The sequence below is a fragment of the Dermochelys coriacea genome, chromosome 3 (genome assembly GCF_009764565.3).
Source record: "Dermochelys coriacea isolate rDerCor1 chromosome 3, rDerCor1.pri.v4, whole genome shotgun sequence".
NCBI lineage: Eukaryota > Metazoa > Chordata > Testudines > Dermochelyidae > Dermochelys > Dermochelys coriacea.
The window spans coordinates 110,407,190-111,388,044 of record NC_050070.1 but is presented as its reverse complement, the minus strand read 5'-3'; the positions used below and the strand labels follow the sequence as shown (position 1 = coordinate 111,388,044).

The 980,855-nt window shown below is 41.2% G+C and overlaps 6 protein-coding genes, 2 long non-coding RNA genes and 1 other non-coding gene across 23 annotated transcripts; 3 read left to right on the top strand and 6 right to left on the bottom strand.

Annotated features, from left to right (window-relative positions):
• Positions 1–100,298: 100,298 nt before the first annotated feature.
• On the bottom strand, positions 100,299–707,741 carry UTRN (utrophin). 7 transcript variants are annotated; one of them, XM_038397679.2, is made up of 78 exons: positions 707,154–707,741; positions 705,483–705,639; positions 607,698–607,759; positions 589,123–589,215; positions 588,016–588,093; positions 581,974–582,066; positions 580,868–581,040; positions 577,348–577,463; positions 575,881–576,044; positions 574,983–575,183; positions 573,777–573,958; positions 572,887–573,037; positions 570,841–570,960; positions 569,656–569,757; positions 564,773–564,880; positions 564,007–564,186; positions 562,529–562,698; positions 559,491–559,614; positions 556,312–556,399; positions 546,532–546,770; positions 546,090–546,270; positions 535,493–535,638; positions 533,002–533,214; positions 523,237–523,350; positions 522,187–522,342; positions 518,455–518,625; positions 516,112–516,291; positions 515,238–515,372; positions 514,581–514,730; positions 511,087–511,248; positions 510,663–510,791; positions 506,089–506,262; positions 505,278–505,433; positions 501,524–501,694; positions 497,904–498,083; positions 494,359–494,487; positions 494,055–494,225; positions 492,867–493,028; positions 492,085–492,222; positions 491,534–491,686; positions 479,079–479,255; positions 475,185–475,373; positions 472,955–473,127; positions 465,661–465,811; positions 464,104–464,279; positions 462,568–462,703; positions 460,129–460,278; positions 458,881–458,965; positions 452,635–452,849; positions 451,284–451,401; positions 448,780–448,985; positions 446,200–446,354; positions 438,795–438,984; positions 326,613–326,708; positions 315,716–315,888; positions 304,441–304,597; positions 264,753–264,882; positions 248,408–248,676; positions 246,249–246,395; positions 244,725–244,803; positions 240,743–240,803; positions 220,948–221,009; positions 219,502–219,576; positions 209,422–209,623; positions 198,354–198,439; positions 189,896–190,053; positions 186,180–186,346; positions 180,324–180,435; positions 157,628–157,764; positions 155,106–155,144; positions 154,808–154,873; positions 144,345–144,410; positions 129,377–129,535; positions 128,705–128,948; positions 115,359–115,467; positions 113,486–113,572; positions 104,820–104,842; positions 100,299–102,512 (listed from the first exon to the last, which is right to left on the bottom strand). In XM_038397679.2, exons 2-78 carry the CDS (start codon positions 705,559–705,561, stop codon positions 102,504–102,506), a joined length of 10,728 nt encoding a protein of 3,575 aa, XP_038253607.1. In that variant the 5' UTR covers positions 705,562–705,639; positions 707,154–707,741; the 3' UTR covers positions 100,299–102,503. The 7 variants fall into 7 exon arrangements, with proteins under 7 accessions (XP_038253607.1, XP_043367077.1, XP_043367079.1 ...); XM_043511142.1 differs by lacking the exon at positions 707,154–707,741 and adding an exon at positions 706,288–706,396; XM_043511144.1 differs by lacking the exon at positions 326,613–326,708.
• LOC122459373 lies at positions 151,087–153,656 on the top strand. The gene is made up of 2 exons (XR_006280021.1): positions 151,087–151,482; positions 152,986–153,656. It is a non-coding gene; the product is annotated as an uncharacterized LOC122459373 (long non-coding RNA).
• A 37,901-nt stretch (positions 707,742–745,642) lies between the features above and the next one.
• TRNAL-UAA lies at positions 745,643–745,725 on the bottom strand. The gene has a single exon. It is a non-coding gene; the product is annotated as a tRNA-Leu (tRNA).
• Positions 745,726–757,735: 12,010 nt separating this feature from the next.
• On the bottom strand, positions 757,736–781,236 carry STX11 (syntaxin 11). 4 transcript variants are annotated; one of them, XM_038394905.2, is made up of 2 exons: positions 780,676–781,236; positions 757,736–758,783 (listed from the first exon to the last, which is right to left on the bottom strand). In XM_038394905.2, the coding sequence occupies exons 1-2, from the start codon at positions 780,842–780,844 to the stop codon at positions 757,915–757,917; spliced, it is 1,038 nt and encodes a 345-aa protein (XP_038250833.1). In that variant the 5' UTR covers positions 780,845–781,236; the 3' UTR covers positions 757,736–757,914. The 4 variants fall into 4 exon arrangements, with proteins under 4 accessions (XP_038250833.1, XP_038250834.2, XP_038250835.1 ...); XM_038394906.2 differs by lacking the exon at positions 780,676–781,236 and adding an exon at positions 780,171–780,212; XM_038394907.2 differs by lacking the exon at positions 780,676–781,236 and adding an exon at positions 779,314–779,446.
• A 7,541-nt stretch (positions 781,237–788,777) lies between these two features.
• On the bottom strand, positions 788,778–808,365 carry LOC119853397. 3 transcript variants are annotated; one of them, XR_006280019.1, is made up of 4 exons: positions 808,305–808,365; positions 806,947–807,057; positions 790,339–790,490; positions 788,778–789,776 (listed from the first exon to the last, which is right to left on the bottom strand). It is a non-coding gene; the product is annotated as an uncharacterized LOC119853397 (long non-coding RNA). The 3 variants fall into 3 exon arrangements; XR_006280020.1 differs by lacking the exon at positions 808,305–808,365 and adding an exon at positions 807,845–807,863; XR_005292060.2 differs by lacking the exon at positions 808,305–808,365 and having other exon boundaries at positions 788,972–789,776; positions 806,947–807,733.
• A 1,771-nt stretch (positions 808,366–810,136) lies between these two features.
• On the top strand, positions 810,137–811,505 carry SF3B5 (splicing factor 3b subunit 5). The gene has a single exon (XM_038396428.1). It carries the CDS (start codon positions 810,704–810,706, stop codon positions 810,962–810,964), a length of 261 nt encoding a protein of 86 aa, XP_038252356.1. The 5' UTR covers positions 810,137–810,703; the 3' UTR covers positions 810,965–811,505.
• Positions 811,506–831,803: 20,298 nt separating this feature from the next.
• PLAGL1 (PLAG1 like zinc finger 1) lies at positions 831,804–912,825 on the top strand. 4 transcript variants are annotated; one of them, XM_043511136.1, is made up of 9 exons: positions 831,804–831,952; positions 853,002–853,044; positions 898,353–898,508; positions 899,828–899,940; positions 902,333–902,482; positions 905,789–905,830; positions 907,667–907,792; positions 908,713–909,209; positions 909,875–912,825. In XM_043511136.1, exons 2-9 carry the CDS (start codon positions 853,026–853,028, stop codon positions 911,130–911,132), a joined length of 2,361 nt encoding a protein of 786 aa, XP_043367071.1. In that variant the 5' UTR covers positions 831,804–831,952; positions 853,002–853,025; the 3' UTR covers positions 911,133–912,825. The 4 variants fall into 4 exon arrangements, with proteins under 4 accessions (XP_043367071.1, XP_043367073.1, XP_038251316.1 ...); XM_043511138.1 differs by lacking the exon at positions 853,002–853,044; XM_038395388.2 differs by lacking the exon at positions 905,789–905,830.
• Positions 912,686–950,898, bottom strand: ZC2HC1B (zinc finger C2HC-type containing 1B). The gene is made up of 10 exons (XM_043511483.1): positions 950,877–950,898; positions 942,257–942,321; positions 941,804–941,923; positions 940,661–940,799; positions 936,347–936,477; positions 935,227–935,320; positions 930,050–930,140; positions 920,834–921,351; positions 915,318–916,262; positions 912,686–912,922 (listed from the first exon to the last, which is right to left on the bottom strand). The coding sequence occupies exons 1-8, from the start codon at positions 950,896–950,898 to the stop codon at positions 921,243–921,245; spliced, it is 771 nt and encodes a 256-aa protein (XP_043367418.1). The 3' UTR covers positions 912,686–912,922; positions 915,318–916,262; positions 920,834–921,242.
• Positions 950,899–951,559: 661 nt separating this feature from the next.
• LTV1 (LTV1 ribosome biogenesis factor) lies at positions 951,560–965,740 on the bottom strand. Its single transcript, XM_038396810.2, has 11 exons — positions 965,217–965,740; positions 962,534–962,665; positions 961,513–961,704; positions 960,175–960,262; positions 958,868–959,012; positions 957,899–958,145; positions 957,480–957,607; positions 956,204–956,340; positions 955,848–955,900; positions 954,760–954,960; positions 951,560–953,121 (listed from the first exon to the last, which is right to left on the bottom strand). The coding sequence occupies exons 1-11, from the start codon at positions 965,217–965,219 to the stop codon at positions 953,008–953,010; spliced, it is 1,440 nt and encodes a 479-aa protein (XP_038252738.1). The 5' UTR covers positions 965,220–965,740; the 3' UTR covers positions 951,560–953,007.
• Positions 965,741–980,855: the final 15,115 nt, after the last annotated feature.

Below are 980,855 nucleotides of genomic sequence, written 5' to 3'. Positions count from 1 at the left end.
CGGGATATTGTCGAACATCACTCCCTGGTGGATGTCTGGCGCGACCACCACCCGGACGATGTCTCGATGTTTAACTATGTCCGGGTGGAGGCCCATCGGTCGTGCCATTCCCGGTTGGACTGCATCTATTTGTCAAGCTTCCACCTTTCACGGGCCCACTCCTCCAGCATCTGGCTGGTCCCTTTCTCAGATCACCATCTGGCCACCATGACAGCCTCGCTTGGAATCTATGAATCTACAGAAATGACAAAACCCAAATTATTAACCACCAACCAAATCACAATCAGCAAAAATGATGTGCAAATGACTGAGGCTGTAGTGTATATTAAAATTAACCTTGTGTTATAATGGATCTAGTTCTCTACTGTTGTGCACTTTGTGTAGTTATTTACATCTGCAGAAAGTGAGTGTGAAACACTACCATTGGTGTAAAGTATGGGAGAATTGTGATTTAGAGAGATCTGTGTCTATGTAACTAGATGTGAACTAGGAGCCATAGGCTTCCTATTTTGGGGAAAATGCATGTAGGAGGCAGGAAAGATCATTAATTTCCTCACCACCATCACATCAGGATAGAGTTTTCCCCATAAGAAAGGGGTTTCAAGCCCCTAAACTGAAGATTTGGGACATCTAGTGAGACCCAGGGCATCCACACAGTCCTTCCCCCATTGGGCCTTTCCCTCTCCCACCATAAACTAGCAGCAGGATTTAAGGTAACATGCCTCAGAGCACCTAGCTCTCACCACATTCTGGCCTTAGCTGTCAGGCTAGGCCCTGCTACATTATAGAAAAAGCAGAGAATCTGGTATTTACTTTGTTTGAACCCTGTGGTGCCAGTACGAAAAAATCAATTACATTTTCTTTGTCATTTTCAATCTGACTTTATTTCACTGCATGGGACTCCTTTTTCAAAATCAATGATGTTGCGACAATGTAAGTGACAGATATGCTTTCAAAATCTGTGTGTTTTCATTCAGACTGTGATTAATAGTTTGAGAGGGGGTTCAGTATGATATGGATGAATTAATTATTTCCTCTTAATTATTCCAGCTTTCTACAATGAATAAAAAAGTGACATCCTATCAAAGATATTTAACTCTCACAAAAGAACCCAAGTTAAAAGAATAATTTAAATTGAGAGCTGTTTTCGTAACTAAGCAATTAATGTCACAAAATTGGAAATCCTCCTTATTCTAAAAAGAGACCCAATTTATGAGAAGATCTCAGTGAATTAGCTAGGGAGGAGGGATTTCAGCCAAAAGACAGAAATTAAGTAATGTCATCTAGGATTCATAGTTCCTACTTATACTATTATTCTGAGCGATTCTGGTGATTGCTTAGGCCACAGACTGTGGTTGGTGCAAGTTCCATCAGGATACCGCTGCCGCAGTTATGTCACTTGGGCAGGCGCAGACTTCTCTGATTGCATCAGCGCTGCGTGTACTCACCAGGAGTCCTTGTGTCAATGTAAAGTGAGGTGCACAATGAGTCGAGATCCCAATGTGCCATGTGCTCTTGTCTAGCACAGTGTCTTTGGGGAAATTTTTGTAATGTGCTGTGGAATCAAAATGACTGGAAGCTAGAGGTCAACTTTCTCCATCCCATAATGCCATTCATATCCTATAATTTTCATGCCTTTTTAAAAAATCCTATAAACCTGTGTGGTGCTTTTCACATCTGCCATCTCAAAGCATGGAGCCTGCAGAGCTATGCACTATTCTCCAGAACATTGAAAATACAGGACACATGATTCTCGTGTATTTGCAAACCCCAAGGAAGTAGCGCAACAACAGGGGACATGACAGTTTCTTAAAGGAAAGTTTGCTGTGGGACAAAGGAAAAAAAATTCAAGGTTGCTGGTGGCATTCACAGAGCAGCTGTAAAAGATGGAGCACCACTTCTGGGCCGAAGTAACAAGCACTGACTGGTGGGATCACAGCATAATGCAGGTCTGGGACAACGAGCAGCAGCTGCGGAACTTTCACATGCAAAAGGCCACATTGCTGAATCTGTGTGCAGAGCTCACACCAGCCCTCAAGCAAGGAAACCAGAATGAGAACTGCATTGACAGTGAAGAAATAAATGGCAATCGCACTGTGGAAACTTGCAGTGCTGGCTGGCTACTGGTGAGTGGGAAATCATTTTGGAGTTGGAAAATCCACAGTGGGAGCTGTTGTCTTTACGTGTATAGGGCCATTAATCATCTTTTGCTATGCAGGACTGAGAGTCTCAGCAATGTGCAGTGGATGCATTTGGAGCAATGGGTTTCCCAAACTGGAGAGCGGGGAGACACACAATATGCATATCCCTATTTTGGCACCAGATCACCTTGCCACAGATAACATCAACAGAAAGGGCTACTTTTCTATGGTTACTTTTCTACATTGCCAGCCTATTTATTGCAATGGTGCCAGTTGAACTCATTGCAGAGTGGCATGGGAAAGTGTCCTACCATGGAGGAAGAAATAAGGCAGCCATCCCTATAAACGTTCAGGAGAGGATTGCGGAGTACCTCCACAAAAGTTTCATATCTCAGTAGGATAAAAGGGACATCCCTACACACACAACCAAATTGCTCTGCATGCTGCCCGTCCCCTATCCTAACCCAACAGGGGAATGAAAAGCAGGTGCCAGCTCCACCTCTGTTTGTTGTATCTCTACTTCTGCTCATATGAGTAAAACAATGAACAGTGGAAACCTTTTCTTGTTAACTTAGAGATGGTCCAGGCACCATCTTTAAACTTAAACTTTGTACGGAAAAATGCATGCACACACTTACCCAAGTTTCCTTCCCCTTCATCAGGCTCATCTGGGATTGGCTGGACTGTGGCTCTCTCACCTGGGCCCTGACTTTCTGCATGGCTGCAGTCCATTGCCATGTCTTTCTTCTGCTTCTGTTCATGGGGTGGGGTGGGGTGCAGGGAGTCTGTCTTACACTCCTCTGAGGTATCCAAAGTGGCCTAAAGGGTGCTGGTGGGTCTTCACCAAGTATGACACAGAGCTCCTCATAGAAGCGGCAGGTCTATGGCGAAGCACTGGATCTATTGTTGCACTCCCTGGCCTTGTAGTATTCCTAGAAAAATTCCTTCACATGGCACAGCTTCTGATCCCTGTCACACCCTGTGGCCTGCATCCCCCATGCAATCTGCTCATGGATATCCATGTTTGTACAGCTGGTCTGTAGCTGCGATTGCTCAGCCTCTTCTCCCCATGGGTCCAGGACAACCAATAATTCCTGTCTACTCCAGGCAGGAGCAAATCTAGGGTGTGGAGCCAACGTGATCAACTAGGCAGTTGCACACAATGAGGGTGAGCTGCTAAGTGGGCTCACCAAGGTGGGAAATCAGGAAAAGCCATTTCAAAAACATGCAAGGGATTTAAAAGAGCAGGTGGCTTCCAGTCTCTGTGATCCCTGGGCAGTGAAGTTGATGATGAAGTGAAGTTGATCAAAATGATGGCCAGCGTGTTGTCACAGCAAACAGGGCATTATGGGACAGCTGGTGTAGGAACGTTAGGTTCTGTGCCATTCAGGGAGATGGTTTTACTGTGTCATTGTAATGGGGCACTGTAGGCTGCGTGGCCGTCCCTCCCAGTCACTCTCTGAGAGGGGCCATGCCTCCTCACTGCCATGTACTGTACAGGTGAGCTCAAAGGGGGGAATTAGCTGCACCTAGTGCTCCGGCCCTACACCCGGGCAGAACAATAAAACAGTCTACGAGCCCTGAGGCAGCAAACAGTGAGTAGGCTCTGGCCTGCAATCAGGGCAGAGTGGTTAAGCAGTCTAAGAGCCCCAGGTAAGGGTGAGCACCCACAGAGTCTAGGGGATCAGGCAGAGGTGAGCACCAGCAAAGTCTAGGGGCTCAGGTAAGGGTGAATTGTAGGGTATCACCGGCCTCCTGGCCTAGGTTGGGGTGGCAGGAGATAGGGGAACACGGACCCATCCAACTCCACCACATCCCAGCTCAGAGCCCTAACAGAAGTGGAGTGGTCCACCACTGGCTCAGTGGGGATCTGCAACTGGGTCAGCGGGGATCCACCCGCAACACACTGACCTTTTATCAGGCCAATATTCAACCAGACAGTCGTCTAGTTCCCCTGGGCTACTTCCTACCTCCTGGGGTTTGCTACCTCTATACCATGAGGGTCGTCCATTATCTCGGGGATCTCTGGCCAGTCCTCAGAAGGCAGCCCCGGCAGCTCCTCTGCAGGTTCCAACAGCAGACAGAATGCATTTGTCTCCCGTGGCAGCTCCATCCCAAGTGAGCTGCAGGATCTGCCTTTTTTACTTCTGCTTCCTGTCTCGTCCTTCTGCTTCTGGCAGGGCGGGCATGGCTATCCTGGTTTCACCCACCAAGAGGTGTGTTGTGGTCCCTCCCAGTCACTCTCTGAATTGTGGGGCACATCTCATTACAGGCGCTTATGTCTGTGACAGACAAATTTTCGTGTAGACACATGCACACATAAGTCAATTTAAGGTTTCTTTTAGATCAAAAACGTCTTTGAGATGGCAGGGTATGTTCACACTCAATTAGCATTACTGTCAGGATAAGGTAATCAGAAACCCACTCACTTAAGACAAAAGGGAGCTGTCTATCTGCCCAGGAGTTTGGACGGAGTGGCAGAGGGCTTTTGCAGAGTATTGTTAATGTTTTGGAAAGGGGAAGGCAGAACACCCAGAAGCTGAGAACAGAGAGAGAGAGTCAGAGGCAAAAAAACAAGAAAGCCAAGAAATAGCCTGTGAGCACAGCATGACCCTGGAAAAAGCTAGAGAGAGCACTTTTGGGTCTAGTGTTGCGTAAAGAGGGCTTGGGCAGTAAACTAAGAAGTGCTCCTTTTGTTCTTGGTTCCTCCTGAATTTGGCGAAGCAGGATTTTGTACCTTTCTTGTAAATAAACAAGACTGCATCAATTTCTACTTCCAACTGGAACATCCTCAGGGCCCCAAACTTTGACTAGCCACTTGGGTCAAAAAGGGGCAGCAGAACAGTATTCATTGTGTTTTCCCTCGTATAGCCACACAAAAGCAACTATGAGACAATATAGCCCATAGTGATGAGCTATAGCCCTTGTCCCAAGCAGCTTTTATAAAGAAACACAACAAACAGGAAAAGCAGTACTTGTGGCACCTTAGAGACTAACACATTTATTAGAGCATAAGCTTTCGTGAGCTACAGCTCACTTCATCGGATGTAGCTCACGAAAGCTTATGCTCTAATAAATTTGTTAGTCTCTAAGGTGCCACAAGTACTGCTTTTCTTTTTGCGAATACAGACTAACACGGCTGCTACTCTGAAACAACAAACAGGGTAACATTTCAGTAGAGGGAGGATGTGGGGAGTATTGATGAGGAGAAGAAATGTGGAAGGATTGCTTGGGTTTGAAAAAGAGCAGAGTGCTTGGTTGATGAGGATAGGATGATAATTCCAGGAAGAAGATGCAGTGTTTTAGACAGCACAAATCTAGAATGGGGAGAAGTGAAGTAAGGCAAGCTGATTGAGACCAGCACCTGAGGTGGGAGAGGGTGTATTGGGAAATTAGAACAGAGCGGTAGGAGGAACACGATTACAAAACAAGGAGCTTGAGTTTGAAATTTTGTTAGGGACAGGAAGCCAATGGAGGTATTCAAAGTGGGGTTAATTTTATATATATACATACACATTCATATGCAATGTATAAAACACCACACAACTTGTTTATCTCATATCTGAATACTGCACCAGAAGAAACATTTTTGTATGTGTGTTCTGTTTTTAGATGTATACACACAGCCCATCTTATGAAAAGGAACCTGCAGTCTGCACTGCAACAACAATATAATGTTTAGTAGAAAATTCTCTTTTATCTGATACTTATTATTATTATTATTAGCCACAGTATTTTTTAACGACTGGTTTGCCATTTTTTCGCTGTATTCCTATGACAGCCATTATCTCATAGTTGCAGGTATTGTGACTGGGCGTGGTGTTTTTGTATAGTGTAATTTCCTCGGATTACTATATTGTGTAACATGAATGCTGCACTTCATCATGCTATACAATATTATTGCAAGTGCACGTGGCTGCTGCCTTGCCTGTGGCTTCTGTGAATAAGGAAATGAAATATTAAATTGAAGGAAGACTTCTGGTTAAACACAATTATTCGCTTACTGGACTGCACTTTCAGTATGCATAAAAGGTAGAAGAAAACTGGAAAGAATAAGAAATTATACAACTTCTCTTCATAAAGTTATTTTAAAAATCATCAAAAAGCAAAAATTAATTCATACAGAGTTCCTGTTACTAATGCTGACTAGGCTTTGGAAGCAACCAGAGTAATATCTAGTTATTTATATAATGTAATTAATGCAATATTGAATGACTAGGGGTTATTTGGGGATTATTACAAGTTTATTTGAAGCTTCAGGTTATTTAATTAGCATTTCTTATTCCACCCTGCATCCCAAATAGCATCATAAGACCACTCAGCCATAACATATCGTACCCTAGCCTGACAAGAATCTAGAACAATTTATACACTACATTACACCAATGCTGTAGGTACAGTAAAGGTAAGCCAGTGTTTTATCAGGTAATTATTGTGCAAGTCCCACCCAAACAGCAGTCTCTTCACTTGATATTGCCTTATTGGACTTAACTCCAGATTTGTGCCAGGGTAATATAGCAGAATTTGTCCCTGTGTATTTAATCTTGTAGAGGGGGCGAGATGGGGAGGAAGACATTAAATCCATTCATTGCTTTTTCCTAGCTAGCACCTGGAACAGTTAAATGCACAGTAATTTTCCTGAGGCCTTGATGTGCTACTGCATGAAGATTGTGCCCTTTAAACTTCAGAATAATTACCTGAGTAATGATTCACTTACTGCAGTGACAGTGCTGCATAATAACAATGTCCTGTGTTCCTCTTGGCCTAGTATGCTGTGATGCTAGCCTTACGACTTCAGCAGAACTATTCCAGAGTTACACCAAGACAACAGAGTCTGGACCATTCTGCTGTCAAAAAAGAAAGGCACCTTTTTGTTTGACTCTTTAACCTTTGAGGACAGTAAAGCTGATAATGAGTTGCTACGTGTGTGAGCTGCCATGAATATGTAGGGCTGATTCTTGGAGATTAAAATCATTGAAGGTCACAAAGCTGCTAAAACTTTCAGAGATAATCAGGCAGGTAATGCACTAAAGATTAAAAACGATCTATAGTTTCTGAGACTTGCTGTCACTCTTTCTGACTCACAGCTGTTTGAAATGCAGTTGTGTCAGCATCTGATAGCCTGGTGATCTGCCCCAAAAAACTTCCACATGGGAAACTGCTGACCTACAAGTAGTGTTATTACTGGGAGAACCTTCACTAGGATCTAGTGCTTCCAGGAGCGACAGAAAGAAGTAGGAGAACATACTCTGAGGACATAGAACTGTACAAGTGTCAAAACCACCTGACCTTTTCATTGATCAAATTATAAGTGTGAAAAGATTACATAGTTGTGTACAAAAGGGCTGACTGTAACTCTTTGCTATTTTAAGTTCAAGGGGAGAGGGAAATATTAGTTTCTGGCATAAGCACTTTCGTACAGTTCTCTCAGAGAGGCAGGCAGGTTGTTTTGTTTTGTTTTTACAAAGGAAAATCTGCTCTTGGCTTCCTGAAAAAAAAGTGAAACATACAGTGATGGGTTGGATCACAGAAATCCCTTTGGGGTTGCCAACTGATGTGCCAAGACTACTTCTGCCCCTGCTTTCCCTGCTAGCCTGGGACTCCAGCACCCTGTCTTGTTGAGCCAGACACAGCAGTCAACCCAGGGTCTGAATCATGTGCCCCAAAGCTGCAGACTTAACTGAAAGCAACTTAAGAAGTGTTCCTGTCTTTAACACTCAGATGCCCAACTCCCAATGGAATCCAAACCCCAAATATATCCTTTTTACCCTATATAAAGCTTATACAGAGTAAACTCATAAATTGTTTGCCCTCTATATCACTGACAGAGATATGCACAGCTATTTGCCTCCACCCCCCAATCCCCAGGTATTAATACATACTCTGGGTTAATTAATAAGTAAAAAGTGATTTTATTAAATACAGAAAGTAGGATTTACGTGGTTCCAAGTAGTAACAGACAGAACAAAGTGAATTACCAAGCAAAATAAAATAGAACATGCAAGTTTATGTCTAAGAAAACTGAATACAGATTAAAAACCTCACTGTTAGAGGAATTCCAGTAAGCTTCCTTTTACAGAATAGTCTCCTTCTAGTCTAGGTCCAGCAATCACTCACTCACACCCCCTGTAGTTACTGTCCTTTGTTCCAGTTTCTTTCAGGTATTCTTGGGGAAGGAGAGGCTCTCTCTTTAGCCAGCTGAAGACAAAATGGAGGGGTGTCGAAGGGGTTTAAATAGACTCTCTCTTGTGGGTGGACAACCCTCCCTCCCTTTGTGTAGAATCCAGCTACAAAATGGAGTGCTGGAGTCACCTGGGCCAGTCATAAGTCCATGCATGACTGAGTTTCTTACCAGCCAAGCCACATTCCTGAGAAAACTCAGATGTGGACTGGCATCTTCAAGTTCATTGTTGGCTTTAGTGGTTCTTGACTGGGCACTTAATTTGCACATTCCTTTCTCCAGAAGCTGACCAAATGCTTTACAAAGGCTACTCAAAAATCAAGCAAGTACATAGCCAATATTCAGAACTTTGAATACAAAAATGATACATGCATACAAGTAGGATGAATAGATTCAGTAGATTATAACTTTACAGAGATAGGTTACATGGCATATGTAGCATAAAACATATTTGGTTAGGTCATATACACATTCATAAGCATATTTCTATAAAGCCTTATGGGGTGCACTATCACACATACATCATGAAAAAACAGAAGCAAGGGTCAAAAGTGAAATTCAGCTTGCCACAGGCGCCAACTTTTATTTTTCCCCAGCTCTGCTCTGAGACCCCGCCCCCACTCTTCCCCCAAGGCCGTGTCCTGGTGCTGTCTCTTTCCACCCCCACTCTGCCCCTTCCACCAGGGCCCTGCGCTCACTCTGCCCTCTCTCCCCCAAGGTCCTGCCCTCACTCCGCCACTTCCCACCCCACTCTGCCCCTCCCTCCTGCTTGCTGCTCTGCCGTGAAACAGCCGTCAAACAGCTGTGGCTGGTGGGTACTGGGTGTTTTTTTTTCTGTGGGTGCTTTAGTTGGTCTGGACCACAATGATATGTGTGCTATCACCAGAGACTATGATGACAATGGATAAGGTAGGCATGGAAAGAAGATCTGTCAGAAGTCTCATCAGCTTCTTAACATTTTTCCACTTTGTATTATATTCTAATTACTGAGTGCAGCCAATTAGCTTCACCCAGGCAATGGAGAAGTAATACATCACAAGAAAAAGGGGATCTGAAAAATCAGAAAGGTAAAAGAAAACAAATCAAAATGGAAAAACTAATTAATCAGTTATGTCAGGGAGGAGGGAGATTAAAAAATGTAAGGTTTCAGAGTAGCAGCCTTGTTAGTCTGTATTCGCAAAAAGAAAAGGAGTACTTGTGGCACCTTAGAGACTAACAAATTTATTAGAGCATAAGCTTTCGTGAGCTACAGCTCACTTCATCGGATGCATTTGGTGGAAAAAACAGAGGAGAGATTTATATACACACACACAGAGAACATGAAACAATGGGTTTATCATACACACTGTAAGGAGAGTGATCACTTAAGATAAGCCATCACCAGCAGCGGGGGGGGAAAGGAGGAAAACCTTTCATGGTGACAAGCAAGGTAGGCTAATTCCAGCAGTTAACAAGAATATCAGAGGAACAGTGGGGGGTGGGGTGGGAGGGAGAAATACCATGGGGAAATAGTTTTACTTTGTGTAATGACTCATCCATTCCCAGTCTCTATTCAAGCCTAAATTAATTGTATCCAGTTTGCAAATTAATTCCAATTCAGCAGTCTCTCGTTGGAGTCTGTTTTTGAAGCTTTTTTGTTGAAGTATAGCCACTCTTAGGTCTGTGATCGAGTGACCAGAGAGATTGAAGTGTTCTCCAACTGGTTTTTGAATGTTATAATTCTTGACGTCTGATTTGTGTCCATTCATTCTTTTACGTAGAGACTGTCCAGTTTGGCCAATGTACATGGCAGAGGGTCATTGCTGGCACATGATGGCATATATCACATTGGTAGATGCGCAGGTGAACGAGCCTCTGATAGTGTGGCTGATGTGATTAGGCCCTATGATGGTATCCCCTGAATAGATATGTGGACAGAGTTGGCAACGGGCTTTGTTGCAAGGATAGGTTCCTGGGTTAGTGGTTCTGTTGTGTGGTGTGTGGTTGCTGGTGAGTATTTGCTTCAGATTGGGGGGCTGTCTGTAAGCAAGGATTGGTCTGTCTCCCAAGATCTGTGAGAGTGATGGCTCGTCCTTCAGGATAGGTTGTAGATCCTTGATGATGCGTTGGAGAGGTTTTAGTTGGGGGCTGAAGGTGATGGCTAGTGGCGTTCTGTTGTTTTCTTTGTTGGGCCTGTCCTGTAGTAGGTGACTTCTGGGTACTCTTCTGGCTCTGTCAATCTGTTTCTTCACTTCAGCAGGTGGGTATTGTAGTTGTAGGAATGCATGATAGAGATCTTGTAGGTGTTTGTCTCTGTCTGAGGGGTTGGAGCAAATGCGGTTATATCGTAGCGCTTGGCTGTAGACAATAGATCGAGTGGTATGATCTGGATGAAAGCTAATCACATCAGCCACACTATCAGAGACTCGTTCACCTGCGCATCTACCAATGTGATATATGCCATCATGTGCCAGCAATGACCCTCTGCCATGTACATTGGTCAAACTGGACAGTCTCTACGTAAAAGAATGAATGGACACAAATCAGACGTCAAGAATTATAACATTCAAAAACCAGTTGGAGAACACTTCAATCTCTCTGGTCACTCGATCACAGACCTAAGAGTGGCTATACTTCAACAAAAAAGCTTCAAAAACAGACTCCAACGAGAGACTGCTGAATTGGAATTAATTTGCAAACTGGATACAATTAACTTAGGCTTGAATAGAGACTGGGAATGGATGAGTCATTACACAAAGTAAAACTATTTCCCCATGGTATTTCTCCCTCCCACCCCACCCCCCACTGTTCTTCTGATATTCTTGTTAACTGCTGGAATTAGCCTACCTTGCTTGTCACCATGAAAGGTTTTCCTCCTTTCCCCCCCCCTGCTGCTGGTGATGGCTTATCTTAAGTGATCACTCTCCTTACAGTGTGTATGATAAACCCATTGTTTCATGTTCTCTGTGTGTGTGTGTGTATATAAATCTCTCCTCTGTTTTTTCCACCAAATGCATCCGATGAAGTAAGCTGTAGCTCACGAAAGCTTATGCTCTAATAAATTTGTTAGTCTCTAAGGTGCCACAAGTACTCCTTTTCTTTTTTTAAAAAATGTAAGAAATTCCCATTATCTCTGTAAGAAGGAATAAGGTAAAGAAGCTATTGCCAAACCTCTTTCCCCATGGTACTTGTGATGGAAATTAAATTGAGTCCAGTTAAAATCTGACAATTACAGTCATAGATGTGGCTGTTGTGAGACTAGCTCCTAAAGAGGTGGTTAATTGTCAATCTAAGGGAATAATGAGCACCTGAGACATCCACCATTGGATTTTATTTATATGGGCATTATATTTCTTAGATCTTGGGCACAGGCTAAGTCTTGAACTTGATGCCAGGCTAAGTCTACACCCTTTGGATAAACTTCTTATGTGCACATCATTTCTCTTGGAGAAGCAAATATACCAGAGTAGATTCTTCTGCTTTCATAGCTCCATCTGAGTTTTGGCAATGAAGATCTGGTAATCCACAATGGGACAACTTGTAACTGCAAATGGACAATCCTTCAGCTAAATGAAACCTAATGCCACAGTTCAGGATTCTGGTGCACGGTGCCATAAGTGCAACCTCTCTTCCCTCTTGCCATGGCTGCTTCCTCCTCCAGGGGCTGAGAGTGGGAGATTTGCTCAGTGGCATCTTTAGGCAAGATGTACTATTTTTCAACTGCCCATAAGACTAGCACAGAGGTGTGAGGGATCTGCCACATCTTCTTCACCTTCTGATCCAAAATAGGGGTTCCAGGACATGGCAACCCTATTGGCCAGGTACCTTTTGATTATGACCCCATAAGATTCCTGGGTTGGTTTTTAATGGAGGGACACCTTATGTAAAAACAGGGAAAGGTAGGAGTCACTGCCCTGGTCTCCTCTGTAGTGGAAAGACATTTGTCCTCAAAATAGCCATCTGTGTCAACAACAGCCTTCATCAATCCCTGATTCTTAGCCTCAGTCATTCAAGCAGCTGGAATTGTCTAAGTGATGAGGGCCAGGAACTTTGTAAGTGCCCTGGACAGCACTGATATAGGCTGTGCTAGAGCCCATGGCTTCAATGGTAACCTAGCAAGGATCAGAGTGATGAGCACCTACTGACACTCAGAATCACCATCTCCCTGTCCTCTTCAAGCACACAAATACAGGGATGAGGAAATCTACTGGCCTCATTTCTAAGCTACTTAACTCTGTCGTTCAGCATCTACTGCCTCAGCCTCTTGTGTGATGGCTCTGCATCATCTGGTAACTCAGAGTTCAATACCATTGACTTTCAAGTACCAAAGCTCCCAGTGCATCAAGGAGCCATTGCTTGGTGGCACCCCCTAGTTAACGAATCATGCTGCTGTGATTGAGTGTGGGGCCAGGTCTTTATTAACATGAATGATGCTGCCACTGCATCCCAGTGATCAGAGTCTCAAGTTCCATCTTTCATGGTTTACTGGTCCATCCTAATGTTGGGCTTATAGGAGTCTCCTTGGAGTATGTCTAGGAAGACTTGGAGGTGGACATACGTTGCCTGTTCCAAAAAGGATTGTACATGCCATCAGTTCTGGAGGAAGGGGCTGATTGCTGGGCTTTCATTAGGATGTAAGATTTTAAAAAGGAAGATTTTGGAGCATGAGAAACACCAGTGAGCTTTCAGGAAGTAACACACTGGGCTCCAGGCTTAGAGAACTCATTCCTGAAGGGCTTAGTGCCATGCAGCACTGAATGGAACTTAGGCTGTCTTGAGACACACAGGATTGTTGTTGTAATGTTCCCTGGAGAGCCAGAGACATTTGGATGTGAGTCAACCTTGCCAGTGGAACTGAAATAAAACTCTATTAAAGACCTACAATAGTGGTCTACATCACTGTTCGAACTAAGTCACCTGAACCCCAGCGACCCAGCCAGGGCTGCCACAGTGGGCAAATAATAAATAAGGTGAGAAAGAGAAGCCCCAAATAGGGAGCAAAGAAATCAATTTGTTTTTCAAATTAGGAAGAAATGCTGGGGGAAAAGATTTAAAGAACGAATGTAATTACTACATGAAAAGATAGTAAAATAACATGAAAAAATCAGGATTCATAGGCCAATAAATTTAAAAGGCCTTTAAGGACTGAATTTTTCCTTTAAAACACACAAACTTTTCAATAAAACTGTTATCCCTGGCTGAGTCTTTTTCCAATGGGGACTGACTTAGCAAACTGATTGGAGAGCAACCACATGCTTTTGACTTTTCTACCTGGAGTTTGTGCCTTCCTTCTTACATGATTGTTGCTTAAAGCCCTGACCTTTGTTGAAGAATGGTTTTCCCCCTGCAGTTTTTACAAGCAAAAATTATATTCTAGACAATCCAGTTTAATTTCTACCTTAAGATGGCTTTGAATTGATAAGTGAGTTCTGTTTGACACCGTTCCAGTTTTAATGGGCTTTGACACACATTCTGCACAGCTCAGAGGAAATGCTCTTCTTTATGAAGTGTAGGTGGAAAGTGGGCGAGCAACAGTATTATTTTATTTATTATTGATTGATTATTCAATAAGAATCAGGGCCACATTGTGCAAGGCACTGTATACACATGTAATAAAAAACTCAAAGAGTTTATAATCCAAGTGTATGATGAGAGACAACAAGTAAATAAACAAATGAGGGAGAGAGGGAGGATAAGGTAACTGTTATTGTGTTCAGTGATGACTCATTGCTTAAGGTGTTTATTCTGTGCCTGATTCCAACTGGCTTTTTTATAACAAGAGCTTCACTGTCTGCAAAGTTCAGCCCTTAAAGTCATGAACAACCATGAAACAATCATGTCATATTAGAATACAAGTAGCAGTCACAGCACACCAACTTTCTAAATAGGCTGCATATCTAGTCTCTCTTCATCCACAGTTGAAATAGTTATCCCTAGCTTGGTTTCAGGTGCTTTCTGGGCAGGGCCTATATTATTTATTTGTTTATTTACTTCCCTCTGGCAGAAATTACTTTTATGTCAGCTTCATTCAAAGGATCTTTTCTTCTTCCCCTTATCAGGCAATTCAGACAGGGAAAACCCCTTATAATCCTCACTGAATGGGCTTTTTTCAGTCTGTCTAAAACCAAGCCAAAACAGTGGAAAAGAAAATCACTCACAAGACCTTTGGAAACTAAGCAATACAATTAAAATTAATATTATCTACTTGGACATATTCTTGGCAGGCATGTAATTTTGCCTAATAAAACTAATTTATTCTACACACACACACACACACACACACACACACAGAGAGAGAGAAAGAGTGAAAAGTTCCAAGGAACTTAATGGTGTGTACTGGTTTCAGAGTAGTAGCCGTGTTAGTCTGTATTCGCAAAAAGAAAAGGAGTACTTGTGGCACCTTAGAGACTAACAAATTTATTAGAGCATAAGCTTTCGTGAGCTACAGCTCACTTCATCGGATGCATTGGATGAAGTGAGCTGTAGCTCACGAAAGCTTATGCTCTAATAAATTTGTTAGTCCCTAAGGTGCCACAAGTATTCCTTTTCTTTTTGCGAATACAGACTAACATGGCTGCTACTCTGAAAAGAATATCTGAGGAACAGTGGGGGGTGGTGTGGGGGGGAGAAATAACATGGGGAAATAGTTTTACTTTGTGTAATGACTCATCCATTCCCAGTCTCTATTCAAGCCGAAGTTAATTGTATCCAGTTTGCAAATTAATTCCAATTCAGCAATCTCTCGTTGGAGTCTGTTTTTGAAGCTTTTTTGTTGAAGGATAGCCACTCTTAGTTCTGTAATCGAGTGACCAGAGAGATTGAAGTGTTCTCCGACTGGCTTTTGAATGTTATAATTCTTGACGTCTGATTTGTGTCCATCCATTCTTTTACGTAGAGACTGTCCAGTTTGACCAATGTACATGGCAGAGGGGCATTGCTGGCACATGATGGCATAGATCACATTGGTAGATGTGCAGGTGAACAAGCCTCTGATAGTGTGGCTGATGCGATTAGGCCCTATGATGGTGTCCCCTGAATAGATATGTGGACAGAGTTGGCAACTGGCTTTGTTGCAAGGATAGGTTCCTGGGTTAGTGGTTCTGTTGTGTGGTGTGTGGTTGCTGGTGAGTATTTGCTTCAGATTGGGGGGCTGTCTGTAAGCAAGAACTGGCCTGTCTCCCAAGATCTGTGAGAGTGATGGGTCGTCCTTCAGGATAGGTTGTAGATCCTTGATGATGCGTTGGAGAGGTTTTAGTTGGGGGCTGAAGGTGATGGCTAGTGGCATTCTGTTCTTTTCTTTGTTGGGCCTGTCCTGTAGTAGGTGACTTCTGGGTACTCTTCTGGCTCTGTCAATCTGTTTCTTCACTTCAGCAGGTGGGTATTGTAGTTGTAGGAATGCATGATAGAGATCTTGTAGGTGTTTGTCTCTGTCTGAGGGGTTGGAGCAAATGTGGTTATATCAGAGCTTGGCTGTAGACAATGGATCGTGTGGTATGATCTGGATGAAAGCTAGAGGCATGTCCACCTCAGTCCCTGGAAAAATCATGGAGCAGGTCCTCAAAGAATCAATCCTGAAGCACTTAGAGGAGAGGAAAGTGATCAGGAACAGTCAGCATGGATTCACCAAGGGAAGGTCATGCCTGACTAATCTAATCGCCTTTTATGATGAGATTACTGGTTCTGTGGATGAAGGGAAAGCAGTGGATGTATTGTTTCTTGACTTTAGCAAAGCTTTTGACACGGTCTCCCACAGCATTCTTGTCAGCAAGTTAAGGAAGTATGGGCCGGATGAATGCACTATAAGGTGGGTAGAAAGCTGGCTAGATTGTCGGGCTCAACGGGTAGTGATCAATGGCTCCATGTCTAGTTGGCAGCCGGTGTCAAGTGGAGTGCCCCAGGGGTCGGTCCTGGGGCCCGTTTTGTTCAATATCTTCATAAATGATCTGGAGGATGGTGTGGATTGCACTCTCAGCAAATTTGCGGATGATACTAAACTGGGAGGAGTGGTAGATACGCTGGAGGGGAGGGATAGGATACAGAAGGACCTAGACAAATTGGAGGATTGGGCCAAAAGAAATCTAATGAGGTTCAATAAGGATAAGTGCAGGGTCCTGCACTTAGGATGGAAGAATCCAATGCACCGCTACAGACTAGGGACCGAATGGCTCGGCAGCAGTTCTGCGGAAAAGGACCTAGGGGTGACAGTGGACGAGAAGCTGGATATGAGTCAGCAGTGTGCCCTTGTTGCCAAGAAGGCCAATGGCATTTTGGGATGTATAAGTAGGGGCATAGCGAGCAGATCGAGGGACGTGATCGTTCCCCTCTATTCGACACTGGTGAGGCCTCATCTGGAGTACTGTGTCCAGTTTTGGGCCCCACACTACAAGAAGGATGTGGATAAATTGGAAAGAGTACAGCGAAGGGCAACAAAAATGATTAGGGGTCTAGAGCACATGACTTATGAGGAGAGGCTGAGGGAGCTGGGATTGTTTAGTCTGCAGAAGAGAAGAATGAGGGGGGATTTGATAGCTGCTTTCAACTACCTGAAAGGGGGTTTCAAAGAGGATGGCTCTAGACTGTTCTCAATGGTAGCAGATGACAGAACGAGGAGTAATGGTCTCAAGTTGCAATGGGGGAGGTTTAGATTGGATATTAGGAAAAACTTTTTCACTAAGAGGGTGGTGAAACACTGGAATGCGTTACCTAGGGAGGTGGTAGAATCTCCTTCCTTAGAGGTTTTTAAGGTCAGGCTTGACAAAGCCCTGGCTAGGATGATTTAACTGGGACTTGGTCCTGCTTTGAGCAGGGGGTTGGACTAGATGACCTTCTGGGGTCCCTTCCAACCCTGATATTCTATGATTCTATGTAGGTAGGAATAGCGGTCAGTAGGTTTCCGATATAGGGTGGTGTTTATGTGACCATCGCTTATTAGCCCCGTAGTATCCAGGAAGTGGATCTCTTGTGTGGACTGGTCCAGGCTGAGGTTGATGGTGGGATGGAAATTGTTGAAATCATGGTGGAATTCCTCAAGGGCTTCTTTTCCATGGGTCCAGATGATGAAGATGTCATCAATGGAGCGCAAGTAGAGTAGGGGCATTAGGAGACGAGAGCTGAGGAAGCGTTGTTCTAAGTCAGCCATAAAAATGTTGCCATACTGTGGGGCCATGCGGGTACCCATCGCAGTGCCGCTGATTTGAAGGTATACATTGTCCCCAAATGTGAAATAGTTATGGGTGAGGACAAAGTCACAAAGTTCAGCCACCAGGTTAGCCGTGACATTATTGGGGACGCTGTTCCTGACGGCTTATAGTCCATCTTTGTGTGGAACGTTGGTGTAGAGGGCTTCTACATCCATAGTGGCTAGGATGGTGTTTTTAGGAAGATCACCAATGGACTGTAGTTTCCTCAGGAAGTCAGTGGTGTCTCGAAGATAGCTGGGAGTGCTGGTAACGTAGGGCCTGAGGAGGGAGTCTACATAGCCAGACAATCCTGCTGTCAGGGTGCCAATGCCTGAGATGATGGGGCGTCCAGGATTTCCAGGTTTATGGATCTTGGGTAGCAGATAGAATACCCCAGGTCGGGGTTCTAGGGGTGTGTCTGTGCGGATTTGTTCTTGTGCTTTTTCAGGGAGTTTCTTGAGCAATGCTGTAGTTTCTTTTGGTAACTCTCAGTGGGATCAGAGGGTAATGGCTTGTAGAAAGTGGTGTTGGAGAGCTGCCTAGTAGCCTCTTGTTCATAGTCTGACCTATTCATGACGACAACAGCACCTCCTTTGTCAGCCTTTTTGATTATGATGTCAGAGTTGTTTCTGAGGCTGTGGATGGCATTGTGTTCTGCATGGCTGAGGTTATGGGCAAGTGATGCTGCTTTTCCACAATTTCAGCTCGTGCATGTCGGAGGAAGCACTCTATGTAGAAGTCCAGGCTGCTGTTTCAACCTTCAGGAGGAGTCCACCCAGAACCCTTCTTTTTGTAGTGTTGGTAGGAAGGTCTCTGTGGGTTAATATGTTGGTCAGAGGTGTGTTGGAAATATTCCTTGAGTCGGAGACGTCGAAAATAGGATTCTAGGTCACCACAGAACTGTATCATGTTCATGGGGGTGGAGGGGCAAAAGGGTGTGTACTGTAATTGTGTTCCATTAGTCTTTTTTCCTGGGGTGATGCTAAGTGGCCTTAGTAATAAAAGATTACAGTGACTAAGATTTTTACATTTCAATTAAGGGCTGTGATTAATGAATATGTTATCTTAGTATTAATGGACTGGCAGTTTGTGACAAGCTGAAGACATAATGGCTTCTACCATTACTTTTATGATAATAGATGTTAGTACTTTAATATTAATATTTCTCACCTTGAACCTCTGAACCTTGTCTGCTGAAATTCCTGCTTGCAGCCACTGATTCTCCATAAACTTGCCTAACTTGTGGAAGGAAAGGGATACAGGTTACTGTGACATTCTGGGGTTCACCCAGGCTAGTAATGGCTTCAGTCACAGTCTGACCTATAGCCCTGGGATTCTTGTGGCTGTGAAACTTTGGTCCAAAGCTCTGACCCAACAGCCTACCAGCAGCCCACATGCCTTACCCTGGCTTTGCCAACCTGTGTATTGCTTGCAGGCTGACATTAGTGCCCTTCCAGCCCTGAATTCACCCCCAAATCATCGTACTGCAGGGAGCAATCCCTCTCCCTGGATCTTCAGAGAGAAAGAGTTAGGTTGGCTGCCTTTACAGAGACAGAAAAATACTCTAAGCCTTCTAGAATCAGACACTTTACTGAATTTACCTAGCACTGATGATCAATAATGAAAGCAAAACAAGTTTATTAACACAAGAACATGGATTAAGTGATACCAAGAAAAAAGATAAAGGTAGAAATGGTTATAAGCAAATACAAGTGAAAATATGCATCTGAAAGTCTAAAATTGAATCTAGCAAGTTACAGTCTTTGTTCAAGATGGTTTCTCTCACTCTCAGTCTCCTTTCCAGCTTTTTACTGGCAGGCTTGGCCAGGACCCATTACAGAGATCAAATAACTTGATTTCTTTATCTCCCAAGGTGAAGGATAAAGATGAAGTCTCTCTCTGTTCCTTATATCCCCAAAGGGATGTCTTTGTCAGGAAGGCCCCTGAGGTCTCTCTCTCTCTCTCTCTGAGATGCAGGAGCCATGTTATTTCCCTGTCTCCTAGTTCAGAATAACCACTCCTTCCCCCTGTGCCCCGCCCTGCACGTTTAGCTCAATGGCTTTGTTTACTGATAATAAATAAATTAGGGTAAACCCAGATTCCTTTGTCTAGGACAGAACAGTTTCTCTCTTTCACCTAGGCTAGACTGACTGGTCTCAAACATATTCTAGTAACATCATACATAACTAATAACTTCACACACAACGTTAATGTGCATTTTACAATGATATTAATAACCAGCATGTTATTAGCTTTTATGTGATACCTCACAAGGCATATTTTGTACAAATATTATTGTGGTAGTGAATAGGATGTGAATATAGGGATGCCTGGTCACAATCACTTAGTAACAAACCACTTTGCATTTAATGTCCTTGAGACTCTTGATGCATCAAAAACACTTCCATTTATATTTTAATAACATTGAGGAACGTACTAATGAGATAGCCTTGTTTTAATTCAGAGTCTACATATTTGTATAAGTATCTTATTATTTATTAATAAATGAAACACTTAGTCATGTCCTTTTACACACACCTGCTTGCTCTTTGTGGCTCCCTTTTGATTTATGGACTAACTCAACAGAACAAAAAAAACCCCACATAGTATCACAGGGAGGAGCAAATCAGCTAAATAGTGACCCTGTTTCTAGGCAACTTCTGTTCATTACATAGGTTTGGTCACATTCAGCAAAACCACTCAAGAAACTCACGCACAGCCAAGTGAGTCATGAAAAATCCTCTGAAGAAATTAGACTGGGCTTCTGTTTGTTTCTGGATTTTAGTGATGTTCAGGTTCAGAACACTTCTTTTTGTCCAACATGACATTTTTCTTTGGTTGTTTTTTGTCTTAGTGCTTGTCTGCCTTGTCTATTTAGGCCCTGATCCTGCAATGAGCTCTGTACTGGCAGACGCCCACTGAAGTCACTGAAGGATCGAGGTATTAGACTGTAAGCTTTTGGGGGCAGGCACCATCTCTTTCTCCATGTCTGTAAAACTTACCACAATGGAGCCCTGATCCTAACAGACCCCTTTGGTGTAATTCAAATTTTAAAATAAAAATTAATCTATTCTTCCCATGGTTCCCCTCTTTTCTTCTCACTGTGTGTTGAAGGTCAATCAATCTCTTATTAATGCACTTTTTTTCTTAAATTGAATTTCATCCAAATGCACACAAGCATTTAACATAATACGCAAGTCAAAGTAAGCATAGTACTTTAGTGGAAATAAAATTGTCAGTCCTAGAAGTTTCCCAGATTTTGGCAGGAACAAATGGTCAGTGGCAAATTCATGCTTGAAGTGCGTTATTTCATAGTCGTCTTCTTTCATCTTGACTTATTTTCCAATTTATAAGGTATTGTGACCAGGCATCCCTATATTCACAACCTATTCACTACCACAATAATATTTGTACAAAATATGCCTTGTGAGGTATCACATAAAAGCTGATAACATACTGGTTACTAATATCATCCAGAAAATGATGGAACTGGGAAAATGACCATACGACATAGAGGATGAACCATGAACCACATTTAATGGCTAATAAATAGTTAAAATGACCAATCCATGAACTAGTCCATCCAGGCTAGTCAGTCATTGTGCATACTTAAAATTAACAAAAGCATTTGCAGAAATCAGGATTGCCTCATGAACCATTGGTAAATAAAAACAAAGGAATTCAGCCAGCTCAAATTGTAAGCAGGTATTTGACAGTGACATGGCATATAACATTTAAGATTTCTCTATTAATAGAAGCCCAAAATGAAGTGTCATGTTTCTAGAATTTCTTGTGAAAATTCCTGCCTCTCTCATTTTGAATTATTTTAGTACAGAAAGTTATAATTTTAGCCAAAGCTTTTATGGCTAGTCTTGCAAGCTTCCTGAAGATTCCCTCTGCCCCCATAGGTTTCTACATAAAGTCCTGTAGGTATGGGTACTTTTTCAATAGAGATTTATTTCTAGTTTACAAAATCTGTCCACAATTACCTTGCCTGGGCTACTGGACTAACTAAAGGATTTACGAAAGGCTTTTGTTTATTATGTTTAGGTAGTTAGTCAGAGAGTGTCTCTTTTCCAACAAATGTATGCACTCTCTCAACAGCAATACATTTACCAAAAAAAAGAAAAAAAAGTCTGTATTAAATTTCCAAATGCCCACTCTCTTGTATGGTGTATCCGGCTCATTAAATAAGGCTCTACAAGAAATTTTTTTTAAAAAACTGTGCTTTTTGTCCCACACAAATATAGCTCAAACTATAAGGGTCCCACTCTGGAACGTTTACAGAAAAACCTCAACACTGTTGCAAAATCTTATTGTTTTCCATTCCAGCATCTCAATGGTGAATCTGCATCAATATTTTAGCTAATGTTACAAATTCTTCCTTCCTTCCTCCTTTGAATGTTCCTGGAATTTTCCTGAAATTCCTCTCTCCACACCCTGTGAAAAACTCAACTTTAAATGGTTATTTAAAAATGAAAAATTGTTAGACGTAAAGGATGTTTTTCAGTTTCTGATATTATATTGAATACAGATTGAAACAAAGTTCTTGCATATAGATGCTTAGTAGCATAGCAGGGAAGAAAGAAAAATCAGCTTTGATGAAGGTGAGCTAATGCAAATGGGTGTGAATAAGGGTGTTTCTATAAATGAATGAAGGTGCTGAATGCCAAGTAATGTTATCTCTAAGTAACTAAACATCATGACTGGAGAAACAAATGCCTTCGCTGGCCAAATTAATAATTCTTTCCTGTGATTTATATTCTGACATGTGATCCAAATTGTCACCAAAGGGTGCTTCTCACCTCAAGGGAGTCTAAGATTCAAAAAACCTCCAGCCAGTAATTTAGGTGTAGGATTCAGATACTCTTACTCATGTTGGGAAGTAACTTTACACCACAAGTAGCCACATAGAAGCCAATGGGCTACAAAGAGAATAATAAATAAGAACAAGCAATGACAAACAGTATGGTAATTCAGCCCAATTACAATCACTCTCTCTCTCTCTTTGAGAACTTCCATCTGAAGTTGCACTTTCTAGCAGAGAGAGAGCCTCTTCCTGTTGGGACTCGTTCACTAGAAGAGAAGCTGAAATAGATGCTGATTATCCAGAATCAACACGTTGATCCCATCTGTTTATGACAAACTATTTAGGCAATTTACTAATAGGCCCAGGATGTTGTGTTCCCCAAAGTCAGATCTTAACTTAAGTCCCATGCCCATATGATTACTACCTATCACGCTACCCATGCTATTATCAAGAATTTTACAAGTGGAAGAATACTTTAATTCTATTTCTTGAAGAAAATGTTTAAAAGAGTATTCACTTAAGATCTAAGCAGGTATTTTTTAACCCATAGAGTTGCTTAAAGACGGGTTTTCAAAAGGCTGGTGAACAGAAATCAGGAGTCAAATTCAAGTTAAATCCCACAAAATCTGTTTTAACTAAACTAGAAGTTCTCAGGTTAGGCATATTGACACCTAGAAGGATACAAGCAGATGTTAAGGGGTCATTTCTAGCCATCACTTCTCATATTCCAAAATGAAAGGAGAGTCACACCAGGATTTGGGTATGGAAAAGGGAGTCTCATTATGGAAAAAGTTGAGAATCACTCTGACCTAACTGGTCTCCTTGTTTGCTCGCCAGGAACATGATGTGCTAATAATGTTCAAGAATTAACATGAGAAACTGCTAATACAATTTAAAATTATATGTCATTACCCCCAGCTAAAATCAACTTCAGTACTACTGACCTTTGCCTGGGGAACAACTTATGTTTTAACTTTAAATGATAAATCCTGGATGCTAGCAATGACACCTTTTTCTGGGGTAACACCACCTGAAGAATTCTTCAAAAGGGAGCTCTCTGCACTTCCTTTAAGAGGGCCTGAATCTTCACTGCCTTGAACTTTAGGAAGTCACTTGCACTTCTGCAAAATGGCAGTAAAACATAACTATTCAGATTTGGTAGCATTTTTACACCTCCTTTTCACAGGTGTAAATTATCACAAAATTGTAAGGAAGAGGAGAATCAGATCCTGTACATGTCAGGCAAGTCTATGCTACAAAATTAAGTCTACTTAAGTTACTTTCACATACAGCCACTGCAGTTATTAAATCGATTTTTCATGTCCACACTACTCTCCTTCTGTTGACAGAGCGTGTCCTCACCAGGAATTCTTCCACTGATTTAACTGTCAGCGTGGAGCATTCTGGGGCACTGTCCGCAGAGCCCTGCTGCGTGGGGCTGGCAGCCCGGGCACCTTCTGCTCTAAAAGAAAGGACTCTAAAGTGCCTTTAAAGTTTTATTTTTAAACCTCCTCATAGTCAGTTCAGTGTCTGAGATATCATTCCAGTTCCACAACTGTTTAAAACATAGTTGGTCAAATCAGTTTAAAAATTGGAGTTTAAAATGCAAAAATTTGGGCATTAAGAGCACTAAAAATAAAGATGGTGTATCATTAATTTGGCATAAACCGAAGCTACATTTTTCTTTTAACTTACTATTTTTTGATGGATGAGTGTCGTAAAGATAAGCAGCAGGGGGAAAATTCTCCATTACAGTTAATGGATGGTATATGCAGACCCTAGGGAGAGAGCAGGAATGGGTAGACAGCTAAAGAACTAATGAGTCAAAATAAATAATGAATAATCAAACGATTTTCTCAGTTCTGAGACTAGCCAAGATTAAATGCAAATAGTATTAAAAGCTGGTAACAATCAATTATGCTGTTTAAATGCCCCTCCCATTCACCCCATAAGCCTATGTTGTACTTTGCAGGTCCTGGAATGATAAATGGAAATTCAGCTGAATGCTTTAATGGACACCATCATTCTCTGAATGGCAGCCTCCGAACTCCATATTATGCAGCCCACAAAGGTTTAGTGGAAATCAACCATTAATATAAATGCAGTCGGGTTGGATGGCTCCTGGCACATATCAACACACTGCAGCCCAGGTGTATGATGAGGTGACCTGCTTTTCAAAATGAGAAGTGGGCAGAACTGTTTCAGAGAAGTCTGGATACCTCCAAACACTGAAGTGTAACTCTTCTGCCTGGTGTCAGTCACTGCCCAGTTCAACAATAGGCCTCAGGGACCTCTCTTCAAATAAATCTAATGGATGGCTCAAGTACCCACCTAAAATGTTATCCACTCCCAACATTTAGGAATTTAAAAATCTGGCATCCTTTCCAGGTATTCTTCGCCGTTCACAAGCGCACAGGAGTCCTTGGGAATATGAAAGCACAAACACCTTTTATCTGGGAAACACAAAATAACCATATACTTACATAAAAATAAAACAAAGTAAATCCCAATATACCACAAGAATAGCTGACAATACAGTCCCAGTTAATAGTTGTCCCGTTTATTGAGACCCAGAACTCTTATTCACACGACAATTCCCACCCACTTACAGACTCATTTACAAAATCAAATAGACTAAGTGGTAGTCAAGTGTGTGTCAAGGGTGGCTTCTCTGCACCAGTCCAGCAGCAAAGCCCACACTATAGTTTTGTTCCAACATGCATCTACTTAGTCTAGCTCCACCAGCTCAGTTGCTGCCTACTCCAGATGAGGAACTCAACTCCTCCACCACTGGTCCAATCCACAAAGTAAGCTGTACATAGGGTTCAGAATCTATGGGAAGGAAACCCAGAACAAAGAAAAACCCATAAGGATCTTAGACAGAGTGCTCTGGTCTCCTCCATTTCTGGCACAAAGGGCAGAGCTGGCTTGGCTCCGCCCACTAGGGGGTCTGCGGTAGCTTCTCCCCATCAGGCTTAGAGGGAGGCCACTCTGCCTCACTACACTAACATTCAGATCATACAATGGTTCATAAAATGTCACATCTGCGGCTAATTTCCATTTTCAGGTTCCTGCTTATGTTCAGAAAAGAAAATGAAGTTTGGCACAAAAGAATGTAAAATCAAAAGCAAGCTGGTATCAAAAGCTCTGTGGACCAGTTGTCAACGACTTTTAGTGTGTCAGTCACTGATGGAAATCTCTTGGAATAATTAACAGTAATAGCATAGAATGTGTTTTGCCTCACAAACCTCTAAAAGCCCCAGATTCATTTAGATCGACAAACCACTATATTCTCTCGGTGTTAGATATCTGATTTAGATCTATAACCACCATATTGTTTGGGTGCTGGATATCTTTTCCCCCATTAAGGATGTCTTCACTTACTTTCATGCATCACTTTGGTAGTTCATCAGAGCTGCATGAGCTAAAAGGTCCTCACGAGGTGCTTGAGCCAAATGGAGTGCCCACAACTCTGGAATTTACTTTCCTGACTGGTATGACAGCTCCAAATGGCTCACTTTTAGCTTGGTACAAGGCCTTTCCTCAAGCTTTGGCCTAAATGAAGGGGGTAGGATATATGGTTATTTACTTTGCTTTTATGAAAAATCTTTTTCTTTCTGCTTTTGGCTTAAAATGTAAAGACCCAAGACTGTGTACATCTGTAGACTTAGGGATAATGCTAATTCTTTTAATTATACATAGCCAAATAATAGATATCTTCATTCAAAGGAGCATCTCAATTTGCATGTGAAGTGGCATAACCACAAAACCCCAAATACAACCAAGGAATGGAAATGGATTCAAGACCCTGGTCTGGTGGCATAAAAGAGCTGTAACTGGCTGGATCAGGTCCCCCAGGAACATAAGTTCTCCACTTGGTGTAGAGTGTCAGGAATGACTCCGTACCCTCCCTCTCATAGACTCCAGTTCAGGGTGTGTGTGACAATAGTATGGCTGGAGGGAGTGGAATGTGGCTGTGTAACAGCTATTCTCAGCTGCCAGATGACTCCTTAGTGGCATTTCAGCAGTGGCTGAAGCAAGAATCCAGGGCTGCGAGGATGGCTTAAAGCAATCTTTGCCCTGCCCACCTTGGATGGTGCAGTAAGTGGACCCAGCTCTACTCATAATATCAAGTGATAAGAGGTCTACCTGATTTGCATAAGAAAATGTTGTTTGCATGCATGTATTCCAGTTTGTCTAAACATGCAAATGACTGCACACACAAAATTAGGGATCAAAGGTAGGGAACATACTGAACTCTCCTTGAAGACTTGATCCTCATTGTTAAGGAAGTGAATGGTTTTTACTGCACTGATCTAAAGCAATACTGGAGGATGCCAGAAAATGGCTCAAGGTCTCTTTAGATCTAAAATAGAGTGAAAGCAGAAAGCAGAACCATAAAAGGAACAACTGCTCGAGCCAGTGGTAGTTAGTTGTAGCCTATAGCATAAAAGTGCTGCATCTGCTACTAAAGCTGAAACTTTCCAGCTGCAGCAAGGGTCAGATACCGGTTTCCTGAATTAAGCTGCACACAGAGGGATGTCCAAGAAAGGATGGAAGAAAACAAAAAGTCCACAGCTCAGCTAAGAAATACTTACCCTTCTGCTCTCTTTTCATTGTTTTCTTTCCATGTTTATCCTTCATGTTATGGCAATGATGTTGTGTGCTAATAGCAACACCAGATGTATTCCTAGACAGATGTTTCTGGATGATTTCTCCAGCTCATGAATAACTAAGGTCTGATTCTCCATTGCCCTGCATGTTGTGTAGCCATTTACTTATGTGCAGAGTGAGTATAAAATGCTACCACCATCATGAGCAAGTGAAGAATTCTGATTTGGTAGTATTTTCCACCCACTTTGCACAGTTGTAAATACATGACTGCCCAAAAGGCATGGCAGTGGAAAATTGGGTCCACTAAATTTGGTTGTTGGTTTTGTTTGTTGGTTTTTGGAGATACAATTTTTGGACAGAGTACAAGGAGGGTTGGGTTACCCCAATATACTGGTACCTTGGCTATCAGTGTAAGTATTTTGAGCCCAGACCAAATCTAATCATAAGCCAATGAGATGTACTGACAGCTTTAATATAACAGGAATTAGATACCCCATTGGGGCATACTGAGATGATGAGCTACTGAGATTGCAATGTAATATTGTTTTGTCTGAAATATCCATTAGTTGAAGTTCAGACTTATAGCTTTTGACAATAGGATCAATATAAAGCATGAAAATTTTCAAAGCTCCTGTATCTATTGCCTGTCTTCCTTTATTTTTTTAATAAGCAGCTCGATTTCCCTTAAAGCTGTTAACAATCAAGAGAAACAAATTATGTTGCCTTTGAAGTGCCTGAAAAGGATCACTGGTATTAACATCTCCAAGATATGTACACTTTTAATACCATTTCCCAATTTGTGCCTGAAAGCTTAGTGAACAATGAGAGCCCACATTAATGAACACAGCCTTTCAATTAAAAAAATAAATAAAGAGATTCCAAGTCTTTGTTTAGCTCTTCATAAATGACTCTAGTTTCTTTGCCATTGCTTTCACGCTCAGAGAGAATGTGAATATCTTGTGGGACTAGAGTATAGTAAAGAAGGGGCAACATTAGACTTAATCAGTATAAAGGTCATTGTTTAATAAGGAACCTGGATATAAACAGGGCTTTGTATATTTGTTTTTTCTAGTTCCCAGACAAATTAACAAGAACCTGTGTTGCCAAGCATCACCACACAGGGTCTGCCTAAAAGAGAGAGAACTCCTGATTACATGCTAGTGATTGCCCATTCATTTCATATTAGAAGTGGGCCCAAACTGACAAATCAGTAAGTCAACTAGAAAATCCAACTGATGCTATGATGATGGAGAAGCAGAGCCACAAGGAAGTTCTTCATTTGAAACAGGGAATCTTCACAGCTAAGTTTAAGACAAGCATTGGGTGTTGGAATGTTAGATTACTTTGGAGCACAGGTAGGCTGATACAAGTTTTCAGAGAAATAAAAATCTTTGGCCTAAGTATACTTGGACTGAAGGGGATAAGATGGACTGGATGTTGCAAATTATCATTGCAGGGCATGATTATTTTATGTTCCGATAGAGAGGATGACAATACTGGTAAGGGGTAGGCTTGTTATTGAGCAAAGAAGCTACTAAAGCACTGAAAGAATGGGAACCTGTAACTTCAAGAATATTGACTGCATGCTTTGTGACAAACCATTCAAAAGTCACAGTTGTTCAGTGTTATGTACCATCAGATGATAGGGATGAGCAGGTCAGACTGTTTCTGTGAAAGATTGCAGAACATCCTTGCAATATGATGATGTTATCTGTAAGAGAAATCTAAATGCACAGGTTGATGATGATCATAGTGGAAAGAACTCATTACCAACAGACATGGCATTCCAGGACAGAGTGACAACGGAGAACATTTTGTTGAACTATGCAGTCTTCGCTTTGGAGTTTTTTTGTATCATTACCTCTACCTGGAAAAGTGCTTTGCATTCTCATTTTGAATACAATGAAAACTGCTATTTATAAAGTACTCAGGGAAGGACAGGCTGGATTTCAATCTGGTAGGTCATATTATGACTAGATTTTCACCTTGAGAAGACTTTTTGAGAAAGGCTTAAAATACCAGCAGAAGATGGTTTTTAACTTCCTTGATTTTACAAAAGCATATGATAGTGTCCACAGAGAAGCCCTTTGGACAATCTTGAGGCACTATATAATTCCAGCAAAGACTGTCAATTTGATAAAAGCTTTATACCACAAGTCTGTGTGCTGCATTAGGATAGCAAGTGGAGAAACGAAGGAATTTAAGATTGATATTGGTGTACGGCAAGGTTGATTATTATTTCCCCCTGCCCCTTCTCTTCTGCATTGCTATAGACAGTGTGATGAGAAGGGTGACAGCTGCTGCAGAGAACACTGGTATTATTTGGGCAAGAGCTAAGGTCTGAGATTTAGATTTTGCAAATGATATAGTCATACTGAGCAAAAAAGCAGACGTGGCCAAAGTGGAACTTCATATCAGTACACAGAAGACTAAGATCACAGAGACAGGAGAGAATTCTCTCAATACTGGTGGATATCTTGATTGATGAAGAAGAGTATGAAAGAGCTAAGGACTTCATCTATCTTAGAAGTACAATAAATGCTAACGGCTGGCACACTAAAAAAAAAAGTGAAGGCAAGCATCAGCAGAGTAAGTGGATCATTTTCCCATTCGTCTAACATTTGGAAGAGTAAAAAAAATACATCTACGCACTCAAATGAGATTGCCCAACCCTATTGTCCTCCCAGCACTATTTGACAGCTCAGAAATATGGCAGATGGGGGAAGCACACAACAGAAAGCTGAGCACACTCCAGCAGCATTGTTTAAGAATAATCGTGGGCATTCGTTGGAGACCGTGTAAGCAGTGTGAAAGTGTTGCGCTGCAAAGGTCAGCAGACTCAATAATCAGACAGAGACAGCTACTATGGTTTGGCCATCTCATCAGGCTACCACATAGAAGCAGCCCAAGGTAGGTCTGAGACTGGATCCCACCTGGAGGGAACAGAAGACGTGGAGGACAAAGAATGACCTATTGCAAGACCATAATGGAAACATCCTTTTTGATTAAGATAACTTATGATGAAGTCCAACATCTTGCTCTGGACATGCAGCAATGGGAAAAATGGGTTGTCTCATTGCCACTAGGCCCTGGAGATTCTAAAGCTAAAAAGCTTTATTAGGACTGAACAAATTAGTCTCCATGAGCAATCAGGTTCTATTCAATAGCCTTGGCCAGGGGTACAAAAACTGAAGAACCTAAAGTTTCTTCACTTCAGGCATATTTCCATTCACTGCCAAGACTAACAGAAAGCACAAAATGATACATCTCTTCACTCCATGGAAGCTTATACTATTGATGGACACAGCACGCTCAAAGATAAAAGTCAATGAAAGGTCTTTAGGAAATAGATTGATCTCACACCCTCACTCATTCCCACAAAAAGGAACACACATCTATTCTGTGTCTTTTCGACCAGTAAGATCTGTGTCTCCCCAAATTTTTGACCACTGTTCAAAATGAGTGCTTTAGGATCCTGCTTCAGCAAAGCAGTTCAAGACATTCCTAAGTTTAAGCATAATGACAGGTTTCAGAGTAGCAGCTGTTAGTCTGTATTCGCAAAAAGAAAAGGAGTACTTGTGGCACCTTAGAGACTAACAAATTTATTTGAGCATAAGCTTTCGTGAGCACGAAAGCTTATGCTCAAATAAATGTGTTAATCTCTAAGGTGCCACAAGTACTCCTTTTCTTTTTGCTAAGTTTAAGCATATCCTTAAGTCCAACTGATTAACAATAGCCACTGTTTCATTAGCAAAGAGTGAAGCTGAATGCAGAACTAAATGTAGAACTTTATTAAATCCTGTGTACTGTTCTGTCCATGGGGCTGCATTGCTTCTAGCCTAAATCCATCCGTTCCCTAGTTCCCCTTCTACAACAGTCCCTCCAGGATCATAGGGTCTCTGACTCCAGTTCCACTGATCATGATTAAGGCTATGTTTATGTTATGGAGGTCATGAAAGTCACAGAATCTGTGACTTCCAGAGACCTCCATCACATTCTCTGCTTCAGCCCTAGGGTCTGTGGGACTCTGGAGCTGGCAGCCAGAGGAGCCCTGGCAGGGTTCCAGCAACAGGTGACAGCAGCAACAGGGGCCCCCTGCAAAGTTCCAGCAAGAGGTGATAGACTCCTGAAGGGGCCCTCCTCAGGGTTCCAGTGACAGGAGACAGCCTCGCGTGGGGGAAGAGGTAGGGAGCAAGCAGCTGGGATGTCCCATTTTCATTTTGGGAAATATGGTCATCCTGCAGCTCCCAGCTGCTTTGGGAGGAGGGGATCCCCCATTCAGATTCCAGTTAGATTCCTGGTGGCAGGGAAAAGCATGGAGCTGCAGCAGCAAAAGTCACAGACAGGTCACAGCATCCGTGAATTCTCGTTTATTGCCCGTGACCTGTCCATGACTTTTACTAAAAATAACCATGACAAAAATCTTAGCCTTAATCATGATATAACCGCCACAAGGTAATAGCTTCAAGAAAACATAATCCATCATAATTTTCTCCATAGGGAAGTTCTTGCACCTTTCCTTGGGTTGCTATTTTGAAATCCTGATGGCTTCTGCTTCCTCCTTTTGGAAAACTCCAAATCGATGACATTATTTTAGCTAGGATTCTGTCCAAGGAATTGGCTGCATCCTGGAGACCCCACCTGCTGTATGGCTGCATCAAAATACCCTAATGTGTTAAAAAGGTATTTCTCAAATTTTGATTCGGTATGGAAATTAAACTACTCTGTCACTACCTAGAAGTGCTATCTTCATGTAAGGTTTAAGGCATACTGGTGGGTAGATGAAAGAAGGTTGCATTCCTGCTGCCTACACTGTACTGGTTCCGTGGATGTTGACATTTTCACAAGCATTAAAATCTGTGCAAAAAATAGTGTCTAATAGAACACTGTACCACAGCACAGAAAATAATAGAAGTGGCATACATTAAATATGCTACCCAGCCCACACTGGTGACATATCTGCCGATTAGCTTGTTTACTATGGGTTAAAATTAATTCTCAGTAAAAGACTTTCCTTTGAACATAGTATTTTTCTTGAACTGTTTTTCATCATTTTAAGCGATGTAGATCTCACCATGAATTTGCTTTATCTCCTAACAGTTTACTGAATTGTGCCCTGTCGTTGTTCTGTCATTTTGCCTTTGTGTGGGGAGGGAAGTTCAGTAAGCCCTGCAGAGCATCATCATGGTTCTCAGTAGAAACCTGCAATCTAATCTTACCTAGCTATGAACATCACATTGAATTCCTGGCACTGTAATACCTACAGTGTTCATTTGCCTCATTTTTATGTTGATCTCAAGCTCATCCTCTTATAAAAAAATGAAGAGATCAGCAAATATTCAAGATATTTTTATCAGCATTAAACAGTCATTGTATTCAATTTTCTCTTTCATTATGCATACCACATTACCCATTTAATCCCAAACAAATATACTCATATACACATAAGATTTGCCAAGAAGTTATTGTGGAGTGAGTTTATGGAGATCCTGAATTTCCTCCATCAACCTACCTATGGAATGCATAATACATCAGGGAGGACTTACCAATGAGTGCTTTGTTCTATGGATAAATTACAAGTAGGGATGATTCTATGCCTGAGCCCCAGACCTGAACATTTCAAAACACTGGGAAATTCTCACTGGAAGAGGATTCAAATTTTGCATCTGGCTTCTCTGAACAATAGGTGAAATCATATCAGAACACCTGAAACTTTGGGAAAGTTAGAATCTAGATCCAGTTCTGAACTTTGCAGAAAGTGCCACTTTCTACTTGGATCCAATAGGCTCCAATTAAATTATCTTATCTTAGTGAGATAATTTGTCTTAAATTAGGCATAAATGTTTTATTATGCGGGGCTTTAAAACTCTCACTTGTTTTGCTTTTATTTTTTTAAATCACATTGATTCAAAGGCTGAAATGTTAGAGAACTGTGAATCGATGAATAAGTTATGAAACACACTGAGGAGAAGAAAGTGCAGAAATACAAATCAGAATTCCAGCTCTAACTATGAAGGACATTTCATGTTGCACTCACCCTGTCTCTGCGGATGTATTTTAAATAGGCCATCAACACAAATTTTTCTTAAAAGACTGTTCCCTCCCCCTTTTATCATAACTAAGCATTGAGTTAATATTTTGAGTCCTGTGTTCAAATCCAATTTAAAAGGGTGGCTGCCCTGTCAGTTCCTTGATCCTCATTTGTTTAAAAATTGGCCCTCCCTTGAAGAAAGACAGGCAGGCAGGAGGGCCAAGGACCAGCAATTAGGGATTTGCATCTCCAGGTGGATGCAATCGGGACAATCACCCTCCCAAATGCCAGAGTTGCGGAGAAGGACCAGGGAGAGGCAAAGTTGGTTTCATTGCCTCTGCAAAATTACTATTTGGGTCTGATCTCCTCCACACCCTTCTTCATTATAAGCAGGACTGCCACCATTACTCTTCTCAATGCTCAGGAAGACTTTTGAACTACCAAGAGCAGGAGAGGAAACTGGAGCTATTTCAGGTCAATCCCTCTCTACCCCTTCTGGATCTGGGTGAGCTGCAGTATTGCCATCCATGAAGAATTCAAAAATCATGAGCCTGGTCCCAAAATTAATAGTTGGCTGGGATTTTAAATAAATAAATAAAATTGGGACCCTTTGTCTTTGCCTTTTAGCATTGGAGCATTTGAAGTTCACATATGCAAGTTTTTCCTTACAACAGTGATGCTAAAAACTTACATTTATATAGAAAGCTGTGCTTCTCAGCTAATCACAGGTACGCAAGAGCTGAGGATTAAAAAAAAATACATCAAATATCATGAGTCACAATAAACGCATCAGAATTAGCAACACTGGAGCTTAATCCTTCGATCTGGGATGGGCCAAGGAGTGAGGGTCTAGCCAGACATAGCTTCTTTTCTGCTACCCTCCAGGAAATTATGTAAAAGATTGTCATGTCAGGGAGCAAGTAGCCTGGCAGCAGCTCTATTACAAAATAGGATTTGTAGAGCAGATCAGAACACAAGGAGCTTGCCAATACCCTGGCATCTGTGGAATTTTGGGATGGTGCTACTCCCCCGCAGCTCTCTCTGCCCCGGCCAGAAAGATCTCTCTGGGGAAGAGCCATTATCTGCTTTCCTACCTGCCTACCTCTTTAGTGAGCCTGTCCTGTCTCCCAATTACTAATGTGACTTGGAATGAAGCATAGCTTGGATCCTATTCCTGATCTCCAGCTGCCTGTAGGAATTCCTGGTGCTATTTCTCTGCCTGATAGTTGCTGAAGAATGTCACTCTTCATCAGCCATGCTACATTCTCCAGCCTTCCTCCTTGCTGTAGCCAGAGGGCTTAGGATACAGCAACTCTTTAAAGTCATAAGTGAAAATAAGTTTGATTGGTGTTATCTGGACTGGTGGTATGCTGGTGGTTATCTGGACTCCAATCCTTGGCTCTGGGAGCCAGCCTTACCCTGCTCTGCTGTGAGAACCCCCACTCCTGGGCTGTTCACGGACAGCCTCCGCCATGTAAGTTGCTCCCAACTATTTGCAACTGAATGACACTAGCTAATACCTCCGGTCCCAGACACAACCCTAGGAACCTCCATCTTACAGTGTCCAGTTATGCCCGCTGGATGCTGCAAGCTTATCTGATTTTGTCAATTTAACAGAGAAATTGATATGCACCAGGCTTGTTATCCCAAGGGGAGTCTCTGACAGGCTTTAAACCAAATGCACTGCTTCAGGTAGAACAAACAAACAGATGTGTTAACTACAGAGATAGATTTTAAGTGATTATAAGTCTAAGCATAAGGAGTCGTATTTGGTCAAATGAAATAAAAGCAAAACGCATTCTAAGCTGATCTTAACACTTTCAATGCCCTTACAAACTTAGATGCTTCTCTCTACAGGCTGGCTGGTTGCTCTTCAGCCAGGCTCTCCCCTTTGATCAGCACTTCAGTTGCTTGGTGGTGATGTCTGTAGTTGTAGGTGGGAGAGAGAGAGCATGGCAAATGTCTCTCCCTTTTATCATAACCTTTCTTCCCTCTTGGCTTTACCCCCATCTTCAGAGTCAGGTGAGCATTACCTCATCGCAGTCCCAAACTGACCAAAGGAAGGGGGGTGACTCCCTCAAGAGTCCTTTGTTTGTCAAAGGAACAGATCCTTTCTTGTTGCCTAGGCCAGTGTCCTTTGTTCCTGTGAGGCTGGGCTGGTTTTGTCCCATACATGCCCTGATGAAGCGTGAACTGCCCCTCTGCTTCTGGGGAGTTTTTGCCCGGGCTTGCTTTAAGCCATGAGGACACATTTACAGTCTCATAACTATATAAATGAAATTACAACCTACAACATTACTACAACAACAATGCTGAATGCATCATGAGCCTTCTGATAAGCCATATTATAAGGATGAACATGGGGGTGCTGGGTGTTCCCCTGAAGTACAGAATGTCACACCCACCTTAATTTAAATATATAATAAACACAGACACACACACAATCACAACACACTCTGCTCCAGAGAGGCAAAGGACTGTAGTAATGGAGAGTGAGAGTTGTATGGGGCAAAACTTGGTGAAGTACTTGCTCAAACATTATGCATGGTTCCAATAGTGCTCTCACACTCACGCTCTTTCCTGAGCAAGAAATTCACTGACACATTTTCATAAAGAAAAAAACAGGTTCAGCTGTAAGAAGTAATTTGTCATGGAATCATCACAGCTCCCCAGCTGCAGTTTAAACGTCTCACTTGGAGAGAAGAAAAAGTAGCAGCAGCAGTCAGTCTATGAACCCAACATTACTTAAAAGATCATCCCTTTTTAATCTTAATTACAGCATGTTGATATTTCTATGCATCAGCAAGAAAGTACACAAAAAGATTCATGGCCATTAGCATGTTCCTACTTCACCATAGTAACTTATGTTTCAAAACCAAAGCTCATCTTCATTCACAAGTGATACCACAGCAAACAAACATTAAATAAATGTATTGATTGGAAACATTTTACATCAGTTAGTTTCTCTAATAGAGGAATCATTTAAGAACACTTTACCAGATGCCCAAAAAGCCACAGTTGAGAAACCAACCTACTTTAGAGGGGAAGTGAAGACAGTTATTAAAAAATAATATATAACACATGGAAGAAAGTGGAAGTTGATAGTAATGAATATAAATCAAAAGATAGGGATTGTAGAAATTTGCAAGGGGACACAAGGAGAACTCTATAACCAGTGGTGTTAAGGACAATAAGGAGTTTTTAAAAATATATTAGGAACAAAAAGAATCTTGACAATGGTATTGGTCCAGTGCTAGACGGAAATGGTAGAATTATCAAGAATAATGCAGAAGTATTCAATAAATATTTCTGATCTGTATTTAGGGAAAAACATGAGAGAGTCTTATCATACAGTGATTACAACACACTTTCTATTCTGCTTATATCTCTGGGGGATGTTAAACAGAAGCTACTAAAATTACACATTTTTAAATCAGGAGGTCCAGTTAACTTGCATCCAAGAACTTTAAAAGAGCTGGTTGAGGAGCTTGCTGGACCATTATTTCTGGTTTTCAATAAGTCTTGGAGCACTGTGAAAAGTCCAGAAGACTGGAAGAAAACTAATGTGCCAATTTTTAAAAGAGTAAATGGGATTACCTAGGTAATTATAGGATGGTAAACTTGACATTGATCTCAGCAAGATTAATGGACTAGCTGATATGGAACTCAATTAATAAAGAATTAAAAAAGGATAACTTGATTACAGCCTATAACTATCTATGTGGGGAACAAATATTTAATAATGGGCTCTTCAGTCTAGCAGAGAAAGTTATTACATGACAATGTCTGGAAATTGAAGCTGCACAAATTCTTACTGGCAATAAGGTGTACATTTTTTACGGTCAAAATAATTAATCATTAGAACAATTTACCAAGGGTCATGGTGGATTCTCCACTGACACTTTTTAAATCACAATTGGCTACTTTTCTAAAAGATATGCACTAGGGATTATTATGGGGAAGTTCTATGTGTTATACAAGAGGTCAGACTAGGTGATCAGAATGGTATCTTCTGGCCTAGGACTCTATGAACCCATGAAAATTAGTATTTTATAAAATGTGTATAGTTTTCCAATTAGGAGGTAAACTTTTCCAACACTGTATGTCAGCTAGCAAAAGGCAAGCCTTAAAAAGTTGAGTTCTGTTCTGATAAGCACCCAAAAGTTTGGATCCTTACCTTTCTCTAGGTGTTTTTAACCATCCTATAGAATTTCATAGTGTGGATATAATTCTTTATTAAAGTCAATAGGCTGGCTCAAAAAGTCTATAGAATAGTTATTTTGTATTATATTCTAGAGGACTTTTCCATAATGGTTGTAGTTTGACCAGTTAATTCTCCCATCCCTCAAGTTAAAATTTCAAGTTTTGTGAAGAAATATAAATGACATACAAAGGAAATTGCTAAAAATTTCCTTTCTCCCTAATGGCATCACATGCAACCTGTGCTGGCAAAGCTAGTCACTCAGTGCTCAATGGAGGTGTATGCAGCCATCTGGCTACTGTGTTTTTTTAAACTATTTGTACATGATTAGTTCAAATAATGACTTATATCTCCTAAGAGTGAACATCAGTTAGAAAAAGAAAAAACTTCCCAGAAGATTTGGCAGCATATCACAGATTACTAATGAGGAACCAAAAGTTGCCAAGGAAAATGGTCCCATCTCAGATGTCACTTTTGAATAATAGCTTTAAGTAAAGATGCCTCCAATAGGAACCTCCTTTCTCAGTGAAAACTTAGTTTCTGTGATAACTCAAGCCCTTGATGTGATGAACTTGTAATGAACTAAGGTCCTTGTAATGAACTAAGAAGCCAATTTCAAATTCTTCACAAAAGAGTGTGTCACTAATTAGAATAATAGAATATCAGGGTTGGAAGGGACCTCAGGAGGTCATCTAGTCCAAGCCCCTGCTCAAAGAAGGACCAATCCCCAACTAAATCATCCACCAATCCCCAACTAAATCATCCATTATTTCATACCCAAATTTTTCCCATCACTTTATTGTTAAACATGGATATTTTGCATCAGATTCTCAGCTGGTGTCAATCAATGTAGCTTCACGACAGTCAATGGAGCTATGCCAATTCATACCAACTGAAAATGTGACCCTTTATTTGTAGATTGTAGGCTGTTTGGAGCAGGGATTACTTCATCTTCTGTGTTTGAAAAACGTGTTTTGGGTACTACCACACTAGCATGTTTTGGGTACTACCACAATATACATTAATCATCATCATGGGTATAAATTTTAGAGAGTAGCTTTTCCCCTTTTATGCCTAAAGATCTTGTACACTGTGAAGGCTATTTGTTTTTTAAAATCCCCATGATGTAATACTAATGGATAATAATAATAAATGCCATTACAACAACAAAACCAATAGTAATTTACTAAAAGTTGCATCCATTCCCCTAAGTGTTTTTAAAACACCATTTGTGGGAGCTAAAGAAAATCTATTGTTTCCCCTGTGGAATACAGAGAACAATAAAACATGTTTATTTCAAGTTAATAAAACCAGAATTGTGACGCCTCTCAGCTTGTGTGCTTGAGAATGGTCATCTGGGGTCTTCAGTCTCAAGTCAGGATACCTCACCAAGAGTCTGTGGTAACACTTACAAGAGTTTTACATCAGTGTAACTCTATTGACTATAACAGTTACTCCTGATTAATACTAGTGCAAGAGAGATAAGAAACCTGAACTATTATACCATAGGGAGTCAACAGTGGCAGCCAGATGGTTGGTGTTTGTGCGTTACTAAGTGGTAATCAGAAAGAGTGCCTTTATTTAGACTAGTTTCCATATCTATGCAGAAGTTAATCAGAACAGGTTTGCAGTGATTGCCTAGTTTAGTCATCAAAAGAGATTGTTTCTTGCATATCAGCATATAACAAGTCAATTTACCATGAGCCATGCCCCCATAATAATTCTGTTTAAATTGTAAAGATAAATCAAGCATTAGTAGACTGATATGGTCACCATCCAGAGGTTATGGATCAGATAAATACACATTAAAAGGGATTGCATGTTGACCCATAAGATGTTTGGTGGCCTCTGAGAAATTAACTATTTGTCACAAACCTTTTCACAGTGGATAGGTGCCCGCAGCATAAAAAAACGCCACCAACCTAAATAGTGCCCTTATAGTCACTCTCAGGAGAAAGGCCAAGGACTGGACTGGCATGAAGATTAAACTATCACATCGAGAAGGCCAGACTGGAGGCAGAAAGCTAGTGCAGTTAGAAGAGCTTGCTCTGCCAGTTCTCTAAATGTACCTATTTTGTTGATAAACAGGCAATTTCTGTCTCCAGAATTGTCAATCTCACATTTTCACCAGGTACTAAATTTACACCATAAGCATTAAAGAAAACATTTAAAAGTTTAAGAAATCATTACATTACAGTCTGAAGGTCTTTACCAAAGAAATGAGGTACAACAATCCACTCTTCTACCTGCTTCTATGATAGTACTGAGGTAAAATTACCTTCTGATGGAAGAGGGGCTTTGTATTAAATTGTAAATACACGACGCAACACACACATGACAATGAATTAAGAGAGAAAACAGATGAGGAGAAGAGGAAAGATTCTTCATGAATTGTGGAATTCTCATTTCCGGTTAGTCTGTAGAAAGATAAAGCTCAGTAAATGTAAAACTAATCCTAAGAATGACAAAGAGAAAAGTAAATTCAGCTGGATCATTAAGAGTGTTAGGAAGGTCTGTATAGATGCATAGATTATACAAACTAAACATACAAAAAATGCTTATACTCTACAATCAGTTCAATTCAGTCTCTAACTTCCCCGGCTTTCCCTCCCCCTCCCCCATTTCTGAACAAAGAAGAGCAAAAATTTCAAAAGACCTAAAGATGAGGTAGATGAAGGAGAAAGACTCCACGAGACAATCAACAAAAGAGAATTTAATAGCAGTATAGACACACCCTTCATGATTAATCACGATTGGGAGGGTTGGGAGGCTCCAGCCTGAGCCCAAATATCTACACCACAATTTTACAGCCCTGCAGCCCCAGCCCCAAAAGCTTGAATCACCTGCCACAGGCCATCTGCAGGTGTTTTTAATTGCAGTGTAGGCATAGCTTAATTGCTTTAACTGTATTTTGAGAAACAAAAGGCAGGGATTATTCCAAAAATGGTGAATCCTTTTGTATCAGCAATTCCATTTAATTAATTTAAAACTGAAATTGAACTTTTTCCAATGTATTTAGGAAAATCAGACTAAAGAGTTTTTTACACTATTAAACCATGTAGTCAGGACAAAGTAGTTGATAGCTCCCTCAGAGAGAGTAAAAGATTACAGAGTCTGCAGAGTAAAGTTTCCCCTGCAATGAACTCAAACCCTTCAACCCTACAACGTATTAACCTAAAGTTCTCAAAAATATGGTAATAAAGGAAATTGGACTAATTTAAAAAGATATTCCCTTAGTGTGAGAAGGCATTTCAAATGACCTAAGCAAGGCTGAAGATGTCAGTTTTACCAAAAGACGGAGGAGGAGATTGTTAGTCTTTTTAGAAATTAAATAGAGAGTCACATAACATGAAGATATGTGACAACTTGACAGTAATTTCAATAGACTGAAGTGTGAACCCAATTATCCCAAACAAATGAAAAATGCTCCTATTATTATATGTATAACTGTATTATTTAAACAATACTAGAGGCTTTATAGACAAACAAAAGGACCAGATCCATAATTTTGACTAAAGAGAGCAATAAATAACGATGAACAAGTATGTGGATGGGGAAAGAATCAGGAGGACAAGGGATATTATACAGAGTGATCATGAGATATGTTTCTGTTGCATACACTTCATCTCTTAAACTGCTTGATTCAGCAGCAATGGAAGGCTTGTCAAAAGTCTTGCTGTGACTGGGGTCCTAGTGGGGGGTCAGCTATGATCACTCAATTAGGGTGAACTGCAAAGAAGGGGGCAGACAATGCCCATAAAGCTGGTGGATATTCCACAACGTAGATTCACCAACCCAGCATAAAACAGCTTCTTTATTACCTTACCAGTTACTCAGAAGTCCAAACACAGTTCCCTAAAAGTGATCCAACCTTAGGCCTCCATCCAGGTACCCACGTAAAATATGATGAAAATTTCTGTAAATCTTATTTCATCATATAAAAGAAAAGGTTCTACCAATCCCAAAGGATCAGACACATTACCTCCCAGGTTAATCAATGTTTTAGATCTTACCTAAATACATGCTACAGCCAGTTCTTATTAAATTAAAATTTATTACAAAACAAGAGAGAGAGTATGGTTAAAAGATCAATATACATACAGACACGAGTTCAACCCATTGAGGTTCAGATTCATAGCACAGATGGTGAGCTTTGTAGTTGCAAAGAGTTCCTTTAGAATTCAGTTCATAGGTTATAGTCCAATGTCCAAATATCATATTCCCCGTGTACCAGCATAACGGGAACCTCAGTCTCTGCGACTCAAACTTCCCCTGATGAAGCCTAAGCAGATCTGAGATGACAGACTCAGGACCCAAGGATCTTTTATACAATTTCATGTCTTTTGACAAGTTGGAGTTCAAAAGACAATTAGCATGACTTTGAAGGAGATCCATCACCGGTACTTAGCTATAGATTTAACATAAGGCAATTTGCTTGTTCCTCCACTATTTGCAGATTATTTGCTATACATTTCAAAGAGATGAATACAGAGATATCCTGTGTTTACAATTCATTTTAATGAATGGATGTTCTTTTGACCTCTGAATTATTAGAATACAGCATAGACAGGGACCATTGATTACATTGTCGACCCTACTCATACATATGTAAATACACAAAAACACAAACAGTATCTCCCCACGTCTTTTGAGAGTTATTTATTTTGCAGGATGTATAACCCTTTCTGGCCATGCATCACACGTTCAAAGGGTTTTGAAGGAGGTAGGAGAATTGCATGACATACAGGTCCAGTGAGGATGTTCCAGCATAGAAGGCAGCATGAAAAATAGCATCTAGTGCTGATTCAAAACTGCAAACTGTACCAAGTTAATAAAGCATCGTTGGGCCCATTTACTTATGAGGGTCCCAACACACTACCTGTGCCTTCATAGCTGTGGGAATTAGGGGTGTTGGGGTGCTGCCACACCCCGTCTTGAAGTGGTTTCCATTATATACAGAGTTTACAGTTCGGTTCAATGCCTCTCTCAGCACCCCCACTATACAGATTGTTCCAGCTCCCATGCCTTCTACTGCAATGAAAGGCAATTCACCCACACTGAAGGTCTGATAACCTTTAGCAGTCATACTGTAGCCTAGCAATTCTTGTAGGATGATATACTCATATTATGCAGGAAAGACACAAGGGCCTCACAGAACACCAGGATTGAGGCCAAAAGTCAGTTTGGTGGCCCAAATTAGGGCAGAACCTAAACCACAATGTGAAATCATACTAGTCTTTCAGAATAAGCGGAAAGACACAACTCAGAGAACTTTGACACCTATAGCCATTGTGCTGAACTGGGGGAAAACACTGCCATGTGCTTACACTGTCTGCTGCAAGCCCACTGGCATGGCCACATTAGCAGCTCTTGCAACGCCACGAAGAGCAGTGCATTGTGGTAGTTATCCCAGTGTACAAGTGGCTGCAGCATGAAGTGGTTTCCGTCATATACACTGTTTAGTTTGGTTCAATGACTTTCAGCACCCCCAATATACAGATTGTTCCAGCACCACTGCTTATAGCATTAGGCTATGACAAAGAATACCCATAGGCTGGTGAGAGAAAGACAGATGTTCCCATCTGATAACCAATAATCATGTTTATAGATTTTTAGAAATTCTGCTATTTCTGTAGCCACCACGGTACAATGGACATAGGTCAACTGAAAGGCTTTTTTTCTTACTGCAACATTGTGGAAGAAAGTCACAATTTCACCTCTCTACGTCCCACAATTTTGGGATACAATAGGGGGGACATTATTTCCATCCTTTACTATATAGAGAGGAATGGACTGGTGGCAAACTTTGCAACAAAGAGATCCTGCATTAGTTCTGCTGGTGTATAGAGCAACCTCCATATCAGTCATCAGAGCAAACCCAGTTCAGCTGCTTACGAGTTGACTGACCAGAAGTATTGAACACAAGCTGCTCGCATTAGATGTAGTTACTCAGAGATCCATCCTACATGGTTGTGTGTGACCAAGGCACAAAGGAAACAGTCAACATCTTCATCTGGCTTTAAACCCAAATTAATTGCTGTGTGACCCTACACTTGCAGATGTAGAGTGCTGGGAGTTAAATCAGCCTTCAGAGACCACAGCAGGGAAAATACTGCCGTGTGCTTACACTGTCTGCTGCAAGCCCACTGGCGTGGCCACATTAGCAGCTCTTGCAGTGCCACAAGGAGCAGTGCATTGTGATAGTTATCCCAATGTACAAGTGGCTGCAGCATGCTTTTCAAATGGGGTATATGTGGAGTGTGACAGGGAGTGTGTTGTGTTTATGTGGGGGGAGAGACAGTGTGTTTTGGGGGGCAGAGAGCATGTCAGCATGCTGTCTTCTAAGTTCAGACAGCAGCGGACCCACCACCTCCGGTCTCTCTCTCTCTCTCTCTCTCATACACACACTCAGAGCATTCCACAGTAATGGTTGCTTTGTCCCGGAGCAGATAAGCAGCTGGCTGTCAGAAATGGAGCTTTGAAAGGGAATATCTATATGCCTGCAGCCGAGTTCAAAACAATGACCAGAGGCGCCACTTGACTTCAGGGGATTATGGGACGTTTCCAGAGGCCAATCATAGTGCAATAATGTAACACGTTGTCCACACTGACACCAAGGCGTTTCAGCCGGGGTGCAGCAAGCTTTATGCTTCTCGTGAAGGTGGATTACCAGGAGCGCTCCAGCTGCAGAGTCCAGGCGCTCTAAGTGCCTTGCCAGTGTGGACACCTCAGGAATTAGGGCACCCGGGGCTGATTTAATGCATTCTAACTCGCAAGTGTAGCCAAGTCCTTAGTGAAAATAGATCTTAGAAAAGACTCCTATTTACTGAGTTTATATACTTTTGGGATTTTGCTAATCAACTAGGCAAAACCATGCTCAAATGCCAGAAGATGACTAGCTCTGGAGAGGGTGAAGCTCATCTAGATCTATTCATTCTTATTAAAGAATATACAGAAAAAGGAGTGGAGTGGCGGGGCCGGGAAAGGGAGTGAGTGAGTTTAACTCTATAGAGCATGAAGCCAGATAGAAGGGTGCTGGGGACAGTTCTATGCAGAAGATCTAAACAATCAGAGAGAGGCAAAAGGAGGCAGCATAGCTTCACAAATAATAATGTTTCCTAGAGCTGGTCAAAAATGGGAAAGGAATGTTGCAAAAATAATTTAAATTTCTGAAGTTATTTCAATTTTGCAAGGTTCAAAACACAATGATTTTCAGTTTTATGCAAAAAAATTTTGATATTTCACAATTTTGAATTTTAAAATTTTTCAGATGTCATTGTTTTTCTTTTTTCTTCTTTTTCCCACTGAATTCAATAGAAAGAATGATGTCCAGAGGTTTGTTTTTCACTTTTTTCCCCCCTACTCTAACTTTTCAAACATTAAAGAAATTTTGGAAAGTTAGAGTGGCAAAAGGAAAAATTAAAATTGGGAAATGAGAAATGACCTGGGGATCATTCATTTTGTTACATTTGTGGGTTGAAGTCCTAAAACAAGACACAAATTTTGAAATTTTCTGTTTCAACCCAAGAAAACCCAGAAAACTTCTGGAAAAAAAAACCAAAGCTTTTTGCAAAATATTTTGGTTTTGAAAAAGGTAATTTTCCTTTATAAATAATAAACTGAATGAAAGATTTCAGCCAGCTCTACTGTTCTCCTTATTCTAATAAAGTTCTTTTTCAGTGTTAAAAGAAAAACTGGTTTCAGAGTGGTAGCCGTGTTAGTCTGTATCAGCGAAAACAACGAGGTGTCCTTGTGGCATCTTAGAGACTAACAAATTCATTTGGGCATTAGCTTTTGTTGGCTAGAACCCACTTCATCAGAAGCATCAAATCGGAAATACAGTAGCAGGTATAAATACACAGCACATGAAAAGATAGGAGTTGCCTCTAACAGACCTAAAAGAGGCAATTCTTGAACAAAAAACTTCAAAAACAGACTCCAACATGAAACTGCAGAACTGGAATTAATTTGCAAACTGGACACAATCAAATTAGGCCTGAATAAAGACTGGGTGTGGTTGGGTCATTATAGAACCTAATTTCCCCCATACTAATTTCCCCCTACTGTTATTCACACCTTCTTATCAACTGTTTAAAATAGGCCACTCTCATTACCACTACAAAAGTGATTTTTCCTCGCGTGGTATCCTACTGTTAAATGAATTGCCTCGTTAGACTGACCCTCCACTCGGTAAGGCAACTCCCATCTTTTCATGTGCTGTGTATTTATTTATACCTGCTACTGTATTTTCCACTCCATGCATCTGATAAAGTGGGTTTAGCCCATGAAAGCTTATGCCCAAATAAATTTGTTAGCCCTGGTCTACACTAGACGTTGAGGTCAAATTTAGCAGCGTTAAATCGATGTAATCCTGCACCCGTCCACATGATGAAGCTCTTTTTTTCGACTTAAAGAGCTCTTAAAATCGATTTCCTTACTCCACCCCCGACAAGGGGATTAGTGCTGAAATCGGTTTTGCTGGGTCAAATTTGGGGTACTGTGGACGCAATTAGATAGTATTGGCCTCCGGGAGCTATCCCAGAGTGCTCCATTGTGACCGCTCTGGATAGCACTCTCAACTCAGATACACTGACCAGGTAGACAGGAAAAGGCCACAAGCAGGTGACCAGGCAGAGCTCATCAGCAGAGGTGACCATGATGGAGTCCCAGAATCGCAAAAGAGCTCCAGCATGGACCGAACGGGAGGTACGGGATCTGATCACTGTATGGGGAGAGGACTCCATGCTATCAGAACTTCGTTCCAATTTTCGAAATGCCAAAACATTTGTGAAAATCTCCCAGGGCATGAAGGACAGAGGCCATAACAGGGACCCGAAGTAGTGCCGCGTGAAACTTAAGGAGCTGAGGCAAGCCTACCAGAAAACCGGAGAGGCGAACGGCCGCTCCGGGACAGAGCCCCAAACATGCCGCTTCTATGATGAGCTGCATGCCATTTTAGGGGGTTCAGCCACCACTATCCCAGCCATGTTATTTGACTCCTTCAATGGAGATGGAGGCAACACAGAAGCAGGTTTTGGGGATGAGGAAGACGATGAGGAGGAGGTTGTAGATAGCTCACAGCAAACAAGCGGAGAAACTGGTTTTCCCGACAGCCAGGAACTGTTTCTCACCCTGGACCTGGAGCCAGTACCCCCCGAACCCACCCAAAGCTGCCTCCTGAACCCACCAGGCGGAGAAGGGTCCTCTGGTGAGTGTACCTTTTAAAATACTATACAAGGTTTAAAAGCCAGCATGTTTAAAGATTAATTTGCCCTGGCATTCGTGGCTCTCCTGGATATACTCCCAAAGCCTTTGCAAAAGGTTCCTGGGGAGGGCAGCCTTATTCCATCCACCAAGTACACTTTACCACTCCAGGCCAGTAGCACGTACTCGGGAATCATTGTAGAACAAAGCATTGCAATGCATGTTTGCTGGCGTTCAAACAACATCCGTTCTTTATCTCTCTGTATTATCCTCAGGAGAGTGATATCATTCACGGTCACCTGGTTGAAACAGGGTGCTTTTCTTAAGGGGACATTCAGAAGTGCTCGTTCCTGCTGGGCTGTTTGCCTATGGCTGAACAGAAATGTTCCCGCTGTTAGCCACGTGGTGGGGGGAGGCAAAATGCGACCTTGTAATGAAAGCACATGTGCTATGTATGTAATGTTAACAGCAAGATTTACCGTGAAAGAGTATACCCATTGTTCTATAAAATGTGTCTTTTCATATACCACTATCCCTTTTTTTTCTCCACCAGCTGCATGTGTTTCAAGGATCACAGGATCTTCTCCTTCCCAGAGGCTAGCGAAGATTAGAAGGCGAAAAAACCGCACTCGCGATGAAATGTTCTCTGAGCTCATGCTGTCCTCCCGCACTGACAGAGCAAGGACGAATGCATGGAGGCAGACAATGTCAGAGTGCAGGAAAGCACAAAATGACCGGGAGGAGAGGTGGCAGGCTGAAGAGAGTAAGTGGTGGGCTGAAGAGATGGCTGAAGCTGAAAGGTGGTAGCAGCGAGATGAGAGGAGGCAGGATTCAATGCTGAGGCTGCTGGAGGATCAAACTAATATGCTCCAGTGTATGGTTGAGCTGCAGGAAAGGCAGCAGGAGCACAGACCACCACTACAGCCCCTGTGTAACCAACCGCCCTCCTCCCCAAGTTCCATAGCCTCCTCACCCAGATGCTGAAGAACGCGGTGGGGGGGCATCCGACCACCCAGCCACTCCACCCCAGAGGACTGCCCAAGTAACAGAAGGCTGGCATTCAATAAGTTTTAAACTTTTAAAGTTCTGTGTGGCCTTGTCCTTTCCTCCTCTACCACCCCTCCTGGGCTATCTTGGTAATTATCCCCCTATTTGTGTGATGAATTAATAAAGAATGCATGAATGTGAAGCAACAATGACTTTATTGCCTCTGCAAGCGGTGATCGAAGGGAGGTGGGGAGAGTATTTAGCTTGCAGGGAAGTAGAGTGAACCAAGGGGCGGGGGATTTCATCAAGGAGAAACAAACAGAACTTTCACACCGTAGCCTGGCCAGCCATGAAACTGGTTTTCAAAGCTTCTCTGATGCGCCCCACACCCTCCAGTGCTCTTCTAACCACCCTGGTGTCTGGCTGTGCATAACCAGCAGCCAGGCGATTTGTCTCAACCTCCCACCCCACCATAAACATCTCCCCCTTACTCTCACAGCAAGCAGTAATAACAGTGGGTATATTGGTTTTGCTGAGGTCTAACCGAGTCAGTAAACTGCACCAGCGCACTTTTAAACATCCAAATGCACATTCTACCACCATTCTGCACTTGCTCAGCCTGTAGTTGAACAGCTCCTGACTACTCTCCAGGCTGCCTATGTATGGCTTCATGAGCCATGGCATTAAGGGGTAGGCTGGGTCCCCAAGGATAACTATAGACATTTCAACATCCCCAACAGTTATTTTCTGGTCTGGGAAGAAAGTCCCTTCCTGCAGCTTTTGAAACAGACCAGAGTTCCTGAAGATGAGAGCATCATGTACCTTTTCCGGCCATCCCATGTTGATGTTGGTGAAACGTCCCTTGTGATCCACCAGTGCTTGCAGCACTATTGAAAAGTACCCTTTGCGGTTTATGTACTCGCTGGCTTGGTGCTCCGGTGCCAAGATAGGGATATGGGTTCCGTCTATGGCCCCACCACAGTTAGGGAATCCCATTGCAGCAAAGCCATCCACTATGACCCTGCACATTTCCCAGGGTCACTACCCTTGATATCAGCAGATCTTTGATTGCGTTGGCTACTTGCATCACAGCAGCCCCTACAGTAGATTTGCCCACTCCAAATTGATTCCCGACTGACCTGTAGTTGTCTGGCGTTGCAAGCTTCCACAAGGCTATTGCCATTCACTTCTCAACTGTGAGGAGTGCTCTCATCTTGGTATTTTTGCGCCTCAGGGCAGGAGAAAGCAAGTCACAAAGTTCCATGAAAGTGCCCTTACGAATGCGAAAGTTTCGCAGCCACTGGGAATCATCCCAGACCTGCAACACTATGCGGTCCCACCAGTCTGTGCTTGTTTCTCGAGCCCAGAATTGGCATTCCACCACATGAACCTGCCTCATTAGCACCATGATGCCCACATTGGCAGGGCCCGTGCTTTGAGAGAAGTCTGTGTCCATGTCCTCATCACTTTTGTCACCGCGCTGACATCACCTACTCGCCCAGTTTCACTTTGCCAGGTTCTGATGCTGCATATACTGCTGGATAATGCGTGTGGTGTTTAATGTGCTCCTAATTGCCAAAGTGATCTGAGTGGGCTCCATGCTTGCCATGGTATTGCGTATGCACAGATAACTCAAGAAAAAAGGCACAAAACAATTGTCTGCCCTTGCTTTTACGGAGGGAGGGAGGGAACGGGGGCCTGATGATATGTACCCAGAACCACCCGCAACAATGTTTTAGCCCCATCAGGCACTGGAATTTCTACCCAGAATTCAAATGGGTGGTGGAGACTGCAGGAAGTGTGGGATAGCTACCCACAGTGCAAAGCTCCAGAAGTCGACGGTTGCCTCGGTACTGTGGACACAGTCCGCCAACTACATGCACTTAGAGCATTTGTGTGGGGACACACACACTCGACTGTATTAAAACGCTTTCTACAAAACTGACTTCTATAAATTCGACCTAATTTCATAGTGTAGACATACCCTTAGTCTCTAAGGTGCCACAAGGACTCCTCGTTTTTTTTAAAAGAAAAACTATTTGTAGTTCTCTATCACTGTCATATAACCAGCTATTCCCTTGAATTAAAAATAATTATCTGTCTAACAACAATGGTTATGTGTGTGTTTTCTTTAAAAAATAAATACACAGAATAAATTATTTGCATACAATTTTCCAGATAAATTTCCAATGAACTAAGTATAGGTTTAAAAAAAATAAAATAAAACCAAAAACCTCCTCTAAATCCCTTATATTTTTAAGTGTCTTGTAATTCTCAATATCTTACTAATGCATTCAGTAATGGGAACCCTCCATTGGGTAATTTAACACCAGTATGTTTGCATGGCTTCTTACCAGAGACTATTTCATTTATTGAATAAAGTGCCTGATATTTCAAAGTCACTGAGTTCAAATCCTATAAGGGTTGTAATTTTTATGAAATATTAATCAGACATTTTCTCTCAGAATTAAATTATGAAAAATTATACCATTAATAAGTTTTATCTTTCAAGTAATATTTGCCATCTAAATTTGGTTTATTGTTATTAGCTTTTCCCTAAGGCAGCTTTTAGAATTAACTAAGAAATGTGCTTTTAGGGCTCTTTTAGAATTTTTTTTTAAAACTGTATCATTAAAATATTGATATGGTCAGAAAGATCAAATGTAAAAATGGCATCCTCTTACTCAGCAGATTGGCTCCAAAGATGTATCTTATTACCATACAAAAAATACATAAAGTGTACTGCTTTTCATTTATGTTAGCACTGCAGAGCTAATTTAACTCTGGGAGAATAAGCTAAATTCTCTTTTCAGAGTAGCAGCCATGTTAGTCTGTATTCGCAAAAAGAAAAGGATTACTTGTGGCACCTTAGAGACTAACAAAATTATTTGAGCATAAGCTTTTGTGAGCTACAGCTCACTTCATTGGATGCATTTGGTGGAAAATACAGAGGGGAGATTGATATACACATACAGAGAACATGAAACAATGGGTTTTATCATACATGCTGTAAGGAGAGTGATCACTTAAGATGAGCCATCACCAGCGGGGGGGGGGGAGGGAGGAAAACCTTTCATGGTGACAAGCAAGGTAGGCTATTTCCAGCAGTTAACAAGAACATCTGAGGAACAATGGGGGGTGGAGTGAGGGGGAGAAATAACATGGGGAAATAGTTTTACCTTGTGCAATGACTCATCTATTCCAAGTCTCTATTCAAGCCTAAGTTAATTGTATCCAGTTTGCAAATTAATTCCAATTCCGCAGTCTCTCGTTGGAGTCTGTTTTTGAAGTTTTTTTTTGTTGAAGAATAGCCACCCTCAGGTCTCTAATCAAGTGACCAGAGAGATTGAAGTGTTCTCCAATTGGTTTTTGAATGTTATAATTCTTGATGTCTGATTTGTGTCCATTTATTCTTTTACGTAGAGACTGTCCAGTTTGACCAATGTACATGGCAGAGGGGCATTGCTGGCACATGATGGCATATATCACATTGGTAGATGCGCAGGTGAACGAGCCTCTAATAGTGTGGCTGATGTGATTAGGCCCTATGATGGTGTCCCCTGAATAGATATGTGGGCAGAGTTGGCAACGGGCTTTGTTAAATTCTCTTTTGGCTTATGCATCATCAGCAGAATTGTTATGCAACTTCCAACTGCAGGAGGAAGGATAGCTTAGTGGTTTGAGCATTGGCCTGCTAAACCCAAGATTGTGAGTTCAATCCTTGAGGGGGCCATTTAGGGATCTGGGGCAAAAATTGGGAATTGGCCCTGCTTTGAGCAGGGCATTGGACTAGATGACCTTCTGAGGTCCCTTTCAACTCTGATATTCTATGATTTCCCACTGGTGATGAAGTGTGAGATAGAAAGAACACAGACTGACTTACAGTTTCTGGGTACAGTTTACAGGACCAGCAATTAGAAAAACAGCAGCATCTTTTGACTGGTAAATTGAGCAAATCTTATATGGAGACTCAGAGAAAAACACAGAGCATCACAAGGTCATTGTTATAGAGTCACATTTCTACTGTGGAAAAATATGGAAAAACTCTCTACTGGTTAAAATAATAAATACGTTCAGATGAATATTAGTGTTCGCTGCAAAGATATGGGGTGAAATATTGGCCCTAAATAAGTCAATGGGAATTTTGTCATTGACTTCTGTGGGACCTGGATTATTTATAGAAGAAAATAAAAAGAAGTATATATGCACAGTTCAGGCTATTTCCTATGGTTGAGAGGGTACTGGTTCAGCCATTTGCATATAGGCAGAACCCCAATAGCTCTGCTTTGGCTCACTTTCCCTGAGATCACAGTTAGGTTATGACCCTTCCACTCACAATAGCAGAAGACTTAATGAAAAAAAAAGGAATTCACACAAATGGAGGGGGCATGTTTTGATTATTAAGCCCATTACACAAATTGCTTCAAATCGTAAACATTAGTTTGGGAATCAAGTCTTTATTTTTATTTCCATTTATCTGGAAGGACCATTGAACCAAAGGTAAACACATGGAACACTGGCAGAGTTGGTGCTTTGCTACGTTTGGGATGGAAACTGAAATCCATCCTCACCCACATGGTGCCCACAGAAAAATCCCCAGACATTTCAACCTGAAGAAGCAACCATGATTAAAAATGAACAACGTGCTTCTGCCCACTCAAGGTAATGTAACATGTCGTCCACACTGAACCGGGGCATTTCAGCCAGGGTGCAGCAAGCTAAATGCTTCTCGTGAAGGTGGATTACCAGGAGCACTCCAGCTGCAGAGTCCAGGCACTCTAAGTGCCTTGCCAGTGTGGACACCTCAGGGCGCCCGGGGCAGGATGACCCTAAGCCCATAAACCTGGACAGCTGGTAATGTATTCTGAGCACTCGTACAGATTTCCTGGGACAGGTACCGCAAAAAAAGGATGATCACAAGAAAACCTGGACAGATGGCACACTACTGTCCCTCTTCTTGTGTAATTCAAGTTCCTGTCACCCTCCACCTCTACTCTTCCCCATCCTCTGGCTCCTGGAACCCCTCTCCCCTCCCCTTCTATTTCTCACCACTTTGCATTCCAATCAGGCTGCTGCATCTTCCTCCTCAAGTCCTTGCTACCTGGGTATCAGCAGCCTGAGGTCACTGAGAGAAAAGGAGAGACATTTCCCTGCCTGGAGCCATTGTGGCCCCTGGCAACCAGAGGAGCAATTATAGGAAATGTCATGCTCAGCCCTTGTAGCCCTTGTCTGAAGTGTGCTCAGAAACTCTGTGTGCACGGTGTGTGTGCACTCTAGTTGCACATAGGAGCAGTGAGGGAATGGAGCATGCTCAGTGCAGATGGAATCTTTGGAGAATTAAACTGCCAAACTCTAACAAGTCTCTACTGAACATGTACAAACTGCAAATTCAGTGACTTACAACTTGGTCAAATATAGGTATATTTTCATGAGGCCAGCAAAAAGCACATCCCTGACACCAGGGCATTCCTCCCCCATTCCAGACATTTCAAGTCTCTGCTCCAAAGTATGAAGGAGTAAGAGCTTCTCAAAGTGGTTGTAAAAATTTAATATGGGAGAAACAACCTATTTTCCCTAATCTCGTTACCAGAAATGGCTGAACCATTTTTGCTGAATCTTTCCAAAAAAGCCTTCAGCACAAGGCAGACTCTCAACCTTAACTACAGTCAGTAGTTCTAGTTCCAGCTATAGTAGTTGTATTAAAAATATCTACTAACCCTAATATGAAAAATAAATTCTGTATATCTTGAGGATTCAAAACTAATTAGGTTTTAAGCTAGGGAATGTCTTTTTTATTAATGTTATGTGTGTGTACAATACTTACCAGAGTCAGACTGGAGGGCAGCAATAGAAGTAAATATGAATTAATAAACTAATAATCATGATGATAATGTATTACTATGAACCCATAGACTTTGTATCTATGATACACATTTGATGAGGGATAAGGTTCAGGAATTTTTTTCCTCCAAAGAAATTGATTCATCCCTAATAAAACGCCAAAGCTCTCTGTAGCTATAACATTGTTTACTGAACCATCACCATGGATGCTGTTTAAATGAAGATTTTCTTAACAGCACCTGTGGCTGAGATGAGGAAATTAGCTATTGAAAAAGAAATGTGTGTCATAAATGGTATATTGTGTATTCAGGGATGATGGGAGCTATTGCAAACAGAGCTCAGTAGGACAGAAATATCCATTTTTTTCAAAAGCCTGTTTTAAATTAAACTTATAAAGCCCAAACTGGGTTGACAGTAAAACCAAATCCTACCGAGCTATTTGCAACCTTGGCTCACATGCTGAGCCTCCTAAAGACGACCAGAGATTCAGTCCATATACTATACACTTCCTCACTTAGTTTGTCTCATTTTCCACTTGTTTGACTTCCATTCCTCTGCTGTCTGTTTTCTCTATTGCCCTACTCTGTCTCTACTTAAATATCAGGACAAGTGATTTGCTTGCTGTATGGTTCAGTATAATTGAAAGTGTTTCCAGCCTCAAATAGTCAAAAATCATGACTCAGTCCCAACAAATCATAAAATTGGCTTAAAGAATCAAAGTTTTTTCAAAGGATACATTCTAGGTTTTTATTTGCTTTTGGGAGGGTTTAGTAGTTAGGGTACACACAGGTCACTTTTCAGGCCTCTCTCTTGAAGGCCTAGAAACTTACTTAAAAAAAAGAAAGAAAGCTGAGATTACCACATAAGCAGAGGATTCAGGAGCTGGGGCTTTATGAATACACCAAATATCCCAAGATTTATGAAAAAAATTTCAAGACTTGGTGACACTGCGACATTTCTTTTGTGTTCTATTTAATGATGTCCTCTTTTAGCATCTTCTTTTGTCTAGCTTTAAAATCAATTGTCTCAGGTTTAGGGCCAGATTATGATCCCTTATTCACACTGAATAGTACTTTACACCACAAACAGTTCCACTGAATTCAGCGCAGTTAGGTACTACTCCATGTGAGTAAGAAAATACTTCGTAAAGGAGCAGAATGAAATGATGTTATGGAATGATTATGTTATATAAAGATTTATTAATACTAATAACACAAGAGAGAAAACATTCATGTGAAAAGACAAACATTCAACATGGCAGGCCTCTTTGCTAAACTAGGATATGCCACTGGGATTTGTTTTAAGCAGCTGTAAACTTTTCTGACATCTGTTCATTGCTGCCTCATCGGCATGGCTGCTACTGAATAACAGCACAGGCTACCAACACAGGATGAGAGCAGAGTTAAATCTCATCTTGGGAATTTCTGCTCCATTCTGGAGTTAGGGAAAGTGAGCCTGTGATTTGCTAATGGTCAGGCAGGAAGTACATAAAAAAAGCAGGATCAGAGTCCAGATCTTGTGATTCGTATTATTTCTTAATATTTTTAATTAATAATCTTAATATTTCTTCAGGAGCCCACAGCAGAGCTCCTGCATATTGCACAACAACAACATCAGCCTTTAAGAGGACTCAGCTAAAGGGAGAGTGTTCTGACACCAGGATCCTGAAATAGTATAGGGAGAGGATTAAAGAAATCTGGGGGGAAAGGGCCTAGAATCAATGACATTGATAGTCATCTATCCTGGATGTGCTGTTCTTGCAGTAAACAAAGCAAAAGAAAAGAGTCTGTTAACTCCAAAGTATATTTAAAGAAAATGATTTTGGCCAAACTAGATTAACAGCAAATCATTTGAGGTAATTTAAATTGGTTGCTTACACCTTGAGTTTGTTCGATTTCTTTAACTCACCTGAACTTTCACCACTTCCTCTCCTAGCTTCAATTAATTTTGTGTTCTCCAAGCATTGCTGGAAATATAATATGCAGTTCAATATTATGAAGCTTTCACAGCGTTCATGCTCTACACGTTTTCCTGGACAGGTTTCACAGAAAACAAGTCATGCTTTTCTGTCTGGTTAATCCTCTTAATAGAAGTGATGGGGAGCCAGGAGAACCAGCACCTTCAGTTTCCTCTTTGTTGTAACAAGTGGGTATACAGAGAAACAGCAATGACCCAGTCCCTTCCCCGAACTCTATACACATTGGGGGACAGAATTTAACTATTTATAGATATATTTTAACATTAGACACAAGATGTGTAACACATCACATTCTGGGTTTTCCTTGGTCTTGGTTTTTTCATCCCCAGGCTGGCAGTGTCCATGTTGGCTATGCAGGCGTGTTACTCCATGCCTGGGAAAACAGAGAAAGAAGCTTCTTTCAACAGTAATAACTCCCGCCCTGTGTCCAGTATAAGGAGAGCTCTCTATCACCCGGGTCACTGCCATGCCAGGTTTGTGGGAGTATGCAAATAGATAGACTAGATCCACAACATAGCATGCATGGTTAGTAGGTAGCTCATCTTCAGACATACCAAATATTCCCTTCAGGCATCCTTAGCTTTTCTCCCGTCTTTCTTCAGATCCAGCAGCAGGCTTTCCCCCCCATTTCAAAGTGTTCTCTGCTTTGAGAAAATGGTTTATTCCTTCGCACCATCAAAGTGGGTTAATTCTGTTCGGAGAGGATTCTATGTTAGTAGTGTTCAGAGTAGCAGCCGTGTTAGTCTGTATTCGCAAAAAGAAAAGGAGTACTTGTGGCACCTTAGAGACTAAAATTTATTAGAGCATAAGCTTTCGTGAGCTACAGCTCACTTCATGGATGCATTTGGTGGAAAAAACAGAGGGGAGATTGATATACACACAGAGAGAACATGAAACAATGGGTTTATCATACACACTGTAAGGAGTTAGTAGTGACATATGTTGACATATGAGACTTGATAGCATCATTTAATGTGATGTTTCAAACGTGCCACTGAATATGCATTGAGACTGTACCGCAGGAAACAACCAGGCTGCTTTGGAATTAGGAGTGAAATATGGGAATCCATAGAGAATGTAGATTCATTATTGGGGGCTTGCAGATTCCCTGTTTGCACTAGAAGATTTCTTGTCAGCTGTCTAGATGTCTGGCTATTTTAACATCCAGAGTGTACTCTCTAATACAAACAGCGCCTTAGAAATGTTTACAAAAAATTAAGTGGTTTTTACTTTTAAATTAAATTATATTTAACATTTAAAAGGCCATATTCATTTACCATTTAAATTATATTTAACATTTAAAAGGCCAAATCTAAATGGTCCAGGAACACATGCACATTTATGATGCAAATGAAGAACACACCTGTATTCTGAGTGATAGCAATACCCTTCTCCTGAGCCTTCCCCCCACCCACTATATACAATATACTCCAGAGCAGTGTGTGTTTGTATAGTAAAAAGAAAAGGAGTACCCGTGGCACCTTAGAGACTAACAAATTTATTAGAGCATAAGCTTTCGTGAGCTACAGCTCGGTGGAACTCTAATGGTTAGGTCAGAAGGCATACATGTGTAAATATGCAGATCTCATTCCCTGATAATAGACCCTCATTCCCTGATAATATTGCCCCAATATACTCCTGCATGGCTTCAGTGTTGGAAGGCCAACGGAAACTCTGAAGATTGGCAACCAATTTTCACAATGCCAGAATTTGGACTTAAATGTTTTCCCTCATCTCCTTCCCTTCCCATAGGCAACAAATCTGCTGCGTAGTATTCTTGAGGCTGTACTTATTCCATTGCATGAAGTAAAAACTATAAATGCACACTAAGTCATTTGTTCTTTACCCTAATCCAAAACTGACCTTCTGAAACAGGGTATTGACATATACACCGAAGTACAGATACTAGTATATAGCAGACTGGGACTGGGTCATTCAGAGCCATTTCCAACCTAAAGCACATAGCAATGGCAAATACACCAATTTGTTCATTATTTTCTTCCTAGATAAATGGGAGAGAAAGTTAAAGCTAAAAATAAACCCCAACACCTGTACTTTTTTCTTGTAGGGAAAACTGGCATCCAACAGAACAAGATGACTAACCAGCTCCTGGTGATGAATATTCCTCCCACAGACAGAAATCTTACCTCACCTGACTCTCTCTACTGAACTCTGATTGTGCTTGTTCATGTCAGGCAAGCATTTGCAGGGCAAGACTGCAGGCTCTGGGAACATGCTGAGACACCTTATGCATTTTCCTCCAGCTCTTTGCACAGCCATGTAGGTGCAGCCTGAGTTTAAAAATGACACACAACTTTGATGCGTAACTGTAACTAGATTCTAAAGTGCATAACTTGCTACATTAATTTTTATGTGTTTAATCATTATCATCAGTTGTTCAGTGCATCTGCAAAAGTTTCAGACATCCGAACATAAGTTAATGCTTGATTGCTTTTATAGGAAAGAACCTTCCTCCCTCACAACTTCCTCTGTTTCACTGATATTTCAGATGCAACACTATTTAAATTGCATTGCCAGTTGCATTTCATTTACAAAGGTAACAGAGTGATGGGAGGAGAGTATGAAATTGGGATTGAGTTGGTTGAACTTTATGGCTAGAACCTAGCCACATATTTCTTCTGTTGTCCCTACTTCTTCTAACAAATAAATACTCCCATGTAATGCAGAAGGAATTAATGTCTTTGTGCCCACTCATAGGTGGAGCCAAATGAATTGAAACCAGAAGCAAGCACGGAATGTTTTATTGTGAGACAGTAATTATTTTTATTGTGAGACAGTAATTATCTCGGAATTACCACAGGAAGATCACATTACAGTATCATATTACAGTAGGGAGTGCAATTTTCTGATAGCTAGTGGAATTATGAATGTTGTATTGTGGTCATGTGAGACATGAAAGTGTCACTTAATATGAAATTTGAGCTGTACCACCACATATGCACTGAGATCAGAAATTAAAGGGAAAAAAGAACTCTACCTTGCTTTCCTTTTGAGTGTCTCAGTGAAACTGGAGTGGAGGACAGAATGTCGGAGGCTGTAGAAATTGGAAGTAAGATGAAGAGCAGCACAAGGAATCTTTCAGTTTAACCAGTTCTATGATTAATTTAGTTTCGCTCATTCTTACATCACCTCCCCCCACCATCAGGAATAAGCTAATCTCCCCATCCTTTGAATTACACAGGTGTGCCAACCAGCGCACTGCATGTTCCAGAGGTTGTCTGCCTTTAATGATCATGTGCAAGTGTAGTGCTGCAGCCGCACACTGTACATTTCAAGAGCCCAGAGAGAAGATAACGGCCTATCATAAAACTTCCTTCTTACCCAAGGGAGACTCTTCTCTCCAAGATCAGAGGAACATTCACAGGCACATAAAAACTTTCACACTGTGACTTCTTTTGCAACACAGACAAAAAAAAATTTCCTCTCCAAATGTCATTCTATGATCAGAAAAAAACAAAAAGGATATTCGGTGATCAGGCTGAACTCTATGTCTGGAAGTTAAGTTACTCACACTCCACTGAGCCCATGCCTTATTAGTTCGAGAGATCCTGACACTCTTCTTGGGATAAAAGAAAAAATGACCACATACCTCCCAGCTTAAAACATCTATGCTACCAAATCTGGTGAAATAGAGAGTGCCAGCCCATAAGACCAGCTTAAAAAAACAGCATGCAGAAGAAGAGAGCTGGACGCCTTACTATAATGGAGGAGGAACTATCCTTGAAGAGCCTACGGGCCATACCTCGTGTCCTGCATTATACTACATTGCATATTACTATGATACTACCATACTCCCAATGTCTCCCACATTTGCCTCTTTCCCTATTGTGAGATTGCACTCCATATGTTTTATGGAAATATGGTTATGAGTGTGAATATGATTTAACTGGAATATGCTTTATGCAAGAGGTCTCTTGTAAGGTATCATTACAAAGGTGATAATCAACTGTGTATGTTAATCTTATTTGTATGCATGTATCATTCTTGTATCTGAAGCTAGAAATATGAAGTATAACTCTGAGGTCCTATTGTAATTATACAAAGTATGTTCTGTTAATGGTGGTTTAGAATCTTGATGGCTCCCATTGACTAGAACAATTGGTTGTAAATGGTTTATTTACCTGCAAGCCTTCCTGTGTGAGCCAGCCCAGGAAGAATGGAGGTTGGCGTCTCACAGGAGATGTGAGCATGTCACCTCATACTGGAATCCATCTTAAACCTGGTGCTTTTCCATTTAGGAGGAAGGTTGGGGACCCAGAGAGACAAAAGATTTTTGCCTTGTGCAAAAGCTATAAAATGGGGTGGAACAGAACAAAGGTGGCTGCCAGTCATGAGAACACTCCTGTTTTCCACCTAAGAAGTCTGCTGGAACTAACAAGGACTGTATCGGGGAAAGGATTGGGTCAGTTTAGGAAGGAGCCTAGTCTGTGAAAGAAGCTTATTGGAACATCTCTGAGGGTGAGATTTTACCTGTAAACAGCTTCTTGATGTATTAGTCTTAGACTTGAGTGTGTTTGCTTTATTTTGCTTCGTGACTTACTTTGTTCTATCTGTGGCACCTTAGAGACTAACAAATTTATTAGAGCATAAGCTTTCGTGAGCTACAGCTCACTTCATCGGATGCATTTGGTGGAAAAAACAGAGGAGAGATTTATATACACACACACAGAGAACATGAAACAATGGGTTTATCATACACACTGTAAGGAGAGTGATCACTTAAGATAAGCCATCACCCACAGCAGGGGGGGGAAGGAGGAAAACCTTTCATGGTGACAAGCAGGTAGGCTAATTCCAGCAGTTAACAAGAATATCAGAGGAACAGTGGGGGGTGGGGTGGGAGGGAGAAATACCATGGGGAAATAGTTTTACTTTGTGTAATGACTCATCCATTCCCAGTCTCTATTCAAGCCTAAATTAATTGTATCCAGTTTGCAAATTAATTCCAATTCAGCAGTCTCTCGTTGGAGTCTGTTTTTGAAGCTTTTTTGTTGAAGGATAGCCACTCTTAGGTCTGTGATCGAGTGACCAGAGAGATTGAAGTGTTCTCCAACTGGTTTTTGAATGTTATAATTCTTGACGTCTGATTTGTGTCCATTCATTCTTTTACGTAGAGACTGTCCAGTTTGGCCAATGTACATGGCAGAGGGGCATTGCTGGCACATGATGGCATATATCACATTGGTAGATGCGCAGGTGAACGAGCCTCTGATAGTGTGGCTGATGTGATTAGGCCCTATGATGGTATCCCCTGAATAGATATGTGGACAGAGTTGGCAACGGGCTTTGTTGCAAGGATAGGTTCCTGGGTTAGTGGTTCTGTTGTGTGGTGTGTGGTTGCTGGTGAGTATTTGCTTCAGATTGGGGGGCTGTCTGTAAGCAAGGACTGGTCTGTCTCCCAAGATCTGAGAGAGCGATGGCTCGTCCTTCAGGATAGGTTGTAGATCCTTGATGATGCGTTGGAGGGGTTTTAGTTGGGGGCTGAAGGTGATGGCTAGTGGCGTTCTGTTGTTTTCTTTGTTGGGCCTGTCCTGTAGTAGGTGACTTCTGGGTACTCTTCTGGCTCTGTCAATCTGTTTCTTCACTTCAGCAGGTGGGTACTGTAGTTGTAGGAATGCATGATAGAGATCTTGTAGGTGTTTGTCTCTGTCTGAGGGGTTGGAGCAAATGCGGTTATATCGTAGCGCTTGGCTGTAGACAATGGATCGAGTGGTATGATCTGGATGAAAGCTAGAGGCATGTAGGTAGGAATAGCGGTCAGTAGGTTTCCGATATAGGGTGGTGTTTATGTGACCATCGCTTATTAGCACCGTAGTGTCCAGGAAGTGGATCTCTTGTGTGGACTGGTCCAGGCTGAGGTTGATGGTGGGATGGAAATTGTTGAAATCAAGGTGGAATTCCTCAAGAGCTTCTTTTCCATGGGTCCAGATGAGAAGGATTCTAGGTGGACTCCTCCTGAAGGTCGAAACAGCAGCCTGGATTTCTACATAGACTGCTTCCGCCGACGTGCACGAGCTGAAATTGTGGAAAAGCAGCATCGCTTACCCCATAACCTCAGCCATGCAGAACACAGTGCCATCCACAGCCTCAGAAACAACTCTGACATCATAATCAAAAAGGCTGACAAAGGAGGTGCTGTCGTCATCATGAATAGGTCAGAGTATGAACAAGAGGCTACTAGGCAGCTCTCCAACACCACTTTCTACAAGCTATTACCCTCTGATCCCACTGAGAGTTACCAAAAGAAACTACAGCATTTGCTCAAGAAACTCCCTGAAAAAGCACAAGAACAAATCCGCACAGACACACCCCTAGAACCAGGACCTGGGGTATTCTATCTGCTACCCAAGATCCATAAACCTGGAAATCCTGGACGCCCCATCATCTCAGGCATTGGCACCCTGACAGCAGGATTGTCTGGCTATGTAGACTCCCTCCTCAGGCCCTACGTTACCAGCACTCCCAGCTATCTTCGAGACACCACTGACTTCCTGAGGAAACTACAGTCCCTTGGTGATCTTCCTAAAAACACCATCCTAGCCACTATGGATGTAGAAGCCCTCTACACCAACATTCCACACAAAGATGGACTACAAGCCGTCAGGAACAGTATCCCCGATACTGTCACGGCTAACCTGGTGGCAGAACTTTGTGACTTTGTCCTGACCCATAACTATTTCACATTTGGTGACAATGTATACCTTCAAATCAGCGGCACTGCGATGGGTACCCGCATGGCCCCAGAGTATGGCAACATTTTTATGGCTGACTTAGAACAACGCTTCCTCAGCTCTCGTCTCCTAATGCCCCTACTCTACTTGTGCTACATTGATGACATCTTCATCATCTGGACCCATGGAAAAGAAGCTCTTGAGGAATTCCACCATGATTTCAACAATTTCCATCCCACCATCAACCTCAGCCTGGACCAGTCCACACAAGAGATCCACTTCCTGGACACTACGGTGCTAATAAGCGATGGTCACATAAACACCACCCTATATCGGAAACCTACTGACCGCTATTCCTACCTACATGCCTCTAGCTTTCATCCAGATCATACCACTCGATCCATTGTCTACAGCCAAGCGCTACGATATAACCGCATTTGCTCCAACCCCTCAGACAGAGACAAACACCTACAAGATCTCTATCATGCATTCCTACAACTACAGTACCCACCTGCTGAAGTGAAGAAACAGATTGACAGAGCCAGAAGAGTACCCAGAAGTCACCTACTACAGGACAGGCCCAACAAAGAAAACAACAGAACGCCACTAGCCATCACCTTCAGCCCCCAACTAAAACCCCTCCAACGCATCATCAAGGATCTACAACCTATCCTGAAGGACGAGCCATCGCTCTCTCAGATCTTGGGAGACAGACCAGTCCTTGCTTACAGACAGCCCCCCAATCTGAAGCAAATACTCACCAGCAACCACACACCACACAACAGAACCACTAACCCAGGAACCTATCCTTGCAACAAAGCCCGTTGCCAACTCTGTCCACATATCTATTCAGGGGATACCATCATAGGGCCTAATCACATCAGCCACACTATCAGAGGCTCGTTCACCTGCGTATCTACCAATGTGATATATGCCATCATGTGCCAGCAATGCCCCTCTGCCATGTACATTGGCCAAACTGGACAGTCTCTACGTAAAAGAATGAATGGACACAAATCAGACGTCAAGAATTATAACATTCAAAAACCAGTTGGAGAACACTTCAATCTCTCTGGTCACTCGATCACAGACCTAAGAGTGGCTATCCTTCAACAAAAAAGCTTCAAAACAGACTCCAACGAGAGACTGCTGAATTGGAATTAATTTGCAAACTGGATACAATTAACTTAGGCTTGAATAGAGACTGGGAATGGATGAGTCATTACACAAAGTAAAACTATTTCCCCATGGTATTTCTCCCTCCCACCCCACCCCCCACTGTTCCTCTGATATTCTTGTTAACTGCTGGAATTAGCCTACCTGCTTGTCACCATGAAAGGTTTTCCTCCTTCCCCCCCCTGCTGTTGGTGATGGCTTATCTTAAGTGATCACTCTCCTTACAGTGTGTATGATAAACCCATTGTTTCATGTTCTCTGTGTGTGTGTATATAAATCTCTCCTCTGTTTTTTCCACCAAATGCATCCGATGAAGTGAGCTGTAGCTCACGAAAGCTTATGCTCTAATAAATTTGTTAGTCTCTAAGGTGCCACAAGTACTCCTTTTCTTTTTGCGAATACAGACTAACACGGCTGCTACTCTGAAACCTTTGTTCTATCTGTTACTACTTGAAACAACTTAAATCCTACTTTTTATTCTTAATAAAATCACTTTTGTTTATTATTGAATCCAGAGTAAGTGATTAACCTGGGAGGAGCAAACAGCTGTGCATACCTCTCTATCAGTGATATAGAGGGTGAAAAATTTATGAGTTTGCCCTGTATAAGCTTTATACAGAGTAAAATGGATTTATTTAGAGTTTGGATCCCATTAGGGTCTGGGTGCTGGAGATAGGAAACCTGCTGAGCAGTTTTTGGTTTAAGCCTGCAGCTTTGGGGGTGTGGCCAGACCTGGGTCTGTGTTGCAGGAGGCTAGTGTGTCTGGTTCAACAAGGCAGGGTTCTGGAGTCCCAAGCTGGCAGGGAAAATGGGCTCAGAGGTAATCTCCTCACGTCAGGTGACAATCCCAAGGGCGTCTCTCTGACCAAACCGGTCACACCTATGACTTCAGAGTTTAGGCCACTGTGTGATGTCCCTATTGATGCCCTACATTTCAGGATCAGCATCCCTCATTGTCACTAATCTTGCGATTTAGTATGTCCCACACTGTGGCATTATAATTTCACTGCACCTTAGGCAACTGCCTATGTCACCTGTCCCTAAAATTGGCCCTGGGCAGAGCATGGATAGTAGATCAAAATATGAGATTACATACCTTGAACACTGCAACTATATAGGCACAAGTTCAGGATGCAGCAAACCTCCAATGTAAACTCTAAACTCTGAATTCTCCTACTTCCCTCACTATGTGTCAAAATCTCATTTGTGGCTTGGATTTGTTCATTTTAACAATAAAACATGTCAAAATAATCTGTCAAGGAAAGTGCCTGAGAGTTGACCCAAAAGACTAAAGCAGCTGTAGTGATGGGAGTTGTTTTGCTGTCTCTGGTAAAAGCATACCAGTACTTAGACCCAGAGCATTTCGCATGACTATTATAAGCATTTTGTTCACCAGTTAGACTCTGACCTAAGCACAACCACATTATTTTGTATGCAGAGTAATTACCCATCCATTAATAGTCCTCCAGCTATCCCACTCAATCCAATAAATCCATATGATAGCACTATCTAAAGCAGCAAATCCATTTTAAAGCTCTACTGAAGAAAAGCTAAACAAAAAATGTGTATGCCACGTGATCATTCAATACTACTCACTAGTACTGTTGGCCTGCCATGGGAGCAATAGTAGATTTAAAAATTGAAAGAAACTAACGACAAAACCCAAGAACTACACAGTTCTTCTCTCCCTTCACCCCATCCCACCTCAACCTTCCGGCCCACAATGTCCCACTCACTGTACATTTAACCTATCCACCAATGGCTGCTACACTAGACCTATGAGTTACTTGTGTGAAACAGAAAATTATGTCATCAATTTTAAGTACAACCTCCAACTATCTCTGACTTTAATACTCGTATTATCTTTGATAAATCACCAACCAGCAGCTCATCTCCACTTGAATTAAAAGGAAGTGTTGGACATATCTGGAATATTTACTCCAGATACCAACACTGACTCCCATATGAAGTTGTTACATGGAAATCAACTGGTGTGACGAAATGTGGGTGTCTAAGAGAAACCTTAAGAAGATCCCATAGCAGCGATGGCAGAACAGTCAATCTCCACAGTGTAGAGTAATGGAAGCAATAGCAAATGACAGAGGGATGGAAGAGACTCATTTCCACCTGTGCACCACAGTTGGCTTGAGAAGGATGTAATAGTAGTAATAATAATGCGTAATCCCTTCATGGCTTTCCATTGGCTGGCAGGTTGACTCCCTAGGCCAGCCAGAGAGAAATGCTGTTTATGTCATGTATTACTTTCTACCTACTCATCAGTACTAGGGAACATAGAGGGTGACAAGTGGTTGGCATCTGCAGCAGCTCACTTTGGCTGGCCTCAAGAACAGACCTGCTGGCCATTATGTCTGCTATCCGGGGGTGGCAAAAGGGGAGAACTTATTTCCACTAGGTTTTCCCAGAAGAAAGCTAGGCATTCCCAAAATTACCCACCTACACTATCCACAGCTCAGAAAACAGACTTTGATCTACAGCTACACTGCATTCCAGAAAAAAATATTGGCCTCAAATGCTACTGCAGCATAATGCACCAAGTTACTCTCTCTGATGAAGAAAGAGCAGTCTGTGTTGTATTTATGACAGCTTACTGATCAAAGCAAGACAGGCTCTTGGATGAGTCTCTGTGTCTCTTATACCTTACCAGTGGTATGTGAACAAGCAGCCAAATGAAGACATTCTTTTTCTAACAGGATATTGGGATAGCTTTGAGGCTCAGAGAGCAGGTGGGATTCCTATTTTCTGCATTGCCACAGGGCATTGCACTTCTGCTCTTACCAATACATAGAGGCAGCAGCAAGCAAACACACAAGAAAACAACTGTGCTCCAAATTGCTCATTTCCCTCACACATGCACAGACCATACAAAAACAGCTGGATTGTCCAGTCACAAAGTATCCCACCTGTCTTCTTCACTGGAGGCAATGTTAGCCAATGTAAAAAATATTTGGGGATTCTGGTTCACACATCTGCTGCTTCACCTGCTTTCATTTGATCATGGAGGATTTTCTTGACAGTGAACAGCAGACAACCATCACATTGGAGCTGGTGTGCAAGATTTGGAACCATTTAAGCCACTCTATGAATAGTCGTGAGACTTTTGCCCAAATCGATTATCCTTAAAAAAAAACACAGCCTTGCAGTGCTTTAGGTAATCAAGCCTGATGCCATGCTACTGTAACGCTGACAGACCCCGGTAGTCAGCAGGCAGGATCAAACCTGGGGCCTCTGGAGCTTAGTGCATGAGCCTCTACTGCATGAACTAAAAGCCATCTGGCTGCTAGCTAAGGCTGTAGAGCAGACTCATTTTCTCTCTCTCTCTCTCTCTAAGGGGTCTCGGTGCCACTAGATGGGACAGAACACCACACCCAGAAGGTGTGTGGGTTACATACTTCCCCTAGGTGAGGAAGCGTGTCCTGAACTTGAGACTTCCCAGTTGAAATCCTGGACGAGCTCCCACTTGTAACACTGACAGACCCTGGTCGTTGGTGGGAGGGATCGAACCTGGGACCTTAGTGCATGAGCCTCTACCTCATGAGCTAAAAGCCAGTGGGCTGTTAGCTAAGGCTGTAGAGCAGACTCATTTTCTCTCTCTAAATGGTTTTAGTGCTACCAGATGGGACAGAACACCACATCCAGAAGGTGTGTGGGTTACACTACTTCCTACATGATTAAACTATCACTACTATGCTCTTACACCTCCTGCAATTGGGGGTTTGGGGGCCAGGGGAATAAGGCAGGTCACTGGCAGCTGAGTGTACGGAATGAATTCAACCTTTGATTGAAATTCAATTCCACCATCACCTTCTTCTAACATCACTCACACAGGGCTAGTGGAGAGCTAGTACCCTATCTGATCACAAATCAGGACAGCTGATAGTATAAGAATAAGTGGTAGTGACGCTGATCTTTAGGGTCATTGAACTAAAACTTAAACAGCTAAAGTGAGCTCTGTTATTTAATACTGGAATAAAGGACGATCATTCAATGTTCAAAAAAAAGCATCTGGCCAGAACTTGCACCAACCCCCCTCACTCTTCTTCAGTTGCTTCAATCTCCTTTGGCTAACCCTGGAACCCCCTTCCCCAGGACCCCTCGCTATCCCCTCTTCACTTGGGAGAGTTATGCAGTCACTGTGGAGTGAGTGCAGGATGGGCTCATTTTCCAAATCCCCCAGTCCTTCCCTCTAGAACAGGCTGAGATAGAAACAGCAACCCTCGCACATATGATGTGGTTTTACTCAGCCCCTTCCAAGAATATTTTCACCATCCACCTATGGACAGAGGTGATGCTGGTGGTCAGAGGAAAGCAATCTGAAGAGTTTGCAGTCACAGGGCAGTCTCATGGGGTTGAAAACACACACTCACAATTGGTCGGTTTGGTCTGTGGTACAAGTGTTCCTAGATACCTCATGAACACTAAGCTGTCACATAGCAGCAACTGCAAGTAGTACAAGGAGACACTGTCCCATCCCAGTGGACAATGACCCAGCCTCAGCTCTACCAGCTTTCTTCATCTCTCATCTGGTTTATGGCAATGTGATATACCTGGGCATGAAGATACCATCCCTTAAGAAACTCCAACTAGTATAGAATGCTGCGGTGCAGTGGTTCTCAACCAGGGTATGTGTACCCCTGGGAGTATGCAGAGGTCTTCCAGGGGGTACATCAACTCATCTAGATATTTGCCTAGTTTTACAACAGGTACATAAAAAGCACTAGCAAAGTCAGTACAAACTAAAATTTCGTACAGACAATGACTTGTTTATACTGCTCTATATACTATACTAGTGGTTCTCAAACTGTAGGAGAGTTTGTTTTAATGCAGTCACCAGAGCCAGCATTATATTCACTAGGGCCCAGGGCAGAAAGCTGAACCCCGAGCCCTGCTGTGCAGTACTGAAGCCAAAGCCTGAGTTTTTAAGTGAGGTGAAACTTGGGGCACGCCACACAAATCAGACTCCTGAAAGGGGCATAGTGGTCTGGAAAGGTTGAGAACCACTGCTGCAGTGCATCTCCTCAGCAACACAGGCTACCACAAGGCCAAAATAACCTGTCCTCTGATCTCTATACTGAATCAATACTGCATATAATACTAAATCAACTCAAAATCTTGGTCCTTATCTTTAGAGCCCTCCGCAGATACAAAAAATTGGATCCGCATCTGATTCACATCCACGATAATTAACTTGTATCCAACCCATGAGCCGTGCTCCACCTTTTATATGTATCCACATCTGCGTATACAAAAATTTGGATCTGCATCTAATCTGCAAGCCGCAAAGATGGTAAACATACAACGGCATCCGTGGATGCAGATATCTGTGGATATAAAGCAGATTTATACGGGTTTGCATGGCTCTATTTATCTTCACAGAGTTCAATAGCCTGGGACCAGAATACTTAAAAGATCATCTAGAGCTCAGGATGAAGACCATGGTTGATAACTCCTCTCCTCTGGCACAATGGAATTCTCTACATTGAGGACAAAGCTCATCTATGCAGGAGATAGAGCTTTCTTGGGGGCTGGTCCAAGAATGCAGAATGAATGCCCAGGAGCTATGGACCATCACAATCCTCACCACCTTCCATTTCAAGTGCAAGATGGACTTTTTTTTAACCTTGCCTTCTCTACAATAAACATATAGCAGCATGTATTTAAAAAAAAATAATCAAAAACCCTACTAGAACAAAACACTCAATTGCACACACAGTTCTCCCTCGGGGGAGAAGCAAAGAGAGAGAATGAAGCACAAATTAATAATGGTAATCACATCACTTAATGTGCTACTGGAAGGTGCTCAGATACTACAGTGATGAGGGCGGTGTAAGAACCTATATAGAATAGAAATGCTGAGAGAGAGAGAAAGAGAGATCTGTAATTGCAAGTAAAATTATTAGTTAATTGCAAAGATTTTCTACTGCAAATATTTTTCAGAACTGTGTGCTAAATCAGAGACCTGATAAATCTGTACATCCATGGATTTCAAATATGTAAAACTGTTGAAAATCTGTTGTTGCTTCACTTTACTTGCCAAGGCCTGAGTGCTGTGTTTGTCCTCCAACAGCGGATGATATCACAATTGCAAGGCTTTGTAATGTTCAGTTTGCTTGGAGGGTTATAAACTAATCTGTAGGCAGCAGCAGCTGCACCTAATGACTTTTAGTCAGAGGGAGAGAGAAAAAGATTCAGGGAAAGACAGACGTTACTCATGCTCAGTCTCTGAAAGGAAGGGCATCAAAGCCAATGGTAAGTAATTCTGTCAGGCTGAGCTCCTATACATTCAGAGAAACACAAATTAAACCACTATTTGTCATAGCATCTTTTAGTTCACACCCTGGTTTCAGAAACCAGCCTGTGAGGTGCATTAATGTTGATGGCTGCTTTGGGTGCTCAGCATCTTTTAGCAGTCACACAGCATTTTGCAGGATAAGTCCATACAAGTGCAAGAAGTTTGCAATGTTATGTCTTGAAGAGATTGGCTGCTGTTGCAGTTTCTGAACTCAGGTCTAGGCAGATCATAGAACCAGACTGAAGAGGCGGTCATTTGATTAAAATGATATTAGATTTAGGTGTGATGACAAAGCAGGGGGTGAGGACATGGAAATTTGTTTTTGGCAAATTTTGGTTCAAAATGACAATCTCCTCCTGAGACCAGCTATTCTCCCAAGAGTCCCATGTTCTTGGGCTGAAGACTAGTGAGAATAGCTGTTCCTGCAAATTTTTGGCTGCATACTAACCAGAACCATACAATACGTTCCTTCCGGTTCTGAAACTAACAGCACTGAAGAAGCAAATTCAGATCCAAGGACTTGAACCTAGGTCTTCCCTGAAATAGGAAGGGGGGTGGATTAGGAGCTGCGATTTTGGCCCATCTCTATTTTCAGTTTTTAAGTTTACATATGCTGTATATGCCATCAGATGCATGCCCACTGCTCCCGTTAAAGTCAATGGGAGCTGCATTTTTTCACATATCCTTTTACTTATTTGGGATCTTTACCTATTAAGTGAACATTGCAGTTTATATTTAAGAAATTGGCATGCTGTAAGGGTACGTTAACATTCTAATTTCCCCAAGAGCAATACATAGATACAATCTAATAAACCAAATGTTAACAATCCTTTGTGGCTGGAAAATGAAATGATGCAGCTGAAAGGACCCGTCCCAGGGACTACTGTGGAGGCGGGTGAGGGGAGGTGTGAAGATGGTCAGTCCTTATAGTAGATTAATTGCATCCCAGCTGTTCACCTGTACCATCCTGTGATAAGTGCCTGTTGTTATAATCCTTCTGAAAAATAGCAACTCGACATGCACAGTACTTCCCATGCTGTTTTAATGGGAGTTATGTTCCAAACTGCACCATTATTGATAGGACATTAAATTCCAGCAGAGCCAGAGCAAGTTTTCACAGGAAGGTTTACTTCATAACTGTCCTACTGACTGCATGAAGCCAGGATGGAGGGAAGGGGAGCGTCAAGCTGATGTACTGTTCTAGGCAGCTTGATATTATGCAAACCACAATTTATTTCACTGGGTGTTTGCATTAAAAAAGAGTTCCACGAATATAACAGTGGATCTGGAGGAGCAGCACAGAGGACAGTGTCAATTGTTTTTCTCAGTGCTGGTATCCAAAGCAGTAATATTGACTGTGGGAAGTGGTTATTTTGCACTATCTGTGTACGTCTCATTATGAAACCATGGAGTGATTTTCCTCCCCTTTGTTTTTTACACTATAATTAAAAATAAGACAATTCCCAAATACCAAATGCTATGTTAAGGGCATTACTTAAACCAAATAAAGACAAGAAAATCTCTCCTTAACTTGTCCCTCGTTGCCCATGTTATACCACTTGTGAGGTCTCCCATGCTTCTGAGACTCTAACAGAGCTACTCTGAGATCACAAAGAACTCCCTGCATCAAAAGATGAGCCTTTTCTCCCTCCATAGAATATTACGACCACTTTAATCCCTGCTTCTTTTGAAGTCTAAAAGCCTAGGGCAGATAGTCGACTGCAAAATCAAACTTTCCTTGGCTCCACATAGTAAGTGACGCACAAAATGACAATTAAATGAATTTCCTGAAGCCTGACACTTACTCATTATTTATACAGCACCTAATAATCTACATGCTTACATTTGACCCTTCTTTTTCGATAATAATTTATAGGTAATATTTCCATTTTATTATCAGGGTTGTTTTGAAGAGTCTCTGAAAGCATAATGATCCTTCCGTTTTGTTTTTACTAGGGCTGTTGATTAATCGCAGTTAATTCACACGATTAACTAAAAAAATTAATCATGATTAATCGCACTGTTATACAATAGAATAACAGTAGAAATTTATTAAATACTGTTGGTGTTTTTCTACATTTTCAAATATATCAATTTCAATTACAGAGAATACAAAGTGCTCACTTTATATGATTTTTATTACAAATATTTGCACTGTAAAATGATAAACAAAAGAAATAGTATTTTTCAATTCACCTCATACAAGTACTCTAGTGCAATCCCTTTATCATGAAAGTGTAACTTACAAATGTAGTTTTTCTTGTTACATAACTGCACTCAAAAACAAAACAATGCAAAACTTTAGAACCTACAAGTCCACTCAGTGCTACTTCTTGTTTAGCCAATCACTAAGAGAAACAAGTTTATTTACAGTTACGGGAGATAATGCTGCCAACTTCAGCAAAGAAAGTGAGAACAGGCGTTCACATGGCATTGTTGTAGCTGACATCCCAAGATATTTACATGCACTAAAGATTCATATGCCTCTTCATGCTTCGGCCTTCGTTCCAGAGGACATGCTTCCATGCTGATGGCACTTGTTAAAAAAATAATGCATTAATTAAATTTGTGACTGAACTCCTTGGGGAAGAATTGTATGTCTCCTGCTATGTTTTACCTACATTCTGCCATATATTTCATGTTATAGCAGTCTCAGATGATGACCCAGCATATGTTGTTCGTTTTAAGAACACTTTCACTGAAAATTTGACAAAATGCAAAGAATACACCAATGTGAAATTTCTAAAGATAGCTATAACATTTGACCCAAGACTTAAGAATCTGAAGTGCCTTCCAAAATCTGAGAGGGACGAGGTATGGTGCATGCTTTCAGATGTCTTAAAAGAGCAACACTCCAATGCAGAAACTACAGAACTCAAATCACCAAAAAAAAAAAAATCGCTGGTGGCATCTAACTCAGACGATGAAAATGAACATGCATTGGTCCACACTGCTTTGGATCGTTATTGAGCAGAATCCGTCATCAGCATGAATGCATGTCCTCTGGAATGCTCGTTGAAGCATCAAGGGACATATGAATCTTTAGTGCATCTGGCATTTAATTATCTTGCGTTGCCGGCTACAACAGTGCCATAAAAATGCCTGTACTCACTTTCAGGTGACCTTGTAAACAAGAAATAGGCAGCATTATCTTCTGCAAATGTAAACAAACTTCTTTGTCTGAGTGACTGGCTGAACAAGAAGTAGGACTGATTGGACTTCTAGGCTCTAAAGTTTTACATTGTTTTATTTTTGAAGTCAGGTTTGTTTGGTACATAATTCTACATTTGTATGGTTCAACTTTCATGATAAATAGATTGCACTTACATATTTATATTCGGTGAATTGAAAAATACTACTGCTTTTGTTTTTTACAGTGCAAATATTTGGAATAAAAATAAATATAAAGTGAGAACTGTACACTTTGTATTCTGTGTTGTAATTGAAATCAATTTATTTGAAAATGTAGAAAACACTGAAAAATATTTAAATAAATTTAAATGGTATTCTATTATTGTTTAACAGTGCGATTAATCATGATTAATTTTTTTAAATTGCTTGACAGCCCTAGTTTTTACTCCTACTTATCTTCAGTCTCCCTACATCACAGTAACTATCTCTGTAGAGGAGGAGAGCTAGGTGCAGTCACTTCAGTGTAATTACTGAATCAAAAATGGCTAGATGAGAAACTATGGAGAGACTCAAGGTACCTTCTGCACTTCAGGGACAGAACATGCTGCCTCCCCAGCACTATTACTGGACAAAGAGTGAAGGACTGATGATGACACACAGCCATTTATCTAGGCAGTCTTCAAAGAGGGAGTAGAATCAAGTGACCCAGAAGTCTTTGCTTGCCTGTGTGTATTCTTCATATGGCTTAATGGTTATATAGAATGCTTGCAATATTATTACAATTCAGCATAGTATTTGTGAACCCATGGGTTATGTTCATCCTGTCTGTACTGACGTTTGGGATTTGTATAACAGGTACAAGAGGAGAAGACCTAAATGGAAATAAAGAAACAGGAAGGTGAGGCCCTGCTGAGAGGAGACAGCCAGGAGACTGAGAACTAGGAATTTGCTCTGTTTGTGTATGTTGCTGTGCTGTGCTGTGCTTGATGAATCAAACTGGGAGAGGACAATTAATCCTGTTGTGTAAAACTATCTGATGAGCAGGCTGTCAACACAACTGGTACCATGACTCAGAACATGAGAGGTAAGCTTGTTCCGGTTTCCGATAATGGGGGACATTACATTAAAGCACTCATTTGTGGAACAAGACCTTCATTTGTCTGAACAAGACATTTTTACCTCAGGTTAACTGATCTGTCAATTCACTCAATGTACTTACCACACGTGTAAAACACAAGTGTGTTTCAACATGTTTGATACAGGCTATAGATGTAAAACACAAAATTGATAAGCAATTAATGTAAGGCAAAAAAATTCTACTGAGGACAAGTGCAGAACTATATAATTTACCTTACAAAAAAAACAAGTAATTATATTGTGAACACTACAAAGTCTCCGAGTTGAAATAGCATCTATTACTCCAACAATCCCACACAGACATCATCAAAAACTCCTAGCCATGTCCCCTTTTTGACTCTCTGATTCTATGAATATTCCTTTGCCTTGGTTCTTTAGTGAAGTGTTCTTAATGAACTGGTGCTGCTCTATTCCCTTCATAGGCAAATATTTCTGCTGAAGCAGATCTCCGATAGCTGCTGACATGTATACACATAATGCAGATTGGTGAAGTTTCCTATTATCTGTTAGTTACATGACAGGAAATCAATTTAACCTCTATTACAATATTAAACCAGTAGAAATTACATTTAAATTATCTTACAAAGTCTGACTTAAAGAAATTAAAGCTGAACCTTCGAGTTTGAGTTCAACCTCAACAAAGTTGTTTAAGTCACTATAGAGCAGGGGTGGGCAAACTTTTTAGCTCGAGGGCCACATCTGGGCATGGAAATTGTTTGGCGGGCCATGCATGATCATAAAATTGGAGACTGGGTGCGGGAGGCGGTGAGGGCTCTGGCTGGGGTGAGGGCTCTGGGGTGGGGCTGGGGATGAGTGGTTGGGGGTGCAAGAGTGTTCTTTGGGCTGGGACTGAGGGGTTCAGAGGGTGGGAGGGGGATTAGGGATAGGGCAGGAGGTTGGAGCACAGGAGGGGGTCAGGGGTGTAGGCTCCAGGTGGCACTTGCTTCAAGCAGGTCCCAGAAGCAGTGGCATGTCCCTGCTCTAGCTCCTACACAGAGGTGCGGCCAGACAGCTCTCCGCACTGCCCCCGTCCTCAGGCTCCACCCACGCAGCTCCCATTGGCCATGGTTCCTGGCCAATGGGAGCTGCGGGGGCGGCGCTGGGGGGGCAGCATGTGGAGCCCCCTTGCTGCCCCTACGCATAGGATCCAGAAGGGGGGACATGCTGCTGCTTCCAGCAGCTGCACGGAGCAGGGTGGGGCAAGCCCCTGACTCCACTCCCCAGCTGGAGCACCAGAGCAGGGCAAGCTCCGGACCCCACTCCCCGGCGGGAACTCAAGGGCCGGATTAAAACTTCTGGAGGGCCAGATACAGCCCCTGGGTCATAGTTTGCCCACCCCTGCTATAGAGCCATAATAGTGACTCACTCCATACAAATGTTTTCGTCCTGCAAACACTTAGGCATGTTGTGTTGCCTACCCCAAATGTTCAAAAATCATCAGTCAGATCTCAAAATGTAATGAGAGTGGCTCAAAAATAAGATATTTTAAAATAATAAATTGTGGGGAGGTTACTTGCCTTTTGTTTTTTCAGCCTTTAGAGTTTACATTTTCCAGCTTTTTCTCTGCAACCATGAAGCCTAGAAATTTACTTTTTTTTTAAATGAAAACTGAGATTGATTCTCATGACTCCAGGTGCTGGAGCTTTAAGACCACCACCCAATATCACAGAAGTTGGCAACACTGCCAAGGTGAATAGTCCCATTGAACTCAATGGAACTAGGCACACATGCAACTGTTTGTAGGACCAATGCTTAAGGCTGCTACTAGCTTTCCATTATACGTACAATATTTATGCATATACCAACTTCCTTTAAGAAATCTGTTCCACTTTATTTTTATCATGTGTGGTCTCCTGCCAGATATCATGCATGTAAAAAAACTGAGATTAATTGAACAAGGAAGGCATAGCAGAGATCGGAGAATTTTACTTAGATTTGTCTTTTCAGTTTCACTTCTTTCATATATATATTTAAAAATAGATTGGTGTAGAAACTCCAGATTTGTTTTATTCCTTTGTCTGCAATAAACACGGTGCCTTTGAGAATTTTAGGGAAGGGTTAGGGGTTAATTTCCCAAATACTTCTCTCTAATTCTGCATTATGAATTCCATTGCCCCTAGGTTGATATACTATAGGTAAGGCTCTGTGTTTGTCATGGAGGTCATGGATTCTGTGATTTTCTGGGATTTCTGCAGCGGCTTGTGTGCCTGGCGTGGGGGCTGCCTGAGCAGTTCAGGCAGCCCCCAGGCCAGGCACACCAGCTGCTGCTGGGGCAATCTCTGCCCCCCCCCTCCTCGGCCCCCCAGCAACAGGAGTTTGGGTGGGAGGGGTGCTCAGGGCTGGGGATTGGGACAGTGCTTACCTGGAGCGGGGGGCTCCCCTCCCTCAGATCCTAGCTCCATGTGCTGCCTTTGCCGGCAGGCACTGCCCCCACAGCTCCCATTGGCCACAGCTCCCAGCCAATAGGAGCTGCAAAACTGGGGCTGGGGTGGAGCAGAGGCAGCATGTGGAGCTCAAGAGCCAGATAGGGATCCCACCCCAGCCCCACCAACCCTCCTACACCAGCACCCGCAGGGCCTCCCCAAGGCTGCATCCCTCCCTCTCCCCACGGCCATCCCAAGTCCTCCCACAAGTTTTAGTCAGGGATATACAGTGAATTTTTGTTTACTGCCCATAACCTGTCCAGGACTTTTACTAAAAATACCCATGACTAAAATATAGCCTTAACTATAGGACATTTGCAGCCACAGATTGCAGGTTCTTAAAATCTATAGCTGGACTAGTAGGATTAAAATACAAATAAACTGTGGTTCTACTCTTTAAAGAGACTAAGTGTAGATTATGAAGATTTACACTTGTTGAGTCTCAATGATGCTTGATCAAATGTGTTTACTTTACAATTACAAGAAACTTCTTATTGGCTTTAAAATCAACCTGAGTTCTTTCCTTCTTGTATATTGCCAACAACAATAAATAAATAAATAAATAAATAAACAGATAAATGCCCGAAGTTAACCCATGTATATCTTCACTGCATTTCTTCAAATTCTGCCTTCACTGTAAAAATCCATTCGTGTCATTAGGTTTACACAGCTGTAAAGCACATAGGAGTCTAGCAGAGGTTACAGAATCTATGGCTTGATTCAAAATACAAAAAAAAATGGTTAACTGCTAAAATATGTAATTTATCTATTGTGAGATTTCCTAGTGGGAACATTCACTGATTTGCTGGACCATCTGCCACGCTGCCTCTCATGCTCAGAAAAAAAATTATACACCCAAAGATGCATATAACGTTCCTACAGGCTCTTTGTAGGGTAAAGTGCAGACAGAATAGATTTTCCAAGGAAGTATGAAAAAAAGCGATGAAGTACTATTGCACATAGGAAAAACATGAAAGCTGACTTCTGACATTACCATGCAGCGATCAAAGGATATAATCTGAGCAGGCCTGTCTGAACCTATGCTGAACAACCATTCATGCATCTGGTTTACCAAAATCCCAGTCTTCCAATTAGGTCCATATTATGCCCAGGCAAAACCCCATTGAAAGGTCTGCCAATGCAGACCTGATTGCAGGGCTGGGACCTAGCAGAGCTGGTAGAAGAATACTCTCAGTATATTTAATAATGTTTTCCCATCAGTTGCCAAATAGGTAATTCAATAAGGTATTATTCCCACTAGTCAACCAGCTCGCTAGATAAATACATCAGCAAATACAACTATTCTCTTCTCTGGCCTATTAGCAAATAATGTATTCATAAATTATCTCTTTCAGTATCCTACCTGCTCTACTGAGTAGCGTTCACAGTGCAATGCACATAGACAGCATGATTACCACTTAGTGGCCATCAACAGAACTGCAGACTTAGAAAAAAACATTATTTTTTTCCATTCTCTAACTATGATAACCTTTCTGAACATGTAGGCCCTGATCCTGCAGTTGGCTCCTCATGTGCAGACCTCACTGCCTACATGAAACCTGATCAGTGGGGCAGATTCTCAGCTGGTAAAAACTGTCATAGCTCCATTGAAGAGCTGCCCCAATGGATCTCCACACAGGCTCAGTGTTCATGGGGTCAATTTCAGGATCAAAGCCTTAGAAAGCAATTAAATTAATAATTTGGCATCTACTAGCTTAACAACATGCAACACATTAACAACAAATTCCATATATACAAAAACTTTTTTAGGTTATGTGCATGAAGGCATGAATTCAAAAGGACATTATTAATATTAAGAAATAGTTTGCTATGCTGGGCTAAAAAGTGATCCATAAATGAACACAGAGGCACTCTTGAAATTAACCTGAAGGACAGTAATAAATCTTCATCATCCCCAACCTCCTGAAATTTCAATAGGGATGCAACAAAATATAACTGACCAAATCCTCAGAGGGCTTAAACTCTGGCTTAAATCTCTCTCACACAAACACACGCGCACAGACCCACACACACACTGAGCTATCCTGCAGTGAAATCCATGGAGTTATATCAGAAGACAACTACCCCAATTTTTTCCTAGGGTTTCTCTCCCAGTGCAGGGTAGGGTTGTGAGCTGCAGTTTCCTGGTCCATTTCCAACTAAGGCAATTATTCTTGGAAAAGTGTTGCTGGGGCTGTTAACTGGCTGATGCATTCTGTCTGAGAGGTGACCGCCTTTCAACGGTGGGTGAAGCAGTGTCTATATATCATCCATATAGCACTTCACAGTCTTTCTGGATGAAACGTCTTTTACTGGTTGTTTAACCTGTGGGACTGAGTGAAGCCATTTTGTAAGCATGAGATTTTATTAATACTCCCCCTTCCTGCGAGCTTAGGGAAATATCTCACTTTGGTTTATCACAGATTTTAAAAATTTTCTTCATATTATGGCTTTGTATAGAAGTTCAAAGTTTGACTCATAGTAAAAAAATAAGTTTGATTTTTAAAAGCAGCTTTTGTAGCCTTTGTCTTGGTGACTTAGCTTTAAAATGTTTAATTACTAATTTAAAAAGGCAAAAGAAATGGCTATTCCTAAAGTTCACCTCTTTGCTCAACGCTTTCTTCTATCCAGCACTCCACAATACTTAAATGTCTAAAATATATTTTGGAAGAAAAATGTTATCACTTTGAGTGTTCAGATATTGAAATTTGATCAGAAAATTTACTGGCAATTGTGTCATTGGTGATGTAATCTATGGAGGTATGCTTCTAATTGACAGGACAAAACCCTCTCACTTAATTCTACAGTGGGATAGGGGAAAATATCTATTTTCTTTGTAAATTCATATTTCCATGCTTTCATAGAGATGAATACAATCTCCTCCAATTGGAGAAAAGGTAATGGGAGAAATTACAAGAAGCTGTTATTCATGAGCGTCCTTGTATATAAACTGCTCTTGAAAAGTGAATTAAAAGAATCAGACTATACTTCTTTTTATGTAGTCTGGTTGTGTTACTTATACTACATTATTAGCATAAATCCATATGCAATATGACTTGAAGCAACCTAACTTGCTGTTCATATTCACTTTACAACTGTTTTAGTAATTGTAATGAAAAGAAATGCAACAATGGCAAACCAACCAGCAAAAGTTAGATTCCCAGACAGCTAATCCTACTTTTATGTTTGGTTTACTTTGAACCAAATATAAAGCTATCATCATCAGTGTCATCAAGAGGCAACATTCAAGGAAACATTTTTAATCGATGCAAAAAAAAGGTTGATATTTCATCATCTGGCAAGGCTATTCTTTAAAACAATCTTTTTCCAGCAACTTCACACTCAAACATTACTTTATAAGGCAAAGGAATACTAGAAGTGAATCAATTTTGATACTGTGGTAGTCATATGCAAGCCAATGGGAATGTCCGGAAGGAAACAATGTCACTAATTGGCAAGGCAGCAGCTGCACTGACCATCTTAAACAAGATTTAGTCTTTGAAAATCTACAGCTTAAAGACCAAATTATGAAACTTCAATTTAACTGTTATTTCCATTTTAACATATGGATGGAAAAGCTGGAAATCCACCAAATGTTTATACAGGCATTTAAATGCCTTCAAAAGCAAATCCCTTAGGAAAGTACTGGTATTAATTAATTTATAACCAATACTGAGCTTCATCAGAGAATTCAATAATCCTGAAGCTCTAATGTTATCCAGTAAAGAAGAGAAAAATATCTTGGATAAGTGTTAAGTATGAAGCCAGAGAACGCTGTTGCCTGCTGACTGTGAGGGTGTTGGTTCATGCTTTTGCTATGACAATGCACAAGTTGATTACACCCCACATCCTGCAACGAAGATTCACTAACTGGGCAAATCAACTTCGGTGGCTATCTGGCTACCACCTGGCAGACAAAACAGTAAAGCCATTGTGACTCTCAACTCTTCATTAAGGCATTTCAAATACTGCACCGTGTTGAGTCTCTTCCCTTATAAACTTTAAAAAGCCGCCTCTGGAAGGTGAACATCTATGTCACAGCAGTGTGCCTAGAACAGTTTACATTTCAGATTGTTTTCATTAGTCGGAGCTCTGATATGTCTGAGTCTATGCTGAGGAATAATTTTTGAACAAGACTCTCACACAGCTGCAAACATCTCCCAGTCTTCTCAAATCACTAGCTGCAGCCTGTGTGCAGTGGGGACATCTATGTGAGCCTCATTACTTTCTTCCAGTATTTTTCCACTCTAAAAAGCAATTCACACATGTGATGTTTACCCCTCTGAGGAATGCATCTGCTGTATTTCATTGTACACTTTTTAGAAGTGCAGCCATGTAATTATAAAACTTGGTGAAATAGCTACTGAAAATAGGTGATGTATTTTCAAATCAATATCTGCCCTGATTATTCCAGTAGCTTGTGAGTACTGAACTTTGCGGGGGGGGGGGTGCTGAGTCTTACAAGTCTCAATCATCTATTGTCTTTTATGTTACTGCTGTGAAAAGATGGGAAAGAGATGCTGAATCTCTACTGAAATATCTAATAAGGCATTGTAATGGGATCAGTAGTTTAACATTTTTACCAAATTTACTTGATTCATTAAGGCTTTTTTGGTGTATTTGGGGAGGGATGATCCCTTGATTCCTCCAGGACTTTGAAGAGATGCCCCTTCATCTACCCTCTTGATGCTCACAAGCATCACAATACCACACATTGAATGCAAACACATTGCAAGTGACCACAGGGCAGAGCATAATTTAGCACAATTGTTAGAAAGTGCTTAGTATGAATGTGTGACAGGTTTGTATTCTAGTTACATTGCAACATGGTGACACTGAATTCAGCCGGGGTAGTTGTTCAACCATGAGTAGAGACTGTTCACTTCTAAGGGGTTGCAGGGCGGGGTTCTCAGACGGTAGCTTTTTGACAGGCTGGCTATGGTCAGGGGTTCCTGTTTGATTAAGAAATGGCAATGTGGTGAGGAGCCTTCTGAGGATATGGAACGGATTCCCCTCTGGTGTGACTCCATTGCCTTCAATGAAGTTAATCCTGATTTACTCTAGCATAAGTGAAAGCACTTATATAAATTCCCCACTTTGGCCTCTTCGAGCTCAGTACTAGAGCTGTCCCTGTGCAAGAGGGAATAAAACTGTTCTCTCTCTGATTTTAAATGCTGTTTCTGACCAGCTTTGTTTCAGGACCCTGCCACAGATCCTCAATTCACGGATTACAGCCCCAAGCCAGGACAGTATGCAGTCTTGTGATTGCAATTCATGAAACAAAATGAACATACAAAATCAAAAGCATCCTTCATTCCAGTAAGGCTCATGTTAATTTCAGTTCTTAATCAAGCAAGCTTACTGATCTGTGGAGAGAGAGACTGTCAAACAGATGGATCCCATGATACCTCTTGTTTGTCTACAAAGCCTGATTCATAATTTTCATAACAAAATGAAACACAGGTTGATGTTTCATTTCAACAAGTCTTAGTGTTCAACCTCTGACTGAGTGAATTAATTACAGGAACAGGGCCTAGGATTTGGGGGAGGAAGTGACATTCTTATTCAAGTCCATGTTTTATCCAGTCAAGTTTTCATTTGTTCACATCTGTCTTTATGGAAAATTGAAAGGGGCTGTAATTACAGCCTGTTGGAATCAAGTAGGTGAGAACCATACTTTCCATTACTGAGGGGGCACTGGGATTAGAGAGAGGGATAGACATCAGTGCAGAGATTCTTTTTGCCTCTCTCTCTGCCGTCTATTAAAACCTCATCACCATTACCCACCAATACACACTAAAAAGCATCTAGCAAAATCAACTGAAGCCTCTCATGTGCCTCAAGGCTTCTGTCAAGAGAAGGTCTACAGATGAGTCGGAGGGGACTATCTTCTCTTTCAAAGAGCTGCCTTGACTGAGTGTAACCCTAATATTTTAACTGGGCTGTGCTGGGAAGGAAAGTTTCCCCAGTGGCTACAGAGAAGCACTTGAGTCTCTTTAGGTTCTAGGAAAGTGAGGGGGGTGGGGGAGGGGAAGTTGTTTGATTTGGTTGTAACATAAAACAACATGCCAGCTGTGCACACTGTGCACTCCAGCATACGGACAGGTTACTGAGAAAGGCTGGGCTTTGCTTCTTGTATTTTGGGCTCTGATGTCATCATGGTTAGTGCTCTAGTTGGGTGTTGTTACAGTGGGGACCACAGCAGGATTCACTACTGACTTAAAGTGGATGCTCAGCCTGCTGCCGGTCTGGGGTCCCGGCCCTGCCCACATAGTGGGTACCTACCTTCTCCCTGGTTCTAGCCCATTCTCTTCCTCTCTCTCTGCACTGAGCTGAGGGTGGGAGTGCACTGAGCACAGGGCTGGGAGCGAAGGAGCAGGCTGGGGATTGGGCTGCAGGGCCTGGCCAGTAGCTAGAATGAGGGAGGGGGGTCAGAGTTGGGACAAGAGGTTTGGGTGTGGAGTGCTTACCTGGGCAGCTCCCATTTGGTGCAAGGGGTGCAGGTGGGAATGTGGGAGGGTGCAGGAGCTCCTGGTTTGGTGCTCAGGGTGGGGGTGGGAATGTGGGGTGATGCAAGAGTCAGGACATGGGGTGTGGGGGGGCTGGGTATGAGTGGGGGGTACTGGAGTCAGGGCTGGGTATGTGGGGGAGGTTCAGGGGTCAGGGCGGGAGGCTGGGGTGTGGGGGGTGCAAGGGTCAGGGCATGGTGTGTGGGGGGGCTGGGTATGTGTAGGGGTGCTGCAGTCAGGAAGTGGAGTCGTGGGGGGGGTGCAGGGATCAGTGAGGAGGCTGAGGTGTGGGGGGGTGCAGGGGTCTAGGCAGAGAGCTGGGAGTGTGTGTGGGGGGGTGCAGGGGTCAGGGCGGAGGGCTGGGGGTGTGGACTAGGCTTGTAGGGGTGTTCCCAGCCCCCTGCCCAGAGCGGCTCACAGCAGGGGGCTGGAGGGGGTATGCTGATTCCACCCCCTTCCCCAAGGCCCCGTCTCTGCCTCCTTCCCAGAGCAGCGAGCTCGCTGCGGCTTCGCTTCTCCCCCCCCCTCACAAGGGCCATCAGCTGATCGGCAGCAGGGAGGAGGAGGCGGGACAGGAACCCAGGATGGCGGGGAAGGGGGGAGCTTGCCTGCCCTGCAGCAGTAGCCAGCAGGACCAAGCTTCTTCACCCCGCCCACGTGGGGTGGGAGGAGGCGGAGAAGAGTGGGTCAGGGCGGGCAGGATTTTTAATGGCATGCTGCTGCCTGCTGGAGTCCCGGCCCCACTCAGCTCGCTGCCAGCCTGGGTTCGGCAGCAGCTGAGTGGGGCCAGCGGCTGGGACCCGGCAGGCAGCAGTGTGCCATTAAAAATCGGCACACGTGCCATAGGTTGCCAACCCCTGGTGTAGACCATAAACCTTGTGTCTGTAGGGAACCCAGGTGAGCCCCCCAACCTAGGGCACAAGTGTCTGTAAGCAGAGTTAAAGCTGGCTGAGGAGGGGCAAACAGAAACACACACACACACACACACACACACTCAGGAAGGATTTGTCCACCTGTTTAGAGAGGCCAAGATCTGAGTGGGCACTAGCACCTCCATGTCTAGAGGATAATGAACTGGAGAGTACACCAAAGCTAGCAACTTTTACAGTTTCCTGAGATGGTGCCTGGCATATCAGACAACACAAGTACATGAAGCCATATGCTCCAGAAGCCTGAGTCAATGTTGTACTATCATGGTAGGATAAGCCTTCAGCAATGGCCAGTTTCATCTGAAATCCTGACCGAGGAATAAAAATCTTGGGTTCTGTAGAGTCTAGGACCACTCCTATAAACGCTTTGTTTTGTACAGAAGACTTCTCTGTGTTGATAAGTTCTAGTGCATTGAAGATGGATTGGAGGAGAGACCGGCTGGACAGCACTTGATCTTGGATTGGCTTTTCATCAGTCAGTCATCGAAGTACATAAACACGTGTATTCCTGACCTCCTCAACAACATCACTACCACTACCATCTACTTTGTGAACACTCAGGAAGCTATGGACAGGCCAAATGGTAGCATTATAAACTGGTAATGGAATTGATGGACCATGAATATGAGGAATTCCCTATGGCTTTGATGAATTGCCGCTTGGAAACGTGTCTCTTTCAAGTCAAGAGCAGCATACCAATGTCCAGGATCCAGGAAGGGAATAATGGAAGCCAACATGACCATGAGAAACTGTATTTTCTTCAGATGTTTGTTGAGCTGTCACAGGTCTAGTATAAGGACTGCGAGCTTCTTTTGCTTTCAGGATTAGGAATTAGTGGGAGTAAAACTCCTTCCCCTGAATAACTGAGGTACTTTCTCCTCGGCTCCCTGCCGGAGGAGAAATTGCACTTCCCAAAGAAGAACTTCACTATAAGAATTGTCCCTGAAAGGGATGAGGAAAGAGGGACGTGAAGGAGGGATAAAAATAAATTGAAGAGTGTATCCCAATTCCACTGTGCTTCAGGACCAGCTGGTCTGAAGTGAAGCAGGACCAAGCATTTAGGCAGTGGAATAGCCAGCTAGCGAACAGAGGAATAGGAGAGGCTGGCACCATGGAAGCTGATATGCTATCCTTGATAAACACATCAGAATATTTGCTTTGCTCCCAGATTGGCTACATGAACGAGGAGTTGCAAATGAAGGAGGGGTGGTCTTCTTCTATAACCTCTGCTCTTTTTCTTGCTAGGTCCTGGTGGCAAGGCATGAAAGTAGGAAAGTGGTGTGGCTGCTGAGGACAGAACTGCTTTTTCTTTGTGGCAGGTGTATAAATGCCCAGTAATTTTAGCATTATCCTGAACCCCTTCAGCCTATGCAGTTTGTCAGAGCAGACCCCTCAACGGGCAGATCCTATATGATCTGTTGGACCTCAAAGGAGACCTGATGACTGGAGCCGATTGTAATGGCCGATACCATCCTGCAGAGTCAGCAGCATCCAGACCAGTCTGAAGATTCTAGCCACTAATTTATCCTCATCCACCACTGTAAGAAATTTTTGTCTCATGCCCTCTGGAAGTCGGTCCTGAAATTTTAATACACTGTACTAGAGGTTAAAGTCATAGTGTCCCAGCATTGCCTACTGGTTAGCAATCCTGAGCTGCAGGCCAGCCATTGAATAAAGCTTTCTGCCAGACTGAGTATTTTAGTATCCTTTGATTTTGGGCAGATGCCTGCTGCCCTGCCCCCTGCCCCCATGCTCTCACTGCTTAGCAGCTGAGACCAACCACCACCCCAGTAGGATGGGTGTAAAAATGCTCGTACCACCCCAGAGGGTACAAAATACCTGCATTCAGCCCACTTTAATGTTGGTGGAAGGGAAGCCAGAGTCTGCTATAGTACTATGGTGGGCTCCAGAATAGCTTCATTAATTGGAAGTGCCATCCAAGAAGGTCCTACAGCAGTCAACATGTCAATCAGACTCGCAAAATCTCTTCCACCTGGATATCCAAGGTAGAAGTCACCCTCACTGATGGGGGGAATAACCTTCTGACACCTCTGCCTTGTCAGGTGAAGAGGAGGATTGGGGATGGTGGAGCCTCCTCTGGCACAACCAAGGAGGGGATTTACCAGAGCAACGTCCTCCTGTTCAGTACTAAGTGCAGTACTGTGCAAGGGCTTCCCACTGTACTTGGCAGGATGGGTCTTGACTCCTACTTGAGGAAGCAGAGCTGGTAGGACAACATGCAGAAGATGACCTGTTGGAAGGCAGAAACCCCCAAAAGGTTCAAAATAAGCATTGGTAAGGACCCAGAGCCCAATTCCTTTGAGACCATAGATCCATAATGGCACGCCAAGATGGGCCCATTAGTAGGTTCCATTGGGGTAAGCCCTTGGAGGGGAATGGTGAGGTACAAGACATGACTACAATATGTATGACCCAACCTCTGAGTCCAAAGATGAATCAGCTTCCTCTGACCAATGGAGGGGCTGTTCCTATCAGTGCCAGTGAACAGTGCTGAGAGCCCAGAAAAGATGGCATGGGAGAGATTGCTGCTGGTTTCCCTCTGGATGGCACAAATGATGAAGCAATTAAAGATCTGGAGGTGACCACGGTACCAAACGTTGGGTGGTAGTGATGAGTGATGGCACCAGGATAGCTGCTTGCTGGTGTGACAACATAGATGGCACCACTAACTCAGTGGTACAACTTCGGGGGCCCGTCGCAATGCGGCCTGTGCTGGCACCAGCATCAACAGTCTCCCATGAGCAGATGACTGCTACAGGAAGTGCCTCAACTTTGAGTGCACTCTACTTTCTTTGCCCACATGCTTGCTGGACTTTAGTAACAGCGATCTCCCTCTCCCAGAAGCTGAGTCCTTCCAGGGCATCTTGCAGTACTTTTCCTCAGCACTGGGGAAGGAGACTGGTGCTAGGATTCAGCCAACACAGGAGGGCTGCTCTTGATGGAAGCAGGAGTGCTCGGCAGCCATTCTGAGTGGGAAGACTCTGAAGGTGGGCACAGAGCTGCCTCCATCTATAGAAATTTAAAGTCTGGCTGCCATGTCTCTTTTGATCCTTGGTGTAAAGTCCCTACAAATGGACACCAATCCCTGATCAGAGACTCTGAGAAACATTTTAGGCAACTGCATTGAGGGTCACTTACTGATATTGGCTTTCTGCAGGAATGACCAAGTTTGAAGCCCAGTGACATGGGCATGCTTCAGCCTGGTACCGAAACCCAACAAAGGGAACCAAAATGAATAACAACACTGAAAAAGAGACAATACTAAAAATCACCCAACGCTAAAACTATGGCTAAAGCAGTACCAACTATGTACAGAATAGGCAAACTGGGAAAACTTGCGAAGGTAGGACAAGATGCTACAACAAATGTCACGGGCGCTAAGAAAGAACCGAGTGGGGATACTCTGCCATTTATACCATTGTGCAGTGGCACGAAGTGGGCAGATGCACCAACCCAGCTGGTATCACTGAAGGAAAAAACCTTCACCAACTGTGCACTGAGTGCATACACAACTGAATGGCATGGACATTCATGGACATGTGCAATCACTTGAAGAAGAATTGTTTGCATGTCCATCGGCTGTTCAAATATTTTTAAACAAGTGTGTTGTGATAGTTTGTATAGGTATAACAAGGGCAACTGAGGGGAAGAAAAGAAGGATAGAAAAGCTGCCTGCCCTAGTGCATGCATAGTTTATAGTCCTCGATGGAACTGACACTGTCACAAGCACTTGGCATTCATTCCTGTGTGAATATGGCATGATGAATTCTTGGCTTTCCATTTATCAAGGGTCAGTGGATTCAAGATGAAGTTAAAATGGATCTTTAAAGATCCATGGGTTAGAAAACATGCAAGTTAAAGTCCAAAGGAATTTCTAAACCTCATGGCTTTGGAAGATGTAGAAGGGCCAGAATCTGGCATAAAACTTAAGTGACAATTCATGCTTTTATTACTTACTGTAACACGTAATTGCCCTAGTGGATGGTGTCACACGCTCCCAGACAGAATTCTGTTCAGATTAAAAACTGCAGATTGTTACAGCAGAAATCTTGCCCACCCTAAGCATTTTCAACATGTCCACCTGTCAGTCTTTGAACTGACTACTCAGATCTCATACAGATAGGATAGATATTCTCTTTTACAGAAAATATCTGGTGTGGCTTATTTTAGCAACTTCCTTGTGATTTATTCATTGAGTGAAGCATTGAGGTCCAGCCAAGAAGCTGCCCAATGATTCACACCTACAGGTGTAAAACCACCAGGCTTAGAGATCTATGTGTAGCCAGATCCTTCAAATTGGGAATTGCCCCGTCTTTCTCCTCCTGACACTATCTCAGTTTCAGCTTTCAAGTTTCATCTCAGACTGCACCTGTTCGACTTGCCATATTCCAAAGCACAATGAAGTGCTAATTTACTTTTCACTGAAGTACCTTGGCATTCAGCATCTGGAAGCATGATGGCTTGATGTGATCCATCTATCTTTGATAGACTGATTCTGTATTAGTAACTTCAAACCTGATGACTTTTGTAAAGGTAAACAACAGGAGGAGAAGGTGGAGATATTAATAATACATGGCACTTCTACAGAGTCTTTTATCTAAGAATCTCAAAGTTCTTAAATAATTGATGGAGCCTCACAACGCCCTGGTGAAGCAAGCATTATTGCAATTTTGCAGATATGTAAAGTGAAGCAAAAGAAATGACATAAATCACTCAAGGTTACACAGGGAATCACTTTCAGACTAAAAAAAAAGAAAAGGAGTACTTGTGGCACCTTAGAGACTAACAAAGGTATTTGAGCATAAGCTTTCGTGAGCTACAGCTGTAGCTCACGAAAGCTTATGCTCAAAAAAAACTTGTTAGTCTCTAAGGTGCTACAAGTACTCCTTTTCTTTTTTGCGAATACAGACTAACATGGCTGCTACTCTGAAACCTGTTAAAGAGAATAGTTACTTTCAGACTAGGATTAGAAACCATGGATGAAATCCTGGATCCACTGAAGTCAGGGGGAGTTTTGCCATTGACTTCAATGAGGCCTGGATTTCATCCCAAATCTCCTGACTCATAGACCCATAAGCTATCCACTGGGCCATGCTTTCTTCCTCTTCATATAGGGATAACTGGGGAACATTACCTCATCAAGAGCATTTTAAGATGCCCATCGGTTCCATTTTTAAAGGGTCATCCTAATTTTATTGTGACCTCTTTCAAGTCCAACAAGCCTAGCTTGCAGGATATCAGAGTATCTCAAAATAAATGTTGGTAAAAGTATGGAAAGAGAGTCATAGGTGAGAGGTGCTGGCCACTTTGTTTCATTCAGTGTTGGAAGATGCTCAGATGTTACACTGATGGGTGTAGTATAAGTAGGTGAACAGAATAAAATCCTAAACTAAGGCTGATAAAACCTTTATATTTCATCATGACTTATTCTTTCTATAGCCATAATGTAATGATTCTAGTTGACCCTGAACTCTGAAAACCTCCCTCCATTTTTTGCCATCTTGCATTGCTTTAGACATTAGGCAATGTGTTTTCAAATCAAATTGCAGGAGTTAGCATCTAAGAATCCCATGCCACTTCTTCTCGCAAGGCCTTGTTCATCATTTAAAAAAAAATTGCCCTAAGCTAGTATGGTTTTTAAAATGAAATATCAAAGTGTTGTAGTTTTGTTTTTTGTTTTAGCTGTTTGATAAAAGATTAGAGTCTATTCCCTAGAACAGTGTTCAACACACCACAGAGTGCTCCCCAGTGAAAACAACCAAGAGATGGCAACTTCTGTCTTGTTTCATTCCCAGCATTCAGTAGAATAACTAATCATGTCTCAGTGCTCTGAAAGCTGGTCAAGACTCATTCCTGTATGGTAAGTACTGTCAAATGCAAAGAACTGCAGGGAGAATGGGAGTCTCCCTTCAAACTGTGGACACATCGATGCAGCTGTGCCACTGTAAGCTCTGTAGCATAGCCATAACCCAAGACTGAATCTCCTTTGTGAATCTGCCCCTCCTGGTGCATGGGTTGTAACTGGAAGCTAGCCAAGTCTCTAAGCTCTGCCCCAACACCATGGAATTACATGTAGCACCAAATATGAGAGACAAGCTTATCCCTGCCACCCAGAATGCAGAAGGCAAGACAGTTTTAAGCTCTGGTAGACTCTGCCACTGTGCTTCATGTGCATGATTTTCCCTGCCAAGGAACATTTCATATAGCTGATGATTCCCGGGAGCTCTTTGCCTGTGAAACAGACCTGACCTTTTCAAGCTCATCACTCCAGGGTGCTTTACAAAAACTAAAACCATACATTGAAACATCACCACATACACCAAGGTTACAAATCCAGCCAAGCTTGTAAACTGATACCATTAACATTGTTTTTGTTATTAGGAATGAACATATGCAAATTCCCTGCTTTGTGATTTCACCCTTTCATCTCTTCATGGGGATAGAGTCAGGATATATTCATTGGCTTTAGCTACATATCTCCTATGTAGTCGTCCTCTCTGTTCTAGGGCAGCTCAGTGTTAAGGTATAAAACAAATATCACCTGCAAAATCTCACCTGCTACCAACTGGGTGCTTGTGCAAAGAATACCTTCAGGCATCATATACCTCCAGCTCTGAACTGTCATTCATCACAACTCATCAAGGATATGTAACTACAGCTCCTCCTGGCTCCTGTCCTGGCACAGCCCCAGTCAGCCACTCTGTCCCTCCCAGGCTTGGGGCAGGTTCTCAGCTGCTTCATTATGTGAGGGTCTGCTCCCTGTAGCCCTCTTGTCCAGAGCTCAGACACACACCCCGTCACACTCCTTCTCTCCACATCCCTCGAACAACCAACATTTCCTCTTCCCGGAGTAATTAGCACTTCCTTCCCCTTAGGACAAACTTTTAAAGGGGCAATGCTGTACTCTATAAACTACAAGGGGGTTACAAATATAACTATTTCTCTTATTGACACAAACAAAACAGTGGAGAGGCTTCCAATTACTGATTCAAGAAGAATGTAGTGCCCCATCAGGTCATAGAGGATGGGGATTTCTCAGGTGTGCGTATATAGCATTAATTCATAGTTGCCATGTCTCCAATGATATCATATTAATACCTGTAGCGCTAACATCCCAGTAAGTTGAAAGTTAGGAATCAGAAAAAACTTTGTCCAAAGAAAGGCCCCAACACACCACCACCAACTTCATCACCTGTAGCTTTAGGAAAGCCAAACTTCAGCTAGACGTCTCCTTTTTAATCTGAAGCAGAAACACTTCTGTGCTCCAGCACCGGTCATATAAATCAATATTATACCCTGTTTAATACGCGCACTGATTTGCTGGTAATGTTTCAGCTCACAGAGCTTTTGTCAAAATGATTTAAGCAGACAAGTCATCAGCCGCCCAATCCATAATAGGGTTTTCATGCTTAGGTTGTCCTAAATGCACATGTATAGGATCAAGGATTTTGCTGCTGGAAAAATTGAATTGTTCAGTTGAAAAACAACACAGTCTTTCAATAGCCCATATCCTAGCTCGCTCGCTCTCTCGCTGCAATGGGTATATCAAGTAGGTAAGAGAACAAAACATTTATTTTATATCTTAATTTATAAAATGTGTCCTAATACAAGAAGCCTTAGTGTAAACAAACACAATTGAAAACAACAATTACTGTTTAAAATCACAAGATTCAACCTCTCTCAATTTACAAACACAGTTGTACATCCTGCTAAACCTGCCTGCACCCTTCCTCAGGCACAACCTGGGGGCAAGAAGAGATCCACCATCCACCACTACAAGGTCAGGAAATTAAATTTCAGAGTTGAGCAGCCTCCACTAATAGCATCCAATCACCTACCTCCTTATACTTAGTTCTGGGAATGGAATTGCTTGAGGGCATCATCGCTAGAGTCCTGCACTGATAAAAATTTATATCTGCAGATGCGGATACCCACGGATATAAATCGGTATCCGCAGAACAGCAGGGCTCTCCCAGGAACCGCAGCAATGAAAGGAGCAGAACAAGGGGCCACCACTCCCAGGAGCCAGCGCTCCATGTCAGCAGCTCCTCTGGTGGCACGCTCGTGTTCAAGTGGCACACACGCCCCCAGACAGGAAATGCAGACAGCTGTGTGGAAGGGACGGGGGGGGAGACTGGGGGTGGGCAGAGCCGGATTAACCTTTTGTGGGCCCGGTGCCCAACATATCTGCGTGCCTCCCTGGGGGCAGTGGAGCATGGTGCAGGCGGGTCGGTCCCTGGAGCGAGTGGCTGGCCAGGGGCATGGCATGGCAGGGGCAGCCCTGCTCCGCCCAGCCCAGGGCGAGGGCATTATTTACAAACTGGCAGTTGCCAGACGCACAGTGGCCACCCAGCCCTGTGCTGCCAGCATGCCCCTTCCCCTCAGGGTTGGGCCCATGCCATGCCACAGAGCCCCCCACCCAACACTGGAACAGCCCTCAAATTCCCTATGGCCAGCGCCCACCCACCCCCACCAGACAAATGCACAGCACCCTGCACACCACCACCCCTGCCAGGATATAGATATTCAAGCCTATCTGTAGAGACCTATACTTTAAGAATTTAGGTATATGTTTATCATTTAGCTAGTTATAGAGGTATAAAAGAAAGAATCTGTGTTAGGGCCTTCTCTCACCATGACAGTCAATCTGGGGCTGTTGGAAAGGTGAACTGATCTATCACCTCCAGAGAAAGGAAAGAGCCTAGAAGATGTAAAAGGAAGTTTAGTTTGATAGTTTTCTTTCTGTTAAGAACTCAACTTATCAATAGACACAGCGGGGAAACCCTTATGTCTTTATAGATGTAGTTGTGAAAACCTCACTTCTGTATTGTTTGTCATTATAGTTCCCCCTTTACTATTGTTTATTTGCATGGTCTTTCTTTGGTTCTGTGATTGTTTCTGTCTGCTGTATAATTAATTTTGCTGGGTGTAAACTAATTAAGGTGGTGGGATATAATTGGTTAGCTAATCATGATACAATATGTTAGAATTGGTTAGGTAAATTTCAGTATACCTTGGTTAAGGTATAGCTAAGAATATTACTATATAAATTAGGGGCAAACAGGAAGTAAGTTGGGATTCAAAAATAAGAAAAAAGGAACTTGGATTTAAGCCTGCTGGAAGGTCAACCCCAACAAACATCAAATTGTTTGCAACTTCGGACTTTGGGTATTGTTGTTCTTTGTTTATGTGAGAAGGACCAGGGAAGTGAGAGGGTAAAGGAATAAGCCCCCTAACAAGCCCCACCACAACAACCCAGCACCTCGCACAGAACCCCCACTCCCTAGTGCCCAACACACACAGATCTTCCCCACCCCCTCACAGCCCAGCACCTCGTCCCTCCAGATGCCCTGCCTCCCAGCTGCATTCACCAACCCTGCTGGGAGGCGACTATCTGCCAGACTGAACTGCCAGAGCAGGTCCCATGGTGGGGAATCACTCCAACCCCTCGGGAGTGGTACAATCAGCCAGGCCAGGGCCTGCCCCAGCCAGCCTCCCTTAGGACCCACTTGCCTGGAGGGGCCCAGCCAAACCCTCCATACTGTTCCACCCAACTGGCCGAGACTGGCCAGGCTTCTGCACCAGTCCCAGACAGCTCAGCTCTGGGGAGACAGGTGAGGCCCCACAGGTGGTGGGAAGTGCAGACTTCCCGGAGCCGGAGGTGCACTATGGTCTGTCCAGGGGGCAGAGGGAAGCCAGCGGGGAAGCCCAGGGGTGAAGAGGAGCCCTCGGTGGGTAGGCTGGCCGAGAGGAGCACGTGGTGGGCAGGGTGGGGAGAGTCAGCGGGCTGGTGGGGTCTCGGGGCACAGTGCAAGCTGGGCAGGGTAGGGTGACTTCTGAGTATGGGCCTGGCTCCATGGCATCACTGACACCGTTGTTAACCTGGCACTGGAGGTGGGGCTGCGGGCAGTTCAGCTGCGCTGGAGAAGCTGCCGGCGTGGGGTACTGGCTCCTAGGAGCGGCAGCCCCACGTTCTGCTCCTTTCGCCACTGCGGTTCTCGTGAAAGCCCTGAGGTTCTGCGGATACTCATTTATATCCACAGATATGAATTTGTATCCACACAGGACTCTAACCATCTGAACTCAAATGTCCTGGCAGTACATGAGGAAAGATGTGGTCTCTTAAATAGCCAAGATCCATTAAAATCAAAATCTTGAACTGAAAATGTAACTGAATAGTAATCCAGAGTTTTTCTGGTGTAACATACTGTTGGCAGCCAGTACCACCAGAGGCTCCAGGGAGGCCCCCTACAGAACACATTCCAGTAAGCCAATATGGAGGTCTCAAATGCAAGTCACCATGTTTGCAGAAAATGGTGCGTTCTAGCCTGAGAAAAGGGGAGACAACTATCCTGGAAAGGGATTGGACAATTTCAAGCAGATACGCCCAAAAGATAAGAAAGGACTCATAAATCCAAAACTGCTTCTCGTTTGTAAACCACCAGCTTGAACTAAAGCAGTGTCCCCTAGCTGGAGGCCGCAACAGGTTTAAAGGTTCACAAATTGTGTGTGTAGGAGACAGTTTGAGTGACTTTGTCCATTGTGTACTTGCTTGAAGATTACAGTGTGGTCTGTTTTGGGGGCTATGTGCTGAGCTAGTGGCCTAGCAGGCTACGCTGAGAGCTTGCTATCAAGGCTCTCGCTTGCTATTCCTTGATCCCTAACCCCTTTAGGATCTCCTGACAAGAGGGCAGAGCTAACTCAGGGAGAAGAGGGGGGTTAAAAAGTCAGCTCCTAAACAACCAGTGGATCAACAGAGACATTTTGCAACAGAGTTTAGAGAGGGAGTGTGAGAAGCAGCTACATCCAACAAACATTCTCTAAATTTAGGCCAATGAACATCCTTCACCCCCTCAAAAAAAAACAACAACAATACACTGCAAGAGTAAAAAATAATATAGGCAGAAGTCCAGCAGCAGAGTAGGGGCAATCCAGTTTATTGCACTGAATGCAGCAGATATGATTATGATGTATATATGCATTCAGTGCTGGTAGCTTATAGCCCTCAGAGACAGGGTATGGATTCTTGAAGCCAGAGTGGCTGAATTGGAGGAGTTAATGGAGACAGAAAGGTACATGGGGCACAAAGAGCAGTCCCACCCCCAGTCTGGCAGCCTCTGTGCTGTTAAGAAGGATGAAAATCTCAAAGAAGGAGATCATCAAGCTAGACTTTTGTGACACAGTCCCATAGTTGAGACCCTCCTTCCAGATGATATCATGGTATCCTCTCACACTAAGGATACCCCTCTTGAAGAGGGAACACCAGTTACTAGGATGAGCAAGGTAACAGTGGTGGGAGATTCAATTATAAAAATTACAAATGCTTGAAGTCTTAATACTAACATAAGTGAACTAGAATGCCTGGCATAAAAGGAGAAAATTGATATAATATGCATTATAGAAACTTGTTGGAATGCAGATAATCAATGGGACACGGTAATACCAGAGTACAAATATACAGAAATAACAGAGTAGATTGTGCTGGTGTGGGAGTGACACTATATGTGAAAGAATGCATAGTGGCAAATACAGTAAAAATCTTAAATGAACCAAACTGTAACATGGAATCTCTGTAGATAGAAATTCTCTGCTTGAACAAGGAGTATAACAGTAGGAATATACTACCAACCACCTGACTTGGATGATGATAATAATTGTGAAATGCTCAGGAAGATTAGAGAGGGTACAAAGGCAGAAAACACTATAATAATGGGAGATTTCAACTATCCTCAAATTGACTGGATATATATCACCTCACGAAGGAATTCAGAAAGAAAATCCTTAGACACTGACTGCTTCTTGGAGCAGGTTGTCCCGGAATCCACAAGGGGAGAGGCAATCCTTGATTTAGTCATAAATGGAGCATGGGATCTTGTCCAAGAGGTGAATATAGCTGAACCACTTGGTAGTAGAAACCATAATGTAATTCAATGTATCCTCTCTGTAGGGGAGGAAATGCCCCTCTGAAATGCCAAAGAAATCCACCATTGTAGCATTTAACTTTAAAAATGGGAACTACATAAAAATGAGGAAGCCAGTTAAATGGAAATTAAAAAGATGTCACAAAGGTGAAATGCCTGCAAACTGCATGGAGACCATGTTAAAACGCCATAATAGAAGCTCAAACTATATGTATACCCACATGAAAAATAAAAAGTAGCAAGACGACAAAAAAAAGCCACTAGGGCTAACCATCAGATTAAAAGAGGTAGTTAGAGACAAAAAGACATCCTTTAAAAATTGGAAGTCAAATACTCCTGAGGAAAATAAAAAGGAGAATAAATTCTGGCAAGTCAAGTATAAAAGTATCAGACAGATCAAGAAAGAATTTGAAGAGCAACTAGCAAAAGACACAAGAATTAATAGCAAAAAAAAAAGTTTACGTAATCTGAAGAAGAAAGGCTGACAACCAGTCAGTGGGGGCCCTGTATTATGCTAAAGGAGCACTCAGGGATGATAAAAGCCATTACGGAGAAGCTAAATGAATACTTTGCACTAGTCTTCACTGCAGAGGATATGAGGGAGAGCCATACACCCGAGCCATTCTTTTTAGGTGACTATCTGAGAAATTGTCCCAGATTGAGGTGTCAGTAGAGGAGGTTTTCGAACAAATTAAACAATAAATCACCAGGACCAGACAGTATTTACCCAAGAGTTCTGAAGGAACTCAAATATGAAATTGCAAAACTATTAACTTGCTATGTAATCTATTGCTTAAATAAGTCTCTATACAAGATGACTAGAGGATAGCTAATGTAACGCCAATTTTTAAAAAAAGGCTCCAGAGGTAATCCTGGCAATTACAAGCCAGGAAGCCTCACTTCAGACCAGGCAAATGAGGTGAAACCACAGTAAAGAATGGAATGATCAGAGACACAGATAAAAACAATATTTTGGGGAAGAAACAACCCAGCTTTTATAAAAGGAAATCTCACCAAGTACAATTCTTTGAGGGGGTCATCAAGCATCTGGACAAGGGTGATCTAGTAGATATAGTGTACTTGGTACCCTCAAAGGCTCTTAAGTAAAGTAAGCAGTCATGGGACAAGAGAGAAGGCCCTCTCATAGTCAGTAACTGGTTACAAGATAGGAAAAAGGATCAGAACAAAGGGTCAGTTTTCACATTGGAAAGGGGGAAAATAGCTGGGGTTCCCCAGAGTTCTGTATGGGGACTTGTGCTGCTCAACAAATTGATAAATGATCTGGAAAAATGAACAAACAGTTAGGTGGGAAAGTTTGCAGATGATACAAATTTAATCAAGATGGTTAAGTTCAAAGCTGACTGCAAGAGTTACAAAGGGATTTCACAAAACAGGGCAACAAAATATCAACAATGAATTTCATCTGCCAAGTGCAAAGTAATGCACATTGGGAAACATAATTCCAACTATACACACAAAATGATGGGAGTCTAAATTAGCTGTTACCCCTCAAGGAAATTATCTCAGAGCCATCATGGATAACCCTTGAAAATATCCGCTCAATGTGCAATTAGGAACCATTAAGAAAGGGATAGATAATAATAATGCCAATATAAAAATCAATGTTATGCCTATACCTTGAATAATGTGTGCAGTTCGGGTCTCCCCATGTAAAAAAAATATTAGAATTGGAAAAGATGCAGAGAAGGGCAACAGAAATTATTAGGGGGTATGGAACAGCTTCCATACGTGGCACAATTAAAAAGCCAGGGACTGTTCTGCTTAGAAAAGGGGGAATGTGATACAGGTCTATAAAATTATGAATGGTGTGAAGAAAGTAATTGTTATTTACCCCTCCACGTAACACACTAGGGGGTCACCCAATGACATTAAAACAAAAAAGCAGATTTAAAACAAATGTAAGGACTTCTTCACACATCTCACACTCAACCTGTGGAACTGGGATGTTGTGAAGACCAAAAGTATAGCCAGTTTTAAAAAAAGAATTAGATAAGTTCATGGAAGATAGACCTTATCAATGGTTATTAACTATAATGGTCAGGGATGCAACTCCATGCTCTGGTTGTCCCTAAACCTCTAACTATGAGAAACTGGGTCACTCAGAATTGCTCTGTTCAGTTCATCTGTCACTGACCACTGTCAGACGACCGGATACTGGGCTAGATGGACCACTGGTCTCACCCTTTAGGGTCTGGTCTTCTGTTTGCCAGCATTTTGCCCATGGGGATGAAAAAAATACAAAAAGCTGATCCCATCTGCCTCCTGAGAAACCCCCCAAAGAAAGTTTGGGTTTAATGTTAGATGTCTAACATCTGAGAAAGGGTGGGTGGGGTGTCCTTGTGTGTGTTTTCCTACTGAAAGGGAGTGAGTTTTCATTAAAGAAGAGAGATTAGGCTGCCTTTCTGGGAGGCTGGTCTAGCGTATGGTTTTCTTACCTGGTAAATCAGGTAAGGAGGAATTTCAGATTGCCCTGTAATCCTATCCCTTTCATTCAACCCTATCCTTCATTCTAAACTGGGAGAAGAGATCCCACCTCCTTCACCATGTTTTAACCTCTAAGCCAGCCACACCTGTGGTCAGCTACATAGTCAGGGCCAGCTCTAGGTTTTTTGCCACACCCCAAGCAAAAAAATTTTTTGGCCTCCTCCTCCTTTTTTGTGTGTGTGGCTTTTAGACATGTCCCTGCCTGTTCCTGAATGGGGGTCCTGCCAAAGGAATTAACAGTATTGGGGTTCACCCCAGCTTCCAGCAGCAGCCGCACCCTCTTCACATCCCCCTGAGCCAGAGTATTAGCCAGCAGGTCCCTCTCGCCGCCTGCATGCCTGAGGGCGCCAAACAGCCAGCTTGCCCCGAGCTCCCCCACTCCACCGCGTTAACTAGCGGCACTGCTGGTACTGACCAGCATGATAGATTTGCACCACCTTCTTTTTCCTTACAGTCCCGCCCCACCCCGATCCTTCAGGGGCACATGCATGCAGAACTCCCCCCCACCAGCCATGGGTGACACTGCAGCCCCCAGCCATGGGAACGATCCCAGGAGTAACTTGGCTGTCGTCTTCCTTCTCTCTCCCACTCTGCTCACCTGCTGCATGCGCGCTCCCCATGCAGAGAGAGACCGCAGGGAGGTGGCGGGGCGGCTGCAGTGGCTGGGTTTGGAAAGCAATCCCTGCCTCTTACAGGCGCCCTGCCGAGAGCTGTCCCCTCCCCCGATAGTGCTGTGTGCCTTCGTAGCTTTCCTCCGCCCTGATGCTTCACCCCTTGCACAGCCGGTCTCCTCTCCTCCCAGCTGCAGTGTGTCCCCCCGCCTCGCTCAGTCACCCCTGCACATGGGCATCCCCCCATGCAACCCCCTCCACACTGAGCCCTGAGTGCTCACTCTCTTCCTGCAAAGAGGGGCGCCCTGTGGCTCACCACCAGCTAAGCACCGTCTCCTCTACCTTGACCATGACTTTGCCGCTTGACAATGAATCTGGACCCAAGGCCGTCTCAGCCGGTCAAAATCGCTCTCCTGATCTCAACAGAGCGACCCACGCGGTGGATTTTTTCGGAAAAAAAAATGGCTGGAATGCCGCCCCTGGAAATGTGCCGTCTCAAGCACGTGATTGTTTTGCTGGTGCCTAGAGCCGGTCCTGTACATAGTCAGCTTCCCCCAGCTGTTCTCACTCCCCGTATTTCCAGCCACAGCCCTCTCTCGGGCTGCATTTACTATTGGCTCCCCAGGCAGAGCTCTTGCTGAAGGGGCTATGGAGAGAGAGGCACTAACGGGGTAGGCAGGAGATGCATAAAAATGAATTTGTCTTTAATGATTTAAGGGTTACGTGTGATCTCCAAAGTGTGATGTGAGTACACTAAGCATCTAATTTTCTAAGTGCATCTGTAAATCATGTCCTGGACCACTGTTCCACATCTCTCCTATTCCCCTTAAGAACATCGGAATGGCCATGCTGGGTCAGAGCAAAGGTCCATCCAGCCCACTATCCTGTCTACCAACAGTGGCCAATGCCAGGTGCCTCAAAGGGAGTGAATCTAACAGGTAATGAACAAGTGATCTCCCTTCCACTCTACAAACACACAAGCATACGTTTAAAAGGCTATGCCTGATTGTGTTCCTTCCTTTAAAATTCTCTAGTATATGTAGCAATTTTAAAGAAGATCAATTCCTATTTCAAATCATTTTTATTGACTATTGGATCATTTGCAAATAAGTTGATTTTCCCCAAAGCTTTTTTTTAAAAATACAAAATGTATGTAAGTAGCATCAACCAACCTTGTTTGGAAACTAAAGCAAATTGTTTAAAATATGTTTTTAAAAGAGTCATAGTGCCTAGGAACTCGTTAACAAGCCTGTATAACAGCACATTTAAAACCGGAAAGTGATGAAATACCACCAGTTACAAAATATATGTTTTTTGATCGAATACACAAGGATGTATTTGAACTGAAGGACTGAATTCTAATGAAACTGGGAGATGAATTTGTGACTCCAGTGTTCAACAGGGTATTCACATATTATTTGTAATACATACAGTACATTTTTTAAAGCAGTTAATTGCTTGGTTGTTTAAATTTAAATCTGTCACACAGCAGAGAAGGATTGCAGAGTGTCTCTTGTCACCAAAGAAGGAAAATTGCAGAAGAATATGCACAGATTTATTTTTTAATTTCCCCCATATGTTGTTTTCATAAAAGCCTGAAATGCTATCCCATGGGAATAGCTTTTAAAATGTGGTTCACTTCCGAGCTGAGGAATATCAAAGCAATCTTCTGTTAAAAATTAATTTTATTCCAAATGAAATTTATAATATATATCCAAATTAGAAGGGAGAAGTCTGATCATTCTCTACCACAAAACTCAAAAGAATGCCATACCTTTTCTCAATGTTACTGCAATATACTCCTTTTATTTATTATTGTCTATGAGGAAGAATGTTACAATGTAGTGTTTTAAGTAGCTTTTACTTGGCAGCAGAGTAGAGGACATAGCTTGCATACAAACACAGGCGGAAAAACAATTTTATATATAACCTTTCACAGACAGAACAAAAAAGACACCAAATTGACCAGTGAGACCTTTTGAATTCAGGGAATTTTTTAAAAGGATTTCTTGCTTTGATATGATGTGGCCTGGTAAAAACAAAATATGTTGCAGAGAACAGAGCATAAAGCTATTTTCCATACTACTCATGAAGATGGGTCTGAGGTAGAAAGACAGTTATGGCTTTTCCTCTTCTGTAAAACTATTTTCCTTCTCAAAATAACTCTACTACAAATATATTTTTTCCTAGATGAAGGAATCCTATAATAGCCAGTCTCTCCCCATCCCACCTTGACAATTCCTCCATTTCCCCCATCCAAAAATAATAATACTTATAATTTATACAGCACTTTTAATCTTCAAAGCACTTTACAGACACTAGCTAATTAAGCCTCAACACCTCTGAGAGGTAGGTAAGTATTCTCATCCCATTTTACAGATGGGGACAACTGAGGCAGAATGGTTAAATTCCTTGCCCACAGCTTCAGATGGAATCCGCATCAGAGTCGGGATTAGAACCTGTGCTCAGACCATGCCTTAAGCATATACTGATGAGTGAAAATTATGAACGTAGGACATTCTGGTAGGCCCCACCTCCGTGAAGATAATCAGGTATTAAAAAATCCTGATGTTTTAACTGCATAACTTCTAGAATGAATACCAATAGAATTACCCAATTTGTAGCTTTTCAAGACTATTCCGAGATTTTCCTTCAACAACATTATTTTAGGATATGATTTTGTTTCCTCTCATTATATCTGAAAATTGATTATTGCATGCCGTTTACCAATCGAATATGTGTTCTGAAATTAAAACAAATGTCCATGCAACACTGTAAACTCAACAGTGAAGGCAGAAGAACCCATCACCTGATTGCTAATTTGAATATTTGTATTCTAAATCAGTGACACAATCTTCCCAAAATTATCCCTACCTTAAGCACATAAATAAATGAACAACAAATGAGCCTTTCAAAAATAAAGAGCAAGACTGAATGAAAATGTCCAGAGGTCCTGAACTGGTTTAAAGAAAATGTTCCAGCCCTGATATTATTAGAGAGGGCTTCTTAATTGATCAGACATTTCCAAAAGGAATACAAAAAAATTGTGTACGTTCAGATCTTATGTATAAGATCCCTGGTAACTGGTTGTTACTTTACAAGTTGGAGAATCAAGGCTTTAAAAAAAATGTTTGGCACAACTTGGAACAACAAAGCTCTGTCTCTGGGGGAAAATAAAATTGCATTTAGTTAGAGAGATCCTATTAAAACAACTTAAAATATTGTTAAGTCTTTATGTAGCTATCTCCTGATTTTTGAGTTGAAATAAATCTTAAAAACAAAAAAACAAAACTTATCAAACATAAAATCTTGAAATGCCCTTTTGATGCATAGCATTTATTACTTTAGTTTTAAAAGAGGGTCTACAATTGTTAAATGGAGCTTAGCCTTCACACATTGCCACTGATTTTTTTGTTAAATAGTAATTGTGCAAGTTATGTGAACTTGTTATTTTGCCAATCTTGGAGACAACGGAAGGGTCTTCAGAAATCTATCTGGTTAGATGGTTGACACAAGTATAAATAACCTGTACAGAACAGCAAGTGTGTCAGAAAATAAATGTTTTTGCAATGGAAATGCAAAGAACTGAAAGGAATGTATAAATGTCACATTTTGCTCCAAACTCTAAGCAGTTCTCTTTACTGTTATTAAAAAGAATGTATATAAAGCCCCCGCCCCCTTTCCCAATGCTATATATTTATACAAATCAATGACAAATGTATAATCATTTCCAAATACTCCACTATTCATTAATTTACAGTTGCATAGAAAAGGAAGAAGGAGGAAAAAAAGAACATATTATAAAAACACAACTTCCTCATCTTTGGGTATTCAGTGTTTTACTATTTCAAGTAGAACACACAATCAGAGCTGAACAGCATGTTCCAAGGTCCCATGCAATCTTCTGACTAAGCAGAACTTGTGATTGGCATTTGTAGAAAAGGGCCATGCTGCAGGTCAGGAAGCGTTGGTTGCCTTCGAAATGAATACTTCACATTGCCTATAGTGATGAGAAATAATGTCACAACAATATTTACATACATAGTCCTCTCATGCAGTGTCCTGAACACCCATAACAGAGTGCAAATACGAAATTTTGAGGTAATTTAAAATAAATGGGGTATTCCAAGTGTGACAGTGTCCCCCATAAGGCTTTTTGGAAATATGCTTATGAATGTATATATGACATAACTGGAATATGTTTTATGCTACATGTGCCATGTAACATATCTATGTAAAGATTATGATCTATTGAATATATTCATCCTATTTGTATGCATGTGCCATTGTTGCATTTGAAGTTATGAATATTGGCTGTATACTTGTTTGATTTTAAACAACCTTAGTAAGGCATTTGGTCAGCTTCTTTAGAAAGGAATTGGCAAGTTAAGTACCCAATCAAGAAGCATTTAATGAACAATGGATGTTGGAAAGCATCAATCCACATAAGAAGTCTTTCTGGAGACATTCAAGATACCATGTGGGCAATGGCTGCTGCCTATAAAAACGGAGTCATGCATGGACATGTGACTTGCCCAGGTGACTCCAAAACTCCATCTTGGAGCTGGACTTTGAATAGTAGAGAGGAGAGTTTCTCCTCCCACAAGAGAAAGTCTATTTAAGCCCGTGGGAGACCCCTCCATTTTGTCTTCACCTGGCTAAAGAGATAGCTTCTCCACTCCCAAGGATACCCGAGAGAAACTGGAATAAAGGACAGTAACTACAGGGGGTATGAGTGATTCCTGGATCCAGACTAGAAGGAGACTAGCCTGTAAAAGGAAGCTTACTGGAATTCCTCTGAGGGTGAGGTTTTATCTGTGTTCAGTTTCTTAGACATAGACTTGCGTGTTCTATTTTATTTTGCTTGGTAATTCACTTTGTTCTGTCTGTTACTACTTGGAACCACTTAAATCCTACTTTCTGTATTTAATAAAATCACTTATTAATTAACTCAGAATATATATTAATATCTGGGGAGGCAAACAGCTGTGCATATCTATCAGTGTTATAGAGGGCGAACAATTTATGACTTTACCCTGTATAAACTTTATACAGGGTAAAACAGATTTATTTGGGGTTAGGACCCCATTGGGAATTGGGCATCTGAGTGTTAAAGACAGGAACACTTTCAGTTTAAGCCTACAGCTGTTAGGGGACGTGGTTCACACCTGGGTCTGGGTTTGCAGCAGGCTAGCGGGTCTGGCTCAAACCAGGCAGGGCACTGAAGTCCCAAGCTGGCAGGGCAGGAAAGCAGGGGCAGAAGTAGTCTTGGCACATCAGTTGGCAGCCCCTAGGGGGTTTGTGTGATCCAACCCATCACACCAAGTTTTAGACTTATAGGCGCTGGATTCAGCAAAACACTTTAGTCCTTGCTTAACTATAAGCACATGCTAAAAATAAGTGTTTTAAAGTGTTTTGTGCTAAGCGAGTTAATTTTAGAAGGGCCACAGAAAACTTGTATTACAACCCTAGATAATGCTTAGCATTTATACAGGGAAGTGCCTTGCCCAAGCCTCATAGTGAGTCAGTGGCAGAGCTGGAATTAATACACAGCTTCTAGCTTCATGCTCAATCCACTAGGCCGAGATACTTGCTTCCAAGCTCTGGAGCCAGGCTGCTTCCTGTACTCTGAATAGCACCCCTTCTCCAATAGGTACGGAAATTGCGGAGTGACAGATTTGGCAGTCTGGCCATCTTCTTACCATACTGTATCTCTACAAAAACTGGGGGTGTGGAGCTTTCATCAGAGAACTCACGGGGCATGTTTGAAGTCCTCTGAAAGCCTGTTAAAAAGTAAGGTTCTTCTCTGGAAAACAATGCAAGTTAAACTAAGGGTTGGGGGTGGGAGGGATAAATTAAAGGGACTGCAGCCCCAAGTTATTTAGTCATTGACTGTAAGTCACAATTTAATTTATCCCCTTTAGAAATTATCATAATTTGGGAGAAGCCATGAAAATTAGACTATTTCTGTTATTTATAGACATATGGCATTATTTTCTCATATAATTAGTATATATATTTACAGCTATTTTTGTTATTTATGTTTCTGCTATTTATAACAGAAGTTACTGAAGTTTTATTAGCAGACATTCCATCCAAGAAAAAAAGGGCCATCTGTTTTTGAATGACCTTTTTGACTTAGTGATACAAAAAATCAGTAGCACTTAAATCAAACTAGTTTGCTTTGTTTTTGTCAGCCGAATGCGTATACCATAAAGCCAATAATTTGTTACAAAACCAAAGGAGCTCTTCTGCCTGTATTATATTAACACTATCGAAAGAGTGCACCATGCAACATGTACCATACCTGCTGTCTGCCAGCGAGACTTGCTGTAAATATACCAAAAAAAGAAAAAAAAAAGTTAAAAACGCAAAAGTACAGAATAGTACGACAGTTAAATATTGTTGTATTCAGAGAATATTTGCAACACAAGAAGAGGAAAATTTCATATGTGAACTTCATAAAATGTAAAAGGTGCTTTGAGGGCTAAGGCATAATTTTCTTAGCATCATAATTACTCTAATTTATCACATCATTGTAAACACTGAGCATGTGATTTGCTGACAGTTAACACTTTGTGTCTTATATATCTATACAATATTTAAGATTGCTGCATTACAATACTGTGAACGATTAATGTGGGTCATTCTAGAGAAATCTGGATTCAGTTAAGAGTAATAATATAAATATTATAAATATTGTGTTAACTATGTGGATAGCTCATTATAAGTGCAACCATAACAACAACAACTGATGATCATCCCTTCGGAATCAAAGACTATATGGACTTGTACACTAACTTCCTTAGGGTTACGCTAAAGGACCAGGCCCCAGTAATGCTCTCCCTGTTAAGTTTCACTATAATTTTTTCCAATTGATTTTCTTTGGATACATTTTAACAGAAGAGGCCAGTGCTGTATTTAGCAAGATTTACAAAGCATGTTAACGAAGGTGAGTGGGAGACCCAACAACTTAGGAGCAAGAGTAAAGGTCAGGATGTGTGAGGGAAAGAAGCACACAAACACACAGGAATCTGTGAAATATCCTTGGCAAATATGTAGTGAGCTATATTCCACAGCTAACTCCAGGTATTTACTTCATTAAACTGAATGCATTTCAGGAAGTCTTTTAGAAATTGCTAGAAAAAAACATCCAAAATCAAAAGGGGGGGGGGGATGACAAAAATCTCAGGCAGTGATGTTTTCACAAAAGAACTCTTTAGCAGCACGTTATTAAGGTTACAGGTCAGAGATTAATAAGTCAGTGTCATTAAAACCTCTAGCTACCCCTTTGTCTGTAACAAATTGGAACAGATTGTGTTTACCAAATTCCCCTCTTTGGTACATGCTAGTAAACACAAGACAGAGGTTGTGACTAAACTGCACCCTTTTTGGTCTCTATGTATTTATCTATTTTAAAGATACCTGTCTATCACAGATGTATGTACAAGCCTGTGCTCCTGTGTAACACATCAGTGTACTAGTACACAGCACATTTCATACCAAAGTGGGCATTTCACAAAACTAGATAGCCAATAAAAACAGAATGCTTTGCCAAGAGTGAGGATAGTCCAGTGGTTATGGCCCTAGCCTAGGACTTGGGAGACTTCAGTTCAATTCCCTGATCTGCCACAGACTTCCTGGTGATCTTGTGCTAGTCACTTAGGCTCTCTGTGCCTCAGCTCCATATTTGTAAAATTGGGATAATAGCACTTTTCACAAGACCTCTGTGAGATAGGAAACAAATGCTATATCTATACTAGAGAGCTTATAGTGGCACAACTGTACTTGTGCCAATAGGTGAGGCAGCAGTAGAAATGCAGGCACCTAGGGGACTTTAATAGTGTAAATTTAGGCACCATGGGATTTTAGGAACATCTAGGTTTAGACAGTAGCTTAACAGGGGTTTTGAGCATGTCCAAGTGTCTAGACTTTGCATCTAGGCACCTAAAGTGAGAGAGTTAGGCCCCTAAATCCTGTGGTTCTGGGCCTAAGTGCCCCCAGTTCTCAGGAAAGTGGTGTCACTGAGCAACTTCTGGGAGATGCTCAGTACCTCATAGAAGCAGACTTGCTGGCAGTTAGTGCAGAAGATATTTAATACCCCACATTACTGAAAAGATGGGATTGCTGAAGCATTGTGTACATTCAGTCTACATAAGCAATGTAGATTCAACTTTGTAAAGCACAAAGGACTTCCAGCTGAGCTAGTGACACACTATTACAAGGCTCCCATTAATTACAGCAGCTTGGGGACTCTGTTTTAGTCTGGAGGAACTCAATTCTTGTTTGCTGTAATAAACAGTAGTGGACACGGTCTATATACCTTTATGAAATGGTTATTAAAGAAGTATGTTACCTGACATTCTATTTGTCATAAAAAGTCCTCTAACTTGAGCTCTAATTTTATGAAACCTGATCCAGGAGACCAAAGAAAAAAAATGGTGGTAGAATACACAACAGAACCTCTTCCCACCCTCTAAAAAACAAAAAACCTGGATATTTTTATCTGCTTTCAGGAGCAGAGAGCCTCCCTTTCCCAGAGGGAAAAATCGGTTACCTATCTCTCGTAATTGTTGTTCTTCGAGATGTGTTGCTCAAGTCGATTCCATTCTAGGTGTGTGCGTGCCCATGTGCACAGTCACAGAATTTTTTGTGGTAAAAATAAGATTGTGTTCACCACTTAGCGGTATCCATAGGGTTGGCTGTATGGAGTGCCCTCTGGAGTGCCACACTCATGTGTCAGTATATCAGGTGCTGCTGGCCCTATGCCCTCTCAGTTCCTTCTTGCCAGCAATTCTGACAGAGGGGCCGCAGGGTCAGTAATGGCATACCAATCTCCCGGATCCAGGGAGGAGATGAAGGAGGCCAGGGAAACTATTTGGAATATCAACTTCTTGAGATGTTTGTTGAGTCTCCACTGGCCCAGAATGGGTCTTAGGAAATAGTGGAAGTAGAATCTGTTGGAGCCATTGCCCCCAGCTGGAGAAGGCTGTTAACCTCCTGAACAAGGAGTTGCTTGTGAGAAGGGTCCCTGAAGAGGGATAGGGAAGGAGGGCTGGAGGGGGGGATGGCCAAGAATTGCAGGGTGTATCCTAGACATACAATTTCTAGCACCCAACGGTCCAAGGCGACCCACGACCAGGCCAAACGGTAGGGACAAAGATGGTTGAGGAAAGGATGAGGTGGATCCAGGGATTTGACTACTTCCTTGCCAGCTGAGGTGTATAGAGATCCAGCGAGTCAAGGGTGGCCTGAGTGTCCTTTAGTCCGTGCAGCCTTGCATCTGTCTGCTCTGCAAAGAGTCCAATCCCATCAAACGGGAGATCCTGGATCGAGGAGACTGGAACTGTGCCTCATGACCACCGCTGAGGTAACCGCCGGAACAAGGTCCTTTACCCTTGGTCCTTCTTGCTCGATGCCTGGTCATGCTTTTTTGACTTCTTCTTGGGCACTGGCTAAGGGGAACAGTGCCAGGTACAGCCCGCTGCCAAAGGTGCACTATGAACCAAGGCGGAGGCACTGGGAGTGAGGCCAGGCAGAGAGCAGCCACCATGAGGAGGGCTCTCAAACGGATGTTGCGCTCTGTGTGTGTCTTGGAACAAAAGTTCATACAGATACGACACTTTTCTGTTATATGCAATTCTCCCAAGCACTTCAGAGAGCTGTCTTGGGGGAGTCACTAACAGGCACAGGCCTGTTACAGTCAGTGCAGGGCTTAAAACCCGGAGACCAGGGCATTCCCTGCCCGGACCCTTACTAATTACCGTGCTTAACTGGTACGTCACTAACTAACTACAGTAAACAAAACTATTTACAATTCTAATACACAAAGTGAAAAAGAAACTGCTGACCACTTGGCAAGGCAAGAGAGAGAGGTGCTCTGACCAACCACCCCGGGTGGTAAGAAAGAACTGAAAGGGCATAGGACCGCTGGCACCTGATATACCAAAGCATGAGTGCAGCACTCCAGAGGGCGCCACAGCCGACCCTTACAGATACCACTAAGGCATAAATCTCCGACAAATGTGCCTGTGGCCTCGCACACATCTAGAATGGAATCGACATAAGCAAACACTTGAAGAGGAATTCTTATTTTTCATAGTTAATTTCCCCCCTTTTTTTCCCTGGGGAAAAAAAACAAACAAAATGTTTTCCTAACTACAGAAACAGGTCAAAAGCATCTTATCTGTTGAGGAAAATGGACCCTTATCATTGTCCCATGGACCAGTTAATGTCATTGCAACATATAAAGCTTTCCCAACACATTCTATTTTGGATTGTAAGATTTCACTAGAGAAGGACTTCCCTGAGGGACTGTATTTCCATTAGATTTTTTTGAAATTGCAGCTATTATGAGTTTGCTCCCAGGCTCCTCATTGAGTCTAACTCAGGGAAATTACATATTAAAAACTGGTTGTACTCTAACATTACACTCTTATAAAATGACAGAAGACACCTTTTCCTTATCTCACTCTACAATAGTGCCTCATCTCACATCACACATGCTGAAATGCTCAGCCAGCACAAGTTGAGTTAAGGAATAATAACAATACCTGTACTACTACTAAATATCTTATTTAGGGCTGTCGATTAATTATAGTTAACTCACACGATTAATTAAAAAAACTGTGATTAAAAAAATTAATCACAATTAATCACAGTTTTAATCACACTGTTAAACAGAATACCAACTGACATTTATTAAATATTTGTGATTTTCTACATTTTCAAATATATTGATTTCAATTACAATACAGAATACAAAGTGTACAGTGATCACTTTATATTTTTTATTACAAATATTTGCACTGTAAAAATGATAAACAAAAGAAATAGTATTTTTCAATTTAGCTCATCAAGTACGGAAGTGCAATCTCTATCATGAAAGTGCAATTTACAATTGTAGATTTTTTTTTTGGTTACATAACTTTATAAACAAAACAATGTAAAACTTTAGAGCCTACAAGTCCACTCAGTCCTACTTCTTGTTCAGCCAAATCGCTAAGACAAATAAGTTTGTTTACATTTACAAGAGATAATGTTGCCCGCTTCTTATTTACGTCACCTGAAAGTGAGAACAGGCTTTCGCATGGCACTTTTGTAGCTGGCATTGCAAGATATTTACATCTAGATATGCTACACATTCATATGCCCTTCATGCTTCAGCCACCATTCCAGAGGACATGCTTTTATGGTGATGATGCTCGTTAAAAAATAATGCATCAATTAAATTTGTAACTGAACTCCTTTGGGGAAAACTGTATGTTCCCACATTCTGCCATATATTTCATGTTTTAGCAGTCGCAGATGATGACCCAGTACATGTTGTTCATTTTAAGAACACTTTCACTGCAGATTTGACAAAAAGCAAAGAAGGTCCCAATGTGAGATTTCTAAAGATAGCTACAGCACTCAACCCAAGATTTAAAAATCTGAAGTGCCTTCCAAAATCTGAGAGGGACGAGGTGTGGAGCATGCTTTCAGAAGTCCTAAAAGAGAAACACTCCGATGCGGAAATTACAGAATCTGAATCACCAAAAAAGAAAATCAACCTTCTGTTAGTGGCATCTGACTCAGATGATGAAAATGAACATGTGTCAGTCTGCACTGCTTTGGATCATTATCAAGCAGATTCCATCATTAGCATGGACGCATGTCCTCTGCAATAGTGGTCGAAGCATGTAGGGACATATGAATCTTTACTGCATCTGGTATGTAAAAATCTTGTAACACTAGCTAATACAGTGCAATGGGAATGCCTGTTTTCACTTTCCGGTCACACTGTAAATAAGAGGTGGGCAACATTATCTCCTGCAAACGTAAACAAACTTGTTTGTCTGAGTGATTGGCTGAACAAGAAGTAGGACTGAGTGGACTTACAGGCTCTAAATTTTTACACAGTTTTATTTTTGAATACTGTTTTTTCTGTACATAATTCTACATTTGTAATTTCAATGCTCATGATAAAGAGATTGCACTACAGTACTTGTATTAGCTGAATTGAAAAATACTTTCTTTTGGTTTTTACAGTGCAAATATTTGTAATAAAAATAAATATAAATCTAGTTCTGTACACTTTGTATTCTGTGTTGTAATTGAAATAAATATATTTGAAAATGTAGGAAACATTGAAAAACCTTTACATAAATGGTTTGAATCAATCAATAAATCAATTGAACAGGTTATGATTAATAGACAGTTTCTCAACAGAACAGCAAATAAGCCATTACACTTCACCCATTGCTGTCATTAATGGCTGTAAGAGAACACAATTCATCAAATGTGCACACAGCACCCATACACTTTTCTGATAAGAAGAACTCATCATCCAACATTTATAGCAGAAGTTACTCTGGAAAATGCACTGAATAATACACATTAGATGTGTTTCAACATTAAATTATCTGCCCTCTTGATCTGATCCCTTCCTCCGCAACTAATAAAAGAAACCAAACTCCTTAATGAAGATGAATATTTTACTATGTTTCAATTTTTAAAACTGAACACTACTTTACAGTTAGAATGGTCTTAAACCTCCCTCTCCCACTACTTATTTGAATCTGCTCCAAACGTTTTGATTACTCAGTATGCAAGAACCACAACATATACATTTTGCACCACTGCTGAGCAAAAGAATTAGCCTTTGGACCTACCTCTCAAAAACCAAATCTTAGCCAGATGTAATTTTAAATGAGTGAGACAGAGACCTAAAATAAGGTTCATAAATAAAACAGCAGGCATAAAGTTTAATCTAAGTGGGGCTACTCCAGCTTCATGAAAAGGAAACATAAAAAAGCACATAAAGTGGCTGACCTTACTACTAGTAAACCCCAGAAGTTACACTGGGGAGGGAGATGGGCAGGGGGGAAGAGGGGGGGACGACACCAACAGGAAAGGATCACATCAGCTGGAAGGATTGCGGCTAACTCTGTCAGAAATGCTCTGGGGTGCTAGGGAAACTCATATCAGAGTGGGAGCTGAGGGCACCCTTTAATAGGATGCAGAACCACTATTACAAGCTCAGCTCCACTCCCCATTGTAGAAATGGCATGGAGTTTAGAGTTGCTATGGGCAGTAGATTCTTCCACTCCTGTTCAGGGAAAGCACAGACTGGGATTATGGCTGTCTCTTGAACAGGAATGCAAGGGAGCTAAAGAACCCTCCATTCCCTGTGGGCCTGAGCATGTCCAACCATGATCTAACCCCATATTGCTTTCACCATTGCATTACAGGCCTTCACAAAAGCAAAATAAAAAACATGGGAGGAGGGGATACTTTTCCTTTGCATTTTCCATTCACTACAGTGACAAAGAAACAGTCTTATGGCCAAATGTGAGTGGTGCTGAGCACCAGCTCTATTGACTGACTTCAGTGAGAGTTCCTGAAGCATGGCACCTCTCAGAATTAGGCCCTTAACATGCACTATAGTGGTCAGTAATCTAGCACTAACTCAGGACCTCAGAGGACTGTTGAAACAAGCCATGTTTTGCAAGATATTCATTTGCTTTCTCAAAATGTGTAAAATGCATTTTCTCTGATGCAATTCTTCAAAGACACGCAAAGTGTGTAGGAGAGATAAAGGAAGTATTTTAATAGGGTTCAGCAGAGTTTGAGAAACAGAATACAACAGTGAGCGAATAGCTGATGACTTTGGCAGGGATGAGAGAGAAAAAACCCTCAACATTTTTTTCCCCTAGTGGTCATCTTCATTAATTTGTGGACATTTAAAACAAAGCTTTACAAAGATGCTATTGAACACCAGAGCTTTTATGGATGTTTTTGCTCTTGCTTAGCTAATACTGAAAACAAATGTGTTACATATTATAAACACAAACTCCCTGCAACATCCCACAGCTAGGAACAATAGCATATACAAAATGCTGGCAGAACTAAAGGGATTCTATCTTGTGTGACCAGAGAATGCATTGACACTAGGAAGAGAGGTCAGCAGATACATGTATTAACTGCTGTAAAGCGCTCACAGATGTCTGAGGTGCCTCCAGCTGTATAATCTTTTCCAGGGAGCTTTCACAGCACTGGAAGAGAGACCATGATTCTCTCTCCTCCCCGACCCCCAGCCTGCCCACTTCTCCCCATGGCTGGCCCAGTCTCCATGCCTTTCTTGCATGTCAACAGAGTGTCCCTTCCATGGGGCATGGAGGAGGGCATTCCAAGGAAGGCAACGCAGCCTCACCCCTTGAGGCTGGAAAGCCATACACAGAAGGTGTTCTCACTGGGTGAATTTAAGTGGGTCAATCTGGTCAGGCTCAGGAGGCAGTGTGTGCTCAGCCCTTAGGGGAGGAGGCTATGCCTGATGTCTCTCTCTCTCAGTATTTTATATGATTATACTCAATCTATTTGAAGATATTTTAATTGATGCTGCCCAGAAAATTGCACAGATTCCTGATCTGGGAGGTCAGTGGTGTGGTGAAGGACCCAATCCTGCAGCTCCTATTTTTCCCCAACTCTCACTAAATTCAAGAGAGATCACTGGCACCCAAAATTTCAGGGCTAGATTTACTACTGGTATAAATGAGCATAACTCTATTTACATCAGCAGAGAATCTGGCCCTGCATCTCCATTTCTTCTTCTAGACACAAAAGAAGATTCTGTTTGAAGCAAACTGCTTTTCTTAAAGTAGGCCACGTTAGAGTGAATATTTTTTCTTTTTTAAACACAGGATGACTATGATTTAATTCGGCTTCATTTTATCACTCGCTATGTACGTTAAACAGTTTCAAAGAACAGGATTACACAGCCATCACATCTTGGCAAATGTTCTTATCAGAGTTAAGCTTCATTTTTCTTGGTCAATATTCTGTGTATGACTTATTTGCAAATAAGGTTCAGTCACATATCTACACTGCTCTGTGTTAAGTTTCCAAAGAATGACAAGGGGAAAGAAGCAATGGCGGGGTGGAGGGGGGGAGAGGGAAGAAAGGGAGACAGATTTCACTATACTTAACACTTACAGCAGCAAGTAGGAAATGTACTGTTGATTTGTTCCATGACATCTGTTAGATCTGTGCTGGTATCATGAGGCGGGCCTAAGAAGTCATCTGCAGATATGACAACAAGATGAACAATAAATTTAATAAGGAAAAAAAAAAGAGACAACAAATTCTGAAAGTCATTCCCATCTAACCTACCAGCTAAATGCTCTTTTATATTTAAACTGAAACCCCCTACTTGAAGCATTTGTAATGTAATGTGCAGGAATTGCTCATTGAGAATTGACAATCTTGGGAAGGGAGGTGGAAGCTCAGTTATCAATTTACAACTGATCTCATTTTTCTATTATTAAGGCTTAACCATTGTGCCTGAGATTTAACCAAAGGAAATTGCCCACATGAAGCAGAATGAAGAACCTACTGTTAAAATAAATAAATTATTCTCTCATCTTGTTAAGCATATTTGGCAGTTGCACATTTGATATTCTGCTTTATTTTCAAACAATTTGCTGCGCAATTTCCAAAGCAAACAAATCTGAGATTTTTCAAAAAACATTCATCTTCCAGATAGTCTTTGTTCAATATGCATCAGCAATCCCATCAGTGCAAATGTTTTTCAGGCCATTTCCTTGTTTGTTTGTTTCTTAAAGGGCTTGTTAAATTTAGCCAATTAATGATTAGGGAAATCCGTTGGCTTCACTTTTGGCAGTGTTATTACAAAGCATCATATATAAATCTATCAGTTCATGAAAACAGCATGACAAAAGTTTCATGTCACATATACATTTTTTATGCCAATACTGAAAGAAAATGCTTTAGTATGAAAAACAAAAATCAGTATTTTTTAAAAAATTGTTTCCACTGCATTGGAATCAGATTATCAGTAGTTCAATGATTTGCATACAACGAGTGATGGTTTCTCCCCTCTTAGCAAAGATTTAATCTCAGCCTTGAGTCAGGCCTTGAGTCAGGAGTTTAACTCTATTAAGGGCTTTAAGCATGTGCTTAAGTTCAACTGAAGTCAATGAGAATTTGAATTAAGTGATGTCCTGGTAGGGATAGATTTAAGTATGTGCTTCAGTGCTGTCCTGAATCAGACCCAGAGTCCTGTAATAGTATAGCTCCATTACTTTTACAAAACACTACGTAGTACTACATCTATACAATATTATTGTAATTAAAATGTACATCAACTGTTAAAATAAATGAATAAAGTATGTTAATTGAACAAAGTATGATGCATTAGTCTCGTTTTTTAGTGTTTATCTGCAAAGGTTTTCCCAGCCATTTGTGAAAATTATTAAGGTACCAATAGAGTGAGGTTTAAAATACCCATTTAGGTAAGATTCACCCATGTGCAGAGGGTCTGCACAACTTAAATCCCATTGAAATCCTAACAAATAAAAAGTTTTTTCATCAGAATGTCACTATAAGATGAAGAGGTTCATTATATCCAGAATTGCATTTAGGACCAGAAAATGATACTATTTGCGATCTTTAAAGAGTGCTTTGCAGCCTGTCCATATAATGTGAGATGCATACCACGGCTGTAGGTTCCTTCAGTCTGATGGGATTTAATTCTTCCCTCAGTGCATTAAGGGATTGTGTCAGTAATTCCCCTTCTCAGAAGGGACAGGAGATCAAGTAGTATAGACTGTCATCCATTACTCCTAAAAAACCAAGTCCTCTTTCCCCAAATCACAACACTATATTATTCTTCTCATGATGCCCAGTTCTGAAAACTCCTACTACCAATTGCAGTGAGCTTCACACCCAGCAGTGTTAGCTACATATGTATAATGGGACTAATATTGCTACTTCAGGCATACATTAGTAAAACTGGTTGCAACCACTTGTAGACAAACACAGCACAATATTTGACCAAAGTACTAACCTGTCTGATGAAACTGTGAGCTGGCGTCCTGATCAAATGAGTAGCTGTGAGCAGAATATTGGGGTGAAGCACAAGAAGAGACTCCATTAACTCTGGAATCCGATTCAGGCTGAAAGAGGATTAAGAAACAAAAATTCTGTCATTATAGTAACGCAGAAGTTTACATGTACCAAGTTGCGTGTGTGTGTGTGCGCACATGTGTGTTGTTCCCTTTTTAATCAATGTCATTTTCTCTTCTCATGTTATTTCTTGTTTCCTTTTAATTCTCCCCCACTCATCTCTGTTCCAACGTGGGTTGATTTTAGGAAGATATAGTTTCTAGGAAAATAATCTATAAAGAAGATTTGACCTTTTGATGTTGTCATAGTCAGCCTCCAATTAGCTCCCTCATGTTAAGGCAGTGTTTGGCTGTGCATGTGTTCCACAGAGTAACAATCTCCATTACACAAAACAGTCCACTCTTCTTGCCCAAACCCCTTGGTCAGGCCAGGAAGGGATAATATGAAAGAATCTTACAAAGGGGTTTGGGTCTTCCATTAGACTATCTTGGAAACCTTAGGAGAGGTTAACTCCAAACTGTTCAGTCTTGTATAACTTTATAAAATTCTCCCCACAAACCAAGTCAAGCAAACACTAGTTTTCAATAAGAATTATGTCCAAATGAAGTTTTAAAACTTCAGCTACTTTTGTTATAGCCTGTTCTAAAATGCATGGAGTATGCATTTAAAAAAAAGTGTGTGTGTAGATATGAATATAGCTGAACTGCTTGGTAATAGTGACCATAATGTAGTTAAATGTAACCTGTAGGGGGAGAAATACCAAAGAAACTCAAAACAGTAGCATTTAACGCGAAAAATGAGATGCAAGCTATATGGAAATTAAAAGGAACAGTCACAAGAGTGAAATGCTTGAAAGTTGCATGGAAAAATTTTTAAAATCATCATCATACTAAGGGTCAAACTAAAGGTATACTCCAAATTAAAAATAAAACATTAGGAGGATAAAAAAATGCCACCATGGCTAAACAGAAGAGTAAAAGAAGCAGTTAGAGACAAAGAAGACATCCTTTAAAACTGGAAGTCATATCCTCGTGAGGAAAATAGTAAGCAGCATAAATCTCTGGCAAGTGTAAAAGTATAATTAGACAGGCCAAAAATGAAATTGAAGAGACACTAGCAAGAGACAAAAACTAACAGCAAAATTGTTTTGAAGTACTTCAGAAGCAGGGAGCCTGCCAAGCAATCAATGGGGGCACTGGACAACCGAGGTGCTAAAGAGCACTAAAGGAAGACAAGGCCATTTGGAGAAGTTAAACGAATTCTTTGCGTCGGTCTTCACTGTAGAGGCAGTGGGGAAGACTTCCCATACCTGAGCCATTCTTTTTAGGGGACAAATCTGAAGAAATGTTCCTGACTGAGGTGTCAGTATAGGTGGTCTTGGAACAAATTGATACATTAAACAGTAATAAATCACCAGCACCAGCTGGTATTCACCCAAGAGTTCTGAAGGAATTCAAATATGAACCTGCATAACTACTAACTGTGGTATGTATCACTTAAAATAGGCCTCTGTACCAGATGACTGGAGAATAGCTAACACCACCAATTTTTTAAAAAAGGTTCCAGAGGCAATTCTGCTAATTACAGGCCAGAAATCCTAACTTCAGTACCAGGGAGATTGGCTGAAACTATAGTAAAGAACAGAATTATCAGACACACAGACAAACACAATATATTGGAGAAGAGTCAACACAGCTTTTGTAAAGGAAATCATGCCTCACCAATCTATTAGAATTCTTTGAGGGTGTTAAAAAGTATGTGGACAAGGGTGATCCAATTGATATAGTGTACTTGAACTTTCAAAAAGCCTTTGACGAGGTTCATCACCAAAGGCTCTTAAGCAAAGTAAGCAGTCATGGGATAAGGAGGAAGGTACTCTCTTGGATCAGTAACTGGTTAAAAGATAGGAAACAAAGGGTAAGAATAAAAGGTAAGATTTCACAGTGGAGAGAGGTAAATAGAGCTCACCAAGGATCTGTACTGGGACAAATGCTGTTCAACATATTCAAAAATGTTATGAGAAAAGGGGTAAACAGTGAGGAGGCAAAGTCTGCAGACGCTATAAAGTCACTCAAGATAGTTAAGTCCAAAGCTCACTGTGAAGAGTTACAAAGGGATCTCACAAAACTCGGTGATTGGGCAACAAAATGGCAGGTGAAATTCAATGTTGACAAATGCAAAGTAATGCACATTGGAAAACATAATCCCAACTATACATACAAAATGATGGAGTCTAAATTAGCTGTTACCACTCAAGAAAGAAAACTTGGCGTCATTGTGGATAGTTCTCTGAAAACATCTGCTCAATGTGCAGTGGCATTCAAAAAAGCTAATAGAATGTTAGGAACCATTAGGAAAGGGATAGATAATAAAATAGTAAATGTCATAATGTCACTAAATAAATATATGCTATGCCCACACATTGAATACAGAATGAAGTTCTGATCACCCCATCTCAAAGAAAGATACATTAGAATTGGAAGTACTATAGAGAATGGCAACAAAAATTATTAGGGGTATGGAACAGCTTCCATATGAAGACAGATTAAAAGATTAGGACTGTTCATCTTAGAAAGGACACGACTAAGGGGGGGATATGACAGAGGTCTATAAAATCGTGATGGCATGGAGAAATTTTCAGAGTTCCTAAGCACCAAAAACTAATTAAAATCAATGGGGGCTCAGCAGTGATGAAAACCAAGTCCTAGATGACTCATGTTGGTGACCTAAAAATTGAGGCACCCAGTCAGAAGTTCCTTCTAAAATGTTGGTTGTATTTAGTTTGAGTATATGTGTATATGTGTACGTACACACACACACTATATCTATATATGCACAATTCTGTATACATACACACACACACAAATACATATAAAATGTAAAAAGATCAAACTGTTGGTTCAATGTAACATAAATCCCTTCTGATATTTTTGAGTTTGTTCAAACATTTCTAAAAAAATTCATCTTGAGGAAGAAACTAGTCATGGAAAATTCCAGCTCGAGAGTTAAATATTTTGGGAAGCTATGAGTATGTGACAACAGGTGTTTGCGTAGGTTTGCAACCTTAACCACTGTATGCTGCTGAATGTATGCTGCTGAATGCAAATTACTCATCTTCCATGTTATTTAATTAAACCTGGAAAAAGCAGCCACAGAAATTATTTTAAAGAATAATGTTTTAGAACTAAAGTGGAAACAATTACTGTTTAACATTCTGACTTTTAAAACTTAGACTGAAAAAGTATTTAGAATGACAAAGAATGATGTTAAATCAATGCAAGGAGTAGGAAAAAATGGAAAAACATAACTCCTTCACTGAAAAACCCTGCTCTCGTTTCCAGCTCAAACAGCCTTAAGTGAAACATTGAATTTCCTCAGACAATTTCTAGCTAAAAGATACCAAGAAATTGTTCAACAATGTGAGTTTGCCTTCCCCTCCATATACAACAGAAAGAAATATTCCATTGGGCACTTTAACAAAGCTGTTTTTCCCCTCTCCAAATCTCACTTTTGCTTTCATTATGACAATGTCAACTCCAGCTTTGAGTACACAGCATAAATCAAGCAACACAAGTCTATATTCAGCGGAGAAATAGAAATGCTTTCAGGATCTCCCAGTGTTTTATTATCGAGAAGTTCACAGGCATGATGGTTGACTGTTGTGTAGTTAAGCCACTTGCCATTCAACTTCAAGCTCAAATCTAACTAGAGAATCCAGATAAAATGAGTTTTTATTGTTCTTAAATTAGTCCCCACCCAGTGAAGACCAAGGTAGTGAGAAAGTTGTTACAGACAATTTCATACAGCTGCTAGTCTCAACTTGGGAAAAGCCTAGAACTGCAGTGGCACAGAGATTAAAGGTCAAGAGAAATTGCTTCTTCTAGAACAACTCTGGGGTCAGTGGCATGGCAGAGCCGCCTACCTACCTAACAGGTAGACCGAGATTAGTAAGAAAGAGAACATTTGAATTCTTAAAGTTGCGCTTGAACCCTGGCTAGTTTTGGTCACCTCAGCTTACAGCTGTAACTGTGAACAAAAAGGTGCAGAGAAGGGTAAGGAAAAGGATCAGTGTTATGTCTGGACCATACAAAGCAATACTATAGCAATCAACACTTTCAAATTTCACATATAGATAAATTGAATTAAACCTGGTGAGAGATTACAAACCAAGATTAATTAGGATAGAAAGGAGATCTTGAAGGATTTAGATAATGAGGTAGTGGTGAAAACAGATTATTTCCTCTTAATTATGCCATTTCACAGTATGAGAACAAGGAGCTTGCTTGGTGAATTCAACGGCAATTAAATTTAAAACAAACAAAAGGAGATGCTACTGTACTCCACATAGTCTGTAGTCAGCCTATGGAATCCATTGCCACAGGAGGTGAGAATCAAATATTGCAGCTGGATTTTAAAACAAGCCTGTATAATTTTATAACCAGTAACATTTGATGCATGCACACTTTAATAAGGCTGGCTATGCCAAAAAGGATCATCAAATCTCACACTTCAAGTGATTGTTGCAGAGGGCAAGAAAGAATCTGGGACTGCACAACTGGCCAGAAAATTATTTTGCCTTCTCTGAAGAATCAGATACTAGAAACAGCATACCAGGCTTGATCCAGTATATATGTAAATAAATCAATCCATCCATATAGCTCTTTAAACCTGAGGATCTCAGGTTTTTTTTAAAATATCATATCATCCCCATTTTGCTGATACTGAAACTGAAAGTGTCTTGCCCAAGACTACACAATGGGTCAGTGGCAGAACTGAGAACCCAGGAGTCCTGACTCCCAGTAAATGCTCTACCTTCTAGAGCTCACTAGCATAATACTAAGCAGTCTAATTTCTCCCATGTGAACCACACACATACGTATCACAGAAAAGTTCAGGCACACATTCAAAACGGGGCAGGGAGCAACATTATACCACATGAGATAAGAAAATAGGCCAAGACTTTCCCCTGCACTGGAGCTGCTTTGTGCCATGCTGCTGGACAAATAAAATCCAGCAAAAACAAAAGTAGTATGGGCATGTGCGCATTTTGCTCCCCAATCCGAAATCATTTTAATCTACAAACAAATAAAGAGAGGAGGTGCAGGCAGGCTCTCCTCCAGAGAACTCTGAAATTCTGATGCAATTTTCTACATTTTGGTAGACACTTCAAAATAGATTTTGAACAACCTCTCTACGTCCCATGCAACTGTCTTCCCTCAAGAGGGAGCTGGCAGTGTTTAGAGGCTAGGACGTGGATAAGAAACTCTCTCTTCTTCCCTTGTCGGCTGCTGTTGCTTTTCCACCCACTGATGGGAAAGACAAGGAGCCACAGGAAAAGTCAGCGAGGCATCAGCTTCCTTCTCCTGCACCCACCTCAGATTTCTTTGCTAGGTACATCCTTACTCCACTAGTCAGAGAATGAGGGAAGTTAGCTCTGTGCTTTTTGGCAAAAAGAGGGGGAGCTGTACTCTACCCCTGCTCCTCCTTATGGTCTGATCCTGTGCCTACTGAAGTAACTGGCAAGCTCCCATTGACTTCAACAGTGCAGAATCAGGCCCCATATGAAACCTCTGTTCAGTAGATTAGTCAAGTAGGAAAGAATCACCACAGATCTGTAAAGTACAGATTTGTAATGGTCCTAGTAACAGGGTCTTGTTTTTGAGTGCAGGACTGGCTCGAGGCACCAGCAAAGCAAGCATGTGCTTGGGATGGCACATTTCCAGGGGCAGCATTCTGGCCACCCTTTTTTGGGGGGGCAGTTGCACTCTCAGAGCTGCACCACTTAGACGGGGCGAGGGCGCTGCGCCCCTGGCTGTAGTGGGAAGGGGAGCCCCGGCCCTGGGATGCTGAGCTGCCAGGGCCCAGCCGCTACCTGGGGAGGAGAGGGTGAGTCCTGCCAGAGAGCCGAGGCTGCGCCGCCTAATCTGCGCACTGGCTGCTGCGCTGCCTTGTGCCACCCCCTATATCAGGGCTTGTCTGCGTGCCGGGTGGGGGGAGGGGGTAAAACCCCTGCAGGCGCCGGGAGAAGGTGACATCACTCCCTCCGCTTCCAGCGCCGCCTGTGAGCTCCTGCCCCACCTGAACTTGGGGCGGCAAAAAACCTAGAGCCTGTTTGTGTGGCACGGAACATGTAGTTTCTAAAGGAGATGAAGATGGAAAAGAAAATAGCTTTTTTATGTCTCGTCTTTACAATTAACATGTCTGTGTCAAAACTGTCACATGCCAGTTCTGTTTCACTGTTTCATGTTTGGCACTATAATCAAACAGACAGACAAACATGACAATGTTGTGTGACAGCTACCAATCCTCTGGGCTTGCTAGAATAAAAATACCACGCTCACCTCTGATTTGTGACCTGTAATAGGTGAATATACATACGAGAGAGTATATACTCTCATATATATGGTCAGTATGGAAGAAAGTTAATAGTGGTGTGTCCCAAGGATCCACACTAGGACCAGTGGTGATAATAATTGCATTAATGATCTTTCATATAAAATAAAGCAAAGAAATACACCCTTGAAAGTACAACTGGAATTATTCATAAACACTGATGTGTTCTAAGTGAATCACTGAGGAAAAAGACCAAGGTGTCATTGTAGACAGCTCACTAAAAACATCTGTTTAGTGTATAGTAGTAGGTAAAAAAGCAAACAAGATATTAGGCATGTACTTAGACAGGCATACCAAAAACTATGGAAAATGTTATGTAAACCAGTGGTACACCCGCACCTTGAATATGGCACTCAGTTCTGACCAGCCCACCTCAAGAAGGGTAGAGTAGAAAGAGAAATGGCCTGGAAAAGAGCAGCCACAATGATTAGAAGCATCAAATAACTCCCATATGAAGACAAAGGGAAATTAGAGCTATTTAGGTCAGAGAAGAGGTGACATGATAGATGAATTTAAAATAATGAATTGTAGAGTGAAGGTGAACTGTGCTCTTCCATTTACCCAATCAGAAAGAACCAGGGGACACTCAATAAAATGAAAAGGCAAAGCTGCTACAATTTTTTTTTTTGCACAGAATTCACCTTAACTGCCAAATGATATTATTGAGAAAAAGAGCTTATGAGGATTCCAAAAGGATTACACAATTATATATACAAGAAGAATATCCACAGTTATATTGGACGGAATAAAGAGTTTTAAGGAATGTAAACCCTCATACTTTAGGATGCAGGCTAATTATTAACTATCTGCAGTTCAATAGAAACTTCCCTGATGAGCATGTTACTGCACAATCACCTTTCAAGGAGGTTTTAAAAACCTTCCCCTGAAGCAACAGGCAATAGCTATTGTCATCTCAAGATACTGGACTAGATGGATCACTGATAGGAAGAAACGGTTACTCACCTTCTTGTAACTGTTGTTCTTAGAGATATGTTGCTCATTTCCATTCCAAATAGGTGCGGGTGTGCCACGTGCACAGTCGTCGGAAAGTTTTTCCCCTAGCAGCACCCACCGGGTCAGCTGTGGAACCCCCTGGAGTGGAGCCTCTACGGCGCTCAATAAATGAGCCTGCCGACCTGGCGCTTTCTCAGTTCTTTCTTGCTGGCTACTCCGACAGAGGAGAAGGCGGGTGGGTCTAGAATGAATATGAGCAACACATCTCGAAGAATAACAGACAGTGAGAAGGTGACTAACTGTTGTTTCTTCTTTGAGTGCTTGCTCATACCAATTCCAGATAGGTGACTCCCAAGCCCTACCTTGGAGGTGGGGTCATAGTTATGGAACAAGAGACTGGAGCACTGCTCTGCCGAAGGCTACATCATCTCTAGCATGCTGAGTTACGGCATAGTGAGTGGCAAATGTGTGCACAGAGGACCAAGTTTCCACCCTGCAGATTTCTTGAATTGGCATGTGGGCCAGGAACATTGTCAATGAGGCCTGCACCCTCGTGTAATGGGCCATGGAGAGCCGGGGCTCGAACGTTGGATAATTCATAGCAGGTGCGGATGCAGGAGGTAATCCACAATGAGATCCTCTAGGACAAGATTGGGAGACCTTTCATACGTCTGCTACTGCCACAAATAGCTAGTTCGACTTTTGGAACATCTTTGTGCATTAGATATAAAAAGCAAGCACCCATCGAACATTCTGAGAGTGGAGCCATTGCTCTTGGCTGGTCACATGGGGTTTAGGGTAAAACACTGGCAGGAAAATGTCCTGGTTGGAGTGAAATTGGGACACAACATTTGGAAGGAAAGCCAGGAAAGGCCTGAGCTGCACCTTGTCCTTGAAGAAGACTGCGTATAGAGGGTCAGAGGTGAGGGCCTTGAGCTCCGAGACCCTCCTTGCCAAAGGAAGGAGGAGGAAAGCGTCCGCAATGGAGCCCTGGCTCTGGAAGGAGCAGAACCTCGGGCACTTTCTGTTGCTCCGAGTAGTGAAGAGGTCCATATAGGGAGTTTCCCACCTCTGGAAGATGGTGAAGATGACATCCAGCCAGATGGACCACTCGTGGTTGTGGAAATATCAGCTGAGGTAGTACGATAACTCGTTCTGTGATTCTGGGTCTTCTCCAAATGAGAAGTATTCTGTGTATTCTGGGTATTCTGTGATACGTCTTCTCCAAATGAACAGAGTGGGCTATGCAGAACTCCCACAGCAGGAGGGCTTCCCAACAGAGGGGAGAGGAATGGGTGCCACCCTGCTTTTTTATGCAAAACATTGCAGTTGTGGTGTCCATCCTGACTTCCGCACATTGACCACTCAAGTGGACTTGGAAGGTCTGGCATGCTAATTGAACCACTCTTAGCTCCTTGATGTTGATGTGGAGTGAGAGCTCACCTTGAGACCAGAGGCCTGGCATCTAAAGGTCCCCCAGGTGTGCGCCCCACTCCCGCGCCAACACATCTGTTACCAGGGACGTGTCTTGTTGGTTGAACTACCAGCCCATGGACTGGAGAACATGACCCGGAAGAGTGACCAGAGTCCAGACTATTGTATCCCAGGCAGTGCGCTGACGCAAGCCAAATTTGGAGAGGTATGAGATGCATCCTGGCATGCTATACCACATATGTACAAGATGCCATGTGATCGAGTAGTCTCAGGCAGGCCCTTGCTGTGGTGGTAGGGTACCATCGGAGACCTTGAGTGGAGTCCGAGATAGTTAGAAAATGGGTCTCCAGCAGGAATGCTCTGGCACAACCTGAGTCCTGCGCTGCCCTGATAAACTCTACCCTTTGAGTTGGTATCAGGGTTGATTTGCTCTCGTTAAGAAGAAGGCCCAACCTAATAAGTGTGGATCTCACGATACATATCTGTACTTCTACCTGGTCCCTGCAGAACCCCTGGAGCAGCCAGTCGTTGAGTTACGGATACACCTGGACCTGCCTCCAGCGAAGGGGGAAGTCGGCAACGACTGATATGCACTTGGTCGCTACCTGAGGGGCTGTGGATAGGCTGAAGAGGAGAACTGTAAACTGGAAGTGGTTATTATTGACCACAAACCTGAAGTATCGTCTGTGAACAGGATGAATGGATATATGAAAGTGTGAGATCGAAGGCGGCAAAACTGTCTCCTGGATCCAGAGAGGGGATGATCGAGTTCAGGGAGACCGTGCGGATCTTCAGCTTCACCATGCATCTGTTGAGACCCCACAGATCTAGAATGGGTCTGAGACTCCCTTTGGCTTTGGGGGTTAGGAAATAACAATCTTTCCCCTTAGCTCCTGAGGAACCTCCTCCACTGCCCCTGCAACGAGGAGCGCCCGTGCCTCCTGGATAAGGAGTTGCTTGCTTGTGAGAAGAGTCTCTAAAAGTGGATGGGGAAGGGGGAGTGGGAGGGAGGGGAGAAGCAAAATTGGAGAGAATAGTCCACTTCTACCATGCGAAAACCCAGCTGTCCGACGTTATTTGGACCAAGCATGGTAGAAGTGAGATAGATGGTTCAGAAAACAGGGTTGAGGACCCAGTCCATAGTCTGACACACTGTTCCTGGGTGCACCTTCAAAAGGCCTGCTTAGAACCCAAAGAGGTGCATGCCTGGCCCTGAGTGGACGAGGACTGGGACAGCTTCCGCCTGCCATTCCTACAGAACTTCTGAGAAAAATCCTGTCTAGGACGAGGTTGGTAGGGATATTGAGGAGGCTGTGGTTTAAAAATGTTGAGAAGCCGGGGTGTACACTCCTAGCGACTTCAGCGTACCCCTTGAGTCTTTTAGGCTATGAAGCCTGGAGTCAGTTTGTGCAGCAAATAATCCCGCCCCATCAAAGGGCAGGTCCTGGAGGGTCTGCTGAACCTCGGGTGGCAGATCTGTGGCCTGCAGTCATGAGCTTCTCCTCATGGCTATGCTGGAGGACAAGGTACACTCCACTGAGTCTGCAGCATCCAGTGAGGCCTGTAAAGATCCATGCCACTGCCTTGCCCTCCTCAACAATAGTCCCAAACTTCTTCCTGGACTCTGAGGGTAACAGCTCCCTAAATTTTAGCATGGAGTTCCAGGAGTTGAAGCTGTACCTGCTCAGATGCCTGCTGATTAGCAATCCTAGAGCTGTAAGTCCCTGGTGGAATAGATCTTCCTGCCGAAAAGGTTGAGACCTTGACCGGTGCCAAGAACGGGGCTTCTGCCAAGACAGGGATCGGTGCCAGGATGACTAGCAGTGCCGTGAATCTGACCGGTGCTGCGAGTCCGAGCGGCATGGTGAGATGGATCAGTGCCGCGACTCAGAGTGGCGCCTTCTTGTCAACACCGGCAAGTGGTGCCTTGGAAATGCAAGTGGATGCAACATTGCTGGCTTGCCTTGGGATGGTGCTGCCTTTGGTGGCGCTGGAGGCTTGTCGCGGAGAGCCGGGGACCGCGGTGCCATCATGGCAATGAGATCCCTTGAGGCCTCAAAGGTGCCTGGGGTGGATGGTAGCCCCATCTCTTCCACCACACGGCTTGGGAGTCCAATGGCACCGAATTCAACTGTCCCCTTTGTGGGGCTGAAGTCGATGGTGCTGGCTTCAAAGCTCTCGGCGCTGGCAGCTACTCCCTGGGACGCGCTCCATTGGCCAGCTCCGAAGGAGTGGGTCTCGAAGGTGGAGATCAGCTCCTAACCTGCTTCAATGTCGCCAGGGTATGGGACAGTTCCCACCGATTTTGGTGCTGGGGAGTGGTGGTGCCGCGGGTTTCTAAGCCCAGAATCTTTCTGCAGTGCTGCTTCTGCCACGGATGCTGGAGCACTCTGCACTGATGAACTCTGTGCCGGGTCTCGCCGTGTCGAGGCGGATTGCGGTCTCAGTGCCACCGCCATCAGGAGCTGCTTTAAATGGAAGTCCCGCTCCTTTTTTGTTCTAAGGCGAAACCCTTTACAAATCCTGCATCTATTGGTTTGGTGCACCTCTCCCAGTCACTTTAGACAAGCATCGTGGAGGTGGCCCATTGGCATGGGCTTATTTCAGGACTTGCAGGGTTTGAACCCTTGGGACCAAGGCCTGCCCCGAGTCCGCAAGGGGAAATAAACAGTCAGGGTGGAGGGGAAACCCCCACTTCCAATAGCTAAACTCTACTAACACCAATAATGAACTATAACTACAACTAAAACTAAAACTATAGTGAACTGAAAGGATAGGAGAACAAGAGGAGAGCTTGCTAAGCAAGCCACCGCAGTTCCAACGACCTCACTGGCAGCAAGAAGTAACTGAGGCGGCGCCGACCTGACGGGTGCTGCTAGGAGAAAAACTTTCCGATGACTGAGTGCAGCGTGCACACACCTAACTAGACTCGATATGAGCAATCACTCGAAGAACCACCACTATGTCAATTCCCATTTTCCTATCTAAATATTTAAGCCACTTGAGTCTTGGTGAAAAATGCCCCAATAACAGCAATAGCAAATGAAGAAGTAAGAGTAAATGGAGTTTTCCCACTTCTCATTTGGGGAGTATGTTCACTTTGGGGTCACTGTTCAGCCTGGAATACCAAAAAGGTTAGTTTACCCACTTTTTTACCACTACTCTGTTGAACTGAAGTCCCCTCCTAGCAGAATAGATACAACACTGTGGCAGGTGCATCCTAATATTGTTCTGCCAGGACCACCTGCAGAGATGAGAGAGTAGTTCAGTCTTTGGAACCGTTTATTTCTTGACCTTTCTTCCAGGACTGCCAACAAGGGTATGAATTAGTTCTTAGGTGCTAAGAATAGAATAGAATAGAATAGAATAGAATAGAATAGAATGCCAAGTGTGATGTCCGTTTGATCTGATGTGGCCAACAGGTTCATTCGGAACTGGACTAAGACCACTCACTTGGCCCACCTATGTCAGGGAATATTTGTCACATTGAAGTAGGATTGATCTGAACTGGTGATCTAGAAGGCAAAAGTGATGTATCATCTCTGCAAATTTCTCAAGTTCCCAGATCCAAAACAGTGCAATCAAAACAATGCTTAAAAGCCAGCTTTTTCTGTACCTAGACAAGACTATCAAAAAATCCACCCCATAGTTATTGGCACTTTCAAGAAAGAGGTAGGTTTCTCTACTGCAACATTCAGTTGTAGCTAACCATCATTTTACTACACATACCAGATGTATATGTGTGTTACTCAAAAGAGTTAGTAAAGGAATTGTCTAGTTTTCCCCACTTTCCTTAGGAATTAATTTCTTCACTGCCTGTGAGACAAACCTCTTGGTCCTCTCTATCATCGTAATTCTGAGCAACAGTGCAGTGCCCAACTTTAAAAGCCAGACCAAGCTTTTGGGGAAGGAGTGATAAGGAGCAGAGAGATATGGGCGAGGCAGGTATATTGTGTGGCTGGGCCCACTGGCTGAAGGGAGAGAGGGATTTTTTTCCTCACTTTTTTATTTGTTTTGAGAAAATTGATGCACTTATTTTTGTTATTTAAGTAGTTCTGAAACTTTCATAGATGTCAAAAGTGCCTTGAGCTCTTGGAAGGAAGGAAGGAAGGAAAGAAAGAACACCAGCCATATTATTAGCATGTTGAACATGCCGGATGATTATTTGCTTATTGGCAGGAGGGTGCCAAAACTGGCAGTTTTAGGGATAGAAAATGTTTTAATTGCCCCATGTGACAGGTTTTATCAATGGGGGATTTTTGAAGCATCATTTTGCTTCAAATTTTGTTTTTTGCTATTGCAAATACATTTATAACTGAAGGTAGAAAAATACACACACCTTTCCAGACCATCAATAAAACTGAAGGCAACAGAGTAAGCTAATAAAGAGAGAAATGTCCACAAAACATTTAATGCATTTGCATTGAATGTAAAAAAATTCAACGTTGACATGAATGCCGTCTCACAAGCATGAGAGTTGACGGAGAGCGCCACTACTTATTGTACCTGCTCAAGCAGCTGTCGTAGCCGGTGAAGCTGAGATTCCAGCTGTTTATTGTGATCTTCCAATATTTGCATTCTGGCCTCCAAACGACCTTTGTGCTGCCTTAGGAGTTTGGCCTCAGCAATGAGCTCAGCATCTTCAGAAGTGTGCTGGGGCGATACAATGGAGTCTGGGGGGGAGGCAAGAGGGTTTATTCCTCTCTGAAGATGTTGTTCCTTTAGCTGCTCATATTCTACCTGGAGGCTCCTAATACAATTATAAAGAAAAAAAAGGAGATTACATTTCATAGCAGCATACATGAAAACATAATTTAATATATTTCCCCTAATTCAGTGAATCTTTTCATTATCTATATCTGTGGAGCCTAAGTACCTTATACCAAGATAAAGTCTAGGCTCCCAGTGTGTGATAAATTAGACAGCTGCAGCACAAACTAGTAGAAGTGAAATTGCTACTTCGTTAGACTGTCTGATCACAGGCCCAGCAACTTAACTTACAAAGGGCCACTGTGAAGAGCTAAAACTCTGATCAGGTTTTCACCAGAAACTAAGACTTCAGTGGCCATTTCAGGTCCTTTTCTCATTTTGTTCAAACAATGATTATGCAGCGTGTGCACGATTAAAACAGAGTTAATGAAATGCCAGTTCAGTTGCTGCACTGGAAGATTACAAAACCTTTGCTCTTCCTCGAGGTTGGCAATGATGCGCTCCAACTCTCCCCGTTCTTCCTTTTCCACTGACTTCAGGATCTGTGCAGGACTCTGCGGTTGACTCACAGGCGACTCTCCTCCCAGAGTTTGACAGTACTGCTGGATGAGGGCATGTTCATCCTCTCTAGAGTAACGAAGCAACACAGATGGAAATAGCTCATGTAAATGTACTTGATACCACTGGAAGTATAAATTAGCCAATGATCTAACAGCTTTGCTAAGTTTGTCTTTTTTAAAAAGGATTGCACAGAGGTAAGTTAGTCTCCAAGAGTTTGGGACACAGCTGTCAGTTATGTGTGGGTGAACTATACATATCAATATTTTTTTGACTTGCTCCCAGCATAAATATCCTGCAGGATTAAAAAATCCACATGAAAAAGAAAGATGTTCTGTATTAGTGTAAAGCCAGTTTAATTTAAATGCACATACACTGCACAATGTCTGGTGATACTTCTAAAAGAAACAAACAACAAAAAAAGTATCAACTACTACTTGATGTCTTTTGCAGCAGTTGTGTATTTTAACAACAAACACCTGACATCTAATGTACTTTGAGAGATGGGAGAGAAAATGCTAGACATATGTTTTACATGCTTAATACCCTAGTAAAATTATAGATGGGAATATTCACAGATATCTTAGCATGGTCATAGATCAGAGATACAGAAAGAACTGTGTGCTTAGAAAAGTGGAATGGTTGTGGCATTGAAGAGGAAACATATTATGCTTATACAATATTCTGTGAAGTTTTTATAAGCATAACAAACACATGTTACGAATTAGTCTTTTCGCCCATTTCTTAAGATTGTGGTTCTCACGTAGGCAACATGCTTAGGGTCTTTGAGGGAAGGTGGCTAGATCCTTCTGGCTAGAGCAGAAATTATCTTGTGGTAGGCGTTATGGAGGACCTGAGGGATCCAGTAACGGCTATTACTATTCGGCTGAACCTGATTTTCTAGATGCATCATCCTTTCCAAGTCTATTAAATAATCCTGCTTTTTCTCCCTAACAATCTTCAGATGGATAGGAGATAGAAGATACAGACTCTACATTCGTTCTCTTCTTTAAAGAGAAACTGCTGAATCACAAAAAACTGGAATGCTAGAGAACATTCTGGATAAATTCCAATCTTTACACATCTGTTTACAAACAAAAGCTGTAATACTTTCTTCTGTACAGCATCTATCAGACCAACTGTACCCCCAAAATGCTCTAGAATTAAAGAACGAATAATCACACAGGGAGAAACACATTAACAGCTACAGATATGTTTTGAGATAACATTTGGTAAAGTGAAAGAGAGAGAGATGGAAAGAAAATTCTAGATGGGAACTAATCACAGAGGAGAGAGTCCCTGTACAAGATGTTCTGAGAATGTGGAAGGGTACAGTGCTAGATGCTGAATAGGGAGAAGGGAAGGGAAGGGACAGGGAACAGGAGAGGACAAGACCTGTGAGGTAGGCTGAATCTAATCTGACAGTGAATGGAAAGAGGGCTGTTTTGACACTAAGGGTGAAAGCCTAGTCCATTGAAGTCAATGAGTATTTTGCCACTTCAGTGGAGTCTAGGATTTCACACTAGGACGACAGTTTGGAATCAGTAGAGGGTGTTCTTTGTTTGTTTTGGTATTCTTCCATGAGGATGGGAGTGGTACAGCTAACTCATTTTTACATGGGAGAAAATGGACAGCAGCAAAAAGATATGATGAAAGTTCTGTGTGTGAAAATAAAAACCAATTCCTCTAAAAATAATCCATAACTCAGAAAGATAAAAAGACTAAGCCATAAACTATTTACTATTGAATTTATAGCCACCTCTTTCCTTAATTCATGTCTCCAACATTCTTTCATTTAAAGGTTACATTTTAGACATTTATTAGGAATAATAAATTCTTTGCCATTTTTGATTGAAGCAATTACAATTCACCCAGCATAACTACAGCTGAGAGAACTCTAATGCTAACATCTGTCTTAGGCTATTACACAAAAACCTCTGCAAAATGCTCCTAGTATTGACCTCTGTCTTCCCAAAGAGGGAAGTTCTTGTCCCACTCAGACACCTATTTTGGAATAAACTTACTGGAAGTCTTTTCATGAAACAATAAAAATACTAATTGGAGTTAAAACAGGTATTTGCTGTTCTGAGGAACTTGGAAGTGATTTATTTTCTTAAAAATGAACATACAACGTTGTTGGGTCTAATTTAGACAAACATAGTATTCTGCTACACAAACTATTTCTCATCAACAACATTTATCTCTTGTTATGAGTTTTTCGTCAACGAACTAACCAATAACTCCTTGATCCAACCAATTGTGCAATGGACATAACCAAAAGTAACCAGTGCCCTATAATGGACAAACTTAAAATGACAACTGGTTATTTGGAAAATATTTATTTTTGAAATCAAATATAATGGAACATTTAAAGAGCTTTTTTTATAGAATATGGCCAATAAGCAACACACACTTATGTAATACCATTCATCCCAAAACATTCAAATGTACAGTCACATTTTAATTATTTGAAAAAATAGCTCCTTAAAAGCAGACTCCTTTGATGAGAGACACACCACAGTTGTGGTGGTTGGTAACCAAGAGGAATTAAACACTCATATATGTGAATTACAAGCCATCTTTATGGATGGCAATGACTTCTCAAAGATACATTAAGCCATCATCATGAAGGGCACCCTCTATTCTCACCAATGCATTTCGGTAATGTATATAAGTGCTAATGAGAATTATGAACATAAACTGAGTGTGTATGTATGTTAAATCCTCTTTAACTGGGTACACTGCTGAGGCAAGGATGTTTCTTGATAGCTCACTGCATACACAGCAAAATCTGTGCAAAAGACCACTGCTATTAGGTAACCTACTAGAGACAATGCCAAAATAGCCACAAATGTATACAGTAGTTTTCTGCTCTTTATTAGAGGATCACTTCTACTAAGTGACTGGTGTAAGCTCATTGAGTATTTGCTTCCGGCACGTCTTCCTGTACACTAGTTCCTATGTTAGAGTAAAATGGAAATATCTCCGATATTTCTCTGCTTGAGTATAAGTAAACTACTCACTACAAGTTGTTACATGGGCTTCCACTTCTTGACTCTAGCTGGATTTACTTCTTGTCATTTAGGTATGAAAGTTCGGGGTTTTTAATCAAATTCTTGTATGTTAAGTAACCCAAAGTGAAAAACCACCAGTTCCACCTATATCATGTGACAGTCCTGTCCATTGTTTCAATTCATGCTGTTTCAGTTCACATGCATTCATTTATGTAACAAGAATTAAAAACAGAATAGAGATGAGAAGCTCTTTCTTCTATGCTCCTGTTTTGTGTAATAATCTCTCAACTGGTGCAGGGATGCCCAGGGGCTCCTGAACACTGGGCAGTGGGGCCCCCAGGAGCTCCTTGCCATCGCGGATGGACCCCACAGCTCTCAGCTGTTGTGGGCGGCGGGGCAGCAGGGATGTCCCGGAACTTGGAGCTGCCATGGGCAGTGGTGGTGCCCCGAGCTTGGACCCATGGGCAGAGGGGGGACGCCGCAAGCTCAGAGCTGGGCCCTTTGGGGTGGTGTGAGAACTCCACAGTTCTCCATTTTATTATGCATATTTTTAGTAAAAGTCACAGGTAGGTCATGGGGTCCAATGAATTTTTCTTTATTGCCTGTGACCTGTCTGACTTTTATTAAAAATATGCCTGACAAAATCTTAGCCTTATTGATGAACACTGCTGGTAGGGGTAGAAAGAGATCAATGTGCAGGTTGTTTCTTCATTTTTCTTAAACCTACAAAAACAAGCCCCTTGTTCCTTTCTTCTCCCAGCTACTCTCATAACTCAGTGAAACTCATAATTGCTTCTTTTCCAATAGCCTAGTTACAAACTAAAGGCCTGATTCAAAGACCAGTGGGAATCTTTTTATTGACCTCAATGGACTTTGGAGCAGATCCTAAAACATTAGTGAAAAACTGCAGTAGCTTGCCCATGTTCTTCCTTTATCCACCTTAAAAATATTCTCCAGTTATAACTAAGATTATTGCTTACGTGTATTTCAAGGGAAATTATGATATTGCATAAAGCCCTAGAATATTTGTATGGCTTCATAGAATAGAATCATAGAATATTAGGGTTCGAAGAGACCTCAGGTAGTCATCTAGTCCAATTCCCTGCCCAAAGCAGGACCAACACCAACTAAATCATCCCAGCCAAGGCTTTGTCAAGTCGGGCCTTAAAAACCTCTAAGGATGGAGATTCCACCACCTCCCTAGGTAACCCATTCCAGTGCTTCACCAACCTCCTAGTGAAATAGTGTTTCCTAATATCCAACCTAGACCTCCCACACTGCAACTTGAGATCATTGCTTCTTGTTTGGTCATCTGCGACCACTGAGAACAGCCTAGCTCCATCCTCTTGGAAGCCCCCTTCAGGTAATTGAAGGCTTATCCCCCTTCACTCTTCTCTTCTGCAGACTAAATAACCCCGTTCCCTCAGCCTCCTCTTGTAAGTCATGTGCCCCAGTCTCTCTAATCATTTTCATTGTCCTCTGCTGGACTCTCTCCAATTTGTCCACATCCCTTCTGTAGTTGGAGGACCAAAACTCGATGCAATACTCCACATGCAGCCTCACCAGTGCCGAACAGCAGGGAATAATCACTTCCTTTAATCTGCTGGCAATGCTCCTACTAATAGAGCCCAATATGCCATTGGCTTTCTTGGCAACAAGGGCACACTGCTAACTCATATCCAGCTTCTCATCCACTGTAATCCCCAAATCCTTTTCTTCAGAACTGCCGCTTAGCCAGTCGGTCCCCAGCCTGTAGCGGTTCATGGGATTCTTCCTTCCTAAGTGCAGGACTCTGCACTTGTCCCTGTTGAACCTCATCAGATTTCTCTTGGCCCAATCCTCCAATTTGTCTAGGTCACTCTGGACCCTATCCCTACACTCCATCGTATCTACCTCTCCCCCCATCTTAGTGTAATCTGTGAACTTGCTGAGGGTGCAATCCATCCCATCATCCAGATCATTAATAAAGATGTTGAACAAAACCGGCCCCAGGACTGATACCGGCTGCCAACTACACATCAAGCTGTTGATTGCTACCCGTTGAGTGTGACAATCTAGCCAGCTTTCTATCCACCTTATAGTCCATTCATCCAATCAATACTTTTTAAACTTGCTGGCAAGAATACTGTGAGAGACTGTATCAAAAGCCTTGCTAAAGTCAAGATATATCACATCCACCGCTTTCCCCATATCCAGAGAGCCAGTTATCTCATCACAGAAGGCAATCAGGTTGGTCAGACATGACTTGCCCTTGGTGAATCTATGTTGATTGTTCCTGATCACCTTCCTCTCCTCCAAGTGCTTCAAAATGGAGTCCTTGAGGACCTGCTCCATGATTTTGCAAGGGACTGAAGTGAGGCTGACTGGTCTGTAGTTCCCCAGGTTCTTTTTTCCCCTTTTTTAAATATGGGGGCACTATATTTGCCTTTTTCCAATCATCCGGGACCTCCCCCCAATCACCATGACTTTTCAAAGATAATGGCCAATGGCTCTGCAATCTCACTAGCTAACTCCCTCAGCATCCTTGGATGCATTAGATCTGGACTCATGAACTTGTGCTTCTTAAAATCCTGGAAGCCATACAGATTCACCCCACTCAAACCGGAAAGTTCTTGGGACATACTGAGAAATGCTGGCAATTCTAGCCTCACACTTCAGGTAAGCAGTGAGTGCCAAAACACAGCACTGAACCAGACCGAAGAGACAGAACATTGTGAAATCAAGTTGGTTTTTTTTTGTAAAAAAAAGATTGTCTAAAATATTCATTTAACTAAGGAGTGCAACTATTTCTTTAGGGCTGTTGTGAACAAATGGCATCATTTTAAAGTGCAGAGACATCCTTATGGTGAGAGAGACACATTTTTGTGAAAAGTTCAGGTGATACACTAAGTAAAATATTTCTATTTTGGCTACTTGAATTAGTTTTTAAATAGATACCAAGAAGGCACTGTCTAAATTACAAGTTTATTTATTAAGCACTGACGTCTAAAATAGAACTTTTTAAAAAAGTGCTCCCAAAGCTGAATTCTTATACGTTAAAGTCCTGTTCTGTCATTTCTGGCATGACGTGATAATCTGTGAATTTTTACATAACATTTATAAGACACTGAAAAATGAAATTTACAAATGATAATGTCTGACAGAACCCTCATGGTACTGCTACTAGCTGCTGTGACTGCAAAAGATAAAGACAAACTGGTCAAAAAAAATTTAGTAGTTTTTTTTTTTATTTCAAACTCTACAATCATATTCATTCAGGACAGATTTGCTCCCCTTCTCTCTCACTGTGGTTACCTCGCATGGAATACAGAGGACAAAGATTGGAAGTATTGATTTGTCCATTATAAGCAGCACATTCTTATGAATAACATTCCTGTTCAATGAACACCAGAAAAAGAAAGAAATCCACTTAAGGAAAAGATGAATCTTTGCTATGCCTTCTGTCTGCCTTGCTAAATTATTGGTCTGAAAGGCAGGACCTCGTGTCTGCACTAACAAATCTCATGACAGTAATTAAGATAGATTTATTAGTGGCACTGGAGTTTTAATTCAGAGTTTCATGATGACAGAATGGCCTACAAGACAAGGAAGCAGCAAATGCACTCTGGCAAACAAACATTTTGATATTGAGAATCCATTACACTTTCTTTTCCAGAACTGATAGGGGACGGTAGGCAACAACCACTAAAAGCAGATAATCAAAATCAACTCCTCAGCCTTTTTCAGTAGTTATTCCACTGAAGATTTTCAGCTTACTTTGATTCAAAATCAGGATCATGAAGATGGAGAAGTTATAAGATTGCACTGTAGTGTTTAGTGCCTGTGCTATTTAGCAGAATGACAGCATTAAGATGTAAAAATGAGCTGCAGGAAGGTCAAATTTAAGAGAGGTGCATCTCACATAACAAGCCATGGAAACCTGCACTTGAACCATGCTATTGTGTGTGTGTGTGTGTGTGTGTGTGTGTGTGTGTGTGTGTGTGTGTGTGTGTGTGTGTATCTTTAAATAGGTGTATATAGATTGTATGCATAAGTATATGGAGAATAAGGGGCAAATGGGTGTAGTTTCCCACATCTTTCAGAGCATTCAGTCTGAGCTCTAAAAAAACATCAAGTCTTTCTGACAGAATCATTCTGAGCTCTGGTGTATTCTTGGTTCTATTTGATCGAGAAAACCAGATAGTAAATTAAATCTTATGCACTAACCTGAACGTGCTGGTGATAATTGTATTTCCCCCTTTGACCTAGCATTGCTGTGAGAAATAGCAAAATCCTGAAGGTTCAACATTGTTGTCAAAATTTCTCTCTCCCGCTTTCACTTTTGCTTATCTGTTCTTTTCCCAATTTATTGCCAACCGAAATTAATTTCTCTGACTGGACGGTCTTTAACTTCTTGATTGTCACTCGCTGATTTAGGCACTTTGAGGAAGAACACGGCTGCTGAATGTTCCAGGTAAGTTCTAACACTGCACAGTTTTTGGTGGCATGTTCACGGGCATTGGCAGCACAGAAGGTGTTGAGCGAGACTAACAGCAAAGGGATTAATGAGAAATGTATGGTCTGTCATAGCAGACATATCTGCATATTCTAAATAGCTCTCAATCTCTTAGGTATGGTAATGTACAGATTTGATAGGATAGTTATACAGGATAATATAAAAAGCTACTTCTAATTATAAATTGTGGCATTTCACAAACATTTAAAAAGTAGAAGAGAAGAAAAAGTTAGTTATGTTAACAAAAATAATCAGTATTTACTGATACTGTACTGAGTTTTGGCCTATTACTTTATGCAGATCATTACAACTTATTTCATTAATGCTGTAGATTAACGAGTATAAATTCAAAATAATTATTTTCTCAATAATGTTAATTTTCCATTTATTACACTAAACCAGTGTTTCTCAAACAACATGACCAGGATCTCTGTGAGACACCAGAACATTTGGGGAAAGAATATCTTAATCTTTTTCCTCATGATCATTTTGAGTTTAGAGTCAACAAAGGGGAATAATCTATTTTATAAATGAATAGCCATTAGATTTAGCTGTATTTGCTAAAACTAGGGGTGTCAAACAATTAAAAAAATTAATCACTTTTAATTGTGCTGTTAAACAATAGAATATCATTTACTTAAATATTTTGGATGTCTTTTACATTTTCATATATATTGATTTCAATTACAACACAGAATACAAAGTGTACAGTGCTCATTTTGTATTTTTATTACAAATATTTGCACTATAAAAAACAAAAGAAATAGTATTTTTCAATTCACCTAATAGAAATAATGTAGTGCAATCGCTTTATCATGAAAGTTGAACTTACAAATGTAGAATTATGTACCAAAAAAATCTGCATTCAAAAATAAAACAATGTAAAACTTTAGAGCCTACAAGTCCAATTAGTCCTACTTCTTGTTCAGCCAATCGCTCAAACAAACAAATTGGTTTACATTATCAGAAGATAATGCTGCCTGCTTCTTGTTTACAATGGCACCTGAAAGTGAGAACAGGGGTTCACGTGGCACTGTTGTAGCTGGTGTCACAAGATATTTACATGCTAGATGTGCTAAAGATTCATACGTCCCTTGATGTTTCAACCACCATTCCAGAGGACATGCGTCCATGCTGATGACGAGTTCTGCTTGATAACAATCCAAAGCAGTGTGGACTGACGCATGTTCGTTTTCATTATCTGAGTCAGATGCCACCAGCAGAAGGTTGATGTTCTTTTTTTTGGCAGTTTGGGTTCTGTAGTTTCTGCATCAGAGTCTTGCTCTTTTAAGACTTCTGAAAGCATGCTCCACACCTCATCCCTCTCAGATTTTGGAAGGCACTTCAGATTCTTAAATCTTGGGTCAAGTGCTGTAGCTATCTTCAGAAATTTCACATTGGTATCTTCTTCGCATTTTGTCAAATTTTTAGTGAAAGTGTTCTTAAAACGAACAACATGTACTGGGTCATCATCCGAGACTACTATAACATGAAATATATGGCAGAATGCAGGTAAAACAGAGCAGGAGACGTACAGTTCTCGCCTGAGGAGTTCAGTCACAAATTTAATGAACACTTTTTTTTTTTTAAATGAGCTTCATCAGCATGGAAGCATGTCCTCTGGAATGATGGCTGAAGCATGAAGAGGCATATGAATCTTTAGCATATCTGTCATGTAAATATCTTGCAATGGCAGCTACAATAGTGCCACATGAACGCCTGTACTCACTTTCAGGTGACATTGTAATTAAGAAATAGGCAGCATTATGTCCTGTAAATGTAAACAAATTTGTTTCGCTTAGCTATGGGCTGAACAAGAAGTAGGACTGAGGCCTGGTCTACACTGAGGTGGGAGGGGGAGGAATCCATCTAAGTTACGCAACTTCAGCTACATGAACAACATAGCTGAAGTTGACGTAGTTAGATCGACTTACTGTGGTGTCTTCACTGTGGTGAGTTGACTGCTGTCGCTCCCCCATCAACTCCACCTGCGCCTCTCGTGGAGCTGGAGTACTGGAGTAAACGGGAGAGCACTCGGGGGTCGATTTATCATGTCTAGAGTAGATGCGATAAATCGAACCCCACTGGATCGATTGCTGCCCACCGATCCAGGGCGAAGTGTAGACATACCCTATGTGGACTTGTAGGCTCTAAAGTTTTACATTGTTTTGTTTCTGAGTGTAGTTATGTAAAAAACAAAAACAAAACACCCTACATTTGTAAGTTGCACTTTCATGATAAAGAGATTGCACTACAGTACTCATAGGAGGTGAATTGAAAAATACTATTTCTTTTGTTTATCATTTTTACAGTGCAAATATTTTTAATTAAAAATTATATTAAGTGAGTACTTTGTATTCTGTGTTGTAATTGAAATGGATATATTTGAAAATGTAGAAAAACATCCAAAAATATTTAATAAATTTCAATTGCTATTCTATTGTTTAATAGTGCGATTAATCACGATTAATTTTTTCAGAAAGATTAATTTTTTTTAGCTTTCAGAGTAGCAGCCGTGTTAGTCTGTATTCGCAAAAAGAAAAGGAGTACTTGTGGCACCTTAGAGACTAACAAATTTATTTGAGCATAAGCTTTCGTGAGCTACTGCTCACTTCATCAGATGCATCCCATGGAAAATACAGTGGGGAGATTTATATATATATAGAGAGAACATGAAACAATGGGTGTTACCATACACACTGTAAGGAGAGTGATCACTTAAGATGAGCTATGGCCCACCTTGATCACCAGTACAAAAGATTTCCCCCCCCCCGCCCCCCTGATGGTAATAGCTCATCTTAAGTGATCACTCTCCTTACAGTGTGTATGGTAACACCCATTGTTTCATGTTCTCTATGTATATAAATCTCCCCACTGTATTTTCCATTGAATGCATCCGATGAAGTGAGCTGTAACTCACAAAAGCTTATGCTCAAATGAAATTTGTTAGTCTCTAAGGTGCCACAAGTACTCTAATTTTTTTTTAGTTATTCACATGAGTTAACTGCAATTAATTGATAGCCCTAGCTAAAACTAAATTAACCTACAAGAAAAATTAACAGGACCCCCTTGTCCAAATGTTTAGAACATTCTTCCAGAATGTAATGAGGCAAAGGCTATGAAGGAAAAAAAATTCTTTTTTTTTTTTAAACATATTTACATCAGGAAGGTTCTAATATTTTGCTTGTTTTAGAGACATTTTGGACACTCTGCACTGGACACTTTCCATGCTTTCTAAAACTTGCTAATATGTCTTTAAATGAGGAAAATGTTTATATTTTAGTGAACGTCATGTTATATTGTCAGGTTATGAGAAGAGAGTTTCAGGCAAAAGAGAATTTATAGTGAAGTCCAGGATAAGACAGAGAAGAAAAAAAAATTCTCTGAAAAATGACCTCTGAACCATACAACATGTTCCAGAATTTTCCTGTCAATGAGCTTATGATGCTTAACTAATGGCAGAAATTTGCCCAGTCATTCAAATCCAGAAGACTTCTTACACAAACCCTTTAGAGCAGTGGTTCTCAAAGCCGGTCCGCCGCTTGTTCACGGAAAGCCTCTGGCGGGCCAGACCAGTTTGTTTACCTGCCGCGTCCGCAGTTTTGGCCGATTGCGGCTCCCACTGGCCGCGGTTCGCCGCTCCAGGCCAATGGAGGCTGCAGGAAGCGACGTGGGCCAATGGACGTGCTGGCTGCCCTTCCCGCAGCCCCCATTGGCCTGGAGCAGCGAACCGCGGCCAGTGGGAGCCGCGATTGGCCGAACTTGCGGACGCGGCAGGTAAACAAACCGGTCCGGCTCGCCAGGGGCTTTCCCTGAACAAGCGGCAGACCAGCTTTGAGAACCACTGCTTTAGAGCATGAAGTGTGTTAACAAGTTCATTAACAGGGTTCAGCTGACAAGACAGAAGTAGCAACTTTCCAATGTTAAAAGTGACTTTGCCCCTATTACAAGTTTGCAATACACTGAAGGACTCTCAGGGACCAATAAAATAATAATACCAAAGAACAGAGTTCTGATTACGAGCAGTACAGAATTTGATTTACAGATCAATAATTATCTCCTGAGGCCCAGCAGAATACACCAAGATACAGGATTTTGTCCAGATAGGTTTACATTTGATGAGCCTGAAATTAAAAATTTTGACCTAAATTTCAGCCACCCCATAAAGTTCAGGTTCTTCCCACATCCAGAAATTTCGTTTGTATGATAGATGTGTTGTCTCTAAAAAACCTACAGATGGGCCTGAACCAAAATCCCAGGTATTACAGAAGTTCAGGACCTGAACTGGGATCTGGATCTGAATTTCATAGCTGTCTTCTATATCTACAGTGGGCCTGTGACAGGGGCCCATTGATGGTTCACCACTCTGTGTCATCAAGTCTTGTCAAGCCTTACATACTCATTATACCCAACACACTGTTGTCATAATCTGAATCTAAAAGATTTCATGTAAGGTATCATATACAAATTGGTAAGATCCTGATACTAATAATCATTGAGTGGTATATGTATGAGGTATGTACTAAGAGTAATAAATACATACTAGAATTATGTTCTTAAAATGTGTTTGGAAAGCAATGCACAAGCCAAAGACAAAGCATGTGCATTTGCTCGTCAGGTGGAGACAATGAAGGTACATTTACATAGAAGGTAAATAAAGCTAGTAAGCAGGGGAGAAGACAGCAGTCTGCCCATGCCCCAGCAGAAGAGAGAAACTTTATCTGGGGAAATGCTACAGAAGAATACATTTCAAAGGTTTATAGGACTATACAAAGGGGGTCTGAACTTCAAATGATAAGCAATTGAATCAACTAATTGTACACAATATTACTATATTATAAAAGTGTATTCAGTAAACCTGTGACACACTGTTGATTAAAACCATTATGAAATGTATGCATTAACACTATATAAGGAATTATGGATACTCACTGATATTATGCTTTAAAGTGTGACCAAACACATGGAGAAACAGGTTTTCTCTCAAACAGGAGGGAGGGCAGCTGTCTCCAATGTAAAATTAAGCATTATGGAATCAAAACGATGGGAGCCCTGTTTACATATGAATCAGTGGGGGAGGATGGGAAATCAACAGGAAGAGAAGAACAGCAGGAAGACTTCCTGCTTCTTGTAACAGAGTCAATACACTTTAGGAGAAGTAAGCTGAAACAAAGTTATTTTGGTATTCTTCACCTGAAGAGGTAAAGGAACTGAGCAAGGTCCTGGCCAGAGAGTCCAGTCAGCTATGTTGGAAAAGAGACTTGGTGAGAAACACTTCTTTGAACAAGAGACTCTAATTTATTAAATCAGGTTTTGGTCTTAGAAGTGTATTTTTACTTTTGTTTGCTTACGTCCCTTTCTATCTTTATTCCTTATACTTGGTATCACTTAATCCTATGTCCTTTCATTAGATAAACTTGTTTTACTAATAATATAAACCAACACAGTGCTGTGATTGAAATAAGAGAATTTGTCAAATCCCAGCTAAATTAATGAGCTGTTGCTTACTGACTCTTTAAAGAGCAGCGAACTTAACTTCTGTGAGCATTCTGTAAGGGGGTTAGACACGGCAGGGAGACATCTCTGGGGAACTCAGGAGTCGGGGTTCACTGTTTGTTACCTACAAGGCAAGGTCTGGACTGGCAGAAGAGTTTGCTGGCAGGGCAGACAAGCTAGTATGTCCGGGAGATCTCACACAGCTTAGCAGTAGCAAAACTTTCACTTGCTGAGGCTCAGAGGAGTAGCAGTAACTCACAATTCTGGGAGCCCCAGCAGACTGTCACAGGGCCAAATCAAAATTTTAAATCAAAACACTTTTCAATTTTGTGGGGGTTATTTATTTATTTATTGGATCCAATTATTCCAGTTCAAGCACATCTCAAGTAAAGCCTGAAAAATACCTGTCATCAGAACCAGGGGCGCAAGTGGAAAGAAAGAGTTAGTGTTGCTGCCCTCCTTGACCCCTATGACTCTGCTCTTACAAATACTTTAGCAGCTGTGTAACTTTTCCCTGCAGGATCAGGACCTAAATTTGGAAGTCATCCCAACATCATAATAGACAGAATCTACTGAATTAACTTTAGTTATGAGGCTTGAGACCAATTTCAGACTCAGGAGTTTTAAACATTCAAAATCTTAGGGCAAAAGAGGGGATGAATTACTAATAAAATATTAAATGTGCAAATTATGTTTTAAAGGTTAGAATACATGGTGTACCTGTCTCACCACCTGATTAGACTCATTAATTGGGAAATAAACTAAACTACTCAACCAAACGTATAGGCATTTAGCAGCTTTCAATTTTTCCTTTTATGAATACAAGCCAAAAGGCAGTGAGTTTGCAAGTTTTTCAAGTGAAGCAAGAAAGGATAGCTCTCTGCATTCAAATCACTGATGAACTCACTAGTAAGGAAATATGTGAAAACAGATTTAGTAGCTTAAAAATGAGAGCGAGAGAGCACCAAGCGTGCAGGAGTATGGAGAAGACTTCACTGTAAACTTAAATGTTTCTTTGAAACAAACTTTTTGAAATCTCAAATCACTAATGAAAGTCGTACTTAAACTTAATACATGATTAGGTTTTAAAATAATAAATACATTAATTTTAAAAATGAAAGGGCTTTATACCTAATGAAAGTTTAACAACAAAGATCTGTGTTTCCCCTGCAAGAGCTGATAATATCACAAATAGCTAAAACAAGCTAGGTTTTAAGATAGCTTATCTTCCTATGCTTGGATCATTCACAAAGCTCCCAATTTCGATCTTGGCAAAGACATAAGAAGTTTTTCAAATATTTTTGCTTAACAATGACAAATTATTCATATTTAATCTATCTGGAATTTGGTATCTCTTTTTTATTCAGCACATCAGTTCATCTCAATTAAAGCTTTTTATAAGCAAAATATCCCATAATGCTAACAATAACGTGGTCTTTTTAGTAAGCATGTCTACGTGTAGATAAGCCAATAGCTGGCAAAATCAACATAATTGTTCTGCGTAAGTAACAACATAGTTCTAGCACTGTATATTCCTCTACTGAATAACTTTTTTTTCTTTTAAATTAATGGGCCAAGCTAGGAAAAAGACAAACTAAAATGAATTTATATGTGCCTTTCAGCTGAAATGACCCAATTTTTTGAGGCAGAACCACTTCACTAAATGACACATCAAGCTAAACAAACCCTGCCAATTTATACTATTACTGCTTGGAAGCATAAAATTTATACAGGCTTTTTTGAGTCCCATTTATTACCTACTTTGATTGGGTCTAAAATTCAGCACTGCAACCAATGAAGATTATATTAATTAGACATTTATAATCAAATGAGTTGGCCTTTCCCAGTAGCTCTAATTGCTTGATTTACTTACACACTTCCTGTGGTGGAGCTGCTGTCGGTCAACAAGGAACCATTGGTCCTTTCCATTTGTGCCAGCCTGAAAGAAAAGAGAAATGTGACTTTGGGAGACCATGCAGAGAAATCAGACTGGAATCATTCTATTTGGGAGTATTTCAGATATGCCAATTCTTGAAGCTGATGAGGGTTGAACCCCTAAACTGCTGGTAGTTCACAGAAAAGGCAATGTGGATGGATGAATGGATAACAAAAACATACTCTAATAATTAAGGTGTTCCAAGTATTTTAACGTAACTAGAAAATATGGTGACATTACAGGTTTTATCCACAGAAAATAGAGTGCAGTGGTATGAACCACTAATATGGATGGACTTTTATGAGAAAACTTTGAGTTAACAAAGTCTGCCCACTCATCTGCAGCAAGTACATTTTTTAGCAATCCAATAGAAGACCATTAGATTTTCATTAGCATTATCACAATCATCATGCAACCTTTGAAGCTATGCTCAAATAAATACTATTGCACAATGGACAAATTGACCTATAAAGTATTAACAGACATATTCCTGAAAATATCATAAATTAATATAGAATAACCGTGGGGAGCTATTGCCGTATTTCCCATTTTAATGGAATTAATCTAAAAGGTTTGGGCATTACATTTTTATAAATTAAAAATATAAACTGTTTTTGTCATGCTATCTGGCAGATATGTTATCTTGTTATTGTATAGTTTGCGCAGCATTACGGAAAGAATAAGATAAGGAACACAGTATGACAATCATTTAAATTGAACGCTCATGGAGCAAACATCATCTTGGTGATTTGTTTCTTTAAAGATGTGCTAGAAATTGTTTCAGATCTATTCAGTAGTTTTCACTGCATAAAAGGAATACAAGCCATTCCTGAAACATTTAATGGTGTGTGTAGATCAATGGATGGCACAGACAACTCCCCTTATTACTCTACTGAATATTTCTATAGAACCACCCTCTTGGAGTCTACAAAACTATAAGGATGTCTCAACATTTTCAAATCCAATAACTGACTAAAAATAATTAAAGAAAATCACTGAAGATTAAAATAGAAGACAAAAAGAATTTCCAGCACTGGATTTATCTTGTTGATAAATGCCTGAAGTTGAAGGAGTTCAACCTGGTTACAAGAGATTTACTGAGTTAATGTTCGAAATAATGATGACTCTAATGTGTAATAAATAAAATAAACAACAACAGAAACAATCAAATATCTTTCATGAAATTTATACTGATCTCAGGAAAGTGAAATTCCCTCCTCATGCCAGGAGTACTTCCTGTTCTGAGACCTGAAACCCGCACTACCTCTGTCCTCTGGAAGTTGGACCAAATAACCTAGTAGATCTTTCTTTTCCTGTTCTAATTTCTAGGATCCTAGGGAAGCTACTATGGCATTCACTATAAAGAAGAATTACCACTTACATTATATAGACATATTTGATCTGAAGAAAAATATAGTGTGCACCACCCCATGGGCTCATTTTTGTTAGTTTTCTTTTTTGTCTAAGAGCAAGTTATTTAATCTGTAAATGAATTAGCCTTCTTTGTAAAGATTAGAGGCAATGAAAGAAAACCTATTATGAGATAAAGGACTCTTGATATTCTTGGTCACCTTATTCCACTGAAGTGAAGGCATGGTATAGCATGTGATGGAATAGCACTATCTAGACTGGATTGTGTATTTGGAAGGCACATTTTTAACTCATGAGATTGCATTCAGACGATCCTCTATTTCTGGAAGTTGATCTCCTGTAGATCTTCAGCATTAGCTAACACTGAATAAGCCTGCAGTAATAACAATGCTTGTCTCCTTCTGTAATGTTGCCCACATAAGCATCTCTATGGCCTTGAAAAAGAATTCTAAATTTAACTGTAAAACAGAAAAGTGGCATAACTATCACTATTTCACAGAAGGGCAAGCTGAGGCACAGAGTGCTTTAGTGACTTGCCCAAGGTGTCTCAGCAACTCAGTAGCAAAACTAGGAATAGACCCAGATCCTCTGACTCCCAGGCCTGTGCTCTAGCCCAGGGGTGGGCAAACTTTTGGCCTGAGGGTTACATCGGGGAATAGAAATTGTATGGTGGGCCATGAATTCTCACAAAGTTGGGGTGCAGGAGAGGTGAGGGCTCTGGTTGGGGCTGTGGACTCTGGGGTGGGACTGGGAATGAGGAGTTTGGGGTGTAGGATGGTGCTATGAGCTGGGACCGAGAGGTTTGGAGGGCAGGAGGAGGATCAGGGCTGGAGTGGAGCTGGGGATGAGAGGTTTGGGGTTGCAAGAGGGTGCTCCATGCTGGGATTGAGGTGTTTGGAGAGCGGGAGGGGGACCAGGGCTGGGGCAGAGGGTTGGGGCATGGAGAGAAGGCTCTGAGTGGCACTTACCTCAAGCAGCTCCTGGAAGCAGCTGCACATCCCTACGGCTCCTATATGTGGGGCAGCCCCCGACTCTCAGAGAGGGGCCATGCAGCTGCTTCCAGGAGCTACATGGTGCGGCCCCTGACCCAGCGTCCCAGCTGGAGCGTGGCTGAGCCATGTGGTCTGGCCCCCGACCCAGTGCCCTGGCTGGAGTTCACAGGCCAGCTTAAACTGGCTCGCGGGCCAGATTCGGCCTGTGGGGTGTAGTTTGCCCACCCCTGCTCTAGCAACTACATCATACTTCCTCCCCTGTTATTTTAGTCCTGTGAAGACATGTTTGGAACAGTTCTCAACAGCACATAGAGTCTGTCATTACAGTTTACAAAACTCCTCAAATAGACATAATGGTGGAGAATGAGGATGGCTGTGGAAAAAGTGGACTAATGAGGTAAGCATTGGTGACATGGCAGAGGGGGTGACATAATGAGAGAGAAAAGCAGCTAGATAAATAAGGGCAGCATTGCAAAGAGCCTTGAAAGTGAGGACAAGACATTTGAACCTGATGTGATGGAAAAATGGGGGAATCGGAGGAGGGATTCAAAAGCAAGAGGGAGGGGACAGAGTTATAGGCAGGGGAGATTATATTTGTGGCTGTGTGTTGAAGGAGGATATTGGGAAATGATGGGAACAAGAGTTTTAGCTTTGTTGACCGTAAGAAATTATTCTTATAGAGCTTCGGATATGGCCTCCATGTTTGGGAGAAGGGACAGGGAACAGTTGAAGAGTCTCCCAGGTTCTGGACTGGAGAGACAGGGAGGACATTGGTACTTACTAAAACATCCTTGGTAAAACAAATGTCTACATGATTTTAAGAAAGTATCCCTAAGTTTTCAAAATATATGAATGGGCATTTTAGTTCAATGCAACTCCCATAAGTATCTATACTGTCCGGTTATATGGGCCCATGGGTCCCATGCCCCATCCATATTCTAGGGCTGCATTGGAGCTGGCACCCCCTTAGAGGAGAAAGCCCCCATACCAGCATTCAAGCTGTGCCAGAACAGAGTTCTGGAACCTCCTTTTGGAGCCAGAAAAGCATTCCAGAAATTCTGATCCAGCTCCCCATTCCAGAATGAGTGATGATGGCTTGGTAACCTGGGAAGACCCATGGGGAACTCAGGTTACCATCTCTCCTCCTGGAGTAGGCCTAGAACAAGAAGAGGTGGAGGCAGCAAGGGTGCCACCTCCTCATGCTGCCTCCTCTACATCATCTGCTTCTGGGCCTGCTCCAGAATGAGTGATGACAGCCTGGTAACCAGGCTGCCCATTACTGAACCACCATTTCTTCTTCTGGAGTGGGGGCTTCCTGGGCTCGCCCCAGTTATTGAGCTGCCATCTTTCCATCTGGACTGGGGAGTTAGGTCCAGAGATTATTTTAATTTTTTTCTCTTACCACCCAGATCACCACCCCCCAGACACTCAAGTATAGGGTGCTCCATCCCCTACATCACTGCTGAAGATTCACCCCTTAATCCCCACCAAAAATTTTACAAATCTGGCTTTTATGTAAAGGTCAATGGTCAACAAATGACTAAAACTTGAGTAGCTCTGAAAATGTGAGGTCTGATCCAAAGACCATTGAAATTAATTGATGTCAATGGACTTTGGAACAGACCTTTTACTGCTTTAGATTACACCCCAGTTCTGATACACAGCCACCATTGATACATGTTGAGTATTAAAGGGCAAGATAATACCCAGACTTTTGTTTAAGATCATTAAAATTCTAACAATTAATTTGGTGAAAAGCAGGAGACACTAGAAGATATAAAGAAGACAAATATCTCCTTTTATAACATCTTGGTGCCGATATTTTTAGGGTTGTGACATGTACAGAATTATTTATGCCAGTCAGCAGAAGAAGAGAGTCTAGAATTATGCTCCCCTTTTTGCTATTTATTATTTGTATGCTTCTCTGCTCCAGAAATTCTGAGCCCTTATCCTTGGGATATTATGTTGGTCCTTAATTGCTGAATGTATGTTATGTTTATTTCAGAGTAGCAGCCGTGTTAGTCTGTATTCGCAAAAAGAAAAGGAGTACTTGTGGCACCTTAGAGACTAACAAATTTATTAGAGCATAAGCTTTCGTGAGCTACAGCTCACTTCATCGATGAAGTGAGCTGTAGCTCACGAAAGCTTATGCTCTAATAAATTTGTTAGTCTCTAAGGTGCCACAAGTATTCCTTTTCTTGTTATGTTTATTAACTCTTTTCTGTTCTGAAACCAGAATCATGATCAGGTTGCCCCATTTCTCATTTTATTGTATCTTTGAGGTGGGTGTAGTCTTTCTTAGGGGTTAAATTGATTCAGCTGCTTGGGCTGGGATAGTAGGCAAGGAGGGGTGTATATCCCTCAGAACTGAGAGACTCAATATGTAGCTGGGATAGAGAGACCAACCAGCAGAGGTCACCTGAAGCATGCCTCCGAGGCAGTTCTAACCGTTGGGCTGCAGGAATGGAGCTTGGTTTGTGGTCCAGACAATATATCTGACTAAGTAGCCATTTTAATTTTGGGGCCTGCCAATCAGAATAAAAGGCTCGAGATTGACAGGTTCAACCAATTTTGCAGACCAACTTCATTTGTTTACATTCTTATTGATTTAATAAAGCTATAGTCATTGTGCCCTGAACTGTGCCTTTTCTTGTGAGGTATCTTTCTGGCAATCTCCTAGAATGGAAGATTAGACAACCTACACAGAATAGTCACTGTCAGCTACTCAAACAAATTATGTTACTATTTACAGTATGAACAATATTTGTTGGATAATATTTTAAAACATTCGACTCCTTCCCTAAGTAACTGAAAGTGGGAATTCAGCACAAGAGCTCAGGTCAGTGATAAATGTTCTGCATTTTGAAAGAGAAATACCAGTTGGACCAATAACAAAAACAAACCAGTTTTAATATGCAGGCATATAAAACTGACATGCAGAATATAAGGTGTCACTAAAATAATTTCACTTCTCTTAAGCATATATTAATACATGAAAAACATTAATTAATTAATTTTAAGAAGGTCCAGTTATACAAGTAATTAGCATTTTCTTTTAGCTTCTGAACATGGTAGGTACAGTTATAGTTCTGTAATCATCAAGGACCCATCCATCAGTAACATGTGGTTCAGAACACTTCCAACTCCCCTTTCTACAGCAGTATGACCATAATCAGGATTGGTCAGGCCAGCATGGAGTCATCACAAACGGGACTAATGGAATTATCTATTATGGTACCACTTACTGCTCTGCAGTAAGCTTGAAGTGTGGTTTTCACCTGCGCTCTATGAATCATAAAATCAAAGTGCAACAGGATGAATAAAGGACAGACAGACTAAAAATATTGACATCACTCCCATGGAGGCCAACTTATTTCTTAAATCCAAGTTTCTTTGCTTTTGTCTGGTTTCAAGCTGGGCTCAATGGAGTTGTGCATGTTTTTGTGTGTAATTATATCACTGTAATTATATCACTATTTTTTATTGTCACGTGGATATTGGTGCTACATTTTCCCACATGAATGGCACATATCTGAGCAACTAAAGTGCTTATGATTTTAGCCTTTAATAATCATAGAAATGCAAAGCTGGAAGAGACCTCAAGTGGTCATCTAGTCCAGCTCCCAGTGCTGAGGCAGGACCAAGCACATCAAGATCAACCCTGTTGCATGTTTGTCTGACCTGTTTTTAAAAACCTCAAGTGATGGGGATTCCACGATCTCCCTTGCAATCCTATTCCAGAACTTAACTATATCCTTAGAGTTAGAAAGTTTTTCCTAATATCTAACCTTAAGCCCATTACTTCTTCTCCTACCTTCAATGGACATGGAGAACAGTTGATCACAATCTTGTTTATAACTGCCCTTAATGTATTTGAAGACTTATCAGGTTCTCACTCAATCTTCTTTTTTCAACACTAACCATGCCCGTTTTTTTTTTTTTTTAAACCTTTCCTCCTAGGTCAGGTTTTCTAGACTTTTTATCATTTTTGTAGCTCTCCTCTGCACTCTCTCCAAAACTGTATATTGTATTCCAGTTGATGTCTCCCCAGTGCTGAGCATACCAAGACAATTACCCCCCCATGTCTCCTGGAAATACATGCCAAAATGATATTAGCCTTTTATGCAACTGCATCACACTGTTGGCTCATATTTAATTTGTGATCCACTATGACTGCCAAATCCTTATCAACAGTACTTATTTTCTAGTCAGTTATTCCCCATTTAGTATTTGTGCATTTGATTTTTCTTTCCTAAGTGTAACATGTGGCACATATCTTTATCCTTCATTTCAGATCAATTTATTAAGGTCATTTTGAATTCTAATCCATTCCTTGAAAGTGTTCGCAACCCCTCCCAGCTTGGTGTCAACCATAAATTTTATAAGCTACTCTTCACTCCATTATGCAAGTCAATAATGAAAATGCTGAAAAGTACTGGAGCCAGGACAGACCCCTATGGCACCCCACCAGATAAGTCATTTTGAATGTGGCCCATTGATTACTACTTTTGAGCATAGGCTTTCAACCAGTTATGCATCCACTTATATTATATTAATGGCAAGAGGAGAAGGACAAAAACCTTATTTGTCAAATCAAAATGAGGAAGATGTGGCTGGTAATAGGTAGCACTTAAGTGTTACTTTTCCCCCTTGTATGTATAATTGGTCCTTTTCTGATTGCATTTTCCTTTACAGCTACGAAGTTTTTTAAGGTTTCAGAGTAGCAGCCGTGTTAGTCTGTATTCGCAAAAAGAAAAGGAGTACTTGTGGCACCTTAGAGACTAACAAATTTATTAGAGCATAAGCTTTCGTGAGCTACAGCTCACTTCATCGGATGCATTTGGTGGAAAAAACAGAGGAGAGATTTATATACACACACACAGAGAACATGAAACAATGGGTTTATCATACACACTGTAAGGAGAGTGATCACTTAAGATAAGCCATCACCAACAGCAGGGGGGGGAAGGAGGAAAACCTTTCATGGTGACAAGCAGGTAGGCTAATTCCAGCAGTTAACAAGAATATCAGAGGAACAGTGGGGGGTGGGGTGGGAGGGAGAAATACCATGGGGAAATAGTTTTACTTTGTGTAATGACTCATCCATTCCCAGTCTCTATTCAAGCCTAAGTTAATTGTATCCAGTTTGCAAATTAATTCCAATTCAGCAGTCTCTCCTTGGAGTCTGTTTTTGAAGCTTTTTTGTTGAAGTATAGCCACTCTTAGGTCTGTGATCGAGTGACCAGAGAGATTGAAGTGTTCTCCAACTGGTTTTTGAATGTTATAATTCTTGACGTCTGATTTGTGTCCATTCATTCTTTTACGTAGAGACTGTCCAGTTTGGCCAATGTACATGGCAGAGGGGCATTGCTGGCACATGATGGCATATATCACATTGGTAGATGCGCAGGTGAACGAGCCTCTGATAGTGTGGCTGATGTGATTAGGCCCTATGATGGTATCCCCTGAATAGATATGTGGACAGAGTTGGCAACGGGCTTTGTTGCAAGGATAGGTTCCTGGGTTAGTGGTTCTGTTGTGTGGTGTGTGGTTGCTGGTGAGTATTTGCTTCAGATTGGGGGGCTGTCTGTAAGCAAGGACTGGTCTGTCTCCCAAGATCTGAGAGAGCGATGGCTCGTCCTTCAGGATAGGTTGTAGATCCTTGATGATGCGTTGGAGGGGTTTTAGTTGGGGGCTGAAGGTGATGGCTAGTGGCGTTCTGTTGTTTTCTTTGTTGGGCCTGTCCTGTAGTAGGTGACTTCTGGGTACTCTTCTGGCTCTGTCAAACCAGAAGTCACCTACTACAGGACAGGCCCAACAAAGAAAACAACAGAACGCCACTAGCCATCACCTTCAGCCCCCAACTAAAACCTCTCCAACGCATCATCAAGGATCTACAACCTATCCTGAAGGACGACCCATCACTCTCACATTCCAGCAGTTAACAAGAATATCAGAGGAACTGCTGGAATTAGCCTACCTGCTTGTCACCATGAAAGGTTTTCCTCCTTCCCCCCCTGCTGTTGGTGATGGCTTATCTTAAGTGATCACTCTCCTTACAGTGTGTATGATAAACCCATTGTTTCATGTTCTCTGTGTGTGTGTGTATATAAATCTCTCCTCTGTTTTTTCCACCAAATGCATCCGATGAAGTGAGCTGTAGCTCACGAAAGCTTATGCTCTAATAAATTTGTTAGTCTCTGAAGTTTTTTAAGATGGTTTTGAAGCTGTTTCTTTGTGGTGTGTTTAGATAAATTCAATGGCAAGTTATACCAAATTATTTGATTTTGACTAGCAGATATAAGATCTGCATTGCCTTTAAAAACAAAAGAAATGAAATGTGAGGAGACTAGATACTTTTGTTGCAGTGCATAAAGCAAAACTGGTAAGCTCCTGTTCTAGATACAAACCAGCTTCTTTGTTGTCTGAATGTGAATTGTAAGCACATACCTCTAGGGTTGAACAGTGCTGAACTTCCCACTCTCCTGGGCGCAAAGAGGTGAAATGCCCATATAGTCACTGCAGCACTCAGCAGATCTTGGCAGCATAGCAACTCTGCCCTAGCAAAACACACTGGGGTACTGGTTCCGAGTATGGCTTCAGAGAATCTGTCACGTAGTCCAGTGATTCTTAACCAGAGGTCCAGGGCCCGCTAGGGGCCACAAGCAGGTTTCAGCGTGTCCACCAAGTAGGGCCAGTGTTAGACTCGCTGGGGCCCCAGGCAGAAAGCTGAGGCCCCACTACATGAATTTGAAGCCTGGACCCCCACCACCTAGGGCTGAAGCCGAACCCTGAGCAATGTAGCTTTGTGGGGGGCCCTGTGCCATGGGGCCCCAGGCAATTATCCTGCTTGCTACCCTAATGCCAGTCCTGGCTTTTATATGCAGAAAACCAGTTTTTGTGGCTCAGGCGGGTCGTGTAGTTTTTAATAGCATGTTGGGGGGGGGTAGGACCTCTGAAAGAAAAAGGTTAGATCCTCTGACAGTCTATTTGTAACAATTTGTTCTTCTGATGTAGAACAGAAATTCACTATTTACAACTGAAGCTGCAAATACACATTTATAAATACAGCTGTAGCCTCAAGTGAAAGGAGGGGAGGTTTACAAAATGGCTCTGAGGTTACTTTGCAGAAAATCATTTATGCTCCAAGAATTATGACTTATTCAATGAAAACTTCCTTTCAGAAAAGAATATATTCTATAGTCACTAAACAAGAAAATTTTATATTAGGTCAGCAACTCTTCCGTAAAACAGTTAGTATGCACGATGCAGAAATCTCTTAGACTCTCAAGACCCCAGAGATGAAAAAGACCTAACCAGTCCCTAGTCCTTCTTCCCACATGATACAAGATTGTTTCCTAAGGAACTGTCAAGAGTTTTCTCCCATCTACTTTTTTACTGTTATGACTCAAAGCACAGAGCTTCCACCGTGTTGCTTGGGAGACTATTCTACAATCAAATATACTATTCTATCCCACTCTAAAAGTGGATGCAAGTAAATGCAATACTTCCTCAGTTTGTTTCAGAAGCAAATTAAATGGCAGTTTATTCCTTACTTATTTTACCCTCCACTGAATTTCAGTGGTTAAAATTGATATTTTCAATTAGCAGTGATGACAAAAAGAGTAATACCAGTATCTCAAAAACCTGAAGGAGAAATTATGTACCTTTCCATGCTGGGTCTTTATTTATGAAGACTAGACATATTAGAAGGTAAGAGGTGGAGAGCAGAGGGGAAAGAAACTAACATTTGCAGAAACATCCCACAGTAATGCTGCAACACTATCCATTCTATACTGATCAACGACAATTTTGATGTATGTATTTCATTCAATATCATTAAATTTTAGTTAGGATAACTCCCCAACTCTTGGGGTGGAAAGATTTAACTTTCCTCTGGGTATTAAAAAGTCATGAGACTTAGTCATGCCTTTTTAATAAATACTGTCCATTCAACATAACATATATTTCACCCTGCAGGAATCAATCCCAAAATGCAGAGGTGCAATTAAAATAAGAAGTCTGTGTGTTTCTTACCTGGTGGCATACTGCTCTATCCTGGAGTGTGTGTCATCATGAAATAGCTGTGGAGACTGGGAGGGACTATTAAAAGAAAATAAGCACCAAAATGTTAATAGTATCTAATGTAATCTAATTACAGAGACAAGGGTTTAAAAAAAAATTAAGACTGATGAAATTGTCAAAAAATAGGCTGTTATGTGGGCTTTTGGCCAGGTGTGTATAACTGGTCATACAAAAAGGTAAGCAATTAGTCAACATTAAGAAAACAATCAGCATATTCAGCTTTCTAGACACAAGAGTTGTGCATACTCACTCATATTGCTCTGGCCACATACTGATGAGTGTGATAGGACTGCAAAGAAGAAGAAAAAAAAATAGAAGGAAACCACAGAACAAAAACTTTACTGCAATTAAGCAAGAATAAGGTGTAAAAGCACAAACTATCTACCAATCAGCGTGCCCAGATGATTTACATTAGCATCATCTATGACACAGAAAAGCAGTAGCAACAGAGACTGCTGTAGGTGCCATGTGGAAGCTAGGACAGCAATTCAAGCATTTTTTTAAAAAAGGGAGTTTTAAAAAATACACCATCACCACCACACATTGAATTAATCATATAAAGATGTGCCTGGCTTGTTTAAATTTGGAATTTCTTACATTTAATTGCTGGGACTTTTCTTTAAAGTTACCTGTGAAACTGAACAACTTATTTGTAGAAAAATTAAAAGGCTAAAATCAAGGTTATTACTACAATATTTTTATATTACATAGCAAAAAACAAACAAATATCCTATAAGGGAGAGGTTTTTCTTAAAGAGAAAATACTTATGGTTGTTTTATTGCTTATGAAGGGAAACACTGATAACATCCGTCGAAGAGGGTATTCACCCATGAAAGCTTATGCTCCAACACGTCTGTTAGTCTATAAGGTGCCACAGGACTCTTTGCCGCTTTTACTGATAGCATAGGCTACAGCCACCCTTTGCAGAGAGACTATATGTATGCTTCCCTCATAGCTTGACAATACACCTTTATCCTGACCTGCTGAAATATCCCTGCTATTCTAATCCTTAGTCACTCCTAAGATGGACTAGCAATTGTGCCAGGGAGGTTGAAGCGTTCTCCGACTGGTTTTTGAATGTACAATGTACATTGGCCAAACCGGACAATCTCTATGCAAAAGAATAAATGGACACAAATCAGACATCAAGAATTATAACATTCAAAAACCAGTAGGAGAACACTTCAATCTCTCTCCAACAAAAAAATTTCAAAAACAGACTCCAACGAGAAACTGAGGAATTGGAATTAATTTGCAAACTGGACACCATTAAATTAGGCTTGAATAAAGACTGGGAGCGGATGGGTCATTACACAAAGTACAAACTATTTCCCCATGCTAATTTTTCCCCTACTGTTACTCACACCTTCTTGTCAACTGTTTGAAATGGGCCATCCTGATTATCACTACAAAAGTTTTTTTCCCTCCTGCTGATAATAGCCCACCTTAATTGATTAGTCTCGTTACAATTGGTATGGCAACACCCGTTTTTTCATGTTCTCTGTGTATATACATCTTCCTACTGTATTTTCCACTGCATGCATCAGATGAAGTGGGTTTTAGCCCACGAATGCTTTGACCAAATAAATTTGTTAGTCTCTAAGGTGCCACAAATACTCCTAATTTTTTTTTGTTGATATAGACTAACACGGCTACCACTCTGAAACCATGCATATATGTTTTAGAATGGTTTCATTCACTTTAAGATTTTAAGTATTGTGTTTATAGCACTTGAAATTCCAGGAAATAAAGGTTTCAGAGTAGCAGCCGTGTTAGTCTGTATTCGCAAAAAGAAAAGGAGTACCCGTGGCACCTTAGAAACTAACAAATTTATTAGAGCATAAGCTTTCGTGAGCTTCAGCTCACTTCATCGGATGCATTTGGTGGAAAAAACAGAGGAGAGATTTATATATACACACACACACACACACACACAGAGAACATGAAACAATGGGTTTATACAATTAACTTAGGCTTGAATAGAGACTGGGAATGGATGAGTCATTACACAAAGTAAAACTATTTCCCCATGGTATTTCTCCCTCCCACCCCCCCACCCCCCACTGTTCCTCTGATATTCTTGTTAACTGCTGGAATTAGCCTACCTTGCTTGTCACCATGAAAGGTTTTCCTCCTTTCCCCCCCCTGCTGCTGGTGATGGCTTATCTTAAGTGATCACTCTCCTTACAGTGTGTATGATAAACCCATTGTTTCATGTTCTCTGTGTGTGTGTGTATATAAATCTCTCCTCTGTTTTTTCCACCAAATGCATCCGATGAAGTGAGCTGAAGCTCACGAAAGCTTATGCTCTAATAAATTTGTTAGTCTCTAAGGTGCCACGGGTACTCCTTTTCTTTTCAGGAAATAAAGGAAAGTCAATTAATGGAACTACTCTCATTGCCTCTTCAATGCATCTTAATTTTGTTCTACTAAAAGTGGCCTCTCCTGACAAGTAGTAATAAATAAATAAATAAATAAAAATAAACTGTTCTCCATGAAAAAAGTTTACAAAAAAAAAATAGAATTCCAACATCACTTTTTGCTGAATTCCATGACTTTATGGCAACATATTTATACAACCAAAAGTATAAAATTATTTCTAGAAAACAAGCAAAGAAATTAAAATAAAATAAAAAAGGGTTCACAAAAAATATTCCCTCACTGAGGTTCTGGTACTATTGCTTCACATTAATTTTGTTTTTGATGGTTTTTTTAAGGGTGGAAGAGGCTTGTGAACCACATGGCAGAGATCATGCTTCATTCAAACTTACGCCTCCAAGTTATCGCCTTCGAGAACTGTTTGCACAGGAAGGTAGCCAAGTCGTGGGTGCTTAGCAAAATACTTCTTTGACCGGAACTTGTTCTTCAGAACCTTAGTGAAGTCGCGTACATCTTCTCCAGATGTTGTCTAGAACAGTAGAGAAATAAAATTAAACATTTCTAATTGGCACTGGGTTATATATTAAAGAACGCTGGAAGAGGACATATGGGGGAACTTCTAAAAGCTGGTGATTTTATACTCTATGAATGGCCTGAAATTTACATCATCAATAGTGGAAAAATGCATCGCCAAGATTTGTTATGCTGGCTTGAAAACCCACAGCGCTTAAACCTGTTAACAATGAATACACAAGGTTTCTTTATATTTTATGAAATTATGGATACTAAAAACTAGAAGTTACAAGCCTAAAAAGGCAGCAAATTATAATCAAAACCATGAAAAGTAACAAGCTATTTTGTTTAGAAACAATTACAGTCAATTCTACTCACAAAAAAGTATTGTGTTCTTTTAACTATATAAAGCAGTTATGATGATGTATTCTATAGCACTTGCTTCTCTAACCCCTCTCCCCATTTACATGTCTGAGTACTGGTAGGGTAAGATAGTCTCTTATGTGACCATGTTGATAAAGTATATGCTAACGCATTCTACTTTTGCAAAAGTGCCATCGAGTATTGAATGACCTCTCCATTGTATGATTGAACTGAAGAGAGTATCACAAGCAGGAGATTGCCTACTCAGACTCCATGCTCGGTCACTGATTTAATGCTGCTTTTAAAAAAAATAGGTATTATCTGCTCAATCATAAGAACTCCCCTGCCTGAAACACCTGAGTTTTCCTTGGATGCTTCCTAGTCAAGTTACCAGAACTAATCCTACTTCTCCTTATTTGTATAACAGTAGCTCCTAGAGGCCCAAACTAAACCTAAGGCTCCATTGTACAAGGCTGTATAAAGACCTAGTAAGAGGCAATCCCTGACCTGAAGAGCTTACATTCTAAGTGTATGTTCACACTGCAGTATAACAGCTGCGGCTGGCCGACATCAGCTGACTCAGGCTAACGGAGCTTGGGCTGAGGGGCTAAAAAACTGCAGTGTAGATGCTGAAGCTCAGGCTGGATGGAGCCTAAACTCTGAGACCTCATGAGCTGGGAGGGTCCAAGGGCCCAGCCTGAGCCCAGAAATCTACACTGCAACTTTATGCAATTTACAGAAGCTCCACAAGCCCAAGTCAGTTGACATGGGACAGCCATAGCTGTGTTACTGCAGTGTAGACATAACCGAAAATAGAAAGACAGGCAAAGGAAGGATGGAGAGGAAAAAGACAGAACGGTGAAGTGATTTGCCCAAGGTCACACAATAGGTCTGAACTTGGAATATAACCCTGGTGTCTCATGACTTCCAGTCTAGTATCCTATTCACCAGAGCCCAAGAGCCTAAACATACAAAATTATAGCCATCAATACTCTCAGAAGCTTTTTATTTTTCCCTGTTGATGCTGTCCTTTTCAAACTGGCACACATTCATTTTTCATCTGTTTGGAATGACTGCTTTTAACATTATCTATATAGATTTTAATTTGAATGGTGATGGCAACATCTCTTTCATCTTAGAGTTTAGTAACTTCTGCTAAAGAAACAGCAGAAAGAGCATAAAATATGTCGATGGGTCTTACATGAAAGTGACCTAAAAAACCTCAGGAAGGGAGTTGTAATTTTTTTTAATTTATACTTAAAATGCATAGAACTGTTCCCATCTGTTCTAGCTATACCATCTTCAGCATGCTTCTAACTGCAGTACCAAAAACCAAAACCAACCTAACAAAAAAAAGACTATTTCCTTCCAAAAGCAGCTATTCGTTGAAGATCACAATGGAATCCATTGGTTTACATACAAAATGACTCTTTCCAAATGGTTCTAGGTGTTTTCTCCTCACTACAAGTTATAAAATTACATGAAACAGTATATGATATGGTGTCACTGAACTACAGAAAATTCTATTTTGGAAGCAGCTCGTCAACATAAAGTGCAGCTAAAGCTAGGTGGAAATCCACAGTGAAAGCAGAGCTATTAACATTTTTCAGAGTTGTAAATTTTTTCCCCATTAACCACTATACCAACCTCAGATTGAATAAGTCAAGCCTTTCCTGCCTTTTATTTCTTACTGTGAAAAGAGGTAGCTCTCATCCCACATGTTTAAGTATTTAATGTAAATACACCCGAATATTTTATTATATATTTTTATGCAAACTGAACTGCCTTCAGTAACAGTAAATGATTAAATTTATGACAGGTTTCAGAGTAGCAGCCGTGTTAGACTGTATTCGCAAAAAGAAAAGGAGGACTTGTGGCACCTTAGAGACTTACAAATTTATTTGAGCATAAGGTTTCGTGAGCTTCATCCAATGAAGTGAGCTGTAGCTCACGAAAGCTTATGCTCAAATAAATTGATTAAATTTATGTGACCACTATCTGTTGGAAACAGTTTCTTAAATCTGATTGAGAAGCGTTTGAAGAGCAGCATAGTATACAATGAGCAACAAGGTAGAAAAGCTAGAATGGAATTCACGGGTCCTTTAGGCTCCAGAAGATATAACCAGGTGGGCTCCCAGGGAACAGCCTCACAAGATCAGTCCCAGAAAACATCTATTAGACTCTCAGATGATCCAAAAAATGAACATGAAGCCCAATGGGGTTTGCCTACTTTCATGCAAAATAACCTGAACAAATGGAACTCTGCCACAAGGCCAATAAACTAAACTTCTAATTCTTGCGAACTATAAAAACAAATGCCTTTTAATCTGCCAAAATGTTTCTCTGCGGTACAGTTTACGTGGTATGAAACCTGACTTAACTGCTTAAAAGGACCAATTTGATTAAAAACAAGAAATAGAACACACTGATCTATTAATATTGGAGGAATATTTTATCTATGCTAAATGTTTATAAGTCAGAGCTTGGAAAAATCATACAAACAAACCACCATGTAATTACAAGTCAAGTGTTAGTCATGGGTGTGTATGTAACTGGTGTTGCACAGTATTCTAGGGTTACCAACTTTCTATTTGCAGAATACTGAACACCCTTGCCTTGTCCCTTCCCCAAGGCCATGCCCCTGCACCTGCCCTGCCTTTTCTCTTAATCCCTGGCCCCTCCCCACTCCCTCAGTCTCCTCCACCCTCGCTCACTCGCTTATTTTCACTGAGCTGGGGCAGGGGGTTGGGGTGCGAGAGGGGGTGAGGACTCTGATTGGGGATGCAGGCTCTTGCATGGGGCTGGAGATGAAGAGTTCAGGGTGTGGGAAGGGGCTCCGGGTTGGGGGAAGCGGGGGGACTCTGGGAGGGAGTTTGAATGTGGGATGGGGCTCAGGGATGGGGGTTGGAGCATAGGAGGGGATGAGGTGTGCGGGCTCCAGGTGGCTCCCGGAAGCGGGACATTTCCCTCTGGTTCCTAGACAGAGGTGTGGCAAGGCAGCTCTGCGCACTGTCCCTGCCTGCAGGTGCCGCGCCCTGCAGCTCCCACTAGCTGCAGTTCCCAGCCAACGGGAACTACGGATCTGACGGTCCGGGCAGAGGCAGTGCGCAGAGTCCCCCTGGCCAATCCTATACCTAGGAGCCAGAGGGACATGCTGGCCGCTTCCCAGGAGCCATGCAGAGCCAGCCAGGCACCCTGCCTGCCCTGCTGCAGGCGGCCAATCGGACTTTTAACAGCCTGGTCAGCGATGATGACTGGAGCTGCCCAAGACCCTTTTCGACTGGGCATTCCGGTTTGACGTCTGACAACTCTTTAGATATGTACTAGATATGCTAAACATTCGTATGCTTCTTCATGCTTTGGCCACCGTTACAGAGGACATGCTTCCATGCTGATGACGCTTGTTAAAAAAATAATGCGTTAATTAAATTTGTGACTGAACTCCTCGGAGGAGAATTGTATGTCTCCTGCTCAGTGGTTTTACCGGCATTCTGCCACACATTTCATGTTGTGGCAGTCTCAGATGACGATCCAGCACATGTTGTTTGCTTTAAGAACACTTTCTTTGCAGATCTGACAAAACACAAAGAAGGTACCAATGTGAGATTTCTAAAGATAGCCATAGCACTCAACCCAAGGTGAAGTGGGACGAGGTGTGGAACATGTCGTCAGGAGTCTTGCTGAGCAACACTCCAAAGTAGAAACTACAGCACCTGAACCACCAAAAAAGAAAATCAACTTCTGCTGATGGCATCTGACTCAGATAATAAAAATGAATGTCGTCAGTCTACACTGCTTTGGATCATTATCAAGCAGAACCAGTCATCAGCATGGAAGCATGTCCTCTGGAATGATGGTCAAAGCATTAAGTGTCAGACGAACATTTAACATATCTGGCACGTAAATGCCTTGCAACACCAGATATAACAGTGCCATGCGAACACTTTCAGGTGACGTCGTAAATCAGAAGCAGATAGCATTATCTCCTGTAAATGTGAAAAACCTGTTTGTCTGAGCGATGAGCTAAGGAGGACAGTGCGGACTTGTAGGCTCTAAAGTTTTACGCTGTTTTGTTTTTGAGTGCAGTTATGTAAAAATAAATAAATAATTCTACATTTATAAATTGCACTTTCACAATTAAGAGATTGCACTACGGTATTTGTAAGAGGTGAAATGAAAAATACTCATCTGTTTTACAATGCAAATATTTGCAATCAAAAATAATAATCTAAAGTGAGCACTGTACACTTTGTATTGTGTTGTCACTGAAAGCAATATATTTGAAAATGTAAAATACAACCATAAATACTTAAATAAATTGTATTCTATTATTCTTGAACAGTGTGATTAAAATTGTGATTAATCATGATTTTTTAAAATCTCGTGATTAATTTTTTTTTATTGTTTTGACAGCCCTACTACATACTATACTAATGATAACTATTAAGCTAAGACTTAAAACTACTTACAAAGGTTTTATTTTACAAGTTATGATTTAGGTCATGTGGAGCTAGAAGAAACTGGAGAGGCGTCGACCCAAGCTGCCTCGGTTGGGAGGCTGAGGGAAGCTACTGCACATGTGCGGGTTAACGAACACTGCTTTGAAGAATTTCTGTACTTGGGCGCATGGCATGCATATATGCATGCATACTCACGTGTGGAATACATCTAGGAGCCAGCATTAGAAGAAGAACCAAAAGTCACCATAAGCAACACAACTGAATGCTGTTACAATTTTTATAGTGTATTGCTGAATTCTGTTACTCTACACAACGAGCTGAGAAGTCATATCAACAAAGTCAGTTCATCATTTGGCAGACTGTTAGGCAGAGTCTGGAAGCAACATGGTAGTAAGCGTCAAACCAAGCTACTAATAAAGTAATCATGCTTGTCGCACGTGTGTGAGACCTAACCCTACTTTAGGTATCGCATTAGGCTTCTAGAGAAATTCCATATATGAGGTGTGTATGCCATACTTTACATCAAATGGAAGGATAAAGTTACCGATAAAATTCTCGAACACAGTCACTTCACAGGAACTGAAGCCATGCTTATTGCATCAGTTATGCTGGGCTGGTCGTATGTTGAGGATGGACAACATCAGAATGCCGAAGCAGTACTGTACGGTGAACTGAAAGTGGGCAACCACAAATGAGGCAGCCAGAAGAAATGCTTCAAGGACACACTAAAGCATAACTTGAAACACTGCAACACTGACAACTGTGAGTCATCAGCAACAGACAGATCATGTTGATGAGCAGTAGTCAACGATAGGGTTACCCAGTTTGAGATTAACCACTGTATGGATCTCGTGACAGAGGCTGAATCATAAGCAGCAGCAGACTGAGGCCTTGTCTACAGTACCGGGGAAAGTCGACCTAAATTACACTACTCCAGCTATGTGAATAACATAGCTGGAGTCAAAAAGAAAAGGAGTACTTGTGGCACCTTAGAGACTAACAAATTTATTAGAGCATAAGCTTTCGTGAGCTACAGCTCACTTCATTGGATGCATTTGGTGGAAAAAACAGAGGAGAGATTTATATACACACACAGAGAACATGAAACAATAGGTTTATCATACATACTGTAAGGAGAGTGATCACTTAAGATAAGCCATCACCAGCACCGGGGGGGGAGGGGGGGAAGGAGGAAAACCTTTCATGGTGACAAGCAAGGTAGGCTAATTCCAGCAGTTAACAAGAATATCAGAGGAACAGTGGGGGGTGGGGTGGGGGGGAGAAATACCATGGGGAAATAGTTTTACTTTGTGTAATGACTCATCCATTCCCAGTCTCTATTCAAGCCTAAGTTAATTGTATCCAGTTTGCAAATTAATTCCAATTCAGCAGTCTCTCATTGGAGTCTGTTTTTGAAGCTTTTTTGTTGAAGGATAGCCACTCTTAGGTCTGTAATCGAGTGACCAGAGAGATTGAAGTGTTCTCCAACTGGTTTTTGAATGTTATAATTCTTCACGTCTGATCTGTGTCCATTCATTCTTTTACGTAGAGACTGTCCAGTTTGGCCAATGTACATGGCAGAGGGGCATTGCTGGCACATGATGGCATATATCACATTGGTAGATGCGCAGGTGAACGAGCCTCTGATAGTGTGGCTGATGTGATTAGGCCCTATGATGGTGTCCCCTGAATAGATATGTGGACAGAGTTGGCAACGGGCTTTGTTGCAAGGATAGGTTCCTGGGTTAGTGGTTCTGTTGTGTGGTGTGTGGTTGCTGGTGAGTATCAGATTGGGGGGCTGTCTGTAAGCAAGGACTGGTCTGTCTCCCAAGATCTGTGAGAGTGATGGGTCGTCCTTCAGGATACGTTGTAGATCCTTGATGATGCGTTGGAGAGGTTTTAGTTGGGGGCTGAAGGTGATGGCTAGTGGCGTTCTGTTATTTTCTTTGTTGGGCCTGTCCTGGAGTAGGTGACTTCTGGGTACTCTTCTGGCTCTGTCAATCTGTTTCTTCACTTCAGCAGGTGGGTATTGTAGTTGTAGGAATGCATGATAGAGATCTTGTAGGTGTTTGTCTCTGTCTGAGGGGTTGGAGCAAATGCGGTTATATCGTAGAGCTTGGACGTAGACAATGGATCGAGTGGTATGATCTGGATGAAAGCTAGAGGCATGTAGGTAGGAATAGCGGTCAGTAGGTTTCCGATATAGGGTGGTGTTTATGTGACCATCGCTTATTAGCACCAGAGTGTCCAGGAAGTGGATCTCTTGTGTGGACTGGTCCAGGCTGAGGTTGATGGTGGGATGGAAATTGTTGAAATCATGGTGGAATTCCTCAAGAGATTCTTTTCCATGGGTCCAGATGATGAAGATGTCATCAATGTAGTGCAAGAAGAGTAGGGGCATTAGGGGACGAGAGCTGAGGAAGCGTTGTTCTAAGTCAGCCATAAAAATGTTGGCATACTGTGGGGCCATGCGGGTACCCATCGCAGTGCCGCTGATTTGAAGGTATACATTGTCACCAAATGTGAAATAGTTATGGGTCAGGACAAAGTCACAAAGTTCAGCCACCAGGTTAGCCGTGACAGTATCGGGGATACTGTTCCTGACGGCTTGTAGTCCATCTTTGTGTGGAATGTTGGTGTAGAGGGCTTCTACATCCATAGTGGCTAGGATGGTGTTTTTAGGAAGATCACCAATGGAGTGTAGTTTCCTCAGGAAGTCAATGGTGTCTCGAAGATAGCTGGGAGTGCTGGTAACGAAGGGCCTGAGGAGGGAAGTCTACATAGCCAGACAATCCTGCTGTCAGGGTGCCAATGCCTGAGATGATGGGGCGTCCAGGATTTCCAGGTTTATGGATCTTGGGGAGCAGATAGAATACCCCAGGTCGGGGTTCTAGGGGTGTGTCTGTGCAGATTTGTTCTTGTGCTTTTTCAGGGAGTTTCTTGAGCAAATGCTGTAGTTTCTTTTGGTAACTCTCAGTGGGATCAGAGGGTAATGGCTTGTAGAAAGTGGTGTTGGAGAGCTGCCTAGTAGCCTCTTGTTCATACTCCGACCTATTCATGATGACGACAGCACCTCCTTTGTCAGCCTTTTTGATTATGATGTCAGAGTTGTTTCTGAGGCTGTGGATGGCACTGTGTTCTGCATGGCTGAGGTTATGGGGTAAGCGATGCTGCTTTTCCACAATTTCAGCTCGTGCACGTCGGCGGAAGCACTCTATGTAGAAATCCAGGCTGCTGTTTCGACCTTCAGGAGGAGTCCATCCAGAATCCTTCTTTTTGTAGCATTGGCAGGAAGGTCTCTGTGGGTTAATATGTTGGTCAGAGGTGTGTTGGAAATATTCCTTGAGTCTGAGACGTCGAAAATAGGATTCTAGGTCACCACAGAACTGTATCATGTTCGTGGGGGTGGAGGGGCAAAAGGAGAGGCCCCGAGATAGGACAGATTCTTCTGCTGGGCTAAGAGTATAGTTGGATAGATTAACAATATTGCTGGGTGGGTTACGGTAACCATTGTTGTGGCCCCTTGTGGCATATAGCTGGAGTCGACGTAGTGTAGGTCGACTTACCACAGGGTCTACATCATGCTGTGTCGATGGGAGACGCTCTCCCATCTACTTACCTTACTTTTCTCATTCCGATGGAGTACAAGAGTCGACCGAAGAGTGCTCTGCGGTCGATTTAGCAGGTCTTCACTAGACCACTACATTGTTCATCATTGCATCAATTGCAGCAGCATCAATCCCTGATAAGTATAGACCTGGCCTCAGCAGTCACAGTTTTTAAATTCCTTCCTTGACATCCAACTATCTATGAACTTCATGCGGAAAAGACTGCCACGCATGCATTGGTCTTTTTAGTCACAAGTGTACTCACAAAATATAAAACCATCTTTGATTATCTGTGCCATCTTTGATTATGAAGGATGACGACAAAAACATGGGGAACATATATTTGATAGTGAGCTCTTCAGTCTAGCAGAGGAAGGTACAACACGATCTAATATATGGAATATGAAGCTATACAAGTTCAGATTGGAAATAAGGTGTACATTTTTTAACGGTGAGAGTGATTAACCATTGGAGGAATCTACCAAGGGTCATGGTGGATTCTCCATTACAGGCAATTTTAAAATCAAGACTGGATGTTCTTCTAAAAGATCTGATCTAGGAATTATTCTGGGGAAGTTCTATGGCCTGTGCTATACAGGAGATCAGACTAGATAAGCAGAACAGTCCCTTCTGGCCTTGGAATATACAAATAATCCCCAAAACAAATAGCCCCTCACCATAGTACATACCTCATTCACCGCCTGCACTAATTCACACAACTCTCCCAGCACAACAATACAACAAGCACACACAACAACCCTAAACATACCCAGCTCCTCCTGGTGGCACACACTAACACACTCAAATCAATACAACTACCCACACAACAACACAACCAGCACACAAAATAACCCCAAACATCACTCTGAAGATTATAATGTTGAAGCGACGGAAACAGCTACAAGTATGGTTGAAAGCTCTTTTTGTTTAGACCATCACCAAGTTCAATCACCACTGGCATTTGTAGTCTGTTACTATCCAATTCTGAAGCCATTTTTGCCCCTCTCTCTCTCTCTCTCCTTTTTTTTTTTTTAAAGGCACAACTTTATGAATTATACCCATGTGACAGTAAAAGGCTTTCAGCTACAAGTTATTTACAATAAAGTAGTACTCCAAACACCTGACTGTGCTAAGCATCATACAGAATAAAAGATTGTAATCGGAGATTGTATTGTAATGCATGTGCACATGAAACAAAGTTTTAGTGAGGATGGCCTTGTTATTACTCACAAATGATGAAGCTATTATTGAATTATGCAGGCAACCCTAAAGAAGTGCCAGGAAAGCCTTTGCAACCCAGTACAATTATTCTCCAACAATCCATACATTCTACAGAAAATGTTTTAGGAATGTTTTAGTGAGTTTTGTATCCCTCTGCCTATAAAGTCAGAATGACTCTGTATCATGAGTCCAACTGTACTATATGAAGAAAATTTATAAATACTGGAAGACTTATCTAAATTTACATATACATGGGTGTTGTAGTTTTAAGGTGAGACAATTCTGGATCTTAAACGGCTGTAAGCTTTCGGAAAGCTGGGAAACTCTCCAACTGAATGGTACAAAATGTATCAGTTTCTTGCCTTGAAACTTCATAATACATTGGAGATTAAGACCCTGATTGTGCAAAGCACTAAAGCATGTGCTTAACTTTAAGAATCTGTTTAAATCCATCCCTATCCAGCAAAACACTTAGGCACACATTTACATTAAGTGATTTTTTGTTTGTTTGTGAGTAGTAAGATGGGTTAGTAGGCAGAGTATAAATGACGTTTTCAAAGGTGCATCACAAATGACCTTATTGTATGGCGATCACTAACAAGTAAGTGGAGTTTGCATGCCTCTACAGAAGCACTGTGAAGATTCCTCTCCTCGAGGTGATGATTTTGGAATTCTTAGCTACAGGAATTCTTCGCCTGTCTCTCAGTAAGAGTACAAACCCAAGATGTCATTACATCTTGTACCTTTGGAAAAATAATATTTTTAAAAAAATATATCACACAGAAATTGATCTTTCTGCAATTTCAAGAGTAATCATCTGATTTTAGAATTTAGCAAACTGGAGGGAAAATGGGTACTAGGCTGCCAAATGTCAGAACAGCTATTATACAAGCAGCACTAGAGACAGGAAGCAATATTCACTTTGACACAACTATTTGGATTCAGACTATTCTGATCAGCTGTTCAATCTTCTAAGGGCATGGATTAATCTCTGAACTCTACAGCTGAAAATAATGTTCTGCATTTGAAATAGCTAGATTCATCTTCTTTCAGCACACTTGTTATTTTCCTTCTTCATAGAACAAAGTAATTCTGATAAAAACAAAGCGTTAAGCTTGAAGGAGTGAAAGCATCGTAAAGTGGCGCTTCCCTGTGCCAATTTATTGCTTACAAAATACTCAAACACATTGTTTAAATGCTCAGGAAAGTAACCGCCTTCTCAATATGTCAGCAACAATTACGTTTTTGGGGTGTTGTCCTAGAGGAAGATTCTTAAGAGGAATAGTTGCAAGTAAGCTTTATTGTGTCTGAAGCATATTTTTCCCTGAAGTCAAACCATTGGTTGGACTAATAATTTTTGACATCTTGCCTATCATGTTATGAGCTTCTTCAGAGAAATACAATATTGGTCAGATTCCTTCCAAGGTAAGATGTCAAGAATAATTATAACAACAAAGGAGCAATCCTCAGAGAAATTTGCATTTCAGATTTGAAACATTACCAGAAGAAACTCTAGAAAGGAGACAACCCTATTTCTTGCACAACTTTTGACAGCTCAGTTTACCACGAAGAAGCAAACCAATGACAGAAGTTGCAAATCATATACTGTCGACAGAGTAATGAAAGAGTAAAGAAATTAGTAGTGCCCTAACAGGAGCAAGATGGCAGGAGGTATCATAAGCTGAAGGAAAGGACAAAAGGATCTCAATAATAGTAATCCCAAGCATTACCCATTAATCTGCCTCAACAGTAATGTCCATCTTGCTTTAGAGAGACACAGTGAGTGAGATAATATATTTTATTGCACCAGCTTTTGTTGCCGAGAGAGACAAGCTTTCAAGCTTACACAGAGTTCTTCTTTAGGTCTGTGAAATGTACGCAGAGTATCACAGCTAAATACAAGGTGGAACAGATTCTATAGAATAAGGAGTTAACACGTATTTCAAGGGAACATTCGAGGTGAAGAGGCCCATTAACACCTCTCCAGTCATAAGGTGAGGGAGGAAAAAGGTAAAATAAAAGGTTGGGGGGGGGTTAAGTGGGTTATAGATTATTGTAATAAGCTATAAATCCAGTGTCTCTATTCAGTCCATGATTTTTAATATCTAACACAGTTATGAATATAAGCTCCCAGGATCATCTTTTGAAACACAGCAAGAAATCTGTTATCTACAGCCAGTCACTCGAGTACCACAGAATATACTCCATGGAGAAATTCCGGGATATACATCATAACACGCTTAAAACTGCCTTCATCAAACAAGGACATGCCATCAAAGTAGAAGATCGCATCATGGAACAGGCCACCCAAGTATCCCAGTTTCAATACAGAAATAAAAACCACTCCGACCACACACCCCTAGTTGTCACTTACCACCCCACGCTGGCACCTATACAGAAGGAAGCTCCCCTCAGACCAGAACCCACCAATTCAAAGTGGCACCAGACACTGCCAGAACAACAGATGCAAAACTTGTAGACATATCTTCACAGCTACAATGTTCAACACACCTTTCAAGATTCATGGGTCTTACACATGCCTATCCCAACTTGTGGTGTACCTCATCCAATGCACTAAATGCTCCCAACAACAATAATGTGGGTGAAACAAGACAATCGTTACACTCACAAATGAACTCACACAGAAAAATGATAAAAGACAAACACCACACCATGCGTGGGTGAACACTTTTCTGATCTTTCAATACTCGTCCTCAAAGGAAACCTGCATAACACCTTCAAAAGACAAGCCTGGAAGCTTAAAATCATAACTTTACTAGACACTAAAAATCATGGAGTGAATAGACATACTAGATTTATGGCTTATTACAACAATCTATAACCCACTTAACTCTCCTCCCCTGCCCCCAGCCTTTTCCCTTATGACTAGAGAGGTGTAATGCATCACTTCATCTTGAATGGTCCCTTGAAATCTGTGTTAACTACTTATGCTAAACAATCTGTTCTACCTTGTATTTAGCTGTGATATTGAGTACATTTCCCAAACCCGAAGAAGAGCTCTGTATAAGCTCAAAAACTTTTCTGTCTCACCACCAAAAGTTGGTCCAATAAAAGATATTACCTCAGCCATTTTGTCTTGCTAAGGGGAGTATTTTTCAAACATTGCTGTGGTTCAGTTTCATATAGAGACTATGTAGCACTTTTATCACACTGCACAGCGGATAAAGCTGCTTGAGAGCATCCTAGATGGATATGATGGTTGCTCACTTTAAAGAATGCAACAGCTTTACAGATTTATTTTTGGATACTTAACACTTAATACAGTATATCCTACCTCTTAGAGCCAAGGTACACAAAGACACACACACAAGCAAAAGCAACCTCTGTAGAGCTGTAAAAACACATATGATTGTTGAGAAGGGTCTATGGCCCTAACTCCACAAACCCTTAGGCATGTATTTAAGTGCTTTCCTGAATTGGGTTTATGTTCTGAACTGTGGAAACGGCCTTGAAAACGGTTACCTGTCTCTGCAAAATTATCTATGTATGAATTATTATATTAAAATTATGATTCCCTCCCCTGCCCCTCTTTGTTAAAAACTTTTTTGCCAGATAAGGGCATTGAATGGCTGGACAGGTTGAATGTAGTTATTGGGATCAAGCATTTGTGCTGGATGTTTATATAGAAAAGGCCTAATGTAAATCTAGGCATTATTATTGTTTTGGATTTCAGGCCAATTTCTTAGCTGATGCAAATTAACACTCAATGGAACCACGGTGATTTATACCTACTGAGAATCTTGCCCTCTGGTTTCACTGCCAACTTAAAAACAAAACTTTGAAGCTGCTCTCCAAATTATCCTGATTATTATTTAAATTTATGGACAAACCAGCTGTTGAAACAAATCCCCCACACTGAGTTGCTTACCCAACCATGACTCAAAGGTTTTCCCCTGCTATATTTAGCCCAAGTTGCAGATTTCAGTTTTACTTATCAACTATGAGGCATTTATATTTTTCTAAAATATTTATTGTAATGTTGAAATTAACATATTAACAACTTTGAGACATTAAGAGACATTTGTGGCTAGTTCAAATTTGATTTATCGACGTTTATACAGTGCTTTGCCAATATGGGGCCAAGAAAGACTTACACTGGCTTCCGTGGTCACTTTGGATTAGGTCTATAAGGCTCTCTAAGAGTGTCAACTATCATTATTGTTGGTAAAATGTACACATTTCCTGTGCTAGAAATGTATATTGGAATAACAATGCAGCCTACATGGATTGTGAGACACAAGTCATTGTCTACAATGCCGAAGAAATTGGGTTATACCATGGCCAACACAAACCGTTTAATATACTATTGCTTTTTGACAGATTTCCATTTAAAGGATTTAAAAAAAAATCTATTCTCTCTTTCAAAGTTTTTTGACATTACCTTGATTTAAGTGAGTTCAAGATACAGAGGGGGCTAGCTGCAAGGCAATGCATCAACAGAAAAAATGTTAACTAATAATTTAAAATAACATTGACTTAGTTTTTAAATCAATGATTTCTGAGCTACCTAGAAACAACTGGTCCAACAGATGGGTTTCAGTACACCAGAGGCCTCCAGCTTTCTACATGGCTAGAACTAGTAGGGGAGCTTTCAGCATGGCCTATGAAAGGCCCCAGCCCCCCCAGATCTAGCCTCAAAAATACCCGAGTAGTATCTCTGCTTGGACAGTTTGAGACTATGACAATTGCATGTCCATCCCACCTCCTGGGCCTGTCCAACTTCCTCCTCCTCTCTGTTCTCCCATTTCTCTCTCTCTCCTCACTTCACCTTCCCTATTCCAGCAACCTCATCTCCTCCTTTTTCCTCATTCTCTCTTTTCACCCCATCATCCCCACCAAAATTACACCAGATTAATTTGCATGCCAACTTTCACCCTGGCCTCTTGTTTACATGCTGTACTTCTTTTCCCTAATACATTTTTAATGTTTGGGTTTTTTAGGAGGTAAGCTCTTTGGGATGGGAATGGAAACTGTCTTTCTACATGTTTGCATAGCACATAATCTTGATCCCAACTGGGACCATGGGGCATCAGTGTAAACAGGGTGACTATTACTTCTAATGTGAATACCACAAATATTTGTCTCTGTCACATATCAAATTCCTTGCTTCAGGCTTAAACTTGAAGATGTCAGGAAGGAATTTTTCACAGCCTGCATTTAGAGTATTGCATATATCTAGCTAAGTGTACTGTGTTTTTTTCCTTGCCTCCCCAACATATATTTGACTAGCACAGCAGGAAAGGATATCTTATTACATGGATCAGTGGTCTCAGCTGGTATGACAAACAATGTGTTTTGTTCTTACATTTGAATTTTCCACATATTTCAAATATTAACATATACAAAGGTTACCATGATATAAGCTGAAGAAGAGGAATTGGAGAACCTGACCTGGAAAACAGCTACAGTTGTATGCATGTGTGGCAAATATATTCTAACTTTGTTAGGACTTTCTGGTTAAGTCTTCTCAGGAGGAAAATGACCTGACAGTGGCTATGGCTTTTGAAAAGAAAAGAAAAATGTACGAAAGTAAAAATCAAATGGAAAAAGATGACTTGTTTCATCCACACAATCAATATCAATAAACGTGTTGTGACAAAGTTCCTCCTCTGCCTTGGTGAGTCCTGTGCTTATTGGTGGATTTGCTCACCTCGGAGCCCGCAGTTTGGCCACTTTCGTGGCTCAAATCTGCCATTCATTCAGTTCGCCTCATCACTGGCCAGCATGGGGAAAAGGAAAGAACAATCCCTGCAGTCTCTGCTGATCCACCTAGTGGATCAGGGAACAGGCCAGAGACCTTCCCCTCTAGTGGAAACCACAGTCCAGGTCAACTCCTCCAGTATCAAGTAGGGAGTTGGGGGGATGGAGGGAACCCGGGCCTGCCCTCTAGTCCGGGTTCCAGCCCAGGGCCCTGTGGATTGCAGCTGTCTACAGTGGCTCCTGTAACAGCTGAGTGACAGCTACAACTCCCTGGGCTACTTCCCCATGGCCTCCTCCTAACACCTTCTTTATTCTCACCACAGGACCTTCCTTCTCATGTCTGATAATGCTTGTACTTCTCGGTCTTCCAGTAGTAAGGCCTTCTCACTCTCAGCTTCTTGCACCTCTTACTCCCAGCTCCTCACATGCCCACCACAATCTGAAGTGAGCTCATTTTTAAACCCAGGTGCCCTGATTAGCTTGCCTCTCAAGTGATTCTAGCAGCTTCTTGATTGGCTGCAAGTGTTCTAATCAGCCTGTCTACCTTAATTGTTTCCAGAAAGTTCCTGATTGTTGTGGAACCTTCCCTGTTACCTTACCCAGGGAAAAGGGACCTACTTAATCTGGGGCTAATATATCTGCCTTCTATCACTCTCCTGTACCTATCTGGCCTGACCCTGTCACAGTGTACAATGTTAACTACTCCCTTCCACACAGACGCTTATCATTTGATGAAAAAGAGAAGGCAATGCAGAGCTCCTTGTCCTCATTACAATGTAAGGTAAAAAAATCTTTCCTTGAAACTAGGGAAACTTGACATAAGTTGGCTTATGTCAGACCTGGAACACAGTACAGACAAAACCAAGAACTGAGGTATGTGAAAATATGATAGAAGAAAATGAGACTGTAACCAAACACTGACTTGAAAACAAGATTGTTTTTTAGAGCAAAAACTAGAAATTCAGGAGAAGAAACTGCATATCCAAAATGTTCCAATTTTAGCGAGCCCTGTTGAAGAGGAAGGAACTTTTCTTACATTATGCATTTGCAAATTAATCCTGCAACTGCTAAGATTTAACATTATAGATGGCTAAAGGAAGGCATCTTAAAACAGATCCTCCAGGGCACTAACATGCTAAGTACCATTGATTTCAATGAACGTTAGATGCCTAAAATACGCCTTTGAAGATCTGGACTCCTGTTACTAGTATGGGGTGACCGCAAATAAAACAATGCAATGTTAGGATGAGCTTGACTATGCCAAGACTTATGATTAAGAATCTGAGTATGCCCAGTAAGAAGTAGAGCTGATGTCTTCTGATCTAAGTACTGGTGTGACGGCTGTTACCTTCGCTGACATACTGAGCACACAACAGGGGACTTCCAAGTTCCAGAGCTAAAAGCATGCTACAGCTTGAGATAATAAGCCAAGACATTCTAGCAGGGGTTGTAACAGACTCAAGCCCTCCGAGAACTGGGCACAGAGCGGGGACATGTAGCACACACAGCAGCACTTAATAAAAGTATCAGGCCAGGTCTTGGTAAAATGTGACTCTTGCGGTTTCATTAAATGTTTTATTGTGTTAAAAGTTGTATCACACCAAAGGAGGAACAATTACTTCCTTCAGTTCCTCTCAATTTGCAAATGAATCTTATAGGAAAATTCTGCCAATTTAAGCAAAAACTGAATTTTTTCTAATTGTCATGCGGGCTGCAGAGGAAGCACTTAAATCAGGTGATGGTGCTTCCCCACGATGGGCCCAGCAGCACTGCAAATTGCTTTTATATGGGAGGAGGAGGGAGAAAAAAAGGTTTTGGCACAGATTATAGATAAATGTGAAAGATACGCTAATATAAGGCTATTAATTATGAGCTGGGATATTTTACTCTTATGAAACTGACAAAGATCAGACACAAATTTGGGGAGTATACAATTCCTTAATGACTTCTATGTGAAACATAAAATGACCATAGAGGCAGACTCTGTTGCAGAAAGTTGATTTAGAGATGACCCAAGCCAGATCGATATAAGAAGAGCCAATCAAAGAATTGAAATGTAGACTCCGATTTCAAGTGACTTGACAGAGAAAGAAAAGCTAGTCTATATGGCATCATTTCAAAAAGATTGAAACTAGATGTAAAAGAAAACAACAAGCAATTACAATAAAAAGGTTAAAAGACGTTATTAATTAGATGAGGTCACATAAGCCAAGAAGTTATCCAAGAGTTGGCTGAATATGCCAAAATGCAACTCCCCCCCCCAACTATGTCATACAGCAAAAGCCAAAAGCATCTTCATGACTGGAGAACTGCACAGAAATATCACATCTTTCTCTGTAGGTTCAGTGTCTGCAGCACAAACTGCTTCACTTTGGCAAATATAGCTATTCGTTAGCGTAGAGTTTTGGACTGTAAATTGGATAGTGAAGTACAATCCAATGTTATCCCAAGGAAAATATAAAAATGATAGTTAAGGAAAGGGTACTGAGATATAAAGTAAACCTTGTTTCATATTTGGGATATAAAATACTAGCAGAAGGACAAGTTATTATTATTACTTGTTTAAAGGTTGGTAAACAGACCTCATTTGTTGAGCACTGGAAAGGAAACCCACCTCCATATGGCATACCCCAGAGAATATTAATGGCAACAGTCACAGAATTAACAGATACACGCATTCATCAGCAGAAAGGAAAAAAACGGGAGGTAAAATAAAGATTAATTAGTTTAAAAATTTTGAAATATTTACATTTTAATATTTAATAAAATGTTAAAATGCAGGGAATTAAGCCATTTGAAAGTCATTACTGCAGTGCTGCCTTCAGTTTTTTGAGTTTAAAGGTTGATTTTCTTTTAAAATGTTTTGAGGTTTTGTGCATAAAACATGCAGCTGTGAACACAAAATGCAATTTCTGCTGGTTTACTTTGCAGTTCTGTGCACAGTTACTTATTTTGTATATGCAACATGTTTTTTTTTCTGAATCACAGATATAATTTTCAAAATATAGGTCTCTGTCAGCCAATTAACTGCTAGGGAAGATAAGAGAGGAAAAATGAGGATGTAAAGAGAAAACTAATTACAGAATATGGAAAAAACTAGAACTGACTTAACAAAATGTGATATAACATGAATATCAGCTTTCCTCAGAGTTGTTTCATTTATATAGCTACAGTATCTGGCATGGTAATTTACCAGCCCAATCCTACCGTTAAAGTTTACAAAATTAATGAACTGAAATGTAATGTAACTCATGGCTATACTGCATGATAATGAACCACTAATGCTACTCAATATCATCTGAATTGTGCTAATAGAGTTGTGCAATATGCAAGGGAATGTTATACTAATATGCCCACCTACTGCAGTAATGGAAAACAACCAAACAATGTATCTAATGCTTTCTCACTCTGAGGATCCCTATAAGGTTCATGCATCAATATAAGAAATGAATGAAAGAAGGTCAGATTCAAACCTGAATTTTGTTCTTTGGGTTGTATATTCAAGGTATAGATGTTTGAACAGTTGTACTTAAGATGCAAATCAGAACACTATATCCTTTATTTTTGGTGAGTTGAGAGTTCACACAGGTTACGTATCATCAAATAAAAAAGCAAACTTTAGAAAACAAAAACACCAAAAATTATACTACCATCCTCGTACCAGGAAAATAAGAGGTTACTCACCTTATGCAAAAACTGTGATTCTTTCAGATTTTTTTCTCCATGGGTATTCCGCTTCAGGTGCACATATGCCTCTTAAGCACGTGATTGGAGACTTTCCATTAGCAGTGTCCATTTGGCCCACATATGCACCCTATAACTCCTCATGCTGGACACCGAAATTACATAAGGATGCACAGGCGAACTGCTCTCAGTTCCTTCTCCACCTGAACATCCCATAAAGAATTGTTCAAAGCACAGGGGAAGAAGGGCGGGTAATTGAGTACCCATCCAGGCACACATCTCAAAAATCTGCAGTTACTGCATGAGATGAGTAATCTCTTCTTCGAGTACTGTCCCTATGGGTGCTCCACTTCAGGTGGCTTCCGAGCAGTATCCGAGGAGGAGGGAGCTTCATAATTGAGTCTAGAACTGAAGATAAGTGCTTGGTACTGCAGTACTATCAGGTCTGGCAGCATAGATCAATGCACAGCATAGAAAATGCATGTATTTATGTCCATATAGCAGCCCTACATAACTCAGACACTGCCATGTTCTTGAATAATGCTGCAAATGTTGCTTGTGAACAAGTACAATGTGCTATTGCCCTTCGGTGGATGAACACTGGCTGCATCATAACAAGTGGTAATACACCCAGATATCCATCTCAACAGTCTCTGAACAGAGATTATGGCCCCTTTGAATCTATCTGCGGAGGAGATAAAAAGTTTAGGTGAACTTTCAAAATTGTTTCATACTATCTAAGTACAAAGATATGAAAACAGGTCTCTTGCAGACAGTTATGTGGTTTTGAAAAAAACACTGGTAGATTAATAGATTGGTTAAGAGGAAATTCTGACAGTCTTTTAGGAAAGAATTTAGGGTGCAGGCATAAACAGAGTTTGTCGTTGAAGAACAGTGTAAAGGAGGTGGTGGATGGGATCTGCCATCAAGGCTCCAAACTCCCCGGCCCTACAGGCCAATGTGATGGCTACTAAAAAAGCCATCTTAATAGATAAATGGAGCAGAGAGCAGATTACCTTTGGTTCGAATGGAGATCTCATAAGGTATTTTAGTACTAGGCTGTGGTCTCTAATCTGGGGGCAGAGAGTCCCCAAACATTTAATAAACCAAGATGACATAGGGTGAGCAAATATGGAGAACCCTTTACTAGGGAATGAAAGGTTGATATTGTGGCCAAATGGACCTTAATTGAACTGACAACCTTATTTCTTTAGATCCAACAGGTAATCCAGGATGACTGAGAATGGCACAGATTCAGGCAGACACCACCAGTGGAAGAATCTTTTCATTTCTGCAAGTAAGTAATACGGGTTGACTCCTTTCCACTGTTTAGAGCAGTAGGATCCTAATCCTGTGAACCATGGAGGAACCACAACCTGAAGTGGAGAATCTATAAATGGGGGTGAAGCACATGACCCGCATCCTAGGAGAGGAGATAAGGACTGGTCAGAAGCTTGAACAGCTGTTGAACACATAGACGAAACAGGTAAGGGTACCAAGCATGTACCAAGGATACCAGCCAGGTTGGTACTATAAGGGTAACTTGGCCTTGTCCTGCCTGAATTTATCACCCTTAGTATTAGCAGTATTGGGTGAAATGTTTAAAACAGACCCTTCTTCCAAGACAGAAGACAGGTATCTCCCAAAGAGTGGTGTCCCAGATTCCTCTTGAGAAGAAAAGAGGGCACTTCTTGTTCCTGGAGGTAGCGAAGAGATCCACTTCTGGAAGTATCCCTCTCTGAAATATATTGTGGAGAATTTGAGAGTCTAGCTTCCATTCATAGTCCTGTAAGAAGTCACTGCTGAGAATATTGGCTGTGGTGTTCCAATTTCCTGAAATTTGGATCTGATGAGCTAATGCACCAGCTCCATAGTTTCATGGTTTGTTGATACAGAACATGCAGGATATATTGTCTTTCATGACCCAGACTGATTTCCACTGATGAAAGGTAGGAAATGAAAGCAGGTGTTACTGACTTCCCTGAGTTCTAACAGATTGATGTGGAAATTGTTTTCCTGAGGTATCCATCTGCCTGAGTCATGAGGTCATTGACATGAGCTCCCCATCCCAACAGTGATGTGTGTGTTGTCATAGTTACTCATGGAGCAGAGTGACAGAAATAAATGCCTTCACAGACACTGAGTTGATCTTTCCACCACTCACTCGGAGAGGAACTGTCATAGGCCTGTCCATAGAGCTTCTGTCTGTAGAATAGGTTGTTCTTAGCCAATCCAAGAAACAGCAGTTGAAGGTGTATATCTATCTATATATATCTATATCTATATCTATATATATATATCTCTTTCCCCCACCAGGGATTGTAAAGTAGCCTTAGAGTCCTTTAGTGTGTACAAGGACTCATCCGTGGTCTCCAAGAAAAGCTTATGACCACTGAAGGGGAACAGTGTTCTAGTCTTCTTTCAGAAACCTTGAGAGTTGGAGTCAGACACCCTGCATGTAACTACAGATGGACCTTGCAGCAGCAGCAGCATCCAAGGATGCTTGAAGAGTGGCTCTAGCCAATAACTGATCCCCTGAAATGATGGACTGGATAACCCTGAACAAACTATTTTAGAAACTGTAAACAAGATAGCTAAGGCATGCTCAAGGTGAACATGTTAAGGCTCTGTCTCAGGGCAAGATGGTTGAGAAGGGCAGTTCACCTATGCATCCCTATATAGCATTGGCATTCAGCACAAAGACACAGAGCACATGCATGGGCTGAACAGACACTGCTAACAAAATCTCTGATCAAGGGCTCAAGAGGCACACGCACACTGAAGTGGAGTATCTATAAGGACACTATGCGAAGAATTACCAATTATTTTAGTTAAATTTCACAGAAAACACCTCGTAGAAACAGCATTAATTGAGAATCCCATGACTACTTACATCAGCTAGAAGATACACAGTTGTGGAAATTAATGATGGTTAGTTACTGCAAGGGGACTTTTCACATAGCTTTTTGGGGTGTCCTTATAAAAAATAAGCTTTTTTTTTTCATTTCTCAGCAACGATCTAATTAAAAAATCCAAATAAATACAATGAATTCAGGGGAAAGGCTGGCATATTTCCAAACCAGATTTTGATAAAGTAGGCCAACTACTGGGCCTGGACAAATTTATCATGTACTTTGAAAAATATTGAAGTTTATTATGAGTACATAAATGTTTATAATGCAGTAGTAGCAAAGTGTATCCATCTAATCTAATGCTTCTTCCATGCAAATGCTGTATGTATATTGTAGGTTTCTTCAATACTGTACATTTGTTTTACAGAAGAGAAATCTATCTATATTAGGACTATATATTGCCACCCCTTATCTGAGTGCCTTCCATGTGAAATCAATAGCAAGAGCAAAATCCCTAGTGGATTTCATGGAGAAATGCAGCAACACAAGCCATGGTAGAGTCTATACCAAAAAGAGGCAGCCTATTTAGGTGTCAAAGACTGTGCAAGAAAAACTAGACTAATGCAAAAATAATCTACTGGAAACAGTTAGTAAATCAGCACTCACAGGTATACAATACTCCACCATTGGGTAATTTAATTTATGGCCCTTAGCTGTACGGCCAGAAAAGAAACAGCTCTGGCAGACATCATAGTTGAAATGTTTCAGGCTCCGGTACCTGTGGAGATATTAAGCAGAGTGATTAAGTCATTTACCAGAGCTTCCTAAATTTAAGTTCTATTATTTGCTTGCTATTAAATCTCATAAGGTAAATTAGCTTACTTTCTCTCTCTTTTGTGTTCTTAAAAAAGTGGAGAGAAAGTTGCTCTTTGAAATGGTGACAGCTCATTTGACTTGGATGCTCTGTAGCAACAGCAGTGCAAGGGGGACACTGAGTTTGTGAAGCTAAACTTAGAAACCACCATGTTTGTCTTTATATATTAAATTGTGGGAGCATGGCTCATCTGCCTGATGTGGTTAAGTCACATGAGTTTCATAGTGAACAGCAGACCAGAGAGTGATGCTGCCAGCATCACGTCCAACTGCCTTTGATTGTCCTTACCCGATAGATCAGGTACCCATTTTGCAGCTGGATTAACTGGAGGTGGCCTTTCCGTGTGAGATCAAGCAAGGCTTGAATCCACGATCTACCACTGAGCCACTGCATCTCTATAATACTGCCTGATATAAGAAACATGTTTCAGCACACTGCTGCAGGATGTAGCTCCATGTTAGTCTATCTATGACATGACACTTCGGAACAGAAAACCTTGCAGAACATGAATTCATATGCAGGGAGTAGAGGTTGGCTTTGAGAGGTATGATGTGAAAAAACAGAGTTTATAATTCTACAATTTAAATCCACTTTTAAAACTCGTGGTTGCTTTGTTTCTTTTAGTAACACCACATTTTTACAAAAATGTGCCTCAGCAATCCTGTGAACATCCTCAATTTACCACCTTCCTTTGCATAGTAGAAATCTTTACCTATGTAGCAGCATAGCATAGAAACAACAGTTAGTAGAGACAGAAAAAGCAGTATCGCAGTGTTGATTTAGGATCTGTGTAAAGCCCCGTGCAAGGGCTGATGCATAAACTGCACCACTCTAGAATTCAGGAAGACCCACAATTTCTCCCCCACTGTCTCCTTGCTTAAGGGGATCATATTTGCTATTTACCTATACTAGCAGCAAATTACAATGCCCCCCTCCACCTGATACCAACTCAGCTGCACTGCCGAGCAAATGTGGTGGTGAAGCTAAGGGTACACAGCACGCACTCACTCCTGTATGCCTAGATCTAAGATCCAAGTAGCCCATATAGAAGTGTAAGGGGGTTCTTACCCTTTCACCTCTGGGCAGGTGTGCAGCCTGGCTCAGATCTAGCCCCAGTTAGAGAGAGCAAATAAAAACAACCCCCTAAAATACATTGCATGTATTTAAACTGCACTTGCATGTATGCCCTGGTATGTCTTGATTTCAGCTATCAGAACCCAGCAGGGGCTGCTTATGAGTGAGCCAATTCAAGCTTGCTTTGTGTGGCTTTGGTCTACAGAAGCCATGATGTTTTGTTGGAGGAATTTAACATTGGTTTTCTTTTTTACTTCTATCTCAATTCTCAGAAGACTTCCAGCCCCACAATTTGCCAGAAGTTAAGGCTGTAGCAGGAAAGGTTGCCTGATCTTTTGGCCCAGGTCCCAAGAAATTAAAGGGAGTTGTGGAGCTGGAATCTGTGCTGTTATGATTTTAGGGTAGTGACTTCCAGTAGCTAAAGCAGATTTAACTAAAAATGCTGAGTTACTGTGTACCAACATGTGAGAGAAAAACAGAATTATCCTATAAGGAACTTTATGCAGTAGAAACTAGAATGACTGACTGTGTGTGGAGTGACACCTGAGTGCTGATGCCGATCAATGATAAAAAGGTGTTATAAACAAGCTGCCTCTTGAGTGGCTTCTGCAATAGCTCAGAGACCTAATGGAATGGAGAATGAAAAATCTCTAGTTTAAAAAAAATTAGCTTAGCTAACTTTTCCCTGGAGTTTATTTATTTGCGTTTTCTGAGTTTATGATGGGGTTGCTTGTGGGACTCAATAGCACAAGGGCACACCTTCTGGTTTACATCTCATGTTCCTGAAAGGTCATGCTTCAGGGCTTTAACCAAACACCTACATGGGTCGGGAAGGGATTCTCCCCTTACATTGCATGTATTCTGGTGGGGAAAGGGTTTGCTCTCCTTCCTCTGAAGCATGGCTGGAGATGGGACATGGGCTCTGAGGCATCACTGAGCATCCCCTCTCTCAGATGCTTGACTGGCTGTTTCTTGCTCACATGCTCAAGGTCTCTGTGATTGCCACATGTGGGGTTGGGAAGGAATTCTTCCCCAGGTCAGATTGGCAGGGACCTTGGGGATTTTTTTTGTCTTCCTCTGCAGTGTGAAAGTGCAGGTCGCTTGCCAAGATTATCTGTGTACATTGCACTTAATCATTCCCCTGCCATTGCAAGGGGCTCAGGAATTGGTGCGCCTCAGTCCCTCCTATTCTCTCCCTGTGGCACATAACAGCCTAGTCTTCTTTGGCCTATAATACGTCTAATTTCAGTTGTTGGGTTCAGTGCTCAGGTGGTGTTGATGGCCTGTGATATACAGAAGTCAGACTAGGTGATCTGGTGGTTCTTTCTGGCCTTAAATTCTATGACTCTGACTCCACTCCCATGCAGGTGCCCAGGTCTTTGGGAGTGAGGGGCTCTTGCTCCTCTGGGGGAGTCTGAGCTACATCCCTCATCTGAGGTGCGATATGGGGCTCTTGCCTTTCCCCGCTGGGGGGAATCTGGTACTGCGCCTGGTATGTATGCAAATAATTGCCACTGGCTACTACCAGATTCAGATGAACAGAGGGAAGGTGGGGTAGGCAACCTTTGTTTTTTTATTATTAGCGTTAGAATGGACTCCTATGGGGAGTGTGAAGGGGTTGTAAAAGAAGGTGAATGGCTCGTACATTTCAGCAACTGTCAGGTTGGCAGAATAAAGGTATGTGTGGTAATGGGGCATACTGGGTCACTGCAGAAAGGGGGAGTGGCATTTCCTGGTTTTCAGACCAGTTTGAATTTTGCTCAACTCAACATTCACCAAGTGACCTTAATGCTGCATTAATGCAGTTTTTTTGTCTTTGAACAGTATATACCTTTGTTACAACTAACAGCTCAGAAAGACTAAAAGGCATTTTCTCTCAGGAAGACCAATGAAACTCAACAAATTTTGGGTTAATAGGCCAAGCCATTTTGGAGATATGATGTCCAAAAAAAATTAGGGATTTTTTCAGAAAGTCAACAACAGGGAATTTTAAAAGAACACTGCCTTATGCATCCTGGCCACAAAATTTAAAAGCCTCTACTCAGATTTTTTCCAAAGTTCCCAAGTGAAAAAATAAAGGTATACTGGGATGAGATGTGATGTGAAATGAGGAACTGGCTTCTATTTTGGGAAAGTTGTGGGGTGGTGCTGAAAACTGAGCTCATAAAGGGAATTTCAAACTTCAACTATTGAGCCACTACCTCATTTCAAACATTTTGATCTCAGAGTAGTATAGTATAGTATAGTATAGTATAACCTTTCCTAAAGCTGGACAGTTCTAAAACATATCAGATAGATTTGAATCTGCAATCGAGTAATTGCTTTAGTCACCTTACAGAGATTTTAATCCTACTCGTTTTGACAATATTTAATGGAGAGAAAACCTAAATGTTTTTTGTTTTGTGATTCATAAGAATGTGTGTGTGTGTATATGATTTATAGATTTACTTTTAAGGTACACTGATGCAGCTGTTTATATGATTTATGCAGGGCCCCACATAAAATATGGCTAGTTAAATCACTCTTTGCCATGATGTTATATAAAACTCTGTCTGTGTTGCATAAATTGCATAAAAATAGCTATTTCCCTGCCATCTTCCTGCTCTCAGCTTGTCTGTCTGCCCTTTTGGCTTTCTTTTCCATCTCTGTTTTTTTTTTTGTCTGTGTTTTTGCCATAGAGGAAGTTAAGCAAGATTCCTGTATTTGGGTCCTTTATTGTTGCTCTTAAAAGGATAGAGGGAGAGGCAAAAAGAGGAGATTCTTTATCGTTCAAATGAGTACAAGAGTCACCTGTCCTAGACCTACTCTCAGAATGGGCTGAATTGTCTTGAAGGGGACATGAGGGAGAGTTGTAAGAGGCAGAAACTGCCTTCTGTAGCTCTTAAATGTCACAGGTTACTTGCGCACAATAAGGTGAAGGGGAAGTGATATGAACATCCTAAACCTTGCTCTGCTCTTGTATGCTTTTATATAGGATCAGCATATGTATATTCAATAATTAGTTGTAACAGAGTGTGGTCACCAGCCAATCCAAATCATAATATTTTTGGGACTAAGTTGGAGAATGTGCACTGTCTTTTTCTTTAAAAACTTACCAGGCTTCTTTTGGACAGACATGGGAAGAGAGACCTAAGTTAGATTGTTTAGTGCTTTTGGAGAGAGATTGTACAGAAGACTCATCATAGCAATGTATTAATGCTAGAGCCAAAATGAAGAAAGATTGCAGCTTTAGGGTATTTTAATATTGGCTAGTGTCCATTACGTTAGCATGATTTGCTGGAGAGCATAATGCCAGACTCAGTGTAAAGTATAAACATGAACAAATATATATAAAACTTTCCTGCTGCTCAGTTCTATTTTTGATATCTACAGAGTACATAAGCTTATTTATACTTCATTCACTGCCTATTTGCCTCCTCTGATGCAAAGACACCTCTGTGACAGCATTTCTGGGACACTGGTCAATCTCAGAGCCCTTTAGAGTCTATCAGCACAATCTGCAGGAGGTAGAAAAATAAACTAGCTCTGGGGACACAGCAATGAAATCCAGATACTGAGCAGCCTGAGGAGAGCAAGAGGAACTCATTAGTCAGATGACAGGTTTCAGAGTAGCAGCCGTGTTAGTCTGTATTCGCAAAAAGAAAAGGAGTACTTGTGGCACCTTAGAGACTAACAAATTTATTAGAGCATAAGCTTTCGTGAGCTACAGCTCACTTCGAAGTGAGCTGTAGCTCACGAAAGCTTATGCTCTAATAATTTGTTAGTCTCTGGTGCCACAAGTACTCCTTTTCTTTTTATTAGTCAGATGGGAGGGCTGTGGCAAAACAAAGAAGGGCAAGTAATTTGGCAGGAAGATATGATCTGTTATATTATTAAGAAAAACCCCTAAGTAGGGCCCTACCAAATTCACGGTCTATTATGGTCAATTTCATGGCCATAGGATTTGAAAATTGGTAAATTTCATGTTTTCAGATATTTAAATCTGAAATTTCACGGTGTTGTAACCGTGGGGAGTCCCAACCCAAAAGGAGATGAGTGTGTGTGTCACAAACCTGTTGTAGGGGGGTCATGGGGTTGCCACCCTCACTTCTGTGCTGCCTTCAGAGCTGGACAGAGTGCGCATGAGGGGGGTGCAGAACTATTGGCAGCCAGGAGAGATACCCAAGAGCAGCCCTGCAGGGAAAGAGCAAGTCCTGTCCTGCCCCAGCCCGGACTAGCAGCTAGGAGCCCCTTTGCTGGGGTGCTCCCAGCAGCACAGGGAAGATTGGATCCAACTCTACAAGCCTCCTCCAGCTGCAGGAAACTCTGGGGCTCCTGCCCTGTCCCAGAGCATCCTGCAGCAGGTGGAGGCACCTGGAGGTGGGTCTAGTCTGCCCCCGAGCAACAGTGCAGGGGTATGGACAAGTCCTGTCGACTCCTGTCCCTCCCCAGCCCAGCCAGAGCTAGGAGGACCTTTGCTGGGGTGCTCCTAGGAACAAGGGGACATCAGATTTCACGGGGAAAGGCTTATTTCACAACCCTAAAATTGGTAGGGCTCTACCGATAAAACTCCGTACTAATTCCACTCTTCTTACCTGAAGCCAACAATTGGACATTCCTTGCAGATGTTGCACTTGGCCTGGTGTTTTGCCGTTTCTGCAGCTGCCACTCGGTGTAGAACTGGTAGCCATACCATAGACTGTGGCTCCAAACGCATCCAGTCTATAAACTGCTTTACACTAATTTCCGGCTTATTGTGATTCTGGTGAAGGAAAACCAAAACACAACAACAATAAAAGCGTAAAACACAAGATTTTTTTTTCATTACTCTATTTTAAAACCAAAAATCAACCCAGCTGTAGGCAATGCACAAAAAAACCCAACAATATAATTATAAATATGAGCTATAAGACACAGCCTTCATTAAATGTCAAGCAAAGAAATGAATAAGGTGAGCCTGTAAAAAAAGAAGGAAAAAAGACAAAAAGGGTAAAAAATATGGGGCTACCACTGACCCATACTAAAAATTATCTTTGAAATAGAAGTTGTTAGAAGGAATTGGAAAGCCAAAGGAAAGCAAGCCCTGCACTGAAAGGCTACCTTTAGAAGAGGCACCCTTGCCTGCTGACGTAAGATGTGGCAACAGGCCACCTAAAGAGCATAACGTATTTGAGTGTAATTGCTCATTGTGGTGAGGCTAAAGGAAGAGATAACAATGTTGGCTATTTTTTTTAAAAAGTCCTAAACATCACTGAATTTAAATTAACATGTACACAAATCTAATATAAATAATAATTTAAAGTAAATCTATAGGCAACCAAATTATTATCACACTTGTTCCATGGCAAGTAAACATGTTTGTGCAGTCTGAATATGTTGAAACCAGTGGAGAAAACTGGATAAAATGGAAATATATTAATATTTTATAACCATAAGGACATGTGCTGTTGTTCTGAGTTCATGGCAAGATAAATAAGACGCAGCCTAAAAAACATCAATGGTAAGCAATAATGCATGACCAAAAGTGACTCCAAGATTCTTAACCTACTCATTGCCCAAATGAATCCCTCCCAATAAGTGATAACACCAAGGAAGACAGTAATAATGAGCTCTACCCATCAGCAAGACATTTGTTTTCACAGAACTAAGGACAAGATAGCTCTGACACATCCAGCTTAAAATATCATCCAAGCACTCCTCTAGAGCAGAGGCTTAACTGGCAGGGTCCACCTGACAAGAGAGATGTAACTCTATCGTCAACAACATAATGATACCCTAGTGTGTGTTTAAAGATTATCTTGCCAGGAGGCATTATGCATACACTGAATATTGCGGGATATGAGATTGATCCTTGAGGGACAGCACATCAAATCCCTTAGTGGTGACACACAAGAAGTCCGTCACCACCAATTGAATCCTCTCTTCTAGATAGGACTTGAACCACTTGAGGCCAGTAACAGAAACACTAGCAATATCTCATATTTATTGAAGCAGTAGTAGGAGAGGTCCAGAGGGGCCAACCTGCAAACTGACCTTGATCTTAATCCAGCAGATTACTCATGAACCTAATTCATAGATTCCAAAACCAGAAGGGACCATTGCTATCGTCTAGTCTGACCTGTATAACACGGGTGATAGAACCTCCGCAAAATAATGCCTAATAAACATGGCCTTACTTCCAAAGGAAGACCAGAACCCAGATTAGAAACTACCACTTATCTCTTATAAAAACACTCAATCTTTCTGAGCTCTGAACTAACAACAAAGGTCAATCAACCCAGCTTTAGGCACTGCACAAAAAAACCAACACAAAGATCACTGAAAACAATCCCAGAAGCTGCAATAAGGAAAGTTAAAAGAAGAGATGTTGCCCCTCTTCCACAGAAGTCTTCTAACATTCTCTTTTGTAGGATTTAATGAAGTCACAATACTATTAAATGTCTGACATTTCACTTATAAAGATTAATTTATATACAGCATAGGGACTTTTTAATCCCTGATTCTTAGCATTGCTCAAAGGCAGCCACATTCACAAAAATAATAAATGCAACCAACATAATTATCACTACAAAACAGCTAGAGCCTTGGGCATCCTTTACAAATTCAAAATTTGGTTGTGTTCCATTAGAACGTCTTCTCTTTCCTCCTATCTTCCCTAAAAAGACAGACATCCCCTGCAGTCTAATCAACAGTCTGCATATAGCTGAACTGCAGTCCTGTACTATGATCTGTCTGTTGCATAAAGACTCCAGACATATAAATGACTATGTTGCAAACACTGTGAAATTGCCAGCTCCCTTGTAAAAAAAAACACTAAGTCATCTCCTGATGTGTAGGATCAAAATTACTAAACCACCACTCCCCTGCACTGCTGAGATGAAGCCTTGTTCCAACAGAAGAAAGTGTGTTGTTCCCACAATATAAGGCTGCCCAGAAAATGTAACGCAGGGTAAGTAACTGCTACTATAAGTTTTAACAGGGCTGAAAGCTACCAAGACTGCCATAAGCCTAAGGGTTTTAAGATACTTTCAGATGCACTCAGAATAATTTCTTTTCCTGCACTAAGTCATTCACTGGAATTACCTTTTGACAAAATCCTCAGCTTCTTGTTTTCCAGAGCATGCAAGTCTCTGAATAAAACTTAACTGATGCATTATGTTTTTAAACACCCATCTGTTTATTTTGTATATGCCTTTTAAAAGTGGAGATCAGGAGCATACTGTACTTGTGAGAGGAAGGATTGTCCATTGGTCAGGGCACTAACTTGGGACTTGGAAAACAGAGTTCAATTCCCTTCTCTGCCACAGACTGTGTGATTCTGGGTGAGTGACTAAGCTTCTCTATACCTCAATTCCCCATCTGTAAAACAGGAATAATAGTACTTCCCTACCTCTTCAGGGTGGTGTGAGAATAAATACATTAAAGACTGAAGTGTTTTGAGATCTTCTGATGAAAATTGCTATATAAGAGGTATTATTTATTATTTTCAGTATGGCCATTATCCAAATACAACACCAGTCAATAATTTGACTCATTTTACATACAACCCACAAAGAGAAAACAAAAATCTTTTAAAGAAATTTCAAATGTCTTGGATGGTTTTGACAACAAATCCTGCATTTTGGCAGGGGGTTCGATTAGTTGACCCTTGCGATCTCTTCTAACTCTGTTGTTCTATGATTTATGTGAAAGACAGACAGAGAAGAGTCACAGTTACCACCTTAAAACAGGTTTTAAATGTTTTATCACTATGGACTGGGCATACTCTGTCTTTTTTCTTTACTACAAGAACAATAAAAACAATCCTTATATAATAGTTTTGCCATTAATGGAAGCTATAGATGTCACTGAAAATCACACCAGTTATTAAAGTATGTAAATATGGATTCAGCTGTCTGCCTTTACAAATCCAAGTTTAAAAATTTTGACCTATAGCTGAATTACTTTAGAGTCAATAAAAATGTGTAAAATGATTTTTTCACATCTGTAATATGTATTTCTTAATATAGCTCTAATACATAATTGTTTTTTAGGGTGGTCCAGTCTATACCTTGAAACCATTTACATATTTTAACTCTTGATCTGCCTTCTGTTAGTCTTCCATGAAAGAGCTGCATTTAATACTCATTCTAATTATATATTTGGATATACTGTGTGCCTTTTATTATTTTTACACTTTACTATGAAGAGACTGTCTGCTAATGCCACAGTTGATTTTGACCTAAATAAAGTTTCTGAATATATAAGGAGGTACAAACCAAAAAGATACAGCTGACACATTTCATACATAAAGAAAGATTGTTGATCTTACCTGCTGGAAGCAACTACGAACACTGGGCTCAATATTACTGCCACCAAAAGCTGCTACTTCTCCAAGCTGCCGGGGGATCTGGATGGCATCATGAAGCAGAAGGCCAAGCTGCCTCTGGTCACACATTTCTGTAGGCCCTGCCACTTCCTTAAAGAGATCTGCAATACAGACAATAGTCGATGGCTCATATGGGAAAGTCATTTTAGTCTCAGTCTGGTCTTTTTCTTTTTCTAATTTATTTGTCAGCACTTCAGTTCTATTAGTTTTATAATATTTCCTATTCCAAATGTATCTATAATGGGTCTGATTCTCCCATGGCTTACAACCGTCATATCCCAGTGTAAATCAATTAACTTCAATAGTGTTTTTCCTGATTTACACTGGTGTAAATGAGGATAGAATCAGATCCAGTAAGTATAGTTTATGCTGCTTATTTTAATATTCTTTACAACAAGAAGTGGAATAAGCACTACCGTATCGTAGCTCCCGATTTACAATCAATTAACTATCTGATAAAAATATGGGAAATACTACAAAACAAAATATAGGATTAAAATAAGACGTTATATTATATTTATTTTTGCAACACTTATAAAGTTTTCTGCGTTATCACAGGAATGATAACTGACAACAACATTTTATGCTAAAACTTGAGCTATCAGTAGATAGGAATGGGATAGAAGAAAATTTGCATCTGAACTGAGAGATATCAGACATGGTACATACAAAAGTTGAAAGATTAGAGTCAGCCAACTGGTCACTGATCTATCTACAGCTACATATGCTACACCCCTGGATAATCACATCCTTCCACACACTTTCCCTTCGCTGGTCCTTCCTTTCCTGCAGCACGTCAACCGCTGGGGCATAACTAGAAGTATTGGGATGATATTAAGAAAAGAAAAATTGAGGCTGAAAAAGATCAGGAATTCAGTTCCTGATAATGAGACCTATTAGACATTGGAATAATTTTTCAAGGGAAATGTTGGAAGCCACTTGAATCATTTAAAATCAGGTAAGACAAGCTTTGTAGAATAGTTTGTAGGCATCAATTTTGCACTGACTACTAAATATGGATTAGATGCAAATCAAACAGGTCTCTTGGGGGGCGGGGGGCGGGATAACTTGAGTTTTGGCCTGCTAAACCCAGGATTGTGAGTTCAATCCTTGAGGGGGCCATTTAGGGATTTGGGGCAAAAAAATTGGGGATTGGTCCTGCTTTGAGCAGGGGGTTGGACTAGATGACCTCCTGAGGTCCCTTCCAACCCTGATATTCTATGATTCTATGAATCTTCCGTTTCTCACTTATATAAAATCCAACCACTCAGGAGATAATTGCATTAGTTGGAGGTTTCTGCCTAAATCATCAGCAACTAAGTAGTTAAAAAGCTGGCCATTTAAACTATTATTAAAAACTTTAGCTGTTGAGATTAATGGAGCAGTGAAAAAAATCTAAGAGCTGTTTTTCCAGGGTGCTGATCAGAGTTTCAGGAAGACAGTAGTGCAGCAATTCAAATTCACTCGACAGGTTTTTTTCACAGCTAAGGAGTCAAAGGGTTAAATCCTGGACCTCGTGAAGTTGATGGAGATTTTGCCTCCTCTGTTCCAAAATGAGATCTTTCATACTTTTTAATTAAAGAATCTGTTTGTACAGTTTTCCATATATTGCACCTCTTTTCATAACACACGTGTTGTTTAAGAACGAGTATAGTTAAAAAAACCCGTCTGGCTATATTTCTGATGGAGAAGCAGGCAGAATCTGTTAGCCGGTGTAAGCACTTTTCATAAAAATTGGGCACAGATGTTTTTTGGTATGGTGGTTGGGGGTCGTAAGAGGAATTTCACAAAAGGGACATCTGGGTTATCAACTGCATTTGAGGAATTTTGATTTATTTCTTGCTGGTTTTGGCACCCTCGTCCTAGGCTTTCAGAGTCCTGGCCAGTTTTCTAGGAACAGCAGTTGGAGTTATTTTTGTAGCAACTACGGGTCAGCTTTGCAGAGCTGATGGGAGGACAGAGCGACCCCTCTGAAGTGTTTCTGCTGGTCTCTGTGCATACTAAAAGCTGATGCAAAGGCAGGCACAAGGGTTCGGCAGTTAATGTGACTGGGAGAAAGGTGGAATAGCACATCTTCCCAAGTTCTAACCCTTCCATTGACGATGGGGGGTAAAAAGATGAATTAAGAGGGGGTAGGGGGAGTGAAAAGTGATCAGTTGATGGTGATCTAGGTAGGAGATTTTTTTTTTTGCAAAAGGGATTTGTTTAAATCATTCACAATCCCTCCCTGTGAATGACTAACCCAGGAAGACTGACTGTGCTGGGGCCAAGTGTAGAGAGAAGTTGGCACCAGCAGCTTGACTGTGTTCTGTAGGGGAAAGGAACCTCCTGAATCAAGAATACAATAAGTGAAAGCTCTAGCACTTTCTGACCAACTAACTTCATCTAGCCTAGAAACGGGAACCCTGGCAGGTGAAGATGCTGGTGGTGGCTCTGATACTGAGGGGGAGCGGCAAGGGACAAAATGTTGATAGTAGCTCTGATGGGGAACACACTGTGTCTGTTACTTTAGTAGCTAAACCCATCAATCACTCACTGAGGATTCCACAACCCATAGACTCCAAGAGATTGTGTATAAGTTGAAACCAGTAAGTAGTTTAAATTGAGAAAAAAAAAGAAAAAAAAAAGGTTCCCTTTCATCAAGATAGGCAGGAAAGGTGAGATGGGGGAGCTGAGAGCTTAGACATATTAGAGGTATGGGGGACCCTAATCTAATACTCCCAAATTCCTGAGAATGCACACACAATGTTCTGATGAATACAATTCTGTGTCATTCAGATCTTGCTTATTGGAAGAAGAGTCTTTGAAGAAAAATGACCACAGGTTGTTAACTACAATGCACACTAGGCAGTACAGGAAAGTTTGTTCAACGCTTTCCTGCACTGTTTGTTCCGAGTAAAAATTTCACCACAAGCGTGTTGACTGTGTCTTTTGCTAGCAAAGACTGCTGAGCCACCAAATTACATATTTAGCACTGTCAAACCAGAGCCATTCAAGCATCTACAAAGAGCCCAGTGACAGAGACTCCATAATTACAATGAAATATGACCTTAATTAGAAGCATAAAGAGAGAAAATATGTATTTAAGACTAATTTCATTTGTTCATGCCGATTGTCTCAGAAATGGGGTCTATTTCCCCCCATCTAAAAATAAAATGCAGCGTTAGCAGTTCCAATCCTTACAAAGAATGAGAGGCCATGGGTTGAGTCTCCACAGTTGAACTGGAAAGTCAATTTTCCAGGGTCTTGTACATTTCCTGAAAACTGAGTTACTCAACCAAAAGTAGAGATCTTTCAATGAACAGTCTTCCTCGTGGCATTCCAAATCCTACAGTTCCTGAGTCCTGGATGGCATCGTCCCAAAAGCCAAAGAAACAGTAAATTTGAGATGTTTTCTGTCAGTCTCAAAGCTTGTTTTAATTGCCATTCACACTCATATCCTGGGGATGAGTTCCAGATTCAGTGCCAGAGTTCAATAAATAATTAAAAACATATAATTTATTTGAGTAAATTTACCTTTGTTTTCTGCTCATGAATTATAAGCAAGCAGAACGGGCTTTTCTTGAATGTATTTGTTATTTGAATTTTGCCAGTTGTTTTCAGTTGTGGATTGATTGCAAACAATTTTCTGTGACTACCTGATAATCATTCTTCAAGTTATGTTTCTTAGTTGTGACAGGTCAGATAAGTCACGTAGTGTTGCTTCCGTTTCCTGTCTACATGACTGTGAAAGAACTCAGTCATGAATTATCACGTGTGAATTTAAACTTTGGTTTCTGTGAATACTTACATATGACTTTGAAGTTTGCTTTTCAAGAGTACTTATGCCAGTAGAACTAAATAACTCACAAAAGGCCTTTTTTTCTGCAGTATAAATGATGTTATGTAACTAATTGATAGTAATAATAGTAATGACAATATATAAAATAACTGACAGTAATAACAGAAAGAATTGTAGAAAGAACAGTAAATATGGCAGGTGACCAGCTTGGCTTAACAGTGAAATCCTTGCTGATCTTCAACACAAAAAAGAAGCTTACTAGAAGTGGAAGATTGGACAAATGAACAGGGAAGAGTATAAAAATATTGTTCAGGCATGCAGGAATGAAATCAGGAAGGCCAAATCACACTTGGAGTTGCAGCTAGCAAGAGATGTTAAGAGCAACAAGAAAGGTTTCTTCAGGTATGTTAGCAACAAGAAGAAAGTGAAGGAAAGTGTGGGCCCCTTACTGAATGAGGGTGGCAACCTAGTGACAGAGGATGTGGAAAAAGCTAATGTACTCAGTGCTTTTTTTTGCCTCTGTCTTCACGAACACGGTCAGCTCCTGGATTACTGCACTGGGCAGCACAGTAAGGGGAGGAGGTGACCAGTCCTCTGTGGAGAAAGAAGTGGTTTGGGACTATTTAGAAAAGCTGGACGAGCACAAGTCCATGGGGCTGGATGCGCTGCATCCGAGGGTGCTAAAGGAGTTGGTGGATGTGATTGCAGAGCCATTGGCCATTATCTTTGAAAACTCATGGCGATCGGGGGAAGTCCCGGATGACTGGAAAAAGTCTAATGTAGTGCCCATCTTTAAAAAGTGGAAGGAGGAGGATCTGGGGAACTACAGGCCAGTCAGCCTCACTTCAGTCCCTGGAAAAATCATGGAGCAGGTCCTCAAGCAATCAATTCTGAAGCACTAAGAGGAGAGGAAAGTGATCAGGAACAGTCAGCATGGATTCACGAAGGGCAAGTCATGCCTGACTAATCTAATTGCCTTCTATGACGAAATAACTGGCTCTGTGAATGAGGGGAAAAGCAGTGGACGTGTTTATTCCTTGACTTTAGCAAAGCTTTTGATACAGTCTCCCACAGTATTCTTGCCAGCAAGTTAAAGTAGTATGGGCTAGATGAATGGACTATAAGGTGGATAGAAAGCTGGCTAGATTGTTGAGCTCAATGGGTAGTGATCAATGGCTCCATGTCTAGTTGGCAGTTGGTATCAAGCAGAGTGCCCAAAGGTCAGTCCAGGGGCCGTTTTTTTCCCCAATATCTTCATTAATGATCTGGAGGATGGCGTGGACTGTACCCTCAGCAAGTCTGCAGATGATACTAAACTGGGAGGAGTGGTAGATACGCTGGAGGGTAGGGATAGGATACAGAGGGACCTAGACAAATTAGAGGATTGGGCCAAAAGAAATCTGATGAGGTTAACAAAGTCAAGTGCAGAGTCCTGCACTTAGGACAGAAGAATCACATGCACTGCTACAGATTAAGGACCGAATGGCTAGGCAGCAGTTCTCCAGAAACATTCCTAGGGGTTACAGTGGATGAGAAGCTGGATATGAGTCAACAGCGTGCCCTTGTTGCCAAGAAGGCTAGCGGCATTTTGGGCTGTATAAGTAGGGGCATTGCCAGCAGATTGAGGGATGTGATCGTTCCCCTCTATTCGGCATTGGTGAGGCCTCATCTGGAGTACTGTGTCCAGTTTTGGGCCCCACACTATGAGAAGGACGTGGAAAAATTGGAAAGTGTCCAGTGAAGGGCAACAAAAATGATTAGGGGACTGGAACACATGACTTATGAGGAGAGGCTGAAGGAACTGGGATTGTTTAGTCTGCGGAAGAGAAAAATGAGGGAGGATTTGAGAGCTGCTTTCAACTACCTGAAAGAGGGTTCCAAAGAGGATGGATCTAGGCTGTTCTCAATGGTAGCAGATGACAGAACAAGGAGTAATGATCTCAAACTGCAGCGAGGGAGGTTTAGGTTGGGTATTAGGAAAAACTTTTTCACTAGGAGGGTGGTGAAGCACTGGAATGCGTTACCGAGGGAGGTGGTGGAATCTCCTTCCTTTGAGGTTTTTAAGGTCAGGCTTGACAAAGCCCTGGCTGGGATGATTTAGTTAGGGATTGGTCCGGCTTTGAGCAGGGTGTTGAACTAGATGACCTCCTGAGGTCCCTTCCAACCCTGATATTCTAGGATTCTATGATTTTAATAGTAATGAATAACAGGCATTTTGTTTATTCTGTTCTTAGTATTTCAGAATTAGACTAGGTTATATAGTTATTAAAGCAACTAATAAACATTTTAACACATTCATTAACTCTTTGTTTGCTGTATACCTCTAGTCTACAGCTCAGGAAAGCACTTAAGCATGTTCTTAACTCTACCTCTATTCAAGAAACCACATAGGCAAGTGCTTAAAGTTAAGCATAAGGATTTTCCTGAATGGGGATGCTTTCTTGAACTGGGGCTTTAATTGTGTACTCTTTTCTTAATACAACTAGGAATTTTATTTGATAAAGCTTCTTCCTTATATCACCTACACAAATCTGCAGTCTTACAAAGAAGACTTGGAAGTAGTTTAATTATATCAGGAATTGCTTCACCAAAACATGTTTTCAGAATGCATCTGAGTCAAAGTATTCCTAACTGTATGGGACATGAACTTGGCTTTGTGTGGTAGAGAAACAGACAAACTAATAAGGTAAATTGAAGAGTAGCCCAGGGGGAAATTATTCTTCATTTCCCATAAAACCAACTTCCCAAAAGCAGAGCAACAGAGGAAGATGCTACCAACAATCTGTGTTGCTTTGAGACAATCTGACCACATCAGATAACACTCCCACCCCTCTAAAGAAAAGTCTTGTATTGTCACATGCTCTGGAGGTTCATCAGGAGGTGGACCCTAAAGCTGACAATTATGAATGTCAAAACCTGACATACTGAAAAAGAACTGAATATGGAAATTAAAATATAAAAAGATATTTTATGTTAAGTGACAGAGTAACTGTTGAAGTCCTAAAGAAACAGTTCAGGAAGCTACTTAGATATTTAACGTCTCTTTGATACAGTGAGTTTTAGAATTTAACTTGTGATTGCCTTAGTACACAAATCTTCTGAGACAAGTAAGTTAACCTTTTGTGCCCCCCAAAACCAGAACTCTTCACTTTAATTTGTTTCTGAAGAGTGCTATAAACTTGTAAGTCAATTATGCAAATTTGTACTGGTGGTCAATTGCCACTTTTGTTTTATATTAGAAATAATTGCTGAAATTTACCTTCACCTAGCCAATTTACTATTCAACTTAAATGTTTGTATTTAGTCTCTAGGGAATATTTGATCAACAAGGTCTATTTTATATTGTTGAGGGAAATTTTGAGTTTGAAAAAAACAAACAAACAACCTCTATGAAGTTTTCCTAATATTTTGGTTGGTTCTTACCATTTTATCAAGGGAACCAAACCCTTTGATCCTACGATCAGCTTTTCATTTTTCACAAATCCCATTCTGCCGTCTTATTATGAATTTTGATTAGTTGTATAGATACTCAGCCCTCCCCCTTGTTCATGAAAACAAAGACCAATTCATATGAACTAAATCATGCTACGGAATAAAAAAAATGCACAACATACTGGGAAAGACTATGACTGTACAAAACCACAGATGTTGAAATTGGCCCCAATTCACAAGATTTTTGCTAATTTAGTCATGGTAATCAACAGTTTATGTAAAAGTGCTCTTTTTAAAAGCCAGGAATATATTCCCAAAGAGTGCCACAGTTTTCTGTGAAAGATATAACAAATATTCTCTCTATATACTGTTACTTACTTTTGTTCTGTGAAATGTGTCAGACTGCTACTCCCATAAAAACTAATTTTAAGTTCCATAAATCCATACTGTATTATTAGCCCTCCCCTAGGATTGCACTAGTTCTTTGTTCTGAATTACTCATAAGGTACTGTACAGTAGAATGTCACTCTATGTTTCTGCAAATATTTTTGCTAAATGTTGCTATTTTACTAAAGCTTTTCAAAATGTCCAACATCCTCAACATTTTCAAAATATCTAAATCAATCAATACAACTTCATGCCTTTGTTCTATTACACTGGGCAAGGTTTTAGCAGGAAGTTCAGATGATGGAGCAGAATCTGCAAAGTGACAGTCATCCTTCCTCAAACAGACACATTTAATGCAGCTGCTGTATTTTGGTATATTTCCTCGCAGTAGTTTATCAAACCTATGCACCTGTTCCTATCAACTCTGACTTGTTTGATTTTTCCATAAACTGAACATATGAATGTTGCACCATTTTGTTAAACGGGCAAAGGATCATTTCAAATATATGTAAAACAAGACATTTTTCTGGCTTTTCTATAGAAACCATGTACAACCACTTAATCCCGCTTTACCATATGTTGTAACTGCATAATTTACAAATCACGGCATAAAATCTACTTGCCCACACTTTACCCCAATGACCGATGACAGTGAAAAAGCTCATGTTGTTCTACTATCTCATCAAAAAATATTTCAAGAGGGCAAGAGAATGATTTTGCTTTTTGTTTAAATCATGACTCTTTATCTTTTAATATAAGTAGTACAGAGTCACACATTTTATGGAATAAGTTCTTACTTACATCTATACTTTTCTTCTAGAAGACCCTTGGAAAGAGACATCAACCCGATCTTCAGGGACTGCACCCTGATTTTTCCTGTCCGACCCCTGAAATTGCACAAAACTATTAGAGAGCTTAAATACAGTTAATATTATAGTATAGGTTCATTCCAAATTCAAAACACCTGAGAAGTTATACAAACTATACCTAAATTCTTTAAACAAGATACTTCAGGTCTTTAGAACTGATAATCACATTAAGGGAATTCTCCTTCACAAAAACTCCTCAACTTGGGTACCTGTCATCTTAACATTTCACATTATCCCCAAAATGATGAAATTTAGCACTATAAAAATCATAGTATTATTTGATAAATGTGATTTACACAACAAAAAGTACACACCAGCAGACAGCTGGGAAGCACACTGCACAGTGAGAGATGGGGACTGTAAAATGAAGCTGAGCTCTTGTACTGTACAGATTCATTAATGCTTTTTACCCACTGTGCTCCATCTCTCTTTTTAAAAGATTTTGATGTATCGGTGCACCAGTACATAAACAGCTGAATGTACTTGCTAATTAGAGAATGTGGAGCTGTTCGCAATATGACTTCAGACTCATGCTGTCTGACATTTTAAAGGTTTCAGAGTAGCAGCCGTGTTAGTCTGTATTTGCAAAAAGAAAAGGAGTACTTGTGGCACCTTAGAGACTAACAAATTTATTAGAGCATAAGCTTTCGTGAGCATCCGATGAAGTGAGCTGTAGCTCACGAAAGCTTATGCTCTAATAAATTTGTTAGTCTCTAAGGTGCCACAAGTACACCTTTTCTTTTTGACATTTTAAAAAATATCAGGATACACACTGGGCTCCAAACGATACAATTTTAAACCCATAAGCAAAATGTAGTTCATAATTGGTACTAATGTGATAAAGTCAGGAAATGGAGAGAAAGGACCATCATTTAAGAAAATTCAAAAGTTCATTGCAAAAACTGCACTAATTAAGGACCTGCTGATTTTTGCCTTTACTAATGACCCTTCCAACACTGAAAAATATGCACATACTTAATTTCTGACATGGTATGCATGAGAGGAGTTGTTAAAGCAACACACACATGTTTTGTTTTTTTTTCCAAATAAACAAACAAAACATGTTTTGAACCAAAATGTTAAACAAATGGGAAATTTGTCAAAACCAATCCTTTCCTGTGAACAGTTCTGATTTTGATAAATTGTTACTTTCTATTTCAAAAAATGTTGTCAAAAAATTCTGGACCAATTCCAGTCTCAATCTCTGCTCCCAGACTCCTAGTCCAATTTCAGAATCCCCATCCACCCCTAATTCCTTGTCCTCACCCGTTACTAACCAATGCCAGTTCTTCCCCCTGTATCACAGCTCCTTGTCAGATCTACCTTCCCTTCTCCATCAATTCCTTCCCTACTGGTTCTCTGTCCCAGCCTCTTTGCCCAGCCAGACCAAGTGTTTCTCTTGGCTCCTCATCCAGTCTCAGTCTCCTCGCCATCTACTGGCTCACATTCCCATACAACACATTTTCCTCCCCAGCTCCCAGTCCCCTTGACCAACCAGTCCTAATCTTCCTTCTTGCTGTTAGCCTTAATCTCTGCCCACCCAAATCCCCAAGACAATTTCTCTCCCCCTTTTTCTTGCCAGCCTCCAATCCTAGTTCCCCTGTCTGGGCTCTTTGTCTCAATCTACTCCTCCCAAACCCCAAACGTGCTCATTGCTTTAATCTACTCATACAGCCCCTCAAAGACAGGGTGGAAGAGGAAGCTGCCTGATTTGAATGCAGAGGGAGAAAGAACCTCTCTTCCGTCTCTGCATTTGAATCTCTATGCTGCCAGGACCTGGACCTGACACAGCACATATTAGCCCAGAGCTGCAACTACAGGTTAAGTCCCGCTCAGCCTAGGATGAAGAATGCCCAGTACACATAGCATCTTTGGGGAATTTAGCTGTTACAATATAAAAAAGTTTGCACTGAGCATGTGCAAAATGCAATTTTGCAAAGGCCTATAAATTGGCCATATTTGGGTGTATTTTTACAGGGATAGGAAAACAAACATCCCTAACACCAAAGCCACACCTCTCCACACTTTCAAGTCCCTGTTCCAAAGCATGGAGATGCTAGAGCTTTCCAAAGAAAAGATCACCAGAATTTTTTTAGCTTGGGCAAAACAATGTATTTTTCATAGCCTCATTTTCTGAGGAACAGCTGAACCATTTTCACTGTTATTTTCAAAAAAATTCACACCTAGCATGGAAAATTTTAGCCCAAATAGTTGAAGTTTTGCCGAAGTAAGAAACAGCTTAAAACAGGTTCCTATAATGAGAAGTGGATAATCTTAATAGGGCGCAGTGCTACCAGCCTGACCTATCATTTGAACCCAACAGTCCAGAGTCTAACGTCACTATATTGATCTAACAACACTTGGTATGACACAACTCAGATGCATCATCATAAAGATTACATGAACAAGACAATGTAATTTACTGTGCACCTATCACTGTAGCAACTCAAAGTCATGATTTGTTTGTTACTTCACTGTGGGATCCAAATGGAGAAGAGTCCATAAAACCATTATAAGATATGTTGGAGCAAAGTTGCCAGTTCTTGATTAAAAGAGCACAATATGTGAGCCAGCAGAAAGACTGGAATTCACTGCTATTTGACCTAATTTCAAGTAAAAAAACGGGACAAGATAAAAATTATAGTAAATACAACATCTATGAATGGATCACTGGCAATTTTACAACAACAAAGCCATGATTCTTTGTAGGAGGAGCAAACCAAAAATGAAAGATAATGAGGTGGCTCTAGGAGAACAGCTTTGAGTCTTACAGAAAAGCTTGGGTCTATAACATTGCCTAGCATATGTATCACAGACAATTGGACTTACAGAACGCAAGAAAAAAAGCACACCCAGCCTTTCAAACAGGCATTTATACAGAAGAGATCCCTCACTTCAGGAGACCTTGACATTTGAAAAGATTACATTTCCCTCCAAAATACAACCACCTGATAAAAGTAGTTACAAAACCAGCAGAAAACCCACAAAAGTTTCCCTATGGACACTATGTGGTTCATTTAGAGTTCTTTGAATTACTTTCAGATAAGAAGAATGGGTCATTGACCACCCTAGGGAAACATACTATACACCAGATATTGTGTTCACCTTAACACAGGTGAAGCAACTGCTTCGGGGGGTACTATATTTTACTGTAATCTATAAGCTTGTTAGCCCATTTCATGTAAGTGACACATATATTTCCTAAGACTGGACAATGTATGATATCCATAGAGATAATAATGTACTTATTTATTTATATGTGCTTTCAGATTAATTAAATGTATGCAAGTGTCCTAGTGCAATAACCTACCTGTGAGATTTATTTAAAAACCCATATGAAGTACTTGATTCCTCACACACACACTTCTCTTCCCTCAATAAGACATTTAGAACTATTTCACATTGTACCTACAAGTTATATTTTCAATACTGTATTTTTAAAGGTGTTCTAGACAAGCCAAAATTCTCTCAAGGAATCAAGTTTAAGGCTGAAACATATTTCAGATGCTAATCAACAAAATAACCTTTTGGGTCCTTGAGAATATAAAGGTTGCAGGGAGTCCGTTCCTTTTTTCTATCGAGCTTGAAGAATTAATAATTCTCCATGTGTCAGAAAATACCAAACACAACAGATTTCATTGTTGTCAACTGTCTCTAAAAAAAAAATTGCTTCTTTTTAATGGTCACATAATCAGTAGGTGAGTTTTACTACAAACTGGGAAGCTGTTCAATCTGCAAACCACTAATTAAATCTCAGGTTGACAAACAGATGCTTTTGTAGGAAGTTTAATGATTTGAAACACTATATATGTATAACATGGATGCAATAAACAAAGGAAACGTCAGGAGACAAATTATTTCCTTTCTAAAGGACATTTCAAAAATGGCAATTTAAAATGATTTCCCAATCTTTAATATTTTTGGGGATGGAGAGTGAGGGGGTGAAGATGGAAAGAGAAAGAATATTTACTCTCTAATTTTGAGAGTAAGAAATCAAATATTTTTCACATTTTGTACCCTAAGACTTCTTTAATCAAAGAGTTTTGTTTCAGACATCAGATCAACACTTTCAACACAATAACCAAATAATGTTCCAATGATAAATACAGAGGAATCAGAAGCTTATATTCTCCTTTGACACTATCCATTTTCTGATACTAAGCATGCAACAGCTTCCAAGTCAAGGAATGTATCTGAACCTGCCCCTCTCTCTGTTTTCCACTGATACATTTGTGATGAACTGGAAAAAAATGTCTGCACTATTTCTTATGAATATTGTGTGTGTCTCAGTTTCCCTATTCAACTGTGTATTGCTACTGCCAGAATGCATAGAGTTAAATTGAAGGAAGCTGTTAAGGCGCTGATGAGGGACCCAGAAAGAAAGTTAAAAGAGTGACATGATAAGACAGCCAGGTACCCAGCTTCAAGGGAGTTAAAACAACAATGGCTGGGCCATCAGTTGAGGCGAGAAGTCACCTAGCTGGTTGCATCCCGGCTAGGATATCCTATGGATGGCTCTGGAGCTGTGGGACTATCCCACTTCGCAGAGTCCTAGAGTCTAGGCTCAAGCCTCAGCCCAAATGTCTGTACTGCAATTAGACAGCCCCCTTAGCCTAAGCCTTGTGAGGCCAAGTCAGCGGTCACAGGCCAGCCACAGGTGTCTAATTGCAGTGCAGACATACACTCAGAGACAAGAGAAGGCTGCAAGGAGCCTGGGCTTTTTCTCCCAGCTCAGAGATGGAAACTAAGCCAGACCTGCACCAGTGATGAATAGAGAGGTTAAACTTAGGTAAGAGAACATGCACATAGGTCTCTTATTTTAAATCCACTTTTCTAAGCACTGTGTATCTTTTGGGCAAAATAAATCATGCTTTGTTTTGAAGAAGCTGTTTCTTACTGCAAATGTATGCTGTCACAGACTCCCAAAAAGAAACCTCATGGTGTGGGTGGTGTCTTAAAGACCTTGGAAGGCAGGACTGAAATTCTCTTGTTTCTCCACAAGCAAGGCAGCGTTGTCAGCATAATCTTGGTCTGTGGTACCCATCGGACTGCAAACGAAGCCCTGATCTGAGGCTGGACAAACTGTGGATGCCACTCCAGGAGAGGAAAAGGCCGGAGGCCTGAAGTTTGAGGAGGTGCACTCAGAAAGACCCTTAGTGAACCTAGGCTGGTAACAGTCACATTAGTTATCTAAGGGCACAGTTTTCAGACCCTTCTGTGGCTCCCCTTCCCCTAAGAACTTCACAAGATAAATACATGGTAGGTAAAGTGCCTCGCTAGTTTATAACTGCTGGTTGGTCAATCAAAATGTAAATGAACCTAACAGGGTGAGGGAGGAAATTCTCCTCAGTAGGTTGGGAAAAGGGAACTTGGCACTGGCGAAGATGGGAATCCCTCATCTATTAGAGGCCCACTCTGCTGGGGGGGCCTTCTGGGCCCACCCCAACTAATCATAAGTATTTGGGTGACAAGAGCATATGGAGAGAGTTCATGTGCCCCACATATGTACCTCCTTCATGGGGGATCATGAGGGAGGAGATCTGTAATGACGTACATAGAAACTGATTAGTAATGTTTTAATGAAAACTGTATATTCGTGTGATTTTGGGACTGTTTTACTGTCTGAAGTTTTAGATCAATAAGATGCAATAGCAGAGGGTTGAGAACCTCCCTGGAGTACTTGAGAGATGCCTCTGCTCTGTTTGTCTTGAAGTGGGAAGAGATATGTGACGACTTGGGGAATCTATGTACAACATATGAATTCTGACTGATTTTATGAAATCTACAAATAAGTAACCTATAGTGTGTATTAAAATCAGCCATGCGCATATCAGAGATCACATACTCTATCTGGAAACAGCTACAGGACAATCAAAGCAGTCATTTACATGGAATGAAAATGCCTGGCAATACAGTGAAATTTGGCCAAGCTGCAGGACACTGGTTTTCTGTCCCGTTCACCTGCAGGGAGAAGGGTTGGAGAAGTGGAAATGCTGCAGCAGCAAAAAAGCAACAAGAAATAAGGTGTTGGAACTGACTTTGAAAAATTCAAACTCTATGAGGTCCAGGAAACACAGAGATGTACTTTCCAAGCTAGAAGGAACTTTTTGATCATCAGATCTGAACAAGCTTGAGGAAGCTCGTTACAGGGGCCAAGAGAATGAACCTGAAAGCTGATCAGGAGCAGAGGAGGGTCTGGGGACTCTGAAACAACTGAACTAACACCCAGTGAACACTCAGTGTAGTGGGGACACTGGAAGGAGGGATTTTGTGGGCAGATTTTGTTATTTTTGCACGGATCTTTGCTTTCTATATGAATGAAGTAAGTGAATGAGAGAGCAAGAGGGTGTATGTGTGTGTGTGTGAGTGAGTGTGTGTGAGAGTGAGAGAGAGTGCGCGTATTTAAGAACATACTTTGCAAAGACTCTGGGCTCCTTGCTAAAACGGGCATATGTCCCTGGAGGATTAAACGTGTACCTACGAGGGTGCAGCTCTGGGAAAGGGTGTGCTTAACCTACTGGGGAGACTTGGGGTTCAGCACTGGTCTTGGGGCCTAGGGCAGCTAAATCATAGGGTTCCACTTCTGAGAAGGGTACTAAGACAGGGAGTCTGAATCCTGGGAGCGAGCCTGAGAGGCTAGATACAGAGACGTGGCCTGGATGCTGCTCAGACTCAGTGCGCTGAATGAGAAACACATGGGATCAGTGTTAGGATCCAAACAGGTGAGTGTCCAGTAGGGGGGCTCAACCAAGGCTGTGACAGAAATATAAGCTTGGAAGAATTCGATTTAAGGGAGAGGAAACATTTCACTGTATATACACAAACTGTAGAAAAATATTTCCATTGATAAGAAGCAAAATTTACAGATAAACTGAGAAACTTCTGCTTAAGAACTTAGAGCCCCACCTTAATGTGTATAAAACGTGTTGTAATGAAGGCTGCATAAAGCACATATTTACAACTCTACTAAAAATAATTATGGTCTGACCCATCTCCACTGAATTTTCTGCAACTGTGAACATTTAAAATGACAATAATTGAAAAAGTGGTTAAAAATAATATGTCAAAATTATAAAAAAAATGAGAATCAAATTCTGACAAGCTTACAGATACATAACTAATTATACAATAAATAACTGAGATGTTCCCTGTTGTAGCCCTAGAATTGTGGAGTTATTTAGGTATAGTAACTGATTAAAATAATTCTGAGACACAAGGTGAGTGAGATAATATCTTTTATCGGACCAATTTCTGTTGGTGGAAGGTACAAGCTTTTGAGCTCCACAGAATTCTTCTTCAGGTTGGGGAAGGATGCTTAGAGTATCTGAGCTAAATACAAGTTGAGACAAGACTGTTAATGAGAAGGGGTAACATGTGGTAGGCAGTCACCTGAAATGAAGTGGGCTAGACTGCTACCCATAAAGGGTTTGAAGTGGGCAACTAAAGGTAGAAGGCAGTGTGGCATGTTACAAATTGCTGTAATGAGCCATAAAACCCCAGTGAAGGCCACAGCTTTTGATGTCTAGCAGAGTTATGAATTTAAGTTCCCAGGCTTGCCTTTTGAAGGTGTTTTGCAAGTTTCCCTCGAGGACATGTATTGAAAGATCAGAAAGAATGATCACTTTGTGAAAAGTGTTCACCTGCGGGTGATATGGTGTTTTTGTCTTTTATTATTTTCCTGATGATGAGCTTGGAGAGGTATGTGTGGGGGGCAGGGAAATTGGGTAGTCTAAAGGCCAGCAGAGGGGCTTTCTGAAAGATTTCTTTCAGGATATTGTCCCCATGAAAAATGTGTTGTAATTGATTGATGATACCTGTAAGGGTTTCAGTGTGGAGTGGGAGGTGACAATTATGGGGAGTGCAGTCAGTGAGTTTCTTTTTCCTGCAGTGAAGCAGGTTCGCCTGGGGTATTTCGGTGGCCCTTTCGATGATGCAATCTACTCTTCTGGTGCAGCATCCTTGTTTAGTGAACGAGTTTTAAGCATGTTAGGTGTGTATCTTGGACATTCTCCTTGGAGCAAATTCTGTGGCATCTGAGTACCTGGCTGCAGATAACCGATTTCTTGGTGTGTCTGGGATGGTTGTTGGATCTGAGGAGGTAACTGTGATGATAGGTGGGTTCGTTGTATATTATTGTTTGCAGCATTTTTTAAGCTGATCATGGTGTCCACTTGATGCTAGTATGAGAGTGGTCTAGAGAGATGTTGATGGATGGGTAGTGGTTGTTTAAGTTGTGGTGCAAGTCCATGAGGGAGTTTACTTCATCTGTCCAGAGGATGAAAATATCATCTATGTATCATTTGTATCATGATGCAATCTACTCTTCTGGTGCAGCATCCTTGTTTGGTGAACGAGTTTTAAGCATGTTAGGTGTGTATCTTGGACATTCTCCTTGGAGCAAATTCTGTGGCATCTGAGCACCTGGCTGCAGATAACCGATTTCTTGGTGTGTCTGGGATGGTTGCTGGATCTGAGGAGGTAACTGTGATGATAGGTGGGTTCGTTGTATATTATTGTTTGCAGCATTTTTTAAGCTAATCATGATGTCCACTTGATGCTGGTATGGGAGTGGTCTAGAGAGATGTTGATGGATGGGTAGTGGTTGTTTAAGTTGTGGTGCAAGTCCATGAGGGAGTTTACTTCATCTGTCCAGAGGATGAAAATATCATCTATGTATCATTTGTTTTGTGGTGCATTTTTCTAGAGATTCTTCCTCAAGGTGGCCCATGATGAGGTTGAAATTGGGGAGCCATCCTAGTACACATGGCTGCAAACTGTTTGTCGTTAAATGTGAAGTGGTTGCGGATAAGGATGAAATGGATGAGTTTGGTGATGCGTTTTGGGTGAATTTCTGAGCATTGTGTATTATCTTGTGTGTCTCTGAGGCAGGCAGTGATGCAGTCATGGTGAGGGATATTGGTGTATAGGGAAGAGATAGTCATGGCCAGAATGGTGTTCTGAGAGAGGTTGTTAATATCATGGAGTTTCTGGAGTAAATTGATAGCTGCTCCTTTGTCCAGAGAGTAGTTTAAGGGTGGTTTCTATGAGTCTTGATACTTCTTTGGTAAGAGTGTCATGGCCAGATATGATGGGTCTGCCTGGGTTCCCTGGTTTGTGTGTTCTGGGAAGCATGCAGAAGAAACCTGGGGTGGGTTTGTGGGGGGATGTGCTTGCAGAGTTTTTCTTAGAGTTGTCTGGGGAAGGATTTGATGGTATCTTTAAATTCCTTTGCATTCTTCACAGTAGGAGGTGTGAGAGTTGTCTTTGGCCTCCTTGACATAGTCATCGCAATTAAGGACTACACTAGTGTCCCCTTTGTCTACAGGTTTGAACACAATCTGGTGGTTGGATTTCAGGGACTGTGTAGTTATCCCCTCAGTGGTAGAGAGATTGTGATGGATGTAGTGTCTTGAGATTTCACAGTCAATTTTTTTTCCTGAGGCATTCGATGTTATGATCCAGTGTGTGGTTTTGGTCTCTGGGAATCAGATGATTCTTATTTCTGTCAGTGGGGATGTGGTAGTTGTAGATAGTGTCATCTTTGTTCTGAAATAATTCCTTAAGGAGGAAACGGTAGAAGAATTCTTTTTGTTCTCTTCATTAGTATATTATCAGGTTCTGCAGAATCAGTCCACTGGAGAGTTCAGGTACTTCAGTTCTGGTTAGGCTGGGGTGGGCAAACTTTTTGGCCCGAGGGCTGCATCTGGTATGGAATTTTTATGGTGGGCCATGCATGCCTGGTGAGGGAGGGGTACTCATGGGGTGTAGCATGGGAGGGCTCTATAAGAGGGGTGGGAAGGGAAGATTCATGGGATGTGGCGGCTCTACAGGGGCAGTATTGGGGACTCCTACTGGCAGTGACACCAAGGCAGCCATACCAGGTGCGGCCCCTGGGCAGTTTCGAGGCTCTCGAGGTCAGGGCCGTAGGAGACCATGGGGGGATTGGGCATGTTGCTGCATGGTGGGGGGGGGGAGCTGCCGCATAGGAGCAGGGTTCTGATCCTGGAAACAGTGTGGAGAGGTCATGCCTGCGCAGTGTGGCTCTGTGTGCTGGAAGATGGTGCTCATCAAGGGGATTATGAGTTAGGGCTGGGGAGAGCCAGGCAGGCGGAGAAGGGCAAACTCCTGATACCACTCTCTGGCGGGAGCACTGGGCAGGCAGAGCGGGTCAAGTCCCTGACCCTGCTCCCCAGTGGGAGCTTGAGCGCCGGATAAAAACGTCTGACGGGCCGGAAGTGGCCTACAGACCGTAGTTTCCCCATCCCTGTGGTTGGGGTAGTCTTGATAGGCTGATGTTGTTAAGGTGTTCTTCAGTGTCCATCTTGCCCAATGTTCAGTATCTTGATTTCTGCGGGAGGCGGTTGTTAGTTGGTTGTGGAGTTGTAGTTGGTTTCACTTTTTGTTTTTGTGTTGGATGGCTGTTATCAAGTTTTTTTTAATAGTTATTTTGTAATTCTGGCCATTTGTTACCTTTAAATTTGGAATGGATGCTATGCAGGTTGCAATGTTCTTGGTGCTTCTCTGGTTCTGCACCCAGCACAGTAACACTAATTGCCAAATGAAGGACACACCTCCTTAAAATTTTTTATGCTTCTAGGATAGCATTTTCCACATATACATATGCTTGTATTCCAGGGCTTTTGAGTAGGTGGGATAAGAAACAGGCCATTTTAAAGTATCCATAGTATCACCAGTGAATCAAACTCAGTGTCACCAGTGAATCAGACAGAAACTTTATCAATAGGAACAAAAGCATGTATTTCCCTGAAGTATTAATTGAAGTTTTGCTATCACAGCTTTTCTCTCACCACACCACCCTTCCCAAAAAGAAAATCATAAAAAAAGACAGACAAATCTTAGAGTGCTACACTCTAGAATCTTTTCTACACATATCATGTCAAGTACAACCCCACTGAACTCACTGTACACATGGTATACATTTTGCGTATACTACATTGAAACAATGAGCTACATGCTGTAAATAAGAACACATTACTTACGTATCATACACGTTGAGCAGCCAGTTGAGACACGTATCTACACAGAGAGGAACATTCACCAGGTCCTTGTGCTTCTCTTCAAGTCCAGTGTAAGTAGTAGTGAGACAACTGATCACATCCTGGACACCAAGGAGCTGGTCATTTTGGCTCAACTTGTGCTCTTTGAAAACTTCATTTGTTCTGTTCAAATCCAACAGGTCCACTAATAACATAATAAAAAACAAAACAAATAATAATGATGCCTCATCACTGGATTCAGTGTTTGCCTCCTGAATCCTCATGTCATTATAGCATTAATTACAGACAAGTTAGCTGAAGCAGTGGCTTAGCTGTACTAAAACTGGTGAAGCACTCCTGTTAAGCAGGGAGCTACAGCTTTGGCTGTTTTTGTTTCTTATTTGTTTGTTTTCTGGGTTAGTTTGGGTTTCTTAATCTTACAAGCAAACAACAAAAACACAATGCTACTCAGCATAATGTTTAAAAACAGCTGATGAGAACTGTATGATTAGAGAATTCTGCCCTCAGCTGCAGAATTCAGAGGAAAGAAAAGAAGTATTGGTGGCACTTTAAAGACTAACCAATTTATTTGAGCATAAGCTTTCGTGAGCTACAGCTCACTTCATCGGATGCATTCAGTGGAAAATACAGTGGAGAGATTTATATATACACACAGAGAACATGAAACAATGGGTTTTATGATACACACTGTAAGGAGAGTGATCACTTAAGATGAGCTATTACCAGCAAGGGGGGGCAGAGGGGAGGAGGAAGAAAACCTTTTGTGGTGATAATCAGGGTGGGCCATTTCCAGCAGTTAACAAGAATGTCTGAGGAATAGTGGGGTGTGGGGGGGGAATAACATGGGGAAATAGTTTTACTTTGTGTAATGACCCATCTACTCCCAGTCTCTATTCAAGCCTAAGTTAATTGTATCCCGTTTGCAAATTAATTCCAATTCAGCAGTCTCTCGTTGGAGTATGTTTTTGAAGTCTTTTGTTGAAGAATAGCCACTCTTAGGTCTGTAATTGAGTGACCAGAGAGATTGAAGTGTTCTCCAACGGGTTTTTGAATGTTATGATTCTTGACGTCTGATTTGTGTCCATTTATTCCTTTACGTAGAGACTGTCCAGTTTGATCAATGTACATGGCAGAGGGGCATTGCTGGCACATGATGGCATATATCACATTGGTAGATGCGCAGGTGAAAGAGCCTCTGATAGTGTGGCTGATGTGATTAGGCCCTATGATGGTGTCCCCTGAATACATACGTGGACAGAGTTGGCAACGGGCTTTGTTGCAAGGATAGATTCCTGAGTTAGTGGTTCTGTTGTGTGGTGTGGTTGCTGGTGAGTATTTGCTTCAGGTTGGGGGGCTGTCTGTAAGCAAGGACTGGCCTGTCTCCCACGATCTGTGAGAGTGATGGGTCGTCCTTCAGGATAGGTTGTAGATCCTTGATGATGCGTTGGAGAGGTTTTAGTTGGGGGCTGAAGGTGATGGCTAGTGGCATTCTGTTATTTTCTTTGTTGGGCCTGTCCTGTAGTAGGTGACTTCTGGGTACTCTAATAGCTCTGTCAAAGAAAAGTGGGTGGGTATTGTAGTTGTAAGAATGCTTGATAGAGATCTTGTAGGTGTTTGTCTCTGTCTGAGGGGTTGGAGCAAATGCGGTTGTATCATAGAGCTTGGCTGTAGACAATGGATCGTGTGGTGTGATCTGGGTGAAAACTGGAGGCATAGGTAGGTAGTCAGTAGGTTTCCGGAATAGGGTGGTGTTTATGTGACCATCGCTTATTAGCACCGTAGTGTCCAAGGAAGTGGATCTCTTGTGTGGACTGGTCCAGGCTGAGGTTGATGGTGGGATGGAAATTGTTGAAATCATGGTGGAATTCCTCAAGGGCTTCTTTTCCATGGGTCCAGATGATGAAGATGTCATCAATGGAGCGCAAGTAGAGTTGGGGCATTAGGGAACGAGAGCTGAGGAAGCGTTGTTCTAAGTCAGCCATAAAAATGTTGCCATACTGTGGGGCCATGCGGGTACCCATCGCAGTGCCGCTGATTTGAAGGTATACATTGTCCCCGAATGTGAAATAGTTACGGGTGAGGACAAAGTCACAAAGTTCAGCCACCAGGTTAGCCGTGACATTATCGGGGATACTGTTCCTGACGACTTGTAGTCCATCTTTGTGTGGAATGTTGGTGTAGAGGGCTTCTACATCCATAGTGGCCAGGATGGTGTTTTTAGGAAGATCACCGATGGATTAAAGTTTCCTCAGGAAGTCAGTGGTGACAGATGGGATTCCATTCACTTTACTGAGAGTCTTCTGCATAGCTCAGAAGGCAGAATCTGGCCTTGACTGCTAAGGTGTCAAACTAGCATTGAAGGGCTCTAATAGTGTAAAGTTGTGAAAATTCTTTGATAGTAATATTTGACAGTATTGTGCATTAGGGATGCAATGAGGACTGATTAACTGAATAGTAGATGCCGAATTATGAAGATTTAAAAGAAACTAAGGGGAAGCAGCTTGATGTAATTTTCATCTTATATTTTTATCCTATTAGTCAAGGTGATAAAGTGCATAGTCATGCAAAATCTTCAGGCTCCCTCCATAAAAAGAACACACTTCTGCTATGAATTTCTGATGGATAACAAGGAGTGGTGATACCAAAAAGCACACTCAAATGTAATAGTGATAATGAAAATCTAATTATCACCTGGATGATGAGAAAGAAAAGGCGGCTATTACTGAATTCTTTCAAGTCACTTTATGTAATGAAAAGAGGCACATCTTTGTCTAAAAGAAGGAAGGACAGTAAAAGCCAAATGGTGGCATAATTCTCAGTGACATCTTTAACTACACAAGTTGGAATTTTAGCAAGAAGTAGTGGCAGTTTCCTGGCATCTTTTCCCATAGTAACTACAGTATCTATAGCATGAATCTGAAACTCCATCATTCAAAACTGTTTCTTTGTGGGCAGAGTTATTAGTGCATTAACAGTATAAATGTCACTTCTCAATGGAAATAAGTCTTGACAGTTCTAGGATGAATTATAAATTGCTGTGTATCAGTATAAAATAAGGATCCGAGAATAGGGTGACCAGATGTCCCAATTTTATAGGGGCAGTCCCAATTTTGGGGTCTTTTTCTTATATAGGCTCCTATTACCTCCCACCCCTGTCCCGATTTTTCACATTTGCTGTCTGGTTACCCTACCCCAGAAGGCCATCAGTCTTTGTGCAGCGTCAGATTGGTTCAGAATGGCCTGAAAAATGAGATACGCAGAAAACAGACATTATAATGGCAAAAACTAGAATGTTACTGGATGTCTAGCTATCTTTCTTCTGCCTATGAGCAATTCAGTTGAACCTCAATGTTTTCTTCTACTACATAGAAGGAGATACATGGTTTAAAGAAGCCTATGTTCCCTATCCCTGTTTTGTCCAATCCATTTTCCTACACACCTTTGTAAAAATGAGACTAAGGCAATAAAAGATTTCCTGTACATTTCTTGCTTTTCCCTTTCCTGATATATGCATATTGTACTCCGACTTTACAGCACTCATCCATACAAGATATTAGATTCTTGTAGGTTGTTTTTGAAGGAGAAGTTATTGTCAAATATCTCAGGCTTGGGAAAAAACACTACACATGCACAGGTTAGATAGGGGAGGACTAACTATAGCAAACCATTTGTTGGAATGGTAGCTACTATGCCTTGCAGTATCAGGGTAACATTATACAGTAGTTGGAATGAGTGAAATATACCCAAAATGGCACACAGGAAAATTAGAATTCAAAGATTGAAACATACACAGTACAATAATCTTTTATTTCATATTCTGGGGAGTCAGAAGCAAGACTATAAAGTACTATCAATCTTCAAATATATCGAGTCCAAGTGGGTTGAAGAATATGTCATTTTTTTCACACCCACCTTGCGTGAAATTCAGGAGAGAACTCAGAATTGTAAGGTTGTCATAACTGGTGTCCTTATAAATTGTTTTATTATTCTTTCTGTGTTGGTAACTGCAGCTTCCCCAGTATTAAAACAGAATGTCTTCACCCTTGTTAGTTTATTTTGTTAGGGCAATGGGAACTTTCCACCCCTTTTGAATGTTAAAAAGGAAGTAATGGTGTCTGGAACTGGATGTTCCTAACACAGTGGCCTTTGCAATGAATACCTCTGTGCAAGCAAATAATAGAGCTACTCTGTTGACTCTAGGATTTGACATGTTATGCTGATGAAGATCTACTAACAGCAGCGCTTAAGATGCTGGAGGAATTCAGCTTTTAAGCTTTATACCTCACAATACATGAAGGAACTGAACACACTTTAAGGGCAGTATAGTTAGGGCACTTAAAGGAAATATTTTATAGTTATGTAAATTAAGCTAATAAATCAATGCAAGTGTAATCATGTCTTGGGTAAGATTAATTGCTTGTGGAGTATGGCAAGAAGGAATTTACCCTATCCCAATGTATAGCACTGCTCATCTGGCTGGTTTAATCTGGACATAGGAGGAAATCATACAAAGCCATTGGGTACTGACCTCTGTCAGAGACAGTATACTGAATTCTACAGACCTGTGGACCAGGTCGCAATACCATGCACTCATGTGAGTGAAGTTCTTTCAGTTCATGTGCAAATCTACACCAGTGGATGAGTGGACACAAAAAAAAAAAATCTTTCTTCTCAAAAGGTCAACTTTTTTAACACAACAGCAGCAAATAAATTAAAGGGACAATTTTGTATACTCTATCAGATCCATGTAAATGAACTAGGTCAGTCTCTGGCTGCTATACATGGCTACTGATAATTATATTTTGCACTGAAATAGCGCCTTACATGAAAAAAGCACTTTACTAGTATATTATACTAGTTTCAGAGATGGATGTATATCACAGAGAAGTTTTGTTTCTTGCTCAAAGTTGCACAATGAGCCAGTGGCAGAATGGGAGAATAGAACCCAGGAAGCCCTATCTCCACTAACTTGCTCTTACTATTAAAATTCTATCTTTCTGTTGAGTGGACACAGACTGTAAACGACAGCCCAAAACCTGGATTCCAGCAAGGTCCTTAAATTATGTATTAATTAATTGGGTTATGCAGCTCTACTACTGCATTACCAATTTACACTTCAAAGTCAAAGTCCGTCAAGTGTCAGTTGGATTAACACTCCTTCAGCTTTGTCCTTGCATTCTTCTCAAAAAGGCCTTTTGACAGTCATACAGTCTGCAGCTGTGACAGCAAATTGGCACATTTTACAATCTACAATGACCGTATTTGTAGTGATTTGATTTGACACTTTCTTTGCCTTAGTGCATAAGCCAGACATAAGCCTTTCTGAAGTGTTCTACATTCAGACACCTTTAGAGACATTCCACATTTAAATTATGAGAAATGATTTTCTTTTTTCAATGGAAGGCAAATGACAACTTGGTCCAAGGGGTGAATGAGAGAGGCACAGCAGACATGTCCACACCCTTTCTAAAAACAAACCCCAAAATCAAAAGCAGAATTATAGATTTATCATTTTGACTCTCTTTATATATAGGCTACCCTGAAGTACCTGCTGATGGTGCGCTCTGAATATCTTAGTAGTAATCCTAAGAACAGAAATGTTCTAATTACTATGGTCACAAGGAATCAAACTGCAGCCTGTACCTTTGACTGGATGTCAGGTATTCATTCGTAAGCAAACAGTGACAGAAAGAACAACATAGATTTTTGAAAGTGTTTATAAAATCAGGCTAGCAAATATAGAGTTTGGGTAAAGGAGGCAAGAAAGTGTGTTCGGAAGCTGAAAATTCCTCAGATTAGTTTGCTTTGAGGTGCAAACAGCAATGTGTTTCTCAGCGATCCGTATGCCTCCCGAGTCCTCCTTCTGTATTAAATAAATCCATTTTCCAAAACACATGTTCAATTAAGTTAGCAGATTTCTTTGGCTGTCTCTCCTTTCTTCAGCTTGACAGCTACATTCTCACAGAAGAGACAATGAGACTCAGGAGATAAGAGTTAAGAACATAAGAACGGCTATACTGGGTTAGAGCAAAGGTCCATCAAGCCCACTGTCCTGTCCCCCGACAGTGGCCAATGGCAGGTGCCCCAAAGGGAATGAACAGACAGGTTATCAAGTGATCCATGTCCTGTCACCCAATCCCAGCTTCTGGCAAACAGAGGCTAGGGACACCATTCCTGCCCATTCTGGCTAATAACCATTGATGGACCTATCTTCCATGAATCTATCTAGCTCCCTTTTGAACCCCGTTATAGTATTGACCTTCACAACATCCTCTGGCAAGGAGTTCCACAGGTTGACAGTGCATTGTGTGAAAACAATACTTTGTGTTTGTTTTAAACCTGCTACCTATTAATTTAATTTGGTGGCCCCTTGTTCTTGTATTATGAGGAGTAAATAACACTTCCTTATTTACTTTCTCTATACCACTCATGATTTTATAGACCTCTATCATAACTGCCCTTAGTCGCCTCTTTTCCAAGCTGAAAAGTCCCAATCTTATTAATCTCTCCTCATATGGAAGCCATTCTATGCCCCTAATCATTTTTGTTGCCCTTTTCTGAACCTCTTCCAATTCCAATATATCTTTTTTGAGATAGGGAGACCACATCTGCATGCAGTATTCAAGATGTGGGCATACCATGGATTTATATAGCAGCAATATGATATTTTCTGTCTTATTATCTATCCCTTTCTTGAGGATTCCCAACATTCTGTTCGCTTTTTTGACTGCTACTGCCCATTGAGTGGATGATTTCAGAGAACTATCCACAATGACTTCAAGATCTCTTTCTTGAGTAGTAACAGCTTATTTAGACCCCATCATTGTATATGTATAGTTAGGATTATGTTTTCCAATGTGCATTACTTTGCATTTATCAACATGAAATTTCATCTGCCATTTTGTAGCCCAGTCCCCAGTTTTGTGAGATTCTTTTGTAGCTCTTCGCAGTCTGCCTAGGACTTTACTATCTTGAGTAGTTTTGTACATCTGCAAATTTTGCTACCTCACTGTTTACCCCTTTTTCCAGATCATTTATGAATATGTTAAATAGGACTGGGCCAGTACAGATCCCTAGGGGACACCACTATTTACCTCTCTCCATTCTGAAAACTGACCATTTTTTCCTATCCTTTGTTTCCTATCTTTTAACCAGTTACCAATCCATGAGAGAAACCTTCCCTTTTATCCAATGACTGCTTATTTTGCTTAAGAGCTTTTGGTGAGGGACCTTGTCAAAAGCTTTCTGAAAATCTAAATACACTATATCCACTGGATCTCTTTTGTCCACATGCTTGTTGACCCCCTCAAAGAATTCTAGTAGATAGTGAGGCATGATTTCTCTTTACAAAAACCATGTTGACTATTTCCCAACAAATTATGTTCATCTATGTGTCTGACAATTTTGTTCTTTACTATAGTTTCAACCAATTTGCCCGGTACTGAAGTGAGGCTTACTGGCCTGTAGTTGCCAGGGTCACCTCTGGAGCCCTTTTTAAAAATTGTCATCACATTAGCTATCATCCAGTCATTTGGTACAGAAGCTGGTTTAAATGATAGGTTACAGATGACAGTTAGTAGTCCTGCAATTTCACATTTGAGTTCCTTCAGAGCTATTGGGTGAGTACCATCAGTTCTTGGAGACTTAATACTGTTTAGTTTATCAATTTGTTCCAAGTTCTGTTCATGGCTCTGTTGCTGGTCAGCTGGGTGACCTTGGGAAAATAACTTCATCTCTCATTGCCTCAGTTTCCCTGTCTGTAAAATGGTAATAATACTTACACCTCCTTTGGAAAGCACTTTGAAGTCTATGGATAAAAAGAACTATATAAGAGCTAAGAGCTGTTATTCCTGCATCTTCCCACTTTGCAACGGGGGAGGAGGGAAAGAGAAGGCGGTTCTTCCCCAAAACTTGTTAAAAGCACCATGAATTTAGATGGATGGTTAGTATCTCCACTTCAATTTTGCAGAGGTCAGGCTGAAAGTCAGCACTGTGTTTGGATTTTGAAAGAGAAACTCTGTAAAGTGACATTTTTCAGCTGAGTCATTTGTAGTCATTTTCATTATGTCTGTGGAGACTTGTACTAACCAGTCAGCTGGATCCTGGACATGCAACTAAGGTTAGAGAGCTGGAACAAAAATAAAAGTGCTACCACTAACCCACTGAGCAGAGTCTGAATATTCCTTTTGCACCTGTCACATTTTAAATTTCTCCTTCCTTCCGGCAACTGCCTTTCAAATGGCTGCAGTAACCCCTCTTTCCAAAAGCTCCAGAAATGAAGGCTTTGTGGCATGAGCCACACCGCAAACCTTGCAGTCCTGTTGTCAGAGGTGGGAGACCAGTCCAGTCCACAAGCGGTGAATCTGCAAGCAGGAGTCCTAACCAATCGCTTGCTCCATTGGTACTTCAGGCTGGCTTTCCTTTCCTCACTTCTTCCCACATACTCTACAGACTACTGTACTGTAGACACTTGACAGTTGATTATTCCATTTATAATACAAGAGTCTGATTCCTGAGTTCGAATCAGAGGATCTACAAAAGCCATACAATATTTTAAGCCAGTTGTTGCCAAGTTTATGACAGATCCAAGTCTTGGCCCCTTCATGCACTACTATAACCCCCTCAAAACCACACACTGGCAAGGTTCCCATATCACACCTGTTTTTACCCAGTCTCTCCCCCTTACTGCTGTTCTCTCTTTTAATTCCTGTCTTTCTTCCTTTTCTATGTATTTAGTGGCTTTTACTTTCCATTTTTATTCTTTATTTTACCTTTAGCTGTGTCTCCCCCAATCCCCTCCTCATTTCTTCATCAATCATTTCCCTCCAGTTTCCTATTCCCTCCCAGTTTCTTCTCCATCTGCATCTCTCCTCCCCTCCCCTTCCCTTCAGCCTTCTCCCTCACAAATTAAAAAAAACCAAACAAACCAACCATCAAAACACTACTCATCATTTTCCACTGAAACCGACCTCCCTAAGAGCAACAGACAGCAGTCCAAGGCCAAGTTAACTCTACCAAAACAGGATTTTTCTGTTTTCCTTACCCTGACTATTTGTAAGAATTCAGGGGAAATGCTGAGTGAAAGGATAAATCTCAAAGGACGTTAAAGCCCTAAGCAGGCCACTCAGATGAGAATTTGGGATCTCCTGTTTTGAGGATGAGGAAGCAATTGACAGTTTTGAATCAGAAGGACAGTTCTCAAATCAATCAAACAAAATCCCCAGATATGCTACTTCTAAGGCTACCAAAACTGTACGTGTCAACCTTAAAAACAAGCCTTTAAACCACACTATAATAATGAAATAACACAAAAGGACTTCTCAAAAGAGTGTGCAATACGGAGCATGTGCAAAGCACTCCTGCTTTCTGGATACCTCAGAGAAAAAACACTATATAAAGTGAAAACTACTGCTATTAGTAGTGTATTTGTTTTCCACAACTTTCCTCTATTTGTAAGGAAAGTTTACAGCAAACCCATCTAATAAAGTTAGAAAATGGACTAAAGTAAATTTACAGACACTAAGACCTTTACCTTCACCTCAACTCTGAGCAGTTTACACCCATCTCTATTTGAAGTTCACACAATAAGAGTCATTTTCCATAAGGGCAAATATTTTTGTATTAAGTATAACAGTTATAAAAGATGATGAAATAGCCCAGTATTGGATTTGATAATCAGAGGTCAGCTTCTTAACAAGAATAATTTCCTATTGCATAGTATCACTTCACACTATGGATTGTATATATATGATGCACATTTTCAATTTTTTTTCCATTTGCTTTTCAAAAAATAACCAGAGGAGAAAGCATGTTAGCTTAGCTCATTCCGCTGATCTGCCCTCTTTTGTATTTATTAACTTTGTTAATTCATAACAGTGACAGGGGCCACGGGCAATTAATGTCATTTTTTGGTGTGAATGACAAACTATCAAGGAGACATCTGACCCCCCCACCTTTTTCTCTCTTTCTTTTCATTGATGTTAGTGTCTTTAGGATCAGGCCCACCCTCCTTCCCCCAAGTACTGCACAGAGTGATTAATTCATTTTGAAGGATAAACTTACAGCATAATGCTTTTTGCAATCTTCGGATTTTGATGGCTGTACGGTATGCAGAGAAACGTACGTTGTTCAAGTCAGCTGAAATATTACAGAGCAGAAATATTAGTTGTTTCTAAATAAGCACTAATACCAAGAAATCCACAAGTCTTCCTTGACACAATTTCCTAAATCATCATATATCAATAAAGTTTGAGGTTAATTTCATTTTACAAAGCTGGACAGGAGGAAGGAATACTATATTTCAAATATTTCAAATCAAAATACAAAGACAGCCATGGAGTTAGGACCTTAAAGTACTCAGAAAGACTTCCCCTGCACTTCAGTGGGTCAGGCCCTTAGATATTATTACATTTTCAACCGTTTACTCAGTATTTTCCAGACAAGATGAGGAAAAAGTCCATCTCTCAAAGAGCTCACAATCTAAAAACAGACAATGTACAGATGAAGGATAGGGGATATAATGCAACAAACCTCAAAGTGATTGAGTGGTGAAATTTAGCAAGAATCTTACTAGCTATGATTTCCGTAATGTCATGATTTTGTTAACAACTCTGAGATGGGAACATGGATGGATGGATAAATGAGCAGTCAGAAAGATATATATTATTAATTTTACAAACTATAGTCATACCTTTTCCAATTTAATAACATTTTATCCTTGCATTCCTTAGACAGAGGGCATTTCAGAGTAAATGCAGATGTTTACATAGGCATGCTGCTGAACCAGCCTTACCCTACCATCATAAACTAGGCTTTATTTCTCTGAGTCATTGCAAACCATAGCATTCTACAGGCTATGCATCCTTGCTTAAATGCACAGGGAGCCTGAGTCCTATGATTAACCAAGGCTAGAGATTAATTGCTATTTTAAATTAAATAAATAAAACAAAACACTACATTACAAGGTAACATCACGGAAAACATTTTATTGAATTAAAGGTGTTTACTGAATAACAATACAAATTGTGTGATTAAAATATCAAGTTTCCTAGCTCTAAGTCTTCAGTCACGTAGCCTGGTATGCTTAGTTAAATTCATAACAGCTCAGTCGTGGTCAGCAGACAATGAGATTTTCAGTCAACCTGTTCGAAGTGGTCCCCACATTTTTCTGGCTCATGCCCTCCCTTACCCCTTCTGCACACTGTCCACCAACCAGGGCCAGGAGCAGGGCTGTGCCTCAGAGGGAAGAGAGGGGATGTGGACAGAGGTAAGGGGGCCAAGGGCTGGGACCAGGAGTGGAGCCCGAGTCCTGGGCCAGCAGCTGGGGCCAGCAGCCAGGAGCAGAGCTGGGTGGTGCTCGCTCCCCGCCCCCCGGGGGGGTTGTTTGGGCCCCAGCTGCACCCTCCTGAACAGTCCTCTGTGCCCCCATGGGGGGAATCCCCCACAATTTGGGGACCTCTGTGTTAGATGAACTCCATAAAATTGTTTATGTAAAGGAAGTGTACTCACCTAGGGACTGGAAGAGTTCAGACATTTTAGGATGATCCCAACAGGTTGTTTGTGTCTGGTGACTATAAGAGAATGAGAGAAGCAAAGTTTGAGGAAAAACCCCGAAAAGAAAACACATTTTGCGGCACATACAGATTAAACTCTTTGGTTATAAGCAAAACAGAAAAATTCCTCAGCTCTTATATTAAATTACAAGATTTGTATCATCCAGTTGCTCGAAGCATTTGATCCAATAATAACTGGTAAGATATTCATCCCATATTTAGCATCCAATAGAATGATTTATTTCTGATCCTTTTTCAGTCCTACTTTTGTCTGTTCTCTCTCACTGTATCAGTTGGACTCTGCTTCTGAAACCAAGACGACAACTAATAAGGTAAAGATGCAAATTCCCTGCTATCTCAGCATACCAAATTCACTTTTACATTTTTGAAGTGTTTTTACAAAAGGGAAGCTTTTATTTCATAGTCTTCATTATGTATTTGCAATTAGTCAATATCAGAATACAAACAGTGATCTTATGACTTATCCATAACGCTTTTAACGAAGCGCATAATAAACTTTCCCACATGCATATCTGTAGCTACCTAATGTCACAGGATGACTTTCTGCATTTATGCTCTCAGAACATGAAGATACAATAAACACCACCTTTTAACAGCATGGGTTAATCTATCAAAGTATCATATATCCAGCCATGTGGATAAAATGCAGCTTATCTCATGCTCAATGAAATCTCAATTTTTTCATCAGTGATGTTTTGGTTCTATTTCTGTATATTAATTGCTGGAAAGATGATACATTCGTACCACACACAGGTGTTTAAATTGAAATCAGATTAATTAGACAATTAATATACTGGATGTTTTACTAAAAAGACCACAACATTCCTGCTAAGAATTAACTAGGTAGTACTGTAAATGAAATGATCCCAGGTTAGAGAATTAAGCAATATTTAATGAAGCAGAAAAACCTACTGTCTTTAATCTTCGTTTTCACTGGAATTTGTCAGCAAGCAAACACAGAGATAAGCATAAACAAATGTTTCCATAAAATTACTTAATTTCTGAATGAATAGAAATGTTACCGTGTTTGAGAAAATGTGCTAATTATAGCTTTTTTATCAGAGGACAGTAATTTGAGGACTCTATATATTTGTCATACTGTTAAAAAAGGAGGAGTATTTATTTATTTGAACTTGTCAGTAAGCAGACACAGATAAGCATAAGCAAATGTACAGTAAAAAATAAATATTAAGAACTGGCTACATTTTAACTCTTGATAGTTTTGATTTTTTAAAGGTTCTCTGCTTGTTGTACTTTTTTCGGTAGAAGTTATTTAACATATTATAACAAAACAAGGTGGCATGGTACTGTGACCAGGATTTATCAAAGAAGTGAGGGGGGAAATAAGAAAGATGTCAAGGTTTGATAAGCATCCAGGGGTTCAAACACTCTTTAAAAAAAATTCTGGACTGAAAGTCTCATGAAAATAAACTTTCTTAGGACATTTCTGACATTCAGAAGAACTGGGTTTCTTATAAAAGAGTATCCAAATATTTCAGAACCTTAAAGCAGAGAAAGTTTGTTTCAAATTTGGCTGTCAAAGCTTCCTGGGCAGAGGGAGGCACTTAGTTTTCCCATACACAGACGCTTCGTTCTTAACTGAATTACAAGATGGTATTTTGCCATTGAACTCAGTGGGCCATATCTTCAGCAGGTGTGAATGGGTGTACCTCCCGATTGATAGCAGCTGAGGATCTGGCCCAGTCATACCTTCAACCACTGCTGTAGAGAGAGGAAACGTTTTTTCTTTTTTACTAAATATTTCTTGAGAGACACTTGAAGGCAAAAAATAGCAGCATATCCAAGTGACAGGACTCTAACCAACTTACGGATTCATCTCTTAGACCTGAATTCAGGAAAGAATTAAGCATCTGCTTAAATCCTATCCATCTCTATTCAGGAAAGCAATTAAACATGTTCTTAACTTTAAACACATGCTTAAAGTTACAGATATGCTAAAATGCTTTCCTGAACAGGGACAACTTCCTAAACTGCAAGCTTAGACAGGTTTCAGTTTCATAATAAAATTGTGTGAACTGAACACAAAAAAGTCAAAGCCTTGATATCCTGGACTAGAAAATAGTGCCAATGTCAAAAGAAACACATCCAATCATCGCAGTTTTACAACTTCTAAAAGGAAGCCTTAAAAATACCACTAATGTATGCCCTTGTCTGCAACAAAGTCACCTGAAAGAAAACAGTAACATTTCTAGATTTGACAGTTATTCCTGTCAGACAAACTAATAAATCAGCAGTGAAACCAACTCAGAAAGAAAGAAAACCTGTATTTCTTGGTCCACAGTTGGCACAGGGCTATGGCAATTTACTGTGCTGCATTTTGAATGATTCTAGTGTAGCAACAAATTAAGATTCCTAAACCAGGGTAAGGGGCCTGTATAGCTTCAGTAAATGGGAATGGCAAATGCAATATAATGGTCTGCATTGATCAGTCAATTAAGTAATCTGAGAACTAGTGCCTCAGCTACTCTCTCACTGAAGATGCAGCAGGCTGATATTGCCAAGTGCCTCCAATACACTGTTAAGTGAAATGCTGTCATGATCACCTCAACTGTTTCTCACTGGCCTACATTACTAGCATCAACTGTATGGTCACATCTAAAATAAGAGCCATTAGTACAGCTCGTTTAGGAACGCTCATTTGAAGCAGTAATGAGTCTCGCAAAAAAAAAAGTGGCGGGTAAGTGGAACATGGTAGTTTGAGAAACACTTTTAAACATTGTTTATATCCGATTTTTAAAAGTAAACATTTCAAAGGATTTAAAAGCTAAAATATTTGTTATAATCCAATCCCCAGATGGAGTGTATATAATAGATCACTCTCTGGTTCACCCCAAACCCTGTTTATCTGACTGTGCCTTCAGTATCTTCACACACTTAAGTACTTTGCTGAATCAGGGCCTCTGTACTTCAGCACACACATCTGTAAAACAGGTATTATGAAACTTGACTACTTGGAAGGTGCTGTAGAGGTGCAAAATTTTAGTACTAGCTCCTATTACCTATCAAAAATAATGATGAAATTATATTACCAGTGATGGCTCAAAATTTCTCCTCCCCAATTATTATTTTTATACTATTATAAATATATATTATTATATTCTATTAGGCCCAAAGAAGTGGCATTTTTCTCCTTATTTAAGAACTACTATATAGACAATTCAGTATATTTATGACAAAGGGGGAGAAACCTAAAACAACTTTTACATAGAAAACTTAATCACTTCAGAACATCTTTTTAACGTCTACTGTAGAATGCCAGGACTTGTGATATCTTTGCTGGCATAATCACGGGCAATCTGGACTCCTGGTCCTGTAGGATTAACATCCTCAAAATTGGATAACTAAGTATTAAAAACAGTCTGGGATCCCTGGATAATTTTTCTTTTAATCATATCATTATTAAAATTACATATATACATTTCTGTGGCACTCTAAGTGAAAATCTCAAAGGGCTTCACAAGTGTTATTTTAGCCTAACCATATCCCACATGAAATGTTATTTTTCTATTTCACATATGGTTAAAAATGAGGTAGAGAGAGATTAAGTGAATCTGCCCATGTGACATAGCCCTAAGGTAAAGTAAGGATTATACTCCAGGAACCCTCTCCCCCAATGCTCTGCACTTTGCACTATGCCTCGCTGCCTCCCTGTCATGTAATAACCACCTGGACAACTGAATTTTCCCTTTGACATGAATAGACAAAGAATGTCAACATGAGATCTGTGCTATTTATGCAAAAATCTTCCCAGAACACCACCATTTTCAACAATTACTCCTATAACTCTACTAAGATCCCCTATGTTTCACCAGTTGGAGTTGCGCATTCTTAACATGTCTGTTCATGGACTAATGGATTTTTAAAGATCTCTCTCACTCCTTTTATACTGGTATGCTTTTGGTCAAATGCAATTCCATCCGTTAGTAAACTGTATGAGAAAGGCGACCCGATGATCCATAGAATTGAAAATGGGATATAGAACTTTTTTCCTCTACGTTACTGATTCAATATAGCCCTGATTTTTAGTGACCAAAAAGTTATTACTATTGGATAGCTGCTAGGTGTTTACATGAAATGAATTTGGTTGTTTAAGTCTTATCCCCAGAGGACAAAGCTTTACATCATAAAACCACCACTCACAGTTTCATAGATTCATAGATACTAAGGTCAGAAGGGACCATTCTGATCATCTAGTCCGACCTCCTGCACAGCACAGGCCACAGAATCTCACCCACCCACTCCTATGAAAAACCTCACCCATGTCTGAGCTGTTGAAGTCCTTAAATCATGGTTTAAAGACTTCAAGGAGCAGAGAAGCCTCCCTCAAGTCAACCATGCCCCATGCTACAGAGGAAGGCGAAAAACCTCCAGGACCTCTCCAATCTGCCCTGGAGGAAAATTTCCAAGTTTCCAATCTTGTTGGCAGGTTTAGCAAAGAGGTTTGCTCCCAGCCACAGTGCAAACATTCCCTGAATGACCCAAGCGTTGGAGGTGACCCATTCAGGTGAAAGCAGCAGTGCATTGTCACTGCTGCTGCTGGTGGTGTCACTGTTCATGTTATATCTATTCTGTGGATTAGAGACTGCAGTTTCCAGGGCAGAAAAGCTGGCACCTTTCATACACATCATGTCCAAACACACAAGCACAAAAAAGCTATATGAAAACTGCAAATGAGAACATATTGGATAGGGCTGTAAAAATGCTACGATAGCTTCATATTAATAAGGAGTTAAAAAGGAACCAATCTCAATGTTTTTCAGAGTAGCAGCCGTGTTAGTCTGTATTCGCAAAAAAGAAAAGGAGTACTTGTGGCACCTTAGAGACTAACAAATTTATTTGAGCATAAGCTTTCGTGAGCTACAGCTCGCTTCATCGGATGCTATTTCTTACAACAAAATTGTGTTTGATGACTATTTCATAACACACAGGGACTTTTTATGTGCACACAAATCGAATTTCACAGGAAGAATGAATGCATGTGCAGGTAACCTTAACATGCAACAAATAAGAATGTCAGTTAAAGAGTCATTTTAAGGGTTTCAAAATAGGAGGCAAGCAAGATACACCAATTTGTGTGGATATGGTTTATAAAGCAGCCCTCTGAAACGAGACTCATCTTTCTGTGCTGTAGACGCATTAGCTTGTGTGCTACTGATGCATGACTAATGCAAATAGACCAACCTATAAAAACTGTGCTTAGAAAGTAAAGAGGCTCATAATGCTGGATAGACTCCTGCTAAGATGACATGGACTTGCAGAGACTGGGGGTAGAACTCCCTTGCTGTATCCTGAGGCCTCTTTTATGCATACACATATTGCCATAGTGACCAATATTGGTTACAATTGCTCAGCAGGGATATCTTCCAGGCACAGAAAGGAGCCATTGGATGCTTCTTTGCTTTTCTGATATCCTGGTTAATAGGAGAGTAAACATGCAGAAAAGAAACTATTTTGACAACAAAGAAAACCAAGAAAAACTAGTAAAATTAAGACTATATTTTCCCTTAAACCTTAAAAAAAACCCAAACAAACAAAAAAAAAACTTGTATAAGGTGTTGTACTAACAGCCTCAGAGACCAAAAATAGCTACAGCAGCGTAATGACAGTGCAACCTTCTCACTATCCTACCAATGGGCTTCAATCTTTTTCTGAAAGTTCTCCCTGGTCAGAGAGGTAGTGACAACTAGGGGGAAGAGATTTCAGCCTCCATTCCCATTTTGGCCCGAACCCCCACTGAGACCATGCAAGGGTAACATTTAGTGCAAAGGTTTCAGAGTAACAGCCGAGTTGGTCTGTATTTGCAAAAAGAAAAGGAGTACTTGTGGCACCTTAGAGACTAACACATTTATTTGAGCATAAACTTTCGTGAGCTACAGCTCACTTCATCGGATGCAACAATTACTCCTTTTCATTTAGTGCAAAGTGTCATGATGGTTTTCGCCACACAGCTACCACAGTCAAACCTTACAAAATTCAGTTACTAGCAGGACATTTATATTATAGGAAAGGGGAGATTTCTAGGTTTCCACATTAGGAGGCACAGCACTTGATCTTAGCTCTAGAAATCCCAAGAAATCTCACTTTAAATCTGTGACATTTTCAAACATAGAAAAGTTATTTTAGGTATTTTTAGAGGTGTTTTAGACTTATTCATTTTAAATTTGGTCCCTTTTTGAGCCCTGTACAATTGGACTTGTGACAATTACAGTGTCTGAATTTGTAGAACTGTCTTAATACTTTTTAAAAAACTCTGACACATTTCTAAAAGTGTGCGCCTTTTGTATAAATAGAATACATGTATTACAGGAGCGTTGTAATCAAGACACGAGAAAATTCTTCTGCTCAACTCCATGCTGATTAGGTCCCAACTGGAATATTGGGTTCACTTCTGGGCACCACACTTCAAAAAGGTGTGGACAAATTGGAGCAAGTCCAAAGAAGAGCAATAAAAATTATTAAAGATCTAGAAAACATGACCTATATGGGAAGGTTGAAAAACTTGGGTTTGTTTAGTCTGGAGAAGAGAAGACCGAGAGGGGACATAACAACTTTCAAGTACATAAAAGATTGTTACAAGGAGGAGGGAGAAAAATTATTCTCCTTAATCTCTGAGGATAGGACAAGAAGTAATGGACTTAATTTTGCAGCAAGGGCAGGTTAGGTGGAACATTAGGAAAAACTTCCTAACTGCCAGGGTGGTTAAGCACTGGAGTAAATTGCCTAGGGAGCAAGTTAGACAAACACCTGTCAGGGATGGTCTAGATAATACTTAGTCCTGCTATTAGTGCAGATCCCTTCTAGTCCTACGATTCGATGATGGAGACATGATGGAGATAAGGTTTAATTGATATTGTTTGGGATAATTGTTCACTTTAAACTGTAAACAATCTGGAACAGGGTTTGTCTGTTTTCTCTATTTTGTATAACACCTAACACAATGGAGACCCAATCCCAACCAGGCCTTCTGAGTGCTAGCATAACAAATATTTACTGCCACCTCTTTCAATAACTTAACTTGATGCTTTGGCACTCATGAATAGCTCAGTCATTCCAAAGCCTGTACATCACACCATCTTGTACTGTATTAATTAAAATATTGCATTACACACAAATCCTTGGGTGAAAAACCAAAAATGAGTAGATGGGGGTTTGACATACTGGATCCAACAACACTGTTACTATGCCAAAGTGATGGCAGTATATGTAAGGAGAACCTACTCACATTTGGCAACAGATAGGAGGAGGAAAACTATTTTTTCCCCACTGTTTTCTTTCTGAAGTTACCACTAGCTGACTCATTAGACAGAGATACCAGTGTTAGTGGGAAGTGGGGGGATAAAAAACAAAAAGGTCTTATTTTCAAAATATAGTGGAAGCGACTGTAGTATATATAATGTAATGAATCCTACTTGCTGCAATTAGATTATTGTAAAAAAATCAACACAACATAAAGCAACCGAGTATACAATCTAAATGAGTTAAGAAGAAGGTATGAGGACCAGATTTATGTTTAGTCTGCAGTTTGGGTTCAGATTCAACTGCTGAAATCTCAGCCTAAAATGTCAACATGGCACTTATAGTAGGATATGGTATTTATTATGTAATTATAATTTTATTATATGTGGATTGTTTTTCTTTTGTGCAATTATAAAAAAGACTAACTGTCTTTTCACTTGCAGTTGGGGCTGTGTTGATCCCAGGGTATTAAAGACACAAGGTGGGTGAGGTAATATCTTTTATTAGACCAACTTCAAAAATTACCTCAGTCATCTTATCTTTTCATTGGTTCATAGAAATAGCTAAATACATTTATGAGTCAGATCTTATTAGGCAGTCAATAAAGACTCAAGAGTAAAATATCTCAATTACCACCTGGAGATGAAAGACAACCATTCTGTAATGGATGCATTGTACCAAAATAGCATAAATATGATGAAACTGTGATATGGACGAGTTTCACAAGAGCAGCTGGTCTACCAGTTTAGATTGAAACCTCACAACCTCACAACAATCTTCCAGGAGATTTTAAGAAGCTTCCCAGCCAGAACCAGAAAATAGGATCTGATCCAGAACTGAAGCCAAAGTAGTAGATTTGGATCTAGACATTTGACTCTGAACTCTCCTACTTCAAAAAATTCAAAGATTCCACCAGCAAGTATTTTCCTTCCTTCACACACACAGTCAGTTCAACAGTGCTATCAATCTCAACACACACCAAAGAACTGAAAAATGATTGCAACATACAATCCTAACATAATCTGTGTTTTATTTATTATGCAAACTACTGGACCCAATTCTATTGCTTTACCCGTGTTGAATAGCACCTTATTCCACAAGCAGATGAGTGATTTCAATGAGACTACTTGTGGAATAAGACATTACTCAATTTGACTGAGAGGAGCAAATCAGGCCTATTATGAATATGCCTCTGAAACAGGTCTGTTTGAGGGGCAGTGGGCAAATAGGCCTTACAAGGTCTGCAGGAGGGTCCAGAGAGAAGTTCCCAACCTGCGGACCATAAGAGGCAAAAAGGAGTGGAGTTCTTCTCTTGTGGAACTTAAGAAGTCTGCAGGAGAGCAATTCCACTACTATAGACATGCCAAGCTCCAGGAGGTCCCAGAGATAATCTGTGTGGGAGTGGGTCCTTTCTTACAATTTAGCCAGAAAAACAGTGAACTGTTTCACTGACTGTGCCACAAGGCAGTATTTTTGATACTGAATTCCTTTTCTGTTGGTTTCACATATGTGACTCATTCGGCAAAAGTATGTTGTACATCTCATTCTCTAACAAAAATTATTGACAATATAAAATCATATTCTACAATATTCCCAGTAAGATACATTTCATAAGAAATCTGAAGCCTCCTCCAAAATAAGACTAACATCACAGCATGAATGGATTTATGTATAAATAAAAATAAATAGAACTGGTTACAAATAATAGTGTTATAACTTAAAAATCTGAAAATTAATAAACTGAAAAAATAGCCCAGGCCTTCAATTTTAGAATAAACTGGAGGCAACATCAAAGTTTTTGTCCTCAACTCTCTTAGACACTAAAATTTCAGATACCAAATGTATCATCATACAACCCATGTGTTATCAAATCCATTTGATGATAAACTTTCTAATAATTCCCTTTGCCAATTAATACATTTTTAACATTTGCTGGACTTGTCTGTTAAAATGATAAGTAGTGAAATAGTTAACAGTGTTGCCATTTAAATTGTTATTGGTAGGTAAAAAAGTGTTAGCCACTCAATTGAGTTGAATGGGACAGTTCGCACATCTCAGAGGTATTGTTTTAGGCTGCCTGCAGACTCAGGAATATAACACTCTCTAGTCACGTTATCACATTTTCTCCATAACAATGAAGGTTAGAGGTGGGAATTATTTTTGTAAAATTCTGTAGCGTAGACAAGGCTAGAGCTAGTTCTAATACTGATTTGGCTCATAGTAAATATACCCTGGCATGGTGTATTTCTGAAGATGAAGTTTTTTGGATGGGATGTAAAACTGAAGTTGTGATCTCTAATAGTCTCCAATAGTCATTAGCAGTCTCTAATAGTCATTAACAATTCCATGGCACTTTACAAGCTGGCACTGTTGTCCTGGCTAAATTCCAATTGGAGGAATTACTTCCTGCCTATCTAAGCTCCTCATACAGTTTCATCTGGATACAGCATATTTAACTTCCTTTCTTAAACTACTGCAAAAGTGTGCTGTAAAACAGCTGGCATACTGTTGTAAGGGCAGCTGCATTTCAGTAGTGGGTAGAGTAATTTCTGTATGTATACTGTGAATTCCATCAGGACAAAAAGCACTACCTGTACTTCTTAATTAGAAAATGAAGGCTAGTGGTAACTAAAGAAATAATCTCAAAATTAAAACCTATATCACATTTGGAGGCAATTTAATTATTATTTTCCCCTTCAGCTCATACAGAAGATGGTATTATGAATGTGGCCAGGAGGAAGAAAAAGATTTACTTCCAGAGTCAGTGGATTTTTTTTCTCTCCTCCAAACTAATGGTACAACTGAGATCAGAAGAGAAAGAATTGTTCTGAAGGAAGACTTGAAAAGTACAGCATCAAGATTCCTTACCATAGAGAGTTAAATGTGATATAGAAGGGGATAAAATAGCTTTTAAAATGTTTTTGATAATGCTAGGTCCTTTTCAAGAGCATTCAGAAGTATGTGATTATGGATTTTGAATTTAGTAGCTTGATGATGATGATTGCTGGGACATCACTGCCCTTAAGTAAAATGCCTTCTACAATATTAAATTTGCTTTGATCCCTCTCATTTCCTTTTGAGTTCTGGACAGTACAAATTTATAATACATTATAAATGTGGAAAGACTCATAACTGTAATATGATTAGTTGTGCTTAACTGAACAACTGAAGTGCCAGGGTAATTATTTCTTTCCTCCATTCCTTTCACCTGATGACATATTCCTCAAAGTTATTTACAGACTGTGAATTTTAATGGATGGATATTTCAATGTCATTTTTTAAAAAATGAGTAGATGTAAATTTCCATTTTTTTTAAGTTTGTATGAATATACATTTCCTTAAGTTTCCTTAAGTTTTATTTTTGCATCATCTATATGGAGCCCAATGAAAAATGCATTCAATTTAATGCTTGCTCAAAGAAATCAATTTTTGCCTCTTGTAACCATTTCTCAAAACTTACCACATTTATTACAAACAATAGTGGATTAGTAAATACTGTGAGACTTATATTCTATCCTTCTCCATACGGCTCATTAGTCCCAATCTTTTGGACACATTGTCAAAAAGTTCAAAAATCAACTTTCCTTAAGAGCATTTAGATTCTACAGATGTAGACCTCAGTCACATCCTCAGTTTCAAACACTGTCCACTGAATTCTACTACAATAATTAACCCAAAATGACAGAACTATGGAACAATTTGGTAATATTTTGCATTAAGAAAAGATAAAACAGAAGTTAAATAGGACCAAGAAAAATCTCAAAACCTCTTGGCAACTTGTTTTATGTAATAAAAGATTTGAACAGGAGGAAACAAAGTAACAGACTAAATTGTATATATTAACAAACATGTATGTTCAATTCAACCAAATATTTCCACTGTGCAGTGCATAGAAGCATAAACAACTTCATAAATATGGGCTCTAGAGAACAAATCTCACTTCAAAGGAAACAGAACTTTCTCTCCCCTTCAAAGTACTCCACTGGTTACCTCTTGCTCAAGTAATAGGGGGCCAAAAGGGTTTTGTGCAAACCTCTCTTAGGCACATTACATGTAATTGAATAACTACACAACACCAGAACCAGTATGCACATCAAAATTAGTAAACAAGTAGGAGGGAAAAAAGCCAGCCATAGAACCCTCTTTTTCTTTGAGACATCCCTCTCTGGGCACATAATAGCCTGTTACCATGGGCATCAGACAGGAGACAGAACGCTTCTTATCTCAAAATACAGACGTTTTAAATCATTTTGACACTCTCCTTACTTACAGATCCATTGCAGGCTAAAACACACCCTCCCACCTTCTCAGAGAGAGTTTCCTAATTTGTGAAAAACACTTCCCTTATTTGTGTCATAAAACTTGTGAGGATGTAGTATATTTTCAAAAAAATCATCATCCTAACAGGTGTACTTCTGCAGTATCCCAATTCAAAGGTAAGATTATCTGCAACTCATCTATCACATTCTCACTCTCTGAATATCTCTGACAGATGTCAAACATTGTATCGTACTCTTTGTAAGAGGGTGGCTTGGTCTTAAGGGCTGAATGCTTTGGGCCAGACAACCCTGATTACTGAAAAGGCACACCTGAAAGAGATCTGGTGATTCCTCTATAAAGGAGCAGTAGGTAGATGCAGTGAAGGGGATCTGTTTAGGGAGACCAGAGCAGGAAAAACTGGACACAGGCTGCTGGGAGTGAGTAGGCTCCAGCAGAAGACCTTGGGAATGGAAAATGAGACTATAGACAGGAAAGGCCTGGGAGTGACCCAATGAGAGGGTAAAGAGATGGACTCTGTTTTGGAACACTGAATTTTATTTTCTATGAATAAACCCAGACCTCAAGAAGGGGTGTTGTGAATGGCCCCCCAAAAGGGTGTGTAGTGTATATTTAAGAAGCCCTTTGAGGGGGAAACTGAAGCAAGGAGACACTGACAGGCTATCCTAAGGCTACCAGGGGGCATCAGCAGGTGGCAATTCATTGATGCTCTTATTCTCCCCCTTTTCCAGTTCATTTTTAGCCCTCAACTCAGTCAAAAGAATATCCAGTTTATTAAGCCCCATCTTTTTACATTCAACTCCGACAGTAAAAATGGCACAAGCAGCATGCCTTAGGATATCTCCTTGAGACCATTAATCTTAAATATAACTATTCTTGGAAGACATGGGATGCTGAAAGACATCACTGCCTAGACTCCAGGGCAGCCCTGCTTCTCTTTCTGCTTAAGTTATGTGTTGTATCAGCTCCAGGTTTACACTTCATTTAAAAACCAGACCGTGGCCTAAGCAACCAGAGGAGCCAGCGAACAGAAGCAGCTAACAGGGGAGTTTTGCGAGGGAGTTTGGAGGGAGAGTGTGAGGGGGGGTTAGATAAACTTAATATTTTTTAAACTTCCTTAAACTTAATGCCAAAACCACCCCCTGATAAAAAGAAATCAACAAAAAAGGAATGAGCTGCAGGATTAAAAAAAAGAGAATGTAGGCAGTAGTCCAGCAACAGATTGGGGCTATCCAGTTTAATGCACTCAATGCAGCATGTATGATTACCTGCCCTATGGGCAGGTGGTGTATGTTTGCATTCGGTGCAAGGAGCTCCTGGCTCTCAGAGACCGTGTATGGGCTTTGGAGATCAGAGTGGCTCACCTGGAGGAGAGAGGTATATAGATGAGACTTTCTGGGACACAGCAGAACAGTCCCAACCCCTCGTCTGACAGCCTCTGTGCTGTTGAGGAGGATGAAAGTCTCAGGGAAGGAGAGCATCCAACTGGAGCAGAAGAAAACAATCCCACAGATGAGACCCTCCTTCCAGATGATTCTCATGGTATCCTCTCACACTGAGGATCTCTCTCCAGGGCAGGGAACTCCAGTTATTATAAATAATAAGATGGGTGAACTAGAATGCCTCATATTAAATGAGGAATATGATCGAGGTCTATAAAATCATGACTGGGGTGGAGAAAGTAAAGAAGGAACCGTTATTTACTACTTCTCATAACATAAGAACTAGGGGACGCCAAATGAAATTAACAGGCAGCAGGTTTAAAACAAACAAAAGGAAGTATTTCTTCATACAATGCACAGTCAATCTGTGGAACTCTTTGCCAAAGGATGTTGTGAAGGCCAAGACCATAACAGGATTCAAAAAAGAACTAGATAAATTCATGAAAGATAGGTCCATCAATGGCTATTAGCCAGGATGGGCAGGAATGGTGTCCCTAGCCTCTGTTTGCCAGAAGCTGGAAAAGAGCAACAGGGAATAGAGCTCTTGATGATTATCTGTTCTGTTCATTCCCTCTGGGGCACCTGGCATTGGAAGACAGGATACTGGGATAGATGGACCTTTGGTCTGACCCAGTATAGCCATTCTTATGTTGAATCCAGAAATATCATTAGGAAAATTAAGTGACAAGCTAATCTGTACATCTGTCCAAGAACTGGTTCCTTGTATAAATGGTAATTATTGCAGATGTGAGATTTCTCTCTTGAATTGTACTGTCAAAGCACACGAATTGTTCAATTAAATACGTTTTTAATTATAGTATTATTTTCCCTCTCTTCTCCTAACTAGGTCTGAAAGTAGGGAATGGACATAGTTAAGGGTTAGGGTTATACCAAAAATATATAAATTTAAATCTGGATAAAATGCATCAGCCTGATAATGCCCCAAAAGACAAAATTAAGAATCAGCTTTTTTCTGACACTTTTTTTGTTCTGTTTTCCATAATTCAATACTTCCCTTTCCTGCTGCTGGCAAGTGTAAAGTTTGGAGACTGTTTGCAGTGAGTAAATAAGGTAATTGCCAAGGAAATATGGCCTGGCAGATTGTGAAGCTATAAATGTTTAGCATTCTTCAGCATGGTTTTAAAAAATAAATAAAATCTGTCAATTAAATATCAGATCGTTCTACTTTTTTTTTCAAGGCATAAATATCAAGGCAGTCTGCATAAAGCTGATAGTAAAGAAAAAGCTCTGCAAAAGCCTTCTTGTAGGGGCAGTGGGTGAATTTTCTATTTCAATTGCTTTGGCCTTGTTTATTAAAACCAACCTTTATAAAAATAGACAAATGATGAATAAAATCTAGTGGGGCCATTAAAAAACTCTTCAGTTCACTGCCTACACTTGACCATTCCCCTTTTATAATGCTGTCTTAATGATTATTGAATGATGCTAGTGCTTTGTCTAAAAATCCTGACTGCCCACATTCACAACTCCAACTATGTCCACAGATCTGTGGGGCTGCCAGATTAAAGTAACTGTTTTGCCTGCTTTGCGATCATCCTTGTTGAATCTTTTTAAAAAAATCCTCTGCTTTATTACATAAAACATGTGATTTTATTTATATCAGCTAAATCTTTGTTAGCAAACTCTTCTCTTTGGCCAGCTCTGATAATTTTATTCTCTTTTTATGTTGTATTCCACCAAAGTAATTAACAAGATATGACCGGAAAGACTCAATACTCTGAATTTCTTAAGCAAGGATCTACATAGTTGGTCCAGACTCAAATAACGTGTAGCCTACTTTTGAAATATATATGCTATATATGTTTAAATTGTTTCTCTTTGCCAATCAAAAAAGTGCATTAAATTGCAAAGTGATGCACTCAAAAAAGGCAGGAAATGCAAGGATCATGTTGCCAATGCAACTGTATCTCGCTGCTTTCATCCCCCTCCCCCCCGATATGTATGCATTATTATACATTAACTCTAATATAAGCTTTCATATGAGATGCCTGCCTCATTCAGCGAGCAGGCGGGGGAACCCCCCAAATGCATAGAGTACGCTAAATAACAAAAAAGAAAAGAAAAGAAAAAAGATTAAGGGAGAGAGGTAGCAAGCTGTGCAGTTAGCTAACAGACACCACTATGCTCTGTCATAAGCTGCAGACAGGTTGAGAAGGAACTGGAGAGGCAGCAGGTACACCTTTGCCCCAGAGCACAATGGAGAGGAGGGTGCAGGCATGGACCTGCAGAACTGGTGATGAAAATCTCCAGTTAAGGGTGCATGGGTTCGCAGATATCCTCTTGAGGAGCAGCCATAGGGACATTACTCAAAGAAGAACACCAAATATTAATTTTGGTGAGGGAGAGACCCATGATGCTACTATAATGATTGGTTTCAGAGTAGCAGCCGTGTTAGTCTGTATTCGCAAAAAGAAAAGGAGTACTTGTGGCACCTTAGAGACTAACAAATTTATTTGAGCATAAGCTTTCGTGAGCTACAGCTCACTTCATCGGATGCATTTGGTGGACAAAACAGAGGGGAGATTGATATACACACAGAGAACATGAAACAATGGGTTTATCATACACACTGTAAGGAGAGTGATCACTTAAGATAAGCCATCACCAGCAGCGGGGGGGGGGGGGGGGGAGGAAAATCTTTCATGGTGACAAGCAAGGTAGGCTATTTCCAGCAGTTAACAAGAATATCTGAGGAACAGTGGGGGGTGGGATGAGGTGGGGGGGAGAAATAACATGGGGAAAGTTTTACTTTGTGTAATGACTCATCCATTCCCAGTCTCTATTCAAGCCTAAGTTAATTGTATCCAGTTTGCAAATTAATTCCAATTCAGCAGTCTCTCGTTGGAGTCTGTTTTTGAAGCTTTTTTGTTGAAGTATAGCCACTCTTAGGTCTGTAATCGAGTGACCAGAGAGATTGAAGTGTTCTCCAGCTGGTTTTTGAATGTTATAATTCTTGATGTCTGATTTGTGTCCATTCATTCTTTTACGTAGAGACTGTCCAGTTTGACCAATGTACATGGTAGAGGGGCATTGCTGGCACATGATGGCATATATCACATTGGTACACGCGCAGGTGAATGAGCCTCTGATAGTGTGGCTGATGCGATTAGGCCCTACGATGGTGTCCCCTGAATAGATATGTGGACAGAGTTGGCAATGGGCTTTGTTGCAAGGATAGGTTCCTGGGTTGGTGATTCTGTTGTGTGGTGTGTGGTTGCTGGTGAGTATTTGCTTCAGATTGGGGGGCTGTCTGTAAGCAAGGACTGGCCTGTCTCCCAAGAGCTGTGAGAGTGATGGGTCGTCCTTCAGGATACGTTGTAGATCCTTGATGATGCGTTGGAGAGGTTTTAGTTGGGGGCTGAAGGTGATGGCTAGTGGCGTTCTGTTATTTTCTTTGTTGGGCCTGTCCTGGAGTAGGTGACTTCTGGGTACTCTTCTGGCTCTGTCAATCTGTTTCTTCACTTCAGCAGGTGGGTACTGTAGTTGTAGGAATGCATGATAGAGATCTTGTAGGTGTTTGTCTCTGTCTGAGGGGTTGGAGCAAATGCGGTTATATCATAGAGCTTGGCTGTAGACAATGGATCGTGTGGTATGATCTAGATGAAAGCTAGAGGCATGTAGGTAGGAATAGCGGTCAGTAGGTTTCCGATATAGGGTGGTGTTTATGTGACCATTGCTTATTAGCACCAGAGTGTCCAGGAAGTGGATCTCTTGTGTGGACTGGTCCAGGCTGAGGTTGATGGTGGGATGGAAATTGTTGAAATCATGGTGGAATTCCTCAAGGGCTTCTTTTCCATGGGTCCAGATGATGAAGATGTCATCAATGTAGCACAAGTAGAGTAGGGGCATTAGGGGACGAGAGCTGAGGAAGCGTTGTTCTAAGGCAGCCATAAAAATGTTGGCATACTGTGGGGCCATGCGGGTACCCATCGCAATGCCGCTGATTTGAAGGTATACATTGTCCCCAAATGTGAAATAGTTATGGGTGAGGACAAAGTCACAAAGTTCAGCCACCAGGTTAGCAGTGACATTATCGGCGATACTGTTCCTGATGGCTTGTAGTCCATCTTTGTGTGGAATGTTGGTGTAGAGGGCTTCTACATCCATAGTGGCTAGGATGGTGTTTTTAGGAAGATCACCAATGGACTGTAGTTTCCTCAGGAAGTCAGTGGTGTCTCAAAGATAGCTGGGAGTGCTGGTAACGTAGGGCCTGAGGAGGGAGTCTACATAGCCAGACAATCCTGCTGTCAGGGTGCCAATGCCTGAGATGATGGGGCGTCCAGGATTTCCAGGTTTATGGATCTTGGGTAGCAGATAGAATACCCCAGGTCGGGGTTCTAGGGGTGTGTCTGAGCGGATTTGTTCTTGTGCTTTTTCAGGGAGTTTCTTGAGCAAATGCTGTAGTTTCTTTTGGTAACTCTCAGTGGGATCAGAGGGTAAAGGCTTGTAGAAAGTGGTGTTGGAGAGCTGCCTAGTAGCCTCTTGTTCATACTCCGACCTATTCATGATGACGACAGCACCTCCTTTGTCAGCCTTTTTGATTATGATGTCAGAGTTGTTTCTGAGGCTGTGGATGGCATTGTGTTCTGCATGGCTGAGGTTATGGGGCAAGCGATGCTGCTTTTCCACAATTTCAGCTAGTGCACGTCGGCGGAAGCACTCTATGTAGAAGTCCAGGCTGCTGTTTCGACCTTCAGGAGGAGTCCACCCAGAATCCTTCTTTTTGTAGTGTTGGTAGGAAGGTCTCTGTGGGTTAATATGTTGGTCAGAGGTGTGTTGGAAATATTCCTTGAGTCGGAGACGTCGAAAATAGGATTCTAGGTCACCACAGAACTGTATCATGTTCGTGGGGGTGGAGGGGCAAAAGGAGAGGCCCCGAGATAGGACAGATTCTTCTGCTGGGCTAAGATATAAGCTATAATGATTGAGAGTGAGCCCCACAGTGCTCCTTCCTGTCAAGAGAAGGTGATGAGGCTCACAAAGCAGCCCAGATGACGTAGCTGTGAGGTATGAGGAGCCTCTACGGGAATCTCATAGCTGCTGGTGTCACAGAGGACCAAGCACCACAAAATCCAGCATTAAATTGTAGGTTGGAAGAAGATGCACCAGTGACTTCTCCCCCTCCTAGCTAGAGATACAAAGCAGAGAAGAAGGGACAAGCAAACCCAGAATGAGAGAGGCAATTTGAGAGATGCGGGGGGAGGAAGGGATCCCTTCCACCCCCTCAAAATATGCATAGCTTGGCAGAACCTCTATCAGTACTAAACCTCTTTACCCCCAAATGCTCCAGCCATTGGAGGATGAGTGAGTGTGAGCAAGGATGAGTCAGTGTGAGCAAGGACAGTGGCAGCCAAACTCACTTCTTCAAGCATTTAACTTCCCTGCACACCCACCACTGCAGAGATGGTTGCACCAGTTTTGCAGCTGCCTGAAGCAGGGTAGCCTTTTGAAGCACTGCAGAAAGGGAGAGGAGCTATAGACTATGCTTTTTCAGTCTCTTCCTTCTCTCCTCAGCTCCTCTCCCCCATCCTGGGCACGAAGGAAGGAATCTCCTACTCTAAGGAAGAGTAGGAAAGGCTGGGCAAACACAGAGAGACAAAGAAATAGTACAATTAACTTCATATTTAGAACCCCCAAATATTTCTAAAATAGTTTTTAGTGAGACACTGAATGTGAGCTCTACAGATAAACGACAATGTCATGTACTGCAGCATAAAGGTTTTGATGGCACTGGTTTGGGATGACCTACGATGCTCACTCATAGATATGCTACAATGAGGAGTAATATGGCCTTCCAAACAGACGCTGACAACATTTTGCATGGACTTTCCCCCACTCAGAACTAAAACAAACTACTACTGGTTTGGTTTAAAATGGCTGGGCATTGGATATTCCAAAATAGCATTTATCCCTTTTGCAAACAGCTGCTGGTTTCCTGATAGAGCCATGATCTTTGTCCTTCTAGCATAAGGGAGAAAGTACAGGTATATAAACATCATTATATAAGAAAACTGATACAGTTAACGATTGCGAATGATTTTTTCCATTAGAACACACTGAATGTCTCCACAAAGAACTATTTCCATTATTTACAATTTATTCAGCAAATAGGTTAATTTTATGCCAGGTTGCTATTTCAAAAGCAAAGAAAAAAACTAGGAGAACAGGAAAAGAGGAAGGATCAGCCAGATGGCTATGCATATAGGAGCTCTGAACAAAAAGAAAAACAACACATTTTCAACTGTAAACCATTTACTTTTTCTTTGTAAAAATTAGTCACTACAAAAATGCTTCTCAACTATGGACTTTGTCATTAAATGATTGAGAGTAGATATACCATGTATTCAGACTTTTACAGAAAAACAATCTCCCTCCCCCCTTTTCTCTATGCATTAGGCTTTGAATGAACAAGGTTCTTAAACATGTGCCGAACTTTAAGGACATGAGTAGCCCTATTGGCTTCAAGGGCACTATTCATGTGCTTAAAGACAAGAATAAATGCTTAAATAACCTTGCTGAATCAGAGCTTCTATGCTGGATGATTTGTATACATTTGTATATGAGTGCTCATATTGTAGAAAAAATATATAACACATACAGCATGATACATTAAGCAGTGAGTATGCTGGTAACATTTCTACTAATATTGTAACATTAGGTTCATATCAGGCTTAGCTCACAAAACTCTTTGCTTTCTTTAGTGCAGCGAAATGAGAATCAACGCCAACTTACTTGATGTAATAGGGCACTTTGTTATGTGAAACAGATCTCTGCCATGGAAGTTGAACTGAAGCTGGGGAGAAAAACACAGGAGGTGGTGATTAGTCAGCACTTGTCTTAAAAACATGATTTCTTTTTACATTTAAGCCCTCTTATAATAAATTAAGTGGAAAAGGCTCTAATTTTCCAGTCAGGCTTTCAGTAATTCAGCTGGAGAAAACCATGGTAATATATCAGGGTGGTGTTATCCATCTATTTGATGCCAAGCAAGAAATAAAATAAACAAATATGGTGATTCCATTTCAAAGAAGGATAATAAATTGTAGCCTAGTAAGCCATCCACTCAGAAGCAGGCTAAGGAGGTATTTTAAAACTTTTTCCTATTTGCAACAATGAGTTTCAGAAATTACAAGCAATTTCAGTTTTGGAAATATGGGCCTCCACTACCATAATTAATACACTACAATATAATAAAAAAGAAAAATAATAACTACACTATTAGTTATTTTCCTCAGCTCCTGTTTGCAATCCAAATTAACATTGATTAATGTTCTGTGAAATACACAAAATATTAGACTGATTCCCATGCTCCTGGAGACAGTAATCTGTGCAAAATTTATATAAATCTGACAGCAAAAAAGGTAATCTGTAAAGTCAGGTTGCCTATAACACATCCACAGATAAGAGATACAAAACTTACAATACAGTACAACCCTGTTTTTCTAAAAGTCTCAGGAGACACCAGAAATCTTTAGATGAAGAGTGAGGATAGGTGGCAGATTATCTTCAAAGTGGCCACATGCTGGGCATCCCTGTATACATATTCTATACCTCCCCATGCCACATGCTTTATATCTCCCTAGAGGACATAACCAAACTGGTGTTTGGGTAAACAGTTTCTACTGTATAGGAAATTCACTTCATCATATTCACTGTGGAAGCAAATGACATTTGTTCTTGAAAGAATAATAAGGAATAATTAACCAATTAACCAGCACAATGAGACGAATTTATATTCAACACACAAGTCACACTTAGACCCCGAAAGTTAGGCATCAAGCCCCATATTTAAACATCTAGGCAAGTGGGATGAAAATTCTGTCTACATTGTACAGAGTTAATAAATTAATTTACTAAACAGATTAACTGGGGCAAAAATATGAATTTATGAAAAAAGTCTACATTTTTATATGGTATTGAAAGAATTAAGCAAAAATTCTCTGCCACCTGTCAAGGGGAAAAAATGTATCCATATTTTAATAAGTGTTGCTAATTTGTAAGAAAAAAAGTTACATGACCAAGCAATTTTTATTTTCTCATAATTTGAAACAAAGAAAATAGTAGGGCTTGTATTTTAAGGATTTGTAGTGTGAAGGAGAGAAAGAGTGAAATCTCATGGATAGGCCAAGATCGCAGACAACTTTAGAAATATGTTGCTTTCAGACCTTCATTTCCTAATATTGTTAGTGATTGCCATTGGTTTCTGCGGTACTATTATTTCAATGATGTTAGGTAACTGAGAAGATTAGCCCCCTCTGAATTTTGCTCAGATTTGACTTATTAGTTATGAGTGACTGCAGATATTCTGCACTGGCAGGCAGAGAGTCTTGATAATATAACAGATTTATCTCTAATTCCTGTGGATCAAGTGATACCACACTTATTTAGAACCATACTCAATAAAAACATTGTCCATTTTCTGTGCTGCATGAACCTGTGTAAAGATGATTTTTTTAAATCATTATTTATGGGTGGAAGATGAACAGAATAATTATTCGCAAAAAGAAAAGGAGTACTTGTGGCACCTTAGAGACTAACTCTCTAAGGTGCCACAAATACTCCTTTTCTTTTTGTGAATAATTATTCTGTTAGTCTCTAAGGTGCCACAAGTACTCCTTTTCTTTTTGCGAATACAGATTAACATGGCTGCTACTCTGAAATCTGTTATTATGCAAGAATAATTATTGATTCTGTGCCCCAGTACGAATACTGAAGATATTAGTAAAAGGTTGGATGCAGTTGAGGGAAGCATTGAAGAGGGCGGCTGAAGGCTTTGGTTGAAAAGTACAGCAGGCTGAGTCAGAAAGCATATGCAGATAACAACTGACTGACATTAATCTATTCTTTTAAGAATACAAAAGATGAACTACAGAGTTGTGGAACTGTGGACCTGTAAAATAAATTAAAATGAATAAAAAAATCAAGCTAGTATTTCTGAAAGCTTTGAGACAGTAGCATGGGTTTCTTTTAGGGAATTATGGATTATAAAATATTCTGAGGTTGGGTTATTTTATACTCATCTACATTAAGGATGGCTAAAGTTGGCCAACATGAGCATAAACTGTAAGGAGCCCAAGGATTCCAAGTTGAGAAAGGATGCAATTAGATTGCAGGTGTCTGCCCTCTAATAAAATGTTGGTGGGATGACAGAAATAGATCAGGGAAGAGCTGGAGCATGGGTTGGGGCAACCTATTGAAATTGCTTCAAGCTGTCCTCTGTGTCAGGTTGTCCTTTGTAGAACAGGAGTGACTAGTGTTTCAGGATTGACTGCCAATCCCCGAAAGGGACATTCCTCAAGAACAAAGCTGAGGCATGCCGGTAAGGCAGCTTGAGGATGCTTCTTTAGTTGTACTAATTCTAAGACTAAACAGAGTCCTTGAGTTTCCCAGGCATTTCCCGGTACTATTGAGGTATTTTATTTACTAATTTGTGCAAAAAAGGTGTTAAGTGGCTCTGTTCTCAGGGTCACCGTTGAAGTAACTGGCAGGACTTAGAGGTGCCAGCTGGTCTGCAAATAGATCCCATTTTGGAGGAATTGCTCTAAAAATCTTTGTGCTATGTGTGACCTGTATTTTTGAATTAAATGTATGACACTCCACCTCTTTCACCAGGCTCTTTATTTCGAATGCACTTGTGGGTTTGAAATGAGAATATGGCTGTTACATTTCCTGAAAAACAGACAATAGATATCGTGGGCTTTTGAAATTATTTTAGGGTATTTGGCTTGTCAGCTGACAAGATGCTCCTAGTATTATATCATGTATCAGCACACAATACATTGAGATCTATGGAATCAAAAGTGGAATATAAGAGTTAAGTCATTTATATGACACTATCCGCCCATCTCAAAGCACCTGAGGAGAATACATGACAAAGAGCTATGATTATTATTGCAGTGTTCATCTAAAAACTAGAGACAGGCCTGAATTAACACCTTATATCTAAACATACTTGAACTTCGGGGGTGCTTGTGGGTGAGAGAAAGATTCAGAAACTGAACATGGATCTTTATTCCATAGTTCCATTATGTTTCCATACTGGATCAAATGTTGGCCATGAATCTGAAAATTCCATAAATACTTGGGGGTTCCAGATCTAAATTTCTAAAAACTCAGTACATGGCAATAAATAAATAAAATTGTCTCTCCAAAGAAGGAGGAAATTTTTTTGGACTTTTCCCCCTTATTTGAAATTCTGAAAACACAGAGCATGTTATACAATGAAACTTTTGATTAGTATGGGTTTTTTTTGTTTTTTATTTTTTAAACAAAGTTTGACCAGCAATTGTCTTGTATCAGTTTGGTAACTAAGACTAGAGGTAAAGATAACTGAATGAAAAGAATATAGATATCAGAGGGCAAAAGGACAAGAACTGACATGTATGACACTCTCTCTATATAAAAAATAGATGCTTGGTGGAGAAAAGCAGCAAAACCTGCAAACAAAGAATGAGTGGTTAGAAAGGTAGGAGTAGAACCATTGTGCATGGAGACACTTAGGTGATCCATGAGGATGGAATAGTATAGAGGGCTGAAGTGAAATGAAGAAGAATGAGGAGGAAGAGGGAATCGACCCAGCTGAAACAACGAAGTAGTTAACTACAAGGAAGATAAACTTCCTGATGTTACGGGTCAGTTAAGGGTATCATTATCAGAGAGGTGACTGGAGAGAAAACTACCGTCTCAAATTTATCAATTAATTATTAGCACTTACTGGAGAGAAAATGTTGAGATGTAGGGCCAAAATCCTGGTGTGCTTCCTGTAGCAGTTTAAGGCGATCCTCTACAGATACCTATACACAAACAAACAAACAAAAAAATTAACAAGGTTTCTTATTTATTTCATAAAGCAGGAGTCACAATAAAAATATTGGTTTGCATTCAATTCCAAATAAATTTCATGCGTCTTCTAGATTTATTTATTCTCAGTTCATTTACATCCACTGTTTTTCTTTTTAAAAGCAAGGTAATGTTGCACTTGTGTAAGCAATGCAGATCAATAATGAACAACAGAAGTTTCATGGTGACTAAAGTTGTCCATTAAAATTTCTGTTTTATTTCTCCCCATTTCTCTTGTCCAACTATCTGTAGTCAGCAGGCCTGACTTTGATCGTATCAATCTTACAGCTGCCTTTACAAGATGGGACCATTCTGGAGCATGCTGCTTCACTGGCTGACAGGATTGGCCAGACTTCCTTCTGGTTTACTAATTAAACTTCATTAAGCACATGCAGCAGGGGCTTGGCTGCTTAACTAATTCTCTTTAAGGCAGAAAATCATTCCAACACCAAATTACATTTTGAGAGACAAGGAGGGATGCTTCAGAAATGTTAATAACTTTGCTTCCCAGGACAGCTTGTTTTGAGCCTAGTAGCCCAGCAGCTTACATCCAAACTCTGCAGGTTCCCAGCAACAAAGATAAAGGAGATATATTTTTTTCCCCTCTTTCAAAACATTTTGATTTCCCCAATTCCTTCTTTATGTGGCAAGAGATAGAGTCTGAGATTTGGGACAATCAAAATTAACAGAAGTGGATTGACAAAAAAAATACCATAAAAGATAGTGGTTCAAGGGGGGGGCAGATTAAAAGATTGGTAAACTGATAAATAAATTAAGAATCCTCATTATTTCATTTAGCATAAAACTGTAAATGAACTAAATAGATACACAGGTTCTGCCTTACCAGTCCCAGACCACTGAAGCACCAGTGAAATATAAACCATATGAATCCACTCTAGACCCTTCAAGCATGTTTTGTTATCCTAAACCTTCACTTTCTTTCCCCCACCCCATGGTCACAGACCTATCAGTATTCACATTATTCATGAAAAATTCTCTATGGAAATTGGACATTTAAAAAAAAATAAACTTTTACACGGATGGCAACACAGCAGAAATATATGTGCCAACTTTCAAAAGTTTCAATAACTATGATTTATGGAGTTATTTCAGTGCTTACAAATTGGTACAAATATTGCTATCACACAGATGAAAAAAATAAGATGTAGTCTCTAAAGAATAATGCAGTCCCTTCAGTGAGTGAACTGCTGAGAGAGCAGAAAAGGGAGACTATCAGTCAAGACAGTGAAGGAAAGACAGCTCCTTTCATTGCTTTTTGCCACTATGGTAACAGAGTCAATAGAGCAATAAGCGAAAAATAGTAATAATTTGTTTTGTAAGAGAAAAAGAAGAGTACTGCTGAAGCACTTCCCCCTTCAGGGAAAGGAGGAGGGCATACCTGTAAAAGTTTCCAGCGCATATTAAGGTCATCCAGCTGGCGAGACATCTTTAAAGATGGATGAAGGTCAAGTGGAGATAGCTGACTAGATAAATCATTCACTGTTTTAACTTTCAAGTTGATTGGTGCAATCTCTTCTCTGAAAGCCTGATAGGAAAAACACACACACACACACACTTGGCTTGACCACCATCTTACAGAACAGAATAAAAGCTTGCATGTCAAAGAAAAAATAGTTACATTTGGTTGACACTGACACGGCAGTATAAAGTGGCTATGCTAAACAAGAGTATACAGAGGAGATAATCAGCACTATCTCTGGAGGAAAGTCTATTTACTTAAATAGTCTGACTGTAAAGGATTCTACCCAGTTGTATTATTTGACTTTAAATCCACTCCTGTACACAGGGCCCATATAAAGCCTACTTACATCCCACTTAAGCCATCAAAATAGGCCTTAAATAAGTTTTTAGGAGTGCATAGGGCTTGTATGGTCATTCTGCAGAAAGGTAGATTTCATCCAATACTGCAATATTCTACAGTGAGTTTTAGTAATACTAGTTCACATAAAAGATTCTTAAACCAAATTTATTGAATAAACCTGACTATTGTTCCCTAATCAAAAGCTGCTGGCAAAATCTTTATTCAAATACCTCATTACTGAATTAGCAAACAAGAGGCAATGCATCTTCCAAGGAAAAGGAATAGAATACTTTACGGGATTCAGATTGTACAGTTAAAACAATTATGATTTAAAAAAAAGAAAAGAGGTTTTCTGAATCAAACTAAACTAAATATAACATTAAAAAGTAAAAGTTTTAGTTATGGTTGAAAATATGCATTAAATGCCTTTCTTGCTGTGAGCAGGTAAAGGTAATTGTTTGATGCTGTGAAGAGCTTGACTAAATGTCACTGAACAAGCCAATAACAACTAGAAAAAGAGAAAGGTTTTTTGGACAATCCAATTATTCCCTACCTTCCCTGAAACTATCCCTAATCAGTCCCATTCACAGGGGACATTTACTCGCAAGAGGGGAAATTTTAGTTTGTGGGCTGCCAACAGTCCCCCACAACTCTACCAGATCTTTCTGCTTTCCACAACAATGAAAATTTAATAGACTTTGCTTTACCCTCCTTTGCAAAAATGACATCAAGATATGACAAACCGTTTCTTAACACAAGAACAAAGCTATTCCCTGCAGCATGCGAGAGCTTGGTTTACTATCTATATGAAAATGGGAAAGGGGGAGGAATGTATGCATTACTCTTCTTAAATCAACTGCCATCTGGATATAAATCAGCTTTGACTGTGTTTGACTCAAAGTTTCTAGGTTCCATTGAACCTGAAAATCTGAGCAAAACTTCAGAGGATGGAGGTGTAAAGCCCTACTCATGTATGTATAAACACCAGTGAAGTGAAGCAGTCAGATATACTACTTACATAGTACCATACATGCACATAATTATTTGCAATTCATATAAAGATGGAATCTTTTTTGCAAATGTTTACATGCTAAGATGATTGATCCTTTCATGAGTAACTTTACATGCTAAAGTCAGAAGTAAACCTGTGCATTTGACATGGCTTTGATCAGTGTGTATTGTGCGTGCTTGTATGTTGGAACTGAAAGATTTTTTTGTGAAGCTGAGGAGTCTGAGTGTTTCCGAGTATGACATTTCGGTACTAAGGAATATGAAATGAAGTTAAGTGACAATTATAGCTGTTGCCTTAATTAGCAATTTCCTTGAAGTTTAATAATTGTGTTATAGGACATGTCCTGGAGCAAACTTAATTATAAGGCCTTGTCCATACTGTAGGCGGCATGTTGGGTATGCTTATCTAGTGAAAAGCAGTCTATGTCCACACTGCTGCTCGTAGCTACATGCGGCAGTGAAAGGCTCTGGCGGGGGAGGCAGCTCCCCGATACTAGAGCCTTTCACTGCGGTGAGGAAAGGCTGTGGCAGAGGGGAGGCAGCAAGGAAGGGCTTTAGCAGTGAGGAACTGCTAGAGTGTTTCCCTGCTGCGGACCCACTGCCAGAGCCTTTCCTTACTGCTGGAGCCTTTCCCTATAGTAGGGAAAGGTTCTGGCTCTGGGGAGGCAGTAGATCACTACACTGCTAAAAACAGTTGTTATATTCACATAGAATTTCATGCTTACTGTAGTTTTCTCAATGTGTTCCTGCAATGAGTCAATCAGTAAATCTCCTACTGGTTTCCAGCCATTTCGCACATTCTCAGCCTCTTTCAAGTCAGCATCAAGGTCGTCCATGGCACACTGCAAGTCTTTTAGTTTCTCTAACGCTTTGTCCACTAGCTTCTGCCAGTTGTTGGCACTGGCATTCAGGCTCTCCCATTTCTCTTTCACCTCTGAAGACTGCTTGCGCATAGCTTTGGCAATTCTCTGTGCTTTCTCCTCAGGGGTCAACTCTGCAGTGAAAAGGTGGTTTCAGGATTTAGAATTTTTTTAAAAAAAAAAAAAATTGCTGTTCATTTTTGGTTGAACAGATTTAATTCTGTATGAGGACCCCATTCAATAAGACGTCCAGCCAATTCAGAGCTCATCATAACCCAGCAGATTTTTCTTTAAGTAAATCAACAATTTTTCTTTAAGTAAATCACCAATAAAATAAAATGGGAAACAAACTTTATTCTTAAAGAACAACATGGCTAGGATAATTGCTAAGAAATTCATCCTCATTTCCATTAATTACAAAAAGCAAGAGCCTAGGACTGACTGTTGTCGTTTAGGGTACCTCTGGAATCTGCAAGAGTCATCTGCAAGGTGTGCCACCTCCTTTTCCCAGTTCATGAACCTCTGCCCCAACCGAAATCTTTCTTCTCTCTTAACTCTCTATTAAAGTGAATCACATTTTCTCAGTTTCACACCTTAAATATTTCTGCAGCTCCGCAACAGTGATTTAAATGTTAATGCCCCACTTAAACAGTCATATAAATGGAGTACTGCAAAGTTAGAGCTGCACAACAAAACCAAAAACAAAACCAGGATTCCTAACCAAAATGACGGAGTTGAGATTTCGATGCACATTCCTCATTGATTTCAATGCTTTATGTCTAAATCCTCTAAGCAGCTTTGAAAATTGCATCCAGGATCCCCAGAAAAATCCCATTTATGTCAATGGAGACCTGTTACAACTCAGCAAACAAAGCTGAAGGTAGGATAAATATGGCAAGGATGGGTGCCTTAGTCTTAAGGAGATAAAATGGATGATGACACTGATTATGTCTGGAAGCTTTTGTTTAAATCCCACTCAGAGTCAAGACCTGAGCATGCATAGCATTATCTGACATTACTGTAACTTACAAACACAGTGTCTGAAGTTTCACGCTCTGACAGTATGTGTTAAGTACACATATGATGGATCTCTTCCTTGTTATAAACAATTGGTGGGAGCCTGATAGGTGGTCTACTAGCAGCACAATGTACTGACATACAGGAGTTCCAAACTTGGGACTGAGCAATGGCTCTCATTTTCTAGAACAGGGACCGAAAGTGCACTCAGCTTGTAAAGAGAAGGCAAATCTCCATTTCACACTCAAACAAGACCTTTTGGCTGGCACTCAGAGTGGCCTCCATGACCTCTGGTAATAGCTTCATCCAGCCTCTTTCATCTGAGGGAACGCTGCTGTCACAGTGACTGAAACAAATAAAGTAACTCCCAGAGGACCCCTCTTTCCTGCAAGAGACCCCCCCCTCCACACACACACACAATTTCTGCAGGCACATAAATACTTGGAACAGCAGAAGAAAATTATGGTGCATAAACCAAAACACACACACATACACACACAATGTTACATGCACATAAAAATAAGCTAAATGCTATTACACTCATGCCTTTATACAAATAAGCAGCAGCATTTTAGGAACATTTCATCTATGCAGTTTTAACCATTAAAGGTGAATGTTGTCTATAAATATAAGAGTGCCATTTATGAAAAAAATAACAGCTGCATTTTTATTGAAAGAGATCAAATGAGTCAAATAACCTTCCATCTAGTGGTGGGTAGCCATTAAAAATATCTTTATAACTGACTTGGCTTATCAATCAGCCAAGAAATTGTTTTTCTTTGTAAAAAAGAAACAAAGGGAACAAGTTTTTCCTTCTTTGAAGGACCAAATGTTATAATCAAAAGTATATTATCATGATGGAAAAAATATATGCTATTAATATGCCTCTAATGAAGGTGAATACTAATCAGTTTGTTACCCCCGGTCTCTAACACTTGCAACCTTGCTGGGGATAATTAACACAAAAGAAACTTGTAAAAAATTCAAGTCCGTACTATTCATATTTTAGCTGAGAAACGCAGACATCCTTAACTAGGGGTAAGAGTGGATGGAAGGACTTGGTTTAGATTTAAAAAAGAATTGCTATTAGCCCATTTTGTGAAGTTTGAAAAACTTGTTTATTTATTGCCCCTTCTTTGTTTTGGTACACACAAGAGTGGAAATACCAACAGCGTCTATTTGACAACAGCTGAAGGCAGAAGTACTTGAAGTTTTGTGAAAACCCCTGTTTTCCTATGATTTTTTTTTTAACAAAATGCCATGACAAAGCCTTGTTGGAAACTGCAAAACAGCTTGCAAGAAATTTTATTGCTGACTACGGAAACAAAATAAGGAAGGGAGCTAAAAAAAATTCAACAGAACATGCACAACAGTGGAGCCAGAGGCTAATAGGTAGACTGGAAATAAGGCGTAAAGTTTTAACAGTAAAGGTGTGACAGACTGTACCCCTGTATTCATCCCTTGAACACTATTGTGATAATTTTTGTACAAAGTATGCCTTGAGTGGTATCATTTGAAAACTATAATTGCTGACCATTATTATCTTGGTAAATTATGTGTGGTAACATTAGATGTAAAGTTATAAGATTTCACTGTGTAGTGTTACTTAAACATTTTCCAAGTCTGGGGAATGGCCAAACCAGTTCCTCTGAGACAAAGGGCAAGCTGATGCCTCAGCCAGGTCTAAACAAGGTCAATGGGCCATTAGCTGCTAAACGGTCATTCTTTGGCACGAAAGGGGGCATGCGGGAGAATTTGCATTTTAGCAAAGAAACAGCATGGGGTTCCTGTCCATGCAGACTTTTTGTCTCCTGAATCTCATCCGGAAATAACTCTCAAAGGAGAGAGAGGACTATAAAAAAGCCACCACAAGAGCCCCTCCTCCTCCTCTCTGTCCATCTATTCACTGCAGCAGAGGGAAGGCGCTGCCTTTACTCAGGTACTGGATGTATCACTTGATGATTGCCCATTTTGTTCATTCCCTCTTAAGCACCTGGCACTGGCCACTGTCGGCAAACAGGATACTGGGCTAAATAGACCATTGGTCTGACCCAGTATGGCCAATCCTATGGGTCCTGACCTAAGAAGTTTGGCCAGTAATAATGTTGAGAACTTGTGGTGAGAAAAACTTTGCATAGAATTTAACGTAGTTTGTTAAGTTAGATACTAGTTGTGTTTTAAATTTATTTTTCTTGTAACTATTTCTGACTTTTATGCCTCATTACTGTATTTGCTTAAAATCTATTACTTTGTAGTTAATAAACTTGTTTTATTGTTTTTATCTAAACCAGTGTGTTTGAGAAACTCGATTTAGGATAACAGGATTTGTGCATATCATTTCAATTAATAAAATGATGGACTTTATATGAGCTGGGAAGTACAAGACATACATTTCTGGGGGGAAATCTGGGACTGGGAGTGTGCTGGAGTCACCCTGCAGTATAATTCAGGTTGGTAAAAGCCTGAGTGTGACTGGCAGGTTGCAAATGCACACCGACATAACTGGGAGTGATTTATATGCTGGACGCTGTTTGTGAGCAGTCCAGGAGTGGAGACAACAGCAGCAAAGCACTGCAGGATGAAGGGAAGGGATGAAACAGCTACTCATTAGCCTAGATTGTACCCTGGGTATGTCACAGAGACCAATTAACCATTAAAACAATTTATCAAGTGTGGTGGTGGATTCTCCATGACTGACCATTTTTAAAACAAGATTAGCTTTATGCTAGGAATTTGGGGTAAATTCTATGGAGTGTACTATACAGGAGGTCAAACTAGATGATCACAGTAGTCCTTTCTGGCCTTGGTTTCTATGACTGTCAGTTTCAGAGCATTATTTGAGCTCTAGATCTGGAGGAAAAAACTCTTAAAAATGTAAAACTATTTTGGAGAAAGTCTGAGAAAAAGCAGAGAGAAGTTTTGAACACCCAATCTTACTAGATGTTTCAGGGAAATATTCCAAGCAATTCCCAGACTGCCACAAACTATTAAGAAAAACTTCCGTCGGTGTACATTTTAGCCTGTAGAGCCATAACTGAGCCAGACGCTGATCAGGCTTGGAGATATTAATGATTTTATGGAGCGGACTTCCAGGGACACTTGTGACAGAAAGCTGGGGTTGCACAGGTAGATATGACTAGTCAACAGGCTATGAGGTATAAATTGTATGTAGAGTCCTGGGCACCGGGAACTGGTAACCTAGGCATGATGAAGACCCACTATTTGTGGCATTGAGAGGAGAAGAATGGAGGAAAGCTGGAGATCATCCGACAGATGCTTTGAGAAGAATTATGAATAGAGATGTTAAGAACCACTGGGGTACATATGAGAGGCAGAGAGTCAATGTTGTTCTAGATTTGTTTGTTTTTATAATTTTATTTCCTATAGTTAACATGCAAATCTCAGACTCTACCCTGCCACCTGAACAACTCCACCACAGAATTCTGCAACACAGTTTACCTTATACATTAAACTCAGTTTTCAGATGAACTTTTACCCCAGCCTTTGCAATAGATTTCTGCAAAGGGGAGAGAGAGAACTGTTATCTAAAACCTTTTAGACAGAATCAACTATTAATGTAATAAATTATATAAAAAGGGCAATAACAGAGGGTTTGATTACTTGGGGATAGATAACAAGGGAGTTTTCATTTTAATTCATTTGAGAATTATTCATGTTAAGAGTTTAAAACTGCCATGACCTTTTCTAAAATAATCTGAATTGACTAAAATCCAGTGACAATGAGTCAATTTGCTGATTGTAAAGTCCCGGGACTATTTCAAAATAATTTTTTGTGTACCAAATATACTGATGCTGTGATTAAAAAACAAAAGGTAATAAATACTTTCCATTTGTTTTTTTGGAATAATGCACTTGCAATTAGTTACTTTTCTGTACAGTATAACAACTTGCAGATTTTATTCAGAAAATTGAACACTGTTAAAAACTAAGAATTGTTTATGATAAAAGATAATGATCCTCTTTGGAGGATTTAACAACTAAATAAGAGATAATCTGACATCGCTGCATAAAATGGTGGTGAGATACAGGGACTTAATTATCTTGGTCAGGTGGCTAGTGACAATTTAAACTACACAAGCCACCAGCTAACTGGCTTCAACTCTGGAAGAATGGGAAATCTCTCAGAGCTGTTGGCTGATTGGTATTGACAGTAGGCTCAAGAAAGGCCTCATTCTCCAACCTGACTGGAAAGCAAGTACAACAGCACTTGATGACAGTATTGGGTACAGAAATCAGAAAAGTATTCTGCACTGAAGGGGTGGGGGAAAACACTCAAATAAGGTGATCCTGAGAAGATGGTGGTGATGGCAAGTGTTGGGGAAGAGAAAAAGGAAGATTCTTTTACTTGGTTTGTCCTGCTAGCTAAAAGCAAACAGAAGCACACGTGACAGATGTTAGTCACATCCCTTATTGTGTGGAAGGCACCTATAGTCCATGGTGACAGGTGTAAGAAATAAAAATAGAAACATTATCCTGACGCTGTTGAAAGGCATATGAAAGTTATTTTTTAATTCACTGTCACTGTGCAAACATGACTATTGCATTTTATTTGAAAAAATACCTGTTGTATTAATGTGTTGAGACTGTTTTATTTAACTTTAGAAAACCCTTGGGGGTGCTTATCAACTTGCTTTAAAAAGACATTTACTATGGAAATAAAGCCAGATAATTAGTTTTATGAGGTATAAAATCTAACTTCTATTCACTTAAGAGACAAATTCAACTTGCATAACTATATTTGCCATTGTCATAGCCCAAGGTGTTAAGAAACCTCTTATTTTTTTAAAGCAGAGAACACATTTACAGTGACTTTGGTTCCACAGTATAGAACTGTAGACCTGATTTCATAAAAGATGATTTAACAGTGACAATTTTCCTTGGGTTACGAAATCTTTTCATCAGTACATCATTAAACAAGTTGGCACGGGGATACAAAACTCCTTCAATATTGTGACAAAAAACACCATACACTCATTGTTACTTTTTTTGTCTTCTGATTGATCAGTCTCTTTTTTATGGTACTTATTACATTATCTCCACTTCAGCAGCTGCTCAGAAAGTAAAAAAAGCTCTATAATCATCAGACCATCTGGTTACCAGAGAGGAAAAATATTAACTGACCTTGGAATCAGGGAAGAGAAAAAAAAAATCCACTGCTCTGGTTGCAACTGCTTCATTTCAATATGCGTCTTTTGTCACAAAGTGATGAAAATAGCAAACATTTTTTCTCAATGTCTAGTGGAGGTAAACTGCAATGGGATGTGAACTTCTAAAACTGAGCCTTAGAACACTTATTTTAAGAACTAAGACAAGCAAACAGGTTTCAAGGAGTGGACAATATGTAAAAAGGAAAATATTATATATGAACTGTATGTTGCTTGTTTACAAATTTATTTTAGAGAAGTTAAGCTGCTCCTAGTTCCACCAGTTCTTGGTTTTTTGAGCACTTATTCTTGTTCATTTCTCAATCAATAGAAAAAGTGCTCATTTTAGGGCCTGACAGGAGCTAGTGGTTTCCCTCTCTGCTTAGCAATAATTAAATTTATTTTCCCTTACCTTTACTATGTTCTTTAAACAGCATAGAAGAACTGGAGCCGATTTAATGTCCATTCCCCCAATTATACAGAACATGTTCTCTCTTCCACGGTTCAGTGGGTCTTTGCAGCAGAAAGTGATGGGTGCAAATGACACCGTCATCATTATAGCACTTTCAGAGCATTTAAACAGGCATAATGGGATACTGTCAAGTTCATAATCGGAAGAATCCAACAGTATTGTCATCACATAATTATGTCTAGCATCACTCCAATGAAAAATATTCTTCAAGCTTCTAATAACCCTGGCAGAAAACTTGCTTACAACAAAAAATACTACAGGAACAAGAAGTTCAGATAATAAGAAGCAACTGGGTACTACAAAATATAGCAATTAGGCAAATTCAAAGCAGCCATCCATGCAGGCATAACACAGCATGCCACTAGTTTCTCATAATTCATATATCTACTGTACATATAGTTGGGGGGAAAAATGATAGTTGATCATTTTCATCTTAACCCTTTGGTTTTTCTCTGATTAGCACTGAAAGTTCTTGAAATCAAAGAAAATTAAAAAACGATAAAGAATGAGGAAAACGGCTGCAAGATAAAAGACAAATTACTTTTAATCTGGAGATGAATGAATTACTAGGAGCAAAGAACACTGAATATTTGAAGAGTGAGTTTGTATATTGTGGGTATTTCTGGGAAGAACAGTATAAAGTCATCAATAAAGGAAAATAAGAGGGATGCTAGTACTACATGCGTCCCCTGAATATTAAATGCAGTGTAGTTGAAGCCATGTCGGTCGCAGGGCCTGTGAAAGAGAAAGTGGGTGAGGTGATATCTTTTATTGGACCAATTTCTGTTGGTGTGGGAGACAAGCTTTCAAGCCACACAGAGCTTTTCTTCTTCAGCAGCCATTGCATTAACATAGCAACAGGTAAATCTGAAAGATAACTGTACTATGACAGGAAAAAGCAGACTTCTCTGCTAGAGATTAAGTTGAAAACTCACACACAGCAGAACTATTTTTTGAGCTTGTCAGAAAGGTATATTAACGCTTATTCCTAACCTTTTCTATTTTTAAAAGGGAAAGTCAGAAAAAATATAGCTATTTATCCTTTTTATTATTTGCACTATAAAATTATTTAAATTTAAAAGCATATGGGCCAACCTAGTAAGTGATTAATTTCATGGGCCAGTCTCTTGGCTCCCCAGCACAATGGAAGTACCGTAGAGGCAGAGTGCTTCGCCCCTACAGAGAAACAGCACTTCAGGTGCTTTGCAGAATTCCCTTGGTCACAGACTTTGACAGGTGTTCCACCTCTCCCCAGTAGGCCAAGAGGGATCCTGTGATACAGAGGAGAGAGCATGTGAGAGCACATACACATAAGTGACCAGTACAAGGTACTCAACCTTTTTTTTTTTTAAACCAAAAATTGCTTCAATTTTGCAAAAGCATTGTGACCTCAAATCAGGCCACAATATTTTTGTAAAATGGAAGCAACTTAATGGAAGTGTAAGGCCCAACTCTCTCTCATCAGTGCAGAGTAGCTGAAAAGCCAGCTTTAACTGCTCCCCCGTCCCGATGATTCCCCACTGTGTAAGAGGAAAGCTTGGATGGCACAGAGCTGGGGTAGCATCTCTAAACCACCCCTTGCTTCCTGCAGTCCCTGGTGAACAAGACATTCCTCTGGAGAAAAGAGGCAAGATAGAGGCACCCCTCTGCTGTGGTGGTGATTCTAGGCAGCCCAGGATGTGGTTCTGCTTCCTGATGCACTGGAGGTGAATGGTGTGAGGGCCTAATGTTCCTCCACCAAAGACCATCTATAAGTTTAGTGGCACAGAGGCCATGCCTGGCAGTTCCCTCAGGATGGTGGAAGAGACAGCTGTCCATCCACTAAAGACACCTCACTGGTATGTTAAAAGGTGACTAAAATAAAAAACATATGATCACAAGCCTTCTCATCAATCAGCCTGTTAATTGGCTGCACTATTAGCAGTAGCGGTGGGAGACCTAGTACTGACACAGCTCTGGTGGCTTCTGGAGTCTTTACAAGCATGTGTCAATTAACCCTGATCACTAAAAGTATATCCACACTGCAGTTAAATGTCTGCAACTGGCCTGGGCCAGGTGACTTGGGCTTAGGGACTGTTTAATTGTGGCGTAGATATTCAGACTCGGGCTGGAGCCTGGGTTTTAGGGCCCTGTGAGATAGGAGAGTCTCAGAGCTTGGTCTGCAGCCTAAGCCCAAGTGTCTACACCGCAATTAAAGAGCCACTTAGCCCGAGCCTCATGAGGCCAAGTCAGCTGGCACAGGTGAGCCGTGGGTTTCTAACTGCAGTACAGACATATCTTAAAATTCCCGTTGGTGCTGTTGATGGCACTGGTAGGATTTTTGGGTAACATCTCTAGGGCTGGGGGGGAGATACCAGCAAAAGGAGGACACTCAGGCCTAAGAATAGTAAACTATGCTTTATTGAGGCAAGGAAGGAAGAACTTACTCTCCAATCTGCACAGGGAGCCCCTAGAACATGTGGAGGGGCTGCAGGGGACTCTGGCCGTTCAGGACAGCTGATCAGGGAGAACTCCGCTGGGGGAGAGCCCTCTGCGGCGCTATATTCTCCGCGCTTATCTCGGGGTTACATGGGGTCAACAGCTGGTTACATTCTTATATGTATGATTTATGCTTATCACATAAACTAACTTGTTTTACAGGCAAAAATCTGCTGAGCTATGCTACAATATCTTTTGGCAGGGTCTGTCCGACAAAGTTTATTGAAACTGCCTGCATCCTCTGCTTACGTCCAGTCACATACTCAGTCCACCACTTAGCTCCTCGCCAATTTTTGCAACCTTGCCCCTACAATCTCCTAGTGTATCCATGGCACAGTGTACACATTATTAGAATCAATACTGCTCTGGGAACATTCTGGGGTTCGCCTGGTAAACAAATTGGTCTCTTTGTTGCCATATTACAACACTAAAAATAACCATTATATCCTTAGGTTCAAATCTCACTTCCCCTACTCCAGCTGCCCAAAATTCGGTTTTAAAAATCTCCTCTTTGGCCATGTGCAGGATTCCAATGCCACCTCTGGATAGGGAAAGAGGGTGTTTACATCCCTGGCCACTTCTTGTGCTTGTTGATCTGTCACACACCTGTCCACTAGTGAGTTTGAGACAACTTCACCTAGAACACCAAAGAGCCAACATATAGTAAAAAAATTTGGGCTTTACCACCATGGACTGAACTTGAACTGGTGGCTTATACGTCTGGCTAAATATCCCTTCTCCACTCAGTCAGTCAGGCATTACATCTTTGGTAGTTATAAATTGTAATCTTAGTACGTCTCCACTCTTCCACAGAAACTTTCAGAAAAGACAGATGGGTGAGACCAGAAATTGTAATATAGGGAGACATTTTCAAAAGAGCCTAAGGGACTTGGAAGCATATGCTCCATTGACTTTCAATGATATGTGTGTGCCTTATTCTTAAGCACTTCAGCACATCCTCACACAGTAAACCACATGGGCTTGAAGGGAGTGGCTTTTCAGGCCTTCTAACAACCAGCTGGTTCAGTATCTTGGTAGGTGTATGGTTACTAGCTGCACTGGTACTTTGGCAGAAATAGGTGTTTCAGGCAGCAGTTCAATTCCCACCCATCACACAAAATGACAAGTTTTAAAACTTTGCTTAAGTCCTTTCTTGTATTTTTCCTTGCTATGGATAAAAATATTACATCAGGAAATTTATCTCACTGCATTGGGCAGCAGGAAAAGAAAAAAAGCGGTTCCCCTTCATTTATATATGAAACATGAACATGCCAGATGCTGCTAGAATAACTAAAGTATATGCATATAAATTACTGATATATGATATTGTTCTGATACAACCGTGGTATATTTTTGCATTTCTAATTTAAAGGTAGAACAGATGGTGAACATTAAATTAATTTAAAGTGATGTGTCCATCAAAATAACCTTTGCTACCGAATAATTGTGGGGATATAAGTGGGGATTTGATCACTTTCACCAGCTTTCTACACTAGCAAAGCACATTGATATGACTGAAGGCTTCTGGAAATGTTCGCAATTTTACTGTATCATCCTGATCTGCCAGCACTTTATTTTATAGTACACTTCATAAACTGAATTTTAAGGACAGGAATGCTTACCACATCAAGGTGGTCATATGGTTGATATGCAGTTAAGAAGCCCAGGGAAAGAAAATAACATTCTGTTTTTCTGTTTTTTTCATGGGCTGTAACTTCACTAATAATTCTTGGATCTGAGAAACTAATTGGAGTTATGTTCTTGATCTAAATGTCTGCAAACAGTTAATTATATTCCTCTAAATTTTCTTACTATATATCATGGACAAGTGACAACAAAGCTAAAAATATACACATTTTCATAGTGCCCTTATCTTGTTGATTTATAAAATCTAGCAGCTGGTATGGTGGTTTATCAGTCTACTGTATTTAGAAACTAGAAGTTCAAAAGCAAGAAACAGGCTTGTTCTTTTGTGATGATGTGATCCCTGGGGAAATGAAGATGAAATCAAAAGAAAAAACAGATGGGATAAGAAAGAACTCAAAAAAGAAAACTTTCTGGATTATGGAGGTTCAGTGTTCAGAAGGGCCAGTTACTGCACGGTTGCAACATAAGGCCAACACGCTAAAAGGGAACAGCATCAGAGCTAATGTTGTAACCTAAGTTAATGTACTTGTTATCGTAGGACAAGATCTTATTACATGTAATACAGCAATGGAGTTAATATAAGGTATCTTATAATGCATGAGCAGGTATTATACTCCTCTTACAATGTATCACCCGACAACAAAGAATTTATGTATTTATTTAGGGACTTTTTAAAGTGTCTTTTCTTTGAGCAAACCCCACACTGATTCGTGTGGACTCACTTCCAAATTTTGCCCATCACCTTCAAACAACGTATTCCTTCCCTTCCACAAAAAGTGTAGAGAGGCAAACAGGCCTTGCTAGGTGGCTGTAAGGTTAACAGAATCAGACTCTCGTGAACTGAAAAGGGAAGTGAATTTTTCAATTGAGGACCCAGAACAGAGAATGCCCCATTTCTGTTTTACTTGCATTTAAGCCACAGGGTATTAGACCACGAACCTTGGACAATTTCAACTATCGTAGTATCACAAAAGAATAGAGGCAGTCACTGAAGTAACTAGAACCCAATCTACTGAAGGTTGTAAATGAAAAATCTTAAATTGGATTTGGAAATAAACAGGAAACAGGAAAGAAGTTGGAGCACTGGTGTTGAGGTGGTTCCTATAAAGGATCTCTCTTAAACAGGCACCCTGCATACTATCAGGCAGCAAGTTTCAGAGTGGTTTTAAAGTACAGTCCCAAATAAAGTGTCCTGTTGTAATCAAATCTTGTGCTGAAAAAGGTGTGGATCCTGTGGCGAGGTCCACATGTAAATGAGTGGACACAAACCTTTTGTTGAGTGTCTGAAATAAGAAATAGTATCAGGCTGTGCATCTGAGTAACAATGAAAAAGAAACTTTTCCAACTAGGGAGCCAGTATCTTCTCCACCAATTTCTCCAGTCCACTAGCATAACCTCAGTCTTGTGCAGGTTCAGTCCTCATCTAAGCCACAAGCCTAGCAAGTTACTCATCTTATTATTCCACATGCATTTCCTCATCATCTTTCCATAGGTTCCGTACACCCTTATTATATTACAATCTGAGGTCCTATCTACACAGGAACAGAGGAAAGTCAATTTGGATCTATAAGGTTAAAATTTATATTGCATTAGTTAAACCACATTAAACCCTTTTGTAGAGATATACATACAGAATGAAATTGCCCTTAATTCAGTTTATCTTAATTTACTTCAAAAGTGTCCACATGGGTTTAATGCGATTTAACTAACATGCTTTAAATTCTCATCTTTAGTTGATTCAGATTAACTTGCCTGAATGTTCCATTGCAGACAAGCCCTAAGATACTGTTGAATACTTTATACCTAGACAGAAATTACATTTTACATAAATCTGAGCATAAATTAGCTAATACGAAAACTAAATTATAGTATAATTCAATTTATCTTTGTAAAGTGCCTTTCATAAAAGAGTAACGGAGAACACTTCAAAGACAATGTCTGAAAGGAAAATAATCTAACAGGATCTATTTAAAAATACCATCAACATCTATGACATATTCTTGAAATATAGTAATTTTGTTAATTGAGTAGTTATTGTGTATTTTCAGGTATAGAGAGAGATCAGTGAGATTACCAAGTACTTTACTGTTTACTGAAGACACTGAATTGGTCTCATATTGGAATTAGTTGGTCATCATTTTGCATTACTCTGGAACTCTCATTTCACTACATGCACATATTGCCCAGACCATGAGGATATTTATCCCAGGTATATCCTTGCACAATTGGCTATGATGAATTAGAATTGTGTGTTTTGGGGAGAGGATTTTTTTTCTCCTTGCTCTGAAACACCTGGTGTTGCCCCCAGTGCATGAAGTGGGTTACCAGACATGTTCTCATTAAGAAAGATGAAAACTAACTCTTATTTTGTTATTATCTGTACAAGAGTAGTGCCTAGAGGCTTCAATCTACTTCTCGATATCATTGCGCTTGATAGAAAGAAAGTCACTGCACCCTGAAAACTATGATCTGAAGACCAGATTCTGTCACACCTACTCCTGTAGAATAGTACTTTACTCAATGGGATTATTTGCATCTTTAATAAAGTGGAGAAAGGCATAACAAAAACCTGTGTCTGGAAACTGAAGCCAGACAAATTCAAATGAGAAATAAGGCAGAAATTTAAGTGAGGCTGATTAACACGGGAACAAATGCCGAAGGGAAGTGGTAGATTCCCCATCTCTTGATGTCTTCTTATCAAGACTGGGGTGCCTTTCTGGAAGATACACTGCAGCCAAACACAAGTTATTGGTCTCCATACAGGGGTACCTGGGAGAACTGAATTGTCTACGACATACAGGAGGTCAAACTAGATGATGCAATGGTCCCTTTATGGGCTCAAACTCTATGAATCTACGTACAGCAAGGTACTGTTTTTGCAATATGGACAGGAGATATTCATAAACACTCTCAGACCACCAGCCTGCCAATTATCATTTGGCAGTTTACCATGATCAGCCACCCTCCTAGTCTGTCCCCACCACCTTTTGAGTATTACAAGATACTATTTTTTCATAATATTGTACTGGGAGAATTTAACATGTGTATCATCATCTAAAGATGACTCTCGTGTTTTCATACAACACTGACTAGCTTACAAAAATCAAGTCCTGACAAATACTGCTGAATAAAAAACATTTGGCACTAATGGTATGTTATGATTTGGCAGAGATTGATTTGGGTACTTTTACACATTTTGAGATCTAAGTTATAAAATTTGTTGAGCTCATTACTGGCTGAATGAGCAAAGCTAAAATCAGAATATATTATTTTCATCTTCATGATACTTCATGCAATGTTGGCCAAACAGCACATTATATATGCAACATATCAAATAAGATGCAAAACTACCAAATTTTGCATAACATATTCTTGATTTTTCAAAATAGTAAGAGATAAGGTCTAATATAACAACCAAGAAGTATTAGTCAACGAAAAAAATGTTCATTTGTTTTAACCAGGAGGTATTCAAATTATGCAATGCAAAGCCAAAGAAGGGAATCAGAAATGAGGAAAAGAAAAAACTCTTGTGGTAGAAAATTACACAAAAGTAATGTCAGACTGATATAACATTAGTTATTTTCAATTAACATTACATTGAAAAGTCATTTAGGAAGGCTCTACAGGATGTATGAAATTAGGAGAATGAATATTAACACAGGCCAGAAATAATCGTATAATGACTTTGCAAATTATATAGAGTACTAAATGATATGCATCTGCATGGTAATTCAGATTTCTGCAGATTACTTCTTAATAATTTAAATTACTAGTTTATATCTAGTACAGTTACTATGCAATTTTCAGCAGTAAGATTTCATGATAACAGAAGAGATACAATTATGTATTTACTCTACAGATATATGATACACTTCAAACCCGATATAACGCGGTCCTCGGGAGACAACAAATCTCACCATGTTATTGGTGAGTCAGCATTATATCGAACTTGCTTTGGCGCTCCTGTTCTTTGTTCCCTGACCGCCCCCTCCAGAGACCCCCCTAACGCTAATCACCCCCTGGACCCTACCCCCTACTCAACCCCCCTGCTCCCTGTCCCCTGACTGCTTCGACCCCTATCCACACCCCTCACCCCCTGACAGCACTCACCGGCAGCTGCAGGAAGCGGAGCAATGTGGCCCCAGCCCGCTCCACTCCGCCAGCTCCCAGACGTGGCTCTCCACTTCCCGCCACCGTTGAGGAAAGGACATCCTCTGCACTCACCGGTGACGGGAAGCAGAGTGACGCGACCGCAACCTGCTCTGCTTTCCTTGTCCCAGCCCCAGCCATGTCACTCGGGGGCGATTGGGGAAAGGTCCCGCACTCACCTGCAACGGGAAGCGGAGCACCACGGCTGGGAGCTGGCGGAGTGGAGCGGTCTGGAGCTGGGCTGCTCCACTTCTGCCACTGCTGGTGAGTGTGGGGGGATCCCTTCCCCCAAGCCCCCCTCCCCCGAGTGACATGGCTGGGGCTGGGGCCGGGGCGAGGGAAGCAGAGCGGGCTGCTCCTGGCCCCCTGCTAATCCCCTGGGCCACTCTGGGACTGCGGGTCCCCCAAAAGTACCCCCCCCCACAGCTCCTGCCTCCCAGACCCGGGGGGGGGGGGAGGAGCCCCTGACCTCCCCCGAGACCCTCTGCCCCTTATCTAACCCCTCGGCCCCGGCCTAGCACCCTTAACATGCTGTTCAGAGCAGCGTGTTGGAGCTTTATCGTGTTGTATGAGAACCCGTGTTATATCGGGTCACGTTATATCGGGGTAGAGGTATACTTACTGTATGTACTTATACAATTATTACATTTTTTTTCTTTTGAACAATTATGAATAGACTTACTGCTTTTTCTCTGGTTCCTGAAAATAGCTAAATATGAGTCAACTCTTGCACTCCCTAAAGAGTTAAACATTCAAATAGCTTAATTACCACCTAGAGATGAAAGACAACTGATCTAGAACAGACGTGTTTCATTTTTCATCAGGTAATTCCAGAATCTATTTTGGTTAATATTTTACAAAGAGTAATATATGCAGATTTTAATGGCTTATGTTCCAATATTATTCACAATCATTTCAGGTGCATAGCTTTGTTATTGAAGCAAGAATATACAAAATTGCACTGATGTTAACCATATTTTGAGTTTATAATGAAAGGCAAAAAATTCCAGATGTGCCTCCTCAAAATGTTTTTAATATAAAATATAGCCTTCTGTGATTTATTTGTACATTTCCTCCTTCCATCAATGAACACTGGATATTTACAAAGCAATGATGGTTATACTTGATCAATTTGTAGGGTGTGAAATGCCCAATTGCTTTAGAAATTCTAGAAGGCTACATAAATAATGAGCTATAAAATGTATACTGGGGACTTAAAAAGTGGTTTGATGTTGCAACATTCATTTTACATGTTCCAAATATGAAGAAAACAGTAACTAACCCGTTTTTGAGTGCAGGTTTTTTCTTGGTTCTTCAGGGCCCTCAATTGGTTGGTCAGCAAGAAAAAGTCGTGCCTGGTCTATGGCATTCAGAATGGTTTGCTCTTTATCCTTCAGTTCACGCCTCAGTGCCTTATGGAAGGGAAAATGAGAGTTGCATTTGTAACTTAATGTTTTGTACAACAGGCAATGTAGCAACTGCTCCATTTTCATCCCTCTGACCTGTGTAGTGAGTGACTAATAGTCAACATTTAATTCATGTTGCAAGACAAAAAATGTAAATTTTGCAAAAGAGAGATGGAAAGAAAATGAATTTAGACTGCAGAGGTGATTTTTGCAGAACTAAAGTTAAATATGTGAATACAAGAAAAATGATGTGTTTAAAATATTCACCAAAAGGAAATTATTATACTTGAACTTATACAAAACCACACTTTGAAGCTTTCATTACTATCTGAAGGATTCAGAGGATACAAAACTGCTCTGACTTTTTGTTGTTGTTGTCGTTAGCCAGAGCAGAAAAAAAAATACATTCAATGGAACACAAGAAGATAATTTCACAACTGGTAATGAGAACTGCAGAAGTATTTTAAATACTTCACAATATGTTAAGTTAAAAAATATGAAAATTAAGAGGCAGAAACAAATTAAACTACACAGAATCAAAACTCAACCAAAGAGAACATATTATGAAAAGACAGTCTCCAATTAGCGTAAAATATTTTCAGCCTGTTATGCCAAGGCAATTGCAATTTTTCTTTGAGAGGTTTTTCATGCAAATGTAAATGAATCTCAACAAAACTTTTTTCTATAGTGCTTTTGTTCTTTTATTTGTAAAGGGGTGTGTGTGTGAATTTAACCTTCCTCCTTTGAAGTCTTGTGTTTATGAGCAGTCTGTTCCAATATTCTCTTCTAAAAAACATTTAGTTCCATACAATCTTTTAAATTGATCCTTCTAAGAAATAAATAATTTTTCATGAAACATTTGCATGTTACTACAACAGTAAATACACAATAGCATACCTTTAATGCTATGTATTATGGTTTTCTGCTTTTAAACTATAATTTTTTACATCTCTAATTAAAAATAAATGTTAATTTTACTGAAAAAGGCCAGTCACTCCCCACTGCCCACAAGAAACAGCATAGTACTCCAGGGACTGTATAACGGAACACACATCTTTTCCCTATAGAAAAGAGTTCCTCGTGGAAGGATAAGAGCAGAAAGCAGGTAAGTGTCTTACTATCTTTTTTCCATATATTTACATACCAGGTGACACACACTAAGGCTTCAATTATGCAACTGGATCTACATATAGGAAGACCCAGTGGGACTCCATATGGACACAATGGTCTGCTGCATGGATCTGATTGTAGAATCAGGGCTTAAAAGGCTCGATTTTAACCTCCATTCTGTTTTGCAGCTAAATTCTAATCCTAATCCTCCTCCCTATTCTCTCCCCAAATTTTCTTCACAGCAATGAACACGTGAAAATAACAGTTTTTCCTTTGAGAACACACATGGCCATTCCTCAGAACCAACACAGGGTATAGCGCATCATACTGAAATTCTCCTGCACATTTGACATTAGGGAGGAGGTGTCAAAAGCACAGCATTCTCCATACCAAGGGCTTGATCCCAATAGGTCTACTCATATGAGCGAAGACAAGAATGCATATATTTGTGTATCAGATCCGTAATTTTAAATAAGCCTTACTGACCAGCTTGTCCTGATTTAAAACTCTCCCCCTCTGTTCAGAGGGCATTTTCATTAGAGATAGTACAGTATGTTGGAGACGTTATTTTAAAAGTCTGAAAGACAATTAAAGCCAGATAATCTTTCACTGATTTTCCACCCAGTTTACTTTCTAATTCCTTACTTGCACACAAAGACTACATGTACCTTTTAGCAGTAGTGAGGCAGATGGGAATGGTACTGTACTCATTTCACAGCCCTTCCATTGTTATTAGATATTCGTAGTACATCAAAACACAGTTCCACTAAGTAATTAACTTCAGCATGAAACAGAAAGAAACACACACACAGAGAATATATTAAAAGAGTCTTTTATAATACCAAAACAAAAGGAGTACTTGTGGCACCTTAGAGATTAACAAATTTATTTGTTAGTCTCTAAGGTGCCACAAGTACTCCTTTTCTTTTTACGGATACAGACTAACACGGCTGCTACTCTGAAACCTTTTATAAATACAGTATTTCTTTTATCACCACCTAGTCAATTAGACTCCACATAACTAAAATAAAAAAATCAATATGGCTAAAGAAGATCACATGACAACTAGTACAAAGTCAGATAAATTCTCAGTATTTTTTAAACTAACTGGCCAGTAACATTTCAATATAGAGCACAAAGCTAAAATATAAAACTTGAATATCACCAACTGCTGTCTGGAATTTCTTTCCTCCAGTTCTATCCCATTCCCACTCCCACTCCCTGCCCTGGATTCGGTCTTCCACACGCCACTGAAATTGTTCTTGTCAAAGTCACTAATGACCTCTTCACGGTCAACTCACAGAGCCTGTAATCCATCTTCCTCTTCCTTGACACTGTCAACCATGCTCTTCTTCTGTCCTCCAGTAGCCTTTGTTAATCAGCCTTTCTGGTTTCTCCTCCTCCTCCTGCCTAATTGTGTCTTCAGCAATACAGTTAGTGGTCATCCTTTTCTTCTTTCCAACTTTTGGTGCGGGTCACAGGGCTCTGTCCTTTCTTTTCTCCCTATATATTACACATCACTAGATAATCTTATTTATTTACACAACTTTACTGGTTGTCTTTTTGCTGATGACTCAAATCTTTCTCTCCATTCCAGACCTGCTTGCTTCCATGCAAACCCACATCTCTACCCATCTTTCTGAAATCTCTTCATGGATAGATGTCCAGCCATCAACTTAAACTCAACATGGCCAAACATGACCTCTTGGTCGCTCCTCTTTCCTTTGCTTCATCACATAGATAACAATATTTTCTTTTCAGTCACTCAGGGTTATAATCTGGATGCCAACATTGAGTCAGCCCTAGCTCTAGAGACATACATCCAGACAGAAATCTCATAGCTGCTTCTTACATGACCTGTCCAGGATTCAGTCCTCCTTCTGGCCTTTCCATCAAAACTCTCATGTATTGATTCCTAAAAACTTACTCTTCCCAAATCCATTCAAAATTCTGCTGCTATAATCATCTTGGCTTGTTGCTCGGACCATGTCAACCTGCTCTTTGAATCTCTCTGCTCACCCCCCCTCCAGCTCTGCATCAAAGCTTTGTATATTTACCCTTATGGACATTCACAGCTTTGCCCAGCCCCAGTTAACTGATTGTGTAACTTAACCTCTTGTTTACCACTGACAATGTTCCATTAGCTTTCCCAGACTTCACTCCCCAACATGCTGCTTCTGCCTCAAACACCTCTGGCGTACACTCACACCAACCCTTATGCATCAAAAATACTCCCCATAAAATTCCATACTGACTCTCCTTATCCTTCTTCAGATGCATCCTTTAGTCTCATTATAATGCATACACAACCCAGCCTCCTGACTTAGGCAGGTGATGAACTGCAACTATTTAAGCCCTACATATCAAGTCAGTCCACATCGATATTTAAATTAAACACAGAACAGATTAAAATAAACCTCTTAGGAATCATCTACACATTACCAAGTAAGAGACCAGTCCTGAAAGCACTCTATATGCAGGAACTGATTCTAGATAAGGAAGTAAGGCAGGAGGTCAGTATCACTGGCATATTCAGAAGTTTCCTTGGGTGAGCCTTGTATGCAAGTCTCTACTTCTGAAAGTTTGTTGTTTGCATATCATTAAAATAGAACTTTAGCTTTAAAAGTTCCAGGATATTTTTGTGCAAAAAATACATTTATTTTAAAATGTTTGTGGGTTGGTTTGTTTTCTTACCCTCTGAAGTGATAGATTCCTTCAATGTTAACTCCAAATTAATGAAGATTTTCACGTAACGGTTTCCATAGGATTTTTTAACCCCTGAATTTTTCAGAAGTGTTCAGAGAAAGGAGTCCATGTGGAATCTGTGCAGAAATTCCAGCTGAGCTTTGAAACTCTATAGGAATGGATCTCCCCATCTTCTTGTCTCATCCTTGCCTGCCTCTAGTTTACAATCTCAGACACTAATGAGACTCTTCCCTCATCTCCCTCATTTAAATTCTCTCCATGACTCCTCCTTTGGTTCTCTGCCTACCATGCCTTCCGTTATAGTTGTCTGACTTGAGACTCCATTTAATGGAGAACTTTATCTAGAGGATGAGGAACATATGGGCATTAACTATGCATGGGGCATGTATACTTGATTACTTCCACATCATCAGTGGAATTCCTCATCATTAATTCCTTCCTACTGTGAGATCCTTCAGCATGAAAGGGACTTTACAGATGAAAAATTAATATTCAAATAGCAATGATTTGAGAGTAAAAATTAATGTTTTATTTGTGCAACATGCCCTGTAGTTTACATATACCTAAAGCTACTTCAAAAATATGCTCCAACCCAGTCTCCTTATTCCTTATTTCTTTAGCAGTACTTAATTTCCTAGTCTGTTTTTGTGCCAGTAAAAAGGAATAGCAAAGAGAATATGTGATGCAATAATAACAAAATCTGTCAGTAATATCCTACATTTCCTTCCAGACAAACTTTTCTGCAGTGTACAGATAATGAAAAACAAAAATCCACTTGTAAGGACAGGATTTGACTGGAAATTCAGATCAATAAGAACACTATGGAGAATAAAAATAAGACATAAAAAAACCTATTGAGAATCATAAAGAAGGCTTAATAGTACATTTTACTACTATATTAAAGATGTTGGTATAATACTTGTGAAATGCATGAACACATTTCTAAGTTTTATTTAGTTTTGCAATAGCTTCATGGACTAAATTAGTGAAGGCATGCACAGTGCTGGCCCATAACTAGCAGCTGTGAATGCAGTCGTGGTTGCAGTTTACTGTGGCTGACTAGGTGATACTGCAGAGATATTGGGAAATTTTGGCTCACCCTGTGCATATCTATGGTCACTATACAGCAATTACATTGTTAGGCTAAAGTTACATTCCTTAAGCAGTGGTCACATTTATTTATATTGTTGCAACTTTATAGCAGTTGTCTTTGTTCTGTTCTGGGATCAGACTGGTATAACTGAGACAAGCTGCTAACTTCACTGGATGGGAGGACTTTCAGCACGGAACTGTACCCAGCAGTATAAGACTAGCACAGAAAATGTGGGACCATTCGTCAAACGAATCTCAATATGGGAGCTTGGGTACTTCCCTCCCCCATCTCCTCTGCAGCATAGGGTGAAGATTGCCTGCTAGAATCATCTGGGCACATCTCACCTAAACTATTGCCTGCCATTACAGGGACCTTGAGCATCGGCGGTACCTCAGTCTCTCCTATTCTATGCCTGTGACACACCACAATTTATTGTCCTGAGGACTGAAACACTTTGGTTTAACTGGTTGGGCTCAATACAGGGAATTTGGGAGGAATATGCAAGACATCAGACTAAATGTCTGATCCTACCTCATTTTCTCTGGCATTCACTATGTTAGACATCCAACATAGTGAATACCAGTGATAATGAGGTAGGATCAGAGGCTATAATAGGGAAAGAACAAGTTAAAAATTACTTAGACAAGTTAGATGTCTTCAAGTCACCAGGGCCTGATGAAATACCTCCTAGAATACTCAAGGAACTGACTGAGGAGATATCTGAGCCGTTGGCGATTATCTTCAAAAAGTCATGGAAGACGGAAAAGAACTCAACCGACAGGACTATCTATAAAAAGGGAAATAAGAACAATCTGGGGAATTACAGACCAGTCAGCCTAACTTCAGTACTTGGAAAGATAATGGAACAAATAATTAAGCAATCAATTTGCAAACACCTAGATAATAAGGTAATAAGTAACAGTCAGGATGGATTTGTCAAGAGCAAATCGTGATACTGTCTCACATGACCTTCTCATAAACAAACTAGGGAAATGCAACCTAGATGGACCTACTATAATGTGAGTGCATAACTGGTTGGAAAGCCATTCCCAGAGAGAAAGAGAGTACTTGCGGCACCTTAGAGACTAACAAATTTATTTGAGCATAAGCTTTTGTGAGCTCAGCTCACTTCATCGGATGCACTCAGTGGAAAAAAAAATAGATGTTAGTCTCTAAGGTGCCAAAAGTACTCCTTTTCTTTTTGCAGATACAGACTAACACGGCTGCTACTCTGATTCTCAGAGAGTCGTTATCAGTGATTCACAGTCAAGCTGGAAGTGGATATCGAGTGGGATCCTGCAGGGATCAGTTCTTGGTCTGGTTCTGTTCATTATCTTCATCAGTGATTTACGTAATGGCACAGAGAGTACATTTATAAAGTTTACAGATGATACCAAGCTGGGAGGGGTTGTGAGTACTTTGAAGGATAGGATTAAAATTCAAAATGAGCTGGACAAACTGGAGAAATGGGCTGAAGTAAACAGGATGAAATTCAATAAGGACAAATGCAAAGCACTCCACTTAGGAAGGAACAATCAGATATGCATATACAAAATGGGAAATGACTACCAAGAAAGGAGTACCGCAGAAAGGTATCTGGGGGTCACAATGGATCATAAGCTAAATATGAGTCAATGGTGTAACACTGTTGCAAAAAAAAAACCAAACATCATTCTGGGATGTATAAGCAGTAAGCAATACTCTGTGCTGATCAGGCCTCAACTGGAGTATTGTATCCAGTTCTGGGCACCACATTTCAGGAAAGATGTGAACAAACTGGAGAAAGTCCAAAGAACAACAACAAAAATGATTAATCATTAAAGGTCTAGAAAACATGGCCTATGAGGGAAGACTGAAAAAAATGGGTTTGTTTAGTCTGGAGAAGAGAAGACAGAGAGAGGACATTGTAACAGTTTTCAAGTATGTAAAAGGTTGTTACAAGGAGGAGGGAGAAAAATTGTACTCCTTTACCTCTGAAGATATGACAAGAAGCAAAGGGGTTAAATTGCAGCAAGGGTGGTTTAAGTTGAACATTAGAAAAAACTTCTTAACTGTCAGACTGGTTAAGCACTGGCATAAATTGCCTATGGAAGTTGCGGAATCTCCATCATTGGAGATTTTTAAGAGCAGGTTAGACAAACACCCGTCATGGATGGTTCACCAAATTCTTAGTCTATGGGGTATGATAAACCAAGTTTCATATTTTAAAGGCTCTTGTAGTAAAAGTCATCAGGTTAAAGATTCCACTGAAACTTACAAGGGAAACGAGAAACAAGAGAACAAGATCCGACTGTCACAGTCTAGTAAAAAAAAAAACCCCACACTCTTTAATCCTGAGTTTAAACAGCATTGATCAATAACACAACCGTCCTCCACTTAGTCTTTAAAGACCTACCACAATGCAACATTGCCGTCTACTGTTACATTTTATGCAAACTCTCAGAACGTAACAATAGAGCAATGGCAGCATTCATTTCACAGGGATGAGGGACATCCTTCTGACGGCTTGAAAATGACATGGTAATCCCTAACCTACTATACACAAGTCTTCTGTCATCTAACGTTGGTTTTCTGAGGTCATGGAATAAACCAAAACATTAGACACCTGATTTAGTAAAATCATTATCCTATGATATGCTGTCTATTTTGATTCTTTCTTCCTTCAATAACTCTGAAGGGTATGGTTGACCAATTCTAATTTGGGATTTCGTGTCTATTCCATTACACCAAGGCAATCTAAGAGTATATGTGGCATCTCTTCAAGGGAGATTGTGATGGGGCTTCTGCTCCACAAAGCCCCATAAGGGGTTAATAGAGCCCTAGGGAGGCTGCGCAGGAGGCAGCCAATCAAAGCCGGGGGGACCCATATAAGAAGGGCTGCAAAGCAGATGGCATGCTGAGGCCCTGAGACAAGGGCAGAGAAAGTGCTAGAGCTGTGGGGAAGTGGCCCAGGGAAGTAGACTGAGGGGTTGGAGGGGACGCAGCACATGCCATCTACAGGGTTCTTGGGCCAGGATGGGGCTGGGTGGGCAGGGCCAGGTCCTCCACTGAGGAAGTAGCTGGACTAAGGGACTGCAACATTCCCCTGGAAGGGGGGGGGGGGCACAAAATGCAGCACAGCCAGAGGGGTCTGTCATGAAAAGGATGCCAGGATCCTGGGAGTGAGGCGGGTCCCTGGATCAGAAGAGGGTTCCCTGGCTAGCAGAGCTTATCCCTGAGACATCCAGCAGGGAGCACCACAGTGGTGAGTCACACCCCGTCACAGATATTTATGAGTATATGTGACTTCTCATATTAAATACCGCTATTTGAAAGCTAACAGTTTCTAAACCCTTCTTCAAATAAAGGAATGTATTGAACTGAGGACTTCCAAAATTTCTGATGGGAATGCTTTATACCAGAAGTGTTTCCTCTCGAGGAATTACATTACCGTGAAAACTTTCACTATTCATGATTTTTATGTTATATGGTATATCACATAGCACAAACTTCTTTAAGAGTTAACTTAAAATTTCTAACATAATGAGTGGGCTTCCAAAATTAGGTGCTACTGATTTATAGTCCTTCATTCTTTTTTTCTTGCACAGGCTTGCATAAAATAACTCAAAGAGCAGGTCTACTAAGAAGCTCTAAAGACAAAATATTTCTTAACAGAAACATTTAAATCATGTTTCATTATGCACCCCTTTCAGTGAAATAAAGACACACATTACTGGAACTCAAATCTGTTTGCCACATTGTAGCTTTATGTAACAATCAGCTCTGCTTGTGTTTAATTACCTAGTCATTCTTCACCAGGTGTTGGAGAAACTACGCTTTCTTTTATGTTTTGAATGTAAATAAAAAATAATTAAGCACCGAGAAGTGTTGGAGATAAGCTGTTTCTATAGATCACAGAGAAATCAAATTTGTCACTGGCAACTGTTGCAGAACACTAAATATGTCTGCATCATGAAAGCATGAACTTGATCCAATAAAAAGAATAGAAAGGTAAATGTAATAATGTGTAGTGACTGTTCTCCATGTCAGTCAATGCATTTTCTTGCTGTTTCATATGAAGTCCAGAGAAGAAACATTCTAGTCTGTGTGTGTGAAAAAACAGATTAATTATCCCCAAGTGATAAAACTATGCTCGCAAGCCAAAAATAGTATTTTTGTCATAAGAGGCAGGTTTCATATTATGTTCTCTCTCCTTAAACTTCAGCACTCAGAAACAAAACAATAAACAACTCTGACATATTCTAAATGATGCATTTTATTCTGTGTTTGACTACTACATTCAGTTGTTACTTCAGACTTCATCTACACAGGACCACTGATATTTATTCTCATTTATACATCCCTGAAAGCATGCATGGTGCCTCACAAAAAAATGTAAGACAGTATCCCTATTAACAACCTAAACTAAGGCCTTGTCTACACTACTGTGGTAAGTCAACCTAAGTTATACTATGTAAATAACTGGAGTCGACCGACCTAGCTTAGGTCAACTTACCGCAGTGTCTACACTGTATTGTGTTGACGGGAGATTCTCTTCCATCATCTTACCTTACTCTTCTCATTCTGGTGGAGTACTGGAGTTGACTGGAGATCACTCTGCCATCGATTTAGCGGGTCTTCACTAGACCCGCTAAATCAACACCTGCTGCATCGACTGCAGCAGTGGCAGTCTACCAGTAGTGTACACATGGCCTCAGATAAGACATAAGAGATGGTGATAAACCACTGGAGTGGGGAATGTGGTAAAGGGGGGCAAAAGTAACACACTTATCCAAAATACACACACACACACACACACACAAAAAAGTTAAGATTCAGAAAAACTGCAACCTATTCTCTTTTAGTTTACCAAATGCTGCCTGGGAAAACTATTGCTATATACAAAATTAGAGTGATAACCCTTAGCTCACGTAACATGAAAGGGGAGGATTGGAGTTGCTCATGAGCCACAATAAGTGCTATGCAGTACAACAGCCCTGCAGAACTTTGTGACTTCTAGGGAAGGTCAGTCAGAATTTAAGGTCTTAATTCTGAGTAAGGGAGAGAATTAGACTATGTATGCTTCTCTTACTAGAAGGCCATAAATGTTAGCTTAACTAGGCCTTTCCCCTTAATTTATTGAAGATGATATTCACACAAAGTACAAAAGGTAAGGAATTAACAAAAAGCATGCTAAACATCATCATTCTGTGTGATTGCTTTGCATGCCTTTCTTGTTCCCCATCCATCCTGAAAATACTATCAAGTATGGTACTTCTCAACATGACAAATCCTATTCAGTTTAACGTGACTACTAATAATATTAAGCACAATATCTGAAACTAAGTGTATATAGAAGAAGGCCATTAGAACATAAGCTCGTTGAAGCAGAGGCATTGTCTTCAGATTTGTTTTTTGAAGCCCTAGAAAAGTGATGACACTACAGACATTAAAAAAAAGAAAAGGCAATAATATTCTATTTTTGACTCTATGAATTTGTTTCCTATAAGTGCCATTACTTTCTCTGGTACACACGTGAGATTTAGTATATGAAATCTGAAGCTAAGGGTATTCTTCCTGGAAAACAATCAGTCCCTTAATGACATTTTTTGCCATTGGAATATCTATGGTTACACCCCACACAAGTATGGGCTTTCACCTTAGTATTCATACTTTTTGCATGCTGTGTACACAACCCATCTGTAGCTTCTAATAGTCTTTGCAGTCTTGTAGTTTAGAATTACACATGGCTGGTCCTTATAATTACTCCTTAACAGCTATAGAACAGTCAAGTTTGTAAAGAGCTATGAAATTATAAAGAACTATACAGTAGAATATATATTAATATTTCTATAAATACAGTAAATTGAAATTCTCCACCTATACCTATTGGGGTACTTTTGTAGTGCCTCACAAATAATTAAAAAAAAGTAAAGAGGCTCTCATTCCTCACCCCTTCCTTCTTCACTTGTACGGGATAGTTTCAAAGGTGGAAAGTTATTTTCTTCTTCTTCTTCTTCTTCTTTTTAACATAAGAATTTTGGAGCCGCAATTAACAATGTTCACCTACAGAGATTTTGAAAGACTCCAGCAAATATGTATTATTTCTTTCAGGGACTAAAAGACACCTGATATTTATTACATCATAAGTTATAGATAAAGTCCCACTTTTAATATGATGTCATTGACACGACTGTATTGCATTCTTACATCTATACTGGAAAAATTAATATAGGGTTAATATTTTTGAGAAAAAGATGTAAACCTGTAGTTAACCACTCAGCAAAAGGGAACCGTCTGTCCCTTACTGAAGAAGAGCTGCAGTAAGCCTTTCCACCCCCATGAACATGACAGAGTCTGAGTATGTCTAGGAATGAGACACGGCACTGCTTAATTGAGTAAAGGCTATTAAGTAGGAGGCATAATAATGTTCATTAATAAGTCTTCCGCTGACAGTAATTTTACATAATTGGACCTCATAATTCTGAGTCCTCTGAAATGAGACTTTTATTGTTTGCACTTCTAGGTCAATGATTGTTTCAGCTGAGGAAAGGGCCCGGGTTATGTTGCTAACAAAGATTGAAGGGCCCTGCAGAACAGACACAGTCTTCTCCTCAGCCACTGGAAAGTTGGAATGATTACGAAATTAGGTTTTGAGAGGAAAAACCCTGCTAAAATGTTACACAGCATGCCCCTAAAAGGCTAGCTGGTGCCAGAGTGCCCACTGTCTTGCTTTGTTACAACTTTGAGATCTTTGTTGTCACATAAAAGTAACCTGAAAGATTAAGACTGCCTTGCAGCAGGGCAAATTCCCAGCTGTAGCCCTGTCTCCAGCCCTCAGAGATCCATCCACTCTGAATTTCTCAGATACCATGTATACAGTTTTGGGCAGGTCCACTGTGCATCTTGTGTATTCACTGTATTTGGGGAGTTTGTATTTTTGTCTTCAAGAAAATCATCTAATATTCAATATCTGCTTTATATTTGGCAGCATGTTTGAGTCAAGCCAGGGCTCCTCCTTCCTGATTCTCCCTTACTTAAGCCTCGCTCTCTTATCAATGACAATTTTGGCATAGAACAGTAAATGGGCAGCAAGCTTGTTTTCCTTCAATGAAATATGTGCCTATTCTTTAATGGAGAGAACAAGCAGAAAGAAATTAAAAAAAGATAATGTAAAAAGATCTGCTAGAATACAATTCTTTTTTGCTCATCCCATGGTTTCAAAGCTAAATCAGCTAATACTAGTTTAAGGCCGTTACAATAGGACAGCTAAAAAAGGGCAGTAGAATCATTACATTTGATAGCACTAATAAAACTACACAAAAGAAGTGGATGAACGCAGACTTACTTTAGGATTGGTATGCGTAGTCTATAACAAAATTCTTACAGTGCTTTAAAAAGATCATCTGGTTAAGATCCCTAAATGAACATTTAATATGAAAATTCATATTGGTTCCACCCCAGTACCAGCAAAACTGATGTCTGAGTCAGAGTGTGGCATGTGCATTCTAACGACTTGGAAAGAGCCCCCTACAGTCTCTCAGCATATAGTAAATCATGACCTCAGTGGGATTTTCAAAAACACACACAGAGATAGGAAGGAAGAACCATGACGACTTCTGCTTCTTCCATCTCTTAGTACTGTTCTACCTTCATTAGACTGTAAAAAGGCCAGTACCTGATGCTTCTCTCTTTGATGGAGGAAGGAGACCCGGTATTTTTCTCAACTTTCAAGGTGGCACTTTACAGTGGTGCTACCTTTAGTACTTATTTTAAAATAGCTATATAAACTCCTTCCAATTATACAGATGCTTTTATGCCAAAGGATTATGTGTTTTATCGGAAGGAAAATTAACCCTATTATCCTGGAATGCAGCCACCCTCTGGAGTAGAAACACAGCAACCATCCTCTACTAGCAATACTACAAAGGCAAGACTTATTTTATTTTTTGTGGAAGGATCTGATAGGGGTTAGGACACAGAGTAACTTCCCCATGGAAAATTTGGAACGCAAGATTAAATAGTTTACATTTGAAAGTACAACCAGTACTTGGGAGCTAACCAAGGATTATTGCAGAAGAAAACTTCAATAACCAGAGCTGATCACACCCGCTGTTTTACATCACACTAAAAGGAGAGCACTTCCAAAGCGTAATGCCTGCTAGCGCCATGCAAAAAGATTAATTAAACACAGACTCAAGAGAAGAGTGCCATCTATGGAGCCATCACCACTATGGCCTGTAGAAACTAGGTTTCCCCTGGGCTTTCCAATAAGTAAGTACACAGTTATGTAAGACAGAGCTGGGCTGTCTCTCAATCCCCATGAGTTATATGTTATAATACAATTGATAAAGAAAGAACACTATGTATCCCTTATGATTCCCCCTTTCCAAACTCATCACACAGTTACAAGGTGGGTGAGGTAATATTTTTTTATTAGACTAACTTATGTTGGTCCAACAGCTTCTGTTTCACCAACAGAAGTTGGTCCAATAAAAGATATTACCTCGCCCATCTTCTCTCTCTAATATACTGGTGATAAGTTTTAAGCACACTTGTGCATTTCAGGAAGTTAATAGTCCGCATCACTGGTGAAAAAACGTTTAATGTATTGATGTACTCTATGGTTCATCCAAGATTAAGGTAGCAGCAAGTAAGTGCTATTGACCAACCTGTAGGTAAGGCACATACAAAAGAAGAGCTGGTCAGCGGCTGAAAGTCTGAATAAGACTGGAAGTTTCGATATTGGTTTTGAGAAGCTGCTTACTAGAAACATTCCCATATGAACAAAATGCATTGTTCACAGTAAATTAATGTTAATTTAACAAAAAATTAATAAAAGGTAACAAAACAAACCCATAATAATTAAGTTTCCAACTTCTTACATAGTTCATGCCTTTTTCATAAACTATGGGTATGACTATACTTTGAGCTAGGGTTATAATTTCCAGCTTGGAGACATACCTGCGCTAGTTCTAGTCCACTAAAAACAGAGTGTAACCACAGCAGCGCAGCCCCACACACACGTACCCATCCAAAGTGCTACGTATGTTCTTGGGGCAGTTAGCCCCTCCTGCTGCTCACTCTGCTGTGGCTGTACTCTTATTTTTAGCTTGTTTTCTCAATCAGAACTAGCGCATATATCTTTCCTTGAGCTGGAAATTTCACCTGCAGCTCAAAGTGAAGAAATACCCTATATATCAGGAGACTGGGAAGAAGGAAAGTTCTTTAGTCATTTTTATTATATTTTAAAGTTATTTTAGTAATTTACATACTTTTACTGCTAGATTAATTGATTGGACCAGATCATGAACTAAGCCCAACTCAGTAACTTGAGCAGGATCTGTGAGCACTTGCAAAGGGGGTTTCTTTCTCATTGACAAGTCTCTGGATGATGCAGGGACCATTTTAAAAAAATTTCAGCAAGAATGGATACCAGTGTCTCTATCCTAGATAGGACTGTGGACAGCCGAGGAACTCGACTGTCAAATGCACTTAGGCCTGGTCTACACTGATCAATCTAAGATACGCAACTTCAGCTATGAGAATAGCATAGCTGAAGTCGACGCATCTTAGATTGACTTAGAATCACTTACTTCATGTCCTCGCAGTGTGGGATCGATGGGCGCCTCTCCCCCGTCGACTCCACTTCCGCCTCTCGCCCTGGTGGAGTTCCGGAGTCAATGATAGAGCGATCGGCGATCGATTTATCTTGTCTACACGAGACGCGATAAATCGATCCCCGATAGATCGAGCACTACCCGCTGATCCGGGGGCAGTGCAGATGTGGCCTTAGAAAATAATATAAGAATGGCCATACTGTGTCAGATCAATAGTCTATCTAGTCCAATATACCGTCTTCCAACAGTGGCCAATGCCAGGTACTTCAGAGGGAATGAACAGAACGGGCAGTCATCAAGCGATCCATCCCGTTGTGCAGTCCCACCTTCTGGCAATCAGAGCCTAGGGACACCCAGAGCATGGGGTTGCATCCCTGTACTTCTTGGCTAATAGCCATTCATGGATCTATCCTACAAGAACTTATCTAATTATTTTTTGAACCCCATTATAGTTTTGGTCTTCACAACATTCCCTGGCAACAAGTTCCATAGGTTGATTGTGCATTGTATGAAGAAATGCTTCCTTTTTGTTTGTTTTAAATCTGCTGCCTATTGATTTCATCAGGTGACCCCAGGTTCTTGTGTTATGTGAACGAGTAAATAACACTTCCTTATTCACTTTCTACACACCATTCACAATTCTACAGACTTCAATCATATTCCCTTTTAGTTGTCTCTTTTCCAAGATGAAAGGTCCCAGTCTTTTTAATCTCTCCTCATACAAAAGCTGTTCTATATCCTTAATTATTTTTGTTCTCTGTACCTTTTCCAATTCTAATAGATCTTTTTTGAGATGAAGTGACCAGAACTGCATGCAGTGTTCAAGGTGTGGGTGTACAGTCCTACTAGTAGTAGAGGGAGAAGGGGATTTAGTATAAAGAGATCTAAAATGAAAACTCAGAAATTACCGAATAATCTAATCCAAGCTTCAGACAATAGAATCCTGTTGGGAAAAATCCTTAAAATTGCCTACATGACTTAGGAGCCTAAGCCCCATTAAAAGCACTTTGGAAAATTTTACCTATTGAGTAATGGCATGTCCTACAAATCCCAGCTAGCACCACATTCCTCCATATTTCAAACAGGAGTGTCTGTCTCTAGAAAAAGTTGCTCCTTTCCTATGTTCCCCAAAGGGCTCCAACAGGAAATTATAACGGACCCTAAAAACAACAGTTTGTCTAAAAAAGGCGAAGTATTCCACAGCTTGCCCTTTTTATTTATTTTTTTAAAAAATTATGTTCTAGAAGCATAAGAGATTGTCATTGCCCTTCTATGACCCAACTGTATGTGAAAGGTTTTAAAACAGGTTTGATTAAATGTAACTTAATGGAAAAAATTGATCAGCCAAATGGAGCACATCTGATATATATGTCAAAAAGAAATAATGAAGGACAATCTATGGTTCTTAAACATTGCTTCAGAAGAATGAAAAACTTCTCTATTTCTGTTATTGTAAAATATCTTGTTTGTGTTGAGCACTGCCAGACTATATAAACCAAAGACATCTTCCAAAATAGGAGAAAGCAAAGGTGATTTGATAATACCTATGTAATTGCTATGAAAATTAATTATACTGCCAATTATTGCACAGTCTCTAGATATGTGGTATTTGAATAACTCCACTAAGTATGGCACCGCAGATCAAATAGATCATTATTTTAATTAAGTAAGTATCCTTCTTCAAACTAGCCCTGGAAGATTCACACTCTGCAAAGAATGCTTCAAATATAGCACTGTAATAATTTTCATCTGTATTTAAATGGAAACAGCTGTCTGGACATAACAGACTGAGGGCTAATCTACACTAGAAAATTGTATTAACCCAGCTACGTTGCTCAAAGGTATGAAAAATCCACCCTCCTGAGCAATGTAGTCCAAGTCCCCTTCAAGACAGCACTAGATCAATGGAAGAATTCTTCTGTAGACCTAGCTACCATCTCTCAGGGAGATGGATTACCTATGGAGATGGATGGAGAACTCCTCCCATCAGCATAGGTAGTGTCTATGCTGAAGCGCTACAGTGATGCACCTGAAGTGCTGCAACTGTACTGCTGTACTGTTCCGAGTGTAGATAAATCCTGATATAATGAAGTCAGAGAGTTTAAGGGCAGAACAGAACACAAAACCATTTAGTCTGACCACCTGTATATCAGAGGCCAGTACCACTTCAGCACCCACATGTTAAATCCAACAACTGAAATTAGACCAAAGTTTTACAATCCACAGGAGACTACACTATTATGTGCCACAGGCAGAGGAGGGACTAAGGAGTACCAATGCCCGACGCCCCGACAATGTCAGGAAAATGATTGTGAGATATATTCATATAATCCTGGCAAGATATATCCATATGATCCTCACCCACACACTTCAGAGGAAGGTGAAAAACCCTTTAGGTCACTGCCATTCTGACCTGGGAAATTCATTCCTGACTTCACACAGGTGATCAGTTAGATCCTAAGCATGTGAGTAAGAGAGAATGCTACTTCAGAGGCCTGGACTACCCCACCCAGGTTTCAGAGTAGCAGCCGTGTTAGTCTGTATTCGCAAAAAGAAAAGGAGTACCGGTGGCACCTTAGAGACTAACAAATTTATTAGAGCATAAGCTTTCGTGAGCTACAGCTCACTTCATCGGATGCATCCGATGAAGTGAGCTGTAGCTCACGAAAGCTTATGCTCTAATAAATTTGTTAGTCTCTAAGGTGCCACCGGTACTCCTTTTCTTTTTACCCCACCCAGTATCCCATCTCCAGCCATGGCCATCCCTGATGCTTCAGAGACAGGGGATTAAAAAAAAAAAACACACTCGCAGAATATATTGGGGGGGAGGGGAGAAAGCCCCTCCTGCCCCCTGCCGATGACCAGCTGCAACCAAGAAGCATGAGTTTTTAAGAACATAAACCAGAAGCGAGCCCCCAGACTGCTGAGCTCTTCCTCTTACCTTCACAAGCAACCCCATCATACACGTGCACTCAAATTTGCCTAGCTCTCTCTTATAACTCCTTAAGTTGTTTGCCCCCACAACTTCTATTGGAAGGCTGTTCCAGAACCTCAGTCCTCTGATGGTTAGGAACTTGCTTCTAAATTACAACCTCAATTTGTTCACGTCCCATTTATACCATACATTCTTAGACCAACACTGTCCTTTAGCTTAAAGAGTTCTTCACTCTCTCTGGTATTTACTCCCCTGATGTATTTATAGAAAGCAATCATGTCTTTTCTCAGCTTTCTCTCTGCTAGACTAAACAAGCCAACCTCTTCCAGTCTCCTTTCAAAAGGTAGGCCCTCCATACTCCTAGACATCCTAGTACTTTTTTGTACCTGTTCCAGCTTAAATTCAAATGATGAAGAAAACAGCAATATAGGACTTAAAATTCTGTCCTCTGGGGAAAAGGCAACACATTATGATGAACAGCACTGAAACATCAAAATGCTGTCTCTCAAAAGTATTTCAAGAGATGATATCCTCAAGGATCAACCTTCAAAACAAGGAAGTGACCCATTAAAACCGGGACCCTTCCTCTTGAGATGAATCGCCGCAGCTGACATATCTGCAAGGTCATCCGAGTAGATAATACAACTTCCTCATCATAAGGCAGAGTCCCTGGATTTATGAGGCTACCTTCTTTGCAGCAGGAAAAAGAAAGAAAATGTATTAGCTGATTAGCTTCCGACTGTAAAACTGCACAATATACAGCATACACTAACACAGCTTGGTACAAATTTTGTCTGAGCGATATAAACCCTTAACAAACAGGTTTTATAATGACAATCTCAAATGCAGCAGCCATGGTTTGCAAGCAGTGATTGCTACAAGTTCTGGCTTTCATTATTCTATTTTTTAAATTAGTAAATTTTATATATTGTAAACAAACATTTGATTTCTTCTTCAGTCTGATATATTTATGTTCTTGTTCAAGATGACACCGAATACCATTTGGAGTGTGCCACTTAATTATCAATATCACTCAAACATTCTCTGTCAGAACCAACACCACTATATTTACCTAGATTTATTGACACCCATCACCACACAGTAGCATCTGAGTTCCTTTCCAGCATAATACAAACAATTCTCTCTCTCTCTTCCTTGTTTGCTAGCTTAGTTTTTTGTTGTTTTGTTTTTTTTAATGATTATGGAGTATAAAAAAGTGAGAGTGTTGGTATGAGAGAGTAGTGGGCTAGAAGAATGTGGTTTCAAATCCCAAAATTTAGCCTCATATCTAGTACTGACAATGCAGTGCAGTAATGCAAGGATGTTGCATTGTCATTCTGATGATATATTAAACTCCTGCTTCTTTCTACTCTTTCTTTGAGGTTGTATTGATGAAGGAAGTTAAAAGTACCATTGCATGAAAAACAAACAAAAAAAACCCACCACACTCAAATGACACTCATTAAATGAAGTCCTAAAACAGGTTTTAAATAAATGTGCGAGCTCCTGTTGAAGGCACAAGTTTGCCTTCACAGTCACTGCATTACCTATGTGATATATATAAATTATATTACTATAAAAATTTGGAATATTCTTTAGAGAGCATGATGCATATTGGAAATATTTAAGAGTATTTGAAAGATATACAAGATTATTATGCATACTTTGGTTTTAAGATGGAAAGAGCTATGGATGATATCCATGTGTAGGAGATATCCACACAGGGAAAAAAAAATATATTATCCACCCTCAAGGCCTCATATCACCTCTTCACCAGGACTTACTCTAATATCTCAAACTCCTGAGACGCTTCAAACAATTGCCATTTTGAAAATATCAACTTGCCATATAAATGTTTCATTTTCCTCCTCTCAAAAGTGGAATTTCCCTTCTAAAATTACACCAGCCTTAGACTGAGGATAGAAAAGATTCAGCACTGAAATAATGACACTCACAATACATAAAAATATAATCACAGTTTAAGATTGAGTATCCTACAGCTCCATGAGGCAAAAAACAGGAACTTTGCACGACTGCTAAAGGAGATCCCCTGCTCCCCCAGTACTTGTTTCTAGCCCTGAAAGGGCTTAAGGTAATATACTTCAAAATAGTTCTATTTTTGTTCTAAAAAGCTGTTTCAGATAATTGTAGAAGTTTTTATAGCTCCTTCTGAGCTCTGTAGTTAGCTTCATGATAACTATAAAAACACGAACATTTCTAAAATAGTTTCTCTGTAACATGACAGGCAGAATCTATGATGTGTGACCTAACAAAGGTTTTATTAGCACTCCCTTGGATCACCTTCATAATGCACCCATCCCATACTCGTGCTGATAATACCTTCATACGCCTTACCGTATTTTCACCCAGAGTTTACCTAACTCCACTTGTATGGAGTAAGTGTAATTGTATGTGTAAAATTGCATGCACACATACAATTGATCACACTTTGAAGTTGCAAATACCTGTCCATATAAATAATAAAGTGGCTCCTTCACTTGTCCAAATGTTAGAATTTGCACCCATAAAAATCAACTAGAACACATGGGTCTGGCCAACACATAGCCTAAAAAAAATTTGCATGCAGGGTATTTACACCAGAAAAACGTTGGCTTGTGTAAATCCCTGTGCAATTTTGTGCATGCACCAGTGGAGCAAAGGGAGTGAGAATCAGGCCATTACATTTCTTACATAATAAGTGTTACATTTACATACACATTCATTTCAAGTAGTTAAGATTTCATATCAGTGGAGAAAGCATATATAATATATTGATTTGCACCATGGTTCATCCCAAACTGAGGTAGCATCAGACAAGTGCTATGAACCAACTGCAAGTAGAACATACTTTGACACAATCTCTGTCTGGCTTCAGTATATTTCAGACCGAGTGACTGCTACTGAAAACTTCTGCATAAGTAGAGGCCATATTAAACCCAATTAATCCTCCCTTTGAGATTTTAAAGGGAAAACAAAGTGATTATCTCTAATGTCTTAGACAGCTTAAATGAAGTCACTAAAAATTGCACACGCAGTCCTAGCTCCCAAGTAGCGAAATCTTCTTTTTCTCTGCAGCGACAACCAGGACAATACAAACAACAATTGACTGCAAAGGCAACAGCAGTAAAATACTACCCTAAGAGAAAACCCCAAGATTGTAGCATTTCATCCAAAGCCTTTGGTACAACATACACAATCCAGGGAACTATTTTTACCTGTGAAGGGGCAATTTAATTGCATTTACCCCAGCAGCCATTCAGCGTTTGTTTTTCTACACGCCTGATTTTTCTCTCTTTGGCCTGGTCTACTCCGGGGGAGGGGGGAGGAAATGAGCTAAGTCAGTCTAAGTTACACAACTTCCGCTACAAAAATAGCGTAGTTGAAGTCGACGTACTTAGAGCTACTTACCGTGGCATCATCACTGCAGTAGGTCGACTGCTGATGCTCCCCCATTGACTCTGCCTATGCTTCTCGCTCCAGTGGAGTACCAGAGTCGACGGGAGAGTGCTTGATGGTCGATTTATCGCATCTTCACTAGATGTGATAAATCGACCCCCGCTGGATTGATCGCTCCGGATGTAAGTGTAGACATGCCCTCTGACCACTACTACAATCATCTCTCCCATCATTCCTAGCTCCCCAAGATCAGTCTCTCTCTTTCTCCCCCTTCTTTACCCCAATCTATCAGCAGCCTCTTGTTTTTTCAGAGACAAGGTGGGTGAGGTAATCTCTTTTATGGGACCAACTTCTGCTGGTGAGAGGGACAAGCTTTCCAACTTATACACAGCTCTTCTTCAGGTCTAAGAAACAGAGTGTCACAGCTAAATACAAGGTGGAACAGATCGTTTAGCATAAGTAGATAATACATATTCCAAGGGACCATTCAGTGTGAAGTGACAAATTAACACTCCTCCAGTCTTAGAAGGGACAGGAAGTCAGGAGGGGGGAAGGCAGTTGGGGGAGGGAGTTGTTATTGGGTTATAGATTATTGTAGTAAACCATAAATCTGCTGTCTCTATTCAGTCTGATTTTTAGCGTCTAGCAAAGTTTTTCAAACATTCTTATAGCTGACAAAATCTAAGGAGTCTAATAAATACATTTAGACCACATGTAGTGGTGATGTCAATGTGATTAATTATATTTGTTTTACACCTCTGACTGCCTCACCTATTAATCTCTCTCTGCCAGAACTACTGCTAATATTTCAAACATCTGATCTGTTTTAAAACTTAGGGACCAATCACATAAAAAAATAAGTTGGGAAAAATTGAGTGCAAACTCACATATTCTACATCAATGCTGCAGGAGACATCAATGGGATAGTCAAAAAACATCTGGGGAGTAAACAAGTGGGTCTTGTCCCCCTCTTTTCTTATCGGTAACTGCACCTATGACAATTCTAGTGGTAGAACCGGAGTTCACGCATCCCTGCATTTTTCTGTCCCTTCCTAGCATATGTCTGTGTGTATAATATAGAACAACTGCCTGTGTGAAATCTTCTGCCTTGCTTTATTACTTCCAGTTCTCTCCAGAAACCAAGCTTGGCAAAGACAGTGGCCTTGGTACCATGTACATAAAATTGTCAATGTCTGAAAAAATTATATTTCACAAAAAAAACAAAATGGGAAAGGTCTGAAAACAACACAAAATGGATGAGCAAAAACAAAAGGTGTGAAATTACACCTGTAATTTACTGCTAGTTTCACTCAGCCCTAGCAACAGGAATAAAACACTAACGGCCACAAAACATATTTATTTTATAAATATTGGTTAAACCAGGCTGAAGACACAAAATTAAATTGTAAATTGCCTGTGTTAAACCATCAGATTTCATACATACGCACTCTTTCCATCCAAATGAGTTTGTCACTTGATTATTTTACTTTACCTGGGATTTTCTAAGGAAAAAAAATCAAAATGAATTATCCCTGGGAGAGGCATTTAAAAAACATTTTAATGCTAAGTGAAATCATCTTTCCATTTTGCCCCATGTCATTGTTTCCCATAACAGCTGTTCACACAAACCATGCACCTAGATCAAAAACATGCAATCATATAATATGGTTCACTGTAAACTTGAAGGAAAAAAACAACTTGTACCATCCTGCAATAATTAGCATTAACTGCTGTTTGGAGTACAACACGATGATTGTCTATTGATGTATAACAGGAAATCATTGAACATGAACTGATAGTAAATTGGTTCAGTTGTACTGATGAAGTGAGCTGTAGCTCACGAAAGCTTATGCTCTAATAAATTTGTTAGTCTCTAAGGTGCCACAAGTACTCCTTTTCTTTTTGCGAATACAGACTAACACGGCTGCTACTCTGAAACCTGAAATAGTGTGAAATGGGTTGGTGCTTGGAAAACACATTTCCATTAAGTAAGCTGATACTAAGTGGGCTTGACTGTACAGGTATATTTGCACAAGAGGTCGCTCCATCAGACAGCTTTGCAATGCATTTATTATGCAAGTTTACATACTTCACTTCCTTTCCCTGCTTTGTTTGTAAAGTGTGCAAAGGTTATTTATTTTTGTTATTACTCAGGCAGAAAGCCGCGTCTTTTCCACAGTGCATCTATAATGTAATTTAAATGAGGCTGCTCTTTTTAAGGCAATATATAAAAAGAATTTGGAGCTGTAATAAGCAAACATATACCTTAGCTCTGCCTGTTTCGCAACACTGCCTTGCATTACATGGTCATATTTTACTTTTTCCAGAGGGCCTCTCACCAAAATTGGTCAATGAACAAGGCCACTGTTCAGTATTTCTTCCTAGCCTAATTGAGCCATGGACCCACACTCTGAACAAACACTGAGTGCCATTTAAGTTTTTTCTTCCCTATAGACTTTTCCACAAGGCTCATCAATTTAGTATCTGAGTGCCTCAAACACATTAATGAATTTACCCTTAAAACACTCCTGTGAAGTTGAGAAATAATGCTATTCCATATGTTACAAATGGGAAACTGAGTGATTAAGTGATATTTTTCCCCAAGATGACAGAGTGGGCTAGGTTGGTATAATTATGTCATTCAGGAGTGTGGTATGTAGTGTAGAACTGGCATTAGAGTCCTGTGACAGAATCTAGACCAGTGGCCACCGACTTGTCGATCCTAGAGGATCTCCCAGTCTATCGCAATCTCCAGTGCTGCAGCATGGCTGCTGCTAAGGCAGGTACCTGCCCCAGCCCCAAGCCACTCCCGGAAGCGGCCAGTGCGGCCCCCAGTCCTGGGGGTGGGGAGCCTCCCTCCGCACGCTGCTCCTGCCTGCAAGCACTGCCCTCTGCAGCTCCCATTGGCTGGGAACAGGGAGCTGTGGCCAATTGGAGCTTCAGAGGCGGTGCTTGTAGAGAGAGGCAGCATGCAGAGCAATGTGCCCCACCCACCCCCAGGGGCCGAAGGGACGTGTTGGCCCCTTCCGGGAGCGGCAAGGGGCCGAGGCAGGCAGGGAGCCTGCCTTCGCCTTGCTACTCTGCCGACTGGGAGCCGCCCCAGGTAAGTGCTGCCTGGTGGGAGGCCCCACCCCAACCCTCTCCCAGAGCCAGCACCCCATAACTCCTCCTGCACCCCAACACTCTGCCCCAGCCCAGAGCCCCCTCCTGCACCAAAACTCCCTCTCAGAGCTTGCACCCCTCACCCCCTCCTGCACCCCAATCGCCTGTCCCAGGCTCATCCCAAAGCCCCCTCCCACACTGTGAACCCCTAGGCCCCAGCCTAGAGCCTGCACCCCCTCCCAAACCCCAACCCCAGCCCAGTGAAAGTGAGTGTGAGGGTAGGGGAGAGCGAGCAATGGAGTGGGGCAGGGATGGAGTGAGCAGGGCTGGACTTTGGGGAAGGGGCAGGGCAGATCCTGGGTTGCCCTTAAATTCAAAAAGTGATTTAGGGCATAAAAAGGTTGGAGACCACTGACCTAGAGCCTTAACCACAGAGCATTCTTCTTTAAGTAGACTCTTGCCTCATTCACAACACACCATACAATTTCAGTGGTCAAAGAGATATGGCTGCTCTAAATCTCAGACCAACTCAGCACACAGCCTACCTTTTTTCTCTGCCCAGTGCGCTAACTGCATAGGTCAGAAAAAATAGCATGACCTTGTGTATGTGTGGAAGGAAGGCAAAAGCAGCTGAGAAAATTAGCAGGCTCTACTGACCTTGCAATTGAATTGATTCTCAGCCTTTGTGTTTTTTACCTGTTAGTCCTGCTCCCCTCTCATGGGAGGAACACACAGAGTCTGTTGTGTGTGTAAAAGCATAGCAACATGGGTATCTGCCTGGCTCTGAAAGCTTCCAAGCAGCATAGGAGACTGAGACCTTTCAGATTGGTGGTGCTTCAGATGCTGCTGCTACTACTAGATCACAGCTAAAAATCCTAACAGGACTCTAATGCCAGTTCTACACTACATACCACACTCCTGAATGACATAATTATACCAATCTAGCCCCCGGTGTAGGAGTGCTACATTGGCAAGAGAGCTTCTCCTGCTGACAAAGCTACTGCCTCTCGGAGAGGTGGATTAAGTATGCTGACGAGAAAAGCTCTCCCATCGGCATAGGAACGCCTTCCTTAAAGCACTACACCAGCGCAGCTGTAGTGCTGTATGTGAAGACAAACCCTAAGGTCTACTCAGTTTTCTCCTTTGTTCGGGCCTTTCTATTAAGGGCTTGTCTTCACTGACACAATAAGATGGGAGCTAAATAAACTTGAGTTACAGTGCTGGAGCTAGCCTAGCTGGAGTAAGAGTGACTACATTCCAAAACAACACTCCAGTTACACAGAATGGTTTGATTAGCAGCAGCAGCAGCTATTGGATTAGGAGAGTGATTGGATTATCTGCTGATGAGATGTTATAACTCAAACTATTGCAGCCTCCCTGCAGTACTAGATTGAGCTTCAACAGCACTCAAACTTCAACCTACACCCTCTGAGCCCTGGTCTACATTACAGAGTTAGGTTGATGTAAGGCAGTTTACATAGACCTAACTCTGAAAACATCCACATTAAAATGTACCTCCCACTAAAGTAATTTGCATACTACACCGACTTAACTCCACCTCTATGAGAGGCACAGAATCAATGTAGCTGTATGTAGATGTATTTAGGATGACAATGTCAGTGTGAACACTGCATTGCTTATGTTGACAGCTGCTGCCTTTCAGAAGCCATACTGCAAAGCCCCACAGTGACCGTTAAACCAGTGCAAGCTCTCCTGGTGAGGACATGCACCACCGAAACAAGGAGTGAAGTGTGAACATGCAAAAGTGATTTAATTACCGCAACGGCTGTACGTCAACATAACTTAGGTTGACTTAATTTTGTAGGGTGCATCCACATTGCAAATAAATAAAAAACAGCAGCGAGTCTGACTCTACAGACTTGGACTTGCTGGGGTCATGCTATGGCACTAAAAATAGCCATGTGGACATTCCTGCTACCCACCGTCCTCTCCAGGTTTCAGAGCCTGAGTGGGAATGGCTACACTGCAATTAAAATCCTGTAGCTGGCCAATGCCAGCTGACTAGGCCTGCTGGACTCAGGGTAAGGGGCTGCTTAACTGCTGTGTAGACATTCAGACTCAGGTTGAAGACTGGGCTCTAGGGCCCTGTAAGGCAAGGTTTTAACATCCTCTTGGGCTAAAACACTCAGGCCAGGTCTACACTACAAATTTTACATCAGTAGAGCTATGTCGCTCAGGGGTGTGAAAAATCCACACCCCTGAGTGATGTAGTTATACCGACCAAACCCCTGGTGTAGACAGCACTATATCGACTGAGAGCTTCTGTTGACATAGCTACTACCTCTCATGGAGATGGATTACGTGCACTGACGGGAGAAGCTCTCCCATTAGCGTAGCAGAGTCTTCACTAAAGTGCTACAATGGCACAGCTGCGCCACTGTAATGCTGTATGTGTGGACAAACCCTCAGGCTCCAACCTCAGATTAGTTGGCCCAGGTTACAAAGGTACACTGGGCAAACTCAAGTGTTCTAACTTTTATAGTATTGGCAAGTTGCTGTGCAGTGTTATTGCCTACTAAGTTTCTCAGCACAATCCTAAAATCATTAGTGGTTTTCAGCTAAACATTTTCATGAAAGCATGATAGATTTAGTAGTTTAAACATTAAAATAGTTGAGTGAACTACGATGAATTTACTAGTTTCCCATTTCTGTGTTTATAATTACAAAAAGCTTTCTAAGTCTATCTAAAGAAATGGATTGTCAAATGAGCAGACAGATCAATACTACTTTTTTCCAAACTCCCTGGCATTGCCTGTTCTAATTTCTAAAGCCTAACAGACCTCTAGAGCCAATATTAAAATATATATATTGTCCCAAGTTTCCATTTATCTTTATTCATACAGCAAAACAGCCAGGACTATCGAACACCAAACCTAGAAAAATCTAATAAAATAGATATTGTATTAAATTATAGCTTTTCAGTAATAATGGATTTCTATTCCCGATTTAAAGTGCACTCTTTCTTTACTGAAGAAGAAAAAAAATTTAGCTCAAATTCAATTTCTTAGCTGGTTGTTAAGAGCAGAGAGTATGCAGGATCAAGCCCTAGAACATGTATTATTTGATCCCTAAAATGATCACTTTTGAGGATCAGTTTTCCTCATCTTTCCTCTCCTTCAGAACATGAGATTACCACCATTATTATACCTGTCAAGTGATATTATTGTTTAATAGCTGGAATCTGGATCTTCTATGCTTTTGGGGGCTTAGCTGTAATCTTCCAGTCTGTCTTCGAGAACAGTTCATTGCTCAAAAAATAAGGGATACCAAGAAAAAGGAGAAAACATACTAATTAAAAAACTGCCCGATTAATACCAAGGTGAATGAATATAAAGTGTATGAATAGAGCCTTGCAAATTTGTGGATATCTGCTTTATATCTGCGAATATTGGCAGAACATGTCTGCGGATCGCAGATGCATGCAGATTGAAATTTTATATCTAGAGGCCTGCAAATCTGAGGACCATGTTTGTGGATCACGACTATATGTATAAAACAGGGGTGAACAAACTTTTTGGCCTGAGGGCAGCATCGGGTTTTGGAAATTGTATGGAGGACTGATTAGGAGAGGTTGTGCCTCCCCAAACAGCCAAGCATGGCCCAGCCCCCACCCCCTATCTGCCCTCCCCCTCCCCGAGACCCCTGCCCCATCCAACCTCCCCCGTTTCCTGACGGCACCCCCCTGGGACTCCTGTCCCATCCACCCCTGTCCCCTGACTGCTCCCTGCCGCCCCATCCAACCCCCACTCCTTCCTGACTGTCCACCCGGGACCACTGCTCCCATTCAACCCCCCCCGTTCCCTGCCCTCTGACGCCCTGCCCCCTATCCACACCCCTGCTCCCTGACCCCCCCAACCCCCCCTGCTCCCTATCCAACCCCCCTGCCCCTTACTGAGCTGCCTGGAGCACTGGTGGCTGGCAGCACTTCAGCCACGCCACCCAGAGCACCAGGACAGGAAGCTGCACCGCCTGGCTGGAGGTAGCCATGCCACCGCGCAGCACAAAGCACCGGGTCAGGCCGGGCTCTGCAGCTGCACTGCCCCAGGAGCTCACAGCCTCGTCTCCCAGAGCATTGTGCCGGCGGCACAGTGAGCTGAGGCTGCGGGGGAGGGGGACAGCAGGGAAGGGGCCGGAGGTGAGCCTCCTGGGCCAGGAGCTCAGGGGCCAGGCAGGAGGGTCCCGTGGACAAGATGTGGCCCACAGGCCGAAGTTTGCCCACCTCTGGTATAAAATATGAACTAGACAGTTTGAAGGAAAAGAACAAAAATGAGAAAAGATAACTGATGGAACTGAAAAATAATTTATTCTTTCTAATAACTTCCTTTAAACCATGTCATTTGGTATTCTTGCTCTCTACTGCTAATTTGACAGTCCCACTGATCCACTCTATTGACTTAAAGAGAATTTACTGTTAATGATGAGGATTTAATTCAATGTCCAAAGCTCTTGGTTGCATAGGAAATCCAATTTACAGCTAAATGTGTGACACATCAGTATGCGAGTATAGTTACTTTTTCACTACTATTTGTGAAGTAGTAACATAGCGCTTTAATAAATCAAAATGTCTATAACTTTGTTCTTTTGGAAACCTACTTCAAATATAAAATAATGAGTCAGCTCTTTTTTCCTGGATTTTTTAAGAATATATGAGAACTTCTTGTTCATATTAGTATCTATAGCTTTCTAAGAGATCATAATTTCAGCAATATAGAATCCTATTTGAGGTCAGAATTAATTTTATAAAACGATCTTGTTATTTGAATCCCTACTGAATGGTTTGCTTTCCTTTTTAAATCGTATATGTTTATTTAGAAAAGTAAACTTGCTAACCACAATGCTATGAACCTTATGGAATCAATATGTTGATACAGTCTTACATTGCATAGGTTTAGAATAAATAATTCTTTCCTTACTTCCACATAAATTCCACCAAAAATATCTCAAGAATTAAACTCAAGTATTCAGATAGTAATGTATGGTTTCCATGCCTTACATCCATTGAAACTGCTCTTGCCAAAGGCTCTACTGCCTCTCCCTAGCCAAAAGTTCAGAATCACGATTCCATCCTCAGCCGTCTTTGACACATTCAACATGCTTTCCTTGAAATGTTGTCCTCCCTTGGCTTCCATGATTCCGTTTTCTTCTGGGTCTCCTAGCCCTCTAATATCTAATCCTTTGGAGAGTCTGCCTCATTCCATCGCCAGTTTTCTCCGAATTCCTCAGAGCTCTGTCCTTGCTCCCCTTCTCTTCTCTCTCGACACCTTTTCTCTGGCTAACGTCATCTGAAAGACCTTTGTTCAGCTACACAGATAGGTGTCATCAAAAATGTATAGAATACAGTAACTCACTTAAAGTTGTCCCGGTTAACGTTGTTTCATTGCTGATCAATTAGGGAACATGCTCACCTAAAGTTGTGCAATGCTCCCTTAGAACGTTGTTTGGCAGCCCCCTGCTTTGTCCTCTGCTTGCAGGAAGAACAGCCTGTTGCAGCTAGCTGGTGGGGGCTTGAAACCAGGGTGGACTGGCAGCCCCCCATCAGCTCCCTGCGCCGCAGCCACCCAGCAGGCTATCAATTGCCGGCATCCCCCCACTGTCATGTGCTGCTCCAGCCCTCTGCCTTGGAGCTGCTCCCTGGAGCCTCCTGCTTGGTGAGTGGGGGGTTAATGTCAGGGTGTCCCCCTCCCCCCTGCTTACCCCATTTCTACAGGAGAGGGGGACATGACAGGGCTCAGGACGGAGTGAGCTTCCCAGCAGCAGCTTCTGTCTCAACTTGCTGACCTACTTAAAAAGGCAGTGCACTTAAGAGTGGGGTCAGAGTACTTAAGGGGGCCTCGTGCATCTTTCTCTCTCTCTCTCACACATACAAAGTGTGTCTGTCTGTCTGCTGTGCTGTCTCCCCCCCCCCATTCATGCTGCTTTGTAGAGTGTGAGGCTACATTAACAACAATGGGTTAATCAGCCGATTGCTAGTTCATCATTTTGCAGTAAGGTATTCCCTAGGAAATACCCCACCCTCTGACTTCACCACCTCAACCAAGCTTCACAATCATCATCACTGTGTACCAGTATTCAACTGTTTGTTTAAAACTTATACTCTGTCTCTCTCTCTGTGTGTGTGTGTGTGTGTGTGTGTGTGTGTGTGTGTGTGTGTGTGTGTGTGTGTGTGTGTGTGTGTGTGTGTGTGTGTGTGTGTGTGTGTGTGTAGAAAAATATAGTCTTGTCTGGTGAAAAAAATTTCCCTGGGACCTAATCCCCCTATTTACATTAATTCTTATGGGGAAATTGGATTCGCTTAACATCATTTCACTGAAAGTTGCATTTTTCAGAAACATAACTACAATGTTAAGCGAGGAGTTACTGTACTCTTCATCTTCAAAGCTCTTTGCACAAATTAAGTAGCTATTCCACAAGACAGCCTTATGAGACTGGTAAGTATTAACCTCCTTTTATAAATTGCGAAACTGATGCAGAAAAGTAGACTGATTTGTCCCAGGCCATAGATGGAGCCTACATCAGGAACTAGGAGCATCTTCTGATGTGATCACTGTAATTTATTAGAATTTTTATACAAAAGTGCTATTACCATATAACTCTTTGAAAACCTAAAATGAATTGTTACAAGGAAGACTGGGAAAGAGCCAAGAGAGTGAAAGAGAAATCAGACTTGAAACAGATTGGCATTAATGAGAAATATGGAGTAGTAAAATAGGAATTAAAAAGGGAGTTGCCTTCATTCCGACATTTCTTTCTGGCACAGCAAATAACCCCCCAAGAGAAGAGTTAAATTACATCCGAGTTTTCAATAGTATGTGAGGCAGAATGTAATCTTTGCCTTAGGTATATTTTATACTGCTCATTTTATTTACTTTTAATTCCTCTCAAATTACTAATATATTTTTCTTTACTTAAAGTATTTTTGGGAATATTCACACCTAGGGCTGTTCTGAAAGAAGCAAAATGAACTTCTGGACACTGGTGCAACACATTACTACACTTGTAAAATGCTCCTGTTCATTTGAGTAATGTGGTCTTGATTTTGCAGCCCTTACTCCTGGGAGTAATACCAGTATGTATTCTCTTTGAATGTAAATCTTCTTCAGAAAAATTAACATGATCACGATTATCAAAATCAAAAGCCAAATTTATAATTAATTTGCAATCCATTTCTTTTCTCCCACCCTAACACTTCTCAGTAGCACACAAATAAATCAAGCAAACATACATTTAAAATTGCATTATATTGTACTTATATATAGTGCCTTTGAATCTGAGCACTGGGGAATGCTAACAGAAGGAGAGAGCAATAAAGCAAATTGCATTAAACAGGAACAAACAAATCAACAACAGACATTTTGGAGTGAGAACAAAATATTAGGTTTACAAGGAGGAAGAGGGGTATCAAATCATTAGAATTAGCAACACTAAAATGAGGAAAAGATTCAGGACTTATTAAAACGAACTGAGAGAAGATGATGTTTACAAAGAGCTAAATGTGGATAAAGTCTGGGGTGAAATCCTGTCCCCAATAAATTCATTGGCAAAATTCCCTCTGATTTCCTGGTATTTTTAAATGTCAGTGGCAGAATGAAGCTAATGAAGTGAAAAGAGAGGTGGCACATGAAAGTAAGACAAAGTAAAAAGTAGACTGCTGTATGATTTTGGGCTGATCTGTAGTTGCTTAAGATAGACTTTTGGAAGACCAGCAAGGAGAGCATGATAGCAGGGCATGGAACAACAAACATGAGGTTGAGCATTTTAGTAGCATTAAAAGTAATTTAGATATGTGAAATGTTTAGAAGATTTAACAATCTAAGAGGTAGGGTGGGCAGAGAAATTTCCTGGTCGAAAATAACACGAGGGTTCCCAGTGCTGACAAGTGGAAGGAATATCATTAAAAAGTAATTTTCTCTTGATCAGATTTAGCAAAATTTAATTGGCTTGTTTTACCAAAGAGAAAAGAAAATCAAAAGAGAAGCTGAAGGAAATCAATTGTTTTGTAGCATACATGCACACACACCAATAAATATGGGGAATCTAGTTGAATGGTTTAATTTAAAGATTGCTAATAAACAAAGAATATTTACTCTAATTTGTATGTTTACAATATTTATGGTGACAACTAAAGCATCATTCTAAACTAAATGCCCATGAACCTCACTATAATCACAACAAACAGAACCAATCACTGAGCATATGTCAGAAAATATAAATATTTAAAATATTTGGCATTTGGAAGAACAAGGTTCAAATCCTGAATGTTTTGCTCTGTAAATCAGAAGAGGGCTGCAAGTAGTACTGTGGAAAGATACTTAGGCCCAGAGAATGGGGAAAGCATGCCACTAACTCTGCACTGAGAACCCTCTAGCCAATTAAGGAGTGGCACCGATGGAATCTAAAAGGAGACCCATCATGTCTTTCTTAACTGGAAGGCAAGTGATCCCAACATTAGGACTTGAGGATGAGTGATGAAATGGAATCCCTTGGTGTTCATTTACAAAGGCAGACAAGAGGTGGAAACATCAGTTACTGTCCGGGTGATTAACTTTCTCCTCTTCATTCAGGAGTGTCCCTATGGGTGCTCCACTTCAGGTGATTGTAGAGCAAAACCCTGAGTTGATAGGCTGGGGCTTCAGAGTTGGATTTGTTAAAGAGCACAGGGTATCCAACGCCAAGTTCTGGGAGATTGCATAATGTTGTACAAACGTGTCCATTGACATCCAGGTGACGGCTCAATAAATATCCCTAATTGGCACATTGTTCAGGAAGGCTACTGAAGTGGAAAGCAATTGGGTAGAATGTGTTTGAGTTCCTGGTGGGAGTTGTAGATTATGTTGCCATTAGCAGAGATGAATGCACTCAGAAATCCATTTTGAGAGCGTGCTTGGATATGGCAGATCCTCTTGATCTTTCTGCAACGCACAGAAATAGTCATGCCGCCTTTCTAAAGGATTTAGTTCTTTCGAGATAGATGTTAGAAAAGCACTGGCCTTTCAAGGTGTGCAATGTGGCTTCTTGCTTATTTTCATGTGGCATGGGGAAGGACAGACGGAAGGCGAATAGGTTGGAACTTTGGTTAGGAACTTTGGGCATGGTCTTTAAGTGATGTTACCTTGGAAGAAAAGTGTGTACGAGGGTACACCATGATGCCCCTATTTTCCCTACCCATTGAGCAGATGTGATGGCTACGAGAAAGGCTGTCTTCATGGATAGGTGTATATAGCAACAAGTTGCCATGGGTTCAGACAGGGAGCTGGTGAGGTAGCATAAGACTAGGCTGAGATCCCAAGATATGTGAAATCTCAGACTTCTGGGTAAAAGTTTTGAAGGTCCCTGAGAAACTGTTAGGTTATTGGGTGAGTAAATACCAAATGACTCACAATGGAATGTTGTAATGGTGGCAATATGTACTTTAATGGAGCTTGTGGATAGTCCTGACCTTTTGAGCTCTAGGATGTAATCCAATATGAATGGTAAAGGAGCAGTCAGCGCTGAGACATGTTTGTTGTCGCACCAAGTCTGGATCCTTTTCTATTTGTGAAGGTACATATAGTGTGTGATTAAGTGTCTGCTATTTAAAAGGATCTCCTTTAGCCCTTCAGAACAGGTCATCGTAGGGGCTTGGAACCATGGAGGAGCCATGTCTTCAAATGCAGAAGTTCCAGTTTCAGATGGTGAATTTGGCCTGTGTCCTGAGGAGAGGAAGTGTGGAGCTGGTGGTAGGGTTATCAGTGGACAAACCACCATGTGCAAGAGGTAAGGAAATGATATTTTTCGGGGCCATGTTGGGGCTATTAAAGTGGCTCTGGCCCATTCCACTTTCATCTTGTGTAGCACTTTGAATAGTAACTCTTAGAGATTGATGTGCAACGTTGACTCTGATGGGGGGCCACTTGTACTGTATGGTTCTGTAGGTATGCCCCTCAGACGAATAGGGAGATGTCGGTTGTCAGTATCAGGGAAGGTGATGGCTGGAGGAAGGTGACTCCAGTGCAGACATTTTTGTGGGGTTTCATCCACCAGTCTAATGAGTCCTAGACTTTGAGTGGTATCGAGAAAGATTTGTTCAGACTGTGTCTGTGTGATAAGTAAACTGTACGGAGCCAGACCTGGAGGCAGTACATCTGTAACCTGGCATGTTTTACCACAAATGTGGTTGCTGACGTACAACTGAGCAATCTTAAACAAGTTCTGGCTGACAGCTGCAGACTGGATCATATGGTGGCAATTAGACTAACTATCATGGCAAATCTGTGGGTTGGTAAGAAGGATTTGGCCACCACTACCAGTGCGAGCGGGCCCCAATAAATATCAGTTGTTGTACTGGTGTCAATGTTGATTTTAATGTGTTTATTTCGAGGCCTAGTCTTGAGAAAAGGTCCATTGTTCTTCATATGTCTTCAAGCGCGTCAGCTCGAGAGGGAGCTTTGATTAGACAATTGTCTAGGTATGGGGATTTTATAATTCCTTGTTTAAAGAGGTGTGCTGCTACCACTGTTAAAACCTTGGAGAACACTCTGGGTGCTGTGGAAAGGCCAAAGGGCACTTTGTACTGATAATGTTCCGACCTCAGGACAAATCTTAGGAATTTCCTGTGAGAAGGGTGTATGGTGATGTGGAAATATGTGCCTTGGAGGTCGAGGGCCAAGAACCAGTCCCCCTGTTGCACTGCTGGGATTATTGTTGATAACATGACCATCATGAACAGTGGTTGTTTCATGAACTTGTTGAGGTTTCTCAAATCTAGGATCAATCTCCACCTGCCCTTTTTCTTTTGCATTATGATGGGTTTGGAATAAAATCCTTTCCCTCTGTGTCAAAATGGGACTGGTTCTACGGCACCCAACCATAGCAGGTGAATTATTTAGTCTCGTGATGGTGCTTGTGGGAAGAGTTCAAGAAGAGGGAGCAGGAAGGGAGCTGGGTAGGCAGGAGGGAGAGTACCTATTGCTGATGATTTCCAACACCCACTTTTCAGAGGTGATCTTCTGCCACATTGGGTAGAAGTGAGTCATATGGTTACCAAATTAATGGAGTATCTTCAATGGTTGCAGCACATGGTCCAGGGGGAGGCATTTCGGGGCCTCAACCAAATTTTCAAAACTGTTGATTTGAGGTGGATGGGTGAGGTGTGGATGACTATGTTGAGGTTTGTCTACTCTTGGGACATAATACTTCTTGTCCGCTTGCTTACAAATAGGAGGTATCGATGCTGGGGTCTGCCAGATCACCTTGGCTGAGTCCAATAAGGCCTCATTGACCGGGAGTGCGATTTTAGTCTATGTGGAAGTCTGCAGCAGCTTGTGCTGTAATTCTTGCACTTCCTGCAAGAGGATTTGGAGAGAGTCTGCTATTCTATGAAACAGTTCTTGAAATAGTTTAAAATCATCACCAGATGTTGGAGGTAGTGGCATAATTGCCTTATCTGGCAAGGACAAGGAGATGTTGGTTGGTGATGTAATTTCTTCCTACAGTTCTTACTCGTGCACCTCTAAAGGTTCTACCTCAGGTTTGGGAGGCCTGCATACAGACGAATATGGAGAGTGCCGGTGTCGATCCCTCTGATTAATGGGTGGTTTGTGAAAGTGTTGCCTCTACATAGCACAAGTGTCCCAATAGGGTTAGTGTGGAGAGATAGGCATGTTGGGTGGCATCCACGGAGTGCGTGTACCAAGATCCTGGTTGGTTCTGGACTCCTGATACTAAGGGCGTGTATAAGGTTCGCTTTGTGCAGTCCCCTGGCAGATGGGGGGGATGCATGGTGTAAACCACTTCATCCTCTTCTTCCTCCTCACTGGAGAAGGGGGAGGAGGGTCTACATGGTGAAGGAGATGGGTGCGGTATGGAGGAGTGGCAATTCCGGGGTGTCAGAGACAACGAGGTCACTCAGGAATGGAATTCTTGTTGTACCAACAGCAGCAGCATCAGGGCTAAGGGTCCCAGCAGATGCACCTTGCAGGGCTGAAGCCCCGAGCCCCGGCAGGCGTGCCCAGCTCTCGAACTTCTGAAGACTGTTGTATGTGGCTCGGAGGGTCAGGAAGTTTGGCTGCCCCGATCTAGGCACTGGTGAGTACAATGTTGATGGTGCCAAACTTAGTTTGCATTCTCCCAATTGACCAGCAGGTGGCACCAAAGGCTTCATCGTGCCAAAGCACTTGGTGCCACATGTTTAGTCGGAGCAGCCAGTGCCAACTGTGCAGCTTTGGGCCTGTCTTTGCTAGTACTATCTTCCGTGATCCTGCCCTCTTAGGGTTCTTGGACTTATCAGTAGTGACTGTACCGGAAGTCCCCAGGTAGTCACTAGAGCCGAGTCTGATTGTGGAAGATGTTGAGGCTACTGACCTTGTGGTGGGATCCTTTTTCCTGGGATGGCTCCTTGAGAGGTGAGCTCAAGGTCCATTTCTTGCCATCTTTATGAGAGTCTGTGGCTTTTCTTTTTACCGTGCATATCGAGCGGGGGGCAGCAGATGATAGTGTCAGCAGTGACCGCTGTGAAGCAGAGAGATATTGGGGCCACAGTCTGAGTCTGACCGCAGTGCACTCGCCATCACTAACATCAGCTCCTGTTTTTTTCAGGTCCAAGTCTTTAAGTTGAGGTAGTCAGTGCACTTCTGTGGTATATGCCCCTCTCCCAAGCAACGAATGCACCGTGAGTGCCTGCTGCTTATGGGGATGGCCTCATGGCAAGATTAGCATTTCTTAAACCCAGGGGATCCAGTCATAACCCCATGTAAGGAAGAAAATAGGGAAAAAAACTACTATCTTAGCCTAAGGAATAACAGAGAGGAAATTTTTTTTTTTAAAAGGCAGGGCAGGAAAATGTAAGAAATGGAAATAACTATCAACTATAAACCTTTAACAGAAACACTTACATTGCTAAAGGCAGTAAAGATTCTCCCATCAAGGTCTCTGCTAGAGATTCCATCCCACATCAAGGGCAATAGACAGAACTGAGGACGGTTGGACTGCACAGTGCTATACAGTTGCCGCTCACATGTGCGGCCCATGTTGCATCCGTGTATAGGATTAAAGTGCACCTAAAGTGGAGCACACATAGGGACACTACTTGAGGAAGAAAAGAGAAATACCACATGCATAAGCCTTTTAGAGTTGATCAAAAGGGATCCTCTTCATTCCACGTCCTAAGTAGGGACGATTCAAATACATTGGAGTAAGAGAATCAGCAAAAAGATCTTTCAGCTTTCATAGAAGAGACAGCAATTGCTCTGTTTGATGTAATACTGAAGTAATATACAATGCCTATTAAATATAGGAACGCAAGTGTTGCCTTAGAGGATCAAATCACTGGGTGCATCTCGTCTAGATTTCTCCCTCTGGCAGTAACCAATCAACAATGCTACAGAGGAAGGTGAAACACCACATCCAAATAGTTCACACCTGGGTAGGTGCAATGACATACATGTGGGATGAGAAGAGAGGATGTTAACTAAAGGATCTCTTCATCCCAGCAAAGCTAAATGTTAGAAAATAGTGGTTCAACCTACAACTCCAATTTATTTTTTTATACATATACACATCATACATACACACAAGAAATCTGTTCATTTCATTTTGTTAGGTGGTGTGATAAAATGCTCAGAATCAAATCTAAAACCACACATTGTTCTTGGACATCATATTTCAGCTGACAGCGTCAAATTCTGTGGTGCCTGGGACTCCTATTTAACCCAAACAGCAGTATGCTAGGGAACTTTTACTGCACAGCAGCTGTGTCCACCCACAGAGAGCATGGCAACAGGGTCCACACGGACAGCTAGTGCACAGCTTGCTGGAGTGCTGCAGGTTTACACCGAACCTTGCCACATACTAACTGTTCATCTAAACATGCCCTCAGAAGCTGCACATCTGCATTTAACAACAGTATTTGGCCCACAATGGGGCTTTGTCATTTTAAATAGATTATTTAAATTCTGGAAAATGAACAATCGTGTAATAATTGGGAAGGATGCTCCAAAACCCCATCTCTATACAGATGTACTTGGTGTGTTCCATAATCTAAACCTAGCTTCACCATCTCCCATAATGTAAAAGAGTTACTCCTTAAGCAGAGGATAGGGAATATGGAGTCTTGATGTTTTCTCCTTCATTTTGCCACTATCTCACTAGTACCTAGGATGAGTCACTTAACTTCTTTGTTCCTCAGTTTTCCTATCTTTGGGTAGAACACCATTTTTGTAAAGCATTTAAGATCTTTTAATGTCATATTAAAGGTTTGCTTTCTATGTAGTTTCTGGTTTCAGAGTAGCAGCCGTGTTAGACTGTATTCGCAAAAAGAAAAGGAGTACTTGTGGCACCTTAGAGACTAACAAATTTATTAGAGCATAAGCTTTCGTGAGCTACAGCTCACTTCATCGGATGCATTTTCCACCAAATGCATCCGATGAAGTGAGCTGTAGCTCACGAAAGCTTATGCTCTAATAAATTTGTTAGTCTCTAAGGTGCCACAAGTACTCCTTTTCTTTTTATGTAGTTTCTAGCATACAGTATGTGCTGAAGTTCATTTGAAGACCGTTAACACCTGTTTGACAGACTTTAAAATATATATTTATCTGCTCCAGTCTTTTATTGTCTATCTGATCTTAAAAAACCCTCTGTTTGATCACCATAAAGTATTCACATAAGTTGATCCTGCAACAGAGCATGATTATTTTATTTCTATTTCTTTTTTTGGCCAGGTGGTGCACTGAGAGAAGATGAACTTTTATGAAACAAAGGTCTTGTATTTAAGGAAATATCTTTATTAAAAATGAATGCATGAAGAGAAATATATGGTACCAAACAAGTTTTTTTTTAATTTTCTTATTAGGAGTTAGCAGCTCTAAGCCCCTCAAAAAACTTTACTAAGGCAGATCATCTTTCTATTGGTCAAAAAATTGAATGTGAAAAATATTTACATCCCCACTAAACATAGTCATAGAAAAGAAACCAGTGTGTTATTGTGCAGAACTACTCAATTTGACAAGTTATACACATTATGATTAAAGTTATAATGCTCACTACCAGGATACATTTGGTTTAATAAGTATATTTACTGTACTTGGAGGCTTTTGTTTGTCTATGTTTTAATGTACACCAAGATATTTTAGGATTCACTAAACACAGAAAAGCTAGATGACAAAATGTAAGGCCTAACTAGTTTTCTTTTTGTGCTTGTAACAATTCTGAGTCTTTGTAAACAAAACTATTCACTAAACAGAAAAAAACAATACTGGCCATTTAACAGTATGTGGAGAACCCTTAAGATAATTCTACTAAATTTAGAGTCAACATTGTTTTATAGTTCTTGCTTAGTTCTTATTTTTATAGTGTCTTGATCAGTTCTGCTCACAGAATGATAGACTTACCTGTTAAAAGATGAAGAACACCAGGAAATGGACCAAGTTTTTCTTCAGTAAAAATATATAGATCAGAAACCATTCTGATGTAATTTTAAAGAGAGTTTCTAAATTACTCTGATATGGTAACAAAATGTGGCCATGGTTTAAAAAGGTACACTTCAAGATTTATCATTAGGGGAAATTCAAATCTATTTCCGCTTATTCCTTTATTTTAATATATTTATTTTCTAAATGCAGCCAACTCACTTTACAGTGGTCATACTGTTGCTGTAAAGTTGAAACATCCCCTCCAATGGGCATCTGCTTTTTAAGCTCTTCATCTTTCACATTCAGCCATTTGATTAGCTCTTCCAGTGATGTCAGCAGCCTATTCCATTTTTCTGCACTTGCCTCCAAGTGGGCCCTGCAAAAAGATAAAACAGTGTCCTGCTCAGAGGCTTGCCCTACATCCAAAATCTACAACATTTTATTTGAAGAAACTTGTCCCTGTTAGAACAGGAACACGTCCCTAACACCTAAATGCAAAATAACTGCTTGAATGTGTATTAAAAGTCACCACTTTAAATCATTTTGCACTGCAAAAGCAAATTAGTCTGAGAGACAATAGAATGTGGACGAATGTCTGTCTAATGTGAGAACCTGCCTCAAACAATGCAGAGTGCATATCTGAGAGGGATGAAAGAAAATCCCCACTCTCTGTTATGAATCTGAACTTGTAGTGTACAAATTACATACATCTAATCTTTGCACCAAAATACACTATTTCTGAACTTTTGAGGCAAACTTAAATCTTTGATGCCAGGAGCCCAAATCTCCAAGGCTGAAAGAAATGATGCACACCAGCAATCATCAAAACTAAGGAATTAATTCTGAATGGCTGAAAACTAGAGCCGTTAAGCAATTTAAAAAATTAACCATGATTAATCGTGCTGTTAAACAATAATAGAATACCATTTATATAAATATTTTGGATGTTTTCCACAGTTTCAGATATATTGATTTCAATTACAGAATTACACAGTGTACAGTGTTCACTTTATATTTATTTTTAATTATAAATATTTGCACTGTAAAAATAAAAAATAGTATTTTTCAATTCACTTAAGTACTATAGTGCAATCTCTTTATAATGGAAGTTGAACTGACAAATGTAGAATTATGTACAAAAAATTACTCCATTTAAAAATAAAACAATGTACAACTTTACAGCCTACAAGTCCACGCACACTTACTTCTTGTTCAGCCGGTTACTCACACAAACAAGTTTGTTTACATTTGCAGGAGATAATGCTGCCTGCTTCTTGTTTACAATGTCACCTGAAATTGAGAACAGGCGTTCACATGGCACCATTGTACCCAGCGTTGCAAGATATTTACATGCCAGATGCACTAAAGATTCATATGTCCCTTCATGCTTTAATCATCATTCGTGAGGACATGCGTCCATGCTGATGATGGGTTCTGCTCAATAACAATCCAAAGCAGTGCAGACCGACGCATGTTATCCTTCATCATCTCAGTTAGATGCCACCAGCAGAAGGTTGATTTTCTTTTTTGGTGGTTTGGATTCAATAGTTTCTGCATCGTAGCATTGCTCTTTTAAAATTTTTGGAAAGCATGTTCCAAGATTTTGGAAGGCATTTCAGATTCTTAAACCTTCGGGCGAGTGCTGTAGCGATTTTAATAAATCTCACATTGGTACCTTCAAATCTGCAGGGAAAGTGTTCTTAAAATAAACATCATGTTGGGTCATCATCCGAGACTGCTATAATATGAAATATAAGGCAGAATGCGGATAAAACACTCCCCCAAGGAGTTCAGTCGCAAGTTTAATTAACGCATTTTTTTAACGAGAGTCATCAGCATAGAAGCATGTCCTCTGGAATGGTAGCCAAAGCATGAAGGAGCATACGAATGTTTAGCATATCTGGCACATAAATACCTTGCAATGCTGGCTACAAAAGTGCTATGTGAATGTCTGTTCTTACTTTCAGGTGATATTGTAAATAAGAAGCAGCATTATCTCCCACAAATATAAACAAACATATTTCTCTTAGCGATTAGCTGAACAAGAAGTAGGACTGAGTGGACATGTAGGTTCTAAAGTTTTACATTGTTTTTTTCTTTTAGAGTGCAGTTAGGTACCCAAAAAAAAGCTACATTTGTAAGTTTGTATGCAAGGTCCTGGAAAAATTTTGAAGGAGAAATTGGTTAAGGACATTGAAGTCAATGGTAAATGGGACAAAATACAACATGGTTTTACAAAAGGTAGATCGTGTCAAACCAACCTGATCTCCTTTTTTGAAAAAGTAACAGATTTTTTAGATAAAGGAAACGCAATGGATCTAATTTACCTAGATTTCAGTAAGGCGTTTCATACCGTGCCACATGGGGAATTATTAGTTAAATCGGAGAAGATAGGGATCAATATGAACATCAAAAGGTGGATAAGGAATTGGTTAAAGGGGAGACTGCAACGGATCCTACTGAAAGGCGAACTGTCAGGCTGGAGGGAGATTACCAGTGGAGTTCCTCAGGGATCGGTTTTGGGACCAATCTTATTTAATCTTTTTATTACTGACCTTGGCACAAAAAGTGGGAGTGTGCTCATAAAGTTTGCAGGTGATACAAAGCTGGGAGGTATTGCCAATTCGGAGAAGGATCGGGATATTATACAGGAAGATCTGGATGACCTTGTACACTGGAGTAATAGTAATAGGATGAAATTTAATAGTGAGAAGTGTAAGGTTATGCATTTAGGGATTAACAACAAGAATTTTAGTTATAAGTTGGGGACGCATCAATTAGAAGTAACGGAAGAGGAGAAGGACCTTGGAGTATTGGTTGATCATAGGATGACTATGAGCTGCCAATGTGATATGGCTGTGAAAAAAGCTAATGCGGTTTTGGGATGCATCAGGAGAGGCATTTCCAGTAGGGATAAGGAGGTTTTAGTACCATTATACAAGGCACTGGTGAGACCTCACCTAGAATACTGTGTGCAGTTCTGGTCTCCCATGTTTTTAAAAAGGATGAATTCAAGCTGGAGCAGGTACAGAGAAGGGCTACTAGGATGATCCGAGGAATGGAAAACTTGTCTTATGAAAGGAGACTTAAGGAGCTTGGCTTGTTTAGCCTAACTAAAAGAAGGTTGAGGGGAGATATGATTGCTCTCTATAAATATATCAGAGGGATAAATACAGGAGAGGGAGAGGAATTATTTCAGCTCAGCACCAACGTGGACACAAGAACAAATGGGTATAAACTGGCCACAAGGAAATTTAGACTTGAAATTAGATGAAGGTTTCTAACCATTAGAGGAGTGAAGTTTTGGAATAGCCTTCCAAGGGAAGCAGTGGGGGCAAAAGATCTATCTGGTTTTAAGATTCTACTCGATAAGTTTATGGAGGAGATGGTATGATGGAATAATGTGATTTTGGTAATTAATTGATCTTTAAATATTCAGGGTAAATAGGCCTAATCCCCTGAGATGGGATATTAGATGGATGGGATCTGAGTTACCCAGGAAAGAATTTTCTGTAGTATCTGGCTGGTGAATCTTGCCCATATGCTCAGGGTTTAGCTGATCGCCATATTTGGGGTCGGGAAGGAATTTTCCTTCAGGGCAGATTGGAGACGCCCTGGAGCTTTTTCGCCTTCCTCTGTAGCATGGGGCATGGGTCACTTGAGGGAGGATTCTCTGATCCTTGAAGTCTTTAAACCACGATTTGAGGACTTCAATAGCTCAGACATAGGTGAGGTTTTTCGTAGGAGTGGGTGAGTGAGATTCTGTGGCCTGCGTTGTGCAGGAGGTCGGACTAGACTATCAGAATGGTCCCTTCTGACCTTAGTATCTATGAATCTAAGTTGCAGTTTCGTGATAAAGAGATTGCACTACGTTACTTGTATGAAGCGAATTGAAAAATACTATTTCTTTTGTTTATCATTTTTACCGTGCAAATATTTATAATAAAAATAACATGAAGTGAGCACCGAACACTTTGTATTCTCTGTTGTAATTGAAAATTTATATTTAAAAATGTAGAAAAACATTCTAAATATTTAATAGATATAAATTGGTATTCTATTGTTTAACAGTGCAATTAAAACCGCAATTTATCACAATTAATTTTTTTTTAGTTAATCGCATGAGTTAATTACAATTAATCAACAGCCCTACTGAAAACACAGTGGTGGCACAGGCTATTTACTACATTAAGCCTGAATCAGTGATTTGTTTCTGCAATATTGTGCAGTAATGGAATTAAAACATGCCCTCACTGTAATTTCTCTTGATAGTGGTAGACATTCCTGTTTCCCCCTCTGCTCCATTCCAAGCTATCCTGACATGGGACCTTCAACCAAAACTAAACACTTAACAGGCAGTTGTGTAATCTCATGCCACTGCCTTTCTACTGTACCATCAATATACCTAGTGTTTTCTATTCTCTAGCTGGCCTCCCTACAATGTAGTGACAATTGTAGTGACGTCCCTCTGTTCTACTTTAATTCCGGCCATTCTGTGCTTTTGTCAATTAATTTTGAAGCCAACATATAAATTACTTATACCTGTTAACAATAATTTCACTTGCCACATGTCAGCCAGGTCACAGAGCAGAACTAAATCCTTTTCAATGTAACTTGCTGCTAGCTCCACGGTCTCTGCTTTTCTGTTATCAACAAGCAGTATTATATATACTTGGTTTCTGTCTTTTTTTTTTTAAATACGTGCTATTTCAATTTTTTTAATCCATTTTAGCTGTTACTCAGACCTTAACTCTTTCAATGCAACACTACTTCACCTGTCTTCCTCTGTGCTGTCATTTTAAATAGCAGTTCCAATGAATGCCCAATACTAACAGTTCTTCATCTGGCACTTCTTGGAGGTGCATATGAAATATGCTGGAAGGTCTACTTCAAGAGGATCATTTTGGTGGGGTTGTAATACTTAGGAGGGGTGTGGTTCTGATGCGAGGGAGGGATACAAGGTGGATGAATTGGGAAGCACTTGTCATTGGGATTAGATGGAAGCAAGATTAATTTGTAGGGGCAAGGTGTCTCCAGGAAGGTTGAGCTAGAAGGATTTAGGGAGAGGAATCTGTTCTCCCTTCACCCTAATCCATGAAAACCACTTAAGCACCTATTTTGTTTTTAGCAAGTACTTAAATGTTTTCTTAACAGAGATGCACTTAAGCAGGTGATTTCCTAAATTGGTGCTCCTAAACTTCCAGCCTCCCCACCATTTCTCTCTTAATGCTGAATTCAAGACAGCTGTCTATATGCTGAGATTGAACATACAGCCAGCTTGCTGCTCCACAGGGACTTGTGAATGAGGTACTGCAATGGAGTACAGAGCATGACATCGGAATCCACACACTGCCTTGCTCCACAGAATCTTCTAATTCAAAAGGGAGAAAGCCAACAGAAAAGTAAGTGGCACACTTGAACCTATTAAGCTTAACCCAGCTTTAAGGTAGAGAGGGAACTAAGGGACTTCAGTGGGAGGAGTCACACAGAGGGCAGAGACAGAGTGCCTCTAGCAAATTCTGTTGAATGGCAAAACCCTTTCAGCGGAAAGGTCTGAGACCCCAGGACTGTTAACTCAAGAGAATCTCGTAAATAAGTATCCACTGTCATCCAATAAGCCACATGCAAAATCAGTGCCAAACAATACATTTTCAGAATCCGCTTTTTTAAATCTAATAAAGATTATGTCCCCTTATATCAAGATACTGCACTGTGCCTACAAACTTCAACAATATATATTCAAAACATTTCACTCCAAAGGTGACCGTGTTTCAAAGCAGTAAGAAAAGATTCATGTGCAGAGTTTGTATTTACATATTTTAAATTTAAACTGACTTTTTGACCATAAGCCCCTCTTAAACATAATAAACTCAGGGAACTCCCAGGATTCTCAACACTCCACCTTCCCCTTAATCATGGCATTGCACCAGTCCTCCTTACAGTAGATGGAAATTGTATTATGCTTTCTACCGCATGTGTTATTGCTCTCTTGTGCACCTTTTAGAAAAGAGGACCACACTTTGAGTTCACTGCTTTGCTGTTGAATCAACAGACTGGCCTTTTTTTAAATAAAAGAAATCTCTCTAACCGCAGTTCATAGATTCATAGATACTAAGGTCAGAAGGGACCATTCTGATCATCTAGTCCGGCCTCCTGCACAACGCAGGCCACAGAATCTCGCCCACCCACTCCTACGAAAAACCTGACCTATGTCTGAGCTATTGAAGTCCTCAAATCGTGGTTTAAAGACTTCAAGGATCAGAGAATCCTCCCTCAAGTGACCCATGCCCCATGCTACAGAGGAAGGCGAAAAACCTCCAGGGCCTCTCCAATCTGCCCTGAAGGAAAACTCCTTCAAATATGGCGATCAGCTAAACCCTGAGCATATGGGCAAGATTCACCAGCCAGATACTACAGAAAATTCTTTCCTGGGTAACTCAGATCCCATCCATCTAATATCCCATCTAAGGGGATTAGGCCTATTTACCCTGAATATTTAAAGATCAATTAATTACCAAAATCACATTATCCTATCATACCATCTCCTCCATAAACTTATCGAGTAGAATCTTAAAACCAGATAGATCTTTTGCCCCCACTGCTTCCCTTGGAAGGCTATTCCAAAACTTCACTCCTCTAATGGTTAGAAACCTTCGTCTAATTTCAAGTCTAAACTTCCTGGTGGCCAGTTTATACCCATTTCTTCTTGTGTCCACGTTGGTGCTGAGCTGAAATAATTCCTCTCCCTCTCCTGTATTTATCCCTCTGATATATTTATAGAGACCAATCATATCTCCCCTCAACCTTCTAAACAAGCCAAGCTCCTTAAGTCTCAATTCATAAGACAAGTTTTCCATTCCTCGGATCATCCTAGTAGCCCTTCTCTGTACCTGCTCCAGTTTGAATTCATCCTTTTTAAACACGGGAGACCAGAACTGCACACAGTATTCTAGGTGAGGTCTCACCAGTGCCTTGTATAATGGTACTAAAACCTCCTTATCCCTACTGGAAATGCCTCTCCTGATGCATCCCAAAACCGCATTAGCTTTTTTCACAGCCATATCACATTGGCAGCTCATAGACATCCTATGATCAACCAATACTCCAAGGTCCTTCTCCTCTTTCGTTACTTCTAATTGATGCGTCCCCAACTTATAACTAAAATTCTTGTTATTAATCCCTAAATGCATAACCTTACACTTCTCACTATTAAATTTCATCCTATTACTATTACTCCAGTGTACAAGGTCATCCAGATCCTCCTGTATAATATCCCGATCCTTCTCTGAATTGGCAATACCTCCCAGCTTTGTATCATCTGCAAACTTTATGAGCACACTCCCACTTTTTGTGCCAAGGTCAGTAATAAAAAGATTAAATAAGATTGGTCCCAAAACTGATCCCTGAGGAACTCCACTGGTAACCTCCCTCTAGCCTGATAGTTCGCCTTTCAGTAGGACCTGTTGCAGTCTCCCCTTTAACCAATTCCTTGATTTACTTGTACTGAAATGAGACATTTGTGGAGATTTTTAGGACAAAAACAATTAGATTTAAAAAGAATCAACCTATCCATCTAAGTTGCTCTCACCTCTAAAAGCTGGTATTGCCTAAGGTTTTACAATTCTGTTCCAGTTATTTAGCAGACTTCCCATATGCAAAATTAATTGAAACTTTGGGAGGAAAAAAATATGTCACTAGTCAGATATTTAAAGACACTAACAGTGTTTCACTGTTAATTTAACATTCCCTGCAATAACATTAATCATAAATGAACTCATTTGGCATTTATGTGAATTTTGTGGTATACAATAGGAGATTAAATTCACTATTATTTACCATTAATGAGTGACCATTTGTGTGCCAGATTAATGACAGTAGCAGAATATTACCAGCATACAGTTTCAAAGTTTGGTGGAACCCAGATGTTCAGAAAAAGCCAGTAAAGTAGTATAAAAGTACTGTTTAGGAATGAAAATGAGTAAGTATCTCACCAGAAACACTGTAAAGAGATATAAAAGTAATGCACACTTAATGTGAGTATCATGGTTTATTTTAACCCAACATTCCTGCTTTTATTTTCTATATTATTCCTTATACAAGTGTGATATATAGTTGCCATAGATGAACGGACACATGCTCAAATCTACAAAGGAACAATTAGGTTTTTGATGGAATTATGCTCAGGGTATGTGCTAAGCAGCAGTGGAAAAAAACAGTCAGGTTTGGGTTTCAGCCACAAGGTTCAGTGAATTCATTTTGTAATCTCATCTGTATTTGTGACACAGGCATCAGTAGGGGAAGAGCTAGAACTAGGGGGAAACTATGTGGGTCTGAAAGGCATCTTGAGTTTTGGGGACTTTTTGCTTTTCTTTTGTGCCTCATGGAGAAGATTTTTGTCCCTGTTTGGAGACTGGTCCCACTCTAGATAGTGCTTTCCTCTGCAAGAAAAGCTTTGACTCTCTGTGCCCCTGGTCATTGGATTCATACAAGAGAACTTCCCTCAGAAGGCCATTTGAAGTGGACTGGGTCAAGGGATTTGGAGGTAGGGGCAACCGTCAGTGGGGGATTTATTCCAAAAGCATCGCAGGTTGGTGAAGAAGGATGTGCCTGCTGGATCCCAAGTATTGAACTAGGCCGATATCCCTATCAGATTCTTGGCTGGAAAGGAGGAAGGCAGAGGCCACAAAAAGCAAGCCAGATTCAGAGTCTCTTCACCTGGCAGAGCAAGACTCTGCAGGCTGAGAGCAACTGTGCTAGAACTCCCTTTCTATTGACCCTGAGAGGTTCTTCTCACAGCTGGAGCACCTTTTGGCTTGCTCTGTTTGGATAATTCCATCACACTGGGGGACAATGGAACAAATGGAGGAAAGTAGTTCAGTGGGTGGTCTCATTCAGGGAATCAGTCTTCCTCTCCCACACTTCCTCCTCTCACCCCACAAAAAAACCTTTTGTCCCCTACATGAAAAGGGCAGAAGGGGGAAAAACACCAATCATTGATGCCCCAAAATTCTGCTTTAAAAGACAGGCCTCTAATGTACAAGACAGGAAAATGCTGAGCTGCTGCTCTGTTTGTGTTGTAGACGGCAGAGAATCAGCAGTGAAAGTGGAATAGGTGTGGTCAACTCTAAAATTCCTCTGGTATTAGCAAGAAGAGAGATGCAATCCAGACATCTGAGATTGTGGGCGAGGTCACAATTGCCAGAAATGTAAATTCTGAAGTAACTTCTGGATTGTATCTGAAAGTACACCTCTAAATGCTGGCAGCCTTTCCAAACTATAGCACTCTTTACACATGGTAACAAGCGAGGAAACTAATCATTCTGGATAAAATCCACTCCTGTAAACAGGGCTAGCACTAGGCTCAATGTACCATTTGAGTCTCACTTCAGTTTGATGGTAAGGGTTTAAATTGGATTTAAGTGGTGCATGGGGACTTGTGCTAGCCATTTGCAGTGTGAATTATACTCAAGAGTGCCTATTTCAACAAGGACTAAAGCCCAGATACGAAAGTGCGCATGATTGGAAATTTTATTCTGTAAAAGAAATGGAATAATCCTAATCTGGGCACAGTACAAAAACAGAACACAAGATCACAGCAAAATCAGACTTTTCAAACATCAATATTAGCCTATAAATTCGATTTGTGGTTCTTCCCGGACCTATTCTACATTTCACTTATAGTTCACCTCTCAGTCCAGGCACAGCAAGAAAATAGAAGCATTAAATGCAAACAGTTAGAGAAACGCAGTCTTCACACAAACAATATTTATCATGTCTGTCCCTCTCAGATTTTTTCATTATTTTTTTATTCCTGGATTTAGACAATAAAACTATAAGTGAAGCATGGGCAGAACCACAAACATTTCCGTTTCAATGGATATTAGAAAAGATTAATCTGTTTTGTATATGTTACTCCAATTTGTCGGCAAACTCTTTCCAGACTGTTTTTTAGTTGTAGTTCATATTCAGAGTGACATGCTGTTCAGCAGCAAAGTGGATGTCAACAATAATCACATCCACAGTGCTAACATTAATGATGTCCTGTAGACAACATGTTCCATGTATACACAGAAATTAAAAATAGTTTTATATCAAAAAAGAAAGCATTTCCACAAACCTTCCTTTTAAAATAGCAATCACAGTTTCGTACACAGCCTCTTGCCTGGGAATGACTGACTGGGGTAAATGGCTCGAAGGCAATTTGGACCATTAATTTCTCCCAAATGATCATTAATCCCCAGAAAAGGTCAAATAACTCAGCTGTAATTGCTGGAACTCTTCAGCTGTTGATTAAACTGTAACATATGAACGGCTTTTAATCTCCCTCTTTTGGTGATTTATTTGGTGAGTGAAGCTCATGGAAGTCCAAGTTTAGAGAGACTTGCTTGAACTAATCATAGAGCATGTCAGTCTCTGCAAGCTCCCTTCCAAACTCTACTGGAGCCCTTAAATTCCAAAATATGCTATTCTGGCTGTGGGCTGAGCAGAGGCTGCCCCTTGGGCTTGTCTGTGTGACAGTTCAGCAATATGGCTAAGTGGAGTCTAAAATTAAATGACACAATCATTTGTACCCTTAGTTTATAATTTAAACTGTTGTGCCAAAATTCAAGTCGATTGAATTTTCTGGCCTTTAGAGAATTAATACAGATACTTAAGATTACTGGAATAGAACACAGTATAGTTTGCTTTAATCAATAGCAAAGTAATAGCTATTAAAACCTCTGTAAAGGCATTTACAAATGATTAACTTTAATTTGGGATTCAGTTTACTCCCTACAACAACTATAAGATAATAGTCTTCTTACAAAACAAGATTTTAATGGAGACTCTTGTATAACACTGGATTGGATATTCTAAAAGATATACTTTGGGAATTATTTGGAAGAAGTTCTATGGCCTATATTATATAGGAAGTCAGACTAGATGATCACAATGGTCCCTTCTGGCCTTGGAATCTATGAATCTGTGAACATTTAAAAAGGCAGTGTTTTTCTTTTCACTATTAAGTTCAAAATAAAATAAATGAACACTCCTTTTGCCTATCTACTTACTTTTAAACAATTTTTCATAAATCATCATCTGCAAAGATCTTCCACAACACACACACACAGAAATACAAAAATCCACATACCCAAGATATCAACAGTATAAAAGTACTAACTTCAGTTAAAAATATAGATTCTGTTCACACCAGATTTAACTCTACAGAGACCTTCTGATTGCAACACTGAGATAGGAGAATCAAGCCCACTTTCAGAAGACCTTAATAGCGTGTGCAGCTGTAACCTGCCAGAGAAGAGAGTTACCTGACGAGAGTTTCCTAAGTAGTTAAACCTCCATGGTTAGAAAAAGAGCCCAGAGTTCTTATATCTGAGCCCAAAAGTCTTTTAAACAAGGAGAATTGAATTCTCTCTTTTATAGTCCAGCAATATTTTAGAACAACAATGAAAGCCAGCCATTGTCCCATTCTTATTATGATGCTTCCGTTACTAACCTGATGCCTGCTGACTTTGCTTTCAGGTCATTCCAGCGGTGGTTCATGTCATCAAGACGGTGCTGGAGCAGTGCCGCTTCCTCGGAGTTTCCCAAGGCTTTTACCATTTTCTGTCTGTTTCCATCAATGCTTTTGAAGATGTCATTGTGGGCATCAATCTCAGCCTGGATGTCCTGGAAAAACAAAGAGAAAAACTCAGGTATGTTAGTTCTGTAACTAGAGCAGAAGGGATATATTTGTTATGAGCTTCCCTCCCACCATACCTCTGATGAAATTTGCCAGTTATCAAGACTGCAACTTTGGAGCTATTTTGCAACATTTTCTTCTAAATAGAAAATTTCCCACTATCTGGATGTTTACAGAAAAAAAGAGCCACATTTCCATGAAAATTTGTACTTGTGAAATTTCAAAGAGATGAAGTGAGCTGTAGCTCACGAAAGCTTATGCTCTAATAAATTTGTTAGTCTCTAAGGTGCCACAAGTACTGCTTTTCTTTTTGCAAAGGAGGAAGTAACTCAAGCCCAGGCTGTCTAGAGGACTGAGCACAGTGCTAGGAGCCAGGAGACATGGAGCTCTATTTCCACCCCCAATTGGCCTTAATAGTACTTTGCAATTGTATAGCACCATTGATCCTCAAAACATATACGTAACTATCATTATCCCTATTGTACAACTGGGGAAATGTGAGTTATAGATATTAAGTGGGTTGTTCAAGACCACACAGCAAGCCAATGTGGGAACTAAATCTCCTGAAACCTAATCCTTCAGGCCAGCAGCCCCCAAAGCAGGTGACTTGACCTTTCTGGCTGGCACTTTCAAAAGAGCCGAAGGAGCAAAGAACTCAAATCTCATTGACATTGCTATTATTAATATTAATAAATAATAAAAGTAGCAGTTAGGTTCCTCACTGTCCTTTATGCCTTTGAAAATCTTCCCCACCTGACACCCGTCTATATGTGGCTCCAGAAATGAAGTCCCCTACATCTTCAGATGTCATTTAAGGTGTCTACCACTACCCTCTTTTTCCTCCACTATACAACATTTACAAATGCACTTTCAAATCTTCACAGGCAAAAAGTATGTGATCTCAAGGTTTATCATACTCACTTGCCCCTTAGCTCTTTAAAATAAAATATAGCAGGAATTTCATGTACAAATCCAATGAGATCCACTCACCCTGCAGTGCTTTAGGCTATATATTCTAGTTAGAAACATTCACAGTGTATTTCTGCAAGTTAGACCTAATTTTACTGACTCTGCTACAGCAATCACTAAAATCTTTTTCCACTTCAACTACTGTACACTAGCTTTTGCTATATATGGTATATATATAGTATACAGATATATACAGTATATATGAGAGGGCAGGATACATGTTATACTCTGCAGTAGATACTACCACTGGGGGAAAAAAACAATTAAAGTAAAAGTAGACGGCAAGTTCCTCATTTCCCAACCCTCCAAATGAAATGGAGTATATTCACTGATCTCACATCTTCACCAAAAGACATTACTGTAGTCCATCAAACCAAGCACATCTCAGTCTTCATTAAAATAAAATGCAACAGCACTGACTGACATCGAAAGAAGCTCCAGTATGATCAGCCACTGTTTTCTAACATCTGTGTATGAATGTATAAATAGACAAATGTAAATGAATGAAAGAGCCCTGGAAATCTCAATGAGATCAATCAACAAAGATCATTACAGAAACCTGCTACAGATACAAACAAAAACTTCCTTTTTCAGGGGAAACAAGAATGAAATCCCTTAAAGGTTTAATTCTTCCAAAGTTTCTTCAATATAGGCCATCCCTTCCCAGTGGGCTTTTAACCAACCCCCCCCAAGTGGGTGATGCTGAATCTAAAAATGGCTGCTACGCATACAACAGACATTTGGGAACGCACTGAGTGTTGATGTTCACTTGGGATGCTGTGAAACTTATAATTATACTCCTTCAAAAAATCAGATGAATAGCTGAAAAAATGAAATCTTTGGGGAAGAGTCTATACTTGACAGAAATCATGGAGTGCAAAAACATGTATATCTCTGTTCCTTCATAGGGCAGGGCAACTAAATTACTCCCAGTGCTAGTGAACATGGCACAGTAACTCTGCCTGGCACTGCCACTGAACTGCTGTGTGGCTTTGGGCAAGTCACTTTGCTATTCTGTGCCTTAGTTTCATTCATGTAAAAGAGAGACAATGATATTTGTTCTGCTATGAAGAGCTAGATATTATATTTCTCATCATGCTGAGAACAGACCCTATGAAAAGGGTATTACGGGAATGAACTTGCACTGCAGTACTGGAACCTGAATTAGGCAGCAGCGCCATCAAACTCCAACAACCTTCATATATTCATAAAAGTATCTGTGGTTCTGATCCTTCAAGTTCATATATGCAGGCAGATCCCCGCAAATGTGTAGACACCTTAAAATCAGCTAGACTCTGCACAGTTGCAAAGGGCTGATCTTGTAAGAATGGGAGATTGGGTTGACATTGAACTATGTATTTCACAGACCTAGCCATATCTCCATTTCCAATCTTACCTCTCCCACACTTAAGTAGCAAATCCAAACTGATTTCTAATTTTATGACAAAAATATTTATTTTGGGCTATTTAGAACCTCCAATCAAAATTTCAGCTCTGATTTCATTTAAAAAGGGACACTGGTTAGTATGTTCGCTTAAAAGGTCAAAAAATAATGTTTCTTTCAAAATGGTTGTGATTCTTGTATTTGAAAAATGCCATGTTATGTTGAACAAGCCACTATGAATTTATTGTCTTTGCATTCCTGTTGACATGATTCATCTACGATGCCCATGCTACTGACAGTACAGTTCAGTGAATAAGCTTTGTAATTAACTTGTCTTCCTATTGTTGACCTTCTCTGGTTAGACAGAAACAAATACTACCAGTTGCTACATAAACAAACACAAAGTGGTGTATCAGTTTCTACAAGAGCAGAGACCTGCCTCAACAGAGCTTATGAAGACAATCAGAACAGGGGCTCCCCTACCCCACACATCAGCAATCCCTTGGCACAGATGGTGGGTGTGGGCAGGGTGGATGGTGGAAGGTAATTGATGGACAAAAGAAGAGCCATTTATCTGCACTGGAAATATAAGAAAAAATAAATTTGTTAGTCTCTAAGGTGCCATAAGGACTCCTCGTTTTTATTTTTAAAAGAAAAGACAGTTAGCTTTTCTGTAATTGGTGTTCTTTGAGACGTGTTGCTCGTGTCCATTCCATATTAGGTGTGCGCGCTTGCCACATGCACCATCGCCGGAAGTTTTTCCCGTAGCAATATCCATAGGAGACCAGCTCTGGCACCCTCTGGAGTGGCACCCGCATGGCACAATCCAAGGGGCGCCGCTGCCAGCTCCCCCCACCCTCAGTTTCTTCTTGCCAGAATTTCTGACAGTGGGGAAGGAGAGTGGATCATGGAATAGACATGAGCAACACATCTCGAAGAACACTAGTTATGGGAAAGGTAACTGTCTTTTCTTCTTCAAGTGCTTGCTCATGTCCATTCCATATTAGGTGATTCCAAAATAGTACCCCTGGAGGCGGGTAGGAGTTCAAGGATATGTAGATTGCAACACAGCTCTGCTGAGCCCAGCATCATCTCTGGCCTGCTGAATGATGGTATAACGAGCCATGAACGTGTAGACAGAGGACCATGTTGCCATTCTACAGATGTCCTCAACAGGGATGTGTGCCAGAAAGGCCGACGAGGATGCCTGAGCTCTAGTCGAATGGGCTCTGACAATTGGCGGCGGGATTGCAAGAGGTGATCCAGTTGGAAATCCTCTGTGAGGACACCAGAAGGCCCTTCGTCCTGTCTGCTGTAGCGATGAAGAGCTGAGTCAACTTACAGAAAGGCGCAAGGAAAAACCCTCTAGGTATGCTCTAGGTAAAAAGCCAAGGCCCTTCAGATGTCCAAGGCATGCTGCCGCCTCACCGCACTGGTCTTGTGCAGCTTAGGACAGAACACCAGGAGGAAGATGTCCTAGTTCATATGGAAGGTAGACACCGCCTTCGGCAGGAAGGCCAAGTGAGGCCTCAGCTGGACCTTGTCTTTGTAGAATACCATTTACAGCAGTTCTGAGGTCAGGGATTTAATCTCAGAGACTCTCCTCGCCAATGTCACCGCCACCAAGACCATGAAAGGTGGGAAAGGGAGCAGGAGTCCAGTGGCTCAAAGGGCAGGCCCAGGAGCCTGGAGAGAACCAAGTTAAGATCCCACTGTGGGACCGAAGTCTGTACCTGCAGGAAGAGTCTCTTGAGGCCTCTCAAGAATCTGACTGTCAGGTCATGAGAAAACACCGTCTGGCCCTGGATAGGTGGATGAAAAGTGGAGATGGCTGTGAGATGCACTCTAATGGAAGAGTGTGCCAGATAGACTGTACGAAAGAGCACAAGGGACAGATGCTACGCTCGGATGCCCTCTGTGAAAACCTCATCCACTTGGCCAGGTAAGTCAGTCTGGTTGAGGGCTTCCTGCTTCTCAGGAGGAACTGCTGGACCTCAACTGAGCAGGTCTGCTCCTCTGGGTTCAGCCATGCAGCATCCACACCGAGAGGTGGAGGGACATGAGGTTGGGGTGCAGGAGCTGACCATGGTCCTGTGACAGCAGGTTCAGTTGGTTGGGAAGGGGCCAGGGAGGGGCCGCTACCAGGTTCACGAGCATGCCAAACCAGTGCTGGCAAGGCCATGCTGGGGTGATCATGATAACCTGTGCCTTGTCTCTCTTGATCTTTGCTAGGACCTTGCTGTTGAGAGGAATCAGAGGGAACGCATACATCAGGTTCCCCGACCGTGACTGGAGGAAGGCATCAGAGAGGGAGTCCTTGCCCAGGCCTTGCAATGAACAAAACCAGTGGTATTTCCTGTTAAGCCTGGTGGTGAACAGGTCTACAAGGGGAGTTCCGCACCTCTGGAAGATCATGCAGGCTACCTCTGGGTGTAGCGACCACTTGTGATGAGAGGAGAAGTCCCTGCTGAGGTGATCCACTAGCCTGTTATTGATGCCAGCGAGGTGACAAGCTTCCAGATGGTTTTGTGGCTGGTGCAGAAGTCCCAGAAATGAGTGCTGCTTGGCAGAGAGTCAATGAACATGCTCCCCCTTGCTGCTGATATAGAACATCGAGGCTGTGTTGTCAATCAGGACTCTCACCACCTTGCCTGACAGGTGAGGTAGGAAGACTCTGCATGCAAAGGGGACCGCTCTGAATTCTTTGACATTTATGTGCATCATCATCTCCTCCAGGGACCCTGGGTCTGGAGGTTGCTGAGATGCATGCCCCAACCAAAATCTGAGGCATCCAATACCAACTTGATGGAATGATGGGGGATGTCGAATGGAACCCACTCTAGGACAGTCGTGCGATTGGTCCACCATCGCAGTGAGGTGAGTACTGTCAGGGGAATGATAATGAACTTGTCCAGGTGATCTCTGGACTGGGAATAGACCGTCACCAGCCATTACTGCAGGAACCTCATCCGGAGTCTGGCATAGCAGACATATGTGCGTGCTGCCATGTGACCCAGCAGACGCAGGCAAACCCTGGCCATAGTCAAGAGGAAGATAGAGACTTCCGCGATGAGGTCCATCAATGTATGGAACCTTTCTAGAGGCAGGAATGCTCTGGTGCAGGTCAAGTCGAGCACCACTCCGATGAACTCGATCCTTCGCACCAGAACTAACGCAGACTTTTCATCTTCCACCAATAGGCCCAGGGAGCGGCATGTGGCTTTCAGCACCGCAGCATCCTCTTGGACCTGGGAACTGGAGCTTCCCTTGACGAGCCAGTCATCAAGGTATGGGTAGATCTGGATACCCTGATGCCTGAGGTAAGCAGCCACCACCAACATGGTAAATACTCTGGATGCTGTCGCCAGGCCAAATGGGAGGACCGCAAACTGGCAGCGGCAGGGGCCCACCATAAACTGGAGGAAGCTCCTGTGACCTTGAAAAATCACTATGGGGAAGTATGCATCCTTCAAGTCAAGGGCAGCATACCAGTCTCCCGGATCCAGGGAGGGGATGACAGATGCCAAGGAGATAATGCATAAAACTTTAGCTTCTTTAGATACATATTGATGTCCCTCAAGTCCAGGATGGGCTGCACACTGCCCTTAGCCTTTGGAATTAAGTAGTACCGGGAATAGAACCCCTTGTTCCTGTACTTGAGAGGAACTTCTTCCACTGCATCCAGTTGCAGCAACCCCTTTACCTTCTGTGCGAGGAGACTCTCGTGAGAAGGGTCCCTGAAGAGGGACAGGGATGGGATGGGGTAGAAATAAACTGAAACCCTCCACCACAGTATTGAGGACCCAGTGGTTTGAAGTTATATTGTTCCATGCAGGAAAGAAAAACAAGGTGGTTGGAGGCCATGATGCGAGCCAAGGAGTCTGCTGCATCCGAGGCTGCTTGGAGGGCTGATCTTGCTGCAGCTGTACCCTCTTCAAGGATCGCTCAGAATTCCTTCCTGGACCCTTCGAGCAGCAAGGCCTCAAATTTGGCCATAGACTGCCACAGACTGTACTCATAGTAGCTCAAAAGGGCTTGGTGGTTGGCCACTCTCAACTGAAGGCTGGAAGACTAATACATTTTTCACCCAAACAGATCCAGTCTCTGAGTTTTTATTCTTGGGTGTAGCCCCGGGTGGACCCTGCCTCTCCCTCTGGTTAACAGACTCAACTATGAGGGAGTTTGGGGCCAGGTGAGCATAGAGATACTCACGGCCTTTAGCTGGCACAAAATATTTGCCCTTTTTGAGATGGGTGTCAGGGAGAGGGGGTTTGCTATAGGTCATTAATTATTTTCGATACTCCCTTGTGTAGGGGTAAAGCCACTCTAGCAGGTGCCATGGAGCAAAGGATTTTGAACAGTGAGCCAGCAGCTCCTCAAGTTCCTCTGCCTGGAACCCCAGGTGAGAGGCGATCCTCTTCAAAAGCTCCTGATAAGTCTTGGTGTCATCTTGCGAAACTGGGTGAGGGGGATCTGTAATCGCTTCATATGGCGACGATGAGGACGAAGCCAGCACCGAGGGATCCACCACATCCCCTGGTAGTCCAACTGGCTGCTCCCCTAGGTCCTCATGGGCCTGGGGGGGTCTTTCCATGGGGCCTTTACCTCCGGAGGAGGGCGAGCTGCTGCGGCCTATCTGAGGCCCCCGCCACTGATTGGGCGGCCAGAAAGGCGGCGTGAACCTCCATGGATTCCAGGGGCACCACGCTGCCAGCCATTGGCCTGGAGGCCACGGGGTCGGTTGTGGTGCCGATGAGGTCGAGGATACCTCTGGTGCCAGGGTATGTCCTGCTACTAGGGACTCGTGATCAGCACTGGAGTCGTAAGCAGAGCGGGAGCTGCAGAGTGACCATGACCAGCTGGCCCAGTAGCTGCTGTGCCTCAGTGCCGACCTGTCCGATTAGGATGAGTTCCTCTAACATGACCCCAGGGATCTTTGGCGTTTGGCAGATCTGCGTCAATAGACCAGCGATCTATGCCTCATGCTGCTTGACCTGTACCGGGATCTAGAGCAGGACCCGGAGTCTGAGCGGGCCGGTCATTGGTAAAAATCTCCCTGATTGAGGGGATTCGCATCTTGGCAACAGGTGGCGGCGAGCGGTTGACTGGTGACCCTTTCTGCAGATCAGTCGCAGGACCGGTGCAAAGGCATTGGAGATGGGTCAGTCTCGACACTCATGCCTGGGGGTGAGGGAATGTGCCTTTGCAGGTCTGTGCCAGGTTACTGGTGAGCCGTGTGTCAAATCCTGCTGTCGGTGCACAGAGTCCAGAGACTGATGAGGGCCTCTCTGAGCCAAAGTCTGAGGCACGATGGCTCCGTGCGGCCAAACACTGGCAGGATGTCCCCTAGGACTGGGAGTGGCACTGCTGAGGCAGGGACACTCGGAACAGTTCCAAGGAGGGTTTACCAGCGTCAGGATCTCCTGTGCTGCCTGCAGGGCCTCAGGCGTCAAAAGGACTTCAAGTTGATGGAGGCCCTCATCACTGTCCTGTGTGGAAGGCATAGTAGGGGGAGCTCAACATAAGCTGGTGCCCGACTCCCTGACAGAGGTTTTGAGCCACCCAGCATGGATCATGGCTCTCCTTTGGCCCTCTCCTTTCCCTTTTGAGAAGTAGAAGATCTTCACCTCTTGGGCTTCTTGGTAGGGGGATCGGTGCTGGCTTGTAGACAGCACTAGCGGGGTGCTCCATACTGATGCTGCAGTGCTCGGGGCAGAGTCAGACCTCTGCTCTGGTGCCAGCACCGACTCCGTCAGGAGTACCCTGAGACAGATGTGTCTTTCCTTTTTTGTCCTGGGTTGGAATGACTTACGTGTGACACTTGTCGTGTATATGTCCTTCTCCTAGACGCCGTAAACAGCTAACGTGCAGGTCGCTGATGGGCATGGGCCACTTACAACAATGGCATGGTTTAAAGCCTGGGGACCAGGCATGCCCTGTACCTAGGCTGAGTCCCATACCGGACCAACTAACTAGAACTAACTAAAATGCTAAACTATACACAACTATTTTAAAAAGAAACGTTTGTGAGATGCACTGAAGTAAGCTAGCCGAAGCAGCAGAAGTTCCAGTACCGTCACTGGCACCAAGAAGGAACTGAGGTTGGGAGAACCGGTAGCGCCCCTTATACCGTGCCATGTGGGCTGGTCCCCTATGGATACTGCTAAGGGAATAACTTCCGACACTGGTGCATGTGGGTGAACACGCCTCTAATATAGAATGGACATAAGAAAGAACTTGAAGTTTTCCAATCTAGATATTTTTCATGGCTTAAAGATTGACAAGGATGAAATCCTCCGCCTTTCCCTGTAAGACCCACAAACCTCTACCCTAACAGTTCCCTCTACTTCTCATTCAATGACCCTAGTTTACTGCATTACCCCATCTTTCCCCTCCACAACTGCCACTCATGTTCCCACATCATGCACATACTCTCTTGCCTCCCTGAGTGCTCTTCATTTCAAAACTGGGCAGCCCAACTTCAGGACATGCCCCCTATCCCCAATTTATGCTAGTCCTGGATCCATTGCCCCTTTTTTCCAGGCCTTCTCCCCAGACTCATGCCACTTCACATTCTTCACTCCCCTTTTCCATGTCCTGCAATTCCTAGCCCTCTTCATCCATGACCACTATCTCCGGCTCAGCCTAGCAATTGCAGCACCATGGTCTATGTATCAGGTCAATTTCTATCTTTCAACATTTTAAAATAATATTAAGCGTCTCCCAAGTGAGCACATGAAAACAGCTCCACATTGTCTGGGCCACAGTAACAGATAACAGAAGCCAGGGGTAAAACAAGGAGAAAAACCAAAATACCGCATTGTGTCACAGGAAGAGACATGCACCACCATTCAAGAACATCTCCTCATTCAGGTCTGAAGAGCTCTGTGTAGCTCAAAAGTTGGTCTCTTTGACACCCAGCAGAAGCTGGTCCAGTAGAACAGACTACCTCATCCACCTTCTCTGACTAGAATATTGAAAAAAGCCCCAAGGCCCAACTGACGTCAGTGGGAGTTGCTATTGACATAGCCCTAAAAATGAGGTTTCATAAAATTAATGGCCACTTTGAAAAGTTTGGCCCTCAACTGACTTGTCCAAGGTCACACAAAGTCTGTGGCAGAGCTAGGAACAAAACCTAAATCTCATGAGTCCTCCCATTCCTGAACTTCAAGCTACAAGACCAAACAGGTAGTTAGGAACTGTTTGATTTGTTAGTGACAGCACAATGGATATTTTAAACAGTTATTTCGATAGCAGAGACATTAACCACCAGATTATAGCAATTTATTACAGAGTAGGGTTGCCAACTTTCTAATTGCACAAAACCAAACATCCTTGCCCCGCCCCATCCTGCCCCTTCTCCGAGGCCCCACCTCCTGCTCATTCCATCCCCTCTCCCTCTACCCCTCCCTCACTCACTCATTTTCACCGGGCTGGGGCAGAGGATTGGGGTGTGGGAGCGGGTGAGGACTCTGGTTGCGGCTGGAGATGAAGGGTTTGGGGTGTAGGAGGGGGCTCTGGGCTCAGGGTGGGGCTAGATATAATAAGTTCTGGGTGTGTGGGGGGTTTCAGGCTGGGATAGGGGGTTGGAAGGCAGGGAGGGTGAGGGATACGGCTGGGAGTGCGAGCTCTGGGGATGAGGGATTTGGGATGGAGAAAGGAGGTAGCGGGCTAGGGCAGGGGGTTGGGGCATGGGAGGTGGTTGGGGTTAGGGTTGTGGGCTCCTGGAGGGAGTTTGGGTGTGGGAGGGGGCTGAGGCGGGGGTTGGGGTGTGGGAGGGGATTCAGGGTGTGGGCTCTGGGCGGCACTTATCTCAGGTGGCTCCAGAAGCAGACGGCATGTCCGACTTCTAAGTGGAGGGACCAGGGGGCTCTGTGCCTGCAGGCACTGCCCCTGCAGCTCCCATTAGCCACGGTTCCTGGTCATTGGGAGTTGCAGAGCTGGCATTTGGGGGTGGGGACAGTGCATGGAGCCCTCCTGGCCACCCCGTGCCTAGGAGCCAGAGGGACATGCTGGGAGCTGCATGGAGCTGGGTAGGGAGCCTGTCAGCCCTGTGCCACAGGACTTTTAACAACCCGGTCCTGCTAACCAGAGCTGCCAGGATCCCTTTTTGATCAGATGTTCCGGTCAAAAACCAGATACCTGGCAACCCTATTACAGTGTGAAATTCTGGTCCTAAATTACACAACAGTATTCTATTATCAGCCACGTTTGAAATGGCTTTTTCAGAATGGAAACACCATAAGACCCTCAATTCAGACTGCAGTAGCACAAACTCTACCACTATAATTACTGCCACTCATGTTTTTGTTTAGGTTTTGCTTGTTTATTCACATGTGTTTCCATGATGTTACATACAGAGCCATAATATTTTCTTCTGAAAAAGGTCTTCAGAGCCTGCCCTCCACTAACGGTAAAAATACGACGTGTTGGAGAAAACTCCTTATTCCCAACCTGTGATTTAAGCAAAACAAAACAGAATGAACTTTTAAGTAAAAGGTAAAATCTCACTCTTTTCTGTTCTTAAGAAACTGGAACCCCAGAATATTGCAGTTACTTGGTTGTAAGTACTAACGCACAGAAGTTATTTTATTAGCCATTGTGGATAAAAAGATGTATGTCAGGCTTCCCTAAATAGTGTGTTAAAGATACACAAAACCATATTAAATAATAATATAGTTTAATAGTTAAAACTCATTATGGAAAAGTCCTATACAATACAAAATTATAATATTTTTATAGGTTTCTTTGTAACAACTGCTTAGAATTTAATAAATATTTTTCTTCTCCTGTAAAAATTCTATAGCGTTTTTAGAGAATTTCTATAGAACTCCATTAAATTTCTATAAAAAGCTACTGGTTTCATTCCCAGCAAACTCAGTAAGAATTTCCCATAAAGCAGGTTTCAGAGTAGCAACCATGTTAGTCTGTATTTGCAAAAAGAAAAGGAGTACTTGTGGCACCTTAGAGACTAACAAATTTATTTGAGCATAAGCTTTCGTGAGCTACAGCTCACTTCATCGGATGCATTCAGTGGAAAATACAGTGGGGAGATTTATATACACATACAGAGAACATGAAACAATGGTTTTATCATACACACTGTAAGGAGAGTGAGCATTAAGATGAGCTATTACCAGCAGGAAGGGGGATGGGGAGAAGGAGGAAAACCTTTTGTGGTGATAATCAAGGTCCATTTCCAGCAGTTAACAAGAACGCCTGAGGAACAGTGGGGGGTGGGGTGGGGTGGAGAAATAACATGGGGAAATAGTTTTACTTTGTGTAATGACCCATCCACTCCCAGTCTCCTTCCTCAGACGTTCTTGTTAACTGCTGGAAATGGCCTACCTTGATTATCACCACAAAAGGTTTTCCTCCTCCCACCACCACCCCCACGCTGCCTTCCTGCTGGTAATAGCTCATCTTAAGTGCTCACTCTCCTTACAGTGTGTATGATAAAACCCATTGTTTCATGTTCTCTGTATGTGTATATAAATCTCCCCACTGTATTTTCCACTGAATATGCATCCGATGAAGCGAGCTGTAGCTCACGAAAGCTTATGCTCAAATAAATTTGTCAGTCTCTAAGGTGCCACAAGTACTCCTTTTATTTTTCCCATAAAGCAGAGACTATAATAAGGTTTTAAGAATGATAATCCCCAGAGGACAATATCCCAGGCTATTTCACCATTGTGGCTTTAATTTTGTCACTCTCTCCATCTGCCACCTTCCAACTCCTGACCTCTGAGGGTTATGACTGCTCCACAAGGGAGCTCAAATGCCTTGGAAAGCTCTTTCATTTGGAATAACCCATGAGTGTCAATTGCAACCGAATGGAACAGCAACATGCCAGACAGACATCAGCCAGGACATCTCTATTTGGTCACTTCTAATGAGGGTCCACAGTGGTTAGCAAAGCAGTGGAGGCTCCTCAGGGCAGACTACTTGCTCTGTTTTGAATCAGATACATTATTATATTTACCTACTACTGCTGTAAATTGCCTGTGAGTGCATTTGTAGGTCAGATTCAATGCTCACTAGCCCCCATTGCAGGAAGGCTTTGCATTTCTTATGGGGAAGAATGCACATTAATTATGTGCTTTTCTCCCCCAAAGAAAAAAAAAAGCTGCCGCCAAAAGGAGACAATTAAGAAATAGGAGGACGACAGCATCAAGAGAAACAAGGGACAGATTTCCTGAAGGGGGACTTTCTTCTAGCCCCAGAAGAGAATTCTGACTTTTGAAGGATTCCTCCCATCTCCCATGCCACGGAAGCCTGAAGTTGTCTGCTTTTAGGCAATCAATTCAGAAGGAATTCACACAGAGTAGAGAAGCACACATGTACATGCAAACCCTTGGGCAGAACTGCCACTATTATAAATCCAGTACTGGCAGAACTACATATAAAGAAAGACATTAAACCTTCTAAAATGTCACACAGACAGCACCACCTATCATATCTACTGTGATTACTATGTAAGTAGGTCAAAGCAGTATACAAAAGCAATTGGCTCGAGTATAACAGTACCTTAATTAGTGTTTAAGCTCTCAGATACTTTCTAAACAAGAGTTTAAAAGGAAAAAACCCTCTAGATAATATTTTTCATCTCCTTATTTTCCATGCTCATATTATCAGAAGTCTTGCACTGTAGCAAGGGTTTGCAAGAAGCTGACTCAATTCTCAATCAAACCTGTAGAAAAGCTTAACAGGGGACATGCAAAATGGTTAAGGATTCTTTTAACACACATGAACTATTTGTTTTCAAAGCTTGAGATTTCAAAGTGTGTTGACACGGGACAAATTTTGCAGCCCAGTCACGTGGCAGCGACTGAATGTCTGAAGAGCAGCATAAATCTAGTTCTACTAATTCCAGCAGTTAGATCTTTGGGACTGAATAAAGCCAAAGCAGCACAACCCTCTTCAGTGTAATGTGACTCTGCTTTTGCATATGGGTTGCTCAAGCTTTGGGAATTCCATCTGGCTTCTGCATTACCACCACAGTAATTCTCTCTTTACAACATGTATTCATGCTTCCAGAAAGTTAGGAGTAGCTACAAAGCAGGATCTCTCATGATGCTAGTATTCCTGGTAGCAAACCATTCTGCCAAAGGATGAACATGACGTGTGCATGTGTTTACTGATGTCATGGGGGAAAAGGCACATGAGGAAGAGTTGTTCTGAAAATACATATTCAAATTTCTGATCACAGTTCATATAGTGAATGTTGCACAAATATTAACATTCTTCTACAGTACTTAGTTATTCTCCTATACCATATTAGGAAACCCAACACAAAAGATAAAAGGATACAGCAAGCTTTAGACAAAAAAGCAGAGAAAAGCGGAGATTTGTAAATTCTGCCTTTTGTCTAAAACTGCTACAATCAATTCTTTTAACAGGAATAAGATACTGGATGTCTTTCACTGGCACATTCAAAAACACAAGGGAGAACGTGAAATGTGCAGACACCAGGGCTCTATGTGGTACAAAAGAAATACACTAGTGGTAGTACCACAGCTACTTTCTAAACTGTCATTAAATGACCCAAAGGCATCTAGAAGAATGAAGCTTACTAACATCTGTTGTCTGACCTAAGCTTTTAAGACAAACAGCAGCAATTACAGCACTAATGTCCAGATATTGCCTACAATTACTGACTCTCAGAGAGGTTAAGTGTAGCAAATGATTCGTGTTACATGTACTATATACTTATTAAGAAAAAGCACGTCACACAAACAGAGCCTTTTGTTGTCAAACTTTGTCACCTGCTGTTACCAGCTGTCACTAGAAGACACTTTTTCGTTTATAATGGTGGACCTGCAGTACAGTACCCATCTCACTGTGTCTGCAAACTAGCTGAGAAGTCGCAGATGAAACTGCAGTTGAAGATACTGCAGAAAGCTCACATCTATCAATCTTTTCAGAACAATGGTACTACTGATTTTGAAATGAAATGAAATCATTAAACAAGCCATCCCTCCCATAAGAATAAAAAACCTTCACTGTATTCAACAAATAACCTGAGTTCAGTTTCCATCAAGGACTACATTGGTAATGTCTCTTTTAGAGTTGCAAAAATTGCATACAGGGTGTAAACAGGATTTTTTTTTTTAGGATTTTAGGGCATGGGTGTGTGGCTCTCTCTCTTTCCTATCAAATCTTGCAATAACCTACAATTATTTTTAAAGCTGAACGCTTAGGAAAAATAACATTTATTTGCCCTCCCAGCTATGGCTCTGTATAACACCAGCAGATTTACTGTGTATTTTCCATGGAAAAAAAGACTGCATGAAAACACAGTAAGTGGAGCCAAGCTAAAGATTCTGTTACATGAACACACACTACTGGTTTCAGAAGTGCTAACACTTAGGTGAAAGTGGTACGTTTTAGATGAGTTCAAGTACCATAAACTCTGATCAGTGTAATTGCTACACAACCAAGCATCCTGCCTCACAGGATTACGGTTATCAGGGGTTTAGATAAGGGAAAGACTAAAACTAGATTGGGATGAGGAAGAGGTGATGAAGATGTGGGGAGAGTACTATTTTTATTTGATGAAGTCATTTTACTGTTAAATTCACTCAGATCTTTTAGTTTCACAAAAACAATTTTCAGTTAAATTAACAGCATGTTATGAAGCACTCTCTCCTGATGCCAAATTACATGAAATCACAAGCACTATGAAAAGTACCTTTGTACTCAAGGCTGAGCAACGCTGAATACTTCTGTGACTTATTTTAAAAAAAAGAGAAAGAAGGTGATTGGCAGAGTAAATGCTACAACAATACCTCTACCGCCTGTGAAAGAAGAAAGAGAGAAAAATATTACTTTTAAATATTTGGGAGTTGACATCTAAGGACCTAGACAAACAGAAAATGAAGTTGGTAAAATTAGAATGACCTGCCCTTTTGTTTCTTTATTTGTTTGAAAAAAAAAATACCTTGAAACTTGTCTCCTCGTACCTTTTCAAATTTTGTCAGCAACTCCTGTAAGCTGAAGGTCAGGCCAATCATGGTTAGGTATTCCTTCGAGCCTACATCTTTCTGATAAAGATCCTCCAGTCAAGTCTATAGCCGCCAAAAAGTTGTGTGTTCTGTTTTTTTCCAACTATGCCTCCTTTAAACCCGTAGGAAAATCCTGAGCACGTACCTCCCTTGCACTGTACTCCTTTGGTGTAAGCTTACATTGTATCAACATTTTAGTGTTCCCACTGTACCCACTTGTTCTTATGGGCTGGACAGTTCAGAGTGAATGGACTCGATGCTATTTGTTCTGTTAACCAGGTTCCATGATGCTGGCATGTTCTCCTTGTCTCTCTAGACGACCCAGGATTCCCTTTTGTTCACCCCTCTAATGACCTGCAGGTCCCAACAGTTTTCTGCTGGGCCCCAAGCTCAACGTTTGGTCTCAATTACACACAGCATAAGAAGCTATATCCTTGTGGCGTGCAGAAAGAAAAAAGCAAACTATTCCAATCTTGTTCCACTCAGGAGATTTTTCCCCAAAAGACATTTTTGGGTAGAGAAACCAAACGCCATCTTCTTTAGAGGGATTAAAATAGGGCGAAGTAAACTTCGGTCTGAAGAAAAAGAAGAGATATCACCAAAACGCTGGACAGGAGGCCACCCCTTCTCTCACTCACTCTCTTTCAGCCACCCGCAGATGTGTTGCTATGGTAATGACCAAGCTAGTTTCAGCCCATTTCCTTCTGTCGGCCTAGTGTAGGGGATGCTGTAGTGCAACAGCATTAAGGCCCAGTTTAAAAAAAGAAGTTCCTTCCCCTATTTAAGCAAAACCTCCAACAAAGGATCACGTTGTAACTTCTGAAAGCTTCGCTGGGGATCTCATCCATAGATTCCCTTGCTGCTCTGCCAGCAGTGTGCTAATCTATTCCCCAGAATTTGTTTGTTGTTTTACTCAGCATCCTCCCTTCCACCACCCCTCACTCTGCTCAGCAGCTAAGCTCACTCCCACTTCCTGGAGGCCTCCCTTGCTGCAAAACATTAATAACACTAAGAAGTGCAAAACTCCTGGACCACTAGCCCCCCCACTTCTCTACTTACTCATCACATTTCCCTCTCCTCAAGAGGAAACTGGGATATTTAATCGTTAAATAGGACTTTTAAAAAAACTGTTAAATTAACTGTAATATTGCAACAAAAGCCCACACACACACACACGCACGTACGTTTTATTACTTCATATGCAGATTGTTTTCATTTGAGGCCTTTGCTCTCATTTCAGCAAGAAACCTGACACCTGAAGTTTACATACTAGGAAATCTCAATTTAAAATAATTTCCACTTGAAACAGTAAACATGTGCGTGGCGGCCTGTTGTTGCTATCAGTGTTTTCTGTACATCACTTATTATTCAATTGGCAAGTGCTTCAATATGCTTTCCAGCAAGTGAAAAATATAGTAATAGTTTAAAAAACAAACCTAACACTCACAAAGTATATCTGTTATGGCTATCACTCATGTCACCCTTCTGTGAGCCATACGATGGTTTCACTTTTTTCTTCTTCATTATGTCACTATTTAGAGTGCCAATAAAATTATATGACAAAACTGTTCAAGTGACAGATTGTTCACTGTCAGTGGTATGTTCTCTGGAGACTGGGGGATGTTTTTAAGATGTACGTGTTTTGTAAAATACATTAACATGAGCAGGATTTTACTGCAATAATTGGTCTTTACTTTGTTTATATGTGTATGTATAAGTATGTTACACACATGAACACACCCAAACTAGACAAATGTTGTACAGAAAAAATTATATTCAAAATATTATGTGATAAAATTAGAATAATTTAGCTATGGGTTGCCAACTTCCTAATTGCAGAAAACCAAACTCTCTTGCCCTGACTCACTGCCCACTCCCTCCATCCTCCTCCCTCCATCACTTGCTCTTCCCCACCCTCACTCATTTTCATTGGGCTGGGGAATGGGGTTGGGGTGTGGGAGAGGGCAAGGGCTCTGGCTGGGGGTATGGGCTCTACGGTGGGGCTGGGGATGAGGGGTTTGCGATGCAGCAGGGGGCTCTGGGCTGGGAGGTGGGGCTGAGAGGTTCAGAGCGTGGGAGGGGGCTCCGGGCTGGGAAATGGGGTTGCAGTGTGGGAGAGGGCTCCAGGCTGGGGCAGGTGTGTGGGAGGGGGTATGGGCTCTGGGGTTCGGAGCGCGGAAGGGGTCTCCAGGTTGGGGCAAATGGTTGAAGTGAGGGAGTGGGTGCGGGATCCGGGAAGGCATTTGGGTGTGAGCTCCAGGAGGCGCTAACTACAGGCGGCTCCCAGGAAGCAGCGACACGTCTTTCCAGCTTCATGGCAGAAGAGCAGCCAGGGAATGCTGTATGCGCAGTGAATTATTCCCTAGGAGCCGGAGGGACATGTGTCCGCTTCCCAGAATCCATGCGGAGCCAGGCAGGAAACTGGGCAGGAAGCCTACCTGCCCCGCTGAACTGCCAACCAGACTTTTAATGGCCCGGTCAGCAGCGCTGGGTGTTGTGGTAAAAAAACAGACACCTGGCAACCCTATTTAGTTTACCAAACAGTGAATCAGGAATTGTTTATATTCATTCAATTTTTATTTATTTATTTATTTTTATAGACAGCAATAGCTGTCAACACATTACTAGTGAAAAGTGAGTTCAACTACATCTGACTATATCTGTATTTTGCAAGGACTCTACTCCCCTTTTATAGTCTGTATTTCCCTTAAATTAAATTTCTTTTCATAAACTCTATAAAACTTCTAAATAGTTAAAGAAACATGACCCAAACTGAATCCTGATCCCTGAAAACCTTCTGCATTTTACCTTCATAACAAAGGCTGCCAGATGGCTTGTGGGATTGGTAGTTCACATAGAGCTTTCATCTGAGGTGGCTGGTTTCAAATTTGCACAAGGAGAGTTACTAAATAGTTGTTATTCTCCAACAGACTTGCTGGTGGTCTCTGTGCAGTTCTAATGAGCAGGTATCCACACCACAAGACAAACACATTGGTATTTATTAGCCCAATTGTCATATAAGCAGACACATTAAGGAACAAATGGACATGGAGACTGAACTACTTGCTCAAGGTTCACTCACACTGGCACAACATTTTGGGGTTATATGAAAGGCTGCTGCATTGTTGTTGTGCTCCAGTGACAGAGAAATGCAATCACCAAAGCTGCCTGTCACCTTTCACCAGCACTGAAAATGCACTTTGAGAAAATAAATTTTTAAACAAAAGGAATTTATTCAAGGGTGACATCAGGCACTGGATTTAAACATACAAGGATCTTTGGAAAAATCCTCAGTTGGCAAAACTGTCATAGCTCCATTGAAGTCAAGGGAGACATAAAATTTACCACAGCTGAAGACCTGCCCCCTCTGAGCAGTTCAGAGAGGATTCTTTACTTGCTCAGAAGACCAGAACAGATAGGTAAAGTAAAGGGGGGTCGTGCACCCTCCCCAACCAACTCAACATATAATGTATTGTTAAAGGCCCATTAGTTTTGATGGTGCCCCATCAAAGTCAGTGAAGAAAGCATGCGTTAAAATATTAAGCTACCAAGTCATTTTATTATACTAGGAGTTTTCCCCTTTTTATATAAAGGCTCATTTTAAACTCCCTAATCTTCTATAATGGATCCTATTAAGATCTAAAATATAGACTAGTCTGATTGGTTTTAGACATATTAACTGTGCTCAATTTTCTTCTTCTCTAAATTAACCATTTACTGAAAAATCTGAAAATAAATATAGTGTGTCAGAGCCTTAAGACTGTACCTGCCTTTCAGGGAGATTCCATTGAATTCCTGTTTATACAAAACCCTACTTCTTTTCTGCAGGACACAGAAATTTTAGGTCCGATTCTTATTGACACTAAGGTCCCTTTCCATTGCACTGGCAGCGTATAGGGGTTGACTTTAAAGTTAGCATAAATTACATTTACATCCACTTTAGAGGTGTCTTTACACTAGGCCCATGACCCCAGGCCTGTACACAAAGTGCATACATCAATTTCTGTTTGACGGGAATACTCTTTATGTTGCATAGTTGGAGACAATAATGGGCAGCTCCCAGTTACCTATTCAATCATTCAAAAAAATCATATTCCAAAACAAGATCTATTTTATATCTTACATGAGATGTAGAAAGGTAAGTAGAGTGAGGTGGAAATGTATTGAATTGTTCTGTAGAATCCTGTGAAAAATGTTCCAATACACAATTTACTATTAGACTAACGTTTTCTGTAAATTGACTCTTCAATCTGAACTGTAAAAGTAGCAATAAAAGTGTTCTTGATGCTCCTTCACATGAAATTAAAATAGACTAATATTCACAAAAGTCTCCACTGGTAAAAGAAAATCCTCACTCATTTAGCTAGATTCTATTTTGCCAAATACTTACTATAGCCTTTGCGGCAAAATAATTCTGTAGACATTGAATGGTGGTGTTGGGTATGAGAGGTGTCAACCATGGTTGCTAGATATACCATAAAAAGTTACACTATTACATATTACTGTTTAAATTTTCATGATCAGCATTATCATAATTTTATATAAAAGAAACATCTGTTGTTGATAACAAAAATGGAATATAATAATGAAAGGTACAGCTCACACAAAAGTCTTAATTCAATACCAGAGTTCTAAGAAGCTGACGTTCTGCCAGTTTAAACCTTCATGCAAATACCTCTGTGCTAATCTTCTAGGGATAAACAAGCTTTCCACTAACAGTACAGTAACTTACTCCTGGGGGAATTCTGCATCACTGCACGTGCACAGAATTCATGTCCCCCTCAGATTTCTTTGCTTCCGTGTAGAAAAATTACTTCTGAAAGGGAAGCAAAGGGAAGCTGCAAGAACGGTCACACGCCCCTCCCCGGCAGCAAAGGCAGGTTGGTTTGGGTGCCCGGAGCAGCCATTAGTGATGTAAATCACCGGGGCGGGAAAGCTGGGCACTCATGAGAGAGACAGAACTTGCTATATTTTGGCTTATATTTTCAGTCAATTAAATGGCCATATCATCTCAGGAAGAACACTTTTCAGTGAAGATCGCATTGGCTCTAGTCACTTTTCAAATCTGGATTATTCTCTCAATTTACTGTGAACTCAAATCACATAGGAAGCAAAAGAGTTGATTCTGCTCAGAACTGAAACTCTGGCTAATCTGTTAATGTCAAAAGATTGTAGTTTCAAATCAGCCATAACCATTCATAAAATGATCTTTCCTATTTAAAAAGGGACTCAATAAGTATTGATTTATTATAAACCATGTCTTTTTCTTTTGAAGTTAGTCTTAAATTTGGGGGTATTTTTTAAAAACCTTAATGCAGAATATATCCTTACTGGAATAGTCAGAGAAATATTCCACCAAGAGCATAATTAATCTCTTATATAATCAGCGGATATCTACTGAACAGTTCTATGAAGACAAAAAAGGCCATCCATTCATCAGCTGAGAGATATCAGAGTTCACCTCAGGAGAGGCATAACTGAGCCCAGCATGTTTATACCTGTTATATTTTTCATACATCTTTTCCTCAGAGTAAGCTTCCAGCTACTAGTCAGGCAATTGGCACTCATTATCTCTATGTTGTCCTAGAAAGAATTTGGATGCATTAATAAATGAATAAACTGTGAACTTTCTAATTTGCATAGTTTTCAAGGATTATAGAGAAATACAATTACAAAACTGGAAAAGATAAATTACTCAAACCTTTTCCACCAGCTAACGAACTTATTCCACAGTGTTTCCTACCTGGTAGATATCTGTCTCAGTTTATGTTTACACCTATGCTTTATCCATTAAACATGTGTGGGAGTTAGATGAATACTCTTAATCATCATAACTCCTATAACCGCATTGGTCATTGAGGCACCATTATGGATAAGCAATCAACCAATTGTCTCCACCCCTGACGATTGGTGTCAGTGCTTGAGTCTCGGCAAAGTCCATTCCTGTCCACTCTTATGTTGTCAATCCATCTCTTCTTCTGTCTACCTCTTCTCTTCCCCTGTACTGTCCCTTGGAGGATGATCTTGAATAGGACAGATGATCTTGTTACATGGCCATACCACTTCAGCTTGCGCTTCTTCATGGTCGTCAGGAGGTCTTCATATGACCCAGCGCATTGTGTGATGATGTTGCAGACCTCTTCATTAGTGATGTGGTCGAAGTAAGAGATGCCCAGGATTTTATGGAAGCATCTCATCTCTACTACCTGTATTTTCTGTTCAAGTTCTGCAGTAAGGGTCCATGTCTCACATGCATACAGAAAAATGGAGATGACCAATACGTGCAACAGTTCCAGTTTGGATTCCAGGGAGACGTTCTTATTTGTCCAAATTGGCTTTAGCTTTGTCACTGATGCCTCTGCTTGCACAGTTCTTGCCCGAATTTCTTCCCTGGATCCTTCATCAGTGATGATTGCCCCCAAATACTTGAACGGTTTCACTGTCTCCAGCTCTTGTCCACTGACAGTGATATCTGAGCTGATCCCATCACATTTGTTTGTCATCAGCATGGTTTTCTCTGCACTGATTTCCATACCATAGTTTATGGAGGTTTCATCCAATCGTTTCACAAGGTTGGCAAGTTCATCTTCACTGCCTTCTGGCCATCAACGTCATCAGTGAACTGAAGATTTGAGATTGTTCACGCCACAGTGCTGACTGTGCATTTATGATCTTCAAGGGCAGGGGTGGGCAAACTACAGCCTGTGGGCTGGATGCGGCTCACAGGATTGCCCCCTCCCTTGTAGTGACGCAGGCCCCGAGCTGCTCTCAGAAGCAGTTGGCACCATGTCCCTGAGGCCCTGGGGCAGAGGTCTCCATGCATTGCCCTTGCCTCCAGATACCACCCCCCGCAGCTCCCATTGGCCGGGAACAAGGAATCGTGACCAATAGGAGCTTCGGGGGAGATACCTGGAGGCATGGCAAGGGAAGCGCATGGAGCCCTGTGCCAGGGGCCGTGCAGGGACATGGTTCCAGCCACCTCCCAGAGCAGAGCAGCACGGCATGGGGCTGGGCCACGGCAGACATGCAGGGAGCCTGCCCTGGCGCTGGGTGCATCTGCTGCCACCCTGAAGCTGCTTTAGGTAAGCGGCACCGGGCCAGAGCCCGAACCCCTCCTGCACCCTGCTCTCCAATTCCCTGCCTGCACCTTGCACCCCTCCTGCCCTCAACCCCTGCCCTGAGCCCCCTGCTGCACCCCGCACCCTGTGCACCCCAACCCCCTGCCCTGAGCCCCCACCACACCCGCACTCCTGTGCATCCCAACCCCCTGCTGCACCCAACTCCCTGCCCTGAGCCCCCTGCTGCACCCCGCACTCCAACCCCGTCCTGAACCCCCACCACACCCCACACTCCTCTGCACCCCAACCCCCTGCTGCACCCAACTCTCTGCCCTGAGCTTCCTCCCACAGTCCGCACCCCTCCTCCACCCTTGCCCTGAGCCCCTCCTGCACTCCACACCCCTCCTCCACCCCAACCCTGAGCCCCCTCATATACCCCGCAACCCTCCTCTGCCCCAATCCCTTGCCCTGAGCCCATTCATGCATACCACATGTCCTCCCACACCCAGCACTCCCTCCCACACCCCAACCCCCTGCATACAATTTCCCCAGCCAGATATGGCCCTCAGCCCAAAAAGTTTGCCCACCCCGTTCTAGGGCATCAGTCATTATGTGCTCTAAGTAGATTCATAGATACTAAGATCAGAAGGGACCATTCTGATCATCTAGTCTGACCTCCTGCACAGCGCAGGCCACAGAATCTCACCCACCCACTCCTATGAAAAACCTCACCCATGTCTGAGCTATTGAAGTCCTTAAATCGTGGTTTAAAGACTTCAAGAAGCAGAGACGCCTCCCTCAAGTCAACCATGCCCCATGCTACAGAAGAAGGCGAAAAACCTCCAGGGCCTCTCCAATCTGCCCTGGAGGAAAATTCCTTCCCGACCCCAAATATGGCAATCAGCTAAACCCTGAGCAGATGGGCAAGATTCACCAGCCAGAAACTACAGAAAGTTCTTTCCTGGGTAACTCAGATCCCATTCATCTAATATACCATCTCAGGGGATTTGGCCTATTTACCCTGAATATTTAAAGATCAATTAATTACCAAAATCACATTATCCCATACCACCATCTCCTCCATAAACTTATCAAGTAGAATCTTAAAACCAGATAGATCTTTTGCCCCCACTGCTTCCCTTGGAAGGCTATTCCAAAACTTCACTCCTCTGATGGTTAAAAAACTTCATCTGATTTCAAGTATAAACTTCCTGGTGGCCAGTTTATACCCACTTGTTCTTGTGTCCACATTGGTGCTGAGCTGAAATAATTCCTCTCCCTCTCCTGTATTTATCTCTCTGATATATTTATACAGAGCAATCACATCTCCCCTCAACCTTCTTTTAGTTAGGCTAAACAAGCCAAGCTCCTTAAGTCTCCTTTCATAAGACAAGTTTTCCATTCCTCGGATCATCCTAGTAGCCCTTCTCTGTACCTGCTCCAGCTTGAATTCATCCTTTTTAAAAACATGGGAGACCAGAACTGCACACAGTATTCTAGGTGAGGTCTCACCAGTGCCTTGTATAACGGTACTAAAACCTCCTTATCCCTACTGGAAATGCCTCTCCTGATGCATCCCAAAACCGCATTAGCTTTTTTCACAGCCATATCACATTGGCAGCTCATAGTCATCCTATGATCAACCAATACTCCAAGGTCCTTCTCCTCTTCCGTTACTTCTAATTGATGCGTCCCCAATTTATAACTAAAATTCTTGTTATTAATCCCTAAATGCATAACCTTACACTTCTCACTATTAAATTTCATCCTATTACTATTACTCCAGTTTACAAGGTCATCCAGAGCCTCCTGTATAATATCCCGATCCTTCTCCGAATTGGCAATACCTCCCAGCTTTGTATCATCTGCAAACTTTATGAGCACACTCCCACTTTTTGTGCCAAGGTCAGTAATAAAAAGATTAAATAAGATTGGTCCCAAAACCGATCCCTGAGGAACTCCACTGGTAACCTCCCTCCAACCTGACAGTTCGCCTTTCAGTAGGACCCGTTGCAGTCTCCCCTTTAACCAATTCCTTATCCACCTTTTGATGTTCATATTGATCCCCATCTTCTCCAATTTAACTAATAATTCCCCATGTGACACGGTATCAAATGCCTTACTGAAATCTAGGTAAATTAGATCCACTGCATTTCCTTTATCCAAAAAATCCGTTACCTTTTCAAAAAAGGTGATTAGGTTGGTTTGGCACGAACAACCTTTTGTAAAACCATGTTGTATTTTGTCCCATTTACCATTGACTTCAATGTCCTTAACTAAGTTCTCCTTCAAAATTTTTTCCAGGACCTTGCATACTACAGATGTCAAACTAACTGGCCTGTAGTTACCTGGATCACTTTTTTTTCCTTTCTTAAAAATAGGAACTATATTAGCAATTCTCCAATCATTCGGTACTACTCCTGAGTTTACAGATTCATTAAAAATTCTTGCTATTGGGCTTGCAATTTCAGGTGCCAATTCCTTTAATATTCTTGGATGAAGATTATCTGGGCCCCCTGATTTAGTCCCATTAAGCTGTTTCAGTTTCGCTTCTACCTCAGATATGGTAATATCTACCTCCATATCCTCATTCCCATTTGTCATGCTACCATTATCCCCAAGATCCTCTTTAGTCTTATTAAAGACTGAGGCAAAGTATTTGTTTAGATATTGGGCCATGCCTAGATTATCTTTAACCTCCACTCCATCCTCTGTGTTTAACGGCCCCACTTCTTCTTTCTTAGTTTTCTTCTTATTTATATGGCTATAGAACCTTTTACTATTGGTTTTAATTCCCTTTGCAAGGCCCAACTCTACTCGACTTTTAACCCGTCTCACTTTATACCTACATGTTCTGACCTCAATAAGGCAGCTTTCCTTGCTGATCCCTCCCATCTTCCACTCCTTGTAGCCTTTCTGCTTTTTTTTAAATCACCTCTCTAAGATGCTTGCTCATCCAGCTTGGTCTACAACTCCTTCCTATGAATTTTTTCCCCTTTCTTGGGATACAGGCTTCCGATAGCTTCTGCAGCTTTGATTTAAAGTAATCCCAGGCCTCCTCTACCTTTAGATCCATAAATTCTTCAGTCCAATCCACTTCCCAAACTAATTTCCTTAATTTTTGAAAGTCAGCCCTTTTGAAATCAAAAACCTTAGTAGCAGATTTATTTTTGTTAATCCTTCCATTTAGTTTGAACTGAATTAGCTCATGATCACTTGAGCCAAGATTGTCCCCTACAACCATTTCTTCTATGAGGTCCTCGCTACTCACCAAAATTAAATCTAAAATGGCATCCCCTCTAGTCGGTTCAGCAACTACTTGATGAAGGAATCCATCAGCTATCACATCTAGAAAAATCTGAGCCCTATTATTATTACTAGCACTGGTCCTCCAGTCTATATCTGGGAAGTTAAAGTCTCTCATGATCACACAGTTTCCATTAGTATTTACTTGATTAAACACATTAAAAAGGGCTCTATCCATATCCAAATTACATCCCGGAGGTCTATAGCACACCCCAAGCACTATCGTAGGAGAAACTTTACTAGTTTTCTTCCCCAATGTAATTTTTGCCCAGACGGACTCTGTCTTATCCATTGCATCGCTTCTTATTTCTTTACATTCTACCTCATCATTGATATACAATGCTACTCCACCACCTTTACCTTTGTTTCTGTCTTTCCTAAAGAGCACATACCCTTCAATACCTGTAGTCCAGTCATGACTACTATTCCACCATGTTTCTGTTATCCCTATAATATCTGGTTTCACTTCCTGCACCAGTAGCTCTAGTTCCTCCATTTTGTTACCTAGACTCCTCGCATTGGTGTACAAACATCTTAATTTTTGCTGTTTGGCCTCGCTCACATTTTGTACCCTATTAGGCACAGTCATTCTACAGCCAGTATAACCTATTAGACTAGTATCCACACCGCCCTCGCTCCTTATATACATTCTCCTACCCAAGGCTGTATCCTTTCTTACTTCGTCTTCTTCCCTCTCAATGCTAAAATCTGGCGTGGAGATTTCCTGGACATCTCCCATCCATCTCCCCCTAATTCCTAGTTTAAAGCTCTCTTTATCAGTTGTGCCAGCCTCGATCCTAGAAGTCTATTTCCTTGCCTACTCAGATGAAGTCCATCCCGAGAGAACTGTCCTCTGTCTGTGAATGCCTCCCAGTGGCCATACATCCCAAAGCCCTCCTTATAGCACCACTGCCTAAGCCATCTGTTGACAGTCATAATCTTGTCACACCTTTGTTGCCCTTCTCTAGGAACAGGAAGGATCCCGCTAAAGATCACCTGAGCCTCAATTTCCTTAAGCGTCTTCCCCAGCCTAGCATCATAGTCTCCCTTAATACTTTCCAGCGAGAATCTAGCCGTATCATTTGTTCCCACACGAAGGATAATTAGGGGAATCTTTCCTGCTCCCTTTAGAATCCTTTTCAACCTCAGGTCTACATCCCGTATCTTAGCACCTGGAAGACAGCACACCCTTCTATTCTCTGGATCAGCTCTAGTTACAGGCCTGTCTATTCTTCTCAATAAAGAGTCCCCGATCACATAGACCTGCCTTTTCCTGGTGACAGTGCTATTCTCCAGTCTCTCCCCTGTTCCCTCTGGCTGCAAGTTCTTTCCATTCCTATTTTCCCTTATAATCTTCTTCAACCCATCCTGTATCCTCCTGGGGCTCATATTTGGTGTCGTCTCCCTTGACTCTTCCGCTTTTCCTATAGGACTAGCCTCTCTTCTCTTCTTGGTTACCCTTCCACCTTCAACAAGTACCTGCTGAGCCCCTTCTTCATTTTCCAACTCTGCAAACCTGTTCCTAAGCTCTATTTCTCCTTCACTAACCCGTCTTTTCCTCTGCCTGGTTCTTTGAGTCACATGTTTCCACTGACCACTTTCCTCACCCAGTCTCCCCTCAAAATTCCCCAGCCCTGCTTCCATCCGTGAGTCTGAGCTTTTCCCTTCAGATACCTCATATCTTTGCTCCATCATCTGCTCAAACCCCTTCCTAAACTCAACCAGACTTTCCACCTGCATCTCCAAACCTCGGATCTTTTCCTCCATCAGCTCTATCAGACGGCATTTCATGCAGACAAAACTCTTACCGGTTCCCCCCTCCAGGATCATGTACATACCACAGCTTCCACATCCAGTCATCCTCAATGTGTCTTCCACTACAGGAGTCACTCCCACAGCTGCCTCCATATCTGTCATCACCTTCCCACCTAAATCCTGTTTATCTGGGAAACACAAGGCACACCAAAAAGACCACCCCCCCCAGCAAAAGCAAACCCCAAACAAGCACCACAACACAAACTCCCCTTACAGACTCCCACTCAAACTCCCCTGTTTAGAGCTCTGTTTGCTAGCTCCTGTGCCACTGCAGCTGTCTGTGCCGCTGCCTGACTGGCTGGCTACCTTTATAGGACCCCTAGTCAGAAGCCCCACCCCCTAAGCAGGGCTCAGCTGCTCTCCCAGCACAAAGCCCCACCCCCTAATCAGGGCTCAGCTGCTCTCCCAGCACAAAGCCCCTACACACACACAAATACTAAAAATAGAAAACCAAGTACAACTACCTTCTCCTCCAACAGAATTTGCTAGCTCCTGTGCCGCTGCAGCTGTCTGATGTTGAACAATGTGGGCAAAAGAAGACAGCCTTGCTGGACTCCAACTTTCCTATTGTGCCACTGACGAGAACTGCACTGCTGGCCTTGGCATACAGTTGTTTAATGGTAAGAATAAGCTTACGACCAACATTGTACTTCCTCATGGTTGCCCACAGAGCTTTGTGCCATACTCTGTCAAATGCCTTCTTGAAGTCAACCAAGACTTGGTAGATGTCCTGCTGGTGTTGTAAGTTCTTCTCACATAAAAGACTAAGGTTGAAAATCTGTTCTGTGGTACTTCTTCCAGCACAAAAGCCAGCCTGTTCTTCAGCAATGACATTGTCTACTTGTGGCTTCAATCTATTCAATATAACTTTCACCATCACTTCGCTGGGATGGGTAATTAAGCTTATGGTCCGGTAATTTTGACACAATTGCATGTTGTCTTTCTTTGACAGAATGATGACTAGTGACTGTGTCCATGTGGAGGGCCACTCACCAGTTTGCCAGATCTTGTTGCAGATCTTGGTGAGTACATCTATTACTATTTCTCCTCCGAATTTCATCAATTTGGCTGAGTTGTTGTCAATACCTGTAGTCTTTCCATTCTTGAGTGATTTCACAGCTGTCTCCACTTCTTCATGTAGTATTGGAAAGTCATCCTCCTCTGTTGAATCTGGGCTGTCTAAGACACTAGGATCTCCATTAGTCTTGTGGTTGAATAGATCAGAGCAGCAGTCTGTCCACCTATTCATGATGTTCCTTTCTTCTGTAAGACTTTTTCCCTTCTTTGTCTTGAATTGCGTTAGTTTTGGTCCATCTTTCCTTCATCAGATCCTTTACAACCTGGAAGGCTCGTTTTCTATTTTTATTATTGATACACTTCAATTTTACAGCATTGTTTTTCAATCCATATCTCCTTGGCCACCTTCATTCCTTTCTTGATCTTTCTGCCAATCACTCTGTATTTATCAGCTCCCTCAGTGCTGTCCTGGTCTCTCAAACTCTATTCTAATGTCACACATTTGTAGTAATTTCATTTGCGACCCAAGGTTCTGTCTTCTTACGATGTTTCCCAAGGATTTCCATTGTTGCCTCATTCATTACAGCATTGAAATTGTTGGTCATTGTCTCTATGTCTTCCTCTAGAGCAAGCAGCGGGGCAAATTTTCCACCGATTATTGCTTGGAATGACTCTACAATGTTTCGGTCTCTAAGTCAAACTCGGTTCTGGTGAACTTTGACCTGACGATTTTCCTTAGCTTCAACCAAAAATTTAGCATCACAAAGTTGTGATCACTTCCAATATCAGCACTGGGGAAGCTCCTTCTTTTAGCTCTGTTAATCCCAGAAGAAAATCAGTTTTGCACCACGATGTAGTCGATCTGGCTGTGATGTAGACCATTAGCTGCATGCCATGGTGATCGTCTGGATGCTTTATATGCTCCTAATGTGTCTGCAAGAACCAGATTGTTATTGCTGGCAACCTCCAAAAGTCTAAATCCTCTCTCATTGGTTACCGCATTACAGAAAGGGCCACAATAATCTCATCAATCTGCCTGTGCATAAGTACCCATTTTAGTATTCCAATCTCCTTGTACAACCTGGATATCTTTCCTGTGTACCTTATTGATATCTTGCAGCTGATTGTAAATATCTTCAATTTGCTCATTGTCAGAGTCTGTTTTGGGGGGCAGAGACTTGTATCACAGTGATATTAAATGGTACTGCCTTTAGACGGACGGAAATAAGCCTGCTGGACATTGGGTGGCATCCTAATGCTGAAATCTTGATTTCTTTATGCACAAGAAATCCTATGCATTTGACATGTTTGTCCTCTCCACTATAATAGAGTATATGGCCTTCTTCTGTTAGTACCTCTCCAAAGTTCTTCCATCTGACCTCACAGATTCCTAGGAGGTAACCCAGGTGTATTTTTCCATTTCGTACTTGAGTTCTTTTAACCTCCCTATTTGTCTTAATGTCCTTACATTCCACATGGCTATGGTGATGCTATCTCTTCCACGGATCCTCTTTGTTGGTGTTACACCAGTAGTATACTTATAGTGTCTGCCCTGGTGGGAGACAGATGGTGGTCATTATTAACCTGGGCAAATTTCTAACCTGGCGGAGCCCATCCCTCTCGAGGTAGCCCCCTTTTAGTTGCCTCTTACGACATGCAGGAGGAGCAGTGGGCTTATTCTGTCCCTGGATCCACAGGACATGCTTATCTCAAAAAAAGAAAACCTCTCACTTTCATATCACACGTCCAATGCAGAAGGTCACAAACATGATCACCACTGAGAGCAATAATATCTCCATGACAAGGACAAAGAGTTAAATTAATATTTGGCCTTCATTAATGAAGTTGCCATCTAGTAACTAGAGCAGGGGTGGCCAACCTGAGACCGAGAAGGAGCCAGAATTTACCAATGTACATTGCCAAAGAGCCACAGTTATAAATCAGCAGCCCCTCATCTGCGCCCCCGTCTCCACTGCTTCCAGAGCCTCCCACTCACCGGCAGCCCCAACGATCAGTGCCCCCCTGCCACACTTCCCAATCAGCTGTTTCATGGCATGCAGGAGGCTCGGAGAGGGATCGAGGGCACAGCAGGCTCAAGAGAGGGGGCGGAAAGGGGTGGAGTGGGGGCAGAGCCTGTGGCAGAGCCAGGGGTTGAGCAGTGAGCACCCTCTGGCACATTTGAAAGTTGGCGCCTGTAGCTCCAGCCCCGGAGTCGGTGCCTATACAAGGAGCTGCATATTAACTTCTGAAGAGCCACATGTGGCTCTGGAGCCACAGGCTGGCCACTCCTGAACTAGAGCATCAACCTTTCCTTTCTTTAGTGACCCGAAACTGAAGTTACTATGATAGGACTTCAGGTTTTTTTTTTGTGTATATATTTTTTTTTAAAACAGCACTTCTCAGATGATTTGTAAATATCCAGACAGCAACCACACTCTTCTTTTGCTGAAATTTCCAACCTGAGTGAAGTTATTACACACTGAGCTAAAGATCATCACAGAAGCATGTTTCTTATTAGCTTTCAGTATGTGGAGCTATTGTGTCAGCTAAATGGTTCACATGCAGATTTTAGCATTGGTCTGTTGAAAACAAAACGACTACATTTGAGATTATGAATATATCATCTTTACTCTTGGAATAAAATCTAAGCTGCAATATCTATAGCTGTGAATTTAGCACTGACTAGAACAAGGAGCTCATTTAAAGAGAGGGAGCCTAGGGCTCCCTCCTCCCACAGTGGTACTTATCTTTCTGGAAACAAATAGATTAACATGAAAAACTTTGTCTAACATTAGGTAGGAGATGCATTCCCACTGTAACATCTTTTCGGAACCTCAGTTGAAGTCAGTTGAATTGTATAAGGTTTTCTTATGAAGTCCTTGCATCTTTTAAAATGTAACAATGTTCCTAGAACATCTCTTTATTCTTAATCTCTTGTATTTCTCTATATTGAAATTGGCAGGTTTCCATGCATTAGTCAGGTAACATAATGAACTTTACGTTATAATATTCTGACATCTCCTTTTCAGTTCAACCATCAGCATAGCCTCAAATATATCTAGGTATTTTGAAGTTCAATCAGTGAAAAAAAACTACAATTAAATGATAAGGAAAAATAAATAACACGTGCCCTGACTTAAAACATTTTAAATTAAATAATGTTTTAATCTTATTGGATTTAGTCAACTAACCTTAAAATTCAGAGGATGGTTTTAGTTTCTGTTTTGGGGTGGGGAGGAGCACAAGGGGGTTGAGCGATGTATTCTGAACAAGTAAATGAATGAGAGAAAGTGACAGAAAAGACTACGCATAGCCTCCCTTATAAACCCTGGAAAAGTTAGGTTAAAATAGGTGACTATTTCTTACAAATGACAACAATCTGAGATTTCCAACGTGTAAATGTATTTATGATAGTGAAAGTGCTTCTGCTGCATTATACATGCTTCAAGCATTTTGGGTCAAATTCTGTGGACTCCTTCATGCATGTGCAAAACCCAAAGCAGAAAAAATTCAGTGTTCCACTGAGCAGGAAGCAGAATGACTTTTCACCTTCTGTGTACAAGAAGGAGTAAGCACTATGATGACTTATCTAAGCAAGAACACTGAAGGTGGCCAGAGGTGAGCAAGCCACGAAGATGTGGCTAATGAGATCATGTGTAATACGGATCCCCTGACCCAAACAGCAACTAAGGAAGAGAGTTTCAGCTTCTCCTATGTATAGTCTGAAGTAGGAGTCATGGAGTTGCTCCACATTGGCTATAACAGATGCAGACTCAGAATTTAATTTTTTATCCCCTGATACATTTCCCTGACATGGCAGCCAGTTTGTTTTCTTGGGCTGTGTGTTCTATTTAAGGATTTTGTTTCTGATCTGTGCCTCAGTAAGATCCCTAATTAAGATAAACATGACAAAATATAACTTTCAATTGTAACGTATGCAAAGAAAGAAATGGCAAAGGGAGGAGACAGGGCATATTAAATGCACATTCAGCCAAACAAAAGTAAAGTGCTCTTTTCAGTTCCTGTGCAAAAAAGGAACTGAAAAGCTATCGGGGAAAAAATAGGATTTGGGATAAACCTGAAATAATTATTATACACATGCCTAAAGCACTCAGCATATCTGGGTGCTTTTACATAAATATTTCTTATACAAGGGATGACCCCCCACACACACACACGTTTAATGGATGCACAATGCCTGGGTGCTCTTTGATCTGAGGTGATAGGCTAATCGTTGGTTAATCAGAGGCTGTATTTTATTCGTCACTAATGCAAATATCATTTTTGGTTCCAAATTCAAAAATTTAGTTTGCCCGCACCCAACCAATCTTTACTTGCACAGAGAAATAATGAAATGATGAATAGATTTTATGTACAGCGGCTTTGAACATGCTCTTATGATCATTGGTTTGGCCAGCAAGTTTATTGTTAGCACTGACCTATTCCAGCACTTCTCTCCAACATCTCCACTATACTGAGCAGTGAAAGATGGCCACATTTTCATATTTGTGTTTTTTCTTTCCTACAACCTTTCCTCTCAATATAAAGAAGATTATATAGAAAACAAAGTAAAAGGAACGTTAAAATAATATTGGACCTATTTTCAGAGCTCCTGAGTAGTTGCAGCTCCCGCTGAGGACAGTGGAAGCTGCAGATACTCAGAACCTCTGAAAAAAATCAAGCTTTATATGTTGTAATCATTAGAATCATAGAATCTCAGGGTTGGAAGGGACCTCAGGAGGTCATTTAGTCCAACCCCCTGCTCAAAGCAGGGCCCCAAAAATTGGCCCCCTCAAAGATTGAATTCACAACCCTGGGCTTAGCAGGCCAATGCTCAAACCACTGAGCTATTTCCCCCCCACACCCCGAAAAACAACTGAAATACAGTAAAAGCCAGCTTGTGAGGAAATAAACCTAATCAAAAGATGGAAGGGAACCAAAAGGCATTATAAATAGATTAAATGACTCTTCACTGTGTCAAATGTACTTCAGAGACAAGAGAGTCATTATTATTATTTTTATAACAAAGCACCTGTTTAAAGAACATTTTTTCCATAATGGTATTAGGTTGTACATTTAACAAGTTTCTGTAGCAACTGGCAAAATCATGTTGTATCTTCATTTCCCTCAGTGAAGAAGCAGTGTTTGATTTATGTTACATTTTAAGGAACATATGCAAATACCATATATTTATTTAAAAAGTCAAGGTTACCATTACTATTCTTTGAAAACAACAACAGCAACATGGTACGACTCACACTTAGCTTCACAGGAAAATGAACCAGCACAATAGTTTGACTGCTATTTTTTTTAAATATTATGCTGTTAAATAAAAGGTAGACCATATGGCTAGACATTCTCATTAACACTTCTTCATTCAGTCCTCAGCCTCTGAGATCTGCATTAAAATATAAATAAGAAGAAAACTAAGAAAGAAGAAGTGGGGCCGCTAAACACTGAGGATGGAGTGGAGGTTAAAGATAATCTAGGCATGGCCCAATATCTAAACAAATACTTTGCCTCAGTCTTTAATAAGGCTAAAGAGGATCTTGGGGATAATGGTAGCATGACAAATGGGAATGAGGATATGGAGGTAGATATTACCATATCTGAGGTAGAAGCGAAACTGAAACAGCTTAATGGGACTAAATCGGGGGGCCCAGATAATCTTCATCCAAGAATATTAAAGGAATTGGCACCTGAAATTGCAAGCCCATTAGCAAGAATTTTTAATGAATCTGTAAACTCAGGAGTAGTACCGAATGATTGGAGAATTGCTAATATAGTTCCTATTTTTAAGAAAGGAAAAAAAAAGTGATCCGGGTAACTACAGGCCAGTTAGTTTGACATCTGTAGTATGCAAGGTCCTGGAAAAAATTTTGAAGGAGAACTTAGTTAAGGACATTGAAGTCAATGGTAAATGGGACAAAATACAACATGGTTTTATAAAAGGTAGATCGTGCCAAACCAACCTAATCTCCTTTTTTGAAAAAGTAACAGATTTTTTAGATAAAGGAAATGCAGTGGATCTCATTTACCTAGATTTCAGTAAGGCATCTGATACCGTGCCACATGGGGAATTATTAGTTAAATTGGAGAAGATGGGGATCAATATGAACATCAAAAGGTGGATAAGGAATTGGTTAAAGGGGAGACTGCAACGGGTCCTACTGAAAGGCGAACTGTCAGGTTGGAGGGAGGTTACCAGTGGAGTTCCTCAGGGATCGGTTTTGGGACCAATCTTATTTAATCTTTTTATTACTGACCTTGGCACAAAAAGTGGGAGTGTGCTCATAAAGTTTGCAGATGATACAAAGCTGGAAGGTATTGCCAATTCAGAGAAGGATCGGGATATTATACAGGAGGATCTGGATGACCTTGTAAACTGGAATAATAGTAATAGGATGAAATTTAATAGTGAGAAGTGTAAGGTTATGCATTTAGGGATTAACAACAAGAATATTAGTTACAAGTTGGAGACGCATCAATTAGAAGTAACGGAAGAGGAGAAGGACCTTGGAGTATTGGTTGATCAGAGGATGACTATGAGCTGCCAATGTGATATGGCTGTGAAAAAAGCTAATGCAGCTTTGGGATGCATCAGAAGAGGCATTTCCAGTAGAGATAAGGAGGTTTTAGTACCATTATACAAGGCACTGGTGAGACCTCACCTAGAATACTGTGCGCAGTTCTGGTTTCCCGTGTTTAAAAAGGATGAATTCAAACTGGAACAGGTACAGAGAAGGGCTACTAGGATGATCCGAGGAATGGAAAACTTGTCTTATGAAAGGAGACTTAAGGAGCTTGGCTTGTTTAGCCTAACTAAAAGAAGGTTGAGGGGAGATATGATTGCTCTCTATAAATATATCAGAGGGATAAATACAGGAGAGGGAGAGGAATTATTTCAGCTCAGCACCAATGTGGACACAAGAACAAATGGGTATAAACGGGCCACCAGGAAGTTTAGACGTGAAATTAGATGAAGGTTTCTAACCATCAGAGGAGTGAAGTTTTGGAATAGCCTTCCAAGGCAGTCCCAGTGGGGACAAAAGATCTATCTGGTTTTAAGATTCTAATTGATAAGTTTATGGAGGAGATGGTATGATGGGATAATGGGATTTTGGTAAGTAATTGATCTTTAAATATTCAGGGTAAATAGGCCTAATCCCCTGAGATGGGATATTAGATGGATGGGATCTGAGTTACCCAGGAAAGAATTTTCTGTAGTATCTGGCTGGTGAATCTTGCCCATATGCTCAGGGTTTAGCTGATCGCCATATTTGGGGTCGGGAAGGAATTTTCCTCCAGGGCAGATTGGAGAGGCCCTGGAGGTTTTTCACCTTCCTTTGTAGCATGGGGCATGGGTGACTTGAGGGAGGCTTCTCTGCTCCTTGAAGTCTTTAAACCATAGTTTGAGGACTTCAATAGCTCAGACATAGGTGAGGTTTTTCGTAGGAGTGGGTGGGTGAGATTCTGTGGCCTGCGCTGTGCAGGAGGTCGGACTAGATGATCAGAATGGTCCCTTCTGACCTTAGTATCTATGAATCTAAAATACTGTCAAAATTGGCATACTACAGTATCTTCACATGGCATTCACTGAATACACAAAGTATAAAATAACTTCAGTACATTTTGCAAGATACTCTCAAGACAGATCTTTTTGACTGTTCAGCAGAGTTATAGACTGTGGCAGACAGAAAGAAGCTAAGTGATATTCAAACCAAGAAAAACAAACGTTTTTTCATACTGAGGAATGGAAGCCACTAATCTAAAATGTTTCCCAGAAAGGGTATGAGTTTTAAGCAATCCCACACACAGAACTAGAGGGCAGAATAAGAGGCATCACTCATGGCTAGTATATTTTTAAGTTCATTTCCTTTGTGAAACTTTGTGTCTGGTTACAGAGGAGAGCAGCATTAGCCATTCTAGACTCAGGTCTTTGTGGAACGTGCCTGTGCACTATTTTGACAATAGCAGCCGCTGAGGCAAATGAGGTCTCTGACTGGAATAAAATAAAGTTCCACTCTTAGAACAAAATAACTCCCATTGATTTTTTCCCCTTTCAGCTGATGTAAATAATCAAGTAACCATAAATTTGACAAGGAACAATTGTTGCATTGTCCCTTATATGTGCATCCCGAAAGGCATTTAAAATCACCTTGAGCAGATGGGAAATGGAGCAATGTCAGTTCTTTTGAGCTATTATACAAATAGCAACTCACTCTGTGCTAAAATGCAACCTGTAGCCACAATAATCTACCAATGAAAAAAATGATGGCTTAGTGGTCTAAGCATCAGTTTAAAATTCCTCACAGGTCTGAATTACTACAAGGGTGACTAAGCCCTTCATCCTTCCAAATAAGTTCCATTCAATTTATAGATATGACCATTTTTAAAATACCAAACCACAGAACTACTATGTGTTGCATGGACATTAATATTCCAATGGCATTTATCATGAAAACAGGGGTTTGACACAGTAACCTTGACCAAAATCTTCTATCCCTTTGATCTGCCACATTTCCATGCTAGCGTGATGGCTGCGGTCTTGGCTGACAGGCTGGGGATTGAACTGGGAACCTCCACAGATAAAAGCATGAGCTGCTATATATAGCTCAAGCTAAAAGGTCAAACCTCTGTAACTGGGAGCTATAACTCCTGCTATCCTCGGAGTTGGGCAGAGAGAGGGACCTATAAAACCTACTCACCAGTGAGTTATGCAAGCACCTGTTGTTTCTGCATGCTTGGACACTATATTAAAAGGAGGGTGGACAGGATGCATTCTGTTTTATCCAAATTAAGTTCCTCCCTCAGGCTTCTGGAAAGTTCTTAATGTGGCCCTTAGTTTGACAAAATAAGAATGCCATGGTTCCCAATGCACACTGACAGCACTATGCAAGGAAAAAATAGCTCGCTAGAGAAACACATCATAAGCACTATTTCTTATCTTAGCCCTCTTACAGCTTGCAAGTCATTTTTCCCACAGCCAGATCTGACATCTTAACTTGGCTTAACTCTCACTCAATGACAAATTAATTTTTTCTAAACAGACATGCAACAGAATAAAAAATTGTTGCTAAATTTTCCCTCTCTGCAGGGTAACACCTGAATTTCTACTATCACAATCCCTGAGCAACCAGATTCTCAATGATCCTACATCACATCAGCCACTACTCACGAAGGACCATAATCATAAAAAATATGTTTGTTTGTTTGTTTGTTTTTAAAGTAGCTGGGTTCCGCTTAGCTGAACTCAATGAAAGTCCACAAAATTGCTTCCAACTGATTAAATACATCATTGCCTGTGAGGAAAATGGTAGCTTTGGCATTAATACACCTAAAAGTTAGTTTTGAATTGTTTTACTTAATATAGTAGCACTGGTTCCTGTCAAAGATAAACTACGTGTAGTGACAACCAGCACCATTTTAAGAAAAGCTTTCAGAGTTTTTATTGTAGTGCAGTTAGAGATCAGTTAAGCTTTCTGTACGACATCGTCTTTTTTCACAAGGTTAGAGCTTGGTTGGTGTCAAATGGCATCAGTTATATTCAGATTTTAATTTCTCTCTTCCCTTAATATTTTACAAAAGGTCAATAAAGAAAAGGGGGCATGTCTATACTGATTTCAGACTTCTCTGACCAATTCAAGAAATAAAATAATCACAATAGTAAGAAATACAAATTAGTCTTTACCATGGCACTGCTTTAAAAGCAATGATGTCCATAACGTTTTGATTTATAATCACAAATAATTTTAATAAAAGCATTAGGCTCAGAGGGTTTGCAAGTACAAGAGATCATAGAGGCTTTGCACATCAGATGGCAATTAATATCATCCCCACCCCAGAACAATGTGGCTAATCAAGTAAGTTACGCACAAACTTCTCCCTAGCCCCTAGCTGAAGAGTAGTAGAGGGGAAACTGAGGCTTGTATACAAGAAAAAAGATGTTGCAAGCCTGAATAGACGTAGAGCTCCATTCAGTTTCCAATTCTGCCAATGTATTACTGTGTGACCTCAGGCACCCTCTAGTCCAAATGACAAATAACATTTGGCTGCAAGATTTTAATTAATTAATGTTTACAAAACACTTTAAGATCCAGGGAGGAAAGGTGTTAGCAAATAAGATATTGCTACTGTTATTTCAGAGGGAGGAAAAAAAAGGAAGAGCGAGATGTTCACGAAGGCTGAAGCTCAATCTGGTGCCATGCTCAGGAGTTTCACCAAACTGGATCCTCCTTGCATATGAAAAGGTTCCCCTATATTCTGGGGCTCTATAATTTGGGCAGCAGTATGGGGCTCAGAGAAATCTGAGGCAAAGGGATTAAAAAAAAGAAAAAAGAAAAAGGAGGCTATACATTGACATAACACAGCAATGGACAAATCCCTAAAAATGCTAATGCTGATCATAGTATAAATTATAGCATAGAAGAGAAATATTAGAATTCTATTATGTGCATCCCTCTCACACACACTGATACTGGAGTATCTGTAAATAATGACAGGTTTCAGAGTAGCAGCCGTGTTAGTCTGTATTCGCAAGAAGAAAAGGAGTACTTGTGGCACCTTAGAGACTAAAATTTATTTGAGCATAAGATTTTGTGAGCAGCTCACGAAAGCTTATGCTCAAATAAATTTGTTAGACTCTAAGATGCCACAAGTACTCCTTTTCTTTTTGTAAAAAAATGAGAGAGCCATGAGTGACTTAAGAAAGGAGTAGAAGGCTTAATTCTATTTTCTTGCTTTTTGGAGTATAAATCATAGAAATATAGGGATGGAAGGGACCTTAAGAGTTCCTCAAGTCCAGCTCCTTGGGCTGAGGCAGGATCAATTAAACCTAAACCATCCCTGACAGGCGTTTGTCCAACCTGTTCTTAAAAACCTTCAATGAGGGGAATTCCACAATGTCCCTTGGAAGCCTAACCCAGAACATAATTTATAGTTAGAAAGCTTTTCCCAATATCTAACCTAAATCTCCCTTGCTGCAGATTAACCCATTTACTTCTTGACCTACTTCCAATGGACATGAAGAACAAGTGATCACAGTCCTCTTCATAACACTCCTTAAGTTATTTAGAGGCCATTATCACTCACCCTTACCCCCACTTCCCCCATCATCTTTTCTAAAGACTAAACAGGCCCAGTTTTAACCTTTCCTCTTACGTCAGGTTTTCTAAATTTTATAATTTTTGTTGGTCTCCTTTGGACTCTCTCCAATTTGTCCACGTTTCCTAAAGCTCAGAATTGGACACAGTATTCCAGGTGGGGCCTCTCCCGTGCCAAGTAGTGTGGGACATTTACCTCCCACATCTTATGTACAACACTCTGTTAATACACCCCAGAAGATTATTAGCCATTTTCACAAGTGTATTCCATAGATGACTCGTATTCAATTTGAGATTGACTATTCTTCCCCCCTCCCCCCACCCCGGCAGATCCTGGGTAACAATGCTACCACATAGCCAGTTATTCCTCATTTTCTAGTTGTGCATTTGATTTTTTTCTTCCCAAGTACTAGTCTTTATTGAATGTCATCTTGTTAATTTCAGACCAATTCTCCATTTGTCAAGGTTACTCTGATTCTAATCCAGTCTTACAAAGAGCTTGCAACCCTGTAAATTTTGTAAGCATATTCTCTACTTCATTATTCAAGCCATGAATGAAAATATTGGATAGTACCAGACCCAGGTCAGACCCCTGTAGCACCTACTCGATACATCTTCCTAACTACTCTGTGCATGGTCTTGCAACCAGTTGCGCACCTTATTTAGACCACATTTCTCTAGTTTGCTTATAAAAATGTCTTGTGGGTCTGTGTCAAAGCCTGTTGTGGTAACTGGACATTCAAATTTACCCTAATTGAAGCTAAACTATAAAAAGTATGTGAAAGTTCATAAAACATCACAATAACCTCTAACAACAAATGTTGACGGGAAAAGATACGATAGGAAGATAGTCTGAATCAGTCCAAACAAAAAAGCCTACTGATATAACTCAAAACCTGTATTAAGATCATGCTTGGTAAACAAGACGTATGGAACCAGAAATCAGTGACCCCAAATTGATATGTCAAAAACTAGGCCAAAATAATGAGGAAATGGTAGGTGGAATAGGCTTTATGGCTGCCATTCCCACTGACTCTACGAACCACAACCCTTTGTCATCCTGATCCTGAGAAATGTTCTGACAAGAGAGACAAATCCAGCTATCACCACCTCTACCAGCTCCAGCTGAAGCCCAACCATCACTTAAAGTCTGATCCCGTTTCATCCTAACAGCAACAGCAGATTCAGTCCATTTTAACTAACATCTTTTTCCCAAAAGGACAGTTATTACCATCTTTCATATTATAAAAGACTCTCAAACAAAGGGGGTTTTCCTTCTAAAAACTCTACCTAAAGGGGAAAGGAACAGTCTTTTTTAATACTTCACATTTCAAAAGCTTTAACTGTTTTTCCTTCTTTTTCTTTATCTTTAATAAAAGGTTAAAAGGATTTGTAATGTCGTCTTTGCCATGGTACTAAGCAGGCTGAGGTCCCTGTATAGTAAACCCTGAACCTTGTTTAACATTGTATGATGTTGGATGATGACTAACTTACGTTAACACCTTTTGCTCATATATCCCATCTAAATTAATACAAGCCTTACTAAAATCAAGACACTGTCTAGAGCTTCCCCCTGTCCACTTGGTTAGGAATTCTGTCACAAAGGATGAAATTCGGTTTGGACTGGCATGCCTTTTTCTTGACAAATCCGTGTTGGCTATTACTTATCATTCTAGTATCCTCCAGATGATTACAAACTGATTGTTTAATCATTTGTTCCAGTATCTTTCCAAAAAGAAAAGGAGTACTTGTGGCACCTTAGAGACTAACAAATTTATTAGAGCATAAGCTTTCGTGAGCTACTAACACGGCTGCTACTCTGAAAAGTATCTTTCCAGATATCAAAGTTAGGCTGACTAGTCTATAATTCCTAGGTCCAATAATTCCTTTGTTCCCCGTTTTAAAGATAGGTACATTTGCCCTTCTCCAGTCTCTAGGACTTCACCCTTCCTCCATGAGTTCTCAAAGATAATCACTAATAGTTCCAAAATTGCTTCAGTTAATTCCTAAAATCAAACCCTTATTCTGATCTAAGATTTTTTTATTTGCATTTAACTTAAAGGAAAAAACAACTTAAACCTATTTAGATATATTGAAGCTAGGAGAACTATTGCAAAATAGCGAACTATTGCAAATAGAAAATTATCAAATATTCAAACAGAAGCCTATGGTTATCAACTAAGTTAACAATAGCACATGGTTCATTCTAAAGTATCAATGTCACTAGTCCCCCCCCCCCCCTTAAAAGCATACATATTTCCATCAGAAAGTGGATTCAGCTCCATATAGAGATACTCCCATGTTGCAATTGTTAATCATAGCTCATACTAACATGATGTCTTACACAGACTACCACGTTAGCTACTGTTATAAATAGATACGCCAAGCATAATAGACAGCTCAACAAACTGGTCTGCCTAGATGAAGCACAGAACTTGTCCCTAGCACAAATATTGTCAAGGAAAGAATAAGTAAAGTGTTAATATCCATCTGATAATGTTAATTCCCTAGTAAGTTATACTTGTTCACTCTCCACAAACCATTTCACTCTAAAGATAGGATCGTCCTTAATACAGCAATACTGCAAATGCCTGAAGTCCCCCTGTGCTCTCCCCTCCTGACAGATGCACACAACCCCCCCACCCCCAAAATGCAGCCAGGGAGAGAGATCATAAAGAGCTGCAACCAGAAAATCCCATACTCCATAACTGCTGATCTTCAAGAATGCCAATTCTACCAGAAAGACTGCAGATTGGATTTGGAGAATGAGTGAATGAAGACAACATCAAGAATAAAAAATACTGCACTGCGCCAAGCTTGACATGGATGTTTATAAGCATACTGGAGCAGACTTCTCAAATAACCTGCAATTCACCTCACAGCTCACTTGCAGCATGCTACCTCCAAATAAAATAAATAAATAAATAAATAAATAAATTAGAAGATGGGAAGCAAGGGGACCAAAAGGCAACCATAACCCAAGAACATTAAGTGTATCTGGGTACAGTGGGTAGCTTTCTTAGTGGGTACAGTGGCTTTTTAGGAGCGTTGTGTGGTTTTTTTGTTTTTTGAAGGAAATGAGGCGGGGTTCCATGTAAATGAGAATTTAATTCTGGTCTTTCTAACTAACTATTTTATCTATATAAGGGAAGGGATTTTCCAAAGCACTAATTTTGTCCTAATTCTGCTCTAATTAAATCCATCTAAAAACTCCCAATACTATGTGCTTTAGAAAATCCTAGCCAAGAAGTGTAGATGTACAGTACTGAACATAGGAAGCTTGGATTGATGCAATTCTTATATATTGAAAACTTAATTTATTGTCAGATATTCCTGTTTTGAGGGAGGGAGATACCAACAATTCCAAACATTTAGTACTTCAGTGTTTTAATTGTTTCCAGTATTCATCACATGCCTAACCAGCCTTAGCTGTGGGAAGCTCTTTGATTTAATTGGAAGTTCTGCTATTTTTATAGGTTATAAAGAATTGCTTTAGCTAACCCAAGCATCATAAAAATAGTTATTGACTGAACTGTTAGACAGGGATAGTTATGTTTAAGCACAGATAGACTCTTAGCTGGGTTTCAGAGTAGCAGCCATGTTAGTCTGTATTTGCAAAAAGAAAAGGAGTACTTGTGGCACCTCAAAAACTAACAAATTTATTTGAGCAAAAGCTACAACTCACTTCATCAGATGCATTCAGTGGAAAATACAGTGGGGAGATTTATATACACACAGAGAACATGAAACGATGGGTTTTTATCATACACACTATAAGGAGAGTGATCACTTAGATGAGCTATTACCAGCAGGAAGGAGGGGGGGAAGAGGAGGAAAACGTTTTATGGCGATAATCAAGGTGGGCCATTTCCAGCAGTTAACAACAACATCTGAGGAACAGTGGGGGGTGAAGTGGGGGGGGGGAGAAATAACATGGGGAAATAGTTTTACTTTGTGTAATGACCCATCCACTCCCAGTCTCTATTCAAGCCTAAGTTAATTGTATCCAGTTTGCAAATTAATTCCAATTCAGCAGCCTCTTGTTAGAGTCTGTTTTTGAAGTGTTTTTGTTGAAGGATAGCCACTCTCAGGTCTGTAATCGAGTGACCAGAGAGACTGAATTCTTGACGTCTGATTTGTGTCCATTTATTCTTTTACGTAGAGACTGTCCAGTTTGACCAATGTACATGTCAGAGGGGCATTGCTGGCACAGATCACATTGGTAGATGCGCAGGTGAATGAGCCTCTGATAGCGTGGCTGATGTGATTAGGCCCTATGATGGTGTGTGGCCCTAAATAGATATGTGGACAGAGTTGGCAACGGACTTTGTTGCAAGGATAGGTTCCTGGGTTAGTGGTTCTGTTGTGTGGTTGCTAGTGAGTATTTGCTTCAAGTTGGGGGCTGTCTGTAAGAAAGGACTGGCCTGTCTCCCAAGATCTGTGAGAGTGATGGGTCATCCTTCAGGATAGGTTGTAGATCCTTGTTGATGCGTTGGAGAGGTTTTAGTTGGGGGCTGAAGATGATGGCTAGTGGCGTTCTGTTATTTTCTTTGTTGGGCCTGTCCTGTAGTAGGTGACTTCTGGGTACTCTTCTGGCTCCGTCAATCTGTTTCAGCACTTCAACTATTGTAGTTGTAAGAATGCATGATAGAGATCTTGTAGGTGTTTGTCTCTGTCTGAGGGGTTGGAGCAAATGCGGTTATATTGTAGAGCTTGGCTGTAGACAATGGATCGTGTAGTGTGATCTGGATGAAAGCTAGAGGCATGTAGGTAGGAACAGCGGTCAGTAGGTTTCCGGTATAGGGTGGTGTTTATGTGACCATCGCTTATTAACACCGTAGTGCCGTAGTTGAAGTGTGGACATCTCTTGTGTGGACTGGTCCAGGCTGAGGTTGATGGTGGGATGGAAATTGTTGAAATCCTGGTGGAATTCCTCAAGGGCTTCTTTTCCATGGGTCCAGATGATGAAGATGTCAACAATGTAGCGCAAGTAGAGTAGGGGCATTAGGGGACGAGAGCTGAGGAAGCGTTGTTCTAAGGCAGCCATAAAAATGTTGACATACTATGGGGCCATGCAGGTACCCATCGCAATGCCGCTGATTTGAAGGTATACATTGTCCCCAAATGTGAAATAGTTATGGGTGAGGACAAAGTCACAAAGTTCAGCCACCAGGTTAGCTGTGACATTATCGGGGATATTGTTCCTGATGGCTTGTAGTCCATCTTTGTGTGGAATGTTGGTGTAGAGGGCTTCTACATCCATAGTGGCTAGGATGGTGTTTTTAGGAAGATCACCAATGGACTGTAGTTTCCTCAGGAAGTCAGTGGTGTCTCGAAGATAGCTGGGAGTGCTGGTAGCGTAGGGCCTGAGGAGGGAGTCTACATAGCCAGACAATCCTGCTGTCAGGGTGCCAATGCCTGAGACGATAGGGCATCCAGGATTTCCAGGTTTATGGATCTTGGGTAGCAGATAGAATACCCCAGGTCGGGGTTCCAGGGGTGTGTCTGTGCGGATTTGTGCTTGTGCTTTTTCAGGGAGTTTCTTGAGCAAATGCTGTAGTTTCTTTTGGTAACCCTCGGTGGGATCAGAGGATAATGGCTTGTAGAAAGTGATGTTGGAGAGCTGCCAAGTAGCCTTTTGTTCATATTCCGACCTATTCATGATGACGACAGCACCTCCTTTGTCAGCCTTTTTGATTATGATGTCAGAGTTGTTTCTGAGGCTGTGGATGGCATTGTGTTCTGCACGGCTGAGGTTATGGGGCAAGCGATGCTGCTTTTCCACAATTTCAGCACGTGCATGTCGGCGGAAGCACTCTATGTAGAAGTCCAGGCTGCTGTTTCGACCTTCAGGAGGAGTCCACCCAGAATCCTTCTTTTTGTAGTGTTGGTAGGAAGCTCTCTGTGGGTTAATATGTTTTTCAGAGGTATGTTGGAAATATTCCTTGAGTCGGAGACGTCGAAAATAGGATTCTAGGTCACCACAGAACTGTATCATGTTCGTGGGGGTGGAAGGGCAAAAGGAGAGGCCCCGAGATAGGACAGATTCTTCTGCTGGGCTAAGAGTATAGTTGGATAGATTAACAATATTGCTGGGTGGGTTAAGGGAACCACTGTTGTATGTGGCATGTAATAGTTTAGATAGTTTAGTGTCCTTTTTCTTTTGTAGAGAAGCAAAGTGTGTGTTGTAAATGGCTTGTCTAGTTTTTGTAAAGTTTAGCCGTTTAAAGTCCAGCTATTAGCCGTCACTGATCAATAATAATCCACAGAAACCTGAACAGTTTATTTTTCAGAATGGAAAGGCAGATTTACACAATACGCAGCTGTCATGCTAGTGTGAAAATGGTGAAAAACACTAAACAAGCACCACACCCATGCTGCATAAACTTCATTCAGTAAACATCATATTCCATATGTCACCACCTGTTGAACTAATGGATGGAGGAAAGCATTCAGTGGCTGTAGATAAGCATTTGGCATTTTCAAAAATAATATTTTTTTAAAAATTATCAACTAGAAAAAGGTCTTTGGGAACAACAGCAACAAAGCAAGTCTGCAATCAATACATAACATACAAAAATATGAAAATGGAAACAGTACCAACCACAGCCTGTCATGGATATGTTCTTAATGTTAGCAATGTTAAACTAACCCAGTTCAAAATTATCCAGACCTAATTTTCACTGGATTCATCTGAAGGAAAAAAGAGCACGCATGGTATGATGATACCTTGATGAAAGGTGAACCTGTTATGTGGAAAACCTGTAAAAAACTCATCCATCTTGGGGTTTCAGCAACTGGAATTATATAGGTATGAGGCCAAAATTGCAAGTATCTCAAATCCTCAGGAAAATGCATCTTCCAGTCTTTTTTCAAACACCAGACTGGGTAATTGAATACTAAAATAAGAAAAGTATTCAGCCAACACAAGTTTGATATTTTGGTAATAAATTAGCTATAAGACCTTGCACCTCTAAGGAGCTCTGTTATAAGGAGTTATTGCACTGATGGCATCCACAAAATTCTTCATAACAAACAAGACTGAACAACCTCTGAGGGGCATCGTTTGCAATCCAACTTGATTGGCTTGGTTTTGAGTATTTCAAACTGAAAAACTACTCTTGTTGAAATGATTAATAGCCTCTCAAAGCTCTGCAAAAAGATTCCAGAACCAGACACAATATTACTGGCACATCACTTTAAAGGATGTTATGAGATTAAATTATTTTTTATGTAGTGCTTTGAACATATAAAACCATGTAAATGTTTATCATTACTATTTAATAAGAAATTATATGGCTGTTCAAGTCTGTATTCTACAGGTCACAGGAAGGGGCCTCTACAGTTAAAGTTGCAGAAGAAAGCATCCAGTGTTTTCACTTGGTCGTAAATTTCCAAACCAACCTAATTAGAGCTAAAAAAATTTATGTTTGATCCCTACCCAAATGAGATCTGGTTGATTGTTTTTAGTTTTGTTTTGTTTTTTAGTTTGTGCAAAATCCATTCAACCATTTCTGAGGCCTGGTGTATACACAAATGTGCACTGGTTTAATTAAACCAGTACAAATTCTTAGGCAGACTTTCCTACCGCTGCATGCTGTGGCTTATTTTGGCTTAACTTAAACCTGTTCCCAATCAATTTAGGCTAAACCAAATAAGCCTAGTTTAAACCAAAATAAGTGTGGCAACATAGCTCTTTTGCACTGGTTTGATTAAATCAGTTTAAAATTGCAAGTTATATGAATGCAATTCTGTACCCAGAGAAGACCCGAGTTATGAGAGAATGAACAACAATCTGCTTGCTCTTGTAAAACAGTTCTAAGCTTAATACTTGTGACAGTGCTACAGCTAAAACAGTTAACTTTCGAACATGATAGTATTTTGTCTCTATACTGAGGACTAATGGTTTTGCTTATTTTGAAAATTATATACATTTTCCTTTACTTGGCATAAATATTTGAAATTTGAGTTCTGAGCATCTGCAGCAGAAGGTGTCCTCACATATATCACTTATATGCGGTGCTTCTGTGCACCTGCAGTTTTTTTTTCCTATTATTTCAAAGTTCCAAAAACAGTGACAGCAAAAGGAGGCCATACCACAACCTTTAGTATAGGTTCTGCCATCAGTATTAATTAGGTTTTGTTATACATGTGTATTTCCAATATCTGTCTTTCTGTTTAAATAGGTAACTTTACTTAGTACTTTTATGTTGTAAAATGTATATAAAATTCCAGATTTTTGACAGATTTTAGCCGTTCAGTTTCAAGAGTTGCATTTCATGTCAGCATGTCAAGAAAAATACATATTTTAACAATTACTTAGTACATCCTTCCATTTTGATTTTTCATGCTAAATTCAGGCCTTCTTCAGCACTCCCTACTCATTCAGAACTCTTATGGACTTCACTGAGGGTCTTTTCTGAGTCACAAACATAGAATGAGTGAAGAACAGCTCCTTAAATCACATCTCAATCTAAAGAAAAACTAAGGACAGGAAGGAGAGAGAAAAACAAGTTAGACTCAAAGAAAATTAAGGCCAACCCTCATTAAGTGACTATTCTCTCTTTTGTTGAGCAAATTGCTTATTTCCATGTTTATGCTAACAAACCTTTCTCTCTTCAATGACTATGTGATGGGGTGGACTAGTCCTGCCACACCAGAGACCGGAGGAATGCAAAGAAGCTCTGGGCTGGCTGCTGGAACTCAACCAAGACAGAATCCTGAGGTAAGGGTGAAGAATGAGATGGGGCAGCGGGGAAGTGGCACAAGGAATCAAAGCAGAAATGCACCTTAGTTAAAGAGACAGGTTGACTGCTGCTATCTGCAGGGTCCCTGGGCTGGGACCCAGAGTAGAGGGCAGGCCTGGGTCGCCCTAGGATTGCCAACTCTGACTGAAGCTATTCCGGGAGATTTTTCCCCCAAACATGACAATGTCATTTTCTTAAAATATCCTATTAAAATCTTCTGGATGGCTTTCAATAGGCACCGGGAGATCAATGCCAATTCTGGGAGACTCCAGGCCAATCCTGGAGGGTTGGCAACCTTAGTAAGCTCCTCCCCCCCGGCCCCCCGGAAAGAGACCTGGACTTTGATATACCCCAGAAGGGGAACTGAACTCTTAGTGGCCCGCTGAAGAGTTGGGGCCAGAAAACCCCAGAGAGGCAAAGAGTCTCCAGGGAGGGAGACCTGGGGGACATGGCCCCTCACCAGGCCCAGAACTGCTTGAAGAGCAGGGACCATTCAAGGGAGCCCAGAAGGGACTGAGAGAGAGTTTAGACCAGGGTACTGTGGTAGGCCCTGCTAGACTGATTGAGGAGCAAGCCCAGGGAATAGGGCTGCAGATAAATGGACCTTACAGAGGGCACTCTGATAGGCCCCCTATTGGATTTATATCCTGGAAGGGATTTGATTCATCTCACATACAGACTGTGTGCAACTCAGCCATAGGGCTGGGTCTCTGAAGACTCATCACAAAGCAGAGAGAAAGTGCAGGCATATGCACTCGGCCAAGGGGGCACTTGCAAGAGGTGAGTGCACCCCATCACAGACCACCACATATCCTTTCCAAATCCTTATAAAAACGAGTGAATGAAAAATCTTCTTTATTCTCAGCAACCAACAAAACCCCTTGGTAACAGTTAACCACATATACACAGACCTGTCAACATACTGTCAACAAAACAATACAAGTGAAGCCCTGATTTAATAGAAAGTTGCAAATATTGAATAATTATTATTACCTGGCTGATCCCACCCTCATTCCTGCATTCATTTACTCTCGGGACTTAACATCCATCATTGAGAGAAGCTACTTCTTTTGGACCTTGCCTGTATTTTATCTATATACATCCAGGCAAAATCTTTATTAAAATGGAGTCAAGATTGGGGTGTTGTAAACATTCCAAACCAAATGTTATTTAAAACAAAAAATTCCAAGTTAAGGTTAAACTTCGGGTTTGTCTACCTGGTGGGGTAAAGGGGTGTAATTTCTAATGGTCATTAACATGCCGACATTAATTGTCCCATGAAGGCCCTTCTGGTGCACCTTAAAGAATCCCTAGGGAGCTTTTACCGTAGTATTGTTTGGGTCCTTTATGTGTGTATTTTTATTCCTTAACACATTTTGATTTCTTTTAAGTTTTTAACCTTAACTCTGAAATTCCAGGGTTTATAACTCTGTTTTGGAATAATTATTATATCCTTGTAATTTACTTTACCCTGGTAATGCTGTATGGAATATGTGGAACACTTTATTATATTGTTGATACCAATATTATAAAACTGCAAGGAATCTGACCAGATATGCTGTGTGAGGTATCTGTGAAAATGTTATACATTTCCAAATATGATCATCTTTTTAATATGTTTGTATCATCTTTGTATTGTAAGTTATAGATATGTATGGCATATCTGTATTTTAGAACTTGTGTTGTGTTTCTGGGTGACGCCATCAGCATTGCCTAGTCTGTTGGATGGCCCATCAAGGATCATCAGCTATACAATGAATCCATTGAAAGGAGCCAAGGGATAACACCTTATGACTTAGCAAAGCATATAGGGACATGCCTATGGACAAAACTCAGACTTTTCCATGTCCATGTGCTGTGAAGCTTGTGTTTGGGACACAGGAAGTACAAGCTATGTGGCAAAAGGAATATAAAGGGCAGCTGCATCTTCTCCATTTTGCCTTCAATCCTGCTTCTTACCTCTGGAGTAACTTTTCTACAAACAAAGCTCTGAACAAAGGACTGAATGACTCATCCAACCTGTGGATGTGTTCCAGAAGGACTTTACAAGCCAGCAAACTCACCAATACTGCTAAGAACCTGATATATGGACTTTGAAGTCTCTGTATGCATCTGACTGCTTTACCATTTAACAACTCTCGTTCTTTTTTCCTTATAATAAACCTTTAGTTTTAGGCACTAAAGGATTGGCTGGCAGCATGGTATTTTGAGTAAGATCCAACCTAATATTGACCTGGCAATGTGGCTGGCCCTTTGCATAGTGATCAGAGTTTTTTAAAAAACTTCTCACTGTACTGGACTTGGGTGCTGATTGGGAGCCAGAGAATTGGCATACAATATGGGGTCTGTGTGGGTTTTTTTTTTAAACTTCTTGATAACCAGTATGAGAGATCAGAAGTACAGTTTGTGACCGGTTGGTGAGTTTAACTTCAGAATTAACCACCACTTTTGGGAGTATCTGCTCTCCCTTTTGCAGCCTGCCCTGACCTTGGCATTTTCAGTAAGGGCTACCATAGGCAACCCAGGTCACAACCCTAAATTACTGACATGTGCTCTTCAGCTTTAACTCTATTTTAACGTAGCATGCCAGAGAATATATACAAAATACAGGTTTGAATATCTGAAAAATCTGTCTTGTCAGCAGGAGGCTGGTGCCTAAAACCTTCTCTTTCAGAAAAACTCATGAAGAACAGTTCTCTGTGTAAATGGCCACCACCTCCCATTGTTCCCAAAGAGAATGAAACCAAAGAATGTGGTGGAGCATATGTTGTCAGAAAGAAGAGATGAAAATACAGTCCAACTGAAAGCAATGAGAGATGCATGTGTTTCTCAAAGTGGGCACCCCTGGCTTCAGTTCCATTAAGGAGGATTGGAGATGCCTGCCATTTTGAAAGAAATCTCTGTTGAAGAACATTACTCTTTGGCTTCTACTAAACAAGAAACTTTCAGATGTGAATAACTGAAAAAACTCATTGATCTTAAAACTTCAAACAATCTATGTAGAAAGTTTAAATGAGTTTGAAGCTGCAGCATTATTCTGCTATTAAAATCATTCAGAACAAAATTAAAGTGTGAAACCAGGTTCTAAATTTCCTAAATACTTACTTTTAAAACTAATTTGAACTCCTAAGCTACACAATATATTTACTTGTAAATACTAAAAAAACTCATTCATACTCAGAGTGAGACTAAACCTCAGTTCAAGTGCAAAACCAAAGCCAACTATGCAGCCGCATAATTGTTAACTATGCAGCCACAATTGACATCTCCATACTTTAGTCCATAAAAGCCATATTAGTCCTATAAAGGCACTTTAAAGAGCTTAAAAATGCACAAACATTTGCTGCTATTCTTTTCTAGGTTACTCTTAGCCTGGTAAGGAACAAATGTGAGACACCGGTCCTTTAAAATGTATTGTTATAACTGAAAAAGTTGTTTGAAGCAAAGGAGAAAAAAATGTTTTTAACCTGGATGAAATCTATGTTGTTTCCACATTCATATTCCAACTAATGGTCAAATTCACAGTATTTTTAGGGTATCTGTGTGGAATAGCAAAAGGCAGAATTGGAATAAATTTGAGACTAAAACAACTGAGCAAAGGTTGAGGAGATACAGATTCAGAGATTCTAAGGCCAGAAGCAAATCTAGTCTGACTTTCTGTATAGCACAGGCCATAGAACTTCCCCAAAATAATTCCTGCCGGGTATCTTTTAGAAAAACATCCAATCTTGACTTTAAAATAGTCAGTGATGGAGAATACACAAAACTCCTTGGTAAATTGTTCCAACGATTAATTACTCTGACCATTATTTCTGAATTTGCCTATCTAACTTCCACCATTGAATTGTGTTATACCTTTCCCTGACAGACTGAAGACCTATTACTAAATATCTGTTCTCCATTAGGTACTTATACACTGTAAACAAATCACCACTTAACCTTTTTGTTGAGCTCTTTCAGTCTAGTACTATAAGGCATATTTTTTAATCCTTTAATCATTCTCTGAGCTCTCTTCAATTTATTAACATCCTTCTTGAATTGTGGGCAGCAGGACTGGACTTAGTATTCCAGCAGCAGTCAGAAATACAGAAGTAAAATAACCTCTTTGTTCCTATTTGAGATTCTATAGAGGGCTATAGCAGACACCAACTAGTACTCATATTGTGCTTCATCTGTTATGATACTGATCTATAAGCATTCGAGATCATTTTCTTCTGAGTTATCACTGACTCAGAAACAGGTAATGCCATTTTTGACAGAGTCTCACTCAACTTACTCAATTTTGCCCATTCAGTCCTTTCTAAATTGGTTATAACCATTGACTTTAACACTCCAATTGTGAGAATCATCTCATCAGATTTCAGTAATATCAACTAGGTTGAGTTTATACTCACAAATAAGCAATTCCAATTCCTCTTATTCGTTACCCAGGTGCCTAGCATTAGTGTTATAGGAAATTAAGAATTTTTCCTCTTCATGTCCTTTGGTTTCTTGATTAATTTTGTTCTCAACATCTCGATTTTGTGCTGAGTGCTCTTATCTTTTTTCCCTTTTTTTTTTTTTTTTACTCTTCTCCTGCTATTAGTTTAAACCCCTCCTGGATGCCTCACAATGCAATGGGGAATGATTTCTTGTAATGACTGAAGGATATAGAGCTGATTAAATGGTACATATGAATCAGTTCACTTAAGCTCAGAACTATTAATGAAATGAGAAACACTTGCCTCTTTCACCAGCTTCTAATTAAGACTTTGAGCCTGAAAAACAAGGCTTTAATCACCCAGGTACACTTGATTTTTTCTCTGTTTTGTCATTCAGTAATTGGTGAGCTGGGGAACAGAGAGCAAGCAGAATTTGAGGAACAACAGTGTGGCCAACTCTCATGATTTTGTCATGAGTCTCAGGATAATTATTGTTTACTTTAAAGCCCCTGCTCCTGGAGTCAAGTGGATGTGTGATTATTTCAGCCTTCATTCTTAAAGAAAAAGTAAGTTTCTAGCCTTTGTGGCTATGGAGAAAGCTTCAAAATTTAACCCCAGTGCACTGTAAAGGCTCAAAAACCAGAAGGCACACATTATTTTTACATAATCTCATGATTTTAAAGCCAATCTTATGATTTTTGGTGAACTCATGATTTTTGAACATTTAGGGTTGGCAATACTGGAATGTTATCATTGGTCTCATGCTGGACCAAAAATATCTCTTTAGCAGTAACAACATGGGTCATATTTAAACCGAGTCAGAATGACAATTGAGCCGATCTACAGTAGTTCATTGCAGTGTCATCTTGCAGCATGGATTCAAAAAGTGACCTGAACTCCCACAGTTTGGGGCTGATGAAGACAAAGAGCAATAAAGATGGCATGAAATCAATATTACACTGCAGGAAGCAACAGCCTAATCTAAGTGAAGGGCGTAGTGTCATTAACAGCAATACGATTTTCTGAAGAATAATGATCCACTCTTCCAACTAGAGGGAAGGGTCATCTGAAATTGTTTAGAGAAGGGTTATGATAGGGAAAAAAAATCAGATTCCAAACTGAAGAGATGGCTTTGCCAGCGCTGCAGTGACTATGGTGAACAAAAACAAAACAAAACCAAAACCAAAATTAGTATATACAAGTAACTAAAACTTTTTCAAAGGAGGCTACAAAGAGTGCAGCACCCAACTCCCATTACATTTCAATAGGATTTAAGTCTGTAATGTTATAAAAACAAGAAAGCCCCACACAATAAATATTACTCTCTGGAATCAATACCACCCTTTGGGGGCAAGTGAAGTAGGTTTGGGGGAGGAGGGGAAGAAGCAATTCATGCTAATTCGCAGAAAGGGAAAAATTTCCATCTGACAGCTCCCAGCCACACAACAGTCTCAGTATGACAAATATAAACACTGACTTACTAAATAACTGATTGTTTAATATAAACTCCAGATCTATATTTTCCACCCACAAAGAACAGTCTACGTCTCAACTATATAAATTATTAACATTACTTACTCAAATATGTATAGGACAGTGAACACCACTGGGATTTTTGCTATTATTGCTGCAGTATCTGCAAGGCATTGTGATGAAAACTCTACTGCACAAGCAACTTCCCCATGAAATTCACTGGTAAACAATAGAAGCAGGAGCAACTTTTAAATTTTGCAATGACAAATGAGGGGTTACAGGAAGTCTATATTGTTTGCTTTTGCAGATAAGCCTCTTAGTCTGACTAACTGATGTGCACAATGATGGCAGAAGTAAACAACAAGGCAGTTGAAAAGCTGTGATGCTTGTTAAAGAAAAATTTTAAAACAAGTTATGTAAACCCTATCTGCAATTTTAGAATAAATACATTTAAGATTTCTGTGGAGGCAACTCCATTTTAGCAACAGATTCTTCGGTATTACATATCTAGTTACTATCTAGTCTGACTTTTTTTTTATTGTTGTTAACATTAGGGTCGTATGAAATAGAAATCATCTATTAAAATCTCCCCCTTTTTTTAATGAACTTCAAATTTAATCCGGTTATGTTTTCTAGTCAAAGCCATAAGACATGAGATACTGAGACCTCACAAGGACTACTGATGACTTATAATCCTTCGCTCTGTGGCATGTGGACAAACAACTACAGCATCTTCTCTCACAGAACTGGATAAAGGGCCAATGACAGAAGAAGGAGAGAATCCAAAAAATATAGGAGAGGTAAAAAAAGTGAGAGAATTCTGTTTATTTTTTTAGATAGTTAAGAAAAAATACACATGCCATCATTAAATGTTATATTACAAATGACTCTGAGCCCAAGTTATGGTGTTAGGGAGGTTATAAAAATGTATCATCAAAATGGCTAGAAATATGAAGAAAAATATATTCCCACTGTAGCATGATTTTTTTCTTTTATTTCCCTCATCATTACTGGAAAATTTTGTTAGAGCCTGGTTAGAGGCAGTGAATCTGAGCAAAGAGCAACTCTGTAGCACACATCAGCATTTGAAATTATACAACTATACAAATTAAAAGCAAAAATACAGAAGTGCAAGGTAATCACCAAGGTAAGACAAAAATCAGATCAAATGATTACTGTAGCCCCAAAGGGGGCTGCCTATCTTAACGGGCAAGTCTGCCCATGTCCATTTCTTATGGAAATTTAAAGTATCATCCACATACAGTAGGTTGAAAGGAATACAAACAACTTAAACACATTTAACTTTTTTAAACTGTTATTGTTACAGTACATACGAACACTAACTAAAAAGAAGAGAAATCTATTTCCAGTTTACTTTGTGCATTTGGTAACCTTGTTGTGTAGTCAATTTCACTGTTAGTCTTGTCGAGCCCTCACTTACTCTAACTCTATGTGTGGGCCTTTCACACAGCAAAAGGGGAGAGAGAAAAATGTAAATATAGGAGAAACTGGCTGTAATATTCCAAAGAGTGGCTGGGGGACCAAGAGGCAGGTGTGGTACCTGAAAGTATTTAACTCCCCCACCCCAAAAAAGAAAAACTGACCAGATTTAAAGAGTAAGTACCAAAGAAAATCAGTTGTTACAGACAGTCAACAATTTAGACTGAATATTTGACATTTCTTCAAACTGTTGTTACATAAAGGTTTCAGAGTAACAGCCATGTTTGGCTGTATCCGCAAAAAGAAAAGGAGTACTTGTGGCACCTTAGAGGTTAACGATTTTATTAGAGCATAAGCTTTCATGAGCTACAGTTCACTGCATCCGATGAAGTGCCACAAGTACTACTTTTCTGGTTACATAAAGGTAGTGTCATGACCCACAGACCTCGAACCTGGGTTCACAGGAGTAGCCACACTTCAACTCTCCACTTGGTAGTCTGCTGACAACTTCTGACCAGGACCAAGGCCGGCCTTAGGGGTGGGCCATCCAGGTCACAGCCCAGGGACGCTATAGTCAAGAGGGTGCCGTGTGGAAGTGCAGAGGTGTGCTCTGCATGGGTAGAGTCAGAAACTGCTCCCGGCTGGCGGGGGGGGTCCAGATTTCTCCCCGCTCCCTCCCAGCAGAGGAACATGGGGGAGGCAAGTGGTGACGCACAAATACTGCTCTCCTGTCAACGTTCCTCTGCGCCCCCCCTAGGTGAGGAGCAACACCAAGTACTCCATGCATCCAGGTCACTTTCCCCACCTGGGCTGTGCTATGAGGGGAGTATCAGAGCTGCTACTCTCCTGCCCTCCCATTACGCAACCCAGGCGGGGAAAATGACCTCGATCCAGGGAGCCCTGACATTGCTCTTTGCTCCCCCACTGCAGCCCCCTAGGGGTAACAGAGGGGCAGCATTCCAGAGGTTGCAGGGGGCGGGGGGGAAGAAGAGGTAAATGAGCAGCAATACCAGCTGCTCCGTGCATCCAGGTCAGTTTTCCCATATGGGCATAGAAAGGGGGTGCAAGAATTAGGGGAGAAGTGGGCACGGTCCAGGGGTTGGGGCAATGGGGGGGTGGGGAGCCCACAGGAGTGCCAAAACACAAGTTTGCCCAGGGTGCCATTTTCCCTAAGGATGGCCCTCTCCATGACCCATGAAGCCCTGCCCCAGTTTAAGGCTCCACCCCGATATCTCAGCGGTGAGTCCCAGAGCAGCTGATTGGCCTGCTGGCTCTACTTAAGCCCAGAACAGCAAGCTGTCTGAACAACTGGGATCCAGCCCCTCTAGACTGCGTACCTTGTGCCTCTTGCTCTTCCAGCTTGACTTCCTGGCATCCCTACCTGGCTTGGCACCTGATCTCTGACGTTCAGTTCTAATTTCTGGTTTGTCTCCTGCCTCTGACCCCCTCACATCCTGATCCGGCCTAACTCTTATTACCCACTCATGGTTCCAATCCCATGTTTGTCTACTGCTTCTGATCTCCCAGTTGACTCTCGACTCCTGACTGTGGATTCCAGCTCTGACCATTAGACTATGGCTGCCCATGAGCCAGTCTTGATGGGCAGTGAAAAAGGCCTTTCAAATTTGAAAATTAACCACTCTGTCACTGCAGTATTATGAAAATGGAAACAAATGTTACTGTTTAAGTAAGCCTACAAAGGAGAGCGCCCTGCTGCTGCAGAAGCAGCCATCCAGCCCAAAGGAGTACCATCTCATTTTTGACTCATGCTTCTGAAGTTGTACTGACATTGCTGATAATATTAAGGGAACCAATTAGAATGTAACCAATAAAGATTGTATTGGCTCTTCCCTAAAAAGCAACAAGTAGAGGAGCAGGGCAGGAATGCAATTTTTGCCAACCAGAAATAGTCTAAATTAATAAGGGGAAAACATTTATTACTTTTCCAGAGACAGCAGTACAGAGAAGTTAAAAAAAAAACATTTTGAAAGTTTCTGATGTATCTAATCAGTAAAAACTGAATGAAGCCAATTCATTCACAAGCCTATAAATATTAAAAAGAGAATTTCTTGAGTATGTAAAATACATACCACTGAATAATATAAAGATGCATTCCCTGCTGTAGAATATTACCTCAGACAGTACCTGAAACATTATTTCTTTTGAGATATACCTTCTGAAATTTGTAAGCTATTATTTGACACACAACCCTACAATCTCTTTAGAAATTGGCTAGTTTGATAAATTGATATAGCAGATATGCATGTACTGATTTAATGTGAAAAGAAATCAAAGTATTACATATGAATAGAATACTAATATCTAGCTTTTATATAGCACTTTTCATCTTTGTAGAATGCTTTACAAAGGAAATCTGTATCATTACCCGCAATTTACAAATTGGGAAACTATAAAGATTATGAATATTTTGATAGTCTCTTTCTCCACTACTGTTCATATGCTGTTTGTCCCATTTGTTCAGGAGTATCAAACTCATTCTATGGACAGGGAAGTCAATATTTATTTATGATCAGTGGTCTCAGACAAATATTTTGGAATATGTAATACCCTTAATCCAGAGCAGAACTTCTAATGATATCAACAAGTGGTTTCCAGGGAAAGACTATTGCCTGTAAGTAGTAATTACAATTATTATTTAATCATTGTTTTCTGCTTTTTTTACTGAATTTATTCAGTAATTTCTCATGTTCAGCATCATTCAATGGGAAAATGTTGTCCCCTTTAAGAGTATTGCTATTTTACCCCTTTGTTTCTCTTCTATCCTAATCTTGCTTTCTATGTTTCTTTCACTCTTCCCTGTCTTTGTCTCTCTCATCTGCATGTTCATTCCACTGCATTTCCTTCCCTTCAGTACTTTCCACTGTACTTTTTACTCCCATCTCTTATTCCGTCTCATATGCTAAACTGATCAGCAACTAATTGTGAATGCTGACATTTAAAAAGTGTCATCATTAGATTTGAGAGTTAACATCCACTACAAATTACTGGGAAAGGAAGCATTCACATCTCTCAGGATGACTGATTCATGCTGTTTGCAGGCTCAGGTAGTGTACACTGCATAGGTTACACTATGTTAAAATTTGGAAGGTTTTCTTCAGAACCATGAGGGCTAGAAATTAAAATTTTTGAAATGAACAAAGACTTGTATTCTGCATAATCTGATAGGTAGGCCCTCCCTCTAAAAACATCAAGGCAGACAGATAGAGCCAGAAGGCCAGGGTTGAGATTCTGTACTGCACCACAGAACTCATAGCCTGGGGGGGAGTTGTGCCCTCCCAGTCCTGAGATGTTCTAAGGCAGTGATACTCAGACTGAGGCTCACGAGCTGCACGTGGCTCTTTAATGCGTCTCCTGTGACTCTTGGCAACACAATATTAAAACACTGTGATTTAATTATTAACCAATCAAGATGCTTTTACTATGTTATTAACCAATTGTAGTTGATAAAATAGTACTTGGTCAGTCATTTTGCCGAGAGAATAATTTTTTTATATATATATATATTATATATATACACACACACACACACACACACACACATACACACACACACCCACACACACACCCCAGAGAGAAAATATGAAATAATGAATTCACACTACTGTGACTTTTTTGGGTAATGGTGATTGCTAATTTGGCTCCAGACATCTGAGGTCTCAGTATCACTGCTCTAAAGTCTATGGCTCCCATCATAATTTAGAAAGCCCCACCAGGCTGCACAGGCATGAAAGAATTTCAAATTTTGTGAATTTGCCAGTTAGCTTTTAAAGCTGAAATCTAACAAACTAGGTTTGTCAATTGGATAGATGTTATAATCATAGATTGGAAGCAAATAGAATAACCCCTTTTTACTGAGTCCAAGAAGCATTCGTTTACTAATTTTAATGCTGGGTATCTTGTTAAGTCTACAACTCTCTAGTGAGATCCCAAGTAACCATATTATGGATTTTAAATCCTTTATCATTCCAAGCAAATTGGCCTAAAAGAAATTTGAACCATAACTTCAAGCAATTGCTTTTGATAGACTTGTCCCTTTTGAACCCATCCATTCAAATAGCAGGGACCAAACACTCAGAGGTGCCTTAAAGACAAGTACATCCCCCTGCTTTGGAGAAATGTTGGAAGCGAGATAAATGTGTTACATATTAAAGAAACGATGATCAGAAGTAAACTCGATAAGAAATCTTGGTGATTTGCATTGTTCTTTCATGTAACTGCTGAGCCTCAATCTTAGTCACTGACAGTAGCATGGAAGACTGTACTGGTTTGTTCAGTACATGCCTTGAACACTAGCTGTGTCTACACTTGATTGAGCCACAGCTGATTCCATATTAATATGGTTCTGGCTAAATTAATAAATTGTTGATTAAGAATAATCAAGTGGCCAGAATTGAGAAATACTGTTCAAGTTAAAAGTTGACCTGAAAAGAATTAAGTGTTAAAATTACTAAGCCAATGCTCCTGCTTCCCAGGACTCAAGAGAAAGGGGTTATAGCCTATCAGATTCCATTCTCTACTGATTTTGACACTTATTCAATTGACACACCTAGTTCATTAGATTTCAGCATTCAAGCTTTTGATATCTAATTAGCACTTGAGCAAATTAATAAAAATTGACAACTTTTCATGCCAGGGGCACCGGAACCGAAGGGGCTAGAGGGGCCATGGCCCACCCAGTTTTTAACATGGGCATAGTTTTGGGGACGGAGTCTCGTTGCAGGCATGCAGTGACGCTGGCAGGGGTTGCACTTCATGATGAGGGAGCTGATAAGGTGATCAGCTTCCCCCATTGCAAAGTGCAATCCTTATCCATGGTGCCGGCCTCTTCCTGGTGGAGAGGCTCAGGTGGGCCTTCCCCCTGACCATGAGGCCCAGCCCCACTCAGTGGCCCCTCCCCTGGCTCCTCCTCTCCCCCACCATGACCTCACCCCCTGGCTCAGGCCAGAAGCCGGAACCAGGCCATGGTAAGAACCAACCAGTGAGCCCGGACCGCTGGGGGGAAGCCCTGGCCCCTCCACCTGCCCTGGGTAGCGCATGCCAGGGGACGGGAACATGGGCTGTAAGCTGCTCTCAGCCACCCTTGCACCCATCCAGGCAGATGGAGCGTCTGGGGCTGCCCACAATGGCTAAGGCTCTCTGGGCGGCTCTTACCATGGCCTGTCTCTGGATTCCACCCTGGTCAGGGATGGGGCCTCAGGGAAAGAGGAATAGGGGCAGGGCTAACAGGAGCATCTCAGCTCTTAATTTCCTTTCAGTCTTCCATATAGATTTTATATAGAACATTTAGGATGCAAAACAAATTAGATAAAGTTAAAAAGATGTAAAACAATTAATAAGCTGTCCCATCCCCTATGCAGGTCATGATAAAGTAGCAGAGAGGAGATGTATTTGGTAATAAATAGATTAAATTATCAGTTTCTTCCTTTACATTATTAAACTCAATATAAGCCAAACAAAACTTAGTCAGAATTAAAATAGAAAAGCTGAACTAATGTGCCTTATGCAGAAGCAAACAAGCATCACATGACAAGTGTATCTTCCAAATAGGCCTGACTGGGAGGTATGTTGCTTTTCATTTCTAAATTCCCTTCCGTACAGTACATCATTGATTATTCCTCAGAATTACTTATCAGTAATACTGAGTCATGGAAATTAAGTTACAGACAACTTCATATTAATTTAAAAATTAAATCATTCTAGTTCAAGCTTCCTCCATGACTGCTTGGTGTCTTTTAATTTAGAGGTTGCTATCACACAATTAAAAGGCTGCTTTCACACATCTGGGACATGCTACACTGTGAACTATCTATGCTTCCAGTATAGAAGTAGATTTGTTTCATTTTTCTAAAGTCATGCTGGTTCCTGCTAGATACTGCACTTAATCTTAGCACACCGGTGCTAACAGATGAGTTTCTGAAGGGTGAGTTATTCTGGGACCTATACAAGCAACAAATCATTTTTGAAAGTAGCAAGTTCCAGTAGCAGTATCCATGTCTCCTTCAGGTCACCAGAATAAAAGGACATGAAAATCATACATTTGGTTACTCCCACTGTGGTAGTATTGATCATCATGTAAAGTACTGCAAGTCTATGCTCTGTTAGGCAGACAAAATTCTATAGAAACACTTTTTTCCACTGAATGCATCCGATGAAGTGAGCTGTAGCTCACGAAAGCTTATGCTCAAATAAATTTGCTAGTCTCTAAGGTGCCACAAATATTCCTTTTCTTTTTATAGAAACACTGCATTTACAAATGTTTTTATTAACAAGTTTGACATTCTATTGTCCGTATCAGCTATCATCCAATCATCTCTTCAGACAGTACCTTTCTAAAGGATCTTTCATTAAAAGGGGAGGGAAAGGAGAGACATAGGAAGCAAGTCTGAGCAGTCTAGTATGACACTTTACTGTACTGCTAAAAACTCATTTGCAGATTAGCAGCAGTTGGTGCTTTTGTAACTCACTCTTCTCCCAGACCAAGATCCTGTGAATTTAAAATCTTAATAAGTTGGTTTGCACCATGCATGGATTAGAGTGACCACACTATGTATATGAGTACATATACAAGAAAAAATGGTAACACTTCCAAACCCCATTTCACTATTGACAATGAATAATGTTTATGTCTTATCTGTTTGCAATTCCCTGGAGAGGCAATAACAAAGCTCATCACACCAACACCACAAGATCCTGGCTTCTGTCAAGCAAGACACCAGCCTCTTGCTGGACATCAGTACTTGTTCTGATGGTAGGTATGCCCCAATTTCAAAGGCCAGAGATGCCTGAGTATGATGTGCATTATGGGCCCAGTCCAACTCAGATGGCAATCAATGAAAAGGCTACTAAACCGCAATGGGAGTTGGACTGGACGAATCACATAGGAATCTAAATCTGAAGAAAAAATTTTTCCCTTCTAGTAAATTGTAAAAATGAATTACCTCCAATTTAAAATGGGAACAGATCCTCAGCTAGTGCAAATTGCCATTTCCCATTGAAGTCAATGCGGTTATATGATGATCTTGAAAGATGGACATTACCACCATTGACTCAGATAGGTAGAATTCACACACTTAAAACAAATGTGTCCCGTCCCCACCACCAAGACACCACTCCCCTGGGGTCTTCTATCCTTTTTCCATAGTTCACTTTACATCTCCCAAAAATGTATTGAAGGAATTTACAAAAGCTATTCAAAGATTCCTATGGTCAAATCAGAAACCAAGAATAAAACAGAAAAGCTGGATCACCCAGTTGAGGTGGGAGGCCTGGCACCACTAGACTTCAAGAGATAACAAACAGTGGTACCAATTAGACTGGTAATGGAATGGATCACTAAGAGAGAGAATCCATTATGGCTACAGAGAGAACAGAAACTGGCAAACCCCATCTCATTACATAGTTATGTGCTAGATTCATATCCCAAAATTCGAGCACTCATGAAAATCACCCACCGCTTAAAAGTGTACTTCATAATTGGGCATACATGAGGCACTTGTCCAAACAAGAAGAGCAGATCTTAGTAATATCAAAAATATAAAATAATAGTGCTTTAAGACCCAATCTGAATAGTTTTCAGATGTTGGGGAAACGTCACTATGATACCTTAGGGATGGGTATCCCTAAAAACAAAGAGATGTAGCTGATATATCAAAAAAATAATATGTAATATGAGTTTATACAAATTGCTTACTTTATTAAAAACACAGAGAAGAAAACAACAAACAAAGCTATCTGTATTACAAACCTTTATACATAGGCTTGAAGTTTCAGCAATCAAGATTATGTCTAGAACATATAATCTCATGACTGTTTTTCCACAACCTGCGTAAAGCTATTAAGTTATGGAATGCAGACTCTAAATATGAAATAACAGCAAAAGAATTAAATGTGATAATGCAGATGATAAATATTAGCTCTAATTCTAACCAAATAATGCAAGCTCAATATTAATTCACATTCAAATTAATTTCTTCATCTCTGTATGACAAAAAAAATAATATTGTCCCAGATACCTGTAGGAAATGCAAAACATCCAAGGCCTCTTTCATATACATGATATGGGACCACTGAATGGTAAAAAATATTTGGAAAACCATCTTGAAAGAAATTTTAAAAAATAGAGATAGAACTTGAACAGGACTCAAAGACTTCGGTTGGGAGTTAACCTCTTAAAAAGATTCAAACCTGAGTAAGGAATCTACTCCTATTTTTGCTCTTTACAGCACCCAAAAAAAAAAGCAGTCTGAAATTTGTGGACCTAAGCAATGATTTCTACTGTACATATAAAAATATTAATAATCTTATAATGAAAGACTTAAATTTAATGAGAACAGTACCAGGCAGATTCTCAGAAAATTGGATTAAAATGATAGTATACCTTGCACAGCAAAACAGTACAATAGAAATACTAACATGATTGAGATGTTTTGATATAGATACAGTAATCCTATACTAATAGGACAGTCAAGAAGAATATACACAGAGGATAATAATTGGCTTGCATCCCCCTTAGCTTTTCTTTCTTTCTGTTCTCCTGAGATGCTTCCCCTTCCACCCAGAAAACATTCAGTTTCCCAAAGAAACTGAAACAAAAAAAGTTGACATGAATATTTTTATATAACACCCCTCTCCACCTACCCACACACATTATTATGTTTATGTTTAAATAATTTTGAAAAAAGGGAAATGTTAATACAGAATTAACAGTATTAAGCAACATATTTTATATTGATCATATATTTTGATATAAAGGTATGTATCTTATGTGTATCCAGAAAATATAATTGCAATACCTTATTGTAAATTATCCAAAATATCAATAATGAAAGTCAGCCCTACATTCTCAGAAAGGACAATGGCAATTTACACCAGCTACGGATAAGCCTCCCTTTCTTCTTTTATTCTGTATATGTATGGACCTAGAAGCCTGTCTTACTGATTTCAATTTTTTAAAAAAATCCAAATTATACTGTATAGATGAGGTTATGGTATCTTACAATTAAGTCAAACGGCAGAGTCAAGAATATGATACAACTCCTGCTTCCTGTCCAGTCAGGCATGAGTGAGAAGGCAGAGCTGTATACAGCTCCTGTGTAAACCTAGTTGCAAAACATCATTGTTAATCAGAGCCTTTGTGCTGTATAGAGTAGGTTATTTGTTATTCCCTCAGCCATCTATACTTCCACTCCTCCTTTCTCCTGCCCCCCACATCGCACAGTATAAGTGCAGCATAATAAAACCACAAGTATTTCACCAAATATTGTAAGTTTGGATTCTAGTTTCAAAGCACAGTAAGGAACTGAGACCGTATTAATATCAATGGTGGATGAGCTCTTCTGCGCAGTGGAAGAGGCATTTATATTGTGGATTTTTTTTTTTAATCTCTCTTTAATACGATACCATAGATCCGGAGGTCATAGCTTACTTATAGGAGTGGCCGATTGGCCATCCATTGGTTCATTCCTTCCATTCAGAGAGCACAGAAGCTAGAGATTACGTGTGGTTCAACAGGGCGTATCCTATTTATTACCCCTCCTGTCCAGTGTGTGGGGCCAGCAGACCAAGATGTCTAGCAATCACTGTGCAGGTGACGTTCATCTCCATCTCTTTTTCATCAAACCCAGTTTCTATAGGTTTGTCTACATTAGAGATCTAGATGAGGAGAGCCCAGTTACAACTTTGTCCACACAAACTGAACTGCTGCTTGTGAGCAGAAGGAAGTACTTAAAGCATGGGCTGTGGACAAATGTTTGCAAAATGGTTCACAGCCTCAGAGCCCTCCCAGACTCCTTGTGGCTCTTGGATACCCAGGTGGTGGCAGCAGCAATGACTTGTACTGGATTTTGTCTCCTTGTAGTTGGCCAGGAGACTGCTAGTTCTCCTCTTCTCTCATTTGGACCATGTGACCATGCCCCATGATTCGCTCATTTCACACTATGTTAATTTAACAGACTTTATTTGGAGCTATAAACAGAGCGCCATCTGGTGCAGTATACGCCTTCCCATTTCCTGAGTGGAACAGTCTATTATAAGAACATTCCACCTCTCTTGTTGCTGCTGCTGTTTATTTTAGAGCAAGCAAGTGTTGAAATCTCTAATCTAGCTTCCTGTTTACCTATGGATACAATTTAAATTGTCATCAATTATCTTCTTTAAAGCCCTGCAGGGTGTGGTATATGGTTCCAGGAGTGACTACTACTAGTCTTATACACCACTGGGACAGTGAGGTGCTTTTAGTTGGTTCCTAGAGTAAGAGGTTTTAAAAACCAAGGCAGGGCTCTCTCAGTCATGGACCTCTGTCTTTGAGATGCATTTCCCTTAGGAGTCCGCAAGAGCCCAGATTTGACAAGCTTCAGGTCACAGAGTGTAAGGTCCATTTACTTGTAAGATGCATTTGCATAGTAGTTTTTGTTTGGATTATTAATTACTTTGAGTGACTTAAGATCAAATGTCAATCCAACAACATATAGGCAATATTCAGGATAACAATCAATTTTAAAAGGCTTTATCCAGATGCTCATGAAATGTTTTTGTATTTACCGTGCCCTATGTTGCCATAGCAATAAGCACTACGTTAACTATACAAAATAAGTTTCATTGGGCTGCTGACTATGAGATCTAATTCTCAGACTTTGGGGATAGCATCCCAAAGTCAATGAACTACTCCACAATTTCACCTTTTACTTTGTGGCTTATCATCAATTAAACTTTATTGGTCCCGAAACCATAAGGAATCACAAGAATGTTGGGCACACCATAGAAATCCAAACAAGGCTGCTTTTATTTTACTTATGGCTACAAAATAATACATGGAATTAGAGTCCAGATACCACTATGGTGGGCACTAGATGCATAGGTGAGGGGAGAATTAATTTGCCCATGATCAATGGACACATTTTCCATCACTGTAGCTGGCGGAATGCTGCACAAAAGCTTAATGGTGTGAACTGTACTATTAACAGGAAGGGAGAGAAACAATTACTCACAGAACAATTCAATGACTTCTTCTACTAGAAATAAAAGCTACCTTGTTCATGGATTAAAAAGTCAGTCAGTAAGACATTTTAAAATAATTCCAGCACCCAAAATTCTCTGCATTTCGGAGTTCACAAAAGCCATCCAGTTGGGATTTATCCCTATGGTAATGTACTTTGTAAACACTGCTACGGAAACATTCTTCACACCAATAAAATGCAAGGAATCTGCATGGCATCCCACACCACTTTGCCATCTCTCAATTTTAAGAGATGTATTTAAGGCTGTCCTCTGAGGATCCCAGATAAATATTCAAAAGCAATTCTCACCTACTACTCAGGAATATACTAATGTTGAAAATCACACACAGCCTAACTTCCCTCTAATGTGTGCAGCTGCACAGCTGCCTATTAAGCCCCACGCAGGGGCTCAGGGCTGAGGCCGGGGAAGTGGCACCCCTCCCTCGACCCGGCCCCACTGCGAACCTGCCACAGTCAGGGGAGGAGCTCCTCCCTCAGCTCAGCCCAGCTCCGCCGGAGCTGCTGCAGCTGAAAAGAGGCACCTCTCCCACAGCCCCGAGTTGCTGCGGCGAGAAAGGGCCAGGGGGAGTCATCTCTCCACACTGCAGCCCCAGGACAACCTGCACCCCAAACCCCTCATCCCTAGCTGCACCCCAACCCTCTGCCACAGCCTCAAGCCCTCTCCCACACTCCGAACCCCTCGGGCCCCACCCCACCACATGAATTTTTGTTATGTGCACCATTATTGGTGCACATAAAATTAATTCCGCACATGAACGTAAAAAATTAGAGGGAACACTGCACACAGCCCCACATATTAGAACCCATATAATGCGAGAAAACTTCCAGTGAAACTTCTACAAGCCTGCAGAGAACCTGCTGCTTTTTAGGATTCTGTGTGTTCTATTTTCTTCTATTCCCTCAGTCCTCCTGCCTATAGGCATTCCTATCCAGGTTCTATCAGTGACAGTCAGCCAGGATGTGTAATGGAGAGAAGTGACACTGATGCTGTTGGTGGCACTGGGCATAACGCTAGGTAACTCGGGAGGATGGAAGACCACAAGTGTCGATGAAGCCCTCCTGCTCTAGACCTAGGCAAGCCAAAGCTCCTCCATAGTAAACCTTCTGCAACCCTGAGATTATGCAATGGCAAACAAACTAACATAATTACACAAAAAAGTGCTAGCCTAAACTGGTATCAGCCGGCTGTAAGAGCATGTATGTGTCTGTAACCAGATACGGAAGGGGATGTTTAGCAATAGCCTCCGTGAGATAGTAACTCGGGTATGACTAAGTAAGATAAGGCTTGAACGATGCTGATGGAGAAGAGAAAAAAATGTAATTGGCTGCTTTAGATGATTGGCTGCGCTATTGTACGGGGCAACAGGTGATTGGGTGCATATGCTTATGTAGCTGAGTGGAAAATAGGTATAAATTGTATGATGTAATCTGCATTTTGTGCGCAGGATTTGAGACAGTTCAGTCTCCCTGTGCCATATTTGAAGCTTCAAATAAACTCTCTGCTTCTCCACCCTGTTGTGGTAATTGGCACGACGCACACCAGGCAACGAACCCCACTGTTGCTTGCTTTGGGCACTCTGTGCCGGCAACAATGCTAACCATCAACTCTACTGCCAACTCTACTTTGTCTAATAGTTAGTATATCACTTAAAAATTTCAAAAAATGCCTTCCTATCCAAATGCATGAGCAGTTACAGTCCTTCATTTCTTTTTAAGGATAGAACCAACTAAAAGTGGTGGCTTTGGCACAGTCTCTTTGGAAGAATGCAACTAACCAGCGCTGTAGATTTCTAGCAACGTGCCCCTCAAATACATTAATTTAATATCACATTTTAAGTTGCTGTGTTGGGTGGTCTCATCCAAGCAGTTTCAGTATGCATAATATTTGCAATGTCTATAGAAGTTAGATCTGAATTGATATTATACACACACACTCTCTCTCTCTCAAGCAGCACTGGCCATTAGCTGCTAGCTGTAGTTTATAAATATATAGTCTCTAAGGTGGGTTTTATATATAATTTCTGTGTTTTGGTTTCTATGTAGACTGTGTGGACTCAGGTGTCTCGACACCGGTGCTCATTAGGTAAACAAACTCAAAATAATTCAATCAAAAATTAAACAGAAAATGTCTCTGAAAACAGTACCGCATCTTCTCCTCTTGCAAATATTTCTATCAAGCTACTGCAGCAGTGTTTATTACAGTAAGTACTGTACCATTAACAAGTGTCAACAAGTGAAAACCATGCAACATACCATATAAAAGATATGCTATCTTCTACAAAAAAAATGCTCTGTGCAAGTCAGCTAAAAAGAAAATTAACTGTAGCTTGCAACTCTGCACTAATACAGTACCCTCACTCTTTGTAATTGCTGATGTGGGGGGAAATTGCTCACTTCGTGAATCCAGCATGTCTTGACTTGTCTTCTTGAAATTTCAGAGCTGTACAAACCATATCTTTGCAAGTGCATAGTAACAATTTATTAAACTGCAAATTAGGTGGCTTTACTCTACATCTTGGGAGAGGGATTTAAATGTAAACAATTTAAATGTATAATATGGTATTTGCAGCAAATTAAAAACCAGTTAATCACATTTAAGAATAATTTTGGTTTAGTATCTGAGAAAATAATTTTCATTAACTCTTAATTAAATGGAATTTGTTTTTCTACAGAATAAAATATTTATATACAGGTTTTCGCAATTAAAAAGATATTCCCACACACTCCTTAATTGTATCTGCAATACTCACTACATGACTTTTTCCTCTTACAATTAGCTGGCAAAAGCCACCAATGGACATGAATCAGAACAAGCATCAACTAAGACAGACAGAAGTCTGCATTATATGAAAAACACTATATAAGCAAGTCTTGGTCCATTCTCTAGGCAACAATAAAATCAAATGGAAACCAATCAATTCTCAGTTGTACAAAGGTCATTATATATTTTTAAACAGTTAGTTTGAAAAGAAATTCAGACTTTTAAATTATGAGTAAATAACTCTGAAGAAATTACCTCTTCCCCTCAACCTCTCTCCTGTGGAATTATAAAGCAGAGTGGAATCATGATCCTGTTCTATATTACATTAGAAATTAGAAACCCAAGATCTTTCAGCTTCTTACTGAGTCTTTTTGGGTTTAAGTATAATAAATGGTCCACATGCATTCATTCTTCCTATTTTTATGTGGTGCAGAGTTTATCTAATTAAGCAACATACAAACAAAAGAGTGAAAGAAGAAATCAATAAAAAGAAGCATGGCACATCTCGTTGGTTCCACGGCATTTTTTAATGCAAGGTTTGTGAACACGGCCCGGAGGAGAAGATTACTATTTGAAGATTTGGCAAAAGAAATTTGTTTAAAGGAGAAATTTGAAGGAGGAGAAAGTGATGGCAATGGCAGGGAAGGAAAACTCCACAGCAAGGAAAACTTGTAGCTCCTAAGTGCAAGAAGTCTGAGTACACTAGACCAACCACCACTTTGAACTACTGGTTAAATCTTCACAAAAACGAAGGTGAAGGAATACAGATGCAGAGCTGGAATGTAAAAATGTCTATAGTGCATCAACCCACATTTTGAATGCATCATGAATCACCTCAAGTCTCATCTGTCACAGGTTGTCCATGTACTATAATTGCCTGGACACATTCATCATTAACTTAATGAGACATTAAGGGCAGGATTTCTGAAAGCAGTCAGTGTTGGCTCAACAAAGCAGAGTATTATATACACAGTATATAAAAAGAAAATTTGGCTTATATGGATTTGGGCCACTTATTTCCTTTATATCTCTGAAGAAAAACCTACTCACACATTCTCCCAGATATCAATAGTTTTTGGTATCAAAAGCTATTGGATGCCTACTCGCTGGATGTGACTGTGTTCTATTACTCTTACAGCTAAACTAAAATTATTTTCAGGGCAAAAAACAAGCACATGCAAAAGAACAGAGACCAGAGAGCTATTTTAATTTTCTAATTTCTTCTTGATAAAGTATCCATTCCTCCTCACGGGACAATAAATGGTCCACATGCATTCATTCATTCTTTTTATGTGGTGCAGAGCTGATCTAAATAAGCAACATACAAACAAAAGAATCAAGCTTCAGAGGGGTAGCCGTGTTAGTCTGGATCTGTAAAAGCGGCAAAGAGTCCTGTGGCACCTTATAGACTAACAGACATATTGGAGCATGAGCTTTCATGGGTGAATACCCACTTCGTCGGATGCATGTAGTGGAAATTTCCAGAGGCTGGTATAAATATGCAAGCAAGAATCAGTATAGGGATAACGAGGTTAGTTCAATCAGGGAGGATGAGGACCTCTTCTAGCAGTTGAGGTGTGAACACCAAGAGAGGAGAAACTGCTTTTATAGTTGGCTAGCCATTCACAGTCTTTGTTTAATCCTGAGCTGACTGTGTCAAATTTGCAAATGAACTGAAGCTCCGCAGTGTCTCTTTGAAGTCTGGTCCTGAATGGCTGCAGGATGACTACCTTTAAATCTGCTACTGTGTATCCAAAGGAGTGAAAGAAGACATCAATAAAAAGAAGCATGGCACATCTCATTAGTTCCACACCCTCCTTCTGGCTCTGTGAATGAGGGGAAAAGCAGTGGACATGTTATTCCTTGACTTTAGCACAGCTTTTGATATGGTCTCCCACAGTATTCTTGCTAGCAAGTTAAAGAAGTATGGGCTGGATGAATGGACTAAGGTGGATAGAAAGCTGGCTAGATCATCGGGCTCAATGGGTAGTGATCAATGGCTCCATATCTAGTTGGCAGCCGGTATCAAGCGGAGTGCCCCAAGGCTCGGTCCTGGGGCCGGTTTTGTTCAATATTTTTATTAACGATCTGGAGGATGGTGTGGATTGCACCCTCAGCAAGTTTGCAGATGACACTAAACTGGGAGGAGTGGTAGATACGCTGGAGGGGAGGGATAGGATACAAAGGGACCTAGACAAATTAGAGGATTGGGCCAAAAGAAATCTGATGAGGTTCAACAAGGACAAATGCCGAGTCCTGCGCTTAGGAAGGAAGAATCCTATGCACCGCTACAGACTAGGGACCGAACGGCTAGGCAGCAGCTCTACAGAAAAGGACCTAGGGGTTAGGGTGGATGAGAAGCTGGGTATGAGTCAACAGTGTGACTTTGTTGCCAAGAAGGCTAATAGCATTTTGGGCTGCATAAGTAGGAGCATTTCCAGCAGATCGAGGGATGTGATCATTCCCCTCTGTTTGGCATTGGTGAGGCCTCATCTGGAGTACTGTGTCCAGTTTTGGGCCCCACGCTACAAGAAGGACGTGGAAAAATTGGAAAGAGTTCAGCGGGGGGTACCAAAAATGATTAGGGGTCTGGAGCTCATGATTTATGAGGAGAGGCTGATGGAACTGGGATTATTTAATCTGCAAAAGAGAAGAATGAGGGGGGATTTGATAGCTGCTTTCAACTACCTGAAAGGGGGTTCCAAAGAGGATGTATCTAGGCTGTTCTCATTGGTAGCAGATGACAGAATGAGGGGTAATGGTCTCAAGTTGCAGTGGGGGAGATTTAGGTTGGAAATTAGGAAAAACTTTTACACTAGGAGGGTGGTGAAGCACTGGAATGGGTTACCTAGGGAGGTGGTAGAATCTTCTTCCTTAGAGGTTTTTAAGGTCAGACTTGACAAAGCCCTCGCTGGGATGATTTAGCTGGGGATTAGGTTCTGCTTTGAGCAGGGAGTTGGACTAGATGACCTCCTGAGGTCCCTTCCAATCCTGATATTCTATGATTCTAAAACAAACTTGATCAATAGCTCTTGCCACTTCATCCGATTATGCTCTGGAGGGATATCACAACCAGATATTCACAGAAGAGAAAATCACTAAAGAAAGTAGCCTCCACCTATCCAGTCTCTACCCACCTCAGCATAGCTCCACACTTTAAAGGGCTACTCAGCTACAGTCTCTCACCACTCCAAAAGAAACTCCAAATTAGAGGACAAAACACCACATCATCTGTGGGGGAAACACTTTTCACATAGCGATCAACCTGTATCTGACCTATCGGTCCTCATCTTCAGAGGAAACCTGGCACAACACTGTCAAAAGTCGAGCCTAGGTGCTTTAATTCATAACATTGCTAGATACTAAAAATCATGGACTGAAGAGAGACACTGGATTTATGCTTATTACAACAGTCTATAATTCACTAAGAAACCTCTGCCCCACCTGTCTCCTCACCACACTCCCTTTTCCTTCCTCCCACCCTATGACTGCAGGGGTGTTAATGGACCACTTCACCTTGAATGGTCCCTTGAGATTTGTTAACTACTTATGCTAAACAATCTGTTCCACGTATATTTAGATGTGACATTCTGAATAAGTTTCCCAGACCTGAAGAAGAGCTGTGTAAGTTGGAAAGCTCGTCTCTCTCACCAACAGAAGTTGGTCCCATAAAAGATATTACCTGATCCACCTTGTCTCATTAACATGTCATTCTCATATTGGTTATTCCCTTCTTTCCTTCAACTATATTATAAAATCTTTTTCTAAATCAGTCCCTGATGACTTGATTTACTTGGATACAGAATTAAAATGAATGGTATCCACTCAGGGTTGTTTTCTTCTCCCTTCCTTAATAAAACTCTCTGAGGCTTTGTCTACACTCTCCTGCCAACAAAACCGCTGCCACGTGTGGAAAAGGGGAGGAGGGGGGAGGTTTTTTCTCAGCAGAAGAGAGCTCCCCTGCCGACAAACAGCAGCTACACTGTGTGCCTTTTAGCGGCACATCTGTGTCTTAGCATAGGCATAGCCTGAGTCACAATGAAATGAGTCCTAATTATCTTTGGAAGAAGAGAAATGTTTTTGATCAGTGGTAAAAACTTGTCCTTTCACAGTACATTAAAGGAATGCGTGAAAAGTCTTTATATTGTTTAATTGGACCACAGCTGAAACATTCATATTGCATCAGTTTCCTACTAAAAATAAATGCAAATGTGACTATGTTCCAAACTAGCCCTTAGAGTTGTAATTAATACTCCATCCATTGGGCATCTGTTCCCCTACATGATACCGACCTCCTGATTATAGCAGCATCAATAATTTTCTGCAGATAGAAATTTACATGGATTTCTATAATGAAACCACTATGCACAGTGCTACCCTCACTGATTTATTTGGCCTTCACTTTCCTAAAAAAGGTAAATTAAATTTCACAAAATATTTAAATTTGAACAAACATTCTAATTCATCATTAATGACTTAAAACCCTGAACACTTTCCATTCTGTATCATTTAGATTTGGAAGCAACGAAAGAAATTCTGGGACGGACAGTCCTTTAAAATATTTCTTTCACTGGTTCCTATTCATAGTCAACAGGAGCTCAGACAATACTCTCCCGTTTCTTTTTCCTTCTCTTTTGAGGAATGAATAGAATATATTAAATCTTGTCTTGATAAGTAGGTTTAGCAGAATTTGATTTTAACAGATAATATAAATGTTTATTAAGTGTTTTTTCCTATTTCCGTCTGTTTACATTTTCACAGTTGCAGGAAATTATGGGGGGAGGGAAAGGGAGCATCAAGTAATTAATGAACGACAGACATTGAAACTCAAAAAGGAGAGGTTGCCACGTAGTGCAGTAACTGGCATTCTTCGAGATGTGTCCCCCTGAGTGCTCCACTTCAAGTGTATATGTGCCCCTGCATTTTTGATCGGAAATTTTTGGTAGCAGAGCACATTCGACCTGTACGTGTGCCTTACCCAACCTTGTGCCCTGTATTGAGGCTATATAGTGCTGCACAGGCAGACCACCCTCAGTTTCTTCTCTACCACGAAGTCCTGCAGAGGAAACACTGAAGCAGGGGAGAATGAAGTCAGTAGAAAACCCACAGGGACACACATTTCTGCACAAGATGAGTAACCTCTCCTTTGAGCATCCCGATGGCTGCTGGACTTCAGGTGATAGCCAAGTAATATCCTCACAGAGTGGAGGGAGCTTCAGAAAGAGTAATACTGAAGACAGAATTTCATTGCCAAATGCAGCATCTGATCTAGAGGCATGAACCAAAGCATATTGGTTGGAGAAAATATATACTGAAGAGCAGGTTGCAGCTCTTCAAATTTCAGCAACTGGAATATTCTTAAGTAATGCCATTGAAGTAGAATGCAACCTTGTACAATGGACTAGCACCCTAGGAAGAAGCTGAACGTTGGGCAGACTCTTAACATGAGATAACACACCCAGAGAGCCACCTCGAGAGTCCTCGAGAGTGAAGATTGTGGATCCTTTTGATCTAACCCCAATTGAAACAAAACAGTCTGGGAGACTTTTGTGAATTGTTTGGTTTGGTCCAGATAGATGACTAACACCAGGAAGAACAATCTGGAAGGTGAATGGTGTGATAATATGAAACTCAGAAGGCACTTAAGGTAGAAACTTAGGTTGTGGTTGTAATGAGACCTTTTCCTTGAAACACATTGTAAATGGGGGGACTGGCATTAAAGCCCTCTAATACTCTGACCTCCAGGCAGAAGTGATGGCCACCAAATGTTTTTCATTGATAGATAAAGCAACAAACACATAGCTAATGGCTCAAAACGGTAATTCATGAGGCAATTAAAAACAAGGTTCAAATCCCATATTGGAGCAGGTTCTCTAATTTGACAAAAAAGATTCCTCAGGCTTCAGACAAATCTTGATGTACAGTAACTCCTCGCTTAACATTGTAGTTACTTTCCTGAAAAATGCGACTTTAAGCAAAACGATGTTAAGCAAATCCAATTAACCCGTAAAAATTAATGTAAATAGAGGAGTTAGGTTCCAGGGAAATTTCCCCCCCCCCCACATACACACACAGTTTTAAACAAACAATTTAATACTGTGTACGCCAATGATGATTGTGAAGCTTGGTTGAGGTGGTGAAGTTAGAGGGTGGAAGAGGGTGGGATATTTCCCAAGGAATGCCTTACTGCTAAATGATGAACTGGCATTTAGCTGAGCCCTCCAGGGTTAACACCTTTTTCTTAATGTAGTCTCATACTCTACAAGGCAGCATGAATAGAGGGACGGGAGACTGCATGGCAGACAGAGACAGAGACACACACCCTGTGTTTGGGAGAGAGAGAGAGAGAGAGAGAGAGAGAAGCGCACTGCCCTTTTAAGTACGCCGACCCCACTCTAACTACACTGCCTTTTTAAGTAGACCAGCAAGTTGAGACAGAAGCTAGGGCCAACAAGCTCTCTCCATCCTGAGGCCTGTTGTGTCCCCACCCTGCTCTATGTGGAGAAGGGGTAAGTGGGGCGCCGGAGCAGGGGGACACCCTGACATTAGCCCCCTCCCCCCCACACAGCAAGCAGGAGGCTCCCAGCTCCAAGGCAGGTAGGAGCGGCACATGGCAGTGGGGGGAGGGACAGCTGAACGGCCAGCAATTGATAGCCTGCTGGGTGGCTGCCACACAGGGAACTTAGGGGAGCAGGGAGCTGCCGGTCCACCCTGGTTCGAAGCCCCCACCAGCTAGCTGCATAGGCTGCTCTTCCTGCAAGCAGTGGACAAAGCAGGCAACTGACAAACAACGTTATAAGGGAGCATTTCACAACTTTAAATGAGCATGTTCCCAAATTGATCAGCAACGTAACAATGAAACAACGTTAACCGGGACGACTAAGTGAGGAGTTACTGTACGTTGATGAGCAATAACAAAAAAACCATCTACTGGTGAATGAAAGGCTCTTATAGCCACCCAGCAAACCTTGGCATAACTCATAGCAAGACCTAAAATTTTGTTTTCAACAGGCAATCTAGAACAATAGACAACAGAGGGCAAGAAAAATCTGTCAACGGATACACCAGAGATGGTAACTCTTCCATTTCTGAAAGAAAAATACATCCTGTGGACTCCTTTGTACTATTTAACATGACCTGTTGCACATCTGTTGAACAGGAAGTATCTAACCCAGAAAACTATCAAGGAGCCATGCCTGGAGCTGCAGAACTTCCAGACTGGGGTAAAATGCCCATCTAGCATCCTGAGACAAAGATGAGAACTGATTGGATATGTAGTGGTGGACAAGAAGGAAGCCAAATGAGATAAAGGTACCAACATTTTCTTGGCCAAGTTAGTGCAATCAAAATGACTTAGGCCTTGCCTTGCTTGATCTTGTTGAGAACGTTCAAGAGCAACAACATTGGTGGACACACATAAAAGAAGCCCTTCATCCATGGAGATAAGAAAGGCATCTTCCAGTGACTGAGAATCAAGTCCTCCTCTTGAACAACACTTCTTGCATTTTGCACTGGCTATGGTGGCAGAAAAGCCCCCTTCTGGAAATCTCCAGGTTAGAAATATGCTGTCGAGGATTTCTGAATCTAACTCCCACTCGTAACTCTGGAAGAAGGATCTCTGAAGTTCTTGGCTGAAGGTAAGAAGCTTAGACAACTACCTGGTTGGCTACTGCACCAATTACAGAGCTTTATCGCTTTGGCACAGAGTGAGGGAGAGTACGCCCCACCCTGACGATTGATGTAGACCATGCAGGGCAGGATGTCTATTGTGATCTTGATGGATTTGGCTCTGATCAGCAGAAGGAAGTGGAAGCAAGCCTGTGGACAGCTCTGAGCTCCAGAATGTCAATATGCAGAAGGTTCTCTTGGAGATACCATTTGCCCTGGATGGTGAGGGATCCGAGATGAGCTTCCCATCCCAGAGGGATGTGTCTGATGTTGTTACAAGAGCCAGAGGAGCCTGAAAGAAAAGAACTTCTGTACAGACCTTGAAGAGTTCACCCACCATTTGGGCAAATCCAAAACCAATGGGGAACAGAGACCTCTCTGTCAAGATTGTGCTTGTCTAGCAAATCCAAGGAGGAAGAGAGAAAGCACAATTCCCAACTGCCATGTACCACAATTTCCTATTCTGTGCCTGTTCATCTCTTCATTTGGCTGTTCCCTTAGAGTTTTTGGAGCAGTCATCCAGGGAGGCAAAGATTCAGAATACTTTCCTATCTGACTCATCAAACCTCTCTCCATTAGGATTTTGGGTATACTCACTGCATCCCCCAACAAGTCTCCCAGTATTATTCCTAGACTCTGCCCCTTCCACCCTCCCCAAGTATGATCATGTGACCATGCAGGACATAAGTCAGATTAAAACCTATAACACAAACCCCTGCCACATCTTCATCATGGCTCAGTTAGAATGCAGCAATGCAATATATCTAGGCATGAAGCTTTCACCGCTTAGGGAACTTCAGCTGGTACAGAATCCTGCACCATGTCTCCTCAGCATTTTCTCAGCAACATAGGTTACCACAAATACATCAAACCTGTCTTCTGCTCGCTATACTGGCTTCCCATAGACTATTGAACCAAGTTTATAAGGAAGAACCTATATAGAACAGAACTTCCCTAGACTTTGAATGTTAGTGCACAGAAGTAAACAGACACAGTGTCTCTGCTACTTTTTGCCTCACTCCAAGCAAGTAGGCAGCACACAAGAGGGGCAGAACGTGGGTGGGACCTGTTTTCCCACCATTCTAGCCAGAGCAACTGAGTCAGTGCAGATGATGGAAGGGATAATAATCACAACTGCCCAGGGCCAGTAGCAGATTAATTTCCCTGTGGTCCAAAAGAAAAACAGAGAATGAATCTCAGCTGCAGGCTGTCCTTTACATAGACTGATATTGCATATGCACAGTCTAGTCTTTAGGCATTATATGGCCACTCTTAAGAATAAAACAGAATCAGCCTCCATGGTAACATAGCCAAGGAACTGTCATGGCTTAAACAGATACTGAAGCTGGTTTACTTTGGAAAGCGCTCTGAGTAGGCAACCATCACTTGAAATGTGCTTAGATAGTAGCTTTCAGACTTCCATATTTGTATTAATGCAGACACTATAGATAAGCTTTTGAGCCATAAAGGTTCCTTTATTCAGGACCTGGAAGTTTAATCATTAAACTGTAGAGTAACAACAATCTTTGTAAGTGGCTTATGTGTCTCAGGAAACTTTTAAAGATGGGAAAAACGTATGTCTGTTAGAAGGATAATTGCATATTTATTGCTGTCTGTTTGACTGCTGCTTCAGTGACTCTTTTCACAGAGGCATCCATCTCTTCCCTCCCCTTTAGTCAATAACAGATTTTCTACAGCTTACAGTCTCAGATCTAAGTTTGAAAGAGTATCAATTATGTCAGGATTTTCAAAATCATTAGCAATAACTGAATATTCTCTCACTATTAATTGTTTTTCAGATACTTCAGAAACATCTTAGTGTAAAGGAGAAATGAAATCCATTGATTCTAGAAAACAAACAACAACAACAACAACAGAGGCCAATAGTACAGCATTTACAAAATACTAACTTCATGGCAATGGTATTGCTGCTGATAGTCTGCTGTTTCCATTGGGGGAAAGACAAAATAGAGGAAACATGCTAACAAAGACTAATAATCAAGAGATGGGAGAAGCTTTTTAGAACACAATACATTCTATAGTATCATAGTTTTGCCACTTCTTATTGAAAGAATCATATTAGGGCAAGTTATATATATGAAGCACTTGTCAGACAATTCCTGAGTTATTGCCAGCAGAGGTATCACCTCACTGGAGTCTTGCAAAAGTGTTATCAATCTAAAGATAAATGTTCTTGTGATTCAGTTTATGCTGAAAGTTCAATCTTCCAATGGCGAACTGGCAATGGTGAACAAGAAAGCCAACAGAGTCAGGAACAGGATATGAAAAGCACGGCATTTTAAGAGGCTCAAATAACAATAGCCAAATAAGATAACAATTAGTTCTTAACTACTAGGTATTTTTAAAAGCTTTGTGTTTCACCCAGATGTATACAAGATTCCAAATATTCCAGGTTTAATCATATTCCTTGAAGCCTTTCCACACTGGTCCCTGTATAGTCACTAATGAAATTAGATGGAGAAAGCCCCTGGAGGGGATATCTCTCTATTTATAATCATTGTCACAGTCTAGTAGGGATGATTAATGTCAGCTGAAGTCATTTAATAATTTGGGAGTCTACAGTCCAAGACATGCAATTTCTTACTGCAGTAATTAAACATTCAACCCCTTTTTTTCTGTTGACCTCTGAACAGCTCAAAGGACAAAACACAATTGCACTGTCAACCAAAACTACTATACCTACTATACAACTCTAATATTCTAGCTGCTACACTATGAAATAACTGTTCGGCAGTTCTAGGTTTTTAATGACTCCAGTGACATCTTTCCTAGCCTGTACTATATGAGGACACCGGTAATTCAAGAGGGATTGTGCTCTTCTACTTGCTGTAGCAAATATCTATTGTATTACAGAAGTTTCTGTAAAGCTCACCCTTGATTCTGAATTTTAGCTATAGGTATCCATATGAGTATTTCAGACGTAAGATACTGACTCGAGGTACTCATACTCATTAACCTGTAAATATCCTTCTGTCATATTAATCAGTTTCACATTAAAACAAAATTTAGAATTACTACATTAGCATCTCAAATCACAGGCTGCATATATAAGCAGATTTACGTTCCATAGCATTTGTAAGGCAAGCTAACAACATTCTAGTCCTATATTTAATTGAATTCCCACTTTTTTTAAATTGTATATATATACACACTTTACACAAGTATGTATTTTCTATATATAGAGTATTATAATTACTATCCTGTAAATTAGCATACTTCATATTTTCACATAGCACTTAATATTGTTCCCAGTCATTTTGTAACTAGCAAAATATGATGTCTACATGATTTCCTACTATTGCATAAAATATATCAGCAGAATGTGTGTTTTCTTAACTGGATTTACAAGGTCACGCCATCTCTTTTTTAAAAATTCAACAAATAATTAACTGCTTTCTTGCAAGAAAACATGTCTACGAAGTGACACAAATCATTTTTACCCTTTAGGAAAAGCTTCTTTAGAATCATTTATAAAAATTAATTGCAGGCTACTGTCAAATGTAATACGAAATATATTTATAAGCAATCTTTAGTCCATTTACAGGTTAATAGGTTGACATACTCATTATCCCTTTTTATTATATTTGATCTACAGTTCTGAGGGGGATAAAATAAATGAAGCACAGTATTTGATTTTAAAGGAGCTAATTCATCAATTTTTCTTTTTTTCTTTTAAAATATTCCAGGTTTTTATTCCAAAAGCCTCAGTGCCTTGATGATGATTTTTTTTAAAAAAAAAAAGCAATAGCAGCAATAATAGTGGTCTTTTAAGCTTTTTAGAATGTTATTGTAAGTTTTCCCTCTCTACACTACAGATCGAGTCTGCTCCCATAAAAGGCAATGGCAAGACCCTGCACTGAATGAAGGCAATGGAAGTTTTGTCTTATTTGCTTAGGTCACCAGTGCCCAAACCTTTTGAGCAACTGTATCAGTTTCATACACTAAGGGCCAAATCCTGCTCATCCTACTCAGGTAAGCAAATATATTGTCACATTAAGTGGGACTGCTTGTGTGAATAAGATATGCAGATTTGGCCATAAACCCTTGACTCTAACAGCTAATCTTTCTGCCAGTATGCTACTCTGTATTTCTCATTCATTTATGATTCTTCCAACCCATAATAAAGCTTGGGCTCTCCAACACCTTAGAACATAAGAATGGCCATATCTGGTCAGGCCAAAAGTCCATCTAGCCCGGGATCCTGTCTTCCGTCTGTGGCTAATGCCCCACAGGGAATGAACAAAACAGGTAATCATCAAGCGATACATCCTGTCGCCCGTTCCCAGAACCTGGCAAGCACAGGCTAGGGACACCATCCTTAACCATCCTGGCTAGTAGCCATTGATGGACCTATCCTCCATGAACTAGTTCTTGAAAGAGCACATACAATTGATTGGGCAACCAGATATCTAAGCTATGTTAATGAAATACAATTTTACACTATTTCATCTAACAGATAAACCACTAATCATAAGGAGCTCTTTCCTGAATAGGACACCCCTAAACTTTCACTCCAATTGCAAAAAAGAAGCAAAAAAAGGAGAATGAAAATTCCTACAACTATAATGGAGATAAAGTGGAGGAAAAACAGAATTAAAAAGGAGTAGCCAAAATTTCTCTGTATTTGTCATTTACGCATTATAAGCTTTAGCTGTACAAGATGACCAACATTGAATGATTCTACCCATCTCCTCTAGGCCCAGTCCCTCTGCTGCCTCTTCTTACGACCACCCCCCAAGCACAGGGACAGTTTGAAACTTGCCATTCATTTAAAAGCTAAGTAGCGTTTAACTTCTGGTTCCAAAGATAAGTTTAGTTAAGAACGTAACAAAGATACGTTGTATGAACCACTTACTTGTTCTTGTAACTGATTTATTAAAAAGATAATTTTTAAAATGTTGAGCCAGATTCTAAAGTCCATAAGCTGTACCATTACACTGGGTCATTTATTGTGCTTCTCAGGTAGCTGACAACACTTGGTCTAGGTTTTTAAAAAGTGACTAATAATTTTGCATGATTCAATTTGTGGGTGCCCAACTTCAGACTCTTAAAAAAAAACGCCTAATTTTCAAAAAGTACTGGGACACCTGCACTCTGAAAACCAGGCCCTTTTAGGGTGTCTCAAGTTGGACTTCCAAAATTTGAGACTCAAAATGTCACTTCTGAAAATCTTCAATTGTTTTTCAGCCTTATGTTCACAATGTAATATATGTATATATCAGCAGCCTGCTAAAAGACACCATGCTGTAGCTTGTGACGATATTAAAATACAAAATTTCCCCCACAAAAAAAAAAGTGAAATTTTCCTCTTACAGCACAAATAAGAAACTTTTAATCAAGCTGCAGTACTACGACCTTTGGAGTACCTTTTACATATGTAGACCCAGCAATTACAGTCACAAAGCACTGTGGTTACTGATATAATGGGCTATTTTCTAAATGTCGACAAAACCAAACAGCTTTATTTGAAGTGACAGACAGGTTTAATTAAAGCTGTGAGCTTGTGAGATTTCCCCCTGTTCCAAGATAAAATTTTTTGTCTCTCAGAAAAGCAAGTTGTTTTGTTAACAAACAATATGAAATCTGTAAAATGTTGAATATAGAAATCTTATTACTATAAAATAACTGGTCATTGCTCTTGGACTCCAGAGTGCTAAGAAAAAGCTTTTTTAAAATGACTGAAATACCTAGAGTGTTACAGCTCTAAAAACAGTTCATATTGGTGATAACTTGACATGCAGTAAATATCTTCTGCGTCTCCCGATGATAAAGATAAAGGAACCATTTTTCCAAAAGGGACTTTACTTGGTTAGTTGCATGGAGCCTTTGAATGCTGCTAACGTCGTTACACTACCAAGCAGTCCCTGCTCCAGATTGCTGAACTGCTTCCAAATATGTTTTACTTATTTTAAAAATTCAATACGTGTCCAGTTCAAATGATTCCTGGAAGCACCTGACACTTCCCAACCAAAACAAAAAATTCCACTGTAATAAGCATTCCAAAGTATCATCTTTCAGAAACTGCATGAGTTACAAATAGCTTCCATGACCCACATTTTTAATGGCCCAACACAGCCCTCCCTGAACTTTCTTCAGTGCTCCGGCTTTTTATATGGTAATATGTACATACACATTCAAAAAAATCAAGTTTGTGTCTGTTAGTTGCTAATTAATATAAAATTAATTATTTGGCTGATGAAGTGCAGCACTGAAACACCTCTAAACTTAAGTGAAACTCCAGTCCTGAATAATATTAAGTTAAAACTCTGCATGATTATTCAAATTCCTTTTGTACAATTTTAGAAACTTACAAAAGCAAAATGCACACAAAAAAATGAGTTAAGAATGCCTGAGAGAATATTTACTAATATCACACTATTTGTTACAGTTACCTCTGTTTGCTATAATTATAGGTGTTTCCTATCATCTAAAATTCCAAAGCTTCCAGTCCATTCTCTGCATCCAGAGAATGTTCCAGGTCATGTATACACTGACTGCTATACATTTTCTTCCTATTCATACGGTAATTGTTATTGATCATACAACCTCCTTTAAGCCATTAGTGTGCATACTAGCCAATAACTTTTCTTCACTGGTTGGTTTTTAAGTGACAGCAATAAGCGACTAATAATTTCTTAGATGTTACCACAAAGGCTTCTTGGTATTCAATTATTCTGATATACCATGCAAGAAAATTCTCTGTCTAGTAAGGTAAATATTCAGTATGAGACTTAGCAAGACAAACAGCAGGACAATGGCTCACAACCTCCAGCTAACGATTGACTGATGGGCGATCACTCGTTGCCGAGTATGATCATCTTCCATGGGAGTTATGGATCCTCAGGTGGCTAATAAGGCCAATCCTTGAACCACAAGTTCTATTGCAATGAGGTCAAATGTTTTCAGACTCAGCAGTAGGCTGTTGACTATGACTGGAAGCCAGTCTCTCCTTCCTTCTGCACCTCTTGTCCTCTTCAGCTTGTCAGCAAGCAAGTTCAAAATGCAGGGGATCATGACATTGGAGGACTTTACTCCATTTTAAGTGATCTGGGCAAGTGTCTCCCAAGTGTCAATGTCAATATTATTGAAGGACAGCCTAAAAAAGTGTAAGTCCTTATAACTCTTCCTTTGTCTACCCAAGTTACGGTACCCTTCTTTCAGCTGAGAGAAGAGGACCTGTTTTGGGAGGCGATGGTCTGGCATCAGGGCAACGTCATCAGTCCAGCGGAATTGCTGACAGATGATCATTGCCTCGATACTGGTGGTCTTTGCTCTTCCAGGACACTAATATTGGTTCGCTTGTCTTCCCATTTGATCTTCAGAATCTTACAAGGGCAGTGTTGATGGTGCCTCTCAAAGACTTTCAAGTGGTGTCTATAGGTTGTCCAAGTTTTGGTCCCGTACACCAGTGTTGGGAGAATAATGGCTTGATAAACAAGAAGCTTGGTGTCTGTTCAAAGATCTATCTTCAAAAACCCTGTGCCGGAAACAAGAAAAAGCTGGCACAGCTTAAGCGATGTTGAATTTCTGCATCAATATCTGCCTTAGATGAAAGATGATTCCAAGGTAGAGGAAATGATCGACATTCTCCAGGGCCACTCCATTGATTTTGACAGATGGGGCATATAATACCTCATTTGGAGAGGGCTGATAGAGCACTTTAGTCTTCTTGATATTAAGAGGGAGACCAAGACATGTGTAAGCATCGGAATTCAAGATAGTTTGAAGATCTTTCTCAGAGTGGGCAAAGATTGCATTGTCATCAGCATACTGAAATTCGACAATAGATGTTGTGGAGATCTTACTCTTGGCTTTCAGCCTGCTAAGCCTCAACAGCTTTCTGTCCATTCTGTAAATGATTTCAATGCCAGCTGTAAACTTCCCAGCAACTAGGTAAAAAATGACGGCGATAAAAACCGTAAACATGGTTGGAGCAATGATACAGCCCTGTTTCACTCCTGTTTGTACTTTGAAAGGTTCACTCTGGGAGACAGTGCTGTTCAGAACAGTTGCTTTCATGTCATCATGAAGCAATTTTAGGACACTGATATACTTATCAGGACATCCAATCTTAGAGAGTACAGTCCAAAGGGCATGGAGATTCACTGAATCAAAGGCTTTAGTTAAATCAATAAAAGCCCTGTATAGTGGTTGGTTTTGCTCCCAACACTTTTCTTGCAGTTGTGCTGTGAAGATCATATCCACAGTTCCATGACATGGTCGGAAACCATTCTGTGATTCCAGTAAAATTTCTTCTGATAGGGGCAGAAGGCAAGTTGCAAGAATCCATGCCAGAACTTTGCCTGCAATGGCTAGGAGGAAGATACCACGATAATTTCCACAATCCGCTTTATCCCCTTTCTTGAAGAGGGTTGACAATCAGGGCATCCATCATTTCACTACGTATCTCCTCCTTTATCCAGATTTTAAGGATAAGCAGGTAAAGCGGCCGAATTAGCTCTGGTCCACTGTCTTTAAAGATTTCAGTGGGGATCCCATCTAGACCTACTGCCCTGTTGTTCTTCATCTGCTTGGTAGTAGCATTGTGTACCTCATACAAATTAGGAGGGTCTCTGAGCTCATCCCTAAGTGGTTGATGAGGAATTTGCTCAAGGACTTCATCTGCAACCATAGAATTATGGTTAAGGAGATCTTCAATATTCTTTCCAGCGAGAACTGATGGTTTTGTTGTCCTTCAGAAGTGTGGTTCCTTCCTTAGAGCGGAGAGGATTCATACAATGACAAATTGGCCCATAAATGGCCTTGGTGGCACTAAAGAAACCGCATGTATTGTGGATGTCCGCGAGATGTTGGAGTTCTTGCGCTTTCTCAGTCCACCATTTGTTCTTGAGTTCTCTGGTTTTACGTTGGACTTTTGCCCTCGCCTTGGCATGGGCTTCTCTCTTGATATTACAATGTATGTCATTCTGCCAATGCCATTCTCTTCTCATTAATGAGTTGCTCAATTTCAGCATCATTCTCATCAAACTAGTCCTGATGTTTTCTGATTTTTTAGCCTATGGTTTCCTCACAGGCATTCATTATTACTGCTTTCAACTGGCTCCACTGTTGCTCAATTTCTTCTGAAAACTCTGATGGAAGCTTTTCTTCTAAGACTGCTTGGAAGTGTTCACACTTAATAGGGTCAACTCAAATCTTGAATCTTCAACTTGAGCCTGATCCGCTTCTTTCGCGGCCTCCATTTGGGAGCGATCTTAATTTTCATTGTGGATCGAATAAGGCGATGATTAGTCCAACAGTCATCAGCGCTTGTCAGCTAACACTAGTTTCTCTATTGCCACACGTGAGAAAACTAAGTATGTAATGAGAAATTAAAAGAATGAAGAGAGTGCGAGTGAAAGCCTCGCCCTATTTAAGTCAATGGGTGTTCTGCCATTGAGTTCAAAGGGGCCAGGATTTTACCCTTGGAATAAAGTTGGTTCCTTTGAAAGAACTGGTATATGCCATCTCACCTGATTAGGTGGCTGAGACAGCGGTAGGTATGAAAGCCCGACTCACAGCAGCTCCAATCAGGCAATGCGGAGTGGAGCTGACTAAGCAGAGCTGTGTCTAATTGGTGGGTGAGGCAGGGCAGAAAGGCTAATTAAGCCATTAGCGGGAGCCCACAAATAGGCACAGGAAGGAAGTAAAAAGGGGGGAAAACAGGCAGTAAGAGGGAGAGAGAGAGAGATTAATAGAATCAAAGATCAGGGTTGGAAGAGACCCAGGGCCGTCCCTACCCATACGCAAAGTACGCAGCTGCATAGGGTGCCAGGAAATTTGAGGCACCAAATTTCCTGGTGCCCTGCACAGCCGCATGCTGCTTTAGCCCCTGTCCCGCCTCTTCCCCATGGCTCGCGCCCGAGCCAGCCTCTTCCCACACCCACTCCCCTGAGGACTGAAGCAGGGCCAGGCCTGCACTCACTGGCAGCGGGAAGTGCAGCAACCTGGCCCCAGCCACGTTGCCAGTGAGTGCTGGAGGGCGGCTCCCCCGGCCACAAGCCAGCCCCACCCTGGGGGGGAGGGCTGCATAGGACCCCAGAATAGCTAGGGACTACCCTGAAGAGACTTCAGGAGGTCATCTAGTCCAACCCCCTGCTCAAAGCAGGACCAACTCCAACTAAATCATCCCAGCCAGGGCTTTGTCAAGCCGGGCCTTAAAAACCTCAAAGAATGGAGATTCCACCACCTCCCTAGATAACCCATTCCAGTACTTCACCACCCTCCTAGTGAAATAGTTTTTCCTACTATCCAACCTAGACCTCTGACACTGCAACTTGAGACCACTGCTCCTTATTCTGTCATCTGCCACCACTGAGAACAGCTGAGCTCCATCCTCTTTGGAACCCCTCTTCAGGTAGTTGAAGGCTGTTATCAAATCCACCCTCACTCTTCTCTTCTGCAAACTAAGCCAGCCCCAATCCCTCAGCCTCTCCTCACAAGTCATTGCCCCAGCCCCCTAATTATTTCCGTTGCCCTCTGCTGGACTCTCTCCAATTTGTCCACCTCCTTTCTGTAGTGGGGGGCCCAAAACTGGACATAATACTCCAGGTGTGGCCTCACCAGTGCCAAATAGAGGGGAATAATCACTTCTCTCGATCTGCTGACAATGCTCCTACTAATGAAGCCCAATATGCCGTTCGCCTTCTTGTCAACAAGGTCACACTGTTGACTCATATCCAGCTTCTCATCCACTGTAATCCCCAGGTCCATTTCTGCAGAACTGCCACTTAGCCAGTCGGTCCCCAGCCTCTAGCGGTGCATGGGATTCTTTCATCCTAAGTGCAGGACTCTGCACTTGTCCTTGTTGAACTTCATCAGATTTCTTTTGGCCCAATCCTCCAATTTGTCTAGGTCACTCTCGACATATCCCTACCCTCCAGCATATCTACCTTTCCCCCATCTTAGTGTCATCTGCAAACTTGCTGAGGGTGCAATCCATCCCATCATCCAGATCATTAATGAAGATGTTGAACAAAGCCAGCCCCAGGACCGACCCCTGGGGCACTCCGTTTGATACCGGCTGCCAACTAGACATCAAGACAATGATCACTACCCATTGAGGCTGATGATCTAGCCAGATTTCTATCCACCTTATAGTCCAGGGATTGGCAACCTTTGTCACATGGCCCGTCAGGGAAATCCGCTGGCGGAACAAGACAGTTTGTTTACCTGCAGCATCCACAGGGTTGGCCAATCGCAGTTCCCACTGGCGATGGTTCGCCATTCCAGGCCAATGGGGGCTGTGGCAAGTGGCAGCCAGCAAATCCCTCAGCCCATGCTGCTTCCTGCAGCTCCCATTGGCCTGGAACAGTGAACCATGGCCAGTAGGAGCTGCGATCGGCCAACCCTGCGAACGCTGTAGGTAAACAAATCATCCCGCCTCGCCAGCAAATTTCCCTGACGGGCCGCATGCCAAAGGTTGCTGATCCTTGTTATAGTCCATTCATCCAATCCAGAGTACTTTAATTTGCTAGCAAGAATACTGTGGGAGACCATATCAAAAGCTTTGGTAAAGTCAAGGTATATCATGTCCACCGCTTTCCGCATATCCACAAAGCCAGTTACCTCATCATAGAAGGCAATCAGGTTGGTCAAGCATGACTTGGCCTTGGTGAATCCATGTTGACTATTCCTAATCAACTTACTCTCCTCCAAGTGCTTCAAAATGGTTTCCTTGAGGACCTGCTCCATGATTTCCCCAGGGACTGAGGTGAGGCTGTAGTTCCCCAGATTCTCCTCCTTCCCTTGTTTAAAGATGGGCACTATATTAGCCTTTTTGTAATCATCCGGGACCTCCCCCGATCACCATGAGTTTTCAAAGATAATAACCAATGGCTCTGCAATCACATCAGCCAATTCCCTCAGCACCTTCGGGTGTATTGCATCTGGCCCCACGGACTTGTGCAGGTCCAGCTTTTCTAAATAGTCTTTAACCTGTTCTTTCACCACTGAGGGCCGCTCATCTCCTCCCCATATGTGCTGCCCAGTGCAACAGTCTGGGAACTGACTTTGTCTGTGAAGACCGAGGCAAAAAAAGCATTGATACTTCAGCTTTTTCCACATCATCTGTCACTAGATTGTCGTCTCCCCCATTCAGTAAGGGTCCCACATTTTCCCTGACCACCTTCTTGTTACTGACCTTCTTGTTACCTGTAGAAACCCTTCTTGTTACTCTTCAAATCCCTCCACTTGTACTTTGGCCTTCCTGGTTACACCCCTGCATGCTCAAGCAGTATTTTTATACTCCCTAGTCATCTGTCCAAGTTTCCACTTCTTATAAGCTCTCTTTTTGTGTTTAAGCTCAAGCCTTATCTTTAAGCTTAAGCCTTTTTGTTTTTGCTCTCCCCTGCTTGTTAAAGGCATGATGTATGCTGTGAAGGTGGTGGGACTCATTTATAAATAAGCTGCACAAGGTGTTGGACCAGCACAAGGGTCTCCGTGTAGTCTGTCAATCGAGACAGAAGCAGGACCAAGCAGGTCCTGTTACAGTAGCATATTTAAAATAGGGAGGTAAGCACTGTCAAGGCCTATCACAGGAACACCTGAAGCTATAAGATCTCAGATTATGTAGTCCATATTGTAATAATTTGTAACACTCATCCCTGAAGACCAAACTACAATGGCCTCCATCCTCACTTTCTGCAGCACCACTGACCAAACCATTATCCTCACAGTCACGCATAGCTGTACCTTTGGAGACAACTTCAACTTCTTTTCTTTCTTTCCCCCACCCAGGCTCTCTCCAAATTTTGTCGTCAATTCTCTCTAGGACATTTCTAAATTCTATGTGTTTCTCTCCATTTCCACTGCTAAAACCCTGGCTCACACCGTGCATCTTTCTCATTTTAACTCCTCATCTCTGGCCTTCCTGACTCAGACTTTTTCAATCTATTCAACAGGCGATAGCTAAAATAGCCTTCTTCTCCAATTGTTTCAACCATATAACCCAACTCCTCAATCTCACATTCAAGGCACTTCACAACTTTTTTTCCACCAACATCTCAGATTTCTGTTCAATCTCCCATCTAAAGTATTATATCCTGCTCATTCTTCTCGAGGCCCCATTTATTTGGAAGAAGCCAAATGCATAGTCTTCCAGTGCATTAAGCTTTCTTGTTCTTTTTCTATAATTTCTCCTCAAAAACTTTATACTTTTCTATTAGTGCCATCTACTTCTGTCCTCTTGTTCACAGCGGAAAAATTCCACTAACAAGCTGCATTTAGCAAAAAAGAATTACACTCTCCAACACTCATCCCTTCCATCTTTTCTCTATTTTTATAATTATTTGCTCCTTTTGTCTAATTTTGGTTGTGAGCTCCACTGGGTTTTTATTTTTATTTGTGTAAAATATGCCATGCTTACTTATAGTACTGTATAAATTCTATGCAATAATAATTAAAATAATCTGCTACCAACAGAAAGTTGCAGCTGGATTAAATTAAACAATGTTTCTAAATATCCTCATCTGTTGATTTTGCTGGAAGATGGTAATATTTAAGATGCCTGTGGCATTCATGGATTTGGTTTGCTTATCCCCACAGATTGAAAGTTTGCAGCGCTTTGTTCCTCATCATGATCAAATGGAAATATCTTTGAGGGAGAACTTTGTGACAGAGAAATACAAACCAGTGAATTAAGCAAAATATCTTCAAATAAAAGTGTTCTCATACAATTTTCTATAGAAACAGATTTGTATAAGCAAAAAAAAATCATCTGGTGCTGCCTCATAAAAAACATGTTTGTATATACGCCTTAATGTGTTTGATACCTGAGTGTTTAGAGATCTAATGGCAACACCAGTACTTTGGGGCAAAAGCAATTTCTCTACAGATGAGTAATTCTATTAGCAAAGGTTTCAAAAGCCTGATTTTAACAGTCTCTATTCAGCTTCAAAAGTGAGTGCCCGCCAGATCCCGAGGCTCAATAGCAGCACACCATGTTGGCTACCCAAGCACAGGTGCAGCCCAAGGGACTGCACTCATTGCTTTGGTTGCCCTCACTACTTGGAGAATCAGCAGCAAAAGTCACAACCACAAACAAAAACCCAACAAGCCCTAAGGATGACAATAATATTTTGTTGCTGCTGCCAGTCATTAAACCAGTTATAGCAAACTTCATGGCAGACTCTTATCAAGTCATTTTTCATTCAAACCTGTCAAATTCTGTACAGAAAACTTTTAATCCTTTAGTGACAAGCTACCAAAGAGCCAGAAGGAAGAAGACAGAGAGACCAATTGCACCTTTTGACTGTTGAACTCGCCAGTTCCCAGGTGCTCTTGCTTAAATTTGGGCATTTATCTTCACCCCAACATATGTACAAACTTCACTATCTTTATTTACCTCTAACTGAAAAGACAGAATTTTACACTAATTGTACATTTAACTCACCCTGGCATGAAAACTTAACAACCCAGTCACAAAAACTAAACAATAATGAAGAGCAAATAAATTTTACTTGACCATTAAAAAAAATACTTGCCATGGACAAGCAGATTTATCTAGTGGCATAAAATCCTAAAAATATATTATTAGGTCCCTGGGAGATAAGGGAGAGAGGTCTAGAATGAGGAAGTAACATTAAATATTTCATACATTAAACAGAATTTGTCTTTGTCTTAACTCCATGATAAATCCCATGTTTAATCTCAGGTGGTTATACAGTAACAGCCAACAATTCAAGGAGAGAAAAGATGGATGAGGTAATATCTTTTATTGGACCAACTTTTGTCGGGGAGAGAGACATGCCTTCGAGCTCACACTGAGCTCTTCCTCGGGTCTGGAAACAATCACAGTGTTACAGCTAAATACAAGGTCAAACAGATTGCTCAGTTTAAGTATTCACCACACATTTCAAGGAACAATTTAAGGTGAGGTAGCCCATTGACACCCCTCCAGCCAGCAGAATGGAAGATGGAGATGAGGTTGTTAGTGGGTTACAAATCATTGTAATAAGCTATAATTCCAGTATCTCTATTCAGTGCATAATTTTTAGTGTCTAGCAAAGTTATGAATTTAAGCTCCCAGGCTTGTTTTTTGAGAGTGCTGTGCAGGTTTCCTTTGAGAATGAGGACAGAGGTCAGATAAAGAGTGATCGCTTTGTGAAAAGGTCATGTGGTGATTTTGTCTTATTTCCCTATGCAAGTTCATTTAAGAGTGTAGTGACTGTTTGATTTCACCGACATAGTTGCTACTGGCGGATTTAGCGTACTGGTTGAAATACACCACACATTGTGATAGGCATGTGTAGGACCCATGTGTGACACACTGTCCTTCAAAGTAGCACCCTGGAACCTCCATATTCATCAGTGTCATAAACTATGATGTGTTGTACAAAGTATGCCTCGTGAGGTATCACTTTAATATCCTGTTGGATTATATGTGCTATGTTGGAGTTATGAAGTATTGCTGTATGTGTTTCTGAAATATGTTGAGAGATTGGGAACACCCACAACCAGCCTTTCAGTTACAACAAAGGAGTAACCACTGATAGCCAGATGGTCATTAATGGCACATTAACACACAATCCACTATTCGTCTTAAAAGAAGGCACATACACAAAGGAAACTGCTTGACCAACGGGGACTGTCTGACCCCCAGGTCACAGCAAAGATCTTTCTAGCAGATGGAAGAAGGTATAAAAAGAGAGATAGTGACATCATCGCTTAGCCTCTCTCTGCCCCCAACTAGAAGAACATCTGGGGGACAAAGATTTTGAGCTAGGGAACTTTGGTCCCAGGCTGAAAGTTAGCCCCAGTGTACTGAGGAACTGTAACCTGCTTGTACCATCTGTCAGGGTGAGAAAAGCTGTTTGATTCAACACCTGCTTAGACTAAAAGTTTAGGATTTAGAATGCGTGTTTCTATTTTTATTTCTTAAGGTAACTATCTATGACCTTTATGAATACCACTTATAATCACTTAAAATCTATCTTTCTGTAGTTTATAAACTTACCGTAACGTTTTATCCCTACCGAGTTTGTCTAAGGGTATGTCTATACTACCCGCCGGATCGGTGGGCAGTGATCGATCCAGCGGGGTTGATTTATTGCATCTAGTCTACATTATTCATGTAGCTGAAGTTGTGTAATTTGGATCGATCCCCCCCCCCCCCCCCGAGCATAGACCAGGCCTAAAATACTTGGGAAATCTGCTCAGGTTACAAAGATTGGTGCGTGTCCCCTTTCCTATGAAAAAGTGATGATCTAAGTAATGAACTTACACTAGTCAGGCTTCTGACCAGTGCAAGATGGTACAGTTCTGGGGTGCAAGACTGGGAAGCTGGGGGGGAATTGGATGGAGCCTCTTAATTGGCTGAGAGATCATTCATGTCCCTGCCTATGGATTTCTGTTCAAGTGCACTGACTATCAGAGGTTTGTAGCTTGACATCAGCATCACAGTGTGAGAGGCAGCCCAGCTTGGTGGGTTTGAAGGTCTCAGTGGTCCCACAGTCCAGGTTGCGCCCCAGGGACCCCATCGCACCATGGATCTTGAAAGGTGTGTTGTAGGGGGCATTGATCATTGCACCAGTGAAGATATGTCTGCAGATTTTGTATCTATTGTTCTGGCAGGGTCTAGTGCCGCTTGTTGGATTGTTCTGGTGTGTGGGCAGCTTCCTTCTGATGATGAGCTTGGAGAGGTTGGGGCACTGTTTGAAGGCAAGAACAGTAGGTTCAGGAAAGATTACTTTCAAGATGGGGTCCCCACTGACTATGGGATGTACTTGTTTGACATCCCTTATGGGTTCCAATGTAGTAGGTGACAATTCGGGGTGGACAGTCAAAGGAGGTTTTATTTCTGTATTAAAACAAGTTTTCTCTGGGTCAGTGGGCTAATTTCTGCTTCAATTCTCACAAACAAATGCCACTGAAATCAATGGGAGTTGTCAGAATGCACCCAGGAAGAGAAATTGGCTTGAAAAGTATATTGTTTTGCTGGGGCAGTACAGTACATTGGTCATGCAAACCAAAACATTATCTAAGCCAATGGTCCTCAAGCATTTCCCATATCAGAAGCCCCTTTTCCATTCATGACCACTCCACCCGCTTGGTTGGGACCCATTTCCCATTTGGCAACGTGGGAAGGCAAGATGGTCATGACTTCCTAACATTTGTTCATGAACATCCTCTTTTCTGCCACAGCCTCCCGGTGAATTAAACCATGTGTCATAATAGCTTGTACAACACACTGAATTCTAGGCAGAAGGCTGCTGTGTTTTTTGGTCATGGTTCAGGCATTATCAGTCCAAATATCAATACAGCAATGTCAATCCAACCCAGCTGCAAGCTTATTGTTAGGAAGCTTTGAAGATTCCCGCCTCCTACCCCCACCCCCAATGCATGTCCTATCAGTGGAGAGCAAAACATGGTTCCCTCCCCTTCATATTGATCCAATAATAAAAGTTTGACATCTGTAGTTTCACTCAGTTGTGTTAAGTACTACCTCCCTTTACTTCTTCTGAATGGCTGATACCAAACATCTGCAGCCATGTTGTGAACTTGTTAGCTGACTGCAGGAATTGCTGAGCCATTGACAGCAGCAGATCCCACCTTAACTTTAACAACATCCACAGCATATGGGTGGAGGGGCGCACACATGCAGTCAATGTTTCCCTCGTAATGAGATGCTTTTCAGTAAACAGTGAAACCAAGTGTGATTTCATGTTTACAGCATTGCCATTTAATGAAACAGCCTTCTGATTTTGAAAACCCATAGGCATATGCTTGAGAAATTCCATCGGTTTCTTCAAGATGGATGTTGGGTCTCCAAATAGGTCAGCGCTCCCTCCTTTAAAAGGCCATATGCATGCCCTAGTATCCTTTGCCAGCTACCAGTGACAACTCCTTTGAAGGGAGGTTGCAGCCACTTTGCTGCTTGGCTCCATGGGACAGTGCAGGGAGATGCATTGTACTCCAATTCAGAAGAAAGCTAGATAGCAAGAGGCAGCTGTAGGCTAGTCCCAGCACGGGAGGGGGACAAGACAAAATGTAGAGTGCCTGGCTGCAGCAAAATGGTGGATTCCATGGCAAAAAATGCTGAATTATCTGAGGTTCTCCTTACAGCCAGAGGTACTGAAACTGGGGTGCAGCAACACCCCCTGGCTTGAAGTGGTTTCCATCATGTACAGGGTTTACAGTTTTGTTCAAAGGCTTTTAGCACCCACACTATAACAATTGTTCCAACACCACTGCCTACAACCATTAGGATTAGAAACATTTATTTTAAATAAAAAGGAAACCGACTGAGAATCCTTGATCTAAGACACGTACTACTTCAGGAATTAATTAATGTTTTTCCCAGAACATTTATAGGAGATGCAGAAAATCCACCTGCATTGGCACCCACATGACTTAGGAGAAACAACAGCTTGGGACAGTTACAATGGTCAAGCCCAGGATCAAAATTAATAAACGCAATGTAACAACTGACCAAAACAAAATAGGAGAAAAAAGATTTACCAACAGCATTTTTCATTTAAAAATGTAACTTTACTGAACTGAGAGCAAACAAGCTCTTGTCTGAAGACACACTGGTGCTACTGCAAGCCTTTCAAGAATGTGATGGTAAATGAATAACTCATTATGCATATCCAGCTCACTGAGCTGTAGAACCGGATCATTACTGTGAGCTACAGGAAGTGTAATAGATGGAGAGAGTTAGCATAAGAGATACCAGTTTAGTCTACTATTTCCAGGATCAGATATGGAAATATAAAAAGTGCATTAATTGCTGAGTGTCCTGTATTTGGAAAATGCCTAAGCACATTTTGTATGCAAAGTGGTTATAGCTGAGTCGGTCCCAGGGTACTAGAAAGTCAAGGTGGGTGAGGCAATATCTTTTATTGGACCAACTTCTGTTGATGAGAGAAAAGTTTTGAGTGATAGGGAGCTCTTCCTCAGGTCTGGAAAAGGTATTCAGGGCTGGTCTCCAATACGGGGAGATCAATGCTGCTGCAATTGATGTAGCAGGGATTGATTTAGCGGGTCTAGTGAAGACCCACTAAATCAATGGCAGAGCACTCTCCGGTCAACCCAGGTACTCCAGCTCTCGGAAAACAGTAAAGGAAGTCGACTGGAGAGCATCTCCTGTTGACTCAGCACCGTGAAGACACCGGGGTAAGTCAACCTAAGCTACATCAACTCCAGCTACGTTATTCACATTGCTGGAGTAGCGCAACTTAGGTCGACTTACTCCCATAATGAAGACAAGCCCTCAGAGTGTCTCACCCAAATACAAAGTCAAACAGATAAATTACCATAAGCAGTTAGCACATATTTTAAGGGATCATTCAAGGTGAAGTGGCCTGTTAACAGAGTCTTCTGGACAGAGAACTTAAACTCCCTCATATATTTCCACCACAACTTCAACCCGTCTATTAAACCCTCTGTGTAACATTCCCACTCCAACATCAATTTCCAACATCAATATCAGCTTCAACAATAGAACCCTACAGACAACTATCTACAAGAAACCCAAAGATCACCACACCTATCTTCGTAGATCCAGTAACCTCCCCAAACACACCAAGAAATCAATTGTCTGAAGCCAGACACTCAGATACCACAGAATATGCTCCAAGGAGAAAGTCTGGGATATATGCCTCAACACACTCAAAACTGCCTTCACCAAACACTCCACCAGAGAAGACGACTGCACCATAGAATGGGCCACCCAAATGCACCAAGAGAACCTGCTTCAATACAGAACCTCCCACCACACATCCTGAGTTGTCACCTACCACCCCACATTGAAATCCATACAGAGTATCATCAAACAACGACAACCCATACTCCATAGGGACCACATCCTGACAGAAATCTTTCCTGAACCCCCTCTTCTGGCTTCAAACACCATCCCAGCCTCTCCAAGCTCATCATCAGAAGCAAGCTACCCACAGATCAGGACAAACCAACTCAAAGCAGCACCGGACTCTGCCACAGAAACAAATGGAAAACCTGCAGACATATTTCTATTGCTACGATTGACACCCCCGACAACCCACCTTTCAAGATCCATGGGTCCTACACATGCCTAGCATAACACGTGGTATACCTCATCCAATGCACTAAATACCTCAATACCAACTATCTCAGGGACACCAGACAATCCCTATGTTCTCAAATGAACTCACACAGGAAAATGATAGAAGACAAAAATACAATATCGCATGTTGAACACTTTTCACAGGTGATCACTTTATATCTGACCTTTCAGTCCTCATCCTCAAAGGAAACCTGGCACAGCACTTTCAGAAGTTAAGCCTGATAGGTTAAATTCATAATATTGCTAGACACTAAAAAATCCTGGTCCTAATAAAGACACTGGATTTATAAACTTATTACAACAATCTATAACGCATTAACCCCCATTTTTGTCCTATGACAGTGGTGTTAACAGGAGACTTCATCTTGAATGGTCCATTAGAATGTGTTAACTATTTATGCTTTTAAACCATCTGTTTGACCTTGTATTTGGCTATGACACTCTGAATACCTTTCCCAGACCTGAGGAAGAGCTGTGTGTAACTAGACAGCCTGTTTCTCTCACCAGCAGAAGTTGGTCCAATAAAAGATATTACCTTACCCACCTTCTCTCTATCACATTTTTGGCACTTCCATAATAAAAAATAATTCTAACACCACCACCTACACTAAGGTCAATCTATGCCATAGGTTCTGACAATATAGAAAACAATTATTCAATAATAACTCTTACCAAAACCTTTATTCACCATCCCTGTACTTATTGGTAAGGCACACATAATATGTGTTAAACATTGTTCCATGTTTCAAGCCAACCTGGCAAAAGAGTCAAGGATCATGCTGGCAGCATGACTGAGTTGGGCAAAAAAATTGCTAGTTAAGCTTAGCCCCTTCCAACAGAAAGATTTTTTGGCAGGACCCCAATCCATATTGCAGTCATCCCACAGACCACCATTTTTACTGGTCATTCTACAGGTATTTAAGTACTGCACTTTTTTTTTCAGATGGTTTTTAAAGTAAAGTGAAGGGGGAAAAGGAATGAGTGGACAAAGATGGAAATTGGAGTTCATCACAAGAACAAATGCTGAGCCTTTGAAGTGGTATAAGAAGAATGACATAGTTCAAAAGTCCTATCCACTCTGAAAAACTAGGGAGACAGTAAATTTAGGCTTGGAATTTATTTCTTTGAGTTATTTTATGTTATAAATAGAAAAGGAGTACTTGTGGCACCTTAGAGACTAACAAATTTATTAGAGCATAAGCTTTCGTGAGCTACAGCTCACTTCATCGGCTGCTACTCTGAAACCTATGTTATAAATGTAATATTTCAACTTATTCTGTGGCAATATTTTTTTTAAGAAGGCAACACACACCAAGAGTGTCATTCTTCCATTCCACCCCAGGAAAAGGTCAATGTGTGCTAAGTGTGCTATGCCTAAGTGCCGCCCCACTGCATCCACACAGCATAGCTTGAAATCAAACACGTCAGTGGAAAGCACTGCACATCATCATCATAGCAGCACTGTCAGAGCTGACCCATCATTGTGAAAATAGTCCCTGTGCATGAAAAATAAATTATTTTCAAACCATTTAAAAGCCGAAAGTCATGAACAAGGAACTTTAAAAAGCACCAGGCATCCTCTTTTCCCCAGAAATGTGGGAGGAGAGAAGACAAATCAGATAAACTACTTTCCTCTGCAGCAAGAGGGATGCCTGAATACAAAGACTATTATTAACACGAATAATGTTGGGGTTTTTTTAAATGTAGTTTCAGTGATTTTTTAAAAAACTTTTAATTAACACATTTTAAACTGGTTGCATACTGCTCAACCGAACAAGGGCATGCTGGTGGGAGACCAAACATGTTTCTTAATATAAAGTCACATTGATTTAAAACAATGATAAAAACAGAAGGACAAGGAAACTGCAATCTGAAGCTGGAGGATTCCTGCAGCAATATTGTAGAAATCTTAAGATTGCAACCTTTTAAACGAGCACTGATACAATGACCTGACTCCAACGATTAGTTTCCAAGAAACTCCTGTGAGCCAAATAATTGATAGGTTTCAGAGTAGCACCCGTGTTAGTCTGTATTCGCAAAAAGAAAAGGAGTACTTGTGGCACCTTAGAGACTAACAAATGTATTTGAGCATAAGGTTTCGTGAGCTAAAGCTTATGCTCAAATAAATTTGTTAGTCTCTAAGGTGCCACAAGTACTCCTTTTCTTTTTCCAAATAATTGTGAGGCTCACACTCTTACCATTTTGATTTAAAAAAAGGAGTAAAGTCTATATAGGAAATAAAAACAACTGTTGAGTTATTGATGAATTTATTACGGAATTATTTTACTTGTAAAGTCCCCTAAGCAGGGACATTCTCTTCTTACTTGCCTAAAATAACTAGTACACTTTTGGTGCAATTCAAGTATTTCAAATTACAAAGAGGTTGACTAAGATTGTATCAGCATCTTCATTATAAACTTCTATTTCCTCTAGAGAGTCTGTGATTCAATAAGTGATTCTCTGAATTAGAACTGAAACATCAGCATGGTATTAAAAGATATTGTGCTATCAAAAGACCCAACTTTCAGATGACAGGTAAAAAAAAACACCCTAATGCAAGCAGTCAAAGATTCCATGTTATTTTCTCAGTAATAGGAACTACCTCAGTGCTTTGATCTAATTCTAACCTGAGCTAGGGCATTTCACTTACCCAATTTCACCTATTGCTTTAACGGGTCAAGGTGACCAACACTTCTTCTCCCTAAATAGCTTTGCTATGTTGCCGAGACAGAGCAGCTGCCACATTTCACCTTTCCTACCATTTGGAATGTATGGTCTGTTATTCTGGAAAGGTTTGCAAATGATGCCATATAAATAAGCAATATTAATTAAGGCATAATAAATACTACTTTGGTCATCTGTTTGGAAACCAACAGTATTAACTATTTAAATGCTGGATAGGATTAAAATGGTTTACAATGTAGCCAGACTTGGTGTTAACAGCAAATTTTTATATTATGCATCTACAACGAAATAACAAAAAGGATACAGGATTCAGAGGGAGACAAAGAACTCAGAGGGAGACAAAGCATCAACCACATTTGATTAAACCAGAATCTGAACCACTCTGGTGACTTGCAACAACACTGTATTTTATTTAAGTTTGCTTATTACATGACACTAACATTTTCCTCCCATCCCAGCCCTCTTTAAAATTTATCACAAATAAAGAATTCAGCCCCTGTAACAATACATACGACAGGACCATGAAGAAACAGATGTCATTTAAAGGGCAGCCTTAATTTTTCCCCATTTGCTTCTCTGGACAATTTTTCATGCTGCCCACTATGAACCAGTCTCTCTGATTCAGCATGCCTAGCCATTTTATGTTCCTCATTCAACTCCCTCCTAACAGCCTCTCTCTTTTTCAAGGCTCTCATGAACTGGGTGGGATTATATATTTAAGAGGGATGGCATTTAATAATTGTGAGAAGTTGATGGTGAGTAGAGTTCCTCATTTTTTTTTATTTTTAGTATTTGGGGAGGAAGAACACTTTAAGGAAAGAAAACAAAAACAGCAGAACAAAACCGTTTAAGAAAATTGGGATTGTAAAGCTTACAGAATCTGTTTTATCACTGTCTGAAGTTATGCCTTAAATGATCTGCACCGCATAGGCCTAATGGGTTCAAATAGACATTGAATTGCCTTGCTTTTGACACAGTCTCATATCGTATTTTTAACTCAGCCTAGTGTACCAACAAAAATACTGTGTGCCTACATATTTATCTTTCTAAAACATATTATTCCTTTTACTCTGGAAAGAATGTTACTTTTATGTTGATTAAAATATATTTCTTTTAACAATGGAACTATTTCAGTAGTAGAAACTGAGAACATTACAGGTCAAAAGAGAAATTAAATGATTCACACTGCATTAAAAATTCCAAGTCCCAATAACACTAACAGATTTTAAACAAACAAACCTATTACGTACACAGATGCTCTGCAAACAAAATGAAAAAATCCAAAACAGCTATTCTGTTTTCTATTCAAAGTTCATAGGATTCCCCACCACCAATGTCCAAATATCATAAACTAAACATCAGAAACGGGAGTGTAAACATTCAATATATATATGTTAACCCTATAAAAATCACAGAATCCCTTTTATTTTGAAGATGTGCCAGACACTAGTTCTATGGCTCTCTACTTCTAACTGAATACTTTCAATTTACTGTCGACGTTGATCCAATATGATTACCACTGTTGTCACTGCAACTTTTGGAGGGAATTCCCTTTATGCAGATTCCATGAATGGCCAAGAAGAAAATGTATAAGCTACTCTTCAATCTTTGAAAACTATCCTAATTCGTGAGACCTAAGTAGTAAGAACAAGAGTTGAACAGTCTTTAAAGTGTAAAGTGGCTACATAAATGTATTCAGTAACACAGAAAAGGTTGCCTATAACAAAATAGCTAAAAGTGGGAAAAGGTAGGAGATGCATAAGAATTTTATTCTGCCAGTTTTAATTTTCATACTTCTTATGCCAGTTGATTTCTGTATGTGCATGTGCGAATAGCTTTTGCCGAATCTCAGGTCTTTAACTCCATCTATGATTCTAAAACCTGCAAGAGAAAATGGCTAAACAATACTAATTTTCAGGCTGATGTGTCAACTATTATTTTTTAATCTGGTCAACTATCTTTATTTTTCTTGACTGATAATTTTAGAATTATTATTGTTTCATAGGAATCCTATTGACTTTACAGAACTATTTAAATGATGGTGTCCCCTTCTGAACAGGATATAGTCTTCTGAGAAAATATATCAAATATTAAAACACTTTCTCTGAGCCAAAAGGCCTGATGTATTATGGCTGGAGTCAATGGGGGAAAAAATAATTCCAATTAATATTTTTAAACTGAACTTTTTACTTACTATGGACCACATTTGTCATTTATGGAACAATTGAACCCTAACTTCTGAAAGGTTTAGGCTATATTTTTATTAGTTATTAAACAAAAGAATATAGATCCCTACCTTATGGAAGATCGATTAGTCAAATTTACCTTGTATAAAATTGTTCAGAAACTAAAATGTTGACCTCTGCTGTAATTCAGGAACATCTCAAATAGAAATACACCAAGCACTTGCCTAGGAAGTTCTCTCTCCAAATATTTACCATATAACAGATTTTCAAGGTATATGGCATGCCAAAGGATATTCTGTTTTTGATAAGCTGTGTTACTACACACAAAAAAATGTTACTTAAACAATAAAAGAAGTGATTGTAATTTCTCTCAACCATTTTAATTTGTGTGTGTGTTATGGGAATGACTTCTGTTGGGAAAATAAGAGTTGATCATCTCTGTAACTTTCCATACTGGGGTCATTATTATTGCATGTTGGTTTATTTAAGTTAATCAGAAGAGTTAAGAGTGCTGAATTTCAAGTCAACTGGAAGTGCCAAAACCACCATAGAAGATTTGGTGGAGGGAACAGCTGATTTTCAGCAGGAGTTGGGAAGAAATTGTATTGATCCCAGTGTGGGTTTGCAGAAACCCACAACCCTTTTCAACCATCCAGAAGAGTGTGCCAGTACATGCACACATAGATGTGCATACATAGCTTTAAGAGGAGGGTAATCCCATGAAGACCAGGATGGGACCCTGACAAGAAAGGCAACTTTCTGAGGAGTCAAGGAGAGGGGACATTTATAGCTTTGTCTGGTATCACTCATTTCTTGGAATCCAAAGACTTTTACCACCGTATGCTTTCTGAGCCAGCAGCTTCATTAAACAAACTTCCTTCAAATGTTAAATTGCTCTATAAACAGAAGATTTGTATGTGTATTGAAGTAAAGGACAAGAAAGTACCAGTCTACCATTTTGTCAAGAATAATTTGCAACTTATTGCCTGGCATAAAGAAAAAAACACAATAGAAAAATTAAAAAGTGGCACAGCAGTCTTTTGTAGCAAATGCAAGTAAGCTATAAGCACATATGGTTCAGTAATTTCTTACATGTAAAATCTACTTTGTTTCTGGTAAATAAGGACTTCCCTCCAGCAATATGAATATTGCCATAGTAAAATTGAACCTGATAAATTGTAGTAGAATGTATGGGTTGAAATGAGCAAAGACAGATTTTGTCCATAAAGGAACTGGCAATACTGAAGGTCTTAACCTGCAGCTTATTTTAAAGATAAAACAACAACTCTAAGTCTTTAAGCTAAAAGAATTAAACATTCAACCCTTGTGAATATTTTATCACTGCTTAAAGCAACAAGTTTTTAACTCCGTCAGTCTTTAGACAAAAAAAAATGTAAGCAAGGCACACATAAATGATACCATTTATTAACACTTTGTAATTCCCACCAGTTTAATTTGCTGTGCTTTAAGCGATCAGTCTTGAGTTATTATTTTGCCTACTACTATATTTTCCATAAAGTGTTCACTGCTTAGACCTGTGGCTCTAAGCTTTCCAGACTTCTGTACCCCTTTCAGGAGTCTGATTTGTTGCATATCCTAAGTTTCACCTCACTTAAACTACCTGCTTACAAAATCAGACATAAAAATACAAAAGTGTCATAGCACACTATTACTGAAAAAATGCTTACTTTCTCATTTTTACCATATAAAATAAATCAACTGGAATATAAATATTGTACTTACATTTCAGTGTATAGTACACAAAGCAATATAAACAAATCATTGTCTGTATGAAATTTTAGTTTGCACTGACTTCGCCAGAGCTTTTTATGTAGCCTATTGTAAAACTAGGCACTATCTAAATGAGTTGATGTACCACCTAGAAGACCTCTGTGTACCCCAGGGGTACGCATACCTCTGATTGAGAACCACTGGCTTTGATGTACTATCTGTAGTTTGCTCCATTTCTGATAAGCCAGAAGAAAACAATGAGCTCCTATAAGGTTCTAAAATCATCCTTCTGAAATTGTAGATTAAATAAATACATATAATGTCTATTTACTTTCCAGTGCCTATGGGAAATTGCATAATAATTTCTGTGTAATGAGGGCTATGGAACAGTCCTAGTACCCTTCAACCTTTCTTCAAAGGGCAACAGATAAAGCCTCATTTCCATTAATGATAATTAATCTCTAGTTTACTTAGAAGTAAAATGACATTGCCAATGTTTTAATGAAGGCATTTGGGTATAAAACAGGTGTTTTTTGTTTCAGTAGGTTTCTGCTTTCTGACTCCTATCAAGTAATTATTTTTAAAGCAGATACTTCAAAGAGTGATACATTTCAAAGGAGTGTTTCACATACTCTCCAGTCCTACCATCAGTGAAACTTTTTATATGCTACAGTATGACAGCAGGACATGTGCGCTGCTTAGCAACTAAAACAAGTTAAATTGCATAAAACCACCAAACAATTTAATAAAATAATTTTTATTTCTTGTGGTGTCTTTTATGGCAAGAAGGAATTTAAATTAAAAAAAACAAGAACATTCTTGATCATCAGAATGTTAGACTAAGTCACACCATGGAAGTAGTAAACTAAGATATTCTGCTCCCATTCCTTATCTCCTCTTCCAACCCACTTTCTGCCCCTGTACCTTGCTTAGAGGAATTCAAAGGTATATGGAGAATTTTTGCAAGCATATTCCAAAATAAATATTTATATCTGCACATGCACGCATGCACGCACACCCCAGGGGTGGCCCAACTGTGGCTCACGAGCCAGCTGCGGGTCTTTTACCAAGTGCTGCTTGCGGAGCCTCCACACCAGTGTTCCCTCTAATTTTTCCCCCACATGTGGGGAATGAATTTTGTTATGTGCACCAATATGGAGGTGATGTAGGACATAATGCACATAACAAAATTTATGTGGCGGGAGTTGGGCCAAGGGGTTCAGAGTGTGGGAGGGTGCTCAGGGCTTGGTGCGGGGGGTGGGGGGGGGACGAGGGCTCTGACTGGGGATGAAGGGTTCAGGACTGGGGCAGAGGGTTGAGGTGGGGAGGGCTCTAGGGTGGGGTAGGAAATGAGGGGTTTGGGGTGCAGTAGAGGGCTCAGGGCTATGGCAGGGAGAGAGAGAAGCACCTCTCCCCACCACGGCAGCTCCATGGCTGGGGCTGCAGAATAGGCACCTCTCCCATGGCCGTGGCAGGTCTGGCCAGGCTGGGTTGGAGCAAGGGGAGGGGCACCTCGCCCACGGCTGTGACAGGTCTGGGCCAGGCTGGGGCTGCGGGAGAGGAATCTCTCCCCACTGCAGCCCTGAGCGCCTGCACAGCGCTTAATAGGCTGCTGCATGGCCACACAGCTTAGAGGGAACTTAGCCCCATTCTCCGCCTACTATACTGGGGGCAGGGCGGTAGAGATCAGGACCTCTGCCTTGCAGCGGGGTGGTAGGGTAGGAGCTTCTGCCAAGTGGAGAGGGAGTCTCAGGGTTTCTGCCCCGAGGGGGCAGGAAGAGAGGCCCTCAGGCTGAAGCTCCTCTCACAGCACTGAAGCCCTGGCCCCAGCAGGTGTTCCCCAGCTCTTGAACTTCTGAAGATTTGCCCTATGCAGTTCAGAGGGCCAGTAAGTTTGGCCACCCCTCATACAAAGTTCATTCCTGCATATAAAACTCACTGCAAGAGGAAATCTTCTAACCTTAAACAAATAACACTACTGACTTCTCATGCCTATAACAAATATTGCACACTTCATTATTAAATACTCTGATCAAGCTGCAACCTGATCATGCACTTGGATCCCCTGGTAGACCACTACAACTATGCAGAGCTCTACTGGCTGGAGGATTACCCATACAGATCTAATTGTCTGATTGAGTCCTACATATGAATCTTGTGGTTGTGAACCATACGAGAACTTTTTAATGCAGGAGCACACACGCTATATTTTTAGGGTGAACAAAATTCTCCAAAATTTCAGTGAAAAGGGGAAGGAACATCTGAGTGTAGAACAATATAAAATCCACATGCTATAGACTAAGTCACGAGAAGAGTTGCATGCAAGTTCTACTAGAAGGTATTTGATGAGAAGAACATAAAAAGTATCAAGGCATTCTATGAATGCCTATTCTATGCATGCCCAGCTGGTTCAGCTCTCCATATACTAGTTAAAAATGAGAACCAAACATTACAAATTAGGATTATACTTAACGTATTTAAATTATAATGAAAGAAATGCAGTAGAAATCTCATCAAGCCATCTTTTTAACCTCTTCCAAACCCAGATGGCGAATCTTAGAACACATTTTCCTATCTTCAGTAACATCTGCCTTCTTAGCAAACTCATCATTGAGTTCTGTTTGCAACTTTGAAATTCCTTCCGCATCTGCAGGACAAAGGATTTATCTCAAGAGAACTACAGTGTCTCTCTCTTATTTTAAACTAAGTCTATTTCCATCACTCGAGCTGAAATATGTAGCTGACCTTTTCCACATGCACACAAAAGTGGGCATTATAAGATACATAGCACAGGTAACAGACTATGCACAGCTCCATTGTGATCACATTGGAAATACTGCAGTTCAGTTCTCTGTGTGCCCAAGTTGACATGAAAAGTATTGACAAATTGAGTTTTTAGAAGAACAAGAAAATGATCAGGGAGACTGGAGGAAAACATTTTGTAATATTCAACCAGCTTAGCAGAAACTCAAAAACACTACTAGCAAGACCAGACAACATTTGTTAACTTTAGCAATAGCACATAGTAGACTTGATATCAACTCCTTCCAGACCAAGCATTCTCTCAATTAGAATATCCATTTGAGTTGCTGAAGATTTTTCTTCCAGAGAGGAAACGATCTGGCAAAAACAAATCTTCCATTCTAAGCAATAACAACCCATCTTCAGGAAATAGCAAGTAGTGAGAAAAAGGAGACAAGACTGGATAGAGGACTGTAAAATGCATATTTCATATTGGACTATCTTGGAATCACTACATGGAGAATGACAGAGGAGCCATGCGCAGAGGCCAAGAGATCCAGTTCACAGTACTTAAATAAATGTAATTGATCGTGAGGCAGCTACTATATAGATCTCTGTTGCAGAGGCCATTTTGGCCCAATGGAGTGAGTAGAATAAGCTTTAATAGTAGTAGTTACTAGCTGTTTGGATATTATGTACAGCAATCTTTTCTACAACAGCATTTTATCAAGCTGACTATGGATAATTTGAAGGATTTGGCTCCGAGAGAGAGAGCATGGATGATCTTCTAAATGATTCATTAAATTCAGATATATTTCCACCACTCTGCTGACATCCACATTTCCTCATGGTGCTTCTGGCTGGGACTGAAGGATAGTAAGAGTGTTCAGGGAAGTGCTCAAGGTGGTTTTATTCCAGCAGCAGTTCCCAAACTTTATAAGTTTATGCACTACCTGCTGAAAAATTGCTATGAAGTGAATTGATGGGACATCAAATACAAGTGCAGATTTGGGATCCTCTGCTATAAGGTACATAAACCAAATTTTGTCATTTTAGAAGACACAATATGGTTTTTGAATACAGAAGCAGAATTTTCCACTAACCCATAACCCTGGCTAGGGACAGCGTTAGAAAGCAGATCTCATTCAATACACAGATATAGAAAGCAGGCTTGAATAGAAGTAAACATACAGACAGTTGAACTCTCACATAAAAGAAAATTTGACAGACTGTTGGCATGGCTAACCAAGATGATCTCAGAAGTATGGTGCCTTTTGGGGGCTCAAAAAGAAAGGAGTAGCACAATGAATGATTGGCAGTATAGACTGTGCTTACTTAAACTTCCTCTTGAACAGAGAGAGAACTTTTCTCACATAGTCAAATACACCATAAGAAATAAAAACCTCCCAAATAAACTAGACTAATTAGAAGACTCATGTTCTGATATGCTGCGGATACATGGATTTCAGTCCCGTAAGAGCAGTTTGCTGGTCCATATATGTTTCCCAGCTAAGTGGGCCGTTATCCATTGTAAAAAGCTTGTAAATCCAGAATTTGCAGCAAAGTTCATTCCATCACAAAACTCCTATTTTTCCACTATCTGCATGACTGGATAATCCGATGGAGAACAATGACTCAGTCTTTGTCTGCTATGTGAGGAGTGATTCCTGAATTAGAGATATCTTGTGGCAGTCTTTCTGCTGGCTTGGGGATTGCTTGCCCTTGAATGCAGGTTTCAAATCATACTTGTGGGATTTTCAGGAGCTGGCTGAATATTTAATTTGAGAGCTAACTCCTGACTTACAATGGCAGAGTCTTTAGGTGGGGAGATACTAGGAGATCATATTACAGTCTGGGCTTTTGCTGGATAGGGTCTGTTGTTAGGAGTTCTTGTGCTTTCCTAAGGAGTCTCTACTTCATCTTCATCCTCCTAAGATTCAGAGCATCGTGTTTGAATGATGGTTGAACGATGCCAGCAGGCAGGGCAAAATTCCCATCCTGTGACAGATAACAATGGTGCCTCCAAAACTGGGTACTTCCTGGACTTGGTGTGGTAATGCTCAATTGCCCCACCATGTAAGGGGCCCTTGGGCAAAGATCATGGTAAACTCCTTCATGGACCACCCAGGAGAATGACATGCACAAACTGCCACAGAGGTGTATGCTTACACTGCAGCTAGAATCATGCCTCCCATTTTGGGTAAACAGCTCTAACCAGCACACTAAAAACAGCAGTGTGGACTTTGTGGCACAGACAGCAACTTGAGCTAGCCATCTAAGCTTGGATCCAGGGGGCTGGGTGGGCTTGGACTCAAGCAGCTAGAATGAACCACAGCCTATACCACAACATCCACCCTGATATTTTTAGTGCACAAGCTCACGCAAAGCTAGCACAAGTCTGTCTACCCAGCTGAGTAGACATAGAGATTAGAGAGTTGCTTTTCACTTCCCTAACTCACTCCACCCCAGAATTAAGTGTGTAAAAATAATAAATGTAAGTGTCAAGAAATTAAATACCAAACCAGGAGGTGGAAGAGAGGTTATGGAAAATCAAAAACTGGGGTGTGTAAATATAAATAAAATCAACAAAGAATCATCTTCTGCACCGATGCTGGGACAGTACCAAACAGAAATGGACGTCTAAACATATTAAAATCAGGTTAAACAGTGCTAAACAAGACAAATCATCATACATAGCTTCATGCCGTAGCCTTTTTAAAGGACTCAATCACAGTCATCTTCCATATTCTGTGGGTAATTGGATTTAGGCCTGGATAGATTAAAGGTCTAGAAAACATAACCTATGTGGGAAGGTTGAAAAAAATTGGGTTTCTTTAGTCTGTAAAAGAGAAGGCTGAGAGGGGACATGATAACAGTTTTCAAGTACACGAAAGGCTGTTACAAGGAGGAGGGAGAAAAATTGTTCTCCTTAACTTCTGAAGATAGGACACGAAGCAATGGGCTTAAATTGCAGCAAGGGAGGTTTAGGTTGGACAGTAGGAAAAGCTTCCTAAGTGTCAGGGGAGTTATGCACTGGAATAAATACCAAGGGAGGGTGTGGAACCTCCATCACATCCCTGGGCCCGCACCGCTTCCCACAGTCCCTTTTGGCCTGGTGCGGTGAACCGCGGCCAGTGGGAGCCGCGATCAGCCGAACCTGCGGACGCAGCCTGTAAACAAGCGGTCCGGCCTGCCAGGGGCTTTCCCTGAACAAGCGGTGGACTGGCTTTGAGAACCACTGGTCTAGATAATAGAGTCCTGCCATGAGTGCAGGGGATTGGATTAGAGGACCTCTCAAGGTCCCTTCCAGTCCTATGATTCATTTATATTTTTGCCTACATTTTTAATCTTTACTTGTCTGAGTTACTTCCCTGTTCTCAATTATGTTCAAAACTCCTAATTTAGAATTAATGTGCTGTTTACCTCACCTCTAGATCACCAACTTAAAATAACATTAACACCAACCAGACCTAATACAGACACTGATGAAACCACAGTACCACAATGTCCTAACTAAATACATTGCAATTCATCATAAGCCTGTGTGTAATACACTTTAACCAGTTTTCAATCCACGCAAGACAGGGCTCATTCCAAAGCAATATCAGTTATTTTTTCAGAATCAGACTGAGATATACAATATCAAATGTTTTGCTGAAATCCAAATAGATTGATTCCCTTGTTTTCCCTTCATCCACAAATTTAGTAATTCTAACAAATTCCAACAAAAAGCAATCAATTACTCTTTGGCAGTATCTATTTATAAACTCTTCTCGTATTTCTCGTCTGTTTTTCTATAGATTTTTAATTATTTTCTCTCTCAATAATCCTTCCATTATTTTAGTAGGGAGAGGAGAGAGACATCAAGGACAGTAGTCTCCAAGATGACTTACTTTCTTTGAAGATGAGTACTAATATGCTTTTTTCCAAGTCTTTCCCAGTACCTCATTAAGTTTTCCAGGGACTTTTAAACATAAATTATCAGTTCCTATATTGCATGTAAACTGAGCCAGTTGAGTTGCAGATGTTCATATTTCCAAGTATTACATTGCCTGTTTTTTTATAGGATCTTTCAGACTTCACAGTTTTTTACATTTCTTTATTTTGCTTGTTGGAGACAGATTCCAGATAGGACTTCAGTGTTCATTTTTCAATAATCATTCATTTAATCCCACTCAATCTATTAATTAATTTCTCTCTAGCAATCCTTTCCTCTCAATTCTTATAAATCCTTTAGTCTCACTAGCATTCCACCAACCTACTTTTGCAGCTCTTAATTGTCCCATGTAAATCATTCCTCTTCGGGTTGCCTTCAATTTACAGTGCAGATTTTTTTTTAAAAAACAATCTTCAGATCTCTGAGTGGTACTTTATAAAAGCATATTGCCCACTAATTGTTCTTTGCCTTCATTTTTTTTTAAAAAGACATTAATAGCGTGTTACTTTCAATTATCATACTTCCATCAGGCTTCTTCCAGAAAGGCGTATCTTAATACTGCCTCTCATCAGCTATTACTCACTTGATTCCTCAATTCCTTGAAATTCACTCTCATGAAATCTAATATCCTTAGCTAGAGCATTCTTTAAACTCATTCCTTATTCAAATAGCTCATGTTTCCAAGGTTTGCTTTTGTTCTTATATTTGTCAATGTACATTTCTGTGGTGGCAGATCTTCGTAGATGGAGAATTTGAGTCTCATGGCTTGTTTGCATGGCAAGTTACTGAGTAGCAAGCCAGGGTGTGAATCTACAGCACACTAGCTTGCTGTTTGTCCCATGTGACCACTGTTACAGCACAATAAAATTTCCAAATGCAGCAGCCACACTCTGGGATTTTCACTGTGCTGTTAATGCAACCAACCAGCTCTGGGATTGTGATTACATTTACTCTCCCTTTAAGGTCTCTTCACACTGACAGAGCGATATAAAGCAGCCGTAGTATAAATGAGAATTAGCTCTAGAGTTTCTACTATTCAGATAATAAATTTGCCTTATACATAGTTCAGGAATGCCTTTGATGATGTGCGTATGGCTGTACTTGTCACTCATCAAATATTAGGCAGTTAAACAATGCCACAAATATAGTTTTGACCACCCCAAGAGTTGCTTCAGGAAATTCTGGCTCTCTCTCTCCTAGTGTCCTTTTACTCTGCTATTGTTTCTCCTTTTTGCCCCCAATTGATTGCCACTACTTCATCAGCTAGAAAAGATGTCAATAGTTTACCGAGTTCAGACCATTTAAATATTAAGGGTGAAATCCTGGTTCCACTGAAGTCAATAGAAAAACCTGCATTGACTTCAGTGGGCCACAATTTTACTCTAGCCTTTTGCCACAACAATCCCTGTATTGGGTTGGTTTTTTTTTTTTGGCCTTATCCCCAGTCATGTTTTTCAAACTTCCATAAGACTGTAGCACTCTGTACCTCAAAGCAACACCCATATTCACCCATCATATAATTATGATATATTTTATACAAAGCATGCCATGTCAGATATCATATGAAAGGTCATAATCTGATGAAACAGATTGTTCTGTCAAAATATGTTTTGCATTAGCATATATGTAGTTATGAGATTTTGCTGTGTGGTTGTTACTGAAATATGTTGTACATTTAAGAGTCTCTACTGCTAGTTCCCCAGTGACAACAAAGAAGATGATCCACTCCTAGGAAAGTGTTAAGCCACCATCAATCAGCAGGGGAGTTATTAACAAGGGATTTACAATGCTGTAAGAGGGCTGCACCAGCACCACACAATGGGGGATTGCTCAAAGCCCGGCACATATCTGGACTAGTGTTTTCCAGGCACATGGACTGAGGATATACAATAGGGGGACAGTGGCATCATACCTTTACCTTTCTCCTTCTCCACCAACGATGGAAGCAACAAGAACACTGGGAAGACAAAGATGAACTGAGGGAACAGACTATTAAAACTGTAACCTAGCTGCAACATCCATTGAGGTAAGAATAACTGCTTGATCCAAATACTGCCTAGTCTAATAAAGTTTAAGATTTAGATTGTGTGCTTACCTTTTATTTTCTTTGGTAACTATCTCTGACCTTTTGTGCCAACCACTTATAATCACTTAAAATCTAACATTCTGTGGTTAATAAATCTGTTTTATATTTTAGCTAAAACCCTAGAGTGTTGCAAATTCAAAATGATCTTGACAAACTGGAGAAATGGTCTGAATTAAATAGGATGAAATTCAATAAGGACAAATGTGAACTACTACAATTAGGAAGGATTAATCAGTTATACAAATACAAAATGGGAAATTACTGCCCAAGGAGTGCTGCAGAAAAAGATCTGGGTTTTACAGTAGATCACAAACTAAGTATGAGCCAACAATGTAACACTGTCACAAAAAAAGTGACAGGTTTCAGAGTAGCAGCCGTGTTAGTCTGTATTCGCAAAAAAGAAAAGGAGTACTTGTGGCACCTTAGAGACTAACAAATTTATTAGAGCATAAGCTTTCGTGAGCTACAGCTCACTTCATCGGATGCATTTGATCATCATTCTAATAGGAAATCTCAGCTCAGTTTATAAAAGTTAGTGCGTGTCCTTTACAATCAAGGGAGGGGTGGACTGGGTAATTAACTTACACTGGTCAGGCTTCTGACCAGGGCAAGACCACACAGTTCTGAGGTTCAAGGCTGGGAGCATTTGGCTGGTGCCTTTTTCAGTGTGATTTGTGAGTGGTTCAGGGAGCATTCATGCAATCTAGCTGGACATGGGACCCCACATGCTGTTGTACTCAGTGATAACAGGGACTGGAAGGGTTTGGTGCTTGTCAGTAGCAAAGCATTGTGAGAGACAGCTTAGGCTGGAGAGTTAAGGGAGAACAGCGGTACCCCAGTTCCAGGTTTTACCCTGAGATCCCATCACAAAGTTGTTGCTACTTTCAACATTTGAGATCACCACCAATGTCACAGTGAAAGGTGACTTTGAGCTACCTTAGTGTTCATTGTACTCAATGTATTCAATATCTTCATATATGTTTTGCATAATGGCATAGAAAGTAGACTTATAAAGTCTGCAGATGATACCAAACTGGGAGGGTTGCAAATTCAAAATGATCTTGACAAACTGGAGAAATGGTCTGAATTAAATAGAATGAAATTCAATAAGGACAAATGTGAACTACTACAATTAGGAAGGATCAATCAGTTACACAAATACAAAATGGGAAATTACTGCCCAGGAAGGAGTACTGCAGAAAAAGATCTGGGGTTTTCAGTAAATCACAAAGTAAATATGAGCCAACAATGTAACACTGTCACAAAAAAAGTGATCATCATTCTAGGATGTATTAGCAGGAGTATTATAAGCAAAACACAAATAGTAATTCTTCCACTCTACTCAACACTGATAAGGCCTTAACTGGAGTATTGTATCCGGTTTTGGGGACCACACTTCAGAAAAGATGTGGTCAAATTGGAGAAGTCTAGAGGAGAGAAACAAAACTGATTAAAGGTCTAGAATATATGACCAAGGAGGAAAGATTGAAAAAAAAGTGGGTTTGTTTAGTCTGGAGAAGAAAACTGAGGGGTAACATGATAACACTCTTCAAGTATGTAAAAGGCTATTATAAAAAGAGAAGGGTGACAAACTGTCCTCTTTAACCACTGAGCACAGGACAAGTAGTAATGAGCTTATATTGCAGTAAGGGAGATTTAGGTTAGACATTAGGGAAAAACTTCCTAACTATTAGGGTAGTTAAGCAAGAGAGGTTGTGGAATCTCCATTGTTGGAAGTTTTCAAGAACAGGTTAGACAAACACCTGTCAGGGACTTAGCCCTGCCTCGGTGCAGGGGACTGGACTAGATGAACTATCAAGGACCTTTCAGTCCTACATTTCCATGATTCAAAACTTTTAACATTACTATGTCTTAGTATATTCACTAACAGCAGTGAAAATAAATAGCAGAAAAGGAGGAACAGCATTTTTAAAATATGAATTTATACACGTTTTAATTCTTTTTTGATGAGCACATTTTTTCAGAAGAATATTCTCTCTCAAATACCAGCTCTTTCCAATTCTATCTTTCAAATGGTCTGCATACCTGCTAATAGTGTGTAGTAATTCTCCAACAACATAATACATATTTCAAAATGATCATTACATTTACCTGACTGAGCTATAAAACATTTTATCATTTTTGTTTCAAGCATTCATAAAAGCTTTCTAATTTCATATAGTTTTTTCATAAGTAATGTTGCAGTTTTAGCTTTAGGGGAAAGATCTACACGTTTTATATCTTCTCCTGAAGCAATTTTTCTAGTCTTCAGTGATAACCTCATCCACTCCCAAAATATCTGAAACCAGTTTGGACGTAACAATAGAAAATGTGCTCTTTGAACAATCTTGCACTAGATAATTGGTCTTTTAGGTTATTCCATCTCTTACTTCTGAATTCTATGACGCAATAAATTATTTAAAAAAATGTATGTCTGACAAATAAGGCAAAGTTAACCATTGAATGATGACATTCTAGTATGCTCTGGTACAACGTAGCTGTTGTCCTGCTACACATACTAGTTATGTCCTCAAGTGATTTTAATGTACAAAAGTTATGTAGCAAGTTCAGTGGAGGATCATCAGAAAAAGAGTTAAGCATTTTTCATTGTCTTCGTGTGGAGAAGTCCAAGGGGGAAAAAGGAACAACTCCCATCGGAAATATTAACCTGAGCTTAGAATTTCCTATCATCTTCCAAAATTCTAAATGTAGTTCAAGGAAGGGCTGAGTTTTGTTTCTGCCTTTAACAAATTTACAGCCTGAAGACCGAGTTTTAAGTTATTACTTTACCATGCTGCTAAATTAGAAGAAAAACCATTCTGATTACAAATTGAGGATAATGCCTCTTTTTGTTTATGATGCTCTAATTAAATAAGCATCCTATTTGTCTGAGCATTCATATTGCTGATGCTAATTTCTTTGACATTGCTGACTTTCTTATTAACCTCAGAAGGGGCTTCTTCTACATGGAAAGTAATTAGTATTTGCTAGGTTATGCAACAAGGAAAAAAAACCAGTGAGGCACCAATTTGTTCATTCAATAAAACATTCAGAACCCTAATAATGATTATGTAACTTCTCCTACAGAATTTAACTGTTAACTCTATATTTCCACAAATATACAAGAGAAGTACATACTGCATTTTTTCTCCAAAGGTTTGAGGAGGTGGAGATGACCACTTGAGTGTAAATAATGATTTTCTTAAAAGCTGTTTTCAATTTGTAATTTAATTCTCAGAAGCAAAAATGGAATGAAATGTTCCATCATCAGTCTCACATATCACTGCCTTACACTGACACCTGCTGGAAGTGGCTGGGTTTGTAAATATTTCCTTTTCTATCAGTAGCTGATTTAGCAGGGCAGGACAATTCAAGCTCCAATTTAAATCACCAGGCTATCTATAAGAGCACTAAAGCATAGTTTTTAAAGAAAAACATACAATATATAATCACAAATTTCCCAGAGCCTACATTCAGTCAGAAAATGTTTTAAGTAACAGCTTCTTTAAGATTTTTAGTATCTCTTGGGTAGATTGAAACTCAGAAAACTATATACGTGGTTAGTTTCTAGACTTCCACTTAGTAGACAATTACTGCTGCTATTACCTCCCATCTATAGGATTCATTGAGTACTACCATTTTGACAAACATTCTGTTACAAGGTAGTTTATCTACAAACATAAAAATGACTAAAAAAATGCTTTTATGTATTCATATTTACTAGTAATTTTTCAAAAGAGAGAATGAATGTTTTCTTCTCCATTCATAAAAAATTGCTTTATTTGCATTACAAATGTTCTTTACCAAAGCAAATTATTCATTGTTAAAATGACAACCACAAGTACTGAAGCAGATATGCTTAAATAACTTGTATTTACACAACAAACTAGCTATTCTCAATTGTTCATTTCTGTGAACTGAAACACCACTTAACTACATTATGTAAATAGGGGACAATTTCAAATGTATATACAAAGGGAATACGATCATCTCGACAAGTCAAAACTCTACCCATGCAAACTTACATTCTATTCAAGTGGTCAAGTTTGGAAGTAATGAAAGAACATAAAGCATTTGGGCAATGCCTTTGTAGCTTATTTCACCTCCAAATTTCCCTCAACAGAAACTCTCTCACATTGATGCAAAACTTCATGATTAGCTAGCAGCATGCCATTTTCCAGTCTAACAAAAAATGAACACTGAGAACTTTTCAGTTTACCTTCAGACGTACGTTGGTTTACATACCTCATATGCAATTTGTGTGTATTTTAGTATGAAACAAAAAGGTTTGAAAACATCATAAGCACCAATAACCAACAAATGGATTTCATGGTAACGTCAAAATACCCTGTTTTCTCATGGGCATGCACCTCCCCAATATCTGTACTGTCAAAACTCAAGAAAGAGAATTCACCTGTTAGGCTCCAATAATCCATGACAGCGTGACTGGCACACACATCAGGCTATGTTAACTACCTAAGAAATGGCTTCCGAAATACAGCACAAACTTGCATTCAAAAGTCTCACATCCATGAAGTGACAATCCTTTTAAAAAAAAGCTGACTTCAAGTGGGCTGCTTAGGATACTTCCACAGCAACAAAGTTGTCCATCTGTACCTGTGCAATGTATGGAACAATACTACAGTCCTGCTGGAATCTGAACATTCAAGTCTCCTGGAATGAGAACAGTTCTATTCAAACAAAAAGTTGTCAAATCTGTCAACATGATTTTCACCCAACTTTTTTTTTAATTTTGTAGAACACTAAAAAAATTAGAATCAGAAAGAAGAAGAAGTGCTAACACTGTTTACTAACCTGCTGAAATCATACGCTTCTTTAAAGTTTGTTTCAACTCAAAACCACACAAAAAATAGGAATTTAAGAAAGCTTAAGTTTCCTGGATAATGACTAAATAGGAGATGAAGAACTATAAGACATTTGCCAGAACCTAACCATCGTCCCTAAATAAATAAATAGACTTTTAGAGAAGATAATTGAATATTAACAGTTCCTTCACAGAAATCCTTAAAATGTTAGCCAAAAACATTTTAATCAAGAAAAAAAACTTCAGCAAATGCATTTAACTCACATATATGTATGTACAACAGAATATAACAGGCTTTCAAAATTTACTTTCTAGGGTAGGATGCCTTCTATAGGATGCCCATTCTATTTGTTGGCTTTTTGAGATAAAAGTAAGGTCTACAGACTCTGTTTTTTCCCATTTTTTACTCACCTTACAAAGCTTTTGGTAACGTGGGGAAGAAACTGCCATCCTCTGCAAGCAATGCAACAAGACCACAACTTTCTGCAGAGATGTTCTCACAACAGCCATCATTTTAAGTTTGCCACACTTCTGAAGACACCTCAGAATTTGCATTATAAATGAAGAGCAACTATGATTTCCTCCTGGTCACTGGACAACAATTTGCCAGCTCTCTGAGCATGCTCGTTTCCAGGATTGCTTTTGAGAGCTACAAAGCTTTAAATGTCTCAAAGGCAAAGGAGGTTGACACAGCATAAGTTTCTCTCAATTGAAAACAAAAACCAAGAAAATAAAACCCTTTACAGATTCTCCTAGCCAGTATTTGCTCAGCTCAGCATGCACAGAGAAAGAACGAAGTTGTTGAGCAGCCAAATGTCTGCTACCATACTGGAATGCACTAAATAGCAGAGAAGATTGTTAACTGAAACATTAAAGCTGCAGAAACAAAACAGAATTCCCTTAGGAAGATAGCTCCAACATATCCCAATAGTTCTTCCCTTATAGCTATTTTATACTGAGAAAGAGAGAGCGAGAGACAGAGAGAAAACGAACACGACATTCACTCCCTCACTCGGGAGAACGGTGTTCTCGCGCTCAGACTAAATGCAGCTCTGGCAAAGCTATGGAGTGAGTGAATAACAGACCGTGTTATCAATCTTGAGAGAAGAGCAGAGGGACACCTGCCCTAATTATATCAGCCATATGTTAAGGGCTAATAAATCATATACAGGCACATCTCCAAGCTAGATTATTAATACAAAAGGAAAAACAGCTGGGGACAAATCTCTTTCCTGTGAAAACTCTCCTAAAGCTAATTCATCCGAAGGGCTCCCAAACGAATAATTTCCACACCAGTGAGCATGAATATTTTTAAGATGCCATTTCCAATTAGAACCCTTTTCTGAATGACTCATTAAGAAATGGAAAGAACAAGAGTGAGAATATGATTTTGGCAAACTGAACATTTCAAGTCACGATCACGATCCCTAGACAAGGTCTCCGCTGCCTTGAATCCTCAGAGGCAACACTGACATATATTCACCATAAAGCAATATTATTTAAGCAAGCTATCTAACAGCAGAAATAAGACACTACAATGTGGGAATTTTTTTATACCTATAACATACTGCAGGTGTAATCCAACCAACATACGTAGCCATATTACAGCACCACCACACCCAGCCATGTCTTATTGCTTAGAGAGGTGAGTCTTTATAATTATTTTCTTTCCTCTTCCTGTCTGCTCTTCATTTTCCCATTACTAGGTTCTATCCCTAGATCACCTCCCCCTCTTCCCAGCCTCCTATACATACATTCCCTGCTTATACCTGTGCTAATGCCGGCCTGCTCTGCTGCACCCTGTGTTCTGGATGGGATAATCCCTTCTGCATGAAGTCTGTCTAGAGCCAGCCTTCTTCATTTTAAGCAGATTCTTCTGCCCAACACCAGCCTCTTCTACCACAGCCTATGCATTGGATTGGGTGGTCCCCCAACCATAGGTTCTTCCTCCTTGAACAATTTTCAAATAGATTTCCCAGCTGGCCTTTTGGCTTCCCACCTCATTCTCACCTCCTCATTTGACCGTCACTATTGAATCAAGTCTTCTACTCACCAAAATGGCTGCTTCTCAAACTCATCTTCACTAAACACTGACAATGCAAATATCATACGAGAGCTATTTCCTTCTCAGCTATCACCACCTCACTTCCAGGGCATAGCTGACCTACCCTTCCATCCAGTCTTTTTGTAATCTCCCAGCCATCAGTACCCTTGATTTCCATACCACTCTCCATCCCCTTCTCTCTCTTCTCTCAGCTCCTCTGCCTCAATTCAGTCCTTCCCCCAAAGCAGGATTATAGCAGCGCATTCTACTCACTCCATTTTGACTCTTTTTTCCCCTCTTATCCACCACAAAGTCTGTTCCTTCAACCCCCTACCCTGACTTACATTCAATATCTGATGCTGCCACTTCCCTTCCCATGCCACTGAACACTTCTGGACTTCTCATGGCAAAATAGATTTCTTCCACTGCAAATCTGCCCTCTCCTCTTTCAACTGTACCATTTTCTTTGTCACCCATTTCATCCAATACACACAAGGAATTAGACCACCAATAGTAACAAGGCTGTTGACTAGTTAAGTTCATTTTATCTATTTTAAAAAACAAACAAAAAAAACTTACAAATGATTTGGAACCATCAAATTATGCAATAGCTAACCTGGTGGAGTCTAGTCATGTTACTCTAGTCCTCTCTTCTATTATTTGTTAAACCCTCACTTGTGTCTTGTTTCAAATTAGATGTGTCACAATCTGAACCCCTTGTAAAGTGCTATTCATTCAGTGTGTAGTTCTCCTATAGTTTCTCATAAAAGCAAGGATAGTATGAGCACAGCACATGTTTTGTAACCAATTTGATATAGGAAACACAATACCTTGTACTTTTACACACATGAAATTGTGAGATAGACAGTTTCATGTTACTGTATATACCACAGCACCAGGGTTAAAAATAAAATATTTTAATGTGAACAGATTGTGGTCTAAATATGGAGTAATTTTATTTCCCTTTCCTGTAGGTATAACAAGAAAGATTAACTGTACAGTGCTGAAATAAACACAAGATAAATAACAAATGTCTGAAAACACAGGAATACACTTGGAATTATTACATCAATACAATAATATGAAAATCTATACTTTTAGAAGACTAATGATCATCAGAAAGTGAAAGTGACCTTGGAAGTTGGGGAGAGGGAATTTATTTCAAAGTCACTGAATTATGAAAGCCTTTGATATGTACTATAGTTAAACCTTTCATATTTGAAAGGAAACTTAAAATTATGTGTTGACTCATGGGTAGGTTAGGAGACTATGCTCCCTCTGCTGTGCAGTGCAGAACAGAGCATAGCCATGGTAAAGATAGAAAACAACACTAAAGGGTGCTGAACTAAGGGAGGTGGACAAGTGGCTGTGCTTTAGCTTTCTTAGTCCCAGACAGTCACCTCTAGTTTCTCTGTGGCCACAGAACAAGAACTCTGCTCTTTGTGGATGATTTGTAGCCACAGGCAGCAGGAAAAGCTAGCGTAAAGCTTCTCCACTAGCATGGAAAAGTTATATCAGTGCTCCCCCACAAAAGAAGATCTCTGTTATTTTAAAAATGGAAACTTTGTACAACTACAGAGAGCTGATCACGCCTCGTGACACAGAGGCCAAAATAAGGGTTTCCTTCTCCACTCTTACCCCTTGTGTACTCATTTTCACCTGTGCAGAGGGGGGTATAAAACATTAACATTCTGATTTAGCCTTTGAGCAGGTGTAAATGAGTACAAGGCAATGTAGAATCAAGCCGTCCACACACCACACTCTCTCTATTGTCCCATTTCAGATCCTTTACATCCCCTGTTTGTATACAAAGTATTATTATAGTATTTCCCATCTGTGCTGGATTTATCTCCTGCTTTTGTGATTATTAACCATGGGAGGCTTTTTTTTTTCCTTTTAAAAAGGAGAAAATGCTAATTCATGGAAGATAATTACAGACTACTATACCACCATGGTACAATAGTTCCGTGAACAGCCACATATCTACAGAGGAGTATTCTGATTGGCTACATTAAAGCATTGGCCATACTATGTCTGCTATACAATAAACTACTCTTTCCCTAAACTTTTGTTATCACAGATTTTAGATTAGTTAGTTTCATTTAAATTCAATGTAGATATGCTTAGCTCAATTGCACAATGGATTCTAATAAGCTCTTGCTCATTAAAAACCTACTCGAGCACCATCAATTTAGACCATGAAAAGATATTACTCCAAACTTGGGGCTGGACTGTGTGGCTGACTTATCTATTGTGCTTTCTTTCCCCACAGAAAGAAAATACATTACATTAGATGATAAAGTAAACTAACTGAAGGAGAAACAACATATTAAAAACATTAGGAAGAAAAGGGGATAGCTGTGAAGGAAATTCACATGATATCAACAGGGCAACCAAAGAATCCATATTATTTCAGAAATCATTTTAACCATGTATCTCCTAGCACAAATGCAAAACATGGAAAATTATTTTAATCTAGTGGAATCCAACCTTTTCATTCTGAGGCCCAAACATAGCATTACAAAGAGATCAAGTGTCTCCAATCAACCCTTTGGTACATATTCTCTGCCCTACTCCTTCAATTGTGCCCCTAAGGCAGAGCCTGTGTCGCCCTCCCCACATATTCCAATAGAGGCATGTTGGGTATGGAGAAGGGAAGTAGCTGGAGTGTGCTGACCCTAGGGGGAGTCTCCCGTCTTCCCCTCCCGCCGCCATCCTCCTTTTGGCCTTTCCTGAATGGCTGTGTGAGGAAGGAGGAGCCATCCTTTGCTAGGAATTCCCCTAGGCCCAGGGAGGAATACCTAGCTTTCCCAGTCTGGCAAGGAAGTAGGCAATGGAGCAAGCAGAACCACTTTCTCTTCTCACTCCCATGTAATGCAGCTGGTTACCAGCAGGGGAACTGCTGAGCAACAGTGAAGGGACAGCAACAACTCAAAGCATTCCTGGCTAACAACAGCTCTGCTGCTGGGGCTGCAGGGAATGTGCCGAGGAGGAGGGGGGAAGCGAGGGAGGCATACCTGTGCTACCTAGTGGCAGGGCAGAGTCAAGCACTTAAGTTAAACAACAACAACTGGGTGTAGCTCACAGGGCACATTTTCAATTCATAATATACATTTTCTTCTTAACACAGCTACCCACCAGGGTCACAGTTTAGAACCTGAGGGATGCAGATTGCCCAAGACAAAGGCTGGACACCCTTGTTTTAATCCCTAGTAAGGATTCTTATATTTCATTAAATCAATAACTTCCTCTATACCCATTGCCATTTTGAAATACTGTTTTCATGAATAAGATGCAGGATTTCCAATTTATTAGGTGCCTTTTCCCTGTCAGATTCACAATAGTGGAGACACACAAACACACACACACAAATACACTCTCGTGCTCTTACCTGCATCTGTTTTTTCAGTTCCCCAATACAGGCACTGTCCTCCAGAGCAGTCTCCCGCTGGGATGCATCTGCAAGGACATTAACTGTAGTTTCTGCCTCTTGTATCCACTTGAGAAAGCCCTCTAGATCCTTGACTAAGGTTTGCACTATCTTCAGTTCAACATCCAAGGCATTCTGCCTATCACCAGCTCTGAAAGCACAAATAAGACAGCCATCTCAATTTTTTTTTCTATCATGACATACCATATCACGTGAATCGTAAATGAACATACTGTAAGATAAAACACTAAGAAAACTGTACAGACTGTTCCCACTTGTTTCCTTGTATATTAAGTCATTGGTTCCTGGAATGTTGCATCTGTATCTATCATTCTGTACTGAATATATGTACTACACCCAAACTCCTGGATTTGTGTGAGGAGGATACAAATTATTCAATAAAACCTAACATTTCCCTCTGTGTGTTACCATAATGGCTTTGTGACACTGCAAGTGTGAGAAGCTGTTATTGCCACACTTTGAATGTTTTTCTCACTGTTGTTAGCAATAGCCCATTGCTGTGAATGAAAACCATTTCCCTAAAATTGAATATAATTTACACATTACAGCATTGTGGAAAATTGAATAGATGTACTTCATTTGCACTTGTTTAGAAGAGCCAAATGACTTCCATACACTAAAAATACAGGGCTTCCACAAACATAAATGGTATTTGCCTTTATGTGACAATGTTGACTTAACACTAGCTGACAACAGCCCCCATTAGGGTGGAAACATCTAACTGTATTGACACCTCTTGCCTTTGATCATTTTCTTGGTGAAAATCATCGAAATGTTGCAAAACCACTTACCTCGAATGATCTTAATTTCTTCAAATTGGTGGCCTTATGCCCAGCATGACCACCTCACACTGGAAGCTAAAATAATGTTTGCAATTCCCTATACTGATGACCTTTTGGTACCCTAGGAAAGAAGCGTTATATTTAACATCTATGAGTTTTCTTTTCTCCTTGTGATCAGGAGTCCATACCTGAAGAATGTGCCATATTTCAAAACTATAAGTCCCAAAAGACACTGATTACAACATCCCTCAGCCCACACCGCTTCCCGCAGCCCCCATTGGCCTGGAACAGTGAACCGCGGCCAGTGTGAGCTGCAATCAGCCGAACCTGCGGATGCTGCAGGTAAACAAACCGGCCCAGCCTGTCAGCGGATTTCCCCGACGGACCGCATGCCAAAGGTTGCCAATCCCTGTTCAAACTCAAAAGGCCATGTGAACAGTAAATCAACTGATAACTTTTTGGTGATATTTGACAGAAAAGTCAACGGTTAAATCTGAGATTTTCCCATACATAGCAGCTCATAAGTAATAAGCCAAATTTAAATATTATGATTCAAAAAGACACTTAAATGACTGAAATTGTATTAAAACAGACTTGAAGTTTTGCTAACATTCAGCGGACAGATCAAAAAGTCAAATTTGGGGGAACCGGCTCAGGCCATATCTAATAAAGAGCAAGATTTTGCCAGCCTCACTCATGCTGAATAGTAGCTTTGTACCAAAGAACAAACTCAAGTACTAGGATACCTGAATATCTGGCAGAATCTAGTCCAAAACAGACATACAGAAAGGAGAATTCCAGTGTGTGGTTTCCAATTGTATAAACACACACACTTGTGAGCTTATACTGATGTGCTCTGGAATCATCATAATAAATCACAAGGGATAGTGTCAAACGGCTACAGAGCGGAGCTTCTCAAACTGTGGAACACTGAGCTCCATTCAGGTGGTCCGTGAATACTTTGCTCTAAGGTGTGCACCTGGGCGGCCACATGAGTGAATAAAGGCCCACCCACCTAATTAGTGGAGCCACATAGGCATGGCTCCACTAATTAGGTGCCTAGATCCTGGAGCAGACGCACAAGTAAGGTGAGGTGGTGGCCTTGTGGGGAATAGATGGGAGATGGCAGGGGCAATGCGGTGAGAAGAGAGGGTAGGGGAAATTTGGGATGTGCAGGGCTGCGGAAGCCAGAGAAAGAGGAGACTTTCCCCAGCTCCAGGGCTGTAGCTGCCAAGGGGAGACAGCCCTCCTTCCCAGCCTCAGCTCTGTGGCTGCCGTGGTGGGGGAGACAGGGAGAGATCCCCATCCTTCTCAGCCCCAGCTTGGGGGTTGCTGTGTCAGGGGAGAGAGAGAACAGCTTTATTACAGAAATGTAACAATTCAAAATTGTTAGTTAACATTTTTTAAAAATCTCATTTACCCATTAGCAGTTATGCATAGCACAGTATGAAACTGAATTTGACGATGTTTTTTCAAAATATGGACAAAATAAAAGTGAGTACTTTCAATAGGACTCTCATTGTATAGGCACATCTACCAATAGCTGCTATCCGAAATGCTGCTACTAATTCAGTAAACTGTCTCTTCCCTCCAAGTCAGAACTAAACTAACACTCTGATATGGTGTCAGTGGCAAAGCGTTTATGAAGACACTGCTGTTTAGAGGAGACGAAAGCAAAATCCTCACCACTTGTCATTTTTGTATGTGTAGGAGTTTCCCTGTTATTTTGGCCAAAATTCTAACCTTCTACATTTACAGTCAACCTTCTTACATCCTCCTCAAATTTTAAATGAAGAAATGAATTTTCTCCCCCCCCCTTCCTGCTGTAATGTGCTGTGCAGTGTTTGCTCAATAGTATTAAACAGTTCCTGTGTTTGAAACTACAGGTGGCTGAATTTCAATGGTGGCTGAAATGATCCATAGATGCAAGACCTGATTTTAAGAAACAAAAGAAGTTTCAGGTGACCAGTTCCCTTCAGGATCAAGCCCATGGTTTGTACATTAGTTTATTGGCACTCTGGAAAAGCATTGTATAAATGCAAAATAACTATAATTCAAACGCAACAAGTCTAATGTCATATTTTTATAATTATTCTGTTCAATGAAACATCACTTGAATAATCCCCATCTTTTAGAAACTAAGTGGTTCCTACACACTCCAAATTCCGGCTACTGCCATATAAACTATTGACAGAGCAGAACCCTTTAATTTATCCCTGCCTCCATGGCTTGATGCTTCTGGCTCTAGATCTGGTGGGAATATGCCTGAACATTTATCTTCTTATTGAAGAAATAATAATGGAATGTTAATTCGAAGGATAGGGTGCTTGATAAATATGTTGCCTAATAATAACACAACACCCTCTAAAATTAAAGCAATGCAACTCAAAATAAGAAATAAAGACATCAAAGCAGCTAGGAAGTCTTGACTTCAAAATCATTTCCCTCTGTAAGGATTTCCTTCACAAGCAAGGGAGTAAGTTTAAAGGCTGGAAATAAAGGTGGCTTTCAAAGAAACAGACAAGCTTCGAAGTATACCTTGACTTTAGCAAAGCTTTTGATATGGTCTTCCATAGCATTCTTGCCAGCAAGTTAAAGTAGTATGGATTGGATGAATGGACTATAACGTGGATAGAAAGCTGGCTAGATCGTCAGGCTCAACAGGTAATGATCAATGGCTCAATGTCTAGCTGACAGCCAGTATCAAGCAGAGTGCCCCAGGGGTCGGTCCTGAGGCCAGTTTTGTTCAACATCTTCATTAATGATCTGGATGATGAGATGGACTGTACCCTCAGCAAGTTCCCAGATGACACTAAGCTGGGGGGAGAGGCAGATACTCTGGACCCTATCCCCACTTCCAGCATGACCTAAACAAATTGGAGGAGTAGACCAAAAGAAATCTGATGAAGTTCAACAAGGACAAGTGCAGAGTCCTGCACTTAGGATGGAAGAATCCCATGCACTGCTAAAGGCTGGGGATCGCCTGGCTAAGTGGTAGTTCTGCAGAAAAGGACCTGGGGATTACAGAGGATGAGAAGCCGGATATGAGTCAACAGTGTGACCTTGTTGACAAGAAGGCTAACGGCATATTGGGCTTCCTTAGTAGGAGCATTGCCAGCAGATCGAAGGAATGATTATTCCCCTCTATTCGGCACTGGTGAGGCCACACCCGGAGTATTGTGTCCAGTTTTGGGCCCCCCACTACAGAAAGGAGGTGAACAAATTGGAGAGAGAGTCCAGCAGAGGGCAACAGAAATAATTAGGGGGCTGGGGCACATGACTTATGAGGAGAGGCTGAGGGAACGGGGCTGGCTTAGTTTGCAGAAGAGTGAGGAGGGATTTGATAGCAGCCTTCAACTACCTGAAGAGGGGTTCCAAAGAGGATGGAGCTCAGCTGTTCTCAGTGGTGGCAGAAGACAAAATAAGGAGCAATCGTCTCAAGTTGCAGTGTGGGAGGTCTAGCTTGGATAGTAGGAAAAACTATTTCACTAGGAGGGTGGTGAAGTACTGGAATGGGTTACCTAGGGAGGTGGTGGAATCTCAATTCTTTGAGGTTTTTAAGGCCCGGCTTGACAAAGCCCTGGCTGGGATGATTTAGTTGGGGTTGATCCTGCTTTGAGCAGGGGGTTGGACTAGATGACCACCTGAGCTCTCTTTCAACCCTAATCTTCTATGAATCAAGACATTTGACCCAGATCTGTAAGCCTAAGAACTGGTGCACTGGACAGGAGGATGAGCTGAACTTTACACCTAATTTCATCACTTCAGGAATGATGGCCGCTGCACTAAATTTTAATCTCTCAAAACTTTCTGCTTGATTGAAATTCAGAGAAAGGATTATAACAGGCTTACATTCTATCACTTTCATGCTATTTGAACTAAAGCTGAAAACATGTCATTAAGTATGCTCTTCATATTCCAGCAGCATGATTAGTATATCAAATGGTTTGAAAGTGATAATGTGGGTAACCTGGGAATTTTCCATTTTTCAGTTAGAAGAAAAACTAGGGCTTATGTGATGGCCTAGTGGTGATCCACATTGTCATAAAAAAGACTTAGATACTTTCATTTCATTCTCAGAGACTGCAAATCCAAAACTAAAGGAAAAGAGAGAACTCTACCCTGCACCGTAACCACCTTTCATGACAATAAAGCAAGTGCAGTCAGACTCCAAGAGGAGTCCAAATCCAGTCACGAAAGGATGAGTCTCTGACAAGGGTCTTCCAAGGTTGTGGAATCCATACTGGATGAGCTTCAGACTTCCATAAAACTGCAGAAGTGACACTGGACTAAGGAGTGCATAGGGGAAAAAAATATTTGAATTCTGTTAGTAAAGGCATGACCAAAAACAAGAAAATCATTCCCCTTTTAATTTTAGGCTCTTTCCAGCCCAGCCTGAACATTAAATTCCATCAACTTGTTTTTCAGATGCAAACTAAAAATCAATACTCTGCACGGGGGAGAGAATGTGTCAGGAAGAAACAACTGGGATGCTGAAGATATGGAATGTAATCCATTATTGAGGCTGTGAAGATATTGATGGATTACCATAGTTTTAGTCCTCGAGTATAAAAATGTTATTAGCCACTGTACAGCATATCACCACATACAATTTACACCACATCAAACTGGAGGGCTCAATCTCTTTAATGCCAATAGCTTTAAAATTAGCTGCTGAAAATTTAAAGTTCTGCTGGAATTATGTTTTATAGCTGTATTGTGATGCTATTCAGAACAGTGAGTCTTCCAGCTCAAGTAACTAAAGAGAGTCTTCCTGGTTTCTCCATGCATCGATACTGCAAGAACAGACAATGTAGCACTTCTAAAATGATATTATAAGCATAAATCTTTATTTAACGCATAAGCCATAGAACTGAACTTTGTGCACAAAACAATCTCTCCCACACCAACGCCCCGTGTGAAGTAAGCCTCAGATTGTATGGTATATATGGCCTAGGTTGCCAATCACATACACAAACTGAGATTTTTACTTCCATTCTTTTTTCATTTGGGCAATTACAATAATGGCCATAGGGATGACCCAAAATCCCAAATCTGAATGTAAATGGGTGATCAAGAAAGGACCATATCCATGAGATATCCTCAACACTATGAAGTGGCCCAGGCTATGGAAAAAAAGAGGGAATCTCTGTCATAAGCCAATGCCTTTTCCCACAGTGTGCCTGGAGCCACAGGAAGTTAGGTGCCCAAATCCCAGTGAACTTCAATGGGTTTTCAAACTCCTTTGAAAATCCCAGCATATATCTCAAGATTCATCTAAAGAGGGATATATTTTTGTTCTCTCTCTCTCTCAAATCATCATGTAAGATGAGCTACAAAGTTTTATGCCATTTCAGTTATCTCTGGAAATAACCAGGAAAGCGTTTGTATATATTCCATGCCACATCAAAAGTGCAAACTACTAAGGTAGAGTTTTCCCTCCCAGGAAGAGTAACAAGATTCTATACACTGCTTCCTTAATTACCTCTGATACTTACTGCATGCCACTGCAGTCACCTCCTCCTCTCCCTGCCCAGGTCATAATGCCATTTATACAAAACTTTCATTATCCATCTCTCTCTTCTCATTCACTTTCAGCTACAAAAGCAGTTTCGTTGGTTGTTGTTATTTAAAAAGGCTTTTTAAATACAATGAATTTTTCCCCTAATAATAATGATTCTCCCTGCTGAATCATCATTAAATTATTGGGTCAGACAGCTATTGTCTTTTAAAGCTTTTGATATTCAAAAAATATCAGTCATGTACTATTCTTGTATCATTTGTCTGTCAGCTACTAAAAAAATATAAAACAGGATTTGAATGGAGATTTGATTACCTTTCAGGCACATATACATGAGTCGGACCATATATTTAGTGAAAGGAAGACTTTCAGCACCCAAGTAACTACATATTTATCAATGAGTGTAAATAAGTAAATTTCAAGCGGAGAATAATTTACTTTTCTTACAGCTCCTCAAGTTAGATACTCAGGTTGAAAAATAAAAAGTACCACATACAAGACCCACAAGAAATGACAAACTGGAGGCACTTCAGGAAAAAGATCACCAAGCTATGAAGAGGCTCATAGGAATTAACGTATATCAGAAGACTTAACTGAATACATACAGACTCACAAAAAGGAAGCTCGGAAACCATGTACAAATATCTGAAGGTGCTGATTTCAAAGAAGGGAAAGAATTGTTCCAAACGTTGCAAACACAAATGGCTAGGGGCAAAGAAATAAGACTGAACGAAGGAAAAATTGTGACTCTACATCAGAATTATTTATTTATTTAACAAGAAGATCAATACGTGTATGGAAAAGTCTTTCAGGGTTAGTTATGGGAGTTCCCATAATGAGAAATACTCAAAAATAGACTCCCTTGATATATGTGACTGTTGAATCGTGATAACCCTACATGCTACAGAAAATGAATGGGATTACATGACCTATGAGGGCCTCTCATATCCATGAGTTTAATGTCCAATATTTGGCTATTTAAAACTGCAAGATCTAGATTTACCATGTACAATATTTACATTCAACAGAGCCTTGAAGTTACCTTTGATTCAGGTTTATCCAAGATGTGTTTAAGTTATCAGTGATTTCTTTCACCTTCCTTGTGTCATCATCACTGTAGTCCAGAAGAAGTTTATTAGAGAGGTCATTGAATGCAGCGACAGTTAAGTCCCCTTTATGCAGTTCTTGTATTAGCAGCTAAGGAGAAATTTCAGAATAAGTCAGTAAAAATAAACAAGGCATCAGAGCAACCTTAAAATCAAAGTCTAATTTCTTATATTTTGAATTTTGTTAAATTATTGCACACAGACTATAAAACATGTTTATGTGTATATTTTCTTGTCTGACATAAATCCCCTATTATTAAGGCACTATAAATTTCAGTAGATGCTAATGAACTATTCAAATAGAAATATGAGAGAAAAAACTTGTCAAAGAGAACAAGGGACTACACAAATTCTTTTCTGCATTTCATTGCCCATCTTTGCCAGCTGTTAAGCAAAATACAGAGTAAAAATAAAGATGAACTTCAAAATAGAAATATTTTTCAAAAAGTCTGTTTTGTATAATTTTTCTCACACTGTGTTCCATGTAAAACCTAAAATATTATGAGACATGCACCTCCTGCCATTAAAAATGGGAGGAGCTGGAATTTTTCTTCAGGAGCTGTAGGCCTGCTCTCTTTATATGAAATGATATGCCATACTTGGTAACCAAAGATCAGAAGAGCATAATGCACGCTTGCTTACAAAACAAACAAATAATATGCTGCTGTACATTACATATTAACAGCAGAGAACATAAGAGGAAATTAAATAAAAAAAGGTTTAACGTTAAGAAGACAAAGCTCAAACTGCAGAGCATATGAGAGAAGTCCATTATGCATGGTTATCCATAATGAGTGAATAAATTAAATATATTTTTCATAATCAAACATATTTAGTCTAAACCCTTCATTTTGCATGCTTCACTCATGCTACTTTATCCATCATAGTATATTTATTAACTAACATTTAAATTATGTCCTCTAATAAATAGTGAAATATTTCACTCCCACTGCAGATGGGTTTAACTCTGGTCCACTGCTCTAGCGTATCTGGTGGGCACTAACTCTAATATCCAGAGAGGGGGTTTAGGTGGCATTACAAAAGTGAAAGGGGAATACTGATGGAGCTCTCATGCCTCCCTAGTTCTGGGTGCAGGGGATCGGCAACGTATGTGCTTCACACAGCACAGGCACTGTTGATGCTCATCACTGACTGAGAAGGAGCAAGGGCAGGAGACACAATTCTTGAATCCTGGAACTCTGGGCATAGTCCCAGGACTGGGGGATTCTCCCCAAACAGGGCAGGGGAGTGAACTTATCCTATCCCAATTACAAGCTTACTAACTATAGACTTATTCTAATTAAAACTAGATATATTCAAAATATTTATGAGTTTACTTTACAGATTATGCACTAAAGGAGGGCATGATCCCAACTCAGGCCATGCAGCAGTAAGAAGGAACTGGAGAGGCGTCAACCCACACTGCCCTTTATGCCCTCAGCTAGGAGCGCAAGGGAAGCTATTGCACATATGTAGGTCAACTGACACTGCTCTGAAGTATTTCTGGACTCCAGCACATGGCGTGCATGAGTACCCACAAGTGGAATATACCCTCAAGGAGGACCAGCACTCAAGGAAGAATATTTGAATGCTTTTTGGAACATTTGATGAATTCTCACTACATTTTCTCCCCCCTCCAACCCAAATTTTATCCTAATCTCCTCCCCTTAGATTATTTTTTCTAAAATTACATACTGTCTCTATCCCTTCACTCCTCCACCCAGCCCAAGAACAATCCACATTGATTGAGTTTCCTCCTCACTTTTGACTGTGTACCTTTAGTTCATCTTGTCCTACTCCTCCCCTAGTCCTCTCTATCCTTCCTTGCATCAGAGAGGCATGGCCCACCTCTGAGACTCTCTCATGTCCTATGAAAGCAGCAACCAGCCCTGAGGCAGTTGGACTTGCTGATGTACTACAATGGATTTACTGGAATATCAAAAGCAGGGAACCTGATGAGGGATAGAGAATACATTTATTCAAAGAGGTTCATAATAAGAGGTCCTTAAAGGGCCTTGCACTCTGCATTTGGGGTGACAATTCAGGTCAATTTTGGAATCAGTTGGCCCATCGCTAATAATTACTTCCACTGTCTCCAGTATGGCTAATAAGTTGCTGTGAAGCAACATGCACTATGTTCAGTGATTGTATGATAAGCTTGTGTCAGCACATTGCATTAATGCTGTGCTTAAGTAAGGGAATTTGTTAGATGGAGATATTAAGTGAATGTGATACAAATATATCGGTTATATAAACATATACAGACACACACGCACCATAAACTCACTACTTTTCACCAAACACGACTCTCGGGAATTCTGAACAAAAATAAACATGGCTATTTAGAATATATAATTATATACAAACAGAGGTATATACTCAAACAAGTACAGAGAACCTGTCAAAGGATGTTGTCAATACTGAATCATACACTTCTAAGTCAGAGAAGACCTTAGGCTGACCCAATGAAGTCATACAGCCTGAGGAAGGAATTGGAAAGCATGAACAAATCTTACTTTGTTTTCAGAAATCTGTTTGATAAGTGTCTCTTTAGGAGCCTGCAGAAGCATGTGTAGACGGATATCATACTGTCCTATGAGCTGTTCCATTTCTTGCCTCTGCTCATCCCACTGCATGCTGTCAGAAAGCATGTATTTTAGCTGCTGCTGCCGTACCTCCACACCATGCTGAGTATTGTCCCACTGGTTCTTGACCTTCTCTACTGCAGAGGAGAATGCAGAAAGTTATAACCTGAAGTTCACATCCACTAGCCAGGACTTCATTATCTATTGTTTCCTGTGACCACCTGAAATGGAGCAAACCATCTATACACAGACCTGCTGCAAGATCCAAAAAAATACTTCTGCTGCATATCAGGAGTATTCATACTCACAGAGATAAGAGAAAAGGGCAAGTGGTTATACAGATTAGCCAATGGGTAAACAATAGTGAACAGGGTTAGGAAGACTGTTTTTATTAATGCATATATAGTCTGTCCACTACAGTGATGCACAAAATAATAAAAGTGTGGGTATAAGGCCACATCTACACTAGAAAAGGTTTGTCAGGGTAACCATTGATAGCTGGCTAACCCTCCTAGGAAAGAGACAGCTTACAACTGCAAAAAAGTGCTTATGCCAGTATAGCTTATACTGCCCTCTTGATTGCAATAAGCTATACCAGTCAATACATTTTTATGCTGGTATAACTGCCTCCACACTAGAGTTTTTGCCAATATAGAAATGTCACCCAAAAGAAAAAATAACCACATCCCTAATCTACTTTACTATACCAAAAAAAGTTTCTAGTGTAGACTTGGCCTAAGTAGCTTTACAATAATCATTCATTACAATGTATTTCCTTCAAATATTACCAGTTCAAGAGCTGTCAAGGAGATTTAGCTATGTTGAAAGTTAAAAGGGGTAGTAACAAACCATTCTGTTACTAGAACTAGAGGTAAAGAAAGTAAGAAGAGTCAGATTTTCCGACTGTGAAATTATAAAATGCCTATTACTCTAGAATTTTGACCAGTTTTCATCATACTTTGAAGAAATATTTTCCTTTGCATTTAGAGTAAAGCTAGGCAATGTTCAGCACTAACTAACTATACCAGCCTAAGTTACAGGAGTGGCTCATAATAAGGTTCATACAGAACTTGGTTTCAGCCTTAAAAATGAGGAGACTCATCTCTCCTGAACACATTTAAATCCTGCCCACCTTGCTCACACAAATAACTCTCTTAAAATCAATTTAAGTAATAATTACCAACGAGTTATGTAAATAAAGCCTATAGTCAGGAACATATTGTTCCACTGAATTTTTAAGAAATCTATGGAGAGTTTTACTTGTATATTGATGGTAAGATATGGGTCTCTATTATTTATCTACATGAGGCATATTTTATTATTATTTTAAAAAAAAATTTTTTTCAAATGGATTAGGACTTCTATGGACAGATTTAGAAGCTTTGTGTGCATAGATAAGAAAACCACTGTCACAGCCAACCGAATAGATAACTTAAAGTTTGACAGTATCTGCACCAATTCTAAATGACATGGTAATTCTATTACAGTCCTTGCCATTTTCCTTCAGTACTGCTACTTCTATCACCTATGGATAGTATTGATTACATTGTTCTATTATGTATCACACTCCTGAGCACATCGTGAGCATGGCTTTTATAGAAAAGATTCTCACTTATAATAATAGTGCCTCATGTACATAGGACAGATTTTTTTTCTAAAGAAAAATCTTGTGTACTTATTTCCTTTCTATTTCTAATGCTGTCTATTTTAGGTACTTACATGACCCCAGATACCATAATATCTGATATAACTCACAAGCTTTACTGTATTTAACTTGTAATACCTCAATCACCTTAGTTCTGATCTGTGGAAAATCAAATGGCCTGTGTGTATGATAAAAGCCATTGTTTCATGTTCTCTGTGTGTGTGTATATAAATCTCTCCACTGTATTTTACACTGAATGCATCCGATGAAGTGAGCTGTAGCTCACGAAAGCTTATGCTCAAATAAATTTGTTAGTCTCTAAGGTGCCACAAGTACTCCTTTTCTTTTTTGCGAATACAGACTAACACAGCTGCTACTCTGAAACTTGTTTTTATATCACTGAATATGATCAACAGAATAAGCAGGAAGAATTTTGCAAGCCGTTCTCAAGCTTTTCATGAGCTACTCTGTACTGAGCTATCCAAGATATCTCCCCTCCTCCCCCCATACTTAAGAAATGGACAGTAAAGGAGCAGGAACATTTTAATTAGTGATTAGTGATGCATGTTTTTAAAATAACACTGGGAAACTGAAAGTCACTTGACTGTTTTGACTGCTAAGTCCTACATGCGTCCAAGCTAGTCTGCTATAATTAGGGAAAATGTTCATACTTTACTAAGAAAGAAAATAATAGTTTATTTTAGTACAATGAAAAACTGATTATGCTTGCAAAAAAAATTTTATATATATATATATATATATATATATATATATATGAGGGAGAACTTACATTTTTCTGTGATCACTGTCCTAACATCTGAACTGGAAGTTTTATTTTTCAAATTTTGAGCCAAAGTAAAAACAGAATCCAGCTGAGGATGGCGCTGTTCTAAATCCTCCTTTGTTATCTGTAAGAATCAATATTAGCATTTTTTTTAATTACAAAAAGCAAATTTTAACATTATAAAAACATTTTCTGGACTACATGCAGTTATGAACTTAAAACAGATTGTGCTTGTAGACAGCTGTTCCCATCTCTATTTTACAAGTATAACTTACTTTCAGTGTCACAGTATCATAAAGCTACTTTATTTTGATTGGCTATTATTGAAGATTCTGAAGTGCAGATTAATCTATGTGAGCTACATATTAATTGGAAGTGCAACACAATATTTTTGGCTACCTCTTTTTTCTCTTTTGTAAATTACTTTCTCACTATAAAACCTAACAAAGCTATTACTAAACAGTAATTATTATTAAAGGGGAAAAAGAAAATCAGCCTGTTTGAGGTATTCAAAAATGTCTTGTATCCAAAAATGTGAGTATCACATGATTTTGGCAAAGTGCTGACTAATTACTATACCAAGATGTAATGAATGCTATGAAGTTAAAAGAAAATCTTAACTTCTCTAAAGCTACCATACACTGAATTCTTCAAAAAATTCTGACATTAGAAGTCACAATACAAAGAGTTGCTCAGGGTTTGCCTAGTTTTTGGTCATGTTTTAACTCACATTGATTAATGTACAATTAACATAAGTAAAATGATCACAAATGCTAATGTAGACACTCACAGACATCTATGCCCAGTCCTGGCTCAGCCCTAGGTGGACTATGATCAGGAACAAACATTTGCGAGTGTCTAACATTAGCATTTACAATTGTTTTTCTAATTTAAAATTAAATGGAAATAAATTAATTTGTATTATAATACAGTGTAAACTACCTTTATATTGCACAGATAATGAGCATATCTTTCTAAACTGACCAAAAGCTGATGTACTGACTTTCAACAAAAGGCATATACCAGCAAAAGATTTTGGTAATGCCCCTACACATATTCACTCTACATACAGCACTTTTTCCCAAAATCAGAAAGTCTAGGTGTAAAAACAGTATGGCCCTGGAGATGCAAGACCAAGGGCTTAACAGGGAAAGAAGAAGAACAATTTTAGAACACAGTATATATAATAGATTTTTATTTCTCAGTCATTTTCAAATAATTTTGCACTAGCTGCAGTAAGGTGCAATGATTTTCTCTGTTTCTTCCCTCACAGAATATATGGAAATTTCCAAAAAAAAAAAAAAAACACTAAAGTTGTTGTGTCATCAAGTTTACTAGTTTCTCCAGTGACACGTACTTTCATTCGTGCAATTGTCCGATTGATCTCTTCTGCATTTCCCACAGTGACTATGTTCGACTTGAGCATCTGGTCAATCAAAGCCAGCCAATCAGCCAGTTCAGTTGTAGTTTTATCCAGATCAGCAGGTGCAGAAAGTTCCAAAGCCTGCTGAGTCTGTACAGGAGCTTCAAAAGGAGAGGATAGTAACACCACGTTTTGAACAGCAGGATAGACTGAAACAATAAATATAGTCAGCATTTTAAAAAATATTCTTTCCTTAATATTTAAAAAAATCAAGTCCAAAGTGACACTGGTAAGAACTACAAAAACCACAGCATTTTCTGCAAGATCTACAAATACATGCCAATGTCTACAGAGAAAGAATAGCAACAATGACATTTGAAGCACCTCGACAACAGCACACAAAAAAAATCCTTCAGAGAACACAAAATGCATGTCACTTAATTTTATGCCAATAAAGAGTGACCCAATGATTCACATTAATTAGAAAACAACAATGGTTTCCAAAGAAGGAAATGTTGCAAAAATCAAACGTGAGTCATGATTACTTGAGATACAACAACTTGCTGATCTAAAAGTATCAGGGCCAAAGAAGAGTGCATATGCCCTGGACATATAGATCTTGTTTCCACTTGGGTAGGAAAGGGAACTACTGACCTACTCTCTGAAAGAGAAAAGTTACTTACCGTATAGTAACTGGAGGTTCTTCGAGATGTATAGGCCCTATCTCTATTTCACTGTAGGTGGGCATGCACTCCATGCACCTGGAGCTGAAAACACTGAAAGCAGTGGCCATTGGTCCACACATACACCCTGACTCAAGCAGACCAACTGCCTCAAGTTCCTTCTCCACTGTGAATCAGAGATGATCTGCGGCACAGGGGAAGGAGGGTGGGTAGTGGAATAGATATATGAACCACACATCTTGAAGAACCTCCAGTTACTATAAGGAAAGTAACTTTCTCTTCTACTTCGAGTGCTGGTCCCTGTGTGTATTCCACTGTAGATGACTGACAAGCAGTACTCATATAGAAGGAGAGTACGAGGTTGCAGATGGCAGAGCCGAATGAAGGATTGCTGTTCCAAAAGATGCATCTATAGAGGAGCCTTGTACTAAGGCATAGCATCTAACAAAAGTATGGACTGAGCTCCACAAAGCCGTCTTACAAATATTAAGTAGAGGCATTTCTTGACTCCATGCCATAAATGTTGCTTATGTTCTTGTGGAATGGACTCTTATCCCACGAGGAGGGGGAAGATTAGACAACTGATAACAGAGCAAAATATGGCCAGAGATCCATTCTGAGATTGCTTGAGAGGATACAGCCTGACCCTTTCCATTATGGTGACAAGAAGTTTAGGGGATTTCCTGATTCTTTTCATTCTCTGCAGATAAAAGGTTAACGCTTGCTAAACGTTGAGGGAATGGAGCCTCCTTTCTTCTAAGGATGCATGAGGTTTCGGGAAGAACACATATAAGTGAATAAACTGGTTCAAGTGAAATTCAGAGTACTCTGGGGTTGAATTTAGGGCGCAAACTTAATGAAACCTCATCCTTATGGCAGGATTGGCCATCAACGGCCCCTGATCACTAACCCTCCTGGTGGAAGTGATTACTACCAGGAATGAGACCTTCACAGACAGGAGAGACATGGAGCAAGAAAGCTAATTGTTCAAAAGGAGGCTTAGGGCGTACCGAGAGAACAAGGTTCAAGTTCCATAGAGGAATAGACTTTTTTAATAAGTGGAGGGGTTCTGATTTGGTCTTTCCAGAATCTGCTAGTCAGAGGGCATGCGAAGATCAAGTAGCCCTGTGAAGGCAGATGGTATGCACAGATTGCTGCCAAGCACACCCGTAAGGAACTGATGGACAAACCTGCTGTCTTCAAGGAAAGAATATAGTTCAGAATTAAAATAATATCTGTGCTTCTGGAAAAATGTGTCTGATGCACCCAGATAGAGAAGAGATTCCACTTGGCTAGGTAACAATTCCTAGTGGAATCCTTCCTACTATTAGAAAGGATGTTCTGTACAGCTTCAATGCACAATTACTCTAAGGACGATGCTCATTTAGGCTCCGAGATGTAGCAGACAAGGATTGGGTTGCCTGCTCTTGCCATTCCACTGAGGAGGGAGATTGGGAAGCATAGGAATAATGGTCAGTGCCTCAGATGACATGTGTAGGAGGTCTGGGAAGCAAAACTAGCTTGGCCAGTTGATGGCAATAAGAATAACTCATCCCCTGTCCTGTCGAATCTTACGCAAAACTTGAGGCCATAGTGGAGGGAAGGCATAGTTCATATGATCTGACCATTGAAGATGTAGAGCATTGTCCTGTGAGCAGCAACCCAGGGTTCCTCTAGAATGGTGCATGCTGCATTTTCTATTTATTTGGCAGGCAGATAGGTCCCTGGAGGGGGACCCCGCCCCGAAGCAAAAATATTGTTTACCACAGAGTTGTGAAGCACCCATTCATGATTGGCCACAAAGTGTCAGCTGAGAGTCCATTAGCACATTCTGGTTTCCTCGGAGGACAACTGCCAAAAGGGTAATCTGATTATCAATACACCAGTTCCACAGACTAACTACTTCTCTGCACAGAGGGGTGGATCTTGCGCCTACCTTTTTGTTGATATAAAAGATGGTTGTGATGTTGTCTGACATTATGAGGGGATGGTGACCCTGCACAAATGGGGGAATGCTTTTGCAAGCCCTTTGAACTGCTTGTAGCTCATGGGCTCTCGAAACATCCAGGGGACTTGCACTGCACTGTTGTTCACATGAGCTCCCAACAGGGATGTGTTGGTAACGATTGTCCTGTCCCGTGTGGAGGCAAGGAAGGGAACGCAAATGCACAGCTGGAGGGGATTCTTCCACTACGATAAGGATGACATCATTTTGCTGGGAACAATTACTCTGGTGCTCACGGACTGTTGGTTTGGCAAGTACATAGTTTGAAGCCAAGCTTGTAGACAAAACAAAGGTGGAGTCTAGCAAAAGCTGTCACATACGTGCATGAGACCATAAGTCGGGGGGGGAGGGGAGACAGGTCTTGACAGGCACTCTGTTGCTGGCTATGAATCTGTCACGGAAGTCACAGGTTTTGGAATTTTATGAGATCTCCATGACTTCTTGAAAATTCCAATAATTCAATCCACAGTGGCAGGGCTTGGGCTCCGCCTTCAACAAATCCGTGATTTATTGTTTATTGCCTGTGTCCTGTCTTTGACTTTTAATAAAAATACTCATGACAAAATTGTAGCCTTAGTTATGATCTAGTCTATGATAAAGTTCATAGCTTGAAACAGCTCTGTCCTACTGTGGGAGACTGTCAATAAAATCCACAAATTTCGAACAATTCAGGAAGTCATACTTTCCCTGTAGCGCTTGGTAACTGGCTGTCCTGAACAAATTTGTTAGTCTCTAAGGTGCCACAAGTACTCCTTTTCTTTTTGCGAATACAGACTAACACGGCTGCTACTCTGAAACCTGAACCACAGGCTAGAAGAAGAAAAGACCTTCCTTCCCAATAAGTTGAGACATTTGCCCTCCTTATCAGTCAGGGTAAATCAGGGTTGTTGCCTAGATCGCTCTGCAGTGGCTAAAGAACTAGAAGTATGGTGAAAGAACAGGAATTCTGCCTCTTTGACAAGGGCATAGTACCGTTTTTCTGCCCTTTTAGGTATGGGGTTTCAGATAGCTGGGATATTCCAGAGCACCCTAGCTGGTTCCAGGATAGCTGGTTCCAGGATCCTAAACCTCCTCAAGAGGAATCTGCAGCTCCCCTGCAATTCTGCGGAGTTCCTGGAATTGATTATAGTCATCATGGGGAGATGGAAACATCAGTCTCACCACCATGTCTGGCACTTAAGATGGCAAGCTCATTGGATCTGATGGAAACACTGAATCCGGCGCATACTCCTCCTCAGTAGGGTTCAGGGGCAGCCCCAGTTGTCCCCTCAAAAGGGGAGAGGAGGAGAGGGGAGTGATGACTCCCTAGCAGATGAGACCAACAGGATGGCACTGGTCCAATCACCGCCAGTATGGCCAAAAGGATGGGTCAAATGGGGGTCACGGTGGTCAACAGTTCTGAGGTGGACGGTAATGTGAAGGTTGGTCACAAGTTGGCCCAGGAGCTTCTGACTGGGAAGGTTTGTCTTGGAGGAACAGGGCATAAAGGTTCATTGGGCAATTCAGAATCTCCCGAAGAAGAAAAAAATTGATTCCAGTTCCAAAGGGAGTACCCATGGTGCTGCTGGAGGAAAATCATAGCCCAGAGATGGAATGGGAGACAAACTCCTTCCAAAGGCCAGATTCTGTGGTGGAGTTGTAACCTCTCTCAAAAGGAAGGGATCCAAAGAACTGGAAGACTCCGGGTCTGAGAGAGCGAAGATGTCCTCAGGAGGAGAGTAGGCCTCAGCTCTTCCCAAAGTGAGAGGATTCCTGTCTGTCTGAACCACTGGAGCCACAGTAAAGACAGTTTGTGCCACAACCGTTGCAGATGGTACCGTGGGTGGCCAATGCTCTCAGCGATCGATCTTCATCAGTGCTGGAGGATCCTGGGTTTGTACTTGGGAGGTACCGGAGACACCAGTACCACCAGACCACGATCCACTGCCAGTGAAGCCCTAGACTTGTGAGCTTTCTTATCAAGCCTCTGAGACTTAGTACATTCCAAGTTCTCTTGGGCTGAGCTAATACTCAGTTTAGGCAAGACTGGATCCGACTTCTTCTAAGTGGATTTGAAGGAAGACTTAGCCGCTGGTTTATGAGAATGCTTCCTGCTCTCCCACAAGACCCAACCAATGCTCTGTTGGAGCACACTCCTTCACTCCCGATTTGGCAAACTCCTTGCTTAGCTTGGCTGATGCATAGGGGAGTGTGGTTGGGGGTTCCCTAGCCGTGGTCCTGTTGGGCCTCATGGTGCATCAGGAGGCCAAGTTTCCATCCTTCCCAGGAACAAATGGCAGATACTGCACCTTGCTGCAATGTGGGTTTCCTCAAGGTGTACAAGGAGCATTAGTGGTCATCGCTGACTGAGAAGGATCGTGGGCAGGAATCACAAGTTTTGAAGCCTGGAATCCTGGGCATAGCCTAGTATCCAACCCAGACCACGCAGCAGTTAGAAAGAACTAGAGAGGCAGTCAGTCTACCCTGCGCTTTGGCTCTTCAGACAGAGGCAACAGGTGAGTCAGGTGAGACACTGCTTTCAAAATTCTCTGGCTCCAGGCCTATGTGTACCCACAGTGGAATACACATACATACCAGCACTCGAAGAACTGAAGTATTTATTCCATTATGACATGGTCCAAAATTAGTACTTTTGGTGGAAAACCACAAGATCTTTAAAATTCTCAATACAGAGCTCACCTCAGACACAAACAACTTAGCTACTGCTTAAGGTTGCACTGCTTGCACACATTTAGCAATTCACAGCTTAGCCTGATGTCTGGTTGGATGGAGCAGGAACACCACTACTTCTAGTCTGGTCCCTATAACTTCCTTCAACACTCAAACCTGGTTACATTGAGGGCCCCCAATCTTACAAGTCAGGTGGCTTAGGGATGTGCACATATTTTAAAACAAACACTTCAACGCATCACCAGATCACCTTCCAAAAAGTCACAAATTATAACTGCTCTTCGTTTACTTAGTTCTAAACAGATAACACGTTCATCAAGCAGAAGTTCAAACCATGGACATTTGCCTTCCAGTAATAAAAATTATGAACCATTGTTCACCTTACAGTCTTGATTTCAACTCAAGTCAACACAGACCCTTGACAGGCTGAGATTATAACAGAGTGTTTTGCTCCATTTAAGCTTTCCTTGGTGAGGAATTTTGAAAAACATTATGAATCCATTTACTTTATTTCAGATTGTAATCTCTTTCAGGCAGGGACTGCATTTGTTCTGTGTTTGTACAGCACCTAGAACAATGGGTTTCTGGTCCATGGTTGGGGTGGCTAGGTACTATGGTAATACAAGTAACAAACAAGCAGTTTTATTAATCAATATTCAACTCTCAAGCAACAACAACAAACTGTAACCTGTCCTTTTCCCCAATTAAGTGCTCCAGTGTTACCAATAATACAAAAGCAGTCCTAAATACAAGGATGCAAAACCTTCATATTATAATCTCCACTTCACCCAAGTTACTACAATTACTATTTTTTACTGCATACAGGATTAAACTCAACCGAATTAGACATGACCGTAAAATATGTTTCTGCTCATCACTCACCAGAAGGTTTTGCCTGGGTCACAAGATGGAGCTGCTGAACATACGCCTCAAGTTCTCTCACTCTGTCAGGTACCTCTCTGAACAACTATAGCACAGAATGCAAGGGCAAAAAATACCCATAAGAATGTTTGTTTCTTTGTAGCTGTTAAAAAGCACTTATTAACATAGCTAAACTACTGATCACAAAATATACAAAAAATACTAACGCTATGTTTACAAAGATTTCTTTAGACAGCAAACAAAGCATCATAGAAACCTATCATTTAATAGCCATAAGCAATGTCACCCTGGGCTCAGATTGCGTTTTTATATCTATCTATCTATCTATCTACAGTGTAGTGTTTTATATATGTGTATGTCTGAGTTAAGAGTCAAACAGAACAGAATTTAGAGACAGGTCAAAGAATCTTTTCCATTCTTTTCTGTCCAAGTACCCAAGCTGTGACTCATTCACTGCTAGTTCAGATATTAGCAGAGGCACACAAGATGTACCATAATATGAGGTGAGGTTTTTTAAAAAAAAAATTTAAAATTATCCGACTATTAGAGCCAACCAAATTTAGTTACACTATTATTTTGGGGAAAGGAAAAGGAAAAGGAAGAGGGTTATTTGGCTTGAGGAGGCGGCAAGAGAGATACAGGCATCTTTTTTTTCCTCCCCACAGCTACCAAATCCCTCTTCCCCCTGGTAAATACTCAGATTCCTGACCCACAACCAAACTGTCCCATCAATCTTCTCACACAACCTCAATCACACTACTCCGTCTCTGATATTCTCCTGTCTTAATCAGGTCATCAAGCCAAAGAGGTCACATTTCATTAGAATTGCTAATTCCTACTACCTAAAAGGAAAGAGTTTGGTTTTATTTAATATTTGCTATGATAATTGCAAACCTTTGATTTCTTAAGAAGATATTTTGAAATGTCAATTTCTAATTTGATACTTTACAGCTTGTTTAAAAAAAAACTGTCTAAATCTACCTCTTTGAAAGAAAACCAGTTCAACCAGAAAGATCCAAACCAAAGGAGAATTCATATTGATTGAACAATTTTTACATGAGTTTAGCACTTAGACATGGAACAGTACTTATGCTCTACACTATGGAGTCCAGCCTTCCCTCGACGTGCATGGACAGCTTCCAAAAGCATTAGTGGGAGTCACATGTGTATGGAAAGGAGGACAGACCTCTATCTAATAAACTACTAGACATGCTGACTACACATAATCAATACAGAGAAAATACACACCTTGTTCCATTTCATACTGATAGTCCTTAAGGTGTCAGAAATTCTCTCTTTTTCCTGAAAGCCAACGCTTTTATTTGAAAGTATCTCAGGTTCAGTTCTGTTCAACCATTTCAGTTTTTCTCCTTGTACTTCCATTTCCTCAGTTAAGTCCTACAGGGGGCAAGAGAGAGCTTTAATCTGAAGATGACTGTGCATGCACACGTATACACACACACACACACACTCTAATAAATGTTTTAGTTAACTAAAGAATTTGACATTTGGAGAGTTCATTAGGAAAAATTAACCAAATCAAACAGCATATAAACTAGAGATCTAATAACTAAAGCCCTGCGCGGATACAAAAATTTGTATCTGTATCCAATCTACAATCCGCAAACATCTGCAGATATCCGCAGATTTGCAGGGCTCTACTAATAACATCCCAAACAACAGAAAACATTCAGAGTATTTAAAAACTTTACATGATTATCAGAATTTATTTTCTTCCTACATGAAACACAAAAATCTGAGGAACTGAAACTAAAAGAGAATAGCAAATGGATCTGCTTTTATACATTACTCATGAAAGCTACTCAACTGTTATATGCATACTTTGGTTTGGTTACCTTTTGGTGTAGCCAATATATTCAGAATTATAAAAGCACTAATTACCTGTGTCTCCAGCTCAGTTAAAACTGCAGTCTGTACCAGTTTTCAAATCTTTAAACACTAAGGCCCCAATCCTGCAACAAGCTCCACACAGGCAGACTCTTGAGGCTTGTGTAAAGAGTTAGAGCACAGCAAGCTGAGGATGTAAATCTACACTGCACGAGCCTGCTAAACTGAAAAGTTTCCTAGTGCACGATAGCAGGGTCCACTCAGCTACTCAGTATGCAGCAAGTTAGTGAGCTGCAGATTTACTCCCCAGTTTTCCACAAACTAAGTCAATGTCTAGAAAAGCACATGTGCAGTTTGTTACACAATTAAGGACCAAGATTGCTCTGAGTTTTTTTAGGAGCTGGGGTTTTTTTTGGGGGGGGGGGGAGGGAGGAAAGAGGTTAAGAGGAAATTTTAAACAGTTACCCTTTTAAAAACCTCATTATCTTATTTTGATCCCTGAATCTTCCCCCCTTATTCACTGTTGCCTGTGTTAATGTTACATTGCAGGGCAGATCCAGCAAAAAGTTTCTCCTGTGTATAGTCCCCAACTGACTTCAATGGGATTATACATGGGAAAAACAGGGGGCCTGGGTTCAAGGCCTTAAACTGTAAGCACTACACAACAGGGACCAGGTCTTCTATTTGTCTGTAAAGCACTTAGCACTAATAAATAATTACACTGTTAACAAGGACAACATGTAATGCAACCATTTATCCATCCAGATTTTTATATAATTGATGCTCATCAGACTATCCAAGTGCCTATAATAATCTTTAGTAATACTTTCCTAGCAGGGTTCGCGCCCCCCAAGTGTGGGCAGGGAGAATATAATGATCAGGAAATAAGATGAGCTTTGATAACTACTGGTTGGGCACTATACAATAAACTGTACTCGAATGAACAATTGATGTAATTGTAACTAATTTACCTCATTTAAACAGATTTGGAGGAAGTTTGATTTTTGTATTCTATTTGGGGCTATTAGTTGAAATTTCAACGAAGCAGCATTGCCAAACAGACTGATCTGTTCCATTCTATTCAAGTCCTGACAGCATTCTCTCATTATCTCACAGATACAACAGTATTATGTTATCAATGTTCAACACTGATAAAATTTAAAAACCAAAAGTATTCCATGCTGACTGAAAGGACAATTAAAGAAATATTCAGCTTCCCAGTAACAGAACACAGGTGTCATTATGTACATACATTTTAGTTGGCTATTTACTTGCTTATTGTCCTTAAACTACAATAAAATATTGACACACATTGGATAACTTTATAGTAATCAAATGCATTGTGATATTAATTATAACTTCCTACACTTCAACCTCGAAAATGTTAATACAACTCGCTTTGATAAGTAAAAACACACTTCAAACAAATTATAATTACATGCCCTTGTTATAATTTTTGATGGTATTCAGTCTGTTTAGTCACATGAAGATATATGATGTTCTGCAATTGCCCTTACTATTTCACATACCACAAATTCTTTTTCTGAAGTGCCAGCTGTTGTTTTTGAACTGAGAATATAACAAAAACACTCTAAGGTTCCACAGCATAAGTGTGTACTGACTTACTGCATCCAATGACATCTTCTCCCATCTCATACACAACTCAGTTGGCCCTCAGTAAAAGCTGTCCCTTATTTTGGTAATTAATCCCATGTCACTTTATGCCAGACTATTTTTCTTGTGCCTCTCCTCATTTTGGATATTTGTCCCACATTAGGACCATGGCAGATTCAGAATTAAGGAAAGACACAAATGCACTCATACACATTTTAATCTTGCCTTTAATTCTCGCAGGTTTTCTTCATGGTTGAATGTAGGTCTCATTTCCAGGGAATTTTCTACATTTTCCAACCAGCAACTAAACTCATCCAACTTCTTCCTGTAGTCCATTAGCTGCTGATCCTCTCCTTTCAGTCTAAAAAACACAAATCCCACAGCGGATAACAGACCAAAATGAAGCAAATCAATGTCCATGATTAAATGGAGACAACTTGATTAAAAGTGGAAGAAAATACATGTTTACTGAGAAAGACGCTTGCAGCAAACCTAATGTTTGCAAAATGTCACATTCAAATACTAAAGCCTGTTGAGGTGTGAGACATACTGCCATAGCAGCAAACACATTCCCACACTACCTCCAATGTGACATGCAGCTCTCTGTTTTACACTAATGAGAGTTACCAAAAGAGTTGGTTTTGCTGATCAAAGGATTCTTTCCTCAACCATAAAAAAGCAAATCGCATTCAAACAACTATGGCTTAAACTTTACTTTAAAAATCTCCGAATAGGTTTTTTCAAATAAAATATTAAATTAAAAAGTGCACATGAACCAAGACATCACAAAGCCAAGTTTCAACAATTACTAGGGCCTAATTTCTATAAGACACTAAAAGACCATTGTCTGTGAAAATATTCAGGAGAGCCTCTAAACATGCAAACATTGGGAAAGAACATTTTCTTGTAGTACATTAAAACTTACTCAGGTTTTGCCTAATATAATCATCAAGATTTTATTTATTTTCTATATTCAGCAGAGAAGACTAAAAATTAGATTTGTTTCACAAAACTCAAAAATAATATTAATTATGGGGATTTAGAGACTAAGGTGCCACAAGTACTCCTTTTCTTTTTGCGAATACAGACTAACACGGCTGCTACTCTGAAACCTGTCATTATTAAAATTAAATGACAGATAGGGATTTCATATCCCACATAGATATACTGAAAATGTGTATGTTTTGCTCAGACTGCCCTTGAATTTTGATCTTTTACACAACATTTACAGTAGTACTTCAAAATGGATTCTGATCTTATTCATAAACTGTCCATTCAGATAAATAAACAATTGTGTATGAGGCTTTCAACTCTTACAAAAAAATATACTCTCTCTTTGTGTCCTCTATTACTTTGTTTTTAGATTTCAGACAATACGTTCAGGTTATTGCAAATTAAAGATCAGCAGAAATGTACTTACAGCTAATTCCTCTGGGTAAGGTTGAACTGTATGTAGCAGTGGTCCCTCCAAATAATCTGATTTTGCAGTGAAGCCATTTTAAGTGGAGAAAACTGGGGGGGAGAGGGGGGAATAGATGTGGGCTTGTGTTTGTTCGTGTTAACAGCAATCTGAGTAGTCAATTGCTGATGTTTTTATGAGAAAGTGGTTCTATGAGGCAGTTTGAAAATGGAGTCTAAATGTCAGGAAAATTCAGACTAATGATAGTGTGCAATAGAATCCTATACCTCCTCTGGACTCTTCTAATGAGATTTTCCCCATCATATCTGCTCAAACACCCAAATTTCTGATTAACTTATTACCTCTGTTGTCTATCCATGATCTCAGCAGTAATTGCTTTCCAGCGTTTATTTAACCCCGCTAGTTTTTCCTGCAGGAAGCTCCCATCTGTAGTGGAGAGTTTCTGTATGATTCCTTCCCCAGTTCTGTTCAGTGCTGAAAAGCTGGTCTGATGACTGCTGACTCCTTCTTCAAGTTCCTGTCACAAGTATGAAAACCACGCAGAATTTTATTACTGACCTAAACTGATTTTGATTTATTGCTTATAACATTGAGAATGCATCCTGGCTGCATATTGTATTACCAAAAAGAGCATTTTAAAACAACTTTACATCAACAATATGCAGCTTTAAATGATTGATTAAATGCTCGTTATTAGTAAGTTGGCCTAGACTTAATAAATATCATTTAAAAAAGACTGATGCACAACAGGTTATTGAATACAACTGAATACAGTATAAAGGAACTGACTTTTAAATGGTTAGTATTAGCATCTACATTCATGCCTGATGTTTTTAAGTGCTACATTTTTTTCTTTTTTTAAAATTGCCCACAGATTAAAATGACCTTTCACCAGTTATTCTCTGAACTTGCGTGCACCGTATATTTGTAACCTTACAACACCTTTAGCTAGGATAATTTTGGCAATGCTGCCATAATCTGCAGATATCACAAAAAATCCAGGCAACTGAGGAAAGTCAGGTTCAAACCTTAACATATCCCTATCAGCTAGAAAAAGCTTACATTATTAGTACAGATCTTTTTGCGACTAGAACAGAACTGATGATGAATCAAGGAAGAGAAAGGAAACGCCCTAGAAGAAAATGCCCAACAGCACTAAGAACAAGAATAAAATTCAAGCAATACTCAGTGGATCGTAAATTTCTCCTGTAAAACACAGGTATTTAACATTTGGATTTCTAAAATATAGATACCTGCACATTGCTTAGGGTATTTTTTTATTTTGGGTTTATTTTAAAGTTATGCTTTAGCCTCTTGCTTTTAGCTAAAATCTTAATTTAATTTTGTAAACAGAAAAATTGCTTCCCCTTTCTCGGTGATACATGAGAAGAACCAGGAAAACAAAATTTGAAAAGGCAAAACTAAAGCAAATTAAATTACATTTTTCTGGAGTCTTTTACACAAGACAGTTTTATAAAAACAAAACAGTTGTGCTTGCTTTCTACTCAGAAAGAAAACTAAACCCTGCAATACCCAATTATAGATATACTGATTATTTTTAAAAGTATAACCAATTAAGGAATACAGTACACATTAATTCTAATATATTTTAAAATGTACCAAACTGAACCTTCATATAGAAAAAAAAATCAACAGAAGACCGGGACAAAAGCCCTATTTTCTAACCTCTGATTAAAAAACTTTAAAAAAAAAATCAACTGAAATTACAATCAAAAAAGCAATTTCAAGTTACACACAGACCTATTTTCCTGCACAACTTTAGAGGACCACCACAATTTCAAGTATATATTTTTATTCATGGGCAGATTTGAATTTTTGGCTCAAATCCATGCTCAACTTTTGTCAGCTTTCCTGTCCTCTGACTGAACACCACGTACCTGCTGATGCATCCCAGCTATCTCCAAATCCAGGCTACCATCTGCAGCGTGGGCATCAGCCAGTAACCCTTCAGCTTCTGTTATCCACTGTGTGAGGTCATTGAGATCGCAATGGAACTGCCTCCAGTCTTCAATTGCTCTGTCAAAACAACTTTTGGGGAATAAGAAAGGGTTTCAAAATTACCTAGACTGTTTCAGGGAAAAGACATGGGCTGACCTATTTATATTTAATATTAAGAGTAGTTAATTCATAACAACTTGTCCTGCAAAATAAAAAGGCCTGATATATTACATTTAAGTAAGTCTTGTACACTGAACAGTTCCTGTCATTGCACTGACTGCGAAAACCAACCACGCAAACCATCACTGCCTCCTAAACTGAAGGAGCTGAGGGCAGGGCTGAGGAATATTTGGTTTCCATTACAGGGGAAATAAAGATTAGCTGCAGCAAAACTGGTCTGCAGAACAATTTTTTAAAATAGTTCATACATCAGAGGGCATGAAAAATTAAATATGATTAATTGCTCAGCTTGGGTTTTTTGCTCACAAAACCATGATTTCCTGCTGCCAGAAGCCTTAAAGAGTGAAGCTGATCTTCATCACACTGCACTGATTGTGAGTGTTACCACTCCACTTCAATTGGATCAGAAATAGGCCTGCACAAAGTAGGTCCCACAGATTTTAGTACGCAATAAGTTTCAATACATTTTACTTTTGCAGCATCATTAGTGTTGAGTTTAACTTAAAAGGCAAACATTTTCTCTGGCATGCAAAAGGTCAAGTACAGTAGTAGTATAAATGACATTTTCATAGTAGCGGAAAGGACAGCGACAGTAGGCTGACAAAGGAATTTTTTTTTTTTTAACAAAACTAAGAATATACTCTTCAGAAAACCATCTTAGCCAGGCACATGACTTTTATAATTTGTTGAGTGCTGACAGTATTTCTGCACTGTATAGTAGATAAGATCTCTGTCCCCAAAGGATTTACAGTCCATGTAAGACACAGAATACAGAAGAGACACAACACACTGATGGACTAGATCATGTCTCACTTCAAAATACTGCATTTTGTTTGCCTTTACAAAATATAAAACAGAGGGCAGATATCCTCAGCTGGCATAAATCTGCATAGCTCCATTAATGGATCTGGAGTTGAGATCTGGTATGAATTTAAGGTGGCAGTTCATTTTTAAAGACCGAAATTAAGACATGGTACTAGTTTGCACAGTAGGAGTATGAACCATTTTTTCCATAAACTTCAATACAAGTTGGATCTAGAGTTCCACTAGAGAGGAAAACCTCAATGCTTATGTATACAATATTTAATAAAAAATAAGTTTCACTTGTCTTTCAATAATGAGATACCAAACCTTACAGATGTGAACCGATTTTAAACTGTGAACACAGCATCTTTTTGCCAATCTCAAATTTTTCTTTGGTTTCACACAACACTAATACATGTTTAATTCATCTATATATTTTTGAATTAATCTGGCCATCTTTGTAGACAGATTTGGAGTACCTGTATAAGTTCAGATATAAGCTTGATTTAATTGTATCCCATCAGGAAATACCAAATTAACTTTTCAGTTATTTACTTGCTGTGATTTAAAAAGTTTCAATTTTGATGGTTGCTGATTGAGTTAGATCTAATCTTTGCCAAGACACATGCATATTTCCTGGCCTAGATTTTTTTTTTAAATGTTTGTTGGTTTACTTTGTTTGTATGGCTTAGTTTTAACTATCAAGTTCAGTTAAATTGGGTTGGCTTACATCTTACAAGGATTGAAGGGGAGTAACATTTTAAGAACCATGGGCCTGGTTACTGTCTCCAAATGGCTCCTTCACATTAACATATACAGTGACTTTTACATTTAATTTATTTATCACAAAAAAAAACCCAACACACTCGCTCGCTCACACACACACACACACACACACACGGAAGATTTCTTTTTTCACTAATTCCCATTACCTGCTTTGACTTCCCCAACACACATTACTTTAAGAAATTAACCTAGTAAAACAATCTCTACAACTAAATGGGAAAACTAGTTCTCTTTTATTGCCAATGTGCTTTTTGGAGGCTTTGAAAATGAACATATTGGTCAGATGATAATATTACCTCATGTAATACTTGGTTATCAAACAATACAGTATTATTTTAAAATACCTTTTTGCTTCATAAATGACATTCACTATTTGTTTGTATGACTTTTTTTAAATATCAACCTTTAAAATTTCCATTAATGAATATAATCTGTCTCATGAGTAACCAGTTTTGCTTTTATTCTCCTTCCATTGCAAAAATTATGCCTATATATAACTCCTGGGCAGACCAGAGATTTACATAAACTGTTTTTATATAGAAGCATTAAGTGTCTTCTTTTACAGAATTTAATTAGCTCCCGCATTTACCACTCATTTTGTATTAACTCTTCAGTTACACCAACATTTGGACTGTCCAGAAAAAGGTTTACAGAGCTTTGTGAGCACACCAAAGTTTTCACCCTGCTCTGAACAGAATACATATAGCTAGTATATAGTCCAAACCTAGTCTAATGGAGTTTGCTTTTGCAGGTAGTTGAAACAACTTAAGTCCAAGTCCAGGCTCTCTCACTAATCTTGGCTATTGCTAAGTTTCCCTGCAGAAAAAACCCAGTTACCTATACAATAGCTGTTCTTCAAGATGCGTTGTGTACATATGCATTCCGCTGCAGGTATATGTGTGCTTAATGCAATCAAGTTGGAGACTTTTGACAGCAGGACCACTAAGCAGTGCATGATGCGTGATGTGCCCCTGCTCTCCTCATGCTCCAAGTTTAAGGCATATCTGCCTCCTCCCTTTCTGTTCCTTCAGCCCACTGTAATGTGCATAGTAGAAGGGAAAGTGGGAGGGTTGTGGAACGTATATGTGTACATATCTCAAAGAACTGCAGTTACTATACAGATAACCACTTTTTCTGAGAATTCAACCCCATTACATGAGGTAGAGAGACTGGAAGTTGGGATGCAAAGATTTGTCCTGATTCTGAGACAGGAGATCCTTGACCAGAGTTATCAGTGACCAAACAGAGAGCTGACGTAGGTCCATGAACCAAGACTGTCTTCGCCACGCCCGGACCATGAGGATCAATGTTGCTGTGTCTCTTTTCAGGTTCCTAAATACCCTTGAAATGAGAGGAACTAGAGGAAAGCACAAAAAGATGACAAATGACTGGACTTTGGCCCTGGCATGACCAATAAGCTTGTGCCTGAAGCTAACTGAGATGTATTTACCAAAGACGGGGGGGGGGGGGAATCTGTTACCAGAGTCATAGCTGATTCTGGATAGAGAAATGCAACTCCTTTGCACTCATTCTGTAGATCTAACCACCAATCCAAAGACTGAAGCACCCACACTGGCACATAAATCTGCATGTCCAGAGATGCCTGGAAAGACAATATACTGAATGGATGCAGGCCTGCGAACACAGATGACAAAATCTGGCATACAAAGTTAAGGATGAGGCAATGTAGCCCAGGAGCTGTAGGCAGGTATGCACTGATGTCATTGGGTTGCACTAGAGGCTTTCTGAAATAAGCCTATATACTGAAACCTTTCCCTTGGAAGGTAAACCACAGCAGTCAAGGCATGTAGGTTTGGTTATAACTGGTTGTAACTGTGATTTGTCCAAATTTAGTTTTAGGTTCATACGGAATGAGCTGTCTCATGACAAGGATGCTGTTTTGGACTCTGTTGCTTTATGCTCTGTGAGATAGCCAATCATCTAGGAAACATCTGAACACATAAGCAGGTCTCAATGCACTTGGTGAACACCCTGGGAACTGATGACAGCTCGTAGGGAAGTATTGTGAGATGGGTCCCTGAAAAGAGAAGGAGGTAAATTGGATAACGTATCCCTCATTTACTGTGCTGAGTACCCACTTGTCTCACATGACGTTTTCTCAAACAGTAGAAAAGGGACAGGCATGTTCCAAAGGCAGTTGATATAGTTAGTGTGCAGTCCTCAATGGAGCCATCAAAATGACTGCATGAAGTTTGTGTTGTCTGGTAAGAAGGGCCTGCTGTAGACGAAGATGACTAATATCATCAAGGAAGTCTTGACATTCGAGGAACCCTATGACCTCTGCTAAAAAAGAGGATCTACAATAAGGGTGTGACCTAAACTATTTTATCTTAGTCACTGGAGTGTAAACTAATGTACAAAATATTGAACAGGAGTCTTTCAGTGTGCACCCAGTATTTTCTGTTTCAGGGTGGTAACTGTGTTAGTCTGTTTCGAAAACAACGAGGAGTCCTTATGGCACCTTTGAGACTAACTCATTTATTTGGGCATAAGCTTTCGTGGGCTAAAACCCATTTCATCAGATGCATGGAGTGGAAAATACAGTAGAGATACATAAATACACAGCATTTGAAAAGATGGGAGTTGCCTTACCAAGTTGGGGGGGTCAGTGCTAATGAGCCAATTCAATTAAGGTAGAAGTGGGCTATTCTCAACAGTTGAGAAGGAAGGAAGGAAGGAAAAATCACTTTTGCAGTGCTAATGACTTCAATGTAATCAAGGTGGCCCATTTCAAACAAGTTGACAAGAAGGTATGAATATCAGCAGGGGGGAAAATTAGGTTTTTGCAGTGACCTATGCAATCCCAGTCTTTATTCAGGCCTAATTTGATGGTGTCCAGTTTGCAAATTAATTCCAGTTCTGCAATTTCTCGTTGGAGTCTGTTTTTGAAGTTTTTTTTGTGGAAGAATTTTCACTGTTAACTCTGTTATTGAGCATCCAGGAGTGTTCTCCTATGGGTTTTTTAATGTTATAATTCTTGATGTCAGATTTGTGTCCATTTATTCTTTTGCGTAGAGACTGTCCGGTTTGGCCAATGTACATGGCAGAGGGACATTGCTGGCACATGATGGTATATATCACATTGGTAGATGTGCTGGCTGATGTGGTTAGGTCCTATGATGGTGTCCCTTGAATAGATATGCAGACAGAGTTGGCACCGGGGGTTGTTGCAGGGTTTGGTTCCTGGGTTAGTGTTTTTATTGTAAGAAAAGGAGTACTTGTGGCACCTTAGAGACTTAAATTTATTTGAGCATAAGCTTTCGTGAGCTACAGCTCACTTCATCGGATGCATTTGGTGGAAAATACAGAGGGGAGATTTATATACACACACAGAGAACATGAAACAATGGGTTTTATCATACATGCTGTAAGGAGAGTGATCACTTAAGATGAGCCATCACCAGTAGCAGGGGGGGAGGGAGGAAAACCTTTCATGGTGACAAGCAAGGTAGGCTATTTCCAGCAGTTAACAAGAACATCTGAGGAACAGTGGGGGGTGGGGGGGAGAAATAACATGGGGAAATAGTTTTACTTTGTGTAATGACTCATCCATTTATCATGAGTACAGTGGGTGAAGGGATGGTAGTAGGATCATGGGTAGAGGTTTCCTACACTGAGGGAGGAGTAGACACTCTTTTAGAGTGAGATCTAGAATCCCTCAGAGCACCCCAAGACCAGTAAGACACTGCACTGTCTGAGTCATCCATGGTGGGGGACACCAGGCTGGTGCCTCTTCATAAAAAAAACTAGCCCTGTTCCTTAGATCCTCTCCAATAAGAGGTCTATAGGGAAAACTGAAGACTTCTAAAGCAATAGAGTTTCTTCCCTTTCAGAGACCAGAGAAGAAACGTAGATTTCTTCAGAATAGGGAAAAAAAGTCCCACTGGTGCTCAACGTGGACTGGGAGACACCCACGAACACAACAAAAATGAGGATTCAGGTGGTTGGAATGCTGATAAAGCGGTCAGTTCAGATGATGTCAAAGGAGCTGGTGCAAGTGCTGCAGAAGTCACAGAGGTCCCTGAAAGTCACAGAATCTGTGACTTTGAAACCTTCATGACAGATTGGCAGCCTTACTGATATTCTATGAAATTAAATAGGATTTTACTGGGTTTTTTTTAAAAAAAAGAAACAATGATACTTGCTTTTAATTATGTCACCAAAAAAAAATAAATCCAGAAAAAATATATTATGTACCAACAAAGCAAGGATGAAAGAAAATATATATTTATTTTCAGTCATGTGCATAGTATATCAGTCAAAATACTACCATGACTGGCATCCTATACACACACACACACACACACACACACACCCCATAGAGAGAACAAGCAGCATGCATAAAGAAATAGTTATACATTCTTGTTACCTCCATTCTCTCCCCTTTTAAATGCTTCAGCTACAAATGAGCTCTTTCAATACTTTAAATTTACTAGTACAGCCCAGTTCAACTTGGGAACTACTGATTAGAGAAATCGCAATCCTTAGTAGTAAATGTTAGCAAGATCAGACCCCTCCAGTTTACTTAATGGAATTCAGGAAGTTACCATTAGCACATTTTCACCATTTTACAACCACAATGGAAACTTCTTATAAAAATGGTCTGTGCATTTCAAACAATATAGCAATTTTAAAAAAGTGATCAACTGTAACAAAAAGCTATTAAATTATCTTTTAAGTGTAAAACATCCTATAATTGTGTCCAACAGTTAGCTTTCAGTTTAAGATTTTTTTTATAGAATTGAAAACATTCATATTTGCTCAGTGAAAATACATGAAACTTAACTTGTACTCAAAAATTGTAGTTCTAACATGCTTAGCCAATCAGAAAAGTTTAAAATACCTGAAAATTTATTATTGTTCATGTTAAAGTAAACATAGGAGATCGCATCTGTTTTCTTATACATTTACTTAATTGTTCTTTAAGGATCACTCAACTGGAAGCAATTTCTTCTTATTCAGCCACATTTCAATGTAAAAACATTTACAATGTCACAGATTATTGCTGGTTATCATGCACACAGTGCCACAGGTGGATAGCCTTTTACCAAACATTTAATATATATAAAAGACAATTCATAGAAACTTTTTGAAAACATCCTATTCAACACATTCTCTACTAGACCAGAGCTTTGTAGTATCCTTACAAAATAAAAGTTGCAAACATTTTTCTATAATGTAAGAATATTCTACACTATCAAGTAAACCAACCATTTAAGATATTCTAGCTAAGGCGGATATTTTTTTTTAAATAAAAACCACAATACAGTTTGTATGATAGCCAGTGTTAAATGTTCAAAATTATTTTGCAGCATTGAAATAGAAAACCTGCTGATTAAACTCTTTGGTTAAGTTCTTTGTAAATAATTAAAATTCTACAAACATAAAACAGTTACAACTATTCACATTAAAATATATTCCTACAAAATCAAACAGACTTACCACTTCTGATCATTGTACATCCTGTTAATCCTGTCCCACTCTGCATTCAGCTGTGTTAGTGCATCTCCTATTTGAATTGCTTCAGGTCCAGATGCTTCCAGTATAACATCAGGTTGTTTCTCATGAATGACTGCAATCTGGTCCCCAAGTTTGTCCAAAACATCTTTTATGTTCTACAAGCACAGTGATGGGACCAACCCGTTAGTAAAGTCAACACCAGCAGGAAACAAGAATAGTCAATAGCCCCTTCAAAAAACATTGTGAATACTACCAGTTGAACAACCAGAAATGGAAGATGCTGGCTATCATGGGAAGAGCACCAGCAGTTGATAAATCAACAGAGAAAAACTGTTTTCAGTTGCACCTTTTTAATCTATCCTTTTCACAAGCTTATAAGGCGACAACAGATATTTAAAGCCAATCAGTTTTTAAGTTAAGCGAATAAGTAGTATTAGGATGAACTTCACTTTTGCTCTTATTCTTTTGAGCAAAGACTGCACTTGCAATACACTGAAGGTTAATTTTTCTCTTTCTTCCTCGTCTCATAAGAAAAGGGGTAGTTTAAATTACTCCCCACACTATCTGACATACCCAGAACTGCATTAAAGTAATGTGAACATTTTAACTTTAAAGGACAAAAAGATTTCAGAGTTAATACTGACAATTCCAAAGATATTGCAGTGTTGTGTCTAGGTGTTACAGAACATTACACAGTTCTGGCACTATTCTGAGACTTCTCCATGGCATATGGATGAATAGCAGAATTGCCTTGCATTTATCAATGGTAGTTTCATCATTTCCATAAATTCCATACAAGTCTGCATGCTATTTTTCTTCCAAATGTATTTTAAATAATGTGAGATTGTCAAAAAGAAAAATGTATGGGACACTATTACTTAAAAGTATGATGAGTCTTTTTAAACCCATACAGTATTACTATCATCACTGGAATTCCTCCTCGGTGGATGTACATATACAGCAAGGAGGGAATAGGGACTGAAAACAGCATCATCACCACAATGGATTAAAACACACCACCCTGACAAGGCATGATGTTATTGTTATGTATGCTTTTGAAAACCTTTGGGTGAGCACCAGTAATTGCTTTTCTCAGTGAAAGTTCAGCAATTTTAATTCTCCCTTGCTCCAAAAAACTAATAAATGGGACTAGTCCAGAAGTCCTCAGACTGTGGTCTGTAGAGAGCTGGTGAGTCACATGTTACTAGATCTTTCTCCTTGTTTCCAGCTGCTTTTATAGAACTTTGCAAAGAAATTACAAAGAAGCACCAGGACATGTATACAAGCAGCAGGCAACAAGCAGAAGCAGCAGTCAGCTTAGCTACCTCTGTTAGGAGACATTGCTACAAAGGGAAGCTTGTGCAGTGAATGGGAAACATTAGAAGAAAAAAAAAAACATGCATGGAACAGAGACGTATATGTGGGATGAGGAATGAAATGAAAAATAAAAGGAAACCAGCTATAAGTTTAAAAAAACTTATAAAGTAAATGGGACTTAGACCCCCTAAGTATCTAATTCACTTCTGAAAATGGACTCAGGTGCTTTGGAAAATTTTACCCAGCAAGTTACTTTTTCAAAAACAACAATTAACGAAGTATGTAAGTAGTCCAATTGACTTCAATTAGGATGAGTTATGGGCTTAGGTGCTTTACTGAATTGGGACAGGAGTATTTTCATGCTTGAAGTTAAACATGTGGCTTGCTTACTTAAACCTTATTTGCAGTAAATTCAGCTATGAACAAATACTTTCCTAATACTTTTCCAAATAAGTAACAGCTACGGTTACTACAGGGATATGTGTATGAAATTACGATAGAGACAGTGGAAGGGAAGTTTACCCATTAGGCTCTCTCTCTTTAAATAAGATGTTGATCACACTATGAAGAAAATTGGAATCCCTGTAGCAGTCAACATTTTAAACAGACAACTGTAAAATTTCACTGAAAGAAAACAACCACTTCTCACATTTCTACTTGCCATTTCAAACTTGACTGTTCCAAATTGAGAGAGAGAAAATATGCACAGACACGTGACAGTTACCAACAGCAGCTACAGTGGGAAGGACACAAGTAGGATTTATTTATTATTTTCTACACAATATATATTGAACCAGTACACTACACAAGTTGAATATGTAACCACTGAATCATTTCTTGGTTTTCATCCTTTTTTGTTGCTCTTTTTGCAATACAACACTTAGATTTGCAATACCTTCAATGAGTCTTCCTGAGTAGAGAAGTCCTCATAGACACCAGTGTTTAGCTCTGGAGCATTCAGCAACAGTTCAACATCAGCCATAGCCAGCAAAACTCTGTTAATTTCAACGAGGTATTCATTAGGGAAAGGAGAAGCCGTAATTCCTGATGGATAGTTGCCTTTTAACCTCAGGACAGGGATCGCCTAAAGAAACATGAAAGGTCATTTAATTATTTATTCTTCTCAATTTAATGCATTTTGGAAAAAAAAAATCCAAAACAAAAAAGCTACTGTTACAAATGAAAAATTACTATTATATTCAGAGTAGGCATTTTCTAAATTAAAAACAAAAAGAAATCAGAGTTCTTTCTATCATTCTCAAAATTACCCAATACCAAAGGGCTATCAGGATTATACCAGCAATTAATTTATTTTTTAAATCCTTTTTTTAAAAAAAATCTTTTAGTTCTCCCACCTTCATTTTTATACCTCATGCTAAAAGGTATAACACTTTTTCTCCCTGGACTCATATTTATAGGAAACAAATGGAAACAAAAGATAGTCTCTGCTTTCCTGGTTGTCAAGACAGACAGTGATTGTCCACTGAAGACAAAACACAGTTGTAAATTTACTCCAGCCATTTACATCCCACCATTTTTCCTCCCTGTCGTCTTAGCACTTTTTGCTCCCTAAAGTATTTTTAAATATCCTCTCATAAGTTTTAAGCTTTGAATGGGATGACTACAGCCCTAAAAAGATGTAAAAGCATGTAAGCACTTTTCCAGCAAGTACTAAATATTCTTGCTGAAAGATGCTTACATGGTTTCCAGCATCAACATAGTTGGTGCCTCACTTTCCCTCATAATGACAAAACACTGTGCAACCGAGTGCCATGTTTATATGCATACAGCACCCACTGTATCCATTTTCCAGCCACAAAAGATTAGCAACTTCTGGGGCCTCTGGAATCATCTGATGTGGCTCCTATAGACCAGAATCTGTTTTGGTGAGTTTCTACTTAGCAGAGAGGGAAGCACTGGAGGTGGTAAAATACAGCTTTCTTCTATGGCTATGATATAGATGACATAAGTGCACTGGAGAGTTCCTGGAAATTAGCTCCAGGTGGCCTAGGTTACATCGTTGCCATGTCTGGAAAAACCAGTAGTCACAGGTATATGAAGCAGATTTTCCATGGGCTGAAACATCCTGGAAATGGTTTCCTGTTTCAAAAGCTTGTTAATGGACAAAGGACACTGTGTTGCCATCACTGAAAACACCAGAACTTTAACATTAACCATAAAAATTAAAATCTTGCAATGAACATTCTCTGCTTCACCTGCTGTATGTAGAACACACTACCATGGTTACATGAAGCAAATGAGCTGACAAAACTGCCTGATGGTGCAACGAGTATCAGAGTTCTATATTATTTGCAAGTTCCTTTGTGTTTTGATCAAATGGCTTAGTAAGGAAATTGGAGAGGAAATGGAAGAGTTCTCTCTTATAAATAAGACATTGTGCCAGTTTATTCCAGTGCCTGCAGAACCAGTGTCGTATTTGAACTCCAGTTTGATGCCAAATCTACTTGTACCTTTTAAAATATATAACAGTCCCACACGGTACTTTGGGGGGAGGTAGGGGAGAGGGTGAAGTGATGCTGAGTGTAATATTCTAAAGTGTTCTTTTTAATGACAGCAGCGAGAACATTAGTAACTTCAATGCCTTTAATATTGCCTCCGCTGAATTGTACAGACATATTGAACAGATCACTGTTAGTACCAACATTAAGGTTTGCTGTCAATTAGCACGATGGTAGAGAAACATATCAGAAGAATTCATCTAAATTTTCATCCTGCGTCTACCACTCTATATATAAACCATAAAAAAATCCTCAAAGTTACTCTAAAATTCATGATTGGGGTTTTTGGTAAGCTCACTTCAGGTGTTCAGCTACCAAAGCAGGGTAATTAACTGCATCAGTAACAGCATGAAGTGGCATTTTTTCTTTCCTTAAGCTATTAAAAGTGATCTTCAAAAAATACCTCTACTTACAAAAGGTCTCTTCCGCAGTTGGGTCTGCAATCCTTAGAACAGTATTGAGGAAGATCAGCTTTTTGTGCTCCACTCCAAAATGGACAGACCAGTTATTCAATCTCAGGAAGATTGAAGGAAAACTGGCAACTTTTGCAATTGATTTCTGCATAGCTGCTGTTCATCTGTGATATTTTGCATTTTCTTCCTCCCATTGTGCTGCTAAATCTCTTACAGTTGCTCAAATCACTCAAATGACATCTGGCCTACTCATCACCCACTACCCAAATGTACTTCAATTGTCAGTGAGACAAACAGCGCTCCTTCTCCCTTGATATAATAATTCTGTGTTTGATCAATAGCAGGGGCTGAGAAAACACACTTGGGTCTTTCACTCTTTGAACTTATCAAGCTTAAAGTTGTATTCAATGTCTGGATATTTCTGGGCACCTTAAACATGTTGTTCAAATTTACTAGAATTCAGTGGGCATAATTTGTGTGGTCAAGAGTAAAAGAACCACAGAAGAAGCTCAAGCTAGGGCATCTAGCTATTGAATGTAGTTTATCTCAGGTACTGAACACTTTTAAGGAAGAATGCCAAACTGCAGTGCTAGCATTGTACTGAAACTGGAACATCTGGGCACTGCCACAAGACTATTAACTCATTAGTACATTATGTCTCAGCCATATATCATGCATACACAAAAATCATGATGTACAAGCACAAAACTGGGTGCAATCTAATGCAATTGAGAGCATAATTAGAACATAGGGGCTTAAAATAATCATAAGAATGGCCATACTGGGTCAGACCAAAGGTCCATCTAGCCCAGTATCCTGTCTTCCGACAGTGGCCAAAGCCAGGTGCTCCAGAGGAAATGAACAAAACAGGTAATCATCAAGTGATCCATCCCTTATCACCCATTCCCAGCTTCTGGAAAACAGAGACTAGGGACACCATCCCTGCCCATCCTGGCTAATAGCCATTGATGGACCTAGCCTCCATGAGTTTATCTAGTTCTTCTTTGAACCCTGTTACAGTCTTGGCCTTCACAACATCCTGGCAAAGAGTTCCATGGGTTAACTGTGTGTTGTGTGAAGAGATACTTCCTTTTGTTTGTTTTAAACCTGCTGCCTATTAATTTCATTTGGTGACCCCCAGTTCTTGTGTTCTGAGAAGGAGTAAACAACAGTTCCTTTTTTACACTCTCCACACTGGTCATGATTTTATAGACCTCTATCAGATATCAATACTGACCTTTGATGCAATATCACAATAGTGGATAGGCACTGTTAGAAAAAACTCGCAACAATTACACATATGCTGATTGCACAATTCTGTCGTGACAGACAGATCTAGAAAATTTGTAATCAGTACATGTGCATGCTACTATTTTCAGGGTGTTCCTATATGTTCATTTTGTTCACATGCTTTATTACTTCACCAACTTCAGTGATTTAATTCTGTAGTCATAAATCCAGCTCTCTCTTCTGCAGCCATGCAGGTCTCCCAGGCCTTGGAACCAGTGTGCTTCTGCTGCAGAAAGAGAGGGCAGTATCTTTGCATCATCATCCTTGCTCTCCTCAAAATCTTTCCTCAGCAGTGCACAAGGTGTGGGAGAAGATTGAGAATGGACAAATGCCTAAAAGTCATGTAGGACCACTAAGGTGCAGTAACCCACATGCTGTGGTTCTGCAGCTACCTCCATGGCAGAGGATGAAGGATGCTACAAATTACTGCAGCATGCATGCCAGTATGCACTGGCAAAATGCAAGGCTCTGGATTTCATTCAAATGGATAGTTCAATTTGACTTATCTTTCTGTCCTGCTGCATTATAACATACAATTGTTTATCTTCCATTAGAAAAAAAGCTTACCTGAGGTTTGAACTGCATCTGTTGACATACAGCAAACTGGGTTTCAACTTGTTGCCAGCGCTGACACACATTGATGTGCTCTGCTTCGCCAACTGGGCCATATTGGGACAGGTTGCTGCTCTTCGTTTGCAAAGCAGTGAATTCCTCACGGTGCTGTTCGAGCTCCTGAAGCAGTTCCTGCAGAGTACACCTAATTACAGCTGGCTGCCATCACTGAAAAGTTATTTCCCCCTTTTCACACATCATTCAATGGGTAAACACACCAGAGTGGTGTATGTATATTACTACACTACTGCTTTATATATTCAGCTTTTCTCCTCCTTAAATGTGGAGATGCAGAACCAACAAGGCCTGGGGAGGAACGGTAATTTCTGCCTCATGTAATTATGTCCCTTGCAAGTTGGCTCACTCCAACTAAATCTCATGTAAGCCTGGTGTTTTTCTTTTTAAAAAAATCGTAAGCATGGAAGTTTGGTGCCCATCTTTATCTTAAGCACCAAAAGATAAAAAGCAAATCAAAGATCAAGTGGTAGAGCTATTGCCTTGGAAGACATGACTGGATGACCTAATTGCCTTTTCCATCTCTAATTTCACTGCTGAAAGGACAGGTTTATTAAACATTTTGACCCATATCCTCAAAGATATCTAAGGAGTCTAACCCTTATTGCTATCAAGGGAGATAAGCACCTAAATACCTTTGAGGATCTGGGCATCTCTTTACAAAATACACATCTTCAGTATGAATGGAGAATACTCACTCAGAGCATATATTTTATACAATAAGGTACCTCAGTTAATCAAGCTTCCACTGTATTCCCATCTTTGCAAACAAACATCCTGCTGGTCAGGGAAATCTAGCATTTCAAACAACTCTTGCCATACACACTGACTTCTGGAAACAGGCTTTTTCATTTGAGTATTGAGATTGCTGTGTCAGTTTTACCTGCTCATCCGAGTTAAATCGATGCAATCAGTGAGTGCACAAATTTTCTATTTAACTACTGCGAAAGAAATTGCTCACATTTACGAAATCCTGAGGTCTTTTTAAGTAAGATGAAAAACAAATACAGAATAAGAGGAAAAATTGAGAGCTTTACTTAACTATGAGAGAATATTACTTATGAGCCTCTGGTGGTTGTGTTCTGACCCAATTAAATGTCAACACCAGTGTATCAGGAAGAGAACAGCATGGATACCAGCAGCAAATTCCCTTTCAATCTGTAAAATGATCATTTGTTCATGTCAAATAATTTTTTAAATCTTGGAGGTGGGGGAGGGGAGTAATCTCAAGAACTTTAGTCCACTAATTTCTTCCTGTAATTTAAGAATTCATTTGCCTTTATCTCAGCTAAATCGTGGGGTATAGCAAGGTAGGAAGAAAATCTAAATGAGAACCATCCTCTTGAAATTGAAAGTGATTTAACAAAAATCCCTTCACATTGAAGATCTAGATAGAAAAAAGCTCAGGGAAATTTTTATGAAAGCTATAAACTCCTGATTTATGCTTCTCCAGACAATATATATTTCAAGTAAACTTTGTTTCAGTATGGGTGGGCAAGGGACACATAGGATATCAATATTTCAGGAAAGACTATCAGCCATTCTATAGAGTAAGTGTACTATCCTAAGTGGGTAGAGTCCATCCCATGCCCAACAAAAGTATACATTTATTGAGTGTTAAAGTCTCCCCCTTCCTTGGCCCTGGTTTAGTATCAGAAAGGTAATTCCTAAGTAATGCTATATGAAACCCAAGTCTAAGCTTTCTTCCCAGGCTTATCTAATCCTAGAGTTGTTTCCCTCAAACCTGTCCATTCCAAATGCTAGCTCCATCTTCTTGAGTGCTTATCTCATGGTTGCATATTGAGCTAGCTGCATCAGTGAGTTAACAAAACTCACCTAACACTTTCCAATCAGGATCAAACCAGAAGCTGGAAATGCATCAGGCAAACATTGGCAGCTTAGCAGAGAGTTGTGTCAGGTTTCTAAACTGGGATACTTCCAGGGATTTTTCCTCTTACGCATAAAACATCCTTACTGAGATCACAGGCACATAAGGAATCAAAATGTTTGCCCTTGCTGGGGGGAGGGAGGAGAAATTAAATGCTTTATCAGGTGATTCAGCATTTTTCTAGTTTCAGGATCAGACTATCCATTGGCTCCACAGGAACTCTATGGCAACTGGGTTCATCTTGACTGATCTTTCTTGGGAGCACAATTTCTCACTTCAGAAATGTTGACAGTCCCCATTTAAAAAAAAAGCCTCAGGGGACATATTTGCTAGCAAGAGTTCAAGATCACTCAACTAAACAGATAATACACAAGCCGCAAAAACAAACCTCTGGAAGTGGAAGTTTCAGTCTACTCAAAGTGCACCTCAGTATCAAAAGTCTGGGGGCAAAAGGGTCTGAAGCAATATCGGCACTATACTATCTGAGTTTTAGACCATTACATTCAAACAACTCATCCTCTCTGTAAATCCAACTGATTTAACAATACTATTTACATCTGGAAGCTAGATGATGTTTTCAAATAGAATAACTGATTGTGAGCAACCAACCTCCACATGAAAATTCTGGTCTATAAACATTCTATGCTATATACATACATTCCTACGTGATTTTTTACATACAGGGGCCACCTTAAAAATTTACTAATTGCTTTATTATCTAAATGCCTTTGATTCAGGAAAGCACCCTGTTCAGCAAAGCACTTTAGCATGGGTCACCTGAGTACTCAAATTATGAGTAGCTGTTTTGCCTGTACTAAAGCTACAAGTATCCTTATACCATATTGTACCCCCATTTGCCCTTCTCCCATTGAGCATTCATAGATGCATGGACCTCCCTCTCCCTCCTCTCTCCCTGTCTACTCCAGAACTCACTGCACGAGGCAAGTCATGAAAGCTCTGAAGGCTGCAGAGGTGTCTTTTTCCTTTCTTCTCAGTGAAGATTCCACCTTCCTATCAATAGGTCCTTGCATAGAAAAATTACTCTTTGAAGGATCCTTTGTTAGGGAAGAGAGAGAACTGCATCAAGAAAGCTGAGGTGCTTGATGCCAGTTTTGCTTCAGTCTTCACTAAAATGGTTAATGATGACCCAATACTCAACCCAATTAATATTAACAGGGGGAAGGAATGCAAGCCAAAATAGGGAAAGAACAGATTAAAGAACATTTAGGTAAGTCAGATGTATTCAAATCAGCAGGGCCTAAAGAAATTCACCCTAGGGTACTTAAGGAACTAGCTGAAGCAAGCTCGGAGCTATTAGCAATTATCTTTGAGAACTTCTGGAGGATGGGAGAGGTCCCAGAAGACTCAAGAAGGGCAAACATAGCATCTATCTTTAAAAAGGGGGAACAAGGAGGACCCGAGAAATTATAGACCAGTCAGCCTAACTTCAATATCTGGAAAGATACTGGAACAAATTATCTAACAATCAATTTGTAAGCACCTCAAGGACAACAGGTTTATAAGGAATAGTCAGCATGCATTTGTCAAGAACCTATCATGCCAAACAAACAATTTCCTTCTTTGATAGGATTACTGACTGAGTGGATAAGGGGGAAGCAGAACACACGATATACCTTTATTTTAGAAAGGTGTTGGACATATTTGCTTATGAGAATGTCATGTGGAAGTGAGGGAAAGGTGGTCTAGATGAAACTACTATAAGGTGGTTGAAAAAGACTACACTCAAAGAGTAGTTATCAATGGTTTGCTGTCAGACACACGGGAGGGTGTACCTAGTGGGGTCAAGAGGTCAGTCCTGAGTGTGGTGCTAGTCAACATTTTCATTAATGACTTGGATAATGGAATAGAGAGTACATTTACAAACTTTGCAGATGACACCAAGCTGGGAAGGATTGCAAGCACTTTGGAGGACAGGTTTAAAATTCAAAATTACCTTGACAACGTGGAGAACTGGTCTTAATTCAACAAGATGAAATTCAATAAAGACAAGTGCGAAGTACTTCACTTAGGAAGGAAAAATTAAATGCACAACTACAAAAGCGGGAAGAACAGTTTTGGTGGCAGTACTGGTGAAAAGGATCTGGGAGTTATAGCAGATCACAAACTGAACGCAAGTCATTAATCTGATGCAGCTGCAAAAAAAGGCTTTTATGATTCTGAGATATATTGAAAGGATCCAGAGTAGCAGCCGTGTTAGTCTGTATTCGCAAAAAGAAAAGGAGTACTTGTGGCACCTTAGAGACTAACAAATTTATTAGAGCATAAGCTTTCGTGAGCTACAGCTCACTTCATCGGATGCATTTGGTGGAAAAAACAGAGGAGAGATTTATATACACACACACACAGAGAACATGAAACAATGGGTTTATCATACACACTGTAAGGAGAGTGATCACTTAAGGTAAGCCATCACCAACAGCAGGGGGGGGAAGGAGGAAAACCTTTCATGGTGACAAGCAGGTAGGCTAATTCCAGCAGTTAACAAGAATATCAGAGGAACAGTGGGGGGTGGGGTGGGAGGGAGAAATACCATGGGGAAATAGTTTTACTTTGTGTAATGACTCATCCATTCCCAGTCTCTATTCAAGCCTAAGTTAATTGTATCCAGTTTGCAAATTAATTCCAATTCAGCAGTCTCTCGTTGGAGTCTGTTTTTGAAGCTTTTTTGTTGAAGGATAGCCACTCTTAGGTCTGTGATCGAGTGACCAGAGAGATTGAAGTGTTCTCCAACTGGTTTTTGAATGTTATAATTCTTGACGTCTGATTTGTGTCCATTCATTCTTTTACGTAGAGACTGTCCAGTTTGGCCAATGTACATGGCAGAGGGGCATTGCTGGCACATGATGGCATATATCACATTGGTAGATGCGCAGGTGAACGAGCCTCTGATAGTGTGGCTGATGTGATTAGGCCCTATGATGGTATCCCCTGAATAGATATGTGGACAGAGTTGGCAACGGGCTTTGTTGCAAGGATAGGTTCCTGGGTTAGTTGCATATAAGACATAGGAAGTAATTATCCCACTCTACTCAGCTCCGGTGACGTTCCAACTGGAGTACAGTGTCCTATTCTGGGCAACACATTTTAGAAAAAGATGTGGACATATTGAAAAGAGTGTAGAGGAGAGTAACAAAAAATGATAAAAGAAGATTCAGAAAACCTGACCTATGAGGAAAGGTTAAAAAAGCTGGGCATGTTTAGTCTTGAGAAAAGACGACTGAGGGGGGACTGGACACCAGTCTTCCAATGTGTTATCAAAAGGATTATGTTCAATTGTTCTCCATGTCCACTGAAAGTAGGACAAGAAGTATATGGACTTAATCTGCAGCAAAGTAAATTTAGGTAAGATATTAGGAAAAACTTTTAACTAGGATAGTAGTTAAGGTCTGGAACCTGCCTACAAGGGAGGTCATGGAGTGCCTATCATTGGAAGCTTTTAAAAACGAGTTGGACAAACACCTGTCAGGGATGGTCTAGATCAGCGTTTCTCAAACTTTTGTACTGGTGATCCCTTTCACACAGGAAGCCTCTGAGTGTGACCGCCCCTTATAAATTAAAAACACCTTTTAAAAATATTTAACACCATTATAAATGCTGGAGGCAAAGCAGAGTGTGGGGTGGAGGCTGACAGCTCGCGACCCACCATGTAATAACCTTGCGACCCCCATAGCACAGGTGCTGGACTTGATGATGTCTCAAAGTCCCTTGCAGCCCTATATTTCTATGATCTCTGGAAGCATCGGCAGACTGAATTTGTTTTGAAGTACATTAAAATGCAGCCTTGTTCACCTGTATAAGGTCTTAAGAGTGGAAGCAGTTCTTCATCCCACAAGGAGACCTAAGACTCCGTTGGTTTACTCTTTTGTGGCTTGCTTCCTCTCAAAGATTCTGTGTCCGGAATGCACAGTATAGAAAAATCTAGAGAACTGGAAGGGACCCTTGGGTGAATGGTGAAGATCCGAAATCTGTGCTGAGAGGCCCCCACTGTCTCCTGTCCAAACCCATTTGGACTCAGTGTCCGAAAGGGATATGGGCAAGGTGAAAGATTACAATGGCTCACCTCAAGATTAGACAACCTCAGGAGTTCTTTAGCTATGAGATTTGTCCTGTGTTTAATGGGAAGCCTTAAGAGGCTCTTTGTAGAGTATGAGGGGAGGAGATTGATCCTCTTGGGAATAAGCTGTTGTCTGACATGCAGGGAGATCTTAAGCATTCTTTGAAGTAAATATAGTCCCATTTTAATATGGCTTGTCTCAGAGTACCTGCCCCCTGGTGCAGCAGTAAACCCAGACGGGTCATGCACATAGGCAGGAGTGATTAATGAAATACCTGATAGAGCAACAAGATACAGGTTCAGCTAACAGATGTTGGGACTTATAGTCCATCATTAACAGCCCACTGATCCTGCAGGTACACAATAGAAGCTTAATGATTTAAAATGTCCATCTAAAGGGGATTACCATTAATGTGAACCTGAAACTTTAATGTAGCTATCAGGATATACAAAGTCACAAAGGACAGCAGACCAGCTCTTATAACCTTATGGCGGCTGTCATAGGTAGCTGATGCAATGGGGCACTGAATGACATGCATCACATTAATATTTCATGCTGTATAGGTCTTATTCGGCGCATGAACGTTCCCCATCCCCCTCTTTAATTGGTCCTGGGTTTAAAAAGTTACTGAACAATCAAAGAGATTGATTGGTTTTAATTATGAAGCTTCATAACCAGAAATTCAGAACTGACTTCACAGATTGCCTAATCCCAAGCTTGTCCAAAAAAGTACTTACTCCTTCACAGGGCTTTTCATTGTTACTGCATAAAATATTAAACTAATTGTCATATCAGCCAAACTATCTTGGTAGGATGTAAAGGAGAAATAGAAAAAAGAATTCGTAACCTCAGCACCTAAAAAAACAGGTTTCTGGATAGGAATTAAATCAATAAATAGTGTCTTAGCAGAAAGTCCTCTCAGATTAGTTGGGAACTTCTAGCTGTTTGGGAATCTAACTATGACATACAATAGAACTCTCATAAGTAATATTTCACCCTTTGTAGTTAAATATTAATTCTCAGACAAAAATTATCTTTAAAGAATTATGAGGTTACACAGTGAAGTACTCAGAAGTTTGGACATGAAAGTGAAAGTTGCTTATGCAACCTAAACTGCACCCTCTTTTGCATGTGCCTTGATAGTCCATGTTTTTTACATGATCACATACTAGTACTCAAATAATGCAAGACATCAGAATCATATTTTATACTACCTTGAGTACGTGTGCAGAACTTTATGCATAATGTAAAAAAATTAGTATTCTCAAAGTTTGAGAAATTATTTCCTATGTTTAATATCTAGATTTCATTTTTATATTCCACTGAATTACAGAATATATCATTTTTCTTTCGAAAATTAGCACACAATCCAGCAAAGATTTACACACATGCTTAACTTTACACACACTGAATATCCCCATAAACTTCAATGAGACTTTTTATATTGTGTAAAGTAAAGCACACAAGTCTTTATACGATCAGGGCTTGACATATTAATATTTGTTTAAAAAAAGAGGAGAAACCTAAGAAAAATCTTATTCACATTTCCAAGTTAAAATTAACAGAAAATGAATGTATGAGGATTTAGTATGTAATTACTTCTTTAGACAGATATTCTTAAATTGCGTATAAAAGTGGGGGGGGGTTCCCCAAAATTGATGGTATCATTTTCCCCTGTACTTTTATCCTTATAAAAATGGTTTGTTTCCTTCTTCCAGTATTTGGTGTGAATGTACCCTTCATATTCTATTTATGTTATATGCATACATTTTAACACCATTTATACATGGCTGCATAGAATCCTGATGCCGCAAAGAGTTCTCTATGACACAGTGTTTCCCATGCCAGCAGCTCCATTAACTTCAGTGAACTATTCATATGCAGCTCATTGGAGAACTGAGACTACATTTACATTTTATTTATACAGTAAAGCTATTACATTGTAATAGGATTTAAACAGGATGACCCAAACCCAATCAATTCAGTATCTCTTTACAGAGTAAAATTCAAATCTATGAAGATGACCATAATAAAATACAATAAAAAAATAGATAAGGTAATACAAAAATCTCTTTAGATACATATGTACGTTTATATTAAAACTGAATGCAATTAGAACTAATGGGCGCCACTGGAGGATGGTGCGTACATAGCTTTACAGCGCTCTTTCCCACCTCCTACAATCCACAGTCATCAGCAGCTGGATTGTGCCCCCCCACATCTAACATTCGACAGATATTATTCTACAACTCTTTTCTTTTAATACGTTTATGGATGCTGCACCATCTCCAGATATTCTAAGAAATCCTAAAAGATAAAAGCTGTCAAATTGCCCTCTTGCAGCCAAGATGGCCAACCAGGAAGAGGCTTCCCTTCTGAGACAAGATGAAATTATGGACTGGCTAAAAGTAAATCTCAAGTGAACAAACTATCTTGAGAAACATATCTGAAGGTGTAACAGATCAAAAATATTACTAGTATACATCAAGCTAATTTGCAAAGTTTGGCATCAAGATTAGAGGAAGCTGAGAACCTTAACTAGGGGCAGCACTAAACACTTGCCTGTAATAAGTATTTATATACAAAAAAACCCGTTAATTACCTTCTCGTAACTGTTGTTCTTCGAGATGTGTTGTTCACATCCATTCCACATTAGGTGTGCTCGCATCGCGTGCATGAGCATCGGAAACTTTTTCCCTTAGCGGCTCCCGTCGGGGCCCCCTGAGTGGCACCACTGCACTGTGCATATATACCCCTGCCGACCGACCCCCTTGAGTTTCTTCTTGCCGGCGACTCCGACAGAGGGGTAGGAGGGTGGAATGGAATGGACGTGAACAACACATCTTGAAGAACAGTTACGAGAAGGTAAGTAACCGTTTTTTCTTCGAGTGCTTGTTCACATCCATTCCACATTAGGTGAATCACAAGCTTACCTCTGGAGGAGGGTAGGAATCACAGAACAACCGATTGGAGGACCGCTCTGCCAACTGCCGCGTCCTCTCTGGCCTGCTGGTTGACCGCATAGTGGGTCATGAAGATGTGCACCAAGGACCAGGTGGTTGCTCTGCAGATCTCCTGAATCGGGACCTGTGCCAGGAAAGCTGTGGAAGTTGCTTGCACCCTGGTCGAGTGGGCTGTGACCACCGGGGCCAGAACACTTGCGAGCTCATAGCACGCCCAGATGCAGCTTGTAATCCAAGACGAGATCCGCTGCGCCAACACAGGGAGGCCTTTCATCCTCTCGGCTATGGCCACGAACAGCTGCACGGATTTACAAAAGAGCTTGGTGCACTCCAAATAGAACGCCAGTGTCCAACGGACATTCAGGCGTGTAGGTGACTCAGGTCTGTATGGGGTTTTGGAAAAAACACTGGCAGACAAATGTCCTGGCCCAAATGGAATTGGGAGACCACCTTAGGGAGGAACTTGGGGTGCGGTCGGAGCTGCGCCTTAGCCTTGTGAAAAACTGTATACAGTGGCTCAGAGGTGAGAGCCCTCAGCTCAGACACCCTTCTGGACAAGGTAATGGCTACCAGAAATGCCACCTTCCAGGAAAGGTGGAAGAGGGAGCAGGTAGCGAGGGGCTCAAACTGGGGTCCCATGAGCTTAGAGAGGACCAAGTTAAGTTTCCAAGGGGGGGGGGGGGGCGTGAGGTTGGAAACATCCTCTCTAATCCTTTAAGGAACCGTCCAACCACTGGGTGGGAAAACACCAAGCCAGCCAAAAACCCTGGATGGAAGGCAGAGATGGCCACCAGGTGCACTCTGCGTGAGGACGGGGCCAGCCCATGCTGCTCGAGGGGCAAGAGAATGGCTAGCACCAGGGCCTGGCACGGCTGCACCTGTCAGGGCTCACACCAACAGGAGAACCTTTTCCACTTGGCCATATAGGTAGCCCAGGTAGAAGGTTTCCTACTGCCAAGCAGAATCCGCTGCACAGGAAGGGAGCACTGGCTCTCCAAGGCATTTAGCCACAAAGCTTCCATTCCATCAGGAGTAGTGATTGCAGGTTTGGGGTGGAGAAGCCGCCCACCGTCCTGTGTGAGGAGGTCCCGGGGTAGGGGCAGGACTACCGGGGCCTCCACCGACAGTTCTAGGAGCGTTGTGTACCAGTGCTGGCGGGGCCACGCCGGGGCGATGAGGACCACCGCTGCCTTGTCCCTGCATACCTTGAGCAGGACCTTGTGTACCAAGGAGAGCAGGGGAATCGCATACATCAAGCCCCCACCCCACGGGATCACAAACGTGTCTGCAACCGAGCCCAGGCTGTGGTCCTTGAACGAGCAGAACAGCGGGCACTGGGCTGTGTCCCTGGTGGCAAACAGGTCGATCTGGGGAAACCCCCACCTGTGGAAGAGCAAAAGCACGACATCCGCTCTGAGCATCCACTCGTCCATGCGATATGACCTGCTGAGGAAGTCCACCCGCTCGTTTTGCACCCCCAGAAGATAGGATGCCTCGAGGAAAATGGTGTGGGCTATACAAAAGTCCCAGAGGAGGAGAGCCTCGCGACAGAGCAGCGAGGAATGGGCCCTGCCCTGCTTGTTTATATAAAACATGGCAGTAGTGTTGTGTCTCAGAACTGTCAAGCTGTGACCACTCAGAGTGGCGTGAAAGGTCTGGCAGGCTAGACAAACCGCCCTGAGCTCCTTCACATTAATATGGAGTGACCACTCCGCTCCAGACCACAAGCCCTGAGGTCCCCCAGGTGAGCCCCCCATCCGTGGTCTGACGCATCAGTCACCAGCATCAGGTCCAGTTGTGGGGCGGCAAAGGGGATGCCACAGGCTGGGAAACCACAGGCTGGGACTGCCACCACAGCAGGGAGTCCAGCACATCCCTTGGGGCTGTCACTACCAAATCCAGGGGGTCCCTGCCTGGGCGGTACACCCGAGCGAGCCACGCCTGCAGAGTCCCGAGTCTCAGTCTGGCATGCCTGACCACGTGTGTCCATGCTGCCATGTGGTCCAGCAGCCGCAGGCAGCACCTAGCCATTGTTGTTGAAAATTGGCACAGGGAGTCCACCGCTTGCTGGATAGCTTGGAATCAGGATACTGGAAGGCTTGCCTTGGCCTGCACCGCATCCAGGACCGCCCCTATAAATTCCACTCTCTGCGTGGGCACGACAGTGGACTTGAGGACGTTGACCAGGAGCCCCAGCTCACATCCACAGATGCAGAGCTCGACCGAGACCAACTCCAGGAGCGATGCCGGGACGGTGTCCTTGAACGGCACACCATTGCCGGCTTACCCCTCAACAGCACCCATGGCATGGGTGCCGGAGGATTCTCCCTGTACGGGAGGGAGCTTGTTGCCAACAGCTCAACGAGGTCCTTTTCCACCTTAAAGGTGCCAGGCATGGAGGGCTGATCCATTAAGTCCTCGAGCCCATCGTCCACACTGAGCTCACTTAAGCCTGGGCTCGGCGGGACTTGTGGTGCTGAAGCCGCACATGCTAGCGCCGGTAAGCAGCCTTCCTGCTCTTATTGGTGCTCAGGGCCTTCGAAGGCACCGGCCTCCTATGCAGGGAATGTCCGCACCTTCCTTTTGGCTGCGCCATGGGCCGCACCAGGGAGGACGAGCAGTGCCGGGGCCTAGTCTGGCGGTGTGTAGTCTGGCACTACACACTGAGGAAGCTGGAGCTGACGTCGGGCGCTCCAGGCCCGGTGGCTGCAATGCGGTTTCCATCAACAACTGCTTTAAACAAAAGTCTTCCTTTCTTGCTTTGTTCTTGGCTTGAACTCCTTGCAAATCTTACGCCACTCAGTTTGATGTTCTTCCCCCCAGGTAACGTAGACATGAGCCGTGGGGGTCACTAACTGGCATAGGCTTGCGGCACGTGGCACTACCCTTAAACCCGTGGGCCTGCGGCATGCCCCGCAGCCCAGGGTGGATGCCTCCAAGCACCTAATCACTTAAGCGTCCACAACAAAGGTACGCTAACTAACTGATAACAGATATATATAAGAAAGGCTAAGGGACTGCTCTCATACAAGAGAGAGAGGTTGTTCCAACACCATCACAGACAGTAAGAAGGAACTGGAGGGGGTCGGGCAGCAGGGGTATATACGCATGGCGCAGTGGCGCCACTCAGGGGCCCCGCCGGTGCGACGGGAGCCACTAAGAGGAAAAGTTTCCAATGCTCGTGCATGCGACACACGCACACCTAATGTGGAATGGACGTGAACAAGCACTCAAAGAATAACAAATTTAAAAGAAAGTTAAACAGGGGTTGCTACTGCTCCCCCAATAATGATAAGGCAATGCTCCAGGCTAATCCAAGACTGACACAATGGAAAAATTAATACAACCCTTCTGGAGACACTCCTTACCATGGTGGCATCAAAAGAATATCCCTGACCACCAGCACACAACTCTAATATGAAGTCATTTATTACCTTCACTCTTAATTTTTTAAACCTCTGTATTTACCTGTAGTTTTTGTTCATCTTCCTCTCCATGCAGTCCTGACAGATGGTGCTCTGTCTCGTTCAGCCAGTTCAATAGACTGTCCTGTTCTCTCTTATATTGTGAAAACGCAGGGGAGAGCTCCACCACCTGCCTCCTTTGAAAAGACTTCAGTTCCTATAACAAAATAGGCATGGGGGATACGCAGTGTGAGAAAAATTAATGGAGGGGGGGGGGAATTTTACTTATTTATTTTAATCAAGCTCAGATTCTGTTTAGTATGATGTGGGGGTTAATTAATTACAACAAGTTCTGATTGGCTCGGGGGACAGATTTAAAAATTCAGAGAATCAAACTGCAGAAAAACAAAACTATAACTTTGGATGATATTTTTGAATTAAGGATCTCTGAGGTTCAGTCAGTCATTTTTTCTGTATGTACAATAAATATGTTGAAGGCTTTCATCCCCTAAACCATGCTACTACATGGTCACAATCAGATGTCAAATCGGCTTCCAGAAGTCCACCAGATAAACTACTCCAGAAGTCAGTCATGTTAAAACTCTGAAGTCACACCTTTACATTGTTGTGCCTTGTCTGCAGAAGCAACAGCTGCAAGCGGATCTTCTCCCTCTTGTTGTCCTCCATGGGCCGCTGTAACACTTGCTCCCCACTCCGTAAAACCTCCTCAATCTGGGCTCTCTCTTCATCCATCTAAAATTATAGAAGCCTATGGTCATTTACAGAAAGCCCAAGTCAGAGTATACAAAATGGATTTGCTGACTGCCTGAATGCTAACAAAATTAACACTTCAGAACTGTTAAGCATCCCACTGTCACCCAAAACAAATTGGGAGCTGAGAAATTCCAATTCTCCACAAGCATCAAAGACTAAAGGACATATAAAGCCATCATTAAAATAGATTGAGACAGGATGGGGAGTTCTCACTGCACCAGCCAAAGGGCAGGGGTGAGCAAGGCAGAGAGCACAGCTTATCCATGCTAGGGAGAGGAGGAGAAGCTACTCTACTCATACCCTCATTCTGCCCCAGCCACTCTACTTTACTGCTGATTTAAAGTGGTTTTCAGTAAAATATCCTTAGAGGTTTTTAAGGCCCGGCTTGACAAAGCCCTGGCTGGGATGATTTAGTTGTTGGTTGGTCCTGTTTTGAGCAGGGGATTGGACTAGATGACCTCCTGAGGTCTCTTCCAACCCTAATATTTATGAAAATTGTGGTTTTACATATTCATTGAGATATCAAAATTTCCTTTTCAGAGAGATCAGTTAATTCAGCAGTGTATTTTAAAGAAACAAAGAAGAGGTGATCGAGCTGTTTAATTTATCCATTCCTCACAAACCTTTTCATCTTCATCACTTGATTCCATGTGTTTTTCCACAACTTTTAACATGTTTTGTAAATCACTCTCAAATTTGTCAAGGTCTGCAGAAGCCACTCCAGGTTCCTGGGGTTCTGGCTCAACAGGAAATTTATAAGACAAGGGTTCCTGACCAACAAGTATCTGTAGCACAAAGCAAAACAAAAACCACACAAATTAAGGACTATATACACTGAAGTAACTCATGTAAATGTGACTCTCTGTGTAAGTATACGATAGTTATCAATATGCATGCCTGTCTGCAGGATCAGGCCATAAAACTGTATACTGAACTATTTTCACAAAATAAAGCTAACCCCCCTCCCTGCCCAAACAAACAGTATTACTCACCCCAGGATTCAAAAATCATGAATGAGGTTTCCCCAAAATCATGAGATTTTAAAAATAATGAGTTTGGAGTGTTTTCATTTGGTTTCTGGTATTTGAGCCTTCAAGGTTCATAATTTCAAGCTATTTTCCAACACCAAAAGGGCAAGAAGCTTAGCTTTCATTAAAAAGAAAAGTGAGATTCTCATCATACACCTGACCATGACAGAAAAACACCAAAATATCATGGGACTTATAATGAAATGGCAGGAGTTGCCTCACTACAATAACCAGAGATAACTAGGTAGAATGTTGGTACATGCCAGAGACTTTCTGCCAATGAATTTCAGCCTGCAGGCCTCTGGCTAGCCTAGTCTGTGGCCTCTCTCTAACAGAGACTGACAAATCATGCCAAGAAATGGATTTACTTTATCGTCTAAATAAATGACTACTGGATAATAGGTTAGTGCCACTTAGGGTGACCAGATAGAAAGTGTGAAAAATCAGGACCGAGGTAGAAGGTAATAGGCACCTAAATAAGAAAAAGCCCCAAATATCATGACTGTCCCTATAAAATTGTGACATCTAGTCACTCTAGTGCAACTACACCCTTTCACGTATGATCCAGTTCAGGATTCAAACCTGCTGATGGCTCGGTGTGACTGGCTACTTACTGAATCCATTAATTTTCGCATAGAGAGATTTACATAGATAAAAAGTATCTTTGTATATTAAAATGAAGTTATCCCTATGAAGCTGTTAGTGGTAGTATACCCACACAGACATTCAAATGTTTTTAGAATATAAATTAACTTCCTGGTTTTGTGACTCTTTCTTGCTCACCTTAGCACTTTTGATGTGCTGTGATACCTTCTCAAAGTTCCGGTTCAGTTCAGACAGCTTCGGTTCTACGAGTTCACGGCATGACACGCCACGACTGTTCATTAAGATAACAGCTTGGTCTCGCACGTTATCCACTCGAAGACTCACATCATCCAATTCTGATATTAAACGCTGAGAAGAAAAAGCAGCAGAAAGTTACTGTAGTGCAAAGAAAAAATCAACAGAAAAGCTAGCTCAATCTCACATGAAATCAAAAAGTGCTATTATTTTACAAGTGCCTGCTTTAAAAGATTAAGTTTGCAACCTTCACTGTTTCTTCCTTTTTGCTCACTGGCTTTTTCTCAGTCTCATCCAGCAGGGCTTCAGCTTGATAAAGCCAAGTACTTATGTGGGCAACATTCTCATCAAAGATTTCCAGCTGGCTCTGATGATTCTGGAAAGGGAAGCAAAAAATATATCCAAGTAATAAAAACAAAAATATTTTTAAATGTCCCAGGTAGGGAAATCCTAAATGAAATATAAAAATGCTACACATACTTGAGGAAGAAAAATACTGAACATTTTATAGCACTTTTCACCTTCAATCAACTTTATAAACATTAACCAATGAATCTACACTCTGATGATGTAGGTAAGAGTTAGCGTCCCAGTTTTACAAACAAGGAAGTGGACAAAGGTAAATTAGGTGTTTTGCACAAGGCCACACAATTCTGTAGCAGAAACAGGATTAGAATTTAAGAATTCCTGTTTTACAATATCATAATTTCACTACTAGCCCACCGTGACTATTGGAAAGTCATGCATTTTCCTTTTTTAAAAAGGGTATTTTTCTCCCCGTGTAGCTGTGTAAGAGACCTATACAAACGAAAAAGGAAAGTGACTGACTCTACAGGACAAATACTGAAATGGACTGTCAGATTCACAAAGAAAAAGCATGACAAAAACAGAATATTTCCTCTAATCTCTATCAATTATAGTAATCTTAGATGTTTCATATAACAATAGTAGGTAAAAACAATTCAGACTAAAATGTGATTTTGTTTTTAAATTGAATACCTTTTTGTATAGCTTTCAGTGTTTAGTGTGGTTTTGATGTTTTGTTGCCATTTATGCAATTCCTGTCCTCTGATTCATCACATCTGATATGCATTTCTCACTTTACAGATAAATAGTCATGCGATGATTATACTAATCCTTCTGCTCTGATTGGCTCACGTATTCAGAATTTTTAAGCTGTGCGCTAGCAACAGAAAACACATGCATCTCCGCACTCCCTCTGTCTGATGCTCCAAAATTCCCATTGGGGAGAAACACGATAGTTATTTTCAGGGAAGAGGGAAAGAAGGAAAGAAAGGAGGGGTGAGGAAAGGAGAGAAATGGGACAGATAAGCAGAACAGGGGGCCAAATGGGATTTCTTTTTTAATTTAAGACAGATATAGGGCTCATTTCAGGAAAGCATCTCTATTCAGGACAGCACATACATTTAGGCACGTGTTTAAGAGCTTCCCTGAGTAGAGATGGACTCAAAGCAGGTCCCTACATGCTTTCTTGAACTGGAAAAACCACCCTCAAAAGTATAAATATATTACACAATCACCAGCTGAGCCACCAGGAGCTGGGGAAGCCACCCACAGAACATTCAGCCTCCCGTAGGGTGGGGGAGAAAGCAGTATTTTGTATTACTCAACAAGGATTCTTCCAAGCAGATGAAGCAGCAGCACTGGCAGACTCCAGAGGGCGAGCAATCCATCAATCTTTGCTTGTTTTTTTTCTTTACTATGCAATGATGCTAACCACAAGCAATATAGCAACTTACTTAGAAAAGGTTACATGGAACTATATACCACCCCCGGAAGTCATCAAATGAATGATTCATTAACTATGTTGCTATTTATTTGTATTGTGATAGCACTGAGAGGGTTTCAATCAGGATTGGGAGCACATTGTGCCAAGAGCTGTAGAAAAGCATAATAAGACAAAGCCTCTGCCCCAAAAGGCTTGCAGACTAATTTGAAAAGGTCACAGATGAGTATGATCGTAGTAAGGACAAAAAAAAGGGAGGGAAGAAGATATGTGAAAGTACCAAAACTAGTTTGGGTGGGGGGGATGTTCAGGAGAAGGGTGAGGTGGGGGTTGCTTTGTTATTTTGGTTTATTTTATTCTATTCCATAAAATCAGATATCCCCAACTAATGACTAAACCATTACAGAAAGAAAAGGAGTACTTGTGGCACCGTAGAGACTAACAAATTTATTTGAGCATAAGCTTTCGTGAGCTACAGCTCACTTCATCCGATGAAGTGAGCTGTAGCTCACGAAAGCTTATGCTCAAATAAATTTGTTAGTCTCTACGGTGCCACAAGTACTCCTTTTCTTTTTTGCGAATACAGACTAACACAGCTGCTACTCTTAAACCATTACAGGATACATAATTTCTTAAAGGTGTCACAATAAGATGGGTCTTGAGGTGACATTTTGATAAGAAGAGGGTAGTGACCTTCCATCCAAATTAATTCAGGGGAGAGCACTACATGTATAAAGAGGGGTGTAGAGGACAGTATAGAGACAGTTATTGGATAAGCTGACAAATGGGTGGACAAGACTGGCAACACTGGTGGACCAGAAGAGGCAAGAAGGTGTCACAATAAAGGACACAAGAGGACAAGTCAGGCAGAGAAGAGCTACAGTAGACAATGAAAGTAAAGACAAGAAGCTAGAACTTAAGTGGTGAAATAGAGGATGCCAGTGTAGGGTTTTAAAACGGAAGTAATGAGATCCATGCAAGAAGTAAACATGTTGATGCTGGCAAGGTGCATTTTGAATGGATTGGAGTAGAATGGCATGGCATGTGTGATATGGTGATTAGCAAGAAAGAAATTGCAGTAAGTCAGACTGGAGAAGATGAGGACCTGGACAAGAATTTTACCAATGCAACCAGAAAGAAAAGCCTGAATGTTGAAATAAAAATATATCACTGTTTTTATTCACTATGACTAAGCAACACTTCCAATGTAGCGAGTTAAAAATGACAACTTGTCTGTCTGCCTGCCTCAGGAATTTATGTAGCTCCATCACTGTAGCAAGTAGGCACTAGCAACGTGCACTCCATTCCCAAAGACCATGTGGGGGCCAACATCTGTAAGTTAGTCTGAAACACATACCACCTCAAAAGAATTTCCCAGCTTCCTCATTTCACGTCTTCATAACTTCGCTTGCCCTGGCTGCACAGCAAGTGGGCTACCAAAAAAATCTATCCCCCGTTTCCTTTAAGACATTGGTTCCCAAACGGGCGGGGTGCAGGGGGAAGAAATTCCAAGGTGGGGCGCAAGGCTGCCCAACCCTTGAGCTCCCGGCCAGGGAAGCTAGCCCCTCCAGCCCCTCCCCTCGTGTCCACCCTCCCCCGCAGCTACGTTGCCACATGGGCAGTGCAGCTTGTGCTCGCCCACCTCCCAGGCTTTCCAATAAGCCAGTCCTGCCATTCTGAGCAGCCTGGTAAGGGGGCGGGGAGGTTGGATAAGGTGCAGGAGCTCCTGGGGGTGGGGGAGGTGGTCAGGGGACGGAGGGGTTGGATGGGGGGGCGCAGGGGTCCCAGGAGGAGGGAGTCAGGGGACAAGGACCAGGGGGGTTAGATAGGGAGTGGGGTCCTGTGGGGAAGTTAGGGGCTGGGACGGTTGGATGATGGCAAAGGAGGGGGGGGGGGCATGATGCCGAAAAGTTTGGGAACCACTGCTTTAAGACAATGGGCACAGTGGAAGCTTTACTGTCAAAGCAGAAAGGACTCTAAACTGGTTCCGCCGGGGGAGGGGGGGAAGAACCACAAACAAAATATTTTATTCACAAACAATTTACCAACAAGGTGTTGCACCAGTCTTCAGTCCAGGTCCGAACTCGACTCCAGCCAGCATTAAGAACACAGAGCTTCTCCTCCAGGGAAGTCTCGCTGCCTTCCACCAAGGCCTGGAGGGCTGCACTGCTCTCTGTGATGGTGTTCAGGTCAGCTTTCCTTCTTTCCAGCTCTCTCAGTACATTCTGAATCAAGAGAAACACTTAATAGCATACCACCACATCCAGTGGATCACAAAAGCAAGGAGGCAGTTAGTATTTTATTTTTTAATGGTTTATTGCTTTTCACCAAAGAAAGGGTGTGCATTCTGTCTGTACATCACGTAGTGGAAAAAAATTACGTTCATTCAGACAAAAAAATCTTGAATATTATTTAACTGTTTTTGAAGCAAGTATTACCTAAACAGATAGTTCATTTACAGCACACACTGCCAACCAATACAATACAAAAACAGGTGTGATTTTAAGAAGTGTCCTTTTCACACTATAAAGCATCATAAAGAGTGAGATTTTCAAACACACTCAGTATTGGCCTAACTCTGCTCCTACTGAAATGTTTTACTATTGATTTTTGTGGGAGGAGATTAGAGCAATGCAAAATGATTCTGAAAAAACCTCAACCTCCTTTTGCAAAATCCCATGATCATTTTTCATATTTTGTTATATTACCACAATGCTTCTATTGCCATATATGCACATATAAACAGACAGAACTATTTCTATTAGGTGTTTATGTCTTCCTGAAATTTAAAAGCCTGTGTGTCACCTTGTTTTTCATCATGGCATGTGTTTAAATATATTATAGAGTGCTCAAGAGTTTTATTAGCCAGGGGTAAAGGGAGTTACCATACAATCATCTTTGAGCTCTCTCATACTTATAAGGAGGATTTCGATAATACAGTTTATTATCTGAAAATAAATAAATTGATACCGTGCGGGAAAACAAATATATAGTTCCAACTCTCATCACGTAGGGTCACTGATCACTAATGTACTCAAATTTCATTATTTACAAAGCTCCCTGATTTATATAATTATAGAATAATAGAAATGTAGGGCACCTCGAGAAGTGACCAAGTCCAGCTCCCTCCACTGAGGTAGGACCAACTAAAATTAGACCATCCCTGACAAGTGTTGTTAAGCCTATTCTTAAGAACCTCTAATGATTCCACAACCTCCCTTGCAAGCCTAACACACAACTTAACAACTACCCTTAGAGTTAGAAAGTTTTTCCTAATATTGAACCTAAATCTTCCTTGCTGCAGATTAAGCCCATTGCTTCTTGTCCTGCCTTCCGTGGACATGAGCAACAACTGACCGCTGTTCTCTTCGTAACAGCCCTTACAATATTTGGAAACTGATATCAGGTTCCACCTCCACCCCATCTTCTTTTCTCAAGACTAAACGCGCCCAGTTTTTCAACCTTTCCTCATAGGTCAGGTTTTCTAAATCTTGCCTCATTTTTGTTCTTCTCCTCTGGATTCTCTTCAACTTGTCCACATCTTTCCTAAAGTGAGGGGCCCAGAACTTGACTCAGTACTCCAGTGCCAAGTAGAGTAGGAATTACATACAACATCTTACATACAACACTCCTGTTAATACACCCCAGAATGATATTAGCCTTTTTTGCAAATGCATCACATTTTTGGCTCATATTATATATGTGATCCACTATAACACACAGATCCTTTCCAGCAGTACTACTCCCTAGCAAGCTATTACACATACTATATTTGTGCATTTGATTTTTCCTTCCAAAGTACTTGGCACTCATCCTTATGAAATTTCATCTTGTTGATCATTCAGACCAATTCTCCAATTTGTCAAGGACATTTTGAATGCTAATCCTGTCCTCCAAAGTGCTTGAAACCCATCCCAGTTGATGTCATCTGCAAATTTTATAAGATACTCTCCATTCCATTACCAAGACACTAATGAAAATATTAAACAGTAATGAACCTCAGACTGACCTTGTGCGATCCCACTAGATACACTCTCCCAGTTTGACAGTGAACCATTGATAACTACTCTTTGACTATAGTCTTTTAGCCAGTTGTGCACCCACCTTAGAGTAATTTCATCTAGAACATATTTCCCTAGTCTGTTTATGAAAACGTCATGTGGGACAGTGTCAAAAGCCTTACTAACATCAGGATATCTCACATCTACTGCTTCCCCCATCCACTAGACCAGTAAATCTGTCAAAGAAGGAAATTAGGTTGGTTTGGCATGATTTGTCTTGACAAATACATGCTGGCTATTTCTTATAACCCTATTATCCTCAAGGGGCTTACAAATTGAGTGTACCAAGATCTTTCCATATATATATATAAAACTTTATATAAAATATATAAATAAAATATTATTGTACTTCTCTTTCTCTCACACAGAGAGAGAGAGAGAGGTATTTTGAGCCATTCAGCCGTCCTTCGGTCCATTAGGTGAATAATTATTTATCGATTAACCTCAATGTTCTCTAACTACAGCAACAAATAATGAAAGACAAATAAGCAATTAAGTTAGAAAAATGTGTTAATGGAAAATATGACTGCTGAGTAACTATCGCATCAGATATAACATGACTGTATTCTTGCTAATGCAAGAACAAATCAGGGAACTTTAAATAAATTTCCATGCATCAGTGTGATCTATAGTATAAATCCTTTAATATAGAATAAATTGAGCTAGTCAGAAATGTTTTTCCCCTTTGTGGAAAATTTCAATTGATCGTTGAAAAAACCAAACCCAAAAGGTTTCTGCAAAATTCTTCAGTTTTTCCAACAAAAAGTCAAAATTTTCCACAGAAAGCAGACAAAAAACCCCTTTCCATTGAAAACCCAATTTTCCACCTAAAACAGTTTTGATGGAATCTTTCTGAACAGACCTGTTGCTATGATAGTAATATTAATGTGTTCATTGATTAACACCATATATATTAAGGATTAAGAACTATGTAGGAGACATTATAAGATAGTTAAACAGCTAATTCTTAACATCTTTAATATTGTACTGGCATTTATACAGAATAAGCAAGCTCACAGTTTAAGACATTTGTGATACCACAGATCTGATTCTGCAATGATCAACTCCAGAAAGAAATAAGCATCTAAAAGGCTTGGGAACAAATGGGGAAGACTCCAAATTCCAGATAGAGTCACTGCAATGTTAATGCAATAAAAATAGTAATTGATCTAGGAATTATAATTATGGCTGTCAATTAATCGCAGTTAACACAAGCAATTCACTTAAATTAACTTGATTAAAAAATTAATCACAATTAATCAGAGTTTAAACTGTACTGTTAAACACTTTTGGTGTTTTTGTACATTTTCAAATATACTGATTTCAATAACAGAATACGAAGTGTACAGTGCTCACTTTATATTATTTGTATTACAAATATTTGCACTATAAAAAAGAAAGAAAAGAAATAGCATTTTTCAATTCAGCTCATACAAGTGAATCAATATATTTGAAAATGTAGAAAAACATCCAAAAATGTTTAAATAAATGGTATTCTATTAACAGTGTGATTAAAACTGAAACTGTGATTTTTTTAATCTCCCAATTAATTGTGATTAATTTTTTAATCATTTGACAGCCCTATAATAATATAGCTTGCTTACTTTAGCCCAGCCAATTTCTGTATCCAAATCAGCAAGCGAACTCTCTGAAGTGGACTTCTGTACTAATTCAGTCTCTGTAAGGGCTAGCCATTCTGACAAAGAAACAGTTTCTTTCTTCATTTTGCACGCCAGCTGCAACGCACGTTCCAGGTCTTGTTTCCCCTCAGTCACCTGCAGAAAGAAGCCAGCAATTAAAACTCACTTGAACACATAACATAATGGCATTGTAAAGTTGTCTTGTATTGCAAAGTGCCCTGAAAAGAATATTAAATTATTTACAATTTTTACATCTTACTATAAAGAACAAAATCACCAATTTCCTCCCGCTAAATGATCAACAGTTGAAACTCATACTACACTTAAACAAAGAAATGAGCAGTCACTTCTTTATAGCTATTAACTGACAAATTTAACCACTGACTAGATGATCACTAACAGACAGAAGCTTAAAGCTAAATGAACTCAAATGTAATAGTTATTATGAAAATGAACACTCTTCCGTTTATAATCCTGAATGGAAATGTTACCTCAAAGTTTTTTATATTCACTGAAGTCTAGTTCCACCCACCCTGAAAAGGAACTCTGTAAAAGTGGCATTGGGGGATTCCATTTCTATTGTGTCCCAATGGCTTCCATTTCAAATGTACTGAGCATACTAGTAGGTTTTTTTTCCAACTCAACTATGAGTGTCAGAATCAAAATGGATTATTTCATTCTTGTTCATCACCAGTAATAAAGATCTGCAGGAAAACCTTTGCAACTTCACATGTCAAAAGTGCCATTATTGCCTTCAAAGGTATTGCACCGCAAGGGTTGACCAGTACTTTCTAAACAATTCTGCCGATGATGCATAAGAAATATAATGCAACTCCCTTTGAGTTAGTGGTTCTACAGGTCTAACAAAAGCATTTGGTATTTAAATTAGCAGACGTCCCTTCGAATACACTGAGAGAGCAGATTTGTTGAGTAAGGTAGTGCCATTTTTCATAGTTACTTTTCAGAGTAGAACCACACTTTTTTATTTTTATATATATGAGAGAGAGAATCTTCTCGAAATATCAGCCAAATACCATGAGTTTACCAACCAGTAAGATTTTGAACAAAAATCAACTAGTAATTGTTTATGTATTTATTTTAAACAAGCCTAAGACAATTCTAAGGCCAAGACAGTGATTTCACCAGAATAACCATTAGCCATCACCTTCAGCCCCCAACTAAAACCTCTCCAACACATCATCAAGGATCTACAATCTATCCTGAAGGACGACCCATCACTCTCACAGATCTTGGGAGACAGGCCAGTCCTTGCTTACAGACAGCCCCCAACCTGAAGCAAAACTCACCAGCAACCACACAACAGAACCACTAACCCAGGAACCTATCCTTGCAACAAAGCCCGTTGCCAACTCTGTCCACATATCTATTCAGGGAACTCCATCATAGGGCCTAACCACATCAGCCACACTATCAGAGGCTCGTTCACCTGCGCATTTACCAATATGGTATATGCCATCATGTGCCAGCAATGCCCCTCTACCATGTACATTGGTCAAACTGGACATTCTCTACATAAAAGAACAAATGGACACAAATCAGACATCAAGAATTATAACATTCAAAAACCAGTCGGACAAGACTTCAATCTCTCTGGTCACAGACCTGAGAGCGGCTATCCTTCAACAAAAAAAACTTCAAAAACAGACTCCAACGACAGACTGCTGAATTGGAATTAATTTGCAAACAGGATACAATTAACTTAGGCTTGAATAGAGACTGGGAGTGGATGAGTCATTATACAAAGTAAAAGTATTTCCCTATGTTATTTCTCACCCCCTCCCCACCACCCACTGTTCCTCAGATGTTCTTGATAACTGCTGGGAATAGCCTACCTTGCTTGTCACCATGAAAGGTTTTCCTCCTTTCCCCCCCCCCCGCACCTCCTGCTGGTGATGGCTCATCTTAAGTGATCACTCTCCTTACAGTGTGTATGATAAAACCCATTGTTTCATGTTCTCTGTGTGTGTATATAAATCTCCCCACTGTATGTATTTTCCACCAAATGCATCCGATGAAGTGAGCTGTAGCTCACGAAAGCTTATGCTCAAATAAATTTGTTAGTCTCCAAGGTGCCACAAGTACTCCTTTTCTTGTTGTCTCTTCATTAATGCTACTTGTATTACCTAAAATTTTCATTTCACTCCCTTCATGAAGGCAAAACTTGTCAAATGGATCTAGCTATCCACTAAATCATTTCTAGTGACCAAAGCACCCCCGGAAGACCAAATAATCATAAAAGTGTCTTGAACGGGGTTCAAAAAATTACTGATGAACACACCTTGTTTTAGGATTTCATACTACAGGTTGCTAAAAGGGGATATGCTATAAGCCTGCCCAAAGACAACCCAGAAGCACAGCAAAGACTGGAAATGACCTCGCCTCCGTGAGGAACAAAAACCACCATCTACCATCAAATTGGTATAGGAAGGAAGGGCAGGATCTGCTCCACCATTCTGTTCAAAAAGTGATTTTTTTTTAAAAAAAAAAAGACTAGAACAAGCTAAAACCAAAACTACTGTATCTGTGATCATACTGCAATTACATGAACAAACTGTTACACTTAAGTTCTGATCATGCAACTGATTATGAATGGATGCAGCAGTTTGGAATGGAACACAGTCAGTTCATAAACTTTAAAGCCAGAAGAGATCATCATGATCATCTAATCTGATCTCCAGCACATTGCAGGCCACAAAACCTTGCCCACCCACTCCTATCAGATCTATAACATCTGGCTGAGTTACTAAATTCCTCAAATCATGTTTTAAAGACTTCAAGTTACACAGAATCCACCATTTACACTAGTTTAAACTGGCAAGTGACCTGTGCCCCATGCTGCAGAGGAAGGGAAAAAATAAAATAAACAAACGGGTCTCTGGCAATCTGATTGGGGAAAAATTACTTCCCCACCCCAAATATGATGGTCAGTTGGACCCTGAGCATTTTGGCAAGATCCAATGGCCACCTGGAAAGAATTCTCTCTTGTAACTGAGAATCTAGTGTCCAGTCTCTGACCATTGGGGATATTTGCTACTAGAAGTTTTATCATATCATCTCATTCATAATCTTATCAAGCTTAGTCTTCAAACCAATTCATTTTTTTGCCCCCACTGCTCCCATTGGAAGGCTGTTCCAGAACTTCGCTCCTCTGATAGTTAGAATCCTTCATCTAGTTTCAAGCCTACACTTGTTGAAGTCCAGTTTACATCAGTTTGTTCTTGAGTCCACAATAGCGCTCAACTTCAATAACTCCTCTCCCTCCTTGGTATTTATCCCTCTGATATATTTAGAGAGAGCAGTCATATCTCCCCTCAACCTTCTTTTGGTTAGGCTAAACAGGCCAAGATCTTTGAGTCTCCTCTGAGAAGGCAGGTCTCCATTTCTCTGATCATCCTTCTCGCCCTTCTCTGCACTTGTGCAGTTTAAATTCATCTTCCTTAAACATGGGAAACCAGAACTGGATACAGTATTCTAGATGAGATCTCACCAGCGCCTTGTATAATGGTACTAAGACTTCCCCGTCTACTGAAAATACCTTGCCTGATGCAGCCTACGACTGCATTAGCCGGTTGCAGGATCACAACCTTAATTTGAAACTCTGAAATCAAACCTACCACTGCTCATACATGAGTATTTAAGAAAAGGAAAAAAGATAAATGCTCTATACTATATAGTATATATTTCTCACTCTTCTTACCTGTGCACCCAGATCATTATAAAGAACTTTTAGTGCTGTGAGTTGTTCATCCATTCCTTTTGGATTGTCTGTTTGCTGTTTCTGTACAATCTGCCTTCCTGTCTTGATTACAGTCTCCACCTCAAGCTTCACTTCACTTAGAGTTTTATACAGTTTCTGAAACCAGAGAAAAATACATTTTAGCGACATTTTGGATTTTGTAGGTAATTGTTCCCTGGGACTGTTAAGAATTTGGTCATACACAGCATTTATATGCATTGTGATCATCTTCTTCAGGTCAAGTAGTAGAAGCAAAATGTTTCATCACATATCATTTCTCAAATTTCAGATGATCCATTTTCTGCTTTATTATTAAACCTAATATTCATAAAATTTACTCAATTTCATAATTTACTTTGTATCACCACCAAAGGAGCTGGCAGAGATTTCCCATGATCCCTTCTCTTTTTTTACAAAAGGTATTAGAATTAAGCTAAAACACTTGTCTCTAAAGTGTATGTTGCCTCCAGAACATGAGCAATAGCCAGGGTGGGGAATTTTGATAAGTGTTGTACCACTTATATCCTGTAATTAACAATGCATTACCTTTATGACTATGTATTTTCCACTCAAAAGTATTACAACTTTTATCCAAACCTTTACCCAATAACAATTCTGTTCATATACTGTGGCAAGTTATACGAGGATTTACTTTAATCAAGATACAGAACTAAGCAAAAAATCCTAAGCGCATCATTTTAGAAAAAGAGATTGTTATATATGGGTTAACACCACAAGATTTGGAAAAAATCCACCAATGAAAGTACTTTACCAAACACTTGTCCAAGTGACACTGGATTACATCGGGGTCAGTATCCTTCACATCCAAAACATGGAGTTCTGCCTTTACACTATCCAGTGCCTGCTTACAGTCCAACATGCGCTGTTCAAAATTGGCTGGTTTCTGGAAAAGTTGATACTTTGTGGATACCTCTCGGAGTTTCCTCTGTTTATAAGACACCAAAAAGGATCATTTTAAATGAATATCTGAGCTTTGAAACTATATTGAAAACTTCGCCCTTCAGATTCCATTTTTTCTTCTTTTATCTTAATTAAACAATTCAATGGATGAGTATGCCAATTTCTTAGTACAATTTAACATTACATTATCCATCCTTAATTATCTTTCTTCTGCAGAGCAACAGGCCTCAGACTCTACAACACATACTTCCGAAGAACCCATTCCATTAAAAGAAAAAAACCCCTTTGGTTCTGTGCATTCCGGTCTATGAAACTTAAGGAATTAACTTATTTGTTAACTCCTTCCCCTGGTACTTTTAGCTCCCAATTTAGACCATTTTTCAGAGTAGCAGCCATGTTAGTCTGTATTGGCAAAAATAAAAGGAGTATTTGTGGCTCCTTAGAAACTAACATTTATTTGAGCATAAGGTTTCGTGAGCTACAGCTCACTTCATCGGATGCATTCGGTGGAAAATACAGTGGGGAGATTTATATACACACACAGAGAACATGAAACCATGGGTTTTATCATACACACTGTAAGGAGAGTGATCACTTAAAATGAGCTATTACCAGCAGGAAGGGGGGGGAGGGAAAGGAGGAAAACCTTGTGGTGATAATCAAGGTGGGCAATTTTCAGCAGTTAACAAGAAGGTCTGAGGAACAGTGGGGGATGGGGTGAGGGGAGAAATAACATGGGGAAATAGTTTTAATTTATGTAATGACTCATCCACTTCCAGTTTCTATTCAAGCCTAAGTTAATTGTATCCCGTTTGCAAATTAATTCCAATTCAGCAGTCTGTCATTGGAGTCTGTTTTTGAAGTTTTTTTGTTGAAGGATAGCCATTCTCAGGTCTGTAATGGAGTGACCAGAGAGATTGAAGTCTTCTTCGACTGGTTTTTGAATATTATAATTCTTGATGTCTGATTTGTGACCATTTATTCTTTTACGTAGAGAATGTCCAGTTTGACCAATGTACATGGCAGAAGGGCATTGTTGGCACATGATGGCATAGATCGCATTGGTAGATGCGCAGGTGAACGAGCCTCTGATAGTGTGGCTGATGCGATAAGGCCCTATGATGGTGTCCCCTGAATAGATATGTGGACAGAGTTGGCAATGGGCTTTGTTGCAAGGATAGGTTCCTGGGTTAGTGGGTCTGTTGTGTGGTTGCTGGTGAGTATTTGCTTCAGATTGGGGGGCTGTCTGTAAGCAAGGACTGGCCTGTCTCCCAAGATCTGTGAGAGTGATGGGTCATCCTTCAGGATAGGTTGTGGATCCTTGATGATGCGTTGGAGAGGTTTTAGTTGGGGGCTGAAGGTGATAGCTAGTGGCGTTCTGTTATTTTCTTTGTTGGGCCTGTCCTGTAGTAGGTGACTTCTGGGCACTCTTCTGGCTCTGTCAATCTGTTTCTTCACTTCAGCAGGTGGGTATTGTAGTAGTAGGAATGCATGATAGAGATCTTGTAGGCGTTTGTCTCTGTCTGAGGGGTTGAAGCAAATGCGGTTGTATCATAGAGCTTGGCTGTAGACAACGGATCGTGTGGTGTGATCTGGATGAAAGCTAGAGGCATGTAGGTAGGAAGAGAGCTCAGTACGTTTCCGATATAGGGTGGTGTTTATGTGACCATCGCTTATTAGCACCATAGTGTCCAGGAAGTGGATCTCTTGTGTGGACTGATGCAGGCTGAGGTTGATGGTGGGATGGAAATTGTTGAAATTCCTCAAGGGCTTCTTTTCCATGGGTCCAGATGATGAAGATGTCATCAATGTAGCGCAAGTAGAGTAGGGGCATTAGGGGACGAGAGCTGAGGAAGCGTTGTTCTAAGTCAGCCATAAAAATGTTGGCATACTGTGGGGCCATGCGGGTACCCATCGCAGTGCCGCTGATTTGAAGATATACATTGTCCCCAAATGTGAAATAGTTATGGGTGAGGACAAAGTCACAAAGTTCAGCCACCAGGTTAGCAGTGACATTATCGGCAATACTGTTCCTGATGGCTTGTAGTCCATCTTTGTGTGGAATGTTGGTGTAGAGGGCTTCTACATCCATAGTGGCTAGGATGGTGTTTTTAGGAAGATCACCGACGGATTGTAATTTCCTCAGAAAGTCAGTGGTGTCTCGAAGATAGCTGGGAGTGCTGGTAGCGTAGAGCCTGAGGAGGGAGTCTACATAGCCAGACAATCCTGCTATCAGGGTGCCAATGCCTGAGATGATGGGGCGTCCAGGATTTCCAGGTTTATGGATCTTGGGGAGCAGATAGAATACCCCAGGTCCGGGTTCCAGGGGTGTGTCTGTGCGGATTTGTTCTTGTGCTTTTTCAGGGAGTTTCTTGAGCAAATGCTGTAGTTTCTTTTGGTAACCATCAGTGGGATCAGAGGGTAATGGCCTGTAGAAAGTGGTGTTGGAGAGCTGCCTAGTAGCCTCTTGTTCATATTCCGACCTATTCATGATGACAACAGCACCTCCTTTGTCAGCCTTTTTGATTATGATGTCAGAGTTGTTTCTGAGGCTGCGGAAGGCAGTCTCTACGTAAAAAAATAAATGGACACAAATCAGACGTCAAGAATTATAACATTCAAAAACCAGTCGGAGAACACTTCAATCTCTCCGGTCACACAATTACAGACCTGAGAGTGGCTATCCTTCAACAAAAAAACTTCAAAAACAGACTCCAACGAGAGACTGCTGAATTGAAATTAAATTTGCAAACTGGATACAATTAACTTAGGCTTGAATAGAGACTGGGAGTGGATGAGTCATTACATAAAGTAAAACTATTTCCCCATGTTATTTCTCCCCTCACCCCACCCCCCACTGTTCCTCAGACCTTCTTGTTAACTGCTAGAAATGGCCCAGCTTAATCATCACCACAAAAGGTTTTCCTCCTTCCCCCACTCCTTCCTGCTGGTAATAGCTCATCTTAAGTGATCACTCTCCTTACAGTGTGTATGATAAAACCCATGGTTTCATGTTCTCTGTGTGTGTATATAAATCTCCCCACTGTATTTTCCACCAAATGCATCCGACGAACTGAGCTGTAACTCACGAAATCTTATGCTCAAATAAATTTGTTAGTCTCTAAGGTGCCACAAGTACTCCTTTTCTTTTTTGATGGATTGTAGTTTCCTCAGGACGTCAGTGGTGTCTCGAAGATAGCTGGGAGTGCTGGTAACGTAGGGCCTGAGGAGGGAGTCTACATAGCCAGACAATCCTGCTGTCAGGGTGCTAATGCTTGAGATGATGGGGCATCCAGGATTTCCAGGTTTATGAATCTTGGGTAGTAGATAGAATACCCCTGGTCGGGGTTCCAGGGGTGTGTCTGTGCAGATTTGTTCTTGTGCTTTTTCATCATCAAGGCTCTACAACCTATCCTGAAGGACGACCCATCACTCTCACAGATCTTGGGAGCCAGGCCAGTCCTTGCTTACAGACAGCCCTCCAACCTGAAGCAAATACTCACCAGCAACCACACAACAGAACCACTAACCCAGGAACCTATCCTTGCAACTAAGCCCGTTGCCAACTCTGTCCACATATCTATTCAGGGGACACCATCATAGGGCTGAATCACATCAGCCACACTATCAGAGGCTCGTTCACCTGCGCATCTACCAATGTGATATATGCCATCATGTGCCAGCAACGCCCCTCTGCCATGTACATTGGCCAAATTGGACAGTGTCTACGTAAAAGAATAAATGGACACAAATCAGACATCAAGAATTATAACATTCAAAAACCAGTCAGAGAACACTTCAGTCTCTTTTGTCACTCGATTACAGACCTAAAAGTGGCAATTCTTCAACAAAAAGACTTCAAAAAACCGACTCCAACGAGAGACTGCTGAACTGGAATTAATTTGCAAACTGGATACAATTAATTTAGGCTTGAAAGAAGACTGGGAGTGGATGTGTCATTACACAAAGTAAAACGATTTCCCCATATTTATTCCTCCCCCTCCTCCCCTACTGTTCCTCACATGTTCTTGTTAACTGCTAGAAATGGCCCACCTTAATCATCACTATAAAAGGTTCCCCCCGCCTCCCGCACTGTTAACAGCTCACCTTACCTGATCACTCTCGTTCAGTGTGAATGGTAACACCCATTTCATGTTCTCTGTGTGTATATAAACCTCCCCACTGTATTTTCCACTGAAGCCATCCAATGTAATGAGCTGTAGCTCACGAAAGCTTATGCTCAAATAAATTTGTTAGTCTCTAAGGTGCCACAAGTACTCCTTTTCTTTTTTCATTTAGACCATGTAAATGCATCCACCATTTATTTTTAAAACCTGGTTGATTGCACAAAGTGATTTGCAGGTGGACAAAAGCGGTTTACAACTGGAAGCTGACAGTCTAAATTCATAGTTGGGATTTCTTTACCTGCAGGGCATCCAGCTGAGTTCCACCACGAGGGGACCTGCATTCAGTAGAAGCTGAGGGCAGTGACCGTGCATTTTTCTTGAGCTCCTCTAAGGTGGATTCATGAACTGTGATTTCTGCTTGAATTTTCTGCCAATATGTAAAAATGAGGAGGAGGTAGGGAGGGGAGATAAAGGATACAAAACCCTTAGGGTATGTCAGATATCAAACAATAAATCCACCCTGAAGAAGTGTACCATAAATACTATGAAGTCTATGCTGACTTTGACGACTGCTTACTAGGTTGAATGCCATTATGTACATTACAGCAGCTAGTTTAATGCATCCTTCCCCCACACAAACAGAATATGCTACTCTAAGGAAGTAATCTATCATCATCATCCACCAGAAAATCTTATGCAGTGAAAAAGCTCTGCTGGAATACCTGGGCCTCCCATGGCAGCTGGAAGGCATCTATTCTATCAGTCAAGTAGGAGGCCAACTGTTTATCCAGCTCTGCTAAGTTTTCCTGCAAGACCTGCAGCATCTGGTCATTTTCCCGCATGGTCTGAAGCTGCTGTTCCAAGGCAATCTGCCTGCTCACTGCCTAAAGGGGAAAGAAGTATAAGGAGGAGTTGTTCAGCACCAATATTTTTAAACTTTGTCTCAGAATACAAAAAATAAATTCACACACACAATAGTCATTAAAAGGAACTCCACACAGCACTGCCTTCTGACACCTGGTGTGCATTTTATACCAGTAATTGATAATAAACAAAAAGAGTAACTCAGAAGGCAAACTCTGATGCTATGTCTGAGTTATTGAGAAAGTCTCTTTTTAATCACCTCAGTAAACAGAGGCAAAATAGTTTGTTAAAACAGCTGTGTTTCATAAATTGGATCATACAGGATTTGGGGAGTTAGTAACATGCATCAAAAAACATTTCTTCTTGACTAGTATACAAACATGCATTTCCTTTATGAATAATAAACTCTCTTCCCAATTCTTTTTCCATTTGTTCAAAAAGCAAAAAGGGAATGTTACCCGCAGAATCACTTCTCACAAACGAATGCCAGTTCCCCTACCACCAGCATACATGCACACAAGAAACAAACACCTACCTAACTTCCAGATGACCACACTAAAAAGTATCATCAATGCAGCTACCAGGAAAAAGGGTTATTTGGAAACCAATAACCAAAAAGAGTAAAAAAATCTAAGAATAATATTGACATATACATTTTTAAAAAGGACACCCCCACACACCATTCCGAGATAAGACAACCAATTATCCAAATACACTGGACTCAGACTATGCTTCTCTGTCCTTACCCTTCAGACAGGAGCCTGGGTTACTGGGTTATGTGATTATGATGCGTAAATTTAATAACCTGAGATGCAGCTACCATTTCATTGCCCATTATATCTATATCACATATTTCAAGACTAGAAGGGTCCACTGTGATCATCTAGTCTGACTACCTCTATACCACAGGTCTTTATAACATAGGGCTTCACCAATCATAGAATCATAGAATATCAGGGTTGGAAGGGACCCCAGAAGGTCATCTAGTCCAACCCCCTGCTCAAAGCAGGACCAAGTCCCAGTTAAATCATCCTAGCCAGGGCTTTGTCAAGCCTGACCTTAAAAACCTCTAAGGAAGGAGATTCTACCACCTCCCTAGGTAACGCATTCCAGTGTTTCACCACCCTCTTAGTGAAAAAGTTTTTCCTAATATCCAATCTAAACCTCCCCCATTGCAACTTGAGACCATTACTCCTCGTTCTGTCATCTGCTACCATTGAGAACAGTCTAGAGCCATCCTCTTTGAAACCCCCTTTCAGGTAGTTGAAAGCAGCTATCAAATCCCCCCTCATTCTTCTCTTCTGCAGACTAAACAATCCCAGCTCCCTCAGCCTCTCCTCGTAAGTCATGTGCTCTAGACCCCTAATCATTTTTGTTGCCCTTCGCTGTACTCTTTCCAATTTATCCACATCCTTCTTGTAGTGTGGGGCCCAAAACTGGACACAGTACTCCAGATGAGGCCTCACCAGTGTCGAATAGAGGGGAACGATCACGTCCCTCGATCTGCTCGCTATGCCCCTACTTATACATCCCAAAATGCCATTGGCCTTCTTGGCAACAAGGGCACACTGCTGACTCATATCCAGCTTCTCGTCAACTGTCACCCCTAGGTCCTTTTCCGCAGAACTGCTGCCGAGCCATTCGGTCCCTAGTCTGTAGCGGTGCATTGGATTCTTCCATCCTAAGTGCAGGACCCTGCACTTATCCTTATTGAACCTCATTAGATTTCTTTTGGCCCAATCTTCCAATTTGTCTAGGTCCTTCTGTATCCTATCCCTCCCCTCCAGCGTATCTACCACTCCTCCCAGTTTAGTATCATCCGCAAATTTGCTGAGAGTGCAATCCACACCATCCTCCAGATCATTTATGAAGATATTGAACAAAACGGGCCCCAGGACCGACCCCTGGGGCACTCCACTTGACACCGGCTGCCAACTAGACATGGAGCCATTGATCACTACCCGTTGAGCCCGACAATCTAGCCAGCTTTCTACCCACCTTATAGTGCATTCATCCAGCCCATACTTCCTTAACTTGCTGACAAGAATGCTGTGGGAGACCGTGTCAAAAGCTTTGCTAAAGTCAAGAAACAATACATCCACTGCTTTCCCTTCATCCACAGAACCAGTAATCTCATCATAAAAGGCGATTAGATTAGTCAGGCATGACCTTCCCTTGGTGAATCCATGCTGACCAACCTAATTCCTACAAGCATATATTTTAGAAAAGCATCCAGAGTCTTCATTTAAAAATTGCCAGTGAAGGAGAATCTACCACAACACTTGGCAAATGGTTCCAATAGTTAATTACCTTCATTGTTAAAAATTTACACCGTATCCAGTCTGAATGTGTCTAACTTTCAGCCATTGGATTGTGTTATACCTCTCTCTGCAAGACCAAAGAGCCAATTATCCAATATTTGTTCCCCATGTAGAAACTTTGGGGTAACCAAGTCACCCCTTAACCCTCTCTTTGATAAACAGATTCAGCTCCTTAAGTCTACTACTATGAGGCATGTTTTCTAACCCTTTAGTTATCCTCATGGCTCTTCTCTAAACCTTCTCCAACTTATCAACATCCTTTCTGAACTGTGGACACCAGAACTGGACACAGTATTCCAGCAGTGGTCACACTAGTGCCAAATACAGAGTATTTGGCACTAAGAATAATAACAACCTCTCTACTCCTATTCAATAGTCACCTGTTTATGCATCCCAAGACTGCATTAGCCCTTTTGGCCACATGTCACAGAAGATGAGGAGAGGGAAAAGAAATACTCAAGAGTTTAAGATCAAAAGGGACCATGACCACCATCTAGTCTGACCTCACGCAATGGCTTCCTCACATACTTTATTTCAGTTTGACTTTGTTCTAATCATATTCAAGAATAAAAATGGCAACCGTACATGTTCTTTCAGTGTTAGGGAAAATGTGCAGAGATCTGCTTCGGGCACTACAATTTTGCTAAAATATAGGGTAGTGGAAGAGGAAAATTAATCTGCAGTACTGGGATGAACTCCATTTCAAAGTGCATTTTAAGTTTTGAGAATGAAATCTCTTCCTTTTTGTTGCAACTATTTGGAAAATGAGGTAAAAAGATACTGTAGCTTTTCCAAATAATAATGAATTAATAGAAAAATAAATGATTGTGGATTTGAGTCTGATGGCGATTTTCTAAATCAAGTATGCCTGACACCCTTATGAACACTTTCTGTATTACTGCCTTTCAGTCGTGTCCATGATTTGAATGGCCTAACCATAATCATTTCAGCTTTTGTTCAAACCCATCTGAGTGCACTAAGCTGACTGTGGCACTTAAAGGCTTCCTCCCACCCCGCCCCCAAATTCTTACCAAGTGACTTAATTCTTCATAGCGGGCATTGAAAGCCTCCAGTTTTTCACTGATGATGTCATCAAGAATCCCTCCATCAATCAACGTCTGACCAAGCTCCCGAATCTGGGTTCGATTATCAGCTGGATGACGCAGAACAGATTCCAGGGACTAAACAAAGGAGAATGACAACAACTGTTAGGATGCTGAATTTTGCTTTGTTTTTAGAATTCAAATTTTGGCTGCATGCACAGAACCTTTTATACTCCAAATGTTCTCCAACAGAATACGTTAGGTACAGCTAGTGCAGAGGGCAGACTCTAGAGGGCAAGTTCAACAATCATTATGTTTTCAACAGGTAAATCACAGCACTTATTTGCTATTCACAACTACCCCAAAATGAAGGCTACTGAGACGACTTAGCAATTTATATGGGGCAGAAAACAACATGCAAATGTATCTCTAAATGATACAAAGTACAATAATCTTTAGGCTCCCTCATAACCGTATCTCTTCACTGGTTATCTTTACAATTATCTGTCCTGTAGATTTAAATAAATTATATATTCATTTGACATAGGAAATGAAGAAAGTTCAACATACATTTTTGTATGTATATATACATATTTCTTAACAGAGCTATCTGAAAAGTCACCAATCCAATGGGATGACTAATACCTCAAGAGCTTCATTGACAGCATTCAATTTATCAGGTAGGTTTTCTGTGCTTTGCACCCTTTCCTCTAAAGAGTTTAGCCAAGCAGTTTCTAGGTCCAGATATTGAAGCAGCTCAACCCAACAGGACCATACCTCCTAAAGGTAATAGAAAAACTGAAATTAGCCTAAAGAGCATTTATTCAGATACGTTCCAAGCGTTCCAAGTATGATTTGCCTAAGATAGTAGAACAACGAGCACTATTATTCATAAATTCAACAAAATTCGAACACACATTACAGTAGGTTCTGGAGTTGGATAGTAAATGCTTTTTTTTTTTTTGAAGTTGGCTCCTGGACACAAAAAGAAGAAAAACTGTTTCATAATGCAAAGAATCTAGATATCTGCAAATCACATAATACAGCATAGGAAATTTACATGCGGAATTACTATGTACACTCATCTGTCCTTCGTAAAAAGGACCACATTTACTCCTATCCCACACACACCTATACTTATTTCAGTTTTTTTTTTTATTAGAGTTAACATTTAAAATGATAAATAATAATGTTGCTCTATGGAGATTCTTTTTCCCATTTTGGAAGCAGTGGCAATACATAACAGAGCTGTGTGACAGCACTCCTTGGCTGGAGAAATGTTTATTGCAGTACAATATGTGGACCTAGTTATTGGACACAGAATCAAATCAAAATTAGATGGTTCCTTATGGATTCCAGTAACCTACACCCAAAGAAAAATAAAAAGTAATAGCAAACTCTGTGTACACAAAAAAGACATTGGATTTAACGATGAAACCTCACAATTTAAGTATCCATCGCCATCTTTTTCTTGTGCCTCTTTCCTGAGTTTTATTACTTTGAGAGCTATGGATAGTACCTCTAAAGTGTGGCATTTCCCCCGGATCCGATTACACAGTAGTTGGTAGTTCTCCAACACAATGTTAAGTTCGGAAGTCAAATGCTGACCACCAGATGGCACTTTAGCAGCTAACACCTTGATATTGTCTTTCAAAATCTTCACGCGCACTTCTTTCTGCAACACATCCTCTTTCGCTCTCTAGTCAAAAAGATGTATTACTTGATCAGCTTCTGCTTAATTCAGTGCCCCCCACTAGTAGTTAACATAAAACAAACCAAAACAATTTACTAATGTGATAACTAACCATTAAATGTTATTTTAATTATAGGCTTAAAAGGCTCATCCTTATATTGCTGTGCTTACGTATCAACTGGCCAAATGCTGACTTGCACACATTTTGACTGAACCCCATGTGTCTGTGCGCGTCGATGCATATTTTACATGCACACACAGATGGTAAACAAATACACACAGAATGGTCTATTGAGAGAATAGGGAGCTTCCCAAGACTTCTGAGCAGCAGAAAATTAAGCACACATGCTTTTGATATGTGGATCTGAATCTTGGCTGGCAGAACTTAATTCCAACAGAACTTGGACCCCAAAAGACCCATGGACAATAAGGGATAGGAGAGAGGAGCACAAAGTGAAGTCAGCAGAGATTCAGGTGGGAAAGGGATTGTTGGCCCAAGCTATCTTATATGGTCTCTTGTGCTGAAATTTACCATACTGCATTATGGCGGCTCAGAAGACACCTCATAACGCAAGCAGAGTAGCATGTTAAATACATGTTAAATGGCAGCAAATGGCAGGAGGGTAGCACACATGTCAAGCCAAGGACTGAGGCAGTTTGGTCCAAAAGAGAATGACAACATGAAATGACAGCCTCCTTACCAGAAAAGATATTATCCCCTCTGTGTTAGAGAAGGTAGAGGTAGGTTAGACACCACAAAAAAAATGCTGCCCTGGGGTTTTTTTCCCTCATATCTCTCTGTAGGCCCTCGCCTCCACAGTTTGAACCATATGCACATGGTTCTGTTCACATATTCTTTTAGGATGGGATTTTCAAAAGCGCTTATCGTTGGCTTAATTCTGCTCCCACTGAAGGCAATGGGAGTTTTACTATCAATTTCAATGCCAATGAAATTAGGCTTCTGAAAATCCTTGAAAAGACAGATTTATTTTCCTTTCAAATATTAAGTGAAATCCCAAAATAATACCCTTTATCAACAACAGAAGAGTTTGGTTAGATATTAAGTATATGCTAAAACTATGGTTAACCATCTAGATTATTACAATGTCCTTATCACATTAAGTAGTATAGAGTATGAATCTGGACTAAACAGACAGACTGCACTCAGGATTTCTCAGACATTTATTCTACTGAAAAGATGCAAGGAGGTTCTCTGGCCTGTGTTATTCAGGATGTCAGATTAGACGATCATAATAGTCTCTTGTGGCCTTGACATCTATGAAAAACCCTTGCTGAAAACTGCTTTACAAAGACTCCTTGAGAAACGCAATTTTATAACTTTGAATGTAGATGTGTCAGTATAGTAGAAAGTAAAAATAGACCCTATATTTGATATTCTACTGGATAACCTGGGTCTATAATTGTTTTAATGCCCAGACAAAAATGCTCGTCAGTTCTGTACCTCCACCCAAAAAGATTAGATCATACAGCCATCTGTTGGATCAATGATCTATATTCAACTAGAATATATATTTTAAATTTGGGACTACTGGCCTGAAAGTTGAGAGGAGCAGGGACAGGGCTGCTTTTAGGACTATTAAAATCACAAATTTGTCTTGGTTCCAAAATACAAAGCAAATTTGTTTCAATTTTTTTTTTTTTTTTTTTTTTTTTTTTAAATCGAGACACCATATTTATTCAAGGACATATGACCCAATTGCTGTAAATGGCTGGATCAGTTTATAGAATTGCTAATTTACATAAGTATACCACCACATTTTCTCTTGTTTTCTCAATTTTCGGCTCCTGCAATAAATTTCTGTTGTTCTCACTTTTCACATCTTTCCTTCTCCCCACCCCTACCCCGACCCAATTTCCTACAGACACCAACCCTGCTTGTCGGTCAGGGTGGGTTGCCTTTCATTATGGAACTCTTGTTGCTCTTTGCCCAATGAGAAAATCTCCTTATTCAGCCTGTGCTTTAAAAATTACAATTCCATAAAGGGTAGCTGAAGAATAGCATTAATCTTATCATGAGCAGGACACCCCCTTCCATGTAAGTAATCAGCATATAAAACTCAAGGTCAGGGCCCAGACAAAAAGTGTTAAGTGTTGTGTTTTACTTGTTTATGCGTAACCAGGTCTTTGTAATGATGTCGTATTTCTGACCTTCATTTCCTCTACAGCATTCTCTAGTTCTTCTGGAGATTTGTACTCAAAGTCTCTCTCCAAGTACTCCTCTTCAGCCTGCGTCATCCATTCTTGCATCTCTGCCAAATCCTTCTTCAAGTTTACAGTTTTTTCCTGACTTTCAGACAACCGATTTTTTTGACTAACAATCTAGAAATGCCAACAAGAAAAGTTAAGGTGGTTTCACTATTTGAAATTGTTCACATCACTTGAAAAGCATTTTAACAGACTCAAAGTAAAGTAATTAAATACCCTCAACCAACCAAACCATTTTTACAGTTCTCTTTTTAGATAAAAAAAAAGAAGTTTCAGAAATTCAAAACCAATAATTTGAGCTATTTTAAGCAGACCAAGCCACCTGCTTCCATGGAGGAAGACTAAGATCTGGAGGGGACAAAAGATACGTCTTTCCTCTCTGAGTACAGGCTGGTGACACTCCCTGAGATACTAGAGAGAGTATCAAGTGCCCTTCAGTATCCTTTCTTTTTAGTTTGTAAGTATTAATAAATAAGTAGTCACTCAGGAACTTTTCAGGTGTCCCTATGTTGCTCACCATGGCCACTCAAGACACATTCTCCTGCTCCAAAAGTACATGCCCCTGCCACTTTAGCTAAAGAAAAGTCACTAGCAACAAGCAGTATATGGCCTATGGCACATGGATGTGTAATTCTTTTTCTATCCAGAAGAGGTACAAACACATATTCTGATTAATGTGGAGACCAAAGACTGGAGAGGGAGGGTCAGCACTGGAAAACTAACAGGTAAAAAAATTGTTTTCAGAAAGTGTTTGAAAGATGGGTCAAAATTGGGTGGCACACAGTGTCAGGAATAACATTCCAGACCTCACAGGCAATTTGAGAAAAGGCCTACAACTGCCTGTTAGGGAAAGAGATAAGATGAACAACAGGCAAGTTGACTTGGTAAATCCTATAATCTTTAACTACAAACAACCAAAAAGTGAACAGGAAAAAGATCTAAAGCAATGATACCCATTAGATATGTGAATAATACATTTGAACTTTTAGTGCATTTGTCAAAGGATTTACTGGGCCTTGGTTGAGCTTTCAGCCATGTAACAGTTGAATATATAAGGTGTACTGTTATTTAGAACACAGAAGTTTTGTTTTAGGAAACAACAAAAAAAAATTATTTTTTTTTAAATTACCAGCAGCGAGTCACTGTAGAGAACACATTTTTTTAAACTCCATCGGGGGACATTATAACACAGAAGGTGGCTACTATTTTCCTTTTAGGGTAAAATTTTAAATTTCAAACCTGTTCCCTTTTGTAAGCCACTTTCCAGACATGCCTGAGATAACACTTCCTAATATGGAGCTCAACCGTATTGAGTGGAAAACCGATGGACCAGTTTGAACAATGCACTAAACTAAAATTAACCAAAATGTAAATTAACTGGATCTTTGATCATTTATTGTAAAATGATATACTGATTTGACAAGGTACAATATTAAAACTATATTGCCTTGTGACAGAGTGCTGGGAATCAGCAACTTAACCAGCACTCTGGTCACTGTTTAGCCAGTTAATCCCTGGGCGGGGCCTGATTAAGAAGAGGATCATACAATCATAGAATCATAGAATATCAGGGTTGGAAGGGACCCCAGAAGGTCATCTAGTCCAACCCCCTGCTCAAAGCAGGACCAAGTCCCAGTTAAATCATCCTAGCCAGGGCTTTGTCAAGCCTGACCTTAAAAACCTCTAAGGAAGGAGATTCTACCACCTCCCTAGGTAACGCATTCCAGTGTTTCACCACCCTCTTAGTGAAAAAGTTTTTCCTAATATCCAATCTAAACCTCCCCCATTGCAACTTGAGACCATTACTCCTCGTTCTGTCATCTGCTACCATTGAGAACAGTCTAGAGCCATCCTCTTTGAAACCCCCTTTCAGGTAGTTGAAAGCAGCTATCAAATCCCCCCTCATTCTTCTCTTCTGCAGACTAAACAATCCCAGCTCCCTCAGCCTCTCCTCATAAGTCATGTGCTCTAGACCCCTAATCATTTTTGTTGCCCTTCGTTGTACTCTTTCCAATTTATCCACATCCTTCCTGTAGTGTGGGGCCCAAAACTGGACACAGTACTCCAGATGAGGCCTCACCAGTGTCGAATAGAGGGGAACGATCACGTCCCTCGATCTGCTCGCTATGCCCCTACTTATACAACCCAAAATGCCATTGGCCTTCTTGGCAACAAGGGCACACTGCTGACTCATATCCAGCTTCTCGTCCACTGTCACCCCTAGGTCCTTTTCCGCAAAACTGCTGCCGAGCCATTCGGTCCCTAGTCTGTAGCGGTGCATTGGATTCTTCCATCCTAAGTGCAGGACCCTGCATTTATCCTTATTGAACCTCATTAGATTTCTTTTGGCCCAATCCTCCAATTTGTCTAGGTCCTTCTGTATCCTATCCCTCCCCTCCAGCGTATCTACCACTCCTCCCAGTTTAGTATCATCCGCAAATTTGCTGAGAGTGCAATCCACACCATCCTCCAGATCATTTATGAAGATATTGAACAAAACGGGCCCCAGGACCGACCCCTGGGGCACTCCACTTGACACCGGCTGCCAACTAGACATGGAGCCATTGATCACTAACATGGAGCCATTGATCACTAGTTTCTGATTATTAGTTCAGATTGGGGTTGTAAAGCTAATGAGCCCATTAATAAGGAGACTGGATAAAAGAACACAGGAATAAAATGTAGGAGACAGACAGATAAGACTAGCAGGACCTGACAAAAGGCAGTTCTCTGGGAGGAGAAACTTCCCCCACACACATTTTGGAAAAGGACTAGTAGTAAAGCTACCTAATATTGTAAATACTGTGACTGCACTAACATGTAAAAGCTAGGGTGACTAGACAGCAAATGTGAAAAATCGGGACGGGGTGGGGAATAATAGGATCTTATATAAGAAAACAATCCAAAATCAGGACTGTCCCTATAAAATCATGACATCTGGTCACCCTAGTAAAAGCTGGAGGAGTGACACACTGTAAATAAACCGCATGGTGGTATCTACAGAAGGGAAGGTCTCTGTGCAAAACAAAAAGAGGACAAGAGCAATGGGACCCTGCCACATACCCGTTTTATAAGTCTTCCATTATTCTCATTAAAAAATGATCTCAATACATTACTTTTAAAACTTAAACTAAGGGCCATCTGTCTCCCGGAGCCACAAACGCAACTCCAAATGAAGTCAATGGGAGGGTGTTCTAAGACTTCTGGCAAAAGAGCATGAGTGCTGCAGGCTGTTCTGTTCAACAGAACCAAAAAGGGCACATCACAGGATGTAAAAATGTGACTTAAACATACTTAATAAAATGAAACACATGCGCTGTTCTTCATCTTCTTCTATTCTTCATCAGTCATCTTTTCTTTTGATTTATCATTGTATGAACAACTTTTTGAATTATAAACATTTACAAATTAGAAACAGACATTTATCTCAAAAAGTATAGTGTCAAAGTAAAGCACTGATTCCTTGAACTAGCCCATCATACCATTTTTTTCTAGCAGGCTACAATATCAAACTACAAATTTCCTTTTTAAACAGATTTTATAAATGGGACGTTACATCTAAAGGCTTGACTATTCTATTATTACCCATTAACATCCATAGAGTTAAAAAGCAATGAACAATTACAGTACCAGGTAAGATAAAACAAATAAGTAGTAATGCTATCAGTTACTGACCTGTTTGCTCATTTTCTCCCATTGTGCCTCACAGTCGAATAGCCTAGACTTTATCCAGGTATCAACTCCTACAACAGGCTGGCTTCTTAAAGTGGATTCTACTTCTTTCATCTCTTTCAAAGTCAGCTCAGTCTTTTCCATTTCATTAACAAACATCTAAACATGTATCAGAGAAAGAACATGTTAACAATCCCTATTATGGGAGTACACTAATTATGCATTTATTTTTGTAAGACATCTGTATGATATGCATTCTTGTCACTTTAATTTTCTCAAATACATATGTACTAAATGCAATGAGACACCAAGATAAATATCAATCCTATTCATATACCAGTCAGCAGAGTGTGTACCATAGGCATAATAGACAACATAACTATAGCCCACCTGACTCAGTCATTACATCATTCAAATTAATATTCCAAAAATGCCAAATGCCTATATTATCCCCTTGGAATGCCATCGGTTTGAAGAGGATGCACAAGTGTTTTGGACATTTCCAAATTTCCAGAAACAAGGGAAAGCCACACAACAAACTGACTATGTTTCAGGGTTTATTCACATGCTCTCAGCCAAGATTCATAACCATTGGGGGATAATACTACAGGTCACTGGTTGGGAAGAAAGGTTGAGGCCCAGAACTCGGGAGTTGGGAGATTTGAATGTGGTTCTTGACTCTGCGCAGGACTTCCTTTATTATCAAGGAAAGTCACTTTTTCCTCTGTCCCAGTTCCCTCATCCATAAAATGTGGGAAACACTTACCTATCTATCATGGGAGTTGTGAAGCTACATTATACTAGATATTTGTAAGCATGATAGGAGGCCTGGAAGAAGCTCTCTGAAGTGCAATGTATTATTAGGATCAAATGGATTGAAGGGCTAATTGAAAAATACTACCTGGACCAAAAAAAAAAAAGATGACAAAAATGGAAAAGAATTTTTGGCATGCTTTACTGAATGTGTCACATACTTTGTTTAATAATAGCAGCAAAATAATAAAGATGAGGAACACACTATTGCAGAAGGTTCCCTAGATAATCAGAACTCACTGTGCATTGGTCAAGCTGTCTTTGAAGCCCTTCAGAATCTCCTTGGATAGCCTGTTCTTTAATTAAGAAGTCCTTCACACCATCCATCCACTTCTGAATGATTTTTGAATCAGCCTGAATTGAACACAGTAACTCCATGATGAACAGTCTATAACTACAGCATTTCAACAGCTATCAGTAATAAGGGAGGACAATTTTAAAAGCCGCTAGCATAGCTTCAATTTCTGCTCTGTTTGAGAGATTTGTTTCCCACCCTCAGACTTGTATGAATGTTTGTAAAGTAATACATGCAAGTAACAAAACTTCTAAATACAGGCTGCACTGTTCATGGCCACTAAACAGGTGCCCAGAGGAGGGGGGGGGGGGGGAGTATAGGGTTAAGGAGTTTCTGCCCACACCCTACTGTAAGGCCTCTGTGAAGACCAGGCACAACTATAGGCCACTTTGTAGACAAGAGTGCAGGGACTGCCCCCACCATATTCCCCAGGAATGCACTGTGCCCAAGGAGGTGGGGCCATGAATCCTTTCCTTCCCCATTGCACTGCACTGACACAGGTAGGAACGGTGCACACTGTATCTCTTTAAAAGGTGCAGTAGCAAGGATGCTCCTCCTCCGTGCCTGCTGGGGACCACTGGGAGGCATTTTGCCTTTCTGAGGAACGCAGATGTGTAGAAAATGCCACACCTGATCACAATGATCCACTAAATCCAATTGCCTAGCTCAGAGTGGCCATTACCAGATACAGGGAAGTCTCTTAACTCTTATCAGTTAGCTTATGCCCTGAAGAATGAAGATTTGTATCCCTTCTAACAAAAAGTTTTATCCTGTCTAAAGTAATTGTGGATGTATAATATTGTTATTTAAACCTAATATTTTAAAACCCCTGCTTCAATTATATTTGGGATAAAGAGGTCCTTGGGTTAGCTACACTTTGCAGAAAAAAGTATTCATTTTCTCATTTTTCAATTTGTTGTACCTCAGTTTCACTTTATGCTGACGCAACCATCCCAATACAGAGCTGTGCCTTAAAAGCTACAATTGAGTCTTATAAAGTATATATTCCACACTGCATTCCAAAGCTGAAGAAAGGTATGTCTTATTTCATTGGAACCTTGTAACAATAATACTTTCAGGATCCAAATATTACACTGCCAATTTCTAAAAAAATATCTGCATTGGAAGCCCATTAAAGCACTGCAGTATTTATTTTTGTCCCAAATCCACTACTGGAAAGATTTATGGTTAGATTCTTTACATTGTTTTGTTCCTCCTCCAGCTTTTGGAATTTTCTGCAGCTGATTAGACTGGTTTGTGAAATCAATTTTCAAAACAAACTGTAGGAAGCTCCAACAGTGAAACAAACAGATCCATATGAAATATGTATTCATTTAAGACTAAGATCTGACAGTTTACTTAAGCATGTGCTTAACTTTAAGCACATAACTAGTAAAACCAAATGCAATAGGATAATTCACATGCTTTTGAGTTAGGTATGTGCTTACGTACCTTGCTTTCGAATGTTCTTATTTGAAAAAAAAACAGAACATTAAGATTGTTTTAAGTGTTGTTGTAGCCATGTCGGTCCTGGAATATTAGAGACACAGTGGGTAAGGTACTGTCTTTGACTGGACCAACTGCTGTTAATGAGAGAGCCAGTCTTTTGCACTTACGCAGAGCTCTTCTTCAGGTCTGGGAGATGTAGCAGTGACGCTGAGTACCTCTCTGAGACCTGACAGGGAGCTCTGCATGCACTTAAAGGCTTGTGTTTCACCAACAGGAGATGGTCCAATAGGAGTTATTACTTCACCTACCCTTGAGTCTCAGACACTTGAGATGTGATTTCATCTTAATTAAATTTCATGCTCTGGGTGCCCTAAACCTCTGACTGCCAGATGCTGGGACTGAACGACGGGGATGGATGACTTGATAATTGCCCTGTTCTATTCACTCCCTCTGAAGCATCTGGCACTGGCCACTGTTGGAAGACAGGATACTGGGCTAGATAGACCATTGGTCTGACCCAGTATGGGTCTTGCGTTCTAGGTTTAATGAAGTAAATACTTACACATCATGCAGACAGAGAGAATGAGTCAGGCAAATGCATAAGGCAAGGGGTGTTTTTTTTCTAAATTATACCCTACATTTGGATGAGCTCAATAATAGGACAATTTCATCCCAACTGGAAACAAAGATTACATGTACTGAATATCAACATGAGTCCCTATAAGAAGCATGCGCAATATTTCTTTGCAGTAGGTTAAAGAAAAATGAAAGCAAGAGTATAAGTATGCAAACAAGAGAACCAAATATTACAAAATGGTGGAGGTATGATAATCTAGGAAAGAATTTGAGGAGGGAAGAGACACAAAAAAGATACTTAGCATTCCTTTTAAAACAACTACAATGCACAGACAATCCAGGAAGTTTTTGGAGCATGTTGGGGACAACTTCCTGGTACGAATGCTGGAGGAACCAACTAGGGGCGGTGCTCTTCTTGACCTGCTGCTTACAAACAGAGAAGAATTGGTAGGGGAAGTAAAAGTGGGTGGCAACCTGGGCAGCAGTGACCATGAGATGGTTGAGTTCAGGATCCTGACAAAAGGAAGAAAGGAGAGTAGCAAAATACAGATCCTGGACTTCAGAAAAGCAGACTTTGACGCCCTTAGGGAACTGATGGGTAGGATCCCCTGGGAGGCTAATGTGGGGGGACAAGGAGAGCTGGCTGTATTTTAAAGAAGCCTTATTGAGGGTGCAGGAACAAACCATACTGACGTGCAGAAAGAATAGCAAATAGGGCAAGAGACCCAGCTTGTCTTAACAGTGAAATCTTTGGTGAGCTTAAACTCAAAAAGGAAGCTTACAAGAAGTGGACATTTGGACAGATGACTAGGGAGGAGTATAAAAATATTGCTAGAGCATGCAGGGGGTGTAATCAGGAAGGCCAAGACAAAATTGGAGTTGCAGCTAGCAAGGGATGTGAAGGGTAACAAGAAGGGTTTCTACAAGTATGTTAGCAACAAGAAGTTGATCAGGGAAATTGTGGGACCCTGACTGAATGGGGAAGGCAACATACTGACAGATGATGTGGAAAAAGCTGAAGTACTCAATGCTTTTTTCCCCCCTCGGTTTTAACAGACAAAGTCAGCTCGCACTGGAGCTGCACAGTATGGGGAGAAGGTGAGAAGCCCTCAGTGGTAAAAGAACAGGTTAAGGACTATTTAGAAAATCTGGAAATGCACAAGTCCATGGGTCCAGAGTGGTAGGGGACCCAATGCATTCAAGGATGCTGAGGGAGTTGGCTGAGGTGATTGCAGAGCCATTGGCCATTATATTTGAAAATTCATGGCGATTGGGAGAGGTCCCGGAGATTGGAAAAAGGCAAATATAGTGCCCATATTTTAAAAAGGGAAGAAAGAGAACATACCAATCAGCCTCACTTCAGTCCCCGGCAAAATCATGGAGCAGGTCTTCAATTAATCCATTTTGAAACACTTTGAGGAGAAGAAGGTGATCAAGAACAGTCAACATGGATTCACCAAGGGCAAGTCATGCCTGACCAACCTGATTGCCTCTATGATGAGGTAACTGGCCCTCTGGATATGGGGAAAGTGGTAGATGTGATATATCTTGACTTTAGCAAAAGCTTTTGATACGGTCTCCCACAGTATTCTTGCCAGTAAGTTAAAGTAGTATGGATTGGATGAATGGACTATAAAGTGGATAGAAAGCTGGCTAGACTCTTGGGCTCAACCGGTAGTGATCAACGGCTTGATGTCTAGTTGGCAGCCGGTATCGAGCGGAGTGCCCCAGGGGTCGGTCCTGGGGCCAGTTTTGTTTAACATCTTTATCAATGATCTGGATGATGGGATGGATTGCACCCTCAGCAAGTTCACAGATTACAAATAAGATGGGGGAGAGGTAGATACGCTGGAGGGTAGGAATAGGGTCCAGAGTGACCTAGACAAATTGGAGGATTCAGCCAAAAGAAATCTGATAAGGTTCAACAAGGACAAGTGCAGAGTCCTGCACTTAGGATGGAAGAATCCCATGCACTGCTATAGGCTGGGGACAACTGGCTAAGCGGCAGTTCTGCAGAAAAAGGACCTGGGGATTACAGTGTACGAGAAACTGAATATGAGCCAGCAGCATGCCCTGGTTGCCAAGGCCAACAGCATATTGGGCTATATTAGTAGGAGCATTGCCAGCAGATTGAGGGAATTGATAATTCCCCTCTTTTTGGCATTGGTGAGGCCACACCTGGAGTACTGCATCCAGTTTTAGTCCCCCAACTACAGAAGGGATATGGACAAATTGGAGAGAGTCCAGCGAAGGGCAACTAAAATGATTAGGGGGGTGGAGCAAATGACTTATGAAGAGAGGCTGAGGGAACTGGGGTTATTTAGTCTGCAGAAGAGTGAGGGGGGATTTGATAGCAGCCTTCGACTACCTGAAGGGAGGCTTCAAAGAGGATGGTGCTACGCTGTTCTCAGTGGTGGCAGATGACAGAACAAGCAGCAATGGTCTCAAGTTGCAGTGCAGGAGGTCTAGGTTGGATATTAGGAAACATTATTTCACTAGTAGGGTGGTGAAGCACTGGAATGGGTTACCTAGGCAGGTGGTGGTATCTCCATCCTTAGAGATTTTTAAGGCCCTACTTGAGAAAGCCTTGACTGGGATGATTTAGTTGGGGTTGGTCCTGCTTTGAGCAGGGGATTGGATTAGATGACCTCCTGAGGTCTCTTCCAACCCTAATCTTCTATGATTCTATGACAAAGACATATTATACAACGTATATTAAAACTCAGGGCCAGATCATGCCACTTATGTTCTCACGTGGGGGTGGTCTTCTTAATGCACAGATATGAACCATTCTGCACAAAATGGGAGCGCTCACACTTATTTGGCACTGCCCCCACCCCTGCCGAGGGGCCTCTCTGCTATCCACTTTCCATGTGGAGAAAAGGAGGGGAGATGGTGAAGGCCAGGGGGCATATATCATAAGACCCTTAGGAGCCCTTCAGAACTCTACCTAAACAATAGGACAAACTTGTCTGTATTATCTCTCCCAGGTCAGTCCCTGCAAGGAGGAACCCAGGGACAGCTGCAACCACAGAGCAGGAGAGATCCCTGGCAATTCTGTTCCATTACTAGCTGTGCTGCCTGGGAGATATAAGAGGCCAGAGCCAGTGCAGGAAGCTGAGGAGATGTGTCAGCTTTAGGGGCAGGCTTTGCCACCTTCATGACAGGGAGGCAAACCCTGCCATCCATGGACAAGATGCTGAGGAGGAATCCTTATGGATATTTCTACACAACACTCCCTCCCACAGCTATTAATCCAGAGGATGTACAAGTGTGATGGTCTCTTTAGAGTGGGATCATTTGCCCAATAGTATTTTCCACAATATTTTCCAGTAAAATTTGTAAAGCTATGCACCATTTAACAAAGCTGAATAAAATGAATGTTTCCACTCATTTCCCCAAGTGAAATCTAAACACACATTTTAGTCCATGTGCCATTGATGACACACAGAATTCGCTTCTCACTATTAAGGGGAAATTCCATGTTTTTGTTTCAATCTTCATGTTCAAACTATGATGGTTTTTAAACTACAGCATCCCGGGATATCACTGCCAATGTATGTACTAACAAAGCTCTTCAAAAGAACTCAGAAGCTACAGATATGCAGCTTTATGTAGGTTTGTTCATTTATTAATAGCTTTACAAAGCATTCAGGAAATGCTGGCAAAAACTATCAGAAAAAAGTTTCAATGTATTAAAAAAACACCCACATTTAAGCCCTTTGAAGTATGTCTCCTCGGGCACCACCACTGCACATTTCAGAATATGGTCTCCTTCTGCAGTTTTCTTAAGCTTTTCCCCTCCGTTAAAACTATGTACTGGTACCTTGTTCCCCGCCGGGGAAAAAATTCTGTTCTTAGATCTGCACGGCAGAACTCAACTTCAGCATTCTGTTCTCCCTATGTCTCAGAACTCCTATTGACATCAGTAGCCTTGACATCAGTGGGTGACCCAAACACACAAGGAGGGCAGTACACTAACATTGAGTACCACTGTGAAGATCAGAAAGGAGAATTTTTCCCTCAGCTTGTAGCTGCATCACATCACTGAGATAATTCTGATACAATAACGGAGTACACTACCTTGTTCTCTCGTGCTCATGTGTATGCAAAAGGGAGCATTTTCAGGGCCCACTACTGCACAGGATAAGCATGTTTAAGTGGGTGAACATGGGGATTATTCAAATGACTGCAGTAAATGCTGAATTTGATGTGCAACTAATTACAAGAAAGATATTGCAACTACAAGAAATTAGAGGGAGTTCTGAAAAGAACTGCAAAACTGAATGAGGAGCTGAGGCAATACTTAAAAAGTTAAGTATCTATAGTTAAGTGAGAACTAAGAGGAAACCATTGCAAGTTTAATAGGTTTCAGAGTAGCAGCTGTGTTAGTCTGTATTCACAAAAAAGAAAAGGATTACTTGTGGCACCTTAGAGACTAACGAATTTATTTGAGCATAAGCTTTCGTGAGCTACAGCTCACTTCATCGAATGCATCCGATAAAGTGAACTGTAGCTCACGAAAGCTTATGCTCAAATAAATTTGTTAGTCTCTAAGTCTACTAGTAATTTGAACGATGTGAACACATGGAAAAAGAGGAATTATTTAGCATGAAGGGCAATACTAGGAAGAATGGGGTGAGATTAAGAAAGGGAAATTGTAGGCTTAACATCAAGATAAACCTCTTAAAGTGAGATGCATGCAGAATAATCACCAAAGGTTTTGGGTGAAAATCCATCGCTTGGCAGGTTTAAAACTAGACTGGGGAAAATCCTGGTAAATTTACAACAGGGAATAACCCTGGCCAGCCAGAGAGAATAAGTAGATGACTTAAATGGTCATTTCCAGCTCTAGATTCTAACACAGACTTGCTCACCTTAGGCCTTATCCGACTCACTGAAATCAATGGAAAAGATTGCCATTGACTTCAACAGAAGTAAAATCAGGCTGCCCCCTGAGCTCAGACCTTCCCTACATTTTAAGATCCCTCAGATCAGTGCCATGAAAGTAGCAAAAAAGTGAGAGTTTTGATGAAACAGAGTGAACATATCTTGGCAGAAATGGCTCTCCACCTGATCGTGGGCTGCATAAATAATTAAGCAGCAACTATTTTTTAAACAAACCAGGTATTTCTGATAAAGTAGATAGACAGCTTGTACTCATCTCAGTATTACAGGTAACAGGACTTCCCAGTAATAAATAGAAAGCAGCAGATATCTTCCTTCTGAGAACTGCCTTCACCTCCCTCTAATTTCAGACTGCTTTGTGGATTCTATTTACAAGTTTATTAATTAGGGCCATATTTCAGTGATTGTTATACCAATACTCCGAGAGCTTGCCCAGCCAGTTACTCAGGGGTAAACTAGAAGCCAGTTCCAGATCTAGGACGAATAATTAGTAAATAACCTAGCAAAATATTCACATGAGCATGGGGGTGTATACTCTGTCCCTGCGAAGGAGTGAGGCTAGGATTTAGCACCAAGTATGTTTTTCCAAGCTTATGGTAGCAAATCCCAACCATTTTTTCATTTATCAACCTTAATCAGCTTGTCCAGCTTTGACTAAACCTCTGCAAGCCAGGCCTATGTTACTTAGCCATACCATTAACAGTCTCAACTTAGACAAATGTAGGTCTCTACTGACAAGGTCTTAGTATCAGGGTTGGCCACGACCCAAGCACCCCCTCGTGCCCAGAAGTGCCTCTGTAGTAATCTGCTCCTGTAGTCTCCTTCGCATGAGTCCTCAAAATCAAGACAGTCCAAAAGAAATTAAAACATTCCTAGCCTGGGGTCCATTTTATTCAGTCCTTGGGTATACACAGGCCCTCGAGGCCCCAACCCTCATTCAGCATCTCTCCCCACTTCATTAGAGGCTTAACAACCCCTTTTTCCCAGAGCTGGGCACAGTTCAATGTCTCTGCAAGAGTCAAATCTTTCTTGTTGCTGCAACCTAACTCCTCTGACTTGTGTTTTCTGAGCATTCCCCAGCTAGCTGCAGCCACCTGCTGCCTTTTATAGGGAATTTCCTGATCCCACTAAGGCAAAGCTCATCCTGTAATCAGCACTGATTTAGCCTGAGGCTCAGCAGCCCATGGGCCAAACCACCGTTACATCCTTGTCTGAATTAAAATTTCTTTTGAAGCGCGTATGTGTTCTCCAAGTAAAGTGTACATTCTACCCCCCGCTCTCACCCCAAAAGTAGTGGGATCAGAAGAGGAAAAGAGAAAAAGCACTCTCCCCTTCCTCTGAATCTTATGCCCCCAAAAGAAGAGGTTCAATCAGAAAATTAGCATGTACGTGGACTGTATAAAACATATATTCTTCAAATGGAAGAGAATATAGAGATTATTCAAAGATATTTAATGCATATTAAAAAAAACTCAAAATAAGGCAAATTCTTGAAGTGGAAATATAATTCAGACAGCAGTTCAATTTGAGAGCTCAGCATCTCCTTTGTCAGCAATTTCTAGCTGCAAAACAGTTGTAGAGGAAATTTTATATTCAGAATCTGGAACTACCATAAATAGACTAATGAGGGATAGATGAGTAGATCTCCCAGACACTTTTTTTTTTTTTACTTTCTAGATTCTGAAATAAAAAAAGAAGAAGAGGAACCCAGATCTGAAATGTATTCAAAATGTCTGCTTACACACTACACTAATCACATTGGACACACCAATGACTCCTTATTAACAGAAAGACTGGTTTTTAATCTGCTCTGACTGGCACACTCTCTCCACTTCATAATTACAAATGATGGTTAGTACTATATTTTTTGAGCTACATTTTGAAAGCAAGTTATGATGCACTCAATTTTCATGTTTTTGCCTCCTCATAGAGATAACACAGATTAACAAACTGAGAATGGGAAGGCGACTCAGAAGTTAATTTAAATCCATTTTACATAATGAATCTGTGACACAGAGCAAGTAATCCCTCCCATTCTAAAGTGAGGATATTTCCTTTCCTTCCTCAGAGGACTGTTGGTGAGGATTGATTGAAAAGCGTTTTAAAAAAGGATGAAGTACCATACACTGTAAATGCTAATTATTCTTAATAACCATTACACCCACCTTCCTGACATTTCAAAGACTAATTTTTAGAACTGGAAAACCATTCCTGTATATCACCCTCTTTTTTCCCTTACTCTTTGAAGGCACTGTGCCAATCCAGTACTACACTTAATACAAATTCAACTTAAAGGTTCAGCAGCAGAAATGGGACTCTTACTTTTCAGACACAGAAAAGCAAAGCATTTAGAGCTGTATCCTGTAAGGTGCTGAACATCCTTAAGAGACGCTGAACGCTCTCAGCTTCCAATGACATCAATGAGAGCTGAGGGCACTCAGCACCTAGCAGGAGTAAACTCTTAATGATAAACTTGACCCCCCTTGCCATTCCAGAAAGAGTAAAAAGGAGGATTTTTTTTTTTAAGTAAAAATTCTCCGATGATCAAAAAGTAAATCATCAGAGGTTTTAAAATTGAGACACTCATGAAAACACTACACTATACTTCAGCATTTCCTGTGGATTTTTATAAGATTTTATAAGATTTTTATATTCTACTTAAATCTGTGGCCAATACATATTTAATGTTGAAGTCAAACATCAGCTGCACAGTGAGAAGGAAATGGACTTTTAATGGGTATGTAAACAGATATAAACCCAAATATTTTTCACTTTACCTGAAATATTCTCAGTTTAGAGACAATTTCCTCCAGTAAGTGAACATCATTAGAAAACTTGACCTTTAACTTGTCCCATTGCTCCTGTACACGCTTGAACTCTTGCTTGTAGATCTTTGCTATATCAAAGGAAGCATGTTTTTCCAAAGCTTTTGTTTCTGCAGCAAGTTTATCTACGGTGGGTTTCTGGCCTTCTATTGTTTCACAAACAGTCTGCAGGGAGAAAACAGAAAGAATGTACATACGAGTAGTACTTTTAGGGTTACCATATATCAAGTTCCCAAATAGAGGACGCTGCCAGAAGGGGAGAGTTGGGGTGGAAGAGGGATACAGCAGCCACCACTCTCTGGCCACCCAGCTCTGAAGGCAGCGCCATTGCCAGCAGCAGACGTAACAATGGCAGTACCAAATCATGGACATTTGTTCATATTTCAAAATCGGCCCAGACGGAGACTGGAAAACCAAAAAAGATATCCTGTCCAGGAAAACCGAGACATATGGTAACCCTAAATACTGTGATATACCCAGTATGTGCACACATGCAAATAGTCTACATTAAGGAATTTGAGTAAAAAGAGGCAGAAAATGGAGCTAAGACACTCCCTTCATCCTCAGTATTCTATTGATAGTGCATGTTATCACATAAATCCAAGTATGTTACAGGAAGCACTATGGAAGCAATGGCTACCTTGGCTTTTAGTGCTGCACTACTAGCTGTAATATAAGATTATAGTAACAACAATAGGCATCATGCATTTTTAAAGTTCTAAAGAGTCACAGGATAATATTAATTACAAAGAAAATCCTCATAACCTTTGAGACAGAAATTTAAAATAAGAACCAAAATCACCACAGTTTTACTTAAATCAGGCATTTCTGTTAGTGTTCTGAAGTTTGGTTTTTTAAAAGAACCCCAGAAAAATACTAATATTTGCACCCATTGCTGACTTGTGATTATCTCTGTCTAATTACACGTACTGTAATGGAGAAGTTTTCTCCTCTATGAACATTTTAACGTTTTAAAATTCACCATGTAATGAGAGAGAAAAGAGACACAGGAAATTTATTTTGTGCTTCCTCTTATGACTGGGACTTGCTTATCAGTCTCTACAAACTGCAAAGTGTCCATCCGATAAGTCTGTTTTCAAGCTAATGTTTCTGGAAAGAAGATGCACTTTCTGTAAAGGGGTATAATGATATACCTTGAGTCGTGTAATGATGACTAACGCAATCCCAACGTAAGCTCTATGCCGCAGGCACTTATGGCTCTTTGTTAGTGGTGAGTAAAGAGAGCAGACAGATTCAGGTTCCTCCTACTCATCATCTGAGATCTTTGTTGCCCTCCACTATAACTCTCATGTCTCTCTTTCTTATACTATCATACATCTGCACAGTATCTCTCTTCAGGTCAATTAGTCACAGAGGTGGAGAAGGATTCTTAAACAGAAGTCCAGTCAGACAGATCCCCACAGACTAAAAATCAGAGACATTCATGATTTCCAACAGCTCATGTACTAAAGGCTTCTGCCAACTTTAAATTACACAGCAGCAGTATCAAAAGAGCAAGCTATAGAATTCCTGCCATATTGTAATCAGCTGTCTATAAAGTAAAGCACTGATAGACTCACTTACTGGGATTTTAACACACACCCCCCCCAAAAAATAAACCCAAAAAAGGAAAAAAATTAACCAGTGATTAGTCTTCAGCAGAGTTTCTCCAGCTTCATCCCCACACTCCTACACTAATGCATAGAAAAAGGTTTCTCCATGCACAGCGTGGTTACAAAAAGAGGGGAGGAGGAGAGAACAGTTAATTTATGGGGATTTTTTTTAAACAATTTAACTATTTGGAGAGAGAGAGAGAGAGAGAGAGACAGACAGAAATGAAGTGGGAGGTTCGTACATTTATATAGCAGCTTTTGACAAAATATCTACTTACTTTATAAAAAGAACAGGAGTACTTGTGGCACCTTGGAGACTAAAATTTATAACAAATAAAATAATTTGTTAGTCTCTAAGGTGCCACAAGTACTCCTGTTCTTTTTGCGGATAAAGACTAACATGGCTGCTACTCTGAAACCTTTACTTACTTTATATACATGCAATAATAGTAAGTGAAGTCTCACTTCTCTCTAGCTACAGATGTTTTAAAGCAATGGTCTCCATGGTACCAAAGGGCCAGTACTCTTTGCTTCTGAAAGGCAAGCCTGAAAGGCAGGTCTTTCAATAGCTCACAGCTATACTTCTTCACAGTTTAGGATAAAAAAAGATACATCCCTTACCCAACTGAAATTCCAAGGTGATGCAGGGAAAAAGTTTAAATTGTCCCACTTCATTTGGTTAGGGTACACCAAACACCTCTAGTCACAGTTAAACTGGCTAAAGCATTGGGATGTAGGATTGGAAAAAGTAGCTGCATTAATGCTTCTTTGGGGTAAGTCAATTATCAAGACAGCCAAATTTCTAGATGCAAAAGTGAAAATAAACTTACCTTTGTCTGCTGCAAGGCTCTCTCAACCCTACTTGGGTCACTTGCGGCACTCATGATGGACTGTACTTTACTCTCCAATTCATTCAATATATCCTTCAGTCTCTTCAAAGTGTCCAAGTAATCCTGGCTAGGCTGGCATTCTAGCTCTGTTTTTGAAAAAAAGGTTGCTATTTTTAAAAGAGGGAGGAAATGGGCACAGAATGTTTTTATTTCTAAAAGGAATTAAGCTATATTTCATATATTTGAATGAATGCTAGAACACAAACTCCTGCAGCCAAAATACTGATCATCGTACTAGCAATTCAGGCCAAAATATGCAAAGTGCTAGGACTTCATGGCAAATTTTTTGGTGGGGGTGGTGGTAGTTTATCTGTAGGTGTAGTTGTTGGTGTTTTTACATAATAAAGTATCAAAGGGATAGCCGTGTTAACCTGTATCCACAAAAACTATGAGGAGTCTGGTGGCACCTTAAAGACTAACAGATTTATTTGGGCATAAGCTTGTGTAGGTAAAAAACCCACTTCTTCAGATTCGTGGAGACATAATGAAAAAAATTTACATAATGAAGTATCAATAAGAAGGAGGACTCTTTCTTGTTGCTATTTTTAATTCTAGCAAGTCTTTAATCCCAGTTTTAAAAGTGACTTAGGAGACTGAGTCTCATTGAAAGCCAAAAGGACTTAGACATTTAAGACCCTTTTTGAACATGGAACTTAGCTCTGAAAAATTTAGCCTACGTTTAATATTCTTGAAGTAACAACAGGGAGTGAATCCATTCTGGCAATACATCAAATGCTATTTGGAAACACTGAGGAGCAGCCTAAAACTAGGGATCTATGAATCAGCAAGTTAGTATGTGTTGTGAACTGTTTGCACATCTTCATTTGTTTTAGGGCTTGGCAGAATTCTTTTTTTATACAATTTTGATGGATAATATCAGTTATTTTAAGTACTTTTTTCAATTTTTATTTATTTGAATTTTCATTTGTAAGAAATCAGGGGGCAGAGGATAGGGGCACCAGACAATTATTTAAAGTACAGTAGATGTTGAGATTCAAAAAGTTAAAGTTTTATAATGGTTAAAACATTATGTGGACAATTTGTATATAAAACAAACAAAGTATATAGTCTTAAATCAAACTCTGATACGCTCTCTAAGTAACGTTTTTGTTACTTTGCCTATCTCCAAATGTCAATCATCAAAGGAAATATTTTTCCATCAGATTATGTGTGTGAGGTGAAATCAATGTTTATTAACCTTTATTGATAAAAATCTAATCCTTGCAAGCCTATTTATTTTTAATTAGGTTTCCTGCTTCTGACTTCTTTGGAATCTCAAAGGATTTGTTTGGCATATTAGTTTGTGTGTTTCAGAAACTACCAACACAATATTTAATTTAAAATCAGCACTGAACACGATTGTGACTATCAAAATAGTCCCGCAGTACGTGTACTCTCTGGCCTCGGATACATATGCAAATTGTTCACTGCCACCACCAAAAATTAATCAAAAAGACTCACTTTCAACAATGGGTTGTTAAAACTATCAGTGCTACTTCATACCATTTCTAATTGAATAGTAAGTGAACACTTCTGGAGACAATTAAGCCTATCCAGCAGCACCATTTCTCAAAGGAAGCCATATCAGTTTTAAGAGGAATGCTTTCATGATATAAGCAAGTAGGAGCACAGTGTTTAATCAGTGAAACCTGCTAAGGAACTTACAGTGAAATTCCAACCCTATTTGAAATAAAATTCAAGTTGCAATTCTCAACACAACATTCCGATGGAGCTGTACAAGCTTATAAACTCTGCAGACTCCAAGCACAAGTACTTCTCACCATTATAGAGCTTATAAATGCTGAAGGTTCCTTCTATTTGCAATCAATTCAACTTATGTTAAACCACAAAAAACACGGTATACTGCACTATATGCAGTTTCCACTACATAAGAAATTTCTTAAACAAACAATAGGTTCTTTTATAAAAGTTTGGAGAGTACCTTGGGAGAAAATACCATGTGCCCCAATCTGCAGACAAACTACACTTTCAAAAACTACATTGAATATATTATCTGACCCCTTTAATTAGGATGCATTTCCTAGGTAATAAATGGTTAAAATATATGGTCATTCATAAACGAACAAGCTTACTTCAAATGATTTTCTAGATATTAAAAAACTTCAAGCATATTCCAGTCACCTCTTGCAATGATCTACTGCAATGTACATTACCAATATATCTGTTCATATGCATGTGAACTAAATCATAACAATTACAAAATAATTCTTCATCACAATGAGCATGATAAAACCCCATAATTTAAGCATAATACATGGAAAAGTTTTCTGACAATGTGAGTTGAAGAGCTCATTCCTTACGAGATGCATTAAATAGTTGCCCTAATAGCATAGCATTTTAATCTACTTTTATTGCACTGGAAAGACAGCTTTTCTCCTCCCCCAACTGGAGCCAGCATAAAACACTTCATCCAACCTCTTTGAAGCATAAAACAAAAGACTATGGGGTGAGGAATCTACTTCTAGATCAGTGCACTTGATATTGGGCTGTAAAATATTAAAAGCCACATATTTGTGCACTACATTTAAAATCCCTCAGAAGCCAGTATGCCTGACTTGAATGTTAATAGTGAAGCTTTAATGATACAGATAGGCAAGGAGAATGTTCCTAAGAAGCAGGTCAAACTCCTAAAAGCTTCAAAGATGGAATTCATCTTCAGACAAGCATTTCCAAAAAGAATTATGTATGACTAATATGCTCGACAAAGCTGAAAGGGAAAATAAATTTCTTACGCACATTTCAATTTCACAGAGCTCTCTATCTTCCAATCTTCAGTGGCATGTGGTTGGCTAATTTACCCTGCACTAAAGTATTTTTTATTTATTTCTGTTAGTGCCACAGGCGTACCTACTTCTTTATCCTGCATCATATACTTCAAATATGTTTTGCTAATTAATTAAATTTAATTTCAGGAATGCAGCATCCTTGCATAATCATTTTTCCCATTAGGGAAGAACGTATTTAGCAAGGAGCATGGAGGAGGTAATCTGGCACTCCAATTTTCTGTTACATTCTATGGGCCTGATCCAAAATCCACTGGTGTCAATGAAAAGACTCCTGGGGAATTCAGTAGGCTCTGAATCAGGCCCCATACAAATAATTATTTAAATTTAATCATCAGTACATAGGAAAGCAATTATTTAATCTAATCATGAACTATCCTGCTTGCGCCTTTCTACCAAGTAACAGTAAGTAACTGTTTCAAGGGGTTCTGAGCTCCCATTTTAGACATGGTAATAATAGTGGAAGCCCACCATTTTAATTTGCTAAAGTAATTACACACCTTTTGGGATTTTTAAAAGTTGTTCTTTTATGTACGAGTTTTAGTTAGCTACACTGAGGAAAAAACAATTTGAATTAATGCTTGAAGCCTCATCTAAAACCCACTGAAGGCAATGCAAGCGTTTCCACTAACATGAGTGGACTTTGAATCAGGCCCCTGCCCAGAAATGCCAAAGCTAAGGCTTTGCGGTTACACCTTACACTTTAGTCTATGCAGTTACATATTATACTCCTGGGGGAATTCTGCACCAAAAATTCTGCACCAAAAGTTTAAAAATTCTGCAAATTTTATTTATCAAAAACAACACTGTATAATCACACCAGTGTCAAATATTTTGGTAATTTATTTCAAAATACCTATGAGCAAATATGTAACAATACAGACACACAGAAAATATCCCCCAGGAGGAGAGAGTTAAAGAAATCTCTAGGACAACTCAGTTCCTGTTTCTTTGCCCCCTTCCCTACAGAGCCCAGCTGGGGGACGAGACATCCCATCCCCTCCCGACAGAACGCAGTCATGGGGCCCCACCAGCCCAGAAACTCACACCCCTTATCCCCTCTGAGGCCAGCTGTGGTTCCCCCCCCCAAAGCCCAGTTATGGCCCCCCCAGCCCAGACACTCTCAGCCCCTACCGCCCCAGAGGCCAGTTGCGGAGCCCCACAGCCCACTTGCAGAGCCCCCCTGGCTCAGACACTCTCACCCCCTACTCTCCAAGAACCCAGGGATCCAAACTGGGTCCCAAGCTTGCACCGAGTTTCCTACATACTTCCTCCTTCCCTCAGGGCATTCTGGGATCTGCCCTGCATCTTGTCTTCTATTTGTGAGCGAGGCTCTGCTGGGTCCAGCAGCCCCTAGTGGCAGCCAACATCTCTGCAGCCCATTTCTGAGGGGGAGCAAAGGAAATTCTGCACACACAACATTAATTTCTGAAAAATTCTGCATTGCGCAGTGGCACAGAATCCCCCCCAGGAGTAATATTATTTATTCTGAGGCCCCTGCCTTATTTCATGTCGGAGTGATTGATGAATGAGACTAGAGGCCCCTTACCTCATTCAGTGAGTATGATGTGCACTGCATGAGGTTTAAAACTTTGTAAAGTATTTAGCAGTCAAAAAATTCTGAAGTTAAGGATGTCTGTGGAATCTTAACTCTTTGCTACCATTTTTGCTGTATTATGTTATAGTCTTGAATGATATGGTTACATCCCATTTTTCTCCACAGGATCACTGCCTTGTTCAACTCACAAAATGGATTGTGCGCAGAGAATGAGGTAGATGTTCAGAATGTTTCAATGTAACCTAAACTGATAGCACTGAAGGTCTACGATCCAACTGACTATGAAATATCAAACAGCACGTAAGTCACACTACATTTAAATATAGTTCAAGCATAGATACTGAAACATAGTTCACATAACTTACGATTTATTTCATGCAGAAGAATGCTACTTTTTTGTAAATAAAAGTACATATATGCCCATGTTATCATTTACTAAGTTTAAAATTGGCTAAAAATTAAGAATATATTAGAAATTTTAATAGGTTAGCTTCACGAAGAAGTAGTTGGACATCTTTCATTTACAAGCATATATGGTAATACAGATATAGGCCAGTCTGGCAGGAGTCCATCCAAAAGCTCTGCATCAGCAGAAATGCTAGAAGTATATGAAAGATCTTAATAAAAGACCTAACATTAGATTCCTTAACAGATTACCATATATGTGTTCGTGCATTTACCATTTATATATTTGGCTGCATTAATTACAAAAATAGCTCTATCAAGAGGTTATGGTAGTACATGAAGTTATTGATTGACTCCATGAAAGAGGTCGATATTACCACATCCAAGGTATAAGCTAAACTTGAACAGCTTAATGGAACTAAAACGGGGGGCCCAGATAATCTTCATCCAAGAATATTAAAGGAACTGGCACATGAAATTGCAAGCCCATTAGCAAGAATTTTTAATGAATCTGTGAACTCAGGGGTTGTACCGTATGACTGGAGAATTGCTAACATAGTTCCTATTTTTAAGGAAGGAAAAAAAGTGATCCGGGTAACTACAGGCCTGTTAGTTTGACATCTATAGTACGCAAGGTCTTGGGAAAAAATTTTGAAGGAGAAAGTAAAGGACATTGGAGGTAAATGGTAATTAGGACAAAACACAACATGGTTTTACAAAAGGTAGATCGTGTCAAAACAACCTGCTCTTCTTTGAGAAGGTAACAGATTTTTTTAGACAAAGGAAACAAAGTGGATCTAATTTACCTCGATTTCAGTGAGGCATTTGATACAGTTCCACATGGAGAATTATTAGCTAAATTGGAAAAGATGGGGATCAATATGAAAACTGAAAGGTGGATAAGGAACTGATTAAAGGGGAGACTACAACGGGTCACACTGAAAGGTGAACTGGCAGGCTGGAAGGAGGCTACTAATGGAGTTCCTCAGAGATCTGTTTTGGGACCAATCTTTTTATTACTGACCTTGGCACAAAAAGCGGGAATGTGCTAATAAAGTTTGTGGATGACACAAAGCTGGGGGGTATTGCCAATACAGAGAAGGACCGGGTTATCATACAGGAAGATCTGGATGACCTTATAAACTGGAGTAATAGGATGAAATTTAATAGTGAAAAGTGTAAGGTCATGCATTTAGGGATTAACAACAAGAATTTTTGCTATAAACTGGGGACACATCACTTGGAAGTATGAGGAGGAGAAGGACCTCAGAGTATTGGTTGATCACAGGATGACTATGAGCCACCAATGTGATATGGCCATGAAAAAAGCTAATGCGATCTTGGGATATATCAGGCGAGGTATTTCCAGTAGAGTTAAGGAGGTGTTAGTACTATTATACAAGGCACTGGTGAGATTTCATCTGGAATAGCGTGTGCAGTTCTGGTCTCCCATGTTTAAGAAAGATAAATTCAAACTGGAGCAGGTACAGAGAATGGCTACTAGGATGATCTGAGGAATGGAAAACCTGTCTTTTGAAAGAAGACTCAAAGAGCTTGTCTTGTTTAGCCTAACGAAAAGAAGCCTGAGGGGAGATATGATTGCTCTAAGAATATCAGAGGGATAAATACCATGGAGGAAGACTAATTATTTAAGGTCAGTACCAATGTGAACACAAGAACAATTGGCTATAAACTGGCCATCAGGAAGTTTAGACTTGAAATTAGACGAAGGTTTCTAACCATCAGAGGAGTGAAGTTCTGGAACAGCCTTCCAAGGGAGTGGGGGGCAGTGGGGGCAAAAGACATATCTGGCTTCAAGACTAAGCTTGGTAAGGGATGATATGATGGGATAGCCTAATTCTGGCAATTAACTGATCTTCGACTACTAGCTGTAGATATGCCCAACGGCCTGTGATGGGATGTTAGATGGGGTAGGGTCTGAGTTACTACAGAGCATTCTTTCCTGGGTGTCTGGCTGGTGAGTCTTGCCCACATGCTCAGGGTTTAGCTGATCGCCATACTTGGGGCTGGGAAGGAATTTTCCTCCAGGACAAATTGGCAGAGGCCCTGGGGGTTTTTCGCCTTCCTCCGCAGCATGGGGCACAGGTCACTTATTGGAGGATTCTCTGCACCTTGAAGTCTTTAAACCACGATTTGAGGACTTCAACAGCTCAGACATACGTTAGACGTTTGTTACAGGAGTGGGTGGGTGATATTCTGTGGCCTGAGTTATGCAGGAAGTCAGCCTAGATGATCATAATGCTCCCTTCTTCCTTAAAGTCTATGATTCTATGAAATATCATATTTCACTGAGAACTTGCATATATTCAATAGTTTACTGTCTGACTGCAACATGTGGAGTACCTTCAAATCCCCTTCACTTCACAGTGGCAGCTGAGGGCACTCACAGCCTTGCAGGATAAAGCCCATAGCCGGATAAGATCCCCCCCTACATCTGTGGCCTAAACAATAACAACAACAAATATATATCACCTTTTTTTCTGCTTGACAGAACCAGTTACTGAGATTCAGAAGATGAATTCAATAGCACAGAGGCTACTTGTGGTACCCAGAGCTACTTCCATTATAGTGGTTGAATAGGCGAATAAAAAGGCCAGTTCAGCCCCACACAGAAGCCAATATTCAAGCACTGACCTATGCACCCACAAAAAAAAAAAAAAAAAAGGGTGTGTGTGATTTCATATCATCCTGCTACACACCACACCTCAATTTAAGTAGTCATGAAGGATGTAAAAAAGATATTGGGATTTTGTGAGATTTAGCTGGTCAGATGAATCCTCTAGAACAGTGGTTCTCAAACTGGGGACACCCGGAATGGTGTTAGACTTGCTGGGGCCCAGGTTCAAAGCCCAAGCCTGAGCCCCATCGCCCAGAGCTAAAGCCTTCAGCCCAAGGCTATCAGCCCTGACTGATGGGGCTTCAGGTTTGCCCCCATCCACAGCCGGGCTCAGGCTTTGGTTTAGTCTACACCCCGCCCTCCCCGCACCAGGGACAGCAGGGCTTGGCCAGGCTCAGGCTTCGGTTCCCTCTCCTGAGGTCATGTAGTAATTTTTATTGTCAGAAGGGGGTTGCAGTGCAATGAAGTTTGAGAACATTTCTTCTGTGTAATTTCAACCAAATTTGCAGACACCAACAAAATCAGAGGTAAACAACATACAGAACAGAACCTAACTGCAAAGTAACCAGCAAAAGGTGAGAGCAGTCAAGTCTGCAGGCAACAAGAGGAGGAGACTTGATGTTAAAAAAAGCTGTACACCCAGGAAGAAATAAATAAATAGCAGGCACAAGATGAGAAGATGTACCTATCCAGTTGCACCACTATGTTATTTTCACCTTGTCTGTATCTCCTTAACACAATCCTGATATTAATTTTTAACATATAGAGCCATATAGTTGCTGCAGGAAATGTGGGAGATCAGACTGGGAATCCAAAATGGGAGGTTCCTCAAGAGTTATTTCAAGTGTGATTCTATTCTGAAACCAGTCCCTTCCAGTTCTATGAGATAGGTATATCTCCATATTATAAATAAGACACAGCAGATCAGTTATTTGTGTCTATTTAGAAGCCTATAAGCTCAGCAACTAAATCAGTATTCACTACTTTTTCCAATTGGCCAATTGGCACCAGAGAACCAACACAGCTTCTTATGCACCAAGAGAAATGCTTGTAAATTTTCCATCAGTTACACCCACATGGACGGCAGTGAGCACAGATAACATGGCAGGCCTAATTACTAGAGATATGCAAGCAGCTAATCTTAACTTTCATGGGGCACTGGGGGAAAACTACAGAGAGGAGCCAGCCAGAGACTGCAGCCGGTAGGGGCAGAAGTAGCCAAAGCAGGGACCACCTCTGGACAATCAGAACTTTTTACAGTTTTAACAGGACTTTCTATTTCCTGTGTTGATTGGCTGTTTACTCCAATCACCCCCTTCCCTCACAGCCTCTTCCCCTTCAGTTTCACTTCAAAACCTGCTCCTCTTGCCCTGCCCCCTTCACCCTCTTCCTTTTCTATTTAATTTATCCCCTTCCTAACAAAATCCACCCACAAAAAAAAGTGGAACTAATGTGTTGTTTGCTGTGATCACACAGTTGTGTTCGTTCATTAAGACCCTATGTTTGTCTCATCTATTTGGCTTATAAGTAAGGCTACAATTTTGTCAGACATTTTTAGTAAAAGTCCGGGACAGGTCATGGGCAATTAACAAATATTCATGGAAGCTGTGTCCTGTCCCGGACTTTTACTAAAAATAGATATATGACAAAATGGGGAGGGAGGAGGGTCCAGTACCCTGTCCTGCTATGGATTCCCCTCCCCCCCCACAGCACTGCCAGCAGGCGTACCCCACAGCTCCTGGCCACCAGGGGAAGTAGAGGTACCTTGCAGCTCCCAGAAGCTGCGGGGTGAAGTCGCAGAGGTCTGTGGAAGTCACGGATTCATAGCCACCAAATCATAGCCTGACTTATAAGCTCTTCAGAGCAGGGTCCAACTACTACCGTGCGCTTGTTTGGTGCCTAGCGCAATGGGGCTTCCACAGTAGGTTGGTCCTTAGTCATAACTAACATCATAAACATGATTAATAATAGATTATAGGCTGGCAGAGCTTGCATTTAGGACATGTTTTTTAAACTTGTAATTTGAACACATTTGATAAGGAAATCAGAGACACAAACATGGAACCTTACTATTATTATATGTATTATTAATTATTTTGATTGCTGTATTGCCAGAGGGCAGCAATCCGGGCTCCATTATGCTAGCCACCCGAGAATCATGTGAGATGGTTCCTGTCCCAGAGAGATGACAATCTAAGTCTAAGACAAGACACAACAGGTAGATACAAAAAGACAGACAGACAAACTGAAGTACAAGGCAATACTGAGACATGGATAACCTTACAGGGGCACTTTACAGACTTTTAGAAGAGAAATGTATTTTAGACATGGTCCACAAAATAGAGTTTTGAGAACTGTGGTCTAACCAACCAGCCAACAATCCGAAGAGAACTAAGTTTCTTGGCAGCACAGCAATTTATCCCATAATTTTAACATATACAATTCATAAAAGCATAAATGTTTCCTTTGACTATAATTGGCTGTTGCTGGGTCTGGTCCTACAATCTGTAGGTCAGAAAAATTCCCACTGTAGTCAACAGGAATAGTGCGAGACTGAAGGATTATAGAACCAGACTGATAAATTTATCACTTTTTTATTTTATTATATATAATTCCAACAGTGTACTAGGCATCTTCATAAGGGGTGAACTGTCCTAGACAAGAATAGTTGCAAGAGGTTTCTTTAACTGTTATATTTATAATAGTGCACAGTATAATATGTATCAAGAGCACTAATCTGTCCTTATATTACCTTTCAGACATTCTAATCATTCCTTTCAGCACTTTCTATCATTTTCTGAAACTCTCTCTGGATATCATGGACTTATAACGTAACCTACGCTAAGAACTAATGATCTGTGGATAAAAGAGGAAAATGGAAAAGCTACTTCTATATTTCTACACACCTACAAATTCTACATGGCACTTGCAGTGCGACTACATGATGTATATAGTATGTCAATGAAGACCTAAGACAATCATACATATTATACAGTGCAGCACCACTTCTTTGCAGGCTCAGAGAACATCAGACTATGCACCAAAAGAGTATGCATCAAAATCTGATTTTTAAGAAGGACAGAATCAAAAGAGGCATCAATGTGATTTAAGTAGAAGAAATGGAATATTTACCTTTCTTCAGCTGCTGATGCCATTCTTCCAGTTTCTGTTTGACAGATCTGAAGCGATCACTAAAACTGCTCAAGCTGTCTTGGATGAAATTTGGAGCAGCAGGTTGGGATGTGAGCACCTTAGAGGTAGCAGTCTGATGTTCAATTTGAGGGCACAGACTTAACAGATGAGTGAGCTCCCGCTGTGAAAAAATTTAAAAAAAAAAAAAAAAAAAAACAAAACAAGACATACATTTAAACCATTTGTATAAATAATTGTGCTATGATTATTCAACAGATTTAGGATAACCTTTTCAAATGCATCCAATTCCCATTAATTTTACACAAGACTTGAGTGCTTTTGAGCTGATTAGTTTAGCCTGGGTCAACAGCGTAAGGGTAATCCGGGGTATTCTGTTCTTCTATAAATTTGATATCAAAATAAACAAAGTTACCAACCTTACCTGACATGACTCTTTTAGGGCTGTTAAAGATGGTTGTTGCAATGCTGAAGTGGCATTTTTTAGCCACACCTCCTTCTCATTTATAAGCTTCTCAAGTTCACCCATTTCCCTAAAGTATGTGTTTATTTCATCCTGGTATTGTATCTTTCTTGCCAGTTCCTCCAGATGCCTGATCACCTCTTTCCACTCTGTCAATATCTGCTCCAGGGCACTTTTCACATCCTCAGTAAAAAGTTCCTCTGAGTCAATGAAGGAAATAAACCATTGTGGTTAGAGAAACTGCAACACATCTTGATTTACAAATATCTAATCATTACATTTTTCAGATATATTAATGCAAATATATCTATCTATCTGTTTCATCTATCACCACACAGGTGGGTTTTTTTTTTGTTTTGTTTTGTTTTTTTTTACACTTCCAAGTCAGCCTTCCTCGAAACTATGTCAAATAGTGGTAACAAGCATTTTGGCTTTTAATTTCAAGCTTATATTATAAGCAAAGACTTAGGGTATGTCTACACAGGGATAAAAAAAACCCGTGACTGGAGTAAGTCAGCTGATTCAGGCTCAGAGTCCAAAAATCACTGTGAAAATGTTCAGGCTTGGGCTCCAGTCCAAGCTTCAGGATCCTCCGCACTCGCAGGGTCCTCCAAATGTCTACACAGTAATTTTTAGCCCTGTAACCTGAGCACAACAAGCCCAAGTCAGTTGACCCAGGCTAGCCATAGCTGTGAGTGCCACTCACTCCCTCCGACAAATTCACAGTTTACAATGATGAGCTGCCACCTGTTTTTTATTTTAAATATTGAATTGTAGTTTGCAAGTTAACATTTAAACATCTTAAATCATTAAATAAAAGTAACTTCATTAAACAATGGGCTTTTTTATGAAGTTTTCCCTGCAGCTCTCTAGGGTCACTATTGAAAAAGGCAAGCAGCAAACTACAAAGCATCAGTCCCTAACTGTACACTGGGGTCAGTAAATTTGTTGAAAGGGTGGATGGAAATGCTGCACTGTCAGGCTGGGAAAGATGAGGAACAATACCAAACAATGTTACATTGCAGAAAGATGTGATTAAGAACTAGATGGTAATATGAATAATAACTGCAAAACACAACATGACAAACACAAGGCTATTGCCAGCCCCCAGAGACTGAATGAAGCATTTCTCTTTCTAAACTAGCTCTCACACACTTTTTTAAAAAAAGACTGAATAAATTTGAACCACCAGTACAATACATGCTTTGAAAATGTAATATTGTAACACGAACAGACTTCACCCACACACTTTTCTCGCTGTGTTTGTATTTTTTTCCCCTTGGTAAGTAATTGGGGATTTTGTCTACACTAAAACATTATATATATGCTTGTCTTCATCACACTGCCTTGAAACTTGCAATCACTTTCAATGCTGGTAACACCACGATTTGTAGTAGAAACTGTGGCTTATGGCAACATAACGTAGTACAGTGATCTTACAGATACTTTCCAGATTCATAACCTTCATCCCTGCAGCACAATTATTAATAAGACATCCAATGAAGTGGGCTGTAGCTCATGAAAGCTTATGCTCAAATAAATGTGTTAGTCTCTAAGGTGCCACAAGTACTCCTTTTCTTTTTGCGGATACAGACTAACATGGCTGCTACTCTGAAACCTATTATTAATAAGGTATCTGGATACTCAGGTATATGAAGAATTTGTAACTTTAATTAGCAAGGCTATAATATCTAATACTCTAGTATAATGATTGAGCCACTGTGAATTACAGGCTAAAATAACCAATAATTCAGATTCTTAAAAGTACTCTTTATATCTTCAGTTGCAAGTTTGTGTTGCTATTTCTGTTTTAAGTTGCCAATTCCTTATACAAGGTGTATTTGGATGAGGCCTTATGAAGTATATGCACGAGGTGAAGAAGTCATAAATTTTGAGAGAGAAATCTACATATTCTGTAGATTTTTCCCCTGGACAGAAAAGTTAAACAATACTTCTAATATCCTATTGTTAAGTGGCACTAGCTAAATTTTGAAACATGTGTTTTGCATTATAATCAGTATGTAGAGCTTGTTAAGGCCAAAGAGCTTCATAGTTTAGACAAGAATAGATTCCTCCCCGAAAAAGGTTTGAAACCTAGAAACAATTACAAAGCAGCACAAGTTTTTACTGTCTAGCTTTACACTGAATTAGCTAGCTCATCAGGTTGTGAGAGATTCTGACCCATTGTAAAAGAGACCCCAGTGCGACATTAAGCACTCCTATATTCTCACCCTATACACTATTGTAATAATCTTTGTACAAAATGTGTCTTGTGAAGTATCATTTGAAAACTAATAACTCAACTGCATCAACTGATTGTATACAATATTACTATATTATAGAAGTTTATAAAGTGAGGTCTTCTCTGAAAGCTATGACACACTAGTGACTAACATCACTGTAAGATGTATGTATTAACACTATATAAGGAATTACAGATATTGATATTAGGCTGTACTGTCTGCGGAGACAGGAGAGGATGTCAGCTATCTCCCTGTCTCCTATGTAAATTAAGCATGGTGGAATCAGAAACAATGGAAGCTCCATTTACTTAGAAATTATCCTGGGGATGGGAAGCCCACATGAAGGGAAGAAAAGCATAAAGTCATCCTGCTTCTTGAAACAAAGACCACATCTAACCTACAGACCTATATCGGTATAATTAATTGCTCAGCGGTATGGATTTTTCACACCCCTGCACAACATGGTTATACTGAGCTAACCCCCTACACCAACAGGAGAGCTTTTCCCATCAACATAGCTAATCCACCTCCCTGAGAGGCGGGTAACTACACCGATAGGAGAAGCTCTCCCATTGGCATATGTCATAAATATAAAGGGAGGGGTATCCACCTTTATGTATGCAGTAACATAAAATCCCTCCTGGCCAGAGGTACAGAATCACTTACCTGTAAGGGGTTAATCAGTTCAATTAACCTAGTTGGCACCTGACCAGAAGGACCAATGGGGAAAGAAAATACTTTCAAATCTGGGGGGGGGGGGGGAGGTTTTTGTTTGTGCTCTCTTTATTTGTTCCCCCTCGGGACAGAGAGAGAGACCAAGCAGGTAAACCAGCTCCTAAAAAGATACCTTAAATTATACATCTAAAATTACAGAAATTGTAAGTAAAGGCAAACAAATGCGTTAGCTTGTGATTTTTCCCTATGCTAAGAGATAGTTTTATTCCTGTTTTTTGTAACTGTGAAGTTGAGTCCAGAGGGGAGTCCTCTGTGTTTAAAATCTTTTATTACCCTATAAAGTTACCTTCTGTCCTGATTTTGCAGGTGTCATTCTTTTACTTTTTTCTTTATAATAAAGTCCCTCTTTTAAGAACCTGATGGGCTTTTAGTGTCCTAAAAGCCCAAGGGTTTGGTCTGTGCTCACTTTGTTAACCTATTGGTTAGTATATTATTCTCAAGCCACCCCAGAAAAGGGGGTGAAGAGGCTTGGGGGGGATATTTGGAGAAATAGAGACTCCAAATGGTCTTTTCCCTGAATCTTTTTCTAAATCACTTGGTGGTAGCAGCAGTTCCGTCCAAGGACAAGGAAAGGATTTGTGCCTTGGGGAAGTTTTTAATCTAAGCTGGTACTTATAAGCTTAGGGGTTCTTTCATGAGGGTCCCCACATCTGTACCCCAGAGTTCAGAGTGGGGAGGAAACCCTGACAGCATACAAGCATCTTCACTTAAGCACTGCAGTTGCACCAATGCAGCATTTTAATAATAGACCTGCCCAAAGTCATTGAATTTTAGAAAATATGAGCAAGGAAAGAAGCAGTCTGTCATCCATCACTAGATGGACATAAGAGGCCAGAATTCTTGCAAGCTGAGAGGATGTCCTTCAACCAAAAGGTGGTTGAAATATCTGGAACCAAATGTAGATGAGTAACCTGCTTAGGCAAAGATCTTTCACCTAAGACGACAAGGGAAGCTAGCACCTTATATTTTCGTTGAAGGTCCTTACCGAGGGAAAGTCAGCCATGGCTGGGAAAAAGAACGACTGGTGAGAGCAGGGCTTTGGAGCGGAGCCCGGAGCCCGAGCAGCTCCAGAGCAGTGGAGCTGCAGGTTTTTTCCTGGAGCTGGAGCGGAGCTGGAACACAACTCCAAAGCCTTGGGCAAGAGAAACCATTTTGAACAAAACCTGTACCTTTCTAGATTAAGATTTAGACTTTTAGAAACATTTATTTTAGAAGCATATTTTACTTGCAACACTTTCTATCTTCATTTCTTATATTTAAACTCACTTAAAGTCTGGGATATACACCTTAATACACTTAAAGCTGCCTTCTCTAAACAAGGACACTCCACCAGAAGTATATCAAATATATGGAACAAGACACCCAAATATCCTGAAAGAATCTGCTTCAATTCAGAAATAAAACCCCATCCAACTGCACACCCCTAGTTATCACCTGCCACCTACACTTGAACCCATATTGGGTATCAAACAACTACAACCCATATTCAATGGGGACCTCATCCCAAAGAAAAGCTTTCCTTCAAACACTTCTGGCCTTCAAATACCACCCCCTGACTCTCCAAGCTCCTCATCAGAGGCAAGCTACCCACAGACCAGGACACACCAACTAAAGTGGCAACAGATGCAAAATTTGCAGACATATCACCGCCACAAAGATCAAAACTCCCCATAACACACTTTTCAAGATCCACAGATCCTACACATGCCTATCACAAGATGTGGTACACCTCAGTCAGTGCATTAAATGCCCCAACAACTGTGTGGGTGAGACCAGACAATCACTATGCTCTTGAATGAACTCACTCAGGAAAATGATAAAAGATAAAACACCCAATCACATGTGAATGAACACTTTTCATAAAAAGAAAAGGAGGACTTGTGGCACCTTAGAGACTAACAAATTTATTTGAGCATAAGTTTTCGTGAGCTACAGCTCACTTCATCGGATGCATTCAGTGGAAAATACAGTGGGGAGATTTATATACATAGAGAACATGAAACAATGGGTGTTACCATACACACTGTAACCAGAGTGATCACTTAAGGTGAGCTATTACCAGCAGGAGAGCAGGGGAGGGGGGGAGAGAGGGAAGAAACCTTTTGTAGTGATAATCAAGGTGGGCCATTTCCAGCAGTTGACAAGAATGTCTGAGGAACAGGGGTGGGGGGACGATAAACATGGGGAAATGACACAAAGTAAAACTATTTCCCCATGTTTATCTCTCCCCCCCACACACACACACACAGTTTCTCAGATGTTCTTGTCAACTGTGCCACAAGTACTCCTTTTCTTTTTGTGAATACAGACTAACACGGCTGCTACTCTGAAACTTTTCATAAAGTGATCAATCTATTTCTGACCTATCAATCCTCATCCTCAAAGAAACCTGCACAACACTTTCAAAAGATGATCCTGGCAGCTTAAATTCATAACTTCTGCTAGATATTAAAAATCATGGATCTCTCTTTTTGTCCTATGACTGCAGAGATGTTAACGAGCTCCTCAACCTTGAATGGTCCCTTAGAATGTGTGCTAACTACTTATGCTAAACAATCTGTTCCATCTTGCATTTAGCCGAGATGCTCAGAGTACCTTTCCTAGATCTGGAAAAAAAAGAGTTGGGTGTGGCTCAAAAGCTTGTCTCTCTCACCATCAGAAGTTGATCCAATAAAAGATATTACCCCACCCACCTTGTCTCTATTAATCCTATTTTGTTAATAAATTTATTTCACTTTACCATAAACCAACTCAGTGCTGTGTTTAAAGAGAAAGGTGTATTCACCCCAGTTAATAAGCTTGTGCGTCTTTAAATGAACCATATTATTTCTCCGAACTACCTAGGAAAGGTTGGACATTGCAGAACACACGGTTTTGGTAAAATTTGGGACTACGAGTATGTTGGGATCACCCTGCAAGTAACAACCATGACTAGTGGAAGCTAGAGTAGGAATGTGGACAGTCTGCTGGGTTCAGAGCAGCTGAACCACGGCTGTCTAGCACAAAGACATTCAGGGTGCAACCTACATGCTGGCAGGCTGGTTGTGAAGGGCCCAGGTTGGGAGCTACAACAGCAAAGCACTGAGACAGACCTAAGGTAAGGGGTTGTCATTGTCTGCCCCCGCACTGGTCTGGACTGCACCCCCGGAAAGTGACACCAGGTCACTGACAAAATTAGAGATTTCAGCACTAGCAGGAAAAGAATAGTCTGGCTAGACACTCCTAGCAAGAATAGTCTGGCTAGACACTCCTTTTCTGAGTGGGAAAAGCCAATTGTTGGGTAGCCTAGCAGAAGTTTGATGAAGTCTATCAGAAAAGATGGTCAACACCAGTGGTGTGCACTGTTAGGATTCAAAATTTATTAGAGCATAAGCTTTCGTGAGCTACAGCTCACTTCATCGGATGCATTTGGTGGTTTTTTTCCACCAAATGCATCCGATGAAGTGAGCTGTAGCTCACGAAAGCTTATGCTCTAATAAATTTGTTAGTCTCTAAGGTGCCACAAGTACTCCTTTTCTTTTTGCGAATACAGACTAACTCGGCTGCTACTCTGAAACCTGTTAGGATTCAGATATTCAGGCCTGCGTAAAGGCCTATACTCTAAGAATTTAGGTGTATTCTTGTCACTTGGCTAGTTCTAGAGGTATAAAAGAAAGAATCAAAATCACTGTCTGCCGGTGTAAGGGCCTTCTCTTACTGTGACAGGCTGAGGCCCTGTTCTTAGGCTAAGATCTTTGGCTTAGCAGCAGAGGCAGCCATAAGCTGGGAAGCAACCGGTCACATCCTCACATTCCAAACTAATCACACTGAAATAAGGTGCTATTGGGCTGTTAGGAATACAATCCTGTCCTGATAATGCCCATCACCTCCAGAGAAAGGGAAGTGTCTAGAAAATGTAAAAGGAAACTTAGGATGCTGCCTGGCAAGAACTCGCTTATCAATAGCTGGGATGTGAAATCCTCACTTCTGTATTGTTTTGTCATTATAGTTCCCATTTTGCTATTGTTTGTCTGTATAATCTCTGTCTGGTTCTGTGATTGTTCCTATCTGCTGTATAATTAATTTTGCTGGGTGTAAACTAATTAAGGTGGTGGGATATAATTGGTTACATAATCATGTTACAATAGGTTAGGCTTGGTTAGTTAAATTTCAGTAAAATGATTAAGGTACAGCTAAGCAGAATTGAAGTTTTACTATATAGTCTGCAGTCAATCAGGAAGTGGGTGGGTGGGTGTGTGGATGGGGGAAATGGGAACAGGGAATGGAGGATGCCTCCACCACACGGTGTGGAGGATGCCATCTGGTTCTTCAAAATGATGTCCTTGAGTGTTCAGGGGCCAGACAGAATCATTCTGTGGTCAGTCAGTTAGTCCTGGAGCATGCAATGCATGTGTTGCATACACAGACATCACTGTCAATACGCTAATGGTGATATGCATTACCCCTTTAACTAGCTGAGGGCTCTGCTAATCATAACTATGGTGCCAGGGTGCAATTATGGACTAGACCTCAGAGCAACAAACATTCTGTCTCCCTATATCGGAAACCTACTGATCGCTATTCCTACCTACATGCCTCTAGCTTTCATCCAGATCATACCACTCGATCCATTGTCTACAGCCAAGCGCTACGATATAACCGCATTTGCTCCAACCCCTCAGACAGAGACAAACACCTACAAGATCTCTATCATGCATTCCTACAACTACAATACCCACCTGCTGAAGTGAAGAAACAGATTGACAGAGCCAGAAGAGTACCCAGAAGTCACCTACTACAGGACAGGCCCAACAAAGAAAACAACAGAACGCCACTAGCCATCACCTTCAGCCCCCAACTAAAACCTCTCCAACGCATCATCAAGGAACTACAACCTATCCTGAAGGACGACCCATCGCTCTCTCAGATCTTGGGAGACAGACCAGTCCTTGCTTACAGACAGCCCCCCAATCTGAAGCAAATACTCACCAGCAACCACACACCACACAACAGAACCAAGAACCCAGGAACCTATTCTTGCAACAAAGCCCGTTGCCAACTCTGTCCACATATCTATTCAGGGGATACCATCATAGGGCCTAATCACATCAGCCACACTATCAGAGGCTCGTTCACCTGCGCATCTACCAATGTGATATATGCCATCATGTGCCAGCAATGCCCCTCTGCCATGTACATTGGCCAAACTGGACAGTCTCTACGTAAAAGAATGAATGGACACAAATCAGACGTCAAGAATTATAACATTCAAAAACCAGTTGGAGAACACTTCAATCTCTCTGGTCACTCGATCACAGACCTAAGAGTGGCTATACTTCAACAAAAAAGCTTCAAAAACAGACTCCAACGAGAGACTGCTGAATTGGAATTAATTTGCAAACTGGATACAATTAACTTAGGCTTGAATAGAGACTGGGAATGGATGAGTCATTACACAAAGTAAAACTATTTCCCCATGGTATTTCTCCCCCCCACCCCACCCCCCACTGTTCCTCTGATATTCTTGTTAACTGCTGGAATTAGCCTACCTGCTTGTCACCATGGAAGGTTTTCCTCCTTTTCCCCTCCCTGCTGTTGGTGATGGCTTATCTTAAGTGATCACTCTCCTTACAGTGTGTATGATAAACCCATTGTTTCATGTTCTCTCTGTGTGTGTGTGTGTGTGTGTGTGTGTGTATGTGTGTGTGTGTGTGTGTATAAATCTCTCCTCTGTTTTTTCCACCAAATGCATCCGATGAAGTGAGCTGTAGCTCACGAAAGCTTATGCTCTAATAAATTTGTTAGTCTCTAAGGTGCCACAAGTACTCCTTTTCTGTCTCCAGAGTATGAGAAGAGCTGCCTTGCAGGAGAATGAGACATGCTTTACTGACAGCATTTCATTATATTTATTGGAATTATTATCTAGCAATCCTTTGGCACGGCTGAAAGATTCAGCTTTCACGGATGTTAATTAGAAATTTTCAAAAGTTCGGGTTTTAACAAATCATTCACTTAGATTAGGTCTCAAGCTATGATCATCTCCTTTGCACCATGGGTAGTGACTGTATTACCAGAACACACTGAAGAGAGTTTTTACACAGTTTTTACAATCAAACATGCATAAAGCAGACAAATATTCAGGGATAGATACACTGATATTTGTAAAAAGAAAAGGAGTACTTGTGGCACCTTAAAGACTAACAAATTTATTTGAGCATAAGCTTTCATGAGCTACAGCTCACTTCACGCATCCGATGAAGTGAGCTGTAGCTCACGAAAGCTTATGCTCAAATAAATTTGTTAGTCTCCAAGGTGCCACAAGTACTCCTTTTCTTTTTGCGAATACAGACTAACACGTATACTCTGAAAACTGATATTTGTCCAATTCAAACTTTGTTCTAAAACGGCAGGCCAGTATGAAAGTCTTCAAGATAAATGCTTTGTGTAAGATTCCAAAAGAACAATATATAATTTTAACGTTGCCTTTTCCAACATCTTCAGATCATTGGAAATAAAACAGAAACCCTAGGAGGAAGTGAATGGACACATGCTACTTTAGAGAAATGTTTTCAGAGCTGATCTTTCATAAGTTTTGTTAACATTCACATGCATTGTGTTCATGAACACCAATTAAGACCCATTCAACTCTCTAGAAGAGAAGAGTTGAAGAAAGGCTTAATCTGGAAAAGTATTTTCAATAAATGCCTCTGTTTCCACTCAGTCAAGTGCTTAAATCACTTGCCTCCACCAAAACAAAAATGAAAGAACTTTAAAGATCTCTTACCCTTTCCCATTTGATCCAACAGATTCTGTCCACTTTGGCTCAGATCATCTATCATCTGGCTTTTTTCGGCCATTTCTTTTTCTAGGGCCTGCGAATCAAAACCCAATGAAGAACATAGTTTCAAAGATGGGCATTTCAATTGACATAAAAACTTTTTCAGTACAGCACATAATATATACTTCCCTGCCACTCCCCAGATAACTCAGGATTTCTTTCAGGAGATTCCAGTTGCAAACAGCAACACATCTTTGAGTGTTTTCTAGTCATGTTTGCTTCAGAATCTAGTGCAAAACTGTATTACATAGTAAAACTTACTGGTCACAAAAAAAAGCAAAAGATTAATCATAGTAGCAGGATACCAAAAATAAAAGATGACCAAAACAGTCTGGTTGGCCAGTGATGAGGAGATGTGGACCCTTTCATATATGAATTCCAATTCAAATCTGAAACATGCAGCTTGTGACTATTTAGCAGCCATTCAGTGTCCTATGGGAAAGTGACTTTTCAGTTAAGTTCATATTAAAATACAGTAAAAAGTACACTTGGAAATCTCAGAAGAGAACAGTGGGGTGAAGGTAACATACCACTTACTCAGCAACACAGGTCAGCAAGGGCACACCACTCTACACTGTCTGTATTGGCTACCCAGGGAATATTTTATTCCCTGCATTTAAAGCCAACAAGCATTTTCTCCCAGTGCCAGTTGCAAGAAGTTGATTAAACACTGCAATTTTATTCCTAGTGTTATTGTAGCATTCTTGGTTTTTTGTTTGATCCATGTTTATTAAGTTTAGTCTAAGTCAAATTCAGCCAATGGGTAGAATTTCCTGGCCTTTTATTCTTGAATGCTTAACTCCCATGTTCTTTCCAGTTAATTTTGTGTGCCTTAGAGGGCCTCATTTTGGTCTCCTAAATGTCACTGGCAAACTTTCATAAATTCACAGGAGTAGGATTGGGCCCCAAATTAACAGTAAGTGAACTTCAGTAATTTACACTGTGAGCTGCAGAAGTTGGCCCTGCAGACGTATGTAATTCTGTTAAAGAATGAGTCAAATCCTGTGAAATATGAAGCTTCCAATTTGCCTAGAAAGTAGATATTGCAGATGCAAGCTTCTCCATGTTGCCCTGCCTATACATTTTTAATTTGTTCTTTTGGGAATGCTCTGATGCTTGCAAGATCAGGGCTCCAAGCGCTTTTATTTTTCCCTCTCTCTCCATACCACACATCATTAGAAGTGAAACTGTTAATTCTTTCAAATAACTGAAGTTTCTTTTCCCTCCTACCATTTCCCCCAAAAAAGCTTCTTTAAAAATAATTGAATAATGAGGGAAATCTGAGTCGAATTATTGAGCTTTCAAATGTGGTGTGAAGGCAGTGAGATTCATGGTCATTTTGATACATTCTAGGAGTGAAGTCTGCAATAGATGCTGGAGGGCTAGAAACCTGCCCTCTGTACTAATGGGTGTATTGCTCCAGCGCGATTGTGTAGAGGGAGATGGTTCCTCAGATAACCTGTGCCAACCCTGTGGAGAGCGTTGAATACCAAAACCTCAACCTTGAATTTAAATTTCTTAAATCAAAACTGTCAAAATCATTTCCCTTCTTCCTTCCTTCTTATTTTGGGGGTGGGGGGCAGTAATTAAATTATTGATTCAGATTGGCTTCTTTAACTTATTAGTAAATATAGGGCCAACTTTTTGAAACTGGAGTGGCTCCATCTTCCTTCTTAGCTCTTCTCTCCTTTTCATTCCCCAATATGTCTATTGTGCTCAGGTCAAGCAGCTCAGCTAAGTAACCCTTCACATCCTTAACCCACATTTCACTGGGTGTTTTTTATTTTTAAAATCTCACACACACACACACACACACACACACCCACCCACCCACCAGGAACCCCCTCGCTACTCCCTCTTGTGCCATCCATCTACCCCTCCTTCCAGTTCCCCCTCAAAATAATTCTTGAAGGGATGCACAAGCCACAGTCTAAAATTCAATTAACTTTTTAATTATAAGCACTCCTGATGCATGCCCGTGACCTCACAGACTTATTGTTTGCGCACTCATCCTTTTCTCCATCAACTCTTCATGTTGGTCACTCTCTTCTACTCCTGTCTTAACACAGACTCCAAGCCTGCAATTAACAGACAGGTAGAACTGCTACTCTTCCCTGGAAAACTTACTTACTTAAATGGAGCTCCACAGAGGAGCATGCTGTCTGTGTGTTGTAAATTGCAGAATTGAGATCATACTGTAAACTATTCTGGGCAGGGACTCTGTTTTGTGAAGAGCCATGCACATTTATGGAGGTTTATGAATAATAATAATAAATAACAACAACAATAGCAGCAGCTATAACATCCTTCCATATAGCCTCAATGTCATCTTCTTGCACTGGAACCTACTCAAAAGTGAGCCTCCTTCTGGAGACTTACATATGCACATTAAGATTCCACAAGCAGATTCAAGTACTGCTAATATTCCAGGAAGCTTTTGCAAAGACAATGCTTTAAAAAAAAAAATGGTGTCAAGGATTCACTCTTCTAATGGCATGAATCCAAGACAGAGGAGGCATAGCTCCCACAGGGTCTTGTAAATTCTACACTGTCTCACAGGTTGGTGACAGTTTTATAGCAACAGTATTGTATAAAGCATATAATTACAGGGACGACTCTGACCTATGGTAAGATTCTAAGTAGTAAGATTCCAATTACTTTAGCAATAAAACACTTCAGGCTCTTCTGAGGGATAGGGTGGGCAGAGGGTCAATATATGCCTCCAGGGGATTGTGTGTAGAGACTGCCCACAGCTATATACTTTCCCAAAGTTTCTTGAGTTTTCAATCAGTCCCCATCTCCAGTTGTCAGCCATGAGGCCAAAATAAGAAGCTAGATAGAAAAAACAATAATCCTCAAGAAATGCACTTATTATTGCACTGAAGATAGATATTAGCAAGAAAAAAACCCCAACTCCCAGTAAATCAGTAAGCATGACCCGACAGCCACAATATCGCTTATAGACAATCAGAGAGTTCCATGTTTGTCCAGCATTTTAGAGCCATTTAACAATGGGACTTAATCCACAGAAACCTCTCAGATCTGACTGTACCTCCAGCTGATAGCAAGCAAGAACTGACACAATAAACTATTCATTAGAACATCCTTCCATCTTCTCAGTTTACCTTCAACTTCTCTTTCATGTTTGCAGTCTCTCTCATCTTCTTGTATTCTTTGATCTCTATGGCCTGAATGGCAGTTTTTGATTTCAAAACCCAATTCAACAGCTCAGCATTTTCAGCATCAAACCTAGTTTAAAAGACAAAAAAATGACAAAATTTATCATTTTTTTTCTCCCCATTCAGTCTTTGTGTCTTTTATTAAGTTCCGCACGTTCCTCCATCAACACTGAGAAAGCAAGGTGGCACACATGCATTCATGTATTTTCACATTACTGTTCTACCACAAGTAAGCAGCAACAAACCTCACTGTTTACAGACTCTTTATTAAACTGCCACAGTGAAAAAAATTTCATCATCAACTTCCCATGAACTTTGATGCAATGGTACCATTTGTTTTCTCATTTTACAGATACCTTACAACACATAACGTAAGGTCCTATAGGATGCATCTTACAATGCTATAAGCATAAGAATAGGTTTTCCTAAAACAAAACAAAATTAAAAATATGAGTGAGACAACTAAGGACTATATTTTTTTTTGCAAACTCTGTAAATATATGTAAAAAACACATATTAGCTTAAATGAAGAACCAGCAGCTAAAGAACTACATAACAATAACTCAGAGAGCAGCTGGCAAAAGCATTATAAATGATCAGCTGATTGAGAAATATCTTATAATCTGGCTCTTCAGCAAACTAAGGGCTTGTCTACATAGGAAAGCTAAGCCAGTATCAGCTAAGGTGTGAATTTAAACCAACATATTTATACCAGAATAGCTCACCATAAGAGTGGCTTTTTTAGGTTTAGTTTAAACCATTTCCAAAGTGACAAATTAAACACGAAAAAATAAAATAAAATAAAACAAACACTCATAAGGCTATGTATCGGGACTATACCAGTTTAACCATATTGGTTTAAAGTCACACTTTAGATTAAAAAGGATAAATCTCCCCACTGTATTTTCCACCAAATGCATCCAATGAAGTGAGCTGTAGCTCACGAAAGCTTATGCTCAAATAAATTTGTTAGTCTCTAAGGTGCCACAAGTACTCCTTTTCTTTTTTTTGCAAATACAGACTAACACAGGCTGCTACTCTGAAACACTCTAGATTATATCAGTATTACTTTCCCATGCATAACAACAGCCTGTAATTAACCCAGTGAGAAACTAATTCCAGCAAGTTACTGTTAAGTCAGTCAAACTGTTCATGGGAGAATTTGCAGGTTTCCTGCCATTGTTCATTTATTGGCTCAAATGTGTGTTGCAGGGAAGTGGCAAAAAATCAACTGAAAGTTTAACCTGTTTTTTCCAACTCCATTCTCTGATACAGCTTTAACACTAGCAAAAAAATGAGGTAGGATCAATCACTGTCTTAAAAAGCAAAAACAGTTAACACAGCATCATGAACCTCTAATTCAAGAACTGTAAACAGAGAAGGATGATTTTATGGTTAAAACATCAGATTGGGACTAAGGTGCTCTGGATTCAATCAGACACTGCGCTACAGACTTGTCAGGTGACTTCAGACAAGTTCCTTTATCTCTCTGCACTTTAGTTCTCCATCTTTAAAATGGGGATATTTTAAGCTATAAAAAGATACAGCTATTTCTTAGCACGTGTAGGAACAGCACCTAGCACAGTAAAGCCCTGCTCTTGGTTCAGGCCTCTAATATTAATAAAGTACAGAAGACAAACTGCTGACTGGTCAGATAAACTATTGATTTTTTCAAAATGGAGAGTAAACGGAAAATGACATGGGTAAGACAAATGCATGCACAGCATTTATTCTGTTCATTTATCTTGACTATAGTAATTTAGTTTTTGTTACAATATTTTATAAAGGACACTAAAGTACATTTTGCTTTAAAAAAATAAAAAAAAACACACACACCCAAATGAGTTCCTAGCAATAAGACCTCAATACCTTCTGGTCTCTGCTATTAAATATATAAGGCGGCTGGGGGCAGACCACCAGTTTTTCCGTCCAGAGAGTTGCAACAATGTATTTTAATGCAATCAGAAGTAAATAATAAATTAATAAATTATATATTCCTAAATAAAATAAATATTACTTGGCACTTGCGTGGTGCTTTTAATCTAAAGATCTAAAAGTGCTTTACAAAGGAAATTATCTCCATTTTTCTATGGGGGAACTGAGGCACAGAGCGGCTGAGCACCACATTTTTCAGCAGTCTTGAGCACCCAGAACTCCATTTGAAGTTAATGGGATCTGCAGGTATTCTGCATCTCTGAAAACCAGATGGTGAATGGACTTCCACAAAAACCACACAGTGAAGCAGTGACAGAGCTACAAACAGAACTCAGGTCTATGAGGAAATGTCTTCTAAATAAATAAATAAATAAATAAATAAAATAAAGTAAAACAGAGATACATTCACTTTTTGAGTGGTGGAAAAATTCATGATTATTTGTTACACACCAGTTTCCAGAAGGTTTTGTGTAACATCTTTAAACCTTTGCACAAGTGGAGGCGCAATGCAGAGCATGCGTCACTGTCAGAGATGGGGACCTACCAAGTATAATTGGGCCCCGCACTTATGTGAAAACAACAGATTTTTCTTTTGAATCACTGGCAGTTGGGGGGGGGGGGGGAGGAGCAGGGAAATCAAAAAACAATTGTGTCAACCTGAAACAAAATTTTTGACAAATCAAAAAGTTGGGAAAAAAAAACCAGATGATTTTTGAAAAAACTCAATTTTTTTAAAACTTAGTTTTGAAATGTACTTGAAATTTTTTAAAGAACTCATTCTGAATCAAAAATTCAAAACACATTTTGTTTTAGCTTTTCTTTTAAGGTTTTTCTTGTCCCGGACAAACAATTCTACAAGTTTGCAAAACCTTTTGGTCAACCCAAATTTACATTTTTTGTTTAAAAAAGTTTTGGCTGAAAAGTTTCACCCAGCACTAGAGGTTATAGATATTTCTGACTTGCATAAAGACAATTTCATATATAAAGATAAGAAAAATAAGTTTAAAATATTGTCTAGTGAGTAACAAATACCAATAATGCATTCTTACCTTTTTTTGGCTGCAATATCCACGGGTATCTGCCTTTTCTTTGGTGGTGGAGGTGGTGGTAGTTCCTGTCTGGATTGTTTTACCATTACCTGCTCCTTTACAGAAATCATTTCAGTATCTGTCTTCTGTGAAACTTGGGACACTCTTATATTTCCCACAGCCTGTGTTACCTACACAAAAAACGATTTAGCAAAGAGTTTATATTTTATGGGACAAATTCTGTGTGGTTCCCCTCCCCCCCAATCAATTACATTTACATGTCATTCAAACCCATTTAATAGTAAAAATAACTCCTCACTCTCTTTTAGACTTTCTCATCTGTATATCTCAAAGCACTTCTACAGAAGAGTTAAGTAATGTTATCCTAATTTTTCCAGATGGGGAAACTAAGTGTCACAATGCTCAAATTGAATGAAAGTTTGTAGCAAATTGAGTAAATATAATCAAGAAAGCAAAAGACAGATTTTCATTCACCGGTAAAAACCAACACTCGGGGGAGGAGGGGGAAGGAGGAAGAGTTGTTGTTTTTAAGTACAACACAGAACTTAAATGTTTATGCTGCCAGTTCATCACAACTAGACTCCAACTATGCAAAAGTTGACATGCAATCCATAGGCCCATTGGGAGTCTATTGAGTTTCTAATTTGGATTGGACTCATGGGAGTGCTCTGAACAGTTGAAGTCAAGCACATGATTAAGTCTTTTTCAGAAATGTGGCCTAGCTCAGTACTACTCAAGCTATCTGAAGTAGGAGACCGGCATTTTTTTTTTTCTAATGTGCGCACAGACTGGCAGCCGATGGCTTGTGGACCAGCACCAGTCCACCGACCACCACTTTGAGTAGCACTGGCCTACCTTACTCATCACTCCTTACTCAATAGGAGTTTTGTCCAACTAAGAAATACTAACTGGAGCCCTAAATAGGGAGATGTATGTTGTAAACACGTAAGCTTTGCTCTTATTCTTGCATGCCAAAATAAATGTTTACTTCTATAATTTCAATATATCATGGTAAATCTGAGAAAATGTTGAGAAAAAAAATCACACTGGTCTAAATTCAACCTTGGTATGACTCCATGTACTTATTTATTCTGACTTCTAAAGTATCACTAATTCAGCCAATCTCAGCACCCTTGCAACAACATTTAAAAATTCACATAAACAAAATAAAATAAACTATTTTGCCCATCAGTAAAAGATAAACATATTAATAAGCCCTGCCCCACCCCTAACCTGAATGGAAGAAATTGAGCCCCACACAGCTGTGTCAAAAAAGTTAACAAATTTGGGCTCTGACAGATCAAGGGATTACATCAGGGATTAATTTAGGCATAAGTAACTGCATGAACCTTCCTTTACCAAGACCAGTGCCAAAGGCTTTGCTGAGCAATTCTGTTCATGGTGGCAAAGATTTTTATTTTTTTGAGTATATGGACACATCTCAAAGATTGAAAGACAATTTAATTTTGTTTGCTTACCTGATTAGAGAAGTCCTCAAGCTTCTGAACTAAACTGTCCCACCTCTGAGTTAGTTCCTCCAAATCACCGTCAATTTTTCTTGAAGCCCTGTTATTCCCAAGGAGCTGTGCCACATCCTGACCAACCTCACTTAGCTGATCTAGCATGTGACGCTTCATTCCCATATCTTCCTTCAAAATCTGACATTTAAAAAAACAAATACATCAGTTAAAGATCCCAAATATTTCCCCACCCCTTCCCAGATTTTACTCAATTTTTCTCTTTTAATTTCATAGACAAACTTATTCCATGATCTACATGAACTACGTGTTTTAAAAACAATTCTTTATCATGCAACAAGAGAGAAAGAAATTCATAAAAAGAATCTGCCCCAGAATCAGCTATTATATTGCAGAGTATTCAAGAGTACATTTACTACAAAATTTAGCATAGGTCTTAGCTAGCACTGGGAACTATGGAAAGTGCCTTTTATTGACAGTCTTCAGTGAAATAATGGGAACTGTTGACCACGAGGCAAGTGGTCATAATGCAGCACAGAGAACCAGAGTTTGCCACAATAAGTTAAATACTCAAAACAGATGTCATTTTACAAAGAAAGAACTCCATGAAGGACTTTGACAAACATAAGGAGGGAAAGCGTGGTCTGATTTTCAAAGGTGCTGAATGTTCACAGCTCCTACTGACGTCAAATGAAGTCAGGCCAAAAACATGTTACTTATTCATGTTTTTTAAATTGACAGGAAAGATCAGGATAGCAATACTCACAGCCAGTTTTCGAACATTCACACTCAGCTCTGTTTGATCTTTGAAGTTCCTTGTTTGGACTTTATTTAAAGCCTCCTCTTTTTCAGTTAACCAAGCTTTCAACAAGCACTGAAGAGGAAAAAGAATACAGCACTTCTGAAACATACTATAGTGTCAAACAACTTATGGCAAATTCCTCCTTTCAGATCTTCTACTTAGATCACACCACCACTGTTCTGCAATCTTTACACGCATCAAACTCCTATTGGCATTAATAGGAGTAACACACATGCAGGAATAAAAGATTAGCAATCTGCCAGAAATTCAGCCTAAATTTACAAATTATTATACCAGAGTTAAATGCAGTGAAATATTTAGAATAATCCATTTTCCTTCTCATCACTAGCAGGCCTAGTGCTCCAAAGATCTTGCTCTCAGGACCTGTCAGTGCTTCTAGCCTTCGCAGTTTGTCACAACGAACTTCCAAATCACATGATTCTAATTAGCAGCCTTGAATCTTTCTCAGCTTCAACTAAAAGACAGTTTTAGCAGGCAATGCCTCACAAACTGCTAGAGACAGACTGACACTAAGGATACATTACTGTCTAATATCACAAATGAGGAGTGTTCTAACTTTTTTATAGCGTGGAGCACATCTTTAAGGAGAAACTGTCTCATGGCTCCTCCTATCTCATCTGGAGTTGTGAAGACCACTGTCCTTCCTCATCAGTGGTCAAATACCATCGTTGTGGTAACCACAACAATGCCTTATGTGAAAAAATGTTAGGAATGTATATTAGCTCCTTTTAATATAATTTAACAGCTGAAAGCAATAAGGAGCTGCCCATGTCCCATCCAACATTCCATGGACCACAGTTTAAGAACCACAGGGACATTGGGTTTTTTTGTTTGTTTGTTTTAAAGCAGCCCTAGTAATTCACTGGACATTAGACTATAAAACTGTCACCAGGATCCTCAGTCTAGCTGTGCAGTTTTGGCATTGGCCCAGGACTGATTAGCAACTCCTAGACCTAAGACTACTTTAGTTTTTCCTTCCCATATAACCTGAGTACATAAATGTATAGACAGGAAAATACACGGGTGATGAAAATGCCATAAAGTATGAAAGAACAAAGCCACACCACCACATATTCATTGGAAAAATTAAGCTGATGTTCCAGCCAACACATTTTATACAACTGAGTTAAGAAGCTGTTCAACGTGAATGATTAATCTCTGCTAATTTAGCTGACAATGATAACCCTCCTCGGGAAACTGAAACACTATAATTATTACAGTGCTAAGAAGAAATGGCAATGACTGACTAATTTGTTTCCTGAGTGGTAAGAATTATGCTTCCTGGGCAGTTAGGTGTCCAAAGATTCTTTAGACACAGTCATAAAAAAACTGATGCATCTCTGCTCATTCTTCCAGTTGACTGGTGAAATGGCAGAAGTGACAGCAGCTGACTGATCTAAAATATTTTTCTCAATGACAAATATTTTCCTGGAACTTGAAATTAGTTCTAACTTCAGTATTTCTAGTTAACTTAGTTTTCCAGGAACATATTAAGCTTGGTAGTTAGATGACTGATCCCAAGCCAGTACCTCAAACTGAAACAATGGTTGCTTTAAACCACTTAATTATTTCTTCAGATGAAAGGACATTTTGGTAAAACACTGACATTTCCACATCATCACACTCACTATATTTTAAATACACAGTAAAAAATCTTCAAGGATTTTTCACTTTCAGAGTCACACAGTTCATGTACATTATGTAAAATACTTGCACATGGAGACTCATGTGTAAGTTGCACTCATTTCCACTGATTAAGCTGTCCCCATTTCCCGGTTAGCAAGCAATTCTCCTGAATGCACATCTGTTAAGAACTGCACTTCCAGCTCCGCAAGGACCAGAAGCAGGTTCACATAAGCTACTTTGACATGGGAGTAGTTGAAGGCCTGTACCCTGACCTGGAGTGGGATTAGTGGCTCCTCTGTTTATCTCCTTGACTCAGATATAATCCTACCCACACAAACTGCCATAAAATTTTGCTCTACATTTCTCTGCTTATACAAGAATATATGTATGACATTTGAGAGACCAGTTTCTAAAACTAGCAGAGTCATGCTAGCTACAATCAGGATTAATGGTTGTCTATAGAAAACATTACTATAACATGGTTCTCAGATGAAAAAATCTCAGGCCTGGTATACACTACAGAGGTTAGGTCAACGTAAGACAGTTTATGTCAACCTAGGTCTGTAAGCATCTATACTTAAGTGTAGTTCCCACTGATGTAAATTGCCCCCTATCTTAGCTTAACTTCACCTCTGTGAGAGGCATTGCGTTATGGTTGATGTAGTTAGGGCAATGCAGTGTCTGAGCAGGCACTGTGTTACTTGCATCACCTGGTGGCTGTCAGCCCTGTGCAGGGCTCACAGCGGGAACCTTCCCCATCCCAGGGTTGACAGCTCAGCAGCGGGGCTCCAGCTGTGAGCACCCCACAATGCCCCACACAGTTAAGTCGGTGGAAGCATTCCTGGTGAGGACATGCACCACCGACAGAGGGGGTGTAGCGTGGACATAAACCACCGCAGCTGCACATCAACCTAACTTAGGTTGACTTAATGGTGTTGTATAGATTTGCTCTCAGTCACAGAAGCCAAGCTGGAACCCTGCTAGCTACAACAGGATAGATACCATTGTTCTACACCCAGCAGCCATAGGACCCAAACAGATTTTATTTTTCATAGACATGAATAAGCATATCTTTATTCTTTATAGCATTTCATGTCACTATTTAAGAATACCAAACTGCCAAAGTACTGCCCAACTATTGCTATTAAACAGAATAAGCACTAGCTCTCAAATAAGGGCTCTGACTATCATAGCTGAAGAAGGCACGCAGCGTGGCTGTTTACGCTAAGACCTAAATTGTTATTTTTAACATGCTGTGCAAATAAACCTAAGTGTAGTGTCATATCAAGTAGGCTTAAACTCATATTGCCATCTCTTTGTATCTCAAAATTATGTAAATAAATCAGCAAATATTGAGATAGGGCACATACCTCATTCTATTAAAGTGCCTGTTTTGTTTTATATCCATAACTGTAAAAATATTAGTCATAGGATTGATTAGTTGGCTGCAAAATGATGCATTTGTGATAATGCTGGAAGCACATATAGCACATTTGGGAAAGATTCTAGAATTACCAGGCTGCCAATGAGTTAGTGACTCACTCTTACTTCACTCTCAGGGTCAATGACCAACAGTTTCCATTTTACTCCATTCTTGACCGGTCCTAACTGAAATAAAACTACCTATCTCTGTTATTTAAATACTGTTTTACAGTTTGAATATAAATCAGATACAAATCCTTTAACTATCTCACCATTACACAGACAAACATGCACTCATGGGCGGCGGGTATAATAGGCAAGGGGAGGATAAGCCACCCCAAACTCAGGCCATGGCCCCACCCATGCTCCACCCTGAGACTGCTCCCTCGCTCCCCTAAAGCTGGTGGGGGCTCAGCTCAGGCCCGTGGCCTGGAGCTTGGCCGGCCAGCAACAGGCTCGGGCGAACTGGTACTTGGGCCGGCATCTGGGGTGGGTGGGCCATGGCTCAGCTTGGCTCCTCCAGCCACAATGGAGGGGAGGAGTGGCAGAAGGAGCGGGGCTAGCCTCCCTGAAGGCGTTTTCATGTGCCGCCATGTATATACATGGTTAGTTAACAAGACTGGAGAGTCCAATGTCCCTGGGGTCCTAAGTTGACAAATTATCCTCAACACTCCACAAATATTGATCCTGCAAGATAAGATGCTCAGAACTGTATTGTGATGCAATTACTTCTATATTAAAGTAACTGGGAATGCACACTGATGATATTATGAATGAGGAGTAAGGATTATATATTTTAATAATGCAAGAAAAATGAAGCTGGAATGCAAAAATGTGCAACTGATAAAAATTTTATTTTCTACAACACTTCACCTGTGGAACACACTGGCACAATATATTAAGGCAAAACAATCATATGAATTTTTTAAAGGATTATATATTTTTACAGTTATGAATACCACTATATTGGACAGGATAAAAATGTGCAAACTCTCATGTCTAGACTTAAGAAACTTCTTCCTCAGGAGCTTGAATAAAAGGGTCACTGTGCTCAGGAACCCAAACCAGAATGACAACAAAATCCAACTCCACCGGACTGTTTTCTCCCTGAGAGCAGTTAGTCCTTCATCAGAAAAACAAAACAAGAAAAAAAAAAAAACCAAGCTGCTTCCGGGTTGCCTCATGGCCCAAATCCTCCTTTGTATCAAGTGGAGGAAAAAGAGCAACCTGGTCCCTTTCACCAGGCCCCAGTCCAATCCTCTCCATTGGAGATGAAGCTCCACTCATCTCTCACTGGCAACCCCTCTCCACCCTGAGAAACTTAATGGCTTCTCTTTCATAAGGCACAGCTCTTCGCTCCAATCTTCAATGTATTAGTTCCCAGTTTCCTTTATTTAGTTCTGAAATCTCAAGCAGTTCCTACTACATGGACTTTTGATCTCTACAGAGCAAAGGGATTTAATTACTTCATGATTCAGCTACTAACAGGTAGGTATTGCATCCTACCACATCACATTATTGTTCATTATCAGGGTTTTAAAGTTTCCTCAGGAGCATGGCAGAGACAAGGTACTGGACAAGAGTGGTCTGAGCCACTACAGTTATTCCTATATTACTTTTATGTACAGGTTGGCAAGTCCCAAGGAGAAGAGATTAATTTTGCATCTTGTGGCAAATAATTTTACAGATGAAAATTTTACAGTTTGACAAATGTTTTCAGTAGTTACATTTATAATGAGTTAGAATCGGAATTTTGGGATAATTGCACAGCTTCCTACCTGCTCTTCCACCAACTCCTGCCACAGTATCTGAATATCTTGCAGCTTCATCCAACGTTCCTCAGTCCAATGACAAACTGCTGTCCAACGCTCACCAAGTCTCTACAACAGCAAAAAACGTTAATGAACATTCACAGTCACACTTTGAAATGCATAAAAAGCCAGATATTCAAACACATGATTATTTTCTCTAAATCTCTATAACCTCTTTCTAAAATGAAAATTATCCAAGCCTAGAATTGCAATTATTGTTGTACATAAAGTCAAAGGAGGGAACTTTTAAGAGTCCTCAACAGGTGGCCTAACTCCAATTTGCTTTTGAAAATGCCATGTTTTATCATTTCTTGTTTTAAGCCAAGTAGTAGTGTTTTTAATGTAGGACATTTTGGGGAAAATATTTTAAAAACTACAATAAGTTATTTAGGCAGTACATAAAAAGGTCAACTCTTCAAACAGCAATATACTTTACAACCAGATTTCACATGTACATATCAACCAAAATTACTTATACAAAAGAGAAGGTAAAAAAACTACTGTAAATCATCCCATTACTTTTGCATAGTTCCACAAATGAAATTGCATTAAGGGTAAAATTTTCAAAAAAGCATCTAGTCTCTTAAGAGTACAAATCCCCCAGACTATCAATTATCTTCTGTAAGCTGGATTTGTCCTCCAAAGTGACTTAGGCACTCTTAAAAATGGGTTTTGGACTTTTGAAAATTTTACCCTGAGCAATTTTATTAATTCTTTATGTTGTTATAAGACACGAAGAGCATTCTCTCAGAGATAACAATGATTTAATAATTTGTTTACAGCACAAAAATGTGTCCATTTTTAAAATTCCATTAAAACTGATGTATGGGGTATCATCAGTATTCAGGCAATGACAAATTAAATTCTTATTTTGGGGCCTGTAAGCCAGGTTTTCAGCAAACACCTTTCTGTGCTTCAATTCTAATATTTTATTTCAGAGGAATAAAGCATATGCCAACAAATCATAGGTGTCAAAATACACTAGTGACTGAAGTTGGAGAAAAATTATGAATTAAGCTAGTTTACAATTAAGAGGTATTATATTTACAGCAGCTTCACAATTAACTACATCAGATAACAAATGTATGAAAACCAAGTCATCCTACATAGTTTATATGTAATCTAGTAAAACAAACAGTACAAAGCATTTACCTGCAGTTGTTCCTCCAGTACAGCTGTGGCACTCTCACCATTATTTTCATCGACAATCACCACCATGTGGGTCAGTGAGTTTACCTTAACCTGCTCTATCTCAAGATCATTCTGCAGCCCCTGGAAGAACAAATCAATGGTTACAGAAACTAGATATGGGTAAAGAGACACCTTTTTGGTCATAGCCGTTAAAACTGTTGCTGTGGAAAAGTGCTAAAGATTCAACAATTAAGCAAATGTTTTATTAAGGAGAGACATATCTATAATGTAACTAAGTATTAGAAAATGCAACTAGAAAGTGTAATGAAGCTAAAATACATTATTTCAGATGATGGAAGATGCCATGCAATAAGAAACATTATATATTTAGTTTTTACCAGCCTTCTGTTTTCATTTACCCAAAAAAAAAAAAATTGTTCTTTGTGCTCTAACAAATAAAAAGGGATGTCTGAAAATTCAAATGTTTGGCTCTCAACAGCAAATGACATTCTGAACCTCTAATGATGCATATAAGAAAGCTAAGGGTTTCTATAAAATGTGTTCCTATACATAATAAAGTATCACATTGAAAGTATAACAGCAGATTAAATTACTTACTCTGCACACTTGCCTTAATAGGTTTTGATGGAACAATAATTACAACTAACTGTACAGTTTTGATGGTATATATTGGACACTACGTTCAGAAACAAATCTGACAAAAGACTACACAACAACTACAAAGAACATGTAGGAGAGGAGAGATATTCCTGTTATTTAGCAATATAGAAGTGTAGTTATTGTAAATATCTAGGTATTACACAACAACATGCATCACCAGAGTACCTCTGCCCCGGAATGGAGCTCATGAAAGCTTATGCTCAAATAAATTTGTTAATCTCTAAGGTGCCACAAGTACTTATTTTCTTTTTACAATTTTCATAGCATCTTTTATCCCAAAGGATCCTTGGTCCAGTAGATACAACACCAGAGTAGGATTGGGAGACCTGGGTTCTATTCCCAGCTCAGCCAGTGGCCTGCTGGGTGACCTGGAGCTAGTCACTGTATCCTCATTTTGAAGATTGGGTAAGTGAGGCACAGACAGATGATGATACTGACCTCTGCAAAGCACTCAGATCCACTAATGAAAAACACTATATAAGAACTACGCATTATTCTTCAAAATCTATATACTTCAAGCCCCACTGAAATGTGGCCACTGCTCAAGATAGAGGAAGGAAACAAACACTGCACTCAACTCACAAAACTGTGAGGGGAGGGGAAATTTTGACCAATGAGTCAAGGGCAAAACTTACTCTTGTGGCAGTTTTTATAGGCTCTCTAATGCCCTTTCCCTTAAGATACGTAGCTTACTGGGAACCAGGAAGGAGGTCAATAAGCTACGCCCAGCTCAGAATGAAATGTTCTTTTTAACACTTACCACAGAACGCCGTAAGAGTAATGAGCATTCAAAAGCCCTCTCCCCTCTAAAAGCATCTGGGGCAGAAGGCAAGACTCTACTCTAGAAACTTGGCTTAGAGCCATACCACTAATGGAGTGCTTGGCAAATAAAAGAGCAATTTTTTCTTGGCTTAGTGGTTTGTTTGAGGGTGGTGGTTTTTTGGGGGGTGAGGGGTGGGGTTGTTTGTTTTGTACAGTGATGTACAGTGCACTTGAGCACACACTGCTCTTCATTATGGGTAAATTATTTGTTATTTTTCAGCCCCTCTCCTACACAGGCAACTTAATGAAGAATTTTTTTTATGCAGCAAACGAGGCAAGATATGCAACTTCCACTAAAGGTGCTTTACTCAGTTAGTAAACAAAGTGCTTTCAAAACTGTCCAGTTCTCTTCCTTTCCATTACCATCCCCTTCCACATCAAAACTATCAAGCATGGGCCTCAGTGTACAACCAGATCTGAATCTTGCCCCCCCCCCAAAAAAAAAGAGGACCGTGAAGTGGCTGCCACAGTTGTGTTTCTCCATTGTAGCTGTCATTACGTTTAGCCCTTCCGAGTATTTTTTCCTATATTATGTGTATTACAGAACAAGCAAAAGCCATTTACTTTATGTACTTCTATCTGTTTTTGAAGTGACTCTAAATCTTCAGCTAAGGCCTGAGATTCCATCTTTTGAATGCGCTCTTCTGTGACTGTCAGCCAGTCAGACAACTGCTGCAATTGCTTCTTCTGCAGTTCCATCAACACATCATGCAGGCTGCACATGGGAGAAAACAAAGGAAGAATAATTCCAGAAAGGCTTTTGCAAGTAAAAAGCATAAGATCTAGGTATAAAAAAGAGGAAAGCCACATAGCCATATCTAGGTCATTTATGCCTAAATAAAATTGTTCAGCATTTAATTCTAAACTCAAGAAAACATAGTTAAGCTTCTGCTTACTCCTCAAAAGTTAGTGAAATATGCCACCAGAGTACACAGAAATACACTCATAAGTTCTAACAGCTTAATTGTTTCTTGCATCAGATGTTCATTCTTAACAACAACGTCAAGAGCAGCAATGAAATGCAGTTTCTCCCTTAATGACTGTAATAAAAGGTAGCAGGAAAAAAATCCTTCAGATAGTCCTTAGTATATAATAAATAAATACCACCCTTTACAATAATTGAAGGCTTTTATTTGTTTGAGAACTTAAATTATTACAACAATTTTAAGACTATTTGCTACACGTAGAAGCAGTACACTGCATTTTCAGTCTAGCACCTTCTACATTATATACATATAAATATTTGCATTCAAGTAGCCAAGAACGCAATTTTTTTTTTCCTTCTTGCTTTGCTCAAGATGGGTTACTGAGCCACAAACAGGATGGATTTAATGCTACACAATGACAAGTCCATTCTGAAAATTCTGACATTAGGCCTCAAAAATCAGGCTAAATACACAGACTTCTATTAAGTAGTTCGCCAGCTATACAAGAAGTTTTAGGGCACAACTCACCGAGCTTGCCTGTCCATGCTGTCCACTCTGAGAGCTTCCCATCGAGAGTTTAGCAGTTTCATTTGTTCCTGGATCTCATTCTCCTCTTCCTCTGTTAGATTGCCCTGTGCTATCAATTGGTTCCCAGCCTGCAATACACTACCCACACTACTCTGGTGCGCAGTAAGCTCCATCATAAAAGCCTGAAAAAGATACAACGAACGACATCATCTTGATTTGTGAGCTGCCATCCGGAGTTTATAACAGTCTTAGTAAACTGATAATGTTCAAACCACAATGCTGCAGAATAAGCTGGTATCATCAAAAGCACAAGCACAGCAGACCTTAACCCACTGGTCTCTACATCAGAAAATTTCGAAAGAACTGCCAGTATTAGTTTCGGTAAAATAAAAGAGGTGGCAGAGGAATAAAAATAGACTTTTCCCAAGAGAAGTTGCGGGTTAGGAGACAACCTTTAAAAATAAGTGCACTAACAAACATTAATTGGAAACATTGAAAACCAAAACAGAACATACTGCAAAGAAAGCAGATACATTTTCAACTATGGAAATAAGAATTTTATTTATTTATTTATTTATTTTAACAAAAAGTCCAAAAATGTGCACATGGGAGGGGGTCTTATCTCTTCTCTATATATGGTCATACAGCTCCTACACATGGAGGAGGCAACTATTGTGAAGATAGCTCTATTTTCTGATGAGATGTGATCATATATTTTACATTGACAGAAAGACAGATTGAAGTATCTAACAGAATTTTTCCATCTCTAGCACCTACAGTTTTTAGCAACATTGTACTTACAACCAGAAACCTCACACTAATAAATCGGAAACAGCAAGACCAGCTCCTCCACTGGTGTACATCAGCATAGCACCATTGGATCTGTCCCATAAATCATGACAAAGTCTATAATATTCCCTTCAAATAATATAGAAGTTGAGGAACGAGGACAAATTGTTCACTAAAAGTAACATTCTAATAATCAATTATTTCTATTATTTAAAAAAAAACCCAAAAGGTTAAAACTCAAAATCTAATGCGCAAAACAAAGCATTATGCAAATGTCACAAGCCTTAAAATATCCTACAAATGTTCAGTATAAATTTAGCAAAAGCAACACAAATGAAACAGAAGGGTGTTTTTATAGTATCAAGAAATAATTTTAAGAATGGGCTGAAAAAGACCTGCCGACACACAAAAACTTACTTCATGGGTAGCAAACTGCTCCTTAACTTCTTCAACATCACCAGATATGTTATCCTGCTGATATGTATCTTCTGCTGAAAGCAACCAGGTGAGGACCTCTTCCAGAGCTTCTTGGTAGCTGTCCAAGTCCATATCCACCTCAGTCACAGTGCTAGGGGTTTCTGCTCTAGAACCTTCATGCTCCTCTTCAGGTGTTGCACTCTACATAGCAAAGAGGAAAGTAACATTTCTTAGAAACGCAGAGATGTTGTTTCCATAATTGGCACAAAACACAGATTGTTTAAGATCCTTTGAGTACTTGAGTGATGTGACAATGTGTCTGTTATGTCAACTCTTAACATATTAAAATAGGATAGTTGGCTACTTTGTAGACAAGAGGGGCCAACTGTCAGATTTGATTATTTTCCTTTTTTTTCTCCAAGGCGAATACAGAATCTAGAGGTCATCACTAAGAAACAAAATCACCCTCATTAGTGTTTATTAAATTAAGTCAGCAGGTGACCCTGAAGTAGAGCAGAGTACCACCAAAGAAGAAGAACAAAAACTCTCCCCACGCAAATGCAATTCAGGATCAGGAGCCACCCTGTCCAGCACACCAAGATGAATGACAGGAGCCACCCTGTCCAGCACACCAAGAGAGATGGGCAGAAGCAGGAAGCTTAAAGCATCAAACTTTCCAGGATAAGCAGACAATTGTCAGTGTAGGAAAAGGGAGGGGGAGGAGACGGAAAGGCAACGCTAGAGTGAAGATGAGAAAGAGAACCAGGAGGAGGATTGTCAGGGTGCGATTTTAGTATCCTCCAATGAATTTTGCAGGGGTGGGGAGGACTACCGGTATACTTGAACAGGTGAAAATTATAGCCAAGAACCGTCCAGACCTGGATGGATAGAAACGTACTTGCTGTATATTAAATGCTCCTCCTTCACATTCCTTTTTGTATCTCCTTGGCAGAGTCTCCACCTCACGGATGTCTTCCATGGTGACTTGCTGAGGAAGGACCTCAAACAAAGAGGTCAAATACATGATGATAGATTTTTTGTCAGGAAGCTGTACAGCAACATCTACACAGGAAATTTTTAAAAAATGAAGTGAGACTGCTTTTCTAGAAAAATCTCCTAGATAGCTATGGTGTGGTCTGTATACCAGAAACTGTCAGGGTCTGAAAGTTTTACGCCAAAAGGTCAGGCCTTCCTTCCCCAATGCATCTGGAACGGTTAACAGATCAGAGCAGCACCGGCAATGGAAAATGCAAGTAAATAAATAAATAAATAAATAAATAAATAATGGAACAACCCCCTTTACTTCTTGGAATGCTAGAATATTTTTGGTAAGAAGTTGGAAAGATTCTGCCCCAACTTTTAACTTCATGTTTTAAAGCTGATCCCCAGCTTTTCAGAGCAAAGAGGCTCCTGAAATCAAGGATTTTAGTCTGGAAAGTCTTGGGAAACTCAACGTTACAAAAGCTGAGCAGAGAACAAAACAGAAAGTCCACATTCTGTCAGTCCCTACACAGTATAGACAGTGCAGCAGAAGCTACCAAATCCTATAAACGAACATACCAGTTTCCTCAAAGCTGCACCAAAACCATACAGTACAGCCCCGTCCCATCCCAATGGAGAGTCAGGCCCCATTATTCTCACTTGGGGGATACACTGGGTGATGGACTTAAAGAGCTCTCTCTAGACTGAATCTTACCTCTATACCTGTACCTCTAGGACTGATCACCTAATGCTGTAGAGGCCATCTGCTAATCTATTATGCAGGACATATCTTTGGGAAGCCCAGAGTCCACTCAGAGGGGTGGGGCTTCAGGAGAAGTCATAGAGGCTTGCTTGCAAGTGCTCCCACAGGTGAAGCACTTAAGCAGTTAATAAGTGGCTACTGCTGTTCAGTGGGCATAGAAAGCAAAGTGGGTTTGTGTATGAGAAGAGCTATCCAGTATATAGTATTTAATGTTTTACATGAGCCTGAAAAACGGTTATTTATAGTCTTAACTCCTACACGTTTTGACATGTACAATTATAATTAACTCATACTTCATTTAAAAAAAAAAAACAGATTGCGAACCAGTTTTTGCTTCTCTCTCTTCCTTAACCAAGTATCATCATTTGTTGCATCACTTAATTTTAAATAAAAACAATCAATCAGTGAAGACAGATGTCACTTTTACACACACACACACACACACACACACACACACACACCAATAACTAGATCTCTCTTCAAAGACAATAGCTGAAGACAACAATAAGTTACAACTGGAAGACAACTTGACACTGTGTTTACATTAAAAGCAAATGGAAATAAATTTTGAACACTTATCTCAAAAATGAATTTCTAATCAAGAGCAAACAAACATTTTACCTTCAGGATCTAATAATTTTTCTATTCCCAGGTGGTTTTTGGCTATGGTGAAAGCATGTTCTAGTCTCTCAGTTGGGGTCAATTTATTAACTTTATCCCAACTGAAGAGCTCAGGTCTGAAAGAATAAGGGAAACAAAATCAACCGAGGGGGAGGCGGGGGGGAGAAACACCTCACACACATCACATAGTGTTACAATGCAATTACAGATTTTGAGAAGTGTAACTGAGACCCCAAGCAGAAAACTATACTACGTGCACACTAATACCAACAAAATTCTGAACATATTTGAATCGCTAACTTTGTATCTATATGACTGTAGTTATATTCTCATCCCATGCCACATAATATATTCTACAACTGCTATTTTTGTAACATTTGAAGAGATAGTCAATTTTAATCTATTATTTAAATTATTTAATCTATTATTAAAATATTTATTTTTCAACGTTACTGCGGAGTATTTACTTTTTGTATTGCACTCAGTTTGGATAATGAAGAAAAAAAGTCAGTTTCACTTTTCTTTCTAGTCATTTTGCTTCCAAGTTCAGAGCACTATGATTAGCATAGTGTTGCAGTGTTTGAACTGTAAACATCACAGGGACATAAATAATCATTTTCCATTTTTTTTTTTAAATACAGACATCATGAATAATTGCCATTTTTTCCATAAGATTTCTAAAACTTGGTGGGGGAGAGATGGGGTGGGTACTTAAATGCAACTGAAAATGAATATAGAGCTGAGGACAGAGACAGATTTACAGTAAAACACAGGGTGCCCTGGCACGGCACCCCCCAATGACAGGGAGCCCCAGGGCCGGCAGTTGCGGAGGCAGAAGCTTGGTCCTGCCGGCTCCTGGGGCTTCTGCACCGACCAGCAGCCAAGCTCCCCCCTCCCCTGCCTCCTCTCCTGAGCATGCCACATTCCAGCCCCTCCCTGTCCCTCTCAGAGCTTCTGGGGGGAGGAGGTGGAGAAGCAGCAAGGCCTTGGGGAAGCAGGTGGAATCGGGGCAGGGAGGAGCAAAGGCGGGGCCCCTGCATTCCCCCTACACATACGCCCTCCAGCCCCCTGCCATGAGCTAGTCAGTCAGCCAGTCTCGAGTCCCAACCCCCTGCCCCAACGCCTGCATCCCCAGCCTCCTGCCCTCTCTGACTCCTATATCCCCCCCCATTCCCGCACACCTTGAGCACCAAACAGGAGCTCATGCACACACACCCCACTTTCCCACCTGCACCCCTCACACCAAATGGGAGCTGCCCCAGGTAAGCGCTCCACACCCCAACCCTGAGCCCCCTCCTGTATCCTAACTCCTGGACAGACTCTGCACCCCAACTCCCTCCCAGACTCTGCATCCCCAGTCCACCCCACTCCTGCACCCCCTCACACACACCCAGCCCCGACTCCTGCCCCCCAACCCCATCCCCTGCCCTCCCTGACTCCTGCACACACCCAGTCCCCTGCCCACCCTGACTCCTGCACCCCTCACACCAAACAGGAGCTGCCCCAGGTAAGCACTCCACACCCCAACCCCTGTCCCAGCTCTGAGCCCCCTCCCACACCCCAACCTGCTCCCGCACCCTAACTTTCTCCGAGACCTTGAACCCCAGCTTGAACCCCCTGAGCCCCCTCCGACATCGTAAGTCCTGGCCAGACCCCATGCCCCAACTTTTTTTTTTTTAAACAAGTTTTTAATAAACCGTTCTTATCCAAAGAGCTTTACAAGGAGTTAGCTAACAGTACAAACAATATTTGGAAAGAAAATTAAGTCGTCTGCCGAGACACTCAGCGATTTTCAAGTGGTATATGGAAAAATAAGTTAGACTACAAAAAACAATCAAGGTACCTCACTTTATTTTCATTTACTTCCTATTACTTATAGGAGGAGGAGGAAGAAAAAAAGAATGAAAAAAGGAAGGGGGAGGGGGAGATGAGAGAATGTTCTTTTTCTTGGCTGGGTCCCAAGGAAGGGCTCCAAAAATGAAGCTGAGCACAGGGCCTCACTAACTCTAAATCTGCCACTGGCTGGGGAACAAGACTGAATAGGGAGTTAAAGGTTCTTACATGTAGGAAAAGGTTAAAAAGCTCTAACATAAATAGGCTACATTGCAACTAATAAGATTTTAATAATTGGACTACAAACACTAGAAGGAGGGTTAGAAAAGGATTTACAAAACGATACCCATATGTGTAATGGAATAAAGTAAAGAGAAGGAATATTGAGGTGACATTAAAAAAAAATCCATTAGGCAGCTAGGAAGTTGCAATTTTTGCTGATAAGAATTTCACACCTCCTATTTTTGTTACCCTGTCTCCCCTGAACCCCATCCCAACCTGTTTGTTCATCACATCCAAATGTTTTTTTTTTTTTGGATTAGAAGATCACCGAGGCAAAGACTGTCATTGTCTATAGGTCTGTACCGCACCTGGCACAGTAGAGCTGTGATCTGGTTGGCCCCCAGGGGCTATAACTATACATTTTAAATGAATAATTATAAAATTATACTGTGGAATAGCCATTCTGGAAAATGATGGATCCTGAAACATTTGTGAAATTTAAAATTACACTAGACTGACCAAAAGCAGCAATATCTGATGAAAGTCATATACTTTTTTTTCCCCCCACATACAAATTAGGAATGATTATTTCTGCAGACTACCTAACACACTTCCCAAAACAAAGAATACATGATCTTTGCCCAGAACAGCTTAAACAATACCTCTTAGAAAAAGGGCCAAGGGAGAGTAAAACACCACACTATAGAAACAAAGAATTGTATTATCCTTTCATTCTTCTGTTACTGAATGTATGCCAACTGTGTGAGAATAATTATTTACTTTGTCTCTCAAATCACACTTACTCAAAACTAAGAGGGAGCCATGGTGCCTGTATTACTTGTTGATTTGTTTCAAAGTGTTCCTTTATCTACTCACTAGAGATGCTACAAAAAACAAGCTGGACTGGAGCCTTTTTTTTCCAAGTGTTTTCAGTTTTGGGGAAAGGAGTAAGATGGTCTAACAGCCAAGATATCCTCTCTGTAAAGATATATTCAGCTTACTTTCTAGTTAATGCATGTCATTTGCGATTTATAACTCTCAAGTATTTTTATTTTTTGGTAATTGAAAAGTGAGCAAAGGAACAGCGGGAGTTACAGTGTAGCCCTGGCTTTACCCTCTGCAAGTAAGTAAGTGCTGGATTGGCAAATTTCCCTCCATTGTTAAGGTAACCACACCAAAAAAAAAAAAAAAAAATCCCCAAAACTAAAAAACCCATCACCAGTGAATCATTTAAACATTTTAAAAGCTGTTGTCAAGTATCAGGGGGTAGCCGTGTTAGTCTGTATCCCCAAAAACAACAAGGAGTCCGGTGGCACCTTAAAGACTAATGGTACAGTCTCTAAAGACCTTTAGTCTTTAAGGTGCCACAGGACTCCTTGTTGTTAAAAGCTGTGGAACACTCCAAGATGAAGAAGCGAAAGCTGCTTATTGGTGTAGCTGCCTAATCATCTAATATGTCACTTACTTGTGTCTGTGGATCACAGCATTAAAGGCAAGTCCATCAGTCCAGCTTGTGGTAAAGTTCAAAACATTGACCTGACTGTAAGGCCTTGTGGATTGCCGAACCCAGCTCAGCAGGATTTTCTCACTGTTTGTCTGCTGCAAGTTTGACATGATGTCCTTCATGACATCTTTCACCTGCAGAAAGCAAATAATCAGTCACAACTACAATTTTACATGAGTTAACTGTTGATCTGCCAAACCAGCATTTAACCTGAATTGTTGCACCAACTGGTATCAGTATTCAAAACACTGTTTTCACTAAACACAATAGGTCAGCTGCAGACAGTGCAGCTAAGGAAATGAGTCTTTAAGACACTTTGCATCCTCCTGATCAAGGGCTGCTGTGTGTGCAGAATGGGACCCTAGTGTAACAGTCTATGACTGCTCTAAGTTACAACAGCATCCCCAGTACTGCCCAGGCTTGCATGGCATACACTATGGCTCTGTCTCCTCCTGTCCTTGGTTCTACCCCAGCATGTTCCCCTATACTGGGCCTTTTAGGGGGACGATTCCACATGGGGAATTCTTCTGAGCCTCTTACACTCCATTTGCTGCTTTTATATGATGCCTAAGCAGATACCAAAGTCCCTCCCAAAGTATCCAATTCTCCTCTCACTCATGCTGGTGTAAATCATGAGTAACTGCATTGAAGTCGGGGAGGTACTTTGGTGAGACACTAAAACCACACCACAATTACAGTATCAAGGCCATTCTGCTAGAACACTTTAAAATACTTTGCAAGTAGATCTGTACAGAAAGCTTGAATAAAAATGTAATGTTTTTGTCTTCATTTAAAATGGTATGGTGTGGTACACTGTAAAACACTGTGTGGTAACAACACTAAGAACAGAACCAATTGACTGAGCACAACTGGACACACAATTAGAAATTGCGTTGTGGGATTCAGCCAACAGAAGAGGTCAAACTAAACTCTGATCTACACTAACTACAAACTCAAAAGAGACATGATATTTTCCACACTAGAGGACAAACAAAAGTTTGTAAGAATTCAAAAAGATTAACATGGAAATTCCTGGAAAGAGACAGACTTCCCCAAAGCTTTCTCACCTGCCAGTGCAAGATGATGCTCCACAATAATCCCAGCGTCAGTTTGTGATTTCCATCAACAATGTCAGTCCCTCCTATATTCACCAATTCCACCTGGAGGAGACATTAAATTAACATTTCTCACCAAGGATTTGAGTGTCCTCCCATTTTCTTATCTACCAACCAGCCATTAGCAAATAAACAGATACATTTAATTTTGTGGAAATTGCCAAGCAGAGCTGTTCTCTTCAGAAATCTTATCTGAATTTGTCATGAAGGCAATTAGAAGCAAAAACATAGGCAACAGAGTAAGGGTTCAATCCCGACCAGCAATATAGGGGGGGTACCAAAATCAACCAATACACAGGCAAAATGCAGTAATTCGTCTGTTTTTCAAGGTAAGAGGTAATCCTTAATGCTATAGGGCATTATAGAGCCATGAAAGTGTCATAATTACAAACAACTTTAGTTTTCAGATTGACACAGGAGCCACACATGACAAGCTTTGTATGTGGTAACACAGAGTCCAAGGGAGAATCAGTTTGCATTCGTTTTAACTGAAGAAGTTTAATGAGGACTCAATTCAACAAAAATTATATGTATGGAGCGTTGGTGGGGTTTATTTAATTTTTCAGGAGGGGCTGCAAGGGGCAAGATGACGTTGGTTTTATCTTCCTTTTTAAATTTCCTTAATCACTAATGATCTCTGCTTTTTTCTTGACACTTCCCCTCTTATTTTAATTTGACATCATCACTTATGGAAGCTTTTGAACTCTTCATTTCTATTTTACACTGAAATGTAAAGTTTTTGAAACAAACTCAGCTCTTACTCCTTTTTTAACGAGAGTACAAACGAGAGTCAGATTCCACAGTTTTTCCTCAGAGTGTTGAATAAAAGGAGCGGACCAATGAAAAGAGCAAACTGCCTAGAAAGCTGTGTGTAATGCCAAGGTAGTGTTATCTTTTAAAGTTAAGCAGTCCATAAACGACATCCATAAGACATCTTAATGTGGAGAAATCTGAATTAATAAATTTAATGTAGGGAAGCCAGAACTAGAGACTGGAAATTCTCTTTTTGGGTTACAAGCTCTCCAAATCCAAAATGGACAATGGGATAGCCATACCTTACAGCAGCAAATCTAGAGGCTATAGAAGAAAGGCAATTAAGGTGACCATGGTGCTATTCCCAAAGGCAACACCACTTCCACTGCAGAATCAAGGACTCAATGAAAGAACTTAGATTACGCCTGGGTTGAGGCACTTCATAAAGCACATATACATGTGTGTCATGTGCAGCAGCAATTTCTTCCCATATGTAGAATGGGGGTCATTAAGCTGGCAGAATGAATGTGAACAGAGAAGGAAAACAAATTCCACTCTGCCTTGCACAGTTACTCTGATACAACAGTGAATCTCTTTCCTGCTATCTCATCTGACAAAACACGTTTTGCTCAACATCTTTATTAATGATCTGGATGATGGGATGCACTGCACCTTCAGCAAGTTCACAGATGACTCTAAGCTGGGGGGGGGGGAGAAGAGGTAGATACGCTGAAGGGTAGGGATAGGGTCCAGAGTGACCTAGATAAATTGGAGGATTGGGCCAAAAGAAATCTGATGAGGTTCAACAAGGACAAGTGCAGAGTCCTGCACTTAGGATAGGAGAATCCCATGCACCGCTACAGGCTGGGGACTGACTAGCTAAGCGGCAGTTCTGCAGAAAAGGACCTGGGGATTACAGTGAACAAGAAGCTGGATACGAGTCGGCAGTGTGCCCTTATTGCCAAGAAGGCCAATGGCATATTGGGCTGTATTAGTAGGAACATTGCCAGCAGATCAAGGGAAGTGATTATTCCCTTCTATTCGGCACTGGTGAGGCCACACGTGGAGTATTGTGTCCAGTTTTGGGCCCCACCCCACTACAGAAAGGATGTAGACAAATTGGAGACAGTCCAGTGGAGAGCAACGAAAATGATCAGGGGTCTGGGGCACATAACTTACGAGGTGAGGCTGAGGGAACTAAGCTTGTTTAGTCTGCAGAAGAGAAGTGTGGTGGGGGATTTGATAGCAGCCTTCAGCTACCTGAAGGGGGGTTTCAAAGAGGATGGAGCTCGGCTGTTCTCAGTGGTGGCAGATGACAGAAAAAGGAGCAATGGTCTCAGGTTGCAGTGGAGGAGGTCTAGGTTGATACTAGGAAACACTATTTCACTAGGAGGATGGTGAAGCACTGGAATGGGTTATCTAGAGTGGTGGTAGAATCTCCATCCTTAGAGGATTTTAAGGCCTGGCTTGAAAAAGCCCTGGCTGGGAGGATTTAGTTGGTGTTAGTCTTGCTTTGAGCAGGGGGTTGTTCTAGATGACCTCCTGAGGTCTCTTCCAACCCTAATCTTCTATTACTAGTTGGTGTCTGCTATAAATCACACTAGGGAACAAGATGACGAGCTCCTTATGCTCCCATCTATAATGTGTATGGAAGAAAAAGCTGTGTGAACATGTGGGACAGGACTTCAAGTTCAGTGACATGTGCTGGAGGGTAATATAATTTATGCCAATGATTAAAGGGATTAGAAAACATGAGTTACAGTGACAGACTCAAGGAGCTCAATCTATTTATCTTAATAAAGAGAAGGTTAAAGGGGTGATTTGATTACAGCGTATAACTACCTATTTGGGAAACAAATTTGATAATGGGCTCTTCAATCTACCAGAGAAAGGTATAACCCAATCCAATGGCTGGAAGTTGAAGCTATACAGGATGGAAATACGGTGTACATTTTTAAAGGTGGGGGTAATTAATCATTGGAACAATTTACTAAGGGCCATGACAGATTCTCCATCACTGGCAATTTTTAAATCAAGAATAGATGTTTTCCTAAAAGATACATTCTATGAATTATTTTGGAGATGCTCTATGGCCTGTTACACAGGAGGTCAGACAAAATCATCAGAATAGTCCCTTCTTCCCTTGCAATCTCTAAATAATCAATAATACAGATTCTGCAGTCTGCCTGTGTAACTCCACTGAATTCAATTAGTGCCAAGTCACCTTTTCAACCAATCTTTTTATTTGTTAGGTGAATGAAACTGACATGGAATCACTGGGACAGACATGGAACCCCAGAGTCACTTTTCAGGAAGACAAACATTTTAAAGGTTTCAGAGTAGCAGCCGTGTTAGTCTGTATCTGCAAAAAGAAAAGGAGTACTTGTGGCACCTTAGAGACTAAAATTTATTAGAGCATAAGCTTTCGTGAGCTACAGCTTACTTCATCGGATTCATCGGATGAGCTGTAGCTCACGAAAGCTTATGCTCTAATAAATTTGTTAGTCTCTAAGGTGCCACAAGTACTCCTTTTCTTTTTACACATTTTAAAGTAGCAGAAACTTACGGTTTTGGAGAGACAGTGAGGAAGGCAATGGGATGGGAAGGGAGGGAGGGAGAAAGAAAATAGTCACCAATGCAAATCATTTAACCATGACACTGGAAAGAAAACTAGGATGCAAAGAGGGGAACACATTATAATGGAAGTACTCCAAGTGCCACCTGCTGAAAATTATTTTGCAAAAGGTGTGATTTAATCTGAGTGGAGAAGGAAAGGTTTTGAGAACACGTAACATAAATGCTTATGGTTTTGGAACCTGTGTGATTATAGACAACTCTTTCTATATCTTCTCTGTATCTGTACTAAATCCTACATCCAACCCTGTAACTATATTTTATGAAAACCATTGCATGTACTGATCTTCAAATAGCTTTTATCATCATCATATTCTAAACTATTCTGCTCACGTAAGTGAACTGAAGTCACAGCAATCACTGTAAATTTTCACTTTGTATTCACCTGTTGCTTAGAATTTTTTTTTAAATGCTCAATACTAATTCTTTCAATAGTTATTGATATTTTCTAGCCCCTAAGTAACAATATTCAATGGCACTCCTTCCTCCTTTATCTTAAAAAAAACAACTCTTAATGTTTCTGAGCACCTGGTGTAAATCATGTGAAGATTCTTCACCGCAGTCAGCTGACTAATGCTATCTGCACATTTCCAAAACATGGTCTTGGCAAGTCAAGGAAGAACCAATAAAATCACTCAATAGTTTAACTCAATCTCATTTACTACTTTCACAAAATAAACAAAATTAATTTCAGACTAGAAAGACTCATAACTTATCCTTAGAAAAGCAAATAAGTGTGTGCACAGTATGTCCGAGAAGAATAAATCCTTGCCTGCATCAAGTCACTTCCTAGTAATATGATTTTAGTCCAGAAATACAAAAGGGGAAAGTGCTCAGTAAGTTGCATCAGTTTCACAACATCATTTGATCAGCAGTATATAAATACACTGGAACCCAATTACAATAAACTCAGACACACTGTAGTGAAATACACTGAAGCTGTTATTCCTGAATTATTTCAGTACTGCCACATGCAAAACAGCAATTCTGATCAGAAAAAACATATGCTTATCATGAAACTGTTCTGTGAAGAAAAAAAATACAATTGCTTCACTAGAAGATTACAATATAATGCGAATAGTTGTCAAACATTTAAAAAAAAAAATCTTGTTTTCCTTAAAACTGTACTGTTCATTTTTGATCAGCTACTGAAGATTTACAAGCCTGGGACAACTCATTAAGGACCTGAACCAAAACTCATGTAGTCAATGGAAAAAGACTCCTATGGGCACTTTGGTTCAGATCTTAAAGCAGGGGTTCTCAACCTTTTTCAAATCAAGTCCCACTTAGAAGGTCTTTGGGGTTTTGTAAACTTGAAGGCCCCACCCCAAAAAAAACTGAGTGAGTGGCATTTCAACCTAGTGCACGGGGTCACAATGCCACTAAAATTTGACCTTCCAGGCCAAATTTGAGTGAGTGGTACTGCAACCCCACGCATAAGGTCACAAAGCCACTCACTCAAATTTGGCCTGCACGCCCCTCTGTCATGAGTGGAGTTGCGACTTGGCACTTGCCCTCCCCTACCCCTTTTACTGCAAGTACTGATGTACTGGAAGGCTTGCTGTGCTCCTCTCCCACCCCCAAAAGTTTGACACCCCCCAAACACGAGAATCTCTGCCCTAAAGGGATATATAGAGATTCAAAAACTGTCATGCCCTTGAGATTCCTGCTGCATCTTCATCTGAGGAGCCTCCTATTTATCCATCTAGATTCCTGCACTTTGACCATCAGTTTAGCGTGAGGTCAATTACTTCCAAGCTGAAACTGTGTGGACAGCTTCTGTTTGTTGAGTTAGGAATTTTTGCAACATATATTTTAACAAATCTTCTCTAAAATTACTATCTAAAAGTATTGTATGTATTACAGCAATGAAAAGAGCAGAGCCGTACTGTGCTAGGGACGGCACAAATTATAGAAACATACTCCCTGCTTCAGAGAATTAACAATGAAAGTCTCCAATCCCACTAACATTCAAGCATATGCTTAAAATTCAATATATTGTATTTTTAATTTTAAATAATATCTACCATGTGTTACTTCTAAGGCCTGTTGGCATTAGACCAATTGAGGATTGATCAAACGACTCTTCAGAACACTTATACTGGCTGAATCATAGAAATTTCCGAAGAAGCCATATGTGCCATATATAGTTTACATACCAAAGGTTTGGTGAAGTAGTGCTCAAATACAACTATCATGAGTGCATCTAAGAAACCAGATTAAATAATACTGATTCAATAACATATACCGACTAGAAGTGATAGTGACTTATAAAGTGGCAAATAATGAGAGATGAAAATGTAAAACAGTTTAACCCATACAGAGAACAAATGCCTATAACCAAAGCATTCAGTTCCTCTTCATAAAAATCTCATCCAAAACAGTGTCATTTTCATAACATCTTGCTTGCATTTAATTTCATAAAAATATTAGACCTTAGTTGAAAAAATTGACCACTTGAATTGTGCATAATTTTCATTGTCTGGTGGCATTTTTATTTGCTGTGTGCAAATGGTTTATGATCTGCAATTCCAAGCCACTTATCTTAGAAGATTTATTAAACCAAAATGACCACAAAAAATATTTTAAGTTACAATATAAGCTTACACTGTTCTGATGTAAAACTTGTAGTACTCTGTTGACGTTATTTAGGGCATGTACTCTTGTGGAACCACGTTCTTTGGGCTAAAAATAAAAATACAAAGTTACATTTTGTTCACGTCAAAACATTTGACAACAGTTGAAAACAAAAACAGAAAAACAGGAAATTTGTCATTTTATCGTGTTATTTTTATAAAGAAAAACAGAAAAATAAGGAAAACTGCCGATTAGAGGGTTTTTTACTGAACTATGAAAGAGCAACACTTCATACAATACTCCTTAAATGTTGAAACAAACCTCAGTTTGAGAATGTTTCAAACTTATCTTATACAAACTTCAAAAGTTTTAAATTTTCAATGTGCTGCGGAATTTTGTAGTGGTAACATAACTGCCTTGTGGAAGTTCAAGTGTGGGGGGAAGGTGAAGCTTTTGGCAGTTTGACAGAGCAGCTGGGATTATTGGCTCCTGGAAAGGAACAAGAGGTAATCTGTTGTTTTGACACCCATAAAACAATTGAGGCCTTGAGCACTGGGGAGAGGCTGCACTTCCTCTTTTTTCACACCCTACTTTGGGTAGGGACAAAGAGAATTTAAAATTCAAAGCAATACTTGACAACACCAGCCACTCCATTTCCCCTGTGCTATCAAAATCCGACTCATGCAGCAGTCCTGTGTGGAGCCCTACTGCCCGATTGGTGCGAGGATCCAATTGCAAGATCAGGGCCATAAAGCTTATTGTGGAGTGCCACAAACTGGTATCAAAGCATGAAAGACTCTCCCTTTTGTATAATGACAGGTTTCAGAGTAGCAGCCGTGTTAGTCTGTATTCGCAAAAAGAAAAGGAGTACTTGTGGCACCTTAGAGACTCATCCGATGAAGTGAGCTGTAGCTCAATGTTCTAATGCTTAGAGCTTATGCTCTAATAAATTTGTTAGTCTCTAAGATGCCACAAGTACTCCTTTTCTTTTTTCTCCCTTTTGTGATGCCTTGCAACTTCAATGGGCTTTAGATCAAGCCCAAAGTTACATGCACTACATAGTGGGATGTTTGTATTTAGGAAGCACCTGTCAAGTGATTACCATCCTTCACAATCACTAATTAATACTTTTCTTACCAATGGATTTCCTGTGAGCCCTTCTAGAAGATCCAAGAGCTTCCTTCCATCCTTGAGCTCTGTGAACATATCCTTAATTGGTGGCTTCCCACTCTACAGAAAAAAATATGGAAACCAAATGAGGGTTCTATTTCAGCAACAGAAGCCTCTTTAAAATTAGAGAAATTTTAATTTTGCATCATATTTTCAATTCACGGTTATTGTAATAAAGGAAAAAAGAAGAGTCCCACAACTGTGAGTTGTGGCCATCCTCCACAGATGAAAATTCTTTCCTTACCTTTTTGCTTTCTCCTTCACTGTACATCTACAGCCTAATATCGACACACACTGAGCACCCCCAGCTTGTACTAACTTTAATGTAGGTGCTTCAACACCCCAAGAAAAAAAAAACTCCATGTGCTATACATTTCTTTGAGAAGAAATGTTCTGTTCTAGCTACACCGAAGGCAGAACCAAGACCATGAACACATTAAAAGGAGAGAGGCAAACAGATTCTCAACAACAAGATTCTTGGCTTGGTGTTGCTTTTCATTCTGGGGCTGATCCAAAGCTCACTGAAGTCACTGGGAATCTTTCTGTTATCTTCAATGGGCATCGCCCAAGCTCAACTACAGACTCCCAGTAACCATTTCTATTGAAATGGGTACATAATTGGTGTAAGTTAGGTAACAACATGGTAATATCAATCCTTTCCTATACTTCCCTTTAGTCTCATTACCAATGATCCAATCATAGATTCTATGGAAATGGGACCGGAAAAAAAACAGGACAGCCGGTAGCCAGATTAGTGTGTTACATTCATCTACTGGCTGTGTGATACGCAGATGAGTGCCAGATTGGAGTACAAAATAATTCGAAAAGGTGCCTAATATCCATAACATTTCAGAATTTCACTACATCATCCCCTTAACTACATACCACTTTTTCAGAAAGCAAAACTGGTCAATTTACACAGTTACGTCAAGTAGTTGTGCTATTACAACATTCACTATCCTGGCTCCTCTTTCCCCAATGACAGGTTTATAAAAAAAGAGACAAGAATTGCGGAGTTCTACTAATACATTAAACCAGAAAAAGCAGAACTCATGTTTTGTAACGTCAACACAATTGCAAAACGGGATTATTTACATGCAACCCAAAGCAGCCAATTTTTTTTTAATAACGTTTATTGTTTCAAAGCTACCTTTTGGTTTCAAAACTTAAAACCTTAGTTAGAGCAACAGCTGCCAGAAAGAGGATGGCTCTAGACTGTTCTCAATGGTAGCAGATGACAGAACGAGGAGTAATGGTCTCAAGTTGCAATGGGAGAGGTTTAGATTGGATATTAGGAAAAACTTTTTCACTAAGAGGGTGGTGAAACACTGGAATGCGTTACCTAGGGAGGTGGTAGAATCTCCTTCCTTAGAGGTTTTTAAGGTCAGGCTTGACAAAGCCCTGGCTGGGATGATTTAACTGGGACTTGGTCCTGCTTTGAGCAGGGGGTTGGACTAGATGACCTTCTGGGGTCCCTTCCAACCCTGATATTCAATGATTCTATGATTCTATGAAAGGTCTGATACTACTAAAAGAATGTATAGAATCAAAGTTAAGCTATTTCAAACACTGAACCACACTGTGATCTCGTTTACATCAGCATAATTGAAATCAAAGTCAGTCCCCAGTTTTAACTAAAACAATCTTAAAAATACTAAGGATGCTCACGTAACTGACAGCTCAACGTTGTTTATTTTTTTTATTTTTATTTTTTAAAAGTAGCAACCATCCAAGATTTCTGACATTAAATTAATACAATAAACTTTTCTGGCAGAAGGGTTACCAGTCAATTACTGTCACAATCAATTTTAAAAAGTGTATACAGAGTGTATATGTACACACAAGTCTAGGATAGAGAGAGCAATGAAATTGACATACTATAATTCCAAACAGAGTAATGATAAGATAATGTGCACAAATTAAGAGTTTATGAGCAAGAACATTACATATCAGTATTTAATAAGTGTAAAAATACCCTTCCAAGCATGGTAAGACCACCACATATTCACACTATTCGCATATGCTTTTCAGGTGATGTAGATGTCATACAGTTCAACCCCAACCTTTAAACTTGGCCTGGGATGGCAGAACGGGAGAAAGGAGAAGTTGGAATTTCTTGAGTACTCCCACACAATGTGGTGTGCCATGGGAGCAGCTGAGCCATTCAAGCTTGGCCATCACAAATTACTTTTACCACGAATACCAGCATACAAGCCACCTTAATTTGGGATTGGATCAAGGGACAGGTGATGGGGTCATGGCAATTAAGGTGCACGAATCACTGTTCCTGTTGATTACAAAACACTGACCATGAGGGGCCAATGGAAGCTTGACTAACTGTAGGAAGCCCCATACCCCCCCCCCCCGGTATAAAAGCGAGTACCTGCTGATGTGTGTGTAAACGGTTGGGCTAGGTGACTACTACAGAGTCTACCCCGCCCAGGTGCTAAATAGCAGAACCTAAGGTGCCAGATTTGTGGCCACAGGGAAAGGAAGAGGGTAGGGAAGTTCATATTCCAGAAGTCCAAGGATTTCTTTCCCTCAGGAATCTGTTGTCATTAGTTTGATGCACTGATAAAAGTTTCCTACAACCTTGCCAAATGTCTTGCAGAAAGAAGAACAAGTATTCTATTTGTCCACAGTTATAGGCTCGAGCTATGTGTGCATCACCCCAGAATTGCATTCCTCTTCATATTAGTGGCTACCAAACACATATAAAGATTCACAGAGATCTAAAAATGTGCAGAGACTGAAAATACCAATATCAAATATCCTGACATGGATTTTGATAAATAGACCACAAGCAATTTTTCTGTCTCTACTGTGGGATTGTAACAGTTTTGTTGGAGAGGATAAAAAGATCTTCATTGTGCTGTATTACATTTCAGAGGTTTTGGACATATACCATCTGATTTTTTTCCCCACTTGGATGTTTTATTTCTCGTTTTAAGTATATGAAAATAAACCTGATTTCCTGCTCTGAGACATTTTTGTTGTGCAGGTCATGATATTTTCCATCTACAAGTAACTTTCCACGTACTGTACTGCTGGAAAAAGTTTCGATCTGCTTTCTCAAGAGAATGGTTTTATTTCACTGGCATCAGAGCAACACTTTCTTCTGCCAGTTTAAACAGCCATCAAAAGAGCTTTAGATTATTTCTGAAATTTAAACTACTCATTTCTGCTTTACTACAGCATTCATTATCCTCAAATAAACAGACAGATAAAGCAATGTTAAAAGAGCTGTTTTGTAGAAAGCTTCCAGAGAAAACAATGCACAGTACTGGGATGAGAACTAGGGTCAGATTATAAAATAATAAAGGTATCTTAGTACTTTGTTAGGTTGCCATCGAGTATGCCTTGGGAATTATTTTTTTCCCCAAAATAGAGAGTCATAGATCCAAGTTTCTGATATAATTCACTATTTTGTAAATTTTGCTAAGCACTTTGGACCCTTGTAGGAAGGGAACTACATAAGTATTATTTTTATAGCAATGTGTTAATGGCCAGATACAAAGCCCCAGGAAATAAAGAGAATAACTGTCTCCCAATTATTTCAATGGACTTCAGAGCAGGACTGTTAAAAAAAAAAAAAAAAATTGGCAAGACTTTCCACCACTGCCATTTACACTGATGCAAAGTGAGAATAAAGTGATGCCATTCTGAACTGGTGTATTTTATATTCACTTTTCACAGGTGTAAGTAACTACACAAGGGCAAAACAATGCAGGCCTAATGATATCCCATAAAACAGTCATTTTATCACTGAAGAGATCCGATCAAAACTGAGGTACTAAACACTATTAAAGTGACAATCAGACAAATTAGACCAGGACCTGTAGCAAGAAGCAAGTGCAAACACATCAGGCCATCAGCCAGGAAGTAAGAAAATGAAAGGAGGCAGAGGAGTCCAGAATAAACAAATTTAACAGGTTATATAATGAAAACTGGTTACTCACCAAACAACAGAATCAGAGGAGAAGTTTTAAGGGACACTACCATTGGAAAGCTACTTAACAGACCAAAATTAGTAGATTCAGCTACTACATTTAGGGTGACCAGACATCCCGATAAAATCGGGACTGTCCTGATATTTAACCCTTTGTCCTGCGTCCCAATTGACGTACGATCATGATGCTGTTTGTCCTGATATTCAGGTGAGGAGCAGCAGGCAGGGGAGTGAGGAGGCAGGCAGGGTGCATGGGTCTTGCGGCAGGTTGGGGGAGGGAGGTCTGGCGAAGGAATGAGGCAAGAGCAAGCACTCAGCAATTCTGAAAACCTGTTTTGTTTTTGTTTTTTTTAAGGAGTCAGTTTAAGCATCCAAAAATTGAGGCAATCAAAAACACTAATGAAATTTGAAAATTTAGGCCACTGTGTACGGAAAACATTTAACTGATACACATTTCCCCTTCTCAAGTTATATCTCTGAACCATTCAGGTTCTCTCTGTTGACTGAAATAAAAGACACATACAAAACCAATCTGTAATATTACCTAGTGAGAAGCCCCATTGATTACATCTATCCCATCAGATATCTCTACCAGGTTGATCACTACTGCAGTGGAACATCTTAAAAATTTACTCTGCTCTAGATCAGAAACCAAAAAACCGATCTAGATATTTCTTTTATCCCTACTTTAATCAATAAGAACGGATTTTTTTTAATCTTAACTGTACTATAATAATTTCATGTCAAAGCCACCTTACTCCCACTCCCTTAGGCTGCAAGTTTGATGCTGTGCCTCCTTGTAGCTCTCCCCAGAATTTCACCCCATGGCTTCTAAACTTGATCGGATACTCAACGGGCAGCCAGTGAAGTGACGGAAGCACTGAAGGATGTGCTCTGAATGAAGTGTGTTGTTCAGCAGACAAGTTGCTGGCTGCACTCATCACCAGGTGGAGTTTACTTTACAGTCACTAGCTGCATTTTAAGATACAGCATGTTGGTCAAGCCTGGAGGTCATAAATGCATAGATCACCGGACTCATTTTATCTCTGACAAGATAGGCCAAAGTCTCTTGGAAAGCTGGAGGTCATTTTGGGTGCTGTTGCTCTCTGGGTATCTATAGTTCAGGAGGATTTTTTTCTAGGCTACAACCACTTGGAAAATGATGGTTCAGACACAATCTCTTGAAGGTGATCTTTTATTGGCTGATTTTTAAAAAGTGTTTCCCTTTATGCACAAGCACTGTTGCCATCTTGCCTGAGATTAGGCATCGATTTTTCATCCAGGAGTTGATCTCATTCAGGTGCTGCAACAGTAATAACGGATACTGGTTTAGTGATAGATGTTGAAGAATACAGAAGAAGAATGAAGCTTTGAAGAACTGTCCAGATGAGAGAGCTCCACAAGCAAAGGTGCTGCTGCCTACCACAAACACCCTGGGTACTATTCATCAACTAGGAGCAGAACCAACATGCTGTGTTTACTCCTGACAGATTTCTGAGCAGAACCTCACAGTAGCCAGAATTAAGTGCTACAGAGAAACAGAGCTGAACAAGGATGGAAGTTTGCCAGTTAATCATATGAAGACGTGCCACTCATATTGTTTTGAGCCATATGACATGTAACCAGGTTCGCTGAGAACACATGTAGCTTAAAACAGCTTTTAACTAGTTTCTCAATTACCTTCTTAGAACCGAGTGACTGGATACAAGTCAGTAATTGCAAGGTCAGTTACCTCAAGCTTCAGTTTCATGCATACCAATGAGACTGTTCTGTGTTTAGAGGAGGGAAGTAGGCAGCAGTCTTTGAAAGAAGCCCTCTCTCACTCTGTGAGTGGCAAGCCCAGATGCTCTTGGCCATCATTCACCAACCAGAGCGGATGTGGGTCAGTGTCACAGAAAGAGAATCAAATTTCCTTCAGTGTATCCAGGATTTCTTGTTGTGCAAATGGGTTGAATTTTGTAAAGGAGGGTGTAGCACCATTAGATCAGTGTGGAGCTATGCTAAGTGTTCCTCCTCCCTGAAATTTATATGATATAAAGTAAGATCCGGCCCACTGAAAGTTAAGTCACCTTATACTACTACTAACTCCCAGATAATCCACTTACATCCATGAGCTTCTGCTGCTAGCTTGCAAATCTGTGCAGTTTTATTAGAACAAATGACTTCTTGTATTTTTCAAGCAAACATCCTTAAGTTTCCATTTATTACTAATAGAGAAATATTTCAAATTCAATTATGATGAAATAAGAGGATTCATAAATTCTCATTAAGAAATTTCCTTTTTCTAGGTTGTTGCTTAGTTTATTTTATGTTACAGGGACTGTGCAATTTATTCTGTTTTCACAACCTCATCTGTTTGCACTCTGTGTTTTACCTGTAATGTATTTTAGTTTATAAACAAAATCAACCCACAATCATAAAATCTGTAAACAAAAGCCATTATAATAAGTAGTGCCTGGTTACTTTTAGCAGAATTTCTTGTAGCAGAGAATTTAACATGCTCTCCTTTCTCATTAAATGAATTGAGGATAGCTTGTAATAAAAGTATTTTAGTAAAAATGTGTCAACATAGGGCGCTAACGAGGCCTGCAGAAATCCAGCCTCGGTTAAAATCCTCTGCTTACGGAAACATTAGCAAGAATAGCAGCAACAGAATGAAAGTGTCATGATCCCTGTCAGCTTCACACTGATGCACCTTAGGGGGCACCAGAGAAATGGTGTGCGCTGGAAAAGCGAAGGTATAATTCTCCACTAGCTGTGTGGGGGAGACTCAACAGGTTCCAGTGTTTAAAGCAGTGCTGGCAAGAACTATAATAAAGTATTAGGTCATCCACAGCTTCCTGAAGACCAGGTCATTTAGTCATATTTTCCCAGATAGCCTAAGTTATATTGTGAAAAGGTTGGGGATTTTTTTAACCTGAAAAATTGTCCAGTTTGTGCACCCTATAAGATGCTAAGTAGTTAAGTCAAAATTGGGACATACCCATATAAAATTATGGTCATGTGTCAACTCTAGTCTTGGAGGCATGGAGGTTAAATCGGGGAAGAGATCAATGTAGTTAATTTAAGTAACTAGAGCACAAACTATTTATTATGTTTTAACTTCATTTTTTTCCCCAAAGGGAGTTTATGCTAATGACCTCTGCAATTTAGTTACACTCCTCAATAATATAGGCACCAAATAAAAAACAAAGATAACTAGATCATGCCCAGTGCCAAATCATGAGTCCAGTACATGGGAACTTGATGTGGGAAACAGTTCAGAAAGTGAAAAGAACGTTGTACAACGTAAACGATTGCATCAACAAATAAAATCTGTTGTAGCTTCCCAATTTCTAAGTTTAGACCACAACTTAAAAATATTTCTGTAAATAAAGATGTGAAAAAACTTCTCCTTTCTATTAGTCCTCCAAATATATGAAAGGACAACAGGGCCCAACATACATGAACAAAAATAGAATACATTTTTCAGGCCCGAATTTAGCAAAGTATGTATGCATGTGATTCATTTAAGCATATGCTTAAGTCTTATTCTCTTTAAAAAAGGACACAAGTCCATGCTTAAGTCCCCTGTTAAATATGCTTAAGTCCTTTTTGGAATTGGCAAATCATTGCCAGCAGCCAAAAATCTTCCGGTCTTCTTACCAAAAATCAACTAATAGAATTAAACATTAATGCTGATGCTTTTTAAAAAATAAAAACAATCAAATAACCAACTAAGTCTCCAGAAGACACGTGAAGAGCAAGAAGATTCATCGAGCTATAGTGCAAAGTTTAATTAAACAAGATGACAGATATAGGTTAAAGTATTTGTAGAACTGAAATAGGGAGGTTACTTACCTATAACTGGAGGTTCTACAAGATGTTTGATCCCTATCTGTATTTCACAGAGGGTTATGCATGCGCACCATGCATGCAGAGCTGGTGAAGTTGAAAATAGTGTCGGTTGGTCCGCGTATGCACACTGGCTCACCTCATGCCTCAGTCCAAGGGAATAAAGGGTGGGGCGGACCAACCATCTCTCCACAGTTCCTTCTGTACCATGATTCAGGTCGGATCCAAAGTGGAGAGGAAAGAAGGCAGGTAGTGGAATACATACAAGGATCACACATTTCAGAGAACCTCCAGTTACCTCCCCTTCTTCTTCGAGTGATGTTCCCTATTGTATTCCACTGACAAGCAGTACCTAAGTAGGAAGAGCATGTGAGGATATAGATCGGGGTGGCCAAATCGAGGCTTGCAAGCCACATGCAACTCTTTTACACTTAAAATGCAGTTTGCGGAGCCCCCTACACTGCCACTCCATTCTTCACATACCAGACTGAGATGGCAGGAGCTCAGGGCTTCTGCCCTGAAGCAGGATAGTCGGGCTAGGGTCTTCTGCCCTGCAGGGAAGAGGATCTTGGGGCTTCAACCCTGGAGGAAGCTTCCTGGGATTCGGGCTTCAGCAGGAGTGGGGCTAAAGCCCCCAGTCCTGGCTGACGCACCCAGCTCTTGAACTATTGAAGATTAGCGGCTTAGAGAGTCAGTAAGTTTGGCCACCCCGATATAGATGCTTGGGCTGAGTGGAGTATCACCATCCCAAAGGACGCATCAGCAGAAGAGTCCTGCCCCAGGGCATAGTGTCTTGAAAACGTACAAACGGAGAGCCATGTGGCTCCTTTACAGATGTCCAGGAGGGGCACTTCATGAAGAGATTCTATAGTTGTTGCTTGCACTCTGGTGGAGTGAGCTCTTACCCCATTGAGGAATAGAGGGGAGGGAAAGTTCAATAGCTGATCGAGTAGAATGAAGCCCGAGATCCATTTGGAGGTTCTCTGGGTAGAGATGCCGTGCCTTCTCACTTTTTCCACTACAGTGATGAATAGTCTCAGGGATTTTTTAATTGGTTTTGTTCTCTGCAGATAAAGGCCAAGAAGGCCTGTCGAACATTGAGGGAATGGAGTCTTCATTTCTCTGCTGAAGCATGTGGTTTTGAGAAGAACACTAAACCTTTGAACTATTAAAACTGCTGAAACTATTTACAAACTAGATTATTCTCATTTTGTAGAGCGAAGCAAACCTGCGGACATTAAAGGTTCCAACTCAAACTATGCAGCAGTAAGACGGAACTGGAGAGGCAGTCAGTCCACCCTGCCCTTCATCCCCTTGGACAGAGACACAAGGTGAGCTAGGGTGCATGCGCGGACCAACAGGCACTTTTCAAATTCTCCATCTCTGGACGCATGGTGCACCTGCATAATTCTGAGTGGAATACAGAAGATAAAGATACCACCACTGTACACTTAGAACACTAGAAACACTATTGACAGTATGTTGAAAATAAAAAAAAGCAAACAAAATATGGAAGCAAACTTCAGACCTAACAAGCAGGTAAGAAACATGTTGCCACAGAAAATCCATGATTTATCTGGACACCTGCGAATATACTGAGCCTGGTCCCACTGAAAATGATAAAGATATTATTAATTCTCACTCATCTTTCTTGCCTGGGTTCATGCGTGCATGCTACAGACAAAGATCCTTCCTTTCTTCATCCTCTTGAACTGGATTTTTAAAGAGTAATTTTTGAATGTCTATTCTTTTGATTTTTTTTTCCTTAACTAAGTAAGAATATTTCAGTTCAAAATTAAACATAATAAAATCATACTGAATGGGCAGACTATTACTTTCATTTCTAGCTCCTAACTTAGAGGCAAACTAATTGATTCATATTACTTTTATGCCAAATGCCATTTATCCTCACAGAACATATTACAATTAAAAATGAGGATATGTTTGCATATCAAGATTACATTACCAAAAAAAAAAAAAAATCAGATTAGATCACTATTCTGAGCTCTGGTAAGAAGTAGGTAGAAGTAGTAGAAGAAATAAGAACAGGCCCAAACACTGAACCTCAATGTTTTCAAAGGTTTAGATTAGTTCAGATAAATACAGTTTATGCCAATACAAGAAATGTTCTGTCCCCTAAACTGATGCTGATATTCCACCAATCAACCTGGCTCAGCAAGATAGCTAGAGCCTAGCAACATCTTTCAGAGTAAATGGAATGCAATTTAGCAAAGGAGAATCTAGACTGAATTTTGAAAAATGTTTCCTACTGCAAAAAACAACAACAATTCGGTTATGGAATACTCTACAAAGGAAATGAAAGACGTTTCTTCACTTGAGCCACTCAAAAATTAAACTGGAGAAAGTACTACAGATATCTTGGATGATATTTCCTTGGACAGACAAGACAATTTAACATATTATGACTTCTATTTTTGCAGGATCCATACACTGCACATTCCATGATCTCCCTGAATCAGACACACACAATCCTTTTTGCAATGTCTCTGGCCTGGAGAATCCCCAAATCATGTGAAATTGTAGACAACAGCAGGCCCAGGCAACATAATTATAGATTTATCAGACTTGCCAAGACACTGCAGTGCATTTGGCAAAATGTCAAAAAGGTAAGAGGCCCAGCGTTTGTTGTGTGCTAAAACAAACCTTAGATTGGAAGGGAGAAAACCAAAAAGCAGTAATGCTGAAAGAGACCTAGAAGTAACAGCAGAAAGAAGATTTCACGTGACTTTTCAGCCACAAAACAAAATTAATGTCTGATAAGTATGGCAGAAAAAATTTAAAAAGCCACTGTGATTTTAAGATGCATACACAAGGGAATAATCTTACAAAACAGGGATCTGAACAGTCCCTCTCTAATAACCCCAATTCAGCAAAGTACTTTAGCATATAAGCAGCTCTTTAGGAGAGGGACTATATTTGTGTATGTTTTTTCTGTGTTTAAAACTGGGCCAGGAACTTGATTGGGGCATACAGGTGTTATCAACTATTATTATTTTTATGTATTTGTATTAATGTTATTCTAGGCAGAGCTGATGGCACCACCTATTACAGCTGCCCACCACTTCCAATTGTAAGAATATGGGGTTTCAGTTATTTATAACTTAGCCAAACTTTAACCATTTGAGTTGAATTTTTCCATGATAGGTGTCTGCCTCAAGTTGAATATTTCTGTCATTTCTGAGAACAAGACTATGGAAAATGTGCATCATCCATGTTAAACAATTCTGGAAACATTCTCTTGTAGAAGCTCTAACACCCCCATGCTTTGGAACAGGAACTTGAAATTTGCCAAGATGACTACCTTTGCGTCTGGGATGTGTCTTTTGCTATACATGTGAAAATCCATCCCCCTTCCCTGCCTACAGGGTTCAGACCCAGAGCCTTGATCTCTTGGAAGATCGCTCAGAGGCCCGCACCTGACATAAGGCATTCCCTCCACATCAGCATTCCACCTTGACACCCACAGAGGGGACAGATGGCAGAAAGGTGTGGAGACCTCCCTTGGGCCTCCTTTGTAATGGACTCTGTGAGGGGGACAGCACCAACCTGCACTGTTGCCAGAGCTTGCTCAGCCAGCTCCACACACTGGACTTTCTCGGGGGTGCAGAAGCAGCCCTATCGGCAGTCACCCTAGATGCCTTTTAGAGGCGATCTAGTTCGAGGAGGGGGAGATGCTGGGCCCAAGACTTGCTGAGGCTTTCCCCCGGTAACCAGTACGCAGTCCTCCATGGTGTTGAGGGGTGGCCAGTGGCGTTGGGTCCAGGGATCAAGGGCAATGGGATCAGGACTGGGGAGGGAGAGGGGGGTGTGAAGATGGGCAACAGAGAAAGGGGCGTTCTTCCCCAGAGATAAGCCCCAGACATTGCAGCAACCTCCTCTTGCACAGACACCCCCGATGGCTTTTATCAGCAGCGGGGTCTGTCCGCTCGGCTGGGTTCAATGATGGGACCATCCCCAGCATCCAGTGAGACTGTCAGCTGGTACTGGTGGAGGAGGGGGAACTGGGCAGGTAGGATCACCAGTGGAGGCAAGGCAAGGCCAGCGTCCCTCCAGACATTCCCCAAAGCCCAGCAGGGGGAGCACTGAGCCTTTCCCTGATGAGAACTGGGCCCAACAGGATGTTGGAAGGATGTTCCAAACTCCCCACACACCGCCACCAGCAACTGAATGGGGACTTGCCAGCAGAAAAGAAGCCATTCCTCCTCATCAGGGTGGGGAAGAGGAGACAGTGGCAGTGGGTGGGTACAGGAACCACAGCAGATGGCATTGTGATGGAACCACAGCCAACTGTGTGTAGGCCCTGGGTGCTGAGGCGCCAATGCCCCTAGAGCTGGTGGATGGGATGGCAGGGGGACAGGGAGCCGCAACCGATGGTGTGGCTGCCGCCACGGAAGGAGCTTTTTGGGCGGGTCCCTTGCCCTTTTTCCTGCCACAGCCCTTTCCGACAGCTATGGGGGCTCCCTTGATGGCAATGGTAGTTTTGGCAGTACTGTCCCTTCTTCTGCCTGCTGGTATCAGCAGCGGTGCTAGTGGTGGGGCAGTTAGGGGAGAAAACCAAGGTGGGACAACAACAATGGTTAGGGGTCCCCCTCCCTCAGCCCCCCAACCCCACCCAAGGAAAAGCTGCTAGAGAGGAGGACTCGCATATAGCCTGCTCAGAGTCCACCTTCAAAGTCAGATGATGGAAAGAAATGATAAAGGGAAACGTGGGGGGGTAGGGAAAATAGAGGCTGACCACTCCTCCCCCACTAGATTACATAGGATGGGGGGGTGGCCACAAAAAAAACAGGAAGGGTTAACAAAATAAAGGAAGGAGGGCTTGGGGCATAATAGGCAGTGTGTGGGGAAGCACCAGCTCCTTCAGGTGAGGGGCACCAGTGAAAGGGGGAACAAATGAAACAGGGGGTGGACCACAAGCGCAGAAAGTGCGCAAGCGCATGGGACAAACAGGGCCAGGCAGGGCAAAAGACAAAATAGTAAGCGTAAGGGGTCTGGGTAGGGGACAAACAACGAAAGGTGTGGCTTGGGTGGGCTAAGGAAGGCAGTTAAACAAACAACGAAGTGGGCCCAGGAGGGCCAGGCAAAGAGAAAGCAAAGAGGGTAACTGGCACAACAGGGGAGGTAGGCAAACAAACACCAAAAAGCAGGAAAGACCAGGCAGGGCAGGGGAATTATATAGCAAACAGCAAAGGGGCATGGGGGTCAGGTAACAAGCAAGTCCCCACGAAAATGGGGAGGGAAGAGCTGCAGAGAGGAGCATGCGACAACAGGAGCAGCAAGCTGCAGGGGAGACTGAGACCATGCAAGATAGGGGGCTCCAAACCATGAGTGTTGAGCACTTACAGCTGCAACTGAAATTTATGGGAGTTGGGCTTTGAATGTATAAAGTGCTACAAGTACTATGAAAAATCAGGTCCTACGTGTCTCAAATTGGGAATCCCAAACTTTTGACCTAATATCTGAGTCTCAGTTTTCCCATCTATGAAATGGGGATAATATCTCACACACACACACACCCCGCATCTCACAGGGATATAGTGAAAATAAACTTAATATGTCTGAAGCACTCAAATGCTAATGAATGCCAGAGAAAAGTCCATGAAGATTATTAATAATTTAGTCTTCAGAGCAGGGTTTCAATAGGGTACAGTAAACAACAACTGGGGCCACACACTGAACAAAATATTGCTCATTAATTGACCATCATTTGTTTTGCATACTGCATGTGGCAGGAGTCCTGTGGAAAAAACAGTATGTGATCATGTAATTAAAGACTGTATCATAATGCATACTGTGAAAGTTCGTCCTCTACCTTGGTGGGTCTTGCGCTTATTGGCAGATTTGCTTGCCTCGGAGATTCATGGCAGCCCTCAGCTTGGCCATTTTCGTGAACCCACAGTCCAGGTCGACTCCTCTTGTGTCTGATCAGTAGTTGGGAGGTTTGGGGGGAACTCGGGCCCACTCTCTACTCCGGGTTCCAGCCTGTGGAATGCAGCTGTCTAGAGTGCCTCCTGGAACAGCTGTGCAATAGCTACAACTCCCTGGGCTACTTCCCCATGGCCTCCTCCCAACACCTTCTTTATCCTCACCATAGGACCTTCCTCCTGGTGTCTGATAATGCTTGTACTCCTCAGTTCTCCAGCAGTACGCCTTCTCACTCTCACCTCCTAGTGCCTCTTGCCCAGCTCCTCACACACGCACCACAAACTGAAGTGAGCTCCTTTTTAAACCCAGGTGCCCTGATTAGCCTTCCTTAATTGATTCTAGCAGCTTCTAATCAGCCTGTCTGCCTTAATTGTTTCCAGAAAGTTCCTCATTGTTCTGGAACCATTCCTGTTATCTTACCCAGGGAAAAAGGACCTACTTAACCTGGGGCTAATATATCTGCCTTCTATCACTCTCCTGTAGCCATCTGGCCCAACCCTGTCACATAACACAGACGGGAGGGGGAATTAAATGTGGCACAGGTAACCTTAATTCTGGCATTTCCTAATTTCTGAGTGCTTGACTTTGCAACCCTAATAATGTTCTTTTAATGTAGTTTTTTCACATGTTAACTATAAGTATAGATTAAATTAGAGGTGACGGAGGGAGAAGGGGTAAGGACAGGATAGGAGGTAACAATTGTTTGAAGAGCACACATCTGAAGGATAAAAATTTACACAGGAGTACAACTATGAGTAGCAGTATGCAATTAAACGTTTTCCAGATAGAAAAGGAGTACTTGTGGCACCTTAGAGACTAACAAATTTATTAGAGCATAAGCTTTCGTGAGCTACAGCTCACTTCATCGGATGCATTTGGAAAATACAGAGGGGAGATTGATATACACACACAGAGAACATGAAACAATGGGTTTTTATCATACACACTGTAAGGAGAGTGATCGCTTAAGATAAGCCATCACCAGCAGCAGGGGGGGAAAAGGAGGAAAACCTTTCATGGTGACAAGCAAGGTAGGCTATTTCCAGCAGTTAACAAGAATATCTGAGGAACAATGGGGGGGGGAGAAACAACATGGGGAAATAGTTTTACTTTGTGTACTGACTCATCCATTCCCAGTCTCTATTCAAGCCTAAATTAATTGTATCCAGTTTGCAAATTAATTCCAATTCAGCAGTCTCTCGTTGGAGTCTGTTTTTGAAGCTTTTTTGTTGAAGGATAGCCACTCTTAGGTCTGTGATCGAGTGACCAGAGAGATTGAAGTGTTCTCCAACTGGTTTTTGAATGTTATAATTCTTCATGTCTGATTTGTGTCCATTCATTCTTTTACGTAGAGACTGTCCAGTTTGACCAATGTACATGGCAGAGGGGCATTGCTGGCACATGATGGCATATATCACATTGGTAGATGCGCAGGTGAACGAGCCTCTGATAGTGTGGCTGATGTGATTAGGCCCTATGATGGTATCCCCTGAATAGATATGTGGACAGAGTTGGCAACGGGCTTTGTTGCAAGGATAGGTTCCTGGGTTAGTGGTTCTGTTGTGTGGTGTGTGGTTGCTGGTGAGTATTTGCTTCAGACTGGGGGGCTGTCTGTAAGCAAGGACTGGCCTGTCTCCCAAGATCTGTGAGAGTGATGGGTCGTCCTTCAGGATAGGTTGTAGATCCTTGATGATGCGTTGGAGAGGTTTTAGTTGGGGGCTGAAGGTGATGGCTAGTGGCGTTCTCTTATTTTCTTTGTTGGGCCTGTCCTGTAGTAGGTGACTTCTGGGTACTCTTCTGGCTCTGTCAATCTGTTTCTTCACTTCAGCAGGTGGGTATTGTAGTTGTAGGAATGCATGATAGAGATCTTGTAGGTGTTTGTCTCTGTCTGAGGGGTTGGAGCAAATGCGGTTATATCCTAGAGCTTGGCTGTAGACAATGGATCGTGTGGTATGATCTGGATATTTCCAGATATTCACTCTAAACCTTCCTGACAATTGGTTACATTACTTTTGTGGAATAGTCTCTTTAGGAAATTGGCAGAAGTCCTATAACCTGTCTCTTAACAGTAAATTGGACACCACAATAGAAAATGAATATTAAGGGACAAATTCCCCTGGCTTAGTTGTGTTGGTTTGTAGCTTTCCAGCATTTTTGCAATTTATAATTGTTTTCATATTTAGCTTTTATGCTGGGTACATATTAATAAGATGGGTGTATTTTTCTGCCCATTTTCCTTACAATACCTGTAAGTGTACAATTTTTCAAGTATATGGATTTTTAGAATTAGCTGGATGATCTTCTGATGGAGCCAGCTTCATAGACTTGAAATCATATGAAGCTGAGTATACTATAGCTTTCAGTAGTTTGAGGCTTAGCAGAGTAAATTAACTGCCTTCTTTACCATTTAAACTATTTTAAATTAACTCTGTTTCATAAAAAAAAATTATATGCAATTGGGGTGTAATTAAACTGCCAGTGTAATTCTTGGAGTGATGGACGAGACAAAAGAACGACATTGTTCTATACTGTACAGAAGTTTTTTAAACTACTTCCAATTGGTTTAATTAAAGTTCAAGCAATTTTTAAAGTGCATGAAATTGAAGAGGCTATGAAATGGCAATATTTTCTATTTCTCTGTACATTAAATTGTTTTATACAGCAACTACTGCATAAACTATTTTCCACTCATTTATACATTCAAATGAAGGGTACTTACAGTACAATTAATGTTCAAGTTCCTAGAGCTTGAACTTAGAAATTCTTTAAGCAATTGCTCAGTTTTATATCCATTTATATTGTCTGTGACATAAGCTACATAAACCTACCCAATTTCTCTCATCTTCACATTTCTCTATCATGAGAGATGTCCCAATTAATCCAACTGTGATTTATAGAAATTACATTTTAAGCAGCCGAAATGATTTTATAAATACAGTATTTTGATGAGACTGCTTTCAACTACGAAGTATTCCTGTCTCATTTCCTTAGGTTCTTAAAAATATAAGAAGCTAGGCTGCCTATTATATTATCTTTCTACCTACACCTTTTATCATGTTCATCACCACAGTATGCAAGTGCCTTAGTCTTCCTAAACTAGTGCCCTGCCTGTGCAAAGTAGCCATACCCAGTGCTTGAGCTGAAGGTGAAAAAAAATTAGAAGTGCATCATACAGGTGATCACTTTATGCCCTAGAGTACAAATCTTCTAACCATTAACTTAGCTTGCATAACTTCATGTGTTATTAATGGGTCATGAAATTGCCCAGATCTCTCTAAATCCAGCCGTAGTATTAGACTCTACTTCCTGTGAAAGAGAATCCCACAGGTAGACTATGTGTCACGTGAAGTGCCATTTCTTTTCATTTAAGACACACACACACACACACACACCCCAGCCCTTAATTTCATTGCTTGACATTTTAAATTACATTTGCCCATGTCACAACAAAAATTATACCTTGAGATTGAAAATAGAAAACATTTGTTCTTTCACTTGAATTGTGATATGCTAATGCAATATCATTGTCAATTTTTCTATTGACATGCTGTTTGGGGCCCAAAATAGGGAGAAAAATATCACCACGCTTCAAATTTTTCTCATCTTGTTTTTGCTTTTTCCCCTTTGTTCATTAAGCAACATTGAGAAGGTGGTGTCCAGCATGATCAACTTACACACTCTTCTCCCCAAACTAAAACACTGGCCAAGATTATCTTGGCTAAAAGCTAAGAATCTCAGCTATCAGCCAAAATGAACCTTCAGACCAAAAATAAAAATCATGCCAACCTTGCATTTAAATGATATACTGTAATTTGGAGAGTCGAGGGGAGGGTAATCAAATCTCTACATTCTGCCGACCAAGCTATAGCTTTGAGAAGTCTATGATATTATCACTTCCCACAACATTGTCAAAGGTTTTTAAATTTGTCTCCTCGTAGTCGTCTTCAAACATTGGACTTCACATGCATGCACCTTTCCATTAAGTGAGGCACCCACACTAGTTGTCAGATTTTCAGTAGTCTTTCTGGCCAAGAAAGATGTTCTTTACCCGAGGCCAACCTGGATTCCTCTTTTCATTCTATTAACCAGGAAATCATCCCATGGCCATTGTGTTTACTGAAGATGGAACCTTGTCCATAATCAGCAGAGTGGCATAAAGCAAGGTTTAAAATAGCTACTTTTCTTCCCTGTGAGATGCTACAACTTCCTTTCCCATTCCAAAATAAGAAGCAATGTCCTCAATAGGTTTTAAGTCACAGGAAAGTTAGAGTGTGAAAGCAAAGGAGTGTGCAAAAACGAGTAAACAATTATCCACCAGTTCATAACCAAGACTCAAATTGGAAGCACCTTGTGGACCAGAGTGGAGGTTCACTGACTATTTTGTACAAGTAGAAATGACTCAGCATCAACGTAGTGGAGACTAGTTTTTATAATCCACACTAATGCACTCAGGATATTGAATGCAGAGTTAAACTATGAACTGAACAGACACTGCCATGCAGAAAACTGTAGTTCTTAACTCCTGTATGAATAGAATTGTCTCTCAAACTAACAAGAGTATATTGGTGCAATACTTTTGAGGGGATACAGTGTGTTTAGTTGAGGGGGTGGGAGGGAGAGAGAAGGGCACATTACCAATATTTTACTTAAAACATATTCTGCCATTATACATTTTACTATGTTTTTCTGAGACAGTTCTTCAAAATTTTGAGCCAAGTACATTTAGTAAATGCTAAAAGCCCTGAAACAAAACATTCCATCTAGAACTGAAATTTATTTGATTTCTGTTGGAATTTTTGAAAATTATTTCTACCTTGGAAAAGCGAGCATTTATCCATTTTGTAAAGGTCTTCTTCTGTACATCATTGTGTTCATCTAGAGAGAAAAGAGGGGAGGAGGAAAGAATGAGTGAACATTTATTCTTTAAATTCCTCAAATAAGAATACCTCAATCTTGGGGTGTCAGAGATAGCATTTCAAAACAAACAATCCCAACCTCACTGTGAAGAATTTGCAGGTTACTTTGCAGATAGAATTGCTCAGACTCAAACCAAACCTCCTGCAAACATCCAGGGTAGAGGGCAATGTCATGACTCCAGGACAGCAACTGTGTAATCTATTGTGTTCAAGTTACAACCAGTGACAGTGTATGTCTGGAAGTGGTGGGGGCACTCTGGGCCTCTACATATGCATTTAACTCACATCCCTCCTGGCTGCTAAAAACCAAGTGAGACAGTGGGCTCTTTACTGGTGGAGCCTGTCAGCACTTTGTTACCTGATAGCGTGTTACCAAGGAGGCATTGGTGAGGCCTTACTCTATTAATAAACTCTTGGTGCTGCTAATCTCATTGATCTCCTAGTTTGGGGAATGATAATAGAGAAGGCTATGGCAATATTTACAGTATTCAGACTTCCTTAACCCTAGGCCTGGATTAGAACCTGTGTGGGTGACACTGGATGATCTCCCCTTGGCTATCGAATAGACGATTCACCCACACTGATTTTTAGCTCTGTCAGCTGCTTTCGATATAACCGATCATAGAGGTACTATTGTATTGACAAGGTTTCAGGCCTTAAACGAAAGCAGATGGACCTCTGAGGTTCAGTCCTTTTAATATGAAAGGACCCAGGTTGCCATTATGAACTATTGTACACCCAGCCCAAGAACCCCTCAGAATAGAGGACAGCATGATTCTGCTCTGTCCACTTCTTGTTCAACATGCATATGAAGCTGGTGGTATATTGCCTGCAATAAGTAGACTATACCATCTGGAACAAATGCAGTGGAACAAATGACCCAGTATCTATTGGATAAGACATGGACAGGAACCTGTGCAAATCATGATTTCACCGAAGGCATGGAAATCATGCAAGTGCCCCAAACCACGATCTTGTATATATTTACTTCCTTGAAATTGATTAAATGTATGTGAAATTCATTCCATGCAAACTCCATGAAATTCAATCCTTTACCATTTACACTGTTGTGAATTTTTCTTTAAAAAAAAACAAAAAAAAAACCACCATGTGATTTGCACAGGGCCCTCGTTGTGGGTGAGGGCTAGCAGCTAAAACTTAATCCAGACAAGACAGAAATAAGATTGTTGGGTAGGAGAAAATAAACCAGAAGAATTAGTAAAAATTACATCATCCTTCATTAGTTATGAAACAAGCTTGCAATTTAGGGATATTATGAGACTTAAAACTACCACAGGATGACTAGGTTGAAACCAGGTTAAAGCTTTGTCAAAGAGTACCTTTTTTTACCATCTGCCCTGTCATTAGGAAGAGTCACCTTGTGTTTCAGTTTCAGAATTTTTATACTTATCCATGTCTTTGTCACCACAAGTTCAGACTCAACACATTACTTTGAGCTACACGTTGAGCCTATTCAGAAGATTAAATTCATCCAAAGCATAGCAACCTTTTAAATACAACAGTCTCACACTGGACACAGAACCCTGATGATGCAAAAACTGCACTGGCTGCCTATCGGCATCTGAATGGAGTTGAAGGTGTTGGTTTTGATCCATTAAAGCCTTAAATGTTTGGGGACCCAATTACTTAAAACACCATCCCCCTCCCCATGCCACACTGCAACAGTTCTGGTTAATACAGCCACTTTAAATGGCACTCCCAGGACATTACAGAGAAGAGGGAGCTGCCAGCCTGGCATTCTTCACCAGGGGGGTCCCTTGACTCCAACACCTTTTCCCTATGATCCTCCAGGGCCCAGACATACTGACAAAGCTTATCTATTTTTTCAGACATTTTCCGAGAGGACAGAATAAGGGTTGGATGAGGTTATTTATTAGCATGCGATAATTAAGTTTGGGGGCTGGAACTGATAGCGACTATATGGATTTAAGCATTTTGTATTAATTTTGGGGATTAATATGAATGGAAAGCCTTGTAGGGGTGCCTAGATATCATCCCAGTGTTTAACAACACAAAAATAAATAGATAAATAATAGATGAGATGAAGACTGAAATACTGAGCATCATTCGCTAATCTCCATCCCCCTACCAAGATCCCGTCGATATGCACGTAGAACACATCTTTTCATGGGCTTGATCTGTCTCTTTGCATTCCTAAGCCTTTGAGAGAACCAACACCAGTAATTTAAACCAATATTTGTGGGTTTAGGTTAATTTAATTTAGTTACCATTGAAAAATAATAAAGCAGGTTTATTAATGTTTGCAAAAAGAAAAGTCTCAATGATCATGTAAACCAACAATGATTAAGAAACACATGAAACTGCATTTGTAGTAAACTGAGATCTGACCTTCACCACCACAACCCCATGCACATATGCACACACTCCGACACCCCACCAGGAGTTTACAATTAGTGCTACCCCAGCAAAGTTTTGCTCTATAGGTTTCCTCCCCCCCCAGTTTTCAGACCCAAGGGCTGAAGTACTATCTAGGCATTTATACCACATTCATCACTGCAGTATTTGGGGGCAAGGATTGTGTGGGCAACACAGGCATCTGTCAATGCAAGCGACTGGATTAGCAGACTATTTCATTTCACTTTAAATGGGAACCCCTTATTTTTTCAGCCTCTGACAAAGTGACAAAAATACACACTCTCACTCCAATCCTCTGTTTTAGGAATTTTCCACCTATCCATCAAGGAATTTATGTGACCCCATCAATTTAACTAAGCATTCTTGCAACACAAAAAGTCACATTTACTTTACTTTTTCCAAAGCATTCTGCTCACTTTCAGAACCTGTGGATGTTACTTTCCCCTACAGGCCACACTTTTATATTTGATTTATAAAGCTCTGAAATTAGCGTTTTAGTAATTAGTGATTATAGTTAATGAGAGGTCGCATCTACCGTTCATTTATAAATCCCCAGGAAGAGAATTTCAGATCTGAAAGGCTGATGTACTATTACATAGAGCAACATACACAATGCCCAATTAATTTTATGTGCTACCTGTCTGTAAAGGTAACTTCCAGAGACTGACATTATGACAGACAACAAACTGTCTATGTTTCACCAAATAAAATATTACCATTCAGTGAAGCGTATATGATATACACACACCTTCATGTGCATGACATTAACTTAAGATTTTTCAGCCATGGACCAATAGAATTCTCTCTCAAAAAGACAAATAAGCAAACATTAGGAACCAAAATTATGTTCTCAGTTACATATGCGCAACCCCAAAGTCAATGGGGCTGCATAATGACAGTACAGAATTTGGCACATAACTCACTCCATTATTACACAAACCACTCCCTCAGTTAGTTTCTTACTTTTTAGCCCTGCCTTCAGTCATTTAATGACCTTCCCTTTGAACAGTTAGTTGCTGATCCCTCCTCCTAAGGGATGACATTACCCAGAAGCTCTCAACAGGGGGTCTGCAGCCCCCCAGCCCTTTTAGGGGGCCAAGGGGCCCCATGGCTGAAACCCAGAGCCCTGAGCCACATAGCCCTGTGGGGGGTGCTAAGTGGGAGTTGCAGGGCTGAATCCTGGAGCCCCGATGCTCCAGGGGACACACGGAGAGCTGACGCCTCCCCCCCCCGCCAAACTGTAGTGCCTTACCCAGAGCAGAGCAGTTCCACCCACACACCACCTCCTCTCCCTCCCTGCCCCCGTCCCCTGCTGGGCCCTTGAGTGTTTATAACATTTGAGGGGCAGGGGGCATTTCAGAAAGGAAAAGGTTGAAAACCCCTGCCGTTATCAATAGTAAAAGACATTTTCAAACTCTCACAACAAAGAGAAAAGAAAAAAGGATTTTCTAGCAGGTTGTTTGTTGTCTCTTGTACTATGTTGCGTAAAAGGACTGTTTGTGTCACTGGACTGCACTCATAACAAATGGCTTTTGAGATCAAATGCCAGAGCTTCATTCTGGAGTTTAAACACCTACAGAACACACTGGCAGCTTTGCATATTCCTTCACCGCAAACATTATCCTTTCAGTTGATCAGGACTTTTTCAGACTCCAGTTCTGTTATAGTTTTCAGCTTTATGCCTCCTTTTTGTTCCTGAACACACTATTCATACTGATACACATATAGGAGGGGACCTCACTGAGTTGTGCTTTGTCCTTCGCTTAACCTCTGCTTCTAGAATTTACCTTTAAAGCCAGCCTCCTCCTTTTACCATTTACATTACACTTGAACGATACAGGATTTTATTTTACTTAAAACCTGAAAGACAAAAGGTATTTGTTCAGGGATAGTTGGAAGAGCACATTTTTGTCATGAAAAGGGCACTGGGGAGGTTTTATGGGCCAGATCAGACAGTCCCACTGCCTTTTGTGTCAACCAGTCCAGCAAGAGTGAACGAGGGTCAACGTTCATCTAAGTCAGCCTTAAATTTGCCTTGCACCCTTTGTTTAAGCTTCTAATTTTCTACAAAGAAGGAATTTAGAAATAAAATAAGGAATTAGCCTCTGGGTTTTCAATTACGGTACTAGGAATGCAACAAAATTAGAAATGCCTATTTGTCTAGCCTTGGGGTAGGGACACTGTATTTATCATAAATATCTCCCCACATCACACCAGTATGAGTTTACAGAAGAAAGAGGAAAAGTGCTCAGTTTTTCTGGGCGGAAAAAGCAGTTAGCATTTGTAACGTATTAAGTGTACTTAAAAATGGAGATTTACTCACATGTCATCATAAAAATCTGTGTACGTATTATTTACAAAACCAAAACCACTTAAGTGTTTACTTCCAATTAATGGAGTAATAAAAAAGTCAAAATAAAAATGCTGTCAGTACAGTAGGATTTCATAGTGGCTAGCACAAGCAACCCTGATGCCAATCAGGGTCTCTGGCATTATCATAATATAATTACTAAATAATCATCTTAATGACTGTCACTGTTTAAAAAGAAAAGGAGTACTTGTGGCACCTTAGAGACTAACAAATTTATTAGAGCATAAGCTTTCGTGAGCTACAGCTCACTTCATCGGATGCATACAGTGGGGAGATTTTATATAAACAGAGAACATGAAACCATGGGTGTTACCATACACACTGTAACGAGAGTGATGGTGACACCCATTGTTTCATGTTCATAGATACTAAGGTCAGATGGGACCATTCTGATCATCTAGTCCGACCTCCTGCACAGTGCAGGCCACAGAATCTCACCCACCCACTCCTATGAAAAACCTCACCCATGTCTGAGCTCTTGAAGTCCTTAAATCATGGTTTAAAGACTTCAAGGAGCAGAGAAGCCTCCCTCAAGTCAACCATGCGCCATGCTACAGAGGAAGGCGAAAAACTTCCAGGGCCTCTCCAATCTGCCCTGGAGGAAAATTCCTTCCCGACCCCAAATATGGCGATCAGCTAAACCCTGAGCAGATGGGCAAGATTCACCAGCCAGATACTACAGAAAATTCTTTCCGGGGTAACTCAGATCCCATCCATCTAATATCCCATCTCAGGGGATTTGGCCTATTTACCCTGAATATTTAAAGATCAATTACTTACCAAAATCCCATTATCCCATCATACCATCTCCTCCATAAACTTATCAAGTAGAATCTTAAAACCAAATAGATCTTTTGCCCCCACTGCTTCCCTTGGAAGGCTATTCCAAAACTTCACTCCTCTGATGGTTAAAAACCTTTGTCTGATTTCAAGTCTAAACTTCCTGGTGGCCAGTTTATACCCATTTGTTCTTGTGTCCACACTGGTGCTGAGCTGAAATAATTCCTCTCCCTCTCCTGTATTTATCCCTCGGATATATTTAGAGAGAGTAATCATATCTCCCCTCAACCTTCTTTTAGTTAGGCTAAACAAGCCAAGCTCCTTAAGTCTCCTTTCATAAGACAAGTTTTCCATTCCTCGGATCATCCTAGTAGCCCTTCTCTGTACCTGCTCCAGTTTGAATTCATCCTTTTTAAACATGGGAGACCAGAACTGCACACAGTATTCTAGGTGAGGTCTCACCAGTGCCTTGTATAACGGTATTAAAACCTCCTTATCCCTACTGGAAATGCCTCTCCTGATGCATCCCAAAACCGCATTAGCTTTTTTCACAGCCATATCACATTGGCAGCTCATAGTCATCCTATGATCAACCAATACTCCAAGGTCCTTCTCCTCTTCCGTTACTTCTAATTGATGCGTCCCCAATTTATAACTAAAATTCTTGTTATTAATCCCTAAATGCATAACCTTACACTTCTCACTATTAAATTTCATCCTATTACTATTACTCCAGTTTACAAGGTCATCCAGATCCTCCTGTATAATATCCCAATCCTTCTCCGAATTGGCAATACCTCCCAGCTTTGTATCATCTGCAAACTATTAGCACACTCCCACTTTTTGTGCCAAGGTCAGTAATAAAAAGATTAAATAAGATTGGTCCCAAAACCGAAAGGGACTGTCACCTCCTTGGTCCGTGATATGATGTCCCTGCATGAACATTTACCACCATATCAAACGGAAAGCTATCTTTGCTGTTATCTACCACCCTTTAGACCTTTCCATAGCATTACTGCTTTCCAAGCCTGTTCTTCTAAAATTTTAGATTATGCATAACATGTATTACAGAAAGCAGAAAATACTTAATCGACTATAAGGGGGGAAAAATACAATGATGTGTGAAGGAGCATAGGAAATCATTTGCACCCTGTTGTTTAAAACATCGTGACTGCAAGCAGCAACACTCACTAGTCTTGACATACTAGAGAGACCTTGACACACAGGTCAAGTTTCTGTAATGTCCATGGGACTTACCACTTCATGGTCACTGGGGGAGGAATTCTTGTGACTGCACTTTTAATTTTTATGCACTTGCACAGCTGGCTAGAAGGCATGTTAAAAATCAATCACTTGGCTGCTATTTTTTATATTTTTAATTCATATTCAAAGAGGAAAATACTTCTGACATCAGTCATTCACAGTTCAGTACTTCTGGAAATCTAAGGGCATGTTTACACTTGGAACTAGGGGTGTGATTACCATCTGAGAAACAAAATACCTGCACCACCTCCGACTGAGCTAGCATGCTAAATATAACATACCCATGGCAGCACAAGTAGCAGGAGGAGATACTGCCCCATGTCTGATGGGCATTTCTGACAGACACACAGTCAGGGTGGATAGCCCCCACTACCACCTACCAACTGCGCTGCCATGGCTATGCACCATTTTTAGCACCCTAGCTCTGATTAAGCTAGCACAGTTTGTGTCCTTAAACTGGTAATCATAACCCCAGTTCCAAGTGTAGACATACCCAAAGAGCATACCTTTTTGAAAAGTCCCTCAATGGCAAGTAACCAAAGTAATCCTTCATTTACTGCACTGTATGTGGAAAACTCTGGTTCAATTTCCTGTCAGAATCTCATTCCCCAGGCCACTGGGGCTTTGGAAGGCTACAGACAGGGGTGGAAGTCAGTCAAGTGACTTACTGGTACTTTGGGGCCAGCTCTGGCCCCCGGAAGGGGCAGGGTTGAGGGGGGTCAGAGCCAGAGCCAGACCTAACCCATCTTGTAAGCTAAATGCCCCCCCATCGGGGTAGCAGCAGCAGCCCAGGGCTCTGGGGACTACTTAAAGGGCCCACAGCTCCCCTGCTTCTACTGCCCCGGTCCTTTAAATAGCCACCGGAGCCCTGGGGAAGCAGCAGGACTCCAGCGGCTATTTTAAAGGACCGGGGCGGCAGAGGCAGCTGGAGCCCCGGCCCTTTAAATAGCCCCTGGAGCCCCCGCTACCCCAGGGCTCCGGGGGCTATTTAAAGGGCCCGTGGCTCCCCTGCTTCTACAGCCCTGGTCCTTTAAATAGCCACTGGAGCTCTGGAGTAGCAGCAGTGGGGCTCCAGTGGCTATTTAAAGGGCACGGGCGGTAGAAGCAGAGGAGCCCCAGGCCCTTTACATTGCCCCCTGGGGTAGCCAGGCTGCCCCAGTTCGGTGCACCAGCTCTTGCCAGGACGCCATATCGGGGCGTACTGGCTTACTTTCACCTCTGGCTACAGAGGCAGTGTATTCAGAAGGCAGACTGGAGGCAGACAATGACTGGCTTCACATGGAGACTCCTGAAAACCTCTGCTGAAGAAGATACACCTCACGCCCCCGGCCTTTGGGACGGCAATAAAAGACTCAGGGCACAGGCAGGGTTTCAGAGCCCGGGCTCCAGCTGAAATTTCACAGCCCAGCAATCCCAGCTCGAGTCAGCTGACTGGGGTGCTGAGACTTGGTGCCCATGGTTTTTTTTTTTATTGCAGTGTAAATATACCTAAGATGGCTGTCAAAGTCAGAAAAAGAAATGGGGAAGAAAATTCTACAAATACCCAAAGAGAAGAGAAGATCCTAAGGCAGTTTGTAGGAGGAGCAATGCATTCACAAAGACTTTTGCTCTAGAAAGTATTAGCGTGCCCAAGCATGGTCTCTAGCAGATTATATTGGTTAGCAATTTTTATATTAAAATTACAAACTTTTTCATTTATGAGGTTTGCTTTCAATCCCACAGAGAATAACACAATGAAAAAAAAAAGATAACTTGTCAAAGGAATAAATAAATAAGAGCTCCAAAGCCTCAGTTGTGTCTATAATCAGAGTTGTTCTACTCTTTCAATTCATTTCAGAGTAGCAGCCGTGTTAGTCTGTATTCGCAAAAAAAAGAAAAGGAGTACTTGCGGCACCTTAGAGACTAACAAATTTATTTGAGCATAAGCTTTCGTGAGCTACAGCTCACTTCATCGGATGCAACAGACCAAGTGAGCTGTAGCTCACGAAAGCTTGTGCTCAAATAAATTTGTTAGTCTCTAAGGTGCCACAAGTACTCCTTTTCTTTCTTTCAATTCATGTCACTCTGGTCCATTATTATTCCTCAAGCCTTTATGTGGCTGTGGAAGAAGAGAAAGAACAAAGAATGACTACTAAGCTTTTTATCCTTAAATTCTAGAAACTAATTTGGGTTCATTAAGTGAGCATTAAAAGATAACACACACAGGTTCCAGCTGCCAAGCTATAGTACCTAGATTTCACGGCAGTAAGTGCAATGTAAAAAGCAAAGATAGATCATGACATGCGTGTAACAGAAGTGTGTTTTTATCGGTTCTACTCTCTTACCTGTGTATACTTGAATAGCAGTCATGGAATAAACTGAGGCGCCATTCTCATTCAGAACAAAAGGGTTTGGAATAAAGATGACCTAAAATCATATTTCTTTACATTTCCAATACTTATTCAGTTGCATCATCTGACTCCCAAGAAAGCATCATTCTGCAATGTCACAAGCTCTATGCACCTACCTTGAAGCATTTAGGCAGCAGGGGAGAACTGATACGAGGTAGTAGTTTTGTATACTGCATGTTTCTCATTTTATTTTTGGGGGTAATTTTATATTCTTTTGGATAGCGTTCAATGGTGCAATGACTATTCCCTGACTCTAGCTCAATCTATCCCTTTCTTTAGATGCTGCTAAAGCAGCCATGGCTCATAAAGGTTCTCTTGAAGAGAAAATTTTACTTTTTGTCTGTACCAAATCACCTCATTTTTGCTGATGACATTGTTCTGCTTAGATCAGCATAGCTCCAAATGGAGGAAACAACAAGGCAAAAATATATGGCTAACAACATCCCCAAAGCAACCATCAGAATAGACAGAGAAATACTTGAAGTAGCAAGTTATTTTACCTATCTACGGAGTGAGATGTGCTATGTTGGTAACACCATGTTACATGTCAACCAACAAACATCAAAAGCAGCGAACAACTTTTCCCAATCTTTTCAAGTTTATGAAAGTAGCATGACTGGAACAGATACAAACATACGCATTTTTGACACCAGCTTCATGCCCGTCATCATTTATGGAAAAAAGTCATGAAAATCTATGACAAATTGATAGCTAGGTCATTCGAAAGTAAATGCCTGCAGAAGAGCCTCAGAATTAATTAGACTTGCTTGCAACATTAGAAAGTCTAAGTAGAGCAAACCAACCTAAAGCATCACACATGGAGAGAAGAGGGTGATGGATATATTTAGGACATGCTAGAAGGATGCCACCACCGCAACTTCTAGTTCAAGTGATAATATGGACACCACCCGAGAAGTGAAAGAAGGGCAACGTAGAGAAACATTACATTGAACAATAGAGAAAGAAGCCAAATACCTCAGTATGACACTCAGAAGTCTGAGCAGATCAGCACAAGAACAAAAGTGGTGGAAACAGCTGGACACCCCATTCACTTGAATGTACAGGAGAATAAAAAGAAAGAAAGACAGAACATGCAAATAGTGTTTTGGGAAAAGATATCCCTGGATCATGGACTTATTCATTCCCACCCCACTTGCAAATTAATCAGTTCAAACACTGCTTTTGGAGTACCTTGCTTCAAAAGAACCAGAAAATAAATATTCTGTTGCTCATGTATTGACTGTTCCTCATTGACTGGACAGTGGGGCAACACAGGAGCTACTCCTGAAGAAAGTGGATTTTTTTAAATAATTTACAGTTCACCCCCTTTCAAAGAAACTGTTACTCAACTTGTTTTTCACTCATGCCAGTCAAACAGGCAAAGGTAGCTATTCGGGAGGAGGGCTGATACTGTGGCTTAACAGTGGGTGTAGCAGAAAGGGACTCTCAGTCAGAAGACTAAAAGCAATTGCCAGATGAGGGAGCTGTCATCCTGGCAGTCAGAGGAATCCTCAGCCACCCTATTTCAGGCACTACTTTCTCTACACAACACAAAGGGATCTTAGGGTACTGTCTTCACTGCACTGTTAACCAGGTTCTCCTGGCACAAAAACATCTGTCCTGTGTTTGGAGAGGAGTTAAGACCGGGCTAGTTTACACAGTTGGGAGGGCACGTTAGAGTCCAGTATCTAATTTAACTCAGTTTGGAAACTGCTCACTTCGCAGTGAGAACACAAGCAAATAAATCACTCACTCACTCAAGAGCTGATAGTTCTCAAATACTCTTCCCACAATTGCCCTAAAAGGTGGACTAGTTCTCTCACAGATGACATAACTGACTGGAAAAGATACCTACAGCATCTCAGCACGGAAGAACCATGGGATACACCGCCAGATATACATGTGTAAATGCAGAAACAGCGAGGACACAGTAAAACAGGCAGGGCTTTGCTGAGGAATGCTCACACCCAGTAAGCTAACCCAGGTGCTCAAACTCAAATTAACTGTAAAGTGAAGTGGGGCTAGGGATCTGGCCCATGGTTTACACTTGCTTTAAAAAATTCTCTTCTATTGTTAATATGAACTTAGATGTCTGACAGTATTGAAACAAAAATTTCATCAGAGAGATGAAAATTGTCAGAATTAGTGTCTGTCCAGGCCCTTAAACACCTTCCTATACATATTCACCCCCTCATCCTATAATGATTTGCTTCACACTTGTGTTAATAAACAAGTCACAAAAAAGAAAGAAACATCTTAAGGGGAAAATCTTAAGGAAAACAGCAACAAAGTACTTGGGTCACTGAGCGATATACATTTTCAATTAAATTCAATGGGTTTTGCCCACTGAATAAGCCTGGTAGCAAGGAAAAGCAGTCAGGTTTTGTAAAATGTTAAAACAATTAAGAATCCTGCATTATAAGTTTGTGGAAGTTATAAAAGTTTTGAGGAAGACTATTTAGGGACAAAAAGGAGAAAACCCACACAAACCAAAGCTATGCCTACACTTAACACACAACAGTCGCTCAGCTCCGGCAGTGAAGCTGTGTCACTGTAGTTCTTCAATTTAAACATCACTACTGCTACAGTTGGGAAGGGTTCTCCCATTGCTGTAGTTAAGCCCCCAAGAAGTGATAGCTAGGTTGAGGGAAGACTTCTTCTGTTAACCTAGTGCTGTCTACACTAGGGTATTAGGTAGGGTGACCAGACGTCCCAATAAAATCAGGACTGTCCCAATATTTAGTTGTTTGTCCTGCTTTCCGACTGACGTACAGCTGGGACACCATTTTGCTTCGGCGGCACTTTGGCGCTTTTTTTTTTTTTTTGGGTGTAGGGGAGGCAAAAAACCTAGACCTGGCCCTGATCGGGGGTGAGCCTGTGGCTGCCCTGCCATGTGTCCCGATATTTTGTTCTAGTCATGTAGTCACTCTAGTATTAGGTCAGCTTAACTACATTGCTCAGTGGCGTGGATTTTTCACACCCCCTAGTAATGTAACTGAGTAGCCCTAATTTTTCACCATAGGCCAGCTAAGGTTGCCAATTTTGGTTGATCATATTCGTGGAGATTTTGTCATACGACAATCTTTATGTGAAGATCACTCAAATTCCTGGAGATTCCAGGACAATCCTAGAGGGTTGGCAACCCTGAGGCCAGCCCTGAGAAACTACCTGTAAAAGGGTATTAAAAGTCTGCAGGGGGACAGCAGAAATTCAAATAAGAAATCAAAGGACTTGGGAAGGGTGGCTCCATGTAATTAAAAGAAAAGGCTAACCACAGGGAGCAGTCCCTACTAACCTAAAGATAAAAAGTGATACTTGAGAAAGAAGACAATAAAACAAAACACTCAGCCTAGCCACATCTTGTTTTTCAATCTCACTGAAACCACATAAAAACTTCATTTACCTATTTCACAACATTACATCCCAAATTTTTCTGTACTATTTGGTTTGGGTTTGGGATTGTTTACAGAAGTAAGAGTCCATGCATGGAGATCCATTTGCAGGATAAGGTCTTAAATGAGAATACAAAGAAAGGATGACAAAGATCTGAAATAATGCCTCCTAAACACAGAAAATGGCCTTGCATGACTAACGGTATGTCTTCACTAGCAACGTTAACGCACGGTCACAGCGCCAGCACTGGGAGAGAGCTCTCCCAGCACTATAAAAAACAAGAACAAAAACCACAAGAAAACCACCTCCACAAGGGGAGTAGCTCCCAGTGCTGGGACTGCTGAAACTTTGCACTTTGTATTTCTTCACACCCCCTAGCACTGCAAGTTTCAGCACTGTAAAGTGGCAGTGTAGACAAGGCCTAAGTTTCAGGAGACCCATCTCTAATAAAATTCTGAACTTCTGTGCTGCACTGTCTGCTGTTCATTTTAAAAGAAGAAATCAGACTAATAACTATCTGCAGCCCGAGGTCTATTGCCAGTACACTTAAATGAACAGAAGGCAAAGCACAATGCTACTTATTATGGTTATTACCACCAGTAATTATAATAGAGCAGATGTCAACCTGCTGATATAGTTGTTCCCCCTTGCCCACTTCCTGCACAAGAAAGATTAGGAACCATTGCTTCAGGAGGAACACAAGGCTGTCAAATAGTTTCTATTGGAAGTCCAGTGCTTCCCAAATGCTGCAGGTAATCTTGCAGATAGTATGTCAGTGTTATCCCTGCCACACTCTAATGGATTTCAGTACAGAAAATAACATACTGCCAAGAATTACTCCTACTGTAGCATTAAATTAGTATCTGATATAGGATCAGTAATTGGTTGAAGGGGTTTTGTGTAAACAGAACTTCTCAACTGATGAAGATGTCAGCAGAAATAATAAAAGTATTAAATCAAAAGCCTTTAAACACTAATGTTTTTATTCATAAAAACAAACAATTTAAATGGCTCCTTAAATAATCAAACTCAAACTAGCTCACTGTTTCCTTATTTCACAGATGGAGACCCTCAAGTAGTAGCCGATTATTTACTGGTGCATGCTTCTACTCTGTAAAATGCTTGAGGATACTTAATAGGACAGTGTTATCATTTGGAACAAGCAGCTCTGGTAAACTTGCCTTGACTTGCTTCCTATCATATTAGAATGCAGTTGGTCATGTGTACGTGGGTTTGTGTGTGATGTGATGGTCCGCAGAGGTAAGACGAGAAGGAGAAGCCAAGTCGTTAGACTTCAACAAAACACTTGGAAAATGTCTGACTCCTTCCTCTGAGTAATCATATACCAAGTGACTATAACATATGGTTAAATCAGTGTTATTTCTCCTATGTGACCTTGGTGTGAGCCAGTAAAATACACAAACACCCCACCCCGCCAATTTAACAACAGAAGGATTCCGCTGTTGGAATACTCTCTACATTTAGCAGAGAAAACAGCTGTGTGGTAGGTGTTTTCAAGATCCTTCAGACAATCTAAGAAACTCTGCCGACTTCAGTAATGGAAATTCAAATGCTGAACACAAATCAAAGCCTAGGGGCTGGTCTACACTGGCAACTTACAATCGGCATAGCTACATGGATTTCTGACACCCTGAGACATGCCCCTGAGAGAGAGGGCATAACTACACTGGAAACTTCAAAGCGCTGTCGCTGGAGTGCTCCCGTGGCAGCGCTTTGAAGTGCGAGTGTGGTCGTGCGTGAGCACTGGGAGAGAGCTGTCCCAGCGCTCCTAGTAATCCACCTCCACAAGAGGATTAGCTCCCAGCGCTGGAAGCACGGCTCTCAGTGCTCGGAGCCTGTTTACACTAGTGCTTTAAAGCACTCCGACTTGCTGCGCTCAGAGGCGTGATTTTTCACACTCGAGCCAGCAAGTTAGAGTGCTATAAAATGTAAGTGTAGCCAAGCCCAGAGTTATCCCAACCTATCCTCCTCTCTCCTTCCCCACCGTGTAGACTGTAAAAAGAAAAGGAGTACTTGTGGCATCTTAGAGACTAACAAATTTATTTGAGCATAAGCTTTCGTGAGCTACAGACTGTAATAAATCAACAGAAGACTTCTTCTGTCAACCTAGCTATCACCTCTTCGGGAGGTGAATTACCTACACCGACAGCCAAAAGCCTCCCATTGGCATAGGCAGTAGTGGTTTAAACAAACCTAGCCCCCAGGCTTGGTCTGGAATGAAATGTTTTATCTGTATAGCTACATTGGGCAGTGGTGTGGGGGGAAAAAAAAAAAAGAAAAAAAAAAGAGCCAAAGGCCTCTGTGGTGCCTCCTAAGCAGCCATATGGTCTCTATCTCATTGCTCCCCACTGCTAGATCCCTGCGGGAAAGGACCTGCCAGGAGGAACAAACAGGCAGCAGTCACAAGAGCAGGGACTGAAGGTGAGGAGAGCCAAGTGTCATCCCATCTCCCCCTCAGCTACCAGTTAGAGCATCCAGTCAGGTCCCAGCTTCCACAAATTCCCCCACAAAGCCAGCTATACTTTTCTTCTCCAGGTTATCCAGCTATGCCTCCTGGACACCCCTTCCCCCCCAAACCTAACTATCCGTCAGCCCCACATCTCCTCCCAACCATCCTCCTTGCTGGACATTCCAAACCCAGCTTCCCTCAGCCAGCCCCCTCACCCTCCACTTTTCACTCAGACAGCCCCACAAAGACAGCTGTTCTTGCTTCTCCCCACCCCTAACAGCTGCCTCCTATTTCCCAAAACACCCTTGAGCACACACTAACTGGTCCCAGCTACCAAGTTTTGTGCTGCTCCATTTCTTACCCCTGCCACTCCCTGAGGCAGGGCATACAGAACTTAACCTGAGGTTTGTGGTCATTTTCAAACAAGTTGCATAATAGCAAATATTTACCATAAAATGTCACATGAAGCTACATGAGACCTGGCCATTCTGTACAGCCTAAAATACACAAAGAGGCAACAGTTACTCTTTGTTCCAGGAAGCTCACACAACTTTCACTAAAGTCCACAATAGAAACAATTATTAATCAGACAAAGGCTAAGAATTAGATGCTAAAATAATGTTTTCAACACCTGATAAATTTTTCCTTTGTTTCTAATGCACTTGATAATCATCTATCCCCCTACCCCAGTACTCCCACTTGCCGTCTCATTATTAAGTTCAGGTATTTAATTGTTCCTTCCAAAACAATTAAAAGGCTCACTGTTGCATTTCTCACTTTTCGTAGGCTGCCCTGAAAGCAGGATTTCCACCTACATTTCGTGAGGATAACCCTTCATATGCCAAAATCAAAGCAACATGTTAAAGTATGCACATATTTTACAATACCAGATTATTACTATTCTTAATCTGTGCGTAAGTGAAAGGGGAGGTTGTTTTGTTTTTTGTTGCTAACTTGCATTCTTACATCACATGCGCACCATGCAGAACGCTTCAGTGATCAGCACAAGATATGCTCCGACAGGGTTATACAGAGTAAATAATAAGACACCGAACTGTCAAACAGGGCTGCATTTGCCTGCTGGCCAATATCAAAAGGCTGTGGCAAGCAGGCAATACACTCAAGTCTTGTTCACACACTCCCATTTAAGATTCAGATTCAAATATCCTTAAAAAGCTGGTAAACATAACCCTTGCTAAAACTCACAAAATTTAAGGGCTCCCCAGAATTCACAGGGCTAATGGCTTTAGAGTGTTAATACAGTCTCCACAAGGTTAATTCTTCCTTGACTTCAGTGGAACCCTGATACTAGGTACCTTCAAAATGAAGTCTGTTCTAAACTGCTTCAAAAAGATCCTGAGCTTTCATGAGTGGGATTCCTCAAGATTCAGACCCAAATATTACCATTTTAAATGTGAGACTTAAGTTAATTCCTAATAAACTCTCACCTAAATCTGCATAGTAATGTAAATTCCTAATTATGTTACCCAGCAAAATCAGGAAATTCCATATTTTTTATCTCCTGGACTACTGTCCAAACCAATAGGGCTAGCAAGGAGTCAATTATCCTGCACTAGACTGGTCACCTAGAAGCAACTAGCTTTAAAACTTCTTGGTCCAGGACTATCCTTCACTGCTCCTTCAGCATCTTCACAGGCACCCAACTCCACACAGTCCTCGATGGCAATGGGATACTGCTAATAGGCAAGCGTAATTACCATTGGATTAGGCACTGGCGAGACCTCATCTGGAATACTACATGCAGTGCTCATCTCCCATGTTTAAAAAAAGTGCGATGGGTGTAGAGAAAGGCTACTAGGATGATCAGAAGAATCTGTCTTATGAGAGGAGATTTAAGGAGTTTGGCTTGTTTAGCCTAAAGAAAAGGAGGAGGGGAGATCTGATTGTCTCTCTAAATACATTAGAGGGATGAATGCTAGGCAAGGAGACGAGTTATTTAAGTTAAGGGCCAATGTGGGCACAAGAAAAAAAATGGATATAAACTAGTTATCCATAAGTTTAGGTTTGAAATTAGATGAAGGTTTCTAGCCATCAGAGAAGTGAAGTTCTGGAACAACCTTCCAAGGGGAGTAGAGGGGGCAAAAAAAATAACTTGTTTCAAGACTGACCTTGATACGTTTAAGAAGGGGATAGTATGATATTGCCTACAACAGTGTATGGCCCATCTGCGACTGCTGTTGGCAAATATCTCCAGCAGCCAGAGATTGGACTCTAGATGGGGAGAGCTCTGAGTAACTACTGAGACTTCTCTCTCAGGTATCTGGCTGGTGGGTCATGCCCACATGCTCAGGGTCTAATTGATTGCCATATTTGGGGCTGAGAAGGAACTTTTCCCACAGGTCAAATTGACAGAGACCCTGGGGAGGGCAGGGGTCATCTTCCTCTGCAGTGTGAGGAACTGAGCAGATTTGAACTAGTGTAAATGGTGGATTCTCTGTAACTAAGTCTTTAACTCAAGATTTGAGGACTTCAGCCGGAGAATATGGGATTACTACAGGAGTGAGTGGGTGAGGTTCTGTGAACTGTAATGTGCAGAAGGTCGGACTAGATGATCATGAAGGTCCCTTTTGGTCTTAAAGTCTACAAGATAGTTCAACCAGGGCCCTCATTTTTCTCCTCATTTCAGGGAATTTTGTCGATCCCATCAAAACTCTTGCATCACAGTCTCAGTCAGCTGTTCCCTCAACCTTTCTTCTCACTCTCTCTCCACTTATGTCCAGCAAACATGACAAAGAATCTATATGAAGAATTACATCTTCTAATCATCCCGGGGGACTCCCAGAGACCTAACCAGCCCCTGAAGCCCAGAGTCAAGAACAGAACCTCCCTTTCAAGACCCTACCTTCACCTGGATACGAGAGCCTCATTCAGGGGGATGGGAATGGCAGTACAGTTCCTTAAGGTAAGCATACAATTCAATAAATGAAACTTAATCAGCTCAATTTAGAACATTCTTATAATTGTTCAAACACAAATACCAGTTCTTAAGATTAAGCTTACCACTCTTATCGGTAAGCACTTTAGGGGCTGGGACCTAGCCCTCTTTTGTGTTTGTGCAGTTCCTAGTGCATTGTGGTCACTAGTAGAAACAAACTAATAATTCATAATAGCATTTCTGTAATATCAATAGCAGAAGAGCTCTGCAATTCTTAATGACATTCCTTGTCTTAGCTGCAGCACAAAAGTTTTGTACAGATTTCCTTGCAAGTCAAGATCTGAAAAAAAGTTGTCCGAAATTTCACTGTCATTTAGTAGGATAGGCCCCAATTCTGCAAAGTCAAACTTGCTGAATTTTACTCACTGTAGAGTGTTCTTGGTGATTTCAGCAAGGCTCCACTGAGCGGAGTCTCCCCACACTGAGCAGTTTGCAGGGTCAGGGCCCAAGTCTTCAATACATAAGCAACTCTATGGATTCCTTCAGAACATCAATTATGTCAGGTGGATTTTACTTTTTAAAGATTTTTCTCAGCACTAGACTGAAAATCCTCATCTTATGAATTGCAGAGTAGATTAGTTATTATGGATTCCATGATTTTCTTTCAGTATTTTGCACCCCAATCCTTCAACAGAGCCCTGTTCAACTTTATGCAACCACATGTGGGTGTTAGGATGCACCTAACCTTTGGTGGACTGAGTCCTTAATTAGTATAGTCATGGATTCTAGAATCTTGTCTCAAATGATTAACAGTCTCATGACAACCTACTTTTACAAACTGCATTTAAATTTTTTCCCCTTCCATTTACAACTTGTGATGTCTCATAAGACACAAATTATATATAATCTAATTGACTTCTTAAAGAACTCCTCTGGTTCCATTCTTGTGGATAAAATAAACGGAAAGATGTGGAAAATTTTTTAGATCAGTAGCTGCTGTTTTAATTTTTAAAAAACCCACTACATGCATTTAAAAATTATGTCCCAGAACATAATATATTCAACTTTTGTATACTTTAAAAAAAAAAAAAAATCTTTTGGTTATATCCTCTGAGAAGCTACAAAACATTTTCCCTACTAGTTTTGTCCTATATTTAGAAACCCAGGATTTTATCTGCATTATTTTTGACTCTATTGTTTATGTTCACAGTAAAAGGAATGATCCATGTATCAGTATAATGGCATCTGGCAATTTCTGGGATTGAGGTTTGTTAGCTAGCTTGTGTTTTTTCTAAAATGTACAAAACAGCAATGCAAAATTTCAAGAATCAACCAAAGCCTTTTGTTGATTTTCTTAAAGGAATTACCATAACAATTAAAAATCACTTTTTAAATGTCTAAATAATAAAAAGGATCTTTTTTTTAACAAAGAATTCAAATCATCAGAATCTTTTCCCTCCAGCTGATTTAAAAACATTCCAAACAAGATTATAGGAAGACCTTGTAAAACATATCGTCTTCTCTCAAGTTATTTCTGTGGCAGAATAAACTAAATTAGCAAAACCCACTTAGAAGCCCACATTGCTATTTATGATTAGCTTCTTTTACATATCAAAAGTCACCAAAAAGTAAAAAAACAAAAAAAACAATCACACCACTAGAAGTCTGCAACACCAGCAGACTATTTCTGTTTATTTCTATTTAGAATTTAGGATCAAGCACAAACCTAGAATAGGAAAAGGACCTTTGTTTTAATTCACTTAGGTGTAAGAGTATGTGAATCACATTCCAGGATTAGATCAGGATGCTAAATGGATACTTTGACCTGGAAGCCACATTCTCTACATTTCTCACATTATGATTCACTCAAGCTTCAATACCTTTGATACTTAAAAGATGATCTGAAAAGGATTTTTAAACAAAAAATTGTGCTTGTACTATTTTTTACTCCTTTATATATATGAAGAAGTCTTGAAAATTATGGTTTTATTTGAGGGTGGTTTAGGGGATTTTTTGGAAACAAGTTTTTACTTTAGAAACATCAGCAGTGCCAAGTCTTGTCTTCCCTAGTTTTGCTGGTGCTCCCTCTAGGTGTCACAAGGCATATCTCCACTACAACCCTAAGTCAACCTATGTTAGGCTTACACTGCACCCTCCTTCTGTTGATGGTACATGTCCTCACCAGGAGCGCTTCCACAAACTGAAGAGGGGCAATGTCAGGGACAGCTGCCTGGGCTTCTCACCTCCGGGAGCAGGGACCCTCTGCGCAGCAGCCCAGCTGGGAGTGGAGAGCCGGGAGCACCAGTGCTCTAGCTGCCAGACTTTCTTGTCAATTTCATGGCTCAGCATAGAGCCCTGAAATTGACAAGACAGCCAACAGCCCAGGTAACTAATGTAGTGTCTACACAGACCCTGCATCACCCTAACTACACCAATATACGTGCTACACCTCTCGTGAAAATGGAGTTATTACATCAGTGTAGTAGGGCACTTACATCAACAAGACAAGGCTATATCGTCTGTACACTGATGTAATTAGGTCAACGTAAGCCGCTTTACATTGACCTAACTGTAGTATACACCAGGTGACAGACAACGTGTCATGTGAGCTCTCACACTTTTTATCCACATGTAGCCTACATCATTACTCACCGTGGAAGTTATAGAAACTTAACATCTCCCATCCCCCTTAACAGTCTGCCTAAAAGTCTCTGCCATTCTCAACTGCTCAGCCTTCATTCACTTGATTCTTGTGATACCATCATTTCACTAGTTCTACAGTCAAAGGGTTTATCTAAACATGGAAAAGTGGTTGAGGTTAGGTCACGTTTAAACTAACCCCAACCCCTTCCCCAACTGGTGAAGGTTTAACCACTTACCTTGATGTAACCAGTTGAGATTCACCCTAGAAGGGAGCCCAAGATCATAGAGGTAAAATGTGTTGACCTTTTTCCCTAGTCTAAATGTAATTTAGGGTTAAGGTGAGGTTAATTAAAAAGTATTAGCTAAGCCTTACTTAACCTTGAATAATTTTCCTTGGGTACATCTACACCAGAGGTGAAGGTGCAATTGCCATGCTGGTAAGTATACCCACACAGACACCGACTCCGTGGGTGCTCCAGGGCTGGAGCACCCACAGGGAAAAATTAGCAGGTGCTCCGCATCCACCAGCAGCCAAGCTCCCCCCTCCTTGCCTACTCTCCCCCCCACCCCCAGCATGCTGCAGCCCGACTCCTCCCCCTCCCTCCCAGCACTTCCTGCCCCCCGCCTTGGGCGGGGCTTAGGAGTGGGGACATGGCATGCTGGGGGTGGGGGGGGAGCAGGGCGGGGACATTGGGGAAGGAGTGGAATGGAGTGGGGCGAGGACGGTGCAGGGGCAGGAAGAGGCAGGTCAGAGACAGGGCCAGGAGGGGCGGGGGGGTCAAGCACCCACTGGGCAGATGGGAAGTCGGCACCTATGTACCCACACTATCTTGGGCGGCATGGATAATCATGGTAGTGAGGATGTGGTGGCGCAGCCTAGCTGTCCTGGTACAAACCTGCCAGGAACTCAGGGGATGTACTCTGGTTGCTGGCCTGCCCCAGGGTGCTATTATTTCCTACACTAGCTAAATTAAAGCTAGCTACCTGCACAGCAGTCGTACCTTCACTTGTGGTGTAGACATAACCCATAGTCTTCCAGCCTAGAGAGGACCTGGTTTTTTACTCTAGAAATTCAAGTGCGTGTGGGAGAGACAGACTCATGTATTCTTTGTAAATCATAAAGCAGCAAAAATGGGCATAAGCCCAATTTTTCCTCTTCCTTGGAAGTTCATCCAAACACCAACAACTGTATCTCATCATGACAATCTTTCTTCTCTCCTTCTACCCCCCAAGTCTACCCCACCCTGCATGGAGACTTTTGTAGGATCAGGGCTCATATAGGTGAAAAGCAGCGCTCAAAATAGAGACTAGCCTAAACTTCCTGGCAACAGACACATGACATGGCTCAGGATTATAAGCAGTTATAACCCTGTCACATGACAGGGGCCCAATATCCAATGACCCAGGAGCTGCTCTTATATCTTTCTTATTAAAAAAACAAAAGCAAACAAAAATAACCACCACAAACTAACACAGCCAATTAATAAGATATTTGTGTATCTAGGATGAAGATCAGATCCCTGACAGGAGATAGGAGAGAGGGCTAGTCTGTCAATAACTACTATGCCTGAATCTCTACAACTCTCTGATCAAACTGACACTTTTGTTCTGAAAATAGTTTTGTCTTCTGTGATCTATTCATCTGGGGTGAATCTGAATCCTGTATTTGCTGCTTGTCATGTTTTTTAATGTCAGTCAACTGGTGGGCATTATGTTACTTCGGTCAGCCCACAAGCATTGTCAGTAACATGGGATGCCGGGGGGGGGGGGGGGAAGAGGGGGGAGTAGAGGGTTCTACTGTTCTCTATACTTTTCTCTAGTTATCTTCTGTTACTCCTGTAGGACAGACCCTAAGGAGCATTTCTGAAGTCTGGTCTGTGTGTGACAGGTTGCCAGCCACTTTCTGTTTGGAATCTAACATTCTCTCTCACTCACAATCTGAAAATCTGCTTGGACTAAGACATTTGCTGGTTTGTAGAACATGCATTTTCCGCAGAATCCAAATATTTCTGTGCGACATTTTTATGAAGCACCACATCACATAAGGAAATACGAGGTATAATATATATGACATTTTTCCTGGAGAAGAAAAGAAAATCTACCCTTTTTTGACATGGGGGGGCAAATGTAATTTACTTTTGCTTTTTTACCTGATTACTTTCGGTCTCCCCACACACACTGTACACACTGGCTAGTTTTCAGCATCTTCCCACAGTTACCCTCAGCTGCAAGCTCTCTCATAGCAGTGCTGTGCATGCTACCAGCCACTGGGTGAGAGGTTAATAACTCATTTTTGAATCCCAAGCTTTAATTCCAGCCTGATTCTCTTGTGTTAAATGCACTGATCAACAAATCAAGGAAGGATGATTAAGCCATATTAGTTAACTATCCTGTTATACATGATGCATGCAGTTAAGGCACGTTAACTATTTCTTCTTAAAGTTGTAGTGTCATGGTGGAGGACCGAAGAACTCTCTCTTTCACAGAGTTTACTAGGGCACGTATAAATGCTTGAAATCTACTCTATAAATTGCAGTTATATGAATCCATATTTAGCAATATGTTCAGTTTGCACGTCTGCTCTAACCTATGCCATTTTGTACCGACACAGAACACAGCCTAACATTCTATCCACAGTATTAAAACCTAGCGTGTTCCAGTACCGGATTACAAATTGGTAGTGCTCAAAATGGTTAAAAAGCAGTTTAGTCTCACTTTCCTAGAGTAACTGAACTGCATCTTACCCAAGGATTCTACAGCCTTGCACTCCAACACTTGTGTGGTTCAGTAAGATGGTTAAAACATAATCTGGTTCCATCTGCACAGGCAATCCGACACAATGTTTTAACAGTCAAGCATTACCAAGTCATCACTGGTCTTGCTTACATCGTAGATTTTATTAGTTCAGACAGGACAGAAGAGTGGATAGATGTCTACTTGAACACCACACCACAGAATCCATTCTGTAAAGGAACCAACTTGAGAAACGCATCTCCCTTCCTCTCAGCATTCAAACACACACATACACATCCCCACTGCATTTATGTGTTATCATATGAAAGTTACTTTACTCAAAAGGTATTTCCCCCCCACACACACACTTAGTTAAATCTCATCTTTGACAAAAATATTTTTTAAATTCTAACATTTGAATAAACTTCCAAGAAAATTCAAAGTTTCCAAAACTATACAGAGATTTATACCCAACATATTTTGTTATAAATTATTTAATTTTTTGGAGGTGTTTCCATAATCTAATCCATCTGGACACCAAACCAACTCATCCGTTACAACGTACTTTTTTAAGCAGAAACTTCAATCACTTTTTCCATCGCTCCTTTAAGATTAATATATTAAAAATTTATTACAGAAATCCATTGAATCACATCTTGAGGGTTGAACCATGACTCATCTACTTCCCCTCCAAAACAATTACACATTTAATACAATGGAAGGATAGTCCAGGAGTTAGACCAACTCACTTTTTGAATTACTTGCTTAGTAAGATTTACAATACACTCCATCCAGCAATAAAATTCACAAACCAGGTCACAGACTGTATTTCAGCCATTCTTGTACTCATAGCTGACTAGAACAGGAAGCATATGGTGCCGTTCAATTAAGGGTCAGAGCATTTCAGTGGAAATTCATGAAAGTGACAACATCAAATTCATGGTCAGTCTAGGGAGGATCCCTGTTTCCCACAATGCTGCAAGTACACAAAGATTGTTCTTTATTTTTTGCAGAGGGTTGGGGGAGAAAGAGGGGAATTGTTTATCTTTTTACCTCCCATGGTTACAAAAATTACTCTGGAGTACAGAGAAAAATCTCTCTATTTTTCAGTTGTTTACTCTGAGTTTAACACTTAAGGGATAGTCAGCATCAATAGCTGCCATCATTATTAGTCAGTTTCCCGTGTTGCTCATGTGGGTCCTTTTATGCAGCAATGGTAGAGAGAAAAGGGTTAGAAAAAATTCCTTGAAAAGCCATGAAAATTGACAGAAGGGCTCAAGGGGAGGTATTCAACCTGAAACTACTTACAACGTATTCTTACAAATCGATTAGATATCAAGTTGACTGTATCCCTTTAATATATTTCAAGATAAAAAGGTTAAACAGCAGAGTTGTTACCAAAAGGAAATAACTGCATGTATACAATTTTTAAATGTGTTTCTAAAAAGCAGAAAACAAAAAATTAAAATGATTGAAACAATTAAGTCACACACTTATAAAAGGCTACCAGTGTATGGGATGGCACAGAGCAGGAAACTGTGTTTGAACATCTGGAGGAGGAGGACCCCCATTCTTTCTCCCAGCTGAATTGAAGGAGGTCAAATTGTATGACTGAGCACCACATCCAGAGGTTTGAAAGAGGCAACAAACCTATTGCTAACTATATAGAGCTTGTACTCCGTGATCCCATTTAGCATCAAGACTAAGAAAAAGAGACACAAGAAAGATTACTTGTGGCACCTTAGAGCTAACAAATGTATTAGAGCATAAGCTTTCGTGAGCTACAGCTCACTTCATAGCTCACGAAAGCTTATGCTCCAATATATTTGTTAGTCTCTAAGGTGCCACAAGTACTCCTTTTCTTTTTGCGAATACAGACTAACACGGCTGCTACTCTGAAACAAGAAAGATTGAATGCAAGATTAAATCCACTCAGGGAAGAGTGTTTATTTTGGACTTCCCTGATGCAAGACCATCTCATACCCAGTAGATTCTATTTATGCACTCAACTGAAAACTCCTTACACAGAGAAACAGTTTGTGCATTTGCCTGAGCAGCCAGTACATAACTCATCACTCCTAAAAAGGTTTGGGATGAGTAGAATGCAAAAGGAACTATATAACAATGAAGTATTTTACACAACCCAACTTACCCGTGTACCACCATACCAGTAGATATCACAGAATCCAAGAGCTTAGAAGGATTCAAAAGAAGATTCAATCTTCATAAATGTAATAAGAAAAGGAGTACTTGTGGCACCTTAGAGACTAACAAATTTATTAGAGCATAAGCTTTCGTGAGCTACAGCTCACTTCATCGGATGCATTTTTATGCTCTAATAAATTTGTTAGTCTCTAAGGTGCCACAAGTACTCCTTTTCTTTTTGCGAATACAGACTAACACGGCTGCTACTCTGAAACCATAAATGTAATGAGACTATTCCATTCAATCAGAGAAAAAAAATTAGTATGGCAATAAACCCTCCCAGGTTTCAGGGTGCAAAACAGCCTCTAATTAGAATCGTTCACTATAGAGAAGTTAGTCCATAATTGCCTACTACAGGGTTTCTTAAGCTTTTCTGAAACATCTAGTACTGGCTCTTGTCAGACACGGGGCACTGGACTAGCCACACGTCTGGTTTGAATTTTTACAGACTGTTGTATGTAGCGGATCACAAAAATATGCAACATGAGCACCCTAGGGCATAGGTCAGATTCAACTGGGCCTTGCAACAAATGCACAAATACACTTTCAGGCCAACCTGAGCCGCCACCCATGCCACTGTGACCACATTGCTATTTTTAGCATGCTAGCTAGAGCACAAGTAGCACATGTCTGTGTAGCCACACTGAGAAGCACACTCCCAGGTGCAGTTGTAGACATGTCCTTAGAGAAAGAAGAGTCTTCCTAATAGTCTGGATTTTAATATTTGGGTTTAACACAAGGAATTGGCAAAGGGTTCAGTCTAGTTCTTTTTTTGCCTAAAACAGTTTAATCCAGCCCTAGCTCATACGGTCAAATATCAGATTTTTTCAGAAAAAAAATTAGGATGATCTCTAGCAGTGGTTCTCAATCAGGGGCACACATACCCCTGGGGGGGGTACACCAAGGTCTTCCAGGGCGTACATCAACTCATCCAAATATTTGCCTAGTTTTACAACAGGCTACATAAAAAGCACTAGCAAACTCAATACAAACTAAAATTTAATACAGACAATGACTTGTTTATGTTGCTCTATATCAGTGGTTCTCAAATTGTGGGTCAGAACCCCAAAGTGGGTCACGACTCCATTTTCATGGGGTCATCAAGGGTCACTTAGACTTGCTGGGGCTCAGGGTTGAAGCCCAAGCCCCATTGCCTGGGGCCGAAGCCTGAGGGATTCAGCCCTGGGTGGTGGGCGGGGATCAGGTTACAGGCCCCCTGGCTGGGGCTAAAGCCCTTAGGCTTCAGCTTTGACCCCTACCCCATCCAGGGCAGTGGGGCTTGGGCCCCCCACCCGGGGCAGTGGAAATCAGGGGAAATCCTGACTCCGAAGCTCAGGCTTCACTTCCCCCTCCTGGTCATGTAGTAATTTTTGTTGTCAGAAGTGGGTTGCGGTGCAATGAAGTTTCAGAACCCTTACTCTATACGCTAAAATATACGTACAATATTTATATTCAAATTGATTTTATAATTATATGGTAAAAATGAGAAAGTAGCAATTTTTTAGTAACAGTGTGCTGTGACACTTTTGTACTTTTATGTCTGATTTTGTAAACAAGTGAGGTGTAACCTGGGGTATGCAAGGGCAAATCAGACTCCTGAAAGGGGTATAGTAGTTGGGAGGGGTTGAGAGACACTGATGTATAGCACCCAAAAGGGAGTCAAAGCCTGGAAAATTTACAGATCTGTGCATTTGCTACAAACAGTCAAACCACCATTAAACCACATAGTCAAAGCATTGCAAACTGCAGCTTTTTATACATGACTGAAAAAGATTCATGTGGTGGTTGATAATCTGAACATGAGCTTCCAATGCAACACTATGATCAAAAGGACTAATGCAATTCTTGAACGCATAAACAGAAGTATCATGAATAGGGGTAGAGGTTATTTTACCTCTGTATTTGGCACTGCTGCTGGAATACTGTGTCCAGCTCTGGTGCCCACAATTCAAGAAGGATGTTGAGAAATTGGGGATGGCTCAGAGGAGAGCCACAAGAATGATTAAAAAAAATCAAGATTGGATGTTTTTCTAAAAGATATAGTCTAGCATGTGGGGGAGGGCGGTGGGGAGAGTTCTTTGGCCTGTCTTATACAGGAAGTCAGAATATTTGATCACAATGGTCTTTACTGGCCTTAAGAAAAGGAGTACTTGTGGCACCTTAGAGACTAACACATTTATTTGAGCATAAGCTTTCGTGAGCTACAGCTCACTTCATTTGATTATGCTGTAGCTCACGAAAGCTTATGCTCAAATAAATGTGTTAGTCTCTAAGGTGCCACAAGTACTCCTTTTCTTTTTGCGAATACAGACTAACACGGCCGCTACTCTGTTTACTGGCCTTGGAATCTATGATTTTCTGCTAAAAAAGATCTCTCTCTCGCTTCCCCCACCCCCATCTACTTTCCTGTTTCACTTCTGGTCCTTTGATTGATCTATATCCTGAAAAGTCTTTTCCACTCTAACCTCTCTTTTTCACCCTTTCAATGTTTCCATTTACTGTTTCACTAAAACTCCCTCATTCTTTGTTTAAAGAAGTGTTTCCTTTTTTAAATTTAGCTTCTTTTCTCGATCTTCAGTGTTGCCCTGGAGAAGATCCAAAGGAATGCAACTCACAGCTAATCTCAAAAAAAGAAAAGGAGTACTTGTGGCACCTTAGAGACTAACAAATTTATTAGAGCATAAGCTTTCGTGAGCTACAGCTCACTTCATCGGATGCATGAAGTGAGCTGTAGCTCACGAAAGCTTATGCTCTAATAAATTTGTTAGTCTCTAAGGTGCCACAAGTACTCCTTTTCTTTTTGCGAATACAGACTAACATGGCTGCTACTCTGAAACCTGTCACAGCTAATCTGTGGATGAACTAAATTCTTGAAAGCTTTCACAAAAGCAGCGTTCATCAATTAACAAACCACACTACTTACAATAATTTCCCCCAAGCCTGTACTCTAGGAAAAACAGATACAAAAAAAGAGAGTCCTCCAAAACAGCTTTTCATTCAAGATGGAGAAAAGTAGAGCTCAAACTGTTCTTTCTGATCAACAGTCCAGGCTCAAGACAAGCTTCCCAACGTTTTTCTAGCCCTGGCAGATCAAGAGATCTGACCTTAGAAATGACCTGCTTCTGATTAATATTTTGTTTTTACTTCACTTCAGCTTTAGTAGGATTCAAGAGCATCCCAGCTCTCCAAAGTCTGTGGAGCATTATTAGCCAAACCCTTGGATCCAACTCCTACTGAAATCAACAAGTATGCCCAGAAATTTCTATTGACTTAAATGGGAGTGGATTGGGCCTTTAAAGCTTAAGGGCCAGATGCAGATTTTATTTAACTAGTATAAATGCAGACCAACTCCACTGCTCCAAATTTATGCAGAAGCAAGCCAAATCAAGAATCTGATCCCACAACTTTATTCTACTGGAAATGGGGAATTCCTCTTCTAAAACAGAATAGGTTTCTTGCTTTAGAAGTTCACAATCCTGCAGCAAAAAATTGGGTCAAAACTGAAATTAAATAAAAGCAATGGGTCAAACTCTCTGCTATTTGACTTTAAACCAGCAAAACCAGCTGATAGACCTGTGCCAATTTACATCAGTAGTCAGCGTGAGGCAATTATCTCAGATCAGATGCCCTGCCATAGCTAGAGTACCATCCAAAAAAATGGAATTCAGAATTCAATTCAATATGGGAGTCTTGAATCTGTTCCTGCTCTCCTGGTCTAGTTTTTTCAGTCCTGGTTCCATACTTCAGAGCATGAGAATTTTCAATTCCTAAAGAAGTTTCAAACAGGAAAAGAACATGCGCCCAGCTTTCTCTCCCCACAAACCCCATCTGGGTTATTTTCAGTTGCAGCAAATCTCATTCATCTGTCACAAAACATTAAAGATGGACTTTTTTCAAACTTTGATTTAAAAAAAAAAAAAATCAGTCATTTCAGCAACTGTGCTGAAATGTGAAGGGGGATAAAGTTGTTAAAAGGAAGTATGTACAATCCAATATACTCAAATCACAATAAGCAGAACTTTATTATGACAGGTTTCAGAGTAGTAGCCATGTTAATCTGTATTGGCAAAAAGAAAAGGAGTACTTGTGGCACCTTAGAGACTAACAAATTTATTAGAGCATAAGCTTTCGTGCGCTACAGCTCACTTCATCGGATGCATTTGGTGGGGAAAAAAACCACCAAATGCATCCAATGAAGTGAGCTGTAGCTCACGAAAGCTTATGCTCTAATAAATTTGTTAGTCTCGAAGGTGCCACAAGTACTCCTTTTCTTTTTGCAGAACTTTATTATATATGCTTAATTGGATAATCAAATCCAAAAGATCTAGTGTTTCTTTCAGCTAACAGGAAATGTCAGCAAGACTTTCCGATCTTGTCTATACTCACTTTTCATACTCTAAAATGTATTCTTAAGGAAGCCAGCTAGTGACAGAGTAGACATAATTTTAATAACTTTCTTCACCAAGTTAACACTTCAGATTTTAAAATATATATCAATTCCAAAAGGTGTTGTGACAATTGTCTAGCAGCAAATGTTAACCAGCCACAATTCACATAGTGCTTGCAGCAGAGTTGTGCCACAAACAGCACACTGTAAACTATCCTTCCCATGGACTGTTTCCTGCCATGCCTTTAATGTCACAGTACTATTAGACTGAGCAAACAAACTGTGTTAATAATAAAACAGCTAGCAAAAGGTAAAATTTACTTCCCTATATCTCCACTCTTGAAAATATATACAAGACTTAAATATGCACTTACCTGGGGGAAGAGAACAAGCCTGGATAGCTGTATGCCCAAGAAAAGCAAACATATACTTTTTCCACTGAACTTTTTTGATTGTCTGAATGCTCATGATCAAGCTTAATGTTTAAAAACAGGAAAAGTGAAGATGCAGAGGAAGTGAACACCAAGAAGAGCATGAGAACTGCATGCTGGGATTTTTGGAGGGGGAGTAGAGGAGAGAATTGGTTTTTCTATGAAAGAACTGGACTTAACCACAACGTGAGCCACTCAGGGAACACGTAAGCCTTTTACAGTTGAAAAACGTATGCAAATAATGTAGACTTGAACTAATTAAAAGGTGCCCCAACGTAACAATTTATCAATACAGTGTTTGTGTTCTTGACAAAAAATAAACTTTGTCTTTCTGCTTTCAAAGCAGCAGTTCTACATACTGAAAATAGGAAAGAATCTGTGGCAATTCTCCTATGCTGTTCTAGACTATTGAAATTTATGGAACATCCTTTAAAGGATATACAAATACTCTTTTTAGCATTTAATTTGCGAACAGCTGTAATGATAATAAAATAATAATCACAGATATAGCACTTTTCTTCTTAATTCGTTATATCAACACTCCTGTAAGGCAACTACCAGAAAGTACTTTCAGCAAGTATTTCAAAGCAGTGCAGGAGATCTATGCATAAATCTTCTATTAAAATGAATAGAAGTTATACAGTTAAACTGATCTGAAAATGAGCTCTGTAATGTAGTCATAAACAAAGATTGACATCCTCAATGTGTAGAAATGTCAAGTAAGACGGAGGCAAGAATAGTAATGTTCAGTTTTAATTATATGAAGTAATATTAGCGCCACAGTTAAGAAGTTAAAAATCATATTTGTATACACAAATACCCCAGGGGTGTCCCTTCAAGAAGCACAGGACACAACTCCCTGTCCTCCCTTTGGTGTTCTGAAATCAACAAGCAAGAGAACTCTGGAATTAGCTAGTTAAATGTCTTTCAGTTTAATTACAAAATATATTTGTAATTCAAGGCTACATATTTTAGGATTTTAATCTGTGTTTATGTATTCACAAGGAAGGTAACAGGTAAGTGATGTACGATGAAGAGTATATTACAGACAGAGGGAGAGCTCTGTACAGAAAAGATAAAGTAGTGCAATAAAGGATGCCATGAAAGCTACTCTAGGTACTTTTGTATTAAAGTATATTTTAAGAATAGTGCCCACATAGCAATGTAGTGGATTTCTTTAATACATCAGACTGATGAACTTCTCCCAAACAAATTTTACCAAGACATATCTCATCCAGGTCAATTTTTAATGAAAGAAAAATTACTTAAAACTAGGGCTGTCAATTAATCATTAATAAGCAGTTAACTCACGCTATTAACTCAAAAAAATTAATTGTGATTAATCACACTGTTAAACATAGAATACCAATTAATATTTAATACATTTCTTTGAACATTTTTCTACATTTTTGAATACATTGATTTCTATTACAAACACAGAATACAAAGTGTACAGTGCCCACTTTATATTATTTTTATTTAGGGTGACCAGATGTCCCGATAATAATCAGGACTGTCCCGATATTAAGTTATTTGTCCCGATATTTTGGTTTGCAGTCAGGGACCACACATACCCGGGGTCCTGGGCTGGCGGCACTTACGTGGGGCAGCTCCTGCCTCCAAACAGAGAAGCAGCCGCCAGCAGGAGCCCTAAGTGCAGCCCTTAGCTAGGCACAGAGACAGCGAGAGGGACTCCACCACTGCATGCTGCACCGGCTCTGTCCTGCCCAATCAGAGCTGGAGGGGCAGGGCTTGCAGGCGCCAGCAGCACACAGAGAGCCCCCTGCCCTCCGCCCTGACCAGACCCTAGTCTAGGAGCCAGAGGGACCTGCCAGATGCTTCCCGGGAGCCATCCCAGGTAGGTACCACCCGGACCCCCCAACCCCAGCAGGTCCCTCTGGCTTTTAGGGTCGGGGGCGTCAGGGGGCTCTGCGGGCTACTCCTGCCTACAAGCCCTGCTCCATGGCTCCAGCAGCTCCTATTGGTGCTTTTCCTGGCCAATGGGAGCCACGGAGCTCACACTTGTGACAGGCGCAGCACGTGGAGAATCTGGAGACCTCCCTTGCTGCTCTGACCCTAGGAGCCAGAGACCTCCCAGCAGGGCAAGTGAGTGCGGCCAAGGAAGGGGGTAGGGCATCATGGAGTGCGTGTCTAGGAGGTGTGTGGTGGGTGCTGGGCTGTGAGGGTGTGGAGGGCACTGAGCAGTGGGGGAGATTTTTGTGTTGCTAGGCAGTGGGGGCCAGTTGGGGTGTGCTGGGCAGTGGGGGAAATCTGCGTGTGTCAGGGCACTGGGCAGTAGGGGTACGTGTGGGGCATTGTTCAATTGTAGTGGGGCTGTGGGGAAGGGCATTGGGAGCGAAGGAGGAACAGGAAAATCTGTGTCTGTTGGGAAACTAGCGAGTGGGGGGTGCTGGGTAGGGGTGGCAGTGTGCACAGCAATGTGCATTTGTGGTGGAAGGGCTGGGGGGGGCTTTGGGCATAGTAGGTTCAAGGGTGCAGGGCATAGTGGATCCAGGGGGCGCTGGGCAGGGGAACTATGTGGCGCAGCATGGGCCCACCCCCAACAGGAAGGGGCACGCTGGTAGCACAGGGCAAGGCGGACTGGTGTGCCCCTGGCCATGCCATGCATGCCCCATTGCCCCTGGCCAGCCCCACCCTTCCCGCTGCTCACCTCCTTATCTGAAGGCAGGGGGTAGGGAGTTATGGGGCGGGTCCTGGCATTACTTATCTGGGGCGGCTCCCGGGAAGCGGCCAGCAGGTCCCTGAGGTGAGCGTAAACTGGGCTGAACCAGCAGTGTGGCCCGGGCCAGTCCCAGGGCAGGGAATCACTCTTGGGAGCAGTGTGATCAGCCAGGACAGGGCCTGCCCTGCCATGCTTCTTCAGGACCCACTTGCCTGGAGGGGCCCAGCCAAGCCCCCACACACACTCACCTGCCCCCCACTGGCTGATTCTGGCCCCACTGCTGCACCGGTTCCAGGCAGCTCAGCTCTGCGGAGACAGACAAGGCACAAGAGGTGGCGGGCACGAGACTGTCCAGAACTGGAGCTGCACTGGGGTCCGGCGAGAGCAGGGGGCAGAGAGGAGCCAGAGGACTTGATGAGATCTGGGGGTGCAGCACAAACTGAGCAGGTTATGCCAGGACCTCTGAGTGTGGGCCTGGCACCATCGAGTCACCATTGTGAACCCGGTACTGAAAAGACTGCCGTTTTCTTGAGGCTGGGAACAAAAGTCACACTTCAATTCAGCTGTTTATGGATCAGGCTTCGCGCTGCACCAGATCCAAACCAGCTCTTGGCACACGAGCTTTGGGATCCAACCAATCCAAAGCGAACTGAAGTTGCCCATTTATTTTAAGGGGCAGGGACAGCACCCCCAGAAAGGTATGCCATCTGGGAAACTCACTCTGCAACAACAGAGGAAAACCACCCCAACCAATTGAACCCAGGTGGCTGCTGACCTCCTCTCTGGCTCACCCCCAGGGCTGAAGTGTTCCAATGGCTCTCAGCACCCAGGGCTGAGTGACAGCCCTGGAGCGGAACTACTCTGCACTCGGGAGTGCCCTTAAGGAGGACTTGGCAGGTCAGCTCGCAGGGAGCCCTGGCTTCTAGAGCCAGGCAAGGAGTCCCCTGAAGCTGGCTCCATGAATGCAGCGGAAGAGCTAGAACTGCCAACTCTGAAATGAGATGTGGCTCTGGGCTCGATGGGGGAGGCTGCTAGAATCTGAGAGTTGCCATTTCCAAGCTTTTCTTTCACCACCTGTTTTTGCATGGGGGATAGGGGTAGGTGCCCCATATAGAGGTAATAGCTGCATCCTCCCCACAGCAGAGTGTGTGCAGACCAGTCCACCTAGCTTATGGCAGAGCCAAGGAAAGGAGGCACATGCCGATTCCCCCCAGGGCAAGCCAGGGCTGAGCACTGCTAAGTTGCTGCCCAGTTCACTTACCCACATTGGCAAGCAGGGATTGCACCTGGCGGCGTACATCTGCTTGATGTACAATTGGGATGCCATGTGTCCCGATATTCGGGTAAAATTTAACATTTGCTAGTTAAATAGAAAATCAGTCGATTGGGAATGTCCCATTAAACCAGACTAATCCGTTATCTACCGGCAATTTTGATTTTTCAGGTTGTTTTCAGGTAGTTGTTTTCAGGTGTAACGCAGTTTACAGCAGGGATATGTAGTTTACAGTTCTGAATCACAGTGTATACCGTCGGACAGACTACAGTGGGCACGTAATAACATGCAAGAAGCACAGAGACTGCACGGTTCTTTTCAGTGGATAGCTATCTAGCTAACGGTCTTCAGCCAAAAACCCCACCCGAAATGACAACGGCAAGGGAGGAGCCAACTACCAAAAAACAAAAAACAAACAGACAGTGCAGATACAGGACAGAATGGGAAACCACTTGCACCTGGATTCAGAAATCCTACGAGTGTGATTCAAATGCCTTTTGTAAAGCATGCAGGAAGGAATTTAGCATTTGCCATGGCAGTGAGTCTGATGTTAAACATCATGCTGATTCAAAAAATCATGAACAAAACCACCAAGATTCACAACAGCAATACCCTGGTGTTTCATTTTTTCAGCAGGCCAAATGAATCCTTCAACAACAAGGTTAGCGCTGCTGAGCTAACTCAAGTTTACTACACAGTAGTCCATCAATACTCCTATCACTCGGGTGACTTTGAACTTAAATGGGCGCCTACCTTTTTTCCAGATTCAACGATTGTGAAGCACGTCAGCTGTGGCCGGACTACAGCGGAGTCATTGATCAAAAATGTGCTGTCACTGCTCTCAACAGAATTTTTACAAGACCTCAGCAAGCCAGATGGTCCCTATTTCTCAGTTGCCACAGATGCATCTAACAAGGGCAATGTGTTAACTTTTCCCTTGTCACTGAGATACTGGACACCCGAACATGGGGTCCAAGATGAACTGTTAGACTTCTATGAGCAAAGCAAAGAGACTGCAAAGGAAATAAGCAACACATGACATGAAAAACTTGCGACACAAGCTAGACCTAAACAAAGCATCTTCCTACTGTGCTGATAATACAAACGTGAATTATGGAAAGCGACAATCAATGTACAAGAATTTAAAAAAAAAAAACAAACTGAAGTATCTTGCCTGCAAACTGCCCTTCCCATGTTATGCACAACACCGTGAAATACGCTAACAATAACCTACAAGTTGACATTGAGACTCTGGTGATTAAGACATTCAATCATTTCAGCAGTTCTGCTAAGAGAGCAGCAGCATTGAAGGATATGTTTGACTTTGTGGATATGGAGTATGCCACTTTACTGCGCCACGTTCCGACACTCTGGTTGAAACTTTTCCCAGCTGTAAACAGGCTTGTAAATAAATGGCAGGTTGTTAGAAACAAAATAGTTCTTATGGGAAGTGAGAAGTGCCCAAAAATCTTGATGGATGCTGTTCTCGGACATGGAAAACTGAACTAGGGGAAGGGCCTAGCAAATTTGAGGTTCATTTATTTTTTCTCTAGAATGTCCTATAAATCTTCAATGATACTGTGCTCTGTTTGAGAGTATGACAGCATGTGAAGTGTATGCCATAATGAATACTCTAAGAATTAAACTTCAGCAACGGAAGAACGACAAATTCTTTGGCTTCAAAGTTGAAAATACATTAACTGAGATGCTGCTTGTCACTGCTGCATGTCTCCAGAAAGACTTCATGAAATTTTATGATGTGTCAATCCTATATTTGGAGAAATGGTTTGATTTTTCAACTAGCTACTTGTTCAATACCCAGTGCTTGAACATCAAAGCGAATAGGGCATTTGAATACAAGGACCTGTCTGCAGCTGTGACAGCTGTAAATCTCCAGAAAACAGTGGATCTTGATCAGATCTATGAGGAGCACTGCATCATCAAAGACATCAGCTCCAAGTTGGAGCCTGGAAAATACTCAGTTGGGGAACTCTGGTCTCAAGTGCTAAAAAACAAGGACAGTAGCACTGAATTCCTGAACATGACAAAGCTGGTGTCATACATGCTCAGTATACCAGTAAGCAATGCATACACAGAGCATGTATTTTCAATCATGAAAGGTGCATGGACTAACGTCCGGAACTGAAGCAGCATAGACTTGGTATGGAGTGAAATCCTTGTCAAAATGAATTTCCAGATGAGTTGCAAGGACTTCTACAGCTTTGTGATTGCCCAGAAGCAAGTCATGACTATGACAAAGTCATCCAAGTAGTATTAAACTTCTGGCATGCCTGAGATGTATGCAAATTGTGAAGCTGATTGACTGAATAAAAAACCCTGCCCTTTACCCATTTGTTTAGTGTACAAATAAATCTGTATGTTTAAATATGGATTACAACTAAGTCTATAATTTAGAGGGCCATGACACTCACTGACTCCAGACCTCTGTGACTTAGTTTGCTTCAGCTGTCAGTGGCTGAAGCTGGGCCTGAAGGCAGGACTGTGGACCTCCCCTCCGACTGCGGCTGTGGCTGCGGCTGGAGCCAGGGCTAGAACTGGCACCCTTTGCTCCCCTGCCCTGCAACTGGATCTGACACTGCAACCAGGATCCTGTGCCCCTGTCCTGCGGCTTCAGTCGGGGCGTTACCTAGGGAGGTGGTAGAATCTCCTTCCTTAGAGGTTTTTAAGGTCAGGCTTGACAAAGCCCTGGCTGGGATGATTTAACTGGGACTTGGTCCTGCTTTGAGCAGGGGGTTGGACTAGATGACCTTCTGGGGTCCCTTCCAACCCTGATATTCTATGATTCTATGATTCTATGATTTCTAGGGCTGTGCACCCCTCTCATGGCTCTGATCGGGGCTATGCACCTGTGGCCGTCCCCCGCCCCGCTCACCCAATGTATCCCGATATTTCACTCTTGCGATCTGTTCACCCTATTTTATTACAAATATTTTCACTGTAAAAATGATAAAAAATAATATTTTTCAATTCACCTCATACAAGTACTGTAGTGCAATCTTTTTATTGTGAAAGTGTAACTTACAAATGTAGGGTTTTTTTGGTTACATAACTTCACTCAAACAAAACAATGTAAAACTTTAGAGCCTGTAAGTCTATTCAGTCCTACTTCTTGTTCAGCCAATTGCTAAGACAAACAAGTTTGCTTACAGTTACAGGAGACAATGCTGCCTGCTTCTTATTTACATCACCTGAAAGTGAGAACAGGCATTTGCATGGCACTTTTACAGCCGGTGTTACAAGGTATTCATGTGCCAGATATACTAAACATTCATATGCCCCTTCATGCTTCAGCCACCGTTCCAGAGTACATGCGTCCATGCTGATGCTGCTCATTTAAAAATAAATAAATAAATAAAAGTTCATTAATTAAATGCGTGACTGAACTTCTTGGGGGAGAATTTTATGTCTCCTGCTCTGTTTTACCCACATTCTGCCATATATTTCATGTTATAGTGGTCTCGGATGATGACCCAGCACATGTTCATTTTAAGAACACTTTCACTGCAGATTTGACAAAAATGCAAAGATGGTACCAATATGAGATTTTTAAGAATACCTACAGCACTCAACTCAAGGTTTAAGAATCTGAAGTGTTGTCCAAAATCTGAGGGGGACGAGGTGTGGAGCATGCTTTCAGACATCTTAAAAGAGCACCACTCCAATGCAGAAATTACAAAACCCGAACAATCAAAAAAAGAAATCAACTTTCTGCTGGTGGCATCTGACTTAGATGATGAAAATGAACAAGTGTTGTCGGTCCACTCTGCTTTGGATCATTATCGAGCAGAACCCGTCATCAGCATGGCTGCATGTCCTCTGAAATGGTGGTTGAAGCCTGAAGGGACATATGTCAAACAGACAGCTGCAGCGGCACAGGAGCTAGCAAACAGAGCTCTAAACAGGGGAGTTTGAGTGGGAGTTCTGTTGGAGGAGAAGGTAGTTGTACTTGGTTTTGTATTTTTAGTGTGTGTGTGTGTGTGTGTGTGTGTAGGGGTTTTGTGCTGGGAGAGCAGCTGAGCCTGATTAGGGGGTGGGGCTTTGTGCTGAGAGAGCAGCTGAGCCCTGCCTAGGGGGTGGGGCTTCTGACTAGGGGCCCTATAAAGGTAGCCAGCCAGTCAGGCAGCGGCACAGACAGCTGCAGTGGCACAGGAGCTAGCAAACAGAGCTCTAAACAGGGGAGTTTGAGTGGGAGTCTGTGTTGTGGTGCTTGTTTGGGGTTTGCTTTTGCTGGGGGGGGTGGTCTTTTTGGTGTGCCTTGTGTTTCCCAGATTAACAGGATTTAAGTGGGAAGGAGATGACAGATACAGAGGCAGCTGTGGGAGTGACTCCTGCAGTGAAAGACACATTGAGGATGACTGGATGTGGAAGCTGTGGTATGTACATGATCCTGGAGTGGGGAACCGGTAAGAGTTTTGTCTGCATGAAATGCCGTCTGATAGAGCTGATGGAGGAAAAGATCCGAGGTTTGGAGATGCAGGTGGAAAGTTTGGTTGAGTTTAGGAAGGGGTTTGAGCAGATGATGGAGCAAAGATATGAGGTATCTGAAGGGAAAAGCTCAGACTCACGGATGGAAGCAGGGCTGGGGAATTTTGAGGGGAGACTGGATGAGGAAAGTGGTCAGTGGAAACATGTGACTCAAAGAACCAGGCAGAGAAAAAGACGGGCTAGTGAAGGAGAAATAGAGCTTAGGAACAGGTTTGCAGAGTTGGAAAATGAAGAAGGGGCTCAGCAGGTAGTCGCTGAAGATGGAAGTGTAAGGAAGAAGAGAAGAGAGGCTAGCCCTATAGAAAAAGGGGAAGAGTCAAGGGAGACTACACCAAATATGAGCCCCAGGAGGATACAGGATGGGTTGAAGAAGATTGTAAGGGAAAATAGGAATGGAAAGAACTTGCAGCCAGAGAGAACAGGGGAGACACTGGAGAATAGCACTGTCACCAGGAAAAGGCAGGTCTATGTGATCGGGGACTCTTTATTGAGAAGAATAGACAGGCCTGTAACTAGAGCTGATCCTGAGAATAGAAGGGTGTGCTGTCTTCCGGGTGCTAAGATACGGAATGTAGACCTGAGGTTGAAAAGGATCCTAAAGGGAGCGGGAAAGAATCCCCTAATTATCCTTCATGTGGGAACAAATGATACGGCTAGATTCTCGCTGGAAAGTATTAAGGGAGACTATGCTAGGCTGGGGAAGACGCTTAAGGAAATTGAGGCTCAGGTGATCTTTAGCGGGATCCTTCCTGATCCTAGAGAAGGGCAACAAAGGTCTGACAAGATTATGACTGTCAACAGATGGCTTAGGCAGTGGTGCTATAAGGAGGGCTTTGGGATGTATGACCACTGGGAGGCATTCATGGACAGAGGTCAGTTCTCTCGGGATGGACTTCATCTCAGTAGGGAAGAAAATAGACTTCTAGGATCGAGGCTGGCACAACTGATAAAGAGAGCTTTAAACTAGGAATTGGGGGGAGATGGATGGGAGATGTCCAGAAAATCTCCACGCCAGAGATCATGAGCTAATTCAGTTCAAACTAAATGGAAGGATTAACAAAAATAAATCTGCAACTAGGGTTTTTGATTTCAAAAGGGCTGACTTTCAAAAATTAAGGAAATTAGTTAGGGAAGTGGATTGGACTGAAGAATTTATGGATCTAAAGGTAGAGGAGGCCTGGGATTACTTTAAATCAAAACTGCAGAAGCTATCGGAAGCCTGTATCCCAAGAAAGGGGAAAAAATTCATAGGAAGGAGTTGTAGACCAAGCTGGATGAGCAAGCATCTTAGAGAGGTGATTAAGAAGAAGCAGAAAGCATACAGGGAGTGGAAGATGGGAGGGATCAGCAAGGAAAGCTACCTAATTGAGGTCAGAACATGTAGGGATCAAGTGAGACAGGCTAAAAGTCGAGTAGAGTTTGACCTTGCAAAGGGAATTAAAACCAATAGTAAAAGGTTCTATAGCCAAATAAATAAGAAGAAAACTAAAAAGGAAGAAGTGGGGCCGCTTAACACTGAGAATGGAGTGGAGGTTAAAGATAATCTAGGCATGGCCCAATATCTAAACAAATACTTTGCCTCAGTCTTTAATAAGGCTAAAGAGGATCTTGGGGATAATGGTAGCATGACAAATGGGAAGGAGGATATAGAGGTAGATATTACCATATCAGAGGTAGAAGCGAAACTGAAACAGCTTAATGGGACTAAATCAGGGGGCCCAGATAATCTTCATCCAAGAATACTGAAGGAATTGGCACCTGAAATTGCAAGCCCATTAGCAAGAATTTTTAATGTATCTGTAAACTCAGGAATAGTACCGAATGATTGGAGAATTGTTAATATAGTTCCTATTTTTAAGAAAGGAAAAAAAGTGATCCGGGTAACTACAGGCCAGTTAGTTTGACATGTGTAGTATGCAAGGTCCTGGAAAAAATTTTGAAGGAGAAATTAGTTAAGGACATTGAAGTCAATGGTAAATGGGACAAAATACAACATGGTTTTACAAAAGGTAGATCGTGCCAAACCAACCTAATCTCCTTTTTTGAAAAAGTAACAGATTTTTTAGATAAAGGAAATGCAGTGGATCTAATTTACCTAGATTTCAGTAAGGCATTTGATACCGTGCCACATGGGGAATTATTAGTTAACTTGGAGAAGATGGGATCAATATGAACATCAAAAGGTGGATAAGGAATTGGTTAAAGGGGAGACTGCAACGCGTCCTACAGAAAGGCGAACTGTCAGGTTGGAGGAAGGTTACCAGTGGAGTTCCTCAGGGATCGGTTTTGGGACCAATCTTATTTAATCTTTTTATTACTGACCTTGGCACAAAAAGTGGGAGTGTGCTCATAAAGTTTGCAGATGATACAAAGCTGGGAGGTATTGCCAATTCGGAGAAGGATCGGGATATTATACAGGAGGATCTGGATTACCTTGTAAACTGGAGTAATAATAGGATGAAATTTAATAGTGAGAAGTGTAAGGTTATGCATTTAGGCATTAACAACAAGAATTTTAGTTATAAATTGGGGACGCATCAATTAGAAGTAACGGAAGAGGAGAAGGACCTTGGAGTATTGGTTGATCATAGGATGACTATGAGCTGCCAATGTGATATGGCTGTGAAAAAAGCTAATGCGGTTTTGGGATGCATCAGGAGAGGCATTTCCAGTAGGGATAAGGAGGTTTTAGTACCGTTATACAAGGCACTGGTGAGACCTCACCTAGAATACTGTGTGCAGTTCTGGTCTCCCATGTTTAAAAAGGATGAATTCAAACTGGAGCAGGTACAGAGAAGGGCTACTAGGATGATCCGAGGAATGGAAAACTTGTCTTATGAATTGAGACTTAAGGAGCTTGGCTTGTTTAGCCTAACTAAAAGAAGGTTGAGGGGAGATACGATTGCTCTCTATAAATATATCAGAGGGATACATACAAGAGAGGGAGAGGAATTATTTCAGCTCAGCAACAATGTGGACACAAGAACAAATGGGTATAAACTGGCCACCAGGAAGTTTAGACTTGAAATCAGACGAAGGTTTCTAACCATCAGAGGAGTGAAGTTTTGGAATAGCCTTCCAAGGGAAGCAGTGGGGGCAAAAGATCTATCTGGCTTTAAGATTCTACTTGATAAGTTTATGGAGGAGATGGTATGATGGGATAATGGGATTTTGGTAAATAATTGATCTTTAAATATTCAGGGTAAATAGGCCAAATCCCCTGAGATGGGATATTAGATGGATGGGATCTGAGTTACTATAGAAAATTCTTTCCTGGGTATCTGGCTGGTGAATCTTGCCCATATGCTCAGGGTTTAGCTGATTGCCATATTTGGGGTCGGGAAGGAATTTTCCTCCAGGGCAGATTGGAGAGGCCCTGGAGGTTTTTCGCCTTCCTCTGTAGCATGGGGCATGGTTGACTTGAGGGAGGCTTCTCTGCTCCTTGAAGTCTTTGAACCATGATTTAAGGACTTCAATAGCTCAGACATGGGTGAAGTTTTTCATAGGAGTGGGTGGGTGAGATTCTGTGGCCTGCGCTGTGCAGGAGGTCGGACTAGATGATCAGAATGGTCCCTTCTGACCTTAGTATCTATGAATCTATATGGATCTTTAGCACATCTGGCATGTAAATATCTTGCGAGGCCAGCTACAACAGTGCTGTGCAAACATCTTTTCTTTCTTTCAGCTGATACTGTAAACAAGAAGTGGGCAGCATTATCTCCTGAAAATTGTAACTAAACTTGTTTGAGAGATTGGCTGAAGTAGGACTGAGTGACCAGGTAGGCTCTAAAGTTTTACATTCAAAAATAAAACGCAGTTATTTTTTGTACATAATTCTACAATTGTAAGTTTAACTTTATGATAGAGATTAAACTACAGTACTTGTATTAGGTGAACTGAAATACCATTGTTTTTTACAGTGCAAATATTGTTAAGAAAAAAATATGAAGTGAGCACTGTACACTTTGTATTCTGTGCTATTTAAATATATTTGAAAATGTAGAAAATATCCAAAAATATTTAAATAAATGGTATTCTATTAACAGCACGATTAATCGTGTGGTTTATCACAATTACTTTCTTTTAATCACTTGATCGCCCTGCTTAAAACTCAGTGTTCATTACTGCTAACGATTACACAAAGGTGTAGGCCCAATCAGCTCCCATTCATCAAGATATTGACATAGTTAAATGTTTTCAAAGTCAGGCCCTAAATTTGAATCTGTGTAATAACACTCACTGATGTAAAACTAAATTGTGTTAGATGTGATTTTTAAAAGGAGTCACTTACAGAATTAGCAAAAAAGAAAAGGAGTACTTGTGGCACCTTAGACTAACATTTATTTGAGCATAAGTTTTCGTGAGCTACAGCTCACTTCATCGGATGCATTCAGTGGAATTAGCTCACGAAAGCTTATGCTCAAATAAATTTGTTAGTCTCTAAGGTGCCACAAGTACTCCTTTTCTTTTTTGCAAATACAGACTAACACGGCTGCTACTCTGAAACCTGTTCTAGAATTAGCAGGTTGCAGGAACGAATAGCTCAGTGGTTTGAGCATTGGCCTACTAAACCCAGGATTGAGAGTTCAATCCTTGAGGGGACCATTTAGGGATCTTGGGCAAAAATTGGGGACTGGTCCTGCTTTGAGCAGAGGGTTGGACTAGATGACCTCTTGAGGTCCCTTCTAACCCTGATATTCTATGGTTCTATGAAACAAGAAGGTATTAAAATAATCTAAAGTCAAAATGAAGCTAGGGCCTCTGCCAAAATATCACACTGGATGTGAAACACATGCATCAACTGCAAGAGCTGGTAACCAAGAGAGGAACATGCTGAGTTTTAGGAAGTAGCCTTAATACTAGAGCTAGGGGATCGTTTAAAAACAAAATCTTATGTGTTCAACACATGCATTCTAGCTACTAACTTCTTCATTCATTCTAATAAGATGGTCTCATTCCTACTACTACAGAATTCAATAGACCATTTATTTAACAGCTATCTGTCAAGGGTATGCAGTCTCTTATTCATTCTGATGTTGACAGCAGTAATCAAATTTTGTACATACCACTGGTTCTATTATAGCCCAACAGTCACTGGCTGGCTGCCTAGTTTTCTTATCATCCCACAAGATTAAAAAAAAAGGCCAAAGAGACCAGCTGAAACTACAGAGGAGTGAGGGTGTAAGAAGTGGAGCAAAGGCATTTGGTTCTCCCACAAGCAGAAACTAAGAGTCTTTGACATACAGCTACCTATTACCAGGTGAGAAGAATAATATTCAAACAAGACCAGACCGACACCAGCACAAAGCAAACCATCTTTAATAAATAGTTTTTTCAGGAATATAGTCTTGAGACACATTTGACTAGGGATTATTTTCCTTGAGGAAACCTCAACTCCACACTTAAAAAAACGGAGTCTACATCCACCAGCTCAGATCACAGCCACAGGAAACAGAAAAGGGGGGGAGGGGGCAGAAGAGAAGGAAAAAGGGTTGTTTAAAAAAAAAAGGGAGCAGGAGAAAGAGAAGACGGGGAGGGGGGAGACAAAAACATACTGCATCCTGTTATTCTAAGGCAGGGGTGCCCACACTACAGCCCATGGGCCATACTTGGTCCGCCAGAGCATTTCATAAGGCCCGCAGCCTGCCTCAACACTGTATGCTAACGGCAGATTCATTAGCATTGTCTCATGTTTACATCATTTTAGTTTACACAAGTGTGTGCTTAGACAATGCTGTACATAGAAACAACCTATCTAAATATGTATAAACAAGCTGAACTTAAATATAAATCAATACAGGTGACTTTAAATCTTATTGGAATATGTAGAATGTAAGCACAACCTTGTGTGGGCCAATGTGGACCTCCTGGGTCATAAAGATGGGTAGCACTGTTCAAAGGCACAGAAGCATTCTCCATCCTGGCCCCAATATCTATGGAGTCAGGACAGGGGCTTCTTCTGGCTGGTCCAAAAATAAAACTAAAATTGAAAAACTATAGACTAAGAGGATGGGTGTGCAAGGGAAAAGAGTCCTTAACTTACACAGTCTCTTCAAAGCATCACAATCTTCTTTAAGACCATATTCAAGTTCCTGGCCTTCTGGTTCTGGGTGGTTCCAGAGTCTGTTTGCTGCCTGGGCTAGGAGGAGGGAGTTCCGTTCTCTCTCCTGGCACTTCTTTTTAGCCCTTTTCTACCATTTCCTGTCTATCTTATTGTGGGGTATGTACACCTGATCACAAGCACTTTACATTTATCATTGCAGTTGCCCACACTAACACTGCCTTCTCTTGCACATAAAAAAGCAAGTCAGCAAAGGATGGCTTGCTTTATCGGGGGGGAGGGAGAAAACAACTTGACTTTCTTATAAGTAACACAGCTAGATGGCTACTTAGCTAATTCTTCCTTTTTTGGTGATGGGGAGCCAGAAATTTCTTGCTCCAGTAGGAGTAATATGAGCATTTTACTGGTTCCCTAGGGCCACTGTCCCAGCCTTCCTTTGCCTCCACTTTATGTCCCTGCTCAAATGAACTCCTAGCTAACCCCTTCCTTCCCTATCCTGTTTTACTGTGTGGTATTAACACACCACCCATCACAAGCTCTTTTTATTATACCATTTTAATTCACCACAATACTAAGACCACCCTTGGTCAGCAAAGCCAATCAAAGATGACATTGAATAACTAGTAATACTAGTAGTACTAAGCAATTTTGGAGTGACGATAAGCCAAAAAAAAAGGGAGGGGGGGGAATGCTGAAAAGGGATGGAGAGGAATTTATTTATTTTAAACACCCTAACTAAGTCTCCTGCCCACCCCCCAAAAAAACAAAACGTACATAAAAATTCTACCCTGGTTTGAAATGCGACACATGGTGTTTCAGGTAACTGGTTTCATTTTGGGGGATGTTGAGAATTGATTATAAGGTTTAAAGTGGGAAGCAAGCTCACCTTTAAATTATAGAACTGTTAATGCCACTGCATAGTAAGAGGATTTCTAATATCTCTTTTGAAACTTTTATTCAGACACCAGAATTTTGGGCTGATTTAAAATACCCTGCTCAACGTGAAAATAAAATTAATCAGGCAGTACGATGTTCAGGTGCACAGGTAAAAGGAACAACTTTGCTTTTTTTGCTCAGAACAGCATTGCAGAGAGGGTATTTGATGGGATTCCCAGGGGGCAACCTGGACTGTGGAACCACTGAGCCCTCTGTCCACCAACCTGGGCTGCCTCTCACACCGTGATGCTGTTGGCAAGCTACAAACCTCTGACAGGTACTTCACTTACACAGCCATCCACAGGCTGGGACACACCCATCCGAGTGACATGAATGCTTCTCCCAGATACTCATGAACCAGCAATAGAGAGGCTCCAGCCAATTCCCCTCGAGCCCCCAGCCTTACATCCCAGAACTATACCAACTTGCCCTGGGCCAGGAACCTGACCAGTGTGTAAATTCACTACCGAGTCCACCCCCCCACGATGCGGAGAGGACACACACTAGCCTTTGTAACCCGAGCAGAGATTTCCCAAGCACTTCAACCAATACACATGGTTTTCAATAAAATATAGAACTACAGAAAGATAGATTTTAAGTGACTACAAGATGTAGGCACAAAAGGTCAGATATAGTTACCAAAGAAAATAAAAGGTAAACACACAGTCTAAATCCTAATCCTTACTGTACAGTTAATATGTGGATCAAGCAGTTTCTCACCCTACTGGATGTTATTGGGTAGGTTACAGTCCTTAATACACAGGTTTCTCCTTTCAGCCTGGAACCAGTCTCCTCAGTTCAAGTCTTTGTCTTCCCAGAGTTCTTGTTGTTTCCAGGGTAGTTGGGGGAGGGGAAAGGGGACAGTGGCATCATACTTTTATCTATTTTATATCCTTAGTCCATGTGCCTGGAAAACACTAGTCCAGACATGTCCTGGTGTGCTTTGCTGAGTCCCGGAGTTGAGCAATCCCCATTGTGTGATGCTTGCACAATTCTCTTACAGAATTGTAAAACCCTTGTTTATAACTTTCCTGCGGATTAATGGTCATTTAACGCCCACCTGGCTGTGGATCACCTCCTTTGTTGTCACTAGAGAACTAGCAGTGGATGACTCCCAAACTCACACTGTATTTCAACCACCATACAACAAAGTCTCATAACTTCACACACACTAATGATATACATATTTTAAACAGAACAATGGGTTTGAGCAGATTATGACCTTTCACATGATATTTTACATGGAATGCTTTGTATGAAATATCACAATCATCTATGAATGATGAATATGGGGGTTACAGGGCTCTACTTTGAGGTACTGTGTGTCACTGGGTAGTCAACCTGGAAGAAATTTATCATTTACATGGGCAATAAAAGGACAAACAGCTTCTCCTATGCAAAGACAAGAGGAGATGGTATCAATCATTTTTAGAACCCATAGAGCTCTTTTTTTTTTTTTTTTTTAAAGTACTCTTCCACCAACTGATTCAGTTTCATTAATAACAGCACCGATGTGGCTGTGCAATAGCAGCTAGTCAACTGACTCATTTTGCAAAAGAGGTAATTATAGATTACAAAATCTTAAATCTTTCAAGAATCCACAGTTTCGTTCACTTTTTCTGAAAAGTGTTCCTGACTGATGACATTAAGAGAAGCCATATTTTGGTCCTTTTAAAATATCAGAGAAGAAGATATTTCAGAGAGTATCACAGAACATCTGGAAAACCATAAATATTTAGGAATAAGTTAATATTTATATTGTAATAGCATTTACAGGACCCAGTCATTCATCAAGGTCCCCACTGTACAAAAAGGACAATCTCTACCCCTAAAAAACTGCAGCTTAAGTACAAGACAAGGGACAACATATAAGAAGAACAAGATAAGATGAAAATCGTAGTTACCATGACAGTTGTTTCAGTACACCAACTGCCCAACCCTGGTTATGTTTTTTCTAGGCATCACGACAGAATAGAATTTTAAGAGGGATTTGAGGAAGGCCAATAAGTTCGCTTTGCAGATGTTTATAAGAGTCTCACGTGTGAATGGAAGCATGGGAGAAAGCACAAAGAGCATGTTTGAAATTTTACCAAATGGGTGACAAAGCCTGGCATCATATGCAGACTGGAGCTGACACCTCAGTAGCTTCCTGGGAGTATCTTAACAGTGAGTGCTTAAGTAAGCCCTCAGTCAAGTTCATCAGGAGAGCATCCACAACACCTACATTAACGGTATGAGCAGCCAGCTCTATCAGAGACTCTTCAAGCTTCTGGAAGCCTCTAGTTCAGGGGTTTTCAAACTTCATTGTACTGCAACCTCCTTCTGACCAAAAAAAACTACTACATGACCCCAGGACGGGGGACTGAAGCCTGTGCCCCACCACCCCAGGCAGGGGGGCTAAAGCCGAAGCCCAAGGACTTCAGCCCCAGATGGGAGGCCTGTAACCTAAGGCCTGCTGCCTAGGGCTGACACAAAGCCTGAGCCCTGCCTCCCAGGGATGAAGCCCTTTAGCTTCAGCACCAGATGGTGGGGCTCGGGCTTTGGCCTCAAGCCCAACAAGTCTAATGCCAGCCCCAGTAACCCCATTAAAACGGGATCCCGACCTCAGTTTGAGAACCACTGCTATAGTCCACACAAGGATGCTCACAGGTTCGTTCAGACACTAGCAGACACATTTACCCAATACTTATTCTTACAGTTATGAGTCAGTGCTTTCATTTAGAACAAGAGTTTAATCACTAACACTGAAAGAAAGTTATGTCCGTTTTTTTTTTTTAAATCACCACAGGTTTAAATGTAGGATTTAAGTATGTTTGCTTATTGTTGAAATAACGGCTAAATTAGGTTTAAATGGAAAGAAGATCACACAACCAGCAGAAGTTTGTCCAGGTCTTTTGTATGAAGATTTTTCTCAAACACATTCTTATCCAGATCTGCCATTCCATTATATTTTAGGCCACCTCAACACAGTCTCCTAACTGGAACATGGACCTAGGATTGGAGACAACTCTTTTCAACAGGCGCTCTGCCAGGGATCGAGACTGATTTTTAGGTGGTGCAGGGGGTAGCCAATTATTGTGGGTGGGCAGCTGGCTGGAAGGAAATACTTACCAAGGGGAGAACGCACATACATTTTTATGGGGAGAGAAAAACCATTTTGTAAATGGTGAGACAAACACGAAACACAACAATACCATCTTCACAAAGTTCCTTCTCAGAACAGAATCACACTAAGACAAAAGCTTAAAAATAAACTTGAATAAGAAACTGCTTTTAGTACAGAATAGGTACAGACTCTTTACCTGAATCAAGAAAAGTGTGTTCTCAAAAAATGGTATTCCCAACCCCATAAATGGGTTAGAGTGAGTCTATAAAATATTAATGAAGCTGCTATGGGGGGGGGGGTTGGGGGGGGAGAGTGGCATTGCATTACTTTACCCCAGAGGCAACTCGCAACTGTTGCTAGTGGAGGGGGAACATATTACGAAACTACTCCCCACAAATATAAACAAACCCTGGCAGAAATCTCAGGGGGCGGTGACCCCACGTCTCCCCCCGCGCTAACGTTGCCTAAACACAAACGTAGGATAAAGGAAACTGGGATATGATGTTGTTCCAGTTTTATTTCCACTGGAGCCCTGCACCTGCTGTTGGCTTCTCACTGTACCGTATACGTGACTTCTACAAGATAGGAGCAGCTACTATACACTTCCTATTTCCTCTCCAAGTCCATATCCTTGGAGGATAGTGGGTTGGGTTTGTAACTGATCTGAAGACCAGCCGCTCTTGCTGAGTTGTTTATGAGTTTAAAAATCTAAGCTGCCTTAGTAGTGTGTACCATGCAGATGGTGGAGGACAGATTCAAGAGTCTGAGACTGATCCGTCAGCAGACTGACTGTCACAAGTGATGGGTTTTTCCAACAGTGGCTGCTAGCTAAAACTTGCAGCAGTGTCATTATTAAGGAACATGTAACACAGTCACTGTTATTAGCTATTAGATGAGTAATAGGAAAACCATTCCATTACTACCTAGATACATATCTCTGGTGATGAGAGCACTCTGCCTAGGCAGATCCACCCTGAGGAAAACAAATATGAAATTCCTTTTGTTTCTACTCACCCAACTCAGATGTGCAAAACAGTGATGTGACAAAACCTGATTTGGACTTGGGTCACAGAGTTATTCTATCAAACTTATTTGTTAAATCTCCAGAGGCATGAGCTAATTGAATCTCTAGCCAAACACGCGTACATCATGACATATTATATACAAAAATCTAAGAATCAGTTTCAGAAAGAAAAAAAAAGGAGACCTGAGACTATACACTAATCTATGTACAAATCTAAGAACAGAAAAAAGAAAAGGAGTACTTGTGGCACCTTAGAGACTAACAAATTTATCTGAGCATAAACTTTCGTGAGCTACAGCTCACTTCATCGGATGCATTTGGTAGAAATTACAGTGGGGAGATTTATATACACACACACACACACAGAGAACATGAAACAATGGGTTTTATCATACACACTGTAAGGAGAGTGATCACTTAAGATGAGCCATCAGCAGCAGCAGGGGGGGAAGGAGGAAAACCTTTCATGGTGACAAGCAAGGTAGGCCATTTCCAGCAGTTAACAAGAACATCTGAGGAACAGTGAGGGGTGGGGTGGGGGGGGGAAATAACATGGGGAAATAGTTTTACTTTGTGTAATGTCTCATCCATTCCCAGTCTCTATTCAAGCCTAAGTTAATTGTATCCAGTTTGCAAATTAATTTCAATTCAGCAGTCTCTCGTTGGAGTCTGCTTTTGAAGTTTTTTTTTGTTGAAGGATAGCCACCCTCAGGTCTGTAATCGTGTGACCGGAGAGATTGAAGTGTTCTCCCACTGGTTTTTGAATGTTATAATTCTTGATGTCGGATGTGTGTCCATTTATTCTTTTACGTAGAGACTGTCCAATTTGACCAATGTACATGGCAGAGGGGCATTGCTGGCACATGATGGCATATACCATATTGGTAGATGCGCAGGTGAACGAGCCTCTGATAGTGTGGCTGATGTGATTAGGCCCTATGATGGTGTCCCCTGAATAGATATGTGGACAGAGTTGGCAACGGGCTTTGTTGCAAGGATAGGTTCCTGGGTTAAAAGAAAAGGCGTACTTTGTGGCACCTTAGAGAGGTTATGAGCTTATGCTCAAATAAATTTGTTAGTCTCTAAGGTGCCAAAAGTACTCCTTTTCTTTTTGCGAATACAGACTAACACAGCTGCTACTCTGAAACCTGTTCCTGGGTTAGTGGTTCTGTTGTGTGGTGTGTGGTTGCTGGTGAGAAAGTATCACTTATATCACAGACAGTTCCTACAGGTCAGTCATATTGGGTAAAACTTTCAAAAATGTTTAAGTGACGTAGGAGTCAGTCTCCACCTCCAAAAATAATAGAAATTAACTCCTTTCCACATAACTGACGTACAGTAAACAGCTTTCTAAAGTTAAAGTTATGGCCATAGTGTTTTTGCTGGATTTGTATACTTAAGCACCTTAAATTTTATATTAATAGTTTTATGTATCCTCTCTAATTGTACTTTATGTAGGTGTTAAAAAATTTTATTTTTAGAAGACCAAGCATACAAACAAGAATACTCCTTGCTCTTCATTCCAAAATATCTATGTGGCGCTACTTCACTGAGCCCAAGAACCCTGATCCACATGCGGTACTGAGATACGCTTCACTGTACACAGACAAACTGACCAAAAAATAATGCCATCAATGATAAAATTTACAGAAAAACAAAAGAAACGTGTTGCTTGAGAACATATTAGAGTTTGATTTAAGAATATTTACTGTGTATATTTTGACATGATGCTCACAATTTGTATTTTAATGGTTATAAAAACTTTAATGTTTTGAATCTCAACATCTCGTCATGAAATAATTAGTCTGACATCCCTTCCCCATGATTTCACCCAACTGTGAAATTTTAAAATGGATAAAATTTGAAAAGAAAAAAAATGCGTAATACCCCACGTTTCACGCAATTGTGATAATTTAAAATAAAAAAAAGTCTATAAATGCTTAAACATTGATATTATCTGTCAAAATTATAAAAATAAAAATCTAACTCTGCCAAACCTATTTCTAGTTAACACTGTTTTCGAGGGATGATAGAGGGAGAAATCGCTATCCACACAGGTCAGAGACCATGTTACAACTGTGCTTACGGCAAATGTGTTTTAATGTAACTATCACTGATGTGGTTTCATCACAGCAGGGATACGGAGCTCTAAAATCTTTGCAAGGGGCTGTTATAAAGTCATACATATATAGTCTAGCTATTTCACCCTAGAGGAATAGAACCCCAAACCATCTTTTGTTTCATGGATTAGATACCACTGTGATAAGTGCAATATAAAATCCTTAAGCAGATATTTTATAGATTTTTAAATAGGCTATTTTAATCCCAATCATACTAAAAGACATTCTCTACTTGCACCACTACCCATTAGCCTGTTGGAGCATCAGACTCCACACCGAGATGTTAGTAGGCTACCAGGTATCTAAACACCAGCCCACCCATCACACACATCCCATAGTTTCTCATTACAGTATTCTAGGCAACACCCTTTTCTCCTCCACACAAACATTCTCTCTGCCTGTATTTACTAAGGTATCTATGGGTCCAATCCGACACCCACTGAAGTGAGTACCAGTCCTGTGTGTAATATCCTTAGAACAGGCTAAGGAAAATATGAAATTAAGTTTTGTAGAAGAGGTGAAGCACTTCCCACCCAACTGCGGGTGCTGAAGCCAAATATTTCATCCATCCACCATGTGACTGGAATATGCGGTCCATAATGTATTTTTAAATATTAATTTTAAATATGAGAGCAAGAGCGCACGCTCATACATGAATTCATTTCAGATTCTAAGTATCTACCTGATATTTCAGGACTCATTCCATTTGGTTAATGGGTTTTCAACAGCACATCTCTGTAGTACGCATGGTAACATGCTGTAATTGACTTATGCATAAAAAAAAAGCCTTCTTCGTCCAGTAGAATTATAGGTCAAAAAAATACGGATTTTTGTGAAAAAAAAATCGAACCATTAAAGCAATGTCTTCTCGTAAACAGCATCCTCTAGATGTAAGGTTGTATAGGTGTTGGGGTCTCAACACAATACCTAAATCTGAAATAAAATTGAAGGTGTCTGTATGTAGTTGAATCCAATAGCGTGGCTGCAATTGCTTAAGTATTTGCATTAAGAACCTAGTGCTTTAGAACTACTCTGTCAAAATTCCTTCTATGGTAAAGTACATTTGACACTCCTTATTTCCATGCCCAGTAAATTTATTCATAATATTTTTCAAATACACATTTCCATACTAAACAGGACCTAAATACATATTAATACAGTACAATCAAATCAAAAGACCTGCTTTACTAATGTCTCCGCAATATTGGCTGACATAACAGATAGATACAGCTAATATCTTGGTGTCATCTACTGAGCCACTACTCTTATTCATGCCGTCATGTGTTTCTTTCAACCTATACTGACTCAAGGAAGTGGCAACAAAGCCACATTTTGAGACACTCCAACATGAGTGAGTGAAAACAGAGGTGTCTGACAGCTAAGTAGTAAGTTATATCGAAACTTAAAAGGAACATTTCAATAATTCTTAAATTATATGCATTGCATATACGCATAATAATGCTTGATCCTCCAATTACTGCAAATGCCTACAAGCAACCTTGCATTCAAGACCAGGCAAATTCACTTGGTCAGTAAACCATAAAAGAAATGAGAGTGTACAGCCTTGTCTATACTAGAAAAGATTCCAGTACAGCTATCCCAGCAAATTCTCCTAGGGTAGATGGCACTGATACCAACAAGAGTATGCCTTGTCAGCATAGCTTATACTGGTTCTCCAACAAAGTAAGCTATAATGGCAAAAACACTCTTGCCAATTTAACTGCACATACACTAGGGCTATTGAAAGCATAGAAATGTTTAAAAAATACATCAACATTGCTATATTGGCAAACATTTCTAGTGTAGTTTTCAGGATTAGCTGTTTTGTTACAAAACCAGAGGGCAAAATTGGAGCCAAAGGATCTCTTGCAGTCCTTAACACCTTGCATATAAATGCAAATATATCCGGGTTCTTCATTACCAAGGCACATAGAGCAAATCAATGACATAGCTCTAACTCTGGATTTTTTTGTATGCTACCTAATTCAGTAAAATGTCAACCAGCGTCTTGCACCAGCACTGCCTATTACTGTCTATGTCCTACTCATCTCTTTGTCTGTGGTTCCTAGCCCCCTTTACCCTCTAATGAATTTGGAAATGTGTATTCTTATTTATTAATATAGTACATGCCCGTGTTTATGGTGAGTTACTTCAAGGGAGTTAGATCAAAGAGGATTGTTAAAGAAACCAATCAAGAAAGGTGTCAAGGCTGACCCCCCTCACTCTGGCACTGAGTGCAGAAGATGGGGGCCCACAAGGATTCTAAAAAATAATACTGGCCGCTCCTGGCTTGTATTAAACTTCCAAGGTTACAGCTTTTCTTTTTTTTTTTTTTTTTTTTTTTTTTTAAAAAAAACCTTGGATGGGTAGATGCTGCCACCACCAAAGTGCAAAAACCCCTTTGAGAACCCAGGAAGGTGCACTTAGGAATTCCTTCCTTCCTGTGGGGTACTCTCAAGCCCTTTTACACCCCCTCCAGGGAAGAGCTGAGAAAGAAAAAGTAAATCAGCTGTTGCCACCAGCTAATTAAAGAACATGGACAAACCTCTTAGGGACACAAAAATCCAATCCTGTTCTTAAAAAAGGTAAATTTTATTAAAAACAAAAAAGATAGAAAATAAATCTGGAATGTAGGCTTTTTGCTAGATTTTTAAAAAGAAACAATTACACGGATTAAGCATCAAGATAGCTTTCTTGAGGTCCAGTTTAAAGGTTACAAGCAAAACAAAGCACCCGGGTTAGCAGAGTGGAGTCCACAAGCCATAAAGAAATAAAAAAGATAAACCTAATCATGTCTTCCTAGACATTTCCTGATCTACTTACATATCTGGGGTTTTAAATGAGTAGCTTCTGAGTATGATCTGATGATTTTCATACCTGGCCCAAGCTCTTACAGCATAGCTGCAGCCCCTTTTCTCCAGGAGGACAGACAGACAAAGGGGAAGTTTTTTCCCCAATTTTAAAAAGTTCTAGACTTCCCATTAGCTCTTTTGGTCAGGTGCCCACTCCCTTCCTTTGACCTATGGATTTTTTAACCCTTTACAGGTAAAACAAGTAGAGAACAGCTACAAAAAGGAATTTTATAGGTAACTGGATGTCCATAAAAGGGAGTTTACACACACACACACACACACACACACAACTTCATTTATCACAAAATGCAAAACAGCCCAGATAAGAAGTATCCCTGCAAAACATTCAAACACAAAAGCCAGGTTTCTAGCCATGACAGGAAGATAGAGGGCAAAGCAAACAAAATCATTAGAGACCCGAGCTCAGAAAAGAAAAGGGAGGGGGGGGGTTGACCAATTTGGGAGCAGCTGCCTAAGGGATGTCAGTCAAAAGCTGAAAGACTGGGACTGACAAAGAGACAAAAACAGAGGGAGGTTTCCTGCAAGCCTAGAGTCCATGGTATTATGCTTTGCTTTACCTCTTTAACCCATTATACAGGTATCCCTGTTGTCTCATAATGGTGCCCTCTTTTGAAAAGGGCTGTCCCTTTGTCACTGCCAACATTTTCTGGTTGCCTAGCTTATCAAGTGGAGAATGTGTCCAATGGGGGTCCAAGCTCCTTTGGACCTGCTGAAGAGCCACACTGAAAAACAGAGGTGCTGAAGCCAGGGATCAGCCTCGGAGTAAGGGAGTCATGGGGCTCCCCCTTGAGAAAAACGGAGGGCCAGGGATTATCCTGTGGGACCATGACTTTCATATAATTTATCTCATTCATATACAGTGTACTTCATTTAGAGTATATGGAACTGTAAGAGTTGTATGAATGATAAGTTACAAAACTGTATTGCACTGTACTGCTTTGCTTTTTTCAGCTTCTGGTATAACCACAGCATTACTCTGAACTTGTTTTTTAAATTTGTTTGTTTCTTTGTCATCACAGCGCTTTTGACCTTTCAGCACATTAACATCCCACTAAAGGGATGTTACTGTTTAAAATAACTATTATTTGTATTACAAGAATGCCTAAAGGCCCCAACCAAGATCAAAGCCCCATTGTGCTAAGCACTGAACAAAACATGAGAGATTCTAGAGTCCCTGCCACAAAGAGCTTACTGTCTAAACCAGTGATTCTCAACCTATTTACCATTGTGGGCTGCATATGCAGCTCTGTGTGCATTATGTGGGCTGCATCCACACAATATATATACTACCTGTATGGCCCTGAGGATGTCACATGGGGCGCAGCTGTGTGTTGATTGGGCTGTGGATTGAGAACCGCTGGTCTAAACAGATAGGACAACCATGGGGTGGAAGAGGAAATAGAAGCATGAAGAGGTGAAATGACTTTCTCAAGGACAAACCTAATCTGTGGCAATGCTGAGAGCAGTCCAGTGCTCATTGTCCATTGGAAACACTATCTCTCCAATGCCCAATTTATGGTGGGTTATAGTCTGGGATGGTAGCTGAAACCCAAGTTCAAGCTGCAGAACAAACTTTTATTGCCTGAGTGAGGCTTAGGCCTTGCCTAAATGAGAAAGTTACACCGGCTTAACTAAAAAGGTGTTATTTTTAAACGAGTTTAATTAAACCAGTGAAAACCTCTTTGTTGACACTCTTATTTCAGTTTAAAAGTAGCATACTTCAGTTTAGCATAAACTGATTCCTAATCGACTTAACCTAAAACTGAAATATGATTTTAGTTAAAATTAGAGGGGGAGGGGGTATTTTTATTTATTTTTTTTTAAAACCACACTTAGAGGTAAACTGGTACAATTTTATGTAGACGAGGCCATAGGCAGTGGCGGCAGAGTTCTAGAGCACACAGCCAAAAGAGCACAGAAGGAATATGACAAGAGATTCCCATGCAAAAAAAGAATTCAGGTTCAAAGCTAACAGCTCCTTCCTGTCTATCCCCATCCCCCGCACATACAGACGTGATCGCTCTTTGTTTACATAAATTCTACATATTTTTTTAAAATGCTGAAAGATCTGGAAGTGAACAGTTAAGGAATCCAGCCAATATCTCACCCCATAACCCTTCATCAGTCACTGTCATGCCACTGTAATTAATTTTGCCTCCCTTATTTCATTCTGTAATTTAAATGTATAGTCGGTACTGTGTAGAAAAAAAGATGACTATGCTTTTGTGCATCACTGGTGCACAACTGTGATAAATCTTGTACAAAGTATGTTTTGTAAGATATCACTGGAAAAGTTGTAATCTGTTGAACAATATCCTGTTTATGTGTGTGTTTTATCATTGTATATGAAGTTATGGATCTTTGCTATGTGTTTTTATCCCATACATGTTGTGTTCTACCCACAACACAGATTTACATCAAGACCAACCAGGGTCAATGGGCCATTAAGTGGTTCCAGTGGAACCCTCCTGCGGATGCTTCAGAGACATATAGACAACGGAGGCCCAATAATTCAGCAGGGCACATAGACTATGTGATCCCTGACTCCATGTTTGAGACAGTAACTTTCCATGCAAATGGACTGGGAAGTATAAATTGGAGACTAACATTGCCTTCTTGCCTCTTTCCTGTTCCACATCTCTGGACTATGATTTCTAACAGGAAAGCTTTGAACAATGGACTGAGGACCTCAATCTTTTGGGTGATTCAGAGAGACTTGCTGCAAGCTAGCAGATTTAACAGCACTACTATTATCCTGATCTATAGGCTCTGAAATCAACTGCAATGTATGTGATTCACTTTAACCATTTAATAATTCTCTTTTTTAAAAATAAATAAATAAATATTTAAGTTAGTTTACTAAAGACTGGCTATCAGCGAGGTGTTTGGGTAAGATCCAGATGTACATGTTGACCTGGGGTGTGTTTGGGTCTTTGGGACTGGAAGAACCTAATATGTGATTTTGGTTTTAATAATCATTTATCACAGAAGTCTGGTTTGTCTGGGTGGTGCATGGGGGGCTAGAGAGCCTGAAAGGGACAGTTTGTGGCTTCATAATAAAAACTAGTATAGAATTTTGGAAATGGACATCCGTTACTGGTTTGGTGAAAACTTACAATAAAACATGCCCTGTTTTCTGGCAGTCCGACCTGAGGAGATTGGCGCTTTTAGATGTGTCCCATTGCAGGCAGCGTGACAGATACCATGCTAAAGCCCTCATCTTACAGTGACAAAGGCAGGTGGACCTCATGCCTCAGCCCCAATGAATTCAATGGGGTTGAAATCTGCCTGGCTATTCAAAATAAATATTGCACCAGACTGTGCGCCTTGGTTTTGGTCTCTGTGTGTTAAGGGAGCATAGAGATGCCCTAAGAGAGTAAGAGAGGATAGTGGCCTCCTTGGAGGGCATGAAGCTAGAATAGCAGGATCTTCACACCTGATGGAAGTGGTTAGTAAGGGGTCAACAGGAGGCACAATGGATGTCTACCATTCTGACAACGATCAGAGTATTCCGAAGCAGCCTGCAGGAGCCATTTTGGCAGCCAGTTGGGCCAAAGATCCAGGGAGCAGGCAGAGAGCCACTTTCCCCAGTAATCCCTGACCCAAGCACCAGTCAGCCAGACCTAGATAAAACACCCAGGGCATGATTCAACTGTCATTGATTTCAACAAGAACTGACTGGAACAGAACTATCTGAGCATATTTTTGAATTTACACAAAACTATTTTGCCTTTTTTTGTTTTGTTTTGTTTTTGTTTTTTTTAAAACTCTGCCAACTTCTCCTGATGAAGGAAGTTTAGCTGGAAAGCTAGTCCCCTAAATATAGCTAGTTTGCTACCTCTGGATACTACCACAATCACAGGCAGAAGAAAAATCAACAGCACTGATACTTCCCAGTTACTGGTTTCAGAGTAGCAGCCGTGTTAGTCTGTATTGGCAAAAAGAAAAGGAGTACTTGTGGCACCTTAGAGACTAACAAATTTATTAGAGCATAAGCTTTCGTGAGCTACAGCTCACTTCATCGGATGCATTAATGACTGCTTGACCAACTCCCACTCTCTCACCAGATAATCTTTGCTCAAAAATACCAAGAGAAGAGAAACGTCATGGCATAATATATTTGACGTTTGTCCTACTGCTCCAGGTCACCAGTTTCAATGACAGGCTAGTCCCATAAAGACTGAGCAAAATAAAATCGCTACTACAATTGCACAGATTGTTAGAAGTCATGCCAGAATGGTTGGTTTGCTTTTCTTTGGAAATACGAGCATGGACACTTAAAGAACATGTGTATCTATCCCTGTAACTATTCTGAAAATATTCAAAAATACTGTCACCCACTCTGAATTTTGGCTCCTGCTTCATATTAACAGTCAAGAGTCTGAACAACAAAACAACATATTCCAAAGCAGAATAGTGACTAATTTTCAATTTTGAAGCACACACTCCAAAACCTGAGTATACAAAGTTCTACTTTCCAAACGCAACCCAGAACGCAAAAATTGCTCCATCAGATAGTTAAGGCCTAAAAAGAGGAATACCAGATTGAACGGAATGGCTAAAAGAGGACTCCCACCAATCAACTTTCACATAGGTTATTTAGTATAGTAAATGAAGTTGCCAAATTCCTTTAATTACAGATAAAAATTCCAGGATTGCACAGGTATCTGCCATCGTCTCTATTCCATGCAACATGTAGAGGATCTGGGCAGAGAAAGGCCATGCTGTATGTAGCAAAAAGCTGACAAGGTACACCACCATAAATGAACTGGGGACTAACACGAAAGAAAATAAGAATCTAGCTACTGTTCTTCCTTTCCTCAGGCAACAGCAGGACGCACAATGGAATCAATATGGACCGTGGAGGGTAACATTGGCAGGCTCAGATCAGTCCTTTGACTGCAGGGTGTGTAAGGGGATGGCTCACGGTTACAATAAGACAACCACAGAAGCACTAACTCCAAAATGAGATACAGTTTCCCAGCTCAGGAGTGAGGTAGCAGGTCAGAGCTTCTGATCTGCACTTCCAGATATTAAACAGGTATCCGGGTAGAATTAAACTATCCGGGTAGAATTAGTGGGGGAAGCAAAAGTGGATGGGAATCTGGGAGGCAGTGACCATGAGTTGGTTGAGTTCAGGATCCTGACGCAGGGAAGAAAGGTAAGCAGCAGGATACGGACCCTGGACTTCAGGAAAGCAGACTTTGACTCCCTCAGGGAACAGATGGCCAGGATCCCCTGGGGGACTAACATGAAAGGGAAGGGAGTCCAGGAGAGCTGGCTGTATTTCAAGGAATCCCTGTTGAGGTTACAGGGACAAACCATCCCGATGAGTCGAAAGAATAGTAAATATGGCAGGCGACCAGCTTGGCTTAATGGTGAAATCTTAGCGGATCTTAAACATAAAAAAGAAGCTTACAAGAAGTGGAAGGTTGGACATATGACCAGGGAAGAGTATAAAAATATTGCTCGGGCATGTAGGAAAGATATCAGGAGGGCCAAATCGCACCTGGAGCTGCAGCTAGCAAGAGATGTCAAGAGTAACAAGAAGGGTTTCTTCAGGTATGTTGGCAACAAGAAGAAAGCCAAGGAAGTGTGGGCCCCTTACTGAATGAGGGAGGCAAGCTAGTGACAGAGGATGTGGAAAAAGCTAATGTACTCAATGCTTTTTTTGCCTCTGTTTTCACTAACAAGGTCAGCTCCCAGACTGCTGTGCTGGGCATCACAAAATGGGGAAGAGATGGCCAGCCCTCTGTAGAGATAGAGGTGGTTAGGGACTATTTAGAAAAGCTGGACGTGCACAAGTCCATGGGGCCGGACGAATTGCATCCGAGAGTGCTGAAGGAATTGGCGGCTGTGATTGCAGAGCCCTTGGCCATTATCTTGAAAACTCGTGGCGAACGGGGGAAGTCCCGGATGACTGGAAAAAGGCTAATGTAGTGCCCATCTTTAAAAAAGGGAAGAAGGAGGATCCTGGGAACTACAGGCCAGTCAGCCTCACCTCAGTCCCTGGAAAAATCATGGAGCAGGTCCTCAAAGAATCAATCCTGAAGCACTTAGAGGAGAGGAAAGTGATCAGGAACAGTCAGCATGGATTCACCAAGGGAAGGTCATGCCTGACTAATCTAATCGCCTTTTATGATGAGATTACTGGTTCTGTGGATGAAGGGAAAGCAGTGGATGTATTGTTTCTTGACTTTAGCAAAGCTTTTGACACGGTCTCCCACAGCATTCTTGTCAGCAAGTTAAGGAAGTATGGGCTGGATGAATGCACTATAAGGTGGGTAGAAAGCTGGCTAGATTGTCGGGCTCAACGGGTAGTGATCAATGGCTCCATGTCTAGTTGGCAGCCGGTGTCAAGTGGAGTGCCCCAGGGGTCGGTCCTGGGGCCCGTTTTGTTCAACATCTTCATAAATGATCTGGAGGATGGTGTGGATTGCACTCTCAGCAAATTTGCGGATGATACTAAACTGGGAGGAGTGGTACATACGCTGGAGGGGAGGGATAGGATACAGAAGGACCTAGACAAATTGGAGGATTGGGCCAAAAGAAATCTAATGAGGTTCAATAAGGATAAGTGCAGGGTCCTGCACTTAGGATGGAAGAATCCAATGCACCGCTACAGACTAGGGACCGAATGGCTCGGCAGCAGTTCTGCGGAAAAGGACCTAGGGGTGACAGTGGACGAGAAGCTGGATATGAGTCAGCAGTGTGCCCTTGTTGCCAAGAAGGCCAATGGCATTTTGGGATGTATAAGTAGGGGCATAGCGAGCAGATCGAGGGACGTGATCGTTCCCCTCTATTCGACACTGGTGAGGCCTCATCTGGAGTACTGTGTCCAGTTTTGGGCCCCACACTACAAGAAGGATGTGGATAAATTGGAAAGAGTACAGCGAAGGGCAACAAAATGATTAGGGGTCTAGAGCACATGACTTACGAGGAGAGGCTGAGGGAGCTGGGATTGTTTAGTCTGCAGAAGAGAAGAATGAGGGGGGATTTGATAGCTGCTTTCAACTACCTGAAAGGGGGTTTCAAAGAGGATGGCTCTAGACTGTTCTCAATGGTAGCAGATGACAGAACGAGGAGTAATGGTCTCAAGTTGCAATGGGGGAGGTTTAGATTGGATATTAGGAAAAACTTTTTCACTAAGAGGGTGGTGAAACACTGGAATGCGTTACCTAGGGAGGTGGTAGAATCTCCTTCCTTAGAGGTTTTTAAGGTCAGGCTTGACAAAGCCCTGGCTAGGATGATTTAACTGGGACTTGGTCCTGCTTTGAGCAGGGGGTTGGACTAGATGACCTTCTGGGGTCCCTTCCAACCCTGATATTCTATGATTCTATGATTCTATCCTGCAAGAATTCAAAATTCCAAAATTGCATTAATGTTTCTCCAAGTGCTGAGGGTCACAGCCGAGAACAATTAAAACACCAATGAAAAGAATGAGGAAAATTCCCACATCTCTTGCATAGTTCTGTTGCTTCAGCCTGTCAAGCTGTAGAAACACCATAAGAATAGAAAAGTATTCTCACTCTGGTGTCCTGGCAGCATTCTTTTAGCAACACAGCAGTGTCACTAAAAGCCTCGTAGTGTAGCCATAGCCTTAGTGTTTATAACTTGTCCATCAAACAAAATTTGTTAGAGTGCAAAATATTGTTCTTATAAACTAATTAGTTACAATAATCCACATAAGATGTAATTAAACCATACTAAGTCTGGCAGCATTGTCAGTTTAAAAAAAAGAGTCCCCAAAATGGTTCTGTAACAGCCTGAGTATCTAGTTTTATTTTTTTAATATATATATTATACATAAAATGGATGGACACACACACACACACACTTTACTTGCAAATCTATAATGCACAACACTGTAGCATCTAAGCATTTCCCAAGTTAGCAAGGTCTCAAAGTGAGAACCCTAGTGGACTCCATAAAGTCTTCTCTTCTTCTCCCTTCCTTACTACAAGCAGCAGGACATGCAACAAAAGAGGAGAAACCACTCAGTGTACACATGCATGTGTCTTAACATACATGCACTTATTGAGAGACTGGTCACCCTTGCCTAGCCTGATAGCAAGTGTGAAAAAACAGGACACTTTCAGGAGGTTTCGGGATATAGTTCCGTACACAAGACAAAGCCCCCTATTATTGGAGTATCTGGTCCTCCTAGGCTAGGCAGATATGTAAACTAGAACAAACTTAATTTTTATACAGTAACTCCCCACTTAACGTCCTCTCGCTTAACACTTTCGATCTTACGTCCCTGCTCAATTACAGAACATGCTCCATTTAAAGTTGTGCAATGCTTTGCTATAACATCGTTTGGCTGCCTGCTTCGTTCACAGCTGGTAGCCCCCCTACATCCCTTCCCCCCCCCCAGCCTCCTGCCTGCCAACAGACCCCAAGGATCAGCACCCTCCCGGCCTTCCCCCGCCTCCTGCCCACTGCAATAAGCTGTCTTGCGGCATTCAGGAGGGAGGGGGAAGTAGAAAGGACACAGTGTGTAGGCTCCTTCCTCCCCGCCTCTTGAAAGCAGAAAACCAGCTGATTGCCCGGGGGGGGGGGAGCGAGGACACGCAGTGCGGAGTAAAGGGGGAGAAGAGGCAGGTTAAGGGTGGGAACTTGAGGGAAGGGGTGGAGTGGGTGGGCCGAGGGTTGAGCCCCCCTGCCCCTGGTGCTTACAGAGTAGGAGAAGCTGCAACTGCTGCTGCACAGTGTGCTTCTCCTAGCCTACAGCACCTTCAGCCTCCTTGCCTGCCTCATTGTCTCCAGTGCCAGTGGGCTGTGACTGTGTAAGGTAAGGTGGGGGCACCTCCCAACTATAGTACTGTTCAGCAAAAAAAAATTTCCCTGGAACCTAACCCCTATTTACATTCATTCTTATGGGGAAATTGGATGCAATTAACATCCTTTCACTTAAAGTCGCATTTTTCAAGAACATAACTACAACATTAAGTGAGGAGTTACTGTACTAAAAAGTGATTCCCCGACTGCTGAATGGGTCTTATGAACAACAAATGCAGAACACGCAAGCCGTAGCACTTCAGTGTAGACACTACCTATGCTGATTGGAGGGGTTCTCCCGTCGGCATAGATAATCCACCTCCTCAAAAGGCAGTAGCTAGGTCGAAAGACTAATTCTTCCATTGACCTAGCACTGTCTACACTGGGGATAGAGTCGTAATAGTTACATCTCTCTAGGGTGACCATTTTTCCCTATGCTAAATATGGGACACTTGGTAAAGTGACTCACATTCAAGCAAGTTTAACAGCAATCAATCGTACTGACATTCAAATTAACATCAAGTTGACTGAGCTTGTTAAAAAGAAATACTACATAGTTGGATTCTTTTTATTTACCTTCTTATCTTTAGGGTTCACACAGGGAGGGATCACACACACACACACACACACACACACACACACACACACACCCCCTCACACGCCCCCAGGACAGACCCATCTCTCCTGGTACCATGTCTTCGAGGAAATATGGGGGAGCATGTAGGGGGGCCCCCCACCACCACTCCTGTGTGGCTGGAAGCAGCTTGTCCCTTCGCGCCCGCAGTGTTTCAAAAGGCAGCTAACGCCTCCAGGCTACTGCTGACCACTCACATAACCCAGCCGCCTCCTGTCCCCCAGCTACAGCATGGACAGGAAGGGGTTAAGCCTTAAGAATGCATTGTGCACTAGGACCCAGGGAACCTGATTGCAAGGGCTTCAGCAAATTGGGCCAGAGAGGTGGCTCAGCAGGGGAGGGTGCCTAGGGGACAGAGCAACCTGTGCTCCCTAGGGGCAGGACCCAGGACGGAGAAGGAAGGGTGAAGAGGGTGCTAAGCCCCTGCCCTGGGGGCTGCTGTGGAGCCTGCCGGTTTGGGGCGTGAATAGGCTGGATATCACTCCCCACCACCACTCTCCCTTCAGACCTTAGCTGACGGGAAGAGAGGCTTCCCCAAGCCAGCGCTATGCAGGGCTTGACTCTTCCTGGCCAGTGGCCCAAGCCAGAGGGTCTTGGGCTTTCCTTGGGTGGCAGCCCAGCCAGAGGCAGCAGGGGGAAGGAATGAAGGAGCCTGCAGGCTAGGCTATTGGTGAGCTGAGCGCTCCAACCAAGGGCTAGTTCTCCATACAGCACTGGGAGCAGGGAGTGGGGAATAGAGAGCAGTGGGGCATGAGTGGAGGAGCAAAGAGGCAAAGCAGGGACGGGACAGCAAGAGGGGAAGCATGTAAAGGACCGATGGGTGGGAAGCAGAGGTCACATGTAACTGTGTGGCGCCTGCCTGCACTCACCAATCACTGCAGCTCGCAGCCGATTCCACACCGGAAAACGGGACCGGGGGGGAGAGAGAGTACCCCTTCTGGCTGAGAGCATGGCAGTGCAGGTTCACTGATGAGCTAGCGGGGGGGGGGGCAGGGGAGGGGAGGGGAGAACGGCCAGTCTGTGCGCTGCATCTTCACCCTGCCACCAACCTTGCACTCCCACCCCCCCCGTTTTTTGCCACTTGACCCCCCACTCACTGCTGGTGGCAGGCAGCTGGTGAGCAGGGATCCGGCCAGTAGCAGGACCCACCAGTACTGACAGGGGCAGGGGAGAAGAGACAGAAAATACTGGACAATTTGCCCGTTTTTAAGAAAATGTTGCAACACCTGCAGGAGAACTTAAATATGGGACTGTCCCTTTAAAAATGGGATGTCTGGTCACCCTACATCACTTGGGATGAAAAATCCACATGAGCAATGTAGCTATGCCAAAGTAAGTTCCCAGTGTAGAGCAGCCTAAAATAAAAACACAAAGCAATTCCTCCCTTGGCTGAGAAGGAGCACATAAGGTTCAGATAGCAAATAAAGTTGAAGAACGAACAGAAAGCCATATACAGTACATTTGGAAGTGAAATTAGGTTTTCATTTTAAATACGTCAAGCTCAAGAAAGCTAGCCAACTGCTGCTATCCCCACAGAACTCTGCATGCTTATTTGTGGCTGCCCAACTGGGTGGGGACCTTTTCATGTTGACGCACAATTGTAAGATTTTCCAGCATATTCATGAAATTGCAAACCTCCCCCTGCTTGCTCGTTTTAGCAGCTCAACCACAGTTTTCAGTTTTACACACACACACTCTCTAAAAACAAACCTTGAACCGCATAGGGAAGAGAAATATACAGGGGCTATAGAAAGAACAGCTAGCAAACCCAAGCAGGGATTTTCAAATTCAGAGTCAGATCAGAACCCAAGAAGGGGGTGGGTGGGTGGGTGGGTGTGTCATACCATAAAGGAGAGCAAGAGGCAGTAGGCTGATGACCCTTAGTCATTTGTCGAAGATGCACTCTCTCTCGTCCCCATTTACCTCATGCACATAGATTTAGTCTAGGTATATATTGACTTTTTAAACAAATACTGAATGACAAAAAAGTGTATGCATTTTCCCTGCCTGGTATTTCATTCATTCTTGAGAATGAATTTTGTTTACAATCAAGACAGCTGCTATTCAAGGCCATAGATTGTAATCCATGCAATTTATTTGGGCAAGGAGAGCCTTTAGGCAAAGTCACAGGTCCCCTGAGTTTTCAGATATTAAATACTAAAGAATATAAGAATGGCCGTATTGGGTCAGAGAATGAGAAGAACAGGGCAATTATTGAGTGATCCATCCTGTCTTCCAGTCCCAGCTACTGGCACTTAGAGGGTTAGGGATACTCGGAGCATGGGATTGCATCCCTGACCATCTTGGCTAATAGCTATTGATGGACCTGTCCTCCATGAATTTATCTAGTTCTTTTCTGAACCCACTTATATTTTTGAACTTCACAATATCTCATGGCAATGAATTCCATAGGTTGACTGTGCATTGTGTTAAGTAGTACTTCCTTACGTTTGTTTTAAACATGCTGCCTATTAATTTCATTGCGTGAGCCTGGTTCTTGTATTTTCTGAAAAAGTAAACACTCCCTCCACACCATTCATGATTTTATGAACCACTATCATATTCCCACTCCTCCTATTTTCTCTTCTAAAATGAAGAGTCCCAGTCTTTTTACTCTATCCTCATAAAGAAGCTGTTCCATATCTCAATCATTTTTCTTGCCCTTTTCTGAACTTTTTCCAAGTATCTACATTTGAGACGAGACCACCAGAACTGCACACATTATTCAAGATGTGAGCATACCATGGATTTCTATAGCAGAATTATGATATTTTCTGTCTCAATTTCTAGCCCTTTCCTAACGGTTCCTAATATTCTGTTAGCTCTTTTGACTGTTGCTGCACAATGAGCAGATGTTTTCAGAGAATGGTCGATGATGTCTCCAAGGTCTTTGAGTGATAACAGCTAATTTAGACCCCATCATTTTGAATGTATAGTTGGGATTACGTTTTTCAGTGTGCATTACTTTGCACTTATCAACACTGAATTTCATCTGCCATTTTGTCACCCAGCTGTGAAATCCCTTTAACTCAAAACTTAATTAATGTAAAAAATGACTATTAAAGACTTGTTTTCGATTGTGGAGATAGTACTGAAAATTTAAACTAGTTGATGGGATTTGGAGTTTGTCAAAGTGATCCACAAAGTCTAAGGAAAAATCTCTGAATCAATTCACAGTTGTGGACAAGAAATGGTGCCAAATGTGAATGCTACCATTCACAATAGTAGAGCTGTCATCACCAAAATACGCCGGCCTAATACCAGCTTGCAAAAGTTTTAACTGACGAAAGTGCTAGTGTAGACAAAGCCTGAGTTACAGAGAGCCTGCCTACTACACATTAGTCATGCCAATACCAGTGATTATCTGTAAGCAGATGAAGTATGAGAAGGAAACTCCTTTCACAGTTTTACCTCTTAATTGAGAGGAAAGCTTTTCTACAATATAAACATGAAGAAAATCCCAATTGAACAGGAAACCTGAAAACAATACTTTAAAAAATAAATCAATGACAGTTAGTAAAGAATAATTGTGTGTCCTAGAGATACTGTCTTAACATAAACAGGTCTTTGGTGATTCAAATTTAAGTGGGATTAATACCACAAATGATACCGTTCATGCACCAGAATAAAAATCAACACTCTCCCTCTTCATAGCTCATTTAGAGACTGCATAATGAAACAGACAGCAAGAAGAACAAATGAAGTTAAAGATAGTGAGTCAAGTAAATTTTTAGTAGCCCTAAACATATTGGTGCCTCCCACTGACAAACATACACCCATGCCTGAAAGTGAACTACTGCAGTTAGTCAGCCCTATTGAAAGATTACATCTAAATTTCTTGGACTGCTGAACTGCTTTAAAAAAAGATTCCAGTTTCAAGCAATCAATAGACATTTTAAGTGACAAGAATTGCAAAACCTTTGATATGCCAGGAAAAGTCTCCAGCTACAGGAAAACCACAAAAGCACCATCCCACTATCAGCAGAAACAAACTACAGGAGTCTGAAAAGAGAGACAAAAGAGAAGATAGGGTGGCCAAAAAAACAAATCCACACATAGGAGAAAAGAGATCAGAATCCAAGGGGCGGGCTAATTACAATCCAAGGCACAAATTACAACAAGGGAATATTTTTAAATATCCTGATGCTTAATTTATCACTTAATATTCTTCCAAGACATCTTAAAGGCAATTTCAAAAGGGATACGAGATATAATAATTCATTATCTTTAAGACAGACAAGAAAATGTACAAATCATATACAACCTAACTACACCACAACTAGAGAAGAATACATTTGTTAAACCAGTGCCATTGCCCAAATGCTGGATCCATGATCAATTTGCTATATGCTTGAGGTTTACTATACAGAAAATTAGTGCATAGTTATCAGCTATATTGAGTCTCCTTCACTATATTAAACTGGAAAAGGCTTCTAATGTATTTTAAGGTACTTTCCACTTCCATAGACCCAGGCTGATTCGTGGTGAAAGGCTTGTCTGTAACAAGTAATTACTTGAAGTAAAAATTTAACAGATCACATTAAATTTTGGCTAGCACTGGTTAATGAATAAACTAATGACAGAGGGTAGAGTGTCCTGATCTTTACATCATGACTTTTCATTACCTATAACAGACAGTAAAATTTACAGAGCTTTCCACCTGTACAAAGCTGCAGAAATAATTTCTCTCTCTCCAGACTACACAAAGCAGGTTAAGAGGGTCTATTGTTTTGCAGGTCTATTGTTTTGCCCATTGTTTACCTGCCACACATCCTGTACCCAGTTTAAGTAGAGCAGGTGGGTCAAGTGTGACACAGGCATAGTGTAACTGGGTGTGCACGTTACGAGGGAATTGTCTTGTAGATACTAAGGGTATGTCTATACTACCTGCCGGATTGGCGGGCAGCGATCAATCCAGCAGGGGTCGATTTATCGCGTCCAGTCTAGACGCAGTAAATCAACCCCAGAGCACTCTCCTGTCGACTCCTGTACTCCAGCACCACGAGAGGGGCAGGCAGAGTCAACGTGGGAGCGGCAGCAGTACTCATCGTAGTGAAGACGTAGTTATTCACGTAGCTGAAGTTGCTTAAACTTAGATTGATCCCCCCTGCTAGTGTAGACCAGGCCTAAGCTACTCAAGAACCATGTCTACCACTATTTCAGTCACCACAAATCAAGCCATTTTAATAACCAGCTCTATTCTTCTGATTTGTATGGTCTCTATCCTTCCAGATTTGTTAAACTTTCTTCTTCAAAGTGAATATATTTTTCATTCCTAACACTGGCTCCCTTCAGTCTGGGCAGGCTGCCACAGAACAAGGACCATTCTGAAAAGAAAGTCAGCTTGAAAAGATTAAAGGAATGAAAGTGAATATTCTTCAAATCTTTCCACTAAAGTGAAATTCCTCATTTTATTGGAAAAAAAAATAGCTGCCCTATTCAAAGAATGAACTGTACAACAGCCCAGAATAAAGCACAATGGAGATGTGTCAATCCCCAGACCCATTTGACATTTTCTGTTAAAGTTAAAACTCACTCAAAAAGAAAATGAGACAAAATACCATCATTAAAATCTGAAATTAAGTTGAGACAACTGTTGGGGGGGAGGCTACAAGGTATTTCCCCCACACATTCACTCAAAGTTTAAAAAAAATCTGAACAAAAATTACCATCCATCAGAAAGTTAATGTTTTTTTTTCCTGGAGTAGCAAACTGGCAGATTTGATTGCAATTTCTCTTTACTAATAATCTATTTTCAAAGGATTTTTTTTAAACACAAAATGCTATCTGCAAATAAACCGTTGACTTCACCTGGAGCAGCCTAAAAGACCCTGAAAGATTTTCTGCCATTTTTATAACACATATCAGGTTTGACTCAGGCCCTGATTCTGCAATTGGATCAACATAGTGCAGGCCCCAGGGCCATGTCAAATCCCATCGATTTCACTCGGGCTTCACACGCATGTAGTCATACTGATCCACTTGAGGAGACTAGGCTCTAAGAATTTTAGGAAATTCTCCCACCAGTGGTGCAGCTCTGTAAGTATGAGCAGCAATACTAACACTACCAAAGGCCAGCCCATAGCATTTTTATCAATGTTAACTAACTAGCACAATCAGAGAATTCCCCCAAAATTCTCAGGCTAGACACAACAGAGATGCATAAGCACTGGGGCAGGCCAGTCTGCCATGCTTTTTAGCTAAAAACAAGCCTAAAAAAATCCTCAAGACAGAATTAGAGAGTCTATACAAATAATTGTGATGGGTCAGGGGAGAACTGGCACTATTCTTTGGAAGGCTTTAGATGTTACACAAACTTTGTATTGCGGCTATAACCCTCTTTACTGGATTTTTCCAATAAATTGACCCAAAAGCATAGAATATTACCTCCACACAGCTGGTGTCTATCAAGTCTCTCAGCTAAACAAGGAAAGCTATGTGAGGTTGAAAGAGTCGTCTCCAGGCTCCATTGCTGATGGCCAGATCACAAATACTAGACATCCCCGCGTTAAGCTAAAAAGCTTGGGTACTAAGGAGCATTTCCATTTGGAGGGGGCATTCTGTACAATCATTGTGGTTGGGGGAGGGCACAGGAAAATGGAAGGATCAGACAAGAACTCTCTTGTGGTCAGCAGCATCTTTCATCTGAAGATTTCAGAGATTAGTTATGCCTCTCAACACCCTTGAGAGGCTGGTATTACTTTCATTTTACAGATGGAGAAACTGGGGCAAAGTTCTTAGCCTGTCCCATTTCTTTCCACCATTATTTCATCTTGCTCTACGTTCAATTTATTTATTCCCTTCAAGAATGCCATTTTAAAATCTTGAATAAAATGTCTGCTTCATCTGTATTCTTATTTGAAGATATATTGAAAGAACTGATCGTTTTCAAAATTAAATGTGTGGTTATGCAAATTACACTTAGTTATTTATACCACACAAAAAGGGAACCCTGAAATGGACTTATTAGAAATTAGTTAACCCTGAGCAGACCTGTCAAGCTAGTTATATGTTATTATGGAAAAAGGTAAATTGTAAATTACAGGATCAATTCTCATTAAACTATTAGAAAAGAAAAACCCATTCATCTTTTTCCACCACAAACACTCTCCATTATGAAGTACAATTATTTTGTAATGAGATTGCAAAGCTTTTTCTATTGCAATTGTACAGCAGTAGGTTAAGATGCTGCAATACTGACATTAGGACAAACAGCTAATTATTCGTAAAATGAGGAGACAGATTTGGAAAATTTGAGATTCGATACAGCCACACCCCAAAAGAAAAAAAAGGGCAGGGGGAAATCAAAGACTATTAGAAAATACAGTGTTTGAATAGTAAGTTAGAGTCAGTTCCTTTTAATAAAGGTACATAGTTTAACCAGAGAGAATTATTTTGATTTGGCAGCCTTTTGAAATTTATACAAACAATTGCATTTTTTTTTAAATCTGAATACTCTGTATAATCCCTCTGACGGATAAGGGGCCCCACAACAATATAGAATAATAAGAACAACAATAAGAAAGCCAAAAGTCAAGCCATTGTAGAGACAATTGAAGATCCCCATACATTTCTATGTCTATTACATCCACATCCCTGTCCTAATATTCTAGTTTCATTGTCTGACAAGACTTGGAGTCCTTCTATAGTGAAGTACACTGACTGGACACCCAGATGGCTCAACCCCAGTTTGATATATGCAATTTCTTCATTCACAAATAAAAGAAATGACACAGAATGAATATTTTTCTAAGTGTTCCACAAGAAAAAAAAAGTTACACAATGTTTTAGTAAAAAAATTATTCAAGTTCAGCCATAGTTGACAGACACAAACACCCCTACACCCACCCCTATACGTTTACAGCATAAGGTGGTGAATACAGTTGACTGGAAAAATTCCAGGGAAGCATATTTGTCACAATTTACAGATTCATCAAAATCAAAACATTTTGCGGAGACTGTTCAATTTCAATGAAGTTTCAGCAGAACTCAGGCAGTATTTCTACATCTACATGGTCACCCACCCAACTCCTCGGGACTTTGCCAGGAAGGATGCCCTAAAGCATTCCACAACTCTGGGGCAGCCCGCCATGCAGATGGCCAGGACTCCCATAGACCATGGCTCTGGGTCAACACGCCAGGGCACCCCAGAGCCACAGCTCCATTCCCTTTCACAGAGGATGTCAAAAAAAATATTTTCATTCCAAATTGAAACAAAACCAAGTTCTGAATATCAAAACCTTCCCAAAATTGAATTACCTTTCTCTGCCCAGCTCTAGTGGTGAGGTTTGTGATTGTCCTTAGTTCAAGTTCATTCTACAGTCTCCGGACTGGCCTCCAAGAAAGCCGTTTCCGATACAGAGGATCTTTACCTTTATGACAAAGTTCCACTGTGCCTAAGAAGTGGAGTTGTTTACTATGATCACCCAAAGCTCTGGGGTGGAGACCTTTTAAATTCCTTGGGCCCAGGCCACAGAGCACCCAGAAGGTAAGGACCAAAATCTTGAACCTGACTCAAAATTTTATGAGAGCCCTGTGTAGGAAGCAGAGGGCAGGTCTAATGTGTTTGCAGTAGCCGACATTGCTGATGAAATATATTGTAGTACTCTGTACTACTTGGGAATTTCCAAAGCACTGAAAGCTTCAGGCCCAGGTATTTTGCTGCAGTCCAGTCAAGCAGTGACAGAGTACTTCACCCGTACAGTATTTGCAGAATGAAGGAGATCAATTGGAGTTGGCTCACACAGCAGAATTCACAAAACCTCAGTCTCTTAAAGAACCCCACATAGTATGCAATGCATAGACAACAAGCCCCTCACCTTCTCTCTCATGACTCATGTTGCCAAGAGGCAATGAATTCTGCCTCAAAACTGGGAATTTTGCTACCGTGATCATTGATTACTGAATAATTCAGTAACATGTGCAGCTCTTGAGAAAAGAAGAGGAGGGACTGGGTAGTGTCAGCTGAACCACTGAACAGCTTATGAGGGAATGTCAGGGTAGTTGCAGGAGGAAGCAGCTGTTTTTCAGGGCTCCAGAACCCCACCAGAGCAGAGCTCCAGTCATATAAAGCACAGTATGGAATGCACTTTCCCTAGCTGCAGTTACACAGAAGTAGAGCTCCACTCTTATGGGACCCAAGATGACAGCAGCTTCCTCCAACAAGCCTGGTCTTCTTCCCTCCAAGATTCAGAGCTTGACCACTCAGCCCCTCCTGCCCAATATGACACTGCATTCACTTCACGCTCCAAGACAGGCACATACACCTTAAGAACTCAAAATGGCAGGCAGGCAAGCTCGGAAGTCCGAAGAAGGCTGTAAAACGGCTTTTCCCCCCCTCCAATTTATGCAGCTTCTTGGGGGGGGAAAAAAAAAGAAAAAAAAAAAAAGGTAAATCGTCTACACAGTCACATAATCCCATTATATTCAGAGCCTGAATTAGTCCCCTCTTCACTGACATCTAAAGTGTTTTATGACTGCTAGAGCAATCTGTACTTCAAGATGACATTTTATCCACATCTGTCTGAGTGAATTTACTGTGATAGTCAAAGTCTTTCTGCCTCTCCTTCTCATGGACATTATGTAGGGAATTCTACCAAAATCGTGGGGAGGGGGGGAAGCTTTGGGGAAAAATTACCTTATCCGATGACCTGATTAAGAGATCATAATTATCAATCTAGGCTGGCAAAATCTCTTCACTGCTACAAGCTTTCCAGACTAGACCTTAATGACAAGGTCCTGTCAACCTTATACAGGCAGTAGCAGAATTTTCCTTCCAACCTTTGTCTGTCCCATCTACCCAACAGGTGCCTGCACTTCAATGCTTAAGTGATTCCTGTATGTATACAATAAGACACTTTGGAATTCTTCAAGTTAGAAGGTAAAAGTTTGGTTACAAAAGTAAAATAAAGTTGTTTTCAATCCATTCAGTCGATCATTATCTCCTGGCCTAACCAAGACACAGTAGCTTCTCACACAACACAAGCTTCCATTATAAAGCCTATTTTGATCATCTAACTTTGACTTGGAAAATGGGCTGAGTACAGGGGTGAAAGCAAGTCGAGTGACTTACCAGTACGCTGGGGCCAGCTCTGGCCCCTGGAAGGGGTGGGGCTGAGGAGGTCAGAGCCAGCCCCAGCCCACCCTGTAAGGTAAGTGCCCCACCCCATTCTACCCTCCCCCCCACCGGGGTAGCAGCAGCAGCCCAGGGCTCCAGGGGCTATTTAAAGGGCCCAGAGCTCCCCTGCTTCGACTGCCCCGGTCCTTTAACTAGCCGCCGGAGCCCTGGGGAAGTGGCAGGGCTCCAGCAGCTATTTAAAGGACTAGGGTGGCAGAGGCAGCTGGAGCCAGGCCCTTTAAATAGCCCCTGGAGCCCCCGCTACCTCAGGGTTCTGGGGGCTATTTAAAGGGCCTGTGGCTCTTCTGCTTCTACCGCCCTGGCCCTTTAAATAGTCCCCAGAGCAGCGGCAGCAGGGCTCCAGCGGCTATTTAAAGGGCCAGGGCGGTAGAAGCAGCGTAGCCCTGGGCCCTTTAAATAGCCGCCAAAGCCCTGCAGCTGCTACCCCAAGGCTCCAGCAATGGGGCTCTGGAGGCAATTTAAAGGGCCTGGGGCTCCAGCCATCGCTGGGAGCCCCAGGCCCTTGAAATTGCCCCCCCTGAGGAAACCGGGCTGCCCCAATATGGTGCACTGGCTCTTGCCAGTACACCGTACCAGGGCATACCGGCTTACTTTCACCTCTGGCTGAGTCTGAAAATTGCCACATTTATTATAAAGGCAAAAAGAGTATGTTCTTGTAAAGTTAGAAGAAATGACAAACCATTTCTGAGCTGCAATTAGTTAAAAAACTACTCTAGTTCGGAATTTTGACTTTTTGTCTGTGTCTCCCTTTAGATCCAAAAAGTTCTCTTATTATTCCCTTAAACTTTCCAAGTAACTAAATCCCCCTGGAAATTTATAGGCTAGCTATATTCATTTGTACTGCAACACTACCCAATTTTTTTTTTTTTTTGGTTGTGGACGATTTTGGGGCTCAGCTTTACATCTGTTACTCTCAGTGGGAATTATGGGCCCAATTTTCAGCTCCCATTTATGTAGGCAGTGTAAAATAGTTAAGGACATCCTTATTCCATTTCTTTGCTTTTAAGTGCTTGAATTTTAGAAGTTATCAGATAGGTAAGAGTACTTGCCAACCAAAACTGTTTTTTTTAATTGATTCAAGTTTTCAAACTTAGCCTTTCATAGCTAAACATTTATTGAAAATTCACCAAGTTCTTAACCTAGTCAGACATTATTTGATAAATCTACACAGGACCTGTGAGAAAAAAGCAGGCAGGCATATGTGTTCACTGCTACAGTAAACTTGTGTATGAAATACCAAATCTGTAGTGGACTCAAAGTCGTTTTAAGTTGCAGTGCATGGCGGCCAATGCATTTAAAAATACCCCACGCTGCAGCCCAAAGGCATAATGCTACCATAAACGGACAGGGTGTGGGACACAGAAGCAGAAGGGGTGGTCAGATTAATTTAAAAGCAGCATGGCACTAAGAACAACATATCCCCTCCTTCAAGAGCATAACTGTCCTTTGATTTACAAAAGATTTTAAAAGCACTTCAACGGGGTTGCTATGTGGAAGACCTAAAGGTAGGAACTATCTGGTGAATTCCTCTTCACTGGGCCGGTGAACAGCAAGTGTATTACGCAAAACACAAACAAATGAGGTGGTCAGTTACGAGCTTACCTCTCACTAGTGGAGCAGCTTTAAAATGCCAATCCTGCAGTAGGATCATCATCATCATCATCACTAACTTTCAGAAAGCTGGGGAATAAAGGTCAAAACTCTGAGGAAAATTAGACACAGATAAGGGCTTGAACTTTACACAAGTTTAGATATCGGATGTCTGCTAGCTTCAGCCCCTCTGACCTGGCTGTTTCCAGGCAGGGAGGTGGTAACAGCCTGGCATCCAACTAGTATGATACTCTTTCCAAAGCTGTCAGAGCAGAGTCTAGTGGTACATGCCAGCTTTTGTGCATTTCATTCCTCCAATTAGCTTCTAATACAAAACTTCTCAAATTACAGCCCATAAACCACCTGTCTTAAAACAGCAATGCTTCCTGCTGCTATACTTCATGTCCATCGTCTTTGGTGTAAATTCATTCAAAGCATAGCAATCATGGCTATGGAACGGAAAACTGAAAAAGGGGCAGATTAGAACAACTGAAGCTTCAGTACCAACCAACCAAGTCCTATACTCAAAGAGAGGAAGTGACCAACAAAATGGTAAAATGGGGGGGAAGATCATGGACATTACAAAGCAATATCAAAAAGAGGATGAAGAGTGGGTATCTCCTACCTCCTGATGCCTCTGGGAAAACAAGAGACACCACTCTCTTTGGAAACTGTCTTACTCCCCCTTCCCCCCTCCACCACCACCCCTTTTATCCACTTATTTCATGAACCTAGAATTTTAGTTTAAATGTCTACTTGCACTTGCAGCTCATTTGCCACTGAAGGTCACATGTTCTGTATGTGTAATCATACAACACCTCTGCAGCAACAAATTGCAACATCATTAACAGAAGGTGACTTCCAGGGGAAACAAGCAGGAGGAGCAGGCAAACCCTTGAGAAACAAAAATTATGATTTCATACAAGTGCTTAATACAAGGTTGGAAGGATCAGTAAGTGTAGTAAATCCCAATTTCACCACACACACACACACACACACACACACACACACACACACACACACACCCCAATGAAAAAAATCTATCAATGATCAAAATTTACAGCTAAAAGAAAGAAAAATGCTGCTAGAGAAGTTAGAGTTGGATTTAAGGACATTTACTTTGTATTTTTGACATGTGATTTTGATAATTTGTGTTTTAATAGTTATAAAGCTTTAAACCTTTTGAAACTCAGTGTCCACGGTCATTAAATAATCTGATCCCTGCCCTGTAATTTTCCACAATTGTGAAAATTTAAAAGATGAAAATAAAAATTGCTTACAAATAAACTGATGCATCAAAATTCCCTTTTTTTTAAAAAAAAGAAATAAAACTGAGTTCTGCCAAGCTTATCTCACAGGGGAAGAAACATAAGAACCTGGGGAGAGGGACTGTCTCTCTATTCTGTGTTTGTACAGTTCTAGCACAATGGGTTCCAAGTCCACTAGTGGGGATCTGGGGCACTATGGTAATTCAAACAAACAATTTTTTACAGTAAGGCTGGCCATATTGTTTCAGACTTTTAAAAAAAAAAAAAAAAAACTTTACTAAGTTTTCCACAAGGCTTCATTGGATTTCTGAGAGTAGTTACTGGATTGACCTGTTTGTTTGGAACAGGAAGATCCACTGCACAAGGAATATAATTTCAGGTCCCAAGCTGCCCGAGCATTGCCATGTCATACAGAGAAGCAGAGTTTGAATCCTTGCTCCCTGTGCCAGCAGAGAACTGCTATGTAATTATTTTTTCTCATCCTGAGGTGAGGGAGGGGAAGGAACAGTGGGGAAAAAGACACCTCCTGTGGCTTGAATGATCCTACCCAGGCCACAGTGACAGTTACCAATGTAGCCACAATAAAACTTCCTCTAAGCCTGAAGGTTTGCCATGAAGTTGAACCTTTTAAGGGGGAAAGTACTGAGATTAGAATAAAACAGACATTTGAAGGTGGAAGGGTCACTAATCTTTTTTCCCCTCCCCATTGAGTAAAAGGGCAGGAAGTCTGATAGAGTGCTTCACAATTTTCATTTATATTACATTTACTCTGTGCAAAACTGAAATTAGCAACATGGGCTGACAGCATCTGTCCACTACACCATATCACATTCAAAACGACAGGTTTCAATTGAATTTTCTCTGAACTTGTAGGCTTAGTTCGAATATAGATTTTGTCAGTCTGTCATAACACAATGAATACACCCAGTGCTAGGATTAGCATTGCTATTCTGCTCTGCGTCTCGAGTGCTTATAATGTATTTTTATAACCCAGTGACTGGAACTGAAACATTTTATATTATACCCCGGCTTCATTCCACTCCACAACTTGGCAGTCAGCTGGCCTCAATGCAATAAGAGCTGGAGGGACATACCACTAGCAAGGAGTCTTTTTTCCCCCCAAGAATTCTTTCTGCTTTAGTTCAATCCTTGATTTTTTCCCCTCGCCCCATACAGTATATATTACTGTTAATATTACATTTCACTTGATGAATCACATCATTTAGACCACAGGACTAAGTCTTTGTCTATATTACACAGCTATGTCGCTAAAAGTCGGGCAATGTAGCCACTGTGTCAGCACTTTTGCAGACAAAATACTTCCACCCCCAAAGAGCGGCATTCACATTGTTGACAGGAGAGCACTCCTGCAGACAATGCACTGTTCATACCGACACTTGCTGCAGCAAAACTTTTGTCCTTCGGGGGAGGGGGGGGCAGGTAGGTTAGCACCTTTGAACGACAAAAAGTTTTGTCACTCAACTGCAAGTGTAGACATAGCCTAAGACTCTTTATTTTCCCTCAGTTTGCCTCTGGCACTAAATTTGTTGCTCCTCCCTATAACTTGTTTTAGAGGAAATAAAGTGCTAATTCAGATTTGTACCTACAGCAAAGCTATTGACGGGAATAATCCAAACAAATCCCATAGCAAGCAATACTTCCCCTACTCTTTACATTATCTCCTTTGAAAAATACCAACATTTGTTTTAATCAACATATTCATTCTTTACAATTCTGGAACTCATTGGCATGGAGCTGCTACAGGGTCCGGTCATGCACAACCGTGTCATACATTTATTCAAAAACTGACTGGTTTTGACTGGATGGTTGAAGTGGAAGCCATTTGGGATATTCATTAGCTGCAAATTTTTCAAGTCAAAGAAAGCAAAGAACAGATCTCATCCTTGTGTCTTCTTTATTGAGATGAAAATCCACGTTAGTACCCTTGTTTAGTATTATTGCCCTATATGAAGTGGTAACTATATAACTCTGCCTCCTGATAAAAGGAGTGATAAGAATATATTAACATAAAACCCTTTCTCAAATTATTGGGAGAAAAGAGGTCAAAGAACTGCCGAGAAATCTTTGCTCACAAAAAATCTAGAAAAATAGGTCATGGGGCAATTTATCATGGAAATTATTTCTTAGAAGAAAAAAAGAAAAAACCTACAGTTCACATGGAATTCATTAACATTATGCTTCCAAACTTCTAAACCCATTTTCTTCAATATTTCATGACTAAATAAGCACATTTCTCAACTGTTGATCCAGGCAAACAAAGTCTGAAGCTTAGCTGTTCTCAGCTTTAATTGCGTCCATACCCTCATGCTCCCTCTGAAAGAAAGAGAAGAAGACTGTATAAAGATGTGTGAGGGGCCTGTCCAGCATTCTTGTGTAGGGGAAGGCACTGCCATGTGCAACAGAAGTTGGGAGGGACATCAGAGTTCAGTTCTCCTCCTCGGGTCATAAGAAAGTAGATATGGCAGGCACTGTATTGAACCTAGGGGAATAAAAGAGATTTCACTCAGCTATGAAGTGGCCTCCTCTAGCTAACTAATGACTGGTCTCCAAAGGGAGACATGTCTAGCCCACCTCAACTCCAACGAAAAAACCACCACTTTTTTTTTTTTAATAATATATCACACACACACACACACACACACACACACACACACACACACACACAATGAGGCTTTGGAGAGGATAGAGGGGAATAAAAAGAATATTGAATAGGATCTTGAGGGATCCCAACCTTCTTATTAGGAGCCAGGAGGATAAAAAAGAAAAATCACATGTAATAAAAAACACACTATAAATGTAACTAGTTTTCCAACCTTTACTCTAAAGTATGTGAACAAGAGTAAATCTCAGCAGCAGTTATGACACTTGGGCTGTAGAGTGAAGTGGGGGGGGGGAATTGAAAGAAGCTGTGTTTATACTATGGGCACTACAGCAGCACAGCTATGGCACCACATCTGTGCTGCTGTAGCACCCATAACATAGATGTTTCCTACGGCAACAGGAGGATTTTTCATTGCTGTAGTTAATCCCCCACCCCAAATGGCTGTCGGTAGGTCCAGGCGTTAGGTCTGCATAGCTTTGGTTCTCAGGGGCATCAATTTTTTACACTACTGAGCACTGTAACTATGTTGATCTAACTTAAGAACCGTCAGACGGGGTCAGACCAAAGGTCCATCTAGTCCTGTATCCAGTCTTCCAACAGTGGCCAATGCCAGGTGCCCCAGAGGGAATGAACAGAACAGGTAAGCATCAAGTGATCCATTCCCTGTCACCCATTCCCAGCTTATGGCCAACAGAGGCTAGGGACACCATCCCTGCCCATCCTGGCTAATAGCTATTGATGGACCTATCCTCCGTGAATTTATCTAGTTCTTTTTTGAACCCTGTTATAGTCTTGGCCTTCACAACATCCTCTGGCAAGGAATTCCACAGGTTGACTGTGTATTTGTGCAAGAGAACCTTGCCACTTTTTAATCTACCTGTCATTACATGATCTCAAATGAAAAAAATTCCCCATTCAATTACTGTTTCTCATCAGATCCTACCTGTATATCATCTTTCATCCTCTCTTCATTAGGACATAGAGAATCTCCCTTTACAGATCCTCCCCTACGGGATGTCTGAACCACATGCTCCTCCGCACCTGTCAGCTTTCCCCCAGCCCTTAGTTTAAAAGCTGCTCTAACTTTTAAGTGTAGACCAAGACAGAGTATATGTTCCATGATCCCAATTCTATTCAGCTTTCACAATTGTTAACAGCACAGTTCATCTTCATGGGAGGAAAGGACACAACTCCAGGCACCCCAAGCAGCAGAAGACAAGCCTAGCAGCTACAGTGGAAGTCAGAAACTCTGAAAAGGTAGGTGCAAGTGTAGCAAAGAAGGGCTGGAGACACCCACATTGATCTACAGCAGCCATTGGTCACAGTTTTCTTTAAAATTAAAATTTCTTTTCCCACAGCCCAATCATTTGTACATGGCTAATTAGGAAACAACTTTGTTTTCTTGCTGAAAGTTAATGAAGCATTTGAACTTGTTTAAGATGCACTGACTTCAAAAAAGGGGGGAAATGAACTAGTGTGACTGCAGCTACTAGTGAGTCATAAGAATTGCCATTATGCACTCTTATTCTCCCTTCCCTCTACTCAATTATGGAAGCCCCGGTTGTGATTCTATAATTAAAGGTGGAGTTGACTTTTGCATTTCAAACAGGGATTCAACCATTGTTGTTTCAAGATTACAGTGCATCCTCTCCAAAATTACAGCACTCTCTTTTTTAGGATACAATGAATTTTCTGAGAATTTATAAGTGAATCCCTTAATTAGTTTAGGAGTTAGAATGAATTAGAAATGGCTCCTCTAAGAAAATTACCTTGCATCAGGCCATTCTTTTGTCCAAAATGATCTTAATAAAATAATGCAAACTCTTCAAACTTGAGAAAAGGAAGAAGGAGGGGGGAAAAAAAAAAAAAAAGACACCACACACTTTGAAGCACTTACTGGAACACTAACCTCAAATGAGATACCCAACCACTACTCAGGAGGAGGAAATGTAAGCATTCTTGGCATCCTACTGAATTCCTCACTGCTCGTGGGACACAAAAACAGTAGCAGAATGGAACATTTTCCTACTATCTTCATGAGCCCAGAGAGCACATCCTTTCTTCTCCAACGAGGTCCTTGGCACTGTGATAGTCTAGCCTTCATTACCAACCAGGCTAGAGAGCTGCAATTTCTTCTATCCAGGGCTGAAGACAGACTCTCACATCACTCAGTAGCTGATTTATTGAGCATCAAAGGCCAGAGAGAACACCATCACTCCTGTGCTCTGTGACTCCTGATTCATCCACTGATTAAATTTAAAGTTTTACTACTAATCTTCAATGCTTTGAATGGGCTACAACCAGGCTATATAAGGACTTGTCTACATGAGTATTTAGTTCCTGGAAAGTTGAGGTGAAAATTTACTCCACACTAGCTTGCCGGGGACCGACCGTCCAAGTTGACCCCGCTAACGTGCATTAACAGTTTGTTAATGTGCTTTGATCTAGTCCTCCTTGAAATAAAAACTAGAGCAAAGCACATTAACAAACTATTAATGTGCATTAGCAGGGTTCATACAGATAGTCCTCAGCAGACACATTACAGTTTGCCATGGATTAAAGGCATGGCTACACTAGAGTGTTTATTTAACTATTCCCCCACCAACATAAATGCTAGTGTGGACAGTGCTATGTCAGAGTAACTTATGTCATGGGAGGGGGAGGAGTGATTTATTCACACCCCAGAGCAACACAAATTATGCCAATATAAGATGTAGTGTAGACATACCTAAATGTTCACATATACAAGCCTGAAGAGACCACTTATCAATCCCCAATCAAACAAGTTGGGGACACTCTAAAGGGACACTATAGCTAAGCCCCATATAAAAATTCCTGAGCACAGGTGCAACAATCAAAGCAGGAAAAATCTGAACATGTAATGCCATCCCAGAAGCCACCAGACAAACCCAGACAGTTTTCAGAGTTAACTGCAAGTTCCATCTCTTCAGGACAGCCTTTTCCCAGCAAAGGGCCTTCCCCCACTACTGAAATCTGTTCCCATGGAGTCCCGAGAGGAAAAGAGCAGCACCACATATTTCTGGAAAGTCAAGAGAGTTGGGGCTCCCTTTGTGAGTGATTTATGCTAACCCTAGTTGTTGCTCAATGCCAGGTTATATCAGATAGATATCTCAGAAGAAATTAAAAGGGTGGACCTGTTGTGGCATTTAATTCACCCAGACTCATTTTACATTAAACTAAAACATAGTTATGTAAAAGCTATTAGAGACCAGAGATGTGCATGCTACTCCCAACATGCACCTCTCTAACTGCTCAAATAAATTAATCTGTGCAGTACTTTCCTTTGTGCATCCAAAATTGTTTGCTTTTTATTTTCTTGCTGTTAAATACCATCCAAAATATTTAGCATTTTATCCAGGACAACACTTTTTCCTTCTCAGTAATTTGTGACATAATATTTTAGGGGCATATTCCTTCTTAAATTCCCTCCCTTGACACTTCAAATGGGGTGGAGGAGGAGGAGAGAACCACACATACAAAATAAACCAGTACAGAGAAATTAACAAAATCTATTTGCTAAATGGATTGTGAAAATTTTCCGAAGTATTTTGTTCCAAGACTCAAAACCTCCCATTTCTCCCAAGCTAACTGCATAAACCAGCATCTGCCTTTAAACTGTATACCTGTCCAATTCCACATCATTCTTAACTGAATTACTTTGTTCCACCTCCACCAGGTTTGTATCACTAGCAAATTTTTAAGCCAGAAGGAACCACTTGGACTAACTAGTCTAACTTCCTGCACAACACAGGCCACCACTTCTGAGTGATTAGCCCAAATTGTCACATGTTCCTTCTCAATAGCCCATGGAAAAAATATTTTCTTCAACTATATACATCCTAAATACCAATCCACGTGTGTTACTGAGTCACAATTTTTCACTCACAAGTACCCAAAATTTTTTAAATATATAAGCTTCTACTTTGTCCGCATAAATATGCCACATTCTATCAGCACAATATGTATGCCAATCAGCAGTTTTCCCACAGCTCTTCCTCAGGTAAGAAGACAAATTTTAACCCTCTCAAACATGAAAGAAAACCTAAAGCACAATAGGAATATTGCTTAATTTTCAGAGGTGCTCAGCACCTACTCCAAATGAAGTCATAGATATAGGAGTTGGCAGAACCTCTAGAATCAAGCAAATGTGCTAAATGGGATGAAGGTGTTAGTTACCAATAATATTATTGTAGTGGTTTGGAGCTAGAGTCATGAACCAGGACCTCATAGTACCAAGCGCTGTACAACACAGAACAAAAAAGATAGACTTTTTTGGGTTTTGGGAGCAGAGACTGAGTACAAGACAAGAGATGGACAGACAGATAGGGGAGTAAAAGGAAACAATGAGACAATATTGGTCAGCATAACAGTGATCTCAGCACATCAGCAGCATTGCCGTTATCAAGTTTTTTTGTACGCGTAACTGAAAGGGATTTAAGGAAGGATTTATATTTTAAAATCCTAATAAATAATAAAATAATAAATAATAAATAATAATAATAATGGGGTAGAGATGTAAATCTTTTTCTAGACTGTACAGTCTTTTTAATGCCATCACTACTCTAGTCCATGCGATGCCCTTTTACTTAACAGCCCCTCTTATGCTACCGAGGCCCAGATTCAAAATTGCTCAGCCAAATCAGAAAGGAGGAGTACTCTGAACCTCACACTAATAGAATTTCTGGACACTAGAGGAAACTGCAGCTAAAGTACACTTTCTGTAGATAGTCTTCTGTCATGATTTCCAGTTTTGGAATATCCTTTTCTAGGTAGTGTTAGATTCTCAAACTCATTCTGTTCCCTTTGTATTGCTCAGGCAAGGAAAAGGGAACAGAAATTGCCCGTAGTCAGCTGAGGATATCCACACCTCTTCTCCAGCATGTGAGAGGCCCCACAAGCATAGAACTGGCTCTGACACCTTCTACTTTGCAGCCTCTATCTCAGGAGTGTGGAGAGATGGTGTTGCAGGAGGGACCAGAGTTCAACTGGAGCCCCCTAGCTTCTCTAACTGGGAGGGGAGGGGGCACCCTGGGGACAGTAATCAGCTCCCCAGCAGCCCCCTCATTCTGCCAAGCCCAGCAGATGCACAAGGTAACTGACCCTCTCCTCTTCCCCATACTTTATTGCTTTGCATAATCTGTTTGGCATTTCCTCATTTTGGCTTGGTTTGTTTCCTCCCCCGCCCCCCAAACATTAGCTAAGCTTCTGTATAAGCCTTCCTCAAGTCCAAGTCAGTCAGTTATGCATACGACTTCCTCAGGTCAATTTTCTCATTACTTTATCCAATCACTGTATCAGATTTCTTGACCCTCCCTTAAAAATAACTCCGACATGTCCTAAACAAATCGCAGTTTTCACATTCACAGATTCCAAGGCCAGAAGGGACCATCATGATCTAGTCTTCCCCAAAATAATTCCTAGAGCAGATCTTGATTTAAAAATTGTTAGTGATGAAGAATCCACCATGACCCTTCATAAATTGTTCCAACGGTTCATTATTCACACCATCAAAAATGTACCCCTTATTTTGAGTCTGAATGTGTCTAGGTTCAACTTTCAGCCATCAGATCATGTTATACCTTTCTCTGCAAAGTGTTTTCTAAGTGTTCCTTTATTCTAACTCCATTCAGAGTTTCCACTGCCTCTACAGCTGTTCCACCTTGTATTTAGTTGTGACAGTACGTTTCCCGGTCTGAAGAAGAGCTCTGTACAAGTCAGAAAGCTTGTCTCTCTCTCTCTCTCTCTCTCCCCAACAGAAGTTAGTCCAATAAAAGATATTACCTCACCCACCTGTCTCTAATATCCTGGGACCGATACAGCTACAACTACACTGCATTTTGCAGCTGCTGGCATTTATAAATCTGCAGTTTCTTGAATAATCCCATGGTTTTGGCTAATGGAAATGATTCCACACAATTTTCTCTCTAGTCCCTACAGAGGTTTATTTATTTATCTGCCCAGCAACTTTTGCAGTTACTTTTAAAATTCCCTCCCTTCGTTTTGAATAAAATAATCACTTTCTGAAATTCTAGTTCATTGTGCGTCCCTTCTTAATTCCAGAAATTTAATAGAGAAAACCAGACTCCTGATATGGGCTGACCATTAAGTTATCCTTTCATTAACATAAGTCCACCAATGGAAACCACAGCCCCAGGCTGCCAAAAAAACACACACACACACACACACACACACACACACACACACACCACAAGACACACCTTAGTCATAGTTTAGATTGTTGTTTTATGCCAGCTGCACCAAGTACAACTCTCCCCTACACCAAGCTGGGAGCATTTCAGTATGCAGGAAAAGGAACAGCTGCTCTCTTCTGACTTTTGAATTTCCATCAAGGGAGGGTTACTGTCCATCACAATGAAGGCAGAATAATGTATTCAGAACATGCATAATATTTCACAGCAGAGCATCTGTATCAGCTGGAGGATAGAAAGATGGTCACAGTCAATTTGTCCTCTGTTGCCCACCCCCCAAACACACTGAATTATAATTTTCTCAGGCTCTTTGCCAGTCCTCCAAAACCAAAAGCGTTAGTTAAAACATTGCCTTGCTCTTCCCTTTTCATAGATGTGCGACACGCTGTGCCTGGTATAACCAAGAGCGTTTGCTCTACGAGGAGGAGTTTTCAGTGAGAGGAAAGGTAAGTAATTTTATGAAAGATGCCAATAATGACATAGCTAAGCCTTGCTAAATGGCTTTAGTATATACTAAGTACAGTACCACAATCTTTAAGAACATTATATATAGGATAGAATAGAATTAATATGTTTCCACATTAGATTAGACTCATCCCCACCCCGCTCTCAAACTTGTGAATGCTAAAATCTTCCCCAGAAGAAAGAGCGTGTTAGTTAGGGGGTAGGGTTGACAAAGAATGTCAGTCTTCTGTCCAGGCATGTTACCTATACTTGTGTTTTCACTTTCCTTTGAATCGGTCTGTCATAAATATGGGAAATATGTTTGCTTAAAATCTATTACTTATACGATTCCAGGAAATAAAGAAGCTAGATATGAAGATTCACGGCTGGCAAAAACAGTGGTAAAAAAGATACTGTAGCCATGAAAAGCAGAAGGAGATGTGAAAATACATGAGACCTGCAATCTTATTGACGGGAACCAAAAATAGGTTAAGAATTTGAGGAAGAGGGACCCTCCCTGTCCCCACCTCAAACTTCTCAGTGGTGCAATTCTAGTGCAATATATGATGAGGCTTGTTTGATTTTTGTCTCTCCATCACAGCACTCCTGCATGGGGAGTGCAATTTGTTAATGCACTGACAGCTATTTATTTGTATTACCATAATGCCAGTCATAGACCAGAACTCCTCAGAGCCCAGGATATCCAGTATCCATGACCCTTCCGCTCATTTTAGCCAGGCAATCAGGTCAGGTTTGGAACTAAGAAATTGTGCTCAGAGAGGTGAAATCAGACCAGATTTCTGTACAACACAGAACAAAAAGATGGTCTCTTCCCCAAGGAGTTTACAATCTAAATATAAGGCAAATCACAACAGATGGATACAAGGGAGTAACACAAAACAATGAGGTATTAGTGACAGGTCATGATAGCTACCAAAACAGGTTGTTCCACACAACAAAGGCTAAATACAATATTTTGCCATTAATATAGTATCTTTCAACCTGAAATATTCATATACATATACGAAACAACTGAAATATACCCCCTCTACAGTAGAGGGTGGAAATCCTCCAGTATTCTGCATAACGACAAGGGGTAGGGAGATTTTGGCCAAAAACACACTGGTAGAACCCAATTCCATAACAAGACTCAAATGTCTATTTTTAAAAATGAGGAAGACAGTAAAAATTTTGTTGTGCAACAATCATATATTGTACTGAAAGGGAAGAAATAGCCTTGCAGAGTCCTTGGGGGTAGAGATATGGTAGCAGCAGCATTTAAAGGACATTGATCAACTCTAATGGACCAATTTTAAAAAAGTTCCAGGTTTCTGATCAAGCACCATTTGAAAATTCCTTTAAAATAACAAAAGCATTGCTGCTCCCCTGTTTATGTTTATAAGGTCTATTTCAGTTAGCCATTTTCTCCCTAGCTAAATAACTATACACAAAAAGAAACATCTGCTAACTTTTAAGTTTTAGCAATCTCAAGAGTTACTGAAATAGTAATACCTGCAAAATTTTCTGACACGATTTTCAAATTCACAAGGCCCCATTAATTTGCTATAGACCCACAGTTTGAATTTAAACAACCAAAAAAATTTAAGCAATCAGAAGTCCCAGTGAGAAAAGGCCTCATCCAAAGCCCATCTGAAATCAATGGGAGTCTGTTGACTTCAGTCACCTTTGGATTCAGGCCAATTCCTTCTAGTTCAAGTTCTTTTATTAATGTTTAACAAGTTTCTGATTGCTACAGTGGCACATATGTGCAAATGCTGAAAGTGATACCATAACCAGCTGGTTTCCTCTACATCAGTCAGTCAATAGCTGCTTCACCTGGCAATTTTTGCACATTAAAAAAAAAATAGATAGAAATCTAGATATATATATCTAGATATAGAAATAGGACATGTGTTGCACACAACATATTTAACAGTCACTGTTTTATGGGCCAACATCCAAGAACTATGAAATGAACATGTCTCCTTCTCAAAGCATGTCCCAGCGTAGGGAGATCTCTTAGCAAAACAGAGCTGTTGACCATCTAAATATCCTCACGAAGCAGTCATACTTCTCTACAAACAACAGCATAAACTCCCAAAAGTGATCCTCAAAGAGCTCTCAAAATAAAAGTACAATTTTTAGATCAGTTCTTCCAAGACCTTGTCACCCACATTTAAGTTTAATTTAGATCAGGAGAATTAAGAATTAAGCTCTTACCAATCTCCTTTTGTACCTTAAAATGCACCTGAGGCACTCAATAATATTCCAGAAATGTTTTGCGTGTTTGTCTTACTGTTTAAATTATATACACATTACCGTTCAAACTATCATGACAGATTTCAAGTGGGGGTTTTTCCTTAGTGTTTCATAATTAATCACAGAAAAAGTTAATCTGTTCTTTAAAAAAAGAAAAAAAAAAACACACTACACTGATGACAGCACTGTTCCCACCCCACACACACAATAAAGCAAGCATCCCCCTGCATTCCTTCTTGAGAGCTTCTGTTTGAAAACCAAACACAAAAGCACCGATTTCTCCAAAAGGATCATCTTTATAAAAAAAAAGCGACATTCTAGATTACATATAAAAATTGTTTGTGTTATGGAAAACATATCCATTAAAATGATTTTTGTTTTAAGGAATAATACAGACATACGTAAAGTTTGAGCTATGCCCTTTTACTCTCTCCAGATGCCTGGAATACCCTATATAAGATGGTAAATGTTTTACTTAAAAACACAATATAACCATTCAATTGATAGATATGCTATCACTTTCAAGAAAAAAAAAAAATACACACATACCACACAACTAATATTTGCACACTAAGGCCTGGCCTACAGTATGCAGTTATTTTTGAATTAGCCAAGTTAATTCAAAATAAAACTGATTCCATCCACACGACCAAACCGTTTTTCGATTTAAAGGGCTCTTTTATCCAGTTTCTGTACTCCACCTTGGCAAGTGGAGTAGCGGTAAAATCGAGATCGGAGTTCCAGGTTACTGGTACTCTGGATGCAATTTGACGTTATTGGCCTCCGGGAGCTATCCCAGAATGCTCCTTTGTGACCGCTCTGGACAACACTGTCAACTCCAATGCACTAGCCAGGTAGGCAGTAAAAGCCCTTGGAACTTTTGAATTTAATTTCCTGTTTGGTCACCGTGGCGAGCTCATCAGCACAGGCGACCATGCAGAGTCCACCATCACAAGAGACCACAGACCGCAGTCCCAGATTCGCAGACAAGCTCCAGCATGGTCCAAACGGGAGGTACTGGATCTCATTGCATGTTGCGGAGACAAATCGGTTATAGCAGAACTACATTCCAAAAACCACCCACACATGCAAGTATGTATGCTAAAGTCTCCAGGGCCATGACGGAAAGAGGCTACTCCAGGGACACAGAGCAGTGTCGTACCAAAGTCAAGGAGCTCAGGCAAGCGTACCAAAAAGCCAGGGAGGCGAACGGGCGCTCTGGGTCACAGCCCCATACATGCCGCTTCTACTGTTAGCTGCATGCAATAATAGGGGGGATGACACCACTACCCCACCACTGTCTGTGGACACCTGCAGCGGGGTAGTTGCACGGAGCAAGGAGGATGAGTTATTTGAGGACAAAGAGGACAACAGTGCACAGGCGGCAAGTGGGGAATCCGTTTTCCCCCCAACCAGGAACTATTCTTAATGCTGGAGCCAATAGCCTCCCCCCACTCCCAAGGCAGGCTCTCAGACCATGACCCTGGAGAAGGCACTTCTGGTGAGTGAGAGCCTGATCGGAGCCATGCGGTGGGGGTGGGGGGGAAACCCAGCTGTGCTGGACTGGTCACGTTTAGTTTAAAGGGCTCATCCCTGTTCAGAGCCTCATCAGAGCCACATGGTGGGTGCGGGCGTTGTATGAAGCAATCATCCCAGAGAGCCCACAGGCCCTCTTCTTATATGGCAAGCCCACCAGGCATTGCTTGGTATGGGAAAGGGGGCGCGGCAGTTTGAAAGCATTGAAATGAATGCGGAAGCAGCAGAACCCCACATACCATCGTTGCCTGCAAGCTGAACTCCGTTGCCCAGCCACGCATGATGGCTTACTCACACCAAAGTGGCAGGCACTTCAGTATAAGAGGCAAAATGCGACCTTGTACAGAAAGTATGCAGCACATGTTCTACGAATTGCCTGTTTCACTGAGAAAGAGAGTGTCCCCTTTGTTCTCTAAAATGTATCTTTTAAAATACTACCCTCCCTTTTCCTCCTCTCACAGGTGCAAATGTTTCAATGCCCCTATCTACTCCGTCCCAGAGGCTGGTCCAGATTAGAAGGCAGAAAAAACGAACTCAGGACGAGATGTTCACTGAGCTCATGCAGTCTTCCAGCAATGATAGGGTCCAGCTGAATGTGTGGAGGCAAACAACTGCAGAGTCCCATAAAGCGTTCAATGAACACGAAGAGAGGAGGGACGCGCATGATGAGAGCGGGCAAGATGCTATGCTCAAGCTCATGGGGAAGCAAACTACATGCGCCGCTGTATGGTGGATCTAACGCAAGAAAGGCAGCAAGACCACAGACTGCCGCTGCAACCCCTGTATAACTGCCTTCCCTCCTCCCCAAATTCCATAGCGTCCTCACCCAGACGTTCAAGAACACGGGGGTGGGGAAGAAGGCTACGGGGACCCACACACTCAACCCCAGAGGATTGCACAAGCACCAGAAGGCTAGCATATTCTACATTTTGATTTGGTTTCTGGACTTGTCCTTCCCTCCCCCTCCACTCCCCTAAACGAATCTCCCCCTCGGTCTACCTTCTAATTTCTCTCAATGTGTTGTGCATCAAATAATAAAGAACAGTTTTTAAACCATTGTGACATACATAGAGAGAGAGCACGAGCGCGCAGATAATTTCAAGAGAAACAACTGTCACACCATACCCTGGCCAGTCATGAAACTGGCTTTCAAAGCTTTTCTGATGCGCTAATGGCTCTGTTGTCTGGCTGTGCGAAACTGGCCACCAGGCGAGTTGCCTCAACCTCCCACCCCACCATAAACATCTCCCCCTTACTCTCACAGATATTGTGGAGCATACAACAAGCAGCAATTACAATTGGAATAAGGGTTGTGCTGAGATCTAACCGAGTCAGTAAACTGCATCAGCGCACTTTCAAACGTCCAAACGCACATTCTATCACCATTCTGCACTTGCTCAACCTATAGTTGAACTGCTCCTTACTACTGTCCACGGTGCTTGTGTATGGCTTCATGAGCCATGGCATTAAGCGGTAGGCTGGGTCCCCGAGGATAACTATAGGCATTTCAACACCCCCAACAGTAATTTTATGGTCTGGGAAGTAAGTCCCTTCCTGCAGCTGTTCAAACACAACAGAGTTCCTGAAGATGCGTCATGCACCTTTCCCAGCCATCCCACGTTGATGTCAGTGAAACATCGCTTGTGATCCACCAGTTCTTGCAGCACCATGGAAGAGTACCCCTTGCAGTTTACGTGCTGGCTGCACCGGTGTGCCAGGGCCAAGATAGATGGAACGCATATCCCTATCACCCCGCCACAGTTAGGGAACCCCAGAGCATTAAAGCCATCCACAGTGGTCTGCACATTTCCCATAGTCACTACCCTTGATAGCAGCTGGTCAATGAACGCGTTGGCTACTTGCAACATAGCAGCCCCCAAAATAGATTTGCCCACTCCAAACTGATTTGTGACTGACCGGTAGCTGTTGGGCATTGCAAGCTTCCACAGGGCTATAGCCACTCGCTTCTCAACTGTGAGGGCTGCTCTCATTTTGATGTCTTTGCGCTGCAGGGAAGGGGACAGCAAGTCACAAAGTTCCATGAAAGTGGCCCTACGCATATGAAAGTTTTGCAGCCACTGGGAATCATCCCATACCTGCAACCCTATGCGGTCCCACCAGTCTGTGCTGGTTTCCCGGGCCCAGAATCAGCGTTCCATAGCATGAACCTGGCCCAACACCACCATGATCTCTCAATCGCCACATACCGTGCTTCTAGGAACGCCTGTGTCCTTGTCCTCATCAGTACTGTAATCGCGCTGTCGTCACTTCCTCACCCAGTTCTGCAGGTATTGCACATACTGCTGGTTAATGTGCAAGGTATTTACAATGGTGAAAACTGCAGTGGAGACCTGAATGGGCTCTATGCTTGCCGTGCTATGGCGCTTGCACGGGTAATCCTGGAAAAAGGGCACGAAACGTATGAGAGCAGAGTGGCAGCGGAAGAGGTGCTGTTCAGTTCACAATAGCCGAACAAAGGCGGGAAATGGTTGTCTTCTGTAGCTTTCAAGGAGGCAGGAGCCCAGGGCAGACAACATGGAGAGGCTCAGTAGCGCAGCAAGAGTGGGAGAGCAGAGTTGGCAGCAGAAGCTGTGCTGCTCGGTTCACGATGGCCGAGCAGAGTTGGCAGCAGAAGCAGTTGAAAAGGAAAAGAAAGTAGATATTATAGAGCTTTCATAGGAAGATGAGAGGAAATGCAAGGTGGATTCATAGTAGCAGGAGAGCAGCAGTGCACCGTACTGCACCGTCTGCTGAAAGCCAAAAAGGCACGAAATGATTGTCTGCCATAGCTTTCACAGAGGGAGGAGCGACTGACACACACCCAGAAACACCCACAACAATGTTTTTGTCCCATCATGCTATTAGGAGCTTATCCCAGAATTCCAAGGGGTGGCAGGGACTGCAGGATAGCTACCCACAGTGCACTGTTCTGACATTCAATGCTAGCCTCAGTACTGTGGATGCACTCTGCCAAATTCATGCGCTTAGTGGGGACACACAAGACCAAATGTATAAAAAAAATCGCTTCCGAAAATTCCAGTAGAATAATTTCAAAATAATTTCATAGCTGTACCCCAAGAAGAGAGGTTAACAGTAAATACAGTTCTTCTGCAAACCTTGGGTTGGCTTCCATGTAATTGCCAGGGTTAAAATAGTTATTATACAATATAGTTTTGGACAATCATATGTTATTCTAAACATAAAATCCATTATGCAAAACAGCTTTAATACACTATCTAATCAGAGTATGTGCCTATATTTGTCTAGTCTAAGTAGAGTCTCTCCCAAAATTTGATTATAACTAATAAATCCTAATCAAACATATTTTAAACAAAAAAACACCACACCTCACACCCTCAAAAGACTCTTCTTTAGTACTATGCTTTACAAGAAAGGTTATTGAATGAAACCAAATGTGTTTATGATTAGTCAAACAAACTAGGGTATTCTCAAGCATTTATGACTTGCATTTCTGTGGCCTTTGTATCACTGTCTTGGAATACGCTTTCTTACTGAACAGGACAGTATTGGTAATGCATTCAATAATGTGTTGAGAGCCATTTATGTACTGGATAAGTCTTACTAATCCAAAAATATGATGTACCACCTTCACAATCTGAACATACAAGAACTCCCATGCACAGTGAATTTAATCTTTGAATGACAGAACTAGATCTTGAACTAAAACTTTTCTATAAACGTTAATATTTTTCCAAATATTCTTACGATACAGTTTCGCAGACAAAGGTTTTATTTTTAAAAGGTAGGCATATAAAAAGATCCATCCCCCTGCAAATTGGTTTTGAAATTATGTAACCGAGGATTCTTTTTCTTTGTGTAAAATGATGTTTTTAAATTGTTCCAATTTATTTTTTTAATACTTAGTTTTTTTGTACTTTTATAGCAAATACATATCATACGGTATTTCTACAGATTATTCATTCTTCCCATCCTCCAACTGTATAGTGCACTTATTTTTCTAAGTTTTTCTTTAAAATTGTATACTTAAAGTAGGTTATAGTTCATTTTTAATTCCGTAATATTGAGAAACAACAGAAGACAAATGCACTGCTATACATGCTACATATCCTAGCAGATCTGTAACGCCTGATATATTTTAATAAAATTACCACGAGTAAATGTTTTAGCTCAAATAGCTATTTCTATAATTTTCTATGTATTCATACTATCTGCTTCTGAATTTTCCAAAGCCAGCTAATTAAAGCAGCAAATCTTACAAAGACTGGTCATGTACTCAGTTTGATTGTCTTCTGAGGGTTATATTACACACACACAGGCAGAGAAAACTTTTTGCTGGTCTGCATTCTTTCCCTGCTGCCCCCTTTTTGAAATACTGGACATTCCACTGAACGCAAGTTACTCTTTTACTGCTGAATTTTGCTCCCTAACTTATTAAAATAATCCAGGCATCCTAAACAACATCTTGTTTGGCAGCTTTGTTTAGCTAGAAAAAGAACAAAAACAATGAATGGGAGAGAAGTCGGAAAAAAGTTTAACTTTTTGAATCTCAGGGTCTATGGTCATTTATTATTGTCTGGCCCTTACCCGTTGTGTGATTCCCCCAACGCTTTTCCACAACAGTGAAAATGTAGTTTGATAAAAATGCTTAAAAATACACACTGATATTTGTCAAAAAATTATAAAAAATAGAAAGATTGAATTCCGCCAATCCTACTTATAAGTGGGAATATATATTACCCTCCCACAGAGGACTCAAATTAGCTGCTTTTTTAAAATCCCTATTTAAAAAAAAAAAATCTGCTCCACAGTAATGAGACATTTTAAACAAATATTCTGAAAATTGAAATTGACTTATAAAGAAAATTCTGACAAGCAGCTGTTTTCTTGCGTCCACTATTAATGAAAAGTTGTGCATGCATACTTACATCTCTAATCTCTATCTTGTCCCAACCCATATCCTCCCAAAAATATATTTGTGAAATCAGCTGTAAAAATAATTAGGGAGCATTTTATGAGAAGTGAATTATTTTACAGTAATATTTTTGTTGGACTTTGACCATTTGTATCTCTATCATGAACAGCAACCCAAACTGAAAATACAAATGATAACTGGAACACTGGGTGGCTTCCCATTAAAGTGCCAACATGAATATCGCTTTAACTTAGCATTTTTCTTTTTTCAGTGGGTTAAGAGGAGTGGAAAAGTATGCAAAAAATATACATTTTGAACCTGGCAACTGGCCTTTAATTTGTTGCTGTCTATACTTGGATAGATTACGTCCCTTTCATTAAAAAAATCCCTCCCACAGGCTTAGTTAGAGAGGCTGGTTCAGATCTCAGCTATGTAGTGTAATAATTAACTTTAAAATGTGTAGCGATGCATGCTGCATATCTGAGAGCCAAATTTAGTCCTTAGGGGTTTTGAAAACAGGATTTTAAAAAAAAAATCCCATTTTCCATTTAGGCTAAAGTTGAATTAAGTCATTTCTGATTTTAGTATAAACAGATCTTAAATATATAATTAATTTATGAGATGAGAGAAGTAAAAAGGACTACTGTAGATAGGTGTATGTCCAAATCAGAATGGAAATTACAGCACATTCTATTTATACAGAGGATTCATTAAATACAACAATGATTCCGCAAAATGCCTGCAAAAATTACAGTATTTGTTAAAAGAAAAGGAGGACTTGTGGCACCGTAGAGACTAACAAATTTATTTGACCATAAGCTTTCGTGAGCTACACAAAACACACAAAAAACCAGGTGCTCACCAACTCAGAGTCCTTAGCCTATCGTAGACATTTCCAACCAGGTCAAATATAGTTCAGAATTTAGAAAATATATGAATGAAACCACAAATATTGTTTCACAAACTGCATTTCCAGAAGTTAAGAAAAGTTTTCCACACTCTGAACTCGTGCACTACGAAGGAAAAAAAAAAAAAAAAAAAGGTGGAGATTCCTAAAACTAAGCTGTGTTCGCCAAAGGCCTGATACAAAGACATCTGAAATCAATTGAAAGATTGCCACAGATTTCAATGGGCTTTGGATCTGGTCCCAAATTTATATCCTACTTAATTTGATAGATATATATATAAAATAACCTGATTATACATAATTTTGAGTCTGATCTATCTGCATTTACACTAGGACACAAATATATTTTGTAATTACAAAGCCATTTTGTTACTATTCATAAATGATTGGAAAAGTTCCAGTTTGTTACATTGTGGATATCAAATAGTCTGCCTTTAGGAGAGAAAAGATAGTCCTTAGGATAAAACACTGAATTAGGAATCGGAGTGTGTTCAGTTTTTGTTTCTGCAAAAAGATTTCCTGGGTGCCCTTAAGCAAGTCATTTCACCTTTCTGTGCCACCGATCTATAAAACAGGATAATAATAAATTCCCTACTTCATAAACATATTTTAAGAATAACTTCATTAATGTCTGTGAAGCACTCACATACAACAGTGATAGGAACTACAAAAAGACCCCTAAGCAGAACATTTAAAAATAATTTTGAAAAGTACATTATCCAGAAACTCTTTCTTTGACACAAATGTTTTTGGTACAGGACATGCCTGTGGTACTAAAGTGAGACAACAGCAGCATATCAAAAAAGTATGTTCATTTTTACAGCGTACTATTAAACATACAAAGCACCTTACAGTGTTGCAACCTGTAATAGACATTTTCCACAGCTTGAAATAAACACAGAAGCAGCCGCCAAAACTTGGTTGCATAAGAGCACTTATTTAAACACATGCTTATATACAAAAGCAGAGGTAATTATAATGCAGGAGGTGGATCTTCAATAAAAACATTTGGTTACCAATGTAGAGATATCCAATTATTTTTATACATACAAACACACACATATTTCAGTTGTATCAATAAGCCCCAGTTAAAATCAGGGCCTCCGTGTGCTAGATATTACACAAACATACAGAAAGACAAAACAAAGTCACAAGAACTTAAGAACATAAGAATAGGCCCTACTGGGTCAGACCAAAGCTCCATCTAGCCCAGTATTCTGTCCTCTGACAGTGGCTAATGCCTGGTGCCCCAAAGGGAATGAACAGAACAGGTAATCACCGAGTGATCCATCCCCCGTGGCCAATTCCCAGCTTCTGGCAAACGGAGACTAGGAACTTGTCAATTAAACCCAGTTTGTCTAACATTATGTGGTGATTTTCATAATCAATGGTCTATAAAGAAACAAACAAATACAACTTTGTTTTTCTGCAGCCTACCAGATCTGGACTTAATGATATCACTGAATTCATTGTGTCCTCCACTAGGTCCTTCCTCTTGATCTGAAACCTTGGACATCCTTGAAATTCTTCTCTGGTATAATCTAAACCCTTCGAAAAACAGTTTCTATGGACAGGACTGGTTTACAATCAATACCTAAAATATAGAAGGAAAAAGTAGTTAAAAATTGATCAATGATTATTAAAATCTATACATGTAAACAATGGTATATGCTTGACATTCATACATGTTTTAAGTGAGTTTTCAAGAGTTATAAATATCACTGTCATTAAAAAGTTCTGTTCCTCTTCCAATTAAAGGAGCATTTTAATATAACTAACAAACACAGATTCAAAATTTGTTTTCTACTCCGAGTACAAGTCAGAAAGAAAAAACACAGCCCAGGAAACTGCTTAATGTTAGTATACCGGGGAAGTGAAAAACATACAAGTGAAATGAAAGTGAAGTCATTACACTTTAAATTTACTTGGGACATCAAAGACAGATTTTGGGGCAAAGATCAAGAATTATGAAGCTTGGTCATAATTGGACTATCAACACTGTATACCTAACTTTTAAATCTTAGGTATTTGGAAATCAGTTCCACATTTCTTCCAATGCAACACTAATCAAACCACTATTAAGAACATTATCCTCACCACTTGCTAGTCACTCTCCACAGACCAGAAACAAACTCAGATGGGCTGGATTAACCCTTACTGGTGCGCAAATTATAAAGGAAGCAGTTTGCCCTCTACCCCGGAGCCTGGATAGGTTCCCAAACTTTATATAAATATTCCTCACCAAGTTATATAGGGGGTTGAGTTACTTGTCTCCTACGGAGTTTAGTCACATAACATGAAAGAAGAACGTGATTTTTTTCTTCTTAAATCACATCTCTTTCCCCACCCCCGACACACACACGCGCCTGTTTTCATCTAAATGACACCTGCAGAAAGGGAGAGCGGGGGGAGGGGAGAGGAGAGAAAGTAGCCGCCTCAAGATGCTACGTGCTGAGAAACAATTGTAACACATGGGGTGGGAGGAGAGGAAAGTGGCCCAACAAGAGGTCGGATCGCTGGAGCAGTAACAGTGCGGGCTGCAAGTGGGACTCGGCTGGCACACGACCACCTGCCCCCGAGCGACCCAGAGCAACCTTTACACCTATGGTCTCGATCTGCGTCTTCCCCACGGGCGGCGCTAGAGCGGCCACAGCCCGCAAGGCCCCTGAGCCGCGAGGGGGCCAAACCCCCCTGGGTCCAGGCGTCGCCCTGGCCCTCCCTCGGGACCGGCTGCCAACCCCAAAGGCCGTTACCATGTTACGGGCGCTGCTCTTCCCACGCGCGCCCCAGCCCCGCTGCCAGGGGTGGGAAAGGCACCTGCAGCCCCGAGCGAGCCGCCCGCGGCCCCACACGCAGGGGGTGAGCCCGGGCTCCCCTCGGAAGGGTCTGGCTGTTGTTAACCCCCCCGCCCGCATTCGCGCCGGGGGCTCTGTCCACCCGCGCACCCGCGGTGGGGCGGCTGTCGGCTCCCCACGCGGGGAGAGAGGACTCCAGTCCCGCAGGGGGAGCGCTCGGCCAGGACCCCTCCGGAGCTGGGCACAACACCCCCGTCCCCGTCCCCGCGGGAGGCGCCGGCGTCCCGCCCCGGTTACTCACTCGCTCACTCACCTCCCGCACGGCGTGCCCAGCCCCCCGCTGCACCCCACGCCCGGGGCCAGAGAGCGCGAGCTCAGCGTGCGGCGCCCCGGGCTGCAGCTCCTCTCCCCTTCGCCCGGCCGGGCTTCCCACCGCCGGGACCGGGACGGGACAAGCGGCAGCGGGCGCAAAACAAACCAACGAAAAAATAACCAAAAGCGGGTCCGGCTGAAGAATTCCTGCTTAATCTCCCCCCCTTCCCTTCCCTTCCTCCGCCCTCTCGCCGCCTCCCTCGGCAGTAGGAAGCGGCTGCAGCTTCCCCCCTTTGCAGACGGGCTCTCAGCAACTTTTTGTACAAGCGGCTGCTGCTTTGGCCCCCGGGATTTCCCCTTTGTTTGTAGGTGAGACAGGACGCGGCGGAGGCTCCGGGCAGGGCTGGCGCTCGCCGCTCGCCGCGCGCCTGCTTCCCTCCGACCAAGCGAGCGAGAGGCGGCGGGACAGGCGGCGCCCGGGCCGCGAGCGCTCCCGCGGCCGCGGCGCCTGGAACTTTGTTTGTTCCCCTCTCCCCGCCCTCCGGCTACAGCCGTGGCGGCCGCTACACGCTGGCGATGGGAAAGTGGCGTGGCGGCGTCATGTGACCGCCCGCCCTGTCAATCAGCCCTCGGAGGTCCTCGGCGCGGGGCGCCAGCCCGGCCTCAGGTTGCCCTTCTTTTTGGGGCGGTCGCTCTCCCCCTGCAGAGTGGGTGACGGTTAGAGGCGGGGTTTGCTAGCCGGGAAGGCTGTGCTTCTGGGGGTGGTTCAGGGAGACCTTTCCAATCTCAAAAAGAACAGGAGGACTTGTGGCACCTTAGAGACTAACAAATTTATTAGAGCATAAGCTTTCGTGAGCTACAGCTCACTTCATCGGATGCATTTTTATGCTCTAATAAATTTGTTAGTCTCTAAGGTGCCACAAGTCCTCCTTTTCTTTTTGCGAATACAGACTAACACGGCTGCCACTCTGAAACCTGACATTTATGTGAGCAGAAGCTTTCCTGAGCTACAGCTCACTTCATGGGCTGCATTCCAGTCTCCACATTGTCCCAGCCCGGCTCCAAGTTGTTCCCTAGCAGGCTGGGACTGAGTTACTTGAAGGAAGAGGAAGGCAGGGAAAGGACCCTGCACTCAAGGAATGAGCTCGAGCAACCTGCAGCCGATGAAGTGAGCTGTAGCTCACAGAAAGCTTACGCTCAAATAAATTGATTAGTCGCTAAGGTGCCACAAGTCCTCCTTTTCTCTTTGCGGATACAGACTAACGCGGTTGCTACTCTGAAATCTGCATATTCAGAGTCGCCCATCCAAACCACACATTTGCATGTACAAATGAGCTAATGGTGCACACAATTTTGCCAGTTTGTACATGCAACTGGCAGGTAGTGTAGAAATGCAAGACTTTGTGGACACACCAGATGTGTCTAGCTTTAAAAAGGTGGCTCTATCTGTAGTCTACCTATTCAACAATTTTCCAGCCTAGGGGTTTTCTCCTCCTCTATATTTTTTCTGACACTTTTCATTATCCTTTGCTAAATATATATCAATTCTCTATTTACCTCATTCTTCCACCTCAAGATCTTCCTGTGGATTCCTTTTCTCTTGAAATTTAACAAATAACTCTCTGCCAGGAATAGCAGGAGAGGAGACTGGAGGAATTTGCACTGGACATTTGTTTTGTGGAATAACACTATGGAGGGGCAAAATAAAATGCAAGGGAGATGCTATAAATATATAATTTACTGCATCCAAGCTTCAAGTGGAATGAGTTTGTAAATAATGTGAAGGGATGTTAACTGCAACAAAAACAATGCCCTGAGTTCACTTTAATATGATTTGCTATTGTGAGCACAATCACATTTACAGTTAATTTTAAAGTTGTATGTTGAGGGATTTTAAAAAATGACAGAACAATTAAACTCATGCAGATTTGTGTATCAAGAGCAGGAGCTTGCTGTCCTGAAAATTTCCAGACGGGGCTAATTCTCCTGGGCACGTCTCATACATTTGCAGAACAGTTAAAGTCTCAGATTGTTTTGTGTCTCACACCATTATAACATTACTTCCATATACAATGACATTACACCATAAATAGAGAACCTCAGCTCATGGGGTATTGACAGAACATGAAGGCACAGAGGTTGTGACATTATTAATCAAAGTATTTATATAGCATCTCCCTTCACTATCTTGCCTGTTTAAAATGTATAGGATAAGGACTGTCTCTTACTATGTTTGTTGAGCATCTAGTACAAGGGAGTCCTGATTTGGGGGCCTTTAGATACTAGTGTAATAAAAATAATTAAAAAATTATTATGATATAAATGCCAGTTGACACTGAGAAGCAGGATAAATTCATGCTTACCCTGGTAGAGACTTGGTATTCATTGCCAACAGCAAAAACACTAAATAACAGTGGTAGATTTCAGGCCAGAAGGACAAGTTAGGTACTTTGCCACCACAGTGAATATGTCTATTGGCCCCAATGTAGCAAAGTCTCTTTGACCCTTAATCCCTAGACAATTAAGTGAGACACAACGTTTTCTTGCATGTGAAACATTTGTTAGGCAGATCAAACAACAAGAGACACGCATGGACGCACACGCATACACACATACCCCTAGAATTATTAAAACCTGTCTGTCCACAATACTGGAAGATCACTGGACACAGCAGGGAACAGTGCAGAAATTGAGAGCACTGATTCTATCATCTTTATCAGTGATGTTAATAAAATCTCAGACAGTGAAGGCTCAGAACTTGCATGTCAAAGAAATACTGTACTAGTCTTATATTTAACGCACAAGACTCAGAGGCAGAAGGTAATTTAAGAAAAATAATCTCTCAGAACAGGGAGTCAGTCTTTTTGTTCTGAGTTTGTACAGTACAGAGTTTTGTTAATAGTGTAAGGCCTAGCACCCTGATCTATGATTAGGCCCCTACACATTACTGGAATATAAATAATAACAATCATAACAGAAGAACTGACTTTTATTCCTGAGTCTACCATAGATTTCTTATGTGACCTTGGGCAAGTTACTTAATCTCTCTGTGTCTCAGTATCCCTACCTCTAAAACATAGATAATAATACTAAACTACATCCCTACAGTTTTATGATTATTCATATTTTGAAGCACTTTGATATCCTCAGATCTCAAATTACAGGCATTATAGAAATGCAATGTATTATTTATATTAAAATATAATTATGTAATATATAACACACCTCTATATGTATTGTTTGATAACTTGTTTGAGTTTTGTTTGTTTGTTGTCTCTTATATGTTACCCCGATAGATCAGTAATAAAAAATAACTTGCATGTATACAGAAACACATTTTGCTGCTTGCATTCTGCTTTACTGTTCCTAAATCAACAACTGTTTGCATACATACTGTATTGTAATTCCACTATTATCCCAGAAATTCCCAGTGTATACTGAATATCTATGCTTCAGTGACTGAACGGTAGCGTGCAATAACACAACAGTAAAATTCCAGAATCCTGCTATAATATAGCTTCCATAAATATAATAGCTAAAGATGACAAACACATAGATCTCTAAAAAGAAAAGGAGTACTTGTAGCACCTTAGATGCATCCGATGAAGTGAGCTGTAACTCACGAAAGCTTATGCTCAAATAAATTTGTTAGTCAACTTGTGTTGCCACAAGTACTCCTTTTCTTTTTGCGAATACAGACTAACACGGCTGCTGCTCTGAAACCTGACCTAGATCTCTATGACTCGATACTTACTCAAGAGCAAGGAGTATCCTAGCAAGCTGGGGATGAAAAAGAAGTAATTTTTCACTTCTGTTGCTACCTAGAGGTCTAGGATTAGCAATGAGTCTAGCAACGCCTGAGTCTGCCCTAATGTATGTAAGGAAATCTTCACTGAAAGGATGGAAAAAGAGGTCTGTCTTTTGGAAACTGGAGTGACATGATCAAAGTGATTTCACACAGGTTACCAAAGAGCCATGGGATGGTAATATTTTCAGTCATTACACTCTGGGGCTGGATTCAAAGGCTCTATATCTCATTACAAATTCTCTCAGCATCCAGTTACAATATCCTGACTTTCATAAACTGACACCCACACATCACCACACCTATCTTCACAGATCCAGTAACCATCCCAAACACACCAAGAAACCTATAGCCAGGCAGTCAGATACCACAGAATATGCTCCAAGTAGAAAGTCTGGGATATACACTTTAACACCACTTAAAACCACCTTCACCAAACAAGAATATTCCACCAGAGAAATAGATTGCATCATTGAATGGGTCAACCAAATATCCCAAGAGAATCTGCTTTAGTGTGGAAATAAACTCCCCTCCAACTGCACTCCCGTATAGGGTATCATTAAATACTTACAACACGTACTCAAAGGAGGCCAGATCCTGAAAGAAATTTACTGAATGTCCTCTTCTAGCCTTCAAACAACCACACAGCCTCTCCAAGCTCATCATCAGAAGCAAGCTCCCCACAGAACAGGACACACAAACTCAAAGCGGCACTAGAGCCTGCCAGAACAATAGATACAAAACCTGCAGACATATCTCCATTGCTAAAATGATCAACACCCCCCATAATGAGTGGCCGATTAGCCACTGGACTGACTGGGCCCATGCCCAGGGGCCCCAGCCAACTGAAGGGCCCCCAGAAAAAATCCACCACCGGGCAGCAGAAGCCTGGAGCCCTGTCTGCCAGGTGGATGGGGTGGGGGAACCCCCGAGCCCCGACCCGGCTCCCCGGCAGCAGCACTCAGCAGCGGGAGGAGGAAGTCGTCCCCCCCCCAGCAGCCCTTGTCCCCGGCAGAAGCCACGGGATGGGGAAACCCCCCCCAACAGCCTCCTTCTGCAGCAGAAGCCCTCCAGACAGGGGAAGCCCCAGTGCCCCCCACAGAAGCCCCAGGGCCCAACCCCACTCTCTCACAGAAGTGTCAGGCGGGTGGGGTGGGAGAATCCACAATGCCCCGACCTTGGTCCACCACAGAAGCACGGAAGGTGCAGGGGTGGAAGCCAAACCCCCGTTGCGGCCCTGGGACTGGAGGAGCTGTCACTCCCCACTGTGCACTGGGGCCGTTGCATGAGAACAGAACTTCTCCAGTCTTGGGGCCGCAGTGGGGGGTGGCAGAAAGGAGCAAAAGGGGTTGCAGGGCTGCAGTAGGGGGCAGAATGGGGGGGCTGGGTGGAACAGGGATAGGTCCCGCCCCCAGGGAAGGGGCAGATAGGGATGGCACTGTGGCTGGGGCTGCAGGCAGAAGGGGTCAGGGAAGGGCCACCTACTTGGTCTGGCCAGGATCCCAAGAAACCTTAATCCACCTCTGTCCACAACACACCTTTCAAGATCCCTGGGTCCTACATATGCTTATTATTAGAACATGTGACGTATCTCATCCAGTACACTAAATGTCCCAATAACAACTATGTGGATGAAACCAGACAATCACCACTTTTTTGAATGAACTCACACAGGAAAATTATAAAAGACAAAAACACCCAATCACCAATGGGTGAACACATTTCACAAAGTGATCATTCTATATCTGAGCTCTCAGTCCTCATCCTCAAAGGCAATCTGAACAACACTTTCAAAAGATGAGCCTGGAGCTTAAATTCATAACTTTACTGGACATTAAAAATCATGGACTGAACAGAGACTCTGGATTTATAGCTTATTACATCAATCTCTAACCCTTCCCCCCCCCATTGCTCCCTATGACTGGAGGGGTGTGTATGAGCAACTTCACCTTGAATGATCCCTTGAAATATGTGTTAGCTCCTTATGCTAAACCATCTGTTCCACCTTGTATTTAGCTATAATACTCGGAGGGTTTGTATACACTTAAACCTCTCTGACCACACACCCCTAGTTGTCATTCCACACTGGAATCCATAAGGGGTATCATTAAACACTGTGACAAAGCTCTGTCCTTGCCTCCGTGGGTCCCGCGTTTCCTGGCGGATTTTGCTAGCCTCAGAGGCTCACTGTGACCCTCCACGTAATCCTTCTTTCTCTAGAGACAAGGGTCACAGTCTACTGAGCCATTTTCATCATAAGCCAGCGAGGGAGGTGAGGAGAAGTTATCCTTCCTTGCACAATCTCTGTTGTCTCCCAGTCTCAGTGATTAATCAGGGGGCAAAGGTGGAGGGGGAGCCCAGGCCCACCCTCTACTCCAGGCTCCAGCCGAGGGACCCTAATAGTATCAGCTGTGGTAGCTGACCTTTTAGAAACATGACATGTACAATTCCCTGGGCTACTTCCCCCACAGCAGCCCTCACTTCCTCAAGCTCCACTTCACCCTTACCTCAGGGCCTCCTTCCTTGTGCCTGATATGGTGTGTACTACTCAGCCTTTCCAACCGCGCAACTTCTTCCCACAGCTCCTGACATGCACACCCACCTGACTAACTGGGAGGCTTTTAACTAGTTTCAGCCAGCCCATGATTGGCTTCAGGTGTCCCAATCAACCTAGCCTTCTCCCTGTCTTCTGGAAAGTTCTTAATTGGCCCCAGGTGTCTTAACTGACCTGGAGCAGCTGCCATTTCACTTATCCTGGTACCAGGGATTTGTTTAGCCTGGAGTTAATAAATCTATCTCCCACTACTCTTCCATAGCCATCTGGCCTTGCCCCGTCACAACACTTACAACCCATACTAGATGGGGACCACATCCTGAAAGATATCTTTCCTGAACCTCCCTTTCTGGCCTTCAAACAACACCCCCAATCTTGCCAACCTAATCATCAGATGCAAGTTCCCCACAGACCAGGACACACCAACTCAAAGTGACACCAGATCCTGCCGGAACAACAGATGCAAAAAATTCTTCCATTGGCCTACCTCTGATCTACACCAGGGGTTAGGTTGGTATAACTATGTCTCTCAGGAGGTGTGGATTTTTCACACCCTTGAGAGACGTAGCTATACCAAAGTAAATTCCTAGTGTAGACCCAGCCTAAGTACATCTCCCAGACCCAGAGAAGAGCCCTGTGTAAGCTCGAAAGCCTTTGTTTCTCACCAATAGAAGTTGGTCCAATAAAAGATATTACCTCACCCACCTTCTCTCTCTAATAAACTGATTCTGACAGTTACTTAAAAAGAGGTTAAAGCATTAAACCTTTCCTGTAAATACATTAATTTTGTTTTAATCAGGTGGGATCTTTTTCCTCTTTACATTTTAATAGTTATTTTTAATGTTTTACAAAGAAGGGGCATCATTCTGGGCCAGGACTGTCTACTACTCTGTGTTTGTACAGTGCCTAGCACAAGGGGGTCTCTGATTCTTGGTTGCTCCTTGTGCCGCAATGTAATAAACACAGTAACATTTTCTTCTCTGAACTGCACTGTGCCAATGGAAGGTGAGCATAATACCTAAAATAAGTATTGCCATGTGGATGTGGGAAAAGAATATTGCCCTAAGGTTTCAAACATGCCTCTGTTCAGACAAGTGATCAAACTCTGTGCATTCATCCTTTAGATTGTAAATAAGGCAAAAGCACAGAAATTCTTTTTGTAATGTGTTTATACAGTACCTTGCACAATGGGGTGCCAATCTTATTGTGGTTTCTAGATACTTCTGTAATATAAATAATAATTATAATAATGTATATGCTACACATATGTATATTTTAGGGCTTTGGATTGTAATGGTCTGCACAACTGGGAAAGTAATGAATAGTACAACAGTGTATTCATTCAAGCATAAAAAGGGCTCCACAAGTACATTTGTCTAAAATACTTCAACAAGACCCTTGATTGCTGTGGGACTTTAAGATTACATCATGTGACATGGTCTAAATTTCTGTACAATTTAAAAGAAATGAAGAAAAATACATGAAGAGCTGAGAAAGCCTCCAGGGAAAGGGAAGGAAGGAAAAGCAAGGGGGAAAGCAACAGAAAGCATCAAGAAATTGGCTGAAATGAAATGTATCCCTCCAATTTTGGCGCACATCAGTAAATACTTTTTCCCTACCCACTAAAACAATATAACTGTTCTACCCTGAGCTAGTCTTACCTTGTCTCCTTTTGTTTCCTTTGCTCTCCTTACCGCTATTTTTAGGATGCACTCATGATTGATAGGTTTACAATATAACTAAGAACTTTGTGGTCAGTACCTGATGATAGACTGCAATAATAATACATGTACCCATTCATCAATGTTTTGTCATGATTTCAGAAAACCATTCTATATTAAGGAAGACATAAGATACCATATGGATTGCTGTGTAAGTAGAATATCTTCGTTGTCCCTATCTGCAGATCACATCATGTTGTCATTCTCAGTTCATGTAGCAGGTAGATTTTAACTTGGCAGGAATTTTTTCTTCAGCACTTGTATCTTTAGTTCCGATAACAGTTATACAGTGATTCCATGTTGACATATTATAAAAATCTGTTAGTACAAGCCTCTTATTATTTTCGTACTTCATTTTCTCAGAAGACAAGACAATACATAAACAACAAACATTATTTGTAAACTTAGAAATATACTCCATTGTATATATATGAACACAGGAGCATCTATATCATGTGCAATCATGCTGTCCTTTCACAAACTCTTGTCAAGTCCCTCGGAAGGTACTTACAGTACTTACTTTCTAATCTTGACTAGCCAGATTATTTTGGTTTATCTGTACATTTTGCTCCTCATTGGCCATCCATTTTCATGACTTCAGAAATACATTAAATAATCCTGTTAACTGTTTGCCATTTTGAAAATTCACCATTTATTTCTACTGTTTGTTTTTGTCTTTCTTAGCCAGTTTCTGATCTATGACAAAACTTTACCTAACTAACTTTTCCATAATAACCTCTTGTGAGGGACTTGATCAAAGGTTGTTGAAAAGTCCAGGACAATGACATCTACTAGTTCATCTTTATTTTCTCCTTTAGGGACATGGTGAAGGAATTCTAGTAGCTTGCAAAGGCACTTACCCTATCATATTATTTCATCTATGTGTTTTGTAGCTTTTTTTCCCTTAAATTATTTTTCAACCAGTTACCCGGTACCGAAACACAGCTCACTGGTTTGCAATAACTAGGAGAAGCTCTAGCACCATTTTTAAAAATAGGTACAACATTTGCTACCCTCCAGCCCACTGGTAGAGTAGCTGAATTTAATGAGAGACTGTACAGTTTTGTTAATAGTTCAGCTATTTCTGTGATTAAATTCCTTCAGAACTCTGACATGTATATCATCCAATCCTGATGACTTGTTGCTATTTAATTTATATTTTGTTCCAGCACCTCTTCCTGAGTTCCTGACAGTGCCTCACCCTTATTACCAGAAAAGAGGAAATCCGGGGTAGGAACCTCAGCATCATCTTCTGCAGTGGAGACTGATGCAAAGAAATTATCTAGCTTCTCTGCAATGTCCTTATTCTCCTTCATTGTTCCCTTCACATGTCATTAGCACAGCACAGGCTTTCTGCTTCTGATGTACTTACAAACTGTAATGTCCAAGATCGGGCCACCTTTAGAACCACTCTCTAGGGTGACCAGATAGAAAGTGTGAAAAATCGGGTCGGGGGTGGGGGGTAATAGGCACCTATATAAGAAAAAGCCTCAAATATCAGGACTGTCCCTATAAAATCAGGACATCTGGTCACCCTACCACTCTCACACACAGATCTTGCCTCTTGCATGGAAGTAGATATTCAAGGTGTGTCTGCAGTACCATCTATCACCCTCCCCAGGTCCCGTAGATAGGGTGGAGTCAGGGTAGGGTTGAGGAGTTGCCTCAACTCTCTCATCTGACAAAAGTTGCCTCCAAAAACTAATACAGATTCTGATTTTTCCACAGGTCCCTCCTCCTCCAAGGAACCTGGAGGCAGTACAGCAAGAGGGGGTCCCTGGCAGCCTGTCTCCACTGGAAGTTCCGGAGAGCTGAAAGTAGAAGAAGCACCAGAGACCAGAACTGCTACAAGGGTACAAGGCTTCTCCATAGAGGACCTTGGCCTTCTTCCATGGATCAACAAAGGTATGTATAGAATCTTGTTCCAATATAACATATGACAGACCACCTCTGTAGCTGAAGTTACACATTATTTAATTATGATTATTTATTATCTGCATTGCTGTAGTGCCTACAGGCCCCAATCGGGGATCAGGGTCCCAGTAGGCTAGGCGAGTGGTCTTCACTATTTTTGAAGTGGACGCTACTTTGCCAAAAAACCTTCAATGTGAGAGCCACATCAACTACTAACTTAAAACATTGATTACTACTTCTTAATGATGTAATGTTACAGAGCCACTCATGTAACTAAAACAATGTCTACTTTTACAATAAAATGATACTCCTTTTATAAAATAATAACCAGGAAAATATATGGAATTAAAAAGGCACCTATGCAAATAAACTTTTTAAGGGCAGAATAATTCAAAACTTACTTTAAAAACTGGATGAGTGAAAGTGTACCTGTTCCTCCTTGACTTTGTTCATGCAGTATTTGTAATCTGTCATCGCAATCCTAGTAAGGCAGTCCAAATGTTCTTTGGTCAATTTGTTTCTCTGTTTTCTTTTCACAATATTCATTGTTGAAAATGTAGATTCACAGGTATACGTACTGAAAAAAAATGACAGCATTTTTTGCACACAATGTTTCAGAGATGGGTATTGTGTATCAGGGACCATATTCTAGAAAAGATAAACACCTGTATTAAGTTCAGACTTCTTGTCGTTTGTTTGAAGTTCCAAAATTTCACTCTCCAGTTTAGCACGGTTATTACAAATGTCTGTGATAATTGGTGACAGAGATGTCGTGGAAGGGGTTCTCAATTAAATTTAAAAACTCCTCATACTCCATTATGTCTTTGAATCGAGACTCGACTTCCACCCTCAATTCTCCCAATACTTATACAAATGAATTGTAATTGAAATGTTTCAAAAGCTCGGGATTTTCTGAGGTGACTGCTCTGAGTTTTGGAAAGTGAACAAACTGCGTGTTGGGAATGAATAATGTCATAATCTTGTTTTGAAAAACAGTTATGACATGCAACGTTACTAGAATGTTTCTGTTTCCCTTGAAACTGAAGATTTAGTGCATTCAAATGGCAAGTGATGTCAGTCAAAAATGCCAGCTTAATTATTCACTCTGGATTTTCTAAGTCTTTCTCCTTTCTCCAAAAATCTTTCAAGGACTCTGCCACGAGAGAACCATCTCACTTGATTGTGCATCACTAGGTTGCCATACTCTGTCTCATATACTTCCAGTAATGCTCAAAATTGTCGGTTATTCAGTGCTCTTGAAACAATAAAATTCACCACCTTTACAACCAACTGCATGACACTTTGCATTTCATTATTTTTTAGTTTACCCACAATTGCTTCTTGGTGTATAATGCAATGAAACACATCAAATTTGGGTATTTCCTCTTGTTTCCTCATCAGGCCAATCAATTCATTCTCCTTCCCTCAGATATTTGGTGCACTGTCTGTACACATGGAATTTAGCTTTGTCCAGTCCAAGTTATTCTCAGCAAAAAAAATCAAGTAGGGCAGTTAAAATATTTTCCTCTTTTGTTTGACCTTTCAAAGGTATTAAACACAGCACTTCTTCCCGGAATAATTCTTCTTTGCGGAAATGAACCTAGACACACAATTGTGAGACATCACATATATCTGTACTTTCATCCACCGCTATGCTAAAACACGGTGCTGCTAAAATATCTGCAGTTCACTGTTGTCGGATTTCTTTTCCGATTTCCTCCACCCTTCTCATTATGGTTGTGTCACACAGTTGCAGCCCTTTTATTTGCTTGAGGATTGCATTTTTGTTATTGAAATCAGCATACAGGATTTCCGCAGAGGCAAAAAACACTCTTCAATGATCTCTGCCTCAGTAAATGCCTTTTTATGTCTTGCTAAAATCCATGCGATTTTGAAAGATGCCTCTGTCAAACATTCTGCAATGGACCTCGATCTCTGTATTATTGTCTGCTGGCCTTTTAATGAAGCAGCAAGTTGTTCAATTTTACTTTTTCTTAGGTTACTTCCAGGTGGGTAATTTTCGCTGAAATTTGCACGCACTGTTGTGTAATGGCATTCTAAATTGCTGTGCTTAAAACCAGAACACATCTGCTGACAAATTAAACAAACAGGTTTCATGCATGTTTCATTAAGCACAAAGAAAAACTCATCCGTCCACTTTTCTTGAAACTTTCGGTTTTCATCTTCCAAAGCACGTATCTTTCTCTTTTTTTTTGGCTCACTCTGGGAGGGGGCTCAGGGCTGGGGCATGGGGTGCAAGAGGGGCTTGGGGCGATGGCCCCAGGAGGCTGCAGGTTGGGTGGTGGAAGAGAAATGCTGGTCCAGCATAGCTGGGACTGCTGTACTCATACTACTCCTAGTTTTAATGCTGCAGAGCTATTCAGAACCTGCTCATTGAAGGGGGCGGCACTTACTTCAGGCAGCCCCAGCTCCATGCCGCTCCTGGAAGGGGCCAATGCACCCCTGGGGGGGCACATGGCTCTGTGCACTGCCCTCTCTGCAGGCACCATCCCCACTAATCCCATGGGCCACAGTTCTCCGATTCCAGCCAATGGGAGCTGCAGGGGTAGTGCTTGCAGGCAGCAAGCGAAGATCTTTGCTCCCCACCCCGCAGGGCCATGGGAGCGTGCTGGCCACTTCTGAGAGCAGCATGGGGCCGGGGCAGGCAGGAAGCCTGCCTTAGCAGTAGCCCTGCTGTGCCACCAGAGATCACCAGAGATCATGATCGACAGGGAGCCACCCTTAGGGTCTATAGGAGCCACCACTGGCTCACGGTCTAGAAGTGAAGAACACTGGGCTAGGCACTGTAAAACATAATACACAAGACTATCCTTGCCCCCACAGAGTTTACACTCTAAACATATGATAAGAGACAACAGGTGGAGAAAAACAGAGAGACGGAGTGGGAGAACAAGTGAATGGTGAAACAATCATATTGAGTACAGTGAGCAGCAAAAACAACATGCTCACCACCTATTACAGTTTTATTAGATTTGGTTGCTTCTTTGATCTCAGTCAACATGGTTATCTCCACTCAGAAACTTTTATCTCATTAGATTCAATGGAATATATATATATATACACATACACACAAGGTTCCAAAACAGACACAAACACACAAATATATATATATAATCTCTATTATATATATGTGTATATATATATATATATTTGTGTGTTTGTGTCTGTGTTAGAACCTTGTGTATAAAGTTTCAGCCTGCAGCAAATTTTTATGGCTTAGTTCTCGAGCCCTGGAAATTGTGTTTATAATAGAGATGCTGACATTCCCTTAACTATAGTGACACCAGTCAAAGCTACTATAATTTATCATCATTTAGAAGATAACCACCTTAAGAACATTACATAAATGCTACATTAATGAACAATTATAGCCATCAATTTACCTTCCTGGTATGATTTTCTTAACTGAACTAGACAATTAAGAACAGCAACAACAACAACAAGGTATCTTTGCTAGACAGGAAGCTTTAGGTTAATAAAAAGGTGTGTTCATATTATGGGCAGATGTAAATTGTTATTCAAAGTCACGTTTGATACAGATTGTTTTCCATTTTATTTATTTTTATTCCATTTGTTTCCAAGTTGTTCTTATTTTATCAGTCTGAATTATAGAATTGGTTTGGGCTTGATTGGTGGCCAGATATATAACACACAATGGTTGGGCAGACAAATTGTAACTTCTTTCTTTTTAAAGGAGGTTTCAGAGTAGCAGCCATGTTAGTCTGTATTCGCAAAAAGAAAAGAAGTACTTGTGGCACCTTAGACACTAACAAAATTTATTTGAGCATAAACTTTCGTGAGCTACAGCTCACTTCATCGGATGCATTTGGTTTTCCACCAAATGCATCCGATGAAGTGAGCTGTAGCTCACGAAAGCTTATGCTCAAATAAATTTGTTAGTCTCTTAGGTTCACAAGTACTCCTTTTCTTTTTAAAGGAGTGTCATTTAGTGGTTAGAACAGGGAACTGGCTTACTATATAAATTTCAACAATTCCCTGAACCTCTCTGTGGCTCAGTTTACTCATCTGTAAAATAGGGATAAGAATTCCTTCACAGAAGTTTCAATAACATCATGTTTGTAAAATAAAGCGCACTGTCTGAAAGATGATACAGAAATGTATTTTACAAATTAATGGTCCCACATTGCTGAAAATATTCATCATCTGGAGGGTCTGAAAGATAGGGTGGATTTTTGGGGGTCTGTTTTGTTTTGAGGGGGAGGATGTAACACTTAGTGGGCTTAGTCCCCAAACCCACCTTTTTACTCCTCTGATCCTGAGTCAACCAAACGCTGAAATGGCCCCCAGGACAGGATGAATTATAAGCATGATTTTAAAAAATAACCAAACAAAATCCATTTAAATTAAACTGTGATTTGTTTAATTTAGATCAATGTTGGAAAATTTAAATCAGATTTTTATGTAAATTTGCTAGTTCTTTATTTTCTTCCCACTGTAGAGTCTTAAATGGCTCAAGTGGATGTTTTGTACCTGTGCTGGCTTTAATCTAGCCAGCGCAGCTAAAAATATCAATAAAGACACAGCAGCACAGGCTTCAGCGGTGGCCGTATGAGGCTGCCCAGGACCCTGAGTTTGTACTTGTGTTGCTAGGCCACACTGAAGCTCATGCCGCCATGTCTTCGCTGCTCCTTTTAGCCACACTAGCTCTCTGTGATCACCCCTTTGATTGCAAGACAGACATACTCTGAGATGTTTTTGAAGCCCCATCCATAGCTGCCTAACTTTAGGCTCCGAGCTTTGAAGACTTTAGCCTGTGTGTATTAAAACGTTCAATAACATTATTAAAGCATTGAAAGTCTAAATCACTTTTCATTGTCAACACTGAATCAATTGTGTTTTAAAGTGACAAAGATTTGATGCTTCTAAGTGAAAAGCTTGTCATAAAAATATAATTTTAGTCCCTAATGTTGCAAACACTTATGCACATGCTCAAGTTTAAGCACATGAGTAGTCCCTTGAAGTCAATGGATCTATTCACGTGAATAAAGTTATGTACCTGCTTAAATGTTTGTTAGGATAAGGGCTTTTATTTATTTTTTTATTTTATTTATGTATGTATTTATTTATTTATTTTGCTGATAGCAGTTTTGCAAAATGAAATAAGATAACCATCCCACAAGTAGCTGCTTTTTTAAAAGAGCATTTATAATTTAGTTCACTATATATTTTTTACAAAGCCTCAACCTGATTTAAATCAATTTTCTTTTTTTAAAAATGAAGTGATTTCAATCTTAATTTAAATCAGTGATTTCAATTACCTTGATTAAAATCTCTCCACCATCCCTAAACTCATCTACACTGTAACTGGAAGGTGTGACTGGAGCTTGTGTAGATCTACTGGAGCTAGCTTTGACTGAACTAGCTTGCTAAAAATAGCAGTGTAGTCATGGCAGCATGGGACTGAGACAATGGGTGTGTACTCTGGTGGCTAGCCTCTGACACCACAGCTACACTACTATTTTTATTGAGCGCTAACTCCAGCAAAGCTAGCTCAGATATGCCTACACATCAGTGGTGGGTGACCTGTGGTCCATGGGCCACATGCAGCCTGTCAGGATAATCCGCTGGTGGGCCGCGAGACAGTTTGTTTACATTGACCATCCATACAGCCCATGCCGCTTCCCGCAGCTCTCATTGGCCAGAATCGGTGAACCGCAGCAACTGGGAGCTGTGGGTGGTCATGCCTGCAGATGATCAATGTAAAACAAACTGTCTCATGGCCCACCAGCAGATTACCCTGATGGGCCGCAAGTTGCTCACTACTGTTACACATGCTGCAGTCACACCTCCCAGTTGCAGTGCAGACATTCCCTTTCAGCAGCCTTTAGGCTACACCCTTGCCTACAGCAAGATCTGGTGGAATGCCACATGCTCTGCTCCCTTCCTCCCCCCTATGCCGAGGTGGGTGGTATAGATCTGGCCATGCCAGTTTTGCGGCTTCTGAGGATTCCTCTGTGTCAGAGGAAAATCTTGGCTGCCCCTTTAAGGCAGCTTTCCAGCTGCTTTTGTGTAGCTGGAACCTAGAGCAAGAACTGAGCCCAACAGATGTTGTGGTTTTGAACAATGTATAAGTCTAATTTATATTCTTGGGACTATTTTCAATGTGCATGCAGGGCTGGATTTTCAGTAGTGATGAGCATCCACAATTCCAGACAAAATCAGTGGAACCTGTGTGAGTTTAGCACCTCTGCAAATCAGGCTTATGCATTGTATTTTTGCAAAAAGAAAAGGAGTACTTGTGGCACCTTAGAGACTAACAAATTTATTAGAGCATAAGCTTTCGTGAGCTACAGCTCACTTCATCGGATGCATTTGTATACTTGGCACAATGGGAAAAATTCTGCATTCAGACTCCAGTGGGAATTGCATGCATGCATATAAGAGAAGAATTTTGCCCAATGTATGCAATTCCTTAGGAAATTAGACATTTTCCAATAAAACATTTTTTTGCTGGCTATTTATATTATTTTGAAGCCAGTAATTTAACTGCTGTGCTGGAATTTCTGCATGTAATCATTCCTACTCTATTTTCTTCCATGAAGCAGACCTGAACCCCTGCCAGGCAAACTGCCTTGAAATCACAGCAGACAGAGAGGGAACTTTTGAACATCATTTACTTTGGGACATTCTAAACCAAAGCCAAAAATGATCTTCCAATCCAGACAGGAACTTAAATAAGTCCAGCCCTGCCAAGTACTTTATCATTGTAATGCAAAGAGACAGAGACCACAGAACCATCTGAAAAGATTATTGAAGCCATTTTGATGTTCGGGGGGAAAAAACAGTTAAGCCTTTTTTGAAGGCATTATTAGACAGACTGAGAAGAGGAGGGGGAAATGGAAAAGACACATTTAGAAAATCAGAGAAGTCTGTAAACTGGAGTTGGATGCTGATGAGCAAGTGAAAATGAAATGTTATAATTAGTTCTTGCTAGCAAAGAAGTCATAGCAACATTCCTCATTTCAGAAAATAAGTTTGCCACTGAACAGAGAGGATTTTGCTGAGCATACAGGGATCAGATTCTTTCTAAAGGAACTAGTATGCTAGCACATTATCCACTTGTAATATAATATTCAAGCACTGTACAATCTTAGGGACTGATCCTGCGAACATTAGCTACCAAGAGTAGTGCTTACTACAGTACAGTAGTGCTGAAAGCTCCAACTGAGATTTGCGTGCCATCGTGCTAGACTGTATACAGACACGTAGGAAGACAGTCCCTGCCCCAAAGAGCTTGTTGAGCCTAGGATAAAAGCTATATATTAAAACTGAAGTGTAGAGAGGGCAAGTTAAAACATTTTAGCATGTTTAAAAAAACCACTTTTTAATCCTAGTCAAGACAAACCCAAAGAGTCCATAATCTAATCAGAAACGTGATGCAATAAGTGTAATAAACAATAGCTGTAAACAGGACCGGCTCTGGGCACCAGCAAAGCAAGCACTTGCTTGGGGCGGCACAATTCCAGGGGCGGCATTCCAGCCACCCTTTTTTTTCGCTTCAGTGGCATTCTGGCCACCCTTTTTTTTTTTTTTTTTGCTCTCTGACCTTGGGGCGACAAATTTTTTGCTTGGGGTGGCAAAAATCCTAGAGCCGGCCCTGGCTGAAAAGGAAAAAGAGAAGACGAGGATAACAAGAATAAATCACAGGCTTATAAAATTTAGCTTTGCGGAGAGTTTGAGGTTTTTAAATCATTTGAAATTTTTTTAAAAAATAAATAAAATCAGCTATGCTTACACAATTGAGCAATCAACAGTTTTTTGTAGGTCTCACAGCAGAAACGGTTTGAAGGAGATATTTGAATGAGGAAAAGGTAGTGGCATCACAGGGCTCAGGTAGGTTGTTCCATTGATAAGCAAAGCAGATAGAGATTTGAGGGAGGGCCACTCAAAATAATAAGCACAATGCTCAGTAGTAAGTGGGATCAAACCCTATTCTTCACCATGATACTTGTTTCTTAATTGTATTGAGTTTGAGGTTTTTAAATCATTTGAAATTTTTTTAAAAAATAAATAAAATCAGCTATGCTTACACAATTGAGCAATCAACAGTTTTTTGTAGGTCTCACAGCAGAAACGGTTTGAAGGAGATATTTGAATGAGGAAAAGGTAGTGGCATCACAGGGCTCAGGGAGGTTGTTCCATTGATAAGCAAAGCAGATAGAGATTTGAGGGAGGGCCACTCAAAATAATAAGCACAATGCTCAGTAGTAAGTGGGATCAAACCCTATTCTTCACCATGATACTTGTTTCTTAATTGTATTGATTTTATTCACTTAAGACACAAAAAGCATTTTCTCCAGACTCCAGGTGCCTTGACAAATAATTAAAACCACAATCCTTAACAAGAAACAAACAAAGCAAAGCAAAAAAACCCCCCAACAACAGCAGCAAATCCCACCCAACAGCCAATAAATATTCATAAGATGCCTATGAAGTACCCTCTGGGTAGAGGGTAGGGCAGCAGTATTTGCTGCGCTACTTCAGAGTGCGGTCGCCCCTGCCAACACAAACCTCAGTTCCAGCAGGCTCCAGCCAGTAGCATCTGATAAGGGCCCCTGTTCAGGGTTAGGAGCAAAGGCCAATGTTGGACCCAGTAGAGAAGGCAAAATATTTCCCAAATGATGGGGAAGGCAGATGAGCTATGACCTAAGAACCATCTGCTTCCTGGTGTTCCCAAACAAAATCACCACTAATCCAGGTACCTATCCTTGCAACAAACCCCGTTGCCAACTGTGTCCACATATCTATTCAGAGGACACCATCATAGGCCTAATCATATCAGCCACACTATCAGAGGCTAGTTCACGTGCGCATCTACCAATGTGATATATGCCATCATGTGCCAGCAATGCCCCTCTGCCATGTACATTGGTCAAACTGGACAGTCTCTATGTAAAAGAATAAATGGACACAAATTAGATGTCAAAAATTATAACATTCAAAAACCAGTTGGAGAACACTTCAATCTCTCTGGTCACTCGATTACAGACCTAAGAGTGGCTATTCTTCAACAAAAAAACTTCAAAAACAGACTCCAACGAGAGACTGCTGAATTGGAATTAATTTGAAAAACTGCATACAATTAACTTTGGCTTGAATAGAGACTGTGAGTTGATGGGTCATTACACAAAGTAAAACTATTTCCCCATGTTATTTCCCCACCCCCAACCCCCACTGTTCCTCAAACATTCTTGTTAACTGCTGGAAATGGCCCATCTTGATTATCACTACAAAAGGTTTTCTTCCTCCCCCCGCCCGCGCTGGTAATAGCTCATCTTAAGTGATCACTCTCCTTACAGTGTGTATGATAACACCCATTGTTTCATGTTCTCTGTGTATATAAATCTCCCCACTGTATTTTCCACTGAATGCATCCGATGAAGTGAGCTGTAGCTCATGAAAGCTTATGCTCAGATAAATTTGTTAGTCTCTAAGGTGCCACAAGTACTCCTTTTCTTTTTGCGAATACAGATTAACACGGCTGCTACTCTGAAAAAAATCACCACTCTACATCTCCCCTATCCCAGGAAATAGAGTGAATCAAGAGGCATCTGATAAAACATGCTCCACACTTTAGACCGAACTCCAAAATGCGTATGGCGTCCCTGACTGATTTGAGAAAATACACCAGGTTTGCCACTTGGAATGTACAAACCCTAAATAAGGTTGGGAACCAGGTTTCGTTAATCCAAGATTTGAAAAGATACAATGTTGCAGTCACTGGGATAACCAAGCTGAGACTCATGAAAAATGGGGTTAACATTCTGTGGAGGATGCAAGTGTACTGTACTCTGGAGGAACCAGCCATACAAATGGGGTAGCCCTTGTCTTCTGTCCACCCTTTACTAAATGTGGCACCCACCCTATTTCTGATTGACTTCTATAAGCCAGGTTGATACATCGCCATGGGCAACTGTCCATCATGATAGTCTACGTGCCCACAGAGGAAGCTATAGACGCTAATAAAGATTAATTCTGTCAGCAGCTTACAGCAGTGACTACTTTGTTCCACTGCAAGACAAACTTATTATACTTGGAGATATGAATGCTGCACCAAGTTGTCCCAGAAATGGCTTTGAGACTATTCTCAGGCTCTTCTACTCTAGAACCATAAATGACAACTCTGTGAGATTTCTCTCCTTTTGCACTTCTAATAATATTATCATCACTGACAGTTGGTTCAGGCAGTTAGAGGAAAGAGCTGGTTCATCATAGTATAGCAAGGTCATACTGGGTCTACAGAGGTGCAGAAGCCCTGGAAAATACTGACCATCGTCTCCTTGTTGCTCAAATGGCAATTAAGCCCCAATTTCTACACAAGTGCATCTGTTATGACACATTAGGCACAATGCATCTGTGAAAATTCAGCACTTGCTAACAAGTACTCTGTCACAGCGCATAACAAATGTGACACATGGCACTGTCCCGGATGATGTAGAATCACTTTGGACAGCCACAAGCACAGTCATCTGAGAAGATGCAGATGCCATTCCCAAACTGAAATGCTACAAGAGACGTCCTTGGTTATCTGATGAGACATTTCAAATTCTGCAAAAGAAATCTGAGGTGACACAGCACCATGACGACACTGAATGTAAACGTTTACAAGCTATTTTTTGGGCAACAGCAAAAGAGGATGATGAAGCTTATTTTGGGAACTTGGCAAAAGAGGCAGAAGAGGGAATCAGATCTAATAAATCACGGCCTGCATTCATAGCTATTCTGTCACTTTTATCCAAAACTGGACTTTATGTGCAGTTTAAGACAATAAATAAGGCTGATAGTCACACATGTTCAACCTAAGAAGAAGTCCTGCAAAGATGGAAAGAATATGATGAAACTGCACATAACCATCCTGAAGTGACTCCCTGCCCAGATCTGGACACAATAGAAGCAGATGCAATCCCTAACCCCTGACACCTGTGTAGACATACCTACATTGAAAAAGGTTCACTCTGTCATAAAGAAACTATGAAGCAGCCGTGCTGCTTGATCCAACTTTTCCAGTTTACCATAGACCCCATAAGTGTAGCATTACACCAGTTTTTTTGTCCAAGCTTGGACTACTGGGAAGATACCAGCAGAGTGGAAGGAAGGGATCATCATCTCACTTTATAAGGGGAAAAGTCCACGCACTGAGTGTAGCTGCTACAGTCCAATAGCTCTGCTTTCTATTTCAGAAAAGTGTTTACACATGTCCTACCCACCCAGCTCTAGCCTCTCCTTGTGAAATGCCATCACCCTGACCAACTGGGCTTTGCTGCTGGGTGATTTGCAATGGATGCTATACTTGATCTTTGTCTTTTATCTGAGACCTGTCATGAATTCAATCATCTTTTGACAGCAGCATATGTAGACCTAAAGATAGCCTTCAATTCTGTCAGTAGAGCTGCCCTGTGGAAGGCATTCCCAATACCCTTCTGAGGTTAATTCAAAATCTACATAATGACAAAGGGTCAGGGTGCAATGAGGGACCCATAGACCCCATAAGTTTTACACTAGATCCAGGGTGAAGCAGAGATGATGAATCCTGATCCTAGCCCTGTTCTTCCACACAACAGGTTGGCTCACTGAACATATCTCCACAAATACCGGTATAACTGTAGATTCAATTTCTTTTACTGACTGGGAATATATGAATTATGTCATCCTCTTCAGCCACAACACAAATGACCTTAAAGATGTAATAGAGAGCTTCTAGCACATGGTAGCTGCCCTTGGGCTAAGGGTTTCTTGGGCAAAACCAAAAATCCACAGTGTCAGCTCAAAAGTTTTGATACAAGACCTCTGTGCTGATGGACAAACCATGGAAGTAGAGGAAGATTTCATCTATCTAGGCAGTAAATTGTTATCAAATGGGAGCAGCCAGCGAGACATCCTAAGAAGTATCAGTTTAGTAGCCTCAGCCATGAAGGATCTGTATAGAGTCTAGAGCCAAAAAAAGATGAAATTATAAACAAAAGTATGGATTTATCAAATCTGTGTACTTCTGATCCTCTTATGCAGATCTGCAACGTGGATGTTGCTTAAACAAGAGAGCAGGAGGCTGAAGGTGTTTCATATATGTTGCCTTGCCAGAGACAACTACTGGACAAAAGATGGTTTGATTTTATCAGTAATAGGGATGTATTATTGAAAACTGGCCTCAACAGAATTAAAGTAATCATTGGTCACCGCTGGCTGGTACTTTTTGTTTACACAGCTTGCCTCAGAGATAAAGTCCCTGCACATCTAGCCCTGAAGATCAGACTTGGGGTCAGCAGGGGACATTGCCTGACCATGCACTGGGAACAGCCACGAATGCTGTCATCCATGATTAACCTGTCAGCACCAGATTCAGTAATAATCCTGTGGAGTTTTTGGATGTCTGGAATAAAGCTGTATAATGAGGCCACAAACATTCGGTGGTATAGATCCTCGCTGTCTAAGCGTATCGTTGTACGGGTGAGATTCTGTGGCCTGCATTGTGCAGGAGGTCAGACTAGATGATCAGAATGGTCCCTTCTGACCTTAGTATCTATGAATCTATGAATCTACAAAGTAGAACATGAACTATTCTTTTCAAGGCTCTACTATTTGTTGTCGTTACTGTTAAATAAATAAAAGCTAATGTAAAACCATATTTGAGATCAGCAATGGCTGGAGTTTTCCAGGTAGGTAAGGCTACTTTGCACCACCACTTACAGCTTTCAAGCAACAGCAAGCTCATGAAGAATCTCTTCCTCCACAGGGGAACGCTCAGCTGGCAGAGATAGCTCAACCATCTCCTATGCCAACCATTCTGCTACCTCAGCAGCCACCACCTTTACTTCAGTATAATGAGACAGGGGGAGCATGTAGGGACTGTGCCTACGTGCTCAGAGAGTGGGCAGGAAGAATATAGGAGGGAGTGGGGCAGTGCTCAGCTCTACTCTACCTAGTCCTCCACTGGCTTTAGTTGGAGCTGCCCATCTGAAGCCCTAACCTGGGGGCAGGTAGCCCTGAATCAGAGTGGTGCAAATGTCTCCTTGCAGACCCTCTTTGTTCCATCCAAGCTCCACTCAGAGAGAGTGGAGAATAAAGCATGTAGGGAGCATGTAAAGCTGCAGATCGCTTTGCTTTGTATGGTGTTCTTGTTAACTGCTGGAATTAGCCTACCTGCTTGTCACCATGAAAGGTTTTCCTCCTTCCCCCCCCCCTGCTGTTGGTGATGGCTTATCTTAAGTGATCACTCTCCTTACAGTGTGTATGATAAACCCATTGTTTCATGTTCTCTGTGTGTGTGTATATAAATCTCTCCTCTGTTTTTTCCACCAAATGCATCCGATGAAGTGAGCTGTAGCTCACGAAAGCTTATGCTCTAATAAATTTGTTAATCTCTAAGGTGCCACAAGTACTCCTTTTCTTTTTGCGAATACAGACTAACACGGCTGCTACTCTGAAACCTATTTCCCCATGGTATTTCTCCCTCCCACCCCACCCCCCACTGTTCCTCTGATATTCTTGTTAACTGCTGGAATTAGCCTACCTTGCCTGTCACCATGAAAGGTTTTCCTCCTTTCCCCCCCCTGCTGTTGGTGATGGCATATCTTAAGTGATCACTCTCCTTACAGTGTGTATGATAAACCCATTGCTTCATGTTCTCTGTGTGTGTGTGTATATATAAATCTCTCCTCTGCTTTTTCCACCAAATGCATCCGATGAAGTGAGCTGTAGCTCACGAAAGCTTATGCTCTAATAAATTTGTTAGTCTCTAAGGTGCCACAAGTACTCCTTTTCTTTTTGCAAACATTTATGTAGTACATTATTTTTCAAAGTGCTGTCCATATAGCCTTGCAAACTTCCCAACATCCCTAAGCTTTGAAGTATGATGAGGTCTCAGAATTACCAGTGAAGCAGGCAATCCCTTAACAGGAAAGTGGCAAAGGCTTCTACACACACTATTTCTAACCAGTTGAGGGATTTGTTTGTAATAGCACCGATAATTCTCCTATCTGAGTACTCTCTGGGTTACTTGTATTGGCACAGAAAAGTCCTCTGTAGGGTTCATGTGATCTTCAGCTCTTCTCCCTTTTGGTATTTGGAAGCTCAGTTTGAGGTGTGGTTTTGGTTTGGTTTAGGGAGTTTCCTACTAGTGAGAGGATAATGATAGAAAAGTTTTATCGAAGAGGAAGGTCTTGCAGCACAGCCTAAAAGTGGTATACTTTTGATTAGTCTATTCTCCTCTGGGAATTTATTCTGCAATGCATCCACTTGACTGAGAATGCTTTGTCTCCTATCTTATTTGCTTAGACCTGGGCTTTGTGATCTGCATTGCCTCAGAAAGATACAATTGTTTGGGCATTTCACAGATGAAGATTCAGTCTCTAATGTAACTGGGACCTTGTCACTTTATGGCTTTGAAGGTCAATTTAGATGTGGAGTGGGAGCTGGAGGACTGTCCAGAGCAGAGGGGTAATGTACTCAGAACAGGTAACCCAATGGAGGAGACTGCATTCTGCTCATGCCTTTGCATTGTTTTCACAGGCAGTTTCAGAAAATGACCTGAGGTCTGGACCCACAGCAGGCCAGGAGTCTGTGTGGTTTCCCAGACAACTTCCTGGGCCACCCTCCAGGGTTAAATTGTGAGCACAGACCAATCAGAGGGCCACAGAGTGTTATCGCGCTGGACCCTTTGGGCGATACTTCCCGTGGCATGTAATCTCCACGGTGCTCCTTGGATGTAGGTCTGCTAGGGCTCCTAGTTGAGATGTGGGAATGTCAGCTGGCCCAGGCTCTGTAGATCCAGCTTCCAATCTCATGGATCCTTATATATGAATTACAAGGGCCAGGCCCTCATCCAGAATGAAGGAGCAAAGCTTCCTAGTAAGCAAGAGATGGATTAAGGTACTTTCTGACACTACCTGATCATCCTAGGCTCAGTGCCAGCATGGGTGATGCTGGGTGGGGGAAGGAATCTCTACTTGTCAAGGAACAATAATTGAGGAACCTCAATTGTCATGAGTATGGATGTGTGGATTCAGGGGGAAAGAAAGTAAAAGACTGTCAAGGAAAAAAGTCTCTGACTAGTTTGTTGTGTCACACTGAGAGTCCCCTACTGCAGACACATAACGTGGATTTTGTTTGATCTTGCATTGCTTTTTAAAGCAGATGTTTACAAAAAGAGGGCGCGAAAGAGATGTTGGTTCAACATAAGGTTGTATCATATGGACTTTCTGGCCCACAAGCTTGTGCAATATGTTTACAATATGTTTAGTCTAAGCCATCACTCTAGCTCCTGTTATAGCAGAACCAGCCTACTGTTCAGCTGCTCAATGGGACTTGGCTGACTCAGCTACCACAAAACCATATCAGTCCTCCAGTAGTCAAAGTCCAATGCAAAATCAACTGCTTCTCGCAACTGGCATTCACACTGAGCAACCAAAAGGTTATAAAGCTCTGTGCAGACAGAATGTTACCAAGTTAAGAAAAGTTTCTGTCACCAGAATCTCTCAGGCTCCATTGTCTCAAATACATTCTGCTCATTTTCCATTTCAACTCATAAGCCAAGTCTTTCCCTTCCTATATAGTTTCCCCCTGCCCTTGCCTGATGGAGGAGAATACTCATTAGCTAAGACCAGCCTCATTTTGTCACTCCACACCACAGAAAGGGTTCTCTCCATTTGCTACAGAGACGGCATATACCGGTCATTTCCTTGATCTTGAGCAGGTTTTTAATAGTCTCTCCACTAGATTCAGAACTGGGTCCATCTACTCCATCATACAACTTTATCCACTTACACTGATTTTTGAGACATTATTACCAAAATAACTAAACTCTGCAGGAGATGAAGATACCAGATTAATAGAACAACATTGATTCCATATCACTTACCCCAATTATTCTACCACATTAGGGAGGAAAAAAATAGGATCCCATTAAAACAAAAAATAATAGCATCCATTTGTTTTAGGGTGAGAAAAGCTATCTGGAGATTATGATCAAACAAAAATGTCCCACATTATCCTTATTGGATAGCCCAGTGCTTTTATGGAATATAATACTGTCAAATTTATTATCATATTGATACTATTTTAGAGCAGTCCTGTTTTCATGCCAGGATTATTTGTAGTTGTGGCTGTAAACCTTAAATTAAAATTTACATATACAAAATTAAAAATTGCACTAAAGAAATTTATTCTTCATTTGACTTAAATTGTCATTAAGGGACCATTTTGCCTAATGCAAGTCAAATTTCTATTTTACTTAAGATAACTTATACCTTTATATGCTAGATTTGATTTTATTGTAGTGACAGAATTATGTATTACATTTTCACAGCAAATCATAATAACATATCTCCTATGCTTAATGAAGGGCTGAACACCTGGCTTTCATTATAATTATGCAAACTTTGTTTTTGTCATAATAAAATAGAGATTGTTAGTCTTTTGGATGGGGGAAATAATTCAAAAACCCAAGGCAGAGTTTCTGATAGTTCCACAGCTCATTTAGTTTACATATCAGAAGTCATTCTGAAACTGAGGCTGAACTGGGTGGAACAGTGTTACAAGTGTTTAAACCATGAGAACAGTATTCTTAATATAGCTGTGTGCAACTAACACAGTGGATGGAATTCCCAAAGGAAACCAGTAAATACTGTTACCATATGTTAAAATAACTTCACTTTAAAACCCCAAAAGCTGTAAGCATATTGATATGAATGTGCTGGAAAAACTGAAATACATTTTGGCTCAAAAAGTGAATGTTTTGATGACAGATTCTTCACAGCAACAGGCACCAAATTCCAACAGTAGAAGTGTAAAAAAAAAAAAGGCAAAAAAGTGTTATAAAGTGGAAGGGGGCAATAAGTTGAAGAATGCAAAGTAGAACCATGCAATGTGCTAAAATGCAAATGAAAGTCTGTCCCTTTAACACAGATAGCAGGGTCTTCCCCTATACCCCATCCCCATCTGTAGTGTGTGCACATGAATGGAATACAAAAGGCTTTATCTAAGAATGCCAAATACCCTAAAACACCAGGCCTTTGACCTTATTCTGACCTCAAGAGGCACAGTTAAAGGACTCTAGCAACAGAACACTTGAGATATTACAAGCTATGCAAAAAGCTAGGCAAGTACAAGTTTAGGTTTGAGATTGTAACTGCACAGCAGTCAGGATATTCAGTGGTGGTTCCCACAGCAAATTTAACTTTTGCTCTTTTTGCATATGCACTACCAGAAAGCCTTTTGTTTTTCATATGATCTACCCTTAAACAGTAATTTTTATGAAATAATACAGTGTTATATATGTATATTTAAGGTGCTGTTTAAGGTACTATTTAGTGGGAGTGCAGTGCTAAAAATCGTTTGATGAGCAAATACTATACAGCAACTGTTTTTAACATGCTGGGTGCATTAGGTATGCACATTCTAGGTAGACTGCTATGGGTGCTGCACACTGAGATAAAAGAGATCATATTTTATAAATCTAAAATATAAATAGACAAACAAGCCCTGGCTTCTTTGGCCACTGGTACTACCTGGCCTGCAGTGCCATTACTTTCAGAATGTAAAGAAAAGGGCAGCTCTGTTCCCTATCCTCCCAGTTTCTCTGACTGACCAGATGCCTCAGGAGAGTGGCAGGGGCCAAGAAACAGAAAACAAGGGGCAGAGAGCACTGAAGGAGGTGAGAACAATGGCGCTGTCATGCCCTGGATCTGCTTCCACTTCCTGCTCATGCCAGAAAGCAAGGGATACAGCTCTTTACGCTGTGGTTCACCTTCCTGCAGCTTGCTCCTGACTGGACTCAACTTCCAGAGCAGCACAGAGCCCTACAGTGGGTTGGGAGAGAAGGAGGGCAGAGCTCCAGAAAGATACAGAGAATCCCCGAGGGAAAACAATGGAACTGAGAGAGCAGTATTTAATTGTGGTCCAACGGAGCGAGGCCTGGGGCTGCAGTGAACAAGACACAACGTCCACTAATCAAAAAATGAAAACAGAAAATTTTCCACAAATGTTTCCATTTTTGTTTGAATTGGGTCTCATGGTTCATTCCAGCCCACGGGATAACGCTCTGGTCTTGTGGATGCTGTCTCATACATTCTTATGCATGCCTGAAGCTTGGAATGTTCACTGAATGTAGCATCAGTAATCTCAATACAGAGCCAATGCAGAGCCTTTAGAACCTGTGAAGCATGCCCATACCCTCTACCCATGCTTAATCTTGGGGAATGGGAAATGTCAGGACTAATCTCAATTTAAAAAAATCTAGCCCTTCTCCTTGTGAAGTATCTTGAAAATGTAAATTGATCACTAGGACTGAAAGGCTGTCATTGATTTCTCCTAATGTGTGCTTATTTGGAGTCCCTCTTACAGCCATGAACGGTTCTGTCAAAACCATGCTCTTAGTTCTCTCAGTTTTTGAGAACATCTCAGATTAACTTTGTGGCTGTGTGCAGAAGGACTAAATCAAGCTCCCTCTCAGTCAACTCCCTCCTTTACTGATTAGCCACCATAGCTTCTGACCACAAGAAGGAGCAGTTCAACAGCACGAGAAGCAACATGGTCCAGTAAACAAAGTCCTGATCCTGCACCACTGAAATCAATGGGACTCTGCTATTTACTTCAATAAGAACAGGATCAACCTCTATATGTAGAACTGGTAGCAAGGGGTATCTGTGTTCTAACCCCAGCTCTGATGCTGCCTTGTATGGAAAGTAGGGCTGTCAAGCAATTAAAAAAAATTAATCACAATTAATCGCATGATTAAAAACTTAATCATGATTAATTGTGCAATTAATCACACTGTTAATAATAGAATACAATTTATTTAAATATTTTTTGATGTTTTCTACATTTTCAAATATATTGATTTCAGTTACAACACAGACTGCAAAGTGTATGGTGCTCACTTTATATTTATTTTTATTACAAGTATTTGCACTGTAAAAAAACAAAATAAATAGATTTTTTCAATTCACCTAATACAAGTATTGTAGTGCAATCTCTTTATCATGAAAGTTGAACTTACAAATGTAGAATTATGTAAAAAAACCAACCCCGCATTCAAAAAGAAAACAATGTAAAATTTTAGAGCCTGAAAGTCCACTCAGTCCTACTTCTTGTTCAGCCAATTGCTCAGACAAACAAGCTTATTTACAGCAGATAATGCTGCCCACTTCTTGTTTACAGTGTCACCTGAAAGTGGAAACAGGCATTTGCATGGCACTGTGGTAGCTGGTGTTACAAGATATTTACATACCAGATGCAGTAAAAATTCATATGTCCCTTCATGCTTCAACCACCATTCCAGGGGACATGCATCCATGCTGATGATGGGTTCTGCTCAATAACAATCCAAAGCAGTGCAGGCTGATGCATGTTCATTTTCATTATCTGAGTCAGATGCCACCAGCAGAAGGTTGATTTTCTTTTTTGGTGGTTCAGATTCTGTAGTTTCCACATCTGCGTGTTGCTCTTTTAAGACTTCTGAAAGTATGCTCCACACCTCGTCCTTCTCAGATTTTGGAAGGCACTTCAGATTCTTAAACTTTGGGTTGAGTGCTGTAGCTATCTTTAGAAATCTCACATTGGTACCTTTGAATTTTGTCAAATCTGCAGTGAAAGTGTTCTTAAAATGAACAACATGTGCTGGGTCATCATCCGAGACTGCTATAACATGAAATATATGCAAAATGCAGGTAAAACAGAACAGGAGACATACAATTCTCCCCTAAGGACTTCAGTCACAAATTTAATTAACATATTATTTCTTTAACAAGCGTCATCAGCATGGAAGTATGTCCTCTGGAATGATGGCTGAAGCATGAAAAGGCATATGAATCTTTAGCATATCTGGCATGTAAATACCTTGCAATGCCGGTTCTAAAAGTGCTATGCAAATGCCTGTTCTCACTTTCTGGTGACATTATAAATAAGAAGAGGGCAACATTATCTCCTGTAAATGTAAACAAACTTGTTTGTCTGAGCAATTGGCTGAACAAGAAGTAGGACTGAGTGGACTTGTAGGCTCTGAACTTTTACATTCTTTTATTTTTGAGTGCAGTTATGTAACAAAAAAAATCTACATTTGTAAGTTGCAGTTTCATGACAAAGAGATTGCACTACAGTACTTGTATGAGATTAATTGAAAAATACTTTTCTTTTGTTTATCATTTTTACAGTGCAAATATTTGTATTCAAAAATAATATACACTTTGATTTTAATTACAACACAAAATACAATATGTATGAAAATGTAGAAAAACATCCAAAATATTTCATACATTTAATTTGGTATTCTATTGTTTAACAGTGAGATTAAAACAGTGACTAATCGCGATTACTTTTTAAAATTGTGATTAATTTTTTTTACTTAATCACATGAATAACTGCGATTAATCAACAGCCCTACTGGAAAGCTCTCCCCAGACCTTCTGGCCAAGTTCTCACTAATATCCTGGGGGGCATGGATCGGTGTTCACGTTGCACTCCCTGTCAGTACTTGGCCCAAGCCGGGGAAGCTAATGAGCCAACCAGTGAACCAAATTCGGTGGTGAATCCTAGTCATGTGCCACCTGAGGCATGTTGCACATATGCTAAAAAGAAGATTCACATCCTCCTAAAAACTTGCTTCTGCCATTTAACCCAGAAGAAGTGAGATGGTGGAAATGTTCATCAAAACCAAAAAAGGTACCATAACCCTCCAGATGTGTACATAGCTTACTGAGATACGTAACCATGGGATCTTAATATCATGAAGCCTGTCTGTCCTTTCTCCTTGCCACCTTTTTTGTCTGCTTATGACCTTCATTTTGTTATCTCTTGTCAAATTTATACCGTACACGCTTCTGGCCAGGGGCTGTTTTTGTTTATTTATGTGAGGTGCCTAGCATATTTTGAGTGTTCAGAAAATAACAAGTAAATAATTATCAAAGTCTTGATCCTGCATCCTCTTAAGAATTAGAGGTGTTCAGGAAACATTTGTCCCATTCTGTGAAAATTTTTCATATTTCAAAACATTTCCCATTCCACTATGGGACAAAACAGATCTTTTAATTTTTTTCACATACACATGCATCACACGTGTGCACACACACAATAGGCTTGTAGTCAGAGCACTCACTTCAACCCAAGTCTCCTATGTCAGTCCACTAACCACACAACCCTTTCCTGAAAAAAGTTTGGTTAGACAAATCAGTATGTGCTGACAGAAAACCATTCAGTCAGATTCCCAACCAGCTCTACCTGGTGGGGGTGTTGTGATAAATGAATTACAACAAATGGTTGTAAAGCACTATGTAACTGCTAAAATTCACCAAATACACATAACCCCTCCTGTATCTACTAGAGGCTCCCAGACCTCCAGTTTAGGTGTTGAGAACTATACATTGACCCTGGCACAAGCAGCTGGGTTCCACTTCTCATACAGCTGGAGGCTGGTGATAACCTGAAGATGACCTGCTTCCTTTTTATATAAAATAACCCAGACTTGGGGGAGGAGGAGTTGGTGATGTCAGATGGGCAGAACAAGCAAACATACAATCAATCACCTCCCTTAGCCCATGCCAGGATCCTCAGACTGACCTTGTGCATTGTGGTGTTGTCCCAAAGACAGGAGCTGGCTAGATCCGAGAAGCAAGAAAAATAGTTGGAAGCAAGTTGATTAGTTCCTTTTGTCAGGTGAAGGGGGTTAGGGAGCATCAATTTTAGTCTTAGCCCAGGGTATCAGGAAGGATAGATCTACCACTGGACAGATGGAAAGCAGAAATCTGGGATCAAATGTGAAATGCATTTATTTCAAAACGTTAGATGCTATGAAAATGCTACATACTGTGTGCATCTTCGTTTTATGTTATGCTCTGAACTTGTTCTTACGGATTTTAGTCAGACCTCTAATTACTAATATTTGTCTTTGTACACATGCATCAAACTGCATGGATTCTGTAGTTAATTTAGAGGGAAGAGCACCACCTACTGGCTCACAACTGCCACTTTCTGTGCTTTTCTTGACTGGAGGTTTCTTGAGAAGAACTTTTAAATAGTAGTCACTATTTTTGGATTTCAGCTGTCAGGGTAGGATGCAGCTGTATTGCTACAGTACGGCCCACCTGTTTTTTTCAGTTTATTTCTTTCCTTGATAGGGATCGGTTGATAAAGTCTGTGCTGCATCTCCTGGGAGACACAATACAGAGGTGAGGCCCAGAGACAGGAGAGGCAAAGCAGGTTTTACACCATCCTGCAGGTTTTACACCATCCTGCATTGCCTGGATTCTGGGATGCTGCAGGAATCAAAATGACCCAGACGAGTAGCAGCCTTATTGCTTATGGGCGGCTCTGCAATCCAGAACTTCCATAGCATTAAGTATTACAGGTTCACCCTTTCCAACTCCTTCCCTTGCCCCTTTATATATGCCCCTACACCAGGGACAGCAAAGGAGTGCAGCATGAAGCTGTTCACATGAACCCTATGCTACTCTCAGACCATTGCCTCCTCTTTATGAGCAGAGCAGTTTACAGGGCCTGGAGAAGGGGTCATAAACTGACCCAAGATCTTTTGTGTTCACTATAAGAACACGAACAATAAAATAAATGTAGTACTTCTGGCACCTTAGAGACTAACAAATTTACCTGAGCATAAGCTTTCGTGAGCTACAGCTCACTTCATCAGATGCATTCGGTGGAAAATCAAAATAAAATAAATACTTCCCAAAGACAAACAATTGGGGATAAAAGCAACTGGAAAATATCATGGCATACCTGATAGACTCTGTAGTGAATAACTCACTTAAATCTCCATTTCATGCAAGTAATTTAGGATTACAGGTTTCTGCTAATATTAGACACAAGCTCAGACACTCCCTTTTAAATAGCTTTGTCAGTTACCTCTGCAGCATGTTAGGAAATATTTCTAAAAATGCTCTGACAGTTATTGCCAAAGCCTGCCCCCGGGTATCACTGTTTCAAATATATTGAAATGAGATTTGTCTGGGAAATAAATAAAATATTCTTTGGAGCAGAATTAAATACATTTGCCTCAATTCCGAAAAATTTTAATCCCTGAAACTTTTTTAAAATGTGCGCTCTACATAGAGAAAATGGATTACACAGCAAAAGCAGTAACTTGAGACACTTCCATTTTTAGTGATACACAGATGCAGTTATCAAGTGAAGACATGACTTCAAGAAGAAGAGCATGGTCAACTGTGTCAAAGCTGGCTGACAGAATAAGGAGGATGAATATGGTGTACTGGTTCTGACATTTGTCAAAGAAGAGGTCACTAGAGACTTTGGTGAGAGCAGTTTCAATTGAGTGCAAGGGTCAGAAGCTAGATTGGAGAGAGTCTAGGATGGAATTTGAGGAGAGGAATTTCAGAGTGATTGTAAACAGCACACAATGAGATTAGAAGATTAAAGGGAGATGGCACAGTAGTTGGAGAGGTAAGTGGGGCTCTGGTCCTTAACTAGGGCTCCTAGACACTGTAGAATAATTAATTAATTAATTAATAATAATGGCTCTGCAATGCTAGTCCTTCAGTGAGGGGTCTAACACCTTAACTGGCCAGGGTAGCTGTCTGATTACACTACAGTAGGTTGTCTTTGGTTGATTTCACTCAGAGGATAACACGGAGTTCATACTTACAGCCCACTTAGTCACAGTTATATCCATATAAACAGTATCCATATAGCCCACTTAGTCACAGTTATATCCATATAAACAGTGTCTGTAGACCAGGCCAAAGATGGTGGATAAGATTTAAATAGAAATGAAACCCAAAAGTGGCCTAATGTGCAGAGATACCAGCTGAGTCAGTACCTAGAATGAGGGAGAACCTCTTGCCTATAATCTGGTGATCCACTTTGGCCAACACCTAGGCGTGAGGTTGATAAATTCTGAAGGGACTAGCACATAGTCCTCCACAGACAGAGAGAGGGTCATCATAACACAGAATTCTTGAGGGTGGCAAAGAAGGAATCCAGGAAAACAAAGGAATCCTGTAGGATGTTCTCTACTCCTAAAAATGCTGTGATAATTACACCCCATTTAAGAGAAAGGAAGACAGTTTAACAAATTCATATTGAAGAAAACAAACTGCATCAGATATTACATTTGTCTGCTGCCTCCAGTCAAAAGCCTATCTCGAGAGGCAAAAAGCGCGTGTTTTTCAATCCTTTTAGCTCAGTCAGGTTTCTTTAATACAACTGAAAAGGCCCAGTAAGATGCAGGCTGACCTATTTGAAGCCATGTTGTCTGATCCTGTTGGAGTTTAGGCAATAATACAGCTCACTATGTTTTCACATTTGTTAGCCTGCTTCTTACAGAAGTTTTTCAACCCTGTTAAGCTAAAGATATTGACTCAATGTGATTGAAAAAAAAAACATCCTTTTTTGCCTCTCAAGAGTAATGCCGAAGAGTAATGGGATTAAGAAGTAAATTCTTAAAAGATCTGTTTAGAGACTAGTGTTATATATGGATTTGGAGAAGGAAGTAGACAAAGAATTAATGAAGTCTGGTTGACAACACTCAATTGTTGCAGCTATTAAATCTCATAGATGATTGGGAAAACTCCAGATAGAATTAGACACATTGGAGGGATTGAGTAACACTACAGATGTTGAATTGGAATTTAGATAAATGCAAGATTATATACACTGACAAAAAACAGTCTAAACTCAAGTACCGGTGGCTTCTGCATGGGTATCCTGCAAGAGAAAGAATTAGGCATCAATATTGGTAGCTTATTGAAGACATCATCCATTTGTGCAGCAGCAGAAAAATTAAAATAGGAGGCTAGGGTGCATTCCACGTGATAGAAATTAATGTGTCTGCTAATAACAATGGCATACGTCCCTTTCGAGTGGTGAGTTTGACTTTAGTCAAGTGATAGTGAAGAGATCCAGAGAAGGGAAATGGCGGTGATTATCGTTAAAGCAGGATTCACACACAACGGGAAGTGATCCAAAGAAGGATTAGTTTGCAATGAAAAGGGGAGTTCCATGGGATATGATAAGTGTATTGAACATTTTGAATATTGTAAAAATGGATCAGTCCCCTCTTTTCCTTTAAAACAGTCCCGTAATATTAGAACAATCAAATTAAGGTCAATTTAAAAGTAATTATAGGAAATACTTCTTTACATATTGTGCAGTCAGCCTGTAAAGTTCATTGCAGCACTAGGTTGCAGAGTCAAATACCGTAGGTAGATTTATAAAAGGCTAGAAAATTTTATGACCTATAATATTTACAGTTACACTTCCTAACATAAGCTGTTAGCAACTCTCATGTTTCAGGCTTTTAATTCTCTCTTGTGAAGGTCAGGAGGAATTATTTTCCCTCCCATTACACAACTGACCAGATATCTCATAAGCTTTTTTTTTTTGTACCGTTCATTTTAGTATCAAATATTGGTAACCAGGGGTACCTATACTTCAACAAAAAAAAACCACAGCAACAAGTCTCAGAACCCATGTCAACTGACTCAGGCTTGTGAGGCCCACGCTGCTAAAAACTGCAGTACAGACAGTTGCAGTTACAAGTTCATCAGTGCTTCAGCTCAGAACAAGCACACAGTCTTATGAGGTCTCAGTAGGCCAAGTCCTTCCAATCAACATCTAAGGATTGGAGATCTCCATAGGTCCTGTCCATTTACTGGATCATGAAGAATGTCCTGAGTCAGCTTAAAACCCAAGCTTTTACCCAAGAGTCTTTTCATTTGTCTGTTGGTCTCTGGAGAATCAAGCTGGAACTGGTATAGGCATATTTCCCCAGGAGGGTGACTTCAAAGATGGATAACTAAGGACATTCATTAGCATCTCCCTTCCTTGAGAAGGTACATATAATGTCACAACACATACACAATTGCATTTTTAATACAATGGACCCTCAAAGATATTAACTCTAATTCAATAAGGTTTAACTTAATTCCATACAGTTTATCTTAATTCCATAAGGTTTGTTCAGGATATTGTCAGCCTGCCACAGTTTTAACCTGTAAGAACTGCTGTTGTTTTTTTAAATTAGCTGCTTTTTTCATTTGGAGTTTGACCTCAGTGAAGGTCAAATGATGAATAATTAAACATGTAGGTAGATGCTCATATTTCCTAGAAGTTTCCAACAGGATATGTTGGCCTCCTTAATTTCATCTAAGCAATCAAACATATGTAGTCATGTCTGAACACGTCGTACGGTACAGAATAAAGAATGACTGTATGAAATAAATTATCTTTATTTTTGTACTGCAGCAAGTCTTTCGTTGTCCTTTGAGTTTCAATGCTGACCAAGTTGAGTTTTTTAAACATTTTCAACTCTACACAACAATTTTAGACCAAAAGCTTAAAATCACATATCCAATTCAAACTATAGGGGAAAATTTTGGCAAGATCAACTGTAATTACCACAGCTGGAATTAGACCTAAATATTATGGCTAAACTCATAGTAAAGGTTTGCCCATCCCAGTTTTAGTGGGGCATTCTTGATTTGCATTTGGCTATCCCGAAATAGTCTTTGGGGCTGGCATAATATTTTCATTCCATGATATGACAACACTGCAGCATGGCATGATTTTTATGCCCCCACATCATAAAGCAACATCATGATGTAGCAATTCAAACACCACAAAAATCATGGCACGATGACTGGAATCATAGTGGGTTATGCTGAATTGTACCGCTGCACTTTTAGAGTATTTTTTGTGATGTATTTTAAACTTATGTCGAGGGCACATGTAGCTTGTGCATAGTAGATCTCTAAATATAAGGAATAAATTAAAATAAAAGGCCAGTTCCTGCTCCTGTTGAAGTCAATGGCAAAACTCCCATTGACTTGCATAAGGGGGAACATATTTCTTGAGTGCTTCCTGGAGAAGTGTGGTACTGCAGTCTTCTTCTCAACTCTGGCACCCCCTGCAGGCTGCCAGCCAACCTTGGTGGGTCTTCAAGCAGCTTGAGCCTCTGACCATATCACAAAGTCCAAATGCACCCCCACCAGGCCAGGAAAGAGTCTAGCAAACAGATTATTTGCCCTCTCTAGGGTTTTCAGCTCTGGGTCCTTTAAATTAAGGCACTTGTTCAGGCTCCCAAATAAGGCCAGGTCCCTTCTTAAAGTTTATGCCCCTTTACCTGTGGCCAGTGGGGAAACCTGGGCCTGCCCACTACTCCAGTGTCCAACCCAGGGACCCTCGACACATAAATCATGCTCTGCCGACTCCAATCTGTTGCTGCTATTTCCCTGAGTTTCTTCTTACCAAGCCCCTTTTATCTCCAAACCTATCTCAGGGCCAGGGTCCCCAGATTCTGCTCAATTGTCAGGGCAGGGAGCAGCTTCCCTCCCACCCACTCCCAATCCCAGCCACAAACTGAGCAGTTTAGGCCCTGCAGCTCCTTTTATCGGAGTTTGCTAGGCTCTGGCCATGTTCCTTGCTACCTTGTTCCTTGCTCTGCATTTCTTAGGGACCATCATTATATGTGCTTCTAAATCCCCCAATCCATGCCACCCACTGACTCCTCTGAACAGGGTGGGAGCCCCCTTCTTGGGCCATTTCTTCCACACTCTTGACTTGAACAGCCTTTCTGCTGTTGCCTCCCCAGCTGCGCTGGGCCTGGAATCTCCTCTCCGCATGTCTTTCATGTCTCACTAAATCTGTTTCCGCTGAGTCTCTGTCTCCATTTGTACACCTGTGTCTGTCCCTGTATTTATCTCTCTACATGTGCATATTTCTGCATGTTCTATGTCTCTCTCCGTATTATGTAAGTCTTCATATGTATAGCAGTGCCAGTGTCTGCTTGTCTGTCTTTTCCTGCTTGTGCATCTGTCCCTGTATGTTTCCCTCCATTCAGACTGTGTATGTGTGTCTCTCATTCTCTTGCTGTGTGTTTGTGGCTGCCTGTGTGTGTGCAGGTCTTTACTTCTGTCGTGGCATGCCAGTGTATCTATGTGTATCTGTTTCTGCATGTCTGTACATCTCCATGCATCTCTCCCTGTGTGTTTGCATGCTTGTCCCTGCATGTCTGTGTCTCTGGAAGTCTGGGTGTCGACCTCTGCACGTCTCTCTGCCTGTCCATGTGTCTGTGTGTCAGTCTTTGTGTGTGTCTTTGTGTGTGCATGTCTGTCAGTCTCTGCATGTACGTGTGTGTTTCAGTCTCAGCGTCTCTGCACCTATCCCTGTGTATCAGTCTCTGTATGTCCGCATCTGGCACATTTGCCCCTGTTTGTGTGCAGAGACCATGCCTGAAGGAAGCCATGTTTGCTCCGTGGTGGGAGGATTTTCCCACACTAGGGGTGCTGTGAGCCCGGAAGATTTTTCTTTACACAGTTCTGCACAGTCCCTGTCCCAATGTGCAAGCAGCAGCCACGCTCGGTTACGTGCCACTCTTCCTGCTGTTAGTTGGGTGACGGGCAGAGGCTGGGAGTCTCCCTGGGGCATGACTGGGGCATGGGCATTGGTGACATTCCCTCCTTGTGAATTTAACAAGCCCCGGGGAAAAAAACTGCACCTACCAGGAGTGGGGTTCGAACCCACGCGGACATGCGTCCATTGGATCTTAAGTCCAACGCCTTAACCACTCGGCCATCCTGGTGCAGGTGCAAGACTTGCAAGCAGACACTGCTACATACCTCCCGCCGCCGCCAAGCCTGACTTGCCCCATCGACGGGAGGAGAACGGGGCCGTGAGCCCCCAGCGGGGCCCCCCCGCAGCTTGTCGTCGTCAGCGCGGGAGGGCGCAGAACCCAAAGCAGCGAGCGGGACCCGCCGGGAGAAAGGCGGGCCGCGGCCGGGCGGGCAGAAGCGGGCGGGGGATTTAGTGTGAGAAGAGCGGGGGCGCGCCCTCCGCCCGGCAGCGCCAGGTCACGGCCTCACTTCACCCCCTCCGCCCCCCCCACCCCACGATGGGAGCGCCGGGATCTGCCGCCCCGCAGCCAGGCTGAGGCACGGTGCCCCCGGAGCGCCCCCCCTCTCCACACCTCCCACTGCAGCCCCCCAATCCACATGCCACTCCCCCCATATACTGCACCCCCCACGCTGCAGCCCCCATCCACACCCCACATTGTGCCCCCACACTGCATCCCCAATCCACATGCTGCACCCCCACCCTCTACCCCCTGTTCCACCCTCCCCTGGACACCCCACGTGGCACCCCCACTGCGCACTCCACACTGGTTCCCGACATGCTGCACACCCCACACTGTAACCCACTTCCTGCACTCCTTCACTAAATGAACCCGCACCCATTGCACGCCTATATGCACCCTGCTTATACGCCACACCCCACTGCACCCCACATCACCTCCCACATGCCTCAGTGCACCCTCCCCCACCCACTACACCCTTCACTGCCTGTACACCTGCACCCCATACACACCATTACATTCTCCATACACAAACACTTGCACTACTGTACCCCCCCTAAAAAAAAAAATCACTAACACACTCCCCGCCCTCACAAACAGCCAGACAGAGAGCATGGAAATTTCAGCCTGACAAAAGGGTAAATTTTTCTGAAAAGTTGTAATTTCTGGAGTTTAGAATAAAAGTACTTCCACCCCCAGCATTCCAGGGCCCTTGCTGGATCACCAAATGACATTAATAGGTGGCAGGTTTAAAACAAACAAAAGGAAGTATTTCTTCACACAGCGCACAGTCAACCTGTGGAACTCCTTGCCAGGATGCTGTGAAGGCCAAGGCCATAACCAGGTTCAAAAAAGAACTAGATAAATTCATGGAGGCTAGGTCCATCATTGGCTATTAGCCAGGATGGGCAGGGATGGTGTCCCATGCCTCTGTTTGCCAGAAGCTGGGAATGGACAACAGTGTGAATCACTTGACGATTACCTGTTCTGTTCATTCTCTCTGGGGCACCTGGCACTGGCCACTGTCAGAAGACAGGATATTGGGCTAAATGGACCTTTGGTCTGACCCAGTAGGGCCGTTCTTATGTTCTTGTGGTGCTGTGTCATGAAAGTGCCACTCTTAATAACCATACGAGGCTACTGACTTTGCTCCATTTTGCGCAAAGCCAGCAAAAAGCAGGTATCATGGCTGAAATGCTGCCCCTCACCTTCTGTTTAATTTATGTAATAAAAGCAGTTTTAGAGGTCTTCCCCTTCCCCTCAGTCTTGCATGTGGTACACACCCTTGGGCCACATGAAACTGAAAACAAATCCTTCCTTGCTCTATTTCACACTTATGGAACAAATGACATTTTGTTTGTTCTTTGGCCATTTAATTAATGCTCTGAAAATGAGATTAAGTTGGCAAAACAGTCACATTCTAAGGCAGTGAAACCCTATGGTGCAAAGTATTTCCTGGCAAAACTGTGGTTTCCTTAAGGAAATGAAGAACTGTTTAGAAAAAGTCCCAATCAATTGTGATAATGAAGAGACCATCAGTCTACCAGAAAGGAAAGAAAGAGAAGAAAACAGACACTAACTTTATTATTTACTGACATTTTACTTATTCCCATTTAATTGTATACTGGAACATACGTGCCCTGGCTGATAGAAACTGGCTTCTCTAGTTAAACAAGTTTCTTTAGGGGGGAAAATGTTACTCCTGGAATTGTATGGTGTCACCACACCTTTCCCTTCAAAGGCATGTTCAGTCCCACAGAAATCTGAGAACTATGTATAACACTGAAATCTGGCAAATAGTTACATATTTTCTGTATGTAATAACTAAAAGCAAAAACAGGAGTTGACAATTAAAAATGTTTCATGTCTTTCATGTTCCTCTTTTTCTGTAAATATATAGGTCATTTTATATAGACATTCCATTTATAAATAGCATTTATTAACACTTTAACAAATCGTTAATTAGTTGCTATTATCGCACAGGTCACTATATTGCTTCTAACCATTTATAACTCCGTTAGCTGATGTTCTTGGATTCTATAACATATGCTATATATATTAATGGATCCTAAGGTCAGCAGTACCCAGAGTTAGGTGGGAGGGGCATGTTTGTTTCTGTAAATAGGGATGTCACTTGAATCCTCCTGAGAGATCTCAATGAATCTTCCATGAAAGTACACTCTGTAATCCTCTCCTGAAGGTTTCTGGGGATGGCAGCCTTATTTCTTCTTCCACAGTAGGACACTTTCCCATGCCAGTCAGTGATAACTCCAGCAGGCACCATTGCAATAAACAAGCTAACGGCATATGGGCCTCGTTGATTTTAGGATGCCAGCAGCAGCTGTGCTCTCTCTGCTATTGTTACCCTCAGGAGTTAGACATTTGCTAGAACCACTGCCTGTGGAAAATGGTGCCAGTATTCATGGCCAGTGTCCTATACTAATAGTTTCATGGAACTAAGCAATTCCCTCCTCATTTCCCTTACCCCTGGTGGGTCATACTCACCATGGCTTGAGCTGAGAGTGGTACCAGCACAAACACTGAAAAGTAGAAGTGTCAATGTGCATGTCTTGTTTCACACTTTAGGGGAGCAAGGGAAGGGGGGAGTTCTGAATGTTAAGTTTTGCTTTCCATGGTTATACTAACAATGGGGCACCTGGCATTGGCCCATTGGAAGACAGGATACTGGGCTAGATGGATCTTTGGTCTGACCCAGTTATGGCCATACTTATCCTCTAATATTTTTATGTTCTTAAGAATAGTACTTCTGTGAGTTTTATCTGTAGCTGTGGCCTTGAGAGGGTCCCCTTCACACCAGTGGAACAACTGGTAGGATATGGTCTCTGAGATTCTGGATGCCAGTGCAGCATCAGACCTTGAACAGAGGGCATGGAGGGTGAATATTGCAGACTGTATGGAGAGGGAAAGAGCAGACAGGAGAAAGACACAGGAAAAGGAGAGAGGGATACACCAGGACATACCTAATGGGTCTTCTCCATCAGAAAACTCAGATGCTGTAGCGTAGACTCCTATGGAGCTCCAGGTTCAACAATCCCAGGCTCGACTCCCATTGCAGTCTGTGGAGAACTGCAGCATAGCTGTTCCCTAAGCACTCCCCCGCCCCTGACCAGTATTCCACATGGTCTCAGGGCCTTCACATCTGCTTCCACTCCACACTGGGAGAAAGCATGGACAACCCCAGCTTCATCTACACTGACGTGTGAGAGCCACGGTTGTATATATGTGTAGCTACAATGGACATCAGTGTCTGCTTTATTTATTAAGGTTCCTAAATATTTTTAAGTTAAAATGTATTTACTTTTAAGTTCTTCAGGAAATTTTTGAGCTATTTTCATAAGCAAATAAAACTCTTCTGTTTTGAAAGTGAGTCATTTTTATTAGTTTACAACACATGGTGTATAATGCCTGCTGGCAGTAAAAGTAATGGTCTTGCATACTCACAACCCATAGGATCAATGCCAAACAGTATAATCATAAATGTATAGCAAGCCCCCACCATTAATAAGTGCACTGTCAGTGATATATGTGCAATATGTGGGAAGCACCACACAATTCCTAACAGGCCCACAAACTGCAGCACCACGTGGAACCTAGGACACTACAGCACATTAACAGTGAGCCACAATAAAGTCAAAACCTCCCTGAGCTGTATAGCTCCTCGCTGAGTTCATCAGATAGCCCTTGAGTCTGGCTGTTCAAACTCATCAGACAACCGCTCACCCTCCAATCCTGCAACAAGTTTTCTCCCCCTTGCTTAACAAATATTATGCAGGACACAATGGGAAGCTAGATATTCTTTCGCACTGAGGTCCGATCTGGTGAGGAAACACCACCACTGTCCCTTCAATCTACCAAAAGCATATTCAACTGTCATTCTGCACCTGCTGAGCCTGTAGTTGAATCTCTTATTCATGCTGTCAAAGTGGCCAGTATATGGCTTCATGAGACAGGGCATAAGGGGTAGGCTGGGTCCCGCAGGATCACTATTAGCATTTCAGCATTGCCAATGGTAATCCACTGGTCAGGAAAGGATGTCCCTGCTTGTAGCTTTCTGAACAGTCCTGTGTTCTTAAAGATGCATGTCATATACTTTCCATGAGCAGTGCACACTGATGTTGGTGAAGTGCTGGCACGACCACGTAGGCCATTCTGCTGATGTACTCTGGGGCCAAAATAGGGATGTGCGTGCCTCTATTGCTCCACCACAGTTTGGGAACCCCACAGCTGCCAAGCTATCCACTGTGTCCTGCATGTTGCTGAGAGTTGCAGTCCTGTGTGGTTGGAGATAGTTAATGGCCCCAGGCACTTGCAAGAAAATGGCCTCCACCGTGGATCTTCCCACTCCAAAATGATGTCTCACTAACTGGTAGCAACATGGCATGTAAGTTTCCACAGCATGATAGCCACTTGCTTCTCCACTGTCAGTGCAACTCTCAGTTTGGTGTCCCTGTGTTGGAGGGCTGGGGAAAGCTCGGCACACTGATCCAGGAATGTAGCCTTGTGCGTCTGAAAGTTCTGTAGCTGCCGCTCATCATCCCAAGCCTGCATTACATTGCGGACCTGCCAGTCAGTGCTCGTTTCTTGAGCCCAGAAGCAGCTCCTGAATGAATGCCACCAATAACCTTGAATTGGTTCTCGCAATGACCTACAGCAAACTGACCACCAGGAAATCATCATGTTCCCTACAGTTCTTCTTGTGGCTCTGCAAATACCAGAGGATCATGCATCCTGTGCTTGCAATGCTTACGACAATAGTGCAGAGACGTGCAGACTGTATGGTGGACAGCTATAGGTCCCATGTGGGCTCATGGGAAATTGAAAATAGGCACAACAATTATGGGATAGAGATGATATAATGAGATGAAGAACATTGCATTATGGGAAGTTGACCCCTTTTTCCCAGTTACCTCCGGGGGTCTCGTTTCTGCCTCACCACTTATTGCCACAACTTTCCAAAAGTCAGCGTGCTTACTAGTGGCAGGTTGCAAATTGAAATACCTACCTATGGTGCACCACACTGTGCAACAACACAAGCCCTCTTAGTGAGTACATGCAGCACTGATGCAAGGAATCAAGTATGCAAGCGCACAAGTGATATGCTAAATGTGGTAGCTATATGCTGATGTAACTTGCGTCAGCACAACTTTGTAGTGTAGACATAGCCTTAGTTTGAGTCACCCAAATTTGGGCTCTTCCCCCATAAATATATCAGGAACTGTCCCTGACTTCATTAGGAATTTACAGGACTTTACAACAAAAAAGTGTTAAGTGTTCTTGGTTGCTAGGTAGAAGTAATCTTGATAATTGTCTTTCTTTTACAAATTGCAAAATCATTAAGATAATGGTTATGAGAGAAGTGAGAAGGAGCTGGATAAGTAATATAATTAAGATTTCCTTAGCATTATGGATATGTGGCCAGGTTAAAAGTGACATACAACAGTTTCCTAAGAGGGAGCGGTTCTTCCTTGTTGTTCAATGAAATGCTGATACCTTTCAGAGACATTTTGCTCCTAGGTGAACAAATCACAGGCCTATGCAAAACTAGAATTGAAACAGCTGGGTGTGTGCACATGTGAATATGTATGCACCGAATGCAATGTCTCTCATTAAGTAACATTCAGGCACTATTTGAACAATGGGGTATTAATATTAATTTGTTAATTGATAAAAATACATATTTCAGTAATTAGCCCACCCCAATTCAACAGTATTTAAATTATTGTAATTCTTAATCTAAAATATCCCATTATTTTCCACCTCTCCCCTTGAGAACTATTTTAATTATTTTATGACTAAAATTACCTCTCTGTTCTCAAGCACTGAATTATAGTGAATGTTTATAGCTGTCTATTATTGAAGGGAAACTGCATAGTTTACAGTTTGTGCCAAACCACCACATATTGTTTGTATAAATTCCAATGCTTAAAAGTAACCTCTTTAGCTAACAGAAAAGGACTGATGATAATAAAAGTTGAGAGGCTACAAGATAAATATTTTTAAGAACATTTTCACTCTTCTGCAATTTCCTGACAAGATAAGATCTTTTAAGCATTTCAGATCAGCAGCATCTACAAGAATCTGAATGCCGAAAAGCTTCCCTACAGATGTGTACCCAAGCACTGCACTTCACAGCTGTTCACAATTACATATCACCATCTCTGCAGTAACATCCAGAGGAGTGAGGATTTCGCCTATGTATAATTTTAGAAGCACTGAAGTTTTCTGCAACTTCACACTTTTCAGTAGCCTCTGCTAACCCTGTGGTGAAATTACAGAAACAGCAGACAGCATGCTCCATTTTAAGTTCCTTCTATTTGTAAATGAACCCAAATACTACTACATTTATTGTCATCTAAATTATAGAGTTGTAGAGATGCTTCAGTATTCTCTGGGGATTCCATGTTGGCACCTGCAAACTAGTGAATCTGAAATTTGCTGGCATGGCCCTTTTAAGAGTGAGTGTTCTGTGTTGACCTGCATCTTTTGTGTGTGGGCTCCAATTTTTTCCAGGTTCTCTCCTTGAACCAATAATTATTTGCATGGTGAGGCTGTTTCCCACACTTCAAACACACAGTGTTTGAGTGCTCTTCATGTGTGTGCTTTCTGCTTGACCCAAATGTGTGTTGCTCAGTTTTCGTGATACTGTTGCAACTCTCTGGCATTTTTACTAGAAGTCTCCATGGCTGCTGGTAGTAAAACAGTAGCACAAGGGTGAAATTAGTGCTTATAACTGGGGAACCCACTTGAATGGCTTTGCAGAGGTCCCCCAGCTTTGTAAAGAGGTGACACTGAATGCTCCATCGGCCACTGAAATAGCCCTGCTCTTCCACAACATAGGTCCAATATACATAGGACCTACAATGAAACTGATAAATGGAATGTGTAAAACCATCTCTTCAGTCAGTACTCTCTCATTATTATATATTTCCCAGGATGTTTGCAAAACCATCCTATTTGTGCACAGTGTGCACCTAGAGCGCTAAAGTTAAACATCTGCATTTTGTCAGCACATTTCAAAAACAGTGTAGTAATTGAGACTAGAGCACAGTGGTTGGTTGTTTATTACATTTCTGAAGAAAAAAAAGTATTAGGGTCACATGAAAATCACATTGTGTTTTATCTGCTTTAGAGATAGTCATGTAAACTGTCTATAAAATGATAGTTCATTTCCTGTCATGGTCATATCCTTTTCATTTTTAGAGAGATATGAAGTATCAAGTCTTGCAACTGTGCCCATCTCGTTTATCTTCCAGTTGCTCTTGGCTTTCTGACGAGGCTGGAAAGTTTATTCCAATTTCTAAAAATGTAACTATGTAAAATGTAAAATTAATGTAACAGTCTGAAATTAAATATCACAAAGTAAATAGAGGACTGCCAATAAATATATTCGATTCTGCCCAACCCCTCCTCAGTAGCTTTAGAGAAGAGAGGAAAAAAAAGTTTGGGCCATTTACTCTATTTTTATGGCTTCGATAGGGGGGTGGGAGGAAGACTAGAAGCTGTACAACATTTTTTTCTAGATGATTCTCTCAAAACAAGAGATGCCCCCTTGACTGTTGCAGTTCTTAGGATGGCCTGAACCCTTCACGTTGAAGTTACAATTTAAGAGTGTTCTACCCCAATAACTCAAAGCAAATTTTATACAGAACAGAAACATTGAACCCTCAAAAGGTGCTATGGAATAACCACTAACATATAGTATTGAATATTCCTCATCCATTAGCAAGTGCATGGTATGAGTAATACAATTTTTTCTTCAATGCCAAGCTTATAATTTTAGAGGAAGTGCGGCACTGTGTTAGGGCTTGCTTGATTTGCAGTTCCCCTCTGCCAGTATCAGGAGGATCCTGCCACCGTCACCAATTTCCTCATGAAGCTCCTACCATTCCCCTCACTTCTTCTTTCACATTAACTCCCTCCTCCTCACTCCTCAAAACCAAAACACCCTCTTTCTTTAATGCTGTTGCTTCTGGCTCAAATCCTGTGGCTTGGAAGGTAGTGCCATGTCATAGGCAAAAGGAGGGTACATGCAATCCAACTGTTTGCATCTCCCTAAGCATGGCTCTAGATTTAGTAGCAGCTCATTTTTGCCCATTTTCATGCTTCCATTCCCCAGCTTGTTTTATAAATGCACTGACATGCTATCAAGCCCCTTTTATCTTCTTCCCCCACCCATCCTATCGGGACCTGACAGTGCGTTTCATGCTCTGTAACTACAGTGAAACCGATCCTTTCCAAAACACTATGTAATGGTGACAAGGCAAGTTCACAGACTGATAAAGCCAAAAAGCACAGCATTATGCAATACACAAGAAACAGAACTCTTAATTCCTGAAAATAGTTCACTATTTAACATGTGGTTCTACAACAAAACAGGAACTGAAATTAGCTTTGAGGGATTCCACGCTGGAGTTTCTATAACTTCCAGCTCTAGTTCCCAACATCTGGAAGCTAAACAATGTTCTCTTCTCTGCTTCACCCCAACTCTCCAAGATTTGAAGGTCAAGCTCTCTGTATGGGTTTTGTACCTAAATTCTTTTTGGCTCAAACATCACCATGACACGTAGTGTTTTGCAGGTCAAATTTGGCCATCAGTAGCATCTGTGCAACTCCACTGTTTTCTGTAGTGCTTGTATGAGTGTTAACAGCCAAACCTCATCCTCCCATTAGAAATTAGTTAAGAGTTTCATTGATGATGCACAAACCAGAATAGATGCTAGCTCACTCTCCCAGAGCGGTATAGTCTGTGCAATGCATATTCAGACAGACTACAGTACTCAAAAGAGATTTATTATTTGTTGGTGGAGCGGTTGTGTTTAAAAAGCAATTTCACAAGTTTTAGATTTCTTAAGAATATATTTTACAAGATATATTATATAGTTTTTCCATTTTGGACTAAACTATTAATTGGGGCTTGCCAATCACAGCCTATTTGGATGCATGCAAGCCTTAGCTATTTTCACAACATAACTGTATTTTTCTTGTTTCAAAATAGGTTTCTTCTTCTTGCTTATCTCAGTTCCTCCTTTTCCTGTGTGCCAGTGAGGATGCAGCATTGGAATGGATATTAGCAATGTGATGTTTTAAATATGATCTAAAGAATCTCTCAGAACTGCTGGATTTAATGTGTATCCCTTCTCGCAACGGAGGAATGTTTAAGATTTTCTGAAAAAACATTAAGTGCGAGTTACATTGGCAGGGAACAATAGCAGGACTTTTTTCACATTAATGTTTCAGGCACATGTGTGAGTTGCTGAAAGAGGGAAACAGTTTGATAATGTGACTTTTTCCAAGTTCCACAGAATATCAATGTGCAAGGAACTATTTGGATGGGCTGATTCAAGGTGCGACTCTCTGCATCTTTACCATTATGCTGAAATACTTTTATTGCATTTCTAGATATACACATGTACAAAAAAGAAATACAATTAGAACATTTACATAACTTTTTCATAAAGGGGGAGGAAAAAGCTACAATACACAGAGCAAATAGATTCATGTTTTTCTGGGGCCTGATTTAAGTCCAGATTCTGATATCCTCACTTCATACCTTTCTTCAGAAACAGTCTGACTTGATTGGGACTACTTATGGAGTAAGGTGCATGACAACGGCTCTTAAATATTAGTAATGAGTGCCAGTCAGTGCATTTGACACCCCATTCTCTTCCCCCTTACAATTCAGATTTGAATTGTTTAAATTTTCCCAAGCAAATATAACACTGATGGCTTCAAGGACTTCACTGTATACCACAAACATCCTCTTGTTTGAGGCTCATTTGTCCCCTACATAAATTCTAGCTAATGAACACATGCAAATACAGGCACAGGTGCTCCATATAATATTTAGTTCAAAGCAGTGACTTTCAGCTTGGGGGGGGGGGGGGGGGGAAGAGTTCTTGTCCACAGTTCATCTAACTCCCTCATCCTCCATGTGGCAAGCCTGTCCAGCAAGAAACATTTTCTTGCTAGGCAAAGAAAGCTTAGAAGTATGTATCAATTTGTTTTGCAAAGCCTTATTGTTTTACAAGTAATTTAAAATAATTTGTTACAATATACATTTAGTGTGCAAAAAGACAGAAAGAGAAACCTTTCATTGTGAAGGGTGCAGAAAGATAGCTGGCGGCATCTGTGCAGAAAAGTCACCAAAATATACATGTGAAATGTTAAAATATATTAAAAGGACATAAAGGAAAAAAGTTAAACAGAAGATCTTTGAAGTCACCAACTTCTAGAAGGGGGGATGGGGGGGGAAAAAGTCTTGTATGAGTTCAAAGTACCAATAAATCACAATGTAGCAGAAAGCTGCTTAGAAATACATACTGTAGTTGGAATATTGTGCATACTTTTGGCATTGCCCTCTGCTCTCAGTAGGACTAACACAGAGCACAAAGAACTTCAAAAATGAGGGCCAAATTCTTCAGTTTTCAATCAAGTGAAAGCAATGGGAACTGTAATCAATTAAGGACTGCAAAATTTGGCCTTAAATTTCCCTCTTCCCCCCTTTTTGTCCAAACCTAATATGGTCAATCAGAAACGGGTTTACAAAAGGAGGAGGGAAAACTTTTCAATCCCAATAAAAGGAAGTGTCATTTTGACTCCAAAATGTTGGCTCATACAGAAGTATTGAATAAAGGAGTCTATTCTCTCCTCAATATGCAGTTGTCCCAGAGGCAGAAGACAGTCCCATCTGTCTTCATATGCTAACCAGAGTAAACATTGTTATTAATACCTTCATGTTAAATACAAACATATATCAATACATTTTCTTACAAAAATAAGCATCTATTTACAAGGTAAAACTGTCACTATAAATTCAAGTGTGCGTGTGTGTGTGTGTGTGTGTGTGTGTGTGTGTGTGTGTGTGTGTGTGTGTGTGTGTGTGTGTGTGTGTGTGGCTAAAGTGTTGCATTTGCCCTCCAGACAAAATGTCCATTTGAGAGGAGATGGTTGCATTATTTTTATTTATAGGGCTAAAAATCTTTGAAAAGTTTGCCATAACCATTTTCAGTCCTCCAGCAGACTACAATACAACTTTAAACAACATTAAAACAGAGTATTTAAATGACTAAAGTAAAGAGTCAATTGAAGAGAGGTCTTAATTTTTCAGTGTTTCCTGTGACCTGATCAAAATTCTGGTGTGTTCGCAATGATGAAAGGGATGGGGGGCGGGGAGGAATGACCACTTCTTGGGACTGAATTTGATCTTATCTACACGGGAATAGATCAAAATTCACTTCATTCATTTCAATGGAGTTCCACTGGTGTAAAACCACTATGAGATCAGAATCAGGCTCCTTGTGTAAAAAAGGTTTAAGAAAATAATTCTATATTTTCTGTTAATGGTTTAACAGACTTACTGTTTCTTCAAATGAATGTGGCAATGAATTGCTCAAGGATTGCATCACATGGGCTCCAAGTTTCCTAAAGGCAGGCAAACTTACAAAGCACCACAGAATTACATCACTACAGAAATAGAGCTGTACCCTATGCAGTCTCACTGTGGAAGATAGAAAATAGCCATCTTGTGGTACACCAACACTCATCCTTCATCGATTAAGCTATGAGCCTTTCATTCATCCTTTTAAATTAGGAGGTGTCAGATTGGACCATTGACACCATCAATTGGATCATGTATCATTTTATGAGGCTCTCAAGCACTCTAGCCTTGATTACAACCAAATAGGTTAGGCTTGAATTTTATTTTATTTATTATTATTATTTTTAAAATAAAATTTGCCAGCAACATTTGGTTTTTATTAGCACATAAAGTCTAAGACAAGGGGCAACCACCCCAACCCCCCAAAACCAAAAGCAATCCTGTTTCAAAAAGTAGCCCATTTTAAAAGCACTATTTCAACTGTACATTCAAGTTGGCCTGTAAAGGCTTGAGTAGGAGAATCAGCTTTTGCAGCATGAAAAGCAACAGCAGAGGAGTGTTTGACAAGGGTTTTTCCGCCTGTATTCCAAAGCTTTCCTCACCTGACATTTAGCCTCTCCTACATAGTCCTCAACTTTTTCCATGTTCAGTTGAATGATGTCAAAGGTGTCAGCCTGTTGCTCCACCAGTAGTGCCACCTGCAGAAAGAGCTCATGAACCTCCCTGATGCGAGTCTCCAACTTCATCAACTCTTTGTGTCGCGTCTCTATCTCATTCAATGCTGCACGAGCCCCTCTGACATCAGACAGGAGATTCTCAGAGAAAACATCCCACTTGCCTTGCTCAATCATGTCCTCAATCTGGTTTCCGGAAACATCCTTGCCCATGATCTCCAGCTGTCTCTGGATCCGAATCTTACAGTTCTCCCGCTGGTTCATCTCTGCCTCATTGTACCCAAACATGGCTTCCTGAAAGGCATGCATGAGGTCAACATAGTGATTCTTCGATACACGGGTTATGACAGACATCGTGCCATGTTTTGTTTCTGCATCTTCACTGAAGTCTCTCATTGTCTGGAGTTTCCTGTGGATGCCTTCTCCACGGGCCTTGATGTCTTTGGCGATGCTGTTAGTATCTCGTTTGATACTACTAAGACGGCGCATGGAGGTAAGAAAGCGGTTATTTTGTTTACCTAGCCGTTTGACATCCTCTTTCAGGTGGAGGTTGTCTGTTCTGATACTCTGGACATCTTTGTAAAGAGTTGCAAGGGCATAATCAGTCTCGAACAGGAGGGTTTCATGAGGTAAACTCTCATCCTCATTGTTAGGAAATTGTTGGTTATAAAGCCTAGCTAACTCATACAGTTCACATAACCGGTCTTTCATCCTGCCTGTAGGCAAAGGGATTTGGGGAGAAGAGAAAAAAACAAAAACAGAAAAATTAAAGAATGTATTAAAATTAATTTTTTTTTTAAAGTTTCACATTTAAAAGCATCTTTGCATAAAACACACCACAAAATACCAGTTTCTCTTAAACTTCCCTGCATTGCTTGACACAGGTCACTGGATTAGAGGTGCTAAGACACTGGCACTTGAGTCCCCTTGTGGTAGCAACAGGGCTCAGTAATTCCCCCCCACACACACACACCTTTTTTTAATCATGCATTATTGAAAGCTGTGCATCCAAAAACCTGTCAGTTAAAATAAAAAAACATTGCCATGATTCTTGTAAACAAATTAAGGTTTAATAAGAAGCTTGCAGTCATTACTGCTGTGTGTAGAACAGCACAGATCTAATTGAAAAACAAACCAAGATTCCTCTGCACCTCGATGCCTTCAAGACCCTAACCCTTTACTGAATCACTAACCCCAATGATCAGAAATTCTGCCTTTGCAGTTCCTGCCTCAGTGAAACCTGTCAACATGTTTGCAGAGTACAAACATGCACAAAAAATGTAGCAGGGAAAGAACTTGTTATAAGGATTGATATAGAAAGGTTCAGGCTGGGATTTTAGGAAAGGAGGAGGGCACCTAAGGGGATCCATGTCTGTTAAAGCCCAATTCTGGTGTCCTTCAGTGCATTGAACTTCTGTTAAATTCAGTGAGCGCTAAATGTGGAGCTGTCAAGGTTCCTTCCCTATTCTGAACTCTAGGGTACAGATGTGGGGACCAGCGGTGTGAACCCCCCCCCCAAGCTTATTCTTACCAGTTTAGATTAAAAGCTTCCCCAAGGTACAAACTTGTCCTTGAACGGTATGCTGCCACCACCAAGCGTTTTAAACAAACAGGGAAAGAGACCTCTTGGAGAAGTCTTCCCCCAAAATATCCCCCCCAAGCCCTACACTCCCTTTCCTGGGGAAGGCTTAATAGTAATCCTCACCAATTGGTACAGGTGAACAGACCCAAATCCTTGGATCTTAAGAACAATGAAAAAATCAATCAGGTTCTTAAAAGAAGAATTTTAATTAAAGAAAAGGTAAAAATCACCTCTGTAAAATCAGGATGGTAAATACCTTACAGGATAATCAGATTCACAACATAGAGAATCTCTCTAGGCAAAACCTTAAGTTACAAAAAGACACAAAAACAGGAATATACATTCCCTCTAGCACAGCGTATTTTACCAGCCATTAAACAAAAAAATCTAAATGCAGTTTCTAGCTAGCTTACTTATTAACTTAACAGGAGTTGGAAGGCTGCATTCCTGATCTGTTCCCGGCAAAAGCATCACCCAGACAGACAGACCTCTTTGTTCCCACCCCCTCCAGATTTGAAAGCATCTTGTCCCCTCATTGGTCATTTTGGGTCAGGTGCCAGCGAGGTTACCATAGCTTCTTAACCCTTTACAGGTGAAAGGGTTTTGCCTCTGGCCAGGAGGGATTTTATAGCACTATAGCATATAGTATATAGAAAGATGGTTACCCTTTCTTTATATTTATGACAGGAGCAGACACAGAACCAACTCTTTATAGAGCTAAATGAAAACTAAAACTAATCAGATTATCCTAGTGGCATGCCTCTTCCATTATTGGAGCACTATGTTTATTTTCAAAATCTTGGTGCCTGAGACATAAAACTATCGACAACAAATACAAGAGGTCAAATTTACTAAAGCAAGGATTCTGTGGCACTGCAATTTAGAACCTGGAATTCCATGACCAGGCTGTTTAAATTAAGGAGAGTGATTACTGAATTAAATAAGTACATGAATAATACAATAAGCTCCCTGCCTCCGGTGTTCTATATTTTCACACTAAACTGAATTTTAGTCTGCCTTACATTCATTTTTCAAGTGCATGTCCACGCTAGCCTTTACAAAGGTGTTAACTACCATGAATTAGTTAACACTAAATTATTTCAAGGTTTAAAGAAAAAAAGCTTAGTGTAGACATGGCCAAAGGGTATAGGTGTGGACTCAGTGAAGACAGTAGCAGTCAAAAAGGCAGATTTATGATCTGTTGCACAATTTTTAAAAGTTAAGGAACAAAAACAAAATCCTAATTGCAGCCCCCTCAGACAGTAACTACCCTCTTTGACACACATACCTTAAAGTTTTCTAGAACAGGCTTAGCAGGAATCTTGCTAGGGATTTTAAAGAGCTTTTAAGTCACAATTCTGCAAATGCTCATGCATATGCTTATTTTTATGAACATGAATAATTCCACTTAAAGACACTTGACACATGCAAGTGTTTGCGGGATTGAGGCCTTAGGGCTCGTCCCCAAGGCAAAATTTACCAGTGGTACCAATAAAATTATAGTATAGCTCCAGAGTAGACACACTTACCTTGGTATAATAGTTGCTTTTCTGATTTAGCTTTATTCCTTTCCAGGCAATAAAGCTATAAACAAAACCAAACCAAACAAAACCACATTCTTTATACCAGTATAAGGCTATGTCTACATTGGCAATTGAACGACAACACTTTTGTCTTTCAGAGGTGTTTAACCACCCTCAAAGCCCCCCGCCCCTCCAAAACCAATAAACAACACAAAAGAAAGGGCAAAAGCTTTGCTGCAACAAGCGCCAGTGCGAACAGCGTGTTGTTGGCAGGAGCACTCTGTCAACAATGTAAATGCCACTCATCATGGGTGGAAGTTTTTTGTCGGCAGGAGAACTGACAAACAGCAGCTACACTGCACGACTTTTCTATACTACAGATAGCTAATAGCATCAAGCTGTTTGTGGTGATTTAAAAATACATACTACAGTAGCAGAAATGAGCTAAGGCACATAAACCTCTGTTATTTGAGGCCAAAAAAGTTTTAAATTTGTTAACTTAAATGCAGTGTTGCATGAGACATCTCTCTACCACCACCACAAAGAAAAGAAAAAGATGGTTTGGGTCCTGTTAAGACAGAGAATTCAGTTCTCCACAAAAAGCTTGTGATAAATTAAGAACAGAGACCTCGCATGAAGTTTTGTTGCTGGAATATTTCTCGTCTTTCTGCTTTAAAAGCAGGCCCTGAGCACCTTCTCATGAAACAGAATGATTTACTCCTAACAATTTCAAAGATATTTGTCTTCCTGTTCTCGTGGTCAGGTTTTATAACCAAGTTTTACATGCCACTGTTAATAAAATGGAAGATGTGAAATAATATGAAATTATTTGGGCACTGTTGTCAAGTACTGGAGAGGCAGACTATGAATTCAGCCACTCTAAAAGGATCAAACTGCCCATGGAGTACTACAGTAGTCTAAATCCAAGATAAAAAATGAATTGAAAATTAATTCCTTACTCTTAACAGTATCTGAAGTTTTTTAAACTGCAAGAATATTTTTAGAGAATCTAAATTACGCTTCACCATGTGCACTCTGTTTCATCTAAACTGAATGAAATATAGAAAACAGGACAGCTTAGATAGTTTTGCTTATAAATTAGTTTCCTTTTTCAATTCTCATGCACTAGCACAATGCTAAAGTGTTTGGGGATAGCCACCACAGGAGACTATTCAAAAAAAAAAAAAACCCACAACCACCCCACAGATAGCCACTGAAGTTAAAAATATATAAAAAGTAAAACAAAAACAATTGTGTTGGAGAAATATAAATAGCTATACCCACTTCTCTCTTTAATGAGAGCTAACCCCCTAAAAGTGTGTCTTTTCTTTAAGTTCAAACTCATCCTCTCCATAGGCAGCCCATGAAAGGGAAACTGCTTAAGTTTGGTTCAAGATTTACATTTTGAAAGAACAGCTTATATAAAACCTAGGATCGAGGGAAGCATTTCCACCTCAAAAAGCAGATAAATCCAATTACATTTAAATTAAAATAAACATCCTACAGCAATATTGAAAATGCTGCTATTGCAGCATGGAGAACCCAAAAATGAAAGTGTCTAAACAAACATGAAACTGACCTCATTGATTTTCATTGTCGAAACTGAGAGAACTCAATACATACATACATAACCCTCCAACAACAAGTGACAAACACACACTTCTAGTGATTTTAAAATATTAGTAACATAGGTAAAGAAGTCTGGTTATAAGTTGATAATGTTCCTTTAAGTCCATTTTACATCCTAAGGTGTGAAACTAGTGGTGAAGACTGTTGGTGAGATGTAGTCGGTCAAAATGACATCTCTGCTGGACTTCTTTTTTTTTTTTTTTTTTTTTTTTAAAAAGTTAGTTGGTACTTCTTAGGGGTGCAAAGATAACCTGACAAAACCCAAAGCTATGCTGTCTTACTGAGAGTGCAGACAGCCTGAAAGAGGTGAAAATGAATCACAATCATCTCAATCAAGTGTCATCACTGTAACCTAATTAACTATGCTGTCATTTTAGCAGAAATATTTCCAGTATGGTTTTATACTGCGAGTCCAGTGATGCAAAAGATATATTTTACTGCAGGTCATCTAGCCTATACTCAATTTCAAATGTCATAAATATATAGTGATGATAGGTTTCAGAGTAGCAGCCGTGTGTTAGTCTGTATTCGCAAAAAGAAAAGGAGTACTTGTGGCACCTTAGAGACTAACAAGTTTATTAGAGCATCCGATGAAGTGAGCTGTAGCTCATGAAAGCTTATGCTCTAATAAATTTGTTAGTCTCTAAGGTGCCACAAGTACTCCTTTTCTTTTTATAGTGATGATAGTTTGCTTTCACTAGATGTAAAATAAATAAAAGCACTATTAATGGTAAGCTAATTCTCTGAGTGAGGTGCAAAGGTACTCAACCAGTGTCAGTTGAGAAAGATTTCCCCATTTAAAATCCCATAGCAATAAATAAGAGGCAATTTGAAGCACATGCACAAGCACGATCAGAGCACTGCTCCAACTTTAATGAATTAGCTTCACAACACCCTTTTGAGATAAAAGGGTCATCACCATTTTATATATTAGAAAGCTAATACATGCACTCTCTCTACCAGGACACTGTTTTTGAAAGTTATTCACTTCACAACCATCAATATGGCTCCAGCATTGCTATCAAAGTATCAAGAAATGCTCCAAGAATTAATTCCTTTAACAAGAGCAAAGAGGATTATATAGCTAGACTTATTTACATTGAGATTCTCACTTTTTTTTTCTAGTGTGGATCTCAATTTTAGAGAGCCTGCCTTGTGGATCACCTCCCTCCCATTCAGTCATCATGACACATCCCTGTAGTAACTAGAGAAGTTACTGTACTTACATTAAAAAAAGAAGTCAAGCAAGGAGTGTATTTTTAGTAGTCTTAATACAATTTAGCAGTTGAAAGTTAGAAAAGCCTGCACTATGACTAGCCAACTCTTTTCTCTCGCTCGATCTCCCTGTCACACACACAGAGCGTTTAATAGAAGGTTGCAGTTCTGGTCCATATAGTGAGTGCTCCCCAAATTAGGTAAAGAGGAAAGCTAATCAAACCCCAATTCTAGACACAACAGAAGCGAAGAGAACTGGATATGGGTCTATATGCACAGGCCGATCATCATAATTGTACAGCTCAACAATTAGTCTAGGGCAAGGTTTTCAGTGCCTATAGATGCAGATAGCTACTTCTGAAAAATCTCACTAGGCACCCAACTTCCACAAATCTGATATTCACATGCTGATTAAAACACCACCACCACCACCACCACAATACCCTATCTGGGGGTGGTCAAAGCCTCTTGTTTCAGCCCAATAACTAGTGTTATCAGTTTAAGAAAAATATTTACAAAAAGTTGAGTGTGAAAAGCAGCTGAGCAGGCAAGAGATATAGTTCATAATTCTACACTCATTGTAACACCACAATCAACTCAAGACGACTTAGAATATCACGTCAAAGTGGTTGATGTCAATTCACACTTAGAGACAACATGTAATATGAAACTTTTGTACCAAAACTCCTTCCTGGAAAGCCTGTAGAATCCGGGTTAAAGCGCCATTGTCATGTAAACATTCTGTGAATATAGTTTTTTTTGTATGTTAAAGTTGTAAAGTCAAGCATTAAAAAAACCTGGGAAATGCCAAGATGATGGTTGCTGTGCAACCTTTGTTTGCGCCTCTCTCGTGTGATTCAGTCTTTAAATTATATGATCACATATTTCCTCCTGCCACACACACAGTGCTCCTGCCACATTCACTGAATAGGATGGACAGTGCTCACCGAATGAGCAGCTATTCAATGTTTTATATTCAATGTATGACCTCAGGTTTTATTTATTGCAAGCCATTTGAGCCATGCACTGAGTATAGTATTAATTTCCACGTGGGCTTTTCCATGGTACTCACTGTAATATTTGAGTGTTCAAAAACATTAATAATTTATCTTTAGATAAATTACATCTGTGGGGAAGGGTGTTATTGCCCTTTTATAGATGGGGCTTTAAGGCATAGAGAGATTAAGGGCAAAACTGTCATTAGTCCACTAGTTTTGGGTGCCCAATTTGATACACTTAGGACCTGATTTTTCAGAGAATTGCTTTTGTAGTACTTCACATATTTGAAGCACAGCTCCCACCGACTTCAGATGCAGCAGTGAGCGTTCAATACATCTGTGCATCTGATCCCAAGGTCTCAAGTTGGGCACAAGTTAATGTGGAACACATAATTAGTGGCTACACACACAAAGTTTAGTTTAAGAGATCTGCCCAGCACCTCAGAGCAACTCTGTGGCAGAGGCAGGAACAGAATCCAAGCAACCTCAATCCTAGCATTTCCTAACTTTTGAACGCTTGACTTTGCAACCATAATGTTCTTTGAATATAGTTTGTTTTTTTTTTCCCCCGCAATTTTGAGGATCAGCAACAGATCCACTATAGATCCACAGAACAGACCTCTTCCACTTGAGTTAATGGGTCAACTGGTAGCATTAAGAGGCTGTTATGCTCTGTTTGGACAAGCCATTAGAGGAGGAGTGCACATACTTTGCCACTTTACTGCTACTGATTGACAACAAAGAACTGTTGGACTAGGAATTCTGGGTTCTATTCCAGATTCTGAAAAAGAGTACGTTTATTGGTTGCAGACAGCTGCTCCATATCGCTCAGTCTGGCCCTGCCACTCCTTCCCCATCCAAGCCCTCCTGTATACCTTCCTCTGCTCCCATCCTCCCGGAGCCCACCCCATTCTCCCTCTGTTCCCAGAATGCATCCTCCATCCTGCCTGTCTGCCTCCCATACCTCACCCCCTATATGTTCAAGCAAGTCAGGGTGTTCCCCTTTCACCACACTGCCTGGACACCACCAGGAGGTACACAGAGCACAAGACAGACACAGTATTCCTGCGTTCAGTTCAGGTACCTGAAACCACACCAACATGCAGCTACAAGGAGCAGCAGTTGCAGGAAAAGTCCTGCTTGGTCCCTGTGGCTCTGGGATGGAAGATTCTCAGTCACGCTGTATGGCCGACATATGCAGAATCTAATCAGCACACAAGAGTGGCTGGGGCTGGAGCATGCACACCGCAGCTGGAATTTTGAGGAAATCTTGCCACCAGCATCCAACAAATCTCTATTGAGCATGTATGTGTAAATGACTATTTTCAGAGACTTGTGACTTGGTCAAAGTTGGGTGGATTTTCACATCAATTGCAAAAGGCACATCCCCAACACAAGGGCAACCCAGCTGCCATAGTTCAAATTCCTGCTCCAAGATACAGAGGCACTAGAGCTTCTCAACAAAATGGGTATAAATGCTTTTACCATTGTTTTACCAATGCCTTTCCCCCAACCTCACTCTCAGAAATAGCCAAACCAAACCATTTTAGCTAAAACATTTCAAAAAAATTCAAACATGAGGCAGGCATTCGGCATGAAATTTCAGCCTGAATAGCCGTTTAGCTAATTATAAGCAACTGAAAGCAGGGTCTTAAAATGGAGAGTATTGGGCAACCTTAACTATGGGTGGCATTATTATAATTAAATAGCACTAGGGCATAAAATATTATTCTTTGACAAGAACAGGCAATTGAAGTTGGTCCAGTAAAAAGATATTACCTCATCCAATTGGTCTCTCTATTATTCTGGGACCAACAGAGCTACAGTCGCACTGCATACATAAGTATGGGCCTAAACATTCACCCTTTGAAATTAGTGGTAACAGTCCCATTGATTTCATTAAGCCCTATATGAACAGGTGTGAGTATTTTGCACGCTATCATAAAGACTCACTTAGGAATACGCAGTATTGTCCAATGCTGTGATATTGTGAGGACCAAGCACAATGAGGGAAGAAATTCCAAAAGACTGGGAAAGGGCAAATATAATGACAATCAATAAAAAGGGAAATACGACAACCCAGGGAATTACAGACCAGTCAACTTAACTTCTGCACCTGTAAAGATAATGGAGCAAATAATTAAGCAATCAATTTGCAAACATCTAGAAGATAATAAGGGGATAAGAAACAGTCAGCATGGATTTGTCAAAAACAAAACCAACCTGATAACTTTCTTTGACAAAGTAACAAGCCTTGTGGATTTTTTTTTGGGGGGGGGGGGGGGAGAAAGAGAGAAAGATGTGGTACATCTTGGACTTTAGTCAAGCTTTTGATGCTGTCTCGCATGACCTTCTCATAAAACAAACTAGGAAAATATAACCTACATGGAGCTACTATAAGGGCAGTGCAAAACTGGCTGGAAAACTGTTCCCAGAGAGTAGTTATCAGTGGTTCACAGTCATGTTGGAAGGACATAACAAATGGGGTCCCACAGGGAATCAGTTCTGGGTTTGGTTCTGTTCAATATCTTCATCAATGATTTAGATAATGGCACAGAGAGTAGACTTACAAAGTTTGCGGACAAGGCGTTGCAAGTGCTTTGGAGGATAGGATTAAAATTCAAAATTTTGGACAAACTGGAGAAACGGTCTGAAGTAAATAGGATGAAATTCAATAAGGACAAATGCAAAGTTTGTGTAACACTATTGCAAATAAATTTCTGGATGTATTAAGAGGACTGTTGTAAGCAAGACACAAGTAGTAATTCTTTGGCTGTACTCAGTGCTGATTAGGCCTCAACTGGCGTATTGTGTCCAGTTGTGAGCACCACATTTCAGGAAGGATGTGGACAAATTGGATAGAGTCTAGAGAAGAGCAACAAAAGTGATTAAAGGTGTAGAAAACATGACCTATGAAGGAAGAATGAAAAAATTGGGTTTGTTTAGTCTGGAAAAGAAGACTGAGAGGGGACATGATAACAGTTTTCAAGTACGTAAAAGACTGTTAAAAGGAGGAGGAAGAAAAATTGTCTCTTAATTTCCGAGGATAGGACAAGCAGCAATGGGCTTAAATTGTAGCAAAGGAGGTTTAGGTTGGACGTTAGGAAAAGCTTCCTGTCATGGTGGTTAAGTACTGGAATAAAATGTCTAGAGAGGTGGTGGAATCTCCATTTTTAAGAGCAGGTTGGACACCTGTCAGGGATGGTCTAGATAATTAGTCCTGCCACGAGTGCAGGGGACTGGACTAGATGACCTCTCAAGGACCCTTCCAGTTCTAGGATTATATAAAAACCTGACTGAAAATGTCCTGGTTTAGCCTTCATTTTTTTCATATGTAATTTTTAATATTCATTTTGAAATGTATACTTTCAGCAAGTCTGTCCCTGTAAGGAATATTTTCCTTTTGCAATTCAACTGTTCTCAGACACACACGGAATGTAGACTACCTAATGTCTGCAACAGTTGGGTTAGGTGCCTGAAGCTATATCCTCTCCTGGTGTAAATTTTAAATGTAGCCAGCTAAGAATCTGTCCCATTGTTATTTTCCCATGACAGAATGAAACTTCTGTCTATTAATCACAACCACAAACAGCTTTCCCATGATGCACAGGAGAGTTACAAATTCTTGATGTGGTACGTGTTGCAATAAGATTGCAACTACTGTACGTTTAGCTCTCTGAAATACCTGGTTACTGAGTGGCTTGGGCAGAGCAAACTAAGTACGAGCAAAAGCTGTGTCAGATGAGGGCTCTGAATTGATGCAATTTAAAATACCTGTCAAACCAAGATATTTGCAGTAACGGAATTCAGTGGCACAGATGACCCATTATTCACAGTGCTGCAAGTGTTCATTTCTACTATTGCTCCAGTGTTATGCATCATGCTGCTTCATTAATTATCCCACTGCCAAGCAGCATTCACTCTCCAAATTTAAAAAGGCAAAAACCAAACAATTGTCTCTAACTGCAAAGGACTAGTTTCAGTTTAGGCAGAGTTGTTACTGCTTGATTCAGGCAGTCAACTAAACCCTGATGTGTATCATAGCAGGCCAGATCTTTGATAGCAGATAGCACCAAAAGATTAATTGATAACCGGAACTTGCAACAAAAAAAACCCCACCTTTGTTTAAGTTTTAAGATGTACATGTCCAGTACCCCTGACTTTTGAGAAGGAAAATTAGTGAAATTTCCAAAGGCTTCAATGCTCTGTATATCAAACGGAACTGGGGAAATCCACTGTACTTTTCTTCTTTTTGTAGCATAAATAAATTAATCCACTAAGTAATATTAGTTAATGAGAATTGGTTAATAGCATTTACTTCCCCAAAATATTGGCAAAAATCTTATGCTAAAGTGGATGTGGATATAGCAACAGGATATATGGAAACAAAGTGTCAGTTGCCACCTAAGAAGATAAAATACAAACATTTCTAAAATGCATTTTGAGCCACAATACACATTCTTCTTTCATCTGCAACTTCTTCCAAGAAGCTAAGAGCTAATACATATTGTAATATAAAAAACAATTTCCATATTAGATCAGTCCAGTGGTCTATTTACTCTAGTATCCTGTCTTTGGCAATAGCCAGTACTCTGTGTCAGAGTAAAATACAAGAAATCCTGCAGTGGACAATTATGAAATAATCTGGCCATAAGTTTCTTTATAATCCCATCTCAGTACATTCCTGTAGTTTTCCAACACTGTGGACAATTCAGTGCTGATGAGTCATTACACAAAGTAAAACTATTTCCCCATGGTATTTCTCCCTCCCACCCCACCCCCCACTGTTCCTCTGATATTCTTGTTAACTGCTGGAATTAGCCTACCTGCTTGTCACCATGAAAGGTTTTCCTCCTTCCTCCCCCCGCAGCTGGTGATGGCTTATCTTAAGTGATCACTCTCCTTACAGTGTGTATGATAAACCCATTGTTTCATGTTCTCTGTGTGTGTGTGTGTGTGTGTGTGTGTGTGTGTGTGTATAAAAATCTCTCCTCTGTTTTTTCCACCAAATGCATCCGATGAAGTGAGCTGTAGCTCACGAAAGCTTATGCTCTAATAAATTTGTTAGTCTCCAAGGTGCCACGGGTACTCCTTTTCTTTTTAAGGATGTCTGAGGAACAGTGGGGGGGTGGGAAGAATAAACATGGGGACATAGTTTTACTTTGTGTAATGACCTATCCACTCCCAGTCTCTATTCAAGCCTAAGTTAATTGTATCCAGTTTGCAAATTAATTCCAATTCAGCAGTCTCTCCTTGGAGTCTGTTTTTGAAGCTTTTTTGGTTGAAGAATTGCCACTTTTAGGTCTGTAATCGAGTGACCAAAGAGATTGAAGTGTTCTCCAACTGGTTTTTGAATGGGTTTCAGAGTAGCAGCCGTATTAGTCTGTATTCGCAAAAAAGAAAAGGAGTACTTGTGGCACCTTAGAGACTAAAATTTATTTGAGCATAAGCTTCAGGTTGGGGGGCTGTCTGTAAGCAAGGACAGGCCTGTCTCCCAAGATCTGAGAGAGTGATGGGTCGTCCTTCAGGATAGGTTGTAGATCCTTGATGATGCGTTGGAGAGGTTTTAGTTGGGGGCTGAAGGTGATGGCTAGTGGCTTTCTGTGAAGCAAATACTCACCAGCAACCACACCCCATACACCAGAACCACTAACCAAGGAACCTATCCTTGCAACAAAGCCCGTTGCCAACTCTGTCCACATATCTATTAGGGGACACCTAATCACATCAGCCACACTATCAGAGGCTCGTTCACCTGCACATCTACCAATGTGATATATGCCATCATCTCATTCTCCCCAAGTTTAAAGATGTAAGTGTATCTTGGGGTGAGAAAAAAGTCAACATTTAGAGACCTACAGAAATCTCATAAAACTATCAAAAATTCAGAGTATTGCAGGTTATTCATTGCAGGTTACAGCTAAGACCTGCTTCCTTTCCTCTCTGGGAGGATGAGCTCGCTCGCTCTCTCTCTCTCTCTGCTTATCCACCCCTATGTTTTAAGTTACTCTACATAGGAGAGCGTCCAATTGCCACCATCATAGGCCAGTTCTCTTTTCCCTTTCTTAAGAAATAATTAAGCTTTTCAGCATAAGCTTGCGTTCCCCACCCCATCGTTTATTTGAATAGCTAAATAGCAAAATTCTTGAATACTAAGTCCCATCTCAGAGCATGTCGTCATCCCAGAACATGTTAATTACCCATGTCTAATGCCATATCTAATTCCCTGGACATGTTAGCTTTTAATGATGCTTCCAGCCTTTGATGGCTTTGTTTATCCAGTAGTCTCAATCTTCAGGTTGTCTATCGTCTTTCCTAGGTTTCAGAGTAGCAGCCGTGTTAGTCTGTATTCGCAAAAAGAAAATGAGTACTTGTGGCACCTTAGAGACTAACAAATTTATTAGAGCATAAGCTTTGGTGAGCTACAGCTCACTTCATCGGATGCATTTGGTGGAAAAAACAGAGGAGAGATTTATATACACACACACAGAGAACATGAAACAATGGGTTTATCATACACACTGTAAGGAGAGTGATCACTTAAGATAAGCCATCACCAACAGCAGGGGGGGGGGGAAAAAGGAGGAAAACCTTTCATGGTGACAAGCAGGTAGGCTAATTCCAGCCGTTAACAAGAATATCAGAGGAACAGTGGGGGGGGGGGGGGTGGGAGGGAGAAATACCATGGGGAAATAGTTTTACTTTGTGTAATGACTCATCCATTCCCAGTCTCTATTCAAGCCTAAGTTAATTGTATCCAGTTTGCAAATTAATTCCAATTCAGCAGTCTCTCGTTGGAGTCTGTTTTTGAAGCTTTTTTGTTGAAGGATAGCCACTCTTAGGTCTGTGATCGAGTGACCAGAGAGATTGAAGTGTTCTCCAACTGGTTTTTGAATGTTATAATTCTTGACGTCTGATTTGTGTCCATTCATTCTTTTACGTAGAGACTGTCCAGTTTGGCCAATGTACATGGCAGAGGGGCATTGCTGGCACAGCCAAGCGCTACGATATAACCGTATTTGCTCCAACCCCTCAGACAGAGACAAACACCTACAAGATCTCTATCATGCATTCCTACAACTACAGTACCCACCTGCTGAAGTGAAGAAACAGATTGACAGAGCCAGAAGAGTACCCAGAAGTCACCTACTACAGGACAGGCCCAACAAAGAAAACAACAGAACGCCACTAGCCATCACCTTCAGCCCCCAACTAAAACCTCTCCAACGCATCATCAAGGATCTACAACCTATCCTGAAGGACGAGCCATCGCTCTCTCAGATCTTGGGAGATAGACCAGTCCTTGCTTACAGACAGCCCCCCCAATCTGAAGCAAATACTCACCAGCAACCACACACCACACAACAGAACCACTAACCCAGGAACCTATCCTTGCAACAAAGCCAGTTGCCAACTCTGCCCACATATCTATTCAGGGGATACCATCATAGGGCCTAATCACATCAGCCACACTATCAGAGGCTCGTTCACCTGCACATCTACCAATGTGATATATGCCATCATGTGCCAACAATGCCCCTCTGCCATGTACATTGGCCAAACTGGACTGTCTCTACGTAAAAGAATGAATGGACACAAATCAGACGTCAAGAATTATAACATTCAAAAACCAGTTGGAGAACACTTCAATCTCTCTGGTCACTCGATCACAGACCTAAGAGTGGCTATCCTTCAACAAAAAAGCTTCAAAAACAGACTCCAACGAGAGACTGCTGAATTGGAATTAATTTGCAAACTGGATACAATTAACTTAGGCTTGAATAGAGACTGGGAATGGATGAGTCATTACACAAAGTAAAACTATTTCCCCAGGGTATTTCTCCCTCCCACCCCACCCCCCACTGTTCCTCTGATATTCTTGTTAACTGCTGGAATTAGCCTACCTGCTTGTCACCATGAAAGGTTTTCCTCCTTCCCCCCCCCTGCTGTTGGTGATGGCTTATCTTAAGTGATCACTCTCCTTACAGTGTGTAGGATAAACCCATTGTTTCATGTTCTCTGTGTGTGTGTGTGTGTGTGTGTGTGTATGTATAAAAATCTCTCCTCTGTTTTTTCCACCAAATGCATCCGATGAAGTGAGCTGTAGCTCACGAAAGCTTATGCTCTAATAAATTTGTTAGTCTAAGGTGCCACAAGTACTCCTTTTCTAGTTCTTCTTGTCAGCCTGGGATCAAAAAACAATTAACATTCAAATGCTTGATGCCTCTAGCACTATGAAATGAGGCACTAACCACTTGAATGTTAATTGCCTTTTAGTGTCCTGTTTGACTAGTCCACATTTCTGAAATAGTGTTCAACAAAGAGCAAGGGTTTTTTTGCACCTCCTGAGTAACACTTCCAAGGTTTATCTCTCATATTTCCCAGGCTTATTTCATGACCCTGTCTACCTTGATATTTCTAACATACCATTTATCATGCTATCTGGATGCCAATATTAATGAGTCCCTTACTGGTACCAGCCATCTTTTGCAAGGAAAAAGTTTTAGTGGACCTTTTATCCAGAAGGCTTAGGCTAAATGTGAATTGGGAGCAGCTGAGGATATAGATAGATGTGTAATTGCTTTGTTTCCTTCCTTGATGCATTTATGCGCCAGCAATGGGCAAGAATTTTAACTTAAAGTATTTTTTTATTGTTCGTATTCTAGCAGCACCAGAACATGCAAGTAAACATAGATCCTGGATAGTCAGAGTAGAAAGCCTATTTTATTGTACCCAGCTGGGATTCAAATCTCTTCAAGAGTTAATGAGACCATAAATTAGTTTTCCAAGTTCTCAGTGGGAAAATTCTGTACAGCTTGTGTATCACTACTGACCAGTTTCCAGCATCCTGTGACAGACTTCTGACCTGGATTAGTAATACGAGTCCCTTGGTCATCTGGTATACGGACATGGGAAAGAAGGTATGAATAGTGGAAGTCTAGAATGCTAGAAGTCGCTCTTTGAATTTGATTGATTACAGCTAAGTAAGTTTGGTTTTTGAGTGTCTTATACCAGTGCTGTGATGATTGAGATAAAAAGTTTCATTCGCCCTCACTGTAAGGCCCATGAAACAGAGTTAACCTTAGCATTTTTGGTTATTCCCCCCATTATTGCCGATTCCTTTCCGCTGAGGATCATACGTGTATGCCAAAAGCATTTTAAGGAAAGGATTTGGGCGAGGGTTGGGGAGAGGATAAATTAATTGGGTGCCCTTGAGTGTACAGGAAAGTAATTCTACAGGGTTGTACTGGAGACTGTGCATGTCTACCAACTTTTAAAATGGTTTTGCAAGAGGCAATCATCAGAAACACTGAAGGCTTGGGGTTAGTGGGCCCATTTTGGTGAATTTTAGCATTTGTACGGCACTTTATAAGCAACATCTATTTATCACAAGACTCCTGAGAAAAATATTTATTTTTTCAATTTAAAAAAAAAAATACAACTATAGCTACCCAACCAGTGTTCTGGGCTCTTACCCTACACATAAAAAGCACAAGATAAAACAAATATCTTTCTATCCATTTTGGCAATTAGGTAAAATAGAGGAGAGGAGTTAAGTGACTTGAATAGAGTCACAGAAATCATACATTAATGATATGTATTTGTTACTGTATAATTTGCATAATGCAAGCAGTAAGACACAGCCATCCATGCATTTCTGGGCAATTACTATACTTCTTGGGCATCATTATGAGTCAATAGGCAGTAGTAATAATACTAAGCACTTACTCATACTGTAATGCACGTAATGTAATGTTTGAACATATAATCACCACAATATTCCTGTATGGAAGACAGGATCAAGTGACTGTACCCTTATGTAACAATAAGGGTCCTGACACACCAAGGAGAAAACGGGGGTCTGAACCCCCAAGAATAAGCAATTGAATCAACTGTTCGTATATAGTGTTACTGTGTATAAAAAATGTGAAGTAAGATCTTTTATGAAAGCTTGTAATGTCCTGAACTCAATGGTTATTAGGACACACAGGTTTTGTTATAAATGTGTAGAAAATTGTAATTGTAACTACAATACATCTAGATCATCATCTCACAGCATTGTGGTGAGACAATCAAGCAGGGAGAACATCTCCCAGGCCAGGTGTTTATAAAAAAACAGCTCCAAGCACTTACATTGTCCAGCCAGTAAGACATTATGGGAAAACACAAACAATTTGAAAAGAAAAGAAAGCCCCAGTCTGGGAAACCCCCCTGCTCTGTGTCACCATGAATTACCACACTCTGAGAAAAAGGGAAGGGGGAAAAAAAAAATAAGAAGAACTGCAAACCCTGATAAAAGGGAAGGGATTTGAAGTGAAGGCTATCCAGAAACTGAGGGCCAGTAAGAACGTGGGATCCTGTCTGGGAAGCAATGGATCCCCTCTAGGACCAAGGGCATACTGGGAAACTGTTCTGAGGCAATAGGTAACTTGTATTAGAAAAGGGAATACAGAAATGTAAAGCCTGAGATAACATCTTTATTTTCTGTGCAACTCGGATGCATTTGCTTTCCCTTACTATTTCATCTTTGAATCCATTGATTTTTCTATTAAATAAATAAGCTTTGTTTATTTTTACCCCAAGTAGATCTCTATTGTGCAAACTGTGTGGAGTGTTGTGCCAAAGTGAACTAATAATTGGGGGCAGGTTTCACATCTTTGAAGGTGATGAACCAGAGGGGAAAATTCCAAGTGTCTGATAGTCGACAACTCGGGGAGATGGATTGGGGGGGGGGGGAGGAACTCGGACCAAAAGGGATTGTTAAGGTCACCATGCAAGTAGTAACGAGGCTGGTGGAAGCCAGAGTGGGACCTCATGCTTGTAAGCTGGCTACTTGTGTCAGAGCACTGAACCATAGCAGCACAGTATTAAGATACCCAAACGTACAAGGCAGAAGTGACAGAACCCTTTATTGGTCTGGGTGATGTCAAATGTCACACCACATAAGTACAATATGATCATGGAAATACTATTTCTATTATGAAACAGAATTTATAAATAAAAAAAGCAAGAGGATATTAAACATGCATCTGAGCAGTAACATGAGGTTGTCAGTGGTTATCAGTCAGATAAACCAATTTACACTGAGAATTCTAAAGACAATTCTGAACAGTCCAAGGTCATAGACCATACATCCTGGTGTAATGAGTAAGTTTATGAAGATAAGAGTGGAGGAAATTTTTAAGTTTCAAATAAATCAACACAATTTAGAATACATATATTGGAATATCATGGGGGGGCAAATGGGGAGGTTTGCATTCTCATAGTTATGCTGCTGATCAGACAGCATTTTTAAAAACCATCTCCAACCAACATATTGTGTTACAACAGATTATTGTTCAATATTATTATTAATCTAAATTAGTGCCTTGATACAGTTAGGGCACAATTTTGGGGGTTACTGCAACCACTACAGCAGCTCAAAAGCTATAAAGGGTCCAAAAAGCCAGCTTAACTGGCCCCAGGAAATACCCCCAGCAGTTACACCCACATCCTGTGAACTCAGCACAGGGAAATGCCAATAGTTGGAATGCTTTGTACTGATTATTCTGTAGTTCATACCAATCCTTATCAGGGACTGGATCAGCCCCTGTAACGAGAGAATCCTGGAAGTGAAAATCTACTTTTGCAATGCTAGCCTTCCCTTCCCACCCCATCTCTTTCTCTTTCTCCACACACCCTTTTACACTTGGAGGGAGAGCACAGATTGTGACCTTTAATCTATAGCTGCAAAATATTGACAAGCATTCCACTCCAAATACAGAAAATGTAACCATTCTTGCAGAACTGGACCCAGTGGCACAAAGCACTTTTTCCCCAAGGCAAGCCCCTGATGAAAATAAATGAGAATCATGCCTGAGAGCCCAGGAGTGGGTCCATATTAAATTGCTCTTTTTCTGTGGCAGGATCATGTTGTCCCCATCTCATTTGTGTCTACAATGCATATATACTCTTTTAGAGTATTTGAGAAGTAAACTGAAACTAGTCTGAAGGAGAAGGTCTATCTTGCACTCTAGTTCATTTCAGTCCAGCCATGTGCAAGACCCATAGTCGTCCCCCACCCTGCCCCGCTTGCAATTTGAGTTAAAACGGAAAGCCACCGCCATGAGGAAGTTAACCTCTACATCTTCTTGTACATTTAAAGCAGTAGCTTGTAATCTGCCTTGGCCTCTTGTCATATACAGAGTTGCATCTGTAAATGCAAGTCAAAGATTAAAATCAGCAGCACTGATTAATGAGATCATCCTGCACAAGAAAGATTTCCCTAAACAGAGGGAGGAATGTATTCTCTGTTATACTCCTGGGACATCAGCAATGTTGACAATGGTGCAAAAGCATAACTAGAAATATTATGGCATACGGCCCTTAGAGTATCCTTTCCTGATCAAGTATGTATAACCTCACAAGGTGTTTTTCTTGTTTGTGTTTACAAATTGACTTCTAATACACAACTGCAGCTACACAAGTCAGTATCATAAAAGGCTCTGCAGTGCTAGATCTATTTTATGGATAATGAGGTGCTGATTTGTAGAAGTATATGGGGCTGCCTTTGATAATTTTTGTTTCTTTTTTTTCCCTAATAGATCCTTGAGGGTAGTTTGGGTACTTTCCTGTTCTAAATGTATGAAAGACTTAGCAAGGAGGCATGGGCTGAAGTGTTTTCAGAATGACGGCAACATTCATCAGCTTCATCTCTGGCCTGGAGAGTGTAGTTGAGTGTCTCTTGTGGTTCAGGTGAAATTGAGGAATGGCTAACAGTGAGCTGGTTCAGACTTGAGCCAAATAAAACTGAAGTGTTTATGGTGGATGGGGGAAGTAACCATTAGGTCTGCTTTCATTCAGGGAGGCCACATATCTTTTGTTACAATAAGTTCACAAATTGAGGAGCTGGTCAGATTTCCAGATGATTTCAGACAATCAAATATCATCAGTAACCAGGGCTACTCCCCCCCCCCCCACCCCAAATGTGTGTGTAGTCTCAGTTTGCAAACTTTTCTCTCTCATATACATATATTCAATGAAACAATCTAATACTCAGTGGTAGTGATAGAGATGGCTGGAATCATCCTGAAAACATTTTGACTTTTTATTTAAAAAAAAAAGTTTAGCAATTCCAAATGAAAACATTTTTCGGGCAACCATTTTCAATTTAAAAACAAAAAAGTTGAGGAAAGCAGACACTGCATTTTTTTTTTTTTAATAGTTGAAAGTGTTTCTTATGGAAAGTTGTAGTGAACTTAAGCATACAAGTTACCAGGCTGCCACTCTATTACTCTGTACCCTGGTACAGAACATGGCTTTAATCTCCTACTAGATCCTGCCTGCAGTGTGGAACCCTATTTGTGCTGTTCCAACAGCACAAACCCACAGGAAATTCCTCTTGCTCTCTCCACCCCGCCTCCCCTTCATTCAGAGTCAGGTACAACACATGTGCCCGTCTATAGTTGTAATGTACTATAGTACTGTCCCCACACCACTCCTCACACACTACTTTTGCTCCATAAGCATGCAAAGAAACTACTACAATAAAAAGAAAAAAAGGAGTACTTGTGGCACCTTGGAGACTAACACATTTATTTGAGCATGTCTCCAAGGTGCCACAAGTACTCCTTTTTTTCTTTTTGCGGATACAGACTAAACACGGCTGCTACTCTGAAACCTACCACAATAAAGCAATTTGTGACTTTGACTAATGTTAAATTAATGTTACCTTGCTGTCAAATAGAGGTCCTATCCTTCTCACATTCTTCCCCCCCCAGACACATAAGTCTAGGACTAGACTTCCCAGCACTATAAAAATAATAACTTAACAGTTTATTAGTTAACATTAAAACTATAGCAGTAAACCCAACCAAATCACATGGTTAACCTTCATGACAGTATGGTATGGCCTGTGATTTTGTATGCTGTTGTGTTGTAGTTATTTGCAATGATCAGAAGCCACTATTACCACAGAAAATGCTAATCAGAAACATTAGGCACATTATCCATGAAAAGATGTTGCGTCTCATCCTTCTATTCTTAATAGAAACCTAACCCTAACAACACCTGTTATCTTACCATTTTGCACTAAAGGGAAAAAACAAAACATGGAGACCAGCTGGCTAAATGCATTGTTTGGTTCATAAACACACCTGCCATATTTACTGGTCACTTAATATATTGTCTGTGAACAGTAGCTAATCCTCTAAAACCTTGAGCAGGAAAAAAAAAATTATTCATGGGGGAAGGGCACCATAAGAAAGAATAAAGGCTCAACCTCAGCTTCTCAGTCTGAAAACTAAGAATACTGTCTTACCTATCATACAGGAGCATCACAATTACAAAGCCCTTTGAAAATTTAAAGTGCTAAGAAACAGCATCATCAGAAAATCATGTCACGGTTTAAGTTCGTTCTCCTCAAATTGTGCGGCCTTGCATAAAAGCCACTCATTTTCCTTCTTCGATGTCTGAAGACTTAAAAAAAAAAAGAGAGCCTCACAATTCTAATTCCTACTCTCACAATTCAAGAATAGGAACAGGAAGTTTAAATTACCATTTTCAGGCCAATGCCAGTCCTCTGGTCACTTCCTGTCTTACTAACATACATATTACAAAAGGCCATCTCAGGTATATGGAGGTACTCGTTCATTTTAGCAGGAACGTCAATTCCAATCAGTTAGTAGGAAGAGCCAGAGAAAACTAACTTGTTCAGTCAGTTAATCATGGGTCATTCTGGGGTGGTTAAGGAAAAAGCAAAATGACTTATATTCTGGATCTAAAGGCAAATACACATATTAGCTGGGTTTGGACTGTAATACGCTACCAGAGCTGTTAATGAAGTTAACATTTGCTAGGGTACATAGACTGGAGGAGTAGGGAGATCTTGATTTTGTTCTCCTTAGTGACAGGATTAAGAAATTACAGCTGAATACATTTAAAAAAAAAAAAGGATTTAAAATATAGTTTTCAGCCAGATATCATAAATTCACCTTCTAAACCTGGTACTTTCTTAAAAAAAGAAAAAAAGACCCACTACATCTCTTTTCCCTGAGATAAGAAAAGAAAGAAAAAAAAACTATTGCAAAGCACACCCAGGCTCAGGACACTAGCTCGTAGGACACCACACTGTTGTTCTCTCTTTTGCTTCTCTTTGAAAGGGCCATGGTACTTTACCTGGGGCTCCAGCACTTCTCCGGAGAGATGGAGAGGAGTCAGTTCCGATGTTTCCCTGGAGGTTTCCAAAGGTGGCACAATTTGAAGGGCACCTGAACGGGGCTAGTGTCTTACTGGCTGATGGTCTTCCAATTAAAGCAGCCATCCGGCCCTTGTTACGAAGGGGAAACACTAGCACACGGGCGCCCCCAAGTCCCCTTCCTAGCCCGGTGGGCGGATTGTTCCCTTAGTCCACGGCCACCCCTCCGCCCGTCCCCGGCGGGTGTCGGCGAAGTTCAGGTGCTACGACGTCCCCCGAAGCGAGCGGCTCGGCTCACGCCCACCCCACCCGGCCGGGAGCGGGGCGCGCCCCTCCCCAGGAGGCAGGAGGACCCAGGGCTCCCACGAGCAGCCGAACGAGAGAGGGGCGCTCGCCGCCAAACCCTCCCCACCCAAGAGGGGGCCCCGGCAGCCCTCGGCTCGCTCTGCCCAAGCCGCGAGGCAAAAGGGCCCCGGCGGAACTCACCGCTCCAGGAAGACGGGCGAGAGGCAGAGTCGCCGCTGCTTGCTCCGGCCGCGTCCTCCGGCAGACACGCGCCGCGTCCTCCAGGGCGCCTGTCAAGCCCGGCCGGGCGCAGGGAGTTTCCCCGGCCCCTCAGGCGCCCCGCCCAGGCTCCGCCCTCGCCGGGGCCCATGGGCCGCAGCTCGGGGCTGTTGCGCTGCGGGGCGCGGCGAAGGGGGTTTCCGGAGCGCGGGAGCAGGGGTCTCCCAGCGGCTGCCGCGGCGTGGGGGGGGCGGGGGGGGCGAAGCTGGGGTCTGTCGGTGGAAACGGAGGGGGCGGGCAGGGGTGCGCGGGGCTCTGCTAGGGCCTGCTGCGAGAGCCGTGGAGGATTTGGGGAGCGACTGGGACAGTCCCCTCCTGCTTCGGGGAGAGGCCGGCGCTGGGTCCCTTCCGAGAACAGCCTGAGGGGTTTCCCCAGCTGCTAGGAAGCGTGGGTGGCTCTGGTTGTAGCCCGCAGCTGGGCCGGCCTGCCATGCCCCGACTGCTCCTTGCTACCCCCTTCCTGGTGCTCTGCTTCAGAAGGGGCCTTTTGGCAGCTGTGCCCAGATGAGCGCCTCGGGCACACGTGCAGGGGGTCAGCACAACCTCCCTTAAGTGGCTCTTTTAACCCTGCTCTGTTGCTGCTGATACTCTCACCTTCTTGTCAGCTGTTTGAAATGGGCCACCTTGATTGCATTGGTCTCATTAGCAACACAAACGTGATTTTCCCTCCCGGGGTATGCACCCCTTCTTGTCAACTGCAGAGAATAGGCCACTTCCACCTTAATTGAATTGGCTCGTTAGCACTGACCGCCCCCCCCCCCCCACACACACACGGTAAGGCAACTCCCATCTTTTCATGTGCTGTGTATTTATACCTGCCTACTGTATTTTCCACTCTATGCATCTGATGAAGTGAGTTTATTGGTCTCTACTATGTCACAAGGACTTTTCATTGTTAGTACAGTTAGAGCAGGTCCCAGAGCTAAATAAGGGTGTGTAGAGCAGAGGGTGCAGGGTAGGGGAATGAAAGGGGAGGAGATGATTGAGAATGGAGTATCAGAGCAGAGAAACAGCAGGGTGAGTGGGGGGAGGGATGAAGTGACAGGGTGAAGAGTAAAGTTATGGGCAGGGTAGAGGAACAGGAGTTCCTGGGGACCTGAGTGGGGGGGTGATGGATCAGGCATGAGATATTGGGAGCAGTGGCGTAGCTAGGATGGGACATTTGGGTGGGTGGGTGGGTAATGATGGGGGAGGAGGGATCAGGCATCACCCCCTACTTCCTCCAGCCAGGCTTGTGGGGGGTGATGGCCAGGGCACCAGGGGCACACCCAGCTACATGAGGAGAAGCCGCTCTCCAGCAGCAATGGCTCCTATCCCAGTCCCACATTGGGCCTGGCTCCCCAAGCGGCAGGTCTACCTTTTTTGAGGATTCCTCTGCTGCCACTGGGGCACCTGAAGCTTGCTCCTCCCAGTGGCAGATTAGCCACTGGGCCAAAGTGGTGTGCCCAGGGCTCCCAGCCAATTGTGGGCCCCTGGAAAAATGGGCACCCTGTCTGCTCTGCCCCCCTGCCCGGTGCTCCAGACGGGGAGCGTGGTCAAGGTGCGGGGGCTTGCCCCACTCCACCTCCTCCCCAGCTAGAACACAGAGTGGGTGGAGTGGGGCAAACCCTGCGCCCCGACCACGCTCCCCGGCTGGAGTGCCGGGCAGGCAGAGCAAACCCCCACATCCCGACCCCGCTCCCTGGCTGGAGCACTGGGCAGGCAGAGCGGGGCAAGCCCCCCACTGCCTGCAGGAGTGCTGTGTGGACAAAAGGGGGTAATGCTCTGCGCCCTGACCCCGCTTCTTGGCTGGAGCACTGTGCGGACAGAGCTGGGCAAGTCCCTGACCCTGCTCCCCAGCTGGAGCGCCGGGTGGATGGAGTACGACAAGCCCCCGCACCCCGACCCCGCTCCACGGCTGCAGTGCCAGACGGGCAGAGTGGAGCAAGCTGGGTCCGAAGCAGAGCTGGGGCTGGATGCTAATTGGGTGGGCTGTGGCCCCTGGAGGCCCACCCAGGGCTATGCCCCTGATCGGGAGTAGGAGACACTGCGCAGAATGATACAGGAGAAGGGAGGTAAGTGATAGACTGAGAATTGTAGATGGAACAGACATAGCCCCAGTGAATGTCAACAATCACTAGTAGCAACAAAAGTGGCAGAAAGTCAGACTACAGTTTTTTGGACCCTGTTCATGTTATAACTTGTAATCTGTTGCTGGCATGATTGGCTGTACACATGGTTTGTGTTTGAACACAACATGTTAAAACTCTTATTTGTGAGTGTGGTAAGTATAGTAACTGTGTTGAGCTAAACGTATTTTGCTGTGCCAGAGGCCTGGGATAGACAAAGCATCATGCTGTAACAAGTACAGCTTTTTTTGCGATGTGGACCAGACACCTTAACTAAATTTGTATAACCAGTTTGGCTAGTCCTTCTTCACTGCTCTGTGTGAAGTACAAAGCCCATGCCAAATTCAGTTGTGAGTCTATTAGTGTAATTTACCCAGTCAGAGGAGTTGTACTAACATACTCTGCCTTAAATTGGGTCTTTACTGAAGAAAACCCCCCCCCCCATTCTAACCAGTTTTAAAAACTCGTTCAACTAAACACTGTTAAAACTAGATGGAGTGTAACATTTCTCTAGTGAAGATGAAGCATTTGAGTTACTTTAAACTTGCTGAGCTACGCTCACTGATGTGCATCTTTCACTCCATTTTATCTGACTTTTGGATCTTATCTAGAACTGGAAGTTTAAAAATACACTTAGGTTTAGTCTTTGTAGGTCCCACACTGTAAATGAAATAGCATCTGTACTTTCTTCATGACTGTTGTGCATTATAGGAAAGTTTTAAGCCACCTGTATTATTTCAGCAATACACTCTTGAATGTGTTGTGTGAAAATTCATTCACATTGGAGATTGTTGCCTTTAGGTAGTCTTTGATGCAAGCTTGCTTTTTCCTTATTTGCCATTGGTTTTCCTGTCACAAAAACAGCATTCTCTTCAGGAGCATGAGAGGATTTAAGTGTTTTACAGTTAGTGGTCAGTTAAAGAACATAAGAATGGCCATGCTGGGTCAGACCAAAAGTCCATCGACCCCAGTGTCCCGTCTTCCGACAGTGGCCAATGCCAGGTTCCCCAGAGGGAATGAACAGAACAGGTAATCATCAAGTGATGATAAAAGGTGATAAAAAGGTATTGAGCATTATACCTTTTACCCCCTAAGGGAACAAGAGACCACAATTAAAAACAAAAAAACACCCATTTCCCTTCAGTGAATGAACTCAGTTTTTATATGTAATACATATACCTATGTTTTGTGAAACATAAATCCAGAACTGGAGATTAATTTAGATTGGGGTGGGCAAACTACGGCCCGCGGACCGTTTTAAGCTGGCCCTCAAACTCCTGCTGGGGAATGGGTTCTGGGGCTTGCCCGCTCTGGCGCTGCAGCTGGGGAGCAGGGTCGGGGCTGTGCCACACGGCTCCTGGAAGCAGCCGCATGGCCCTGCTCCGGTGCTCAAGCCGGGGAGCAGAGTCGGGGGCCACTCCAGGAAGCTACGACATGGCCCCGCTCCAGCTGGAGAGCAGGGTCGAGGGCTGCTTCACGTGGCTGCCAGAAGCAGCAGCATGCCCCTGCTCCTACGTGCTCCAATGGCCCCTTCTGGCGCTCCAATGGGAGCTGCAGGGGCGGTGTCTGCAGACGGAGTAGCGTGCAGAGCTGCCTCGCTGTGCCTCCGCGTAGGAGCCGGAGAAGGGACATGCCGCTGCTTCTGGGAGCCATTTGAGGTAAGCGCCACCTGGAGCCTGCACACCTGAGCCTCTCCCCATGCCCCAACCCCCTGCCCCAGCCCTGATCCTCCTCCCACCCTCTGAACCCCTCGATCCCAGCCCAGAGCACCCTCCTGTACCCCAAACCCCTCATCCCCAGCCTCACCCCAGAGTCCACACCTCCAGGCGGAGCCTGCACCCCTTCCCACACCCCAACCCCTTGCCCCAGCTCTGATCCTCCTCCTGCTGTCCGAACCCCACAATCCCAGCCCAGAGCACCCTCCTACACTCGAAATTCCTCAGCCCCAACACCACCCCAGAGCCTGCACCCCCAGCTGGAGCCCTCATTCCCCCCACACATGCATCTCACTCCCCGTCCCCAGCCCAGAGCCCCCTTCCGCACCCGGAACTCTAAATTTCTGGCCCCACGCCTGCACCCCCAACCAGAGCCCTCACCCCCTCCTGCACCCCAACCCCAACCTTGTGAGCATTCACGGCCCACCATACAATTTCTATTCCCAGATGTGGCCCTCGGGCCAAAAAGTTTGACCACCCCTGATTTAGATTATAGATCTTCCATTGGTGACAGAATTCTGCTCTCCACAGACATAGAGGACCCTAAAGGCAGTAGAACACAGCAAGGGAGAAACCTGCAGAGGCTCTGCATGTTTCAGAGAAGAGCTCTCTCACCAACAAAAAGCAAAGAGGCTTGCAGGCAGGCCTAAGGAGAAGGAGTGGTGGTATGGCCAACTGTTCCACAACTACATAAACCTAATGGTTAACTTAAAACCCCTCAGAAGGGAGAAGCAAGTGCCAGGGTTGCTACTTCAGCTAGAAGCAGAGCAACTCCACTCACTTCCAGGGACATGGTGGGGGAGAAGGAAGGAAGGAAGAATTCTCTCCCATCCATGCACCCACAGAGAATTGCTGTGCAAACCTCATTTGGCCTAGGTTTATAGGTGGGACTTGTAGAGCTGTCTATTATTAAGGTTACCTGACAATTCCCATTATAAATTTTCAGTTGCTTATAATGTTGCTGGGTTTTATCTGTCTGGATTGAAGTTCTCCATGCTGGGTTTTTGCCTCAGGTTTAGTTTTTTGGGAAAATTCCAGGCAAAACTCTTCAGCCATTTCTAAGAATAAGGCTAGGGGAAAATGCATTGTTTTGCCCACACTAAAAAAAAAAAAAATCCATTGAATACTTTTTTTGAATACTTCTAACACCTCCATGTTTTGGAAGAGGGACTTACAATTTGTGAGGGGACCGGCCTTAGTATCAGGCCATGTGCCTTTTGCCAGCCTTGTAAAAATCTCCCTGAATTTAGCCAAGTTATAAACCTTAAAAAAACAACCACCCTTCAGTGCACATATGCTCAGTAGAGACTTCTTAAGAGTTTAACAGCTAAAATTTCTAAAGAGCCCATCCTCACTGAGCTTGCTCAAGCCTCTCACTGCTCCTAATGCAGACCATAATACACATGCTCCATCTCCTCATAACTCCTACATGGAACTTGACTGCACATGTGCCATCCCCATATTGTGTGCTCCAGGCCAGGGCTTCAGGGGCAAAATTGGATTTTCCCTTTAATTGCTCCAGATGGGGTGGTCCAGGCACTGTCTCTCCTGTGCACTTAGTAACCCCCCTGCTTGCACCCAGGCATTGTGACCCGTCTGATTTGAATGCAGAAGGGACAAAAGCTAGACTGGGGAGAGGGAAAAGAGTAGATTGAGAGAAGGAGTCTGGTGAGACCAAGGGCGACAGGTGAACCCACACTTCTGGGAGGTCAGCCCCCCAGCCCTACCCTCTTGCCTGAGCCCCCCTTGCGCAACCAGAGTCCTGAGTGCCCTAGCTGCACTGGGCACCTCAGCCCCTGGCTGCCAGTCTGAGTTGAGCCTCTGCCTGCTTCAGGGGAGCGTGGGTGGGGCCTTAGGGTGGGGCATAGGTGGGGCCACGGCCTGGGTTAAGGGAGGCTTAGCCTCCCCTGACCTTTGATGGTCACTGCCCATGGGTGAAACTGGGACTGGAGTTGGGGAGAAGCCTGGAACTGTGAGCTAGGGTGGGGACCTGGGAGACAGTTGGCGGGGAGGACAGAAATCTGGCAAGGGGGTAGGGGCAAAGAACCAGTGTGTGTAAGAAAATAGGAGTGAGGGGGAGGTGAGACAGATCTGACAAGAAACTGGGGTGCAGGGGGAGAAGTAGGACTAGTTGAGCAAAAGAGTATGACAAAGTGCCAGGTAGGGGGAGACTAAGATTGGTTGTGGAGCCTGGGAAGGGAGACTAGGACTGGGAGCCAGTGGCAGGGAGGGAAGAGGCAAATTGGATGAGGGGAGACAGGGAGGGAGAAAGTGTGAACAAAGAGTTGGGACAGGAGGACTCGCTGGGTGAGAAAACTAGAACTGAGTACGTGGAGGGGTGACAGTGCTGGGTTTTGGGACTCAGACTGTTAGACTAGGACTGACTGGGCAAGAAAACTGGGACTGGAATGAGAAGACTGAGGAGTAGAGACTAGGACTGCATAGTGTCACAGGGTCCACTTGCTGCTGGTGGTGCCTCCTGCTGGCCATCCTGTGGATTAGCTTTGGCCAGGCATTGCATCGTCCTCTGGTGGGGTCTCTCCTGTCCTCTGCTCATCCTACGGACCCCTCTCATTCCAGGGACTGCAGCCTCCTCTTCTTGACTCATCCCTCCAGCCAGGTCACTATGTGGTTCCGGTAAGTAACAGTCTTTCCCAGACGGAGTTGTCCCAGGCAGTTCACAGTCCTTTGCTTGGTATTTGCCACATCTTCAGTGACTGGTAGGAGAACCTGGGCCCATCCTCTACTCTGGGTTCCAGCTCAGGGACCCTCCAATTAGCAGCCAAGGCCTGCACTGCTATTCTTTGCTGCTATTCCCTGAGCCTTCTCCTACCTTCCTGTCTCCCCACTCTCTAGACTTGCCAGCATCCCAACTCTCTTCACCCAGGGAGAAACTGTGGATCACTCTCTATAGTCTTAACATACCTCCCTTGGAGTGATTTCAGCCTGCTTTCCTGCAGCCCCCTTTTGTTGTCTGCTCCCTGGCTTTATGGAAGTCCTGCTTTTTCCTGCCCCGCTGAGCCTGCTCCCAATCAACCCCCTGCTCTCTGGCTCCTCCTCCAGGTGCAGCCACTGGAGTTAATTGGCCTGCCTGGCCATCTGAATCCTTTCCAGTCCTGTGTGGGTAGACACCCCATCATCATAGGCAATGAGAATGGTACTGTGACAAGGGCTGGGGTAGGGAACAGACAGGACTGGGAGAGAAATAGATTGGAGGGGATGGGGTCAGGCTTTGGAGGAAACAAGTACATTCCCTGATCATAATGGTCCCTTCTGACCTTAAAGTCTATGACTCACCTTTCCTCCACTGCCTAAGTGCGTGTCTCCTCTCCCTTAAGTGCTGGTCCACATGGATGATGACAATTTACTACTGCTATCAGTTACTACCTTAACTCAAGTGACTGAGGTATGTGCAGTGGTATGTGATCTAAATGTTCCAGACACATAGATGCACCATGTGGGTGTCCACATGATGCCAAGGATGGAATTTCTGTCTTTCAGTTAGCTTTTTAAAAAACCCTAGGAAATAGTATATGATCATGTAATTAAAGACGATTGTTATGCTATCCACCAGGGGCCAAATTAAGATTGAACAGGCAACCTTAGTTCTCACATTTTCTAACTTTTGAGTGCTTCACTTTGCAACATTAATGTTCTTTTAATGTAGCTTTGTGTGCGACATAACTGATATAGGCTTATAATAGATATTTTTATGCTTACTTTTATAGTAAATAAGGGGGTCATTTTTGATGTATGTAATAGAATTTGAAGATATAAACTATGACTGAATTTTGAATATTTAAATATCTTCCCTTGGCTGTTCATTCCTTGACACACACACCCACCAAGAGAACTGAAAACCAAGTCAGTTCACAGACACAAAAATTGTTAACAGGAGTTTTGACTGAATAAAGACTTAAAGATTTGGGGCCAGATCCTGCAGCCCTTACTCACGTTCAATATGAGTCCAAGCTACAGAATAGTGGATCTTTGGCCCTCTTAGTCACATAACTGACAGCACAATGTGTATAGGTTGCATCAGTAATCTTATGTAATATGTTCCAATGCTGAGCCTATTTAAAGTGGTACATTTACTCAATATCTAGTTCTCAAAACCCTTTTTGTACCATGTGACAATTTCAGGAATTGAAAGGAACTCATGAGAGAATGAAGTGCAATAAGAACAACTTGAAGACAAAGCCAGAATCAAGCTGTGAAAGAAACAAACAGCGTTTTATTGAGGAAGAATTTTCCAGAGATGTTCAAAGGCCTACTTAAAGTGCGCGCGCGCGCACACGCACACACACACACACACAAAATTCACTCTCGGAGGGAATTACTTTCCATTTGACATGATGTAGTTGGGGCTTTGTTCTGATTTCGCAAACAATTTTAACTAAAATTTCTTTAAAAGTTTATATTGAAGTAATTTCATACATTGCATGACCTCTTCTCTTAGCCTCTAAATCTCTCGAAAATTACCACTTTTGTATAATCTTCCTATGTTAATCTCCCTCCCTATTCATGAAATATTTCTGCAGCGGTTCTCAGCTATGGGTTGGGACTCCAAAGTGGGTCGCGACCCCTTTTTAATGGGTTGCCAGGGCTGGCGTTAGACTTGCTGGGGCCCAAGGCTGAAGCCCCAGGTGTTCAGCCCCCCCCGCCTGGGGTGGCAGCGCTTAGGTGGGCTCAGGGTTGGCCTCTGCTCCTGGGGTCCTGTGGTAATTTTTGTTGTCAGAAGGGATCACGGTGCATTGAACCCCTGGTAGAGTATCCCTGTTATTGGGTGAAATCCTGGTCCAAGTGAGGTCAATGAGAAAACTTCCAAAGACTTCAAATGGGACAGGATTTCACCCATTATATTTTTCTGAATCAGAGTGGGAAGGACCATAGGTCTATTACAAAGCAAAGTGTACACTTTAAAAGCATTCTATAAATAATAATAATACGTAGCCATAAAAGAAAACCCTACATTTGAGTACAAGATTTGTTCCTCTTCCCTCTCTTTTTCACATCCATCTGGATCCATCCGTTTGGTAGTACTGATCAGTTAGGCCTGGATCCTAGCATCCATTTAAGGCTATCTGCAGGATCAGAAGATTGGATACTTTCTTGCTTTCCCTCTTCAAACATAATGTTCCTTCATAAAGCTGATTACATCACAAGAGTTCAGGGACACAGCTTTCTCCTTTACACTGGACTGAAGAAAATAAATGAAACAATTTAGAAAATAAAAACCATTATAGCAAACATCTAGAAATAAAATTGCTTGTTAATGTAACTGCATGGGTCATTAAGGATATATTCTGGCTGGTATAACATAAAACATTGATTGAGAATTAAGTAAACCTGTAGACTGTTCCAGCAAAACTGCAGTTAACAATGCACTGTGTGACAGGCCAGTTGGCCGAGAGAGGAATTAAATGCTTATCCAGAAATGTTTGCTGCCTGCAACATCGTTGGTGGAGACTGTTACTTGCACAGATTAGGGCACCCCACCTTTTCCCAGTCCGTAGGGCTCCAGGCAAAAAGCACCTACCCTTACCCAAACCATAGGGCTCATCTGTACCCAATTCGTAGGGCTCAGGGTGTAACTAATTTGGTCAATTTAAGTATGCACATCCTTTAATCACAGACTGGTGGCGCAGTCCATCACAGCGACTGTGTGTGTGCGGTTCGGGTCTTCATGGTACCAGTGCACCACCGAAGAATACCATTCATCCCCGGGGTGAGAAGAAAGAAAAAGACGCATTCCACCTTACCTGTCCTGCTCCTGGGAACGGCAACATCCAGAGGGTTCTCGGTCCGCTTCTTCAGTTCCAACAGTCATTGAGGGACTCTCCAGCGTCCTCCTCCACCGGTTCCAATTACCCAAGGAATAGAGGTCCTGGACTTCACCACCGCCACTGAATCACTGGCAATATAGTGAGACAAATAATTTGGGTTTCTTAATTGGGGTTATATTTTCTTGAATGCCAGGGTGGGTTCGGTTTCTATTTTCAGCCTGAGCTTTATGCTCATAGGAAGGGCTGCCGTGTCACTGGTTTTGTGTTCTTTATATAGTTATTGCTTGTTCACATATATCCCTTCCCTTATCTGTAATTTATCCCTTAATACACTTACCTGTTATTTAACCCTTATTTCTTTGTAAGTTTTTATTTATTGCGCACCACACAAGGGAAGAGGGGAAGAAATTTGCACCAGTCCACTGGTAACAGATATGGCGGAGGGTGAGTCTGCTCTTTTGGGGAAAAAGGGGCTTGTTCCTATTCTGATACCTACACCATTTATACATTCAGAGTTATCTTAGCTCCCCTTTGAGATAACATTTTTACACAATGGATAGTTCAACGATGTGACTCATTTTCAAGGAGTATCACTTATACCAAGATCATACTAGGATTTTTTTTTATTTTTTTTTTTTAAAGTTACACATGTTGGGCAGTGTGGTCTCGAAGAATGAGGAAATCCCTAATTCCAATCTTGGTTCTGTGACTTGACTCACTGTGTAGCCTGGGGCAATTTATACTTTTTGTTTCAATTTCTCCATCGGTAAAATGGAAATAATAATGATCACCTGAAGATCTGACAGAGAGGTTGTTAGGATTAATGAGTTAATGTTCTTTTACTAATGCTTTGAACATATAAAGTTTTGTTATATGGATAATGGAAACATCCATAGTTACATACCAAATCACTGCTGTTCCATGTCTGTTGAAAAATATTACACTCAGCTCCTTGACATAGACTGTACTCTTCAAATGTTTTACTGGATGGAACATAAGAATTGCTATGCCAAATCAGATCAGTGGTTCCTCTAGTCCAGTATCTTGTTTCTGACAGTGGCCAATAGAAAGTTTACAAACCCCAATATAGAATACCCTATGCACAGGGAAGTTTCTTCCAAAATCCTATATATTCGTGGTTGCTTTATGCCTAGAAGCATGAAGGTTCCTCTTTCTCTAGACTTCTCTCACAAGCAGGTATTCCATAATTCAATTGTAGTTTTTCTGGCACCTTCCTTTGAAGCAGTACTGGCCACTGTTAGAAACAGGATATTGGACAAGACAGATACTAGGCAGGAACATCTTCTCCAACTCATATCTGTAGTTATATGCTTGGCTCCAATTCTGCAAGCTAATCCATGCGGGCAGGTCCCTATGCCTGTGTAGAGCCCTCTGACTTTACTGGAATTCTGCCCAGGCATAAATAGCCATTTGCATGGATCAGTTTACAGGGATCATCAGATGCTAAATCAAACTCCATCCCTCGCACCTGTAACTATTTCAAATAGTGAATTACTGTGTTGTGGATCTATAATTTTTTGTTTGTTTTTGTTTGTTTTGGGTCAAGCTAAATTTTAGTTTTAAACATAATAGGTTGCTAGCAATCAACTACTATATAATAGGCCCAATTCTTAGTTACGTCAAACTCCTTTACACCACTCTGACTGTACACTGCAGTGCAAAGTGAGTATAAACTACATTTACACTTACTTGTAAGCCCATTTATATTGCCAGAGCAATGTAAAGTCACCTTAGTGTATGTGAGGATCAGACTCAATGTAATCTAGCTGACATTAATAATCACAGATATTAGCATTCCAAGCCCCTGGATACATATCATTTAAATTAATTAATTTCCACATTTTTATTTTTAGCTTTCTGGGTGAATTTAAGTGTTCATGGAACTGAAACATTAACTAACTGCTGAGTTGAGTGGTGGAATATGATGTGGAGTAGATGCTATAGAAATGTCCTCACCCCACTGGTCTGCCAACCGATCTATATCTGAACCTACAACCCCTACTATTTCAGCACTAGTCTTCTGCCTTGGACAGAAGCTGCCAAATGTACCAAACTGCTGTTATTTTAAATCTTACCTTCCTGTGTGAAATAAATTCTCCTGAAAAGAACTCAGGAGCCAAATACTTTTAAACGTGTGTAAATCCAGATTAATTCAATTGAAAGCCATGGATTTACAAGGGAATAAATGAGAGCAGTATTTGGCCGAGAGAATGGTGTTCTATGTACTTTGCAGTCCTTCATTAGGAAGGACTAAGCCAGTGGTCCCTAAACTGTGGGACATGCTTCCCTAGGGGGGCACGGAGAAATGTTGGGGAGGTGCGGTGGGGCCTGGGACTGCCCCCATCGGGGATGGAGAGGGACTGCCACTCAGCCCCACTCATCCTCCAGCTCTGCTCCAGCCCCTCCCCCAGCCCCAGCCCCAGCCCCAGCTCTGTGCCTGGCCCAGCCCCCAACCGCGGCCAGGCTGTGGCTCCACACCTGGCCTCAGCCGCCAGCCATGGCTCTGCTTATGGCCGCAGCTCCATTCCCAGCCCCAGCCCCACTCCCAGCTGCAGCCCCCTTACTCCTGGCTGCATCCTCACCCCCTGGGAGCTGCGGCCCAGCTCCTGGGCACGGGGGGTGCAGAAAGAGGTAGGGGGCACAATCCTGAAAAGTTTGAGGACCACTGTACTAAGTGAAACTGTTGAAAAAGAATGGACTGTTGAAAGATCTACAGACAACGCTCCAATGTTAGAGACTTTTCTCTTGTTTATCTAGGAATGGATGTAGCATTCTTTTTCAATTATGCCTGAAAAGCATTTGAAACAAACTTCTGAATTCCTTGTGAACCACAACTTGCTATCCATGCATGGCTTTTTAGGTTCATTGCACCAACATGGGTTCTTAATAGCTGCAGGGTCAGTTAAGATTGTATCAAATGCCAGATTGGATGAATTTTGTGTCTTGTGTTGACACAGAAGAGATGGCATGTGCCAGCATGTTTGACTAACCTAACAGCGGAGTAAATGGAAAGTCAAAGTATTTTCCCATAGTGGGCCAGTAATAAACCACTGGATTTTTGCACTGTTCCCATTAGTTTTGGATGCAGAATAAAATCCTTATATGTGTGATAAGGAAAAGCTTTTGTTTGAGTGAACATTTTATTTTTATTAAAAGGTATTCATCCACCATCCATCACCATAGTACAATACAAGTAAGTTACCATAACTAGCATCACAGTATATCTGCATGCACGTAATACAGCTTACATTACAAGCAATAAACTTTCAAAGCATAAGGAGCACAACCCTTTGTGACATTACAGCTTTAAAGAGTAGACATGGGAAAACCTTGCCAGTGGTCTCAATACTAGAGATAACAGAGCCAGAAGATAGCAAAAAGCCTGAATAGAGAGGTGAAGCTCAAACAAGTTCCTGAATGCAGCCTGGCTCAGGTTTAGGTGCAATTCTGGCAGTACTGAATTCCAGAGGAAAGTTCCTGCTACCAAGAATGCCCTGCCCCTAACCCTCTCAACTGTCAGCCTTAGGAAAGTGATTGGGCAGATTGCCTGGCAGAACACAAGGGAGAGGTACCAGGGGATAGCTGGGTCCTAGACTTTTAAGGGCTTTGAAGATGGGAACCATCCACTTATGGAAATGATCTGACAAATGTAATAGAAAACGTTAGCCTACTGTAATTTTTTGGAGCATCCTATATAAATAACTAGAAAATGACATCCTACCTACTGAATAGATAAACAAACAAAAACAACCCACAAACCCCAAGACAGAAACCCATTGTATGGGTTTTTAATTTCTATAGAACCATATTTATTTATAATCCTTATTCAGTTCTATAGGACTTTTCCATAGAGGGCACCTTGCAATTCATTCAGAAGGGGCTTGGCAGCCAGCAAAGACTGCACAGAATATTCTCTTATTATACAGCCACTGTATTCTGAAGGCATTGGTCACTAGCTGAAGCTTTCAAGTGGCTTGGTTAGCTCCAAGAAGAGCAAATTGTAGCAAGTTGTAGCAAATTCTGCATCTGAGAAGAAAAGGCATAGTTAGCGAAAGGCTATCTGAAGCCCAAAAAAGCCTTTCTTGGTGACTAATTTGGGACTACATGGGCAGAAAGCAATAAATTTCACAGACCATCCATGACTAATTATTGTTACTGAATAGAAAGCCAGACAGGTAATTTGTAGATAGCACAATAATAGCATGACAGCTTTCTATGTATCACTTTTAATGAAACTATGTTATATTTATGTTTGTATTTGATAGGGTTGTGTTCTAGCAAGGAAACAAATAAAAATCAATGGTACATATTGAGGTGCAGGGATATTTGTCAAACAAGTCATGAACCTGAGCTGAGGAAAATAGGGGCTTGTGTTTTATTTTCTGAAACCTAGCTGTAGACAGTTGTGGCTATTTAAAAGATGCTGCAAATAGTTTTTCAGCCACAGTCAAGCACTCAGAGTACAGAAAGTGAAGAATTACTGGCAGTGAATAGCTATAAATATCCTTTAAAAGTTTCACTGAAGTCAGTGGAGCTATGGTGATTTACACTAGCTCACCATTAAATGGCTCACCATTAAAAATGAAAATGAGTGGGGTGGCAAGTGGGAGGACAACTGTATGACTGTATCAACACAAGGACCAGTAATTTCTAGTGAGTGCAACCCCACAGGTGGTGGTTCAAAGTATGGTTAGTCAGCAGGGTGGTAAAAATACCTTAGTTGACCTAAGCCTTGGCTACACTACACCGTCCACCAACGGATCTGTATCCACTGGTAATTGCAGGTAAATCCAATTGCAGGTTAAAAAAAAAATCCTGGTGTAGCCAAGGTCTATGGGCTTGTCTACAGATGGAGTTATTCCTGATTATCTCCATGTGTGGACTCGCTTATTCCAGAATAAGAGTATCCACACAGAGTTGATCAGAATTTTTTTTACCTGCAAGGGATAACGTGTCTAATATATATGTATGACGAAAAAAGGCTATTTTTAGAGGCAATGGATTTCACATTATTAATATAAAGCTACATATTAGAGCTACAACAGAAAATTCAAATGACTTAACTTTTGTTTCTGGGGAGCATTTTTGTACAATCTTTTTACTCTTACTTTTTTTCTTTACTCAAAGGAAGCTCTTGGGGACAGGAACTGTCAGTGGAGAGCACACTGAGCCTCCCTTCTTGGTCGAGGTCTGTGAGCACTGCAATATTGCAAATAATGCACAGGAAATATCCACCACAAGACAAAATGCAATACAGTTTAAACTACTGTATGGAGTCATGCAGAGTAATTCAAAACAAATAGAGAATAAAAGTATTTTGTGACACATAGGTAGGAAAAAAGCTATACAAAGTTTGCAAAATAAACTTTTCTCCTTATGAAATAATGCTTGTAAGGACTGACAAAAAAACTAACAATTATTTCTTTGCAGTTATGGAAATAGGTTCCTCTCCAGAAGATGTATGAGTTTATGTATATAATATTTTAATACAGTATACTATGTTCAAATTTAGCATGTGAACACCATTCCTAGTGACCGAGTCAGAGTGGATGTGCTATATATTTTTCATTATTTGTCACGTCATTGGATGTATAATCCCACCATAAAACATCACCTCTGCCCCCAAACACTTTTATAAAAGCATTCAGGAGCAGATAAACGCAGTTCATTTATGTAGAAACCCAAAACATGATTTCTTAGGGTTTGTGTACACTTAAAAACACTACAGCATCACAGCTGCAGCAGCGTTGCTGTAGTGTTTCAATGTAGACACTACCTACACTGATGGGAGGTGTTCTCCAGTCAGTGTAGGTAATCCACCACCCCAAGAGGCGGTAGCTAGGTCAACATAAAGATTCTTCCATTGACCTAGTGCTCTCTACATGGGGACTTAGGTCAGTTTAACTACACCGCTCAGTGTGTGGATTTTTCACACCCCTGAGTGACGTAGTTATGCCAACCTAATTTTGTAGTGTAGACCAGGCGTTCATCTAAAACGTAAATGGAAAAGTGCTTTAAATGTTACTTTCATGAGTAAACAATGGTCAATCTTCAGCTAAAGATGCGAAGTGTATACTTACTCCTGTTCAAAATAATGCATCAAATACTTGGACACCCAACAGACACATAGATCACCCCTTCATACACAGATCTTCCTTCTTTACCAAAGAATGAGGTTCAGCTGCCTTGACAGCACTAGCTTCCCCCTCATTCAGACCCTGTGGAGGACATCAGGAACACAGACTGGACACAGAGACTGGACAGCGCTAGGGAAATCCCCACTTTCTCCCTTCTAGCTCTGTGGAGCCTATCCTCAGGCTGTATTATCTTTTCTCCACAGCCCCTCCATGGGGGCTGGAGCCTCTAGACCAGCGGTGTCCAATATGTTTGCCACTAGCCACATGTGGCTATTAGGCTATTGAATTGTGGCTAATGCATGTGGCTTTTTTATAATGTGGCTTAATGTGACTTTTTTTTAAATGTGTCTAATAAGAAAAATTCAAAACCACAAGTGTGGCTAGCAGTGTGGCTAGCATCGAATTTCTATTGGACACCGCTGCTCTAGACAGATAGAGGATTCCTGGGAATTCACCAGGTTTTGAGGCAAGCTTTGCAATATTTTTCATGGTGGGGTTGGTTCACCTCTGAGTTACAATTGCTCCACTGCTTCAACCTTATTCCTGAGGAAAATTCAATATGATGGGGGCTAATTCAATATGATGGGGGATAATTTAGCTACAACTAATCAGGAGAAAGATCTTGGAGTCATCGTGGATAGTTCTCTGAAGACGTCCACACAGTGTGCAGCGGCAGTCAAAAAAGCAAAGGGGATGTTAGGAATAATTTAAAAAGGGATAGAGAATAAGATGGAGAATATCTTATTGCCCTTATATAAATCCATGGTACTCCCACATCTTTAATACTGCATACAGATGAGGTCCCCTCATCTCAAAAAAAGATATAGTGGCATTAGAAAAGGTTTGGTAAAGGGCAACTAAAATGATTAGGGGTTTGGAATGGGTCTCATATGAGGAGAGATTAAAGAGGCTAAGACTTTTCATCTTGAAAAAGAGGAGACTAAGCGGGGATATGAGAGAGGCATATAAAATCATGAGTGGTGTGGAGAAAGTGAATAAGGGAAAGTTATTTACTTGTTCCTATAATAGAAGAACTAGGGGCCACCAAATTAAATTAATGGGCAGCAGGTTTAAAACAAATAAAAGGAAGTTCTTCTTCACTCAGCTCACAGTCAACCTGTGGAACTCCTGGCCTGAGGAGGTTGTGAAGACTAGGACTATAACAGGGTCCTATAAAGAGAAGTGGATAGGAGAACTGGATAAATTCATAGAGATTAAGTCCATTAATGGCTATTAGCCAAGATGGGTAAGGAATGGTGTCCCTAGCCTCTGTTTGTCAGAAGGCAGAGATGGATGGCAGGAGAGAAATCACTTGATCATTACCTGTTAGGTTCACTCCCTCTGGAGCACCTGGCATTGGCCACTGTCGGTAGACAGGATACTGGGCTGGATGGACCTTTGGTCTGACCCAGTATGGTTATTCTTATGTTCTTATGAAAAGTAATTTACTGCTGGGCTATACGAGCACCTAGTGCATAATAGCTCAGCTACTCTAGCCAGTGAGAGTGTGTATGCACATTGGGGAGAGGAAACGGGGTGAAGCCACGACTGTGCCCATTCTTTGCTCTCTCCCACCCACTTGCTCTGGGGAGGGAGTAAGTAGCTGAGTAGCCTCCCTTACCCTAGAACCAACCAACCTCCATGGTTGGAGCCCATATTTCATAACCAGTTAAACCAAAATCCCAGCTCTGATGCACCCAATTTTGGAAGAAATTTCAGTTCCGATCTGGATCCAAACTTAGTGACTCACACCACTACCAGATAAACAAATATAGTACTAGTAGAATAAATAATAATAATATTTTGCACTTAAAGAGCATCTTCACCCAAGCAACTCAAATCATTTCAGCATTCATCAGCAGCAATGTACACATACTCTTCAGTATTTTAAGATATATATGTGTTGTTTGTACAAGGTACATTGATGATACTACTTTAAAAGTGTATTCATATGGACTTGATGCTGACTAATTGAGGTTCTGACAAGGAAGTGACAGTTTCTCATTTTGCTGTAGAAGTGTTAGAACTTATTGGGGTTAAACACTTGACTGGCTTTGCAGACCTATCTTAGGCTGCAAAGATGTTGTAATGCTTAAAAAAGTGTGAAGTATAAGAAATGTGTCAGTGACAGTGTGGGTTCAGCTTAATGACTACTTGAGAATGTAGGAGGAAACAGAATCTTAACTGATAATGAAATTTTCCATAGGGCTAATTTACAAACAGCAAGCAGTTATATTTTGTGGTCATATTTTTGCTTGTAGTCATAAGCAAAGCTTATCTGCACGTTATGTACTCTGCTTGGGCAATTAGCTTTTGTAACTCACAAGAAAAGAGATGGGCTAGACTGGGGAAGATCATCAGATGCTTAGCACAGGAGAATGGGAATGATGATTTGGGTTCTATGCCTGATCTTGCCACTAACTCACTTTGGGCAAGTCACTGCTCTCTACCTCAGTTTCCTATTCCATAAAACAGGACTAATAATACTTCCTTGCCTCACAAAGGGGTTGAGAGTGTTAATGAACTAATGTTTGTAAAGCATTTTGAGATCACTGGATGAAAAGTACTATTAAAGTTATTCATTTCCATTATAAGGAAGTGACGTGTAATTGTCTGGTTGTTGGTTACCCTTCGTAGGTATTTTGCTAGATGTAAGGCTCCATGACTCTTTAATCATACTTTAGTTGCTATTATTTCTTTGTTTGGAAAAGCATTCCACATACTAATTTTCCTTAGGGCAAAGAAGTTTCTCCCTAATTTTCCCTTTGCCCTCCAGATCTTCTGAATTAAAAGCTAAATTCTGCTTTCAGGTATTCATACCAACTCCTACTAAAACCAATGGAAGTTGTGCTCATGTATCTTAGGGAAGAATTTGGCTCTCGGTTTCCATCCTGTCATTTAAAAACTTTATGCCAAGTCAGAGATTCCATCCCATTTTCTAGATCTTACTTATGAGTGAACATATCATGATTCTGTCTGTGCCCTTTTACATTTACTCTTTTCTAATTGAGTATAAGTTTAGTATTCCTACTCCTGGTCAGAAAGTTCAAAAATGCAGCAAACAAATGCAAATGAGAGGTGGGTGGGGTTTATTAAAGACATTTTCCAATTACCATTTTCTTTCTACAAAGAGTCACCATGAAACATTACATCTGATGAAGTGGGTTCTAGCCCACAAAAACTTATGCCCAAATAAATTTGTTAGTCTCTAAGGTGCCACAAGGACTTCTCGTTTTTTTTCATGAAACATTAGTTCCTCAGCTAATATGTAACAGAATCTTATTGAAAAAGCAAATGCTTAGGGTAGTTCAGTAATCACAATCTATACTTGATGAATTTGAGGGCCAGATTATCCCACATCTGCCTATTGCAAGGCTTAGAACATAAGAATGGCCATACTAGGTCAGACCAATGGTCCATCTAGCCCTGTATCCTGTCTCCAACAGTGGCCAGTGCCAGATGCTTCAGAGGAAATGAACAGGACAGGGCAATTTCAAGTGATTTATTCCCTGTCATCCAGTCCCAACGTCTAGCAGTTGGAGATTCAGGGTCACAGGGAACATGGGGTTCCTTCTTGCACCTTCCTCTGAAACATCTAGTGCTGGTCACTGTTGGAGACAGGAAACGAGACAAGAAGGGCCATGGGTCTGATCCAGTATGACGAGTCCTATTTTCCTGACTGCATGCTCATACTGTGTACCTAAAGCCACAAATCATGCCTTGGTTTGCAGAAATTTGGACAGAAAAGCATATCTGAAGTAGACGTGTCACTGCAATGGTTCATGTTGTAATTAAATCTGATCTCCACTCCAGGTTACAGGTGTTGTGCGCATGTGTGAAAGAATGTGATATCCAGCTGAGTCACTGGACTAGCTTGTTTTATTATTTTAAATTATGTAAGTAAGTTTATGACTCAGAAATCTGTGCAAGATTCCATTCTCCATTTACAATATAAATCAATTCTGCAGTAAAGAGTCATTCAGAAAGAACCTTTTAACAGTGATGCATGTACAAGAGAGCCAAGGTATGGAAACAACTGTGGCTGATGTAACTGAGTAGTTAACTAGCATAGAACAGGACAAATACTTTTTTAGAGAATGGTAACCTCCTCACCTGCCCCCTGCCCAAAAAATAATTGTAATTGTTATGTATGGAAAGAGAGGAACTGTAACAGAATTTGATTGGACTGATCGATGCTTGTGCTGTAGGTCATATATGGATTATATTTACTTTTATAAAGCCATTTCCTACTGCTTCTGATGTGCACTTGTCCCTTGCTTATATAGAGTGAGTGGCATTTGACTGTAAAGACGAGCCTGAAAGTAAGTTCTTTAATTGTCTTTGTGTTTTTTTCCCAAAAAGGCAGGAAATAATTTCACATCTTTTAGTGTGCCACATGGATTCAAATGTCAATGTTATATCATATATGAGCGTCAATTGGAATAGCTATCATTCTGTTCTTGCAATAGTGATTTTGCTTCTGGCATATCAGGGAATAACATTTCAACATTCTTTACAATTAGAATCTGATCCTGCAAAGTGCTGAGTGTAGTCGATTGGGGCCAGTGTGCTCAGCATCTTGCGATACTGAGCCCTTAGTGCAGGGGTGGGCAAACTTTTTGGCCAAGGGCCACATCTGGATGGGGAAATTGCATGCAAGGCCATGAATGTAGGGCTGGGGCAGGGATTGGGGTGCAGGAGGGAGTGCAGCGTGTGGGAGGAGGTGCGGTGTGCAGGAAGGGGCTCAGGCAAGGGATTGGGGTGCAGGAGGAGGTGTAGCGTGCAGAAGGGGCCTCAGGGCAGAGGGTTAGGGTGCAGAAGGGGTGCAGCGGGGGTCTCAGGGCAGAGGGCTCCGCACACTGCCCTCGCCTGAGGTACCCAGGGGTGAAAGTAAGTCAAGTGACTTACCGGTACTCTGGAGCCAGCTCTGGCGGGGCCTAGGGCAGAAGGGGCGAGGTTGAGGGGGTCAGAGCCAGCCCCAGCCCACCCCATCCTGTAAGGTAAGTGTCCGCTCCCCGGGTAGCAGCAGCAGCCCGGGGCTCCGAGGGCTATTTAAAGAGCCTGGAGCTTCCCTCTTCTACCGCCCTGGCCCTTTAAATAGCCGCCAGAGCCCTTGGGAAGCGGCGGCTATTTAAAGGACCAGGCGGAAGAGGCAGCTGGAGCCCCGACCCTTTAAATAGCCCCTGGAGCCCCCGCTACCCCAGGGCTCCGGGGGCTATTTAAAGGGCCCACGGCTCCTCTGCTTCTACCACCCCAGTCCTTTAAATAGCCGCCGGAGCCCTGGAGTAGCGGCAGTGGGGCTCTAGCGGCTATTTAAAGGCCTGGGCGGTAGAAGCAGGGGAGCCCCAGGCCCTTTAAATAGCTGCCAGAGCCCTACTGCCGCTACCCCAGCGCTCCACCAGCGGGGCTCTGGAGGCAATTTAAAGGGCCTGGAGCTCCAGCCACTGCTGGGCGGCCCAGACCCTTTAAATTGCCCCCTGGGGAAGCCAGGCTGCCCCAGTACGGTGCACCGGCTCTAACCGGTACGCCATACCGGGGCGTACCGGCTTACTTTCACCTCTGAGGGTACCTCCCCCGAAGGTCCCATTGGCCACGGTTCCCCGTTCCCAGCCAATGGGAGCTGCAGGGGGCAGTGCCTGCAAGCAAGGACAGTGCGTGGAGCCCTCTGCCCCTCCCCACTCCCAGGGGCCGTGGTGCCGGCAATCCTGCAGGCCGGATCCAAAGCTCTGATGGACCAAATCCAGTCTGTGGGCCGTAGTTTGCCCATCCCTGCCCTAGCGAATAGTGACCACATGTTTAGGCCCTATCTGGAGTAGAACGCTGGAGAACACCCTAGAAAGATGCTTGTGATAATTTTCCATTACTTCCTTCTCCCTATTAAAAAATTCAAAGTATCTTAGTAGTGTTGACAGATGCCTGTGCTGGCCCTCTGCACAGAAGTAAATTTTACCAATATGCACATTATTATTTTTATTGCAGTAGTGCCTACGGGCCTCATTGTGGTAGGCTCTGTACAAAACAGAATTAGAGCCAGTCCTTGTCCCTGAGAGATTGCAATCAAAATGAATCAGACAGACAAAGTTAGGGAAACAGGAAAGAACACACAAGAAAAATGATAGTTTACAATCACCATGAATCAGTTCTGTAGGGGCTTTTTCCAAGCCATAAAATGGCTTAAATACCAAGGTGGATGAAGCAGTTGCTGTACATGAATATGCAAGGAAACTATTTTTCACATGGATTTTTTGACTGCCTTACTGGTATTGTATGCGCACTATAGAAGGCAGTCTGCCTATATATCTTACGACAGTGTTGCCAACACTCAGAATAATTGGTGTTTTTCTTAAAGCTTGAGCTCTTGGAGTCATCTGAATAAATGAGAATCTCAGCTTATGTATTTTTTAAAAATGTAAGTTTCTAGTCCTCATGGTAAAGGAGAAAAACAAATGCGATTCAGTGAAATCTAATGGCTCAAAATACAGAAAGAATTGCAATTCTTTTAAATCTCATTATTTTTAACCCAATTTATGATTGTTAGGGTCTGAATGACAAATTTGGAATGTTTGGGGTTGGTAATACTGTGTATAGTCTGTACCATATAGTCTAGTGCAGTGTTTCTCAACTGAAGGATCATGACCCCTAACAGGACTGAAATTATTATTACAATCTAAAGCAGGGGTTCTCAAACACCAGTGCACCGCGACCTCCTTCTGACAACAAAAATTACTGCAGGACCCCAGCAGGTGGGATTGAAGCCTGAGCCCGCCACGAGCCCTGCCACCCAGGGAAGGGGTGGGAAAGGGGGAAGTGCAAAGCTGGAGGCCTTCAGTCCCAGACAGGAGGGCCTGTAACCCAGGGCTGAAGCCTTTGGACTTGGGCTTTGGCCCCAGGCGATGAGGTCGGACTTCAGCCCCACACCTCAGCAAGTCTAACTCCAGCCCTGGTGACCCCATTAAAACAGAGTCGCAATCCACTTTTCAGTCCCAACCCACAGTTTGAGAACTGCTGATCTAAAATATAGAAATTCTCACTACCCCACTCCCTGCCCGTCCTTACCCTTTAAAGTCAGGTATTCTCTCAAAGCGCACACAAAAACTAAAGGCAGGGCTGCTCGCACTGCCTATTATTAAGGTTGCCTGACAGTTCACATTATAAAACCCTCTTTTCAATTGCTTATAATTCTGCAATAGTTTAACCATTTGGAATGAAATTTTCTATGCTGGGTGTCTTCCTCAGGCTGAAATTTTTGGAAAGTTTCAGCCAAAACAGAATAGCCATTTCCGAGAATGAGATTAGGAAAAAATACGTTTGCTTTACTAATGTTAAAAAAAAAATCTGGTGACCTTTTCTTTGAACAGCTCTAGAACCCCCAGCTTTGGAGCAGGGATGTGAAATTTGGCAGCCAGGTGACTTGTGCTGTCCCCTACTATAATTCACCCAAACTTGGCCAATTTAAAAGCCTTTGCAAAAATCGCAGATCGCACATGCTCAGTAGAGACTTCAGAGATTGTAGCTACTGAAATCGCTGAAGATTCTGTTTGCTCAATCCAGCCTGGGACTGAGCAGGATTTTCCTAGCAATTGCAGCTCTGGTCCACTACTGGCCTTGCCAGGTCTGGGTTCAGGCACTTCAGCTGACAGCAGGGAGACTGTCTCTCCTGTGCTCTCAAATGTTGCCTGGCAGGGCCCAAGTAGCACAGATAAGGAATCTGCCTGATTCATAAAGCAAAGGGGAGGCCAAACTAAAGTTCCACAGACAACTTTAATTTTGGCATATCCTAACTTTTGAGTGCTTGACTTTTCAACCTTAAAAATGTTCTTTTAATGTAGTTTGTGTGTGTGTGTGTATATGTATTAACTTATACAGGCTTATCATCGATACATTTACTATAAAAGTAAGCTAAAAACGTAAGGAAGTAATGAACACTTTTGCTTTTGAATAAGAGATTGCCAACCTGAGAAGGTTGAGAAGCACTGGTCTGGTGAACAGTCTCTTCTGTTATCGATAACCCAGTAACACAAAGATGAACCAGTTCTATTGTATTGTTCAACTTATCCTTAGTTTAAACTTTCCTAAATATCTATTGCCATGATCAACCACAATGATTTCTGTGTATACATTATTGTCTGTCATGTCAGTAATCCTCAGATCAAAACTCCATAAAATAAATTAGTACACTGTGTTTACAACAGCATCAAACGAACCATTTTGGTCAGTCATATTAGCGATTCAGAGATATCAACATCTCTGTGTTTCTACTGAAAGTATTTTTTTGTACTTTCTCAAATGTCTTATCTATTGACTCAGTATGTTTACAGATGAGTTTTAGACTTGTGCGTAATAGAAACGTTAGAGTTCTGTTAAGATAAGGATTATGACACCACTGTTCTAGTATCAAATTGAAATGATAAATATTAGTGTTTTTTAAATAGATAGGCTTCTTTGTGCAAAGTAATTTTAAAATAGTTTCTTTAAAAACATAAATACATATTTAAAAACATGAAAATGAAGACTGCTATATTAAGCAGTTTTTAAGGGTCAGACAAAGAAGGGAGAATGAGAATTGTCTTTTACTCTGTCCTAACTTGCCCTACTACACAGAAAAATTGTAGTGGATACAGAATATTGGTCATTTTTCTGATCAGCTCCTTCTATCTTAGGCTGACCATAAAAAGTTAAAGTGGGGTTTTCTGTTAAGGGTGATTCAAATGTGTTTATGCTATCATACAAGCCCACTTATTCAGGACAGACTGTTGTCTCCCTCAGCTCTGTATTAGCTGTGACACTTTACCTGGGATGAATGACATAAAAAGGTCTTGGAAGAAAGGTGAGAAGGATGAGGGAGAGGAGAAATCAGAGCACATCTGCCTACATAACTGCTGATTACTGATTCTTGATTTTAACATCCATTTTACTTACAAAAAAATGCATAAAAAAAGAACATAACTTTGTGACTATTTAAAAATTATCCTGCAGTAATTATAAGCAGTTTAAATTCACCTGACAGACTGTCTGCTCTATTTTTAGCTTTAGCAGAAACTCGGCACATTAGTTTAGAGTGGCTTTTATTTTCAAAATAAAGGCTTTTGGAATACATAGCTCCTCTTCAAATATCAAGCGATAGTTCTCTCTTTTTGAGACATTTGATGTGTTCTTTAAACAGATGCTCTCTCTGTTTGTCCCATGTTTCTTAAATTTCTCTATTTCAAGCTTTTGTCCATAAATGCTGTGCTAGTGAAACTCTAGTGTGAAACTTCCTTTAAATATTCCTGAATACTATGGAATAGATTATCAATCACTTTCTAAATTAAACTAAATTAACCTAGTGTTAAATATTGATCTAGGGTATTTATTATTATTATTATATAATCCATTACATATGTATTACATAATGCTGGGAACTGGAATAAAGGTGTCATCAGTATGAGAGTCTATTACTAACTGTATTAGTCACAATGTGAAACTATGACTTCATTACCCAGGTCATCGCAGATAACCTTTAGCCTGTCTTGTAAACTGCTCCAGATGAGTGGATCCTTCTGTCTATGCAGAGCCATAGTGAAGTCAATGGGGCTCAGCATGGGTGTAGGGGCCCGTGGAAGGCAGCCTGCAGGATCAGGGCCTTTATCCCCTACTATGCCATCATATACATGCCACATATGTTATAGAAAAACTACTTTAAAAATGCTTTAGAGAGTTTTGATAATGGCAGATGTGTACATCTAGCAATACACGTTGCAGAGGAAAATTAAAAATTGAAATAACAACATGTTAACTCTCTACAAATTTCCTTTAAAAAGCTCATAATTTTTAAATCTAATATTTCAGGCCCTTCCAGGGTTATAAGCTGGGAATCTCTCCATTTCTCCGTACAAAGTTTCTGTCGCTAGTTGGGATGCACTGCTAAATATCTAATCTTAAACATGTCACTGGCCCAGTTCTGGATAGTGCTTGCCCTGGGCCTCAGGCCAATGTAATTTTGGGAAAAAGAAAAGGAGTACTTGTGGCACCTTAGAGACTAACAAATTTATTAGAGCATAAGCTTTCGTGAGCTACAGCTCACTTCATCGGATGCATTTGGTGGAAAAAACAGAGGGGAGATTGATATACACACAGAGAGAACATGCAAAATCAAAGATTCAAAACATTAAATAAAGCAAAAATTTCTAGGAAATAATTTAATTTTTAATACATTATTAAAATAAAATAAATAAATAAAATTTAATAAAAATATTTTTTTTTTACCATGGCTTCCTTGTTTTTATATTAAGATGTATAATGAGCAATTCATTTATTAGAAAAGAATCACGATTTGGATAGCAAGGATGAGAAATGGGGAGAGAGGGAAGGAGAGGTCCAGTTTGTGGAAAAAGCTTTACATAGGATTGTTCAGTAAAGAAGAAAAGATCTTCCAGTTGATACTCACTGGGCCAATTTATGCACATTCTGCAGTTACATGAGTTGTAAGTCATCAAAGTACTTGTCCAATTATGTGCATATATAAGGTTTGTACAATGTATATGACACCATGGGACATCTGGGGGAAAAAAAGACCACAAAATTAACGAGAGAGGTTTTATTAGCCTAGTATGACAGAGCTGATAGGATCTGTGCAAGTAATTGTCAAAGAATCCTGTTAGGAGCCAGAGAGGCCTGCTTATAAGAAAAATGCATAATCTTTTCCCATGCAATGTATTTTCCATCCAGGAATGAGAATTCTTTCCTATCTTAGCTCCACATTATTCTCACATATTTCCATTCTGTTCAGGCTGGTCTCTGAAAAATCTCAAGCAATTTATTGTCAGGGAGATCTCTGTGATAATGTATCAGCAGGACAACAAAGCAAAATAGTGAGGGATGCTGTGATTTCTAGTAAGTGTCAGAAAATTAGCGAAGTGCATTTTGTAATGTTTCCAGGTGCATGCCAAAGATAACAATGCTCATATAACAATGCCCTTCTTTCTGGGTTGATTTGTCCCAATGATTGAATTGTATTAACATAGCATGTGTGGGCTCTCCTGTTACATGCAGGAACAATGGGAGGTTTAAAAGATCAGGTAAAACCCTGAGGTAGAAAAATCACAGTATCTGTCTTTCTCCATTGAACTAGCTGTCTCACATAAGAACAGTCCCACTGACTTTTGCAGCGGCAACCACTCATACTGATTATTATTGTATTCAAGTACAGGACAACTCTGACACCCAATGGCCAGTGCAACAAATCCTTGCAACAAAGCCCGTTGCCAACTGTGTCCACAAATCTATTCAGAGGACACCATCATAGGGCCTAATCACATCAGCCACACTATCAGAGGCTCATTCACCTGCGCATCTACCAATGTGATATATGCCATCATGTGCCAGCAATGCCCCTCTGCCATGTACATTGGTCATACTGGACAGTTTCTACATAAAAGAATAAATGGACACAAATCAGACATCAAGAATTATAACATTCAAAAACCAGTCGGAGAACACTTCAATCTCTCTGGTCACTCGATTACAGACCTAAGAGTGGCTGTTCTTCAACAAAAAAGCTTCAAAAACAGACTCCAACGAGAGACTGCTGAATTGGAATTAATTTGCAAACTGGATACAATTAACTTAGGCTTGAATAGAGACTGGGAGTGGATGGATCATTACACAAAGTAAAACTATTTCCCCATGTTATTTCCCCACCCCCACTGTTCCTCAGACGTTCTTGTCAACTGCTGAAAATAGCCCACCTTGATTATCACTACAAAAGGTTTTCTTCCTCCCCTCCCCTTGCTGGTAATAGCTCACCTTAAGTGATCACTCTGGTTACAGGTTTCAGAGTAGCAGCCGTGTTAGTCTGTATTCGCAAAAAGAAAAGGAGTACTTGTGGCACCTTAGAGACGAGCAAATTTATTAGAGCATAAGTTTTCGTGAGCTACAGCTCACTTCATCGGATGCATTTGGTGGGAAAAAAAAACAAAAAACTCTGGTTACAGTGTGTATGGTAACACCCATTGTTTCATGTTCTCTGTGTATATAAATCATCTCCCCACTGTATTTTCCACTGAATGCATCCGATGAAGTGAGCTGTAGCTCATGAAAGCTTATGCTCAGACAAATTTATTAGTCTCTAAGGTGCCACAAGTACTCCTTTTCTAATGGCCAGTTAGAGTCACTGCATGTGTAGATTTCTTCTGGTTACTGGGCATCTCCTAATAACTTGGAATGATACAATTTTTACTCTTTACGAATTTCAGCAAATAATAAACACTATTTTCAAGTGTTTTTATTGTTTACATCAACATATTTTTGCAAATAAAAACACCAGTTACTTCAGAGAAATCAAGTATGGAGAAACTGTAGTCCCTTAATTATTCAAGGATTCATAATCATTCTTGTATAAAAATCATTTACTGAAGTGTTAATTACTTGAATTGAAAATTCTAATAGTGAGCCAACTGACAGTTACAAGTATAAACCAATACCTTTAATAAATTATTATTGTGAACTATATGCTTGAAGATTAATGTCAGTAATTCAGGATCTCATATACCCAAACCACATCTCAATTCTCTTTCAAGTCAATAACAAAGCTCTGGTTGATCTCCATGGATGTAAACTCAAGCATCAAGTAGTTTTCTGAAGTGGAGATGTGGATTTGATAATGCGGTTATTACATAATTCATCTGTCTGGGAACCAGACAAGCACCATATTATAAAACCAGGCTAGAGAATATCTGGGAATTGCATATAATATAATTCCACAGCCATGGGTCCTCAAAAAAAAAAAAATCCCCTCCCCTCATAATCAAAAACCCCATCTGTCTACTTTCCTCAGGCAAACTACTTAAACACAGTTGTGTAATGGGTGTGGTTTTGCTCCCACAGCCTATTCCAGCTCCTGAGGTTCTCTTGATATAAACAGAATCTCATTCCTGCTCTAGAAATAAGCACCCCAGGAAGTCTCACATTGAAGAGACAGGTTTCAGAGTAGCAGCCGTGTTAGTCTGTATTGGCAAAAAGAAAAGGAGGACTTGTGGCACCTTAGAGACTAACACATTTATTAGAGCATAAGCTTTCGTGAGCTACAGCTCACTTCATGGGACAGAAGTGTACCGCAAATAGCCAGGCTGCGGTGCACCGAGGAGGGAAGTAAAACCTCGTTTCTAAAGCGTTCCGTTTTCTAGCCAGTTCCTCTGTTCGGAGGCCCGCGGCCATTCTGCACCAGTAACCCCAAGCGGCGAGTAAAACGACAGACACGTGCACAGCACCAGATCGATGCACGCCACAAGCAACCTGGAAAACATTCCCCATCTCCCACTCGGTCCCGCTGCCTAGGTCGCTACGCCGCTCGGCTAGCGGCAGCGCCACGCCCGCTGCAGGGATCCTGCGCGGCTCGGCGGGCCCAGGGCTCGGCCAAGCAGCGCAGGCTCAGGACGGAGGCGCTTTGAGCAGAGCCGGGGCGGGAGTGCAGCGGGGGGGGGGGCTGCTGGCGCGCTCTGCCCCCGCTCCCCCGCAGCACTGTTCGCACTCGGCTGGGGGGAACCCGTTGCACCGGCCAAGGGGGGCTGGGCCGAACACAGTTAACCCCCCCCCCCCAGTTACAGACACGCCCCAGCCTCGGGGCTGCCCAGCAACGAAGTGAGGGGCCGGATGGCCGGGCGGCTCCGTGGAACACAGGGCGGGCGGCGCCCCGCTCCCCTCGTGCCCGTTTAACAGCTGGGCTCAGACCCCGGCGTCAGCGAGCGCGGAGCTGGGGGGGGAGGGGGGCAGCGCGCCTCACGCCCACTGGCTGTTTGTGAAAAGAAAGACGCAGCTAGCGCCCGGCAACAGAATCGACCCTTCCCCGCCCGCGCGCTCTTCGCAAGCCCGGGGACTACAGCTCCCAGCATGCAATTGGGGCCGGGCAAGGGCAGTTAGCGCATGCGCCGCCCAGAGACGGGTGAATGTACTTCATTTCTCAGCCGGGCGCGATCCCGTCACGCCCCTGGGCGAAGCGCGAACCCCAGTTCCGTTTTTCTCCTCACAGTGCGAGGTTTTGTGGCGGATGGTAAAGCCGGTCCTGTGACTCATCGACGCAGTGTGGCTCGAGGGAAGAAAGGGCCGGGAGCGGGGGTACGCTACGCATTTCCTTCCCAACGTCACTTCCGCTCGCCATTTTGTGCCTGAGCCGGGTGAAGTCGAGAGCGTCGCCCGCCAGCGCCGCCATGACGGACCGTTACACCATCCACAGCCAGCTGGAGCACCTGCAGTCCAAGTACATCGGCACGGGCCACGCGGACACCACCAAGTGGGAGTGGCTGGTGAACCAGCACCGCGACTCCTACTGCTCCTACATGGGCCACTTCGACCTGCTCAACTACTTCGCCATCGCCGAGAACGAGAGCAAGGCGCGCGTGCGCTTCAACCTCATGGAGAAGATGCTGCAGCCCTGCGGCCCGCCCGCCGACAAGCCGGAGGAGTCCTAGCGCCGCCCTCCCAGGGGAACCCCCCCTCCGCGTCCCGCCCCCCCCCCCCCACTTTTGGACCCTGCCCGGTTTCCCGAGAGCTCGCCCGCCCGCAGGGGAGCGAAGCCGGGATGGATTTGGGGCGGGGGCGGCTCTCGGGAGGAGCGAGAAGAAGCTGCCTCGACGCCGCCGGGGGTGGGAGCCTGGGCTGGCCGCGTTGTTTCCTCCCGCTCCCGACTGCGAGCGAGCCCGGCAAACGCATTGCTCCGCCGTCCCGCCACCAGCAGCGACCGTGGCCCGGGAGGGAGCCGGGACTGTGCCAGACCCCGGGCGGGGGAACCTGGACCCGCCGCTTCCCGAGATGGGGCCTAACTACGAGGAAAGCACGTGTCTTCGCGACCAGCCAGTGCGGGGCCCGCTGCTCCTGAGGGGACTCGAGGGACTCGGCCGCGAGCCCTTTCCTGCGGGGTAGCATTGTTTGCAACCCCATGCCACACTTAGTTTAGCTATACGGATTTTTTTTATTTGTATGGGAAATAAAAATGCGTTGAGTGATTTCAAATGTTGCTTCTGGTGATCTGCCTCTAGGGTAACTAAAGGCTTGGTAGGTAAACCGGGGACCAATCACTTACATAACTATACATGGTGTCAAGTATCAGAGGGGTAGCCGTGTTAGTCTGTATCCACAAAAACTATGAGGAGTCTGGTGGCACCTTAAAGACTAACAGATTTATTTGGGCATAAGCTTTCGTGGGTAAGAAACCCACTTCTTCAGATGCATGGAGTGAAAATTACAGATGAAGGCATTCTAGATCAATATAATAATGCCTGCGTCTGTAATTTTCACTCCATGCATTTGAAGAAGCGGGATTTTTACCCACGAAAGCTTATGCCCATATAACTCTTAGTTTTTCAGGTGCCACCAGACTCCTTGTTTCTATACAACTATAGTAATGTGTGTTCACAGGGTTTTTGGGTGCATTTGTTTCTGGAGCATGAATCCTGGCTTCCATAACTGCAGCTATTTCCCCTTCCTGCATTCCAGGCATTTGCTTACCAAAATTCAAACCTGTAGATTTGATGGTGCTCCAAGGGATTAATTTGAGTCATGAATGTATTGTGCTAGTAAAATGTGCAACAAAGCCACCTTTTTCAGTAAGTAATTTGATGCTTCCTGGCCCTGAATTACTAAGTGGGATACACTTATTATTTTCTCTAGTATCTTGTTTGCTCTTGTCTCTGTTTCCTCTGGGCACTGTTGGGTTCTCTAAACCTCACCCCATCTTGTGTGTGTCTTCTCTTCCTCTGGTTTCCCCTCTTTTTGTTGCTTTCACTCTTTTCTCCCCCTTACAGGATATATAGTTCTGTTGCCTCTTCTATTTTCACCATTGTACTAACAGCAAAGTGAAACTTCATCTCCTAAATGCTTGAATGCATACAGCAACAGAGTAAAACGCTGCAGGGAGTCTGGGAGAGATGAAATAACCTTTTGCTGAAAGACTTCTCCCCTATTAGTAGTTTACATAAACTTACCCATTTCCACAACAAGCAAAAATCTATTTTTTTGTCTGTGCAGATCTCCTGTTAATAATGTTTGTTTCTATCCTGGAAGAGTGAAGTATGTAAAACCCTAGTGTAGAAGACTTGGGCAGAGTGATGAAATGCTGGGGCAACAATTTAAAACTACCATTAACTTGATTGCAGAGGATTGTGCTGCTCTTGGCTTGTTTCTAACTTGAGAATATCATACTGTTTGCTTAAAGAAAAGGAGTACTTGTGGCACCTTAGAAACTAACAAATTTATTTGAGCATAAGCTTTCATGAGCTACAGCTCACTTCATCGGATGCAACAAAAGTAAATAGTTCGAGTTTTGTGAGGTAGAACCCGATAACATTTATGACAGGTTTCAGAGTAGCAGCCGTGTTAGTCTGTATTCGCAAAAAGAAAAGGAGTACTTGTGGCACCTTAGAGACTAACAAATTTATTAGAGCATAAGCTTTCGTGAGCTACAGCTCACTTCATCCGATGTGTGTCATAGGTAGATAGCTCAGTGGTTTGAGCATTGGCCTGCTAAACCCAGGATTGTGAGTTAAATCCTTGAGGGGGCCATTTAGGGATCTGGGGCAAAAATTGGGGATTGGCCCTGCTTTGAGCAGGGGATTGGACTAGATGATCTCCTGAGGTCCCTTCCAACTCTGATATTCTATGATTCTATTCTAAGTACCAGTGACTAGCCAATATTTGCTCTGTTAGCATTTGACTGTTATAATACATTGAATGTATAGAAGTAAAAATGGTGCTTGAGGCTGATAGTTTTACACAAATAATGCTTGCAGTTCCTGTCTGAAGACAAAGTACAAGGTATAACAAGTGATGAAGTTTAAAGTAGTTTAATTTTTTTAAAATTGATGTTCTTCAAAGAGTGGTTATTTGTGCCAGATGATGCACAAACTTGTAAAGTCCACAGCTTGAAGGATAAAAGCACTGTTAGTAACTTGGACCTTCAGTGGTAAGACTCAATGGGGAATGGATGGGGTAGAGTGAGGTTGAGGAGGCCCCTGCAAGGGTAGACAGGAAACCAGGAAAGTCCTGCAATCCTTTGGGCTGAAAATGGCCGGTAGGTTGTTGAACCTCTTAAAGTGAAAGAAGAATCCAAGGGCTTCACTTTGCCCACTATTAAATCCATTTCTGAAGAAACCATATGAAATGTTTTATGGGGAAGCTTTATCAATTGGCTTATATAGTGTAACAATGCATGTTCTTTTCCATATTACTTTAAAAATGCAATTTAGGGGAGCGCAGTAGTGAACTTAATGTGCATCAGCAGGGTCTACATCAGTGGTGGGCAACCTGCAGGCTGCATGCAGTCCATCAGGGTAATCTGATTGCGGGCTGGGCCCTTGAGACATTTTGCTGATGTTGACTGTCCACAGGCACGGATCCCTGCAGCTCCCAGTGGCCGTGGTTCGTCACTGGTATTCTGTTGTTTACCCGTGCAATTAAAACTGCAATTAATTTTTTTGAGTTAATCATGAGTTAAGTGCGATTAATCGACAGCCCTAAATTTAATACAACATTTTATTGTGTAATGCTCCAAGGATTTGTTATAAAAAGTCAAAAATATAATTTGAATCCATATACTCTAGACAACTTTGAATTAAAAAACAATCCTCAAATCTTTCATAGGATTCAAAACTATTTAAGCTATTATAAAACATATGCACCAGAGAAATTAGGGCCCAGGTTATCCTAACTCATTTTTATTTGACCAGTCAATATTCAAGTCTCGCATTATAAGGGATATGTTTTGATATGAAGGTTTGAATAGCTAGCAAACAGTGATGCTATGACACCTAGTTTGCCAGAGGCTAAGTAAAAATGCCTCTTGTCCAAAGGTTTGTAAGGCTATTATGAGAAAATGCCAGAGTGCTAAGGCTATGAATACTCCAGAAGTAACAACTCATTTTGCACAAGGTCAAATTTGTTATAAATTGAAGGCCCGATCCTACAAACCTTTATTCACATGAGAATTCCTACTCAAGTATTCCCATTGAAACAATTAGGACTTCTCATGTGGGTAAGGATTACAAAACAAAGAATAAGTGATGCAAATGTGCAGTGTTATCCTTTCTTTTTCTGTCAAAAAACAAAAACAGGATTTTTCTTAGGTGTTTTTGCTCTACTTGTGAAACATTTGATGATAAAATATATAATGTTTAAAAATTATAAAGGAGCTTTTATAATGGGTGATAAATTATGTACACTACATATAACCTAATAGGAGCCATTGACTTTTACTAACATCTGACTTAATTCTGTAGTCTTTAGGGACACAAAACTCCTATTGACTTCAGTGGGAATTTTGCTTGCAGAATCAGATCCATAATGAGTTCAATCCTGTGAGGTGGTTTTAAAATTTTTATTAAAGCTAGTTAAAAAAAATTATATAATAGGTTGAGAAAAGAGTGTTTGTACATTTGTTACCCACAAATACAAGTTTCTTTTTAAAGTCATATGATACATAGAGCACATAATCAGCAATAACCCAAATTTAGGTGAATAGATTTAACAATACAGTTTAGATATTAGAATCCGAATACTTGGGTACATCACTCATGAAAAGTTTTATACAGAGATTTGGTTGTGGAAAGCAAAATATATCAGAGTGGAGATTGTCCCTCAATAATTGAGAATTAGGTAGGTTGTCCATTTAGAAAATACAGTCCACGAGGAAAGTATTTGTTACTTTCCTGACTGCGCTTCTCATCAGCACTCCAGCTCATCCCTCCTGGTATTGTCGACGTCCAATGATGTGTTCTATGTAGATATCCCTCGACCACCTGATGGTGTCCTACACCCTGAGTTGCCATATCAATTCCGCATTCTGTCATTACTAGTGTCCTGTGCGCTCAAGGCTCCGATGATCAGTGCGTGTCTGAACCTGGTAACCCTTAGCTCTCAAGGTTTCGTTCAGAGGAGCATATTTCTCTACCTTTCAAGCTTGGGCATCATGGAAGGCTGGAGTCCTGTTCTCGAAGGGCACTGGGACATCCACCATGATGATCGTCTGGTCCTTGTTGATGATGATGATGATGTCTGGTCGCAGTAGTGTTTACTCTGAATGTAAAATACCTACTTTCGTATATTAATTACTTTGCTGTTGAAACCAAACCCAACCGTTTTACATTGCATTACATTATTGTTGTTTGCGGTAATGACAGCCAGCAAATACAAAAAGTGGATCCAACTACAACTCCTCCACAACCCATTGTACTTCACCTCTAGGATAAACCATGCCACCAGGTCCCACCACATGGACGCTGCACGACGCCTCACAATTTATCAGCAGTACCTCCAACAAGCTGAATTGGCTGCTCCACCACGGAACCTGATACTATACTAACATGAACTAGAAAATTCTCTCACCGACTCCACCTCAAAAAATTTCACAATAATACCACCACCCACCACTACCATGTGACCACCAACAGTCATACTAAAACAAACAATCAGACTGGACACCCTACAGTGGACGAAGCCACATATTTGATCATTACGTTGATTGCTTCCGGAAAAAAATTGACTGAAATCCATAAACATGACACCCACTGCAATCTCGCCGCTGCTGAGAAGATAGTCCCTGAAATCCAATCACCAGATCAAGCTAGTAGACAAAGGGGGTTCTATAGTCACTCAACTGGCCTCATTGATATAGTCATCACAGTTGACAACTCTGATTTAAGAACATTAACCTCTATTTCTGGAACACTGAAGTCTTTGGCTAGGAGGTGCATCGAATGAGCACTGCAACCATATGTTATTAGCTTGGGACTCTCTTCTAAATATTTTTTTCTCATCTTGGATACATTTGCAGCATTCTCTGTGACCACGCTGCTTACTAAACATTTGAATTTTTTTTCAGTTTGTTTTAGCTTTTACTGTTACTTTTAAGTATTCTGCTGTGTGCACGTTTCGTGATATATCAATTGTTTCTCTAAGGAAGATGTTCCCTTCTGTCGTCACACAAGCATATACAACAGGATCATTGTGGACATTGCTCCACCCATCAAGACTCAGGGTAACAATTTTCCCTCTAGACCTTTTGCACACTGCTCATTTTCTCTTTCATGCACTTTATCCAGCAATTTGCCTGCGACATCTGCTCTGTTGGGTGGACTGTATCCGGTCTTAATGATTGAACCATCTTAATGAAGTGTGGGTTCTCAATCATATGGAAAGGAGAGTTTGTTGCATAAACAAATCGGGCAATTTTTTCATCAGCTACCTCTTTTTGTAATTTGCTGGTTCTTATCACAAATTTATTTATGGTTGTTTCTGGATGATGGAGATTTTTTTTTTCTTTTTGCTACAGGTGATATACTGTGGCTATGTAACATACATGATGTGACTGAAACACTATCATTGGCAGATAACTTTGAAACTATGGAAAATGATGGTGATGCTGAAGGTGGATAGTCTTCAGAATCCTCTATGTTGAGGATGGATTCTCCTAAACAAAATAAGTCAATGCAGTTATTTAATGATTATTACCATGCTGCTTGTTTAGCATTACTCATTGCATTCGCTGACAGTCAGTACTACTTTAAAGGTGAAATTGTAAAAGGAAGTTCTGCCTATTTCAGCTATTTATTTTTTATCACAACTGCATCTAAAGTGATAGTACCATAGATTAATAATTATATTTTTTGCTCAAACATGAGAATTCAAGAATAGGAGAAGGAAGACAGGCAGTCCTTAAGAAAGAAGTATGAAATAAAAGTGTACCAACCTGAAGATCCTGCATTATTCAGATATGTTCCTTTCATGATCTTCAGTGCGGCTTCCTCCTGAGAAGGAACACTTCTCATGATGATGTTTCATTTGGATAGCCAGGTTTTGCATTTCTTTGTTGCATTTTGAACGCATGCCTGTCTTACCCACAGGTGGAGGAACTTCATTAAAATATTCCTAAACTGGGTCTCTTTTACGGCCTGCTGCCATTATAGGTTTTCCTTTCTAGTGAGAGAATGGTATGGTAGATCTCAAATCAAAGAAGGCTACACTCAGAAAGACCTCAAGACTTCTAGAATATGCTGCTCAAACCGTTTAACTTTTGTTTCTACGGCCTGTTCCTCCCTTCTCACATTTATCTCCAGACTTCTTGTCCAGATCTTTTCTGCCCCCAACAATCTTCTATTCATTGAGCTTTTTGAAACTTTGCACTTTTAAAGAAAGGTAATGGATTGACTCTGTGTACACAAATTTGCACAGGGACAATAGGGTTGCGGTCTATTATTTCCCACCTCTATATTTATTTTATTTTATTTTAAAACATTTTTGCTGTTAACAAGCATGTTACCTCTGGAGACACAAATTCACAGTTTGAGAACTACAAAAACTAAGCATTTCTGATGGTATCTTCTAGACTGAGCACTGAGTCCCATTGGATAAATAGAAGAATTAACCTAAAGAATTTATATAGAAGCCCCTGGAACTTCATAAGATTGGGTCCTAATCCATGAACTATTGGAATTCATTTACAAAACTTTTCTTAAACATTACATGAATATATTCTCATACTATAAAATTAGAATTTATAATCCCTATTCCATAATGAGATATCTTAATTAAAACTATCTTTAGAGAGGGTTTTTCCTCAAAATCATTTTATCAAATCAGATTTTTTTTATTTAAAAAAAAACAACATTGATTTTTATTGAGCCTGGACAGTGCTCAGATATCCCCCCCCCCCCCCCAAACACGTGGCTAAACTCATTCATTTCATTCTCATCCATAACAATTTTATTTTATATTCAATAACAAGCACTTTGTCCAAACCATGAGAACAGCCATAGGTACTACGATGTCTCCCCACTATGCCAATCTCTTCACAGGCCACCCGAGGAAGAATTTCTGGAAAAATGCACCACAAAACCAATGATAAACCCGAGATACAGCAATATTTTCATGTTCTGGATGGGCGACCTAAACTCCCACATCGATTTCCACCACAACTTCACTCACTACCACCCAACCATCAAACGCTCTCTAGAATACTCCTGCACCAGCATCAGCTTCCTGGACACCACAATCTTCCAGTTTCAATCATGGAACCCTACAGACAACTATATGCAAAAAACCCACAGATCACAACACCTACCCTCACAGATCAAGTAACCACCCCCTCCCCCACACACAAAAAAATCTTTTATTTATAGCCAGGCCCTCAGATACCACAGAATGTGCTCAGAGGAGAAAGTCCAGGATACACACCTTAACAAATATAAAACCGCTTTCACCAAATAAGGACACTCCACCAGAGAAGTAGATTGCATCATGGGACAGGCCACCTAAATACCCCTAAGAGAACCTTCTTCAAAACAAAGAACAAATGAACCAAAAGCCCCCCGCACATCCTCCAATGCACACCTCTAGCTGTCACCTACTATTCCACGTAGGAATCCATACGGAATCCATAAATAATTATAACCCATACTTGATGGGGACTGTATCCTGAAATAAATCCTTCCCAGCCCCATCTTCTGGTCTTCAAACAATGCCCAACAGCATCAGACACAAGCACCTCACAGATCAGAATCCACCAACTCAGAGCAGTACCAGACTCTGCCAGAACAACAGACACAAAACCTATAGACATATATCCACTACTACAATGATCAATACCTTCCTCCCACAAACACATCTTTTAAGATCCACGTGGTGTCCCTCATCCGGTGTATTAAATACCCCAGTAACAACTATGTCGCTTCTTCCTGACACTGGATCTTGTAATGACTTTTTGAATGAAAAGACCTTTATTATAAAATTTCAGTTCCCCAGGAAGGTACTTACTGGTAGTCATCAAGTCACCCCTTCATGTTCTCTTTGATAAATAAAATGAGCTCCTTCAGTCTATCACTATAAGGCATGTTTTACAATCCTTTAATCAATCTCATGGCTCTTCTCAGCACCCTCTCCAATTTATCAACATCCTTATTGAATGGTGGACACCAGAACTGGATACAATATTCCTGTAGATGTCACATCAGTGCCAAATACAGAGATAATATTGTGACCAGGTGCCTGGGATGGGCAACACTGAGAATGCTACACTCAGAGCAGACTGCAAGAAATAGGGCAGAGAATCCCCCCCCCCACTGGTGGCTTATTCTATAATTAGATTCAACAAACCAGTAACAAAATAGCTTCTGCAGCACCACACTGGTTAACTGGAAGCCAAACACAATCTAATATAGTGAGAAGTTATTGAAAACCTGTGTCACCATATGTGAGATTCTTTCTAATCCCAAAGGCTCAGACACATACCCCCAGGTCAATATGAATCTCAGATCTTACCTAAATATCACACTGACAGCCAATCCTTAGTAACCTACCTAAAAATGTATTAGTACAAGAAAAGAAGAGAGTTATAAAGGGTTAATAGAACATACACATACAAATGATTACATCTATTGCTCTCATTGATGGTACTGCCTACCCACAGGGAAAAAAAGGAATCCAAATCCAACACTTCCCCCCAAATGCCACCACCACACACTGCAATGATGGATTATGGTTCCTTGGCTTTAAAATTATTTCCTGGTTGATTGACCTTCCATCATTCATTAGCCAGGGACAGAATTTTCTCTGTGCCAGATTTTTCTGTTACTTCATCAATTCTACCCTCTTCCCATGAAGTTAGGGAAGAACATGCATCTTAACAGTTGTTAAAGTAGATTTAACAGTGACAGGCAGCTCTTTCTGCCCCATCCAAGGAAGAGGGGGAACTGTGGAGGAGCCCTGTTTACCCAAATGTGGTTGAAGAGGAGAACCTCCCCTCTCATTTTAGCACAGGAAGCTGCACTCCTCTGACATTCTTCAAATTCTCCTTACTTTAACCTAATCACTTTAGTTAAATGTTTGGGGCCACTGTGAGCCCAGCGGATTCCCTTTGACACATGGTCCAGCACTTGATTGCAATACTGTATGGTGAATGGAATTAGGTACTGGGGTGGGGTAATGGACAATGTTAAAGCAGTACTGCATGACTTTCAAAGATCGGGGGAAATCCATTTTCTCTACAAAATTAGGATTAGCCTGCACAGCAGGAGTTCAGCAAAATATCTATGGACCAGCAGTAACAGGAACTAATTACTTTTCCTGGCAATGTTTCAAAAAGAGACTTTCATTCCATGGCATATTTGATGAAAGAATTTTAAAGCAAGAAGAAATTGACAATAATTTAGATATTCACAGTGCTATTATTATTTCCTTTCACAACCAACTTCTCTTCATCTCTTTCTCTGTTTGTTCCTTAAATCCTGAATTTAGATTAGTCTGTTGCCAGGAAAATTACTGTGATATGAAAATTCATCACAATTGTTACTTGAGATAAGTAGTGTGTGTTTGTGTTTGGGGGTTACTTGCTGTGTGCTGAGCCTGTGTTTGTCTGTTTGTTTGTCTGAAGGACCGTGTGCTGTGGCCAGCAGTTGGAAGCTGTGAGCTGCTAAACAAGGTTTGAAATCTAGAAGCTTCTGTTCATTGGCTGAGCCTTAGTCAGGAGGTGGGGCGATCAAAAAGGCCAGGACTTTATAAAGCAGTGAGCAAGCGACCAGGGACCACTAACAGGGAGTTTCGAGAGGGAGTTTGGAAAGGGGGCGAAGTACACTTGCCATTTTCTAAAATCTTTAAACTAAATTATAATCAAAACTTCTTGATTTAAACAAAAACCCTATCTTTAACCTAGGTAGCTGCAGGAGAAATGCAGGCAGAAGCCCAGCAGCAGAGTGGGAGCTATCCTGTTTATTCCACTCAGTGTAGCATGTGTGATTACCTGCCTTGTGGGTGGGTGGCATATGTGTGCATTTGGTGCAAGGAGCTCCTGGCCCTCAGAGACTGTGTACGGGCTTTGGAGGCCAGGGTGGCAGAACTGGAGGAGCTAAGGGAGACAGAGAGGTATGTTGATGAGGCTTTCCGGGACACTGTAGATTTGTCCCACCTCAGGTCAGGCAGCCCCTGCGCTGTTAAGGAGGATGAAAGGCCCAGAGAAAGAGAGCAGTCAATGGGAACAGCGGGAAACCTTCCCATACTTGGGACCCTCCTTCTAGCTGATGTTGGGGTATCCTCTTGCACTGAGGTTACCTCTCCAGAGGAGGGAACTCCAGTCATTAGGAAAAGACCAGTGTTAGTAATGGGAGACTAGATCATTAGAAACATATGGTGACTTGCCTGCCTGGTGCGAAGGTTGCAGATCTCTCAAGGCATCTAGATAGACTTCTGTGTAGTGCTGGGGAGGAGCCAGTGGTCGTGGTACATGTAGGGAAGGGTAGGAGAGACGTCCTGGAGGCCAAATTTAGGCTGCTAGGAAAGAGACTGAAATCCAGGACCTCTATGTTGGCAATCTCAGATATGATTCCAGTTCCATGCGCAGGGCCAGGTAGGCAGGCAGAGTCTTCAGAGTCTCAATGCGTGGATGAGACGATGGTATAGAGGAGGGATTTCGATTTATTAGGAACTGGGGAAACTTTTCAGATGGGGGAACCTATACAGGAAGGATGGGCTCCACCTAAACCAAAGTGGATCCAGACTGCTAGCACTAAACATTAAAAAGGTTGCAGAGCAGTTTTTAAACTAAGAGATGGGGGAAAGCCGATTGCTGCAGAGGCGCACGTGGTTTGGACAGAGACTTCTCTTAGAGGAGAGTCTATTGATAGAGATTCTCTAGATTTTAGTCAGGAGGAGGGGATGGAAGAGGATAAAGTATGGGCCAGATCAGATGAGAAACATTCACATAATGAATCTGACACATCAGAAAAGGGCAGACAAATAAGCAGTGACAAGTTTTTAAAGTGCTTGGGCACAAATGCTAGAGGTCTAAATAATAAGATGGGTGTACTAGAGTGCCTCGTGTTAAAGGATGGTATTGATATAATAGGCATCACAGAAAACTGGTGGAGTGAGGACAATCAATGGGACACAATCATTCCGGGCTACAAAATATATCGGAAGGTCAGAACAGGTCATGCGGGGGGTGGGGGGGGGAGTGACACTATATGTGAAAGAAAATATAGAATCAAATGAAGTAAAAATCTTAAATGAATCCACATGTTCCATAGAATCTCTATGGATAGTCATTCCATGCTCTAATAAGAATATAACAGTAGGGATCTATTATCGACCACCTGACCAGGACAATGATAGTGACGATGAAATGCTAAGGGAGATTAGAGAGGCTATCAACATAAAAAACTCAATAATAGTGGGGGATTTCAATTATCCCCATACTGACTGGGTACATGTCAGCTCAGGATGAAATGCAGAGACAAAATTTCTTGATACTTTAAATGACTGCTTCTTGGAGCAGCTGGTACAGGAACCCACAAGGGAAGAGGCAATTCTCGATCTAGTCCTGAGTGGAGCGCAGGATCTGGTCCAAGAGGTAACTATAACAGAACCACTTGAAAATAGTGACCATAATATAACAACATTTAACATTCCTGTGGTGGGAAGAACACCTCAATAGCCCAACACTGTGGCATTTAATTTCAGAAAGGGGAACTATGCAAAAATGAGGAGATTAGTTAAACAGAAATTAAAAGGTACAGTGACTAGAGGGGGGAGGGATAGCTCAGTGGTTTGAGCATTGGCTTGCTAAACCCAGGGTTGTGAATTCAATCCTTGAGGGGACCATTTAGGGATTTGGGGCAAAAATTGGGGATTGGTCCTGCTTTGAGCAGGGGGTTGGACTAGATGATCTCCTGAGGTCCTTTCCAACCCTGATATTCTATGATTCTAAATCCCTGCAAGCTGCATGGACACTTTTCAAAGACACCATAATAAAGGCTCAACTTAAATGTATACCCCAAATTAAAAAACACAGTAAAAGAACTAAAAAAGAGCCACCATGGCTTAACAACCATGTAAAAGAAGCAGTGAGAGATAAAAAGGCATCTTTCAAAAAGTCAAAGTCAAATCCTAGTGAGATAAATAGAAAGGAGCATAAACACTGCCAAATTAAATGTAAAAATGTAATAAGAAAAGCCAAAAAGGAGTTTGAAGAACAGTTATCCAAAAACTCAAAAGATAATAATAAAATGTTTTTTAAGTACATCAGAAGCAGTAAGCAGAAAGTGGGGCCCCTGGACGATCGAGATACAAAAGGAGCACTTAAAGACAATAAAGTCATCACAGAGAAACTAAATGACTTCTTTGCCTCATGGCTGAGGATGTTAGAGAGATTCCCAAACCTGAGCCGTCTTTTGTAGATGAAAGAGCTGAGGAATTGTCACAGATTGAAGTGTCACTCGAGGAGGTTTTGGAATTAATTGAGAAACTTAACAGTAACAAGTCACCAGGACAAGATGGCATTCACCCAAGAGTTCTGGAAGAACTCAAATATGAAATTGCGGAACTATTAACTGTGATTTGTAATCTGTCCTTTAAATCAGATACTGTACCCAATGACTGGAAGATAGCTAATGTAACGCCAATATTTAAGAAGGGCTCTAGAAGTGATCCTGGCAACTACAGACCGGTAAGTCTAACGTCAGTATAGGGCAAAATAGTTGAAACAATAGTAAAGAATAAAATTGTCAGACACATAGAAGAACATAAATTTTGGGCAAAAGTCAACATGGTTTCTGTAAAGGGAGATCATGTCTTACTAATCTATTAGAGTTCTTTGAGGGCGACAACAAACATGTGGACAAGGGGGATCCAGTGGACATAGTATACTTAGATTTCCAGAAAGCCTTTGACAAGGTCCCTCACCAAAGGCTCTTATTTAAATTAAGTTGTCATGGGATAAGAGGGAAGAGCCTTTTATGGATTGAGCACTGGTTAAAAGACAGGAAACAAAAGGTAGGAATAAATGGTAAATTTTCAGAATGGAGAGGGGTACCTAGTGGTGTTCCCCAAGGGTCAGTCCTAGGACCAATCCTATTCAACTTATTCATAAATGATCTGGAGAAAGGGGTAAACAGTGAGGTGGCAAAGTTTGCAGACAATACTAAACTGCTCAAGATAGTTAAGACCAAAGCAGACTGTGAAGAACTTCCAAAAAATCTCACAAAACTAAGCGATTGGGCAACAAAATGGCAAATGAAATTTAATGTGGATAAATGTAAAGTAATGCACATTGGAAAAAACAACCCCAACTATACATACAATATGATGGGGGCTAATTTAGCTACAACTAATCAGGAGAAACATCTTGGAGTCATCTTGGATAGTTCTCTGAAGACGTCCACGCAATGTGCAGTGGCAGTAAAAAAAACAAACGGGATGTTAGGAATCATTAAAAAAGGGATAGAGAATAAGACGGAGACAATCTCATTGCACTTACATAAGTCCATGGTATGCCCACATCTTGAATACTGTGTACATATGTGGTCCCCTCATCTCAAAAAAGATATACAGCATTAGAAAATGTTCGGAAAAGGGCAACTAAAATGATTAGGGGTTTGGAATGGGTCCCATATGAGGAGAGATTAAAGAGGCTAGAACTTTTCAGCTTGGAAAAGAGGAGACTAAGGGGGGATATGATAGAGGTACATAAAATCATGAGTGGTGTGGAGAAAGTGAATAAGGAAAAGTTATTTACTTGTTCCCATAAGAACTAGGGGCCACCAAATGAAATTAATGGGTAGCAGGTTTAAAACAAATAAAAGGACGTTCTTCTTCACTCAGCGCACAGTCAACCTGTGGAACTCTTTGCCTGAGGAGGTTGTGAAGGCTAGGACTATAACAGGGTTTAAGAGAGAACTGGATAAATTCATGGAGGTTAAGTCCATTAATGGCTATTAGCAAGGATGGGTAAGGAATGGTGTCCCTTGCCTCTGTTTGTCAGAGGGTGGAGATGGATGGCAGGAGAGAGATCACTAGATCATTACCTCTGGGGTACCTGGCATTGGCCACTGTTGGTAGACAGGATACTAGGCTGGATGGAACTTTGGTCTGACCCAGTATGGCCATTCGTATGCTCTTATCAGAAGTTTCAATTACAGCAGCTAACAACTGTTAAGGAACTAAACATTAAAATATAAATATCTTGGTAAGCTGCATAAAGGGCAAGGCAAACTATGAGAAATTAAAAATGGAGTTTTAAGTAGTTTTAAACTTTTCCTAGATTTGCAGTCCATCACCTTGAACACATAAAAAGACATACTAGTATAAGATTAATAGAAATAGCTAAGTCTCACATGAAAAGATGGATTTTAGAAATAAGAATTTGAGAAATACTACAATGAGTTTCTTGTAGTCTTGTTTTGAAACTAGAGTAAATAACTTAAATCTCAGTGGGGGCTTTGCTTACCCAAAAGACTGCAGGATTGAGCCACTAAAGATCTTCCTGAGACAAAGATTAAATTGATCATTTGAGTTGAAAATAATTCAGAATATTTTGGATTGGAAAATGGTTTGAAAATAATCATGTTGCTTTTTACAGCTGCCTACTATAGAATAATATGCCATTGGCAATCATAAATGAAAATCTCTTAAGGTTTAAGTGGTTAAAATATTTGTTTTTTCGATATTGTGGCATGGTGGTTTCTCTTACCCTAATTGCCAAAAATGTAGATGTAAGCATGGGGCTGAAATTGTATGAGGGAGAGAGAGAGAGAGAAGTGTAAAGAAATTGCTGCAATGGGACTTAATTTGATCCTGCAATCCCTACTCAGACAAAATTTACCATTAAAAATCAATTGATGGCAAAATGTGTTTCAGTGGGAAGCATTATTGGATCCCATAATAAATAATAAAATTATCTGCATTTTAAACATTTCATTTAGTATGGTAGTTTTGAAGGATACAGAGCGCAACAGGTTACAGAGAACCCCAAACAACTTGTTTAAATGGGTGGGAGCATTAGTAGACCAGGTGCCACCATTTTAATCATGGTATAATGTAGATCTGTTTCAAGCAGGGGTAGACAACACCCTATTGGTGTTGGTCCTGCTTTGAGTAGGGGGTTGGACCAGATGATCTCCTGAGGTCTCTTCCAACCCTAATCTTCTATGATTCTTCTTTTATGAATACAGTGCTTAAAATATCCGTAACTGCCTGAAGCCCTGTTATGTACACAGAATTTGAAGATTTTATATAGATCAAGGTTAATATTGTAATAATAACTCTTAACCAGCCAAGGCCCAAAGCTGGGCCATAATGTGTGACAAAGACCCAAAATAAGGGACATAAAAATGATTAATTAAGGAAACTTAAAATGTTGTGTGATTCCTTCCTTCAGTGCAAAGAACCCCTTCTATAATCCCATTTTCATGATTTTGAATTGTTAAATCATTTTCTGCAATAAGAGTTTGTGGTGAATATAGGCTACATCACCAATTCCGACAATTTTATCATGTCTAGTGATTTTGGAGGTTTTCTTAAAGTTCCCAACTGCTGGAGCTCAATCTCTCAGCTGTCCTTTCCAGATGAAGTCAGTTTCTAGCCTGCAGAGAAAAGCTGGAAAAACCTCCAACATCAAAAGTCAAATGGAAAAGAAACTTGTAGTTATTTCTTAAATCTAATGATTCTTCCAAAATCAAAGCCAATCTCATGATTTTGAAGTTGGTGAAACCACATGGGTAATTTTGGAGTTCAAACAAGAGGCACTGAAGAATTAGGGCTGGGGCCAGCTAGAGCTGCAGCCCAGCATTAACCACCGTTGTGTCAATAGTCTGAGGCGCCGATCCTGCCAACATCTACCCAGCTGTGCCCCAGGACTTCAGCGGGGCTGCTCACTGGCCCAAGCTAAGCATGTGTTGGTTTGGAGAAGCACCATGGGGTTTTGTAGCGCTGTGCTCCAGGCGCATCCCTCTCCCGGGGCCGGCCAGCGGCCGCCCGCCCGCCCGCACTCACTCCGGCTCCGCCAGGAAGTGACTCCGCAGTTACACCGCGTGGAGGCAGAACCGATTCACCCCCGGCTGCTTCGCCACCCACCGCGCCCCCAAACCAGCCCCGCGGCTTGTCCTGCGCGCAGAGCGGGGGCTGCTCCGCCCGGGCAGCCAGCGGGAGGTGGGGGCAGGGCCGGCCGAGCGGCCACATAACGCAGGGGCGCCCGCCCACCGTGCCTGGGCAAGTCCCCCGCCCGCCGCCGCCGCCGCTGTCTCGGCGCCCGCCCGCCCGCAGCCGAGCTCCCCGCCGCAGCCTTCCCCCGGATTCGCCTCGCGCGCTAGCCCAGGGCAGGGGCGGCGGCGGCGGCGCAGCCCCCGCGCTTGGAGCGGGCGGGCGGCCGGCCCCAGGCGAGCCGGGAGATGAGCGAGAGTTGCGGGTGAGTGGCAGCCGCTGCTGGGGAGCCTGGGGGCTGGGTGAGGCGGGTGTTTGCGGGCCAGCGCCAGGTGAGCCGAGCGGGGGCGCTGCCTGGCCTGGGGGCAGAGTGTGAGACTCTCCCACGTTGCTGGAGCTGGGGAGCCCTTGCCCCTGCTCCCCATGCGCGCGGGGGCAAAGAGATTTCCTCGCCCCTGCTCCCCCCCCTCCCCCATGCGGTGTTACCGGGTATGCAGGACACGCTCCCTGCCTTTCCCTAGGAGTTTACAGGCTAAATGGTCAGGCGGCAAGAGTGGGACCCGCATAGGGATTGGGAGTCTGATGTCTAGGCTGCGGTGTCAGGCCAGGGTTAGTAGAAGTGGAGTTAGCAGACCCTGGGTTTGTTAACCTAGGGCTTGCGTGTCTACACTCATTGGTAACCCCAGATCAGGACGTGTTGAGTCCTTGGTCCCAACCGGCTGCGCTAGCATCTGCACTGCATTATAGGGCCCTGAGTTCAACCACCCCTATCCCAGGCTTCCTAGCCCTCTCCCAAAATGGGGCTGCTCTAGTCCTTTGTTCATGGTGCAGTGTGGGAACACTTGACTGTCACAAGGACAAAGAATGATGAGCTGTGGGATACTTTTGGTGAGTCCAGTAGGGCTGCATCTACAGTACAAAGCAATAAGGCTTGAAGTGTCCAGGCTTGCCTCCACTCACTCCTCCATGAACTCCTGGGACCCTGGTAGGGTTGCCAACTTCAGTTGGATGAATTCCTGGAGGTTTCATCACATGACTTTACCTTTAATTCTTAGAGACTCCAGGACAGTCCTGGAGGGTTGGCAACCGTATACTCTGGGTCAGCATTATTTGTGTGTGGACAAAATAGGGGTTACGCTTGAGCCTGAGTTCAAACCCGGTGCTTACATTGCAGTGTAGACATAGGCTTTAAGGTTTGTCTACACTGCAATAAAACACCCAGTGCATGCCCCTATCGGTTGACTCAGGCTCGTGAGTCTTGGGCTATGGGGCTATAAAATTGCACTGTATACATTTGGACTTGGGCTGGAGCCCAAGCTCTCAACCCCATCAGGGTTCCAGTTTGAGCATCTACACTGCAATTTTATAGCCCTGCAGCCTGAGCCCATCAGTCAAGCCCATCAGTCGACACAGCCAGCCACAAGTGTTTTATTGCACTGTAGGCATACCCTTGGGGCCTTGTGAGATGCATATGGGTGACAGCATGTTTATTGCTACATAGTTAGCAACTTACTTTGAGTGCAGGAGGGAAAAGATGCTCTAGTGTCAGCAACCTGTTATCCTCACCAGTTTAAAGGAAACACACATGATAGTTCTGTTTGTTATTGCTCTCCCTGAGACTTTATTTGCTCCACCCCCTTCTCTATTGCTACCTTCTTGGGCTAAAGAGGAAGCTGCTGCTGCTGCCATTTGTAAAGTATAGTGTATTGAACTGGACTCAGAACAATGATGTACAAAATATTTTTTCTTCTCCTGCAAAGTATTCTGGGAAAGTAGATTCTCCCTTGTTGAATGAAGTGGGAAGGGACTGCAAGGTGTGTGTAAGGGGTGGTGATTTTGATTTTTACATGCACAGGCATTTCCTTCTTGTCAGTCTTGAAATGAGTAAAGAGCTGCACAATCAGATCAAGTTTCAGAGTGAGGGGCAGGGGATGCAGAGGGGAAGAACAACTTATGCCCACTCTCAGAATAAAGAAATACAAAGGATTGGACAAAGTGACATTCCTCGAAACCTACAGAGGTACAAATGGGGGATGTAGTGTATGACAAAGACAAGAATTATTCATGCAGGAAATTTAGAATACTGGGTGATTCCTTCCTTCCATGTAAATAACTTCTGTAACTTCAGTTAATGATTTCATATTTCTTATGTAAATATTTTTCAACATTAAAAAGTAGGGGACACTATACATTGGTGTAAAAAGAAAAGGAGTACTTGTGGCACCTTAGAGACTAACAAATTTATTAGAGCATAAGCTTTCGTGAGCTACAGCTCACTTCATCGGATGCATTTGGTGGAAAAAACAGAGGAGAGATTTATATACACACACACAGAGAACATGAAACAATGGGTTTATCATACACACTGTAAGGAGAGTGATCACTTAAGATAAGCCATCACCCACAGCAGGGGGGGGGAAAGGAGGAAAACCTTCCATGGTGACAAGCAGGTAGGCTAATTCCAGCAGTTAACAAGAATATCAGAGGAACAGTGGGGGGTGGGGTGGGGGGGAGAAATACCATGGGGAAATAGTTTTACTTTGTGTAATGACTCATCCATTCCCAGTCTCTATTCAAGCCTAAGTTAATTGTATCCAGTTTGCAAATTAATTCCAATTCAGCAGTCTCTCGTTGGAGTCTGTTTTTGAAGCTTTTTTGTTGAAGTATAGCCACTCTTAAGTCTGTGATCGAGTGACCAGAGAGATTGAAGTGTTCTCCAACTGGTTTTTGAATGTTATAATTCTTGACGTCTGATTTGTGTCCATTCATTCTTTTACGTAGAGACTGTCCAGTTTGGCCAATGTACATGGCAGAGGGGCATTGCTGGCACATGATGGCATATATCACATTGGTAGATGCGCAGGTGAACGAGCCTCTGATAGTGTGGCTGATGTGATTAGGCCCTATGATGGTATCCCCTGAATAGATATGTGGACAGAGTTGGCAACGGGCTTTGTTGCAAGGATAGGTTCCTGGGTTAGTGGTTCTGTTGTGTGGTGTGTGGTTGCTGGTGAGTATTTGCTTCAGATTGGGGGGCTGTCTGTAAGCAAGGACTGGTCTGTCTCCCAAGATCTGAGAGAGCGATGGCTCGTCCTTCAGGATAGGTTGTAGATCCTTGATGATGCGTTGGAGAGGTTTTAGTTGGGGGCTGAAGGTGATGGCTAGTGGCGTTCTGTTGTTTTCTTTGTTGGGCCTGTCCTGTAGTAGGTGACTTCTGGGTACTCTTCTGGCTCTGTCAATCTGTTTCTTCACTTCAGCAGGTGGGTATTGTAGTTGTAGGAATGCATGATAGAGATCTTGTAGGTGTTTGTCTCTGTCTGAGGGGTTGGAGCAAATGCGGTTGTATCGTAGCGCTTGGCTGTAGACAATGGATCGAGTGGTATGATCTGGATGAAAGCTAGAGGCATGTAGGTAGGAATAGCGGTCAGTAGGTTTCCGATATAGGGTGGTGTTTATGTGACCATCGCTTATTAGCACCGTAGTGTCCAGGAAGTGGATCTCTTGTGTGGACTGGTCCAGGCTGAGGTTGATGGTGGGATGGAAATTGTTGAAATCATGGTGGAATTCCTCAAGAGCTTCTTTTCCATGGGTCCAGATGATGAAGATGTCATCAATGTAGCGCAAGTAGAGTAGGGGCATTAGGGGACGAGAGCTGAGGAAGCGTTGTTCTAAGTCAGCCATAAAAATGTTGGCATACTGTGGGGCCATGCGGGTACCCATCGCAGTGCCACTGATTTGAAGGTGTACATTGTCACCAAATGTGAAATAGTTATGGGTCAGGACAAAGTCACAAAGTTCTGCCACCAGGTTAGCCGTGACAGTATTGGGGATACTGTTCCTGACGGCTTGTAGTCCATCTTTGTGTGGAATGTTGGTGTAGAGGGCTTCTACATCCATAGTGGCTAGGATGGTGTTTTTAGGAAGATCACCAATGGACTGTAGTTTCCTCAGGAAATCGGTGGTGTCTCGAAGATAGCTGGGAGTGCTGGTAACGAAGGGCCTGAGGATTCATGTCGTCATCATGAATAGGTCGGAGTATGAACAAGAGGCTACTAGGCAGCTCTCCAACACCACTTTCTACAAGCCATTACCCTCTGATCCCACTGAGAGTTACCAAAAGAAACTACAGCATTTGCTCAAGAAACTCCCTGAAAAAGCACAAGAACAAATCTGCACAGACACACCCCTGGAGCCCCGACCTGGGGTATTCTATCTGCTACCCAAGATCCATAAACCTGGAAATCCTGGACGCCCCATCATCTCAGGCATTGGCACCCTGACAGCAGGATTGTCTGGCTATGTAGACTCCCTCCTCAGGCCCTTCGTTACCGCCGCAGCTGTCTCGGCGCCCGCCCGCCCGCAGCCGAGCTCCCCGCCGCAGCCTTCCCCCGGATTCGCCTCGCGCGCTAGCCCAGGGCAGGGGCGGCGGCGGCGGCGCAGCCCCCGCGCTTGGAGCGGGCGGGCGGCCGGCCCCAGGCGAGCCGGGAGATGAGCGAGAGTTGCGGGTGAGTGGCAGCCGCTGCTGGGGAGCCTGGGGGCTGGGTGAGGCGGGTGTTTGCGGGCCAGCGCCAGGTGAGCCGAGCGGGGGCGCTGCCTGGCCTGGGGGCAGAGTGTGAGACTCTCCCACGTTGCTGGAGCTGGGGAGCCCTTGCCCCTGCTCCCCATGCGCGCGGGGGCAAAGAGATTTCCTCGCCCCTGCTCCCCCCCCTCCCCCATGCGGTGTTACCGGGTATGCAGGACACGCTCCCTGCCTTTCCCTAGGAGTTTACAGGCTAAATGGTCAGGCGGCAAGAGTGGGACCCGCATAGGGATTGGGAGTCTGATGTCTAGGCTGCGGTGTCAGGCCAGGGTTAGTAGAAGTGGAGTTAGCAGACCCTGGGTTTGTTAACCTAGGGCTTGAGTGTCTACACTCATTGGTAACCCCAGATCAGGACGTGTTGAGTCCTTGGTCCCAACCGGCTGCGCTAGCATCTGCACTGCATTATAGGGGCCTGAGTTCAACCACCCCTATCCCAGGCTTCCTAGCCCTCTCCCAAAATGGGGCTGCTCTAGTCCTTTGTTCATGGTGCAGTGTGGGAACACTTGACTGTCACAAGGACAAAGAATGATGAGCTGTGGGATACTTTTGGTGAGTCCAGTAGGGCTGCATCTACAGTACAAAGCAATAAGGCTTGAAGTGTCCAGGCTTGCCTCCACTCACTCCTCCATGAACTCCTGGGACCCTGGTAGGGTTGCCAACTTCAGTTGGATGAATTCCTGGAGGTTTCATCACATGACTTTACCTTTAATTCTTAGAGACATAAAGCTTATGCTCTAATAAATTTGTTAGTCTCTAAGGTGCCACAAGTACTCCTTTTCTTTTTACACCAATGTATAGTGTCCCCTACTTTTTAATGTTGAAAAATATTTACATAAGAAATATGAAATCATTAACTGAAGTTACAGAAGTTATTTACATGGAAGGAAGGAATCACCCAGTATTCTAAATTTCCTGCATGAATAATTCTTGTCTTTGTCATACACTACATCCCCCATTTGTACCTCTGTAGGTTTCGAGGAATGTCACTTTGTCCAATCCTTTATAGCTGGGAGTGCTGGTAACGAAGGGCCTGAGGATTCATGTCGTCATCATGAATAGGTCGGAGTATGAACAAGAGGCTACTAGGCAGCTCTCCAACACCACTTTCTACAAGCCATTACCCTCTGATCCCACTGAGAGTTACCAAAAGAAACTACAGCATTTGCTCAAGAAACTCCCTGAAAAAGCACAAGAACAAATCCGCACAGACACACCCCTGGAGCCCCGACCTGGGGTATTCTATCTGCTACCCAAGATCCATAAACCTGGAAATCCTGGACGCCCCATCATCTCAGGCATTGGCACCCTGACAGCAGGATTGTCTGGCTATGTAGACTCCCTCCTCAGGCCCTTCGTTACCAGCACTCCCAGCTATCTTCGAGACACCACCGATTTCCTGAGGAAACTACAGTCCATTGGTGATCTTCCTAAAAACACCATCCTAGCCACTATGGATGTAGAAGCCCTCTACACCAACATTCCACACAAAGATGGACTACAAGCCGTCAGGAACAGTATCCCCGATACTGTCACGGCTAACCTGGTGGCAGAACTTTGTGACTTTGTCCTGACCCATAACTATTTCACATTTGGTGACAATGTATACCTTCAAATCAGCGGCACTGCGATGGGTACCCGCATGGCCCCACAGTATGCCAACATTTTTATGGCTGACTTAGAACAACGCTTCCTCAGCTCTCGTCCCCTAATGCCCCTACTCTACTTGCGCTACATTGATGACATCTTCATCATCTGGACCCATGGAAAAGAAGCTCTTGAGGAATTCCACCATGATTTCAACAATTTCCATCCCACCATCAACCTCAGCCTGGACCAGTCCACACAAGAGATCCACTTCCTGGACACTACGGTGCTAATAAGCGATGGTCACATAAACACCACCCTATATCGGAAACCTACTGACCGCTATTCCTACCTACATGCCTCTAGCTTTCATCCAGATCATACCACTCGATCCATTGTCTACAGCCAAGCCCTACGATACAACCGCATTTGCTCCAACCCCTCAGACAGAGACAAACACCTACAAGATCTCTATCATGCATTCCTACAACTACAATACCCACCTGCTGAAGTGAAGAAACAGATTGACAGAGCCAGAAGAGTACCCAGAAGTCACCTACTACAGGACAGGCCCAACAAAGAAAACAACAGAACGCCACTAGCCATCACCTTCAGCCCCCAACTAAAACCTCTCCAACGCATCATCAAGGATCTACAACCTATCCTGAAGGACGAGCCATCGCTCTCTCAGATCTTGGGAGATAGACCAGTCCTTGCTTACAGACAGCCCCCCAGTCTGAAGCAAATACTCACCAGCAACCACACACCACACAACAGAACCACTAACCCAGGAACCTATCCTTGCAACAAAGCCCGTTGCCAACTCTGTCCACATATCTATTCAGGGGATACCATCATAGGGCCTAATCACATCAGCCACACTATCAGAGGCTCGTTCACCTGCGCATCTACCAATGTGATATATGCCATCATGTGCCAGCAATGCCCCTCTGCCATGTACATTGGCCAAACTGGACAGTCTCTACGTAAAAGAATGAATGGACACAAATCAGACGTCAAAAATTATAACATTCAAAAACCAGTTGGAGAACACTTCAATCTCTCTGGTCACTCGATCACAGACCTAAGAGTGGCTATACTTCAACAAAAAAGCTTCAAAAACAGACTCCAACGAGAGACTGCTGAATTGGAATTAATTTGCAAACTGGATACAATTAACTTAGGCTTGAATAGAGACTGGGAATGGATGAGTCATTACACAAAGTAAAACTATTTCCCCATGTATTTCTCCCCCCCACCCCACCCCCCACTGTTCCTCTGATATTCTTGTTAACTGCTGGAATTAGCCTACCTGCTTGTCACCATGGAAGGTTTTCCTCCTTTCCCCCCCCTGCTGCTGGTGATGGCTTATCTTAAGTGATCACTCTCCTTACAGTGTGTATGATAAACCCATTGTTTCATGTTCTCTGTGTGTGTGTATATAAATCTCTCCTCTGTTTTTTCCACCAAATGCATCCGATGAAGTGAGCTGTAGCTCACGAAAGCTTATGCTCTAATAAATTTGTTAGTCTCTAAGGTGCCACAAGTACTCCTTTTCTTTTTGCGAAAACAGACTAACACGGCTGCTACTCTGAAACCTATACATTGGTGTAGAACAGTGGTTCTCAATCTTTGTAAACTACTGTTTTTCCTTTCCTTTCAGGAGTCTGATTTGACTTGTGTACCCCCAAGTTTCACCTCACTTAAAAAGCTACTTGCTTACAAAATCAGACACAAAAAATACAAGTGTCATAGCACATTATTACTGAAAAATGTCTTACTTTCTAATTTTTACCATATAATTATAAAATAAAACAATTGGGATATAAATATTGTACTTGCATTTCAGTGTAGTATATAGAGCAGTATAAACAAGTCATGTGACATTTTAGTTTGTACTGACTTGGCTAGTGCTTTTTATGTATAGCTTGTTGTAAAACTAAGCAAATATCTAGATGAGTTGATGTAATCCCTGGAAGATCTCTGCGTACTTGGTGGAGAACCACTGGTGTGGAACATGGGTAACATTAGGGCTAAAACAAATGATGTGCTTCAAAACTTGGGGGCAGTTAAGAGGTATGGGGGACAAAGTGTGAGATATCTTCATGTTATATGTGATATACCCTTACCAGGGTCCTGGAGCGCCACTGAGTGTTGTGCAGCTAGGGACATATCCAGCCTCCTTCCTTTTTCAGGAAGCAGTACCACTTTCTGTATAATCACAAGTGCCTTCTGAGGCACGGAAAACTGCATTGAGTAACAGGAAAGCAATTTACTGCACATGCATCTGCCTCCAAAAGATTTTTTTTTTTTTCTTCTCCAAATGTTTTTATCCACAAGCCTCAACCTCTGCCCTCTGTGGAATGCAAATCCAGCCACAAGCCAGGTTTTTCCACTTGTCTGTCTGTCTTTGCTTTTTACAAAAGCTCGAGGATGGGCTGATATGTTTGGGCCCAATACAACTTCTGACTTTATGAACAAAAAGGCTACAGCATTTTTTTTGGTGTTCATCTATTCCTAGTTCTTGCCAGTTTATATTTTGCCATGGTAAATGTGTTGTAAGAGAGTCTTTTATAACTGTGGATGTGAAGTAGCTAACTGTGTTTTGACACATTCTATAGCATCTATGCAGTCTGAAATTTCATGTTTCAACATGGGAGCTTTATGTTTTCCTTTTAAAAAAAAAAAAATCCTCTGGGGGCCAACTATTGCAACCACCACTCAAAACATTCCCATTGACTAAATCAGCCATACTACAATTTAAGGAATGTGGAATTATCCTTCTATACAAATACTGTATCAGGACAAACATCTCACTTCAGATAGTGGAGTCAGTTTTGATCCTGAATGTCTTTGGCTCTCATTGACTTCTAAGGGAGCTCTGTGCACATATATTAGGGGAGAATTTGCCTCATGATATTCTGTTTTTGTTTTTTGTTTTTTTTTAAACTATTCAGCTAGAGTTTAAGCTCTCTTATAAAGACAGCAAACAAAAAGTTAACTTTTCTGGGAAGGTGCAGTCGGGAGACCTAATTACTAGTCCAAATACTGCTCCTTCCTGCATGCCCTGTGTATCTCAATTTCTCCATTTGCAAAGGGGGCAAATAATGCAAATAACTTTTGTAGAGTGCTTTGAAATCGTTTGGTGAAAGACACTATAAGTATATTTTTAGGGTGGGAGAGTTAATATAAACTTTTGTTTCACAGGACTAATATTTTATTTAGATTTATAAAAGACTTTATAGATATCCATCCTGTGCTTTGGATACCCATTACTTAAATTAAAAAATACATAGCATAATATACAAGACTGCATCTCACCTTGACACACACACACACACACACACACATCCACATTAGTAAACCCAAAACCATTCAGCCCACCTCATGTCAAACACCTGGGAGGGAGGGGGTGGAGAGAAAACAATGTGTTTCACAGCATAACCAAAAAGCTGACATCCAGGCTCTGACCAAATGAGGGAGGAGCCAGTTCCACAGTTGAAGAACCCACTCAGAAAGCTGGTCTACATTTGTAGTGAGACAGCCCCAGCTTGAAGAGTGTCTGCTGTGGAACTTTGGCTCATGGAGAGAGGTATTCTCACAAGTAACCAAATCTACACTACAGATTTATATCGGTATAACTATGTCACTTGAGATGTGAAAAATCTGTATCCTTGATTGACATAACTATACTGAGCTAGCCCCTGGTGTAGACAGCGCTACGTCTGTGGTGTAGACATAGCCACCACCTCTTGCAGAAGCAGATTAACTCTCCTGATAGGAGAAGCTCTCCCATGGGCGTAGTTGTGTCTTCACTAAAGAAGTGCAGCAGTGAAACTGCACCAGCGTACGTGAAGACAAACTCCATGTCCCAACTCATTTAGTTGCAAAGTTAATAACACTTTGCACTTGATTTTCAGTTACTCCAGTGCTTGTGTAGTCACTTGCACCATTTGTAAAGTGAGTGTGCAGTGCTGTCAAGTCAGAATGACAGCATTTGACACCTACTTTGCATTGTTGTAAATGGCTACAGTCACTTGTCCTGCATCTTGATTTAGGCTGCTAGAATTCCACTTAAAAACCTATTGGAAGCCACTATAGATCCCAGAGAACGCTTCTGTCATGAAACTCCACTTAATAAGTCAGTTGCCATATTAGTAGTTTCAGTTTCTGAATGGTCTCGCTCTAGCTTTTAAACCAGAACTAATTTTTCTAGACCATATATTATATATAGAAATATATAAAATAAACTTAGGGCCACAACTGACAGCAAAAATGAGAAGGGAAGGGTATTTCAAATAGATTTTTAAGGACAGCAGGTCATCTAGTCCTGGGGTAGTCAACAGGCGGACTGTGGGCTAAATTCAGATTGGCAGATGCTCTTGAATGGACCCCAAAATCTTTTATTTACTTATTATTGTTTTTTTTAAATTATTTTCTCTGGAGTCTGGATCTTGACTATATCTTGGCCAAGAAATTTGGACCTTAACAAAAAATAATTTAGAACCCCGATCTTATTCAACCTCAGAGATTGACCAGATAGAGTGTCCATAGAGCCCACATAATAACTGTGTACTTTTAAGTAATACAGAGTTTGAGTATTTTAAAATCAGTGATGGAAGGTTAATATGTCCTCTCTGTATTACCTGTTTATAAACTAACATTTTTATTGGGGAGATGTTTCACATGCACCTTATTTTTCAAAAATACACACTAACCCACTAGTAGGGCACAGATTCATTCTTCCTAACTAAAGATAATCTTTAGCTCTTTGAATTCAATAATTTTCTCTGTAGTCCTGAATCCTCCAAGCATTGAGTGTCACAAGCACACGCATTCCAGCCCACCCTCTACACCAGGGCCTAATAGAGGGGAAGTGAGAATTCACCCACAGCCTTCTGTGACATCTTTAGACCATCAAGTAGTTATAGATAGTAATAGGGGTCAGAATCCAACCCTCCATTAAAAAAAAAAAAAGACAGAGACAATTAGTCTCAAATTCTTTGCAGTGGTAGATATAGGTCCCAATCCTGCAAACCCTTATGCACATGCTTAGCGGTTTCTTCCTAGTGTATGCACAACATGCCTCAAATGGCATGTGACCAGGATTCATTATCGAATTCGGTCCGCTGGTTGGATCATTAGCTTCCCCGGCTTGGGTTGGGTACTGAGGGGGAGTGCAATGTGAACGCTGATCCATGTCCCCTGTGTTTAGTTTTACAGATATAAATAGTATCTGTGACTTCACTAGAGCTACTCCTGTGTATGAACCAAAAGGAGTACTTGTGGCACCTTAGAGACTAACAAATTTATTTGAGCATAAGCTTTCGTGAGCTACAGCTCACTTCATTGGATGTAGCTCATGAAAGCTTATGCTCAAATAAATTTGTTAGTCTCTAAGGTGCCACAAGTACTCCTTTTCTTTTTGCGAATACAGACTGACATGGCTGCTTCTCTGAATCCTGTGTATGAAGTGTTTGTGGGATCAGACCCATATTTATTAAAGCACACGTTATCAGATGGTTTCCTGGTGGTCCCACATCAGTTTTATTTACATTAAGATGTTCTCATTTGGAATAGCCTTATTTCATTCACCTCTAATTTTCACAAGAGTTGTAAATGGACAGCAGTCTTACGCTCATACTCCAGCATATGGCAGTGTAGTACAAAATATAGTTTAGTCAAGTCACTAAAATAGCAAAGACTCTTTTGGTTCTTTTTTGCTAGTGCAAAAAACAAACTGCTTTTCAACTTCGCAGGGGTAGATAAATGTACCCCAAAAAAAAGGTATTCCAGGAAACGCCCCTTGAAAGCTATCTCAAGGATGCTGCTATTTTCCTGATAACAAGCAGCAAGTAAGAAAAGTTAAGACAGGAGGAAGGTTAGTCTGCTTTGAAATCAGTATAGGTAGCACTGGAGTTGAATTTAACTACCTATATAACAAAAAAAAGTTCAGGTAAATATTTTGTTTTCAATTTTATTTTATTGCCACATTGTATCCAGGAATTTCAAGTGGAGAGAGAGAGAAAGAGAACTCTGTGGGCTTGTCTACATGTACAGCGCTGCAGACTCATGCAGACATTAGTTATACATACTTCACGTTTTCATACTTTTGTTTACTGCCACAAGGGCTAGAAGCATACTTTTTTGTTAATAAATGCTTAGATTCTGACACCATAACATGATTCTGGTAGCTGGGCTAAGCTGCCTCCATCCTAATACAGCCCAAAGTCATATCTGAGCTTGCTCCCTCCCACTGTGAAAGGACCAGCCGAGCTTGCATATTAGATTTTGAACATCTGCACCATCAATAGTGCTGGTATCTCATTTGGGCAGAGCTTGAACATACCACCACATTCTTCAGTTTGAGTCCTGCTTCACCAGCTACCGTGCCTTAAACACAGCACTTTCAAAAGGTGCATAAGGGGTTTGATTCTTATCTCTCTTTTGTTTTCATGGGAATTGAGCTTCCAAAAATCCCTTACAGTTTTGAAAACCTTGGCCTAAAATGCCCTACTGGTTCCTTGGAGCTATTTTGGTACTGCTAGGAACTCCCAAATCAATGTAGTTTTCAGGTTCTGAATGTGTGTGTGTGTGTGTACAAAAAAGCATTATAGAATAAATTTAAGTTAAATTGGTCCTGCTCTTACACACATTTGTTAGCTTAAAAACATAGTCTGCATTACTGCTCCATGTAGAGAAGACTGGGTACAAGTAACCATTTCTGGTGTTCATTGGATAAACACCATTTTTTGTTTGTATTGGGGTATTTAATCAAATGTTTATTGATTAAAAGTAAAAAATTGGAAGCTGTCAGGACCCCAGCTACTGTGGGGAGGGAGGAAGAGCAGATCAAGGCCAAGGCCTGGTTGGAGCAGACATGAGAATGTGGTCTGAGTTCAGTCCACACAGGGTGATGGCCAGAAGCAGCAGTCCAATGTTGTGCCATAGGATCAAGTCATAGTCGAGCTTGATGAGCTGTATCAGGTCAGAGTCAAGTGAATCAGCTTAAGTAGGAACAGAGGCACGACAAGAAGTCAGGAGTGGAGCTGGGGCCAGGAACTGAGGGAAGGCAAGACATTAGGAGCAGAGTCAGGGATCAGGAACCAGGACTAGGACTAGGCTAGATACCAGGAGCAAGGCAAGGCCTCAGGAGTGCAGAGCAAGGTTTGTTTTCAGCAGCAAGCCAGGTATCTGCCTAATTGCGCAGACAGGCTGCAGGTGTTTGGCCCAGCCACACTATTTAAGACCTCAGGAAACACAGTAGGCTTTACCAGTAAGGACCTCCATGGGGAAGGACATCCCATGTTGTTTGAACCTGTAGAGATCATAGGCTGCTGTTTTTCTATTTCAACAGAGGTGGCAGTGTGGACACAGCAATTGTCCAGGAACTTGCAGATACAGGTTCCAGACCAGCAGATCCTCACAAAGCCCTGAACATAATTGTGATCCAGAATCTGATTTTTATTAAATAATAATTCTTCAGCCCTTTATTTTTTAGCAAAAATAATCTTCAAAATATGAACCCATTCAATAATCTGTGCTGGAGTTTGCAGAGAACCTGAAACAATAGCATTGAGTTAAGCTTGAACTGTCTCCAGTTTCTCTCAAAGGAGTGGGAATTCTGAAACAGCAATAATGTAAATATCAAATATGATTAAGTATTTCACTGTTGACTATTTTAATAGAAACATCCAGCTAATCTTTGTTATATAGTAGCAGATACTGAAGATGAAAGAGGGTGGAGAGAGAGAACTCGCTGCTAGAGTGCCTCCTCATAGCTGAATGTGGTGTACCAGGCTCTCGCCTCTCTAGTGTCCCTGACAAAGCTTCCTGTGACCCTGCAATGTTCTCTCTTCCCATAACTCAGCCCTCCAGACAGTCCACAATTTAGACCCACCTCTACTGGGGAACAAAATTCAATAAAATAAAAGGTTATGTCCTTACAAAAGGTCCTCAACCCAGTCCTCTCAGCCATTCTTAACTCCTTCCTCAGCCTCATGCCGGTAAGGGAACCCACACCCTCTCACTCCACTGGGCTCTAGTCCAGGGAATCTGTGACCAGCAGCCAAGGTCTGCTCTATTCAACTACTTGCTGCTGCATTCCTGGACTCTTTCCTACCCTAGCCTTCCTCAGGACTTCTCCCCTACAGCTTTTCTAGGTTCATCCTACTTTCAAGGCCAGGACACCCAGGACCTTCCTCTGGAATCGCCAACAAAATCCCAAAATCACAAATATAAACTTAAACCCATTTCCATGCTGCTTGGGCTTTATCTTTTGTCCCTGTCTTGTTTCCCTTGCTTTATTCCCCATACAAATGCCTCCCAGGGCTCACTATCTAGAATTCTGCTTCTTTCATCATGCATGCACCATCAGAGCCTGTGCTACCTAGTGGCCTCTCTGTCTTGCTCCTGACCTCCTGCTAGCCATCTCTGCTCAGGTAAGGATCTCTCAGCATTTGCTCTTCCCCTGGGGAAACTAGGAGAATAAAGCCCACTTTAATCCTACAGAGCAAATGCAGAATTTCTTCTTCTCCTCCTCCCTACAGCACTTTCTGTTCTAGACTTCCTGCATTTATAGTCACAACTCAGCTGGACTTAATCTCTAATTAAGCCTGTCACACACCCAGGTGCAACCTTGTACCCTAATTGGCATCTCAGGCCTATATTAACTCTTCCTCAGACTATGTGAGGTACATACCCCATCAGAGGGTGTAGGAGAGCAGTCAGTAGCTATCAAAGATTGTTAGGGTGAAGAACAAGGAATTCTCCACAAAACCTTCAAATTTAACATGATCTTTGACCTTGCCCAAGAAGGGGAGGGAAGGATATGATATTCTCTCTTCAACTCTGAAAGCCTCAATTACCTTCCTTGGTGCCAAAAAAACAAAGCTGGTTCCACACCTTACTGCATGCTAGCATCCCCAATTGTAACAATTGGTTAGGGAACAATCTTCAGCTTTCCTCATGGTAAGTTCTACAGTGTAATTACATATTTCCAAAGCAACCATCTGCAGTAGATTGAAGGTTTGGTAGCCGCATAACATTTAGAAAGCCAATATAAAAACATTACACAATTGATAGTTTCCTATGCGTGTTATTAACTAGTTGATAGAAGTCCATCCTTTGAGTGGATTTAACAGTCAACATCATATACTTGCTCACTGCTGACAATTTTCTTGGCTTAAGTCTTTTAAATGGGGCAGGGGGCAGGGATAGCTAAGTGGTTTGAGCATTGGCCTGCTAAACCCCAAGTTGTGAGTTCAATCCTTGAGGGGGCCATTTAGGGATCTGGGGCAAAAATTGGGGACTGGCCTTGCTTTGAGCAGGGGGTTGTGCTAGATGACTCCTGAGGTCCCTTCTAACCCTGATAGTCTATGATTCTATGAAATGCTCTACAGCTGTTGCCCTTAAATGACCTTAATTTCTCCAAATTGGAGACCTCAAACCAAACATGACCACTTCACAGAGGGAATGCTCTAAATTAGAGTGACCTTTTGGTGACTAGGGATAGAAATGTCAAATGCCAGTTTCTTTCATGACACAGTCGCCCATATTAAATGTATCAGATGTCAAGTTGGGAGCTAAAAAGGGCACATGATTGGTTGAAATCTAATAAGAAAGACTGATGATCTTTTGGTGATCTCTTATTGAAAGGTCAAAGTTCAAATTTAGGATTTTTTTTTTTAAAGTTCGTTTTGCAAGCTTTTCCTCTTCTGGAGTCTCTCTTTTCCATTATGAATTACAGAAATCCTGGGTTCTTTCCCTCTCCAATGCTGGAAAAGAAGCATGTGAATTAAATAAGGTTCAAGATTATACCTGAAAAGAGGTATATAAATAGGTGAATCCCATAAGAATGACTTATGATCTTTTAGTGACCTCTGAAGGAATGGTCATAGTTGAGATTTTGCTGTACTTGACATTTGAATAGTGAATGAGTGAACCAAATTTCAAGATTCTAGCTCAACAGAGACATGGAAAATATCTGTCCCTTGTACTCTTATTTCTCAGAGCTCCTTCATTCTATGAAGGTATTTGCTGAACTTTCCTTCTCCTTCGGCCACCCTACAGAGCTCTTGAGCTATGGGCCTTGTTATTCTAATACAAGATGACTCAGATTTCATTATTCCTTCCGCATTCCCCAGTACTTAAAAGAACCTTGCACAGAAAAGAGCCAATCTTCTTTTGTCCAATCGAGCTTCAGGTTTGTTTGCATCATTCAAGAGAAGAGCTATATTACTATGAAAGATGAAATAGCAAGAGCTAATATTTTACATAACCAAACTAGCATGATGAGTATTGTAGACTTAGTGCTACATTTTGGCTGCTAGTTTGAACAAAGGTGCAAGGAGCCTCTTATTACCAGTTCAAAAGCCAGCCAGAATGTGGACATTACTAACAGTCTCTAAGTAACAATTCCAGCTAGCACTCAAGATGAGAAAGGGTCTGATTATGTCTCTATTACTAGTCTTCAAGTCAGGGAGGTGGAACATCAACCCAAATTCTAGATGTTTGCAAACTTCCCATTTTGAACTCTCTCTTCTCTATCTGTGAAACAGATACTTCCACTGGGTGAAGATTCAGTATAATTATCTGTTCAGCAGGTTTCAGAGTAGTAGCCATATTAGTCTGTATCCACAAAAAGAAAAGGAGTACTTCTGGCACCTTAGAGACTAACAAGTTTATGATCAAATAAATTTTACTTCTCATTCTGTTATCATAGTGCTGCATGGTTGATTTATCTAATACAAGAAACAGGAAGAAAACAGCCAAAGGACTTTGGTAAATGTGTAATATTCTTGATTGTCAGGGGTATAAGCAGTCTTGGGAAATGAGGATTTTTCTGTCAGACCAAATACTCCCCAGAAAGGATGTCCCTAAAATTAGTATATTCTGACATCTTGGGAAGAAATTGTATTCTAATTCTTTTTGCTTAGAAGAAAAATAAATTCACTCCACAAATTGTAATTCAACTCTTCAACTATTATTTAAAGTCACAGGGACTAATTCTACAAGTTCAATAACGTAGTTTTAACACACATTCTCTGCTTCCATGATATACAAGTTCAGTGACAGGGTGGGTCTCCATTAGCATTTTTCAGGAAGTCTCCCACTGTTGCAGTTCCACTCATGGCAACATTTGTGAGACTGTTGGTTTTTTAGACAGTGTTTTTACTGCTGGGTTGGCCACCATGGCTCACTGCAAGTCTAGGTGACGTGGTAAAAATACATGCCCCATTCCTACACTAGTACTTCTACTGTTGCTAGCACCAGGGCAACTTAATCAGTGTTAGTGCAGGTTTCAGAGTAGCAGCCGTGTTAGTCTGTATCTGCAAAAAGAAAAGGAGGACTTGTGGCACCTTAGAGACTAACAAATTTATTTGAGCATAAGCTTTCGTGAGCTATGAAATGAGCTGGAGCTCATGAAAGCTTATGCTCAAATAAATTTTTTAGTCTCTAAGGTGCCACAAGTCCTCCTTTTCTTTTTAGTGTTAATGCAGTGATTGGAGACTTCCTGAAAAATGCTAGCATAAATAACGCTCGAGAGAGTTAAATGTTAACACCTGATCCATGGCACATTCACATGGGTGTTTACTGTGATCTTAAATTGGTCTTTTAACATCTGGGACCAAATTGCTGACTTATTCCTTAATGTCTTTAAGAGGAAAGGACATGAAAGGAAAGGAAAAGGTGTCTTATCACTGACAAACCCCCTTGTCGCTAGATGCAACACTCTCTCTCTTCTCTCACACCCCTTGCCGACAGTCTCTCCCACCTGACAGTGGCCTCTCTTTCCATAACCTAATTCTCCAACCAGATCATGGTTTAAGTTCACTGCTTTCAAGGTAATAGAAAGTCCAATAGAACAAGAGTCCCAGTGTTCCTACAAAAAGGTCTTCAGCCCTACCTCTGGGCTGCATGGTCCTCATACCCTTCTCTTAAAGCTCCCAGTCATAAATTCTTTATGTCTAGCTAGAAGTCTTTGCTTAGCAATATCCTGGATTAGTCCCAGTTCTGGGCACCACATTTCAGGAAAGATGTGGACAAATTGGAAAAAGTCCAGAGAAGAGCAACAAAAATGATTAAAGGTCTAGAAAACATGACCTATGAGGGAAGATTGAAAAAATTGGGTTTCTTTATTCTGGGAAAGAGAAGACTGAGAGGGGACATAACAGTTTTTAAGTACATAAAAGGTTGTTACAAAGAGGAAGGAGAAAAAATTGTTTTTCTTAACCTCTGAGGATAGGACAAGAAGCAATGGGCTTAAATCGTAGCAAGGGAGGTTTAGGTTGGACAGTAGGAAGAACTTCCTAATGGTCAGGGTGGTTAAGAACTGGAATAAATTGCCTAGGAAGGTTGTAGAATCTCCATCATTGGAGATTTTTAAGAGCAGGTTAGACAAACACCTGTCAGGGTGGTCTAGATAATACTTAGTCCTGCCATGAGTTCTGGGGACTGGACTAGATAACCTCTCGAGGTCCCTTCCAGTTCTGTGATTCTATGATTAGGAAGCATCAGAAGGTGGTGTTATCTACATGTTTCCTGTGGCAGAGTGTAACATTTCCTTCATGCCCCTTGGGTGCTTGTCCACATCTGGGGCCTGCTACAAGCTGATGTAAAGAGCTGCAAAAAAGGAAGTTAGTTGCTGCAGACAACCAAAAGTTTTATTGAGCCTACAAAATTTAGGAAACAATGCTGCATATTCTTGAGCACCATTTACTGGCATTTTATCTATCACTGTATACCTATATACCAGGGGTGGCTAAACTATGGCCCGCAGGCCACATCTGGCCCACACCGATTTAATCTGGCCCTCAAGCTACCACTGTGGAAGGGGGGTCTGAGGCTTGCCCTGCTCCTGCGCTCTAGCTGGGGAGCGGGGTCGGGGGCCGCTCCGTGCACGTGTGCTGTGGCTCCGCAAGGCTCCCGGAAGCAGCGGCATGTCCCCCCTCCAGCTCCTAAGCATAGGGTCAGCCAGAGGACTCTGCACGCTGCCCCTACCCCATGTGCCACCCCCACAGTTCCCATTGTCCAGGAACTGCAACCAATGGAAACTGCAGGGGCGGTGCCTGTGAACAGGCAGTGTGCAGAGCCGCCTGGCAGCGCCTCCACATAGCAGCCAGAGGGGGGACATGCCGCTGCTTCTGGGAGCTGCTTGAGGTAAGCGCCGCCCAGAGCCTGCACCCCTGAGCTCCTCCCGGCCCCCGCCCCCCCCCGCCCTCCAAGCCCCTCGATCCTAGCCTGGAGCACCCTCCTGCACCCCAAACCCCTCATCCCCAGCCCCACTCCAGAGACCGCACCTCCAGCCGGAACCTTCACCCCTGGCACCCCGACCCAGCCTGGAGCCCCCTCCCACACCCTGAACTCCTTTCTGGCCCCACCCCAGAGCCTGCACTCCCAACCAGAGCCTTCACCCCCTCCCGCACCCCAACCCCAATTTTGTGAGCGTTTATGGCCCGCCATACAATTTCCATACCCAGATGTGGCCCTCAGGCCAAAAAGTTTGCCCACCCCTTCTATATACAGACTTCTCTTTTATGTAACAGTCTTGTAACAGGCCAAAGAGACACAGCCTTCTCCACAACCCCTGCAGGTCACCTTTAAGATTGTATGACGCATCTTAAAAATATATATGCAAATAACCTGTGAAGATACCAAGACTCTGATCCTGAAGTCCTTATTTGGGCAAAACTTCCATAGAAAGTGAATAGTCCCTTTGCAGAACTGGAAGCTAAATCAGTGTAAAAAAACCAAAAAAACAAAACGGTGTGTAGGTTTTAAAAATTACAAACGATTGTAATTTTAACAAAATCTTATGGCATAGCTCACTAAGTTTAGACTCCTCTTTTTTATACTTAATGACAAAACAAGTACATGAAACAGGGCAGGAAATACATTTATGTGCACTGCTAGGTATTTGCAATATCAGTAGTGAGTATATGAAACTGAGGGATTCTAAAATAATTTAAGCAAGTTGTTAAATTAACATGTTGGTTTACATAAGGCAAATCTATTTTTATGATTTATTTCTGCTACAGAAATGGTTGTTGCATATGACCAGATCCAACCCCCCAGTCCCCCCCCCTTTTTTTTTTTTGAGCCGGGGGAGGTTCGAGGCATGATTGGCCTATATGGTAGGATGCAGGCATCTCTCTCTCTCTTCTTTTGATAACTTGAATCCTCATGTTTGGAAACTTGGCAACCTGTAGTGTTTGATTTCTTCATAGTGAGCTGTGTAGGAAAATGAAAGAAGATGATGTTAGAGCCAAGTCTTTTGTAAAATCACTGTTTAGCTCCAGAAGGCTTGTTGGCCTTTCCTGATAGTTTGTTGCAAGGGAGCACAATGCTTCAGAGAGACAAAACAAAAAAACTCTCTCCCCAGCCCCCTTCCCCCTATGTTGTCAAATAAGTTGAGTAAAGTTGTGATGAGTGTCCCTCCTGCTATCCTAAAATGCATATACAGCTTCAAATTCAAAACATTGAAAATAGTTTAGTTGATGTGCTGAGGAAGGACATAATCTGAGAAAATCCTTTTTCACATGATTTCATATGAATGGGTTTCTCATTTGCTTTGTTTTAGTTAAATCCAGAATTTGAACTGGTGGTCCAATATTGTTTATGCAGGCACACTGAAATGGAGATTTTCTTACCCTCTGCTTTGGAATATATATTATTTTAGGAATGTGTCTGGGTCTTTTAGAGAGACAAGGGGGGGGGTGAGAGGATATCTTTTATTGGACCAACTTCTGTTGGTGAGAGAGACAAGCTTTTGAGCTACACAGACCTCTTCTTCAGGTGTTCTAGGTCATTTATCATTTAAAAACTCACAATTTTAGGTACTGTTTTTAGTTTTAGTTTCATTGATTCCTATAACAACTATCTGCATATAATACCTCCTCTGTGGGACTTGATCCTGCAAGGTGAAGAGCATCTTGACCCTGATCCAGGACATGCTTAACTTTAAACACAAACTAGTCCCACTGAAGTAAATGGTCACAGGATACTGGTTAAAATAATCATGTGCATAAATGCTTTGCTGGATCAGGATCAGATGGCTCAGTACCTTGCAGGATCAAACCCTGGGACTGTTCCTGCAGTTTTGCCTGAGTAATGTGTCTGTCTACCTGGCCTGGGAGGCATGCTCCCAGCTGCATATAACCACACCCTAAGTGTCTTTGTATGCTATACTTAACAGCAATTTCATTAAGTTATATTTTTACCCTCCAAATACAAAATATAAAATGGTCTTATGATTATTGCAGAGACTCTCCTCCCGCTGAATCCTATTATTCGTTATCTAGTATATTATCAACTTTAAAAAATTATTATTACTATTACATATTACAGTAGCAGCTAGAGGCTTCACCCACTGTGGTAGATGCTGTACACACATACATAAATAGACACAGTCGCTGCCCCCAATGAATTTACAGCTTAAATAAACAAGACAGACAAAATGGGGGAGAAATGAAGTGTTGTCGTTACCAGTTTACAAATGGGGAAATGAGACACAGAGAGGTTAAGTAGCTTGCCGAAGGTCTGTGGCAAAAGTGGAAATTGGACCCAGATATCCTGACTTCTAGTCCTGGCCCTTAACCACAAGTCCATGCTTCTGTTAATATCTTATGAATTTAGGCAACTGATGTTTTTAGCATAAAAGCTGAAAACTTGGAGGGAAATAACCTAACTGATAGTTTTCTATTTTGTTAGTCAGATTTGTACACTTCCTTTTTTTCCTTTGGCTTCCTGGCTGCTAGGTTATAACTTTGTATTGAGGTTTTCTCTGATGTACTTGCAACTTAATTGGATTTTAATGTAACTTTTTAAAATTTATTCTACAGAGCTTCTGCCTTCCTTAATGAGGTAAGGATGAGCAAGTACCCTGCTTGGTACATCTATTGTCATGGAGACCTTGCTGGTCAGGGCAGAATACCATTAAGCAATCCAAAGGGCATAATGGTGGAAAAACCATGGTGAGAGTCCCAGTGCTGCCTCTCAGAACGGGGAAGCTTGTGTATGTGACAAGAGTGCAGTAATGGGCATGACCTTGGCCATTGAGTTTCGTATTTAAATAAGAAATTAGACTTAGGATGCCATTGGTACTTTATTTTAATCTGAATTGACACGGGCCTTTTTTAGCTAAAATAAGACTTTGATAGAGCTTTCTCAGAAGCAGAATATATTTGTCAGTATTTTGAGATTATTGCGAACTTGTGGATATGTGTATTGGTTAGTGCAGGAGATGGCTGGGTTTTATTTCCAACTTTGCCTCTCTGTGTAAGATTGGGCAAAACATAGCCCATTGACCTAAGCTCACTGAAGTCAATGAAAGTCTCACAGTCTGATCTTTGAGATCAGTGAATAATGAGGTGCTCAACACTATTTGAAAATCAAGCCATTATAACCTTTAGAGGTGCCTTTAAAAACTAGTTATAAAGAAAAGTATTCCACAGCAGCCATGTTATTTGTTTTAAAACAATACCACAAAACTATAAAAAAAAAAAAACTATGCACAACACATTAGAGAAGCTGAATCCTGAACTGCTTCACTACTTTCCACCCACATCATCTATCTCATGATTTCATGTTTTCCTTTGTTGTATATCTGTGTGATCCTGTATGGAAGAGATGCATTCCTCCCATGACATTTGAAATTCTTTAGCTTTGTCGCTTATAAATAAGATTTCCACATGAGGCAACTTCTGCTATGTCAACAAGCCCGCCTTCTAAAATTGAAATACAAGGTTTTCTGTCTGCTAAGTATCAAGTTATTTGCATAACCAAAGGAAATTGCAATCTGTTTTTTAAAATATTTTGTAGTCCCATATACTGAAGAAAAATCCTGTAGCAAATATAATTGACTCTTCCAGTAATTTAAGATTCCATGTTTAATGTTTGCTGTTCTATGCTATATACGATAGACCCAAAATACACACAAATATTCAGCAAGATTCACTCATAGAAAATGCTGATGTGTTATTCTTAACATGGGCCAAATTCTAACCTTCACATACACATGTGAAGCTTCCATTAACTTCAGTGGAGCTGTGCATGTGTCTCCAAAGTTAAAATTTGGTCTTGTATATTAGTCTCTTCCCATTAGAACTCTGTTAATACTTAAACCATTTCTACTTTACTATGATGATCCTCCCTTTTTATGAATTAAAGAGAGCAGGAACTGTATAAGAAGAAATTCAGACAAGCAAACACAAAAGTGTCCGATCGTTAAAAGAGGGAAAAACCAGCATGGAGAATCGTATGGCTCAGTACAATCAACAAATACCTGCAATACGGAAGGAAGATAAGGGAAGTTGGGACACCATAATCCTTATGAGAACAAATCCAAATTGTTGCTGAGGAGAGAGTTGGGGTCTACCTACACAGCATGTGTATTAGTATACACTTTTTTGATTATTCTGACCATTATATGAAACAATACAAACTAGTCTAAGGCCTGCTTACATAGTCTGTTAGAAGTGTGTAAGCTCCCACTGGCTGTTCAGCAGGGGAGTTTTGTAGGCAGAAGGGATGCAGAGGTAACCTATTCTGTGGGGGATGCAGTCTTGCTTGGTGGGGTAGAGACCTCTTATAAATGAAGTTCTTGTGCTGAGTTGAGCACCTGCCAGTAGATCCTGTTCCTCTTCTCTTCCTTTGCTGCCTACCCTAAGTTTGCAGTTATCCCTCATGTAGTTGCCCTACATGGGAAATGGTAGGGTGAATAGAATTACTAAATGCTACCTTTTTGCAGAGAAGATGTGTGTGTATGGGGGGGGGGGGAAAGGAGACACATTTCCTCTCTTCTTACTCACCACCTCCAATCGCCATGTGGAGGGGTTCTATACCCAGACAATGACTTGTCCTCACATAATTTCAGGGCTATCAGCAGGGGATGCTTGCTTCAGCCAGAAATCTCTACTGTTGTCAGCCAACCTGGGAGAAATGCTCTTTTCCAAGATGTCAGAAGGACACTGCCTTGTCTGGCATCACCCTCAGTTCCCTGGAAGCCAGGGGTAAGAGGCAGAGCCATTGGCTTCCAGCAACAGCATAATGATTGCCAACTACAACCCTTCTGTGCTAGTTTTAATACCACTGACATGTTACTGTTTTTCCTGCCTCACCATCCTTGCAGCTGCATTCTCTTGAACATACCACTTCTTTCTCTCCCCTTGGGCCTATTTCCTGCCCCCCCTGCTCATGCTCTTTTTCCATCCAGCCTTCCAAATGTCCTCTTCCTCTGTCACTTCCTCTGTCTCAAACCAATGTCATCAGTCCCCATGCCCAACCTCAAAATGTCTCAGAAGCATCTTATTAACAGCTCATTTTATTTTTAAAAGTGAGGATGAAATCCTGGATCAATTTAATTCAATGGCATAATCCTACTGATTTCAGCGGGGGCAGGATTTTACCCTTGATTTTTTTTACAATCGTGTCTCTGTACTCTCATCCACCACCTGAAACCTTTAAGGGTAGGTCTACACAGCAACTAGACACCTCTGGCTGGCCCATACCAGCCGACTCGGGCTTGCGGGGCTCTGGCTGTGGGGCTGTTGCATTGCTGTGTAATGTTGTCTTATTATTATTTGTATTACATAGCTCTAGACATCCCATCCAAGCATCCGGGACCTATTGTGCTAGGCACTATACAGACAAGTAACAAAGGAAACATGCCCCAGAGTGCTTGCAATCTGGGTGTTAGGGTACAATAGGTGGATGAAACAGGTAATTAGGGTGGGTGGGAGTATGAAATAACATGACAAGAGTTTAGCAGAAAAACAGAAGTCCCCAGATGACTTACAAAATTGTTAACACAGAATCTGATTCTGCTGTCCTTGACTCAGTCAAAACTCCTTTTGGCTTAGCCAGTGTAAGGACTCCAATATCAGGCACAGAAATAACAGATTCAGAAACAAAAATGGCAGTTAAGGACATAAAAGTTGAGGCATCAGGATGTGCTCTTTTAATGCCAAATGTTAACAAAAGATGGCTTATTTTGAGTAGTATTGGGTTCATTAAAAATAAACACTTTGACCATTAGGGAGTGTTTGTGAATTAAAGAGGGAATCAGTTCTACTGAATAAAGATTTTTACTTTTTTTTTTTTTCTCTCTCCAAGGTATGATATTCTTTCCTTATTAAACCTCTTTAGATAAGATCCCTCTGACTTATAAAGGAACTGAACAACTATTTAAGGGTCACTTCAAATTGCCCATGGTGATCCTTGCATTGTCAGACTCTTTCAACTGCAACAAAATTAACACATGAGGATGTATCTGTGTGTCTGTAGCTTATAATATGATTCTATAGTCAGCTCTACATATGATTGTCTTTTTCAGGGTTAAACATGAACACTTCCTCTATAGAAAACTAAATTTTTCCATTTCCTTTATTTAGGTTTCCTTTGCCTGATCTGTAAACATGTCCACTGATCTGCTATGTAAGTAAACTTCCCTCCTAATAAATGTTAGTACCACAGGGTTTTATTAGAATGGTCAAGTGTGCTCAGGACTGATGTTTCATTTTAAATTGAAGAACTATTTTTATGTTGATGTATTTTGTGAGACATCTGCAGAACGCTATTGTTAGTGAGTGAGACTACTCTTGGAATAAGGTATCACTCACCATGATTAAAGTAGTGAAAATCAGTTGAAGAACAGACCCAAATTCATTGAGACACCATCAACTTAAAAATCACACTTCTGTCTAAAAGTATTTTACCTGCTTTGGTTGCAAGTGAACCTAAGATTACAATAAGTTTCTTTCTTTCTTGTCTTCATTTGACAGCATGTTCTGTATTAATTGTTTCACTATTGTCAGTTTCCTCTCTTGCATACCTGCCTTTCACACAGTGACAGAGGGGAGACCAGAAGAAAAATAGAATTGTAAAACCACAATAATTGTCAGAGAGGCGCAAGGAAGATGTGGCAACTGAGACTATTTTTTTAGGCACACTTTTTTTAGACTGAGTAGATTTCAAGTTGATGGTGTCCCTTTACTTGATTCAAAACGAAGGATATTGCCTGGCGGCAAACAAGCTAATACTTATTCCTGAAGACCATAAAATTGTCTGCTGAGGACTGAGCTGTACGAGTGTGGCAGCGTTGGAGAATGTGATTACATTACAGTTGTCTGCTAACATGGTTAAAGCAAAACTGTTCTGTTTTGTGCTACATACAGCAGTAGCTCTCAATCTTTCCAGACTACTGTACCCCTTTCAGGAGGTTGATTTGTCTTTTGTACCCCAAGATTTACCTCACTTAAAAACTACCTTCTCTTTGAATCCTTCCACTGCATCAAGTTCAAGCTTCTTGGCATCGCCTTCAAGTCCCTACACAGCTCCATTCCAGCCTGACTTTTTTGACTTCTCCAAGTATTAGGCTACTTTTATTGTGATGCACCCTGCTGTCTCACTCTTCCAGTGGTTGGCTGTCTACATCTCCAGTAAACATCTGCTTTTTCTTCCACAAAGCCCTTTCTGAGGTGGTATGCAAAATCACTCTTCTGTCCTTTACATTCTCCTGCAAACCCACTTCATCTGTGGTGCCTATGATAAACTCTTGTCAATTAATTTCTACTTATTTTTTATATTCTATCCATTAATCTCATTCAAACAATAAAATACTGTGTGTCTGTCTGTCTATGCATGCTTAGTTATCTGCCTTTCCATATTTAGGTGAAACATGGTCATTAAAGAAGTGAACCATGGAAAAGAGGGGATGTGACCTCTACGGGAGGGAAACATTAGAAATGTATTGTATCAGATGTGAGTTATTTTTTCATAAAAAGAATAAAGGAAAAGTTAGATTTTTCTTGTTAATTGAAACCAGATAATAGACTTATATAGGCTAACAGTTGGCAGATAGCAACTAATCTTGGAGGTGATATACCTGCTTTAACACAGTTATTTGAGAGAGTACATTTTATGCATGCAGTAACTAATTGGAGCCATTGGTGGATGATTTAGTGCTTTTTAGCATGTATAGGAAAACTTCAGATATAAAAATTTATAATATATGTATATACTTGGTGATTTCATGTGTAACAAGGAAAACTCCCGGTTTTGGACTCCTAGCATCTTATTTTGCTGATTTGTAATTGACATCATAATGCTGCTGCTTTTGCTTCTGCTCCAGAGATTGTTTTCCTGGAAGCAGAGACTTTTTTGTGAGTCATGATAGACTGGCACAAATAGTGGTCCATGTTTGGAGCATTAGTTCTAAACCAGATCTGCCAGGTAGCAGGGAGCTTGCCAGCATGTATTGCTCAATTCTTGACACACAGTTCCCAGTCACATCTGAGTGTAATGAGTAATAAAAGCATGACTAATCTGTTTACCCCTAATTCAACTGTGATAAATGTATTATAATTACATTATTATTATTTGTATCACCATAGCGCCTAGGAACCCTAGTCTTCTAATGAACAAAATTGGAAGGTTTACACAAGAAACCTCCTGGATTGGAGTTGGCCCTGGTGATCCATACATTCATGATCTCCAGGCCTCATTCCTGTAATATATTGTACCTAGGACTTTAAACTGCTAACTTAGATAGTTTCAGATGGTTCAGAACACAACAGATTCTTTCTCAGCAGCACAACTTCAGTTCTCTACTCTTTTCTGTGTATTGAAATGACCCTCATCATCGTAATATCTAAACGTCTCTCTGTCATTAAGGTAGTTATCCTCCCAACAGCTCTGTGAGGTAGGGAAGTACTATTATCCCCAGTTTGTAGATAGGAAATTGAGGCACAGACACTAAGTGGCTTGCCCAAGATCCTACAGGACTTTTGTGACAGAGCAGGGACTAGAACTTGGATCTTTGGAGTTCTAGCCCCCACTCCCCAAGGCCATCCTTGCCTAGCTTCTTAGGGCCCATCTTCACTAGCCATGTCGGCAGTGCTTTAATGTGGCTGTGTAGTCCTGGCACCAGCGCTGGGAGTTGGTGGGTGTTTTTTCCCACCCCTGAGCGAGAAAGTTGCAGCGCTGTAAAGTGCCAATGTAGACAAGCCCTTAGTGAGCATCAGGTCAAATACAAGCTTCCTTTCCTCTTTTTCTAAGTCCATTATGGTACTGGCCCCAACTGTCTGAGGGTGTGGCTACTGTACATGATCATAGAGCTCCAGTCCATTGGGGCAATGGAACTGTCAATTTCAGCAGTGAAACTTGCATGTGTAGGAGACAGCTTTCTCTGCCACTGGTTCACCTCTATGGAGTTATCTCCAAAAGAGATCAGGAAGACCATGAGCCTCACACCAAGCCTCTCTTATGTAACTCAACAAGTACATGTGCACGTGCACATACGCACATCCCCTAAAACAATGGGGTGCAAAGAGAGACACATTCTGCTTGTATTCACTTTAATCAGTTTGTGAGACACTCAGATGACACAGTGATGGGCACAGCATAAGAATCTAGACAGATGTATATGCAGAACTTGAAAAAATCCACTCTCCTATGATGAGTAGGAAGCTTCCCTGAGTGAGAGCCATCAGCATTCACAGAATCTAAGTTTTAATTAAAATGGTTGCAAAGATAACTGTCTTAGAGAGAACTGAATATAAAACAATGCAATGCTATCTTCCTAAGCCTGCAGACTGACAGTGCTCTTCTTGTGCTCCTGTTTTTCACATACTGCAGCACAGTGAAATTAACAAGACGGGTCAATTTCATTGCTGTTGTTTGATATCCTAGGGGCAGCAGAGAGACTATCAAGATCCAGGGCAATTTCCACTGGGAATACTGCATTTTCAGGGTAGGATGCTTGTCTTTGCAGCTCTCTGGCAGCAAACAAAGATCAGGATGAGTCCAGGTTTTGCCACATGTAGAGAATGTTATAAGAAAGAGAGTAGTTGAAGGACCCAGTGACAGTGCATTGATATAATCTTTCTAAACAAAAAGTATACAAAACAGAAGGTGATGCTAACGGGTATGGGTAACTTCATTCATTACACCAATGTGCATCAAGTTGGATCCAAATTCTGCTGAACCGTCCCCCGAGTTCTGCAACACTCTTGTGCAGTAAACTGAAAGTTCTGCAGTAGCTTAAATAAAAAACAGAGATTTATTGAAATATTAGGTATAAAAATGAATAAGACAAACAGTGCAGTAACCTCATGTATTTTGATATTAAATTATATGTATTTTGCGTTTTCAGATTTAGATATGATACTGATGTTTGTATTGACGACATAACACTGGCAGCACTGGCATTTATCATTGGGAAAACAGGAGGTTTTGGCCGCTGGTCAGGGGACAATTTGGGGTTTGAGGCTTCGATGGAGGCATTTTAGGTTAAGTGAATTAGCTGGATGATTCTGCTAAAATGATTAGCAGTAAAGATAGTTCAATTGATGTATTAAGATGTTTCCTTTAGGTTCCAGAGTTAACACTACATTGGCATGAATGACACGGTTCATATCTCTCAGAGCTGTTTCATGCTGTGTGCAGAGTCCAGTCACATTTTCAAGGTTATCTTCCTAAACATGAGGACTAGAAACATACTAATAAAGAAGAAATCTTAAGTTCTTAGAAAATCTTAGAACACAATTCTGCTGCAATGGATGGATTCTACAGAAAATTTCACAGACACATAATACAGGGGAACTTGCCAACAGCTCGAACATCAGTAGCAGTGTCAACAAACTTTGGGAAGTAAACTGAAAACCAAGGTCATAATGAAATTTTAACATGATAAATTAATGAGATCGCAAACAACTTTAACTAGAAGCCTTAACCTGGAAAATTAAGAAAAGAGTTAAAGTTTATTTATGAAATGTCAGACAGTTATTGAAGCTTGACTGACCAGGGAAGTATGTAACTTCCCTTGGAGCTTGTTTTTCTTTCTTACCTTGGATGAACTAGTGGGCAGTATATTATGTTGTCTGAATGTGTGAGTTTGTCACGATTAGCATTCTGCACTGTCACTGGAATGTAGGAAGCAGATGAATTTGAATGAACCCTGAGGTGGTCTGCAGGGCCCTTCCTTGTCTTGAGGAAACCTGTGACTGTTCTCAGCCAGGCCTAGTAAAAACAATGAAGGAGAGGAGTTGGGTCTTTTATCTCTTTGTTGTATTTGCTCCTGGGGAAGTCTCTGAAATGAATGCCCTGTTTTCCTAAAAAACTGAATGGCTATGCCTAACTAGCTTTGTGAAGCCCTGGGGAATTCACTGCTTCTTTTTATTGACAGCTGAAAAGGGCACATGGTACTGAATGGGTCCTCTTGTGAAAACAAAGCAGAGCAAAGTTAGACTTTAGTTTAATATGGGGGTATTGGGAAAATAGTGCTGAAGGAGGATGATATGTTTCCTGCTATCTTGCCCTAGACTAATTCTGTCTAAAAATAGAATTTGCGATCTGGTAAGAGTTGTTTCAGTTTTACTACACATAATAGGCTTGTGAAGTATTTATACTGTATTATTCTTAAATGCAAAAAGTTTGATCTCACTGTATTCTTTCCCATGAAACATATAAATGACACTAGCTAGTTTCTTAGCTTTTTTTAAAAACAAAACAAAACCAGAATTAATTAGGACTTTTAATGAAAGTAAAAAAGGTAGTAACTAGAAATAGAATGAAAGATTTTCCTTTGACTGACATTTACCCTACCCTTCATTCATTTCTGTAGGCTGTAGTATTTATATGCAGTTCTTTAAATTGAACTGCATAGGATCTTTCAGTGACCAGTGTATATCACAACCTTAATATTCACAGGTAGGACAGCTGATTAATAGGTCTGTTTCGCAGGAAATCTAGAATCCTCAGAACCTAAGTATTGTTTGTAAAGAAACCTCTCTACCTTTGCTTTTCCATTTATACACACCAAAGGCAGGAGGAGGGTTTGCCATCACTGATAATTTTTGATGACTTTAGGATGCCAATCGTTTTCTGTAAAAATATAGGGAAGAAGATAACCAAGGACCAATGTTTTTCTGTTTACATGTTCAGAGTTGTTGTCAGAGGAAAGGAATCCCCCAAGTAATTGAAATGTAAATTTACTAATAAAAACAGTAAAAAGCAAAACCTGACAGTATTTGTATTAGTTTCAGTGGTGACCAAAGAAAAAGGCTTTTGGCTCATGAAACTACACCTTTCAGATATGACAAATGGACTGACTGAAGGCAAAAAGCTGTATAACCTAGTTTCTTTATATACCAACTTAAATCCAAGTGCAAACTTGAGATCATGAAGCCTACTAGTTACAGCGGGAAGTTGAAGTCAGAATTCTTGCATTATGGTCCTGATTCAGCAGTGTACTTAAATAGGTGTGTAACTTTAGTGCACATGAATAATCCTATAGACTTTGATGGTCTATAGACGGCTCACATATTTAAAGTTATGCATATGCTTAAGGAACTTGTTCAATCTGGGCCTATATTCCCATCTCTGACACTGGTTTGTTGTAGGACCTTGAGCAAGTAACTTTATTGTTTTTTGCCTTAGCATCTTCTTCTGTAGAACAGATGACTCTTACCTACTTATCTCTCAGAGGTGTTGAGATTTAATTTACTAATGCTTGTAAAATGCTTTGAGATCTTCTGAATGAAATGGTGGTATTTAAGTACAGAGTATATATATGTAAGTTTGCAGGTTTTGCTTTTAAATCCCCAACATTTTCAGGACAGCCCCCCCCCCCCCCACACACACATACAAAAAACGCCCAAAAAACTATGTACATGATTTAGGCAGAGAAGTAAAAATCTGCACCTCAAGCAGAGTGGTTGCTATGTTTGTTGACCCAACTTTTATTAAAAAAATTGCACCCAATTCACCGCTTTCTCTAGCTCTATTTGCACTTCATAGACAGTGGAAGCAAGTATAGCAATCAGTTAGGCAGGAATGGGACATTGGGAACAAAGGCATACATCCTCAAAGGTATTTAAGTCTCTAATTCCCATTGGAATTTAGGTGACAAAACACGTTTGAGGATCTGGGCCAAAGTGACTAGAAAGCTATATCTTTTCACTAATCAGATACTGTATTCTTCACTTTTAGTTTTATTTCATTTGCAGATGTTTCCTAACGAGAGAATTAACAGGGCTTTATAGTGAAATGGTACTCTAAACTCAGATTACAGAATAACTACGGGAAGGAGAAAACAAAGTCTTTGTTAAAACCAAAGATGTATGTGTATGTGACTCTCAAACATCTACTTAAAAATCCCCTTCTACCCAAAAAGGATAATTCTTATATGGAGTCATTGCACATTATAACCAAATCCAAGCCCTGAAGAATTCAGTCACTGCTAATTTTGTTTTGGTCTCCCTACCAATCATGCTATTTATTAGAAAAACTCGTTCCAGTTTTTTAGCAACCTAGCTGGCAAGGCATTAGAGTATTGTTTTATGAACCTGCTAAGATCTGGGAAGCTGTCAGAAATGTAATTCCTTAGAAGTTTATTCTGGACCTGTAATGATGATTGTCTAGAACAGTGGTTCTTAACCTGGGGTGCACACATCCCCTGGGGGTGCAAGATGCCCTTTCCGGAGGTCCGAGACATGCCAGATATTTTTAGAAGGGAAATCATCAAAAACACCAATTAAGCACAGGCACGTAAGTACAACTACTTTGTTTCATCAAACCTATGTATTTATTAACATTATACATTTTTTAACGATTACTGTAATATACAAACAAATATATTTCTAGGTTTAAAGAACTGACCTACTTTAATGATTTTTGATAAGGGGTGCGAGAACATGTTTTGAGAACCAAAGGGTTGCAGGCTGCAGTAAAGGTTAAGAACCACTGGTCTAGAAGTACAATAAGACAAGTAAATGGAAACACAGCACTTTGGTTGGAAAGGTAGGATGGCTGTTTTATCTATTTATGAACTGGACTTCTCAGTTTTATTTAATGTATAACACAACCTCTCCACTTCAAAACTAAAATAAAAAACTCTGCCTATGTGTCCGTTTGGATGTACAGCAGATGTTTAAAGTTCATGTGAAGAAAGTTAAATACACATGTAAATGTTCGCAGGACTGGTATCTTAGGGAGCTGATCCGTGAAACAAGGCATGCAATAGGAATAAACAGAGACTTATCCAGGATAGAGTTGACAGATGCCAAGTCTGAGTTAAAACTAAAACACATAGTAAAAAGACCCTCCTTGTTATATAAATTAGACATTTCTTAGTCTGACTGAAAATATCTGTTGGGAGGGAATGTTTATTGTTTTATCTATTAGTTATGGCCTCTTTGACATCACTCAAGATGTAATAAAGGCCAAAGCTAAACCGTTGGGCCAAATAGTGACCTTCACTTATAAGAAGAACTTCGTGAAAAGATGCTCTGTCTGATCAAGATTGTCCATGTTTGAGTATCCTATCCAAACATACACTTTGGAACTCATTAGCTCATTTAAAACATCTTTTTTTTTTTTTTTTGGAGTGAATTTAGAGCTGGTAACAGCTGGTAACAGACTTTCTACTCTGAAGGCTGAAGTTTTCTAATCAGAAAATAAATACAGTCTTCTCCTCATGTCATCATGGAAGTTTTGATTCTACAACATAATTTTGTAGCAAGGGGAGGATTCCATAGCACATTTTAGAGATGTAGAATACCTAAGTCCCTGCTTCTTACTGTTATTGTGCCAACTTCTTCCCAGTGTCGTCATTAAATGCTCATATTCATATTTATTTGTTCTGTGTCTAGGAAATTTATTGGTGTAATTCTGAGGCATCTTAAGACAGCATATGCCCAGCATTTACAGAGTGGACCTAATAAGATTGCAGACCTCCCAGCGGTCTTGGGGTTTGCAGAAAATGGCCCACTTTGACTCCCCTGTGCCAGTTAAAGCAGAACATTTCCCACATTCAGGGCTGGGGGGAAAGGGGGGAGAAAGAGGGACAGGTTTGCTCTAGGAGCCTCATTTGAGAGGGCTTCCAAACCCAGTAGTGTTGCAACCTGGCACGTGGGGTTGCAGCACCACGCATGTTTGGCCTGGCTGCCCTCTGTAGAAGGAAGGGGTGACTGGTCCATATTGGAGTGGTGCTGTGCCCCGCTTTAGCCACTTTAAATGTTTGGAGGTATGGAATTAAGCACCCAAAAATTAAGGCACTCGCTGAAGAACTTATTTTTGCAAATCTTCGCCAAAACTTTTGAACCTGTATATCTGTGCCTTATGCTGAGAGAGAAATGGAAAACAACAATTACAGCTACATTCAGCACGTTCAAGAGTGTACTTAAATCGCTGTACCCCTAAAAGAACCCTGGGCCAGGTCCTTGCTCATTGGGACCTGAGGGGAGGTGGAGAATCCTAATCAAACTCCCCCAGTTCCGGGGTGGCCAGGAGCTAATTCAGCCCCAATATGTTACAACAGGCTATTCTAGCTATTCTGAAGGGCCATTCCATGATCTCAGGATCTCTGAAGCGTAGAGTTCTGGCTACCCCTGGATTCTGACTCTCATGCATCTTAGCACTGAAGTAGAGGATCTGGCCCCATTCCCAGTATTGCCAACCTTAAAGAAATCAAAAGTCATGCATCAGACCCCCCCAAAACCATGAGTTTAAAAAAAAATATTGAATGCTTTTTAGTCTGTCTCTTCTTGACTTTTAAACTCCCCACTTCATCTCTGCCAGTGTGTGTGCGCAAGAGAATTTCAGGTTTAAAAAAATCAGCTTTTAATCTACATAAAAATGCATGCCTCTCCCTGGCTGCTCAGATGGAGACTCCACTTAACCTCATCTCACCCTGAAGATAGGGAAACTGTCATCGTTTCCTTTACTGCTTTGACTCTACCTCCTCCTGGTTTATTTCCTTTGATAAAAGAGGGGTGTGTTGGTGAACTAATTAATGCACATGATTCATACCCACACATAGAACTTGTATTACTTTTTAGGGTTGAGGAGTTACAGATATACATATTAAATAACCTATACAGATTATTCATATATGTGAAAAGAAAAGGAGTACTTGTGGCACCTTAGAGACTAACAAATTTATTAGAGCATAAGCTTTCGTGAGCTACAGCTCACTTCATCGGATGCATTTGGTGGAAAAAACAGAGGAGAGATTTATATACACACACACAGAGAACATGAAACAATGGGTTTATCATACACACTGTAAGGAGAGTGATCACTTAAGATAAGCCATCACCAACAGCAGGGGGGGGAAGGAGGAAAACCTTTCATGGTGACAAGCAGGTAGGCTAATTCCAGCAGTTAACAAGAATATCAGAGGAACAGTGGGGGGTGGGGTGGGAGGGAGAAATACCATGGGGAAATAGTTTTACTTTGTGTAATGACCCATCCACTCCCAGTCTCTATTCAAGCCTAAGTTAATTGTATCCAGTTTGCAAATTAATTCCAATTCAGCAGTCTCTCGTTGGAGTCTGTTTTTGAAGCTTTTTTGTTGAAGTATAGCCACTCTTAGGTCTGTGATCGAGTGACCAGAGAGATTGAAGTGTTCTCCAACTGGTTTTTGAATGTTATAATTCTTGACGTCTGATTTGTGTCCATTCATTCTTTTACGTAGAGACTGTCCAGTTTGGCCAATGTACATGGCAGAGGGGCATTGCTGGCACATGATGGCATATATCACATTGGTAGAGGCGCAGGTGAACGAGCCTCTGATAGTGTGGCTGATGTGATTAGGCCCTATGATGGTATCCCCTGAATAGATATGTGGACAGAGTTGGCAACGGGCTTTGTTGCAAGGATAGGTTCCTGGGTTAGTGGTTCTGTTGTGTGGTGTGTGGTTGCTGGTGAGTATTTGCTTCAGATTGGGGGGCTGTCTGTAAGCAAGGACTGGTCTGTCTCCCAAGATCTGAGAGAGCGATGGCTCGTCCTTCAGGATAGGTTGTAGATCCTTGATGATGCGTTGGAGGGGTTTTAGTTGGGGGCTGAAGGTGATGGCTAGTGGCGTTCTGTTGTTTTCTTTGTTGGGCCTGTCCTGTAGTAGGTGACTTCTGGGTACTCTTCTGGCTCTGTCAATCTGTTTCTTCACTTCAGCAGGTGGGTACTGTAGTTGTAGGAATGCATGATAGAGATCTTGTAGGTGTTTGTCTCTGTCTGAGGGGTTGGAGCAAATGCGGTTATATCGTAGCGCTTGGCTGTAGACAATGGATCGAGTGGTATGATCTGGATGAAAGCTAGAGGCATGTAGGTAGGAATAGCGGTCAGTAGGTTTCCGATATAGGGTGGTGTTTATGTGACCATCGCTTATTAGCACCGTAGTGTCCAGGAAGTGGATCTCTTGTGTGGACTGGTCCAGGCTGAGGTTGATGGTGGGATGGAAATTGTTGAAATCATGGTGGAATTCCTCAAGAGCTTCTTTTCCATGGGTCCAGATGATGAAGATGTCATCAATGTAGCACAAGTAGAGTAGGGGCATTAGGGAACGAGAGCTGAGGAAGCGTTGTTCTAAGTCAGCCATAAAAATGTTGGCATACTGTGGGGCCATGCGGGTACCCATCGCAGTGCCGCTGATTTGAAGGTATACATTGTCACCAAATGTGAAATAGTTATGGGTCAGGACAAAGTCACAAAGTTCTGCCACCAGGTTAGCCGTGACAGTATCGGGGATACTGTTCCTGACGGCTTGTAGTCCATCTTTGTGTGGAATGTTGGTGTAGAGGGCTTCTACATCCATAGTGGCTAGGATGGTGTTTTTAGGAAGATCACCAATGGACTGTAGTTTCCTCAGGAAATCGGTGGTGTCTCGAAGATAGCTGGGAGTGCTGGTAACGAAGGGCCTGAGGAGGGAGTCTACATAGCCAGACAATCCTGCTGTCAGGGTGCCAATGCCTGAGATGATGGGGCGTCCAGGATTTCCAGGTTTATGGATCTTGGGTAGCAGATAGAATACCCCAGGTCCTGGCTCCAGGGGTGTGTCTGTGCGGATTTGTTCTTGTGCTTTTTCAGGGAGTTTCTTGAGCAAATGCTGTAGTTTCTTTTGGTAACTCTCAGTGGGATCAGAGGGTAATGGCTTGTAGAAAGTGGTGTTGGAGAGCTGCCTAGTAGCCTCTTGTTCATACTCTGACCTATTCATGATGACGACAGCACCTCCTTTGTCAGCCTTTTTGATTATGATGTCAGAGTTGTTTCTGAGGCTGTGGATGGCACTGTGTTCTGCATGGCTGAGGTTATGGGGTAAGCGATGCTGCTTTTCCACAATTTCAGCTCGTGCACGTCGGCGGAAGCAGTCTATGTAGAAATCCAGGCTGCTGTTTCGACCTTCAGGAGGAGTCCACCTAGAATCCTTCTTTTTGTAGTGTTGGCAGGAAGGTCTCTGTGGGTTAATATGTTGGTCAGAGGTGTGTTGGAAATATTCCTTGAGTCTGAGACGTCGAAAATAGGATTCTAGGTCACCACAGAACTGTATCATGTTCGTGGGGGTGGAGGGGCAAAAGGAGAGGCCCCGAGATAGGACAGATTCTTCCGCTGGGCTAAGAGTATAGTTGGATAGATTAACAATATTGCTGGGTGGGTTACGGGAACCATTGTTGTGGCCCCTTGTGGCATATAGTAGTTTAGATAGCTTAGTGTCCTTTTTCTTTTGTAGAGAATCAAAGTGTGTTTTGTAAATGGCTTGTCTAGTTTTTGTAAAGTCCAGCCACGAGGAAGTTTGTGTGGAAGGTTGGTTCTTTAGCTTGAATAGAGACTGGGAATGGATGAGTCATTACACAAAGTAAAACTATTTCCCCATGGTATTTCTCCCTCCCACCCCACCCCCCACTGTTCCTCTGATATTCTTGTTAACTGCTGGAATTAGCCTACCTGCTTGTCACCATGAAAGGTTTTCCTCCTTCCCCCCCCTGCTGTTGGTGATGGCTTATCTTAAGTGATCACTCTCCTTACAGTGTGTATGATAAACCCATTGTTTCATGTTCTCTGTGTGTGTGTGTATATAAATCTCTCCTCTGTTTTTTCCACCAAATGCATCCGATGAAGTGAGCTGTAGCTCACGAAAGCTTATGCTCTAATAAATTTGTTAGTCTCTAAGGTGCCACAAGTACTCCTTTTCTTTTTGCGAATACAGACTAACACGGCTGCTACTCTGAAACCTGTGATTATGCAAGGCACTGAATTTAGCCGTATAGAGTGGAAATCTGTCAACTTCATGAAAAAACTCGCACAGATACAGACAGACGTCATCTTCCTCTCCAAATGCAAACAGATGGACATCATACCGAAAGGACTGAAGGTAAAAAATCCATTACAATCTACATACCACACAGACTATGCTGACAGCTTGTGCCACACACTCTCAAGGAAACTGCGGAACCACCTGATCAACATCCTCTACAGCAAACAGGGAAAGATTAAGAATGAGCTCTCAAAACTGGATACTCTCATAAAGAACCAACCTTCCACACAAACTTCCTCGTGGCTGGACTTTACAAAAACTAGACAAGCCATTTACAAAACACACTTTGATTCTCTACAAAAGAAAAAGGACACTAAGCTATCTAAACTACTATATGCCACAAGGGGCCACAACAATGGTTCCCGTAACCCACCCAGCAATATTGTTAATCTATCCAACTATACTCTTAGCCCAGCGGAAGAATCTGTCCTATCTCGGGGCCTCTCCTTTTGCCCCTCCACCCCCACGAACATGATACAGTTCTGTGGTGACCTAGAATCCTATTTTCGACGTCTCAGACTCAAGGAATATTTCCAACACACCTCTGACCAACATATTAACCCACAGAGACCTTCCTGCCAACACTACAAAAAGAAGGATTCTAGGTGGACTCCTCCTGAAGGTCGAAACAGCAGCCTGGATTTCTACATAGACTGCTTCCGCCGACGTGCACGAGCTGAAATTGTGGAAAAGCAGCATCGCTTACCCCATAACCTCAGCCATGCAGAACACAGTGCCATCCACAGCCTCAGAAACAACTCTGACATCATAATCAAAAGGCTGACAAAGGAGGTGCTGTCGTCATCATGAATAGGTCAGAGTATGAACAAGAGGCTACTAGGCAGCTCTCCAACACCACTTTCTACAAGCCATTACCCTCTGATCCCACTGAGAGTTACCAAAAGAAACTACAGCATTTGCTCAAGAAACTCCCTGAAAAAGCACAAGAACAAATCCGCACAGACACACCCCTGGAGCCAGGACCTGGGGTATTCTATCTGCTACCCAAGATCCATAAACCTGGAAATCCTGGACGCCCCATCATCTCAGGCATTGGCACCCTGACAGCAGGATTGTCTGGCTATGTAGACTCCCTCCTCAGGCCCTTCGTTACCAGCACTCCCAGCTATCTTCGAGACACCACCGATTTCCTGAGGAAACTACAGTCCATTGGTGATCTTCCTAAAAACACCATCCTAGCCACTATGGATGTAGAAGCCCTCTACACCAACATTCCACACAAAGATGGACTACAAGCCGTCAGGAACAGTATCCCCGATACTGTCACGGCTAACCTGGTGGCAGAACTTTGTGACTTTGTCCTGACCCATAACTATTTCACATTTGGTGACAATGTATACCTTCAAATCAGCGGCACTGCGATGGGTACCCGCATGGCCCCACAGTATGCCAACATTTTTATGGCTGACTTAGAACAACGCTTCCTCAGCTCTCGTTCCCTAATGCCCCTACTCTACTTGTGCTACATTGATGACATCTTCATCATCTGGACCCATGGAAAAGAAGCTCTTGAGGAATTCCACCATGATTTCAACAATTTCCATCCCACCATCAACCTCAGCCTGGACCAGTCCACACAAGAGATCCACTTCCTGGACACTACGGTGCTAATAAGCGATGGTCACATAAACACCACCCTATATCGGAAACCTACTGACCGCTATTCCTACCTACATGCCTCTAGCTTTCATCCAGATCATACCACTCGATCCATTGTCTACAGCCAAGCGCTACGATATAACCGCATTTGCTCCAACCCCTCAGACAGAGACAAACACCTACAAGATCTCTATCATGCATTCCTACAACTACAGTACCCACCTGCTGAAGTGAAGAAACAGATTGACAGAGCCAGAAGAGTACCCAGAAGTCACCTACTACAGGACAGGCCCAACAAAGAAAACAACAGAACGCCACTAGCCATCACCTTCAGCCCCCAACTAAAACCCCTCCAACGCATCATCAAGGATCTACAACCTATCCTGAAGGACGAGCCATCGCTCTCTCAGATCTTGGGAGACAGACCAGTCCTTGCTTACAGACAGCCCCCCAATCTGAAGCAAATACTCACCAGCAACCACACACCACACAACAGAACCACTAACCCAGGAACCTATCCTTGCAACAAAGCCCGTTGCCAACTCTGTCCACATATCTATTCAGGGGATACCATCATAGGGCCTAATCACATCAGCCACACTATCAGAGGCTCGTTCACCTGCGCATCTACCAATGTGATATATGCCATCATGTGCCAGCAATGCCCCTCTGCCATGTACATTGGCCAAACTGGACAGTCTCTACGTAAAAGAATGAATGGACACAAATCAGACGTCAAGAATTATAACATTCAAAAACCAGTTGGAGAACACTTCAATCTCTCTGGTCACTCGATCACAGACCTAAGAGTGGCTATACTTCAACAAAAAAGCTTCAAAAACAGACTCCAACGAGAGACTGCTGAATTGGAATTAATTTGCAAACTGGATACAATTAACTTAGGCTTGAATAGAGACTGGGAATGGATGAGTCATTACACAAAGTAAAACTATTTCCCCATGGTATTTCTCCCTCCCACCCCACCCCCCACTGTTCCTCTGATATTCTTGTTAACTGCTGGAATTAGCCTACCTGCTTGTCACCATGAAAGGTTTTCCTCCTTCCCCCCCCTGCTGTTGGTGATGGCTTATCTTAAGTGATCACTCTCCTTACAGTGTGTATGATAAACCCATTGTTTCATGTTCTCTGTGTGTGTGTATATAAATCTCTCCTCTGTTTTTTCCACCAAATGCATCCGATGAAGTGAGCTGTAGCTCACGAAAGCTTATGCTCTAATAAATTTGTTAGTCTCTAAGGTGCCACAAGTACTCCTTTTCTTTTTGCGAATACAGACTAACACGGCTGCTACTCTGAAACCTGTTCATATATGTGATAACATCACACTGTAAAAAACAATATGGGATTGGATTAGCCTTTTGTAAGAAGCAACACTTCTCTGAGTCCTCCCAAACTTCTCTGCTGAAAACTAGGCAGGGTTGTCCTCACTCCCATCCCCTGTCCTGCTGCTGCTCCAGACATTCCCTTCCCCCTCTTCAACAGCCCTTCCCACCCCAGTCCTGCTGTCTCCCCCTACTCCAGAGGATCCCCCCTGGCACTCCCTTCTCCCCATCTGTGCCCCACCTCTCCTTGCCCCAGACTCCCTCCACCAGGTGGTTCCAGTTCAGAATTTTTTTGGAGGGGAAGACAACATATACCTCAACAAACTTCCACCAGCCCCTTAAAAAGTCAGGTGCTAAGCAAATCCTGGGTGGCTAACACTGATGTTTTTTGTCTCTGCACCTCACTTTTCAGCATGCAGGCTTGAACTCAGAGTGTTGACACCAAAATCATGGACCATCCATAAGTAAAACTGCCAGCTTTATTAAATATTTGTTTTAAAACTTTGGATGCTGTGCACATATGCCTGTGTCCTCCTAAGTGCACATTTGGCTGGGTCAAAGCTGGAAAATGCCAGTGTTCTGTAGGTGTTGTTTCATGTAAGTATCATTCACTAGGAGATTGGGCACAGAAAATCAACCTGCAAAAAGTCTCCCTAAAGGGAATTGCATAGTGGCTGAGACCAGCAGAGGATTACTTTTGCAATAAGGCAATAAACTGTTTTTCAACAAAATTGGCAATTATTTTTCTGACTCTGCTGCTAACTTCCACCGCTATTTCTGGAAGTAATTTTATGTAACTTCATGCCAAACCATTGTGGGAAGAAAGGAGAAAAGCTGAAAACAAGTCAAGCTATTTTTCAATTTGTTTTTTTTGAAATGGGCTCAACTTTCAGCAATGAGGGAAGTATCTTTGTTCATGCTTATTTGAAACTATTACATGTAAACTACAGGAATTGAGTTCACTTGAACTGTACCTATTATGCATATGAATTCTGATAGTAACCAAAAAACATTGTGGCCCGTCATAAGCGTGACACATATTTTAGCCTTGAGAATAATTTAAAAAAGGATAATTTTTGACTTACCCTTCCAACAACCGAAAGTTAGATTTCAATTCATTTTCAACAGGAGAAAAATAATGAAAATTTGGATAAACTACTTGGTTTGAAAAAAGCAGAGAGAAATTAAACTTGATATGCCTTCCAATATTTGGAATCACCTCTCTTTTTATAAATGTCACCACAATATGCTATTTCTGTATTTTTCATAAAAATGGAAAAGCTGCTGAATTCACCATCTAGGTTGATTTCACCATTGTAAAGTTGGTGGGTGAGTGAATGAGTGGAGAGAGGGAAAATTTAAATTTTTTAATTATTATTTTTGATGCGTTTTTGTTTTTATTCCTACATTTCGTGCATATATATGAAAAGAGAAACCACAGAATTATACTTGTTGAATTGGAAAAGGTACTTACAAGATATATCAAAGGAAATATTTGTTTTAAAAAGCATTAACTTTTTGAATTTCGTTGTCTACTGTCCTTAAATAATTGTTTGACCCCTCCCCCATTATAACGATGAAAATTTGAAATAGATAAAGTCAAAAATATGCTTAAAACCCATAATTTTACACACTGGTGAAAATTTAAATAAATGAAAAACACTTGAATGTCCATATTATCTGTTGAAATTATATTTAAAAAAAAAACCAGATATCCAAAGTAATCGGAAAGAACAGCTTCATAGAGTTAGATTTGATAATTTTTTCCATAAAGTAAACGCTTCAAGTTTTTTATTACAATTGTAAGGTAAGCTGTCCCCAGATTTAAATATTAAAAAAATCAATATTTTAGTAAAAAGTAAAAACTAATAGAAATATTACTAAAAAGAAAAGGAGTATTACTAAAAAGAAAAGGAGAAAAGGCACCTTAGAGACTAACAAATTATTAGAGCATAAGCTTTCGTGAGCTACAGCTCACTTCATCGGATGCATTTGGTGGAAAAAATGCACCAAATGCATCCGATGAAGTGAGCTGTAGCTCACGAAAGCTTATGCTCTAATAAATTTGTTAGTCTCTAAGGTGCCACAACTACTCCTTTTCTTTTTGCGAATACGAATAACACGGCTGCTACTCTGAAACCAGAAATATTACTGTATTTAAAAAAAATATGAAAACAGTTGTTTTAAGATGGAGAGGCATTTCCAGTAGGGATAAGGAGGTTTTAGTACCATTATACAAGGCACTGGTGAGACCTCACCTAGAATACTGTGTGCAGTTCTGGTCTCCCATGTTTAAAAAGGATGAATTCAAACTGGAGCAGGTACAGAGAAGGGCTACTAGGATGATCCGAGGAATGGAAAACTTGTCTTATGAAACAGGTTTCAGAGTAGCAGCCGTGTTAGTCTGTATTCGCAAAAAGAAAAGGAGTACTTGTGGCACCTTAGAGACTAACAAATTTATTAGAGCATAAGCTTTCGTGAGCTACAGCTCACTCTAATAAATTTGTTAGTCTCTAAGGTGCCACAAGTACTCCTTTTCTTTTTGTCTTATGAAAGGAGACTTAAGGAGTTTGGCTTGTTTAGCCTAACTAAAAGAAGGTTGAGGGGAGATATGATTGCTCTCTCTAAATATATCAGAGGGATAAATACAGGAGAGGGAGAGGAATTATTTCAGCTCAGCACCGACGTGGACACAAGAACAAATGGGTATAAACTGGCCACCAGGAAGATTAGACTTGAAATTGGACAAAGGTTTCTAACCATCAGAGGAGTGAAGTTTTAGAATAGCCTTCCAAGGGAAGTAGTGGGGGCAAAAGATCTATCTGGTTTTAAAATTGTACTCGATAAGTTTATGGAGGAGATGGTATGATGGGATAATGTGATTTTGGTAAGTAATTGATCTTTACATATTCAGGGTAAATAGGACTAATCCCCTGAGATGGGATATTAGATGGATGGGATCTAAGTTACTACAGAAAATTCTTTCTTGGGTATCTGGCTGGTGAATCTTGCCCATCTGCTCAGGGTTTAGCTGATCGCCATATTTGGGGTTGGGAAGGAATTTTCCTCCAGGGCAGATTGGAGAGGCCCTGGAGGTTTTTCGCCTTCCTCTGTAGCATGGGGCATGGGTGACTTGAGGGAGGCTTCTCTGCTCCTTGAAGTCTTCAAACCATGATTTGAGGACTTCAATAGCTCAGACATAGGTTAGGTTTTTCGTAGGAGTGGGTGGGTGAGATTCTGTGGCCTGCGCTGTGGAGGAGGTCGGACTAGATGATCAGAATGGTCCCTTCTGACCTTAGTATCTATGAATCTAAGATAAACTTTCCCTTGCAGTGTTTGAAATCTAAACACAAAGGCAAGGATGACTTGAAAATGAGTGTTCATTTAAAAAAAAAAAAAAAAGGGATTTCATTTATTTCCATTGATTACTTTTTGTGTCTCTCAGCTTGGATGTTGTACATAAATAGCAAATTGGAATTTTAAGATCACTGACTTTTAATAAAGTAAAGCATTATTGGTAATATAAATATGTTAATTTATGCAATTAAAGAGACAAAACTTTAAAATCATAGGTTGTTTCTGATGGCTCTCCTAAATCAGACACTCACACTGGGTCTGGTCCCAGCCCTCACTCTGGCTGCTGAAAAGCAGCTAGGAAGGCAGCAGAACCAGCTCCCTAAATCCTCTGTTAATGCAGGGTTGCCATAGCAGTTCCTATGCCAGCCCCCAATGTAGAGGGCATAGCTGGGGGAAAGCGGCATGGCTGGGAAGTCTTGGTGACCTCCAAGCTGCCAAACTCCTAAGTGTAAAATACAAGCTCAATCTTCTGTCTTTTTTAGGAATGATGTGGCAGATTGGCTGGTGGGATGTGTGTACAGGTCAATTACGTGTATGCACACACTCTCCCCTCCACCTAAATTCGTTTACATTTTAAAACAGAATTTAAACTGTTGTATATAAGTGAGTGGTTCCATCCTGAACACCTCCTAAAATGTGCAGAAGTGAACCCCACTCCAGTGCACCTTAGGAGCTCCAAAACTGAAGGTAGGTTTCGTGGCTTTTCCTCAGCTGTGAATCTCCTAAAATGTGCTAGAGCAGAGCTCCTTCCTACAGATTATTAGACACAACTGGAAGACCCATTTCTTGTGTGCTTTAGGAGTTCAGCAGAGGGAGCCATTGTCCTGCATGTTTTAGGAGAATCTATTAGAAGACACCCACTCAGGAACACCTTAAAGCAGTGGCTCTCAACCTTTCCAGACTACGGTACCCCTTTCTGGTGTCTGATTTATCTTGCGTACCCCAAGTTTCACCTCACTTAAAAATTACTTGCTTACAAAATCAGACACAAAAATACAGATGTGTCATAGCACACTATTACTGAAAAATTGCTTACTTTCCCCTTTTTTACATATAATTATAAAATAAAATCAATTGAAATATAAATATTGTACTTACATTTAAGTGTGATACCTGAACCTGTTTTTCACTTGTGAGCTTTTTGGGAGGCAGTGAAACAACAGCAACAATTACATTTTTCTCCACATTGAGTCTACTTCTACTCTTTTTTTGATAAAAAGAAAAGGAGTACTTGTGGCACCTTAGAGACTAACAAATTTATTAGAGCATAAGCTTTCGTGAGCTACAGCTCACTAAGCTTTCGTGAGCTACAGCTCACTTCATCGGATGAAGTGAGCTGTAGCTCACGAAAGCTTATGCTCTAATAAATTTGTTAGTCTCTAAGGTGCCACAAGTACTCCTTTTCTTTTTGCGAATACAGACTAACACGGCTGCCACTCTGAAATCTGTTTTTGATGGCAGTCATAGCGGAAAATGAGACTTCACAAAGATACGTTGACCCAAAAGGTAACACAACATCCAAAACAGGGTTCCCAATGTCAGTGTACTCTTTTTGTACTGAACACCAGAACTGGGTTAGCGTGGAGTCATTAAACTTCATTTGCAAACTATGGTCTGAGGACAACTTAAAAAGATTTTCTTGCTGATTGGCAGAATGCTGCTAACATCTAACAAAATGAATGGGTTTCTTACCCAGTCAAGCTGAGCTGAGTAGTGTTGAATGTTGGAGAAACATGACTTGAACTCGTATGTCAAATGGGCCAAATGATCTTTATCTGAAACTTCAAGGGGTTTCGTAGAAATAGTTGAAGCTTTTTTCATTTTAAGCTGGGAAGTCTGGAACTCATAAAACTTTCTTTGAAAAAATTCTACTGGCTTACCCTTATGCACAGGGTGTTTTATCTTCAAATCCTGTTGCAAATACGCTGGCTTTATACTATTATTTGATAGTTTCTCCACAAAAGAAACACAAAGCTTGAGGTGGATCGCTATTTGTAGATGTGAATCCAAAAGCAATATATTCCTTGCAGAACTGGGTTTGTTTTTTTCCAGTCATTTTCAATTTCTTAAATTTTTCACTGTTGCCACTACCACTTCCTCGTTTTAAATGTCTATCCATTTTTACGTTGCAACTGCATGCACATCATAATTGCACCATCACTTATGTGCTTGAATGCATCAGTAAATGACATAAAACACATGCGTAATACTGCACGTATATACCCTTTACATTACCATTTAATATAGAGAGAGCAATATAAAATGTCATTGTCTGTATGAAATTTTAGTTTGTATGGATTTTGCTAGTGCTCTTTATGTAATCTGTTGTAAAACTAGGCAAATATCTAGATGAGATGATGTACCCCCAGAAGACCTCTGCATACCCCCCTGGGGTTCGCATACCCCTCGTTGAGAACCACTGCCTTAAGGGTTTCACAGCAGGGGAAGAAAGTCTTTGTGCTTTCCCCAGCAGGATGTGGCAGACATGAGGACTACATGGATGAGAGATGTCTAGTTAAATAGTTCCAAATTATGCAGTTTGCACTCACTATTTGAAATTTATTTAAAGTGCTGAAGACTAAACCTTTCTTTCTCTACGTTTTTCTGGATCTACAATTATGGAACATAGTATGCCGTACCATTTATCTAATAATACAATGTGTGATGTATATTAAAGATTGTAGCTTAGTGCATTCACACAAATGGGCAGAGTTAAGGTTATGCATTCACAATCTTCATTTTGTCATTTCCTGACTTTAAGTGCTTAACTGTACAATAATAATAACAGTATTTAGCTCTTATGTAGCAATTTTCATTAGTCCAACCATAATGCTCTTTCAATATAAAACTATTTGTGTGGCATAGAAAAATTAAGGCTATGTAAGACTAAAATAAGGCATGAAGTCATGGAGAATTTGAAAAAATATTCAAGGACAAGCAATCAGTTATTATAGCTAAACATTGAAATTAAATAATTAGAAGAAATTTTAGTGAGACTAAAAATTATAGACTAATTAAAAGACTTCAAATAAAATTCTTGGCCCCATAATTGTAGTTGATGTGCTATTCTACCACAACATAAATTGAATTGGTTATTAATCAATTCAGAACTCCGGATACTTTACATACAAATACACTGTGCACACAAAGCTTGGAGTATGGAATGTTTCTTTCACAAACACATTTTCTACAGTGGAAATGTGTGGCTGTGGGCCAAGATAAAGGGAAAACTACTTGGGATTAACTATTCACTAATTGAGTACTTTGAATTTCTGCCAAGGAAATTACATTCTGAAACAAGCTTTTCAAGCTCTCCAACAGTGAACTCTTCAGAACAAACACAAAGCAAGAAAACCTCGTGTACTCTTAAGTAAGGAGAGCCAAGACTTGCATCCATTAGTGTTGCTGTTGTATTCTTCTTAAGTATCTGGTAATTTTAGGATAGCATTTGTTCATACTATTACATCCATCAGATGAAATATTTTGTGTCACAGTATAATAGAAAACAAATATGACGTAATATAGAGGTCGGCAACCTTTCAGAAGTGGTGTGCGGAGTCTTCATTTATTCACTGTAATTTAAGGTTTCGTGTGCCAGTAATACGTTTTAATGTTTTTAGAGGGTCTCTTTCTATAAGTCTATAATATAGAACTAACCTATTGTTGTATGTAAAGTAAATAAGGTTTTTAAAATGTTTAAGAAGCTTCATTTAAAATTAAATTTAAAATGCAGAGCCCCCCGGACCGGTGGCCAGGACCCGGGCAGTGTGAGTGCCACTGAAAATCAGCTCGCGTGCTGCCTTTGGCACGTGTGCCATAGGTTGCCTACCCCTGATGTAATATGTACTGCAATTATAGTGTATGTTAGACAAATAAATTCTCCCAGGATGTTTATTTCTTCAGCCAACAAAAAGCCTTCCACTACATAAAAACTAAATGATAATAGGACAGAACAGTTTATTCTGGGATAAATTACTTGTGTTTGTTATGCAAATCTTACAATTGCAGTTAGACCAAGATTGGGAGTACTGTATATCTTGATCTTTGTTCATTGGTTACATTTAACATCTCCTTCTAGCCTTTTCACGAAGTAAAAGTTTAAATACCCCTCATCTGGACAACATTTTGCCATAGAAACCTGTTTAGAGGTTAGATTATTGCAGTTAGACATTCTAAAAGGAGTGCTTTTTCTCTACATTCAATGTGCTCATAAATTATTTTGTAATAATTGTGTGAGCGATTGCTGTTGGCCTTTCAAAGAATTGCACTGGTCACTTGAAGGTGAAGGACACAGAAAATGTAAAAAGACATGGCTATTGTAGAATTTCCTGTTTTATGGTAGTTGAAATTAGCAAGACCAGACAGCAAGTGTGAAAAATCGGGACGGGGTGGGGGGTAATAGGAGCCTATATAAGAAAAAGACCCACAAATCGGGCCTGTCCCTATAAAATCGGGACATCTGATCACCCTAGTTGAAATGAATTTGTTCAAAGGGTTTTTGCTGTCAGTTGTATTGTATGATATTTCTAGGCAACACTTGGATTTAGTTTGGCTTATACTGTACTACAAAAGCAGACAGTCAGGTTCTCAAAATGGATAAGACAGAGAACAAAGCTAAGAAGCCTGATTGGACTTCATGGAGTCATCTGCCTATGCAACCTCCCTCCAGTCATTTATTTGGTGAGAAGGGGTGAATTTTTGCTATTTCACTAAACTGGGCTCCAGACTCTCCTTTCAGCAGGAAATTAGGCACTTGAATAAGCCACCCTCTCATGGTTAAGTCAGACCTCCCCAATATCGTGTCCGATTATGAGTGATGCTGAGAAATAATTTACCTTCTCTGCAATGTTCTGCCCTTCCTCAATTGTATCTTGGGTTGCCTGGTGATTGGGTAAATTCATTGATTCTCATGTAGGCTTTCTGCTTCTGCTATACTTAATTGCTTTTGTTTTTATGCTTTTAGCTAACTATGGTTCACATTCTCTCCTAACCATATCCAATTATGGACCTTCTTTTCTATTCCTGTTAAGTGGTAAACCTTTGGGTCATTTTAAGACAAAGATCCCTAAAGGGAAGAAAAAATTCACTGGCCTTTTGTAGGCTCTTTTACTGAGGGAAGGCCTCCACAAATAGGTGCATCTTGAGTTGTGCTTGCAAAGAGACAAGTCACAAACTCATCCTGATCTCTTGTGTTAGGGAATTCCACAGCTGTAAGCCTGTTGCTGAAAATGCTAGGTATTTGATGCCTGACAGTTTTACCCAGGACTCAGTCAGCTGAAAAAGTGAAAGTAATTATAGTCCTTGAGGTTTCAGGGTGGAAGCCGTGTTAGTCTGTATCAGCAAAAACAACGAGGAGTCCTTGTGGCACCTTAGAGACTAACAAATTTATTTGGGCATAAGCTTTTCTGGGCTAGTACCCACTTCATCAGATGCATGGACTGGAATATACAGTAGCAGGCAGGGCCGTCCTTAGGCATATGCAGCTGCATAGGGCATCATGAAATTTGGGGTAGCTGCATGCTGCATACATGGCAGAACCAGCCCTATCCCTTGGCCAACCCCCCGACAGGCTGCACCCACTGCAAGGGGCAGGGCCATCTCTAGGGAGGTGTGGGGCCCCGGACAACTTCCTCCACCCTGCCTCTTACCCTTCCCCCCCGCTCCGCCCCAGGCCTGCCCGCATTCCACCTCTTCCCCTAACGACTCTGCACTCATTGGCAGCGGTGGGCATCGGAGCAACCTGGCCCCTGCCCTCTCTACTCAACCAGCTCCCAGCTGTGGCGCTCTGCTTCCCTCCACCAGTGAGTACGGGGAGGTTGGGGAAAGGTCATTTACCAGCGGCGGGAACTGGACCAACACAGCCTCAGCCCGCTCTGCTTCTCTTGCCCTGGCCCCAGCCATGCCGCTCGGGTTGGGAAAAGGACCATCCCCGCTCTCACCGGTGGCGGGAAGCCAAGCGCTGCGGCTGGGAGCTGATGGAGTAGAGCAGGCTGAGGCTGGGGCCAGGCTGATTCGCTTCCCGCCACTGCCGGTGAGTGTGGGGGAGGGATCCCTTCCCCAAGCGACATGGCTGGGGCTGGGGCCAGGGAAGTGGAGCAGGCTGCTCCCGGCCCCCCCCCCGCTAATCTCCTGGGCCACTCGGGGCCTGCAGGGCCCCCAAAAGTGGCCCCTCACAGCTCCTGCCTCCCAGACCCTGGACGGGGGAGACCTGGGGTCCCACACAGCCCCACCTGAGGGGGGCTGTGTAGGACACCCAAATGGCTAGGGACGGCCCTGGTAGCAGGTACAAATACACAACACATGAAAGGATGGGAGTTGCCTTACCAAGTGGGCGGTCAGTCTAACGAGACAAATCAGCTTAAGTCCATTGAGTGTTTACAAAAGGAGAGCTTTGGGACCTTAACCCAGATCCAGAACTGGATGGGAGAGCCACTGTAGTGAAAAGAGTACAGGTGAGCTCAACGATCTGTCACATTTGGGAACTTAGCTGTTGTATTTTGGATCAGCTAAAAATTGTACATGCCTTTGTGGTCAGCCCTAAATAGTGGATTGTAGGAGTCCAGCCTAGAGTGATCTACCATGGCTAAGTCCTTTGATAGGAAAAGACCCCATTTTCTTGCTAGCCAAAAGATAACAATGGCCAGAAACACTGGATGTCAAATGTCAGTTTTCCTGTTTGGATGTCAAAAGTATGAACTGATATGTTTGGCTTCACTTATATCCCTTCCCCTGGCCAATGCTGAATTTAGCAAAATATCAGAAAATTCTTCTTCGGGGCAAGATCTGTTGAACTATTTATTAGCTTCTAAGGGAACACACCGAAGCCACATCATCTGGGACATTTAAAAATAGAGTGGACAAAGCACTAACAAAAATACAGCAGGACAATCTTGTACTAACCAGTGTAGGGATATACTAAGTGACATAGCAAGTTTTCTCTGCAGTTTCTGTGCTTTTTCTTACATGCTTATACATTGTCAAATAGTCCCGTAAACTTGAAATGGAATCCATTAATCTTGTTTAAATACTGTGACAAAGCTCTGTCCTTGCCTCCATGGGTCCCGTGTTTCCTGGCAGATTTCGCAAGCCTCAGAGGCTTGCTGTGACCCTCACGTAACCCTTCTTTCTCTAGAGACAAGGGTCACAGTCTACTGAGCCATTTTCATCATAAGCCAGCGAGGGAGGTGAGGAGAAGTTATCCTTCCTTGCACAGTCTCTGTTGTCTCCTAGTCTCAGTGATTAATCAGGGGGCAAAGGTGGTGGGGGGAGCCCAGGCCCACCCTCTACTCCGGACTCCAGCCCAGGGACCTATGGTAGCTGACCTTTTAGAAACATGACATGTACAATTCCCTGGGCTACTTCCCCCACAGCAGCCCTCACTTCCTCAAGCTCCACTTCACCCTTATCTCAGGGCCTCCTTCCTTGTGCCTGATATGGTGTGTACTACTCAGCCTCTCCAACCGCGCAACTTCTTCCCACAGCTCCTGACATGCACACCCACTCACCTGACTAACTGAGAGGCTTTTAACTAGTTTCAGCCATCACGTGATTGGCTTCAGGTGTCCCAATCAACCTAGCCTTCTCCTTGCCTTCTGGAAAGTTCTCAATTGGTCCCAGGTGTCTAAATAGACCTGGAGCAGCGGCCATTTTACTTATCCTGGTACCAGGGATTTGTTTAGGCTGGAGCTAATATATCTATCTCCCACTACTCTTCCATAGCCATCTGGCCTTGCCCCGTCACATATTCCCCCCCCCCCCCGCTCAACACCATAGAGTTTGGCAACTTGGGATGCCAGGCAGTATGCTCGTGACAGACCATCAGCATTGCCATGGTGGCATCCATCCCTGTGCCATATGCGGAACTGGAATGGTTGGAGGTATAAGAACCACCTGGTGACCCTTGTATTATTTCCCTTATTCCGCTGCATCCACTGGAGGGGTGCATGGTCCATCACCTGAGTAAATCGCCGGCCTAAGAGGTAATAACACAGTGTCTCCATAGCCCATTTGACAGCAAGGCATTCTCTCTCGACTACTGCATATTTCTGTTCTCTTAGGTAGAGGATTGGGTGTTCCTCTTCTCCCACTGTTTGCGACAGAACTGCTCCCAACCCTACCTTGGAAGCGTCTGTTTGTAAAACAAATTCCCTGTTAAAGTCAGGGGCTATGAGTACGGGGTCATTACAGAGGGCTGTCAAAAGGTCTATAAATGCCTCCTCTGCTGCGTCGGTCCACTTTACCATGTCTGGATCTCGGGCCTTCACCAGGTCTGTTAGGGGACTTGCCCTAGTGGCGAAGTGGGGAATAAACCGTCGATAGTAGCCTACCACGCCTAGGAACGCACAGACCTGCTTCTTTCGAGTTGGCTGGGGCCAGTTTTGAATTGCCTCTAGCTTATTCATTTGGGGCTTCACTATGCCCCTTCCCACAATATATCCCAGGTACCTAGTCTCTGCTAGCCCTATGGCACATTTAGCGGGATTAGCAGTGAGGCCAGCCCGCCTTAAGGTGCACAGTACTGCCTCAACTTTCTCCAAGTAGATTCCCCAGTCTGGCATATGGATGATGACATCATCTAGGTATGCAGCTGCATAACTAGTATGGGGGCGCAGCAGCTTATCCATGAAGCGCTGGAATGTGGCTGGGCTCCCATGTAGCCCAAAAGGGAGGACGGTGTACTGGTATAGCCCATCTGGGGTGGAGAATGCTGTCTTTTCTTTAGCTTCTTTGGTCAGAGGAATCTGCCAGTACCCTTTTGTCAGATCCAGTGTAGTCAGATATGGGCACTACCCAGTCGGTCAACCAGTTCGTTGATGCATGGTATGGGGTATGCATCAAACTGGGATATTTCATTCAGTCAGCGAAAGTCATTACAGAATCTCATGGTACCATCAGGTTTAGGCACTAGAGCAATTGGACTGGACCATTGACTGACTGACTGACTGACTGACTGTAAAATTCTTCAATAACCCCTAATTATAACAGTTTCTTTACTTTGGCCTTGATTTCCTCTCTTTTGGCTGCTGGGATTCGGTAGGGTCTCAATGTTACCTTGGCTGCGGGGATCGTGCGGATATGGTGATAGGTCTCAGTCATCCGCCCTGGTTTTGTAGAGAACACATCTCTGTTGCGATTAATCATGTCGGCTGCCTTGGTCTTTTGGATCGGTGTCAAGTCGGATGATATCCTCACTTGCTCATGCAAGTTATCCTCCTGGGGAAGGGTCTCCTGCATGACTAAGCATGCCTCTTGATCGTGCCAAGGTTTTAGAAGATTGATGTGGTAAATTTGCTCCGATTTCCGGTGGCCTGGCTGCCACACCTTATAGTTCACCTCTCCCACAGCTTCAATTATTTCGTATGGTCCCTGCCACTGGGCCAACAGTTTACTTTCTGCTGTGGGCATCAGTACCATCACCTGATCCCCTGGTTGGAACCGTCAAAGCTTCACTTGGTGGTTATAATGGGTTCATTGGGTCTCCTGTGCTCTCTCCAAGTGTTCCCCTACAATGGGCGTAACTCGGGCTACTCGATCTCTCATCTGCAGTACATACTCAACTATGTTCCTTCGGGGATTTGGCTCCTCTTCCCAGACTTCTCTGGCTATATCCAATATCCCCCGAGGGTGGCGCCCATATAGTAGTTCGAATGGAGAGAAAGCCGTGGAGGCTTGCGGAACCTCCTGGATGCTGAACATGAGGTAAGGCAATAAGGTATCCCAATCTTTCCCATCCGGCTCACCACTTTCCTGATCATGGCCTTGAGGTTCCTATTGAACCTTTCCACAAGGCCATCTGTTTGTGGGTGGTATTCAGAGGTCTATAGGGCTTGTACATGGAGCAATGAACAGAGATCTTTTATCAACTTGGACATGAAAGGTGTCCCTTGATCAGTCAATATCTCCTTGGGTAGCCCAACCTGGGCAAAGATCTGTACTAGCTCCTTAGCTATTGTCTTGGAAGCTGTGTTGCGCAGGGGAGCAGCTTCCGGATACCGGGTTGCATAGTCCAGTACAACAAGCACATGTTGGTGGCCCCGAGCTGTCTTCTCTAGGGGCCCTATCAGATCCATGGCTATCCGTTCAAAAGGAACCTGTATTATTGGAAGAGGTATCAAAGGAGCCCGCAAGTGCGGGCAAGGGTTATGTAACTGACACTCCGGGCAAGAGGTGCAGTATCGTCGGACATTTTCATGTACTCCTGGCCAGAAGAACCTCCGCAGGATCCGTGCCTGGGTTTTCTCTACCCCTAGGTGTCCTTCAAACAGGTGACTGTGGGCGAGACTCAATATGGCTTTCTGATGTTTTTGTGGCACCAGAAGTTGTTGTATCTCTTGCTCCTGCATTTGCACCACGCGGTACAGGAGATCTTCCTTCACTATAAAGTAAGGTCTGGGACCCCGGACCTTCCCATCTGCGGGTATCCCATCAATCTCGGCCACTTCTTTCCTGGTGTTAACATATCTGGGGTCCTCCGCCTGGTCCCGCCCAAAAGTATTTCTCCCGGGACAAACCTGCCCAAGCTCCCAGGGGCCGGCTTCTGCTTATTCCAACGGCTCGCCGCCATCATGGCTGGGGGCAGCTTCTGGCTCACCTTCTGTGGTGGAAGTTTCTCTGTTGGCTGCTCTTGTCCATCTGCCTACTAGGGAGGTCTTCTGGCCCTGGGTCAGGATCCGGGTTCCCAAGGCCTTTGCGGCCTTCCTCTCCTTTTTTGTCTTCCGGATCTTTCGGGGGGCTGAGAACAGATCCTTAGAAATCTCAGCGAACATCGGGGGTTGACATTCCCCCGGTGACTAGTTGCTGTCCTCAGGGTCCCCACCTCCCTCCTGCCTCTCCGTGGGGAGTAAATTATCAAATCCTGGATAGTCCCTCCCAATGACTACAGGATATGGGAGTTTAGGAACTACGCCCATGGTCACCTCAGTGGGGTTTCCCTGACCCTCTATCTCCACTGGGATGGTGGGGTAATGGCTCATGGCCCCATGCACACACGTCACTGCTACGTGTTTGGCTTGTAGCAGCTGACTATTTTTTACCAGCTTACCCGATATGAGGGTGATAGCACTCCCAGAGTCCACAAGCACTGTAGTCTCTGCTTCATCTATCCTCACTGGCATGGTGTAATTATGCGGGGCTAATGTGACCCCCACGAGGTGGATAAGGGAGCATGGGACCTCCCAACCCCCAAGTTACATTGCATAGGCTCCTCGGTGTTGGGACACTGTCCTGCTATGTGTCCCCACTCCCCACATGTATAACATCTATTATTGCTTTTAATCACTCCCCTATCCCGGGAGTTTAGTCCCGGGGCTCCCCCCACACAGGCCAATCCCTTCCTTCTGGGATCCCCGCTGGTTTTCAGCCTCACCCCTTCTTCCACCTAGGACTCCCCAGGGGTTTGGCTGCCCAACCTTCCAGGGTTGGGGTCAGGTGCTTGCTTCAAAAGGGGCCTTCCTTGGGTAGTCGGATCAGTTCCCTGGCTGTCATCCGTCTTTCTACCAATGTTATCATCTCGTCGTACATGGACGGATCGTTCTGGCCTACCCATTTGCGGAGATCTGGCGGCAGTCCCCGCATGTAATGGTCTATGACCAGGGTTTCCAAAATCTCCTCCGGCCTGCACACATCGGGCTGTAACCACTTCTATGTGAGGTGTATGAGGTTGAATAGCTGGGACCTCAGGGGTTTGTTCTCCTGGTATTTCCACTCATGGAACCTCTGGGCCCTTACCGCTGCCGTTACCCCTGCACGTGCTAGGATCTCTGCCTTCAGACAGGTATAGTCAGTGGCATCTGTGGCAGGCAAGTCAAAGTAGGTCTTCTGGGCCTCTCCACACAAAAAAGGGGCGAGGATGCTGGCCCACTGCTCCTGGGGCCATGCCTCACGCTGAGCAATCCTTTCGAATGAGAGGAGGCATGCCTCTGTCATCTCTTGATGTCATCTTTGGCAGACAACCAGTGGCCCTCAGGGTTTGCGTCCCGTCGGACCTGTGGACCTTGGGTGGTGATGAGAGAGGTGGTGGACCAGCTGAAGATCAAGAGGGCACGATTTGGGTCACCTGGCTCATCAATAATTGATTGATTTCCTGCTGTAGCCACATAGACTCCTGTTGTGCCATTGCGGGAACCCGGGTGGCCGCCTACTGGGCTGCCGTGGCTTGTACCAGAGCTCTTACCACCTCCTCCATTGTGGTACAAAGCAAACAAACAAAAACCAAAACAAAAAAAATCCAAACCCCCAGTGCATTTTTTTTTTTTTTTTAAAACCCTCTTTCTTCCACCACACTGTGAACGAAATCCCATTTTTGACACCGGTTGTGACAAAGCTCTGTCCTTGCCTCCATGGGTCCCACATTTCCTGGCGGATTTTGCTAGCCTCAGAGGCTCACTGTAACCCTCCACATAACCCTTCTTTCTCTAGAGACAAGGGTCACAGTCTACTGAGCCATTTTCATCATAAGCCAGCAAGGGAAGTGAGGAGAAGTTATCCTTCCTTGCACAGTCTCTGTTGTCTCCCAGTCTCCGTGATTAATCAGGGGGCAAAGGTGTGGGGGGGGCCCGGGCCCACCCTCTACTCTGGACTCCAGCCCAGGGACCCTAATAGTATCAGCTATGGTAGCTGACCTTTTAGAAACATGACATGTACAATTCCCTGGGCTACTTCCCCCCACAGCAGCCCTCACTTCCTCAAGCTCCACTTCACCCTTATCTCAGGGCCTCCTTCCTTGTGCCTGATATGGTGTGTACTACTCAGCCTCTCCAACCGCGCAACTTCTTCCCACAGCTCCTGACATGCACACCCACCTGACTAACTGGGAGGCTTTTAACTAGTTTCAGCCATCCCGTGATTGGCTTCAGGTGTCCCAATCAACCTAGCCTTCTTCCTGCCTTCTGGAAAGTTCTCAATTGGCCCCAGGTGTCTTAATTGACCTGGAGCAGCTGCCATTTCACTTATCCTGGTATCAGGGATTTGTTTAGCCTGGAACTAATATATCTATCTCCCACTACCCTTCCATAGCCGTCTGGCCTTGCCCCATCACAATACACTTAATGATTTAAGGGGATAATGACGTGGAGGAAGCATGGAACAATATGTTAAAGTTACTATTAAAATTGGGAAATAATTTTCTGGCAGAATATTTTTTCTGTCAAAACACATTTCCTTCTCACCTCCAACAGCTAACATTCTGTAAAGTACACAGCACGTCCATGTCTGTTTTCTATAACAAAATGTTCTGTATTGCAGAAACAACTTAGTTATCAATTTTTTACTTGAACAGGCACAGTTAAAAGGATCTATAGAACTGGTGTAAATTGGCACCAGGATGTTGGTGCCGTATTGGGACTGTGTAACTTACATGTTTCTTTTCTGGCAATGTTTTTAATTCAGTGCACACCTGCTTGCAGTAAGTTATGAGTTCTGATGTAATTTTCTTCAGAGAATAAATTTAAGATTGACATATTTCAGAATTTTTGGAAGGAAATGGTGGAGGGCAGCCTCACATGTTAATTCCAGATAATAGAGTGCAGAAAATACTGGGGAAAATAAACATTAGCTAACTTTGTGTAACCAACCCTAGCATTCCTTAAGCTTTATGGCTCACCTAATGCCCAATGTTACCTACTGCAATTGTCCTCCTAGATTTTCGTGAGTGTGCCTCTAGAGTTCACTTACTCTTCTGAACAACTGCCTAGGCCAGGGGTGGGCAAACTGAGGGCCACATCTGGGTATGGAAATAGTATGGCGGGCCATGAATGCCCGTTGGGAGAGGGGGACTCTATGGGGTGTAGCATGTGGGGGGCTCTATAAGGGATGTTACCAAGATGAGGGACTCATGGGGTGTGGCGGGGTGGGTTCCGCAGGGGCAGTACCGGGGACTCCTAGGGGCTCCAAGGTGGCCGTACCAGGCATCGCCATGGGTGGTGGTACCTAGCTGGGACAAGTGTGGCCCTTGGGTGGTTTCGAGGCTCTCGAGGGTGGTGCCGTAGGAGACTGGGAGGGGATTGGGCGCGCTGCTGAGTAGGGGCAGGGTTCCAATCCTGGAAACAGTGCAGTGAAGTTGTGCCTGCGCAGTGTGGCTCTGCATGTGCTGGAAGATGGTAGAATTGTGAGTCTGGGGCTGGGGAGCACTGGGTGGAGTGGGACAAGCCCCCAACCCCGGCCCCCTGGTGGGAGCTCAAGAGCCGGATAAAAACGACTGATGGGCCGGAAGCAGCCTGTGGGCCGTAGTTTGCCCACCCCGGCCTAGGCTCATATTGCATGCCTGACTCGGCATCATTGAGCCTGGAGATCAGATTCCTTCCCTTGGGAACGTGTACTATGCCTGTCCCCAGCCAAAGTCTCTGCCATGAATTCTAGATATCTAACAAAGTATTATGCACAGGATTAAAAATAAGAGAGAAAAAATCACAATAAATAATAAGTAAGTAAAATCATGGCTGGGCTAGCACTATGATAATCATAGGTAGACTCTTCAATTAAAATATCAAAATATGAGTTAAGTATGATGAACAATCTTCCAGTGTATCAAGTCCTTCCATGGCTGGCAGTTTGCTCAGACATCTTCCCCACAACTAGAATGTCTTGTCTCATCTAGGCCTCTTTCTGTGGCCAGTCTTCTTTGGCCATGTCTACACTACAAACTTATGCTGACATAACTTGAGTCAACATACAGCCGCCACAGTTAGTATATTGCTTGTGTGCATGCATACTTGGCTCTGTGTCGGCAGTGTGTGTAGTAGGCAGGAGTGCTTGTATTAATGCAGAGTGCAGTGCACTGAGGATAGGGATCCCACTGTACAATTTACCACTATCCAATGCGCAGTCTTTTGGGAAATTTTGGCAATGCATAATGGGGCTGAAATGAGTCGTGCAGGGGTGACTGGGAGCATGGGGCCAACTTCCCAGTTTGTATCTGTCTCCATCCCATAATGTTAAATGTATCCCATAATTTGTGTGCCTTTTTTTTTTTTTTTTACTTCAAAATCCCACAAACCCACGCAGGACTTGTCACTGTGCACCATCTCTGACGGGGAGATCAGAGCCTACCCAGCTCTGCCCTATTGTCATGAGTGTTGCAAACACAGGGCACATGATCGTGGAGTATTTGCAGAACCCCAGAACCAAATAAGTGGGGAACATGATGATTCCTTGGAGGAAAGATTGCTGTGGGATATAGTGAGAACCAATTCTAGGTTGTTAGTGGCATTCACGGAGCAGCTACACATGGTGGAGTGCTGCTTGTGGAACAAGCACTGATTGGTGGAATTGGGATGATGAGCGGTGGCTGCAGAACTTTTGGATATACAAGGCCACATTCCTGGATCTGTGCACTGAGCTCAACCAAGCCCTCCAGTGCAGGGACACCAAAATGAGAGCTGCACTGACAGCGGAGAAGTGAGTGGCAATCACCCTATGGAAACTTGCAATGTCAGTTTGCTACCAGTCAGTCGGAAATCAATTTGGAGTTGGGACATCCACCGCAAAGACTGTTGTGTTGCAAATGTGCAGGGCTATTAATCATCTCTTACTACTGTGACTGTTGGCAGGGTGCAGGACATAGTGGATGAATTTGCAACACCAGGGTTTCTGAACTGTGGAGGAGCAACAGACAAAATGCATATCCTTATTTTGGCACCAGCCCACCTTGCTACAGAGTACATCAATAGAAAGGGCTACTTTTCTACGGTTAAGTAATCATTGGTGGATCATTAGGATGTTTTAATGACATCAGTGTGAACTTGTCAGGGAGAGTGCATGACGCTCACATTTTTAAGAGCACAGGACTGTTGAGAAAGCTACAAGCAGGGACTTTAATTTCTGAATGGCAGATTACCATTGAGAAGTTGAAATGCCAATAGTGATCCTGTAGGACCCAGCCTATCCATTGCTCCCCTCGTTTATGAAATCGTACACAAGCCACCTCAACAGCACCAAGGAACGATTGCACTACCAGCTCAGCAGATGCAGAATGACAGTTGAACGTGCTTTTGGTTGTTTGAAGGGTCCTAGTACTAGTACTGTTTACTCACAAGATTGGACCTTTAGTGAGAAAAATATCCCAATGGCTATAGCTGCCTGATGTGTCCTGCATAATATATGTGATGCAAAAATTTCCACTAGGGTGGAGAGCGGAGGTAGTATGCTGAATTTGGATATCCAGATACAAAGGCTATTAGAAGAGCTCAACACAGAACTATACAGCTCAGGGAGCCTTTGAAAGATAATTTAAACAGTGAACCAGAGTAGTGTGTATGTTGTTGTGGTATGCTCTACCTGGTCCTGTTCTTTTGTGACTGATAGGGAATCGTGTGGTGGTTGATGTACATGTAGGAATACAGCATTGTCAATGCACCAATTAATTTTGTTTGTGAATTACCCAGTTAGTTGTGTAACATTGTGCAGGTAATGGGTTGCTTTCAGAACTGCTGAGCACTTGCAGCATATGTTATGAACTAATATTAGTGAATTATGTTCCGAATAATGGAATTTTATTCTGTAACCAAATCATGGAGGAAGAAATAAGGCTGCTATCCCTACGAATATTCAGGAGTGGATTGCAGAGTAACTCCATGAAAGTTTCATCAAGGACTCTCAGGAAGATTCTAGGGACATCCCTGTGTACACAATGAAATTGTTTTCCCTGCCTGTCTCACTGTACTGGGGAATGAAAAGCAGATAAACTGTATCTCTCTTTGTTGTACTGCTACATCTTTCAGTAGGAGTAAATTAATAAAAAGTTGATAGTTGTGTACTGCTAAGTTGAAGGCATCATCACTGAGTTCTTCTAACTTTCCAAAGTTTGGTCTGAAATTTCTCATGGTTGTTTTCAGATAGCCTAAAGGTGATTTTTGTCATCGTTGTTGAGAATTATGGGTGAAGCCAAGTGGATATTTTTTTAGGATGCTATGTAGGAGCAAGAAAAATGCTTTACAAGTTTGAATGTTTTGCCTAAGATGATTTTTTTTGGTGTCTTAAACGTTCAAATTTGGCATGTTCATACGTCTTCAAGGAGAAACATAATCTTTAATAAGATACTAAATTATAAAATGTTTCATTAAGAAATAGCGAACTTTAAAAGTGATTAAAAATTTGCTTACTGCGATTACACACACACATAAATTGCTTGTGAAGTGAAGTTTCTAGTTCCATATAAACTTGTAGGCACTTTGAGTCTGCCTGGAGGGAAGGCGCTTTATTTGTATTATTTGCATACTGTCAAAGATATTTATGGTAGTATATAGAACAGCCACACACACATACTGATCAACCTCTACCTATGTTGGAATGGTGGTTGGGAAAGAGAACCAAAGACAGAACTTTGTTTAGATTTCTTATAGAATTTACAGGGGCTGATTTTTCAGAAGTGCTGAGTATTAGCAGCTCCTACTGACTTCAGCTAGATTTCTGGCAGCTCAATTTTGAAATTCAGGCCAACAGATTTTAGTAACATGCTCAGATACCATGGCAGGACAGACAAATAACACGCCCATGGATCATACAATCTAATTTATATAGAAACGTGAGTAAAGATCAGCACCATGTTGGATTAATATTAGTGGGGTGACCAAACAGGAGAAGAGATAAAGAAGTGCTCAGGAAAGCCCTTGTTTATAATGTTACTGTTGATGGTGTGTGTGTGTGTGTGTGTGTGAGTAAGTGTGGAAATTTTAAGCTGCAAGCATTTTAGTTACGCTACATTAACTTGTTGATTAAAATAAAGTCAGGCAGTTGATTGGCACTGGGGGTGCTTGAGTGGAGATTATGATGTGATATGTTGCTAGTTAGTTAGGGGTAATGAATTTGAGGAGGTATTCAAAGGAGATAAATTGCTCTAGTCTTTCCACCTTCTCCTGTTTCCCCCTCTTTCTCTCCCCCCTGCTGCCTTCTCACTAGCCCTAGAGGGGTCAGCTTTCTGATCTGGGTGCTGTACCCCTGACACTATTAAAAGTTGCACTCTGCTGCGATTCTTCCAGAATCTTCCTGACACCTACAGTCCTACAGGGGGAGGAGTCAGCAAGGTCATTTACATAGCAGCCAACTCTTTAAAGGGCAAATACCTGGGGACAGTTAAAAGGGTTGTTCAAGAGTTCACAGTTTTGATGAATCACAGACGAATGGCATGGATTGATAAGGTCACTGACTTTGTGATTAGCTACATCCTCCCTATAACAGCAGTTCTTTGTCTCTTTTCTGCTTTTGGCAGTGTTTTTCAGTGGTTTGCACAAAACAAAGCCCACAGTCTTTTTTCAAGTACTCCTTTTCTTTTTTCTAGCAGTGGCCTTACAATCTGAAACAAAAACCATCATTATTCCACTTTAGCTCAGGAAGCCAAACTAGGACCCCAAACACTTTTCCTGCCTCAGAAGACATACAGATTGTTGGTGATTTATTTTAATGCCTCTAAAATTAAATCACAAATAGATGGATGCTTTCTTGAAGTCCAGCTATATAGAAGTTTCAAATACCTAAAACAATGTGTAGCAAGAAAAAAATCTGTTTTGCAGCTAAATTTTGTGGGCTTTTTAAGTGAGGTTAATTTGTATGCCTTTGGAATGAAATGTACTCGATAAGAATCGACCGAAAAAAAAAATCAATTTCAACTATTGGCAGTGTGACTGCACAGCCAAGGGCTAGTAACAAAAAAAAGTAACTTTTTGCCCTAAGGATATAGTTCCCAAATTTGTTGTAGAACCTGAACCACTGCAGTGGTTTCCTAGATGGTTTCCTAACTTTGCTAAAAATATTTTACATTTATTTATCAATCAAGATTGATGAATCTGGGCAATATTACCTTTTAAAGAATATTGTTAGGTGATAGCCTTTTGCTGACGTCTCCCCCTTTTCAATTACCAGATACATTTGCCAATGTGCTGAACTGCCTATAAATCTACTTCCTCATTTAGTCTGATCTAGAGCCCAATGAAGTCAACCGGAATCTTCCTATGGACATCAGTGGGTTTTGGATCAGGCACGTAGAACCCAGATTCAGCAGAACATTTAAACGTGTGTCAACTGCTTTGACAAATGAGGGGCTACCTGTTGTTGGAACTAACAGTGAATACCTGCATATATGCTACCAGTTCCTTTCCTCAGAAAACTTGCTCTCTGTTGCAGTGGTCCTCAGTGTCTCCCAAGCACCCCAGGGCTTTCCCTGACCTGAGCTTAGCTGTTGGCCCATGACAGTTGTGACCTACAGAGCCACTGGAGGTCCTTCCTTCCAGCAGTCTCTCTAATCTCCCACGGCCCTTTTGACCTCATGTGGCATCTTTCCCATCCTTTCTCCTAATCCATCTTTCCTGCTGACTCTGTCATTGGATTACTGCAGTTTACTTGATCAAAGGTTTTCCTATAAACTTTATGGAAATAAAACATGGATGACCAACATCATCTTCACATTTGAAATCAGCCATGAAGAGCTGTATTCTCTTTGGTTCAGACATTGGTGGCTATGAAAAGATGGTGGTGGTTATTTTTTCGTCCAGATGGAGAGCCAAAGTGTGTTAGAGCTGCTGTGAACTCTTTCCACACTCCCAACCCCAACCTCAACTCCCCTGGCTCTTCTCTAAGTCCAGGCAGCTTCTGTCACTGAGCCACCACTGCATTGACAGTGGCAATTCTGCAACAGAAAAGCTTCAAAAACAGACTCCAAGGAGAAACTGCTGAGCTTGAATAAATATGCAAACTAGATACCATTAACTTGGGTTTGAATAGAGACTGGGAGTGGCTGGGGCATTACACGTATTGAATCTATTTCCCCATGTTAAGTATCCTCACCTTCTTGTCAACTGTCTAAATGGGCCATCTTGATTATCACTACAAAAGTTTTTTTTCTCCTGCTGATAATAGCTCATCTTAATTAATTAGCCTCTTACAGTTTGTATGGCAACTTCCACCTTGTGTGTGTGTGTGTGTGTGTGTGTGTGTGTGTGTATGTATATCTATCTATCTATCTTCTTACTATATGTTCCATTCTGTGCATCCGATAAAGTGGGCTGTAGCCCATGAAAGCTTATGCTCCAATAAATTTGTTAGTCTCTAAGGTGCCACAAGTACTCCTGTTCGTTTTTGTGGATACAGACTAACATGGCTGCTACTCTGAAATCTGAGAGATACTGTATCAAAAGCATAGCTCTAAAAAGTGTAGTAATGCTGGAATTTGCAGACATTAGTTTTCCCATCAATGCCCTCTCTGACTGGGTCAGTTATATAGCCTTCCAGATGCCATCCCTATGGAATAATGGCAGGGAGGCTCCAAGTATACTCTGTAGAGTACTTCTGACATTGTCAAACATTGTCAGTTGCATTGGCCATACATGATTATCTGGATGGTTGGAACTAGAAGAACCCATTACAATTATTTTTTATATGAATTACAACTCTGAGGCTCCACTCCTGCATTGAGAACTGCATGCGGAGATCTCTGAATCCACACAGAGCGTCACTACCCTCCCTGGAACTCTGCACAGGTTTCCTTGAGTATCAGGACCTCACTGCGCAGTTCTGTATACATCTTGGACATGGTACACAAGAGTATGTACTTAAACGCATCTTGAACTAATCTTAGTTCCCAGTAGCACTACTCAGAGTGCTTACAATTAAGCACAAATATAAATCTTTGGAGGATATGGGGCTATTTAGCTTTATTCACACAAGCATGGGTGCAAAATTCAGTGGTTCTGTTTCCAGAGCCTTAATCTTCAGATTAAAACAGACAATATATTATCACCACCTTATGTAAAGAGACGGATGCTTTAACGGAAAATGGCAGTGACTACTTATCAGAGGTAAATTATTAAATAAGATGAGTTTTAAACAGACTTACAGACACTTGCCACGGTTTGATTTAGCTCCAATGTCCATCTTCATCAAGAACTGCTATCTTGCTGATACTTCCCAGGCTGCTCTGATGACTCATTCTTAGATGCAGGAAGGGCAGCATAGGAAAGTGAAAAGAAAAGGAGTACTTGTGGCACCGTAGAGACTAACAAATTTATTTGAGCATAAGCTTTCATGAGCTCACTTCATTGGATGCATGCAGTAGAAAATACAATGGGGAGATTTATATACACAGAGAACATGAAACAATGGGTGTTGTCATACACACTGTAAGGTTTCAGAGTAGCAGCCGTGTTAGTCTGTATTCGCAAAAAGAAAAGGAGTATTTGTGGCACCTTAGAGACTAACACATTTATTAGAGCATAAGCTTTCGTGAGCTACAGCTCACTTAATCGGATGTATTTGGTGGAAACAAACATCCGATGAAGTGATCTGTAGCTCATGAAAGCTTATGCTCTAATAAATGTGTTAGTCTCTAAGGTGCCACAAGTACTCCTTTTCTTTTTGTAAGGAGAGTGATCACTTAAGATGAGCTATTACCAGCGTGGGCCCGGGGAGGAAGAAAACCTTTTGTAGTGATAATCAAGATGGGCCATTTCCAGCAGTTGACAAGAATGTTTGAGGAACAGTGGGGGTTGGGGTGGGGAAATAACATGGGGAAATAGTTTTACTTTGTGTAATGACATATCTACTCCCAATCTTTATTCAAGCCTAAGTTAATTGTATCTAGTTTGCAAATTAATTCCAATTCAGCAGTCTCTCGGAGTCTGTTTTTGAAGCTTTTTTTTTTTGAAGAATTGCCACTTTTAGGTCTGTAATCGAGTGACCAAAGAGCTTGAAATGCTTTCTGACTGGTTTTTGAATGTTATAATTCTTGACGTCTGATTTGTGTCCATTTATTCTTTTATGTAGAGACTGTCCAGTTTGGCCAATGTACATGGCAGAGGGGCATTGCTGGCACATGATGGCATATATCACATTGGTAGATGTGCAGGTGAACGAGCCTCTGATAGCCTGGCTGATGTGATTAGGCCCTATGATGGTGTCCCCTGAATACATATGTGGGCACTGTTGGCAATATTGTTTATTTCCCCCCCCCCACTGTTCCTCACATGTTCTTGTCAACTGCTGGTAATGGCCCACCTTGATTATCACTACAAAACAGGTTTCAGAGTAGCAGCCGTGTTAGTCTGTATTCGCAAAAAGAAAAGGAGTACTTGTCGCACCTTAGAGACTAACAAATTTATTAGAGCATAAGCTTTCGTGAGCTACAGCTCACTTCATCGGATGCATTTGTGTATATCAATCTCCCCTCTGTTTTTTCCACCAAATGCATCCGATGAAGTGAGCTGTAGCTCACGAAAGCTTATGCTCTACTAAATTTGTTAGTCTCTAAGGTGCCACAAGTACTCCTTTTCTTATCACTACAAAAGGTTCTCTTCTCGCCCCCTTCCCCCCACTCTCCTGCTGGTAATAGCTCACCTTACCTGATCGCTCTTGTTACAGTGTGTATGGTAACACCCATTGTTTCATGTTCTCTGTGTATATAAATCTCCCCACTGTATTTTCCACTGCATGCATCCGATGAAGTGAGCTGTAGCTCACAAAAGCTTATGCTCAAATAAATGTTAGTCTGTAAGGTGCTAGAAGAACTGCTTTTCTTTTTGCAGATACAGACTAACACAGCTGCTATTCTGAAACCTGTCATAGGAAAGTGAAAGAGGCAAGAAGAGGCTTTCAGTGTTGTTGTAAAACTAAATTATCTGGTTTTTTTTTTTTTTTTTTTTCCTCCCTTCCCAGTGCTTTAATATCCATTGAAAGTTTTTTACTTGTCTCATGCTGAGTTATCGCTTCTTACCTCCCCAACTACAGTTATTTGGTTGTTCAAATAATGGCTTTCTAATTCACTGTTAGGTCACTTAAAAAAAAAAAAAAGATTTAGGCCAGCATTTTCAAATCTAGTGCCAAAGGATAGGCCCCAAAGTCCATACTTGGGCACCTGAATAAAAATGGCCTAATTTCACTGTTGATAACACTTGTGATTTTTTTAATCACGAGTTTCATGATTTTTGGTAATTTTTCTGTAGCTCCAGCTTCTGGAATAATTGAATATGTGAGAATTTCAGCTTTCATTTAAAATACAAAACAAAAGTAGGCTTCTAGCCCTCAATAATGCCAAAACTAACTGGAAAACATGAACCTTGAAAGTTTAAACATCATGATGGAAATTAAAAAAGATCCTAATCTGTTGTTTGTTAAAGTCTAATGATTTTCTTTAGCCAGTTATGGTTTATGGGTTTTTGAATGCTTGGGATTGGCAATACTGTACATTTCAGAGATATTGAATTTCTCCCACAATTCCCACTGAAATAAATTGGAGTTTTGGGGATTTAGAACCTCAAAGTCAGGACACTTTTATTTAGGTGCCTAAATATGAATTTTGGCCTAAGCTTTCCATTTTAGTTAGTTATTGGGCCTGATTCTGCTTTTGAAGGCATGTATGGTTCCATTTGATTTCAAAAGGAACTATGTAGGAATTACCAGAGGGCAGAATTTGATTGATTTCAAAATCATGTAATTACTTTGGAGTTTTTATTTAATACTGCATATATTATAGACACATCCTCCTCAAAAGTCTGATAAAGCTAGTATTCTAAGTGTTAAAGAAATGAAATAGGTTGTAATTTAAAAAGCTAAAATCTCAAATATTAATGAAGTTCAGATTTGGGCAGAACCTGCATAGGATTTAAAAATCTCTTTTGACACAGCCAAGATGCACTGGAATTTTTAACTATGCAAGTGCTCATTTTTATTGTACAATTCAGCATCTTAAAATATTGCGATTCCTCCCCACCATCTTGGGATGCACTTTCACCTTTGGTATGCAGAATTCTCTACTGAGCACAGCTGCATAGTCCACCAGCATAGTTTTGTTGGAAGTTAACCAAATCAGAAAAACTTGTGTAGAGTTTAACTAATCTTTTGCAACTGGTTTGTTTACAACACTGATAGGTGATTTGTAATGCATATAGAAAGTGAGTATCTGGACAATTTGAACAAAAGGTCATAGCTTGGTTTCCTGATCTCCTTGAACAACATATTGTATCACGTTAATGTTAACTATACCCTTTAAGGGGACTATATTAAATATTAGTAAACAAAGTGATTTTAAAATTGAAAAGTTTAAGGTTTGAGTACAACTGCCTAAATATTGTTAATCAGTCTTTTAAAATGGACTGAAATGAAAGGTTCATGTAGCAGGATTTGTTTTAAAGATAATGCTGTCTGGGGAAAAAAAGAGAGTGAAAATAGTCTCTTGTGCTGCATAAGAACGCAGGCCTTATACAGATTTGATCATTCATCCGTGTGCCTCTTGTAGCTCCTTAAAAAAGGACAGTTTTATTCATTGTAAGAATAGTTCTCACCTGAATTCTAGAGACCTTGGCAGTAAGCTTGTTTCTATGGTATTAACTAAGTGCTCATTTCTAAAGTGGTTCGCAGTCATTCAGCCACACATTTCTTGTGGATCTTGACATGAGTTAGAGCTTAATAGCTACACACTGCACTGAAAATTTGACTTACACTCATTAGTATAAAATATTAATCATTGACCTCACTTACAAATCTTAGCACTTGGAGAAACTAATTGTTTTTCACATCAAACTGCATTTATGTTCTAGAATAACAAATTTATCTTTTTCATTATGTCTCTCTGGAAATCAACATAAACAAAGGCAGACAAGTCCTAAACTGGTCTAAATAAATGTCTTGATTAATCTGCTTTGATTTTTTGATGGCAGTTGCCTGTTTCTAATGTGGTTCAGTACTCAAAATACCCAATCTTTTGAGGGACATATGTTCCAAAGTATCCCCAAAATCTTTTTAAAACCACTTTAGTCTAACTGTAATTTTATAGTCCAAAAAAAGGATGTTTTCTTGAATTACATGCCAAAATATTCTAGCAACACTATGCAGTAAGCCACCCTAAACAGGGGAAACAATCATATCCATAAAGGTACAGACATTAAAAAATCCAAAAATAGCACATTTTCCAAAATAGTTTGATTTAATTAGTTTTTATTTTATGTACGTTTTTTTGTGAGAGGTAAGGGGGAGACGTGTAGCTGTATTATGTTAGTATGCAGTATAACTATTTTGTGCTAAGATCTATCAAGCTAAGCAAGTAGTCAGGCTGGGTCCTGAAGCCAAGTGCTTCAGGGCAATTTGTTTGTGATGCAGCAGGCGACACATTTTCTTCTTAGTCTTGACCGAAAGAGCCAGGAGGGTGAAGAATCCTTATATGCGCACACAGGTTGGGCACGTAAGGGGATGGATGAAATTCTTTCCCAGTTTTTCTATGCAGCTGCTAATGCAGAGAAAATGTATTTGTGATGAGATAGGAGCCTGCAGCATTAGTCTTTAGAGCTTGGGACAGAGATCCCCAAAGTGTGGGGTGTGCCCCCCTAGGGGGGCATGAAGGACCATCAGGGAGGCACCGTAGGCCCTGGCAAGCCCCCATGGGGTTGGGGAAGGAGCTCCACACAGCCCTACCCTGCCCCCAGCCGCGTCCCTGGCTCCTGGCCTCATGTGTGCCTCTCCCCGTCCCCAGCATCAGCTGCAGCTCCATTCCAAACCCGGGGCTCAGACTGGGGGCAAGGTCAGGAGTGGAGCTGCACCTGGCCGCAGGGCTGGACTGCCGGCCCCCACCACAGCCCAGTTGTAGCTTCAGCCACAGACCTGGCCACGGCTCTGGCCCCAGACCCACCCCCAGCTGCAACCCCAGCCAGGGTCCCCTTAACCCTGTCCGCATTCCGCCCCCAAAGCCATGGCCCCACTCGTGGCCCAGACTCAGAGAGGGTGGGGGGCATGGACCTCAAAAGTTTGGGGACCACTGGGTTAGGAGCGGTCCTCTGATCAGTGCTGGTGTGCTTTTGCATGTGCTCAGGTAGAGGAAGTGTTGCACTGATTTGCACGATTTCCCTGCCCTACTTTGGCATATGAGGGTGTGTCTACACAGCAATAAAAAACAACCTGGTCAGCTGATTTCAGCCTGTGGTCCCAGAACCTGGGCTCCAGCCTGAGCCTGAACATCGACACTGCAATTTTATAACCTCACAGCCCGAATCTGAGTCAGCTGGCATGGCCAGCCACGGGTGTTTTATTGCACTGTAGACATACGCTGAGAGTTAAAGGAGGGGATAGATGTGACAAGTTTCATGGCAGCAGAAAATTGTTGTGCAAATTCTACGTCCATGGAAATGCAGAAATTGTTTTGTGGTACGCCTCTCCTGAGGTTGCTGCATTTCATTTGAGGGTGAAGTGAGCCCTGTATTTAGCTGGTGTATCAGTTTAAGTTTGCAAAGGGCTTTGGGATCCTCCAGTATGAACCGTGCTCTAAGTGTAAAATGTTATTTTGCAGTCTCCTTTTCATTCCCAACTTCTTGAGAATAGTGGGATAGTACATTACTTTTGTAATTGGGAACTTTCTTCTTGGCTTATAGGGTGTGAGGACTGCGGCAAAAGCCTTATAGGAGAATGCAAACTCCATGGACCGCTCATCAGGGTTAAAGACAGGGTTATTCCTAGTCGAGCCCGCCTTACCCTACCTCACTACCTCACTTTGCGAGTGCTGGAGTTGCGAGCTGGGAACCAACAGAGTAAGTATCATAGCTCTTTCAGCTATGGCTTGGGAAAGAAGCGACGAAAAGGTACTAACACAGCTTGTTTTCATAAGTAACTTAGAGGTGGCATTTTGTTCAAATAGTTCTAAACAGCCTATCTTAGCTGTGCTCAATGAAAATTAAGTCCCAGAACCCGCCACTGGTGGAGACGGAGGGGCAGAAAGGCCAAAAGCTGAGCAGTGCTGTGACCCCGTGCACCTGGTGATAATGTCACTTGGTATGGGGGCCTCATCAAATGTATTTCTACAACCATTTCTAAGATTTCATGGATTTTATTCAAATTCATGATTTGTGACTTCCATGACAAAATTGTAGCCCTATCGATAGGTACTTCAGTTAATTGTGACATAGGCGTGCAAAGGGGGAAAGAGATGAAAGAAACAAAATTCAGAGGGCATATGAAGGTTCAGTAGAATTCACCTTTTCAGAATCTAAAGTCAGCATTGTAGAAAGATTGTATTGTTTCTTTCAGGCAACATGGTAGTTGTTTGGAGAGAGAGGGGGAATTAGAAATTTCTTGCTAATTTACAGATATTCCCCAATGATTGTTATATAACTCTAATTCTGCCTAGATAGTACTGCAGAATATGAAGGTCTTCTGTGCGGTAGTATCAACCTTAATATGCGGGAATAATGGAACATGTGAGATAGCTTACTTTGTACTTCCTTAGCTATACACACTGATTGCTGGAGAGGACAGCTTTGTCAAACATGCCAAGATGCAGAACCATGGGGAAGGGATATTTAGCAGCTTACAATAGCCCTGCTGACACTCACGTCATTCTGACTGTTCCATACTTCAAGCCCCACAGTTTAATATGGAAAATTGGCAATTTATCATGAATTAGACTCATTGGGTAAAATTTCCAAGTCCCATTTTAAAAAGTGACTTTGAAAATTTTACCCATTAGAGCATTGGTTCTCAAACTTTTGTATTGGTGACCCCTTTCTCACAGAAAGCCTCTGAGTGCAACCCCCTTTATAAATTCAAAACTTTTTTTTATATTTAATATTATTAAAAATGCTGGAGGTAAAGTGATGTTTTGGGGTGGAGGCTGATAGCTTGAGGACCCCCCATGTAATAACCTTGTGATCCCCTGAGGGGTCACAACCCCCAGTTTGAGAACCCCTGCATTAGAGGTATTTGCCTGATTTATTGCTCAGCTTGAGTCGAGGAGAGGAATTCCATGTGACCATCCTATTTTACACTTGTTCATTTCCCTCAGTTGAAGATATTTGGAATTTAGATCATGATGTGCATATTCTTCTTAAACTGGTCTTATTTTTATTCACAGCCCTTGGAGTGTTTGCTAAGAAAGTTATACAGAAGAGAACACAATTTGGTCCTTATGTTGGGAAACTATCTACAAAACTTACCCACTATGATGACAACCGGCTAGTTCTACAGGTAATGAACTCAGAGGTTCAGCTGGCTTTGGAGGATTTTCTTTGCTGGGTTTCAGGCTATTGCAGGAGGGTTTGTAATATTTCAATTTTTTTATTTATTTCTTTAAGTGGCATAAGCATCTCTTTCCTATTCAAGTTTCATAGGCAAGAGTATTCATACTTCATCCACAGTCATGTCCAAAGTTTCACGGTTTTCAGGTCAGTGTAACTTTAATTAGACAACTGGTTTTCCAATTTTGATCTAGTGATGCATAATTTGATACAAACGTAATATATGACGCAGACCAATTTGATCCTCTAGTGTAATGCTGAGGTACTGGCTTGTATTTGCCCAATCTAGAATTTGTCCAATCTATTTTTAAAATGTCTATAGCCAGGGGTTTCTACTAGTTCAATGGGAGTGTTATTCCTCAGTCATTGCTGTTAAGAAATTTTTCCAGAAGGGTAGGAGAGAGCAGGCAGAGCTTTGGCAAAGTCTGTCCTTTTATATTTTCACTAACCGGTAATCCAGGCACCATTTGACTTTATATAGAAAAAAACCAACCCGCTCTCACTAAAGATTGATCTTTTTCTGTGGGTGAGTCAGCAATAGTGGCAGCAACTGGGTAAGGCACCTGTTCAATGAGGAAAACAGGATAAAAGGGGGCAAATATTTTTAAATGTAAACCACAAGACACACAACCTTTGACATATTACTTATATGATTTGTTGTTGTCTTGTCTCTTTTGGTTGTACGCTATTTAGCCATGTCTTCCTATGAGTTTGTACAGTGCCAAGCACAATGATGAGAGCTTTCGGGCACTTCCACAATGCAAATAAATAATATGCATCTTAAAGTTGTATCTAGGTATACATATGTACTATCCTAATCAAGCACACCTTTGTTTAAATTTTAAAAATACTTGTTACAGTTATTCGCCTTGGTTCCCTTCTGGATTACACTATCCACTGCTAGCCTAGCCATCTGCCTAGGGAAGGGTTGCATTGGTATAGGACATTTGCTACCCCCACTGGCTAGGGTCCTGCCCGCACAATCAGTGCAGCCCTGAAAGTGACCAACAATAGCTGATATAATGCACCCAGTAGGAACCCCCCTAGCAAAGGCTGCCTATAGACCTCTGCCAGCAAGTTAAAGCTGTCCTCCGATGGAACCCCTTTGGGAGGTTGACAGGGCAAACAACATCTGCCCCTGCTCCAGACACAGCAACCTGTACTGGGGCCGAAAGTATAATTTATAACTATGCCAGTATGAGTGAATCAAACACTTGCTAGTTTCCTCCTCTTAGCTGTCTTTTAACCAAGCTTTACACAATTCCCCCACCCCTTCCTCTGTCAATCCCTCTATCCCCTTAATTATTTTAAGATTTATATTCTAAATGGCTGATGAGTTACCTCACGAGATAAAGAGAATGGCATAAGACTTTACACTGAATTTCTTCTAGCACAACAGCAGGAGCTTTGTCTTCTGTCTGCCAGAATCCTGAGTGTGACTGAGACCAGCATTTATGCAGCAGAAATGTATTTTCATCAGTAACTGCAATGTTAGATGGAAAGCTCCCAAAGGCAATGGAAATGCAGAGTGTTTCACATAATTGCTTCTTAACTCTCAAGAGCTTTCAAATGACCAGTGGAGCAGATAAATGGCATATTTGTATATGTAGTGTCAACATACTGAATGTGGACATACTGCTACAGCAAGACAATCCATCTTTCAGTGTATGTCACAAAAGGGTGACATCCTAGCAGCAGATCTGAAGCCTCTTGCCCAACACATTCTTTTCTTTTTCCAACTAAAAGGAATCCCAAAGGAATAAAGTGAAGCCGAGAGAATGAGAGACTTTCCAGGCATTGTCATTCATTAGTATGACTTCCTTATTGTTATGGGAATACAGCATGTGGTCACTCAAGAGGGATGAATGTTGAAATATCAATATACTGGATGTTATCCCACTAGACTTATGTGAATATTATTTTTCCATGCAAAACAAAACTTCAGTACAGCATTTAAGATTGAGATATCAAGCACTTAGGAAATGCATTACAATTCAAAACTTATCTTTCTCCCTGTCTGCTTGCGCTTAAACCTTAAAATATTATCTTTCTAAAATTATTTGTCAATTTAATATAACCTGTAATTACATATTTCAAACAAATACCTGGTTACTTCTATGCCTGGGCCCCTCAGAAATTGTACTGTCTTAACTTTTTTTTTTTTTCCAGTTGGCTCATTTAAAAGTCACTTATTTTGTTTTTAAAAACATCTTTGTATGAAAAAATATATAAAGAGCATTGTCCCTGACTCAAATTCAAGAAAAAAACAGGTTAGTGTGTTCCTTTCCACAGCTCTGTTATAACTCATGCCTTCTCCCATACCCTCTCTCCTTTTTCTTTAGGTATTGAAAGATGGCGGAAAGTACTTTCTGGATGCTCCCAATGAAGACACTGGTAACTGGATGATGTTTGTCCGACTGGCCCGGAACCAGGAAGAACAGACCCTTGTAGCCTATCAGTTCGCTGGAGAAGTCTACTTCACAACTGTTAAGGTAGTTAAGGCTGCACCACCTCACATTACTACCATTCAAATGATAGTTTACTGTAACCAAAAACTCAGAGGAGACTAGCTCACCTCATAACAGATGAGAGGCTTATTATACTTAAGTAACCTCCTCTCCATTACATACCCCTCTTCATAACATTTAATGTACAATCGAACAGGCTGCTTTCTGACTAGACTTAATGCGTCATGGAATCTGCTGCAAGGGATAGGAAAAAATGATAGTGGTAGTAAAAACAACTCAAATAGCATGGTTGATAATTGTAGTTTAAGCATGGATGTTATAAAAATATTTTTTCAAATCTGAATGGGTTTGTGATGAGCTTGCTCTAGCAGTATTACATCCAACACAGCTTTATTCGGGAAAGGACAAACAGTACCTTTCTTTTCTTAGTTATATAATGAAACAACTTGCTGGAGACTAGTTGCTCAGAAACTGGAAACTAAATCAGAAAACTTTGAAAGCTCTACAATACTGAATGCTATACTCAAGAACAGTGATTTAGTTGGAGACTTACTTTTCAGAGAATTTCTAGCACTGTGATGCTGTTGCAAGGTGACCAGTTTCTGATAGTTTCTCTCAGAAAAATAATCCAGAGAATCTCTGTCTTTATAGGTGAAAATGAAATATAGCACCTTGCTTCTTGGCTTTGACCACTATAAAGTAGATCCTAAGACTACAGCAGCTATAAATCTTAGTTTACTACAAGACTGCAATTTTATTCTCTTGCTGTCTCACAAGTAAGATTTTCTGGTAATGGAGTAAATGTGACATTTTTCTTGTTTCACATTTTTTATTAACTATATTTTACTTGAGCTACTATATATCCTGTTAAAGAAGGCATACTTTAGAGGCCTAGGAGTCAGGAATTCACAATATCCAATACCAGCTCTGCCCCAAATTTTCTGTGTGACTTTAGGCAAGTTATTTAACTGATTTATCCCCATTTCTCCATCTGTAAAATGAGAACAACACTTACCTACTTCACAAGAGTGTTAAAAGCACTTTACAATCATTAACTAATTCTTGCAAGATATACAGTGCTATGGAAGTATTACTGGTATTTGGCTACGTAAGAAAGTTGGTGTAAAAAGGGACAGGTAACAGATTGTCACATTGTCTTGTAGAAGTGAATAGTAGTTCTGTATTCAGGATTCTAGAGCAATCCACAGTACTTTTGTGATTTTATACAAAAGAAGATTACATCTATGCTATACAAGTAAAACCAATAGTATTATCATGATTTGGAAAGCACGAACAAATGCTTTTTAGGGCTGTCAAGCGATTAAAAAAATTAATTGCATTGTTAAACAATAATAGAATAGCACTTATTTAAACTAAACATTTTTGGATGTATTCTGTGTTGTAACTTAAATCAATATATTTGAACATGAAGAAAGTGTACAGTGCTCACTTCATATTTATTTGATTACAAATATTTGCACTGTAAAAAACCAAAGAAATAGTATACATCAATTCACCTGATACAAGTACTGTAGTGCAATCTCTTTATCACGAAAGTTGAACTTACAAATGTAGAATTATGTACAAAAAATAAAACAATGTAAAACTTTAGAGCCTACAAGTCCACTCAGTCCTACTTCAGCCAATCGCTCAGACAAAGAAGTTTGGTTACAATTTGCAGGAGATAATGCTGCCCATGTCTTGTTTATAACGTCACCTGAAAGAGAGAACAGGCATTCGCGTGGCACTGTTGTAGCTGGCATAGCAAGATGTATTTATGTGCCAAATGCACTAAAGATTCATATGTCCCTTCGTGCTTTAACCTCCATTCCAGAAGACATACGTTCATGCTGATGACAGGTTCTGCGCGATAATGATCAAAGCAAAGCAGACCGACACATGTTCATTTTCATCATCTTAGTCAGATGCCACCAGCAGAAGGTTGATTTTCTTTTTTGGTGGTTCGGATTCTGTAGTTTCCGCATCAGAGTGTTACTCTTTTAATACATCTGAAAGCATTCTCCCAACCTCATCCCTCTCAGATTTTGGAAGGCACTTCAGATTCTTAAATCTTGCGTCGAGTGCTGTATCTTACCTTAGAAATCTCAGATTGGTACCTTCTTTGCATTTTGTCAAATCTGCAGTGAAAGCGTTCTTAAAACAAACATGCTGGGTCATAATCCAAGGCTGCTATAACAGAAATATATGGCAGAATGCAGGTAAAACAAAACAGGAGACATACAATTGTCCCGCAAGGAGTTCAGTCACAAATTTAATTTGATGCATTATTTTTTTAACAAGCATCATCAGCATGTCCTCCAGAATGGTGGTCGAAGCATGAAGGGGCATATGAATGTTTAGCATATCTGGCATGTAGATACCTTGCAACGCTGGCTACAAAAGTGCCATGCAAATGTCTGGTCTCACTTTCAGGTGACATTGTAAATAAGAAGCAGTCAGCAATATCTCCTGTAAATGTAAACAAACTTGTTTGTCTTAGCAATTGGCTGAACCAGGAGAAGGACTGAGTGGACTTGTGGGCTCTAAAGTTTTACATTTTGTTTTGTTTTTGAGTGCAGTTAATCTAAATAAATCTAAATTTGTAAGTTCCACTATGATAAAGAGATTGCACTGAAGTACTTGTATGAGGTGAATGAGAAATACTATTTCTTTTTACAGTGCAAATATTTGTAATAAAATAATGTAAAGTGAACACTTTGTATTCTGTGTTGTAATAGAAATCAATATTTGAAAATGTAGGAAAAAAACCAAATTTCAACTGGTAGTCTATTGTTTAACAGTGCAATTCATCGTGATTTTTTTTTTTTTTTTTAGTTAATCGCATCAGTTAACTGTGACTAATTGACAACCTTGAAGGAAAAGCATTAAGGCTGTGATAAGGAGTTAGTCAATCTATATTTAGGATGACCAGACAACAAATGTGAAAAAATCGGCATGAGAGGTAATAGGAGGCTATATAAGAAAAAGACCCAAAAATCAGGACTGTCCCTATAAAACTGGGATATCTGGTCACCCTAAATTTCTTGCATAATTTAAATGTTACAGGCCAAACTCTTTGCAGGTGTCAATGAGTGCTGCTCTATGGACTTCAGTGGAGCGGCACTCATTTATTCCAGCAGAAAATTTGGTCACACACATCTAACATGAAGAATGTGGTATGGTGGATTGAGTCTTACCAGCCTAGCTGTATTCTGCATCATACGAGAGGCTAGTTCAATAGTGACCTTGCTCCTCTCACTCCTGAGGAAAAGCATTGCTTACTGTATTGTGGGAGTGTGATGGAGCACTCTCCTGCTGTTTACTTCACAGAGTAGCCATGGAGTTGGTCACAGAGAAAGCTATTTCCTACAGGTAGGAGAAAGAACACCATAAATGATGTCTAGTAAAAAGTGGTGACACCTCCCCTCCCCTTTATAATACAGAGATGAAGATCCTTAAGATTCAGTTTGGAACAAAGAAAGGAAACTGCAATGAGACAAAACTGCTGCTACAAAATGTATATATGTACATGTATGTATGTAATTTTTGTTTAAGTGACTTATTTAGCTCTCACTTGCCTATTGAGTGACTAGAGAACATTGTTAGAGAATTTGTTGAAATACCACCACGAATGACAAATCACTACAACACATTTTAAAAACAAAAATCCTACAGTATACAAGCGAATAAGCATCATCCATGCTCAAAGTCCATCTGACCACTTAAGAATTTGTGTGTATTACCACATCATTCCCATGTCTAACGCTGATGCTAGGAAAGAACAAAACTATTGATATAAAGAAGTCACACATTGTAGCACAAGATCCAGCCATCAATCTTCTTTGTTAAATAATTTCCACGTTCTGTGGAGGAAACAGCAAAGTATATAAGAGTGAAATGCTAATGTATTTATTCCTGCTCACTCTGTATTTTTTTGTAATTTATCATATCATCTTTAGCCAATAATAATGCATAGTATTTACCTTGGTGTTAACCTCAATAACCTTTGTTAAATTTCCTCCTCCCCGTCTTTAAGAATTGTATAAAATTTTTTTTTGAACTACTATTAAGTGTGACTTGAAAAATCAAAGTTGAATTATGAAACTAGGCTATGACCCAAGGTGCTTAGGGTAGCCCACCTTGAAAATGCCAAGGTCAGGGCAGGCTGCTAAAAGAACAGATCATCACTAAACTGTGCTCCTGACCCCTATACTGGTTATCAAGAAGCTTAAAAAAAAAAAAAAAAAAAGTCACCCAGCTCCCTTTATTGAATTCTAGTCAAATAGGTCCAGTAAAGTGAAAAGTTATTTAAAACTCTCGTCACCATACAAAATGTTCTTCTGATCCCGCAAAGGGCCACCCACATAACATAATATTAGGTTGGAACTTACCCAAAATACAACACTGCCAGCCAATCCTTTAGTATCTAAAACCAAAGGTTTATTAGAAAAGAATGAGAAGAGAGTCGTTAAATGGTGAAAGCAATTATATACATATATCATATATCAGGTTCTTAGCAGAACTGGTGACTTTGCTGGCTTGTAGATTCCCTCTGGAACACATTCAAAGCTTCAGTTCGCAGAGGAAATTACTCCAGACGTGAGAAGCAGGATTGAAGACAAAATGGAGAAGATGCAGCTGCCTTTCAATATCCTTTGCCATGTGGCCTGTACATCTTCTGTCCCAAACACAAGCTCACGGCATGGAAGAGCTCTTGTAATCCCCTGTCCACAACATGTCCCTCATGTCTTGCTGACTCATAGGCATAGCTCTTGGCTTCACACAATGGGTTCATTGTAGAGCTAATTGCCCATCCAATAGGCTAGATGGTCCCAGACAGATTGGCCTCAGCAATGTCATCCAGAAACACAGCACAGGTTGGAGATGCAGATGATATACATATTTGTAACTTACAGATTAATAAACCAAGGCTATCATACTTAGCAAATCAGAACTTTTCCACTGATACCTTACATGGTGCATCTTGTAAGATTCATTACAATTTTATAATATTGGTATCAATAATATTATAAATGCTCACCCATATTCCATACAGCATCACATAAGCTATCAATGGTTTAAGCAGATATGAAGAAAACAGTTGCTGTAAAGGTAACAACTAGACTATCACCAGTTTTAAATAAGATGTAAGTTTCCTATAGAAACAGACAATACAAGTAAATACTGGGGATTTTTTTCCATTCACAGCCAATTGAACCCCACACAGAATTAAAAGTGTGGTATGCTGCAGATTACGCCAAGTTTATGGAAGCTTCTGCAGTTGTCATCAAAGAAGAGTCTGATATCTGTGCTTTATCACCAGTTTTAACAACAGTAAGTGTCCAAGGATTGCATCCAAGCCAACACCTGGCCTTATCTCAGAAAACCTACCTGCCCACCTTGCCTCAGTTCACATGACTGAAAATGATTGTCAACTAGTCTAACGTTGAATTAACAGTTTCAATCAAATAGCAAAAGAAAAAAAGTATTACCTGGAGCTCTATTACTTTCTGTATGGTACTTGTACTCTAAACAGAGCACAATACAGTGTTGCATGTAAGGGTAAACTTTGGAAAGGCTAACATGCTGGCACGTATTCTTGGGAAACTGAGTACACCAATCCTTAAAGTTCTCCTCTCACCTCATTCCCTGCTCTAGCTTATGTCCTAACTTTGTCATACATGTGCTGCATGTTACAGCCTGCCCCCCACCACCCAGTGTTAAAGCACAAAAGCTTTTACATCTCATTATTTTCTTCGTTCTCCATGTCTCTAGAGAGAGAGGGAGAGAGATACATACCCCACATTGTTGGCAAAATAATCCCACAGGCCCATGGTTTCTTTATAGCTGCAGTATTGCAGAATGTTCTCAGTCTAAAATTAAGAGCAAAACTTGACTCAGTCTGAACTATGGAACTGTGACTGTGCTTGTTATTATGGAAGCGATAGAGATGCTGAAATTTACTATGGAGAGAAAAAAAATCACCCACAGCTCAATGAGAGCTAGAATAGCAATAAACACCAGACAACATAATCATTTGCCCAATCATTTGTTTTCATGCTTGTACACAGTTAAGATTACTGTGTCTCCAACTGAACACCAGTGTGGGTGGCACAGTTACGTGCTGTGCCTGTCACCAAGGGAAGCGAGAGGCCTTGGAAAGATTAAAGACGACATAGGGCTAGTGAGAAGAATATGACCTCTCTCTCTTTGTAATGGTTAATCTGAGGGAACTGTTTCTGTTCTCATTGCAGAGAGAGTGTGCCGACGCCTGGATATGCTCCAATTGTAGTAACGTTTTTGGGACTTTAGCTCTGCTGGAATCTCACCAATGCATCAGTAAAGACAAAGCACTTCTCACCAGCTTCAGAGCAGCAAATAAATTAGAACCTCTAAAAGCCAAGGGCAAAACCAAAGGCAAACTGAGTGAAACTGGCGTGGGCGCAAGCATTGTCCAGTGCTATGGGGCCATTTCCTGTTCCCCTAGCGCAAAGTCTACCTGTGCCAGCTCAGGAAGTGTTTGTGGTTCCATTGTGAGGTTTGTGCCTACATGGAGAAATGATCAGTCTTCACTACTAAAGGAAAGAGAAGCAAAGCAGCCAGACAATTATCGCTGCCAACTCTGCGGGAAGATATTTGTTTCTGTTGAAAAGCTCACGGCCCACACTTATGCCCACACAGGAGAACGTCCCTACAGGTGTTCCCAGCCAGGATGCATGAAAGCTTTCATTTCCAAATATAAACTGATAAGGTACACCTCCTGAAGGGATAGCAGCCCTTCCCAGTGGGGGTTGGGGAGAAAAAGATGTCTTTTCTTGGCATGCACTAGTGACGACTACTTGCTAAACTCCATTGGTCATATTTCTATATAGGATGTTAAGATTTAAATAAATGCTGTTCAAGGTGCATGAATAAAACAGATTCACTGCCATGTGTTGCTTACAACTATCCATTCTGAGCCCCAAGTCAGGTGGGCTTATATATGATTCCTTTCTTTTAAGGAACTTGAGCACTTCTGAAACATTAAATTGATTACGTCTCACCTCACTTTGAGAGTGTTATACCCCTTTTACAGATGAGAGAACAGGCACAGGGAGGATGAATGAGTTTTCCCATTGTATTCCAACGAGTCAGTAGCAGGACAATAGGTATGCCAACTCCCAGTCCTCTATTTTAGCCACTAGCTATTCTCTACCTCTCAAGTACAATTCAGAATTGCTATTCAAAAAGGTGTTTTTTGCAGTAATGTTAATCTAGCTCTACAGACTATAAAAAAAACCCACTGGTTAGCTATTTAATAGAGTCTGGCTTTTTGAAAACTGTTACCCTAGAGAGCACAAGTGCCTTCACATTCTGAAGCTGTATTCCACTTGTGTGCATGAGTTCCGTAAACATGTTGTTATTCTTCTGTTTTAGGCACTCGGCCATCCACTCTCCACAGAAATCTCACCAATGTGGTTACTGTGAAAAGACCTTCCACAGAAAGGACCATCTGAAAAATCACCTTCAGACTCATGACCCCAACAAAATGGCCTTCAAGTGTGAAGAGTGTGGCAAGAAGTACAACACCAAGCTGGGTTACAAACGACACCTGGCTCTTCATGCAGCCACCAGTGGGGACCTTACCTGCAGGATGTGCTCCCAAGAGTTCGGAGGCTCAGAAGTGTTGTTAGAACACCTCAAAACTCACGCAGGGAAGCCAGGTAGCATCACCAAGGAAAAGAAACATAAGTGTGACCATTGTGAACGCTATTTCTACACCCGCAAAGATGTGCGGCGTCACATGGTGGTTCACACAGGCTGCAAGGACTTCTTCTGCCAGTTTTGTGCCCAGAGATTTGGGCGCAAGGACCACTTGACTCGCCACATGAAGAAAACACATCCACAAGAGCTGCTGAAGGGCAGGTTGCAGAATGGTGACTTTCAGGGTCTCTTTGACCCTCTCTCTCCATTCAGACTGAAGGAAGATGTCAGTATCCTGTCCTCTTTTCCCGAGCGGGCTTCTATGCAGCATGGGATTCTGAACACATTAGAAGCAGAAGAGTATAGCAGCCCACATATTCACTGTCAACAAAGCCTACAGTCTATTCATCCTCTGGAACCTCCCCACTTGCTAAGGATGAGCTGTGTAGATAGTCTCTCAGCCACTCATTCTAAACCATCTCCACCATCAATTCCTACCAACCAGAATCTTCATCAGCACAACAAATATGAACTGAGTACTACCTCATTTGCACCAGCATCCCTCAAAAACCTACCCATCGAAGTGGATGTTAAAGCTCAAAATGTGAACTTGCTCGAGGACCTGCCTTTACCAGAACCTCACAACGTCAATCTGGAAGAAGCTTCTTCGGGGGGTGCAGGTGATGCTGGCAAGTACATATTGCACAAGGAGACTGTGACAACAATTGAATCTATTAGCATGCCCTCCATGGATCTTACTCATATACTAGGTTTCTGGCAGTTCCCTCAGAGTGATAACCAGAACAACAGTGGGGACATCACAATGGCATTTGGTCAGGAGGAAGTACCACACAGGCTGAGCTGCCTCAGCCAACAGCAAGGGGCACAGCTAGCTCTGGGTGGAGTGGCCCTAAACCAGCTTCATCCCCATTCTTTTTCATCCAGTACAAATTCTGTAACATTGCCTCATTTTCACCATGCATTCAGATAACTACCATCTTTTTTAGGGCTCCTTTTCATACCCAGATTTCTGAAGGAGAAAAGACCCAAACCATCTAAGAACTTTTAAAAAGGACATTATAAACATTGTAGAATGTAACAGAGTGAATAGATGTATTTTATCTAATACTTACTAGTTACATAGCATATGACACTTGCAACAATGCCATCTTTTCTGCTCAATACCCTCCATGTTTTTACATTTAAACTAAATAGCTGAACTAGTGTTCTTCAGTGGAAATACAAATGTATCTAGAACATGCACAAAACATGATGGCTGCTATGGGGGTGAGGGTGGGAAACATAACTTTTTAAATGAGCCATGACTCGCAGTTAGTTTATACAAATGACTTGAACATTGTTCATATGTAGAATCTAGGAAGGTCCAGTAGGTTTTAATGGCAAGTACTTAATCACTGAGCTTTAAGAATTTTTAATTTAAGTTGTGACTTCCTTCAATTATTTTATCTCCTCTCACTTTTTTAAAAACAAAATATTTGCTCTGGTGATTAGGTTGAATTCAAATTTTTTTTTTTTTTTGAAGTGCACTTCCGCTGTGCGTGGAGATATGGTGTATTCTCCAGGGCTGGAAATAACCACCACTGTCGTAGCCTAAGAATAAATGTCTTGTATAAATGGCTTTTTCTGAAGAGGAAGTATATGGTTAAGACAATACATTAATTTTCATTTAGACCTTGATCCTGCAAGATGCTAGGCATTCTGGGCCTAATCCAAGAAAGCACTTAAGCCTATACTTGGCTTTAAGCATGAGTAGTCCCATTGACTCCAGCATACTCAGCCCCTTGCACAATCTAACTCTCAGGCTATGTCTACACTAGCACTTTTGTCAGCAAAACTACACCCCAACCAACAAAAGCACGAGTGTAGACAGCACTATGTCGGCGGGACATATCTCCCACCGACATATCTACCATTGCTCATTGGAGGTGTTTTAATTATGCCGGCGGGAGAGCTGTCTCCCACTGGCATAGAGCAACTACACAGGAGACCTTACAGCTGCGCTGCTGTGCAGTCCGTAGTGTAGACACAGCCTCAGGAAAGATGATGTTCCCCATCCAAGCAAGCTCTGTTCACTTTTGGTTGATAATGATGGCCTTTGTTTAGTCCAGGAAAGGGTAATTCATTGTAAAAACCATGAGGAGTATGGTGGCATACAGACTAATAGGGCTACCCCTCTGATACTTATTCATTGTAACATCTGTAGCATAAATGTTGCTTGGCAGCTAAACTACTCTAGCAACATAAACTTAATGTTACACTCCTCCACATATGCATGGTAGCTTTTGTTGCAGTCAATGACTGGTCTACAGTCCTTCTGGATACAAGATCAGAGAAGGTCCCACGGTGTGTCTTCCACAGTTACAAATAGTGTCAAACTCCCACTAAATATATGGCAGATATGAAAATGTAAAGTAATTTTATATTTATGGTTTCAGCACAGTAGTAATTAAACAGGTTATATCTAGCCATTAAGTTACATTTGTTTGTATAAACCAAAACAGAACTATGCTCTTTTTTGTTTGTTTTGTTTTGTTTGTTTTTGTAAATTGTATATAGTTCCTTTCTAAAAGTCTTCAGGTGTCAAAGTGCCATCAAGTGACAGGGCATGGTGAACTCGTGCAAATTGGAAAAAAGATGCCACACTACAAACTGTTTTTTTTTTTTTTCAAAAGAAAACCTTCAGGGTTCATTCATCTCCCGTAAACCACTTCACAAAGATCCTGTGATTTTTAGTTTGCTGCCGTTGCTGATTAGCTTCTTCTGCATCAAAAGAAAACACAGAAATGTAAAGTCCAAATCCTGTAAGGTGCTCTCTGCCCTCAAGTCCCATTTCGTTGTTTAAAAATAGATTGATTTATTAATGAACTACTAAAAAAAAAGCCCTTCTCCGAAAACTTCAGGAATGCTAGTATTTGCCTGTTGTGCCTTTTTAAATTATTCTAGGACTTTGTGGATAAAAGCTTTAAAAATGTGCTGTGGGGGTGTAGATTTAAATGAATTAATTTACTGTGTTGCCCTTTTTCTGATTGCACATTGTATACACTTTGCTTCATCCATTACTGTGCATCTTTAACAACATGGATTTTTATAGGCATTGTCTAAACATATAATATGAATGAGCATTTTATCAGTTTGGTTTGAACTTCTGCAAAGAGTTGTAACTAAATATTTAAATCCTTTTCCTTCACTTAAGGGTCACAGTTAAAAGAAAAGCAACACTTGTGGCACCTTAGAGACTAACAAATTTATTAGAGCATAAGCTTTCGTGAGCTACAGCTCACTTCATCGGATGCATTTGGTGGAAAAAACAGAGGAGAGATTTATATACACACACACAGAGAACATGAAACAATGGGTTTATCGTAGGCACTGTAAGGAGAGTGATCACTTAAGATAAGCCATCACCAGCAGGAGGGGGGGAAAGGAGGAAAACCTTTCATGGTGACAAGCAAGGTAGGCTAATTCCAGCAGTTAACAAGAATATCAGAGGAACAGTGGGGGGTGGGGTAGGGGGGAGAAATAACATGGGGAAATAGTTTTACTTTGTGTAATGACTCATCCATTCCCAGTCTCTATTCAAGCCTAAGTTAATTGTATGCAGTTTGCAAATTAATTCCAATTCAGCAGTCTCTCGTTGGAGTCTGTTTTTGAAGGTTTTTTGTTGAAGGATAGTCACTCTTAGGTCTGTAATCGAGTGACCAGAGAGAATGAAGTGTTCTCCAACTGGTTTTTGAATGTTATAATTCTTGACGTCTGATTTGTGTCCATTCATTCTTTTGCGTAGAGACTGTCCAGTTTGGCCAATGTACATGGCAGAGGGGCATTGCTGGCACATGATGGCATACATCACATTGGTAGATGCGCAGGTGAACGAGCCTCTGATAGTGTGGCTGATGTGATTAGGCCCTATGATGGTATCCCCTGAATAGATATGTGGACAGAGTTGGCAACGGGCTTTGTTGCAAGGATAGGTTCCTGGGTTAGTGGTTCTGTTGTGTGGTGTGTGGTTGCTGGTGAGTATTTGCTTCAGATTGGGGGGCTGTCTGTAAGCAAGGACTGGTCTGTCTCCCAAGATCTGAGAGAGCGATGGGTCGTCCTTCAGGATAGGTTGTAGATCCTTGATGATGCATTGGAGAGGTTTTAGTTGGGGGCTGAAGGTGATGGCTAGTGGCGTTCTGTTATTTTCTTTGTTGGGCCTGTCCTGTAGTAGGTGACTTCTGGGTACTCTTCTGGCTCTGTCAATCTGTTTCTTCACTTCAGCAGGTGGGTAGTGTAGTTGTAGGAATGCATGATAGAGATCTTATAGGTGTTTGTCTCTGTCTGAGGGGCTGGAGCAAATGCGGTTATATCGTAGAGCTAGGCTGTAGACAATGGATCGTGTGCTATGATCTGGATGAAAGCTAGAGGCATGTAGGTAGGAATAGCGGTCAGTAGGTTTCCGATATAGGGTGGTGTTTATGTGACCATCGCTTATTAGCACTAAGAGTGGCTATCCTTCAACCAAAAAGCTTCAAAAACAGACTCCAACGAGAGACTGCTGAATTGGAATTAATTTGCTAACTGGATACAATTAACTTAGGCTTGAATAGAGACTGGGAATGGATGAGTCATTACACAAAGTAAAACTATTTCCCCATGGTATTTCTCCCCCCCACCCCTCACTGTTCCTCTGATATTCTTGTTAACTGCTGGAATTAGCCTACCTTGCTTGTCACCATGAAAGGTTTTCCTCCTTCCCCCCCCCCTGCTGCTGGTGATGGCTTATCTTAAGTGATCACTCTCCTTACAGTGTGTATGATAAACCCATTGTTTCATGTTCTCTCTGTGTGTGTGTGTGTGTGTGTGTGTGTGTGTGTGTGTGTGTGTGTGTGTGTGTGTGTGTGTGTGTGTAAATCTCTCCTGTTTTTTCCACCAAATGCATCCAATGAAGTGAGCTGTAGCTCACAAAAGCTTATGCTCTAACAAATTTGTTAGTCTCTAAGATGCCACAAGTACTGCTTTTCTTTTTGCGAATACAGACTAATACAGCTGCTACTCTGAAACCAGTTAAAAGAAATGCACCCCAGATATTGAGCTAGAATCATGAACATTTCCATACAGAACTTGGTCATCTTTAGCAGGATTCCAGATTTATCAAGAGAACCTGTGCCCATACCTGCTTACAAGCTATTCTAAAATACAGCATTGTGCCTTCTAGGGGGGTGCTAGTTTCTTGTAGTTAATGAAGAGTGCTTCAAGTTCAAATAAAAAGTAACATGAATCACCTGTGTCAGTAGAGCTCCTAGATGGCAGGAGGTAATGATGATTAAAACATTCTAATGAAAAAGGTAATCAGGTAATGTATTTTAATTCTGTCAATAAATTCAAAATAGCTTCTAACATTCCCAAAAGCTTTAATGTAGGAGCAGCCTAAACACAGGCCCTGTTTTGTATTGAATCATTAAGGGCACCACAGGTCATGTATCCAGTAAGAATTTTTATCTTTAGAATCTCAGAACACTACAAATACTAAAGATTTGTGTCATATTTATTTTAAAGTAGGAGTTTGGGGCGGGATCAGGGGGAGATTTTCTTTTATGTAAATTTAGTGTTCTTAAGAAGGCCTCCATGGAAAGCCCTAGAGAGTGACGTGTTCATCTGTAGGACAAGAACAACTCACACAATAGCTTCCCCCACACTGCCCATTTGCCTCAACAGACCATCTCTTTTATGCAAAGACTTTAGCGACTGAGCTGCTTTAGGATCGAGATATCATGTCATTAGAAGGAAAATGTTAAGAGATGTAAAGCGATGTTATTATGTTGAGAAGGGTGTTTGGAATGTCTGAGCTTGGGAGACCAGTCTGGGAACCAAGAACTCCCAAATTCTCATCCCAGCTGCGTCACTTCACCCATCTGGCTCCACTTCCCAATCCATAAAATGAGGACAGCGATACTTACCTACTTCACAGGTTTGTGTGAACATTAATCTCTACATAGCTTTGAATATGTAAAGTACTATATAAGTGTGAAGCAGTATTCTGTACAGTATATAGCCCCATACCTGTGTATTTTTTTTTCTAGATTATCTGACAACTCCATTGCGAGGGTTTCATTTATGCCTGAATGCAAAACAAAAGTATGGATTAGTCTAGATTATCCAATACCAGCACAGCAAAATTGCTTACCTTAACACAAAGTTGCAGAAGTCATGTATACATTTATGGGTTTGGTTATGCACAGTTGTAAATTTGGGTGTCTATTGTGGGTATTAATACTATTTCACTTCAAGTCAGGGACACTTTGTAAACTTAACAAAATAATCAAGTTATAATAGCATCCTGGACAAAATTTTCAGAAGTGCCTAAATGATTGATGGGAAAAAATCAAGAGAACATAAGCTCTTAAATCACCAATGCACTTTTGAAAAGCTACTCTACCCAAGATAGCCTCCTAACAAAGGGGTTTGATTTAATCACATTAAGCTACCTCAGCATACAAATCAAGCTACCTCTACAACAGTTTCCAAACACAATTTTGTCATTTCACTTCACACCACCACTCCTTATATCCTTTATCGTGAGGAAGTCTCATCTCACTAGCCTACTAGCATAACCTGTAATAAAGTCTCAAACAAAATTAGAACAGAAGAGGGAAGTTACACTTATCACTACAAGAAAAAGTAGTACTTGTGGCACCTTAGAGACTAACAAATTTATTGGAGCATAAGCTTTCAAGTGAGCTACAGCTCACTTCATCGGATACATTCCGTGAGATGCATTACTGTAGTGATAATGCATCTCACAGAACTCCTCTCGTTCAATAACTGAGCATGAGTTACACATTGTCACTATTCTGATTAATACATAGCCAGTATTAGCATGCCATAAACCGTGCTTCCAATGGCAGGGGTGGGTGGGAAGGAAAGAGAGGGGGATGACACACATTAGAACAAGGATGATCTTAAAATCAGAGCTCAGCATCATGTAACTGTTCTTCGCCCCAACTTGAGTAGTGAAGCTGCTGATTTTTCTTGTATCTGCTCTATTTTTGCAGTATTTATGTGCATCACTCTTGTATTGTAATGTATTGTTTATCCTTTGTGTAAACCAAAATCACAAAAGGTACATCAGTACTGCAATCATGGGGTGTGGTTACAGCTCAAATAGACACACGTGAGCCAGCTTAAATCTAGTTAGCTTGGGTAATGGAGCGGTGAAGTCGTGGCAGGGTGTGCTTTAATGTGGGCTGTACGAGCTCACCCAGAAACCTAATTGCTCATGGAGCTGGCACGCACGGCTGCAGCTTCACTGCTTGTGGACCCAAACTAGCTAGATTAAAGTTAGCTCAGATATGTCTACTCAAGCTGCAATCGCACCTCATGTGATTTTTAATGTATCCTGCACTTTTTTTCAGGAACAGGCAGGATAAGTTACCTAATTAGGCCTGAGAAACAAGGTGGGTGAGGTAATATCTTTCATTGGACCAACTTCTGGTGGTGAATGAGACAAGTTTTTGAGCTATACAATGCTCAGGTTGAATTAAGCCTGGGCATTTTATTGCTGGTTTTGGTGATTCCGTCTTGTTTTCTGGAGATAACCTCTATCATGGCTGACACTTGGGATTGAACTAGTGATCTCAAGTGCCGATTACATTCATCCCTACAACTAGAGTTAAAGAGGCAGGCTCTATAGCAAACCCTTGACCTCTGTAGAATGGGCATTGAGGGAGAGACACCTCACAGTGATCAGTGGGTTACACCTTCATATCAATTTAATATCTAATATGTCTTCTACTGCAAGACTAGTTTTTGTGCTTGGAGTAGACAATCACTGTTTTCCATCTCTAATACGAACGTACATGTCACTTTGAAGCAACACAATACAACAGGGCAAAATACCTCATACTATCTTTCAATTCTCACAATCCCATTTGAGACCTAAAATATTTTCTGTGTAATTTTCCATGTAGTTTATAAACAACTTTTATATTGTAATAAAATAAGCTGAGTAGAATTATTTTAATATGTAATGCTTACTATGTTAATCAGGGGATACTAACTGAAAGCCTGTGGTGACAGCATGAGAGAGACCAGCTAAGTGTTAGAACCTCAGATCTTACATGACGTGATGGCTTTGACTCTTTCTAACAAAGATTTGAGTGCAAATCAGGAATATAGCTATCAGGCATGGAAAGTGGGTTTCTTGGAGCTGCTCCCTGAAAGTCAGCGAGAATTTTGCATTTGAAATCAATGTGTTCAAATCAGACAGGATGAAATACTGTATGTTGTTATCTTGTATTTAATTGGCAAAACACTAGTCTCTTCACTCATCGAGTGGGGGAACGTTTTCAGAGGCAGCGTGGCCCACTGGATAGTGCCTTGGGCTAGACAACAGAAGGACTTGAGTTCTAGGCTCAGCTCTGCCATTGACCTACTATGTGATCTTGAACAAGTTATTTTACCTTTCAGCAGTTCACTATCTATAATACAGGAATGACAATACTTCTCTCCTATGCACAATACAGATAAAACATGCTATATAACAGCTAATGAATAAAATGACCACCAACAGGCAGAGATTATAAAATATAACAGAAAAAAATGGGTGAATTAATTGCCATATATTAAAAGGTGTACTCTTGGAAAGATATGATGGAAACCATGCAACCCCAGTAAAACACTAAGAAGCTCACATTACATCACTCACAGCAAGAGATTTGCTATAGGAAGCAAAAGGTTACACCTACATTTAAACATGTAATTAGAATGCACCATCCATCCCATAGATAGAAAGCTAAAATTCAGAAGAACCTTAGCACTCCAAGGGGCTTGTTTCTCTATCCTTTTGTCTGGTTTCATTTCATGGACGGTTCTTGTTTAGATTCTCTCTCTCCTTAACCAACTTACTGCTGCTAATTCTCGAGAGAGTTTTTTGAAGTCAGTCTGAAATATTTTGACAAGTGTCATATGTTACTGCTTTATTCATCTTTTGTTAATTTTATTTTAAATGTACTGTTTTCTAATGTAACTGAGCTAAATTTATCCTTGCTGTTTACCCCTGAAAGTCAATGGAATTATGCTAGTTTGAATTTGGCCATGTGTGTCTTATTTTAACCTGTCATAACTGCAAACAACTCTGATTAATTTACTTAAACTGTATATAGTCTGTATTACTCTACCATTGTTGTATCCTACTATGCATTATTTGAGAATTATTTCTGGTCTTTCATTTACTGTATAAGCATTTTATATGGAAGAAGCAGCACCTTCATGATTTTTTTTTTTTTTTTTTTTAAACTAAGGACAACTATTGGGAATCACTGTGCTGAAATAGTGTATTACAAACAGAATGATGGAAGGTACCCTCATTTTCCTATCAAACAATTTGTAATGATTACACTCCTTCATTTAAAAAAAGTTACATTTGTGTATCCAGAAAAAGAAAATCAACTAGAGAATTAATCAGGGAACAAGAAGAGCATTGAAGTTGAGAGACAAGACTGAGTTTACACCTCTCTCTCTTTTTATTGGAAGGAGGATATGAGACTATTAAGAATACGAGTTGAATTCACAGTTCATACCCAAGTCATTAAACTAATGAACCTCTCTTATCTTGTCTAAACAAAAGGAACCACTAGTAACTGAACTGGTGGGACACCACCGATGTAAGTTACCAACAGGACAGTATGCTCATGCCGGCCAGGCTGTTTTTTCAGTTTCAGTTTTTGTTCCATGTCTGTGCACTTGCAGTGTCATTTCCTGGCCCGGCTCCCTAAAACAGTGGATTTTGGGAGATTTGAAAGACCTGGGAAACCATAGAAAGGTTCTGAGAATATAGCAAACTCCCATAATACCCCAGTGAAAATCCCAGAAGTCCTGGTACCACCATTTCCTAGACTTTGACGGGTGAACATTCAGCTCTGAACCTCAGTTCTTGCTCAGTTAAAAAAGGTTTCTGCTGGAGTTTTTAAAACAGTCAAGATGTGACTATGTATGTCCTAGCTCTACCTTCAGAGAAACAGAGACCAGCAGTACATGGAATTCACGATGCAATGGCTGTGTGCCCAAGTACATTTTTGGGAATGGTCTTTAGTGGGTTGAATGCTGCTTTTGAATCAAGGCCACAGTTTGGAGGAACTGAACTATTATTATGCACCTGGAATTTCTGAAAGCAGCACATTCAGATACTGTAGTCCAGCCTATGGGCCGATATAATGTAATCTAAATGCTTTGGCCATAATGCCTAATATGTAGTTTTCACAGTAAAATTCTATTTTTAGACTTTTACATTATGGTTTCTGTGTTACTTTTGAAATTTCTCCCCCGGCTTGCCTGCTGCTTGAGTCCAGCCACATGGCATGGCTCAGCTAGCTGCTGTATCTGCCAAACTGCAACTTTTGCCCTGACCAGGAGCAGGCTCCTGGATCCCGAACGGGGGGGAGATATACAGAGATCTGGGAGTCAGGCTTAAAAGCTGCCCCTCTTGCTACAGAAGCATGTGGAAAGGGGGAAGACATTGGAGAGCAGGGAAGGGCAGAGCAGTGGGACAAATGGACACTTGCACCTACATGAGGCTCTATCTGCACCTTTGCAGATACTAAAAGCAGTACTCGGAAGAACTTGGAAAACTCTTCCTATTGACCCTGCAAAATCAGCTCTCACAAGTACAACTTACAGAGAAAAGCAACATACCTGCAGTAGCGGGCCCCCGGTTCCAGATTCCTCCTTCTCCCAAGCTGGCTCAGGTATCATTCATCTGTGCTTCTGGGTCGGGATCCCGGATCCACTAAATTGATTCTGAGATCCCAGCAATGCATCAGGCATCTCCTGGTCCATGGAACAACTGTTTTTCTTCCTCTGTCTCCCTCACAATTAAGCCTCAAGATGCTTCTGCGCAGTATCTACCAGCAGATTGGTCTCAGTTCTGAGGATTCAGTCCAGCTCATTATAAAAAACGGGCAAGTTTTCTGCTCTGAGCAAAACCAGTTGGAGTCATCCTGGGCCTTGTGTTTCTGGATCCTTTATCTTCTCATGGCCTGTTTGCCAGTCTCAGTGGTGCCTATGCTGGCCATGCTTGGCTGCCTTGTCACATGTCAGGATGTTACATATGATCAATTTCAGATGGACTTGGTCTCCTCTCCCCAGAGGGATACCAGAGATTGCATATTGCTCTCACATCAGCTGGCAGCAAGTTCACAGGATGGTGTCCCCTGAAAATATGCCAGCAATGGATAAATTGGATTACAAAAGTGGGGACCAAAGAAGGAGAGGGGGCAAAGTTAAAGCCCAGTAGCTCTGTAACCTGAGCCCTGATACCAGGGCTAAAGGCCTCGGGCTTCAGCTTCCGGAGGTGGGGCTTTGTCTAAGCAAGTCTAAGCCAGCCAATGCAACCTCCTACCATATTATTTCACTGAGGGCATTTCAAGTAGATCCTGGGGATTGACATTCTTTTCAAGAGGAAGGATTTGCTTAAAGAATAGAAAAGGAGTACTTGTGGCACCTTAGAGACTAACAAATTTATTAGAGCATAAGCTTTCGTGAGCTACAGCTCACTTCATCGGATGCATTTGGTGGAAAAAACAGAGGGGAGATTGATGTACACACACAGAGAACATGAAACAATGGGTTTATCATACACACTGTAAGGAGAGTGATCACTTAAGATAAGCCATCACCAGCAGTGGGGGTGGGGGAAGGAGGAAAACCTTTCATGGTGACAAGCAAGATAGGCTATTTCCAGCAGTTAACAAGAATATCTGAGGAACAGTGGGGGGTGGGGGGAGAAATAACATGGGGAAAGTTTTACTTTGTGTAACGACTCATCCATTCCCAGTCTCTATTCAAGCCTAAGTTAATTGTATCCAGTTTGCAAATTAATTCCAATTCAGCAGTCTCTCGTTGGAGTCTGTTTTTGAAGCTTTTTTGTTGAAGGATAGCCACTCTTAGGTCTGTCCCTGACAGCAGGATTGTCTGGCTATGTAGACTCCCTCCTCAGGCTCTACGTTACCAGCACTCCCAGCTATCTTCGAGACACCACTGACTTCCTGAGGAAACTACAGTCCATTGGTGATCTTCCTAAAAACACCATCCTAGCCACTATGGATGTAGAAGCCCTCTACACCAACATTCCACACAAAGATGGACTACAAGCCGTCAGGAACAGTATCCCCGATAATGTCACGGCTAACCTGGTGGCTGAACTTTGACTTTGTCCTCACCCATAACTATTTCACATTTGGGGACAATGTATACCTTCAAATCAGCGGCACTGCGATGGGTACCCGCATGGCCCCACAGTATGCCAACATTTTTATGGCTGACTTAGAACAACGCTTCCTCAGCTCTCATCTCCTAATGCCCCTACTCTACTTGCGCAACATTGATGACATCTTCATCATCTGGACCCATGGAAAAGAAGCTCTTGAGGAATTCCACCATGATTTCAACAATTTCCATCCCACCATCAACCTCAGCCTGGACCAGTCCACACAAGAGATCCACTTCCTGGACACTACGGTGCTAATAAGCGATGGTCACATAAACACCACCCTATATCGGAAACCTACTGACCGCTATTCCTACCTACATGCCTCTAGCTTTCATCCAGATCATACCACACGATCCATTGTCTACAGCCAAGCTCTACGATATAACCGCATTTGCTCCAACCCCTCAGACAGAGACAAACACCTATAAGATCTCTATCATGCATTCCTACTACTACAATACCCACCTGCTGAAGTGAAGACACAGATTGACAGAGCCAGAAGAGTACCCAGAAGTCACCTACTATAGGACAGGCCCAACAAAGAAAATAACGGAACGTCACTAGCCATCACCTTCAGCCCCCAACTAAAACCTCTCCAACGCATCCTCAAGAATCTACAACCTATCCTGAAGGACGACCCATCACTCTCACAGCTCTTGGGAGACAGGCCAGTCCTTGCTTACAGACAGCCCCCCAGTCTGAAGCAAATACTCACCAGCAACCACACACCACACAACAGAACCACTAACCCAGGAACCTATCCTTGCAACAAAGCCCGTTGCCAACTCTGTCCACATATCTATTCAGGGGACACCATTATAGGGCCTAATCACATCAGCCACACTATCAGAGGCTCCTTCACCTGCGCATCTACCAATGTGATATATGCCATCATGTGCCAGCAATGCCCCTCTGCCATGTACATTGGTCAAACTGGACAGTCTCTACGTAAAAAATGAATGGACACAAATCAGACGTCAAGAATTATAACATTCAAAAACCAGTCTGAGAACACTTCATTCTCTCTGGTCACTCAATTACAGACTTAAGAGTGGCTATCCTTCAACAAAAAAGCTTAGAATCATAGAATCATAGAATATCAGGGTTGGAAGGGACCCCAGAAGGTCATCTAGTCCAACCCCCTGCTCAAAGCAGGACCAAGTCCCAGTTAAATCATCCCAGCCCGGGCTTTGTCAAGCCTGACCTTAAAAACCTCTAAGGAAGGAGATTCTACCACCTCCCTAGGTAACGCATTCCAGTGTTTCACCACCCTCTTAGTGAAAAAGTTTTTCCTAATATCCAATCTAAACCTCCCCCATTGCAACTTGAGACCATTACTCCTCGTTCTGTCATCTGCTACCATTGAGAACAGTCTAGAGCCATCTTCTTTGAAACCCCCTTTCAGGTAGTTGAAAGCAGCTATCAGATCCCCCCTCATTCTTCTCTTCTGCAGACTAAACAATCCCAGCTCCCTCAGCCTCTCCTCATAAGTCATGTGCTCTAGACCCCTAATCATTTTCGTTGCCCTTCGTTGTACTCTTTCCAATTTATCCACATCCTTCCTGTAGTGTGGGGCCCAAAACTGGACACAGTACTCCAGATGAGGCCTCACCAGTGTCGAATAGAGGGGAACGATCACGTCCCTCGATCTGCTCGCTATGCCCCTACTTATACATCCCAAAATGCCATTGGCCTTCTTGGCAACAAGGGCACACTGCTGACTCATATCCAGCTTCTCGTCCACTGTCACCCCTAGGTCCTTTTCCGCAGAACTGCTGCCGAGCCATTCGGTCCCTAGTCTGTAGCAGTGCATTGGATTCTTCCATCCTAAGTGCAGGACCCTGCACTTATCCTTATTGAACCTCATTAGATTTCTTTTGGCCCAATCCTCCAATTTGTCTAGGTCCTTCTGTATCCTATCCCTCCCCTCCAGCGTATCTACCACTCCTCCCAGTTTAGTATCATCCGCAAATTTGCTGAGAGTGCAATCCACACCATCCTCCAGATCATTTATGAAGATATTGAACAAAACGGGCCCCAGGACCGACCCCTGGGGCACTCCACTTGACACCGGCTGCCAACTAGACATGGAGCCATTGATCACTACTTCAAAAACAGACTCCAACGAGAGACTGCTGAATTGGAATTAATTTGCAAACTGCATACAATTAACTTAGGCTTGAATAGAGACTGGGAATGGATGAGTCATTACACAAAGTAAAACTATTTCCCCATGTTATTTTCCCCCCCCACCCCACCCTCCACTGTTCCTCAGATATTCTTGTTAACTGCTGGAAATAGCCTACCTTGCTTGTCACCATGAAAGGTTTTCTTCCTTTCCCCCCCCTGCTGCTGGTGATGGCTTATCTTAAGTGATCACTCTCCTTACAGTGTGTATGATAAACCCATTGTTTCATGTTCTCTGTGTGTGTGTGTGTATATCAATCTCCCCTCTGCTTTTTCCACCAAATGCATCCGATGAAGTGAGCTGTAGCTCACGAAAGCTTATGCTCTAATAAATTTGTTAGTCTCTAAGGTGCCACAAGTACTCCTTTTCTTTTTGCGAATACAGACTAACACGGCTGCTACTCTGAACCCTTAAAGAATAGGACACTGCAGTGTCTACTTCAGGGACTGAGGACCTTAATTTTACCTTAGCAACTTGGAATTTAAAGCTTTACTGAGTGAGCAGAAAAGGCAGAATTTGTATGAATTCCCTAGGTGTTTTATCAATAAGGATATTTACTGATCATAGAATTTCAGGGTTGGAAGGGACCTCAGGAGGTCATTTAGTCCAACCCCCTGCTCAAAGCAGGGCCAATCCCTAATTTTTGCCCTAGATCCCTAAATGGCCCCCTCAAAGATTGAACTCACAACCCTGGGTTTAGCAGCCCAATGCTCAAATCACTGAGCTATCCCTCCCCAGATTTTTCTCCTTCAATAAAGGGAGAGTTCTGCGAGAAATTGCAGACTGAATTCTAATAATATTCTTTGGTAACATTCGGACACATAAGCAACTCTTCTAGCAGAACTCATCAGCAGGAACTGGTCTCTCTTGCAGCACTTTTCTTGCTCAGAATATCATATCCCTCACAACTACCTGATTGGAAGAGAGTATTACTACTACTTCAAAGGTTGAGAAGAAAGAGGCTCTAAGCTAATATTTACCTCTTGATTGTCCATGATTCTCCACTTTTCTCCAAAAAGACTAGTCATTATCCCTCTGGTTGAGGAAGTAGGCTTGACCTTAGGTGGCAGAATAGGGCTAGGCTGAATAAAGAATTCATCTTGTACTCTTAACATCTACAAAAGATTTAACTACGAGGGAAGCTAAGTTAGGCAGGAAAAAATTGAAATCAGCATTCGATGTACCAAAATTAAACAGACTGAGCTGAGTTGCTTATATTTTTGATGGACTTCAGCATGGCCAAGAAAGATTCACCATAACTATTGGAAGTTGAGTGTCCTAGAACACACAATTCTGAAACACTCCCACAGCAGCAGTTTGGAATCCTGATGGCAGTGGAGGTGAACAGGGCCAGCAGACATAGCTCTCAGCCTATCAAACATTTTCTGCCACTTTCTCAATTTATTTGCCTTTTGACTCGCAAGGAGTTCCTCTTCTCCTGCAGCATACCTCTTTCTACGAAGAAGGAGCAGGAACACATTTTTATGTCCCAGGTGGGTACATAACTATAAGACTTATTAATGTTTTCGTGGCATAGCTACACACCTGGCCCAGACTAAACTTTGTAGATCACTCCTAAGCATGCCACTGGGCTTAGTGTAAAGCACGTAATGATTTCTTCGGGACACTCTACTTTTTGGAGATTTGTAATTTCTGGTAATATTCCAGGGATATCATTGTGCTCTAGAGGCATGTGTATAGTAAATATTAGGGAATTTTTGGAGGGGTCAGAAAGAAGGGCAAGAATTCTTGGTGCCAAAATTTTAATGCAATATGATTGGTGCTCTGGTTATCACCTGATGAGAGCAATTCACCCAAGATTTCCAGATAGGTGTATTGGAGTGGCATAAATGTTTTAATGGTATACACAAAGACATGCAAGATGGTATTTGCATCTTGGGCTTATTAACTGTGGTGAAGCTGAGAAACCTCACACCAGTACAAAAAGGGTTAAAGAGAGCCTATGGCCTTCCCTATTCCTGCAGGGAATGCCAGGCCTGGAGGAAGAAGAAAAGGAGAGAGAACCTGGCACAGTTCAGAGCTGACTGGTGAAGAGGCAGGAGCTAACTGCCTCCCTACATGAGGGGAGCATCACTAGGAGCCTGACAGCTAGGACAGATTCAAGGGAAGAAACATTGTGTCCCTGACTGAGGGAGATTGCTGAGGAGACCGAGGAGCTCTCAGCAGTGAAGGAGCTGTGTGACTGTCATTGTCATGTTAGACCCCTCCAATCTTACATCTGCCCTGCTCAGAGGAACCTGGGACTGTGGCAGGATGCTACAAAAGGTCCACATGATGGTCTACTTGAGTTGAACCACTACAGACTATCGTGACCATTCCCCAAACTGAAGAGACAGACAGGAAGTAGCCCAGGGCAGTGGAATTAGGTTATATCTACACTTAAAATGCTACCTTGGCACAGCTAAGCCACTGTAGTGCATCAGTGTAGATACTTCGTATGGTGATGAGAGGGGTTCTCCCTTCAGTGTAGGGAATCCACCGTCCTGAGAGACAGTAACTAGGCTGGCAGAGGAATTCTTCTGTCAATCTAGTGCTGTCTACACCAGGGATTAGGTCATCTTAATGACATTGCTCAAGGGTGTAGATTTTTCACATCACTGAGCATCGTAGTTAAGCTGACTAATTTACTAGGTTAGGACGGATTTTGGACTCTCTGATGGGAGGACCCTGCTGGCATTGCTTCACACAGAGCCCTGGGCTGGAACCTCGTGGAGAGGGAGGACCCAAGTCCCCCTATCATACCTTCTTAATGACTGAGGTACCTCTGCCAGGGAAGAAAGGGGCCAGAAGTCAGGCATGCCAACCACTTGGCTGCCTGGTCCTCCGAGCACCCTACTACATTCACCATGATGTTTAAAAATAATTTTAAATATCTTGATGGTATCCTCTTATAACCAGTCATAAGTGGGGAATAAAAGTTTACAAAAAAAATTTAAAAAAAATCAATTATGCTTTAAAAAGGGCACTAGAAAATAATTTGTATCCCACAAAAGAAACTAAGCACGTTTGTAAACTTCGGCTTGCACATTGTATTGTAATCAGTAACACACAGTTGTCTTCCATATAATAAATAGTATGACAAGTTGGAATGCAGATGGTTTTATGGAACCGTTTTCCTAGGACCTTCAGTAGCAATGCCGTACAAGTAAAGGCAGCCATTTCAAGTCGTGGGTGATCTGCCACCTTATCTTCTGCTTTGTGCTGAGAGTCTGAAATCAGTGAAGTGACATGTACTTACTATTAGTACTGGAACAAACCCTTCATATCATGTTACTTATATTTTTTCCTAACAAAATAAGGTTAAACCAAAGCAACAGAAATAATCACAGCCAGTTAGATGAATTCAGCCAACCATGAAAGGCTCTATAAATTCATGAGCTGACACTGAGTAGAAAAAAGGAACAACAAAAGGTGCTTAACCCATAATCAGACACATTCTTCTGTTTTTAAATTAAAAAAAATATTAAACATGCTGCCTGTGAACCTGACATTCCTTTATATGTAATACAAGAAAAAACCAAATGGGCCTTGGCCAGGTGGGTGAAAGCTAGGGCACTTCTTATTAGATTGCCCCACCCTTTACTTATGCTGAGATGACTGGACGCTTTCAATCTTGACAAATTCTTTGCATACATTTTCTGGAAGTTTTCACAGAAACTGCTTGCTCTGTTATCAGTTTATCGAGTGGTTAAAATTTTTCAAAAATTTAAATTTCTGTGAAAAAATTTGATTTTTCAGAATTTTTCTACTTTCTAACTGATTCTGTTGTTGCTTATAGATTATGGAATATTTCCTGGAGTGGTATTTTCCCTGGTATTAAATCCTGCCATGCCTAGGGCCAGTGGAAATTCCAGTAAATAGGGAAGATTTGCTGCCAATTTTTGCCCTGGATTTTGCAGATATTTTTGAAAAAAATCCATTGGATTTCTAAAAGAAAATTTATACCAAATTATGTTTGTTTGTATTGAATAATTTGAAATAAAACTGTCACTCAGTCTTGTTTTAAATTTCTTGCCCCCCCAAGTTCAGAGCTTTCAGTGCCTACTTGAGATTTTCACATGAACCCTCCCCTGCCTTAGAGACCTTCCACTCTCCCATCAGACATTTTCCTGCCCTTGACCCCGCAGGTCCAATGCTAACGACAAAAATTATGTTATAGACATAATATTCACTTTTTGGTAAAACATAAAACTTGAAATCTTAGCAAGCATGGGTAGGCTATATGAAAGTACATTCCATACAGATAAGTATTGTAGCTGGATGTTTCTATTAGTATACTTCAGAGCGATTATTCCACTGAGAGCAACAGGGAAGTTCATAGTTCTTAATGCTAATGTTTCTTGGTGTATGTCTACACAGCAAAGAAAAACCTATGGCTGGCCCATGCCAGCCAACTTAGGCTCACGGGGCTCAGGCTTCTTTGCAGCGTAGATTTCCAGGCGTGGGTTGGAGCCCAGGCTCTGGGACCCTGCGAGGTGGGACCGCACTCCTGTCCCTGTTGTTCATTAGTTGTCCCCCGTAATTATTTGGTTTTCCAGGTCCTGTGGACCCCCCCTTAGGCTGGGGGGATCCTTTAGCAGTGGATGGGCTCGCCTGCCCACTTCCTGGATCCCAATAAGATCCTGCAAGGTGGGAGGGTCCTAGAGCCCAGGCTCCAGCTCGTGTCTGAAAGTCTACACAGCAATGAAACAGCCACACAGCCCAAGTCCAAGTCCCGCAGCTGGCCCATGCCAGCCGACTCGATGTCTAGGTGCTGTGTACACATACATACCCACTGTGTCTGCAGTCTCAGACAGAAAGCACCATCAATTTACATTGAAACTGTTCCCTTACCAGCCAAAAGAGTTTCACCTAACACTTGAGAAAACTCAAGTTCTGTAGAAAATACCAGAAAAGCCCAAAGGAAACCCTCCCTTCACAGAATGGGTGAAAATTCTGCTACATCAACTTCCAGTGGCGCTAGTTGTGACATATTTCCTACATACTGTATATGTTGTTTACATTTAACAAGCCTAGCAAATCTGATCATTTGATTAACACCTTACTGTAAAATATACATCGGCTTGGTAAAATGAGTTTTTTAAAAATAATGTTGATGGATAATATCAACTTTTTTCAATTTTTAATCATTTACATTTTCACGATTGAGAGAATTTAGGCTCAGAATTATTTAATGACAATACATGTTAAGATTAAGAAGTTAAAGCTTTATAACTGTTAAAACAAATTGTCAACATCACATGTCAAAACATACCAAGTAAATATCCTTGAAGCAAACTCTAATAACTTCTCAAGCATTGTTTTTGTCTATCTGTAAATTTTGTAATTTCATCATGTCACTTTGTACGCGTGTACAGTGAAATTGACATTTAACAACATTTACTGATAAAAAATCTAATCCTTCTGAGCCTCAATATAAAGCATTTCTTACCGAGAATCTCCTGAAGTATTTTTTCCAGAGGGTACACCGGATGTTTTTTTGGTTCTCTCTGGCATTCCAGCAGAGGAGTGCACAGCAGGTCCTTTAAAAGCACAGTACTATATCTCAATAATTTTTTTACATTAAATTACTTATTGCAAAATTCACACATACATATAACTGCCTGGGTTATACCTCCAATAATCATTAATGTAACTTTTTTTTTTTTAAAAGGACTTTTTAAAAACAAGTATTGCTCCAGATAACTGAGCAACTGATTACCCAATGGATGTTGACAGACATGCTAAGTGGAATGGTATTTAGAGAGAATGAACAGCTTTAGGAATGTGGTGTAGGTTGCTAACAGAGTCTGATGGGGTCGGGTCGGGGAAACCCTGAAAGAAGATTACCAAGCCCAACAATGGGATAGATAACAAATAGCACCTGGTTTCTAACTTCCCACCCTGCTCCTAAAAAATACTGAATGCCAAATTCAGCATGTTTGGTGTGTTTAAGGGTTTTCTTGTTTTGCATGGGAAGACTGCCATAGCCTCCATAAAGAAAAGGAGTACTTGTGGCACCTAAGAGACTAACAAATTTATTTGAGCATAAGCTTTCGTGAGCTACAGCTCACTTCATCGGATGCATTCAGTAGAAAATACAGTGCGGAGATTTATACACACACACACACACACACACACACACACACACACACACACACACAGAGAACATGAAAAAATGGGTATTACCATACACACTTTAAGGAGAGTGATCACTTAAGATGAGCTATTACCAGCAGAGAGGGAGGGTGGGGGGAAGGAAGAAAATCTTTTGTGGTGATAATTAAGGTGGGCCATTTCCAGCAGTTGACAAGAACATGTGAGGAACAGTGAGGGTTGGGTGGGGGGAAAAAACATGGGAAAATAGTTTTACTTTGTGTAATGACCCATCCACTCCCAGTCTCTATTCAAGCCTAAGTTAATTGTATCCAGTTTGCAAATTAATTCCAATTCAGCAGTCTCTCATTGGAGTCTGTTTTTGAAGTTTTTTTTTGTTGAAGAATAGCCACTCTCAGGTCTGTAATCAAGTGACAAGAGAGATTGAAGTGTTCTCCGACTGGTTTTTGAATGTTATAATTCTTGACGTCTGATTTGTGTCCATTCATTCTTTTACGTAGAGACTGTCCAGTTTGACCAATGTACATGGCAGAGGGGCTTGCTGGCACATGATGGCATATATCACATTGGTAGATGCGCAGGTGAAGGAGCCTCTGATAGTGTGGCTGATGTGATTAGGCCCTATGATGGTGTCCCCTGAATACATATGTGGGCACAGTTGGCAACGGGCTTTGTTGCAAGGATAGGTTCCTGGGTTAGTGGTTCTGTTGTATGGTATGTGGTTGCTGGTGAGTATCTGCTTCAGGTTGGGGGGCTGTCTGTAAGCAAGGACTGGCCTGTCTCCCAAGATCTGTGAAAGTGATGGGTCGTCCTTCAGGATAGGTTGTAGATCCTTGATGCGTTGGAGAGGTTTTAGTTGGGGGCTGAAGGTGATGGCTAGTGGCATTCTGTTATTTTCTTTGTTGGGCCTGTCCTGTAGTAGGTGACTTCAGGGTACTCTTCTGGCTCTGTCAATCTGTTTTTTCACTTCAGCAGGTGGGTATTGTAGTTGTAGGAATGCATGATAGAGATCTTGTAGGTGTTTGTCTCTGTCTGAGGGGCTGGAGCAAATGCGGTTGTTTCGTAGAGCTTGGCTGTAGACAGTGGATCATGTGGTGTGATCTGGGTGAAAGCTGGAGGTAGGAATAGCGGTCAGTAGGTTTCCGATATAGGGTGGTGTTTATGTGACCATCGCTTATTAGCACCGTAGTGTCCAGGAAGTGGATCTCTTGTGTGGACTGGTCCAGGCTGAGGTTGATAGTGGGATGGAAATTGTTGAAATCATGGTGGAATTCCTCAAGGGCTTCTTTTCCATGGGTCCAGATGATGAAGATACCATCAATGTAGCGCAAGTAGACTAGGGGCATTAGGGGATGAGAACTGAGGAAGCGTTGTTCTAAGTCAGCCATAAAAATGTGAGGCCATGCAGGTACCCATCGCAGTGCCGCTGATTTGAAGGTATACATTGTCCCCAAATGTGAAATAGTTATGGGTGAGGACAAAATCACAAAGTTCAGCCACTAGGTTAGTCGTGACATTATCAGGGATACTGTTCCTGATGGCTTGTAGTCCATCTTTGTGTGGAATGTTGGTGTAGAGGGCTTCTACATCCATAGTGGCCAGGATAGTGTTTTTAGGAAGTCTCCATGTTATCATTACTAATTTGTTGTCTCATGCACCTGTATGCTTTAGATAAAGGGATGTCAAAAATCAAATAAAAATAAATCAGAGGAAGAGAAGAATGAACAAGTCATAAGGTCTACTGACTGCAGTAAGACTAAAAACTGGGGTGCCCCTTGTGGGTCAAAAGAAACCTTGTCACACAAATTACATGCCAGCTGACAGCAGTGTCATATCAGTAATACTTGGTATTCATAGCACCTTTCATTCAAGGATCTCAAAAGGCACAAAGATAATGGGCCCCTCTCTTATAATTTGGGTAAATACTCATCTTTAAATACTCATTATAAAAGATCTCAGACAGAATTACAAGGAAAAGATTCCAGCCCAATATTGTGCAATCGCAATATATGTAAGAAATGAAAATAAGGACAGCAGATATATTGGAATTATAGTGACATCAAGTGGCAAGGGAAATTAATTTCATTTCTGCCCCATTCCTTCCACAAGATCCACTATAACGCATTGAAAGATTCAGTTTACTAAGCTGTATTTTTATTTCACATTAATATTAAACCTACATCAAGCTTGATCCAACAGATTTCAAATTGCTGCCATCTACAAAATACTATTATAGTATACAGAGGAATAATAATGGTGCAATACCCTTCTCATTACTCTTCTCCTTCTATTGCTTTCAGTCACAACCTGGTTCTTTGAGCGCATAAGAAAGATGTTGCAGCATTACTGAATTCTTCATTTAGCAAAATCCGTCACTGCCATTAACCTTACTTCTCAATAATAGAGCTCAAATGCTAAAAACTAATTCTCTTCCTCAGGGACTACTACTGAAAAATTTTCTCCTCAATTTCACTTTCTGATGGTCATGCATTTATTTGTATCATGCTGCAAGTACTGGGGCTTCAAGGCATGCAGGAGAATGTTTAAATTTTAAAAAATGCCTAGCTAACTTTTAATGCATTTCTAGTCATTTTTGAAAACCCAAAGACAGAAAAAAACCTAAAGTACAAAAGGATACAGACAAGTAATTTTTAAAAACTCCTCAATGCTTCCTACATGGAAGCTTTAAAACTTCTCCCTTCTTCCCCCATTTGTTTTCTAAAAAGTGTTCTAGAGAAGTGAGTTGAGGACTAGGGCTGGTTGAAGATTTTCAATGGAAATTTTACAACTGGAAAATGGGGTTGTGTCAAAATTGAAGATTTTCTTTGGGAAAAGATTTTGTCAGAATTTTCCATTGAAAAAAATGAAATGTTTTTACTTTGGGTTGACATTAATCTCTGAATCTGCCTTAACTACTGCAGTGTCTTATGAAAGTTGTACTTCTGGATCCCATAAAGAACCACACTGGTTCAGCCACAGAAGTCCCATGAAGCACTGCAGCATCTCAACCATAAGGAAACACTGTGATACATCAAGGAAGATGTAATCTGCCCAGGATGCAGAGGGGATCCAGAACAACCACCACCATGAGACACTGCAGTGGTTCAGCCAAATGCAGAGATTAATGACAACTCAAAACAAAGCATTTGGACATTTCCAAGTTGAAGTTTTTCATTCTGTGAAATATTTTGACATTTTAATTTTGTCCTGATTTGGGGTGAAAATACTAGTTTCCAACAGCATGGAAATCCCATTTTGTGATCAGCTCTAGTCAGGACCTCCTGAGTTCTAATTCTGCTTCTGCCACTGACTCAGTCACTGGCCTTGGATCAAAACACTTAACTGCTCTGCCTCTGTTTTCTCACCCTGCGCCTCCCAGGATTATTGTAAGGATTCCATTAGTTTTTGTTTCAGAGTAGCAGCCGTGTTAGTCTGTATTCGCAAAAAGAAAAGGAGTACTGATGGCACCTTAGAGACTAACAAATTTATTAGAGCATAAGCTTTCGTGAGCTACAGCTCACTTCATCGGATGCATCGGATGTAGCTCTCGAAAGCTTATGCTCTAATAAATTTATTAGTTTTTGTGCAGCACTCTGAAAATGTGAAGTGCTAAGTATTATTAGTTCTGTGTGTTTGTCCTCCTCAATGTGGGGGGTAGGAGGAGAAGAGGAGGGAAATAGCTCCTCCTGCTCATGACAGGATTAAACTAAGATCTAAATTTATTGTTCATTTACCAAGTTCTACACGTATAACACCTCCCCATCCTAGTCTACAAACACAGCCATATTTTCTTTGCCAGTCTGTGACACACTCACGTGATCCAATTACAAACATGGTTACATTTTGTCCACACAGCAGAAGTGTTACTTTAAAAAAAAGCCACAAAAACAACAAAACTACATTTGTGCAGCCACACCGACCATGCCGCCTAACTGGCTGTTGTAGTGCATTCTAGGAAAAGTCTCAGTAGCTACTCCATAGTGCCTCAGCAGGTGTTACAGTGCCTGAATGATTTCTACTCAGAATGGCACCAAACAGCACAGGGGCCAATGCATTCTGGCATGTTTTCATAGAGAGGGTCTGATCCTACAAGTTGCTGAACACCCTCAAGGCCCACTGAATTCAATGAGAGCTGAAGGTGCTTGATGCCTTATGAGCTGCTCAGCACCTTGCAGGATTGGGCTTAGACTGCACAGACAGTGAGTGATGACTGGTTACAGGAAGACAGCCATCTACTGTAACTAGTCTATGCTGCTGGCAGGAGGTAACACTGTTAGCTGCCAGGGTTACTAAAATAACCTTACGCATGTTGCTGGAGGACACAAACCGCTGTTAGAGCCAATCAGGTCACTAACTGGGTACAAAACTGGCTAAGAGTGGTAGTGCGGACAGGGTGATGCTACTCCGCAACATTTGAGCAGTAGCAGTAACTGGCGCCCAGTTGCAGAGTAGTAATGACCTTGTGCAAGTATTTCTGAATATTCACTCGCCCAACCGACTGCAACTCCTTACCTGCAATGGCAGCTTCTTGGACTCTGTTCTGAAGCAGTGATTCCACAGCACTTGTTAAGGTTGGTTCTCTCCTTTGAGTCATTTGTTGCTTGCCCTGGTGAGAATAACACAAGCAGTCAACATAGTTTCATGACTGAACTGACCAGGACTCAACTCCAGCAGAGATTTCATGGAGGTATTGAGAGGAGTCCATTTTCTTAATCCCCTCAGCAACAGCAGCAGCAGGCCAGAGCAGAGGGAAAGGCCACCAGTAGCTTGCTCCTTCCCCAAAGCTTTGTTCTTCCATCCAGCCTAAAATAGCCAAGACACTCAGAGAAGCAGCCCTTCAGTGACACACGTAGGCATCTCCCCCTCAACAGCACCATCCCTTTGAGACACCCGGTTCTCCAGGAACTCCCTTATTAGACACCATCTTAACTATGGATTTTTTTAAGCCTTTTGGTGGTAGATAACGATTTTATCCTTGTTTTTTCCCCCTCCATTGTTGGATTTACCTTTCCTTCCATCAGAAAGCTGACCCTCCTTGAAAATTGAAATACTTAAAAGAAAATGAACTGGTGGGCATAACAAGATTTTTACTTTGCTGATTACTAGTTACTAACTCCGTCTGTCACTTATTTACTCTTTTTTTAATTAATGAACAATTTATGTTTTAATAAAATCTTTTAACAAAATCTTTCAGTAGAAGTTGTATAAACATTTAATAAACACAGCAGCACAGCTCAAGACACAGAGGATTAAACCCACTTCAGAGACTACCAAAGGAATTCGGCCTTTGATATATCCCTTAGCATAGTACAGTAGTACTCTGTATCCAGCCTGGAAGCTATATTCGTTTCCATTACTCTACAGTTGCTTGCCTGGAATCGGATTAGAGAAGAGTCTGAAGAAGCTATTTTCTCCTCAGCGTTTGCTACCATACCTTTCTATAACTTCCTGCAGAGAAAGGAGCTCTTTTTTGAAGCAACTCGCATTGCATTTAATTCAAAAACCAAAAATATCATTAACTTCTCTGTGGTTTAAAGCTATATATGAATATGGATCTTCCCTCCCTACATCACAACCCATTCTGTTTGGTGAGCCTGTCTGCAAGAAAACACAAGGCGAGCGTGTTACTTACCGGGGCCCGTTTGCCTGCTTTCTGGCCTGGTGCAGAAATGCGTCGTGTAGCTTGTTCTTTGCAAAAACTGATGTGCCTCTCTACTGCAGCTTCGTTAAACCTTCTCAAGCAGTAAGGACACTGAATATAGTCTGATTACACAAAGGAATGGGTATGATTGAATCAACAGCTCATAAGATATTGAGAGAGAACTGACTACTCTCTGGGAGACTAGGACTCAGGAGACCTGGGTTCAATTCCCAGCTTTGTCTGTCCTGCTGGGTGACCTTGGGCAAGTCACTTTCCCTCACTGTGCCTCAATTTCCCCATCAATGCTAAGAACTGCCCTTGGCAAAATTCCACACACCTTGGCAACTATGTTCATTTGATCTGTTTGTTGTAGGAGGTGAAGGCTGGGTGCCGTGATCAATTGCAAAGTGTTGAGATTTTTGTTGTTGACATACCGGGCTTGGTCCAAAGCCCACTGAAATCAATGGGAGTTTCTCTCCCCTCTGATATTGCACTACAAATCTCTATCCTGCATTCACTGAGCACAACTGGAATTCCACATGTAGAATGAATCCAGATTGGGCAAGAGAGTGCCACATTGAAGATATGTAGCATGGATCAGAGAGTAGCATTACTTCGTATAAATGTGGAGGATTATATTATGCTTGGCTTTTAAAAAATAAAATGGAATGAAACTCTAGAAAAAACAGACATTTAACAAAAAATGGCAATGTGATTAACCAAAAGGATAACTGTATTATATACATTATAGTTTCAACCAATTTGCTTGGTACTGAAGTTAGGTTTGCCAGCCTGTAAGTGCCAGAATTGCCTCTGGAGCCTTTTGTAAAAATCAGCATTACATTTGCTATCCTCCATTCATCTGGTATAGAGGTACGTGAGTTAATTCAGTTTAAACTAAATGGAAGGCTAAACTGAAGTAGCTCTGCAACTAGGGTCATTGATTTCAAAAAGGAAAACTTTACAAAATTAAGGGAATTAGTTAGGGAAGTTGCCTGGACTGAAGAACTCCAGGATCTGAATATAGAGGAGCCTTGGAATCATTTTAAGTCAAAGCTGCAGAAACAATCTGAAGCCTTTCAGAATAGCAGCCCTGATAGTCTGTATTCGCAAAAAGAAAAGGAGTACTTGTGGCACCTTAGAGACTAAAATTTATTTGAGCATAAGCTTTCATGAGCTACATCCGAAGAAGGAAGCTGTAAGCTCATGAAAGCTTATGTTCAAATAAATTTGTTAGTCTCTAAGGTGCCACAAGTACTCCTAATCTGAAGCCTGCATTCCAAGCGGGGGGTAAGGGGGAAATCTCATACAGAAGGGTTGCAAGACCAAACTGGTTCAAAAAGCATCTCAAACTGGCTATTAAAAGAAAGCAGAAAGCCTACAAGGAATGGAAAAAGGGAGAGAAACAGCAAGGAAAGCTACCTCTTGGAGGTCAGAAAATGTGAGGATAAAGTGAGAAATGTGAAAAACTTTACAAAGGACATTAAAACCAATAGTAAAAGCTTCTTTTTAGTTATATGGCTAAAGAAAACAAGGAAAGAAGAAGTGGGACTGCTAAGCACAGAGGATGGGGTGGAGATTAAAGATAATTCTAGGTAGGGCCCAACACCTAAACAAATATTCTTTACCTCAGTATTAGACAACAGTAATGATGAGCTTGGGGATAATGACGAGGTGATTAATGGGAACAAGGATACAGAAGTAGAAATCACATCCAAGGAGAAAGCAAAACTGAAACATCTTAATGAGACCAAAGTGGGGGCCCAGATAATCTCCATACAAGAACATTAAATGAACGGGCACATTGCAAGCCTAAAAGAAAGGATTTTTAATGAATCCATAAACTCAGGGGTCATAACCTAAGACTGGAGAATTGCAAATATAGTACATATATTTAAGAAATGGGAAAAAATGATTTGGGAAGTTAAAGGGGACTATTAGTTTGATCTCAGTTGTATGCCAGGTCTTAGAACAAATTTTGAAAGACAGCGTAATAAAAGACAGAGGTAAATGGTAAAGGTGATAAAATACAACATGGTTTTACAAAAAGTAGACCAACCAGATCTCTTTCTTTGAGCATATCCTCAATTTTCTAGACAAAGGAAATGCAGTAGATCTAATCTATCCGGATTTCAGTAAAGCATTTTATATAGTTCCACTTGGAAATTATTCAATTGGAGAAGATGGGAATTAACATAAGAATTGAAAGGTGGGTAAGGAACTGGTTAAAAGGGGAGACTACAGTAAGTCATACTGAAAGGTGAACTGTCAGGATGGAGGGAAGTTACTAATGGAGTTTCTCAAGGACCAGTCTTTTAACCATTAAATGACTTTGACATAAAATGTGGGAACATGCTAATTAAATTTATGGATGACATGTTGGGAGATATTGCCACTACAGAGGAGGACTGTAATGTCACACAAGAATATCTGGATGACCTTGAAAACTGGAGTAATAAAAATGGGATGAAATTTAATAGTGCAAAGCGCAAGGTCATGTAGTTAAGGACTAACAATAAGAGTTTTTGCTACAAGCTGGAGATTTACCAGTTGGAAGCGACAGAGGGAGAGAAAGACCCGAGTGTTTTGGTCCATCACAGATGACTAAGAACTGCCAATGTGATGTGGCCATGAAAAAAAACTAATGCAATCCTAGGATGCATTAGGCGAGGTATTTTCAGTAGAGACAGGGAAGTGTTACCATTGTACAAGGCACTGGCAAGACCTCATGTGGAATAGTGTGTGCAATTCTGGTCTCCCATGTTTACAAAAGATGAATTCAAACTGGAACAGGTGTAGGGAAAGGCTATTAGGATGATCAGAGGAAAGGAGAACCTATTTTTACAAGAGGAGACTTAAGGAGTTGACTTGTTTAGCTAACAAAATGAAGGTTTAGGGGAGATACAATTGCTCTCTATAAGTACATCAGAGGGGTAAACACCAGGAAGGGAGAGAAGTTATTTAAGTTAAGGCCCAATGTTGGCACAAGAACAAATGGATATAAACTGGCCATCAACAAGTTTAGGCTTGAAAGTAGATGAAAGTTTCTAACAATCAGAGGAGTGAAGTTCTGGAACAGCCTTCCAAGGGGAGTAGTAGGGGAAAATTACCTAACTTGTTTCACGATTGAGTTGATAAGTTTATGGAGGGGATGGCATGATGAGATTGCCTAAAAAGACATATGGCCCATCTGCATCTGGTATTAGCAGATATCTCCAACAACCAGAGATAGGACAATAGATGGGGAGGGCTCAAAGCTACTAAAATAATTCTTTCATGGGTATCTGGCTGGTGGTCTCATCCACATGCTCAGGGTCTAACTGATCACCACATTTGGGGTCAGGAAGGAATCTCCCCCACCCCAGGACAGATTGGAAAAGACCATGGTGGGTTTTTGCCTTCCTCTGCAGTATGGGTCATGGATCACTTACTGGTTTGAACTAGAGTAAATGGTAGATTCTCTGTAACTTGAAGTCTTTAACAATTTGAGGACTCAGCCTGGGGTTATGGGCCTGTTGCAGGAGTGGGTGAAGTTCTGTGGCCTGTGATGTGCAGGAGGAAGTCAGACTAGATGATCATGAGGGTTCTTTCTGGCCTTAAAAATCTATGAGAAGCAAGAGGCTCAACTTTCAAAGGCGCTGAGCACCCATACCTCCCTCACTGACCTCTGAAAATCCAAAAGGTGAAATTCATCCCAATGCAGAGGGCCAGCATGAGGCCTATGTTTGACTTACAGTTTATTCCAAGTAGTAAGAGGTGAATTTCACCCTTTGTTAGTCAATGGCAGAGTCAGGATTAGAACCCAAGCATCCAAACTCCAACCCCAGAGCTCTGCTACTAGACTAGGGTGACCAGACAGCAAATGTGAAAAATCGGGATAGGTGTGTGTGTGTGTGGGGGGGGTAATAAGAGCCTATATAAGAAAAAGACCCAAAAATCGGGATTGTCCCTATAAAATTGTGACATCTGGTCACCCTATACTAGACTGGTAAGTTGCTACTATTAAGGTTGAAAGGTCCAATTATTTTGCTTCCTCTGCAATTCATCTATGTTGCTCCACTTCTCCCTGATGCTACTACTCACTGAATGCAGAAACCCTTTTTAGCTGCTCCCAGGGCTGCCCCTAATTCATGCTCTAATCCACCACTACATTTTAAAAACAATCAGGAATGAGGGAGTTAATGTTTACCTTGGGTTGCAGAGAATGGAGTAAAGCTGAAGCCCATTTGTGAATAACAGGAACTTGTTGTTTTACCAAGGAGAAGCAAGCACAAGAACAGCAGTAAGTGAAACTAAATCACAAACCTGGATTGATGCTTGGAGGTGGAGGAGGAGGAAGGGGTCGGCCCTCTTTCATGGCTTTTGTGACTTGCTTGGCTGATTGAATAGCATTAATAAAGTCCTCATGCAGCTGTCTCCAGTTAGATTTCTTTTCTGGTTGTTTCTGTAAAGGAAACGTATGGCAACAAACTCTATATATCCATCTATGAGGCTATATAAAGACTTTGACTGAGAGTTCTTTTCTAAATAAATTTCAAAAGGAAAAAAATATTAAGAACAAATCTTAGGTCAAATCCACTTTCCTGAGTCTTACTATCTCCCCACCCCACCCTCACAAATTAACCAGTTCTCCAAGGGAACAATAAAGAATACCCTCTCATATCAAGACATTTAGGTCACAGAGGACTATAGGTTATACTGGATGAAATATGGAAGTTAACATGATAATCCCTTCTCCCCCTTCCCCCCCCTTTTGATCTCCTTATATTTTTTGCCTCTTTCCCCCAATCAAAGTCTGAAACTAGTTTCTCCATAGCCTGCTGCTGTTCCTAGATCAGCAGCAGCGAACACCACACAATACAGCTACAATACAGCTACCACAGCAATACAGATAATGATCTTCCTTGAATAAAGGAATAAAAATTGCTTACTGTTTGAATTTAATAGCAATGAAACTCTGCAGCTTTGTCCTTGGGACTTTACAGGCCACAGATGGCTCGAGCTGAACCTTGACCATTCCTGCACCAGATCAGTGTCCTGCCATCACTTCCTCTCACTGACCTAACTAGAGAGGAAGCTGTAAGAAGCTTGTATGTTATTCATATGTTTCATTTTTAAGGAAAACTCTTATAAGAGCTGAGGCCTCCGTGTGTTCCTACCGGTTTCACTGTGCACCAGCATGGCTCTTGCACTGAGAAGATGCCTCAAATTACTGGAGGCAACAAGCCACTTATTAGCACTTGATAAAGCACAAAGCCTAGGGCTGGGGACGGGGAAGGCAAGAACAGAGCCAGACTTACAGTCGAGGAGGCATCATTTCCCAAGAAAGAATGCCACGCACAGCGAAGAACCCTAGGCTCATTCACTCATCGCTGGAGTGGATGACAACATTCATTGACCAAAGATATTAGAATGAAGTCAACATGCCTGCTACAATTTAAACAATACCTTTGGTGGTGGCTGTTTCTTCACTGAGGGAATTTCAGTTCCCTGCAGTCTCTGTTTCAAAGAACTGAAAGGCTTCCGCTTTTTGGTGAAGACTTTCTTGCATATTAGCTCATGCCTTAACTGGGATGCAAAGAAAAAACAAAATCTTATGGCAAAACCCTTGTGTTCTGCTACTGCTGCTTCTGTCTAAGGCATTATAATTATTTCTGCCACACTCTGGAATATTGCTAGATGAGAGAGCACAAATAACTTATTTACACCACCGGACAGGTCAGTACTCTGAACACTGATCAGATCAGTTTGTCTCCTTTTTCACAGAGTGAAAGTTTCTTTTAAACATCCGTGTTTAACCTACTGGCATTTACTGCCCCTTCTCCCCCCACCCAAACCCTCACAATTCCTCTACTTTCAGTTTTATGCATCTTGGGGGGTGGGGGGGAGCCTTTGTTTTACCAGAACATCTTGTGCAAAACGTCTTCCACAGGTTTCACAAACTAGCAATTCTTGACTTCCGGAAGCTGTATAAAATTCAACATATTAAACTATTAGTTACACAGGATTTCTTAAGGTCCCCCCCCCCCCAAAAAAATGGTAAGAGCAGGCCCTATGATTTCTGGAACTGATTGTTTTGTTGTGAGAAAGCACCCTTTATACAATCACCCATGGATTTTATTTTTCTTCCCTCTTTTGTGATCTCTTCACCTCAGTGGTGGGGTAAATTTCATACCCCACAGGTATCCCTTGCCTCTGTTTGTCTTACTAACTGGGTGAAGCTGGCTCCTCATTTCCATACGACAGTTACTTTCAGAAACTTTAATATAAGAAATGTTAGTAAATCTTCAGTTGAATGGTAACCCCTAAGTGGCATATTTAGATCCTAGGATGATAAAATTGTAACTTTAACTCTAAGCCAACTGATCTTCTGCTATATACTTGTTCTAATGTCCTACTCTCTGCTATTGAAGACCAGTATCTTTGGCATGTCTGACATCTCACCATCCGAGCTGTTGACTTCCTTCCCAGTCCTGCTCCTTCCCCACTGCCCAATGGAAGGAGAGGCTCATAAGCCCCCCTCTCTCCTGCCCACTTGTCAGCTCCGTTTTAACTCTCCACTGTTCCCTGCCCTAGAAAGGAGTGATGGACAGGTCATGTTGTGACTCTTGGGAGATGGTGTAGTGTGAGGACAAACACAAGAGCCATGTTTAAGCACCAACTGGAGAACTCCTCAACCAGAAAATTCCTACCTTTACTAAACTCCCAGCTGCAACATATCCTGGTCCTCTCTGGAGAACCAGGTATGCTATAAACCCTCCATATCTTCCTTTCTTTATAAAGAAAGATTAAGACTAAGAATGTACACACACACACACACACACACACACACACACACACACACACCACAATTCAAAATGAACTTCTAATTCCTTAAAACTATTTGCACTACTATGACCCCTTATCAATTGCATTTAAATAGCCCTGAGCAGTATTCTAAAAGTTCAAATCTTTGAAGTCTGGATCAGTCTTCCAGGCCATGTTCTCATTTCCATATTGAATTTGTGCAGGGAGTTCCCTGTGGAGTACTTGCAGGAGTTCCTGACAAAGTACTTGCAGGTTCCAGATCCTCTCTCTGTTGTCAGGAAACACTGCAGATGTACCTGATCCCTCCAGAGAAGTACTTGCGGAGTTCCCACTAGGTAGGATGTGGGAATTTCTGCCAAATTCCAAATGTCTCGGAGCTTTTAAGCCAAACTTTGTTCCCTGGTCTCAGTTCAGGTAGTGCTTTTGTTCTGTGCTGAATATTCAAGTTTTGTTGTTGCCGAATTTTTATTTTGGCATACTGTTTTTTAAATTCCTTCAGGTTGCAGCACTTAGGTTTAAGCTGAATCAGGTAAAGGCATCCTGAATCATCTTCCCATCAGAAGTTCTGCTGGAGATCATTCAGATACAAACAGTGTTGACCGATATGTCAAGGAATGTTTTATATGGGTCCAGTGATTTTTGCAGAAGTCTTTTTGGAGTCCACTCTGCTCTCTGCACTTCCCCATTAGTCTGGGGTAATGGGACTATGAGTACAATCTTCAAAATCAAGGTCTTTTGCAAATGCTATGAAGGTTTCAGAGGTAAACCGAGGCTCATTATAGGATATGAGGACTTCTGGAGCTCCATATCTTGCAACTACTGACTTTGTTTCTGGATGACCTGTGCTGATGAAGTCTGTCAATATATCTAGAAAAGTAATCAACTACAATAAATGTATGTGTGCCTTTTCAGAAAAACAAATCTGTGGCTAACCACTGCCAAAGTCTGTCAGGTAGCTCTGCAGAAAGTAATGGTTCTGGTGATTGTTTTTTTCCTGTTGCATATCTTGCAGCCCTCTACTAAAGTCTGAATTGGCCCACTCAGACCAGGCCACCATATAGATTGTTGTGCTTGTGCTTGTTTATACTTTGGAGTCCTTCATGAATTTTGGCGAGCATCTCTTTCTGAAGTACCACAGGGATAAGAATGCACTGTCCTTTCAGAAACACACCATCCACGGTGTGAAGGTCATTTTGGTACTCCCAATATGGGTCTGCTGGAAGGTGACTCCTTTGACCTCACTTTCTTTGGCAGAGTTGAGTCAGTTTCTGGCAAGTCTCATCCTTTAATTGTTCATCTCTAATTTTCCGTTAGCTGGCAGATGCTAGAATTGCTGCCAGAACAAGGTCATTAAAGCCTTTGACATGTTTCTCTAAAGCCTTTTCATCTTCTGGTGCTGGCTGCTCAACTGGGGCTCCAGACAAAGTGTTTGTTTCTGGGTGTTTTTCCTGGTATGTGTTCAATGTTGGGGGGGAAAAAAAATTTACATCACCCACAGTCAAAATCTCTGAATCATAGGTGGAAGATATGACACCCTGCTCACGTCACCCAGAACTGTGTTACCACCCTGACTCATTTCAGAGTAGCAGCCGTGTTAGTCTGTATTCACAAAAAGAAAACGAGTACTTGTGGCACCTTAGAGACTAACAAATTTATTTGAGCATAAGCTTTCGTGAGCTACAGCTCACTTCATCGGATGCATTACCTGACTCAGCAAGTGAGCCTTGCTGCTGCTAAGCTATGAATCAGTCCACTGATACACCAAATTGGCCACCTTTCCAGAAAACTGCTCAGGACTCTGCCAGCCCAAACCTTTCCTTGCAAGTAACACACAATCCATCCCAATTGCCAAGTTTCCCAGAGTCATCTTTTCACTGGACCCTCACAGAAGTTCACTGCCATGCCAGCCTGTTACTTTGGCTGAGGATTTTATTCTTCAGTTTAATATGCAGCACTCAGATGTTTTTGTAACAAAACAAGAGTATGTTTATCAACAAAGAACAGATATTTATGTGATAAGAAAGAAAGACTAGAAAACAGTTATAGTTGCAAGTAAAAACAAAACAAAAACATGCTTTCTAGTAACAAAACCGTAACTTCAGCAAGTTGTAATCTTGGTCTAAGCAAGGTTTCAAACCCCAGAGATGTCAACCCCCTTGGTTCAAAGATCCAGCTCTCTCAGATTACAAGAGCTCTGGCCCCTTGTATCCACCACAGCAATGGATAACCAAAACATATGTATTTTTTGCTTCTGTTTGTACCTTCCTAAATATCACTGAATCTGTTTCAAAAGGCAGGAAGGCTTTCTGGGGTGCAGCCTCCATCCACCCCTTGCAATTGTTAAATGGTCAGCTTTCCTGACTTGCTTGCCTGATGGGTTTATTTGACTTGCATGTAAATGTCATTTCATTGTTTTTGGTCTCACCTTGATTAGTTTATATTGGAGACTCACTCAAGCCAGGACAACATTCCTTTGTCTAGGACAAAGCCTGGGCTTAGGCACTGTTCGCCAAACACATTAAGAACAGAATTATAGCTGTGTGCTAGAAATATTTCTATATTGCACCTACATCACACACTACTATTAATGACCAGCAGGTTACCAGTTTGCATGTGACACTTTAAAGATACAGATTATGACGCTGGCAAATTGGGGGACGGAATGTATCAGGCCTGATGAGAATGGTATGCTGTGTCCTCTGCCACTTGGCATTGAGAGGCTCCCTCACTTACAGGTCATCCAGTAGTTTTGAACCCAATAATTCCCTTAGGGCTTGTGGTTGGTTTCTGTGTTAAAATTCAAGCCAGATATGCAGGACCAAGGGATTGCTAGAGCTTCTTTTTCCACCCGAGTATGCCACTGATCAGTTTCAACACTTCTTGATATGAATGCAACAGGTCTCCTGGCTTTTTTGTGAGCACTATCCCAACCCATATGAAGAGGCATCTGCTGCTACTGTTGATGGATAGTTTACTGAATAGTGTGTCAGAACAGGCAGAGATATCAGTAGTTCTTTTATACACTTAAATGCATTTTGTGGTGCAGTCCACCAGATCACATATTATGATCATTAAGAAAATTTCTTAAGGATTTTGTTAGAGGAGCTAAAATTGGTAAGAATTTTCCAAAATGATCTGTTTTGACCAGGAATCTTCTTACAGTAGAAACAGCTTTGGGGTCAGGTAAGGTGAGTAATACCTTTAGTTTGTTGGAATCCAGCTGAATTCCGTTTGCTAAATATGCATCCTATAAATTTTATCTGCTTCTTTCCAAATTCACATTTGTCATTCAGAGTGAACTTGTTAAAACATCTCAAAACTGCATGTAGTCACTCAGTGTTCATTTTTATCTCTACCATATACCAACACATCATCTGCATCGCAAAGGACACCAGCAAACCTGATGCAATCTGAGACAGTCTTTTTTGGAAATGTTTTGGTGCTGAAGATATGCCAAATGGAAAATTATTCAAACAGTACCTTTTAAAGGGGGTGATGAGAATAGTTAACATATAGATTCTTTAGCAAGGGGGATTTGCTAGAAGGCTGGGATAACATCTAACTTTTAAGACTTTTGTGTTTGATTAAGTGCAGGAAGCATGTGTCTTTCTCTATCCCTTCTTTTATTGTCTAAAATCCACACAAATTCAGATTTTGCCAGTGGGCTTTGGTATACAGCTACCCCCCACACCAGTCATGGGGAGGGAGGGGATCTTGCCATTCTTCTTTGACTTTCCCTACCACAGCTATAGAAATGCAGCATGGGGCTGTGAAGTAAAGGGAGTAGTTGATGACAGTCAGTTTTATTTGGTACTCCCCTGACAGCTTTCCTAGCATAATGAAGACATGTGGATACACCTCTTCTATAGTTTGCTTTGTGCATTAGTAAAAAATCTCTGTACAACTTCTCATGAGTTATGTACCTGGATACTTGGATGCTAATATCTAAATTGTATTCTTAAATTTATCCACCTAAATTTGGGTTATTGGTGATTATGTACTCTATGTAGCATGTGACTTAAAAACAAACTTTGTATCTGTGCATAATCTAGGCACTGGTACCCAGATGTACACTTTTCTCAACCTATGTATTACATAATTATTTTAACTTTACCTTTAATAAAAATTTTTAAATTTACTCATTGTGAAAGGTGGCTGATTGGCAACCCTAGAGACTGAAACGTAGGGGCAAATACAGCACAAGTACCTTGATGTGGAGTGGCCACCTTGAGGCAGTTAATCTTCCATGGCAATTCGCGTCCTTAGTCTCTCTACTGATTTTGCACACAAGCATGCCAATTTCGCTCGTGGTGACACAGATAGTTTCCCCTCAAGAACTGACTACAACAGTTTATTTTCCATAGGCCAAAACAGCCATGAGGTAGTAGCACATTACCCATTAGAACTGGTCAACAAATTTTTGCTGAGTATTTACCATTGAAAATTAATTTTTTTAAGGGAAAAAAGGGCATTGGAATATGCTCTTAGTTTTCAAAACAAATTTCAAGAAGTTTAACATTTCAAGCTTTCTTTTTCAAAACAGCGAGAAAATTCCCCACTCACTTCCTTCCCACATCAGAAAGCAGTGACATTTTTTTTTAAATTAAGTGAGAAAGTACCTTTTTACTTTGCTTCCCCTGACTTTTCTAGTGGGAAATGAGTTCACCGGTGAGAGAAAAGGGTGGAAAAACCCTGTAAACCTAAACTGTTTTCTGAAAAACACAAAAACTTTTCATTGAGAAATTCCATTTTGTGTTCTCATAAAACAAAAATGTGTAAAAAACAAAAATCAAATTATTGTTTTAAAGTTAGCCACTTCCAGTGACCATGCAGGAATCAAGTCTTTTACACGAGTTGAAAGGCTCTCTAGGCAATTATCTAGTCATCCAGAAACCATCTTTAACAAGTGCTATTGAGACTTTACAGAAACCTAGAACAAGGAGTGGTGTAACTAACATTTGTTAAGGTGTTCATTTTTGATTTCCTAGTATTTTAATATCTGGAATGTAGTGTACGAGACTGGAACAGTAACTTTTACAAACAAAAGCTGAAATTGCCATATACACTATGAAACAAATTTTGGGGTACCTTTGATTCAGACTACAAAGGAAATCAGTATTGCAAAACCATATCCTGAGATTAAAGTCGACCTGATCTTCCTCATGCTGCCTGCAGCATGGCAAAGAACAAGGTCATTCTATGACATCATAATGGGAGAGTGTATTGTATCACATCTCCAGACAGTATGTCACTACAGAGATTACAGCTCAACCAACAGTAAAAGGAGAAGCTGGATGTCCACACTGAGGTTTTGCTTTATTCCAACCCTTTTAATTTATAAGCAACAAAAAAAATTAGGATCCTTAATGATGCACTGACTGAGTCAACTTGAAGATGGATTGCCCGTATTTTTAAAAGCAGGAAGACACATTTTGTGGTTATTACAAATGTGACAACCTTTTTTCTTTAGCAGACAATATTTAATAGATGCATTAAATAATGTTAAAGAAAGATTATATTTTGTAGCAGATAAATAATGTTCATTTGCAAGTTAATTTTGTATTAAGGGGCTAGCAGAAGTTTAGTATTTGTTCAAATACTGGGAGTGATCCAGACTAAGCCAAGTAGTAGGTGCATTAATAAATAAGGATATATAAAATGCGTATCAGCTAACAGCTTGTATCACAACCCCAATAAATTACAAGTTTGCATATATTTAGACACAAGCCACCTCTCTATTTTAAAGTTATGCTGTACCAAACCCAATATGGAAGATAACTGCAGGCATTTTGGGAAGCCACAAACGTTTGATCAGTTCCACATATAAAAGTATAAATTAAACATAAAACCTCACATGCCATATTCCTAATAGTGTCCTTATGATCTTTTGTGTCATAAGAAGATCTGGAGGTACAAGGAAAGAAGAGAGCAGTGTATATTAGTACTTACCCCTAATTTCTCAAATTTCTGAGGGAAGCAAAACCATTTTCAAGTGCTCTTGAATAGGTGTTCAGAAGAGCTGGTCAGTGCCAGCTTAAAGCTGTATACTGGAAAGTCAGGGAACCAAAGAACAACAGAGCAAAGGGGGTGGGGTGGGGGAAGACATGAAATATTTCTCCTATGACTTCAGGGAATACCTGAAAAAAATCCTAGGTAGCCAAAACATGTTCTTAGAGCAAATTGCAAACTTGATTATATAAAAGATGAAAAATATGGCCTAACCCCCCCCCCCCCCAAAAACTATTCATGTACAATGTCAGAATCTAATGAATCTAAACTTGGGAATTAGTTAAGATATATTCAAACTAAAATATGACAGTGGAAAGTAGAGCTGTGGAGGATGGAAATTCCATTTTGTTTTCATTATAATTTTGAAAAGCCTTCAAGTTCAATATTCTCTACAGAAGATTGACAAAAAAAATTGGATAATCAAAACACTTCAATTTTATAATAGACCACACAAAATACAAATTTTCAAAACAAAGTACTGTAATTTCAAAGTGAAATATCAAAAAGTTTTATTTTGAAACTGTCAGAATGTCACTGTTTTCCTTCAAAGTAAAATTTCAGTGAAATTGACATGTTTACTAAGCATCTCAATTTTGACTGAATGGCATTTTTCAAGGGGAAAATGGTGTTCTCAAAGTTTTCTTTCAAACCAACAATACCACCATGTCTTAACACAACACAATTCTGATTTCATATCAGTCTTTCTACACTGAACACAGGATTAGGCAAAAAAACTAGATTGCTGAAGTTTACCTGTAAAGACGTCCAACCCGCTCCCCTCTTATTTATGGAGGGAGAAAAACAAAACACAGACTTGCAGGTCTAAGGGACTGCATGTGATCTCAGAAGTGAAGGCAAGGTTTGCCACTCAGCAGTATGAGACTCTTGGCAAGTTTTTTTTATCGTAGCAGACATTAGGAAAAGAATACCGTGGTATATATAGTAACTTGATTACAATGATTAGCAGTGACATTGTTAACAATGGAGGACCAAAGTAATTCTATAACTTTTTGCTCTATACCATTAGCTCTCCTCAATTTCATTGTTTCCAACCAACATCTTTTTAACCTCTATTCTACCAACTGTTCTCTCTCTTTTAGAAACCCTCTTGACTTCCCCATTGTGTCTTTGTTCCTGCTCTGGCCTGCTCTTGTTATCCTTACCTTTCATTCATTTTTGCTCTATAGAGGTGGTAAACCAAGAGAGAAAGGAAACTAATGCAGTAATGAAGCAGCAATAGGAAGAACAGGCCTGCTTCACCTTCCTGTAGGCAACTAGAGCATAGAAAAATTCCCAGACTGGCTTATAGGGTATTACCAACATTCTCATGGCATAATGCAAGGCATATCATGACACTGACTGTGGCAAATCAAATATCAGAATAGCTAAAGAAATTGTGATTATTCTTTAGGTATGTAGGACAAAATCAATTAAGATTTTCTTGCTTGACCTGGTTCAGAGTTTTGGCAGCACAGCCCTAGCTATAAGCACAATACCCTTTTTCATGACTTCCCATCTGTGCTTCAGCAACTTAACATAATATCCAACTGCAGAGGATTATGGTTTGTGTACTTCAGAACTGTACACAACAGCAGATAGATCATAGTACTCTTTTAGAACATGGCAATATTTCTAATAAACTCATGTTCACTAACCCACAAAATTACACTTAACTCAAAAATATTAAGCTTTGCACGTTACTCACCTGTTCCATGCATCTGACTCATCTCTATATGCAAATTTCTCAAATTTGCTCTTTAAACACTTTCAGGCAACATGGGTGCTAGGTGGTCAACTTTTACTTACACAGTTCAAGTGTTTGCAATAATCCAAGTTGCCAGTTATTAGCAACCAAATAATTAACAATTATGACACATACATCCTGCCCTATCCTATGATATACATGAAAACTAGTATAGCTAAAAGTCAAATGAAAGCATGAACAAAGGTGTTTTTGTCATACAGGACTTCTACAATTTTTTTTCCCCAGATATCATAATTTGGTGGGCTAATTTCTACAGATTTGGTTAATATAGAACATGGGAAGAGATCTGAGAGAAAAGGAAACTGGTTTTAGGTTTGAATTTCAATAGTTCAATCTCACAAGCACTTCAGTTGTTATAACCAAAGCACTTCTAATAGTTTCTATACACAGAAGATTCACACTCCTTTCTGCTATTTGCTCACCCTCATTTAGTGTTCGTAAGGACAAGGGAAATATATGTACTGCTGTGTCAGTTCATATTAGGGATCGATAGAAATTTAAACAATTGCATCAGACCCATCAAGGAGAGAAACTTTGTGTTGAAGAACTTAAAGAAACTTCCAAAAGCAATAAAACAACCTGACAAAAACTTAAAAACTATGAAAAAAAACCTTATTTTTTCGTTTTTAAGCCTCACAGGCACCAGTCCTAAAGTGCTCAGGATTTAGCTAACTGTAATTTAAATTCTCTCCCCTTATATCCTGGGCACCAATCCAGAACTCTTCCAAAAATAGCACCCGAAATCCTAGCAACAGGTTATGATTCTACCAGAATCTCCCACTCATAAGCCACATACACAGAGACTTTTACATTGAGCTTGCCATGGCAAGATGGCATAAACGAATGTTCGTGTTGTGGTCCTGTGGAACTACAAAGATGAGGTACTTCCCTTTTCTGCTCATAAAGGGGCAACGCTTGCTCACCTTTCTGAGATGTATAGGTCCATTGCCGTCAACAGAATGACAGCCATCAAAGCCAATGCAGATTCAATGCTAGAGTCAGAACAAAGGTGTTTATGGTGTCTGATTAGGATGAGCCACCGCCTATCTCCAAGAGGTTCCTGCCTAGGACATAGAGGATTTAGACCCCATACAGCACCAAAGGTTGCATTTTAGTTTAGCTCCCTCACAGTGCACTTCTAAGGCTTCAGAGTTAAGGTCCCAGAAAGTCAGGAAATGCAACAGAATTTTTGTTGTATCACATACATGTAGCATACTCTACTCCTTTTTTTCTGGTTGTGTATAGTTTTGACTTATTTCTTTTTGAATATTTTATAGCAAACACTGTATGCAAGACTGTTCAATACAGCCAAGTTAATTTCATGAGGAAATTATGATGTTAATGTTGCTAACTTTGATTTTAAATGCACAAGCTAAATCTTCCATTAAATATCTTTAATTATTTCACCCGCCAAATGAAATGGAAATTTATTTAAATTTAAGGGTTGTCTAAATTCACAACTGTTTTCTAAACATCTCTCTTAAAATACGATTTTCCAATATGCTTCACAATAGTATTCAAACAGCAATAGATACTTCAGACAGGGCTTGGGAGAAAATACTGCATATTCTTGATGTACAGAACCGTACTAATGCCTAAGCATGGTTTCCAACCGAGTCTGCATGTAAATACCATTGTAAAGGGAGGAAAAGAATTATTTTATGCACATTCAGATAGGTAAATCTAATTCAGAAACAGCACCGAGATCTCTTGAATCACAATAGTAAAATTCTCAATATGTACAAAACCTGCTGCATAGAAAATATATATTTTTCTGTAATTTAAGTACCATAAAACACTCCCAGTGCAACTCAGTTTATAAATAGCTGCCATGTTATGTCCATGACAGAAAAATACTACTGTAAATTTTAATTTGTAACCAAAAATTGTTTCAGCTGTTTACATTTAAAAAGAGATGGTAAATTACTTGATCTGGTTATAGAAAAATTCAAATACCATGTTATGAACTTCTATCCATGATCAGACAAGGTTAAAAGAGTCAGCGTCTTCCCAAGATCCTAGCACAAAACAACGCAAAGAACTTCCCACAATATGAAAGTCATCAGTTCCACTATGACAGCTTGAGCCCTTGGACATTCTGTCTCAGATTGAGCAGTTCTTTTTCTTGTCTTGTTTTTTCCAACTTGAAGGCTAATTTGTTGGCTTTCTTCTCCACTCTGCGTTCCTGCAAACATGAATGACTTACACATTAAAAACCTATTTTCGAGATTTGCAGAGAAGTATATAATTCACTCCCAACACCTTTACAATCCAAAAGAGATATCTACATAACTTTCAGAGATATGCTAAATAAGGCCTGCTCTACACACAAAACTTAGGTCAACTTAGCAACTTTGCTCACAGATATGAAAAATTCAATAGTTCAGACAATCTATGCCCCAGTGCAGTCACCACTGTGTTGATGGAAGTAAGGGTCTATACTACAGCAGAATAGCTGCAGTGCTGCAACAGTACGGTTGTAGCACCTGTAGTGTAGAGTGCCCCACATATCTTACTCCTGGTGGCATTCGGTGCCAAAAAATTAAAAATTCTCCAAATTTTATTTGTCAAAAGAACACTATATAATCATGCCAGTTTCAATTATTTTGGTAATTTATTTCAAAATACCTGTCAGCAAGTATGTTTGTAACAATTCAGACACACAAAATTTTCCCCAGGAGTAGAGTTAAATAAACCCCTATGACAACCCAGTTCCTGTTTCTGTCTCTCCCCCCCCACATTCACCCAAGCCCCATCCTCCCGAGTCCAGTCACAGGGCCCCCCAGCCCAGATACTCACACCCCATCCCTGGCCTAGATACCCACTCCCTTCCCCCCTAGAGCCCAGCTGCAGGGGGCCTTCCCTTCCCCAGACACCCTTCTCCCATCCTGCAAGGATCTACAGGGAGAAACAGCCTGATGCTCGGTCCCAGGCTTGCAGTTTCCTGCGTGCTGCCCTCTCCTTCCCACAGGGCATGCTGGGAACTGTAGCTGCCAGGAACCCTTTAGCTCCCTCTCCCTCTCCCTCCCCCCAGCAGTGTCTTCTGTGTGCAAGCTGTGCTCTGCTGAGTCCAGTGGTCCCTGGTGGCAGCTATCAGCACTGCAGCCCATTTCTGAGGGGGAAAAGGAAATTCTGCGTGCACATGAATTTCTGCAAAATTCTGCATTGCGCAGTGACGCAGAATTTCCCCAGGAGTAATATCTAAGTTTTAGAGACATGATGCTTCACATCCTCTTTTCCTAGGTTGAAACAAGTTAGAGACTTTTGTTATATAAAAGACTCCAGTTTCAGATCTCTCTTCTGTTTTTCCTTTGTTAGTAGCTGGCATGATCCAACTTTTATAGGTCAGAATAAATCAAACAGGGGTGGTGATGGTGGCAGTACGAGAAAAGATTAAAAGTAGGAAGTGAATTTACTTTCTGTAGTAACAGCCCCAAGGGGGGGGGGGGGGATGGGAAGGAAAAAAAAAAAAAAAAAAAAAAGACCAGAGACAAGAGAGGGAGTAACTAAGAGCAGATAGAAGAGGAAAACTAAGTAGAGAAACAAGGATATTGAAAGAAATTGAGAATCTCTGCGGAATGATTGACAAGAAAATATTTTCCTACTTTTGGGAAAAAAAATATATCAAACTTTCCAGTGGATGGTATTTTCCAGAAAGATACAGAAATCAACCCTTGAAGACCAGTGAATTTTTCCCAATAATTCCCAGAAACAAAATAAATTGGTTTAAAAGAAAAAATGTTTTTTAAAAAACAGAATAATGAGAACAGAGCAACACATTTTCCTAAGGGGTTGTCTTAAAATATTCAAGACTAGATTTCACCTTTCGTTCTTCCTTTATAGCTTGTTTTCTAGCTTTTCGATCCTCTCTGCTCTCATTTTTGGAACGTGGCTGTGTGGATACTCTTGGCAGATCACTTTGATCAATCATTTGCATGCATTCAGTCTGCTTAGCCGTAAGACCTCTCTGAGGCAAGATATCCAGTGGGATTCCACTCTTCTGAGAAATTTTGATTGGTTTGGCCTAAATTAGACAGACAATGTGCCAATGAATTAGTTGTCTTTAACCCTCTCCCCTCCCTCTGCTTTTCTTCCAAGGTATATGGATCACCCTTGCTTATCAGCAATAGCATAGAACCACCAATAATGCTGCAAATTTTCCAATAGTGAACACACAAGCCAAATTCTGCCCTCAGACAGATGTACGTGATTTCCCATCAAACTCAGCAAGAACTACAAGTACATATCTGTGGCAGAAGTTGGCCTTAAAGGTAAAAAGTTATATTTAACATTACTTTCCATCCCTTCTTTTATTTAAGTTTTACTTAAAGGTAACTAGAGTAAGGAAAAAATTAGGGTTGTATCCTCTTTGCTTCTTTATGAGGAGGTCTCAAAAAGAATGAGGTTTGCTTTTTTTTTTTTTTTTAAAAAACTTTGGAAATATCAAGATGTATTTTAAATTTTGCTGGGGAACTCCTTGGAGGACAAAAGAACTGTGGTGTGTGCTCTCAGTCCTCAAAGGGACAATAGAGATCCACCTCCAAAAGAACTGATGTCTCTCAAGTGTGTGCAGGTCGTACTCTTGATATTTGTGATATAATCTTACTAATTCTCCAGGAAAAACAGTTTATGCAAATTTTGAATTTTCTATGTAAAAATTATTCTTCCTCTCTTACACACTTCCCCATCTTAAAAAAAAAAAAAAAAAAAGCCACCTGCTAAATGTTTTATAAATCATGAAGCAGCAAAACGGAACAACATTCCTACCTCAACACCCCATTTGCAGGTCAACTCAAAGACAAATATAGCCAACAGAAAAGTAACTGTCTTTGTCTTGACTCTACAAGCCATGCTGCTGCTTAGACTTCTGTAAGCTTCATGTAATATAGAAAATAAGCCTAATGATTTTACCTTTGCTGGCTCCTCAATAAGTTTTGGATGATTATACAAGTTTGAGTATGTACCTAAGGCAAGAAAGAAAAAAGATAAGGGAGGGTTGTACGCTGAAAAATACCACCTCCACTTTACATAGCAATTTTTAAAAAAGTAATACAATAAATTTGAAAGACTCGTGGCAAGTAGTTATCTTTTAGTGCACGTAATACACCCCTGGCCAAATTTATTTAATGAGAACGTATGCTGTTATGCGCTCTCAAAAGCACAGAGAAATGCAGAAGCTATTTAACTAGAAACCTTGCTATAAGTAACAAGACAATCTACCATCTGCTTTACTTTTTACAGGGATGGTAAGAGCTTCACATACTTACTCAAAATGGATTCACAATCCCACTTCTCTTTGGGTTCCTCAATAACTAAAGTTATGATTTCTTCTTCTTCCTCACCCTTCTCATTAAGGGGAGAATCTAAATCCTTTCTTGGTTCAAGAGCATCAGGTTTCACACAGCTTTTAAAGAAGATAAGAAGAGAGGGTGGGAGTCAGGGAAAAGAAAAATAAGAATTTCACTATAACTTCTTAACACTGAAAAAAAGAATGAAGGGCTGGCCCTTTCCCTCCCCCCTTTTATTTAAATCTGTGACTATATTAAAAAAACCCAAAAGGACAGGAAAAACATTCCTACATGTGTTAAAAAACAAACAAACACAAACCACTTAGTAATACGACATGGGAATTTCTTTTCCTTTCCCCTACCCCACAAATCTCCAAAATAACCAGACTATTTAAATATTTGCACTGCCAGAGGTAGATTGCTAAGAAAGCTGCCTCTACTCTCAAGAATATTTGGGGCACCTTAATGCAGGAAGGAGGAAACATCAGTGAACCAACTGTCTGTCGTCTCCCCCAAATCTGAATGCAAAGGATTGGGTCATAAGTGTTCAATTAGGTATGATACACAAATCATTCCACTATGTACCTAACAGGTTCTGCTGTACCACATCAGCAGATGAAGAAAAGGAGTACTTGTGGCACCTTAGAGACTAACAAATTTATTTGAGCGTAAGCTTTTGTGAGCTTCTGATGAAGAAGTGAGCTGTAGCTCACGAAAGCTTATGCTCAAATACATTTGTTAGTCTCTAAGGTGCCACAAATACTCCTTTTCTTTTTGTGAATCCAGACTAACATGGCTGCTACTCTGAAACCTATCAGCGGATGAAGATACTCTGCTGCAGGGTCAATTACAACAGCAACAACAGAAAGATGCATGGTAGGGGAAAACCTCGGTCCAAAATCAGTAACTTCCTTGCAAATCAGAAGGGCTAAGGTGGCCTCTGAACATTAGCTGTAATTAAGTGGGATACAATTATGTTCCCTTTTCAACAAGACTTCAAGCATCAAAAAACCCACTCCATATCACTTTGATGCATCACCACGCAATTCAACTGAAATCCACTGCTAAATAAAAATATGAATACTTTACAAACACTAAACTAATTACATTCTACAAACGAAAATATTGTCTCCAAAGTAAATTAAAACTTAGATAGATTTTATCTTAATAAGTGAGACATGTAACTAGAGTTAGTAACTTGTAATTACAGTTAGTTCTGATTCACATAAGTAGCTCTAAAAGTGATTCTACACACTCCTTAGCTTTCTCTTTGTAGTAATCATTCAGGACTTCTTGCAACCGAGTGCTGTCTGTGTGAATAAAGCCTTCTAATTCCACATTATCCAATGCTCCGATCTCATCGTCATCAAACTGTTCAAAGAACTAAAAAGGAAAAAACACAAAGCTAAATGAACGATGAATGTGTGTGTCTGCATGACCCTGGATGGCTCCCCACACCCCAACATCACTTCCATCTAACTCAGATGGGGATGTACAGTAGACTACCTTATTTGGAAAGGGGTAAGCAGCCTAAAAGGTTTGAAAACCACTGGCTTACAGGATTTGGGGTGAGGGAAAGCAGGATGGGGCAAAAAGCACAGAGAAATAGCTTTAAAAATGTCCTGTCTCTCATGTTTATGGCTTCTTAGCATTTTTATCAGTGAGTTGCCTTACCTTCTCAAATCTCTCATCTAGCAGGGTCAACTGTTCATTCCTTCTCATTACGGATGAAGTCATGGAGTATTCTGTGAAACGGCTCTTGGTCTCCTCTTGCATGAAAAGAAACTCTTTCATCTCTCCACTAACTCCCTCATCATCTGACAAAGGACCCTCTGAATCATAATCTTCATCACTACCGTTGTTGTCCTTTCCATCATCATCCATATCCTCCCACTCATCTTCATCCTCAGTATCAGAGCCCCTGAGTATAATATATATATATATATATATATGTAGATCAGCCACTTAAGAAATGGATATGGCCTCTCAGTCTACCCAGTGTTATTTTATCACTTCATAAACTTATGCCAATTAAGTTAAAAAAAAAAAAGATTCTTCTCATGTAGATATAAGAAGTCGAAATGTTTAGTAGTAAAAGTGCTCTCAAAGTTAAAATCAGTGTACCAATAAATATTTGATTAGGGTGGACAGAAAGAAATGCTTTCACACTTGATCGTTCCCTTGGTGTTCCAAATGCAGTATTTCTGGTTAGTTATAGATCAGGAAATGGGACCAGAAAAAAGAGAGAAAGCAAAGGAATACTGGAATATGGAATATTAATACAAGTAAAACTATGCATGTCCTCATGAAAGAAGTGGTACCAGTAGCTAATACCTCACTTCATATTATTTCTAGCATCATGGATAGCAAGATGTTTCCCAAGGTCTTATAAACACACTACAATGATCACCTGTAATATTACTGCCTATAATATTGTAAGTGTTTTGAGATTGCGTTAGGTTTGGAAACACAGGTTAGATCCCACAATCCCGTTCACAAATATATGGAATTTACTTAGTAAATTTAGTGCTGTTGTTTCAAACAGATTAAAAAAAAACCCAACACCAAAATAACCCACAAAAACTAGGAACAATACTGCATTATTTGTTACGAATTTAAAGAGTTCTGCAAAGCTCCATATACCGACAATCCTCTCCTTTCCAGTCCTCTTTCCCTGGCTCATTGGCCTTTAGCACAAAGTCATCTTCGAGAAGATTATCTGGATTACTGAGGTCAAAGTCGTCATCAAGAGCTGCGACAATATCAGGGTCAAAATCCAAACGGGGTCCTACAATGGAAAAGAGTGCTTTAAAATAGGCATCACATCCACAAGCCACTTCCCTGAAACAAGGGTTCCCAACTATAAATGCTAATTTGTACTAAGTGGAGCTATTTGCTGAGCTCAGATAATAACCCCTTTTTGGGGAGGACGGGAAGAATTTTTAAGAATTCATTAGAAGCACAGCGCAAAGTTGCTGAGTTGAATCTGACAGCGTGTAATATTTCAGTTAAAAACAACTCTGCTCATTAGAAGTCAGACAAATGTGTGGTCTAATAATCTGAACACATGATAACATATGACTTTTCTCACCAATTATACATGATTTATTCTGATTTGGATGACTGCTTCTCCTATGTTTGGAGTACATACATCCTCCATTGCAGACAATATTAAAAAAAACAACAACAAACTTTCTAAATTACACACACACACGACACAAAACTAATCCTCTACTTCAGTTTGTGGCATAGTTGTCATTAAAACTCCCATTGTTAAACCCCCAAGCAGAGAAAGTGTGATAGATGCTATAGCGGAATGGCACACATAGGTATATTATGCAAGCACAAGCACACTGTGCATCTTTGTAAAACTGAAGACTTAAATCATGCTCCAGTTTAAAGACTACAATACTAACACTGGAATGTTGAATGGAATTTACTTTCCTTTAAAGGAAGACAAACTTTGAGAGTGAAGCCCCAGTTCTATACTGGGATGCATGTATATGAACTTCTGCATCAGTGGGAATCTACAGGTGCACAAAGATGTACTTGCACATATCCCAGTAAAGGAATAGGGCATTAAAAAAAACTGACAAAATCCCTAGAAAAAGCCCTCGGAAGGATTTTCCCTCTCTTCTTCCTTTTCCAACTAGGGTTTCCTGCACAGTATAACAAAGCTAAGGATTACAACCAGTTATTATGTAATGCCAAAGAAAGGCACTAAACTCAATTACTGAGGAAAATAAATCTGAATTCACTTTTCAGTTCTCCTCAATTTGGAGAAATTCTTCTCTCTGCTATTGAGCAGTACCTGAAGCAAAACAAGAATATCAAATATGCAAGGTTCATATTAATCAATGGATGAACAACCGTAATGTTTAACACAAATAATTTCACCAAGAGGATCATTAGCTTCACAAAAGAAGAACAGGTAAAGAGTTGTATGGTACCTGAAACAGGAGCAGCTTTATTTAACAGTCCCACATCCTCTTCAAACTCTGAGGCAAACACTGAGGAAGGCAACTTAATAGCAGGAGCCTTTAAACAAAAAAGGAAACAAGAGTTATTTAAAATAGTCTTAAAGATGCAAGAGTGATCATGTTTTGAGCACTCTGACAAAGAGACAAACCTTTGAAAATTACTCCTTACTTACCTGGAGAAAATAGGATTTTAACTGATGTCTTAAGTTTCTTAGTGGACTTGAGAAGAACTCTATATAGCTCAAAAACTTGTCTTTTTCCACCAACAGAAGTTGGTCCTATAAAATATATTACCTCATTCACCTTGTTTCTTTACTGGACTAAGTAATAGAAGTTAACCAATGAAGAATTTTTGCCCTTAGTATGTATATTCCCCAAGTACAAAGATTGTTTGAAAGCTTTCAAGATGCAAGTGAGGAAATATTTGTGCAGGAAATAACCAGAGGCAACTTTCTACTTCCTTAATAGCATAAGCATTACTAAAGACCATTTTAAGATTCCCTTCTAAAGCCCTTTCTATCTGGAAGACTTTAAACTTAAAAACAGTGCTTCCAAAGTAATTCATTTTATGAAACTTTTTATACGTTTTTAAAACTGTCATATATGCCAGTTTTCATCAATACTGAAAAACTCTGTAGAGCCACACTTTCTCAGGCCCTTAAAATAAGCTATTGTTGATTCAGTTTGTACACTGTTCTTGCATACTCCACTATGTGTCAGGGGTTCCTAATAGCTTTCCAAACCAGTAACACACAGTGTTCTGGCACACTACTGAATGTCAAGACTTCACTGTACTCAAACATTGGAAGTATTCACCTGTATTTTCCCCAGATTCTGTTTCATTATTTTTTTACCAATATTTGACAAACTAGAAACTATTACTACTTATTTAAGATTTCTTCACAATCCATTACTACAGTATCTGAGTGTTTTATAATAATTATAAACAAATGCAAAAGTAGTGTGAGCAACTCACACTTTTTTTTCATACAACTATTATGGGATCCCGTCCCTTTTGGGTCACACAAGACCCCTCACTTATATGAAAATCATATAAGTGCTTTGCAGCTTCTAAATAACGAATGGATCATTAATTGCCATTATAATACTTTGGCATACTAAATTTCCTATTTGATCATAGGCAAAAGTGCCTGGGAAAAACAGAATCCTTCATAAGTAACTTATAACCATATGAACGCTTGTTGAACAAGGTTATTAAATTTAAACATGTAGCTGGATTTGCAGGATGTTAAACTCAGCAAGATACAACACAAGAATGGTCAACTGTGCACCAAATACCATACTTACTGGAATTTGTTGATTTTCTTCCTCTCTCTCTCCTTCCCCTCTCACTATAATCCTGTTCTGTTGACCAGACACATCAGACAGGACTAGCTCTGAGGGACCAGAGGCTTCTTTTAGATGCTGCAAATAGTCATAGTCATCATCAAAAAACACCCCATATTTCCTCTGCTCTTCTCTCTTCTGTTCCTCATCTCCCTTGAGATTGTAAACAAGATTAGGATTAATAAATTAGGTCAGATTCAAATTCATTAGCAATAATATGGATCTCAAATACATAACCGGGAATCCTCACCTTGAAAAACAAGGACATCTTACAGAAAAAAACCCCACCCAAACAGAGAAAAAACAGAAATTAAACAACCTTAGTCTAAAGGTTGAGGAGGAAACCTTTTTATAAAAACACATAAGAGAAAAATCAGTTTTGTAGTATAACTAAACTTTTGTTTCAAAAACAATCCAACACATACTTAACAAGGTGCTCAGCCCATGAGTGCCCATAAGCAAAATATTTACTTACAAAACTTTTGCAAATCTCTGTGTGTACAGAAGCTATACAAACACACATTCAGTGCATAGAGATTTGTTATGACTGTTCACTACACAGAGGCAGCATGGATTAATTTTGAGGCTGGGAGCCTTGAACTCCTAAATTCCAGGATTTATCAATGGTACATTGTCCCTGGACCTCCCTGGTGGGTTCTGCACACCCCCCTCCCTAGCATCCACCACAACTACCTCTGGCTAGGTAAAATTCTCTCACTAGGAAGTGTTTAGTAAAATGCTGAGGACTTGTCTGTATAAGAGTGTAAAAAATTATAAAGATTTGAGTGTGTTCTCAACAACACAAACATCCAGCCTCTTACATTGTGGTAAATTTCAGTCCAATCTTCTAACTAAAACCTATTTCCAAAACATCCCCCTTTTTCTCAAGTTATGACTCTGAATAGTAAAATCTTATAATCATTTTACTCTCCTGCAATATTAATTTCTAATCCAAGCTTCCGTGACAGAAGTGAGCATTTACCTTCTGCGAAGGCAACAGAACTCTCTGAGGTGCAGTATCATCAGCTGCCAAAGGGTCCCTCTGACTTCTGTGTACCAGATGAAATGTTACAGCTTTCTTTTTCTCTATAAAGGGTTTCTTCCTTCTGTGAGGCTGCAAAATGAAAGTTATGTTCTGGTTATAAAAAAAAAAACATTAAAAACTTTTCTAAGGAACCCCTTTCCTCCCCAGAACACACACACACACACACACACACACACACTCTTTGCTATAAAATTTCAGAAAATGTTACATACTCTTGAACAGCTGGGCTTAAAAAGCAAACCAAAATTAGATGTGTTCTTGCCACATGCACTGCATCATCAAAAAGAAGCACACTTCCCAAGTTCTAAGTGTCAACCGCAGATAGGTATTTGTGTTCTGTAGAATTATACATTAAACTTGAATTATGGACTGATTACAGCACATGATTTTCAGCTGTGCGCTCATAGGTGTTCTTAAGTAACTGCACTCTGAACATCAGGGCATGTCTGACAGAAAGTTCAAGCTGCGAAACAGGGAAATGGACAGCTGGAAATTCCTCAGGACAGGCAAATGTAGCTTCCCATATATTGTTAGACAACAGTCCATTAAAAATATATTATATAAAATATTTATTTCTAGCCCGGTTATTCATAATGAAATTGTCAACTGAATCACTACCACATACAATAAACCATCTCAGCCTCTCAGCATCCTGAATTCCTCAGCAATCTGAAGCATTATCTTGTTGGAAATATATTCTACAGCTCTCTATACAACTGTGTGAAAAAAATATATATAACATTTTCCAATCAGCTCTACTTTTGAGAACTCAGAGGTTAAAAAAATTATAAGAACGTTTTCATCATGTAAATTACAATATAACCTTAACCTTCCCCTCCTTGCTTTTTAATTTTAAAATGTAAATCAAATAATGTAACATGTTATGTAGCATTTGGGATACACTGGTGTAAGAAGGTATCAGCTGCCAGGATATGCTTTTAATATTGTTTGCATTTTGGAATCTTATGTCTGGAATTATCAAAAAATGAGATGCAAGACTGAGTATGCAGACATATATCATCACTACTGCTAACTGAAAATTTCCAGGAGAATGGTGGTACAAATGCAACGTTTAAAATCCAGGTCCCCATTCTTGCAGCCCAGTAGATTGTGAGTTAAACTATTAAGTAAAAAGAAAAGGAGTACTTGTGGCACCTTAGAGACTAACACATTTATTTGAGCATAAGCTTTTGTGAGCTACAGCTCGCTTCGTCAGCTCCATTCAGTGGAAAATACAGTGGGGAGATTTATATACACATACAGAGAACATGAAACAATGGGTATTACCATCACTCTCCTTACAGCGTGTATGGTAATACCCATTGTTTCATGTTCTGTGTGTGTGTATATAAATCTCCCCACTGTATTTTCCACTGAATGCATCCAATGAAATGAGCTGTAGCTCACGAAAGCTTATGCTCAAATAAATTTGTTAGTCTCTAAGGTGCCACAAGTACTGCTTTTCTTTTTGCGAATACAGACTAAAACAGCTGCTACTCTGAAACTATTAAGTGTGCCTCTGAAGCCCATTCTGTGGAGAGGGCAGAATTCCACTTATAATTATGGTCTGTATAGGGCCAGGAAATAAATTCAGACCTATATGTCATCCTTATATACATTCCTCTAATGTCAGTGGGAGGTTTCCACAGAGATGGAGGGTAGAGTATTGTGTGTATGTAACAAACATACCTTTTAGTTAATATCTGTTCAGTATTTTATCACATTGGAAAGTTATGCTTCTTTTTAAGGCTACCACTACTACCTTTGGTTTCTCTTCATTACCAGTCTTTCCTCTTCTTTGGGGTCTCTCCACCTCCTTTCTCCCTGTGACTTATCACTGTTGCCAACTCTCCTGACTTTAGCACAAGGCTTGAGATATTGGTGTTTTTATTAAATACAGGCACTCTCCAGCAGCCAAAGGATTAGCTGAGAATCTCAGGTGTCATTAGAAAATCCTCTGAATGTCTAGTCCGGTCCTCGTGGATGTAAAAAAACAACTGAACTTCTGAAGCAAATACAAGCCAAGTGCTCAGAAACAAGAATGCAATTAAAAGATCCCCAAATGATTTTTTAAAAAAAGTTTGATGATTTTTAGGCCTGCTTGATGATTTTTGAATACTTGGGGATAGCTATACTTGATTGTACATATACCCCTTCCTCCACCTTGTGTCTGTCTTGGCTACTTGGACTGCGAGCACTTCGGGGCAGCGCGCGGCTGCTCCTCTGCGTTTGTACAGTATCTAGCACAATGCAGGCCCGGTGGTGATGGGTCTTAGGTACGACCTGACAGACCACAACTGATCAAAGACACTGGTCTTCCTCAGCAGCTCCTTCTAATTCCCAGCAGAGGCCAACCCCCACCCCAGCATTAGGGCGTTAAGTGGCCACAGCCACCGTTAGGTTCCAGAGTTAACGCCGGCTGAGACGAGGCGCGGGTCGCTCCGCCCTCCCTGCGGGCTCGGCAGCCATGACGTGTGGTCCCACGGGGAAGGTTTTTTCTCACCGCGCCCTGGGGCCAAGCGCGGGCGGGGGAGGGGAGCGAGTGATACAGCGCGCGCCCCTTTCCCGCGAGGAAGGTTTCATAGTCTTTCCCCTCCCCCCCTCCGCGGCCGTTACTCACCATGGCGCGGAAGCGGGTGCAGCGGCGCGCGCACGCTCTGCACAGCACTGGGGAGGGCCTCGCTACAGGAGGCCCCGAGTCTGGCTCACTCCCACGTGGGCCGGCCTAGCCCGGAACTGTGCTTTACGGCAGCTCCGGAACCGCCGCCATCTTGGGATAGACCAGCTACTGTCCAGGGGTGAGGGATGGGGTGGGGAAGGCGGACAGACAACTCCAAACCAACATAAATAGTGGCAGTAAACGAGCCTTCTGCCGCAGAGTCAAAAACTGTCGGGGGCGACGGAAGCCCTCTCGCGGAAGGCAGGGTTAAAGAGACGCAGGCGCTAACACAGCCCCCAACGTTGCGTGAATGGTTTTGCCCGCCGGGGTGTCGCCACTGGAGGGGGAAGGATTGGAGGAGCCCACAGAGGACAGCGGGCATGCGCACTGGGGGAAGGGAGGCAGCTGTATGTGGGACTGGGGGGCGGGGCAGATTCCTCAGGGAGGCGCGATCGCCAGCCCCCGCCCCACCCGCCGGCGTTTCTCGGACGCATGCGGACGCCGAGGAACGGTTCTTGGCGCGGATTTCCCCCCTGCCGCGCATGTGCAGGGTGGGCGCCCCAGCGGCGCGACGTTCCCGCCAGCTCAGCGCGCCGAGTGCGGGCCCTCCGCCTGCCTCGACCCGGCTGGGCCAGGCCCCGCGCGCGCAGCGCCGGCCGGGCGGGGCTGAAGCTGTGATGTTGTGGGGTCGGCGTGACGTGTCCCGTTTTCTCACCTCCCCCAGCAACACACGCCGGGGGGGGGCATCAATCCGCGTGGGTAACCCCGCCCCGCCAACTACGTCACCCCCCAACACGGGCAGCCCCGTCACGTGCCGAGCCTGTTTTCCGCCCGGTCTCAGGGAGGGTTCCCCGCGCGGCGCCGCCCCCGCCCTGCCTCCCTAGCTCGTGTTGCGCTTCCAGCCCCGACGGGTGCAAGGGGGACATAGGAGCTGGCCCGAGTTCGGCTCTCGGGGTGGGGCCAATGCTCGTCACCCCCAGCAGCAGGCGGGAGCAGGCTCGGGTAGCCCTGACGCAGGCCGCTCCCCAGCTTTTAAACGGGAGCTCCGAAACAATCGTGCCTCTGAAGCACGGTCAGAGTCAGTAGGGAGACCGTATTTTCCCAAAGGGAAAATGGGATACTCCCAGGCCAGCTCGAGCCCCCTGGCATGGGGCCGACCCAAGCCCTCCCTGCTTCCTGCCTTTGCAGGGCTGGCCTGGACGCTCGAGCTACAAGAGGAGCGCTTAAAGATGATAAAGTCAGCGCAGAGAAACTAAATGACTTCTTTGGAGGTTCCCAAACTTGAGCCGTCTTTCGTAGGTGACAAATCTGAGGAATTGTCACAGATTGAAGTGAGCTGTAGCTCACGAAAGCTTGTGCTCTAATAAATTTGTTAGTCTCTAAGGTGCCACAAGTCCTCCTTTTCTTTTTGCGGATACAGACTAACACGGCTGCCACTCTGAAACCACAGATTGAAGTGTCACTCAAGGAGGTTTTGGAGTTAATTGAGAAATTTAACACTAACAAGTCCCCGGGACCAGATGGCATTCACCCAAGTGTTCTGAAAGAACTCAAATGTGAAATTGTGGAACTATTAACTGTGATTTGTAATCTGTCCTTTAAATCAGCTACTGTACCCAATGACTGGAAGATAGCTAATGTAACGCCAATATTTAAGAAGGGCTCTAGAAGTGATCCTGACAATTACAGACCGGTAAGTCTAATGTCAGTAAGGGCAAATTAGTTGAAACAATAGTAAAGAATAAAATTGTCAGACACATAGAAGACCATAAGTTGTTGGGCAAAAGTCAACATGGTTTCTGTAAAGGGAGATCATGTCTTACTAATCTATTAGAGTTCTTTGAGGGGGTCAACAAATGTTGTCATAAATATAAAGGGAAGGGTGAACACTTTTAAAATCCCTCCGGGCCAGAGGAAAAACCCTTTCCACCTGTAAAGGGTTAAGAAGCTAGGATAACCTTGCTGGCACCTGACCAAAATGACCAATGAGGAGACAAGATACTTTCAAAAGGTGGAGGGAGGGAGAAACAAAGTCTCCCTCTGTGTGTGTGTGATGCATTTGCTGGGAACAGAAAGGAATGGAGTCTTAGAACTTAGTAAGTAATGTAGCTAGATATGCGTTAGATTCTGTTTGTTTAAATGGCTGAGAAAATAAGCTGTGCTGAATGGAATGGATATTCCTGTCTTTTTGAAACTTAAGGTTTTGCCTAGAGGGATTCTCTATGTTTTGAATCTGATTATCCTGTAAGGTATTCACCATCCTGATTTTACAGAGGTGATTCTTTTACTTCTATTAAAATTCATCTTTTAAGAACCTGATTGCTTTTTTCATTGTTCTTAAGATCCAAGGGTTTAGGTCTGTGTTCACCTATATAAAGTGGTGAGGATTTTTATCAAGCCTTCCCCAGGAAAGGGGGTGTAGGTTTTGGGAGGATTTTGGGGGGAAAGACGTTCCCAAGAGGGCTCTTTCCCAGTTATATATCTGTTAGACGCTTGGTGGTAGCAGCAATAAAGTCCAAGGGAAAAAGGAAAATAGTTTTTACCTTGGGGAAGTTTTAATCTAAGCTGGTAAAAATAAGTTTAGGAGGTTTTCATGTAGGTCCCCACATCTGTACCCTAGAGTTCAGAGTGGGGAAGGAACCCTGACACATGTGGACAAGGGGGATCCAGTGGACATAGTGTACTTAGATTTCCAAAAAGCCTTTGACAAGGTCCCTCACCAAAGGCTCTTGGGTAAGTTAAGTTGTCATGGGATAAGAGGGAAGATCCTTTCATGGATTGAGAACTGGCTCAAAGATAGAGAACGAAGGGTAGGAATAAATGGTAAATTTTCAGAATGGAGAGGGGTACCTAGTGGTGTTCCCCAAGGGTCAGTCCTAGGACCAGTCCTAGTCAACTCATTCATAAATGATCTGGAGAAAGGGGTAAACAGTGAGGTGGCAAAGGTTGCAGACAATACTAAACTCCTTAAGATAGTTAAGACCAAAGCAGACTGTGAAGAACTTCCAAAAGATCTCACAAAACTAAGCGATTGGGCAACAAAATGGCAAATGAAATTTAATGTGGATAAATGTAAAGTAATGCACATTGGAAAAAATAACCCCTACTATACATACAATATGATGGGGGCTAATTTAGCTACAACTAATCAGGAGAAAGATCTTGGAGTCATTGTGGATACGTCTCTGAAGACGTCCACGCAGTGTGCAGCAGCAGTAAAAAAAGCAAACGGGATGTTAGGAATCATTAAAAAAGGGATAGAGAATAAGAAGGAGAATATCTCATTGCACTTGTATAAATCCATGGTACACCCACATCTTGATTCTGTGTACAAATGTGGTCCCCTCATCTCAAAAAAAGATAATCTGGCATTAGAAAAGATTCAGAAAAGGGCAACTAAAATGTTTAAGGGTTTGGAACGGGTCTCATGAGGAGAGACTAAAGAGGCTAGGACTTTTCAGCTTGGAAAAGAGGAGACTAAGGGGGGATATGATAGAGGTATATAAAATCATGAGTGGTGTGGAGAAAGTGAATAAGGAAAAGTTATTTACTTGTTCCCATAATATAAGAATTAGGGGCCATCAAATGAAATTAATGGGAAGCATTTATTTAAAACAAATAAAAGGAAATTCTTCACTCAGCGCACAGTCAACCTGTGGAACTCCTTGCCTGAGGAGGTTGTGAAGGCTAGGGCTGTAACAGGGTTTAAAAGAGAACTGGATAAATTCATGGATATTAAGTCCATTAATGGCTATTAGCAAGGATGGGTGAGGAATGGTGTTCCTAGCCTCTGTTTGTCAGAAGGTAGAGATGGATGGCAGGAGAGAAATCACTTGATCATGACCTGTTAGGTTCACTCCCTCTGGGGCACCTGGCATTGGCCACTGTCAGTAGACAGGATACTGGGCTGGATGGACCTTTAGTCTGATCCAGTAGGGCTGTTGTTATGATGTCCCCTCCTGCTTGGCCCCACCCCCTGGTTGCCTGCACAGTACCCCCATTGCTACACATCCCTGAGACCACCCCCCCCCCCATTGCTACACAGGTTGCTACACACGGTCCTGAAATAGGCTAAGTAAATGGGGAAATTAGCAGTCTCCGGCCCCAAACCATTGATAGAGTAGGGATGCAAATAGTTCAGGGGCCAAGGACCTCAGCCAGGGTAGGGCACCCCACAGTCAAAGGCTTTAACCCTTAGGCTGGGTAGCTGCAAGTGGTTCAGGGGGCCCAGGCCCTCAGCCAAGGCGGGAACCCCAGCAAGCAGTCTAGGGCGCTGGCAGGGGGTTGAGCACCCGTGGAGCGCAGGCCTCCTGACCTAAGGAGGGGGACCACTGCCACCCCAGGGGTGGGATGGCAGGGGGAACATGGGCCTGCTCAAGTCCACTGTGTCCTGGCCCAGAGCCCAAACAGCAGCAGAGTGGTCTGCCACTGGGTCAGTGGGGAATCCACCCGCAACATGCTGACAGTGTCTCTGGCAGCACCACAGCCAGATGGTAGTGTGGTTCCCCGAGGCTGCTTCCTATATTCCCTCTTGAGTATACCTGTGTCCAAGGGTCGTTCTCCGAGTCTCCTGGGTACACTGCGAGCAGCAGTCCTAGTAACTCCTCAGTGTCAGGCAGTCCTGGCCGGTCTCATCAGGACAGCTGATGTCTTCCATGGGTTCCAGCTCCAGCAGTGGCTAGAAGTGTCTGCCTCCCTTGGCGGCTTCTGCTCAACTGAGCTGCAGGGCCTGCCTCTTGTACTTAACTTTCCTGTCCCGCGCTTCCAGCGTGGCAGCCTAGACCTTCTGGGTTCCGCCCACCAGGGGGCATCTGGCTCTCCCTCATAATCAGTCTCTGAGGGACACCACGCCCCTTGACACCTTTAACACGTCTCTAGGGCTGGTCAGGTTCCCTTCCCCCAGCCGCAACAAGGCATCTGTGTTGTCATGCTTCTTACTGGCTCGACATTATACAGTAAAGGTGAATGGCTGCAAGGCCAGATACCATCGCTGTAATCGGGCATTGGTGTCCTTCATTTGTTGGAGCCATCTCGGGGCGGGGGGGAGGGTGTGGTCAGTTACCACTACAAAGGGGCTCCCAAGGAGGTAATATCAGAGGGCCCCTGCTGTCCATTTGACAGCTAGGACCTCTTTCTGATCACCGAATAGTTTCGTTCTCATGGGTATAGCTTCTGACTAATAAAGAGGACTGAGTGTTCCTCCCCAACTATGTTGTGGGAGAGGACAGCTCCCAATCCCACTGCCGAGGCATCGGTTTGGACAATGAAACTGCATCTAAAGTTTGGGTATATAACACGGTTCTTGGCACAGGTGGTCCTTCAATGCCCGGAATGCTTTCTCCCAGTCAGGACCATCTGGATGTGCTGCGGTTGGTCTTTGGCGAGCAGATTAGTTAAGGGGGCAGCAATTCTGGCAAAGTCAGGTACAAAGTGCCAGTAATATCCCACCAATCCCAGGAACTGTTGGACCTGTTTTTTAGTGGTTGGAGTCAGGTGGTCTTGGAGAGCCTGCACCTTCCCAAGCAGGGGGCATAACATACCTCGCCCCAAGGTGCAACCAAGGTAGGTTGTCTCTTTCCACTTGATCCAGCACATCTTGGGGGTTGTGGTGAGACCTGCCCCCTTTAGGGTTCTCAGGATAGCTGCCACCTGGTTCAAGTGGTCCTTCCTGCTGCAACAGGAAGTTGAGCACCCAGCAAATAGTCTAGGCGCTGGCAGAGGGTTGAGCACCCATGGAGTGCAGGCCTCCTGACCTAAGAAAGTTGAGTACTGCCTCCCCTAGCCAGATGGTAGTCTGGTTCCCCTGGGCTGCTTCCTATACTCTCCCTCAGGTGTAATGCCCCAAGGATTGTCTTCCATCTCCCCTGGGTACACTGCAAGTGGCAGTCCTGGTACCTTGGCGGTCTCTTCAGGATAGCCAAAGTCTTCCATGGGTTCGGCTCCAGTAGCAAGCTGGAAGCATCTGCCTCCCTCAATGGCTCCTGCTCAACTGAGCTGCTGGGCCCACCTCTGATACTTCCTGTTCCAGTCCTGCCCTTCTGCTTCTGGCGTGGTGGCCTAAGCCTTCTGGGTTCCGCGCATCAGGGAGCATCTGGCTCTCTCTCGCTGTCAGTCTCCGAGGGAGACCACACCCCTTTGCTACAATCACCCTAAGCACAGTTCTTGCCCAGTACAGTTACCATACCATCCCATGTTCAGGACTGAGTTTAAAGGCTCAATCCAACTTAAACTATGTTACCTTTATTACTGGTATTTCTGACCCATTTTGGATAACGAGTTATCTCCTACCCTACTGATGATAATATCGCTGCATATGATTTATATGTGTGCACACACAGCGTGCCCCTAAGGAAAGTGGAAGAATTTTTTTACCTTTCATGTGTCTAGAGAGAATAAAAGAATGTTAGTTCTTGCAAACGAAGAGATGACCATTCTTAATTTTGAATAAATGTTCACATATCTGCTACTTTATATATGCACCTGAGAATTATTAATACCGGTTGAATGATCTTTCGAGTGTATTTTACTATTTTTCAGTAGCTGTCACCAGAACTTCATAAGCTTCCACATATTCTCTCTTTTTACTCTGTTGATACTTTCTGAAGTCTTTCAGAGTAGCAGTCGTGTTAGTTGCAAAAAGAAAAGGAGTACTTGTGGCACCTTAGAGACTAACAAATTTATTTGAGCATAAGCTTCGGATCAGGCATCCAATGAAGTGAGCTGTAGCTCACGAAAGCTTATGCTCAAATAAATTTGTTAGTCTCTAAGGTGCCACAAGTACTCCTTTTCTTTTTTCTGAAGTCTGGAAGCTTTACCATGTTTCAGTATGCTATGTGCTCTCTTCAGCAGGAGATATTCAGCTTTATGGAAATGGATTAATTAATTTGATTTGATGCTGTGTTTTGACTGGTAATGATTTTATAATAGCTCCTGTATTACTGTTATTTATTGGGAGGTGACTATAGTTGATGCTATACAGTTCATGGAGGAGCCACAGGACCTGCTCTCAAGGAGCTCACAAAATAGGGACCTGATTTTGCAAGTCATTGGGCAAGAATTCAATAGGACTACTTGTGTGAATAATGACTATTGCTAAAATAAGGATTTTCAGGCTCTCACACAACAGGAGCAAGTGCAACCCACCTCATTGTTTCTGCTTCTCAGCCTCATTACTGCAATATGGCCAACCCTAAATGTTCAAAATAATGACTTAACCCCCAAAATCACGGTCTAGGGGGTAGGGTTTTGCCTTGGAAGTTAGGAGAACTGGGTTCTAATCCTTGTTTAGCTTGTAACTTTCAGTCACATTTGCATCTTGGGCACTTCACATCTCTGTGTTGCCTCCATCTTCACACTTTCATAGATAGATTCATAGATACTAAAGTCAGAAGGGACCATTCTGATCATCTAGTCCGACCTGCACAGCACAAGCCACAGAATCTCACCCACCCACTCCTACGAAAAACCTCACCTATGTCACTTTGTTTGGTCTTATAGTGTAAAATCTTTGGGGCAGGAACTGTCTCTTACTATGTGTTTGTATAGCGCCTAGCAGAATGGGAGCCAAATCTTGGGTGGAGCCTCTGGGTGAAACTGTAATCCAAATAATAAATTAGGAGATTTGTTTTGAAATAATGAAATAGAAATAATACTTAAATTACATGGCTTTTTGGGCTGCCTTCTAATTGTTAAACTTGACGGGGAATTCAGCTGCCTCCACCAGCGTGTGGTCATATGAGATTCAAAATTCAATTTTACATGTACACAAAATGCACGTACAAAAATGCAGGCCACCCTCCCGCCTGCTGGGCCACAGGCTCTACTTACGCTCACTTAATCCCTGGGATGTGGATGGCATCATTCCTTTCTTCTCCAGTCCCTCATCTGCTTGCTACATCCACCCCTTTATATTTTCCTTTCCCTTCTTTTCAGTTTCCTAATGCTCACATTCGACATCTCTGCCTCTTCATCCCAAGCCTGCCCATCGGTCACTCTCCCACACCACACATTCCCCTGTCCCCTCAGGCCCCTGTCCAATCTGTGACCCTAAGGGCATGCTGGCTTTATTCAGCATGGTGAATAAGGGCAAAACCTTGCAAGAGAAGCCTTACAGTTTTTGAAATGGTAAAAGACTTTAAAAAACCCAAACCCCTCCTCCCCGCCAAAGTCTATTCAATCACAAGACTCCCAATAATATTGTTAGAGTTGGCAACTCTGATTTAGGTGGCAACATCTAAAGCAAATTTCCTTGTATAACAAACAGAAAGGAACCTAGAGCTGGAATTGCTGGAATGGAGTGTGCTGTTCACACCTGGGGAGTTTTTTGCAACTTCCATATGAACCTTTCAATTCTCAATGTCCCAAAGAGTTGGGCTTCAGCAAAGCAACCTGAACTCATGGAGACCTTGTCCTTCCCCAACAGGCTCCTTCTTCTCCTTACCAGTAGTTGTCTTTTGGGGAGGAGGGGGGAAGGGGTGGCTAGTGATGTGCCCTCTCTCCCTAGCCCCAACATTTTCAGGGAGGAACAGTAGGCCCATCTCCCACAAGATGTCACTAGATAGCATGCTCTGTAGCAGCTGGGCCTCTCCTGTTTCTCTCTTGCAAATTTGGGAGGTTTAGGATACCCCACTGCCACCTTTGTGTGATCCCTGCCCATATTCCACTGTCTCCCTGAGTGTTCCCCATCCCCATTAAATCAACTCTCCCCACATTCACTGTCTTCCCACTGTGTTCAGTTTCTTCTGCACCCAGATTAACTGTCTTCCCTTAATAAACCCTACCATTCATAACTGCCCTGCTACTCAATCTCTAGCTAGCCAGTCAGGACCATCCCTCCAAATAGTGTCTTTCTACTGTTTGTACAATAACTCTACCCAGCCACAACCTTCTGAAGCTTGAGTATTGATACTTATATTCAAATCACCTTAAGTTTCCCCAGGATTTGCACACAACCCCCTTCATTTCCTGTGTTGCTCCTAGAGCTGTGTCTCTTCAGAATTGCCCCAAGAAAATATTACAAGTGTTAGCAAATATGGCCTTGCTGCCTGTATTCTCTCTGCATACCCTAGAAGGGTGCTACTCCTTTAGGAGCGTGCTACCAGCGACTTCCCTAACTGCTGGCTATCTTTGGAGCCTCCCTTCATGTGGGCATTACAGTGTGTGTGGAGGGGTGTTTCACAAAGTAGAAGAGGAAGCAGTGTACTGCAAGTTATGATAGTTGTTACATTTGGCCTCACTGATATCTAGACTTGCCAGTATCACTATGCCTCCTGTTCCCCCATCCTTTTTCCTTCGCCAGTTGCAGTCTGAACGCAGCACAAGAGGTTTCAAGAAAGAAGGAGCATGGCATTACGCTCTTCCTGCCTTCTTCCAAACACCATTTGTGGGTGCAAGTTCCCTTCTTCTTAACAGTGCAGAAAGTTCAATATTAAAAGCAGTCTAGCTCCGGTGGGTTTCCTGACTGTAGCAGTGGCTTGTAAAACAACATTTTGGGGTAGTTCATATGCATAATTTTTCTATATTTTTAACTTGATAGATTACTTTAAAAACCTAAACTTCAAATACATACATAATTAATAGGAGGGGGAAGTAGACATTTCCTCCATTGTATGTATTACTCCTTATGGGTAAAAAAAAACATGTACTATTAGTATAATAAAAAGACACCTCAAGTATACTGCCCCATTTTCTGATTTCAGGCAAATTCAGAGAAACTCTTAACTTTATTATAGTTTACTTCAGTGCAAAGAGGATGAGAATAAGGTTGCTAAGCATACATTTCTCATATATATCATCAAGAAACAGCCTGTTCTGAGACAAATCCATTTAAAGATATTGTTTTGCTAAAGTAATTGTTTTGCTAACTCTTGCAATAATACTAATGCCATGCTCATAAGCATAGAGTTGTTCTTTCTCTTTCAGTCACCTAATGAATGCTGCTGCTTGTGAAATGTCAAAAGAGAGGCAGGCATGCAGTGGTCTTCTGTGAGCTCTTATGTAGTTCAGATAAACATTGCCAAGTTAAATACCTGGGGCTTAATTCTGCTCTGACATTGATGTAAATCAAGAGTTAATTCAGTGAAGTCAGTGGAGGGAGTCAAACAGATATAAAACTAGTGAAACAGAGTAGAATCGTGCCCCTCAATTCAGTTGAATATAATCATACTATCTAAATATTAACTCACCAGAGTGACTGAGCACAGCTTTTAATGGGCAGAACTATCTACAGAAGAGCTGTCAAATCTAAGATGTGTGAGGAGATTCCAAAACTTAAAATGGAGACCAGAAAGCTAATTTCACTTAGTATGTGTGGGGAAAATGAACCCCCTCATCTGCAGTAGAGTCACTTTTAAGACAACTGTCAGAGGTAAACTTCCTACAAAATAAGGCCTATCAGAAACCAGATCCATTACACTTGCATATGTACTTACTACAAATTCAAGAAGAAAATGTTTGTGTTTTCTGAACAGTTTTATTGAGGTAATTTTTTCATTTATATATATATATATATATATATATATATATATATATATATATATAATTAAGAGCTAAACAGTTTTCTAAGGCACTTGAAACTGTGCACAGCGAAGTATCCTACAATATTGTACAACTAGGCAGAACACATTTTTGCTTGTTAAATAACAGCATAAACACAAAAGAAAGATGGATACTGTATTTAAAAAAAAGTAATACATACTCTTTTCCCGATGACAGTAGTGGAAAATATATACTGCAGAACAGATCAAGAACCAAGAAGAAACTGTGCTATTAATTAATGTATAGTTCCAGTTATTTACATTTGCAGATATGAATACACCTGTATAATATGGAGTATTGGATAAGTCACTGGAAATGATAGTCATTCATTTGGTCTGAGATTTTCATCAAAGTTGCCATAGTCAGTCACTAACCAAAGCTATTATGATACAGAGGGAGGCATACATGCCTTTACTTTACAATCACAATGATATTAAGTACTCTGTATAAGTTTAAGACTTGATTGTTTGATTCTCCATTGCTTTGCACTTTGTATGGTCTCTTATAGCTGTGCAAAATGAGTGTAATATGCCACAGTTCTGAACTGGTGACATTTTACACCTACTTGGCATAGATACCAATGACTACGCAACTCGCAAGGCAGGGGAAAAATCAACCCTGGAATGTTATTTGCTTCTTTCTTTGGAGTTTTAAGTATAGAACTTTGGTGAAATTCAGTCAGGATACTTTGAGCACAACTGAACATGTTTTGTTTGTGTTTTTAATCCAACTAATAATAATAAAGTGAAGTGTCAACACTGTCCTAGTGCCTGTTGATATAGATAACAACCTTGATTGCTGTCATATAATGACAATCTCAATTATATTCTGCAAGTGAAATTCTGATCGCAATGAAATCAATGACAAAACCTTCAGTGGAGCCAAGATTTGACTATGGGTCCTAGTTTGTTTCGAGAAGCAGATGGCAAAACTCTCATTGACTTCAATGAAAGCCCAATCAGCCCCTGTAGGAACTCTATCACTAGCTCTAGTTGGATGTTGCACATAGTAGGTTTTATTCCTTTCTATTGTTTTAATGCTTGGCTAACCCAGCAACTCCCTTGCAAGGGAGGCATCCCTTTGAAATGTCCCAGTGGACTTCAGTGGAAAGAGTCACATGAGCAAAAATTTGCAGCATCAAGCCCTAACTGTGGTGCACTTCAGTTCTGCATCAGAATACTTTTTCTTGAAAGTCCAGTGCACTAGGTCTGCAACACAATGACATATTGATACGGCCAGGCTATGCTAATAGCCAGAGCAATTGGTCAGTAAAGAAATACATTGGCAAGTGGCACAAAACTGTTGGTTCTTCAATGTACAGCAATGTCCATGGCAATCCATCAACTTGCCTACATTTAACATTTTGCTGCAAATAGAATTCTTTTTCTCTTTAAGAAAAATAAAAATTCATAATAAAAATTCTATTTTAATGGAGATATTAAATTAGCTTTTGCTATATCAAAAAACTGGTACACCTAGCTGTCTATCAAAACAATGCATTTACATCACAGATGATGTTGTGTGGCTCAAAATCATACCAATTAAAATAATTGTCCAAAACACGTTTCTTTAATTCCAAAATTTACACAAATTTACAAATCAAAATACCACCACACAGAATAGCAAAAGGAAGAGAAGATATGTTCAGTATCATTTTACTCTATTATAACAATACTTAACCATGGTTAAATTTGACATAGTATTGCAAGATAGTGAATCAAGAAATAATGATAGAGTAAAGACAGGCATAGAATATCATTAATCCCTTTGTTCCTACCCAATACAGTATTTAGCTTCTAGATGGAAAAACAAAAACACACAAAGAAACCTACTGGTATAAAAACAACTTTCTTGCGTTGCTACAAGTAGCTCACATGAGCTGTATTTTCATTAAAGTTCTGGAATAAGATATAGAGATTGACATAATAAAACATGACCTCATTCTTTAAAATTAATAAATAGAAACCTGCCATAATATTATATTGAAGTTTTTTCCACTGCATCTCTCCCTCTTGATCTATATCTACACTTTCATAAGATTTTTCAGATGCCTATTTCTAAGCAGACAATTTAAGCTATTCAAGGTGATTTATTTTCCTTCCTTTTTATTTTATTCTCAAAATATTTCACTAGCAACCTAAAAACATCTTTCACAACTGGTTTCCTAAATACCATTCTTGTCCTCCAAAAGCTAGTTTTTAAGTGCCAGCAGTGAGTATTGCACTGTGCGTTGTACAATAAAAATACCAATATCAACAACAGTAGAGCTAAATCTGGTGGCTCCTAAAGGCAGGAGGCAAATTTGTTTTTCACCCTGAGAACATCTTAATTTTGATTTAGAGCAGCTGCACAGGTTTAACTCCTTGAGATACAAATAAAAAGGGCATTAAAGCATTAAATGATGCAGTTGTGTTGTGCCAGGACAACCATTGTGCTGATGGATACAGCATAAGCCTTTAACTCATGATACCATCTGACAAAAGTAGTGAAGTGGAAATTAAGGACAAAGGGCCAAATTCTGATACAGCAGCATAAAATTCTATATCTATACTACACAGAGACAGTCATGTCAGGGTATCTGATTACAACTCATTTGGTCACTAACGTGATTACAAACATGGGACCGACTCCAATGTCTACCAAAGTGAAGGGAATTCTTTCCATTGACTTCAGTGGACGCTGGATTGGTGCTCTGGTTCCCCCATATACTGTAATATAGACTTAGCTGTAAATATGTTTTTATTCATGCTAAATCCTTGATCAGACCAGGTTTGTAATTAGGTTGAGGGACAACTATGTTGTAAGCAGGTTCCTTAACATGAATGTAGCATAAATGTTGACAAGACTTGCGTATGAAGCAATTCTATTGAAGATGGAATACTGATGAAAGTGAGTTCAGAAAGGGCATCTACTCTTGGATTTTCAGGATTTTTTTAAGTTTGGGTCACAGCTTTCATTTGATTTTTAAAGAAAAAACATTCTTTAGAGTTGATCTGAAAAGATTTGTAGCTGTTAATGAGCGAGTTCAGTATTTCTTTTGTAATAATTGACGTAAGATTCACTAAAGCAGGGCAGGGCATGGCCTTAAATTTTTGCACTGCTTTAGGAGTTCATAGTGTCAACTATAGGAGAGCACACATGGAACTTTGAACTTTGGTGTTTCTAGATAAGTGCCTGATCCTTCAAACACTTACCTCCCCGTAAACCCACTCTCCGTCTTATTACGGCAAATAAGCTCATTGATTTCATGGCAGTAATCTCTGTCCCTGGTAGTGCTGTAGGATCGGCCCTAACAGACTTAGACCTGCAATCCCTGTCCAAAATGATTTTTAGCTTCTAGGTATCTTGTCTTAAAACAAGTCTACATGTATTTCCTATTAATTATTTAGGATTTTATATAATTTTTATAAGCTTCGCAGTTCACCCATAAGGAGATATAAATAGAAAAGGAGTACTTGTGGCACCTTAGAGACTAACAAATTTTTTGAGCATAAGCTTTCGTGAGCTACAGCTCACTTCATCAGATGCATTTGGTGGAAAATACAGAGGGGAGATTTATATACACACACAGAGAACATGAAACAATGGGTTTTATCATACACACTGTAAGGAGAGTGATATATGCCATCATGTGCCAGCAATGCCCCTCTGCCATGTACATTGGTCAAACTGGACAGTCTCTACGTAAAAAATGAATGGACACAAATCAGACATCAAGAATTATAACATTCAAAAAGCAGTCGGAGAACACTTCAATCTCTCTCGATTCTCTCGATTAGGTCACTCGATTACAGACCTAAGAGTGGCTATCCTTCAACAAAAAAACTTCAAAAACAGACTCAGAGAGACTGCGGAATTGGAATTAATTTGCAAACTGGATACAATTAACTTAGGCTTGAATAGTATCCAGTTTGCAAATTAATTCCAATTCCGCAGTCTCTCTGAGTCTGTTTTTGAAGTTTTTTTGTTGAAGGATAGCCACTCTTAGGTCTGTAATCGAGTGACCTAATCGAGAGAATCGAGAGAGATTGAAGTGTTCTCCGACTGCTTTTTGAATGTTATAATTCTTGATGTCTGATTTGTGTCCATTCATTTTTTACGTAGAGACTGTCCAGTTTGACCAATGTACATGGCAGAGGGGCATTGCTGGCACATGATGGCATATATCACTCTCCTTACAGTGTGTATGATAAAACCCATTGTTTCATGTTCTCTGTTTGTGTATATAAATCTCCCCTCTGTATTTTCCACCAAATGCATCCGATGACGTGAGCTGTAGCTCACGAAAGCTTATGCTCAAATAAATTTGTTAGTCTCTAAGGTGCCACAAGTACTCCTTTTCTTTTTGCAAATATAGACTAACACGGCTGCTACTCCGAAACCTGGAGATATAAATGTCATCTAAGAGGCCGGAGTGACTCCTTCAGACATTTCAATCTGCTTTGTAAATAAGAGTTTAGGATTTTATTAAGGACCCAATCCTGTGTACCCTCAAGTACAATACAGTGGGATGTCTTCGTGCAAGACAAATGCAAGGTTGAGACATGAGTCTATTATATATCCAATAATTTTGAAATTGTTACTCCAGTCTACTGAGTGTGTCTTAATATATATTTATGTCCACTTGGATTGCTGAACACAATAAGGTCACTAAGCCATGGTCAAGTGTCCTAAAATAGAGTTGTATTAATTCTCTATCTGGACAGAAGTTCGAACTAACATTGATCACATTACCCATTTCAGCTAACTGGATTGTGTTTGGCACCAGGGTGGGAACTTTTCCCCCTTTTTTCCCCTCTCATTTTCTGCTGTAGGGACTGCCATGTTGACCCTCCCCAACCAGTTTTTCCTTCTCTAGGCCTCATGTTACAGTACTTGTGATTATTTCCTGCTGAGTTGCATGCTGCCATTCCCTCTGGGGCTTAGATATGCACCATATTCCTTTCCACGACAGCGATTTGAAAAAGACTCTGAGGCAACCTGTACAAAGGACCAAGAGACATATCTGAAATCTGAAGCTGTGCAGCTCAGCAAGAAAAAGCAAACTTGCCTCATCAAACACTA

Excerpts from the sequence above, each read along its gene's own strand:
- LTV1 (XM_038396810.2), bottom strand. Across the intron at positions 954,961-955,847 it reads TTATTGAGGAGCCAGCAAAG|GCCAAACCAATCAAAATTTC; the intron begins GTAAAATCATTA and ends TGTCTAATTTAG. Across the intron at positions 953,122-954,759 it reads CTATAAAGGAAGAACGAAAG|GAACGCAGAGTGGAGAAGAA; the intron begins GTGAAATCTAGT and ends TCATGTTTGCAG.
- UTRN (XM_038397678.2), bottom strand. The coding sequence starts at position 638,196 with ATGAGCATTCAGACAATCAAAAAAGTTCAGTGGAAAAAGTATATGTTT. Across the intron at positions 198,440-209,421 it reads CTGCTCAACGTGTATGATAC|GGGTCGGACAGGAAAAATCA; the intron begins GTAAGTAATGTG and ends GTGCAATTTCAG. Across the intron at positions 144,411-154,807 it reads ATAGAGCAGTATGCCACCAG|GCTGGCACAAATGGAAAGGA; the intron begins GTAAGAAACACA and ends CTTTTCTTTCAG.
- SF3B5 (XM_038396428.1), top strand. The coding sequence starts at position 810,704 with ATGACGGACCGTTACACCATCCACAGCCAGCTGGAGCACCTGCAGTCC.
- PLAGL1 (XM_043511136.1), top strand. Across the intron at positions 902,483-905,788 it reads TCTACTTCACAACTGTTAAG|AGTAGCCATGGAGTTGGTCA; the intron begins GTAGTTAAGGCT and ends TTTACTTCACAG. Across the intron at positions 909,210-909,874 it reads TCCAAATATAAACTGATAAG|GCACTCGGCCATCCACTCTC; the intron begins GTACACCTCCTG and ends CTTCTGTTTTAG.
- ZC2HC1B (XM_043511483.1), bottom strand. The coding sequence starts at position 950,898 with ATGAGTCAGATGCATGGAACAG. Across the intron at positions 942,322-950,876 it reads GAGTCAGATGCATGGAACAG|CTTCCGGAAGTCAAGAATTG; the intron begins GTGAGTAACGTG and ends AATTTTATACAG. Across the intron at positions 941,924-942,256 it reads GTTTTGCACAAGATGTTCTG|TTAAGGCATGAGCTAATATG; the intron begins GTAAAACAAAGG and ends TTTGCATCCCAG.
- STX11 (XM_038394905.2), bottom strand. The coding sequence starts at position 780,844 with ATGGGCCCCGGCGAGGGCGGAGCCTGGGCGGGGCGCCTGAGGGGCCGG. Across the intron at positions 758,784-780,675 it reads TCGCCCGTCTTCCTGGAGCG|GCAGGATGAAAGACCGGTTA; the intron begins GTGAGTTCCGCC and ends CTTTGCCTACAG.